A 1,064,256-nucleotide genomic window follows, 5' to 3' on the forward strand; every position below is an offset into this window, starting at 1 on the left:
TGTGCTTTTAGACTTTAAAAGTTTTAAATACACATTCATGTAATGATTTGTGAGCCCAAGAAGAAATGAGGAATATTTTTGTATCTACATCTCATATTTTTTTATTAAATGTATAAAGTATCTTCTGTTAATTAACCAATTGTTATGTTTTTTGGTTTTTAGTATAATTTCTCCTTTCCGAATTCCTCACCAGAATGCAAATTAGTTTTGCGTGTATTTAAGCTGAGCGTTTTAAATCTCGAGAGAGAGGGTGGCATTGCGAGCTAAGTAGTTAGATTCTGCCAGCTCTAATTAAATGTAATTATTTGGCTTTGTGCTTTCTCGCCGCCAATGCTTTAAACTGAAGAGCCAGAAATTTATTGAGCTAGGTTATTATTTAATTCAATCTGTAGTCTTAGATTACTCAACGTTTAAAGATATTGACTGTTCTTATTTTAATTTGTATTCCCACAGGCTGTGGTTATTGTAACACAAAGTCGTACTGTTATGTTCAAAGTTCCGGTTGGATAAAAAGGTTGTTTTATAACCATCCTAAGACTTGTCGTTTTATTTCAGATATAGCGATAACTTTCCACACGTCTGTTAGGATAATAGGACAAAAGTTGCAACAAATGTTAAAGAAGCGTATAACCTTACAGATGGCCCTCGAATCAATTACGGGCCACGTCTCAAGACCGTGCAACATTTAGCCTGCCCCCTCCGAAGATTATAAGTTCAACCGCCGCCAGGAAACCCGATGAAAGGCTTCGGGTTCATTTTAGAAACTATGCGAGCGTCGATGAAATCAGCCATTATTCTAGATAGAAGAAGTTCGGTAATTATCATTTTGGAATAATTAAAGATGCACTATTTACTTTCCCTTGTTGCAGAATTAGAGAAGATCACCATAGCAAACTATGCACTTCGATGACAGGCAGCGTAACAAAAGCATGGGTAAATTTTTGTTGGGTGAATGTTAGAAGTTTGAAGCGTTTAAAACCACCCTTGTGAAAACATTCCCTGTGATGAACTAGGAGCGGAACGTTTCGGTAGATATCATAATAAGGCTGAAGATTTAGAGGGTTTTATTTTAACGAAAATACAAGTCATGAACTTACTATATAAAAAAACAAATGTAGAGATTATCCAAATCATATTGCCTAGGCTGTTACCACAGATTCAGAATTTTGTTGTGTTACGAAACCAGGGTACGCTAGAACAATTAATCAAATTAGCTGTGAAGTTTGAAGCATGCGAGAGTCAATGAATACACGTACAGCGGGATATGAGCAGAGCATCGAGCGAATATTTTCCGTACATTTGTAGCGCAAGGAAATCTAAATTTTGACAAGAGTAGACGATTTGATAACCGGAAAAAATTTCACTCGCTAATGGTGATCGCCAAAATAAATCTCAAGAAAGGAAATTGCGGAAAAACAGGAAGCCTTTAAACTACGCAGCAATGCTGAAATACCGAGGGTAGAGGCACCCCCAAAATAAGAAAATCTCTCTCATATTCAATTAAATAATGTGTTGATTAAAACCTTGTCACACAGCGATTCAAACTGCATTAAATAGTATAGCAGAATGTGCATTTCTGGCTACAGGGCCGCAAAATAGTTTTTTGGAGAAGAAAAATTTTAGACGGTATAGAGTATTTGGTGTGGCGGAAACAAAAATGATAACGGCTCAAGGTAATTAGTGTGAATGAGTAGGAAAATTAACATTGCATGCACAGGTTGAAAAATAAGCACCAAAAGGGAGTTTTTTTTTCGTGTATGTGTGTGTGAGAAGTTTACAAGCTGATGTAATTCTAGGGAAGGTCTTTTTTTTAAGGCAGCTGGCGCGAAAATTAATTTTCAGGAAGCTGCTGTGCAACTGGAGATGAATAAGCTGGTGGGAAAATAGCCGACTGCCGGTTTAGACTTGAAGGATTGATTTGAAACGGGAGAGATAGCTAATTTGGAGAAGTTGGTAAGAAATTTTTCACATATATTTGATGATGCTCTAGGACTGGCTTAGATAGCAAATCACGCAATGGAAATTAGAAATCCCCCCCCCAAACCGAACAAAATCTTACCGCTATGATAAGGCCAAAGATGAAATTATAGAACAGTATATTGCAGAAATGCTGAAAAATAAAATCATAATGTCCATAAATACCGCTTACACTAGTCCTGTAGTACTGGGCAGAAAGAAAAATAATCTTCACCATGATTTTAAAGCATGGCGTTTTGTTATTCACTACAGAAAATTAAACAAACTAACCAAATATCCAGTTTACCCATTACCATCAATTAAGGAACTAAGTAGAAAATCAAGTTCCCAAAAAATACATGACGACGCTAGATCTCACCTCTGGATGCTTTCAGATACGTGTGAAACCGGAGGATGTCCCAAAATTCGCATTTCTTACTAAATCAGTAGTTCATGTTTCCTTAGAATGCTGTTTCGTGTATGCAATCACCCATCACATTTCAAAGAGCCATGGGTATGATACTAAGAACTGTCCTCCGAAAATGTACTTTTATTTACTTAGACGACAAAATGGCGACTAGCAATACAATTGATGAACACCTTCGGGATTTACAAGAAGATTTTCGCTTCTTAAATAAGCAGGTTTAAAGTTGAATACGGCAAAATGTAAATTCGCGGTTAAAGAACTTCGATACCTTGACTACAATTATCTGAAAGGGGAATTGGACCGGAAGATTCTAAAAATTCTAGTGTTAAAAATTACCCGCAACCCAATAAAGAACTTAGCCTCATTTTTGACTTCTGCTACTATTGTAGGACTTTCAGCAAAGATTTTGCTCACGTAGCAGAGCCACTATTAAACTTCAAGAAAAAAAAACCGCTAGGTTTACTTGGTTGTCGGAAGCAAACAGAGCATTTGAAAGAGTTTGAGCAGCATTAATCCAAGCTTCCGTACTGAAATTTTCTGAAGAGGACGACAAATTGGTAATTCCCGCAGATGCATCGGACTTTACGGTAGGAACCGTACTTATGTAAGACGGACATCCGGTTGCATATTTTAGTGAAGTATTTAGTCGAATTCATAAAAATTACACCGCTATCGAGAGGGAGACCTTTAGTAGTTCAGATGGTATAGAAGTTTCGCGTTTATTTTGGGAAAGCCACAGTTACGCTGTATACGCGTATACGACTGCTGGGAAGTGAACGCATGAGAATCCCAGCTATGAAAGAGGCTTACAACGATGCGGAAAGATTAGATCAACCATGTTAGAATCTATGCTCTAAACGAACGCTTGAAGACGAGCCAGGCCAACTGTCTAAGTTCCAGACGAATCAGAGATTTCCAAAAGCACATCGATTAACGAAGAAGCGGCATGCTACGCTGGAATTTCCACAGCCCAGCAGAGATTATTCGGGGGAAAATGGAAGATTTCTAAAGAAACAAGGATAACTGAAAAGTTAATTTATTTCTTAAATATTCTGTTTAGTTTGTGTCTTAATGCAACAGCTGCTTTGTTACGTTTTGTCTCCAGTAAGGACACCCTAGGTTTACTCAGCAAGAACCTGTTTCAGCTTAATTATGCATCTTTCCTGAAGGGCACTTATTGTGAGTGTTTAACATGATACTGATTTTAATCCAGGCACCTGTAGTGGGTAAAATTTTAGCATAGTTGCAGATTAGATATTACCAAATTCCGTAGGCCTATCAGCGGCTGAGCTATTAAGTCGCTTAACACTGGTAGTTCGATCTGTTGAGATCCAGCCTTTCTAAGCTATTAAAAGTTTAGGATTTTGGCTAGCAGGTAGTTTTTGAAACTCTACACACTTTTACACGCTTTTTCAGGCATTACAATGCTGAAAAGCAAGGTTGGTAATTTGAATTTAGAGAAAGCAAACTATTAAAAGGTTTTATAAAACTGTCAATGGCAAGCTGAGCTGTGTGCATGTTAACATTTCTTCTCCAAACTATTTTTCCTTCCAGATTCATAGAATTAGATGAGATATGAACTGAACTGTGTTTGCATGAAATTTGTTCGAGGAAAATTCCAAGTTTTGTAATAACAGAATTTTAACAGAATTTAATTAATCCACGTGAAACTATGTCAGCCGGATTGTCATTTCCCTTACATTATTTCCATTGCGAAGGTGATACAACATCTTGTATTTCACGTACACGATTAGCAACAAAGGGTTTCCATTTATCAGCGGTACCCCTGATCCAGTGAAGAACAATTTTAGAGTCACTAAAACAAAATATATTATCTTGGATATTAAATAATTTCCTTAAATATTTAACTATTCTTGCGGCAATAATAGCTCCCATAAGTTCTAAACGAGGCAAGGTTAATTTTTTAAGTGGGGATACACGGCTCTTTGAAAGAACAAAAGACGTACAGCAAGAATCAGGATCACGAAAATATGCAACAGCTCCATATCCCTTGAGGCTGGCGTCACAAAAGACAAAAAGCTCTATTTTATCGAAATTTACACATTCATCATTTAATATGTATTTTCTAGGAATACAAAAGTTGAGAATAACTTCATTTCAAAGTACCAAGTTTTAAATTTTTCACTCAAATAACTGGGCAAAATTGTGTCCCAATCAATACCCAATTCCCATAACTCTTGTAATTAAGAATTTTATTCTGATAACAAAAGGTGCAATGAAGCCACCTGGGTCATAAATTTTTGCCACAATCTGTAATACCTTTCGCTTCGTAACGTGTTTCCAGTCAACTGGTTGTAAAAGTTCTTGTACATCTAATTTCAATGTGTCCTCATCCAAATCCCAAATTATTCCCAGCACCTTTAACGTTTTCTTATCCAAATTATCTTCCTTATTAATTAAACCAATATCTTGCCAATGATTTTTTAAAGATACGGAATTTGATTCAAATTTTCTTAAGTTCATACCATCGTCTTGAAGAATTTTAACTGCATCAGTTGATAATGAGAAAACTTCTTTCTGCTCCATGGATAAGGTCATCAACATATAAGGACTTATTTAACATGTCAACAGCTTTGCTATATTTCTTTTCATAACCCTTAATATGATGTTTGATAGTGGCGGACAAAATAAACGGACTTGTTGTCATTCCAAACGGCACTCGGCACATTCGGAAAACCTTAAAGCCTAAACTATTGTCACTATCGTCGTAAGAATGGTCAAACCACAAGAACCTTAAAAAATTTCTATCTTCACTATCAATTTGAATTTGGTGAAAAGTCTTCTCTATGTCTGCACAAAATGCAATTTTATGTACGCGAAAATTTAAAATTATATCCAACAAGTTAGGATTTAAATTACAGCCTGATATCAAACATTCATTTAACGATTTAGCTCCTTCAGACTTAGAAGAGGCATCATAAACTATTCTTATTCTTGTTGTTACTTTTCCTTCACGCATAACGGGCCTATGAGGCATATAATAACAGTTAGGTTCATTTTCAACAAACTTACATTGTTCCACAATCCCCCTTTCAACTTGTTCTCTAATTATATTATCATATTCATTATGTAGGAAATCATTTCCCTTTAATTTATGCTTTAGTCCTAGAAATCGTTGTTTAGCAACGAAAAAATTATCAGCGAGTTGTGATTTATTGTCCTTCCAAAAGAGTTTTGTTTCGTACCTGCCGTTATTAAATTTTAAACTGTCGTTAAAATGCTTAATAGTATCCAAATCAGTTTCCGAAAATGTTTTGTTTTCATTTTCAATTCCTATCGAATCCAATTTCCAAAATGACAGCAAATCAAATGCATTTCTTCTCCAAACTATTTTTCCTTCCAGATTCCTAGAATTAGATGAGATATGAACTGAACTGTGTTTGCATGAAATTTGTTCGAGGAAAATTCCAAGTTTCGTAATAACAGAATTTTTAGATCTAGGCAGTTAACTTCATGATTGTAAAAGTTGGCACATGTTGTACGATTAAGAATTTAAAATCTTAACAAGGTCGTTAGAGACTTTCGTTGCGATTACTAAAATTCTGGTGGGAAAAAGGCGAAGTATCTCATGTTAATTAACCAGTTATTATGATTTTGGTTTTTGCTTTGCAATAATAAAGTATATTCGTAATTCGTATGGTAATATAGATAGAATAAATTTGTCAGTTGACATATTTTTTTAGTACTAATCACTTGAAAATAGTATTACCACCCATTTGGACTTTTTTATTTAGCATCGTGTAATTACTTCAGTAACAAGATATTGCCGTATCATAAAACTAACTGAATTATCACAAAGACTTGTGCTCGTATGAACGACAGCAATAACAAAGAAGAAAAGAATTATCGAGTAGCCCTAATGAGACTGGAGATATGGATGGATGTGAGATACTGCGAAACTAGAAATAAACTTCTGGGATCCGTCTCCATGGGAGATACCGAATTCCCTTCGAAGTAATGAGGCAGGGTTTTCAGCAAAGAGAAGAATCATATAACACGGTACCCTCCGATAAATATCCTACAGCTTAATTCTTCACTGAATGAGTTCTGTTTTTCTTAATTATTTTCTAGAACTTTTGGGTACCGGGAGAGTTAAGAATATTTCGATTCTTATAAATTAAAAGAAAGTGTGTATAAAAAAAAAATAACTGAAAATTGCTCGCTTTTGAAATGCTGTGTAAAGAGCACATTTGGTGAAAAAAACTATTCCGTAAAATAAAGGTTGAATCTTGACCTTCAAATAGTGATTATAATAAGCTGGTTTTTAACTTCGAATGCAACGGCGTTCGCAGACAAAGAAGGCTTGTTTAAAGTTCTACATAGTCTAGACTTCTCAAACTTTTTGTGAAGGGTTTGCGGAGAAATTATTTTTTGAATACAAAGAGAAACAAATTTTCAAAAACTTTTCACATTAGCAGTCCCTTTTTAGAAAAGCTATGCTAAATTAAAAAAATTAAAAATATTAATTATTTGGATATTATCTACGAAATAATTTCAATTAAAAATTATATTTTCAAATTTTGACTTTTTTACTATGTAAATTTAGCTTTTCACTCTTTTATTTTGCTTTACTTTCGTGTTATTTGACAATTTGCGCTGTTTAGTATCAACTTACAAGGAGCTATATCTAATAAATTAAATTTAATTTCTTTACACTTTTTTTAAACTTGTTCTTACAGTTAGTTTGCGCGTTTCATCCTTCCGATGGTCAAAGCCGACATTAAAAAAATCGCTCATAACATTATTCTCTTTTAAACTGTCAGATGTTAAATACGGCCCTTTATTGCTTAGCAACTGTGGAAACGTACAGGTTAAAACATTTGCTATTTTACCTAAGATCAATATAGCTCATTCTCATAACCTATTTTATATATTTCTTGTGATTTTATGCTGTTACCATTTTGGTGCATTTAAAAATGTTCTCCTTTTTCTTCACTTCAATTGAAGTTTATAAGGAATGAATTAGAATAAAAGTCTTCTGCTATCCAAATTAATATGCTATGCTATGGGTAACATTGCTTTCGGGTAAGCATAAAAGGACTTTTGTAATTGCTTTTCGTATCAAATTAATGGAAGACAGAAAGAACAAATTAAAAATGAATGCCTAAAATCCATAAATCTGCTTTGGTATGATTTGTTATGATATTGTTATGATAACCTGCAAATTTTCGAAGTTATATTCTCATTGATAACTTATTAAGAGAATATAAGTGCGCATTATTTTTATCCCCAAAGCACTGCACTCTTTCAGTTTTAATTGCTATTAATTTTTTACATGAAATAGACTTTTCGTACTGAAATAGATTTTTATTGGTAACCTACAGTAGTTTCTTTCGTAGTGAAACTGGATGAGAACTCTGTGTAAAAAGGTTAATCGTTAACTATTACAAAAATTACGCTCCCAAAAATTTTAAAATAAAACGGAAATGAAGAATAAAATTTTAATGCGTACAAAAGTTAAATATGTATAGTGTTTCCAAAAGAATAACACGAATTTAAAGCTTGATGTCTGTACCAATAACGCATCGCCAGTGAATGAAATCTGCACTACTTGAACGGTCGTGTACTAGAGTTTCAAATTACTGTTGCTAAATTCTACTATTTATAACCAAAATAAAATACCGCTTGTACAGTGGTTAGTGTTGCTGAATGCCGTATCGATGGGCCCGAGTTCAAACCCCAGAGAAAGTACGATATTCATAAGTGTAACAGTGTATGTGAGGCATATGATCCCTCAAATTACACGATGAACAGGTGTTTCGTGAAAACGGATGGAAGGCCCTGGAACCGTTCCTCGGGATGTTCACCATTAAAACTGGGGAGGAGTTTAATATTTAACAAGGCTTCAGCATTATCTAATGCAGCTTCGGGAATGCACACATCCCGGCCTTGCTTCAACTGTACTGCTTAAACTGAACAAAACAAACGATAAACTTTGTCATACACAAGATGGCGACTATGCTACAGAAGACATTTTGTGATCTCGAATTTAACAAAATTGTGGCGAAACGTCAGTTTTTGCAACGTTATGGGATTGGCTCCCCGATGGCAAAGAACGCTTGTCAATGGAGGTTAGAAATTAGAACATTTGTCAGCGTAGAATATTTAGTGTTTGCATAAGGAGGAAGAATCCAAGGAGATTACGCATATCAGGGAAATATATGCAACGAATTTAAGAGGCTTTTCAGCAAAGTACGCTCAAATCCACTCATCGTGCTAGCCGAAAAACTTGCCATTTTTCATACGTCTGTTTGGCATGTGTTAAGAACTAGTTTGCTAATGTGACGAAACCGATTGCGAAAGACGTAAGTTCTTCGTGTAAGTGTCAGGAGAAAACGAACACACTTTTGTCATATATTCTAACATCGAGGATGACATCTTTACGCCCCTAAGATATCCAGATCACATTACACCGGTGTGACTTCTCTCGCTTTTTTTTTAAAGTACAAATATGTAAAAATCATGCTTGAGTTCAAAAGCAGAAACATATCTGTAGTAATTTCTGTAATAGAGAGCACTTTCAGACGCAGATGGGACAAAATAAGCCATCTTCTTTACAAAGAACATTTCCCCCGTGCCTTTGTGGTGTAATTGTAAGCATGTTTGGCTAGCAGTCAAGCGATCAGGAGTTCGATTCTGGAGAGATCACAGCTCATTTTCCTCTTCTTTGCTCCGAAATAGGCCTAATGGCTCTGCATCTTGATGCTATCCATGCAGGAGACATAAGAAGGTGCATAGAGAATTTGTAATTATGTTTATAAGGTATTTCTCTCGCCTCCTTAGCATGCCTTCGTGGTGTAATGGTCAGCACACTCGAAGCGTATTCTAGAGGTCCGAGGTTTGAGTCCCGGCGAGGGCAATGCTTATTTTTTCATGTCTCTCAGCATCAAAAATCCTAATGTCTCTACATGTTGAGTGAAACTTGAGGATTTGTTAATTCGTAGTATTTTTTGCAATAGTAATAATTTTTCATTACTATATATTTTATTTAAAGTTTTGTCATTCTTTTTTAAACATAATACGCATAAATATTTTTTATCCACTCAAATGTTCTCTCGATTAAAATAGTTACCATAATATGTCACTAGCTGTTGAATGCGTCTGATGTTACCTGTTAGCGGTCTGGCCATTAATCATATCTGTCACACAGTTTGAGGCAAATCGTTAGTCACCACAAACTTTCTTCCCTTGTCTTTCCCCTCATCAAGGATATTTGTTGATTTTTATTGGAATTTCTGTTGCTACTTATGCACAGCGCTGTCGCACAAGCAGCTCTTCCGCATAGACATTACATAATCCGTTATGAATTTCAGCTGCATTTCAAGCTTCGACTTGAATAAAATCTAACGATAGAACAAATTCTGCACTTGGAGGGGGTAACAGTGTCTACGTGAATAAGAATAAATTGACTGAGGAATCACTAGAACAAATTCTATAAACATGGCATGTTTCTAATTTTGGTATAAATTAATACCTTTTGGGTACTTACGTATTATCGCAACCAGGTTGGCGCGATTTGTAAGTTTGAGTAAAAAAGTATGAATAGAAAGAAAATGTACATTTATTAATTACAGATAATTTTTAATACAGTTTTTTATATTATTTTGTTTTAAAATATAAAATAGCAATTAAACCCTTCCGGTTTCGAATTTGAATAAGTTGCAGAATTATTATTATTTATTATTTTTTTTTTTTTTTGCTTTCATTTCAGTTTTTATTTCCAAGCTTTTCCAAATTTACTTTTGCGTGAGAATCTATCCGAAAAGAATCGCAATGCAAACGTTTTCATCTTTCCTTTAGAGAAAATCATCAAAATACCAGCTAAAGGTACAAAAGATGTTACAGCAGGATATGAAAGTGCAAAATATGTTCAAAATTGCCTATTCTTGCAAACTGGAAGATCAATTTGCAATTCTACTTAATTGCAAATTGATCTTCCAGTTTGCTATCTTCGTCCTCTGCAATCTTAATTTCTTGCAGTCATTTCTTGCAATCATCAGAAAATATTTTAAGAGCCCTTCATTAGATTCTTAAATCTGCGAAGGTCAAACATATAATTGTTTCGCATAAAAACACGTTAAATTCTGCTGTAAAATATTAAAGAGCGAAATATAATGTTATACGCTCTCAAAAATTAAAAATTAATAGCCTGTGCTGTTTTGACACATCTGCAGGTGTGTTTTGTTTCCATTCTTGACAATATATTGTAAATAGGTTCATTGATACCGCCATAATGAGAATTCAAATTCTTGTTTTTCTTTGCGCAAATATTTTATCTCTGAAGACCTTCAGAGAAGTATGAAATTACGATTTCTTTCCGAAGAATTATTTTTTATATTTTATTCGCAGAATTAATTACCAGGCAATGCGTTAATGGTGATAAATATAGTACCTGTATTATTTGTTACTCATTAAGCTATTTTCAGGATACTATTTTTGCTTTTAAATGTAAGCAAATGCTTTACAGATATCAATGTTGTAGACATTACTGGTGTAATAAATTGTTCATTGCTGCAGTTGAACAGTTAAGCACGACTGCAGCAATGAACAGTTTATTTCGAATAATATGACCTTTTGGAGAAAACAATATTTTAATATACGGTCAACCATTATATTCCTCTATAATAAATTCAGCTAGGTTCTTTAATTGCCTAGCTGATTTCCAAACACAGTAACTGATTTTTCAGATGTGATCTTTTCAGCAAAAAAAACCTTGCAGTTCGGTAAAAGATAATTTGATATGAATTCAAAGCTAGCTATGTATATCTAATGATTATTTTTTAAATATCATATTATACTGCTGCAAATATAAAACAAAATACTCGTTACTTAACTAACTCATTGTAATAATTTTAAATAGTTTAGAAAGTCTTTTCCTGTAACATCCTGTAAATATAAATATTGTCTGTAAAAAGACTGTATCTTCGTATAAAAAATCCTGTCATTGGTATTCTTGGCATGAATTTGGTATTCTTAGCATAAAGTATAATTAATGGTGTTCTTTTCCTTACAATGTCAGGACTTCTGTATCCTTCTAATAGCCTTTGGAAACATTTCTGGAGTCCTGAGTAGGAACAGGGAGTTTACTCAAAACTTTTTATGTTCGTACGAGTGTAGAAGATACAGTACAAATACAAAGGGATAAAATTACCCTTTATTTCTCACAGCGTATAGCCGATCCCGCACTTCGGGATACAAAGACCAGCACTTCTGGTCTGAAACGTAGAAAATAACAAATAGTAATAACTTAACTAAATAAGAACTAAACTTAGAGACTTTACAAAGACTAGTAACGCGAAGATTGGCCTTTTAAACTCTAAGTATGTAGTGAACAGAATACGGGAAACTACAATACGTTTTCAAGTATCAAAGAGAACTAAGTTCTGGCCTTAAAGGCAGACAGGAACTGACTGAAAAGCGCGCGCATGGGGTAAGGCAGCGAGAAGTCTCTTTCTAACTCTTTCTAGGCTAAAAGACATATCTAAATATTTAACAGTTTGCAAGCTCATTTGCATAACCAAATCTGTTCGCGTTTATTCTGGCCGGAAATGGAAAATAAGAGAGGATACCAAAATTTTAAAATAAAATAAACATTAGTAAAACTTAAAATTTTTACAACAATACTACCACAAAATTTGCCAAATTACAAATCGATGGTAGCATTAAAACTACATATGCAAATAGAATGGTATGAAAGGGGAAAAATTTGTTCAGTAATGTCAGCTCAATAAGCAGGTAGATTTAGCTATGTCGGACTGATTTCGAAGAACTTTATCATAACTTTTACCAATATTACTCCCTAATTTGCATGAATGATGTCGTGTAATATTTGAAGTTTCTCATTTGTAGCCGAAACCTAGTTTAAACAAATGAAGTAATCTAAGCGGTGTTTAAAAACAAGGGTAATTTATTTAATTACTATTCCACACGAAGCAATTAAGAAATTAACTGAGAGAAAAATGAACCAAATGTTTCGATTAAGGAGCATCTATACAATATATACTTGCAAAAAGCTGTAATGCAAGTTGTAATCGGAAAACAAACGAAGAAACTAATGAGTGAGTTTAGTAATTAACAGAACAACGAAAATTATGAAGTATTTGAGAAAAACATTTTCGGAACGTATGAAAATAGAATACTTTAATTTTGCAATCATTTAGATGAAAGGTTCCCAAACGTTTTCTTTCATAGGCCCCTTTTAAAAGAATGGTTTTCTTTATAGACCTCCTTATACTTTTCTCTATAATAGATGACATACAACATAATCATAATACAAATAATTTTAAAAGAATTAATTTTTCTTTCATAGGCCCCTTTTAAAAGAATGGTTTTCTTTATAGACCTCCTTATACTTTTCTCTACAATAGATAACATACAACATAATCATAATACAAATAACTGCGCATAAATAACTTAAAGATAACAATTAAACGAAGAATATGAACAAAACTTTAAAAAATGGTTTATTAGAGTTACGTTTTATTATTTGCATATTATTGTTAAATTTAATTTTAAAAATATGAACAGGATTTAAGAAACAGAATCACAAATACTAATTGCTCAAAAGCTCGATTTTAATTAACGTGACAGCTACTCTTGTTATAATGATGAAATGTTTTTAATATTTGACTTAAAACTGTTGAACTAAATTCTTAAATCAATTCGTTCAAAAATATTCAACCTGTTTTTCGTTTTCCATGGTATATTGGTAACTTGATCGAAGCCTGCTTCCACTAAGTAAGAAGAAGGAAAAGTCAATAGTATGGGTTCGATAATAATTTTTATTTTGGAATATTTCTCTCGAATGACTTTTAAATGTCAAAATTTAGTATACCTATATATTTTGAATAAGATTTGTCCCCTAGCATTCCCCTTCAATGCAATCAACCATTCTTGCAGCATAATATCAAGATCAGGCCTGTTGTTGTTTAGCGTAACCGTATTGGCACATTAAAATTGTCAATATCTTGGAAGCGAAGATTAAGATTTTCTTTAAAATTTTGCAGCCGGCTTCTATACAACAACATAACTTATGAAGAAGTTTTGCTTTCTTCGTACTTTTTTAGTTGTGCTTTCTTATGTTCCTGGATTTTCTTTTTTTATATTGCACATATTTAAAAAAAAAAAAAAAAAAAAAAAAAAAAAAAAAACTTTTAAGAAATATTATTGATTTTTAAACTACATTAGATAAGTTTGTGCACATATCTTTTTTTATATGATTTCTTCTTTACTACGTGATACAGCTTTATATCATTAACAATTACTTATCATCATATGATAATGTTAAAGCCAGAGGACGTGTAATTTAGTGTGACTCTAAAGCGGCCCTAGAGGCAATACTGCTAGGACATTCAAGACTCACCTAGGATGTATACCAACACCTACAAACAATCAACCCGATCGAAAAGACATGCAATGTGAAATAGATACCTGCACATGTTGGAATCGATGGAAACGAGGTAGCCGATGAACTAACTAAAAAGGCAAGAAATCTCCACAACTCATTCATCGACACTCTTGAAGATACCAGATATAGACTCAAAGCGAAATCTACTAAGAAAGGCCATTAGACATATGAGATTGAATGCAAACAGAGAAATTACAAAGACCGTTACTAGATTGAGAACCCGCCATTTTAGATGAATGAAAATTAATGAAGACTGTATAGTGAAAAGACTGTGGAACTGACAAAAGCTGTGATTTCCACGTATGGATCCATTTGACTTCTTAAAGAACACGACACCAACCAACCAAACCAATTAATTATCAGTTTTATTAATTTTTTTATCAGTGGAATCCTGATTATACCAATCAACTGACGGTGCACATTCAGCTATCGATACCCAGTCGACACCTTCATAATCACTGACTCATTAAAATTTCATCGGCCCCCGTCAATACCGACCCCATTGAGTGATCACTCATTTTAGATGACCAAAAAAGATATCTGAGGATACATTTTTGTTACCTTTTTGCATAGTCGTAGTAAAACTCACCTCAGTTAAGTATGAAACCTATCTACAGCTAAGAATGCGAAAGTTTTAACTGCATTACGAAATTCGCTTCTCTAATCCCTATTCCAAATAATTCTTACTCTGTTGTACTTGTTAACTGGGAAAGCAAAACTAAGGTTAGTAGGTTAAACATCTTTCACAAGAACACTTTATGAAGATATAACTATCTCAATATTTCATTAATCTGTTGCTTTAAAAACTAATGCATGAACAAATGAAAACTAACGTTTTCCATTTGTTATGAATATTTAAAATAGAAAATATTCATAACAAATGGAATTTTAAAGCTTTTATAAATTAAGCCGTGTGTGTGTTAGCAAACTTCAGGGTCATTAGAATCATTATCAACTCAAGTTTCAATAAAATTAGGTAAAGCTTTTCCATACGGGCACTGAACTCCAATTTAACTATTAACCAGCTGTCTCGCATCAGCTGTCTTGAATACACCTTTAATTTTCCTCAACACCGACGATGAAAGCTATCATTCCTTTCTTTCGTCTGAAGGTTAAATGCTCTACAGAGCATTCTTGCAGTTGTTGTACCATATTTCATCAGTTTCGAAGAGCTTAATGTAGTGGATTTTAGATAATTAAATTTCAAAGCTATTTTGGTTCTTACACCCAATGATAACAGTTGAAGAATAAAGAATCAAATCACAGAATATCTTGTCTGCAATTTCTCATAGTTTTCGTCAGTCACTTTTAAATAATAATTTTTCCTTTAAGTAAAACTGAATTACCTTTTTTTTTTCTAAAGCGAAAGTTATAGTAACAAGAAACAGAATAGCAGTCTGCAAAAGTGTTTTACCAAGATTTCTTGTTCGCCCTCCACAGTATGTTAAATGCAATAAAATGTTTACTTTTGTAGCAGAATATGTGATTAATTGTCTAGAGACATTCGGTTTTTTACCTTGTAGGAGGTAACACCAAAAAATTGACAATGCTCACTCCGCAATTCGAACCACTCATTTCCGATTTGCTAGTCAGATATGTTATCAGTTACACAGCGAGAAAATACACTGGGAATGGCAATAATGGCTTACATTCACCCCACCCTCACTTAAAGAGGGACTGGGGAGAGAAGAACGAGATCTAGGCGGCTAAATCCATGCAGTGACGAATTGTCGGAAACCCCAGTTTAGCCGGGCGCCATTGTACAAACGTTTAGAATTTTTGAAGTCAGGGAACATGATAAATCAGCTGTGCCGTCAATGGGATTCTGAACAGCCACAGACCTGCTAGCCGAATGTGCTACCAATTACATCTTGAGAGCACGCAAGGTGGAAGGCGATAATTCATTCTACTTTTACATGAACAATCTAAACAAGATTTAGCATCTATTGGATTCCATTGTTTATTATGCGCATTAGGAAAGTTGTATAAAATAGATTTTTCATGACATCATACTTCTGAGTTATTATTCTAGATATTTAGGAGACCCTAATAACTGAACACTTCGCCCAAAGGCTGAATATTCATTTTTCAAAAAGAAACCTTTTAGTAATCTCTGGTCAACAGATTTGAAAAATGAAATTCTGGTCAATTATATGCGAAATAAAAATATTTTCTTCTTTTCGTCTTTTCAAATTTCTGTAACATTAATCTACTCAAAAGCATTCAATATTTCTGAAATTCAGCCAAGATTTCTTCATACAAATAAAACTTGCGGTCGATTTCTTTATAGCTCCTTCGAAACCAAAACTCTATTTTTCATACTTCCTGTTAATACTTTATGAGTAATTATCATTTCCCTTACATCTTAAGCGTAACTTCGTGATGTAAGTGTATATCCTGCTAGCAATCGGAAGATTCGAAGTCCGAATTCTTCGAGGGCATTTGTTTTTTCGTGTTTTCTGCTTCGAAAAGCCTTTAACAATTTTATTGGATCTATTTGATAATAATTTAACTATGGCGTGTATAAAAACAGAGTTTCGATTTTTGTTGATTTAAAAAAAATATTTGGTAGCTTTTCACAACATGGATATTTAAAATAAGAGAAAATATTCAATCATACTATTCATATTTAAATTAAAAATTTTCTTTGCTTTTTATTAAATACGCTTTATCTTTTTATTTAATCTGTTAATGAAACTATGTTGTTACAGTAAACTATCGCTAATGCTCAATTTCATCTATATTCAGGCCAATAAAAGAGTGCGTAACACGTGATCACATTAAATGGAGAAACAACGGAGCATAAAGAACTAATTATTACTTACTTACGCAAATAAGATTTTCGAGTTTGTAATTCATCACTTAAGGCGGCTGAGTTCTTTCTTCGTTCTTGAAGCATCATTTACTTCTGATTCACTTTTAAGGAATATTCCCACATTGTCTTCAGACGTGCGAAAGAACTTCTTCTGAATATAAGTTCGACATAAATGTATTTATATAAATAAATTAAAAGCAACTGTTACTTATATGGTTCTTATGTTAAGAGATGCGTGTTGACAGTTTTTATTAAGAGTGCGCAATAAAAATGATTTGAGATATTTGGTATGAATATATAATATCAAATCCTATTTCTCTTTCTTCAGGGCTAACATTTTTGTATACGTATAGGCGTATTTGATATGCACCTAGACATTGCACGATTCGTACATTGTACGATTAAAACAACTAAGGGCATTTCTAACTTAGGACTTTTTTCCAAAAAGTATTTATTTTTATTTAACTAGAAATGAAATTAACAGCGCTTCTTCTTTCATAATTTCATGACTATCGTTTACAGATCTATTAAGAGGTTCACTTGTTTTTAAGTGAATTTTCATGAACAGTTTTGTAGTTTTTTTAAACGCTCGATAATGCAGATAATTTCTTATTGCATACCGAAAAGAAAAGTATAAGCTTGTTTATGCAAAACGTATACGTATTTTAAATGCCGAAATAGAAGCATATTTATTAGTGTAAAAATAGTCACTGATTTTATTCCAAAACTAGTGAAAGAGGAGTCTCATTTTCATAACTCAGCAGATTTTCTAATGTAACTGCTCTCTGCAGTCTCAGCACTAGAGATTGTATTACGTTTAGTGTTTCCTGTAATGTGGTACGATGTCTGCTACGTTTAGATAGAATTATTCGTATATGTAAACGCTAGTTAATATTTTAAAACTCCGTAACATAAGACCAATAATAATATTGGACAAGCATAAAACCATTCCACATCAAAATTATGCTCGAATTGCCTGTATAATAATTAATTAGTTATTTCATATGCTAGCCTGTATATAGCATTCTTTAGCTGAAATGTAATTTATGACAGAACTGAATTTCAGAAGTTTCCTTTGCAAAATATAATAGAACAATATTAATACTTATAAATAAATTAAAATGAGATACTATAAGAACATTTGAATTCAACGTATTTTTTAAACAATACTCGCTAATAATTATTGTTTCAAAACTGATGATTGGTAATGAGCATTAAAAATAATATCGCCTTCCTTCGGGTTCGAATATCCCCAGTTCGGGAAAGCATGAAAACAGTATTAGAAAGACAAAAAATTTACTCCGACAAACTGCTTGAAAAAACAATACAGAATTTTATTCTAAAAAATTGTGAAATTTCTTTTGTATTTTAATCGAATTGAAAATCCAAAAATTAAATCAATGCATTTTAGTTCCTTAGTTTGACTGAATTTCAGAAGGATACGGTTACCAAATTCCATTTTAAACTTTGACTTATCAAAGTCAACCGACCTACCATAGTTGTAAGTCAGAATTATCACATGACGAACAACGTTAGAAAAGGAGTTCGGAGATTTCACCATTTTCAAAATTGCTATAAAAATGGGGCTGCTACTTTTCTGTTTTTTGAGCAGGAGATTTTACTTTTAAAAGTGCATATACTTTTACCCTAGTGCATGCCCATATAAATATGAGCTTACATCCCAAATCTAAGACTGTTATTTTTAAATTCCTACTATTAGCTCACACTCTCCCTGTATCTTGTTCAAATTTTCAGTCGTTAATAAAATACTTTTTATTCATTCACTCAAGTTCAAATGCAATTTTTTAAAACTTGCAGTGGATGACACTTAATGTTAATACAGTTTTTCACATATTAAAGTCAATTCCTACTTATTTATTCTTGTTTATCGAAACTAAAAATAGGCTGCTTTTTTATATAAGACTTACAAATAATGACCGTTTATTAGGAATTCTCACGTGCTGTAAAAATTAATAATTTTATAACAACTTATAAATAATAGTACATGACTTTGATAAATGGAATTGTTATATTTAACAAAAATAAGTGTTAACAGTAAGACATTTTTAAAGTGTATGGAATTAAAAAATTGTAGTTTTATAGAGTTGGATGAAGCGGATGTAATGTCCCATTAATGTGTGTTTATTATGTAAAAAATGTTAATAATGTTGATAAAAAGTAACTAAAATACAATTTTTCTTTGTTGACTTAATTAGGAATTGACTTTAATTTTTTATATTACTTGTTTACTTGTATTCCAAAGCGTTTCGAAACAACGCGGAAATGAAAAAACATTTTCTGAAAACCTTTGTTATCACCGAGAATGTTTGTAATTTAATATCTAGATTAATAAAAATGTTAACAAAGAAAATCTTTATTTAGTTGTAGTTACTTAAAAAAAAAAGAATTTTATTACCATTTTGATGGTATTAGGAATATTTTCTCGGATATCGGTATTTCTTACAATGTAAATGCTTGTTACCTTACAGTTAGCTGGAACATTTTGCCCTAATTCTCCCTCAATTTTAAATCTGAAACCTTCTTTTTATGTTTTTGATATTAAACCATTCATTTTATTGTTTCATAATACAAGCAGAATAACGCAAAAAGGAAGAAGACAAACTTTATCTTATCCTTTCGCATTCCAGACTTAATGAAAAATGAAACAATGGTGTCGACTTTTTTAAATCAACAGCACAATTCCGAAGGAAATTAAATACGGATATTAAAGAACAAAAAACTCAAAGCATATGTTTTTTCAATGGTTAAATTTATAACAAATAATGTAGTCAGCCAAACGTTACCTGAAAAAATGGAGAAATACTATGAGAGTAAGTTTCATTTTTCGGACATTTTCCGCCGATACCATTCCCACGGACTTAACAGGTTTGATTTCACATGCTTTACAGGTTTGGAAACAAACGTTAAATGCAGCGACTGTGTCGTCCAAGTTTAGTTCGTGGATTTTTTTATGTTGTTATGGCGAAATAAGAATAGTGGAAGGTATAGTTTAAAGTGAGACAGTAGACAATTGTTGATTCTGCAGCCTGTGTTTCCTAAGCATTTATAGTCTCGGAAGCTGAAACTGCAGCACTGAGAACAAATTTCTGTCGCTTATTCTTCCCTTAATTCAGTTGGATTGTTTATAATAAAAAAATTTTAACACATTCTTAGAAATTTATGGAAACCATGCGGTAAAATATATATATATAAAAGAAACATTATTGGAATAGGACAATAATCAGTTAATTCATATTTAAATAATTTTGATGTTTATTATGTTTAAAGTATGCTGTCTCAAAAAGTAAATTGAAAGGTTTCATCCTAACATAGAACATGGTTAAGAAAAGCTTATTGAAGGAAATCAGGCAGGAAAGGATATAATACAGAATCGGAAGAAGTATCAAGAATTCAGTAATTTTAGATTATCGCAAACAATTTTAATAAATGTGTTGCTTTATACTATGGAGCTCTGCTTTACTCTATGTCCTTCAGACCCTACTAGATTGAAAAGCAAGTTAACTTTCCAGTCTAAATTCAAATGACAAGTCTTATAAAGTTTAAAATAAACTTTTTATTGATCTCTTTAAATTAATGAAAGACACTACATGTGCTACACATAAACCTCCGCTACCTGTAGGTATTTAAAACAGTATAAGACGAAGTTAAATTCAGATTTTGGTAACGTAGTCTAAGACTACACATAAAATAGTCTACCTAAGCTGACTCAAATAACTAATGGCCCATATTTAAACATTTGTTACCAAGATGGCTAAAGCCGGAATAAAACTTTGGCAGTGCTGGCGATAGAACCTAATTATATAGCGAGGCTTCCGGAAGCTTTAAAGTATTAAAAACTTGGCTTACGTGCAAAACGACTAGCTAGAAGTAAAGGTTCAAATCATAACAACGGTTAGCTAACATAAAATCTTACAATATATAATGCTTTAAACATGTGCTTCTTGATGTATTTCAAAGCTGAAAGCTAATAATCACAACTTCTTTCTTAAAATGAATTTCTAACCCTTCATAATTAATTTGGCCCTTTTTCTAGTGGTTTTACACGAGGCAAATGCTTCACTTACCTCTCCCCGACTCTTGGTTCACTCTAACTTAAAAATTAGGTCAATTGTTGCTAATAAGATTAAACTGTAAAACAAACAATCAGACCTGATACCAAAAATTTGGACCCGTTTTGTTATTTGGTAAGAATTGCAATAACTCTAAAAAACTGTGAAGTACCAGAGCCGCGTTTGAAATAAGTTTAAAATACTAGGCAAAAGGTAATGGCTGAAACATTTTCTTTGAAGTCATTTTCTTCCTTTTTGGAACTTCCGATACAATTACCGCACAGTACTCTATCATTTACAAAATTTGTTTCGTAAACATTACACAAACTGCGATAAAATTCAACTGCCACTTGATTTTTAGCTGGAAGAAATCTGATAACACGTTGAATTTCGGATTAGATGGAAGCATTAGCTTTATTAGACATGGTTAGAGCCATGCTTTGCACAAATAAAAAAGGAAAGTACGGAAGCATCGGACACCTAATAACTTCCATACATAATTCAAACATTTTTTCTACACCACAGATTTTATTGCAAAGCTCTTAAAGGTTTAATTAAATAAAAGCCTTCGTATACACACCCATAAATGAGAGAAAAATCAGAACAGTCGTGGTTATTTCAATAAAAATAGTAGAGTCATCACTAAATGTTTTCATGTTCCGTTTAAAGTAATGGTTACGTACATTATTGAGCTTATGAAAAATTGTCTAGATTTCATCGATTTACTTAGCTCAAGTAACAGCAAAGTAGTTCTTGAAGAGGCTGATTATTTCAAGTGCTAAACAGAATAAGAGTTCGAAACAGGTAGTTTTGAAGGAAAAACTAGAACAGATCATCTGTCAGCAAATAAAACAAATCTGAAATGTTTATTTTTGTAGAAATGGCAGTAGATGCCTAAGGCATCATGTGTTAGAAGAATTCAGTAGTGAACCACTAACTGGATCAATGGACTAAAATCAACCAACCGTAGCAATTCTGCTAGCACAAACCGTCATGCTAACAGAATGTGGATCCTTTTGGTCTTCAGATCATGCAAAATTAGTTTCTAAACCACGGATATTATGTCATGAATGCTGAAGACTAGCGTTACGACATTCGTCACGTCAGATATCTGAAACTAAGTGTATAAAGGCGTAAGATGTTTACTTCGACTCTATTATGATCCTTTCATATCGCAGTGTCTCTACTGAGAGCAGTGTATCAGTCCCTGCTGTGCTTAGATGCTTAAAGCATAAGCTAGGGCAAGACAGAATCTTTTCAGCCACAAAATTTAAGTACTTTTCAGCACTTCTTGTATCACAAATGTCACAAAAGAAAGCTTTTGTAATTTCTGCGTCGCTTAAGTAACAGTACCTTACATATCACGTCACAGGAAAGAGCTGTTGAATGAGACATCAAGAGCTTGACCATCTTCGTTGAAGGTGGAATTAACCACTTGGCGCTAAAAAGACGTGCCACGTACGTCGAGATGCTTTTTGTCTCAAACCGCGAGCGACGTGAACACCACGTCGATAGGCATTTATCGCAAAAATGAAAATAACGTGGCGCACACGTCGCCTAACAACGAGATTATTTATTTCTCGAGTTACAGCTCTGGATTGCTCGCAGACGCGGAGCGGCGTAAATGAGACACTTTACCGCTTGTTATATTGTAGCGCACGGCACTGCAACCGTGAAGTTTCGTCATAGCGCAAGTGGTTAAAGCAGTCAGACTGGAGAGCAGAGTTTAAGAGTAGGAACATTTTGGAGGTACTCGGCGGCAGAATTCAGAAGCGGCAGAAACTGCACTGAGTGACTAAAGGCCTACAGCCGGCCTGCGCAAATGGATAAATAGGCTGAAAAGTAGATGAGTCTTCCCAAGCGTATATAGATTTCCTTACAAAGAGATTTCGGATGCTGTTTTATGTAAAGAGAACAAGGTACGGCTGTAGTAGCATTCGTCAAAAAGATCTTTATGGTAGTTTTCGGGCGTTTTGGGTGTAGGAGGTAAGCGCACGTATCTCTGCGTGCTAGCATATAATAACTTCAAAGCTTATATGATTTTTCTGAATAATTATTTACGTCCATAGGTAGGTTTAGGCAAAACATTTAAGTTTGAAAGCGGTTACATTCTTCCACATTGAACTCATATACTATCCATAATATGAAACACTACCACTTTTTTCTTTTCTTTCTCTTCCCCCCTCCCTCTTTTCTCAGTATGTTTGTAGAGACATTAGGTATTTTGGAAGCAGGAAAGATAAAAAATATGCAACGCTTTCGCCGGGAATCGAACCACGGACCTCTGGAATACGAGCCCAGCATGCAGACCACCACACCCCGAAGGCACGCCAAGAAGGTGGGAGAAATACCTTATATACTCCCCCTTTTAAAGTGCGACTGGGGTTTCTAGGGGACCAAATCCATCACCATTCATCATCCACCACCTTTAAGTTCGGGCGCCACTTGTAGAGACATTAGGTATGTTTTGGAAGTGGGGGTCATGAAAAATTAGCAACGCTTTCACCGGGAATCGAACCGCGGACCTCTGGAATACGTGCGCAGCGTGAAGACCACCACACCAGGAAGGCATGCCAAGAAGGCAAGAGAAATACATTATGTGCTTAACAAAGTAGCAGTGTATATCTTAATGAGAATATATCGCACATGGAAAATATATCTGAGTGAACTTACATGCAACAAAAACAGTAAGGGAGTCTTGCAACTTTCAGTTATGATAACAATTCGAATGTAAAATTTCGTAGAGTAGTTTATATACAGCAATGTACCGAAGGAGCTAGAAATGTTACATAAATGAAGCATAGAAAGTTTATACTACTTAAAACTGAAAATTAGTTATTCTCATCTTAAAAAAATTGCTACAATGCTTATTTTCAGTTGTGTTAATTAAATAACAAAATATATCCTCTTCGCTTTTTCGAAAATAATAAAACATACATGTGTGTCGCACGTTCTAGACATGTCTTTCTCGCATGAGCAGCAGTAACATCATTTAATTTTTAGAAATGGTTTCTTGAGAGCTTCCGTACACTAATTTAACACGGCAGCTGAGTTTACAGCATTCTAAATTAATTTCTATACAGCACTTTTTATCAAAAACTCTTACTGCGGATTTTTTTTATCTAATTTTTTTCTTTCACATCATTTATACAAGATACAACTAATAAATCTTTTCCTGCGAAAAAATATATTATGAAAAATAAATATCAGCAGTTCGAATTTAATTTTATTTTCTAAGATACAGATCACATGTAAATTAATTAATAGAAATTTAAAAGAACACATAAGCATTATAAGACATCTATTCTAAATTCGAGCTCTTAAATAAAAGATGTCGAACTAAACTAATGCTTTGAAACCTGTTGATCTGTGGCAGTTGCAAGGAGTTTAAAGCAGCTGTCATGTTTAACTTAAATATTGTGCTGTATTCCCTCTGATTCACATCATACTGGCTTAAACCAGAAAGTTAAGCAAATTAAACGCATGCGAAAGAGAGCAAATATATGTATGTACAAACAGAAACAGGTGATCCGAAAGTAACAGAAAAAGTAAAATTCAGTAATCGAAAACTATGGAGAAGAGCACGATGTGGTTTTCACATAAATGTACCGAAGACATGAAATTTGTAACAACGAATTTTTTTTTGACAGAGTAGCTTCATTTTACACCGACAAGTGGCACTGTAACATTCTTGTAGAACAAGAATCTTGTACTGGACTGTTTAACGATCACAAAGTACTATTATCCTCATAACGTAACCTTGAAAATTCCAACATGTAGAGGAAAAAACCCAAATTCGAGAGACGCAATTTGCAGACTGTGCTTTTCAAAAGTTGAAAAAGTGCACTGACTGTCAAACATCCTATGGACTGACGAGGCTCACGTTTCGCTTAATGGAAGTGTTAAATGACCACACCTTCGGGCATCTGGGGGGATATAACATACACGCGACTGTGAAATCACTTTGCATCATCAAAGACGACAGCCTGGTGCGGATTTACTGCTTTATTCATTATAAGCCAGTTTTCTTTGAGAATGTACACAGAAGTACATTTTGAACTATTTCTGTTACAGTGCAGTTGTATGGAGTGCTTTTAAAAGACGACATAATTATCTCCTTGAAACGAAGTCTAGTACTCCGTAATATAACATGTATACAGCGCCTCCTTACAAGCACCTGCTGCGATCAATGCTTGACGATGATTCTGTTCTCAGTCACATTTTCCCGCATGTACTGCCAACGAAAGCCGTACGACCTTACACTTTGTGGCTAGGTATACGGAGGTAGGATGACATTATTAGTCATACTGAAAAAATATTTCTCTTCATCATGTAATAGGGAATTAGAACTGAATCCTCTTCGATGCAGTATAGAGCGTCGTTTGCAGCTTTTCTCATGAGTAATTCAACTATCACACTGCACACGTTGTTGTTGTGACTAATCTCACTTATCTGACATAATCTGAACAAGCCCCCGAATTTTATCGTGGCAAGAAGTACAAGATTGCATCTGTCGTTGGCAAGAGCACCATACAAGAGCACTATACAAGTGACACTCCAACTCTGCTCAGTTCTGCCAGGTCTGAAAATGGATTCGAGGGTCTCACATCCCTCTTCTTCTACCATCAACTCCTCAACAAGACTTCCGTCGTCTCGCTGTATATTATCAGTGGCCCCATGCCACACAGACACTACATTGGCAAACGTCCGTGTTTTCTCCGGGATTCGAATCCGGGCCCTTCTGTACTTCAATCAGCGTCACCAATCACTTTACCGTATGGGCGGCAATCTGAACATTTCTATTTCCAGCTGCTTTGCGAACTGATGTGAGCTACAGCACGAACTTCGGACAGCCCAGATTGGACAGTAATTAGTGATTTAAACCGGTAACTTGACTCCCAAGCCAGCTTTATTTCCTATATCCGTGCGGAATTTAGCAGATGTCAGCCATTGTCTTGTACACCATAGATCCGAAGCCCAGGGTGACAGATCAAGCGGAATTTACTAAATCAAGTAAACTCAGATTAAACTATATACAGAGAAATCTGAATAAAAAGTAAATTTCACCATGAAATGTGGGAATACTATATGCAAATGCGAGATGTACATATTGCGCAGAATGTGCCTAGGTGACTAGTGCTTAATAGCATGTAATACTAAAGAGGCACATATAGAATTCAAGATATATAAATACTTACTCAGCTCCTAAAGGAACAAAGCTGTCACAGAAGTAATACGCAATTATTAAACGCAAATACAGAAAAATGAGTCCAAGGCATCTGGAAAATGCTAATTTGTAGCAGAAATGAACAATACAGTATGCAGCCATTGTACTAATATCGCAGAAGTAACAAGGTAGCAATCTGCGTAAGAATTGCAGTGAACGTTGCAGTCAGCCATAGAGACCGAGTGTTTCACAGTGCATAAAGCAAAAGGCAAGAGGGAGCTTTCAAAAGCTATTTTCGTGCTCTAGGCATATTTTCCAGCACAGTTATCTGTTGTATCTTTTAGCTTCTGACGAGCAACCCTGTTATGTTTCAGATTCTGGAACCATTCTGAACAGAAGCTTATGCTTGGTTATTTTTGCCTGATATTTACTAAATATAGCCCAGAGAACTCAAAGTGATCTGGATGATTCTCTTACCCACACTGACAGCTGCTGTCCTCTGTGAGATCAAAACGTCTGAATATTCAGGAAACGGCCATGCCCCATGATATACTGTGTCAGATAATTGCTCATTGATTGCGATTCCAGAGAGACTTTGGGAAGGAACTTATATAACCGACATTCTCTCATGGCCTGGTCCCATTACTTTTGCCAACAGGCTAATTGTTAAAGTCTGCCTCATCAGGAATGTGAATGGTTTTAATGCTGGAACTTTCCGTAGTGATATGGAGTTCACCGCTTCTTTGTGTGTCCGCTGACTCATTGCCTGTAATTCGCGTGTGCGCAGGAATCCAGCAAAGAATGGTTTGTTGTGAGACGGGCATTCGTAACAGGATGTTTCTAATATTTTATTGGATAATATACTGTTGGATTCCTGGAACTGAACCCGGCTTTTACTGCTAGCCTGAGGGCAGAGTAAGTGTAAATGTACGTGATTGTCACGGGAAGCAAAGGTAACGATCGCCATGCTGATAGTCCACGTTGCTTCAAATGTCGACGAACCGTACGAATATATACTGGGCGTGCTGCAAACATGCCTATTTTCTGACTAATGGTCCGTTATGTGGTTGCACAGTTTTGCAGGTCTGACCTCACAATATGTCTCTCCTCTCGGGCGTTAGTCATGGGAGGACATTGAGATTCTGCATGCCGTTCAGTATGACCCTCAGCAACTCATTGATTCCATATTCGCATGACTGTAGTTGGATGTCGACCAGTGCGACGGGCGATATTACGGAACATTAATCCACACTCTCAATACGCAACGATCCTGCCTCTATCGATTTCCGACACTTGCTGGTAAGCATTTATTATTATTATTCGAGGCATAAGACAACTGAGAAATCCCAACCTTCCGAATGAGAAATCTACATACAACGTTTCTGTTCTGTAGTGCTTCAGATGTCATTTCTTCCTCTTGCCTCGTCTAAATGCGTTGAAACACTAATCATTTGCATATCCCAACCTCTTTTTCCTTTCATGTGATTTTGACGTTCGTCAAATTATTCCTTCCTGGTGTTGCAATATAAATAGCCAACAGTGTATAGTGTTATTCTATAAAAATATATAATATTTTTAATTAATTATAACGGCAATTAAATGCGTTTTTATTTAAATCAATCAGATTTAAAAGTAAAAATATAATATTCGTAAGAGCTAAATCTATTGCTTTTAAATAACTTTGTTATTCAATAACAGACAGATTAAATCTGAAAGTAAATATCTTACATTTTGTCGAATGAAAAGTGAAACAACTCATTTGCGTAACGGCAAGAGAATCAACGGAAAATCGTATTTCGAGAAAAATAGCTCTTTTGGATTAAAAAAAAAAGAGTTTTGAAAGTTGTGAGGTTATCAGGTTACTTTATACTAATTAATCAGTTATTTTATGTTTTGGACCTTTACTGTTGCTACTCCCTTCCATTTTCCTGCTAAAATGCAAATTTAGTCCGGGTGTATTTAAAGTGGGGTTTTCAGATTGTAAGACAGAGCGTTTTCTACCTACCGAGGCCACGTTACTAGCTTTCTAGATAAGATATGATTTGCAGTCTTCAGCCTTGTATTATAATTGCCGGTAGTTGATATCCACTCCGAATAAGTTTTGATCCGTAAATTGATTGTATAACCTTTAGCTACTAATGTATTTGAATTTAAATTTTATATTTGAACTTGTAAGGATTATTTTAATTTTATTAACAGTTAAATTTTAAGTTAAACTTCCTTTCCTATCGATTCTTAATTTCAACTTACCACTTCCGGCCAGAACGAAGTTTTTGAATTACGTCTGAATGCTAATGAGGAAGAGCGGTATTTAACCGCGAAGTTCTGTCTTAGTGAGAGATATACCAGATATTCTGGCTGCACGCGTCCGCTTTTTTATGCTACTCTTTCGTAAGATATTATTACGCTCGGCCGTACTTTAGGCTCTTGATAGCTTCACAGTCAGTTAGCGTTAAGGGGACAATTCTGTTAGAATTTTGATAGCTTCGGCTATATCTCTTTAGTTAAGATTAGTTTAGTTTAATTCTTAGTCTCTTAAGTTGAAGCCGAAGTGTCGGCTTTATTGTACAACTCCAAGACGGAGTGCTGTTAAATCTTGATTGGAATAATAAACGGCTATTTTACCCTTTTATCTTGTTTCCTGTCACACGAACTCAAGCGATTATTCGCTTACTAGTTCTTAAGATTCTTGACTTTTAACTGTAACTTAGAATTACACATTGGAGAATCCTACAAACTTACTGTTACTCTTAAGTTATCTTGCCACAAGTGGTTGGCTGAGTTTTAACTTCTGTTCCTGTTTAGTTTTAAATAAAGGGTCTTTTACAGCCTTCTCAAGTTTCAGTTGTTACTTTAAAATAATTCGTTTAACGTCTACCAAGAATTTCGATAATTTGGATGACTGCAAAGCACACAAAACTCTAGAAGGTCTATTTGGAAAAGCCTTTCGAGCCGATAGAGGAACTTGGAACAAAACAAGTATCTAACATGTATTACATACTTATAATATATAGGTTGGATAACTTCCTTTCCTTATTTGCCGATACTACATTTGGTGAGAAGTCACCCTTATTATTATAACTTATTATTCTACCTTTTACTAGTTACTGTTTTGTATTTGAGATTAAGAAAGTAGCTAGTATATAGGCACCTAGTTACTTCCATTAAAGACCTGTATAAGTTTTAGCCCCATCGGGCACCGGGTGGTTAAGGCCGCTGAATACTGATAGATCGAGCCGGGCTCGATCCCTAGCGAACTATGCATTTTTGATTTTCAGAATTTTCCTCACTTGTAAAGTGAATACGAGTCAGTTCCCTTAGCAAGCCCTGCACGAAAACATCCCTCCCCTTAAGCAGAGAATCCTCATGTACTTTTCCGTACTCGAAACATCTAACTTAACACTAGACATACGGATATAGCCGTAAAGTTCTGATTAAATTCTTCTAGAAGGACACCTTTATCTTTAACAACAGCGGGGCTGTTAGCTTAATACCGAATGTAAAAAATTAAAAATTTAAATATTATTTAAAGTATTACTTCTAAGGAAGGTATGTCAAGAAGTATTTAACATCCCTACCGAGTATAGTCAATAGTTAAATAAAATGCTGCTTTGGTAATAATAAATGCAGAATTCAAGCTGTGCTTGCGTTTCTTAAACGAAGCAAAGAGTCATTAAAAATAATTTATGACCAAGTAATTGCTTGCATTAAAAGGTAGTATAATTGTTAAGCTAAAAATATTAATCGCATGTCAGTTTAGAAGACCGACTGAAAAAATTAATTTCTTCGAGCATCGAAAGTACAAATAATATAATAAGGTATCCAATACCTCCTTTGTACAAATACTGCTTTGCTGCCCCATGCAACTTCCTATCAAATAGTGCTTTAGAAAGAACGTTTGCATATTTAAGAGTATTTTTAGCCCAAAGGGCTATTGATTTCGTTTTGGCATTTTGCGACGAAATCTTTAAAAGTCTGAATTACTTTTCAAATTGTTGGCACCAAATATTATCGTCCTATATTATATTTAAAGAAATTAAATAATAAAGAATCTGCATAAATGTATGTATGTTTCTCGCATTGGGATAAAACAACGGTACATAGACCACCAAATTTTGAGTAACGTAGGTCTCCACCCGAATATGGGCGTCTGGAAGCCCAAATTTAGAATTTTAAATTTGTTTTGTTATATGTTTCATATTTTGTAAAGCATTCATGAGTTTCTCATTAAGAAACTCAACGATTTCAAAGCGAGCAATGGAACCATTGTACGAAAAAAAAAAAAAAAAAAAATTCATTTTTTATCTCCAGCGCGCGAGACTGTGTATCGGAAATTCTAAAGATAAAGAGATCTTTTAAAATTGTTTTGAGATGTTGCAGTTGAATTTAATTTTATGGTGAAGTGCGAAGAACATGATATTTAATAAATAATGGTAACAAACATACAAAACGTTAAAAAACGCACTCTTGGGAGTAATATAAAATCTGAAAGCTTTCAGATTTTATATTTTTTTATTCTAATGTAATAATGCTATAAAATAAAGATATATATGCAGATCTAAGTATAATTATTAAACATTAAAAGACTTAATATGCACGTAGACATTTTGGATTGGATGATTATACAATTATGGCAAAGCACACGAGGGCTATCTCGCCTGAAGGGAGGAATGCCTTCGTGGACTTTCTAAGGGAAACAGGCCGGTATACATGTTATACATGGGGAAAACAACGAAAACGCCCATGCAGCCAGCCCATTCGCGGGATTCGAACCTCGGGCCCAACTACCAGTGTTCAGCGTCTTTACCGCTCGGCCGCTGGTGGGATCGTAGACATTTTGGCGAATTTAGAACAGAAGGTTATGATGGATAACAAATTAATAATAGTTCCCAGTATTTCGAGATATTAAGTATTAGAGATATTAATTTTAGAGATTCTAAGTACTTAGAGTACTTAGCATTAGAGATATTAAGGAATGCAATTTTACATATACATGTATACTATATTATTTATCAAAACGAAAATTTTCTTGCTTTCATCACAGCAAATTCGGCTACCAACTCTTCCAAATCTACTTTTTTAAGCAATATCATTTTTATTTTCATCGAAAGTTTAAAAAGTCAGCCCATCTATTTCGATTCTTTTTTGCGTTTAAACTGTTTTTAATTAATTTTAGTTTCGAAAAATTTCATTCTGCGCTTGAAATGTTGTGGGAATTGTCAATAATGTGCACAAACTGTAGAAAAGTTTGTTACATTTAAATTTTTATCAATAATTGTTTCTAAAACTTCTTGAGAAAGTTTTTCCTGCATATATAGCCCACCAGCGGCCGAGAGGTAAAGTTGCTGAACACTGGTAGTTCGGTCCGAGGTTCGAATCCCGCGAACGGGCTGGCTGCATGGGCGTTTTCGTGGTTTTCCTCGTGTGTAACGAGTATACGAGCCAGTTTCCCTTAGAAAGTCCTCCACGAAGGCATCCCTCCCCTTAGGTAGATACTTCTCGAGGCTTTGCCATAATCACACACACATTTTCCTGTATATTTCTTGAGGAACAATTCGCTATATTAAATGCATGTCTAGAATATTTTAATGATCACTTTCGTGTACATATATCATAAGTTTTAATTTTATTTCTTCGAGTAATTCAGTGACATTCGTATCAGACGTTTTAAGGAAGTATGTTGTTATAATTCACCAAATATTTGTAGAGAAAATTCTCTTTCCATAAACTAGGAAGGCAGCTAAAACTGCTTTTATTATACGTCATTAATTTTTCAAATCTCCTTGTCAGAACTGTTCAACTGAAATGTTTAAGAATTTTTCTATCTTTAAAATGCTTTTCAATCCCCGAAATACTCTTGGTTCATTCAGATTTTCACACTGAACATGAGTTTTCTCCTTTCAATTTTTTTAGCCTAAAAACGTGAAAAATTTTTGAAGAGCTTTCTAGAAAAATTTATTTTCCTCGTTTTTTAGTGTGTTTAAAATATGTATTCATTTCTTAAACTGTTAGTTCTGACAGTTTTAGTAATTTCTATCGTATTTCTAAGAATATTCTTTGCAAAACTGCAGCGTTTATCATTTGTAACCTATTTTTATAGCATTAGTAGCCCTAATGTACAAAACAACCAATAGTGCAAATAATTTTGCAGTTACAAACATATTTAGAACGGTTTTTAAATGAATTTCAGCACTTGACTGAAAGCCATATGTTGCTTGTTTCCAACTGTCGTTATTAATCCTAATTATACAATTAGTTTTGAAAGTCAAATGTAAGATTGTGAACTCGCTTTTTTTAATACTTTTTTTATTTGATCCGATGTTTAAAATATTATAAAATAAACTAGGCAATTTAGTTTTTTTTTAAATTAATTATATATATATTTGTACTATTTTGACGATAAGTCTCTGAAAGCTAAATTTTTAGATACTTTATGATTTTATTACGGCACATAATCAGAGAAAAAGAAAAAAGAAAAAATGGTATAAATATGAATAAATACATAGTTTTTTTTTTTTTTTTTTTTTTTTTTGTTGTTGTTGTTATCCAGTGTCTTTATAAGGGCAACGTTTCTATGAAACTGAAGTTAGAGCGAAAACTAAATTGCTGCAGAGCATTTATGCTTTAATTTTCGCCTTTCGCTGCCGTTCTAAGCCTGCTGCCCCTAAGCAATACTTCAGTTGCGTAACGCTTTGCTTGTGGCCCAATATAATGCTTTAACATCCATTTAACAAACAGAACAGGTTTACCAAAAATGAACTCGGCATTTCACAACCGGATTGAGCTGGAAACGGAAAACTGTGGATGATGGGTCTGAATACTGAATTAATCAAGAGCAACCTATTTCTCCGTTGGGGGAAATGTTTTCTTTTTTCGCTGTATGTATTCTGCTTGATTTGAAGCAAACGAAAGTAAGCTTTAAATAACGGAAGAGATTTAAATCTTATAATACTTTTTTTTTCTTCTCTCACTTCCTTCAAATTAAACGAAATGTATTCGTGATTGTGAGTTTATTTGTGTAGAAAATAAGGTTGGGCAAGTCGTACCACCGCTTAAGACGTATTTTTTAAATATTAGGCGTAATATCACAATTGCGCTTTTTCCTGCAAAAATAGTTACCCCCTAGTCAACCATATTGTTACACATCGTGTTCGTCTCCCTGTGATATTTATGAGGAAGATAGCGAAGAGAATATTATTCAGTGCCTAAAATGCAAAGGAAGGGTACACGGCTTATGTGCTGGAATTGACAAGAAAATGAAGAAATATCTTTGTGATCATTGTTGTAATTAATTGCATAAATATAAATTAATTGAGAAAAAGAAAGCTTCATTATAATTGTCCAATTCTTAAACGTAGTACGGCTTAATCTATAGATGGTATGACTTCGAATTCAAATTGTCTAAGTCGCATTAAGTTCCTGTTCATAAATTTTATTATCTTTATCCAAGAGAGTGGACTGTATGGAATTTTATTGCAATAAACATCAGCAACGACAACACAAGATATGATTACCTCACATAACTTTTATTTTTTTCATAGATCCTATCATTTATACATATTTTTTCTTGGGTAAGATGCAGCAACCTTACCCTAGCACAGAATTAAAAAATACAAGTTTTATGAAGCTTGAGCTTTCTTTTAAAATAAAGGAATACTATAATTGGTTAGAAAAGTTTAACTTTTGTGGTGTAAAATAACTACTTGTTATTTAAAGGCTATCCATGGAAACTTAATAAACTTCTAGGAAAGTTTATCCCTTGGTACTGCTTAACTATTAAACACAAACCAGAAGTTCTACGTAAAGTTAGCACAAATTTGTGTAATTCAGTACTACTTTGAATGTTAACGGGGGAAGAGTAAAGACAGCCGGACGACTAATCCTCTCATTGTAATTTCTAAAATATATAGTGAAACAAACTCAAATGAAGATTTAAACTAAATCTTTTTATTTACTCGTCATCCTGATGATTACACAAGCTGTTTAATAACAGAAAATCAAATCTCCATAACTTGCGAGAAATTTATAACTAAGGTCAAGTAAAAATAAAGAAGTAAATAAAACGTAAAATGCTTCTACTCGGCTTTGGCTCAGCACTAAAATTTTCACGAAGCAGTTTCAGCTAACAAAACTAACACCGATTTAAGCAATTCAGTCATAGGAAGAAATAATAGAGTGAAAGTCAGCTGCAGCTGCCAAAGGCTGTCTTTCGAACTTAAAAACTCTTCTCTTATATACATTAACTAATTTGCATTCTGGTGGCAGCCAACGAAAGTAGAAGTATAAACAAAATAATAAGATAATTGGTTAATTAACATAAAAACCTACAAACTTAATGAGCCAATGACTTGTAAATGTTGCAAATAAAAATAAAAATGAAAAAAAAAAAAAAAAAAAAAAAAAAAATCTGAAATGTTTCAAATTTTAAATTACGTCCAAATGGGCTTTTTTTAACGTTTTGTGTGTTACCTTTATTTATTAAATATCACGTTCTTTGCACTTAAACCATTAAAATTTAGTTCAATAGCAATGTCGCAAAATAATTTTAAACTGAGCATATCTTTAGAATTTCGATACACAGTTCGACGCGCTGGAGATAAAAAGTCCCCCCCCCAGTAGAGTGTTGCCATTGCTCGCTTTTAAATCGTTGAGTTTGTTACTCAAAAATTCGTTAAAGGTTTACAAAATATGAAATCGATAATAAAACAAATTCGAAATTTCAAATTTGGGATTTCAGATGCCCATATTCGCAGTAGGATTAAGTCATTCAAAATTATATGGCTCTAGATACCGTTGTTTTATCACAATGCGAGAAATATACATACATTTATGCAGATTTTTCATCATTTAATTTCTTCAAATATAATGCAGGACTCTAACATTTTGTGGCTACAGTTTGAAAAGTGAACCGACATTTATAAGAGTCCGACACAAAATGGCAAAACGAAAGTAATAGTCCTTCGGGACTCAAATTCCTTTGGACTAAAAAATGTCGAGTTCTTTTCAAGATTTTCAAAATTTAGAACTTTCCCTTGTACTAAGGTTACAGTGTGATTAAAAAAATATCCTAATTTAAATTTACAACAACATTGGGCTTGAAATGGAGAAAATAATTCCCTTAACACTTACCGAGCTCAGTCAACCTTCTTGGTGGTGTTTTCACAGTACTGGCAAGAGACTTCCAGGAACAAGGCGGTAGACTTGCGGAGCAAAGTTCAGTAGGCTCACGATTAAGATTGCATCCTACTTTTTTAACTATACCTCTTGTTATACAGTTTGCACACACTTCTTATCGGAGTATCATGACAAGCCAAAAATATAAAATAGAAATTAATGTAACTCGCAGCGTGTTCGAGAGGGCTAGGCTCGAGTCCCGGCGAGAGCATTACTCATTTTTCACCTTTTGCGCAGCATTGCATTCGTTGTGGATTTTACTGCTGTACCTTTGAAAATATTTATTAAACGCATTTCAACGAATTTTGCACACGAAGGTATGGAATTTTTGCCTTTCACTAATTAAAGCATACTGAATATTTCACTGGCTGGATGTTTAATCTAGGCATCTCAATGTAAAGCGTCAGATTTGTTTTCAGTATAACCCCTCATTAGGTCTTCTGAGACTTTTAAGAGTCTTTGTAACCACAAATGCTTCTACAGGATCCATATTCCTTAGCTACCTTTTAATAACACCTTTTTTCGTGAGCAGGTCAAATGGTCCGAATTCGTATCTCTAATTCAATATACTTCTAATTTGCTTCAAATCTAAGAATCTATTTAGACTAGGAATTGTTTGAGAAAGGTTTCTGAAGCTGCTTATTTTTGGCTTTATCTATAAATGCCTAAAATATGATTCTGCCGTGAATGATCGTGTTGAATATTAAACATGAATTCAGATTTAAAATTCGCTTTACTTTTTGATATTTTAATTTTATTAACATACCAGATTCGGTCTTTTCATTGATTGCAGCATACTGATAAATTAAGAAAGCTGTATGAAGTTATCTTGTTGCCTCGTATGTGTGCTTGCGATGTAAGTGCTTAATACTTCCAAATAGCACTTGGAAAATTCTTGGTTCGTATCTAGGTGAGAATACAGTTGTTTACTCGGTATTCCCAGCTTTGACGGACCTAACAATTTATACATAGTTAAGTAAGGGAAAAGAAAGTTATTCGAAATTGCTGTTTGCAGCGGAAGAAGAACGCTGGGGAATTACGGGAAAAATTTGAGATGAAAAAAATTGCCGTGGCGCAGATATAAGAAATTTTAGTGCTTCATGAGCGTTACAAAAACCTTGATAAATCAACATTTATAAGAAGATATCGAGGAAAAAACGGAATGTCTGAAAACTAAAAAAGAATATCTTTAATTTTAGAAAACAAAGACACTATAAAACTTCGCCCTGTCTTCGACGCATCCTTAGATGCTGAAAGCCAGCAGTCATTGAGTGACTGTTTAGAATTAGGGTCCAGCCTTTACCCAGACATACTGCAAATTTTGATTCAGTATAATATTGGATTTCCGGATGGCATTCACAGTTGCCAGTGAAATTTTTATGGAGGGTCAGCGATTCTGAGAACATGAAAATCTTGCACCAAACCCAGGCAATCTTTGGAACAAAGAAAAGTCCATATTTATTGGGAGCAACTTAAAAGATCATATAAAGAAATAACAGCCCGTGTATCACAAAGAAGTTTCCCCCTTTTTACAACTCCTTGTACGTGGATGACCTTATATCAGATACGATAAATGTAACATGATGATCCATTTTATGAACACATACGGTAAATGAAGCAACTGAAGAGACAGATAATATTGAAAAGATATCAGGAAAGAGAGTTTTAATATGAGGAAACGTACACCCAATGATAACTAGCTACGAAAGCTTGGGGAACAGAATAAAAAATATATTGAAATAATAAAAAATATATTAAAAGTTTCGCGTTAAACAAGAAAGCATGCAATTTTTTAAAACATATTAAGCACTAAAATAATAAGCGATCAAAGCAAGTCTGACGCTTGTCAAGTTCACATAAAATATACAATCAATTAAAAAAAAACACTCAAAACTTTAAAAGTTTCGCGTTAAACAAGAAAGCATATTAAGCACTAAAATAATAAGCGATCAAAGCAAGTCTGACGCTTGTCAAGTTCACATAAAAATGTACAATCAATTAAAAAAATACGCTGATAACTAAATTAGTTAAGCGTCAAAATATACATATATACAAGAAATTACACATGAAAACACTTTAAAAAAACATATCAGCTGAAGGTGACTTACCTAGATAGGTACATTTGAACACTGAAACTTTAATAGTAGCAACCAATTTTATTTGAAAATGACACCAAAGAGATGCTTCTATGAAACTTACTGTCCCTAGACGCAGTCGCGTTCGTTACAGACAATCCGTTTGCAGCAACTTTCTATCCCTCGACACAGTCACGTTCGTTATAGACTATTTGCCGTTTGCAGCAATGTGAAAGTTTTAGTACACCTATACAATTTGTAAAATTAGATGTGTCGGAGCCCTATGAAAGTCTATCAGGAAAGAAGAACAAAAATAGATAGATAAATAAAATGGCTAGCAAAATAATTAGTAATTAACCGCTTAAATAATTAATGTTAAAATTAAATAGTTTGTAGAGACACTAGAATATTTTTTTTGAGAAGCAGGCAAGATGAAAAATGAGCAAACGCCTTCGCCGGGAATCGAACAACGGACCTCTGGAATACCGGTTCACTGTGCTAACCACTACACCACGAAGGCACGCTAGGAAAGCGCGAGAAATACCTTATAAGTTAATAATTAGAATCATTAGCAATTAATAATAAAACTTAATAGAATGTAAAGACATAAATAAAAATATAGCAAGTTATTAAATAAATGCTAAGTAATTAAATATCAAAATAAAAATATACCTTGACTTATTTGGGGTTGCGGCTGCAATTATAATTTCCCACAAAAAATAAAAAATATCTCAAAAGGTCTAGAGTTTAATTTAAGCTCTGAATATAATGTACAACTTCAGTGGATGGCAGAAATGAAGACCCTTCTTTTTCCAGCACACCAATAAAAAACGTTAAAATCTTTAAAACTTCACTAATGAAAATATAGAGAATGCTATAAACAGTTTTAACGTATGACCACGATGTCCTCTCAGTATAATTCTAGCTGTCAAGCAGAAAACGACAGGGGCACAAATTTTCAGCGAATGCGAGAGTTAGCTGGGAAAAAAATAACAAGTGACAATTTTCATCCCCCATCTTTGGTTACATCGTTCGAAAAAGTCTAAAGGTGCTCTTTTTCGCGGGGGAGACGCAAATATTGGAACGAAAAATTTAACCTCTGTCATAAATTCATTGTACTTTTTGAAGAATAAGCCTTTGACTTGGGTGGGGACTTTCCTTAAAAGTCTCGACCTACCTCCATCCAAGGATTTGTTTCCCCACGGAAAGATAAGCATGTATTCAGAAGTCAGATTTTGAATATAATTTTATTGTCACAAATAAAATTTTTGAGATCAAATTTTTGCTAAAATTGTTGTTTAGTTACATTAAAGAAGTGCCGGAACCTTCTTATTTAGGCTCCAGTGCGCTCTGACTAGAATTATGATTTATCCCAAAAAATAAGAAGCACCGGAGCAGAGCTCCGGTGTACGAATGTGTACTAATGAAAAAAATGTACGTTTCAGTGAGATAACAGAACATACAGAAGAACTCACAAAGTTGGATAGTAAAATTACCAAGAGAGGAACTTTGAAAACTACCAGACGATTATATTACAGTCCTGCAGGTCTCGTAAATAAATTTTGCATAACAGGGGGAATTTTATTGCAAGATATATGAAAATACGAACCTCAGTGGGATGAAATATTACATCATGAACTGCGCATAATTTTGGAAATTTGTAAACAAATAAAAACAAATAGAAATTATCGTAAATGGAAGATATAGAATTACTGAGATATGACTTCAATAATTTCAAAAAAAGGGGGGAATTATGAATTAGATTACACTGCAGGTACCAATGAAAAGCTTACGATGTAGTAATATATTTTAGATTCTCAAATTGTACAACTGTACAAAATCAATTTTTAGTTTTAAAATCCAGTATGACTGCACTGAAAAAATTATCCTTGCCGTATCTGAACTTACATCTACATCAATACAAAAGTAAAGACAATATTAAATCCTTCGAAGAAGAAAGATATTACACCATATTTTTCGACAGTCTATATCATCGTGTTGCATTAAATAATAGGTTCTGCAGAAAGATGGAAGCCTTTTGTCCAAAATAGAGTGATTCAAGAAAAGTGAACCAGCTATGTGGAGATACTGTCCGACAGAACAGAACCCAGCAGACATCAACACTAGAGGTGAAGTTATGAATTAATTGACAAATAAGAATAGCTGATGGTTTGAATTCCAGTGGTTAACTGCGACAAAAGATTACTGGCCAGACTTTACCCATAAACTTTTCATCCGAACAAACTGAAATTGAGAAAAGAAGAAAATGTGAAAACACTTTGTGCAAGTTCTTCGTTAAATTTAAAAGACAGTGAGTTATTCGATTTGCAGAAGTTTAGTAGTCTTCATAAAGTTCTGTGAGTGACAGTCTGGATAAAAGGATATGCGAGAAAAACCTTGGAAATGAGGGAAAAAAGAACATCTGAACGTTTTATACCAGCACCCTTTTTTTTTTTTTTTTTTTTGTGGTAGCATGCGGGCGTCTTACGTTACCAGCAGAAAAACTCATAACATCAGCGAAGGAAAAGCTGACTCCGTTTCACAAACACAAACAAATAATAAGAGAAATTATCTAGAGAAAATGGAAATAACCGTTGAAACTGAGATCTGTTTATGGAGCAAAATCAGCAACCAGTCCGTCTAAAACAGCGGTCGCCAATCGGTGGTCCACAGACCACTGGGAGTCCGTAAAAAGGTTTTGATGGTCCGCAGAATTTTTATGAAGATTCAGTTTAAAAAATCCATGAAGATTCAGTTTATGAATGAAGATTCAGTTTATTTATGAAGATTCAGTTTCCATAATAAGTTTTGTTACTCGAAAGAGTAACAAAACTTATTATGGAATGTGTATTATACTTCTTAATTTTAGCTATAACTTTAAACGAAATTCCTAGTAGCTAAAATGTCTCTAAATTCAAGCGACTTTTTAGCTACTTTTGCAGGTGTATCTAGGGGCATTTGAAAGTGAGAATTAGCATCCATGGATATGCTGCTGTTATCAATAATAGCGCGAACTGGAATTCTCTTTCCTTTTCAATTACAAATATTGCTACTGTAGTCGTTAATAACACAGTTTTTCTCGGTGTCAATAGGCAACTTGATGGATTTTTGTGAGAACAATTTGCATTCTTGTTTATAATTGCATCACCGGAAGTTTCCGTTTTTGTTTTGTTTAACTGCTAATCGATGGCGCCATTGCTGAGTAAGCGATGAATTATTATGTTTACAATAATTAAAAATTGGCGGCATAACACTGTCAGTTTACTGACAGTGCTTTGCGTTTGCCGGTTTGTTCTTGCTTTTCGTGAAGTTTCATTTCTGTGATATGGAAATGTGAAGCTTTCTGTACGAGAAAGTAAGATTTTTGTAATTTTCAAGTAATTTTTCAATGTGAACGAAATACGTGTAGTTTGCTGATATAAATATATTTACTTTCTTTTAATTCATATTACTGGTCCACCAAATATGAAATTATATATGTAGTGGTCCGTGAAGTTCTAAGGGTTGACGACCGCTGGCCTAAGATGTCTAAAGATTCAATTGTTTTGATTATACCAGATTATTTTGGAAATTAGGGAAAATCTTACAACTCCATGAAGATCCAGACGGAAAGAGGCGCATTTGCGCCTTAAAACTAGGTAGTGGAACTGCTGCTGTAAAAGCCATCCGAAATCTCCCCCCCCCCCCGCTCTCCTTGAATTAGAAGATGGGAAGTCGCGTACTTCCGGGCCGGAAGACTGTGGAAATGAGAACCGAAACCTTGCTCAGACAGAAAGGAACGGCGGAAAAGACGCCATTGGAGTTTTGATACAGAATTTTAATAAAGATTAGAAAATACCATAACAGTTGGATTTATTTGTACTGAAGTTATTCATGAATTCTGAAGACAAAAGAAGATACGATCACAAAAAACACCGCAAGCAGTTTTGAATTATTTTGTTTGAATCTGAATGATTAGATAAGTTAAGAATTCTAGAGCTTATCTAAACATTAAATTAAATGAGATTCTGATTGTTTCGTATCTGATTAATGTTTGATAGCACTTACTGGTGATGCATTTGATAAATGCTTACTTGCAATGACGTTAACAGCGGTGTGTTATTTAAAAATCAAGCGCTTGTTATTTTTTCAGTAAGTAGTCACACACAAGTTTATTTACTCTCAATATCAACAACTGTAACCGGATTTGCAATTCTTTTACATTTTTAAAATAAAAAAAAGGCGTATTTATGTGTAATTAAGGAAAACGTTTTAAATTCTTCCTAAAGAAACCTGCAAAAATTTTCTGTCTCCTCCATCCAACAGTAATCTTTTTCAATAGAACAATGTGTAAGTTCAATTTACGTAAGTAGTTTTTTGGATATGCATTTAACAGTTTGCCTTAAATCTTTCACAAAATATTCAAATTCACGTAAATTTTTCAAAACTTGCAAAGTAAGTAGACGAAAAATTTTCTTGGAATTGCGTTTTTCATAGATTCTAATCGCCTGCTTGTTGGACGTGTATAATTTTGAAGTTCAGACACTTTTGAGAACTTCAAAATGATAAATTTGCAGTCAGTTTTGGAGGTATCCGTTAATGTGCTGTAGAAGCAGTTTGCATACAATAAAAGTCCTATTATTCGCATGAAATTAAATTGCTGACAATAAATAAATTAATAAATGAATAAAATAAAAAAATTAAACGCATAAATAACTTTTTTTATAAAAAATTAAAAAAGGCTTTCCATAAAACTAGTTTCTTGTCTCTGAAGTTGAGATCAGTACGACAACCAGAGTCGCGCCTACATATTTTTCACCTGAGGCAAAAAGATAAATGCGAGCTCTATGCCCTATATTATTTTTCGGGGGGGGGGGAGGAAGGAAATATATGCGTGTGCGTGTGTGAATGTGTATATAAATATCTTTTAAGTTAAAATTAAACAGGCAAAAGTAAAACAAATAAGAATATAATTTATCATAAAGTGAGCAAATTATTGGTATTTCAATTTTTTTAATTAAAATAAAAATGGAGTTAAAATGAGATTTGTTATAGTATATTAATTAAATATAACAGTAAAAATGGCTAAAAAATTGGGAAAAGCTGTATTATTATCTTCATACTCTTACGTTGTCAAGAAGAGGTAAATCTTTCTTATGATAATATACCTTTTCTGGGCAGATATATTCTGTTTCTGTAAGCTTAAAATTATCCGAGGCACTGAATTAATAATATAAATACTTTCAGTGTTTCTGAAAATTAAAACCTCCTCCCCTACAGAACAAATCTAACCAACGCAGAAAAAAAAAAAATAAATAAATAAAAATAAATAAAAAAATAATACCAGTCCTACACGGGCGAACACAAGTGAAAATTTCAAAAAAAAAAAAAAAAAAATGAAGAATAAATAAATAAATTAAAAACTCCTAAGCTTATTTTAGACTATAAATTCTAAAAAAATTTACACCTTCATTATATACAAAGGAAAGAAATAATTACAATATTGAGTACAGAGCTTAAAATATTGTTACGGTTTTTGTATTCATTTAGCTATTTTTAAATAGAATTAATTAAAATTGTTTTATTTACCGTGCAATGCAGCCCGAGATTTATTTGAAGAGAAAGCTACGCCGAAAAAATTAAAAATACAGGAGCACGCGCATTTAATAAATAGATATCTCGTAATTGTACGCTTTTGAAGTCCAGAAAAATCTAGAAAATACCAGATTATTCTATTGCTCATTAAAAAGCTTATAAAAGCGGGTGGAAAAAGTCTCAGTTCAGCTGTTTACTTATTGCTGTTGATGAATGTAGCGAATTCGCAGAGAAATCGGATTAACTTTCTCTGTTTTGAATTAAGTTCTGTTGAATGTTTTAGTAGTTTAAAATATAACTACTGTGAGATATTGCAATATTGTACGAATATCTGAGAAAATTTAAGCATTTTGTTTTATTTGTTGTAATAACAATAAATTTTATTCACTTTTCGTCGGACTTGTGCATTTAACTTATTACGAACTCATACGCACGCAACACTTTTTGGTGTCAGAAGTGGGATTTGAATGCCAATCACAAGAGGTATGAAGAACAATTAAGGCAATTCATGGGAGCCTTTGTTGCATTTAAAGAAGAGATGAAAGCTTCTGTCAAAGAAGAGGTGAAATCCGTTAAAGGTGAGATGAATGTGAGCCAAGAATCCGTTAAAGAGTAGATGAAGGCTGGTCAGGAAAAATTGGAAAAAGGGCATAAGAGACGAAAAGAGAATTTACCTGCATAATAGAAAATAAATTTGAGGCTATAGGAGGCAGAATAGACGCGGTTGAAAATAAAGTTGGGCAAACTGAAGAAAAAGTTTCTTCTGTCAGAGAACAAATAGAAGAGAGAGTTTCGGCCGTAGAACAACAAATGGCTTATACAGTTTTCTCTGTAAAAAATCAAACAGAAGAAAAAGTTTCTGCTGTGGAGCAACAAACAGAAGGAAGAGTTTCTGCCGTCCAACAACAAATTGATGATAGGGTTTCTGCTGCCGACGCCAAAGAAGTTGACACCCTCAAGAAGTGCATAGCGACAGCAGGAAACATTTCTGAGGGTTTTAAATTTTTACCCATGCCCTGCTCCTCCCTCACTGAAGCTATCCACGTACGATGGGAAGACCTTCTGGCAAGTATATGAGACACAATTTTCTATGGTGGCAGATGCGAATGGATGGGATTCCCAAACTAAGGCTTGTCATCTCGCCATCTCGCTGAGACTAGACGCAGCGGATATCCTTCAGACTCTTCCCGAAAACAATGGCGTAAACCGAAGCTCTGTCTTGCGCATTGGAGCTGCGCTTTGGGGAGAAGTGTTTGAAAGGCTACAGCAGGCTTCAGTTAAAATCCCGTCAACAGAAGCCCCCCGAAACACTCGAGGAACTCGCCGTGAATGTTGAAAGGCTGTCCCATCTCGCCTTTTCGCAATGCCTGACAGAAATAAGAGAAATCCTGTCCCTGCAATACTTCATCGGGGATCCTGAAATATAGAAAGCTCTGCGAATGGCGGATGTCAAGGACTTGAAAAGTGCTTTAGCATATGCCAGAAATTTGAAGCAGCCCATCAAGCCACTTCTAGAGACCGCCATCCAGTCAGAGCTGTGCTAGTCCCCGAGCCAGTGGATCAATTAATGGCTCGTTTAGATGATTTATCCAGACAAGTTAATGCTTTGATACGGAGTAGGAGTGAGAACAAACTAGCTCTAAAGTGTTGGAAATGAGGTACAGTAGGCCACATACGACGGCATTGCAGAACACCCCAGGGCACTGTAAATAAAGCAATGATTTCATCAGACAGTGGCTTCAGACGGAACAGAAGTGGAAGAAACCAATTCTAAAGTGCTGAAACTGCGGTGTTGAAGGTCACATACGAAGGAACTGCAGAACACCCTAGAGCACGGAAAATAAGACAGGCGATGTAAACAGACAATTAAATGCCAAGAGATGGAAAAGGAGTGACAAGGAAGCCAAATGCTGGAATTGCGGAGCTGAAGGCCACGTACGAAGGAACTGCAAAACACCTCAGGGTACAGAAAATAAGACCATTTCTCAGCAACGACGCAAGAAACAAATTAATGATCATATCGCAGAGCGGAGTTTGACCGATAGTGAAAAAACCCGTTTTAAAGCGCTCAAGATTTCTACAGTGAGTGGCAGCAGTAATGGACTATCCATCAATGGACATATCGGTGGAGTTCCTTGCAATATGATCATTGACACAGCAGCTAATGTTACCATCATTCGGAAAAATTTAGCTCATTAGTTTAAAGATAAAGGTAACGAAGGAACTGCAAAACACCTCAGGGTACAGAAAATAAGACCATTTCACAGCAACGACGCAAGAAACAAATTAATGATCATATCGCAGAGCGGAGTTTGACCGATAGTGAAAAAACCCGTTTTAAAGCGCTCAAGATTTCTACAGTGAGTGGCAGCAGTAATGGACTATCCATCAATGGGCATATCGGTGGAGTTCCTTGCAATATGATCATTGACACAGCAACTAATGTTACCATCATTCGGAAAAATTTAGCTCACTAGTTTAAAGATAAACTGATTCGGACGCCATCCTGTGTTGCCCTCCAGACTGTGTCTGGGGATGAAATCGACATAGATGGTATGTTAAACTTAAACATCACGGTTGGAAGTGCCTCCTACCATCACACGGCATACGTGATAGATATTACAGATCCCTGCATACTCGGATTGGACTTTTTAAGGAAATACAACTTTTCCTTGGACTTCAAAAACAACAAACTGCTTTCAGAATCAGAGGTCATAACTATCCATCATTAGAAGGGATATTCTCCTAGAAACGCCTTGTCTGAAGGACACTACTCAGGAAGCTGCCGAAATCATACTAGGGTCGAAGAGAAACGCTACACTACCGGCTATTCTCTATCTCAGATGCTCTTCGGTCGTGACCTTCGTCTGCCTTGTGATCTTCTATTTGGTCGCCCTCTGGATGCACCTTCATCGCCTGAAGAATAGAGATGCAAGAGCGAGTCAACTTGGCGACGGAAAAGGTGAAGACCCGATATTACACAAGAGCTGCTGGACATCGATTCAACGAAGGAGACAAGGTGTGTGGAACCCGAGTCGACGGAGAGGATTCAATCCTAAATTACAGTCACCTTGGGATAGTCCTTACACAGTCCTAAACAGACTGAAGGACGTCGTGGTTCGAATCTGTAAGTCATCGAACTCTAAACCTAAAGTCGTAGGACAGGTTAGCTCATTACTATGGCCATAGTACATAATGTATATAATTGTAAATAGTATAAGGCCATGGCCCTTTTTGTCTGTAAATTTGTATTTGATTTGATTTGTATTTAGTGTTTGATAGTGTTTGATTTTAAGTTACATATTGCAATTATTGTTTATGTTGTTATTGTAATGTAATGTTTATTATTGCATTTATGCCTTATTTTTAAGTTTGGCTTCCTGTCCAGGGATTGTACTGCCCGGGATGTGTAGTTCTTGGGAAGGGTATGGTGTTACGGTTTTGAATTTATTTAGCTATTTTTAAATAGAATTCATTAAAATTGTTCTATATTACCGTGCAACGCAGCCCGAGATTTATTTGAAGAGATAGCTACGCCGGAAAAATTAAAAATACAGGACCACGCGCATTTAATAAATCGATATCTCATAATTGTACGCTTTTGAAATCCAGAAAAATCGAGAAAATACCAGATTATTCTTGTGCTCATTAAAAAACTTATAAAAGCGGGAGGAAAACATCTCAGTTCAGTTGCTTACTTATTGCTGTTAATGATTGTAGCGAATTCGAGGTGAAATCAGGTAACCTTTCTCTTTTTTGAATTAAGTTCTGTTGAATGTTTTAGTAGTTTAAAATATAACTACTGTGAGATATTGCAATATTGTACGAATATCTGAGGAAATTTAAGCATTTTGTTTTATTTGTTGTTATAATAATAAATTTTATTCACTTTTTTATCGAACTTGTGCATTCAGTTTATTACCAACCCATATGAACGAATGAATATAATTACGTATCTTTCGTTGAACTTCTGGTAAAAAAAATGTCCCTTAAAATCTGGAATCTTTGAGAGGGACGACTAGGGAATGTGCAATATGTGTGGTTTGATTTGTTCTGCAGGGAAGGAGTTTTAATTTTCAGGGGTACTGAAAGCATTTATATTATTAATTCAATTCCTCGAGTAATTTTAAGCTAACAGAATCAGACCAAATCTGCTAGGAAAGGGTAGCTGATAAATAAATATCAATTCTAATTTTCTTCTTTACTGATTTTTAATGCCAGCTGATTATTAAAACCTGACCCGTAATTTTTCAATAACTTATAGTTGAAAGAATTTACCTTAAATTCTGTTGAATATATAGATGAAATTTGTTCGAAGAACTGACGTTATGAAACACAGGCATGCAATTTCAGATTTAATAAAGATATAAATTTCAGAATGAATTTAAACTAATATTTATTTGCATAATTTATTATTAAATGAAACTAAAACTGATTTTTATTATTTTCTCATTGCTCTTTTTTACCCAATAAATTTCAAACGTAATATTTTAATTTAAAAGGCAATAACAATTTTTCGCAAGAGAACTAATCATTGTTCCAATATAAAAATATGTGTGTTTTTGAAAGAAAAAAAATATGATGTTTTTAAGTACTTAAAAACTGACACACTGTTTCACTTTTGTTTTCACACTTTATAAAAGTAATAAATAATAATTTACTACCAAAGGAAAGTAATTTTTGTGTCAAATTAAACAAGCAACTAAATATAAATAAATGTAATAAACTATAAAAAAATTATCTGTAACTAAAAAAAATATCTAACAGTTTTTTAAAATAATTCTTGGGGAAAATAAAATAATTATTAAAAATTACCAAAAATTAACAAGAAGTTAGCAATAATTTTTTAGCAAAATATCTGAACAAATCCTTTAATAATGACTTCAGCATAATGTCCTGATAAATATGTATCTAAATGAATCATAGACTCATCTGTGAAAAGCACGGTGCTCCAATGATGTCTGGTCCAAGACGCATGTTTTCTGCACCATGCTAGACGCACTGCCTTATGTGCTACAGTCAGCGGAAAGCAAACAGCCGGTCTCCTGGCACACAATCCTATCTCGTGAAGCCTCCGGGCAATTGTAGACTGTGAAACTTGGGTTCCGGTGGCAGCATACAGCTCACGTGAGAGCTGTGAAGCTGTAGCAGTCCTGTGTCGCCCCCAAATAATGATCCTCATTTGTCTTTGTGGATCTTCGTCGACCTTGTCCAGGTCTTCACGATATGGATTCAATGTTTTAAAATGTTTTCCACAAATTTCAGACGATACTGGACGTTACACTGAGTTCCACTACACTTGGGATTGGCCTGCCTCCAATCTACCGACAATTCTCCGTCTCATTCGTTTATCTATACTTTCGTGGCTACTCATTTCACCTGATATTTTATAAAATTTACCCAACTCTTGTGAGAAACACGGTGAATGTCCAGAAGGAGTAAGCACATAATTCGCCGAAAACCTTCCTTGTGCAATTTTGTTCGCTGCACAATAACATCTCTACAGCTACCCACGTGTATGCTTACGTATTCGAGTCTGAATATTTTCATGATTCTTCGGAGGCATAATTAATACCTTCAGTTCTGTACTTTTCATGAAAGCAGTTTTTTCAAATTCTCTTACTTTTGCGCATGAGTGTATCTGCATTCCATTTATTTCTTACGCATGACTTCCCTTTTTATGTAAATATAAAAATACATTCATTTCAGTAGAACTCGTGATCCGTTTTTCAAAGAATAAATATAAATTAATTTACAATTCTTGAGCAATATGACTGCTTGAAAAGTGTCTTATAAAATAAGGTATTCAAAAGGAGAAGCCCTTTTAGTGGCCGAGTGTTTAAAACCGCGGAATACTAGTAGTTAACCCCGGGTATACGCGGCAATTTCCATGAGAAAGTCCTTCGCGAAAGCATCCTTCCGCTTAGGCAGATAGTCCTTGTGTGCTTCGTCATATTCTAATAACTTCACTAAAAGAAGAAACTATTACAAAATATGATCTTAAATAAAGGAAGCTATTTTAACAGTTTTCCAAGCGAAGAAAAATATGTACATATTATTTTAAACAATGGTAAATGCAAATATTAAAAGTAAACTTCAACAGTTAATACAAATAAAAAATATAATAAAATAAATTCAAAGGGGAAAAAGAAGAGAAGAAAATAAAATCTACCCTCACTGTATGGCATGAAAAAAGCATGCAGTTTTGGTGTAAAGAAACTGCATATAAGCACCTACAGTAGTTATCTTTAGCAAGGGGTATCTAAAACAAGATTGGATACTGCTTGTACAGCAAAGTCCATTAATGAACCTTTGCGGGTAAGTTACACTGTTTCTAGGAACTGAACACAGAAACCAACACAAGTGGTAATTTCCTCCCTTCTTTCGGCTGCTGATGAGCTGGCAAATATTAAATGACGATGAAATTATGCATAGAATTATAGCGTAATTTTTAGCTTTATGTTTAAAATACTATCATAAAATTCTTATTCGAAGTATTATTACAAAATTTCGTTTGTAGCTTATATACAGGTAATAGACCGCGTGTTTAAATAATACGCAGTACATTAAAGGAAAGGAAATATTTGTTTGTTCATGCAGACAGGTGAATAAAGTTAAAATTTTAGAAGGGAAGGAAGGTATTAAATGTTCACATAACAAACTCGTTCTTTCTCATTTAAGTATTTTTCTCGTGACATCAAATTTTTGCACATGTAAATCAAATTTAATGTGGGTCATAAACATAAAAGGGACATGTTCCAGACTTTCTTTTATTGAGATGAATAAAATAAAAGCATGTAATTTTAGTTAACTTTTGTATTATTTTTTAAAGGGCAAATAAAAAAATAACGTTAAATTAAATCAGCTAATTTTTTGGGCTTAATTTTATCAAATAAAACAATAGAGTAAGTCTTGCAAATGCAAAAGTTGATGTTTTTAAGATACTTAAATGCATGTAAAATGCAATTTTTTTATATATATTGTAAGTTGTCGTGTAACAGGGGCATATAGTTCTGAGTTTGGCATGAGGATACTCAATCGATGAACCATATATTTTGCTAGAAATAAAAAATTCTTACCACAAAAGTATTTGTGTCTGACAACGAGGAGTGTTTAATTAATATTAATTTAGTTTATAATCAACATTTTTACCTACAAGCCTTCTCTAGGATTCGAATCCGGAGCAGATTTTATTAATAAACACAAACATTTATTTTTATTTCAATTATAATAATACTGGAACCAGTAGCACTAATTGCTATACCGACAGATCGGCCTAGTGATAGTTATTGGCAAAGTTAAAAATATTCTTAATGCAACTTCAAACTTCGAGTACAGAAGAAATAAACTATATCCGCGAAAACCCTAAACTTGCATCTGTTTCGGTGCTCAACATTAGTGGAATAGCATGATTTTTAAATTAAATATTTCTGCAGCATTTATATCATTTGGCTATTTAAACGCTCACAGTTATAATCTGCTTCCTTTAATTTTTCAAAATCTAATCAGAAGTTAAAAACTGAATATATCTCGTTTATTTTTCATATCTCCGTTTTATTTGGGAGATCGAAACATCCACCATTCCTTTCATTATTAACTACTATTGTGGGAGGAACTTTTTCTGCAAAATTAGTTCTTTTACCAATTGATTCTTGACTATCTAATTTATTAACATTTTTTTATTTCTCTTCAAATTCTGTTGGTATATTCGTCTTTAAAGCTTAATTTTCCCATTTTCAAATATATTTTCAGAAATATTTTCTCTCATCTGCTAGGAAGAAAGAGAATTCTATTATACTCGTCTGTTTGTTTCATTCAGTAAGATAAAGTCTACAAGGGAAAATGCGTAAAGGGAAAATGTCTTAATAGAGGACTTTCTAAGAGAAACAAGCTCGTATTTACATTACGTACATTTACATTACATTACGTAATACGGATTACATTACGTAAGCCACGAAGACATCCGTGCAGCTACTGCATGCACCTGGATTCGAACCGAGGTTAATCTTTCTGCTAAGCTTGCAGCTTTAGTGTACGGTTACAATTTCTGCTTGGAAAACTTTATTTACCTACTTCGTTACTTGCGGTATTAAGTTTCACACCGATAACATGCATAAAAACTTACGGATGATTTTCTTGGATGCTACTACTTTCGTACCATTACAATGATTTATGATCTGATACTTTGCACAAATTTTAGAACTTATTAAATATTCAGCACTAATAATGTGAAAATATGAGATACTGATTTTCTGTCTCAATTAAATAAGTTCTGATTTTGGTTGATTAAAAGCAAAGTCGACATTTTTGTGACACATGAATTTATTTTATTTGTTAGATTATCGCAAACCACACTAAGATACCCGCCTGAGATAAGGGAGACTATTGTGGAGAACATTCTAAGGGAAATTGTTTTGTATTCTAGTTATATATACAGAAAATCACGAAAACTTCCTGTACCCACCCCATTTGCGGGATATGAACTCAAAACAAACTATCATTATTCTGTTGCTGCTAGCAGGCAAATAAGCACAATTGCATAATCTCTACATACAATAAAAGAAAAAGTCTGTCTGTGCCTTTCGTTCGTGCTGCGCGTAAGCTAATAGACCCAGGGCTACGAAATTTGGTACATAGGTGCATCTAGACAGGAGCCAGTGCATTCGCGCAAACCATTTAGCAATAACTGCAGCCATTCCAGGAATAACCGTAAATGAAAACAATTGTGCAGCTCTAAGAAGGAAATTAAATATGGCTACAAAAGGACGAAAAGTCGATGAATACCTCTCGTTCAATGGCAAGCTTTATAAAGAAAAATGGGTAAGAAACTTATAATGCGATATACAGTGGTACCTCCCAATAAAGGGCACCCACCGGACTAGGTACTTTATTAAATAGGGGTATCCTTTCTTCAGAGGATACATACTAAAATAATGTAATTTAATTAGGAATTCAGGTTATAATAAGCTTTAAATTATTGATACGTAAAATAAATAACATAGGCATTTATTTGAATCTGAAGTTAATGAAAAGTTTAAATTAAAAAAAATAATTATTGCAAAAATGTATGAAATGAACAACAGAGTTCTATACTTACAGAAATTTAATGAAATTAATCTATTACAAGGGTTTTTTTAAAAGTCTGTGAATTACAAGCATTTTTTTTCCACGTGGATATTAAAGTCACCGATGATTTTAAGGCCTTCACCGCCACAAACAGTTATTAGAATTTTTTTTTAAATTTGGAGGTGTCTTTTAAAGTTATATGTGCAATTGTTCATGTTACACTTTTCATCTAGCTCCTTCTTCGTCTTCCTCACTGCTTTCCAATCTATTTTTTTTAAAGCTCACATCATCAGCTATAGCTGAACTAAAAGATTTTATGTCTTCATTGTTGTCTTTAGTACACACGCTTTTATCGATTTGCAAATATTTGAGCACCACTGTACCACTGATTTTGACAAGTTCAAACAATTCATTTTCATCAGTAGTATTTTCATTGAGAGCACTAGAAAATGGAATTTAAAAACCTGCTTTCTTATAACACAAACTAAACACAACTGTATAATACTGATTTAACAGACTTTGTCATCCATTGAATGGCATTCAATACATTGACACATATTCCAGTCTGTTGCGTGTTGCATATCAACTGACTTTTCTTCACCACAAATAGTCTTGAAAGTAATATAATATTTTTCCGTAAGTTTGTCTAACCAACCATTTGACGAAATGAAGTTCAGTAGTCCCAGACACTCCGAAAATTCTTTTGCCTTTCCTTGGCAAATAAATAATGCTCGGCAGGCAGGAATATTGTTTGCTCTTACAGAACAAAACCAGTCTGTATCAATTTCACGTACTTCAATTTTCCTAAATTTTACAGTCTTGGAACGTTCATTTGAATTAGTAATTCATAATGGTACGAATTTTTTGCATAGATAGAGGACTGTAGTGCAATTATATGTGAAATTGTTGTATTTTTCTGTATAATGTTAAAAGGTATTTTCTCCCTCCTTTCCGCATGCCTTCGTAGTGTAACGGTAGCATACTCGGCGCATATTCGAGAGGTCAAGGTTCGAGTCCCAGCGAAGGCATTGCTCATTTTTCAGATCTTCCGCTTCAAAATAACCTAATGACTCTACAATGTAACATGAAAATCTAGATAGACTATGCGCTGCTGAAAAAAATAAAAATACCGGGGCAAGTCTATTTACCACTGAACAAATGGCTATCTCGCTAGAGGCATTCTGCTACGCATCACGGGAAAATGAAAGCAATATCAGGGTTGTAATGCTTTTCACCAATAGTGTTAATAAAGTTAGTTTCTGATAATATTATATCTTAAAACCGTACTTCTTAATGTATTTCAGAGTTGGAATATTATCAGCCATAATTTTTTAACGAATTTCTAACTTTTGGCAGCTAAGCTGGAACCTCTTTTAGTAATAACTTTATTTCCCCTTTGAGAGATTTGAATTGAAAGTCGCATTATAGTAAGTAAGCGTGGAATTAAATATTTTTGGTGTGCAGAATTAAAGTTAATATCTTAATAAAATATCCAGAATTGCAACATTGATTAAGCGCATATTTTTAATGTAAGTATCGCATGCTTAACAGAGGGTTCTGTTACTTCCATTTTAGAATAAAGTTAATAGACAGACTTCTTAAATACTTTTACACGAGTGATTTTTCGATTAAGTATCTTCCAAAATAATATTTTAGAGTCTTTCCCTTTCGGCGTTTAATTTACAATAAACAAACGCGTATAGTAATTCTCTCTGATTGAGAAGTGCAAAATGAATGAAGAAAATAAAAAGCTCAAGGACAACGTAATCGCAACAAAATAAGATTGCCGAATGCTTAAAAAGGCTGATTATCTCATTTCATCGAAAGCGAAATAAGAAGGTATTCTGCTTGTGTTATTTCGACATTTGCATCATTTTGCCTTCGACGTAGTTCTTTATTTAGTAAATGGCTTCATGAAGTTTATTTATAAATTTGTTCGGTTATTAAACACCAATTATTCAATTATCCTGAGCAGAGACTTTCCCACATATTTTTTCACCTGAGGCAAAGAGGTAATTTTGGGTCCCTATCTATAATAAAAACTGCAACCCCCTCCCCAACGAAATGAAAGAAAGAAACATTTTTTAGAACGAACGTAAATGCATCCCAACTATACGGAGAAGATACAAAAAATTATAATCCTTTAAAACCGCCCAGACGGTATAGTGCTTAGGTGAGCCTACTACAATATCATAGGACCCGTGTTCGAATCCCGTAGAAGGCACAGCTGTAACTGTCCGTCCAAATACATTGGAGGCAAAGGTGGTTCCCCGCTTTTTCAGATGGCACAGACTATCCTTCACCATCGAGAGACAAACTTGTATCATCGATAAGCAAGTGAGCGTTGCTTATGGATTACGAAGTTTTCAAAAAAATAAAATTCAATTATTCTTTTCCTCATGTGCTCTACCATACGCGATTATTATTTTAAATCGTACATATACAATCACTAGATCCTAACATCTATTTTATAATCATGCATTATTTCCGCTTAGACAGCAATACAGACATATATTAATTTTCATTACCAAGAGAACTAAACTAAGCATATCAATAATGTTCATCATTGTATCAGCTATATGAGCCAGTTTCTGTTTATTAAGACTTTTATAAAGTTAGTTTATCACTATGAATTAATTCGAATAATGGAAATGATTGACTGTATCATACAGATTTATTCGCATTACTTCCAGTCTTGTATATAACAAGAAAAAAATTAAATATGAAGGTAGAACCTTTTCCTTTCTGCAAGATTTTCTGTATGCAACCTTACCACAACTCCGCAAAAAACGTGAACGAAGCGTCGAGACTTCGTAATCGATTACAAAGTGCAAAGTATATCAGCTGTTCCCCATCAATGAAAGAACAGTCTGTGCCATCCGAAAAAGTGGTGACCGCAAAAGTGGCCCACCTATTAGGCGCTTTAATAATAAAGACCAGGCCCACCAGCGGCCGAGCGGTAAAGTCGCTGAACACTGGTAATTCGGTCCGAGGTTCGAATCCCGCGAACGGGCTGGCTGCATGGGCGTTTTCGTGGTTTTCCCCATGTGTAACGTGTATACGAGCCAGTTTCCCTTAGAAAGTCCTCCACGAAGGCATCCCTCCCCTTAGGCAGATAGCCCTCGAGGCTTTGCCGTAATCACACACACACACACATAATAAAGACCACCATTTCTGGCCAAGCTGAAGTCGTCTGAGGGCCCGGCATTAGGGGGAAATAAAATCCCCTGAAAAATTCAATAGTAGTAACGTGCTTGAATTGAAAGTGAATTGTTGCTCACTAAATTTAAACTACAAGGCGAACAAGCAATGTATTGGAAGGATAATGTTTGTTAAATAATTACTTTCGCACATTTTACAGTCCAGATATATTGGCTACATAATCACATAGTTGGGCTCGAAGATTTTGAATATCGAGGCCGTCTTGTTCTAAATTATAAAAATTTCCTTTTTTAAATCACTATAAAGATGGCAATTCTTTAATTATTCTTAATATTTAATAAAGTAAGACTATTCTTTATTCTTTCCATAAAATTCATAAAGCTTCTTTTCTAGCTATGGATTCTTATTTTTTAATGTATACAAGTATCTGATACTACTGATAGTAACACTGACGCAAACAGAGCATGATTTTCGTACTAAAATCGTTTGAGGTTCCTGAAAGTATCCTACCATATTTCTATCGTGGTTCGAATTCTGTTTAGTGCAATGAATTTTTAAGCTATTCCTTTCTTTTCACCTTTAACATAGACCAACAAATAGTTCCTTTCAATATGTTAAGTTAAACTTGTAACGTTAATTTTTAAGAGATATTCCTGATGACGAAAATTTTTCTTAGCAACTATTAAATAATACGTTCTATGCTGTTGGTTTTCTTATTAAGGTTTATGATATTTCTTACAGATGGCCACATTGACAAGTTGTCTTTTTACGATTCTTGGCGAATGGATTGGTGGCATACAATTTTTGGATTTTTCTATACGTAATTTGAATAGTAATACGTAATTTTAATAGTTCTTTTGGAATAATCTCCACGAAAGTATCTCTTCTAAAGCAAGTAGTCCACGTGCTTTACTATAAATGATTAATCAACGAATTAGTTTGGTCCAGTGGTCTTTGGAAAGCTTTCTGAGGCATTTTACCAGTAAAATGAGCATTTATTGCAAGAAAAGCTTATTTGAGCTGAAAGAGAACTTTATATCAGCAAACTCTAATTTATAGATGGCCAATACATCTGTCAGTAGTATATTTATAGGCTCTTCTTCTTATCATATAGTTACAATATAAACACTATTTCAAATTAATAAGATTTAATGATGATTCATGATGATTTATCTTTACTTTTTCCCTTCTCGGAAGATAGTCCAGGGAGTTTTAATGAATTAAATTTCGAAATTATGTGTTTACTAATGATTTTTATTCACAGCTATGAGCACGTTTGCCACTCCTGATCAATTTAATTTTTCTGTTTTAATATCAGTTTTATTTTAATATTCAAAATCAACAGTTTTATCGCGTTCATTTGTTTGTTTCTTTTTTTGCACGTTTCAATCTTTTTGAAACTGTGTTTATTAAAATTTCTTAACCAAGAAAAATATGTTTTCTTTATCTCTCATCTTAGAATAATCAGTTTTATGTTAGTATCATTTATATTAAGCAGAAAGGTTTGTCTTAAATCTCCGCAAAAAAAATCAAAATTTTAAACTTCTTAAATTTTTTTATACTAATCATCTCATTTTATTGTTTCATTATAGACAACAGAGTAACTCAAAAAGGGGAGCAGGAGAAAGGAGAGCCACGTCTTCCTTCATATGTTTACATATGTTACATTCGTCTTCATGTGCTATTTCAATAGCATCTTCATGTTTCATTACGCCTGTTGCAAAAGACTGTAGGTAACTGTATCACCGTCCATACCCAGTGGTCTTTGGAAAGCTTATTATGTCCATTCTCTGTGGTCTTTGGAAAGCTTGTTATGTCCATACTCTGTAGTATTTAGAAAGCTTGTTATGGCGAAGAGCAGTAAAAGCTATAGCTCAGATTAAAAGAAGACAGTAAAAACAGTACTAATGAATTTGCAACATGGTGCTTTTTAGGCAAGTTTAGTCTATGCAGCTCATTACAACAAACTTAAATGAACTTCAGTACTTTAATTCCAATAATTAATTTTAATATTAAAAATAGTATATATATGGCATTGTGAAACCTCAGTACTTTCGAAGATAAATTAATGTTATTAATCCAGCTCTTAATTCATGTAGATGGTGTATATGACAAAATTCATTTGATACTCTTCCTTTTTAATAACCATCAGATTCATTTTTTGTTTGCTATTGATGAAGAGAAATCGCTTAACATTCTCGAAACACATTTGACATTTTTACTTAAAGGCACATAAATTTGGTAGCAACCTATGTATATATTATAACGCCTTTTATAACATTTGAATGCGCATCCCTTTTAGCCCATTGACAGCACCAATGTTTTTCTTCGTCATTCATTGATTTTCGGAAACAGTTTTCTGAAACTAATTTGTAGTCTGGTTGCCAGGAGTTCGATTGATATTTTCTTACAGCAAGTACAAGGGAATTTTTGTCCTAAACATTTAATACAAAAAATGATGATCAATAAATTTTATAGGAGGAAAGTATAAGAAGGATCCATTAATCTTTGTTTATTTATATGAGAATCATATAAAAGTATAGGATAATAATACCTCGAAATGTATCTTTAGGTTACATGGCTGCTTAGCTAATTGATTTAAATAGAACACACGTGTGCTATCTGCAGCAAAAGGAAGGCTTGCGTGGAGATTTTAAAGGGCAAATTGACTCTTATTCGTGTTACGCATATTAAAAGGCTCGAAAACTTCATGCAATCAGTCCTCTTGTCAGGAAGTGAACACGTAATTGCGAGACAAACTATCAGTGCCCAGCAGTCTTATCCGTCCTTGTCTTACTGGCCCCTTCAGATAATAAAGAATACTTCGAACTTAGAAAAACCTCATTATTTAAGTTTAAAACTAGTTTTGAACGCAAATATGTGAAATCTCTTAAATTGAATGTGACTCAAAGTTACAATCATACATATTTGCTATTTAATACATTATTAAACTTGAAAACTCTGTGTTAAAAGTTCAGCGTAACCAAATGCCAAAACGTAGCAAAAATATCTTTCCACTTTTAAAATTCATAAAATGCGTAATAAAGATCTAAATGCATAGAAACGAACTGTAATCGTGTAAATTCCTAATGAGGAAACAGCCAACATTACACCATTAGTTCAACTGGTTCAACTTTCTTGTGCAGCAAATAAGATATCAGTTCGTCGTGACTTTCTAGATGATAATTTATAACGTACCTTCATTTAATGAAGAGTATTCTTATTTTTTAAAAAAAAAAAAAAACTTAACTTTTCCTGAATTGTAACGATCTCGTTACACCAAAAATTTTCTCTGTTTCCACCGAAAACTTCATTTACATCATTTTTCGAGTTAACACTTTAATTTTAATGCAGAATTTGGTAAAACACTTCTTGAATGGAATTCTTTAATTTATCTATGAATAGTTATAAAACAATGATTTTGCTTCAAAATTTTAAGTATATTTTAACAAAGCGTTCAGCATCCTCTTTCAAATAGAACTTCTAATCACGAGGAGTATTTTCAAAATTGTAAGTAAATGTAATTTTTTTACTGAAACTGATCGACCGTGACAAAAATACATCTGTCCTTCCTTACTTGAATTACGTATTGCCTGCTGATACTATTATTAATCAGTTCATGGATTAACGTGCACTTCTTGTTTGCTTGAATTATATAAAACGCTGTCTACTGATATCAGTATTAATCAGCTTATAAAGAATTGTTGTTTTGTGTGATGCTCATTGCCCCTTTTTTGCTCAGATTAGAAGCAAAGCAAAATATGCAGTTTTGTTTATTTATTGATTATAAGCAAGATAATACGCAGAAAAAGGCTGTCTGATATTTTGTGGGTGATCTCACAACTACAGTCATCATAATCGACAGGTAGAGATATTTCTACGTTGAAAGGCCAATAAATACAATAACGATATATTTAGAATATTCCGACATTCGTAACATTCGAAAATAGAGTTTTGCACTTCCAACTGTCAGTCTCTGCATAACTACCGTACATTGAGTTTAGCAGGAAACCTAACTCAGATAATTACGAGAGTCGTTTGAAATTTTTGAGATAAAGCTAAATGGTTCAGTGTAAACTTACCAAATCTTGAGAATGTTCAAAATAGATCCTTCCACCAGTGCATTTTTGTAGGCGAATTTTCCCAAGATTAAATTCAAATAACTCATTTTTTGCAGTCGAGAGAGTGTATGCTTTGATAGCCTCATCAGTCTCATATTCGAAATGAAAATGACTGCCACGTAATTTTTCTTAGATTAAAAAATAGCCGAAAGTCACTCATAGCATGATCGGGGGAATAGTGTGGATGTTCTATCACTTTAGTGTGTTTTTGTTCAAGAAACTATACTGTTAGTTTTGCTGAATGAGAAGATGTATTACCATGGTACCATTATAAGCATGAGTCCCTTACATCTTAAAGAATTTCTGGAAGACACCTAGTGGTGAAGCAGTTAGCTGTAACCAGCTTCTGTCCCTCTAACTTGATGGCTTCGACCAGCCTTGTACTTCCGAAGAAATTGGCATACATTGCTTTTTCCATTGCTCGTTGTTGTTTCACCCTTGTTGATTTTGGGGTCATCATCAGAATGACGGATTACAGCTTCAAAAACGATAGGGACCTTTCATTACAAGTTATGATTTTAGAAATAATGCGATGTATATCATCATTAAGTAATTCTGTCGTTTCTTTACTGATTCTGACGCACTGCGCGTTTAGATTTTCTGTTAATTTATAGGGATTAAACGACAAACTAATTTTCTCATATGCAGTTCTTCATGAATAATTTTATATAGCTTCGGATCCAATGTTAAATTCTTTTGGTATCATTGAGTAGGAAAAGCGCTTATCACTGATTAACATTTTTCGTGTGTCCGATACATTTTCTGGGTCTACAGCTAACAAAGGTCTTCCTGTGTATTCTACATTCAGGAGAGAATTTCGACCTCTACGAAATTCTGTAAACCATCTGAGTACAGTGGCACGAGATACAGCTTCTCTCCCATATGCTAATCAGAGACATTGAAGACATTCTTCTTGATTTAACCCTACTTTAATCACACGATACTTTAATCATAGCACGATAATGCTTTCGCATTAGTTCCATTTTTTTTCCTTTCAAAATTTATTCTTCGATATATAAATTTCAATTGTTGCCGCACATTATCTTCTGCGGACATAAAAGTATTTAAATTTAACTCTAACAAATAATTTTCTTTTAGTATTTATTGTCTGCACCTTTCTCAAAACTTTTAGAGTTACTTACGTATTATATAACTTTAACTTCGATCGAAGAGCATAGCAGAATATAAGAAATACAGTTGGTAGTATAAAAAATATTTAGTCAAGCATAAGTATGTTCTAAGATTAATTAGAAATTATTTCAATATCAACTAAGAATTACGACTTTCTCTTTGGAGTATCCACTTATTACTTCAGTTTAACAAAATTAAATTAATTTATAAATAACTGAAATTTATCATAAAAGAGATACGTACATTTATCACCTTAAAAATGAATATTTTGCATAATGTATTATTTTACGCTATGTGGTTGGTTCTATAGGGACCCGCTATGTGGATGACACCTTCTTATTGTTTGAGAGCAGAAATTGAATTTCTTACCTCATTTGCTCAACATTTTACGTATATGTGCAAGGAATTTAACTATAGTCCTTCAGTTCATTAAAGAATTTTCTGTTTATCCTTGTAAGGGTGCAATTGCTCTGGAAGCTTAAGTTAATTCCTACAGTTCTGTAGGAATTAACTTAAGCTTCTTTTCTAACATACACTGCAACTAGGTCTACTTGAAAGTCTGTGTTGCGACTTTTCGCAGACTTGAAGATGAATACAAAATAGGATGGGTGTAAAAGACTCTTTTATTGAATACAATAGTTTATAGACGGCACGGACTTACTTGCTTTCACAGTCAGCTACCACCTGTGGTGAGGAACATAAATGATGTTGTAAAAAACTAAATTTAAAGGTAACTACTCGTAGTAGTGTAAGACTGTACAATTCGATTTAATCTGGCAGGTTGATTCAGAAACGTACACCGACGTGACACTAATTTCGGAGGCAAGACTGCGAAGCCAAAATTCTCAATTCAACAGTTGGTAGATTAGACAATGTGCGCTCTCGATAGCGAAACCACGCTCTGACTAACCTTTTCTCTACCTTTAGTTTAAATACACTCTCATTCACCCTAATTAATTTACATCCTGGCGAGAAAACACGAGAGAAATCAAAAGGGACAGGAAAGGCTAATAGAGTTAAAATAACTCTTATTAAAAATAATATACCTGAAAACCTACTAGACAAATTAGCGAGTTAATCTACGTCTGAAACAGTACGACAAAGACTTTTAAGTTTCCAAATAACCTTTTTATTTAATCTGAGCCTGTAACTAAAAGGCACGACTTGTCTTACAGACATCCACTATTAGTGATGTAAACAAAACTGTCAAATAAATTTAAACTTTATAAAGTTGTCTAAGATTATACCTTCAGATATCTAAACTGTAAGTTGGCTCATTATTTTACCAGCGGGTAAGTTTAAAGTATTGGCTGAGAGGGAATGCAAAGCCGAGATAATCACTTTTAGACAGAGCCGGCGAAATTCTAATAGCTCAGCGCGAATGCCAGAAACTTTCTGACTATTATTAAAGTTCAAAAGCCTCAGCTTATATACACTAAAAGCTAATTTCCTTTCTGGTGAGGTGAATGGAAGGAAGAGGACATAGTAAAGATCAAAATCATAAAAACTTAAAAACTGGTTACTTAACATAAAGTAGGTTGCATCTTTCCCCGAGACTTCATTCTCTGCTAAGTAGAAAACGATTTCTTTCCATTACAGTTTCAGGTGCAGTTGACCCTTGATGTACTCGGGGATGGGAGCCTCATCATCGGCTCCAAAGCCACATTTATTTAACTTTTCCAAAATGTAACCGTTAATAGACTGTTATTGACTTTACCCATAAAATAAGCAGTAGATTAACACACATTACCTGTGTTTACATGTATTATATGTTGCGTCTTATGTTGAAGAAAATTAGAGGGAAGGGAACAATCTTCTGGTAAAATAATGTTTGCCGCCACCTACATTAAAATTGCGTTTGGTTTGGTTTGGTTTGTATTATTACAGCAAAGCATACGAGGCTACCTGCCCAAGGGAAGGGATGCCTTCATGGAGGACTTTATAAGATAAACCGGCTCGTATGCACTTTACACATGAGGAAAAACACGAAACTTCCCATGCAGCTAGCTCGCACGCCGGGATTCGAACCGTGGCCTTCGAAAACAAGGCTTTACAGCTCAGTGACGTAAGTACAGAGAGTGCAACCCTTCTTTGGGTCAAAGGTTATTGTTAGTCGCCATTGCTAGGACAGAAGTGGTTGAACTGCAATTATTGACGTAAAATCTTGGTATATACCGTCCTTTTTTCGTAGTTGGACACTTTAAATTTGAGTTTCTTTAAAATTTGTGTGTTGTTGCAGAAATAATATAATGTGTTCAGTGCCGCGATGTAATTGAAATTACAAATCTGGACCTAAAGTACATATTTTCGCTTTTCCTGTTGATGCAGATGTGAAAGTCGATACGTGCAATAAAACGGAAGGACTTCATTCCGACTGAAAAAAGCAGGGTGAGCTTTCATCACTATGATTTTTATTGATATTTAAAGAAAACTTAAATAGATTCGATACGTTTAATATATCTATTTTTGAAGCTAAAATGATTTCCACTGAAAAACTAGTGTAAAATATAAAAAGAATAAGTAATAAATAGTATAAAATGTAAAAGTAAACACTAAATTAATTATGGATACTACAGGATTATTTAATGTATAGTAAATTTTGTTTCAAGTGTTGCTGAAACGCTGTTCATTATGATTGTATATTAATCCTATAGCATTAAATGATTTGTAATATCTAATTTATTTCAGTTTTAATTTTAATTCACTTGTAATTATAGTTTTAAAGATTTAAAAGTAATAAAGTTTCTCATTTAAAAATTCAAATTTGAGTGTTTCACATTACCATTTTTAAAATTTTTTTTTTGTTATATTTTCAAAATTATTGCGAAAATTGTAAACATTATTATATTTTTAAAAATATATAAACAAAATTTGAAAACAATGTTGTTACATCAGTTGCTTATAAAGCTTGGAATTTTTTTAAAAAAATTTGCTGTTACGTTTTTTAAATTAAACTATGAAGTTTAAAATAGCAAAATGCTAAATTTTTGAAGAGCTATAGAGTATATGGTGTTTTAAATGGATACAATAGAATAAACAATTAAAAAAGATTAAATAGACTGGCAGAATGAAGTGCTTTTGCAAGGGGCGTCCGGTATCCTATACTATCATTGCACTTTCCTGATATGATATAGGCTCTACCACCTGCACTTCGGTAACGAGATGTGGGAACCTCGGCTAACTACCTTGTATATTTTAAAATTTGAAGCATAATTCTGTAGTGTGTTCCTTTCAAAATGTTATGTCTGTTAAATTTTCAGATAATTATTATTTTTTGCCCTTTACAATTCCTTAAGGATACACGTAAGTGATCCAAGGAATCAAAACTCAAGCATAGTTAAAGGCACAATCTTTCGATTCGAAATTAACTATTATGTTCATAATAACTCTAACGTGGACATATCAAGATTTCGCTAAAGAGTAATATAGAATAGTAAGAAGTTATATCGCAATTAAAAAAGTATTTAATAAAACCAGTCCGCAAAAGTAAAGTTAAATGGTTTTCTGTGACAGTTTAAAAATAGATCTTTGGTTTTTATTCTGTAAGAATCTGGATCACTGCAAGTTTAATAATTACTTAGTTATTTACATAACACCATTTGGCTTAACACCATCTGACAGTTTAAAACAATGTTGACATTAAAATAAATTTTAATGTATTTATATCGATAAATAAATGATGAAACATTCCTTTTTTATATTTAGTTTATTATAAAAGATCTTCTACACTAAAATTTGTTTAAAAAATAAATGTAATAACCGAAAATGCTAGTTCTTTTATTTTATCGCCATACTGAATAAAATTATATATTATTTTAAAAGATCTATAAGAAAAAGTTGGTTCTTGTAAAATGCTCTTTTTCTTCATATTTTTCATGTTTACACATGAATGAAAAGTAATAGGCAATGTTTTGTTTGGAGTTCGAAAGCTTAACATTTTCGCGTTATGAAGTGTTGGAGAGTTCATCCAAATTATGGAAAATAAAATGAGACTAATATAAATAATTATTGATCATTCAGATGAAAATTTTTATCAAGCATTAAGAAAAATAAGCTCAGATATCTGAAGTCTTAAAGCGTAATATATAATAAATGTTAAGATAGTATCATTTATTTAATAATCTCCTATTTACTTTACATCAGAATAACATAAAATTAGCTTTTACTGATAAATTAGCGCGCTTTGATTTCATTCGCTTCGAATGCAGGAGAGAGGTTTTTTTTTGCACGCCTCATCGTTACGTCACGAGAGAGCTGGACGGCCTTGTTTCTCGAAGGCCACGTTCGAACCCCAGACCGAACTACAAGTGTTCAGTAACTTTACTGTTCAGCCGCTAGTGGGCCAAAAATTGCTTTTGATTATAAAGCATTTTAGATGTTACACGTATTTCTAACTCTAGACTTAAAATATGCAGAGTTTCAAAACAAATAAAATGTTTGAAAAAGCTCCAACAATCCAACATTTTCTTCAAAATGGCATGAGTTTTCTCTGCTTCATAACAGCAATGCCAGCATAACTAGACGCATTTAGTATGCGAATCACTACGCTAAGATGTTCAGCAGTATATTAAACACGATTGGACTGGCATCATACGAAACATTTTAAACATATATTCATAACGTCTGAGTTCACTTCAATAACTAGCAGAAACAGATGGCTACGGAATTACTTCACGAGCAACAAACGGTACTATAGACCAACCCCCTTTATATTTGTTTACATTTCATTCACTGCGAATAGCATAATATGAAATCTGCAAATAACGGTGAGTTGATGGGGAACTTCAACTTTTTATAACACGTTTGCGTTTGCTTTGGCAATAAATGATAACATAAACTAACATTTGTATACATTTTACTCTGTCATGACACTTTTAATTTATTAAGCTATTTTATACTTGTAAACTATGCAGTTTGCCTGATAACTCTTTTTTCAAGTTGCTCTAAATGTTGAAAAATTTGTTTCCAGTATTTTCTTCGAATGGAATCAGAAAAAAAGCAAAACGGCTCACATCAAAACAGCATAATTCGAGAGTCTGTGCTCAATTATTTGATAATTGATTACTTATTCGTATGAAAAAAGCGCTTGAGAGCTTTCTTCTGGATGAGAAGGATGTCTTTATGGAAACCTTTCTATAAACTCTTATTTATGTTAGACGTGGAAAAAACACGTAAACTTCCATGTGACCAACTATTTCAGTCTCTGATAATAATACTTATATGAGAGACCAGTATTTCGCGGCTTTAACTGCTAGTCACTGCTAGTCAGCCTCAGTTGTTTAATAGCAAGTGCTGCTGAAAGAAGGTTTTCCCTTCTTTGTAACTGGTAAAATTTTGAAAATTTTTTTCCTTACGATCATACATAATATTTTCCTTTGAAAACAATTTGGTTATCATACCATTTGTCCTGTTTATCATCTAGAAAATTTCCTGTTCTTTCCATAGAGTCAACTTTCAAATCATTTTCTCTCCTATTAGTAAAATTCATGTTTCAGATGATAAAATCATATTTGTGTAATCAGTTGTGAAATAGTTTCTCTTAGACTATGTTTCAAGAAAGCACCTCTCTCATTAGACACGCAGTCCTCGTGTGCTTTGTCGTATTAAAAAGAATAAAATATATTAAAATAAATAAAAATTCTATTATCACATGTCTTCTTCGAGAACATAGAACATCCACTGTCAATGCAGTTTTAAAGTTCATTCGTTACATTAAGACAACTTTGAAAAAGAACACGAATCGTATGCCAGAAAAGAGGAAATAAAAAAAACTTTTCATCACTAAACATTGTTGGTCCCTTGACTATCCTTTTCATTTTCTTCAACTAACATTATTCGTTAACTCCTTCAGTCGGTGAATTCGATTTAGTTGAGGTCTTCTAAATTCATAAAAAACTATCAGTTTTAATTAGAAACCTAACTTTTGGAAAGCAAGCAAGGGCTCCATCTTATTAATTTGCACCTAAGACTATGAATGTGAAAGCATGCACAGAATATTTGCCGGAAAACAGAAATATACATCGGATATTTGGTAGAAACTCACCGTTCATTTTAAATCAAGGCCAATTCAAAGCTGAATTTTGTCTAGTTGCTTCCTGCTACGAAATAAAGGAAGAATTGTAATTGTGAAATATTTCGGTTATAATTTTTTCAACAGAAATACCAATTTGGACCCTTCCCGAATCCATTTGGACAATTTTTTGCACAATGACTTTTGTACATACAGACAGAATAAACGACTGTTTTCCCCCCAAAAAAAACGGGTTGTAAAATGGATTAAAGACAGAATAAACGACTGTTTTTTTTTTTTTTTTCTAAAACAGATTGTAAAATGGATTTAAAGTGGATTCAAAGGAATTTTTTTCGTGTCTGTATGTAGACATCTCGCATAACTCAAAAAAGATTAGCCGTAGAGCGTTGAAGTTTTGTATATTGGACAGCTGTAACATCTAATTATGCACCTCCTTTTTGTCTGCCAATCAGCAGAATCAAATGTATATATATATATACACATAGACACACACACACACCACCACCACCACCATGTGTAACGTGTATACGAGCCAGTTTCCCTTAGAAAGTCCTCCACGAAGGCATCCCTTCCCTTAAGCAGATAGCCCTAGTGTGCTGTGCCATAATTAAATAAACCAAAACCAAACCACACACATACACACCTTACCGGGCTTCAAAGTCCTTACCGGACTTTTATTTTCGCAATCGTTTGTCATATATTTCCAATTACAAAAGGATTTTAAATGACGAAAATGTTCATGTTTTGGCAGCGTCAAATGAAAAAAAGAATATTTTCGACAAGTAACGAAATCTAACTTTTAATGCGGTCTATACTTTTATTTGAGAAAGTTTTATACACGCTATGAAAAAATGAAATTAGAAAATGTTTGACTTTCGTATGACAAAAATTGACCGTGGTATTTAATTTCAAATTTTGCAATATTTGATGTCATTTTCCACTTGTCTTGAGAGCTGAATTAATTTATAATTATCCGAGAAAATAAATGAAATGCAACAAAACATGTGTATAATTTAACAGGCCGTACAAAGAAGTCAAGTGGTGTCCACATGAGATTTTACTTTTAACGCTTAGATACTACTCTTACATTTGTCTATTCGAACATTAGTCAGAATGAAAAAAATGTTTTTAGCTCTGTATATACTTTTAATTACTTAAGAGTATCGCTTTCTTTGTTTTGTGCTGAAATAAGGAAAGTGGCCGTATGTGGAAAGATATGTTACTGTTTAGCTTGCTGCGTTTAGTTTTAGTATTGCATAAATATTACTTTTTTATTTTGTTATATACATATACATATTTATTTAGAGTACGAAGTAAATATTTGTCAAAAATAGATGAAGTATTTATTAAGAACGGGTTTTTTTAGAGGGTACGATGTTACATATTTATAGATTTGATTGCATTCCTCTTTCTTTGTTTGTATTTGTTTTTGTACGTAATCTGTATTTAATTTTTGTGGTTTTTATGTTTTTTGAGGTTTTTAGTACTTCACATTTCTTTAATGCTTCTGTTGTTGGTTAATTTTATATATTTATAGGGAATTTTGAAACTTACTGGTTTTGAATTTCACTTCTTTTGGGTCTTTGTGGAGTTGGTTCTAGGTTCTTTACTTTTTGTCTATACTGATTAATTTTCAGCAGCATATAGCTCAGAAACAACTTGGGATAATTTTGTTTTAAATGGAAAGCATATGAAAGAAATACATTTTTACATCACTTCACAAACATCTAACTCTGTAATCACGTATACTTGATGAACATCCATAATCCAACTTTTGTCATGTTATCTCCAGCATTGTCATCGAGATTGCAGTCGTAGCTTCTACGATTCTGTTTTTTTAGTTCCTATTCGACATAGACATACGTCAAGAATGGAATCCATACATACCAAACATGTGATGTAACAAAGAGAAGAAAAATCACATGAAAACAAGCGCTCTAGAAAGGAATTCATTTAATAATTGGCGTTTCCTCCATCATGTCTCATTCATCAGCTATGCGATTTTTTACACCATCTGACGTGGTATACAATATATTACACTTTTTTCCCCTTCAGACAATATAGATGTGACGCTGATATTTATTTTACTATCTCTCTAAGTTACTGAATGCAAACGCATCATTTGTAACCACCTCATAAAAAGTACTTTTTTATGATTTAGAATAAATGTACTTATCGATTTTATTCATTTTTAGTCTCTCAGAATTAAATGTTAAGTTCATTAAATGGCATTCACTTTATAGCAGCAGTTTATACAAATTAATTTCCATGTACATGTTACTATACATCCCTTCTCTTGCGTAACGAATAAATATACTTTGTTCTTTTATTAAAATACTATCTTTAACCTCAGGGTAAATCAGTTTCAAAACTACGAGTAAGACTGAATATCGTTTTAAGCTCTCATTAATGATAGCTACCATTTTAAAACTACTTTTCTTTTCTTTCCTTCTTTCTTTTAGTTCTTTAGGTTCAGGATCTCTCTGTTTTAACTGCTTGCTAACCTGTGGCGGGGAGAGCGGAATGAGAGAGTCTGAAATGGAAAAAAAAGCATCTTTCTTTATATCAGCGATTACTGATTTCCTACAGTGGTTTGATATTATCTTCTAAATATTTATTATTATTATCATTATGTTTGAGCATTATTTACGAATAAAATATTTTATTCATTATTCAGATCAGAAATTTCAGTCTCCTTTTGTAAAATCTGAACTTTATTTTTAGCAGTGACGGAACTTAAATAATCGCTGGTTTATTATTATAATCTTTTATTGTGGCAAAGCGTGCTAGGGCTAGGGCTAATTGTGAAGGGAAAGGAATGCTTTCGTGGAAGACTTTCTAAGGTAAACTTAGTCTTATTCATGTCACTCGTAGGAAGAACCTCAAAACGCGCATGTGCCATCCCATTTCCCGAGGTCGAACTACAACTGTTCAGAGGACTTACCACTTGGCTACTTATCTGCTTTAATCGTATCGAGAATTTTTTTCCTCTTTTTAAAAAGGAATTTATTTTTCTTCCATCTTTCACTTTATCCCTCTCGCCTTAGTCATTCCAACTCACTTTATTAATTAAACAAGCGAGCTGCATAAGAGTGCAAACAATATGCAGTTTCTAGTTAGATAACTCTATCCAACTAAAATAAAAGTTTTAGTCACCTTGAACTTGTTTATTTCATTGATTTAATGGATAAGAATGATAATTAGCTTGGGTTATCATTTGATTTTATTTTTGCTAGGTATAAAGTATTTTATGATAATTTATGATAAAATGCGCAGGCAAAAAAAAATAAATAAATAAAAAATTAAAAATTAAAAACAAATTTTAACGTTCGCTATCATGCTAATCAATGAGGCGCAATAGAATGAGGTCTTTTAACTTGATAAAGGTTCATTCTCCAATTATTTATTATTTCTTTTAATCTCGATTAAGATTAGATTATTCAGTTATGAACCCTTTTCCTGATTTCTGAAATTCTAAAAAACATCCTGATTTTACCTTGCATTTATTTTTTTAACCTAACGCTGTTTAGTACATACGTAACAAAATTAATTTTTTATTACTTTAAGCTTATTACATATACGTTTGGAATATTAATACACGAGAAAGAAAGCTTGTAAAAAACAAAGGAGTTTGAGAAAAAGAAAGAGTTAAAATGAACACCGTCCTTGCCCGGAATCAAATACGGAACCACCGAATAAAAGACTCTTCCCCCCCATTTTACCACAAGAATACATCTTAAAAATGAATTGAATTTCTACGAGTTTACGTTATATTTAATTCTACAAAGGGCATTTTAAACTTAAATGTGTAGAGCGGAACTAAGCGTCATATTTCATTTTAATTTTTAACCTCTTATTATACTTTTAAGATTATTTTCCTTTTTAATTTACAGCATAGCGGGAGAAATAAGTGTCCTATATTTAGATATTCACTTTTTGAAAATTTAAAATGAATTTACTTACATATAATATCATTGATGAATTTTTCTAGAATTCTCGAGAAATACAGAGTAAAATTTCTTTTATCGATGTAAGAAAACGTCTAGAAATGCCTGTGTACCTTTCTTTCCACTTGAGCTTCTTAAGTTTTAAAAAAAGGCTTCTGCGTTTGCCTTCTTTGATTATACAAATAGAGGATATTTCTGCAGTTCATATGAATCTAAATCTTTGGCGTTCTAAACTTTGTTATACATTTTTTTAAAAATTAAAATACGAAGCGAAACATGTTCATGATGATTTAGAGACATGTTTTTTGGAAGGTCAAGACGCTACATTAAGAACGAAGTCTATTAGAAACTAAACTTTATACTAAGACTGATTTTTTTCTTTAATGGAGGAAAGAAATGAAGGATGGCGTGTAAGAGCCATCTTTCAGAGGAAATGGGTGGGAAACATCAAGAAGATAGCAGTTTATGGCCAGAGTTAATGATTCATGTTGGGAACTAGAACTTTCTTAATCGCAGAGTAGTGAGAGTGCCAGAATTATTTCCCGCTAAAAGGATATAATCCTACTTTGTCATTGCTTTTACTGCATTTGATTCTCTATCTATAGCAGTTTGTACCAAATATTGTAATGGATAAAATTCTGCAGCCATTTTATGTAATGAATCTGTATTACTATAAAAGCTTTTTATGAATCAAACTGATTGTATAATTTCTTAGTTTAGTTAGCAAACATTTACAATGACGGAAGACATAGAGATATTATTGATTTTGATGGCTAAAATATGTAACATAGTATTAAACTTTTGGTCATTCCATTGCTCTGAAAATTACCCCAAGAATTACTGTTTCATTCCTTATAATATTTTAGACTGATTAGAATTGGGATCTAAACGAAATACATATTTTATAATGGTAAATTATAATCTTTCTTAATCGAATTAAATGTATTTCATAAACTCTTCATTAGATTTTCAGCGTGAGACTGAATTCACAAGAAATATCAATAATATTTTTAAATGCTGGCTCATAATTTTTAATAGCATATGCAATTTAACAATGTGCTAAACATGGGGTATAATGAGTACGATAGAATCACACGGTTGCCAGTGACGTAGCAAAAACGTTATCCGCACTGGGCGATCCTTGAGTTTGCCGCTGTACTTGATACAAATAATTAAAAGAAATGTCAAAATGCCATATAGGGAAATAAATTGAAATTCTGTGTTTATTTTTGAAGAAAAACTTTAACTGCAACATTTTAAAAAATTAAATTATTATGTTGCTTGTTTTGCTCTGTTTTGTCGTTGTTCTCAAAACCATGGACGATATTGTAGAGGTCTACAGATTGTTCCAGTTGCTGTTATGTAGGCAGTATAAAAATATTTTGTAATGACAGAGAAACATCTATAGTTCTTAAACACTTTTTAAATGATTTTTATTTATAAACACTTTTCCTAAGTATCAACACTTAGAGCAACTTTGACAAAAGTTTGCAGTAATATTACAATAGTTAGAACTTTATTCTTGAGTTCGTATTTTAGAATAAACTGCAAATATTCAAAAGGACCGCCTTTCCACATTCCTGTTTCGTTTTCTTCAGGAATAACGGAAGTAAAATTCTGAAATGCCTCTCCCTACGAGGAATTATTTTTTATTAATGCCACCGTGATCATAATTAGTTGATACTCGTAATTTTCCTTCAAAATTTTCATAGAAATAAATAAATTACAAGAATATGTAACTGTTAAAATCCTGTGTTGGTTTTTTTGAATACTTCACCTAGAGTTATAACGTATTTTTCCGCCTTCTTAACATGGCTTTGTAGTGTAGTGGTCAGCACGCTCGGCGAGTATTCGAGAGGCCCGTGGTGTGAGTCCCGGCGAAGTCGTTGTTCATTTTTCATCTCTCCTGCTTCCGAAATAACACAATGTCTCTACAGTAGCGATCGACCTAAAAAGGTTGTGAATGATGATTCTTCACCACCAGGATTTGGCGATTGGGTCCCCTGAAACCCCAGTCATTCTTTAAAAGGGAGTGTATATACGGTATTTCTCCCGCCTTCTTAGCATGCTTTCGTGATGTAATGGTCAGGACGCTCGATGCGTATTCGAGAGGTCCATGCTTCAATTCCCAGCGAGGGCACTGCTCATTTTTCATCTCTCTTGCTTCGAAATAGCCTAATGTCTCTACAGAGTAAAAACTATTTTATTCCATATGGAAATTTATAATTTCATTATTCTTCACCTGCCTCAATGATCCACATGACTAATCCCTATAAAATAAAGTTTCACGCGGGAAATGCAGTCCCTAAATATTTGCCGTCCGGGTAGGATCGACCCTTCTAACCCACTTTATCTACGTCACTAATGGTTGCCATGAAATATTAGCAATCGGTTTGGTTTATTGGTTATGAAAAAACACTCCAAGGCTACCTTCCTAAAGGGAGGGATCGCTTCGTTGAGGTCTTTCTGAGGAAACTGGTTCGTATTCGTTTTACTCGTGAGGAAAACCACGAAAATGCCTTTGCAGCCTGTCCGTTAGCCGAGATTCTGAAACAAATCCAACTACTAGTGTTCAGCGACTTTACTCCACAGCCACTAGTCTGCTACTCGCAATGAGAAGACAATGGAATAGAAGTGTCGGCAAAACGAGAGTGAAGTGGAGTAATATTTTAAGTCTGAAACAGTCTAAATAGCCTAACATTTTCCTCTCGCGCTATCTAATTTTTAGATGTTTATTGCACGAGTAAAATTGATGGAACTCTCGTCACTTTATTTTATGAAAGTGAGATGAACGATGTTATATATGTGTTAATAGATGAACGATGTCATATTAAGAAGTTATATATGTGATTGATAGATAAAACATGTCATATTAAGAAGTTTTATATGTATTAATGTAGATGAACGATGTTGTATATGTATTAATGTTTCATTAAATGTGTTTCGTCTCAGGATGAATTGTGATTGCCCAAGACAGGAACCCATATATATATATATATGTAATATTAAAAGCAAAGGAAATAACGGAGCAATGTCGATCTGTGCTTAGATCCATATTGAAGAAGAATTTTGATTGCGTAGTATTTAAAGAACTTGGCAGTCGAGGCGGTTTTAATTCCATTTTTATTTCCAATTGATATTTGTGGCCACAATCACTTGGCACTCTAGTCGTGCCTTTCCACAGAAGATTTACATTTTTGATATTGTTGGGATAGAAAGCAAGCCAGCGAAATTACATATTAGCAGAGTAGAGGGCAAAAGCTGAAGTGCGTAGTTATGAAAGATGGAAGCACGCGAAGAGAAAAGTTTTGGTTTACAATTCGGTGATTGGTCGTCAAGAGGCATCTGGTATTAACGGTTACGTAAGATCGCATGATTAATTTGAATGACGCAATGCAGATAAGTTATTACGATTTTAGAATAGAGAGGAAGAATTAATGTTTATAGTTATATTATAATTCTGATTCATACATTTTTATCTTACATATTCCCCCCCCTTTTCTTTAGATATTACCAAGTTAGCATTACTAGCATACTACGCAATCAAAATCTTCTTCAATATGGGTCTAATCACGCATCTACAGTGTTCCGTCTTTTCCTTGTGCTTTTATTATGACATATATATATATCAAGCAAGGCAGTATTTACAATATTGAAGAATCAATTTGGTCTAGAAAACATCTTGCGCAATATGCTGCAAAATAAGTAAAATAGAAATTGTAGTAAGCTCGCCTAAAAGTTACCAGGAGCTGTTGCTCCAAAAAGTTCAACATGTTTTAAAAAATTAATACATATGAAAATCAAACCATTAAACATGTAAAACCTTAAAAAACAGAATCAGATAAAAAAAAGTAAGCGGAAAATGGTAAATTAGCCCAATTCGACTTCCAAACTGGCTTTTCAAGGGAAATTTAATTTGTTTGAACGTCGAATCAAGCTAACCCCATTACGCGTTTCGCCGAAACAGACAATTGAAACTTTTTCGATACAAAAATTTTTTTAATTTAGACAAAGTGTCTTGGAAAATTTTATAATAGTCTCAATTCTCTGTTCCAATTTCCCGACGCGTCCGCACAAAATGACACATTAAGGTGTTAAAATATGTAAAAATATGTAAAATCTATTCCGATACATCTTAAATCTAGACTAAAATAAAAATCAAAAAATAAAAACAAAAATAAATAGCGGTCTGCTATTAGTCCTGAATATACAAAAACATACGGGCTGGGCCTGCAAGCTTAAAGATTAACAATTTTATATATTTTAGAAAACTGTAATGAAAATCTGTAATTAAAATAAAAGAAAAATAAGATGATAACCAACATAGTGGGTCTTGCTAAGACCAAGAAAAAGTTGTAACAAAAGAAACAAAAAACTGACCTGTGGCGATGCAGAGCTCTCTCTCTTAAAACTAGTTGAAAAGTTGTTGTAATTCCCTTCTGTGTACTTCAGTAGTGTGACGTATATATATATATATATATATATATCATCAAATACACTGTTCATCAGAATTAAAGGATAATGAGAAAAAATATGCTCACTAAGTTAATGTTGCAATCAGTGGCCAGTGCTGTAAATTAAATACAATTGAACACAACACTGCACTTTCGGGCATACGTTAGCGCCGGAAATATGGAAGTTCCGTGATTGACAATGTAGTTCCCAATGGACGCATGTTAGAATTCCAGTCAGTAGGGTTGTTTAAAATGAATGTGGTTTCTGATCTGAAGAGGGATCGGTATTCAGTAGTTATGGTTCAGAGGCATCATTTAAGTGAAGGTCAAAAGTGGCGAATAATTGGTAGCATCGAGGGAGGTCAAACACAAACGGAGGTCGCCTAAGATTTGAATATCCCTCAAAGGGACGTATCAAGAGTTTGGAGCCGCTTTTTAAGTACTGGATTAGTTGATATACAGCCTGGTCAAAAGCGGCCAAGAGCGACGACTGCATCAGAAGACCATTTTCTGCCGTTGCCTGCTCGAAGAAACCGAGAAGCAGGTACAAAAAATCTGGTTTTAAAACTTCAGGCTGCCACTAAAACTCGAATTAGCCGTTTTACTGCTGCACGAAGGATCAACGAGGTTGCACTGTATGCGAGAAAAATCAATGGTTTGTGTCCCAATCACTCCAGCTTCCAGAGGGGCTTTTTAAACTAGTGCCGTCATCATATCCAATGGAGCTAAAACTGTTGCCCCGAGTATTGTTTACTGATGAATCCAGATACAGTCTGAACAGTGATTCTAGACGTGTTTGATCTGAAGAGAGGAAGGAACACGCAACTTGCCTTCCCTTGCCCGTGAAATATCCCCGCAGTTTGAGGAGGAATCATAACAAATGGCCGCACCGAGCTGCATATCTTTCAAGAAAGGTGCTGTTGTTTAAGAAGGATGTTTAGGGGTACTGTTGGCCCAGAGGTTTTGGTAATAGATGACAATGCTCGGGGTCTCATCGAGCGTATATGATGTCAGAATACTTGCAAATAGAAGATATTACTCTAATAGTAGATTGGCCATCTTATTCATCCGACTTGAACCAGGTAGAGAATGTGTGGGACGTCGTAGGGGACGAATTTCAACGCCCCAAATTCCCCTCGAGCCACTCAGAAGCTGAAAAGTGTACTTTTGGAAGAGTGGCGTGCAATTCCACAAGACTTGATCAACACTTTCATACAGTCTATGGCAGTGTGGTCCAACCTTTAGTTACCCGAGGGCCAATCAAACGTTAGTATAGGAGTGTGAGGGCCAGAGACATTAATGAAAGAAAATGAATTACATATAGTTTATCACTAGTTTAATATATTTATTTTCAATCACTAGTTTAATATATTTATTTTACAGTCTAAGAATCAATGTGATGATTGGCACTGCTTTTTTGATACAAGTTTATCAATGTCCACTGTAATTTCAGTAAAGCAAAGTCTCGGGCTCGATTCCAGTGAAGCACAAGCATTTTCCATACAATTTCTCATTTTTGATTTAATTTGTTTGAGAGCAGAAAAAGCACTTTCACACACATATGTACTACCAAACAGCAATAACATTTGCAAAGAGAATTTATGCAGGGAGAAAAACGTTCTTTAGAAATAGGTTTTCAGAAATCTTCAGTGACATCACACGTTTTAGTCTGGTAGAATGGATCTGTATGAAGACTACAAACTTCCATTTGAAAGTCGCAAATCACCTCACTTACTTCAATCGCTATGGGGTTGTTTGACAATGAAAATTTTGCTTTTAGGGAATCAAAATTCTGAAATTTGTCCTGGAACTCTTTCTTGATATTAGTAATTATTTCATGAAACATACCAAAATTTGTGTCATTTTCTTCTTTCAGCTGCTGACAAAATGAGAAGTGTGCCGTATTATTTGTCTTCAGTGCAATTTGCATTACATTAAATTTATTTCATTAAGTTTATATTACTGAGATATAATTTGCTTTCTGCCTTGTAGTTTCAAGTTTAAAGCATTTAGATGGGTTGTTAAATCTGACAGAAAAGCAAGATTATTTAAAAACTGGATTTCTTCCAATTTTTCTTGATACTCAGGCCGAATGTTTCCTTTATGGGGAAAGCAAGAATTTTATTTCTCGACCCAAAAAACTGTTGCAGACAATTTCCAGCACACTTGACAGTACAATGAAATGTCACCATACTCAGCATCCAAGTCCACAAATGCAATAAATGCTCTGTGTCCTTGGGCTTTGCCTCCCCTTATTTAAATTTACAATATTTACAACAGTTTTCATTGTCTGAGCCTCATAATTTTTATTATTTCATTATTATTTTTAATATAATTATTTATATTTATTATTTAAAGCAGTAAGAAGGGTCTTTTGTTTTCCCAAATGTTTAACTAACATTTTTTTTCCACTAAAGAAGGGCAACTGCCAACAGAATGAATGAAAGGGCCGCATGAGGTCCACGGGCCTCGGATTGGACCACGTTGGTCTATGGAATCAAGATGGGAGGTATGCATATCTGTCCGAGATGACCATATACCATATCAAAGAAAAAAAATCCCATAAGAGGTGACTTAATTTTTACATCAGTTTCCAGTTTCCATAACTTTGGTTTTAATTTCAATATTTTACGACTAATCAACTGCCAAGCATTGCCATTTATGTTAACTAATGCTTTTTTACAAATTTCTATTGATAATTTTTTATTAAGTATGAGTTACATTTTAATTCTGTCATTATGCTTTAATTTTGATAGCCGTTGTATTTTCCCCATTAATCTGCATAGACATGTTTATCAAGTAATCTCTAAACATCAGAAATATCTTCTAAATGATATTTTATTTTTATTTGCGTATAAACGCAACCACTTCGCTCATCAAGTTGTTTGCGTCCTCGTAGCATTAAGTTTAAATTTAATATCAGATATCTCGAACAATTTTTATTGTAGAGGAATCGAACATTTTTGCTTTATTTTTTATAACGACTATGAAATTTTCTTAAATATGCGCATAGGGACCGGAAGAATGTGTTAAGCGTTAAATTTCGTATATTTTACAGAATAATAAGTTCAAAGAGGCTTTGTCCCTGAAGGACTCTTGCTTTCATTTTGTGATTTTGTGTTGAATCACTATAAATTCCGTTTCATTTTTCAAACTTTTGCAACCAAATGTTATTAAATAATGAAAAATCTGCATAAATGTATGTATATTTCTCGCATTGTGATAAAACAACGGTACATAGAGCCATCGAATTTTGAATGATGTAATCCTCCTACGAATATGGGCATGTGGAAGACCAAATTTGAAATTTGGAATTTGTTTTATTATCGGTTTCATATTTTGTAAAACTTTAACGAATTTTTGAGTAACAAACTCAACGATTTAAAAGCGAGTAATGGCAACACTCTAAGGCGGGGAAAAAAATCCTTTTTATCTCAAGCGGGCGCGGAACTGTGTATCGGAAATTCTAAGGATATGCTCATTTAAAAATTATTTTGCGATATTGCTACTGAACTGAATTTTATTGTTTAAGTGCAAAGAACATGATATATAATAAATGAAGGTAACACACAAAACGTTAAAAAACGCCCAGTTAGACGTAATTTAAAATCTGAAACCTTTCTGTTTTTTTTTTTTTTTTTTTTTTCTTTTCTTTTTAAATTTAAAAATACGAGAACACGAATCTTTCCCCATTCGAGCACTCTTTTTTCCCTTTGTTTTTGTTGGAAGTATAGGTCTGCGACCAGCGGTTGCTAAAATAAAAGCCGTGTAAGGATTTTTCTTTACACGGCGTGTATAGAATGTGTATGGTTATTACTATAGAATAAAACTTACCATTTTAAAATATGTATTGCATTTTATCAATTATCATACCTTAAAAGGTTTCCGTTTAAATTTAAAATATTTGACGAAGAAAAATTTGAAACTCAAGAGATAAAATTAAATTTTATCCCACTGCGCAACTGACGTATTTGCTGTTAAAAAAAGATTAAAAGGAAAACAACTGCTTCCAATATGGATTTCTTTTCGAGAATTTATGAAAGATAAAAGTTGTTGTTGCTAATGCTCACTTTTCTGACCTATAGTCAGCCTCAGCCCATAAAATTCCTTTTGGCAAGGAACGCAAGTTCATTGGCAATAGCTTTGAGCACCTTACACGCGACAGTGCGATTTAGCTCAGTTCCGTCCCCCCCCCAATTTTGACGGAGAACACCCCGGGGGACGGGTCCGAGGGTCTACTAACCCTCTTCCCCTGCCATCAACCTCTCGAGAGGTCTCGTCTCACTTTTATGGTGCTCCCATGCTGCACAGACACTATACATTTACAAACACCCACGCCTTCTCTGGGATTCGAACTGAGGCCCTTCGGCACAGCAGTCAGCGACGCTATCCACTATACCGGTTGGGTGGGAAGGTAGAAGTTGTGAACCGGTGTGTTCTTCCACTTTACTATGAATATATATGTCTCGTTTAAAAGAAAACCAAATGTAAAAGAAAAATAAGTTTTGAAAGGATGTGAATAAAACAAAATTTCAAAATGAGGCCACCTTAAAGGAGCAGCCTAATTCCTACGGAATACTATAACACGGAATACTACGGTATACTAGAACTGTTATAAAAGGTGATTTTCTGAATTATCAAGAAAATAACTAAGAATCTGATTTATTTTATTCACTATGCATTATTTTACGTATTTTATCAGCTGGTCTTGCTTTTGCGAAATTTCATAATTTTAAGGAACAAAAAAAGTCAGTAAAAATTCAAAAATCACTGTAAAATATTGATAGTCTTTCATGTCTTTATTTTCAATAGAGTTATGATACTGATCTGCAGACAAATAACTCTCGATATGTAAATCCGTTAAAAGCTGTTGAAATTGAAAAATATTCCATTTATTAAGAAACATTGGAAATAAATTATCTTTCACAATTCATTCTCAGGTTAATGCAAAGCATTATTACCAGCCTGAAGCAATATATACATAGATAATATAAACACTGCATTTATAAAAATAATTCCTATTTTGCTGATAATCTGAAACTGATCGTGTTGATTGACTTATGACCTTTGATGACCTTGAAGTTTTAAAGTTGCCACTTTTAACTATACGTTATGGTTAGGTAAAATAATGAAAAGTAGGAATTTAATGGCTCTGCGAAATTTGCGTGAACATTTTCCGAATATCAGCAGGTATTTTGTTATTTTGTTGATACCAAAATTTTCTTAGTACTCAAACAAATACGTAAATTTCAGATGCTTTTTCTTCATTATTTTTTAATTTTAGTTATAAGTGCTAAATTACTTTGGAAATTTTAAACAATTTTAGTATTTATATGCAAACTAATTATTTCATTAAGATTTATGCAAAAGTAATTCCATTCCGAAATGCAAAATTTTAGGACCAGAATCACACAAGTTCAATTTATATTGGAAATGAAATGTGTTGAAGCATTATTTTCGGAAAATTAAAGGCACTACTTTCGTCAGCCAGCCACAAACTTCTCCAAAGCATGGACGTTTAATCCTCCAACTGACATTCTCAAAGCACGCATGATGATTAAAGTAATATTTGATCTTAATAAATGTAAGATTTTGGATCTTTTTAGACAATGATGAAGATTAATTTTTAGTCGCATTTCTATATTCGAAGACGAAGAGAAACCATTGTATGAATTTCGTTTGTATACGGCGAAAGTAAAATAATTTCAGATTAAGGAAAGATGAAGATAATCACTTTCCTGTGCTATATTTTTAAATTCGTGAACTTAATACCGAGCAAAACGTGCATTAAAGCCCCCGCCCCCAAAAGGAGAGGGAACAGCCTGAGTAGAATATGATTTGGCAAAACATCCATTTAAATAAAAAAACGTGACCTTGTGTAACGATGCGGGTTTTGCCGGAATTTGACTTTTTTAATAAGGTGTTGGTGTATTCAATTATGGCAAAACACACAAGGGCTATCTGCCTAAGGGGAGGGATACCTTCGTGGAGGACTTTCTAAGTGAAAGTGGCTCGTATACACGTTACACATGGGGAAAACCATGAAAACGCCCATGCAGTCAGCCCGTTCGCGGGATTCGAACCTCGGACCAAATTACCAGTGTTCAGCGACTTTACCGCTCGGCCGTTGGTGGGCCTTCTTTTTAATAAGGTGTCAGTTTAAAAAAGTATATGGGGATTATTATGTGTGTTATTAGTACTTAGTATAGCATTACGCGTTTTTTGGAAGGTTTTAGCGAAAAGTCTCAAGAAGGAAATTTTTGCGAAACTCTTAGTGGGAATGTGAGGCCATGGTCATTCACCAGGGGCCGAGCGGTAAAGTCGTTGAACGCTGGTAATTGGAGACGGCTTCAAATGCGGGCGCAAGTGCCAGCTGCCTGGGTATTTTCGTGGTTTTTCCCGTGTATAATGTGGATCCGAGTTAGTTGCACTTAAAAAGGTCTCCCACGAAGTCATCCTTTCTCTTAGACAAGTAGCTCTAGTGTGCTTTGCCATAATAGTAATAATAATAAAAACTTAGGCTAACTTAGGATGATGTAATTCCAAGATTTCTTGTCGGTTAATATGCGAATTTCGCCTTTTTCCCCTAGCATCAATATTAACAACCTTATTATAGGTGATTTTGCAAAAACTAAAATTTCTTAATTTTTGCGAAAAGAAAAACTGAATAACCCTTCATAGTACTACCGATCCCATTAGCGGACCTCTGTTAGACCACTGGTAATTTCTTCGCATGTAGCATAAATCCCAACTAATGTTACCTAAAAGACCCGCCACGAATGCAGCCCTTCCCTTAAGCAGCAGTCAGTAATCAAATGCTTTGAAATAATTAACTAAATAACTAATCGTCACTGTATTAGTAGTTTCCCAAAGGTGGTGGAGATAAAATCTGATAAAGGATTCAGACTTGTGAAATACTTGTTAGAAATAAAGTTAAGAAGTACTTTACTTTAACCTTCTTGGTTGAGCCTAGTTACATAAATATTTCATAAAGGGATTTCATTGAGGAGGGAATAAAAAGCTTTACTATTTATTGTTCAGTAATTACTTAATTAATAATTAAATTAAAAGTATGGTGAAATAACTTATCCGCATTCGCTGTGAAATACTCAACTAATTAATTCACTCATTTAGTGTACCTTCAACTTTTATTATTTTTAGTGTACTACTTATGTATTAAGTTTTAAGGAATAATTATAACTCAATAAAATTAAGTCTTATTTATAAACTTCTATTATAAAAAATTATATCTATTTATAAAAAATTAAGCCTTATTTATACCGCAGTTATTTTTTATTCGTATTCATTTATAAAATCAAGTGAAAATTTTAATAATTTGTGATAAGGAAATATGGCATTTTTTCCTTGCGTGCGCCTGTAGTGTCGTGGTTAGCAGATCGAACGCGCAGTGGAAAGACCCGTAGTTCAGTTTCCCTTTGATTCTTCACATTTTTCGCTGCTGAAGAACTTAGTCTTTAAGCTGTTAAAATTAAAGGGAGGAAAAAGTCTACCTAATACCCGCATGCTGGCGGAATAAGAATCCCCCCCCTGAGTTAATACGTTTCCATATAACATTTTGAAGATAAAATTTGAGCTTATTAGTAAATGCTCTTTCCGATGCGTATGACTTAAAAAAGATGAAGAAGAGGAAAAGGAAATGTGATTTCCCCCATTCATAAGGTTAGTTGATTTAATTAAGGCAAAACACATGCAGGCTATCTGGGAAGGGAATGATGCCTTCATGGAGAACTTTTTAAAAGAAACTGCCTCATAATACCTTTAGACATAGGGAAACCTGAGGAAACTTTGATGCAGCCAACCAAGATTTGGACTGAGATGAAACCACCAGCGGTCTTACCTACTCGGCCACTATTGGGTCCTCAGAAAAAGCTCAAGTAACTTAACATAGGATATATTTGTTAATGCATTTTTAAATATTTTATAAATCATTACACTGTAATTATGAAATAATTCACTGTAATTGTGAAAACGCCAATTTACCGAATATTATTAATTTTAGGCCCTCAACATTTTCCTAGTCATATTCATTCCCTCTTTCTTTCTTGCTGCGTTAAGGCTTTTGTCGTGTGTCTGAGACCTGATATTACTACCTTTTATTAGGGTCTGCTTATCTTCCTGTACTGCTTAGCTTTTCTAACCTTTAACAGAATTTACACACGCATAAGGAGTGGCAATTTATGAACTGGGAGTGGGTACACCTCACCACATTTTTAGGCCCCTCTTTTTAAGACACGAGGTATGTTTACCAATTAAAAAAAATTAATTCATGATTTGGAGACCGCTTAGAACACCGAGCACTTCATGACTGCTACTTCTGTGGCGTCACCGACTCTAAAAGAAAACATAAACATGGGAAATTTTTCATAATATCAAAGGAAAATTTATGGATTGGTTGCGAATTTAAACAAAACACAGAACTTACATTAACTCCTAGCCATCCACCGACCGAGCGGTAAAGTCGCTGGACACTGGTAGTTCGGTCCGAGGTTCGAATTCCGCGAACGGGTTGGCTGCATTGTGTGTTTTCGTGGTTTTTCCCCATGTGTAACGTGTATACGAGCCAGTTTCCCTTAGAAAGTCCTCCACGAAGGCATCCCTCCCCTTAGGTAGATAGCTCTCGAGGCTTTGCCGTGCTTAAATAACCTAACCTAACCTTACCGTTAACTCCTAAAGCTGCTTGCCTTAGGCTAATAAATGTTTTTATAGAGACCAATAAAACCTGGGAGAACAAATGCATTTTGTAAAAAACCGAGGTTGAAGAGCTTTAAGAGAAAAGACGCGAGTTATTTGTAAAATATATTACCGAAACTGATTGCTGTTATTATAATAAATAAATAAATAAAAATCAGATTTGTAAAATATCCTCTAGCATTTCTTTATGTATGTTAATTTATACTTTTTCTGTATATGAGTGTGAATTCTTTAAATAGTCACTGGATCGAGACATTTTGCTTTCATGGATCAGAAAATGAGGTAATTAATTTGTCGTATGAATGACGACTTTTTCGGGTTCATTAATAATTAAGAGCACTGCATGGCTAATATGGAAGTTGATTGTTTCAACATTTGAGTGATTGTTTCAACATGAGTGAAACATTTTAATTTTCTAATATGAGTAAGACGATAGGTCATCAGCCTTTTCTCTAAGTTGTTGAACTTGACGTGTCTACTCTCGATTGTGGCGTCCTCTACTACACAAAGATCTGCGGAAGTTACTTAAATCATATAATGCGGGATCATATTTGGCACTTTATCGCTAAGTTGTGTTGTTTGCTTTAGTAAAGTACGCTTAATGTTTTCTTCTTGACGAATGAGTGAAGCGGGGTGGGAGAAAAAAACAAACTGTACAGAAAATTATAAAAGTTACTTATTTATAATTAAAATAATATAAGATTCCTATCAGAAATAAATAAGTCTGACTTTTCTATTCTGAACTTAATAGTAAGAGAAGCTATCGTCAAAATAAGACTAACGCATTTGCAGATAAACATTTGATCTGCTTAAGAATTAAAAAATAATTACTATATTTTGAAATCGTACGGCAATTAAACACCTTAAGCACCACCCTAATATTATATTTATTTTCATCTGTCGTGTGGCTGCAACTTATTTAGTCCTTTCTGTTTTGGCGACATTTATCTTACTTTGGCTGGCAAACCTATAGATTTGGTGTACGAATATGCTCGACGGTACAGTGCAGCAATGGAAGGGCGATGATGGAAATTTTAGTGGTGAGCTCTACGCATGGAAGAAAATTAAAGTTGAGCGATATCTTGACTTATGCGTACATATTCGTGAATTTGATATTTTGCCTTTTAATTTCCGTTGAGCCTGCTGCATTAACGTCATTTTCTTGTCACGACGTGCAATGCGTTCACGGAGTTTGCAAAGAAGGCCGTTGCGTTTGTGACCAAGGGTGGCAAGGAATTGGATGTCAGCGGTGTGGTGGTAGAGTAAGGTACGTTTCTGTATTTTTATAAATGCTGAAAAGAAGAGATTTTTATTTCTTTGACCGTCCTACTACATAGCATTTGCGTTATGCACTTTCATTGCAACTGTAAACATTTATGTTAGTTCTACTGACCACTGCAGCCTTCTGAGAGATCATTTGATGAGCATTTGACAGCCTTCTTCATTTTATAAACAAAAGAACTACCCCTGTTTAATTCACAGAATGACAGTCTTCGTAGACAGATATCGATATATAATTTATAATTGTCCTGATCGTGTATTGCTTGAAAGTTCTATCGAAGTAACTGCTTTGTTTACTGTGTATATCTGAAAATTTTAACTTAAAATCATTTAATGTAGTCTCCCTATTTTCATCTGCATGAAATATTTTTTCCCTTTATATATACTTTGTGATTCCATGAACTTTGCAGCAGAATTTAACTGTTAAACGTTGTTGTCCCTGTTTAAACTTTCTTATTAAACCAAAATCTTTAATGAAGGTATGTTTGTTTACATTTTTTTTTTTTTTTTTTTTTTTTTTTTAATTTCTGCAAAAAGATTTTGTTTTTCCGATAATCAAGCTGATATTTGAACTCCGATCATGTGATAAAGTAAATCATGCATTGTTTTACGGAATTTGCTTGTTATAGAACCTTTAGTTAGTTATGTTGTGCATTGAACTGAAATTCTATAAGTGTAAGTTAATATGAGTAGAGGAATCGAATAAAAGTGCTATTTCATAACTCAAGTCTTGTAGCAGATGGAAAAAATACATTACAATGTGCTCCTTGGTGAAAATTAAAAAAATACCATAAATAAACTAGCATAAATGAAACATGTTGGCAATAATCCAAGGGGCACCTCGAAATATGGACCACCCCAGGTTTCTCTGTATGGTTAGAAGATTTTTAATTTCAATATATGAATTTTATTATAATCATATTTATCAAAAGTAAAAGTGATTTTCCTGGACATCTGCAGTTCTGAAATAAGTTGCTGTCTGTCTTAAGTAATAACATTTACAGTGTATTTTATACTTAACGTACTGTCATTAGAGATATAAAAAGCAAGATTTGCATGTTATTTAAATATTTGGAGTTTGGCATTTTTATTTTCACAAGCAAACATTTTTTTTTTTTTTTTTTTTGTATTTTTATTGTAAGAAAATGTTAAAAAAGTTTTCTTTACCTTATTAACGACATTTATAAATACTGAAATTTTATTCAATTGTGTTTGAAAGCAACATAATTGAAAAACAAATTATTTTACTTCATCCAACTGTTTGTATTTTATTCTTTTAAAAAGTTTTATTGCTATGACATTTGATGAGGAAAGAAATATCAAAACGAATGTTAGAAATGTTAAAAAAAAGCCCTTAATTATTTAGTCTGTCACTTTTAAATTTCTGTGTATAGCTTTTGAATGTGAATGAATAAAATAGAGATTATTGGAAAGAGATGTGTGGTTGTAAACTTTAATTAAAGGGCAGATTTTAGATTGAGTATAATTAGGTTAGGTTATCTGAATACGGCAGAACACATGAAGACTATCTGCCACATTGAAGAGATGCCTTTGTGGAGGACTTTCAGAAGGAAAGACTCCTGTTATATTTTTAAGAAGTTTTATTGCTATGACATTTGATGAGGAAAGAAATATCAAAAAAGAATGTTAAAAATGTTAAAAAAAAAGGCCCTTAATTATTTAGTCTGTCACTTTTAAATTTCTGTGTATTGCTTTTGAATGTGAATGAATAAAATAGAGATTATTGAAAAGAGATGTGTGGTTGTAAATTTTAATTAAAGGGCAGATTTTAATTGAGTATAATTAGGTTAGGTTATCTGAATACGGCAGAACACATGAAGACTATCTGCCTCATTGAAGAGATGCCTTTGTGGAGGACTTTCAAAAGGAAAGACTCCTGTTCATGTTACATATGGGAAAAATCACAAAAACCAATCATCCAGCCAGATAATTCACCTGAATTCAAATCCAGATCAAACTACCAGTATTCAGTGGTCTTAAAAATTGGGTTATTGTGGGGGGGGACAAGTGTAATTAGGGCCTGTAACTAATGAAATTCATTAAGATTTTAAGTGACTGAGTGGTAACTGGCTAAATTTAAGATAATATTTGAATTAATGAGTATTCAAAAGTAGGTTATTGGGAATCATTCATTTTAAAAAATTTCATATTTTCTTGGATATTCCTGGAATTGCAATCTAAAATGTGTGTGTTTTTTTTAATTGCATCTTTTAATATAAATGCAGAAATTAGAAGAAACTATTATGGGTATTTATGTAACTATGTGCATACACATACAAAACTGAATCATACTGTCATGAGAGTGAGTGAGCTTTAAAATAGGGACAACTATAAAATATGGCAAAGTCACCTTTTGGATTGATATTGATTTTAACTAAAACTGCTTCTGATCTGAACACTTTTGCTTGTTGAAAAAGAAGAACTTTGTACCAAATTGTTTTTTTAATTGGTAGTATTTTTATTCACCGTCCTTAAAACTGATAATTTTGTTTGGTAAAAATATATGCAGTCAAAAGTCATTAATTCGGACACCCATAATCTGGACCTCAAAGGTACAAATGATAAAATCCTAGTATACGGTGCAACCTTGGCGTTTTTTTGAAGATTATCGCCAACACCAAAAATGACCCAAAGAATGTCTATGTATATACTATACTATGTGTATAGTGACATACATAGTATATACTATGTATAACTATATATATTCATTGAATGACCCGTTTACTACTCATCGTATATGTCCTGTTTTTACTGCTCATTATAGAAGTCGCCAAAAGTAGCCAAATCCCGTGTGCACCGGATACTAGGATTAAACCCTACAAACTTTCTGCGAATATGCGGCTGAGAATATGCGTGTGCGCATGCACATAATACGTTTACGCATGCGCGTTGAATGTATAACGGACAGTATAAGCTAAGCTAAAATTATCTAATTATGTATTTCAGTTAATGTTGCAGATTGCGTTGTTCCTTAATCTTCGAATTGGATCCGGCTTATTATTTTTTGCAGACTGTTAGAGCAGTTTTATAAAAGTAAGCTTGAACTTTCGATTATGTCAAATAGAATTTCCGATATATATTTACTAATATGTAAAGGATCTACAAAGCGAAAGTATGTTTCGAAGTCCGTTAAACAAAAAGTGAAATTGCTGCAAAAAATGGATAAAGGCATATCCTTCGTCTCTCTAACCATTCCGAAATCTGTTTATCAGTTTCACGCTGCTCTGCGGGGAAAGAGAAATGACACAGCGTGCAATGAATAGGAAGTTGATCTGTCAGCACTATCCTTATCTTCGGGGCAGATGTTTTTATTTTATTTGGCTTATAATTCCTTACTAAATGTAGTATTTCATCTCGATGTACTCCCTCTTTGATATGATTTAAATCAAATGCCTCGTCATTATAATTCGCTTCATGACGGTCGCTACACAAAACCAAAATATTAAGTCAAAAGAGTTGTACAAACTCGGTTTCCATGTGCACATCAATCTATTTTCACATTAAAAAAATTCAGAGAATTGCACAAACTCTGCATTATGCACTGACTTTGTCCATGTACACATCAATTTATTTTCACTTAAAACACCCAATTGTACACTGGAGCTAAACAAAAAATATATAATCTCAATAAACTGCATATTAAATCAAACAATGAAATAACATAAAAATGCACTATGTACTACTATTGCATGTGCACTCTACACAAAGGAAATATCCTCTTACCTTATTTACAAATTTCTGTGTCTTCAGTCTGTGGCACACAAAATTCCTTAACTATATCGAAAAACTTTCCTCAAACCATGTTCCCTTTCTAATGGAACGCTTTATATAATGAGCATTTGAACCTTTCTTGCAACAAACCTATTCAAAGCCATCTGAATGGTCTTTACATTCGATCATACACATTTCCTTCGTACAAACAGGACACTCATAATTCCATTGAATTACATCCAAAAGAGTTTCTTTTCTTCTCTCATTCTGTATCACCAAATACCTAGTTTATCGCCGGCAGCCATTTTACGATGCAAAGCACGCAGTACGCAATGCAGAAATAAGCCCTTACAGATATTTTCCCATTAGTCAAATTTACCGCAGTCACGTCATAATAGGGTTTCCATAACATTCAGCTTCCCAGGTTACCATAAATGAAACAACAAGTTGGTGATAAATTAAGCAACAACTTGGCGATAATCCAAGGGGCACCCTAAAGTATAGGCTAACCTTTTTTTTTCAGATTAAAACTAATAAGAGTTGAATTTTGTTTAATTGTATATGCATACAGACTTACGCAGGTAAATGCACATTATCCTTGTGTTTTGTTAATGTCCATTATTTGCAACCAAACACCCACCTTAGTATCATTTTGCTAATATAAGAAGTTAAAGACTATTTTTACTTCTGCAAGAAAGAAAAAAGCAAACAGTGAGAAAAAGTTTTTTTTTTCGGGGGGGGGGGTCCCTGCATGAAAGTTTCGCTTTAAAAGAACACTTGGTTTTAAAGTATATTTCTAGAGTATTGTAACATTTTTTGTGTTACGATTTTATGGTAAGACTATTCTACACATTTGTTTTTATCATATAATGAAAAAAAAAAAAAATCTAAGTAAATTTCAGCCTACCTTCCTTACATATTAAATTGAAGTTAATTATATGCATTTATTATTATTAATTTTGCCATGATACTCTATGTGTGCTGATATACATTTTCCTATGTGTTTTTATATACATATTTTTCAATCATAGTTTCCTTCGACTTTTCTTTGTAAAAATATATTCTATTGATCTTGCTAAGATTCTTTCTTTTCCCTCGTATTAAACTATGGTTTTGTCATTTTTCCAAAAGGTTCAGAAGTAAGTTTTTATATGAAGCTTTTGCAGAGGTACCGAAAGAATTGCCAGTTTCCGTATACATTCATTTACAGCAGTGTTTCTCAATCCTTGTTTCGTCATGGAACGCTTTTAATAATTTAAAAATTTGGCTGTACATTAACAATGAGATAAATTTAAAAGAATTATGCTTGTTTAATGCTTGTTTAATTAATTGATATATCTATATTTTGTAAATTTGTCATATGATAATAATTTTCAATGGAATATGAAATAAAATTGCGTTGTAAAATAAACAAAATGTCTATATAATGATAAATTAATTACAAATTATATTTAATGCAAAATTTGAAAGTGTTTTTCATAACTTTATGTATATTGGGGCATAAAAATGATAATGCTACTCTCATTTCCAGATTTAAAAGTCTTCATCATTTTTTTCGTTTTTATGTTGGTCAAAGCTGAAAATCCAAATTCGTGCAAATTAGATGTGGAAAATTGTAATAACACTGCTAAAGCATTTTGTTATTTTTTTGGATTATTGTATCTAAAATTAATCTAAATTACAAATTCCAAAATAATTTTTATTTTATGCTTTCATAAAACTTAGTGGCTCACTTCAAGAATTTCGGGACACCTTAAATTGCCACAGCACAGTGGTTGAGAATCGCTGATATAGCCTATCAGTTTTTTTCCCTTAGCTATTTCTAATAAGAACTTTTTTTTTTCCTTTTTAAATTATGAATGCTATAAATTTTCAGTATATTGAATTAGCATGATTTATCAAAACAGAAGTTACTTTTTAAAATTTATTTTATAATCTTAAAATTTTGTATCTTTGTTCTATTCATTCCCTTTATAACCCCATCATAATCCACTGTGTACATTTGTTTAGTTATGTGTAATTTCATTAAGCCATCGTGAATAATTTAAATCATACACACAGACATCATGAATAGATCAAGTGATGAATGAAAGTTATTTTTGCTGTTCTGGCTGGCAGGTGTCTGTGGTGTCCTTTAATACAGGAACAGGTAGAAGTGGGTGGGAGACCAGAATTTCACATTGGTTATAGAGGTATAGTCCCAACAACCGTGTAGCTCCACTCCAGTTTTGATGAAGAACAACTCTAGGGGACAAATCTGAAGGTTTCTCACTACCACACAAGCATCTGAGAGGACTTTCTGTTCTTTAGTAGTTATAAGTATCCCCATTCCACCTAGACATTATATGCTTACAAACAGCCATGCCTTCTCTGATATACGAACCTGGGTATCTTGATACCACAACCTGCATTGCTAACTAGTATATCATCTAAGGCAATCTGTCCTTGGTAAAAGTATATTTACAAGTACTCCTTTGGCGAAAATTGGCAATTTTTGGTGGTACATGGATACCGAGTTTGTGCATTTCTTTGACCGCAAAAATCGCTGCTACACAAAGCCAAAATAACAAGACAAAGAATTTGACAAACTTGGTATCTATGTACGCATCAACCTATTTTCACTTCAAAAAAAAAAAAAAAAAAAAAAAAAAAAAAACCAGAATTGTACAAACTTGGCATTGCGCAGTCCCTTGACTTTATCCATGTACATATTGACCTATTTTCACTTAAAAAAACCTCGGAGAATTGCACAAACTAGGCATTGCGCGATCACTTGACTTTGTCCATGTACACATCAAACTATATTCACTTAAAAAGTCAAAGGAGTAGCCAACAAAAAAATATTTAATCTCAATAATTTTAAATCAAATAATGAAATAACATAAAAAAGGAAATTCATCTTTGCATTACACAAAGGAAATATCCACTTATCTTATTTATGAATTAACATGTCTTCAGTGAAACAAAATTCTTTAAAAGCATCCAAAAACTTCCTAAAATTATCTGAACTAGAATCTGTATACTGGCGTCGCCACATAAATTCATAAAATAAGAGTAAAAAATATCCTCTGTAGTGCCGTATCATCCGACCATACACATTTCCTTCCTACAAACATTACACTTAATAATGGCTACTAAGTAAACCTTCATTTACACACCAGTCAAATAATGCTCTTTTTCCCCTTTCTTTCCAAATCGTACAGAAGCTTCAAATTAATCTTACCACATTCAGCCATTTTACCATCTAAACCAGAAAACAAGCAAAGTACTTCCTAACTAATAAACAACAAGTCCTTACAAATTCACCACAATCATGCAGTCAATTGCATCATAATAGGATTTCCATAACATTCAACTATTCAGGCTACCATAAATAAACCACCACGTGGCGATAAATGAAACAACGACTTGGCGATAAATGAAACAACTTGATAATACAAGGGATACCCTTCTCTGTACTCTAACCCTGCCCTTTAATACAGCATTATCACTAGAAAATAGCTCATTCATATAAATCTAAATTATGCTTCTTATTCGTCTGTCGTATAGCTCGTAGCCTTCTTTTTCTGCTCATATAGCCTGTCCTTTTTTTTCAAGTCTGACTAAATATATGATTTTGGTCTTCCCATACAATCATTTGTCTTGGAAAGTTCTTTGATTTTTCTCTTTGTATTTTTGACCCGCCCGATTCTGTCTTATAGTACCACAGACCAGTGTTTTGATTTTCAAAATTTCAGTGCTAGAAGACCATTTACAGTAATTATCGTGATAAATGTTATGTGAAGAGCCATGAAAGGGATAATACATTGTGTCATAATATTTTGTCATTACTTGAATGTATCTCAAAGCTGCAAATACTCAATATACGCATAATACCTTTGCGCATATGCCTTTACACATGCATAACAGTACAAAGTCTTTAATCCGGACGTCCATAATCCCGAAGGATCTATAATCTGGACCTCAAAGCTACAAATTTTCTGCGCATGCTACGTTTACGCATGCGCATTTAATGTATAACGGACGGTATAAGCTAAGCTAAAATGATCTAATTATGTATTTCAGTTAATGTTGCAGATTGTGTTGTTCCTTAATCTTGGAATTGGATCCGGCTTATTATTTTTTGCAGATTGTTAGAGCAATTTTATAAAAGTAAGCGTGAACTTTCGATTATGTCAAAAAGAATTTCCGATGGTGGAGCTGCCAAAGGGTCTACAAAGCAAAAGCATGTTTCGATGTGCATCAAATAAAAAGTGGAATTGCTGCAAAAAATGGATAAAGGTATATCCTTTGTTTCTCTAACCATTCCGAAATCTGTTTATCAATTTCACGCTGCTCTGCCCGGGGGGAGGGAATGTCATGGCGCGCAATGAACTGGAAGTTGATCTGTCAGCACTATCCTTATCTTCAGGGCAGATGTTTTTATATTATTTGGCTTATAATTCCTTATTAAATGTAGTATTTCATCTCGATTTACTCCGTCTTTGATATGATTTAAATAAAATTCCTCTTCATTATAAATATCACGAATACAAATCAAATAGTTTTCTGTTTGCAATTTTCTAATTTCGACTATGCATAATGTATGTTTTATGCATGCGCACGTTGAAAGAAATGTTTAATAAAGTAAACAAATAAATATTAAGCTTTTTTTGTTAATTTTGATACCCTTTAGATCATAATTGCTCTTTATTTCATAGATTATGGTTTCATATTTTTAATTTTATAATTTCTGCATGCCATCTTACCAGATTTAAACTGATGATCTATAATCCGGAATCGCCGAAGTCCGGATTAAAGACTTTTGACTGTATATCAAGCCTAAAATTTTGCAGCAAAAGTGTGTCGAAATCTGTGTACATATTAGATGTAGCTGTTGAATTATCACTAAGATAAAAAAGTAATGATTTATGTTGTCCTGATACTTTGGAGTATACCATTCATCCTAGGATAGTTCATTACAGCAACACTTTATTGCATCATAATTAGCAGTATTTGTATTACTGTGATTCCGAGTTTCATCACTGGTTGAGGGATCAACCATTCAGTGAAAGTGTAAATCTGCCTTGAATTTTGTGTTCTAAAGACTTGATCCCAAACTTGATAGTTGTTCTTCTCGGAGAATGATTTTTTTTTTTTAAAGATTGATGAGAAAAAAAGATTGGAAAGTCATTTCTCTTCCTTCTTTTACAGCAGGTTCTTGGAAGGCAGCAGCAGATAAAAAAAAAAAAAAAAAATGGTTCTTGTATCTTTCCTGTCTGGAAATATTTTCAATCATTAAATAGTTATAATATATGTTTTAAAAAGAGTTTTCTTCCGTATATCTGCAATTGAAAATTTTACGCTATAGTTTTGAGTTAATTTCATAAAGCATTCAGAACCTAAGCTTCCAATAACCTGGAATGAAAAATAGTTTAGGCATAGAAATATTTCAGCTGTACAACATTCAGTTACAAAAATAACTTTTCAGAATTTGTGCTTTCTCTCAAGCTTTTTCATCCCACTGTACAGCATTGTGATGGGTAAACCAGTGTGTAAAAGTGTAGTATTTTTAACAACTACCTGCCAACTGAATTCCTCCATGGTTATAAGCATTGGAGACGAGACCTCAGTGATGCTGTATTTCAAAAATTTATATCTAGTGTTTTAGACTGAAATTTCTTTAAATTTTATTAATGCTGGAGAGCCTGATTTTTAACTAACCTCATTTACAGTATCCTAGCTTTTACTTCCCATTCACAGTAAACACCATCAGAACACATTTAACTTTTATGATACAGTAATTAATGTAACTCATGTATTCGGAACATTAAACTTCGTTTAGCATACTACAATTCAAAAGTTTATTTTATTTAGTTCAAACTTTTCATATACATATATAATAGTTGCTCTTATTTGCTTTGCATTCGTATCAACATTTTCAATTTGTTAGTCTTTTGGGCTAAAGTAACACAATCATGTTTAAAATACAAACATTAAAATCCTTAAAAGTAGATGATTACATTAACAAGAAAAGCTTTTTCACTAAATTAAACTTACAGCCTTGCTTGGAGTAAACATAAATGTATTGTAGCAACTTGCTACATACACCTAAAATAAACTGAATTCTTAAAGAAATAAGTTAAATTTTTACTTATCTTTTTCACTCAAAATTATTCTCCGTTAGTATACCTTGAGTCCTAAATTGATTGCTATCAGGTCACTTCTGAGAACTGAGCAGTGATCTGGACTACATTGACGGAGTGCCATTTTTCCTCGGGGGTCTCAATGTAAATGCCACTATCTGCATAGTCAGCAATTTTGCGCCATCTGTGATGATCTAAGTAGCATTTGATCAACTACCAGAAAGTATGTAACACTGTATAATGTGCATCAAATTTTAACCGAAAATGAAATCGAATACAAAAGGAAAGAAGCTATGCATTTTTGCTTCAATTTCTACCATATGGGCTGTTTCAAGTCTTAATGATGAGGTCATTAGTGACAAGTAGGGACAAACTGAAATGTGGGCTTATTGTGAGATGAAATTCTGAATTTCTTGAGGTGAGTATGAGACTATTATGACAGAAAATGAAGGTATTGGAAATCAGGATCCCCCGTCCATGTAGTTGAATAAAACTCCTAGTTTTAGAAAATGATTTTGTTAATTCTCATATGTCAGTTTTTTTTATGTGTGTATGTATGGAAAAGAATCAGTCAGCTTAAGGATTACTAATGCTTCTAGACATTATTGACTGCACACTTTGCTTTCAGAGCTGGGTTAGATAATTAACTTGTTTACATAACTCTGTGATTGAGGTTTAATATTGAAAATTTAAAAGACGGAATTAAAAACTAAATGTTTTAAAATAAAATTTTATAAAATGTTATATTTTCATAACTTGCTAATATAAAATTAAAAAAAACTTTGTGCTTGAAATTTTCAAAATTAGCTATATTGAACTTCCACATTTTGAATGAAAAGCAGTGTTTTGAAATCGCAGTTCTTTTAAATTACATTTCTTGTGCAGTTATTTTACAATAGCTTTTACTTTCTTATATTATTATGTATTAAGACTGTAATATAATCCTGCTGATAAATGGGTTGTGTCTGTGCAAAAGTGAAATGTGCTTCATTGGCGTGTTCTAATTGTCAAAGAACCATCTTAAATAAAATTATTGTTATTATTTTACATAAATTTATATGTGTGCACGATGCATCCTGTTTATCTGCTTTGCTTAATTGGTTTATGAAAATAAATGGAGGTAGTTGATTACATTTTGAAACTTAAAAGAACATATGTTATTTTGTTGGGAAATTATTTCTGTATCATAATTAATTTTTTTCAGTTGGTTTCATTCTTTAGTTTGTATTTTCCTAAAACAGTCTCATCAATACCTAAATAAGAAATTTAAAATTATTTGTCCTATTTGCATGGGATTTCATAATTTGCTTTGAAAGTGTTTACTATTTAAATTAAATGTTTTTTGCAGGTTAACTAAGCCTTCTGGTTTTATAATCGATGGCACAGGTAACTATAGTGTGGACATGCAGTGCACTTGGCTTATTGAGAGTGGTGCACCTAACAGCACAATCAGATTGGAGGTAGCACACTTTGAAACTGAATGTAGTTGGGATCATCTGTATATTTTTGATGGTGATTCCGTATTTTCTCGTTTGCTAGCAGCTTATAGGTAAGTGTGTCTTAAGGAACAAATTATTTTATTTAAAGGAAGCATTTAATTTTTTTAATGTATGGTAAAATCATGATTCTTTGAGGTTTCTACTATCCAAAGTCAACTTGCAAATGAATGAACTACTTTTCATTTATATTTTCTATTAATTACTTCGTAAGAAGTCCTGTCATGACTATGTATTTATATACTATCTTGATGTGAAGAAGATTATTAAAAGAGAAAATAGATTATTTTTTATAGTCGATTGGAGAATGAAATGGTATGATGGCAGTGCTGTCATGGTTGTTGTTAACTGTACTATGTTTCATGTTTTCCCAAGTTCACAAAGTTAGAATTCCCTATAGTGTCTAACTTAAAAAGCACATACCCTTTAGCCAAATATTTGGTTTCTAGATTTTTCCCATCAATATTTAATTTTTATCCATTAATTCCAATATATAATAGAACTTCGGTGATTCTGGATTTCAGAACTTTCCAGATTTTAGATTATCAATTTAAATCTAGTAAGGTGATATATAGAAATTATAAAATTAAAAATATGAAATAATGAAGAATTTAGGATAATAAGAGAATCAAAATTTAGAAAAATATGTCAACATTAACCCTTTTAAAAACTGTGGGTAAAATTATGCATGACTTCACCGCCAAACTAAAAAATTTGCAAAAATTTAGATACTGCAATTTTTTTTAATTCATATTGTATTTAGCTTCAGAGAGATTGGAAGTATCACAGAAAAAGAAAAGGGTAACATTATATTCCTAAATAATATAATGTTGTTTAGGGATATAATGTTACCCTGTTAATGTTAAATATCTATAATAGATATTTGCCTAAACTTATAATCCTATAAACATACGAATTAAAACTGCTAGCATATAAACTTAGACTAAATAAAATGTTGTTATGAACTATAAGTCACATAAACGGCTAATATCCAAAGTTTTTTTTTTTACTTTAGTATATTCTAAAACAATGTCTGATGCATAAACCCACTTGGCACAAACCAACCAAGTTTTCACACATTTGGCTTTGGTAGTGTGACTACAAACATGGCATATTCTTTGGCCTTTTCGTCTTCCAGCAGTGAGAGGAACATTGTCCAAAAAATGAATTTCAATGAAATTATTGGTGGCTAATTGTCCAAGGAATTTTCCCCTTCATGTACCAGATCGAACTAGACTAAAGGTTCTGTGTTATGACAAAATTTGCTGTATAATGTTGTTAATAAATTCTTTTAATGACATTATTGTTTCTTGTTTTTATCAGAAATATATTATAAATTCAAAATAGAAATGTCTTAACACATGGAAAAAAAAAACTTTTATACCTGTTCACACTTTTATGAACACTCTCTACAAAAGATAGCTGCATGTCAGCTTTGTCTACGTCTCATATTTGTGGTGTAGTCTGGTTTCATAATCCTTTCCTGGGTTGTATGATTCTCTTTTCCACTATCCACCAATGTTCCTTGTTGCCCAGATGGTATAGTGGTTAGGGGAGCCTACTACGATATTGAAGGGCCCAGGCTCGAATCCCGGAGAAAACATGGATGTTTGTAAATGTATAGTGTCGGTACGGTACTCTAAATATGCGCGGAGCCGAAAGTCCTCTTGTGTGGGTTATTGGGAGTGGAGAAGGGTGGGAGACCCCTGGATCCCCCCTGGGGTGCTCTTCGTCAAAATTGGGGGTGGAAAATAGAAGTCCAACCTCTCTTCGGAGTAGGCTCTGCCAACCATCGTTCCATGTAAAATGGACATGACAACAACAACAACCAATGTTCCTTTGTGAAATTTGGAAATAAAATGCTCGTTCCTTTTGTCTTTTCACTTTAGAGCCAAAATTTTGCACAATTTCTTCAGCTGTATTTGACCACATCTAAATGTTGTAAAATTTTGGAAATGCTTTTTTTTTTTTCTTTTTTACCGTGGCTGATAAACCAGCCGCTCGCTCTAAAACCGTAAAATGTCTATTGATGATTGCCGGAATATGCGGCAGACTAAGTAAATTGCTTATTGACAACCACCATAGTTAGAGGGTTAATAAACATTTCATTCAGTGTAAGTTGTTTAATTTTTTTGTGCTTATTCCTTCCCTTTAAATGTATAGATAGACATAATTTTTTTAGTTACTAAATTCTGTTGTTCAAATCCTGTAATTGGAGCGTCGAAAAATCTCAATAAATCTTCAATCAAAATTTTCATTCTCAGCAACCTATTCTGTCACATTCTTCGTTATGTGTAGTGATGTTTTCTGGATTTCGGAGCGTGGAGTTTGTTTTTTGAACATGGACGTATTTTATTTAGTGCCGACATGAAATAAAGAATCAGGTCCCTCATGCTAGGAAAATATGTCAACTCCACATGTGTGAAGCATATGCAGTGTATTTACTGTATATGCAAAAGGGAGCCATTACTGTCAGAATCTAATTCTTTCTCCATTTACGTAAAAATTTAAAAAAAAAAAAAAAAAAAAAAAAAAAATAGTGGCTTTTAGGTGCAGATATTAGATCTTTTTGGATATTGAACATCTGGTTTTTGGACTTCGTGGTATAGTAAAAGATCTTTTTGAAAAGGTAAAAATGCATCTTGCAGTAGGCTAAATATTTAAAATGTACACAATCAGGAACTGACATCAAACATTAACTACAAACATGTAAACTGTGCAGCAAAAATGGATATTGCCACTTGCTGCAGTGAGAATGTTCTCCCAAAGTACTCCTGTACATGCTGGAGGCACAAGGGGTCGGAGATATCTCGGGTTGAACTTGACTGTTCTGCAGAAAAAGAGTAGTCTGCACTGGTGATATTTGGTTGCTAGCATAGGCATTTCAACCATGTTGCCTGGTGGATTTATTGTAGGAGTCAGCATAGGAACAGGAACTGATGCTGGGGTGTCTGAGACTAAAAATGTCTTCGGGTTATCAGTGCCAATCACTGATTCTTTTCCCTTAATAAGAAGTGTAAATGTAACCATTTTTATTACTTTGAATGGGCCATCATGTGGACGAGTCAGTGGTGATTTCATTGTATCATGCTCACAAACACGTGAATGCACAAATCTAAAGCTGGGTCCGCAAATATTTATTGTTAACATGAGCTGATGTAGGTAACAGTGCCATCTTTCATCATTGCCTCGCACAAAATCTGCATAAAGGAAATCAAGTCAACAGAATTAGAAATTTAAGTTGATTGCAAAAATTGTATGGGAAGATGAATAGTAGTTCCATAAATAATCTCCTAGCAGGTTCCTCCTAGATCTTCTATTGGGTGAGTGCAAAAGTTCTACCTGTTTTTGGTTATGCAAATTTGCAATGGAATTGACGTCACGCATGACGAAAATTGTCGGCCAATCAAACGTATGGATGCCTCACATATAAATGCATCATGTCTCTCATAGTTAATCATATGAAAAAAAAAAAAAAAAAAAAACTCGGAAGGTGTAACATGGAAAGCGAGAAGAAGCATATAAGACACTGTTATACGAGTTTAATAAAAAGAGTACGGCAGCTGCTGCAAGTTGCAATGTTTGTCAAGTTTATGGGGAGGATGCAATAGATGAAAGCACATGTCGTCGATGGTTTTGCAAATTTTGGGAAGGAGACAAAAGCTGCCAAGATCAGGCTAGGAATGAACAGCCATCACACGTTAAAGAAGACTATATTGACCAAGACATAAAGAACAACCCAACCGTGCAAGAATTAGTGAAGACCTTCAACGTACACTAGACAATGGTCGAGAGATGGCTGGTTAAATTGGGTTTTACGAGAAATTTGGATCGTTGGGTTCCACATAACCTGACAGCTAATCAACGGGATGACCGAATCGCCACCTGCATTTCCTTGCTTTCCCGTTGCAGAAATGACCCATTCTTGAAACGAATTGTGACAGGAGATGAGAAGTGGGTTATGTACCGTAACATAAAGCATCATAGGAGTGTGTGTCTCCCTTCTGATCCGCCTGCATCGATTTTAAAAGCCGAACTTCATCCCAAGAAGGTGTTATTGAGTGTGTGGTGGGATGTGCTGGGAATAATTCACTGGGAGATTTTGCCTCTCAACCAAACCATCACTGCTCCCTTCTACTATCTACAGTGAGACAGGCTGCTTTTAAATTTGGTAGCAAAGCGGGCAGGTCTCATCAATTGTTGCGATGTTATCCTTCATCATGATATCGCCAGACCACATGCTGCTATCATCACTCGCCAAAAGTTATTCGGCTTTGGTTGGGAGGTTTCACCCCATCCTCCCTATTCTCCTGACTTGGTACAAACTGACTACCACCTATTTTGTGCATTGAACAATTCCTTCAGTCAGAAAATCTTTGATGATCTTGATGCTGTGAAAACTGCCATCCAAGACTTTTTTTGACTCAAAACCGCTGGAATTTTACCGCCGTGGGAGTCATCTCCTACCAGAAAGATGGCAAGATGTCATAGATAACAATGGGGATTTTGCACATAATAGGTACTGTTCATTTTGCATTTATGGGTAGAACATTTGCATTTACCCAATATGTTGTTCGAAGACCGAGGAGTGCAATTGGAAGGCTAACTGCTCTTTGGATGAATAACGAAAATGCAAATACCAATATAGCATTTGGAATATTTAAAAACATTGTGAAAAAGAATATTATTTAAGGTTCCAGCAATAAAAAAATAATTTGAATGAGAGTCTTTTTGAGAGTTTTCATTCACTGAAGGAGTTTGATTTGATAACTGTTTTAACTCATTATGATAAACTTCACCTGACTCAGATGTAGTAATATATAAATCAACCAGCATTGTTCTTAATAATGAAGTTCCATTTCTCTAAAGTTTATGATGCTCAGTTTTATGTAGATCGATATCCCTGGAAGTGAAGTCTAAAGTGTTTTCTTCCGATTTCACATATCTGCATTGTAACTCATCTGTAAAGTGCTGAATTTTGGCTGCTCAGTTAGCTACAAATGTCTACGTGAAGAATTGGCGCAAAACCCACTGTTCATTCACACCACATGCATTGAAGAAGCAAAATATAATGATCACCTATTCAATAATGCATTTGCCCAACCTTTGGCCTGCAAAATAGTTTCAACTCACCTTAGCATGGATGCCACCAATTCTTAGTAGATGACTAGAGACAAGTTGTACCAGATGTCTATGTAGTGGTCACGCAAAGTCTAGATATTTTGACATGTGGTGGTGTTTAAACTCTGAGCTGCGACTTCATAACATCCCAAATATGCTCTATCAGGTTAAGATCTGGCGAGTTAGATGGCCAGGACATTAATTGTAATTCATCCTTATGCACTTCGAACCACTCCAACACATTTCGATCCTTGTGACATTGTTGTGCTGGAAGATTCAATTTCCAGTAGGGAAGACAGACGTCATGTAAGAGTGCAACTGATCCACAGTTATGTTCAGATAGTCCACAGCTTTCATGGTCTGTTCTACCATAACTAAGGGTCCCAGAGCTACTCATGAGAACATCTCCCAAAATATAATATTGTCACCACCAGCCTGTGTACGTCCTGCCGTACAGAGGGGAGCAACTGTTTGCGTGGAAGATGGCATATTCTGACATAACCATTGACGTGATAAAGAGAAATCATGATTTATCTGACCAGGCAACTGCCTTCTACTTATCCATGGTCCAGGCTTGATGTTCTGGGCCGGTCGCAGACACTTAGCCGACAGGACACTTAACGGACACCAGTTAGCTGGCAAGACATTTAGCCGACGGCGACGCTTAGCCGACAAGACATTTAGCCAACACAGACACTTAGCCGACAGGACATTTAACCGACATGGACACTTAGCCGACACGGACACTTAGCCGACAGGACACTTAGCCGACAGGACACTTAGCCGACAGGACACTTAGCCGACAGGACATTTAGCCGACAGGACATTTAGTCGACACAGACACTTAGCCGACACGGACACTTAACTGACAAGACCAGGGTTCGTAGCGGTCCTTATAAGTGCTTATAAGTCCTTATATTTGAAAATAAAATATAAAGGCCCTTATAAGTGCTTACTTTTTCTATAAAGCCCTTATTTTTTTGTTTTTAGTGCCTATTTTTTGCTTTTAGTGCTTTTTTTTTCTTAATCAATGCGCTATTTTTCCCGGTACCAAAGCTGAAAATAAATAAACAACTTTTCTTCCTAATATGGAATATCAGATGGTGAATCATACTCCCGGAAATAGCTTTTCCCCGTTTCTCTGCATTAGCATAACCTTTGGTGTGCACGAAGAGTACAGACAGGTGCCCGTCGTTCTATTGGTCAAAGAATTGCGAAAGCAGTAGAAAATTTTGGTACATTCGGCATTCTTTTCCTCCCACCCAAATACTACACACGTTTGAATTTCTATCAAGATCATAAAAAGTTGCATTCTCATTCCACTTGGTCAGTTCACATTCGTGTTTATTATGATCATTATTCTTATATGAGCATATTTATGAATGTTTATAATAACATAGTTGCCGTAACTGCTGAAGTATAGTAAACTTCCAAAAATGGTTGTGTTTTAACACAGATTAGCTTTCTAAGAAATAATATTCGGACTGGCTTAAATAAAGGGAAAGTAATCGAATAGTCAAAATAATTTCATTTTTTTGGCCAATACATTATACAGTACGAAGATTGGGAGGTTCTCCCCTTTCTCCGCAAAATCTTGAATATTGAAACTGTTAACAGTTTGCTGCAAAACAAGCAACGGACTTTTTTTTTTTAAATCACTTTCCAATCTGGATTGAATAGGACTAAAAGTTCTGCGGTCTACCAACCCAAGCAAAGAATGATTCTATTCTGGAAATTTAACGCTGTCTGTTGAAAATTAGAATGAAAAACACCCCAGTTATTTAGTTCTTTATTCTCCCAATACCGGCAGCTGTTGATTCCGATTGCGTAATATCATGTAGGGAAGAATTATGGCACACATGTTGCGCAATAACGTTTGCGATATCTTGCAGAGATAATTAATTTTGATGTTCTGTCCGAGATTTGTTTATGAGAGTTTTACTGTGCTTGCTAAGCAGAATATTTTTCAGTTCCATTGTTTTATTTTTATATGATGCACATATCGAAATGTCAAAAACATTTATTTAGTGGAAAAATCTAAAGAGCGGCTACAGTGTACCCCCCTCAGCTTCTCTTTTTCAAGTTACGCTCGACTGTCTGAATATTCGCCGATTTCCAAGTATGCGGGTTAGTTAAGCTTTTACTGTTAAAAGATGACTGCAGGAAGCAAATTTCTGTCTTCTGATTTCAGAAATGTTACTCTTTTTTACTTAAATTACTTTGCTTGCAATATCTGTTAAGGGAAAACTGATATACAATGAAAATTTAGAAAATGTTCAGAATTTATATTTAAATTATTTAAATATCAATATGAGTGGAAAAATAAATTGTATTTATTATTAGGTTCCAAGCGAATACCATAAATATGCCTTATTATTATTTATTTTCTATATTTTGAACTGAAATTTCATCATTAAATCTTGTAATATAATTTAGTTCTGCATAGTTTTTTTTCCCTCTCATTGTAAACTAGTTCTGTAAATTGAACTGTTATTTAAAATTAAAGAAAAAAAAAAAAAAAAGTAATTATTTTCTATGGTTGAGGTAGACTTATTCTCTCTTAATAAATACTGCATTTCTCATATTTTAAATCACAAGTCTAATTTTTAAGGTTATGCAGTTGTGTATAATGTAATTAGACAGGCGCTTATTTTTTCCTTAAAATGTGCTTGAAAAGTGCTTATAGGTGCTTATTTTTTTAACTAAAATGTGGCTATGAACCCTGCAAGACACTTAGCCAACAAGGACATTTAGCAGACAGGACATTTGGCCGATACAGAGAGTTAGCCGGCAGGACATTTGGCTACGGGATACTCAACTGTCAACGCATTTAGTCAACAGGACACTAAGCCGAAAGTGACGTTTAGCTGACACGTACCCAATAATTATTCAAACTTACGATCAATTACAAAATTTCTCGACTTCTCCATAAGTTCAATATTTAAGTTATTTTTTCACTATCAGTAAAATTCATTTTTCGATTCTTAAAGGTCTTATATGTTCTTTTAATTATTGTGTTAATTTAGCATTGTTTCATATGTATCGTGCTGTTTGGCATATATTGGCCAAATTGATAAAGCGCTGAAATTTCTCTTCAGAGAATATGAATTAAATTTCGAAAGGAAAAAAAAAGAAATTTTTTAGCTAAGTACGGAGGTTACTTAATTACATTTTAATATGATCTTCAAAAATTACTCGTAAAGTTTCTTCATTGAATCAACTAGGTTCTTTTGAACACTTTCACATCATTAATAATTTGTCTTGTTTACTTAATGATATTAATTTTCCAATCTCGCTCCTCCAAATGCTTTCAAATTTCTAATACCTTTACGTTTCATTACTATTTTACTCATTACATCATGTTACATTCTTTCCCTTACAGAAACATTTGGCTCCTCCCACTAATGAAATGTCATTTCACTGTCATGAAAAATCTGAATAATGCAATAAAAACTATTGTTATTCTTGAAATACACTTTTTTATAGAAATATAGGTGAGGTTTATTTTAGCAAATATACTTAATTTTGTATTAAAAACAATTAAAAAATATAATTTTTAAGACAAGCAAAGGTATAAATTATTTGTCATCTCTATAATTTGCAGTTCATGCCACTATTCTTGAGATAGAAATTCTGTACCCTGCCTCTCGCTTAAAACACGTACTTAGGTTAATGTTTACAGCACTAAATTGGTGCATAATGTTTAATTTAGAAGTAAAATATTCTTTAAGGTTTTGTTTTATTCATAACTGTAGCTGCAGAAGGAGAGAGCCAGAAACCAAGTCTGCAGCCACCTAACAGGAGTAGGTTTAGTTTCTGTAATTACAGTAAAGCCCTAGAGCTATCTGGCCAAAGTGAGGGATGCCATCATGGAGAACTTTCTAATGAAAACTGGCTCGTATACATGTTACACATGGGGAAAACCACGAAAACACCCATGCAGTCTGTCTGTTCGTGGGATTTGAAATTCAGACCGAACAACCAGGTTTCATGATTTTAAAGCTCGGCCTCTGCTAAGCCTAACAGAAATAGGGTGACCATTTTACTTAATATATAACGAGTCTCTTCCAATGAAAATTGCCTTTTTAGACTAGAACTTTATAAATGCATTCAGAAAAATGGGCACGAAAAATTTTCCCATTACCATGTAGCTAAACCAAAAACAAGAAAGAGAAGGTATGAAAGAAGGAAAAAAAAAATAAAACTAATGGAAAATGAAATGAAAATTTACACATTTTGAACAGATATTGCGAAACGTTGTATTTTATATGAAAAACATTAATATAACATATTATACTAAAAATTACACATCGCGACTTTCAAAGCATTATCTTTTACATGACTGATCTATTTAAATTTAGCACCAGTAGCACCACATTACGGTGATTTTTCATGTGTGATGCTTTGCTCCTACTTGGTTTGTGGCCCCCTCCTACTGCAGCTTCAGTTATGAGAAAAACAAAACCTAAAAGAATATTTTACTTCTAAATTAAATATTATGCACCAATTTAGTGCTGTAAACATTAACCTTAGTAAGTATTTTAAGCGAGAGGCGTGGTCAATAAAATGTTACAAAATTTCTATCTCAAGAATGGTAGCATAAACTGCAAATTATAGAGGTCGCAAAAAATTTATACTCTTGCTTGTCTTAAAAATTCACTTTTTTGAATTGTTTTTAATAACAAAATAAAATATATTTGCTAAACTAAGCCTTACCACCATATGTTTCTATAAAAAAGTATAATTCAAGAATAACAATAATTTTTATTGCATTATTCAGATTTTTCATGACAGGGAAAGGATTTTTCATTAGTGGGAGAAGCCAAACGCTTTTGTAAGGGAAAGAATGTAACATGACGTGATGAGTAAAATAGTAATGAAACGTAAAGGTATTAGAAATTTGAAAGCATTTGGAAGAGCGAAATTGGAAAATTAATGTTATTAAATAAACAAGAAAAATTATTAATGATGTGAAGGGGTTCAAAAGAACCCAGTTGATTAAATGAAGAAACTTTACGGGTAATTTTTTAAGATCATATTAAAATGTAATTAAGTGACCACCGTACTTAGCAAAAAAAACTTCTTTTTTCCTTTTGAAATTTAATTCATATTCCCTGACGATAAATTTCAGTTTGGCCAATACACGCCAAACAACACGGTACATATCAAACAATGCTAAATTACATAAATATTGAACTTATGGATAAGTCGAGAAATTTTGTAATTGATAGTAAGTTTAAATAATTTTGGTACGTGTCAGCTAAACATCACTGTCGGCTTAGTGTCCTGTTGACTAAATGTCTTGACAGTTAAGTGCCCTGTAGCTATCCTTGTCGGCTAACTGTCCGTGTCGGCTAAGTGTCCTGTCTGCTAAATGTCCTGTCGGCTAAGTGTCCGTGTCGCCTAATTGTTCTGTCGGCTAAGTGTCCTTGTCGGCTAACTGTCTGTGTCGGCTTAATGACCTGTCGGCTAAGTGTCCGTGTTGGCTAAATGTCCTGTCGGCTAACCCGTTCTGAGCCCACTCTAAGTGTAGTTGACAATGATGCTTGTCCGACAGAGGCACACAAGCTGAACGTCTGCTGCATGATCCCATATCCAACAGTGTCTGCTAAACTGTGCACTCCAAAACACTGGCACTTGGACCTGCAGGTTACAGCTGAGCCATTGTCTGGCACCGATTTTGCTGTACCAAGTAAGACAGTCTCCAACATCTTTTTTTTTTTTTTATGACACGTGGACATCCAATGCCTTGGCATTTACAGCTGGTTTCACCATCATTTATCCACTTTGCATAAATATTAACAATGGCAGATCATGAACAACCTACCATTCGTGCAGTTTTGAAGATACTCATTCCAAGTTTTCGAGCCATTATAATCTGCCCTCTATCAAATTTGCTTAGATCAGAGCCATTCACAAGATTTGCAAAACTAAGTGCAAGAATGATTCCATACCTTCTCCAGCAGCAGTTAAATACCATTCCCATTTAATCATGTTCTCTCCATTTCATTCAGATGAATTCATTAAAAAATGTTTGGATGGTTATAATGTTTTGGCTCATCAATGTATAGCTTGTCTGGTTTCTTAAGTGCTCAGATGCCTTACTCATTAACTGCAATAATAACATTGCACTACATATTTCATCTTTGGATAGAAACTGATTTGAAAGGTATAAATCTTGATTTTACTACACAAAAGACCTGCTGAATTAGAGTCCAATAGCAGTATGCATTATGCTCCATAGGCAAATTCTGAATTATCAGATAGCCATTAAACTCATTTTTAACAGCATTTTTAGACAATTTTATGATGAATACATAATTAATTTTAAACGTGGACATGTTGAAATTTCTTTACTCCAGATTTCTTTTTGGGAAGCACATCATTTCAATCAATTTTCAGAAGCCAAAACTTCTGCATAAAAATTTTTGCTTTCATAATAATTAGTCCTGTTATTCTGAATGGATAAACTATTCAAGCAACGTCTGATAAAATCAGTCTCTTAGTATAGTTATCATGCAATTTCATTGTTGTACTGAATGCTAAACAGTCAGAAATCTGGGTTCCATAAATACCTAATATTTTTTATTCTTCAATTGGTTAGAGGAGAAATAATTTTCGGACTTAGCATCAACATTAATCACTTATCCGTATGGAAGTATTTATAAAGCTTTTAAGCCTTCTCAACTTAAAAGACTAACTGATTTTGCAGTTCTTCACTTTTTCTAAGTCAGGGCTTCTTAAACGTTTTCAGTCGCAACCCCTTTTTATCACTGAGATTTTTTTTGCAACCACAGAACCCCATAATATTTACCAAAATTTTGTGGGACCCCATAAGCATTGCGCAAATCCGACTCACACCTCTAGATGGGATCCTGTGTCCATTCATGAGTGAAACTGTCAGTTTTTTTCACTTGTACTATTCAGTTTTAAGTCATTAACTTTAATTTCTAATTTTAAGATGTAGAGCAATGTGGAAATGTTAAATAAGTAACAGACGCAGTGACAGCGTCTCGTACAAAACAAGTAAAATGAACGTTTATATTATAAAAAGAATGTGTTGAAATGTTTTCATTTTTTATTTGTATCTTTATCTATTTTCAGATACATTGCGAAAAAATATTTGGTAATTGTAAAATTATAATAAAGAAATATCAAAACTTCTAAAATTTTTGGCAACCTCCTTGCTGCAGGTCCTGCGACCCACAGTTTAAGAAACTCTTTTTCCTAAGTCATCTGCTCCTGGCAGAACATTATCTATAAAAGAATCTTGAAATGTGTTTGAAGCAGCTTCAAGTCCTTTCCTCCTTTCCATCCTTTCTTCAACTAATTGTTATAAGACTCCCATAGTAAGGAAAGGTGCACTAATAGGGCCTTTTGTAATGGTATTCATTATTGATATGTCTTGATTTCTTCCTATGCATCCCTCTATAAAATAATTAGTTGAAATTTCCTCTGACATGGATATATTAATATTTGAAGCACATTTTCCCCATCTGAACAATAAGTGCTAAAGTATGCTTTCCAAATCTGATCATAATTGAAATGAATCTTCTTATGCTATGCCTCTGTTCGGTAGCAGTTCAATTAACCCTTTCCGGACGGGCATCCCATATATGCATTCTCTACGAACATCTCTGACAGCTGGTCGTCCCCACCCACACATCACTGGAGAGCAAACATAAGGAATGGGTGATGCATATATGCATTTTAAGTTGAAACATTTTTTAAAGACCTCTAGATGGGATCCTGTGTCCATTACGATGGAACTGAGTAGAAATTCAGGATGATGTCCTTTTTGATAACATTCTGGGTAATCTTGGTGTCAGCAGTTTACGGAAGGAGGGAGGAAAGCACAATGTAAACAAACAGAGCAACACTGTTTAACTCGCCAGGTGTTATAAATATTTGCATTTCTGATATCCCTTTGAAGCCCTTAATTTTTTTTTTTGTTTGTTGTTATGTGGGGTCTGTTAGGATTTCTGTGTTAGTTTTAGGGTTATGCTTTGCATTGCTTTTATCGTTTATATCTCGCATACTCCCCTTTTTATTTCGGAAATCCTTGACTTCAGTTTATTATGGCAAGTGAGCATAATTTATCAGAGGAAGGATATATTAGCATGGTAAATGAGCCAGTTAGTGACATGGATGAGAGATATTCATTTTCTAAAGAGTTAGGGAGCGATATTTCTATTGATTCTCATAGAAACATTTTGTCAGAGATTGAGCTCACTGTCTGCCTGCCTTCCAGTTCCCATGAAATATTTTGTTACTTCTCTAAATTGTCTTTCTGGTATTTTTTCTTATTAATTTAAAAGTTTATTAATGCATTTTATCAATTAAAACTTTGTAATAATTTGAAGTGCTTCCAAAAATTATTTCTCAAAGTAAGCAAGTTTTTTTAATGTTTAAGTTTTTTTAATTTTATTTGTTGTAAAGTGGAAAAAGATTATTAAATGCTAATTTTAACATATGTGATAGCTTAAGTAGTAATATAACACAGTACCAAAAATTATGATGTTAGGGCTTAAACTTTTTTAAAAATATTCCCTACCTTAAAGTTAGGTTTGGTGGCGCAAACTCCCATCATATGTGATGATTCCTTTCAACTTTCATTCATCTCGAGGAAACGTCTTAAACAAAGGTGCACCCTCTCGAAAAGGGTTAAATATATTATAGGCTTATATTTGTTTATCCTTTTTTAATTTCCAAAACATTCGTTATAATCTGATTCAAATTGTCTATTTCTTGGATGAACCGACAATATGCTGAATTGTCTTTCCTCAAACTAATATAAATTTTTTTTGCTGACAGTAGTGTAACCAAACACTGAATTTTAAAACATAAAGGGAGTATTCTTTTTAATGCAGTTTTATCACAGTGTAATAAATCAAACAAGATTTTGGCACCTGTTAATAAATCAGCATTTGATGACATGTAAAATTCAGGCTCTGAAAGTTTTATAGAATTAAAATATTCTATGAATATCCATTTTCAAGGTTGTGTAATGTTTGTAATTTTTGTCGCTGTTAAGAATTCTTACTTTTTAATATATTCTTTTTTATTAACAACAGTAGAATTAATTTTTTATTTTATATTAAGACACCTCTCAAGTAGGAACCCAAAACATAATTTTTCTTCTAATTTAAACAAAGTCTAGTTGAGCTTTCCAGTCATGAAATTGCACATTGAGCTGCTATTAATGCCTGCCATCCAAGGACAAGTTGACTCACCTCTGTCCTTAGTGTAAACTGTAGCAGCTACAAACAGAACAGTTTCAAAAATCTTTTGAGTGTAAGAGATTCTTTATGACGATATCTGCGAAACTACTTCTGAACATGGGGAGTCAGTGCAGGGATCTTTCTGAATGTTTCCATGGCAAGTATGTTTCAGTCAGGAAATTGAGGCAGTTAATATGAAGATAAAATCTTTTTAGGTAAAAGTTTACAATTGGGTGCCCCTTGTTTTTTGGCAATTCTTTTTTGACGCCAGGAAGGCACAATTTCAAGATGGCCGCTACACAAAACCAAAATAAGAAGTCCAAGAATTGCACAAACTCTGTGTCCATGTACACATCGATCTGTTTTCACTTCAAAAAATATCCTAGATTTGCACAAACTAGGCATTGTGCACTGCCTTAAATCTATGTCTATTTAAATTATCTATCTATGTCTATTTAAATTATCTATCTTAAATATATGTCTGCACTGTCTATTTTCATTTAAATAAAATCAGGAAGCTAAAACAAAGTTAAAACTATAATGGTAACCAGAAGTGAGGTTTCATCACCAAAATTGAGCCCACCAGCGGCCGAGCGGTAAAGACGCTGAACACTGGTAGTTCGGTCCGAGGTTCGAATCCCGCGAACGGGCTGGCTGCATGGGCGTTTTCGTGGTTTTCCCCATGTGTAACGTGTATACGAGCCAGTTTCCCTTAGAAAGTCCTCCACGAAAGGCATCCCTCCCCTTAGGCAGATAGCCCTAGTGTGCTTTGCCATAATTAAATACACACAATACACACATCACCAAAATTTAAAAAAAAAATTGTTGCTAATCAAAGGGGCACCCAATTCTACACTAGAGCCTCTTTTTACAGTATCAGAATGTTTATTCACTGGTAAATTTTAAAATTTATCACGCATATAAATTGGATGTGTTGATTACACAGCTTACATATATTCCATAGAATTAGTTTTGAATTAACTAGAAATATGTTTTGGTACATGAAGGGAAGGCTTGGAATTAATAATTCTGCTTGTTTTGGCACCTGACATTTTTACAAGAAATGTGATGGAGTATAGGAAACTCAGTAGAGTTTAAACTTACTTCAAATAATTTATGAAAATCTTTATCTAATTTAGGAAGAACTGAATTTATTAGTATAATATCCAAAATATGTGGCGTTCAATGCTCTAATACTTAAGTGTTCTAATATTTTGAGGAACATTATTGAGCAACTTACTAAGCTTGACTGTAGATTCATGATTTATTTTTTCTCTGTTTATTATGGAGTCAGCCATGTTTATAATGGAGTTTCCTGTTAGTAATATGTTTTAACAGTTAAACATTTATTTTCTAAATGAATTTCTAATGCTTTACATAATGATTAAAAAAAATTTGTTTTCCGTTCAGTCTCTTTTGCTAGGCTTTCTTGTGACAATTTCAAATAATAAAGCTTTTCAACCTCTGATAACTGAAAATTGTTAGAAATTGTAAAGGATGCACTCCATATATCCTTAAAACCTGAATTATTATGACTTCCGATTACAGACTGCTGTCTTATTCATGTTTTATTAACAGCTTGTGTGCATGGCATTTTCAGAAGAAGAATTCTTTCTTTTTGGTGTTCTTTTGTATTCATTCCATCTTCCAAATCATCAGTCTTTATAAATTTTTTAGTTCTGCTGTTTATTGAATCAGTGGTGTCCCTTCAATATGACAGGAACACACACATCCTACACCCGCCACGATTGCCACAGTTGTGACTTGGAGAACTACATACATTTTACCCCACTGAGGACAAATGATAAACTGCGTCACATATGGCCAAAGTGCTCCTTCACACATTTTCTACCTCAAAACTTATTGGCGACACGCATGCTCACAAAAAAGGTTCTCTCAACCATGCTCCTCCATGCATCAGTGGATCCAACTGAGCACACCCACACACTGGAGCTGCAGCTGCAGCCCATCAGTGCAATGACCAGTCTCATCACTGAGCTCACAACCATGCCCATAAAGCAGGCTTAATCACAACAATCAATCGTATCTCCTCATATTGCATCAGAAATGCTTAAAAGGGGAATGTGTAGCAAGCTCGAGAGCCAGTCAATGCTCTGAAATTTGAAAGAGTCAGAATTCTTGAACCTAGTGCTCAGGAACTCTTTTGCGCTAGTTTTAGAGAATTAAACTTGCATATGTAACGGATCCAGGATTGAATCCCAAGGTTATTATTATCTTCAAGGGCATGTAAAACTCATGCATTGCTGCATTTCCCATTGGCACTAATAGATGGTGACGTGAGCAAGCAACAGATACCTGAAGCCACCAAGGTCTGTCGTACAACATGATCACTGTAAATCCAAATCCTGCTCTTTTAACTATTAACTCAGTTAGTGTTATTATTTCAATTTGGAGTTTATCTAATACCTTTGTAATAATAATTTTCAAAGCTGCATTCCCCCCTTAATTTTTTATTGTTAGTAAAAAAAAATTTGCAGACAGTTAAATTTAAAGTGAAATATAATAGAAATTAAATTCAGTGATCTTTTTATTTTGCAGTTCCTAATTGAAAATGGTGAAATCAAAGTTATCTACCCATTTTTATCAGGGTAAAGATCAGCTCTATGTAATGATATCCAGTGAAACAAATGAAGTTATTTACAACAGAATGAAAGTTTTAGTAGAAATCTTTATGGGTCTGTTCTAAATTTTAGCTCAACCCCCAAAATGAATTTACTTTTCAATGGACTGTATTAGCAACTGAAGTGATAATGATCTTTCTTAGTTGTTTATTGAAACGCAACAATAAAGGATAAGTATTACATTATTAGAACTGATGTTCTTCCCAGTTACTTTTTGTGCCAGTTCGATGTGGTGTTAGTAAATGAAAAAAAGGAAGTTATCTGCCCAAGTTGGCATCATTATTTTTTTAATATAAGGTCACCAAGTTTTGCGTAAATATCATTAAAGGCAACATGAGTTCTAATTGAGAAAGCATTAAAATATCTTAAAGCCAGACTTTATTCAGTTTCCAAAGTAATTATTATTGCCAAATATTGGATTTAGAAATACAGTCAAAAGTCGTTAATCCGGACCTCAAAGCTGCATACTTTCTGCGCATGCGTAAACGCATGCGTAAACTTTCTGCGCATGCGTAATACTTTTACGCATGCGCGTTTAATGTATAACGGACGGTATAAGCTAAGCTAAAATTATCTAATTATGTATTTCAGTTAATGTTGTAGATTGCGTTGTTCCTAATTCTTCGAATTGGATCCGGCTTATTATTTTTTGCAGACTTTTAGAGGAATTTTATAAAAGTAAGCTTGAACTTTCGATTATGTCAAAAAGATTTCCGATGCTGGAGCTGCCAAAGGGTCTACAAAGCAAAAGCATGTTTCGATGTCCATCAAATAAAAAGTGGAATTCCTGCAAAAAATGGATAAAGCCATATCCTTTGTTTCTCTAACCATTCCAAAATCTGTTAAACAATTTCACGCTGCTCTGCCGGGGGGAGGGGGAATGTCGCGCTGCGAAATGAACTGGAAGTTGATCTGTCAGCACTATCCTTATCTTCAGGGCAGATGTTTTTATTTTATTCGGCTTATAATTCCTTACTCTCGATGTACTCCGTCTTTGATATGATTTAAATCAAATTCCTCATCATTATAAATATCACGAATGCAAATCAAATAGTTTTCTGGTTGCAATTTTCTAATTTCGACTATGCGTAATGTATGCTTTAAGTATTATCACATAAAATGAAGCAACTTAAACAACTTACATTGAAATAAATGTTTAATAAAGTAAAGAAATAAATATTAAGCTTTTTTCTTTGTAAATTTTGATACCCTTTAAATCATAATTGCTCTTTATTTCATAAATTACAGTTTCATATTTTTAATTTTGTAATTTCTGCATGCTATCTTACCAGATTTAAACTGATGATCTATAATCCGGAAAAATCGTTTATCCAGAATCGAACTCCCGACGAGTCTGGTTTAAAGACTTTTGACTCTATTAGTTATGAGTAATCCTCCACAGTCCACTACTTACTGACATTTACATGCACTAATATATGGTGAAATTATTTTAAAAATTGTCTTGTCAGCTCTGGATTAGCCATGTTGATAACATTTTGCATTTTTCTTGATAACTATAGAGATATTTTTTCTTTATAAATTGGATCGATTTAGTCATTCAATTCACTTTTGAAACTGAATTGGACAATTCTTTTTTTCCTTGAAAAATTATTTGCAATGAATTTGATTTCATTACCATTTCCCCCCCCCATAAACCTTTTTCTGTTTTCTTGCCTTCTCATGCAAAGTTATGTGACAAAAACTAAATAATTTGAAATTCATTGCCATTGATGGAGGTTTTTCTGTTATGGTCACTGATATAGCCTTTTATTTTGTTTTCCCTCCTGTTACTATAAAAGTCATTTCTTTATTTGAAATAACTTAGCAGCTTTGTCATCAGCCTATTTCATCTTTCTGTTGGTAATAAAATTGCTCAAATTCTACACAAGTTTACTTTCAGGACATTTTCTATCTATCATTAAAATTAATGTTCAGTTCCTTAACCCCTTAGACGCTTCAGAGGCGTCGCAAGTTTATCGGACCAAACATGAATAAGACGCCTCAGAGGCGTTGCAAGGTTATCGACCCAAACATGAATAAGACGCCTCAGAAGCATCGCAAGGTTATCAGCCCAAACACGAAAAAGACGTCTCAGAGTCATCGTAACTCTACCAGGCGGAACATAAACAAAACATTTCAGAATGATAGGAGTTGATCGACAAGATCACATGCTAGCGTGCTTCCCTCTTATGAGAAAGTGTATGAAGGGGTATCGGAAAATTTTCTTTTACCTGTTTGACATGACGTTATTTAAGTCTTTCATTTTGCATAACAAGATAAATATTGAGAAAAGACAGGGATATACAGAATATAAGGTTAAAATAGCCAAATTATTATTGGAAAATACACCATTATGGAACTACAACGGTAAAGGACAGTTGTCAAGTGGAAATTTACCACTAAGATTGCAGGCTCAACAGTGGAGTCATTTTCCCAAACATATAGATCCAATGTCGAATCAACACCCAAAATGCAGATGTGTAGTTTGCACGTGTAAACAACGCAGAAAGACAACGTGGAAATGCAAAAAGTGTAAAATTGCATTACATGTACCAACATGTTTTGAGAGATATCATGCTGTCAAAGATTACTAAAGTTTTGTATTAAAACAAAAATGTTATTATTAATGAATTATATAATTTGCAACAATAAATCTTTTTTTTTGTTTAATAATCAACCAACCGTAATTATTTATCAAACATCTTGCAAAGTTAATTGTACTGCACACGTGTATATACAAATCATAGGAAGTTTGCGATTTGTATAGTTTCGAATGCTGAGCAAAGTTGTTTATGTCCCTGCGCGCGACCGACTATGGTGTCGCTTTTGGCCTGCACGTTTGGAAATTAGATCATAAGGGAAGGGGTTGAAGATTCCATTCTGCAGGAATTTGCAGTATATCTTGTCAGTGTGGGTGTTGACATGTATCAGCCAAACTAAATGAATGATAAAATTTTACATCATTGAATGGAAACTTTATGTTCGAAAAGAACAACCAATCTAATCTTTGACAGCTAATCATAGTTGAACAGTTAATCAAAATTATGACATTGTTTTGCAGATACTATCCATAAAGCTTCTTCAGATGTTAAATTAGATTTTAATAAACCTTTCACATTCTCAGAAATTTTTCTTTTTTTAGTTAATGACTTAAATTCCTACCCAGTTCTCAAAAGTTTCAAAATTCAGATAGCTTTTTTTTTTACATTGCATTATTATTCTTCTCAGCAGATGACACTATGTTAATTTTTGCTTCACTTTGCCCATTGATTTCCCTATCAAATGATTGTTGCTTCTCCCACTTTTGCAGAAAAAATTTGTTCCTGATGAAGAAGAACCATCCATCATCTTCTTGAACTGGATTAGGTTTTATTCAAAATCTATTCCAATGTATGATTGCATTTTTGCATAATTTTGAACTACGGCATAGTTATTTTTTATGGCATTTCTATAAAACTAAATTTATTAATACATGCCCAAGAACTTTCAAACTATATATAAAAAAAAATTATCCAGAAACTGAAAATATCTTCAGTAATTTAACTCGTTAAAGTGAAAATTTATTGTTAAGTGAACTGTGCTGTAAAAGGAAATTATTTTCTTAATGAGGTAGTTGATTTATGCTGTAATTGGTGATGAAAAATAAACCAAATATGTTTAGGCAGATTTTTTAAATCAATATAGCTGAAAATTGTAACAAGAGGAACCATAATTGTGGAGTTTACCAATGTCATGAGAATAAATGTATTTAATGTACTTGTAAGGTCTGTATTTTTATGTAGGATATTTTTTAACAAAATCATCTCTTATAAAAATTATGTCTTAATTGATGTTGAAAATTTGATAGATTACTAAAATTCATAAGCTCATCTTTTACGATTGCAATTTTTTTTTCTTCCGTGTATTTTTATGTGTGAATTTTGAATGAATTTTAATACTAAAATAGTTTAATCTTACAACTTGTATTAAGAGTTTTGAAAAATTTCTCTTTTTTTTTTTCAGTGGCGTATTAGTAAGATATGGTACACCTTCAGATCGACTATCTGAAATTGTGGCCACATCTGGTAGTGCATATATTTACTTTTATAGTGACGCTGCATATAATATGAGTGGTGTGAATATTACGTATAGGTAAGTTTTTCAGTCATGTAGTTTATTATTTTTGTTTAAGTAAAAATGACCGCTTGAGTACTATTTTTGTTTATCCTTGGTATAAAAATGGCAAGAAAATCAACCATAAAAAGTCAGATTTTTTTAATTAAATTAAAAAAAAAAATTAAATTAAATTTGAAATTTTTTCCTTCATTAACTTACTAATTGTGTGCGTGCATTAAAAGTTTTTGATGTAATTAAACCTTTAATTTGATGATATTCAGAAGTATAATACATATTTTAACAAATTAATATAATAGTTAAAGCTATAAATTGCACAATTTTTTAAAATTAAAAACATTGAAAACAAAAAATAGCCTTTTGTCATTAGTAACTTGCAGAGTGACTTTAATCACATTATATTTGCATTACTGCCATTTGCACTCAGTGCTTTAAATTAAATAACAAGTTTTGCTGCCTTTTCAGCCCCTAACCTGATTTCTCAATTTGTTGTATGCAATTCCAAAAGTAGAAAATATTATGTGAGTTCCTGCTGATAAAGATTTTACTGTGCTTAAAATTTTAATGGCATGCAGTTCATGTACCCCAGCACATTCTTTCACAAGAGTTATTGGTTGCTTCTGTTGAAGTGTGACACTGACTCAACTTCCTCATTTTCAAAAAGAATCCCACTGAAAGTTGCATGCAGCATAAAATATTTCAATAAAATGCTGAACAAAGCAGTGTCTGCATATTTTTCTTTTCCTTATTCAAATGCCTTTTCTTTGACACTTGATAGTAAGACTTCATCTTTTATTTGTCAGCCTTTTATTGAACTGTTAAGTTTTAGTTTATGAATGTAAAAAACTACTTTTATTCAAGTTCTGGTATTTACCAACATTTTCTATGCTTTTAGTTGTTGAATTAATAAAGCATGTTAGAAAATAATCTAAATTTAAATAAATGTTTATATGTGTTTTTCGAGTTTTGGAAAGGAAGGGGGAATGATCTAGCTATGGTGAAAGGGGTGCAGTGGGCAAAAAATGTTGAGAACCAATGTTATAGAGTTTTTTTTGGTGCTTGTTATACCCTTCTGAAATTGGAGGGAAAATAGCTGAGAACATTAGATTATTTCCCAACATTTATGTTAGCTGCAGAGTTGCCAACTCTCCCGATTTTTGACTGCTCTCCTGCCAACCCGATTTACAATATATTTCTCCTGACTTTTTCTTATTAAAATTTCTCACGATTTTTATGGAACTTGGCTTAATACTTCATTATATGAATGGAAAAAAAAGTGATTTTGGACGTCTGAAAGCAACTGAATTTTCTCTAGATTATATCTATAACAAAACCTTGTGAGTCAGATAAGAATTTCTGCTTTGTGAGTGACAGCATACGTATCCAGAAACGTCGTTCTCCAGTTCTCCGATGGGCATCGAGCTCCACTGCATGTCATCTGGCATATATTACCCAATGAGCACAAAGCAAGCTCAAGGCTGTTATTTGGATGTTCTTTAGTTATTTTGTTCATCTTGTCCTGAGTTGTGTGAGTACACGTGCCTTCGGAAAATAGTTTTAGAAATTATCATCTTTTGTTATGTGTGCGAGAAAGGTGAAATACTTGTCCACGTTTCAAAAATCGTACACAGTTGACTTTCCTTCCATTATTTCCTCAAGGAAATGTAATAAATTTGCGATTTGTAATGTCTGTCATTGCGATTTTTCGATTTCGCGTGGTGGAAGGGTGGATGTTCTCAAACATGTGCATACACAAAAACACAAGGACAACGTGAGTTGTTTGGATAAAAACGAAAAATTGAATTTTTCTTCGGAAACAAAGGCCCAAAAAGTCATTAATGCAGAATGTCTGTTTTCTGCCTTTTTACCGAAGTACAACCTGTCACTGAATGCATCGGATCATGCTGCAGCTTTATTTAGAAAAATGTTTCCCGATAGTGAAATCGCTAAGAAGTACTCAAGTGCAAGGGCCAAAACAGGTGCAATTGTTAAAGAAATGGGTTTGAAAAATAATCTTCACTTAATGATTGCATGGTGAACCTGCCACCTCTTAAATTTAGCAGCTGAAAAAAGGGCAGCTTCTCTACCAATAAATGTGGATGAACACATTGTTGACATTATTATTTATTATCTTGAAGGGAGTTCTAAAAGGAAGGAAAAATTGAAACAGTTCCAACAGCTGCATAGTACTGAAATGAGACAAATTTTGAAACGTGTGTACACGCTGGCTGTCTTTAAAGAAATGCTTACCTAGAATCCTTGATCAATGGAACCCACTTCTTTTATTTTTTAAGGAAGAAGTAAATGCTTGGAGAGTTAAGATAAAAGGCTGTATTGAAAGTTATAAAATACCTAAAGTAAATGGAGATGTAGTTACTACTTTCATTGTTAAAAATAGGTTTGAGAAAAATAAAGTAATTTCTGCACTATTCAGCAATTCATCTGGCAGTTCTCAAAATAATACTGCAAAATATAAGCGTAAAGCTGATACAAATTTCTCTCAAAATAAAAAAAATTGCTCAACACGCGAAACCTTTTTCCGATTATTGTAAGTTTATCTTGTGAAGAACGAATATTTATGTTTTTTTCTTCAGACCTTAACAAAGCTTTTTGCTTTTTTTCACAATTCGTTTTGCCATCATTTGATGTTCTTAACACAGTTCTACAAAGCAGAATTCCATTAATTCATGTTTTGCAATCAATGATTTATGATCTGTTTAAAGACATTTTATCAAAGTTTATAAAACCAGTCTGTGTTTTGTCTTGTAATTCTATATATGATGTGATTTATGGTGAAATAGAAAATCAGAAGAAAGATGAGGATTTGGTAATAGGAGCTGCAATTACAAAAGTAAGTTTTATCTTCATTTCAGAAGTTACTTCTGTCGAGTATGTGATTACATACTACATAAATTTCCAGTCAACAATGAAGTGATTTTGCATGCTAAAGTTGCTGATGTTTCTGCTCTAGCAAATGCATCTTTTTCTGATATAAGGTACTTTTTGAACAGATTTCCTGTGTTACTTCATTTAGTCATGAAAGATGATGATATTGCCACTGATAATATTGCAGTTGCAATTTTGCAGTTTACAATTAAAAAACTTGAATGAGGTTATGAAATCAGCTAGGATTGACACCCAGTGGAGTTTAATTGGAAAACTGAAAGGTGCTGATGGAATTTTAAAATCTAGTGAACAGTCTAGAATTATGTTGGCCATCTTGACAGTTCCCCGTAGTAATGCAGAGTGTGAGAGGATTTTCAGTGTTGTTGCAAAAACGAGGACTAAATTTAGATCTAATATTAGTGATGACACATTAGAAAAACTTTTATTAGCGAAAGCAGTCCTACGGAGCAATTGCTATGAACAAAATTATGAAGTTTCTTTCTTAATGAAAGCAAAATCTGCCACTGTTTATAACATTTGTAGGAAAGCTGATTAAAGTGTCTTTTTTTTTTTTTTTTTTTTTGTTTTCTTAAATGATGCAAGTAATAAAAATGTTTTTTATATGTAAGGTATTTTTGTGTTGCTTGCATTTAAGAATTAGTAGCTGTTAAAGTTAGTTCATTATTAAAAACTATGTTTTTGCCATTTAAAAAGTCTTTTTAACATTGTGAAAAGTCTTTGATTTCTTTAAAAAAATCTCCTGATTTTTGAGTGTCATAGGTTGGCAAATATGTAGCTGAAAAGAAAAAAATATGGTTGAATAAGCAGTTCATAACAATGAAATGATGAGTTTTTAAACTAAAGAAAAATCACAATCAAAAGACTACTGAGAAATGACTTATTACTCGTTAGGAAATGTTGAAAGAAGGGATAAAATGTTTGCAATTGTGCTGTACTGAAATCTGAAATAAGATTATTTCAGTCTGAGTCTGGAAGGTTAAACGCTATAAATTATCTTTTAATTTTGAAATCCATTCAGAGTACATCATACTGTATTCCTTTACTGGTTGATGATACTGATTTTTTTCCTATACAGGTTGATGAATGAAAAATATCAAGAATTTGCCTTTCAAATAAGACAAAAAATGTATTGAATTTCTGATGTTATATGTTAATTAGAGAAATGAATTGTAGTAGTAACTCCAACATGTTCCAGTTTCCTTTAAAATACTCAAAAAGTACAAAATCTGTGTAATTTTATTTGAAAACCATTTTCATGCCACATTTCAGCTCTCTCACTTGTTAAAATTTTAAAAATAGAAATCTAATATTACCTGTGTTTAGTATAATAATCTGTTCCTGATCCTTTTTCACATGCATCTAGAGTTTCCAGTATTAAGTGGTTTAGCAATTTCTGGAACAAATAGGGTATTTGAATTAATTGTCGCTGTTTGTTGGACAGAAAACATTCAAAGTAGTATCTTTTGGCAGCTACAATCTTTTCCCACTTTTTAGATAAAAATGTATTCCATGATAAAAATTTCCTGTTCTTTTGAGCTGATCCACCCAGAGAGCCAGTTTTCCAGATTGTTAAAGGATGTGAAATGTTGCTCAGAGAGGCCTTGTTGCATGAACCGAAACAAATGGTTAACCGGAAGGGGCGATGCCAGATGAATATGGTGGGTGGTTTAAGGCATCCTGTGGAAGTCTTTTTAAGGTTTCCTTCACTCGGTTTGCAACATGTGATTTGGCATTATCATTAAGCAGAATTGAAGGGCTTGCAGCAAGAAGGGCTCAGCTCCACATTTTGAAATTTTTGAAAAATTAAAAAATTTCAAAGATTTATTTTTTAACTTGTGTTCTAAATATTTGTCATCATTAAAAGTACTAGTAAAAAAGGATTTTTTATGGCTACTCCAATGGCTTTTTACTCCAATCTAAAGAACGATTTTTTTTAACAAAAAAGACCCATGAACAAAAAATCTACCAAAGTGGAGCTGGGTCCTTCTTGCTGCAAGCCTTTCAATTTGTCATGTATCTGAGCATATTGCAGGCATTTGTTGTTAAGTGCGCAGTTGAGCAACTGTGCTTCATAGCATTCATTATTCATTGTTTGACCCAGTTGCAGCAGCTTATGGTATATCATATTGGCTTGATCTCAGCAAATGCCACTGCTTGCCATGAATATACAATTTTGATATTGCTGTTGATGGTTCATCGCAATGCGCCCATGATTTGTTACGCTTCTGATTGTTGTAATGAATCCACTTTTCATCACCAGTTACTATGACATGTAAAAATGACTTGCTGCACATTGTTTCCAGCAGAGCATGTTATCCATACACTTCCACTAGCAAACAGGGATTTTTCTACAACAGATTTCTTCAGATGAAAGCACAAGAGTAACACTTTCTGTAAATGCTCTTTTTTAGGTAATAAGCCCGACATGTTCAAGGCACCATAAATAGATATGTTCTTTACACTTTACTTGATCTGCATACAGATCTGAAAGCCTAGTGTTTCTACTGTTCAATGTGCCTCGTGTTACTTTTGGCTGTGCTGCACTAGTGCAACTACTGCCCTTTCTGGGTCAACAATGAGAATTAATTCAAGCTGTCAATATTATGCAATCTAATTATCTTTAATCTTGACTAGGGAACTTCCTATTACTGTCTTTACTTGATCATGTATTATTAAAAAAAAATTTCCCCCCCCGTTTTTTTTTTTCAGCATAAACAGTTGTCCTAAGAATTGTTCAGGTCGTGGTCCATGTGTTGATGGCTTTTGTACATGCTGGGCCAGTTGGACAGGGGAGGCATGCGATGTTCCCATTTGTCCTCATAATTGTCAAAACAATGGTTATTGTGATCCTGAGCACCACAAGTGTATTTGTAAACCAGCCTACACTGGTAAGATGGTTTTTAAGGTAATATTTTCAATTTAAACTCTAATTGACTTCAGTTTTTGCAGTAATTCCTTCTGTTATGTGTAAAATATTATATAGTGATAAAATTTGAGTGGTAGATACAGTACAGTGTCTGAAATATAATATTGTTGGGACTATGGCAATTTCAATCCAAATTTCAGAAATTTGCAGATTTTATATCATCAGTTTAAATCTAATAAGATGACATGTAGAAATTATAAAATTAAAGGTATGAAATAGCAGTTAATAAAATAATGAAGTATACATGATTTTAAGGGAATGGAAATTTACCAAAGAAAATATTAATACTTTCTCTTTAATTTTATAGACAGACAAAACATCTTGTTTAGTTACAAAGCTCCATTGTTCAAGTTCTGTAAGTAGTACTGTGATGAGATTTACCACTAAACTGTCAATCAAAGTTTTTTCATTTTCGAAAACCTCGAAGCCATATTTTCTGGATTTAAAACTGTACCATACATTTCACCAACCGTTAGTTGCTCAATGATTGGAATATTGTCATTGCAGTGGAAAATTTGTATTATATCGTCTTCATCTATTATCTTTTCTTTACATGTTCTAGTAATTCTAAAATTTCCGTAGTGTTCAAAATCTATGCCTAAATTAAGTTGTTTTGTTTTTATTACTTATTTGAGTCTCTATTTTCACAATTTACATTCTTTAAGATGACATTTACATTATTAAAGTAAGGGTCCACCAGCGGCCGAGCAGAAAAGTCACTGAACACTGGTAGTTTGGTCCGAGGTTCGAATCCAGCAAACGGGCTGGCTGCATGGGTGTTTTTGTGGTTTCCCCATGTGTAACGTGTATACAAGCCAGTTTTCCTTAGAAAGTCCTCCACGAAGGCATCCCTCCCCGTAGGCAGATAGCCCTAGTGTGCTTTGCCATAATTAAATACACCACACCACACCACACCACCACACCATTATTAAAGTAAGAAAGCAAAATATCTTAGATTATAAGCTAATATATGCCAAGTACAAAAAAACGTGATGGCGAGATACAGTCATGGTTCTATGGGAGTTAGGCCTGAATTGTGCTACAGCTGTTTTCCCTCTGGAAGGCTTCTACAGAAGGCAAATGACAAGTATGCTTTAACTTTGATGATTATGCTACAAAAGTAGAGATTTTTAGGCATAATCAGAAATTCAGACTTAATTTTGATAAAATATTTGTAATAATATAGCTTGCAAAGAATAATAAGGGAGATCTGTATCAAGTCTTCAAGGAAGTCAAGTCGTTCAAGTATGTCAAGGAAGAGTGCAGTTTGCTATATTAACTTCAGTTCTTCAGAATCTAATGCTTTTTTTTCCTGCTATGCCAATAAAAGAAAACCAGTATGAGCAATATCCCATTGCAAACAAGTATGTTTCATTTATTTCATAACAACGTTTAATCTATTTAGATCCAGGTAGAAAAATGTTAACTCCCCTCCACATCACTGAAGGTCTGAAAGTGTGATTGTGGCAAATATCAATCAGTGTAATGTCATTGGGCATGGTGTGATTCCTTAATCAGCAGGTGTTTGAAAGTCACATACAAGAATCTCAGTTGAGAGAAAAATTCCCTTTATCGTGCTTTTTTTTTTAAGTAGTCTGTTTTTAGACTAAGTTAAAAAAAAAAAAAAAAAAAAAAAAAAAAAAAAAAAAACAAAGCACTCCTGGCTGCTGGTCTAGAGGTCTGGGTATTGGACATTTGGATTTCCGATTTTGTTCTGTACACCTTCTGCATATTTTTTTCTAAAACTTGGAAATTTTATTATCTTTGTTAAAACTGTTTTATGAGATTTTTGTTTAAAGAATATAATAGTTGTTAAAGCAATCCTTCTGAATGTTATTTCAGTACTCATATTAGCAGAAAATGTAATATTTTGACGAAAATATTAGGAATGAATGAATATCTTATAGTTTAGTGTAATTTTCACATTTTAAAAAATTCCGTATTATTTACATATTTTGATGATATGTAAAATAAGAATAAAAATGTTATTTCATTAGATGTATGCATACTTCCCAAATTATGTTATAGTTAACATTAGCACTGAAGTCATGTACAAGTTTAAAGTACAATCTTTTATCCATCAGCTGTAGAGAAGAAGTTGAAAATTTTGACTAATGGTGTAGCTGTATGATAATAAATATCAGTAATGAGTAAAAAGGTATTTGTAAAGGTATTTGGGAAAAATTAGAGGAATTTATTTTTATCCTTTCTTACATTCTTGTGAAGTTTTTGTCACTTCCAAACAGAAGGTTTTTAACTAATGTACTCTTGAATTCTGCTACTTGCTGTTAAAAGTTTTATTATAAAAAGCTCATGTTTGTCCCAATTTTTAGTTTCATTGTTAGAAGGTAGAAAAGTGTAAAATTACAATCTTATTGCAGATTCGTTTAGTTTAATAAGAGTGATTGCCAGCATACAGAGAATACATATATATATGTGATTAATTTCATTGTTTCACTTATTTATTGCGGTTTCTTTTGGTCTTAAATTTAAGCACTTGATGTTTTTGGATTGTGTTACTTTTACTTGAAAGTTCGATAAAGGCAATTTTTTAAAAATCTTTTGTTTTGTTCTGAATCTGGATATTTTTACTTCAAGTTTTTTTTTTTTTTTTTTGTTTTTTTGTTTTGTTTTGTTGTTGAATGCAACATTAGAATGTCACTTATTTGTTTGCTTGTATTCAACTGTTTCTTGAATAGCTTGATAGTTAGCACTGGTCTGATGCACTGGTGTCCTTGAATTCAGATCGCTCAATAAAGCATGAATGTGTGTGGCTTTTAACTGAGGCACTTAAAATCTTTTATCTTAAAAGTTAGTGTAATGCAAAAGAGGAACAAGATCCATGGATTGCGTATCACAGGTTGCTTTTAAGCAAAACCTAGACTGGGTGTTGGAGTGCAGCTTTTTTATGATTTCCCTTTTTAGGTGAAGAATCCATTTTCAGTCTAGTTATATATATTTGATTTTTATTCCATGTGTAAAGTTATTTAGGCTAGTTTTTGATGGGAATGTGACTTCAGTAAACCTACTTAGCAAAATTTTGTGCTGCAGCGTCATAGTTATAATGGTATTCAGAGTTGGGTTAATGTTTTTCCCCGTAGTTATTTCATGAAAGAATTAAATAATATATAGCTTCATAATAATAAAACAAAGTGAGCATTCACATAGTACTTTCTGCTTAACATGATTACTGCTTAGTTAATGTTTGTTGAGTTGACCTCTAAATTAAGCATGTTAGAGGTTCTAGCATCCTTCACAATTGCCATTCCACATGTAATTATTGCCTATCTGAAAACTGTGATTTTCTAACTGGGAGCCTCAGCTGTAATTATATTGTTTATACTTTATATGCTTTATGTAATAAATGAAAGTAATGCAAACATGTCACCTTGTAAAGATCACAGTGTCACAGTCATGCTGTAGGCATGTCTTAATGTCCATTTTTTGCATCGTCATATTGCAAGATCACACTGTGATGTTTATATGATGACTTCTTGTTATGTTAATGTGAAATTGCATTGTGATGTTGTGAAGTCACACCATGACATTTATGTTAAGTTACACTGCAGCATTGATGTAACATCACATTGCAACTGATGTAACAGAGTGACATGAATGTAACATGAAAAAATTGCATGCATATAATGTCACAGAAGATGTCAATGGATGTCCTGCAACATGGCATAACTTTTTAAATGACTAGTGTGATGTCACAGTACTCGTATTTTAGAGAATTCCTTCGGTAAAATGGATAACTGCAATGTTTTATTAACTCATAGTTCTGTAATATTTGAAATTTTTAAACTGTTGAAAATATTCAATATCATTGTGTGAAATTTTCTGATCGTAACTCATCCTATTAAGTTTGTATAACTGTAATTCACATATGATTTATTACATATCTTTAGAAAATAGTGTATCAGCAAATGCAAAATAAGTTATATATGGTCCAAAAGGGATCATACGGTCATTTTCTAAGCATATTACATCACAGATATTTTTAAGTATTACCCGTCCAGAAGCAACATAATTTTGCTTTGTTTCTCTAAAATTTAATATTTAAAGACACATTTTTCCAAAATTTCAAAATTGTATTAAAAATGAGGTCTTTTTTTATTATAGCATATATATTTCTTAATTTACCTCCCTAAAAAGTTCTAATTGTTTGGCTTTTAATACTATTTTTTAGTTTCCATTTCCCTCTTAATTGCTTTTTCTTGAATTAACTGAATTTAAATCTCAATGTCAGAAAGAAATTCAGTGTATAGACAGACATCATGACATTGAATTTCTGTACTTCCCCAATGAATTCATTATTTACTTTTTGTGTATTCTCAATACTTAACATTTTGGTTATGCATTTTACTTTTTGTGTATTATTTATTCTTAATTTAAATATCATTAAGTTTTGGGAATCCTTTAAACGTTTTTAATTTTTGAATTAGCATATAATGTCTTTTTCATTGTAATATTTTAATGTGTTTATTATTCAACTATACTCAATTCTTAGAATTATTTCAGCAATAATATAGTTTTTTTATTTCTTTTGTTGTATTTGTGATTGTTAAATTTATATATTTATATTCTATTCTGTATTTAGTGAATTAAAATATTTCTTCTATTGTATAGGGTTTGACTGTAGTTTTCGAATTGATGAGGGCTGGTGGGCAGAAGAGCCTGCAAAAGTCAAGATTCAAGGAAGAGCTTTGCATGAAGCAGTTGTTATTGGTGATGAAATGTGGGTTATTGGAGGAGAAAACTTTCATCACGCTAGCTTTCAAAACATGATAAGGTGAATTTTTACTACCTTTATTTATTAATTGTCCTCCTGTTTTACATGGCTGTGAACTGATAACTCAAAGGAGCAAAATTTTAATCAGTTTTCTTTGCTTCTTATTTATTTATTTGGTTTTTAAGATATTAAAAAAACTTACTCTAGAATAAAAAGGTAAAAAGTGAGGTGAATTTGTATGGTACCTATACTTATTTGTCAAAACAGATATATTGGTAGTATTAGTTATATTTGGATGAAACACCATTTGCAGTGTTAGTCATGCCTTATCTGTCATGACAGATAAGTCATGCCATATCTGCATGACTCACTTTATGGATAACTAAGAACTGATGACAAATGGCTCAATAATAGCATGCCATAATACGTGGAAACTACACTGAAAAGAGATAATAAAATTTCAGTTACAGGTTATGAGAACTTACAGGTGCTGTCTTCAGAAATGTCTGTTTTTGGAGCAACAAAAATAGAAAAAGCTTTAACACCAAATTGCACATGAAGGTAACAAAGTATTTATGTGTGAAAACATATGTAATTATGTACTAAGATGGAAACAATACTTTTGTAAGTTATGTGATGATGTCATATTTGGGTCATTAACAGATTGATGTTTAAAGCTAAAAGAAAACAAATAAAACTGATGTGACCATCCCAGACCTTTGCACAAACCTTACAGTTATTATTTATGCTTTTCAATTAGGTGGTCAGCCATTGTAGATGCTAGCAATGACCATTCTTCCCTTAGGGCAGTTTCCAACTCTGAGACTAGCTAAAAAGATAAATTTGCAGACAGTATGCCTGAGCTGTAAAAGATTTTCAGTGGGAGTAAGATCATGGGGAATAAATACAGCAGCCATTCCATATGAGAAAGGTCTCCCCACTCTCCAGGAACTCATTAATGATGTTGGCTGATTGGGGACAGGCATTATCATTCATAAGGAGGAAATCAGGAGCAACTGCTGTAGTGTAGTGCAGTGTCTCAGTAGGGTGAAGACTTCATCCTGATGCTGCACAGCCTTCACAGTATCATCTTTAAAGATGAGCCGCTAAGTGCGATATCCCCTTTAACTTCTAGCCCAGACCATGTTGCTGTTACATCTGAATTTTTGATTTTCAGTTATATTCTGGGCCTGGCTCTGTATACCTCGCTTTCTCCAGGCTCTTACACACCTGTTACTTGATTTCAAAACAAATCTGGACTTTTATGTTAACAGGATATTACAGCAATTTGAGACAGTGGAATTGAGATGTTAATGATACCACTTTAATCTTGCTGCTCTCTTTTGGGCAGTTGATATAAACAAACACTTCATACTTCTGCTTACAGCCTTTGGTACTAGCGTTACCATGTAACAGTAAAATCAGGGATACAGCAATTATGGAGGTTGCATGTTGATTCTGTTTGGTTACTGTACCAATGTACAGAATTTCAAAAAAGGGTGGCAACTCTTGTTGACCAGACATAGATCTTCAAACAGCCATTTGATACACTTGGAATTGTTTTCACATTTGAGAAAATGCCATCTGATCAATGACAAAGAAGAGAGCAACATCTTTGATTGACTGTTCTGCTACAGTTCTTCTGAGAGCATGTCAGCACTTTCTCTTTTCCTCCTTTTAGACATTAAAATGTGAATATCGTCAAAAGTTACCATACAAAAGTTATAAGCGTTTTGTGTGAGCATTTTAGTGATGCTTCTTAATCCATTCTGAAGGCTGGATATTTTAGTGACTTACTGATTATAGTGCATGTTTGGACAGTCATTTATGATGAGTTGTAACATATAATATTTGCATACTGCCATCTGCACTAGCGGTGATTTTCAGCTACTAAAATTCAACTATGCTTTTGAAAGTAGCTGATTTTTTTTACATGCTTAACTTTTGGAAGCCACTGCATTTAGGAAAATTTTGTACTTGTTATACAAAATCAAACACAAAACATGTGACTCTTGCATGACAAAAATTGACTGAGATATTTGATAGTAAAATTGTTAATTATATTTAAGAGCCATATACAAATTGGAGAGCAAAATATTTGCATATTTACTAAAATTAAGATATTTTTTAGGAAAAGATTTCTGATGTTAAGAGATTACGTGATGAATATATTTCTATGCGGATTATTATGGAAAATATTGATCATAATTTTTTTTCAAAATGAAGATTTTCGGAATCTTTCAGAATTGGTGTTTTAGAAAACACTGGCATGTTTCAACATTGGCTCATAATTAACTCGTAATATTTGCATTAATTAAATTGATGAATTTTTTTATGATTACCATATTATGATCCTGAGATAATAAAATTTTATGAGAATATTAATAATGTATGTTTAGACTTTGGAAGCTTTTTAAATTACTTGTGTGAAAATTCCTTCGGCATACCAGATGTAACAAAATTATAAATAAGAGAATTAATTAAATCAAAAAGAATATCATTCAATGGCATTTAAGGAGGAAAATATCAACCTCAAATTATTCTAATTTATGTATTAACTGACCCCTCAATGCAATTTCAAAATGAAGTCAGCTATTGTAAATTTCAAAGTTAAGTAACTCGCTTGGTTCTTTTTGCATGGGAAATTTTTTGTTTTATTTTTTATAATGAGAACAAAATTTTCCTAAATGTAAGTGTAGTGACTGAAGGAATGTGTGGAAAGTTAGATTTTTGTATTTTATGTGAATTAATTTTTTTAAAGAAAATAAGAAATACTGCAAGTAGAAGTATATAGCTCTGATTAACAGTTGCAAAAATAAAGGCTGGGGAAGGGCTCATGTGTACAGTCTGTATATTTTAATAGTGTGCATCCTGCTGACCATGTGTTTGGCACATCTTTAAGGTACTGTACCATTAACTTCATTAGCCATCGGGATGTCTGTACTGACCTTCAACATCTACTGCCATGTTGGGTCTCTATCATCACGCATTAGAGGACATTTAGCAGGTTCCCAGTTCTGAGTTGAGACTCATCTGCAAACTCATCTTTCAATGGTCCTTCACTGATGCTTGGTCCAAGGTCTATGTTCTGTGCACCATGCTAAACAGGTCTTTTGTGTGCAAAAGTGAGTGGAGCGCAAACAGCGGGTATTCTTTCAAACAGATGATATCTTAGAGCTATTTGTTGGCTTTTCATGTATGCAATTGTCATTCAGTTAATCTTTTTTAAGAGCAGTCCATATAGGGCTAATTTGGTGGATGATTACTTTCTCTTATATTACGTGGGGGGATTGCCATGCTAAATGTCCAGACGTAAACCCCTACAGAATGTGCTGTAATATTCTTGGAAGGGCAGTTACAACTTGCTTTCTTGGTCTTAGGACAGCCCAGTGCTTGAAAATAGCATTGCTGCAGTAGGGCCAACTGCCACATCGCTACTGTAAATTGTCTTATTTCCAGTAGGAAGAGACTTCGTGACATCTGTAGGACTGTTAAAGGCAACCAAAGTTCATATTAGCTTCTGCAACCTCTGTTTTACAGCTTCCTTATGCATTGTCATGGATGTGTATAATGACTGTTATATGGTAAATGCTTTTGTATTTTATCAACCTATTGCCAAACCAGATTTCATTAATCAGTCCATCATTTCTGAAAATAAATAACCAAATGCGAAACTTCTGTTAATTTGAAAACTCAGGGTAGGTGGGCCATTTTTTTACACTTATTCATTACTTATTCATGTACAGTGCACAGAGGGAAATGACAGTTCTGTATATATCCTTGTTGGCTGATCAATAAAATTTAAATTTTCATCTTTTGAAAATGCAACTTAGGATGCGATTTCTAGATTTGGTTAGTTATGACTTTATTTGGCGCAGCCAAATTGGAATTTCTCGCCAAACTTTTTAATGGTTATCTTTGATGCTTTTGTATACAGAGTATTTTGGAAATGTATTAAAAATAGTCTCAGATGATTTGCAAGTTTTTATATATTATAATTAAAAAAATTTTCATAAAATTTATGAAATTCATGTAAAATTTTAATTAAAAAAATCAGATAAAAATGTCTTATTTTTGTTCTGATTTGTTTGAATTAAGTCAGAACTAGAATATATCAAAATAAAGCAGGTAAATTTAAATAAAAAAGCTATGTTATCTAGTAAATATTTAATTAACACTTAAAATTTTAGCACTCTTTTTAAAGAAACTACTTAAGCAATTTGAACAAAATCTGGTATTTTATCATAAAATCAAAATATGGAAAATAATCAACATTTTGTAGGGTTTATATTTATTTTAACTAACATTTATTTTAAGTTTAAACTATCTTTCCTGTCAATCCTTACTTTCCCCTGGAACTGCCAATGCCAGAATATGTAAATTTGAGTAGAACGCGCAAGCATTCAAATTATCAGCGGAAGTAGTATGATTTAAATAGAAGGAAACAAGTTCGGTGAGAGAGAGTTATTCTTACTTAGCGAGCGCGGAGGTAGTTATAGAGATTTGAAAAACCCCGCGTTGCGGCCTATGTGCTTGGCGGGAAGTAGTTGCAATTGTTCCAGTGAGCTTCAAGTCTGCTGAATTAGCAGCCGTATTGTAAAACACGGTGAGTTAGTTATTTGAGAGAGCCTCGTAGTTAGAATATTGTCTTTAATTTCTTTTCAGGTTTTTATTTTTATTTTGACTGCCGAGTTGGCACCGTTTGTAAGCGTCAAGAGAACGCAATTGTAAATTAGTACGTTGAATAAAAAGGGACTTAAACCCTTTATAAGACTCTGTGGTTTATACAAGCTTTCACAGTCACCTCTTGGTTGCGTGCTAGTTAGAGGCGCGCAACGTTATAATTTCATGTTTGAAAAAGTCAGTTTTGTCAAAATATGCATACTAGAATGATGCTGTAGGATAATTCCAGTTTTTATATACATTTTCAAGACATGGACAATGGAAGTTAAATTGTTGTTCCCTTTTTTGGTACAGTGCATATACCAGTTTTCATGTTTGATTGCCATTTCAGTGTAATGATTTTTTACGAGTGTTATGTTTTTCAAGAAGAGGAACACTGTGCATTATAACATGACACATGGACTGATTTCACTAAATGATGCTACTGAATTTAATAAGTGACATTTTGTCCTCTTATGCATGTAGTTCTGCATTTTTTAATTCCAACTTTTTATTTGAAAACATAAAATTTAAGGTTGGTTACTAATTTTCTGTCAACATGCTTTGGTGTCAAAATCTTGTTGCAAATTTTCTAGATATGGGAGACTTCATTTCTTTATCAGAGTAATCCAATTTTAAAGATAATTGTTCAAACATATGACATTTTTCTCCTATTGTAGCCATTCCTCATTGCTAAACATTTACTGATATTAGGCCATACACCAAAACATATTGTGTAACTGTTCTGAATATGATGGAGTTTCATTCAGATCAGTTCCTTTTTCTTCTTCTTTTTTTTGTGTGTGGGGGGGGGCTGCAGCTCTAAAAGATGCACTTTTAAATAATTAATAATATTCTCGACTATTAAGAAATAACTCCATGATCTTGTGGAGGTATGTCATCAAGATAAATCCCATTTTGTTTTTGCCTCTGCCAATATCTGCTACCCAGGAAGAGCTGCCAGTCTTCTATAGTTTTACTGAGATTCTTATTGTTTATTTGATGTTTTCATGTTCTTAAATTACTTGTGTTTTTAATTAGATTACCGTGGAATGTTTATTAGTAATCAAAAGTTTATATCTTTGTTTAAAGTCTTTCTTAGAAATATTTTTTCGTATGTTTTAAATTCTTATGGTTTTTATAGGTATAATTTTGTTAGAAAAACATGGAAAATTGTGTCAAATAACTCTTCACTTGAGCCTTTATCAAGGTATTGTCATTCTGTTGTTGCTTATGAGGTGAGTTAATTTTCATGGATATAAAATATGCATAATATGTGCAGGCATTTCATATGCATATGAAGTTACATTAACATCTTATACATATATATATTATAAAAAAAATCTGCCAGTGCTATGTTTAAAATCCAAGTTTTTGCTTTGTACTGAAAATTCTTGCAAACATAATCTCAAATGCAAATTAAGGAGGGGGGTTTACATATTATTCCGTCAACCGTGAAAAGTTGGTGTTGATCCCGCTAAAGTTTGTTCCTGCATAATTTTGAAAGAAATAATGTCTCTTTTTTTCAATAATAAACAGTGAGAATTTGACATGCTTCATTTTTGTGCTTCTTGAAAAGGCATTCGTCTATTTCTACTATTTTGTTAAGCACTTTTGATTTTACTGGGATCTTTGTATAGAATGCTGTTAGTACATACTTCCCGCAAGTAATTGTTCCAATCTTTTACTGTTTCGTAGATCATATTGTCTCCATTAATACACACTCCATTAATACACACTCTAGTGAGACCTTATATCTTTGAAAATAACCACTGTTTGCTGTTTTGCAGAAAGAAAGCAGATCCTAAATTCTAATACTTTTTTCTTCAAAGCATAAGAAAAAAGTAACAGTAATAACAGTTAATGAGTCCTTACTCATAAAAGGGGAAAAAAAGTTGCAGGCAGTTGTTCCAATCGTTACTGTTTCATATTGAGTTGACAATGCTGTGTCTATTAACACACTTTTTTTTTTACCGTAAAATCTCATAACTAAAAATGATCCACTACTTGCTATTTTGTAGAAGGCAAATGCGAAATTTTTATCCTCCCCCCTAAATGCAATAACAATTAATTTTCATTGTTGTTCATAAAAAGGTGGCTTATTGATAATCACTTGGGCTTCATCAAACAAAAGCAGACATATGAGTGTGTTGTTACATCATGCTTATCCATAACAGGCACTAAATTGTGGTGTTTGGCATAAAAGTGAAGCAGCAACAAAACTGGAAAAATTAGGGTAATAGAGATTTAAAAGCATTAGGAAGTATTCAATTAAAATCATTAACTAAACATTGTAAATTTTTGTCAAAGTGAAAAGCTTCGAGGAAATCTTAAATCTCCAGTGGAAAAAGCTTTCTGGATAATTTTTGCAGACCCAAAGTTGAAAGCATATATTCCCTCTGTCCTATACTTGCTGACATTTACATGCATTATTTTGAAATCAAATTATTTGAGAAACTTACCTTTTCGTCTTTGGATTCGCTATGTTGACGACACTTTCACACTTTTTGATGGTAACAAAGAAGACTTATGACATATAATATCTATTATTAAATCTTATAATATCTATTATTAATTCAAATGATCCATCCATACAGTTCACATTTGAATCTCTTCCCTTCCTTAATATTCTTATAATCAACAATGAATATGATTTCACATCTACTGTTTATCATAAACCCTTTACTGTTCATTTGCCTCCTCATGCTATGTCATGTGACCTGACTAAGCAAAAAATGGCTTTTTTTACTATTACATTTTTTGCACTCTCAGAGCGTGTTCCTCTTAATCTCTATTTGATTACGAACTCAATTATTTGAGTTCATTGAGCAGTTGCCATTGACAGAGGATTTTGTCCCATGGTCATTGATAAAAAGCTTTTAAAAAGGTTTTCCATCCAAGAAAACATTCCACTTTTAGAAATAATGTTAATGACCTAGTTGTGCTTCCCTTTCATCCTTCTTCCAGTTACAAAATTGCAAGATTTCTCCAGAAGTTCAATTTTAAAGTAATTTTCTAGCCTATCAATAAAATTCATAGTTTAGTTCTTAAAGATACTATTTCTGACTTCAATTCTTAAGGAATTTATAGCATATCGTGGAAGTGTGGTTTGAGATATATCGGCCAAACCAAAAGAGCATTAAGGAACATGAATTTTATGTCCAAAAAGGTGAAATTTACAAGTCTTCGATTGCTATTCATTGTTGGAAATTTAATCACAATATTGACTTTGGGTCTGCAGAAATTATCTAGAAAGCTTCTTCCGCTGGAGAATTAGATTTTCTTTTCACATTCATAAAAATTTACCATGTTTAGCTAATAATTTAATTCAATCTTGCCTAATGCTTTTAAAACTCTATTATCCTAATTTTTCAATTTTCGTTATTATTCCTATTAATAGATGGCGCTACTATCTGGTCTCTCTCGACTGCCTTAGTGTATAAATATGTTTGTAACTTGGTTTTCCAGTTGCAGATTTGTTTGTTCTTGATGAAGAGGGGCTTTGTTGGCCCTCGAAGTCGATAGAATCTCTATGCTAAAAATCTGTGCCTAACACAGGCTGTTACTCCACACTTTTATGATTTTTTTTAAGGTTTGTTTCTCTTCTGTCTTGATTTTTGCTACCAACAGTTTCATGTTTGATGGGATAATACATAATTACCAAAAATGCTTCCATTTATGATATAGAGATTTAATTTTTGTTTGTGGTAAATTTTAAAAATGAAACAAAGGAATTAAAGGGCATATTAAAGTATGCAAATAATTATTACGCTTGTTATGTTTTTAACATTGTTTTGAAGGATAAAATGTTTGGAAGGTGTGCAAAGTTTCTAACATATTTCAATATTTTTCTACTTTGCAAATCATTGTCAAATTAATAAAACTCAATTTTATGCCATTTTCCAAATGAAAATTCATTTTATTGTCTTTTGTGTTCTTTCAGTAATTCAATATTGAATAATTTTTTTAGGGTAATTTATATATGTATGGTGGTATGTTGTATAATGGAACTGTTCTTAATGAGTTATGGCTATACAACACATCGGAGCGTTCTTGGCATTCGTTATCTAAATTAACAACAGATCAGAATTGTCATTCAGAGCCATGCAGTCCATTAGCTTCCATGGGGCATACAGCAACTGTAGTTGGAAACTACATGATTGTGATTTTTGGTCATAACCCTGTGTACGGCTATCTTAATACTGTTCAACAATATCATTTTGGTAAGTTATTTTTATGTATATTAACTTTTATTATGTCTATTCCAATCCTTTTACTGTTTCAAAGTTATGTTATTGGAAACACCAATTTTAATTACAACAGAACCAGACAAAGCAAGCATGGAATGGCATTTCTTTTTCAGATTCTCTCTTTTTGGCTGCACAATAGAAGTATGTTAAGAGAGTTGAGCTAATGTAGGAAAAGAAAATTTGTATATGGATACATGGCATGTGCTGTGTTGTTACTCTTCTTTTCCATTAAATGTTAACTTCTAGAAACGTTTTCTTGTTAGAAATGTTATAACTTTAGAATGGTATTCCGGTCTCATGTACATTTGCAGGAACCCTAAATATGAAAACATTTAACACAAAGCTAAGCCAGTGTAGTGCAAGTAAATGCAAATTTTAATGTAAATTTAAATGGTAATTAGAATTATTAATGTGAATGACAAATATGAAGTATGAACTATCATAATTAACCTATGAATATATATATATTTAACGTTTCTTTCATAGGTACAATTTACTACTACATTTGAAATAGATAGTTATACCCCTCTAATTGTCTGTGTCGTTTTCATGTGTTTAATATCAGTAGGTTTTTAATATCATCTAGATGTGTTTTAATATAAGGGCAAGTCAAATGAAAGTGAGCCAACCCCTCATCAGCAAGAATGGTTCGGTCCATCATCTGCGACGCATGCGCGTAGCACAGAGACAGCCTTCATTTACAAAAGTGGCGCGAAAGTGTGAGGTTAAAGTTCTTTAAGGCGCTCTTACACTGGGTTGAAGACGGTAGCGTGACATAATGGATGCTCCAAAAGAGGAACAGCGTGGTGTGGTCAGGTTTTTGACAGCTGAAGGTGTTTCCCAACATGAAATTAGTCGCCGTATGACTGCTGTGTTACGGTGAACATTGCATCGCATTGGCCACTGTGAAGCGTTGGAGCAAACGGTTCAGAGAAGGACGTGAAAGTTGCAAAGACGATCCAAGACCGGGCCAAAGCCACCTTGCAATCACCCCCGACACAATTGCACAGGTTGATGAGCTGATTAGACAAGAACGGAGGATATGCATCGATGAACTGGCAGAGTGTGTGAACATCAGTCACGGTTCGGTTCACACCATAATTCATGATCATCTCGGTTATCGGCTTTTGTGTGCTCAATGGATGCCCAAGATTTTGAACGACCGCCTGAAGACGGAGAGGTTCGGTGCTGCTTTTACTTATCTCATCCAGTATCACAATGAGGGTGACGACTTCTTGTCTGCAATTGTGACCGGAGACGAATCATGGTGCCACCACTACGAACCTGAAACACGCCGGCAAAGCTTACAGTGGAAACATTTGAATTCACCACCCCCGAAGAAAGCAAAGGCTGTCATTTCCTCGGGAAAGGTGCTATTGACTTTTTTTTTCGATCGTCAGGGGCCATTACTGATTGAATTTGCTAAACATGGAGAGACTATCAATAGTTTGCGATATTGTGCAACGCTGGATCGGCTGCGTGTTGCAATCAAGAACAAACGACCTGGAAGATTGACGAATGGTGTGATCTTGCTACACGACAATGCTTGTCCCCATGTCGCTGATGTGGTTAAGACAACTGGCAAAGTTCAAGTGGGACACGCTGCAACATCCTCCATACAGCCCAGATTTGTCGCCATGCGACTTTCACATTTTCGGGAAACTGAAAAAACATCTCAAGGGTACCAGATTCGTGTCAGACGCCGCCGTGAAGGAGTCGATTACAGATTTTTTGAATCGACAGCCCAAGGAGTTTTATGAGACGGGGATCACGCGGCTCATTTGTCAATGGGATAAATGTCTCAATGTTCATGGAGACTACCTTTAAATAAAGTACTCTGTTTGTCATATATTCACATTGGCTCACTTTCATTTGACTCGCTCTTGTATTTAGATAGCATATCTAAATTATTGAAACTTGACTAGAAGAGAAACCCTCTAATGTGACAATCAAAACTGTAAAAACAACTTTGTATTTAGCGTAAGTATATTGAAACACTCAATCGATTTCGAGGGCAGCTAAAGGTCCCTCCTCATCAGGAGAAAGAAATACGTAGAAAAGAAAACTAAAGCCGTTAAAAAATTTTCTGATTCCCATCAAAAAAAGCATTCCACTGTTAGAAATACTATTAATGACCTTGTCGTGCTTCCATTTTATCCTTCTATTAGCTATAAAATTGCACGGATTCTCCAGAAATTCAATTTTCAAATCAGTTTCTCCCCTATTAATAAAATTCACTCTTCGATTCTAAAAGATTGCGTTTCTGTCTTGAATTCTTGGGGAATTTATAGTATATCATATCAGTGTGGTTTAAGATATATTGGCCAAACAAAAAGAGTGTTGAAGTTTCGTATCAAGGAACATGAATCTTATGTCAGAAAAGGTGAAATTAACAAGTCTTCAATAGTGTATCATAGTTGGACATTTAACCATAATTTTGACTTTGGGTCTGCAAAAATTATCCAAAAGGCTTCTTCCATAGGTGAATTGGATTTTCTTGAGGCTTTTCATATTCACAAAGATTTAGCATGTTTAGTTAATGATTTTAAATCCAATCCAGTCCTTCCTAATTCCTTTAAAATTCTACTATCTTAATTCAGTTACTATTTTTCCCGATAGATGGCGTCACCTCCTCGCGTTTGGTACTACCAGAGGGTATAAAAATCCGTTCAGTGGTTGCTTTCCATTATTCGAAGTTCAGATTTTGAGCGTGAAGGTGCAGTTGCCTCTTGCTCCCTATTCTTAACTTCGCTAATTCTTTATCCTTTGTGTTACATGTTTGATCAGATAGCTTGGCTCAGTAAAAGTAGGCGGCCAGTGTAAATCTGATTAAAAATCCGGTTGTAACCACGTGCAGTGCTGATAAGGACCACGTGTTTCTGAGACTCCTTCCCCTTTAGTTTTCTTCTTTTAGGTATTTCTTTCTCCTGATGAGGAGGGACCTTTAGCTGCCCTCGAAATCGATTGAGTGTTTCAATATACTTACGCTAAATACAAGGTTGTTCTTACGATTTTGATTATTGAAACTTTTTGTGATAAACCTTTTATGGTAAGGTGGTTTTGCAAAGTTGTCCATGTATGAGAGAATACATAACTTTGCAAGTTTAATTTGTGGGTATTTTGGTAAATTGGCAGCTGTAGCTAAAACTAACTGTAGATAGATACTTTCTGTAAGAAAAGTATCTTTTTGATTGAAAAATCTTCATATAACTGTTTGTTTGTGTTATGTTAATAACTTTAGTTATTACACTAATTAGTTTCTGGTAATATATATTGTCATTTTTGCTTACCTTGTTATATTTTGATGAAGGTAAGAACTGTGCTTAGCAAGAAAAATCGTAAGAGGTAATTGTTAATTTAGATTTCCTTTTTTATAATAAATGTTGTTGTGTTGCTACATTAAAATGTATTTACTTTTTTCTGAAGTGTATTGAGATGATTTATTTCAAAACAGAAATTAATATATATATAATAAATTACACCAAAATATTAGATATGTAATTTTATTTCTTTCTAGGTTCTAATCACTGGGAGTTAGTGTCAACAAAGGGAGCCATAGTGAAAGGTGGTTATGGTCACACGAGTGTGTATGACCGCGGAACACAAAGAATATATGTATATGGTGGTTATCATTCATATGGAGCTGAAGCTGCCCTTGTTGATTTCCTTTATGAATATAATTCATGGGAATATACATGGTAAGTTTTCTTTTTTTTTCGTATGCAGACTAGTGTTTAGTTTGGATTGTAGCATAGTTAGGACCGTAAAAATCAAGTTTATAAACAAATGCAGGGAAATTAGATTTCCTTTGTATTTGTACCTGGAATTAAAGTGGTGTTTTAGTGTCAGAACTTGTATGTTAATTTGGGAATTTCTAGTTTGTGTTTCAACTAGATATTAGAACTTATTTAGCAATGAACATATATTTCTGAATCGTGGATTTCGTATTACGTTTGTTAATAAATCATATAACTTAAGACTTTTGTTCATTATTGGTGCTTAATTTATTATTTAACTGCCTGTCATTAGCCATAAATATTTATTTTGTGGCATGCATAAAAGGCATTGAAAGTCTGTGTAAATCACTCCGTGAAAGAAAGGCCAGTAGTTGAAATGTAGTGCTCATATGTTGTGGTGGAAAAAGTGAAGCTAAAGCCATTGATAAGTTCTGTATTGTTAGTAAAGCAAAGGATGCACATTACACACAATTCTTTAGTTGGCATGAAACTTTATTACAGTACAAAGTCCGAAATCCGGACTCGTCAGGACTTCGGCGATTCCGAATTTGGTTTTTTCCCGGATATTAGATCATGAATTTAAATCTGGTAAGATGGCATGCATAAATTATACAATTAAACATATGAAATCTTAATTTATGAAATAAACAACAATTATGATCTAAAGAGTATCAAAATTTACAAAAAAAGCTTAATATTTATTTGTTTGCTTTATTAAACATTTCGTTCAATGCAAGTTGTTTAAGTTGCTTCCACAAAAAATTTAAAAAAGTTCCTTTTTCTTTTTTCTTATGTCATATGCAGTTGACTTTCCAATGCCATATTCCTCGCATAATTTTGAGACGGATATGCCTTTATTCATTTTTTGCAGCATTTTCACTTTTTGTTTAATGAACATCGAAACGTGGTTTCGCTTTGTAGATCCTTTGGCAGCTCCAGAATTGGGAACTCTTTTCGACATAATCGAAAGTTCAAGCTTAGTTTTTAAAAAATTGCTGTAATAATAACAGTCTGCGAAAAATAATAAGCTGGATCAACCTAAAATAGAGAGCAGTGCAGTCCGCTACATTAACTCAAATGCCTTAGAATCAGTAAACATAATTTTAGCCTAGCATCTGTTATACATTATTGGTTGTGTATCGCAAGATTGGCGACGAAAGATAAGTTATTTTGCGAAATTTTGTCTTGCTCCTCTTGCGTACTGAATTAAGCCTGAATTGTATTAGTTTAGTTATTTACTATACGTGCGTTTATTTCTTGCACATGCTTAAAATTAATCTGAGTCCTCAATAAATAAACTCCCACATATACTTAACGGTTTATCTAGGGCCGGCGCTAAATACCGCTCTAGTGCAGTCTCAATGAGTCCTAAATTCTGCTATAAAGTGCCTTCTAAGTTCTAAATTTTCACTATACCTAAAATTTGCATCCATCCTAAATCATAAAAAAACTTCTCATGCCATAATTTTTCCACTCGGTGCTTCCCCAAATTTCAAAAATTCCGTCTTCCCTAAATTCTGCCGTCCTGTGCCGACATATTCTGCCGCCGCTTCTGGGTTTATGGTGATTAACATATCAGTTTAGAAGTCAAACAACAGAAATCAGGGTTATATTTTCAAATTTTCATAGGAATAGTTTCGATGGTTTTAAATTAATATTTGTTCAGCGTGTTATTGTATCTTAACATATCAGTTATTCTTAATTAAAATAGCACTAAATGTAATCTTTTGGCCTTTGAGTTTCATTAACAAAATCCATTTTTAGCATATGAAAAGAAATTTTTGTCGAACTTTTCCTCGTCAACATTTCTTAGAACATTAAAAAATTTATAATCATCGCCAAGCGTAATGATAGCATAAAAGGTTGCCATACTCTTGTTATTCAATTATTAATATAAAAAAAAGTTTAGACATCACTGCAGGAGCTATTTCTGAAGCAGTCATGTATTGATAAACATGCGATGATGATAGTAAAATATAATAAATAATGACTTGCCAGGTCGGCGTCAGGGATGTAAAATAAGTGAATATTTTGGTAAGCGTGGCAAACAGTAGTAAACTGAGTGGAATGGAACATTTGAGATGTATGCTAAGCAGATACTCAGCTACGGAGCTAAATTATTAATCTCGCAATTTTATGCTTACATGGTTGTTTTTCCATAACGAGGTATTTTATTTAGTGCCTAAGTGAAATTAAGAATCGGAATTTTTAAGTGAAAATCTCCACATGCTTTATTATGGATGGAAAAATCTAACGTACAGCATACAAAAAAAAAAAAAAAAAAAAAAAAAAAAAAAGTTTGTGGCTTTGAGGTCCGAATTTTAGATCATTGCGGATAATAGATGTCCAGATTTTGGACTTTGTACTGTACTGTATTTTGCTTATCAATTGCCATAATGTAGAAGGCAAGTTTAAAAAATGTTACCATGTTTTCTTTTTTCAAATGATGAAACAGTTTGTTTAAATAAGCATTTCCTCACAATTGTGATCCTGTCCAATATGGCAGATAATTTTCAAGGGCAGTCCAGTGTAATGTCAGCTATTTAAACTTTTCTTGGTAGCATAATAAATCACAGCCTTTGAAAGCCTTGTGATATAAGCTTTACAAGATGACCAGTAGCAGTCGGGCATCCTAGCTTAGTTACACCAGCTGTAGATATTTTACAGCCTGTTTCTGATTTTGCTTCCTCAACAATCAGAATTCTTAGTATATATTTTCTGAACAATTTACTTTTATTTGTATCGTAAACCTGTTCTGGACATAATTTTCCACCTGACACTTAATGAACTTGTTAAGAAATTTAGCTAGATCTTCCTGGTTTGTTTATCATTTTTTGTTTTATATTGCATGGAAAGTATCTGAAGGACTTGAGCCAGATGTTAGAATAATCATTCCTGTAATTTAAAATTCTAGTTCTATAGGAAAAAAATTAGCTTCTTCCTTCAGTAGACCTGTCAATGAATCAAGCCCTTCACTAAGGCATAGCTATCATCTATTAGTCAAACTTTTCCACTTCACTCTTTCCTTCATTTGTTGTTTACATCTGCTTTTGTTAATCGCTGCTTTCAAAGAGTTTATTCAATTTTTCTAACTGCTGGTTTATGTCATAAACTGTAGTTGCACTTGTAGCATGTGTGTTGCTTGCATCACACAGCCATGCTGCTGTCAAGGTTTTCAGCAGTTGTATCTTCTCTGTTACAGATAATTTATGTGTTTGTACTTATTGCATTGAAAAGCCCTTTAAATTTGTGTGAGTAATGACTAAAGCTAAATGTCTGCAGACTGATAAAAATGCACAAAATAAAAGTTGAAATGCCTTAGCAAATTTTGGTATGGGCTCTGAAATAATTGAGCTAGTTCCAGCTAGCAGGTGTGTGCAGTGGCTTAGAAAGTCTGAAATTAAACCGATCATAAGATTGAAGATTGTCAATCTTTGCCATTCCTGTTGTGAAAGAAGTAATAATCCTGATTGTTATGCTTTATACATATTTGGTGTATGTACCACTTTAATATTTTTGTTGAGGAAATTGGACACAGTGTGCAGATACCGCTAATGATTGTAAAAACGTTCTGAACAATAATGAGAAGGTAAACTTTACTGATAATGCAGTAAACCCCCCTGATTTTTATATTTATTGCTTCTGTGCTGCTTGTAGATTTTTAATATTTGGTGAAAAAAGAGCATTGCTATATAATTGATAACATGCAAACATTTTCACTTGCAGATTATTATATGATACTGTGTGGGTGTTAATATGCAAATACACGTAGGTTTAGAAATATTGTATATATCTCTTTGATGCTTAGTTGCAGACTACAATTCCAGTTTAAAAAGTCAAATTGAGTAATATAAGTTTTTCAGGCTGTGGCAATTTTTGTCACGTAACGTCTTATAGTAAAAATACGTCTGTAGAGAAAAATATCCATTAGTAAAATGTTGATTATAGTTTACTATGTTAAATGAAAAGATTTCCTCCCCGTAGCGCAATTTTTAAAATATGCGTAATTAATATTTCATTCAGAATTTCATGAAAAGGACTTATTTTTCCAAACTTTGTTGTGTAGTTATTCCCAAAGTCTGGTGGAAAAAAATATATGAGTTTGCATTGTTAAAGGCACTAATTGTGATTTAAATAAGTAAATTTGTTCAATATCTCAGTGGAATTTTGGCAGAAAGATGTGACACATTTTGTATTTAGCTGCTAAAGCATAAGAACATATTACTCATTGGAATTATGATGAATGAGTTGGCTATCTGGAATTTTTATGGTTTCTTTATATATATATCAGAATATGAGCCCTTAGATAATTCTCTGAAATTGTGTCACTTTTCTCTTCCGTTAGGCAAATCACCTTGCATGTTTTGATAATAATTTGAATAAACTACTGAATAGAAATTATCTTGTAACTTTATTCTTTTATTATAATATAACTCTTCGACTAATAAAATTTTTCTTTATTGCTATTTAAATGAAGTTTTTGTCCTTTAGAAGCTTGTGAAAATTGGAAATAATAGCTTCACATAATTTTTTAATGTAATTTATTAAACTGTAGTTTACATTACTGTTAGTGTTTTAAATCATTTTATAATTATTGAAATATCTTTTTATGATTGTTTAAAAATCTCTTCCAGGGTTCTTTTGACTCCTAGTCAGTCACATCGATATTTGCATAGCAGTGTGATTTTGAATGGTATGATGCTTGTATTTGGAGGAAATACACATAATGGTACCTCCTATAGCAATGGTGGCCAGTGTTTTTCTGCTGATTTCCAGGCTTATGATATAGGTAAGTATCTATATTAGCCAATTAAATGTTATTTTGTTGTGCATTTAAGCCTTGATTTTCGAAGTGTACTTTTTCGTTTCGTTGAAACACAGCTTTAAAACAGCAAAATCTCTCTGCAATATAAAATTCTGTTAATCTGATCAAAAAATCCATCAGTAAAAAGTTCTGAGTTTAAATGATGCTTCCTAGTTCTACAGAGCGAGAAACCAAGTTCTGTTTTTGTTGCATACTTTTAGTTACTATAGTGAAGTGAATACTTTTATTTTTTCTCAAAAGAAAATTAATATTTCCTGCAAATAAAGAGACAATGCTGTACCTGCTTTTTTAAAATGACTTTCATGTATATTTTAAAAGAAATTATATTTATTTTCAGACTTTGCTGTTTGAAATTTGTGAATTTGTGTAACACTTCTCAAGGTATACTCAATGCTGTATTTTGTGAACAGTGTTATGCATATGCCACATATCATTGCTTGTGAGAGAATTTTGATCCTAAATATGCATATAACGATGCTTCCTTTTCCACCCACCATGCAGCTGTAACTCGGTTGTATGCTGTTTCTTTTATATCCCAGTCTTAAAAACCACCTGAAAGCTCATTCTTTTGGAGCAGTTGATAATGATACCCAGTAGGTGCCTTGAGGTATTTGAACAGCATTACAAATGAAGATGTCTTCCATTGATAAGAATGACAGCAATGCTGAAGTTTCTGTATTGAATTTAAAAATGTTTCTTGAAGAAAATAAATCTAAGTGTGTTCAATCCCTTTTTTGAAAAATTGGGACAGATCATATATTGTTTGAGACTGCTAAAAGCGTTGCATGATCAATAAAATTGCACAAATCTCTTTAATAGAATGTGATTTGTGAACAGATTATAAAAACCAGTTATTTATAGAGGTAACAGAATTTTTATGCTGAAGCTTCTAATATATATTAAACTAATGCTATTCTAAAGATGATTGATTTGAGCATAAAACTGAAATGAATTGCAGTATAAATCACAAATGACTTTAGTGTACACCAATAGCATGGAAAAAAGCATTTAATCCCTCTGTTCCAAATTTAAATTCTAACAGCCTGCCATTGTAACTCTTTAGACTTTCAAAAGAATATTTAGTTAGTGTGTTTTTTCCTGTTTTGCATATTATGTACTGTATTGTTAAGAAAATGTAAGCTAGTTAGAAAGTGTTAAGAGAAGCATGGGGAATCAAAGGTACACTTATAATACCATCTTGTGTTCATAATAAAAATTTTCTTTAATTCTGTTGTATTTTTTTTAAGCCGTTCAAGATGGGTGTGTCATATGTGCATTGGTAACAAATGTTCTCTCATGGGCGGAAGTACCATATATGAATCACCATTTAAAATCACTCTGAGGCAGTGTACATTTGACTTTTTATGCAGAACATTTATTTAGTATTTTTTATGCTACTAGATGTAGCTGTATGTATGTTACAATGAATTTTATTGAGAGTGATGTATGTTGACCTTCCTTTTTTATGAAATGTTTTTTATTTTTGGTATTTTGTTTCGGAATGAGAGCAAGATTCGTGGGTGTTGAGAGATGTTATGGCTTCATAACTGCATCAATTGATATAAACGAATGCACATGCTCTCGATGCTTTGGAATACTTTGTCCCTCCCCCCACTTTTGGAGGTTTTATTATTGCTCTTAAATTTTTTTCTTTAGCATTAAGACAGGTATTTTGTATGTTTAACGAAATATTTTTGCACCTAAATGGTAAAACATAAATGTTATTTAACAGAAGAATGTACATGAATGATAAATGAGTCTTTTTCTCACACTGATGACAGTGATAATATTTTTGCGGAACTGAAAAGTGATAGTTATAGTGATTTTTATTTCTTTGAAAAGATGTGGTAGCATATTCAGCTGCCTTACTAAGAAATTTTAGATAAATGTTTTCAGATATATGTTTCCTGTATAATTTTAATCAGTTGATTTCATATGTATTTAATTCTTTTTTTGAATTCCAGCATGTGATACCTGGCACACAATGAATTTTCCTTCTATTCATAATCAAAATATTGCCAGATTTGGTCATACAGCTGTGGTTTATAATGGGTAAGTATTTCCATTCAACTTATTCTTTTTGTGTTTTTTGCATCCTTAAATAATTCCATTATTATTTTTTGAATATATTTAAAAATCAAATCATAAGTCTTTGAATAACTTGACAACTTGTTTGGTTTTGTGCCATTATATATACATTTTGTTATTTAACATAGTTTCTCATTTAAAGTATTTTACTTTCTTATTTTGTATAATGATTAAGGTGTCCTACCAAACAGAAGATTATGAAAGCAAAGTGTAATATTAATAAGCCAAAAAATCTAGCTGAAATGCTTTATCTCTTATGAATGAGTAGATCCAAAATGTATGGCTAATACTGAGTTTGCATACAGTAATTAAATGCTTAAAATTTAAATTAGTAATTTCTTTTGCAGACACCAGTAACCTTAAGTACTAGCAAGGATATTATTGTGCATTGATATTTGTGTTTTGTCTTTTTATATAAATTTTCTCATGCCTATTTCACATGAATAATATTTTTGATGCATAACTAACAAAGCCGTTTGTTATAACAATTTAAGAATTCATTGAATTACTTAAAATATTTGCATTTACTTTGAATAGTGGAAAAGTTTTCTACCTCTTTTTTTGTGTGTGTTCAAGTGAACAACCAGTTTTAACATAAAAACAGGAATGCTATGTATTTCTGTTGATTTTAAGTGACATAATTAATCCATTATGATTCTTTCATTTGTAACGAAGGTATTGCAAAACAACATTGCTGAAGTTTCTGTAAACTTAAATTTCTGCTTAACTGCTTGTAATTTTGAGAAATTATGAAAAATTCCCCACTTCCTTAAAGTATTTCTTTTGTAATGTGTATTCTCAGTAAGTATATTGCATGTTGAATAGTTAGATAATAATAAAATTAACTGTTGAAGCATGGAATTTTCATAGATTTAATTTATTTAGGCATAGGCTCTCTGTTTTTTCAGAACCCAAGTTAATAGTTAAAAAAAAAAAAAAAAGAACTTTAAAGTGTATTTCCAAGCAGAATAATTCCCAAAACATATATTTTTAGGCAAATATATGTTTATGTACTTGAAAAATAATATCTAAAATCTAAGAGGTGTTCAGAACCATGCTTCCCGTGTTTAGTATGCAGTTTTAAAATTTTTTTGTTTTACTTTTCTGTTTATTTGAGATTTTTATTTTTATTTTTATTTTTTTTATTTCTTACAGATAAGTGTAAAAGCACCTTTTCTAAGCTTCATGCATGTTTTTAAAATTAAGGTGTAGTATTTTTCATGTGAAGTTTATAAATTATGCTTTGAAAAATAAAGTAAAACTTTTTTAATGTTACATGGATCAGTAGTAGTAAGTTTATTGAAATATGCTGTGCAAATAGATACGTGCTATATTGAAAAATTTGTGTAGGTCCATGTTTCTTATCTAATTTATAACTCATTCTGACTCTATTTTAGCCGAGATTGCTACTTTTATGTCAGTTTGGCTCCCACCACAGTTCACTATGTTGCATTTTGTGAGGCATATTTTCTACAGACTTTTTTATGACATAAATTAAGTAAATAAAATGTTGTCACTGGAATGTGAGTCAAACTGACATAATAGGCTTTCTAATGATAAATGTAACGGATTATTTTCAGTTTTATGTATTCTGTATTGTAGTACTGCATTCTTAATCCTTTTCCTGTTTTTTAAATGCAATATTATTTAATGTTTTTTAGATCAATGTATGTGTTTGGTGGATTTAATGGACAGATGTTAAGTGATATACAAAAATTGACTCCAGGTATTATTGTTGATTTGCAATTTTTTAATTAGTATTTTGTGATTTTATTATTTTATCATAAACTTAGTATATGAGATTCCTGTATGAGAGGTAGGTACCGAGTATCATGTTTGTAATTGCATGTTATCTTATTTTGTTCCATTAATTTGTTAGGTTCCTGTGAAAAAAATGCCAACAGTGGAGCTTGTGAGAAAGCTGCACCTGGAATTAAATGTGTATGGAATTTTGAAAAGAAAATATGCCAACCGTTTTCTGTAACTTCAAAAGTAGCATCATATCACACATGTTCTAAAAGAGGAGGTAAAAATAACTTATGCTTTCAAAATATGTAATGAAACATCACACTATCATTCTTTCTATTATTGCATTAATTATTTTACTGCATTCAGATTTAGACATTCTAGAAAACTTCATCGAATATTAATTCATTTCATTATGAATTTAAGCTTTCTAATTCTGCTTATAACCTTTTGTAAATTCGACTCATTCTTGCGGTTTAAAAGCGTTGGTCAACAAATGAGATCCGGTTCTAAACTTCTCTTCTAGACATTGTAAACTTCTCTTCTAGTTGATGCCGCTAGCTTTGTGGGGGTAATTTTGTGCATCAAATTAGAAATTATTTTTCAGTTAAAATTTTAAAACTTTTAGAGATGTAATTTATAGTAGATCTCTTTGTAGTTGAACAATATTTTAGGATTTATGTAGTTTTTATGTACACTAAGCCACTCCAAGAAAGGGTTGATTCTAATTGACTAATTGGCAAAATTAAGCTTGCATTTTTCCCTTTAAAATGTGAATATGATATATATTAGAATGATGTATTGCATTATACTAACATATGTCTTTTAACACAAAATCGTTGGCTAATCTTTGGAATATGGTAACAGGTAGTTTGGCAAAATTTTGGTAAGGCGATAAAGGTTACTAGCTAGGACTTCAACAGTGTACATGGATAAAGTCAAGAGTGTGCACAATGCCATTTTTGTGCAATTCTGGCATGTTTTTTTTAAGTGAAAATAGGTCGACGTGTACATGGATGATACCGTATATGTGCAGTTCTTAAAAACGCGGCAAGCAGTGGGCGATTCTGCACTTTCTCCCAATTTTGCACCTAATCTTCATGATTAAGCACTTTTGTTCCATAAAAGTTCTAGCATAAGCGTAATTCGGCCAGCAGATTGTTGGAAAAAAATTTTGAGGAAAAAGAAAAAGTGCCTTTACTTTGTGAAAACAAAATGGTGTACAAAAAAAAAAAACTATCAGGGTTGGTCGCCAAAAAATCGCCAAATTACCATAATCTGAAGATTAACCAAATCCTTTTTTTTTTTTTTTTGAAATTCCAAGCTGATTTTCCCCCATATTTAAATTATGTACCTCAAATTGTACAGAAATGCCAGTTTTCGTAAAGATTTTAGGAGTATTCTTATGTGTATATTTTGCATTAGATTGTTGGTGCTGAAAATAATTTTACTTGGCTAATTTGTAATATACAGGGTAATTATAATTAAAGTTGCAATTTCAAAAAGCTCTAACTTTAAAACCACAGGTGAGAATGACTTGATATTTTACCAGAACAGTCCTGAGGTAATGGAAATTTGTTTGGCGAAGGGAAAAAATAGTTCCAAAATTTGTCGATAAATGGCGCTGTCAGTGTTCACATAGCTGTTGTGGATGTATAGCCGAAAGGAAACAATAAGACTCCCAGGGTTAACAACACTCCTCCTTTTTCTGCTGCTAATTGGAAGCTCAAAACTGCATGTTCCACAACAAATTGGAAGGTATCTGTGCTGATGCTATGAATGTGGTGCGAGATGCTAGCCTTGAAATCTGCCAGATTTGCAATCCGCCTACTGTAAACAACATTTTTCAGATATCTCCAAAGCCAACAGTCACACGGGTTTAAGTTGATACAGCATGGCAGCCACGCTGTTGGAAAATGGCGGCTTATAATTCTATCATCTTCAAAATGAGTGATCAGCAGCAGCTTCACACAGGTAGCAATGTTCGAAGGAACGGTATCTTGCAAGAATATCGTGCGATCCACACATTGACGTTGCTGAAGTGCTGGATGGACATGGTTGCGCAAATGTGCTTGATATCCAGGGAGGTTAGAAGACATCTAACCTCCTTGTTTATACTGCTTGCCTGTAACTGTGTAGGTAACGGGACCCGCGGGAGTGATCTCCTGAAAGACCGATGATGTACCACACAGTGACCTTTTCAGAGTGAAGAGATAGTGGTTGTAGCTGGAACGGATTCTCGGTTACCCATATCCTGCAGTTTTGTGTATTTACAGAACCTTGCAAATGAAAATGAGGTTCGTCAGACAACAGAATGTTCCAAGGCCATTCATTATCCACTTCCATCTGGGAAAGAAATTGTAGTGCAAATGATTCACTTGTTTCCAGGTAAGCAGGATTAAATTTATTTATAATTTTCAGCCAGCCATATGTGGTCATTGGGCCGGATTTTATGTCTTTTAATGTCCGTAACTTCCTGATAGCTGTTAATGCACAGTTATGATTCTGATAGGAAAGCTTCTCAAGAAGACCATGATACTTGTTTGTTAGAGTCATGATTTTTGGAAGCACTCAAGCAAAATGTTATGTGCGTCGTTAGTTTTCTTTCCTTTTTTCTCTTAGCCATGTCTGCAGTGTGCAAGTTACGGCTTATTAATTTTTATACCAATAGCAATGTGAACTCTGACAGTGCCATTTATTGGTATATTTTGAAACTATTTTTTTTTTCCTTCTCCAAACAAAATTCCATTGACTCACTTTTATTCTAGTAAAATATCAAGTCATTCTGACAAGATGTTTTAAAGTTAGAGCGTTTTTAAATCGCAACTTTAATTATTAGTAGTAGAATAACCCTGGCTTTTTCTTTTTAAATTCTTCAGTGAGTAACTGTGATGGCTTTAATGGAACTTTAAAGCTTGACTCACTAATTTTGTATCTTAATCACAATGTTTTGTTGTTTAAAAGAATAGTAAGTTTTTTTTAATCCGTACATTAAAAAATAGTTAAAATGTCGGAAAAATATTGAGTTTCTTTAAATAATAAAAAAAAAAAAATTAAATAAATTGTATAATTTCCTAATAAAATGCGATACTTAGGTCATCTGCAATATCAAAGATGTGAAAGATGCAGAATTTGAATATGACAGCTAATGAAAGCTTGTCATGAAAGGGTGCAGAGAAGAAAAATATTACTTTAAGTTAGGTTTTAAATAAGTGGCAATAGATATAAAAGTTCCTTGAACGTTTTCTGTTATATTTATGTTTGAAATTTTGTTATTAACTATTAACACAATTATTATTTATAATGGATTTCTATTTTAAAATAATGAAGGCTAACAGGGACTATATCTAAAATGTTACGGGGATCATCATTTTAAGATGACAATCACTGAAAGTGACATATTTCTGAGAAAACAATTTAAAATTGTCAATTATCTTGAAGTCTAAAAACTTTAAATTGCATCCTCATGTTTCACTGAAGAGTTTACTATTAATTATTGAGAAGTTTAAAAAGAATTGAACATTAAAAAATAATTGATTGATGGCTGTCATGCAAACATTTTGGCTGTCATCTTAAAATATTGTCTGTTACTGTAAATGAATACTGTAAATAAAAATGTGATCTATTTTTTATCATTTTAAAACTAAATCTTTACAGTTGTTAAATAAAATTTAAATTCAGCTGAAATATAATATGAATTTCAAAAATTCAAATCTTTTTATCATTTCTTTTCTAAGCATAAAATAGCATACAGAGAAGAATTTCAAAGTATGAAAATGTATTACCATTTTGATAAAATTGAAAGAACTACATGTGGAGAAGTTTGGCTTCGGTGTATTGCAGGACATTTTTATTAATACCACTTAGGCTTCATTTTAAATGCAGACAAGAAGTAGAGTTCAAAATTTTGCACTCAGTGTGCATATACATATTTGCATAATGTATCAAAGATAATTGCGTAGTTTTTTACATAAATTTTATTTATTTTTCCAATGGTATAAAGTAACATTTATTGCAAAATATTATAAGAAGTGCAAAGATAAATTCTAATACTTCATTTTAAATCAAATATTCAATATAGCATTAGCAATGCTATATTAGTTGCTATTAAAATATAGCCAAGTTGCTATTAAATATAGTTAGTTGCTATTAAAATTTCAGGGACTTTTGGCTAATTTTAGATGCAAAATTGAAACACGTAAAAAAACTTTGGTTCATTAAAAAGGGGATTATTTTTTTGTGACAATGTGTGTGTTAGAACAGTATGTGCATAAGTCTAATATATGCCCTAGACATACTTTTGTTTGTATGAAATATGAAAAATTAATATGTTATAAAAAATTAAATTTGAATTCTCTTTCTCTGCTAACTGGAAAGGGAGATACAGAATTTAACCTTTTCTCCATGTAGTATTTGTGTGTACTGACTGATCTTAGTATTTCCATTGATGAACTTGTGGTGCAATGTGTGTGTATTTTTCATTTTGAGCAATAAGTTAGAGCATTTCACTTCATTCCATCCCTTTTCTTTTCTGAGTGTGTTAAAAAATTCTGGCAAAATTGTTCAAACTTATACTTTAGATCTTAACCTTGTAAACTCTACTGTAGATATTAATTTTATAATGCTATTTTTGAAATTCTCTTTAAACTTTCCAATAAAATTTTTTTCATTGTGATCACAGCTTACAATAAACTTTAATTTGCAGAGCAAAATCAAGCTGAGGTCTTAAACTCACATCCTAAATATAATAGACTGTTAGCCGTTTTCATTAAAAAAGTACTATTTAGTATTCCTTTCTGTGTATTTGCTGTCCATTTTTTTTCCTTTGTTAAAAAATTGCAAATGATGTAGACTGCTCAAGAACACTTCAGATTACTTATGATTGATCATTTGTAAAAAAATATGAATTATTATTTTGTTTCTTTTATAGCATATAAAATTTTCTGATATACATTATTATGAAAAGAATAGATTTGTTGTGTATGGTTAAAAATGGTCTTCTGTTTGTAATTAATTTTCTTCAGCTAACTTATAGCAGGTAGAAAATATAACTTTGACCAGAAATGTATATATTCTTAAACTTTCAAAATAAGTATTTTACTTTGTTTATTATCAGTAACTTATATTTGTGTAGACTATTAAATCTTTTGTTATAGCAAATGTTACATCCTTGTGTGGTCGGTTAACTTCATGTCCAAGTTGCTTGGAAAATACATATGGATGTGTGTGGTGTGGTTCATCTTGCTCTCATGGTCGATGTGGGAATAAAATAAAGGTAAATGTATGACCTTTTTATTTTCAAAGGTATTGGACATTTACTGAAGTTTCATTTTTGAGGAGTTTCTTAGCCATATATAACTTTGAGAAAGAATTTACGTAGTTACATTTTGTATATATTAACAATTGTGAAGCTATCCATTATTAAATAATGTGTAACATTTTATTTTTGTGGTGTAAATCAGAGAAGGAACTGTTTTCTATTAAAGAGAATAATTATTTTCTTCTGTTTTGCTGTTGCACTTTAGTTTCTAAATTTCGTCATAACCTTTCTCACTTTGTTGAAATTTGCAATGAAATTTCAGGATTAAAAAAAGTACAGGAATTGTGCATTTTAATATGTGAGAAAAAATGTTAACCACCATATTTTATGTGTTTATGAAATATATTTTGAGTTTAGAAAACTGGCCCTTAACTCATTGTATAAGTATGTTTGGTAAGAAATATATAAAGCCCACATGCAACTGGGCTGTTGCATAACCATTATTCTGCATTAGTAATATTTCATGTATGTTATTACATTCCAGTTGCTGACAAACATTTTTTAATGTGATAATACCTTACACAAACATTCTATTCAGTTGCTATAGTCATTAGTAAATGGTAAAGTTAGCTCTACATTTAAAGTGATAATCACTGCATTACCATTCATAATTTTCCCCTTTAACATGCTCAGATTATATCAGCAGCATTGCAGTGTTTTTAAGTATAGCAATAGTTAATGCAGCGAAAAGATTACTGTTTTAATATTGGGAATAAAACACATCGAAGTTAAGAACAGAATACAATTAATTGAATACAGTTCTGTTTTCTCAAGCAGAGTTTAGTTAATTGTTAATATACAAGGTGTGGCTATTAATTTCCAGGACTGCTCTAATAACATCAGAAGAGATGATGTGAGAAACGTAATCTTTTAATATGTTTCGAAGTAATCCCCCACCTGCTGTAATACACTTCTGTGCTCAGCTGTATAAGTTGTGGAAACAACTTTTAAAGTCCTCTTTCGAAAGGCTCTTCAATGTCGACATCACGTTCTTTTAGATGTCTTCAACATCCACAAAGCGTGTTCCTTTGATCACAGTTTTGAGTTTGGGAAGTAAAAGAAGTCTGCGGGGGGCAAAGTCAGGAGAGTATGGCGGATGGTGCAGCTCCACAACCTCATGTTTGGCCAAAAACCTTTTCACTGGCAACACAATGTGGGTGCAGGCATTGTCATGCAACGTGACGTCGACATTGAACAGCCTTCTGAAAGAGAACTTTAAAAGTTGTTTCTACGACTTATCCAGCCAAGCACAGAAGTGTATTACGGAGATGGGGATTACTTCGAAACATATTAAAAGGGTACGTTTTTCACATCAACTGTTCTGGTGTTATAAGAGCAGTCCTGAAAATTAATAGCCACACCTTGTACATTTTCTCTCTTTGGAAAAACCTACTGTAAGCTAATAACATAAAAAACATTGAATAAGAAAGGAATGTAGTATGTCCAGGCAGATTTTCCTCCTCTTGAAAATCAATAAGAGAAAATTATATGAGGATTATCTTTTCTGAGGGAATCAGTTATAGGAAGAACTTAGTTAATTTGAAGGTCTATATGAATAGTTGTACTTGCATAACTTTGTTCTATATCTGAAAGAAAAATCATATATTCATTAGCTTCAATAATATGTTTTATCACCAAGCATACTTATGTCATACATTGCTGTCACAAATCAGAGGCTTCTAAATTATATGTACAAAAGGCTAATGGGTATATGTAAGTAAGTATGGTAATCCCTTGCTCATGTAGATGGTGTGCCTAGTGTTCTAATATTCACTTCAAGGTCACTTTTTAAATTCTGAGTATCACTTTTAGTTGTAGACTGTTTCTAAGCATGTTTTTATAATAAGGATGTCTATTTTATGCCATTATGCAGGAAACTTCTGAGTGTTCAACCAGTTTGTTATTGAATTTTACTTCTCATCATTTTTTGGGGGGATGGGGGTATATTGAGAACCATGTCAGTTTTTTTTGTTGAGAAAGACATGAATGTCACTTTGGTATATTATAAGGGTTGTAAGGATAAGTTCAGAAAACTCCTGTCTGTATTGCTGAATTTTTGACCTGCACATAGCTGAGTTCAGGTGTACTTTGTTTTGAAGAAAAATAATTCCTGACATGAGGGATCTTTGTTGTGGATTCTATATAACCTCAAGTTTGAAGGCATTTCATGGTAATTATCACTGGTATATTTGGGTGTTTTAGCTTGATGTAATCTACCAAAAGTATACCTTTTCATTCAGAAAACAGTGTCTAAATTCCTTTGTTGGCTTTGATTGATTATTTTTTTTAACTATTATTTATTTATTTTTTTGAAGTTATTAGTGCATGGATTATGGTTTTGCTTGAACACTGATATAAAAAAATCCATGTTTCATCACTAGTCATAATATCCCAAAATGGACAACTAGATGTAAACAGTTGGTTTTTTATATGCATCATCAGCATTTTATAAACCCATCTTTCACCCAATCATTTAGAAGATTTAAATTTTCAGTGACAGTTCAGTGTTCCATATATCATGAAATTTTTAGAAATTCAATAGCAAAGGCACGGTTGTGAAGTGCTATAGCTTCATGTACTGGCTTCCTTAAATTCACAAGACATTGTTTTTCTTTTGCACATTTCTGTAGGCTGATAAATTTGACTAAAAAATATGACTTTCGGCAACCTTAAGACTTTCCTTGAGAAATAAAATCAGGGGTAGCATGTCTTAGCTGGTGGTATTCTTTATTCTTGAAGCTGTTAGTATTAATTGCCACTTAAGTTTTTCTTTCAGTCAGCCTTTTTGCAGTATGACACAATAGTGTTTGTAAGTATTGTAGTAAGTTCAGATTAGTAATTTTTATAACCGCAGAGGTTCCAGTAGACTGAAATTAAAGGTATATTTAGATGTGATAGGAATAGATAGAATTCAACATAAAAGGTTTGGCGTAATAAAACCACTAACAGCAATTACAGCTACTAAGCTTACCTGCAACTAATGCAGTTCACTTAACTGCAGTGTAACTTACACACTCTCTAAAATACTACAGAACTCGAAATAAGACTAACTGCCTCCCAACTTAGTATGCATAATTCATTGAATTCTTTAATCAGTAGTGGTTCATATCACAGACCTGGTGAGCTACGCATTTTTTCATACATCTTTAAAACATGAAATCATTCTGTTAACATAGAAAAAACTGATTCTGCGATTATATCAACAACAGTAATAGGTAACGGTTTTAACATTTGCAATTTAAACATATCCATGTTAATACACAATAATGGAAGAACATATTAGCACTCTCATCTCACACTTCACTTTAAAAACATCAAGAATCATAACTCTGCAAATTCATGACAAGCATGTATCTGCATGCTTATGCATCAGAAACTGTAAAACAGAATCTGCACTGTTTAAATACTACATATATGTTAATATTGTTAATATGCTAGTTATCCTTCTAGAACAAAATATTCCATTACAAGTTACAAGGTTTGTTGGCTAGAATAAATATTATGATTTGAAAGTGCAATATATTATTTTGAGTACAGATTTGCAGTTTGTGTTTAGAACTAATTGAACACCTTTTAAGGTTTTTCATGGAAGTACGTTATGCTGCTCTCCATGTCCTAAGTGCTAAAAGCAGCTGCAAATGGTTCTGTAATTCTGTTTGAAATGCATTAAAATATTCAGATACATATACTACTATTTCGAAGAAGCAGAATACCTAGAATAAACATAGCTACAACTTGTTTTTTCCAGGTTTTGTAGAATAGGCAGTACAGAAGAAATAAATTAATAATGACATATTAATTTATTTCATTATTAATTTATTTCTTATTCATTTAAAATTAATTTATTAATGAAATGAATTAATGAAACATTAATTCAGAAGCTGTGCAGAAGCTTTCAGGCTTAAAGTATAACCTTGATATTTTAATAAGCACATTGTAGCTGAGTAGGAGTTTAATATTTGTTCAGTATTAAGTAAGAATATTTGCACTTTATGTAAGACAGTCATATAATCATGCCAGTGATTTTTAACAGAGGATCCATTACACAACAGAATTGAGTAACTTTAGCCACTTCTCGGGTTATCTTTGTCATCTCAATAACACATTGCCAAGCTGCTGCATTAAATGTCTTGTATCATTATCTGAGTTGTACATCATTATTTTTGATAAATCACTGTTTTTTTAAGTGAAAAATGATGATTATGTGTGTGTCTGCCACTAATGAAGCAAGAAATGTTAAGAAGATTGTATTCACACTCAGCATATGAATACAATGCGAATAAGGAGTATATTTGTATAGGACTATTGGATTGTACATCAACTTAACTCTCATAAGTTATAGTAGTCACAAGTGTTAGGTACTTCAATATCATTCTGCAACCATTTGCACTTCCATTCTTAGCACATGTCCCTGGGGTAATTATCCATCCAGATACCGCAAACTCCTTATACAATGGTGTAATACAAGCAATCTTCAGAGTATACAGTGTTCCACTTTCTTGACTAACTAGCTCATGTCGTTTATCCCTTATGCAACATGGATTAATACAGCATGGATGACTGTTTCTTAATTATTAAAATTTTAAGTAATTGTTACAGATATAGATTAAGCAGTTCAAGCTAGAGTTATTGCTCTGAATACCAACTATATCAACATACATTTGTTTGCAAATTACATGTATATTGTTTTGAAATGCAAATAATTTGTTTTATATTGCCTACTTTATGTATCTTTTAAAATGAAGTTGCAGCTACATCCATTCCAGGTGATCCTTTTTAATTTTTAGCACTATCATCTATGTAATTTTGTATAAGCATTTGTTTTATGTGTTTTATTCCCTTAAAAGCAATTGATTAAAAAAACAGCTTTTAAGTGCTCTACGGGAAAAAAATGCAGTTATGATATTTCATTTAAATCGTACAGATGTTTATCATACGTTAATGAACTCGTAAATATATTTTTCCATTTGAAAGAATTATTTCACTGGTTAAGCTTCATAATGCAAATTGTATATATATGCAATTAAACAATAAGCAGTTACTCTCAGATAACTTATGCATGTAAGCATAATAAATTTTTATACATACATCATCAGCCCAGTGGCCTCAAACTGGCAGTCCACATGCAGTTTCTGTATTAATTTTATGAGGCATGTGAATGCATTTCCTGTAAATTATTACCATTAGTGTGACCTAAATCATTATGAAGGAATTTAGAGAAAGGTTTAAGATTTTAATGATTTCAAGTCTTAATTTTACTTTGTTTTCATCAACATTGAAAACAAACATGAATAGCTCTGCAGAAAATCTACAAATGGAGCTAATTAATTTACTCTGTGATATAAATCATTTTCAAAGACTTGAAGACACAGATTTCATTAACCTTTTATTTTTACTTTTCGCTATAGATAGATATCCTCATTTATGAATTTTTGCAATGAGAATGAATAATCATTTTGTTTGGGAATGTTGAAGTCTGGAACATAGGAAATGCTAAACACCATTCTGACTCCAAGAAGATTAATATTTATGTACATTTTTTGGATATAGACAGAAAATCATTCATTGTTCTATTTCCTGTCGAAGACTTATTGTTGCCACTCTGGTGAAAAGAAAGTTGCATGTGAGAAGTTTCATAGATTGTGCTTCATTAACGCGAATGATGTCGCCACAGTGATAGCGTTATACTGCGTAATCTTTCAGGTATGCAGGAAATCTCACTCTTTGTCCAGCTTTTGTGTTTCTAGGATGAATATCTTTGGAAGAATCATTGTTTACAGTAAGTGGGTGAGATTTTGGAGTTATCAGCTTCATGTGTCTGGAGATTTGCTGTTATTTCATCTTTATCTATCGACATCCTTTTAATTTTACCTGAAAAGTCCACATCGAAAAATTTCTCAAAACATTTTTTAACTAAATATGCTCCGAGATAGGGTGGTTGAAGAGAAGATGAAATTATGTTATTATAGATGAATATGTGTGAAAAATTTAATAAGGTCCTTGTGCACAAAAATTGGTTTTAGGTTTTGGATGTGACTTTGCAATTTTTGTATAAAATCTGAATGTGTAACAGTGGAGACATAACTGAAAAATTCTCCAGGCAAACAGATTGGTGAACCATCAATTCTTGATGTAATCCGTGCGCACCAGAAGCACTTTGAAATCGAAACTATCACTCAATCCACTGTCGAACTCGGGGGGGGGGGGACTGCGGAACTTTCAAAATGGGTAAGTAGCTGCTTACGACGCCGTATGTAACATATATTCGATAAAAGGTGACTATTTATAAAGTGCGTATAATGTCAGTGACATCTCATTATATTACATAAACATCGTATGTTCTTTTTCCATTTTACATTTCATAAGTTGAATTGTATCGCTAAACCAGTGTGGAAGTCTGGAACATAGAAAATGCTAAACATCATTTTGACTCCAAGAGGATTAATATTTATTTACATTTTTTGGATATAGAATAATGCAGACAGAAAAATCAGCCATTGTTCTTTTTCTTGTGAAAGGCTTACTGTTGCCACTCTGGTGAAAAGAAAATTCCATGCGAGAAGTTTCACAGATGGTGCTTCATTAATGCGAATGATGTCGCCACAGGGAACACATTTATGCAAACAGTCCCCTCCTTTCTCCAAAACATACTTAAAACTTAGTAAGTCTAAAAGAATGATTGATGAATTCATGATAAAGATATTTTCTAGTAATTTTTCTCCCAGGTTGCAAACCTTCCAAATAGAAATACCATTTTGTTTTGTAGCTGAAATTTGTGATAAGAAATTTAAAAATTCATCATTACTTACACACAGGTATGTGTAATTTTTCTATATGTGCAAAAGAAAAATTTTGTAAATAAAAAAATAATAATAATTTGTCATTATATACTCTCAGTTTATCATACCTGGAAAATTTTCGTAATTTGTGTGTGTAACTAACAGAAATTTCTTGCAGATGCCAACCTGTAGATTTCATTTAGAGAGTAAATACAAATTGTAATTTTTTTGTTTGTAACATCATTATTATTGTTTATAAAACTTTTGATAAATATTTACTAAATAAAATTTGGAATTAAGTTAAAACTTTTTGTGGAAATTTTTAATTAAACAGTGGAAATTTTTGTTTTTGAAAATGATTTTTAAAATGCTTCTTCAATACCAGCTGCCTTTTCTTGTCTTTTTTTCAGTTTCATTTAAAGATAAGAATTAGCTATAAAAATTCCATTTCTATGTCAAAATTATATACAGTTTTGGCTGCATGATTTGAAATGCAGAGGCAGTTACTTTTGTCTGCAAGAGAAAATCGTGCCTATTTTAAAATCAAACTGGTATCCAAACAAAGAAAGAATATTTTTGGCAAGAATTTATTCTTTGACTAGCAATACATGACGCTACTATCTCAAATCAGCTTGAATCGTATATGCGAAATATAGTAAAAGATAATTTGCTTATCAATCGGTTACAGAAGCTTAAAATGTTTGTAACAAAAGACTAAATGTGTTCCTAAGAGTTTACATCTTAATCCCTTTTACTGAGAAATTCTCTGATTAACACATTAAAGGCGGGAGTCGTAGCACTACGATTTATCTCGACTGTAGCTTAAAGGCGTGAGTCGTAGAACTACGATTTATCTCGAGTGTAGTTTAAAGGCGGGAGTCGTAGTACTACGATTTATCTCGACTGTAGCTTAAAGGCGGGAGTCGTAGTACTACGATTTATCTCGACTGTAGCTTAAAGGCGGGAGTCATAGTACTACGATTTATCTCGACTGTAGCTTAAAGGCGGGAGTCGTAATACTACGATTTATCTCGATTGTAGCTTAAAGGCGGGAGTCATAGTAATACGATTTATCTCGACTGTAGCTAGTGCACGGATTGGGCAATGTGATTTGCAACCACATTTCGCAATCCATGCGCCAGTTTACGTTTGTATTTAGTATGTTTTGTGGTTTTAAAAGCTGTTCGGTTGTTCAAATTCTACTTACAGTAAATTTTGAAATCCTTCAATACGGTTTCACATGAAAATAAAGATATATATACAGATGATTTGATGAACATTGAAGAGCCACAACCTGGTACATCGAACTTGGCACCATGGACTCCACGATATAAAATTGATCTGCCTGGACATCTTTCGCTAGATATCAAAAAGCGCAAATAAATTAGGATAGAAAATAAAGACAAAAAGCTATATACCCAACGAAACTGCGTAGTTTGTGCGGCACATAAAAAAAAGAAAGTTGACTTGCTTCAAATGCGAATTTTGCGTTGCACCTATTCACCGTGGCCAGTGTTATCAACATTATCACACTCATAAAAAATACTAGATTCTTCTCATAAATATGTACTTTAAAACATTTTTTGTAATTAGTGTTTAGTTCTTTTTTAATATTTCCTGTAGTTTTAAGAGTTTAAATAAACTTTTAAGTCTAATTTTTTTTATGATTACACAAAATATCACCTGCTCTAGGATGAAAAATGAGGCGAAGCGGTCGCTGCGTTACCTAGCATACTTTCGTCAAGATCCCCCACCTTTAATGTGTTAACGGAGCCCGTGTAGTGATCTCATAGCAACTGCTCTTCTTTGTTATATGTCGAGAGAACTGGACAGTAATGAGCTCTTCTAAAAAGTGTACTTTTTCTACACCTTTTGCTCGAAATGTAAAAAAGGTGCACTTTGAGCAAAGTGAACTTCTTTTTTTCCAAGTTTCCCTTCTCTGCTGCAAACAGGACAAGTTTGAAGTTGAGAAAATAATTCACAAGGATCAGTCGTGAATCTTTGTTTTAAAAATTTTGACATATTAGAATAAGTTGCTTTTTGTTTCTGTCATTGTATCTTGTAAACTCATTCTTAAAAGCAGCAGCTACAGTGTATATATTGTTTCGAATTTTGTACATAGATAGATAATTTTAGTGCAATAGTTTTCTGTGTAATGTAACATGAAAAATTTTAAAGAGACAAGCTATGCTGGAAAAGTAAGAATACAGGGAAAATTCCATTTAACAATGAGTAACTGGGTATCTCGGTAATTTGGCGGCAAATTGCCAAAACTCGCCAAACTTAGTGAGCATTTGGCGACATTTTGGTCTGGTCCCTGTATCATCATAATAGGTATTGTAATTGAATAAGTGTAATTGATCACTGTATTAGCTGTAACTGTAATTTGACCCTCATATTGCCTTCTGGTAATTTTGAGAAGCAGAAAGTACTTGAAATATCTTGGCGGCCAAATGAAAGCTATATAAGGCTGCAGAGAGCATCTGCTCTCAGTTGTGGTTACGAGTTGTTAGTTCAGCATGAATTCGAAGAACTGAGATATCACCGGGTAGCTTTCTCTTAGATGCGCTTTGCATTGCATTGTGTTTAACATTCTTAGTATTTTGTGGTGCAACTACTGATTGTACTCTTGATACTATTAAAACCTGTGTGAATATCTCTGTAGAAAATTCCAGCTGTGTGAAATATTTCTTTTCATAAAATAAATTTTATCAGACTGTCATTGGATCTGTGTGCATACAATCATCTATCATGAACCCATACGCACACAACAATATATATGTATAAATATATGGCTGAATGGTTAGAGATTAGCAAATAAGATGTTCTAAATAGATAAAGATATTTGAAAGATTTTTTCTTTAATGTCATAATAAATTCTATTAAAAAAATTGTTGCATAGTTAAATGTAATTATTCTTTTTCTTCCCTAAAGTTGACAATCGTCTTTTAAAACTTAGATTTTAAAAGTAGAATTTTATGTTAAAGGTTGCATTTTATGTTACATCCTCTGTAATATTATATTTCTGCCTGTTGCAGTTTTTTATGCATGTACTGTTATGCTTCTGCTTTTGCATTTTGTCGCAGTCCCCTACCCCCCCAAAAAGTTTAAAACTTGAAGAAGTTGTTTCTAAGTTACAAGTGAAACAAAGGAGAATGGGCTGTAATATGTTAAAAATACAACACCTTCCAATATGGTAATTGTTTACCATGGGCATTTCAGATCAGTGCTTTGTGTATGTAGTGCTTTACCGGAAAAAAATATTTTTAGTTTTTCATCTTTGGATCTTTTTTTAGTCTTTCATCTTGAAATATATTTGGAAGTAATTATACCGATGTGCAAAACTTAAGCAACAATGTAAATTTTTATCAGATAGCCATTAAATTGTAGAAAAAAGGTTCTTGTGATCAGTACAATAAACAAATAATTCAGTAGAAAGATCATGCATATACAAATATCGGGAACAAAACGTCACAAGTGACGTGAGCACATGCAAAACATATAAGGTTGGTGCACACAACTCAAGACTACAATAAGAGGAAGGACAGAGATGCGATTAAAGACATTCACTGCGAGTTCTTTCATGAAATATGACTAGAAGAAATCACCTGGATGACTTCATACATGGAAGAATGATCGGTAAGCTAGAGGAGGGGCATAGTGTGCCCAGTGTAGCTGAAGAATTCAGAATCATCAAAAATGTAATTTCTCACACTTAAAAAGCATTCTAAACCAATAGGTACAGCATTAGAAAGGTTGGTGGCCCAAGAAAACAACTGCAATGAATAACCAACAAATGGTCCAACAAACGAAGAGAGCCTGAAGCCAGTCAATGAGCACCATAGCTCAACAGCAACTGTGTACAGCAACGGGTAGACAAGTGTCAAAGGTGGTCTATTCGCCCGCCATCCTGAACACTGCATCCCTTTGAAAGTTGGCCATCAGGACCACCATTTAGAGTGGTGCAAGGAGCAAAAAAACTGGACATCTCATCAATGGAGTTGCGTCCTCTTTAAGGATGAGCGTTGTTTTAGACCACAAGCGATTCTCAATGCCAGTTAATTTGGAGAGCAGTCAGAACACAGTTTCATCCCAGTAACATCACAGAAAGAGATGGATACGGTGGTCCTGGTGATCTCGTCTAGGAAGGCATACTGAACAGGGCTCCACATTTTCGATAGAGGTTCTGTAACTGAAGATTGCTATTGTCAGGAGATGATCCTTTCCCATGTGCGTCTGTTCTGAGCTGCTATTGGAGCAGACTTTGTTTTTATGTAAGGCAATGCATAGCCACACTGAACTCCTGCTGTTCAGAACCTACTGGAAAGTGAAGACATCACTCAAATAGATTGGCCAGCATACTAGATGAGACGTACAACAACTAAAACAGATGCTGAATTAGGAATGGACACTCTTACCTCAAGATCTGTTGGACAACCCGTTGGTGAGTATGGAGAGATGGTGTGAAGCAACCATTGCAGTAAGAGGAGGGCATATCCTATACTAAGAAACATCTGCTTGTTGTTCTTATACACAGTCACGTGTAGCAACACTATGAATTCTCTAAAGCGCTTTTGTTTTGATTCCATACTGTATGCACTGTAATAATTTTTTTTCAACTATGCTTTCGTCATTGTTTACATGCAAAATGCTGTTCTCATTTTTGAATTTCATGTCTGTCAGGTGATTTCTCGTGGAGTTATGACAAAAAGAACAACTGTTGCTTAAGTTTTGCACATCAGTATATATGGTACAGTGCATGATACACTTCATTATTTTCTTTAATACCAACAGTATGAATAATATTTCACTTAATATCTACTATATTTATGTATATCATACAAATATTGCATTAAATATAAAGCTTTTTGAATTAGCTGGGCCTTTACATAACTGTAGTTAGAGCCTTTTGCCGCAAATACAGGGCGTGACTATATTTGATGTCTGGCTTATGAAGCAGAGTTATTTTTCATTCATGTTTTCTGAAATATATTCCTATCCTTTGTATATTTACTTGCATGCGATACTTTTTGTCTTAGTCTCCAGCAAACTGGTGCTGTAGTATTTTTTGCTAGGTAATGAAAAAGAATAAATCGCAGAATGGTGGCATGCATAACCATTATTCATAGTTATTGGTGCATAGGTATTGAAACAATGTCAGACAAAATTTGTGATAAAAATTGTTTTTGTAAAATGAATTCAGCAGTAGGAAGCCATGAGCATAGTGTGTGCGTTTCTTGTCAAATTCCTTATGTGCTTGAAGTGCCACTACATTCAGGCAGAGGGTTTGTTTGGTTCATATATTATGCAGTTTTCCCTTTTTTAATGACACTGAATGTTACTGATTACATCAGAATTGTATTAAATTTGTAAAGAAACTTAATGACTATTATGCTGCTCTACAATGACTTACTTGCTACAAGATGGTATCTCAGATGAAAAGAGGAATGCAGTTAAATTTTTTTGGATACTAGATCACTCTGATGGTTGCAGCTATGAAAAATCAGGCATTTCCTTTTGGAGTGGCATTTCCTTTCCTTTATATAAAGGTAAAGTATCTGTCAGCAAGTGACATATTGTGCCATGAACAGGCATTTGATGAAGCAGCAGCAGCTGGTAAACACAGCCACTTTGCTGGTCCTTTCTGTAACCCTGCAGTGCAGCATTCACCTTTGTCTGGTTTTCAGCACCTTATGTAATATAGTCATGTTTCTGATAGAATAGAGAGAGTTTGTTTATATGTGTATACCCTACATATGATGCATGATGTCTGAAAAACAAATTCTGGGATCTTAATTGGGAAAGAATCACTTTGTATATAAAATGTTTTTCATATCCTAGTTTTTTTTTTTATCTTCAGTACACATTTAATATGTTAGGAGTTTCATTATCACTGCTTAATATATGAATAATATATTGTTCTAGGAGACAAGCATGCTTGAAAGATGTGAAGTTGCAGAAAGTAGTAACTGTGATAAATTACATAACTGTCATGCGTGCCATACTGAATATCATTGTGGTTGGCAAACAGATGAAAAGTGTTACACATTTGTTCGTGAATCAAGTAATTTTATTTTCTATATTTCCTGTAAATATATGTTATTTTCCCAGTGGATTAATAAATTCTGTATTTTACTTTTCTAATCTGTCATTTTACATAATATTTAGCTAAGTTGTGGAGACATTAGGTATTTTTTTGAGGCCGGAGAGATTGAAAAATTAGCAACATCTTTGCAGGGAATCGAACCATGGACCTCTATAATACCGGCTCAGCGTGCAGAACCACTACACCACAAAGGCAAGCTAGGAAGGCAGAAGAAATACCTTATGAAGTATTTTGTCTGCATGTGAAATTTGAAAATTTTAATTCGTCATCAGCCCTTTTTTTTTCTCTTCTTTTTTATGTTATGCTGTACTTAGGCAGGAAGAATAATGTGCATAACATTTGATGGTGTTCCTGATTTATTTTTATTCTTTATTATCATTAGAGGGAATGCATAATTTTGCTATTGTAATATGTGGCCTGCTGTGTATTCTATTTTTATTTTTAATCATGTTAAAACTTCATGTGTTAGTCATACATAGGTCAAGCTATGTCATCAGTGTGATTTTTAGTGCTTGGTTTTGATGCAAGCAAAATTATTTATTTTATATATAGGTAAATATTTTCAGTGTAATTAAAGAAAGGAAAATATGAAAGGAAAAAAAAAATTTATAGCTTTTCCTATTAGGAACACTGGATAGCAAGTAGAACATTCCTTTGGAGAAGAAATGACCAGTTAACAGTGTTGATTGGTTGTTGAGGCAGATTTTCTTTCGACCATCCATTAATTGAACATCTGCACACTTTCATGAATTTTTTATACTTTTTTTTAAAAAACTGCTCTAGCTCTTAAGCTTTTAAATCTTAATGTGCAAAATTATTTTTCTTCTTCAAATTTTGAAATTTTTTTTGCAAAATGACTAAACTAATGTGATCCAACCTGTAGTTACCTGAGAGCCAATCAAATGTTTGTATGTTAGAGTTAGCGCCAGAGACATTAAAGAAAGAAAATGAATTGCATATAAATCACTAGTTTCTTAATACTCATGCCCAATGTTTTCTTTTTTGAGGAATGCAAGAATTTCACTCCTCAACCCAAAAAACTGTTGCAGACAATTTCCAGCACTTAGCCAGCACACTTGACAGTACAATAAAATGTCACCATACTCAGCATCCAAATTGTCCACAAATGAAATAAATGCTCTGAGTCTTTGGGCTTTGCCTTCCCTTATTAAATTTACAATATTTACAACAGTTTTCATTCTCTCAGTGAGCCTTAATATAATTATTTATTATTTAAAGCAGTAAGAAGGGTATTTTGTTTTTCCAAATGTTTAAAATTTTTTTTTTCCCAGTAAAAAGGGCAAGTGCCAACAAAATGAATAAAAGGGCCGCATGTGGGCCACAGGTTGGACCACGCTCTACTAAACAATGTGGCACAGCAAAATTTCCTTAGATTGTGATTTAAATAATACTTCTTGTTGTGAATAATTTTAAAAAAATGTTTTTAATTGTGAACCATATGAAATTTCTTAAAAGTATGTTTAACAATTATTGATGTATGATTAGTGTAAAATATAATTGTTTCAAAAGCTATATTCGTAATTTAATGTTAACCGTTTCAGTGGATATAAAGAATCAGTTTTATTTTCCTACGGTTGTTATTTAAAATGGCCAGACATTTGAAGCTTAATACATTCAATAGGAAGGACTAAGCTTATCAGTCATACAACTGTGTCATCATTGAGAAAGTTGCCCAGGCTGTGACTGAATTACTCAAAAAAGAAGTTCTGTCCCTATTTTGATGGAGAACATCCGTGAGGATAGATTCAAGAGTCTTCTACCACAAAACCCTCGAGGACTTAAAGCTCAATATTTTAAGTGCCCCTACTGCAGAAAAATAACATACATTTATAAATAAAATTCTTCTGATTCCCAGGCCCAAGATTTTGACATTTGTCTTCCCTACAACCAAACCATCACAGTGGCATTTTCAAACATTTTATAGTTTTGTTAAGTACGATTGTGTTTAGTAATGATACATCTTATAATAAATTCTATATTTTTTAGAGCAGTATTTGCACATGCAGTATTTGCAACCACATGAAAGTGGTTGCATAGAATTTCTTTGTGTTTCCTGAGAGGTCCTACATTTGTTTCATTCGTGGTTCTTAAAAATCCTTAATTCTATTTAAAGAAATGTGTACAAGTCACGCATGTGCCTTGAAGAACAATTTACTGTTCTTGATCTGCAATGTAAAGTTTACGCAGCTTTAAAACCAGCTAGAAGTTTTTTTTTTTTTTTTTTTTTTTTTTTTTGTTGTTGTTGTTGTTGACATGTGTGTGCTTCTCTTTGCAAGGACATAAGTAGGCATAACCAGGGGTTCTGTAATGAGAAAGAATCTGCTGAAATACAGTTTTTATGTGACATGCAGAAAGGGGACACAAAGAAACCTGGTGTTCCTCAACTTCCTTACTAATTCTTAGTCTGTGCAGATTTGCAATATTCAGAATAGTGTAATTAATTAAATCAATTATCACATTATTGCTCTTCTCTTTTTCAGCAAAATTTTTTAATTTATAAATTTTTTAAAAGTGCACATTAACCCTCTGACGCGCAGTAGTCGTGTTCTGAAACCACCAATTTTTAAATTTTTTTCTTGTCTTTCTGAAATTTTTGAGTGAAAATCGATTGCTGATCTTTTACCTCTAAATAACACAAAATGACTGCAGAATCATACATGTTTTAAGTCTTAATACTTCAGATTGGGTGCCTTTTAAAATTCGTTTTCGATGAGACAAAATAACTTCCTTTTATTAACATAAACAACTTTAAATTTCAAAAGTTATTCATTGCACATCATCATTTCTGATGTAAACAATAAAAAATTGCAATAATTAAACTTCGTATATATAAAAAAAAAAAAAAAAAAAAAAAACACCTATCTGTATTTATGGCATTTGCTTTGTGATTTCAGGGCGCGACCACTGTGCCACTAGAGCATTGTGTCAAAATGCTCACAATCCTCTAGAGGTTCGATGCTCGCGCCTTGAAATCACTGCTCTTCACAATGGTGTTTGCTTGCTTTTCAAATAGGAATATTTATTTTTAGCTGGATATAGATATGGGGCTTTGAAACCACAGAGTTATTTTATTACTAAACAATACATGCACCTGCCCAGTGAAAAGGTCTTTCTTTTCCAGAGATTTTTCTCTGACCTCAACACGCTTCCCAAGCTAGTATTGTGATTTTATAAATTATTTGGTGTGGTTTAAATTTAATGTAAACATACTTTGCTATAATTAAAATTAGAAAGACTTTTGAGACTTTTGAGAAATGTAAATGGAAGAAATCTACCTTTTCCTCTGTTAAACATCTGGGGTTGAGAAAGGAGTTCTACTTTATGTAACTGTATGGATGGGCTGCAGTTAGTTAATGGTTGTTGTACAAGGTGAGACCGAAAAGTAAAGTGACTGATGTCATAATAATAACTGTGTTATATGTTTACACATCAATACATCACTGTCCTTCAAAGTAGTTCCCACCATCTACAATACACGCCTGACAACATTCATACAAGTTCTGGAAACTTTTGGAAAAGTCCTCCTTTGAGACTGTGTTAAGTTCCTTGCTAATAGCATCTTGAATGTCTGAGATGCTTGAAGATCGGTGTCCCTTTAGTGCTAATTTCTGTCGTGGAAAAAAGTCTGCTGGTGCAAGATCAGGGGAATAAGGAGGGTGAAGACATAAGAGAGCATTTTGTTCTTTCCACGACTGAAATTGGCACTAAAGGGACACAGATTTTCAAGCATCTGAAACATTAGTGCTGCTGTTAGCAAGGAACTTAACACAGTCTCTAAGGAGGAGTTCTTAAAAGTTTCCAGAACTTGTATGAGCGTTGTCAGTGTAGACGGCAGGAACTACTTTGAAGGACAGTGATGTATTTTATATGTAAATATATAATACAGTTATCATGGCATCAGTCACCTTACTTTTCAGTCTTGCCTTGTATACTACTGATTGATGCATTCTTCATTGAGCCAGTTTTATGAATTTCTTATTAAATTGTCTCACTGCATTGTGATAATGTGATTCAGCATTGATTGGTTTTCTCTAAATTTACATTCCAGTCTGTTCATGTACTGTCCTTGACTATGGAAGACATGTTCAGTCAGAAACATTTAATCCTCTAGCACTTATAATTAACTGGCCCATGTGATCTTTCACATGGTTGAAGGACAAGGTACCTCTGAAACTCAGCTGGTTGGCGAAAGTCTGCAAAATGAGGTATTTGGCAGATGGAAAGACGGGCCAAGTCTGCAGACCTGAACCTCAGTTATTCTTGCATCTGCCACAGGGACTGATCAGCTGTTTTGTTAACAGTATGATGACTTGCTGTGTGACCTGTATCTGCTAAGGATGATTATTATCTCCGATAGCCTCATTGACGAGTGCCATCTTGTAATATCAGTTTTGACAGTTCTATTCTCAGAGCATAACTTATGATCATCAGTGAGTGCTTTGAACATTCTGAGTCAGTGCATTGTTATGAGCGTAACAGGTACATTTTGTAACAATAAAAACCATCCTGTTTGATTCCAGCTCTTCTGTTAATCAATGAAAGTCATGCTTTATTTAAGACAATTTTATTACATTTCTTGTTTTGAACCAAAAATATAAACATATGTTTTCCCTTGATTTTGTAAATTCACATAGTGTGCATTAGGTCAGCATTTTTCATGCATTGATTCTGCTTTAGAGTGATCTTCCTAAATTATATATGTGTTACATTAAAATAATATACAATATTTAAGCTTACAAGTGTCACAATATAGTTTTTGTATTTATGCGTATCTTAGTATTATACAGCCCCTATTTCAAATAAATAATTTGTTTTAAAAATTTCTATAAGTTTTACTACTGAAAAAAAGTAACAAATTTTTATCTTCCCTCTATATCAGGGGGGAAAATAAAACTGGATTGTTCATCTTTCAGCAAATGATCTACAAGTTTAAAACTCCATTTCAGCTTTATTATGGTATGCCTATTTTCTTTCACACACTAAACTTAGTAGTGTGCAGTGGTGGCTGTTTTGCATGATTTAACAAAGTGAAAGGCTTGCAAAAAAATGCAATTTTCCCTAAATATTTTCATGTGTGATAGTAACTTTGAAAATGCATACAATTTATGGCATTTTTTTCTGCTCCAGAAATAGCGTTCTTTGAATATTAAAGTTTTATTTGTAATTCTGAAAACTTTTTGCATCTTTTTTTCTTTCTGATTTTTTAGGTAATGGTACAGAAAAAGCAATTCTGACTGATGATTACAGAGTGAAATGTGAAATCCCATGCAGCAGTAGATACACTTGTGAAAATTGTACTCAAGGCCCTTGCATGTGGTGCAGTAGTCAGCAGATGTGTATTGAATCAAATGCATATGCTGCTGTTTTCCCCGTTGCCCAGTGTATGGAATGGACAACTCAGATGACAAAATGTCGTGGTATGTAGTTTTATTAATTTTCATTCCACATCTAAAACTAAACTATAGATGGAAATTTTAAACTTTCCCGAATACATGTGTTTAAGTGCTTGTAACAAAGTTTAGAAAAGCAAAATCTTGAATAGAAAAATATTTGCACAGCATTTCCATTTCTTTAGATGTATTAGTTTCAAAAGGCAGATCCCCCCTAAGATATGAAATGAATATTTTAATGTTAATTTTTTTAAAGTTATGAATGTTTATTTGCTTAAAATTCTTACTGTGTGTTCCTGAGACTCAACTATGTTCCTTAGCAATAATGCAATACATTAGATTTTAGCATATTAATAAAAAAAATAATTTTTGTAAAAAAATATTGTATGTATATTTTTGGAAATATGCTATTTTCATTTTGTATGATCTCTAGTTATTTTAGATATTTTACTTTACAAAATGATTCATTGTGAGTAATTTAAGTATATATAATGGTACTTACATACTATGACGACTACGTTATTTAAGACAATTTTATTACATTTCTTGTTTTGAACCAAAAATATACACATGGTTAATCTTTGGATTATGGTAACTTGGCAATTTTTGGGCGAAACCTTGGCAACCAACCCTGCTACAGCAACCTGCTAGTTTTGTTTTGGACGCCATTTTGTTTTCACGAAGTAAAGGCATGTTTTTTTTTTTTTTTTTTTAACTCAACATTTTTCCCAACAATCTGCTAGCCGAATTACGCTTATAATAGAACTTTTATGGAACAAAAATGCTTAATTATGATGAAGATTAGGTACAAAATTGGGAGAAAGTGCAGAATTGCAAACTGCTTGCCACGTTTTTAAGAACTGCACATACACGGTATCATCCATGTACACGTCGACCTATTTTCACTTAAAAAAAATGCCAGAATTGCACAAAAATGGCTTTGCGCACACTCTGGACTTTACACTGCTAAAGTCCTAGCTAGTAACCTTTATCGCCTTACCAAAATGTCGCCAAAGTACCTGTTACCATATTCCAAAGATTAGCCATAAACATATGTTTTCCCTTGATTTTGTAAATTCATAGTGTGCATAAAACCGGCGACCATTGTAGGTTATACAGGTTAAGATAGGTTATAGAGGGCACTTAAAATAAAGAGTATTATCCTGCACTTGCTATTACCACACCTTTTTTTGCTACATTTACACGAATTATTACATTTAGGTTAAACACATGAAACTTTTTGTAATTATTTTTTTCCCAGTGGATATCATCATTTTTCAACTTCCTTCAAATGAAGAAGCGATAGAATTTTTCAGAGAGCCTGAAATTTTACCCAAGGAACGTGTTTGTAAAGACTGTCATGATATGAAGTTTTATAATTCAGGATTTTATTGGAGATGCAATGTCAAAATTGTCAATAAAAGTTTGCTGTCCGAACTGGTACGTGGTTTGAAAACATTCGTATTGAATTTTTAAAAGCTTTAAGATTTATTTACTTTTGGGCATATGAACAGTTGTGCATTAAATGGTGCAAACACGAATTGGATTTATCCAATAAGACTGCTATTGATTGGAATAACTATATGCATGAAGTGTGTGTGAAGGATTTGGAGGATAATCGAAATATTAAAATTAGAGAGCCCGGAATGATTGTTTAAATTGATGAAAGCCTTTTTACGCGTCGAAAGAATAATGAAGGTCATATCTTGTCACATCAGTGGGTCTTCGGTGGAATTTGCCAGGAGGCAAAAGAATCATTTCTAGTCAGAGTTCCACATTGGAAGGAACAACATTAATGCATGAAATCCAAAATAATATTGCTGAAGGCTCAACAATAATGTCAGATTCGTCGCCTGGATATCAAACAGAGGAGATCATTGCTGCTGGTTTTGAACATTTTAAGGTGAATCATTGATACAATTTTGTTGACTCATCTATGCAGACTCGTACTCAATACATTGAAAGGATGTGGGGTTCCGCAAAATGGAGGGACAAGCAACAACGTGGGACAAGCCGCCATCATTTGGATTCCCACCACTTTACCATTAACTTTGTTTTCTTTTAAACAGTTTTAAGTGAGATAATTTTATTTTAATTCATATTTAGTTATGTATATTATTGCTTATATATATATATATATGTAATAATAAAATTCCATAGTCAAAAATACACTTAAAATTCTAACTGTATGTTCTTTTCATTTTTAATGGCGACTGTCTCTTATCTGAAAGTACGTGGAATTAAATCCACAGCCCGTAGTCAAGTTGTTTTCCCCACTTTTTCTACATGTACAGTTATAGAATGTTCTGGAGATATTTGAAGCGAAATGAAATGGCTGACAAGGCTGATGTCATTTCGCTTCAAATATCTCCAGAACATTCTATAACTGTACATATAGAAAAAGCGGGAAAAACAACTTGACCATGGGGCTGTGAATTTAATTCCTTGTACTTTCAAATAAGATACCGTCACCATTAAAAATGAAAAGAACATCAGTTAGAGTTCTAAGTGTATTTTTGACTATGGAATTTTAATATTACAAATATATATATACGTTTATTTATAATATGTATATATATATTTGAGATTTTTGGTTTTTAAGGTTTTGTTCTTTTGTAATTAGGACTTTTATTTTTAAAAGAATTTATAAACATAAATGAAAAAAACAGCAATGAAGATTTTTATTGGCAAATGTTGCCAAGGTAGTCGTTATAGTACGTAAGTACCAGTTTTATTTGCTTATTTAATAAATATTAAGTGGTATTTATTGAAGTAGTTATGAGGTAAGCTGAGATTCCGTGTATATTTATTGGTTTGCAATCAGATGAGATTCACACTTATTTATGAGGTAATCTATTTCCATTTTATCATATCAAAACTAAAGAGAGAAAAATCCTGATTTAAATTATATCTTTGGTGTTAAAATATAAAAGTTGAGGATTTATTAATCACATCAGTATTTTGTTGTATTTTGTGTATATACAGAAATCGGATAAATAATTATCCATATTAAATGTGTATGAAAGGAACTATATCAAATATTACATCAAAGCACCTGTTCTAGGAGAAGGGAAACAAGAATTCATGTGTGTAATGTCTGCATCAAATGATTAATTTTGTATTCAGTCCTAGTATCTTCATACTCGAATCGCATTATACTTGCTACGTATTGTATATAATTAGCTTGTATTAATAACGATTCTAAGAAGTAACCCAGGATATAATGTAGAAAATAGGTGGCATCCGTAGTCACACTCAAGAGTGAGGAATGTGGAAAGTGTGTGAATTATTAGTTAAAATATAAAGATTGGCTGTTTAACATCGTATTCAGAGAAAATGTCAAGATTCTTCAGTTTTTAGTTTTTACCTCGTATAAATATTCCACTAGGAAATATACGAAGGCGAAAGGTTTCTTTCTGAAGTATGGAATGCCATGTAGTTTTTTTTACTGTATTTGTACAACCCTTTATGCATGATGATGACTGTAATCTTCATAAAAGATACTAAACTCTGACCTCTTCCAGAATTCAACATTGATGTGTGCTTAGTCTTACGACAATAAATACAGAAAAGAATCTTTGAAGATGCAGCTACATTGAGCTACCTATTATTGACGGCTTCTGTTCGCCATCCACTGCTTTGAAATGAAGTAATTTAGCTCTTCCACTTTACAGAATTTTCTTCTCACAGCACTAATTCTCCAAGTATAAAAGCTTGGAAAAATTCTCACACTCTTTGATACACTTCTGATGAAAGGCATGCCTTAAAAATGGTATATTTAGATTTGAAATTCTATTGGAATTATCAATATGAGATTCCTATCGCTAACAACATTATCGTTCAGTGTAATAATATATTTATTTCAAAGAAATTTTAGCCTGTGTATTCTATGTGAATTACACGATTCTCAATAAAACATTATGGTTACATGAAATTTTTATTCTGATCATTAGTTGAAATTGTTAGAAATAACAGATGAATTTAAAAGGTATTTTAATTTCATTCAAATGACATGAAATTTGCTATAAAATTACTGTTTGTTAATTACATGTGGCATAAATACAGAGATTAAAACTAATAATATGCTGATAACATAGCATGTTGTATACAAGAATAAGATAGCTGTGCCAGTTATTAAATGTAATTAGGCTTAGCATTGTGGCAATACCTAAGTGTTTTTCATAATTCTACCAAAATACCTTTCATATTTTATTTCTGTAATTTTCATGTTCATTATTATATCAAGGGTATTTATGTTTCAGGCCTGAATTGCCGTGACATTCAAACTTGTGATCAGTGCCAGAAAAATCCTCGCTGTGGCTGGTGTGATGATGGTAGTGGTACAGGTTTAGGAGTGTGTTTGGAAGGCTCTGCATCAGGCCCAGTTGTGCTAAATACTGCTGTGTATTCTTTAAATAACACAATTTGTCCTGCTTCCCAGTGGTATTTTACATCTTGTCCTGGTAATTATTTTCTCACTTTCTTTACAGATATGTCATATTTATTGTACATTTAAAATTTTAAATATGTAAAAATTAATTTCTATTACTCTTTTTATTAAAAAATTGACTGTACTGACATTACAATAGCTTTCCTCTTTTTTATTTATTTTCTATTTTGTACATAAAAACTTTTTTAAATGTTTAATTCATTACGTAAAAGTATGATGTTAATAGAGAACAAACACCAAGTGTTATATTGCCGGTATAAACAAGCAACAATTTTTAAAATAATATAATGGCTATGCAAATATTTTGTCTTCTGTATATTAATAAACAATGAAGAACATAAGTAAAATTATTTTAAAGATACCTTTGTTTTTGTGTAATGTTGAATGGGTTGCAAAAATTTGAGCCTCCTAGCTAGCATTGGGATAGTGAGCTATTTGCTCTATACTTTACCTAACTAATTGTCTTATTTGAGTTTGTGTGATAATTTCAAGGCACCATACTTTTCTTTCCTCTACTTCTTTCTCAGTAGATTGCATAGTTAATTCCAGTTGATTTGGACATGTTGTGACCATAGCATTTTGGGTGCAATTAAATAACTTTCTCTCCTCCTTAATGTACTAATTTGATCACACTTGTTCTTAAGTTTGATTCTTAAAAATAAATAAATAAAGAGCCCCTTCAAACATTATGAAAATTGGTAAATTGCCGCGTACTAAAATGTTGTAGAAGTTCAGTTTACTTTTGCTAGCTGAATAACTGACATTGACATTTAAAGAAATTTGTTACATTTCTTGTTTACTTGCATATGTAACGAACAAATACATCTTTGAGTATTCTTTAAAGTTGCTCATTAAAATCAAAGAAAATTGAAGAAATGAAAATTAAAAATACTTCTTTTGGGTATGCAAATTTTTACTTATTATTCATGACACAATTCAGTATCCCTGTTTTGTGTAACACTGATGGAGGAGAAATTTTTTTAAAAAGTTTTTGATGATGCATTACCTTATTAATTGCAGCTTTGATCAAAATTAATATGTGTTCTATAAAATAAGCTTAAACTCATAACAAATTTTGAGTGTATTTTATTGAGCATATTCTGAAATAAAGAACTAACATTGAAATTTCTGAATGATAACAATTTTTTCGACACCATATTAAGTTATGCTATCGCATATTTTAATAGTTAATGAGTAGGGCAGTTCATAAAAGCAGAGTTTCAAAGTATTATTCATAAGATGGTTTCTGTCATGAAAGTTGATTGAGTGTTGAAGTGTTATAAGATGTCTACATCCCCCCAAAAAACACCTTCAAGAAGAAAAGTCAGCTAGTTGAACTAAATAATATGGACAAAGATTTTAACTAAATGTAAACAAGTTTGGCTTTAGTGTACTGAGTTCGATAATGACAAAAGAGGTGAGCAGTGATCTGGTTGACTAAGCACATTCTGCTATGGATAGCAATGTTTGCTTTGTTGAAGGTTTTTATTCAAGATATTTACCACATTTATCTGAGCAGTTTTGATAAATAACAATGTTTTCCAGGGGGATAGCATGCAGAGTATCATTCATGAGTATCTTGGCTGCCAGCTGTTTCTTTTTAGTGTCTAAGCAGCTCAGATTATCACAAAAGTATGAGAATTGATTTTATACGCATGATGTGGTTTAATAATAAAAGTGGGCATATGACTTCTGAGACAAAGCAAGTGTCCATGTCATAGAAACGCTCATTATTAATTTCCTGTAAGAATTCAAAATACCTCCTCCTATAAAGAAAATTACGGCAGTGGTCTTTTATGACCATTTGGACATGCTTCTAGTTGATTTTCCCACCAGGGAAGTGACAGTTAATATTGCCAATTACTCTGAACACTGGGCCCATAACGTTTTAAGCGATTTGCAGAAAACTATGAAAATTTTTCTTCAAAAGCATAATGTTCCTACATTACAATACCTGATCACATTCCACCATTATGTGTGATTTGTTATGTCACATCTGTTTAGATCATCCTTCTTACAGCCTGCATCTGGCATCACTTCAGACTTTTGAAGAAGCACTCAAATGTATATTCTTTCACAATTGATGCCGAGTTCAGTAAGCTGCCATGGCATTGCTTCAGTGACTGGGTACTGATTTCTTGGACATAGACATCAATGCTTTATTCTACTTGCATCCTTTCTTTTGTTGCATCATTCTAGGCATATATTTAGGAAAGGAAACTGTGTTAGTAAATGATCTAAAAATCCTGAACTGCTTCAAAGAGTACTACTGTTGTATATCCATATGTAATGAAATGTATATAATGTGTAATGCTTGTACAATTTGTCCATAAGAGGGCTCTTTTTGAATTGTCTTTTTAAAGTGTGCTAACTGATAGATTTTGAACTATAACACTAAAAATAATTACATAATAAATATGCATCTCTAATTTAGAAGTCAAACAAGAAAAATCAGCATTATCTTTGCAAATTTTCACAGGACTAGTTTTGATGGTTTTACTGAACCATCATCCTCATCTGCCAAGGCACAAATGAATGAGATAAGGTAAAGTGATTAGATAAGATAAGCATGGCTGGAGAAAGAAGAACTAAAACATAATTTCCTTAAAGTCTGAAGGCAAAGATGGATTGGAAATAGGGTTTTTAACTAGAACAGAACAAATTTTTTGAATGTGAAACGCCTCTAGAAAATCTTAATTCAATCATTTTTTGAATAATTTTGGCTGCAGAAAAATTGAAAGTGTGATTTTTGGACCAACAATGCTGGGCAACAAAGAACTTCTGTGTCTCCTTTTTTCTAACATATGCCTCATGTTCCTTAATGTTTAATTTTAAGGCTTTCTTAGTTTGACCAATGTAAATTAAACCACACTGGCTAGGAACCCTGTAAATACCCAAGTAATACATATCCGGAATGGGGTCCTTGAGTTTGTTATTATAAAGACTTCTGTTCAACTGTAAGATGTTCATTATTATTTGCTCGAAAAGGCAAAAAAAAAAGTGGATTTGTAACTTTTGATGTTTTTGACCCCTTAGATGATGATTCACTTTCAAACAAATCACTGTTATCTATATTGAGACTATTTTAAGAAGAAAAGGTCAAAAAAGTGTTTTAAGTATTTTTTTTAAACAAGTTAGAAGAAATCTACATTTGATCTTGAGTCCCACAAGCTCGACTCCTGATTACTTGACATTCTATATAACTCTTTTTCTTTTTTTTATATATACATAATTCCTAAATTATTTCTGATGGTTTAATAGAAAGTACCTTTGGAAAAAATGTGCTAGTTTATTAATAGCTAGATTGTAATAATTTCTAACATTGCCTCTATGATTGAAACAGTTTCTGAAACACAACATTTTTTTAAAATTGCCATCGTTTCAGCCCACATTAAGTTTATTTTATTATTGTATTACTGATTTAAGTACTGTATGTGGCAGGTGTCACCTATCAAAGTCAAGTTTGGCACTGAACATGCTTATAAGCAATACCTCATGATTTCAGCTTAAGGGATTAACTGCATATATTTTAAGGGGGAAGTTTTTTTATATGATGATAAAATTTCTGAGTTTTGTTAATATTATATGCAATGAAATGTTTTTCTCAGTACTACTATTCAGTTTTGTGAGATATAATTTATTAAAGTGGTGTGAGATATAATTTAACTCTAATAAAATAATTTATGAACTAATAATTTCCATTTCTATTATATGATTGTCAATTAGCATAATAAAGTTTTGTTATATTTGAAATTCATATATGTTAAATGTTAAATATGAACCTACTTGCCGTGAAAGGTTTCTACTTCCTCTTAGGGAGGAAACTAAACTCTTAAGAATTTTTGCTAATTTCCAAACTTTTATTGATCGTATAGAGAACGGTAAGCATTTTGCGTTGTGAAAAAATGCATCCCGGGACCGCGCCGTGAGAGGATCGAAAACATAAGAAAAACATATACAAGATATATAGGAAAAACATATTAAAAATATAAAGAAAACATACTGTAATAGGTTTCCAGATTAAATATCAGTTTATTCAATTACATCACAATAAAATAAAATCTTAACCTCATCTGAGAGTCTAAGGAGAATTCTTCAATTTGTCATTTACCCTTTTTTTTTTTTTTCATTTAAATTCATATAAAAACTTTAAGGTTTGTCTTGGTAATTTAAAGGGGAAAGGGAAACAATTTAATGCCTGAGAATTAATTTAAGATTCGACGCTGTTTTTACATTCCAAGAAAAGTTATTGAAAACCCATTCAAAGTTCAAACACAAAAAAATAGCACTTAACTTGGTTGGACATCTTGAAGTGGAGGACTCGTATCTTAATAAGCGTTGACGTCGGCCGGGCTCATCTTTACACTGGTTCTCATAATGTCGACGTTATTTTACCACTGTAGAACAGAAACAGGAGCACTGCTGCCCAGGACGGCTATCCGCTTGGTCTTGAAAGTCTAAAGTCAACACGCAGGTAACTCGTTCAAATTTCGCCTCTTTACCAGAACGCGGCAAGGGAGCATGTTTGCAGCTTCCGGCCAGCAACGTTTTTTCTAGGCAATTACGGCTCGCCTATTCTTACTCAGCCCAAGAGCAAGCTTCACGAGTAACGTCCAAAAGTCCAGCCAGCCCGTAAGTGAGTGCTACTCGAATTTCCTTCATCTCCTCCACAAACGCGGGCTCCCACTATGGCTTCACTTATTGCCCCTTAATTTTGGCAAAATTTGCGTTTTCAACTCCAGAATGCAGAAATAAGGGTGATCGCGCATGCGCGCCCTTCTTCACTTAGCCAACAACCGGACCCTCAATCGCCAAAAACCTGAATGACTTACATTGAAAGACAAGTAGCAACCTTTGACCTTTTTGTCACGTACTTCCTCTCTTAAGGTCAACTCCACAATGAAAATTCCTTCTAGAACATTCTAAAGGACAAGCGCGCGAAATCATGACTTGGCAAAAAAATTGCCTCCCTTTCCCTGCTTCTTTCACAATGAATCAAAGTTTGTACAAGATTTGCAAATAGAGGAAAATAAATAATATTCTTTTAAACTAAATAATATTCCCAGAAGCATCTGTTTTTCCCCAAAATTAAAGCTTTAAAATAAATAATTCAGAATCAAATAAAAATTAAGATTTCCATAAATCAGAAAATCATTCACATAGTTTTTATAACGCTATCAGACAAATTCTCTACACAACAGTTTCTGAGTTGTGTTAATATTATATGCAACAAAATGTTTTTCTCAGTGTTAATATTGTTATTGGTGTTTGTGAGATACAGTTTAAATAAAATAATTTATGCACTAATAATTTTCATTTTTAGTATATGGTTGTTTATCAGCAATATAACATTTATAAATAGTTATTTTTTAGTAAGAATTAAACTTTTAATTATATATTATCTATTACTCCATCACAATAATTCACTCAGACTAAAAGCTTATTTGAATTTAAGTTCTGTGGAAGTGAGGTTGGCTTCTAAACTCAAACTAGTGCTTCTGTTTGAATCACAAGTAGGTATTGACTTTGGTTGGAGTACTTAGTGTAAGTGAGATTATTCATGAACTGTAATTAGGCAGGGACTTAGGTAGATCTGATTTAAAGGTAAGAGGAAGTAGCAATTTAAGGTGTCTTTTTATGCAAATTAGTTATTGATATTTGTATATAGTTATTGATATTTAGCAGTTAGCTTCTTTGGAATCTGTGTTACAAGTCACACAATTATTATTATTATTATTATTATTATTATTTTTGTACATTATCTTTAGTTTGCATGACGAGCAGTGGGATAAAAAAATGAATTGATATTTAGTTGTGTTATTTCTTGTGTTGCTAATAACATGGTGTGGCTCTTTATATAACTGTCACTAGATCAAGTTTGCCAGAGAGTATTTTAGCTAAGAACTAGAATGTAATGTTTTTTAAAATTAAATCTAATTTTTTTTAACTTAAAAATATTTTATTTAGTTTGATTATTCTGTAATGTTACAATTGTTGCAGAGATTAATAATTCTTAAATCTTTCAGCCTGCCAGTGTAATGGACATAGCACTTGTGTTAATGGCACTGATAAATGTATTATGCCATGCCAGCATCTTACAGAAGGTATGCTGATTTCTTAACATTTACGGTTTAGTTATAAACATTATTTTTTAACTATGCTAAATTCAAATAATAGTTTGGCAACAAAATCATCAAACCACAAAACTGGAATTCTGTTTATTGTTAGGAATGGGTGCATGTAATCATCAATGGATTTTAGAGAGTGAATTCTTAAAAGTTATTTTCTTTGAAAATCTTCTAGATGCAGAATCATACTTTTTGCATTAAAATTAAAAAAAAAAAAAAAAAAAAAATAAAAATAAAAAAAATAAAAAAGGTGTATTTTTATCTTACTTGACTAACTCTTGTAAAGAATTCATTGGCAATTTCGTTTATGTACATCTTCCAGGGAGAATTTTAATATTTTTCTACAAATATATTTAGTTGAATGATTAAGTTTTTCTATCCTTATTTAGTAAATAAGCAATGTGCAAAATCATTTGAGTATACATGTGAAACGTTTATCTGTATATCTATATGTATATCTGATCTTATTTCACTTAATTTTAACTGTAAATTAGGATCTGCTTTTAATTTTGTTCTGTATTTATTTTTCGAATGTAATATAAAAGAAAATCCTTGTTCACACAAATAAGTTTTGCAAAAAGGGATAAAAATTTAATAATAGCTTTATTTGAAATGCTTAAATTCTTTTTTTCATTTCAGCCGAAAGTTAATAGCTGTTTTGATATTTTCATTTAGAGTTGAATTGCATGAAATTTCTATCAATTGTTCTTTTCCTTCACAAAATAAACTTTTCAGTACATTTGAACAAAATGGATTTCTAATTTTAATTTTCACATGATTTTCTTTTTCATAATCCATGGGAAAATACATGTTGAAATTATTTATCAATGAGTAACAATGATTTTTAATGTCGGATGCTAATTCTTTTATTTTCAAATTATTTTTGGTTAGAAAACTTTCCAAAAGTGGTAAAAAGCTTAAAATATCATTATCCAATTCTTTGATTATTAGCTCGAGTTTTTTATCATGCATTTATTTTATCTGCAATGGTAAACAAATTAACATTTGTCAATTTAATCCTAAATTTAATTTATTTAACTTTCCAAAAATATTAGCTAAATATGCAAAAGGAGCCAACCATAATTCACTAAATAGGCAATTTTTGCAATTCAGATTTTGAATCACAGAGGAAAATTTGTATTTCTGATTGAAGTTCAAAAAGATGATTAAAATTTTGCCTATGTATAACCACCTGTTAAATTTAATCTCCATTATCAATCTCAGGACGGCTAGGGGTAAGTTGGGCTTTCACTTTTCATTCAATCGGGATAACTCTTGCATTTTATAAATGCTTTATTGTTACAACAATTATATACATATATACATATCATTACGGAACATTCTTAACATTAATCCTTTTCTCTCGCTTCCCGATTCTCGATTGATATCGTGCGCCCCCTATCGGCGGCTTTTCTACAATGCCATCTATCGGCTGATAACATTTGGTCATTCTGACCTGACAATCGTCCCGATTGTTCAGAGTACAAATCAATTTTATAATTAATACAATTTTCTACTTCGACTCTTATACACAATACTAAACATACATATTACTAATACACTAAGAAGAATACACATTATTCTAAATTTTGATATGATAATAAACTTACTAAACTATTTTCACATACATAAATTCACATATTTTCTGATACATTAGCATAATAATCGAAAATTTTCTGGAAATCATTACAAATACGTTATATATATGAAATAACTCAATTTTTTTTTCAGTCCTAAAATAATTCAAAACAAATGCACTAAAGTCTTTCAGCTAATGTTCAACAGTTCAAAGTCAATTAATGTTCAAAAGTTCAAAGTTTCTAAGGTTTTCTATCAGCAAGCATACGTAAATAAGCACACACAAACAAAAAAGGAAAGATCTCACCTTAATCACAGGGTAGAGAACTTCCATCAGCCCTTACGAACAGATCTGATTGGATTCCGTCAAGGAATTAAGCTTGATAACTGGTCAGTATCTTCATCGTCCCCGTCGTCATCATCATATTAAATCTGGGAGAATATCCATGTAATCAAATGGAGTCTTATTTGTAGTTTTGTTTATCATGTTGTTAAGATTTCTTTCTGTCTCTTTTATTTTTTAATCCCAATCTCTGTGTTGTTTATCCATCCAACTTGTCATTATCGTTCCTAAAATTTTTCTGTTGACGTGCTCTACCATACCGTTGGCTTGGGGCTGTTTGGTAAAATTCAAAGTATGATGTATTCCGTTATCTGTACAATACTGCTTAAATTGGTGAGAAGTAAAACACGATCCTCTGTCACGTATTATTCCTTCCGGTAGTCCAAAATCATTAACAAAATTCTTCAAAAGACTGTAAAACATTTTTAGCACTAGTATTCTTAACTGCAAAAATTCTCACGAACCTAGACATGTTATCAATTATCACTAATAGTTCTGGATTACCTCTCGAACTCTTTACGAAAGGACCCAAGTGATCCATGTGAATAATAGCAAACGGTCTTATACCAGGTTTTATGGGATGTAACAGTCCTTGTTGCTTGCCACCTGTCGCTTTATTCATAAGGCACTCAATACATGCTGATATGTGTCTTCGTATGTATCGTTTCATGTTTGGGAACCAATATAATTCCTTAATTTTGCTAACTGTTCTATCCACAGAAATGTGACCAAATAAATCATGGAATTTCACCACTACACTCTTCCTCATGCTTTTTGGAATCACATAGAGTAGTCTCTCCTTTCCATCCACTACGGTTTTCCAAAAGAGTCTATTCTTCTTAAACACGTAATTCATAATTATTTTTTTCTCCTCAGCAGGTCGTTCCTCTTGTTTCTTTTTGAAAATTTCGATAATTCTTTTCAGGTCATTGTCAGCATGTTGTATCATTAGTATTTGCTCTTCTTCGGTTAGGGACTGGCAGACTTCAAAATTTTCAGCTATTCTTGTCATTGTATCATCAGCTTCTGATACAGGACCTCTGCTCAAAGCATCAGTATGTGATAGTCTTTTTCCTGACCTATGCTTTATCTCAAAATCGTTTTCTTGAATCAAACTACACCAACGGGCTATTTGAGGATTTGTAGTCTTCTTCGCATTCATATATATTAGAGCTTGACAGTCAGTAATAATTGTAAATCTTATGCCGATTAAGAACTGTCTTAACCTGTCCAACGTCCATACGATGGCCATTAACTCCAATTTGCTGGAATGATATTTTATCTCTGCTTCTGTTGTTTTCTTACTGACACAATAAACAAGATGCCATTTTCGAACTTCATCACGTTGCATTAGCATTCCACTCAAACCTTCTGCACTTGCATCACAATGGACTTCAGTATCTGTATGCGGTTGATAGTGAGCTAATATGGGCTTATCAGTCAGTTGTTTCTTCAATAGTTCGAACAACTTCTTTTGTTCTTGCTTCCACTCGAAGTCTCGATTCTTCTTTGTCAATCTGGTCAATGGTTCGCTCTTTAACGCATACTTCGGCACAAATCGTCTGAAAAATCCAGTCAGGCCCAAAAATCTTCGCACTTCGTGCACATTCTTTGGTTCCGGAAATTCTGTTATGGCTTTTATTTTTCTAGCTCCCAGTCTAATACCGTTTATAATAAAACCCAAGAAATCCACTTCTCTTTTCCCAAATTCACATTTAGATAATTTCAAGGTTAAATTTGCTTTTCATAGCCATTCTAATACCTCTTTAAATTTGAAAATCATCTCCCCAAGATTTTGCAGGAATAAGTATATCATCCATATAACACAACACCTTAGTATTCAACAAGGAGCCTAGGACATATGACATAAGGCGCTGAAATTTAGGAGCATTTACTAACCCAAATGTCATCCTTTCGAACTGTCCTGTTTCATCTGGAGTAATGAATGCCATCTTCAATTTAGCTTCTTCTCTTAAGGGTGTTTGCAAATAGCCATGGGCTAAATCCAGAGTAGTGAAAATTTTACATCCTCCTAAACATTCTAAAAGATCATCTATTCGTGGCAAAGGGAACTTATCCTTTATCGTCTGAATATTAAGTCTGCGGTAATCAATTACTAGTCTGTATTCCCTTGTTTTTTTCTTTACTAATAACACTGGACTAGCGTAAGGCGATCTAGTTTCGGAAACTATCCCATTATCTTTCCATTCCTTAACAATTTCTTTTATTGCATTACGTTCAGCTGCATTCGTTTTGTATGGGCGAGAAGACACAGGCCTACTCCCGTCAATTTCTTTGATGTCCATTTTTATTAAGTTCGTGCAACCTAATTCACTTAAATTAAGAGCAAAGCAATCCCTAAATTCATTTACTAATTTTAAGATATCAGTTCTTTCACTATATGTAGTTACCTCATCAAATTTTATATCATCTATCTTTATTTGGTGAATATTTTGAGAAATGGAAAATACATGGTTTTGTTCTTCATCTTTGTTTATATTGGGCTTGTCTATTTCCTTTAATTCCCAATCTTCTGTTATATCTATTACCCTGCTGATACAGTGATTTTCTTTTAATCTGATGTTATTGTGTCCTATGTTCATAACTGGGACTGTTACCCTACCATTTGTAACCTCCATTACTGAATCCGGACTTCCATGCTTGCTTTGAAATAAAATCAGTCCATTATTTATATCTGGGGCTACAGAATGCACAAAGTTTATCGTGTTACTTTTTATTTCTATTGGTTTCTCAGAATATAACTTAATGTGTTTACGCTTCGTTTCGTTTATCAATTGCATGAATGGAATTTTATTAGCATACCATATATTAAACGAATCCCCTATTTTCCCATAAGCCAACATCTGATCTTTCAAAATATCTCTCTCAATAATTAGGTCATACGGCTGTACTTCATCATTTACGATAAACAAATTCGCAGTTGTTTGGATTTCGCCGATTCGAAGTGAAACATGAACTTTTCCCAAGGTCGGTGTGGATGCGTGATTTACGCTCCCGATTCCAAACAATTTTTTTGTTTCTGGTTGCACTGGTAATCATAATTTTGAAAAGACCGTAAATCTTAATAGACTGACAGCGCTTCCAGTATCAATCAAACATTCGATAGGTTTACTTTCGTTAATTATTGCTTTCTTCAAATACTTTGAAACGTCAGATAATCCATCATGATTCGTCGCGACACTATTTTGATCTTTCATTTTGTCATTCTTCATTTCTTCGTGACTCTCTGTCTCACTCGGAAGACATTTGGCGTCACAACTTAAGCTAGAATGTTTACGCTTACATGTCGTGCAGTGCTCTTTTGATTTACATAAGCGGACCATGTGAAATTTCTGGAAACATAGAAAACATCTCGCGTTCTGTTTTAAACTTTCTAATTTCTGTTCGCGTTCCTTATCACAATTTTCAGAACTGTGCTCAGAATTATTGCAAAAAATGCAAATTTTCTGAAATGTGCTCAGTGCGGTTGCGTTAGGAATTGAATCTTGCTGCTTCCCTTTAAACTTCTGAAATCTATTCCCCTTTTCCGAAAATTTAGTAACTGACAGTTTATAGTCTACGCTTTTAAGTGATTCATTATTTTCCCTTGTTTGATGAAACAAAAATGTTCGTTCTCGCGTTTCTATTTCTCTTCTAAGAAATTTTAATAATTCTGTTACATTCCAAGAATCGTCTATTTTATGCTGTCTATAAAAATCTAGCACAATGGAATCTGGAATAAGTTTGGTTAGTAGTGGAAACAACAAACTTCCATACGAATTCAGTTCGACACCAAGAGTTTGTAAACCCCGTACTTGGATTTCTATCGTATCGTATAACTCCCTTAACTGTTTCAAATACGAAGCTGATTTTACTGCACTTAAATTTAACAAATGGTTAATATGAGATCTTACAATAATTTCTTTTTTCCCGTATCTTTCTTTAAGCAATTCAACTGCTAAATCATAATTATTTTCCGATACCAATAGTCCTTGAATACTAATTAAGGCTGGTCCTTTCAAGAAAGCTTTAAGATAATTATATTTATCTACTTTAGATAAGCATTCCTTACTGTGAATTGCATTATCGAACTGTGACCAAAATTCCTGAAACTTCTCTAAATTACCCTCAAACGGTTCTACATGAAGTTTTTTCAAATTTATTCTGGGTTTGTCTGGTTCACTATTCGAAATAAGTGAAGAATTATTCTTCAACAAAAAATCTCCCTTATTTCTATCTGAATTCTGAAGATAATTCTTAACTTTCGATTTCGCATAGATGATACGTTCTCTGTATTCCTGATTATTCTCGACTTCTGTTTCTAGATCAGATACTTCAGGAATTAAATTCTCAATTTCTAGATCTAACTTAAATATCTGATCTGCTTTTCTTGTAAATTCATATCGCATTCTTCTAATGATTTTGTATCTACAATATCCTGTTCTAATAATTCACATATTCTGTTAATTACTTGTGTTGTTAACCTTCTTAACGTTTTACGTTTTGTTTTTGTTTTATCTAAAGCTTTCTGTGTATTCTCATCCATAATATTACCTAATAATATAATTCTATACTTCTAAATTCTGTTAGAAATATTCTACAGTTCGCATGCATTCAAATCTTTAAAAACGAAACTTACCCCTTCTTCGATGTTCTTGGTACATGAGTCATTCAATGCCTGCTTGCATCAATCCATCCCACTTCTGAAATGTTAGCTTTAATCTCTGTTATCAATCTCGGGACAGCTAGGGGTAAGTCGGGCTTTCACTTTTCATTCAATTGGGATAACTCTTTCATTTTATAAATGCTTTATTGTTACAACAATTATATACATATCATTACGGAACATTCTTAACATTAATCCTTTTCTCTCGCTTCCCGATTCTCGATTGATATCGTGCGCCCCCTATCGGCGGCTTTTCTACAATGCCATCTATCAGCTGATAACATTTGGTCATTCTGACCTTACAATCGTCCCGATTGTTTAGAGTAAAAATTAATTTTATAATTAATACAATTTTCTACTTCGACTCTTATACACAATACTAAACATACATATTACTAATACACTAAGAAGAATACACATTATTCTAAATTTTGATATGATAATAAACTTACTAAACTATTTTCACATACATAAATTCACATATTTTCTGATACATTAGCATAATAATCGAAAATTTTCTGGAAATCATTACAAATACGTTATATATATGAAATAACTCAATTTTTTTTTTCAGTCCTAAAATAATTCAAAACAAATGCACTAAAGTCTTTCAGCTAATGTTCAACAGTTCAAAGTCAATTAATGTTCAAAAGTTCAAAGTTTCTAAGGTTTTCTATCAGCAAGCATACGTAAATAAGCACACACAAACAAAAAAGGAAAGATCTCACCTTAATCACAGGGTAGAGAACTTCCATCAGCCCTTACGAACAGATCTGATTGGATTCCGTCAAGGAATTAAGCTTGATAACTGGTCAGTATCTTCATCGTCCCCGTCGTCATCATCATATTAAATCTGGGAGAATATCCATGTAATCAAATGGAGTCTTATTTGTAGTTTTGTTTATCATGTTAAGATTTCTTTCTGTCTCTTTTATTTTTTAATCCCAATCTCTGTGTTGTTTATCCATCCAACTTGTCATTATCGTTCCTAAAATTTTTCTGTTGACGTGCTCTACCATACCGTTGGCTTAAGGCTGTTTGATAAAATTCAAAGTATGATGTATTCCGTTATCTGTACAATACTGCTTAAATTGGTGAGAAGTAAAACACGATCCTCTGTCACGTATTATTCCTTCCGGTAGTCCAAAATCATTAACAAAATTCTTCAAAAGACTGTAAAACATTTTTAGCACTAGTATTCTTAACTGCAAAAATTCTCACGAACCTAGACATGTTATCAATTATCACTAATAGTTCTGGATTACCTCTCGAACTCTTTACGAAAGGACCCAAGTGATCCATGTGAATAATAGCAAACGGTCTTATACCAGGTTTTATGGGATGTAACAGTCCTTGTTGCTTGCCACCTGTCGCTTTATTCATAAGGCACTCAATACATGCTGATATGTGTCTTCGTATGTATCGTTTCATGTTTGGGAACCAATATAATTCTTTAATTTTGCTAACTGTTCTATCCACAGAAATGTGACCAAATAAATCATGGAATTTCACCACTACACTCTTCCTCATGCTTTTTGGAATCACATAGAGTAGTCTCTCCTTTCCATCCACTACGGTTTTCCAAAAGAGTCTATTCTTCTTAAACACGTAATTCATAATTATTTTTTTCTCCTCAGCAGGTCGTTCCTCTTGTTTCTTTTTGAAAATTTCGATAATTCTTTTCAGGTCATTGTCAGCATGTTGTATCATTAGTATTTGCTCTTCTTCGGTTAGGGACTGGCAGACTTCAAAATTTTCAGCTATTCTTGTCATTGTATCATCAGCTTCTGATACAGGACCTCTGCTCAAAGCATCAGTATGTGATAGTCTTTTTCCTGACCTATGCTTTATCTCAAAATCGTTTTCTTGAATCAAACTACACCAACGGGCTATTTGAGGATTTGTAGTCTTCTTCGCATTCATATATATTAGAGCTTGACAGTCAGTAATAATTGTAAATCTTATGCCGATTAAGAACTGTCTTAACCTGTCCAACGTCCATACGATGGCCATTAACTCCAATTTGCTGGAATGATATTTTATCTCTGCTTCTGTTGTTTTCTTACTGACACAATAAACAAGATGCCATTTTCGAACTTCATCACGTTGCATTAGCATTCCACTCAAACCTTCTGCACTTGCATCACAATGGACTTCAGTATCTGCATGCGGTTGATAGTGAGCTAATATGGGCTTATCAGTCAGTTGTTTCTTCAATAGTTCGAACGACTTCTTTTGTTCTTGCTTCCACTCGAAGTCTCGATTCTTCTTTGTCAATCTGGTCAATGGTTCGCTCTTTAACGCATACTTCGGCACAAATCGTCTGAAAAATCCAGTCAGGCCCAAAAATCTTCGCACTTCGTGCACATTCTTTGGTTCCGGAAATTCTGTTATGGCTTTTATTTTTCTAGCTCCCAGTCTAATACCGTTTATAATAAAACCCAAGAAATCCACTTCTCTTTTCCCAAATTCACATTTAGATAATTTCAAGGTTAAATTTGCTTTTCATAGCCATTCTAATACCTCTTTAAATTTGAAAATCATCTCCCCAAGATTTTGCAGGAATAAGTATATCATCCATATAACACAACACCTTAGTATTCAACAAGGAGCCTAGGACATATGACATAAGGCGCTGAAATTTAGGAGCATTTACTAACCCAAATGTCATCCTTTCGAACTGTCCTGTTTCATCTGGAGTAATGAATGCCATCTTCAATTTAGCTTCTTCTCTTAAGGGTGTTTGCAAATAGCCATGGGCTAAATCCAGAGTAGTGAAAATTTTACATCCTCCTAAACATTCTAAAAGATCATCTATTCGTGGCAAAGGGAACTTATCCTTTATCGTCTGAGTATTAAGTCTGCGGTAATCAATTACTAGTCTGTATTCCCTTGTTTTTTTCTTTACTAATAACACTGGACTAGCGTAAGGCGATCTAGTTTCGGAAACTATCCCATTATCTTTCCATTCCTTAACAATTTCTTTTATTGCATTACGTTCAGCTGCATTCGTTTTGTATGGGCGAGAAGACACAGGCCTACTCCCGTCAATTTCTTTGATGTCCATTTTGATTAAGTTCGTGCAACCTAATTCACTTAAATTAAGAGCAAAGCAATCCCTAAATTCATTTACTAATTTTAAGATATCAGTTCTTTCACTATATGTAGTTACCTCATCAAATTTTATATCATCTATCTTTATTTTGTGAATATTTTGAGAAATGGAAAATACATGGTTTTGTTCTTCATCTTTGTTTATATTGGGCTTGTCTATTTCCTTTAATTCCCAATCTTCTGTTATATCTATTACCCTGCTGATACAGTGATTTTCTTTTAATCTGATGTTATTGTGTCCTATGTTCATAACTGGGACTGTTACCCTACCATTTGTAACCTCCATTACTGAATCCGGACTTCCATGCTTGCTTTGAAATAAAATCAGTCCATTATTTATATCTGGGGCTACAGAATGCACAAAGTTTATCGTGTAACTTTTTATTTCTATTGGTTTCTCAGAATATAACTTAATGTGTTTACGCTTCGTTTCGTTTATCAATTGCATGAATGGAATTTTATTAGCATACCATATATTAAACGAATCCCCTATTTTCCCATAAGCCAACATCTGATCTTTCAAAATATCTCTCTCAATAATTAGGTCATACGGCTGTACTTCATCATTTACGATAAACAAATTCGCAGTTGTTTGGATTTCGCCGATTCGAAGTGAAACATGAACTTTTCCCAAGGTCGGTGTGGATGCGTGATTTACGCTCCCGATTCCAAACAATTTTTTTGTTTCTGGTTGCACTGGTAATCATAATTTTGAAAAGACCGTAAATCTTAATAGACTGACAGCGCTTCCAGTATCAATCAAACATTCGATAGGTTTACTTTCGTTAATTATTGCTTTCTTCAAATACTTTGAAACGTCAGATAATCCATCATGATTCGTCGCGACACTATTTTGATCTTTCATTTTGTCATTCTTCATTTCTTCGTGACTCTCTGTCTCACTCGGAAGACATTTGGCGTCACAACTTAAGCTAGAATGTTCGTGCAGTGCTCTTTTGATTTACATAAGCGGACCACGTGAAATTTCTGGAAACATAGAAAACATCTCGCGTTCTGTTTTAAACTTTCTAATTTCTGTTCGCGTTCCTTATCACAATTTTCAGAACTGTGCTCAGAATTATTGCAAAAAATGCAAATTTTCTGAAATGTGCTCAGTGCGGTTGCGTTAGGAATTGAATCTTGCTGCTTCCCTTTAAACTTCTGAAATCTATTCCCCTTTTCCGAAAATTTAGTAACTGACAGTTTATAGTCTACGCTTTTAAGTGATTCATTATTTTCCCTTGTTTGATGAAACAAAAATGTTCGTTCTCGCGTTTCTATTTCTCTTCTAAGAAATTTTAATAATTCTGTTACATTCCAAGAATCGTCTATTTTATGCTGTCTATAAAAATCTAGCACAATGGAATCTGGAATAAGTTTGGTTAGTAGTGGAAACAACAAACTTCCATACGAATTCAGTTCGACACCAAGAGTTTGTAAACCCCGTACTTGGATTTCTATCGTATCGTATAACTCCCTTAACTGTTTCAAATACGAAGCTGATTTTACTGCACTTAAATTTAACAAATGGTTAATATGAGATCTTACAATAATTTCTTTTTTCCCGTATCTTTCTTTAAGCAATTCAACTGCTAAATCATAATTATTTTCCGATACCAATAGTCCTTGAATACTAATTAAGGCTGGTCCTTTCAAGAAAGCTTTAAGATAATTATATTTATCTACTTTAGATAAGCATTCCTTACTGTGAATTGCATTATCGAACTGTGACCAAAATTCCTGAAACTTCTCTAAATTACCCTCAAACGGTTCTACATGAAGTTTTTTCAAATTTATTCTGGGTTTGTCTGGTTCACTATTCGAAATAAGTGAAGAATTATTCTTCAACAAAAAATCTCCCTTATTTCTATCTGAATTCTGAAGATAATTCTTAACTTTCGATTTCGCATAGATGATACGTTCTCTGTATTCCTGATTATTCTCGACTTCTGTTTCTAGATCAGATACTTCAGGAATTAAATTCTCAATTTCTAGATCTAACTTAAATATCTGATCTGCTTTTCTTGTAAATTCATATCACATTCTTCTAATGATTTTGTATCTACAATATCCTGTTCTAATAATTCACATATTCTGTTAATTACTTGTGTTGTTAACCTTCTTAACGTTTTACGTTTTGTTTTTGTTTTATCTAAAGCTTTCTGTGTATTCTCATCCATAATATTACCTAATAATATAATTCTATACTTCTAAATTCTGTTAGAATTATTCTACAGTTCGCATGCATTCAAATCTTTAAAAACGAAACTTACCCCTTCTTCGATGTTCTTGGTACATGATTCATTCAATGCCTGCTTGCATCAATCCATCCCACTTCTGAAATGTTAGCTTTAATCTCTGTTATCAATCTCGGGACAGCTAGGGGTAAGTCGGGCTTTCACTTTTCATTCAATTGGGATAACTCTTTCATTTTATAAATGCTTTATTGTTACAACAATTATATACATATCATTACGGAACATTCTTAACATTAATCCTTTTCTCTCGCTTCCCGATTCTCGATTGATATCGTGCGCCCCCTATCGGCGGCTTTTCTACAATGCCATCTATCGGCTGATAACATTTGGTCATTCTGACCTGACAGTCGTCCCGATTGTTTAGAGTAAAAATTAATTTTATAATTAATACAATTTTCTACTTCGACTCTTATACACAATACTAAACATACATATTACTAATACACTAAGAAGAATACACATTATTCTAAATTTTGATATGATAATAAACTTACTAAACTATTTTCACATACATAAATTCACATATTTTCTGATACATTAGCATAATAATCGAAAATTTTCTGGAAATCATTACAAATACGTTATATATATGAAATAACTCAATTTTTTTTTCAGTCCTAAAATAATTCAAAACAAATGCACTAAAGTCTTTCAGCTAATGTTCAACAGTTCAAAGTCAATTAATGTTCAAAAGTTCAAAGTTTCTAAGGTTTTCTATCAGCAAGCATACGTAAATAAGCACACACAAACAAAAAAGGAAAGATCTCACCTTAATCACAGGGTAGAGAACTTCCATCAGCCCTTACGAACAGATCTGATTGGATTCCGTCAAGGAATTAAGCTTGATAACTGGTCAGTATCTTCATCGTCCCCGTCGTCATCATCATATTAAATCTGGGAGAATATCCATGTAATCAAATGGAGTCTTATTTGTAGTTTTGTTTATCATGTTGTTAAGATTTCTTTCTGTCTCTTTTATTTTTTAATCCCAATCTCTGTGTTGTTTATCCATCCAACTTGTCATTATCGTTCCTAAAATTTTTCTGTTGACGTGCTCTACCATACCGTTGGCTTGGGGCTGTTTGATAAAATTCAAAGTATGATGTATTCCGTTATCTGTACAATACTGCTTAAATTGGTGAGAAGTAAAACACGATCCTCTGTCACGTATTATTCCTTCCGGTAGTCCAAAATCATTAACAAAATTCTTCAAAAGACTGTAAAACATTTTTAGCACTAGTATTCTTAACTGCAAAAATTCTCACGAACCTAGACATGTTATCAATTATCACTAATAGTTCTGGATTACCTCTCGAACTCTTTACGAAAGGACCCAAGTGATCCATGTGAATAATAGCAAACGGTCTTATACCAGGTTTTATGGGATGTAACAGTCCTTGTTGCTTGCCACCTGTCGCTTTATTCATAAGGCACTCAATACATGCTGATATGTGTCTTCGTATGTATCGTTTCATGTTTGGGAACCAATATAATTCTTTAATTTTGCTAACTGTTCTATCCACAGAAATGTGACCAAATAAATCATGGAATTTCACCACTACACTCTTCCTCATGCTTTTTGGAATCACATAGAGTAGTCTCTCCTTTCCATCCACTACGGTTTTCCAAAAGAGTCTATTCTTCTTAAACACGTAATTCATAATTATTTTTTTCTCCTCAGCAGGTCGTTCCTCTTGTTTCTTTTTGAAAATTTCGATAATTCTTTTCAGGTCATTGTCAGCATGTTGTATCATTAGTATTTGCTCTTCTTCGGTTAGGGACTGGCAGACTTCAAAATTTTCAGCTATTCTTGTCATTGTATCATCAGCTTCTGATACAGGACCTCTGCTCAAAGCATCAGTATGTGATAGTCTTTTTCCTGACCTATGCTTTATCTCAAAATCGTTTTCTTGAATCAAACTACACCAACGGGCTATTTGAGGATTTGTAGTCTTCTTCGCATTCATATATATTAGAGCTTGACAGTCAGTAATAATTGTAAATCTTATGCCGATTAAGAACTGTCTTAACCTGTCCAACGTCCATACGATGGCCATTAACTCCAATTTGCTGGAATGATATTTTATCTCTGCTTCTGTTGTTTTCTTACTGACACAATAAACAAGATGCCATTTTCGAACTTCATCACGTTGCATTAGCATTCCACTCAAACCTTCTGCACTTGCATCACAATGGACTTCAGTATCTGCATGCGGTTGATAGTGAGCTAATATGGGCTTATCAGTCAGTTGTTTCTTCAATAGTTCGAACGACTTCTTTTGTTCTTGCTTCCACTCGAAGTCTCGATTCTTCTTTGTCAATCTGGTCAATGGTTCGCTCTTTAACGCATACTTCGGCACAAATCGTCTGAAAAATCCAGTCAGGCCCAAAAATCTTCGCACTTCGTGCACATTCTTTGGTTCCGGAAATTCTGTTATGGCTTTTATTTTTCTAGCTCCCAGTCTAATACCGTTTATAATAAAACCCAAGAAATCCACTTCTCTTTTCCCAAATTCACATTTAGATAATTTCAAGGTTAAATTTGCTTTTCATAGCCATTCTAATACCTCTTTAAATTTGAAAATCATCTCCCCAAGATTTTGCAGGAATAAGTATATCATCCATATAACACAACACCTTAGTATTCAACAAGGAGCCTAGGACATATGACATAAGGCGCTGAAATTTAGGAGCATTTACTAACCCAAATGTCATCCTTTCGAACTGTCCTGTTTCATCTGGAGTAATGAATGCCATCTTCAATTTAGCTTCTTCTCTTAAGGGTGTTTGCAAATAGCCATGGGCTAAATCCAGAGTAGTGAAAATTTTACATCCTCCTAAACATTCTAAAAGATCATCTATTCGTGGCAAAGGGAACTTATCCTTTATCGTCTGAGTATTAAGTCTGCGGTAATCAATTACTAGTCTGTATTCCCTTGTTTTTTTCTTTACTAATAACACTGGACTAGCGTAAGGCGATCTAGTTTCGGAAACTATCCCATTATCTTTCCATTCCTTAACAATTTCTTTTATTGCATTACGTTCAGCTGCATTCGTTTTGTATGGGCGAGAAGACACAGGCCTACTCCCGTCAATTTCTTTGATGTCCATTTTTATTAAGTTCGTGCAACCTAATTCACTTAAATTAAGAGCAAAGCAATCCCTAAATTCATTTACTAATTTTAAGATATCAGTTCTTTCACTATATGTAGTTACCTCATCAAATTTTATATCATCTATCTTTATTTGGTGAATATTTTGAGAAATGGAAAATACATGGTTTTGTTCTTCATCTTTGTTTATATTGGGCTTGTCTATTTCCTTTAATTCCCAATCTTCTGTTATATCTATTACCCTGCTGATACAGTGATTTTCTTTTAATCTGATGTTATTGTGTCCTATGTTCATAACTGGGACTGTTACCCTACCATTTGTAACCTCCATTACTGAATCCGGACTTCCATGCTTGCTTTGAAATAAAATCAGTCCATTATTTATATCTGGGGCTACAGAATGCACAAAGTTTATCGTGTAACTTTTTATTTCTATTGGTTTCTCAGAATATAACTTAATGTGTTTACGCTTCGTTTCGTTTATCAATTGCATGAATGGAATTTTATTAGCATACCATATATTAAACGAATCCCCTATTTTCCCATAAGCCAACATCTGATCTTTCAAAATATCTCTCTCAATAATTAGGTCATACGGCTGTACTTCATCATTTACGATAAACAAATTCGCAGTTGTTTGGATTTCGCCGATTCGAAGTGAAACATGAACTTTTCCCAAGGTCGGTGTGGATGCGTGATTTACGCTCCCGATTCCAAACAATTTTTTTGTTTCTGGTTGCACTGGTAATCATAATTTTGAAAAGACCGTAAATCTTAATAGACTGACAGCGCTTCCAGTATCAATCAAACATTCGATAGGTTTACTTTCGTTAATTATTGCTTTCTTCAAATACTTTGAAACGTCAGATAATCCATCATGATTCGTCGCGACACTATTTTGATCTTTCATTTTGTCATTCTTCATTTCTTCGTGACTCTCTGTCTCACTCGGAAGACATTTGGCGTCACAACTTAAGCTAGAATGTTTACGCTTACATGTCGTGCAGTGCTCTTTTGATTTACATAAGCGGACCACGTGAAATTTCTGGAAACATAGAAAACATCTCGCGTTCTGTTTTAAACTTTCTAATTTCTGTTCGCGTTCCTTATCACAATTTTCAGAACTGTGCTCAGAATTATTGCAAAAAATGCAAATTTTCTGAAATGTGCTCAGTGCGGTTGCGTTAGGAATTGAATCTTGCTGCTTCCCTTTAAACTTCTGAAATCTATTCCCCTTTTCCGAAAATTTAGTAACTGACAGTTTATAGTCTACGCTTTTAAGTGATTCATTATTTTCCCTTGTTTGATGAAACAAAAATGTTCGTTCTCGCGTTTCTATTTCTCTTCTAAGAAATTTTAATAATTCTGTTACATTCCAAGAATCGTCTATTTTATGCTGTCTATAAAAATCTAGCACAATGGAATCTGGAATAAGTTTGGTTAGTAGTGGAAACAACAAACTTCCATACGAATTCAGTTCGACACCAAGAGTTTGTAAACCCCGTACTTGGATTTCTATCGTATCGTATAACTCCCTTAACTGTTTCAAATACGAAGCTGATTTTACTGCACTTAAATTTAACAAATGGTTAATATGAGATCTTACAATAATTTCTTTTTTCCCGTATCTTTCTTTAAGCAATTCAACTGCTAAATCATAATTATTTTCCGATACCAATAGTCCTTGAATACTAATTAAGGCTGGTCCTTTCAAGAAAGCTTTAAGATAATTATATTTATCTACTTTAGATAAGCATTCCTTACTGTGAATTGCATTATCGAACTGTGACCAAAATTCCTGAAACTTCTCTAAATTACCCTCAAACGGTTCTACATGAAGTTTTTTCAAATTTATTCTGGGTTTGTCTGGTTCACTATTCGAAATAAGTGAAGAATTATTCTTCAACAAAAAATCTCCCTTATTTCTATCTGAATTCTGAAGATAATTCTTAACTTTCGATTTCGCATAGATGATACGTTCTCTGTATTCCTGATTATTCTCGACTTCTGTTTCTAGATCAGATACTTCAGGAATTAAATTCTCAATTTCTAGATCTAACTTAAATATCTGATCTGCTTTTCTTGTAAATTCATATCACATTCTTCTAATGATTTTGTATCTACAATATCCTGTTCTAATAATTCACATATTCTGTTAATTACTTGTGTTGTTAACCTTCTTAACGTTTTACGTTTTGTTTTTGTTTTATCTAAAGCTTTCTGTGTATTCTCATCCATAATATTACCTAATAATATAATTCTATACTTCTAAATTCTGTTAGAAATATTCTACAGTTCGCATGCATTCAAATCTTTAAAAACGAAACTTACCCCTTCTTCGATGTTCTTGGTACATGAGTCATTCAATGCCTGCTTGCATCAATCCATCCCACTTCTGAAATGTTAGCTTTAATCTCTGTTATCAATCTCGGGACAGCTAGGGGTAAGTCGGGCTTTCACTTTTCATTCAATTGGGATAACTCTTTCATTTTATAAATGCTTTATTGTTACAACAATTATATACATATCATTACGGAACATTCTTAACATTAATCCTTTTCTCTCGCTTCCCGATTCTCGATTGATATCGTGCGCCCCCTATCGGCGGCTTTTCTACAATGCCATCTATCGGCTGATAACATTTGGTCATTCTGACCTGACAATCGTCCCGATTGTTTAGAGTAAAAATTAATTTTATAATTAATACAATTTTCTACTTCGACTCTTATACACAATACTAAACATACATATTACTAATACACTAAGAAGAATACACATTATTCTAAATTTTGATATGATAATAAACTTACTAAACTATTTTCACATACATAAATTCACATATTTTCTGATACATTAGCATAATAATCGAAAATTTTCTGGAAATCATTACAAATACGTTATATATATGAAATAACTCAATTTTTTTTTTCAGTCCTAAAATAATTCAAAACAAATGCACTAAAGTCTTTCAGCTAATGTTCAACAGTTCAAAGTCAATTAATGTTCAAAAGTTCAAAGTTTCTAAGGTTTTCTATCAGCAAGCATACGTAAATAAGCACACACAAACAAAAAAGGAAAGATCTCACCTTAATCACAGGGTAGAGAACTTCCATCAGCCCTTACGAACAGATCTGATTGGATTCCGTCAAGGAATTAAGCTTGATAACTGGTCAGTATCTTCATCGTCCCCGTCGTCATCATCATATTAAATCTGGGAGAATATCCATGTAATCAAATGGAGTCTTATTTGTAGTTTTGTTTATCATGTTAAGATTTCTTTCTGTCTCTTTTATTTTTTAATCCCAATCTCTGTGTTGTTTATCCATCCAACTTGTCATTATCGTTCCTAAAATTTTTCTGTTGACGTGCTCTACCATACCGTTGGCTTAAGGCTGTTTGATAAAATTCAAAGTATGATGTATTCCGTTATCTGTACAATACTGCTTAAATTGGTGAGAAGTAAAACACGATCCTCTGTCACGTATTATTCCTTCCGGTAGTCCAAAATCATTAACAAAATTCTTCAAAAGACTGTAAAACATTTTTAGCACTAGTATTCTTAACTGCAAAAATTCTCACGAACCTAGACATGTTATCAATTATCACTAATAGTTCTGGATTACCTCTCGAACTCTTTACGAAAGGACCCAAGTGATCCATGTGAATAATAGCAAACGGTCTTATACCAGGTTTTATGGGATGTAACAGTCCTTGTTGCTTGCCACCTGTCGCTTTATTCATAAGGCACTCAATACATGCTGATATGTGTCTTCGTATGTATCGTTTCATGTTTGGGAACCAATATAATTCTTTAATTTTGCTAACTGTTCTATCCACAGAAATGTGACCAAATAAATCATGGAATTTCACCACTACACTCTTCCTCATGCTTTTTGGAATCACATAGAGTAGTCTCTCCTTTCCATCCACTACGGTTTTCCAAAAGAGTCTATTCTTCTTAAACACGTAATTCATAATTATTTTTTTCTCCTCAGCAGGTCGTTCCTCTTGTTTCTTTTTGAAAATTTCGATAATTCTTTTCAGGTCATTGTCAGCATGTTGTATCATTAGTATTTGCTCTTCTTCGGTTAGGGACTGGCAGACTTCAAAATTTTCAGCTATTCTTGTCATTGTATCATCAGCTTCTGATACAGGACCTCTGCTCAAAGCATCAGTATGTGATAGTCTTTTTCCTGACCTATGCTTTATCTCAAAATCGTTTTCTTGAATCAAACTACACCAACGGGCTATTTGAGGATTTGTAGTCTTCTTCGCATTCATATATATTAGAGCTTGACAGTCAGTAATAATTGTAAATCTTATGCCGATTAAGAACTGTCTTAACCTGTCCAACGTCCATATGATGGCCATTAACTCCAATTTGCTGGAATGATATTTTATCTCTGCTTCTGTTGTTTTCTTACTGACACAATAAACAAGATGCCATTTTCGAACTTCATCACGTTGCATTAGCATTCCACTCAAACCTTCTGCACTTGCATCACAATGGACTTCAGTATCTGCATGCGGTTGATAGTGAGCTAATATGGGCTTATCAGTCAGTTGTTTCTTCAATAGTTCGAACGACTTCTTTTGTTCTTGCTTCCACTCGAAGTCTCGATTCTTCTTTGTCAATCTGGTCAATGGTTCGCTCTTTAACGCATACTTCGGCACAAATCGTCTGAAAAATCCAGTCAGGCCCAAAAATCTTCGCACTTCGTGCACATTCTTTGGTTCCGGAAATTCTGTTATGGCTTTTATTTTTCTAGCTCCCAGTCTAATACCGTTTATAATAAAACCCAAGAAATCCACTTCTCTTTTCCCAAATTCACATTTAGATAATTTCAAGGTTAAATTTGCTTTTCATAGCCATTCTAATACCTCTTTAAATTTGAAAATCATCTCCCCAAGATTTTGCAGGAATAAGTATATCATCCATATAACACAACACCTTAGTATTCAACAAGGAGCCTAGGACATATGACATAAGGCGCTGAAATTTAGGAGCATTTACTAACCCAAATGTCATCCTTTCGAACTGTCCTGTTTCATCTGGAGTAATGAATGCCATCTTCAATTTAGCTTCTTCTCTTAAGGGTGTTTGCAAATAGCCATGGGCTAAATCCAGAGTAGTGAAAATTTTACATCCTCCTAAACATTCTAAAAGATCATCTATTCGTGGCAAAGGGAACTTATCCTTTATCGTCTGAGTATTAAGTCTGCGGTAATCAATTACTAGTCTGTATTCCCTTGTTTTTTTCTTTACTAATAACACTGGACTAGCGTAAGGCGATCTAGTTTCGGAAACTATCCCATTATCTTTCCATTCCTTAACAATTTCTTTTATTGCATTACGTTCAGCTGCATTCGTTTTGTATGGGCGAGAAGACACAGGCCTACTCCCGTCAATTTCTTTGATGTCCATTTTTATTAAGTTCGTGCAACCTAATTCACTTAAATTAAGAGCAAAGCAATCCCTAAATTCATTTACTAATTTTAAGATATCAGTTCTTTCACTATATGTAGTTACCTCATCAAATTTTATATCATCTATCTTTATTTGGTGAATATTTTGAGAAATGGAAAATACATGGTTTTGTTCTTCATCTTTGTTTATATTGGGCTTGTCTATTTCCTTTAATTCCCAATCTTCTGTTATATCTATTACCCTGCTGATACAGTGATTTTCTTTTAATCTGATGTTATTGTGTCCTATGTTCATAACTGGGACTGTTACCCTACCATTTGTAACCTCCATTACTGAATCCGGACTTCCATGCTTGCTTTGAAATAAAATCAGTCCATTATTTATATCTGGGGCTACAGAATGCACAAAGTTTATCGTGTTACTTTTTATTTCTATTGGTTTCTCAGAATATAACTTAATGTGTTTACGCTTCGTTTCGTTTATCAATTGCATGAATGGAATTTTATTAGCATACCATATATTAAACGAATCCCCTATTTTCCCATAAGCCAACATCTGATCTTTCAAAATATCTCTCTCAATAATTAGGTCATACGGCTGTACTTCATCATTTACGATAAACAAATTCGCAGTTGTTTGGATTTCGCCGATTCGAAGTGAAACATGAACTTTTCCCAAGGTCGGTGTGGATGCGTGATTTACGCTCCCGATTCCAAACAATTTTTTTGTTTCTGGTTGCACTGGTAATCATAATTTTGAAAAGACCGTAAATCTTAATAGACTGACAGCGCTTCCAGTATCAATCAAACATTCGATAGGTTTACTTTCGTTAATTATTGCTTTCTTCAAATACTTTGAAACGTCAGATAATCCATCATGATTCGTCGCGACACTATTTTGATCTTTCATTTTGTCATTCTTCATTTCTTCGTGACTCTCTGTCTCACTCGGAAGACATTTGGCGTCACAACTTAAGCTAGAATGTTTACGCTTACATGTCGTGCAGTGCTCTTTTGATTTACATAAGCGGACCACGTGAAATTTCTGGAAACATAGAAAACATCTCGCGTTCTGTTTTAAACTTTCTAATTTCTGTTCGCGTTCCTTATCACAATTTTCAGAACTGTGCTCAGAATTATTGCAAAAAATGCAAATTTTCTGAAATGTGCTCAGTGCGGTTGCGTTAGGAATTGAATCTTGCTGCTTCCCTTTAAACTTCTGAAATCTATTCCCCTTTTCCGAAAATTTAGTAACTGACAGTTTATAGTCTACGCTTTTAAGTGATTCATTATTTTCCCTTGTTTGATGAAACAAAAATGTTCGTTCTCGCGTTTCTATTTCTCTTCTAAGAAATTTTAATAATTCTGTTACATTCCAAGAATCGTCTATTTTATGCTGTCTATAAAAATCTAGCACAATGGAATCTGGAATAAGTTTGGTTAGTAGTGGAAACAACAAACTTCCATACGAATTCAGTTCGACACCAAGAGTTTGTAAACCCCGTACTTGGATTTCTATCGTATCGTATAACTCCCTTAACTGTTTCAAATACGAAGCTGATTTTACTGCACTTAAATTTAACAAATGGTTAATATGAGATCTTACAATAATTTCTTTTTTCCCGTATCTTTCTTTAAGCAATTCAACTGCTAAATCATAATTATTTTCCGATACCAATAGTCCTTGAATACTAATTAAGGCTGGTCCTTTCAAGAAAGCTTTAAGATAATTATATTTATCTACTTTAGATAAGCATTCCTTACTGTGAATTGCATTATCGAACTGTGACCAAAATTCCTGAAACTTCTCTAAATTACCCTCAAACGGTTCTACATGAAGTTTTTTCAAATTTATTCTGGGTTTGTCTGGTTCACTATTCGAAATAAGTGAAGAATTATTCTTCAACAAAAAATCTCCCTTATTTCTATCTGAATTCTGAAGATAATTCTTAACTTTCGATTTCGCATAGATGATACGTTCTCTGTATTCCTGATTATTCTCGACTTCTGTTTCTAGATCAGATACTTCAGGAATTAAATTCTCAATTTCTAGATCTAACTTAAATATCTGATCTGCTTTTCTTGTAAATTCATATCACATTCTTCTAATGATTTTGTATCTACAATATCCTGTTCTAATAATTCACATATTCTGTTAATTACTTGTGTTGTTAACCTTCTTAACGTTTTACGTTTTGTTTTTGTTTTATCTAAAGCTTTCTGTGTATTCTCATCCATAATATTACCTAATAATATAATTCTATACTTCTAAATTCTGTTAGAATTATTCTACAGTTCGCATGCATTCAAATCTTTAAAAACGAAACTTACCCCTTCTTCGATGTTCTTGGTACATGAGTCATTCAATGCCTGCTTGCATCAATCCATCCCACTTCTGAAATGTTAGCTTTAATCTCTGTTATCAATCTCGGGACAGCTAGGGGTAAGTCGGGCTTTCGCTTTTCATTCAATTGGGATAACTCTTTCATTTTATAAATGCTTTATTGTTACAACAATTATATACATATCATTACGGAACATTCTTAACATTAATCCTTTTCTCTCGCTTCCCGATTCTCGATTGATATCGTGCGCCCCCTATCGGCGGCTTTTCTACAATGCCATCTATCGGCTGATAACATTTGGTCATTCTGACCTGACAATCGTCCCGATTGTTTAGAGTAAAAATTAATTTTATAATTAATACAATTTTTTACTTCGACTCTTATACACAATACTAAACATACATATTACTAATACACTAAGAAGAATACACATTATTCTAAATTTTGATATGATAATAAACTTACTAAACTATTTTCACATACATAAATTCACATATTTTCTGATACATTAGCATAATAATCGAAAATTTTCTGGAAATCATTACAAATACGTTATATATATGAAATAACTCAATTTTTTTTTTTCAGTCCTAAAATAATTCAAAACAAATGCACTAAAGTCTTTCAGCTAATGTTCAACAGTTCAAAGTCAATTAATGTTCAAAAGTTCAAAGTTTCTAAGGTTTTCTATCAGCAAGCATACGTAAATAAGCACACACAAACAAAAAAGGAAAGATCTCACCTTAATCACAGGGTAGAGAACTTCCATCAGCCCTTACGAACAGATCTGATTGGATTCCGTCAAGGAATTAAGCTTGATAACTGGTCAGTGTCTTCATCGTCCCCGTCGTCATCATCATATTAAATCTGGGAGAATATCCATGTAATCAAATGGAGTCTTATTTGTAGTTTTGTTTATCATGTTGTTAAGATTTCTTTCTGTCTCTTTTATTTTTTAATCCCAATCTCTGTGTTGTTTATCCATCCAACTTGTCATTATCGTTCCTAAAATTTTTCTGTTGACGTGCTCTACCATACCGTTGGCTTGGGGCTGTTTGATAAAATTCAAAGTATGATGTATTCCGTTATCTGTACAATACTGCTTAAATTGGTGAGAAGTAAAACACGATCCTCTGTCACGTATTATTCCTTCCGGTAGTCCAAAATCATTAACAAAATTCTTCAAAAGACTGTAAAACATTTTTAGCACTAGTATTCTTAACTGCAAAAATTCTCACGAACCTAGACATGTTATCAATTATCACTAATAGTTCTGGATTACCTCTCGAACTCTTTACGAAAGGACCCAAGTGATCCATGTGAATAATAGCAAACGGTCTTATACCAGGTTTTATGGGATGTAACAGTCCTTGTTGCTTGCCACCTGTCGCTTTATTCATAAGGCACTCAATACATGCTGATATGTGTCTTCGTATGTATCGTTTCATGTTTGGGAACCAATATAATTCTTTAATTTTGCTAACTGTTCTATCCACAGAAATGTGACCAAATAAATCATGGAATTTCACCACTACACTCTTCCTCATGCTTTTTGGAATCACATAGAGTAGTCTCTCCTTTCCATTCACTACGGTTTTCCAAAAGAGTCTATTCTTCTTAAACACGTAATTCATAATTATTTTTTTCTCCTCAGCAGGTCGTTCCTCTTGTTTCTTTTTGAAAATTTCGATAATTCTTTTCAGGTCATTGTCAGCATGTTGTATCATTAGTATTTGCTCTTCTTCGGTTAGGGACTGGCAGACTTCAAAATTTTCAGCTATTCTTGTCATTGTATCATCAGCTTCTGATACAGGACCTCTGCTCAAAGCATCAGTATGTGATAGTCTTTTTTCTGACCTATGCTTTATCTCAAAATCGTTTTCTTGAATCAAACTACACCAACGGGCTATTTGAGGATTTGTAGTCTTCTTCGCATTCATATATATTAGAGCTTGACAGTCAGTAATAATTGTAAATCTTATGCCGATTAAGAACTGTCTTAACCTGTCCAACGTCCATACGATGGCCATTAACTCCAATTTGCTGGAATGATATTTTATCTCTGCTTCTGTTGTTTTCTTACTGACACAATAAACAAGATGCCATTTTCGAACTTCATCACGTTGCATTAGCATTCCACTCAAACCTTCTGCACTTGCATCACAATGGACTTCAGTATCTGCATGCGGTTGATAGTGAGCTAATATGGGCTTATCAGTCAGTTGTTTCTTCAATAGTTCGAACGACTTCTTTTGTTCTTGCTTCCACTCGAAGTCTCGATTCTTCTTTGTCAATCTGGTCAATGGTTCGCTCTTTAACGCATACTTCGGCACAAATCGTCTGAAAAATCCAGTCAGGCCCAAAAATCTTCGCACTTCGTGCACATTCTTTGGTTCCGGAAATTCTGTTATGGCTTTTATTTTTCTAGCTCCCAGTCTAATACCGTTTATAATAAAACCCAAGAAATCCACTTCTCTTTTCCCAAATTCACATTTAGATAATTTCAAGGTTAAATTTGCTTTTCATAGCCATTCTAATACCTCTTTAAATTTGAAAATCATCTCCCCAAGATTTTGCAGGAATAAGTATATCATCCATATAACACAACACCTTAGTATTCAACAAGGAGCCTAGGACATATGACATAAGGCGCTGAAATTTAGGAGCATTTACTAACCCACATGTCATCCTTTCGAACTGTCCTGTTTCATCTGGAGTAATGAATGCCATCTTCAATTTAGCTTCTTCTCTTAAGGGTGTTTGCAAATAGCCATGGGCTAAATCCAGAGTAGTGAAAATTTTACATCCTCCTAAACATTCTAAAAGATCATCTATTCGTGGCAAAGGGAACTTATCCTTTATCGTCTGAGTATTAAGTCTGCGGTAATCAATTACTAGTCTGTATTCCCTTGTTTTTTTCTTTACTAATAACACTGGACTAGCGTAAGGCGATCTAGTTTCGGAAACTATCCCATTATCTTTCCATTCCTTAACAATTTCTTTTATTGCATTACGTTCAGCTGCATTCGTTTTGTATGGGCGAGAAGACACAGGCCTACTCCCGTCAATTTCTTTGATGTCCATTTTTATTAAGTTCGTGCAACCTAATTCACTTAAATTAAGAGCAAAGCAATCCCTAAATTCATTTACTAATTTTAAGATATCAGTTCTTTCACTATATGTAGTTACCTCATCAAATTTTATATCATCTATCTTTATTTGGTGAATATTTTGAGAAATGGAAAATACATGGTTTTGTTCTTCATCTTTGTTTATATTGGGCTTGTCTATTTCCTTTAATTCCCAATCTTCTGTTATATCTATTACCCTGCTGATACAGTGATTTTCTTTTAATCTGATGTTATTGTGTCCTATGTTCATAACTGGGACTGTTACCCTACCATTTGTAACCTCCATTACTGAATCCGGACTTCCATGCTTGCTTTGAAATAAAATCAGTCCATTATTTATATCTGGGGCTACAGAATGCACAAAGTTTATCGTGTAACTTTTTATTTCTATTGGTTTCTCAGAATATAACTTAATGTGTTTACGCTTCGTTTCGTTTATCAATTGCATGAATGGAATTTTATTAGCATACCATATATTAAACGAATCCCCTATTTTCCCATAAGCCAACATCTGATCTTTCAAAATATCTCTCTCAATAATTAGGTCATACGGCTGTACTTCATCATTTACGATAAACAAATTCGCAGTTGTTTGGATTTCGCCGATTCGAAGTGAAACATGAACTTTTCCCAAGGTCGGTGTGGATGCGTGATTTACGCTCCCGATTCCAAACAATTTTTTTGTTTCTGGTTGCACTGGTAATCATAATTTTGAAAAGACCGTAAATCTTAATAGACTGACAGCGCTTCCAGTATCAATCAAACATTCGATAGGTTTACTTTCGTTAATTATTGCTTTCTTCAAATACTTTGAAACGTCAGATAATCCATCATGATTCGTCGCGACACTATTTTGATCTTTCATTTTGTCATTCTTCATTTCTTCGTGACTCTCTGTCTCACTCGGAAGACATTTGGCGTCACAACTTAAGCTAGAATGTTTACGCTTACATGTCGTGCAGTGCTCTTTTGATTTACATAAGCGGACCACGTGAAATTTCTGGAAACATAGAAAACATCTCGCGTTCTGTTTTAAACTTTCTAATTTCTGTTCGCGTTCCTTATCACAATTTTCAGAACTGTGCTCAGAATTATTGCAAAAAATGCAAATTTTCTGAAATGTGCTCAGTGCGGTTGCGTTAGGAATTGAATCTTGCTGCTTCCCTTTAAACTTCTGAAATCTATTCCCCTTTTCCGAAAATTTAGTAACTGACAGTTTATAGTCTACGCTTTTAAGTGATTCATTATTTTCCCTTGTTTGATGAAACAAAAATGTTCGTTCTCGCGTTTCTATTTCTCTTCTAAGAAATTTTAATAATTCTGTTACATTCCAAGAATCGTCTATTTTATGCTGTCTATAAAAATCTAGCACAATGGAATCTGGAATAAGTTTGGTTAGTAGTGGAAACAACAAACTTCCATACGAATTCAGTTCGACACCAAGAGTTTGTAAACCCCGTACTTGGATTTCTATCGTATCGTATAACTCCCTTAACTGTTTCAAATACGAAGCTGATTTTACTGCACTTAAATTTAACAAATGGTTAATATGAGATCTTACAATAATTTCTTTTTTCCCGTATCTTTCTTTAAGCAATTCAACTGCTAAATCATAATTATTTTCCGATACCAATAGTCCTTGAATACTAATTAAGGCTGGTCCTTTCAAGAAAGCTTTAAGATAATTATATTTATCTACTTTAGATAAGCATTCCTTACTGTGAATTGCATTATCGAACTGTGACCAAAATTCCTGAAACTTCTCTAAATTACCCTCAAACGGTTCTACATGAAGTTTTTTCAAATTTATTCTGGGTTTGTCTGGTTCACTATTCGAAATAAGTGAAGAATTATTCTTCAACAAAAAATCTCCCTTATTTCTATCTGAATTCTGAAGATAATTCTTAACTTTCGATTTCGCATAGATGATACGTTCTCTGTATTCCTGATTATTCTCGACTTCTGTTTCTAGATCAGATACTTCAGGAATTAAATTCTCAATTTCTAGATCTAACTTAAATATCTGATCTGCTTTTCTTGTAAATTCATATCACATTCTTCTAATGATTTTGTATCTACAATATCCTGTTCTAATAATTCACATATTCTGTTAATTACTTGTGTTGTTAACCTTCTTAACGTTTTACGTTTTGTTTTTGTTTTATCTAAAGCTTTCTGTGTATTCTCATCCATAATATTACCTAATAATATAATTCTATACTTCTAAATTCTGTTAGAATTATTCTACAGTTCGCATGCATTCAAATCTTTAAAAACGAAACTTACCCCTTCTTCGATGTTCTTGGTACATGAGTCATTCAATGCCTGCTTGCATCAATCCATCCCACTTCTGAAATGTTAGCTTTAATCTCTGTTATCAATCTCGGGACAGCTAGGGGTAAGTCGGGCTTTCACTTTTCATTCAATTGGGATAACTCTTTCATTTTATAAATGCTTTATTGTTACAACAATTATATACATATCATTACGGAACATTCTTAACATTAATCCTTTTCTCTCGCTTCCCGATTCTCGATTGATATCGTGCGCCCCCTATCGGCGGCTTTTCTACAATGCCATCTATCGGCTGATAACATTTGGTCATTCTGACCTGACAATCGTCCCGATTGTTTAGAGTAAAAATTAATTTTATAATTAATACAATTTTCTACTTCGACTCTTATACACAATACTAAACATACATATTACTAATACACTAAGAAGAATACACATTATTCTAAATTTTGATATGATAATAAACTTACTAAACTATTTTCACATACATAAATTCACATATTTTCTGATACATTAGCATAATAATCGAAAATTTTCTGGAAATCATTACAAATACGTTATATATATGAAATAACTCAATTTTTTTTTTCAGTCCTAAAATAATTCAAAACAAATGCACTAAAGTCTTTCAGCTAATGTTCAACAGTTCAAAGTCAATTAATGTTCAAAAGTTCAAAGTTTCTAAGGTTTTCTATCAGCAAGCATACGTAAATAAGCACACACAAACAAAAAAGGAAAGATCTCACCTTAATCACAGGGTAGAGAACTTCCATCAGCCCTTACGAACAGATCTGATTGGATTCCGTCAAGGAATTAAGCTTGATAACTGGTCAGTATCTTCATCGTCCCCGTCGTCATCATCATATTAAATCTGGGAGAATATCCATGTAATCAAATGGAGTCTTATTTGTAGTTTTGTTTATCATGTTGTTAAGATTTCTTTCTGTCTCTTTTATTTTTTAATCCCAATCTCTGTGTTGTTTATCCATCTGTAATGACCTTGGGGATTAATAAGGCACCATGAGGAAAACGACACCAACATTTATTAAAAATGAACTTTCAAAGAATAATGAAAAAAAATTAACATTTAAAGAATAAAGGCAAACTCGGAGCACTACCTCGCTCCTACAACATAATTAACCTACAACCTGCCTCCTCTGAGGCTAACATGCCACTGGCCTCTCTCACTTGCTGGGCGCTGCCAGGCAGCTGATTGGCTCACCGCTGCCAGATACATGACACCCCCCCGGTAAGATTGTGCTACGCCAAAGCGAAGCAGAATCTGAAAACTGAACCAGCAAATACAAACTTAAATTGTATACTCCACATACCAAATTAATTCAAAATATATGAACATGTATACATGACATAATAACATACTTTGAAATAAATGCAATAAACATTCATCTCACAACAGATGAACAGATGGCTTGATACAATACCGGAGTTCTGTAATAAAACATATATGCAATACTATTTCAAAACACACTATTATAATGCAATATTAAATGGAAACCAGTAATTTGATTTTCAAAACAGATGGAAAGTAGCTCTCGTACAATTCCGGAACAAAAGAAAGTAACTAATGCAAAGTTTTAAAACATATTAGTTCATACTTAGTTCACACCTATTTCATTCACCCACTAGTCTTGAAAGACCATCTGCATTTTTTAATTGTGCACCAGGGCAATGAGAAATATGAATATTATAGCGCTGAAGTGCCATTGCCCACCTCTGTAATTTGGCTGAATGCGGTGCCGACTTATACAAATATAATAATGGATTATGGTCTGTGATCAGCTCGATATTCGATCCAAACACCCAACACTCGAACTTTTTTAATGACCACACAACGGCATAAGCCTCGCGTTCAATAGTTGACCAGTTCTGCTGAGTTTTCGAAAGTTTTTGACTGGCAAAGCTGATAGGATGCAAACTGCCTTTGCTGTCTCGTTGTGACAAGCAAGCACCAACACCATATGAACTAGCATCACACTGTATGGTGTAAGGTTTTTCTGGTTCTGGAGTGTACAGTTTTGGTGCTTCACACAGTCGACGTTTCAGTTCTTTAAATGCTGATTCCTCAACATCAGTCCATGGAATTATCTCAGGAATTTTCTTTTTTGTAAGCTCCGTCAATGGGCGAGCTATTTCTGCATAATTCTTTATGTAATCACGATAATAGTTGAATAAGCCTAATGCACTCTTTAGAGCAGTCTTTGTTTTAGGACTTTTTATAATTTCAATGGCATGTAATTTTTCAGGATCAGGTTGATGTCTTCCAGCTCCTATTATATGTCCTAAATATTTTATCTTCAAACGTGCAAAAACACATTTCTTCACGTTCACCGTAAACCTGAGATCACTTAATGTAGTTAGCACAGCATCTAAATGTTTGAGATGCGAATTCCAATCTGGTGAAAAGATAGCAATATCATCAATATATGCTTTGCAAAAATCACTATGTTTTCTTAAGGCATCATTCATCACTCGCTGAAAAGTAGAAGCTGCATTTTTTAATCCAAAAGGCATCACTTTCCAACGATACTGGGAACGATGTGTTTTGAATGATGTTAAATCACGACTTTCTTCTTCTAAAGGTATTTCCCAGTAACCTTTCAAGACATCTAAACAGGTGATAACATTCGCGTGTCCAATTTTATTGATTAGATCAGTCACATTCTCCATTGGAAAATCAACAGGCTTGGTTACTTGATTCAACAACCTGAAATCAATACATAAACGCATACTTCCGTCTTTCTTGGCAACACATACGACTGGGTATGCTATTTCAGCTTCACTTGGCTCAATAAGACCCAAGCTCTCCAATTCCTCGATCTGTTTATCTACTTCAGGTTTCAAAGATTCTGGGATCTTATAGATATATGGCTTTTTTCTTTCAGCTCCAGGTAACAACCGAATTCTATGTTCACCAACTCTGGCTATTTGGATCTCCCCAGAAAATAACGCGATGTGCTTGAGTAAGAGCTCGTGTAATTCCTTTTGTTTGATATCCTCTAAATGACTAATATCCACCTCGATGTTCCTTCTAGTTACTGCGCAATCTCCTTTATTTGGAGTGGTATGAATTTCCCCAAACTCAGAATCATCTTCAAATATCACTCCCACAGTTTGTGCTCGAACATAAAATTTTCTTATTTTGTTCACATGAACATGCCTCACACTCCCATCGGGTAATTTAATTTTGTAAGAATGAGGATTTACTCTTTCAACAATTTCACCTGGACCTGTCCACCTAGCATATAGCTTGTTGCTAGAGTCTGGTATAAGTAAATATACTAGATCACCATTTTTAAATTCTTTCAAACTTTTGCGACGGTTAAAATAATATGCATAAGCTTCTTGTTTTTCCGCGGCAGAAGCGAGCTCAGATGCTTTCTCTAAATTTATCTTTAATTCTTGTAGATAATCAACTGCTGAATTACTCAGATTAAGAGGTAATGGTATTTCACCGGACCATGATGAATTTAACACAGCTAAGGGACCTCTAGCTTCACGACCGTACATAAGCATAAATGGAGATACACCGGTAGTGCAATTTGGAACTTCACGATACGCAAAAAGTAAATAAGGTATGTGCTTGTCCCAATTAACAGGATCTGTGCGAATTACATGATGTAACATTTGTTTAAATACCCGATTCCATTTTTCCACTGAGCCGTTTGATGCTGGGTAACCAGGTGTCGAAAAACGAGGATGAGTTCCTAACCTATTTTCGAATTCTTGAGTTAATTGTGAGGTAAAATTAGTGCCTTGATCGCTACAAATTATTTCTGGAATACCGGTTCTCATAAAAATATCTAAAAGAGCCTCACAAGTAGCTTTAGCAGAAAGACTTTTTAAAGGTATGACTTCTGGCCATTTTGAATGATTATCTATCAAACACAAACAATATTTATGTTTCCTTCCTGAAGGAGGTGAAATTTCACCAATAATATCTATATTTACTGTATGAAAGGGATATGGCGCGCGAACAATAGGAGTAATCGGAATTTTATCCGATTGTCTTTCCGGACTTTTTAATTGACATCTCTCGCATGTTCTACAATAATTTTCTACATCTTTGGATATGTTCGGCCAATAAAATGAAAGCTTAATTCTTTCTTTAGTTTTCCTCATACCTAAATGACTTCCGAATATGGAATCATGAGCTAATTGAAGGACTTTATTTCGATAATTCTCGGGCAAAACTAACTGTTGTATGTTTTCCCCACAAATTTTTTCTTTATGAAATAATAATTCGTCCTGTAAAAGGAAATTATTCTTTCCTACTTCTGCATCCTTAAAAGAATTTATTAACGTTTGGCAGTTTCTCTGATCGACCTTAAATTTATTCGATTCCGAATAACTGTTTAGTCTTTCATCATTCTGATTCGCAACTGAGCTATAAAAAAGATTTACATTTGACAGTTCAACGGCGCCAACCTTAGGGTGTTTTTGTTTATGAGTTTCCGGTTTCGTCTGGGGGAAGACTGTTGATTCATTCTCGTCTTCAAATATGCGATCCCATACATCTGGTGTAATTAAACATTGGACATTTAGCTTATCTGTCAACGCGAAAAGAGCTTCTACACGCGAATATAGACAACTGTTTGGTTTTTTGTAATAAATGGGAATAGTTGCTAACGTTGCCTCTATGACGTCGCCAAATGCGGAACTTAAAATGATTTTACCCTTACTTTCTATTTTTAAATCAGGAATTAATGTAGTGTTCAAAATTGGTATTTCCGTACCTGAATCTTTTATAGCTTCTACTTGCTTCCCTGCAATGTAAATAGTAATCTTTTCCAAGGAATAAAAATTAAGTTTGCCGTCGGAACACTCGGGTTTTTGTAAATGTTTAGAATTTACATTTGTAACAACCGCATTGTCCTTCGACTTACTTGAAGTGTTAACTTTCGGTTTGACCGGGAAATTATCGTTCTGTTTATTGGACCTCTCAAATTTATTTCGCCTGTTCGGGCAATTCTTAGCCAAATGTAAACTGCTACTACACCCATAACATTCTCGCGGTTTAAACGAATGTTTCTGTTCATTTACCACTAAATCTTTTCTTAGCGCTGGTGGAATATATTTAGAGTTTTTGTTGTATAAATCACGATAATTAGCGCGTTTTTCACCTCTTATGTCATCAAAAGATTTACCTTTCGCGATGAAATAAGTGTCGCATTCCTTCGCTAGTTCTTCTGGACGTAGCCAACTTTCACCTTGTCGAACTGCAACATGGCACGCTAAATCACTATCCAATGTTTGAAAAAGTTTGTCAGAAATTATTAAGTTAATTAAAGACTCAAAATCATTGACGTTTCTACTTTTACAATAATGGATCCAACATGATCTTAAACGAGAGGCGAACTGCAAATGAGTTTCCCCCGTCAACTTTTGAGCTTGGCGAAAATTTTCTAAACATATAATTGGCGATGGTTCATATTCCTTAAGAATTAAAGATTTAATTTTTTCATAATCTTTCAAATCATCATCTTTAATATATACTATAATATTAGAAGATTTATCACCTATCAGTTTAAGTAAAATTTCAGACTTAAACTCATTTGGTACGTTCTTATGCTTAAAAGCCCTTTCTATGGAATCAAAAAATAAGTTCCATGCTTCACCCTTTTTAGGTACAGAAATCGATAATGCCTGTACAGCTTTCAAAAGCTTATCTAATGAAAGTGTATTTTCTACGTTATTACTAGATTCGTTGCTACTTTCGATTTGCATTAAACGCAATTTCACAATTTCTTCTGACTTTTTCCTTTCCTCAACCGTAGTATTAAGAAATTCAATAACAAAATCTTTATCTTTCAAATATTCTTTAGAACTTAAAAGCTTATCCTTTAATTCTACAACTTTTAAACTAGAATCGGCTTCTTCACCTAGTTCCTTCAACACCGAAATCAAATCACTTTTAACTACTCCTTTAAACATATTTAGAAGAAATTTTTCTTAAAGTTACAACAAAAATTTCTCACCTTTTCTCCAAAATCCAATCGGCTTCGTTAGCTCTGGTTCTCGTAAGAGAGCGTGCTGTAATGACCTTGTGGATTAATAAGGCACCATGAGGAAAACGACACCAACATTTATTAAAAATGAACTTTCAAAGAATAATGAAAAAAAATTAACATTTAAAGAATAAAGGCAAACTCGGAGCACTACCTCGCTCCTACAACATAATTAACCTACAACCTGCCTCCTCTGAGGCTAACATGCCACTGGCCTCTCTCACTTGCTGGGCGCTGCCAGGCAGCTGATTGGCTCACCGCTGCCAGATACATGACACCATCCAACTTGTCATTATCGTTCCTAAAATTTTTCTGTTGACGTGCTCTACCATACCATTGGCTTGGGGCTGTTTGATAAAATTCAAAGTATGATGTATTCCGTTATCTGTACAATACTGCTTAAATTGGTGAGAAGTAAAACACGATCCTCTGTCACGTATTATTCCTTCCGGTAGTCCAAAATCATTAACAAAATTCTTCAAAAGACTGTAAAACATTTTTAGCACTAGTATTCTTAACTGCAAAAATTCTCACGAACCTAGACATGTTATCAATTGTCACTAATAGTTCTGGATTACCTCTCGAACTCTTTACGAAAGGACCCAAGTGATCCATGTGAATAATAGCAAACGGTCTTATACCAGGTTTTATGGGATGTAACAGTCCTTGTTGCTTGCCACCTGTCGCTTTATTCATAAGGCACTCAATACATGCTGATATGTGTCTTCGTATGTATCGTTTCATGTTTGGGAACCAATATAATTCTTTAATTTTGCTAACTGTTCTATCCACAGAAATGTGACCAAATAAATCATGGAATTTCACCACTACACTCTTCCTCATGCTTTTTGGAATCACATAGAGTAGTCTCTCCTTTCCATCCACTACGGTTTTCCAAAAGAGTCTATTCTTCTTAAACACGTAATTCATAATTATTTTTTTCTCCTCAGCAGGTCGTTCCTCTTGTTTCTTTTTGAAAATTTCGATAATTCTTTTCAGGTCATTGTCAGCATGTTGTATCATTAGTATTTGCTCTTCTTCGGTTAGGGACTGGCAGACTTCAAAATTTTCAGCTATTCTTGTCATTGTATCATCAGCTTCTGATACAGGACCTCTGCTCAAAGCATCAATATGTGATAGTCTTTTTCCTGACCTATGCTTTATCTCAAAATCGTTTTCTTGAATCAAACTACACCAACGGGCTATTTGAGGATTTGTAGTCTTCTTCACATTCATATATATTAGAGCTTGACAGTCAGTAATAATTGTAAATCTTATGCCGATTAAGAACTGTCTTAACCTGTCCAACGTCCATACGATGGCCATTAACTCCAATTTGCTGGAATGATATTTTATCTCTGCTTCTGTTGTTTTCTTACTGACACAATAAACAAGATGCCATTTTCGAACTTCATCACGTTGCATTAGCATTCCACTCAAACCTTCTGCACTTGCATCACAATGGACTTCAGTATCTGCATGCGGTTGATAGTGAGCTAATATGGGCTTATCAGTCAGTTGTTTCTTCAATAGTTCGAACGACTTCTTTTGTTCTTGCTTCCACTCGAAGTCTCGATTCTTCTTTGTCAATCTGGTCAATGGTTCGCTCTTTAACGCATACTTCGGCACAAATCGTCTGAAAAATCCAGTCAGGCCCAAAAATCTTCGCACTTCGTGCACATTCTTTGGTTCCGGAAATTCTGTTATGGCTTTTATTTTTCTAGCTCCCAGTCTAATACCGTTTATAATAAAACCCAAGAAATCCACTTCTCTTTTCCCAAATTCACATTTAGATAATTTCAAGGTTAAATTTGCTTTTCATAGCCATTCTAATACCTCTTTAAATTTGAAAATCATCTCCCCAAGATTTTGCAGGAATAAGTATATCATCCATATAACACAACACCTTAGTATTCAACAAGGAGCCTAGGACATATGACATAAGGCGCTGAAATTTAGGAGCATTTACTAACCCAAATGTCATCCTTTCGAACTGTCCTGTTTCATCTGGAGTAATGAATGCCATCTTCAATTTAGCTTCTTCTCTTAAGGGTGTTTGCAAATAGCCATGGGCTAAATCCAGAGTAGTGAAAATTTTACATCCTCCTAAACATTCTAAAAGATCATCTATTCGTGGCAAAGGGAACTTATCCTTTATCGTCTGAGTATTAAGTCTGCGGTAATCAATTACTAGTCTGTATTCCCTTGTTTTTTTCTTTACTAATAACACTGGACTAGCGTAAGGCGATCTAGTTTCGGAAACTATCCCATTATCTTTCCATTCCTTAACAATTTCTTTTATTGCATTACGTTCAGCTGCATTCGTTTTGTATGGGCGAGAAGACACAGGCCTACTCCCGTCAATTTCTTTGATGTCCATTTTTATTAAGTTCGTGCAACCTAATTCACTTAAATTAAGAGCAAAGCAATCCCTAAATTCATTTACTAATTTTAAGATATCAGTTCTTTCACTATATGTAGTTACCTCATCAAATTTTATATCATCTATCTTTATTTGGTGAATATTTTGAGAAATGGAAAATACATGGTTTTGTTCTTCATCTTTGTTTATATTGGGCTTGTCTATTTCCTTTAATTCCCAATCTTCTGTTATATCTATTACCCTGCTGATACAGTGATTTTCTTTTAATCTGATGTTATTGTGTCCTATGTTCATAACTGGGACTGTTACCCTACCATTTGTAACCTCCATTACTGAATCCGGACTTCCATGCTTGCTTTGAAATAAAATCAGTCCATTATTTATATCTGGGGCTACAGAATGCACAAAGTTTATCGTGTTACTTTTTATTTCTATTGGTTTCTCAGAATATAACTTAATGTGTTTACGCTTCGTTTCGTTTATCAATTGCATGAATGGAATTTTATTAGCATACCATATATTAAACGAATCCCCTATTTTCCCATAAGCCAACATCTGATCTTTCAAAATATCTCTCTCAATAATTAGGTCATACGGCTGTACTTCATCATTTACGATAAACAAATTCGCAGTTGTTTGGATTTCGCCGATTCGAAGTGAAACATGAACTTTTCCCAAGGTCGGTGTGGATGCGTGATTTACGCTCCCGATTCCAAACAATTTTTTTGTTTCTGGTTGCACTGGTAATCATAATTTTGAAAAGACCGTAAATCTTAATAGACTGACAGCGCTTCCAGTATCAATCAAACATTCGATAGGTTTACTTTCGTTAATTATTGCTTTCTTCAAATACTTTGAAACGTCAGATAATCCATCATGATTCGTCGCGACACTATTTTGATCTTTCATTTTGTCATTCTTCATTTCTTCGTGACTCTCTGTCTCACTCGGAAGACATTTGGCGTCACAACTTAAGCTAGAATGTTTACGCTTACATGTCGTGCAGTGCTCTTTTGATTTACATAAGCGGACCACGTGAAATTTCTGGAAACATAGAAAACATCTCGCGTTCTGTTTTAAACTTTCTAATTTCTGTTCGCGTTCCTTATCACAATTTTCAGAACTGTGCTCAGAATTATTGCAAAAAATGCAAATTTTCTGAAATGTGCTCAGTGCGGTTGCGTTAGGAATTGAATCTTGCTGCTTCCCTTTAAACTTCTGAAATCTATTCCCCTTTTCCGAAAATTTAGTAACTGACAGTTTATAGTCTACGCTTTTAAGTGATTCATTATTTTCCCTTGTTTGATGAAACAAAAATGTTCGTTCTCGCGTTTCTGTTTCTCTTCTAAGAAATTTTAATAATTCTGTTACATTCCAAGAATCGTCTATTTTATGCTATCTATAAAAATCTAGCACAATGGAATCTGGAATAAGTTTGGTTAGTAGTGGAAACAACAAACTTCCATACGAATTCAGTTCGACACCAAGAGTTTGTAAACCCCGTACTTGGATTTCTATCGTATCGTATAACTCCCTTAACTGTTTCAAATACGAAGCTGATTTTACTGCACTTAAATTTAACAAATGGTTAATATGAGATCTTACAATAATTTCTTTTTTCCCGTATCTTTCTTTAAGCAATTCAACTGCTAAATCATAATTATTTTCCGATACCAATAGTCCTTGAATACTAATTAAGGCTGGTCCTTTCAAGAAAGCTTTAAGATAATTATATTTATCTACTTTAGATAAGCATTCGTTACTGTGAATTGCATTATCGAACTGTGACCAAAATTCCTGAAACTTCTCTAAATTACCCTCAAACGGTTCTACATGAAGTTTTTTCAAATTTATTCTGGGTTTGTCTGGTTCACTATTCGAAATAAGTGAAGAATTATTCTTCAACAAAAAATCTCCCTTATTTCTATCTGAATTCTGAAGATAATTCTTAACTTTCGATTTCGCATAGATGATACGTTCTCTGTATTCCTGATTATTCTCGACTTCTGTTTCTAGATCAGATACTTCAGGAATTAAATTCTCAATTTCTAGATCTAACTTAAATATCTGATCTGCTTTTCTTGTAAATTCATATCACATTCTTCTAATGATTTTGTATCTACAATATCCTGTTCTAATAATTCACATATTCTGTAATTACTTGTGTTGTTAACCTTCTTAACGTTTTACGTTTTGTTTTTGTTTTATCTAAAGCTTTCTGTGTATTCTCATCCATAATATTACCTAATAATATAATTCTATACTTCTAAATTCTGTTAGAATTATTCTACAGTTCGCATGCATTCAAATCTTTAAAAACGAAACTTACCCCTTCTTCGATGTTCTTGGTACATGAGTCATTCAATGCCTGCTTGCATCAATCCATCCCACTTCTGAAATGTTAGCTTTAATCTCTGTTATCAATCTCGGGACAGCTAGGGGTAAGTCGGGCTTTCACTTTTCATTCAATTGGGATAACTCTTTCATTTTATAAATGCTTTATTGTTACAACACTTATATACATATATACATATCATTACAGAACATTCTTAACATTAATCCTTTTATCTCGCTTCCCGATTCTCGATTGATATCGTGCGCCCCCCTATCGGCGGCTTTTCTACAATGCCATCTATTGGCTGATAACACATCTTACTTCGGAATGTTACAGAAGCATTTTATGTACACAGCCTATCTCTTGGCATAAAATCGTAAATATTCTCGAATTTAAAACATGGCTTTTAATAAAATTAACAAATTTCACAACTTACTTCAAAACAATTTTCGGGTTTTCTGGGATTGTTTTGGCTACTAAAACTTTCCGAAGAACAGCGCAGTGAGTAAATTTAGTTTCAGGAGCGATTTTTCTTTATTTGAGAAGTAACACCGGATTGTTTTCCTGTTAAAGCCTAAGCTCTGTCACTGCATATGGTAAATACATTTATTCCAAAGAATGTCATTCTCAGACATAAAATTTTCAGTTACTTTGAAAATTTCTTTTGCCGTTGCCTATCAATGAAGAGATTCACAAAGTAAATACTCTTGGGCAATTCGTTAATTTTCAAAACATGTGTAAACTAATAATCGAACAAAATATGTTTTATATCAGTAATTTCATCCGATTGTAATGCAGAATACTCAGTATGTTTTATTTTTTGAATAAATGTCTCTTTAATGGAATTTGCCATTTCATGAATTCATCAACTTAATGTATCGTTTAATAATGGAATACGGTCAAAAGTCGTTAATCCGGACTCGTCGGGACTTCGGCGATTCCAGATTATCGATTTTTCTGGATTATAGATCATCAATTTAAATCTGGTAAAATGGCTTGCAGAAATTATAAAATTAAAAATATGAAACCGTAATTTACGAAATAAAGAACAATTATGATCTAAAGGGTATCAAAATTTACAAAAAAAAAAGCTTAATATTTATTTGTTTACTGTATTAAACATTTATTTCAGTGTAAGTTGTTTAAGTTGCTTCGTTTCTTATGTGATAATACATTCTCTTTAATTCTATAAACAGACATAATTTCTTGTTCAGTTACAAAGTTCCGCTGTTCAAGTCCTATAATTGCTGTGTCGAGAATACCGACTAATTTGTTAATTGAAATTTTTTCATTTTCAATAACCTCTGTCACTTTCTTCGCTATCGGAAGCGAATTATAATGACGAGGCATTTGATTTAAATCATATCAAAGAGGGAGTACATCGAGATGAAATACTACATTGAGTAAGCAATTATAAGCCAAATAAAATAAAAACATCTGCCCTTAAGATAAGGATAGTGCTGACAGATCAACTTCCAATTCATTGCACGCCGCCGCGGCGTTAAAGATAAACAAAGTTTAGATAAACAAACGTTAAAGTTTAGATAAACAAAGGATATGCCTTTATCCAATTTTTGCAGCAATTCCACTTTTTGTTTAATGGACTAAAGATACTTTCGTATATGTAAAGGATATACAAACTTTCGCTTTGTATATCCTTTACATATTAGTAAATATATATCGGAAATTCTATTTGACATAATCGAAAGTTCAAGCTTACTTTTATAAAATTGCTCTAAAAGTCTGCAAAAAATAATAATCCGGATCCAATTCGAAGATTAAGGAGCAACGCAATCTGCAACATTAACTGAAATAGATAATTAGATAATTTTAGCTTAGCTTATCCCGTCCGTTTTACATTAAACGCACATTCATAAACGTATTTTGCGCACGCGCACACGCAAATTCGCAGCGGTAAAGGTTTTACGCGCATGTAAACCTTTTGCGCATGTAAACCGTAAAACCTTTTGCGCAGAAAGTTTGTAGCTTTGAGGTCCGGATTATAGATCATTCCGTATTATAGGTGTTCGAATTAACGACTTTTGACTGTATTATTAAGCTCATTATCTGGTTTTTCATTGAATAATTTTAAAATGATATCTTTAGCTACTGGTAATATAAGGTTTTCTCCTATAGTTTGAGCTTGGCCAGTCTTGGCAACTCTTAGGCTTATACTTATTATAACTCTTAGGCTTACTTATTATATAACTAGCTTCCAAAGCTTTTTCACTTGAAGCAAAATAACTTTTCAATCCTTGTTTGTTATTTTTGAACTCCAATAATTTCCTCTTAAATATGCTTCAGATTTATCCTTTAAATTGGCACCCTTAGATTCAAGATGTCTCTTCAGTAACGATGATTTCATACTTTGATTGTGTAATAGTTCACCACAAACAACACATTGAGGTGAGAGTCCGTTTCATCTCCATTCCAAGTAAATAAATTTAATTATATTTTCTATAAACAATTTTTCTTTTATTCAAATTTTCTTAGCACTAATAAATTGTCCTAGATCCATCACCTGTGAATCATCACTTTTCTGTTTAATAAATCATAGCTATTTTTCTATTCTTGTTTCATTATTTTTTTCACAAATGTTTTAATGCACAATACATTGCGATTTCTTTAAAAACAAATGACGATATTCTCAAATCGCTTAGAAAAGGAAGGAGTACCAAGTAACAAGACAAAATACCTGCTTTTAAAGACAGCAATTTGATGTAAAAAAATGATTCTAATTGAAAATAGAGCAATATGAGCCTGGAATTGGGAGCAATATAAGGTGTAGATATGCTAATAAGTCGATCAACTGTTGAATTGATGAGATACTGTTAACTTTCATAAGAACTTATTTTTATTTCCTATTAATTACAACATCCATTTCTAATCCCCTTTTTAAAAACATCATATATGACAAATTTTGTTGTGTCTATGGGTAAAAGAATATTTGTGAAAATAGAAACTAATTATTTCGCTAAAGTGTATGAGCAGCTATAAATGTTAAACAAAGCTCAGATCGCATAAATTTATGAGTGTTGGAGAAAAAATTTAAACAGGATGTTGGGGTATTTATTTTTTGAATTTAATAGTTAAAAATAGTTTGTTTCTTTGCATCCCACCTATTTTTCTCTTGCATATCACCGGTTTAGAATCACTGATATAAACTATTTGTTTTATTGTGGCATCTTGTACATAAGATTATGGGTTTTTAGTCTGTCATAGTGGGTTGTTTCATTTGTATTTTCATGGTGGCTCATTATTCACTTAAGCAGTAAAGCTCATAAGCTGTAAATCAGTTTAATTTTCTGTCACTTTAAGAATTTTCTTGTGACTCCAACTGCAAGATTTTTTCCCCTTCTTCCATAGATAAACAAGATGAAACAAACAAGATCTTGAGATAAACAAGAGTGATTGAAAAATCCTTGACACATTTAAAGAACTGTGATAGATGCTTCAAAATAATAGTAAAAACAAATTTGAAATACTCCTTTACTTCCTCCTGCCCCAATTTGACCTGCCTATTTGAGCAAACTTGCTATCACAAGCTCTTTTTGGATATGATAAAAAGTTTTAGTGGCCCATAGATTTCTCATTTGTATGCAGTATTGGTAACAAAGATGAAGCACCACTCCATAATTAATGCTTTAAAGTTGTATGCAAACAGAATTTAGTATTAAAGAAAAGTATTAACGAAACAATAGTAGCATGTAGTAATAACAAAACAGTAAGCTTTCCCATTCTGTAAACATTGCAGTTTATTACCATTGAGTACTAATTGAGTGAAAATAATGAACTCCAGGCAGTTAAACCATTTTGCAGTCAAATTTGGCATTATCTTTGAGAGAATTTCAACATTGATTAAAAATACTTGAGCAACAAAAGGATCACTTATTAAAAGTTGGTAATGATATAATAAAGATAATTTTGTAATTATTGTAATAGTATTTGCAAATTGTTTCCAGAATTTATATATCTAGTGATTAATTTTAACTGTATCTTGTATATTTTAACATGCATTAACTGTTGCTGCTAATTATAATTTTTCATTCAACTGGAGAAGGAAACTTTGGTGTTGTAGCATATCTCATACACTTGCAGATTTCTGTATTTATAAATTATTTGAACAATTGCCAAGACAGGTGATTTAAGTAAGGTAAGCGGAGAGAAATTACAATAATGCTGAACTTCAGATTTTACTTGTCTTTTAGATTTAAAAGTATTAATCATTATTAAAAACGATCTTTGATTAAACAAATACTCATCATTTAGACATAGATTGTTTTATTTTCAATTGAAAATTCAGTTGTTAATGGTTATCTTTACTTAGGCACCCATTGTCAGCAGTGTATGGCTGGATACCATGGAGACCCAGTTAATGGAGGAAACTGTACACCATGCTTTTGTAACAACCATGGTGATCTCTGTCATCGAGAAACTGGACGTTGTTACTGCACTACTAAAGGTATTAATGGGCCACACTGTAACAGGTAAGTGTGAAGTGTAAATGAATGAACTTGCAACATTTCTTAATTGTTTTAAATGTTCATCTTCATATTTGCAAGTGAATTTTTTTGTATGAAAACATTAAGCTATAAAAATGTCCCAAGCTTACCATTCAGGTTTCGACATATATTCTATGTAATATTGTAAATACAAGAATAATAGTAGCTGCTGCATCTGTATTTAGTCATTTGCTATGGTTATTTCGATTTTTTAAGGAAATTTAATAAGAATTATAAAATATTTCAGATAAATTTCCCTTGAGTAAAGAACTAAATTTTGAGTAGCAAATGTCTAAGAATGCTTATTTTAGGAAAACTATGTCTTTTATAAACACTACCCCCAAAATTTGATTAACTATAAATCCTGAATAAAAAAAGTTCATGCATTTTGCAATGTGTCATTTAGAGAGCACAAATACTTTGTTAGTTGAGGCATTATTCGTTGAAATAACAGGCCTGCTTTTTGCACATCTCATACTGAAATGTTTCAGAAATGATGGATTTTTAAAAATTTTTACAATTACCACATATTTTTCTGTTTTCTACGAAGCCATTTTCTAAATAAGATTTCATAAACATTATAGCATCATCTTAGCATAATTTTTCCATCTTTGCTAATATTTGTGCATTAGTAATGTAGAACTCCAGGTGTCTACACCTAGCAGGTTATAGAAGCACTTAGCAGTTGTAGAAGATGTGAAAGATCAACAGACCCTCTGGGTTACACTACCACATCATCCCATTGTGAAGGAAGATAGTACTATCAGAACAAGACTGATTTTTGAAACTTTTCCAAACTGAGAAGGTCACCGTGTCTCAATAACTCCTTAGAGAAGGGAGAAAAATCTTTCAGGTTAATAATTCCAAACATTATAATTAGTTTCTGTACAAAAGAATTAGGTGTTACTGCAAGTAAACGAAAGGCTTTTCTCCTGCCTTGCCTATCATCTGAGATTTTTTACATTTCTTTTATAGCTTGAAAACAGTGTTAAGTTCAAACGGTACTAACATAGTCAAGTTTGGAGTGTCTTTTAAGTCTTTTCTATTTGGGTTCTGTGATATAACTTCATCTGCAAGTTGTTATAGAAGGCATATTCACTCTGGAAAGAAGTCATACAAAAGCCAAACAGAAGTTTCGTTTCTCTGTTGACAGTTTATTTCCAACATCATATATCTTGTATAACAGCCTACAGATGATGCTGTACCACTGAACTTAGAAAGGAAAGGACTTTAAGACATTACTAACACAGCTCGACAATGTTAGTACCATTTCAGCTCACTATTGGTGATAAGGCACTTATCTGTAAGAAAGCCTTTGGTATATCTGTTATAACACCTATTTTCTTTGTATGGAAATGAATTAAAATTTTTGCAATTAACTAGATAAGATTCTCTTCCTTCACTAAACAGTCATTGAAGCTTGGTGACCATTTAAGTTTGGCAGAAGCATCGAAGACTGGTCTTTTTCTAGTAGTACTATTTTCTTCATAATGGGACAATGTGGTAAGTAGTGTACTACAAGGGTACGTTAATATGTCACATCTTCTATAACTTGCCCTTTCAGCCAATCAGGGAAAAAAAAAATCACATTTTTTATATGATTGGGAGAGACGTTGTGCAGTAATACTTAATCTTTTTAGTGCTAATTGTAATTATCAGAAAGTGGAGGATGATTTTCTATCAAGGGTAAGTGCACAACATAACAATTATTTTCCACCAGTTGAGTCCTGAGGTTACAAATTTGTTATTGACTCTTTAACTGATAACAAGGAATGATAATAAACATGCTTTTTTGTCTTCTGAAGAATTCAGTATACACCCTGTCACTGCCCATCCAAGATGCATCTTAGTGGCAGTGAAAGTACAAGGTAACATTTTAAGACCACCAGTCATTAGCTCTCCAGCTGCATCAGTTCCAATTAAAATTTCAATCAGGCTCTGATCGGTATCAGCAATGTATTACTGTGTGATAGTTCTTTTGCACAAAGCTCCGGAACTATAGATGGAATCTTGCAGATAATTTCTTGGCTTAATACTTTGAAGTTCCATCCGTACTCGATGAATATAATGTAATTTATGGTGTCGGTGTAAACACATGTAATCAGAAGAAACATTTCATTTGTAAAATTTGCAAGCTTCTATTTGAAGATGATCGCAGATGAGAATCATTTACGTCTTCTCAGACAAATATATAATATTTCTCAAAACTTTAATAAAATCTTATTATTCAACAAGCAAGTCTCCATTATTTTTCTAGTATGCTTTCTCTATGGTACATCTAAAAAATTACTATAAAAAATTCTCTTGTTCTTGTTAAACATTAGTCACACAACTATTGTGGTCTAGAGGGCCATCTATTTATTACAGTGTTTCCCAACCTTTTTTTCCTCGCGAACCAAAAGAAAGGTACGGAAAAATTTGATGAAACCCTATGTAGTCGTTAATGATAGGTAAAAAAAAAAAAAAAAAAAAGCAATAAAATTTGATAGAATATATATTTTTCATATTGCAGAATAATTGATTATATTTATCGTGAAACATTTAAATAAAACATTAATAAGACTAAAATGATGGCTATAAAAGTTGAATACAAGATAAATTTAACAAACTGGTTCTTATGTTTTACATTTGGAAAAACTCTTAATGGGATATTTGTGGCTGTTTGATAGAACAAAGCAATTCAAAGTTAGGCTCAATATCTGACAATTTCAGTCTTAGATCAGGTTCTGCATTTAACCTGTTTCTGTATTTATCTTTCAGATAAGTATATGTTGAAAATCCTTTCTCGCATACATATGTTGTGCAAAATGGTAATAGAACTTCAATGGCTTTTTTTGACAGAACAGGATATTCATTTTTTATACTGAGCCAGAAGTCAATTAAAGATTGATCTTTAAAAATTGCTTCTAGAGAACTGTCACAAGATAACTCTATGAGTTTTTCTTTTTCCAGTATATTTAGAGAGGTTTCTGAACTTACATTTCCTTGAAATGGATTACATATCCAGTTGTTTGAGATGGATATATTGCATCTGTTGGGAAAATAGTCACCGAAAGTTAATCGAAGATAGTTCAGATGTTCACATATACTTCTTTTAATGTTTTCTAAAGTTTAATTAAATTTTCTGATAAAAAAGTTCTGACAGAATCAAAACATCCATACTCATTCATCTGCAGGCATTAAATCCAAAAATTGATCTTTTTCAACATAGCCTCAGTAGTACATATCATGTACACTGAAAATGGTGACACCCCTCGCCTTGTAAAGACATACTTAATTCATTCTGTTTACAAAAACTGTCAGCTAAATACGCAAGCTTTTGCAGCCAAAGAACATCGGATTTACAAGAAGACAATTGAAACGGATGATCAATAAAAAATGCTCGAATTTCAGACTTCAAGTCAAACAAATGCATCAAAACTTTATCACGGGAAAGCCATCTAACTTTTGTGTGAAGTAGTAAAGAAACGTGGAAACTTCTAAAATCCTCACAAAGCATACGGAATAGATGGCAATTTGTAGCACGTGATTTTATAAAGTTCACAATTTTCACAGCTTGTCTATGAATACAACAATCAGTCCATTGAATTTTCTCGTTGATCTTCTTCACCCGTGCCACAAAACCAGAAAATTTACCTGTCGTTGATTTTACACCATCTTTACACACACAATAAGACCAGCTTATTCCATTCTTTTCAAAATACCCATTGATCGTATCGAAAATCGCTTCTCCAGTTGTGTAGGTTTTCAAAGGTTTTGCAAGTAGTACATCTTCTTGAACAATATTCGTAAATAGATATCTAACATAGACAAGCAATACATTTGTTACATCCGTCGATTCGTCAAGTTGAATTGCAAAATAATTCAATTTTATTCTTTTTAGAAGTTCGTTCTCCACATAATTAGCCAAGTTATTAACTCTACGTTACACCATGTTGTTTGATAAGGGAACTAGCTCAATTTTCTTTGCTGCATTTTCCCCAAGCATACATTTGGCGTTATCTTTTGCACATGGTCCAATTAAATTTTCTGCTATTGTATGTGTTTGTCTAGATCTTGCAATTCTATAGCTTACTCGAAATGATGCTTCAAGGGCCATTTTACTATCTTCGTTTGAAGTCAAGAAAGAAGAAAGGCTACACTTTTTTTATATTTTCTTTTGAAATATTCAAGAGGTTTATCTTTGTGTGTCGAATGTTGTGTTTCAATGTGTCTAGGAAGAAGTGAGGGTTTTAAACTGCTGTTGACAAGAACTTCGTTACATATAACACAAAGCGGTTTAGGTTCTGACTCATCCCCAGTAAAATGAAAAACCAATTGTAGATAGTCGTTGTCATATTTTCGCTTTTTCCTTTTTCTATCATCAATCATTTCCTTTGTTTTTGGTCTGGTGAAACGGTACCTCACTACAGCTTTCAGTACTATCATCTTGATTATCATGTCTCATTTCTAAATGACCCATTTTTAACCATTGATCCATAATAAAAATAAGCTATAATAATAATTAAATTAATAATTATTAAATCATTTACATGAGAACTTGACAGTCACAGTATCACTATCACTTAAGCTGTACTAGTGCTAAGCCTATGTATGAACGTTGAAAGACAGACAAACAGACAGACAAAATAGACAGTTAATGCAACGCTACTCTCCCAGTTCCCGGTTGTGAACAAGTATCTAATACTAAAATCTGTAGTAAACAGCCTTAATTTGATATTTATTTCCAATTGTAAAAAAAAAAAAAGTACATAGAAGGAAAAACTGCTGCAATGATTTTAAATATAAAGCAGAACATGATTCTAATCACATTGTTAAAATGTTTTAAATATAAATAAATGTTTGTAATAGAAAGAGAATAGTATCTGATTACTTGAATAAGAGGAATAAATTATAATGTATAAAATTGTTGCTATAATTTGATATTGATGAAGTAATTTTGAAAAACAAATAAGGAAAAAAAATGAAAATATTGAAATTTATTATAGATTTTTTAACAAACAGGTAGCGAACAATCTGTTTTACAGTGGGTGTGATCTTTTTTTTTTTTTTTTTTTTTTTTTTTCTTTTGGTTTTAACCGCTTCCCTTACATTTTTTTGAAAAAAATTGTAAAAAATCATCACATTTTTTTATTTTATTATTAAATACAACAAAACGAAGCGAATCAAAATATGTAGGTTTTAAGTTGAATTTTTAATTTTTTGAAGGTGTAAAAGCATTTATTTTTAATATTAGTTTACTATCCCGAGTTATCTCGGGCAAACAAAAAAAGTTAAATATTAATCTTTGTATGATAGTTTTTGAAACAAGGGACAGCACAGAGTGATTCCTGACGTTCTACACTGGTATCTGGTCTCTTTTTTTACTGGCTTACCGCTGGAATCTCTTTCACGGGAGCACAGAGTGCACTGTCTCGTTGGATTTGATTTTTTCCCCCGCCTCTTCATAATCACTATCTGAAAAATCATCGCTTTCGCTATCTTCCATCATCGCCATTATTTTATTTTTTTCCAATGCATGGATCCTTTATACATTACTAATCCACAAGCCAACGTATACTATACAATAGGGAAACACGTGATCAGTCCCTCCAAAAAAACCGCGCAACCAACAAAATTTGGCAAACTGCCAATCAAAGCTGAATATTTCATTTCCTCCAGACCAAGTAAAACCGTGATAAAAGAAATCGTACTAACAAATTCTGCTTCGCCGAGTTTTCTCGGGATAATAATTAACTGCAATATATATGAACTCGAGATAACTCGGGATAATCAGGCAAGCGGTTAATGGCGTTTTAAAAAAATCCGCCATTACAATATTATTTTCGCGAACCCCCTCTGCAAACACTGCGAACCCCAAGGGGTTCGCGAACCACTGGTTGGGAATCACTGATTTATTAGATCGTTCTAGATATCGATGTCATTATTTTGTATTTCATAAACAAAGTACACTGGAAAAAAAGGTAGGGACAGTTCTATATTTCCCGTTCTACTGGGCTTATTGACAAAATTTCATGTCTCGAAAGCGTGACTGACTTAGGACATATATATTAGATTTATATATAGCATTGATGTAATATATGTATTTGAACACAAAATTGGACTCTTTCTGAAATGGCATGGCAATTTTTTTTTTTTTTTTACAAATTTCGATTCTACATCTCAAATTATGCCTAAGTCAGGGTTGCCACGCTACCTGGAAAACCGGGAGAACCGGGAAAAGTCAGGGAATTCGAAAATTGACCAAAAAATTCAGGGAAAAGTCAGGGAATTTAAGTATTTTTGTCAAAATCCGGAAAAGTCAGGGAAGTTCATACAATGATCCCGCCAAAAAAAGCGATTTTTGCGCCGACGTCGGAAGAGATAACTTTTTGGCGAATTGCCTATCACGTGAGTGTCTGCTGGCATAGAGCCAATTTTCGCATCTCCAATTTGATTGCCTTTCAGAAAGGCAAAGCAAGTTTCCCGCAACTTTTGGTTTCCAGTATTCTCGAGAATCGCATGTGCAGTGCATGAACTAAAGAAAGTACCTGTTCTCGTATAAAACAAAATGGGTTTAATCTTAGTATACAGTACCATGGAGGTTAGAATCAAAGAATATGTATTGTAAACAAGGAAAACCTCTCTGCAACAGACGTGGTTCCGTTCCATCATAGAGGAAAACAGCTGTGCATGCGTGATATATCTGCCGCCAAAGCTGGAAACCGGTGTCGAAGTTCGAAGGTCACGTTATCAAGAGTTCATTAAATGAATATCCTTTAAAATTTCTTTAACCACTTGCGCTAAAAAGACGTGCCTTTTGTCTCAAACTGCGAGCGACGTGAACACCACGTCGATAAGCATTTATCGCAAAAATGAAAATAACATGGTGCACACGTCGCCTAACAACGAGACTGTTTATTTCTCGAGTTACAGCTCTGGATTGCACTCGCAGATGCGGAGCGGCGTAAATGAGACACTTTACCACTTGCTATATTGTAGCGCACGGCACCGCAACCGTGAAGTTTAGTCTTAGCGCAAGTAGTTAAACTCCAAATTAAAAGAAAATATTTTTTGGCGCAAGTAAATTAATTCATAGGTTAGTAATTTTCAGGGGGGGGGAACTACGAAAATCCGTTTTTAAAATTATTGCGAAAAATCCAAGAAGAAACGTCCTTTGATAAAACGTTTCTTCTTGGATTTTTCGCAATAATTTAAAACGGATTTTCGCAGCTTCCTTTTTGTCAAAGAACGTTTCTTCTTAACACGTTTCTCAATTTCCGGTACACATCGCGGAGAGGGAAATTCTGGCCGCCAGGTTCCGTCGCCAAATCCCTTGGCAAATTTTCCCTCCGCATTCTAGCGGCGTAATAGCATTTTACTTGTATGGAAAATTTTCTTCTTTACATAGACCAAAGAATTAGAGATTTTTTGCATAGACGTTTTTTGGTTAAAATAATCTCCATGTATGGATTTGGCGACATGATGATGCGCAGTAAACGGGTCAGTTTGGCCTTGGCGACAATTTTCAAAATCGTGCCAAAGCCTTACCGTATACTAGAATTTTACAGCAAAATCTTTTTAAACTTTTCTTTTTAATAAATACCTTGCCATTTTGCAGTAAAATAAAAAATAGTAATCTGTCATCTAGGCTAACCATGTAATATAACTATATTCGCTAAAATATCGTTGATTATTCTAATTCAATTTTTAAGTAATTATCTTTATTTTTATGTTATTCGTATAATTTAATGATGCTTCTTCCCTCTAAATTTATTAATTATTAGTAAATAATATTTCTAAATTTCAGGAAATTTTCTCTGGCATAATCTAATTCTAGCAGTATGATGACATACCATCACGAAATTTAATGCACATATTTTTTCTTATGTATGCTGCGAACTAAATATAAAATACCTCAATTTATTAAAATAGATTTCTTTCTTTCGTTTAGCTGCAGAATGTCTGCAAAAAAAGCCTTATTTTATTCCAGATTGGGAAGATTCTAATCTCAATCTTCAATGGAGAAAATAACAACTATTATAATTATATTTGTGTTTTCAAGTGTTAAGGTGCTTTTTAAGAACATACCTCACACAAATTAAATTTACCTAAAATCTAACCTAACTATTTAGCATTGCGTTGTGATTTATAAGGACCGGATTAGCCTCGTGTTGAACTGGTGATGATCATGAGTAATAATTAAATAAAACATACATTTGTTATCCAATGTATATATCTTAAATTTTATTAAGTTTCTTAAGTGGAAAAGTAAACAAAATTATCAAACAAAGTATACCAAGAATAATTAAGAATAAATGTCCTCTGGGATTTATTGAATAATTAAGTGAATTTGCTACATAATACAAGTAATACCATAATTTACCTCTTAGCGTAGCCAACGTACATTACGCGTATAGACTGGAATTTTCTTGAAACGCACCTGGAAAACCTGGAAAAGTCAGGGAATTTCATTCTCCTGTTTGAGTGGCAACCCTGCTAAGTATTAATTTTTGTAAAATATAGTGGGGAATTTATAGAGAAATTAAAAAACTTATCTTGGCATATTTTTTTAGTGTGCACCAAGAATAATTCACTTGGCGAACTTCTTAATTAATAACAACCTATTTTCCTTTCCTGTTTTCATTGTACAGTAACTTTCAAATAATTTTGACACAGTGCATAAAACACATTTTGCTTTATTATCCCTTATAAACAAATATGACAAATTTCAGAATGTGCCAATATATAAATTCATGTATATCTTAGGAAATTTTGAATGAAAAACTAATTTTTTGTTGGTATGCTAAGAAATACATCTACTTTATGATAATGGTAAAAATTTTACAGGTTGTAATTCAAAATGTTTCCGAAAAATTTATAAATATTATTTGAAAATGCAAATTTTAAAAATAAATCATAAGAAATGAGTGAATTTCATTTGTAATGAACCTAAATTTCGAAATGTGAAAGGAAGAATCAAAAAAGTTTAATAGAAAAAGATCTATTAATAAATATATACCAAATGGAATTAACATGGTGGAGCTAAAATTTTGAAAAACTACTTGGGCAATTTTTACAAAACTTGGCTATCTGGTATAATTTGAGTCGTAGGATCGAAATAGGGAAAAAAAATTGGCATGCCATTTCAGAAAAAGTCAGATTTTGTGTCAAAATACATATATTAGAACAATGCTATGTATAAATCTAATACATAGCCTAAAGGCCGTCTACACAAAGCGATTTTATCGGCCAACCTTCTGGTAGAGCAACAATTTTAAGGATCTACCCATGCACCAAAAATCGGTCATGTTCTCTGCCACGATTTCAGAACTGGTGTTCACTGCTCACTAGCGTACAATAAAATCAGAGTCTCTAACCAATAAGATTGCTTTGAGTGATCACATGTTTTTCTCAATATTTGGAATAATAACCATGGCTGTATTTCGTTAGAGCGAAACTCAAATTTTTCAACTAATTTCTATAGAGAAAATGTTGTGCTGTGGGACACGAGTCATGTAAATTTTAAAAATATAAAATTAAGGGATTCTCTTATGTTGGTAAGCTTTGTCTTCCCCATTCCTTTATATATACAGATATTTTCTATTCGGGATGAAAATTATTTTTACTCCCCCAAGAAAAAATCCAAAAACTATTAATGATACCATGCCATGTACTAGATGAAAATATTCAAACTACTTGAATCTATGGTCACACATTTTGAAAAATTCAGAAAGCAAAATCTTCAGTCGCGAAATTACAGGCAGTGCAGAGACTCATTGACTGCGTTGAAAATGGGAGTTAATCACGTGACGAAGTACATAGCTTTTCCGACAACTCATATGCGAGCAATCATAGCCTAGTGTTAAAGAGTAGATCAGGTTTATCTCCGGACATCGACATCATGGGCTTGATCCCCCATCTCAATTTTGGACTTTCTGCACCTTCAAGAACTTTTTAATTTCATTTTTCCATCACTAATTTTGAACTGTATGACTTAGAGTCCGTTTTTATTTTTTCGCTTACGAGTGTGGTGTTTATTGAATTTTAACACCATTCTTTTTATTTTTCGAATGGCCTTTGGCACGTGTTTTAGATCTGCTGGTGAAAATTTTAGTAGTTACGTACCAACTCAAAAGAAAGTCACAAACTCAGTTTTGTGTAAACAAATTACAGCTCAATTTAATACAATATTGCTAAATTTTGTTAGCTGATTAACTGATAGAGTCATATGATCATAGTTTTCAAATTGTATTAGTTATTTAATTATGCTGATATTAGTTTTTTAATGTTCAATAAATATGCTACTTAAGACTTTATAATATTTTTCATTTGAAATTATTGCACTGAAATTACTCTGTTGCTTTGGTAATGTAGTAATCTTTATTCTTTATTACTACTTTTTACTCATACTGGTTTGATTTTCATAACATTATTATCTACTTATTCAGTAATAAAGGTTTTGATTTAAAGCACAGCAGTTTCTTATTTTTTCTGAAACATGGTTATTTTATTATTTCAAGATTTAACTGTGCAATTAGTAGTACCAGAAAATGAAATTAAAAAAAAATAATAAAAAAAAAAAATGGAGTAATCTGTGCACTCAGTACACAAAAGAAAAGCATAATTTTTTAAAATTTTGCTGCAAACTAAATTTAGCAAAAAATCAAAATCAGACGGCGTCATCCGTAAATACTTTCCGAATTCCATCGTGTCTTCAATATGCAACTCCCAGAGCAGGGAGAATCATGAATTTCTCGTTGTTTAACCCAATTTCTGGTCCAAATGCTTCCCCCCCCCCTCCTGCAGCAGTAGCTAAGTTCAAAATTGTAGCTGTAGCTATAGCAGCAATTTAAAGTAAAATAGTCGTCCATTATTTTGATTATTTGACAACACCGTAAGCTTTGTTTACAAACCATAGACAGAGCGATGCTGTAGAGGGCGGGAACACTTCTTTTTACGGTGAATGGCTGAGTGACTACTTGTATTAATGAGAAAATCATTCCGTGTGGACAGGCGAGCTATCTTAGATATTGTCGGCCGAGGAAATATCTACGTGTAGATGGACCTTAAGTCACGCTTTCGAGACATGAAAAATGCAAGTTGAATTTCGTCAATCATCCCAGTAGAACGGGAAATGTAGAACTGTCCTTTTTTTTGCGCAAGTGTGCATCATAAAAGCATATACATATATAATGAACAATATACACATCTTAAATATTAAAAATATATATATATAAAGAAGGAGGTATAATTTAATACAGTATATTGCAAATTATGGTGGTAAAAATAAATCATTTATTCTTTTCATAATTAATTTCACAAACCTTTTAATTTACCATACAGTGTGTGATTCTTTAAAACTGTTGTGCACTATTTCTCCTTAAGTTTGCTTTTGATTCATACAGGTGGAAATTTCTATTAAAAAAAAAAAAACTGTTGGTTATAATATTCTAAGTCTCTGTATTCACATGCATTTTAATCTAAAATGCCATGTGAAGATTATAATGATTTTATTTCATTTTGAGTATGATGATCACTCCAATCTGAATGTAATTTCATGTCTTTGCTTTCGAGTCTTTAGATTCAAAATGACTTGAAGCAGCAAATTTGTTTCCTAAAAGCATGTTTTTATCAAAAATTATATTTAAAATGTTGTATTATGTTGCTATATTTTTTATTTTGTCCAATTTATTTTTATATTTATACATCACAACTTTAATTAACATAGTTTCTTTTCTTGTACAGATGTGATGAATCAAATCATTATGTAGGGAATCCAGAAGAGGAAAATGGCTCCTGTTTTTGTATGTCATTTATTATTTGTTTTCACCATCTTCTATTGTGATTTTTACAATATGTTGTAAAGTTGGCCTTCCATGTATATAGTAATACTTTTCTATTTGGATCTGAAGTTATATGTTCTGATTTGGTAATTTTCAATTTAGCTAATGCCATATCTTTTCCTGTTTTAGCTAAAGATAATCTGTTTGCGGTTTAATCACAGGGTTCGTATAGTCCTTAAGAGTCCTTAAATTTTTTGGAATCGATTTTTGGTCCTTAAAAGTCCTTAATTTTGGCCAAAAACAGTAGAAGGTCCTTAATCAAGTGAAATTTCTGTCTGCTTTTACGACTGCCATTTTGAGTGTGAATTAGCATTTTGGAGTAATATTTTTGGCGATTCACTGACGTACATGGTGATCTTTTGAATGGTTTCATGTATTATAATTTGTTTCTATTTCTAATATAAATGATGGGATACTCGAGTTTTTAAGCAAGAAGTGAAACACAAGCATTTCAAAATTAATTTTTTGGGATAAACAGCTCTTAAACAATTTTCGCTTTTGGAAATGTGAATTCTTTTATTAAACAGTTCTAAATTTGGCGACCTGTCAACATTTTAGTGATTTTAAGATCAGTTTCTATAGGAAATTTTTAATTCAGAAATCTGAGAATTTTTCAACGATTTTTTTTTAAAACATCATAACTTTGACAATATTCATTAAAATAATGGTAATATATTGGAATTATATTTAAAAAATAACATTAAAATAAAACATTTTGATTTTTCGCTGTCATATTATATAAAGTTCCATTTTGGCAACTTATTATACAGTATTTTTGAATTTGAAAAATAAACAAGGTATGCTATAAAGCATAATTTACGAAACAGCTCATAGCAAAAGCAAAATTAGCTATGTAAATAATTAAAAATGCCTTTTTAATTTTTTCATAGTAAGCGTTTTTTCCATGTACTTGTCTCAGAATATTCAAAATTCTCAGAATATGCATCAGTTTTCTCTATAAAATTAATTTTACACTTTTCCCTCCCTTTTTTTTTTTTTTTTTTTCCAAAATATTTCCAGCTTTTTGGTGTTACAGATTTGGTTGGGATAATTTTTCTTTAGTATTTTTGACATTGCAGCTTGGAAAATTTAGAGGGATTTGAAGGCAAGATTTATAGACCCACGATTCTAGAAGATTCGAGAAATATGTGACAAAATGAAAAATGTCTCCATGGTATCAGGACATACTGGATGTGCTTTACAGAAAGTTTGCAATAAATTTCTTACTTTTAGGGGAACGTCTGGAAGAACAATGAAGACGTAATATTTGAATGTTTTACTCCTGATACTAGAATCTTTTTCTTAACATGTTTATCTTCCCTTTATATTCTCTACTTTTCACTCTACACAAGCATGGAAAATATCAAAAATGCTTCTAATCTTACCACTTGGGCAGGCATTATAGAAAGAGATTTTTTTTATTAATAAAGAAATTGAAAACTTGCAATTTAAAAGATCCATCTAATATGTCTTAATGCATCATACACAGAGCTGGCACTAGGCATTTTCCCATCTGATGAAATCTCTGTGGATCCTAAATTCGACTGCATAGTGCCTTTCTAAATTCTGCTTGAAGTGCCTTTCTAAATTCTGCTTGCAGTGCCTGTCTAAATTCTAAAAGTTTTGGCATTTCTAGATTTTGTTGTATGGTGTGTGACTAAATTCTAAAAATTCTGCCACACCAGCTCTGTAACCGGCATTTACTATATATTTCATATTTCTTTTCCATACTACTAAAGAAATTAAATTAGTCACTTTTTCTATACATTCTATATAGTGTTTTTTAGAAAGTGTTTTTTATAGTGTATATATAGTGTTTTTTAGAAAAACAGAAATCCTTAATTAAATCCAAAAACTCTAAAATGAAAAGGAAACGTGCTGAAGAAAGAGACTGAATGCATAAGGAAAATTATTCTTCAAAGATATGTGCAGTTATTATTATGTAAATTACCCAATTGTTTATGATTTCAGCCTTTACTATAATTTTCCATTACTGTTTCCTCATGTGATAGAGTTACTGGGCCAGATTAAATTAAAATTAAATTGTATAATCTTTGACCACTAGTCCACATTTTTAGTTTGACTTTGACTGTTCTTGTTTAATTATGCCACCGTGAAATGTAATTTACTTTGTTAGCATGAGAACATGCCTTGTTCTTAGTTCTTTTTAAATAAGAGGCTTATTTAAACCTTTGTCTGATATTGTAGTTACTTTCAGACATAGTGATAATTTGCTTCACGTCTGTTGGGGGTTTTGGATTATTTAACTTTTACCAGATCAAGTAAACCCTCATAGGTACATTGTGGAGAATTTCACAAGCTAGGAGATAAAGCACACAGAAACTACCGAGAACATTGGTTTGCATATTGAGACAAATCTCTAATTATTGTTAGGAAAGCTACTTAAAGAGAAGGAAATCGATATAAACTAGCCAAAATGTTTGGTAAGGCTTCAAATTAAAATGACGGATAAATATTTTGTTGAGTTTTGTTACAAAACATAAATGTTATGTAGCTTGTAATGCGTAATTATTCTAAATAGCCTTTAAGAATCAGTGTCATGAATTACATGTATTTTAAACTTTGAAATTTTATTTGATTTAGATTTTAATAGGGATTATTTAACAAATATTGTTAAAAAATAAATGGAAATGTCATGTAAATCCATAAAGACTAAGGTTACCTATTTACCTAATTTAATTATTTATAACTAACTGTGTACCCTTAAAAATTATCTGTACATACTAAAGTGAGTTATTGCCTTTCATTAATACTTACTGTAGTCACAAGATAAAATGCAAAAGTGTAGAAATTCAAGTAAAACATATTTTTTGCATCTAGTGAGACTTAATACAAAACAATTTATCACCTCTGGTGCTTTAATGGCTTATAGGAAGCTAAGAGTATATTAACTGGGTTACAACCCCTGGAACTCTATACAAAGCTATGACACTAACTGCATCAAACAGAACCTGACTAACTTTCAACACTTGCCAACTGTGCCTACATCAGGCCTTTCAGGTTTGTTCTAATCAGCAAGTCTCTCTCTAAACAAACAGCAGCGGTGATAACATTCAGTCTTGTTATGAATGATGCTGATTGTGATCTTACTTCTCATTTTAACCTATGCCGTTTGACATAAAATCTACCTGCTATTTGCTAAACCTCTAGACCAGCGATTCTCAACCTTTTGACTAACGTGACCACTCTTGAACAAAGCTCAGATCGAATAAATTTGCAAGTGTTAGAGAAAAAACTTGATCAGGATGTTGGGGGTTTTAATTTTTGAAATAAATAGTTAAAAATACTTTGCTTCTTTGTGTACCACCTATTTTCTTCTTGCGTACCACCAGTGGTACACATACCACCGGTTGAGAACCTCTGCTCTAGACTGACCAAGTATGTGACAAAATGAGACATAAAAAAAAATCAATATAAAGCTAACTATTAGTAAAACGTAAATGTGACTTATCTTCTTTCAAATATGTCCTACCTTTGAACAAAGCTCAGATCGAATAAATTTGCGAGTGTTAGAGAAAAAACTCTATCAGGGTGTTTGGGGTTTTAATTTTTGAAATAAATAGTTAAAAATACTTTGCTTCTTTGTGTACCACCTATTTTCTTCTTGCGTACCACCAGTGGTACACATACCACCGGTTGAGAACCTCTGCTCTAGACTGACCAAGTATGTGACAAAATGAGACATAAAAAAAATCAATATAAAGCTAACTATTAGTAAAACGTAAATGTGACTTATCTTCTTTCAGATATGTCCTACCTATTATAAGTGTAAAATATTTAATGCTACTTGATAAACTGCATGAAGTTTTATTCTCAAACTTATTAATAATTATGTTAATTGATATTTAGTAATAATGCATACTACTTAGGAATCTATTTTATTTTTAGGGTGATATTACAAAAGTGAAATTCAGGCATAGAAAAATATTTTTAACTGAATTTATTCTGTTCCCATTTGTTTATAGGTCTTTAATTTTTTTCATTAATGTCCTTAAAAGTACTTAATTTCCGTGTGCAGAAATATGTACGAACCCTGTAATCAGTAAGTAAGTTAGAATGATAGAAGTATGAGTTAAACTACAGAATAAAATGTAAGAACTCTTTGAAAAGTGTTCCAGATTGAAGTAAAGGATATTCATTAAATTACATAGACTATTGTATTTCATACAGTAGTCTATGTAAAAGATGTAAAAATAATTTCAAGTTAATGGCTGACATTTTATACCAGGAAGTTCTTTCTCAACTGGCAGTTAATTAAAAATCTTTTTATGTAATTTAAAGAGAGGGTTGTTATTGAGTAGTGCTCGTTAATTGTCAAGTTTCCAAATTTATGTGCAAGTATTGTTAATTAAATGGGGAGATAGAGAGATATGAGCAGTATATTTGGTGTACCAAAGAGGTCATAACTTTACAAATTTCTTATTTTTTAGAATTAAAAGGGAAAGTAACATTAGCACTGTTGTTTGTTGCTTTTATTAATTCTCAAAGGGAAAGAGCAAAATGAAAATCGCAAGACATTAACTTTGTGAGAAGTGTTTGTTTACTTGTAGGAAAATGTTAGCTTTCAGAGGAAGTTAAATTATTGTATGCAGCCAGCACCAGTTATAGACTTCTTAGCACTAAAGGGTGGAATTTTCTCCAGATTTTAAGTTTGATAAGAAGAGTGTTGAAATCTTCGTTTTGTCATAAGTACACTTACAACATAACTGTGATGGAGGGGCTGTAAGAATGTGTAACAAGCATGTCCAAACTGCTTATCAGTTGGAGCCACGGCTATGTTTTCTAAGAACTGCAAGCAAGAAGTTATATCCTCATTATAAAATAGCTTTATAATGCAAACGTTTCAAGTAAATAAACAAGGATTTACCATTTTTTAAATCTAATACTATTATTTAAAATGTGCATGGATAATTGCTGCCCTTGCATTGTTTTCAGAAAGGTATGTCCCTATGATATATAAATAAACATCCGTATGGTATATTCAATTTTTTAAATATTGAAAACAAAGCATATTATGTTCATTTGTAGTATTCATTACCAAACAGTATAATTACTTAATCAAGAGTAGTAAATTATAATGAAAGATATATTATTCTTTGCAGTAATGCAAAAAAAATTCATTTGAATGAAGAATGCAGCAGTAGTTTGAAGAATAAAACCTGTGGTTTTGGGTTAATCTGAAATCATATACATTTTTCTGGAAAGAATAAAAATATAATGCAAGTATCCAGGCAGCTACAAATAAATTGAAATTTGGATATTGTTTTTAAATGAAGTGTAACTTGTGAGGATTTTCGCATGAAATGCTATATATTAGTTTCTTATCCGCAAGTAACATTAGGACCATCATGCAGGGATTGCAGCTTAGATAATTTAATCTGCATATATATATATAAAAACCGGATATCACATACTGTCTTGTTTCAGTGTTAGTTTGAGGTGTAAACATTCATTATGTGACTTGTTTAGGATGTTAACCATTAGCACCATGTGTTTTATATCTATTCTGCTGTCTCAGTAGTTACTTAAAGCTCTACAAATAACATTGCTATTAACAGAAATTTATTTCAATTTACTTTTTTTTTTTGTTTCTTTATTACTTTGTCAACTAAGGGACAACGAACATTTTGAAATCAAATTTTTTAAATAAATGATTGATTATAGGAAAGCTTATAATAGTACAGTGTTTCATATTATTTTTTGAGGATAAAACTATTAAGTGTTTCACTGTAAATCACATGTGGCTTGGAAGCCAAAGTTTGGCCATGCCTAATATAGAGCTAGAGCATGTGACTTCTGAGAGAAATAACTTCCATGTCCCACCCTTTTTTGTTTGCTTCTGTGTGTGTTGCCAACTGCTGAGAGGTACACAAATGATATTCTTGAGTTCAACATAAAATTTCATTTCTGAGTATTGTTAATTCATCAGTAATTATTTTGAAAGTGAAGGTGAGGTTAGAAAACTGAAAAGGATTTTTACTTTTCCTTAGAAGCTTAAAACTAAGAGGAGTGATTCTGAAAAGGAACGGGTTGTCTGTGTTTATCAAATTATTTCTGTATTGAGCTTCCATAGTCTTAATAAAATAGTAGGATTTTTTCCCCTGCCAAATAGTTCATTCTAATTTTCTGAATAAGTGTTAAGTGTGAAATGCATCTAAATGGTGGTCCCTGCCATTAAGCTGATGATATGACAGCAACTGTGACCAGGACTTTTCCAATCAATTAAAAAAATTGCAGTTATCAGTTTCTGTACTAATCAGTGCTGTGCATGTTCTTAATGGATGTGATATAGTTTTTTTAATGAATTTTAATATTAGCTTGATGTTTTTGTTACTTTTTTTTAATAATTTGAATTTATGTGTAAATCATTTGCAAGGCAAGAATTAATCTAATATTGTATCTAAAAGTCATTCCTCAAAGTAATTGCAGAATACTTAATTGTTTGTTACAGTTTTTTTTTTTTTTAACTTTTTAATAGCATCCAGTAGCTGTATCTTTTGTTCCCCCTTTTTTTGTGATTAAAAATATTGTATTTCTGTTAATACAATTTGTTATTCTAAGTCATAAATTATAATTCTTAACTAAATGGTTCTAAGCTATGTTTTAGCTCACTTTAATACTTCTTAAAAAATATATTTGATATAAAACAATTTCAGAGTCCATTGGAAAACGGTTTCTAATACCAGTTCTGTATCTTTTTTCCTTTCCTCAGATAATTTGTCCATCGATTTCCAGTATACGTTTAACATGTCCAAACCTGAAGATCGGTATTATACAAATATTAATTTCATGAACATACCAGTTAAACCAGATGTTGATGTAGATTTTACAATATCCTGCTCTGACTCAGCTCTGGTCAATATATCTGTTGCATCCTGTATGTATCTTTTTGGTATTTTGCTCAGATTTTCTAATCATAATGATATTTTGTTTCATCTTTCAAATTATGATGTTATTTGTGTTCTCTAATACTGTATCTTGTTTTGTTAGTATTATGTACAGTTATAAGTTAGTTATAAGTGATATTATGTACTATAGTGAAATATATCTGTCATTTATGTACTACACAATTTAATAATATAAATTGGTAAATAAATTATAATTTTCAAAACAATTTATAAACCTTTCTGTGCATCCATCTAACTTTGTTAAGTAGTCCACTCAGGAGACAAATAATGTTCATTTTATCATTTAAGTGTGCATTATTGTATTAAAATTTTGAGAAGTTATTAATCCTAGCTTAACTCTAATTCTTACTGCTCAGAAATGTATATTTTTAGCATTTTTTGTGAATTGCTTGAATATATGTCAAAAAAAATTTTTTTTTTTTCTTTTCCTCCCTTTGCAAGTAATTTAACCCTTTGACTCGCACTATATTATTTTATAGTTTTTTTTACTAAAAACTCTAGAAATTGAATATTATGATCCTCGAGACACGTAATATATGAATTAAAAATATATACTCTTGCCCATTGTTCTGTGGGTGGTGGTCACACTGTGAAACCAGCGCACGTCTAGGACTTTGAAACTTACTGTGGTAGTAGAGGAAAAAAACTTCCCTTTTGCCGTGCGCATTTCCAATAAATGACGAAATTTACGGTTTTAAAAAAATGTATGTAAGAATTGCATTATATGTAAATTTTTACATTATTTTACAAAGTAAATCATCAGACTTCCTTGGGCAATATTAGAACTCTTTCTCTCTGTTACATCTAGGAGCCCTCTAAAAGGATGTCCATCAGTGTTCATAGTTAAAAGGTTTCCCTGATATATTTTAATTAAGAGTGCTTTCAGTAATAAAAAATCTATACCCCTATACTTTTTTGGAATTTTCAGTTATGTAACGGTTAAAATAGTAAAAGCGAATTTACACCCCCCCCCAAAAAATCTGTTGAACTTGTATAATAAAAGTGATAACATTGTAAAGTTAATTGAATGTAGCTAATTAAACAAGAGATGTGGAAAAATGTGCTCTAATATAAAAACACAGAATACTTACTGAAAGTAAAAATTTTAAAATTACTGAATAAAGATTTAAAAGTACTGAATAAAGATTTAAAATTTAGAATCTAGATTTAAAAAGAGTTACATGAATTTTGTACCGAAAAACAAATTGAAATTGAGAAAGCTGAAAATTAACTACATACTGTTATGAAATGTCCAGGCACAGTAAGATGGCTTCCCCGCAAGGCAGGTTTAGGGTTGCCATAAAATGGCAAGGGAAGGGAGGGTTGCCACATTTGGCGAGAAATCATCCATTTGGCGACAAAATTGCCGATGTGCCATGGACAGATGGAGAACTTCTGGAATGAATTCTCGCCGGTTAAGCCCAGAGTGTTCTCGAACACAAGCCAAAAACTATATAAACCCTGCTGGTAGCGGAGAGTCAGAGTGCGAGATAGTGTGTCGCGTCAGTATTCAGTTAGTGTGTGTGCCTCGTCTAGCGAGCTAATAGTCAGTCATTGAGTGAGTGTTTCGAAGTCGAGTGCCAAGTTGGTCGTCAAGTACATCGAAGAGTCTCTTAGTGCATCGTGGGGAGAGCGTGTTAAGCTCCAGGAATGACTGAACCGAAGAGTCGGGAGCTGTGCTCTGTGTGTCGTCAAGTGCATCGCAAGTTGTAGCTTGAAGAGTCTCGAGAGTATGTGGAGTTCCGAGAATGACCAAGCATAGTTGCGAGCTGTACTCTGGTGCTTTGCGGTGAAGCTGTCTCGACCGTTATAGCTTGATAGTGTGAAGGCTATGTCGCTGATTGTGCCAGAGTGTTTATAGTAGATCTTCGACGACTGTAAAAGTGTTTTGGATGCTGTCCTGATTAATATTGGTAAATAAAATGTGTTTTGATGCTTCATCAAGTGCTGTCATCGTTATTCACTCCAAATCCACACGAACCCCTTACGAACACGAAGGAAGAAAATAATGTAACTGGTGTCAGAAGAAAAACGCGACAATACTATTTCATTGTCTCTAAAGAATGTGGCCATTTTAATGCTTCCTTTTTGACCAAAAATAGGGTTCCCTGGGAAATTTGAAATGTTGGGTTAACCAGTTTGGCAGGCAAAATTGGTAGAAAAACTATTGCCAAGGAAATGTTCTGGTGTAAATTGTAAATTTTTTGGGGCAAATGGCAAAACAATAAAATGGCAAAAAGGAAATTCTCTCTGAAAGTTTAGAAAATGGAAAAAGATAATAGAACTGCAAAAATTCTTCATACTAGTTGGTTACTTTTGTGCCTGACAGAAATTGAAATGGGCTTTGTCAGTTATAGTAAAGTTAGTTTGTTAGTTATAGTAAAGATGCTAGTGAACTATTTATATGAATTGCATTTACAGTAGTTTTAGTTCAATTATATTTTCAAAACACTTGTTCCGGCGAGTAACGATTAATTTGCTTAAAATAAATCCTTTTCATAATCTTGTTTCTCTCTCTGAATTTTGTTTTTAAAGGTCCTTTTATTATCTTTTAAAATCTTTATTTTTACACTAGATAGTATACATGTAAATCTGTGACTATTTAAAGATACTTTTGATTGCATTAGTTGTGAATTGAGTGTATTTTATTGGAAAGATTTTTCTATCAAATTTGAATTGTTAATTGCAAAATTAATTATTCTTTTTAAACTGTGAAAGGTAAATACTTATTTTTATCTGCTATTGTTCTAGCATCATCTCCTGAAAAGTTCCTGGATGAAAACCACAAATGTGGAACTTTCAAGCTTCGTTTCTCACATGATGAGCATATATTTGGCTCAGACAATTCAACATTCTACGTTTATGTGTTCAACTTTAATACCCCATTTGTATTGCAGATATCATTTTCACAGCACAGACAGTTAGATCTGCTGCAATTCTTCATCACGTTTTCTAGGTATGTGTTGTGAAGCACGTAGGTTTTTTTCCCTATTTGAAATGGAAATTAATTTAATTATTAAATGTTAGGATACATGATGATGTTAAATTATTAAATGTTAGGAAACACGATGATGATTATTAAGTGTTAGGAAACATGATGATGATTATTAAATGTTAGGAAACAATTCCTTACTTAATGTAATGCACTTGAGCTATGTACCTGAGAGGGAGATAAGAGTCTTAAAGTCTAATTTATTACTTTTGTACTTACTAATTTATATTCTCTCTGTTTTTAATTAAATCATTACACTAATAAAAGAATGCTGAAAATGTTTCGCTTATTGTAGCGAATTAGTATTTCTGCTAATTAGATGCATTTTTTCATCTTGTCCTGACTAAAATAGCTGATACTATGTATTTTATTCATGTCATATTCAAATTTTCTTCTCTTTTTTCACTTAGACATCATTAATATTTAATTTTCATAATGAATGATTTTCTTGAATATCAGTGCCTACCACATCAATATCTAAAATACAAATTTGATACAATAATATATGGCTTATTTCAATGTCTTCAAAAAGAATGTTTCAGTTGATCATGCGTCAAAGAATACAACTGTTGGTTAGGCAATTTCTGATTTTCAGTGTGCACTTGCACACACATGCAAATAAGTAAAATAAAATAAATTCTCAGTGATGTGGTCTTGAGGTCCTTGACACATGTAAAAAATTAATTGTTGGAAAACTATATAAATGATAGAAAAAAGCTCCCTGATGGGAACAATAATTTAAAAAATTATCACTCAGTTACCAGTCTTTGAAATGTAAATGTTTCATTGCTCATCAGTTTCAAGTCAAATGCATTCCAGCAATCTCATTTACCTAGCCATTCATGTAATAAATTTTGAAATATTCGTCATTCTCATTAGTCTCTCATTTTAAGACGCAAGAGAAACACGCCGACGTGGAAAATAAAACAGGTAAATCGACAACCTTGTATTCGGCGTAGATTTTGTGAAATCTCAATCAATTTCGAGGTCAAAATTGGGTCATTTGAAATTTAAAAAGTTTTTAAAGTACTCTTAATTATTTAATTTTTAATTACTGTGTGTCCCTACTTATGTATACGTTTTCTCAAAATTAATTTTGTAAATATATCAAGGATTTTCAAGCCATCTTGCACAGGTAAAACTGCCCACATAAAGAATAAAAATTTTGAATTCCATTGTTCATATTGCAGTTTAAAAAATTTGTGAATAAATTTGCATTCAAATTAAAAAAATATAGTCATACGCACTGGGATCAGAACCCCATCGTTATTGTTTGAGTGTAATCTAAAGCTTTCAACTTGCCACTGGGTGTACTACAGGTGTAGCCTGTAGATTAGTTTTAGGCAGTCTGGCTCTAATCTAAAGCCCTCATCAGATATTTTAATAGTTTACTTAATAATTTAATATTATTTAAAATTGTTTTTCTTATTTCTGAAAGATAGCTTTTTCAGATGGTTTTGAAAGGATCAGTATAAATACACTAGTTTACAAAATCAGTCTGTTTAAAAAGTAATAACTTGACATGTAGCATAAAGGTAGGAAAATGATATCTGGGAATTTTATGATAAATTTGTTTCTTAAAAATTGATTTTCTTTTTAGTTGCTTCTTGTCACTTTTGATAATGGCGGCTGTAATGTGGAAAATAAAACAAAAATACGATTTGTATAGAAGAAGGCAGGTAAGTGCAACAGTTTATGATACTTGAATGTAAAATTTTACAAGTACATTTATTATAAAATTTAATTTTGAATTATTTATATGCCGTTGGAAATAGATACAAAACATTAGTGGGGAAAAAAACATTTTTGGATGTTAAACATTTAATATAACAATAACATTTAATATACAATAATGTGTGGTTTCTCATATTTTTCTGCACTTTTTAAAAGCTTGTGCTTCTCATATTTTTTTTTAATTTAAAATTAGTTTTTTTTTTTTTTTTTTTCAGTGTGGAACTCATTCAACTGCTTTTAATCCTTTTATAATTTTATAATTTATATGGTAAAGATCATTTATATCATAATTTGTATTACTATGCAGGATAATTTTATGTTAATAAACCATATTTTATTAGTGAAAAAAGATATATTTTGTTGCAGATTTTCGGACTTATTCTGTAATCAAATTTCTTAACGTATAATTTGTATTGTATCAGCCCCAAAGAACCAGGCATCATATTTAATGAATCAACTTTTTTCATCTTTATTTTGTATATATGTGTTTTCTTGGTACTTCATTTGTTTCATGGAAACTCTTGAACATGTTTGATCTTTAAATGAAGTTAGTAATATTTTCTGTGAATAACTAAAAGAATTAATATATGCTTGATAAGGGAATCTTCAAAGCATAGCCCCTTATAAGACCATAGGACATGACTTCATTAGTTTTATTTAACCTTGGTCCCTAGTGAGACAAACAGATGATTTCCTGCCCGTCTAATAAAGTACTACATTCCAAGAAAAGGTTTTAATAACTTTTTTTTATTAAAAGCTTTAAACCAATCAAATGTATGACCTTTGCTTGTAACGTAAAATGTAAATTGAAGTAAATTACTGTTGAAGATTCACAAAACAAAAGCATATAAAGCATTGGATAACTGTAACTTAAGTACAGCTGCAAACTCAACTATCGTCTGTCTGCAGTAGCCCATAGAGCTGAATGAAAAAAATATCTCAATTGTCAGCATTGCTGCCAAAGGTCTTTCTCTAATTTTCAAGAAATTTTTTCTTTTCCATCATGGTAAGGTCTGATGAAAGTAGAAGTGATATTATAGATCAAATAATAAAATAATCAGTTAATTAACACAAAACTTACAACATACAGACTGCATCATAACAGTTGCAGTCTATCATCTGTATGAGGTTCATCTTAAATATCTTGAAAATTTGTATTAAAATAAGGTAAATGTCAAAGCATTTCGTATTACATTTTCTTGAAATATTTTCCCTTTTGCTAGAATAGATTTTCATCATTTCATGCTGTTTAAAAATTATCTGCAAGCCAGCATAGGTGTGTCAGATCTTAATATAGGAATATTTTTTGAGGGTTTAGGAAGAAGAAATCACTTGAAGTTAAATTTGGGCTATGAGAAGGGTAGCAGTGTCTTCAAGCCCTGAATTCCTTAGATATTGAAATGTCACCTCTGTTTCTCAGTGAGCTCTTGCATTCTCAAGATGCAGTAGGATTCGTTACTATCTAGTTTGAGGTTGTAATTTTTATTTTTTACTACATTTGTCATCATTCAAAAGTCACCAATCATTGATTTTCTAATATAACAGTTTTAAAACGTTCACTTACAGGGAAGATAGAACAGACCATTTAATTTCCAAACTTCCTCTTTTGACCTTAGTAGAAGGATCTTTGTCAAGAAAAACCCGCACAGTTTTGATTTGATTATATTGAAAAAAATCAAGATTCATCTCCTGTTATAATTAATGTGTGGTTCCACTTTTGTAGAAGTTTAAATCAATGACCTTCTGGCCCAGCTAGACTGACAAGTGAGTTATTGCTTCAGCATGAATTAAATTGACAAAATCCTATGAAGGTTTAAATAACCTGTTAAGTAACTTTTTTAAAATTAACAGATAACTTGCAAAACAAAACTAATTTGTGGGTATTTAAAATAACTTGAATCAAATTCCAGTAACGTAGTCGGAGACTGCACAGATGATCTACTTAAGGTGGTCTACATATTTGATGCTGTGCTTTAATGTTGTCTAGCAAAATAGATGAAGCCAGAGTTAACTTTCGCAGAGCTGGCAGTAGAATGTAAACTGAAACTGAGGCTGCCAAAAGCTCTAATACTTAAACATTCAAACCCTTGACTTAAATACTCACACAATGTATTTGCATTCTGTTGACTATGGAAAGAAGTTATAGTAAAGATTCAAGTCCTAATAATTAGTAGATTAATAAAAACCTTACAATGTTAGAAATCGCTTTAAAGCATCCTTTCTTAAATCTTTGAAGTCTATTTTTTCCTATTTTTGTTGGATTATTTGCATCATAGCAAAGAACTTGTGGACTGTATATTTAAGAGAAGGGATGGCTACATGAATGACCCTTCTAAGGAAAAGTGTCTTATATTTATATTACATGTGAATGTCATGAAGCCCATGAAGCCAGTGCATCTGTGGAGATATAAACCCAGGTTAAAGTACCTGTTTTCAGTGGTTTTACTACTCTGCTTATGGTGGTCCTGCTGTTTTGCTGGACGGTTAAATACAAGGAGGTTAGAATAGATGGAGTAAGCCTTCCCCGTATGTTCCCATGCAATGAAAATGAAGCCATGATACGTCACGACTGATATGTGTGAGTCGTCAGCCATGTTTTTGCGACCCTTTAGGGTTGCAATTTTGGTTGGGGGCCAATCTTTGGCTCTTTAGCCGTATTAGTTAAAACTTTAATTATTTAACATTTTAGAGGACCTTTTAGAGAATCTTAAGTTCCGATTTTTCGCACTCATATAAAGATGTGTGACTTCTCTCTCGTAGTTTTTTAAAATGACGAATTTCTCATATGATTCATGATGCGTTTTTAAAACATTTTCACATATACTTCAAATTCATATATAAGTTACAAAAACTTTTTTGTCAACTTACTTCTGAATTTTCAGTTTATACTTTTACATACATGCATACAATACATGCATAATGTTAGACAACTAAAAATGTACTTTTTGACAAGAGATTTCCCGCAGCTGTATTCTTAATTTCCATGAGGTTATAATGGGTTTGAAATCACGTTTTCATATTTATGTAACTACTTTTCTTTTATAATTCAAGGTAGTTTCATGTATTATATAAAAATTATAAGCCTTTCAATACAGTACTTGTATGATAATTCTTAATATCTTAACTATACCATTTCAGTACTGATGGAGTTAAGCATATTACTTTTATTTACATTACATGTTAAATTATTTAGAGAACATTAAAGCTGTGGCTACAAATTTGTATGAAGAAAACTTCAGTAATTTTTAAGTTTCTAAAGCTTTTCTGAATCAAAAGTTACTTTTCTAAAATTGTAAGCAAATTTTATATGCTAAGTGGATAAATACATGCTGATGCTTTAATATATCTAGCAAGTTTGCATTTTAAACTTCTGAAAAATTTAATAGCTTGTCTGCATAATAATTCTTGTTTTTCGTTTTTAATCTACTTCTTGTTTATCATTTTTAATATGCAATTTGAAGTTTGCTCACATGGAATCGAATGTTTATTATTGCAACAATTTGGTTAAAAATGTTATTTTGTGTGCATATCCAGAAAAAGGTAGCTAAAAGTTTTATGATTTTAAATACTGATTTGAGATATACACCTTTAAATTTTGATGTTTTAGCAGAATGCTATAAAAACTATTTCAATGCTCTAATGGCTGTGGGAATCTATATTTTAAAAATATATTTTTATATAAATTTAGCAATGTAAAAATTCCATATCAAAAATACTATTTTTGTTCTTTATTTAGCTAAAAAGAAAATTTTAAAAAGTAATAAATAAAAAATAAAAAGAATACCTTTCCACACAAAATTTAGACACTATTTACCGATACATTTGCTATTGAGAAAATACTTTATACAGTACATAGAAAAACTGGTAAATTTATGAATTAAACAAGGGAAAAAACATACATAAAATTTAAAATTTTAATTTTATATTTGCTTTATATGAGTAGAGAATTTTATATTTGCTTTATAGAAATAGTGAATATTTGTTAAATTCAAATTTCATTCCTTGAAGCAATGGCACAAGAAAATTATTAAAATTAATTAAATTTTACTATTTTCTCGTGAAACAATGTTGTTAATATATTATTGCACATATCTGAATATTTAATGATAATTCAGTACTCTTCTGTTATCGGGATGGAAATCAAAAATGTATGTATACACACATACATATGCATGGTTCATATATACATACATTCAATATACATCCATATAGAGATTTCTGAATCCGGTCCCGATAACAGAAGAGTACCAATAATTCTATAATTAGTTAATATCCTTATTAATTAATTTGCATAAGTAAAAACAAAAGTATTATTTAGCTTTAAATCTACATCTTTTGATAACAAACATATGCAAAATACTTGTACTTATAGTGAAAATAAAACAAAAATTGTTATTTTTCACTCTTTTTTTCTAACACAGTGCAAGTCATTTTATTATAATCAAATTTTATTAAAACACAGTAACTGGATTTTTTCCATTAAAGTCAACGCCTTTATGTAGAATATACATAAAGTCAACAGCTTTGTATAGAATGATATAATGCTAGACCTACTTTACCTGAAATTTTATTTATATTAATTTATGGGGAAATGCCGGAATAAATGCAAAAAAACCATCTGAATAAATCTTAGCCAACATTGTTATGATAGTATTTTTGTTTTCAATAAAATGTTTTTAAGGTATACCATTTTAGTTCAGTTTTCCCCCCTATTAAAGGAGCTACCCTAAGAGACATATTTTATTTACATATATCTCATTAATATGTTAAAAATATAGCTTAAGTGAGTTTTATGTGCATACTGTAAGGAAGGGGAAAGCCTTAATTCAAAACCTGTTTTAAAGCAGTAAGTAAATAAATAAAATACATTGCTTTTATTAGCATCTTCCATAACATAAAAGTAACTGCTACATGATGGAAGTTTTTGTGAACAAAATACAAACATTTTATAAATACTTAACCTTAATGACTAACTTCAAATTAATCCAATAATGATGGAAACAATAATGTAATTGAGTACTGCAAGTTTACTTTGTATGATATTTCTATGTAAAATCTGAAATTTATAATAGGTGAGGAATTTACATTATTTAAACAATGAAGCCCCACTTCTGAAAGCGAGGACTTAGACAAGACATATAGGACATTAAAACATACATTACCATATTATTATATTACTCAAAATTATTACTTTCAATAATACTGTTCTTTTGCTTACTTAATGCATATTCCTATATATATGTAAAATTTAAAATTAAGCAAAAAAGTTATTTTAGTTTAATCCTGATTTTGAACAAACCTCTGTAGACTTTGAAGGCAATCAAATACAGGTTTCTCTTTTTTAGGGGCAAATCTGAAGAAATGAGACCTGTGTCTGATAGGCTTCGAAATCAGTAATTTTAATCAAAAACTATATCAAATTGAGGTTGCTTTTATGCCTCATTTTAAATATGATTATTATAATAAAATACACATTTAATTATATATATATAACAGCAAAATTTAAACAGTATTATGAATTATTATCTATTAAAAATTTCAATTTTTAATCTATTCTTAAGCACTGAAATTAAAGCTTAATCATATAATGCCTGAATTTCAATATTTTGATTTATTTATAAAACAAATTAATCCATTTTTAATATGAAACATTTTTTATGAAAACTATAAAACTTAAAAAAACATACATTTTAAAAACTGGATATCATTGAATGGTAGTTTGGTAAACCCAATGCCTTTTACATGCTGTGGGGGTCAACAGTTGTGTTGGATTAGGCACATTAAACAAGGCTTTAGTTTTTTAAACCCATCTTTCCTAGAACATTCAAACTGGTTTTCTTCAAAATGCACCTTCAAATTTAACAAAAGCATGTATGAAGTTTAACATTAAAATCAAAAACACTAGTATTTAATTACAGTTGCATGTACTAAATGAATTTAATCACACTATTAAGAATGAAATTTTGTGAAAAATTTTAACTTTTATATGAAAATAGGACAAAATTAAGAATAAATAATTAAGTTTATGAAGCTTCCTGAAGGACACAGAATATATTTACCTCATTATACAGAATAACCTAAACAATTTATAATTTATGTTATACTTACCAATTTTTAAGACTGGTGCCAACTGATATATTTGGCGACAATACATCAGAATCAAAATACAGCATAGACTTTTAATACACTATTTGTACAGTAAAATTTAAATAAAAAAACGCCTATTACAATCCCAACTGAGACAAAGTTTACATGAAATATAGAATACAATTTTACAAACAGTATAAACTATTAGCAACAGTAAAAAACAGTATTGGCGATATTTTGCTGCACAAATGCACACACATTCCACAATTGATTTTATATTTGTAAAATCATTTCAGCGTCAATAAGTGACAGCTAAATGAAAGTACACATTTTGAAAAAAAAAAAAAATAAGGGAATTTTTCTCATATGCTATGAAAAAATACGAAGCTGCACTTCACAAAAACACGCTCCTGCGACCGAAATCCATTGATCTCGACTAGAAAGAATTACTTCTTCTTCATCTTTTTTCATTTTTTGCTAAACAAAACATCCTAAAGTTATTTCTAGAATGATTTGACAATTTGGTGCAGCACATCTATCCATATTTCTCAAAATCAGGTCGAAACGATCAACAAAGCAATGCTGAACTAATAGCGAGTAGCAATAAAGTCAGAATAATAGAAATACTAAAATACCTGTTTATGGCATTTACTTATGAAATTAGCTGCGTAGCAGCGGGAATGATTGACATCCTTCACTACATTCACCAATTTTATCTGGCTGAGCAGTTTTAATACAATCATAAACAAAGCTTTCGTCTTATCCGTACGCTACACGGCAGCCATGCTGGCTCATCAGTCATGACGTCACGCTGTCGATCCTTCCTCGGCTTCAATTTTGTGACGTCATGCTTACTCCATCTATTCTAACCTCCTTGGTTAAATAATGAGGAATCCATTGACTGCACAACTTCTTGATACCTTTTTTTTTTTTTTTTTTTCAGTAGAATATTTCCAATAGTTGGCTATTTGGTGTAATAGTGTCTTGAATTTGAGCATAAATTATGTTATTCTTCATTAACATGCTGCACAAGTATGGTGCTTCAAAGATTAGCCACTCTGCTACAACCTTCTTAATCTTGCAATGTGCATCAACCCCCACCCAGGATTCATTGAACTGTCTGTAAATTCTAAGGAGGAGCTTTTACAAAAGACATTATGGAAGTGTCACATAGAACATATTTATAATTAAATTAAAAATTATGACAGGAACTGCTTAAAATTTAGGTCAGTAATGTTTTATAATTAAATGTTTGGCTAGATAAAATTGAAATGGTCTTAACTGTTGCTCACAGTAAGTCTTTCTTTGCACATAGTATTGTAGAATATTACCTCTACATTACATACAAGATATTTTATGTGGCAGATGCTTCATGTACTAGATTCTTAAAATTATGAGTGCAACAGATTCTTTAATGTATTTATTTTCAAACTTACTCAATTCCTATTTTCTAGAGGTTATTTGTTGAAATGGAACAAATGGCTAGCAGACCATTTGCTGGTGTTGCTGTTGAACTAGATGCTCAGCTTCTTATCATATCAACTCATAATGGGAATGAGGATAGACAAAAGAAGGTAATAAATATCTATTATTTAGTGTATCATGCCATTTTTGCTATGCCAATAATAACATGTTCGAAATTATATTATTTACCTAATTTACACTACAGGCAACCTCAAAATCCTCCCAAAGTAGTTAAAATGTGTAATGTTCTATATATTTCTTTTCCTCTTATGGTATTAAAAAAATATAAAATTAGAACTAGGAATGAAGTTTTAAACTTTATATTGTAGTTTAGTTCCCTCCCCCCCCCGTCTTTCTTCAAAACTGAGGCATTATCTGAACTGTTGTATTACATTAACAAACTACATTATTAATGCATGCTTGAAGCACTCAAAAATTTTTTTACAAATTATATGAATCTAAATCAGCTTGTATTTGTAAATTTATGATTTATACAGGAAGAGAAATAGGTAGAAGAAACTTGGGGATAATGTGGAAAGAATTTAAATCACTACTTGAAGATCTTTCTGGTCAAGGGTATCATTTACATATTGTTCGATTTTTCATGTCTGCGTCACTGGTGCATGAACTCTTTAGACTTAGAAAAAACATTTGTGGGACTGTTATGAGAAGGAAAGGAGTGACTAAAAATTGGTGAGATGTTGGTTTTGCAGAAAAAGAATCTAAACTTAACTGCTTTCAAAGATAGTGGGAAGTACTTTGTTCAAATAATATTTCTAAGAAAGTGTGACAGCGATGCTTAGTTTGTTCACACTTCTGTTAAATTCCACCAAAATGTCAAATCAAGCTATTATGAATGCAGGGATTGTAAGATAGGACTGTGTAAAGGTCTCTATTTTAAAATTTATCACACTAAAAATAGATTTTAAGCCGAGTGCTGTCAAATGTGTAATGCCGGAAGTCACTAACAGCTAAGTAAATGCTAAAAAACAAATTAATATGCAAAATAAAAATATTTCAAGAGACAAAAAGTGTCTGAAATATGTAAATAAACAAGATATGATGCACATATTTCAAATGTGCTCTACATATATAATTAAAGAATGCATTCATGTTTCCATAATTTTGTGGATTTCGGCTCAATAGCAACCTCTCCAGCCACCAAAGAAAGAGTCGGCCGCAATGGTACATGCACTTTCCATAACGAAAGGGTTAAGGCTTTTGTATTGAAAGAAGTCTTGTTTCTCTCCCCCCAGTTTACCCCAATAAAAATAAGGTCTTGTTTAACAAGCTAATGTAAAATAATATAAGTTTGTTTTGTGGAATATATAACTTGTAAAAATAAAGCATACAATGAGTGTGGCATATTTTTTGCTTAAATAAATTTAAATGAAAAATTATTGAATTATTAGGTTATTTAATGAAATACTTTATATAACTCCCATCACTGATATCTACGATATGGGGGGAATTGGAGGGGCTCTCTAGTTTTATAAATCAGTCCTTGCTATTTGCATGTTGTGAAATTTTTGAATTAGCTTACGTATACTGGTGGCAAACATGTTTCTTGTTATATTATAAAGCACTTTCAAATACCACCCAAATAGATTGCAGAATGGTTGATAAGCTGAAACTTAAATCAGAAGAGAAACATACCAAAGCGAAACTAAAAATTAGTAAAGAAACAGTCTTGTATTTTACGTAGATTTGCCCTCAAAATCAATTAAGTTTTTTATCTAAATTTATGCCAAATACAAGGCTGTTTCTTTACTAATTTTAAGCTGAAACTTACTTGTTTATGGCCATATGGCAAGGAATGTTGCACGGCATACCATGCTCTTTGAATAATTTTCATATTTGAGTGGCAAAATATTAATGACTATTTAATGTTTAACAATTTACATTTTACCATTATATCTGATTTTATTCCAGATTATTGTATTTTCATTTTTGTGTGTGCTTTCATATAGGTTATGTCTTTTTAATGAAGCATAATGAATTCTGTTTGCAAGAAATCAGTTCTAAAGTTTGTTTAGCATCATCTTTCAACTGTTATTAATTATTATTAAGCATTCACCATGCTTGAGTACTTGAAATTATTTTATTTAGCATGCTTTATATGTAAATAGTTGTAAATTTTTCTTTTCATTGTCATTTTATTTCTAGTTATGGGTGGCAATGCACAATGTATTACCTTAAATTCTGCTTACCTAAGAGATTTCACCATGTATGCATGTTTAAGTGTTAAAATCAAACTATAAATGCTGGCAGTCATAGTTTCACTGTTTTTGGAAACAGACTAGTGATTTGACAGTTCAGTGTGCTACGTAAGATAGTCAGGAATAAGGTTACATGTGCTATACTATAAATGTGCATTATACAAGCAGTGTGGATTTATTAAGAAGTGCAACTAGTTCCCTAAGCAGCTTTGGAAACACCAGTAGCCAGTGAGAGAGATGGGAACTGTGTGATCTTGGTCTGATTGGTTTGAATGTTTCTGCAATCTTAGGTCTGCGATCTGACTCTGCAATCTTAGCAGTGATTTCTTTTGGCCTGAAACATACTGATAACCAAAATTCATCTTGGTTTCTCCAATTTCATGATTACTGTGATATGTTAAATTTATACATGTGTAAATGGCAGTATTTGTTTTAGCTTATACTGTTGATAGTGTCGACAAATATCACATAGTGACAAGTCAGTATGATGCCTGAAGTACTGTATGCGTAGATAAAATTATGCAAGAACTGAAAGGTAATTGGGTAAATCTGTGCTGCATTGGGTCTGATTCGGTATTGAGCTATGTTAAGCTTTTTTGGGGAGGGGGGAGGGCTATCCTGATCTAAAAAAAAAAGAGGAACAGCTATTTTGTTTGTTGTAAAATACCGTTCTATACTTTGTAGCAACTTAACATGATAATGTGTATAAGTCTAAAATGATTTGTCATGGTTTTAGAAACTGTCCTTGAAGTTATCCATATGCATTTAATTGGCCGTTGATGTCTGTGATCTTAAATTCATTTACAAATTTAATAACTTGGCAGGCTCAGCATGTTTAATCAACAGTACTTCTTTTACAGATGTATGACGAAATGGCAGTTGATGCTGACAGCTTGTAAGGTTAATAATTTGCATTTTTCTCACTTATAATTTAAATGGAATTGCTCAATTTAGCTACATAAAATTATATGGATTTGATCACATTTAAATACTTGTTGCCTAAATCAGAAGAGATGATAATTTTTTTCCCTTGCAATTTTAGTTTTTTTTTAAAATTAATCAGTTAATTAAATGCTTAAAAATGGCTGGACGCTTTTAGCTGAATGTGTTAATCAAGAATGGCCAATACCGATTGCTCATTGTGCTAGTTCATGACAGTACATTCAGTATATCTTTGGGTACTCTTTAGCTAAAATTGCACTTTTCATGCACTTTGGCAAGGATTAAACTAAGAATATTGCACAAGGTGTATCACAGGAGTGCAGTCAACCCACAAAAATGGTATACCCACAAAAATGGGGAAGTTCTTCACAATTTTGATGGAGAACATCTTGAAGGAGGGATCTGAGGGCCTGTCATCTCTCTTCCTCTAACACCAAACTTCTTGGCAGGGCTTTTGGCTTTCTAGTATTTTAAGTGCTGCATGCTGCACAGATGCTGACTTTTAACCCTCTGTGTGACACGGCTTTTTGGATCTCCTCATGCAGACCTGTACTCAAACAGCTTTTATTAGCTTAATTTTTATAATTACTTATTTTAATCTCGGTTTTCTGAAGTTTCATTTATTAAGATGTATTAATATTATTAAAGAAAGAAAATGAAATACTTTAAATTATAGTGTAATGTGTTCCAAGTGGCAAAAAAATCTCATAATCGGCTAAAGGCAGTCATGCCATGCAAGGGGTAATTAAATGTGAAATACTTAGTTTTAAAAGTAAATTACTTTGTAGCAATTTTTAATGCAAGTTTGGTAAATGATAAACTACTACAAAGAATGATTTTTTAACAAATTGAGATTTTATAGCAGTTATTGTAAAAATTGTATCATTAATATCTTTTAAGATTTTTATTTTGCAAGATAAGTTTTGTATTCTTCCAGTCATGTTTCCAGTATAATCACCTGCAGTAATGTCAGATTACAGAATCCAGTTAATTTGTTTCCTTAATCAGATATGAAAAAGCATATGAGTTATACCTGCCTGAGCGAAGAGATGCTTTCATGGAGGACATTTAAGGGCAAGTAGCTCATATTCACATTTGGGGGAAATGATTCAAAAATGAATTGATTTGGTAACTCCTATGGAGTGCACTAAATGTGAAATGTATAATAGGTTTTGAAAAAAAAAAAAAAAAAATGTGATCAGGTAGTGTTATGCACAACAGAATTGAACATGTAATTTCTTCATTAAATGGATTAAATAGCTGATTCTTCAGGGAATCTCAATGGTATTTATGATTATTTATAACTGAAAGAAAAGGCTTTTCTCAGGATCACAGTTGAAGATGTATAATTAATTATTCTTGCTAAAAATAAAGATAGCTTTATGTGTGGAGAATGTAATGTACTTAAAGGCAAAAAGAAGAAAAGAGACTATCATGGGGAAGTGATTTGAGACTATTATGAAAACTGTTTCCAATGAAATAATTGCAAAACTTGCAGCCTGACCGCAATTGTATGATATATGTGTCTTATAAAATTATGACTTAAAGCATTTCAAATATACTCTTTTTGAAAAAAAGAGGGGAAGAATGCAAAGCTTCTTCCACATCACCTTTGGCATCTTGCACAATCTCACAGTGCTTGACTGATGCGGGTTGCAATCAGAGCCACAATTAAAATACTTGCTGTCACTGCAACCTTAACCCCACAATATGGACAGGGTCATCTAGACTGGTGTTACAGCCATTCATCGTGGATGCCAGCTGATTGGCATCACATTGTGTTGAGCAATGTATCCCACTTCAGTTTTGATACTGATGACTGTAGAGTCCGTGAGTGGAGGAGCCGGGGCCAGCAGTCCCAATCACTGTTTGTTTTGCAGAGCTACACAGCTATTACTCCTAGTCTGATAGGATGGAGTGCTATCTTTTGTGGCAGCAGGTTAATAATTGTTTTCATGCATACAACTTTAACAGCTCAACAATATGGTAATGTCATCTTGCGACCACTTGCATTAACCTTCATGGCAGACCCTAAATGTCGCAGATCTGGAGCAACAAATGAAAAATGCCCTGCGAAGTGTCACAGGATCATTAAAAATTTTTATCACTTCCTACCTTTAAGTTTACAAGCATGCATCACCACCAAGGTGTTTTATGAGTTATTGATTGGAATCTTCAGTTTGTAATTATTAGCCATTGATGAGCTATGGCATAGAATTTGTAATCATTTCATTGCCAGTATATGAGTTTTGTACATATTTATTTTCAGTAAAAACAATAAATTTCTTCATGGTGCCTTTTAAAAAAAATAATGCATGAGGAAAGCAGGCATTCAGCTTTGTTTGAGAGTTCTGCTGAGGATTGGTGTCATCCTATTTCAAGATTGTAATAAGCCATATGCAATTAATATCATGCAGCTCAACAAATTCCAGTAAGACTTGTAGATATTCATTTCATATTTGATCCAATTACTGATTTTCACTTTTCTTTCTCTGGTCATGCATGACAATGATGTAAAATAACTGCATTTATATGGTTACATCAAGGGATGTAATTTTTCAAGTTTGAGATGTACTAATATAATCATACAATAGGATAAATGGCAGGATCTTCATAGTGATTTTCTTCAGAAGCAATGCTTCACGTCATAGGTAACATCACATACATATATCATTAATCGATTATTAAATTATGAAAAAGTACATTGAGGTTATCTGCCTTTTGCCATGTGCAAATTTTAAACTTCCAGATTGTCAAGCTTAAACAACAGAATTTATTTTTAAAGCAGATCAATAACTTGATTTAGAATGAAAATTTGTTTATTAAGAAAAAGGAAGCAAACAAAAGCTTGGTGAACTAATTTTTAATTTTTGCAATTTAAATTCATTCAAAAATACTATATCCACAGTTTTGAAAGCTGTGCAACAGGAAAATGTTATCCTTTCTTCTAAGTAGGTAGGTAAGTAGGTAATTGTGTTCTTTGCAATAATTAAATAACCCAGTTAAGTTAGCCCACCAGTGGCCAAATTGCTGAAGCTACAAAACACTTCTAGTTTTTCCTTTGTTCAGTTCCTACCAGTTAAACAAATGGGCTGCTTAGGATTTCTATCATGTTCTCATGTATAACACAAATATGTGCATTTTTCCTCCTTGGAAGTGTTACATGAAGGCATCTCATCCCTAGGCAGGTAACCTTAGTATGCCTTGTTATAATTAAATAATGAATTTAATCCAGTCATTGGTCATAGTTTGCACAGATATCGATTAATTGTGATTTCTCAGAAAAAAATTTCCTAGCACTAATTTTGTAGTTGTCTTCAGCTCTATTTTATTTGCTTGGCTGTTTAACAGTCTTTTCCTTTGCAGATTTGTCAGTAATATTTTGTCATTATTATCTCCAGAATAACAAATAGTTTGCTGTAAATTTTTCGAATATAAAAAGAGAAACTTTCAGTATTTTTTTGTTACTGTTAAACAGGTTTTTGTATGAAATATTAATAAAAATAAACTTTAATATCACTTAATGTATAAGTAGGAATATCTATAAAATTACATAAAATGTTTTCCCCCAGTGCTGTTACAGCTATATAGATAGATATACTCAGCATAAATGATGTTTTTGACATTGGTTTGGTGTACACACATATTATTCTGAAAGAGAATCAATTAAGCATAAAGTACTGTGTAAAATTCCGGTTGCTGGTGTTAAATATTTCATTTAATTCACTTAGAATAACTAAAAAGATATGAATTCCCCCTAAAGAAAGTATAGATGTTATCAAAATCCTTTGTGGAAAAGTGCATTCTACTAAACACATTTTGCATATTAGCAATCAGGTCACTTTTCCAAACTGAGGAGTGTTATTGTACCTTTTTCCTCTCTGTTGTTGCCTTCATTTATTTTTCTGACAAAGCGTTAAAATGCAGTTTGGTAATTTAAAAATATATACACACAAAAAAAGGGGGAAAGAAAAAAAAGAGCATCAGGCTTTTTCAGTTTTCTGAATTTCTCTAGAGAATTTTATGAAAACATTTCCAGTCTTGATGAAGTTCTGAAAATATAGAACCTGATCATTGGTGTTTCTTATGAAAAAAATGTTAATTTCTGGTTTAGAAGTATAAACATTCTTACTTTTATATGCAAAATTTATGAAGCAATGCAATGACTGAGAAAGGTGTAGTTTTTTTTTTTAATATCGAACGATGGGCACTTGCCTTATCAGCGTTATTGGTCACTCCTAAGGCTGGAACTGGTGGCCATTTTATTGTGGAGGAACCTAATAGGCGGCCATCCTTACCTCCTATGAAAGGCAGACAATTTGCATCTAGGCCTTCTTCGGGATTCGAACCTGTGCACTTATTGAAGAACATGTGCTTCTTCAGTAAGGTTAGGCAGGACTTCACCTAGGAAGATCAAGTATGCCCCACTCTCCAGATGGTGGGGGGCTGAAAATACAGTCCCAGGAGGTGGTCACGAGCAATGCTGGCCCAAACATTGATGGAGAAACAGCTTTAAGCTGCACATGTTCATGTACCATGGGGGTTATCCAAAGCCGCAAATAGGTGTTATGTTCTGTGGAGGCTTCTTCTCCTGTGAAAATTGCCTCATCCATGAACACTTTGGATGCAGCAAATGCACTATCTGCTGTGCTGTATTGAAAATACCAAGTAGCAGAATTTCTCTGGAGTGATTAATCTGCAGGCTGCAATGCTTGGATGCATTGCAGATGATATGAATGTATTTGGTCTCCTGACAGTATCTTCTATACAATGTATTAGGAGAAACCGAATTGTTATCACTCGAGTACTCATACTTGGATTACCTTGTGCCAGATGTAGAACATTCTCCACCTTGTCTGGCATCATTGATTTTTGGTAAGTCTCATGAAGCAACCAGTTTCCTCATATTAACCTGTGCAGACGTGCAAAGATCATATGATGAGGGGCACACCTGTGGAAGAAACATTCTTAGTACAAGCACAGAGTGGTGTGCCCATTATCATATGCAGCTTCTCCATACACAAGGTGCATGTCGGCCAGTTCAACATTTGAATACTCATCTATCTTGTTGCCTCGCAAAGTGGCTTACAAATGCTGATTTCCAACACGATCACTGTTTACAAGATCTCCTGTTCAATGTCCTCTACTATATAAGGAAGGAATTTCCAACTCTGCACTGCTATGTGATTCTGAATCGTCTTTGTGCCCCGTATATCTGTAAATTTGTTGCACTGGTAGCAAATCACCCTGCGTGTACAAAGTTATAGTAAAATGAACTTTTATCATGTTCTGCAAATTTGAATAGATTATGGATTTGCAAAATGTGATAAATTAAGTCAGAGTGAATCAGTAGAAAATGATGAATCAGCATGTACATCATTTAAAAAATATTGCTATTTTAAATTCTGTTATTCAAAATTTTCTGATATGAAACTGAAATACTAATTACCAGTTGCAATTTAGGTGATACATACCTGTAAATTCCAGTTAGTGGAATCTTGCTTTTCTCATTGCTTTTCTCATGCATACATTTCAGCTGCTGCTATTAAATATTACATTATTCACAATCATTACTAGAACACATTGCCAAGAGTTCTATTAAAATTAAGAATTTTCTCATATTTTTATAACATTTAATATTTTAATGCATTTATGTTTTTTGTGAAGCCAATAAGACACTGAATATGACTTCTTACTTTAAAATAGCAAATTTTTATTTATTTATTTATTTTTAGTGCCATCCTACTCCAATTGCTTTAGAGCCTTGCTCAGGTGGTAAAGCAGCAGTGCTGTCATTGATTGTGCGTTTACCACCTGGAGAGGAAGAATACACTCCAGCTGGCCAGTCTGGTCTTGGAATAGCAAGTGCTTTAGTGTCATTAGGAACTTTGTGCAAAGGAAATGCAGATGTTATAAAAGAGACTAGTAAACTTGAATCTTGGAAGACTAGTTCTAACTCTAGTACATGTATATAGAACTTTCGTACTTAAATTGGGAGGGACGGGAAAGTCATTTCATTCTCATTTCTTTTTTTTTTTTTTTTTTTTGTTTGTTTGTTTGTTCCTGAATACCATCACTATGTTGTGCTGCTATTGACATCACATTTCCCCATTTCTTGAAGTATACTTTGTTTCTCATCTAGCACATCTCCTAGGTTCTGTTTTAAAGAAATGTGTGAATAGTTGTACAGTTTAGTGTTTATTCTGGTTTTATGTATTCATTGTATAATAGCTAAGTCATTATTTATATTTTACAAATGTAATATACTTTTATATAGTATTCATATATTTTAGATCTGCTTTAATTTAAGTTGTGAGTTTTACAAATTGTGATGTTTATTAAAAAAAAGTAAGAACTTGGAAAATTTCAGATAAGTTGGTGAAAAATGATACTTTTATAACTATGTTACAGCTGCCTCAGGAACAAAGTGATTTTCATTATAGTTTGATAATACTGATTTTTGTGTGTCTCTGTGTCTCACATAGCCTGGTTAATCATACTGTGAATTTTTTTTTAAAATGAAAATCAGTAATTTTTGTTAAATCACTTTTAAAATGCTTCTGTTATTTTATATTCATGTGTGTAAATTTATTAAATTTCATTATTCTTAAATTTATATAGTGTTGCTTTTTAGAAAATTTATTGTAAATTATAAACTAATATCTTAACTTTTTTTAAACAGAATATTCTCCACATTGCATTAAGTAAAACAATTTCATGCCTGTGATGTTTTGAATTATCAAATGTTAATGTATATAATTTTGTTTTTAAGAAATATGTATAATTCTGTTTCTATTTTGAAATATATTTTGCATGTGATGTATATATCAATATAAAAAAAGTGTTAAGATAATAACTCTTCAAAGATCTGATTTTATTGTTTGGCCCAGGCTAATTTAAAATTAAGAGGAGTATGTATATTGCATTCTTAAAAGCAATAATTCTGATGTGTAACATTATTTTCTTATATTTTATATTTTTGGACAAACATCTGATAACTATGCAATATTTGAACAGTTAGTGTTAAAATAATGAAAAAGCAACTTGTTTTTACTAATGTAAATATGTGAAAATGCTTAAAAATTAGATTTTTTAACATATTACCTGTTGTTTTTTTAATTTACTGAATCCATGTTATGATAATAAGTGGGAGATCATTGCGCTTTTGCAAAAACTATTTTCATATCAATTAAGAAATTTAATATGAATATCCATCCATCTTTACTCAAGAGTGTATAACATGTATATTTCATCAAAAATTTAATGTATTAAGTGAATTGAAATACTTCAGAAATTTGAATTATTAAATCATGTAAATATTATAACTGAAGAAATGAGAAAGAAAATACATGTATTATATTAAAATAGTGGGTTTTGAAAACATTTGATTTATATGATTTGTATATAAATTCGTTACAGAGAATATTTTGTGTTATTTCTATGGAAACCAGTTTATGTGATCTAAATTTTTGGACCACTGACTTGCCGTGTGAGAGTAGATGAATCCGATTTTCACCATTCATAATTTTTTATTTTGGTCTAACTAGTTCCTCCTTTCTAGATACAGATTCACAGCTCATTTGTGCTTGGCACTTGCATATAAATTTTTATGTCTGTTGCAGTAAAAAAAGTTTTGCTTACATTTTATTCTTAACATTCTATTTATTTGTTGCATATTCTAAAAAATTTAATTAATTCTAAAAAATACATTAAAGCTATAATAATGTCAAATTCAGAAATTATAATTACTGTTGCTGTTAAACCTGCTACTCCTTTCTTCCTTGCAGAAAATAAAAAGAATGAGAACTCTGAAGAGATCTGCGTGAATTAATCTTTCTGGCTTTTAAGGGGCGACTGTTGCTTTGCAAGTCTTAAAAGCTAGTTGGTTGATCAAAGATTTAAATCCTTTTCTGGTTTGAAGTTTAGATTGTACATATGTGATTAAAATCTTCCTCTATTAATAACCTAACTTGGTACTACTTGATCCAGGAAGTATAAACTAGAAAAACTGAATCCTGGAGTACTTTTTAAGCTTTGCTTGATTTCTGGGAAGCGTAAGCAATTAATTTATAAACAGATTTAAATTAATGATTAGGTATTTTCTGAGAGGAAGTCCCGTTCTATCTTGTTCGTAAATTATTTAAAAGTAGTGCATGTGTAATATGTCTTTAAAATGACGAGGCCTGAGCCAGATAATTGATGTCAATAAAATAATCTTTTCATTAATAGCAGCTTACATAAAGTAAAAGCTGTAGCTTGAATATTATTTTTAATGTCCTTAAAAGATATGTGTATGCTTCAAGCTCCCTAGCTTGTTTGATTTATTGGTCCAATGTATTTGATTCTATAAAGTGGTCTTCATAATTCATATTTTCAAACACATTTAAAATTTTTTATTGATACTTCAGTTTGAGAGAGATTTTATTTATTTATATTTTGTGTGTGTGTGATGTTTCTTAGATTCCTGAGAATGTAAAAACTAAATAAAATAAAATATTTTTTAAACTTTTTGTCAGGACTTTAATGTTATAATTGCTCTTTTAAGCTTATTTTGATTTCTTGTTTTTTTTTTTTTTTTTTTTTTGTGTGTGTGTGTGTGTGTGTGTGTGTGTGTGTGTGTAATATTTAACCTGTGTGAAATGTTTAATATTGATTGTTTAGAAGTTACGATAGAATGCAAATTCATTTGGTCAAAATGGGTGCTATGTATCAAAAAATTTTAATTTGGAAAAGAGATGCACAAGGTTAGTTTATAGCAGACTTTTATTTATAATGGAGTAAAATATTTTGGCTTCGAAGAAAAATGCGTTACTTTTAAAGCTCATCCAAATACACTTGAAGTGAAGTAAGTAACTAAACATTAGCTTCATTTATTCTCTTTATATTGCATTCTGCTGAGTTTTAAATATTTATGTATACAGTACAAAGTCCGAAATCCGGACTCGTCAGGTCTTCGGCAATTCCCGATTTGGGATTTTTCCATATATTAGATCATCATTTTAAATTTAGAAATCGTGATTTATGAAATAATGAGGTATTTATGATCTAAAGGGTATCAAAATTAGCAAAAAAGCCTAATATTTATTTGTTTACATTATTAAACATTTCTTTCAATGTAAGTTGCTCCTTTTTTTGTGCTAATACTTTCGCTCTAATTCTGTAGACAGACATAATCTCTTGTTTAGTTACATTGCTGTTTCGAGAATTCTGACTAACTTGTCAATCAGAATTTTCTTGTTTTCAGTAACTTCTCTGTCACTTTCTTCACTATCCATGGCAGTATTTTCAGGATCTAGAACCATACTACAGATTTCGCCATTCATTAATTGATGGATGATTGAGAAGCATTGTAATCACAATGAAAAACTTCTTTTACATCATCCTCATTTATTACCACTTTTCCACATTTCTTTACAAAATCCGTTAATTGAAAAATTTCACCTGTTTTGCGATATATGAAAACCTTTAAAATTAGTGACTATCATCTTCAAATTTAGTTATCCTTCAATATACATATTTGGCTATGCATCATGAGCTTGGCGACTAATGACAAGTTGTTCCGTTAAATTTTATCTTGCTTCTATCGTGAGCTGTGACAATTAAGCTTGAATTGTATTAGTTCTTTATATCTTGCTGCCTGATACAGTCTCTGTGGGTCATAAATTCTGCAACTCCATGCGGCCATACGAGCCCTGGCGCTGGTTCTGGGTTTATGTGAATAACAAATCAGTTATTCTTAATTCAAATAGCCCTAAATGTAAGTTATTTATATCTTACCACCTGATGCAGTCTCTGTGGGTCCTAAATTCTGTGACTCCATGTGGCCATATGAGCCCTGGCACTGGTTCTGGGTTTATATGAATAACAAATCAGTTATTCTTAATTCAAATAGCCCTAAATGTAATCTTTGGGTCTATGAGTATGATCAACAAAATCTATTTTTAGCATGTGGAAAGAAAATTTTCCTCGTCAACATTTTTATTGCATTTAACTTAAATTTGTAATCATTGCCAAGGGTAATGTCAACATAAAAGGTTACCATACTCCTTTATTATTCAATTACTAGCATAAAAAATTGTTTAGGCATCGCTACATGAGTCATTACTCAAGCTGTCACGTTTTGATAAACATGCGGTGATGAAAGGAAAATATAATAAATAATGATTTGCCAGGTTGGTGTCAGATCAACGATGTATCTGTGTGGAATGTTTCAGTTTGAGATGTGTGCCAAAAAAGCAGATATGCAGCAATGGAGCCAAATTACTGATCGTATAAATTTATGCTTAAAATGTTTTTTTCTTCGATAATAAGATATTTTATTTAGTGTCGAAGTTAAATTAAGAGTCGGTACTCTCCAGATGTTTTATTATGCATGGGGGGGGAATCAAATGCACATGCATAAGACCTAGGAGAAAAATGTTGGTGGTTTTGAGGTCCGGATCATTCCGCATAATGGACGTCCAGATTTCAGTCTTTGTACTGTATATAAAATTAGGCAAAGCAACAACGTTATGTTTTGTGTATAGATTTTAGTGAAGACTATTGATTTCGAAGACAGACAGATACAGGTTCCTCTTGCTGGGATCTGCACCTGTTTGTTGTAGAAATCGATAATCTTGATTAAAATCTTTACCAAATACAAGTTTTGCTTTGTCTAATTTTATGTTTTACTTTGGTATGTTTTTCTTCTTTTGAATTTTGTATGTAACTTTGCAGGAGTTACGTTTATACTGTCTATCAAAGAATTTAATTGCGTGGCTGTGTTTTGAACTTTCTAACAATATTCTGTATGTTTAGATATCATTTATTCTGAAAAGAAAAGCCTAGTGTTACACAACTTAAAATTTTATGTGTAAAATGACAAAAAAGGAATAAATCAACTTATGTATGTCAGTATTTACTTTCAGTTTTTGGTCTTTAAATGGAGCTAAAAAATGTGCAAATGTACCAAAATAATAGTGCAACAATAAAATTATCGAATCCTTTTACTTTTGCCCTATCATAATTCAGAACTTTGAAAAAGAAGTAATCTTTTTATTAAGTTCTTTAAAGCAAAATATGCTTTTCTAATTAATTCACAAATTCATGTATTGTAAAGGCCTCTGAATTTCATTATTGAAATTATTTGGAATTTTTAATTTATAATCTGGCAGCTATTTTTATTTATGTTAATAATTTATCTCAATATTTTAATAAAAAAAACTTTCAAGAAAGGTACATTTTGTGAAGGCAGTTTATTTATATATTGCAGTGTTCCCTGTATTAAAATTTTGGGAAAGGTATCATAAAGAAAAATATTTTAAATTCAATTAAATTTATTCAAGAAAATTTTTTAAAGAATTTAGCTGTTGAGTTTTGATCAATGACCAAATTCTGTCTAGGAAAATATATAATATCTTTAAATATATGTTTCTGTTTTAACCAACCTATTTTTGTTAATAAAATTTATTTTGGCAGTCATTCTGAAAATTACATTTGATAGTATCAGAACTTGTTCACCCTCTGTTTTCCAGTTTATAATATGAGTCTAACTCTAAATTCATCTAGTTTTAGAATTTATTTTGCAAATCTGTAAAAGCTCCAAAATATATTTTTTGTCTCAGTTAGCTAAATATAGTTTTCTACTTCATGCAAATCCTTTCTGTTCTTAATGCAGGTAGAATAGAATTTTTTACATAATTAAAAAAGATTTCTACCAAATTGCAGGGCATTTGTCAAAACGATTTAATTCGTAGCATTCAGAAAATTTGTGTAAGAGTTTGATTCTTAGCATCATTTGAAAAGCGCCTAAGTAACAGTTTCTTTGATTTTCATGTGTAGTTTCTCTGTGTATGTTTTCAGAAACATATAATGAAGTATGGATACACTTAAGTAATATGTTGGTTTTCATATTTCTGAATATGTTTGTAAACGTAAGTATATTTTTTAATGGAAAGAAAGGTATAGTATTGTTTTGAATCTATGCTAATATCCTTCTTAACATAAAATCTTGTGTTATAGCCAAGATTTATATAGTTTCATATTTGTTAAAGAAATAATATTTTCCCGGAGTGACTGTTTTAGGCAAGTTTATTTGTAGCCTATATATGGCTATTATTAAATGCTTTGAACACCTTGGGTGGGGCCTTCTAAAATTTATGTTAGCAAAAAATTCCTGCCTTTTCTCTTTTCAGACTTAAGTACGGATTGAAACTCTTTTCTCTCAGTGCATTATCATTTATGTATATATTCATAACAGAATATTATCAGAATGTAAATATATCCATGAAAAATACTTGTTGTATTTCCAATTATTAACAACAAAATGAGATTTGACTTATTTTATTTACTATATGCAGTTGTTAGTGTTTCTTAAAGAGAAGTTTATAATCATTTAATCTTTTCTTCCAAATATTGAATTTTATTTTTCAGAGGATATTTTTCTTTTGTTGTTTTTTGTATTTCAAGTTGTGTATATTTTGCTTTTTAAAAAGTAACTTTTTTGTCAGTCATGATGCTGAAAAATTTTTAACATTTTGCCTTGGAGTTTTAAACACTTGATGTTTGATTTCATTAGTCTATATGATCTGTTAAATGGAATTTGTTTTTGGTGTCTTTATTTGGCTTTGCACTTTGTTTATTTGGAAGAAAAGCTGAGAATACTTGTTGCAGTTGTATGACTTGTGTTGGGGTTCTTCTTCATATAATTTTTTTTTAGCATTTATGTTTTAATTTTGAATATGAACACGTTTGCAGTGTTAACATTTCTTATTCCTAAGCTAGGTAAATTATTGTATTTTTGTTTCATATTGATGGAAGAAGAAACAGTTATGAACTTGGTGAGGAATATCCAGTATTAAAGTCAGCAGTGTAGTTAAAGTTAGCAGTGTTTGAGATTTTTCTAATTGACTGCATAACAGAATATTAGTTGCTGCTGTGGCTTACTGATATTTAGTATATATGTAGCTTCTGTTTGATGACAATCCATATTCACCCCATGATTGGTGTTTGGAATTTTTAACTCTGGAAGTGACTAAATTTTTCTTCAGTTCTTATTCCCCTCCACATTTCACTTGAAGAAGTATTTAATTCTTCCCCCTCAGAATATTCCATACTCTTGGTGTGGGTATACTTGTCCATTTTTTGAGTTGTTTAATGTTTTTCCCCCTGTGGGTGCTGATATTAGTGCATCTAGAGTGATTTATGTAAACTTTGATTTGTTACTGAAAGCTTTTGTTGTATTTAAAATTTTAATGTTGGCACATTGTTTCTTAAATAAATTTTAAGTGTCATACATTAGTAATGCATTGTATACACCATGTACCAAAATATATTGTAGTGCATTCACTTGAGAGTTAATGCAAACCTCAGTTCATGTCTTCCGCATTATAAGAGGCAATACCTCCCCCCCCCCCGAATATATCTAGTTGCCAGATATAGAATTATTATTTTTTACCTATATTTTGTAAAATACATTTTTGGGATGCTGAAGTATGTGCAATAACTTACTAATTCATAGAGAATGTGATGCAGGCTTATAAACAAAAAAGTATTGTGATATTTTTCACTGGTTTTTGTGTAATATTGGGGAAACCATTGTATGCTGTATGGAGGTAAGCAGTATAGCTTATTTAGAGCCAAGTTTATGTGAAGTGTGTTGTGTTAATCATTTCCGATGCAATCATCACTTAATAAAAAGATTATGAAATGAGACTCCTGTAGCTAGTGAAAGCAAAGTATGTGAATCCTATTATTGTCTCAGAACATGAATAAGGCAAAGATAATCATTAATCACCAAAGTTATTAAGTTTAAAATCTGAAAATATTTTGACTTGCATTCAATAATTAAACAAAATTTATAATAAACTTAGTATATGTTAGAAAATTATATCATCATTTTTATTAATTAATATTTTATTCTGTTTTTTGGTAATCAGATTAGATTTATATATATTTTGGTAAAAAAGGTATTTTTATTTTTTAATGAAGAAATTTCTGCTTTAGTTTGATACGAAGCTTTCTCAATTTGTTGCAATAATAAAATTTACAAAGTTTTTGCTAATAATTTCTGTTATGCAGTTGTAAATGATAAATGAATGATAGTAGTATAATTTATTATATAAACGAAGCTTATTAACTAAGATAATATTTGTTAGCTAATTGTCTTGAACTTAAATTCACTTGGGTTACTTAAGTTTTGCTTTGTAATATTTGAATACTCAGTATTTGAAACAGATATCTTTAAGCTAGAAGTTTGTTACTGTCATTAAGAGGCATTACATGTATGAATCAGCATTTATTTGTTTTACGTAGCAGTTGTCGGATATGCTAAAGAATACCTCATTTTTCTGTGTGGTTAATCTTTTCTCCCACCAGTGTAATATTTTAAGAACCAAACTACTACTGTGATATTCAGAACTTTAAAATGGGCAGTGTATTATATTTTACCTTTCATGAAAATAACATGGGTTCATGTACATTGCAGAGTGTCCTTTAAAATTCACTCAAAAATTTTTCTCATAAGTATTTGAGAAAATATTTATTTCCGTTTTTTTAAAAGTTCAGTTATTTTTTTAAGTTTTATTGCAGAAAATATACTTTTATGCATTAATCTAATTTTCATTGTACTGTATATTTTGTATTATATGCACATGCAAAAGAAAAATAATGCTGTAATAAAATATATTGATTAATTGCACATGTTTTTCTTTCCGCTTAATACTATACCCTTCATAAGTGAAAGACAAAATTACATATTCTGTATCTTAACTATAGGTAGATTTTTCAGTTTTCATCTTTGTTGATGATTACTTATATAATCAAGAAAATTTTCATTTATAAATATATTTGCACTATTTATTATGCATTTGATGCATAATTTTTATTGTCGTTTTATATCTTGGTGAAAAAGCATTAATACATGGCCTCGTGTACGTTCGTTTGTTTATGTGTTTTAAGTGATTTCTTACTTTTCTACATAGATTTCTTCTTTCATAAGTTAAATTTTATCTCTAAAGAAACTATAATAAAATTCTGAAAAAGCATCAGGTTATTCAGAAAAACTACCTTTGTTTCTGTAGCAGTTGATTCTGGCAAATACTGACAATTAAAAACATTTCTTTAAATAAGGTAGAAAATTCTATGAGGGAAATTTCAGTTAGAATGGTTATATGAATGGTTTTGAAAATGTAAAATTTATTTTTAGTATGGTGCCCATGGAGCAAAAAGCCCAATTAGAAACATGATTATACTTTTCGCATACAATAAACACTTGCTGAATGAGAACTTGTGGAGCACAATTTTGCAAATACTTCTTATCTTAACTGTCTCCAATTTATACAACACGAGAACTTAAATCATCGGTTACTCTGTAGTAGTCCTCTTTTGTGACTGATTTGAAAATGCATTCATTGAAGAAGTCAAATATTGCTTAGAAAGCAAAACCAGAAGTTTAAAATCTTTGCAATTCTTGATAATGCTCCAGGATACGATACTGAAGCCCTCAAAATATTGCATTCCCAAAAAAATATTTTAGTCCTTCCTCCAAACATCATTCATTCCCTTAGTCCAACCAATTGCAAGAAACATTCAAAGCCTATTATGTCGGGCATATTTACATCTCTGTGAATAAAGCGCAGCACACTAATGGCATTTTGAAAGTAATTAGCTTAAGACACTGCATGGAAATGATTAAACTCGCCTGAGAACAAGTGAATTCATCAACAGGGAATGCTTGCTGGCCACAGCACTGGCCAGAAGTTGTCAACAGTTTTAAAGGATTTCCATCAAATGAAAATGAAGCCAAGGAAATCATGTAAATTGCAAAAGCAATAGATGGCAAAAGATTTTCAGGTATGGAAGAAGGAGAAATTAAAGAATTAATCGAGAATGACAATCGTGAAATAACAAATGAGGAAGTGGATGATTTTGCAACACCAGCTTAAAGATAACAGCAGCAATAGTAATGAAGATGAAGTCTTTAATGTACAAGAAGTTAAATGACTTGTTAAAATAGGCTTAAGAGCTGTATAAATACGCATGTACATTCTTTGTCGCTAAAACTCAGTAATAAATTATGAAGAAATTTCGCTTATCTGTCAGACGCATTCTCGCCTTTTGTCATTTTTTCTAGATTTTATTTGACAACACAAATACATTTGCAGCAAAGAGAAGCACATATAAACTTTAGTTAATGTTTTGCGTTCGTGTTACATCTTTCGCAGTCATCCAAGTTCTGCACTAGTCCAAGGAATTCAAGCGCACACAGCGCCATCTGGTGCAATACAGTTTCTACAAGCTGTCTGGTTTTGTAATAAATATTGACCCAAATGATTTAAAATATGACACTTCATGAGAGGTATTGAAAATCTTTGCCCTCCTTCCTGCGAAACGCTTAATGAGTTGCATGAGACATTGCCCCGTGGAAAAATTGCCAGCTATTTAAAATAATAATTGTGTCATGTACCTTCTTATTAAGCAGTAATAGAAAAACCTTTCAATTAATATAAAATTAGCAAACCAGCTTTGTGTTTAGCATATATTTTAATTAAGTCTGTTGATTTCGAGGACAAATGTAAGTCCTTCTTCATTAGGAGCAAAGAAAGGAGAAACCAAGTCCATATTCATACTAAAAGCAAAGGAGAAGATAGTGCCGTCTGACTGCAGCAATAATAAAGAAAAATTAAGTTAATAGACTTTTAAAGGCATTAGGAAAATATGGATTAAAGTCATTAACTAAAATAAATCTTTGACTAAAAAAGCGTCAAGCAACTCCAGTTCACCAAATAAAATAAGCTTTTTGGATAAATCTTGCAGACCCAAAAATACAATTAGTTAAATTTTCAGCTATAATTAGCTGTTGAGGATTTCATAATTTATTCTTTTCGGACATAAGATTCTTGTTCCTTGATGAGAAACTTTAATGCTGTTTTATTTTGGCTGATATATGTCAAACCACATTGACAAGAATTAAAGCCATCCTGGAATCATTTGAAATCGATATTTATAAGTGAGAAATAAACTGAAAAACTTCTTGAACTTCTTGAAAATCAGAGCAATATTGTATCTGATAGAAGGATAAAATGGAAGAATGACGACTTATTAATGTTTTCTCTAGTAGTGGAATGTCTTTGATAGGAAGAAAATTTTTTAAAGGCTTTATAAATGTCCACGGAGAAATTCTTCTGTCAGTAGCAACTAATTTTAAATAACAGATTTCGAGGAACACTTTTAGAGAACGAAATGAAGGGCTCTTTTTTTTTGCTTTGGCTTTCAGCTAACATTTGTTTCAATGTTCCCTTTTATACAATAATATTTAGGTTTGTATAAGTTACACATGCTTTCTTAATATGAACTGTACCTAAACCTGTTTTTTCCCATAGAAAGTTAAACTTTGCAGGACGTGATTTTGCCATAAAGCGCAATGTGTTGATTTAACCCTCCCGTTAGCGATGGGTTTACTATATTATTAAAAGCAAAATGTAAAGCATATAAAATTAAGGATACCAAAATTAAAAGTCTTCTAAATATTTCACAGAAGCATACAACAACTAAAAAACAAGACTGGCTCATTCGGTGATTAACGATTCTGTGTTAATTTTTGCACTCCGGGGCCCAAGGTCACGAAAGTAGATTTCGGGGCACTGCAGGCCGTGGCCCACTAGAGCTGTTATGCCGAGTTTAATTATTAATTTTGTAACTGGCTTTAAAGAAAGATTTAATAGTATGAATACATAAAATAAGTTATATTTTATGCTTTTGAAACCTCTATATGTCCAGTTTTGAAGATGTTTTCAAATTTTCTACTCTGTTAAGTGAACTTTATAATTGGAATTGCATGCCTGGGATAAATAGTGAAGGAAAAGCAGTAGTCACTTTCCACAAATGCTTGGTAGTCAGCAAAAGCATCTTGAATTCTTTGATATTAGACTCAGTTTTGAAATTCCGCTTAAAGATGCTTGTGAGATATAGTGCTTTTGTAAGTCACAAAATCTGTCAAGTTGTAAAATCCTTTCGAAAAGTCGATTTAGAGGAAAAGAGATATATCATCATCCTAAACCTAAGTGATCTTGGCAGAACTGGGGAATAGCCCACTTGTGGTTTTGATTCCAAAAATGCATATGTGTATTATATATACATAAAGCATCATACATGCCTCATGTCAGAGGTGTGACAATTTCTAATTTAACTTGTACGAAATAGTTTGATTTTCAGTTTGCAGAACTAGCTACGTAAATCAAATGTGTCCAATCTTTCAAAGCTACTACATCCAACAATGCAAAGAGTGCACCAAAAATATGCCAAATTTGGAATTTAATGTTTATTAAGGGCACAATATAACTTGCGTTGTTTCCGCTTCTAATATAATTATATTTGTTTTAATCTAAAAGATGTTTACCATAAAAAATAATAACAATATTTTAGTATGAACCTAATTTTTCTTAAACGTTTTGTACCAGAAACGATTGCTTGCAGGTATACATACTTTTGAAGATGAATGTTCATGAAAGACTAGAAATATTTCTTTAATTTGCTACAATTAATGAAAGATAATTGAAATAAATTTTCTTTTATTTTGAGTATCTGATTGTAATTCAAGTTTCTCTTTGTAGTTTGACTATTGAGTTTTATGTCTGTTGAGTAGCAAATGCACTAAAATGCAGTTGGTAATTTTTCAAAATCTGAAAAGCTATTTTCGGAGGCATGTAATAAAATAGCAAGCAGTGCCATATATTTTTGCTGTTTATATGAATTATTCAGGCATTTGCAGCCAAAGTAAATTTAGTTATTGCTTTTTAATGTGAGATTTCTGCTGCTTCAACTCAATTTAGATTGCTGACATTCTTCGAAACGTTATTGACGTTAGTTATTTTGGCTTTAAAGATCTGCATATACTGTTTGTTAAAATTGCTAGTCATATCCCTTTAAAGGTATTCCACTGGTGGTTTAATGGATTTGACCACAAATGCTCTTTACAATGATAAATATGCACACGTATTATGAGAGGAGGAGAGAAAATAGAAATCAGCAATTCCCTGAGAGATAACTATGATGTTCTCTGAAAGATCATTCATTAATTGTTTTGTCCTTACGCGTACCCTGTTTATTAAATTATTTGTGTGATTTGATAGTCTAACGTTGTTATAACCTTGGTATTTTTGAACCTGGAGAATTGTCCCTGTTTCGAGAAAAATGTAAAAATCACTTCAGTAAGATGCTGATTAAACTCATTTTTAGCACTATGAGAGCAGAGGAGAAGCTCTCACTGGCCGTATCATTAGCTTGTTGACATGCGAGCCAAAACTGAAATATCAGTCGAAATAAGTCATTAGATGTTGGTATAAAAGAAGTTTGTCAGAACCCAGCATGGTGAAAGTTAGATTCTGGTATAGAACTGTGATGGCTCTTTCCTAATGCATACCCTATTTCAAGCTTAAATCATCAATGTGCAGTATTGCTCTTAATTTTTGGAACTTAACCTGTGAGCAGCATTGTAAAATAAGCATCGATTTTTCTCAGAATCATTCCATTATTTTAAAGAAAAATGCCTGAGTGCATGCACCGCAACCAATAGTAGATTTTTTGATTTAGCAGGATTAAGAAATGTTCTACCATGCCTTATATTCCCCGGAACCAGGTTCTCTGATTTGATTCCTTAGATAATAGACCACTTTGTAGCATGCATTTCTGAACTGCTGCAGAGGTTCTTCAGGAATAGACTGCTTTATTTGAATCACTAGCAGAACAGACGTTCAGGTACATAGGACATTCAGTTCGCTGGCAACAAGCGACATACAACATTCGTAACTATACCAGAGAACGGTAAAAGTTTAAAAGGTATCAATCACATTTATGCCAGTTGTAAGTAAATTGGTACTATTTTTAAAATTCCAGCCATCGTATAATAACATTCCTGTAATCATTCCCTATTTTCTGAAATACTAAAAATGGTAGTAGTCTCAAACTAGGGGGGGGCGCAGGCTGCCTCCGAAGCAATTTCATGCGGCCCGGGAAGACATTTAAATTGTGTATTTGTTGCAAAGATTTCAAAATTTTAATTATTTGAATTCCGAGTTTGTATTATTTTTTATTTCTGTTGAAAAACGAACATGAATTACCATCAGAAATTGATACTTTTCATTATACTTATGATATCATTATTTCATTAATACAAAATTATCATGAATAAATCTTATTCAAATATTTGAAGACACATATCATATGAACTTTTATTTGTACTTCTCAAAAACGCTCTGGATTTTTGTACTAAGAATAATCGCTCTGTTTAGGAATACATTTATATGTGTATAGCTTTTTTTTCCCCAGACGAAAGATAATAAGAAACGAAGCCGATTGACTGATGAAGATAATTTCTAACCAAGGCTACAAACTTTATCAGGATCGAAATGCTATTAAGTGTCAAGCTGTAGTAAGAGATTTAAAAATTTATGATTATTTACATACAGACGTATATGTATTTTTACTCATGCATCGAAGAAAAATTTAATAAATAAGAGAAAGACACTAAATTATTATTATTTATTCTCAAATTTTGTCCCGCATGGTATTTTTTTTTAAAGTTTTCAAAATTTATTTATTTTTAGTTTAAAAGTAAGTTATTGAATGATTAATTAAGCATATTAGAATTATTTGAAAGAAATGTCAGTCTAAGAATTTAATGTATAGCTGTCAGTGTAATTTGAATTAGAATGTGTGACCAACAGAAATGTCTCACATGTACCAAACTTTAAATTTCAGACAAAAAATAAATATAAATTAATTGTAGCGTAGGATCTAGAAAGAACTTTTACATACAGAAGTAAAAGTAATATTCGTATGTATGTGCTGAATGAGCATTATCAAGCGTACGCCTTGTCTGGTGCCATGAAATTGTATTTTAATGCAATAGTTCCGTACTTTGGTTATCAGAAGAATGTCTCCTCCTGCAGAGGACTGGCTTGAGGATATGTATGTAGCATGAACAACTTCAATCTATGGACTCATCAAATGAATTGACAAATGTCATTATGTCATTTGATGAGTCTATGGTCTCATCAAATCATCTGTGATAGCAGGAGAAAATTTCTTTTGGGATACATTAGATCCCTTAAAAACAGGTATATCTGGTGAGAGTGCCTACCATTGGTCGAAGAGCTAATTCCGGTGAATGGGCTGGTTGCATTGGTGTTTTCATGGTTTTCCTCGTGTGTAATGTGAATATGAACCATTTTTCCCTAGAGAGCTCTAACCTTAGGCAAAACAAGCCGGTGAAAGTTTTCAAGGAAGGACTAAATCATTTTGAAACTTGGCGATTGACATCATTTTGCTGAATCCGCTTTAAGTGTGAACATACTTCAGCTTTAAGCTTAGGTTTACAGCTTTAAGCTGTATGGTTAGTGAAAACGGGCCTTATTTTTGGACTTAAGAGAGAGTTATAATATCTACCCTACCTGTTAACAGTATTCTGTGTTGCTTTTTTCCGGAATAAGTGGTGAAAGAATTTATATTTAAGTTCGCAATCTATATTTAGTCTAGAATTTATATTTAAGTTAGCATACGGTGCATGCTGGGCTGTGAATGGAATTTGATTGTTGCATGAAAGTTCTCAAGCCACTGGCAGCCGTTTCCCCTCCCCTTGTTTTTGACTGAACAAAGTGTTAAAACGTTAATTATCATTTCAGTTATTTGTTCCAAAAAGACTCGATGGTACTAAGCCAGACTACGTTCATGACGTTTGTCTGTAGGTTATCAGGAGTTCTTTAAATGGCTAGAAATTTTTCTCAAGGAAGAATTTTCTAGCTCTCGGCGAGGTGAAACTTCTCAATCTCTAGATTGGTGTATTTAGATTGTAATAAAAGGCTCACAGCAAGTAATAGTTAAGGTTTTAATGAACATATGTGTCCCAAAAGTTAAATTAGATTTGATATAAGTGCAGCAAAATCAATAAAAGCATCTGTTTAGTTATATTTTTTAAATTCATTATACATTAATAAGCGTGTAGATTTAAAGAGAGGTAAGAACTTAAGTTATATGCATAATGACTGGAAGTAATATTTCTAAATCATAATAATATATTCACGTAACAGTTACTGTGTTTTTTTTTAGCTCTCAGAAATACAAAGCTATCAAGCTTTCAGCCAATGTTTCCTGCTTTATATTCTCAACATTGTAAATTTATCTAAGAATTGTATCCAATTTTACTGTGTATCCTAATTTCAGTAACATTAGCAAAACACGTTAAGAGTTTTATAAGATTTTAATAATCGTATTGAGTAATATTATAACTGCACTGTTTTAAATTAGAGGGTTTTTCCAAGTGTATGAGACTTAGAATTCGTACCGAACTATTTCAAACTTTGCCTTAGCAGCCGAAGTTAATCTGCTACGGGTTGTTAAGAAAACTATGAATTACACAACTTAGTATTTTGCATTCCCCCCCTCTTTTAGAAGAATTTGAATATCAGAGCAAGAACATGGTTATTACAAAGAATTATTTATCCCTCTAAATTGTTAAAACTCAGATATTCAGATGACATTAGAAATCCATATTTTTCTTTCATATGTTGCGCAAATTTTGCATAAAAATTATGCCAAACTAAAATTTGTTGTGCGCTACTTTTATTGCTTGTAAGATTCATAATACAGAAATAATTTCCTCAGATGGTATAAAAACAATATATTAAAATATACATCAGAATGTTTTAAGTTGTGCGCGCAAAGCGGAAACCTGGCATGAATACATAAAAAATTATCTCACAAAACAGACTAAATTATGAAAATATGTGTGGCAACACAGACTTTCTAGCTACTAATTCTCAAAGCTGCTATGTTATTACAACCAGATGTAAGAAAACTGAAACAATTGCTTTTAAAATTTTAAATTGAAGTAATTGATTTGTAATTGCTTCTTGATTATTTTAAGATTTACGAGCCGCCTAAAGAAAGTGAATTATGGGTCTTCGAAGATGACCTCTAACCAATAATAGTGAAACGACATCTAGTAACGTAAAAGTTATGTGCCGTTGTCTTTATATGCACAGGGCTGTTCAAAACCAAGAAATTAGAAGGACAAAAGATAGTACTAAGTACAGAAAATCTTGAAAAAGTGGGTATTAGAGGGCTCGTGTTTCATCAAGATAATGCATCTTCTCATTCAGCAAGATTGACAGTCGAATTTCTTGAACAAAAACACAACATCCACCCTATTCTCCTGATTTTGCTATTTTTTAATCTTAAAAAAAATTACGTGGTCATCGTTTTCATTCAGAAGGTGAGACTGATGAAGCTATAAAAGCATATTTTTCATCGGTTTCAAGCGCTGAAAGTTTAAATTTTTTGGAAAATTCGCTTACAAAAGTGCACTGGTGTTAGAGGAAACTACTAAGATTTGCTAAGTTTAACTTGTACCATTTAGCTGCATCCCAAAGAATTTCAGAGTGACTGTCGTATGTAAAGGAAACTACGAAAGTCTTATGCAATCATCACGTTCAACCAGTGAGAATAGAACCTTGGGCGAACTACCAGTGTTTCAAGGGGTAAGCAACTTGCCAACTATTCGGCTATATGCGTATTTTATTTTTAAGTCTTTCTTTATGCGTAACGTTAGCACTGGCTAATTCATCTTAACTCCTTTTAAACAGTGAACCCTCGTGTGCTTTCTTGTATTCAGTTGCATAATTGCATGCTAACATCTGATAAAAGGGTGCAACATATTTGCCAAATGCCCAAGTATGATGTCATATCCATCGACGTTCCGCTTGCGAAAGAGCAGCCTTTCCTTTTAACAGCAGGAGAATTCTAAAAGTAGCTTGCAAAATGTTTCCGATGAAGTTTTGTTTGCCTTAGATTGTCTTGTTCATACTATAGCTCAGAATGTGGTACTCTAAACTGTAGTTTTGGTATTCGCTTGCTTCTTTACGTTTGCTTTCTTTTCTTTGAGGAAACACGTGTTTAGTGTTATGGCTGAAAGTGAGTTACGAGACATATTTAACTACTTCACTGTGTGAAGCAGCTTTAAAAGCTTAAAATGCAATAACAACTTCATTGTCCTGAAAAAGATTTTTCTTAGTTCTGCGACCGATTTTGGCAATCAAATTTTTAATAAACAAATAAATGAAGAAAACTGGAATCATTATTTTCCCCAAAAATTATATAAGGTAAATATTTCACCTATTCAACATATTTATTTATTTTTATTCTGTTTCTCCACCTATCTTTAAATTATAACTCAAATATTTGTAGTGCAGTGCTAAATGGGCAGTTTTCTCACAATTGTTTTTAAAACTGTAAATGGAAATCTCAGATAAAGATTAAAAGAAAATTCAGACATTGACTCGTTCTTAATAGACAATTAATAAATATCGGCCCCTCCCACTAATTTACAATAGGATTTATTAGTTCACGTAGTTTATAGTAACACCGTCAATCTAGTGGAACATTCATATTCAAAATCTTAGAGATAAAGTACGCATTTTATTAAATATTTTATTGTTATTTTTTAAAATTCACAATCTGTTAAATCATAGAATTTGGGCATCATGACATGATAAACACTGTGAATCTGCATAACTTTCCAATAATAGAAAGATGCAAATAAGGCGTTGGAGAAGCCGATAAATAAGATATATTAAGAGTCGTGAATTTAAAGAATGTGTTCACACATTTTTTACGATTTCAGAACCGTTTAATTAATATGTAAAATGTAAATACTTCCTTCGCCCTAAATTAGTTGCTACATTTAGGTCGAAAATTTTATCCCAAATTAATTGCTGTATTTAAAGTAAGTGAAGTCATAAATAACTTTCGATGCAGTTTGGTAGATTGACATCAGTAAAATTATATATCAGTTAAAATTGTTTTATGGGCGATTAAAATTATCACAACTTGGTATTTGCATTCTTAGTTTTTACTTTTCACAAATATAGCACTTATTTTGGAACAATTATTTCGCAGCAAATTTACAAGGTTCGCACGTTCTTCAACCAAGCCCCATTTTCTAAGGATTTTACCACCAGTATATCAGAAAGATCATGTTTATGTGATTATGGCGAAGCCTTGAGGGTTGTGTGTCTGAGGGGTGGGATGACTTCGTGGAGGACTTTCTAAGGCAAACTGGCTCGTATACACGAGAAAGATTATCAACTCCAACTATCGCTATATGCCGCGATTAGCTTGCATTATGCAAGCTGTTTTCTGGCTGTCTTATTGTATTGTGTTTCGATGAGCGTTTGTTGTAGATTGATCTCTGAGCGTAAGTCCAGAGGACAGCTTGTAGGAGAAAGATCATTGAATTCACAGTTCATTAGCTAGAAGATAGTTTTATGCGATTACTGGTGGAAGAGTCCTTATAAAATGGGACGTGCCTTAAAGATGTGCAAACCCTGGAATTTTTTTAACTAATTTAATACTGTTTTAAGGAAGTAATACTTGGTAAGTAAATGTTGTTGATTGATAACGTAGCACCCTGAAATTTCTGAAAAATGTTCAAACGAAATCATAAAATCATCAGTATCAATTATCAGTGCAAAAGTATTTAAATATAGCAACTAATTTGGGAAAGAGGGAATATTTTTTCAAATGTTTGATTTGATAGCTTCCCTCCCTGGACTACAAGTCTGTATCAATATATCCATGATAGAATAGCTTTTCATAAAATTTCCAGGGATCTCCAGTGCTTTATTTGCATCTCTCGGTTAGTTGGCTACAGATTTCCATTAATTACTCTTGCGCTACTTTCCAGAGTCCATCAATTGTGGTGGATTTGGGCCTAGAAAGAGCTTTTTTCAAGAGCGCAAATGCACAATAATCCATATTAAAGCATCAGGGGACTTCTCAGGGATACTTTCAAAAGGTATATATATGCAATACCTGTATCAGTCTTTATTTTTTCAAGGAATACATTGGTACTTTTTGAAGTATATTTTGTTGCTCTGTATTGATGAAGTTCACTCTTTGTAATTTATTGGGATAAAGAACTGGAATTTCTTCTGTAAATATCGGAGGTAAAACTTTCTCTTGATAGTACGTTGAGTTGATTTTTAACATTTTCTTCCACTTTTCTTATTATTTTTAATTTCCAATTGTAAGAGAATCCTACGACAATCATAAATCCCTTACTGAAACTATTTTGCACTGACAGAACCAAATTCGTGCATTTTTTTTTTTTTTTTTTTGTTGTTTTTGTTCTCTATTCGTTTTTGTAGGGGGGAAAGGGACATTTTCCCCCAGTCACTTTGGTTAACCCATACTTCATCAAGGGTCACAATGTATTTCCATTTATCTCCTTAATAAGCTTTCATATAGGGTTCTACAACTTATTCTGCATTAAACCACATACCTCGGCAAGAGCTGGTTAGCATTATGTTTTTAACTATTTTCCGGTTGTAAATCTTGTTATTTTATTTATTGTTGCTTCAGACGTATTTAAAGATTTTGCAGTTGATTTCTGCTTCGGCGGATTTTCTCTTGTTACGAACGATTTAACTTTAGAAACAGTACGCACATTTTTAGGGTATTCGTCTGGAGTCTTCTTTCCATGTAGAAGCAATGATACACGGTTTTTCTCTTTCCGATAAATAATATTGCTTGTTTTACACTTCGAAATTTTAATACCATGCATTTTACAACGTTTTTGAATTACCTAGTAGAAGTATTTCTTTTCGGAAAGCGCAGAAACATATCGTTCAATCCACAGCTTATTTAAGTGCGACATTTTGAAAGAAAAATAAATTAAAAAATAATAGACGATATTTCCCATTTCAGTTAATAAGATCTTGCCAGAAATTTTCATTCCAAATCAATTGCTTTTTTTTAAATTCTTTACTGAAATCTTCCTAAAAATTTGTAAACTCGTTTAAAATCAAATAATAATATCCGATGGTTTTTTTTTTTTTTTTTTTTTTTTTTTTTAATTTTCCTCTGTAAATATGAGCTGTGTACATCAGAAGAGAAGATATCTTTCCTAAGGAAGATCGCCGTCCCGTACTTTGCCATTATTAATGAACCAATTGTTTGTTCGCTAACTGATAATAGCAAAGCATCAGAAAGCTATCTGCTTAAGAAAGGAAGGATGCCTCTGAGGAGGATTTCCAAAGAGGAACTTACTCGTATTCATGTAACATATGAGGAAAGTGTAGAAAACCTCATGCAGCCAATTTGCTGAGAACTGAAACCTGTGTTCAAAGGTTTTTATCTACTCGGTCAGCAATGAGCTTAGTTAACTGTTTAACAAAGTATTAAAGCTGAGTTAGTCTCAACTTTAATACGTTGTGCTTATGGTAACATAATAAATGACTGACCTATTAGCCGATTAGTATTAGATTTCTTGAAAGTATCAGTCTAATTTGGAAGGTGGTTAAATACTACTGAGCTACATTATGTAATAATCAACTTGTATTTTTGACTTTTAAAGAATTTATCAATTTACTTCTAATTAATTAATAAAAGCACAAAGATTATGAACATTGAGTTAAAAATCATATTAGGGTACTTTTAGTAGATTGTATACTTTTTTCAGAGACTTGATTTTGAAACAAAATATTTTGAGTTGTTTGAAATTTGCAATAATTATGGTGAGCGATCTCTTTTTAGATGAAATGTTTCTAGTTTTAAGAGTATTGCCTGAACAACTCATTTTGCGTTCCCCGAAAGCCAAAACCCAGTGTATAAATTGTTGGACTGATAACATGAGATTGAATAGGAGGAGTATCTTAGTTTTTGTATAGTTTTATGCTTATTTAATGTAAACATAGTAGTCTTATAGTGTCCTAATTGTGTAGTATTGGTTCGAAGTTCTTCAGACGTTTAGATTGACTAGCGAGTTATTGCTCCGTCTAAAAAATATGCAGCAAAATCTTAAGAAAGGAAAGAAAAATAATTAATAAAAAATAACTATAATTTATTCTCGATAGAAGTGTAATGAATTCTTTAGTTAGTTCACTTATCACTTGAGATCTCATGCTATCTTCAGAAATTCGGACACAGAAAATTGAATTCCTTAAAGTAATTCTGAAAAATAATGAGTTGTTCAAAATCAAATTGTGTTTCAAAATCAAAAGGCACTGGATTTCATTTTAAAGGAATGAAGCAAAGCTAAACAAAACAAAAAAGGCGCATTCGAAGCCTCATAACTTTTGAGAATAGAAACCTCGAGAGCTGAAACTCCAGTGAGACGACACTTAATATAGATTAATAGATATAAATCGATCACTGCACTGCAAAGCGTAGGTATGATATAGGACTGCAAAAGAAGATGAAATGATGAACGTTTCCCATAAAATCACTTAAAAAGTAGCAAGTCCGTGACTAATAGAGATCGGACAAGCCTAAGAGTAAGCCTGGATTCTTTCAGAATGATATAAATTTATGGATGGCTTTGAAGCTTTTAGTCATCAAGAATGGAAAGATGGCAGATACTGTCCGTGATAGAACTTAATTTTGTGAATTAACATTTATGATTCGAATAGAAATTTAATGCAATGTGAGTGTTTTAGATGAACAGCATTTTAATGATCAGGTGTTAGAAGATTCATAAGCTCTTTTAATTTTAGATGAAAGTAAAGTACAAAAGGGCCTTTAAATTTTGCAAGTTTTTCCTTTTCTTTCTTTCTTTCTTTTTTTTGGGGGGGGGTTGTGGTGGTTTAAGAAAAGAAGTATATTTTTCTACCTATCAGCATATTTTAAATTATTTCTTACTGCAGGATCAGCGTTTGGAAGTACACTGTCTCAAATATTTACTGCAAATTCGTGTGTTGCTGTTGAAGGAAAGAGTAACCATCGATGACATAAACTCAAATCTAAATTGAAATATAAAATCAAGTAATAGGTTAACCCACCAGTGACCGACACTGCTGAACACTATTAGTTCAACCGGAATTCAAATCGCGGCAAACGTTTGGTTAGGTTATTTGAATATGGAAAAGTGCACGAGGGCTATCTGCCTTAAGAAATGGAATCCTTCTTGGAGGACTCCATAAGGAAAACTCGCTCGTTTTCACGTTACACAGGGGGAAAACCATGAAAACCGTCTATGCAGCGTTTCAACTTGGGCCGAACCGTGACTGTTCTCGAAGGCCACGGCCGAACCCGGTCGAATTTCCAGATTTTAGTGGTCACTAGAAGAGCTCGCGACGAACAAACTTGACTGTATGGACTTTTCGTAGTTTTTGCGACTGTAACGTGAAAAACCCATGTAGTCAGCTCGTTTCAAGTTTTCCTTAGAAAGGTCTTTCATAAAGGTATTTCTGTTGTGTAACAGTCTGAATTCAGGGAAGATTAAATAATACTAACTGTTTTGTTTTCGATCCCTTGGAAGAAGAATCGAATAATTTTGGTGTGACAGTAGACTTGAAGGGTGCAGCCTTGCAGGTGACTGATTCAGAGATAGACTTGCAGATGATGTTCTGATGGAGTTTTGGCGCGATGAATAACAAGAAATGACGAGAAAAAAAAAGAGATACAAAGGGAGAGAGAGAGAGATGGGGAGTGCTGTGATGAATTAAGTTTAATTTGAGAGATGAGGAAAGATTTACTGATGATAAACTAAACGAGACTGTTATTCTAATGTGTGTTCAAGAGGGTTATTAAATGTATGATGGGAAATGGAGAAAAGAACGAAGAAGAGATGAAAGCAAAAACGATGTGAATTTCAAGTCTGCTGATATTTAAGAAGCGATTGATTTATTGATGTGATGTTTCAGTCTACATATATTTAAGAAGAGACTATTTTCTTAGTATCTTCTTTGATTCCAACTGGAGAAAGACTTGGAGTCTCGTCTTTCCATTGTGACAATTGCAGAATGATTCAGTTGATATGTTAAGAACAGATTATTCGAAACTGATATATTCAGTATTAAAGAGCTGGGTCCACTGCAATACAAGGGGTTTTCGAGAATGAGTAGCATCGCTGTGCTGCGGATATCTCCTTTCTGAAAAGGGCTTTGTACTTTTGCTCAGAGTGGAGTGTTTCCCCAATGTTTATCATTCTCCGGAGCTGCTGAAGACTGCTTTTATAAGTTCACCTTCATACAGATAGTTCAGAGAATTAATTCTGGGAATTTTAAAGGTTATAACTATATATGTAAATGTTTATGAATGTTTTACGATTTTTATAAATGGTAACATATTCTAAGATTAGGGATAAACTCATTATTTGAACGCTTTTATTTATGATTTTATATCTTCTGAAAGGATTTAATAATCTAGTATTGACATATGTTATATATGTGTGAAATCTTAAGGAAATATTAAAAAGAAATATTTGTGAGTTGATGTAATCTGGCTTCTCTGTCCACCATGTTACAGGTTAACGTATTTGTTTTTATCGTGTTCAAATTTGAATGTAATATATTTTGTTTAGATTCAAGGGAAAGGTAAAAAATGATGTAAAATTTCACTTCTGATTACTCACATTTTTCCTTATGCAAAGCTTTTGTTAGGCAGAGAGCCTCGCTTGCTTTGCTTTAATAAATCGATCAATCAATTATGTACTAGGTTAACTACAATCAATATTATGCGAATATAACTGAAGACAATAGTCAAAATTTATGTTAATAAAAGTATAGATTTTTGACAATCGTCTACTTCTGGGAATTTAATGAAATTTTTTCTTATGCGATGTCTAGAACTGAGTCAGTTAAGAAGGATTCGATAACCTGCATAAAATCCTAAACTAGAAAAATAAATGTTAGAAATAAAACGAATAAGAACTAAAGGTAAGGGTTTCTATATAGTAAAAGTACATGTTCGTCTATAGTTCAAGCAGTCCTGAATTAGGATGTTTATTACACACAACATCTTTAATACGTATACACGATGTTCTTAAAAAGGTGACTATAAGATTTATCTCCTTAAATATTGATTCTCAGTGAAATTTGTTTAAATATTGTTCTTGATTTTGTTCAATAAGTATTAATCTTGGATGAATATTTCTAATTTAATCACTAAAATAAAAGTGCAGAAATTTATGATGGCACTCTTAAGTGTGCACAGGTCTTCCACCCCCTCCCTCCTTGTAACGACAGCACGTCCCACTCAGAATGCTGAGACAATTTTTATAATATTTTATCCATTATTTTTAGACAATTTATTACGGGAATTATACATTTACAATCGATATTTAAGGAAATAATCCTACAAGTCACATTTTCGAACACTCTGGGCCCGACATGAATGCTTTTCTCTATGTCAGCAGTGTTCATGAATAATGTCAAATTTAAACAATATTATGCATTTTTCTTTACTTTGCTGTTTCTGGTAAATTTCTTTCGTAAATAAAAGCCTATACATCTCCATTAATATGTTATAATCTGAAGTTCTGTTTCTCAGAAGGACGTTTAAATTATTCATAAAGTGGTCTACGTTTTTTACGCATGAAGAATGTATTCAAACGCGAAGCATTTAATGTATCTATGCTAGAGAGAAGGAAGGGGGAAATTTAAATTTGAAGAAGGTAGTCAGTTACTGCAGAGAGCACTCCGAATGAGATAATGCCTTACATTTTGACCCTCTGGAAACAGGCACGAGATTCAGTCGACTAATCCAAGTGGTGATAAGTAATCGTCTACCTCATTTTCGTTCAGTCCTCATTGTAGGTACAACTTGGTTTTCTTGACTAAGAAACGTAAAACATCAATTGCGATTTCGTCAGAATTCGATCCAGTAAACCAAAACGGAAACATAATAAATTTTAGTAACGATTTACAAATTACACTCAATTTTTGGTTACCTGATTATCCACCTTATTTCCGCTTATCTGTAAATAGAAATTTCCCCAGAGATTTAACTCAAGGAAAAAAATAAATAGTAATTTAAGGACGATAAACAATGGCTGTACTACTAATATTTAAAATACAAATATATTATCCATTTATTTATTGATGATTCCCCATTAAAGAATTAATGTTAATATACGTTTGTTTTATTACCCTTATGATTAAGATATAAAGAATATTCGACTGTTATACACTCTTCGGCAAAAAGTCGTCGTACGAAGAAGGAGTGAGGAAAATTGGACACAAACTGATATGCATAGAGGTTTCGATGCAAAATTCAAAATTTTAAAGTCTGGCGGCCACTGAATGAATAGGTGACGCTGCAGCGAATCTTAACTGCGTAATTGGCAGGATATTGAAGAGTGAAATTTCAGTTCCAGGTCATAAATTCTTTGCGAATTTCATTCCGTGTGCACGGGTAGACAGTAACTATACCTCGCATTCCGGTGTGCAAACAATATGCGCATATGTCAGCATTTGAGAGAGGACGTGTAGTTGAACTCAAAAGAAGCCATTTGATATAATTGGCAAATCTCCCGACATTTGGATAGGAATGATGCTACTTTTAGACGATTTTAGCAGGAATGGATGAACCAGGGACGAATAAAACGTGAAGAAGGAAGTAGTCGGCACAGAAGAGACAAAAGAGCGTGAGGATGGTTCGGTCCCTCAAAACGGCATTCAGAGCCCCAGATTCATCATTATCATCGAACCTACGTGCAATTAGTTCTTCAGTGACCACAAGGACCATTAATAGGTGGCTCACGGCTCTCCTTGTACCGACTACCATTGACCTCTGTGCACCGACAAGCCTGCATCGGTGTCAGGCACATTCGCCTGGAATGCCCCTAATTGGAGTAGCATTGTCTTAAATGATGAGTCCCGCATCGAATTGAGCCCCGATGACCAGCAAACAATATGTGTCCGGAGACGCCCCAGATTGCGTGGGATACCAACTTGAAGAGCGATTGTCTGGGATACCATTTCATTTAATTGCAGGACCCCCTTTGGTTGTCATTCGTGGCACCCTTACAGCACAGCGGTACATCTATGATGTTCTACGCCCCGTTGTATTGTCCTTCATATTGCGCATTCCTGGGCTTACATTTCAGCAAGGTAATGGCCGCGCACACAGCGATAATTTCTACTGCTTGTTTTTGTGCTTACCTAACACTACCTTGGCCAACAAGGTCTCCGGATCTCTCTCCCATTAAGAACGTTTCGTGCATTATGGGCAGGGCCCTCCAACTCGCTCGTGATTTTGCCGATCTAACGCGCCAATTGGAGAGAATTTGGCACAATATCCCGCAGGAGGGATTCTGCCAATTCTATCAATCAATGCCAAGCCGAATAACTGCTTGCGTAAGGGCCAGAGGTGGACCAACGAGTTATTGATTTGCTGAATTTGTGAAGACCAAATGGCTCTTGAACAAATCATATAGTCTTTCTGAAATTGTAATTATCTGTTTTTATGTATATTATACATTACATCTACCGATTTTCGTCCCTTTCGGATAACTCTGTCTCGGTGCGTCTTTTTTTGGGGGGGGGGCGTCTTAGAATGTGCTTGCAAATGGAACACATGTTATATCTTTAGAAGCATTCGCCGTTGGGAATAAATATTATGAATACGATAACGCAAGTATGTAATAATTACGGAAAATGTGTACCTTTCATATTTTCTTAATCATATTTCATCATAATCACTCATTTGTCATATGCCAATACGACGACATCTTTACTTTTTATGATATCCACCGAGCTTACGAAGCCGGATATTAATTTCTGAACGTAGTGAAATCTATGCAATTCCGTATTCCAAATATGATTCAAGAATTTTATTCTGAGAACTTTGGAACTGTAATAACAATAAGTTAGAGGATAAGGGAATTACTGAATTATTTGGAGAGCAATAACTTTTATCCTATGGTTCAACGAAGCATTCACCTGTCATTAAATACTAATATAAAGGATTATTACGCCCAAACTCTTTTGACGTTGAAAGAATTTTTATGTTCATTGATTTGCTTTCATTATTTCTAAAACTGGAAATTTCGAATATCGATTGTGTTTATTTGAAATTCCATGTTTTCAGACAAATACACTTTTTCCTTTTTTTTTTAATTTCAGAGAAAAAATTGAAGTAATTTTTTTTTTTTTCGTGTGTCAGATTATCAGTTTGTTAAACAGTTGATGTACAAAAGTTCAGAGTTTTGAAATTCGGAGAGAAATCTAATTCATTTTGCATGAAAAATAACAAATGACACAATTTATATCATGGCTTTATACCTTTATTAATAGCTTGATAAGCTCAGATGAAATGTCAATGTTTCTGCATTCAGGATTCAAGCAATATATATGATAAAATTTTAAGCGAAAGGAGTTTCTTCATTAACTGAAAGCATCAAAATCCTTATACACTATGTAAAAATTTCCCCGTTTAGAACGAAGAGCCTTAAGAAAATTAATCATAGAATACAATTAATAAGATTTGCTCAAAGTGCAATTTTCTACCATTTATATTGATAATGGTACCTGTTGTGAAATTAGCTTATAATTAAAACTATCAAAATTAATTTTCTCTAACTTTTTTTTTTTTTTTTTGATACCATATTTTATGAAAGAATGATTGCCAGAGCCTCAAGGAGGCTGGACTTCTTCTTTCCACACCAATTTTGAGGCGGAGCATCTCGCGGAAGTGGTACGAGGCTCTCACACTCCTCTCCCTTCACACCGAATCACACGAGAGGACTTTCGGCTTGCCATACATTTAGAGTGTACCCAATCCCGCAAAGACACTGTACACTTACAAACATCACATCCATGCTTTCTCCGGGAATCAAACCCGGGCCCTTCGGTACCGGCAGTCAGAGTCACTAACTACTATGCCGTCTGGGCAGTTTGCTAAGTGTTAATTCGAGATTTTAAAGCGATTTTGTTGCATTTTCTTAACGTTTCCCAATAAAATAATCCTTAAATAATGAAATCAAAACAAAAATTAAGCCATTGAGTCACTTTAATGAATTAAAAATTTTTTTTTTGCTCTTTCCTGTGTTTTGAAAAAATGTTGTAAGATCTGTGTACTTTTGTTTATACCAAAGACTTCAAAGAAATCATTGATGAAATATCAATGATAATCATCGTATGGCATCAAATGATATTATATTATCATTTGTCGGTGGTGCACATGGCAAAAGGTTTACTAGTTGCATTTTATATTTAAGCGGGCATGAGAAATAATTTATTAATATTCGCGTAACATTTGCCTTCCTCAGTGCATTTAGAGAACAAGCTCCCATAAATGCTAAAATGGATATGTCCATGTAGGGACTGTTTTCGTCTTGCTAATAAAGACAACGCCTCGCAAATTACTGCAAAGTTTCCGCCGAGCATTTCCCTTCTAATTGTTGAACTTTATAACAAGACCTGACCCATCATAGCGAAGCAAAGACGAATTTATATTCAATCTACGACTTTGCTGAGGCATTTGTGCATTCATGTTCTCTTAACTATCAATGAATGATATGAGTCCTAAAGAGTAGCAGTGACAACAATGAGAATGGGCGAGGTTCACGTTACAGAGATGTAGAAATGAAGATATTTTATTAGATATTGTAACATTAATATTACTATGTATTCTTGTTGGAGTGTAGGTTTCTTTTAAAGAAATAATATAGTGATAGTTACCTATAGTTTATCTATGACTATTTTATGTTCTTACTATATTCGCATGCATTAGAACTTAAACTATTCGCATAATTTTCCCCTCTTGAGTTTCGGTCGATAAAACTAGCAATAAATGAGTAAATAAAAATAAATTAAAATCATTTGCTGTACAGCAGTTTGTCCGGAGTGGCCGAAATAATCGATCTTTTAGGGTTTCATTACCAAGAAGGTTGTCCAGGATGCACCTCAGAAAGTACATCAATATCGCACCTCTGAGAAGAGAGAAAGATACACAAAAATCGAAATCTTAAGCGGGCTTTGAGTTAGCATCCTAATGCTAGCAGTCAGATATCACTAATTACTACATTTTCCAGTGCGACAGTGAATGGAGTGTTAGGAGAAAGAATTTTATCTTCTGTTTGTTAGAATACGGCAAAGAACGTCAGGGCTGTACCACAAAAGCCTGAAGGAAGAGATGCCTTTGTGGTGAATTTTAAGGGATGGGGAAAACCAAGAAAACTTTGGAGACTCAAACTCAGATGGAATTACGGGTGTACAGAGGTTGAACTATTCGGGATAACTAGTCGAATTTTCATTTTTGAAGACCAAAATGCGATGAAATTTCATCCAAGTGCTAAAAACCCAAGTAAACAAGCTATTCAGTGTTATCTGATTTTTCATAATCTTCATTTTGTTTTTAATCCTGCAGTTACAGATTTTAAAGAACATATTAAAAGCAAACGAACATTAACCCTTAAAATGCAAACTTCTGAAAATAAGACATCATGAAAAGTCTAGAAATAAATGCTTTTACACAAGCAAGAATCAGATTTGTATGTCATTGAAGAATAGTACTAAAGAATGTTTGACTAGAGAAAGAATATTGCTTGAAAAAGATGGCAAGGAAAAAAAAAATAATATTTTTGTAACACAACTTGATCCATTAGAAGAGCGGACATGACGAGAGAATACAAGTTTAAGGTGATGGATGTCTTGCAGACAGACTTATTGATTGTGGTGAAATGTTTCAAGATAATGCATGACTAAGAAAGCTACACAGTAAAAGTGGGATTCGCGAAGTAGTCTTGCTGAACAATTAATAATTTATTTTCTTTAATTTCAGTTGTATGAACTCTAAAAGTATAGAAACATTACCGTAAAAATTGTTTGTCAATTTTTAAGTTAAACGCATTCGTGCAACAGAAATACTGCAAAGAACTTCAAAGTAGGGCAGGTAATTGACGAATATATTAACAGATAATGCTTCAAAATAAAATTATTGAGCATTTTGAGATCTATTCCTCTAGAAAATTAAATAACTATATATTCGCATCTTGTCAGATGCGTAGCCGCAGGGGGTCATGAGCCCTGGGCGGCCCCTAAGTCATTGAATTATATTAAAAAAAAGATAGAAATTTTGAAAAATTCTGAATAAAGATGGTATATATATATATATAATATTTTGGCAGTTTGGCACATGAATGAAGCTTGGCATGAAATGATGACACAGAAGAAGTTAGCTGTTTTGATTCTACATCCTTATTCAATTCAAATGGCAAATCATTATTCTTTTATATTCTCCAAGATTGCATACGCGATAATAATTTAGACTAAATAGGATTAACTTTAAATTTACTGCGTCATACTATTCAAACAAAGAAAGACGGGAAAGGCGGCAGCAAGGGTGTTATAGCGGCAGGAGGAGAAAAGCAATCTGATGAAAAATGACGCAAACTCTACATTTATAATAGCGACTTCATAACATGCCAGAATGTTCTGGAAAGTACGGGTCTAGGGGAAAGATCCTGAGATTGCGGAAAGTTAATTAGAGGTTGCCTGTTCGCGTAGAGCAAAGCCATTTTATTTTTTATATTTTACATACATGTGTATATGTGTGTGTGCGTATGTAACACAAAAAATATGGAAATCCAAAATTTCAAACTTAAATTTGCAATAGCCTCTCAACTTCTCACTTTAATTTGGGTATTTTCCTTTTCTGTTCTAAACATAGTAATCATAGTAAACATAGTAACAACCTAGACTAGACTAGAAGAGAAACACGCTAATGTGACAATCAAAATCGTAAAAACAACCTTGTATTTAGCGTAGGTATAATGAAACACTCAATCGATTTCGAGGGCAGCTAAAGGTCCCTCCTCATCAGGAGAAAGAAATACCTAGAAAGAAGAAAATAAAGGAGAAGGAGTCACAGAAACACGTGGTTCTTATCAGCACTGCACGTGGTTATAACTAGATTTTTAATCACAGTTGCACTGGCCGCCTACTTTTACTGAGCCAGGCTATCTGATCAAGCATAAAGGACAAGAAAAATTAGCGAAGTTAAAATAGGGAGCGATGGGCAAATGCACCTTACGCTCAAAATCTGAACTTCAAATAATGAAAGCAACCACTGAACGGATTTTTATACCCTCTGGTAGTACCAAACGCGAGGAGGTAACGCCATCTATCCGCAAAAATAACTGAATTAAGATAGTAGAATTTTAAAGGTATTAGGAAGGACTGGATTGGACTTCAAATTATTAATTAAACCTGCTAAATCTTTGTGAATGTGAAAAGCCTCAAGAAAATCCAATTCATCTATGGAAGAAGCCTTTTGGATAATTTTTGCAGACCCAAAATCAAAATTATGGTTAAAAGTCCAACTATAATACGCTATTGAAGACTTGTTAATTTCGTCTTTTGTGACATAAGATTCATGTTCCTTGATACGAAACTTCAACGCTCTTTTTGTTTGGCCAATATATCTTAAACCACATTGACGCGATAAACTATAAATTCCCCAAGAATTCAAGACAGAAACGCAGTCTTTTAGAATCGAAGGTTGAATTTTATTAATAGGGGAGAAACCGACTTGAAAATTGAATTTCTGGAGAATCCGTGCAATTTTATAGTAATAACCTGCTAATAACAAATTTCTGTAAACTGCGTCATTTCAAAATTAACAGCCACCATTGTATGACTTTTATAAAATGTTGGTGATGCTGGTTTTATACACCACTGGGTTTTGCGAGCTAAAACTCGAACAGCGAATAACAATTTTACATAGTTATTAACTGGCCAATCAAAATTCTATCGAAACCGAAACTGACACACTCTGAACACAACGCACTTCGCTTCTTCTCGTGCTAACAAGACCTGGTAAAGCTTACTTTCTTAAAAAATATAATAACTGAAAATAACTGAAACAGGCCCGCAAATTTCTAGAACTGAAACTTTTCTCTTGGTGAGTTTCCATATTGGCTAAATAAGCACTTTGTTTTGGCTTCTGTTCTCGTTTCTTCTTCGCTGCTCTCTTCCTATCGCAACAGTATAAAAAATGTAAATTTTCTTGAATAGGCACGATTAGAGTGCCAAGTGAATTATAGCAGCAAATGTCAATTGAAATAAAGATAAATATATATTCCGCCTCGACTGCCAAGTTGGCTGTTCATTACGGATTGAACATTCTACGTTCTACGCTATTAATGTTTCTACATCATTATATCTAAGTCTATTGTTTCATCACATATATATTATCAGAGACAGTTTTTAAACTGTGGCATAAATCATTGCTAATCAACTGAAATTATAATTTCGAATTATTAACAAGGATTTCATGTAAAAGTAAACGTCTTTTTTTCAGCTATAAAATCTGAAACAATATAAGTTTTAGTTACTTTAGTATACTCAGTCACCCACCCAGTATAGTGGTGACTATACTGGGTACTAACACTAACGTATACACTAACTTTCGTATCGATGGGTCCGGGTTCGAATACCGGCGAAAGCGGGGTTGTAACTGTCTATCCCCTAGCAGGAGGCAACGGTGGCCACCTTTTAGGCACTTCCGCAATGAGATGGCCACCACTTCCGGCAGTCTTGTAGTGGCTCAAGTTTAGTAGCTATTAAATAAAGTGCCCGGTTATCTAAGCCCCCCAAAAATTAGCAAGTCTGAATTTTTCTTTTCTTTTCTTTTTTTTTTTTTTTTTTCTGATCAAATTTTTAAAATTAGTGTTACTTTTTGAAACTTTAAAAATCCAATCAAGTATCTGTCTTGACGTCACAGTTTTCAAAATATCCACTTATTCCCCCTCCCCCTGCTTACATTGTGCTAAGAGATCTCGCAGAGAAAAGTTATGAAGCTAACATTTCATTTAGCTCACGTTTGTTTCGTTTTAGCATTTCATATTGAACAAAAGCTACGTCTTTATTTTCAATAAAGACGTTTTTCCGTTTATAGTTTAATCGTACTAAAAATAAGAAAATATTTGTCTGTATATTCTAATGCGTAACATTTAAATGCATCTTGTGAATAATTGTTTCTAATGTGCACGGTTTCTTGGCTTAAAAGATAGACATGTATTCCAACTCAGAAATGGGCTTGAAATCAAGGAGAGTTGTTAAACGTTTTAATTTTTGTATATGTTTATATTTCATGCCCATAAATGAAATTTAAGATGTTATTAGAAATAATTTTTTACGTATCTGAAAATTTGAGAAAAATTCACATAACATTTGTGTCGGAATTCATTATAAATATAAGTATTATAATATTGTACCAAAATAGTCTTTCACGAATCATGAACAACTTCTAAACTGCGTTAACAAATGAAAAATGTAATGGTACACACCAGCTTTGAAATCATCCAAAATTTTATTTAGAATGGCATTTATTTTAAAGAATTATTCTACATGTTTAGAAACAATCTGAGAGCAGACCGTTTTTTTTTTTTTTTTTTTTTTTTTTTTTTTTGTCCTTATAAACTAATTTTTTTCTGGTAAACTGCCTTAGTTTACTCATAAAAAATTTGGTTAATTAGTACCACAAATTAGCATTAGTTTTGAAGAAATGTTGTATGCAACGAGATTAGAATTTCTATTCTTTAAGTTTTCCTTAGAAAACCCTTCACGAATGCATCCTTCCCCCTTTTAACAGATAACTTTAGCTTTGCCATATACAGTTAACATGACCTAATCAAGTAATTCTTTGGGTTGTTCAGTAGCTGAACGGCTAAAGCCCTGAAACAATGGTAGTTTGGCTTCAGCTTCATTCTGTGGCTGAAATATCTATCCGAGTGAGTTTTTCAGAATTTCCACCATGAGCAACACATATGTATATGGTTGTTTTTTGGCCTAATTTTAAATGCATGTTCTGTATTTTAGTCACGTACATTTAAGTTCTGTTACTAGTTAATTCGAGGTATGGCTATCAGCTGCGATAGTTCAGAGTACTTTACTATTAATTGAGTTATTTTGGTTTCTATTAGATGGAATCAGAACCTTTCATTTTTCTCTGGTAATAATTCTTCCTTCTACGAGCACTGTAAAGTTTGGATCATTATCCATGAGAATTTGACAGAATCGAGCAAATAGAAAATTGTGCCTAAACTTCTAAGTTCTAGCCTTCATGCCGGATATCTTCTTTTCTATTGTAATTTTAAAGCAATAAATCATTTACTTGACTTGTTTCTTTCACTAGACAACAGCCTCCCATGATTCTCTATCATAAAAGAGCATTATAAATTGTTCATGTCATGATATTGGAGGATTTCATTTTCTTTGAAGCAAAAAAAAAAAAAAAAAGAAAATACTCACAAAACTTTTACGTTTGTTTTACGAGAAAAGCAAAGTACTGTGGGTAATATTATAGTATAGTAGTTGTGAAATAATGAATTTGAGGCTATAGTATCGGTAGTGATAGTTATGGTGGATCTGTGCTGGCTGGCTTTAATAATGTACAAATCAACGGCTTCTTTCAATACAGGCTTCCTATTCAAAACACAAAATAACTGGGTATTCAAATCAAAGGAACCTCACAGCATAACTCAAATCAACTTTGAAATTTTAGTTCTGAATAATATATCTTGAGAAATTGCTTTCGAAAAAATTACAAAAACATTTCATTTAAAGGATTTTTGTGCAAAATGTCCCCTCCTGTTATTCGTAAAGAATTTTGAAGTCCAAACAGCAGAACAGTCCATATTGAAAATTGATTCCGAAAGGCAATTCCTGAAAGTAGCAATAAAATTGTTACTTGCTTCCAGCAGTTTCAGCCATAACGATTATTTTACTACCGTCAATAACAAACGAATAAATTAAAACAGAAACATGCCAAAATAACATTTAAAATTTGGGGGAAAAAAAACCTTAAATTAGTGTAGATTTTGAATAAAGCTGTATCGATTTCTAAAGTTATTTTGCTCCTGAAGAAGAGGGACTTACGTCAGATCGCCCTCAAAATCGATAGAGTATTATTTGAAACCTATACAACCTATGCTGCTTTTTTTGCCTAATTTTAAATAATGGATTAATATTTTTTCTTGAAATGTGTAGTGAAATATCGTATTTTATTTAGCCTATATAAATAGAAACGGTAGTTAAAATTTAATTTCCTTCACAAAGCGTTTGGCAAACATTCGTCAATACATATTAGAAACTTTTCGATATCGGGAGAGGTATTAGAAAGGTAATTGGTATTTTGAAGCTCTTTTCTTCTATTCTATATAATAAATAAATATTAGCTATATTTATTTACAAACAACGTTTTCAAAGATTACGTTATACAATGGAGAAATAAACGATTTTAGTATATAAATTCTTAAATTATGTACATATTAATAGATATAAAGAAGAATAATTTTACATATTTAAAATTTTTGACACATACGTTGCTTTAGTGAACCGGATTTTGGAATTACGTCTGAGCAGAATGCATTTCAATTCTTTAATCGCTAACCTCAAAGAAAAATTAATCAGCGTAGTTGGTAATGTAACAGAAAATTCAGTGGCTCGTTGAATATAAACTATTTAAAAAATCGAGTCACTTTGATTCTGTCTTATCGAAATGAAATGATTTATATTTAATGCAAAGTAACTGAAGAGTAGATGATATTTGTTATCTAATAAACTAGGCTTTCGCTGGTCATGTACGCATAATACATATTAGTTGTAAGATAATTCAGATAAGCTAAGGTGCATTTTTATCAAGACAGAAGATTTGAAACAGCTTGTGGTAAATGTTAGTCGGAAGTGAGATCTCCTCGCAGTAGTATGACGAAAATTACCTGAGGACATTCGAAGAGGAGTCCATTAAAGAAATCTAGTGTCCTTGTGGCGATTTTCTCCGATTTGTTAACCGGTCAATAGAAGAATTGTTGGAAGGAAAGCTTTGGATAGATTCACAGGCTTACTGAAGCCCCTTTTTTATGTTGCGATTGCTTGGATCTTACATGAGGTTTATAGATAATTTTTTGTACTGTGCTTGGATCTTACATGAGGTTTACAGATAATTTTTTTGTACTGTGTTTTAAATTATATTTCTAGCTCACCAAAATTTGATTTTTAATTATTTATGGAGAACATTTGGAAGGAACCACCCAAAAAGAAAGTTAAAATTTGTCAAATTAATAATAAGGCAAATTCTAAGTATGATATATATTGTACATTTACTGTTCAAAAATTTATTAGCACCTAATCTGAACAATGACATGAAATTAAATATATAATATTTATCTAATAGAAGAGAAACATATAATATTTATCCAATAGAAGAGAAACATATAATATTTATCTAATAGAAGAGAAACATATAATATTTATCCAATAGAAGAGAAACATATAATATTTATCTAATAGAAGAGAAACATATAATATTTATCCAATAGAAGAGAAACATATAATATTTATCCAATAGAAGAGAAACATATAATATTTATCTAATATAAGAGAAACATGCCAATGTAAAATTTTAAATTAGGCAGTAACTAAGTAATGTTAAGAAGTGTAGATTTTGGCGAATACTTTGTTAACTTCGAGGACGATCAGGTCTCTCTATTTTAGGAGGATTTTTTTTCGAGTAAAATTTTTTTTGCTTCTGAACACGGACTTGTGCCTGATCGTCCTCGAAATTCAAAATCTACTCTAAACTAAGGTTGATTTATTGTCTAATTTAGAACTGAATGTTTACTCAAGATTAAAAATTTTAAGTTAGAGTTCCTCAATTTTATCTATCAAATTGTGCATGAGCATTAGTTTAACACTCGACTGTACAGAACAAGAAGGGCAGTCAATGACAGCATTTCATAAATGACACCATCTGGGCCTGGGGGTAGATTTTTATGACTCCAATAAAACTTTCTTTACGTTAAACTATGTTAAAATGTAAAAATATCCATTATCCGGCTTCGAGTTCAAAGAGTTGAGTACAGTGGAAATTTTCTCTGGACTGAACTTGGCAGAAAAGCTGGCGGATAATTGTTGACACGGGGAACATCAGCGAAGTTCTTCCCAATTGCATTCGCAATTTCTTCAGGTATCTAATCACTCAGCGATCTTTTTTGCCAAAATGAAAGTGAGACATTCCGTGCTCTTTCCTGACTACTTCCCATTGATCGTTTACTTGGCATAGATGCTGTTATTATAAACACATAGGATATCCGCGAACTTCTCTACTGCCTTACTTTTCTTGCATCTACTTTGGGTATTTTAGGTGGTTACCTACGAAAAATTCTCCCAGCTTTCATTGGCTTTCGTAGACCTTTTTGGAATTCCTGGTTCAGTATGAATTGTTTATTAACCTATTCGATGTCTTTGGAACAGAGCAGTGGTCTTCAAACTGTGTTCCGCGGAATCCCGAGGTTAAGCGAATCAAACTCCAGGGTTCAGCAAGTCAAAAATTCGCAAAGAAAGCTATGAAGCACTCACACTAGTTGACTAGTGTTTATTAATTAAAATATATAAAGCTACATTTAGTTACAGATTAGTTTTAAGGGGTCATCATAGTATCTCAAAAATAATGACGTGCAGTGCTTTGTGAAGCTAAGCAATTTTCTCATAGAAAATTAATTCAATTTAGGCGTCAGTGTCAAAAATTGAGCAAATGCAAAAATCGATAATCGAGCAAATGTAAAAATTTTCTTAATTTTGAACACCAGTAAAAATGAATAAAAATGAGTCTGAAATCCTGTTTAAGGTTTTCTTCCCATTGTCGTGGAATATTCGCAAAACTTGCTTGTTTTGTGTGAACTTATTTATTGTGTTATCACTTATCAGTCACATCGTACAAAACTATCGTAAAGAACTTACGTAAATCTGTAAGTTGTTATTTTAAAATAGTTGTAGTATTTAAATTTACTTCATTTACAGGAGCGATGCACCAATAAATCAAAATTTATGAAACATGCCATTAGAATCTGAAACTTAAATTTAAAACTAGTAAATTAAAATAACCAAGGGACTTTTTGAATTGGATGCAAGTTCTAGTGCCACCAGAAATAAGTTTTCAAATACGAATATGTAAATGATAACTCTAATCGTATATTGTTTTGTATTGCGATGAGAACAAGAAAATGTTATGCATCATCCGGAACAAAATGTTCGAGCTATTATAGCAATTTTATGTAATATTTGTACCGTCAATATTAATTGCTTTTTGTCTTTCGACTAACTACGGACGTCGTAATTTCCCATTTTCGAGAAGAGCTTTTCGAATTACGCCAAACTATAATAGTCTTATAAGTGCTTTCTCTCTAAGGAACTTCAAATAAACACAATCAACTTCATTATTTACATTAATGTGGCTATAAAATGTGGTTTATTTCTCTCTTCTGATTCCCAGTTTAACGACATTTCTTAAAAGTTATGAAGTATTCGTAGGAATTAGGAGGTCTCTTTATTTATGTTCTTGACATTCAGGGACTTGATGACAGATGATGCTAAGTCGGCATATTGATTAAAACTGAAGAGTTTGTGTGAATTTTGATTAAGGATATTTATATCGTATGACGTATCGTATGTGACGAAATTATCATCAAATACCATAGAAATTATCATAGTTAGCCTGTGTTAGAGATGCCTGTGTCAAATAGTCTGTGTCGGGGATGCATTTTTTAATAGATTTATATTCTCTGATGTATAACTCGTAACTACTGACCGTTAGTACATTATTGGATATCAGTTCATAATAATAAGAAAATATTGTGAAACTTTGTAATTGACCATTTTCTATCACTCTTAGTTGAAGAGTTAGATTTTTAATACATTTTATAATTTTACGCCTATTATCCCTTTTACTTGACCCAGTATGTCTACTTTATTAGAAAGGTATCTAATGTGCGCATTCTGGGACCGTTCACTCACAAATAAAAAAGATATCTATGAAGTAAACTTTGAACTCTGTATATATTACAACTCAAATGCAGCATTGCAACTCAAATACAACAACTCGATGCAACCGACTCAATATGCAATCGAAAATCCAGTCTGAAGTGAAACTCTTCGCATTTAGCAGTTTTAGACCTTCTATAAGTTTATGTAATATATTGAATTCGCTAGAAAAATATTTTAAATTAGTTGTACGCAAAATATTAAAAAAAGAACTTTTGCAGATAAATGTATTTTTTTAAAGATATCGCATGAATGTCGTTAGCATTAAAGTAACATGGAATCTATTAACCGCGATTTCAAATCACCAGCTTAAGTTTCTAGACAAGTGGAACCCTCAAAATTTAATTGAATTCGCTTTTAATTTCTATTTACGATTACTTCCCTTTTGAAACGGAATTAAGCCAGTCTATCATATAACGTGACAGTAGCAAAAAATACCAAGAGTGTAAATCTTTCACAGTAAAATCGGGCCCACCAGCGGCCGAGCGGTAAAGTCGCTAAAAACTGGTAGTTCGGTCCGAGGTTCGAATCTCGCGAACGGGCTGGCTGCATGGGTGTTTTCGTGGTTTTCCTCATGTGTAACGTGTATACGAGCCAGTTTCCCTTAGAAAGTCCTCCACGAAGGCATCCCTCCCCTTAGGCAGATAGCCCTAGTGAGCTTTGCCATAACTAAATACACACACACACACACAGTAAAATCGAGAGCATGAAAAAATCTGCAGCACATTATTTCACAAGTAAGATATTTTTATTATCTTTAAAGCAATTGCTAGGAATTATATGAAGTAGAAAAAAATGTAAAGGTCTCTTAGAAATTGAACACAAATGTCTTCAATATGGAGATAACTTTCTAAGTCTCTTTTATGGGTATTATTCGGTTTTGAGGGCAGTAAAAAATCTCCAAACTATTGTTGATGCCAGTGCTGCCAAAAATAATTGCGGCAACCCTAATGCAAGAAAGGAAGTATAATAGTAAATAACTATCTAAGATTGATGTTTTAATTTAGATGAAAAGTTAATTTCATATAATACGTTTTATTTTTATAATTTATATAAAAAAGGCTAAACATGACTGAATGGAAGCATAAGAGTAAATAACTATTTCAGATCATTATTATAATTTATATAAAAATTTCTAAACATAACTGAATGGATGCCTGCATCGCTATTTCGCTACCGAGTTATCGATAAAGCATAATTTCATCTCGTTGGTTGTTCAAACATAACTTTCTATAATGAATGATGCTTTTTCTTTGGAAAAAATTCTTGGTAAAGTGCAGAATCGCCCACTTATTTGTTTGCCGCTTTTTACAAGGGTAAAAACAATTGGATTTTCGTCAATTTTCTTTTACTTTTTAAATGAAAATAGGTCGATGTGTACATAGATAAAGTCAAGGGTGTGCGCATTGCCATTTTTGTGCAATTCTGGGGAATATTGTTTTTAAGTGAAAATAGGTCGCTGTGTACATGGATACCGAGTATGTGCAATTCTTAAAATCGCGTCAAGCAGTGGGTGATTATGCACTTTACCCAAAATTCTATTGCAGACTTTTCGTTATGGGCGATTCCCAAATTGTTAAATCCATAGGATATCAAAAAAGGATTTAAAATCAAGAAAGGATTTAAAAATGAAACTAGTATTTCAATGGCGTCTTAAGAAATATAGAACTATATAAACTTACGCAATCTGAAATCAGCGCGTACGCTATATTTGGCGCGCTGTTGAATGGGCGCGTTTGCTGGTTTTGGCGCTTTTGCGCATACATTTTCGCTGCAATTTTTTTACGGTTCTCAAAACGGAATAATACCCTTTTATGTTTAAAGGTTTTCCTGTCTCTCAAAGAAGCGTACATTACACTCAACAAATACCTGTTTTTTTTTTTTTTTTTTTTTTTTATTTCCTTACAAAGTTTATATGGCGAAAAAGAGAAGCTAGTTATCGTTCCTTTATACTGTAATTCAACACATTCGCAGAATTACGAAAAGAAATATTTTTAATAAAATTACATTTAAATGCTTTTATGCAGCTAGTAATTAAATATATAATTGATCAAGCTGTTTAAATTAAATACAGCCAGTTAATTTGACCTCTTATTTAGGGCATAAATGATATTCTTAAATAAGTATTTTAAAGGGAAAATATCACACCTGTAATTTACTTTTATTCAAGTTAGTTTCAGTTTGCCAAAATTAGGAAATAATGCTGCGCCCGGGCACATTTTTATTTTATCAGACGTGTTTCACTTGAAATAGGTTTAAAGTACACAAGATGGACCTGCGTTTCTCCAAACCAATGATTCCAAAAAGACTTTTCTTTTGCATCATGTGTATATTTCTGGTAGGAGTGTGAGTGGTGTATGTGGGTTTATAAAAATATGAGAAAATATATGATTGTTATTGGGAAGAGTCTTGGGCTTTCTTTCCGTGTTTGTTTTGATGGTGTGTAGTTCATCCAGCTAGCAGCATTTTGAAAATCGACTCCTGGAGAAGGTGCACTCGACTCCTGGAGACTCCTGGAGAAGGTGCACCTGATGTTTTTTATTATTCATGTTTCGTAAAGCCTTAAAGTCTGTACAGTGTTATACCTTTTCTTTAAATTCCGAAAACTACTAGTGATATGACAGGTTGCAACTAGTTTCCTACCGGAATTGAAATTCTAAATTTTTCTAATTTGTTGGGAGACATATTCACATCCTTCCTTGGGCATGCCAATAACAAGAGTGCTCAACGCAAGAAAATTGCGTTTAGTTTGGTTTAGTTGATTGGGATAAAATACATTAGGGCTACCTACTTAAGAAAAGGGATGACTTCGTGAAGGAATTTCTAAGGGAAACTTGATCGTATAAACGTTACACATGGGGAAAACAACGAAAACGCCAATGCAGCCAGCCCGTTCGCTTGGAATTGAATCCAAGTCGGAACTACCAGTGTTCAGCGATTTTACCGCTCGGTCGCCTGGTGAGCCAGGATAGTTAGAATGTATTTATAGTGCTGAAGGCTTAGGTAACAAATGAAATAAATGCTATAAATAGCAAATTCCTGAGGCAAGGAGTGACAATTTTCGGTACTTTTCCGTTTTGCCGGCGCAAGCGATAAAGTCGCCAATAATGGTACAACCGATGCCAAACGGAATATTCTCGCTGGTAACCTTTTAAGCCTCATTTTCAAAACAAGTCGCAGCTTTTTCTTATCAGATTGATTGTTTCTTTCAATACTGGCATATAATTACATAGAATTTTTATCAGATAGTTCAGTTTTATGTCTAAGGCCATTTTCGGTAATTAAGTCAATCAGGATGCAATCACAGCGCTTAACCCGAAGCCGAAAATATAGAAAAGGTAAAGTCAAGTGTTAAATTCATCAATTCTAACGAGAATGCATTAGCAAAGTAAAGCACTGCAGTTTTACATAATTTCTGAGTAAGCTATTCGTACGAATTGAAATATTTCTTGCATTTAAACTTGTGTTCCAAATTAAGATTTAACTTGAAATTAATGTAGATAATTATTGAGAGCATTAGATTTTTGTAGAGTAGTTTACGTGAGATGAGATCGCTTGGTGTCACGTGATATAAACCGGCGAATCAGGATGTTGAACCATGAAAGCATAGTAAATTCTTAAATTAATGTCTTTTTACAAATTTATTGTCTTTATTTATTGGCTTTTTATAAAATTTTAAGTAATATTAAAATGTTTATGCCTTCGAAAAAGGAATTCTTAGAACTAACATTTTTTTAATATTTTTTATGTGTATACTGTATGTTGTCGCCAATAAAGTCTGCTTGGCGAGATTTGCGCCGGCGAAACGGAAAAGTACCCAATTTTCCTTAAAAAATTAATGTTAGGTCTTTTACTACTGTATTTGCAGCATTACTGTTTACATTTATAGTTGTAGCTGTAAGTTGTTTTCTTAATTTAATTGCATAAACTTACCATCAGTGCTCACGTCCGGTGTCTAATATGCCTGATAAGTTATGATCCTTTTTAGAAGATTTTAATTTATGAAGGCCGATAGATACGTTGAAACTTAAAAAAAAATTGAGGAAATTCCAAAATGCGCATTAATTGCAAATTATTTCAACGAATGACACCTCTATACTATTATAAGTAATGGTGGATCATATATATATCACTTGAAATCACTTGAATATTATCACTTGAAATTTCAGTTGCAGTTTATGCCATTAGCTTTAAAGTTGCCCAGTTAGTGACGCTGATTACCGTACCGATATGCCCGAGTTCGAATGCCTAAGAAGGCCCAGGACTTTGTCCATTTTCTCGAAACTTGGACGAGACAGGTGGACGCTTCATTTCTTATAATGAACGCTTCCAGCTTCTCGATATCAGAATACCAAACGAAAATCATTGTCTTGTTAGGTTCACGAGCATATGCAGAGTCTCTTTAAAAGTTTCAATTACTTCTTCGTGAGAATGAGCTATGAAGTAATGCTCATTTATAAAACTTGTTTCTGCTTGGGAAAAATTCATCTGCATCTTGCACCAAACAAACAGTTTTTAAAAATTCAACTTAAATTGAAAATGATATTTCAAGTGGTGCGTCACTTGTAATAGTATAAGGGTATCATCCAGTTGCCATTAATATCCCTTTTGGAATAATACCAATTTTTGAAAGTTTGATGCGACTGACTTTTGGATTACTAGGTATTTGTTTTTCCATTTTTGATGTGCTTGATTCCTGAGATTTGAAATTTTGACTCTTGATGATCCGGCATGTACGTTAATAAAAACTCACCGGCTTTAATTAGTTTTGAAATATTTAAATTTTTATAAAATGGATTACATCTTTTCAGGTTAGTAAAATAAATTAAAGCTTTTGTTTACTACTGGAGCCCACGCAGAGCATTAAGACTTCAAATCCCGATGAATGAGCTGGGTGCACGGCAGTTTTCGTTTCTTTCCCAAGGTGTAAAATGAATATGATCTATTTTCTCTTAAAAGTTCCTCTACGAAGGCACCCCTTCCCTTAAGCAAATAGCTCTCACATATTTTTTCCATAATCCAAGGTCCACCAGGGGCCGAGCGCTGAACACTGGTAGTTCGGTCCGAGGTTCGAATCCCGCGAACGGGCTGGTTGCATGGGCGTTTTCGTGGTTTTCCCCATGTGTAACGTGTATACGAGCCAGTTTCTCTTAGAAAGTCCTCTACGAAGGCACCCCTCCCTTTAGGCAGATAGCCCTCGTGTGCTTTGCCATAATTAAATAATCCAGTCCAGTCCAATCCATAATCCAAGAAATCTGCTTTGACGGCTAACGCGTATCTGTATGGGAAAGACGGGGAAGCGGGAGGTCTTGGCACCTTTTGCTAGTGTTAAATGCTTAAGAATGCGTTTTTAAACCCTAGATGAAAATTGTAGCGTTTTACAATGTTGCTTTTAATGGAATCTTTTCATCTTTAAATTTAATATATATTGAAGTCCATAGTAATCAAGACAAAAACTGTACAATTCTTTCTCTGGAATCAGTGATCCCATTTCAGAATAATTCGTCATTGTTAACTTTATTTCTGAATTAGAAAGTAACAAGACCAATGCTACAAGCTCCAAAATTCTTGATTGTGATTAAAATTTTTTGTTTACAATACAATAATATTGCACAAGTTGTGCATCCATTTTAATAAAGGCTAGCTTTGGTTGACATAAAGTAATAACTTTTAAATTATAAAAACCCACTTTTGAGGACATTGAGATTTTGGCAACCGATATTTTTATTCTTGCTATAAAAAATTAAAATTAAAAGTTACACTCTATAAAATATTAGCAGTAATTCTGTTTTATGATAAGTAACATGATGAAATGACGTAGTTTTTAGCAGTTGTTAGAAAATATCGCATGGATGAAATTTACAGTTAAAGGAAGTTTTTCAAATTTATCACCATTTCCAATTCTTGTCTACTTCGCAGAAAGTTTATCGACCTCTAAATTAGATTACAGAATGGCCCGCATTCGTATACGGATAATATTTTACTGATGTTTCTCTAGACTTTCGGGCTTTGTCTTCTGACAAATCATCAGCTTTCCATAATTTAATCCAAGGAAAATATCTGTATGAATTAAAGAATGAACCGAATGATTTACATTGACATTTCTAAACGGGCGCTGAATCATGAATCAATAACAGTGCAAAAGAGCTGATTTCATCAATCTTTCTTTTGACATCTAATCGAAATAAATTCTTTGAAGTTTTTGCGTTAAGCAATTTTCAAAAGATTTCAGTTAATCCGTTTGTAAGAAATATAATTAATAGATCAATGTTTGAGCACTTTTTTAAGTGTCCGAGAGGAATGCGAAAGTAGCTGCAGTAAAATAATTAAATTTATTAAAAATATAATGCAAAAGCAGCTCTATAATTGTAAGAAAGGAGCTGAAGAAGTAATTTCCTTACCTATGTATAATTATAGCGAGGGATTTCGCATTATGTTAAGTACCGATTTCTGAGATTATGCCAGATATGTTAACAACGATTTCTGAGATTAAAATTCCCATGTGTGTAGTATTACTTGGATGAATATTTTTATGTTAACTTTCTAAGCTTTTTAAGTTTTTGTAGAACTTTTAAGTTTTGTGGAAGTTTTTGTTTTGCTTTTTAAGTTTTGTGGTTTTTTTTAAAGTTTTTGTGGAATAGGGTTTTTCTTATAAAGATTCCTTTTTCTGAGAGCTTCTGCTGCTTGATAATTGTAACCAATCCCGTGAAAGAGAAACGCGTTTCTTGCTAGTTTGTTAGACTGCTTCTGTTTTCAAAATAATATTTTGCATGGCTGTCTTTTGTTGCCATGTTTTTATTAGGTACATAATTTTAGTATAGAGTAGTATAGAGTAGTATAGAGTATAGAGTAGTATAGAATAAATCTGGCTTACATAAACTAAGAAGTTTATGTAAGCCAGATTTACTCTAAACATACAAATGAAACAAAATTCAATTATATTTCTTCAAAGTAACAAAATTCCTTTTGCTAAAATTTAGGAATTCGTCATATGAAATAAAGTTTTCGGAAAAAGCTAAAAATTTCAATACGATTTTTATAAAATTTCATATTTGGGCGCAATTTAAAGAGCTAAATTACCCGACAAAAAATTTTCATATTATTTCCCAAAATATAAGATTGTATATCAGGAAACGTATATTATAGCAGCACCATTGACCGAGTGGCTAAAACCTCGAATCACTGGGAGTTCGTCTCAGGCTTCACTCTTGGTGATTTAATGAACTGGCTATTTGAGTTTTCCATACTTTTCCTGACGTGCAATATAAGTACGGGCCAGTTTCCTTTAGAATGTCCTCCGTGAAAACTTCCCTTTCCATAGGCAGGTAGAATTGGTGTTCTTTGACTTAGTGAAAAATTTAAACTATTCCTTTTTATACACAAAAATCTAACATATAGTTTAACCGATCTCTCTAGGACATGAAATATGCAATTCAGGTTTCGTCTGCCGGCTAATTATCCACCATTACTTATAATAGTATAGAGGTGTCATATGTAGAACTATTCTTTCTATCACCACTTGCTTAGTGTAGGATTTTGCATTGTAGTATTAATGGAAAATACATTTTGCAAACATCATTTTCAGTGTATGAAGTTAACTCCTTGCCTTATGCATCGAGGGACGATTTTGTGAGCCACTTTCGATGAAAGCTTTTTCTCATGCGTCATGACCATAAGCCGTTTTATCACAGGCCAAATTTTGTGCAAACCGGTAGACATTAATAGTACTGCATTGATTATTTCATAAAAACTATGGAATTTGATAAGTATATTTTTATTATTTCATTTCACTTTTATTAAATCATGCATTAATGTTTTTAGTTCATACAATATTTTTATGATTATATAACAGGTAAAGTAAAAATTTTCAGTCGTTTAAATATTTGCTCTGTAAAATTTATCGCGTGGATAAGAATAATTTCTAACCTATAAGTAAACAACGTGTTAGGCAAATTTTATTTCAATATATTAGGAGGTGTTTTGCTTTATTACTAACATTTCAGATCAAAGGCGGGAAATTAAAAATACTTCAGTGTGTGGTATTTCTCAAAACAATCAGGAAAACGTAACATTTTTTTGCATTAACACGTTGTTTCACTGCGTTGCTTATGCTTTGCGCAAACTTTACAAGTCTTTGCTGATTTTTGCTTTCATGGTGCTGGATCAACATGTTTTGGAAAAAATGTCTCCAATTTCGTCCTTGCAGTCTCTGTGGTATATTTCCAGTGAGTATCTGTCCTAATCTGCTGTAGTTTGATTGCTCAGTTTTCAAAAATAATTCTGTATATGTAGTCTACGTTCAGTTTTACGTATCTCCTGCAACTACGCATAACAGCAAGTGCGTGCTCTTACATTGCGGTGTAACATACAATAAAAATAACGTAAAAACAATCACGTATCTGATAAGAAGTTCTCATTTTAGGCAAAGGAAAGGGATCACGTGTCTAATACGTAGTTCTTACTTTTCGCCAGAATAAGACATCCACACGTTGTTTTAAGGCAAAGGGTTAATAGTGAATTTATTAGTTAATAGAATAAAACATCAGGTCTTCCACACGTTGTTTTAGGGCAAAGGGTTAATACACTCATGTCCATAAATTAAGGATAAGGCAAAATCAGGCAAAGGAAGAGTTAGAAGCAAAACAAATTTGACTTATTTGTAAAGCTTATTTATTAAACAAAAGGTAAAGAGCAAAAAGAGATGCTATATGTTTGATATTATTAAAAAAATTAGCGATTTTTTCTCCCTGGAATAAATTACAAAAAAAAAAAAAAAAAAAAAAAAAAAAACCTATTTACAAGAAACCAATATTACATGGTTGGTATGATTGTTAATACATTGTATGTCTCCCAGAGGATGCAATACAGTTCGTACAACGCCTAGGCATGCTGAGTATCAAATTATCGATCTGATCTTGGGGGATATTACACCACTCAAAAAGCAATGCTCTCCGAAGTTCCAGTAGACATGTAGGAGGAGGTTGACAGACTGCAACTCGCCGGTCAAGCATATCCAACACGTGCTCTACTGGATTCAAGTCCGGTGAGAATGCTGTCCAGTCCATATGGGTGATATCCTCCGATTGAAAGCATTCGCTTACGCTGTTTGCACGGTGAGGACGGGCGTTGTCATCCATAAACACAAATTGTACGCCCATGACGCCCCGAAACAAACGAAAAGAAACTCTCCTCTACTTGGAAGAAACTCTCGATTACTCTCTACTTGGAAGAAACTCTCGATGCGTAGGTTCACGCATTATCATTATGTGTCGAAGTTTTTGATCCCTGTTTTCTACTTGAATATTACAGGTCTTGCAATGTTGTTCCAGAATGACGTCCCGATAGATTTGGCTTGTCATGGTTACAATTTGAACATGCAGGTCAGTTCTGGAACCCAGAATAATTCCACCCCAAACGAGCACTCCAGGACCACCGTAACGGTGTCATTCAATGGTGTTTTCTTGGTGGTAACGGGTACCTGGAGCTCTCCATATGAAAGTCCGGCGAGAATCAGACTGCAAGCTAAACCTGGACTCGTCGGAAAACATCATACAAGCCCACTGTTGCGGTGTCCACAATGTATGCTCTCTACTCCAGGCTAACCGCAGGCGACAGTGAGTTGCAGTAAGTGGAACGCTTCTGACAGGTCTACGAGCATATATACCAATCTGCCCTAAGCGTCTGTACACGGTCTGCCTTGAAATTGTCGTACCAGTGGCTGAAAAGAGCTGACGAGACAGGTCTGAGGCTGTGCTCCGTCTGTTTCTTTTGGCAGTAACTGCCAAATACCGGTGCCCATTCGGCGTTGTAACTCTGGGGCGACCTGTGCTGTAACGTTTACTCACATTACCATCATCTTGGAATCGTTGCCAAAGCCTGGAGATGACACTCTGGGCAATTCCAAGTTCGTCTGATACTTCCAGTTGGGTACGCCCACATTCCAGATGGCTGATAATTCTACCACGTAAAAAATCATCCAAATGCGTCCTTTGTGTCATAACTATTCGGTTATTGCACTGAAATGCTTATAAAGCGCCTGCGAACAATTTTACTTCTTTGCCTGTATTCCTTATATATCACTCTCTCTGTGTCATCTGTTTACTTCCTGAAATTTTCATATGATTCTTGAAGATGTGTGTAGTGATTTTACAGGTGATATATTTATTTTAGAGTTCGATTTCCGCGTGACTCCGAATTATCCTTAATTTATGGACATGATTGTAGTAGAATTATTAGTTAACAGAATAAGACATCAGGTCTTCCACACGTTGTTTTAAGGCAAAGTGTTAATAGTGGAATTATTAGTTAATAATGTAGTTTTTCCGTTACAACCAGCGGCCGAGCGGTAAAGTCGCTGAACACTGGTAGTTCGGTCCGAGGTTCGAATCCCGCGAACGGGCCGGCTACATGAGCGCTTTCGTGGTTTTCTCCATGTGTAACGTATATACGAGCCAGTTTCCCTTAGAAAGTCCACCCCGAAGGCATCCCTCCCCTTAGGCAGATAGCCCTCATGTGCTTTGCCATAACTCAACACACCAACACCGTTACAAGACAAAAAGCGCTAAACAATTTTCTTTTGAAATATACTTGCATATGCGCCAACTTGATATTTTAAGCAGGAAACATGTCGTCGTCAGTTTCCTGCTTAAAATATCAAGTCACATTTTAAGTGCGGTAAAAATTTTCTAAGCATAAGAAACATATTTTTTTAATTCATTCAATAAACAGCGATGTACTAGAATGGGACATTAAAAAAAATTATTGACAATATTTACTTTGAAAACAAGAATACAAATATGAAAGATAAAACAAACATTTTTGATTTAACGACATCAAGTAAATAAGGCAACATTGAAGCCTATTTTCGGCAGAAACTACTTGGAATGTGTAGTGGCATAACGAAAAATATCCTTAATAAAGTACTGAATTATTTGTCTAAGGATTATTAGTTTGATGATGTATCATACATTCTTATATCTTATCAAATTAGACAGAGTTTCGCCTTTAAATCGATAAATGGTGAAACAGTAACACATTTGGAGTTCATTCAAAACATTCATAAGCTTGAAATGGTCCTCAATGACCCTTGTTTATTTTAGAAAATTTTACGAGATGTTTTATGAAGATTTACAATGATCGAGAAACTCTCGATGCGCAGGTTCACGCATTATCATTATGTGTCGAAGTTTTTGATCCCTGTTTTCTACTTGAATATTACAGGTCTTGCAATTCGCAATAAGCTTCAACAGTCAATTTATTTTATGAGAAAGTCATTTATCAAGAAAGAATGTAAATGTCACCAATTAAATTTCATCTTTACTTACCAATAATATAATATTTTTATGACCATTTCACTTCTGCCCTTATCTAATTTAATATTTCGTCATTTAACACTGAACATGCTTTCTTTTAAGAGTTCTGACGTATCTTTTATAGCAGATTGCTAGAAGAAAGGGTTATAAGAAACGCTGCTTAGATTGCGGTACAGTACTTAAACATTATTCCTAAAAATGACGGCCCACTTGTACAGCAAAGTTATTTTTTTATAAAAAAGTATTAATAATCAAGTATGTCAGTACTATTTATGTAGAAATATCCGGTGCTTTCATAACTCTTCACGTTTTTGAATCATTAAGGAGATGACAAATTAAATAAAAAGACAAAATACAATGCGTCACATTGTTAAAAAGAGGTGTCGATAGACATGAAAGGCTACTCTTGATTATCCATGAGAAAAGTTCAATAAGATTGATGCGTTAGTCGATGAAAGAACCGTATCTCTTTTAAGAGTTTAGTATGTCTTATTCAATGTATACATATTTAGTAGTATCTGGATATAAGTCTCTGGCGTCTTGCGTATAAGGATGTAGTCTGCTAAAGAAATTGTACTGTGTCAAGAATGAATCAGCCAACAAAACTCTTTTCTTGAAACATTCTTTGATTTAGGAATAATGATTTAAATAAATGACATGCTCTATCCTTACAGATAACAATTCTGCTCTTTAAGTGATTGAAGTGTTCTAGCTCTGACATGGTTTGGTTTATGTGATTACGGCAAGGCCTCGAGGGTTATCTGCCTAAGGGGGATATCTTCGTGGGGCATAAAATCAAAAGGCAAATGCACAATTCTAATGGGGTAACACCAGGAGTAAAATATAATTATTACAAAGGAAAGTCCAATTATGACAGACAATTATTAAGTTGTAAGGGAGACTGGCTCGTATACACGTTACACATGGTAAAAGCCACGAAAGAGCCCATGCAGCCAGCCCGTTCGTGGGATTCGAACCTCGGGCCAAACTGCCAGTGTTTGGCGACTTTACCGCTCGGCCGCTGATGAGCCTCTAACACCTATATAAAAAAATAAAACTTAGGTAAAAAAACGAAAAGTGCTAGAAAACAGGAAACAATTGTTTTAAAATAGAACATAATGTTGAAAAATGATCGATGAAATAAGAACCACATAATTTTAAATAAATTTAGATTTAAAAGTATTATTCATTAATTTATAAGAAAGAGAAATAAATCAATTGGATAAGAAGAAAAAATAAACAAAGGCAGAATTATGATGAATAATTATCCAGTTAGTTCAAAGAGCATTAATTAATCCCATAATTTTGTTTTTGGGTATAACTTGTCGATAACTTGCAAAGAAACCTGATATTTTTATTTATTAAAAATTACATTTTTCATATTCTAAAATTGTTCTGTGTCCTCTGATTTCCTCTTTTGTTCTCCCTTCTCAAAAGAAATTCGACGCAGTATTTGGTGACGTGTTAAGATTGATCTTGCAAAAGTAAATTTACCAAAAGTTAATGTCGTTAGACGCAGTTACCGAAACTTAATGCCTCCATACAGTAGCATTCGTTCTATGCGAATTTATCTGGTCAACCAGTAGATTAGTTTTACTTTCCTGTAATTAGATCACTTTGTAATTTATGAACACCTAGAAGTGTTGTTATTATTTCCTTTTAGCGGCTTATGCCCGATACAATTAAAAATCAGAATAGAATAAAAGAATTTGGCTTTCATCGGTATTACAATAGTGTTTACTCATTAATATAACAACGTGGATCATTTAAAAAATAATTTTATATGCGCTTTATAGCAAAAGTTGCAACAACTGTTATTTAGTATCATTGTTATAATAAATAAAGCAGACTTCTAGCACCATAAAACACCTCGACTGCAAAATATTTAACTCTATATATTGTATGCGCAATAAATTAACATTAAAAAGAATCTAACAATAATGATAACATGTGCATTCTACTGTTCTCTATATATTTCTTTCCTCTGTATATTGATTTTCTTCAATGGTAATCGCTTTAGGAAACGGTAATGCTGTTTTTCTTACTTTAATATTTTACTTTTATACCATATTATATTCGAAAAATGATGTGCAAAAATAAATTCCGCAGCATTCAAATTTGAATTATACTAAATTTACTAAATTTTCTTTATTTCAGTTTCAGTTTTATTTATGAATAAAGATTTGTTTCTATCAGTTGGCATCAAAAGATTTATTTGAATGTTTTAGGGAAGAATCTCTTCTGAAGTGCTGATTTGGATCTGAAGTTTTCAGATGCAAGATTTAATGATAAGATATTATTAATGATAAGATAAGAAGATTAATTAATGATATGATAAAGATTTACTAATAAGATATTTTCAGATGAAATATTTAATTATAGATGTAAAAAGTAATCATTCGTAAACTGTCACTTCGTTTGTAAATTCAACCTGAATTAAGCCAGCCTTCCTTATTTTAAGAAAAGATGTTATTTTCCTTAAGCGTAAGATACACTTTCACTTTGTATTAATCACGTTTAATCTGATGTTACACCAGAAGAGAAAGTTTTAGTTTTAGTCTATTCTTTTAAATTATTAACTGTAATAAAACTTAGCCCGTCAGAAATAAATTTAGGTACCTTTTTCAATTAAATAGATGCAGTTTCTAACAGTTTTTCTAATGCTCTCTGCAAAGTCTAAAACAATTTCGCTGCTGTCATAATGGACTTTCCTTTGTAATAATTATATTTTACTCCTGGTGTTACCCCATTAGAATTGTGCATTTGCCTTTTGATTTTATTTCCTTCTCTCACGTTTTCTATAAAAAGTTTATCCTTCGGAAAATATTATAAGTATAAAAGAAAGTATTAACAAAAAATAATCTGAAGCGATTCACTCTCATATACCCACCCACTCTACTTCCCCGTTAAATCCTTTGTGTCCACAACCACTCGCTTTTCTGCTTCCTTCTTGATATTCTCTAGGGATTAACTATTACTTTACAGCTGCATCAATTAGCTTTTAAGCCAATTAAGGAACACTTAATGAACGAAATGGTTTTAAACTGAAGGTGTTTTAGCTGCATATATTCAATTTCTCCATGAAAAAGTGCGCGGAAAGCAAAACAAACATTCCTTATTGTTTTATTTTAAAAGTTCTGCATTTTTATTTCTTTGCTAAACATTAAATGAATTTAGTTAAGATTATTTGTTATACCCTTTTATAGAGCTACATTTAACTGTGTTTAAATAAAATCACATATTTTAATTGGCAAGGAATATGAATGTATGAAACATATTTTACCGTTTAGTACAGGCAAATTTTTGATCGTATAAAATAAAATTTTTACTGCTCGTACTATGTTATAGATGCATAATCAGCAGTGAAAATTATAAATTAAATAAGTTCCGAAATAATGAAACAAACGAAGTACATATTATTATAGCATTATTATTCATTACCTCGCAGATACACATTTAGTAAGTCTAAGAAGACGGCAAATGAAAACAAATATCTGATATATCGATAAAACGAACTAAGATGTAAAATTAATAAGGTTTTAATACGGAACAATTGTGTTTAAGATGTGCTTGATTTGTTATGTATCATACATAGAAATAAAAATACTATAATTATTTTATTTTGTTATATTTAAATTCAAAAATCAATATTCCAAATTTTTCTCTTGTCTAATAATCTATTAAATAAATAAATATGAATCCTGAAACATTATAATGATGAAAAATAAAGAACGTGCAATTTATCAGGCCTTCCTTTTTGGTCATTACTACTGAGTCTATTTTTCTACATGTCCGATTATAACATATTTTTAAAAACCAGCATTTGGCCTTATGATAAAAAATTGAGCTTAAATTCTTGTACTGTACTTTAAGAACTCTGAGAAGGAGCGCCATAACTCTCCGTGTATATTTATGTTAGCATCTAAGTTTATCTCTGTAGAATCTCTGCTCATCGAAGCAATATCTGATGCACAATATTATTCCTAAAAATGACAATTTTTATGTCATTAATTGTAGTTAATTGCAACTATAATCTAACAAGTATGGGCAAACATTCTTTTAGTGTGTGTTTACATAATTCTTTGAACGTGTCCAGAGGTGTTATTTCAGAAATAGACCTGATATCAGTCTCTGAGGAAGAAGTTTAAAAGAATTGGCTGAACAAAATGTGTGTGGGGCTCGCAGAATGAAAATCCGCAGGGACTGGCAACTAGTTAACACAAAGCATATTATCCTGATGTTCTCCTTTCCAGAGCTGCCAGAGTCATTAAGGCGGGATATCTGAATTATCCCATCAGATCTGATGGGATAAACCCACTCCGCTGTTTTCAATTCAGCAGTTCAGGCATACAAAGGCTCCACACCGCTGCGGCCTTGCTTGTACTCGCTGTTCTATGACCGGTTATGAAAGTCAGGATTGCATTGCTTATCCAAAACGCGTAAATTGTCATGCTGATCATCGTTATACTCACAAATCTGCCCGAAATAGAAAAAAGAGAAAGAAATACAGCACATTAGCACAAGTTGTAAAAAGCACAAGTTACTCAGCACAAGTTATAAAAATTCTCCTATCCCAAAGAAGAAACTGTTTAGCATCCGTCATCCAAAACCAAACATTTCTTACCCTGTAGCCACCAAATCCTATAATTTAATAAGTAGCCAAACATCTCATAGCAAACAGAAAAAAAAAACACCTAAATAAAAAATGACTGGCAACGAAAACTTTTTAAATCCTGCACCTTACAAATAGGCAAAAGCTCAGAAATAAAAGTACAAAAAACTGGACAGCTCAAAAAAGAAAATTAAAAGTGTCAAAACAAGCCCAATCTGAAGCTCTGTCAAAGGTATTTTTTTATTTTGTTGAATCAGAGATAGAAATAGAGAGAGGCGCAAACCTTCCAAAACATGTCTTACTACACAAAACAAAGACAGCATCTTAATAATAAACATTCCTAACGGACACACTCATATGGTGGAAAGGTAATGGTTTCCACCAGGATCTTGACGGTATTAAACAGCTTATGAATATCAACCTGTTTGAGTTGGAGTTCAAGAGACATTCCTTAAATCTGATAATCCAGCAAATCTACATAGGTATTCAATGGTAATAAAGAACAACAATTTCAACGGGCGTGCAAGTGGGGGTGTAGGATTGCTTATCTCCATTAGCTCACCATTAAGTGCTTTTCCCTTGGATACGCCTCTCCAAGCAGTTGTTGTATAGGTGAGCATTCGGACATTGATTTCTGTCTGTAGTATCTCTCTTACCCTAAATGAGAGTATTGATCAGAGAGCTTTGATTGGTCAAGTACCAGCACCATTTATTCTGGTTGGTGATTTTAATTGACACAATCTCCAGTGGGAAAGCAACGATATAAACTTACGGTGAAAACAAATCGAACAGTTACTCTATGAACAATGTCTCTGTATCGTCTACAATGCAGAAAACACATACTTACATCAACCAACGAGAGTATTCGACTCGATTGACCTCGCCATTGTTTCTCCGCATCTTCTGAACTTCTACTCCTTTAGTGTTGGAATTATTCTTTTAACAGGGAGCATTTCCCAATAGTTGCAAACTTTATTGGAAATGGAAGAACTTCTGCTTGAAAAAATCGAGCTTCTTAATATTGGGATAAATCTAAACTAGTGATCTGATTTACAGACAGAACATTGCGGAGCATAGCCATAAATATAGAAATTACAACCTTTTCTCTATAGATGAATCAAAATACACAGATTATGTTGATGCAGCTTTGCAGTAGTAAAAGGTTGCTGTTGGATTTCTACTGCCCTCAGGCTGCTCGTTTACCATTCCTGAACTTACTGCAATTTATGAGGCTTTAATTTTCCTCTCGGAAAAACTGCAGGAATTTCATTATCTACGTATATTACCTGTGTACATTAACGTCATTGAAAGATCCTACTCGAGTGACGCATCCTATTATTACCGGAATTCTGAAGCTCAATCAGATTTTAAAATGTCGGGGATACCAGAATATCTTCGCATGGATGCCTGGATACGCGCGAATAAATATAAAGGAACTAGCGAATATTACTGTTAAGGTTACTACTAATAATGCCCAGCCTTTAGGTCCCACCCGTAGATATCAGGCCTTTGATCAAACGTAAAATTCCCAATAAATGGTAGACGCATTGGGATGATCAAACAAATAATAACCCGATAAGTGTTGAACTAACAGAGTGCTGTCGTCTATGCTAACAGGAGGGAATAAGTACTCTTAACTCATTTGAAAATCGGTCACTGTCGACTGACCTATGAACATCTTCTAAAAGGCGAGAGATAAACACTTTGTCTAAATTTCAATGGGATTGTAACTATTCGCCATATTTTACTGTGTAGAGTTATTTGAAACTAACCAGTTATTATGATTTAGACCTTTACTATAACTTCCTTTTTCATTTCCTCAACTGAGTGTAAATTGCGTGAGATAGCATTTAAGCGGAGGTTTTTGGATTATAAGACAGAATGTGTTTCTACCTCTCGAGGCTATCTTACATTAGTTCAACTATCTCTGATAAATTGGTAATTATTTGGCTTTGTATTATTTGCTGCAGACATTTAAACTGATACGCCAGTTAGAGTTTTCTGATCCAGCTTAGATTTTGATATAATAGTATAGATTGTGAATACTAGTCTACGTTTTAAAAATTTGAATTTGACTGTGAGTTACATCACTACAAGTGGTGGTTGATTGTTTTTAGCACAGCACGTGCAATTATGTTCAAAGTTCTGTTTTAATAAAAAGGTTGTTTTAATTGTTTACAAGTCTCTGTAGTTATTTTCAGACACAGCGATGATTCGCTTTACGTCTGTTAGAAATTTAAAATTAGTTTATGCTCCTAAAGCAAGTGAAACTTAGTTGAAAGGTTAATATTTTAAATATTTTCTCCTAAAGTATTTTAATTGTTTCAATCTTGGTTTAGAAAACTTAAGAGGAATACAATCTCATTATAAATTGTTCTAGATTTTAAAAGATAGAGGTTAACCATAAAATGCAATCTATTTTTACTCTTTTAATAATCAAGCTAAACAGAATTGCAGCTGCACGTATGCAGTGTTTAAACACATATTTTAATCTGTACGTTTCCTTCAGTTGCTCTTATTTTTCATGGTTTTACCCTACCGTCAGTGGTATATGTTTCCCACAGTTCTGTCAATGTTTTGGCCTTATTTTTCTGATCCGTGACATCCGTGTGGTGAATGCTTCATTTTTGCTGAGCTTCGGTTTTACATGTTGCCTTCTAGATTATCCTGCCATTTTGATCTTGACTCCCCATTAATTCTTTTATTATTGAATTCCTGCAAATTGTAAACTTTGACTGTTCCGCTTCAACCCCTGATTTTGCTCAGATAACCTTCTTAGTTGTTGCGCCAGAAATTGCAATACAAAAAAATTCAATCTTACTAGATATTTCAAGTGGCCATCCAAACGGGAAAATGGTTAGTTATTCTGAATGCCGTATCAAAGGCCCCATGTTTGAACCCCAAGGAAGATATTGGATGTAAATTGTTTGTACCTTCATTGCAGGCAACGGTAGTCCACCCATTGGGTGCACCCATAATAAAGTAACCACAGCTGCTGGCCTCAGCGGCCAACTCCTATAAAGAGTAGTACCCGCTGTTGGAATAATAATAAAAATAAGCTATTTCAGGTGACGTGTCAAATTTCAAAGCATTTTCTCAAAACTATATTTTAATTTCAAGCTTTTTAAATAATTCGATCAAAGTATACGAAACTAATCATTTTATTGATTTAAAAAAATTATGCTTAGATTTTTAATTTGTGAAAAGTTGATATAAACAGATATTTAGAAACCTAGATATTTAATCTTTTGGATAACGCTCTTTTTGTTATAGCAAAAGTAATCAGAGAAGTGAATTAATATAGAATACCAATTTTTCTATCGAGTAAGTACGATAACTTTCCAAACAGGCGAGCAACTATTGGCAAAATAAAGAGATGAAAAAATTCAGATATATAATTTTTATATCTTTGAAAATGCATGAAAATTTATACGAAAAACTGTTTTTCATTCGAAGTCTAGGTGATAATATGAAAATACAATCTGCTTCAAAAACATGAGGCCCTTACCAGAGGCCAAGCTGTAAAGTCGTTGAACACTGGTAGTTAGGTCTGGGGCTCGAATCCCGGCGAACGGGCTCGCAATGTGGCCGTTTTCGTGGTTTTCCTCGTGTGTAACGTGTATATGAGTCAGTGTCGCTTAGAAAGTCCTCCATGAAGCCATCTCTCCCCTTACGCAATTAGCCCTCGAATGCTTTGCCGTAATTAAATAAACCAAACGAAACAAAACAAAAACACGAGACTAATTAAACAATTAATTTAAATAATTAATTTATTAATTATTATTGTTTAATTATAGAATATATAAAATTATTTTTGTTTAATTATAGACTAATTAAACAATTAATTTAAATACTAAAGGCACATTTCTCAAGTTAAAAATAATACCTTATATTTCCTAGGTTAAAAAAATTGAATATCAGCAAGTAAAAATAATTAGAAAACCCTGTATTTCTGACTGGTTAATTTTTTGACTAAAAATATTTTTTTTCCTTTTTTTTTTTTTTTTTTTTTTTTTTTTTGCTGTCTATGGAAACATTTTCATATTTTTCATATGGTGACAAGTATTTACGACAAAAAGTTCTTCAATAGGTAATACGCAAATTTTTAATATTTAGAAAAATATTGGTTTTACTGAAAGCTGCTTTTCTTTGCTACTAAATTTCATCTTTCTTGTTACTCATGCTTTCTTGAGAAGCTGATTTTTTTCCCCAGAGGATACATTACATGAGGAAGAGTTTAAAATATATTTCATTGTCTCACATTTGAATTTCTTTCTATTCGCCAAGGGCTACTTCATTTTGTCCGAGGATCATTTTATAAGAACAGTGCTTTTTTTTATAACCGTTTTATGATACTGCGCTCTTAGTTTTAACTACAACTTACTGGCTAAGAAGCAGTTCTCAAGAGTGTTTTATAGGTTCATTCTAATGAAGAAAAATGATTACGCTGTATTATCCTTTACAGTACCGCGCAATAATCGAAGTCAGCAAATGGAAATTCCCTACAGTTGTTTCGAGTCTGAAACATTATTTAAAAGATTTATTTAAAGTTACACAAAATGTTTTGGTTTCCAAAATGCTACTAAATGTATACCAATATATATCGAGAAATGGCATAGTTTCCTTAATTTGTAATCAAATTTCCAGAAAATTCCTAGCTTGTAAACTATACTGCATTGCGCATTCCTCTTTATTTCTCAAATGTGTCTAAATTCAAATGATGAATTGCTATCAGGGAGTAACGAAATGCAGTATGCGTGCTTCCCCTTCATTGATTGCGAATGCCTGGAGTACTTTACGTTAATACTTCTCTGCGGCACTTGCTCAATGTCCCGTGTCCCACTAGCTACAGGTAAAAAGAAACATTCGTCTCCATTAACGGCCACTCCTTCTCACCTGAGGAGAGAAGAAAAGTGTGTAAACTGTTAATACGAAAAAAATATTTTTTTCCAAATACTTCTTCCATTTTCTACATATCCAATTTTTGCTGCATTGAAACGTAAAACGAGAAGTATTAAAAGCTTAAATTCGTTTGTAGAAATAACAGGAAAATATTTTACACATTTGTTATGCTAGAAAAGAGAGAAATATTTGCGATACTTATTGATTTTAAAGTTTTAGAATTTATATAAGCCGGAAGAGGAATACTACAATATTCTTTTTTTTTTTTATTGAGAGTCTCTTATTTGCTATTTTCCTCTTTAAACCTTAGCAACTGGATACGTAATCGATGTACTTACACACTCAATCCTCCTTACCGCTAGCACTAACATATATCTGTACTACTGATATGTATATAACATAGTATCATAATATTTATTCATAATAATAAAGAAGACTGCACTGTATGATAGGAAAATGTTATAGCATGAAGAAGTAAACACACTGTCATGAAAATTTCTACGGGATTGCACATGTACAAATTATGCAAATGATTGCATTTGCAAGCAATCATACGATCAACGGTGGAAGTATGAAGCATTTGTAGTCTTTGTATGTAATAAATAGTTTTTCATTTGTTTTACAATTGTTTTTTATTCGTCTTCAATAAATTTTACTGCGTAACTGCAGCGTCTGTCTGTTAAAAAAAGTTTTTCTGTTATTTTTAGGTTCTAAACCTAATATTCTAATGTCTTATGGTGCTTTCCATGATACAGAATCTTGTACCACCTTAAAATTCCGGTACGATGTCGAAGTGCATCCAAAATTTTCTTGATAGCATTATGTTAAGTAATCATATTCTGCCTCTATTTTCGTATTTCATGATCGCATGTTATACCTGCACCACGCGTCATTCCTATCATTGTATAATTCATCTTTGTTTCGTGGAGAAGGGAAGGTAGTCAACTGACCATTTTGTGCCTCAAATGCTCGACTAGTTTGAAATCCAGGAAAGGGCTGCCCTAGGAAGCCGTCGTTGAAGGTCAACCGAGCAGAGTGTGGCTTGGCTTTGTCTCGTTGATAAAAACTTTTAAGATGTCCTGAAGGTATGCAAGAAGTTAGGGTAATAGCAGATTGTCAACATACCTGAATCCCGTTAATGTGCAGTTAATAGGCAAAAACAGCATGAACGGCTGTTAACATGAGTAGCCCCCAAATCATTATTTTACGTTCAGAGGCCATGTGTCACTCAAAAATGGTACAAGCGTCTGCCTGATGGCCAAGTAGCATCCATACCCTCACAAGCTTATCATCAGTTGTAAACCAGCAGGGAGATTCGTCACAAAAGCCCGTGTTGTTTGTTGCATCAGGTTCTTCTATTTACAATAAAATTAATGTAAAATTCCTTACCTGCTGCATCTTCAGTGTTCACAACGCCAGGCTTCTAATAATCAAGTTTTCCAGTAAGAGTTTCTGTTAGAATTAACAGGCCATCTTGTCTTTTACTTATTTATTGAAATAAGACACTAATATACACTATTTGAAAGGTAGGTGATAATTATTTTAAGACAGTACATTTTAATTGTTTTCCTGAGTCTGAAGTTTCGTTTTTATGCTCCTCAGAGCGGTTCCAATCTAGCCTCGTTCTCAGAACTCAATTACAGAAAAAGTAAAGGAAGAGATGCTCGCCATCTAGTGGCAAGAATGTGACATCCTCCCACCTTTTGGTTTTATCTCGATAAGATGGGAAAATCAAAACAAAATTTATCAATATTCAAACAAAAATTCAAGTACAACTTTCACAAATATGAAAACAAACTAACGCTCTAAGCTTAATACTTACAAAGAAGGATTACACATCTAAACATTTTCTGCATTACATTCATACTATATCCAGATAACATGTTCCAATTGACTACTGTTACGACAATTAAATTTCTAAAATACTGAAAAGAAACAAAAATTAGTAAAGCAATTTAAAAATATGTAACAGGTTTTACAGTTTTACGTCCATATCTAGTTTGATAGTTCATATCACTGTCACACTTATCGGCAGAGTTCTTTCTGTTCATGGTAAAGTCACTAAATAAGTTAGGTCTATCAAGTTCGAGAGGATAAATACGTTTCACAGGTCTTAGGAGTTCACCCGTTGCAGTTTTCACTTTGACAACACGTATTTCGTTGTCTTTCCCAGGATATATTTCTACAAGACTACCTATTGGCCAATTTATTCTCTTCTTGTTGTCGCTGCCGACAAACACTAAGTCACTCTGGTTGATAGTCCGAGTAGATCGTTTAGATGGTTTTTGCACTAGGATAGCTAAATATTCATCACGAAATCTTTTGCGAAAGTGTTCTCTTAAGTTCTGCAAGAACTTGTATCTTTTTGTCAGATTGATGGTATCCAGGTAGTCTAAGTCAGGCACTCTGACGTCGTGCACATCTTGTAGAAACATTGAAGAAGTTAGTGCCGTAAGATCATTTGGATCTTCTGAAAGGTACGTAAGGGGTCTTGAGTTAATCACTGATTCGATATCACAAAGTATAGTCAACATTTCCTCGTAAGAGACACAGGACTTTCCGAGAACATTTCTCAACATCTTTTTCACTGTTTGTACCAACCTCTCCCACCAACCGCCCCACCATGAAGCAGTTGGGGGATTAAACTTCCACTGTATTCTCATACTAGTTGAATAACATCCTATTTCTTTCCAATCTATCGATCTTAACAGATTTTCAGTTCCAACGAAATTAGTGCCATTGTCGCTGTAAATAATATTTGGACGACCTCTTCTGGCAATAAATCTCCTTAATCCCAAGATGAACGCATTTGTTGATAAACTTTCTATCAGCTCAAGATGTATCGCGCGATAGACTGCGCAAGTAAAGAGCAAGATCCATGCCTTTTTTCTTTCCTTAAATAAAGAGGACCGGCTACATCGACTCCGGTCACTTCAAACACCAGAGCATCTCGAACTCGATTTTCAGGAAGAGGTGCTGGAACAGTCTCTATATTCTTTGCGCTATATCTTCTACAGCGAACACACTTCATAAGAACTTTACGTACTGTTTTTCTTCCTCTCAGGACCTAGAATTTCTGTCCAATATTGGCTAGTACGAATTGCACACCAGGGTGGGATAGTCGCAAATGGTAATCTAAAATTAACCTATGAACTAAGTCATGATTTGAGGGCAATACAATTGAACAGAGAAAATTTTCTTCTCCCTCTCTTCTAGTAATCTTGGTCTTTAACCGAATAAGGCCATCTGAGTCAAAAAAGGTACAAAGGTTGCTAACTTTAAGTTCTTTGCCAAATGCTTCTATCTGTATTATCTTGCATATTTTCTTTACTACAGTTTCTGTTTCAAGGACCGTGAGTTCTCCTGATTGTTTAGAATCTGGTCTTCTGCAGTTGTTGATAAATCTGCATATCCAAGGAGTTATTCTTAACATTTTATGGTAAGATGAATATTTCTCAAAAAAATGTTTTACCCTTTGCGTATTTAGTGCAGAAATGACTGATTTCATTTTTTCTGAATTCACTATTTCCATGTCCGGTATTTCCCTTTGTCTAGGCCATTCTTCCTGATTTTTCTTCAGCCAGTCGGGGCTCTCCCACCATCTAACTACTAAAAGTTGTTTGGCGATGCAACCTCTTGATGGGAGGTCAGCTGGATTTTTTGTTCCAGCAATATGTTTCCACGTTTTTGGATACGTCAGTTTCCTAATCTCCCTGACTCTGTTTTCCACAAAGACAGCCCAGACAATCTCTTCCCTTTGAATCCACGTCAAAACTGTTGTAGAATTCGTCCAAAAATGCGTTTCCACATTTTGCCATTGTAAACCATTTAAAACAGATGAGCATAGTCTGACACCTATCGTGGCAGCTATCAATTCCAGACGAGTGATCGTAATAGATTTCACGGGAGCTACTCCAGACTTCGATGCCAACAGATGAACTTCAGCTCCAGAATTCGTCACGGTTCTCAAGAAAACTGCAGCAGCATACGCATTACTACTGGCATCACAAAATGTGTGAATGCTGCAGAACTTCCTATTGTCCTTGCTGGAATGTATCCAACGTAGGAGGAATATTTCTTTTAAGAGAAAAAGGCTTTTATACCAATTCACAAAATTTTGTTTTTTACTCTCGTCGACTTCAGTATCCCAAGAAATTCCTGTTTTCCATAGGTTCTGCAACAATATTTTAGGATACAAGAGAACAGGACTCACAATTCCAATAGGATCAAATATTTTGTGTGTTACAGCGAGAATTGTTCTCTTCGTTATTATACCCATTTCAAAATCTTCTAGCCAATTCAAATCCAAATTTAAATTATCTTTCTGAGAGTTCCATAAAAGACCCAATACGGGTGAAATAGTTTCCTGTTTTAAGTTATCTCCGTTATGTAACCAACCTCGAAGATTAAACTTTCCTTCATACATTATTTCTCGAGATTTTTCGATGAACTGGATCATCTCGGATTCTTTGTCAAAACTGGCAACAACGTTATCTACGTAGAAGCTACGCAAGAATTTAGCTATCATCTCCGTATCATATGAAGAATTTTTCATGTACTTTTGTAGATGGAATTCTATAACAGCTGCCAAAAGGAAAGGACTACTCTTAACCCCAAATACTACTCTAGTATGACGAAATATTTTCGTTTTCTTTTCTTCCACATCATTCCACCAGAAAAACCGAAGCCAGTCTCTATCTTGAGGCTTTACACTGATCTGTAAGAAAGCCTTCTCAATGTCTGCTATAGCAGCAAACTTGCTTTCACGAAATCTCAACAAAAGAGATGGAATTAGTTCTATGAAATTTGGTCCACAGTCCAAACACTGATTTAGAAAAGGAGACGATTGTTTCCTCGCAGACGTATCAAACACCGGTCGAAATGGTGTTGAGCTATTTTCTTTGATCACCGGTCTATGCGGTAAATAATGCCCATAGTCAACCGCTATATTTTCTTTAACTTCTTCGATCACTCCTAAGTTACACCAGTCATTAAAAACTGCACTGTATGAAGAAAATAAATTTTGAGATAGAAGTTTCTGGGTGGTAGATTGTAGACGTTTCAAAGCTAAATCCTTGTGGGTGGAGAGTGGTACATTATTCTCCGCCCACGGAAGTGCGACTTCATAACGCCCCTCTTCGTTTAGAGATACAGAATTTTCGAACTGCAATTTTGCTTGCAAATCCCTTTCCTCTCTAGCCTTCTTTGTAACTGGATCTGTTATTCCGATAACATGAATCTTGCATATTTTCTTTACTACAGTTTCTGTTTCAAGGACCGTGAGTTCTCCTGATTGTTTAGAATCTGGTATCCACAGTTCTGACAGCGTGGCATCAGAAATATGTAAAGATAACGAAAGCGTGGAAAAGGAATTTTCTATTTCATAATTGTCAGTGTTCGCTTTCCCCATGACTGTCCACCCAAGTCTTGTACTTACAGCAACTAATCTTCCCCAAGGAAGAACTTCGATTTTACCTGTAAATAAATTTGCATCAACATCTGCCCCTAACAACAAATGAATCTCTTGGGTGTTCTCCTGGAATAATCTGCAATTTCCATTTTCAAAAACATCACTGACGTAAATTCCTCTTCTTCTAAGTTCCCTAATCCAGTGTATATTTTTGATTTTAGGGACCGAAGAACATATTTTTCTTTCATCCAATACATTGATTTCGCAATTATACCGTTTATCTACGCTACCCAATTTTATTCTATAACGTTTATGTTTTTCCGAAACTTCTATGCCACCAAAAAGTCCGTGGGTTACACTTTGTTCACCTAAGCTTCTTAATTGTAACCTTTCTGCTGCATACCTGCTTATGTATGAGTTTTGACTTCCGGTGTCAATTATCGCTCGAACAAATTGGTTATTCCTTCTTCCATATATGCGAACAACTAAAGTTTGCAAATATACTTCTGAACATCCTGCTTGATTTGAAAGTACTTTATTTTCTATCTCTTCGTCTTTTTTAATTTTCGAAACCTCGACAGAAGTATTTTGTTTATTACACATAATAGTTGCATGTTGTTTTTTACAAATAGAACAAGTTATTTTTGTTCTACAATTTCGCGCCAAATGGTGTGGTTTTAGGCATTTATAGCAAGCACATTTCTTTTTTTAAAATGTCCCTTTTTTCTTGTAATGATAAGCCGGAAACGAAACTACAGTCATAAATCTTGTGGAATTGATTACAGAAGACGCAGTTCATATTTTCCTCCATGCATTCGGATTTTGTAAACAAATCTGTAGCGGTCGGAATCTTTGGTTTATTATGTCTATTTGAGAGACCATATGCGCTTTTCGTTGCAGGGGGGGGAAGAAGACTGTCGCCGATCGGATACTTTTTGCTGTTGCGAAACTGTTGACCTTGTGCGTTCGCGGGATGAAAGTTCTGCGTGTAAAAATGACATTAAATCTTTTATGTTATAATCGGTGCCAACATTTTGTGTTCTACGAAATTCAAGCGTTAATTCTGAAGGCAATAAAAAACTTCAAAATCATCGTACACAGCAAAGCGCTGTAAGATTCCGATACATCTAACGCTTCGAGACATCTAATCTGTGTTTGTACTTTATCATACAAGTTACGAAATGTTTTTATGTCATTCGCATTTTTTAATGATTCAACTTTTAGCAAATTATTCATGTGCGCATTAATAAGAATGTCTCTCCTTCCAAAACGGTCGTGTAAAATTTGAATTGCTAAATCATAATGTTTCGGCGATAACGGAAGTCCTTGAACGCAACTAGCAGCTGTTCCTCCTAAATATGCTTTCAGGTAATTAAATTTGTCTACTTTGTTCAATGATTCGTTATTATGTATTGAAGACTCAAAACTATTCCAAAAAGTAAGCCATTGACTACTGTTCCCATAAAATACGGGAATCGAAAGTTTTGGTACTTTAACATTAGGTATATCTTTTATATTTTGGAGTGTTCGGTGTATTTAAGTCATGATCAAGTTCCTTAATCCGTTTCTTAAGCCTGAATTTCCATAACGTTACCTTCTCGCAATATTGTTCTGTAATTTCGAATTCATTTTCGAATTCATCTACACTCAGAATTGGTTCAACTTCTACATCGGCATTAGATAGTGTTTCGGTTTTAGCATTAAGCTGTTCTAACAATTCTTCGTTCTCATTAATACTACCTTCAGATTTATTTAATTCACTTTCGATTTTCTTAAATAGTTTTGTAACGGCAGTTCTTAAGATAATTATATTCTTTTTTAATTTATCTACTTCGGCCATTATCTTTCTTAGATTCAAACACTTACACAAAAAATATACGTGTCATGAAAAACAAATATTTAACTCTTACTTAGAAAACAAAATTATTCTTCTGCTGAATACTTCAAGAACAAGTATTAAAATCTTCAATTTTAATATTCAGCTTTTGAATTCACTTTATTAGAACTTTACAAAAACCTGGCGTCCCTGTTCGGGCGCCATAAAAATCTTGCATCAGGTTCTTCTATTTACAATAAAATTAATGTAAAATTCCTTACCTGCTGCATCTTCAGTGTTCGCAACGCCAGGCTTCTAATAATCACGTTTTCCAGTAAGAGTTTCTGTTAGAATTAACAGGCCATCTTGTCTTTTACTTATTTATTGAAATAAGACACTAATATACACTATTTACAAGGTAGGTGATAATTATTTTAAGACAGTACATTTTAATTGTTTTTCTGAGTCTGAAGTTTCGTCTTTACGCTCCTCAGAGCGGTTCCAATCTAGCCTCGTTCTCAGAACTCAATTACAGAAAAAGTAAAGGAAGAGATGCCCGCCATCTAGTGGCAAGAATGTGACATTGTTCCATTTGGCACTTCTTGTAAGTCTGCTGCATGATCATTGCAATCATCCGCCGCATAGCTAGCTATTAATGGAAGCTTTCGTAAAGAATGGTATTGGAATGGTAAATTTCGGTATTGGAGCAGTTGAAACATTCCATACACTTCATTAAATGCCCTACCAGCAATTATGGCATCAGCCTACGTTATCTTCGCAGCCCGAGTCAAGGACTCCCCCACTCGTGACAGAGTGCACGACCAAGTCTTAAAGACATTTGTTTCTTCTTCGTCCATCATATTTAGAAACTGCAAAAAATCGCATATATTATATCCATGACCATTGTCAAAACTGATGGTCTTGCGAGTTTTGTATATCCCATTGTACATTACCCATCGTGCTCATCTTCTGATTAGCTTGCTTGTGCACTCATTTGCATAAATGTTTTGGCTGCACCGGCGCAGATGTCTGCATGGTAATTCATTTGCTTGTTCAATGAAAGGCATTTTATATAAGCATAAAATGCCATTTAAAGCAGTGTATATTACATGTGCATGCAATACTATATCAGAGAAAAGTGTACTCGAAAATCATAGCTTTTGAATTTCCTTGCGTATTAGTTCCTCAAACAGTCAAAAGACTACATATACTGTTTTTTGAGACGCTTCGATTGTAGAGACCTGCGAATGAGTTCTTAGAATTTACGAAATTGTATATAGCAAGAAATAAATTATTTGTATTGCAATAATTTTTGTGGCTCTGACGACTCAGTCTTTAGCAGAAAAAAAAGTCGACACAATTCTCAGGGAAATTCCAGTAGGTTGATAACATGGGGAATTAAAAGGCCACAATGTTATTTCTTCACATGTCTAATGCCGAAGTATATGTCTGCCAATAACAGATTTGAGAAAATTGAAGGGGGTTTATAATTTCAGAAGGAAATTTTCTTCAAGTATGAAGCAACGCTGAACATTTTGCGAGCTTCAGCTAAGACTGCTGAACACTAGGAATTCGATTCCAGGTGATTGAGCTGGCTGCGTGATTGTTTTTTGTGGTTTTTCAAATGTGCCCCGTAGAATATCCTACACGAAGGTAATCCTCCCTTTAGGTAGGTAGCTCTTATGCCTTTCCTATAGTCATACAACCATTCACCCAATCAGAAACATATTATTCGCACATTTAAAAGTAAAATGCATTTCGGCTGATTTATTACACACAGGTACAGTTTTCTACTTATATTTAAGTAGGGCTTGCTTGACACTAGTAGTGTTAATGCGTCCTTAAAGATGTATGATAAAAAATTAGACAGAAAGCATTAACTAGCTGCTGTACATTATGCTCTTTTATTTTCCTGAACTCAATTAAGGTAATATAATTTAAATAATTAATCATAGAAGTAAGCAAAGCGTTCAGCATATTTAGAAGGGGAAGTCGTAGCATATTGTATACATTTCATCCAGTAAAAAAAAAAAAAAAAAAAAAAAAAAAAAAAAAAAAAAAAAAACGAATAATATTAGATTTCACTTTTGCATGCATACTAAGGAGATTTCAAAATGCCTTTTAATGTACTCCTGAGTAAATCACTATTGCAGTTAACTGCTCCATATTTTTGAAGGTAATTATAAAGCAAACGGAAATAAGTTAAGGATGTTTTGATGTCAAACTTTGTCCTTACTAAATTCCAACTCATAAATAGCATAAATCAACTTAAAACCATGCAAGTTTGTCGTAAAAGATGGTTAAATAGCCAGAGTAGAGGGTAATTAGCATTTTCAGCTTAATTTATTCTCTAACTTCTTAAATACTTTAATGCTTATTAGGGTGTATTTGATATCTTACTAATAAAATATGATTAAAGAAAAGATCTTTACGAAATGTTTTGACTGTTATGGAATCATATTTCATTCAGATTTACTTCAAAAGCTGACAATAATTCCAATTTAATTCTTAAAGAAAAATTTGCCACTTATGTCTCATTTATAGGATAATAATATAAGTTAAAGTCCACTAATTTTACCGCGGCGAAGAGCTCAGTATTTAGTCTGCCATTGGCATGGGGCCTTGTGCACTTTATAGGTGCCAGCTCGGCATAGCCCAGTTCCGTCCCGTTTTGAAGGAGAATATCCGAGGAACCGGTTCAAGGATCTCTCATCCTTTTCTTCTGCCGCTAAACCACTCGAGAGGATTTTGGGTTAGCTGTTTATTTTAAGTACTCCCATGCCGCAAATCCAAATACTTAACAAGAATCTAAGCCTTCTCTGGTACTCGAAGCCGGGCCCAACGATACGGCGACCAGCATCACTATCCCCTTTATCAATCAGAGTGGCATCCTTTGTTTCTGAGGCTTTAGTTATTGTCATGATTTTGATATTAAACGAATATCGAAATTTCATGCTACACTATTAAGACAAAACTTTTATAATCATAAATGTATCATAGTTTATCTCGATTTTTGTGAAAGAGTTTTAAATCAAACACTTCAAAACAGAAAAATAGAGAGAAGTTAATCATAATACGTGTATTTAAAAGTTAAGGGTGTTAATATTTTCATGCACTAATGATGCTTTCTGCCTATGTAATAACTTGCATTGATTGCGTTCAAGAATTATGAGGTTAAGATTTTTTTGCTTGTCTATTTCGCAAGAAACTAGACTTCTTGCTGAGATGAAAATATAGCCACTATTTCCTGTTGACCCATTCAGAAGTTACATAACATATAAGTCTTTCATTTGTTTTCTGATAAGTTATTTTCACGTGTCATACGGATTTCAGGTATACACATTTTTCCTGAATCCAACGAAAGATGTTGAATTTTTCGAGAAATCACCTCCAAACAAGTCTCTTTCTTGCAGTCTTCCACAACCTGGGGGGGGGGGGATAAAAACATAATCTGAAAGCCTTCAGATTTTACATTACGCTCAAAGGGGCATTTTTTAACGTTTTCTGTGCTACCTTTATTTATTAAATAGCATGTTCTTCGCACTTAAACCCTAAATTCTGTTCAACAGCAATATCGCATAAGCATACCTTTAGAATTTCCGATACACAGTCTTGCGCCATCGAGATAAATATGTTTTCGTCCCGTACAATATTGCTATTGCTCGCTTTGAAACTGTTGAATTTGTTAATAAAAATTCGTTAAAGTGATACTAAATATGAAATCGATAAAATTCAAATTTCAAATTCTAAATTCGTGCTTCCAAATGCCCATAGTCAGTGAAGATTACATTATTCAAAATTTGATGGCTCTAGGTACCGCTGTTTTATCACGAGAAACATACATATATTTATGCAGATTCTTCATTATTTAATTTCTTTAAATAAAACACAGGGCTCTAATATTTGGTGGCAACAATTTGAAAAGTAGACCGACATTTATAGTGAACCAACGCAAAATGCTAAAACGAAATTAATAGCTCTTCTGAGCTAACGCCCTTTGGGCTAAAACGACTTCCACTCCTTCTTTTGATACCATCGAACACCCACTTTTCATTCACCCTTCTACCCCTATCCTTTTGGAAACTTGTTTTCATCAATCTCCACAACCACGTCTTAACTATCAATCGTTTCCCTTTTTTTACACATATATCTATGCACATATCTCTACCGAAATTCTTACAGTCAACCACAGTTTTATTCGGTCAGGCATTTACCTCATTCATTAGCAGATTCGTTCCAGCTTCATATGACCACAAATAAGTAAAAATTAAAATATCAGTTATACTCATCTTGCATTCTTCAAACCATGTACTCTTCCTTATGGACGTCTTACAATGATGATCATTTGCGTTTTTCTCACGAGAGACACACTCATAGCCATCCGCCCACCAGCGGCCGAGCGGTAAAATCCTGAACACTGGTAGTTCCGATTTGGATTCGACTCCAGGTGAACGGGCTGGCTGCATGGGCGTTTTCTTGGTTTTCACCATGTGTAACGTGTACGCAAGTTAGTTTTCCTTAGAAAGTCCTCCACGATGGCGTCACTTTTCTTACAAGTAAACCCTTCTCTCCTTTGATACCGGTTTTCCGGAAACCCATATATTTTCTGAAAGCGTATTCCCCAAGTAGAAAAACTGTGAACTCTTAGGGGCAGAGGGATAAGCGTTTAGGAGCTATAGGACCCACACGGTATCAATAAAATGTTGGAAACATGAGACCAAACGTGGCTAAAATGTTCGTTTCACGTATTTATATGAACTAATAATATGGTAAGAAGGTGGAGATATCAATATAAAGGAAAAAAACAACTAGTTGAAACGAAACAATATACATTGGGATGTTGAAAATGTGACTTGGTATTACTTCAAACAAAATCTATTACAAGAGACAATGTGCAATTCATCAAATAAACATTGAGACGGACAGAAAGACAGTTAATATTGGGCATATTTTACAAAAGCGATAGCCTCACACTTTGCACACTCATCATTTATCAATGACTCGAAGCCGCAATCCATTGGCGCAATCCACATTTCAGATTCGTCGTCCAAGTATCCGCCCTCATAAAAAGCATACTTAATCAAGTTTTTGAAACGATGAGCGCAGAACTGATATAGTGAAAAGTCTGCAGGACCGGAAACCTATGGCGATGCCAAATGTGCTCCTGTGTCTCGATAATGCTTGTGTCCATTATGTAACGAACAACAGATTTGTAGTGTTTGAAGAAATGAATAACCAGAGGCTGAACCTTTTCCGTACATTCTTTTCAGGTACAATTTTTTGTAGGAATTTACCATCAGGTACTTCGGAAGCAGACAATGCATGAACATACAAGAAATAGAGAAGTCATTACGGGAAATATGTCCATCTATACACACTTTAATGATACTTTATAGGTCCTATAGTTCTAAACGCTTGTCGATTCTGCCCCTAAGACTTCACAGTTTTTCTACTTGTGACATAAGCTTTCAGAAAATATATGTGTTTTCGGGAAACCGGTATCAAAGGAGAGAATTTTAACTTGTTAGACAGATAACTCTCGCGAGCTTTGCCATAATTAAATAAACCAAACCATAGCCATCCGATTGATCCCTATGCTCGACCAAGCGCATATCTTTTGTACAAACTGGACTTTCATACCGAGAACTAATTAAACCTTCATTCACACATCAACCATTAATAGCTTTCTTATCCTTTCGCATTAAATCATGAAACAGGAAATGAGTATTTATCTTACTAGACTTACTTATCTTCTTTGTACAGAGGACGGAACAACGATTAATTAGAAACAACCAGCTAATGAAAACCAACGGTCAATTAACGGCAGTTAAAATTCCAATAATTCAAAATTTTGAAATGATTTGCAGAACGTGATGCCCATACTACAAATTACGAAGCCCATCGATCACTAAATTAAGAACATTGTATGGAAATTATGCGTATTAAAGTCAGTACAGCTTCCATTCTATGCCAATGTTCATCCGTCTTACTGGATCTGCAGGTGCTGTTGTGCCAGTATTTCTGCATTGATTCATTTTCTGTTGGTTAGACATTTGGAGAACGTGTTAGCCAAATACTCAAGCAGAATACGCTATGCTTGCTAAAAGTGGAGTAAAAATGGCAAAATGAAAATATGGTATGGTGGAGAAATGAAAATATGGTAGAATTTCGAGCCTTAAGTTATATAATAGAGGCTAGTCAAAGTATGGCTAAACACTATTACATGGTATTGCTTTGAAGCTACAACGCAGGACACTAATTTCTGTGCTGCAGTTTAAGATAAGTCAAAACAATGATCCTCTTCTTAACAATCTGTGGTGTTCCAGACACCCCGGGGTTAATATTGCTAAATATCTACAGCAAACTTATGTTACTGACAATCTGTTTCATTGTAATGTATATATATGTATATACACGCATTGTATATGAGGATACTTGGTTCTGTGCAACACACCTAGTGTCTTGACTAGGATGCGAGCTGTCGTTATACGATCTCCAACAATGATGTGAAATAGATCGTCTCGGACACTAGTGAGTGGGGACCATTGAGATCCTTTACGTGACTCTGCGTGGCCATTCTGGTTCCACTTACTGCAAATTCTCATAACAGTCACTAGATCTCGACCACTATGAATCAGGAATTTTGCGGTATTATAATCTGCAGTCTTGGTAGGCTGCGTGCCTCTTTCGATTGAATTCTAATGTGCGCTGGTTTTTAATTCGTTCTTCTCACACAAACTTTGCACAACCTCCAACAGAAGAGTAAACTCAATTACCGACAGTCCGGCTTTTGTGGTGCTTTTCTTCGAGGTACTGTTACTTTTGTCTTTAGTATATGCACACCATAAAATACGTAACAGTTTTCACATCCCAACGAGTTCTGTCTTTTACACAAACTTCAGATTTATTGTGCGCTTCCTTCATGGTGTAGCAATTTCAGTGACCAGGAGTGTAAATTACCGTAAAATAATTTGAGTAAAATAATCATAAGTCTTTTATGACCGTTGTTTGTTGGTGAAAATAATAAAAATAATATTTGCTAACGCGCTGGTATTAGATAAATGACTCAACAAATTAGCTTTAAAAGTTGCATAAAGGAAGTATAACAATTTTATGCCTCTCCTTAAAAAGGTGATTTAAAGTATAAAATTTGATATATGTATGAACAAATAAAATGCAAATGTTAAGTATCTAGAAACTATCGGAATCTATAGATATTACACTATTCATTCGGGAACAAATCTTAAAAACTGTAAGTAACACGAAGTTTCAAAAACAGTAGTTAAATCTTTTGATTTTTTTCATGGACAAATATATTGTTGATGGATTCTTTCTACAGCTTAATGACCCAAGCAAATGATTTCTTTCTTTCTTTTTTTAACTATAATTTATTCGCCTATTTAACGCTAACTTTATTCTAGAACTACTTTACTTTTGCAAAATAATAAGTGCTATAATACTTAGATAAATAAGAAACGACTTCGCTCAAAGAATAGACAGTTGAAGAATTTTTCTAAATATTTCTGCTTTAGGATACAAGTTTCTCTAACAGCAATACTTTTTAATTAAGTAATTCTGAATTTTATTTGATTTGAAAAATAAACTTATATTTCATGTAAATGTTTCATAAAATAAGTAAATTGTTCAATATTTATTACAGATTTGCACATCAGGTATTTCTACAGTATGCTTTTGGTATAGTCTTCTAAATAATCATAACATATGTTGGTTCACTTAAGTTGTACCTATCAATAAATATATTGTTTACCAAGATTTTCCTCCTCTTAAGTCTCAGAACTCATTTGAATTCGTGTAGAGAAGGGGTCTTCAACCTGTGGCCCTCTATGTATTTTGGTGGCCCCACATTTGAATTTGAAGAATTTGAAGAAATTTTGATTTCAAGAAAAATTGCCTTGTCAGCTTTTTGTCGTAAATTTTTTTTCCTCTTATTCTTGATATTTAAAAAACATTTAATTGACATGCCTGATATTTAAGATAACATTTCCTGTAAATGACAAATTTTTCAAAAATTTCACTTTTTCTTATGTAATTTATGTTATGTAATATTGTTCCAACTCAACTTCAATTAGAATTTATAGATTTACAGTGTAACTATGCAGGAAGATGCAAGTTTCCTGAAAATCCTACATTAATTAATTTTTATTCGAAGTATGTGACCGAAGACAAGTATCGAGGAATTCGTAAACATGCACTTTTCATGCCTTCTATCTTTGGCAGTACCTACATATGTGAACAGCTTTTTTGTAAAATTAAAATCCTAAAATCAAAACCAAGAACACGGCTGACAGACAAACACTTGAAACTTTACGAATTGCAACAACACAGATTTAACCGGATATTGAAGCTTTAATCAAGTAAAACAATGTCAAATTTCACATTAAAACTAAAGTAACTACCATTTCTTGCCAGTAATGTAAGTTTTTTTTTTCCTTTTTTTTTATTGCAAATGCATTTTGTAACATCGTTTTGTACAATCATCTTTATACTTTTTTTCATAGTTAAAAATGATTTAAAACATTTTAATTCGATATCCATCTGACGTTTTAGAACCAGTGTATATATATATATATATACAAATCTGTAACACTATCTCTTCGCTTAGAATCAGTTGTGGTCTTGCAAAACAAACCTCCCTTTTTTATATAAATTTTCTGACTATACTATTTTTTTTGACAGACATGTGGCCCGCAGATCCTTGTGAATTCATTGATATGGCCCTCCAGCGTGAAAGGTTGAAGACCCCTAATGTAGAGGATGCAAAATAAGAGATTTAAAATTTCTGTCTGCTCGGCAGAGGAAGAGCAGCTGTATTGCCTATGAAATGTGTGTCATGCGAGTGCTAAGTATTTAATTTTTATCTATCAGTGCTTTATTTATTTTGTGCTTTTTAATGGATAACTGATTTTAATTATTTTTGAGCATAAGTTTTTTTTTAAACTTTAGTCTTTCTTTTTTGGGGAAATAAAGAGGCTGTTTAAAACATCAGCAATCATTTATATAATTGCCCGGATCACAACTAGTGTATTGCCAAGTTCAAATATTTTTGCAGTCCAATAATTTAATATTTAAAATTCTTCATATAATTCTGTTGTTAATATATATAATATCAAGGGACATGTGTAATTTTTGCCAAATTCTATCACTTCGCAGGGAAAACCTAATGGACGACCAGAGTTTATTTAGCAAAATATAAATAAAAGTTTACAAATCACATTGTCTGTCTGATGTGATTTTCGGAAGTTAAAAGTAGTATATATTTTCCGAAGAGTCATATTTAATGATCTGTCTGCATATTATGAATTGGACTGGATTATTCAATTATGGGAAAGCACGCGATAGCTATCTGCCTGAAGGGAGCGATGCCTTCGTGGAGGACTTTCTAAGAGGAACTGGCTCGTATACACGTTGCATATGAGGAAAACCACGAAAACGCCCATGCAGCCAGCCCGTTCGCGGGATTCGAACCTCGGACTGCTGGCCACCGTAAATGCAACACCCTGAAGGAAGCATGCAAATAACATGAAATTTACAACATGCAGTAGCGGAAGTAAGATATACAAAGGACAGCGGAGGGATAGTGGCCTACCCAGAGTGTGGATTATCTTTCAGGGAAATCGGTAGTCGTGCTGAACGAAACCAAACAACTGTAATGCGGATATGCGACCGCTGGATGCAGGAGGGTGCGACGACCGATGAGTTCGATTGCATCCACCTCAGTGCACCACTTCACGTGATGACAGGAACATTGCGCGCATGACAGTGACGGATCGCTCAGTCACATCACGAACCATAGCACAGCACATTTAGTCTGTAACGCATCATCCAGTGTCTGCGCTTACCATTCGACGCCGTTTACAGCAGAGTGGTCTGTCCGCAAGACGTCCATTGCTTCGTCTATCCTTGACGCAGAACCACAGACGTCTCCGCCGCCAATGGTGCGATGAAAGAAGGATGTGGATGGCAGAATGTAATGAAATTGTCTTTACTGGCGAGTCACGCTTCTGTCTGCAACACCACGATGGTCGGCATGTATTTCAACTAATGCACCCATTGTGGAAATTTCTGGTTCTAGACAAATTGCCATTACGAGTATGAAGAAATATTATATAAATATATGGAAAGATGTGTGGAAAAGTTCAACAAGGAAAAATAATTTGTTGATTAATATTGAAATTACAGATAAAGTTCTAATCTATGATGACAGTGATATGAATCAGATTATCACCGGACATGGTAGGTTTCCTCATTATTTAAAAAGATTTCATGTACAAGATAATGATCTATGTCCAAATTGTAATGTTTTGGGTGATGCCAAACACTTCGTGGTGGACTGCCAATTGACTGATTTTATTAGACGAAGTTTTGTGATATACATTTTGATTTATTGAATTTTGATTTTAAACATTTGAAATTATATGCAAGAGAATTGATGGCCTTTATTAATGGCAATAGACATGCGATTGGGGTTTTTAACTAAGTTCATTTTATTTTCAATGTGTTTATTTTAGGATGTCTTTTTCGTCGTGTTTTGATGATATGTGTGACTGTATGTCATATTTTCGTTGTGTGTTTTAAGTGTGTTTTCCTTCCTTATTTTATGCTTTCATTTTTACTAATACAGTTTTCTCGATTTAGTTAATTTTGGTTTTCTTCTTTCCTGTTGTGTCGTTGATCCAACCATTAAAAATAAATAAATAAATAAATAAAAATTATATAGTCGTATGGCAACCTTGCTGGATGTATAATAATTGTTTTCTTTAGTTGATTATACTAACATTTTTAGTTACTCGGAATGTGGTGTGAATGGGACGCCCCCTTTTTGGACCATAAGATCACTTTGTGATCAGGCGGGTTGGGGCGTTCTAGCAAAAACAAAACAAAACAAAACCACGATGGTCGGATTCGAGTCTGGAGACACCGTGGAGAAAGGATGCTGAACAGCTGCGTTATGCACCGCCACACTGGTCCTGCACCGAGTATTATGTTATGGGGTGGTATTGGATATCACTCTTGCACTCCTCTAATACGCATTGCCGGTACTTTAAACAGCCAGCGCTACATCTCCGAGGTGTTGCAGCCAGTTGTCCTTCCTTAGCTTCAGAGTTTGCCCACAACCATATTTCAATAGGATAATGCGTGATCCCACGTGGCACGCATTGTCCAAGGGTTCTTCGTCAATCGCCAGATTGAATTGCTTCCCTGGCCGGCTCGCTCTCGGGATCTTTCGCGGATAGAAAACATGGGATCCATGGTTGCTGAACGATTGACCCAGATTACATCCCAAGCTGCCATACCAAATCAACTTTGGCAACATGTGGAAGCTGCTTGGTCTGCTGTACGCCAAGAACACATCCAAAGTCTCTTTGAATCAATGCCGAGACATGTGGCAGCGATGATCTCCAACAATGGCGGCTACTCTGGCTATTGATTCTAGAAGGAACCACACATCACAGAAGTCTATAAATTTAATCATTTGATACTTGGTCAACATGTTATATACTAAATAAATTTTGTTGTGATATCTCTTGTCTTTCTTGTAATTTTGTTGTGATATCTTTTTTTGAAATTTGGGTGTACCAGTGTACCAGTGTTCCAGTGTACCATTGTTCAGCATCTTTACCGCTCGGCCGCTGGGGGGGCCCTGCATATTATGTAGTAGTTAATAGTTCGCATAGCCTTTCATTTAAGTTAAATTCATAAGCTTTATGTGAATAAAAAGTATATTTTAGGATCACTAATTTTAATCAGGCTTTTATCCATAGTAATTGAGTGCATTAAGAATTTTTCAATTCATCTATAACAAAAAAAACTCGTATTTAAAATTGGCATATTGATACTATGAAATAAAAACATGTGAATTCTATCTCATTTGAGCTATACAAGTTTAAGTAGCTCATTAACTGTGTGAGAAAACAACTGGATAAAATTAATCAAATTAAATCAATAACAAATAAAATTTGAATATTTTTAGTTTCTCATTGAATGACAGTCAAAAGCTGGACATTTTGAAGTGAAAAACTATATTTCAGCATTACATTGTTTTTACTGATTGTGACTAAAAAAAAGAAGAACATTTATGTTGGAGATTCAACTTGAAAACGATTTGCATATTTTAAACCTTAAACCTTATTAAAAAGTAACATTTTACTTTCCTATAATTTGAAAATAAAAGATTAAAAATATTTCGAGACTGCCAAATAAATTCTTTTCAATTACAGTTAAACAAGAAATGCATAAGTACAAAAGATAGTTTGTACTTCTTAAATTTTTCGTAAAAACAAAATTTGAAATCGTGACTAACAATTCTCTGCAGATGAATGGTTGAAATGACTTTATTTTCAATAATCTAGTCTTGGAAATGATTTAAAGGTTCAATACACTAAAAAAACTATTAAAAAACTATTAATTTATTTTATTTGGTAGCAAACTCAACAGTATGTCTTTCTTTAGAACATTTCTTTTTATGTAGCCTACTGATTGTATTGAATACAATAATTGTAATTCAGTTTAGTTCAACGCAGGAGAATTTAATGACTAAGGAAAGGTTTCGATTTTTTTTGTATGCTATATTTATAAATGAGGCATCTCATCATTTGAAAAACAAAATACCTTCATGTTATTTGGAAGGATTCACTAAATCACTTTATAAAATGAAAATGACATGCCACTCTGATTTTAAGGGCAACCAGTCTTTTCTCTTTCTTTCCTTTCCTTTTTAGTTCCCAAGACTATGATTAAATGGAACATTAGCAAGGACAATAACGAGGAAGAAATTTTTAAATTGGAACTGAGATAATTTTCAAGAAAGCTTCATCAAGATTTTTTTTCCTTTGGAATTCTCAAGTCAGTGTGAATCAAAAGAACGTTCCAGCTTTTGTTAGCGAAGCTTAGCAATTACTAAACTACAAAGGAAACAAGCTAGTGAAGGGGAAAAAGGCCTAATTACTTAAAATGGATGTTAGAGACTTATTAGCGTAATACTTAAGCGTTTTAAATCATATTATGTAAAATTTGAAAGTGACAGTAGCATTAAAATATGATCTGAAAAATTAATATATATGATAGGGTTCCATTTTTATTTTTAAATCCTTCATTAATAACTTTTAAGTACGTTAATTAAGTACATTATGTAACATTCATTTTGTAATTCTGCTCTACAAAATGTAAAAATCAGTAAGAAAGAAAAAATACCAACGCTATGGAAAAGAAACCCACATTTGAATGCTTAATCAAAACGTAAATTCTGTAACTCGACAGCATCTACAAAGCTAATATTATAAAGGGAATCAGTTCTTGCAAAGCCAGATTATTTTGATGACTAATAAAAGTAAAGAAACCTTATTTAAAACATAATCTTATTAAACTAATCAAGAAAGCAACCTTAGACTGGTGAAGATTTTGTTAGGCTCCTTTTTTGCTTAATTTTTGTATTAGCATAGTTCCCTTCCAATTATACAACCTTATTGTTCAAAACAATTAATGCGTTTAGTTGGGTGTTCCTATACCTCACATGTTACAGGGAAACCACTCAAACGGCTTTATGTTTCTAGCTAATTCGTGCCTTTTGTAGAGGTAGCTGCGTTAGAGACGATACCTTCTGTGGTGGTAGTTGCGTTATCCAGTCGTTATTGCTCAATACTAGCGTTTATTTATGCTCTAAAATATTGTCCGTCTATATTGTCCTCCTTTACAGGTGGTCTTCATAAGAGGTTTTACTGCATTTATTACCGAAATTACGCTGTTGCTGCAGTTATTCCCAATAAGAAATATTCTGTTACAGATCTGAAAGAAACACAATGGTTGTGGGAAAAAACTTGCTTCATTCGTTCAATTTCAGTTACATATTTAGACAATGGAAACAAACTTTACATCTTATGCTTCTAAATTGGAATTTGTTCAAAGCAACAAAGACCTGTGCCCTTCATTTACAAGTATTGCTATTGTGATTTATCTCACGTATAGCAACATAAGGACAAGTCTACGAATCGTATGATGGCGAAGAACACAAAACTGCATCTGTCTTTGGCATGAACCTTGGGCCATATATAAGTAACAGAACAACTTTTCCCGTTTCGTCCCATTTCTGAGAGACAGACCCCTAGAGGACGCGTCCAAAAGTCTCCAAACCATCTTCCCGTACCACCAAACCACTCGAGAGGAACTTCAGTTCTCCGTGTATTTAAAAAACCCAGATGATGCAAAGACATTTATAAACATTCAAATCTTCTCCTGAATTCGAGACGCGCCTGAAGATATGGCATTCAGCAACGCGAATCACTATACCAATCAAGGCGGCATTTACAAGTATAAAAGAAAGTTACAAGGAGAGAAAACAAAAGTTGAGTAGCTGTATAGTGGGAGAGGCAAAGTTGAGGAGTTGGAGTTTGGCTTAAGTAAGAAATGAAAAATTATATTTTAATTAAGAAAGGAAAAAATAATTTTAATTTTACAACAAAGATCAGAAAGAGAAATACGATTTTATTTTGTAAAAACGTTTTGTTCATCAACTTGACTGGGGAAGTAGGAGAAAAGTCAAAGTATGGATGCTAGTAAGTTAACGGCAAAAAGTATATATTTATGTGGAGGTATAACAGGACTGGGATATAAATGGCCTTTTATTGGTAAAGAGACATTTACATACATACAGTTGTTACACATCCAGTAAATACTTAATTTTCAGGTTTGAGTATTTTCTGTGATAAGTAACAAGAAAAAATAGAAGGACACTATGCTCTGTTTTTAAAGTTTTAATTAAAAATACAGAAATGCTGTTATGAACAAATGTAATTTTGAGCGGGATAATTTCTTTATGAAGGTCTCCTGTTTCAGTACAAAATTTTCTAATGCTTAAAATTTGGTTAATTATAGTGTTGACAATTACGTTTTTAAAGATATTGAAGCTCCAATTAAGTAATTTATTGGTTGAACAGCATTTCGGGGGGACCAAAAAGCTTCAGGTTTTTTACACTTTGGAATTTTAACATCAAAATAACCAATATTGTTGCTACTGGTATTGGTTTTGTGACTGTTTTAAGTCTTAAACATTCTGAATAGATATATATATTGGCGTTTTCAACAAAACCAAATTTATTGAAGGAAATAATGTCATCACTGTACCTAAACGTAAAATTAAATTTTTTAGGTTGTTCCCAATTTTGCGAGAAATAAAATTTTTTATACAAAATGAAAAGGCTTAAAAATTGCGGTAGAACATATCGTGCCGATGGGTATTCTATTAATCTGTTTGAATACTTTAGTTTTAAATTTAATAAAATTTTTTAAAAGTGAATAGTTGAGGAAAATAATCCATTCTTCAAAGTTAAGCATATTATTAAGTTCCGAAAAGAAGCGGTACAGTAAAATAAGACTGTTTTTAATTTCATTTAACGACGAGAGGTGTAAAGATTTTCAAAATCATAATTATTTGTATTATTAATGCAACTATTTTATTGGGTTTTATGACTTTTATACTTTTTAGTAATTCAGTTCTCGTGTTGTTTTTTGTAAGTATTGTTGGCGATGTGACTACAATCCATTTTTCAAAAAAATTTTTTGGAAATCAAAGTCGATGTTCTTTTTCCAGTTTTTAGAGCCTATAGCAATAGGCTCTAAAACCCTAGCCTATAGCAATCTGAATTTAACTGGTGTTTCATGAAATATAGGAAGAGCATGAAGATTGAGGAATTTCTAACAGTAAAATTTGTTTCAAATATGTAATTTTTCGGTGCGAATTTTTAAAAAAATTTTCTATGGAAGGCAAAGAATTTGTTGATTTTGATCTCAATGTTGTAATAGGAAAGATTACTAGTAATTTGATTTTCAAGCTCTTTTCTAATAACTTAAAAATATTTTTTAAACTATGCTAAACTTATTGTTTGCTCAATGGAAAGGAAGAAATTGACATTTATTTATCTGATTACATTATAAATTTCTGAGCATTTTTTGTAAAATTTTGGAATTTTTGGATTTTAAAAGTTGTTTTCAATAACTTAAGAAATTATTACTCAAGAGCATATTAATAGTGAGCTCAAATTTATTACTAGGTTTGACAACCTGCTTATTAATAAAATATAAGACGGAATTTGGTACTTAGTTTTATGCATTTAAGATTTCGAAGTTTAAAATTTTCTATCATTTCCATGTTACATGTAATAATGTGTATATGAACCTAAAGGTTTTAACGTATTTGAAGCAAATTCTTGTATTAACACTGAAAATGGGAAAACTTTTAATATGTAAAAAAAAATATTAATACTGATTTGGTCTATAACTGGGTGCAAAAATTCAATGAGACAAAAGTTGGGTTTTATTTTTGGTTTCGGAAGAATTTTATATGTTAGAAAAGTCTTCAATAGTCTCTTCGACAATAGTATTTTTGAAGTGTAGTTGCAAAAGTTGTTTTTCTAAAATTTTAAGTTTTTTAAAAAAATTTATTTGAGAACATAGTAGAAGTTTTTAGTATTTTCTACGCCAAGTGCCCTTTTTAATTTCATTTTGGTAAATTTGAAAATTTTCATAAACGCAAGAGTTACTCTATAAGGCAGGGGTTCTCAAACGGTGGTACGCGTACCACTGGTAGTACGGAAGAGAAAAATAGGTGGTACGCAAAGAAGTAAAGTATTTTAACAATTAAATTCAAAATTAAAACCCCAACATCCTGATTGACTTTTTTCTCTAGCACTCTTAAATTTATGCTATCTGAGCTTTGTTCATGAGTAGTGGTGGTAGTAGTACTTTGTAGTGGTGGTACTAAAGGTTTTCAATTTTTGTTTAGATGGTACTTAGATGGTACGTGATAGTGAAAAGGTCGAGAACCGCTGCTATAAGGTATTTCTCTCGCCTTCTTAGCATGCCTTCGTAGTGTAGTGCTCAGCACGCTGGGCGCGTATTACAGAGGTCCATGGTTGGGTTCCTGGCGAACGCGTTGCTCATTTTTCGTCTCTCCTGCTTTCAAATAACCTCCCGTCTCTGCAGTGGCGCCCGAACTAAAAAAGGTGGTGGATTATGATTCTCCATCACCAGGATTTTGCTATCAGGTCCCCTGAACCTCAGTATCCCTTTAAAACGAGGGAGTATATAAGGTATTTCTCCCGCCTTCTTAGCATGCCTTCGTAGTGTAGTGGTCAGCATGCTGGGTGCGCATTCCAGAGTTCCGTGGTTCGATTTCCGATGAAGTCGTTTCTCATTTTTCATGCCTCCTGCTTCCAAAAAAATCATAAAGACTCTACAACGCTAATCGTTTTTATATTGATCGGAAATAAATGCACTGATTGCAAAGGTACAGAGTGTATTTAGCTTTTGAATCTTTTTTTATTATTCTGAGTAAGAACAAAGTCCAAGATTAAATAGATTAAATTAATATAAATTAAAAGAGTCGAATAAAGTGAGCCCAAGATTTCAATACTCTAAAAGCTGTGGCTTTAACAATATTTAAATTAACCTTAATAGTAATAGGCTTTGTAATTTTAGAGTTGCTAATTTTGAATTTTTTAATGAAATGCTCCGCTATTTTTATAATTAAGGCTTTTTTGATTAATGTTCTGTTTTTTTAATTAATGCTCTGTGATTTGGTATTTTTAAATTAGTTGATGTTTAAGTTATAAGGTGGTTTCAGTCTGCTAAGTATAGCTAATACTGCAAATTTTGTATGTAATAAGGTAAATCCAGTTAAGTGTTTTCGAGGATTTTTATTTTTGTTTACATTACTAATAGAAGTATTATTTTTTTCATGGGTCAAACAATTGAGATCGTGAGACACCTTAATACTGATTTTCATTAGCTTAGCAAAGTGATAAAAGTATATAAGGGGCTCCATAATTTGCAGAAGAATTAGTGAAGGAAATTGCAGACAAAAATTCAAATTAGATAGCTAACCCCCTTGAGAAGTTATAATTAGGGAAAAAGGAGAGAGGTATTTAACAGAAAATTCAATAGATGCTCTATAAGCTTCAAATCTAAAATACAAATATAAAAACTGAAGACTATCTAATTAATATTAATTCATCGCCCTCAAATGCTGCGACATTAATTAATTAAATAATCAAAAATGAACGCTGAGAAATTGATTAATTAAATGTTCTTCAATTTTTTATCTTTATACACACACACATGTAGAATAGAATATATATATTGTATATATAGTGTATCTATATATACATATATATATAAATATATAAATGTACGTGGTGTAATAATAAATAATACGTGGTATGGTGTGTGTGTGTATACATGCATTCCCTACAAAAGTAAAGTGGCACTGATTAAGTTAAGTACTGATTAATTATTAAATTTTAGATGCACTGATTAATTATTAAATTTTAGAGTCTCATTTGTTATCTAAATCATAGTTTTTAAAATGCATTCTGTAAGATAAGATACAAGAATTTTTTTTCAAGTCCTAGGTCTAGCTCCGCTAAGGGATGAGGCTGAATGAGTTTAAGCACCATCTAAAAATACAATGTAAAGAAAAAGGTTTTACGTCCTATGGTTTCAATTACCGACGCTACGAGGTATCAATAAAAAAAAAACCTAAGTTTGTAAAAGCGTTTACTTTAAAGGCTTTTAGCTGTAATCGGAGGTCTAGGAAATTTTCCGTATTTTTCAGCTTAACTGTTTTGTATCATTTTCAGCTTCACTGTGACATTCCCCGAAAGAATTGCACAGATACTATAAATAAAATACTAGTATATTTAAGTTTTGAGCTAAAACGGTCTTACTTTCAGCTGTTAGAAACATTAAAAGATAGAATATTAACAAATTAATTAATTTATATGCTATAATTTTTATATTGCAATATGTGATATGCTTTACAATACATGTATAAATCTGTATAGAAGTATACAAGAACAGGATATATTAAAGGCTTTAAAATAGTGTAGTAAAAATACCTTGTCTAACGCGAAATAAAATAGCTATCAAATCATTTTTGCGGTTTTGCAGCTGAAGATGATGGTTCGGTAAAACCATTGAAACTAGTCCTGTGAAAATTTTGTGAATTAACGCTGATTTTTGTTGTTTGACTTCTGAATCAGCTATCAAATCGTAAGAGCTTTAGCTCGTTTTACTGCCTCTTCTTCTTAGAGGAAAGAACATTTTGCTTTCTGTTATATCAAGACATTTTTAAAAGTATAGCAATGGCTTTTATCAAGAAAAACAGTTCCAGTTTCTTAGATGACGTGTTATTTTGGCCAATGCCTTGAAATCTTATTTTAGTGTATCGAATAAATCTTCTCTACACCGTTAAAATGCCATATATTTAGTTAAAAGATTAACAACATCCTCTTGAAGTCATTGTTATTTTCCTAATAATGCACGAATTTTTGGTGCATTAGAGAATTTTAAATCCATGTTAATGCATAAAAACTAGTGATTTAAGTCAAACAAACATTAAAAAAGATAAAATTACTTCCCCTATCACTCAGTGTTTTCCATTTTCGTATTTCTGCGACATTATTTCTAGCAACCATTAGCAGTAACTCATAATCATTTAATAAGCCAGCTTTATAAATTTCCAAGGATGAGAAATAAGGGCCTTATTATAATTAGCATTCATTAAAACAGTCTTCGCTTGCCCTATTTAGTTTCTCGTAATGAGGATTAAACTGCTGGAGTAACATTAAGTGCAGCGAAATGGCTAATCTTGAATTCCATGGTTTATCTTGAAATTTGCTTAAGAATATTTAAAGGAAAGCAGTTTAAAGTATCTGGTGAAGTATATTAAGGATTTATTACAGAAGCTTTAGCATATCTGTACTTTTAGTGAAACTATACTGCTAAAATTTTATAATTATAATAAAACTTTCAAGTTTTAATAAATTACACTACTTAAATTATTATTATCCGTTACTCACCAGTAGAATTAGAAGGTTAAAGCAGATTTCTTAATTATTCCTCTGTTAACGCGATAGGATTCAGAAATATATGTATATGCGTATATATGTGTATGTACACACACACTCACGTACGTACGTACATATGTATACATTGCATACATGAAGATATACATCCATACATACATTTATGAATCCGGACTCGATAACAGAAGAGTACCGATTTGTTACTACGGCTCTAAAAACGAATTAAAAAAAGAAAAGAAATTTAGTAATTTATCTTATAGAATTTCAAACTTTTTAGTATGAAAAATTTGCTGTATCAAAATATCCTAACTACATTTTACTGTATCGAAGAATATTTAATATTGTACACTTATGAGAGCTTCAACACCCCACCAAAAACACAAATCGTTTTTAGTTTACGTGCAATTTGTATGGATGTTTAGTCCAAAGGGGCTTTGTTTCTGAAGGACTATTGCCCACCAGCGGCCGAGCGGTAAGTCGCTGAACACTGGTAGTTCGGTCCGAGGTTCGAATCCCGCGAACGGGCTGGCTGCATGGGTGTTTTCGTGGTTTTCCCCCTGTGTAACGTGTATACGAGCCAGTTTCCCTTAGAAAGTCCTCCACGAAGGCATCCCTCCCCTTATGCAGATAGCCCTAGTGTGCTTTGCCATAACTAAATACACACACACACACCTGGAGGACTATTGTTTTCGTTGCGCAATTTTGCGTTGGTTCACTATAAATGTCCGTTTCACTTTTCAAACTGTTGCCTCCAAATGTTAGAGTCCTGCATTATATTTGAAGATATTAAATAATGAAAAATGTGCATAAATGTACGTATATTTCTCGCATTGTGATAAAACAACGGTATATAGAGCCATGGAATTTTGAATGACGTAATCCTACTGCGAATAGGGGTATGTGGAAGCCCAAATTTGAAATTTGAAATTTGTTTTAGTATCGATTTCATATTTTATAAAACTTTAACGAATTTTTGATTAACAAACTCAAAGATTTCAAAGCGACAATAGGCAACGTTGTACAGAAAATACATTTTGTCTCCAGCGCGCGAGACTCTATCGGAAACTCTAAGGACAAGCTCAATTTAAAACTATTTTGCGATATTGCTCTTGAACTGAATTTTATGGTTTAAGTGCAAAGAACGTGATATTTAATAAATAAAGGTAACAGACAAAATATTAAAAAAAAAAACGCCCATTTGGACGTAATTTAAAATCTGAAACCTTTCAGATTTTTTAAAATGTTTTTTAACTAAATGAATAAAACCCATTTTCTGTGAGATAAGTATATGAGATTTGAGGTGTAGAAGTCATACGTGATATTTTTGAAAACAGCGCATTTAACACCTTTTTTCTTGGAACATCGATTTTGTAAATTCGTTATTTTGGCATAGTCTAGAAAAAATATAAACTGGAGAAAAATTCTGAATTTATGAATTTTATAGTTCAAACCTTGCCAAATGCAAAGCGTAAGAATATTACACACGTATGTATCTTCTTATAAAATAAAAGTAACAACCACTGCTCTGAGGAAAGAAACGTGATGCAGCCCACATAATGTAGATGATTGCAATCTATATGAAGCGACAGACATTCATTATCATTAGATTGCAGAGTCATTAGAAATTTTTTGAAGCCGGAGATGTGAAAAATGCACAGTGACCTCGCCAGGACTCGAAACCTGGACCTCTCGAATACACGTCGTGTGTGCTTCCAGTTACACCACGAAAGACATACGGAAAGGAGGGATAAAATACTCCATATACTCTCCCTTTTAAAGGGTGACTGGGGATTAGAGGACACAACCGCCAAATCCTGGTGGTGATAAATTAACGTCCACCACCTTTTAGTTTTTTAGTGTCGGTGCCACTTGTAGAGTCATTAGCTTTTGATGCTGGAGACGGGGAAAATGTGCAATGCTCTTGCCGGGATGCGAACCTGGATCTCTCGAATACACACCGAGTGGGCTACCTTTACACCACAAAAGCATGCTGGAAGGAGGGGGTGCAAGGTTTTATATTTAATGCAAAGAAGTAGAAGAATATTTAGAACTATTTGACGCAAACAAGAAAAACTGTTTGATGCACTTTCGTAGGAGAAAATTTCTGTGTTTCCAGATGCATACTATATAATTTTAGAAGCGAGTTCTATTAATTTCATTTATGATAAGATAAAAAAAACTTGAAGCAAAATGTAATTAAGAAATTTGTAAGGCATTTTCTCACTTTTTACCATGCGCCTTAATGTTGTTGATTGGAAAGCACGTTTGTTTACCACCGGAAGGTCTGGTGTTCGAATCCTGGCGAGGGACTGCATATTTCACGTCTACTGCACCCAAAATAAATTACCTAATAGTCTTTACAAATTTCCGTTTTTAAATGATTCCTTTTGATCTATTTATAAGTAATGCACTGTTATAATTCGAAAAGTAAATGAAGGATCGTATGATTCAAAGTTTGGTGAAGCTCATTTATTGTGCTGAACAGTACTGTACGTAAAATGAACGAGATGTATGCTACTGTCTACGAGGCATTGAGACGAGAGTGATCTTTTTAACAATGAATTCGAAGCTGGATGAGAAAGAAGAGAGTGTAAGTCTGCCTGGCATCCGGCTCACTTAGAATAAAATATTATAGTTCTTTGCTTTCTCTGGAGGTGTAGTTGGTACCATATTCAGCTAGCAATTGCAGATCTGTGCTCAACTCCTGGTGAGGGGACAACTGATTTTTTACGTTTCTCTCCCCAAAATTTAACAGTCTCTGCGCTCTTTATAGAAGAAAAAGATTGCTTTTACAGCTCAGTTAACAGAAAAGTCCTCTCTCAGTCTAATGCGTTTCATGGTTTTGTCATGTAAAATATAAATACTAGTGAGTTTCCTTCCCATTAGACAAGATAACACTCTTGTGCTTCGCCATATTCAGATAATTTAACGTTAACTTAATCATGGTTTGTATTTTCCTTGAAGAACATCGGTTTTAAAGGTTTTGAGGGAACAGCTGTTTTAAGGGTTCAAGACAACGTTAAGTTTCGAATTGCAGTAGCCTTCATATATAAACTTAGAATTGAAAATTTCTTAATGAAAACTATCTTCATTCACGGATTCGAGATTAAGAGAATAGTAATTTCAGTTGGATTGCAGGAAATGAAGTTTTAAAAGTTTGTTAGATCTGATAACTTCATTTTAATTTCGAAAGATAATCCAATACATTTTGATATGTCTCTCGTAAGTATTCCCAGATAAATTTTCTTCTACGTAAATAACAGAAAATTCTTAGAAATTGCCATGCAGGTTTTGACTAGTTTCAACTACGGAATGAATTTTCAATGTAGAAATAACTTCTTATTTTGTGGTTCCCCCAAAATATAATCTTTGATTTTACTGTCACTTATGTTAGAATTTTTTTTTCAGGTATGCGAATTATAGCCTCTTTGTACCCGTAGCCTTAATGAATTTCTTAAATTTTAGCTTAATCTGTAGTGGAGCGAAGTAATTTCTTTATAATTTAAAAGCGCTGTATTGATGACATTAAACTTTCGAAAGATTAATGATGCTAGTCTTGATCGGTATTTTTAAATATAATGCTTTCTTTGCGTTTCTGCTGCTCTATTCGTAAAAGAAACAGCATTGGCTTTTGTAGCGTAGGTAATATCCAAGCAGAAGGGCAATCGATTTTAATCACGACAAATACTTTACTTTCAACGATAATCAAAAAGGCTTCAGATAAAAACTTCCTCTAACTGGATATTTTATAGAAGGATTTACATTCATAGGTTTCTTCCAATCTGACAGCGATTTTGAGGTTTAAAGTGGTGACATTTTATTTAACTAAAAGTTAGAGCTTTTATTTGTGCCTTTCCTTTATGCCTCGTTTCGCCACGGACTCATTCAGTCCAGAGAATAATACAGATTTGATTTGAAGGCGGCACAATATAGACTGAGATAAAGAACTCGTAATCGCATGACTTGTAACAGATAAACGTTTTGCTAAGTGAAGAGCTGCCCCGCTTACCTTATTATTCAAAGCTGTAGTGAAATTGCCAAATGATATGCTAATCTTGGTTTAGATTTTAGAATGCCCAACGTATTTTGCTTTGCTAGGAAATATATCGTTTCCAATTGAAATATGTGTTTCAGCTTATCACTGCCAATATCAAGAAGATTTATTTTAGTTCTGTAACATTTTAATTTAGTCCTCACAAGTCATGATATTTAAAAAAAAGTCAATTTAAAGTTTAAATTGCTTGTGTTTTTTGTGTGTAAACGCGCTTAGGGTGTAGTGGTCTACACTCTGGGCGCGTTTTCCAGAGGTCCGTGGTTCGATTCCCGTCGAAGGCGTTGCTCATTTTTCATCTCTCTTGCCTCGAATTAACCTAATGTCTCTAGAGTGGCGCCCGAACTAAAAGGGTGGTGGATGATGATTCTCCACACCTAGGAATTGGCGATTAAGTTCCCTAAAAACCCCAGTCGCCCTTTAAAAGGAGGAGTATATGAGGTATTTTTCTCCCCTTCTTAGCATACCTTCGTAGTGTAGTGGTCTGATCTCTGGACGCTTATTCCAGAGGTCCTGGTTCGATTCCCGGGGAAGGCGTTGCTCATTTTTTATCTTTTCTGCTTTAAACAATAAACCTAATGTCTTTACAATCTGTATATGCAGAGTTCTTTTGAGAGAGAGTCTTTGGTAGCTATCGCTAAGCGCTTGCTCTCTTAAGCGCTTGCCTGCTACTTGGTAGTTTTATTGGCTTTTACTTCGTAAATATTTAGAGCTCGAATCAAAGCTTATTTAGGCACTTGTTTTTAGTTTATATTTTAATTTGATTTTGAGTATTTATCACGCAAGTAGTTGATATTAATTTATGTTATTGCACTAGTTTGTGTAAGCATCTGGATGACGTGTTTATTTAAATAGGTTTAGTTTAAACCTTTACCTGAGTTTATGTTTACTGAACATAGAAGGTAAGACGGGAAGAAAAAGTCGTTTGTCTGTCTTTATGGTTCTAGGAGTTAGCATTTAAACGAGTGTAGAACCACGAAGTTATAGACTTTCCCTTAAGTTTATTTTGTAAATCCTTTTCTATCTCTCCCCCATTTCTCTCTCTTTTGATTCTAAAGGTCGTGATTGTCCTATCCGATTTTAGTTAAAAAATTATAATTCTTTCTTGTTTTCTGTAGAAGATAAAAAGAAGCCATTAGAAAGTTTACTAGATCATTACACAAAATTTGCATCTTCTTGTTCTAATCCGGAAGGAATACTGTCAAGATTTTACTAACTCGATTAAACTGCTCTTGTTCTCTCCTAAACATTATCTCTGGGAAAGTCTTCCTCTTGTTTTCAAAATCAATACCAGTGAAGCATTCGTGATTCAGTTTCAAAATATAATGCTATCTTATCTTGCTTTAGCATTTTTTAAACTTTAATGATGAAAAGCAAAGATACGGTCAGGCATCTAATCATAGTTTTCATTTTTTATTGAATTCGATATCGGCGGAATTATACTGCTTCGATGCAAAATGCTTAATTTGCGTTTAAAATTTCAGGTGTAATATGTATTACATACCGCCTCTGCATTTCAATTTATGGTATCCGTTTACATTAGATCACGGCCAGTGTAGGAAGGATTATTATTTTATCAATGTCTTTTAAGTTTTCTTAGAACACGCTGAACCAGTTTACAGCGGAAACTTTTTATTTTTTTGTCATATTTAACTGGCGCAAATTTATATTTGTGTCAAGAAAGCACCTTAAAAATATGCCAGATTGTATTAAAATATTATTCATTATGGATTTAAAATTCTGTAATAAAATTCTATTTCAAAAATTTATGTTGGAGAAATGCCACTTCCATTTTGTACCGTTATTTAAAGCGTAAATAAACCTAAGATAAATTGTGAAGTTTGAAATATTGTTCTTTTTTTAATACAAAAATATTGGTCGGTTACAGTTTACACACTTGTAAAACATCATTTTGTCTGTATCGGCTTAATGGCTTGAAAATTAACAAATAAGAGAAAAAAACCTAAATATATGGAGTAAAGTATTAAACTGTAGTTTTCATTTAAAATTCTACGTGTCAGTCTGATCTACTGGCCTAACTTAGGGTACATAGTTTATCAGCGCAAGTTATTTCTAGCAAGACAATAAAAGTGTTTAAGAAACAACTTAATAGGTAACAATGGTAGTTTTATTTCTCGCCACTACTTGTCATTTACACTGCATAATACTCAATTCAATAGGGTCCTCGCTGAAAGGAACTCCAGGGTGTAAAAGCCGCATTCCGGAAGTTATGTATGTCCTTGCCGTACACGACGTTACCCAGGGCACAGCGCGTGGAGATGGATCTATATCGTACGATACGTTATACGATACTGCTTCTGAAGTTCTTCGCATCCTCGCTCTGGAGACTTTAAACAACGGGTACCCTGAACCTGACTGGCTAAGAATCTGTACTGACGGCTCGTTTTCTAATGACCAGCCTAATATTCGTGCGGGAATCTGTAGAGACATTAGGTATTTTTTGAAGCAGGAGTCATGAAAAATGAGCAACGCCTTCGCCGGTAATCGAACCGCGGACCTCTGGAATACGCGCCCAGCATGCAAACCACTACACCACGAAGGCACGCTAGGAAGCCAGGAGAATTACATTATATACTCTCCCTTTTAAAGGGCGACTGCGGTTTTAGGGGACCCAATCTCCAATTCCTGGGTGTGGAGAATTACCATCCACTACCCTTTTAGTTCGGGCGCCACTGTAGAGACATTAGGTATTTTTTTTAAGCAGGAGTAATGAAAAATGAGCAATACTTTGCCGGGAATCGAACCACGGACCTCTGGAGTACGCGCCCAGCATGCAAACCACTACACCATAAAGGCACGCTAAGAAGGCGGAAGAAATACCATATAAATCTTTTGTGACCGGTTCACTTTTTATTCCTCTATTAGAAGTTTTCGAAAAGCCTTCTATGTAGAAGTTTAGGCTATACGCGTAGCTCTGAGACAATTGGTTATTCGCTGTGATAAATTTCGAAGGGCCGTTAATCTCTCCGGCTCCAGACCTGCTATTAAGTGCATTAATTCTTCTCACGACTTTTCCTACAGGGAGGTTTTGGATTGTCAACTTTTGGATCGTGGATCCTGGGTGACTATGAACTAGTGGCAATGAACAAAGTGACGCGCTGGCGAAGAAGGGTGCTGGCTAATATAACGCATACGTAGCAATGTCCCATTTTGTACGATAAAAAGTCTTATCAAGAATTCTTGGTCGAGCGGTGTTGGGACAGGCCAGAGCTCGAACGAGGCAAAGACCTTTCTTTTTTATATTTCGTTCTTTGTGTTTATTTTTACTCCATTTGTCAAGTTCTTTGCCATTTAAATAAAAAATTTATGGTTTAAAACTTAAAATAAGTTAATACCGAATAACTAAGCTGGCAATTATGAAAAATTAAAACAGCTAGGCTGAAGTAAATAATAATTACAATTAAATTGCCTAATGCTGTGGATACCTGGAAATAAGCTATATAGGATTACAAAAATTCACTTTTAACTCTTTCTTACCAATCAGTTAAATGTTCTCAGAAACAGCACAAGTCAAAAAAGGCGAAGAGCAGTTTTCGGAACTAGAAAAATTATTTTCGTTACTTATAAATTATAGGTAAAATACAACACCATTTTAGTTTCCTGCGCTTGTAACTAGAATTCCTAATATACTACTAAATTTGAGGAAATAGTTTGGTCAGAAATTAGGAGAAAGTGAAAGAATTAGAATTAAAAATGAACTTTTAGCAAACTAACATAATTGTCACAAAATGACATGCAGATTTCAATAATTTTAAAATAATTGGTATAGGGTTCATGTGTTCTTTTTAGAAGTATACAGTGTAGACTCTACGTAGAAGTCGAAGTAGCAAATACTATGTCTTTGAAGAACAGATACTGCAGAAGAAGGTTTTAAATAACCTTTTTATTTAAACTAAATTAAAACAGATGCACGCACTTGGTGCTCACAATTCGCCACCACTTGTGGCTAACGTAAATTTAACAGAACATAAAGGGGTAACAAATCACTAATAAATCTGAATGTCTAACGACTGGTTCCTTAGCTTAACTAATCGGCTGCACACAGCAAAACCAAGCCTAGAAATATCAGTATCAACTGAAAGTGTCAAACACAGATGAGAGAGCTAATTTTCAAACACGTAGCATAAACTCGGAACTAACTCCGCTGCTACTGTAAGGATCTTAAGTTTTACTAACGTTTATTTTATTTTAAATCTTTGCTATCACTTCTTATTTTCTACTTCCGGCCAGAATTGAGGGCTTTAACTTATTTATGCAAATTTGTCTGGCGAACGCCAAGTACTTAAGTTGTGGCTTTTTGCCAAGCGAGAGAGAGGAAGGAGTTAGTCGAAGCAGGCCGCTTGCCTTAGCAGTTTTACTCGGTTGCTGGTTGCCTTCCAGGCCAGAGGTTTAATCCTCTTAATAATTTTAAACGTATTGTAGTGTTAACAGTTCTCTGTACTACATACGGCTTCCTGTTAATATACGACCAATCTTCCTCGTAGGCCCTTGTTTATTATTCCAAATTTAAGTTAGAGTTTAGTTAATATTTTTATATTCTTACGTTCAGACCACAAGTAGTTGGACTCTGTATTCCGAAGTACGGAAATTATTGTAAAGAGTGAAAAATAAAGGGTTTCGTATACCCTTCCTGTGTATCTTGTCTACTTCCCACATTTATTGGACACAGCTTTAGTAAGCTCCCTGTTCCGAGTCAGGTTCATGAATGTTTCCCAAGCAAGTAAGGCGGAACACGGAACCTGATACTACTACTTTTAGAACTTTAAATACTGCTTCTGAAACATATTTAGATTAGCATACTACGTCATTTAAAATTTACATTCCGGCAGGAAACTGAAATCAGGAGGGAAAGGAAAGTAAAACTTAAAATAATTGGTTAGAATAAAATAAGCTCTTTACAGCTCTACAGAAAAAAAGGAGAATGAGAATGAAGATACTTAAAAAAATTCCCTTTAATAAGGATTCTTAAAAATTCTCCGTGTGTTTCCTTGGAGTCGCGTGCAGAACCTTTGCAGCACATGCAACAGTTTATTCGAAGGTCTCCATTTTTAACTCTGGATAAGTAACTGTGAATATTTCAAAATTCATGGCTCCCGAACTTCTCTCTTCTCCACATCTGGCTCCCAAACCTCAACGGTACATCATAATTTGTCACCAGCTCAGATTGGTTAACTCTTCTTAGTTGTCTTTAGGTGGCAGTGAAGAAGTCAAGACTGTCATTTGCTCTCGTAATGTAATGATACAGCCCATCCAACCGAATATTCGAATGCTCTGCAGAGTCATTAGGGGTTTTTTTACGGTAGGAAATGCGAAAAATGTGCATTATCCCCGCCGGACTCGAACCCCCAACCTCTTGAATACGCATCAAGCATGCTTCCAATTACACCATGACGCCATGAGGAAAGGAAGGAGAAAATACTACCTTATAACTACATGGTTCGATTCAGGCCAAGAGCCCAACTTATTTTCAAAAATTCCTCTATTCTTCACACGATAATGATGCTAAGGAATTAAAAAACGAGAAGTTAATGTCTTATGAATTTTTTAAATTAATTTGTCTTTATAAAGCTTATAATTTGTCTTTATAATAGCTGTATATAAAAACCTACACAAGATTCTTTAGTAAGGTGCGCGATGCGAGACATTTTTTTTTTCTCTTTTTTCCTCATTATCATATTTATAAGCATCTATTTTGTAGGTGCAACGCACACTATTAAGAAGTTTAAAGTATTTTTATTTGAATACACTGCTACGTGCTCTCTTTTTGGCCATTATAGAGATTTTCTTATTTTCATGCGTTTATACTTAAGTTACGGACAATTTTTTTTTAAATTTCAGATACTCTTATGAATGCTTACACAATTCTGATTATACCACTTACCTTGTAGAGTCGTTCTCTGTTTTTCCACATAAAGTAAATTAGATCCGACAATGAAACTGGCGATTTCTCGCACAGGCGTGAATAACTACCAGCACAGAAGTAGGTGAAAATAATCCTTTATTAAATCAAAATAGTTGAACAGAAAGGCACGATCTTCATGCGTTACAAAGGCCCCCCCCCCATCAAACTTGCGGTGAAACTAAAAACGTAGAATATAATTCAAGTCAAAATCTAAAATAAGTAGTGCTAGATAACACGTCAGTTACGCCTAACAGGGGGACTCACAAAAACCTAACAGCCGTGATGATAAATCCGAAATGCCCAAGAGCCTTACTAACGTAACAGCGAAACAACAACGAAACGTGCGCTTGCTAGCGAAAACACGCTCTGAATAAACTCAAAGATTCACTCGTTTAAGTACGCACTTCCCTTAACTTTAAATTTACATCCTGGCGGGAGAATGTGAGGAGAAATTGAGAAGTTCAGAAAAGGTATCAAACTTAAAATAAATTTGTTATGCAAAATAAGGAAAGCCCTACAACCTTAGAGGTTTTCTACTAAGCATCACTTTCAATTTCTCAGTACAATTTTAGTAATAATACTTATTTCCGCAACTTTTAATAACTGAATATTTGAGAATTTATTACAATATTTCTCGCATTTTCCCGAACTCTATATAACACGATATTAATGTACCCTACATAAAATAGGTAAAGCTTAATTTAAAAATTATTCGCAATAACCTTAACTTATATTAAAAGTTACAATAATGTTGAATTATATTGTTATTTAAGATAACATCTAGTACAATACGAGCGATTTACATTTATAAATATAACTTAAATACGTGAAAAAATAATGACATAAGATTTAATATTTTCTTTCCTGACACAATTCGTTTTAGTACTACGTAAATTGTTTCTTTATATTCTATATAAACCGATTGTTTTGTCTTTAAAACAGTTAGGAATTCATAGCAGAACTATTCTGACAGAAGTTGAAAATTGTCTTAAGTTTTTTTTATCCAAAACCTTAAAAAATTACAAATTTTATGCAAAACGAAATTTGCTAGACTGGAAAAAAATGAACAAGAGTAATAGTTTTTGGCAGTAATAGTTTAATGATGAAAGAAAAATGCTTGGGTATAAATGCAACAAAAAGTAATAAAATCAAAGGTTACAAAATGCTCTTTACATTGTCCTTGTGGATGTATTCTCATTTTGCCTGTTATGAAAAATTAACATTTCTTTGTCCAGAGTTTGCATTAATTCAAGAAATAAAAGCATAGTTTTTGTTAAATTAAGCCAATGTATCATTTGGTAATAATAAATTATATTGCAGGAGAGAGAAATCTTTTTGAGGAAAAAAAAAAAAAAAAAAAAAACTGCGTCGCTGTAAATAAAAACATTTTTAGTGCAAAAAAAGGCAACTATCTTACTTTTAAGAAGAATTTTTAAACATTGATAGCAATGAGTGGTGTTTCTTAGCATTTCATCATCTTAATTTATCGTGCGTTCAGATTAAATCAAATTAATTCGTCTGAGATGATTTCTCGATTGTGATGTTTCTTTTGGGAAAAAAGAAATCGTTTATCATAAAAATTCGTACAATGCGACAAGTGTGTAAGCAGACAAAAATTCCTATGGAACCAATCATTTTAATTGAATACTATGTACATAGTCCATCAGGCTCCGCAGAATATGACAAAGAGCTTAAGGCCAATTCATGAATCAATAAAGACCACTTATGTACATTTCAATAACTGACGGTTCAAATACACTTTCGATCAATCACAGAAATTGCTGTTAGGCATGTGAAATAGCTTGACCTGATTTATTAACAACAGTTTGTAGTCATTAGCTTTTCTTGAATCAGTAGAGGTGAAAAATGGACAATGCACTCGCCGGGGCATGAACCCTGGACCTCTCGAATACGCGTCGATTATGCTTCCAATAATAGGAATAAAGATAGGAAGGCATGTGGAAAGAAGGGAGAAAATACGTTATATACTGCTCCTTTTAAAAAGCGACTGGAAATGATCCAATTGCCAGATCCTGTTGGTGAGGAATTATTATCCACCACCTTTTTTAGTTCGGACGCCATTTGTAGAGTCATTAGGTTTTTTTTTATGCATGAGACATGAAAAATGTGAATGTCCTCTCCGGGATTCGAAACCCGGACCTCTCAAATGCTCTCGCGTATATTTCCAGGTACACAACGAAGGCTTGAGGGAAGGAGGGAGAAAATAATTTATAAGTTAAAAGTCAAAATTTGCTGTTACGTCCATTATAACCCTAGTAGGTAATTTGTGAGTGTGTATTTCATTACTTAAAGTCGAATGTTGCTACGATATATACTGTGTGTCTCGGTTGCACTGCTATCCACAATTTTGACAACTTCATGACAATTCATGTCAAATTCGACGTCTTTTTCGTTTCTGCTGAGCAAAGTTATGTTGCCTTATCATAATTCGATTGATTAAGAAACCTAGTCGAGAGAATGATCGATTTTTAAATTTAGTTCTAAAGATAATTTTGAAACTGGCTTGAGAATAAAATAAGTATCATTCTACTCGAAGACTTATTTAATAACAGTTTGAATAAAATAGTTTACTAATCAATACATATATGTACTTCTTGAGAATTGGTTTTATACTTCTATTTCCTCAGAAATATCTAAAAGATATCCGAAAATCTGATTTTTATTGTAGCCAAAATCTTACGCGAATGAGCGTGTACTACGGTCTGTTACTCGAGCCGTGAATCAGGAATTATATACTAAAAAAGGACTGCATCCAGAGTTATCCAAATATGAAGAAAACTGTTTTCATTATGGTGTGGTACTGATACTTGAATAAAGAAGGAAACTGACACTGAGAAGCCGACAATAATTAGCGCAGATTTTATCTAGCAGAATAGGTTCTTTTAGTGATTCAAACAATATCGCCTTCTTCAGTTTCATTTGAAATGTCACTCGCATTGCTCTGTGAAAGCAAAACAAACAGAAGCTGTCCTAAACATCACTTGTATGATGACCAGTTACGAGGACGGATTTCCCTTGTTTTACTACGCGGTGCGGTTTGCTTTAATGGTGTCAGGAGTAGGTGAGGACTGTGGGATTACGGAGATAATCTTTGAAGAGTAGTAGCATGTATGAAAAGGAGCGCAGGAACTCAGAATTAAGAATGATAATAAATTTGGTCTTGGACTATTTTTAATATAAGTTATAAGATATTTCTCGCCCTTCTTAACATGCCTTCATGGTGTAGTGTTCGACACACTCGGCGCGTATTCGAGAAGTCCGTGGTTCGAGTCCCAGCGGGGGCGTTGCACGTTTTTCATCGCTCCGGCTTCGAAATAGCCTAATGTCTCTACAACGTCACTGATAAGAGAGTCAGTCTTTCGTAAGAAGTATTTTCTCAGGCAACCAATGCCCCAGTGGTAAAAATGCGACATTCTAAAGTAAAGACCAGTTCTTTGTACAAGCCGGCCCGTCTCGAGCCTGGTATCTCCAAATTATTGGCGCCCAGAAAGAATTGTGGGTCATCACTGTTACACAACATTACACAACATTTAGCCACCATCCATTATTTTTCACACCTGACTGAAACAGGCTCCGACATAGAATGTATACTCAACATCTACAAATTAATATACCATTCCAGATTTTTTGAATGCATCCAAGAGAATTCTTATTCACAGTTCTATTTGTAAACCACAGTAACAAAAAAATTTACTTATCTGTCTATCGAGAATAAGTCCAGCGTATTTTTTCTAAACTCGGGAAAACTTCTGTAGTTTAAATATCGCAAACATTAATGTAGGAGTCCTCATTTTCTGAAACACAGCAAATTGAGAAATCTCCTTAATATCCGTAGTAGATTTCATTCCATTCAAACTAGAACTCAATTCCTTAACGCAATAGAATCTCAAAATGCATTGGTTGCATTAAAAACAAAATGTACGGGATATTGTCCGCTGTTGCCATTCAAGCGATGCACAATTTTTTCTACTACAGTTGTTGCCAGACTTATTCTCGTAAAATATGATAGGCACGACAACCTCAACGCTCCATTTCAGAACGCTCAGTTCTATTGCAAACTTTAATTATTCGGTCCTCTGTAACTGCTTTTACGTTTTTAAAGATATTTTTGAATTAACCTGCATATTCCATTAAATAACGTTTTTGATGTTATGCAGAAGCTCTATAAGCTCTCGAAAGATTTATAGGACTAGAAAGAGTATGCTAAGTGAAGACTAAACGATGACAAAATTGTTTATTCTAAATCTAGATTGTTTTCAACTAGTGATGTTTTGAAACGTCGCTGATATAATGGACATATTTAAATGTTTGGAAAGAAAATACTGAACGGATCATAATTATATATATTTAATTTTATTAATAATTACGTAATCTTAAATATGTGTATTTAAACCATTGATCTTAATTTATACATCATATCTTTAAGAAAGACGATACGAAAAATATCTGTATGTGTAAAACTTTCTTCAGTGGCTGGATTTCGAATCTGAGATTCTGAAATTTGGCAGTTTCGAATGCTCTAAAGCAGGGATTCTCAGCTTGTGGTACATGTAGCCTCAGGTGTATAAACCACAATATTTAGGAATATGTTTACAGTAGTAGTAGGTAAAAGCATATAGAAGTGATGACTGAAATGTTAAATCTGCCTCTGTTTCTCTTACCTGAAATTCAATCTGGGACTGACGCCTTTGCTAATTGTGCAGCCTCACATCAGAACTTAACAGAAATTAAAGTTGCGCTCCCAAGATACAACTAAACAAAACCATAAAATGCCTCGTATCATTACCGGGTGCAGTACTCACGCCAACCTGTCCCAGCAAGAAGAACCCATCATGAGTTTCGCCGAGCCGAATCAGCATGCCGGTTACCAAGTACGGCTTTGTGAGCATGATATTAAATATAACACCAGGATCTGACCCATATCGGGAAGCCACCTGCAGTTTGCTGGCGAGCCAGTTAACTGCTCCCGTTCCGGAGGAGAACGTTACTGCTTCTCCACCGTGCCGAAAAGAACGCTCAGAAAGGTAAAATCTCTAAGGAAACCTTTGGAATTATCCGCTTCCAAGGTGATTCGTACGTCTTATCACCAACTGTAATCCTATTTACCTCGTATAAACTCAGACCCTCAGACCGTATACCCTCATAATAATATCGGAAAATCGTACACCCTCAGATCTGTCCTAACAAGAGGACCCCATTATGAACATCGCTGAACCAAAGCAGCTTACCCATTGCCGAGTACAGCTTTGTGAGTAAGATGTTAAATGTACTACCAAGATCTACTCAAGCTTACCAATATCGAGAAAACACTGGCAGCTTTGTGGAGGGCTCATTCTCTGCTCCCCATCCGTGGAACGTTTCCGCCACTCCACTGCGTCGAGGTGGACCCTCAAAAGGGCGAAATGCCTAATACAGTCAGAACGACAATATTAATAAATATGGAATATGGTGGATTTTTTTTCTGCTAGTGTCTAACAGCCTTATCAATCGTAGAGCCGCTCTAATGCACAGATCATAAACCATGTAAATTATCTCCATAGTTTCTGTTCCAAAATGTGAGATTAGTGTCAATACGGATGATTCAGCGATCCTGATCATCATTTCTTTGACTGTCCTGAAACGGTGCAGTATCAGCTGAAAAGAAGTCATCGGTTAATTAGGTATATATAGGCCCAAAATATGTTCAGAAACAGATATGTACAGTGCGCAAATCCATCACAGGTAGCATCTCTCAGAGTCTCTGTTAAGCGAAATTACTATATGCCCGAATACATTAAGCCTAATTCAAATTAAATTGCACTCCTTTTTTGCGCCTGTCTTGCATTATGTAATGTTGTAATTAAGATAATATTACAATATTCTTTAGTAAGGTATTATTGATTGTAATGGCACTGTGAATACTAGGTATTTCACGCATACATCGTCTTTTGGTATTGAATATTATAAGTGTATCTGTTTCTAGTATGTTACCGTTCGGTTCAGTCTAAAGTACTAATTTAGACAGCATGAAAATTGTAAAGCAGTTGTAAATTGCATAATGAAGAGTTGTAGAATTTACTTATAGATATTGGTATTATGAATAATATCGTAGCATAGCGTTGATTGTTCGTATAACTGTGCTGTGAATCATATAACACAGCGTTATAATATTAAGCTGATAAATTTGTGATGTTCATGAATGCATTTGTTCTGTTACATCTTGTCACATGTATATGCATGCCCTTTTTTTTATTTTACTTGATATACGTATATTTTGTCTTTAACGTATTCCCTTTTTTTGCATAGTTTGTTACATCGCAAAATAATATTCATTCAAGCATTAACATTTTTGCCTGAAATAACGTAGTTTCAGCTTTAACTTGCATTTCTATAACTTATTCTTGTCACTATGCCAGCGGCAAAGCCAACGGATGTTGCCGGTCGACTGAGTATTTACGCTGGCATGCACGATCAGTCATCGTGCATGTCAGCGTAAATGCTATTTAGCTGATGGGGAAATGAAAAGAAAAGAAAGAAAGCAAAGCCACGGGAAATATAGCAGAAATATGACAAAACTGTGCATTAAAATTGTGAATTTGACTTAAGGAGAAGCTTACTGAAAACTCTGTAGGACGAAAGAAATACTCGAAATGCTATGACATGCACGCAGTAGTGAAATATTTAACCGTTCTTTAGTATTTTAAAGCAGAGGCTTTAAGGATCCTAAGTTTTACTAACGTTTATTTTATTTTAAAACTGTACTATCACTTCTTATTTTCTACTTCCGGCCATAATTAAATGCTTTAACTTGTTTATGCAAATTATCTTGCTAACGCCCAAGTATTTAAGTTGTGGCGTTTTGCCAAGAGGGAGAGAGAAGGAGATTTAGGAAGCAAGCCGCTTGCCACTGCAGTTTTACGAGTTTTCACTCGGTTGCTGGTTGCCTTTAAGGCCAGAAGTTTAGCCCTCTTGATATTTGCAAACGTATTGTAGTTTCAGCAGCTCGGCGTACTACATACAAAGGCCAGTCTTAGTGCTAGGCATTTGTATACTAATTCAAAGTTAGCTTTTAGTTAGAGTTTTAGTTAGTAATTTTATAGTCTTACCTTCAGACCACAAGTAGTTGGTCTCTGTATTCCGAAGTTCGGAAGTACCTGTAAAGTATTGAAAATAAAGGGTTTCGTATACCCTTCCTGCTTGTGTCGTCTGTTATACACAAATCTTGAACATAGCTTGAGTAAGCTCCCTGTTCTTATTCATGACTCACCATGTTTCCAAAGCAAATCAAGAGAAACACAAGTCCTGACAAGGCATTTCAAAGTGTCTGATTAAAAAGCACAATCTGGCTGGGCGTTCACTACAGTAAGTACACTTCACTACAGTTCACTATAGTGTTTCAGTGTATTGGCAGACAGTGATCGGTGACCTGTTAGTCTGAAAAAACATTGGCTTCCGACAATGGGAAAGGAAAGACCGGATCTGTACAAGAGATATGTTTCTGCTCGGGACATGAATCATCAGAAATATCTGAGATCGATGGGATGGCAATAGAATACTCTGCATGTATCCCAGACCTGGGTCAGGTGATTTCTGGGCATTTTCAAAACTTAAATGACAGCTGTACAGAGAAAGGTTTTCTTAGGATAAGGAAATGAAAACCATCTCGGCTGCAGTTCTAAAAACGATGTTGCAAAACAGTATATTTTATTCTTCTGAATAGTTTGCAAAGCGATCTATAAACATCATTCAGCGGCAGGCAGCTGTGCTTTTCAGTTGAAAGCAGTTGACAGCTGCTCAAAAAGCTGGTATATGTGTAAAATGACCTATTATTCAAATTGCCGTTACAATCAATAATGCCATACTAAAGAATATTGCAATATTTGTCATAATTACAACACAACATAATGCCAGACAAGTGCGAAAATGCGATATAATTTAATTCAGAGATAGGGACATGCGACATGCGACGGAGGACTTGGGCACCATCCCTCTACCAATACGGTTAATCGGTATAGCGCCACGTCCACCTTTATATATTGCCTAGATACATGATACATAAGAACATACGGTGGCTACAGATAGACTGCGCAGAAGATACGTATATATTCAGATGCCTAAATACATCTTACGTAGGAACATCCTCAGGGGAAGTTATTGGCTATATTTAGTGCTCGATTGTGAAAAATTGAAAAAGTATTGTATTTGTGATAAAAGTTATTTTTTTGGAAAGCCAATAAGAAAAACTTCCCAGGAGTTTGGTACCTTGTCGTGGTCTGAGGGCTCCTCCTCCTAAGGGAGGAGGTCGAAATCCAAACTCCAAGAAATTCAATTGGGGAAACCCCAGGGTCCCAATTGATTTAGATCAAAAATGGATAAATATGTACAGACAGAGACTGTTCCTCAAATGAACTGATAGAAGAAGCTAGATTATTAATTAGTGACATTGAAACTTGTTTGGTAGAGGCAACTAGAGTAACAGTTCCTCTAAGAAAGAAAGTTTTTAAAGCGCAAGAAGCGCTATTTAACTTTATAGTTTCTCAAGCGTTGGAAATTGAAAACTTAAAGGGAAAATTGAATGTAGTTCAGAAACCACAGATAGAGAAGTCATTTGCAGATATTATAAAAGAACAGAAGATGGAAAAAAAAGTCGTATCAAAGAAAGATAAAATTAAGAGGAAAGATGAATATGTGGCTCTTATTTACCTAAAGTGAAAGGAGTGTCTTCAGAGGAAGTGAAGATGAAAGTTGTCGAAGCTATTGATCCTGCAAAGTTAAAAATAGGGATTAGAAATGTTAGAAAAATAAATAATGGTGGAATTGTTATTGAGTGTTTAAATCATGAAGAAATTGATAAATTAGAAGAGGAAATTAAAACAAATGAATTGTTAAAAGAAGATATTGAAGTCAGAGCTCCGATTAAGAAAAATCCAAAAATTATATTATATAATATTGATTTGGAAGTTGGAAAAGAGGAATTACAGGAAGCTGTTATTAAACAAAATCTTATATTTGAAGATGGTGGTTTTATTCCACTTTTTAGGATAAAAGGAAAGAATAATAAAGCTCATTGGGTGGTAGAGATCCAACCTAATAAATTTAGAAACGTTATTAATCAAGGAAAGATTAATTTTAACTGGTTTCGCATAAATGTTAAAGAATATTTGAATGTAGTGAGATGCTACAAATGTCAGGAATTTTGGCATTTTCACAAAGGATGTACTAAAGATTCAATATGTGCTAATTGTGCACAAAAAGGACATAATCACTGGGATTGTAAAAATAGTCCAGTATGTATAAACTGTACAAATGTGAATAACAAGTATAAAATGAGGTTAGACGTGCGGCATTCGAGTTTGGATAAAGATTGTTCATGTTTAAAGAGACAATATGATTTATTAATCAGAAGGACAAATTATGGCTTTTAGAAAAGAATAGAAATAAAAAGAAGTTTTTAATAAATTGTATAAAAAGTCTGATTTGTGCTAGATGTGTTCGAGAAGGTTACAATCATCGGGATTGTAAAGAAGGTCCAGAATGTATTAATGTTTAAAAAGATAATATGACGTTTTGATTAGAAGAACTGATTATGGTTAATAGTTCTATTAAATTAAAATATGAAATTAAAATTGAAAATGTAATAAGTCATTTATGAGATTAATAGTTTGTTTATTGAATTTGTAAGAAAAGAATTATTTCAGTCTCTGTTCTAATTATTAAATAATTTTTGTTATTAAAAGAAAATGATCTAATTATCTTATGAAATACAAATTGTATAAATGATTTATTTTATGTATGAAATACAAGTTGTATAAATGTTTGTTTAAAATGTTGTAATCCTAAAAAGGATATTTTGTTATGTAAAAAAATTATGTAATTATGTAAATTTTATGATTTGTATTTTTTGATTTTGATTAATGAAAGGATATTTGTTGGCGAGGACAATGTATCTTTCGGCCAGTGGAGGGTACAGTATGGTGGATGAATTTATCCTAAATAGAAGTTCCATTAAACCCTGCATATACCAAAAGGTTCGCAGGATAGATTACCGGTCTTACGTAGGAACATGGGGTGCATGAGATGTATAAGAGGACATTCATAAGAACATATCTAAGGTGCATGTTACAGGATGTTGCGAGATATATAATACAAGATGCTGTGGATACAGATATATGCAGATGCCAAGATACATAATATGAGGTGCAGAGTGATATAAGTGGCAGGATACATGGTAGAAGGGGCGAAATAAGATGCATGATACAGGGTTATGCGAGATATATGTTACAATATGCAGAAAATACAAATATTGGCAGGGATAGGGAACGAAATTCAGGGTATGTAGAATTATCTGATTCCGAATAAAAGAATCAGGATTAAATTTTTTTCAATCAGCTGGAGTATATATAAGGCACAAAAATATGTATAAGCAATCTCAAATGCGAGCACGATGAGAAGAGATTTCTCTTCTACACCTTTACGGAAAAGAAAAAAATAGCAGTAAGCTGAATATAGTCTGATGTAGTAGCAACTGCGCTCTTCTGTAAAATTAAGAGAATCTGCACATCATATCGAATTTCTGAAAATCTAATGGAGAAATTTTAATGAAATTTAATGTGAATGTTCATTTATAACTGAGAAAGAAAGCGATATATCATTCAAAAGGCATTTTATGCATGAATGATTATCAGTAAAGCTTATAGTACAGGGATGTCCAAAATCCAATTTGTGAAATCAAACTGAAAATGAGTCTAATATTGCATATGGTCTCTTCTCACAAAAAGACGGGTCACGCAGCGTGACGGCATACTAGACAGGAGGCAAATGAGGAGACCGTGTTGCAGTCGATTCCACGCCTGCAGCAAGGTAGGTTTCAACTCTGGGATGTTTCACAGTGAGAATAAGGTCTCCGTAACAATATGTATAACTATAATTTGTGCGGGTAATTATAATTGTTATCAAGGTCACCTTAAGAAATCTTGTAATTTGTATCTTGAACGACGTGTAAGACCCTGTATTTATAAATATAATCAATGCATACTGAATCGGCGAGGCGCCAGTGTGCCCCCTTCTTGACATCTGAGGCTGTTCTAGTTAATGGTGGACGTGGTGCTGTACTGATTAACCAGTATGGTAGAGGCACAGTGTCCACGTCCCTCGTCACTTGTACTTGTACTTGTCAAACACATGCAAAGGTGTGCAGCCGTTCAACATAATGCCTGCCCAAATCTCTACCACCTGGATGAACCTTTTCCCTGATGAGGGAGGGATGGTAGTATGTTCCAGGCTCTCTCCAGGTGTAGGTACGCTGAGAATCAGTGTCCAGGATGAATCTCAACTCATCTGTAAAAAGCACGGTACTCCACTGAAATCTGGTCGAAGGCGCATGTTTGTCTGCCCCATGTTAAACGCCCTCTCCTGTGTTCTGCAGTCAGAGGGTTTTCTGGCATATAGCTCTATCTCATGAAGCCTTCGGGTAACTGTAGATCGTGAAACTCGACTTCTAGTGGCAGCATACAGCTCACGTGAGAGCTGTGAAACTTTAGTGTCACCACACTGAAATTAAATTGCTAAATAACGATCCTAAGTCTTCGTTGTGAATCTCGACCAACCTTGTCCAGGTCTTCCCGTTATGGATCCAGTGTTCTGAAAACTTTCCAATAATTGCAAACGACATTGGGCGATACATTGAGCTTTGCAGCCACCTGCGCTTGTGACTGGCCTACCTCTAATCTGCCAACAATTCTCTATCTCATTCTGGCATCCATAAGCTTGTGGCTACTCATTTTATCTTATAAAATGTATTCAACTACGTATTCGACTCTAAATATTTAATTGCCCACCAGCGGCCGAGCGGTAAAGTCGCTGAACACTGGTAGTTCGGTCCGAGATTCGAATCCCGCGAACGGGCTGGCTGCATGGGCGTTTTCGTGGTTTTCCCCATGTGTAACGTGTATACGAGCCAGTTTCCCTTAGAAAGTCCTCCACGAAAGGCATCCCTCCCCTTAGGCAGATAGCCCTCGTGTGCTTTGCCATAATTAAATACACCAACACCAACACCTAAATATTTAATTCTTCGGCAGAATAATTGTACCTTCGGTTCAATACTTTTCGTAAAAATGGGTATAATTTGAAAATTCTTTTAATTTTGTACACGAGTACATATCAGTATTACAAGTAAGTTCGAATATATAACACATGCCAAAAAATTCAGATATTTAAATTTATAAATTTGATTTCGAGTTTTATTTGTTTCTGTGGGTTCTATAATAACTGCAAGTATTATGCCCGAATTTCTAAGAACAGCATTTATTATAAACGCAAAAATGGTAAAGCCTTATAAAAACATTAAACTTGAGCAGAAGAACCAATTATAATCCGTGCATTAATGATCAGTTTATTATGAACTAAATACAGGTTTGTCTCATATTTTGATGCGTCATCAGAATATGAGACTAAACTGTTTTTAGTTTATTAATTAGAACGTAGGAGGTACTGAAATGAACTGTAGAACGTAAAAAAAAATTTCCAAACGCTTCATGCTTAGAACATGAAATAGGAGTTTTATAACATGATTCTTTTAAGGCTTCTAAACTCGCAATGAAAATGTGACATTACACCTTGTCAACAACTGCACATCATTATACCCATATAAAGAGATTTACTATAATAGCTTTAAAGAGGACTTTTTAATCTTTGAACAGGACTTTTTAAATTCTTTAATTCATAGCGGTATTTGCTAAAACGTTTCAATATATAAAATAAAAAAGGAAAACACATATGATTAATTTTTTTGAAATGCAATTTCAGATTTATAATTATATCTTACATCACCTGAACAGGTTGCGCCTCAAAACAAGCTCAAGAATAGCAATGACCAAATGAATTTTGTTATAAATTTTACTTCAGTTCACATTAATGTATTTTAACTTTATAATACATTAAAATAACAAATACGATGTGCTGATTAATGCGATTATTTTTTAAAAATCATCTGTGACGCATTTATTTAATTTTTATTCAGTGGTAACCTCTGAAAACTCCCCTCTACAGGGAGAATTGAAAATTTTATTCAGTGGTAACTTCTGAAATGAATTACATTACATATTGCCTGCTCACCTTATAAGGTATTTCTCCCACCTTCTTGGCATGCCTTCGTGGTATGGTGGTCTGCACGCTGGGCGCGTATTCCAGAGGTCCGTGGTTCGATTCCCGGCGAAAGCGGTTGCTCATTTTTCATCTTTCCTGCTTCCAAAAAATACCTAATGTCTCTACAGTGGCGCCCGAACTAAAAGGGTGTTGGATGATGATTCCCCTCACTCAGGATTTGGCGACTGGGTCGTCTAAAACCCCAGGTGCCCTTTAAAAGGGGGAGTATATTAGGTATTTCTCCCGTCTTCGTGGTGTGGTGGTCTGTACGCTGGGCGCGTATTATAAAGATCCGTGGTTTGATTCCCTGCGAAGGCGGTTGCTAATTTTTTATCTTTCCTGCTACCAAAAAATATCTAATGTCTCTACAAACTTATCATTTTAATTTTGTCTCGTACAACATTTAAGCTAAATATTCGCAGTTGCAGCAAATAAATTTGAAATAAAAGATCTAAATAAGATGCATAAATGTTAAGAAGCTGATTTTATGACACTGAATCGTTTGCAATTTGTATCAGAATAATCTTTTATTTACAGTTATAAATCCCATTCTAAATGGAACATTTTGCGTTACATGTTCAACGCCAATCAAGTAGTTTTTCTAAAATGTCTTTCCCCTTTTCTTTAGTTTCCTATTTTTGTGTTTATGCATGATTTAGGTTGCAGGAAACGCATACAGGACCGCTTTTATTGCTATTTCATATTTTTATACATTCACAGATGAGCAGATGTTATGCATCATTGTAAAGAACTTCGTATAAATTAATTAATTTTTTTTTCATAAAATTTTATGATTTTGCAATTCTATGCAACTTTTTATTTGTGCTTAACTAAATTCGTTACTTTATGCAGAAATAAGGCACTTCTTCCACGTGCTGTTACACTGTAAAAGATGCATATCACTTTAATAATCTGGAGGTTGTGAGTGCGGGCAAAATCATAACTGATTTTCCTATGACACCCAATGTTCCCAAACTTTCTTCTCTCCATCTGACACTTGGGCTCAAGGTCATTAAGTATAATTCCCCACAGAACTAGAACTGGTGAACAAGTGTCTTCTGGCCTCTCCCTAATGGTTTTTAAGTCCAGAAGGATTTGAAGAATTAAGGCACACCTCTCATGTTCTTTTAGAGTGTAATGAACAGCACATTGGTCTAGCAGTCAGAATTCAATCTGGACAAAAGCAAATCACTTTTCCTTTTATACCTCTCTCCAAACCTCTTCTGATTCTCCATAATTTAACGTGAACTGTAGCCATCTTGAATTATTAGTATTAAACGTAAGAGAATTACACGTATATGTAAACGCACACACAAATGTATTATGTAAAGCACAGACACATAATAAATATGTAGTCGATCTTTGATAAGCCGAAACTGAAGAAAGCAGAAAGAAAAATAAATAAAAAACTGAGCAATCGAAAATTCAAGTTTGTAAAGAAAATTAAATAACTGAGTTACTTTTGAATTTATTTTACTGAAAATTACTTTTGAATTTTCAATTTTGAATTCAATTTGACTCATCGAAATTCCAGCAATCGAAATTCTATTCTATATTTCCATTTCCGTATTATTGGTTCAGTAAACGAATGCGGGACTTACTAGCGACCGAGCGGTAAAGTTGCTGAACACGGGTAGTTCCGACTTATATTTGGATTATTCAGTTATGACAAAGCACGCGAGGGCTATCTGCCTAAAGGGAGGGATGCCTTCGTGGAGGACTTTCTAAGGGAAACTGGCTCATATGCACGTTACACATGGGGAAAACCACGAAAACGCCCATGCAGCCAGCCCGTTCGCGGGATTCGAACCTCGGACCGAACTACCAGTGTTCAGCGACTTTACCGCTCGGCCGCTGGTGGACCTAGTTCCGACTTGTGTTTGAATCCAAGCGAACAGTCTACACGGGTATTTTTGTGGTTTTCCCCATGTGCAATGTGTATACCAGCCAGTTTTCCTTAGAAAGTCCTCCGAGAGGGCATCCCTTTCCTTAGGCAAGTAGCCGTAGTCTGCTTTGCCATAACAAATTAAACCAAACAAAACCAGTGAGCAAACGCATACAACTGACTTTTTAATAATACTCCATAAACTAAGAAAATAATGTATAAATTTACATACTCTCGAAGAATCTAACTAATTAAGCTTCTTTGTTCCACGACATATTTGATGGTTCAGTACATAGCATGAAATATGGCAGAGAACTAAGAATAAAAGCTAACTCAATTTTTAGAGCTCGGATTTACGAGGTGTATATTCAAATCTAAACAAAGTTTTGTGTTCATTCAAGAGTTGATTTTCTGTCATTTTAAAAGTACGGGTTAGATTTAGTTTATTAAAGTTTATTAAATTATCCTAGTACTATTAAACTCTACTATTAAAGTTACGTCATTTAAATTAAAGCTTAAGAATTAGAAATCTATGCTTTCATTCGTTAAAACTTTACACTTTATGCCCTTTATTTAAAATATGGTGTAAATTATTTTTAAATGGGATTCAAAAATTGGTTTAGTTATTGTGTGCTGTTATGTTTAAATGGCTCTTAAATTTATCATGATATCAATCGAAATTATAAAATAGTCAATTTTTAATTATTATCTACCCTTCAGCACCTAAACTGTAATGCCGGAACTTCTTGTATTAGACTTGTACTAAGCTAACAGAATATTTTGAATTTAATTGTTTCTCCTGTATCGAAGCGTATACTTCCTTAAATTAAAGTAACAGAGCATTAAACGCTAATAGGTAGCACTCTCCGAGCCTTTGAGCTGTCACTACGTAATTATACAAGTTTAGTAGTGGCATCGTTTAAGCTTACTTGCAAAATGAGTCTAATTTATGTCACTGCGTTGCCTGTTACTTCTATGGCCGCTTTACCCTTTAAATGTGGATCCGTAATCTTTAGATGAAAGCCAGGGCAGTGGAGTTATTTAACGACGTGCACCAGCAAAGCTACAATTTTGGAGTATTATATATTAAATGCGAAATATACAAAATCTATATATGAAAGATGCAAAGTGGAAAGCAAATATAACTCGTTTGTCTGCATATAGGTTAAAATAATCCGTTTGGCTGCAACGCGAAAACATCAAAAGAGTTGAGCACCTCTTTTTGATAGAGCGCTGAACCATTCTGCTTTTAATTGGTAGGCTCACATTGGAATATTTGCCAAGTGCAGGAAGAGAACTCTATATTGACGTTTTAAGATTATTAGACATTTAACCATCAGCTTACAAACCCTGATGATGTAATGAGTCAGATATATTTGTGATGAATATCTGCCTTTAATACGATTTTCTTGCCATCGTATTTGAAAAATTTGCTTTATGTATGAACAATAATGGATTTAACAGACATCACCATGTGAATTGCGATGCCCAAGTAGACATATGCTTACTGTTAGACTCTATGTGTTTTGGTAATGTGGAGCTCATTTTGGGGGAATTGTACTGAGCAATAGTTCCAAACTTTTTATTTGGACTAATATTCTGTGACAGTATTATAATATTTAAAAACAAACAATGTACGAATATATCATGCGTAATTTTTAAAATGCACTATGCATAACAAACGTATGTTTACTCAGATAACGTATCTTTTGTATAAATGGTGGTAAGTTAAATGAGTTTCAGTGCATGATTTTTAATGTTCTAAAATAATATATACATTGTCAAAATTAGCTTCCCTTTAATTTAATGCAAAATGCTCAAACTGAGCAACTCAGATAGTAAATTTAGTAAGTAAATATAAGTCCAGTATTTCGCTTTCATATCAGAGGTAGCAACGTTTTTAAGAGGAATTTAAACACACATAAGTTAAGAAAACGTGTCAAGAAAATATACCTCCTTTTTCCTGCATTTTGTAAAATAATGAAAAACATAATTCCTCCTTTTTGATCTACTATAAATAAGATGATGGTATCAGTATACAAACTTCTCTGTATAGAACAGATTCTGCATTAAAATATTAGTACTCTTCTAGTATAGATAGTATTCAGTAAATAAATTTATTTAGCAATTATTTATATTTTGATCTATTGATTTTCGAAAAAAAAATGCATCAAAATTTCCTAAAGTTTATTTGAATTACGAAACTCGCATTTTCTAGTTTAGAATCAAATAAAACGAAATATGAAGCATGTGATATTGCACTCTGCACAAAGACAAAAAGAAAGGGGGGAAGTTCTATATTTCTTCTTCTACTCGACCGATTGATGAAATTTGACTTGCGTTTTTCATGTCTCGAAAGCACGACTTCAGATTATATTACATTTATATACAGGGTGTATCAGTACAGCGTTGACAAATTTTCAGGAGAGATAGAGTACATCTAGACGATGCATGGTCGGAAACGCTTTCCTGGCGCGGTTGTGATGACACAAAAAGCAGAAAAAGAAGAGCACAAACAGTGAGACAAAACATGTTTTTATTATGTTTAGTACAGCAGAAACCTACAAATAAGAAAAGAAAAAAGAAAAAAACAAACAACGATCATCATTAAAGAAGGTGTTCGAAATTACGACCACGGACCGTGATGCAGACCTCACATCTGTGCATGGAAGATCTGCATCACGAATGGAAGATGCATGACGCGCGGTTCCTGCAGCACGGTCCGGGTCGTAATTTCGAACACATTCTTTGATGATGATCGTTATCTCTTTGTGCTGTTTTTTCATTGTTCTTGTTGTACTCCGAATAATAAACATGTTTTCTCACCCCGTTCGTCTCCTTTTTTTCTTGACTTTTGTCTCGTCATTGCCGCGCCAGGAAAGCGTTTCCGACCATGCATTGCTATGTGATTTTCATGTCTAAGTGTACTTAATCTCTCCTGAAAGTTTGTCAACGCTGTACTGATAAGTATAGTATTAATCTAACTTAGGTATCCCTGTATAGTATTAATCTAACTTAGGTATCCCTGTATAGTATTAATCTAACTTAGGTATCCCTGTATAGTATTAATATAACTTAGGTATCCCTGTATAGTATTAATCTAACTTAGGTATCCCTGTATAGTATTAATCTAACTTAGGTATCCCTGTATAGTATTAATCTAACTTAGGTATCCCTGTATAGTATTAATCTAACTTAGGTATCCCTGTATAGTATTAATCTAACTTAGGTATCCCTGTATAGTATTAATCTAACTTAGGTATCCCTGTATAGTATTAATCTAACTTAGGTATTTTGACTCAAAATCGAACTTGTTCTGAAATGGCATACCGATTTTGTTTTCTCATTTCGGTTCTACGACTCAAATTATGACAAAAACTTTGAAAACGTTTTTACGGGAATTACCCGTAGGCCAATTCCCCGTAAAATAATTTTATGGGTTTCTAGGGGCATTTTTAGCATTTTTAGCATGGGTGCCAAGTTTTGTAAAAAGAGAACGAGTTGATTAAAAAAAAATGGCTCTCAAGGTTTTAATTCTCAATGTTAATTGAATCTGGTATATATATTTATTAATATCTCTTTTTTTTATTAAAAAGAGATATTAATAAATAAATTTAAAATTTCTTAATTCCTTCTCTCACTGTTGGAAATTTAGATTCAATCCAAATAAAATTCGCAGATATTTTCTGATTTATTTTTAAGTTTGTATTTTTACTAATTTTTATAAATATTTCAAAAACCTTTTTTATTATAACCTTTAAAATTTTTACCATCAGCTTGAAGAAGATGTATTTCGAAGCATGTCTGCAAAAAAGTTAGAGTTTTTATTCAAAATCTCTTAAGATATACGTGAATTCACATATTGGCGCGTTTCGGAATTTGGCAGCTTTGTTTTAAGTAATAACGCGAAATGTGGTTTATGGATCTAAAAATAAGAACTATTGTTAAAAAATATAATATAAAGAAAACTGAAAGAATGAACGATGCACCTTTTCTTCCGATCGTGCACAATGTGAAAGGAAAGTAGATTACCATAAATTAAGGCAATTAAATATTGGTGGCAAACAAGGTAAAATGAAATACAATTTCCTTATTTTTTAATTTATATTATTATTTTTTATTTATATTCCTTATTTATAAAACTATATTAACTGATGTAATTTAATATAAAAAATATAAAGTATAATTTCATTATAATTCACATTTGTTTCTTCAACAATTTATACTTTGAATAAATTTCGTAATAGATTTGATAAACATCATATAATCTTAGCTAAACAAACATCAAAAAACATTTCATGGTGGTAAAAACATTTAACTATTATCATCGATGATAAACTGGTTTAAAGAACAAAATATATTCTTTTGTCATTACGTTTATAGTTAATGCTGGCAAGGAGCAAAAGCGAATTCGACTAATAATAAGAATGCAGGATTAGCACAAAAATTTACTGTAACCTTCTAACTCATAGCACAGCTTGTGATCGAAATATATTCATGAAAATTAGAATTAAGATTAATACACTTATGCTTATAAGTTACGAATATTAATTAAAATAACTTAATTATAATATTCTACTGAAAATATCTGAAGCTTCATAGCAACGTAGAGCATCAATCTGCACTGTTCGATATATCAGGAATATTCAAGAAAGTTATTTTAAACTGTGAAAGATACAATACTTTCACTTTTGGAAAACAATTAACTAATTCAGCATCAGAAATAAAAGAAAATGGTTTCCACCTCTGCCTCACAAATATGCTATTTATAAAAATCTGAAAGCTTGCTCTCTTGTCAGCATCTTACATTCACAGTAAATTAACGAGAAAATAAATCTTGAGAAAATATTTCTCAGGACAGAAAATTTCATTCGGAAGGATTTCTTGTAAAATTACTCAATTAGAAACAAAACTTTCATGTATTTATTCTGAATATTTTATGGAAGAAGAACGTAATATACGTTCTCCGAATTCTCAGTATAGCATTAAATACCAAAACTAATTCTTCTGTCAGAAAACCAGAAAAGGTGTGTCAAGTCCCCGACGTGAAGTTTTGCTATAATTAAGATGCACAGTGACAAAAAAAATGTTAAAGAAGTTTATTGTCAAAACATATTAACCAACAAAGATATTTAACGCTTTTTTATACTGGGATTATAAATAATAAAAAAAAATGTAGTAATTTATTTATCATTTTGATGTTTTCTTTTACGTTTCATTGTCCTTCATATCTAAATAATTCATCAGCTAGTTCTCTTTGAAAATTCATTTAATTACTGTATAAGGTATTTCTCCAGCATTCTTAGCATGCCTTCGTGGTGTAGTGATCAGCATGCTCGACGCGTGTTCGAGAGTTCCGTGGTTCAAGTCCCTGCGAGGTCATTGCTCATTTTTCATGTCTCCTGCTTCGAAATAAATTAATGCCTCTACAAGACTTAATTATCTTTCTTATTTCTAAATAAATTGCTTATAAAACGTTTCAACAGTACAAATGTTGATAAAACTGTCCAAAACAACTTAAAATCATTATTAAATGATTCATTTATTCATGACACCAGGAGTATTTATTCTTGTTGTTGTCGCGAACTAAAATCTTGAAATGATTTTATAGGAAAAAAATTGTACTTTATGTATTTATAAATCAGAAACAGTATTTTCTTCTGAAATCCTTAGGGCCTTTCTTAAGCTTTCTTAAGCAAAGCACAAAAGACTCATTTCCATTTCACGTTTCATCAAATCAGAGCTTGGCCTTATTTTTCTCTGAAAAATCTTCTTTGAAATCAAGTCTTCTTAAGCTTATAGCCGTTCCTTCATTTGCTTACTTGCTTTGTTCTGTTGTAGTATTTTTTCTATTTGGAAATAGAATCATCTTCTATTTAATTGTTATATATATGCGTGAAATAATCTCGTGGAACATGTACATGTAAATCTGAAGATTTATTATGTAATAGGTAAATAGTTTTTTGAAAGTATAGTTTAATTGAATTTATATTTTTTTCTGTGTGCGGAAACGTTTGTGGTTTCATAATTTAATTTGAAGTTATCGAAGTTTAAGTTGAGCTCCACTGTTTTGAGTTTCATTGCTTAATGTGATGTCACATGATATGAACAATATTTATAAGAAGTTGCAAGACTAAATATTTCTTATAAAGGCTAGTTGTGGATCCAGGACTAATCTAAGATCTGAATTAAATAATTCTAAGCACAAAACTCCTTTCAATAAAATGCGCAAAATTAAAATTTTTATGTGTACCTCATAAGGAAAACGCCAAAGAAAAACATTCTCCACAGCAGTAGTCAAACAAGCAAACAAAACCATTTTACGTAGTAAAAGGTGATTAATCCTACAAAAAGGTTAGGTTAGGTTATTTAATTACGGCAAAGCCTCAAGGGCTATCTGCCTAAGGGGAGGGATGCCTTCGTGGATGACTTTCTAAGGGAAACTGGCTCGTATACACATTTCACGTGGGGAAACCACCAAAACACCCATGCGGCCGGCCCGTTCGCGGGATTCGAACTTCGAACCGAACTACCAGCGTTCAACGATTTTACCGCTCGTCCGCTGCTGAGTTCTTAATCCTGCGAAAGAAAATGATGTATAAAACTGTAAGGAAGTAAGAAATTAAGTATAACTGAATACTCATTTATTGCCTTTTAGAAGGGCTTCATTATATTAATGTGTAAATCCACAGTTCATCAAGCATTTTCATCAAAGTTTTGAATTTAAAAGTACTCTTGCTTGCCATATTTGTGTTGTTTTTGGTTGAGGAAGCTAATCCTTTTTAAACTTCAAACAAGGTTATGTTCATTGATGGGATGAACTAATTAAACTTCAAACAAGGTTATGTTCATTGATGGGATGCATGAATAAATACTGTGATTTTCTATCTATCTCTCTGATTGAGAGAAAGCGATCAATATAGGAAATGTATTAATTCAATATCTGAGCATAATTAATCTCAACAGACTACTGCAGTTGTGGCACGGTTCGGTTGCTAGATATGGCAGTTACGCAGAAACATCGCCATTTGCTTGGTATACGATACCTTTCGTTTACTTTCGAGTATGTGATAATGGAAGTTTAGAGAATATTTGCTTTATATAATACAAAGCATGAGACTTAAATTAATTATATGCTACATATTGTTTTACCAGTTCGTTTTACTGACTGCTTCTGCGTCAAAAGTGTATCAAATCTGTACATACTATGTACTATTAACACCAATCAATTAATTTTGTTCAAATAGTTGCAATTAGGAGAGTTGAGCAAGAAACTTGAAACGTCTTATTCAGATGTCAATTAAAAATTACTTTTTTGTAATCTTATTTGAGTAAGGGAAATTTTCAAACCCATACTTTTCAAAAGTCATATTTTATGCGATTACTAGAAGGAAGATCACTGTTTGAAATGTTTGAACCTGCCTTTTTGGAACTTGAGTTTTAAGTGAAATGCAGCCTTTGAAAGGATTAATAAGTACCTAGCATAGAATATTCGCATTTTTATTAGGTTTAAAATTTTAAATCTAGATTCATAATTTTTAGATTTTTAATGGGTGTACTATAATTAAGGATTTAAGGATATGTAGCTGATGTGAATAAAATAACGTGTGAAAAATTATACATAAACTGGAAAAAATATGTATTAAATTAGGATAGCACATCAATTTATTTTTGGCAATTTGCCATCGTTCAAATAAATATGAAAGTATTTCTTTAGGTTTATTTTTGGCGTTATCAAAATGCTACTGAAATTGCTACACCCTCAGGCATATACTTTAAAAAATACTAAATTAAAAATATTTAACTTCAAGAAACAATTTAGTTCCATATTCATATATATTTATTATGCATTTATGATCGAAATTCGTATCACTTTTTCTGTTATAACATAAAAATTAGTTAGCTTGAAAATTTCTCTATCTTTATTTTAATCCTTGATCAGTTTTGGAGATTGATATTGATAAGCATTTATGTATGTTGTCATTTTGTATCTTTCGGAGTTTTACTTTTCATGTACGAAGATGTGTTTGATATGTATAAACAAGTAAATATTTACGGTGTCTTTGCTTTACATCTCTTATTACATCTGTAACATATTCAGACGTAATTATTTTATTTTTATCTCTATTTTCAGTTCATCTTTAGCTCATGCAGGAAATTGATGTAAAATTTATTTTTATTTTTTATTTGACGGTTTTAAAGTTTTCGAAACGTCTAAAAAAATTCTGAACGTGTTGTAATTTTACAAAATAGTGTTACAACACGATTCATAAAAATTTTTGAGGTAGCATCTGACGCCAATACACTTAATATCATTTGAAGTTTTATAATTTATTATGTGCATTTATAAGTATACCACATGTTACCTCAGATGGCGGTGTAAAGAGTCATAAAGTAATTTTTTCCTGCTTTCCACATGCCATAGTGGTGTAACTGAAAGCACTTTCGACGCATTAATTCGGGAGGTCCGGAGTTCGAATCTCGGCGAAAATATTGCGGATTTCTTCCGTTTCCTGAAAAAAAAAAAAAAAAAAAAAAAAAAAAAAAAAAAAATCTAAATGACTCCAAAAGTGGCTCCCGAGCTAAAAGGTTCAACTAGGGTTTGGCAAATGGGTCCTCTAATCCCTAGTCGCCCTTTAAAAGAAGGCCTAGATAAAGTATTTTCTTCCTCCTTTCCGCATTACTTCCTAGTGTAACTGAAAGCATTTTTGACGCATATTCGGCTGGTCCGGAATTCGAATCTTGGCGAAAATATTGCGGATTTCTTCCGTTTCCTGAAAAAAATTCTAAATGACTCCAAAAATGGAGCTCCAACTAAAAAGTGGTAAACGATAATTCACCACCATCAGGATTTGGCAAATGGGCCCTCTAATCCTCAGTCGCCCTTTAAAAGGAGGCCTAGATAAAATATTTGAAGGCCCGGTGGCGCAGTGGCTAGCGCTTCGCGACCGCTGGTCCGGGGTTCGATCCCCGGATTGGGCAACGTCGACTCAGCCCTTTCGTCCCTTGATTTCCATCACTTGGGTCGATAAAATGAGTACCAATATTGCTTGGGGGACTAAACACTGGGGCTCCTGTGAGAAGCTGACCATTTGTTCAGGGCATATGCTTACGCAACCCGGGGTCCACGGTCAAGAAAGCAGACTTCGGGCACTGCAGGCCTTGCCATATTAGGGCTGTTACGACACTGAGTTTAGTTTTAGTTTTTAGTTTAGATAAAATATTTTCTTCCTCCTTTCCGCATTCCTTCTTAGTGTAACTGGAAGAATGCTCGACGTGTGTTCAGTAGGTTCGGAGTTCGAAACCCGGATTTCTTCAACTTCTCGACAAAAATTCTAAAAGATTCCCCAAAGTTCAAATGTGTGAAACGGCAGAATAGCAGGAACTCAATTGTCTGAAAGATATATTCAGCTCTGAATTATTATATTAACTAACTGAAGGATTTTTCATGTATCTGAAAACGATAAAGATATATCAAATTAAAAATCATAAAAACAATTAATAGAAGAAATGTTAAATAGCTTTCAATTTATTTCCCAAGAAACAAATTTCCAGGATGAAAATTGGAGAAAATCTTTTAAGAAAATACATTGGATTGAAAAGCCATTTTGCATCTATCTTTTTCTACTATTACAGCCATTTATTCTAATTTAATTCAAAATTTTTCTCCTACATTCGTATAAGAATGCATTACGCACGACATAGTCATTGAAGAAAACAAAACAAATAATTTGAAGTAATTTTTAAAATTTGAAAATTTGTAAAATGTATGGCAATTAATATCAACTTATACAGCAGCAAATGATAGGGGGAAAAACGCAATTGCCGGTCTAAAATAAATAAAAAGATGTCTAATGCTCAGAGTAGGCATATTTTTTTACAAGATATTTTATAAGGTATTTCTCCTGCCTTCTTAGCGAGCCTTCATGGTGTAGTGGTCCGCACGCTCAGCGCGTAATTGAGAGGTCCGCTGTTCGATTTCCGGCGAAGGGGTTGCTAATTTTTCATCTTTCCTGCTTAAAAAAAATACCTAATGTCTCTACAGTGGGGCCTGAACTAAAAGGGTGTTGGATGATTATTCTCTTCACCCAGGATTTGATGATTGAGTCCCCTTAAAACTCCAGTCCCCCTTTAAAAGGGGGAGTATATAATGTATTTCTTCCGCCTTATTAGCGAGCCTTCGTGGTGTAGTGGTCTGCACGCTCAGCGAGTAATTGAGAGGTCAGCGGTTCGATTCCCGGCGAAGGCGTTACTAATTTTTCATCTTGCCTGCTTAAAAAAAAAAAAGTACCTAATGCCTCTACAATTTGGGTAAAAATAAATAAGAAGCGTCAGTAAAATAAAACACCTTAGGTAGTCAGGACGCATAACGTTTGTTGTCTGAGAAAACTGAATAAATCATAACATTTTACAATAAAAGAGCAATCCGATAAACATTAGGAATCCGTGATAAGATTCTAAACATTGAGTATATATTTGTTTCATTACTATTTTTATGATTCACTTTCAATTACTATCTCAAAATAACGATTAATTCAGTTTGGGATTTTGGAAGGAAGCTGCATTAAAAGATAAGGAATTTAAAGAAAATTCAAAACTTTAAGATTAATGGTAGTAATTTTCTTTATCACTAAAGACTAAAAAGAAACAGGTGTATTTTAAAACTTTGATGTTATTGTCAGACGGTTATCCACAATAATTCGGATATATTCTCAGCAAGATTATTTCTATCTTTATATCTAAAATGTTAGGATTTTAACAATAGTGACAACCACTTCTTTTGGATTTGGCTTCAGAACAGAATAGCTGGTTCGTTGTTACACTTAAGGTATTCCGTCGTTGTTACGCTTAAGATTTCTTAAGATATTATAGTGTGCTATGATAAGTATCAGTTTTGCTATATTTCTACCATATAAATATCGAATTTAAAATTTACCTTTTGTCGAAAGGTTTTTACATGGAACAATATATGGACGACACATTAGAATAAGTTTCTGATGATCGCTTTGAAAACTAACCGTTGTGTTCCATCTCGTAATTTGCCCAGCATACAGTTTACCTGTAGATTTAGGCAAATGTTCTAGAGCAGCGGTTCTCAAACTTTTGACTAACGATTACCAACTAAACAAAAATTGAAAACCTTTAGTACCACCACTACAAAGTACTACTACCACCGCCACTCTTGCAAGCTCAAATCAAATAAATTTACGAGTATTAGAAAAAAAAACTCAATAAGGATGTTGGGGTTTTAATTTTTGAATTTAGTAGCTAAAAAAAAACTTTGCTTCTTTACGTTCCACCTATTTTTCTCTTGCGTACCACCACTGGTACGCGCACCACCGGTTGAGAAACCCTGTCCTAGAGTAAGTATCTCTAAATAAATATATAAAACTCGAAATTTCTGTAAAAAAGGCTGTTTTTAATTTTTGAATATATGCAAACACACAATTTTAGAAGAAAAATATTAAATTTTATCAACATTTTAAAAAAATTCATCTTAAAAAAGAAAGAAGAGATTTTAAGAGGATGTATTACATTATTTCATTCAGGAAAGCTAAACAACAGCTATCTGAGTAAACTCCATCCCAACGCCAGTCCCGCAAAAACTTTTCAGCTGAGCACATTTTAAGTGCCTTTAACCCCAAAGGCACTATAATCACAGACATACGTTCATTAGCCGAAAATCAAAAATGGAACCCGATAACATGGGGATTTGCCGGCTTGCTCTAATCGCCGTAAATTAAGCATATGGCGCCAAATTTTTAAACGAAACTTATCATATGATGACACTTGGAGAATGAAATGCAATTAACCTATGAATACAATAAATAACCTATGAGTACAATACAATAATAACCTATGAGTACAATAAATTGCTCTAGAATATATAGACAGAGATGAAATTCGGAGAAGAAAACAAGCTAGTAACATATATTACTATGAAATGCTATAGCAAAAAAGACTAAATGCACTACGAAACGTTTAAATGTAATTCCTTTAAAGAATGGCAAGTTGAACATGAAGATTTAGGGTTATTATTATTTTAATTAACCAATTACTTTATAAGATTTTTCTCCCGCTTTCGTGGTGTAGTGGTTCTACACGCTGGGCCGGTATTCCAGAGGTCTGTGGTTCGATTCCCGGCGAAGGCGACTGCTAATTTTTCAATTCTCCTTCTTCCAAAAAAATTCTAATGTCTCTACAGTGGCGGCCGAACTAAAAGGATTGTGGATGATGACTCTCCACACCCAGGATTTGGCGACTGGGTCCCCTAAAACCCCAGTCGCTCTTTAAAAGGGGGAGTATATAGGATATTTCTCCCGCCTTCCTAGTGTGCCTTCGTGGTGTAGTGGTTCTGCACGCTGGGCCGGTATTCCAGAGGTCCGTGGTTCGATTCCCGGCGAAAGCCATTGCTAATTTTTCAATTCTCCTGCTTTAAAAAAAATCATAATGTCTCTACAACTTATAATTTTAGATTTGCATTTAAGTTCAGAGTTTTAGATTATAAGACACAGAGTATTTCTGCCTCTTGAAGGCCACGTTACTAGGTTTCGCTAAGTCTGATAAGATAGTAATTCTTCGGTTCTGAGTTCTTGCTACCGACATTTAATTGTTACGTCGTTGAGAAGTTATGAGCCAACATAGAATTTGAAATCATTTGAAATTAATTGTGTAGCCTTTGACTATTAGGCTTAGTTTTCAATTTAAATTTGACTCCTACTTCAAATTTCATGATTATAAGGGGTGGTTAAGCTCGAGATAACGGTTATGTTATAGTTCTTATTTAATTAAAAGGTTGTTTTAGACAATTTTAAGACTCTGTTGTTACTCCAGACCAAGAGATGATTGGCTGCAAGCCTGTTAGGAGTTTGATACCAGTTTATGCTACTGAAGAATTTCAGATTCTATAAAGAATATACAAATTGCAAAAGAGAAGGAAAAAATCTTATGAGGAGTTATTGAGAAAAAGTTTTTGCAACATATAGAGACGAAGAAAGTATTACCCAAATTACTGATGGAAAGGTAAACTCACCTTGTTATCTAGTGTGCTGTGATGAAATGAAGCAGCGAGAAGCTGTACTTTTATTATATTGCGAAGCTTTTCAGAATTAAATTAACAGGAGAGTAATTTTAAGATCAATAACGAAAATTTAATTTCCAGGTAGGATAGGATTACTTATGATAACGTGGAATAAGTTTTCAAAAATTAATTTTACGAAGAGAAATGAGATTTCTAAAATACAGTCTACTTTTCACATTGAATAATTTCCATTTATTGGTGTGGTTTATTTCTACATTATCTATCATAGCTTAAGGATATTTTATTTATTTTCAAATTAAAAGAAATTAAAATGATAGTGCTTTTATATATAAACTTTACTGCTTTATGATAGTTAAAATACATCCCTTATTACATAAAACTGAAAAGCATACAAGATTTAACGTATTGATTAATCAAACTGCATTATGAACTTAGAAAAAATATCAATTTTGTTATATGTTCTAAAATGCAAATTTTTGTTTCTTACGAAAATGTGTATTAAAATTCTGTTTTGCCTTTTATACTAGGGAATAGCTTTATAGAAGAAATTTCAATACCAGTGGCTAGATAATTTACCTCATTGTTTTAACACTAGCATGAAATGACTGTTTTTAAAAGGATTTTAAAATAATACGAACATTGATATCATGTTATGTCCAGAAGTAAAGAACACAATCTTTTTCTGTTTGTATTCTTTTCAAGTAAGTTTTTGAAAGATTCACAGTTAATATATGATGATAAAAATTACCGTTGCAAAGTTGCTCAGGAGTATTTGCAAATCATCTTAGCTTTATTTTTTAACTGCGTTTAAATAATGGTAAGCCTGCTAACGAAGCAATAATTTTTCTCGAATTAACTATTTAGTTACAATCTCTTGAAGTCTCGAAAAATTCATTCTTTTAGCAACAGAAACATCAGCTTCGTATCAGGAATACACCTATATCTTAAATTAAAATCAAGAACACAAGCTGAAACATGGGCGTAAATAACTGGACTCTTCACTTTTTTCCCACGACATTACATAGTAGGAATTTCGGACTAATATTTTCATCAAAAAATCAATTTTAAAGACGACAGAAATCATCCCCGAAAAAAATATTTCTTTTTAATGAGTCTGTCTGTTTCCACGCAGGAAATGAGATGTGTTTCGATTAAATATTGTGTTTCCGCATGTGCTTTCCTTTGATCTATTATACTGAGACTTTTTAGGGGTTAATCACATATTGATATTCTGAGTTCCTTCTTATTGCGGTATCTTCACCAGGGGTTAAATTTCGCCATATTGCTATTACATTTGCAGCACAAGAAGAAATAACTTATGAAGCGAAACGCTTATATGCTTTCTAAATTAAGTTATGTGGAGAAGGAGCTCTTCCATTATAATTATTATTAGAGTATAATTCCGCTAAAATTTTTGCAAAATTTTATAAAATTAGAATTAAAAACTCATGCTTTAAAAATAACTTCATGTAACCTAAATTGAAAAGTTTCGGTTACTTCTATTCTTTTCTGTTCGATCCACTAGTGTTCTATAGGACTTTTCAAAATGGCTTTGGATTGTAACAAATGAATAGAAGAAAAGATTTGGCGTTCGAACATTAGCAGTCACTTTTCCTCCAACCTATGCCTCATTTGGTTCTCGGCAGAAAGCCAGGGAATTGCAAACTTGTTTCCATGTTTTCTTCTAATCTCTTTATTTTGTTTGAAATTTGTCCTGAAGGACATCATGTAAGATCTGGGTCGGTGTTTATGATGAAATATACTGTAAACTCTTAGCGAGATGCTTTGATTTCAGCTTCTATTTTATAAAACGTCATCTACATGTGTAACTAAAGTAGTTTCTTTGGCAGTTTAGTTTTTTAACATTAAGACATTTTTCATTTGATTTTCTACTATTGAGATTTTGCTTTCATTAATCTTTCTGTCTGTTCGTAAACGGGGATCATTCACTTCGAAACTGCATTTAAAGTACCAACATATGGTTGAGTTCAGAGTTTAGTCTGTCAAATTGTTAAAGTTAAGTTGTAAGGTATTTTCCCCCCTTTTGCTGCGTGGGTTCGTGGTGCAATAGGAAACACATCCGGCTAGCGATCGAGAGTTGCTGAACTCGAATCCCAAAGAGGACAAGCATTTTTTACATAGTTCCTGCTTTGATAAAACTTATTACTCTACAACGTTAGGTAATTTTTAAACGGTGATTGTAGAACTACAATATAGGAATGAATAAAAAGTTTTACTTGTCACTAAAAGAAAACGAATTCTCAGCGAAAACATTAGTAAAGATTTTCAAGAAAAATAGGTTTAATTTATTTTCATGTGACATGTAAAAGAATCCGTATTTTTTTGTGACTTAAAATGAAAATATACAGCTTTTTTTTTTTTTTTTTTTTTGTAAGCCCTTTCCAGCAGATTTAGAAATAGAAGCGAAAGTTGCTGATTATGAAAGACTTTACAATTATCTATACTCCGAGCAGTGCTTTCATGGCAGATTTTTTTTAAATAAAACTTATTCTTATTTACGATACACTAGAAACCTGTTTAAAGAGCTGTTCAATCGAAGTCGTAATCCCTGGTTGAAACTAGTAAATTTTAATGACTCCAAACTTTCATACACTTATAGTAGCGCTGGAAGGAATGCTGAAAGAAAATAATTGGGATGAAGATTTAATATTCGAATATAACATAAAAGAAAATGGTATTAGCATTTTTTTAATTACCTTCTCCTTTAAATGCTACAAAAATAAGTATATCTTAAGAACTCAATTTATATTAGAGTCAAGTAGAGTTGCTTCAAAAATCAGAAGGGTAGTTATCATTTTGCTGAGAGTCAAATAAGACAGTTCGGTGATTTATCTTACAATCTTACAATTTTGATTTTAATATGTGTATTAAAATTAAATCGTTTCAAAACTTGAAAAAAATTCTCGAAAGAATAGACATTTTTTGAAATATATTGTTGGTCAAAGATACAGGATGGTAAGAATATTATAGCAGGCAACTAGAAAAATATTATGAATGCTACTTGATTTCTCAACAACTTAAAATTTCTTTCTGACTAAGCTCTTTACAATAGCAGATTCTGCTGACAATCTTTTCCCCTATTACGAGAGCATTTTTTGTGCTTAATGAATCAAAAAATTATGCTTAATAATTATAACATATTGGAGTTCGACTAATGGTGATAGAAAAGACATGTCATCTAACAAATAAGTTAGCCGAAATCAAATATTATGTTAAAATTTAATTAGCGATAGTCTTCTGTGTGGCTTCATTTAATCGATTTAAGCAGTTTTGATTAATTAAATCTGCTTAATCCGAAATACTGATAAATATAAATATAAATGTTCAATTAGATTAAAAAAACATTATAAGCGATAATAGGTCTCAGGAATAGGATGATATCTTATCTTATAAATTGTGGATCTTTATTAGAATCAAGAGAGAAGAATAAGAGTAATAAGAATAAAAGTAAATATTTAATTTTTAAAGGCACGTATGTTTGTAATCAGGTGTACAAAATAATTACTAGCATAAAAGATGACCACTTATATTTTAAACTACCAACTTTCTTTTATAATAGGTGAATTTGAACAGTTGTCGCAGAAATCCGAAATTTTTACCTGTCATGTGAAATGGCAGCAGAGAAGTCTATATGTTAATGGTAGTTTTGGTTAGAATTTATGTTATCTATGTAAAATGAATAATGGATTTTAGCAACTCTGATATATATAAATTTAACGCGAAAAATATTTCTGCATTTTTTTGGCCAGCAATAATTAATTAATTCGTTGTTTCATTTAGTTTTGTATAACTTACTTTTATACAAAAAGGCAAGCATTAGAAAATTAGTATATTCGAAATAAGTCTTTTAGCATATTTTGGCTGTCGTATTTTTATTTTTATTGTATAACAGACATGAATTTAAATCTAGAGTTTTTGTTTTCATTTTTTACAGTAATGTATGTTTTATATTACTTTTGTGTTATTTTATATATTTTTTATTTTATTTATTTATTTATTGATTGATTGATTTTATTTCCAAGGACTGAATTCGCCTTGGGGTATGTATATTTTTGACTCTTTGAGAATGAGGAATAATTTGTAAAAGAAATTATTATATTTTTAAAATTTTTGCTTTTGCACGTTTGTAATGTACGTTTTATATTATTTTTGTGCTATTTTTATATCTTTTTATTTTATTTATTTATTTATTGGTTTAGTTTCCAAGGACTGAATTCGCTAACTTGACTCTTTGAGAATGAGGAATAATTAATTTTGTAAAAAAAAATATTATATCTTTAAAATTTTTGTTTTTGCTCTCAAACAGTCCAGAAGGACAAAACGTGTGTTCAGAACTCCATAACTGCCATGTTTAATGCTTCAAATAATTACCCCCCTGGTAAATCCGTTTGACGCATTAAAGTATGAATAATTAATTTGAAGACTTTACTAAATGTTTTCTTAAAAATGTTTTACATACTTTAAAGAAATCTTTAACTCATGCCTAGTTCAAAATGCTTAATATAATATAACAGTTAAAAATTTCCTTAACCTTTCCGGGATAGTATAATCTTTGCGGTAATGTTTCTTTATTTTGTAAAATATATATATATATATATATATATATATGTGCGTGTGTGTGCGTGTGTATGTATATGTATATAAACAAGAATTTAGACATACAAAATTAGAATAGGAAGAACATATATTGGAACTAAAATACAACAGTTCAATAAAATAATAATATAAAAATGGTGTAATAAAACAAATTGAAAAGATCAAAGATTGAAAATTCTTTGATATTTTGCAAGGAGCAGCCGAAAATGTTCAGCAGAGCCACGTTTCTGATTTATATCTGGATGATTATGAATTCATTAAAAAATTCCAAATAAAACGCAAATTAAATAAATTAAAATAATGAACGTCATAAAATTTGTATAATTCAAATAAAGAATGCAATAAAATAAAGTGTAAATTAAAAAAAAATTTCTTTTTAAATAAATGAAGACAGTTTGCTCCAACGTGACCCAAAACAAAAATGCTGCTTAAAGTTTAACAGTATAATATTTTTTATTTTTATATTTTTCTATTTTTAAATTATATAATTTGGTGTGATAAACTTCTCGAAATTTATTTGCCTGGAAGAAGGAGGAATACGTGAATGACCTTCTGATACGAATTTAATGGTTTTAAACTTACTCCTGTATCACAACAATCCTGCGAGTTCCTCCGTTCCAGCAATAGCAAAACATAGACTCAAATGACGTCACTCAGTTAGTTGTCTTACTCATTCATTCCTGGGTCGCATTTTGAAAACGGAATTGGAGAAGAAATTAACGATCGTTATTTTACACTCTCAAGAGGAATCCAATTTAAATAACTTGCATTCGCAGTGCGCTTGTACTGTTTAATTCTTCTTAAATGCACTGTTTACCTACCGTGTATCAAGTGCAATGTAGTCCTAAACAATAAGAGTAGGAACCGTAGATGTTATGCAGAATAATCTGAATCGAAAATGAGAAGCAATGCACCTAAAAATGATGCTTTGTAATCCTGAAAGCATACTTGTAAGGTGCACTGAATGCGAAACGTTCCTTTAAAGAAAATTTTTTAAAGAAAGAGAAAAAAAAAAGTGACATCTAATTAAAATTAAGAAGTTTAACTTCCTCAACAAAATACATTAGCACGAGAATTGGGGTCAGATTACCGTGCATTAATATAAACTGAAAGACATAACATTTCCAGTATTGCATTCATAAGAATGTTTAAACTTCCTTGCGATATATGTCAACCCTAGTATCGTAGCAGACGCTAGTTTGAAATTTTCAGAGACATGTGTGAGGCACTTTGCATTTATACCATGCAAAATAAATTTAATCTCGAATTTCAGTAGGCCTCTCAAAGATATTACACGTAGGTGATAATATAATAAAAGTCTTTAGCAATAAAAATATGATTATTAAGGGAGTAATTTCATTTAGCACTTTATGCAATTCAATATACAGAAGCTGCAGACATGATGGGGATTTTAATATTAATTTAATATGCTTATTAGTATTAGCATGCATTAACTCATTATATTAGATTTTCATAATTACCTTTAAAATCTTTAAGTAATTGAAAATGAAAATAAATAAGTTTCTAATTGTGCGAAAAAAATAACGTGAAAGAAGACTCTCAGAAGTATTTATATTCAGTAAATAAAAATTTCAATATTTTGTCATGAATAATGTAAATTCATGGTAGAATCCGAAATAAGAAAAAAATATAGATTTAACTTTAGATTAATAATTTAAAATAAAAGAATCAGGGATAATTTCATAAGTGTGTCTTTAAAATCAGTTTACTATTAGCCAACTAACTTGCAACAATACATAATTCTAAATGATTCACTAGGAGTTAAGCATATGAATAAGCAGTTTCTATGATAAGCAAATTCCCACGATAGTGTATACTGTCATGGTTGTGTACACATTGTAAATTTCAGTTAGCATGTTTGTAGGGACATTAGGTATTTTTCGAAAGCAGGAGAGATGAAAAATGTGCAATGTCCTCTCCGGGACACCAAACATGACCTCTCGAATCCGCGCCGAGGGTGCTGATCACTACAACACGAAGGCATGCTAAGAAGGCGGGAAAAATACCTTATATGTTCACCCAGAAGAAGGTATTAAAGCAGGAAGAAGGGGTGCTAAGCACTTGTCAAGTTTGATCAGAGCCTAACTGCCTGAAATGGTACAGAAAAGGGCGAGAACTAGGGCGGTACAGAAAAGGGCGACTGCCTGAAATGGTATGAAACTCCCAGATTAATAAATGTTTTTTTATGCAGAGGAAACCCCGATTTGCATGAATCTAAGAGCAAAGAGATTATGAGCTACCGTAATGAACACACAAAACTGGCTAACCTTGATCTACTATCAAGCAACTGTTTTTAAAGAAAAGTATAATATTCTTAAATAAAATATTCTATTACAAATTAATCGTGGTTCAGTTGTCAGGACTACTGTTCCTTCTATTTGATTTGGGAAACATCACAGAAATCCTATGTAGGAACAGGGAGTTTACTCAAGCTATGTTCGTGTGTACGATGAATAGCCAAACAAGTTAAGAAGGGTTAACGTTACCCTTTATTTCACATAGCTGCCGCACTTGGGGATACAGAGACCAGCAATTTTGGTCTGAAACTTAAAAAATAAGAAATATTCACTGAATAACTAAATAAGAATTAAATGATTTACAGAGACTATTAACGCGAAGATTGGTCTTTTGAACTTAAATATGCAGTAAGTTAGATGTAAATACTACAATACGCCTGTTATATCAGCACGAACTAAGTTCTGCCTAAAGGCAGACACGAACTGACTGAAAAGCAAGCGCGTAGCAGTTAAGCAGGAAGGCTCTTTCTCTCTCTTGGCTAGAAGCCACTTCTTAAATACCTTTTACAGTTTGCAAAAGCATTAGCATAAAAATCCTACTCGAGCTTACTCTAACCGTAAATAGAAAATAAGAGAGAATAGCAAAGTTTAAAATAAAATAAACGTTAGTAAATCTTAAAATCCTTATACAGTGAAGAGATAAATTACATCAGGATGTGCCAACTTCATTCGCATTAATAAGACACGTTTTCGCTGATGATGTTTTTGGCAGTCATAAACCTTCGCAGATTCAGTGTCAAAGCAATAGGTAATCGTAGGTAAATGCCAAAACAATAATAGAAATAAAGGTAACAAAATTCTCAATCATTTTAAGTTCGCAATTATAAGTGCAAACAATTGTTATATATTGGGTCCCAAAAGTTAAGCATATAATGCTGATTAGCAATTTTCGAAAGCCTAGTTGGATTAGTGTATCTGCAAATTTCCGCGAATGCAGATAGTGTATGGAAAACTCATATGCTACAGCCACATCTGACTGTCAGAACATATATAAATTAGTAACAAGGAAGGTTTAGGGAAGGCTCCTACAAAAGGTCTGGACGGTGACGCCAGAAAAGTTTTATTAGACTAGCAAGCCCTTCTAAAATAATCAAGAATTCTAGAACTAGCGATCTTGTACAAAGCATCCAAGAAAAGCTTAGCTTCAAAACCGCAGAATTCCGCTATTAAATTACCACTGCATTATGGATAACACTAGACTTCAACCATGTTGACGACTGTTGATGTTTACTTATTATTTTATTGCGTGCCGTAACTTTTGTCTCTTGTAACTTTCCATCTGACTGACGCACTTTCAGTACAGAAGATGTTGGTATTTCCACATTTACTTCACTTTCTTGGCCTTTCTCGTCGTTTCATCTGTTTGCTCGTCAAAGTTATATACGCTCAAAGGATTCATTTTCTTACCTAGTTTATCTAAGTCCCCTATAAGTTCTCTAAGGTTTATCTAAGTCTCATTTCTTATATGGAGTAGATGCTGTATTCCCCTAATCCTGTTGAAAATCTTAGGGATGCTCTTGACATGATGTCTCTGCATGATTACCTCCTAAAGCTAATCTTAAACAGTTGGAATCTGTCGTAATGCAGGAATGGTCGTTGCTAGCGTAAGCACGGAATGCAGATGAAAGCATGTGAAAGTATAAAGTTCATGTGAAAGTACGGGTTTGTCGCATACCTTATTAATGTAAGTTATGTTTGTTTGTTTTTAGCTTCAAACTTCAAATTGCTAATGACCCAAATGTGGTGTTGTCATATAATTTGCAAAAATGAAATATTGTTTTCACCTTTTGTACATAGTCCCTGCTTTCATTCATACATAAACGTATTTACTACCTTAATGGTGTCAACCAAAGCTACTTTTCCATTTTTATTGAATTTCCTGTCGAGTTTTAAACGTTTCGAAGCCAGTGTAGTTCTGTTTGGATCCTTGCCTCTAACGGCATTTTTACGAAGCCGCTTCAGTTTTACCACGCACAGTTTTTTTCTCTTTTACATGTATGCGTTCAAATCGATATAACGTAGACGCTGGGACTCAAGGTACCTTACTGGCGTGGGATGTATTTGGTTTTAAGTCAGTTTAGATTTACGTATATAGCATACATTATAATTAAGTAGTCTGAGCCACATCAAAATAGTACTGTTCATCAATTCCTTAAGTGACAAATGCATCAACGGAATAAAGATCAGTTGTTTAACCCTTCTACACGTGATTTTGCATCTCTAAAGTACCCTGAGAAGTTCAGTTGCTTTAAAATTTGTGTTAAATGATTGTGCTCGATTATGTGTAATAAAAAAATTCTAAATTTTAGGATTTCATATTTCCTAGCTTTAAAAAAAATGAAAGCTTTAAAACATATGAAAGGAAAGCTAAATATTAAATATGAATAGTTTTCCCTAAAAATGGAATTTTGAAATTTTTAAGAATAAAACGAGCATAATTAAAGAGTAACGATAATAAAAATATTTACGTAAGGAGTTATTAATATTAAAATTTACAGGTAAAATTTCCAGGAAAAAGATATTTTATCAATGATAATTTTATTCAGGAAGGTAACACGCATTTTATCAGTTCCGTAATTAATTCATTTTCGCAAAAGAAATGAAGTAGACGATTAATCTGTCTGCAATGCAATTAGATTAATTTTGATTTGCTAAACTTTTAAACTTTTGAGATGAACACCATTTTAACTTTTCAAATGAAACATTACAACGCACTGAAGAACCTTCAGTTAGCAGCAAGATGGCTAGTCTGTATGGTTCTGCTATATCTATGTGTTAATGTCCTACAAACCCTATTAGACTGGAAGTGAGTTATCGTTTTAGTCTGGAGCAAATACAAGCCTTAAGAAGTTTAAAATAAACTTTTTTTAAACTTTTAAATGAACAAAACATGTGTGGTACATGAACCTTCGCTACTTGAGGGTATTTAAACTAACATAAGTTAAACGTAGATAATGTAGTCTGAGACTACAACACAAAATAATCTATTAAAGCATGGTTCAAGATAATTAGCAGCGTGTATTTAAACGTCAGCTAGAAGATGCTAAAGCCGGAATAATTTTGCATAATGTTGCCAGAAGCTCTAAATCTAAAACATTCAAACCCTCGGCTTAAATACGAACAGCTAATATGCATTCTGGTGAGGACTACAGAAAGGAAAAGTTAAAGTTGTACAGAAAAAGAGACTACAGAAAGAAGGGTCATCAGGTTATTTTGAAGCAGGAGTTTATGAAAAATGTGCAATGGCTTCGCCGTGACTCGAACCTGCATCTCTCGAATACGCGCCGAGTGTGCTACCGCTACACCACGAAGGCATGCTGAAAGGAGGAAAAAATACCTTCTAAAGTAAGAGCTCAATTCATAATAATTTGTTAACTAACATAAAATCTTACAAGTCAGTTTTTTGTAAATTGATAAACTGGTCCATTATTTATGAAAGTTATCGCATTTAAGACGAAATGCTCCTTTTTTTACAAAAATATTTTAAACTTGCCTTCAAACTTCTTAATGAAGAATAATTGTAACTATAATAATTAATGCACTTCCATTAAGGGTACAGATTTATTTACTTTAAAGTTAAGGGAGTTTTGAAAGAAATAAATAACACACCCGCCTTTGAAAAGCATAGTTTTGACCTTAGAGAACTATACGTTTGGAGGGAAAATTTAGGCAGTGTATACACTTAAGAATAAATTATATACAATACATTTTTGATATTTAAACCTTAAAATTCAAGAGTAGTAAGACGGCTGAAATTTATGAAGCGGTAACAATCTCTAATGAATTATGAGAGTATCACCCTTTTAGTCATATTTCTTTTTGTATTGTCAGTAGAGAAATATTCTTGCCAGACCTGGTTGCAAATAAGGGTAAAAACTTTGACGTGATGAATATGCTCCAATAATTCCGATAAATCTTAAGATGTATAGCCGAAAACGTATAGCAAGGGAATCAGTATAATCATATTATCTGACAACTAAATAATAAACAGAATAAAATATGTTTAATTATTCACATGTGCATGTATTTGCATTTTAATGTCCATGTGTATATATTCACATCACCTGCCTCCGTGTATATATTCACATGTGCATGTATTTGCATTTTATATCCATGTCAATATACTCACACCACCTGCCTCCGTATTATACGCATAATCAATAACTTAAGGACGATTTTGTATAAAACATTTTACTTATATAACTACAGTTCCAATAAATCATTAATTTAGTTAAGAATATATTTAAAATTTTGTCTCACGCATTAAACAGTATATCTAAAACATTTTCACTAATGTTCCTTGAAAGTGAAAGATCTGAGAAATACAAAAAATATTCGGAATTTACTATTGTTTATATTATTCAGAAATAGCTACATATTCGAGAATTTGGAAATCCTTCAAATCTGACCAACCTGTGTTTATGTTAAATTCATATTAGAAAGAAATAAAGCTTGCAGAAGTATATGTGCATGTATTTTGTGCTCTCTCTCTATATATATATATACAGATCAAAAACTGAAAAGTATTTAATTAAATACTATTAATACTGTAAAAAAAACTGCAAAAAAATTAATTAACCATGGAAAAAATAAAATAGAATATAATAAATCAACCGAAAGTTGCAGCTACATAATATAATAATAAAAAAAAGAAACAATCTTTTTTCCTTCCTTTGGGAAGGGGTCAGAATTTTTGGGTGAACTATTATAATTAAAATACATTGAAATGGTTCATCAGCTAATTCTGAATACAGAAAAGCATGGATTTTTGTGGAAGAGAGGTTTCAATTGATTTCAATGTTTCTCCTCCTGACGAAGTGGCATTGAAGTTGATTGAATTCCTCTTCTGTTATGTCCGTTTTTCTTTAAATTCCATTGATTTTTTGAATTGGGGTTGCTTGTTTGAAAAGGTTTGGTTTTTAACATTTATTAAATTCTTTATTGCATTTATAGGATTATTTGAAATTTATTACTTTAAATTTCAGTTTTTGGTCTTTGTAAAAAATTGGTTCTAAATTTCTTACTTAATATCTTTACTGATATATATACGCCCACACTGTTACCCGGCTCCGTGAGCTGAGGTTTTTTTTTTAAATTCTTATATATTGGTAAATCGTACATTCTTTGTTTTAAAGATGTTTAATTTATGTTTTTTATATCTTCCGGTTATGGTTTTTATGCCTTTAGATAATTTGCATGCAATAGTTGTAGAATTATAAACAATTTAAAAGTTGTTTAAGTGCGGCTAAGCCTAATTTTTTTACCATAGCAGCCATATTTGCTTACATTTGAAACTTAGCAGAATAGTGAATTAAATCAGTTTTTGCACCTTCAGCGTCTTTTTGAAGAGTGGGACCAAAAGTAAACTTCAGTGTTGTGCACTGAAAAATGTGTCTTCTTGGGGGGGGGGCTGGCTGCATTGCTTGTTTTTGGTTAGAAACTGTAATTTTAATTGTAAAAATTGTTTTTTTTAATTGTTTTAACTGTATTTGGTGATTTAGCTTTTTTTTTTATTTTTCAATGATGATTGTAAAATGAAAGATAATAACGGTGAAACCATAATTTCTGAAAATGTTACTCCTACTATATTTATGATGTTAAAATATAATTTATCAATATGGAAATTAATATCATAAATATTTATATGTGTTACATTTAAGTATAACTAATAATTATGAAAAAGTTTTTATTTGTGATACTCCGTGATAACAAGAATCTTCTTTAAAAAATTATGATTATATGAACTCTCAAACAAAAGGACTTTTGGACTGAAATGCTGAAAAATTTAATAGGACTCTAAAAATTAAATTTATTTTTTAAAAACTGGTATTCAAAATTTATACTTTATAGTTATCATTAGTTATAATTGATTATAATTATATAGTTATAATTGATTATGTTGATCAAAATTTTATGATATACATTCTTCTTTATTTGCTAGTGCTTTAACGCTTTTTCTTTAAACAGGCTTATTTGTCGTTACGCCTTTTTTTTCCTTGAAGGAGGGAAAATGTAAGATATAATAAAATACAATATCTGCTTTAAAAATAATTGGCGACCTCAAAATTAACTATTCTATATTTGGCGCTCTTCCTCAAAATTCATCTGTTCTCCCAAATTCGAGATCTTTCCAAATTACATAACACTGTTTGAAAAAGGTAACTAAAAGTAAAATTAACCAATCACGGATCAGATTCATCTATGCACCTACGCAGTATAAATGCTGCTTCGAGAAACCTAACTTTCCTAACTTCTGCCATGCAAACATCTCCACGCTGCTTATGATTTCTGCTTACATCGTACTTTTAAAATCAGTCTATATAAAAATTTATTATATTTAACTATGATTGAAATAAAATTTGTTTGCCAAAGAAATGTGTAAAAATAAAGATGGTGATCCTTCAATTCAGGTTTGTTATCTGCTTCATCAAGACATGATTCCTTCTATTCATTAAACATCACACACACATATCAAGAATGTGCTTCTCTAAAATAAAGAAATGTTAAATTAGCCATGACTACAACTACTACTTAATGCGTCTACATGTCTTCACCATCCAAATTACTCCACATATATACGTCAAGAATAATTTGTTTCATGCAATGAAAGTACATGAAAATTGTCTAAACAAAATAAAAAGGGAAAAAAATAGGTACACACACACGCACACATATATATTTTTGCAATTAAAATTTCTTAATTAAATTTTAAAATTGTATTAGCCATAGAGAATATTTGTTAAATTACATACATACAAATATATATATGTGCAGTTTTAAATAATAAAGATAAAATACATACTTTAAAAAAACAAGGCTACTATAAAAAGTACTATAAAAGGACTATAAAAAGTACTATAAAAAGACAAGAATACTGTAAAAATTACTATAAAAAAGGCAAGAGATGGTTTCACGAGTTATGAGAATGTCAACAAAATGATCTAATATAAAATAATCGAACAACATTTCGATTTATATAACTCAATATTTAAAGATATCCGGCACACCACCTCGTAAAAATTAATAAGACCAGACAGTCAATGGATAAGTGTATATATTCTTTGTCATTGTGCACTTTTCAAAGATTTAAAAATAAGTAACTGTTACACTTTTGGATGTTTATTAAGAATAATTGTAATAATTAACAATTATATATAAACACTGATATTTAATAATTATAATATGGTAATGGTACAGTTTGTATTAATGCTATAAAATCCACCGGTATTTTAATTAGCATCAAACCCTTTAATTCTAATTTGATTAGCAAATGAAAACCTGGAATTGAATAGAGGTGTTTTATTTGAAAAGTTAAAGAAACTACTATCAAGATGCTTTAAATTTGCTGCCTCATTTTCTCCAAAGCCAAGTTTTCGTTGCCAGCGTTTCTTAGAATGTGATCCTCTATTAGACGTTTCATTTCAGTTTCAGTTTAGTTTCAATGAGCTATTGTAAATAATTACGGAAAGCTTCAGAACTAAAAACTGTATGTTCAGAGTTTATGATTTAACATTTTGTTAGATCCAATGTACTCGCAAAAGTTAGATAAATAGATACTTAGTACCTTGTAATAAGACACCTAGTATGTACCTAGCTAGTACCTAGTAATAAGATATATATTTGTACTGAGAGTAAAAAGATAAAACTTTTCAGATTTCAAACCCAAAATATTTAAAAATCTATTCTTTTCTGTTAAAAGGCTGAGGCATCTGCGTAGGATGAAACTATTTTTGATAAAAAAAAGCAATAAATATACGAAAACTGAAAAAAAAGCACTTTCGTGTTTTGTCACAGTTAAACAAAAGTTATACGAATTAGCAATGAACGTGGAAAAATGCAATTCCATCATTTATAATTCTGTTTCCACTCAGAATGAAAATAATGTAATATATTGCGAAAATAATGTAATATATTGCGTAAATTTAAAAGTCGATCTGTGAAACTCTCATCTTTTACCTATTTTTCATGAGCAGTGAATGTGAGAAAAGAAAAATTCGTATTGACAGTTCAACACAAATGGGCTAATAACGGTAAAATAATTTAGTGAAAATAACAGGGATAGCTTAATCGTTTAATTTCGCTTATGCAAACTAGACTTAAAATATAAAATGTACAAGGACTGGCTTTCCTGGCAGCGTTTCATTTTCAAAACAAAATCCTAAAAAATGATGGCTGTTATTTGAAAAATACAATGGTCGTCAAAACTAAGGGTTTATGGCAGAAATTAAAACTTAACTTACTACTTATTGAAAAGTGATTATAACAATTTTTGCTTAAGCTTTATTTAATATAAATTAGCATGTCTGCCAGTTGATAATGATCAAGATATTAAGCTTAAATTTATGGAAATTAAAGAGACTCTAGAAAAATAATCTTCCCAATTTTGTGACAAATCTTTCTTTAACATGGTGTGTGGTCACTTTAACAGAAATGCAAACCTCACACAATTCACAGATGTAATCAAACTGTTGATCAAATCTTGTGGAAGTGTATCAAATCCTTCTAAAAGTGCAGTTTTCAGATCGTGGAAGATCCAGGCAGGCTTTTCACGGAGTGCAGTTCCGCTGCTTAAGGTGTTTCACATATATTCAGTCGGAATCAAATTTGGAATACAAGCTGTTGAATCCATTTGAGAAATATTGTTTTCAAATAATTTAACACCAGAGATGATTGATGCCGACGAGCTCATAAACGGATGCGGATGGAGGTGGGTTAATCTGCACTCGCAACTTCGGAAAAGATACTAGCAATATTTTTCAAATTATCCGTCAAGGCGCGTAGGAGACAACACCTATTTCTCATGTTGACAGTTGTTACGAACCACATAATACAGCTTTCGAAAGGCGAATTCAACATTTGTTGATTCTTATATGAATGCTACTTTGCTTTCGACTAGTTTATATCGGTGGTTATTTGATCTTGATTTGGTACCAAAAATTAATGACTACATTGTTCGTTTATATTTTAATGAAAACACCAACAAGACATATCACAATAATACAGCGGGGCAGTTCGCACCAACAGTTACGTAATATAAACACAGAGTATTTTCTCTAGGCCCAGTAGCACCCTCTACCAAGAAAAGTTGCAAAACACCCCCACCTGTAATCTGTTAAGAGTACACTGAATTTACATATCAATAATGAGTGTTGATTAATTACAAATTAATATACACGAATCAATACTCAAACTTACATTGAAAATTAATATTATATGACACAATCATATATTATACATAACTTTTAAACTTCAAAAGGATAGATTTAATTGGACAAGTCTTCGATAAAGTCCTTGAGAAGTACGAATCAAACATGAACGCACATACCCATCTCTACCTTTATAAACTTCTTCTGTATTTACAAGAGGCCTTAATAATTTTGATTTCATCGACCCCTCCAGCAACAAACCTCACCTTTTCTAAGATTCTTTTCAGGAGATGGATTTAGGAAAATTCTAAGATAATAAGAGGTAATTCTCCTTCCAGTTTTTCCAAATTTGTTTCAAAAGGTTAGTTTGATATACTTGTAGTTTTCTGCTAGTCAAAGTCTGTCTGTTAAATGGTTCGTTCCTGAAAAGGTCGATGGAACATTTTTGAAAGAATAAGAAACATTTTCTTGCCGTGGAAACAAGAAATGGGCAGGTGTGAGAGTTTATAGCTCTTTTATTTGATCGTGAACATAAGTAAGAGGTCTGTGACTTAAAACCAATCCAATTTCTGACAGAATAGTCATCATTTCTTCAAAGGAGAGCCCATCCGAGAACCTTTCTTAAAGGTTGTTTGATACTTTTCATAAGCCAGCCTTTCATAAAACCCACCTCAGCAAGGCGCATGAGTGGCAATATATTGCCAAGTTATGCCGTTTATTGATATGAAATCTTTCAATTTTGAATCTATTATAATTTTTGCTAATTCTTTAAGAATTTCATTATGGCTCTAAAGCTCCTAGCATTGTCGGAAATGATAACTTTACAATTTCCTCTCCTAGCCAAAAATCTCCTCAATGACAAAATAAAATTTTTTGTTGACGTATTTGTGATTAATTCAATGTGCACAGCTCTAGTCACACTGCATGTAAATAATGTTATAAAAGCCTTTTGAGGCATATCCTTTCCTGATTTTAAATCAGGATGAATTATTAAAATTGGGAAGTAAAATCTATTCCAGATGCAATAAAAGGAGAGTTTTCAGTAATTCTATTTTTTGGTAGTTGACATTATTTGTTTAGCTGGTTTCAAATTATATTTTCGACAAATTAGGCAGTTCCCTAATACTCTTTTCACAATTTGTCTACCTCGTGGAATCCAAAATATAGACCTATTTTTGGCGAGCGTAAAAGTCACTCTACCATGAAAAGTTTTATTATGCTCTCGAATAATAACTAACTCTGTAAATTTCGAGTGCTTAGGAAGAAGCCCAGGGTAAGCCTCATCCTTTGTAAATGCTCCTTCTTCTAATCTTCCTTTTATGCTCAATACACCGCAACTGTCGAGAAATGGGGTTAAATTCGAAAGTGGAGACTTACCATTTTTAATGTATTGTAATTCTAATTTAAACTCGATGTTTTGCTCATGTTGTAACCAGTCTACGTCTGCATTTTGAATTCTGCTGTGAGCGGACCTGCAATCGTTTGTCGTTTTTGAAGTTTATTAACAAACCTTTTAACTAGTGCAGTTATTCTTAGAACTTTTAACAAACAACTATATTTCCTTAAATCTAAAATAAATTTAGAATTTTCTGCCAAACATTTACTTTGCACTGTTCTTTCAAATTCCGTTTTTAGCTCTAAGTCTGTAGATTTTAAGTTCTCCCTTTCAGTAGTTCTCCCTATCAGTGTCTTTTTCCGAAGGCAAAAGCAATATTATTCAATGACTTAACAGTTTTACGTGTTAATAGGTGGTTGACTGGGTCAAGACTAAATTACGCTGCTTTGTATAATATCAAAATATTTGAAATACTTCTTAACACCTGTAATATTGGCTATATGTCACTGAAGCGATAAATTCGTAAAACGTTCATAATTTTATTATTTAAAGATTCATTATTGTTACATTTATAGTCTAACAGGTTTTTCAGAGAGAGAAACGTGAAAAATTCGTCCTCGCATCTTCCACTTGCTGTTACTTACATTCAGAGAGCACGAACTAGGAAATGAGATAATTCCTCACATACCTTAGTTTTAAAAGTTTGATTCGTCTGAGAATTGGACTCAGAATTATTATTAGTTGAAGAAGTTACCACTGAATGATCAAAGCTGTTAATATTTCTAACTTCACGTCTGCTTGAACGTTTGTGGACTTACTAGATCACAAATTTGCTTTTTGAATGGAAATCAAGTTCTTTAACATTCCCCCTCTTGCGGAAGCAACGTACAACAGTGAACATTGATCAGGCTATTTAATTTTTTTAACATAAAATCAGTGTTATTCTGGGAATATAAACTGTCATTGCTGCCTTCAAACCTATCTAGATCTTATCCTCTTTTGCTACTTTAGTATGATAATCACAGCAATACTTCACAAAAATATATACGCAACAAACCGTAACCAGACGCATATAGCCAAAGCAAGCATTTTATGAAGGGTATAGTGTAAAAATGCATCTATATTCTAACATTCAGAGATTTAATTATCTCTCGCAGATTTATAAATTTTGAGAAAAAATGCTGCAGCCTCGTGCCTATAATGCCCATTACTTAAGCTTAAAAAGTTTAAGCTTGAAGTTACTTTAACATATACACACATATACATACATACATACATATATATATATATATAATAAACTTTTATTATATCTACAATCATCCAGTGATTTAGAGCATAAAATTTTTCTCTTACACAAAAGTGGGAACAAAGTTAAAGATTTTTACTTATACCGTTTATGATGCAACTCATTGTTTTAAATATTCTATGATTTAATGTTATTACTAGTCATTCTTCTCCTTATCCTCAAAATTTTTAAATGAATTATGGATGCTAATTGGAATTTTCTTCATCAACGACTGTGCTTGCATGAATACACCAAATATCATTAGAGTTCCTTCCATGTCTAAAGGCAATCGATCCCAGTATTCCTACAATGTTATAAATTATACTTTCAAGACGAAAATAGTTCTTTTGTTTCGACGTCTGGGCTAAAATACATTATGTATGGATATACATTGCTGTAAGACCATTCTGAGACATCCCCGATATATTTTAATGTATGGAAACATTATCTATCCTACGATATAGTTAAGATGTCCATAAAAGTATTTTTGTTTTAAGCTAAAATTTCAGTATTAAATTGCGATTATTTGTAGCTGTAAAATTAATAAGCGTTAGTTAATATCCCCTTTCAAATTTTGTGCATTAAATTTATAATTTATAAATGTATGATAATACATTTATTAATTTATTATTTATAATAATAAATTTATGAATTTATAATTTATAAATAAAATTTTATTTCTTAAAAATTAAGTCTTGAATTGCTGTTGATAAACGAACACTTTTTACTTTAATGCTTGTTAAAAGAGAATGATACCAAATTTTAATAAATAATAGAAAGGACAAAGTTAATAGCTGAAACAACAATAACGAAAAATTTACCTATTTTTAAGTAAAATTTAAATTTAAGAAATGCATTAACAGGGAATATGGGTTAACATTTCTTACAAAATTTAAAACCCTAGAAACCCAGACGTGAATGCAAAAAATAAAATCTTGAGTTCTAGCAAAAGGACACAACAAATTTCCTGAAATGTTTTTTAACAATGAAAGATGAATTGCTGCATTTTGTTTTCAATGAGAAAATTTGCATTAGCAAATAAAAATAGTTCTTCAATAACCATATTACGAAAGATGGTGATACTGTTCAGCTGCTTAAAATGCAGAAAAGTTCAAAGAGTATTGCATTAAAGAGGAAAAGTTTAATTATGACTAACCTGTTAACTAAATTTTCAAGTGCACTGTAGAAATAATGCAGAAAATGGACGTAATTCTAATCAGCAATACTGTACAATCTATTACAAATAATAGTCAAAAAGATATGGAACAAGAAAATAAGTAAAGAAAGAAGGAGAAAAATATAGAAAAAGAAATTTATGTGAGGTAAAGGAGGGAGAAAACTCACAACAACGAAGTCAGAAAGCTTTTTACGAAACGATGAATACGTCTCGTCGCTGCGAATCAATGTTTTCCTGGTTATCAAGAAGGAAGAAGCAAACCGCGATATCAAAATAAAAAGGACTAACGATTTCGATGGAAAGTGGGAGATGAGCGTTCTTCATCCATTCGAAGGCAGAACATGTTAAAAGATAAGAATTCTTTCACATATGTTTATGAATATGTTATGTAAATTATGTTTATGTACTTACATTTTACTAAAAATAATAAGAATATTTTTTTTAAATGCAGCTAAAAGAAGTGTTTGCTTTTTGCAGGTCACTAACATGCAATTCCAGAAGCACTGTAAGTGCAGAAATAAATATTTTAAAACTTCAGCTAGTAGTGCTGATAATACAAGTTATAAGCAAAATCTTTTGACAACCAGTGAAAGGCATAGTTCTTTAATTCATCTAACAAAGGGGCTACACGACTTTGGACGAACCGAATATTTCTCGTGCTCAGCATAATGGTACTTACAACCACCTTGGCGCAATCTGGCGATTTTTGATATATGAATAGGTAAAAGATGCTTTCAGCGCGCAAGCTAACAATTTTTGACACTCTTTTTTTTAAAAAAAAAATTCACAGACTATCGATAGTTACTGTAAGTCGGAAAACATTATCACCATATTAAAATAAAACATTAGGTTTATTTAACATTAGGTCATTAGGTTTATTTCAGAAGCAGGAAAATGAAAAATATGCAACGCCTTCGCCTGAAATCGAACCGGGGACCTCTGGAATAGCACCCAGCGTGCAGACCACCACACCTTATAACTTTAGCAACTGAAGAAAAATTTTAATGTATCATAAGGATCGTATAACACATTTAAAGTATACATGCAAAACATATTTTTTTGCCATATCCTTTTATACAACATTTTTGCTCTTCTCTTCTTGCCATATACCCAGCGATCTGTTTTGGCTTAAAAGAATCGGAGAATTGCGCAGGCTCGGCTCTGCGTATCAGCAGTCTACCAAACCTAGCTCATCATTGTTACCTTTAACAGTTTTGCGACAAAATACTGTCTTCTGCAGAAATTTTAAGGCAGTTTCTTCTATTGTAGCACATTCCGCAAGTGATAATTTAAACTTGAATTTAAAGCAAAGTATGTCACGATCTGTGTATAAACGCTGAAACTTGGGATACACACCCCCCAGAAAAATGCGAAAATTGTGACGTTGTGTGATTGAAGGATTGTTACGTGCTTACCTGATTGTTACGTGCTTACCTGACACTTATGGCACATGGTTGCCAGAATTTTTCACATTATAAAAATTTAATGAATTCTACTAAGATAGCTGCTGTAATACGCAAGTATTCGCATAAATGTAGAGGGCCTTAAATTTGCATATATTTGTTAGATTGCCATAAATAAACATAATTATATTGCCATAAATAAAAACGAAAATCGAAGCTGAAATTCTTGATAACACAAATTCCAAAGGGAACTTTAGTTCATATGAATTGCAACATTAGCAGGAATTCCCGATGATATGTTATGTGGAGATTTTGATTTCAAGGGATCATAATTATCAGAAATTAGTGACAGAAAATGAGCGGTAGGTGCCAATAAAACTGATTGCGTTTAGGATAAAAGAAATTTTCGCCCTTGCGACTGTTACAGAAAAAGAGAGAATGCCTTAATTAGAAGTAAGCATCGGGAACCGCCAAACGGATTTTTGAAAAAGTCTTTCTTGTGGGTGTGTGTTGAAGGAGAAAGTTAAAACTGATTTCCGTTGCATGAGGTTACCGAGCGGTGACATTGTAAAAAGAAAAATAAAGACTTGAATGGGAACTGACGATATGTATTGTTCCTTGAACTTTTATGCAAAGAGAGTATGGTAATTCACTCTTTCTTAGGAGACGTTTTTTCGCGTGTGTTGTATCTCGGGAAATTTCCCACAGCGAACGGAATAGGAAATACTTATATCATCTTTCTTGAGGCGTGCAGGAAAAAATGTGCGGAGCCTGAGCTGAATTATTTCATGGATATAATTGGTCCCGAAAAGGTTAGCAGACGGGCGATTGACCAAATATGCTCAAGTGAGACGCGATTGCAAGAGAAGAGTGGTTACTTAATAATAAGGCTGAAGAGAAGATTTTGATGAAAACGAGGGAGGAGAAGTTTCAAGGAGACTTGAGTTTCGTTGCGACTTCTTGCTTTTGTTGATCAAGATTTGTTGGGAAAAAATAAGAGACAGAAGAATCTTCATATATTTTCTCGGCTGCCTGCCCTTGCTAGAAATGATTTCAGTTTTTAGACGAAGGTGAAGTGTTCGAGATTCCAGATTTTGAGAATTGATTCCTACAAGGTAAGAATAGCGAGAGATCACTGACTGAAAGGTGTGCACGGGGTGTGATGGAGAAGGAACGTAATTTAGGGAAAGGTGTCCAGAAAGGACGAATCAGTTAGGATTTCTTCTGTGATTTGATGTAAAGTTTCCTGTTTGCTGGTTTAATGATTAGGTGGTGCTGGTACAGACCTTCAGGTGAAGACCAAAAGATAAGGGTTACTGTCCTACAGAGAAAGAAGTGGCAACAGACACCGAAAACAGTTCCTCTTATGAGCTATGCCAAACTGTGGAGAAGTCAGTGTTCCTATGAACTACATCGAGCAGCGTGGAAGACATTCTCGGTACGTGATCTCTGGGTATATATACACAATACTAAATAAAGAACTAAAAATGAAGAAATTTAAAATTATCGTTATGTAAATCGAAGTTGGTTATGTTTAATTGCAGTTGCATTTGTACATTAATATCGAATGTTCATTAAGGAAAAGATTAAAAATATCTTTTCCATATATGAATATGAATATGACCTACACCTTATAACCACTCCATAGGTCCCCGGTTCGATTCCAGGCGAAGGCGTTGCATATTTTTCATTTTCCTGCTTCTGAAATAAACCTAATGACCTAATGTTAAATAAACCTAATGTTTTATTTTAATATGGTGATAATGTTTTCCTACTTACAGTAACTATCGATAGTCTGTGAATTTTTTTTTAAAAAAAAAGAGTGTCAAAAATTGTTAGCTTGCGCGCTGAAAGCATCTTTTACCTATTCATATGTCATATATTTCCATGAATTTGGTAGTCTATTATCAAAATGTGTGGCGTAATTATTAAGGAATTTCAAAATTTCTTATATTTTATTTTGCATATATATTTTCTCCTACACAACATCATAATAATAAACGTAGAAATGCTGTAAATGAAGTATCTTTTATTCGAATCTAGATCCCAGTAAAGCAATTTTATAATCAGTATTATTAACTCTTTTAATGCTGATTTATTTTAAAAGAAAAATATTTTTATAAAATAATTTCAGAGAATAATGTAAAGAATCAAAATCATTCTTACAAATAATTAATAGCACCATTCTTCAAGTTTTTCTGGCAATTTAATCAAAAAATGAATCATTTTGATAACTCATAATAATGCAGTTTTCTCAGAAGATGCAGTCAAATTTTATTGTTTTCGTTTACACGTTGCCAACTGCGGAAGTTCCACAATTTTTGAGCCAATGTTGAAATTCCAAAGTTTGCCCCAGATTAAGCGAAATAAAAAATATACTTCTATTTAAATGTTACTAAGTAAGGTTTCCATGAGGTTAAGTATATTAGGTCCGTTTAAGACTTTTACCTGAAAACTTTGATTAATACGGATATGTTAATTATTACTTTATTAGTGATTCAAGTAAACAATGCAACTTAAATATTATGCATGTTACTTAGAAGTTTAGCCTCGATTTTCCTTTTTCTTTCTGAGAGAAGCTCATTTCGTTTTCACAAATGTTACGTTTCAAGTTCTTGTGCAAGTTCGCACAGTTTTAGCAAAATTGGTGAACTCAAAGGGACGAGTTTTTTTTTTTTTTTTTTTTTTTTTTTTTTTGCAAAGAAATGTTAAATAAATATCGCGAAATAAAATTCAGAATCATTCGAACGTTGTTGCTGTATTATGCAGCTTAAATTATTGTTTTAAATTTTTACCAGAAACCTATATTTCTTCATAATTTCTGCAAGATACATTTTAAATTCATTAACAATTATGCTTAAGAACATAATCTTAAAAGCTGTTTGGCTGAGTTTCCTGAAAATGAGCAAGTTTAAAACCTTCTTGTAAAATTGAATGATTTCGCTACATTACCCTAGAATATTAGATCAAAACTCACTATTCATTTTAACACAAGCTACTCAAAAGTATTGAAAAATCAAACTAAGTTTTCTCGTGCTGTCTACTGAATTTTTTAAAATCTTCTTGTCATATAGACTTGTGAAAAGAAAATAAAAAAATAATTCTTAATGAATGTCAAGAATATGAATAATAAAAGTAAAATTATTATCATCTCTTTGTCTCAATGGTAGAACAATAAGAATTTTGTCAAAATAACATCGCAAATTGGTATAATATTGATGAAAATATGTTGAAAGCATTTTAACCGAGAAACTGCTTTGCCTTCTATTTTCAGACTGGTTTGTGTTATTTTTAAGTTTTACATTTTCGAGTTTCTATTTTATTTGAAATTAGTTATTATTTGATTAGGTCTACTTTCCAAAATATTTTAAGCTTCTTGATACTTTAGCAAAGAGATGTTTTGTTACATCATTTGCTCTGGGAGCGTTGTGAGCTCTTAAAAGCTTGCGTTAATTCATTTTGATTCTTTTACTTTTCTGCTTCAATTTCATTACTGTAATCTATCCGAACCTGGTGCGTTTTATTTCTACCGTGTTTTCATTACTTAACTTTTGAGTTTTGATTCAATTACTTTGAATCATTAAAATTTATTTACCGCTATTTTGCTATAAATATATTTATATATAGATCAAAATAATGAAATAAGGATTGGAAGGAAAATATATGCAATCATGAATTGAATTCTAGGGAATTTCGAGATCAAAAGACAATTTTGAACATGTCAGTCAGTTCTTTGTTTGAACACACAGGTTTGAATATACAACCCATACTCTTTTTACCAGTGCGAGAGGCTAGATGTCATAAAGCTGACAGCATAACTTCTAACTATCGACAATTTTAGGTCAAGATTTAAATATATTTATCTTCTGAAGTTAGACGTTAAGAGTGTTACTTTTGCATCATATCATTGAGTATCGAAGCTTTCGATTTGGATTAGACGATTTCATTTCTGCTAAATATATTTACCAGTAGCGTTATTCTGTAAATTTATGTGAAAATCATTAAATACATAAGTGATGCACTTAAGAAATATTTATTAAAAATCTGCAACGACTCGTAAGGCAGAAAAGGAGAAATCACCAAATTTAAGAAAACATTAAAGAGCTATTGCACAACTTAAATTTAAAACTTCATTTCTCATGCATGTATGTAGTTTATATAGAGCAATATATAATGCCATTTCTTTTCTATTGTATATAAGCTTTAATGCGTATACCAACTAATTTTCACGGACTACAGAGATTCGTCTAAAAGTCTTTCATATACAGGATCTGTCATAAAGGGCTTTAGGTTGTGGTCACAGAATAAAAACTCAAGCATAAGTGCAATGAATAATTTAATCGGTTGAAACTGAAGAAACTTATATACAGTTACACATGGAAGATTACTTTAAGCGAATGTCCTCCTGGGCTACATAGGTAGCAATCAACATTTACATCATAATTATGCATGGCATTTTCAATCGTCGGTACAGTAATCTGTATTGCTGTTCTGATGTTTTCTTTTAAGGTGAGAACGTTTTCTGGTTTATTGGTGTACACTTTGCTTTTCAAATAGCCCCAAAGAATAAAGTACAGCGGTGTCAAGCCACAAGATCTCGACGACCAATTCACATCACCATTTCTTGAAACTACATGTCCAGGAAATTTAGTGCCTACTTACGTAATGTTAGCTCGCGTGATAGGGCTTATAGGCCCACTCTGTTGAAAATAAACATCAGAAATGCCGAATCTGTGAAATTAACGCTGTACAAGACTGTAACAGGATCGTCATTGCCATATTCAAAGGGAAAGGGGACCGATGATTCCTCTAAACCACAAACCATGTTAACATTACATTTTTGTGCGTGAATTGCTTCTGAATAATGCTGTTTTCCCAAATACGGCAATTTTTTTCCTGATATGGCCATTTAAAGTGAAATAATCCTCATGACTAATAATAATTTAATGAGAAATCTTGGAATTTTTCTTTTGCTCTGACAGCCAACTTACAAAACTGTCTCTTTGCCGTAGTTTTTGTGTTAACTGAATCTTATACGCATGTAAATGCAAATCGTTTCGCAAAATTCTCCAACGACTGGTTTGACAAATGTATAATTCTTCATAACGTCGAGAAAATGATGTTGGTGGATCATTCACGATACTCTTACGTACAGCAGCAATGTTTCCAGGGTAACGTACAGCCTTTGGTCTCTCTGAGGATGGCTTATTACAAACAGACATAGTTTCTTCAAATTTTTTCATCGGATTTCGAATGCCTTTTTCAGTGGAACGATTGAAAAAGTTATGAATTTTTCTGCATGTTTCCTTTATGAAAGAACTTGTATCATAGTAAGTTTTTATGATCAGAATATGTTGATCTTGTGACAATGGTGCCATCATCTAATTTGTGAATCAAAAGGGAACCCAAAAGTTAATTCATTAGTTATAAGTATTTAAAGTTTTAAAGTATATTTTGGATGATCCTTTATATATAATACGTATTCAGCAAACAGAGTGTTTACATCTTATTTTCATAACTAAAAACCTACCCAGTAACTTAAGCATACCCATTGTTTCAGAAATGTCATTGGTCTTCATGGAAAAATGCTGCATGACTATAAAATACGGCAACATTCCTAAGAAATTATTAAACGAATAATAACTATCTAGCAAAAGTTTACTTTTACTCAAAGAATTCTTTTGCACTAAAATATAACTTAAGCAAATAAATCGAATAAATCGATAATAAACATAATAAACATCTAAAAACTTTATTCCAAAACACTGTATTCTTAAATACTATATTACCTCTCCCCCGTCAAAAAAATAATGCTTTCTGTGTGAGTGTGTTATCTCATTTACACGCTTGCTGAATCTCAAGAATGCAAATTCTCAATTTTTGTACTTTGTTCAAAAGTAAAGTTCATTCATATTATCCAATACAACTGCATCTTGGTGGAAAAAATTAACGTTAATCTCATTAATGAAAATGCTAAGAAATAATTCAAGTCCAGCACTCAGCAACTAAACAAATCATCTCTAGCTCCTGGGATGAAAATAGTTTCCTATTTTAGTGTCTGTTACACCGCAAGCTTACGTTATTTCCCATAACGTATTTATCACAGCTCTAATTTGGCTGTCAAGACTCGATTGCTGAAATAGAGCGGCTGGTTGGACATGGCGAGGTCCATACATTAATTAGGCGCCCAGTCTGGATTGGAGGGGTAAAGGTCTACCTTGTTCGATAATGTCCTTCCTGAATTTCGCTTACTGCAATGTCAAACAAATGGCATTCGTTCTAAATGCTGAGCCTGATTATCAATTTAAGTACCAAATTTACTCCTGGAAATGCATTATACAAAAATGTATAATGCGTGTGTTAAGCACACATTCATTATATAACGTGCACCGAAATCGATATGATAGAAAAGAGAGTCGAAGTTTATAAATTTTTGTTCAATATCTGGCTTTGGTTCTTTTTCTCCTGTTAGGTTTTTAATTAAACTAAAGTTGCAGCTGACGCAAAAGTAATAAAGACAAGAAACTCACTCACTAGCTATGCCAGCCTATCCTCATTTATTCTGTAAGTAAATAGAAAGAATGATGTTGTTTAAATATGTAATATGTATTTCTTAAATTTTATCTGCTCTATTTTTTTAAAATTTCACATCATCTTAAGAAAGCGCATTAATACGATTCAATAAAAAATTAAGTTTTAGTGTTTCTAGCAATAAATGTCACACGTACACGTACATCTATGTATACAGCATTTAAACAAAGTGCATTTAGCATAACTGAATTAAACCTATGCTTCTTATGCAGATAAATGTCACACATACATACATGCACAAGCACGCACATGTATGCAATGATTTATGTATTGATGCATAAAGATAGTAGCAGGCATGCAGGCTGGTTGAACATTTTTTTGACATAAGTAGCCACAAATAACTTGACGCAAAAAAGCATGCCTGTTCTTGAAGTACTGCCATAGCTGCCTTCTAGAATTTTGACTTATATTCGAATACGGAATAAAGAGAAAACCTTAGCAAGTTGGCAGTAGCGAAGCGAGGTAGAATTCGGTGTGTCCCTGACGTGTCTAAGTTTGCTTTGAAGAGCTTTACTTTAATTTCAGATTTGAGCCCATTGATTAGTTTTGGTTCATAAATTTCAAACTACTGTTGCTTAAAGCGCTCTGTAAGCAACTACGTCATCAGCGTTGTGCTGGAACCATATGACATGAATTAACTTTGAAATGATGCAGTTCAGAGTTATCTATTATAAGCAGTTATTGTTTTTAGGACAAGAAAAGGAAATAAGTAAATTAAAATTGAGAGTTACGGACTATATATATATATATATATATATATATATAACACAAAAGAAGGGGGAAGGAAGGAATTAAAGAAATTTAAATCAATTTAGTGTCCATAAATGCAGCTTTTTCTTTAATTTTACAGTTCATATTTATTGATTCCAAACAGATTATCGTTTTGTCCATTTGCCTTCTAGGCACAACAGCCATAAAAGATAAATAACTCTGCTTATCTATCAGTTTATCTCTATATATACTTTACAAAATAATGAAAATAGAAGAAAAGGGGACTAGAAAGAAACATAATACTGTTACATAAAATATGTGTGTCTCAGCTTTATGTACCTATATCCAGAACACATACGAAAGGTAAAAAAAAACATTTATTTATTTTTTCTGACTGTGCAACAGAAAATCATCTCATTTAAATTTACTTTTGATTACCCTTTAGTTTCAATTAACATATGTTTATTGTAATTAAATATTCCAAATGGTTTTAACTTATTTTTTGCATATTTGAAAATCGTGGCCAGAATTTGGTTGATAATTGAACCCGCTCACCCTGAAAAGACGTGGATGGTAAGAGAATTCAAACTGATATTTTTTAGTTTACTTTTATTTATATTTCGCTTTTAACAGTTTGTAGATTCATAATCTAAAGTCTTTCTCAGACTAGTATTTAAAGTGTATAGTCATTAGGTTAATTGGAAGCAGAAAAGATGAAAAAAATGCAACCGCCTTCGCCGAGAATCGAACCACGGACCTCTGGAATTCCGGCCCAGCATGCTACCGTTACACCACGAAGGCACGTTAGAGAAGTGAGAAAAATACCTAATAAAAGAACATGCGAAACCTGAGACATCGGAGAAGATATTCTTGATTCGTATGCAGTGATTCTCATTGCTAAAGCCTCGAATGATAAAATAAAAAATAATGTAAATTTCAGGACTGAAGTATAATTTATTTGTGCTGTCATAAAGAAAGATCTATCCATCAGAGATGGATCTTCTGATGAAGAGCTAACATCATCGGGGCCTGTTGAAATCATTTCTGCTGTTTAAGTGTTTGAAATTATTAGTGAATCATATTCTATCCACAACAGGATTATGGATAGATAAAGAGAAAAAAAATGGAGGCAAGAGTCGTGCCGAATGTGAACAAGTGAGACAAAAACGAAAAAAGATGCGAAATAATATACAGTAAAATAATGTTAGAATGATAAAAAAATATTTATGGGTTAAAATTTTGAGATTATTTGTTAATACTTGTCTGCACGGTTCTTATGAGAGCTGTAGAATTTTATCAGACGAATATATTTTTAACGCAGTTCCTTTACAAGAACTAAGCCAACTAAACAGCGTAAAAAGGGCAGTGAAAATAAACAACTAAGAAGAGGAAAGTAACTACGATTTTGATATAGTGGTTTATAAACAGGGTGTTTATAAACAGGAGCTTAAGTTTATAAACAGGGTGTTAGACAGAGAGAATAAATTCAGAGAGAATTCAATGATATCATTATTATTTATGTAACATATTAAATAAGTAAACTAAAATTAAAACTTAAATTATCAATAGTCCTGTAATTCTTCATTTTAATTTGTGCATCTCCTCTTTCTGTTCTAAAAGTAGAAAATGTTTATAATAAATAAACTTTACTGGGTTGAGTTTTATCGAGATTTACAGTTCTGCTCTAGAATTCTACCCCACCCATTAACTCCTTTCGCAGTTTTTCCTAAACCATTTCAAATCCAAGCCTATTATTAAAATTTCCATTCACTATTTAATTACTTTAGCAAGCATATTAACTCTGCTTTTAGCTTGGAAAAGTTTTAATTATTATGAGGCTTATTTAATTGGACTTTCGCAATAATTTAAAGCAATTAATTATTAATTTAATATTAAGTTTTCTGAGGTAAGAAAACGTAGAAAAATATTGTTGATAGGACATTTGCAGGACGAGTGGTCCATTAGAGATCTAATGGACAAAACAAAGAAATAATTCTTTTAGGGCTCTTTTTTCAGAAAGTCCTCCTAAAAAACATTTGTTTTCATGGATTTTCTTTTATTCTTAGTAAAATAGTATTTTACTATAGCTATAAATCACAAATCGAGTACAAATGCTGACACACATGTTTTATTGCATTATTTAAGAGATTTTTCTCCATTTAATTATAACGAGGAAAATACCTGTTTAATTTCATAAAACAGTCTATTTAATTTTATCTAGTTCAGATAGTTCATTTTGATTAATCAATACTTTTTTCTGATTATGTCTCGGTTTCTCGAACACAACATGAAAAATTACAAGATTTCGTTTTGTAAGTAAATATTAAAAATGATAATTCATTCTACTTTAATTAAAAAGCGGCATAAAATTATCTTCCGAGCAGAGAAATATATCTATACTGTTTGATCTATAAAGTGCAGAATATTCATAATACTCTGATGGAGTAAATACCGTTAGTATTTATCTTGCAGTGTAATTTATTCATCGTAATATAAGTATTCGGGTATTACTTAATAACACTTTATTGATGTCTTATAAAGAACTGCTTAAGATACAAGGCTATAACTACCTCGTAGTTAATGGAACTACAACTTTCGGTCTAAAGGATAGAAGGCGACAAACGTTGCTTATTTGCAAAGAACAAGCCTGAATATTTATAACTATCTAATTAATTTTCAATGTCATTACTTTCAAATAATTTATACTTCTTTTACAATACTTAATATTGAAAATATTAAAACAATGCTGTGGTTTACATCACTTTAACCAGATTAGATAAAATTTCAGCAATTGGACTGGAATTCTAAAACTTTAATATTGCGCATTAAATAAATATGTCAGTTCGGAAGTTTTGCAGTTAATTGTGATTTTCAGATTTACTTGCGTTAACTGTGTATACATTTTTGTGTAATTCTAAGCATGTCTTTAGTTTTCTTATTTGAAAATTTCGTTCTCGATTATAGCTCACTTTAGCTTTGGAATCTTCTTTAAATTATTCTTATTAATAAGTTGCCTATATATCACAGAAGTTTGGATAAATAAGTGAATAATCGGATACCTCTAAAGTCTTCGTAAATTTTGTGATTTCGCGTGAATCCACCAATGGTGGATTAGTTAAGACAGCTGAACGCTGATATTTCAACCTGGGCTCGGTCTCAGACGAAAGGTTTGGTTGCATGGTTGGTTTCATGGATTTACTCATGTATAACGGAACGAGCCAGTTCCCTTTAAAAATTCCTCCACGAGGCAGGTAGCTTTTGTGTGCTTTGTCGTATTCAAATAATCTAACCTAATCACTTGAATTAGTACATGTTACGGGAAAAGAGATAGTAATCTTATTTTGAAAAAAGACTGAAGGGAAGAAAATGCTGAATTTCTTTCTCTGAAAAGTTTAGCCAGTTTCAATTTACATGAATGCTGGGTATGCAGGCACAAAATTTAGCTTCAGGTTCAAATAATTTCAAGGGAAAATATCGAATTCTTGATCAACTGCAGTTAGTAGTTAAAGTTACTGCATTATTTACTTTGGAAAATTGCATTTTATTCCCAATTTTATTTTGTACTTGATTACGGTAGTGCAAAAATATTTTTCATTTGTTATAGTTGAGTTTAGCGGTTTCACGTCACTGTCTTCATTCTTAGTCATTAACTTTCAAACGTCGTGAAAGGCAAAGTCCGGCATCACATCTTGTCAAAGTTTACCGTTCACTCTTTTAAAATCTATACAATAGTGAAACTTTCTGACCAGCAATTTTTAAATAATCTGTGTTTATCTTAAATTTTATTAAGTGCACCAACCTCATAAATTCCGGGAAAAGTATTCAACAAGAGTTCTCCGTGTTTTGGTATTTGTTACTAAAGTATCTTAATTTCACGCATTGTTTGTAGGCTGTCATATTTATTTCAATAATTTAAAGAGATTCTTGTAAACATTGCATATGGCTTGTTTAAAGCCTGTTCTTGTAAACACTGTGTGTTCTTAGTTAAACTCTTCCCAAGCACATTAAATAAGTAAATATTTTGAGTAAAGTTCCCTATCCCTAGTGGAAAAAAACAATCTGAAAACTGATGCATAATTTAAAAATAATTTTATATAGAGTACGTTAGGATCTTACTGAAATGTTAGTGACAAAGATGATAACTTTAGAATCATTAAACGCTATTATTAGAAATATATTTCTAACAACTTTATCGTAGAATCAATTCATAGAAATATTGTAGAAAAAAGTTGTATGAGGAGTTTCCTCTGTGCATGGCTTTGTCTTAGAAATTTCACTCGAAAGGTAGGAAGCTTGAAGACTTCATAGTTACTGCTTTGTATTACGTTGTATTTCAGAAAATTTTATTTTTTATGTACCCGAAAAATAAAATAGAGAGATTATTTCTAGTTATCAAAAAGGGTTATACAGCGAAGCATTTAAGATACATTTCATTTTTAATTCTCTCTTGAGATAAATTGATTTTGCTTTGAATAAGCACATTTAAGTCCTAAGTAAAAGAGTCATTTTTAATTAAATCTGAATTAATAAATACTAGGAAAAACTTAGAATGCAGTTATAAGATTTCAGCAATAGAATAAAATTTATTTCTTTCCCTTAAAGAAATAAAAAAATAGAAGAAATAGCACTATCCTATAAAATATTTTCTTCCTTCTTTCCGCATGCCTTCATGGTGTAATTGGAAGTGTACTCGACGAGGGTCTGAGAAGCCCAGGGCTCGGGTCCCGGCCAGAGCATTGCACATTTTTCGTGTCTCCAGCATCAAAATCCCTAGTGATTCTACAAATGGCGCCCGACCTAAAAGGTGGTGGACGATAATTTGTCACCACCAGTATTTAGCGATTCGGTCCTCTCATCCGCAGTTGGCCTTTAAAAGGAGAGGTATTTCCTCCCTCCTTTCCGCATGCCTTCTTGGTGTAATTGGAAGCATACTCGGCGCTTATTCGAGAGGTCCAGGTACGATTCCCGGCGAGCCCATTTTTCACGTCTTTAAAAAAAAAAAAAAAAACTAACAGCTCTACAACCTTAAAAAAGTGTAATCTGTGTTTTCTTTTCTGAACTATTCCAAGTACTCTGAAATCAATCAAATACCTGTGTATTTTCTGTAGGAAAATTCAATATAAGTAACAATTTTAATTATTAAAGAATAAAAAGTGTAATCGGTAAAGTAATAACTCGTTATATTAATTAATACCAAGGTTTATTACGCTAAGTTTATTTTATAAACTAAGTAAGTAAATAAATATTCTAAAAGAAAATAAGTCTTTCTTGCCTCTCAGTAGTTACAAGCCATATAGCAGCTTGAAGAACTGCAGTTTACATGAAATATTTTAAATATTACGAAGAACTGATATTCTACGTTGATGGTAATCATGAGTTTTAATCTTTAATGGAAAGAAAAGTGGTTTAAAAATGCCATGCTATAAAACGATTTTACAACCCAAATCCTCGATAGTATCATTGGAGTCAAGAGCAGTCATTGCGGAACCTTTGTGTAAGGCGGTCATAAATAGAAGGTTCAGAGTGATTATTCAACTAGATCATTCAACTAGATTGTTCACGCATAAAATGTGGAACTATAAAGCCCTTTTTCATAATTTATGTTCCATTCGTTTTGATGTTTAACATATATCACCAACGCAATTTACATTTTACCCAGTTTTTAACCTCTGACAGCATGATAATTCAACAACATTTCGAAGTTTTGGACGCACTATCTATTTATGACGAGAAATAATTTTATTTCTAGTTGCAATTTTATAAGCTCAAATGTATTAAAGTATAAAAAATTAAGAATGTATTAAAAACATTTTTCATGTATTTAGTTTTATACATGATATCTATTATTCGCTTACGTCTTACAATTTAGAGGAGAAAATATGGATTTATATATATATATATATATATACAAACATTAAATTATTTGTTATAAATATTCCAATACTTATTATTACGCATTTTATTCTGCATAAGAGATTTTCTCATTCTTTTCAGCAAACGCATGGCACTATTTAGATTAAACGACAGTCCTCTTTATAAATAATTTTATTTATTTTGTCTAGATTATTTATGTTGTAGAGACATTGTGTTATTTCGAAGCAAGAGATATGAAAAATGAGCAATGCCTTCGCCGGGTCTCGAACCACGGACCTCTCGAATACGCGTCGAGCGTGCTGACCACTACACCACGAAGACATGCTAAGATGGCGGGAGAAATACTTTATTTAATTCACCTATTAAAGAGCGACTGGGGATTATGGGACCCATTCGCCAAATCCTGGTGGTGGAGAATCATCATCCATCACCTTTCTTAGTTCGGGCACCACTGTAGAGATATTAGGTTATTTCGAAGCAGGAGAGTTGAAAAATGAGCAATGTCTTCGCCGGGACTCGAACCACGAACCTCTCGAATATGCGTCGAGCGTGCTGACCACTATACCACGAAGGTATGCTAAGAAAGCGGGAGAAATACCTTATAATATGTCTAGATTCAAAATCTAGACTTTTGCGTTTCGTGCTTCAGGTTGTTTTTTCTTTTTCCTTTCAATGAAAATAATAAATGTATTTATTTAAAGCGTAAATTATTTAAAGTGTAGCATTTTCTTGGATACGAGAATTTTGGTAAAGCTGCTGAAAGAGGCAAGGTAAATTCCCATTTTACAAGTATTTACGATCTATAGATATTTTGCTTTTTTCATATGAGTAAATAGGAGGCAGTTTCCTTCAAAAAGTTATCCGCGAAATCATACATTAGGCGCGCAAATAGCCTTTGATTGCTTTGCTATAATTTGTCAACCAGTTAGACACTATATGTATGGCGAATGTGGAATGTGCAGAAATCACAAAAACTGTACTTTTAATTAACTCATTTCGTAAAAAGTGATTTAAAAGAATGGCTGTCTGGAGTATTTTTCTCTGCTTTTAGATAGTTAAAAACTTTGAACCGTAAGACAAACAGCCGAGTTCTTTATCAGTGCAGCTTTAAACAGCGCAAAGTTATAGTAGCTCTTATTCTTGTAAATCATTAAATTCATTCATTTTTTATTTTTCTGTCAGCTATGGCGACAGGAAAAATATAAACAAAAAAAAAAAAAAAAAAAAAAAAAAAAAAAAAGAAAATAGAATAAATAGCATTGTTGGCTCTTTGAGCGGATTATGGCTCAGACTGTGCGCAATGTAATTTGAGAAATGAATTAGATTAAAAAAAAACTTCACGACAACTTATTTAAATGAGTCAACAGAAGCCTTTGAAAGTGAAATAAAAAAAATCAAACCCTAATTGAAGCTCTTAAAATTTATTTAACTTGATCTTTTAATTTAAAATAATTTTCTTTTCATCATCTTCTTTGGCAATTCTCTTTAAAATTCCATGTACATGAATAAACTGAGGTGATTACCACAGAAAATAGTTTAGTTTCTGCAGATATAAGTTTTGAGAGAATGAAGCCGAAAGAGAAAATGAAAGTGCTGTCAAATGCGATTAAAAACATGTTTTTAAATCTTCGAATTTTTTTTGTGCCTAGTTAAAATGCTATCTAATTACACCCATGAGTAAAACGCTTTACGGAGAAATAAAAGTTTTATTTCTACTTAAAATTTTGCTTTTATCTTCTATTTAATCATTTATAATAACTTAGAGAGAAATCAGAAAAGTTTTACCCGATGCTTTCTTTTTAAGAATTTATTTAGCATAGCTCTGCGGTTGTCTCATGAGGGGCTTAAACCACAGAACTGTTAACTTTTTTTTAAAAATCTTTTACTTATTCTTCCGTATAGCTGAATCTTATCCACATCGAGTCAAAAAAAAGTGGGGGTAGAGACTGTTTTATATCTTCCGTTCTACTAGACCGATTGACGAAATTCCACTAGCGTTTTTCATGTCTCGAATGCGCGACTTAAGATATACAAAGTGATTCTAAATTGTTTTTATAAATTAAGAGGGGTCATAGTACTCATCCAGATGAGCAATAATTACCATAGAACATAGAATCGCATTCCACTCTGAGAAGCAGAAAAGAAGAATATTAGAATTCCAACCTGAACTTACAACAGTGTTGGGAGAGCGAATGAACGAGACCACAAGTTGCACAATCAGTTTAGTGAAAAGCTCACAGAGAGTGCAAAAAACGGATAAAACCGAAAACTAGGCGTTCCAGTGTTAATTCGAACTCAGACTTTGATAGCTAACACTCAAATGCGCATCTTTGGTTGGCAATCTCTCAACTTTGCAAACGATTGCAACAATTATCTAATCAAGGGATGAATGTTATCAACTAAGTCCAACTCCCGCTGTATGCCGAGATTAGCATGAACAGTTCATGCTGTGTTCCGGCTGTCAGAACTTCGTAGCACATAGAACGGCGCTTCAAGTAAATTGAGCGCAGCACAGTAAGTCGAGGACGACAGGATAGCGAAGGGGAAAAAAACTGTTACTTTGATACTTGATATCTAGGTAGCAGTTTTTTCCTAATAATTTAGATAATTAACTTGTTGCAATCGTTAGCGAGGTTGAGACCTTGCCAACCAAAGATGTGCATTTGAGTGTTTGCTATCAAAGTCTGAGCTCGAACTAACACTCGAACGCCAAGCTTTCGGTTTTATCCGTTTTGCGCCCTATCTGTGAGCTTTTCACTAAACTGATTGTGCAACTTTTGGTCAACTTTTTTCTGATTGTGCAACTTCATTCGCCCTTCCAACACTGTTGTAAGTTCAGATTGGAATTATAATACGCCTCTTTTCTGCCTCTCAGAGTGAAATGCGACCCTATGTTCTATGGTAATTATTGCTCATCTGGATGAGTACCCCTCTTAATTTGTAGAAACAATTTAGAATCACCCTGTATATTAAATTTATATAAAACGTTCACTTTCTGAAATGCATATCGAGTTTTTTCGATATTTTGATCATATACTGCAAATTATACCAAAATGCCAAATTTAGTAAAAACCGCCCGAGTAGTTTTAAAAAAATCGGATCTTAAATTTTAGCTCTTCGGTGTTGACAAAATTTGGTACGTAGTTATTAATATCTCTTTTTTTATTAAATCCACTTTTCTTTCTTTAAGAAATCAAAATTTAATGTTCAATCTAAACGAAATTCGCACATTTTTTTTACGATTTATTTTAAAATAACTTTTATAAATTTTTCGCAAAAACATTTTTAATTGTGACCTATAAAATTCTTACCATCATCTTAAAGAAGACGTATTTCTAAGCACACCTGCAAAAAAATTAAAAATTTTTATTGAATATTTTCCAACATATGCGTATCTTGGCAACGTATAGTTTCATATTTTGCAACGTATATTTTCCAACGTATGTGTATCTTGACAACGTATGTTTTCCAAGATACGCATATTTTCCAACATACGCGTATCTTGGCAACGTATGCGTATCTTGGGGCGTTTTGAAAGTTTACATATTTATTATAAGCGAATAACGTCAAATAAACGTTTACTTTGTTATAATCTTCAATTAATGACAGCTGTCATTTTGAAACTTAAATTTCCAAATACACTATTGCTGAGAATTATTGATGGTTAATTTTTCTATTTATTAATAATGGGTAACAAACATTTATTAATAATACATGAAACGTGGTTCTTTAAATTCATAAAGAATATTAACCACAATTTTAAATATTTTTTTACAATTATAAGACTAATCTTTTAACTTCGCCATTTTTCTGCTATTTTACTTAACCTCATTTTATACGCAACAAATTTTATTTTGCTTAATTTGAAAATGATGCATCATATAAGCATTCAATACTTCTGGAATAAATCAAAAGGGTACGCCAAAAGTATAAATAAAACATGCTATAAGCATTCAATACTTCTGGAGTATATCAAAAAGGTACGCCAAAAGTATAAATAAAACATGTCATAAGCATTAAATACTTTTGGAGTAAATAAAAGGGTACGCCAAAAGTATAAATAAAACATGCTATAAGCATTCAATACTTCTGGAGAATATCAAAGGGTACGCCAAAAGTATAAATAAAACATGCTATCTTCTATTATAAGAAATGTTTAACAGCGGCAAAATTTGCTAGAATATAAGACTTTTATCTTCTTTTCTGTGTGTAGTAAAGGCAACAAATAAAATTGATTTTGAAGATGTTTTATGTCTAAAAGATATTTCGCGGCCTTTACTGCATACTGAATTTCTTAAGAAAATTGTTCTTTACATTTGAAAGGGTCTTAAATTACCACCAAAGACCCTTTTTTTTCGAAGTATATTTTTATCTAAGCATAGCATTTAGAATAAACACATTTTTAAAAGTCAAATGATGATTATTGTTACTTTTTTCACATTATTATTATTTCTGTTACATTTCCGGTATAACAGAATTTATTAAAGTTCCTTTTGTAAAATACTTTCAAAACATTGTAAGGTTTATCAGAAGTTTTTAACAGTTATTTTTAAGTTAAAGCTCTTTTCCTATCTCTCCTAATTTCAGCTTACAATTTCCTACCAGAATGTGTTTTTAGAATCGCATCTAATGCAAATGAGTAGGAGTAGTGTTTTGTAATTTCGTTTTTTTGTCAGACAACTTAAAAAAGTTATCCTTTTCTGTGGACATATTGCTAATTTAATATCAATCAAATCTTAATAGTTGGAACTTCTATTCTTCTACTTCTATTCAACTCTGTCGAAAAGTACAAGTTAAGTGAGCTTGGTTAAGTGAGCATTGGCAGTTTAACCATTGACACTGTATTTATCATATTCCTCTCGCTTGGGTAATATATACAGGCTTTCCCGTATAAAGTATTTCCCGTATCTCTTCATCACTAGTTTTGCTTTAACTCGATTAGAGAACAGGAGAAAATCTCCTACACCTGGGATACTTGTAACATCGTTTCGTTTTAACATAGAATGAGCTACTAAAGAAATCTAAGCTTCTTTGCGCATTTTCTCTTTTAGTTTATACACACAGTCAGACGTATTTTGTTAACAAACAACATGTTAACAAAATACGTCTGACTTGCAACATGTCTCTTTGTAACATGTCTGACGAAAGTAGAAAATAAAGTGCCTCAGAACAGAAACATCTTCCGTTTCGCTAAAAATTACGAATTTCAAGCTACTTTAATAATTGAAAAAGTAACACTTCCAAAAGTTGCAAACTTCAATATCGCAGCAATCTGAACCATGCGGGGTGGGGAATTATCGAGCTTTGTCACAACACGGAAATATGCATTCAGAGATTTAAAAAAGTCTGAGACGGCAGAAGGCGTAAATGATTACTCTGTACCGAAACATGTATAAGATAAATCTACCAGCAATGGAACCCCGAAGAACCTCCAATCAATTATCATCCGAAAGTTAGAGAATTATAAAAAAAGTAACATTATAACAAATATCTATAGATCAGCATTTCGGCCCTCCTCCTCATTATTACCTCAACCCTATTATAGACTACTGGGGCATTTATCATCCATGCAAGTTTGCTAAAGGCTTCCATTCCACGAAGCATAAGATCTTTCATTTGTCATTCATGCAGTCTTGCAAAGTGCCAGTTCTCAGAAGGTCTGTTAGTCAATGTTCCGTAAGTCTTTAATTTACTTTTCAAATAATACTATACTTTGCTTAATTTTCCCAGCCGGAACAGTTTCTCTGAAGCCGATGTCCAGACTAGTTATGCAGGACATTTTGCAATTGAACAGAAAGGTTTCACTTGAAGCTCTGTTTCTTGTAGGCTTTTCCCCAAGGAACCGCGTTTCGCGTAAGTCAACCAATCAGATATTCCTAAAGCGAAGATTCGGGGAAATGTTTCTTTTGAAGCGCTGTTGGTGGAAGCTGGTAGATATGAACTAAAGATGTAACTAAAGAGTAAGTAACTAAAGATGATTCGAAGATCACAAATTATGTACATTGTTATTATATTGCTACTATTACAAAACCTTAATTTTGTTATATAATAGCGTTTATAACCTCGAGTTTTTAATATTAGAAACTTCTTTACCACAGTCTTTCTAAATATTGCATTCTGTTACATTAGCTTCTTTTTGCTACAATGCTATTTAATAGCTACGCGGCTAAGTATTGAACAACATGTAATTATTGAATAACATGTAATTTGTTTAATTTATCTCCCACATTGATCTGGCAAATAATCTAATTTATAAAGTGTTGCCTTTTGCTGCAATACATATTTTATTTATCTATATAACTGTACTTCTTAGAAAACTCAGTGATTCATAAGCAACAAATGCGCATTTTAATATTTTATTTCTTTTTTAATCGCATATCTAATTAACATAATCTGAAAGATATTTAATTTATAATCTATCCAATAAATTGAATTGAATGTTTACAATATTATAGTAATTAATTAATATTTCTAACACCATTTATTGCGTGTCTTGGTTGAGAATTGATTTGTATATATCTTAGTTCCATTTAAGGCACGCAATATTTAACGTAGTACGATATTTAACCAAAATTTAGCAGCGGTGTTATATGGGAGTGCTTATACATCATAAATTATCTTCTGATGTAAGTTTTTAAAGACATTACAAGCTTCATTTTCAAAATAATTATTATTTTAAAGTGCCTCTTCCATTTCAAGCAATCGTGTTAATTCTCAATATGAAGATGGAAGGAAAAACGTCTTTCTGAGAACGAATTATCGTTACAAAAGTGCATTTACGTATGAAAGAATTGTGAATTTTAGTTTAACGGATTAAAAATAATTGCGAGGATGCCCGCATTGTTTAAAAATCAAAGGTTCAACGCGTTCAATAATTAGATCATTAATTTAAAGATTGGAGGGTTAGCTCAATCGATTGTCGACAGCTTTTCGGTGTGTTTAACGACAAACAAAAGGAATAACCGTAGAGGAAATCCGAAATGATACATTATTTTTCCAAGGAAAATATTTTGAATGTGTAATAAATACAAAAACTACAATGGAAAGTATTAATTCTTTCGATTTGAATAACTAAGCACATTCTCTAAAAAACCACTCGCGATGTAATTAATTTTAATTAAAACCGTTCTTTCAAACGGATTTATTTTATTTTTAATTTCATTTCCGTTCCTGAAAATATGTTTCCAGTACGTATGAATATTTTATTATGTGGTACTTCGCATGAATATATGATTATGTAGTACTTCACATGAATATATGAATGTATTTCAAACTCCGAAAATTCTGTAAGGAAATATTTATCTGCAAATCGTACTTACAAATGTCGTTTTGTTTTTATCATAGCAGAGGAAGTAGTACAATGCAGCTAATTTCTGACGCATTTTGATCTCATTTTTCCTTCAGAATTCCTAGAAGTGTGTTTGGACTTGAAGACGCCCATAGCAAACATACGTAAACAATATCATTACAAGTATGTGGACATCCGTTGGGATTTGAACGCATAAGATTTTTTCATTAACATTGTAGTGAGGTGTTTAAAGCAATTTCACCATTTTGGTCGAGCATCGAACTTTTTATTTTTCAAAGTTACAGAAAACTAAAGCATTTTCAGCGAGAGGATCTTCAATCGAGCATCTTTTAAGTCCGAGGACATTTCTCGCTCGATCTTTATTTAGTAGCATAACAACGCAAAGACAGCATGAATAGGCTTGCTCAAATTCGATAAACCGAAGGGTGCAGTTCTGGGACCTGAACTTAGATCTCTTGCTCATCTGGTCAGAATCCTCTTGCCCACTTTGCTACTGAAACCGATAGCCAACTTTGCATGGTTTCTATTTACTGGGACCCGGATGATTCAACATTAACGACTCGTCCTGTTTGGTGCTAGGTTTCAAGTTATATAACTGATCGGGTGGTTTCATAACACCTTTATCTATCTGTTAGTTTTTCACACTTTTTGTTTTTGTTCGAGCGTTACTTGTAGATTTATTAGGTTTTTTTGAAGCAGTTGTTTGAGTTTGATCTCTCGAATACGCGCCGAGTGTGCTACCGTTAAACCATGAAGGCATGCTGGAAGGAGGGAGAAAATACCTTATAAATGAATGTTACACACGAAATTATTTAGTTCTTAAAATTCATCTGATGGAGAATGTAAAATAATCTAAGTGAAAATGTATACAGATTTATAAAAGGCAAATTTCAAAAAATCTGAGTTTTCTCATTAAAGCTGATTTCATTGAATTCGCAATATTTATCATAAATGATATCAAATCTATGCCTTTTGAATTAGTATCATTATTTACTTCCAGTTACCTAGTAAGTATTATATTATAATATATATGCTGTAATCATTTACATGTGTAAGGTTTTATATTTTCAACCCATTATCTTATTATTTTTATCTTCAATGTCACTTCTATTTCGTCGGCTTCCATCAGAATGCAAATTAACAGATGCAAGAACATTCTTAAAATTAAGGGAGAGCTTATAGCAGTGACAGCTTACCTACTTACTGCTTTCGCTTATCTCTTATACCTGTCCATCTCTTATATCTCTTATACCTGAATTGCTTTAGGTTTGTGATAGCCGTGCTTACTAGGCTGATCAGAGAGTCTGAATCAAAGCTTACAGTAGGACTTTTCCTTGTGAATTGCATACTGTAAATGTTTAAGATTTACCTTGACTTTTATATTCTGTTAAAACTTGAAACAAGCGTGGACTTAGTTCTGTTAATTACACGAGTTGTGCAAGTTGTTAATGTGAAATTCAAACAAAAATGTTTGATTTTTAAATTTCCTCCGAGTTCAGAGTTATTTTGGTTGGAGGACTAAGACGAGGCGATAAGTCGCCTGACTGTCTGTACGGAGGCAGAATTTAGCTTTGAAATACAATTACTCGGTAAAAATGTAATTAAAGTTATCTTTAATTTTGTAAACTTTTTAATTCAAAGATCATATACAAAGATCATGCCATGTCCCAATGTTAGCAGCTAATCAGAATGAGCGGATAAAATCCCCGATCACTAGTAGTTCATTTCCCGGCAAATGGCTCAGTTACATGGCGATGTCAGTGCCTTTATCTCTTATGTAATGTAAACATGAAGCAGTTTCTCTTCCATGGTTCTTTATGAATACACTTCATTCCTCAGGCAGCTATCTATCTAATTCTTTGCCATAATTAGTTACTAGCCGGTCAGCTTAATATTAATAGTATGTGAAAAAGGTGCACTGAATTTTAGCTTATTGTAGACGTTCACAGCTCAGTTCTAAATATGGTTGGAAACTATCAGCATGAAACAAATATGATGAAATTAAATTCAACATTTTGAAGGAATTTGCTGAATTTTCCACTGAATTTCCTTTAAATTTCAACAGAACTGTGAACAAAATTTATGAGACAAACTCATAACTGTACTCTTGATTATATATGACGTTTCTGTTTCTCCAAATGTTATCGTTTAACATTAAAATGTTAATAGATTTACAGTTAAATAAAATAATTAAAATATTAACAGATTATTAAGATTTAGCTCCACTCTGTTTTTCAGTTATTTAATATCATTGACACAAGTTCATACAAATGCAGGTATATTTCATTAATAATGAATCTGGAAAACAAAAAACACAATGGAAATTTCTTGAAACCGTTGGTTAGTTATTGTAAAATGGCCGTTCATTCAGTTTTTTTTGGGGGGAGAGGGGATGAATTTAAGAGCGTGAACCTATGAGAAACATTCTTTACTTTTTAGCTTTCCAACTCCGGCAGTCGTTGCTTTTGTTAACTTTTTCTTCTGTCACTTGACGGACGAAGTGTAAATATTTGCACCTTAGCCAACTGTGCGAATCTTTTGAGTTTGGGTTTTGCTAAGGTAAATTCCAACGACAAAAGACTAACTATGTTGAATTTGTTCCTGATAAAAGTTTGTAACACAAGTTAAGTCCACCAGTAATTAAAACTCGTAGATTGCCTGTTTCGTCAGTTTGTTCATAGAAGTTTTTTCAAATTGTAATACAAGCTAATGATAATTAAAAATACTTACAGGTTAATATTATCAAATAGCTTCAGGATAATGAATACATTGAGTTTTATTTATTCTAATTTAAAATACTGAATTACCAAAATCAAGTCCTCTTACAATTATTGCAATATTCTTTCCTCTTACAATATTTCATTTCCTATAGCTAAAAACTCTTTTAGCTCTTACTCTTTATAGTTATAATTATGCTTAAAATGTTAAGCAATTTCCTTAATTCTTTAGTGAAGTCTGAAAAAAAACTTATTGAGAGCTAACAATGAAAGACGAAGAATTTTAAATACCATGTTAGCCATCTTTGGACTGAAGTTAACCTGAGTCAACCATTTAGTTGCAAATTTTCACCTGGACATAAAAATGTGCGATTCTTACTTTTACTGCTATGATGGAAAATTAGATATAAAAACAGTTATCTCTATTTAGAAGCAACAGGTTTCATGTAGCTTGATTAAAGCTTAAAACTTAACACTTTTATGTAGTGAATGTAAAATTGAAATGTTCAAACAAATTATTAATGTTTCAAACATCTGCGATAAAATAATTAATCTTATTTTCTTCAGCTAATTTTGAAACAAATCAGACATTTGGAATAAATTAATAGGAGGAGTAAAATAAATACGAGAGCAACTTAATATTCCTCCTGTATTACGTTTGTCTCGTGTATAGATTTTTTTCACCATTTATAATAGACGAAAGACATAGTCAATTTGGAAACTAAAATTTCACAATAAAAGCTCAATAGTTAAGTTTAGTAAAAGTGTACCGTATTGCCATTTTAGAATTACTAATCTAGTAAATTATATTAAAATAAAAATTATAAATAAGGCTTCTGCTGCCTAATTAAAAATATACTCGTAAAAAGAAAATAAATACTAATTTTATCCAAGCTTTTAAGAATTACTTATGTTAAAAATTCATTAGTTCGAAATTCATATAACAAAGCTGAAAAGTGCTTAAAATCTTTGTCTTAAGGCACCGTTTCTTAAATTATGAAACGTAACCCCAAATGGAGTCACAAAACGAAATTTTGTTGTGGCAAAAATTCAATTCAGATATTTGAATTTAAAGAAACTGCACTAATAGGACTTTTAAAGAAATTATATTAATTGGCATTAACGAAATTACATTTTTAAAAATAATTAATTAATCAATATTTATTAATTCATTTTTATTAATTTATATGAATGAGATGAATCTCCTGCCATATATAGTGCAAAAGGATTTCGTAGAGATATCGAGTAACTCAAACTTGGAGTTTCACAAAAATATTTGAATTTATTCTGGATTTGAGCTAGAACTGAAATTCCGACTATTTCTGAAACAGCATTAAATGTTCTTTTCTCATATGTATGTATATATGCGTCATATATTTATGTAAAACGATTTTTTCCGTTTTAACGCTAATTAAATCCAAATGTCGTTCAACATTGAAAAATACTGAAGACGCAGTGTCAAGCAGTGTAAAATATTGTACAAGCATTTAATTTGTTATGCAGCAAAAAATAAGCTCATCTGTCTCATTAGAATGATTTTTGATTAATTTTTGCTTGCTTGAAATAAGTAATAAAAAACACCTTTTTATATTCCCATAGAAATAAATTATTCATGGGGCAAGTACTTATTTTTACATATTTATTTTCTATTTCATAATTGGGGTCTTGAAGTGTGTGTGTGTGTGTGTAATTATGGCAAAGCCTCGAGGGCTATCTCCCTAAGAGGAGGGATGCCTTCGTGGAGGACTTTCTAAGGGAAACTGGCTCGTATACACGTTACACATGGAGAAAACCACGAAACCGCCCATGCAGCCAGCCCGTTCGCGGGATTCGAACCACGGACCGAACTACCAGTGTTCAGCGACTTTACCGCTCGGCCGCTGGTGAGCCTTGGGGTCTTGAAAAAGATCTTAAAGGTAAAAAGGGTCACACTGAAGAAAACTTATGAAACGCTGTCTTAAGGAAACATATTCAAAACGATTGTTGATTGTTATGACAAAATATATAAACTTCGGTTAAATAAGTTTTCAAAGGATATCTCATTTCACTTTACCTTATTTGTTTTTCACCGAGCGTTGGAAGATAATCCCATTATTTCTTACAATTAAAGAAAGCTTTGCCTAGAGTCTTAATATCTGTGACATGTATGAGAACAAAAGGTTTGTCTTACAAATTTAAATGTTCAATGGAAATATCTCCTTTACATTAATGAATATGATTGTGTTACAATTTTTCAGTATTACTGAAAACAAAAAATGTTGATTCTGATCGGAGAAATAGATGAAGATAAAAAAAAAAATACTTCCTGAATCACTATAGACAGACACTTAAAAAATAAAAAATATATATTTGATGATGCAATTCTATTTAGGACTTAAAAAAATTTTTAAATATTGCTTAATCTTAGTGACTGATTCTTGAGGAGCAAAACGTGCTAAATAGTAACAGAGTAAATAAAATAGCCAGACATAATTCGTGCTATCAATGCACACTCAATACTGAATGTGATATAGCAACTAAAAGTGATGCTGCACCGAGCAAAGATGTTTTAAAATTTCTCTTTGGTGCTTTTGCTGCATTGAACAACTTCCAAAAGCGACAAAAGATTTGAAAAGATTTTAGATGGAAGTGTATCCTCTTCAACCTGAAATACGAGAACACACGAGATAATCCTTTTGCTATTATTAATAACATATGCCATAACAATTAAAGTATTCGGTGTGGGAACGTCATCTTAGGACATGCGATGAATATTGCGCATGCCTGTAAATTTCAAACTCTCAAAAAAATTATTATTTTTTAACTCAGAGTAAAAAAACCATAAATTAACTTAAATATACAGCTCTGCATTGGATCATCGATTTTTATTTAGAATCATAAATTTAAAACCAAACGCGCTAGCAATCTGATTTTCTGCATAAGCATGCTATCTAAATACCATCCTCATTTACGAAATAATGCATTTTACATAGATTCAAAGGGAAAATATTTCCCTTCTTCTTCTACCGCTTCTTGAAAGAGCGAGCGGTCAGAGTTTTCCCAATCTGCATGCAGTGGGCTTATCACATCAGCCAGAAGTGTTCGTTCTTTAGCGTTGAATTTGGCGAGATTTAAAATAGCATTTTAGGCATAATAGCATCCTTTTTTTTTTAGATAATTGAAGCATGAATGTAAATGAAACAAAGTTTCTTCTAAAAGAATCGAAGGTTTAATTATTAATTCAACCGATGTTTAATTTTTATTATCTTCTGAAAATAAAAGTTTTCTTAAAAATTATGAAACTTAACTTTACATAAGATAAAAGTACGTGTATTTTATTTATGGCAAAGCACACTAGGGCTATCTGCTAAGGGGAGGGATGCCTTCGCGGAGGACTTTCTAAGGGAAACTGGCTCGTATACACGTTACATATGGGGAAAACCACGAAAACATCCATGCAGCCAGCCCGTTCGTGGGATTCGAACCTCGGACCAGTGTTCAGCGACTTTACCGCTCGGCCGTTGGTGGGCTAAGATAAAAGTACGAGACATATGCGAATTACATAATCCAAGAAAACTAGCTAATTAATAGCTTATGATATTAAAGAAAAGTTTATTTTGCCGCTTTTAGTTGTAAGCTATCAATTTAACGATTTCAAAGTGTTATTAGTATTTATCTTAAGATATGAAACATTTCGCTCTGATCAGGCTTGCATTCAGCCGATTTCCGCTTTCGGCACTTTTAAAGTTTTTGAGTGAAATCGCAATTCTAACCAGAGTGCTGTGGAACTTTACAAAAGAGAGACTATGCTGTATAACTAAATTGAAGTATTAACAAAAAGATGTTACTGCCAAATACTGTTTAGCAGTTAGTAAAACTGACATTAAATCTAGATAGAGAATGAAACACTCAGTTGCCCTTTAAAGAGCAAAATGTATGCAAAAAACTTCAGCAACTAAGAAAGATAATCCTCATTGTTAAAATGCGAACTCTTCAGGAAGTGGAATTTTTATGGGATATATTCATTTGGTTAAAATGTCTTGGAGTGAAGTACACGATAAAATAAAAATCTCACGTATATTCCTGCGCGATGAATACTAACAAAATATTTGTTCTCTTGACTATTACTGTTACTTTATTGTTTTCTTGGGTTGTATAGTGATTAGCGGAGGGTGCCTGCTAATCTGAATGCAGGGTGAGGATTTGAATCCCATGTAGGGCTTCGTTATTTTTGTGTCTTTCCGACTTTTCTCGAATTTAATATCAAACCAGCCCTAGTAGTGTTGTAGGGACATCAGGATTTTTTTGGACGCCGGGGAGATGAAAACTAACCAATTTACCGGGAATCGAACCACGGACCTCTGGAATACCGGCCCAATGTGCAGAACCACTACACCAAGAAGGCACGCTAGGAAGGTGGGAGAAGTGCCTTATATACTCCCCCCTTTTAAAGGGCGACTGGGGATTTTAGGGAATTCAATCACCAGATCCTGGGTGGGGAGAGTCATCATCCACAACCCTTTTAGTTCGGGTGCCACTGTAGAGACATTAGGTATTTTTGGAAAAGCTGGAGAAAAGAAAAATTAACAATGCCTTCGCCGGGAATCGAACCACGAACCTCTGGAATACCGGCCCGGTGTGCAGAACCATTACACCCCGAAGGCACTCTAGGAATGTGGGAGAAATACCTTATAGTGTATCCTGTGCAGCGTTTTCAGTGATAAGACTTAAATGCTATTCATAATGCATGAGAAGTAAGTATCCGGCCATCTGCGAGAAAGAGAGAGAAAACAAACTTAGCTTTTATCCTCTGTATCATTGCTTTGTTATTGTGAACTTAATTACCTTTCATTTAAATTCCACTTAATTGGTTCGATTTTATTTTAATTTGTTAATAATTTACTCATTGTCTTTAAATTCTTAGGATACTTTAATTCATTATTTGCTTAATTTATTAAAATTTTTATTCCTAAAAATGTATTTAATTATTTATTATTTATTGTTATATCTATTATTTTATTTATTCATTTCTAATTTATTAATTTCTAATTCCAAGTTTTCTTAATTTTGGAAATTAAGCCCTGGCTGTAATATTAGGACAAATTTAGAGATTTCTCACATACGAGCGATCTTGAATAAAATAAAGAAATCAAAATATCTGTAAAAATTTATAAAGGTGCGATAAAAAAGCAATAAAATAGCAAATCCATTTATAAATTATATACATGTCTTCATAAAACAAGCGTTGTCTTTAGAAGCATTGATCTGTCTGCTCTAACAAATAGATAAAATTGCATAAAATTAATAAATTTAAGAGAGTAGAAACATGTAGGCAAAATTTAGCATGGCTATTTCTTATTGCTTAAAATGATTTTATAAATTGCAGTTTAAAATATGAATGTCATATAAAGAAAATAGTGATTTCCCATTTTATTTCAATCAAAAAGCTCACAAGTCACATAAAGCCAATACTCTAGAAAAAAATAATTTGCAGTATGTCCAAATATTACTTGGAAAGCTTGATTTTGATAATAATTTACGAGCTTTCTGAACGCAGAAGAATTTCCAATTTCTAATTCTAGTTTTCCCGAAATTTTATTAAACATATTTAACATCAACCCTATGAACTATTTGAGTTAAATGTTCTCAATTTATCCTTCAGACTGAAAACAAACGTTTCCTTTAATTTCTGCCATGTTATAAACGGTAAGCCAGGGTTATTAGAAATATGATAAATTTAAAGATTGAGTCGCTGATGTTACTAGTATCAGGCTTAATTATATCAGTACTAAGATGAATTAATAATTAATTGATAAAATTTATTTACTGATTATGCTTAGGAACATATTATAGTGTGATCTGAGTAAATCAATCAAAATTGAATTATGACCTTAAATGTGGTTAATATGAGCATTTCATTATTTTACATGTTAAGGGGACTCATACACCTTAAAACCCATAAGATCTTCGAATATGTGACTGTTACAAGAATTAGAATAACTTATTTATTTTAAAAGCAATGACTTCCAACTTCTTACAGCTGACTACATAATATAGCTGCTTTCTGAAATAGTAATCAGAAAGTTTGTGTTGCCACAAATATTTTTATAATTTAATCCGCTTTGTGACAGAAGTTTTCGTCATGTTTCCACCTTGCGCGCACAGTTTAAAACATTCTGTTGCATAATTTAACTCCATATTTAATATATAGCTTTTATAACATTTGGAAATATTGTGAACCAAAAATTCTAAGAATTTCACGTTAAACTTTTATTTTATTTGGAGTTGAGTTTATAAAATGTATTTAAAAAAAAAAAAATCTGTAATGTATTCGTGCATAAAATTTTTTGATATTAAAATATTCATCAGATTTTTGGTTTAGAAAATAGTGACCATATAAAGAATTCCATATCATGTGCACAAGGTGGAAACATGACGAAACATTTTTTCACGAAGCGGATTAAGTTACAAAAAAATTTTGGCAACACAAACTTTCTGGTTACTAGTTTCCAAAGCAGCTATATTATGTAGTCAGTTGTAAAAAGTTGGAAGTAATCGCTTTTAAAATAAATAAAATATCCCAATTCTTGCAACAGTTACATATTCGAAGATCATAAGGGGTTTAAGGTGTAAGAGCCTCCTTAAGCAATATTTGACAATGTATTTAATACGCAAATACTGTAGTCAAATTTCGAATACATGTAATTAAAACCTCCATTCCAACCAGTAAAAATGAAAATAATTAACCGGAATGAAGTTGGAATGAGGGAAAAAAATAAGCATACTTTTATAAATACCTTGTTATAATTCTTGTTTCCTATCTACTAATATTTGTAATACAGTAGCCTATTTTACTGCATCTTACATTTCTGTTCATTAATTTAGAATCTGTAAAAATGCTTTGAATAATTTTACTCAATAAATATTTAAACAATATATTCTTTAACCCTCGTCAATATGGCGGGCTAAGGAAACTTTTTTTTATTTCTCTCGCTTGTGATGTTGCCGGCTGAAACGTTAATGAAGTTATGCATTTAAACGTGGAAACCTCATATAGCACCGCCAGTAAAATTTCCATATATGTAATTAGTAGCACTAACATGAAAGGAAATTTAATTTCTTATTTCACGCAGGAGACTGTGATGAATATTTTCAATAAAAATTAATACTTCTACTACTGTTTTCATGAAAATTAACCTATATTTAAGGATTAATCGAAAAACGATTTCTTGTTTTATTGAGCAGAAAGTGCCTTCATGTTCTTTAATATATTTATCGTCAAGTCCTTCTTTCTTATTTTACAGAATGGCCTTTTAAGGGAAATTATCGCGATTTGAAAACTCCAAGCATTTAGCTCAAATTATTCTTTTTAAAACTAGTCATCCAACAGTGGGACTCATTTCCTAAAGTTTAGCATTTGAATGTATTTTTATCAGATTGAAAGATCAGTATAAAGACGATTAGATGACATTTTAAATTTAATTCTTCAAAACATAATACTATTTTAGCATAATTAACTTGAATAACACTGCAAAGGAACCAATTCTTGATCCACGGAAAAACATTAAAAATCTTCTGAAAGAAATGTAGTTTACATAACATGTAGCTGATTTTATTAGTGCAGGTGAAAACAAAACTGTGACTACAGTACTTTTAAAATTTTATTTCAGTATCATACAGTACTGTTGTATTAAATGAAAATGCTGTTTTCTCTTCCTAAATGTATGCAGGAAAAGAAGACTTCAGAACTTGACCCTCCTTTTAAGATTATAAAATTACACTTGCACGAAACCAGAATTCTCAATTATAATTTAGAATATATATTATTAAGGTGTCAAAAACAATAACAGAAGTTCATGAAACGTTAAATCCACTCTTAACTTCAGAGCTAGTATAGTAATCAGAAAAAAAAATAAAGCAGACATTTAACAGCTAAAACTTTTAAGTCAATTAACTTATTGAGTTTTATTAAATTATAAGCATAGTTAAAGAACCATTCAAAGTTTTTGAGAATAAATAAAAAAATATAGGTACTTATTTATGAAACCATTGGTAGCTAAAATTGACATATGTTTTGTTTTCAATAGTTTGAAAATTAATTGCGTAGAATTTTGTTTAACAAGTTAGATGAAAAATAATTTCTTTCAAATTGCGTTTGTGTCATCAGAAGGGAAAAACTAAAACTCGCTAAGCAACGCTTAAGTTCATTTAATTAACTTTTTCACCTCTTAATCGTTATGCCAATAATTGTCTTTCCAGACTGATACGTGCTTCTTCAGATTCACTTGGGGGAAAATAAGATACATCAACAATTAAAAAAAAAAAAAAAAAAAAAAAAAAAAAAAGAAAAGATGAGGAATAATTTTTTTTTGTGGTTGAGCTCCGTTTCACTACACTAAGTAATTTATTTTAAAACCTCTTTGTATGCAATACTTATGGGTAGTTCTTGAACAATTTGTCTGAAAAAGAGTTTGTCATTTTGACTGGGCACAATATCACTGCAGGGTAAGTTTAATACCTTTTAGCAGTTACGCTGTTTCATACGAAAATTCCTTCTTCTCATTCTTAAATTTGCTAACAATGATATTTTTCTATTAAAGCTACAGCTCAAGCATCAAGCAGAAGCTATTGGAAAAAAAAAGAAAATTGATAAAAATTTCTGTTAAAAAGTATAAGTTTAATCGAAATGTTCAAAATCCTTCAGATTGCTTTTACATAGACAGATTTATTCCAGATTTAATTCAATAGCTTTCTATAAAGGAAATTTTATGTTATTAAGTAAATGAGCTCTTATATTTATCCAAGGCTAGTCACATAAAATACTATCTACAGTATGTCTATGAAGTTTCAAGATCGAATATTTTAAACCAGTTTCACTGAGACCATAATAAAAACCTGAAGCGATGATTTAATAGCATGCCGCAATCTTACTTCTTTAAAATACCGTATACTTATTAAAAGGAGCTTAATTTTTTTTTAGTTTATTTTATACTTAAATTTATTTATCCAATATCTGCAGGTGAGTCTAAAAAAAGAAGAGCAATACGCATTTCCTTTAATGGCAGATAATAATCATCAGTGTCTTAAGCAAACCATTTTGAGTAATGAAAATTGATAGTTTGCTTATGTACCAAAACACGAATTGGCAATATGGGTAACAGACAATTCGCGTCTCCCAGATAAGCTTCGGTTTTAAAAGCTTAGAGGAAAGATTATTTTGATGAATTTTTAAGCAGAATAAATTTTTACTTGAAGGAAAAGACACCCAAATTTTGAATAAAATCCACTTTTTAAGGTCAGAAAGCATTTTATTATGCAACAGGTATTTGTTACGCGTTTGCACTGCAATTATTGCAGTCATCTAATTATATACTTACTTTCCTGATTTAGTGTCTTGGGCTTGTTATCTAAAAGGTATGTTAAAGGGTTATCACTAAAGGGAAAATCTTTCTCTGAAGGGTATAGTTTTACTAATATTTTTTCAGAATCACAGAAAAAAACCTAGTAGAATAGAAGGGCATTTTAGCAATTGGCTTCGGCCAAAAGCATCAAAATTCTGAAGATGTTACCAAGAAATATACACCTTTAAAAGGATTACAGGTAGATGGATGATTTCATCAAATACGTTTTTTTATGAATTTTATCTTTAAAGCGTTTCAAATGCAATTGAAAAAGTAATTCATCATGCCTCACATTAAGTTAATTACTGCATCCTGCACTGCATTTATTAGCAGCTACAATATTTTATTCACTCTCATCTTTTTTTAACCATTGTAAGTTATAATAGAAGACTGAGTAAATATCATTGATAAATATTGCTTTAATAATTTTTCGCCTTTTAATATATTGATTGAAGAAGATTATGAATAAAAATGCACGAGTAACAAAAATGGAATGCTACAAGAAAACAAATAAGTTGAAGGATTTCGTATGTATCTTAATTAGGGGTTTCCATTCTTGTCTAATTCTTCACTTAAAGTTTGTAATGATGGGGAGAGATAAATGAGGCTTACAATTTAAAACCAGCCTCCTTTTAACTTTGTAAAAGCCATCATCTTAAATCTGTAGTTACGCAAGCAAGTATAGAAGAAATGGTTTTTAACGTACCAAAACAAGAACCATTTTTCATCGTACTATAGATTTGACTTTGGGCTCACTATTGGCGCTTCTTTCCATATAATTCATGCTGTTGCCTAAGCTTAAAAAAGGATCTTCTATAACGCAGAGAAGATATTAAAGAGGCCTGTAGCTATAATGATTAATTTTCTGGTATTTTGAAACAAAAAAGAAATAATGGATGCTAAAGAGGAGCAGTTATCTACAAGTTAAATCTAGTGAAGAGAATAGTGCTGAAGAAAAGATAAAATGAAGAGATATTGTAGCAGAAAGTGTCCTCCTTCTCACTGTGATGTGTTATGAGAAAGTTCCAAAAGGCTTTCAGCCAAAAAATTAAATACAAAATAAATAAAGTGTATCCTCAATTCTAGCGTTTTCACCATGGCTAATTTGATTTAAGGGGAAAACGCTGATAGTCTTCAATTTGTGGTTCTAACAACGTGTATAACAGTAGAAAAAAGGTATAAAAGAATTACAAAAAAAAATGAGAACATAATAATTTTCTAAAATGTGGGAAAACTATAGGGATGGTATTCTCATAAATTAATCTTAAAAATAATGTATTTTAGCCATCTAACATTAGACTTTTATTATTATTGTCATGAGCATATCGGTATTTCTTTGGCATATATTACTTAGTAATATACAAATTAAAAAACAAATTCCTTCGGGCCTAATTCTGTAAGGACGATATGTAAAGGAAGGCTTTATTTCATATACCAACTAAACATATTTTAAAGCATACTTGCCATACCATTTTTAACCTCTTCTGCTTAAAAAAACACCTTATGACTCTACAGTGGCGCCCGAACTAAAAGGTTGTGGACAATAATCCGCCACCAGGATTTGGCGACTGAGTCCCCTAATTCCCAGCCACCCTTTAAAAGAGGGCGTATATAAGATATGTTCTTCCTCCTTCCAGCATGCCTTCGTGGTGTAACGGTAGTACACTCGGTGCACATTCGAGAGGTCTAGGTTCGAATCCCGGCGAGTGCATTGCTCATTTTTCAACTTTTCTGCTTAAAAAATAATGGCTCTACAATTTGCTTATTTTCAAAGTTTCATTTTTCAATTTTGTATATTTTACCATTGTATTCAATTAATGCTAATTAACTCTTTAATCCGAAAAACAGGGAGATATTTTAACATTTCTTGCATCACTTCCGGTTCAGTGTTAGCGCTAGATATAGTTTGGTTAATCCTTTGGGCTTTAGCTTTGTTGAGGTGGATTTCAAATGGGCCTCGACATGCACTCCGAGAATGAACAAGTTACCCGAAGTCTGAAATAGCTTCTTACAATTTTCTATTATGATGTGAAACTGAACTAGTCCCATCTTGAATTTTAATTCGACAGCTAGAGGCACATTTGACAGTTTCGGTAATTGCATCTTGCTTCAGTATCATGCATGGATGGTTTCAATAAATGTGCAATGTTTATCGCACCTCAAGTAAGTAGTGAAACTGGTGAAAGCTTAATTTATCTCAGTTTAAGGATAAACTCCCATGAGATACTCTTTCAACGTAGGGAGATCCTAATTTGATCTCAAATCAGTGACGGCATTATATGGTCTGTTGAAATTTGCTTTTAAACCATGTAATCAGTTAATTTAATAAAATTACACTTGAAATGCAGCATGTTTTTGACCGTAAAATCATATTTAAATCAAAGCTGTTTGTTGCTAACGGTGCATTTAAGATAACATGCAAAGATAATTGGGTAATGCCAAAAATATTTTTACCTGTTTAAGATTTCTAACACATAGGAATGGTCTAACACATAGTCTACGGAGTTAATACTGTATTGTGACAAGTGATATTTTCATTTGAAATCATTTTTTGAAAAGGAAACTCAAATCGTTACTCATATGATGAGGAATATTTGCAAAATAGTTTTCGTTCAGTCTTCTTTAAAAAACTAATCACTGTTTTTTGCTGAGTTGCACTAAATGCTGAGTTGACACTTTCAGCCTGAAGAGATATTTTTAAGGAGCACAATAATGCTCAAATTTATAAATGTTCAAGGCAAATTCTATTTTGATAATTTAATGAGTAAATTATCTCCTGAATTTCTTAATTCTGAATACAAAAAATTTCGTGAAATGAAGTTAGAGTTCGTTGTGACAATTTCTAAAGTGTTCTCATAACAAAATAACAGATATTTTATTTAAAACTTTTTGTACAAAAGTATTCTTTATTAAAAATATTATTTTAGATACTTAACTCCGTGGTTAGTGAATTTGTAGATTATTATAGCGAAATAAATGTATTGTAATTAAATAGGATTATAATATACTAAAATGGGGCACAACAAATGCTGTTAACTAGATTCTGTAAATGACTTAGGTGTACTACTTGTAAAAGATTAAAAATGTTTTTGGATCATAACTGTAAAAGATTACAGATTAATTTCTGTGCTGTAATTAATTTGTAATTTATTATCTATTATATATATATTATATAGTATGGTATAAGGATAACATTAGTAGTGATGTCATTTGCTTCAGGAGGAAGCTAGCCCTACATATTTGACAAATATGATGATACATTACGGAACGAGTGATACTCGTATGGGAGGAGCCTCATCTGGTCATCAGGGCCACGTGAAGAAAATAAACATATAGTGCACAAAGAGTAGAAGAAAAATTGGTTAAATTAAGGATAAAAAGGAAAATTGGTTTAGTTAAGGATGTTATTGTAACTAATGCTCACTGATTCTAACCTGCAGTCATCCCAAGCCCACGAAATTCTTCGTCGCAAGGAGCGCAAGTTTAAGTCTGCCATTGGCAACAGACTTAAGCACCTTACAGATGACAGTGGGATTTAGCTCAGTTTCTTCCATGATTTTGATGGAAAGCACCCCATGGGGGGAGGGACAGATCCGAGAATCTCCCTATCACCCACCCTTCATGAGGACTTTCGGCTCGCCGCATATTTAGAGTGTCCCCATGCAGCACGGACACTATACATTTACAAACATCCCTGCCTTGTCCGGGATTCGAACCTGGGACCTTTGGCACGGTAGTCAGGTACGGTAGCCACTATACCGGTTTGAGCGGCGCTTGATATTGTAGTTTTAGAAACTGTAAATGGATGTTGCATGAATTCATCTTGCCTTAATACAATAGTATTCAGAATTCTGTGAAACATTCTTAAATTCATTGCAAATAAACTATGCTACCGATACAAAATTTCTCATTCTAAACTAGAAGCAGATTCAACAATTTTTATTTTACGTATTTCATAAATTCCTCAGTGGGTCCACCTTTGTTGATATAGAAGGTTTCTGTGCGATAAACCATTTTATCCTAACGTGCGCCAAAAATCATAGTCGATTACATCCAGAAAATAAGTAATTCTGGTTTGAAAATCCTAGAGATCAGAAGGAATGGAAGCGCAACCCCCACAGGCTAATGAGGCATGGGATAAATTCGAACTGCGCGATTGTATTGTTAAAAGAAATAATTATCCCTGCCTTCATTCATCTGTGGCATCAGCCAGCTTTCCAGTTTTCCCAAGTAAATACTCCTACTGACGTATTAGTAAAAATAGACACTTTGGCATATTTATTGTATCCCCCTTTTAGTGCTTTTAGTGCAATGAAATTTGTATCCTTTGCAATCTTTATGAATTTTCAAAATGTTTCACGGAGTATGATTAATCCTAAACAAGGAATTTTAAAACGAAGCACATTTTTATCATTCATCGATTGATAGTGCAAAGATTAAAGTTTGCTATTTCAAGCCTTCTGTGATTTGGACCTTCCCTTCCATTGACATACATCAAAATAAATAATCATTGCCGTCGCAACAATCAGGCCCTAGTTCTTCTACAATTACAGGGCATACTGGTATAACAATTTTCTGCAGAAGATCTTGTAATGTAAAGGCGTGTCTCGTCCACAATTTCTTTAACAAATTTCTAGAGAAATAAATCACAAAGGATTAGACAATTTAGAGTTAATGATTTAGACCGATCTAGTAGCGAAAAGCAGATATGAGGCATTTTTATCTTTCAGGAAAGAAGACATTTACCGATGAGTAAATTATGCTATTATTTTTTAAACCCATTTTTCTGCCTGTACGTATATTTGATGTTTAACTTCAGTCAGTGTTTTTTTTTAATTTTTTTTATATATATATTGATAGCTACTGCAGGACCTCATCAGTGTTTGAGTGGTTAAGGTCGCTGAATACTTGTAGTTTTACCTGGGTTCGAACACTAGTGAACAGGCTGGCTACATGGTGTTATTCCAAACTTGAAGCCGGGTACAAACCAAATTTTCTTATCAAGCCCTCCATGAAGGTATCCCTTCCGTTAGGCAGATAGATAGCCTGCGTGTGGTTCAGCATCCAAATAAACTCAGAGATATGGCAGATCAACATGAAATCTGTTTTTCATTTCCATAGATACTAAATGCATATGGTTAATTTGCTTTAAAATTTTATACGAGCAGTAAAGCAAACTTCTTATCTTATAAAGCAAATCTAAGCATCTCTTCTAAATTCCAAATAATTTTAATTATAAATTTAAATTTTTGTTGTCAGTTAATCTGTTGGGTTTTTCAGTGGACTGTCACATTTTCGGCTGACATTTTCGGATTATTCTATATTTTTTTCAACTGAAAAATCTGCCTTTTATATCGTGATTTAACATCAAAGAAATTTTTATTAAATAAATTTCGTATGGTTTCATTTCAACATACTTTAGTTTTTTTATATTCTGTTTAAACTTGTATGCAGATAATTTAGATACATCTTCCGTATTTGGATAGGTACGTATAAAAAATTTAAAGGATAAGTTCAGTTTCATTTTAACGGAGCAGTGATAGTTTTCTTTAAAGTTATAAGGCATTCTCTCCCTCCTTCTTGCATGCCTTTTTGGTATAACAGTAACACACTCGGGGTGTATTCGAGAGGTTTAGGTTCGAGTCCCGGGAAAGGCATTGCACATTTTTCACGTCTCCGGCTTCAAAATAACCTAATGACTCTACAAAGTGCATAAGGGATATTTGCCTTGAAAGAACTATCATTTTGAATAATTTTCGAAAATTTGTTTGCATTTATATTATGCATTCTGCAAACCAAAAAATTTATTTAATCAGATTGTTTTTCCGGAAATCGGTATGAAATGTTCAGTGGTTCCTTTTACTCAGGCACTGAAGTTCTGGTATTAGAAAAGAAAAATAATAACAGAAAATCTCGTACGTTAACCAACCAATTAAGCCATAGATGTAAGAGTTAATGATTTAGAAGCTATTTTCAGAAGAAAATAAACCTCCTCTGATATCAAAGTAGAGAGAATGTATTTATGATAAATCAAAATTTCCTGGTTCACGAAGACAGAAATGCGTGTTACTTGCATGCTAAAGATATCTGTTTGCAATATTTTTGCATAATATTAACGCGTGCTTATTTAATTTTTATTTCCTATTTTAAAATTACTATTATATTAGTAGCATTAATTTCGAAAAACCTATAAAATCTTGTTAACAACCATTGTAGTTAAAAATATTAAAAGTTTCTGATTAATAACAGAAAATAAACTTGTAGATTCATTCGGCGTTTTTGAAGCAGGAGATGTGAAAATGGCGGGTGTCGAACCCTGGATCTTTCGAATACGCGTCGAATGTACTTCCAATCATACCATGAGGAAAGAAGCGGAAAGGCAAGAGAATATACTTTATAATCTTAAGTTCTTAACTTCCAAGTAATCCAAGTTCCAAATAACCTTCGAATGTAGGCATGAAAAAATAATTTTGAAATGAATTCTACAATTTTCTTTCTAGCGATACTTCGCCTAAGTTTGAAAAAATTTATAAACGTAATTATTTTTAAAATATACTTTATACTGACTTTCTCCTGCTATGAATCACGCCATGATACTTCTGGATACTCCAGATGGAAGCATTTTCTCTGCACTGTTGTTGCTCTTTGTTACTTTTGCCTAACTTCCACCTGAAATTCTTGAACTAACTTTTATTATTAAAAACTTTCTTAAGTTGTAAAGTTTCATATCAGTTCTAAAAGAAACTCTGAAATCTAAGAGAGACAAGAATTAGAAATACCACACTTGCATTGAAATTCAACGTCTGCCTTTGTCTTTTACTCTGCCTTACCTTATTGTCATTATAAAATGCATATGCGTTTGTAAAGCTGTTAGGTTCTTCGAAGAAGGTAACAGGGAAAATCAGCTGTGGTCTCGCCGGGATTCCAACCTCAGATCATCCAATAGATAGCCAGAAGTACCAGTTACATCACTAGAGCACGCACGGAGGAAAGGAAGAATCTGCGTTCTAGCTCTTACCACGGGGTTATGGAATGTCTCTATTATTGACATTTTCTGATAATTAGAAGCAGGCCACATTTTCGAATATTTTAATGTTTCTTTACGTTTAGTCTAGTTTGAATTTCTACTTTTCAGATGTTCTATTTTCATTAGAAAACTATCGTTATTTCCATACAGACATGCCTATTTTTTGAAGCTGTTTGTAAGCTGTTTGTTTGGATAAACTTCCTTATGTTTATATTAAACAGTTTAGTTTTTCTACGAATTCTCCTTCCCTTTATCGCGTCTGAGGCGTTTTGCGGATGCTCTTGTCACTATTATTATCTCCTTTTCTTAGAAACTTCTGAAATTACTTTTATTTCTAAATACCCATCATTTGCAAAATGCAGTATATGGCAGTTAAGTAACTTTATTGCAACAATAAAGAGTTTCAGAGGTGCCTCAGTAAATTATTAAGAAACATATTAAATTTCTTTGTAGAGTTCGAAAATATTATTTTGGGTCTTTCTAGAGGGATAATGATGAATAAATTTCATATGAATAGTTTAGCATGCGCAAATTTTGTTTTCCCTCATGTTTAAACATTACGTATTTCAATATATATATATCAAGGATACTTCTAGGGAATACATACACATTAAGTGTTTGTGAAACTTTCGAGAAACCTAATATCAATCCAGTTATGGATATGATGGATATAGTTTACGAAGACATGAAAACAGTTGGCGCAGCTGCACTATCTCTTTAAACTTGCAACAGAGGATTATTATCTACTTTACACATTCAGCAAGTGGGAACTCAAATTCTGTTCTCACCACAGTTATGTATTAGATAGCGACTTGATTTAACTTCCATATCCTACGTGCCATAATAAATCTTATATTAAAACGTTCAGTGAATATTCGTTTCGTATTTACTGCTCAAACTGTTTAATGTTATTCGAAATGGAAAAGAAATGTTATCGGTTTAAAATTGAAATTATTACATTGAGTAATTTGTAAATTAGTTTGCAAGTTCTTCTTTATTCAACTATACATTCCCCACCGCAAGTTTCTTTTCTTTCAAATGTTCTCTGGCTCACCAAAAGCCGAGTGCTAAAGTCACTGGACACTGGTCTGGGGTTCGAATCCCGGTGAACGGGCCGGACGCATGGGTGTTTTCGTAGTTTTGTGCATGCGTAACCTGTATATGAACTCGTTTCCCTTAGAAAATCTTTCACGAAGGCATCACCCACCTTAGGCAGATAACCCTAGTATGCTTTGCTGTAATTTCAGTCAACCAAATATGAATGTTATCTCTTACATTAAAAGAAGCAGCGCCAAATGCACTAGTTATCATTAATTAAGGAAAATCACAAGCACACACAGCGATGCATAATGCTGTAAATTATGAGATCTATCTGTTCCGTATGAAGTGAGAGCCACTGCTCTTGCAAAGCATTTGCAAACATGGTAAGGGTCTGAAGAGGAGAACAGAGATACAGGTCTGAAGAGAAGAACAGAAGAGGAGAATTATACGTTTTCCTAAAGCACCTCAGACATGCTCGATAGCATTCATTTCCGGTGATCGGACTGGCCACTCCATGTGCTGAATTGTTTGCTGCTGAAGATAATCATTCATGATGCGAGCATGTGCTATCTAGCGTTGTCGTCCTGTAGCAGGAAATCATCACCTGTTGCCTCGGGATAAGGGCGCACATAATCATCAAGGATATGATCTGTATAGCATTCACGGTTACACGTGGAAAAACATGGAGGGGTGTGCCTCCATCCAAACAGCACCCCAAACACAGACCTTGCCTCCTGCGTATGCATCTCTTTCGCGGATGTTTGATGTATGATAACGGGTTCCAGGGTTTCTCCATATCAAATAGGCTTACTATCGCTTTGGATGTTAAACTTAGACTCATTCGTAAAGAGGACAGTCCTCCAATGATAAGCTGTCGAGTGGACATACACAGGCATCCGCACCTTTAACGTTCCCTTCTATGACGTGACGTGAGCCGCACGTAGATGGTTGTCGCCCCGTGTAGAGACCTTTTACGCACAGTTGACGTTGATACCAACCTTCCAGTGGCTACAGAAAGGAAAGATATGAGTTTAGTCGGAGTTCAGGTTCTATTCCTTCTTACACATAACAACAAATATCTGTCATCGACACTCGTCGTAAAGGTTGGCCGTCCTTGTCTGAACCTCCTGGATGCCGAATCTGTGGTTAGAAATTGTTGCCTATGAACCACAAAAAGACTCACATTGAGCCACCTGGCCACTTCTGTCTCACTTTGCCCAGCTTCTAGTCTCCCAATAACTCTCTATCACAGATCTTCAGGTAAATGATGCCTGGAGATCATTATTACGAACTGGCTATCCCAAATTTCTTATCTCAGTATCGCAGCGAAATTTGCAGGCTTCCTGTCAAACATGCAATTTTATGCTCCTTCCAGACGACATATTTCAATCGCAATGCCACTAATATGCATACTGCAGTTTTACTCTGTAACGCCTATTTGACAACATATTCAAATTTTATACGGATTGGCTTATTTTGAAACTAATTATTGTTATTTTTGTGATTTTTTTCTTAGTTTTTTGAAACCAATGTATTTTTAGAATATGAATGAAAAGTTAGCTTTCAAAGCTTGAACAACCAAATAGGTGAGAAAACGACATTGTCCAGGTACAGCGCAATTTTGATAGACAGAGTTCCAGAAGAAGGATCTCCCACCCTTCTTCCTTTACCACCAAGCCACTCGAGTAGACTTTCTGTTGGTCGTGCATTTTGAGTTGCCTACTTTTCGTAACTTTCCACCCTTCTTCCTTTACCACCAAGCCACTCGAGTAGACTTTCTGTTGGTTGTGCATTTTGAGTTGCCTACTTTTCGTAACTTTCCTTAGCTATAAAAAATTTGAGACATAAAGAATAAATTAAGATAACATTAGAACCCAAATACTTAATAGCTTAGCTATCATACGTATGTCATTAAATTTTGAATAAAGCTACTAAAATCGGCCGCCCAAACGGTATTGTGGTTAGTGATGCTGACTGCCGTACATAAGGTCCGGGCTAGAATCCCGGAGAAGGTATAAATATTAGTAAAAGCATAGAGCATTGTATGGCATGCGGGCACTCAAAATGCACGACCAACAGAAAGTCTACTCGAGTGGCTTGGTGGTAAAGGAAGAAGGGTAGGTGACCCTTCTTCTGGGACTCTGTCCATCAAAATTGCGCTGTACCTGGACAATGTCGTTCTGTCACCTATTTGGTTGTTCAAGGCTCATGGCAGTGACAGACGCAATCTTGCATTCCTTGTAAAATTCGTCGGCTTGTTCTGATTAGGTCAGAGAAGTGAGATTAGCAACAGCAACAAACATAATTCTCTTTAGAGGGAAGCGTCGTATTTAAAGATTGAGATTATTTTATTTTAAAAATATATCTTGTCTCTTATTATAAATACCTCTTATTTATTTTTATATATATATATTTTATCGCAGCAATACTTCAGGTACACTTTATAATCAGTTACACCAGTAATGTATTTTTAGTTTATGAATTTATGGTTCAGGGTTTATGTGATTGCGGCAAAGCCTCGATGGAAGGGATGCCTCATGGAGAAATTTATAAAATAAACTGGCTTTTATATCCGTTACACGTAGGGAAAACCACGAAGACGCCTGTGCAGCCAGCCCGTTCCCGGGATTCTAACTTCGTACCGAACTACCAGTGTTCAGCAACTTTACCGCTCTACCGCCAGTGGGCCTAATGTAATTGTAGGCACATGAAGATCTCACCTGTTACATGGTAAAACTTTAAACAAATACGTTAACTTTCCAACACATATTTCTAAACTTAAAAAACCTCTTTTGATGTTATTTTTCTTATCGTTTGCAATGATTTATTCGAACCTTTAGCTTCTTTTGTTCGTATTTATCAAATGTCCTTCTCAAAGTTTAAAATTTCGAAGTCAGTACCCACTTTCGAGGTATGCACGTTTATTCTTTTGCTACTTCGATTTGAAAAATTACTTCAGGCAGTATTTTTTAAAAACTTCTGCGTCGATTGCACTAGCTCTTTTGAAATAAGTAATTCAAAATGTTTTTTGTAGATCATTAAAATTAAATATCGGTTCAGATTATTTGATTTACAAAAACATACAGTGACATGTAACATAAAATTTTAAATCTAACTGTTAAAATCTTTTAATCCGTTTTTAATCGATTTTTAATTAGTAGTTTTTTTTCATTAGCCTAGCCTTAAATTCTTTTAAAGAATTTTAACGTGTCATTTCCAATCAGCGGCTTCTTCGAATAGCTTTTTGTTGAATACTTAATTCAGAATAAACAATATACTTTTTATAACATTTTGACCTTTCTTAAGACAGATAAGCGTGCTGATACAACAATTGTGGTGTAAGGACACGAAATTTTTATCTGATACGTATAGAATTACATAATTAATAAACGGTAGCCATAAAAGAAAATATATCCGTCAAAGGAAAAAATCATAATTTCTTTAAAATTTATTGAGTTTTACAGATTTTTCTTTTCTCTGACCTCTAGAAGCAATGCTTAATATTTTCCCGAACTCTTAAAAACTAAATGACGTTCGTCTGTCTGCTTCAAATATCTCTTTTTTATGAAATTTTATTACTTCATTCAATAATACGTAGTTGTAAGTTTAAATTTATAATGCGCTTATTTTCATGTTTTCGCTAGTTTTCCAGCTTAATCACGCAAAATATCTTCACGTGACAAAATGCTGGAATCCCCGAAAAACGTTTTAAGCCCAAATAGCACCTTATGTTAATTAACCAGTTATTACGATTTAAGGCTTTACTATAACCTCTCCTTTCCGTAGTCCTCACCAGAATGCAAATCAGTTCTGTTGTGTGCTTGAAAGTTTTTATTCTTTAGTTTACAGAGCTTCTAGCAGTAGCTCTTTGTTGCGAGTATTTTTTGTCAGTTTTGCTTTAAAGTGATATTCTGGCCTTAGCATACTCGCTAGCCGAATTTTTAAATACGCATCGGTAAAACTTCTGTAATAGCTTATTCTGTCTTATGTGTAGTCTTAGATTTCCTTAACAACGTGTGAATTTAATTATCTGTTATGTTAAAGTTGAATATTCGAGTTTAGAGAGCTTCTAGCAGTCGCTTTTAGCTGTGAGTATTTTTTGTCATCACTGCTTAAAAGTGATATTTTGGCCTTATCATGCTCGCTAGCAGATGTTTTAAACACTCCACCGGTAAAATATTTGTGCCAGCTTATTCTGTCTTATATGTGGTCTCAGATTCCGTTATTAACGTGTGAATTTAATCATCTGTTGTGTTAAGTTGAATGTCTTCAACTGAAAAAAATTTCGTCAACTGAAAAAAATGTTGGGCTTTTATATTCAAACTGATACTAAAATGAAAAAGGCTATTTAAACCTTCTGTATTTCGTGAGTTGTTTAAGTGACGCGTGATTTGTTAAGACGTAGCGAAAACTCGTTGTCTATATAATATGGTCTGCGTGACTTGAACTTTAGTTTTTAGTTAAAATAAAAACCCTACAGAGCATTTACTAGAAAGGGTTTCTCAAATCATTTAAGCGCAAGAATGTTCCCAAATAAAGTTTACAAAAAAGTAATCAATTAAATGTTGTTTTTCAGTTCGTCAGTTTCTATTCTCAGTTTTTAAGAAGTTATTTATTCGTTAAAATATTTGCCATTTATTTATTATTTTCCAGTATTGTATTAAAACTCCTTGTTTAAGTTTTGGAGAATGGCGTATATCGCTCCCAATCACGTTTGAAAATTTTGTTTCATATTTAATGAAAGAGCTCATTGCAATATTTTTCCATAATTGGCTTGTGACATACATACCTTTAAATTTTGTTTCATAGCTTTAAGTTGTAAAAAAAGGAATATTTATTTTGCTGATATACTTTTTCTCATTCCTAAATGTGTGAGAAAATTTAGGAAATTTACAAAGCAACTTTCTGTGCAACAATGTGATAGAATAATTTGGTATACACTACGAAATTAATACTTATATAAAAGATCAATTGATTATTTTCTTGACTTGAAAGAAAGCTTCGCTCTAAATAATTATTCCGAAATCGCTGCATTATTATATCTCCACTAAAAAACATAAAATATCAAACTCACCTACAAATTAAAACTAACATGTAAAAATGTTGTTTAGAATTTTTGAACCTGAGACAGAATACAGAAATTCTGGAAGATTTCTGGAGAAAGACAGAAAGGTATCTTTATTTTAAATAAAAATGGAATGTAATTAATGTGATATTAATGAAATAAATGTAAATTAAAACTTAAAAAATGAATTATTTATTTTACTATATTAATATTTGGTACTCATAACGTAAATACAATGTGCTCGTTATCAGCATCACAACTTGACAAAAATATCATTTCAAGTTGCCAAAGCAGGCAGGATATAACTATTAAGGCAGAATATAAATATGCTATCAGTATTTTAACATCTCTAATTGAAATCATGAAGGTTAATGTAATCAAAAATTTATGAAACACAGAATATTAAGTCAGTTTAATATCTAAAACCGTATATTAGTAAAATACGGAAATTAGTATAAATCTTACTAAACATTTGTTTCCCATTATGTTTTTCTAGTCATCCAATACAATTGCGGGTACATAAATTGAGAGTAAAGATAAAAATAAAATGTATGTTTTTGTTTCTCAAATAGTACCTTCTAATTAATTAATACTCGGCACGAAAAGCATCTAATCAAGCATAAAGCTACAAAAACTGTCAAAGAGAAATGTAAACAAAAGTTCGTATTTAACTTTAATTATAGTGCGTAATAAAAAGAAAAATGATTGCTATACATTTTTTTATTCTTATTTGTTTAAATATTTTTCATGTGAAGGAAAACGCGAATACCTGAATACTGATTTCGCAACCTTACGAGATAAAATGTGGAGCGAAATTTTTTAATAAATTCCTTAAGGCATTTAAAAGAGGAATGTTAGAACTATTTAAATTGTGCTTTGAGGACAGCATAAAAAGCTCGAACTGTTATATGCATGTTAATGTAGGGAATTATCGTGATTAATTTTGTTACAATTTGCAGCAGAGTTGATCTCAGGATTTCTACTGTTGATTTATACTCTATAATCTCAAGATTTCTACTGTTGAGTTATAGTCTATAATCTCAGAATTTCTACTGTTGAGTTATACTCCTAATGAAATATCGATTTAAGTTATTTTACATTATAATACCAAATAAATTATTTAGATTAACGAGTTGTGCTTTAAATCTAGGTATTGGTCTGGAATGGATTGTGATAAAAATGTGAATGTTGTGTTGTTCAATTTCAAACGCACTATTCAATTTTTCTTCATTTGTATTCATCTGGTACGTCTCTACTGCTTCTGAGATTACTTTTAAATTCTTATATGCTGGAAGAATCTTCAGATTCTGTTGTTTAATTGCGAAAGGTTATGTCTGCAACGTCGACGACGACTGCAACGACATTTATCCTTATGTGTTTAATCCACTTTTGAAGTTCAGCATCTTGCTCAGGAGCTGAAAGGAGCAGTTACTTTTCTGCCATTATGTAACTGAACCACTATTATTTTATTTTATTCCTTTTTTCCTCATTAACGGATAGATGATCCACAAATGAGTTTTTTCAAGATATTATTTTAAATTGTGTATATCTAAAACTGAATGACTGATCAATTTACATATTTCATTGGATTTTAATTTCCTTAGAATGGTAAATAATAGTAATCATTTCAATACTGCTGTTTTAAAAAATAATACTATTATTTTGTTATAAAGTGCCACTTGGAAGTAAAGGACACTGAATTACTTATGGACCATATTTAAATTTTAATTTAATAATTTAAGATGTTAAATCACGGATTCACTATAAAGTTTTTTTGTTTAAAATTAGCAAAAATACATATAAATACGAAAGCACAACTTCAAATTAAATGCTAAATTAATATTGAGTAAAGCTGAGTTTCCTTTTCTTATTTCTGATTAAATAACATATTGCGAAATTTGCAAAACTGAATTCCTTTATTCAGATGCTTAAAAAAGTTTAAAAATGTTTATTATTCAAAATGAAAATTTTAAGATTAAATTTAATGTAATTAATATTGTGAATAAACAGCAATAATTAAATACTTTTTGCCCATTGTTAAAAATTCAGCGTTGCTTGATTATTTAAACAAGAATACAAAGAATATGTGTCTGTGTAAGCTATATCAAACATTTAAAATTTCAAATCTTTTTGTATTAAAGTAGATTCTTCAAATTATATTTTAAGGTTTCTGAAAATCGATTTCAAATTCCTTTGAAAAATATGTAACCGCATCATTAACTTCACTTAATTTTATAAAGTTTCATAACTGTGGCATACGATTTAATGATATATACCAAACTCAAGTAGAAGATAAAGCTATGTGATTATTTATCAATTGTTAAGTAAGATAAAAAAAACCGTAGCAGATAGTTGTCCGAATCTGAACTCTTCGTTTCGAAACTGGTCCAGTTTGGCCCACGACTGAAAAGAAAAGGGTGGGCCAAAACTTTACAGCTTGTCCTGCGCATCGGACGGCTCCACATCACGTGACTGCGGGATCCCATCCTCCAACCGTCGCCTCCCCACATCAATGAAATCACCATCCCTGCTCTCTCGCGCGCGGCATCACCAATTCCTCACGCACTCCAAAGGATGAACAGCACACGCACCTTAGTCTCCCGGACCCGCTGTTTTTCCCAGTCGACCCCCAGTATCCTCCCAGCACCCTCGGACACAAGTCTCGTGACCGACGCTTATTGTTCTGAAAAGTTTTTCTCTTTTTAAAACTTCGGTTGTCTTTCGTTTTTAGTGCTTGTGTTCTTAACTGCTTGTTGCACGTTTTTGAACGTCAAGTTTTATCGAAACTCTGCGCAAAGGTAAGTTCGATTACTTATTTTTTTATTGAAAGCATTTTCTAATATTATAAGCGCATCAGGAACTTCTCTGAAAATCTGAAGTAAGCATAGAAAGTTAAAAAACAGAAGTTTTCGAGAACAGTCGGATGCGTTGGGCACTGAGAAGTTTTATTTCTGTTAAAATTAAATTACAAATTGCTGAACAAAGTGTTTCTTTTTCCAAGAAGGTTGTTTTCCGGAAGTTGTTATTTTGATACTCCTTTACTTGGTTTTAGCAAATTATGGTATTTCCAGAAATTAATATGCGCATTTTTCACTTTAGAAACAACATAAAATACAGAAATTTGAATGCAACAAGGCAAAAAATTTGATGATTGTAAATCAGAAATTAATCTTACCTGAGTTGGGTACAGATATAAGTAATTTTTATATCTAGACAAGGTACATTTTTGTGCAGTTATGGGCTTTTGTTGTAAATAAAATCTGTGCCGTGAATGCTAGTCTCCTTAATGCAAGTAGTTATAATTAAATAGAGTAAAACATTCATGAAGTTTACTGACTTAGGAAACATGCTATTTCTTTTAATACTATGATGAAGAAATAGAGAGTTATAGTTAAGGAGAAATGAAATCGAAAATCTGGATGTCCTAAATTTTGTTCTCCGAATTTTTTTTCCGATGGATTCGCAAAAACATTTTGTAAAGTGTAATATTTTAACATTAATTTTATACAGCATAATTGTACTTTTAGCACATTTCTTTTATAAATAGCGTATAACTGGAGAACGTGAGTATTTTCATGGTTTACAACTTTTGAAAAGCTTCAGAACAGATAATCTCTTTAGCAGTATGGAAAAAATAGTGTTTTTATCTCATTTAGATAAATCTTATTTAATATCCTTATTCTTCTAAATGCATTATTATCTTAATTTAAATAAGTTGTTAAACGTACAAAAGTTATAGAACGATGGTAAAACTTACAAGAGGCTTACATGAATTCAAATAATTAGGAAACAAGATATTAAAACAAAAGTTCTTTTCATTGTCTACCTTTTGACTTGAAATAATGCGTTAAAAGGCAGTTCCGTAATTTTTATATATGATTAAATTTGAAAACATTCTTCATTTACAAATTTTTTAATTCAAAATATTTTACACTTCTTTTTGAAAATTTAAAACTTTAAAAAAGGTTTAATTACTCTCCATTGAACTTTCTCAAGGGTAAATAATACATAATAATTACCCTGGAGATGTGGATAAATATAACATTATTTTATTTTGTTTGGGCATCGTATTATATTCAATATAAAATATTAAATTAAAACAGAGGCTGTCATAAAAAAACAAATTTTTTTAAGGAACGCAACTAACTAAACTAAATATTTAATAAATTTCTGTATATTAGCTTTTCTTCAGTTTACAGCTGTAAATTTATTAACTGTATGGCTTAAAGCTAAACCTTTCTCTAGTTTTTCAATTTTTAAGCTGAAGACAAAGGGAAATTAATTTCCGTTGTAGATGAAACTGAAAAAAATAAAAGAAATTCTGTATCATATATCTAAACACTTCTGTTTTATATTCATTTAAATTTGTATTAAAATGCAAATTTATGTTTAACTCTGCTTAATAGTTTCCTTAACTACAGAGCCTTAAATTCCTGAAAAACCTAAAATGGATTATTAGCGAAAAGAATTAAATGCATTGTGACTAAAGAAATAATATTATCTTTTCTGAAATTTCATGTATGCTTGACAAAATTGTTTACTTAACTGTAAGTTATTTCTATCTACGATCTTCCGTTAATGTTGAGACACTTGTCTGGAGCTATTTAAGAAATGAACAGAACGACCATCTTCTCTCAATGTAAGATTTCTTTTGTAACACTACTTTCCTTTTGAACTGTCAATAGCATATGTTTCCCATTTATTTTGACCGGCCTCTGTAGTATCTTCAAAGACTTCCCACTGCTGCTTATTTTTTCCATTATTCCGAGCGTAGGAAACTTGGTAAGATTTCTTACGTTTTGCAATACGTAGCAAAATTATTTCCCTGCACTCTCTCCTTTATCGTCATCGTTCTCTTTTCATCCTCAGTGGGATTAATGAATCACATCTTTTTAAAGGTTTCCTTTCCAAGCAAAGGTAAAGAGACGTATTCGGAAGCGTAGGAAAGCAGTAGAATGTTCATCTAGTATACAACAGGTCTCTGGTTTCTTGCTGGTAAAAGTGGAAAATGTTCATAGGATTATTAGCTTTTTTTTTAGTCTACATAAAATGTGAATTAAATGGATGTAGCTTTATATATAACGACCTGTCAGAAATACACAAAATCGTGTGAAAAAAGGAAGACGCTTAGGCATAATAATGAAACTATTGTAGAACATAATATAGATTTTCCAGCGCAAATTTCGCAAGATTTGGAAGTTAGTGTTCCTTTCCTTTGGAATAAAATAGGCAGAAAGAAGTTCTATATTTATTAATTATAAATACTTTTTTAAAGAGATAGAAACATGCAGTACGTTTTGGGGTATCAATAGTCAACCAAATTCTGCATTTTATTGTAGATTAAATGAATAAAAATGGTTATATTGCTACAAACATCGACGATATTACGTCATTGAATTTTGAAGTTTGTAGATGCCGATGCTTAGGTAGAATGGCAACGAAATGTCATAGCAATCAATCTCTCATGTTAAATGTTACAAATTTGTATTCATGTGCTTTTGTTCATCGAAAAATCTACTAAATATCAGGAAAAGTATCTCACTCTAACGTGCAGCGAAATAGAAGTTTGAAAGTTGGCAGATAACTGCCGTTTGAGTGTCGAACAGAAGGTGAAACTTATAAGGTTTTTTGCGGAAACGAAGCGTTTAGTGGAGACACGAACATATTTGAGCTTAATTCGCTGACTGTGCCTATACTTGGAAGCTGCTGACTATTTTGGAGAAGAATCGAAGCCACCCATTCAGTGTCCGCATACCTGAAAACATTGATGTAATCTTGAAAACATTGAAGCAATTCTTATGGTTTTGACACGAAGTACCAACAAACCAGCAAAGAGGATGGCTGATGAGATAGGAAAATATTGTAGATCAATTCAGAGGACCCAACACGTTGATCGTTACTTGTTTCCTTAGAAAATGACAGTTGTCCAGAAACTAATGATAAAGGACAAAGAACCAAGGCTTCAGTTTGTTTCGTGGTTATTAGAAGAAACTCACATTCTGCAAAGCACGTGCTGTACCATAGAGGTGTATTTTTCTTTGAAGGGTGCTTTGAATATGCAGCATTTTTGATTTTTCCCAATTTGCGAGGAAATTCGCAAAGAAGGTTAGGAGAAAGAATTCGGAGAAAATTCGCAAGGAAGCCCTTAAAAGCAGTGCAATTCAGAGCTCTTATCCTGAAGTTATTTCATGCAATTTTGGAAGATATATGTAAGAGGTTTATGCTCAATGCAAAAGTTTGCTGCTTACAAGGGGTTGCGAAACTAAATGCCGGATACATTGAATTGATTTTGCACTGAACTTACTTTCCATGTTCAGACAATTAACTATGCATTAATTGTGTAACACCTCAATGACAAATCAATGTGTAATAAACAAAACGAATTGGTATGATATTTCGTGCGCCAGTTAGTGTATTTTTGTTAGTTCTGGAAGAAGAAATTCATAGGTATTAAGTTATTTTGCCAAGAATTTTATTCCATAAGCGCATCATGATCGATGAGCGGCTGTCCGAGCTTGTCAGAAGGTAAAGAATGAGTAGCTGAGGATTTGTGCGGTGAAGCGTTATTATTTCATTCAACAAAGATAATACGCTCAGGTAAGAAACACCATTAAATTTTAATTAACGAATATAACAGTTTCTTCTAATTTTCCTTCGTACATGTCCATTCAGTTGATTTTTGTACATCTGCATCCTGAAAGAATTAACACACGCTTTATCTTATCTTCAATGTGAGTCTTCAAGTTCAATTCTACAGATGTTTCCAGATGAATTCATGTCTAAGAAGTTGGATAAAAATGTTTATATATTCGCAGTTTACAAAGTGGGATAAATTTAAACATTTTACTGTATTCCAGATATCATTATTATTGACTGATATATTTATGAATTAACACTGGAGATAATGCTGTATCATGCGCATAGGACATTATACGATTTTTCATAAACAGTATACTCTCGAGCACATAAACACAGAATTTTTTATGTTAGCGTTAAACTGAGAATCATAAATATATATTAAAATGTTACTTGTTATGGACCCAGTCATCTTTTTATGTTACTACTTAGAGAAATGTTGCTTTTAAAAGCAAATTTAATAATTATTGGAAAAAGAAATCTGAGTATTTTTACGCAAGTTGAATAACTCTTTTACTTCAAAACATAATCTGCAGAAATAATTTTCACATGAAAAGATTGAAATATCTTATTTTATAGTATGTTTTAAATTCACATTGTCTAAAATCCTTATCGACTTTCGCTAGGTATTTATTCTACAGAAATTATACCAAGGGTGGCAGCGTGTAATTCACTATATTGCTTACAGGATAAAAAATCTGCAATTTTAAAGATCATATCTTCATATCATAGTTCCTATTCAAGAACTTTTTCTTGAATTAAATTCATTGTATCAAAGAAATCATTGTCTCACAAAATTCAAAGAAATAATTGTCTTTCATTCATTGTTTCACAAAAATGCCAAAATTGCTGAAGTATTTCTTTCTTCATATCTTAATTGAAAGTAATTCAGTTTTTGAGAATATCGAACATTTCTTCAAACTTATTCAGTCTTGTTTGGTAAATTGTAGTCATATTTTCGTAAGCAGTAAGTGAAGCAAGTTTCTTGCTTCTGAATTGATTGGATTGAATAGTTGTAGCAGAATGGATTTTACACTGGCCGTCAAAATTGAAGGATAATTACAGAAATAAAATGTAACTGATACTTAATGAAAAATTATTAATAGAAATTTTTAAAATGGCTTTAGTTAACGTAAATTATAATGTTTGGCAGTTGATCATTCGCAAAATATTGGAATTAAAACCAAATTTATGGAAATTGGAAAATGATGGAAAAATTAAGTCACCTCTTGTGGGAAATTTTTTTTTTAATGTGATGTATGGTCACCGCGGACAGAATGCATATCTAACATCTTGATTTCATACGCTTTACTAAAGTGTTAATAAGGTCTTGTGAAATTGCTCGCCATTCTTCCAAAAGCGTACTTTTCAGCTCATCGAGTCAAGCTGAAATTTGGCGTCGTAAGGCTTTCCACACATGCTCAATAGGATTCACGTCGGGTGAGTAAAGTGGTTAATCCATTTTAGTGATATCTTCTGTTTGCAAGTATTCTGATACCACATATGCTCGATGTCCAAGATTGCCCAAGATTGTCATCCATTAGCAAAATCTCTGACCGAACAGCACCCCCAAATAGTCTAACCTTGAGGTTCTAGTATCTCGTCCACATATATCCGAGATGTTACAGAGCCTTCTTGAAAGATATGCAGCTCGGTGCGGCCATTTGTCATGATTCTTTCCCAAACCATTAAACTGCAGTTGTGGAAACGCGATAGTTTACTGATAGGAAAGACAAGTTGCATGCTCCTTCCTCTGTCCAGATCATAGCACGTCTAGAATCCATGTTCAGTTTAAAACTAGACTCTTTAATAAACAGTAGTCGGGGGGGGGGTCTTAGCTCCTTTGAACATGACAAAGGCACAAGTTTAAACGGGCTCTTCTGGAAGCTCGGGTGAGTGGGAGCAAACTATTGGTTTTCTCGCATACAGTTGAACCTCCTCATTAAGCCTTTGTGAAACAGTAGAAAGGCTAATTCGAGTTCCAGCGGCAGCCTGAAAGTCTAAAACCAAATCACTTGTACTTGCGTAGCGGTTTCTTCGGGCCGACAACTGTATAAAAAGGGTCTTCTGATGCAGTTGTTGCTCTTGGTAGCCCTTGACCAAGCTGTCTATCAACTGATCTAGTGCTTAAAGAGCGGCTCTGAACTCTTAAAAAAACTGTCGGGCAACCTCCATTTGTGTTTGATCTCCCTCTATTCTACCAAATATTCGCCACTTTTTAACTTCACTTAAATGATCCCTTTGAGCCATAACTACTGATTACTGATTACTCTCAGAAACCACATTCACTTCAAACAATATTACAGACCGGAATTCCAACATGAGTCCATGGCGTCCAACATTGTCAGTCACCGAATTTGGATATATCCTGAGCTAGCGTAATATATCCTACGCGCGGAAGCGCAACTTTGTACTTAACTGTGTTTAAGTAACATAAATAATTACAGTATTGGGCATTGGTTAACGTTAACTATGAGAATATGTTTTCTCGTTATTCTTTAGATTTGATGATCAGTGTTTCATTCCTTTTGTCTTACGACAGTTGATTTAAAGACAAAAGTTCTCATTTACAGCTTGAGTTTTTCTGGTGTAAATTTTAAGAACAAAGCAGGAAAGTAAAACAAATATACTATCGGTAAAATACTATATTTATAATTTGCTACAGTTTGTAAAAACATTAGAAGTTATGTCTAAGGCTCAGTATTTATTTGTTAAGAAAAACTATATCAAAAACGTTTTATTGCTGAATGATTGAGAATCTCTGAAAAACTGCTAGACATAAATGATAATAAAAATGGAATTAAAGCAACCCGCATATAATCAGCAATCTGATCCAGGTATTTGAAACATTAAGATAATCACGTATTTTACTTTCTACAAGGGAGATATGCAAGTAAGGGAAACTCATTTATTAATTTACCAGATTTCCTTCAACGAAAGTTTTATAGTTAAAAAATGACTTCATGTAAAGTACAAACAACTATTTAATATCAAGATATGTAATATGTGGTGTTAAATATATATTTTATTGACTGCAGCAGTGATGCAAATGTTTATAAAGTTATCAATTATATATCTTCAGAATCATACAAATTAGGTGTGTTATAAATTACGTTATTAAAAGCTGATTAAATTCTTATGTTAAGAGTTGTGCGAATATTTCTCTTTATTCTTTAGTCATTTATGTGTTGGATTAAAAATGGACATGACATTTACTTGAGCATGCCCCATTTTAATCCCAAAGATAATTTAATGGGTTTGTGGAATTTCGAATGGCAACTCTTTCAAGAACTGGCATTTTGTCAAATCATGTGGGTGTTAAACGCCTTGGTAGTGTAACATAATATAATGTAAGGATGAGAAAAAAATTGAAAATTCTACAAACATTTCTAAGATCTAAAGTTGTAAACCATAGCGATAAATTGCTAACGTTTTTCTACAGAAAAACTTGAAAGAGACATAAAAGTTTATAACTGAGAAAATGGGAAGAAATAAGTCATGAAGTCAATGTCTAAAAGATAAATCGATGATTAATGAATTAGATATGCATTTTCATCAAACGTTCTACAACTTCAGGTACAAAAATATTTGTCTTACTTTAGTCTCCTCCACTCTCTACAGCCACGTATACATTAAATGGAATAATCAAAAAGTAAATGGAGTGGTAATTTGATCACAACTGATTAAAAAGCGAAAGATGGTTGAATGCTTTAAAAATAGCTTTTAATATTTTGCGATGAAAATATAAAGGATAATAATAGAACTTTTCCTCATTTTTGTTTTCAGAAGAACAAATGCATATTTCTTGAAAATTTGCTAAAAAGTTTCTGTATGAAATGAAACAAATTCCTCACACTGAAATGCAGTCAAACGTGAATATAATGAGCATCAAGAAACCAGCAAAGTTTACACAGTACAGCTATTACTTGATGTATTAATGATGAGTTTAATTATACATAGAGTTGTCGCAAATTAAAATTGTTTTGGCTCTTTCTCTCGTTACAACAATAACATTACATTCCAGGTCGTTTTAATTAAATTCTACCGTATTTATTATTCTACTGCCTACATTCCCTGTCTGATTTCTTACAAACTGATATACGTAAAATTATTATAAAATGAAATAAAAATTAACTTCTACAGCAACAATTACATAGGAGTAAGTTTTCCAGTCATTTATAGGAATGTTAATTGAACAGAGTTTTGGCATTATGGTAATTAATATTCATGAATTTTAGAGTTTTAATTCTCTGCGTTAGACACGTACAATAAAGCCTTATCAAGTTTTCTTTTCTCAATGAAAAATTTTACATTCACCGAACTCATAACTTTTGAATGCTATTGTATATCTTTCTCAAAAAACGTTATTAAAGTCGTTGCCTTAGTACCAATTTTTTTCACTTTTGTTAGAATTATCAGCATGAAAACAGCATAAAACTGAGATACTTAGCTCAGAATCTAACATCAAAGTTAACATGTTAATTATTTAGAATAAGAGAATAGAAGAAACTTTTCAATTCGCCTCCCACTCATTTTCAGAGTATTTTCGGTTTTCTCCCACGGAGCAATTTAGCATCGCAATGATATTATTTGTTAAGAAAGAATAGCTGATATATGCTAATGGCAAAGAATTAATTTCTTAGTAATTAAATTAATTATGGATTAGTAATTAATTTAATTACTAAGTAATTATGGATTAGTAATTAAATTAAAAAAGTCTAATAAGATAATCGCGAGGCATCTAATTTAATATCAGCAGCTGTTTAAAGCAAAACTCAGGTATCTGTCAACGCAACAGCAGAAATCAGGTGAATAATGAATTTGTTATCTCTGAATCTAATGAGAAGACAATCTCTTAAAAATCTAAAAATAAAGGAGGTTAATGAGCATAAAAATTGAATTTAAGAATTGTATTAAATACTTGTTTCGAGTTTAAACTTTTCGTACAATTTTCTAAAATGTGTTATTGTGTTGATTATAGAACTATGCAATAATAAATGCAGAATATAATATGAAAAGCATCGGATTCATTTATATAATTGGTAATACAAACAGTAAAAGTAAAAGAAACAAAAAAGATGATTACTGAAAATATGCAGAACACTGCGTTTTAAAAATTTTATAAGGGTTAAGCTGATTTAAAAGAAATTAAAAGAATTTTTACTGCCTGAAAAGATTGTTTTTAACAAAAAGTCAAATATTAAACGTATTTCAACAAAGTATTACAGAAAATATCAGCTCATAATATTAGTTTATAGTAATTTATTTGAATTCACGTTTTACGTTTTTTTTAGTTTTTGAAGCAATTACAGCGAAAAATTTCTTAGATTCGAAATCTACATTATTAGATGAGAGGTTTCACTGCAGAATATTGAACTGAAATCTTTAAGTAACATTTATGAAACACTTACGTAATTTTATAAGGTATATACAGCATATTTGAAGTTCTGAAATTTTCTATAAATCTGGGCTGTTAAAATTCTAGTTGCAGATTTCTTTAGAAGAATATCACATGAAATAAGAACAGATATCGTCACTGGTTCTTATTTTCGCTTTGAAACTGTCTAATCTTCACAGCTTGAATACATAATTGATATTCAAATACAGACAAAGCGGGTTTTGCAGTCCCAACTGACAGAATAGCAGATCTGCGAAATGTGACTGGGCATATGTAAAATACTCTTAATTTTACTAACTTACTACTACATAAATTTTACTAACTTCAGCGAAAATATTTAAGAAGGTGCAGCAAATCTTTAGCTGCAACGAACGGTGTTTTAAGATTGGTTTAGACTTTCCTTGCATTTTCTTTCGACCGCTTAGTAGCGTTTAACTGAATTTACAAACTACACGTTATCTTAATAATTATAGTTTGAATATTTGTTAGCATAATTCCATTAGACTTAATTTGGTGGAAAAATCGAGTTAATTTCATGAAATATTTAAAAACCGAGATAATATTGATAATTATCTGCTTTCAAAAGTTTTAAATGCCTCAAGACGGCATTGTTTTCTGTATTATGTCACTCGTATGGGAAAACAGACGCTATACATTATAGTAATTGCGTATATCCACACACACACACACAAAAAAAAAAATCCTTATTTTAATCTTAATTTCTCCGTCTGTAATTACTGTACTTTATAATTATTGTCTTAATTCAAATGTCAATAATAGAGAAAATTAAATTATATTATGAAAGAAATTTAAGGGAAAGATGACACTTTCAGGAACTGTTTATATTATAATGAACATTGTTAAACAGATAAGGGAGGCAATAAAATGACTTATAGACGAATAAATAGGCGTTTTTAAATTACTTTCAGGTAAGTTAATACAAATCAACCAGAGTTCAATTCACGAATTTGTAGAATTTCAATTTAACACTAAAGGTGTTATCTTAATGAGGAACATATTTTTCTTCAATGACTGATTTCATGAAAGAAGTTCAGTCTGATAGCATATAATTACTTTACGACAAAAAGAACTAGTTACCCTTTACGTTGTTTGCGTAATATAGCCAATTTCGAAATTTAACATATTCAGAGTTACAGCACGTACTCGCCCCTCTTAAGCATTCATTCTCAAAGTGCTAAATTACTTTTAGTTTTACAGAACAGCATATTTTCCTAGAGTTGCTATAGTAACGGAAGTTATTTTTGTGACTAGCTTTATAAGGTATTTCTCCCGTCTTCGTGGTGTAGTGGTCAGCCCGCTCGGCGCTTAATCGAGAGGTCCGTGGTTCGAGTCCCGGAGAGGACATTGCTAATTTTTAATCTCTCCTGCTTTAAAATATCTAATATCTCTACACTGCCACCCGAACTAAAAAGGTGGTGGATGATGATTCTCCACCACCAAGATCTGGCAATTGGGTCCCCTAACCCAGTCGCCCTTTAAAAGGGGGAGTATCTAGGGTATTTCTTCCGCGTTCTTAGCATGCCTTCGAGGTGAAGTGGTCAGCTCTCTTGGCACGTAATCTAGAGGTCCATGGTTCGAGTCCCGGCGAGGGCCTTGCTCATTTTTTGTTTCTCTTACTTCGAAATAACCTAATGTCTCTGCAACGTTGCAACGTTAATAATAAATAGCACTATAGAAAGTGCCAAATTATTTCTGTCACTGTAGCTCCTTATGTAGCAGTAACAGATTTAAATATTATTGCACTATATGATACTGAGGTCATGAGGCATTTTATTTATAGCAGGGGGGAAGAAAAGTGTGTAGTGCCCTCGGTGAAGTCCATGAAGGTAAAGAGACTACACCATGAAGGTAAAGAGAGAGCAAATATTTTACAATACGATACATAAATAACTGAATTTATAAAGAAATAAGAAGTTAACCATAGCTATTTCTTAATATAGTTTAGTATGTTTCTCGTAAATTGCAAAGTTATCAAAATATAAGATGAACTAAAAGTCACAAAAGCTTATTTCATTTATTTGACATTGATTTCCACAGTCAGAAATTCGTATTTCATTGAATGTTTAGAGTACTACAATAACATAATCAATATAGAAAATAGATAAAATTAGAAGCCAATTGAGGAGAACAATTTTGTTATTAGCATTTCTATTTACAAATACGTCCATCCAATGGCGCTTAACCTATAACAAAATAAAAATGAGTTGCAAGTTCTTGGTGAATATTCTTGGTTCTTGTTGAATATTGCAAGGATATATGCTATGAAAAATTAATTTGAGTTCTCTGATCGCAGTGCTATAATGGACTACCAATTTAAAGGGAGCTTCATGAAAGCTTTCCTTTTCGCGTATTGATAAAGGCAAGTGAGTGGCCAGTTCATCTGCAACCGCAGCCGAAGTCGCTGATCTTCTGCTTCACAAAAGATAAGGATCGGTAGCTTCAGATTCTTTTTGTTCTTTTTTTAATCCTGTAACAATCTTTAATCTTTTACTACTTCTCACACCTATGAGCATCGGAAATATCGGAAAAGTTCAGCCATTGGATCCTTGTTATTACCGTACGTAGTAGTCCAGAGTACTTCGGAAATAATTGCATAAGAAAATTCTTGAAAAATAACTTTCTCTATGCACATCTATTCTAAATGCTGTATCATATATCGCAAAATCATAGAAAAACAAATTTTTAAATGTGTTTGCTTACTTTCTGATTATCAGAAAATTAATTAAATTGTAATTATCCGGCCATTTGAAACATCTTTGGGATCATCCTGTGAAATGGAGAGTTTCATTTCCTATAAATTGTATTAAATTTGTGTTATTATAGTTAAAAGAAGCTCTCCAAGCAAGTCTGTCCCTCATTTCTTTTGATCAGTGCTTTTTTGAGTCACCTCTTGCTACGTATTTTTAACTATGAGTAACAAGAATAAGAAAGTCATTTTATTTAGGCCATTTACAAAGGCTGAAGAAACTTCATTAAAATTATTTTCAGCTATAATATCTAATATTTCTCCATTTCCTCAAAGTGGAAATTTTGAAGTTCCATAATTGTTGTTATGTTACAGTCATCGAAAAAATACCTATACCGATTAATGAAATTGCTCCTTTTACTGTGGATGAGCATTTCGTTAAATATAGCTGATGACATAATTTAAAATTCAGGTGTTTAGAAGAAGGATTTTCGCGTGTTACGAGTGAGATAGTCAGTACTTTTAATTAGAAAAACATTTCATTTAACTGAATTCACCAGTTCTTTTATGACCAACACAGAACTTATCAAAATGGTTGTAGAGTCATTAGGTTAATTGGAAGCAGAAGAGATGAAAAATATGCAACCGCCTTCGCCGGGAATCGAACCACGGACCTCTGGAATACCGACCCAGCGTGCTACCGTTACACCCCGAAGGCACGCTAGGGAAGTGGGAGAAATACCTTATATGGTAATTTATATGATTTATTTATTTTCTAAAATGTTTCAGAAAGGTACTTCGGAGTATATGTGATTGCAATGAATGTTTTGTAAAACATATCCACAACTGTAACAAAATATGGGTTTCAGTTTCGGCATTGATTTTGAATACACTGTTTTTGAAAACCGTCAGCAGCTATAAAACCTTCGAGACGCAAACTGCCAAGCAAAGTAAAAAACTATATATGCTACAACACAGGAAATAAACAAAAATAAGTAAGTAGAGAGGTTGGTTCTTAGGTTTATTACATAAGTGTTTAATGCGAAGTTTAATTTTTATGTGTAGCCAGGTTGAAGAAATTCAGATAAGTTTAGAAAGAATCATAAGAATCAGATAAGTTAAAATCAAGAATTCGCATTGAATTAAATTTTCGAAAAACTGAACATTAAAATTACATTTCTAAATCCTTTAGCAGCAACTCGGTGTACTAAAAACTTTCACAGACCCTTAGGCATTTTTATTTCGGAGCAGAAGACGTGAAAAATTTGCAGTATCCTCTCCGAGATTCGAACTCTAGATCTTCCGATTGCCAGCCGTACGTGCATTTAATTACACAGCAAAGAGGCACGTAGTAAGAAGGAAGAAAATAACCTTACAAACTAAAGTGAAATTTTTATAGTATTTAACCAGAGAAAAGGACGAGTTACTCGCAAAATTTATAACTAATGAAAGTAAACTTATATTCAGACTTGGGTGTTTGAAGTGGACACCAAGAAACACATATTAAAGAGATGGTGATTTTAAATTTTATTATGTATATTGTTTAATAGTAACAAATACTTTTTTTTCTTAAACTAAAATTCTTATGGAACGAAATTTTCAGCACGCTTTCGTCTTCAGGTAACGTATTTCAGAAGTCAACAGAAAACATTGCACGACGGTTGCAATCAGCACTCTTAAATGTAAATAGGTCTAAGTAATTAACTTTTTCACTGGATGTTCTTAATGTCTTTGTCTTTACATTAAGCGATAGAAGGAAAATTCGCTTGGGTGTAATTCATTTAGTCTTTTTTAATAAGTCTATCTCGAACTCAAAAGTTATGTACATTTTTACATTTTTATGTATATCTTTGTATTAAAAGTTCGAATTCTTAAGAATTTTGTCTTATTCTGAAAGAAATATAGTAATTAAAAGCTGCAGCTCCTTGTGTTGAGGAACGCAATTTTATATTTCGAAGAGCGAACTTTGATAATAATTTTAATGCTTATAAACTAAAGCATATTTAGGAGGAAAACAAATTTGATTAAAGGAGCGAAAATTTACTTGCTAATCAAATGACAAATTATTTAAAAAAAGATGAACATAAAAACTGAACCTATTAAGTGCCTTTATCTCACCATAAAAGCTTTCCTTTCCTTAGAATAATTTCGTTTTAAAAGATATCGCGATTTTGAGTGCTACGTATCTGAGACCAGATTTGAAGATAAACATAAAGTAGTTACTTAACATCTTAATTAGGGATATATTAAGCAATATATCCCTAATTAATATAATAATATATCCCTTTTACATAGGGATATATTAAGCAATACTGAGAAAAGTTATGCCTACAATGTCTTTATTATATAATCTTACCATATTGTGCATTTTAAGGCAATATTTACTACAATTATAATTTTTAATTTATGAAACTAGAAGCAGTAAAACATTGCCGAGTCTTTAATAAAAAAAATGAAAGATCAGTTTTTAAAATAATAACCCATACATTTAAATTCTAATGAAATTGGTGAAATTAGTAGACTAGAGATTGTAATATACAAACATTATTCTCTTATTTGGAGTTTGACCAAGTATGGACGCAAGTATTCACATTTGTCTTTCAATTATTTAATCGTTATCGATGGCCCTCTGCAAATACATGAATTTTCGTCTAACAAGTTGTCCCTCTCTTTGGTACGGAGAGTAGCACGTGCGAAGCGGCTTCAGTCTCACTCCGCCCGTCACCTGTGTTTGATCACGTATCGAAATTTTTTTCAAGGTTGCAATTTTTAATGGAAGAATGCAGTAGTAACTGGCTTCAAGAAACGACAAGCATAATTAATTTCGAGTATTCTCATTTCGCAATAAAGAAAGATTATTTTAGTGAGAACTGATGTACTGTGTAACCAGCCCGTGATAGTATGCATGTTTTCCCATTTTTCTTTCGCCATGCGCCGATGTCTGAGGTACAGTTCTTTCCTTCCCGTGTTAAAAATAATCCACGTGATTTCAACGAAATGATTTCTTCATTGATATTTCATTATTTAAGATCTGATACGTAATAGTCACATTGATACGGATTATACAGACGATTTACACTGATTAGTCACGATGGCGATATGGCTACATAATCTTCAGTGCATCGCATCTATATTACATAACTTTCAAGGACAGTTAAAATTTTCGTGATAATTTTGTTTTCCTTTTGGCAGCCTTTCACATGCTTATAATTGTGTTTTCCTTTTGGCAGCCTTTCACATGCTTATAATTGTATTTTCCTTTTGGCAGCCTTTCACATGCTTACAATTGTGTTTTTCTTTTGGCAGCCTTTCACATGCTTATAATTGTGTTTTCCTTTTGGCAGCCTTTCACATGCTTATAATGAATAATTTTAAGCAGCTACTAGCAAATAAAGAATCACATGTGAAACGTAGTTATTTCTGTAACTGGGACGAATACAGTGCATAAACTAAGTACAGTTATTATTCTATTTTTACAGCAATTGGTTAAGTAAGATTATTCTTGTGATTCTTCTGTTTTCGATTATTGCATCACAACACAGTGAATACTGTATTTCTATCTAAAAATCATTGTTTATATTAAGCACATATAGAATAACATCTTCATTATGACATTTGCTGTTGACACCATGTTTATAACACTAAGATGGTTCGGAGATGTTGAAGTTTTGGAAATCTGCCTTAGATAATTTATTTAGATTCTTAGCAATGAGAAATATCAGTGCAAGGGATGTGCAATAGAAATTAGAGTCATTGGCAATAGGAATTCCTTAGTATCAATGACGCACGAGAATTTTATTAAAAAGAGGAACATACAAAGAAAAAAATTACAAGATGTTAAACTCTTTTTATCCAATGGCTGGAGCGTGCCTAATCAGCACTGACCACTCTTAAAGCCAGAAGTGGTGGCCATTTTATTGTGGAGGCACCAAACAGGCTGTCACTGTTACCTCCTATGAAGGGACGGACAGTTATACTCGTGCCCTACGGTATTGCAGTTGGCTCTCCTAACCGCTATACCATCCGGACGCAAGATGTTAAGCAAAAAATTGAGTATAAAATAAAAAGTGCAACGAAATTATGCAGAGTTCTAATTATTTATACGCCATTAATGAACTGAAAAATATACAAAAAGTAATAAACTTTTAATTTTTATACAGAAAGAGTTACAATTTTTACTTTAAAATCTTTACTTTAAAAAGAAAAAAAAATATTATTGGTGTGACCCTTAAAATTTCTGCCTATATAATTTTCATTTTATGTTTGGACTTATTTACCTAAGCATTTTATTTCCTCATTATTTCCAAATTTGATGTACTGGGGACACATATGAAATGGCACAAAACTATTTAGCTTGATTCTATTAATAATTTGAATTCCCATAAACATAAACTACCAGAAACCTTTTAGTCAAGAGTTGAGTTTTACAAATGCAGAAGATTGTTATTTAATGCTTGAATCTTGTAAGTATCAACTGACACATTTCAAGTTCCGTCCCATGTCATTTCTAAGACGTGTAGTTGCTTAATGCATGAACTGTTTCGTCCGGGTCAGAGTGTACCTTGAAATCATATGCGCATATTACGCACTCCAAATTATATTCTATCACTGTCTGCAATAGATAATTAGTATTTATCAATTTGCGTTATTCCAGAGATAGAATAAATGCCTGAATTAAGACGACAGAATTTATAGATAGTTTGTGATGATATGTTGAACGCTGAAAAGAATGAAATAGTTTAAGAAGAATGAATGAAGATGAAATAAAATAGTTTTAAGAAATAATCGGAAGCATTTGTTGTATCGATTAAATATTAAATGCTAAAATGGACGTTGAAGAGAAATACAATTATAGCTAATTAAAAATTTACATACTTACAAACTGTAGTAAAGTAAATGTATTACTTTTAACTACACGTCTTAGAAATGAGATGGGACGGAACTTGAAATAAGTATACTACAGTTACAAACTGTAGTAAAGTAAATGTATTACTTTACTACAGTTACAAACTGTAGTAAAGTAAAGGTATTACTTTACTACAGTTTGTACGTAGCACATACTCAGCTACTAGCAAATAATTTGCACTTAAAATAACCAAAAGTGCGAAGTGGAGATTTTCTGAGCTTTATAAACTTTATATCAAAGAAGATGTTTGGTTTTGTATGTTCAATGTTTCTGTAAATAATGTACATATATATATGTCTACATATGCATGTATATATAGAGAAAGAGAGAGAGAGGTCGAAAATTGAAAAGTATTTATAATTAAAAACGATTATTGTTGGGCGACATCCTGAGAAATTAATGTAAATAAAACAGAATAAGTATAATATTAATATACAAAAATTAAAAGCTATCCTATATGAAGAAAGAAAAAAAAATCAAACAACATGAAACATAAAAGCTAAAAATCAACTCTGAAACAGAATGCAAATTAAAACAAAAATAACTAACAAAAGTTGATAATTCTTTGGTTTTTATCAAGGAGCAGCCAAGAAAATTATCAGCAGAGCCACGTTTCTGAATTACATATGGATGACTTTGAAATAAAGGAATAGAAAAAAAATCAATTAAATTGAAAATTAAATTTAATTTCTTGAAAATTAAAAATTAGATAAAAGTAGAAATTGAAGAAAATTTACTATATATATATGTGTGTGTGTGTGAGTGGGAGAGAGAGAGACTGTAAATATAAATTGTGAATAAGTAATAATACTTTAGATCTTAGTGTTGCTGGAAATATACCAATGCAGAAATAAGCAGGTCGACAGTAAAGTAACTACAAGAATATGAAGCAAATGACTAAAAATGGTTAATTGTTCTATGCAAAATTGAAATAGTAAATAAATGATGAAACACTTTGAATATTAGAAAGTGTATATCATGCGATGTATAATAAATAGTCTATGTAACACTTTCTCTCTCTCTCTCTCACTGTCTATATGAACATATATCAGCTCATTCAGAAATAAAAACCTAATGGTAAAAATAGTAAAGCTGGTAAAGTGGTAAAATTGTTGGTTAGATATAATTAGGCAATTATAAATTCCTGCGATTAGATGTTATTATTGATGTAAGTTTGTTTTGTGATTTAACGAAATTTAATCATATTTTACTCGAGCCGAAAGTTTTAAAAGAATACTTACTTATCTAAATGAAAGCATAAAATAATAAACGCTAAGCTGTATATGAAATTTTGATTCGCATGTATGAAATTCATTTATGAATTTCATTATTTTGCTTACGTTTACCAACATATTTATTTTGCGACAGTGTTTGCTCATACACTTTTCCAGAAGTTCATACAAAATGCGTAAATAACCTTGTTGATAAACATAGTAATTTAATAGGTAGCATAAAAGGTAAAAGTTAAAAAAATAAACTTAATCTTTGAAAAATGCGACCTCAGAAAACAACTCATTATATTACGAAAGGTATTTCATATTATATTTATATAAAAAGAGTACATATTCAAGAAAGAATCGTTTTTACTCTGCAGATGAAATATACAGAGCAAATTAAGGGCAGAGAAAAGGTTAAAAAAAGGCTGCATGCGTTATATTATCTATATTTACAGAACTGAACAAAATATAAATACCACAACTGTATGCCATTGGTATTTGCATTTATTTAAATATAGTTAAGTAACTGATAAGCAACCATTATCTTAACGAGAAATATTTTGATTTTTAGCATAACTTTAAAGAGCGTAGTTTCAGAATTGGGTGAAACGTTGAAAATCTGTTTTCCATTCAGCAGTACAGGTCAGAATAAAGCGCACTATATCTTTTCAGAACATTTATTTTTCTGGTAATCATAAAACTTTATATTTAAAAATTTTTAGGATTACCTGTAAGAATTCAGCATCTAATATTAAGTGACAACCTTTTTCGACGGTTCAGAAATACACTGCTGGCGGTAGATACAGCAAAAAACTTCAACTCACAATGCTTAGAAGTCCTTCACTACCTATCTTCTAATCGTTAGAATTTCAACATGTGTTTTTAACAGGTCAGAATTCTCGCTTGAGGCGCTACTTGAATGCGCTTTATGTCAAAATGATTTCAGAAGTATTGTCAAAAATAACTAGACTTGAAAACACGTATAACGAAAACTAAATAATAAAAGGAATATACACATATCCCTTCTAATAATTATAATTAAATTTGTAATATGAAAAACAAAATTTTTATTACGTGCTTTCTTAATATTTGCAAAACAACGCTTTTACCTTTCTTTGCATGCCTTTTCTATTAAATTAAAGAACATGATCTTACCACTTTTTTAAAATTGAAAACTATTAAATTTACTTCAAAACAAAAGCGGTTTTTTTAAATCAAGGATTTTAGAGCATATAAGAAGTAGAAAATAATTAGTCTTCTACTTTTTTAACTTAAGAGAAAATTTGGTCCCTGAGCCGTATTAGAAAACTTACATTTGATGAAATAATGTATCTTAGCTAAATCCTCCTGCATTTCCGATTTCATTTTCCTCCGCTTTGCATATTTCAAACGTTTCCATCAACGATTTGACTGACATATCGTTTATTAATATAAAAGAAATCTCATATAAGCAGGAATAGTCAAATAGTACACATAATCAATTGCGGAATAAAAACTTTTTATTAGTGTTGCATATTCGATGAATAGTCAAAAACATCTAGGTATGCGTTGAATTTTTGAATTGGAAATCGATTCAATGTCCTCCGTGAAACGTGCTTTAAGAAGTCTATGCTTCGACAAAACAAAAGAATCAGCTTAGGAAAAGTTATAACGGCTTCGTATCTATTTACATATTTTAAAGTAAATTCGTGAATCGTAAGGAATAAGACGGATTAAAAGATTAAAATAGAATCTGGAGCCTAAATTTCTGTTTCATGTATTATTTATTACGATTGGGATTTAGATTGATATTGCAATTAGACAACTACGAAAATTTTCTCTCTCCAAATCAGAAGCTACCGACTTCTGAGAACCTAAAAATTTATATCGAGTTCATAGCAAACTTCGTTTCTAATATTACCATTTATGCTTTTAATATAAATCTGTTAACTTCGAATTTTATTCGATCATTATGCACAACAGATCAAAAAAAAGAATATGTTTCGCATGAATGAAAACACCGAAATAAAAAATACTCATTTTCAGGATAAAAGTTTTTAAATAAGCTCGTGTGTTGTTTTCTGAAGTGCAGTCAGGAAAAGTTTATTTGTAGCAATAAATGCAGTTCCAGAATTCATTTTACGTTAAATATGGAGTTAGAGAACCAAACACAGTTGATGATGTAGTTTATTTGACGTAAATTTTATAATATTTATTACTTAAAGAAATGGGAAATATTTTAGTTACCAAAATGAATAAATTTCATACTCAAAGCAATAGCACATATATATCAAATAATATATAAGATATATATTTCATATAAGACCCTTAAATATTATATGAGATGTTCCAATATTTTCTACTTCTAGGAAACCAACCCGCATTATATGCATTTTATTTGAAAGTAATATTCAATAGAAAATCTACTAGTATTTCTCTCCGTTGTTAAAGGATATGTCAGTTTCATTCCTAATCAGAAGTTTGCAATATTAACACTAGATCACGTGGTGTAAACATGTTCAATAGTTTAACGAAGAACTATTTTTTGAAGATGAGAAGACTAATAAGATTTGTCTCTGCATTATAATTTTAATTTTTTGTTTTGTTTTCTCGGTGAAAACAATTACCTTTCTTGAAAGTTCCACGGTTTTAATTTTTTCTGTTCATTTAAATACATTGAAATGATAATGCAAACTCAACATTAAGAAGCTGTTGACTAATTAGGTGCATGTGCACAACATGCACCTAATTAGTTAACACCTAATTAGTTAGTGCTGTTAACTAATTAGGTGCATGTGTACTGGTCTTCAACGCCGAGCTACACTAGGTTATGCATTTTGTCATACCTAAATAAAAATATATTGTTAGGAATTTTGAACATAGATGGATGAGTTTGATGCAAATATATGTGAAACTGTATTTTCCTGTGTAATGTAACCTGAAAAATATAGAGAGATAACCTATGCCGGAAAAGTAAGAGTACAGGGACAAGTCCATTTAACATAGAGTAAATGGGTATCTCGGTAATTTGGCGAGGTATCGGCAGCCAAAGGTCACCAAACCTGGTTACCTTTTGGCGACATTTTGGTCTGATCCCAGTATCACGGTAATATGTATTGTAATTGAATAAATGCAATTGATGACTATATTAGCTGTAACCGTAATTCGACTCTTATTATTGCCTTCCAGTAATTTACAGAATCAGGAAGTACTAGAAATATCTCGGCGTCCGGATGCAAACTATATAGAACCGTAGAAAGCATTTTTTTTTTAGTTGTTATCTGCAAGCTCAGCATGAGTTCCGAGTAGTATCTCCGCGTTAGCTTTCTCTTTAAATACGCTTTTCATTGCGTTGTGTTTAACATTCATAGCAGTTTGAAGTGTAACTACTTACTTTACTCTATGAATATCTATACGAGCATTTTTGTGGAAAATTTCAGAACTCTAAAATGTTTTGATAAAATAAATTTTATCAATCTATCATTCGGACCTGTGTGCATTCAACTTATTGCGAACCGTACGCAAGCAGCAATATCTTTGTTTAATTTTATTGAATTAGATATAAAGATAATATTACACATTTTAAGCGTATGTAAATATAAATTAAATTCATGGTTTAATTTTATTTGAAACAGAAATACTCTGACGTGTTTATGGGTAAAAAAAAATTATTTCGTTGTTTAATTATAGAGAAAACATGTGTTTTATATTTTGCTTTACGGAAACAAAAGTATTTAACTTATAAGGTATTTCTCCCACCTTCTTGGCGTGCCTTCATGGTGTAGTGGTTCTGCACACTGGGCCGGTATTCAGAGGTCCGTGGCTCGATTCCCGGTGACGGCGTTGCTGAATTTTCAGAGCACCTTCGACAGTAGTTCTTTCTTTCCGACTACATCACATATCCTGTGAATAGACTGTTCACGGACTATTACTGCAATAAGGGCATCTTAGAGATAATGAAGCAAGTCAATGAAAATAATTATATCCAAGAAACTAAAGATTAATGTAAAATGTAGAAAGGCGACCTAACCGTCAGATTACTAGCAAGGACTAGGATGACTTCCTAACCCTTAGTGCCATTAACTTAGTTTGGCGGAACTGGTTGAGTAAAGTGAACTTTTCTTTCTGTCTTCGAAAAAATCCTAATGACTCTGCAGTGGCGCCCGAACTAAAAGGGTTGTGGATGATGACACTCCACAGCCAGGATTTGGCGATTGGGTTTCCTAAAAACCCCAGTCGCCTTTAAAAGGGGGAGTATATAAGGTAGTTCTCCACCTTCTTGGCGTGCCTTCGTGGTGTAGTGGTTCTGCACACTGGGCCAGTATCCAGAGGTCCGTGGTTCGATTTCCGGCGAAGGCGTTGCTAATTTTTCATCTTTCTGTCTTCGAAAAAATCCTAATGACGCTACAAACTTTTAACTGTATACTCTGTGTTGAAGTAAAATGCAGTAAACGGGAAATAAAATTTCACCACTTTAATTACAATAAATAAGTATTTGGCCTGCAGCAAAAACTTTAACAAAGCTATATCGCTTTATCGAATATCCAGATAGGCTGCTGTCATAGTCAGATGGATATTTGCATTGGATTAGAATCCACATCGGCTTTCACTCATATCACTTGCCATATTTCTACCTTGTATTTGTTTTTTTTCCTTTGTTTAGCTTTCTTTATTAAATTCTTTATTTTAGAACCACACAATTAAATGAATAAGTATACTGAATTCAATAAGAAATTTTTACAGCAATCTTTGGAGTAATTTATTCTTATACTTGAAAATAAATAAAAGTATTTAATAAAAGCTCTGCTTCAAAATGCAGTTTGCATAATTGATTAATTTTGCAAATAAAGAACAAAAGAAACAATAAATCTATTTATCTGATTTGCACGAAGCCTTTTACCAGAAAACTGAAATATTATTAGCGAAATAATCTTCAAGATGACTATAGTAAATATTAAAAGGACCACTAATTTCAATTTGAAATCCGGGATTTTACTTCGGAGTTTCAATCTAGAACTACAATACATCTTCATCCGAACGGAAACACTTTTTACTTAGTACTAAAAAACAAAGACTTGTGTATTTTTTTTAACTAGAAAATCTATGAAAGACCAAGTCAAGCAACCTTTTTTACGTTACAGAACTCTCCGATTTTCTCTTACCTTTTAAGCAAATTAAATTTAAGGGAGTATCTATAAAATTTTCTTCTTATGATAGAGATCAGATATAAGGTACCTTTGAATAAATTCTTGCTTTACTCGCACGATATCAAGGTTTAGAAATTTTGTACTAAGTAGCATGAGAATTATCCTTTGTATAAAATCGTATCAAAAATTAAAATACTATGACTAAGAGGTTCCTCTCAGTTTTAGTCTTTAGTTTGTTATAACAATTTCCTATTTCCAAACTGTTGGCAAAAAGCAGCTGTTTGGAAATTTTGCAACATTTGTTGATTCTAATCTTCCAACTTTTCAAAGAAATATAAAAGTTATCTCTCTATAATAAGAGAGCGCTATACAATATTGTACTTCCTCGTTACAGTGTGTGTGTGAGAGAGATGGAACCAGAATTAACGTCATTTTAAAAGAATACCTGGGTTATTTTGAAAGCGAAGATATCTCCAGTGAGAAAAGTACAAGTTTTGTGCAATTTTTACATACAATGAAGGAGTTATAAATTTATGTATTTAAACGTAAATTAAAAATACAATTCTATGTGTTTGCTTCAAGAAAATGTGCAAGTAAAGAAAAACAAATGTATAAAAAATGCACAGGGAACAAAAAGTACTAAATATATACTATTATATACATGCATGGGGTCTATGTAATTCAAGTGACATCATGTATATATGTTTAATACAATTATTCTCTATAATAAATACACTGCCGAAGTTTTTAATTTTTACTTCTCCTTTATTTTCTTCTTCAAACTTTAAACCTTGTTTCTTGATAAATTTATCATTTATAAGGGATCTTTATTTTGAACTCTAGCCATTGAATCAACGTTTCCTTTGCTTGCTGATCTAAAGATGCCGTTCCTTTGTGTGTTGTCGCGATCTTCTTCGTCCTTCTTTTCGATTTCTGTAGACTGTACAATTTCTTTGTAGGTAACTTCTCCCATTTGGTTGCTAATGTCTTTATGGCTTTAAGCAACATCAGGATAATATCGAAAGCTTTGATACATAGAGCATCGATATTACAGAGAAGTACTGTACTTTGTTATACTATGTTTAATGAAATTGAAGTTAATTGGATACTTGTTAATTACTATATACTTATCTTGTTACTTGTTCGCTTCATTTAGATTAATTCTGAAGAGGGGTGCTGTGTTTAATGAAATTAGTTTTTTATGGAGTTCCCTATTACAAACAGTTACTTATTATTATTAGAAAAGTAGTTATTTATAGATTAAGCATTCTTAAATTTTAAATAACTGCTGCTATAATGCATCCATGACAATTAGTTGTATATAAACATATTAAGTGATTTATTAATTTTTTTTATTATTAAAATTAACTAATTATTTTATTATTATTTTAAATTAACTAATTAATAAGGTAAATGCATAAAAACTGAAAGACATCATATATATTAAATTTTATGACCATTCATTTTCCTAAACTTAGAGTATATATCACATTATAAAATAAATACAAATCTTACTTGAGGATATGAATAGCGAGGTGATTTTTATCTTTCATTTGACAATTTTTTATAATAAACATTCAATAATATTAAATGTGCATAACTGTTGTAAAAACCATTGGCGTAAGAGTTTGATTATATTTGAGATTATCACAAACGAACATCCGAAAAAATAAAGTAGAAATATAGGCTTAGTTTTACATTTTTGTTGGATCGATCACCTAGTAATTAGCAGGAATTTAATACAACGCATTTATAAAACTGAGACTGAGATATAATACAACTGTTCATATCCATAGAATATTAAAATTATCGTATGAGAAAGTATTAAAGGAACCTAATGAATTAATTGACTAATCAATTAAATTAATAATTTGACTGTACATATACTTCCGAATTGCTAAGTTTTAAATATATTTGAAAGTTTTAATGTTATAGGAAATTATACTTCCGTGTTTCCCAACAAAGGTAAATCAAAATTAATCTAGTATCAAAACACAATGTCTGGAGAGCACCAAAAGTATAATTTTAGTGCTAATAAAGTCATTTGTTATGTGGTAGCATTTATAGTCCTAATAACTTGAATAAATTGAATTGTCAACAAACTGAGCATGAGAAATTTCACAGAATTTCTTTATTCGATAAACCAAAATGAAATACACAAGAATTACAGTAGCACAGGCAACCAAGAAACTTTTTTTTTAAAAGAAAGAATATGTTCTTCAACAGCTTTTATCCAGCTCTAGGTGTGACAATAAAAAACTTTTCAATGCAGTCCAACAGAAGCCATGAACTTTAAAGGAGGTTAGAAGGAAGAACTTGAAAGAAACTTAAAAGGTTGATTATACAATAACGGTGTTGACTACTCTAGGTACCTCGCAGCTCTAATAAAAGAGAAACGGGCAGAGAATTTTTAGCTAATCAGATTTTTTGAAAGACGAAGGAATACCTAATCAGATTTCTTAAAAGAAGAAGGATGTAATATTAAAACATATCTAATCTATAATATTTTACTCAGAAACATTTTTCCCAGAACTCAGACTTTCGATGAGCATTACATATTTTCTACTGCACAGCTGAAACTTTACGAAAAGGAGGAAAAAATGTCCACTGAAAAAAAATTTCATTAATGCTCAATTTTCAGCACTTTTTAGTAATTCATCAATAATTATATTCTAATTTATTCAGTCTTTGTTATCTTCTATTAAAAAGGGAAAAGTGCTAAATTTACAATTCAGCTGCAGAGTTTAATGTACATATTACTCAAGGGTATAAATTAGGAATTTTCTCAAAATACAAAAAAGCATAAACATTTTTGTTCCTGATGAAATGGATAAATTATCGTGAAATACGCTTAAAATTCAATTTTAGAGCTTTTTTATAATACCATTTATAATAATATACCTTAATTTTAAACAAAACGGATATTGATTCGCAAGAGATTGATTTAACACGAGAAAGGGAAAAATTATAACACAGATTAAATGAAAAATTAAAATAAAATTAGGAATCTATCAGACATAGCAGAGTTTAATGTACATATTACTCAAGGGTATAAATTAGGAATTTTCTCAAAATACAAAAAAGCATAAACATTTTTGTTCCTGATGAAATGGATAAATTATCGTGAAATACGCTTAAAATTCAATTTTAGAGCTTCTTTATAATACCATTTATAATAATATACCTTAAGTTTAAACAAAATGGATATTGATTCGCAAGAGATTGATTTAACACGAGAAAGGGAAAAATTATAACACAGATTAAATGAAAAATTAAAATAAAATCAGGAATCTATCAGACTTATGTCTGATAGATTCCTGATTGTAAGACAGACATCGTACAAGAAATTAGATATAATTCTTCAGACGTCGTATATGAATTAAATATAATTCTTGTACGATGTCTGGCTTACACTTGTGCCTGATACATTTGAGGATTTATATCGTTCAAGTAAATGTTTTTGTGTTAGAAAACATATGTGTATTGGAATTCCACAAAAGATTAATTACTTTCTGTATGTCTGAATGTCAGGTCATAAGATATTTTATGTTAATTCACCCATTTTTATGATCTGGAGCTGTACTAAAACGTCTCCTCATTAGCCGTCACCAGAATGCAAATGGTTTAAGAATATTTAAGGAGAGGATTTTGAATGTTTTACAGAGCTAGAACTTATGTCAGAGATTCAAGCAACTGTATTGTTGCTTGACCGGGTCTGCCGGTTAGTATTCCGGCTTTAGCTATTTTGCTAGTGAATATTAAATCACGCCATTACTAGTTATAGAGCTAACGCTTAGTTAGGCAGATTTTTGTAGTCTCAAGCTACGAATTCAAGAGCAATGCAAGAGCCAACAGAGACAGATAAAAACTGCTTTACATAACTGCTACTAGCCAAATGGGGCAGAAGATGCCTGTACAGGCAAATGAAGTGAGGAGAAGCGCAATAAAAAATAAAGGCGAATTTGCTAAACATTATTACTTTAACATACATCTATAAATAGCAGGCATAAAAATAAATAGCAAATAATAAAATAATAGCTATAAATAGCAAATAAATAATAGCTATAAATAGCAAATAAAATAAAGCAGGAGTTATACTGAAAAACAGTACAGAAAGATGCAAGCCTACCAAAAACAAAAATAAACACTAAGGAGTACAATATAAAAGAATACGAGCAAAATTAATTTTTTCCTTAAAGCTCTTCAGCTTCGCCAAGGTGTAGAGTATGTAACTTATCAAGAATGTGGGCATAATTCAAGTAATTTACTTTTGTAAATGTGAATAACTCGGACAATATTTGAATTTTTAAACCTTGATTACATAAAAAGCTCATTTATACTGTAATCTTTTACATAATTTAAGGAACTGTTTTCTGTAGGTATTTCAGGATATGTCCCAAACTGATGGGAATATCCTTAGGAGCTTTCGAAGATTATAGTGACTGAAAAAAACTGAAGCCCAGTTTTACAGAAGAAGAAATCTTTACTTTACTAGCAAAAGGAAATTTAAGGCAACCTTTATACGAGGCTACGTGAGGTCAAGGCAGCTGGCACATTTGGTTTTCTCAAATTTCTCCTGGTGATCACAATTGCCAGCTCTGTGGAACTCAGTACATATAACTCACCGGTGATCACATGAGCATTCTCAGACGAATGATGCCATTTCTGGTTAATTGTGACACTAGCGCACTTGATTTCTGGCGATATTTTTCTCAACTTTGACATGGAAAATCGTAACTTAATTCATATCATACATTCTCTTCAAGTTATCATCTAAGAGTGACTGAGCCTCATCAAGAGGCATGGGAGGATTAACTCCATACTTGGTTAAATGCACATGCCCAAACTTGTGCACTCTATATCCTTTCTCAGTGAGAGCTTCGGAGATAATTGCAAGGTAGACCCCTAAGTAGAACTTTCAAGGTTTTCTGTGACTGGTTTTATAACATAATGCTCAATACAAGTATCTAAAATATACTGACTAAGCGTTTTATTACTATTTTCATCAGATAACACAATTTTTGCCATTCAGTCAACCATAAAATTTACAATCAAATAACTCATCAGTCAGAAATTTTGAAAGGCATAAAAAGTAATACCTTCCCTGGGATTCATCATAATATGCAGTATGTCAGGGGACTTAGCCTGTTACTGAACATTAGCATTTTTCTATAACATTGCACCAACAAAATTGCCACTAAATGCATTATCAGAATTCACAATATTTGCTGCACTGGAATTAGAATTAGAAATATTAGAGTCCTTTAGAAACGTCCTACATCAGGAATAGAAGCATTATCAGAGGCACTAGAAATAACATCACAACCATCATCAGTATTTAAGCTGCAGAATTTATTTCTCATAGGCAAATTAGCTTTGGATTTGGTTAACCTCGTGCTCTTGACAGTTTTGTTAGGTTTCGGGAAAGACATACTGAATTATCCGAATCAAAGAGATAATTTTTTCTCTTATTCTTAACACTAGAATTACGCTTGGGTTTCTTGACACTGTTTAATAATAGAAACTTACGTCTGTCTCCAAGATACTTGACACAATCCTTGTAATTGGTGATCTCATCCTCACTCTTTGTAGAACGAGATATTTGTTCTTTACTTGAAGTTTCACCAGGAACGTAATTAATCCACTTTTCAAACAGGAATTCATCGTTTTAGGCATATTCAGTCATTTGTCTAATATGAATCTTTGCTTGGTTAGCAAGCGCATTCACACCTTCATAGTTAAAGATTTCCAGCTTCATAAAACTGTTCTCCAATTTCCCGTTTGTATTGATCAAGTTTCAAGAGTTTCGATATATCTATAGAATCGTTAACACAATTTTCGGCGCATGTTTGATTATCTAGATGCATGTCTTCGCGGTCTTCTAGACATGAGGCATCGGCCCACATGGTAGGCTTGTTTATTGCAATCAGTAGAAATTCAGCGGAAGCCTCCGCGTTCACTTCCATAGCAGTCCGCAAAGCGGAAGAATCACAGTCGAAAAAGCACACGAAATAAACAGCAGTTCCCTCAGAGAATGGATTTCGCAAGGAATAATTAACTATGGAAAGGTTAGATTCTAAAAATCAAAACGTGCGCGTCTCCCGTGCGAGCGGTTGCGGGTTCGAATCCCAGCTTTTTAAAATTCTTGGAAAAGGTATTGGATCGAATTAAAAATAATGATAGATTAAATAATTAAAAATAATTACGGATTAAATAATTAAAATAATGATATATTAAATAATTACTATTAAGAAAGGAAAATTAATTATCATCATAAACATGATGTCATCCCAAACATGCAGTTCAAGAAGTCGTCGCCAGAAAAATAAAATTTTGAAAAAATATTGTCGTTTCTACACACACAGACACACACATAAAAAAAATAATTAAAATTATCATGAAGGACGTCCTTCAATCCATATATGTCATATCCTTGTAGTTTCAAGATGGAGTCTCCCCTCCCATGTGTCACGTGACTCCAAGATGGCGGCGGCACATGAAATGTGTAGCCCTTTGGCCTCTTCTTACGTCATCTATTATTGTAACGTAATGACTTCCGGGCCTACCGAATACCGTCACTTATTACTAATATTTCTAAAGTACTATTTAAATGTCTTTGTTTCTACTGTTAAAATTATTTCAGAGTTGAAATATAAATCCATTCCAAAGTGAAATCTGTGTTTAGATTGTAACTGATAGAAAAGGTGTTGCTTATTACAGAATGAATTAAAAACTGACTTACTTTAGATATTTTGTCATATAATGCTATCCTCTCTGAATAAACATAGAAGAAACTGTTTTACAAAAGGCGGGCAGAGGGAATCTATGAGTTTTGAACGTAAAACTAACATTATGAAAATGAAATTCAAATATTTATTTACTGTACAGAACAACAAGATATACAGTGCCATTTAATATAAGAATGTCTTTCCTCTTATTTGTTTCTTATTTTATGACTAACACTATAAGATATTTTCTCCCTCCTTTATGCATGCCTTCGTGGTGTAACGGTAGCACACCCGGCGCGTATTCAAGAGGTCCAGGTGGAAGTCCCGGCGAGGGCATTGCTCTTGTTGACGTCTGCAGCCTCAAAATAACCTAATAACTCTACAACACAATATACGAATATTTTCCATCATTTGTATAATACCTCTTTAGTGTGTCCTGCAAGTGTCTTTTTCCACGTTGACTGGTATAACTGTATTCGTTTTCTGATTACGGCAGTTCTGCTAAATTAATGTACACCTGAGACTTCAAATTGAGCCACAGAAAATTAATCATTTTCTGACAAGTGACTTTTTTATCGTTTTCGGCCATAGTCATCTCAAGAGGCTCCAGTCACCGTAACTTAAGATACTCATCTAATACGATTCCTTTTGTTACTTATTTATAGATCAATGTAATTTTTGCATTTATTAAGAATGCAGTTAACGCGACCATACTGCTAGTAATTCGACTTGTTATAAAATATGTATTACTAGAAATACAAATATTTTCACTTTAGCTCTGTTTCGAAATCATTAGCAATACTCAGGTATCATTAATATATAAGAGCGTTTTTAAAAATGAGAAAAATTTTAATATTTTCCCCACTTTAATGCATTAAAAATGTGTCATTCGAACTTTTCAATATTTGTTTCATTAGCAAATTTTGAGAAGACTCTAGGTCTGGTATTAAGCCGTTTGAAAGAGAACTTATATGTATAAGGTCACATTAAAGACATATATCATTAAAAGTGGAAAGGAGTTTCCATTAAGTAAGAGGAATTGTGCAAACTATAAACCAAATATAAGTTATTTTTAATGTTCTCGAGCAAAGAATAAGTTGAATGCACTTTATATAAGTAAAATACATATAGATTCAAAAAACATATTTTTTAATTTATGTTTATGATTCACGTATAAAACCTGAGGCAGATAAATATCTGCGTTGTTGTATTTATTATGTAAAATTCAATAATAAATGTTTATCGGTTGCACATTTCTTCCAGTGTATGTGAAAATATGTAACGCATGCACGCACATCTTGCACTTTATATTTATTAAGTCAATATTACATTGCTATTTAAAAATAACGAAAGAGTTCAGAATGCTTCTCTTATTTCTACTTCTTTAAAAATACTCGAGGTTTGCTACGTTTTATTATTTGCTGAGTAAAAGAATTAAGAACGAAGAACTAAGTACAGAGTTTGTCATTGTCACATGGATAATTCTATTAAGTGTAGCACAATTCTTTTTTAGAATTTTTGGTACTTTGGACCTTACAATTTTTCCTTTTTAATATTTTCTTTCTCCTTTTTTGTTTTAACTTATTCAGCTTCGCCTCGTGTTACAGGGATCACTTTCCTGTTCTGTAGAATTACGTTCTGAGGTGTTCACAATTATTTATTAAAACAAGAATCCGAATGAATAAGGAAAAGTCTTTGCATAATTAAAATACAACAACTGTGCTTAGATTATATCTTTTACAACAGTAACCCAGATTTCATCAGCTTAAGACAGTACATCCAAAATTGAATTCACAGGGATCTTTTGTTATTATAAAACATAATTAGTAACTTCGCATTATATCCTCATTAAAAAATGTTAATTAATTAAAATAATTAGAAGTTATTTCATTTAAGATTTTGTTAGATAAGTATTATACAACCATATCATTTAGAGTGAGACATCGTTTCTTACATCTGAAATGTCTTACAGCTGTTTTTTTATTGTACGCTGCTGGCCATTAAAATTGCAACACCACGGAGGAAAGCAAATACAAAAAAGATATTTATTGCAAATAAACAGAATGGCATGAAGATAAAATGATTTAATTTGTAAGCATTTTGGAGGTTTACAGGCGTGCGAAATTAGTAGAAACAGCTGTCACCTCTGGTAGCTGAAACGGCCCTTACCCCATTAGGCATGGAGTCAAACTAGGATTAGATGACAGAAATGGGCAACTCATTCCATGCTATTTTAAGTCTATGCCACACCACATCAACCGTCCTAGCTGCAGAAGGGTGGCGGGCAAGTATCTCAGTAACCTATGACCTAGATGTTTTCAATGGGTGACCGATCTAGAGATCGTGCAGGCCAGGGCAGCAATTGAATACTCTATGTATCGAGGAAGGTCAGAACACGACGTGCAACATGTGGTCTTGTATTATCTTGTTGGAGCATGGCGTTTGGGGGCCTCAAAGATAGGGCACAACCACTGGACGTAGGATGTCAGAAATGTACCCATTTGCATTCAAATTACCGTCGATCCGAGCTAGAGACGTGCATGTTATGTACCTAATGGCTGTCCAAACCACCACACCAGGTGCAAGGCCACTATGCCGATATCGAATGCAAGCAGGCGACTTGTGGTCTCCTCGGACACTTCAGACACGTATACTGCCTTTAGAATACTGCACGTAGAACCGGGACTCGTTTGAAAAGGCGACATTGTGCCACTAATGTACCCAGCTTTGTCGTTTGGCGCACCAGAGTCGGCGTCTCTCTCTATGCTGCATTGTCAAGGGAAGCTGAAGTAATGGCCACCCTGCTAATAGTTCACCCTGCTGCAAACGTCGATGCACCTTCCGAGCTGATACTAGGTGTGCTGCAAACATACCTATTCCCTGACTAATAGTCCGTGACGTGGTCGTACTGTTTTGCAAGGATGACCTCACAATATGTCTGCCCTCTCTGGCGTTAGTCATGGGAGGGCGCTGAAATCCTGCATGCCGTTCAATATAACTCTTAGCAATCCATTGATTCCATATTCACATGACAGTGGTTGGATGTCGAGCAGTGCGACCAGCAATATCACGGAACGATATTCTACACCTTCGATAGGCAATGATCCTGCCACTATCGAATTTCGAAACTTCCGGAAAGCATTTCCTCTTCTTATTCGACGCATAACACGATATTCTGAGCAAACTCCAACCTTACAAAACACTTTTCGAATAAAATATCCACTACACAACTTTTCTTTTATGCAGTGCTTCAGATGCCGTTTCTCTCTCTTGTATCGTCTAAATGCGCTGAAATACGAATCATTTGCATATCGCAACTTCTTCCTTTCATGTGATTTTGCCGTTCGTCAGCTCATTCCTTCCTGGTGTTGCAATTTTAATGTCCAGCAGTGTAGTAGTGAATTATTCTTGAGTTGCACTGAGTTTGATACTCGTATGTATTTAAATGTAATCTGTACTCATTTGTTGCAATAATTACGCAATGTTATTTGTTTGGAGTCGGTCAACAAGGCAAAAAATATGAATGCTGTAGAAAATATTAATGTTTACAAAAAGTTGAATGCTGTATACTCTACAGCTTCTTCATAATTTGAAATGATAATATTTTTATTAATAAATAATATTAGCAAAGAATAGTTTTGTAGTGTAATGAAAGTAAAATTAAACTAGACAAATTCCTAATTTTAAACTGAGAAATAAAAGTTTACCATTAAAATGTTTTACCCCCATGAAATACAGGTTATGCCTGTACTTGTAGTATCATTAATATTAAAGTTTTTCCAGTGATATTATAACTCGAAATTTCATGAACTCTTTTTTGAAGTAACATGAACTATTAAATATATAAATATATTGGTTTGTCCTAAAAGTTGAGAGGCATTTCATTGCTTATTGCTGGTTTATATTTATGCAAAACGAAAGAGCGTTTTTTCTCCTTACACGTTAACAAACACTAAGTAAGGAAATCTACAAAATGGCATTCCTTACAAAAGATTAGAGATTTCAGCTTTCAAACATTCATTTAAATTTAAAAAGAATTCTTTTAGGCCACCCAGAAAAAAAAAAAATTAAAACTTTACTCCTCAAGTTAATCTCGTACCCAAAGAGTTTAAAGCATTTTAATCTTTTATTTATTTATTTATTTTATTTTTATGTAATCTTTTATTTTTTAGTAAATTGTATGACTTAAAATTTCTTATATTTTTTTGATATTTAACAAAAGTTTAAACCTTATTTCCAAAGCAAAATTTCTCGTTAGGATTTAATCAAAGACAGGTACTAGAGTAGATAAGCCTTAGCTACCCTAACCAAAACTAAATAATAACTGTAAATTAGTTTTTAGATTTTTTTTGCCATTTTTTACTGTGATTTTTTACTTTGATGTGAAAAATTACAGTCCACTTAAGCTTGTGTTTTAAAGGAAGAAGAGTTTATCTTTGCTTTTGAATCTAACATATGCGTTCTAAGGGCAGAGGAACTTCCAGCTACGTGCTCTATTGGGAGGTGATTTAACGACAGGGGAATACGTTTATGTGCTTTCTCGCAATAAGATGTTGAAAGCACGCTTTCGTTTTTGAACTGCAGAGGTCTCTTAGAGGGCTAGACCACTTTATTTAAAAGTCGTGAACATATACTTCCAGTTAGTCAAACAGGCATTTCTTTCTAAAGGTAAATAATTTAGTTTTTTATTTCTAGCTAATTTTGTATGAAAGTAATGTATTTTTATCCCTGCGTTTTCGAAACTTCGATGTAATATTAACAGACATATTTTTTTCTAGAAACAAAGAGGAGCGACTTTTATCCGGAAATAAATTAAAAATAAGAAAATATGGTTAATACATTACTTCAACTTTTGTTAATAATTTTGTTAAATGTTGAAACATCCGGGTGAAAAAAAAAACAGTTTAATTTTTTTTTGTTAGTTTTCAATAATTGCATTGGTATATATACTCATGCGAGATATTTTCTGCTATTCGTTTCAAAGAATTTCCAGATTTCATACCATTTGTTTTTCAAATTTACTGCAATTTTTTTTTTTGTACTTATGTACAGTCTAAATGCTTCAAAGTGAATCAGTTGACTAGCTAGTCTGGTGCCTAGCAGCCACAGTAACTCCAGCCCCAAAAATGTATATTAAAGTTGTTGTGGGTAAAAAGCTCGTACCTGGACTCAGTTCCAGACGGATGGTCCGCCAACCAGTGGTTACTGCCTTTTCTGAAGAGCCCGCCGGTTTCGTTTCTTTTCCTTCGTTAGTTATATGCTTAAATTCAAAGAGTCGTCTCGTCTGATATAAGGTCGACAATGTATTAGATTATTTCATGCTCGTGTTATACTCGAATTTTTTGTATTGCCTATTTTTTAGCCATATTGCGATCACGGTCAGAAAATGTATTTTTATTTCACTGTTTCAGGCATTCCACCGATAACTTTCTCTTTTAGCGTTATTTCATTCATTATTTTATATATCATGTATGTATTTCATTTTCCATTGTTATTATTATGACTTGGCGGCTCTGCATCTAAATACTTAAAGTCATTATCTGATTAAACATTCTTTATTATGCATCAGCTTCGAAAATATTCTGTTTAATTAAAGACAAGTATCTACAGTTATGAATATGAAGCCTTTGTTTAAAATTTATTGTACTGTTATCTAATTCTGCTTACCTTGAAAACATTTCACGGCATTTCCTTTGAACAACAATTTTTCTAATTAACTTGAGAAAGATTAAAATTAAATCGGAAGTCTTACAAAGAGGAAAGAGATAATCCCAGAGAGATAAAAGAAGGAAATATTATACATTATTAGCTTTAAAAAGCGTTGCTTCTCTTGACATTAACTTGGGAATAATAAATATATCAGTTTTATTAAATCCCTTTGTTTTAGGGTACAGTGTGAAGAGAACTGCAAACACAGCAAAAATATTTTAAAGTTAGAAGTTGACTGACTATACATCGTGAAACTAAATCATGCAGGTTACTCAGAAAAGGTGGCTATAGGTTTTTATTCCCTAATTAGTAATTCTATTCATGCGCTTTAATTAAAGTAAGTAGTTTTTCAAATTGAGATGGAAAATTTTAAGGTAACAGTTTCATCATTTGGGGGATCGAAGGGCTATATAAATACCAAAGCTTAGATTTTATGTAGTCTAAGCAGAGTAAAAAAGAGAGTGTAGTTAAAGAAATGACATTTAATATGCTTTAATAAATTTAATGAAAGAACTTAGCTATTTTTGCCCGTGCAAAGTTGTCAAAGATTTTCGGAAGTAATATTTTTGAAGCTGGCTAAAAAATAATAATTAGGACATCAAAGCCAACATAAATCCTGTATAAAGTATTATTTCCTAGACGCTTGCTAAGTTCCATAGAGATTTGGAGAAATATTTAATTTTTTTCAAGGATGTGCAATGAAAAGTGATCTAGATCAGTAAATTTGTTCTCTTACGCATTTACGAAATTTTCATGTAAAATCGTGGAACTTAGGACACCAAATATTTTTTAATTGTGATTTTTGTTCTATGAGAGGCCTAAAAATATTAGATTGGTTTGGTTGGTTTGTTCGATCATGGTGTAGGGTTTATATTTATTTTAACTAACATTTATTTTAAGCTATCTTTCCTGTCAAGCCCTTACTTTCCCCTAGAATTGCCAATGCTAGAGTATATAAATTGTAGTAGAGCGGATTGTAGGTGTGCTTCTTGAATCGCGAACGTGAAGGTTGCTAGGTAGAAATTTAAGAACCGCGCGTTTCGGCCTGTGTGCCTATCTCGGCAGTTTTTGCTGAATCTTTCAACTGCTTAATTAGTAAGCTCGCTGAATCTCAGCGGTATTTTAGAACGCGGTTAGGTTAGTTTAAGATCTCAGAGCCTCGTGGATAATGATCTCGCTATTTTATTCATCCAGTCCTTATTGTTCAGTTTTACGTTCTGTTTCAGTTAAACCGCCGGGTCGGCGTAGTTTGTGAGCGTCAAGTGGATGCAGCTGTTATTTTTAAAGTTGAATAAAAAGGGCTTTAAACCCTTCTTACGTGTCTGTGTAAATTTACACTTACTAACAGTCACTACCACAGTTGCTGACAAGTTGGGGGCCACACAATACTACAATGGCAAAGAACTCAAATGTTCTCAGCCTAAGGTGAGGGATGTCTTCATGGAGGACTTTCTATGAGAAACTGGTTTGTATGTACATTACCCATAAAATATTAGATTATATATTTTGGTTATCAACCATGATGTAGACACTCTTTCCATAAAATTTTCTACTTTATTTTGAGAAGCTCTGCTATCAGAAATCTGTGTATAAAATTAATAATTAATCAAATAAGAATTCTTGTCATTCTATAAGAAACAATTCAGTTTCTTTTTATTTCATTTATGAAAATATAATTAGATTAAAGAAGCATGACAGAATATTTAGCTTAAGTTTCTTTAGTAATGTATAAATATTTTTCTTCATTTCTAACTAATATTCTTGTTTAAATACTCATGCTGGTGAAAAAAAATATATTATTCATTTTGGAATGGGGAGAGATAACGGAGCCTACAAAACTAGTAAGAAGCAATAAAATGAGTAGCTGTCGGGACTTTAACATATGCTAGCATAAAACTGAGACTATTTTATGCATTTATTTCTGCTTGAAATGAGGGAAAATACGAAAACATTTTCCATTTGCAAAAAATCTTACAGTATGAAAACGTTGTTAATATCTTTCAATCTGTTGAGATGGAATATTTGCAACAGGTGGACAAATGCGTGAATTTTATTTTAGGACAGCTAGCTTTTTTTGTCTGCTGCAGAAAAGTGCTATTAAAAAAGGGTTGTTGAAAGCCAAAAATCTTCAAAAAATGGTGATTTAGGATTTTTGCACTTTCAGATTCTCTGCACTTTTAGCTTTCTAAAAATACCATACTTTAATCTCTATAAATATTAGAACTGTAAAAAATCTAGTTTTAATTTTTCGTCGAATGTTTTGATAAATGACAAGTTTTACATAAAAACGTGTTTTTCTCCAAACGTGATTTTTTATACTCGTTGTATCTTTACTCAGAAACTACTGCTCACAGTGTAAGGATCTTAAGTTTTACTAACGTTTATTTTATTTTAAATCTTTACTATCACTTCTTATTTTCTACTTCCGGCCAGAATTATAAGCGTTAAGGTTTTTATGCAAAGTTTGTCTGGCGAACGCCAAGTATTTAAGTTGTGGCCTTTTGCCAAGCGAGAGAGAGGAAGCAATGAGTTCGAAGCTGGCCGCTTACCTTAGAAGTTACGCAGTTGCTTGTTGCCTTCCAGGCCAGAGGTTTTAATCCTCTTGATAACTTTTAAACGTATTGTAGTGTTCTCAGTTATCTGTACTACATACGCCTTCCTGTTAATATAAGGCCAATCTTCCACGTTTATTATTCTAAAGTTAAATTAGAGTTTAGTTTTATTTTTATACTTTTACGTTAGACCCCGAGTAGCGGGTCGGTGCATTCCGAAGTACGGAAGTTATTGTATATAGAGAAAAATAAAGGGTTTTGTATACCCTTCGTCTGTATCCTGTCTACTTACCACAATTAGTGAACATAGCTTTAGTAAGCTCTCTGTTCCGAGTCAGGTCCTTGTATGTTCCCGAAGAAGGTAAGAAGGAACATTGATCCTGATAACAGATATGTAAAATTTTTATGGCTTATTTATAATGTTTCCTAATATTTATTGAAATAAGCTTTTTGTGCTAAACTAAGAAAAAAACTTTCACAATTATTTTTTGTGATAAAATTGCTAAATTTTACCGTGCCTAATAGAGTATTCAATAAATTACTCTAAAATTCAAAATGTTTCAAAAGCTCATTTCAGTATAATGAAACAGGCGTACTTTAATTAGACAAAAAATTTCAAGCATGTATCTACAGCAGATTTTGAGAAAAGGTATATCGAAAATGGGCAGTTTAACATTGTCGGTATAGGAGTTTCCGACTCTCTTTGGCGATGCGTTCAGTTTCATCGTTTCCTAAAAAATAAAGCGAATCCTTTCATAATAATAGTTTTGTGCTTTAAAGCTTGTCCCACGCCATACAGCGCGAAACAAATTTTAAAAGAAAGCTGTACCGGAAAAGTAAAAAATACAGGATCACGTGCATTTAACACTGAGTCAATATTTAAATTGAATAAATGTAATTGAACACTTTGTTTGCTGTAACCGTAATTATTGGTTTCCTGAAATCTCGAGAAGCAGAAAATGCTAGAACTATCTGGCGAATCTATAAAAAGTCAGAGAGAGAACATCTCAGCTCAGTTGTTTAGTTAGCTGCTGTTGTTAGTGTTACGAATTCAGCGTGAGATCGGATTAGCTTTGTCTTTAAATGCGCTGTGCATTGCATTCTATTTAACATTTAACGTTTTCTTTTTTTTTCAGTAGTTTGAAGTATAATTACTGATAATTACTGCGTGATATTGTGAACACTTGTAGGAATATCTCTGAGGAAAATTTCAGCGTTCTGTTAACTTTCTTTTGATAAGAATAAATTTTATTAATCTGTTAATCGGATTCGTGTATTCAATCTATTATGAACCAGTACGCACGCAACAGTATTATTAGCATCCATTTCTTGGTGAAACCGATTATTTTACTGGTAAATAGAAACTTAAGATTTAATATTTACTTTCATATACTGTTGGAATTAAAAAAATTCTCAAAAATATCTTTTAAACTTTTATAATGCTATTCTCATTTTGCTTTCCGACAAATTCCAATAAGTTATCTTCTTTAATATGCAACTACTAATCGGGAACATGATAAATTTTATACATTTAAAAACTGTCTTTGCTCAAAACTAGTTTAGAGAATCCTAAGTAACAAAGAATCAGAAGAAGAGCATTTTGTATAGGAACAAACTGTAAGCTTATCAAGAAGATACTTAACGTTTCGTCACTGAAATAATAAGCTAATTTGTTATGTAATATGAAAAATCTTATATTTTTATGCATCAATTTGAATTTGTTATGCAATATGCATTTGCATATGCTCAGTTTACCTATCTACTTTCACACATTCCTCTTTGTACCTATAAAATGTATATTGGGAATTAAGTATTTGTTTCATCAGCCTTCGAATTATATATTGGCTTGCCGCAAGGTAAAATCGTAAATGAGTTATTGGTTAATCAAATTGTACTAATGTTTAACTCATTATTAAGCAGCGTTAAAATTATAACACCTCACCCAACCGGCATGGTAGTTAGCGACGCTGACTACAGTATCGAAAGGCCCGGGTTTGAATCCCGGAGAAAGCATGGATGTTTGCAAATGTATAGTGTCTGTGCGGTAAGGGGGTACTCAAATATGCGACGAGCCGAAAGTCCTCTTGAGAAGCTGGTGGTAGCGGATGAGGGGTGAAAGTACCTAGGACCCGTCCTCCTCGTGGTATTACCCCTCAAAATTGGGGGCAGAACTGAGCAAAGTCGTTCAGTCACCTGTATGGTGCTCAAGGCTCTTACGACAGGCGCAGTTTTGCACTCCTTGCCACACCGAATTTCGTAGGCTTGTTCTGATGTTACAACCAGACAAGTGACATAAGTCACAGCAACAACATTAGAATTATAACACTGAAGACGACAGCTGATCAGTAGAATTTTTCTTTTTTCTGAAACAGAAATTAAAACTTCGTCAGTGTCGTTAAACTGAAATAGGTGCCAGCTTTATGAGACAAGTTCTAAGTATTTTACCTATATTGTTAAAAAGTGACACTCCTTATAAACAAATATCAGATAAGTGGTTCGTAAATTCTCTCAACAAGACAGGTGCTAAAAGCCGTTACTACGATGCGAAAATAAATTGCCTTTTGCCTCCAATTTCCAAGAAAACTATACGGAGAGTTCTTGAAGAATTTAAGACTGCTTTCATTGTCTAAAGATACCAGAATCTAATAAGTCGCTAAGTTATTTTCGATTTACTAAACTGATACTTGGTGCAACGAATCTGTCATTATTTAATGCATTAAAACTGAACACGATGATCCGGAGATAGGTGTTCTAATTGCGTACTTCATCATTTGTTTTCAGAATTTGCTTTCTTAAAATAATGTGAAACGTTTTGAATGCATTATTGTGAATTAATTTGGTTTCGATAGCGCATCTATAAACAGCATATGTTCTATATGAAACGATATCGAATGAAAACTTATTTATACACTTAATAATATATCTGCTTTATTTCTGATCGCAATTGTTTTATACTTTATGAGCAGTTTTATATTAAATGCAGCTTGGCCAAGGAGGCGAGAATCGGACGAAAATAATGCTTATCCAGCATGCTTCGCTTCCGTAAAACTTAAAAAGGGAATTATATTTGATGATAAGTTAAATTGTGGTTGTACAAATTTAAAATACTGGAAACTTATTCTCAGAGGAAAACCTTTTAATAATATGCAGTCACAGCGTTCTGTAAGATAAAATTGTTCTACAACCGAACACAAACTGATTACTCTCACAATTATAACACTCAAGTCGTACTTTAAAATTCATTTCTGAATGACAGATTGGGAGATATCCCTTATATTAAGGATTCGATTCTTTTGTGGAATATTTAAAGATATTTATCATTGCCAATTCAGACCATTTTTCCATACCTCATCATATTTAAAATCAAACATGATGAAATCATGAGGTTCTTTAGTACAAATGTTATGCATTTCAACTAAACCTTTCTCTTGTTAACTTCCCATCAATTGTTCTCTTGATTTGTAGCATTTCTTGCGTTTGATGAAATAATTACAGTTGATCCTTATTTCTGTAAGAACGCTGCAATAGGCTTGAGCTAGATAAATGATGAATGCGTTTTTGTGTCTATCGTAAAAGTATTATTTTTTAATGCTTGTCTGACCTTCAACAAGACAGTCATATTCCTTTTATTTTGGTCTTAAATCTTCGAATTGTGCAAATTCTCTTACGCCTTCCATCGAAAAGAATAGTTTGTTATATTTGTTATATTTTCGGAAAAATTATTTCTGTAAATTTTTATTGATCGTAAAATTTGTGATATCTTCTCTTTGAATCGCTCAGAATATTTAAAAGTTCTCATTTAAATCTAAATATTCATCTTCATGCATATTTTAGCACATACGTGCAACGTATCGTAACGTAAAAGTTTCCAAAGTAAATTCACGAAAACATTTGTTTTTGCCTATCCCTATTCTTCTGCTGTTCTGAAGAGTTGGTGGGCATGAGAGGGCTTTGATTTAGAACTGTAATCTTTTCTTCTTTGTCATAATTTTTAATTTTTATCATTTTTATTATTTATAGAGAAGGAGATTTTGGATGATGCAAAATTTATTTGCTTATGAATGAACAGTATTAAAAAAGAAAAAAAGCGTGTAAAATACTGAAATCCTTTCAGAAAGTTTATAAGCTTTTTATTGGTACGATAGAGAAAGCGCGTAGCTATGAAATGAAAGAAAAATCACATTAAATTCATAGAAGGTACTGAAACATCGCTGACGCTTGATTTGAATAAAGACTTAGGTATTAGTTTTTTGAAGAAAATAATTTAGATCTACCATAAGAACTGCTTACTTTTCTGAACGAAGAAAGAATTGCTCAAAAAGATTGAAAAAATCCATCAATTTAAAAACAAGACTCTAAATGGTAAATAAAGACGCCAATTGAGCAGTCAAATTTCTCGAGATAAACACTTGACTGAAGCAGAAATTTAAGGAAAGAGATTGACTGCAGAGGATAATCATAAGAAAGAAAACGCGTCCGAGATTTACTTGAAAAGATTATATAAAAAAAGTTTTTTTTAATTTACTGACCGGTAAGATTTTAGAAAATAAGTTAGATTTTTTAAAGGAGCTAACTCAAAAAATTTACAACGAAATGATCAGACAGTCATGTTGCTTGACAATTTGCCAAGAAATGGAGACGTGCATAAGGATTTTGTGGAGGAATATTGTAACACATTTCTGTTCATGTAAATGAGACATTATTTTAAAGCGATCGTGCATCTTTCTGATCGTCAAATAGATAACATTAGAAAAATCTGAAAGTAAAAAATGTGTTTCTTTAAAAATCACAGATGACGAGGCACTTAATTTTGATATACGTTTACAAAAATTTCAAATAAAAAAATTAAAAACAGAGAAAGAATAACTTTGAGCAAAGATCAACTGCATCAGGACAAAAGAGGAGGATTCTTTCCCTTTCTGATTCCTGCTTTGATAGTGTCTGCAAAAGCTGACACTTTAGGCACGATAGGTGCGGTGGCAGGTGTCGGTATGAAAAAACTTAAAAAACTTCTTGGATATGGAACCGTCTCAAAAATACTTCACCCTGAATTTATATGAGCTTTACAAAATAAGCAAGGAGGAACAAAAAGTTCGAACGTAATTTAAAATATAAAAAAGGATTTAAAGGAGTTTTTACTCCATAGTTTCTTCTCAAAAGGATAAAGAAATTCCGAAAACGCTATTATCAATTTAGATGTATCTATAGGACATCAAAGCCTTTATGTTTGTTATTATAACCGTCTGAATGATATTTTTTAATATTTTGACTCTTTTGCTGAATACACGAAATTAAGGAACACGCCTGAAAATATAGCAAAATATCTCAAAGTGTTAGAGAAAAAACAATATATACTGGCAGTATTTTACAAAATCCTTTATCTCTTAACTGCGTTTTTTCAGCACGAAATATATAACTGAAAGATATAAAAATCAATCAGCTTTAGGAGTTTTAAATTCTTTTACTCAAACCACTACACGATTACAACGAAAAATTGTTATATATAAATGATGTGTTTGATTTTAAATTCGGGACATAAATCGGAATAATTCACTGCCGAATCTGCTCTTCGACTTAAAATTTAAAATGTAGCACTCGAGGGTTCACCATGTTTTTTCATTAGTACGATATAAGTTAAAATAACGGAAATAATATATTTAAGTACTTTTATGGATTTCAGTGGTTCGATTTCATTACTCCAGACGTAAATTATACCATTGCAGAAACGATTATTTGGAAGATTATTTCTTTAACTACTTAAGAAAAAGTAGGAAAATATGAATCATCCATTAAATTTTGTATTCTAAGAGCTAGACAATGCTATATTGTAAAATTAGTGAACGGATATAAAAAGATTTACCTGTAAGTAAAGTGCATAAAATACTAGGACTTGAAGACAAAATTTATGAAAAAGGTGAACAAGAAGGAGAATACATCGGCGACAAAACGAAAATAACGGTATCCTACATTCACTGTATATTGCCAAAGGAGCTTTGATCAACAAAAAGACGCGTGATATTATTCTTTCGTATACAAATAAATACTTACTATCAAATTATCAGCCAAACTGTAGAAATGTTTGATAAGCCTGTAGAGTCATTAGGTTAATTGGAAGCAGAAAAGATGAAAAATATGCAACCGCCTTCGCCGGGAATCACGGACCTCTGAAATACCGGCTCAGTGTGCAAAACCACTACATTACGAAGGCACGCTAGGAAAGTGGGAGAAATACCTTATATACTCCCCTTTTTAAAGGGCGACTAGGGTTTTAGGGGACCTAGTTCTCAAATCCTGGGTGCAGAGAATCATCAACCACAACCCTTTTAGTTCAGGCGTCACTTGTAGAGTCATTAGGTTAATTGGAAGCAGGAAAGATGAAAAATTAACAACCGCCTTTGCCGGGAATCGAACCACGGACCTCTGGAACACCGGCCCAGCGTGCTACCGTTACACCACGAAGGTACGCTAGGGAAATGGGAGAAATACCTTATAAGCCTATATTTTTAATGTATAACATGAAGAAGGTAAGAATATTGCAAAGAAATTTACAAATCAAAAGAATGAATTATTGAACCTGAACAAGAAAGAAGTGAAAAACTATTTAATATTTGAATTAGAAAATGAGGAAATGGGGTATTTAGAAAAAATGTACAGTTTATTTTTAAAGATTTCTTCCATATAAATGAATCATCTTAGATATTATCAAAAGAGTAGAGAAATCCAAGAAAGAGGGTTTTTTAAAGATACTTTATCTATAATTTGCAGTCAAATATTAACAAAAACTAAATCTGTTTTAATAATATATTGAGAGATATACTCTCTAAGAAGAGTAAGGATTTGAAAAGATATAAGCCGTATATCATTTCTAAGTAAATGGGAAAGATTTATGATCTAAGTAACACGAATTATAATTACAATCGAGATTAAAGTGTTATGAATATAACAAAAATTAAAACAAATGCTGATCTGAAGGACGAAAATGCAAATTTTGCTCAAGAGTTTATATGACTGTTTTCATATGGTTTTCATTCGCGCTAGCAAGTATTTGTGAAATTCAGGGGTTACTACTAGACGAAATTTTGTTTTAGATTTGAAGTGGCACTGAATTTCAGTTTATTGCATATATAAAATGTCACTTTCTCAATGGTAGTTGAGAATGTCATAGAAAATAGTCTCAAGAGTTCTTTTCAGCAGTCCGAGCTTACATATTTGTTTGAATATTATGTAGAACTCTCATTTTTATCAATATGATATAATTATGTATTTAAAATTATTTTCTTATGGTGGGCCGCAAAAACATTTAGGCAAGAGCCGAACACAGCCTGAGACTAGCGAGTTTGTCATGCGTGCTGTAGAGATAGGAGACGAAGACAAGTTTTTGTGTGATAAAAGAGACATGAGTAAGCTAATGTTTACTTGCACTTGATTACATATCTATCTTAAATAATAAAAGATTGACATATGGAGTAAAATATGACCAATAACGGCCTTAGCACTAAACGAAAATTTGAATAAATGTTAAAATATAAAAACTAAGTTGTGTATCAAATTCTGAGACTGCTTGCTTAAATGGCATTAACAAAGCTAATTCTTCTAAACAAAAGGATTCTGTCTCATTCAGAGAGTATTATTTTGAAATTATTTTAATACAACTTGGATTATTTAATATGTAGCTTGAAATGTACGTCAATAAATAAGCCCTGATCAAGTTAGTCTAAACCTATGTTAAACGTCTTGCTGGAATGAGAATTAGCTGCTAAATAGAAAAACAATTTCTAATACTAAATTTAATACTACTACTAAATACTAAATTTAAATTTACTAAAGTTAGTTCTTAGACAGACATGTGTCTTGATAATGTACATTAGTGCGAAACCAGAATTCACGTGTAATAATAACCGTCAGGTAACTTTCTTCAGAGTCTTCATTCCATTACGACAAGAAACTCTTGAATTTATTATCATAATTAACTAACATAAAACAGGATCCCGAAATGAAAAACTTCGTCTTTCGAAATGGGGCATGAAACTTAAGCAAGTGGACTTGAAGTTAATAATATGAAAATCTAGAACCTTATAATTGGCCGTAAAGTTATGCAACAAAGTTGGTGCACTCTCTAATTGGCCATAAAATTATGCAACGGACTTGAGACTGTGATATTTCTCAAAATATTTTCGGAGTCTGACGCAACCGAAAATGTATTAATGACCAATGAATAACAGATAATTATTTGTGCAGCCTTATAAATTGATGTTTTGATGGAAAATTTGTTCTTCTGTCTATTAAAATATAAGCAGCATCATTCAATTATTCCATTCAAATCCATATAAATAGATTTTTAAATTAAGTAAATTTTATTTTCAGATTTACCTTGTTGAGCAATCAGATTAGAAAGAATCATTAATCAGAATATTTTACAAAAATCAAAATGAGAATTAGAAATCAGAATAATTTACAAATTGATATCGACACAGTAAGGAGTTCATGATATTGATTTGAGTATTGAAAAAAAGGAAAAAACACTTCAAAAATCCTTTTTATTAAGTATGAAAAAAGTATAGTTCGATATTTTGTTTCTGCCTTACGAAAATAATTTGATTGCTTGAAATAACACAAATGCACATATCGAATGCACTTCGTCTTACTTCGTTAAGAAAAATTATATGATGGTTAGGTTATTTGATTTATGGCAATGCACTCGAGGATTATCTGTTTAAGGGAAGGAACGCCTTCGAAAACGACTCCCTAACGGAAACTGTATTCACAATACACATGGAAGGAAATACGAAAAATCACCATATAGACGTGTTGCTTAACCGGGTTCGAATATGAGTTAAACTATCAGCATTCAGTATTCTTAAACACTCGGCTAGCTGTCAGATAAAAACTCTTTTAATTTAACTTAAAAGGAAACTTTACACACAGGTAAATGTATTAAGTATACATAATGTTTCCTCTTCAATCAGTGAAAATTATGATTCTTGAATGTTTATTTGTTTTTTCCATTTTTAATTAAAATATCAGAAGCAGTTAAATAAAATTTCACTTTGAGCAAGAAAATTAATGTTTTAACTCAATTTAATGAAAATAAAAATGCACTTATTTAAAGCATTGGTTTATACTAAATTAAAATATTAAGACGTGCTTACATTTCGTTTACATTAACAGAAATCAACATTTTTTTACGTATGTTTGTTAAAAGACAACTCAATAATCATTCCATGTGATAACAGGTAGCGTTAATTTGCTAACTGTTATCATGTGTTAATAATTAGAACCAGATAAAGTTCACAAAGCCAGCATATGGAAGGTAACGAAGTTGACAGTAGTTTTTACTTCTCAACCTGCTTATGGTTAAAGCACTGTTACAAAATTTCCAAAGCCTAAATCATGGCATCTATTGCTTAACAGCAACTACACAAGGTTTACGAATGCATTTTAAAAATGCGTCTTTAGATATAACATGACTGTTACATCACACTATTAAGCTTTCATTTGCAGATTCAACATGTAAAAATAATATCAATTTTGGGAGTAATGTCCCGTGTAATACGGATCCAAACTTTTTTATTTCCAGAAAATTTCTTCAGCCAAAATTCAAAGAAGCACGATTAAACAAGATACTAGAACGCAAGCAAAAACTTAGTTAAACCCTACTATTTTTCTAACATCGAATTTTCCAGAACTTATGAGCGAAGTAAAATGGATACTTAAGTAAAATAATTATATTTAAATAGATACTTAAGCGAAGTAATCCTATTTAAATGAAAACATTTAATATTTATTAAAGAACAATGAAGAATTTAAAAAACAATATTCAGATTAAGAATTAATACTGCTCATCAAAGTGATTTGGAGAAATTTATAAATAGTTCCAGGTTACATATCAATTGCAATATGCATCTCTTCTCATGCTGCTATTTCTTTAAGGATGAAAAATTATCGAATTGAAAACTTATGCAAAAGGTTTGGTGTTGGTGTATTTAATTACGGCAAAGCACACTAGGGCTATCTGCCTAAGAGGAGGGATGCCTTTCGTGGAGGACTTTCTAAGTGAAACTGGCTCGTATACACGTTACACATGGGGAAAACCACGAAAACACCCATGCAGCCAGCCCGTTCGCTGGATTCGAACCTCGGACCGAACTACCAGTGTTCAGCGACTTTACCGCTCGGCCGCTGGTGGGCTGCAAAAGGTTTGAGTTCTTCTGTTGTATTTGCGAGAAGTCGCACAGACGTGACTTCGACATTAATTCGATTTCTTAAATTACTATTTAAAATGATTTGCAAATTTTAATATATTTTAATTTTTATGTGACACTATTTCCCAGCCATGATGTCCCTCCTGCAAGACTAAATTAAGTGTATGCGATACAAGGCAAATGTTCAAAATTGGTCAATCATATAGCCGCTTTTATATTTGCTGCATTGTCTGTTATGCAGACACATATTTTATTTTGTATGTCCTAATGGGAAGCAAGGTACATATTCGGCTGTGTGTCGCTCATGACACTCAAAACAGCCCATAAGTCCAGACTTCAGATCTAGATGTTGAGAGTCCAGGAAAGTATTACTCAATGTGTTATATCTTGTAGGTGCACATAATATTGAATTTTATTAGGTTTACAATAATTTAATTTTTACCCCATATCACGTTTTTATTTATTGCATTAATCATGCATTACTTATTTGCGCGGCTGATCCTAGCGGATTGCGGCAAGATGGTGTACAGCCAGCACTGTCTAGATAAATGAATGAAGTCTAGGGGTTGCACCTAGACAAGAGCCAGTGTACCTCGAAGCGAGTGTTTCAAAATTCGAAAGAAAATAACTGTGAAATACTAAGGAGCTAGATGGCAGAGATTTTTAAAGAACATCTCCCACATCTCATGTTTAAGCCAAATTCCCTTGGAAAGTCTTCATGTACATCTCTAATCTTTTGAAGAATACTTCCTACAAAATCTTGCCTATTCTCTAAGACAGATTTCATTGGAAACTCCTACACATGTGCGATCTTTCAAATACAAACATCTTTCTATTATGAGACACCTCCCATGAAGGGATATTCCATTTTCAAATAGAAATTCTCTTGGAACCCTACCAGTGACAATAATACCTTTTAAACATTACTTTAATAAAGTATCTACTCTTCTAATTATAATAAATAATGGGATAATTAATTAATGAATTATTAATCATAACTATGCATTAATAAATAAAGTTTTAATAATAGTATGATCATGCATAATTATGCGATACCAAGAAAAAAACTTACATGTTGATTCTTAACACGTAAGCAAGTCAAGGCAGAATGATAAAACCTGCAAACACATGCATATGGACAGAAGGGAGTTTTAATATTTCCTTTAAATTATTCCCCCTATTTTTAACATTTATATCAGTATGCATATCAAATATTACCATTAAATGGTTTAATACATTTGTCCGGGTCTATAAAGCTATTGAATGGGCAAGATAACGTATGCACCTTTAGCTGCACAGGTAACTAATACAGGAACACTCTAAGCATACATTTACAAATTTTTTCTTACCCCTGTAAACAGTTCTGATAATATGGTTTTTAGTTAGACGAGACATAGGTTGACATAATATAATTTTTAGTGAAGAGACCTAGGTTGTTTAGTTGAAGAGACATAGGTTAGAAGAGACATAGACATTGAGAGACATAGGTTTACAGCCGATTTCCAAATGCCGAGCATTACATTGCGTTACACTTGTCAACATCGAACCATTGGAATAGGGTTTAAGTGAACATGTGCAATGACGCACCGAATTTCCAAACCACAGACGCCGAAATGAACCCAATCAGCCGTGCAAATAAGTAATGCATGACTAATGCAATAAATAAAAAAGTGATATGGCGTAAAAATTTAATTATTGTAAACCTAATAAAATCCAATATTATGTGCACCTACAAGATATGACACATTGAGTAATACTTTCCTGTACTCTCAATATCTAGATCTGAAGTCTGTATTTATGGACTGTTTTGAGTGTCATGAGTGACACACAGCCGAATATGTACCTTGCTTCCCATTAGGACATACAAAATAAAATATGTGTCTGCATAACAGACAATGCAGCAAATATGAAAGCGGCTATATGACTGGCCAATTTTGAAAATTTGCCTTGTATCGCATACACTTAATTTAGTCTTGCGGGCGGGAAATAGTGTCTCGTAAAAAATAAAATCTATTAAAATTTGCAAATTATTTTAAATAGTAATTTAAGAAATTGAATTAATGTCGAAGTCACGTCTGTGCAGCCTTCGACAACATAGCGGGAACAGACATTTTTAGAGGAGTAAATAAAGGTTTGATTGAACAATTTACATATTTGACTGAAAACACTTCACGTGAAACAGCCGATTTCCAAATCCCGAGCATTACATTGCGTTACAGTTGTCAACATCGAACCATTGGAATAGGGTTTAAATGAACATGTGCAATGACGAACCCGAATTTACAAACCACCGACGCCGAAATGAACCCAATCATGCTTGATGAAACACTATCCTTTCTGGCTGTTATTGACAGGTACTCCACCGCACATACAAATTGATCTAGAGCCAGAAGTTCTCTCGATTATGATGACACGATCAGACGTCCATTGCAGCTGAATTTTCGTACTTGGATGCACTAAGGTGGTGCGCGCCTCGTACACTTCAGTATGCAAAGGAAGTAGAAAATTCCTATATCCTTTTCCTATTACTCGTCGACTATCGTATTTCCTTTCTTCCTCCGTTTTCCCTCAAAAGCTATCATAGTTGATCTTCATTCAAGGGGAATCCTTTTCTTCTGTAGATATCAAACTTAAAACACTCCGCAGTGTGGCAAGATATGATAAAACTTGATTTTAATCGAAAAATGGAATTCGAGAAAGACATCTACTGTTATAGTACTTTTATAGCTAATACTTTGAAGCATAAAAACGAATACTTTAAATCCCGTTTCTCCTCCCCATGCTTTAAACAGAAACAGCCGATCGTGAGACTGTTGCACGGAAGTTCTTAGTTGAAGCTTTCGTAGGATGATATTTCATCTGATTTCGAAACGGCGCCTTTTATTTTGATTAATTTGATTACTTCTCGTGAGTAGTTTTACTACATATTTAACATTTTGTAAACAGTGCTGCAGAGTTTTAAAATAGGGCTGTTAAAGTGTTAGTTCTCATTTTAATTTTCTAACTAGTTATTTTAAGTTGCTTTCCTATCAAGCCTCATTTCATTTGCCTGCCAGAATGTAAATTTTGAGCGCGCGCGATATTTGAATTAAGTAGAATGAAGAAAGTATTTAAAGGAAGGTTTTTGGAGGGTGGAATCAGAGCGTTTTCTGTCTGATGAAAGGCCACGTTGCTGATGTTGATTCTGTCGACTAGAATTCTGCTATGTTGAATTATTCTTGCCATTAGGCTTGTTTACGAAGACTTTGGTCAGAGTCAGCCTGTGCACTATTTATACTATGATTTAGTTAGGCTTCATTAATTTGAGTTTATCCATTATCTTTGATTTAAGGCAAGCGTTTTGGCTGGCCTGTAAGCAGGAGTTGGTGCCGTCTGTTAATATTTTTATTAATAAAAAGGTCCTTTAAAACTCGTCCCTCTCTTTGTGGTATTTATAAGACACAGTGGAAAATCAATGGCTGTCTTTTTACAGTTCTGTTATGACTGTATGCTTCCTAAGAAGACCGGATCTTATAAAATTTTGCAGTTGTATAGGGTTCTTCAGAAAAAGTAAGAAAAGCGAAAAACAGTAACGTTTAGTCTAGCTCCGAGTTAAACTGAGCACGCTCTTTTCACTTCCATTTATCAGTGAAATAGGACGATAGGACAGGTTTAATTTTTTTTTTTTTTTTTTTTTTTTTTTTTGTGATTTTGTACGATTTCTATTAAAATATTCTTTTAGGTAAAATATTATAATGTTCTTGAACTAGTCGTATGTTTAACAAATGTGCAATTTAATACTTATTTATTTTAAATAGTTATAGCATCATTAGATGTTGTTGTTCTTCTCGTATCTATGATAAACCTTATTCAAATAGTACCATTGGCGGAGATGATAGCCCTTGCAATCTGAAAAATGTTATCATCATGGAGGTTTTGTCTTTAAAGACTCCAATTTTTAGCAATTCAGCAAGGATGGCCGGATAATAAAAAATGTATGCAGTTGCCCGTTCTCAGTTATCACAGTTCCTGGGATAACTGAGATAATCTTCTTAGAATTATCATTGATCATTGATTTCCTACCCTCTTTGTCAATTTTGAAACCGCTGTTAAGGTCAGCTCTAAGTTTGAGAATGGTTTTAGTTATAAGTCAATCTCCATAATATCATAGATAATAACAAGAAAAGAAATATTTAGCATCATTATAAGATACCACAAAAATAAACTTTAAACATCGTTAATATTTTCATGAAAAAATGTCGTAAAACTCACTGTATGTCCTCAGGAGCTCTTAAAGGATGAAAATCGAGAATTATGCCAACTAAATCCGAATTCTAGTCTAGATCATTGCATGTTGAAAGATCAGAAACCGACTTCTGTTTTTTCAAGCATTATTATGAACCTCTAATAGCAAAATACCGTAGATAGTCAGTAATAACTTCTGAATAGAGTAACTAATGAACTAAGCGCAAAAAAGGGAAGAAATACGGGAATCTGTTTTTCGTGAGAAATTAAGTTATGCAACTCAAATGAATTTGAGCACATCTGGAAGCACGCTTGCTTAAATTAGTGCAAGAAATCGCTGTATGTTTTTTACAAGTGCGATCAATGATAAAAAAAGTTCGCCAAGTGCATTCAAAAACACCAACTCTATTTATGTCAGAGGAATATGTCTTAGGTTTAGTGGCAGAGGTCAAATTATCTAGGTAACAATATAATCTTATTAGAATAAGTAATTTTGACAGTTTTTCATCATATAAAATTCTGCAAATTGATAAAAAAGAACTGTCACCTTAAAAATGAGCTAATGAAAATATACTCGATTTTGCAGGTGTTCATTTGAAAGCGCTTTTGGATTATACCGTTGAACCTTTAATAATGAACAAAAACGTGCTGTAACATCACTTAGCTGGAGGAATCGGAAAACGTTTCATAGATTATAAAGTGGCGGTTTGAAGGCTCTTTAACAGTATAGTTCTTACAAATAAGTATTCCATGGAGTCGAACGATTTAGCAGTATTTGTAATATTTACTGAAAATATGCTCAAATTACGTCAAGATATTTAGGGGAAAGTTATCCGTGGCCACCCACACAATTTTATTATTACTATTATTGAAAATAACATCCTCTGCTCTTACCGATTAGACCAGCAATTGTCAACCGGTGGTACGCAAAAAACAAAGTTTTTTAGTTATTAAATGAAAAAATTAAAAAAACATCCTGTTTCAATGCTTTCGCCAACAGTCGTTAATTTATGCGATCTGAGCTTTGTTCAAGGTCAAAAGCTGCTCTTATCAAAATAATCTGTTTGTATTTTCACAATATTCTTTTAGCCATGGACACTGTAGGGATTTATATTTATTTTGAATAACCAATTAACTTTACCTTCTTTCCTATAAGCCTTCATTCCCCTTATTGTCAATGCCAGTATATTTAATTTGGTCGAGCGCGTGAAGTAATACAAATTCTACCTCGAGGAGAAAAAGTTTACATACTGAGTTTCTAGAACGGTAAGTTAGACAGTGTGGGCAAGCGCTGTACCTTTGTAGCGTCACTTCTGGTTCTGCATTTATTGCTGGTTAAAGTGGCGTAACAGCTATTACTATTCTGCCACTAGATTTCGACGCTGCTTTAAGTAACAGGATTATCTGAGCCCTGTAGAGTAATTCTACTGCTTGTTAATATCTTCGAAGTTTTCGTTTAGCTCTTGTTATTTGACTTAGCAATTGTCAAGAATCGAGGAACTGTGAATTTTAAAAAGTTGTAATAAATATAATAATATTATTAGAGTTGTAATACCCTTCTGTGTGGTTCTTACACGTACTTCAGCGGTCACATCAGAAGAGAAACAAGTATATATTACAACATAACAAAATTTATCATAAATGATGTTTTTAAAATGAATAATCGAAAGGAATGTTGTAGTTAATGGTAAATAAAGTTAAGTTCCTATAAAAAGATAATAATATCTCATTAATTCGTTTAGAGTGGGATCAATTCATTAGCATGTCTACACTTTATGACGTCACCATATTGGTGCTCATATTGCTCTGTTTTCAAGTAGAATAATTTTTTCCCTCGATTTGCTGTCTCTGACAGCAGGTATTTTGTCTTCCTGTTGCTTTGTATTCCTTACGTTTCTACACGATTTGAGAATATCGTCGTTTGATTTTCAAAAGCTTGCAGTGTATTTTGCATTTAAATATTTGTGAAAAAATACTCAGACAAACCTAGATTTTCAAAATGAAAACATTGCTAGGATTGACTAAGCAAAAATGTGATGATTCGCAAGTGATAGATCCAGAAAATCTACTAGCACAAAAAATACTAAAGAGAAGAAAATATTTATAGAAAATATAATGAAAGTTATTTATCATTTGGGTTTACTTGGGATGGAGAAGAAATGGATCCTCAACCTCAATATGGTGCTTGCAGTGAACTATTATCCAATCAAAGTATGAAACCATCGTTTCTTAAAAGACATCATAAATCTAAGCATGCCAGTTTAAAGGATAAAGCTGAAGAATATTTTAAGAGGAAATTATCGAAGTTCAAAAATAGTAAATAAGTAATGAAAGGTTTTGTTACTTCGAGTTTTTTCACATTGAAACTTATACAATAACTAATTATTGCATAAGTTTCAATACAATAACTCTGGAAGCTAGTTATTGTATTGAATTTCCAAGACTGGGCAGGCTCACACTATTGTAGAAAATTACTCACACTATTGTAGAATATTATCAACAACTAAAGATATAGTTTTAACATTATTCGACGAAAAAGCGGCTAATAAATTTAATAATATTTCGCTATCAAATGATACAGTAAGACGACGAATTTATGAAATGGTAAACTCCGTAAAAGAGACAAATACAGTGAGTATTTCGCATTGCAATTAGATGAAAGTACTGATATAACGAACTTTGTTCAATCATTAGTTTACATATATTTCAAAGAAAATAAATGAATCGCCGAAGAGTATTTATTTTGTGAATCTCTTCATGATAGAGCAAAAATTTTATCTCTAAGAATGATATTGCTTGGAATAAATGCATTATCATATGCAGTAACGGAGCTCGGGCTTTGATAGGAAAACATTTCGGTGTTATTTCTCAAATAAAGGAAGTAGCACCTGTGACTAAATTTACTCACTGCTCCATTATGAAGCTTTAGTAGCCAAAACAATCCCCGAAAACTCGAAACGTTTTTGCATCAAGCTGTGAGAATTGTTAATTTTATTAAAAACCGAGATTTCAATTCAATAATATTTATGATTTTATGTCATGAGATGGGCAGTGAACACGAAACGCTTTTGTTATATTACGAAGTAAGATCGGCAAATCCTGGGTGAGGAGAATCATCTCATCCAATACCCTTTTAGTTAGGGCTCCACTGTAGACACATTAGGTATTTTTTAGAAGCAAGAGAGATGAAGAATTAGCAATTGCCTTCGCCGGGAATCGAACCACAGACTTCGGGAATACCGGTCCAGCGTGCAGAACCACTACATCACGAAGGCACGCTAGGAATGCGGGAGAAATACCTTATAAGGTTAATCAATACCTTCACCTCTAGTAGACATGTGCCAAGAATATAGTGACAGTAGTGATGAAGATAATAGTGCTAAACATATACTATGTAAAAACTTAGTTTATATTACTTTTCCTATAGAAAAGTTTAGTTTACGTATTATTTCTGTAACAAAAATTAGTTTATAATATTATTTAATAAAGAAGATGATGAAAATTACTTTTCTCCTGAAACTTCTGCTTTGAACCAACTGCGCATTTTGTAAGCATTTAGTTTATGTATGAATAAGCATTTGAAGATGATTTATTTTCTTTATTTATTATCACTTGAAATTTATATCACTATTTATTATCACTTTATTTATTATCACTTGAATTAATTTTAGCTTCGTTAAATAAATTTCTAAAGCGTCTACGAACTAAGATCGTATTTTAGGTTCTCTTGCTTTACTGTACGCTCGCCCGAACCCTATCTAAACTGCTTCCTCGTCCCCCCTGTCCTTTGTTCTCTGAACATCTTCTATTTCTTAACTTTTCGTTTTCTTTTCCTCTTGTGAGAAACAAATTCACCATCAGTTCACCACTAAGTCATTTCTCACTCTCACGTTTCTCTTCCTCCTACATTTTTTTCAGATTCTCTGCTTTACACAGCATTCTCACAACTTAGCCCCTTTCTTAATTAATTATCAGAATTGCTGCTCAATCCGACTACGCCTCACATCATCTTATATCAGGAGAAGTGAATATCATATCATTGTCTCGAAAGCCAATCAGAACCACGAGGAGTTGTAAAGTGATGCAACTGCAATTACCACCGCATCGATCGAGAGAGAACCTAATTTTCGAATATCCTGCCGGCGTGGGGCTGAAGACAAACGTCTATTCACTAAAAGACTGTCAGAAAGTAAAGAAAGCAGAAAACACGAAAAAAAATCAGCTATGTCTTCACTGGGATTCGATCTTCGGACTTACTAATGCTAGACGGAAGTTGTTTCCAATAACACCACGAAGCGAAGTAATAAAGAAGGGAAAAAATGACTCTACAGTCTGATTACACATAATACATATAACCGAAATTTGAATACAGCAGTTTTTTCCATAAAACTACGCCTGTTATCCAACAGATAAGGCACATTGTTTTCACTTAATACACAGCAGGTCCATTAAAAAAAAAAATAAAAAAATAAAAATAAAAAAAAAAACTTGTGGGGTCTCTATTTTCGCAACCGTTTGTCACAGAATATATTTCCAGTTGTTAAAATGTTTTAAATAAAGCAACTATTCACGTTTTGACTTTTTTAAATTAAAAATTCTTTATTTAGTAAAAGTTTATACTTATCGTAAAAGTAAAATGCAGAACGTTTGATTCGTATATGATAAAAATTAACGAAACCTTTTAAATTCAAAATAGGAAATTTTTGCCATCATTTTCGGCTTTCCTTGATATATTTTAAAAATAAACTGGAATTATGAGGGGGCGATTTTTTCCGTCTACTTATAGAGGCATTAGGTTGTTTGGAAGCAAGAGATAAGAAAAATGTGCAATGCCCTCGACGGCAAGCTCGAATCTCGGAACTCTCGAATACTTGCCGAGCGTGCTGACCATTACACCACGAAGGTATGCTGAGAAGGCGGAAGAAATACCACATATACTAATTCACCGAGAGTGTTTGGAATGTATGTATCTACTTTACCTTTTTTTTTTTTTGTTATGCCTTTGTGGCTTGTCCTGTCCCCTCGTAGCTATATGGCAGGTTTAGCCTGCTAGGTGGGCTGGCGGCCAGTGCTTAGAACTAACTAACTAACCATATATACTATCATTCAGTGACATTTCTTTATGATTTACTTACGGTGCTGCGTTTTTTAATTTATAACTGTGTTTCGTTTTGTACGCCAAATGCATTTTTCATGCAAGTAGTTTAAACTCAGTGGCGTAACAGCCCTAATAGCCCAAGGCCTGCAGTGCCCGAAAATCTGCTTTCTTGACCTTGGTCCCCTGGCTGCGTAGGCAAATGCCCTGAACAATTGGTCAGTTTGTAGCAGGAACCCCAGTGTTTAGTCCCCAAGTGAACTTGGTACTCATTTTATCGACCCAAGTGATGGAAATCAAGGGATGAAAAGCTGAGTCGACCTTGCCCGGCCCGGGAATCGAACCCCTGACCTGTGGTGCTGCTGCGAGATACGCATTAATAATCATTAATTAAAATTAAAATTAATTAAAATTAATAATTAATTAATTAAAATTAATAATTTATACATTTTTAAATAATAAAAAGGCCTTAATAATATCCACATGCAGTTCTTTTATTTTAGGAGCAAAATTTAATACGCATACAAAACATAATCTTCTTCATTTTTAATTTATGGAAATAATATTATGAGCTGGTTATGGACTAATACTGCAGCCTGTGACTATTTTCAGAAGTCCGAATTCTGTAAGATTATAAGAATAAAATCTATATAATATGAATAAGATCTTCGTTTTCGAAACATTTGCAATGATTAAAACGCTTTACTATATCCGGCATAGCAAGCCGCGTATTTAATCTGTTAATAAGGGAAACCTTTTTCTATTATTTTTAGTTACGTAAAAATTTATATATCTCACTCTTCGATATGAATACGACATCTGAACGTTATCTCAAAATTTAAATATCATGGTCAATTTTTGTCGTCTGTGAGTCAAGTGTTTTGTGTTTTATTTTCTGGAATAAGCGTAAATGTACCATATCTATGTAACTACTGATCGGTAGCGTGTAAAAATATGGATTGCGTAGATTTTACAAAACTGATTTTTAAAATTTAAAAATAGCATAATAGGTGTAACTTTTTAATTTAAAGCTTTTTTTTTTTGGAACTGGAAGTATACGCCTGGGACCAATAGTTGCGAAAATAAGGGCTGCATGAAGACTTTTACGGTGTATAAAAGTCTCTTCAGATAAAAGGGAATGAATGATGAAGACGCAAAGAAACTTGAAGCCAACCCTTGGCACTGCTAAAAAAATAACACTTTGTCCGCCAACGGGTAGTCACGGGCATTGCGGATTTTCTGAGTGTTTCTGAGCCTTTCAGAAAAGAGTAATCAATCATGTTTATTCGATCCATTCCTGAATATAAAATTGAACGATTTCAAAACAACAAACGTATTTCTCAATAGTTTAAATCGTTATTTTACTTTTTATATTTCGTACATGATTCTATAAATCAAAATACCTTTTATTAAAAATGTAGCTTACTGATAATTTTTTCCTAATATTTGCAGCTTTGTTGCAATTAGTAAAAGATAGTCCTAACACCATACATCAGAAAACTGAAGAAAATTTAGATATTTCTTATTTTTATGATGATTTAGATTTTTTAAGTTCTTTATTTTCTGTTGGTTATAATGGCAAACTCTTCTTTCACTGTATTAGGAAGGTCTTCAGATTTCCTTATTTAAGATATTTTCACGAATGCAAAGTAAAAACGTATTATTATAGTTCTAAACGGAGATTCAATTTTTATTTTAAGAATTATAATTTTGTGTCATAGATAAACATTTTTAATTTGCTGGTCATGCTGAAAAAAACCTTTCCGCAAAGTAGAATAAATGCGAGATTTCTACTTTTATGCATGAAAAGAATTTTTACTCGTTCGCGTAAGAGCTTCTCTCTCTTTTCTCTGATCAAAATGTAGAGTTCATTCTGAGAAATTCGTACTACCTATTTCAATAAGAGCGTTTTATTACTGCTTAAAAAGACAACCGTCTTAAACTTAAAGTAGCTTCAAACACCCAGATTTAACAAAACATTCATTAGTTCCTTTTAATAAAATAAATAATATTACTCATGTCACAATAAATTAATCTACTTACAATGAAAAAGAGCTGATACATTCAAAAATGCTGAACAGGTACGGTTAACAGATAACCAATAGTTAACAGGTATTGTGTCGCATCCATAATTAACTATATTTAATTTTTATTATAATAATTGATAATGCAACGCGTGACAGCGAAATACAAAATGAGTGAGATTGCTCAGGTAAGGTGGAGAAAATATCCATAATGAATCAAGCTCTGGCTCAAGAAGGCTTTGTCAGAGCGTGAATCACCATAAACCATCTCTAACAGAAGATTTGAGCAAATGACTCGATGAAACGAAAAGCAATATGGAGAAGTGAAACCAGCAGTGAATAATTGGCTTTCATCACTGCCGACAAGGTTCTATGAGAAGGGAATCCAAAACCTAGTTTTCAGAACCCACAAGAAAGTTCTATTTAAAAAAAAAAAGATAATTATATGGAAATTCAGAAAATAAATGACAATTAAAAAAATATTACATTTTTGCTTTTATTGCAAAACAAACCTTGCTTAAAAATAACCTCAGTATTTAACATTTTTTATAGTTTAAACGACGATTTAGACGCATTTTAACTGTTCAAATTATTTAGCTTTTTACACATTTATATATTATCATCTTAACCTAGATCTAAATATTACATACTGTGGATGCAAACAACTATTTAGGCTAGTTTCGCATAAACAAGAAATATATATCGTTACATATTTCCTAGATAATTGAAAATTCTCCATGTATCGAATAAATTTCTAGTATCCGATCGTGAATATCCCATTTGTCACGCAAACTGACTGTAATATCAAGGGTTGTAAAGTGAAGCATGCGAACTGTTATTCAATATTCTCACCCGTGGCGTGTCAGAATTGTGAGAAATATCCCTCGTTCATGTGCATGTTAACTAAGGTATTACTGTTGCAATGCGGAAGTTATAAATGCTTGAACAGAGTTATTCTCGACTGCATATCTTTGGAGTAAACTACGAATGTTGGAGTTTAAATAACAAACTGAAAAATTTTATAATTTTCTTAAGATTTTAGTCTCTGATTAAAGAGAATCAAACATTGTGAAAAACGTACGCTTGGAAGCAAATAAAAGTTTATTCCATGAGATAAAAGACCTACATATATGCAAACTTTTAACTTTTTCATGTAAATGCTCCTGAGAAAGTTATGAAATATGTACTGTGTCTCATGTTTTAACCAATTCATTGCACACTGAAACTTAGTAACGCTTTTGCCTATGCTTTTACAACTATGTAATTACGTGAGCTATAAGCAATAATTTTTGCTATGTAATTATTCCGTCATAAGCGCCTAAAAGTGATATGTTAATCTCTCTAACGTATTAATTTTAGGCCTCTTTAAACTGCCTCTCTGTTTAACTCTGAAATTGCCTGCATAAGGTGCTCATATAATTAATCCGCTTTGTATTTATATACATAGACTGCTTTAACAATACTTATATATCATTTCATTCTTAACAGTTTATAGGAGACGCGTAGTTCGTTTTCATATAAATTCCTTAATTAATAAGTTAATTCAAACTAACTTATTCAGTAGTTGAATAAGTTAATTTGAATTCAAACTCCAAATCTTTATATAACAAGCATTCGCGTCCTTTTCTGTAAAAAGCTTCTGTATAAAAACACGACATCTAAAGGCGATAATCATCTATTTTTCCTTCGTGGATATAAAACCTCGTCCTTCTTAAGAAACAATAAAAAAATAGAAGATCAATTAAGAATTCAAATCAAATTTCATTTTAAAAAGTATGATTTCATACAGGCTTTAAAATAAATCTTAAATGACGCATAGATTTTTGTACAGGACTACTTAACATATGGCTTTAGAAACATACGTTACAGGTTGAAATAATAGTTTATAACAATTATTAAGTAGACATATTATAAATCACTTGAGCTAGATCACTATAAATTACAACGAGCAGAGATATGAAACTTAAAATAACGGTAAAATTTATTAAGAAGAGCCCTGCTGTGGCTTGACAGATAAAATTAAAGATCCTATGTAAGCTCGAATGCAAAATACTTGTGCTCTGTGAATAAGCAGTTCGTGGGTCCGCCTGTGTGGTAAATGTCCTGCTGGCGCAATTAACTTTAATATTGACAAAAGACGGAAAAAAAAACCAAGCTACTAACATTTCTAACGTTTTCCTCCTTTTAAAATATTACTACTTCTTACCATCTACATTGCAACTGACCTGAGTGCTTATTTACTTCCAATTAGTCTTCAGAAAAGACGGCGATAGTTTTGTCTCTTAGTAATTCTGGAAAGAAAAGTTTTGTTAAAAAATTTCAAGCACAATATATTATGTTATAAGGTATTCTCTCCCTCCTTCCATCATACCTTCGTGGTGTAATAGTTATCACATTCTGCGTGCATTCAAGAGGTCCAGGTTCGAGTCAAGGCGAGGGCATTGCTCATTTTTTACGTCTCCAGCATCAAAATAATCTAATGACTCTACAATGCCGCCCGAACTAAAAACGGTGGTGGATGATGATTCTTCACCACTAGAATTTGACGATTGGGTCTCCTAATCCCCAGTCGCCCTTTAAAAGGGGGAGTATATAAGGTGTTCTCTCCCTCTTTACTGCATGCCTTCGTGGTGTAATGGTTAGCAAACTCGGCGCATGTTCGAGAGGTCCATATTTGAGTCGCGGCGAGGGTACTGCACATTTTTCAGGTCTCCTGAGTAAAAAAAAAACCTAATGACTCTACAATGTTACTGTGTACATTCTCTGTAAACCTCTTTCTCGTGTACTATCGTGTGTATCAAAAACAGAGCTTTAAAGTGATAGACAACTATAAACAAACATGTTGATCGTAATCGTCTCAATGTATTTTCTTTTTTAATTTAATTTGAGAACTAGTGGTTTGGCAGTATTAGACGGGAACGGCGCATATTTTTCGTATTTTTAAGAGAAATAAAATGAAGGTATAATGACTGACGCAAGTGCTCACAAAGGAGTCGTAATTTTATCAAAGTTTGCGAAATCTCTTTATCATGGAAACACCTAACTAATAGGTGGGCGACTTTTGCCTCCCGTGAAAGGACAGACAATTTACATCCATGCCTTTTTTGGGATTCGAACCTTGGACCCTTGGTACGGCAGTCAGAGTCACTAACCACTCTCCCGTCTAGGTTTCAGCTCTGAAAGGTAGTATACGGAATATGATAAAAGAAATTTGAATAAGAAACAGTATTGTTCAATGCTGCTCCATTTTGAAAATTTTTATGTGCAGCCTTCTTTATTTAGAATTATTACATGTGGTTGTCAAAAAGTTATCTCCATTTATCATTATTGGTTTAGATCAAATTGCTACTTGCAGAGATCTTGTATGCGTTTTTGAAAATAACATGGGTAACCTAAGTCGTGATAAATAACAAATTGCATGCATCAACTTTGTCAGTTTTCCATAGATGTATTCTTATTATAGATGTTCAGTGCAGTATTAAGAAATAGATCACATAGTCTTTGCTATAGGACAGCTAGATTTTCATTTTATTCTCTACATTATGTAAAAATAAAATATAATAGTATCACCTGAAGAATAATTTCGAAGTTAAAGAACTAATTTCTTTTCTACAAAATGGAGAATGAATAACTGAGCTGGCAACAGAAGAAATCTTTTTAATGGCCACTGATACACCTCATAAAATACACCCTTAAAATCTAAAAATAACATTAAACTTATAATATTTGTTATTCAGTTCAATAAAAAGATAATATAAATTGACATTTATGAATTTAAGTTACGGATGCAAAGGATAAGTGCAAAAGTAACGAAATGCAAAACACAGTTCTGAAAATGGACGGAATGTAAAAATTTTGCTTCTCTAATTTAAATGCAAATTATTTTTTCCCAAAATAGTTTAAATCCTATCTTTTTTACAATCTTAAAAATGTGATAATCCTTTCCGTAGTTTGAACTTACTTTTTGAGGTATACAAATCAATTTCATCTCTCTGAATATTAAAAGAACAATTTAAATATTAAATTTCTTAGGATTACTTAATTTTTTGGAAATTAATATTTTCATAAGCATAATTTTTTAATACGGTAACTAACTGATTAACTCAACTAAACTGAAGGTTTACTTCAGTTTCCATTTGAACAAAATAATACCTTACATAAAGAAAAGTATGGTTCCTGTTGTAGAGACATTAGGATTTTTTTGAAAGCAGGAAAGGTCAAAAGTGAGCAACGCCTTCGCCGGGAATTGAACCACTGACCTCTGGAATACGCGCCCACTGTGCAGACCACTACACCACGAAAACACGCTAAGAAAGCAGGAGAATAACTTATAACGTAAATTAAAGGTGCAAGTAAATTATATTAGATGCAATAAATATTAGTGTCATACTTTCAAATATTTTCCATTTTCCATTCCAAATATTTGTGAAATGTTGTTAAAATATTTTCCATGTTGTCGGGAACAATGTAGGCATTGCAGAATTGAGCATAAAATAAGGATAAGGTTTTGAACAATATTTATCATATACGGAGATTTTTTTTAAATGCGTAGCATAATAATATTTCTTCTGTACCAGATACTGATACAATATAAATGTTCATGCTACTTAAATCACAAAAACACATTTGTTCTTCCCAAAGAATTTATTCATTTCTTTCTTTTTATATTTTAAGGTAAACACTTTTTACAACAACAAAATTTTGAAATAAACTCGTATTGTTATATTTTGAATCTGGGAGAATGTTGGGATTCCCATCTGCATATATACTGATAACCCTGGGTCACGCAAGAAGAATTACTCTGTTCCGTGATCGATCAGTAACTAAGATATGTTGAATAAATCCAAGAATTTTTGGTGCATTTTCATGCAGAGTAAAATAATATTATTTTAAAACAGCATGAACTTAGTAACGTCTCTGTGACGTAAGCTCTTTAATACTTAAGACACAATAACACGCCGAATAAATACTAATTCAGAAGTCAAACAACAAAAATCAGCGTTATATTTACAAAATTTTCACAGGACTAGTTTCGATGGCTTTACCGAACCACCATCCTCAGCTGCAATTTTCTCCTAGTAATTTACTCATGGTTTCTTTTGATGTAAAATCATTATTCACCAATGTCCCAGTGGAGGGTGCATTAAGATGTCTAGAAACCAGACTTCGCGAATTTCATTTCTCTTGCATCGAAATTGATGAGCTAATTTCTCTCACTCAACTCTGTTTGAAACAAACACATTTTGTTTTCCAAAACAAATATTACAAGCAAACTGAGGGATTAGCCATGGGAAGCCCCCTCAGTCCCATCCTGGCTGATATCTACATGCATTATTATGAATCAAAATTGTTTGAAACTTTAAACTTCCTGGCATGGTTCCGCTACGTATACGATACTTTTACCCTGTTTGAAGGTAATAAAGATGATTTAAATAAAGTTCTTTCAACAATGAATTCTATTGATCCTACTATTCAGTTCACTTTAGAACTTGAGACTTGCAATTCTCTTCCGTTTCTCGACATTCTGGTCACACGTAACACATCCAACTTCAGTACTACGGTTTACCGTAAACCTTCATCGGTTTGCCTTCCACCACACTTTAAATCATGTCATCCGACTAAACAAAAGTTAGCTTCATTTTATTCCTATGTTTTCCGTGCTCTTCAAGTTTGCTCCTCCAAACTAGCCCTTGATGAAGAACTAAATTATTTAAAAGCAATAGCTATTGACAGGGGCTTTCCACCCAACATTATTAATCAAGCAGTTAAAAAATTTTCATCTCAACACATTAAAAAGGCACACTGTTGTTTTAGGAGATTATAAAAATTCTGTTGTCATTCCCTTCTTTCCATCAATTAGCTATAAAGTTGCACATATTTTGCAGAAATTTAACTTTCGCGTTGTTTATTCTCCCATCAATAAAATTCCGAGTTCCATACTCAAGGAACCCATTCCGGATATGAAATCCTGGGGTATTTATAGGATTCCTTGCCAGTGTGGTTTAATTTACATTGGACAAACTAAGAGAGCCTTAAAATTTCGCGTCAAGGAACATGAGGTATATGTTAGAAAAAAGGAAACACAGAAGACTTCTGTTGCTCAACATTGTTGGTCCGAAAACCACACTTTCAATTTTTCTGCTGCCAAAATTATACAAAAAACATCTTCCATTGGAGAACTGAATTTTCTAGAGGCATTTCACTTTCATAAAAATCTTTCTGTTCGAGTTAACGATCCTAATTGCAATCCAAATTTGCCTTCGGCCTTTAAAGAAATTATGTTTCTGGTTTCGCCAACAGATGGCGCCACTTGCTTATTCTTGTCCAGGCTTTCTTATCTTATCTAATCATTATTTCCTATCTTATTCATTTGCGGTTTTGCAGCTGAGGATGGTGGTTCGGTAAAACCATCGAAACAAGTCCTGTGAAAATTTTGTAAATATAACGCTGATTTTTGTTGTTTGACTTCTGAATTAGTACTCTTTAATACTCTAAACTGCGCATTTTTCTTCTTTATATTATTTGAAATTATTGTTATTAGATTAATGTAAATTTACACTTAAGAAGAAATATAAGATTTATAGCAGCAAACGAATCCAAAACTCAGGATAAATTTCATTCAATGGTATATAAGGACAAATCGACGAGGGAAAACATAGTGTCACTCATATCCCTCATCATATTATGTTTTGTAAAACATAGAAAGAAACAAAAGTTATATCCGAAATTGCGACAGATAAAACAAAGAGAAGATAAAACTAGAAACTATGATAAGATTTTTAAAAGTAATAACTCAAATGACTTAGAAAAATAACAAAATATAAGAAGACTGGCAAATTTAGAAGAAATGTAAAAAAAGGACGATGTATCACACGTCACCGATTTATGGATTTATTTACAATATTTAACGGCAAAAAGAATAAAGTACTAAAGTCTGATATCAGATAACCTTTGAATTGCACTAAAAAAGTGAAATGTATGAGACGTCTTTACGGAAGTTAAAAAGACATAAAAGATAATACAATAATAATAAAGCTAAGTTAATGAAGATATAGTTTTGTGTAGTTAGCAGATGTAATAATTATAGATTATCTTTCAGTACTTTTAATAGAAGTTTTGGGTTTCCTGAAATCGAATTTTTTAATATAGCGTCCCTCAAGAACCGTCCAAATATTATTAATTCGCTCCTTATTTATCTCATAAGAGTAACAGTTTAGAGAGATATTTATTGCTTTAAAATGTTAACCGTATTTGCTTTAAAACGCAAAATGGAGGTATTGTAAATAACTTTAGATGTAATTAATTGTCATGTAAAACGGAGAATTTAGATGTGTCCATTCCGAGAATATCTGCCTTTGCTAATGAATTAGTCCAGCCCTTGAAAAATAGAAAATCTACCAAAATTTTGATGATAACTTAATGATTCTATAAAGTATTTCTCCCGCTTTCCTAGCGTGCCTTCGTGGTGTAGTGGTTCTGTAGGCTGGGGTCCGCGGTTCCGTGGTTCGATTCCCGGCGAAGGCGATTGCTAATTTTCATTTCTCCGGCTTTTCCAATTAACCTAATGTTCTGGACATCTGGAATGCGCTGGGCGCGTATTCCAGAGGACCGTAGTTCAATTCTCGGAGAGGGCGTTGCTCATTTTTCATCTTGCTTGCTTCCAAAAAAGTATCTAATGCCTCTACAATTTCAGCAAGAAATGCTGCATAAAATAAACACCCCAAAGGCTATTTAGAAAATTGAGATTATGCCCAATGAGGTTTGAGCTGTTGGGAATCGAACCTGTAACTAACTGCTGGTGTTACACTGCTGCAGCTACTAGATAAATTCTAGGTCTAGGTCCTTTTCAAGAATGACTGGAAATATTAGATATTTCTGTTGCTGAAAACAAAGCATAATGAAAATTTTTAGTGTTTGATAGTTGAAGCTATCCCATTTAGCCCTGACAAAATTTATTTTATTCAGGGATTTAATTTAAGTGAAAGTCTGTAGCCACAAAAATATTTTACATTTAGTTTAATTTAAAAATAATAGTATTTTTTCATATAAAATATGTTTCCCTAAAGAGTACCTATATTTCATGTTTATTTGGCTTACTCTTGAGAGAAAAAATCCCTTCAGCCTTTAGGCAGGTTTATTAGGGGTTGGAGCAAGCATTTGTGTTCTTTTTCTGTAACTGATAACTTTTTGAGAGCTCAAGCAGTAGTCTTATTGGCATAAAAAGTTATAGCAAATATAGTATTGTTACTCATTAGCTTCTAACCGCATACACATGAAACATGAGCATAAATCTCTTTTTTATAATTCTGCTCCAAATAAAACAGAAATATTTTTGCCGCATAAGGATTTACTACATTACCTTTTTATGCATTTAGTTTTGTGGTAAAAACTGCAGTTATATTATATTCTAAGAAAAAATTACAAACAGAACGTGAAAAACTATGCTATTAAAGTATGTTTAAGCAAAATTTAAAATTCTTCAAAAATTTTTAACATTTTAAAATTTACTACTACATTTTAAAATATTGATATGTTTGCTCTGATATTTTTTCCCCGAATTCCTTGAAATATACAAAAAACTGTGTATGAATGTTTTGATGTCTCTGTTATATTTTAGAAAAATATCTTGAATTTTTGCATAGTAAAAAAAAAACGAGGAATTGTAGCTAATTTGTAATTTACGTATTTCTTAAAAAATAGCTACTAAACTTAATTCTATTAAATATATGACATGCAAAAAATCTTAAACTGTTATCTTAACTACAAAAAATACCTTAGCACTTTTAAAACAAGAATGTCAACAAAAATGAACAAGTAAAAGAAATAATTTAAAATAATATCTTATAAAGTAACCAGTTTATCAGCAACCGTATCTAAATTCCATAAAGTATTTCATCAAAAAGATAAAATCAGTGGAGATCTAAAGTATTTCATTTACCTAAATTCAAACTAGAATATCCTACTATGCTTGTGTTATCCTTTATTTTCATTTGTGTAAAATACCACTTATCAATTATGTGAATTTTTCAAGAATTTAAGTAAATATTTTTTAATTGCTAACTTGAATCTTCACTTCACTTCACCCACAATTTTCAGAACCGTGAAATAAAATATCAATTTTTTCCAAGAGAAATGTTCACTGTTCCAGATTATTTTGGTCTTCTGTGGAGAATATACCTTTGGAGCGATCATATTTTTTGCCAATCAATATTCCTTAATACTTTCAGAAAAAAATGTTACTTTTAAAGACGATCACGACAAAATTATTCATTGTAAACTTAAATTTCGTCAGACTCTGAAACTAACAAAATACCTCGTTTAAAGTGTTTTTTATAATTTCTAATTTTTTTAATTTGTACTTAAAAATTTCTTAATTAGAAATTTATTTTATTTTCTAATTTTTTAATTTATGGCTTAAAAGACCTTAAAATTTATTAGTTTATAAATTATTATTCATAAGCTATAAATATTTATATATTAATATAATTATATAATACTCGTATAAATATATAATATAAATATTGATATATTATAATTTAATATTATTTTTATATAATTATCAATTTACTAATTTTATTATATTATATTTTATAAATTATAATTTATAAATTAATAAATATATCAATGTTATAAAATATTAAAAATACAGCTTTGAAATTTTTCCAGTATATTTTAAAAAGTCGCAACTGTAGCTTAAATTAAATATAAACGATATTTTGATTATTTTTAAGGTACTGTGTCAACGTAGTATAAAAAAATAATAAATTAACCCAGAAATTTAACATGCAGAAACTGAATAATAAATCATCTTTTATTTGCTAAACAGAGACCTCAGAAACTGTAGTAGTTAAGGATAGGTATTAGTCTTTGCCATGACTTCTGTAACTTCTTTTATCGACATAGACATTCAATTCATTTCTTTTTATCTATTTCCCTTCTGCTTTAGCACTGAAAGAGCATTTCTGACACCGATGACATTATTGAATGATACTAGGCAGAGACATACTAAATCTCCTTCCCATATGTTCCATTAAATAACGTGATATATCGAAATTCAAAGTGCCATAATATGTATCATGTCAGTCGTCTATGGGAAAAGACAAAAAATAATTCGAATATTAGAGAGAAAATATGTTTATTAAAAAACCATAAAATTATTTTCAACATGACGTGATTTTTTCGAATGACTCAAAATGTACACTTTAAAAGGAAATCAAAATCCATTAGATTTAATGAAGCACTTTTATTTCTGAGGGAAGAGATTAACATAAACAAGTGATTAGTTTTTGAAGAGGTATTTCAATATTCATGAGGTACTTTCCGCTTTCATTTACTTATCGAAAATTTGTCTTAATTATCCGATGATTTATTTCCATTTTTAAAGGAATATTGAATATATGGGGTGTTTATACATAGGGGAAATATAATTAATTAGGATTTTAAACAAGATTTACGTTACCACCTTTCTGTAGTTAATAATTCACTTTGCTTTGTTAATTACTTTAAGGTTCTGGAGAACCGAGATAACGCGTAGCAAAAATTTGTCGATGAGTGCATTAAACAGGAAAAAATGCAAACGAAGTATTTTACGTACCTCTTAAAATATCATGATTCAAAATGATTTCAGTTAAATTTAATAATGATAAATTAGGTGATTGAGGAGTGAAAGTTAAATGTCTTTGTTATGTTGTCCAGCAGCGATTAATTGGGTGATTGAGGCGTGAAAGTTAAATGATTTGTTATGTTGTTCATCTGCTATTTTAAAGCCGATGTTTATAAAGGGTAAGATGTTTTATCCGAGTCTGAAAATGAAACTGAAATATTAAAAATGTGAATGAAAATTGGCGTTGCAGAACCAAGGCTAGCATCATATTTGAAAATGAATGATCAACCAAAACGGAGACAAATGCGAAGAAGAAGAAAACTATCATTATGATTTAAATGCGTAAAGTTCAAACAAGGAAAATACAGTTTCATTCGCTGTTGCTCACTCCATTATAGTTAATGCTAAGATACAAAATAATTAAGTTTTAACATTTAATTAAAACCAATTACCAATATTCATTTAAGCAATTGGAAAAAAAATGTCTGTCATGGAAGTAAGTAGACTCGTTCTTTTGGTATATTCAGGAATTGGATTGCTAGACGTTCAAACAAAGTAATGAAATCACATAATTTTCTTACACCATTACTAAGTTTTGAAAATATATATAAAACATAATGCATTTTTGAATAAAGAGTATTGAAAAAGTAAGTAAGATTTACCGTGCAGTTTTTTATAATACTTAAGTATGTTTCACCATCAACCGTCTTCAACTTCCAGAGTAGGGACTGCAGTTAATCGTTTTAAAAAAGAATGGTTTCCTTTCGACAGTTTTCTTCAGCAACACCCGTACACCTTTTTCTATAATATAAAGAATACAATATCATCATAATACAAGTAATTCACCATGCCTGACTTGAAGACGACAATTAGGTTGAGAATACAAACAAAAACTTTGGCTTCGATAACGATGATAAATGTGGACGATGGCTTCGATTTTTGGCGATTTCCAAATGACTGGCTAGTGAGATCAGGCATTCAGGAATATGGAGGTCTACGCAGAAAGTTTTCATAGCTAGTCAGAGGGGGAAGGCTGCCATCTTTCATACAAATGTGTAACTCGGGGAGATTTCGACAGTAGGTTACGGGGAGATCTCGACAGTCGAGTCAGGCCATTTTGCCGATGGCTTTCGAAAATGTGGAATATATACCCATACAATCCCGATATTTTAGAATACAATGTCTTTGAATATGAACTCATGTCTTCTACAAATGGCACCATTCCAGTTATGCTAGAGGAAGACGATAAACTCCAGAGGTCATCATCACCATCTACTGCATCAGCTTCTAAATCATTTTCGGAATTATCTCCTGTACCAGTAGTACCGAACCACTCTGTACGGAATAGGAGAAAAAACAAGAATCAGCCATTATAACATCCGAAGAATACAGGAGTCAACTGCCCAGTAAAACACCAACACAGGGACCTAGGCGTCAGAAAGGAACTCAACACAGTACCTCGAGGGATCTCGAAGACAGTGAAAATTACTGTGGAGAGGGCGGTGGGTACTATTTTGATGATACTGCCGGACAGAAGTGGGTGAAATGTGTTGGAGAGTGTAGTACGTGGTTCCATGAGGCGTGTGTACAAAATGGGAATCAACCCCAGTTTACATGTAACAAATGTACATAGTTAAAAGGGAGGATATATATTGTTGCATTGTTAATATGTGTTTAGTCCGTCAATCTTTCTTTTCCATAGTAAGCGTTGTCCTTATTTCTTAAAAAAAGCCATTGTTCTGAATTGTATCTGCCGCCCCGTAGATACCTGTCGAGATCTCCCGCAGTTAAGGGAGAAGTGGACATCTGGCTTTTATGTGTTTCATTGCATTTGTCTGACCTATGATTTTTTCAGGTAAGCCAAATTTTCATGTGTTACTATTACAAGAATAATTATTTTCTGTAAAAATAAATGATAAAATCCTTAAATGTCAACCAGTTATTCATAATTTTCCATTAAGGTGTCGAGATGTCCTTGAACAATCTTATAGTGAATGTTGTTCAATATTTTACCAAGAACTGTTTTACTGTTTTACCAAGAACTGTGTGATAGGGCAATATTGCCACTATCACTCTTTCGTAGCCATTGCTTTTTTTTTTAAAATCTGAAATTAAATACGCAATCGTATTTGATAAGCAGTTATTAGCAAATACTTTTGAAGTTGCAGGCATACCTATAGCGAAACTGAATTAACCTTTAAATTTCGTTGCATTATAGAAAACATCAGTAACCAAGATTTGAAACTTTCTTTACAATAATAATTAATCAAGAAAAAAGAAAGTATTTTTAGAAAATGCAGTTGTCGTACCTAAGATGAAAAAAGAACAAAAAAATTTTTTATCTTTGCAAATGATATATTACAGTATATTTTATTATTACAGTATCAAAAATCAGAAATACTGTGTTTCAGTCCTTTCTTCATAGGATTATTCCTGTAGATACACCATCACTATAAAACTAAACTTCCATCTAATGACTTCTACTAACAGCCTTTTTATCCCATAAATCGGTTGTAATTTCAATGCTTCACAGCACAAAAATTCTTATAAGAATAATTTACAAGAAAATGATTCAATACTAATGAAGGAGAGTTACTTGAAGAGAAGAGAAGTGAAGTTCGAATTCCTACCTACAGAGGGCGATAGTAGTAGCAACAATATTTAAAGAGGTGCAAATTCTTTTAGAAACAGATATTGAATAATAACAGTATTACAATGCATCTTCTATCATACTAAACAACAATATTCAATGAGTTAATGGTGTTAGTGCCCGAAATTCACTTTCATAACTACCTGACGCCTTATTCTTTTTAACAACTTCACAGCACGAGTAAAACCGGTATTCTTCGTACTGAGCATAAATCACATGTTTCGTTGGTCCCTTATTTCAACAGATTTCAAATACGTATTTATGTGGTAGAAACTGCTTTTTACAGTTGAGAATTCGAACAGAAGTTTTTTTGCTGAACATAATCTTTATCTTTGTGAATCATTTTGGAGGAAACCGCGCTCAATTTTATGAACATGTTAAAATCTCCTCAGTTATAAAAAGGTTCACAAACATGTAAGACATCTTATATTCATATCAGCGTGAGTGTTATCACATCTGGTCCTTCTGTGTTGAAAGGAATGACATCATACTGAATGTAAATTGGACATCAGACTGACTGGATATTAATTAGTCATATGGAAATTCTAACTATGAAGCAAATTATCTGCAGTTTACTATAATGAAAGGAGTTAATCAAAGTTTCTTTGAGTATGCAATTTGAATTGCCAATCATTTTAAAACTAATGCTTTAACTTCGCAATATTCAGTTATATATTTTGATAATAATTCAAAAACGGAGCAGTAATAATGAGGAAATTTCATAAATAGGATTGTTACCGCGATTTCCGCAAGGTATCATTTTGCTTGTAAGTTAATTTCTGCTTCTTATTTTAACTTCAGCTCCATGCTTAAAATTATTCTTCAAGAGAAACAAGTTGAAGGATTTTGAAGCATATTCTGGTATTTCGGTTGCAAAGCCAGTGCACTGTAAAAGCAATTATCGTTTTGAGAAAGTAATACATTTTTACAGTCATAATTATTTTATAAAGAAACATAACGGATGCTTCAAGCTTAATTAAAATAAAGACTAATCTGGTTAGTTTAGACTGGCTAGTTTTTGCTTTTCTCTAAATATACGTAATGATATGATTTCTATTTTCTCTATAGATGGAATGATATGAAAGATTAATTCTTCAAAATTTAAAATCAAAGCACAAACCTTTTTGAAAATTCTACTTATCCATGTGTGCAAAATTAAATAGCAATTCTTTTCGACTTCTTCTGGAAAACAAACTCAAAGTATACCAAAGATCTTTTTTACTAAGAAAAGTCAACTAAAATGAACGGATCTCAAAATTTTACATCTTCATACCAAAATTTAAAATTTTGTCGATTAGAAAAAGCTTACAAATTCTCACTCATTTTGGTACTCACAGATACTAAATAATAAGTGTCACAGTGGAATTAACAAGTGACCGTAGTCAGCCAAATCTCGCAGGTTAACTCTTTTGTTCTTTGCTTAAATAAACAAAATTGGTTAATTAAATTTAAAGCTCAAGAAATTTAAATTAATATGAATGATTAATTTAATTGCTTTCTGAATTTACTTGCAGGTTTATAGAATAATAGATGTTATATTTCTATTTCTTTGTTAAATATTCAACACCTTATTTATTTGCGTAGACTTAATTTTTGTTATACAAATTTACTACCATTAAAAATATTTTTTCACATTTCAAATATGTTTCATGGCAAAAAAAAGTTCGGAAAAACAAGTTGAGCCTTAAAGCTTTCCGATAGAAACACACATAATGAGAGAACTATTAACTTGGTATTCAGTATCAGGTATTTGTTTCAAGTTTTACTTGCATGGTGTACTTTGTTTAACAGTTTGTGACTAAGGGTGTTTTCGAACGGAGTTTTCAGATGAAAAGCCCTGAAGTAGTAAAAATGGAAACCCATTTGCGATTCGTTCCATTGATGGAAGTGGTCGAGAAGCAGAAAGATCTGCTAAATATTTCTCATCAATCGTAAGAACTGCGCTCTTTTACTATCGTTTAAGTTTTCTTGGCTGAGAATGAAAATATTTGCCCAATCGCGTTTCACAAAATTGCTTATGTTGGAACTTTACCACTACAATTAAATAGACTCTAATGTTATCATTCTCCCAGTTAAAAAATCATAGTTAAAATAATTGCTGGGCATTGTCATTAAATAATAACTAATAAGCAAGTCAAAGCATTTAAAAAGAAAGTGCATGTCATTTGTTTGAAGCTAAATAAAAGAGGGTATTTTTGCATGAAAAAATATATATGCATTCATTTTAAATATTTAAATTTAATAGAGTTAACGTCTTTCTGCAATACGTTATCGTTGTTGTTGAAATAATGCATTTATTTGTGTGTTATCAACAAATAACGAGCTATGGTTAAAAGCACGAAGTGAATTTACGTTTATATTCCTTTCCTGTCACGATAAGGTGTGTGCAGTCTCTCAATGCTTAGTTTTAACGGAAATTTTTACGCTTGTCTTTATGCTGTTTAATTACAAAGACAGTTAAGGTACGACTTACAGCAAAACAATTGGTATAAACACGGTAAAAGGAATTTGATAAATGTCTATAAAAATAAAGCTTAACAAAATATCAGTCGCAATATACTAGTTTTTGCCCAACCAGGTCTCGCCTACAATTACCGTTTCGTGGATTTTAATTTTGCAAGGCATCCGTTCGCAATTCGTCTTGTTATCAACTTTTTGCTGGGACGATGGAGCTTTGAATTTTGCTTCTTTAAGAACCGTTTTCAACCGTTTCAAATAATCTTCGAGGTCAAGACCTAGGTATTGACCTCGAGTCTTGAGTTCGCTTGAAGCTGGCTGAATACAGACTGAAATAGATCAGATGTCCTACCAGAACGTGGGATCTATTTCGAAAAGCAAGCAACTTTGAAGTATGCAATAACGTAGCTTAGGAAGAATTTGATGGAAGGTTTGGTTTGGTTTCGTTTATTTGATTATGGTAAAACACTCGAGGGCTATCTGCCTAAGACTCGAGAACTTTCTAAGGAAAACTGGCTCGTATACAGATTACACACGAAAGAAAACAACGAAAATCTCCATGCAGTCAGCCCTTTCGCAGGTATTCGAACCCCGAATCGAGCTACCAAGTGTTCAGCGATTTTACTGCTCGACCGCTCGGCTCGAATTTTGTGGAAGATCGTATCTTCCTTAGCTCAGACACGCGGCATCGAATGCGGCATTGTAAGATGGACCCGAAAGCCTTTGCGAAAGTTTCAAAACGCGACTATGAATTGAAAAATATTAAATAAATTAAAAATTTAAATTTTTAAATTGTACTTCCTTGTTGACTTTTAATCATGGAAAAAGGAAAGCATTTGGGCATCATACTTAATAAAAAGAATAAATGTAGTGGAATAAATAATGGAAGTTTCTGCGTTTTTTATTAATATCTCAATAGTCCGCCATACGCGCATAACACAGATAGTATTCTTTGCAAAATAGAACTTGTCTTGCTAAGAGCTGCAGACGAAGAAATTTTAATCATACACAAACTGGGTCACTTTCAAAAAAACTTTGTTCTTTGGAAGTGTGACACCTTGCCTAACAACGCGGGTTGTAACTTCCTGTAAATGCTTTATAGGATATTTGATAACTGGGATAATTATTTAAATTATCATTTAATAATCATTTAATTATTATTATTATTAAAGATAGAACATTTAAATTATCTTTTTATCTTTGTTACTGTATTCTGATTAAAGACTTCCATAGTATGATTTCATAGAAAGATGTTTTCGCATGTCAAAGATATATAATTTGTATTAGATATCTCCGCAGGTAATAATAATAAAACATTTATAATACGTATTGCCGAAAGGTTGGAGATCGACTTAACATAAAGTTGTCAACATGAAAACATACGCAAATCAGAGTTTTTCTACGTAACAATCACTAATGATAAGGCACAAAAAGTTAAACCGATCATTGAAACAAAATTAAATGCTAAAACATGTAGCTATCTAAAACCTAAACTGTTAATCTGCGTTGCTAAATAGTACCTCTAACGTATCTACATGAGCCAACAAAAGAAGTATCGTACAAAAGGCATATGCTGTAGCTTTTAAATGAGTAGTAAAAATCCCTTAACTAAAGGTATCTTTCATTAGCAGTAATAGAAAGGTTCCAAGATATAACTGAATTTTTTTTTAATTTAACTAACACGATATTTCTGAAATTCAATCTTTTCTACTTTTCTAACGTTTCAACTACTACACCAGAAAATGTAAATTGAGTGAGTTTAAAAATAATGAGCAAGAGTTTATATTTAGAGAGACAGCTCTAGTATTCTGTTTTCGTCCGGCTTGTGTGCTGAATTTAGGTGCGTTAATTTTGCCTTTGTAGTTACGTGTCAAATATCCTGTCAATAGAAACGAGGTTCTTAATTTTAACATGCTTGAATTTCAGATACTGAGTTATTATTGCATTGGCAAGGCCGCAAACAGTGGAAGTTAGTTTGTTATTCTCTTTATTTGTGAACTTCAAAATGAAATAATAATAATTTAATTGTTTTTACACTTTTTTGTCATAAGCTTTTTGCACTTCGATCCAGAAACGCGTATGTAAGTACAGAAATTAATGAATGCAGCTTGATATAAGGGAATATTGCCTATTATAAAGCCTAGAAAAATGAATAAGTTCCACTATATCTAGAAAAATGAATAAGTGGTATGTTCCATTCTCTTTCATTTTAATCAACGTTATTTTTACTTCCTTGTACGAAGTAAAAAATGAAGTATTGTAATCGCGAAAAACTTCAGGCATCATATTTTAACGAAAATATCCATTTTAACCGCTATCGAATGCAATTTAACGATATTTTTGCGTGACATCTGTACGTAAGGACAGAATAAAGGACTCTTTATCCAGAAAAAAATCATAAAACTGATTTAAAATGCATTCTGAAGAGAAATTTTCGTGCGTCTGTGCGTACGTACGTACGTACGTATGTACGTATCTCGCATAACGAATAGCCTCAGAACATTAAAATTTTGTATATAGGAATGCTATAGCATGTAGATGTGCACCCCGTATTTTGGTTGCAATCGGCCGCACCAAAAGAATATAAATATATATATATATATCCACTCTGTTACTCGGCTCAGTAATTTCAGTTTCTTTATTCTTATATGTTTGTAAATTGGGCACTTTTTGCTTTAAAAAGGATTGAATTATGTTTTTCTTATCTTACGGTTAAGGATTTTATGGCTTTAGTAAATCTGCATGCGATATGTTTAGAATTATTAACAATTTAAAAGTTATTTTAGTACCGCTAAGCCTTTTGCAATGGCGACAATGTTTGTTTACATTTGAAACAGTAGAATAGTAGATTTATTGAAAATCTAGAGAAAGTAAGCTTCGCAACAGCAAAGATAATGCCTTCTTTTATTATTGTGAATTAAATCATGCTTAATCCATTCTGGAATTTATTCGAGGAAGTAAGTGTTTAAGATTTACTTAATAATTTTCAATATAGATATTTTGAGTTTTTATGTATTTTTGCCTTGTCGCGAAGTAAAAACTGAATTAATTGAATAAGAAATATTGAATCGTCTGTGAAAACCTTTTTTTTTTTTTTTTTTTTTTTGCTTAATTTCTTTTATACATCATTTTAGATTTATTATAGTATTTGAATAGAATATGTGGCAACCATTAGATAATTCTTAAGATGATATAAATTTTGTGCATTCTGAGTTAAAAAATGAATGAAATTTAACGCTGTTAAGGTAACCTAGGACACAGAGTGTCGCTATGGTAAACAAATATAGTGAATTTTATAGAGTGCATTTATTCTATTGTGGTTTATGCGCTAATGACGAAATAAATTTAATTCAATCCAATAAGTTTAAATGAAATGCAAGAAAAAATGCGTACAATTTGATATTCCCTACAAGGAAGTCATGTGGTGTACACATCAGATTTTTTTAATATTGTAGCGGAAAGCAATTCGTAACAATTAGCGCAGCAGAGTAAAATCTCTAGAAACCAGTGATTATTTTGTCAGGTAATTTACATTTAATTGATAACAAAAACGTATTAATATTTAAATAAGAAAAATATAACGCAACAACGATAAACTATGCAATCGATTTGCAAACGACAGTTAAATTTAGGATCTGTATCAATAGAACAGATTTTAAAACATGGGCATGTACGTGGTTTGGTTGTTTACTTTAATTGAAAAAAACTGAGCTAATGACTGTATGTTTCCAAGAACACTGTATTACGTTTATCTTAGAAGTAAACAAATTTGTGAAATCGAAAAGGAACTAATTTATTTTGTCTAAGCAGCTAAATATTCGATTATAATTTTGGAGCTCCTTTTTTCCATGTACTTTGGGTTATTACTAAATACTTTAGAAATGAATTATAAAGAAAATTATTGTTAAAATATGTGTGCAGATGTTCAATAAGTTCCTTAAAAGGATAAACGTATTTTAGGCATTGTGCCTGTGATGACCTTCTAAATAATTATAATTAAAAATATGAATCCAATTTTGAAATATGTTTCGTAATGAATACAGTTAGGATCTACTAACATTCTTCGTGCAAGTTTGATTATATTAAATGATTTTTTTACTAAGAATAATACTGGAAACATACCATTGTTTTAATGAGGTAAATTTAAGCGAATGGGCAGTATTTATTTCGTCGAAGATTTGAAAAGAATTCTGGTCTAGACTAGTTGTCTAGACTCAGCAATCAATAGAGCACCGTAAACATTTCTAAGAATTCTCTAAATAAATTGCACAGTCTTTTATTATTCATCAAAAGAAATATACCTGAATATAATCTCGTATCGTTTTCTAGATTTGAGGAGCTTCTCCTTTTCTGCCTTTCGGCCATGTTGTTTTCATCCTTTCCTGATATTAATGATAAACTCTTGGTGTTAATTAAGCGAGTTTGTTTTCGATGTTTAACGTTTGCTTCCTCTTTCGATATTCCGAACATTCAACAATGATGAATAACAATTAACAGCAACTTTTACTGAATTTTATTAGATGTATGAATTAATGAGAAGCAGATTTCTTCATTAAATAACTTAAATTGTATTACTGCTAGAAGTTTCAAGAATAATGTGCCGAAACAGTATTTGCACTTGTATATCTGTGTACTTGCACCCAAAGAATGGTTGCAAACAGTATTTTCAACCGTTCGTTGTGTTGTTATTTTCTTGTACACACATTTTATTTTTTTGCCAGGATATGGTTTGCAAAATCTTTAAACTCTTCATTTAACAAATTGGTTTCGTTAGAATATTTTATAAATAAACAGAAAGCCTTGTTATTGGTATCACAGTTTACTTTATCCCACCCTTTGTTACATTTACGCACGTGACACGTTTTTTCTTTTGTAATTTTAGAAGGTCTTTATATTCAAAATCAGTATAAGAAAATTTACAAAGTCCTCTGCTTAGTCGAGATAAAACAGAATTGGTAAAAAACACTAAAGTTGTATTTTGGAGTAAACTAGTTGTGAGCTCCATGGGTATTTGTTCATTGGCTATATTAGATGGAGCAACATAGTTGATTTTAAAGATAAACTCAAATTTTCTCTTTTTTTTTTTTTTTTTTTTTTTTTGTTTTTGTTTTTGTTTGCATTGGTTGAAAAATTTAGCAGCTAGTTTTATATGATTTTTTTTCGTATACCACTTGCTGTCTTCTTCCCATGGCACGTTTACTCTGTTAATTTTTGCAATTTGAAAGGCTACATTTTACAATTGTTAGTCGATGTTAATCATGTTAATCAAGCATAGTCGATGTTAATCAAGCAATTAATTTATGTTCCACTTTTGGCATGTAAGAAATTTAAAAATATAAAGGATATCACTCTTTCTCCTTATTACAATATCAATATAACTTACAAATACATTTTTTGACTCCTCTTCATTCAGTTTTAATTCAAAGGCCTAACAAAACTTCTTAACCTACTGTTCATTTGTACCTTTTCAAAATGTTTGATTAGTAACATTACGTGGGATATTTTAAGCGTGTTAATAAAATAGCGCTCTTTTGCACAAAAGATAGCACCTAGATCAAGGCATTTAGACTATCAAATGATTTTTTTTTTCTTCTGAAGAAGAGGAATGTATGTTAAATCCCCTTCAAAGTCGAAGAAGGCTTTTACATTAGTTTAAGGGTGCCTTTTTTTTTCCTAATTTAAATTTTTACAACAGCGTGTTCTGCTTTCAGTTGTACATGCAGTAACAGTTTATTTCAGCCTATATGGCGGCAGTACGAGAACTTAGGAGCGAGAAATATTTAAAAATTAATTATTTTGTTTTCTGAAGTCCAAAATGAGATTTTTGATGTCCCGAAACTTTACGCCGAATCCTGCACCACAAGAGTACATGGTAAGAGTGCCTTAATTACTGCATTATCGTGGAAGGGAGATAATTATCGTATCCTAGTTAACTGTGGCGTGTCTCAACAGTATGCTGTCAGCCAGTCTAAATCCGGTGACGAAATTTATAGTGAATATTTTTAGTTTAGACTCCAGATATAAAGGATAAGAGAAGAAGAGCAGGAAATAATATTTGAAAGCAAACTATGACCTCGTACGGAGTTGAAAACGTGATCTGTGATGTGCCATTCCATGGGCAAACAGTTTTATTGGAAATTCACATGAAATGAAGTCTTAATTCCTTACATTTCCGATTTTAACTTGACTAGGGTGGGGTGAGGAAATCGGATCAGCTCCAACCGGTCAAATCCTAGTTCGGTGATGTATCATCATTGACCATCTTTTTAGCTTGGTCATAAGATATAAAGAACAGGAAGAATTCAGGGTCGAAGTATTTTTGACTGAAACCAAAATGTAACATCGACTGGACAGAAAAAGAGGCATTCTCTGCACCAAATCCCATAATTAATACAGCACGAGAAGACAGAACCCTAGGGAAGTCTTGTCTTAACTTTTTTCATTATAATAAACTGACTATAGAGAGGTCGAATGACTTCTAGTCTGATAGTTATAGATCTGTCACAAATTATGGCCCATATTTTAGTTCGGGCGCCATATACAAGTAACTGGAGGAGTGCAGAGAGAGAGGCCTTAACATAAACTTTATTCTAGCTTAGAGCAGAAAACAAAATCTTCGATGTTTCTCGGAATAAGCTAACCTTTCCCCTGTAAGAACACAAAGAAGAAATAGCATAATTAATTTAAGTCAAGTTTAGTCCAGTGACAAACATTCAATTGTTTTTGTTTGGGAGTTAAAATTTCCGGACCTGAAACTACTAGAAAATAAACTGTGTCTTACCTGAAATGGGACACTGGAATACTGTACCACAAGATAATTTCTATATCGTGGGTGTACTTCGAATGTCTTAACTCTCTACAAACTAGTTTAAATATAATCAGCACTCGTATTCTGAAGATGTAAATCTAATGTATATTTTTCGGTTGCTGATTAAAAAGAATTGTAACCCAAAAATAAGAAAGGTTATTTATTTTAATTTTGATTAGTATTACATATGCATCGATTTTTATAAATATTATGATATATACATATAAATAGAATTAACCTGAAATTTTGAGCCCAGGAAATTTGAGCCCTGAAAATTTGAGAATTATACTTATACATATAAATATAATTAACCTGAAAATTTGAGCCCAGGAATAATCAAATGTAATTATAGTATGTATTTCATGTTTGCTTAGTTGCGATAAATGCGGAATAACTTCATAACTGATTCAATACGGAAATAGGCGTTGAACATTTAGCATTTTAGAAATTGATATGTGTATATATATTAAGATAAAATTCAAAAAAGAGTGTTATAATTAGGATAAATAAGGCAGGGTTGAATAAGAAAGTTATTAGCATGTTTTCCTCTTTCAAAGATAAACGTAAATATTTGTCAATTGAAAATAAATTATTCTCTAATTCCATTTCTCTGTATCATAAGATCCTACCAAAGTCCCTAGGAATAGAATCTGATACTACAGAAGTCGCCGGAAATGTATTAAAAGGATAGCCGTACGGGTTAAGATATTAACAACCGCATATTTCAAAAACTGCTGAAACTATATCGCCCGCAGCTTCACTCCAAGCTTGTAACGCTGATGACATTGCATAAATTATTAGTTCATAGTCTGCAGAAATTAAAGGAAAGTATTTTTGACAGTGTCTCTCTCGTTTCCTTGTTAAATTGCTGGCAACTAAATTAATGGAATCGGACAGGCAATGTTCGAATCGTCAAAAGATTAACGTGAAATTTACCTTTTATTCACGCTTCAGTGATAAGGCTGAGACGTTGCTTTGGTCATTTGACTGGCATTATAGCTGATACATATTTAAATGCTGTGTTTATGAGCGTGCCTATTCTCTCTATTCAGTTTAACACAAATCAATTTTAGAAATAAATAAATTTTTAGCTTCCCTTGTCATAAACGTTAAAGTTTTTAATATTGATGCTATTATGGTGATTTTTTGTCCCAAATGAAAACTAACAAATAACAATCCAAATAACAATTTTGTCCAAATAAAAATGAAAAATTTTGTATATTCTTATATTTGTTAAATGTTTATTTAAATTGCCTTCAAATATTGAATTTAATACTTATCATTTACCTAATTATAAGTAATACTTTAAAATGACTCGGTATTTCTCTAAATTGTACATCTTAACAACAGTATGTTTTCATTTTTCAAAATTTTAAAAACTTGCTTTTTTTAATGATTTATTTTCGTACGGCATAATATTTTTTCCTGCTTAAACGATTCCATGAGATTGCAAAGCGCAGTTACGATTCACTTGAGAAGGTTTCAATAATTAATTCATCCTGAATTTTCCGTTACATATTGCACAAAAATGATACTCTAGGACTAAAAAAAATCTGAAAGTGTTGAATGTTTAATAAATCATTTTAAGTCAATGAATAAATAGTATCTAAAAATTGCTATCTTGTTTAAATATGAGTAGTCTACTTATATTTACTTGCATTCCTTTATTTTTAGCTTCTTATTTCATTTACTTTTTTTTAATTAAAAACTTTTTAATTCCGTTACTGTGCAAAATAACTAAAGCTGCTAAATGTATTTTAGTAGGAGCAAGGCTACATTAAAATTCGAAAGAAGAAACTTAACAGGATGGCTGGCGAAACATAAGTACTTTTGAAATTTATTTTAATCAAAACTACAGATATTACTTACCTGGGATTTCCTCAGCATTAATAGCGCAGACCTTCCTAGTTAATAATAGGCTGGCACCTCTCTGGTAACTGGCACACACCCAAACGCCATTTATTCGATTTAATTTATTTACAGTTTTTTATAATTAAGCTTCAAATTCATACTATTTATTATAACGTGCATTATGATTTTATTCTCCAATTCGTTCAAGTAGACTGGTTTTGTAGGAGTGAGATCAGAATTAAGCAAGTTAAGACCAAAATAATAGATTTTTCTCATGGTCTTAACTTGTTTAATTCTGATCTCACTCCTACAAAACCAGTCTACATGACTGAATTGGAGAATAAAATCATAATGCACGTTATAATAAATAGCATGAATATCTATTATTTTATGAGAAAATCTATTATTTTATCAAAATGTAGAGACACTAGGTATTTTTTGGAAGCAGGAAAGATGAAAAATTAGCTACGCCTTTGCCGGGAATCAAACCGCGGACTTCTCAATTACGCGCTGAGCGTGAAGACCACTACATCACGAAGGCTCGTTAAGAAGTCGGGATAAATACCTTACAAAATATTCTTTATTTGCTTGATGTATTTGGAACCTTGCATTGCTATGTAAAAATCATTTTTGCTTAAACCATTTATCATACAACCTGTTTGGTAAATATTCTCACAGAAAAAAGCAAATGGACAATTTAAGGGAATTCGTACGGGCAAGAACCTGGTGAAAATAACTCCATAATGACTATTACTTTGCGTACATTGGGTAGAATAATTTTAGCTTCAGTGTTTAATTGTTGTTCTTCTAGATAGAGGTAAATCTTTAATTAAATTTTAATAATTATTATGTAAATTTTTAATTAGCTCAATTGTTAACTAAATTTAATTTAAAGGTTTAATATACAGGTCCGTGTGTACTGTGAAGTCCAAGTTTCATTGACTGAAACGTCTCCTTATATGATTGTCGATATTTAAGGGGACTCATACACCTTAAACCCCTCATGATCTTCGAATATGTGACTATTGCAAGAATTGGGATATTTTATTTATTTTAAAAGCAATTACTTCCAGCGTTTTACAGCTGACTTCATGATATAGCTGCTTTGGAAACTAGTAACCAGAAAGTTTGTGTTGCCACAAATATTTTTGTAATTTAATCCTCTTTGTGACAAAATATTTCGCCATATTTCCACCTTGCGCGCATGATATTTTAAAAATGGCTAATGGTACATACTTGAAATTTGATGGAATTCTTTATATGGACACTATTTCCTAACTGAACCAACAATCTGATGAATATTTTACTATTGAAACATTTTATGGACGAAAACATTAAATTTTTTTTAATAAAATACATTTTATAAACTCAACTCAAAATAAAATAAAAATTTAACATGAAATATTTAGAATTTTAGGTTCACGGTAGTTTTCAGACGTTATAAAAGCTATATATTAAATATGGAATTAAATTATGAAACAGAATGTTTTAAACTGTGCGCGCAAGTTGGAAACATGGCGAAAAATGTTGTCACAAAGCGGATTAAATTATAAAAATATTTGTGGCAACACAAACTTTTTGATTACTATTTCAGAAAGCAGCTATATTATGTAGTCATCTGTAAAAAGTTGGTAGTAATTGCTTTTAAAATAAATATGTTATCCCAATTCTTGCAACAGTCACCTATTCGAACATCTTATGGGTTTTAAGGTGTATGAGTCCCCTTAAAATATTTAATTAAACTTTTTTTTCGTACTCAAATAAATTTGTAACTCATTAAGTTTAAATCACGAGGTACCCACTTTCCAAGAATTTTACTCATTTATAAATCACTTTTTAAACCGGACTTGATTGCTTGGTTTTAGGATATTCAAGTCAAGGAGAAATGTCATTCACTCCATTGTCTTCATCTATTAACTGGAGCTTTTAAGCTACAATTCTACTTTTATTTTACGTATGCACTGCATATGCGGTTTTCCAATTCGAATTCACTATAGTTGACATTTGTGATGCGGTGAACCAGAGACGAAACGTATGGAGTTGAACCATGCTAAACTGCTATTTGTACGTCTGAGAAGGGTATGGATGATCAAACGATGCCAACAGAAATAATGGAGACAAAATCAGCGATAGCTTTCGGGAAAAGTATATATTTCTTAAAAGTACTGCGAGACTTCCAAAGTTCAGAAATAGTCCTATTATAGCGAGAAATGTTCGCACTGAGAAGTCAATCGAATTGAGTTAAAAAAGAAAATGCATCTACAGTGCTAGTTATTCACATAAAGTAATTATGAACGTTTACGAAATTCAGAGACTAGTAATGGAATTTTTGTCCGTGAATTAGGAAAACCCAGAGTGTCGTATATTGGCTCCTCAGTTCTAGTTTCGCTCACACATTTACTTGAAAGTGGGCTGGAACTTTTGACTCTTTCAAGCTGCTCTAACAAATGTGATGCGGAGAATTAGCAGAAGTTATTGTAGCATGTGAAAACTTAATAATGTGCTTTAGAAATTAAATTTGAGAGCTTTTTAAATAAGCCGTTTCACTGACTAATAGATTTAATTAATTTTTCATTAAACTCGTTTGACTTGAATAGATTTTTTTTAATCTTATTCAAATTTCAGTTGAAATGCCGTTTAAATATTTTTGCTGTAGAAGTGCATAAGATGCTCAGTAACAAACTGTAATGAATTTTTAGGTTATGCCAAAGATTGTGAAGTTTTTCTTTTTCTTTACCGAGTGCCTCCATGGTGTAATTGGAACGCACATCCGGCTACCATCGGAAGATCGGAGTTCGAATGCCGGCTAGGGAATAGCAGTTTTTCACGCTGCCTGCTGAAACAAACCTAAGAGTTTCTACAAAATGAGACCAAAACGTGTAAATAAAAACTCAATTACTTAATTGTCTACATAAAACAAATTTGAATGATGTATGTGGATGCATTAGCGGCATAGAGACAACGTTATTAGCGCAGATAGGAGTTTTGGGCTCATGAAAACCCGGAGACTTATTATGAAGATAGTTCCTCTTACCTTTTGTTTGCATTGTAAGGTTTATCCTAAGTTTTTAACAGTTACCTTTAGTTAATGCTACTTTCCTGTCTCTTCTAATTTCAGCTTAAAAGTTTCCCGCTAGAGTGTGGTTTTAGAATCGCGGTTTAATGCAAATGCAATAAGAGCAGTACTTAAGTCGAAGTTCCGTTGACTTGAGAGCCAGAGATTCTGATTAGCGCGCGTTTGCCTTTTGGCTACACTCTCTCTAAGCTATTACTTCGCTCGGCCGTATTTCAAGCCCTTGATAGCTTCTCCGTTTAATTAGCATTTAGGGGACAACTGCTGTAGAGTTTTGATAGCTTCGGCTGTATTGTTTTAGCTAAGCATTAGTTAAGTTTGATTTTCTTAGTACTCTTGAGTTCAAGCCCAAGTGGAAGCTTTTCCGTACGTCCTGAGAAAAGAGCCATCTGTTAATCCTTATTTTGCGCAATAAATGGTAATTAACCCTTCTTGAGCTTATGTTTCTGTTTCCTGAGCCAAAGCGATTACTCGCTTACCCGTTCTCAAGGTTCCACACACATAGCTGTAAATTCAAAGTCAGAACCCTATAACATCTGCTATAATGAATAACTGTTGTAATAAAATAATGTTATACCAAATGTTATGGTATTATCCAAAATTAATTAATGATGCAAATTACCATGTCTGCCCAACCAACTCGTGATCTTAAAATAAAATAAATGCTTTGGGTTTTATAGAATGAAATAACCAGTTCTTAAAATTATGATAAATGCTATTTTCTTTTTACTATATTATTATCAAATCAAAATGTGCTTGCTCCTTACTTATATAGTGCCAATAAGAAACACTTCAGACACTAAGGCAAATTTCACATGAGATTGCTTTATTAGTTCATTTTTTTAGTAGCTACTAAATTAATTTTCCGGATTATGTGATCTATTTTCAAAGAGGCAATAGAGATTCCACCATCATTTTTACATTTCTTGAGAGTTCTGTCCATAGCCACCATACCGCTAGTTCATGAGATGCGTGTCTATCCTTAAATATCCTGCTAAATAAACTTTCGACGAAATAGTGAACACGGAAAAATCACGGCTGCTGATCTGTTCTTGAATCTGTGCAGATTATTTTATAAGTATGAAGAAGCTACTCTAAACTTTTGCCTAGTTTAATTTTAGACAAATGCACATGGCACGCACACATAGTAGCAAGAAATATTCTAAACCGAAAAGCATTTTTTTTTTTTTTTTTTTTTTTTTTTTTTTTTTTGAATGAAGACACTTCCTTCAAGACGAAATTAATCGAAACTTCCTCTGTTGTTTTGAGCTCACAATTCTTTTGATTATCCCAGTCAAACTTCGCAAGTTGAAGATTTTCACTGTACAATTAGTGCAGACAATGCGCGAGGAAACGTAGATGGGAGAAGGAGGCCGAAAGCCTTCGAAATAGCAGGGAAAAACGGTTCGGTGCGAATTTATGCACCCGCGCGGGGTGAATTCGATGAAGATTAATTAGTCGCAGTACAAGTGTGAATACTTGCTTTCACACCAGCTAGCTCTGCATTGATTCTAACTAAGAACAACTATATTTATTTATTTATTTTACATTTTTATGAGATTTTATTAAATATTTTAAGAAACGTAACAGGAACTTTGTACATAGTTATCTTCATTTTACTTCTAGAGGAAGGTACATATACAGGGTAATTAAAAATTATCTAGCAAAAATATTAAGGTATATAAAGGGGATCAAAATAATCAGACTGTGTAATGGAATATATGCGCAGAAATAACGTATTGAGATTGTACAGGGCGCTGTTGAGCGGCAGAGGAAAACATTGTGATCGAGAAGTCGTCTACGGGTGTAAATTATCATATGCACAACTCACTGACATCCATTTAATCTAAAAGGCAGAGGCTGAAACGGAGCAACTACTCAAGGGAAGTACAAGTACGAATATATTTAAATTAAACTGTTAGATTACAAAACCTGTTATATGAAGTTTCTCTGCAGATTGTTAATAAACATTTTATTAACAAAATGTCATTACTCATGAGAAGCAATTCATATTACACTGAATTACGGAAAAGAACTGATGTTTTAATGAAAGTTAAAGTCCTTAAGTAAGTCGCTAATCAAATGGCATTCAGCAATGATAAGGTTTATCAAGTACCCTTTATTTGAAGACCATACATGCGTGATCGAAGAAGTGATCTTAACAATTCTGTGCTTTTAAATACTTATTCAGCTGAAGTTGTTATTTTTCTATTATTTATTAAGCTTTTAGTTAAATTTTATATTGTACAAAAAAAATTAGGCTCTTTAATTCAAACTAGAATCATATCAGTCGTTGAGATGCCAGTACAACAAAGTTCTTTTTTGCCCACTGAGTTTCCTTTTAAAGTTTAACAATATTCTGTTCTTAAAATTATCGTATATATGCACTTCTAATTTAATTCAGATTACAGCAATAAGACATACAGGTTACATACTTTCACTATTGGATTTTTTAATTGTTTTCCTATCCTGCAAGAGCTGTTTTAAACCAAGAATCATGTTCTCTGAAAGAATTGACCCGCCAGAGGCCGAGCTGTAAAGTCACTAAACACTTGTAGTTCGGTCCAGGTTTCGAATCCCAGCGAACGAGCTAGCTGCATGGGCGTTTTCGTGGTTTTCTCCATATGTAACGTGCATACGGGCCCGTTTCCCTTAGAAAGTAATCCACGAAGACATCGCTCCTCTTAGATGTACTTTGCTATAATCAGATAAGCCGAACATGTACTTTGCTATAATCAGATAAGCCGAACCAAACCATCACCTTTTCAGAAATTATAGGAAGGCTTAAAAGAAAGACTAATACTTCTCATCCACAAAGCAAGAAATCTAGAACTGGATTCCCAGCCAAGAATTACGGCTGAAATTCTATGTGGATGAATATAAATTTACATGCGAATGATTTTTCTTTAATGTACAGTTCTAATCTATCCATAGAAAACTTTAGATAAATTAACATTACTTTACATTTGCGTGATTTTTGTTTTCCTTTTTACATTTTCATGGAATACGAGAAAACATGCTGTTGCAGAATTCGTTTCATTAATGCATAAAAATATTAAATTTCCTTGTATAGGAAATATGTCTGGAGACCTCCAAAACCGAGCGGGAGTATATTTGAATTCTTTTCTATTTCTGTTGATTCTGTGATGTGTTAAAAATATCCAACACTTTACATATATTAATTAACAATTTGTCCTTATCAACAGCTTATCAATGTTAACGTTTCCCCCAAAACGTGACTTTTAAGTTTAGAAGGTCTGATTTACTAAATAAAAGAAATATTACTATTTTTAAAGAATCGTTAAATTAACCTGTTCTGTAAACAAATCATTATACATCAATGTCCGATATTTATTTTAAGTAAAGTAATAAATATTTGCAAAAACATCTGAATCATTATTTTATATTCTACATTTAACCATCCCCTTGCCAAACATGCTAATATTCTAATACTTCTTTTATTTTATATTCTATTTATTCTTACGAGTTGTAGTTTTTTCCCCAAGTTTTTAATTTCATTCTAATAACATTGTAGGGTTTATATTTATTTTAACTAACATTTATTTTAAGTTTAAACTATCTTTCCTGTCAAGCCTTACTTTCCCCTGGAACTGCCAATGCCAGAATATGTAAATTTTAGTAGAACGCGCAAGGATTCAAATTATCAGCGGAAGTATTATGATTTAAATAGAAGGAAACGAGTTCGGTGTGTGATATTCTTACTGCACGAGCGCGGAGGTAGTTAGCGAGAATTGAAGAACCCCGCGTTGCGGCCTATGTGCTTGGCGGGAAGTAGTGGTAATCGTTCCAGTGAGCTTCAAGTCTGCTGAATTAGCAGCGGTATTGTAAAACGCGGTGAGTTAGTTATTTTAGAGAGCCTCGTAGTTAGAGTCTTGTCATTTGTTTCTTTTCAGGTTATTATTTTTATTTGACTGCCGAGTTGGCACCGTCTGTAAGCGTCAAGAGGACGCAATTGTAATTTATTACGTTGAATAAAAAGGGACTTAAACCCTTTACAAGACTCTGTGTTTTATACAGCTTTCACAGTCACCTCTTGGTTGCGTGCAAGTTGGAGGCGCGCAACGTTATATTGGCGCCCGAACAATTATCGAACTGAAATGGCCGAAAATTGGATGGAAGCCGCTGGACAACACCAAGAAATGACAACTCAGTTAGAAGGATTTGGATACCTGGTCCAGACTTTGAGAGCATCAATCAAGCCAAACGTCCATTTCGACGGAAAAAATTCGGTGGCGGTATTTCTAGAAGGTCTAGAAAACCACTTTCAGCTCTACCCTGTGCCTGAAAGACAAAAAGTTGCCATCGCCACATCAGCACTAAGAGGACAGGCCGCGCTATGGTGGAAAAACATAGGCAAATTTTTACTAGGTGAATTTGGAAGCCCGACGTATACATTTGAAAATTTCAAAAAATCGTTAGTAAAGGCCTTCCCCATAGTGAAAGATCGCGCACGGCTGGAAGCCGAACTATATAGTTTCTACCAACGGGATACAGCAGAATTGACGGACTTTATTCTACGAAAAATCAAGCTAACGGATATGCTGTATGGAAAGAAACCCGATGCGGAAATTATTGAAATAATATTACCAAGATTGTTACCCGCTGTTCAAGACTACTTTGAAATTAGAAACCCAAGCACATTGCAGGAACTTTTCGAATTGGCGGTGAAGTTTCAAAATCGCAGAATAGCGGAAAAAGCGAGAGGGGAAACATATTCTCAAAGTACCCGAAGGAAGGAGGAAACCAGAAATGGAAATCGCTCTTATGGGGGAAAGAACTATCAAGCTAACGCATCGAAACTCGAAGGTCAAGGCCCAGAAAGAAAATTTGAAAATAAACATCCGCGTACCCAGAAGACACAGATTGAAAGGAAAGCTTTAAACGAGTAGAGGGGCCTGTGAAAGGGAGGGTCCAGACCCCGGAAGTTTTAAAAAAACCCTCAAATAGACATTTAAACACGGTCATCGTAAAAAACTCACAGCTACCAATTATACAAGTCCTGGTTGGCGATGTACTAGTAGAAGCCCTCATCGATACAGGAGCAGAAGGAAATTTTATGAGTGAAAATTTTTTCAAAAAGAATTTTTATAGGATACGATTATTTAAAACCAGAAATACGGAAATTATAGCGGCGCAAGGAAAAACATGTCACTGCATCGGGAAATTATCATTAAACTTACAGGTAAATGTGGTGGTGTATTTAATTATGGCAAAGCAGACTAGGGCTATCTGCCTAAGGGGAGGGATGCCTTTCGTGGAGGACTTTCTAAGGGAAACTGGCTCGTATACACGTTACACATGGGGAAAACCACGAAAACGCCCATGCAGCCAGCCCGTTCGCGGGATTCGAACCTCGGACCGAACTACCAGTGTTCAGCGTCTTTACCGCTCGGCCGCTGGTGGGCTCTTTCTTACAGGTAAAAAGAGGAAAATCTCAAAGTATTAATTTTTGTGGTGAAAGACCTGCAACACTCTCTTATTTTAGGTATGGACTTTTTAAGGGCCGCGAGGGCCAAATTAAATTTTCAAGATAGTTCCGTGGTGTTGGAGATGGACCAGAGGGTGGTGGAACCTGTGGAGACACCTGAATTGGACCTTAGCCATCTGAATGACCATGAAAGTAAAGCAATACAGCAAGTGGTGAGTAATTTTTCTCATTTGTTTTCAGAAAAACCAGGAAACTGCCAGATAGTGACGCACAAGATTCAATTAAATGCCGAAAAACCTTGTAGGACTAAACCGTATCGTTATGATAAACAAAAAGACCTAATCATCGAAGAACATATTCAGGAGATGTTAAAGAATAAAATAATAACGCCCATAAATAGTGAGTATGCGAGTCCAGTCGTACTATGTAGGAAAAAGGACGAGTTTCCTCCTTCGGATAAAAGGGCTTGGAGGTTTGCTATTGATTACAGAAAACTAAATAGTATTACCAAATTTCCAGTTTACCCTTTGCCGGTCATACACGAGATCATTAGACAGATCAAATCGACAAGATATATGTCTACTTTGGTCTTAACGTCTGGCTACTATCAAATAGCTATGAGACCCGAAGATATACATAAAACCGCGTTTATAACAAAATCGGGCACTTATGCATTTTTACGCATGCCCTTTGGGTTGTGTGGGGCCCCATCAACATTCCAGAGAGCTATGGACATTGTTCTAAAGCCTGTCCTAGGAAAGTCAACTTTAATTTATCTAGATGATATAATTATAACGAGTAGTACGTTGGAACAACACATTAATGACCTCGAACAAGTTTTTAAATTATTAAAAGAGGCCGGTCTTACAATTAACGCCTCAAAATGCAAGTTCGCAACTAAAGAACTTAAATATCTCGGTTATAAAATTTCGCAAAAGGGTATAGAAACGCAAGATTCAAAAATAAAAGCTATTAAGAATTTCCCACCGCCCAACACCGCCAAGAAACTTTCTTCTTTCCTTGGATTATGTTCTTACTATCGATCTTTCATAAAAGATTTCGCTAATATTGTTGAACCACTCTTAGTAATCAAAAGAAAAAGGGCTAAATTTACGTGGACAGCGGAAGCTAACACAGCTTTTGAAAGATTAAAAGAAGCGCTTATTAATGCCCCTGTTTTAAAATTCCCTGAGGGGGACGAAAACCTGGAACTTGCAGCAGATGCGTCAGACTATGCGGTGGGAGCGGTTCTTATGCAAAATAACCATCTGCTGGCATTTTTTAGTAAAACTTTGAATCAGACACAAAGGAATTATACAGCTACAGAAAGAGAAACATTAGCCGTATTAATGGCTGTACACAAATTTCGAGTTTATTTCGGCAAATCGCCAGTAACAGTCTTTTCGGATCATGCGGCTGTGGGTAGACTTTACTCGGGAAAAAACCTAACGCCCAGGTTAATAAGATGGGCTTTAAAACTCCAAGAATATAATATCACAATAAAATATAAACCGGGTAAGGAAAACAATGTTGCTGACGCACTTTCTCGTATAAAACTGGACGATGAAGGAAATGAACTTAAATGCGCTGTGTTGACTTCAAAAATTTTAGATTCTAGAGATACGGTTATTACTGAACTGAAAGCTGATCCTGAATTTGGAAATATCTATGCGTATTTGAAAGACCCCGAAAGCTTCGAGCACACAGATATCGATGCGATAAGAAATAGAGCAAAAAACTATGAAATAATAGATAATTTATTATTCTATACGAAAACAACAAACGAAAATCTTGAGTATAAGCCAGTCATCCCAGCCTCGCTTCGATTAAGCATTTTGAAGGAGTTGCATGAAGAAAAAACAGCGGGCCACCTCGGGGTCAGAAAGACTATAAAAAGGGTACGCGAGGCGGTATATTTTCCGCAATTATACAAAATAGTAACGGCGTATGTCAGGTCCTGCAATCAATGTCAGTTAATAAATGATATTAATTACAGCCCGGCCGGGTACTTAAATAGCATTCGCGCTACATTTCCGAATGAAATTTTAGGCATAGATCTTCTTGGTCCCTTCCCCCAGAGCGAGTTAAATAAAAATCGTTTTCTTTTAGTAATAGTAGATCATTTTTCAAAATGGATAGAAATTGTTCCACTTAAACGCGCGTCAGCCAAAACAGTCGCAGATGCATTCTTACACAGATACATTTTAAAATACGGTGCACCGATAAAAGTCATTAGCGATAACGGAAAACAATTCATTAGTCAAATATTTGAAAACATATGCACTGGACTTGGCATACGCCATATCAAAATGGTTCCGTATAGACTACAAGCAAACATAGCAGAAAGAGTGAATAAAAACATTGTAAAAATAATTCGCAGTTACGTTAGCACACATCACAAGCGCTAGGATGGCTACATAAATGAATTAGCTTATGCTTTAAGAACGGCTAATCACGATACTACGGGAAAAACCCCAGCAGAATTATTTTTAGGCCGAAAGTTAATTACGCCTTTAGATAAATTATACTTTGTGCAACAAAGAGAGCAAGAGTTTAAACAGAAAGATGTGAAAAAACTTATTGATCAGGCGCTTAAAAGCTCGGATACGGCAAGAAATAAGCAAAAAGTGTATTACTATAGAAAACGCCGTGAAGCAGATTTTAAAGTTAGGGATAAAGTATTGAAGCGGAAATTTTCTTTATCAAGTGCCCCAGACAATTTTACTGCAAAGTTAACTACAAAATTTGAAGGCCCCTATGTAATTCAGGAAATCGAAGGAATCGTATTGTACCTTAAGAACGAGAGAGGGGAAATCTGTAAAGCAAGTCCCGACCAGGTGAAAAAATACTATAATCAAAATGATTTTGAAATCCTTAAAAGTTTCTTGCAGGACTCAAGTCTAAACGAAATAGAAGGTCCAGAGACTACAACAACTATTCCACCACCCAAGAAACAGAGAACTGAAGAGAGACCTAGCACTTCTACAACCCGGACGTCGGTAGCAAAAAGAAAAAATAATTTTCAAACTCCAGCGTTTAAGAAAAACAAAAATACAGATGCACCGGGTAAAGAAACCGTGGTAAAGAGAAAAACACCACCTACAAAGGATAGCAGGAGAAATTACACATCAAGGAGAACGCGCACACGGCCACAGAGTCAGGTGCCAGCAAGGCCGCCGTTCCGGAAACTGAAACGACAACAGGAGGCACAAAAATACGAGGAACAGAAGAAATTCAAGAAGGACTCCAGACCGGAGGACGTCAAGACCAGCCGTCCCAGGGAGAAACGGAAAGGCCAACAACCAGACGATTACTCCGTCAAGAGGCCAGCATGTAGAGGATGCAAAAGAAAAAGTCAGGTGGACGACACTCGGAGGGCAGTAAGGAGAAGATTAACATCCATGAAACCTCTAACTTGGGACCAATTCTGCCAAAAACGAATGACGGAGTTTCAAGCATCGAAAACTCAAAGATAAGTTAAAACCTTCTATAATTTTTTTTTCTCTTTTGTTCCGAAATGTTATGCATAAGTACGAAGTTCTATGTTTTGACGAAAGTCAATATGTCTCGGTTGAGACTTAGTTTTGTTTTACTTTATTTAGCTAAGGCAAAAGTATTATTTTCTTTAAGTGTAAAAGCTAAAAACAAGCATTTTCTGTTGGTCGAAAGACTAATTCTGTTATGTTAAAGCCAAAATTTGGCCGAAGATAAAAATAACTTCGTATTCTTGTATTAATAAGAATTTTACTTTCAGTGCCGCCAGCTTGGCGAAGAATGAGTAAAGTAAAAATTTATTTTCTCTTATTCATTTTATGGTAAATTGTAAAAGTCATATGTATTAAAATTTTGTAAATGTACGTAAATACTTGAATGTTATGTAAAAGTAGAATTTAGTCTAGAAGCATAAAATTGTAGATGCTAAAAGTGAATGCTTAAAAGCAATGAAGTCAAAATTTAAGTATTAAACTGTAAAGTCATGCTTTAGAGCGAAAGCCTGCATGTTTAAAGATGAATGAGGGGGAAGTTAGAATGAATGTGTTTTGTAGGGTTCTCCACCTACATTTGAATTTTTAAGACTATTAAAGTAGCTCATTGAGTTGTAGAATGTCGAGTAAGGTGTGTCTATTTGGTCGTTGAATTCTAACAAATCATGTTGGTTAGGGGAAGTGTTGTAAGACTAAAACACGAATATTCCCGTTTGACACCACACACAGTGGAGAGCCAGGGTAAAGTTAAATTAATGCTTGAAAAATTGAATGAATGTGAAGTAAGCAATAACTAAGAAAAACGAATCGTTTAAAAACAAAAATTTATTGTGTCAAGAAAGTGTAAATTATAATGTATGTAGAAAGATACTGATACTTATTCCTTCCAGATGCTGGAAGGAAAGACCAAGATTGATTGATGAAGTCCAGGAAAAGTTGCTGTAAGAAGAGAGCTTTGTAACGATCAACAAAATTTTAGTATACAAATGGTTACATAAGATATTTTTTTTTTTTTTTTTGTGTAAACGAGGTTCTCGCCAGTTAGTTCAGAATTAGAGAAACTTACAACAGGTCGTTTGTAGGACCTGCTTCCAAGTTTTCCAAATTCTGGCAGCGGCAAATGTAGGGTTTATATTTATTTTAACTAACATTTATTTTAAGTTTAAACTATCTTTCCTGTCAAGCCTTACTTTCCCCTGGAACTGCCAATGCCAGAATATGTAAATTTTAGTAGAACGCGCAAGGATTCAAATTATCAGCGGAAGTATTATGATTTAAATAGAAGGAAACGAGTTCGGTGTGTGATATTCTTACTGCACGAGCGCGGAGGTAGTTAGCGAGAATTGAAGAACCCCGCGTTGCGGCCTATGTGCTTGGCGGGAAGTAGTGGTAATCGTTCCAGTGAGCTTCAAGTCTGCGGAATTAGCAGCGGTATTGTAAAACGCGGTGAGTTAGTTATTTTAGAGAGCCTCGTAGTTAGAGTCTTGTCTTTTGTTTCTTTTCAGGTTATTATTTTTATTTGACTGCCGAGTTGGCACCGTCTGTAAGCGTCAAGAGGACGCAATTGTAATTTATTACGTTGAATAAAAAGGGACTTAAACCCTTTACAAGACTCTGTGTTTTATACAGCTTTCACAGTCACCTCTTGGTTGCGTGCAAGTTGGAGGCGCGCAACGTTATAACATATTGCGGACTATATATTTATCAACTTTTTAAACTTTACGAGCGGTATTAAAGTATTTAGTTAAATTACTTTAGCTTAATAAATATTTAAATTTATATTTTAAAATCCTTTTCACTCAAAAGTTACCTATTTTTCATAACTGTGGTTATCACATACATATTTGATACAAAATTTCTTTTACTCCCTGAAACAATTTACTGTTTAAATTTTATTTTGAAGCCCTTCTTAATGATGAACTACAACCAATATTTTTCATATTTATTATTTGTATTCAAAATTAATTCTTATTTACTCATCAGTTGTAAATAATGTAATTGTATTGAAATATCCACGTGGTCATTTTTATTTGATGCTGTAGCTTTATTATTATGTCACTAATTTTACGGAAATGCAGAAGAAAATTTCCCTAAAAATTCAGCGCAAGCAAGTTACTAACTCACATTGCAATTATCAATCGTATGTTTAATTCCAGATGCCATGTAATTACTGAACAAATTAAATTCAGTTAATAATTAAATACTTTTAAGAAGGTTTTAAGAATTAGTTAAGAATTAATTTCATAAAATTTCACATAAGGAAAGTATATTTACTTGTATTTCCTGAAAGACAGAAAATTAAATATATTTGAGCTTCAAAGTGCCATTTAAAGAAGCATCGCGTTTTACATAGGAATTTTCTAGAACTTTTCTCCTGATTCGACTTAAACTGTCAGTCTCAACCACTTTTCAGATGCGGAGTTTTGAGTCTCCGAGTTTCCAGAAATAGCTAAAAGAAATAAACATTAGCATTTTTCCTTTTGTCTGCTTGAACAGTTACATCCTTCTCATGGGAGCACATCATTTATTACTTCTGTAACGTTGAGAAAAATGACAAAAGAAAAAGATGTTTCTTTTTTGGAAAGAAAACACTGCGAAAATGTTATTCAAAAGAAGTCTACCTTATTTTTGCAGCAATCGATTAAACAATATTTTCAGTATTCTTTCTCAAACAGTAACCATTTCCCTGGGTTGAAATTGCTTAAATTTCATTAACATGGCATATGTTGCTAAACTGCTGAATGCAAGACAAAAGTTAGAAAAATTTCTTCTACGAGGCTTCTGACACGTTATTTACTAATAATAAGAAACTGCTAATAAGAAATATGCTGGGAAATGAAAGACTGTTTTAATTTATAATTTTCTAGCCATTAAAATCACTACACAATGAAAGAGGATCACATGAAACTTAGAATCTGTATTACATATTGCTAGCATCGCTATTAGGGATCCATAATGGTATATTACTTTACCGGTTCCGCCACTTGATTTAGGAATTACCAGTTTTAGATATTATACAAGCCGTTGCTAGCATTCTTTTTTTCAGCGGTTAGAAGTCCTTTCTATGTTTTGCCCTTTACGGCAAAGGGACAGTGCCCACGTCCACCGTCACTTATCACTTATCACTTATGTTTTGCCCTTCTTCTTTTTCGTGGACATTTGTCCATTCAAACAAAAATTGCAAGCATCCTGACTAACATAGTGGCGTTAGTAAATATCTGATGCTATATTAGTAAACACTATATACAGTATATACAAGTTCGTAGGACGCAACCTACGTTAATACGGCTACATCACATATTTTGTGTCTGGGAACAAGGTGAATTGCACAGCACCAATTACCGGTGCAACAAATGTCTACAGCACCATGCTGCCAGCAAGCCAATTATCACTTCGATTTCCTTTGTCAATACAGCACAAGAATGAGCGCACAAAATAATGCGTTCAACGACGCACATGAAAGCATCGGTGGTGGGACGTCGTTTTTAAGTATGAATCACACTTTTCTTTACAGCATCATGAAGGCCTTACCATTGCGTGTACAGGCGCCAGAGGAAAAGAGCCTTAGCATCCATATTATATTATTATTTGTAGCATATAGTTAATTTTATTTGTAATAGTAAAGAACAACTATAACATGAGCAAAATGAATATGTACGAATACATGTTTAAATAATTATTGAGTTTTACCCGTGCGTGGTCTTGAAGTGTAAATGTGAAACGTCCGCTTAGTTAGAATCTCGGACAGAGTATAGGTGGCTCTTCTTGTTTGGTAGCTTCTAAAAAATAATCTAATTTTTCTACAGTAGCGACCGAACTGGAATGTGATGAACGATTTTTCGTTACCACTTACTTTAGGTCACTGGTCTGCTCCCTTTTCCTGATCGCCCTTTAAGTTCGGAGAATGTAAAAAATTACAGCATTTACTAGTGCATATGCTCGTGCATTTACTAGTGCATTACAGCATTTACTAGTGCAATCCCAGCTAGCACTGTAAGATGCATGGCTGGAATCCTGATAAGGGTATAGAGGATTTTCATATTTCCAGGTTTCGAAAATAACCTAAAGTTCCTGTTCTAGGAAAACACAAAAATAGTGACCTTGTTCAAAGATACAATAGTAAAACATAAAAAAGCGAGAAATGATATTATATGTAAAATTAAAATTATGCATGAATACAAATTGTGGTAAATCAAGTTTAACTCAGCAATACACAAATATAAATACAATTGCAAAACAATTGGCCATTCGAAACATACCTTAACGCTTGGTAAACTGCAGTCTGCATTGGACAATAGTTTGACTGCAGAAAAACATAACGTCGCAAGAATAGGGACACAGTTAAATCCTAATCAAAGCTGAGAGATGAGCAACGGAATCAGCACTGATTTTAATCGTACTAGACTGGTTATTATACTGTGTTCTTTTCCATATTAGCTATTTCAGTATTATACGGTTCTTCAACATTTTAAACTCTTAATCACCTCAAAAGAACTGGAAAGACTCTGAGATGACTTATCGTTCCGTCTGCCGTCTAACTAAGGGATCACAGCTCAAAGATTGATTCACTAGTAATATATGGCCATATATGTCAGTCAATACTCAGAAATTGAAAACAAATACATAAACTACTGAAGGAAAGATGATATAATTTAAATTCTCTGAGACTAATTTTTCTCGTACTCTACAGTATTCGTGCATAGTAATGGACAAACTCTGTGTATCATGCATAATAATGAACATAATAATGGACAAACTCTGTGTGAAAAGACTCTGAGATGACTTATCGTTCCGTCTGCCGTCTAACTAAGGGATCACAGCTCAAAGATTGATTCACTAGTAATATATGGCCATATATGTCAGTCAATACTCAGAAATTGAAAACAAATACGTAAACTACTGAAGGAAAGATGATATAATTTAAATTCTCTGAGACTAATTTTTCTCGTACTCTACAGTATTCGTGCATAGTAATGGACAAACTCTATGTATCATGCATAATAATGAACATAATAATGGATAAACTCTGTGTGAAAAATTTTAAGTAATTCTATGAGGAACTTTTAGGATTCCCATGGTTGCTGTGAACATAAATCATAAAAAAAATCAATCAAAAATCGCATTTAAAGTTCTCAGATTAATTTTACGTGACCTATATGCACAACTATTTACGCTGCGAAACGAAAATGAGAAAATACATAATAAAATGATTCCAGATGATAAATATTTATAGAATAATAAATATTTTCCAGATTCTCCCAAAATATTGAAATGCCTAAAATTATTTAATTATAAAATAACATAAAAGGGGGAAAATTTCATTTTTGATTTGCTTTGTAAACTTTAACCTCCGGTGCGGCAGGAAGTAATTTCCGGTTTGTCGTCTGTCAGAAAAACTGATATCCTCGACTTCTAATCCGCATATGAAGAATAAAAGAATGTTTTTGACAGTTAAGAATGTGGTCCTTAAAAATCTTGAATAAAAAAGTTGAGAGTTTTAGCTAAGATCAGCCTTTTGAACGAGGTCCGTTACCTTACAAATTGCATCTACTTGCTAAGAGCTATAAACTGCAATTACTGCCTTTTGCTGCTCTTTATAAGGCATTTCTCCGGCCTTCTTAACGAGCCTTCGTGGTATAGTGGTCTGCACACTCAACGCGTGATTGAGAGGTCTGCGGTCCGATTCTCGGCGAAGGCGTTGCTAATTTTTCATCTTGCTTGCTTTCAAAAATACCTAATGTCTCTACATCTTCATTTCTGAAAACAATAAAATGATTCTCTTAAATGTAATAATTACGAAGTAGTAGCGTACTGCTACTGTATTCAAATGACAGTGCTGTATAATAGTCGTACAGTTCTAGTACTACACCAGTGTTTTCAGATGGTAGCATTTATCAACGTATGACACTTTGAAAGAAAAGAAAAATCTGATACGAATGAGAAAAAAAATTAATTAAAAAAGGATCATCCCTACCAAAGATTTATTATAATCCTTTGGTAGGACAAAGGATAGTAATTCATAAACAGCTACGCAGATTTGAGAAAACATGGAATTCAGACTTTCGTGTACTCAGTTCACTTGTCTGAGGATATTTTAATAAGATTGCCCTGCAATAGGTAAAAGAAAAAAGTTCTAGAACTTTTTTCTTTACGGTATGACACAGCCTCTTTCTCCCTCAAATATAGAATAGAAGATTCTGAAGCTAAACATGCATGATTATTAAACTATTCCTAGTTTTACCTTCCTATACTATAGAGAAGTAACCGACCTCACATTTAAAAGTTTTAAAAGAGCGTTTTTAGAAAGCTTATTAACACTGCGACTTGTAGGTACAGCTAAAATTTAACAAAAATGTATTCATTGTTCTTGGGGTCTTTTCATTCAAAAATGCTTAATATGTAGAGCCCAATGAAGAGATTTACTAACTACACGCTCGGCTCCAAATTATGTTCAGCATGTAAGCGTAAGTACTATCAAATATCAGAATTCAAACACCAAAACCAGTTTGGGCTACATATGGGGGGGGGGTCACAAGAAAAGCTGCTTTTGTGGACTTTTGCTAATTTATCACTATGAACTTACACCTTCTCTCGCTGTTTAAATCCTACATGATTTACATTCTATCTAGACTGACAAGAGAAGTAGAAGTAGGAGGAAAGAATTTACGTAAAATTACCATGTTCATTACAATACGTTTTACAAACTAAGGAAGTACAATTTAGAGAATCTTACCTTATCCACATTGTAGCATAAATATAGTTGCTTCTTATTGGAATTTGTTTCGAACAGCGGAAAATTTCTGAGTGAGTAAAAAGAGTCAGGACATATGTTAATGTGCAGTACGGTATCTAACAGTATTCGCACAACATCCCGACTTTTTCAAAAATGGTATCCACGTCCTGGTTTCAGGGAGGATAAAGCACTAGGAGACAATGACAGTAATTAGCAAACTAACAAGCCTTAGGATATATTTTTATCTCTGCATGTCTCAAGTAAAATGTCAGGATTTAATATTTATCTATTAATAAATATTATTATCTATTAATAAATATTAAAATATTAATAAATATTATTATCTATTAATAAATATTAAAATATTAATAAATATTATTATCTATTAATAAATATTAAAATATTAATAAATATTATTATCTATTAATAAATATTAAAATATTAATAAATATTATTGTCTATTAATAAATATTAAAATATTAATAAATATCATTATCTATTAATAAATATTAAAATATAAATAAATATAATTATTAATAAATATTAAAATTAATTTAATTTAATTAATATTAAAAGATGGGAATAAATAATAAATATTAAAAGAATATTAAAAGATTAATAATATTATTAATAATATTAAAAGATTAAATTATTAAAAAATATTAAAAAATATTGAAAGAGGGCAACATTAGGAGCAGGAAATATAATTATTATAATTTTTAACATCAGAATGAATGCTAGGATTCGCCCGATGGTATAATGGTTAGCGATTCTGCCTACCGAACCAAAGGGCACAGGCTCGAAACCAGAAGAAGGCATGAATATTTTAAATGTATAGTGTTTTTGCGGCATGGAGGCACCCTAACTGTATGGCCGGCCGAAAGTCCTATCGTGTGGTTTGGTGGCATAGAGGTGTTACCCGTTCCCCAGGGTACTCTCTCCCAAAATTGGGTCGAAAATGAGCAGAATACTTAATGTCACCAGTATGGTGTTCAAAGCTCATCCCGAATGACAGGCGAATAAACTGCACTCCTTGCCACGATAGTAGTCATGGGTTTGTTCTAACTATGTCAAACAAATGAGACATGACAACAACAAGGGAGTGTTAGGTTTCAAATTCTAAAATGTTGGGTAATTTAATAATATATATTAATAAAATAATAAGCAATGAATGTAACTATTATCTATGAAGTTACTTATTAAACGAAACACTTCGCACAATTATTCAAAAGCAAATTTTAGCTAAAATGCTATTACCAGAAACAAATATTTCTATATTACACTGTAGAGACCTTAGGTTTTTTGGCGAAGGTCTCCGAAAAATTAACTACACACACGCCTAGATTCGAACCACGCATCTTCCCGTGCGACTTGGATTTGCTATAAGTTACATCGCGAAAGTACGTACAAAGGTATGCGATGACTCCTTAGAACATAAAATAAGTATTTTAAATTAAATGATTAGTTTTGTGTATGCTTAAGAATAACGCTTTTATATTTATATTTTAATAAAAAAAAAGAAACGTATCTTTTTCCTTAATTTTCAAACAGATATGTATGTATGACAAATGAGTTTATATTGACTGTAAAGCGATGCTATTAAAATAAATATTAAAAATGGAGTTATTTTAGAACAGTATCTCTTAAAAGCTAAAATGAGATGCAGCACAATCCTAAACGTGTGAATAATGCTGTAGGAGGATTCAGAGCTATACGATTTAATTTTATTCACACCATTCTTTAAGTAAAAATGCTTCTAACATTTGACTTTCCTTTCCGAAATTGTGGCTAATGATGACAACTCAAATATCATCATATATATGGTATGAGAGTCTTCCGGAACTCATTTGTGTGTTGCAGAGGACAATTTGCTTTCAAGTAGCCGGGGAAAGTAAATGTATTTTCCGGAGACAGAAAAGAGAATCATTCTTTTCATCACTGAAATTCGTTATTCTCCTGACTGGAAGTATTTTGCAGACAGAGGGAAGACAGAATTGGAGCACCATTATAGCCTCTGTCCTGCCCAAAAAAGGATTTGAAGAGGGGACGATCAAAAATTAAAAGCATCTTACGTACAGGAATTTTCACTTTCATTTTTAAGTCTGTTTGAGTAAGATTATCTCTTTTAGCTTTGCTGTAATTTAATTTTTTCGGTGAACATAGAAAATCTATGTAATCCCCCAATAAGCAGTGATTTCTACAAATTAGAAAGTTAAAAATACAGGTTAATAGGTTCCAAAGATTAATTTAATTGCGTAGATTTTATGAGATTGAACAAGAGCTGTTGCAAGATTTCAAAAATTATTTCATGAAGTTAATCGAGTGCTCGAAGTTTAATAAAATTATTTAGATCTTCTACATATATTTTTTACAATTTAAGCGTAAGTAAAAACATAGTAATAGCAGATGATGGATTAGTTAATCTATTCTTATACAATTTACTGATACCTGTACATTATTTTTCTGCTAAACGTCTATTGTACGAACATTTTTTCTTTTGCATTAAAAATAAAATAACTATAGGAAAACAAGTTTAATATGTTTCTCTGTTTCAAATGGAAGGAACAATTTTTTCTATTATTAAGCCTGCACTTTATTTAAAAAAACTTTCGTCTTTTATGATTCATTTATATCAAATGAAAATAACGATACGAAATAAAACGTGGTGACCATTAACATCGTTGCTTTTATTCGAAGAAGTTAAGTTCAGCCTGTTTAACGGTTGCCTTGATCTATTCATGTATTAATAAATATTTCTTTACTAACATTGAATCCTCCTGAATCGAATTAATACTAACTACATACAAACAATGTAAACTACAAGTAAATTCTTGAAAAAATAAGTAGTTCAGCACAAAAATTAGCAAAAAAAAAAAAAAAAAAAAAAGATGAAAATATCACTGACTGCAGTTTCATTGGGAATTAGTCCAATATTTTCAAAGCGCTGTTGTTTTGATCAGCGCAGTTGGTGTTGTAATACTTCACATAGAAGACGGAATATGAGATCGAACGAAGATACTTCAATTTTACGTTTTCAATTAAATATGCTCTTGGAAGTAACCGTGGCCGTCTGTTAGGTGCCTCCATAATAAAATGACCACCATTTCTGGCCTTAGTAGTGGCGAAAGCCTAAAAAAAATCTAGTGTCAGCCATTAAAAAAAAAAAAAAAAAAAAAAAAAAAAAAAAAAAAAAAAGCTTTCAGATTTTATATTATGCCCAATGGTATGTTTTTTAACGTTTTAAAGTTTTGTGTGCTATCTTTATATATTTCACCTCCACCCCTGGGGATCGACGTAGAGAACTCTGCAAAGCTATTGGCTAGGATCTGTACGTAGGGAGTCTCGGCCACGGGGATATAAAATTTATGAACTTGGTGGTTCTGAAGGCCCCAGAAAGTTCACTCACTGATTTGCCGGCTCGGTAAGTCCTAGAGCTGCGTAGCTCTAGTAGCCCGGTTGTAGCGCCCTCAGGTTCGCTGGGTAATGTCCCACTGCGACGGGCAGCCCGAGCGACTGGCAGGTAGCAAACAGACGACCAGTGTTGTCTGGGCGACGTGTCCCAGGCGGTGCGTCTCTCTCTCCAAGGTGCAAGGGATTAGGTTGAACCTGTATGCCTGGGTCTGAGGGATTAGGGAACCTGTAGCGCGGTTCAGTCTCGCGGGACAGGGAAGCCAATATTGTTGGGGGCGTACGGGTTCGTTTGAATTGAATGCACAAGTCCGATGAAAAAAATGAACAAAATGTATTATTATCACAACAAAAAGGCTTAATTTTCCTCAGATATTCATTCAGTATTACAATATCTCACAGTAATTATCTTTTAACTACTCAAACGTTCAAGAGAACTCAATTCAAAACACCTAAGGAAAGCTAATCCGCGAAATCGCTACAGTCAACAAGAGCAGTTTTCTAAACAAACTCTTAAAACAACAACAAACAAAACTAAAATCACACGAACTGAGAGGTTTTCCTCCTTTTATAAGATTTAAAATCGCACGCGAGAATTTTCTGGAACTTTCTCGAAAGCAAAAAGTAATATTTATTTATTAAATGTTAAATGCACGTGCTCTTGTATTTTTAATTTTTCGGCTTAGCTTTCCTTTAATATTCATCACGCGCTACACTGCACGGGGAATAAAACAATTTAATTTATAATTCAACTAACATTAGCTATTTAAATCCGTAACAATATCTTACTTACTTCTTACGTACCTTTATTTATTAAATATCATATTCTACGCACTTAACCGTAAAATTCAATTCAACAGCAATATCACAAAATATTTAAAAATAGTATATTCTTAGAATTTCTGATACACAGTTTCGTGCACTGGAGATAAAAATGTTCTTTTTTTTTTTTTTTTTTCGCACAGTGTTGCTATTGCTCCCTTTTAAATCGTCCAGTTTGTAAATCAAAAACTCATAAATGATTTACAAAATATGAAATAGATGATAAAACAAATTCAAAATTTGGACTTTCAGATGCCCCTATTCGAGTGGAGGACTACGTTATTCAAAATTTGACATCTCTAGGTACCGCTGTGTTTTTTTCACAATACGAGAGACATACGTACATTCTGGCAAATTCTTCATTATTTAATTTATTTAAACATAATGCAGGGATCTAATATTTGGTGGCAACAATTTGAAAAGTGAAACGCCGTATTATAGTGGCGTTAATACCCCTTCTGGTCAAATTGCCTCTGTGAGCTAAAAACTAAAGATAGTTCAGTTCCATCCACTTTTCTACCACTCCTCCTTAAGCTTAGTTTTTTTTACTTTCCAAGTGTTCAAAATGTAGGGTTTTATAGTTTCCTTTTAAATTTATCAATGAAATCGTTCTCATCTATAAAAGCCAAAATATTGGACTTACACTTCAGGGGGCTTTTATGAAATTGTCCTTGAATGCTATCTTGCCAATATAACCCAAACCCACAGATCTTTCAAATACAGAGTGAAAGAACACATTGGGTATGTGAAACAAAAGTAAGTAAAACGCTTTCCATCGCTGGGACAAAAATCCCAATTATCTTTTTTGGGAAGCCAAAATTATTACTTATACAGATTAGCCTTTCTATTTGGATTCATGGAAGCTTCAGATATGTTTTTACACGATAATCCGATGAATGATGTAGTTTCTACTCTTTTTTATGGGAAGCATAGAAAGATTTAACCTCATATTACACCTTCCACGTGAAATACTACAGCTTTCACTGTATTTATCGTAACAATAACGCTTTGACAATCTTGGGCTAGTTCCAATGAAACCGCACTCAGTGGTATTATCATCGTTATTTGTGCTAATTTTTGAGCTAACTTTTGTTAATTTAACCTGTTGATGCACTAAACAGAGTTAACTCGGGTACACCGAACAAACTGAGTAAGTTTGTTCACCCGAGTAAATATGTTCAAGATTTTTTTTCAGACATGAATACAACAAAATGTAGCCGCTACAGTTTTGAGTTAAAATAAAGGAAAGATGTAAAACAGAGGAAAAAAAGAGGTTGAGGTGAAATAAAGAATGGAATACTGACGGATAAAAGACACGTTCTGAATTTTATTAAGCCCTTAATGTAAGCTACCTTTGGAGTTTGCATTCTCTTTTATATTAGGATTATCATAAGCTGTTTCCAATAGCACTCTTTAAATAAAAAAAAACCCGTGTTGTATTCTATGAGTGAAAAATTGTTTTCAATCGTTCAGAAATAATTACAGTTTTTTTATATTGTTGCGTTCTATAATGACTTATATTAGCATATGATTAAGAATAAAGACCCTATATTGCCTAAATTAATTGGAGTTTTTTGTGTAGTATGAAACTGACTGAAAATATGCCTTCTCAAAATCATCAACAACTTAATAACGTAAAAAGGAAAATGAGAATTATTCTGTATCATGAAGTTATCATGAAACACCAGGAGTAGAGTTTGTTGGTAAATTATGTTCACAACACATATTTCAATTTCGTTTCAGAATTTTGGATAAGTTACTAATTGTCACCAAAACTGATTATCGATATTTTAGGCTTTATGCATTAACCTCAGTCTAAATTCCAATGACGTCAGAAAAAATCTTGTTTTATTGAACGAATATTTTCAGCTTTTGAACTTATGATGACGATAAAATACGTTAAAAGATTAAAGAAAGCAAACGATGGAAATCTGCTTAAGGCGAATAATGCTGTCACGGAGATCTGTCTAAAAGCAAACTATCTCTTTTTCAGTTATACACGGGGAAAAGCACGAAAACATTATCCTTCAGATCGTTCACCTACCACATGAACATGAAACGAGCTACCAGAGCCCTGTAGTCTTATTCCTTCCGCCACCTAGTGGACCTTTCTTTATGGTGACGAATAATATATCTAAGCGGGCTTGGAAGCATGGTAGGACTTCGTTTATAGTTCGTTTATAGTTCGTATTGGATGATCCCAATACGCCCTTCCAGCTAAAAATTTATTTGGGTAGGAAAGTTGAGGCCTCGCCCTTAAATAAATTCGTATAAAATCAAATCTGATTACCAAGCACATTTTCTTCTCTATTTGCAACGCATATTTATAGCCTTTCAAATGGAAAATTACGCATGACTGTGTAATGCTAAGCAATTCACTGCATTTCTTCTTTTAATTTTATATGTCTGTTTTATTTATATTGCTAATTTTATATGTTCTTAAGAATGTTATATAAAAATACTTAAATTTTCTTTTTGATTTCACCAAAATTTTATGAATTAAGTTGCAATTATTTTTTAAACAATACAGAAAAAAGAATGGAATTTATTTATGAACAGATTTCTTCAACATTACGGCAGTGGGCGTAATTGTAAAACAGCTGAAAGTATTAAAATTAATTTCAAGCAAAGTACAGTATGTGAAGTAATACGCTCTTGTTATCTCTGCCCTTGTGTAATAATTGCACCATAAATTTTCAGAAAAAAAAAGGAAAGATACTGTACGAAGAAGAAAGTAAGAAAAAATACTGTCGGGTGTAATATTTTATTTTTGTGAAGAATAAATTACCGCATCCAATTACAGAAAAAAGCTTTAATAGAATGCGTTGTTTGTGGATGAGGTAAAATTCAGGCGTACTATCAATTCATTTGTCGAAACATGATTCCGGAAAAAATTAATTAACCGTAGTAGATGGAACTGAATGTGATTTTCTCTAAGGAAGGGAAATATTCGTAATCCCAAAAGCGAAATCGGTTTTTCGTCAGAAGATGAGTAATCAGGTAGCATGGAAGCATGTTTCTTTCTGATACTTTCATATAAGTGTTTGAATCAATATTAAATACCATTTCTAAGCATGTAGTATTGATACTGTTATAAAATATTTGCCTTCAGTCTCGATAATTTTGTTTATATGATATACATATTATGTTGCTAGATTAATTTGGAAAATGTCTTATAACTTTGATCTACACATTTCACGTTTTTTCTATGTAATCTAATGTAGATGCAATTAAAAATTTATCAAAATAGTAAATGTTTCTGTATAACATTGTAGGGTTCCTTACTCTTTTTGTCTAAGATGACCGTCGAGGAACCTAGTGAACTGTTTTGCGACTTATCGCTAAGTTCAAATAACTAAAGGTATAGACTCAAGAAGGGTTAACTACCCTTTATTTCACTAAAAATAAGATGAATAGTCGGCCCCTTTCTCGGGCTTACAACAAAGCCGCTACTCGGACTTTAACTCAGAATAAGAAATAAGAACTAAACTATAACTAACTAAGAGAAAATTGGTCGAAGCTAAAGACAAGTATCTAATGTAGTTGGCCATTAGTTTAAACTAGCCAGCGAGTATCAAAAGGCACGTAATAATACTACCGAGCGAAATAGCTGCAATAGAGACGTATCCCGAAGGCAAAAACGCGCAACTCAGGATTCCTAGCTCTCTCTCACACGAAGTTGAACCTTCCTTAAATACTTCTTCTAACTCATTTGCATTCAAAGTAATTCTAAAAACTCATTCTGGTAGGGAGTTGTAAGCGGAAATAAGAATTTATAGGAAAGGGACTTTAAAACTAAAATAACTGTTATAAAATTAAAATATACCTTACAATACTACTCGCACTATCTGATTTACATCACTTTCTTTTGCCTTCCCTCCCACTCAAAGCCTAGATATCTTCTAGTTTTGTTTAAAGTGTATTTAATTGGAAATTTCTTTCAACTTGAATTATTTTTTGCTTACTATTGAAAGAAATGTCCGTACGTAAACGCATAGGGTTGTCGACTGTAAATAAAAGATTTACTACAAGCGAATGATAGATTTCGTCAGGGGTTCTCAACCGGTGGTACGCAAAAGAAAAATAGGTGGTACGCAAAGAGGCAAAGTATTTTTAATTATTAAATTCAAAAATTAAATCCCCAACATCTTGATTAAATTTTTTCTCTAACACTCATAAATTTATGCGATCTGAGCTTTTCAAGAGTGTTGGTGGTAGTAGTACTTTGTAGTGGTGGTACTGCAAGTTTTCAATTTGTGTTTAGATGGTACCTGTTACTCAAAACGTTGAGAACCGCTAGTCTAATTTATTAATTTAGGTTGAATGACTTCTGAAAAAGTTCACATTAGAATCTTCCCCCATTTTAATAATTTTAGTTTGAAGCATTTTGTGTTAAAGTGTGGCTTCTAAAGTATGGCTTCTTTGTTTTAAAGTATGGATTTATGGGGCTTCTAAACATTTATTATTAACAGAGTGCTCGACTAGTTGCATTTACAAGGCTCTTCGATGATAAATTTCTTAGATTATCATCTTTTCCTTTTTTCCCTATGAAACTTAAATGTTTATTTGCTTCAAAATTTATTTAATATTACGAATAACAATGGCTATAGTTTACTCTTTGAAATTTAACAGTACCAGTCTTAGGCGAATAAGCTGAAGAATGTCTCTTAGTTATAAAATTGATACTGGTTCGTTTTTAGATCTCTGTGCCGTACTTCAAACACGTACATGAAAATAAGAAATGAGTGTGTTTTAAGCTTAACTAAAGTGTACAAATTTATTTTGCCAAGGCTCATTTATGATCACATGTGGCAAACGTGCGATCAAAATGTATTATGCATTAAGAAATATACTTTCGATTCTTTGTTTTATAATGAAATTAATTAAGTACATCAAGTAACATTAACTAAGTCTAGCTACTAACGATTTAAGTAAAACATTAAGCATCTTAAAGTATTAATATTAAGCATCTTAAAGTATTAGTAAGTAAACATTAAACACTTAAAGTATGGATTTATGGGGATTCTACACATTTATTATAAACAGAGTGCTCGACTAGTTGCATTTACAAGGCTCTTCGATGAAAATTTCTTAGATTATCATCTTTTCCTTTTCTCCCTATGAAACTTAAGTGTTTATTTGCTTCAAAATTTATTAAGTCCTTATAAGTAAGAATAATAGCTTAGAAATATTATTATCACGAGGTTTTTGAAGCCCCAAACGAATGCTGATTTGTGGTATGTTTCACAAACTCAACATGATAGGAAAAAATTAAAACTCTACTCAACATGACACTTCTTCTTTACAACAGACAGATTCTGGTCGATACTGTCTATTCCAATAACACGTGTTCGATGATAGTGGGAACTTTCTTACAGATTTTGATAAGCAAGAACTTTAGATTGCCATTTGAGAAAATTTAGAAGTTTTCTTTTTCCATTTTATTGAGTAGTTCCGAGTGAGGATTATTGAAAAATAATATTTGTAAATCCAAATCATAAATGTCTTTTAACGCAAGACGCCTTTAAATTATGTTAATTTCATGAAATGAATAAAGATAACACAGACGGCTGCTGCACCTTTAGTTGCTGAACTTAAAACTGTCCTTCGAGAACATATTTAGAAGATATTTTCTCATACTTAAATTACTTAATTTCAGTTTAGCTTTGTTCTTTTTCCAGCGGGTAGTAATTTCAGCTTAAAGATATGTTTCGAATAATTCAACACTGATAATGCGATCGGAAAGACGTTAGTGGTCTTGGTTTCGTAATATAATCACGTGCATTTTATATATAATTAATAACAAAGTACAAAATAGGTCTCTTTTTATCATTTTTCATACCGAAGTTTACACGTTTATTGTTTAGGCTTCCCTGGACATAGCAATTTTAGTAAAAACTTAATTACAGTTAACATAATGACACAGAATCATTAATTTAAAAATAATTAACAAAAAAAATTTTAAATAACTGATATATATTTTGCATTTGCGTTTAAGCTGTTGTTGATATCTAATATGTTTCATCGCATTAAGATGCATAGAAATAAAAGCAGGTTCTCTGCTTAAGTTATTTAGGATACTAGGATGGATAGTAATACACAAATTAACAGCTTCGCCGGCTTTGCATTGTTAAAAATACACTTAATTTTCACTCTTTGCTGTGCTGATGAACGGCTGAAACAATTTAGCAGTACTATTACGATAGAAATCAAATTATCTAAATTCTAGGTATTCCTAATTCCAGCTACTCAGATTTATTACTTATGTATAGAGGTCAAGTAACTTTAAGCACGTTGTTAATATATTAAATTTTTTTAAATTTTTATTGGCTTCAGTAATATAAAAGTGATATTTCACATTTATTTTACTTCACTTTATACTGTTTACTTCTAATTGAAATAGAAATGAATTGTGTATTATGAAAAGAAAAAATAATTTTATGATTAAAGTTTACTTAAAATGTGTATAAGGGTGTTTTGTCCATTTTATGGACATAAAAAGATTTTTTGTTTTTTTAACTGTATAATTTTAATTGAAATAAAATTATCATGCTTGCATTAATATTCACCAAAGTGCCGAAGTCATTACATAGCGATATGGAAATTTTCAAATGGGTATGATGGTGGGTATCAAGTGGGTAGAAAGGTATGATGAATCAGACGATTGTCAGTGCTGTCTGTTGCTTGGTCTTTTGAGCCCATCAGCTGCTGAGCGGTAAAGTTGCTGCACACTTGTAGTTCCACCTGAGGTCGAATCCCGACAAACGGGCTGGCTACGTGGTTAGTTTTCGTGGTTTTTACCCATGTATAACATGAATACTAGAACGTTTCCCTCAAAAATATACCCAACGAAACCATGCTTCTCCATAGGCAGATAGCCTTCGAATTGCTTTGTCGTTAAGTTGGTTTACGTTAATACGTTAAACTAACCTTACCTAACCTGTTAGTCTTTTGAATATTCTGTGAAATTTTAATTACATGATAATAATCCAAAGAAATGTAAACGAGTTTGAAAGCAGAATGACAGTTCGAGTTAGACACATTTCGGAATTTTTTGAGACTTTTAGGTTCCATTTTACTTCAGAACCTAAGAGTACCGAGAGTATCTGAAGAGAGGCATAACTTTCCACAGTGGGACTCACCAGAAGAGTCGCTGAACGCTGGTAGTTCCGATCTAGGTTCGATTCCAGGCGAACGGGCTGGCTGGATGAGCGTAACGTCAAACGGCAGCCGCAGTGGATGATAAACGATGTATCTGTGAGAATTGTGAAATGAAATTTGGTTTTGATGATGTATGGAAGGGGAAGATTGAATTGAGTTCTTTTACTCATCAATGCACAGGCTGCAGCAACTTATCTAAACTCGAAAACGCTTGTACCCTTGATGACTAGAAGAAGACAGTTTGGTCCGAGGAATCGAATTTCCAGTTGGTACGATAAAATGGGCGAGTCCATTGTAGAGTCATTAGGTTATTTTTGGATAAAAGAGACATGAAAAATGAGCAATGCCCTCGCCGGGACTCGAACCTGGACCTCTCGAATACGTGCCGAGTGTGATCGAATACGCGAAGAAAGGAGAATATACCTTATATACTTCCCCTTTTAAACGGCGACTGGGGATTAGGGGACCCAATCGCCAAACCCTGGTGATGAAGAATCATCATCCACCACCTTTTTAGTTTGGGCGCCAGTGTAAATTCATAAGTTATTTTAAAGGAGTCCATGAAATGCTAGCAATGCTCTCGCCGGGACTCGAAACTGGACTTCTCACCGACGCACCGAGTGTGCTAACCGTGTGCTAAATACCTTATACCATGAATTACGCAATCACCGTCAGGTTATGAATCCAACTTGTCAATAATACATTGCAAAATCTTGTGGAACTTCAAGATGTGGAAGAGAGTGTTTACTTGGCATGCATTGGGTCTTAGGTCAAACTGAAACTGTCACCCCTTGATAGGAAATCGTTATATTCGTATACTTTATGATCATATTTTATGGACTTCTCAGTAAAAATCGGATATTCAGAATGATAATATGTGGTGCCACCGGGCCCCGATTGTTCTTGATCGGTCTAAGGAGCAAGGATAATAACAAAATATGATTTGGCCACTTAGATTGCCAGTCAAGAATACAGTGTAGCATATTTATCTGTTACTCTTTTAAATATCCTGGTCAATTGACCCATTCGTACTCATACGCGGTAACTGAAACTGTTGGGGATATCCCAAATCAGCTAATCTGTGTTATGTCAAAAAGCTGCACATCGATTAGCTAAAGAAGTCACGGTATCGAAAAGATGTCTTGCAACTTTTTTTGCATGCCAGTGTATTTAGTATATACAGTGGTGTTTATCACATACGCTTTATTTGCATATTTGAGCGTAAATTTCTGCGCAGAGGTAGCTTTTGGCATTTTGTAGCATATATGTACGTTTAATCTATCGTCGATCGTTTAATTTTAATCAACCGTTTAAATAGCCTTTAATGAATTTTCAGTTTCAGCCAAATAAATTTTAATCAGTCATTTGTTCCTTTTGAATACTATAATATCTGCAGACTGGAGTTCCAAAATATCTGGATTGGATGCTTCCCCAGTCAGTCCGGGTGCTTGAAATGTTGCTAAATTTAATTCTGAAGCTAAGATTAAATCACAATGATAGACGAAAAGTGTGAGTTCAAAGCCGATTAATTTGCAGTTGCTATAATAATATTTAGTCAGCGCACAACTTCTAATTAGATTTAGATGGCATTTTAATAAAAGTAGAATTTTTCTTTTGTGTTTATATGGTAAAAAGTCATTCTGAAAGAACACATTATTAATCTAGACTTTTAATCTTCTAAATGAGGTTATGAGGTGACTTGTCATATTAATGAAAAGGTCCTCATCTGGCGCTTGGCCTGGAAGTTTTTCTTCGAAGGAATACTGGAACCGTTCCAAATAGCTTCTTGAATTGCTGAATACAAACTTACAGGTGCAGGTGGATGTTAATCGGAAAAAAAAAGGAAAAAGAAAAAAAAAGCAAATTCTTCTTTCTGGGAAAACATTCTTTGCAGAAAATGGAAGAATATTTTATGCATGTTTTTGTCGAATTACATTCGAAAGAAACGCAAACATTTCGTTTTGTCATTTGTATTTTTATAATCAAAAGAATGGCTCAGAGTTGCATTTGATCCATTTCCTTCCACTTATTTAATGAATACCAAGTTTTGCATAGTTTTTGAATACCTGAATGAAGTAACGTAGTACGGGAAAAACGTATTCTTAGTGTATATATTATTATTATTTTCTTTTGTTAGATGTAAAATAAGAGTCTGTCGCTTGTTTTACTTTTTGCTTGAGAATATAAAAATTCAAGAATGTTATTTTAATTTCAGTTGCAGTAACGCTATCCTAGCTTACTTCTTCCTCGTTTTATTTTATTAATTTTAAATAATATTTGAATAACTTTATCAGTAACCACAGTCTTTAAGTTGTTTGCTTATAGTTTATTTTCTTGTAATATATTTCTGCTCTTCCTAGGAATAGATTATTTTGGGCAGTATCCCAGTTTCTCTTCTTAGTCGGTTGAATTTCGTTAACGTATTAGGAGTCCTGCATAAACAATATTTTATGATTTTCTTCTTTCTTCTCTGTCTCTCTATATACGAGTATTATTACATCAATAACAACAGCAGTAATAATATATCTCTAATAAATCTGACATAGATTTGTAATCATGAGAAGTCAGTGCTTCAATACAATTTTTATCTCGACTTTTACACTAAATTGTGAAAGTTTATTTGTAAATTGTGAACTCAACAATCCAATCTATTCCTAACATTGAATTCGATATCTTACACTGAAATAAAATTTCTAGTCTATCTTCATTATACCCCCTGATTCATTAAACTGGAGTAATCCCACATGCCTTTTCAAACTTTTATGGGCGATGTTACATTTTCCAAATATGACAAATATAACTTTCCTTTATTATTGTTAAATATGGTAGAACATTTTAAACAGTTATATCCCAAAATATCTTTTATAATAGGGCTTTTAAATATGACTAGAATATTATTATATCATCCTACGTTTGGTTTATTACCAGTACTATAGTTTATCATAGGAAAAATTGCACATTTATGTCATTTATGATGCTGAAGCAGCAATTCATTTCAAATTTTGCATATTTCTTATAAGAACTGTGAACTTATGTGATATAAATTACGAATGCATATCAAGATCCTTTCCAAAGAAATTACTGAAAGCTAGGGGTCGATTACCATTCACCAGTGGATGTTGAAAAGATCTGTAGAGGCGTCTTTGGTCTAAGGCACATTTATGGTGCGTTGGGGACCAACTGCCGAGCTCTGGGTAATACTCGCAAGAACTCGCTAAAACGTTTGCTTTATACTAAAACATCTTTGATTGCATGTTTCAACTAACAGTTTAGTAGAATGTTTCACCACCATAGGTGCCTCCATTCGTGTCAAACTTGTCTTGTGCAAACAAAATGTGAGTCGAAGACCACAATTTTAACAGTTTCCAAATCTTTCCTCCCCGGGAACAAATGATGACGACATTCTGGTATCTTGTCAGCATTTGGAAGTACTTAAAGAGATTTTACAAGTAGATTTCAGGATATCCACATCTAGATTATGTTCTTGAACCTTTGTCTAAGCTACAAACAGTAGAATTATGACCTCAGGAGAAGATGATCAAAAAGGTTTGGGAACCTATGTTCCAAGCGTTCAGTTATACATTTTTAAGTTATCATCTTTTTCATTGGTTTAAAGAGGCAGATTTATATTATGCATTTCTACTTATGCGTTACTTTTCTAGAGTTAATTAAGAATTAGTTGACATACTAGTTGCTAATACGCTGCATCATCTGGGAGCGTGCAGGCAAATAAAGGTGTAAAACAGATAGGAAAATCCCACGCAAAATTCCATCCAATCTGTTATTTAGAAAGTAATGTTTTACTATGAAACTGATTAGATCAAGTTTTTGCTTTCAGTAAAATATGATAAAGGTGATGCAAGGAAGCTCTTTGTCTGCTACTTTGATGAATTAGAAGATTCAAAAATTAGAAGGAAAAAAACAGCACTGGGTAGATCCAGAGCGAGTTTATGCCTTTCATTCGATGTCTGAACTGCGTTTTCTAGTTTTGAGTATTTATAATGGCGAGTCTGAATCCAATCCCAAAACCTTAATTACTCAGCCGAGAAAATACATAATCTAGCCACAACACATGGCACTATGAAGTTGATTCCTAGAATTATGGCATACAGTAATATGAATAACATTAATTAATAAAAAACCCCTTAAATCATTGAACACCAAAATTCCGTCGACAGCCTATTAAGAAACTGTCCCCTGTAGCAAAAGGATAAACATTTAGTATGTCAGATTTGAGCCTGTTGAGAGTTATTGATTCCTAGTAGAATGCATTGAAGTTCTTTACAATTTTTCTGAAAATAAAACTAATAATCGAGGACAGTGAAATATAAAGTGTATCATGTAAGTTCCTATTTATATTTACCCTGAATAAACATATTTTTCTCTAAAGGCTAAATGAAGATACACTAGGGTACCTTAATTTAGCCATTTAGCTCTGAGAATGTTGTTTATAGAGCACATAAGGCAAGGTAAATTGTACGACTCCTTAGTAAGAAGGCAAGATCTCAGTTTTTTAACTATACTCTTAGCACACAAGGAGATAATCTCTCTGTTTGAATGATATCTCATTTTTTAAACCTAGAAGCTCTGAAGCGAGAAATCATTCAAGAAAGATCCCTCTCCATAGGCCAGATCTACTTTGCTTTGCCATGACTATCAAACCAACCAAAAGCAGCCGCTGATTTTATATTACCATCTCCGTAAGTTAATATGCAGTGCAAGTCAAAAATAATCATCCTGTTAAAATGGTTGTAATAAACAATGCAACTGGAACATATTTACCCGTTTTACATCACACCAAACTTTGAAAATTCATGTTTCTCAGACATTATGCTCTATGCCAGATTCATTTGTCAACACAACACAGAGTCTGTTGTCCAAAGGAATAACAATTCTTTACCTGGCCTCCAAATTCGCTAGGCATAAATACTTTCAATTTTTTCTTTTCTTCTAGGATATAAATTAAAATATTTTTTCCCGTTAACATCTGACTATGATGAACACAAAATAGTCATTATTTTTGTCGTCGTGTCAATCCCGTCCGATATGCTGTGATATCCGTGATTCGATGTGACTGCATGTGTATCGCGTGACAAAAATATCTTGCATAGATCATTTGTAACTAGAAATTTGGATGGTCAAAATTTAATTTGCTGTATCACTGGCACACAGTTTGCCAATTAAAATGTTTGCTGTAATCATTTGTAACAGGGTGATTCTTTGTGGTTTACCTTCTGACACGGTATTATTTAACATTTACAAAATAAATACATTTTTAACTTACCATAACGCTATAGTGTGTACATACGCTATAGTGTGTGCTTGTGTACATCTTTATATATTTTTGCCTCCCTAGATGGTGTAGTGGTTAGCCGGAGGCGTACTTTAAGTCCACAATTGGATGCGAGTTCAACTCCTGCTTAAAGCTTTGCTGTGCTTGCGTTCTTCCTTCTTCTTGCAGGCTTTATATTTGTCCGGACACCCTAGGAGACATTTTTCAGTGATGATGTGGCTAAATAATCGATGGCTTCAGTCATTTCCGATGAATGCTTCCAGCATGTCCAGCCATGAGGAAGTAGGAACTAAGAATTCATCTATCGTTTTCACATGCAGTTTAAAATAGTTTATCAATTTAAATATAAGACTACTAGCCAGTATTCGATAATGAAATTTCGTTTAAATAATAAAGCAAATCAAATGAACTGAACTGAAATCCCTGTTCTATATAATTTAATGCTTTAAATAATTTATAATGCATGTAAAGGATGTTCTTTTCTCACCTTCACAAATAGATTATTGCTTTTAGAATTCTGTAAACTTCAGGCTTCTGTATTTTTTCGGGAATTAATATTTTGTTATTTCGTCCATAACACTTCCCGATATGTAAAGTTAGTTCAAAATGTTTATTCTTTTCGGCAAAAGCGGTATTTGTACAAATATTTAAAAGTTGTAATATTTTACATGTACTTACGTCAACGGAAATTTGGGTAACAGAATTTTTAAATGCGTAACTAATTTTCACTTTATTCTTTTAGCTCTGGTTTTCCAAAATTAGGATTCACTAAAATTCAATATAAAATTTTCACTTTAGTTTATCCACTTCATTCGTTTAGTTCTAGTTTACCACGTTTATAGCATTAGTATCAATTTCATTAATTTATGAGAATTCAGAGGCCTTTCAAATAAATGTTGCAGTTTTCATACAACCTACGTAAAATGTACACATTACAGTTAAAAATTGTTAGTTCTTCGTCAACAAAGCTTCTGAAAATTTTATTAATTATTACATATATATTTTCATTACATAAATGAGAAAAACTGATGAATCTGAAATTAATTTCGGAATTAGAAATCTGCAATGAATATTTAAATGACACTTTAAAAATGAAAATGTTCTAACAACTCGTACAAACTAATTACGTACACATATTCCAATACTTTCACAATTTAATTCTCATAAAAATGTCATGGTACTCTTTGTGATAATAACTCGGTAATTATCTTTAACAAAAAGAGAATTTTATGAGCATAAAACGCAAAAACGTTGGGCGCATCAAAACATAATTAAGCTTCTTCCACAGTGATGTCATGAAAGTTTGCTGTTTCATTATAACTCTTTTCACTGTTATTATTAGTAACTGAACGTATAAAATCTCACTATTTTGTATGCAATGTTAGGTTTCTGTGAATTAAAAACAGTTAAAGGTTTTATCCATATACTTTTTCACAACATCAAATGAGTGATTTTTGCGTGTAATTTATAACTTAAGTAATACGTAAGAATTAAATCAGAGCAATGAAGCTGTAACATTAGAACAATATTTCTAAAACAGATAATTTCATACAATAATGCAGTATAAATTGTTGAGAGAAAACATAATACGTAGTATTAAATAGGAAAGCATAAAAAATTCGAAAGTGAGGGAAAAACGATATTGCTTTTAACTTAATTTAGAGTAACCTAAACCTTTAGTAACCTTTAGTTAATTTGTACGTAAATTCAAAGCCAGATCTGTACTCAAAACACAACCATAAAATAATCATAAATTTATCACTTATGCACTAGTCAAACGTAGCAAGCCATAGCTCGGGGATAGAAAGCTGGTTGTAGCAGTTACCTAAATAGACGCTGACGTTTGCTTCTTATCATTTACATCAAGATTTGTCTTTGTTTCTTTTAAAAAATGGGCTCCTGCTTATTTATATTTATTTTAAAAGTATCAAGGGTAGTCTTTGTGGCTTAACAATACCGCTAGAAAAATTGTATCCGAATATCTTTGAAATTTGGTATACATTTTTTTTTCTGATGTTAGTTGTAGGGTTACTAGGATTTTTGATTTAGGAAACATGAAAATGAGCAATGCCCTCGCCGGGGCTCGAACCTCGACCAGAAAGACATACAGATTGAAAGAATGTTCTTGCCTGGTACTATCATTAATAGAATTTTCCAAAAAAAATGACATGCTTAATTTACAGATGCAAAACATTAAAGAGTTGAAGTACATTGGCCCGTTTACTCACTTGAAGAATTAACAGCATTTTACCAATTTCTTTAAAAAATAACGATTTTCCTTATACCTATTTTTCGGAGATGTTTTCAGGATTAAGCACGCTTTTGTTATTTTTGCAATTTTATATATTACCATACATTTTAAAGACCTTGTTATCATTCATTTGTAAAATAAATAAGATTTTTATTGGAAATAAAAAGTTTCATTTTCATTCTGGGATGGAGCATAAAATAGCCATTTTTTTACCTTTGCTTTAAATTAGCCTCCTTCAAAGTGTAGAATTCATGATAAATGAAAATCCTAAACCAAGGACATTCAGTCAATGTGCTATTACCCTAGTAAAAATAACCTCTTTATTATTCTTTTAGATTTTCAAATACATTTTTATTTCCATTATTTTCCTTTGTATAAAAATAAGCGTATTTTTAATTATCTCCGTAAAAGAAAGGCTCAATTTATCTAAGGTTTCAAATGTACTGTAGGTATATCTACCCAGATAAGCTGCTACCCACGTGTTGTGACAATTTTATCTCAAACGAAGAAAATCATGATGGATGAAAGAGAATCTATGCTTTCGCCACTGAAATAATTAATGTTGTTCATGCCTAAATCTGTTTGCTTGAAGACTAGTAATAAATCGATTTATGCTTTTCTTCTAACTTTTGATTAATTGTGTATGAAAATAATAAAATCTTATTTTTTTTTAATTCTAATAAAACATCTGCAATTACTTTTTAATAAAAGTGAAAAAAAGAAATTTAAAGATTTACTTATGTATAAATCAAAAATATATTTTCTTATAGTTCTTAGATCTCATACTTCTCAAACTTTTAAACGAGAGTCCTAACATCACAGAAGTCCTACAGGAAAAATCCGTGTGTTCTACGAAAGAGGGTGGTTTCAGAGTCGTTGATAGTGAAATAAGAATGGCTTAAGAAAAGTAACGCGGAAATAATAAACAAAATCAAAAGACAAAAATAAACCCAGGAGCAGAATTAGCACCGTTTAATTAGTGCAAAATAACACTTGGTTTAGCAGAAATATCAATAGGAAAAAAGTGAGTAAAAGTCAGTTTCGAGCAATTAGTACTGAGCATAAGAAGAAAAAGTAGCAGCTTTTACACTTACATATCTTTGGCTGTCTTTCATTATTTAAATGTTAAACTCCAAATTAGTGTAACGTTCTGGTACCTTATGTGACGGCACTGCTTTTACTGACATGTGTTAACCGTATTCTTTGTTTGGTTTTTCATGAGTGTTTTTTGGATAACGTATAGTTTTTTACGAAATAAACACCTATTTATTCTGTAGCTGGAATATTTTGCCTATCTCAGTTGATTTTGGAGCGAAATTTTATAAATTCTGTCACCAGCTTGCTACAAACCCGTTGAGTTGGCTGAGTGAAGTCTCTCTCTTTAAAGTACGTATTAATTGCATGGTGTTACAACATGATGTTTAAAAGTTACGATTAGGTATACATTTTCCTAGGACACCCAATTTACATTACTATTTATTCTCTCTCTCTCTCTGGTTTCTTCCATAGCTCTCTTTCGACATATATATAGGCACAGAAAACCATATTCTTCGGGTTTTGTTTCTTCTGGAATTTTTTCTCTCTTTAAAATTTCTTCGACGCCTGCTCTCTTGTTTCAGTTGGTGCTATTACTTATTTCATATGTCTGTTTCAATAGTGCTTTTCAAAATTTCATAATTTAGCACTTTTTTTATTAGATTATGCTGCATTTGCTTTTGCTTTACTGGCTGTGGTACTGCAAGATTTATAATCTAAATATATTATATATAAAGGAGTTTTTACAACAACTGTTAATGAAAAAAGGTATTAGTTGATAATACAAATTTTTAAATTTATGGCTTATAATACATTTCCTTATAAGATCTTAACGGTACTAATTCAGAAACTGCTATTTAAGCAAAATTTACTAGTTTTGATTTGTTTTATTTAGTTATGGAAAAGCACTCGAGAGCTATCTACCTAAAGGGAGGAATGTCTGTGTGAAGGATTCTTAAGGGAAAATGTTATACATGTGGCAAACCAAGAAAATGCATATGCAGCCAGCCCGTTCACCGGTATTCGAACCCCGAACGGAACTACCAGTGTTCAGTTTGGGCACCCCAAATTTGCTAGAATCCGCAGTAAAAAACTGTCATGGATACAGTATCTATACATAGACTTTATACATGCATTTACCATAATATAGGTTTATTTGGGGTATAACTCTTGAGACAATATTCAAAATATTAGAGATTTCTCAGTAATTACAGTCTAAAAATAAGAAGGAAACAGGAAAAATCTGCAAATGGAAAAAGAATAGCCTTAAAGATAACGTTACCGTTAGCATAAACTAAAAGAAAAATCGTCAAAACTTGCTTTACTATTGATTTTCAATTTTTGACAAGCCCCTTTTACAGCATGTCTAAGAGCTGTAAAAAGGACGAAGAACACCCTCTTCGATTTAGATCTCACGGTGTTTGTTCCGATTTCCGTTTGTTTACATTTTGTTTCATCGGGAAGTGAGATAAAGCTCTCCCTAAGGAATTCAGCTTTTTCCCCGTTTTCTTTTCCCCAATGAGGAAAAGTTATTCTGTTTCAAAATTTTTCCTCGCAGCGGATGGAAAGTTTCAAAATTTCTAAGAAAGAAGTTTTACAAAACGAAAAGAGCCGACCCACACTCTGATTCGAGTGGTGGTATTTGTAGTGGCGTTCTTTCCATTCTAACCGCTAGGCATCATCATTCATTGTCAGAATGCCAGGGAGTCGCACCCACTATGGTTTAGTAGAGCTGATAATGTCCAAAGAAGCATTCTTACATCAGACTTATAAATCAAGGGATTCACCACCGAAACCTGAAAATATCCAATGGAAGAAAAAATATATTTCAACTTTATCCCGAATATTTCTGCGGTTTCTGGAAATACATTCTTTCATTTATTCCATCTGTTTCAAAGAAACCTTTCATACTGGAAGCAGTTTTATTCCGAATTTCCAGAAAATATTTTATCTATATCCTGAGGAGAAGCATTCATATAAATTGAACTGGCACTGAAATTTTAATTTTGCTTGCAACATTTTGGAAAGCCTTTTTCGTTTTGTTCCGTCGCATTTTTCCGTAGCGAAAGATTTATTTCAGGAACATTATTTATTTTCAAACAGGATAACATTAAATATTTTATGCTTCCATTTCCTTAAAAGTTTGCCTCTATTTCTTTAATTTTTCACAGCTTATTTATATTAGCATCAAGTTAAAGAAATCATTAACGCAATCAAATAATTATTTGTAGATCTGCAAATTCGTGATGAAATTTTCTCTTAATGATGATAATAGTCTTAGTTGCATAATTATTAAAAAAACTGCCTAGTTTAAATAAAAATAATGCAATATAAATCTCAATAATATAATTCTCTTGTTTAAGTGCATACTTATTTTTAAAAATCACATAGCGTCTGTAAAGTATTTCATTTTTCAAACTCCAATTTTTAATTTTTTTTATATTTATTTATTATTTAAGAACTAAAGGTGAAATGTACCATAAAGTATACGCGATAAACGACATGAAAATACGTAAGGAAACTAATATGTTAAAATATTTTATACGGCCAGCATGTTTTAATATGTTAACCAAACCAATAGTAAATTGTTAATGTTCATTTATCTTATTGTTAAACGGTGTGTTGTCCTGCAAGAAACAACAATTCTCTGAACAGATAAGAGGTTTATAGCTAAGTAATTTTTTATGGCTTTTCTTGCAAATTCTGAAAATAACCAGAAATTTAGTATAACGACAACAAGAATGTGCCTAATATTTCCATCTACAATATATTCGTGAAAAAATTGTGGTTTATATATGTAAAAACTGTGGCTATATTGATCTTATCGCCGCTTAATTTCATGTATAGCTCCCGCCTAAGGGAATAAAAGCAGAGTATCACTGCTGAAATGTTTATTTTTAGAGTTATTCATTTTTGAGCCATATGGATTTCAATATGGATATATTGGAAATATATGCATTTCAAATATTTTGCTGTTGTTTTGACTTACTCACTTCTCAAACATTTGTGTGATTTGGAACGAGAATCCCTCAGGGAACAGATCCAAAGGTCTCACCATCCTTTCTTTACCACCAAACCACGCGAAATGACTTTCGGCTCGGCGTATATTTTAAGTGACTCCATAACGCAAAGACACCATACACATAAAAACATCCAAGTCTTATCCGAGTTTCGGACACGAGTTGAATGTTATGGCATTAGCGACTATAATCGCTATACTGATTCAGGCAGCATATTTTAAATTTTTATATTAAGCGCTTGCTAGTTTTTCTGAACTTGAATAATAAATACGATTAAAGAACGTTTTCTCTCTTAGTCAGCTTCAGCTGCAACAGTGGTATTGACTTCCAAGGTGAAATGAAAGGTAATTATTGAGTTATTTTTACAGTTTTATTAAAGCAAAGCGAAGATGTTATGTAAGGCTCAAAATGTCTAGAAATAGGACTATAAAGACTTTTTGGACTTTGCAACTCCTGTTTCATCAGCAAAGCCATCTAAAATAGGACAAAATCTGTTTTTATGCTCTTTGTTTTATATTAAATTTGCGTGCTTCTGCCCGACGAATCTATCCTTTTCTGTGAACTACTGGATCAAAAGTTAATTATGAAGAGATCCGAAAAATTATCTGAACGATACAGGTGACGTACCCGTATCTTTTTTTATGCTTAGCTACTTAAATTATCAAAGAAAGTTTACTAATGTTATATGTAAATAAGTTTACTAATGTAATATGAAAGTAATAATTAATTTATTAACGGAAACAAAATCGTATTAATCTATACATTTTTACTGAAGTAAAGCTAGAAATGAAAAGATTTAGCATAAACTAAAACATCAGATTACATATATATATATATATATATATATTATATATATATGTAAGATAAAAATATATGAATCAAAATTATAGATTAAACTATAAAACATTAATTCTTCCTCTCTATTCTAAAATCGTAATAAGTTCTTTGCATTGCGTCATTTCTAGGTCACTCTATGGCAGCTCTGATGACGTAATCATTGGGAACTGAAACTGTCCTTGTAAACCAAAACCTTTCTCTTCGCGTGCTTCCATCTTTCATAACGACGCGCTTCAGCTTTTGCTCTCTACTGTGCTAAGATGTAATTTCGCTGGCTTGCTTTCTATCCCAACAATATCAAAAATGTAAATCTTCTGTGGAAAGGCACGATTAGAATGCCAAGTGATTGTGGCCACAAATATCAGTTGCAAATACAAATGGAATTAAAATCGCTTCTACTGCCAAGTTTTATTTACGAAGTCAACACATTCATTAGTTTACGACGCAATCAGATTACTTCCTCTTCAATTTAGGATAACTACGCATCTACAGTGCATCCACAGTGATCCGGCTTTTCCTTGTGCTTTTAATATTACATATATATATATACGTATGTGTGTGTGTGTATTGTAAAGACCTTATTTTGTACTAATCACTTATTTTTACTAAGAAACTTTCCTTTCCTTTCTGATTTCGATTTTCTGCCAGAATGCAAATTTAAATGACGTATATGAAAAATGTCAATGAGTTCGAAAATAGTATTTAAGTAGCAGAACTGAAGAATTACACTCATGTCCATAAAATAAGGATAATTTGGAGTCACGCGGAAATCGAACTCTAAAATAAATATATCACCTGTAAAATCACTACACACATCTTCAAAAATCATATGCAAATTTCAGGAAGTAACCAGATGACACCGATGGTACGTCTGACGAGAGTGTAAGAGAGTGATATATAAGGAATACAGGCAAAGAAGTAAAATTGTTCGGAGGCGCTTTATAAGCATTTCAGTGCAATAACCGAATCGTTATGACACAAAGGACGCATTTGGATGATTTTTTACGTGGTAGAATTATCGGCCGTCTGGAATGTGGGCGTACCCAACTGGAAGTATCAGACGAACTTAGAATTGCGCAGAGTGTTATCCCAGGCTTTGGCAACTATTCCAAGATGATGGTAATGTGAGTAGATTTACAGCACAGGTCGCCCCAGAGTTACAACGCCGAATGAGGAGCTGTATTTGGCAGTTACTGCCAAAAGAAACAGGCGGAGCACAGCCTCAGACCTGTCTCGTCAGCTCTCTTCAGCCACTGGTACGACAATTTCAAGGCAGACCGTGTACAGAAACTTAGGGCAGATTGGTCTATATGCTCGTAGACCTGTCAGATGCGTTCCACTTACTGCAACTCACTGTCGCCTGCGGTTAGCCTGGAGTAGAGAGCATGCATTGTGGACACCGCAACAGTGGGCTTGTGTGATGTTTTCCGACGAGTCCAGGTTTAGCTTGCAGTCTGAGTCTCGCCGGACTTTCATATGGAGAGCTCCAGGTACCCGTTACCACCAAGAAAACATCATTGAACGACACCGTTACGGTGGTGCAGGAGTGCTCGTTTGGGGTGTAATTATTCTGGGTTCCAGAACTGACATGCATGTTCAAATTGGAACCATGACAAGCCAAATCTATCGGGACGTCATTCTGGAACAACATGTACGTTTTTTTCGGGGCGCCATGGGCGCACAATTTGTGTTTATGGATGGCAACGCCCGTCCTCACCGTGCAAACAGCGTAAGCGAATGCTTTCAATCGGAGGATATCACCCGTATGGACTGCCCAACATTCTCACCGGACTTGAATCCAGTAGAGCACGTGTGGGACATACTTGGCCGACGAGTTGCAACCCGTCAACCTCCTCCTACATGTCTACCGGAACTTCGGAGAGCATTGCATTTTGAGTGGTGTAATATCCCCCAAGATCAGATCGATAATTTGATACTGAGCATGCCTAGGCGTTGTACGGACTGTATTGCATCGTCTGGGAGATATACAGTGTATTAACAATCATACCAAACATGTAATATTGGTTTTTTGTAAATAGCTTTTTTTTTTGTAATTTGCCCCTGGAAGAAAAAATCGCTAATTTTTTTTAATAATATCAAACATATAGCATCTTTTTTGCTCTTTACCTTTTCTTTAATAAATAAGCTTTACAAATAAGTCAAATTTGTTTTGCTTCTAACTCTTCCTTTGCCTGATTTTGCATTATCCTTAATTTATGGACATGAGTGTAGTAGTAGAAGAGTTAGTTACGAGTAGAGCGGGTTTGCGCCGAGAACGAATTTATGCTGCGAGCGAGATTTATGCTACTTGTTTGCATTTAGCTCTCTAGTTGAATAGTTGTGCTAGCCACTTGCTTTTAGATTATTTGATATTTTAGACTAGGCTTTTGTGTATTTTGTGTTTAAGTTACTTCACCAAAAGTGCAGGTTAGTTTGTGAGCACCGAGTGTGTGCGTGTTCTGTCCAGTTTAGTTTAAATAAAAAGGTTGTTGAAACCTTTGTCGTTAGTTATCTGTTTTCAAGGCAAGCCAGGCAAATCATTATTGTAATTTGTAGTTTCCAAATTTCTGTTTAAGCATTACATATTTGCTCAACACTTAAAGTCAATATACGACGTGTACACATTTGTTTAAAGTAATTTATTAATAAAAAGGTTGTTGAAACCTTTGTCGTTAGTTATCTGTTTTCAAGGCAAGCCAGGCAAATCATTATTGTAATTTGTAGTTTCCAAATTTCTGTTTAAGCATTACATATTTGCTCAACACTTAAAGTCAATATACGACGTGTACACATTTGTTTAAAGTAATTTATTAGTTTCTCAAAATATGTTTTTTGCTGCATTACCTGTATTTTTAAATTAGGTGACTGTTTAAAAATGTGTTGTGCGTTTTTCGTTTTTCAGCATTTTAAAATAGCAAATAAAGCACTAAACAAATTAGCAGCAACCTCGTTTATGCTTAGGTTATTAAAAAATAGGACGAACTATCCGAATAGTTAGAATCCTAAAAACTGAAGCTGGGATGACTGGCGTTTTACTGAACTGGTTTCAGTGTCGTACGTATATATGTTGTAAACACGTATTGGCTATATGACTCTTTTTTGTTTTCATTTCTTCCTTAATGACTGTGTTTATTGCTTATTTTCACACCCTACCCAAAGCGCCTTTCCTCAAAGCTCATTAGCATCTTGGTGAAGAATAGAAAAGAGAAGTTACAGTAAAGATCAAGATCATAATAACTGGTTAATTAACATCAGATGCCTTACAGGCTACACCTACATTCAGGAGGATGATAAAACAATTCCTGATGTTCACTTATTATATTGTGAAAACTTTTGCCTGGATTTATGCTATTATATTCATTACGTGTACTGGTAAAAATATACAGTTCATAAACCACGTCTCTTCTTTTTTCATCTAAGTTTATCTTTGTAACTAAGTAATATAATGATTAAAAATCGAAGCTTTTATGAAATTTATTCGTGTCAAAATTCATTTTCAATATTATCAGCATGTGAGAAATACGAGGAAATACAAAATGTCTGCTGGTTTCTTCATTATTATTAAATTTGAACTAATCAATTGTTTGCGCTATCGTAATCTCCATCCTAGCAAATAAAGAATGAAAATAAAGCCCGAGGCGCAGAGGATGTTGTTTTATACATCCACATATATCACATAAAGCTGCTAATCTGATCTTTTTTTACTTCTTCTGTAAACAAACCATTTCCTTTTATGTTGACAGCATCCAAGCAATTTCGACTGTATGCACCATCATTTTTGAACATCGTAAACTTCACCCACCTATCTCTTTCAGTAGCGCAAAATGATTGATGAATTATTGGTTAACATCAAGGTTAGAATCTACGCATCGCAGTCATTTTTGTATCATTAATCCTTGCATGTTCATATTAGATAATGGTATGCTTCTTCCTTGCTTCACCGCTTTATGTCTCTAACTGAAATCTTTCTCTGAGTGCAATTATTCCTTTATAAATTATTACTTATTCTACGAGTGAATCAAACCAGACATTTTACGAGTGAATGTTACACATAGGAGGATTTTGTTTAATAAGTAGAAGATAATATATTAAAAAAACTAACGTATCATTTTAATAATGCTTTATTTACTTACATTACCGAAATAATAAGTAAACAACATTACGCTTCCTGTACTCTTGTTGCATTTTTGATTAACTGATCTTGTACTTTTTTATGTTGTAAGCATGGTACGTTTGGTTTTGCTCGCCATTAGTCTACTAAAGTCATTTGAAATTTTATGCCATTTAGTCTGTTAGAATAATAAAGTCTGTTAGAAAAGGGAATATACGAGTCTGTTAGAAGTCGAATACGTAATTTAACTTGATAATTAAAACTGATGTAGTTGCACTGAAATAATTTTGAGTCTCTTTGACATCTGAAGAAACCTTGTACGTTAATAGTGTTAATTATAGCATGTGAAACTTCAACAATCTAATTTTTCAAGAATAAGTTACCTTTGAATATGATGAAGCAAATATTCATTAGTTTATTCTATATGAAATTGTTTGCTTTCGTGTTTAAACTTTAAATCTTCAAACTGATTTCGTCAGTGACTGCACAGACGTATGACATATTTATGAAAACTAGGCTACATCTTTTCTTTTAATAGTCTAAAAACTAATAATTTCCAGAAATTTAATCTCTAGTTAAATAATCGAAGATTAAATCATGAACGTATTATGGAACGTTCAAGAAACTGAAAGGCCTAGCTTAAATAATCAAGGAATAAACTATGAACTCCGTTCGGTGAAATAAAGCAACAGAGCGTCTTGCTTCAGTAATCAAAAGACGACACTCTAAATGCACTATGGTGTGATAGGCTATACTGGATCAAAATGCTTTAAGGATTTCCTCACTTAAATAAAAGAAACCATAGATATCACATTTGAAACGATATATAACAAAATGCATTGTGTCAAAATGTAATGCATGGAGTCACTGAAAAGCCATTAAATCCTAAGGAAATGTCTGACATTAATTTTAGAATTAATAATTATGTTTACATAGACAGTTATAATTTATAATTATTTATATAGTTATGATTTCAAACAGTAATGGTGTTTATACAAGTAACTGAAGTAATCGATGATGTCAAAACGCGTATTTCTATTTAAATTTCAAGTTAAATCTTTCTATAATTGCTAAATTTTTAACAGATATAAATAATGAAAGTAAGAAAAATGAATGGATTTCAGTACCTCAGATATAAAAACAATTCGTATGAACAATGTGAATTTTGTGATTAAGTCACACATTGAGAACATTTTCCCTTACTTTTCTAAAACCCGACCTCATAACACAGAATTACGAAAATCCCATCTGCGGTAAGATAGCTTCTCAGCGAAACGGGTTTAGGGTCGCCAGAAAATGGCAAGGAGAGGCAGACTTGCCAGATTTGGAGCGAAATCGCCCATTTGGCGACATTTGGCGATATGCCATAGACGGAGCGAGAACATTTTGGAACGAATTCTTACCGGTTTGCACCAGAATATTCTCGATGGCAGGTCAAAAGCTATATAAATTCTGCTTGTACGCGAAGTAGAAGTTTATAGAGAGAGTATCTGGAGTATGTTGAGCTCAGTAGTTGTGTCTTGCGGTCTGAGATTAGCTTGAGAGCGACCGAACCGAGTCGGGATCGCTATCGACAAAGTAGATTTAATTCAATTCAATAAGTTTAAAGGAAATGCAGGGGAAAAAATGCGTATAATTTACTATTCCGTACAAGGAAGTCATGTGGTGCACACATCAGATTTTTTATTAATGTGTTCGATAATGATTTGGTTTGTTTTTGGTGGTGGTATGGGTTCAACATTTTACCGTAAGACGGCACATCTAGTTCCACTACGAGAAAAGTCGTTAGTCGTAATGTAAAGTACGGTGGAGAAGGCCACGGACAAATGTATAGGTTGTGGTTCACAGATTGATAAACATAGTCAAAAGCGGACATCATGGTTTCTCTAGAAAAAGGACAGTCAATAATAGTACAAATTTAGTAACTGCATGTGGTGAGTAAACTACTGCTCAGCATTGTAACAAGATTTAGAAACTTCAGCATGGAAAATAAAATTGTAGTAAAAGACCAATTGTAGATCAGTAGTGATGCGTATACGGACCGCAGCTCAGCAGGTGTCTAACTTGAAACTGACAAATCGAAGTATTGCCTTCGACAAAGTAAAATGTGAAATGAGTATTGGCAGACATTCTCTACACACAATAGAGCATGGAAATTTGAAAATGCATATAATTTGTTCTCAGAAGGTCTCCCAGAGACTCATTGTCCTGAAAAAATAACAATTGCAAGAATTCTTTCTTTTCCTTTTTTTTTAGCCTTTCCGTTTCTTTCCTCCTCCTCCCTCGGTTCTCATCGGTATGTAATTAATTTAATTTTAACATTAAGGAAAAAGTATATTTAAAATTGAAATGCATCTTAATTGATTTATAAATGTTCTCTATCATATGCTTAACAAATGACCAATTCCAGCGGCTGAAATTTAAGATGCCGTGAATGTGTCGTAAGCGAATGAATAGTGGATACAATTGCTTAAAAGTTTTTACTTTGTTTTATGATGTTATGGTGCGTGGAGGTTATGGCTTGGTGTATATCCTTAAAAGACATGACTCTGTTTCGTTAAACATAACGTTATTCACTCAAACCATAATTTTAAACACAACTATCATAATATCACGAAATAACGTAACAGAAAACTACTAAACTAAAATTTGTACATTCTACGCTCGAGCTAAGGGCGAAATGGGCGAGTTCACTGCCGCGCTAGCAGTTTTTACAAACACAACTTGACGTGTCTAGTGGCGCACGCAGCCGAACATCAGGCTGCCACAGAGTATCCTCCCAGTGACACAGTCACGACACAAAAGGGGTTGGCTCTAAATTTCCAGTTTAAGATATACACATTCACATAAAAATTTATACTTAAAAATGCACGTACTAAAAAAAGAAATACAATATATATAAATAGTAATAATACACTTAAATTCTGATTGAAATATATACCCATACAATGCATAACTTAGTTAAACAGAAATATTAAAAAGTTAATAAGCATTTTATGTAACTCCCAATAAGTATGCAAAAAACTTAATCAACAATTTATACACTATGACTTTTACAGCAAACCCCAATGGAAAACTTTCATCATATTACAGTGATTAGTTTTTCAGGAAAATGAACACGACGTCCACTGCGGGTAACTACTTGTTTTGGAACAATTTTTGAGTCTTCGCAGACTTCCTGTGGAAACTGAGGAATTACTGGTGAATCTATACGTTCTGACAACACATACGCTGATTTCATACGATCGATTGAAACTGTAATCTTTTTTATATTTACCTCGATAGTAAAATTTTTGTCCGTTTGTTTAACCACGGTATGAGGACCAGTGGAAGGGGGAGTAAGAGAGGGTATGGTATAACAGAATCGATACGCAGAAATACATGAGAGCAGGTTTGAAGTGCCGGTTGTACATAAATTGATGGTTGAACATGCCTAATGTTTGGAATAGGTCTAACTAAATGCAGAACTGATCGAAGCTGTGATACATAAGTTTCAGAAGGAGATACGAAATTAGTAGCATTCAGCATATCTAAGGACATTCTAAGTGTGGTACCGTAGACCAGTTTCGCAGAAGTACCATTTATATCTTTCTTAATGGCAGATCTGATACCCAACAGAACTATAGGCAGAATTTCAGTCCATTTTGGGTTGTTATGAGTCATTATTGAACTTTTAAATTTCCTATGGAATCTCTCAATCAGCCCATTGTACTAAGGATGATAAGCAGTAGTTCTAATGCGATGAGTACCCAAAATATTCATTAAATCCTTAAACAAGTGAGATTCAAAATTTCGGCCTTGATCAGTTGTTATAGATACCGGGCAGCCAAATCTAGATATCCAGTTATGCACGAACACAAGTCATCTGAGCTGACATATCGGCAGTAGGTATGACTTCCGGCCATCTGGTATACCTGTCAATAATTGTCATGCAATAACAGTTGCCTTCAGACGGTGGAAAAGGACCTGTGAAATCAATATGGATATGTGCAAATCTTTCATCAGGCAAGGAAAAGGTACCCAACGGGGATTTCGAATGCCTGTGAATTTTAGAACGTTGGCACTGAACTGCAATTTTAATAAATTTCTTCATATTAGGCCAAAAATAGCGCTTAGTATTTAGTTTTATTGAAGTTGAAATAGCGGCATGAGAAAGACAGTGAATCTGCTGAAAATTTTAGAGCGAAAAGATTCAGATATGAAAGGGCGAGGTATACCTGTGTCCATATTACAGTAAAGAGAAATAATCTTCTAAAGAAAAATAATGTTTCTCTAATTTAAAAACTGGTGAAGATTGAGATAAAGAATTTTGAATTTCAGAGTCCTGAATTTGTGCTTCGTATAACTTTTTATAATCAATGTGTTGATTATCAGATACAGCATCTATTAAATCCTAGATAAGGCATAAGCAACGATATTGTCACGAACTTTGATATATCGTATGTCAGTGGAAAATTGGCCTATAAAATCAAGATGACGAAGTTGTCGTGGAGAACACTTTTCAGTCTTCTGCTTAAAAGCATATATTAAGGGTTTTGGGTCAGTGTAGATTGTGAAGGCCCTACTGCCTTCAAGCATGTGCCGAAAATACCTAATAGACAAATAAATAGCCAATAGTTCTCTATCATAAGTTGACCATTTCCTTTGACTTTTGCTGAGTTTAACGGATAAAAACACAATGGGTTCCCAAACTGAATTATATAATTGCATTAACCGCAACCAACCAAACCAGCTACCAACCGCAACATCCGATGCATCAGCACAAAGTGTCAAAGTCGCACCAGGAATCGGGTGGCTGAGAAGGGTTGCTTCAGCAATTGCCTTTTTCTGCATTTTCGAATGCTTTCTCAGCTTTGTCGTCCCACTCGATAGGATATTCTTTTTTTTTTCTTTCGGCAAACTGCCACAATATAACTAGGTATTAATAAACTATCGTTATTTTCTTTTCATGAATCAAAAGAATAGTGCGCAGTTATTTTAAAAATCTGGAATTGCGTAAATTTTCAAAAAGATCGTAGAAATGTGAAAACTTGTTTCAAGCCTCTAATTTAAAGGCCAGTTCATCAATTGTTATATAAAATTAGCTAACGTGACTTAAAAGTTTTGATTCAAATGCGGTGTACTACGTCTTTTCGTGGCAAGTTAGTCCTTCCAAAAGGGAAATAGCAAAAGAATTTAGGAAAGGTAATATATTTAAATAAGTAAAATATTAAAATCATTTTATTTTTTCTAATAAAATCTTTGTTTTTAAACTTAAAGACATTTTTTCTTCGGTATAATTACAAATTCAAAGAGGAAACATTTAAAAATCTGATTGCATGACCTTGTGCTATCCAAAGAAACGTCTAACATTTTCCTGTGTTTCAAATGTTTTTAATTCATATATATTAAACACTTATAATGCAATTTTTTAGACTTTAGAATTATATTTCTTTATTCCGTAGTAATAGGAACTCATTTTTAAGTACTATGTATTTATTTTCATACAGTAAAATTTCTGTGGATCAATCTATAAGTTCTTCTCAAGATACATTTTTTTTCTGCTAAATGCATGTAAAATACAGATTCTGGAAATCAGCAACATTAGGCCACGATGTATAATCTACGGAATTTTATAATGTTTCTTTTAGTTTATAAAGTATTTCTCCCGCCTTCCTAGCGTGCCTTCGCAGTGTAGTGGTTCTGCACGCTGGGCCGATATTTCAGAGGTCCGTGGTTCGATTCTCGGCGAAGGCGTTTGCTCATTTTTCATCTTGCTTGCTTCCAAAAATACCTAATGTCACTACAGTGACGCCCGAACTAAAAGGGTGTTGGATGAGGATTTTCCACACCCAGGATTTGACGATTGGGTCCCCTAAAAACCCTAGTCACCCCTTAAAAGGGGGAGTATATAAGGTATTTCTCCCGCTTTTCTAGCGTGTCTTCCTGGTATAGTGGTTCTGCTCGCTGGGGCGGTATCCAGAGGTCCATGGTTCGATTCCCGGCGAAGGCGATTGCTCATTTTTTTATCTCTCCGGCTTTTCCAATTATACCTAATGTTTGTACAAGTTTCCTTATGAAGCAAAGAGGAGAAAAACAAAAGAACTGAAAAGCTCAGTTTCCATTTCCCTCACAGTTTCTCTGATAAAGAATTCAATTTTTATTTGAGATAAAGAGTTTACAAATGGGACCCTACCACACACATAAAATTATTTCTTCTGTCGAGTTTAAAATTTTTAATGTACACAGAAATCATAAAGAGGAAATATTTTATGGATTCATAAAGAGGAGATATTTTACATAGAAGACGTAATTTGAGGAATTTTAAATGCTTATTTATTGTAAAGTAAAAATACCTCATTTGCTCAAAATTGGCATCTTTAATGGGAAAAAAACATCTTTCAGCAGCACTCAAAGGATTGTTCTATACCAAGACACATAATATGTGTGCATAATACTTAAAATACATTTTTTATTACTCACAGTGTCGGTGAAAACATTCATAAAATAATCCATTAGATGCATTATAAATCATATAAATTATGTGTATTATAAATTGCACCGCTCTACAAGTGGCCAAGTGAATATTCGTTTTATGGATATTTAATTTTAGTAATATATACGGAATAGTTAGCGCCTAGATTGGCATGAATGTTTGAGGCATTTCGCCAATACAATGAAAGTTTCAGTTTACAATAATACATAGAAGACGAAATTTGACGAATTTTGAATGTTTATTTATTCTAAAGTAAAAATACCTCATTTGTTCAAAATTGGCATCTTTAATGGGGGAAAAAATAGTTGTTCAGCAGCACTCAAAGGATTGTTCTATACCAAGACACACAATATGTGTGCATAATACCTAAAATATTTTTATTACTCACAGTGTCGGTGAAAACATTCATAAAATTATCTATTAGAGGCATTATAAATCATATAAATTATGTGTATTATAAATTACATCGGTCCACCAGTGGCCAAGTGAATATGATTTCTAAGCACTGGTGGTTCCATATTATTCCAAACGATAACAAATGGATTGGCTGCATGCGTATTTGAATCCTTTTTTCTGTGTGTAATATAAATATGAGCCTTGTATAAATATTATATTGATTAAAATAAGAAGGGTACATATTATTTTTAAATCTTTTACATGGTTAAACAATAAGCTGTTTCATAGGAAATACAAATTAAGCTTTCTGTAAATCAACGAATAACACCATCTTTCGTAAATAAAAATTTAAAAATAAAAATTAATAAATCCTCTGGTAGAGTAAAATAATGAAATGAAATGGGACAATAAAGGAAAATATTATGTGATAGTGTTTTCTAATGTCAATAAAGTCAGTGCCTGACAAAGAACTTAAGTATAAAATTTTCTGGACAAAAATAAAAATAATAATAACAGAGAAAAAAGTATGTATTGCATGAAATCGCGTTTAACACTTCGTTGATCCCATCTCTTGATAAAAGTTCTTGCTCACTATCTGGGAGATAAACGCTTCATCTCTTGTGTATAATGTCAAGAACGTCATTTAATATGCTATGTGAGGTGGTACAAAACTGACTACGTACATTTTGAACGAAAACCTTTATTTCAAGCAAAAAACTCATAAAACAATAAAAATAAGAGGTAAAAGACCACATCATATTAATCTCTCAAGCAAAATGCGAGCAACGGAGTGTTAAAAATAACTAACTGGGGGAATTAAACTCTGTATATACACGATGTGAGATCTAAAACTAATGTACGCTTTAGTTATAAATTTATATCTTTAACTTATTCTATGTCTCAATAATGCATGAATCTCATGGTATTTATAATAACTATAACTGCTAATTCTTACAAACGTTTGCATTACTATTATGATTAACAAAATATGTTTCTAACATTATATATTACGATCTCTTTTGCAGAATAATCTCTTGTGTACAGTCTAACTGTTAGTGTCTTTCTCGATTTCAATTTTTCACTTTTAACATCTGATTTAGTAAAATGTACAACATCTGCAGTATTTTTATTCTATAATACAATACTATTGTATGTACAGAGAGAGAGGGATTTAAACTTGTGATACTGATAAGCATATTGCTTTGTTATATATATAGATTCAGTTTGTCTTTCTTTAGAATTTATCCTCAGTTTTTTATACTGTGCTTTCCATTATTTTAATAATAGAGCAGTTTATACACACACACACATATATTATTACATCATTACGGCACCAGGTAAGGAGGGAAAACGCTACAGTTTCCTGCACTTAGAGGCCGGTTCAACCACCCAATCACCAATCGTGGTGGCGAAGAATTATCGTCTACCACCTTTCAGTTCCAACAAAACTTATAAATATTTTTGGACATTTTTTTCGAAGCAGGAGACGTGAGCAATGCGCAGTTTCCACGCCAACATTCGAATTCAGCACCTGCCATTTGCTAGCCAGATGCACTTTCCGATTACACCACGCATCAATATTTTATGCAGCTACTCGCCGTATTCTTTAGTTTAACTAAATAATCGGCCAACCAGTTAGCAAATCAAAATAATTAGCATTATGTTTTTTACAACAAATAAAAAGAACACATTATTGAAACAATCGTCCGAAATTTATCAGATCAAACTATAAGGTTTTCTTCCTCTTTACAGCGTGTCTTCGTAATATGATTGGACAGCGCGCAATCTGGAGATCCAGAATTCGAATCGCGACAAAGAAATGGCTAAACTCCTGACAACGAAAAAAATTTTGAAATGTTTCTGGAAGTGGCTCCGGAACTGAAAGTTTAGTGGACTAAAATTCATCCCCGCATTTCCTTCGCGCTTGTATTCCGTCTTCCCAATCATCCTTTAAATGGGGGAGACTGCAAAGTTTTTTTTCTTCCTTCTTATAGCGGCCCACCAGCGGCCGAGCGGTAAAGTCACTGAACACTGGTAGTTCGGTCCGAGGTTCGAATCCCGCGAACGGGCTGGCTGCATGGGCGTTTTCGTGGTTTTCCCCATGTGTAACGTGTATACGAGCCAGTTTCCCTTAGAAAGTCCTCCACGAAAGGCATCCCTCCCCTTAGGCAGATAGCCCCCGTGTGCTTTGCCATAATTAAATACACCAACACCACCCTTCTTATAGCGTGCCTTTAAGGTGTAAGTGCCCGATATGGCCTTTAAAAGCATGCTCGGCTAGAAAAAGGCAGGTCTCCAGTTCGAAACCCTACGAGGGCTTGCTTGAATCCTCATGTTTCCTGTCAACGAAAAAGTTCTCAAATATTTCTACAGAAAAAGAAATAAAAATTTAAAAATCAGATTTAGTTAATGGGTACCAAAGACAATAACATACTGACGCTGGAAATTCACATCAGTTCTTAATAAAATTATTTCAAATCTGTGTGTATTTCATCCGTGTATTTTACATTTTAGTATATCCGTGTCAAAGCTTTTACATTTTAGTTTAATTTATTACTTCGAAACATGTTCAGTTTTCATTCCTAGAAGCTAAAATAAACGATATTATTGTAGCAATACTGAAGTAGCAATCAGGACAAAATTCTGTTCTTATCTAGCTTTATGTGAAATAATTATTTTAAACCATTTAAGTGTAAAATTTATTTATTTTAGTTATCATTACATAAGCAAACTTGAGCTATTTTCAACTGCAACAAAATAGCTTACTTGTACTCACAATATTGTTAAATCCTGTGCTTCATAAGAGGTTAGTTCTACGAGTATAACCAGTGGTTGAAATCTCTGACTGTCTCATATTAATTTTTTCCTTGACAAAATGGTTTGTAACTAGATTTCTGATAATACAGTTCTCTTAATTTGATTATAGTTTTAATAAAACGGGAAGCTCAAAAAAAATAAAATGTTGTAAATGGAAATAATGTAAGGTTCTAAAAATAAAGCATACTGAATTGGGCATACTGAATCCGGCGCTTTTGCTGGGACATCCTTTACACGCAGAAAACAGAGCTGAAATCAGTTTTGACTTTTAAAACTGTTAAACTGTTTTTCCTTCCGATTTGTTGTTATTGCCGTGAAAACTACTTATTTTGCCTTTATAGTAATTCCAAAGTCTTAGAATTATTATATGCGTGTTTATTAAATAGTAAATCATCAAACTCAAATGAATTCAGTTACAATTAAAACAATTGGCTTCGAATTCCAGTTAAAAATATTTCGGTTAAAAATATTTTTTCCAGTTAAAAAATATATATTTTAACTATATTTAATATATTTTAATATTAAATATAGTTAAAAAATATTATATTTTTAAATAATTTAATATATATTTAAAAATAATATATATTTATTTCTAATATGTTTGGCTAACAAGTAGTTATTAAATTCTATCTAAATTGTGGACAAAATTATTTAAAAAAACTCAAAATATTTTAAATACATAATTGAAGAAAGACCACTTCATTAGTATATATCGTAGAAACTTCATTGACTACTAAAATCTTAAGCTTTCGTTCTGAAATTATTTTTTGCTCGTTGGAAACTTTTTTGGAGATGCTTCTAAAAATATACCGGCATACGTTTTTTCTCTTTTTCAATCCAAGTGAAAAGTTTTCTAAGTTAAGTTACTTATGACTTAATTAGCCCAAACATTTTATGAATTTTAACTTCAGTGCATGAAATAAGTGCATTGATGTAAAGTTAGTATTCGCGAGGTGAGGCATTTCATCTTTGATGAAAAATGAGGGCATCGCTGATAAGATATTCTCTCTGAAAGATGTAACTTTCTATTAAATTTTTTTTATTAAAATAATTTAACAAGTTGAAGTTACGAGGAATCTTCTTCAAAAGCTATCATCCCTTGAAAAAGCAGTCACTTGAAAACTGAAAAACTTTTAAATTGATTAAAGGAGTGTAAAAATCACACCATAATAAATTATTTTAATTAAGCTCAAGTCTAAAATCCAAATTAGAAAAATATTGCTGCCCCTTTAGTAGCAAAGGAATGAAATAAATAAATTTGATCAGTACAAATACAATTGAAATTAAACCTGGCGACAAATCAAAATAAACCTGGTTATTATGTAGAATTATTGTGAACTAGCTACCTAAAAGCTGAACTGGAAACAGTTAACTAAAACAGAATTATTGTGAACGAGCTACTTAAAAGCTGAACTGGAAACAGTTAACTAAAACAGAATTATTGTGGACTAGCTACTTAAAAGCTGAACTGGAAACAGTTAACTAAACATAAATTGTGAATTAGCTACCTAAAAGCTGAACTAGAAACAGTTAACTAAAACGATTTTGAATAAATTAAATTGAAGGAAAAATAAATAGATTTTTAAACATATAAAGGACCTTTACACTAGGAAATCTATATCTTTAAGGGCTATTCTGATTTCTGCAAGTAGTAACCATACTCTATTTTCTGAAGCTATATATGCCAAAAAGGTGATATAGCTTGTAGAGACATTAGGTTAATCGGAAAAGCTAGAGAGATGAAAAATTAGCAACCGCCTTCGCCGGGAGTCGAACCACGGACCTCTGGAATACCGGCCCAGCGTGCAGAACCACCACACCACTAGGAAAGCGGGGGAAATACCTTATAAGCTAAAACTTCATGAGCTACAAGGAATGTTATAAACGACATAAAGCATCCCCTTAAAAATGTAACTTTGAAACCTTCGGACAGTGCTTCTAGTTTAACTTCTGATCACATTACCTAACAATAGAGCGATAGCTAGCGATGACTGCTAATCAGATTTTTGTTTTCCTTAAAATGGCAGCTAAACAAAGATAATCCTTTCTTTTGGTACGAATTAGGAATTTATGCGTAAGAATGAAGAACGGATACAAAACTGTGCTGTAGTGTATGACTATAAAATAGCGCATTGTACAGTTACCGCTATTTTTAAAAAATAAAGGAGCTACTAAAAGAGGATCACGTGAATGCTCGAAGAATAATAATATAATAGACTTTGTGCTCCTGTCTATGACAACCGGCTTTATAACTAATCACTCATATGCGGGTGTACAATTTTGATTGCTTATCATATAAGTAGGTTATAATTGTATAATTAAAAAATTTAATATGTAATTTTACGCCTTACGATTTGAGTTTTGTAGCACGTTAATTAATCTTTAAGATCAATTTTATGTTATAGTTATGTTTGATAAAAGGAGGATTGTGTATAAAAGCATGTAATTATTATTCTTTATGTATGGAATTATCTTAATTCGCACATTCAAGATTGAAACTTAATTCTATATAAATTGATTTGTTCATTTATACTTTGCGTTTCCCTCCTTCGATATGTATGCAGCATTTTGAGTATTTTTATAACTGTTGAAACGGTGTTTCATGAGCTATAGTGCTATATAATAATATTTTCCCATTTTGTTAGTACAAACTAAGGTTTGCTTTTGTTTTATGTTTAAATTTTTACATATTGAGACGCAGAACAAAATTAAATTATTTTCGATCAGAAACTAATTTTTAGTTAAATATTGCCTGAATATATAATTTGCTTTTATTAATTATTGAATTGCTCAGATTTTTATGTCAGACAAAGCATTTTAACGATTAGCAGACGGCTTAAATTTTATTGATTGTCATCAAATACATAAAATATAATTTCCCATTCATCTATTTATTTAATAATTACTTTCAATTTGTTTACTCGTCTGTAGCCCTACCTTTAAATTATTTCAATAAGGATGAAATTGGTTTTGCTCTTCTTTTAGCAATAAATTCGGAATCTCTTTGCTTTTAAGATCTCGTTAGGAAGACGTGGAATTTATATGCAAAATCGATTCAAAAAGAAGCTTTATTTTGTTAGATGCCACGCACTGCACAATTTTTGGGTAACAAAGGAGAGCAACAGCAATCCCTCTCAAACAAAACCTGAAACATAATTTGTCTCGTGGCTGAAAAAAATATGAGAGGATTCTTCAATTTCTAGCTTTCTCCTTTCTCTAGGTTCATTGCGATGGAAACTGGGTCAGATCCATGAAACTCTCCTTTTCTTTTACAACGATATTCAGGTCACGTGTTTAGAAGGTTAGCACCCTCTATTTTTTTTCTGTTTCGAATGATTTAGTCTTTCTGTTTGCTCTTATCGAACGGTGACTCGATAACAGTAATAAGAGTTAATGTGCTTTTTCCACAGAGAAACACATCACGGGCCAGCAACGATGTAATTTTTGCAGTGGATTCGCGTGTAAAGGACGGGATGAAACATGTCTCCATTCTAGGAGCCATTAATCAAGGATTGCAGGCGGATAGAAGTCAGAATCTTAGCTCGCTTGTCGAAACTCGTACAACTCTTTTGAGTCACGCATCACTGATTATGTGTTACGTTGAAAAGATTTATCTTTAATGAGAAAAATTTAGGCACAGCAAGTAAACTCCTTACTATATGGCAGAGGAAAATTTATGGGAAATATTACATAAAATACCGTGACGTGAACAACCTTCTTTAGCAAAACTTCTCATACAGACACCAAAGTTAAATTTTTGAAGTAAAGTAAAAGAGTATTTAAACTGGAAAAAATACGTGGAACAGATCCAGAAGCAAAGTCATGCAACAGTATGTTTGTGTCAGAATTGCTTCTCAGAAGAATATTCAAGTCTGGTTCTCGAATTTAGTGACGTTATTTCAGAAAAAAGAGGTGAAAGACGATCTTGTATACAATATGTTTCGGCAATTATGCAATTTTTAGTGTCTGAAAAAGGAAGATGAGTTTAAAGTTAGAATCGTGCCGAAGATAAGCACGTTTAAAATGATATACTGCTGCTGAACATTTTATTTTTATTCACTGCACTCTTATCAGAGAAGAAAGTTTGTAATGAGAGGAATGCCTAGACTGTGCTTCCAATGCAGACAAAACTCTTTTTCTTACTTAATGATGCTTTGTAAGTTTCACAAAAGAAAAGGAAGGCTGAAGATTTAGATCCAAACAAGCAATCATTGGTTAGAATGACTAAATCCGCAAACCCTGATAATCCGACCCGGATTCTGTACCAAATAATTTCCCACGAGGGTCGACTGGGGGAATCCCCGGGCATTCTAGGTAAGATCTGTACTTAGACAGACTCAGCTTCTGAGGGAAATAGACTGTCACACCGACTATTCCTTAGTCCGTACAGACTCGGCAGGGTGTCCCCCTCTGCTCGGGCTGATTTGGGTCGCTAAATCGCATTGAGTTGGGATTCAACTAACCATTCCAGAGTCTGGTTAGTAATCATGTAAGGGCTTCGACCCTGGATCAGAACCGCTATCTGGCTTCTTATCCCAAATCATTGAACCTGATGATTGTATGAGGTTTCGTAATTTTCCTAATTTGTAATATAAATACTGGACGCTTCACTTTCTCCATTTAGTGATTCCTCCTTCTAACGCAAAAACTTGGCTTCCAGTGCTATAACTAAATAATCCAACTTTCAGAAATAAATATGTGAACCATGTAAAAATAAAAACTGCAGTTAAGTGCATAGCTCATATCCTTAAAGCTGATACTTCCCCAAGGTAATAATAAAAAAAGCCCTAATTATATATTTGACTCTACATAATAAAAACTGATTGTAAACACCATGAAAGGAACAAAAGAAATTTATGTGCACCAAAGATGCTGTTTTTTGACTTTTATAAAATACGTTCGGCATATGAAAATCAACTCACTATTTTAAGCGTTTATGTAAAACGTTTATATACTTGAAATAAATAATAAGTATCTCTTTATTTATTTCATTAGTAGAGAGTTGCTAACCTAACTTTATGGTTTTTGCAGAATATACCTTTGTTGAATGTTCTGAATATCTTAGATCGACAAAAATAACACAAAAGGCAAAACTCACTATTTAACGTGTTCAAATTTGTGTCGTTAATGCGCATAATACATAGCTCATGACGTTAGAGAGTATTTAGTGAAAAACAGGTTTAATGGCCAGTAAAGGAATAGGAGAGTTGTAAAAACAACATTACCGATATTTCACTATCGGATCTAATTTCATTTTCCTAAATACACATTCGTTCCTCATTTATACTAAGGATTTCTACCTGATGCAGTTTATTTCATTTTACTCTGGCCAAACAGCTACTACTCTGAATCGTCTTTGGCTAATCAAATGGTATTCATGCAATTTAAATAGCATTTTCGCAGTACAGAATGGTTCATTTTAATGAATGGTCTTTTACATTAAATGCAAATTTACATGTTATAAGAATAGAAAATAATTAGGCTATATCGTGTTAAAAGTTTTTATAGAAAAATATTGCTTAAATAAGCTAGAATGATGTTGTAACCGTTTGGGTCCCTTTCAACTTTTTATGAACGATTCTTGTCACATAAAGAACTTCTCTAAAAAATAATTAAAAAAAAACCTTTTCTGTCCTCCCATCAGCTACAGTATTGTTTTGTTTTATAAATTACCAAGTGAGATGAATACTAATAAAAAATAGCCCTTCTTATTACCTAGTGCGCTGTTAATTTAAGCTGATAATCCACCTTCAGCTTTCTGCTGTTCTCGCAGTAGAAGTTATTAATAGAAGTTAGAGGCAATAGAAGTTAGCCTAGTTATTCATTTTATATGCTATGCTTTAATTTCTTCTTCTCATTATTTCCTTATTTTCATCTAATCAAAAGATAATAATGAATAATAGTTTTCATCAAATAATAAACAATATGTTATCATATTTTTTCTAGTGAAAAAAAATTTCCTGTTGATAATATATGCTGACTGGAAAATTAAGAAGACCCTTGTAAATTCTCTTTGTTATTGATGTGCAAAAGTGCAGCTAAAAAGTATCTTGCCGTATCATGGTATAATAATATAACTCCGTAGAGCATAATTTCAACTGCAATTTTCTAGCTGCATAATTTCAACATACAGCGTATTACAATCTTTTATGTTTTCTTTTTTTTAATTTTACGTAAGTTTGGTTCCCGTTTGTTTTGTATGTACTATAGTATGCATTTTATTATTAAGACATTTTGATTTGTAATAGCACTTTGCGCTGTCAAAACAAAGCAAAGTAAACCTCTTATGTCTAATTTTGAAATTAAATTATATAAGGTATTATAACGCATGCCTTCGTAATGTAGTGGTCAGCACGTTCGACGCGTATACGAGAGGTCCGTGGTTCAATTTCCGGCGAGAGCATTGCTCATTTTTCATCTCTCCTGATTCAAAATAAACCTAATGTCTCTACAAAATTACCAGACAAATAATCAGTAAAATTCTTAAGAAGCATTTTTATTCATTAGAAATCTTATTGAACTCGCCTTTGCTTTTATAACTGCATTATGCTATCCTATTTTAATAAACAAATTTACCAGTTTCGTGCATAAACGTGCACCTACCTCATGTTTTATACATGTGGTGGTTTGGAGTTTTAAATCTTTAACAACAAAGTCTGAGTTTTAAATCTTTTAACAATAAAAGCCTGATAGCTTTGCAAAAACTTTAGATCAGGGGTTCCCAAAAAAGGGGGACGGGGAATTCTCTCAGATAGAATTTCATAGTTCTATTTGGAGGAATGCAGTCAGCCTTTCATTTAGCTGTTAAGCATATGTTAAATATAAGTTTCAGTTTATTAATATAAAAATCTACTCTTATTCAAATTTTGGGTATTTGTTAACATTTTCCATATTTTTCTTGTTTAATTTATAAAACGTGTTAAAAATAATATAAATTTAAATAAATATATATATTTTTTCGAGTTTTGGAAAAGAATGGGGAAATGATCCTCTAGCAATGGCGAAAGGGGTGCACGGCGAAAAAAAAATTGTGAATTACTGTTTTAGGTGGATTTATTTCAGAGTAATTACTGAATCATGAAGGAAAGCCTATGCCTGGACATCCTATTTTTCCCCTAACAATAAACAAATAATCTGCATCGGACCAAATAGCTTGAAATATAGTGGGAAGACTTAATGTATCGCTCGCTTCTTAGGATGAGTTATATATTAAATGGGTCTTACATTTTAGGATGTGTGGAAGAAACTTTGGTGAAATATCCAATAATAGCTACGGTAATGAGCGTTTCGATAATTCTTTTCTAGAACTTTTTTATACTAATTACTGTTCATGACCTCTTATCTGAACTGAAAATTCATGTAATCCTTTTATAACATGCATAGTCATACCGTTAACTATTCTGGATACTTTCTTATTTCAACGAACTATGCGTGTAAATGATGTGATTAACGAACTGTCAAAAGAACATCGAATTTTAAAGAAAACTGGATCTAATCATTAAACTGACTTGAATCATTAAACTGATTTCTGTTAACAAAATCTTATGTTATCTCTGTTATCTTGTACATCACTGAGACTCGGGGGTGTATATATGCTATCTGAAAATCACATCTTTGGAAATATGAAAACCCCTAACGTCCAGTTACCAAAAAATTATTTAAATAAGGAATATATTCTTGTTACGTCATTTTTTGGTTTAAAGTAAACGCTATAAAAATTAAAAATCGAAATTTTTACACGGCCCTCGGGTCTTATAGTTATATTTAGTAACTAGTATAGTTAGTTTAGTATACTCATTCTAAAAACTAAAACCAGAAAGGTTAATTATCTCCCTCATGTTTTTTGACTTACGGGAGTACGTAAGTCAAACTATAACGGAAACTAAAAAATGACGGAAATATTTAATTTCGAATTTCGAGACCATGTTCAGCGCTTTCATAAAATTTGAAGGGTAAAGTATTTAAATCTGTTTGTAACTAAAAATGAAACATTAATTTAGAAGAAATTTTCTGATGTTAATAGATTAAGCAGCGAGCATTGGTAAGTAGACTGTCGTGAAAATGGTTTGATCAATGCAAATCTTTCCAAAAGGTTCTTATTCACAGAATATTAAAGAATCTGTGTTTTAGGAAGCAGAGGCAGGCTTCAGGGTTGAAGCTATTAATTCATTACATTATTTGCATCAATACATTATTACATTATTTGCATCAACACATTATTACATTATTTGCATCAATACATTATTACATTATTTGCATCAATACATTATTACATTATTTGCATCAATACATTATTACATTATTTGCATCAATACATTATTACATTATTTGCATCAATACATTATTACATTATTTGCATCAATACATTATTACATTATTTGCATCAATTAAAATTGAGTATTATTTCTAGTTTGATGATTTGTTTTGTATGACCTTTGGACTGTGATCCTAAAGTAGTAAAACTGCATGTGAATATTTTATATCATTATAAGTATTTATAAATTAGTTGTGAGAAAATGTCTTTGCATACCAATCGTAAATAATTATAAATTAAAAAATATAACACAAGCGACATGTAGTAAATCACAAAGCGACATTAAAGGGAAAATACCAACTTCGAATAATTTTATTTTTAACCGACCCCTCAAGGAAAGCCGAAAACGATTATACCCCGCTCCCAAATTTTGAAATTAAGTATTCTGATCAATTTTTCTTGTAAATAAATCAAACGTTTTGCGCATTATTTTGTATGAATCTAATAAATTCTTTTATTTTGTATGAAACTAATAAAAACCGTAGGATTCGAAAAACCATTTAAAAAGTAAAATTTCATAATTTTTGCAAAATTACACATAAAAGTTTTCAACATTTAAGTTGCGGAAACATGAATGTTTTCTGGATTAAAAGAATTTTATAATTAGAAGTGCTTATCTGCGACAAACGTTTACGAAAATAAAGGCCCCCCCAAAGTACTTTTAGGAACAAGATATATGTAAGATTTGAGAAAGTGTATTTCTTCTTAAAATTGTTTTACGAGTTTTATTAAATCTTCAATGTTGAAAAACCATCTTATTATTATATAAAAATTGTATAGGTTTTCCTATATCTAAGCTATTAACAAAGTATTTTATTTTACTAATTTTATTCAGAAATAAAGAGTTTCCTGTAGCAAACGAGACGAGCATGAGCCCTCCAACAATTGTTAGAAAACTTCAATGCACCGACGATTGAAGTTAAGCTCCGAAACACTGCTAAATTCAATTCTAAATCCAATATTCAAATCAATATCAATTCAAGAAACCGCTTTTATTTAAAGATTTCTGTAAGGCAGACATGATCCACCTGAAATCATCACAAGAGGGGACAAAATTATATATCCATAAAATATCATGCCTCCTTTTCATGAATAATTCATATTCAATATCCTCCTTTCCGAATAACAGCAGTAAGAATTTGTTCTTTATTTTTCTCTTGCTCCGTGTGTCTGCATTTTGCATTGCTCGAAGTCTCCAGTGACGCTTTTGTTATAAATCAGTAAGTTATGGTAATCTTCCCTACAAATCGGAAATACTTAAAATAGAATCAAAATAAAATCCAAAACCACTGTCAGCATTAAAAAAGATTTCGTACTGGAATGTATTCCGATATCTTTTAGAAAACGAGTTGATTCTAGTATCCTGACGTCATTCTTTTAACTTTTGTGGTACGTAGGAAAAGGAGAAATCTAATCCCCCCCCCAAATCTCAGGTTGTGGATCTCATTAACGACATTAGAAGCATAAAACCTTAACCAAACTTGTAATGAGAACCTTCGGATAAAGCACGTTTCATTGGCTATGAATCAGAATTCCTTAACTGTAGATATTAAACGGATGTGACATTTATTTTTATTTGATCTATAAATCATCTTATTGAAGTCACTGTCTGTAATAAAAAACTCTGAATTAAATTTGAGGATTACCTAGAATTCAAGCAAAACCACATTACGTATTAATTCATAATGCCATCTCACTCAAAGCTATTTTTAAATTACTTTTATTTATATGTGTTATTTATATTTCTAAACATAAATGACATCTCGCATGAGGCTATGCTATACAAAAGTCCTAAGACAAGAATATCCGTAAGTGTACATATATATGCTTTTATCTGTAAGTGTTATGTAAATTCTAGGAAGTGTTTTTAAAGTGATGGCTCAATTTTGGAGGTAATAGCAAATCAGGATCCGTTTGCATTTTTTTAAAACCAAGCTTATTAAAATAAATAATAGATTTATTTTATTATTAAAACTAAACTATCAGGATTCACATGGCTTCTGCTTTTGCAAATCGGTTCCTGATTCGTATAATGTGTATTCAAGTATTTTTTTAAGTAAGAATCTCGCTACTGAGAAGGGCTTGGCTATGGTGAGTTTAAAATATGAAAATGCGTGATAAAGAGGCAGAAAGATAGCATTTCTAATGCTAATGGCTCTGTCTGCAAACTTACGCGATATTATGTTCTTTATAACACTTTTTTATTCATAAGCATTTTTGTAGAATCATTAGGTTATTTTGAAGCAGGAGATATAAAAAATATGTAGTGCCCTCACCAGGACTCAAAACTTGGACCTCTCGGTCCAAGCTCTGATGTGTTTGTTATAGCACTAAAAAGGCATGTGAAAAGGAGGGAGAAAATACCTTATATCCTACCCCTTTTAAAGGGCGACTGGGTTGAGGGGACGCAATCACCAAATCCTGGTGGTGGCCGTCCACCACCTTTTAGTTCGGGTGCCACTGTAGAATCATTAGTTGTTGTTTTTTCTTTTTTTTATGTCAGGAAGCTGAAAAATGTGTAATGCCCTCGCCAGGATTCGAACTCCGGACCTCCCGAATACGTGTCGAGAGTGCTTCCAATTACACCACAACTGCATACGAAAAAGAGAGAGAAAATACCTTACAAGTTCTATTAAATTTATCGTATGAGTGTCTTTTTTACGTGATTTAACTAACCCAGGGTTATTTCAGCTTTTCAGTTATTTTTCAGAAAATAATCATTCTATTTCCAGAAGTACCAGAAAAAATTATTTCTATGAATGTTAGTAATTCTTGCTGTATCATTTTGGTCTATAATACTGTTTGGAAATAACCTTTCTAATTCGTTTAAATTTGAATAAAAACGCAATTTTTTTTTGGTCTTACAGTACTTGATAAATTACGAAATTTGAACTATAATTTTGAGATGTAGAAAATTAAAACTCAAACCCTCATCCTCTGCGTTTTAGACAGTTTTCAAAGCAAGTAAACAAAAGTAATATTTTAGTTTTATCTTTTTCAAATTTTGGTTTTATCAAATTTTAGTTTTAGTTTTATCTTTCAAATGGTGAACAAATTTCGCATAATGCATTTTTTCGCCGTCGGTTGATTTAATCATGCAGTAATTATTATTAATATCATGCTTATCAGTTGCATTCAGTTGGATTGCCTGGAGGTAATAACTATGTGATTTTCCCCATAACATTCAATATTACTACCTTGCATAGATTATGGTAGTTTAGAGACTTGTTTTACCTTGGCCTTTAATGACAGATTTTTTTGTCCCTTGGAAGATAATCCTTCTTCAAGTCTTTAACGAGAGGTAAAGTAAAAAAGTTATTAGATTCTTCTTATCTTATGTAACAAGTAAGTTTGTGCTGCAAAAATAACATTAGTGTAAAACATTGATGAACAATAAGAAAAGTCCCCCCCCCTTCAAAAGAAAAATATACAAAAAAGGTTTTTTAAATACTTCTGTTTTCAATGTTACTCTTTGGTATATTTCAGTAGAATTAACGAAGGAAGATGCAAGAAGGTATTTAAATTATTCCATCCCTGAAGGGATGTGAAACATTTGTTCTGACAATAAGTTAAGAATAGAAACGAACCATAAGAATCACTTGTTTCCAAGTGTTTAAAATAGACTCTATTGTTTTTACTTGAAATTCGAAATCATACTTTTCAGAGCCAAAGCATACTAGTGAAGCAATTAAGATGCTTGATTTTACTGGTATCAGAGCTGAGATCATAAGAAGAATAGAGCTCGAATTCTTTAATGGGACGAAATAGTAGAATTCTAACATGTACAAATAGAACATAATAGAATTTTTTCGAATCCACTTTGTATATACGTACTCAAAATAATAGGTACTAAAATTCTAAAAAAAATCAGTATTGGAAAACACTCGATGTGTTTTATCGCCCTAGAAGGACCAAATTCACGAGCTTCTGCTTCAATAAAAGAAATAGCAGTAAATACCGAACCACTGAATATCCTCACCCAATCTTCCTGCAGCAATTATAGCTTAAATTCCAACCACTATTGTAATAGACAAATTGGCAGTCACCCACGACAGGTTACCAACCCGTTGCTATCACACGCAGAAGTGACAAATGGATCCAGAAGCAAGCCGAAGTCACTAGCACTTTTGATATACTCAAAATTTAAAGAAACATACATTTCTTAAAATGAATAATCTCAAAAAAAAATTTCCTCGACAATAATTAACTGAGGGACCAAAGAAATGAGGGTTCTAAAAATAAGAGAAAAGCAATAAAAAGGAATTAAAATACGAAAAAAACAAAACCCACGAAAATATGAACAAAACAGTATGGAAATAAATAACAAAGAAGAAAAGGCAGTCTACATGAAAATGATTTTTGCAGCAAAACTGAGATCCTGGCATGACTACTGTAGTAAAAAATGAACTCATATGCCCCTCTCCCTCTACAGAGTCACAGTAAATAAATCTTCCCAAATAGATATCCCGATCTCCCTGCATTTTTCAACAAATCTGAGGAATGTCAAATTTAGAGCAATTAATTTAATTTAATATTTGGCTCAGTTTTTGTATCAGTCTCTTCTAATAAAAACACTAAAGAAAAAGACATGTTAAATAAGCATGTCTGGTTGCGAAGGGAAATCTTTTTGCACCAGACAAACAGCCGTTTTCTTTTTACGAAATCAAGCAGATAATAAAAAATCTAGCAAGAAAAAAAGCTCCAGGTCCAGAGGCGATAGACAATCAAATCACGAAATTAATACATGCGTCAGACATTAGACTTATAGAGGACTTTTGTAGCAAATGCTTATAACTACATGTCTTTCCCTTCTGCCTCAGAATTGGATAGACTATGCTACTTTCAAAGAAACATAAAAATGCAGATGATCCCAAATCTTACAGGCTCATCAATCTTCATCCAGCTGTGTATAAAATTCTCGAAAAATGCATATTCAGAAGACTGAAATTTCACTTCTTCAAGAGCAGTTATATAAGCCCTCATCAATACGGATTCCGAAAACAGGAAAAGCCATTATTTCACTAATAAAACAGGACAGGAATAATTATAAAGGATACTAGAACTTTATTATACGGCGTTACAATGAAAAATCCTACAGAAACTCCGTGCAAACTTTCCGAAACATTTTCATGCGGTTATTATTTAGAAGAATTTATATACTAATATGAAGACCTTTTTGTAACAGTTATTGTTTACAAATATCTTGCCTTTGTTAAAAAGGTATCTTAAAATTATTGTTGATTTGGTGATGCAAGTTTGGATTATTTATGGTATAACCTTCGAAATTCGAGTTCATTTGTAGTTGGTCTAACACTGTGATGTGCTAGTTTTAATGGGCATGAGAAGTAGTGTTGAGGAGGTATTTTTTAGCTGCAAACACATTTGTGTGATGAAGAAATATTTTTTCCTAGTTATAAGTGGGGTATGGGCCCATGTCCAGGCGTGAATTAGTTTAAATGGGAGTTATCTTTTCCCGTTTATTACATCGATTAGTTCATGTGTTCTCCTGCCTTGGCGGACAAAGATTCGTTCCTTCTGCCAGATTTGATTTGCTTTCTTGCGCGTTTCTTCTTTTTAGGTATGACTTGGGTCATTTCAAGTTCATATCTTCGGAATCAGGAGTAATCGCTGCATCATTACAAGCGAGTCGGCATTTTCATTTCCTTCATTTCCTGCAAATCTTTCACCCAACCAAGGGAAATTTTAATTTAGCCATTTGCAATATAAAAAAGATAAACAACCAATAAAGTAAACCAAATACATTCATTAATCAAGTGCCTGGACCTTTTGACTCTCTCTAGCCAACGCTTTTGTCTCTCTCTGGTGATTGACAGTATTTCAGGCACTCAGGAACACCAAACTGCCCTAAAACATACTACATGGTACGTACTTCTTTCAAACAATAACAGCGTTTTTTTAGTAGAATTAACCGCTATACTAACAGTAGTCTGCTACGCAACTGACTACGCTTAAAGAACATACTAAATGTTCTCACCGACAGCGAAACAGTGCTCCTAGCTATCTAAACTCCAATGAATTCCTCGCCAATAGTAGAGAATATTAATAATATCTCAACCCCAAATGTAATAAAATGCACAATATCCTGAATTAAAGGGCATTCTAGTCATGAAGAAATGAGAAGGCGGACGAATTTGTAAAGGAAGCGGCTCAAATGCAAATAGGTTCATTTGTCAACATTCCTTGCCCGGGCTCTCTTCTAAAGTAGTATAAATTGAAGAAAATGGAGGGAAAGAGTTTTCAAAAGGAATCCGGCTTCGCGCCAGAAATCAGAAGAGTATATAATTTGTTTCAAAAAGCTACAGACAAACTAACAATTTATAGCCCTTTTCTTACAGAGTATGTATCAAGTCATGTCTCTTACCCCATATAATACGAGAGAAAATTGTGTTCTAATATTTGCATATGTAAGGAACGGGAAAAAACATGCTTATCATTAAAACTTCTTCAGCCTTAATCAACAATATCATGAGCAGGTGTCGGCACGGACTTGGGTCAAATAACAAAAGAACTTAACTGCCGTTACTTATAGCATCGTTGACCTGATATAATAGTTCTTAAATGAAATATTGTTTTATGCCTGTAATTATTACTGCATTTTATTTTATTTGTTATTAACTGCATTAAAATCGTATTATGTATTCAAAAATAATTGTATTAGGACTATAATTAGGGCTGCATTTAAGACTATGTTGTTTTAGGACTAAATTTTATGTATAATTGTAAAAATAAGAATGAATTAATTTGATAACTGTGCCAAATAGTATTATAGCAAAGGAAGTAACATTGTACCAATGCGCCCATTCGACTATTAAGAGCGAATGCTCAAAGCAATCGTTGGGTTCTCAAGATAGTTAGTAGATAGCGCACTATCTGGTGGGTAATTGGAGACGGACTGATACCTATTCCACTTCTACTTTTACCTCTAATGATCTCCGATAAGTGAACTTCTCTCGTACATGTGAAGTTCTGTCCTTCCGTTGATCAAAATTCCTCCCGGTACAAGCACGCCAGCACCACCCCGACCGCCTCTTTCCCTGATTTTAGTTGGATGAAAGCACGACCTTACGTCTGTCCATATCCAACTGGTGCCGATAATCGTTTGTCTGACTGAAAAGACTTTTATCGATGAAAAGGACGTGACTCCATTGATGGAGGTGTGCAAATTTTGTGTTTTCTACGCCCCTTTAAACGATGCCGCCGAAGAGTTGCTGTAATTGGTACGCAGCTTCAGGACAGCGGACGAATAGGCCACCTTTTAGGCCTTATGAAGACGAAAAGGCCTTATGAAGTCCTCTGGCAGCAGTAAACTAGGACACCTGTCGCCCAGTTGCCTTGTGCAGCTGCTGAGCAATGTTGTTTGCTGTCTCCTTTCGATCTCGTTAGGTCTCGTTAAGTCACCTGCAAGGTGATATATAGGTCATTAGTCACCGTATCTTTCCTAGGATGACCTCCTCAATCTTTCGTACAACTATACCTGTCATCTGGAAGGCTCTCCAAGCTCATAACACAACATTGTTATCAATTCCAAGCTCTTGGGTTACAGACGTCAAACTAAGCCCGTCCTCAAGTTTACCACATTTAAGGGCATCCTGATGTTTTCTTGTACCCATAATGCACGTACAGCTCACTCTCACTTGAAGAAGAATTCTTGGAAATGCTCCTACCTTTCTTCTTTTTAAGTTGCCTTGAATTGCGCGAGCTGACGCTTTGCATTTTGCTTGCCCTGACCTACCCTCTGACGTTATGGTGCAGTTATTTGCAATATACATCATTTTTCTATTGCGTTGGCTTTTCTTGTACTGATCGCAAAAAGCCCTTTTCAATGCTTTCGTGGCTGTATGTTGAAAAATGAATTAATGAATTCGCTGCTTAAGTTTTGATCACTAGTTTATAATATAGGATCTTCATTTTCTCTTCAGGATTCGAAAATTTATTGTACAGTAATCATGAAAACTTCAGGAAGAAGATGCGTAGAGGTATGTAAATAATCTCATTACATTTTGAGAGTACATTAAAGGTTCTTGTGCTTTCTTGGAGATTCAGTAGATCTCAGTCTCAAACGCCGGTCCTGTACTGCCTTTGTGTTTCTCATTGCACAAGCAGAAAATGTTACTGAACTTCCCGTACTTACGAGCGAGCATTTTGCTTGTTGTTACAGTTGTAATTCTGTTCAATATTTCTATAAAATTTTCATTATATCATCACAAAGGACCTGCATTTATAGAATTCTAAACTGCAGCAATCTTTCTGCTCACCAATAAATGCCATGCTTCCGTTATACAGCCACTTAGCTGTTATCTATAGTGACGAGGTAAGCTACATTTGGAGTGTGAACTCAGAAAGATCCTTTCTGAGTGCTATGCGCTTTTTACTGTTTTTGCTCTAATTACGTATAATGATGTTTTAGAGTCATTAGGCTTATTTTGAAGCAAGAGACATGAAAAATGAGCAATTCCCTCGCCGGGACTCGAACATCGGACCTCTCGAATACGCGTCGAGTATGCTGACCTTAACACCACGAAGGCATGCTAAGAAGGCGGTAGAAATACCTTATATACTCTCCCTTTTAAAGGGCGACTGGGGACTATAGTACCCAATCGCCAAATCATGGTGGTGGAGGATCATCATCCACCGCCTTTTTTTTTATTTCAGGCGCCACAGTAGAGTCATTAGGGTTTTTTGGAAGCTGAAGACGTGAAAAATGAGCAATGCTCTCGCCGGGACTCGAACCATGGACCTCTTTTATACTCGCCGAGTGTGCTGACCACTACACCACGAAGGCATGCTATGAAGGAGGGAGAAATACCTTATAATGTAATTAGAGCAAATACAATGGATATAATTTAATATTACGCAAATATATATATATATATATATATATATATATATTACAGCAAAGTCATACATCTATTAATCGGCCAAATATATATATTAAAGCAAATACAATGCATATGAGTATTTCGAATGTGTATAATGAAACTATAAATCACCCTTTATATATATATATATATATATATATATATATATGTTAATGAAAATTTTTAAAAAATCGGAACGAAAAAGAATAAAATTCCGTACTTAAAATTTGAATATATATATTAATGATATATATTGATTATATATTAATGAAAAAAATTATATATATGTAATGAAAGCACAGAATATTTGAATACTCGATGATAACTAACTTTTAGAATGATGAATTTGCAGATACTATTTTACAGAAATTCAACTGAGGAATAAATGTTCCATTGAAGTTAATAGTACGGAATCCAATCCTGTCTGTCTGACAAAAAAGTAATGAAAGCACTGATGTACGACCATTGAGATGAAAAAGCGTAGAAATGCTGATGGCGTTGATATTTGATGCTTAGAGCGTCCATCCATTTTGATGAAGAAACTGTCGAGCCGGATTAAATTCTATATTTATTTAAATTCACATTTTGTGGCCACAAATCACTTCACACTTCTATCGCCCCTATTTCCGGAACAATTTTGATACTATTGTGATATAAGCGATCATTGCAGCACATAGAGGATTGCAGCAAAGCGTCTGGCCACGAGGAAAGCAAAAGCGAAAAAAGGGAAGAGTGTCGCAGTAGTAATGCAGAGGAAGAGGGGAGGGAGTCAAAACGTTTCAATTCGAGTTAGTTTTGGTTTACAGTTATTTTGATTGGGCAAGAGACATCTGCATTAAGCGTTAAGTAAGATCGCATGATTACTTTGAATGAAGTAGTTTAGACGCGTGGCGCTATTTTAAGACAGAGAGAGGAAGTCACCAACTGAAATATTAGGTTATTGCCAATTAAAATTAGAAATTTGCTTTCATATTTTTTATCTTACATATATATAAATGTTTTTACTTTGGAAATCATTCTATCTATGAAAGTGGAAAATAATATAATGCGTAGGAAAATTTGTAAAATGAATTTTAAATGGAGTAGTTATTTAATGAAAGTGTTTCAAAAACAAACGAGGAAATTTTATAATTCATATGGAAAAAGTAATTCTGCTGAATTGGCTGATATACCCACAGATTTAGGTTTGAAAATTCATATGACACTCGAAATGCACTATGTCTGCACTGACAACGGACTGTGGCATACTGTCGTTGACATGCCTGCGGAATGGCAAGCTTCTGCTGCGTTGCCAAAACTGGGAGCCAGCATTTTCATAAATGTTTGATCTGCCGCGATCAACCTCGCAAGCTAATATTTTGCCTCAGTTACCGAAATTAATTAGAGTTGTGAATATTAAAGTTCCTTACACAGGAAAAAATCAAACAAAAGGGAAAATTATTAAATCTATAATAAATTAAATATTAAAAATATAATTGGCTCTGGCCTATTCTAGATAAGCTACATTAGGAGTGTGAACTTGCCGAATGTCTAACATATTTATGTATTATCAACTGAAGAGTTTCTTTATGTTAATTAACCAGTTATTTTATGATTTAGACCTTTAATCCTCTGACCGGCACGGGGTTTCACTAAGAAAGGCCCAATTTTCCTAAACCTACCGTAAGAAAGAGGTAGTTTGACGATTTTAACGCTAAAATGTTTCTGGTACTTTATGCCTGGATTCATGAATTTTTAATATATTAGCTTAATTTCTTCAATGCATCTCGAGGCCACGTTATAGGTTGCTTTATAGTCTTCCGCCTTGCATTATAATTGCAGACATTGAATTTCCATGCCCGTTAGATTGAGAGCAAAATGCGCGTTAAATTGACATGCGTAGCTTTTGGCGATGAGTAGCCATGTATAGCCTTATTTAAAGTTAATTTTTTATTTGAATCTAGTGTTATTTTAATTTATCTCACCATGAAACCTGGCTGAGCTTGTAAAAACCAGGTTTGCCTTCTGTTCATCCTTAGTTTAAAATAAAGGGTCTTTTATACCCTTCTAAAGGCTCAGTTGTTATTTTAGACTTAACGACAATTCGCTTAACGTCTGTTAAGATTTCACACTATTTGAATGATTGCAAAACATACCAAGCTCTATACAATAATTACCAAGCCGAATTTTAAAATAATAAAACCCGTTAAAATACTTAAAGGTTTACATGAAAAAGTAAAGGTTAATTCTAAAAGCAGAATTAGTCATAATTACGTCCAGGATACTAATGCACCATTGCATCGAAATGGAATATAATAAAGGTAACATACGTAATACTAAAGAGAAGGTAATTTTCAGAAACTCGTTGAAACACCGTCTTGCGATCTCTACGCTCATTCACTGCTTGTTTCTCTGATCCATTCGAATGCTAGCAGTGGTAATACCTTATCTCAACTTTTCAAATCACTGAAACTAGATATAGCTCCAGCCCACTTTTATAGGGCAGTCTTGCGAAAATTTCATTTTGAAATTATCGAAGGAGGACGATTACAGAGAGGAAGATGACCGCACATATCCTTCCTACTACGTTAAATATCGCATGTTATTGCTTCATCTGAAGCTATTTTTTAATAAAGCATTTGTAGTATATTATCTTAAGACTTAATCTGCGTAAACTCAGGTGGATCTCACAAAGGAAGAGCTAATGTATTTCTAATACGTCTATAGGATAAGACATTCGTCACGAAAGATGAATAGATCAAGGCATTTGTATGGTTTGCAATGTAAGCAAGAAAGCTTTGAACGTTTCACTTTCCATTTCCATCAACTACACTGCTTTTCAAATGTTACGCGCTCTATTAAAATGATATATACTCTTTTTTAGGAAAATATAAAGCGCTATATAAAAAGCGATTTGGTCTTAAAAGATGTAAATCAGGTAGGGTGTGAAGTAGAAGCAAAAATCTTTTGAACCTATGAGAAAACTCAAATAAAATAAAACTAACATAAATAAAACTCAGCAGATACACGCATGAGAAGGCGACGAGAATTGAGAAAGGCGACAAAGAATTGAGAAAGGCGACGACAAAAATGGGTTCCTTTGCATTACAAATATTTATAATTCTCATGACTGTCTAACAAGCGTAACGTGTGAAAAAATTAAGAAGTAATTTGTATGTAAAACACAGCAGCAAAGTATTAAAAATAGCAGTTAAGAAACTGAAGAGAATGTGCTAATTAAAAGATAAATTATGAGGATGAATTTCTCGCAAGTTTGAAAAGTCCTGAAAGGTTTTTGCTTATTTTAATTTCATTATTTATTTTTGTAAGCCATATCCTGACTTTTTAGCTGCTCCCGTTTCAGTTGATTTTTAAAACTCCTATTGTTAATTTACCTGTATTTTGACTTGCTTGTACGCATTTTTCCTTCGGTTTCATTTTGCTTTCATTACAAAGAGTGCAAAGGGAAACCTTTCAAAGTGCAAACTCTAAGAAAATGAAAGCTCAATTACAGCCCCTCAGTAACCAACACCGTTTATTAATGTCAGAATAGATATTAGTAAATTCACATACCTGACTCCGAACATTCTCAATAAGATATTTGCTTTCCCATTTGGGTAAACAGAACTATTTAAAAAGAATCAGTCAATATTTATTTATACAAGATGACGCTCAGCTATCATTGGACCATTACATGCTTCATCTTGGTACGCACTTTTAACAGAAATAAAATCTTTGTTTCGGCCTAATCTTAGCTGCTCCCCCTTATGTAAGTTACTGCTTTTGACATCTAATAAAATGCAGTGAAGTACAAAATGGCAAACTAAAATTTGTGTAGATTATACATAATCTCACAAAAAGAAATAAAGATTAAAAGCATACCAAATAATGAAATTATTATAGACTTATAAATTATTTAGTTATGCAATTAAATTTCAAATGCTAGGTAGAAATATTTGTTTATTTTTCTCACCTAGAACTTTCTGACTTTTATCCGAACTAAGTATGACTGTGAAATTAAATAAAATTTGGTTTTAGCTCAGAATAACTCTGCAGATTCAGTCACAGTAATAACCCTAAACTAAAGCTCGGCAGGCAATAACTCTAAACTAAGGCTTCGGCAGAAACGTTTTAAGTAATCCAAGTAAAATCCCCAAGAGTAACTCAAAAATAGCAAACTTTAGCATTCTTCTTCCTTTTCTTTCTAAATTACCAATTTACACACTTCTGAAATGCATATATATGTATATATATATCTTGAAAGTAAAGCTCTGATTTAAAACGGATAAAATTAAGGTTATTAACTGGTATAAAAATAATGAAGCTATCCAAGCTTGTCACATATTTGTAGCTTTAAAAGCAGATAAAAGTTTTGTACGTTTTTCAAAAACCAGAAGAAGGAAATTCCTTTAAGATCTGCTTTTCAGTTTGACGTAATTGATAACCAGCTTCAAAAAGCAATTAATTTTCTCTACCCAACTGCTCTTATATCGAAACAAAATATCAGAAAATATCTCTGCAAAAACTCACAAACTGAGAAACACAATGTGCAAATTCTAAAAGTAGAGTATTTAAAATGTTTATATAAAAATCAAATGTTTTACTTTTGCTGAAGCAAGTAAACTTTCTTAAACAATGAACTTTCACATTTCTAGGAAGTTAAATATTCCACAGTATTTTAAAAATATGATAAGCAAGAAACTTGAACTATATTCGAATATATATCGATTCAAATTTGAAAATAATTACGTTAAGACTAACTCTTTTTTAATATATAAGTTCATGATTCAGTTTGATGATAGGGCTAGTATACTTGTACACTTATCATATAATGTTTAGCAAAACTGCTATCAGCGAAAATGCAGTGCACGCGTCAGAACTTGAAGTAAAGATCCTGTCAATTACGAAGCGAATGGCATTAACAAGTATAATCTAAAAATAACTACTACGCTTCTTCCCGACCAAAACGACTCTCTCAACACTTTTCAGTTAACATCAAATCACTTAACGAAGTGAAAAGAATGAAAAGAAACAATATTTCAAACGGAAAACATTTCCAATCGATTTCTGCTGTGTGATAGCCTTTTTTCCATTTCATAACTTCCATTCAAGAGCAAGGAAATCACCTATAAAAGTAAAGCATATCGAACGAGCTCTTAACTTCCTTATCTTGGTCATCACCATTTCGCTTCCTAAATATCTTTTTTTCTGTTGTTAAGAAGGTAATTCAAAGTACAAAAGGGCCTTAATAATATTATTACCTCTTGTTTCCGGAACATTTCAATCCTGAAGCACGTATCAGGAGATAAATATTTAAGAAGCAATTAATAATTTCGCGTTCGATTAGATTTATAAATATAACCGACAACATTTTGACTTACTCGATAAAAATATGCCTCTTTATCAGAGGAGGCTTTTATATATTCTAATTAATGTTTCTCACTAGTGCATGACATTCATAGCAATGATTTTGATTTTTTACAATATAAGTAGCAGATAGCTAAAAAGGATTCTTTGAAAAGTCCTTAAGACTTTTAGAATAATTTCTCTATCAAAATCTAATTTAGCAAATGCCTTTTATTATGATCATCAATAATTTGAGAGAAAGAAATCTTGGAACATTTCTCCAACTTCAGCTTTTACTTACCAGAGAAAAATATGAATAAATTACTGATTTATATTAAAATTTTAATGTTCAAATATATTAACATTTTATGAAACCCGATGAGCATTTATATAGAGATTTTTATGACATTAAGTAACATTTAATTCAGACGTAGACACTTATCCAGAGAACTACGTTAATGCTAGTATATTGTGAAAACTAATAGGATTGGACTTCAAATTGACATTACTAAGTTATATTTACAAAATATAGGATTAAAAATATGTGTTGATCCTATACTAGACAATATCGGCGAAAGGCTGGTTGAATGAGCGTTTTCGTGGTTTTCTCAACTTGTTAAGTAAATGCAAGCCACTTTCTCTAAAGCCCTCCATGACAGCATTCGTCCCTTGGTATATAGCTCATGCTTGCTTTGCCTTAATTAAAATCAACTAACCAACCTACAACTAGACAGTAAAATGGAGTCATTTTGAAGCGCATTTCCTTGCTTCATGTTCCTGCATAATAGTTTGGTAATTCTCATATTATATCAAATTTGTAGGTTCGTATAATATTGAAATTTAGCTACTAATAGCCGCAAGATTGCTTCTTCTCTGTAATAACAGTGAATGTGTGTAGTTCTTTCTGTAATGATAGTGTAAATCAGCAATAATATTATTTGAATTCGATGTTAAAATTTGGTCTATCTCATAGAGTTCTTGCTCTTTTAATTTCATAATTTTTATTTTAAGGATTTTAGAATATTGCTAAAACCGTTACGCAAGTAACATGCAGTCTGTTATTTCTGGATACTTTTGAAACATATTTTCTGTAGTAATAACTCAAAGTTACGTTCGTTCATTCCTAGACCGACGATGAAAACTGAGATCGAGACAAGTATTTCCATATCCACAGTTTTTAGACGGTGAGACTCTAAGATGTAATTAATTCAAAATCATAATTATTTCTACTTAACAAAAGCAATTTTTAATTAAATAATCTTTTTGCGATGAGAGGATTTTTCAACACTGAAGGAAATCGCATATCGATCTCTACACCAATGTAAATCTTATTTTCTCCTTTAGAAATACTCTTTTGCGGGGTACCTAGCAATCCTCGTCTCTTGACTATTTCAAATGCACTTTATTCCTCTCTCGGTTGTTGTTGCTCGCAGCTCATCTGAATCGATGTCTTCAGAGAAGTTTGAAATAGTTTCGAAAAGATTTTACTTATTGAATAATTCTGAAATCATTACAGATTCTGTTTCTTCTTAGATTTAGAGATTAGCTTTCTCTGTTTCTTTAATTCTTTAGTTTAAGTCTTTGATTTTGAAGTTTTTCATTGAAAGATCGTCGAAAGTAAGTTTCTGTTTCTGGTCAGCTTAAAAATTTTCCCTTTTGTTCGACTAACCGCAATAGTCTCATTTTTAAATTTGTAGCCAGGCAACGCAAATGTGCCGTAAGTTGGATACTTCAGTATGTTGAAGTTAGGAGTCGTAAAAATAGTAAAACTGGCATAAGTGAAAGGAAGTCCAACAGCTGTCATTTTAAATTAGCAGGCAGAAATAATTGATCTTAAAGAGAAAGACATGACCAACGTTGAAACAGGCCAAAAACTAGACATGTTGTCTTAGAGCGTTTGGTCATTATGAACAGAAATTAAAAGTATTTGAAGGAAGTAAATAGTCCCACTTCAGTGAATGCACAAGCAATAAAAAAAGAAGAAACTTGCTTGCTTTAAAGAATGCATTATGTATAATCAGGGCTTAATTTCTAAAATGAGAAGCGCGGGAGTACTAAGGAAGCCACCAGAAAGGAGGAACAAATTTAATTAAATAAAATAACTAATAAAATAGTAAAATAATTAACAATTAAAATAATAGAATAATTAACAATTAAAATAATAGAATAATTAATAATTAGATTAATAAAATAATTAACAAATTAAATAATAATAAATATTAGCTAATAAAATAATTAATAATTTAAAAAATGAAATAATAAAACATAATAATTAAAATAATTAATTAATTTAAATTTAATGAAGAGGTAAATAAAAATTTAAATTAATTTAAATTAATTAAATTTTGTTAAATTAATGGTAAATAGTTAAATAGCAGAATACGAAGTATCTCAATGGGGCTGTGGCGAAAATACAATATACTTTACTATTTCAAGGAATGACGGAAACAAACACCATTCGTTTTCCAGCACACCACTGAAAAATGTTCAAACGGTCAAAATGTCACTAATGGGAATCGAGAAAATGCTATTAGCAGTAACTAGGTTTCGAGGAAATTTTTATGGAGGATCTAAAAGTATGAAAACAAAGAGAGAAGCGTCTATATCTGACCACTTTTTCCTGCCAGTGTAATACTAACTCTCAGGCAGAATATGACAAGGGAAATCCTTCCCCTGAATACAAGGATTAGTTGAGAACAAAGTAATAGGTGACAGTTTTCGCTCTTCGTGTTTAGTTACATCGTTCCAAAAAACTCTGCAGGGGCTATTTTTCCCGAGAAGACAAGGTCGGAACGAAGAATTTATCCGCTGTCATAAATTCATTCCACTTTCTGGATAATATTGCCTTTAACGAGTGGGTGGGGCTTTTATTTCTTTAAACGTCTCAACCTTGGTCCAAAGATTTGTTACCCAAGAAAAAGGAGCCATTCATTCAAAAGTCAGAATCGATTTCGATTTTTTTAATTTAATTTTCTATTAAAATAATGTTCGGGATGAAAATAATTTTCTGCTGAAATTGTGGTTAAGTTACATAAAAGAAATGCCACAGCTCTTTTATCTAGGACCCCAGAGCGCTCGGGTTAAAATTACGATTTATCCCCAAAACTGAGAAGAATCGGTGTCGGGCTCTGTTGAGTTCCAGCGCAAAATAAGTTATGATATTACGATGTTCACTTTATAAGGCATTTCTCCCACTTTCCTAGCGTCCTTCGTGGTGTAACGGTAGCACGCTGGGCCGGTATTCCAGAGGTCCGTGGTTGGATTCCCGGCGAAGGCGTTTGCATATTTTTCATTCTGCTTCCCATTAACCTAATGACTCTACAACTTTATTCAAGATGAAAAAACAAAGGTGCATTACATTGACATGTTTCGTTAGAAATGCTGTAGGTCTTTAGGTTTCAGCAGATAAATTATATTTTTTAAACTTAACTATCGAGCGGATTAACCTTAACTTACCTCAGACGAATCATACATATTGCAAAATGTTTACTAATATTTAGTAATACGCGCACACTTAAGTGAGAAATAATTAAAATGCTAAATGGTATCTAATATCACATCACTTAGGTAAGGGCAAAATAATTATAATTAAAAATTTCAGCTGCTAGGCTGGAAAAGGGCAATAGAGCCAATCTGAAAGTGAATTACACCTAAGTAATACAAACTTAACAAGCAAATTTCACCAATTGTGTAACTCTTTTGAGCATGTTTCCTCCTCCTCGTCATCCGTACTATACGCTGAATGTTCAATCAGCACGTGTCGCATTAAATGTGATTTTTTTTATTGCTTGAACGTGAACCCAATGCAAAACATCTTCCTGTAGTAGGATGATTTTTAGGATTTTCCCCATTCTGACCGCAATGCAAATAAAATGCAAATAAAAATAAAATTAAAAAATAAATTTGAATAAAATTATAAATTAAAATTAAGTATTAAATTTGCTTCGTTTCTACTTAATTCTTCATATTTTCTATTAAATTAATCTTTGTTCAAAGATTAATTTATCTTTCTGCACGAACTTCTGTAGAAACATACCATTTACTGATTTCATACATATTCAAGGAATTGCGTATCTTCCTGTAGGAACTGCTGTAAAATTATGAAGAAACATTTATTGAAATTAAACATTTTGTTACACGTAAAAATATAACTGAGCGGCATTACCAAACATCGTTAGTTTTATGCGAATTAAATTTTATATTTACAATAACTCAACAGCTAAATGTTTATTACCATGGGTGTGAAGATGAGTAGACTTGCATATCTGCTCAGGAATTGTGAACATGTAAAATTGAAAGTTGCCTTGTTAGTAGCAGACAGTTTCTGTGAGTAGTTTTCCTGGCTCCATAAACCAAAGGAGCTAATTAACTCTCTTAATTCCCTCCAAATGCTAATCCACACAAGGTAAACTTAAAGGTAAACTTGAGTGTAATTTACTAAGCCTCTAGATATTTTTCATGCATACATTTAATTTAACAGCGTAGCAGTTGGGTAACATGTCTAACCAGTCTGGCAGATGCAGGTAAAAAAAATCTGTTGCTGTGTCTTACATATCTCAATCTTGTTGTATGTTAGACCATTTTAGAAAAAGATGGCTAAGCAGCAAGGGTTGCATTTGATTGGTTTAGAACTTAAGCATAATATAAGTTGCGGTACGAGGATGCTTAGCTCTTTTCAATTTTGATGGATCCAAGGCTATCCTAACCCCTTCTCTTACAAACACGTTTTGGAACGACTTTCGGTTCAACAGTATTTTCAGTGCCCATTACCACAATACACTATACACTGACTATGCGTGAAATTCTATGCCCTAAGGCTGCGGTAGCAGACTTTCTTGTTACCATACCAACAGGGCGACCAAAACTTTAATTGATTAATTGAACTCAGTTTTACAAGTTAAACATTATTGTAAAATATGATAGGAGAGGATAAGTCAAAACCATATTTCACTAAACAGGTTCACGTTGTAGAAACTTTAGGCTATTTTGAAACAGGAGACATAAAAAATGAGCAATGCCCTCGCCGGGATTCGAATCTTGGACCTTTCGAATACGCGTCGAGTATGCTTCCCAATACACCACGAAGGCATGCAGAAAGGAAGGATGAAATAGCTTATAACTTTTATCAATTTTATATACTATAATACCTTAAAGCTGTGTTAGAAGTTGAAAAGAGAACAATTCAAAACGTTTCGATCAATCTCTCAAACTGATTAATCGAGCTCAAACCGAACTGATTAATCGAGCTGAAATTTAAAAATTTAATGTTACCATAACATCACAAAGATCCATCGGTAACAAAAATTATTTTATTGAATTACATTATTGCTGTTAGACTTTAGTTCTGTTATTCTTGATTTACTTGTGATTTTTTATTATAATGTGATTTTCATCTTTTTACTTTTATTATCACATTTACTATTGATACACGTTTTCAAGTGTTATCAAAAACAGGAGTGTGAGAGCGGTTTATTTTGTCAATGACGAAGAAATATTCCACGTAGAGATTGATGTAGAAAGACAGCATAATTACCTTTGGAAAATCTAAAGAAAGATTAACGCAATCTTCCAAAAGCAACCAAAGCCTTCCAAAGAAAGAAACAGCATAAAAAGACTTAAAGCTATAAAGAAGGCTTAAGACTTATAAAGTTTAAGGCAGGAATTACAAAATTCGGGAATTTACGTGCATATTAAACAAAGAATGTTATTTAAGAAAAATTGAAATTTATACTTCGATTTAATAGAAATTCATTTTATTATGTATTTATGAAATCTATTCAAGAATTTAAAAAATAATTTTGCAAAAATTTACTCATTATTATTCTGCTACTGAGTCCCCAGAATTAATATAATTAGAACAATAATCTGAAGAATTCTGAAATTATGAAATAAAAACAGAAAGATTATAAGGTATTTCTCCCACTTCTCTAGCGTGCCTTCGTGGTGTAACGGTAGCCCGCTGGGCCGGCGTTCCAGAGGTCCGTGGTTCGATTCCCGGCGAAGTCGGTTGCATATTTTTAATCTTTTCTGCTTCCAATTAACCTAATGACTCTACAAGTGGCGCCCGAACTAAAAGGGTTGTGGATGATAATTCTCCACATTAAGGAATTTGGCGACTAGGTCCCTTAAAACACTACTCTCCCTTTAAAAAACGGAGTATATGACGTATTTTTCCCACTTCCCTAACGTGCCTTCGTGGTGTAACGGTAGCACGCTGGACCGGCATTCCAGAGGTCCGTGGTTCAATTCCCGGCGAAGGCGGTTGCTATTTTTCATCTCTCCGGCTGCTTCCAATTAACCTAATGACTCTACAAGATCTGGTAGATTTTTTTTTCCTTTTCTGTTAATTTTCATTTTTGGGTTTATTTTTTCTGTTAATTTTTCATATTTGACTTTATTATATAAGTTGAGTTTTAGCTATTCTTCATTCTGCTGCTTTAACCTAACTGCAAATGATGCGTTTGCTAAAAATAATTAAGAATGTTCGCATTTTTATTAGGAGCTATTAATATCTAGATCACCAAAATTTAGATTTAGTTTATAAGGTATTTCTCCCGCCTTCTTAGCGAGCCTTCGTGTTGTAGTGGTCTGCACGCTCAGCGCGTATTTGAGAGGTACGCGGTTCGATTCCCGGCGAAGGCGTTGCATATTTTTCATCTTGCCTGCTTCCCAAAAAATAACTAATGTTTTTACAAGTTACATTTGACTTATATGTTTAAAAAACAATATTCAATATATTTTGATATATCACTAAAGATACAGTTAAAACCTTCAACATCATTAAAGAAAGAAAATCGGATTTTTATTTACTTTATACTTTATTATATTATTTTATTTATATTATACTTTTAACATAGGATTATTACTTAGTGTTAACTTAATCTGGTTTATAAACTAAGATTTTGAACTGGAAAGGTGATTGATTAATTTCACCTTCAGTTACAATGGATTTTTCTTACAATCAGAACTGTTTCAAATTTTAAAGTTTTATGCAAATTGATCTGAAGGGAGACATATGCAATGAGATAGTCTAGTTTAAGGGATATTATATTTCCAAAATATAATTCATCTGAATTTAAAATACGTAGTAATTTTGTCAGGATAACAATATTGTTATTCATGTTTAATAAGCTGCATACTTAAAAAAGGAAATTTTGAGTAAAATGAAAAGTCAAGAGAATAGTAGCTTTTCCTAAAAAGAAATTTCGATCACTATGTTCACTAAATTAATTAATTGTTAATTTTAAAAAATTAATCATTAATGTTGAATGTGAAGTTGCTTCCAACCTAAGGTAGAAGTTCTGCTAGATTTAAAGTATTTCTTTGTTCGGATATAGGCACTGATGGTTTTGCATACACTTTTGTGATTTTCGAAACCCCTGTACCTAAGACCGTTTCTGTTACCTGTCACTGTTTTCTGAGAGTTAAGTGAATTCCGAATCATTTCAGTAAAGCTTTCAACTCTTTACCGAGTTGAAAAATATCGCACTATGTAAATAGTAAATTGGAAAATATGTGGTGTAGTTGTCCGTTTGATTTGATATTATCGCGGTGATCTAAAAATAACTGTTTTAGGGTATTTGAAAATTTCATCTTCTATCTAGAGGGTGGATAATTAATTGCAAAAAAGCGCATTCAGACTCTTCTCGCTGAAGAAACAATTGCGAAAAGGACTTTCAAAGAAAAGTTGATTAGTTTTCGTAATTTGCGTGCTTCGAAATTCACTTAACAAAGTGCTATAACTTTATTTAACAAGCTGTTCTTGCAATCACTAGGAATGCAGTTAGTGAGGGAAGTCTTAGCATTCCTTGGCTTCATCCAGTTGATCACTACTAAGTACCTCGAAATTGAGCAGTTTGCAGTTAAAAAGACTGACTATTGTAATGGGAAACACATATAAAACGATTTTCAATCTTCTGTAGCATGTTTTTAAATTCAGGTTAGTTTCGTGTAACATCAGTTTTAACCAGTAACAAATACGTACATTTCCCTGACTGATACTTAACCTTGTATGTTAAATCAAAGTTTTTGCACTACATACTCGAATTCCAAAATGGCTTTTCAGTCATTTTTTTCAAGAATTTAAATAACTTCATATTAACCCGTCTTATAATGTATCATGAAATATCTGATTTATAGTTTCATATGTATGTTTGTGTTTACATTATTAGTCTTGTAAGGATCCTAAGTTTTACTAACGTTTATTTTATTTTAAAACTGTACTATCACTTCTTATTTTCTACTTCCGGCCAGAATTATATGCTTTAACTTGTTTATACAAATTGTCTTGCTAACGCCAAGTACTTAAGTTGTGGCTTTTTGCCAAGAGAGAGAGAGAGGAAGGAGTTATAGGAAGCAAGCCCCTTGCCACTGTAGTTTTACGTGTTTTCACTCGGTTGCTGGTTACCTTTAAGGCCAGATTTTTAGCCCTCTTGTTATTTGCAAACGTATTGTAGTTTAAGCAGCTCGGCGTACTACATACGTACCTTTCTTTAAATAAAGGCCAATCTTAGTGCTAGGCATTTGTATACTAATTCAAAGTTAGTTTTTAGTTATAGTTTTAGTTAGTAGTTTTTATATTCTTACGTTCAGACCACAAGTGGTTGGTCTTTGTATTTCGAAGCTCGGAAGATCCTGTAAAAGATAGAAATAAAGGGTTTGTATACCCTTCCTGCTTGTGTTGTCTACTTCACACTTTCTTGAACATAGCTTGAGTAAGCTCCCTGTTTCGATTCAGGACCATTCATGTTTCCAACGCAAATCAAGAGAAATACAAGTCCTGATAGTCTTAGCAGGTTAAGTTTTTTAAATGTTTCAAAACACGCAAATGCTGTCTGTGTAAGGGAAAGTATGGCATTGTGAAGGATAGTTAAGAGAAACTAGCTCGCATGAAAAAAAAAAACTAGCTCGCATGAAGAAAAACACTAAAACTCTCATGAAGGCAGTCAGTCGCCTTCGCCGAAACTTGAATTACGCTTGAACAATCAGTGTATGCTGGCACTAACCAAGCGGCCTTTCGCGAGGCTGTTAATGTTTATGTTACCATGAAAGACCGAAATTGGAGAATGTTGACTTTCACCGGAGAATGTCAACATTCACCAAACACGTCGGTGAAAGATCGAATATTGCATTACATTCTTGTTCATTCGACCCTCACCGGTGTATGTCAACAATCACAGATATGCTCTGGTGTAGGTAGGAAAGAGATGAATATATGTACACTCTATTGCAAAAGGAAGTGTTCCACAAATAAATGCAGTTGTAAAAGCAAGGGCCTCTTGTGCATTTCAAAGTGTCATAACAGTTTAAGTTGTTGCAATGAATTAGCTTTGAATCACATAATTTAGCAAGTTTTTAACTTCTGTTATTTTCCTTTCTACTTTTGAATGCACTGTGTGTTTTAAGTTCGTATATTCTTAAGTTCTTATTTTAAGTCTCAAGTGCGTTATTTCGCGACTGAATTACGGAAAAGAAAATATAATATTCTTATATGTCCAACATTCCCCATTAGTACAGGGTGAATGTCGACATTTACCGGTGTAAGTGAGAAATAAGAATATTTGGGAAATATTTCAGACATACACCAAGCGACTATGTGAATGTTAACATTCACCGGTGAAAGTCGACATTCTCCAGATTTCGGTGTTTCACCGAAGCATTTACATGCATGACACATTCGTGGATTAGGAATGTTAGACTTATTTTTACCACTCGAAGACTTTAAAAAGACTTTTTTTCAGAAAACCCTCGAATTTCGAGCTATTAATATCTTCAAGCGGCCAAGTGTCCTTCAGATTCGTAAATTTTGCTTAAGAAATGTATAAAATGTCCTTTTGAGGTAGTATACAACAAACGAGAAAATATTCTTGCAAAGAGGAAAAAATGTGTGTCCGAGAGCAGAAAATATTCCTGTAAGTAACGAAATAAGATGTGTCCGAGCGCTTTAAAAATTTCATTTCGTATTTTTGGAGGCGTAATTTCCACAGAAGTTTCTGTTTCACAGAAAGTCACTGAGCATTTTTTAAAATTTACTCAGGAAAACGTTTTAGCGGGTGTACACAGACATATCAATGATAAAGTTGACTTCCTGTAGAAAAACCTTTCTTTTCTGTACTTTTGTACTCTCAAATGCCCAATATAGGCAATTAAAATAATTAAGTTTTGAAATTATCCACTGATGCATAATTTTCGAAAATTTGTAAAATAGTTGTTCCTAAAGTCAATTCAGTACTATGCTAAATTTAGTAGATAGTAAGATGCTTTGAGGGACGGTCATTGCTAATGTCTTGAACCTTAAAAGAGTGCACAAATGCTGCTACAGATGTATGTCCAAAATTAGAATTCTAATAATATTTACAAAATAATGCAAAATAGAGAATAAAATTTTAGAATTTCAGAATGCGGCTATTTCCGTATCTCCAATTTTTAGAATGACCATCTATATATATCATTCGACCATCTTTTTCACTAAGCTGCTCATTTATATATTGCAAAAGAAAACACTGATGAGCTAAAAGAAAACATTTTACAGTAGTTTTCTGTAGATGAAAAGGATTTCGTTTGAGACATTTTATATTTTCTTTAAAATGTTACTTTTATTTTAAATTGACTACATTCGCCTGTTTCATTTAGGGATATATTCCATTTAATTGTAATATCGGATCCTGAATTCTCTTAGCTGACAGTTTTTCTGGTAGGTCAATGAAACTATCAAAATTTCTACTTAGCACGTTTAAGAGGATAATGAAACCTTAAAGGTTATTTTCAATCAGTTAGATGACTCAAAATATCTTACGCTGCCTAATGGAAAAAAGATTAAAAAAATATCATCTTTCGTTGAAAGATCACTTTTGATCGCGATGATTGAAAAGTGAATAGAATTCTGTCTTCCCGTTTCACTCAGATGTAATCTGGTGTCATGGGACCTCTGGAATTCTTTTGCTAAACTGCTTTCGATGCTTGTAATCCTTTAAATCGATTTCAGCCGTTACTTTGAAATGTAGGTCACTTTTAATTTGCAGATATCATATTCAGAGTGACTCGTTTTAACAGGGGGAAGCTCCAGCATAGTTAAAAATGAACCTTTCGGAATGAAACTTAGTATATGGATAATAAGTATATATATTTATTATGTTAAAGAAATTCTATGCTCTGAAATTAAGACACAATAACACGCCGAATAAATACTAATTCAGAAGTCAAACAACAAAAATAAGCGTTATATTTACAAAATTTTCACAGGACTAGTTTCGATGGTTTTACCGAACCATCATCTTCAGCTGCAAAACCGCAAATGAACAAGATAGGAAATAATGATTAGATAAGATAAGAAAGCCTAGACAAGAATAAGCAAGTGGCGCCATCTGTTGGCGAAACCAGAACTAAAACATAATTTCTCTAAAAGCCGAAGGCAAATTTGGATTGGAATTAGGATCGTTAATCGCTGCTCTGGTTAGATAAGGGTTTTGCCAGTTTTTACAGATTAAATTGTCTCTGTCTCCAGTCTTTTTATACAAAAATAAATTGCACATTTAAAAAGTAAAACTTTATTTAGTTTTATATTTATGATTGTTAATAGCAAGGAAAGAAGATGCTTCTGATACAGAGCTGAATACAGCTGCTGAAGAGATGAAGCAATCAAAACTTAAATGAACATTTCATAACAGCAATAGTATTATTCTCAAAAGCGAAAAAGGCTAGATAAAGCGAAGGAGAAATGAAACTGTTGGTTTTGGCAATACCTGAAAATGAAACAAAGACGTGAGAAGATGGAAGGAATTTTAACCGTAAGAAGAATATGAATAATACACACGTATGGCCTAACTTGTGTACCCTCCTCTAACTTGTGTACCTACTGTAAGAAAAATAGACACTTATGGCCTAACTTGTGTACCCTCCAGTTAAGTGCTCATCAGTGTTTTGATGTATTGTGAAAGGTACTAAAGTGGATTATTTTACTATGTCAAGGCATATCAAGACTGTGTGTTTAAAGTAGAGGAATACTATTTTAAAGGACTTTCTAGCCGAAATACTTATACTACACGTTACATAAACCACAAAACTTCGTAGAGCTAGCCCATTCAATTTCTGGTCATAGAAGCCTGTAAGAACTGCCAGTGTTTCTTAGCTTCAACCATTCGAGTGCTGGTTAGGCCTGTGTTTCTTAAGGGTGTGACTTGAAAATGATGCATGCAGTCATAATTTCACATTTTCATACTATTAGCCAATGAATACTACAGATAATTTTCGAAATTTATAAAAGAGTTGTAGAGACATTAAGTATTTTAAAGGAAGCAGGAGAGATGAAACATAAGCAAACGCCTTCGCCGGGAACGGAACCACGGACCTCTGGAAAACCGGCCCAGCGTGCAGAACCACTACACCACGAAGGCACGCGAGGAAAGAGGGAGAAATGCCTTATAGAGTACAAACTGGTATCTAAACCCCAGTCTGAGATTAACAGCTTCACATGATTTAAAGGAAGTCATTGGAAGTTTTATTGCACATTCAATGATTTAAATTTAAATATCACATCATATCTTTCAAAGTCTCATTGTTCAAAAACCTTACTCAAATAATATTTAGTGTCTTACCTAAATTGCATTTCCTCTATAATAAGAGACGCCTTTAGAATATTAAAAGAAGTGTTTTGGCATTATTAGTAAAATTTAAAATTCGAAAGCATTCGCTTTCAAATTATACCTTTACAATACTTTCAGTCGATAGCGATTCCACCAGATGTATACAGAAAGTAAAATGTCACGCAAAAGACCGCAATCTTTTCTCTTTAAAGACATTTGGCTTGAAAGGAGACAGAAGACGTTTTTCTTTTTGTGTCAGGGAAAGCTCCCCATAAACGCCATTCGTTCAGTCATCGGCCCTTCAATCTGACAATCAATCTACAGACATTCAATTCCGTTATGTCACAAAGAAAGTAATGTGTTCATAAATAAAAGAAAGTTTGAAATTTTATTTGTTTAAGAATATAAGTTAAAATTTCTATGAAATTGTGCACATATTTAGCATCTTGAAAGGAAAAATAATTACATTTTAACAGGGGTGAAGACTAATGCTTATTCCTTAAGCTTTTGTTTAGTACCTTTCATTGATCTTTCTTTCATACTCTACTAATAAATATTGGTCAAATCTTCAAATTTACTAAATTTTGCATTTTTCATTATCAAAGCTACATAACGCGCTGAACTGACAGTTTGAAGAAAGGAAAAATACAAAATTCTTTTCTTTGGAAAAGTTTTACTCTTCCATTGCGAACTGCAGAGCTTTCTTTAATGACCTAAATTTCATCAATATTTAACTTATTATCAAAACAAATATCAGATTTTTCCTTTGTACTCACTAATGTTAGAAAACAAATGGAAAGGTATTTAAATAAACAAGCAATGATTATTAAAGTAATGCAATATTATCAAAAATTACAAAATGCTGTAGAATATTCTGTGAATTCAGTACTTGCATTACGGGGATTGACCAAAAAGGTCAGATTTTCATTAAATGGCTTGTATTCATTTGGAATGCATGAGATAATATTTTGCACATCTTGCATTTTCTGAGTGTTTATAAAACCTTTTTGATTTTGTTGGAAGATGGAAAACTTATTTATTAGAATTTTATATCCAGAAGCTATATTTCACAAATCTACTTGTGATATCTTTCCTTAATTAAGGGTGCATATTAGCGCTACATTTTCCACTTAGCAATTCCAAATCCCTTTCATTAGCTTGTTAACTTGTAAGATAATTTCTACCTTCTTCCCGCGTACTTTGGTTGTGCAATTTGTAAGCTTCCGGCTAACGATCGGACGATCCAAAGTTGAATCCGGACGAGGGCATGGCTAATTTTTGGTGTGTACTGCTACGAAATAAACCTTGTAATGTCTTGTATTTTTCGCTAGCATAAACAACAAGTAATTTCAAATAAAACAGAATAAAGTTAGTCTGACGGCTTTTCAAAAGTCACTAGACGCACAGGCAGACTCTGACTCGTAAAGTTCGACATAAACAAGCCTAATGGCTAAAAGCGCTTAACGCAACAGAAATCTAATCACTAGTAAATTAACGATATCAACGTGGCCTTCAGGTAGGTAGAACACGCATTCTCTCTTTTCCTATCTCTAAATTCATCTTCCAAAAACCTTTTCTTAAATACTAACTTCTTTCTACCTCATATTAACAAATGCACACTACCTCATTTACATTCTGGAAAGAAAGTGTGAGTTGAAAGCTAGAGTAATAGGAAAGTTGCTTCAAAATAAAATTATCCTGGCTATTGTAAAGTGGCGTCTGAGCTAAAAATATGGTGAATGATAATTCGCCACCAGTTGGATTTGGCGAATACGGCCCTATTTCCAGTCACCGTTTAAGGGGGAAAAGATAAGGTATTTTCTCCCTTTTTATTGCGTGCCTTCATGGCACGCAATAAAAAGCAAGTAGAAACCGGAAGGTCCGAAGTTTGAGTCCCGGCAAAGTCGCTGCTGGTTTTTCGTATTCTTCACCCCGAAATAAGCCTCAAACAAATGTATCATTAGCGTCCACAGCGGTACAAACAAAATATGAGCTTGTTAATTAGTGAAAGTAAATTTTATCATTGACGGAGTTTGTGACTTGCCGTCAAAGTGATATACTATTGCTCCACGTTGCATACAATGTAATCAGTTCTAAGATAGAAACAGAGACCGTATTTGTTATGCAATGCTCTTCGTAAACAAATGAACATATCAACCACGAAGAGAGTAACATCTTCACCATTTAACTTTCCTTTAGAATTACGTTACAAAAATGCTCGCTTGGCTGAAACCTGAAAGGAATTCATTTTTTAATTTTCTTTCAGCTGACATATGAGTTGTTGTCTAGAAGATATTTATCAAAACTGAAACACATGTTCAGCTTTGTGCTTCTTTATTTCTTCAAACAACGATTCAGTTAATCTAATATTCGAGTCATATAAAACAAACTTGCTTCATTTGCTCAGTTATGCAATGATTCATATAGCTTAGTAATTGATAAACACTTTTCGAACGACTGTAATTCTGTCAGTATTAAAGCAAAATTCTAAGAAACGATGTAGAAGTACTTTATTTGAACTAAACCACCGTATTTCAAAAACGTAACAGCAGCTTTGCAATCTCTGAATACGTAATGCCAACGATTTATTTAAACTACAGAAGCAAACTAAGTTGCCCTCAACGATCGAATACATTCTTTACATGGCTATGAAGCGAAACCTTATTTAGACAATTTTTCAATTTAGCTCTCGAAAACGGTGAACACGTGAAGGCAGAAAGAGAAATTGAATCAGAATATTTTATTTGTTTTCTCAAGGAAGGAAAAAGACTTTATTTCTGTTTGTTTTCTCACAGCGATTTAATTTTTTATTGTTGATCTGTGTTGTATAAATTTAATCTTGGTTTAAATATTCTTTTTTTATAGTTATGTTTAGCTCGTAAAACCCACATATGCTAAATTCTAATATAAATTTAGATAACTTTCTTCAATTTAAATTTAAAATTTATTTATTTCTACTAGTGTTTTCCCAACAAAAGAAAATTTCCACTTAATGCCTTTAGAACTAGGGAATAAATTTGTAATATGATTTTCATACCTTTTCAAATAAATTATAGTTGTCACATTCAAAGTATAAAATTAGTACTCAAATAGATATATGCTATTTTTATGACACAATAATCTTTACTTTGCAATTTATGACTGGGATTAAATTACTTGATCACAGCAAAGGCTGTCTGCCTGAGGGAAAGGATGCCTTCATGGAGAAATTTCTAACAAAAATTCGCTCGTGTTATAAAAATAACAAACTTTTGAATAAATTGTAGTTTATACTGTTCATTTATTCATCCGTTGCTTCTGATGTGCATGTAGTGTATATAAATCACTGTATATAAAGACACGGTCAGAGTTAGCAACTCATCGATGAATGGCTAGAATATTGAGGGAAAAAATTGGAGGATTATTACGTGAGAAGTTTCACAACCTCATGTAATGTGAAAGGTAGTATGCATTTTTTTATTTTTCTATGGTTAAAACTTTAAGTTTCTTTCTTTTTCTACAGTATCAACTCCTCACTCCGGAATTGTGAAATTGATACTTAATGGTGATAACTCTTCTTCGTGGATATGCAATAATTTGTATACTGAGATTGAGTCAATCGAAATAATTATTATTGAGATAAATTAGATTTAATCCCAGATTAACTGCAATAAGAAGTTCTGAGTGGGAGGCTTTTCAAACAGGCGGTTCTTTCAGAAGTGAGGAATAAACGTTATTTTTATGCTTCAAGCCAATGGTATCGTAATTTTTATTGTTTCCTTCTAAGTCATTTTTGTGGTCAAATAAATTTTTCTATTATGCACTTCTCTTTGCTTTCAAAAATTATGTTCTGGGTCTTACTTAACTTCCAAAGGCGAAGACTCGCTATGGACAGTATAACGCTTTTTAATCAGTTAAAAACAGTAAAAGAATCTTTCAATCTAGATATTATGAAGTAAATCTGAAATTTAAGTTCTGGTCATGCAAACAGTGTTCAAGTTTTTGCTATAATTGATCACCTGCCATTCAAAATAATAAGGTATTATTCCATATTTATGTATCTTTAAACAGTATGATTATTATCGAAACGAAAAGTTATTATATTCATAGTGTTACTTTTGTTACCAATCTTACCAATCTTACTTGTCTGACAATGGTCAGCACAAGTCCATGGCATTCATCGTGGCAAGGAGTCAAATGCGCCTGTCGTTGGCGTGAGCCTTGAGTACCGTATAGATGACAGCCTGACTTTAGCTTACTTCCACCCCCAATTTTGAGGAAGAGCACCTCGGGGGGGGTCTGGTCCGAGGGTCTTCCACCCTCTTTCCCCTACCACCAACCTCTCCAGAGTACTTTCAGCTTACTGCATATTTAGAGTACCCCCATTCCGCACAAACACTATACATTTACAGACATCCCCGCCTTCTTCGTAATTCAGATCCGGGCCTTTCGGTAAGGCAGTTAGACCCGCTAACCACTATCCCAGTTGGGTGGCATATTTGTAGATTATGTCAACAATTGCTTTGACGTCTGTTCAAAGGCCCATGGCACAACATTATTTCAAGGGCCCCAGTGCCAACTTTTCCAGTTTTCATGAAGAAAAAACAAAATTATGCATAATTTTTTAGATGATTTGAGGCACCTTTAAATATATTCTAGGCTAGGACATTGTGGGCTTAAATAGTATTTAAGTTCTGCATATGATGTTGTCTTAACGTGTCAGAATATTATATCATACAATTTTCATAGCAGTTTAAATGCCTGAATAAAACAATGTCACTATTTATTTGACCAGAGTAGTTTTCCTTTAGATTAGCTCAAATGTTTTTTTTATTAATTTTATAAGATTAAGCGATGACTGAAATATTTTTACCCTAATTTGTACGTTTTTTCTCTTACTGCTAAAATGCTAAACTCTTCATAGACAAGCATTTTTAATTTAAAGAAATTGTACAGTCGCAGGCCACGCAGAGAGTTTGCAGCTAATTCCAAACTGGAGTCAGGGAACGACTGCTTAGCCGAATATCTCAGAAGAACAGGCGTACTGACAGATCTATTTGTACGAGTAAAACAGATACTATGAATAAACAGGACTTGCTCGTCTGTGCGACTCTTGACCCGAAGTTACAGCATAGTGGTGATGTACTCCAGCTGTACTGGATGTCCAGTGATCTTATCTCCTGAGGACATGGTTGTTTCGCCTCTAATTACTGAAGGCTTTTTAAGATTTTAATTGGGAAATTTTATGTCTTAACTTCTTTGTATTATATGGACTTCAATTTTAATGCTGTAATTTTTAAGTGCTTTTAATATTTTCGTGATGTAATTTTGAATTTAATGTTTTGTTTTTGGCGAATGGCCCGATGTAAATGGTTTGATTTCCGGATAAAGCCATAAGAAACAACATTTAAAGAAATGACTAATAATAATTACGTAATGCTTGTAAAGTGGCACTGCAAAAGCAAAATGCTTTGAAAATATACGTAACTAATTTTGCTGTTGTTCATGGTATGTTGTTAATAAGTAATAATTCATTTTAGAAACATGCTTTAACTGAAAAACTCCCAAATCTACCTTGTCGTTATACCTGATTGTTTATGCCCGAAGCGGTCAAATAAAAGTATCTACAAACATAGCACCATAATTAAAATTGTTTTTAGAAACGTTTTCATATTCATTTTACTTAGTGTTAAGAACACTAAGCTGTGAAACTTAGTTATGATACTCCTTAACTACAACAGAACTCAGTTTACTTTTAGCTTTCAATAAAATGGTGAAAAATTATGTTTTCAGGAATGAAATAAAATTTGGATTCATGGGTGTTTTCGGCTCAAAACAAATTGCCATCACTGTCCGAAAATGACGGTCCTCTTTATTCTGATATTCCTTAAAAGAAATTATCAAACATTTAGCGGTAAAAATAATTTGAAGTCGGTGGCTCGTTTACGAGAGGGGAACCATTGATTTTGAATCAGGAGTAACTTTGAAAAAGCCCATTCTCTCTAAGCGAGGAGTTTGGTATTGATCCATAGTCTGGTCTTGTTCCACTGGCAAAGTAGGGAAATCAGAAAAAGTTCATAAGTTAAGGGGAAGTTTCAGAAATATGTGCTCCAATTTTGAAACGAATTCCTTGTAATAGCATACAAAGAAATGGAGTTTAAAACTTCTTTTATCGTAGCATTCGGAAACTAAACTTTTGAGGGTAAGGAAGCAACACATCTATGTGCACTGTCTCACATCTTAAAATTAAATTTCTTAATGTACGAATTTAAATTTAAATATAAAGAATATTTCAAAATAATAATTTCAATGGATTCAAACGGAAAAAAATGTATATCTTTCACAGTTTTTATGTTTTCTGTTTAATTTTAAAATACTATTTTAGCATAAAAGTAAACTGTATTTCAAAAGTTTGCTCTGAAGACATAAACAATACAAAGTCAACATGCGTATATTCTTTCTCGAAAAAAAACTAAACTTTTCTTGTATTCATGCTCGTATATCGACATTTTGCTGCTTTTTCCATAAGCTTACCCAAGGTAAGAGAAGAAAACGGCTGTACACTGGTTTTTCGGTGCAGGTGATTTCCTTTAATAAGCTGGCTGCATAGGGTTTTATAGCTCTCTTTATTGATAACTTAATGCATACTGTTTCCCTTAAACACTTCTCGGCTGTGTCATTAAGCAGATGACTTTTGCGAATTTCCACATAACTGAGTAAAGAGCTATAAGCCGTAGTTGTAGCTGCAATTAAAATTTAACCGTTTTTTTAAGCTTAAATTTGATGAATTTTGCTATGTAAATGTGGTCAGTGATAAAAAATAAAATATTGCAGTAAAACCTTTATATCAAATTTTCTTACAAACAGAAAACTTCAAATACTAATCTGGGAAGTCTTAAAATATTACAGAAAATTAATTAAAAGGAGCTTGGTGTAACTTTGGTTAGTGTACTTTTTTGTCACCTGTCATGAGGGAAGAAATGAATATACAAATAACAGGTGCAGCGAGAGAAAATAACAAATTCAGACTAGAAATCGATGCTGAGAAAGTACTTCCATAGCTCTTATTATGCACAACAGGTAATAATAGATGAAAAATTATCCGTTTATACACAAATATGTGAAGGAGCTCCAGGCATCGTCCGCCCACCAGCGGCCGAGCGGTAAAGTCGCTGAACACTGGTAGTTCGGTCCGAGGTTCGAATCCCGCGAACGGGCTGGCTGCATGGGTGTTTTCGTGGTTTTCCCCATGTGTAAAGTGCATACGAGCTAGTTTCCCTTAGAAAGTCCTCCACGAAGGCATTCCTTTCCTTTAGGCAGATAGCCCTAGTGTGCTTTGCCATAATTAAATACACCACACCACACCAGGCATCGTCCCTTTGCACTTATGATTAGCGGGATAAAGATAGCATTAGATTGTAAAATTGCTCTAACTAAATTAAGACTATTTAGGGAATTTTACTTAGGGAATTTATGATTTAAAAATATCCTATTTTAATTGTTTTAAAGGGGGGGTCGGAATGAACTTTTCAACATTTTGAGTTTTAGAGTAATTTATAGAACATTGTATCAGGCATAGTAAAATTTAGCACTTTTCTCTGAAAAAAAATTGTGAAATTTTAGGTACCTCGAGTATAAAAAAAATCACATTTGGAGAAAAACGCATTTTCATGTAAAAATCCGCGTTTATCAAAGCACTCGATGACAAATTAAAAGTAGATTTGTTACAGTTCTAATTTTCATGGAGATAAATGTATGGTATTTTTAGAAAGCTAAAAGTGTAGAGAATTTCAAAACACAAAAATCTCAAATCACCATTTTTTGAAGAATTTTGGCTTCCAATACCCTTTAACATTACAACTACAACAGACCTTTGAAGCACACGGAAGTTATATGCGTCAAAAGCTTAAACAATAACTATCCTGTAGTGGACCACAACCTTTGCCTATTATACAAAGAAATAGCACAACACATATTACTCTATGCTATATTGTAAACACCTTATTTTACTCTAACCAATAATTTTTAGTTTTAGAAACTTTCCTTGCCCTTCTGATTTCAGTTTCCTGCCAAAGTGCAAATTTTAATGACGTGTATGCAAATTTAAGTGAGTTCCGAATCAGTATTTAAGCAGCGGTTTTAAAAGTTTGTAGTAGAAGAGCGAGGTTTCGAGTATATGCCGCGTGTTTGAAGTAGCTCTGTACGTGAATAGTTGGTGCTTAGCTACTCTCTTCGGAACATGTTGATATTATAAGCTCGGCTTTGCCTCTCTCGGATTCTAAGCTCGGATATTCTAAGCTCGTACAGATAAAGAAGGAGCCAGGTCGTGTAGCTAATCTTCAATTTTATTGTGACTGTCTATTTGATTTTCTGTTCAAGTTACTTAGCCATAAGTGGTAGCAAATTGTGAAGTGAGTGCCTTTCTCTGTTAAGTTTAGTTCAAATAAAAAAGTTGTTTAAACCTTCTTCTGCAGTCATTTGTTCTTCCAAGACCTAGCGAAAATTCGATATTTAATCGTTTGAGTAGGGTCTACAGTTTATGATTCCAAAACGTACTAAAAGACTATATAACTATATGCTATATTCTTCTTAGACTATCAGAATATGTGCCGTATTCATAGAATAAAATCAGCTAAAGGAAAAAAATCGAGAGTAAGAAGAATCAAAAGGAAAAGAAATAGACATTTTTTTAAATTAGACCTGAAATAGTACTGTACTGTATTCATAGATATCATACGTTTAAATAAAATGCGTATGAGATCAATTATCTGCCTGCCAGCATTTGCAATAATATTATTATACGATGGGTTTCAAAACACTGTAGAAGGTTACGAGTAAAACTAAGAAAAGACAAGAAGAACTAAAAGCTTAGTAACAAATGAAATATTCGAAAAATCTGTACTACATATGAAGCAATTTAATTTTCTTTCCCAAATATTATGATAATGTGATTTTTAAGCGGCATTCCTATTCCAGCTTAACTACAAGCACGTGGTATGTTATTATAAATTCTCGATGTTATTTAAAATTTGTAGCAATATAATAAACACAATGTGAAATAACCGAGAACTGTAGAAAATCACTTTTCACTACAATGCTCGCAGTTTAATGACGAATTATTGAAACAAAGATGACCAGTGTCAAAACAAAACGTTTTAAGCAGGTACTCAAAATACCTGAATTCATTACAACACTAGAAGCAGGAGGAGCTTTACAATTACTTCGGTAGCACTGATAGTGCTAAAACTATTTGTCGATTTACATCTTGTAGAGTCAGTAGATTATTTTAGAAGCAGGAAAGATGAAAAATGAGCAACACCTTCGCCGGGACTCGAACCACGGGCCTTTCAAATACGCGCCGAGCGTGCTGACCACTACACTACGAAGGCATGCTAAGAAGGCGGGAGAAATACATTATAATCGTTTCACACATTGTCGCTTGCTTCGTATGAAGTATGCAAGTGTCCTTCTGATAATATGCTGACGATTTGAAAATTTTTATTACAAATTTGTGCTTATTTTATAGTAATAAATTATAAAATAGGTAAGTAAAAACATAGTGCCCTCATAATTTAGTAAAATTTTAAAAAAGTGTTATATAAAAAGGCTAGTAGGCGTATAAATTATAAAATAGGTAATAAAATTATAAATATATAGTAATATATAATAATAAATAATTAATTATAAAATAGGTAAGTAAAAACATAGTGCCCTCATAAGTCAGTAAAATTTTAAAAAAGTGTTATATAAAAAGGCTAGTAGGCGTATTACGCAGAGAACATATTCTCTGCGTAATATGCCTACTAGCCTTTTTAAAACTACTTTAAATCTTCAAACATTTTGCAACATATTTATTGAAAACAATTCGTACATTTCAAATCGCGTACTTCAAGGGTCAGCTGTAATTGCCTTCCTTCGTTTTTGTTTGCTCCACTAGATTCCTAGGTTCTGGCTTTGCTGAGAATACTTCGTCTAAGCCAGTGGAGAATTATTTTTCTTCTATGGAAAAAACTATTCAGATTTAAGTGCTCGCTGATAAATGTTATCAGAAAGTCATTAAATTTCAGTTCAAAGCCTATTTAAGCACCTTTACTTCATTGTCCCGAATTCAAAATTCTTGAAGATTTGTGCAGCGTATTTAATAAGAAGTTAAAAGACTCTCTCTATCGTTCTTCTTCTAAATACTCTTTCTCTAAATATTTTAAAATTCTTTCTCTTATTTTATCTTTATAAATATTATTAAAATGTCTATATATGCTGGTATTAAAAAACCTATAATGCAGAAATTTTTACTTTCCAAATTCCGCTTTTTTGCTTTTGATTCAGCGGCAATGGTACTCTAATTACATGCAACTGCATTTTAGATATTCAAAACATGTTACGAAGCAAAATTAGGTGCACAAATGGCATTTTAGAACATGGTTCCTCTAAAACTTTTAAATTTTTAAGACTCAGAAAGAAAATACCATTATTATAAAATAGGTAAGTAAAAACATAGTGCCCTCATAAGTCAGTAAAATTTTAAAAAAGTTTTATATAAAAAGGCTAGTAGGCATATTACTTAGAGAACATATTCTCTGCATAATATGGCTACTACTCCCCAGAATACTCCCCAGATATACTCCCCAGAATAGAGAAAAATGTCATCGTAAGGAAATCAATTGTTTTATTAAAAAGCATACATTTATTTTATATTATCTTTAACTTCTTTGCTATAGTTCACATATTTAACTGAGAATAGGCATGCTTTTTTCCTGGAAACCTTTCGGAGAATCTCATATTTATGGCCAGGCATAAAGTAGTAATAAAGATGTTCAGTAAAATAAAAGTATGTAAGAACTGCAATCTTCTGTCAACTTTAATAATGGATAGAATTCAGCCTTGGCTATGAAAGAAATACAAACTAAAAACCCGTTCGTAATTAGAAAAACACCAAGGTTACCATTCGAATTTCTCCTTTTTTGAGGCCTTCTAAAAATTTAGTAGGTTTTATTGTTAGTCACGCTTTTATGCATCTAAACAGTGATTGCAGCAGTAACGTAGACAAGAAAGTCAGGTTTTAAATTTTGTTCATCCGAGAACTAGAACGCATGTTAGGTATTAAAAAAATTCTTAGGACTGAATTCAGGTCGTTCAGGCTTAAGTTGCATTCATTTTTATATATCGATAAATATGAGATTACACTTACATTACATTCAAAGTCTTACTGATTTAAGGGGGCTCATACACCTTAAACCCCTCATGATCTTCGAATATATGACTGTTGCAAGAATTGGGATATTTTATTTAATTTAAAAGCAATTACTTCCAACCTTTTACAGCTGACTACATAATATAGTTGCTTTGGAAACTAGTAACCAGAAAGTTTGTGTTGCCACAAATATTTTTGTAATTTAATCCTTTTTGTGACAAAATATTTCGCCATGTTTCCACTTTGCGCGCATATTTTAAAAATGGCTTATGGTACATACTTGAAATTTGATGGAATTCTTTATATGGGCACTATTTTCTAACTGAACCAAAAATCTGATGAATATTTTAATATTGAAAAATTTTATGGACGAAAACATTACAAATTTTTTTAATAAAATACATTTTATAAACTCAATTCCAAATAAAATAAAAATTTAACATGAAATTTTTGAATTTTGGGTTCACAGTAGTTTCCAAATGTTATAAAAGCTATGTATTAAATAGGGAATTAAATTATGCAACAGAATATTTTAAACTGTGCGCGCAAGGTGGAAACATGACGAAAAATGTTGTCACGAAGCGGATTAAATTATCAAAATATTTGTGGCAACACAAACTTTCTGATGACTATTTCAAAAAGCAACTATATTATGTAGTCGGCTGTAAAAAGTTGGAAGTAATTGCTTTTAAAATAAATAAGTTATCCCAATTCTTGCAACAGTCACCTATTCGAAGATCTTATGGGTTTTAAGGTGTATGAGTCCCCTTGATTTAAACTTATAAGGTATTTCTCCCGCCTTCCTAGCGTGCTTCGTGGTGTGGTGGTCTGCATGCTGGGTCGGTATTCCAGAGGACCGTGATTTGATTCCATCCGAAGGAGTTGCTAATTTTTCATCTTGCCTGCTTCAGAAAAAAAACTAATGTCTCTACATTGGCGCCTGAACTAAACGGGTGTTGGATGATGATTCTCCTCACTCACGATTTGGCGATTGGGTTCCCTAAAAACCCCAGTCGCTCTTTAAAAGAGGGAGTGTATAAGGTATTTCTCCCACCTTCCTAGCGCTCCTTCGTGGTGTGGTAATCTGCACGCTGGGCCGGTATTCCAGAGGTCCGTGGTTCGATTCCCGGCGAAGGCGTTGCTAATTTTTCATCTTGCCTGCTTGAAAAAAAGGTACCTAATGTCTCTACAAACTCTTTACTAGATACGTTTTAAATAGGATTTTATATGAACGATTTTCAACTAAAGTACTAAAAACTGTATTTTATTGTCGATTTTAAACATTTGTTTTCATCTTTGCTTTACAGAAGTGTTTCCAAAACTTAGAGCTGAGAATTCAAAGTTGTTTTAAATAACGAAGAGAGAATAGTGCAACCTTTTCTACAGATAATACAGAAACCATAAAAGTTATTAAATGTAATTTTCATTACAGAAAAACAATGAATGCTTCAAATATTTTGTGAGAATCCCTAAAACATTAATCATCAATTTATATCTGTAGTTCATAAGTTAGAGAAGGCCCACCAGCGGCCGAGCGGTAAAATCGCTGAACACTGGTAGTTCGGTCCGAGGTTCGAATCCCGCGAACGGGCTGGCTGCATGGGCGTTTTCGTGGTTTTCCCCATGTTTAACGTGTATACGAGCCAGTTTCCCTTAGAAACTCCTCCACGAAAGGCATCCCTCCCCTTAGGCAAATAGCCCTAGTGTGCTTTGCCGTATTTCTCAATACACAATACACACATAAGTTAGAGAAAATAAAATAAACAAATATTTGCTACATTACGCGTCATTTAAATGCTGCATATAGACGTTTTACTGAACTCAAATAAAAAAATTTGGTAAAAAAAATAATAAACGGTTTTGTAAAAGATAGAGTGGTTTTAATTGAAGAAAGATAGGAAGATATTTAAAATAATTACACTAAATATAAAGAAGATAGAAATGTGTAATTTCTGAGCATTTTAGTTAATAAAAAACATTTCACACTTCTTCTTTTAACAAGCGGAAATTATAAAAATATATTTAAAAGTGATCGATTTTCTCTATCTTTCCTAGCTACTGCTAAATGGTATAACGTAGAAACAATAAATGATGTGGATTCTTTTTCTATTAAGAGTATTTCGGATCATTTCTCCAACAATGAATCTCGAGAAAGAGAGAGGGAAGGAGGAGTAGGACAAATATCCTGATTTTCTTTTCAGAATGTCCCACGTGAGTTCACCTCGATGAACATCAGAAGGCGCTGAGGTCAGGAAAAAAGCTGCAGTTCAGTGTCACGTTCAGTTGACCATTCGAGAACATTTATGTCCCATGTTTGTTCCAAGTTACCTCTTTGATAGACTCTACGGTGCACATGTTCAGATAAAATGTTCGCGTATTTGTGGAGAGACATATAAAAGACATATATCGAGGAAAATTCTTGAAGCTTGCTAACGGAAAGAATTTTTTGCATCTGAAAGGAAACTACGAAATAAGAAATTTAACATCCACATTTTTTTAAAAATATTTGAGATATACCCAGTAGGTAAAACTAGCAAAATCAATGAATTTTTTTTGTGATAAATAGGAATAAATAAATCGTGTAATTCGAATATTAACATTAAAAAAGTTTCCAGTACTTTGTTTCAATTCAATTTTAATTCTTCCAGAATTACTTAAATATTTGGTATGCAAGTTAAAATTGTAAATTTTTTCCAGTGAGTATTAAAATTCAGCTTTCAGCTCATGAGCTATATTTAAAGCTCATATCATGAGCTAAATTTATGTTTGTAAAAATTTTTGCTTATGCTGATTGATGAAATTCCTTTGAGGTTATAATTACATCTCTATGATATGGCACAATAATTGCTAAAGATGCAGTTTTGAAATATAAGGTTTTGAAGTACAATGTATCATTTTAATTTGAAATTTCTCTTATAATAATTTTTGCCTTTGTATTTAATTGGATTGGATTATTCAATTATGGCAAAGCACACGAGGGCTATCTGCCTAAAGGGAGGGATGCCTTCGTGGAGGACTTTCTAACGGAAACTGGCTCGTATACACGTTACACATGGGGAAAACCACGAAACCGCCCCTGCAGCCAGCCCGTTCGCGGGATTCGAACCTCAGACCGAACTACCAGTGTTCAACGTCTTTACCGCTCGGCCACTGTTGGGCCTTTTGCCTTTGTAATCAATAGTGTAATTTTTAATAATTTCTCAATGACTTCTATGCAAGCAAAATCTATAGAATAAAATACACTATGCACTTAAATACCTTAAAGAATTATTTTTTTCACAAAAGTTAAAAGCCAAAACATGTCTTTTTGGGAATTTTATGGATAACTCTCTTCTGAAGTTCGAAAGTATTAAGTTCAATTTTATAAGTGAAGTTTCCATAAATGTAAATTTGTATTTAACTGTATAGGTTTAAAGGTGCTTTAAAAAGAAACTGGACAGTCTTCTATAGAATGACAAAATTCCTTTTAAATTGCTTCAGTTCATTTCATTTGCCAGTTAATGAACTTCAAGAGTTCTCCCGTTTAATACTTTTCAATTTAATTTCCTTTTTCACATTTTCAATTCCAATTCCATTCCTACTTTTAAGAATTTTGAGTTTCATTCACTGTATGATGTTTCAACTCACTAACTTCTAAGTCACAAATTCAAGCTTATAACATTTCAAATATTATACGTTTCATTTCTAAATTTTTACAATCATTAACTTTCAAGTTCGACTGAAACCGGGGATATCATTCTAGGGTAGGAAACATCCTCAAGAATTTCCTAAAATTTTGAAAATGAGTATGACTTATCACATAAAATAACGTTACAAATAAAACTGTGATAGTATATTTGTAGCAAATATTTAAGATAATATCCTAACTTCATATGAATCGAAGTTTGTGTTCTTTCATTCAAAATGATCGACTCGAGTTCTTCTCAATCTCAATGGCTAAACGCTTGCTAACTAAGCAATTATCAGGAATGGCCGAAACCATCAGCCATTTAGTTGGCTCCTCAATGAGATAGTTACTTAGTCAGTATCTCAGGGGGCGATCAGTCTTACTACGTATGTGCTAACATTGGTATAGTATATGTCATATATTATATAACAAATTCATAGTCCTATGTTATATATTATATAACAAATTCATAGTCCTGGCCTCAGTCACAAAGCTTTGACATAGCATATCACTGAGGCTTATAATATCGCACTAAAATAGAAAACTTCCCTAAGAATTCCGAAAATTTTTGAAAATGTGTACGAATTATCACATAATGTGACGATAAACAAATATGTAAATAACGCATGTTAATTATTATTTATATAATATGAAATAAGTAAATATATGTTAATTAATTATATTTAACAAAAAAGATTATTTCAGATTGAATACTAACTTGTTATTTAGTAAAATCTGTACTGAAATATTACTAAAATCGAGTTCTCAAGAGGAACCACCTTAAAAAGTGAAGTCTCCCGTGAAAATAAAAAAACTTTTTACCTCTAATTCTTGCATCTTCTTTCCACGCAAATTTATCGAAGTCAGAGAAAGCAGATATCCTGTTACCGGCACTCATCTTCGCTCCTTTTTTTAACAGTCCCGTATAAAATTATCACGTTCAAGCAAACCCCTGCTTCAAATCTCTTCATAAATTCCACCTAGATTGAAATTACACAGGATTTAGATAATTTAGAAGACTGAAAGGTGAAGTGGGCGATTCAATATCAGTTATAGTTCTGAGACTGAAATTAGTTATATTACAGTTAACTTATTAAATTATAGAAATTAGTTAAATTATAGTTCTGAGACTGATATCGAAAAGAGAGAAGTCATTTCAGAAATGTCAAAGATGTCCAAATCGAACAGTTCATTTGTATGGCCGGAATAACTCTATTGCTGCTCTGTAGAGTAAATCGAAGATAACAATCATTCATCTGAAGATATTTCAGTTTTGCTTTATTCTGGAAAACTGTTAAAAAGAAAATTTGTGGTTGTGACGGTGCTTGGACATCTCCTGCGTTATTGTGATCGCTGATTTCTTGCGGTAAAGGCACAGCCAGCGGCACGCATTTGTGGGCCAGCTCTGCCGCAAAAAACATGCCTAAATTTTAAAACCTTTGCCACCCCAAAATGTTTTCTCTCGGTACAGCCGCAGTGTTTTCATTGGATCTAGCGCCCTTCTTGTAAAAATGACTGAGATGATCACAACAGTGATTTGTTATATCCAAATACGAACACCTGGGTTTGATTACGCCCAGCTTGGTATGGTCGTATCAAACGAATAGTTGTCGTAGAAACATGTCTGACATTTTTATATCTTTCGCTCTTAGCCATCTAGGTACCAGCAACAACGGTTATCTCCTTCCTACGAAAGTCTTCGCATTAATCTCGAACTTTACTAAAATGACGAACCCTTTCACAACTCCCGAAACTTAATAAAAGAAGATAGACAAGCATTAACACTTGCAACAGCGCGAAAAGAAACATGACCAAACCGACAGAAAGACCAATTATTTCTCCTACAAGTGACGAAAGGAATCATTTTACGGGAGCGGAGAACCTATTTTCAAACTCCCCGCGACTAGTAGAGAAGAGATTTAACATTTATATAAAAGGATATTTCTGGAAGACATTTTTATTTATTTATTTATTTTGAATTTCCAAATGCCAAATTTGGAACCATTTTTAGAATTTTCACTGTCTTAAAATATTTCAAAATGGCTGAGACATTTCCGTCAAAACTACTGAGAATGACTTCTGTGAAAAATTCCGAAAGTCGAATTACGTTTTTAAATTTGCTTATATGAACATTTAGTTAACTTTTATAACCACCATAATCGTTGCCTATTATTTTACTTATATATAATTACTCAGAAACAAATTCAATAACAGGTAATTTAGCACACCTAGATAATTTATGCTTTAATAAAAGTTTTTCACAGGAATTACCTTTACGACTTGCATTAGCAAAAACTCAGTTATCCTTTTAGCATGACTATAAAACTTAATTTGTTAAAATTCTAAAATTAAAACAATTAATTTAGCATTACGTTTACTTGGTAAATTTACGTGCGCAGTGTGACGCATAATAGTGAAATGTAAGGAAATCTATCCAGTATTTACTTTACAAATGCTCACTATAAACATTTCAGTGATACTGCCGTTACGTAATATTATGTCTGTCTACCTTGAACTTATCAAACACTAGATTTGGCCAAGTATTTCTATTCCGTAAATGTAAGCATACGAATTTCAATTTATCCTCCACGCAGCCTCTCAGAAGCAAGTTCTCTGAGTAATACCATTTGGCAAAGATTAAGCTCTTTAATTTATCTTTCAATTTAATTAGGCTATAATTTCTTAACAGTCTGAGCAATAAACGTACGTCTTAATAATTTAAATCTTTAATTTTTTTATAATGTCTTAGTGATATAATTTACAATGTAGTTAATCGTATATCCAGAAAATAAATCGCAACGTTTGCAACATGTAATAAAAAAATACGTTTCTAATATCATCAGTTAAGCACCACAGATCAAAATAGTTTCATTTTGAAACACGACGATAGCTTTTCATTTGATGCTCAGCAGATTAATGCAAAATTAACAGAAATTTAATTATGCTAATGTAAATGTAATTAATTTTGAACAAATATGTATTATGAACATTTTAGCTTTAACAACTGAATACTGCATGCTTATATCTCGGATTTTGGAAACCTTTGGAAATGCAGAACAATTAATTGCACAACCATTCATCGCTTGTGCATATCTATGTGAAATAGAATAACTAATTAATGCTCTTAGTATTTTGCTTGATACTGTTAATATTCGAAATTTGTCCAAACTAAATTCTTTACTGTATTTTACTTACATTGTAGAAGTTCATAGAAACCTTTTCTCAGTCTTAAAGTAAAAAAATCTGATGTGTACACCACATGACTTCCTTGTACGGAATATTAAATTATATGCATTTGTTTCTTGCATTTCTTTTAAACTTATTGTATTTAATTAAATCTACTTCGCCGACAGCGCATAAACCACAATAGAATAAAGGCATTCTTTAAATTTCACTCTATTTGTTTAACATAGCGACACTCTGGCACTAGGTTCACTTAACAGTATTATATTTCATTCATATTATAACTCAGAATGCACAAAATGTATATCATTTAAAGAATTATCTAATCGTTGCCACATGTTCTTTTCAAATACTATAATAAAGCTAGATGTAAAAAAGAAATTAAGCAAACAAAACAAAAAAGAAACAGTTTTTCACAGACGATTGAGTATTTCTCATTCATTTAATTCAGTTTTCACTTCGCGACAAGACAAAAATACATAAAAGCTCAAAATATCTGTATTAAAAATTACTAATTATTAAAAATTAAATTACTAATTATTTTAAATTAAGTAAATCTTAAACACTTATTTCCTCAAAAAAATTCCAGAAAGGATTAAGCATGATTTAATTCGCAATAATAAATGAAGGCGTTATTTTTGTTGTTGCGTTAGTTTAATCTCTCTAGATTGGCAACAAATCTACAATTCTGCTGTTTCAAATGTAAACAAATACGTTCGCCATGTTATTTAAAACTTAACCGCACTTAAACAGCTTTTAAATTGTTGATAATTGTACAAATATTGCTTCCAGAATTACGAAAGCATAAAACCCTTAACCGGAAGATAAGAACAACATAATTCAATCATTTTTAAAGCAAAAAATGTACAATTTACAAACATATAAGAGTAAAGAAACTGAGATCACTGTGCCGAGTAACTGAGTGGATATATATATAAATATAGTATTTATATACGTTTGGTGCGGCCGATTGCAACCAAAATACGAGGTGCACATCTACATGTTATAGCAGTCCTATATACAAAATTTCAACGTTCTGAGGCTACTCCTTTTTGAGTTATGCGAGATACGTACGTACGTTCGTATGCACGTACGTACATACGTTCGTACAGACGACACGAAAAATTCTCTTCAGAATTAATTTTAAAGCAGTTTTATCATTTTTTGGAGGAAACGAGTCTTTTATTCTGTCCTTACGTACAGATATCACCCAAAAACATCGTTAAATTGCATTCGATAGCGGTCAAAATGGATATTTTCGTTGAAATATGCTGCCTGAAACTTTTCGCGATTACAATACTTCCTTTTTACTTCGTACAAGGAAGTAAAAATCAAAGTGTGCAAAATAAAACAAAGGCTACATATTCTGATTTCAAAGTCTTCCAATTTATATGCGTATTTAAATAAGTTCGCCTTTCCACAAGACAAACCTCGAATGTTCTCTGTGAACTTGTGCTCATAAAAGATGTTAAGGGTTCTTGCACGTAAATTACAATTTGATAATATTGTGTATTCCTTTTATATGGTAGCAATACTGTAAATACTACGAAAGCTAAATAGGTAGGAGCATTTTCTATAATTCAAATATTTTCACGAACTTTGAATTGGTAAATATTTCTTTTTATTTTTTCCTTGAATTAAATGTTGTGCATTTTGAGTAAATGAATTGAATGTAAAATTTTGAAGGATGCCGAAAAATTACAGTGTTTGATGGATGTAGCTAGATATGCTGTTCCAGATTATAATTTTCTTTTAGAAAGACGATTTTTGACAACTTTCGTAACCTGTCTTGAAAAAAATTACTGTTACATTTTTATTTCAAAGGAAAACACTGAACTTATGAGAAATATATATTGGGATCCAGAATGAAATAATTTATATTTTGCAGATCCTGCTGCGGAGAAAAATTTCTTTCAATCATTTTTCTTTTCCTTGCTTCGATAAAAATGTTCTATATAAAGAAAACATAATCAAGAGAAATAATAATATTTGCTAATCAAAAGTAAAAAATAATTTTTGATAATCATATAAGGTATTTGTCTCGCCTTCTTAGCGTGCCTTAGTGGTGTAATGGGTAGCACGCTCGGGGCGTATTCGAGAGGTCCGTAGTTCGAGTCCCAGCGAGCACATTGCACATTTTTCATGTCTCCTGCTTCGAAATAACCTAATGCCTCTACAATAAAAAGGAAGATATCGTTCAAATCTGAGCAAAGATAAAAAGAAAAATAATTAACAACATGATTTGACACGTATGCCATAGAATTCACTTGTGAATTCATGCATCAAGTTTAAATTTCAAAGACAAAAATATCCATATATAATAAATGTGTTTTAAAGTTCGGTTTGCTGACATATTATAATTTGTTATGCCATGAGTATTACTTTTACATATTTTATTTTTACTTTAAATTTACTTTTGTAATAAAATTTATATCTCATCATGCATGTCTTCAGTAATACTTACTTACCCATAAGCTTAACAACCGCATGAAAGGTAATGTATGTGTAATGGGTACTTGTTAAAATCTAATACAAAAATAATGAGAGACTGGTAGTTAACGGATTAAAACGTATGAGAGATGTTGTTGTATTTAATTATGGCAAAGCACACTAGGGCTATCTGCCTAAGGGGAGGGATGCCTTCGTGGAGGACTTTCTAAGGGAAACTGGCTCGTATACACATTACACATGGGGAAAACCACGAAAACACCCATGCAGCCAGCCCGTTAGCGGAATTCGAACCTCGGACCGAACTACCAGTGTTCAGTGACTTTACTGCTCGGCCGCTGGTGGGCCATGTATGAGAGAATGAAATGAAGTTAAGTTACGATCGTTTTCATATCAATTTATTAGAAGCTTTTTCTCAGGTGACATCAAACAAACTAATTTAAAGAAACAATGAATTAATGTGAGAATTTAAATTAATGTGAGAAGTTATAAGGATCAATTAGTTCTTTCTTACCTGGTAGGAAATAGATGAGTAGCATTTCAACTCGGAAACTGCTTTGCAAGGGAGACCAAAATTGAAATTTTCTTGTAAAATGTGATAGAAACGTATGGTAGATTTACAGAAGAATAGACTTCAGCGGTATAAGCAATAGAACTGCCCAGAACAAAACCTACGGTTTTAGTAAATCTTCCGGTTTTAATGAATAAAGAAATTTTTTTAATAATATTTGGCTACTATGTTCCCTTGAGCATCGATTGTTTTGCAAAAGATCTCCTATGTTTAAAAACGCTGGAAGACAAAATCGCAAAGCAAAACGTATTGTTATAGATACGAAAACTACTTAATTAAATAGGGAAGCAATTGTAAGCAGTTCCTTTTATTATAGCAAATGAATATAGTATGCTCACTGGAAGCCTTTTTGTTACATTTATGAATGCATATCAGTGTATGAAATATTTACACTCCGCATAATCTTTACTGAAAGTAAAAATTTTAAAACTTTGAAAATAAAATAAAGTTGCTTGACGAACGGTAACGTGTTTAAAGTTAACTCACAATGGGTCTAGGTCATAATCCCGACAGTCGGAATCCAAAACCCCGACAGGGCCGAAATCCCGACAACCCAAAGTCCCGACACGGTCGAAATCCCGACAGGGTCAAAATCCCGACAATCCAGAATCCCGACAGAGTCAGAATCCTGAGTGTCCATAATCCCGACAAGTTAATATCTAAATACAAACACTCAATTTAGCTTAATAAAATACAATTTTTAACTAACTATTACATATTACTAATTAAAAGTTTAAATCAAAAAATCATAAAAATTATGTCATTACTTAAAATAATTTTTAACAAATTGAAATGACCGTTAAAATTTGAAATGAAGATTTATAAAATTCTTTTTATTAAGAAAAAGTAAACATCACATACACATGCAAACGACATATTTACAGTGACACATTGTGAGCGATACCACGAAGATATTCCATCACAGGTCGATTATCACGATCGTCCACAACAGTCATAATTCTCCTTTCTCTGTCATCATCTACCTTCCTACGTTTTGGTTGTTGTTCTCCGCGAAGAATGCATTCAACTTGGTATTCCACATGCTCCTGTTCTTTTTGAAATCCTTCTATGATGTTATAAACGCCAACATGGGGCCGTCCAATTAAGGTCTCCCATCTTCTGTGCCAAGCCTCGACAGCATTTTGAGTGCGCGGAGCTCCCAGTTGTAGGGAATCAAACACGCTCCAGAGTACTGGTGGGAACATCGGAGGAACGCGAACGGCAAAGCCATTACACAAACGGCGCCGCATTCTTCCACGAACGTAGTTGTCTTCGAACCACTGAACGACTTCTTGAGCATCGGGTGGCAAGTGAGGAAGTAAAGTGTCAAATGCTGCTGAAATTTCGTCAGCTGGTATAAACGCTAGCTCAAATAAATGACGAAGCATTAAACTAACTCTTTCCTCTATGCCGTAGCGAGAAACCAATCCACTCGATTGGATTTTTCTCCAACCACACTGACACAGATGGAGAAAACAAGCCTTATTAATAACGTCAGGGAACTCTGATTTTGAAGCATTTATAGCTGCCTTTTCTAGATCACTAATGATTCTAGATGGCCTCAGTTCAATATTATTTTCTTCAGCGAAATCAATTAAATCTTGGAATAATCTTTTGTAATTTTCTTCAGATTTGCTAGTCATCAAAGCATATACTAGTGGAAGAATTCTAAAATTTTGAGATCCAACAGGTGCGTGAATTGTATATAGCTGGTAAAATATTGTGGGCACCGTTTTAAATGTGCCGTTCATAATCCAATAAGGTGCCTGTGATACATGTTTAACATTTGCAACTGTTGTAAACATTAGAATTCTCTCATCTCCAACTGCAGAATCTCTCACTAAAAATAATTCACCAGTTAAAGTATTTCTTAAAGTAGCTGGAATATCAATTTCATTCAATGTTTTTGGTTCTGGTGGCCTTTCGTTTTGCCTGACCCGTTTAATTTTTTTCCGAATAGCTTCTTTTGATGGAAGGTACGGGCGAATGTTCTGAGAGGTTTTTACGATGTTGCTTTGAATTATCTGACGCGGTTCACTTCCGGTATGCCGAGCATCTTCTTTCAATTGGCTAATACATTTTGCGATAGCAGCTGCACTCGCTTGTGGAGCATGGTTATGCTGAGTAAATTTATGGAGATGATGTTGTCCATTCAGAAATATTGTTGTTACTCGACCTTTGCACATATCGTATTTTCTTTTTTCACAACACCAATAATATAAATCGTCGCGATTCTTATCTTTCACTATTAAATAACCACGTGCATTAATTTTATTGCTTCCTTTTTGAGACGGAACAATTTCACAAATTTCAGCCATATTTTGGAACAATTTAATGAGCAAAAAATAAACCGGCAAGTGAGCACTGTCTATCTCGAGGCGAACGTAACCCTATAGCATGTAGAAAGCCTAGAGCTGTATCATTCCGTCATTGTGAAATAGTTCCCTCTTTCTCCTATTCACATAGATTATTGTGAAATAGTTCCCTCTTTCTCCTATTCACATAGATTATAAAAGGCCTAAAAGATAAGAAATGACCTTCGCGTGAGGTCAGCCGACCCTTTGTCATTACGATGTCCTTCCGTAAGCAGCTGTGGAAGCTGTGGGGTCATTAAGCCTTACTGGGATTTCGCCCGTGTCGGGATTTCGACCCTGTCGGATTTTGGCTTGTCGGGATTCCGTCTGTCGGGATTCTGGCTTGTCGGGGTTTCGGCTGTCGTGATTATGTCCGGATACCACTCACGATATATATATCAAAATTATTTGAAATTTACTTTCACCAGACAGTTATGGCAAATCTAGGGTTTATATAAAAACCGGCTTTCGAATGCAATATTTCTAAAAAAAAACGGTTTTTAATTGGTTTTCAAATTTTTGTCAAAAATAGTGGACTAGGGAAAAATATTTAATTTAATTTATATAAAATAACAAAAAACGAAATTAATATCAAAGTCAAAATATAAAAATATTAAGGATTACATATAGATATTACCTACACAAAGTAACGAAAAGTCAAAAAAAAAAATTCAAATAATATTTATATTACTTTCACTAATATTAATTTCTCTTAAGGAAATAGGATTCTAAAAAACATAAAAGATCCACTGAACGCTGGCTAAGTCTTGTTCTTATTTTGGACACAATATTGCCTGAAATTGAAAATACTCGTTCACCAGCTACTGAGCTTGGTTTTTAGCTTTCAGGGCATCGAATAACAAATCTATGCTTTTTATTCTTTTATTCGCTGCCTCAAATATTGAAAGTTCAGCTTTCAGTGTCGTTGGATTTGTAAGTTTTTCTTCAGGGTCTTCAAGAAATTTATGAATTGATTTTTCCATGGCTTCCTTTAAAAAAGCATTTCTCTGATGAGTAGTTTCTTCAATTTGCTCTTCATCAGAATCAGTTTCCACATAAGAATTTGGAAATATTCTAGACAATATCTTTCCAGATAACATAATTTCGGTTTCTGAAGCTAAGGAAAGTATACTAGATTTCTGCGCTGAACTAGAAAGGTTTTGTGAATTTTGCAAATACAGCAGAAGAGTTGCTCTCTGCTAACTCTTCTGCTGTATTTGCAAAATTCACAAAACCTTCTTTCTTGAATTTGTTTTTCTAAAGCATATAATAATTTCAAACTTATATCAGTATTTAAATATTTTAGTTCATTTAACAGAAAAAATTTAAATATACCTTCACTTATTAGTAAATTGGCATCTCGTCCCCTAAGCTACTAGACACATCGGTCGCAAGACTTATGAAGCTCTAAAAGTTTAGGATATTGAGCTTCATTCCACATATAAGAAGAACCAATATCATTCAGTGCTAAAACAACACATTCTTTTACTGCCAAAAATCTTCCAATCATGTCATCCGTACTATTCCATCTTGTTTTGCAGTCAAGAAGTAAATTTAATTCATTTCCTTTTTCTTTTTGGATATAATTTTGAAGAATGGTGTTTCTTGCTGGAGATTTTATAAAGAACTTACAATTTTTTCTAATTCGTGAAACTGATAGTTTGTAATTGTTAGACAAGATAGGAATAGAATGTTCTCGGTTACAAACATAATAAAGAGAATCTTCATAATTGGTTATATTCGTATTTTCTTCATCTTCCGATTCCTCACTTGAAAGCATTTATTTCGGCTTCACCTTTAGCCATTCCTCTATGTTACAAGGTATTTCTCCCACCTTCCTAGCGTGCCTTCATGGTGTAGTGGTTCTGCACGTTGGGATGGTATTCCCGAGGTCCGTGGTTAGATTCCCGGTGAAGAGGTTTTCTTATTTTTCCTCTCTCTAGCTTCCAAAAAATCCTAATGTCTCTACGATGTTTATTATAAGACATCAGTAACTGCTACATGGATGGCGTGTGAATATCATACTTGATTAATTATAGATGATAATTTGCCAATTTTTTTTCATAACAGCAGCAATATCATTTGTTGCTGCTACTATGTCAGTTTCTAGATTCAAGTTGAAATTTTGTAGCCTTTAGACGCCAATTCTAGTGTTCTTTAAGCATCACAGGAACCAGCTATTGACACTAATCCCAAATTGAAATCTTATGCTAAGTAGTGTAATGTTTAAATATCTACGATTTCTTTTGCTAGTCCACTCGTCTAGAGCTATGCAGAATGTTTTTCTATTCTCTTTTATTGAATCTAATTCAATAATATTTTTAAGTTAAGCATTGTCATAAAACGCATGAATGAGATCCATTACTCTGGAGTTGTTTCTTGGTAATGATTATCCTTGTTGTTGAAGAGACTCTCGTATGAATGAACTATTTGTAATGCCATTGATAGAAATCTCATCAAAGTATAAAATCCGGCATTCTATAGAATTCCTAGGCATTGTATATAATGCCTAAAACTAGCCGGAAATGTATGAAATGATTCACTATTCCCACATTTCCTAGGCATTCTATAGAATGTCAAATGACAAACCGGCAAAGTATAAAATATATATCTGATTCGTTTCGAAGAATCGAAACTACTTACCAGAAGTTAATAAATGTTGTAAAAAGGCCAATATGACTACTAAGAAGGAACCACAAGACTACTACTGGTCGCCCAATCGCTAGGTTGTGATATTTGTGGAAAACAAAAGTACATTCATATATTCTGTTAAACAAAACGTCGGTACTATGCAGTATTGCGTCACGAACGCTGAGTTATTTTCCGTATTTCATGAAAACTCATCTGAGTACTGCACAGGAACGACGTGACAGAATGTCGAAAGAACTTTCAACCAATTACAAAAACGTTATACGCAATGATATTGAACTATAACAACCACCTTTGTGAGTCCTGCCAGAAAAAAATACAAAAAGGTATTGAAAAGGGCACTGATATGAAACTAATGATCGTTTCTGAATTTAACTTCCGTTATCAGGTAGATCTTACCGATTCCCAGTCTCAGCCAGATCGAAAATACAAATTTGTAGCGCTGTATCAAGATCACCTCACTACCCCCCTTTTTTTTACATATTTCGAAGAACAGTTTTTAATAGCACTCTTTCATTATTTTTTTTAAATAACAATTGTATTTTAGAGGAATAAACGTCTTTTAAATAAAAGCCTTATCATAACCTTTTATTTCATACTTTGCCTAAAGAGCATTTGCCATTCTATAGAATGCCTAGGTATTATATACACTGTCTAGGCAAAGTATGTAATAATTCTCTTATTTCATACATTGCCTAAAATCGTCCGGCATTATATACAATGCTTAGGCATTCTGTAGAATTTCGGCGTTTAATACTTTGCCAGTAACATATGTTTTGACTGAATTTAAAGGTTATTTAGGGAAATCCTACTTTCTTATTGTTAAGTCAATTATCATTTAATACTTATTTTCAGCGCTAACTCTTAAACTCGTAACTTTGATAGAGTATTGTAAATATTTATCGGAATCAAATTATTTGAAAAATATCAGTAATTTTAAATGATCGCTAGTTTCTAGAAAGCACATATGAATTTTCTTATAACTAATAGCAGTTTTCTTTAGCGTTAAAACATGTTTCAAATAGGGCAAGACTGACAAAAACAAACTTTGAACGTTTATTATGTAGTATCACATAAGTTCTTTAATTGTTATGGATTATTTTTACATATAACCAGGAAACGAAGTTTGTATCAGCTCCGATCATTGCTGATAAAAAGCTTTAATTTAAAACTTTTAACTTAGTTCTTATTACTAATACCAAGAGTTAAGTATAAAACAGTATCCATTAAGTTTTATTTCGAAATTTATCTCCTATCGTAAGATAATTTTATTCTACCACTCCTGTCTGACATGTTAATGCTAAATTTATATTTTCTAAACTGCTCTGGAATTCTGTTGAATATTAGTAAAGTTGTGAATGTACACTAATTAGGAAATAACTGCACAATATCGAATAACTATTTTGCTCATTGCATATTTCATAAGTTTTATAAAATGTAACAATAACAAATCTTCCGGAAAATTTACTTTGCTCATCCAGACTAAAGGGTGATTACATTCGTTAATAAAAATCTAAGTACTTTCGTAAGTACTACTTTTATGATGTCAAGCATCCTTTGTATCCATAAATCTCTGTCTGAAAAGAACATTTTTAGGAAAAGTCTTTAAACTATAATTTATGATTAAGAGACTTAGATGGTCGTCAGATTGCCTTATAGTCTTTTAATTTTTAAATTCTGCTTGTCAAAAAGATAAAGTACTTATTTTTTCTTTGCAGTCCTTCCTAATTAATTTAAATGAAATCGTTTATTAAAATGACAAAATTTCGGTTTTAGAATTTAACTATTATTTTATTTTAAAAGAGACGATATGTTTGCAGTAGTCCTTATCGCGATGCATGTTAAGCATGGATGAATGCAAATTCATGCATACTAGTCGAAATAATTACTTCTAAAAAACGATAATGATCCTTAGATGGGACATGCCCGAGCAGGTTCATTCCAAAAAAGGAAGCATTCTGCCGTTCAAATTTAAATTTTAATCTTATTGTTAAAATTTTCTTTTTCCTGTTGCTAGGAATTTTCTTTTTATTAAGGAGAAGATGATTCAGTTCCAGGAAATTATTTCTTCGATCTCTTATTATGGCGCGTTTTTTTTTTTTTTTTTTTTTTTTTTTTTTTTTTTTTTTTTCTGTAGGAGCGACTTATTTTTTTTTTTCCATTTCATTTTGCGTCCTTTTTCAGCCGCCGTAACTTCATTGTTACGGAATAAGTAATTCAAAAAAGACAAAGTTCTGATCAATACTGTGAATAAAAATAATAGGTTTTCTACCTTAATTATTCGACACTTCATTATTCTCCCAATAATAACCAATGATTGTTATGACAATATTGGAACCTTTGAGCGGAATAAAATTTGTTTAACATTTATATTATATGAGATAACTTAGGAGTTAGAAGAAAAGTGGGTTATATTTATTTTTTCTAATTTTGTTGTGTAAGCTATAAGAAATAGTTTTTTACATTTTCAACATGGTATAGAATGTTATTTGAAATTCTTTTAAATCAGTTTCATTCGTCAGTCTTAAGTATTGTAAATCGAACGGTTTCTTTGTTCGTGTACACTGTAAAAAAAAACCTCGAAGTTTACAGACAAAAGTCTTGTATAGTTACAGAAATGCGAACAATTACGAAGGAAATACCTGTAACGAACACAGAACCAAACGAAACTGTAAACTCTACAGGAGTTTTTCAAGAAGTTTTGCTTGGATTTTGTCCGTAGCGTGTGATCACGTGGCTTAAAACGGCTGAGAGAGAAGAACCAATCAGGAAGAAGGTAGAAAAACAGCGTCTTAGCGGGAGAGTTCAACGATAGTCGCCATGTTAGCCATTATTTTTGCTATGGTCGAGGTAAGTTCGAAATAGTGTTTGACGTGTATTTTACTAATTTTATGTAATGTATTTGTTATGTTCTTTACACTATCTATAATTAAATTCTTTTAATGTTTAGCTTATAATTCTAATGCTCCTAAATAAACCTGTGTTGAATTATTGTTAGAGTTCAAATCACAGAGCTTATGTTCCATTTAGTAAAATAACAACTTTTATTCGTTACATCTGCAGGTGTCTGCAGTTAAGCTGCTCATATTTATAAACAGAAACAAATTTGTTAATATGTTAGTTTAAAAACAAATAAGCTTAATATTAATGTTCTATCTATAGTCTAATAATTTCTCATGTTAAATATTTATGTATCTTTTAAAACATATCGCGTTAGAATATTCATATTTTTCATTTTGTTGACAGATGTAACATTATTATTCCGTACATGTTATCATTAATCCCAGCGTGAACTGCTTTAGAATATTTTTCAGAGCATTATTACACTATGTATGTTATTATTAATCTCAACGAAAAAGAAAAAATAAATGTAATATATTTAAAAAATTCGACAAAATAACTTAACATACATTAAAAATGGAATATCATTTCATTAATACATGCGATAAGTTCGCCTTAAAAGATTATATAGTCGGATAGCAATTACATATTTGTAAAAGTATTCAATGTATATTATTTTTTGTGTTAAAGATACTAGTTTTAATCCAGGACAGTCTTTACCAACTTATAAAGCATCTATTAAGTTACATTATAACCAACATTTACGAAAGGCAATCGAAATGCCGTGACTTTGACATATTTTTAACTATGATGTAACATACTAGGAACATTAAAGAAAAAAAATTCTATTTTTTCCTTTATGCTTGTTGAAAAGTAAAATATTAATAAAATGGTACAACATTCATTCTAGTACTTACAATGTAAATTTACATATAAATTTACTATAAATTTTGGTGCAAAGTTCATTATAAAATGCATTTGCTAATATTTAATAGTTATAGCATTCACTATCAAATCATGGAAATATTAGTAATGATACGTCAGTTGCATATATTAATTTCAATACTCAGCTCAATGCCAAATTTCTTCTATATCTGAGATAACATGTATTTTTTGAAAATAATTATTTTGTGTCATCTTTTCATTTAAAAATCTCTTTCAGATATATTTTAATGTGAATTATTTTCAAAATTATCCTCATTAGAATGAATGTTGTTCTCTTTATTATGTTTGAAACTGCCGTTACGCTAAAAAATATATTCAGAAAACTATTTATTGCTGAATGTTTAAAATAAGTTCTACTGCTCCTTTTTGACAAAGAGTATCCATTTGAATTGCAGTTGGTTTTAATTAATCGTTGGTTGTATTTTTAAGAACTACTTGATAAAATTCAACAAATTAGTTCAATCTATGAGTTCATCTGAAAAACCTAAAATTTTTATTCCAATTCTGTCATGTGTATATATTTCAAGAATGAAAAAGAATTACAAATTCACTATCCAACAATACTGAGTAATATGTTGTTGATATAGCCAAACTTAAAATGACCCATTTTAAAACCAGATTAAATAAATCATCGCGTATTTTCGGTCATCGAATTTCTTTGGCGTTAAAAGTGTCATAGATTTAGTAAATCCAAGGGTCAAGGTAAGCTCAAATATTTTTTTTCATAGTTCATATTTGCTAAGTTATAAATTTTGCTGATGCAAAAGTTATGTAACTTATGCAAACATATGCTTAGAGTATTTGAACTAGTGTTGAAAAATCACTGGAATTTAAAATGTAATTGACAGTATGCCTTAAAGCTTGTTTTGGTAAAAGCATATTTATGGGTGCCCCTTGGCAAAATTTGGCGATTTTTGGCAGTACATGGATACCAAGTTTGTGGAATTCTTTGACCATGTTATTTTGGCTTGTGTAGCGACGATTTGTGTGCCAAAAACCGCCGCTACACGAAGACAGATTGCACATACTCGGTATCCATGTACACATCGACCTATTTTCACTTAAAAAGAAATCTGTGAATTGTACAAACTTGGCATCGCGCACTCCCTTGACTTTATCCATGTACACATCGACCTATTTTCACTTAAGAAAACATCAGAGAATTGCACAAACTTGCGCTCCCTTGATAATACAGGGAGCACCCTTCAATATACTCTAACTGCTGTTTTTCATAAATTAAAACATTTTAGACATTTAAGATATCTTCCTGTAAGTTACAACTAAATGAATGACTCTTAAGCATAAAAATTTCAAATTTTTATGCTTAAGAGTAGAAGGAGTTATACACTTTTTAAATAACAGTGTCAGAAAAATATACTTTTTAAAATATGTAAACCATTGTTTGAAGTATAGAAAAACCTTCCTTAGCAACTATACCTCTTTAAGTGATTATGTCAAGTATTCTGGTGATACAAACATTGATATTAATTATCACTGAGAATCATGCTTTGTGAAGTAACCACCTCCATTAAATATCAAAATTGTACAAAATTATGGAAAAGTTATAGAGTGGTTTTACTGTATACTTAAAGTATATCATATCACTGTTAGATATTGATGATGTAAAAGATATTATCTAATCATAAATATTTCAAGCATTAAATAGCTTAGTGTAAGTCAATAAGTTTTCACATTCTGACTTTGTACCCTGTCTTTCACTATGTAATATTTTTCTAGCAACTGTGTTAAGTACCAGTAAGTAAGTTTGTCTTAAATACCACTTAATGTAATCAGGTATCATCTGTTCTGTCTGTAAAACTTAATCGTAATAAGTGAACAAATGAATATCTGTAAAACTAAAGATGACACCCTATGTAAAAAATACAAGTATTAAAATGTCTATGAGAGGAACATTTAAAATATTAAATCCATGATCAATTTTTGCGACATCTAAGATAGAAAATACCCAAACTGACTAGTTAATTCAGAGGATGAATGCATGTAACATCATTGTTCATGTGTTTGTTAATTGTGTAAGTATTCAAGTTCATGCATTAATTGTTGATAACTATATTATTGGCCTTATATACATATACTTGCATTTCAAAATTTTGTATATTTTGCCAGTGAGCTAAGTATTAAATGCTGTTACGTATAAGTTCATATTATGTGGAAAAGTAGTTTTTGATCTAACACTTTCTGAGAATTTTTTAATGTTGATCATCAAGCTTAAAGCATATGGCTGAAATTACCAGTATTAACCATAATTTAATTATTCTCCTGTTTCAGCGTTTCTCAAACTTTTTTCGAATAGAGATTATGTGAATTATCATAATTTGTGAATCACCTTGCTGCTGTTCCCTTCGAAAGCAATTTTTTTAGCATATATTACTACTAGTACACTTATATTTTAATATATAATTAAAATCCGTTATATTTCATAATTAAGTCCATTGAAGAAAAGTTATATTTCTAATATTTCAAGATTATTAATGAGAAGGATGATTTGTAATTCTTGCATGGCTCTTCTATATTTGGATATATGATGGTAAGACCACAGTCTTAGTGGATATATGATAGTATATTTGGATATATGGTGGTAAGTACCACAGTTATAGTGCTTTAAATCCATCTTTTACTGCTAAGACTGAGTGGGAAGTCTGTAAGTAGGGTAACCAATAATAAATTTCATAAAATGTCTATCTTACGAGAAAAGGTGATAGATGATTGTCATATGTAACTTTTTAAACTCTGAGATTTTTCAACTAAATTTTTTTGTCTCCTTTGGAAACTTCGGAGGACCATGAGGGCAAGCTGTATGATCCACAGATTGAGAAGTGCTACCTTAATACATTTCAATTTCTACAGAAATTAATCTTAAAAAAAATCTGATCATTATTAAAACTACTTTACAGATTTATTTTATATTACAAATAAATATAGTAAATATCTAATAAACCTCAAATTATTTTCTGCAATATTTCTGAATTATTTAAATTTGTACTGTTTTTGCTTCAAAAATGGATGATACATGCAATTTATGATTTCATGAAAGGACCAAAAAGAATCTTGTTTGCAATTTAATTATTTAATTTAAAAAAAGATTTAAATCATTTGGAATATGTGCAAGTGCATGCAATTATTATGAAGAGATTCTAAATTAAAATGTCACATAACAAATTTAGAATATGTTATGTACTTCTAACGAATGTGATTTTTTCTTTATTTAGGAGCCATGCTTTGAATCCTAAGAAGAAGAGGACTGCACCTTCACAACTAGTTAATTAAAAATAACAATAATATAAATTTTACCTATTTTTTATTTTATTTTCCTTTTGGATAGTTTTCAAATAAAAGTAAACCTATTTTTGTTTCTATATTCTGTGTATTGGAATAAAGAGTCGAAATCCATTGCAATATCCAATATTTTCAAAATATGATATTTTTTGAAATAAAATATATGATTATGGAATATTACGTTAAAATGAAATGGTTCCTTATGTAACCTGTATGTTACACTAAAAGGCTTCATCGAATACTTGTAAAGTAATGAGCAAATACTAAGTTAATATCTTGTGTGAATGAATATTATCTTACAGAACTTTTTATTCCATAAAAATCTATCTAAAAATATAATTTTGTTGAATGAAGATTTAAACATTTTAAAAAGTCGTTTGAAATAATGATAACAAAAACATTAATCTGAACCATTTAATAAATGAATAGAAAATTTTTAGAACAATTAAATCATCCACAGGAATTTTGAAATAATCATCGTATTTTTTACATCAGTTAAAGAAAGAAAATCTGAGTCATTTTGATTATAGTGATAAATTAGTTCCATTAGTAGTAGGATAGAAAATTAAAATTTTAAGGAGCCATTATGCATTATCAATTTTTCATTAAAAAATTTTTAGTTTATTACTACTATCATATCAATTATTAATGCTGAATTCTTTATCTTCAGTTTTTACATTCTTTTCTTAATTTTCTAGGCATAGCAGAGAAAAATATAATTATAGGATCAAGGCATTTCCAAATACATTATATTTTCTTCCTTAAATTTTTAAGATCATTCTATATTCATCATGTATTATAGACACAGTATCAGGGCATTCTGTTCAATTTTTCAGTTAGAATTTGGGACGAAGTTGTGAAGTCATACCTACATTAAATGCTTGAATTGATTATTTGAAATATGACAAAGCAAGAGAGGGCCATCTGTCCAAGGAAAGGAATATTTTAAGGAAAACTTCATGTTACACAAACATTTACACAGGCAGCCCATTCTCTAGGATTTAAATCTAGAGCCAAATGCTAGTGTTCAGCTTACTGTCTGGCTGCCTGTAGGAAATAAATGTTTTAGTAGAAGGAATACTTGAAAAATTAAATTTAGGTCTAACTAATTCTTCAATTTTGTATTCAATGAGAAGAATGTAATTTATTAATAAAGTTTTAAATCTGGGAAAATGCCTGTACAACTGTCCGATTAATTAATCTATTATTTCAATTAATGGTCAGTAGCAGAAGAGATTAAAAAGCATTTATGCCTAAAAGAATTATATGTTGTAATTAAAATGAATAATGCAATTAAGCATGAAAATAATTTTGGATAACTTGTGATAACTGAATTTAAGTTCATTGTTGAGTTACATAAGTAATTTTTTTTAGAATTTGAAAAAATATTTAGAATTGTTTATTGAAACAATTTCATTAAAATATTTTTTTACTGTAATCATATCCAATTGCAGTCTCTTTAGATTACACTGTTGGGTATAAGGAGAATGATTTGGTTTAGTTTACTTAAGTATGGCAAAGCACACTAGGACTATCTGCCTAAGTGGAGAAATGCCTTTGTGGAGGACTTTCGAAGGGAAACTGACTTATATACATGTTACACATGGAGAAAACCATGAAAATACCCATACAACCAGCCCATTCGCGGGATTTGAACCTCGGACCGAACTACCAGTGTTCAGCGGGGGAATTCTAGAACATTACTAATTTATTGCCAAAAAACCATTAAGTCTAATACACAAGTTTTTTTTCCAGCTATTTCGTGATGCATATGTAACTTTGAGATGTCTTAAAATTCAATAAAGGAAAGTAATGCAGATGTAAGAAAAACATAAAATTTGAGCTTCTTTTTAACATTGGAAATATTTTGAAAGAAAATGTTGTATATCTTTTAGAAAATCTAAGGTATTTTTCCTTAAAAAAAAACTTAATATTTAAAGTTACATAACTTCCCCACAAATAAATAAATGCAGCATATTTTGTTACAAGCAGTAGCTGTAGACATTTCACATAAAACATATGTTCTACATGTGTAATTATTTATAGTAACATTACAATCAAAATATTTAATATTTAGGAATACATCATTTTTGTATTTTGTATAAGACAAATATGTTCTATATGCATAATTATTTGGAAGAACTTTTAAGTAAATTATCTGCAACTTTTACATATATATCCTTTAAAATTTCACATGAAAATACATGTTCTTACATAATCACTTGCAATAACCTTACAAGCAGAACACTAGTAATCTACAAATATTCCCTTTAGTAATTCACATTCAAAAATTACGATCTACTTACACTATTATTTCCTGTAATCTTTACAGATGTTTACATTGGTAAATCACATATGAAAAACATGTTATAGTTACACGATAATTTCCTGTAACCTTTACAGGCATATGCTTCGGTAATCAACATACAAAAACTTTGTTATGCCTACAGAATAACTTCCTGTAACATTACATGTCAAACATCTGTAACCATTACAGGTATAATCTCTGTAAAGTTACTAAGAAAATTCCTGTTTTGATTACTCAAATAATTCATGGCATCCCAGTTTCCACGACTTTTCTTAGTAACTTTACAGATTTTTTTTTTACAGTGTAGAATACCTTAGTATTTTTTTTTAATTTGCGCATGTTTAATACATTCGTTGGTCTAATCTTCTTAAAACTAGTTTAATTAATCTGTAATAAATTTATTTTAATCTGCTTCAGAAAATTACAGACAGTTTAAAAATATGATTTTCTTAATAAATGCAAACAAAAATAACATAATGCATAACAAAAAGATTATGATTGGCAACATAGATTACGATGCAAAAAATAAAAAGACATAGTTCATAAAAAATTAATTACATTTCGAAGACTAATTTATTATTGTTATCATCATGTTCAATAGTTTCACTTTTAAGTTAAATTACATGCTTTTGATTTTGCTCCAATACTCGTTGCGCAAGGTAACAAGATTATTTCCAGGAAAAGAGAAAATTCCTTTAAGTAAATGAATTTGACTTCTTGGTAATAGAATTATTTTAGTTATTTCTTTATTATTTTATTTATATATGCTTGGACTTTCACGTTATTTGTAGTTTAGCTTTAATTTAATTTGTTTCCATACTATCAGGAGATTCTTGTTTATATTGAGTTTGTTAATAATTAAGTTGTAAAGACTATTAGCTTTTTGGAGATACGGATATGAAAAATACTCCTCGAGAGCACTAATAACTAATATACTCACATATATTAACAACTCTGCTTATATTAGGTGTCCGCCGATAACATCGCGGCAAAAACATCGTGGACGAAAACGTCGCGGAGAAAACAACGCAAGGTGAAAACGTCGTGCTACAAAACATCGTGGGAGAAAACATCGCAAAGAGAAAACATCGTGGTACAAAACATCGTCGTAGAAAATGAAGCGGTTCAAAAACATCGCAGTTTAAAAACATCGTCGTCGAAAATATCGTGGCAAAAAATAAAGTATCTACAAATCATCGCATGACGATAACATCGCAGACATGCTTTTTTCAGGTTTTAATAATCGTAAATGGATATTCCCATAATGATTTGTGAGCGCAAGGTGTAAAGAAGGATAAATTTTACTTTCACATATTTTATTAACTAATAAATTTTTGCTGAAAACGTAAGAAGGAAACTTAAGCATAGAAAATTAAATGTAACTTATAGATTATACTTTTCATGAAATATTACCAGTAAAAACTTTATAAAAATGTTTTATTAATGGCCTTTGTTAGTTAACTATGTCTGTTTAAAATTCTATTAAGTGCTATAAGTTGCATTAATTTTTTCAGCAAAAATGTATTAATTAATAAAAAATATGAAAGTAAAAATTATCCTTCTTTCCATCTTGCGCTCACAAATCATTATGGGAATATCCATTTACACTTATTAAAGCAGGCCTGAAAAAAGCATGTCTGCGATGTTATCGTCATGCGATGATTTGTGGATACTTTATTTTTTACCATGATATTCTCAACGACGATGTTTTTAAACTGCGATGTTTTTGAACCGCTTTATTTTCGACGACGATGTTTTGTACCACGATGTTTTAGAACTGCGATGTTTCCTCTTTGCGATGTTTTCTCCCACGATGTTTTGTAGCACGACGTTTTCGCCTTGCGTTGTTTTCTCCGCGACATTTTCGTCTGCGATGTTTTTGCCGCGATGTTTTCGACTGTAACCCACACCTAAACATGGAACGTTATTAAATGGTTATTGTTTTTTGCAAACGCAAGGTCAGCTGCATTTCCTATTCAACACGAATAATGTACTAATAATTATACTAGTACATCCATGCCTTGCAAAGTTATTAGGACAAAGCTTTGGAGAAGTTTCATGCCTTGAAAGGTTATTAATATACACTATATGAAAATTTAGTTCGGCAAACCTGCTTCAGTTAGCCACTTTTTTGGCACAGTTGCTTAGAAGCAACACGTGTTTTCGCCATCTGCCAATTGAAAGATTAAATAAACTATCCATTAACAAGTTTTACCTTTCAGGTATGAACTTTCTTTATTTTCGATGAAGTGCTGTTGCTATTTTAACAGTATCCAAACGCTTCAAGGCGTTTGAATATGCATTTGTGCTTCTACCGCTTGTGAACTTACCAGTCTTATACTAAGCTCAGGAGGTCTAGCAGTGCCTGAACAAACCTTCAGAAGGCGATTATATAATGGATCAGCGGTAGAATTATCAGAAAGCGCTTAAATAATGGACGAACGACGAGCTAGACGACCAGCGACGGATATTCCATTCACTTGAGCCACCGCTCTCAAAGATTACCATGGTGTACATTCAGGCGGCAATGAAAACTAGAATGAATGACTATTCCCTTCAACTATGAGTTTCGATTTGTTCTCTGAAGCAGTGGTGGTCATAGATTGGTCTGAATACCACGTGGCCAGGTACATCAACATGCTTTCACGAGAGAACGTCACGCCGGCTCTGCTCCTTGAATAATTGCATGAGGTGGTGTAGTTTGTGGAAATGGATCTTGTAGTTTTTCTTCGTTGTACATTGACTTAAATTAAAGAAAGCGTTAAATACAAAACCTTTAAATCAGAATTTGTCTACCTATATTGACTGTAACCTAAAATCCTGAAAATCATTCAATGTACTATTTAAACTTTTAAATTTTGTTTATAGAAATTTATGACTCCATATATATAAAGTCGTAGATTTCATTAAAAATTTATCTGCAATGATATCAGGGTATAAAATAGCGAAGTTTTTATCTATAAAATAAGACTAAATGAACACACCATTTACAAATTAATTCAATTAAAATTATAGTCTGCCCATTCTAGACAGACATGCAAAAACTGCTCAGTTTTCTTTCGATGCTCCGAAACATACATCACTGAAGTACTAAATGTATGTTTTGTAAGATATAAGGTAGCACTTTAAGTCATACGTATCTTAGGTGCTGTAAACTAGGTTTTAAATATTTTGTTTCATAATGTTTCTATTCACTTCTGCAGGTTTTGTCAAATTTTAATGAAAGACCTCTATTTGATAATAAATTATTTTCCGAAAAATTAAAAATATATGATATAAAATTTGAATATATTCTAATTCTTCTTATAAACTCATTTTGATTAGGAAATCCTGTCTTTAATAATCTCTTTAATAAGCAATATACATATAACGGTTTTTTAGCATAAAAGACCCTTAGATGCATTTCGAACGACCACATAATATTGTTAATCAAATAAGCAATATAATCAAATAAGCAAGTTAGCAAGCAATTTTATCCGCAAAAGAACTGAAAGCATCGTCACTTTAGAATTAAGTTAAAAGCATCCGTTACCGTTTCCTGTCAATAACATATAATACGTCAACCGCGGAAGAAACTCTCCAGCTAAAGTACTAAAGAGCATTTTCCGTTCAGCCAAAATGTAACGGATACTCTTATTTCCACAAATCGAAGTAATTTTTCGGAAACGCTTAGGGAATTTTCCTAAAGGCAAATGTAAAGGTTTTGCTTTTATCTCTTCAAGAGGGGACTTTTGACAAACAATTACTGCAAGAATTTGGTTCACTTATTCACCTTTTTAAATGGAGTTATGTATTTATCCATGTGATTTCGTATTCTACACCCCTAACTTACTCATATGAATAACAGTTAAGTATTCTGTTCAAACACAGTTGTAATTTGTAAAGTAAATTATATGAAGCATCCTTTTACCAAGTTTACCACACAATAAGAAATATCGCATGAATACTTTTATATATACTAAGATGCGAAAAGATTATTAATAAAGTCAGATATGTTACACAAATTTGTATTTTGATTGACCTTGCGATGAGTAAATGTTAAACTACAGTAGGAACTACCTTTGAAAATATTCGCATAAATTTTATGTAAAAACCTTTAGCCATATTCCCTTGCTGAAGTAACTTAGTTGTTATACTATATATAAACGAACGTAAACAGTATATATACAAGAAGGAATACCTGGCTTATTTTCCTTATTTTAAAGCCAGCATGAACACCTAAGAATAAAGTTAAGGTATATTTTCATATAGTCTCTATAATAACAAAATTATGCGGAACTGAAACATGCCAGTTTAAAGAAAATTAAAATTTGCAAAATGGTAACCTTAGAATGGCATAGATTCTGAATAAAATGCTATAAATTTGAACACAATATGACATATATAACTCTTCCACATGAGCGATCTTTTTAATCAATAACAAGCTGAGGTTGCTTTTTGACAAAATTTTAATTGTATGCCTTTTAAATTTTTTAAGGGTTGAATAAAAATCCACTTTAAAAACAGGCAAGTTCAAACTCTGCTTAGTATTCTTTTAGTTAAAAAAAATCATTGTACATTTCAAGTTAATTCTAATGCGGTCTCTCTTTATTGGAAGAAAGTTAATCTGCACAAGTTTAATTTTTTTTAGCGTAACGGATATTAAACTGTTAATTCCGAGTAAAATAGAAAGAGGTAATGGTAGAGAAAGGAAGAAAAAATATTTCATTAAATAAAGAAATAATTAATTCTGTTGGGAAAAGAGAATACTTTTATCATAATACTTAAATGTTTTAAAAAATTAAAATACTAAATTTTTTTTGTAGCGTCAAAATTTATAAAATAATTTGAAGTGAATTCTATTAATTTTCCCTATGCTATTAATTTTTTATTTGGTTTAAAATTCTCCAAAATATATAGCATTATATTCGTCATATATGTTATACCTTTTTTAATTCTTTATTATCTGCTTATAAATATACTAGCATAGTTATGATAAAGTTGATTTTAATGTAAGATTTTATTCTTGTAAAATGTTAAAAAATAGTCGGAACAGAAAGAACATTTTCAAAAATAAGTTGTATTAATTTTGCGCAATCAATAGCCAAAAGAATAATTCAAACACTTCTTTTGTCTCATTTATTAGAATTTCTAGATGTCTCCATAATAAATAGAATGGTATAAATAGTCAATCAAATGATATCTTAAATTTAAAAATTATGAACGCTGGAGAGAGTAATCTTTAAGGAAAGGTACTATCAATAAATAGTATGAATTTACCTATAAGAGGGGGGGATTGCTGTAAAACAGGTATGTTTATGGCGGTTTTTTCGTTGCTCTTAAATAGCTGACTTGGGATTTGGTCTTTTTACTTGAGTTTAATATTAATTAAAATCTTTCATTTTGTGTAATATTTCATTTTATGGAAAAACATTTCTTCGGGCAACAAAAGGCTCACTAACTCGCTGAAAGTTTTTAGCAGTTCTTACTTTGCAGTATCACTCTGCAGTTACGAAGGACGGATTTGCGTAAATTACCATTGCTTAGGATAATTTATTAAACAGAACTTTGAATACTACACTATATTGTAAACTCTCAGAATTTTCCCCTAACCTACTGCTATAAATCATTACCATTACCCTGATTTACTGCTAGAAATCAAAGTGAACAACTTGTGCAATCATTACACCAAAGCAATTGCTTAGAGAAATTTTGCTTTTAATTTTTTCCCTGCAAGAGCTAAAATTCTATTTTAATCTTTTTCTATTAGTTAAACAAGATTTTTAATTCATATGTTTCGTAAAAGGGAAATGATGTAAACCGCTCTTCACTCAAGGCAAAAATAGTTGTGAAATAAAAGTACAACGTACTTGGAAGTGAATACTTTCCTAACAGAAAAGTAATAAATCAGTATTTAAATACGTTTCATACTTTCATTATGCATATATTTCTTCAATAAAAAAGAAAATGAATACATTTAAGAATTTTGTTAGATAAATTTTTATTTTTTCGAAGCAAGTGTGTGTGTGTATTTAATTATGGCAAAGCACACGAGGGCTATCTGCCTAAAGGGAGGGATGCCTTTCGTGGAGGACTTTCTAAGGGAAATTGGGTCGTATACACGTTACACATGGGAAAAACCACGAAAACGCCCATGCAGCCAGCCCGTTCGCGGGATTCGAACCTCGGGCCGAACTACCAGTGTTCAGCGTCTTTACCGCTCGGCCGTTGGTGGGTTTTTTCGAAGCAAGATACCTTCGATTAATACTGCGTTGTTTATGTTTGCTCACAGGTAGAATTTTTGAAATTTCAGTTACTGCACAATTTTGTGAGTTAATTCGGTGAATAACTGCGATGATGTTTGAAGTTGCGTTAAATCCTTTGTCGATTTAATGAGGTACAGTGAAACACGCTTAGCGAGCATTAATGCCCAAATCAGTCCGAAGAAAACCTATTTATTCCACACAAATCTAATAATTAATTCCTACTCAATGAGTATGTTGTTTGAGTTTTTAATTAATGAACAGCAGTCACAGCTATAAGATGTAATTGAATTTACTGCATTTTAAATGTCTTAAAGATTTTAAATGGGTTTAAATATTATTCATTTCGATATTAATTAGCCTTGAGTACTTTAGAAGGTTTCTTTATTATAATACTGACTATTTCTTTTGTCTCTTTAAAATTCTTTCAACAATTCCGTTTTTAAAGTTTCTTTAATAGTGAGATATTAACATATTCATAAAAATGTATGATTACTCAAAATATTTTGCCGAATTAAGTGCAAAGCGATTTACCTTTATGAAACATCTATGGTTAATTTTAGAGCAAAAATAGCGTTTTTATTTTATATTTCTTAGGCATCAAAATAAAAAAACGAATACTATTTAACGTAAATAATTATGTAAGCCCTTCTTTCTATGTCGCAATGCATGTACATATTTTAATGGCTAAAATAATGCTAAATGTAAGTACTCTAAATATAATCTCTTTACTGCACAAGTTATTTATTACTCTCTTTTAACGTAGAAACACTGAATGAAAGGTTATGCTAAGGTGAAGTAATTCTAGAGAGAACTGGATCATTAAAAATATCATAAACACCCAAAAGAGTTTTTATAAAAGTGAAATCGGCGGGGTGTTTTATTCATACCTAGCTACCATGGTCAATATTTAATCTGAAAATTATGAGCTCCGGAAACTCCAATGATCTCCATTTCACACATGAAAAGATATTACTTTCAAGGTTACTTCGTTTAAAGACCACACACTGGCGAAAATGCAATTTGGCTGAAGCCGTGGGATCTAATCAACAAAATTTTTTCTCTATCACAGCTAGCTCAAAAAAGCTTTCGTAATTAATACTGCGGTACCGAGATATTAAACAGTTTTTTTTTTACTCCATAGAAGTTTCTGTGGTGCCCTTTCTCCTTTGTGAAGCTATTTAATGAAGACAAATGCTTATGAAAGCACTTACATGGTATATGAATTTCTTAAAAGATATCTCATGGCAAACAAAAACAAAATCAAGCATGATTAGTTTTGCAGATCAAATCTGAAGTAAATTTAATCCAATGCATCTAAATATATCAAAATTATAAAATATGACTCATAGTATAATATCACAATTTGCACTATAATTGTAATAGGTACCATTTTGAATAACTGATTTGAAATAAAGAATTTTATTACACTTTTACCTGCTACATTCAATTCCTTCGAATACTGTATATCTCTTGGCACTTCAGGGTTCTCAAGTTCCTCCTCACGTTTATCTGAATTTTTAAGTGGCCTCAAAAATGTGCACTTTAAGAGGAGATTCCACATAAAAGAATAAAACATAGTATTTACCTGCGAAAGATAATAAGTACGAAGGATGACAAATACTAGTATTTGCACTGCTTAGGAATCAACTGCTTAAGGTTGATTATATTATCTGAAGGAGTTTTATCATGCGATAAAACTAGTTGTCTCACCAAGCCTTTGGTGACTTGCGCAGTTTTTCGTTTATCGAAGTTTCGTTTACGCAGTTGCGTTTCGTTCTACAGATGGTTGCACTCAGTAGATCTATTGAACTCTGTACCAAAAAAATACCACGCACTTAGGAAAAGCGCTGGATCAAGATGAATCTACTTGGAAATATGAAAGACATAATGACATGAGAACAACCGTATCAATTTATTAATCAAACTGTATTAATTAATGAACCTTTATTAATTAATTAAACTGTATTAATTAATCTTGTATTGCAGAAAAAGTGGCACTGAACCGTTACAGGTTAGTGAAACTACCTCGGGCATCGATGCATGCAGAAACTAGTCTGGCCAAGAATGCACACAAAAGTCTCTATTTTATTGATAAAACAGCTGGTCTAGTTGGTATTGGCGCCTATCGGCCTGTTTATGCCCTTTCAATGATTATAGTTCCATTCACGGGGCAAGAGACATGTCTCCTAAGTGCTGTTTTTGTAGTAAATGGCAATGAAACAACTGCAGAGAGGGTGAAGTCAGCCATGTGGTTAAAGCATTGCATTATGATTCTCGATAATTTCAGAACTGTTCTGTGCAGATATGTACATAAATCGTTACAAAACTGTTAAAATCACACTTATATATGTTATAAGAAAATTACAACATGGTAAACTACATATATATATAAGAATACTATATAATATGCTACAATTCTCCAAATAAACACTCCTACGGAAATGTAGGCACTTCCACAATACCAATATACTGATGCACCAATACAAGTGCATGATGCTAGTGCAGAACTATATTACAGTGCTACTTTACAATACAAATGCACTCGCATTATAAAACTGTTGAACATAGTATATTGATGTTATTATGCAGAATTTACAGTGGAGATACAAGCCGAACAAAACTTGTAAGATGACTATGTGCAATTATTACCATTGACTTGAAACATGGCAGAACATATCATGTTCTTCAGTAAAAAGTATTATCGATAATAATAACCATAATAATAACATGTATTCTTCATTTCAAATTCATATTCCATTGAAGCAATGATAAAAAGAACACTTCAGTGAACGTGCTACTCAAACATAAAAAGTTCACAAAAAGATCGTAGTATAAAAAAGTAAAAAAGATGTTTCTCATCCCTCCTAACAACTTAATCATGCGCTGATGTTCAGAGAAACGAGACAATATAACATGCTTCTGAGCTAACCGATGAACAATTTAATAAGGCCACATAGTTACAATAATTAAAATAACTTAGATTTATTCGCTCATTTGTTCTCTAATCTCCACAGGCTATGAGTAAAAAATATCATTTCGCCAAAATTCAGAATTAAACATATAAACCAGTCTACAGAAATCAATAAATGTTTAAAAAAATGTAAAAATTAATTTAAGACGCTCGGAATGGTCATTGCACAAGGCCTGAATGTAGTTGGAAGGTAAATTATTTTATGGCCTAAAATTTATTTAAAAAATGCCAAAACGTTTTTCTACGGACAACAGATAGAAGGGGAAAACCTAAATATTAACAAGTTTACAAGCTTAACGCCGTTATATAAACTGAAAAGCGCATCACGGACTGTAATAAGTTTACGAAAAGTAAAAGTATAATAATTCGTTTAAAGCACAAATTTTTGATTAAAATGCAGAAAGATTAAAATGTAAGCAAATTATATAAAACAAAACAGGCTGTTTGAAAATATAAGCGTCTTGCCCAGGAAGCCTATAAAATAATTCTGCCAGATGACTATAGTTCTTCCGAATAACGCAGTTTGATTTCCGAATGGAGGCTTACTAATATAAGACAATGATTATCAATCAGAACAAATAGCAAAATCAACTAGCATACGGTGCAGAACTTGAAATGATTCCACTATAGGAGTTTAACTGACGCTTGAGAAACAAAAATGACTTTGTAGGGTTTATATTTATTTTAACTAACATTTATTTTAAGTTTAAACTATCTTTCCTGTCAAGCCTTACTTTCCCCTGGAACTGCCAATGCCAGAATATGTAAATTTGAGTAGAACGCGCAAGGATTCAAATTATCAGCGGAAGTATTCTGATTTAAATAGAAGGAAACGAGTTCGGTGTGATATTCTTACTTAGCGAGCGCGGAGGTAGTTAGCGAGAATTGAAGAACCCCGCGTTGCGGCCTATGTGCTTGGCGGGAAGTAGTGGTAATTGTTCCAGTGAGCTTCAAGTCTGCTGAATTAGCAGCGGTATTGTAAAACGCGGTGAGTTAGTTATTTTAGAGAGCCTCGTAGTTAGAATCTTGTCTTTATTTTCTTTTCAGGTTATTATTTTTATTTGACTGCCAAGTTGGCACAGTCTGTAAGCGTCAAGAGGACGCAATTGTAATTTATTACGTTGAATAAAAAGGGACTTAAACCCTTCACAAGGCTCTATCTTGTATACAAGTTTTCACAGTCACCTCTTGGTTGCGTGCAAGTTGGAGGCGCGTAACGTTATAACTTAAACTAACTGTAATAACTAAAAGTATATTTTTAATAAATTAGTTAATAACGTACTTGGCATACATAATGTAAATTAGTAAAAAACTGGAATTGTATAACGGTGAAATATAGAAACATTTTTATACCTCATCTGTACCTTTCGTCATATGCTTTCAAGCGCATGGTGGATCCTATGGTCAGTCAGTTCGCTTTCCCTCTGGAAGCAGACAGAAGCTAATATCGAAATAAGATTTTTGTTAAAGCGATCAGCTTCAATAGAGAGCTATCTAAGGACTATGAATATCTATTTATTAGGAAAAGAAGAGAAAGTTACTAAACAATTTACTCAAATTTAATACTAACTTCATAGAACTTTTTTATAAATATACTTAATTCATCTATAAAAAAACTGTTTAAACCTCCGGTAAGGGTTTAAGTATAAATATTAATGCATATCAACAGTTCAAACAAATGTTGATTAAAATGACAAGTGTAACTTTGCGAGCTGTTTTTGATAAAATTATGAAGAATTTTATTATGCATACACATACAAACACACACATATATATAGCATTACAGAAATTTCTTTCAACAAAATATCTCAAATCACTTCCAGGCAAAATGCTACTGAAATGTTTATTAACTGTAGACAAAAAAAGTGAAACATTTAAAACCAAAATCACAACGCTATGACAGAAATGAAATATAAAACAATTATAATCCCTAAAACTCGGAAAAAACGCATCAACTAAGTGTTTATAAACCAGAAGAAATCTCTAAAGCAATAGAAATACATACAAATACATAAAAAAGAAAATGAAGAGAAATGCAATTAAAATCTGATACAAAGTTATCAAGAGGAGCTAGATCAGATGTCCATCATGTTTCTGTTCATTCAAAATTAGCTGATGAATCATTTCAACTTCTTTAATTATTATTGTTTATACGAAAATTTCGAATGCCTCCTCTACACATCCGCTTTCCCATTAATAATACCTAAAACAAATGAAATAAATTCATTTTATCTAATAAAGAAAAATGGACGGGCGGACGGAGCTCCACATTTTCCACAGAAGTTCACTTACAGGAGATCGTTACTTTGATGAAGTTATCTTTCTCCATACACTTCTTTTCCGGGATGTCACTGGTACGGACTTTGTCCTTATGGATGGCAATGCACGGCCACACAGAATTATGTTGTTAAGGAACTTCTGTAAAATGAGACATTCACAGAATGGATTGGCTGGCCTACCAATCTGATTTAAATCTCATTGAACATGTATGGGATACTTCAGAGAGATGCCTGGTGGCACGATCTTACCTTTCGGAGAGCACTAGACAACTAAAACAAATGTTCCTTGAAGAATTGGAAGACTCACCCTAAGAACGGTTAGATAAAATGGTGTTGAGTATTGACAGATGGTGCAACACAAGTACTGCAGCTAGGAAAGATCATAATCCATTTTCAAATTTTGCTTACATATGAGTCCCAGAAAAGCAAAAAAGAAAATTCAAGATGAATTCTATTTAAAGTTAAGCAATGCATTGCATAAAGATGACTAAAAGGCCTAAAAGGGGCAGTACATATTGTAGCATAAATAAACTAGTCAAACTAAATTTGACTACTTTAAATTTGTACTGCTCCCTTTAGATAGATTTACAAACTAATTGTGGGTAAAATAATCTCAAGGTAACGGACCTGACATGAAGGTGGAATAGTAATTATTTCTACTGATTTGTTAAATTTATATCTAAACATTTTCAATTGTTTTTTTTATTTATTTTTTTTTAATTTTTATTTTATTTTATTTTAAATTGTAGAAAAACATTTATAGTTTCTTCTGGGACACCATATGTAAGCAAAATTTGAAAATGGGCCTCATATGCCTTGCTAATGCTCTTTCGTTTATGGTTCTTCTCCACACAGTTTTCTGTGCTAACGCAATTCTGTCAATGAAGCCTTTTCTATTCGTTCCGTACTGTATGCGCACTATTCATTTTTTGGCAGGATTTTTCATGCTTCTTAAGTACTGCATTGTGCCTTCGTAGTATGAATTTCATGTCTACCAGTTGATGTTTTGCGAAATTAAGGTTAAAATCAGAATTTGCCTAAATTTTGCCTTCTGAATGCATAGACAACAAATGTTTTCCGAAATACTATAAATTGTACAATTTGTTACCATATTTTGGTTTCATAGTTTACTGCCAAGATTTGGGATAAATACTTATTTCACCTTGCAACTGCTAGTTTTTGCATTATATTCGCATTACAATACTGCGTATACTTAGCTTTAAACTTCAAATTAATTTCTTTTTGCAAATAATTCCCGATATTTAGTTTATTTACACGACTAAAAGGGAAAAATGTTTACTCTTTACTGTACCATTCTTTAGAGAAGTAAATATTTGAAAAATGTTAACGATGCTGAGGTAAGAGAAGAATTCCTTGAAAGAATTTCGATTTCTTTAACTCTTTGCTTAGCTATTTATTTTATTGTTGGAACTTATTTATACATTACAATTAATTTTAGAAAAGTTTGGATGCGTTTGTGCGAACTTAGTTTTATCGCTAATAAAATAAAAATAACAAGGTTCAATATTTTTATCCCTTACACTATTCAAGCTGAGGGAAATGTTGTCTGTAACAATTATTCAATGTGTCCCGTTTCCTAACATAAGCTTTGGTTAAATGGTTTGTTTGCGTGCGTAATTAATTCTGATTTATCAAATGCTTCCAATAACGTTTACCTTCCGTTTGCAAACATACAATTATTTGCCAGGCTATCAAACATGCAGTCTTCAGTTAATCCGTAATTATTAACATTGATGCAGGCTCTCAGACTTTTTTAGATGCCGAGCAGGTTATCAGATACTCAAAATCTTCGAAAACCAAATGCTAGATTTAACGATTTAATTGAACCATAATAACATAAATAAGAAACATAACTATATAAATACAGATTCTGCTTACAATCAATGGTAATTTCATGTTAAGGCTTTAAATTCCGACGAATCAAATCCTTGATATATCTGCTTGGTCTTAGAACTTCCAATGAAGCGTTTTTATAAACTGGTTTCTAGCAAACTTAGAAATGATTTTCATAAAAAATATAGAACGTACGTAATATTTCATCATCTTGTACAGTCTTGTAATTTTTACTTTCTGCGATTCTGAAATTGCTTTCTTCATAGCAGAAACTTTATAACTTCATATTTTGTTTATTTGTCAAATGCCAGTTACATTAGCCGTTAGGCCATTAAATTCCTTGCTTGCCAATAGCGCTGAAATCTACAAGAAACATTTGTCAGTGCCTGATGATCTTTAGGAGCCATCAACAAGCGGCAATGCTGTAGCAGATTTAACGTAACCCAAGGCTCACTACGAGAAGGCCTGCCACACTGCACCCCTCATAACTTCATATTTGAACGTCAATATGTTTAGTGCTTATTTGAAAATTTCAGCAATAATGCCTACCTACTTCATTACGAAAAATTAGCGAAACTTACAAAAAAAGAACCAGTTGCAGCATCATTGATATATTATTACAAAGCCGCATAAAATGTCAAATTGTATTCTAAATTGGTATCTAATATGTAGAATCACAAATAAATGCTTCTGATTTCAAACACCTTGACATACTGAGACTAAACCATTCGAATCAAGCATTTGGATGATCTGAAAAACGGGATAGTTAGATTTTATTTTTTCTCTATCTCAAGTACCTGTTCACAGGACTTTTTTCATTTATCTTAACTTTTATCTGAACAAAGGCAAGAGAGTAAAAAAAGTAAATTTTCGATAAAAGGTAAAAACGTAAAGCACATTTTCGACATAACAGAGCCCGAAATTCACATTTTCAGGAAGATTAAACAATGAAGTTATTCTGTACTTGCCCAAACGTACATCACATTTCTAATTACTGTATATAAAGAACTAAAATTAATTTTATATACGTCAAGGCTCTAAACCTTAGCCAAAAATCGTTTTTTAAATATTTCTGTACCAGATTTAAACAAAGGAATTGCCTTTTATCTACATAAAATTCGTAATCTATTTGTATTCAACCAAAATTAAATTAATAATTAAATTATTTTTATTGAACTTAAATAATAGTAAAAGTTAGGAATTTTATATATCATTTCTGTAGCTAAAATCTCCCTTATCTAATATCTATGCAAAGAAACCTGATCAAAAATGGAATTTTTAGATAGACAATTTTTATTAGTTAATAGTGAATATTAAGTATATTGCATAAAAGTATTTTCTTGTGCGAAAGTTAAATTAACTACGGAAATAAACAATGCACAAATTAAATTAAAACGATTCATTTTAAAATGCACTTGCCGTTTCCTCATGCCAGTGGTTTTAATTGTGCATATTTCTTTTGTAACACTAACAATAAACTTTTAAAAATATAGAGAAAAATCATTTTAAAATAAAATAAGGATACGGTTTTAGGAGAAGCGATTTGTCGTTGTGTATTTCTGGCGGTACAGTAAGAAACAATCAGCGTTCGTAGTTTATAATTTAGTCATCAGTACTCAAAACTCTACACAGGAATAAAGAACAAGTACAGAAATTAAAAAAAAAAAAAAAAAAAAAAAAAAAAAAAGAATCTGAGATTGCTTCCTTGACCAACTTATTTTTTGCTTCTCTTCAATAATACCCTTATTTTTATTTTAGTTATGCTATTTTATTTTTGAATGTATTAAAACATCTTATATCGCTCAATAATTAAGTAAGGCTTTGACGTTTGTTATCTTATTTTTCGATGCATATTGGTAAAACTGATGTTGGTTCAAATTACAAGAAACTTATATTTTTCGTGTTTTTATTTAAAAAATCAACAATAATGGTTGGGTAACGATCATATATGTTCTTCTTGTAGTAGATCATATATATTATACTCACGGCCTGATTATTGCCTACATCCGGATATAAAGCCACAGATGTCAGGGTTCTCCAATTCACTTTGTAATATCTATTAATCATACTTTGGGGTAACAAAAGAAAGGAAATGGTCATTGTGGTCTCTTCTACTCATCTACGGCGCGGAAAGGCTAATCTACGGCCCGGATTGTACTAATCAGTATCCCAAGTAGCACTTTTCTCTTTATCTACATATTGAAACCTGACAAATTTTTATTCAAAAACATAGAAAATGGCTGAGAAAGTAGTTTAACTTCATAACCTAAAGAATAGATTAAACGGACTGCACATAAGGCAGACTCAATAATTTCCATGCCAATTAGTTGCATGATTTCAACTGTTATGATGCAAAATTTACACAATTTATAATTTTTGAGGTTATATTGTGTAATTAGTTTATAAATTTTATGAAAAATTCATAAAGAATCGTATGTTCTTAAACACATTACAAAGGCCAAGTAATCTAAATAACTGGTTTCTCGGACGACCGCAAATCTTGTGCGATTCCTGCACGTTAATGCAAGAGGGAAAATGTAATGTACCGTTTAGCTACAGAATTTATAGACTGTATGAATTAAGCAACTAAACAAATAAACAATGAAGCATTAGAAACGAAATATTTACACTCAATGCATTCTTTTTACCCTAAAATTAATGAAAATACCTGATTTCTGGGTAGGAAACTGACTGATTGATACATGAGACAATCTAATTTCTCCAAGCTACCTTCGTTTCAGAAATCATTTACTGAAATTCTCGAACGCTTCCTTGCGTATTAGGAAATCCAATACTATTATTTTAGCTTTGAGAATGCCATAATTTCTTCTTCAAGAATATCAACCAGTTAACATATTCAGTGTTTTATGTCAGAAATAAAAATATTCCTTTTGGATGTCATGATCGTAATGGTGTTAGATATAGTTATATAGAAAAAACTATTAATTTTTTGTAGTCATGTAATATCGTTACATATCCACAAATTTTCAAATCCAGCATAGAACATGAGATTTGCGTTTTTTGAATACAGCAAAGCACACTAAAGATATCTTTCTGCATGAAACATGAGAGAATGCTGCATTTATTAATCGATTAATTTACTCCTTCTCCTAACAAGGGTCAGTGGACAATGTCATTGAACTATAGTAATTAGATTCGGGTTCAAATTACTGCAAACAAGCTGACTGCATGAATGATCCAAATTTCCTTATGATCGCCTTCACTAAGGCATTCTTTTCCTTAAAAAATTGCGTTTATATGCCTTGCCGTATTCGAATAAAATCAATTATCATCTGCCATCTTTACAAAGCAAAGTGTACGCACTTATAAGTGGAAAGCAACGAATTAATAATACGTTGTCAAGTTTATCCAGATACTCACTAAACTAAAATATTACTCTAAATTAAGTATAGCAACCTTTAATTGTACTTAATTTTAAGAAAATAATTTCCTGTTTGAATAATTAACTTGAAGCTTTTAAGGCACATGTCCTGCTCATACCAGTACTATGTAAGGAATCATCGAACTATCTCGTCCGACTTTTTGTGGTGTAAGTATTTAGTACATCTGATTAGCATTATTTCATCTAGAAAATGGAAGTTTCATGTTCCCAATCCCTGCTAGATGGCGTAGTTGATTTTTATGGTTCTAGCATTAAAACTCCTAACAGGCTGCATGTTTAGATCGACATTTTTTCTCACTGGAAAATATCATGAGTATCATAGTATGTCTACCATTTTCAGTGAACATATTCCGTGCATTTCATCATAAAATGAAGGTTTTAGTAATTTTTAAGTGTAACTATTTGGTTGAAAATGTAGTTTTATTTATTGTTTCGTAGAATCCGATCTTAGCGAAGCGCCTTACCAATTAAATTTCGGCTTATTCCCATTAACCAAGAAAATGGTTTGCTTAATTTGTTAATTTGTACAGCTCAATGGAAGTAAAACTTCTCATTCTCAGATTTACTAGTATCAAATAAAGATAGTGGCTGTTTAACAAGAAATGAACCTTTTACAATTTATAATGCTAAATTGATTTGACAGGTTTATGAGCGCTGTACTTGAGAAATTATGAGCGTTTCTGTAATTAATTTCACGTTCATTATCAAATATAATTATGCAAATTTGAATTAGAAGTAAATACGTTTTTGTTTTAATAGTCATTGAAACTTCTGAACTTTTCTCAAAACAAAATTGCTGTTTTGTTGAATAACATAAAATAATTCAACTTTCAAAGCAATATAATAAAATTGGCAAAACATGTGAACGAAATATTAGAAAATAAATGTTAAAAATATTAGATATTTTGATTAAATTACTTCATTAATTTTAATTCAAATTTTTAAATCTGTCAATAAGTGGCATTCAATAGCAGTTACCATATTGGCTTCATCAAAAACGTTGCCAATGCTTCAATTAAACCAGGTTATTTTTGAGGAAAAAACTACGTACTTGCAAAGAAAAATCCGATACTATTAAAAATGTTTTTTATTGTAATTCAAAGCATGATTGTGTACAAATTATTTGGTGTATTCAGAGCTCAAGAAACCCATCTGGATATGCTACATATCATTTTATTTCTAAATCCTGTGGATAGAATTTGAAGGCCTCGTAACCATCTCCTCCTAATACCAGCCTCTCGAAAAGACTTTTAGATAAGGCAGATATTAATTCCTTCTATTTCGTAAAGACGCTTCAGTCACAAATGTTCGTGCCTTATCCAGAATTCGAATTCTACCTCGCAGGTTTGCTTTGGCTTTGAAGAAATGAACCAGGGATGGGAAATCATTATAAATAAAAGTAACCGATAAAACTTAAGGCAAGGTATATAATCCTAATTCCAATATACATCAAACCTAATAAACAACTTTTCTGCTTACAGCAGTGATGTGTAAATCTGTGTACTTGTTGCGCTGAATGGCAGAAATAAGTATAAGTACTTTGTTTCAAGTTTATGATTAAAAGATAAGAGAAAATATATAGTAGGGTTGTCAGGACTATTGCTCCTTCTAATTGATTCGGTAAACATCATAGAAATCCTAAGTGGGAACACGGAGCTTACTCAAGCTATGTTCGTGTGTACGATGAATAGACAAACGAGTTAAGAATGGTTAACTTTACCCTTTATTTCACACAGCGGACAGGCGCTCCCGAACTTCAGGATATAAAGACCAACACTTTGGGTCTAAAAAAGTAAAAAATAAGAAATATTCACTTAATAATTAACTTGGCTAAATAAGAATTAAATTTAAATGCGTCACAGAAACTAGTAACGCAAAGATTGGCCTTTTCACACTACATATGTAATGAGCTAAATGCAAATACTACACTACGTCTAGTGCATCAGCAGAAACTTCTTAAATACATTTTACAGTTTGCAAACTCATTAGCATAAAAATCCTACTCGCGCTTATTCTGGCCGGAAATTTAAAATAAGAGAGGATAGCAAAGTTTAAAATAAAATATACGTTAGTAAAACTTAAATCCTTATAGGATAAACAAAGAAAACATACAGTTTTTGAACTGAGACAAAAATATCATTTATACATCACGGACATAAAAGCAAGCAAATGTCCAAATTCATTATTAAATGTAAGTTTTGATAATTGTTTAAAGAAAATATTTTGTTTAATCTTACGCTAATAATATTTCTGTGTCATAATCTGTATAACGTCCTATATTTTATACGTTAATAATAACCTTAAAGTAAGTAGTAAAATGTGGCTCTTAGCAATATAAACTTTGAATAAGTTTAAATTTATTAGCATTTATTAAGTACTTATTAATACGGTATTAGCAGCTATTATTTCATTCATAAACTTTATTCATACTATTTCTGAAAATTATTCGATTGACGATATCTTAACAACTGAAGCACCTTCCTCATCTCAACTCCGGTAGGGAATCCCTCAATACATTTTTTATTATCATTTAAAACGTTTTCTCATTTATTGCTTATATATCTATCTGAGAAAGCAAAGGGACTTTACTTCAACATTCAGTTTGAAATAAGCAGTTTTCTACGACAAAACTCCAGGAAATCATTCATCAGATAGAAAGCATTAAGCAGATAAGTTTTCCTTGCTTTCATGGTCATATATTCCATATATGCATGTTAATAAGCATTCTTCTCTTCCCAGTAAGATAATATCCTTTCATAGATAACTCTGATAATATCTTAATCACAGGTTTGAATTATGGACATCCAATCAGCTAGACGAAATGTGACTTAAATACACGTTACGAAGACAGTTTCATTAAGAGTTTTGCTATTATTGTTCGGAAGAAGAATATCTTCAGTTCATTATTCCATTTTAAAACCCATTCATTAACCATTGCTGGTGTCATTCAAGCGTTTGAACCACAGTTTTATTATTTCTAATATCGCGATTTTATTCTGGTAGGAAAGAAAACAGTTTCATAACATCTTGATGATATTAAATGATTTGTTGCAGAAACTTTGAAGGTTCCTTTTCTATTTTAATCGCAGCAGATAAGAAACTTCAAAGATTTTGTACACGAAACACAGGATTCCGATAATTTGTTTACAAAATCTAGACGATAACATTAATTAAATCCTATTGATTTGCGGTTATTATGCTTCGCTTTAAAGATAATGATTTATTCTTTAAATGACGTCATACCCGCTGTTAAGTTAGAAGCACAGCATTTTCTATTAACTTTCAAGGGAACGCTCAATAAACGTAAAGAATATTAAGAGTTCAGTAATTTTATTAGTCTGATTAGTCTGATTCGGCTTTTACGAAAAAATTGTTGCAATATTTTAACTCCGATTCCTCGCTGATCAGCGAGAACAAAACAGCAACAAAACAGATCCTTGTTGCGGTTTACTTACCGGATTCAGAAATCACTTAAGGCTTAGATTTAGCACCTCAAATGATATGTGATCATAATAGGCTTGATTCTGGGGCTCATGATCTACCGGTGAGTCACAGCAAGGCTCAAGTTTGTGACCGCATGTGTGTGTTGTATTGTGACTTATCGCACTTCTCTGATAGTAACATCACAACAAGTCCACGAAATTCATCGTGGCAAGGAAAGCAAGATTGCGCCTGTCGTTGGTAAGAGCTTTGAGCACCATACAGGTGACAGTATGACTTCGCTCAGTTCCACCCCCAGTTGTGATGAAGAGCACCACGAGGGAACGGGTCCGAATGTCCCCCACAGCCTTTTTTCAATACCACCAACCTCTCGAGAGGACTTTCGGCTCGCCATATATTTAGAGTGCCCTATGCCGCAAAGTAGTATACATTTACAAGCATCCATGCCTACTACGGGATTCGAACCCAGGCCTTCGGTACCGCAGTAGGCTCCCCCTAACGAGTATACCGTCTGGGCGGTTGGCGGCATGTACCAGTGATGGGTCACCTCTACAGTTTTATATGGGAATATAAATGCATTTGGCCTCCAAATGACTTTAGTCAAATCGGTCCCAAATTGCAAACGTGCATATTTCATAAATGTATTTCTTAATTACTCGTAAAAATATACAAAGTTCTAAAATTTTGGAAATAATGCTCATTTTGTTTTATTAAAAAATTGTGTTCAAAATATATATGGGCTGGAATTTTCCAGAAAGCATATTTTTTAATGCTTTCCAGAAAAATAAGTAAAGTAGTCTCAAAAGTAAATAAAACTGATATAAAATACCATCTTGCCTTCCATACATAATAATCTGCAGTCTTTGTTTTACAAAGTTATTTTACGAATTGAAAATATACTTAGGTTTAAGATCTGGAAAGATCTAATATAAATGTGATGTACATATTTCGATAGAAATATAATGAAAGTTATCAAAATCAGAATGAATTATACGTGATGATGATAGCCAATGCATGAATATTTAACATAGCATACATACATTAACATATACTTGAACATAATAATAAAAATTCCAGTTTTGAAAATACTAGCTAAATACTTTATGATAATGTGGAAAGTAATGTGGCTCGCTCGTGTATTTTACCCTTATGCATATCGGCAATCAACGTGTTAATCCATCTAAGTGTCCCTGGACTTTTGACAACACATTGTATTTTCATTTTCACCATTTCTATGTGATCATATTTATTTATATGAACATTCTATTTCCTGTAAATCAATATGTGTATTTCTAAGATCTTTATTCTACGCAAAAAAGAAACACCTTTCCTCTGCACTACAGGTAGAGTTTAGGAACTATATAGTAATTTCTCGTAAATAATTTATCTTTATTTAGGAGTCTGTGCTCGCGAGCACGCATATACACACACATATTATAAAAAAAAATTAAGAGTGGATATCATACAAAGTCTTTTCTGTAACCAATCTAACACAGTATTCGTTGAATATAAAACCAGGGTGGTATCACTATTGCTTCGATCTACTAATCATTAACTTACATGTAATGTTTAGATTTTAGGTTGCAAGTTTCATGTTGATTGTGTTAACAATATTACGGGTTAGTTTTGCTCACTTATTCATTCTGCATTCTGGTTAATATGCGGAGCGAAGAATTATAAAATAAAATTATTCTAAATATAACAAGTATTGACAAAACGCAAGATTATGCTCATTATCAGATCACTTAATTCGCCCATAAGAGAGTTAACCAATATTATTGCTTTAATTGTAAAGCGTTAGTTGCAGCTTCGAAAATTTTAGCTGATGCTTTTTAATTTTATAACTTCATTTAGAGTTCAAGCTGAGTGAGATTTTAATAGATGTCTAGGGCAGTACTTTACCGGGAGGCACAGATGATGGATAAACAGTTAACAGTTTCAAGCAAGACGCAGTAAAATTTAATGGAATCTTGGACAAGAATTTTAGGTTTGAAGCTGGTAAGCATTTAAAATGCACACGAACATCAAATTCCACTTCACGACTCACCAAAATAACGTGTAAAATTTTTCTTAAGCATGTAAGGATTATGTTAATTTTATTAACAGTTAAATTTTAAGTTAAAGTTCCTTTCCTGTCAAATTCTTAACTTCAACTTACTACTTCCGGCCAGAACGTAGTTTTGGAATCTTGCTGAATATTTATTGAAGAGGAGCGGTACTTAAACCACGAAGTTACTTACAGAGGCAGAGAGAATCAGAGTTTCTGATTTACGCGCGTCTGCCTTTTTGGCCACTCTCTCTCTCAAAGATGTTATTACGCTCGGCCGTCCTCAGGCCCTTGCTAGCCTTCGTAGTCAAATAAGTTAAAGGGCCAACTCGATTTGAACCTTGATAACTTCGGCTATACGTTTTTAGTTAATCTTAGTTTTATTTTAATTCTTAGTCTTTTAAGTTTAAGCCCAAGTGCGGGCTTTGTTTGTTCACTCCCAGGCGGAGTTTTGTTAAATCTTATTGGAATAATAAAGGGTTAGTTACCCTTCTATCTTGTTGTTTCTTGTCACCGAACTCAAGCGATTATTCGCTTATCAGTTCTTAGATTCTTCACTTCCAACATTAACTTAGAAGTCCGAAGTGAGGAACTCTACAAGCATTATATCTCATTTTTATGTTTAAATACATACTGAACGATTTCAAGTCTAGAAATTTGTTCGATAGAACATGGACAACAGTAAAATCTCATAATCTTATAATCGTGCAAAATGGGCATCCAATTCTAATTCTACTAGGTTTATAATTTACTTTAATGTTGTTTATTATAATCTAGGTACACTAAAATTTAACATTATAAAAATTAAATTTTAGCTAATACAAAATTATAAATATAATCCTTTCTTGCAACTACGTTTTGAGAGCCATTAAAATATATTGTTTATTACGTCTGTATACAAACCCATCTTTTTCTCTCTATAAGAGAAGCTTATAAATCACATATTCAAAATCTCTTTTGTTCCTTTATTTTAGTTTTCTGTCTCAAGAAATTTTGTTAAAATATTTGCACTTCAAAATATTAATTAATATATTTTTAAGTTTTCTAGAAACACTAGTTCTTAAATAAGACTTTTAAATCTCCTACAAGGTTATTGTGAAATTAACTAACAGCTTCATTTGAATTATTTACAGTTACAAAATGCTTCTAATAAAAATTAAAGACTTATATTTACTTTATAAAGTACGTATTTGAGAAATAATGTGTGCTCCATATCTATAACATATACATGCAAAGCAAAATAACAACACATTTTGAATGTCATTAAATTTTATCATTAAAGCATCAATATTTAAATGCTTTAATTTGCCCTGAAAAAATTGAATAAAATTAATTGGCATTTTTTTAAATATATTTATTTCATTTATAGATGAAACGATAAGCAATGAATAAGTGAAAGAATCCGGTTACTTACCTCAGAATGAATATTTTATAATTGTTTATGATATAAGTCATTTATTGAAATATTTTCTGTATACGCTGTACTAAAACTACATCAAAAAATTTATTTTAGCTATTCTAATTCTCAGTTCGCTTTGTATTTGTAAGGTATTGGAGAAAACAATATAATACAATGAAACAGAACGTTCAGACACATATGGTAAGTAAAAAAAAGAATAGGCAAATGGTGAAAAATAGCTTAACGGGTGCAAACATTTCTTCACCATTTCACATTTCATTGTTGCTTGAAACAAATCATTCGGAGATTCTTGGGATATAGCGTTCACTCAATACTCGCTCTGTTGCTACAGAAGACGTGATAAATATTCCTCAATGTAAACATTTTTCTGAATCATCGTTTCCCTATGCTGTTTTTCCATTCAAAGTTTTCGAAATTTTTTGCAGCGCACAAGTTTTCACAAACCTTTACTTTTACTGAATGTTTTAAGATTGCCTACTTGTGCTGAACACAGCAAACGGAAATTTGGTTAAAATGAAGATTAAAAGAGAAAGAAGCTTTTCGATTCAATAAAATTTAATTACAGGAAATATCAAAGAAATTATTGCATCTATAACAGTAACTTATTGTTCCTCTAAATTTTTAAAACGCTATGTTGCGTAATTTGTACGCTCAGTAACTTTGAAATTCTTCCATGTGAACAAGCATGAAAACAGTCAATTCAAACAGATGGCAATTCTTCAGGAAATATTGAAGTCAAAGCTATATTATAGTTAACACAGAAAGTCATGGGACTGACTAAATCAAAGAGAGCTGCAATTAATTTTCTGTTGTATCTGCAAAATTGCTACTTCAGAAACAAAAGATAAATAATTCAGTAAAACAAAAGATGAATCTGTTCAATCCTATTAATTGAAATATGTATCCTTTATGATAAGTATAAAAATTTTTTTAAATAATTCAAAGTTTTGAATAAATTTTTGGTATCCGATAAAAATACGAGACGCATAACGATAAAATATACCAACAGCTTGCGTGAGATTCTAACGCAGGATTGATGCATGTCCTGCACTTCCAACGCTATGTCGGCTCATTGTCAGTGGCACTAATGAAGTAAGCCCCTCACTGAATACCTGTATTTCGTCCAAAACTGGCTTTGGCTAAGTGAATAGGATTGCCTGCATCTGGTTTGTGTGGTTTTCCTTCTATGTATCAGGATTACAAACCAGCATTCCATGGAACGTCTTCCTCAAATGGAACTTTTCACAAACTTATTCCTTTCGAAGACACTTTTTCACTTTTTTATTGCATTTTTTTACGGGACAACCATTTACAGAGTTGAATGAGCATTTCAGCCATTAAACCCATTATCAGAGATATTTTATAAGCTTGAGCTGCATGATTTGCTCCCTGGGTCTGTCCTTAAATGTCAATATGAAGCTGAATGCATAACTAGTCATTCAACCGGGTAACTGATCAAGGTTCATGAATTGAGAAAAGAGTCTGTTAGTGTGATGAATTATTTATTAAATAAAATTTATAATTTTTTTCTGCTATGTGCGAAAACGAGGGTGCATGCATTTTCATGGGTCATGAAAGACCATTCCTGGTGCTGAATGAATTTACGTTAAGCCGTTATGATAAGACGTTAAGCTGGCTTTTAATTTCCTAAAAAGAAAATTTCGTTTTGTTATGTCTTTTGGTTGCTTTTATTTAAGCACAATAGGGCTTAGTAGTCTTAGAAACAAATAGGAATATAAAATTCTAAATTCAGATAGCCCCAATTTTATCATTAAAAGATCCGTATACAATATCCTACTAATTATAAAACACTGTCTTCTGCGTGATCTGGACCACAAATTAATATTACTTTTAATGCACAGATTTTCACTGTTGATGCTCAGAAATCAAAATTTATAAAAAAAAAAAAAAAGATATACTGATGTTGAAAAGTACTTTTGAAGATTTAATATAATTAAACACATAAGCGAGAAATGAATGAGATAAGAATATTTAACGTTAAAAACATGTCACATGCTAACCTCTTACCATAAAAAACAAAAGTTATCAAAGAAACATGCAGAAGAACAAAGACGTAATATAAAAAACTTACTCTGAAAATATGGAAAAGAATTCCAAAGAAATTTTATGGGATTTCCTTAGAATAATCTTAAATGCTATGGAACTTTGTATTAAAGTAATTCCCGATTTATCTTCAGAGAGTTAACTTCATTAAAGTGCTTTTTTTAGTTATAAAGTACAAAAATGTTTCAGCTTTGAAAAGAGATTACATTCTTACAGTTGACAGGAAATTTAAGACGTTTCTGGTCCAATTCTTAGATTCTGCAAATCTTTTCACACTCATTTTTTACACTCTTTTACCGAACCTTTTCTTACTTTCACACAAATTTCTATGTGCAAATAATTTAAAACTTGTGCAGCTTTTGTCTATGAATACAGATAAAAATATGTAACTGAAAAATGAATTAAAGGTTATAAAACTAAAAGCATATATTCTGCACGCTCGCTTAATATCCTGAGTAATAGATAAGTTATGCATATAATTATACAAAAGTCAGCCTTAGGTTGGCGTTGTTTTATAAAAGATTATTGATTTCGAAGATTCTTCAGAAATATAAAATATTCTGCTACTTGAGAATACTTTTGTTCCTTGAAGAAGAGGGACCTGTTTGTTCATCTTCTCGGAACAAAGAGTTTTCTGAAAAACTCTTTCAGTTTCACAGAATGAGTTTTACCAAAACTTAAATTTGATATTAGAGTGTTTTTCTTCCATTTAACTGCAAGATGTCTGATTCCTTGGGAAAAAGTTTTTTTTTTTTTTTTTTTTTTGGAAAGAAAATCACTTTAGGTTTCACATGCAAAACTAACGAATAGGTGTCTTAACCTTTTACATGCACTTATTTAACTTGCTCCAATATAAGTCTTAAATAAAACATTTAATTAGTTAAAAATGAAATGCTTCTTTTTATTTTATGCTTTGTAGGGTTTTACTTAATCTTTCTAATGATTATTTTTATTTTGGAACAAGCTCTCCTATACAGTCTACTTTTACTTCCATGCCAGAATGAGTTTTCAGGATTATGATTTATGCAAATGAGGTATCAAGGAGCATTTAAACTGAAATCTGTGTCACTTCAATGGGAGAGCGTATTCTGCCTTTCAGCAACTTTGATGATATTAGTCTAAGTTTACTATTCTGCGGATGTACCGCCAGTATAGCCGATGATCTTTAAATAAGAGCCAACTCCAAGAGTTGATTCTGTTCTCCTTCGCCTGATTAAATTTATTTAGCAATATATTAGTTTTATATGTTATATTTTGATTTAAAGCCAAGGTGGAGGCTTATTGTACGCCCGAGAGGGAAGATCTGTTAATTCATTTTGAGTTGGAATAAAGGGTAATTTAACTCTTCACTTACAAGAGCTATCACTTACAAAAACTCGGAGAATAGTCGCTACACAGTTCTTCAGTATTCTAGCTTCTAAGAAACTCTAGTTTAGCTAGGATATTACAGCTTCTTATATTTTTCTATTATCTGAAAGTTTAGCTGCGAATATCTTCAACAATTTTTGCTTTTATTTTAAATCTATTACTTACTTAGCGAATTATCCATCCATGCAAATGAGTACGGTTTATAGCAAATAATAATTTACAGGAAATACAGTAAAAAGCTGCCTGAATCAGATCGAGGAGTACAGGATTTCAACTGTACCTTTCTACCTTGAATGAGAGGCCTTAGACTAATATTTTATTTATTTATTTAAGTATGAGTCTATTTGTCTAACTAAAATGCCAATTTGAGACTTAATAAATTTTAAGTAGTTCATATTTTAAAAGTTGTTGATGAATATTATTTATAATAATTTATTTCTAAACCATTCTTAGGCTTACACTTTTTATTAGCAGGTCTAAACTCTCCTATCAAATGTAAATTACGAGCTTTAAAATATTTGCAATTATTAGTTTCTAATCATGCTTCTTTTCGACTATTTCTATCATTACATTATTTACTTCCTAATTTTTTTAATTATTAGATTAATTTGAAATCAAGAAGTAGAGATGAGAAGGTTATTATATTTTTTATGTCCAAACCATGAAACTCAAATTATTCTTAAAAATGAATCTCACAAAAACTATTTGATAATATTCCGCTAAATAACTCGACACTTAATTTGAAATATTAATGAGAATTTGATTATGGCTTGTTAATTTTGAGTAGATTATTTAACTTCATGTGAAGTTTCTTTCATTTTGATGAGTAGCATTTTAAATCGGTATGTGTATTTTGTGAGTTTTGTATTAAATTTCGTAGAATTCGAGGGTAACAGATAAGCATAAAATTCATTCTCTATGTTAGAAAACGTGAAGACAAGTTGCAAAATCAATACCTATGTAAATAATTTAGTATTAACAAATACTATAGTTTCATATGTTACAATATTAGTTACTTTACTTTATGTTTCAAAAAATTCTATGGATTCCTATTTTCTTTCTTTCTAAAATGCAAAATGAATGTTTATATAGTTTGGGTAAATAATCCTTTTCTGTTATCAAAGAAGATGAGCAAACGGTAATCATGTAACCCAGTGAAGACTTTTTGGATACTCATGTGACACTTTAAATGAATTTTACAAATAATGAATAACATAAGTATGAAAAGAACTTATAATGTCATAAAATATTACACATAATGTAATTTTGTAAAAATGGATTTTAAATAAGCATTATGCGAAATGTATACATTTACAAAACCCAAAAATATTGAAAATGTTTGCATGAATAAAATATATATGATATATTTATTAATGGATTATTAGTCCAAAGGGGCTTTGTCCCTGAAGGACTATTGTTTTCGTTTTTTGCGATTTTGTGTTGAAAACTTTAAAAGGCTGTATTACTTTTCAAATCGTTGCGACGAAATACTATCGTCCTGTATTATGTTTGAAGAAATTAAATAATGAAGAATCTTCATAAATGCATGTATGTTTCTCTCATTGTTATAAAACAACGGTACCTAGAGCCATCCAATTTTGAATAACTTAATCCCACTGCGAATATGGGCGTCTGAAACCCCAAATTTGAAATTTGTAATTTGTTTTATTATAGATTTCATATTTTGTAAACCTTTAACGAATTTTTGATCAACAAACTCAACGATTTAAAAGCGAGCAATGTCAACACTCTATGGGGAAAAAAAATTTTTTATCGCCAGCGCGCGGAACTGTGTATCGGAAATTCTAAAGCTATGTGCATTTTAAAATTATTTTGCGACATTCCTGCTGAAATGAATTTTTATGTTTTAAGTGCGAATATCATGATATTTAATAAATAAAGGTAACACGCAAAACGTTCAAAAAACGCTCCTTTGGACGTAATTTAAAATCTGAATTTCAGATTTTTTTAAATATATTATCTTCTTTGATAAAGGTAGTTAGAATTCTATTGAAATTTATAAGCATATTTAAAAACTGAATCTTGAAAACAGCTTTTAAAAGGGAAACATCAAAACTGAATCTTGAATAAATTGAAAATGGAAATGTCGCGGGTAGGCATTTTTCTCAATTACGAAAATGCAACTTACTCTTACACCAATATAGTTTGATTTTAAAACTGATTTTAAAATTAATTTTAAAACTTGACTACGCAGCGCTTTTACTTCCATCCTTCTCACTTAAACTCTACTTACTTAGCTTAAACTCATCTTACTAAAAAGGTGTTTTTAATAATAATTCTTACTTGAAAAAGACGAAGCACCTTCGCATTTAGTAATTATTGCTAATTGATAGCAAGTTAGTTTGTTTCCCTTGAAAGGTCAACTAATTTCCGGTCAATGACGATAATTACTTGGTTTATTGATTACATTTTTACTTTAAACTGTACCTTTTTAAAAGTTTCCATTTTCAATTTATTCAAGATTTATTTTTGATGCTTCCATTGAAAACATTTTTCAAGATTCAATTTTTAGATATCCTTATAAGTTACTTCATTTCGATAGAATTCTAACTAACTTTATCAAAGGAGATAATATACTAAATAATTCATTAGTATGTAAATTATTATTTCATTATTTTGAAGCTTTTGAGCAAGTATTAAGCAATTTATTACGATTAATTAAACTGTTTACTTATACATGTTTCTATATATATTGTATTAAAACAATATATATATGTATATATATATGTACAGAAACCACGATATGAAATCTTTAATTTCATAGCAATAAAATTATTTTCTTTTTAATCATTTACACGAAGCAGATTTATTTTATTACACTAGATAACGATTTTTAATATCTTCCGGTTAAACTTAATGTAGCAAAATATTTTTTCCCTTCTTTTGTGAATTCAAATAATGTATTAGAACTAACTACAATTACTAAAAAATTCCATGTGTTTTTATTCAATACTGAATATTAATAGGTAAATAAACTATTCCGTTTTGATTGGACAATTTGCCTTAATTGGCCTCTAAATTTGCATTCTTATGCAAATGATCAATATTTGTAGTTGGCTGCACCGTGTGGTTTTGACAACAATTATTAACACGTCGGGTATTTTGATTGATGTTGTTAACTTCCTTAGTACATAAGGATCGATTTAGTGTTCATTTAACACTTTATCAGATACAACTGCATTTATACTTCAACATCGCATAATATTATTTTAAGTTTCGAAAAAGATTACTATCTATCCAATAAGAAGGAAATGCATATTCTTAAAGGAAAAACTAGTTAAATGATATTCTTCGAGCACTATAACGTACTTGAGTAACTTTTAGATGTGACTTATCAAACTAGACTGAACGTTTTATCTTAATCTAATTGTTTTCAGCATGTGTGTACGGTGGTTAGATAAATCCCTCCAGCTTTGGTATAAAATTGCAATTTAATACATATTAATAGGAAATAAAATATGAGTGCGTTGAAGCTGTATCTTTTACAGAATTCTAACTGTTATCACAATTGACTGGAAACATGTAAGACACAAAAATTCTAATATTATATTTAAAAGGCATTCTTGGGAAATCTCATTCCTGTTTCTCTAACATTTAAATCTTCATTTCGTAAGAGCATGCATTTTAAGAGACTTTACACGTAAAATCATAGTAAATGCTAAAGTGCTCTCATCCTAGAGCTCTACGAAGGAACGTTATATCGTCTCATTATTCGATTTTATTAATGTGCTTTTGTCACAACAGAAGTCCCAGCTGTTGCTTACACAAGCATTTGAAGACATTAAAACGGAAGTTCTTCATAAAATGCTCGCGCTGAAACTAAAATCACCCTTCTCATCATAAAAGTTATGGTACTGCTTTTCTGTCATATAAAACGTGGGTTTGTCATCGTAAGAATAAACTGATAAAATCAGAATGACTAAAAAGACTAATATAACAACGCTTAGAAAAAGGTTTACAGTCATTTTCCTTAAATTCTTGTTTCAAGTCATAATGCTGAACTAATAAATTGCTGAACTAATTCACTTTTCCGTCTTTCTCTTCGATCATTATTTGTATCTCATTCGTTTAATATGAGAATATGTTATATCGGAGTGAGAAGTGTACCTATGTGCTTCTTATATCATGCCTTATTTTAGAAATGAGTATTAACTCTTTAAATGCTGGGGGCACGGCTATACTGTATAGGCATACAATATACAGCAGTATACGACAGAAATTTCGTGGAAGATTTATAATGGTAAAAATTTCATGGTATTCTTCACCCCTTTCCGTTAGCTTAATACTAAGGTCTGAAGATTTGAAAATGTCAAATAACATCACATCAAGTAGACTAGAAGAGAAACACGCTAATGTGACAATCAAAATCGTAAAAAAACAACCTTATATTTAGCATAGGTATAATGAAACACTCAATCGATTTCGAGGGCAGCTAAAGGTCCCTCCTCATCAGGAGAAAGAAATACATAGAAAGAAGAAAATAGGAATCACAGAAATTATGAATCTATTATGAATTCAATTGATCCAGCCATCCAATTCACTCTTGAAATTGAATCCAACAATTCCCTCCCCTTCCTCGATATTCTTATAATCCGCAATGAAACCGATTTTAGCACCACTGTGAACCGTAAACCCTTTGCAGTTTGTTTACCACCCCATGCCAAGTCATGCCACCCTGTTAAGCAAAAAATGGCTTCTTTTTACTATTATGTTTTCCGCGCGCTAAAAGTTTGTTCCTCTGAATCTTTGCTTACCAATGAACTTAATTATTTGAGAGCAGTTGCGATTGACCGTGGATTTTCTCCCGTGATTATTGATAAAGCCGTCAAAAAATTTTCATATTCCCATCAAAGAAGACATTCCACTGTTAGAAATAATATCAATGACCTTGTCGTGCTTCCATTTTATCCTTCTGTTAGCTATAAAATTGCACGGATTCTCCAGAAATTCAATTTTCAAGTCGGTTTCTCCCCTATTAATAAAATTCACCCTTCGATTCTAAAAGATTGCTTTTCTGTCTTGAATTCTTGGGGAATTTATAGTATATCATGTCAGTGTGGTTTAAGATATATTGGCCAAACAAAAAGAGCGTTGAAGTTTCGTATCAAGGAACATGAATCTTATGTCAAAAAAGGGGAAATTAACAAGTCTTCAATAGCGTATCATAGCTGGACTTTTAACCATAATTTTGATTTTGGGTCTGCAAAAATCATCCAAAAGGCTTCTTCCATAGGCGAATTGGATTTTCTTGAGGCTTTTCACATTCACAAAGATTTAGAAAGTTTAGTTAATGATTTGAAGTCCAATCCAGTCCTTCCTAATGCCTTTAAAATTCTACTGTCTTAATTCAATTATTTTTGCCGATAGATGGCGTTACCTCCTCGCGTTTGGTACTACCAGAGGGTATAAAAATCCGTTCAGTGGTTGCTTTCCATTATTTGAAGTTCAGATTTTGAGCGTAATGTGCATTTGCCCCTCGCTCCCTATTTTAACTTCGCTAATATTTCTTTATACTTGATCAGACAGCCTGGCTCAGTAAAAGTAGGCGGCCAGTGCAACTCTGATTAAAAATCTAGTTATAACCACGTGCAGTGCTGATAAGCACCACGTGTTTCTGTGATTCCTATTTTCTTCTTTCTATGTATTTCTTTCTCCTGATGAGGAGGGACCTTTAGCTGCCCTCGAAATCGATTGAGTGTTTCATTATACCTACGCTAAATATAAGGTTGTTTTTTTACGATTTTGATTATCACATCAAGTTTTTGACAAGATGCTTCCAAAAAATCTAAGCAAACAAAAATACGCTGTATTGTCTGTAGGATAGATAAACGGAAGCCAAACTCTAAGAATAACAACCAATTACCCCTTTTAATTTTGCAAGAATAGTGTAAAAAGCTGGTTAGGAGGATTTCGGAAGGCTGCGCATCCCTCAGCTGTTCGCGTGATAATTTGGTCAAGCGTTTAGGCCTTAAACCAGAACTAATAATTAAAATTCCTCGATCAATGAAATGTTATAAGCGTTTTCCTTAGGTGGAGACTAAGGAAACTCTGTCTTTCTATTGCGACGGCATCATCGGTGGCAATGAAAGATGTAGCTGCGACTCTTTCTTCTATCCTCCCTAATAGTAACAAAAGGTAAACTGGAAAGCTTTATAAGTAATGGACATGATTTTGTCTTTCTTTAAACTACAGCCTGGCTAAGGACCTGTTTCTATAGCCAGATGATAATATTACGACTAGCATTTAACCTTGCTGCAGTTTCAGTGAGTCATTTCCATCTAGCTGCTTGGTGGACATCTTAATGAATTACATATATTGTATCTCTGAGTTATCGTGCATGATGATTTGAGTATAAAATTTAAATACCTGATAAGAGACTTTTATAAACCAAAATTTCAACATATGGCAATACAATCTAAGCTTTAATATTAAGTAACCATTTTTAATTAGTGTTCATAATTAATTATGTAAAGGTTTTTTTCAATATGTATTATCGCCTTTAATTTCAATCCTATTCGTGCTTTTATCTTTTTTTTTATAATGCTATAAAGGAAAAGTTGTTTACTTCCTAATTTTAGAGGCCAGTGTATTTAAACATATGAGTCATCAATTTCTAAAATTAAGCGTTTCAGAGCTCAAAGCTTTAAAATTTGAAGACTAATTTACTCATATTTAAAGTTCCATAAAGTCACACTGAAATAAAAAGCCAAAATTCAAGGTAATAAAAAACATTGAATTGTATTCACCGAACTCTTATTTTCCCCTTCATTTCTTTTACTAATGAAAATGTTGCTTTTACGTCATGATTTCGGAAATAAATTTATGTAAAATGAACTTAACCATGATATGTAATTCGTAGATGCTGAATGTCACTGAGAAATGAGTTTACAAATCATCGCTTTAAATTGAAGCTGCGCAATTAGCTGTCGAATTTTTACTTCCGCTTGATCGATCACCATCTTAATAATCTTTTAATGATAAATTCCTTTCCTTTTGATGAAAGCAAAAAAAATCTACAATTCATCCAGTAAAATCTATTCTGGATAAAATATTTTTAATATAAAAGGATAAAAAAACTGGATAAAATATTTTTAAATTAACACATGATATTTGAAAATTGATTTGTATTCACATCCTTTCTACAGTAGGGGAATAAAACCTTTTATATGCTGTATAAACAGATGTAACTATTGTGATAAAGAACTTGATAGCTATATAGTTTCGGAAAACTGTCTTTGTTGACATATTCTTAAGAAACTTGACAAAAGACACTTTCCTGTCATTCTCAAAATCTGAATATATTAAAGATTCGTTAACATCGCATGTAAATCCATGTTTAAGGAAAAGGCGATTTTATTTTATTTTATTTATATTCGATTTTCGAAAATTTCATAACAGATACAAAGTAACCATATGTCTTAGCTATACGATTTCAACATAAGAATCAGAATAGTTATAGGTAGACAAAACAAATATATGTGCAATGAAATCATACGTCTTAGCCAAGTTTCAGCATTAGAACTGAGAAACTCGAAACATTTCTTGCGATGTGCCACCAGATTTAGTAGATTTCAATAATCGAAACCAGTTTTCTAGCTAGTATGGTCAATTACGGATGATCGGTTAGGCTACTTTAGTGGAACAGAAACGTTGATCTGCTATAAATGTTTACAATGTTCCAAGTAGATGAAAATTGTTTTATGTCTATGAATTTCATTCGGCGTTTCTATTTCAGGTCTTAGAGAAGCGGACTATGAGGCAATGCTTCTCTGCTGCAGGTGGCATTAACAAGCATGATAGTTTTTAGCTTTAACTGCTGTGAGAATTTTTTTCGCCGTAATTAGTGTGAGCGGTCTGCTTTAAAGAAACGCGTAAAATACATACTTTTTGTTTTTTGTTTTTTTAAGGAATGTTATAGATACTTTATGCATATTTATGGAATTCTAATTCATTTAAATTAATATATTTTAAACATAAATCATTTGATTTTACGCAGTTAAATTCATATAAAGGTATGAGTATTTTCTTCGTTTTAAGGAACAAAGTTTTTAAAGAACAAAGATTTTATTAAACATGCATGAAAATATGTGACTTTATTAAGTATTACTGTCAATTAAACCATAATTCTACAAAAGTGAATTAAATTTTTAATAAATAATAGAATTAATATATCTATGTTTACAAGGATGAATCATAAGATGATACACAGTCAAAACATATTTTTTGAGAGCACGTAAGACGCACTGGTTCCTTGCATTCCAAGCATTTGTATGCTGTTTTTCTCTCCTTACAAGGTGGGCACAGACCACGTGCTTTTCTTTCTTCTAATTTTTCTTATTGATTTGATAAATCCATTCTCTTAATTTCCTTCTGTCCAAGGATTCTTCTAATTGTTATCTTCAGTTCCCTTGGCAAAAAAGGAGAAGTTATCCCAACTTTCAGATGCGGTTTAATAAATTGATTAGCTAATAAAAGGATAAAAATTTTTTCTTTACAGTTTTGTAGCATTAGGATATGACTGGAACAATATGTATGAACATAAATTCCAAGTATCTTCGGGCTCTGCTCTAGAGCCTATTTTTTCAGGATGCTTCAGACCAGGGAGCAGAACTATTATGTTATGTTTCGGTGTTCGTATCGCCCAACTTGGTTCTTTTTTGCTCCATCTGAAGTGCATTTTTCCATAAAAATTATCATTTGTTCACAGTCATTAAAAAAAATTATGATATTCATCTGCAGAAACGTTTGCTTTCGCTGTGAATACTACATGATTCTTCAGAATCAGAGTATTCTACGTCAAAAATATTGACAAGATATTCGATTTCTTTTTGTGTGAGATATATGGAACTTTTTTTTGTAAAATCTGAACCCATATTTATCACTTTTACGAAAACCAAGCATCCAATAAATAACGTCTATCGTCACTAAACGTGGTACGCGTCTGCTTTGAGCGGTCTCCCAGACACCTTTTTGGGAAGGTAGAAGAAAGGACAGGGACCATTCTCCGTTTTTAGGGATGGAAACGACGGTTAGAAAATCCTCAGCGGCCTCTCAAACCGCTCACAGCAGTTAAAGGTTCACTAATAACGCAATATCTTTTTTTTTATTTTCGGTTCGTGAAACTAACGCCTTGGTTCGATTCAGTAAATCCAATAGATCTTCTCGAGGTGGCTGTGCAGCCAAAAAATCAGACTCTGTTGAACAACGTACGGTAACGCTACATTTAGATGACAGAAGAGCCTCGAGAGACTCGATTCATGTGTTAAGATAAAGCTAAGACACCTAATTTAACTCTTAAATTTCTGTTTATCAATCAAGCTATCAAAGTTTCGGTAAAAATTTACTTTGCATTGCTTTAAGTTACCTCCTTCGTGGTTTACGATCTATATTTGAAATACGATTTAAAAAACTCTCCACAAAAAAATAGAACAATTAATAAGTTGCAAAAATTGAGGGGTCTTTCAATTTAAATACCTAAATGAAATTCTCATCTCTCAATATTACCTTAAAGCTATGATGCGAATTATCACCTGTACCGGAAACTAACTGCAAAAACACAAACAAATAAGCAAGTAAAGAGTGCTGTGTTTAAATATTATGAAACAAATAAATACATCTCTTTGACTGTACATCAATTAACTGGAACTTTCAATTCATCTGGATATAATGCAAGTGCTTGAAGCTACAACATGTTTAAGTCGAACAACCTAATCTAAATCAATAGGTGTTTTCCATTTGTCCTGAAATTTATCTCAGTCGAGCTCAATAGCTTTCTGGATGCAAGACAAGAGCGACAGCGTTAGACAGCCAACCGTCCATTTAATACAAGTCATTGGTTATGATTCTTTCTCTTAATTTATACTATGCCACTTTCCACGTACATCCGCATAGATCTCTAGATTGAGCAAGTATTTGTCGAAACGATAAAGGCAAGATGAAGAACTAAGCTTTTAGTTCAACTCAAATGAAATACCGCAAAGTTACCAATATTAGTCTGAGCTAATGTGAAATCCTACACAATGATTTCAAAATTTCAAAGCCCGTATTTTCGAAAATAGCTGGCTAATTTGCTTTTAAATAATGCTTTGCAAATAAGTCAACTGCTTTACAAATAAGTCTATTTCTGTTAGGGAGCATACACTACAGACTTTAAAAGTGCTATTGAATAATTATCTTCTAGCCTGTGGAACAAAACAAAAGTCAAACGAAGGGTATATAAGACTCTTTTATTCGAACACAACTAAACAGTTACCCAATTTGGGTTTACACAAGCCAAGTACTTCTGGCTTAACAGAAAAATGGAACGATGAACAAATTCAAAATGCGGTAGATTAGCGTAACGGCTCACAGGATAATTTAATGCACATCCAAGGCTCTGATTTGTAAAAAATACGCGAGACAAAGCCGATGGCTAGAAACACTAAACGCCGCTAAATCAAGTAACTTAATCACGGCACAAACGTGGCCTGGAATAGACAGACACGCTCTAAAACTAACTTCCAAAACTCTTGCTTAATAGCACTTCTTTCTGCCTTAATCTGAATAAACGCTCGCTGTCTCATTTACATTCTGGCATGAAAAGTGTAGGTAAGTAGAAAATGAATTATTAGTTGAAAACAAATAGATAAATAGATCGCACAGTAATACATTTTATAAGCAGTACACCAGCTATATTTTATAAGAATATTATTATCATTATTTTAGTCGTAAATAAAAAAATGACAGTAGGCAAATCAAACGTATAGAAACTAGAGAATAAAGCAAAATACGCAGTCCTTAAAGCAGCCATAAACGCACAGTCAAAAAATATTTTCTAGCTCTAAGTGAAGGCAATTTGGTTGATACCACATAAAGTTCACAAATATCTTCTAATGTCAAAGAAGATCCGTTACGTTTTGAGTTTTTAATTTGTCATAAGCTTAGTTTTCAGGTGTGTATCAGGATAATAGCCTAACTTTCTGAAACCGATAATAAATATTTCGCAAGGATGAAAAGAAGTAAAAGAGTCATCGGAGAACATACTACGAAAAAACAAAGTGCTATCATTTTCGTAAGGTTTCCGATGAAAAAATTGAGTAAACTATTGAAGAAAAGATACAGACATCTGGTGAGCGGGAAAACACCGTATGATAGAAGTAAAAATAAAAAGGCTCGTCAACAAGCAAAAAACGAAACAAGAGAGCACCTGACAAACGACAAGATGTTTTTTCATTTATATCTAGGGTGTTAACTGAGTGTTTTCTTTACTTTTCATCAGCTTTTGGGGTTGATGGCAAACTTAGTTCATTTATCTGTGAGTTATCTAATAAATTTATTTGCACCGAAACATGTTCTTACGTACAGCAAGTTCCTTGGCACGAATAATGAACTTAGTATATAGGATGTTTAACTCTGCCTACGACAGAATGCTTTTTTTATTCTGTGTGTGTGTGAAGTAACAGCTATATACGGAGACTCATGCGCATCAGTATTGTGGGAATGAATGTTCATTAGTTTCTTAGTAATAAACCATGTGAAATGATTTCGGCATACATGCAAAAATACTGTATTTCGTAATAGATTTTACTAGAAATATGTGTTACTAAAGTTTGATAGCACAGTAGAAAATCAAATTTAATGTTAAAAAATGTTTACTTTTGTTTGAAAATTTATTTTAAGTAGGCCATATTTCATCCGATCTTAATTAAATTTGTTTACGGCTTATTAACCATAGTTTAATATAAAATATTTAAACTGTACTACACAGTCAAAAAGGAACTGCTAATATCAAGAAAGGTTATTTTTCATTAATATTTCCTAGCATTTTGAACAAAAGCACAAACTTCTTGAAGCATAGAATCTTAATACTTTTATATATAGCAATGCATTTATTCATATATCTGAAATGCATTTATTCATAAATATGAAATAAATTTATTCTGAAATACCAAAAATGAATCATATATATTATTCATATATATGAAATTATACATTTATTATAAAACATAAGTTGGCCAAATGAAAAGTAAACGAAGGAAGCAACCATCCTTTACAGTAAATTTTGAATAAAACTCTGTTGATTTTGGGGACAATCAGATCCAGGCCCTTCTTGTTCAGGAGCAAAAATATCTTTTACTATTATCTATTAAGTCAAAACAGCTGATACATCTTCACATATACTGCAAACTCAGCTTAACAGATCTTTCGTTCTACCTATTACTAACTGTGTCAGGAATAATGTTTTTCCGAAATTCACAAAAGTTTAATTTTTTCTCCCTATAACTTCAGTCTTAGAATGCGAATCATACCCTTTAGGCAAATATTTGACCTAAAGACATTTCCTCATTGCTTTCTAACAATAGAGACACCACAAAAAAGTTGAAATTGTCGATAAATTTAGAGATATTTTTCTCCAGGATAAAAATATTTTTTGCTTCTGAAAAAGAGAAAGTTTCATGCAATTGCGCCAAATTAAGGACCCTTTTTTGGCTTAATTTTAATTTTACCTAGGTATTTTTCTCTTCCATTTGAATGAGCCAAATTATTTTCAATAGCAACCTTTGTATTCACCACAGAAGCCAGCAAATTAATGTATTGTCTTCGAAGATTTTGTCCAAGTTGAGAAAGAAGTAAAAGTATTTTTTCACCTTTTTTTGGACTGGTCATAGTCAAAGAGCTATGTAAAAACCTTAAAACACTAAGCTCTGAAACTTAATCAAATTTATAAATTTCGGAAACATTCTTTTATTCATAAAACGTAGACTTCTGAATGCAGTTGTTTTTCTTTAGGATCAAACTTTCACTGATATTTTTCTCTAAAGAAAAATTTAAAAACTCCAAATGAGACTTTATTTTCTTCTTAAGCTGAAGAACAGTTGCATCTTTTCCCTCCTTTACAATAAATGTTCAATAATCGACAATTCAAATAATAAGGGAATTCCTTCATATTATTTCATTTTTACATATGAATTTAAAATGGATTCCAGATCTTTCTTTCAGCATAAAAAAAGTAAAATTTTCCATCTAAAGGGAAAAGGAAAATGTTTCACTATTTTTTAAAGACGTGAGAAACACTATCATTGTGATTTTGAAGAGAATGCTTCAACCAAGCAAACTCAAAGCGTTGAGATTTAAAGAAAAGAGTGTCACTAACATATGTGTCTATAATGTAGGCTTTAAGACTGGAACCATAATTGAAATATCGTTTTTTTCTTGCTAACTACTCAATAAGAACTGGATTTAATTTGCTATAAGCAAATGAATTTATTTCATATTTTTTGACAAACTGAAAAATTCCTTTATTAAGTATAACATAATTATAGAAAGCTACTTATAATTTCGTCCCCCACAATTGATTATTTTGTTTTCTGTATGTAGAATTAAGCTTTAACAAAAAAGTTTAAAAAGCGAAATCATTCAAATTCATGAGCTAATATGGCATGAAATATTAGCTCTTCTTTGAGATAAGTGCACGAAAAACAGCTTCTTAAATTTAATAATAAATATTAAATAATGGACTATTCTTTTCTTAACTGATTAAAAGCAAATTAATCTATGAACGTTGCCAATTTTCAAAACAAATGAGGTGGAATGTGGCTGATAGAATAGTTCTGTAAGGTAACATAAGTGCAGAAGGAAGGGAGTTCCAGTGTTTTTATAAATAATTTTTTCTGCCTTATTTGATGCAGTTGTTAAACATGTCGAATTTTTTTTTACTTTTTAAATGCAAATATGATTAAACTGGTTTATTGAGCTATCTTCAACATGTATGATGACATTGCATACCGTTATTGCATAAAGAACAATATTCCATAATTCGAAATGTGTGTAATACACAATACATGAATTTATTAAATGCTACTTAAAGAGTCAAATTAATATATTTTAAGCATGTTGTGATTTACTTCTCTCTCTGTATATATATATTATTACATAAAACATTAGCTCTGCTAAGAATAGGCTCACCGATAGCCCAGTGGTATTGTGGCTGCACACAGACAGTGCGTCCCAACTGGGCTTAAACCACGGCGAATGAGTTGACTGCATGGATGTTTTCGTGTTTTTTCCCATGTGAAACGTAAATAAGACTTATCAAGTCCTCGACGATGACATTAATCTCTCTAGGGAGATAGCCCTTGAGATACTTCGCCTTAATCTATTAACGCATGCTAAAAATCAGTCATTCTATTAGATACACCTTTGTTAATGGACACCAAAGAGTCCTTTTCTTTTTGAAGCAATATTAAAATTGTTGTGTGAGTGCGTTCATGTGCGCACATTCTTAGCTTATAAACATATATATATATATATATGTGTGTGTGTGTAAAATATAAAAAAAAATACGATGACTTTGCTCTTTGCGAACCAGCAACCTTTAATTAATTTTCTGCAATTCAGCATCTCCGCTTAGACCATTACCTTCTAGAACATTCGCACCTATTACATAACCTCCTCATATAAATGCTGCGTCATGAGTTTTTCTACATTTTTCTAGAAGCTACTCTGTTACATAACCTTTCATATAAATGCTGCGTCCCTACACAGAGTTGAATAATAGTATTTAAATTGTGTTGTATAGTTGTTTTGTATTGTGTTTTATTTAGCACAACTGATTGAGTATTTGAATTTGTCATTGGAACTATTGCTGTAGTGTATCTTCTCATATTGTTGTCAATGATTTACATTGTCTTGGGTCCTCCTTGAAAGTTACGATCGTTCGTCACGTTTTGCGAACTTGTCCGATTGGATTGTCTTGCTCCTTTTGGTACTTCTCTTCTTCCCCTTATATCCGTTTTCTCATCTGAGTTTTCCTCCACGTCCTGATTTCTTTATGTTAAGTGCCCTTGGGCATTAATTCTGGAACCGGCAACATTGCTCTTCGCAATAGTTCGGTCAATTATAGAGTCTAAGTCTAAGTCTAAGTCTCCTACACAGATGCCTTCTCGCCTTCGTTCTGCTAACGCTTCCGCTATGCTCCTCTTTCTTTGTTAGAACGTTATGACGTATTAAAGTTTAAAGTCAGTCGTATCTAATAGTTCAATTACTGAATAATTTATTTGATTAACTTCATCTGGAAAAAGTCATCTGCTGTAAATTAAAATAAAGATATGCTTGCTGTTAAAAGTGAAAAGTCCTGAGTCGTCATTTTTCTCCGTACTTCAATCATCCCAGCTTCGTCAACCATCTGCCAGAACGTGTAATGGAATAGCCTGACCATTCGCCCACGATGTGTTGGAATAACTGAAAACATTACATATATATATATATATATATTGCACAGATTTTTCATGCATATATAACCATCATAGCTCTTTCCCTCTTTCTATACGTACGTATATGTATTGTAGATTTTTTGTAATTTATTATTGTTTCATAAACGTTAAAGTTTTTAATTTTTAATTCTAACTCTATCTTAAATTTATAACTGCATCTAGTTAGAAGTCGAGAAATATTCTTATATAACATAATAAGTTTATTCACTTTCTTTAGACCTCAATTGCATAACTTCATAACATGCTTTTCATAATGAAGTGAAATAAAGAAAATGAAATTTGGAACCCGATCCCTTAACTTAGTTGTATACCTTGAAGGCCCTCTCGCGAAACCAAGCAATCTCTCACAGTTTCAGATGGGAAAACTTCCAGATCTTGAGGCGAATCATAACAAAGTGCGATGTGTTTCCTTTAGAAGTCCATATGGTAACTTAAGGCACCAGAGGCAAAGCGGTTTGCTCTGCGGACCTTTCGGAGGAAAGGTATTGAAAATAAGGAGCAATTTGTTAGTAATTTATCTTCCCTTATTGAAAACAAATTAGGCGCATCATCTTAAACTTTAACTGCTTTCTTAACAAAGACAAGCTGAGATTAATGGCCTCACAGATACTCAGATCGTCGACTTAAGACAAAAGTTGTTCAATAACTCGTCAAGAATTTCGTTAAGATTATATTTAAAGGCATATATTTAAGTTACTGTAAGTTCTACAGATTCCTCTAACAGCCGAAAGAAGCATAATAGTATAGACTTAGTACTATCGTGATAAAATTTTATATTTGACTTTAGGCGGTTCTTTGAATTTTATTATTACTTCTCCCAAGCACATTTATTAAATCATTGTTATAAATCCCATGTCATTTTTGTCACACAAATAGCTTCAATTTCGTAATTATATGTTATATATGTTGATTTCCTGTATCTATTACAAACAATATCAACCTCTTTCACATGTATTAACAATGAACATGTTAGGATAGTAATTTTATAGTAAAGAAGGGTAAGAAAGGCGATGGCGAGACAAACTGTGAAATTTTGTTAAATTTTCATGGCTTTGGATTTACGTGTTTCCTTTAAACCTTTCAATCATATATCAAGTTCTCAGTTACATAAAACGAAAAGCCGAAATTTCATTCCATGGTGTTTGGCTTATATAAAACAAAACTACAGCTCTTTAAACTGTAAGATAAACAGACATACCCGAATTTTCCCACCTTCTTAGCATGCCTTCTAGGTTTAGCGGTCAGCACTCTCGACGCGCATTCGAGAGGTCAGTGGTTCGAGTCCCGGCGAGGACATTGCTCATTTTTCATGTCTCCCAGCATCAAAAAATCCTAATCTCTCTACAAACTGAAGGAAATAAATAGTCTTTAGAAATATAGAATTGTTGGGTTAAAATCTATAACTTTCCATTTCCAAAGTCTAAAATTATTGTTTGCGCTAATGACTTGTCGGTTTGGATTTACCAGACGCTTCCGATTATTTCCAGCCTAGCAGTCTCGTGAATGACGTAGCCTCCACTCCGTTCATTTTAGAGGTGTTGGAAACCCTACTCCAAGACTCACATCTCTTCTTTCGATTAATACTCCAATTCTGCCTGAAACACTTCAACCTCTACTGTATTCAAGAAAAGCAATACTTTGGTAAAATTCTAACTAAACTGCAGTCCATAAAATTTTATGACTTATTTATCAATATTTTTTTTTACATTGAGCTTCTTCATTTGTTTAATATTCAGTGTAATGGGTTTGGATTTGGGGCTCATATTTCTTATTGCTTATTTTCTTTTATACAAATTTCCACGAAAAGCAGTGTATAAGTTACTTTACGAAAAATAACCAAAAGTTTACATAAAAATGAGAAAATACTGAATTTTACGGATTTGTAAAGTATTTATAGAAAAGTTGGGAATTCTTGAAATTTCAGAAAATCCTCCTAAATTCACAGAAATGCAAGCAGCTATGAAATTATTACCCTACATGTATCAACACACTAATAGTATGATCTTATGGATAATTAACAATGTTGTTTTTCCTAACACACGTTTAAACACTAATCACTTTTTTTGTGAAGGGGATAATGTATCTACATATTTTAATCTAAGAATATAGCTAATAGATTTTAAGACTGAACAAAAAAAAAAGAAAAGCAATCTTGTTCTGACGTAGATTTTGAAAAACCTCTACCTATTTCGAGAGCAATTAGCCACAAGTCCATTTTCTTCAGGGGCAAAATAATATCACTTATTAGATTGCTCTTGCTCAGATTTTAATTTTACATTGTCGTCTTCCTCTTCCTATTTAATATATATTTTTTGCTATTATTTCCTATTATATGCTCTTACTTCAGTTCTGCTTTGATACTAATTAAAGAATTACTATGCAAGCATTAATTGCTGGAGATATTGCTACATTCCAAATCAAAATAAAATTAAAGGAAAATGTCTGTACGAAAGTTTATTTTATGTTCTTTTTTATACAGTCAGTTTTTGTGCTGAATTTTTAAAGCATTCTGAATTTATGAACGAGACGTAGGTGGAAAAATCTTTTCAATAATAATGATTTTTAGAAAATGCAATTTCTATATAGATACCATCTTCAGAACGTTTCCCAAAAAATGTGAAGATAGACCCCACAATAAAAATACTGTAACTCAATATTCATAATTAAAATTGATTATAAATAAATAAAGTCAAAATGTAGTTCATGATTTTTCTGAGTCCAAATTAAAAAGAATTAGTCTGAACTCTTTTGATACGCTAAATACAAATTCGAAAAGAAAAAAACTTTAATCCTAAATTTAGTCGTTTAAGATTAATCAGAAAACCAAGATGTTCAATAGTTCTGAGCGCACATTTGCGAAATTAAGGAAAGCAAAATCTCACTGTAGCCCCAGTGCACAAAATAAACAGAGAGATTAAATTTTATTCATTTAAAATATACTTGGGCTATTTGCGTAGGCAAGAGATACCGTTATTGAGAGTTTCCTAAGAGAAACTTACTTAAATTCACGTACTACTGAAGAAAAACCCCAAAACTGCTCTTTTAGTCAACTCGTTTACGAAGATTTGAACATAAATACCAGCTTACATGAATTTCTATGAATGGTTCAGCTCTTCAACGATTTTAAGCGTTTATTTGAATGAGTACCGGTAACAAAACTTATTTAGGGGAAAGCGCAATGTTTCGGAAAATTGAGCTAAAAACAATGAAAATCACAACTAGGTGGGCATACCTATTGTCAAAGCTGTTCTTTAATTTTTAGTTTGTTTTTAATTCAGGCATAAATTTTGCATTAAAAATTATAAATTACAGAAAAAGTATATAGAATTCTAATATACATAGTCAACTTACTATAACTATCGCTTTTGATCAGTTGTTCAGTTGATTATGCAAATCATGTAAGGACCATCTGATTAAATGAATGGATACCTTTTTGGAAAACTTTCTGCGAGATTCTTATTCACGCTGCATGCGGAGAAAACTACAAAAGATCTATACAAATAGCTATTTTGCAAGATTAAAACACGGGTCGAACTATATGTGTTCCGGGTCATATGCACTTAAGTATTGCAATGAATAACAGTCATATCGCAATTAAACTATTCAAAATAAGTACAGTAAAGCTTTCAAGAAAACTAAATCTTACATAAACATGAAACAAAGTCTTTACAGATTCCATAACTAGGATTCAGAAAATGAATGTAATTATTTTTTCATTGTTAATCATGAAAATTAATTATGAGGATGTTTCTTTTAGTTTTAAGAGTTTTTTTATGTTTTAACTTATGGAATAAGTTTTGTATTCAAGACTAAAAACCCTCAAAATGCGAAACTGATTGTTTTTAACTTTTAAATATAGCTTGGTTGCTGATACACGTAAATAATGTGTTACATATGACAGGTAAATAGTAGATGCAAAGGATAAATAATGCACTTGTTTATTAATTTCAGTGTAACATTAGTGCTTCATATGAAAGAGCACCTACTACATTTAAGTACACTAAAAACCAATAAACAGCTATTCAATGAAATTTATTCATTCAAACTCGAAAAACTGGCTAAAATTTATACGCTTCTGATTGTTTTGGAAACAAAATAAAATACCTGCTACCTACGAATGTACAGCTCTGTTTTAGTGCTATGTGCTTTAGAAGAGCACATTTTCATTTACATGGAACGAAATTTTTTATGATTGTATTCAGTGAAATCATTAAAAGTGAATTCCAGCTTTCTTAAAATGTTTAGCAAATATTAAAACAAACTGCGCACGTCCTCAAAGTCTGTTTAAACAGTTGCAGTAAGATTACAAGTAAAAATTTAATGTGAGGTAAATTTTCAAAAATGCGTGTTCATTGTCAGAGGTTAATGACAATATATCGATTTCCATAACTTAGCAGCATAGTTAATTCTCTGAAAGTAAAAAAATATTAAGAAAATAAGCCCTTTTATACTGTCGTGTTCTAGCTAAAATAAAGTTATTTGATTACCAGAACTTAGAAGAATTATGTATCGACTATTCACTAAGTTCTTGTTGTGTTAGTACCAACTCAAAAGAATGGTTAAAATATCCTTTTATTTTAACTCAAATATATTCACTGACGGATCCTTTTGGGCATGCAGGAAGCCAGCACTTATGGCTTCAGATTAAAAATAGAATGCTTAAACTAAACTAATGACAAGCAGAATAAGCAGTCTAAGCTGCATAGAGTTGTTAACTTCCAGTTAGCTCTTAGCTAAAATTACCGGCTTAGACTAACAGGTACGTAATAAGCACTGCCGTAAACTAGCTAGCTTTTTTGTTAAAACGAGCAAGCTTGCTAGCTTGCTAGTTTTCGTCTACGTTTGTTAAAACGTGGACGAAAGTCAGAACACTTCTAACTGAAATAGATCAGACCTCATCTTAAATAGTAGTTTATTTCCTATTTTGTATAAAGCATAAAACTGAAAGCTCTTACTAACAGGAAAACGTAGGTAGGAAAATAAGGGATTAAAGGAATGCTATTTCCAACTAAAAATTAACTGTTAGAAAATAACGTAAGATCCTATATTCCTATCTAAAATTAATTACTTCCCAATCAGAAAATGAATAATTTAAGAAGACTGTGGGTTTACTTCAGTTCTAAATTTCCACCGTTATAAGCAATGACGAGAAAAAGAGATGTATTTAACAGCTTAAACTGAGGAACACAACTTGAGTTTAACAGAAAGTCTCTGGAAGTTGCAAATGTAAAAAAGCATAAGCAATGAAAATAACTTACGCATTTATTCATTACAAAAGGAATTATTACATTTTAGTGACTTTAACTGGTAAATCTATTTTCTGCGAATAATTAAATTTATTTTTAAAATAATTGCTGAACTTTTAAATTTCTATTGACACATCTGTGGCTTTCCTTTCTTTTCTTTCTCCTCAGAAAAAGGCAAGTAGATGTTGGTTGAATCAGAATCGAAATCCATATTCAACCTGAAATCTCTATTCACTACTAAAATTGAAGTATTTTGTTAAAACAAAATCAAAACAGAAATTTATGTTTCTAAAATGTCAGAATAATAATTAAGTTGAAATCAATATTACTTTAAAATTTTTCATCCTTGTTAGAAATATTGAAAAAAAAATAATACGTTTTTTCATGGTCTAAGAACTGTTCAAGAATCTGAAAGATGGCAAAGAAAAAAATAAAAGGCCAAAAAAAAAAGTCTAAAAAAAGGAAACTTGTAGCTTACGTCGATTCATTCACATCAAAATACGATCAGCGTTATTCCGTCCACCACCGTTCCTATTCATGTCAAGACTTTTTATATAAAAAATGTAAATTGTCTTTATTAATAAAATAGCGTAAAAATATCTGACAGACTGTGGATGTCATCAACAGAGACGTTTTTCAACAATAAGTTCAGAGTGGCTTCTCGTGCCATCACAGCAGGGAGTGAAGCCTTTGAAATCTAATCTCCACATGATTACTTTAAAAAAAAATGTTATTCTAGGTAGCAAATGAAATTTCTAAAGCCTTATTTTTTTGTCAATTCTGCTCTTATTTTAGTTTAAGAATTTTAATTTATTTATCAATTCGGCTGTGAATTTTCACTACAATGGTAAGATAGTGTTGCATTTGTTTTAAAACTAGAACAGGTTTTCAACTAACCGTCACTTTTAATCTAAGGTTTGTTTACTAATATGTTGCTATTCTTACATTTTAAATAAAAGCATTCCTTTGTTTTGTATACCCCACAATTTTTGTATCATTTCAAATACCTAACGGTTTATTTTATTATTGTCTAAAATAGCATGTAAGGTTACTATTATTTTTCATTAGCGAGTAATTTTATGTTTTGCGCCCTTTTTTATCACTTCTCCCTTCCATTTCCTGGCTGAATGAAAATTAGACTGAGTATTTAAACTGAGGTTGACTGAGGTTGATTCTAAGACAGAGCGTGTTTCTGCCTCACAAGGCCACGTTACTAGGTTTCGCTAGCTCAGATAAGATTGTATATTCGGCTTTGCATTATAGTTGTAGTTAAATTGTTACCCCGGTGAGAAAAAGCAATTATGTAGCCTTTGGCTACTAAGTTTTAATGAAGCTTTAATTTTAATGAATGAAGCTTTAATTTTAATGAAGTTTTAATGAAGCTTTGGCTACTAAGTTTAATGAAGCTACTAAGTTTAAGCTTGAATTTAATGTTACTTTAAATTACATCGCCAGTAATTAGTAATTTACAGTAATGTAGTTAACTTGCTAACTAGGCTAGGCATCTGACATCTTCCCCTTCTAACATGCTTGTAATACATTTTACTTTTCTTTGGTTACGCTTGCTCGTTACAATAATAGAAAAATTTCTAACTGCAGCGAAATAAAGTACAATAACCGTTTTTACTGGGCATATTACTGTTCTTTTTTAATCCTTTCCGATTACTTAGATATCATTAATATTGCCAATATTTATGCATTATCTAATCCAAATACCTCTAAATCATATCGCTCACAAGCGAAATGTTTTTATGTGTTCCTCAGTCACTTATAGATTATGTAGGTAGGCATTCCATCGATAATTCATCATTATAGAACTGGCAGAGTGGACCATTTTTCTTCGACACAAATCTCTTTATTCTGAGCCCACATCTAATTTCGACTTGAATATTCTTTATTACTAAACAAATCAATAGCCTACTACAGCAGAGTTCTTTTCCATAGAGGCGACGGAAAGTCTTTGCATGATGCTATCGCATTCGGGCAAGGATGCCTGTGGCCCAACTTTGATATTCAGTCGACGATTTTGGCAAGCAGGTCACAAGTAATCCTTCTCTTTGAAGTAATGCTTCGTTTATCATCTTATCCTAGCTATTGTTTCTGTAATTTTGCATTTGTCTTCCCATTTTGCAAATCTCTAGCGTCTTCAGTAATTTTTTGAGTTTTATCAACTTTCAAGCTTCTTATTACCCGCCTTGTTATCATCTTGTTATAACTATCAAATCAAATAAACGGTGTTAATAAGACAGATTTAGCATGAGCAGGGAACAAAAACCGTTCATCAGCAATACAATACTGATAAAACACCGAGGAATAAACTCAATGGCAATTTCTATTAGTTAAATTTACACATCCATTGAAACATTTTAGAGCAACAAGCAATTAGTTAATGTTTACGATTAAATTTAAAGTATTAGTCTATTAAACTTAAGTACACTCTGTAATTTTCTGCTGATAATGCGTCATCCACTAATTTTGTTGATCAGTGGTAGTTAGTTAAAGAGTTATACTCTATATGAGTAAATAAGATATCGAATCATTATACATTGTAGAATAAAACTGGAAAGTAATCAGTGAAATCTCCAAATTTTTCATTATATCCAAAGAGCAGGAAATAATTTAAGTACTAGTTTAAAAAGGCACTAAAAGAATTTTGCAGATACAAAAAGAAATACTGAGGATACCCTAGTGAACTGATCTCTTATTTTCGAAGCTCCTACTGTATTATTTTATGATCGAATTCGTATTTGATAATTGTGTTCAGAACTATACAGAGTCCTTATTTCATGTGTCTTTTTCTTTTTATGTTGGTACGTTAATATCGGAATTTTTAATAAAAATCGAAAATTATGCTAAAATGTCGTCATATTACATCGGAAATCCTCTATTTACTGATTTATTTTATTGTTCGCAGTAGTTAATTTTATCATCCTCAGGAAAACAATAGCGCAAATCCATGTAGATAGTTGTTTTCAGAGGCATTCTTTTGCAGATATCTGAGAGAAATATTAGAAGTAAAGTATCCAATTTAAAACTTCATGTTTTATAAAATGCTGCTATAAGTTGTCTCCGTAAGTTTCTTTTGTATTTTGGTTTGTTATTTGAATGTAATCCTTCATCAGAATTTAGAAGCTATGAACAGTAAATCTATATTTCCCAAGAGGGCTAGACTAGGAACTTCTCTAGCCGTGAATGACTTTAAGCTAATATTTTTTGCTGTCACTAGCTGTGATTCAGTAATAGAAACGGCTTTCTTCTTAATTAAGAAATTATGCCGAAAGACCAGTGAAAATCTGATTACCATCCACCCACTAAGCACCACTAAGCACCGTTCGTGAATGGTTAAATTCGTAAATGGCTTTTTGAGAAAATGAATCCTATCCTTTCTAGCACAATACGTTTTAGTAGCTCATCAGAGGGTATTAATTTTCAGAATTTCTTTCCTGAGTTTCACATCCTTATAGAAATTTAAAACTTTTGATAGTATGTCATGACTCTCAAACGATGTTTATTCCGCAAAGCTTATATTTATATATAATACTCTAATTTACATGTACAGTACATCTAATGTACATACAGGGTGTTTCCGAATTCTACCGATAAATTCAGAGGGTTGATAGTAGCAATCAAGAGGATGAAAAATTGCCATAGAACATAGGATCTTAAACAACGTTAGTGAGAGAAAATCGCAAAAAATAATTATGAAAGGTATGACGTAGATTGAAACAAAAGGGGCCAATAATAAGTATAAAAACACTTATTTGACTTAAAGCAGGATTACAGTACATCATAGTTCAACATTAGAAAGAAGAAGATGAGATAGTTTTATAGAAAGAGCATGGAAGCCAAGCAACAGGTTCGCCGCGTCCGATCCACCTCCCAAGATATGTAGCATCGACGTGGTTACGCACTACAGTCGCAAAATGTGCTGGTGCACCATCATGCATTGAAGCATGCATCATGCATGTTTTGGCGCAGAGTGGCCAGTATTATTTCCATTAAATCCGAGAGGACATCCTGTAGGAAAACAAAGTAATTTGAGCCATTGAGGCGTTCGGCATAAGGTACGCTCCCAGTAGATGATCCTTGAGAATCCTTGCCCAGATATTAATAAAGAATCTGTGTTAAACTTTCGAGGAGATAGTGCTGTGAGACGACTATATATGCGAATTATGCATGTTAACCACGCCTTCTCTCGTAAAGCAGGCTTCGTCTGAGAGTAAAACAGTGGCGGGAAACTGTGAATGATTCATTGTAGCATCAAGCACACAGCGCACGAGCACTAGGAGGACGCGGAGCACATGCCTGTTTACCTATGTTATGCATCAGGCGTCTCCGTCCTCCGTCACCTACCTACTTACCTCTGGAAACGGATTGCAAATGATGACTTCCAGCAGGATTGCTGTTCACGCAACTTTCCGTTCAGCTCCATCTACCGCATGACTTCCAGGAGGAATCTTCCAGAACGTAAGGAATTCCACGAAGCACCGCTGTCAGGACTGCCGGACGATTTCTGGTCGTAATTTCGAACACCTGTTGTAGTACAACCTTTCAATAATATGTTTTCTTTCCTATTAATGTTTTGCTGTTTTTTTTTTCTATGCCTCTTCGCACCCTGGCTCGCAACTATAGCATTTGTAACTCTGCATTCCCGTATGATTCCGAGTCGTCTCTGTACCCCCTACACACCCTGAAAATTTGTCGTTCTGGTAGCGAATCACCCTCTCTCTCTCCCTCTTTGTATAGATATAGATATAGATATATACACGAGTACACATATATATACGAGTATATTACGTGTGCGTGTGTTCATACCTTGCTTATTCCATGTGTATAGAGATAGTTGTTAATGGGTTTTAATGTGAAGAGATATTAAGAAATTCAAAAATCTTATTCTTGGACTATCCGTGCTGCTCTAAAAAAGTATTAAACAGAGAATGTTTTATAAAATATACTTCATAAGATATTCTGCTTTAAAATTCCACTTGTATATTTCTCAGTAGAGATTACTCAAAAGGAAAGAGTAAGAGATAAGTTAAACCTCATTAGCCAATGTTAAGACTTAAACTGCAAATTTATTTTTCAGACCGAGATAAAATGTTCTATAGATACAAAAAAAACTACAGTTTTCTTATTGAAAGATGTAAGCATATATTTTGCGTTTTATATTACATTTATAATACTGCATATAATAATATAAATAATGCAATGTATGCAAGAACTCGTCCTAGCAATTTAGGAGTTAGCAAAATGTTTTGCCTCATTGAATCTAATGCCTTAGTTGCTGTTGCATACACAGAAAAACAATTTAGTAGCATACGATGTTGCTCTACCAGAGAAATCTCACTCTCTTGATCTTAAGAAAATTATATAAATTAAACTTTATCATGCATCAAAAAGTCAACATCACCATGTTGATTTGCTTATACTGGGCAACATTCCACTCACTTTTGCAGTGATCTTCAAAGTAACAAGACTTACGTACACTGCCCTCCAAAAGCTAAAGAACGGCCATTTTTTGTGTCTAATTTGAGAATGAAGCAACATAGAAACAAGAAATTTACAGGACATGTTCATTAAACTTTTCTTTAATGAATGCGACATAGAATGTTTCTAAAGTTAAGCACAAACTTGAATTACAATAAATATTGCACTTTTGGCAGAGAAATCCAATCTTGGAGAAACAGTATCTCACAGTTTTTTGAGGAAAAATGAGGTGGTAACATTGCAAAACTGGATTCTAATAAGGAATGTGTCCACCCCTAGCTGCAGTACATTGGCGGTAGAGACTTTCCTTGCTGTCAATAAATTTGACGGTCAGTGAAATGGGAAGCAACGACCAGACCCGGAATAATCCTTGTTCATGCTCATCTAACGACCTTGGTGGAGAAATTAAAGCAACAAACTGTCTCCCAAGGTAGTCTCAAAGATGCTCTATCGGATTCAGATCAGGGTATTGTGCTGCTTATTCCATCCGCTCCATATACCGTGACCCTCAATATATTCTTCAGCAACCCGAGCTCGGTGCGGTCGCGCATTGTAGTCCGGCAGAAGAAATCCAGGGCCAATAGCAGCGGCATATGGAGGACATATTGATCAAGGATCTCGCCTCGATATCTCACACCGATCAAAGTTCCACCATGGAACACCGTGTGACCACCAAAAGAAATCCAAGCCCAAACTATTATTCCACCACCTCTGAACTGTCTTTCCACAATTTGGGATCTGTTGTACCTGGTGCTAGATCAGATGACGATCTAGATCACTCTCCAGTGTGAACCTGGACTCGTCTATGATGAGAACAAATGCCTACTGTTAACTGGTCCAGGACACGTGTTCTCTTGCTCAACACTAACGGACACCTCTGTGTTCTAGGGTCAAGGGGACACAAACAACTGGTCGTCTTGCATACAGACCTGTATTGTGCATGCGTCTGCTCACTGTAGTAGCTGAGATTCTTATTCTTGTTGCCGCTAAATGATCTGCCATGCCGATCGTGCGCCACCTTAACGAATCGGGAAAACGACTTCTCCTGGACATTTATAGACTCTCCTGGATATTGTCCTCGAAACTGTAATAACATCTGAAGATCAATACTCGTGAACAAAAATTCCAAATTTTGCATTTGTACTCCAACTTCTATATTCATATCCATAAAATAAAAGTGTTAGCTATTGTTTTTACATATATTTTCTTAAACTTCTTCACTGTCATACATATGAACTGTGAATTTAAACGTCACTTACATTTTTGTAATGGTGAGCTTTGAAAAACATGCTGCTCCTTAAATTTTGGAGGACAGTGTATAATAGACGACTGCTGTCACACGCAGTATTATTTATGAGTGGTTTCTCCTTATTACTTTGTTTAACCTAATTTATTCCTTTTTTAAACAAATTACGGAACATGCATTCAAGAAAGACTTCCTCTTTCTTCCTTCTTCTTTCTTTTTCTAGAATTCTTTGAAATGCTCATTGGCAGTGCTATTCTCAGAAACGGAATTTAAGTGAAAATAGCTTATGCAATAAAATGTAAATTCTTGAAATCCCCCCATTATTTGTTTATAATTTTTGCCAGAATCTACAAGCTATAGCTGTGCTTCGAAATTTATTTAAATTTTGCATTTCCTATTACCAGTCCTTTGGGTATTTATAACCTCGTACTATCAGGAAATTTCTCAAAGTTCTAGGCATCTTCTGTTTTGAAACTCTATGCAATCTGATCTCCGAAGTAACATAACCAGATATTCGTTGTTAGAAAAAATTCACTCAGCCACATTTACTATTTTTAAAGCTGCGTGGCAAGTGAAAATTATCTAACTCAACCCTTTTTTCGATATATTTATACTCCTTTGTCGATATATATTTGTGTTTCACTGGAGGAAAACATAATAGTTTCCTGAAATATTTATTATTTAAGTAAATATCATGAGCCCTCAGTCGACAGTCAGATAGCACACACTCTCTGGGTGTTTAATACACAGTGCGTTTACAAAGTTTTAGGAGTAATTTATCAAAAACATTTGAGCAAACCTGTCATTTGCAACGCTATGACATCTCAAATAATTTTTTTCTAAAATAGCATCTGTTTAGAGGAAGAATTTTTTACATTTTTTAATTGGATCCTTTTATCTAGAGAGCATGCGCGCAGCTGAGCCTGAGATCTGCGTTGACGCAGCTTTTGAAAACTGAACGAAGAATAGAAAATGAGTCTGCTATGACGTTGTAGGTTTATGCTTATTTTTTCTCAAAAGAAAATCGTTGTGACTGCAGTTAAAACTTAGGACTCGGTTTATGATACTGAGACAAAATGACAGTTCCGTTCTTGGCATGTAAGGATTCACCATGACTATAGAAACTTCGGTTTCATGAATCTCGTGTAAAGACTTCATCGGTTCCTTGATTTTGAACAGGATAATTCCTTTTATGGTTCGAATAAGATAATTTACAACACGTTGTATTCTTGAGAGATAGAAAGAAAACTGAATATTTTATAAAGATGTAATAAATAGATTTCTGAGGAGAATTCAGCATGTTAGGCTTGAGAAAACTCAATCGCATACTGCTGCACGACAGTGCGCTGTCATCCGATCGAATTATTGTCAAGCAGTTTCCAGCAAAGAAAAGTGTTACAATTCTGGACAAACCCCCTTATTCACTAAACGTTTCACTTGCACACTATTTTGTGCTCTCTGAAGCGAAGTCTTCATTCAGTTATTTTAGTAATACTGAAGAAATTCAGAAAACCTAACCAGAGATTTAAACAGTTGCAGAATCATAAGTTTTTTTTGAAGCAGGAGATGTGAAAAATGTGCAATGCCCTCGCCGGAACTCTAAACTGGACTTGTCGAATACGCGCTGAGTGTGTTACCATTACACCACGAAGGCCTGGTGAAACGAGGGAGAAAATACCTTATATACTTCCCCCTTTAAAGGGAGAATGGGGATTAGGGGAACCACTCGCCAAATCCTGGTGGGGGTGAATTATCGTCCATCACTGTTTTTAGTTCGGGCGTTACTTGTCGATTATTTATTAGGTTTTCTTGAAGCAATGCCCTCGCCGCAAATCGAACCTAGAATGCGCCGAGTGTTCTACCGTTATACCACGAAACCGTGCTGTAAGGAGAGAAAAAAATACCTTAGAAAGTATTCCAAGTGATGAATTATAGGATGAAATCAAGGCCCGTTATATGATCATGCCATGTGTTGTATAAACTTTCGAAGATTGTAGGTTGAAGGTTAAGGCAGCAAGAATTATGTTTTCGTCAATATTTCATAGGAACGTAAGCGTAAAACGTTTCGGATGCACTGTACAAAACATCTACTTATGAGTCTAGGTAAGTAGTTTTTTGTATTTTTAAGTGCCTACTTTATTTTCAGAGACAGAATTGCTGTGCTTACTGTTTAGCCGCCCAGCCGGTATAGTTCTTAGTGACGCTGGCTGCCGTACCGATGGGCCCAGGCTTGACTCCCGGAAAATGCATGAATGTTTGTAAGCGTATAGTGCATGTGCGATAAAGAAACACTCAAAATACAGGGCAAGACGAAACTTCTTTCGAGAGGATTATGGTAGGGAAAGAGACGTGGTAGACGTTCTTTCAGAACTGGGGCGAAACTACTGAAGTAGTGCGGCGGTACTGTACGTGTACGACTAGTGGTGAAATTCTGGTGTCCTGCCCACTTTCACCTGTACATGTGTTTATTGTTTACTGTGGTTATCTTCATAAATGAGAAATGTTTGTGAAACAGAATGAGAGAAACTCGTAATGACTTTGATACTGTAGCTCTATAATATTTACCCTAGACCATAAACTTATAGAGTTTAAGCTAATTAACCCATTTTATTATGATTGGTTATCTGTACTATAATTACTCCTTTTTGTTAGCTCTCAGGCTTTGGAACTTTCAGACAAATGTCTTTTGGCACTGATGGTCACAGTTGTACTTTCTCTTGCCCAGCTTTGTAATTGAGTACTAGCCATTTTGCTAGAAGTTAAATCTCGCAGTTTGAATTTTTAACCAGCTCTTAGTTAGGCCATTTATATTGTAAACTATTAATCCATTTAAATTTGTGAATTCCAGTTTCTATTATATACTGCCCGAAAGTGGCGGTAATTTCATTTGTACGCACAAGTTGTGCATTTTATTAAGCTTAAACTTTAATGAAAAGGTTATTTAAAACTTTATTAGGACACTGTTATACTTTCACAGACGGAGCAATTAGTCGCTTGTCAGTCTGAGTAGAAACTTTAAAGTATCCTACAAACTTACCATAAAATTTCCGTGGTATAATAGTAGTTTCATATTTTTACATATAAGTGTTAGATAAATAATGTTTTCTTCTGCTTCTAAAACTTTTGTGTATTTCATTTTTTTTATCTATCACTTTAACCTATAAATTTTGACTTTTGAACACTTTTATTAAAATTTAAATTTTGAGACTGTTTCACCATGTAGTCACATATATTGCTAAAAATATTCTTAATCAGTTTATCATAGAAATAATATAGTAATTTTCCCTATGGCAGAAATGAAGGAAAGGTTTAGCTGCGTACGCTGAAACATTAATAGTGGTGCACCTTTATCATATCTATAAGTTATCTTACCTTTTCTTAATTCTTTTCATAGACGTAATTAAATTAAAATTTTACGTCCTTAAGCTTTTATTTAGAATAAATTCTTATTGGAAAGAATTTGTAATATACTGCTACGAATTTTATACATACTGTTACGAATCTGAGCATATAAGTAGTCTTAGTGTATTGTATATGAAATTGTATTTTTTGCTGTGCGTGTCTGATGTAACGTGAAAATCTAAATAGGATATGCTTTGATGGAAAAATAAGAACATCCGTGAGATATCCCCCTTTTAGATGCGCTTTGCATTGTATTGTGTTTAACTTTTTTAGTAGTTTGAAGTGCAACTACTGATTGTACTTGTTATTACTGTGAAGAACTGTACGATTATTTTTGTGGAAAGTTCCATAACTGTGAAGTGATTCTTTTGGTAAAATAAATTTTAGTAAGCTATTATCGGTTTCTGTATGAACCCTACGCTCTTTCTCTTATTTTACAAAATGTCCACAAATGTTTTATATTAATCTCGTGTTGTAAGCTTATTTTAAACCATTCAAGTGTTAAAAAATGTTTCAAGAGCCCTTCGCTAATAAGATAAAGCGAGTTACTAGCTTTAAATATGAAGCCGAAAGGTTCAGAAGAATTTATAGAAAAAAATGTTGCTGTTTTAATTCGAAACTCAGACGGTGCTATAGAAGCCAAACAGAGACATGAATGTTAAAAGCACTTACAAGTCTTCCATGAACGCGTAGTTTCTAACCGCAAACAGATATCAAAGTATATAGGCGTGATAAAGACCTTCTTGGAGTTTCTTCTTTTGCAAAGCTTGAATTTAGAGCTTGAGTAGTAATTGCTGCAACCCATTTGTTGCGACTTTAATTCACTATGTTCCCTTAACATGCAAGGATTGTGTATTGTTTGGACAGTCCTAGTGGAAACAATATATTCAGTGTCACCGCGATAAATTGTTTGGAAAAGAAACGTCGTAAAGTGAGTGTGGCTTATTATCTCTCTCAAATATTTGTTAATTAACTCATATCATTCTTGGCTTTTTAATTATTATTCAGAAAACTAAAATACTTAGGTCATTTAAATGAGGTTAAATTTATATTCAACAATATTAGTAAGTTGAATGTTTAATTAATTGGTGAATAAACTTTGAATATAGTTTCGTCTTGCTTTAATTGTGATTTTTATATTTTATCAATGTAGTATGTAATCTAACAGAACAGAACAACGAAATCCGTTAAAAACAGAACACAGTTTTAAAGCAAAATACTTATTTTGAACACAGTCGCATAATTATTCACATAAAGTAATTATCTTGAAATAGCAACGAAATGAAATAAGTAGAGATTTCAAATAATATGTATTTTGCAAATTTCTTTAAAATGAGTCTTACAGTTCATTTTTTTTATTATTGTTCTAATTACTTGCTGAATATGAAAACAGCGATTTGAATAAATCTGTATCGGAAAGTTAATGTCAAATAAGCATGAACAATAGTGCAGTATAATAGAAAACACAACTTTTTACATGCAGTGTTAACCGCAGATGAAGGTTTGGTTGCAATTTGAATATGCTTTATTATAACTTCTGTAACAAACCTATTACTCTTACAATTAGGCAAACCAACAGTCTTGTTCTCGTCAAAGAAATTCTGCGGAATTATTTTGTTTCTGCAGAAGAGAGACCTGTGAGTATTTGCCCTCGAAATCTATACGGTGTTTTAGTTAAATCCTGCGCCAAACACAAGTTTATTGCTTTGCCTAATTGTATGTGTTACTTTGGAAAATTTCTCTTCTTTGTCAATTACTCTTCTTGTTGAAATATATTTTTAATTTTTTGGGAAAGTAAAATAATGGAATGGTTACTATCTGGTAGGTATTATGTTAGTTAACTTTAGCTGCATTTTACTATATATTTCAATCAATTAGACAATGATACAATATGCATTTTTTATCTTAATACAAAAATTTGAAGCACGCAGCTCATTTCATTTATTAGTGTGAATAAATACATAACTGAAATAATTCGAAGTTAAGCTAACTATCAATTTTTATTCTAAATGAATCTGATTATTTCATGCAACTGTAGCTTTCGGGCCTGTTTCTGCAAGTTAGTAATGGTAGTTTGAAGGAAATCTTTAATCACTGTGACGTGAGTATAATTCATATTCAGCCCATTTTAGTGAATGAAAAGTATTACAATTTAAAAGACTGGCGGCATCGCTGTTTTTTTCTGAAGAATTTTATTTTATATTCTTCTTATATTTTCTGAACTACGCTCTTTCTTCTATAATTCTCGAATTTGACACTATTTCATTTTTCATCTGGAAATAAAGTGATGTTTAAGAGACGAGAGACACTTTTTTAAAATATTGAGTGATCAGTAAAAGGATTCTCAGTACTTAACCTTGAATCAGGTAATGGATTTCTTATTCTTTAAAAACTCTGAGGCTATAAATAATATCTGAACTGTTATAGGCATTCTTATGAATTGCATTTCATCCTTTACTTCAGGGAACATTATCTGAAGCAGGAAAACTTGAAACTGGGAAAATTTAACCAAGATTTTATTTATCATTGTTTATGTCGCAGAAATAAATTGTTCTGTCTTCTGAAGCGAGGGTTTGTATAGTTTATATTGTCATATAATGTATATTCGAAACCTTTAAATTTTAAAATTATCTGGAAGTACTTTTTAGCTTCTTTTATGTGTTGCAAAATAATTATTCACGAGACATTGCCAGTGAGTATATAGCAGGAACTATTATACAGAAGTTATTTAAATTGCTAATCGTAAGAAACTTGCGAGGGTACACAACTGTATCGCCAGCTTTAACTAAATTATAATAATTCTTTAAATTCATGTCAAGATTTGAATTTATCCTGTATATACTAATTTCCCGTATATCATCCGAGTATTTATCGTTCTTTCATTTCATATTGTAGCTGCAGAGCTTGTATTGTGGTTAAAGCCAGATTATTTACAGTTAGTTACAAAATCAAATATATGGAATGTAAAAAAAATACAATCTAGTGCGGTTAAAACGAAAAAGGACGGAAGAGAATATCAAAGTTACAGACTGAATTAACGTTTTAATTAATAATAAAATATAATCTCTTAAGTACTGTGTTCAAGTCATGGTCAAAGTAGAATCTGAAAAATTTTGCAGTTTTATTTCAATGAAGATGTCTTATAAGCAATTAAATAGGCCAAAGAAAATATGGTTTTCATAATCTATATAAGACATTTCTTTATTTACATAAAATAATAATCTATAGGTAAATAGCTGAAGTTGATTCAAAATGACAGCAAAATTTCCATTTCTGCTGTATTTAGATCAATGAATCCGTTAATAAACTAGCGAGAGAATACGTTAACAAAAAAAAACTAGTTTCTTAGTTTTGGCTGATTAGAAGGAACAAAAAAGACCCAAATAGTAAAGATTCAAAGTAAAGAAATGGTATAGTACGGTATATTTGATTGTGGCAAAGCTCTCTGCGTAAGATGAGGATGCCTTCGTGGCGAATTTTCTAAATAAAACTGGCTCGTATCCATGTTACATATGGGAATAACTACCAAAAGCTTCCATGCAGCCTGCCCGTTCGCCAAAATCCAAACCCGCGTCGAACTACCAGAGTTCAGCGTTGTTACCGCTAAGCAAGTTAGTTAAACTAAATAAGTTAATTAAGTTTTACCCCTAATTAAGTAAGTTCTGCTTCAAATAAACGTAAATTGTGAAAGTATTTAAACGGTCCATCTTTGAAGTTACAGCTTTTAAGAAGAGAGTATTTGAATTCCAGAATCACAGAAAGGAAAAGTTATTCGCTCATATAAAATAACTTCGTCACTTTTCGGAATGGGGCAATAAATTTGCTCCAAACAGCTATTGCATTTAAAACATAATTTCATAAAGGTCTGTCAATTAAACCAAACATTTAATTCAAGCTTCCTCTTTGTATACTTAATAATGAGGCACTTAAATGTTATTCGGCCATATGTAAACTGGACTGTTATTCATCTAGTAATATAATTTGAAATTTGCGAGTAGTATAATTTGCCTGTGAAGAATCCAGATTATTCCTCTCAAAAACGCCGAGTCTTTCCGTTTGAAATCAGTGCTAAACAGAATATGAATTTTTCAAATTATTCAAATTTAAGTTGATATGCGTGTCCCATATCAATTTATGAATGTTTTAATAGTTTTATATGCTTGCGTACATTTTATGGCTATCATGAAGTACTGATAGCTTTAAACAAATTTGAATAAACATAATTAAAAAATTATCCTGTAAATTAAATTCATTATTAAACTTCAGCAAAATTAAAATGAATTGTTTTAAACCTAAATACTTATAAAAAGGTTACAGTGCATCGTTAAAAGAGCTCTTCACTATAATATATATATAATTTTGTACTACTACATTTTTATTTCAATCTTAAATTCCGTAAAATGTGTCTAATAATTTCTTTTACTTTATTTGACATTGAAATTTTTACGTATGGATGTGTTTTTGTACGTTTCTTTAACGAATTCCACGTCGAGAAGGAATCCAGAATTTTTGGGTGAACTATTGTAATTAAATAATTTAGAATGGTTCATCAGCTGATTTTAGATTAACAGAAACTCAGTGGTGTTCTAAGGGAAAGGGGTTCGCTTGAATTTGATCTACCTCCTTTTCATAAGTTGAATCAGATTTGGATTGCATTCCTCTCCCTACATAAATTACTATTTTTTGTAATTTTTATATTTTTTATATCTGTAGTTCTTCTGGTTTCGTAACTATCAGTTGAGTTTTTACATATTTATTTTTTTTTCTTGTTGTTGTTTGGTTTTTGCTGGTTTTGAATTTCATTCCTTTCATGCCTTTGTGGATTTGGTTTCAAATCTCTTATTTCTTTATATGTGATATTTATCATTTATAAAGAAATAAGAGATTTAAATAGATAATTATAATTCAAATAGATAGATAATAATAAGAGATTTAAATAGATAACACGATAAAATAAATAGGTAATAATAAGAGGTATAATAATAATCAAATAGAGTAATAATAATAATAAGCTAATAATAATTAAATAGAGAAAAATAAGATAATACTAAGAGATTAAAATAGATAATAATAATTTAAGTAGATTAAATTTAATTTTTCAGCTGCATATTGGGCGGAAATAGTATTGGGATAATTTAGTTTTTATATAAAAAAGATTTTGATTCTGTTATATATATAAATAACTTGTATTCGCACTAAATGGATTTAAGTTCATACAACATTATATATATATATATATATATATATATATATTTGGACATTAATCATGTGGCAAATAGGTTACCTTATAACATTTATCTAAATATAAATTTTTCGGTTAAATTAACCGTTGTATTTTCCCAATTTGTAGACGAGTTTTAAACTAGATTTTATTTGCATTTTACACTTTGCAATTTTAATTTTTATGATGTACTGTAAATTTTTTCTTTGTTGTTGTTGAGACTGAATTTTCACGATGGGATAATCGCTTGACATTTCGAGAGTTGAGTGTGAACATTGTATAGTGAACATTGTATATATTGTAAAATTATCTGATCGAGTTTCATCTACCTTAAAAGTATACAGACCTCAAGTTAAAGCAATTGTCCTTTAGATTAGTTTTTCAAAGAGTTCGATAGTATAAGTTTAAGAAACTGTACTGTGAAAACTTTAGACGAAAATTCTCGGTAGAATTTTGTTTTATTTTATCCTTTTCTTTATATTTTGGTCATCGTATTCTCTTCTTTTTTCCTCGACTCTCTAGAATTGTCGGGGAAAAGAGAAGAATACGAGAGTATTTCAATGACTACGACAACTTTCCTATTTAAGGTGTATTTAATTATGGCAAAGCACACTAGGGCTATCTGCCTAAGGGGAGGGATGCCTTCGTGGCGGACTTTCTAAGGGAAACTGGCTCGTATACACGTTACACATGGGGAAAACCACGAAAACGCCCATGCAGCCAGCCCGTTCGCGGGATTCGAACCTCGGACCGAACTACCAGTGTTCAGCGTCTTTACCGCTCGGCCGCTGGTGGGCCTCCTATTTAAGGAGCCTTCTCTTTGTACTCTCGGTTGATCATATATGATCCTTGATATCGCTTCATTCCTATGTGACTCCCAGTTTGGTTTCAGTCATTGCAGAATTTCTTCTTTCTGTCAACTGCTGCCATGCAAACTGTATCGTAGGAATTACTGTATCGTATGAAAACAAAAATTCTAATCTTAATTAAATTTTAATGTTTCTAAATCATCACTCATCTAAAGTTTAAGCAATAATCATTAAAAGACAAGAGCAATTGTGCTTAACAAGAGCAGTTATGCTATAAAACAATTGTGCTTGAAGTTACAACAAACTGGAATGTGAAAAGTATTTCTTGCAGGTATGAATGCAAAATTACTGAGAATAGGGTTTTTAACAGGAGGCTTTGAAGTAAGTTTCCAGAAACTTAAAAGAATCCAAGCTTCAATGCCATAATATGTCAAATCTCGAAAATAAAAACTTATCAGTAATAATAAATCAAAAACCATGAATGCCTATCCCGCCCGCCAGTTTCTTACCTCAAACTCCCTTAAATTTTAATTAAAGAAATAACTTTAAAATAAATCATAATAAGAAAAGCAATGCTTCTTTGCATTACTAATAATAATTATTTATGCATCAAATGATTTTAGTTTGCTAAATTCTTATACTTACTAAAGATCAACAATACTATGTTTTGCTTTTGAATTGCAATCTCAAACCTACAGAAGCCAGCACATAAGCATTGTTAATTTAAGTCTTAAATGCAAATTCCAGTTTTTTAAGATTTTATTCATATTTCAAACAGTTACACCTTTACTCTCTTCTATATTTATTACTTTCAAGCATAAAGAATATAATCACATTATCTCCTGGAATATGCAAATTAGTTTTTTAATAAAATAAAGTGAAGGAAGATGAACAAACAAGATAAAGCATGTTCGTGCTGTTGCTTAATTAGACGCAACTTCCTGCTTTTTATGCTGTAATTTAGATACATCTGAAACTGTTACATTCTAAGTCCTCGCCATAAGAATGCGCAATATCGGTAAATCTGATTGGTTATGGTAAGTTAAGGCGAAGGCATCTAAGCAGGAGTTTTTCTCTCGAAAATTGGAAAATTTCTGGTGTTAAGATGTTAATTGTTTCAAAGTAAATTCTATAATTTTCTACATATAAGCTTTAGTTTGTAATTTTATCTTAGAATAAATTTAAGTAATGTAGTATTAAATTCAATTTATGATTTGAATCTTTTGGAATCTAGAAATTAAACTTATGAGATAACTTTCTTTAGCTTTACATTTGACGGATTTTTGGGGTTAATTCAGGCTTCCACCATCTTAACAGGAGCAACAGGTTTTCAAATCTAAGTCTCTATGAAATTCTTATTGTAAAATATATACACTGAATGTATTTATACTATTTGCTCAAACCAAATGCGCAATCTCACGAGCTATAAAATAGCAGTTTTTGAAAATCATTTCTTCAGAAACGAAGCCTTAAGACTAATGCTGAAAGAGTATGATTTAACAGTTTGCCTTTCTTCTTCAATGCCTGTTTTTATGTCGTTCACGTATGATTCAAGTTTCAAGTTTTCAACTTGAAACAACCTAATGTCTCTACAGTGGAGCCCTAACTAAAAGGGTGTTGGATGATGATTTTCCTCACCCATGATTTGGCGATTGGGTCCCCTAAAATACCCCAGTCAAAGAGAGAGTGTATAAGGTATTTCTCCCGCCTTCCTAGCGTGCCTTCGTGGTGTAGTGGCTCTGCACACTGGGCCGATATTCCAAAGGTCCGTGGTTCGATTCCCGGCGTAGGCGGTTTCTAATTTTTCATTTCTCTTGCTTCCAAAAAATTCCTAATGTCTCTACAGCTTAACTATTATTAAGCTTAAATATAAAAAAACAACGTCGCCGAAACTTAAACAGTATCTTCATAACCTACTCTGCATAACGCGAGAAACTGAAATAACATTCTAGGAGTAAATGGAAATGAGGAAAAAGAAAATAATCATTAACTGACTAAAACTTGTTAGTTTAAAACTAAATAAGCTTTTACAACGTATATAATTAATAAACTAACTATATATTTCTCTAAGGTAATCTTGAATACTGTGTTTAATAGATCATCAAAGCTAACTTAAATATTACAATTTTTGAAAAACCAAACTGCTTCAAAATGTCATTTCATAAGCAGTAAAATTCTTTCCTAAAGCCTAGTACAAGGCACACAACATGAATGTCAGAAAAAGAATTTTCTAAAATGAACAACATGTTTTGGTCGTATATACTGGAATGATTTGCAGGTTTACAGCTAACTCATGAAATTCAAATGACTACTTCACTGTGCTTGGTTTTTACATTTATACCGTAGAAAGAGGGAAAACGTAAATTTTGTCCAATTTTACACCATTTGTCGAGGGGAGAAATTTTAACTAAACTTCTGTTCCCTCATAAGCGTTATATTTTGTGCATTACTCTTCGAACGGAAATTCTGAGCACTGCTTTTCATAATCTATTTTTTGTTTTGCTTTCCACGCACAGTTATATTATTGCTGCTGTACTGTTATTTCTTTTCCTATTTCTTGTAATGTAAATTAGATTTCATTTTTGTGTTGCTTTCAAAGCGAGATTATATCCTGTTGCTTAAGATTAAATCTTTTGTTGTCTGTCAAGTTGATTTATTATCAGACTTTCATTTAAATCCTGTTTGCGAAGTACTTTGAAGTTTAATTTATTTGTCGTGGATCAGAGCAGATTCACCGACTCAAAGTCATGTTCTGAGATATAATATCACTTCTCATTTCACGACTCATCTTCGTACCAAAAAAGTCAAAAGAATAAAAATAGGCTTAATAAATTCTTAAATGGCAGTGATAAATTCTAATGAAAGATATTTCTGATCTGAAAAAGTGTAGACATCTACAAAACGGACAGAATATTCCTATCATCACAAAGTGGATTACTGTCAAGGAAAAGGAATGTAAAGTTAAATAATTTTTTTCACTTGTTTTATTTACCTATCTCCAGCGCTTTATTGGCAATTGCTTTCTTATGCTTCTTTTTAAGACCATATATCGACGATTGTTCCCCTTCTCATTGGTAACTTTACGTGACTATATTTCTGTTTACTTCTTTAGTTTTATAGTAGTAGAAAATATCATGTAATTTAGTAGAAAATATCATGTTCATATTTAAAAAATGCAATTTTTGTAGAGTTTTATCGTAATTTTTTCTAAGCACCATTTTATCAAAAATGTTTTTCATCTAAGTAAATTACTCAATTTACAATCAAGCACATCCTTAGAGCAAACTTTGCTGTCCAGTAAAAGCTCCTTAAATAACAAAATGGACTTAGAAAGGGTTCTGCTTTATATTTTTAATTAATAAAATAAGAGCGAAGGCAATTATAAAAATGTATAAATACTTTTTGTTTTACATATGATGTTCATTTATTAAATTCAATGTTTCATCAAATTCTACCTTTTCCTTTGTTTCATAAATTTTGCTTTTTTTCCTTAACTTTCTAGACTTAGAATATAATTGCTATTTTGTGAATACAGTTTTGAAAAACTTTCTAAGTTACTTTGGAAGAAATTAATTAATAAATATATCATTATGTAAAATCAAATGAGCCTTTTTTTCAAGTAGCATTTATTCACGAAGGATGTTTTTTGTGTTAAATTAAAAAATCTGATGTGGACGACTTCCCTGTATGGCCTATTAAATATTCGTTTTAGAGCAACAATAAAATGATATTAAATATTGTTAGATATTTATTCTTAGACTAACTATATGCTTAAATTGTCATTATATATGTAGTTATATTTCGCTATTCGTCAAAATGTAATATTTTTTTAATTGGAAGTTGCCAAAACATGAATATTTATTAACTCTTTTGTAACTGGAAGTATTGACCACGACCAACGATTATTTGGCTCTGCCGATTGCAGTAAAAAAGGAGGTGCACAGTTAGATGATATAGCAGTCCCAGAAGCAAAGTTTCAATGTTCTATGGCTAGTCGTTCTTGAGTTATGCGAGATATACTCGTACATACATACGTACGCACGTACGTACAAACGTCACAAAATATTCTTTTTGAATCTCTCTTAAAATCCGTTCCTGAAAAAAAAGGAATCCTTTAGTCTGTTCGTCACGCTAAAAAAATATCGTTCTAATGGATTCGGAAACCGTCTAAATGGATATTTCCTTTGAAAAGACAGAACTATGATACTCTAAATGTTTCGCGATTCCAATACTTTTTTACTTCGTACAAGGAATGCATCCAACATAAGGATGATTATGGTACTCCCTAAAAATTAGTCATCAATGAGACAATCAATTTTATTTGCATTTAAAGCCGTTATTTTTTATTATAGTATAAGGTATTTCTCCCACATTTCTAGCGTGCCTTCGTGGTGTAGCGGTTCTGCACGCTGGGCTCCAGAGGTCCGTGGTTCGATTCCCGGCGAAGGCTTTGCTAGTTTTTCATCTCTCCGGCTTCCAAAAAAACCTAATATCTCTACAATTGAATTTACGGAATGACAGTCTTCGTGCATTTTTGTAACGGAAACTAAGTTCCTTCGTTAATTCGTCTCTTAAAACACAGGCTAAAATTATGACTGGTGAATTGAAAGTAAGTCTTAAAGGAGAAATGTATATCTCGAGTGTTCAAAATCGTTTTATACTCTAAGATTTAAACAGTTAATTACACAGATTAATGACACTTTCCTAGTAAATGTGTGTATTCTTGGAAATGCCTTCAACATAGGAGTGATAATGTTAAATAGCGGTTGTTACTTAACCCTTATGAAGCAGTCTAAAAGTTGAGATACTTTTATACGTAAATTGCACGTTTTACGGAAGATACTTCTATGTTTAAAAAAACTTTGAAATCCTCAACCAGATAATATGTGTGTGTGTCTGATTGTGGCAAAGTGGCAAAGCCTCGAGGGCTATGTGCCTAAGGGGAGGAATGCCTTCGTGGAGGACTTTCTAAGGGGAACTGGCTCGTATACACGTTACACATGGGGAAACCCAGCAACCAGATAATACTGTTAGCATTAAATGCATACAGTTTACGAATCATACAACTCTTCGGGTTCCAGAACAGCTTAAAAAGATGCATATAGTATTTTTTTCTTCATTCTGGCTGTTAATACGTCCACAGTAATGATCCTAACCTTGTCCATTATGGATTGCAATTGAAAGCTGTATTAAAACAAACTCTGCAGGGCTTTTCTTGCATTACGTGAGTTTCCTCAAGAGAGATCTTCATGCGCTTTCTACAAATGACTCCTCGTTTAGAAGACACAGAGCTGGCACAGATCGCAAACAAACCATTTTTAGTAAATTAATAAAGTTGTTATTACCGTTTTGGAACAGACCATGAATAGGCGAATGCAGTGTTAATGCATAATATATGCTATTCACATAGCTGTGCTTTCTGCTTCTCACAATTACCTATAGAAGATTCTCCTTTTCTAATCATTCAAAAACGTCCCTCATTAGACTTCCCCAAAACTTTCCTTCTCCAGCTACACGACAGAGGTGATTGAGTGAGTCAGTGGTTACAGAGGTTAAATATTTTCAACATCCATTTTAATTTTTGTTAGTTAATTTTTCCGAGACGATTTGTTTTGATCCCCTAATTTTTATTCGAAAACAATTATTAATCCAACTTACAAATTATGTGATTCTGCTTTGCTGTTCTTCGTTATTTTCCATGCAGATGCCAAAATTGGGCTTCTAACGTGTACACGTATTTGGTGATACGTGTGCACGTTAAAAACCCGTTCATTTAATGTAGCCACATTGGGTTACATTAAATGAATGTCAAAATAGTACATGCTACATAAAACAATGTTACAGACTTAGAATCAGAAAATTATGCAGCGCTAGCATATAAATGATTTTCATTCTGTATTTAAGTGTAAAAATATTTAAGGAAATAAATATTATTTTTCGATAGTTTAAATGTTCCAGCTATAAATACCAGAAATAAAACTAGTGCTAACGATTGAAAAGCATTAATTATAAATTGGCAGATAATATTTCGCAAACTCCAAAATCAATGTATATAGGGCATTAGTAAACGTTTCGTTGTAAGGGACCAGGGGTTGGACACTTTTATATTTTGTGATCTAGGAAGTAAAATCCTAGTTATTGTGTAGATCGTTTTAAAAATAGTGTTTCCCTTTCTTCAATAACAACTGAAAATGTTCATCAATTAATGTTGATCAGAAAGAAGAATTTTACGTACTTCGTCTTCCAAAATATGTTTTTATTCAATGAGGTACTACTAAATACAGCAATATATCCACAACATTATAAATTTAACTGAGTATATTCCTCATTTTAAAGGAAGCTATCAAATTCTTGTAGATGTTTAACTTTATCAGACGACTGAATATTGCGTGGAAGTTCTTTTTGCAAGGTTAAGCAGAATTTGGACTATGAAGTATTTCTTCTTGTTTTACAGTCTTAAAGCCATGTTAGACTGTGTTATTATGTAAAATATATCCGCTATAAATAAGCGGAGGAAAAGCAATCTTCTTTCGTCTGATAAATTTAACAGCACAAAAAAGTGTGTTTGACATAACTTGAAATTCAATTCTTTACTGCAGACTAAATTTCATATAGGGTTGTAAGACAATTTATTTCTCCTTACCACGTGCCTTCGTGATGTAATTGGAAACACTTTCGTCTGGCAGTCGGGAAATCTGGACTTCGAATCTTGGCGAAGGTATCGCTAATATTTTATATCTCTAGGTACAAAATAATTAATTACTCTGCATTATAAATTATTTAAGTCCTTAAAATTTTACTCTGATTTGATTAAAATGCATTATTTGGCTTGCAGCAATTCGAAGCACATTGGTTGCACACTAACTCTGGTTGAGGACTTTTCTTTTACACTTTTCTTTAGTGTCAAAGATCAAATTGTTGGTTTAAAACTGAACTAACTCTCAGCCACCGAACTTCTGTATAGTATAGAAAGATGATCAAGATAGCTTCCTTTACGGTAAATGATCACGGAACTACGACTTTAGGTCCGTGAGACTGTATGTGGTTTGTCATTCATACTACTAGTTTAAAAAGAGAAAATGTACTGAAATATTTTTTGCAAAGGCAATTTTTATCAATATTACAGTAAATAACAATAGATTTTACATTTTATATCTTTTCTTTGTAAGTTTTGTAAATTTATCCATGTAAATCATGTTATGTTTTGCAAGTATTTTTTCTGCTGTCAACAGCAACAAGTCCTACCTGGTTTCTATTTAACTGAAAATATTCTTACCTGCATGTTTTCCATGTTGACTAATTCTTCGCTAATTCTTCAACGACGTCAAATTCAACACTAACCCCTTGAATAAACAATAATTAAATCCTATTTAGAATTCGTCCTACTAAGTCATCAACACCCACAGAAAACCATTTGAAATCATCTGCCTTTTTTTTATTAATTGAATCTTCTTGTTGCTTCCAGCGTCCACAATTTTTCAAGCAATAGTTATTACCGAATGCTAATGTTCGAAAACAATTTCTTTTCCCCCTCGATACGCACACGCCGTTAAGCACACTTCATACACGAAAATGGTACATTGGCTATTACTGTCACACTTTGGTTTTGATTAAATCTCAGCCTGTTGGCGTGAGTGGGGCTTTATATTACGATTACTTTCAGATATTTTCGTAGAATGAAATATAAGTTATAAAATATTTAGACGTTTTAAACCACATAAACTATTCTTAATTCACAGACCTAAAAATATAAAAAAATCCCGAACCTCTGGCCTGCGAGCCACAGCTTCTCAAACCTGGAGTGAAAAAAAGCTCTCGTTCGAGCCTCCCTTTCCAAAAAGTAGCTTAATCATAAGTTTTTATTTAGTTTGTCTAGTTTGGTTTGGTTGTGTGATTATGGCAAAGCTTCGAGGGCTATCTGCCTAAGGGGAGGGATGCCTTCGTGGAGGACTTTCTAAGGGAAACTGGCTCGTATACACTTTACACAAAGTTTTTATTTAAAAATGGCTCCCATTTACCAGACATAATACAAACGCTTAAAATGCAATATTTAGATTTCTCACAGAATAGAAGTAGAAACAAAATTTCTAGATGCATAATTACAGTACTGAGACGATAAAATTACTTTTGCTTACGTTCTTACTGTATGTGTTGAGCTATATTAAACCTATTTAATCCATTTTTAGTAAATTTGTTGATCCTCTAAACATCTGTGCATGGAGTTTTTTATAACAACTTCACACTAAGCTTTATTATCAGCCGTTATTTGGTATCTAGAAAGTTATTTAAATCAAGAAGAAATGTTTTTACCAACTTTCAAAATCGGACAAAAAGTATTTTCCAATTGAGTAGGATGAATTATTCACCGAATATAAAATAAGAAAAAATATACAGAGAATAGACCTAATAAATTAAAGCATAAAAATAAAATATATCTAATCACATTTGTGATCATGGATCTCACAATTAGACTAAGTATACTCTTTTATTTTCTACTTAAATATTATTTAATTTCTTAAAAATAAACTTTGCAGTGAAATGAACGATGATTTTTCTTGATCTGTAGCAATGTGTTCTTAATGAGATTGACAACACCCACTTCGTGTGTTAACCATAGAACTTCGTGCTATGTAAATAGCCCTCATATATCAGCCATTGGTACTAAAAACTAGAGTTTTCTCTGTGTCCTGTTTACAAACTGGTAAAAACACTAGATTTTCTCTCTGTTCCGAATAAGTAGATGCAAAACATTTGTCTTTAAACTAGAGTTGCACTGAAAATAAAAATTAAAAAAATTCATTCTACTTTTGCATCATTAACCTTCTCTGTAGAAAACGAAAATTCTTTTAATGAGTAAAAATAGCATAACGCAGAAAATGAAAAGGCGTTTAGCAAATCGCCGTTAAGAACTGTAATTAATTTTAAGGTACCTTCTTAATTTTTCTTGAGATGTCCCTTTTAAATGTATCTTTTGAAATTTAATCAAATTAAAGCCTCTCAATTCATCTAGAAATAATTAGAAAAATGCAGGAGTAAAATCGGAAAATAAAAGCATAATGATCGCAAAAGAACTCCCATTTAAGCTTTTCTTTGCATTCAAAGTTTTATGGAATGGAACTGTTTTTCTCTTGAAGCATTTTTAAGCTGCTAATGATCGATCTTTTTCTGAATTGTGTGTATAAGAAATCTAGGGAATTGATTTTAAAATATTTATTTTAAACAAAAGGAATAAAAAAAATCAGTGGCTCAGTCAGAAATTTCTGTTAACGGAAATAGAATTTTTCTCTTCTTCAAAAGACTAAAGTTCTTCTGATGGGATTATTAGATAAATATGGTTATTTCGTAAAACGCCTAAAAAGAAAGAAAATCTTTAAAATCTTAGAAATTTCAGATTTAATGAATGGAAATTTGATTAACTCCCATAAATGACTATTTACGAAACAAAGCGAGTTTTCGCTTTAATGTTTAGTTTTATTCACATAAATAACAAAATTTGCATGAATAAAATTGCTGGTTGATATGCAATTCGGAAAAAATTAATATCCTCAAAATAATGCGAAGAATGTTTCCTAAAATATCTAAAAATCTTTTAAAACTGAATATTTCGTAAATTTGCTTCTTCATTCTTCCTTTTTTTTTTCAAGTAGGATTCAGTTCTGCTTGAGTTTAAGTGCTTATAACTTTTCCATTTGGATTCCAAGTGATTTTTAGGCCTACAGTTCGGTAATACTTTGTGCAAATGCAAGGTAATATTTATACCAAAAATATAATATAACAGATTTTATAACAATGAGTTCTTTTAAACATCTATACCTTTCGAGCGTTTTTCGAACAAATTCTCTTCAAATTTGGGATACTTCATGATCATGTCATCACATGAATACTGTAAAATCAAAGCTCTTCTTACAACAAATAGATTATAGAGAGACATTGCCATATTAAAAAACTCAGGTAGACTACATATATTTAAAGAAGCTCTTTAATTTACTCTTCGAGAAATTATTAAAGATCTTCTGCATTCTCAAATTCTCAAATTGGCGCTTGGATATCTTTCACTATCCTCTCTTCAGATTGTGTCAACAACAAGCCTAGGCTTCAAGCTCAACTGAGTGAAACACTTCGTCACTAAATACAATTTCTGTTTAAATTCAGCTTCGCAAGATCGCAAACGTATGGCAATGAATAACGCACTTTAGTAAAACTTGATTTCGAGGCGGAATATTTACTTGTGTGCAATATTTAGAGAATTTGCTGTTTATGTCGAATTTCTGAAAACTAATGGACAGATTTTAATGAAATTTTATTTATACATTTATAACAGGGAAAAAGATATACCGTTCAAAAGCCTTTTTACGTATGCGTGATTATCGGTAAATCTTTAAATCTTGTAATGCATTGATGTCCAAAATCTACGCTGTGATATCTACCTGAAAATGAGCCTAATGTGGGGTATGGTACCTTCTCGCAGCCCAACAGGTGCAGCATAACGGCATACTGGAAAAGAGGCAGTTGAGGACCGGTATGGTTCTCCGAGGGATTTGTTGAGATAAAATTGCTCTTGCAAGAGTGTTCCAGATATGTTCTATAGGTTTACGATCAGGAGATCTGGCTGGCCAATTCATGTGAAGAATATCCTCACTTTCCAAGGAATCATCGACCAACGCAGCCCTATGTGGACGTGAGCTGTCGTCCATTAACAGTAACCCAGTCCCAACTACGTTTCTAAAACGTCAAACATAAGGCTCAAAAATCTCTTCCCTGTACCTCATAGCAGTAAGGGAACATTTTTCAAACAGATGCGGAGGTGTTTGTCAGTCCAACATAATGCATGCCCAAACCATTACACATTTACCACAATAATGATCCCTTTCCTTGTTGAGGAAGGAATGATATCGTATTCCAGGCTCTCTCTAGATACAGCTACGCTGATAATCAGTGTAAAGGCTGATTCTCGACTCATTTGTAACACGCATGGTGTTCCATTGAAGTCTAGTTCAAGGGGATATTGCCTGTACCATGCTAAACGCGCTCTCTTTCGTGCTGTATTGAGCGCGATGCAGTTAGTAGGTCTTCTGGGATATAGTCTTTTCTCGTGAAGCTTTCGGGCACTGTATACCGTGAAACTCGGGTTTCAGTGGAAGCATACAGCTGACATGAGAGCTGTAAAGCTATAACAGTCTTTTGTAGCCTGCCTGAAAGAGCCAAATGGCAACCTCATTCGTCATTGTGGATCTGGGTCTACTTTCTCCATGCCTTCTCGATGCGGATCTAGTATCCTTAAATTGTTTCCACAATTTGAAGAAGAAACTGGGCATTACACTAAGCTTTGTAGCCACCTTCATTGGTTATTGCTCCAAACTACCGAAGATTTTCCATCTCATTCTGTCATCCATACGTGTACTTGGCTACTTTCTTTACCTGATACCTCATAAAATTTACCAACTTTTGAGAGAAACAGACGAATGTCGTGAAGGAGTACAAGCAGGTAAATTGCCCCAAATCCCTCGTACACTTGCACCTTGCACAGTCACAGCTCCGCAGACACGGACTTACGTATTCGACACTGAATATTTTCATAATTCTTTGGCGGCATATTTAGTACTTTTGACTCAACACTTTTCGTAAAATGTTCTCTTAATTTTGGAGACCAGTAACGCTCCAAACGCTTTTTGCCGGGTAAAGATCGACAGCTGTAGTAGCGCTTGCAAAATTCAGGTAAATTCTTAACAGAAGATACCGCTTTTACGTGAAACAGTTGTTATGGGAAACAGGGTTTTTTTTTTTCCATTATTTGAAGAATTTTTTAGCACATTTATAGTTCAGTTTCAACAAAGCAATGAAATTATATATTTATTTCTTAGTCCTAGAAACTAAATATATAATTTTTTTTCTTTTTTCAGTAAACGAAGAAATTTTTTTAATTTATTTTAGTAATAAGCAAGCATAACATATTTCTACTCAAATTAATGTACAACATTTTTTATTTACGTAACGTAATAATCTGCAAGTAAACAGCGTAAATCGATGTAAAATCACAATAAAATTTCTACTTAGGTTCAATTTAGTTCAATAAAATAGGAAGAACATGTTAATATAATTAACAACAAGTTTAACTGTTTAGTTTTACCTGATTAGTGAAGCAAAAAGAGCTCCAAATAAAAAAATTCGGAATAAGGAGAGTTCCGATAACTCGATGGTATATTATGGTACATTTGATTATGGCAAAGCACAAGCAGTCTATCTGCTTAAGGGGAGGATGCCTCCGTGGCGAAATTTCTAAAGGAAACTAGTTCGTATACAAAACTAGGAACTGGTACGTTATGCATGTGTAGTAAAACCATGAAAACGTCCATGCAGCCAGCCCGTTTGCCTGGTATCGAACACAGGTAGAACTACCAGTGTTTAACGATAGCTCGGCCGCTCGTGGGCTCCGCTGGGAAGAGAAAACGTGGATATTGGATAAGCGGGTTAAAGAGGCTTGAATGCAATTGTTCTTGAGCAAAGCTTATCAATCCTGCTATTCCCGTTATTGTGTTATTTTCAATTGATTTCTTCGAGATACGTTACCGATCTTAAGATCCAATGACCTTTTCTTCTTTTTCAGATTCGTTTATCATTTTTTTAATAAAGAAATGTAGGCTTTGGACTTCCAAACAATGCAAAAATTTTCTAATGGATTTTCCAGAAGTTTCTGAGCATTCATTTTTGCTTGCACACAATTGTTATTCATGAGCCATTAAGATGTAATAGAATTAGCAGTAACGACAATAATACATAGGAGAATGTGGCTATTGTTGTGCAAAGCATAAACTTTAAAGCTGAGAATATATTCCTAAACAGAGTGCTTATCACTACATTTATCGCAAAAAAGAAGCATACTGCCCAAATAAATATAAAGCAATATTTTTGAGAGTTCTTAAATAATAAATAAATTATTTTAAAATCGAAATACATCTTTCATATTCTTTTAATAATGATATGTTTCTTTTGCTTATTATGTGTAAGTGTTTCAGAGTTTTCCTGCAAAACTCTTCAGTCCAAAAGCATATAAAATGTTTGTTTAGCAAATCTCTAAACGTACATTAATGAAACTAGAGGTAAACAGTCTGTTTTCATTTCTGTTAATTGGAATATATGATGATAAGAAACTAGAATGCGAATGCTTCAATGTTTTATTAATCAGTCATTAGCGGAAACTATTGATTTAAACTTCTAAAATGAGAATGCTCCAACTTCCCAACTTCCCATTAATCACTTTCAAAATTTACTTGCCTCAAATTTTTATATAAGCCACATATTTATTTAATATAAAATGCTTTACATCGTTTAAAATCGTGTATTGTCCGCCATGATAGTAAATAAATTATGCTAATCGCAGATTCAGAGTTCAGGCAATAACATGTTTGTGTGCTACCAAACAACAATATTTGTCGCCATCTGTATGTAATCCTTGTGCCAAAATAACTTTAACGTTAGTTAACAAACTAAAGGATGACACAAGCTTTAAAATAACGTAAAATAAAATTTATTAAGACTTGAACATTAAATTTACATCTGCACAATGTACAATTGACTGCGATTTTATTAAAATGAATAAGAAACATGAACAATTAAACAAAATTAGACTAGAACTAAATGCGCAAAATTAGACTAGAACTAAATCACCTCAGATTGGTGTAGATTTCAAACGCGACTGCAATGGATAATGTATTATTTTCAGCTTACACTAATCTAAATGGGTTTATGTCTTCAGTATAAATTTAAATATCAAATTTTTAAAATATTTGGACTAAATAATTTAGTTACACCAAAATAATTTCAGTTTCATAAGTATTCGTATTTCGATTTCAGTAACACATTGTCTCAAAATAGTACATTCTATATTACTATTAAAATAAATGAAGTCTGCTTTTATTATGGTACAACATTGATTTCATAACTTTGGAAAAAATGTTTGATACTCACATACATTTAGTAAAATAATCTGAAAAGATATATCATTGTGTACTTTTGGATATATGATTATTTAGATATAAGGTATTTCTCCCACTTTCCTAGCGTGCCTTAGGGGTGTAGTGGTTCTGCACGCTGGGCCTGTATTCCAGAGGCCCGTGGTTCGATTCCCGGCGAAAGCGTTTGCTAATTTTTCATCTTGCTTGCTTCCAAAAAAATTCCAATGTCTCTACATAGAAATGCATCGTGATCATAGTAGCAGTAATCAGAAACGTAAAGCGGAATAACATAATAAACAATGTTCGTGAAATTGCACGTCTGTAAAGGTTTATTTTAGAAACCTGCTTGTAACGTTCTGCAAAATATTGTTGCTTTTGTTCTGTCAAGTGCCGAACTCAGTTCATCACAACGCACACCAGTTGAACACTTAATTACTATTAATCTTAGTGAAGAAAGTTAGATTAATTTCACCTCTAAAATTCTGATGGGAAAGTATCACAAATGTTATTAACCCTTAACGGTACTTAGCATTTAACATTAGGGTTAATCGATAAGTTAATTAAGGTCAACTCTAGCAAATCCAGTGGAAACAAGAAAGATATAGTTCAGATCCTTCGTTACTTCGTATCGAAACGAATATGATACAGAATCTACGTTAAAAGATACTATGTAGAGTAAATATGTTAATTAATTCTCATTCCTTGTTTCCAGCTTTGTTATTTCAAGCTAACGTAACAGACTTTGTCACTCTTAAGATTATTCTTAGTGCATCAAAGCATGTAAATCATTTTATTTACATCTTGATATTCACTCAGACAAATGATCTTTAAATTTCAGCTCCTTTAATGATTTAAAGCTGTGCTTATTAAAATTGCTTTTTTTAATTATAAAGTTTCAAGGAATCCGATGATGATAAGAAGCCGGTGGTCTGAAACAAATCACTCGCTTCCTGAAGAAGTGTGTTTTTGCTCTAGTCTGAAAGACCTGTTTCCGTCAATTACGCCTTTACCTAATATCCGAAACTGTATCTGATACTGTTGATGAAAATTTTATTGCATAAGGATTTTTTAACAAATGACGTAAAAGTTACAAATACATTTTATAAAAGTATATTTTAAAAGGAGTCTCAGAAATATTTTATGATGAATTCTTATCGTTTATCTCAATAATGAATACAGTTATCTGTTTGCTAATCAACTCTAGAAATTTAATGGTATCAGTAGGTCCAAAATAGTTCAAATCTTTAAAACGATTAAACGTATATAACCTAATCTATTGGAGAGAGATAATCTGAAATTACTTTTTCTGTTTAATTTCGAAAGTTCGTCAGCTATTACCCGTCCTAAGAACATCGCAAACTCTAGCGAAAACATTTTCCTTTAGTTTTATTTTTACAATTTTACGCTGTTGCAGAAAATCCTCTTTATGTGCAAAAAACACTGATTTCTTAAAAACTGTGGAAAGAATTGAATAAATTTATTTGAAATGACGCATAGCATTATAATATTCAAAAAACAAATTGAAAAATTGGACTGGAATGCATGCTGCGCAAAACTGCATTACAAAACGAAGGAAATTCAAAGCAATGCGTGGCAGCGAGATTTTAGGAAAAGCTGAATAAATACTTCAGGAGAAAACATGACAATTTTTTGTTTACCTTAATAGAGAAAAATAATCTTCCGTAAATCCTTCACGGATTAGATTTGCTCTAGTTCATCAGTCAGATATGCTTGATGAGAAATGCGCGTCAGTTTCCAAAAATCAGAATCACATACTTCTCTAAAGCTTTATATAGGATTCCGAGATTACTTCTGAATATATCTGGGCAGACACAATATCTTATTGTCGCATCCCTACCATCACATCTGTACGGCCATAAAGCTTACATTGTAGAGCGATTAGGTTATTTCGAAGCAGGAGACATGAAAAATCACGAATACGCGTCGAGCATGCTGACCACTGCACCGCGAAGGCATGCTAAGAGGCAGGAGAAATGCCTTATAATATTTCTTAATGTTGTTAGGAATATTTTGTAGTCCTTGCATCCTGTAAATATATTTACGCTTAGCATCCCAAGTTAAACTAAATATTCGTCTGCCACTGAGTAGAATACAGGCTCAGTTACATATTCTCATGCTTTTTGAATAATTTCGCATTCATTTGTTGGAATGCAAATTGTTAACTTTCTGACAGAAAGGCATTCGCATTAAGCCTTCTGTGTACATTAGCCTTCTGCATACATATCAGCACAAAAATGTTTGAAATTTACTTGCCAGATAAGCGAATCATAGTCTTAAGGACTATACTCTGGATGAAAGTCAGTGCTCAAAGAATGCACAAAGACTTAAAGCACTAGCAGAAGGATGTGAACATATTGACGTTCTTGGGTAAATTGATACATAAGAAGGACATCGAATTCTGGAAGCTGTACTGATGACCGATGCTTCAGATAACTGAAGGATTCTAATCTATCGGACGTAGGGTGGCTATTCGCTCGAAAGTATATTTTTATGAAAAAAAAAATTTCCCATCTGTGCTTGATGGAACGCGTGTCTTCGGCGTGTCAGTTTTCAAGCTGAAATGTAGTTAAAACATAAAATTTCAGCATGTAAATGTTTTTCGTAGTATATATATTATACTTTTGTTATAATAGCTTGAGTTACTTTACGATCTATGCTCTCAGAGAGTATTAAAAAAATAAAACTAATCTACGAGTTGAATGTCGATATTTTCATACGTTCGTGAGATCATTTCCATGTGTCAGGTTGAAAGCAAAAGAAATCTGCCACATTCTAGCACATTACGCTCACTTAGATGCACGTTTTTATCACTGGAAGCAAGAAAATGATGTTTTATAAATCTTACAATAATTACACATTAAAATACTGCAGCGTTATTCAAATATTACGGATCAATCTCATAATAACTACTATTAAAATACTACGCAGTTATTCACATTTAAACATGACATGTTTAAATTTCCACCCACTAACGTTTAGGAACCCTTACTAAACTCGCGCGCGGACTGAAGCAGCATTTCATTTGGTTTGGTTTGGTTTATTTAATTATGACAAAGCACATTAGGGCTATCTGGATAAGGGGAGGGATGCCTTCGTGGAGGACTTTCTAAGGGAAACTGACTCACGTTACACATGGTTAAACTGATACACGTTACACATGGGGAAAGCCACGCGGGATTCGAACCTCGGACCGAACTACCAGTGTTCAGCGACTTTAACGCTCGGCCGTTGGTGGGCCATTTCATTTGGAAAGCATCACGTTTCGACAAAATATTCAGACACATTTATGGAAATAAAGAAATGTGGACTTTAAATACATAATTCAGTTAATTAAAAATTTCAGAAAAATCTATGAAATGCATTAAAGAAGGTTTAGAAGATGTAATTTGACCTTTTATTCTCAAACGCTTTAACAAAAACGCATGTACTTCGTGCTTACAGAGCACCGACTAGCTGTGGTGAGAACTTAAGATAATTTTAACAATAAATTCGAAAAGGTAAAGAGTAATGCTAGACTACATAATTTACTTAAAGCTAACAGGCTGAATCAACAAGCTACATTGGCGATAGACTTAATAAATGGTCAGAATGCGTAGCCGTAAATACGATTAACAGCTGTAGGATAGAATAGCAACGTGCACTTCTAGCGAAATCACGCTGTGTCTGACCTACTTGTTTCTCCTGTTTAAATACTCTATTCACCTAACTTAATTTGTGTTTGGGGGAGGAAATGCGAAGGGAAGGAAGAAGTTCAGAAAAGATACCAAAATTAAAATAATTGATTATTCAAACTAAGGGTAAGGGAAACCCTCCAACTAGAGCAATATATCAAAAATTAGTACATCTCGTTACTTGATGTATATATATATAAAGAAAATAAAAAGATATATATATATATATATATCTTTTTATTTTCTTTATAATTTTATAGCTATTTATGATCCAGTTCCTTACATTATTATTATTATCAGATTGATATTTATTAGTGTTTGATAACGTGTAATTGTATTAATCAGGCAATCAGTAATCATAGTTATTTTTTGCTATGCATTTAAATAATGTGTGCACATATATCATATATCTCATTTTTTACATTATCCTAAGGCTAAAGCTGATGAGCTTCTTTTATTATATTTTCTGTGTCTTATTATGTAATTATCGTCATTAATTATTTAATGAAAACAACAGTATTTTTTTAAAAAACATAATCACCGTATATTTGATAAAAAGTATGAAAAAATGGCAATATTTATTAGTCCTCAAATAACGTTTTATAAAACGTTATACTCTTCTTATACAGTTCATGATCAGACACTCAAAATAGGCCTATAATTACTTTGATTAGAAAAACGCATTAAAGCATCTCCCATATCAATCTCATAAACGTATACCTTCTCTAATTAATCTAATTAATCTACAGTCTTTTTCTTCCTTCTTCAAGTACATCGTCATTTAAATATAGTTTCAAACATATCTCTAAGTCGTGATTGTAAACTGAAGCTGAAAGAGGGGGATTAAATATACAAATAAAAATAAAATAAAAAAAGAGATGAGTAACTCAACTTTACAGTAAAAAAGAATGTGTTAAAGAAGTGTTTTAAATTATAAAAAAATACGTATAATTTTATTCAGATTATATTTGCATCTTAAAAAAGTATACACAAAATTTCAGCTATACATGGAAGCTGAAGAAACAGTTACTTCAGATACAATTATTTAGACAAAACCGTTACTTTTAGTATAATAGCCATCTCAGAATTTCTAAAGAAAGTGAAGAAGAACGGAAGTTTCAAGCAGGAAGTGTGTCAGTATTAAAGGAAGATTATTATTTTTATTCTTTCTTAAGTGATTCTAATATTTCGTGAGTCCATACGCCCCCTTAATTTGTGCTACAGCCAGATTACGCCGGAGCCATCTTTTACGCCTTGGGGATGGTTCAGTGAGGATAGAACAGGCAGTAGTGTCTGACATTGTCGTTTGCTGTTCTTTTAACTGCATTAGGCGCAAGTAGCATCGTTATTGTTACAATCTGTTATAGCTTCGGAGTGGAGTGAATAAATAGAGATTAACAAATTTTCTGAGTAAATAAACAGAAAAGGGAAGAATTTTGACAATTTATCTTTCCATTTGAAAAAGCTCTTCCTCCCCCCCCCCTAAAGTTTCCTAGACATGTGCAGGGAAGTTTCTGACCATGTAAACCGGGGGACAAATAAAAGAACCCAAAAATCTTACGATGAAAGTACCTAATGTCCAGTCCTGGTCCCAGCCCTAGAAGGCCATTCTCGTTTTTCCAATAGATATCGTAGATGTTAAGGTCGATCTGCATAAATGTATGTATGTTTCTCGCATTGTGAAAAAACAACTTTGCCTAGAGCCATCAAATTTTGAATAACGTAATCCTCAAGCGAAAATGGGCATCTGAAAGCCCTGATTTGGAATTTGGAATTTGTTTTGTTAACGATTTCGTATTTTGTAATACTTTAACGAATTTTTGAGTAACAAACTCAACGATTTCAAAACGAGCAATGGCAACACTGTGCGAGAAAAAAAAGCTTTTTTAATATCCAGCGCGCAAGACTGTGTATCGGAAATTCTAAAGATATGCTCATTTTAAAATTACTATACGATACTGCTGTTGAATTGAATTTTATGATTTGAGTGCGAAGAACATGATATTTAATTAGTTAAGGTATAGCTACATTAGATATCTTTTGGAAGCATGAGACTTGAAATATGAGCCACGCCTTCGCCGGGAATCGAACCACGGACCTCTGGAATACTTGCCCAGCGTGCAGACCACCACCCCAACAAGGCACGCTAAGAAGGCGGGAGAAATACATTGCATACTCCCCATTTTAAAGAGCGACTGGGGTTTTTAGGGAACCCAGTCGCCAAATCCTGGGTGTGGAGAATCATCATCAACCACCCATATAGTTCGGGAACCACTGTAGAGACATTAGGTATTTTTTGCAAGTAGGAGACATGAAAAATGAGCAACACCCTCGTCGGGAATCGAACCACGGACTTCTGGAATATGCGCTCAGCATGCAGACCACTACACTACGAAGACATGCGGGAGAAATACCTTATAAAGGTAACACTCATAACGTTAAAAAAACTCCCGTTTGGGAGTAATGTAAAATCTGCGAGATTTCAGATTTTTTTTAATTAATATCTTCACTGACTAAAGCCATGCGAAGATGAGAATAGTCGAAATGGTTTACCACTATTTTTTTTTTTTTTTAATTTTCGAATTTAAATTGGGCAAAGTATTATGTATGAGCGCTTTTTATTTGATTTGATTTATGCTTTTGTGATCTCTTTTTCGGTATAAGCCCTATTTAGATTCCAGCAATGTTTAAAGAATATTTCCAAATAAGGGAATAATTATTTATACATCAGCATTTACTGGGACACTAATCCGATACCAAACAGTTTTGTGAAGCTCTGCTTTCTTTTTACTTCCTTGTACGAAGTAAAAAGGAAGTATTGTAATCGCGAAAAGTTTCAGGCAGTATATTTCAACGAAAATATCCATTTTGACCGCTATCGAATGCAATTTAACGATGTTTTTGCGTGATATCTGTACGTAAGGACAGAATAAAATACTCTTTTCCTTCAAAAAAATTATAAAACTGCTTTAAAATTAATTCTGAAGAGAATTTTTCGTGGCTTCTTACGAACGTATGTACGTACGTGCGCGCGTACGTACGTATCTCGCATAACTCAAAAACGAGTAGCCTCAGAAAGTTGAAATTTTGCATGTGGGACTGCTATAACATGCAGATGTGCACCTCGTATTTTGGTTGCAATCGGTAGCACCAAACGTATATAAATATATTTATAAATATATCCACTATATTACCCGGCTCAGTGATCTCAGTTTCTTTACTCTGATATGTTTGTAAATTGTACATATTTTGCTTTAAAAATGATTGAATTATGTTGTTTTTATCTTCCGGTTAAGGATTTTATGCCTTTGGTAAATCTGTGTGCAATATTTTTAGAATTATCAGCAATTTTAAAGTTGTTTAATTGCCGCTAAACCTGTTTTTAATGGCGGCCACTGATGTTTACATTTGAAACAGGAGACTAGTGGATTTGTTGCCAATCTAGAGAAACTTAGCTTCGTAACAACAAAGATAACGCATTCATTTATTATTGCCAATTAAATCATGCTTAATTCTTTCTGGAATTTTTTCGAGGAAATAAGCGTTTGAGATTTACTTCGTAATTTTTAATATAGATATTTTGAGTTTTTATGTATTTTTGCCTTCTCGCGAAGTGAGAACTGAATTAATTAAATGAGAAATACTCAATCGTCTGTGAAAAACTGTTTCTTTTTTGTTTTGTTTGCTTATTTTCTTTTGTACATAGTTCTAGCTTTATTATAGTATTTGAATAGAACATGTGGCAACGATTAGATAATTCTTTAAATGATATACATTTTGTGCATTCTGAGTTATAACATGAATGAAATATAATACTGTTAATTAAACGTAGCGCCAGAGTGTCGCTATGATAAACAAAGTGAATTTTAAAGAATGCATTTATTCTATTGTGGTTTATGCGCTGTCGGCGAAGTAGGTTTAATTCAATCTAATAAATTTAAATAAAATGCAAGAAAAAATGCGTATATTTTAATATTCCGTACAAGGAAGTCATGTGGTGTACACATCAGATTTTTTATTTTGCATCTACTTCACTAGTGGGTAGACATAAGCAATGTCTCTGCAGATTCTTGATTTAATTTTTTATTTACTTCGATTATTATTAACAATTTATTAACTCATCTGACGTTCTTTAAGATGTCTAATCATAGCAGCATTGGAGATAAATCTAGAAAATACGCAAGTTCTCCCGCCTGAAATTTTCAGTTCAGAAAAGTAAGCGACATTTGACCTTGTGTGGGCTGGGGAGGATACAAATAATGGAAGTAAAACTATTATACAATAAATGTTACAAATCAGTTTTGTAGTTAATACATTGTAATCCCTTTTTCTCCTTCTGGTTGCGTGAAGATTGATGAGAATTCTACTGAAGTGTGAGATTTAAGTAAGTCACGATATTTTATTCAGAAGTCAAACAATAAAAATCAGCGTTATATTTTCACAATTTTCACAGGACTAGATTCGATGGTTTTACCGAACCCCCATCCTCAGCTGCAAAACAAATATAACGCTGATTTTTGTTGTTTGACTTCTGAATTAGTATTTTTCGGCGTGTTATTGTGTCTTAATCACGATATTTTATTTGCTTGTTATATGAACACACACTTCGTTAGTTCTTGTAAAATTTTAAAAATAATATTCTTGTAACATATAGTTTTTACATAGTTATGTTATAGCAGTTAAAGAAATATGTTTTATAAAATGAATATTCACATAATCCCAGAGTTGGATAAAAACAGCCCAGAATAAAGTTAACAGGCAATTATTTAAAAAACAAAGTACCTAACTGAAAAACACGGGAACAGGCGTTCTCATATGTTTAAGGTAATAACTTCATTTCGTCACTTAAAGCTATCTACCTTTTAGAGATTAAAATTGTGAACTTAATTATTAAATTTTATCCTATCCGTAGAATTGAGATTTAAATAAGATAAAAGAAATACTTTTTTGTTGTATAAAATTTAAAAGTGACATTTACACACACATATATATAAATGTCACTTGTGGCTGTTTGTTTGAGAAAGTGTGGCTTGTTTGTAAATATACTAATCTTTGCGGTGATTCTTAATGTAACGGAGAGTTTTTAACTTCGAAAGAATGTAAGGGTAGTAGAATTAATATAATGTTTAGTAGTTTTCCATAAAATGTATAGTATTAGTATAGTATTATTTTAACGTGTTGTTACAAAATAAATCATGACGTAAGAGGAGATGAAAACGTTACTTGTAAAATATGACATTTCTAAAGCACATGATCCTATGCTTTTCTATAACACTTCTTAATGTGATGTAACAATCAATAAAAATATATTATGGATAATAATTTCAAGCTGTGTTTTTTATTTGGAATAACATATGTTGTTAAAATAAGGTAGGTAACAAAAATTGAGCGTTTGTTATTTTTTTTCTTTCAGTTCAGAGTTTTGACTCCCTTGAAGAGGAGATAATTTGAAAGGTAAGTTATTTGTATTTTAATTTATGTTTTATACAGTTATATAATTTATCTTTTATACACTAAAATAGGAAATTCGTAGCATGTTATTAGTAATAAGATAAAAAAGACGGAATTTTAAGCTGTTTGAAAGGTAAGTGCGCAATGAAGAAAATTTACATTATAAGTTTTTTTAAAGAGTCAAAAATTGAATAATATTCCTCTACTACCTCTAAAATTCTGGCAATTTATAATAAAAAGTTTCATCATCTTTATTTAATGTAAACTTTGAAGTTATTTGGCATAACTTATCAAATTTATGTATAATGTATAAAATTATTAATATGATTATAATGTATCAAAATTATGGGTTATGTATTACCATTCTTTTATTCACAGATTAGTCAAACCTGAGAACTATTTTACTTAACAAAGAAATATATACAGGGTTAATTAACATCTGAAATAGGTACTGCATGATATTAATTTATTGCGATGTTCTGTTGGAAATATAAAGTATAACGTTTCATTTAAATTCGAAACGTAATGTAAGAAGAGTATTACCAGTTTTATTTTCTTACTCTATACTTACAATTTTCTTTTACTTGTAGAGTTGCGCGCCTCCAACCTGCACGCAACCAAGAGGTGACTGTTGAAACTGAAAAATAGACAGAGCCTTGCTAAGGGTTTAAGTCCCTTTTTATTCAACTTAAGAAATTACAATTGCGTGCTCTTGACGCTCACAAACTACGCCGACCCAGCGGTAAAATAAAAATAAGAACCTGAAAAGAAATAATAACAAGAATCTAACTACGAGGCTCTCTAAACGTCACTAACCTCACCGCGTTTTACAATACCGCTGCTAATTCAGCAAACTTTGAATATCCCGTTGAACGATTAACAATTCTCCGAGGCAAGCACACAGGCCGAAACGCGGGGTTCTTCAATACTTCCGCGCTCGTGAAGTAAGAACAGCACATCTCGAACTCGTTTCCTTTCTATTTAACTCAGAATACTTCCACTGATAATTTGAATCCTTGCGCGTTCTACTAAAATTTACATACTCTGGCATTGGCAGTTCCAGGGGAAAGTAAGGCTTGACAGGAAAGATAGTTTAAACTTAAAATAAATGTTAGTTAAAATAAATATAAACCCTACATTTGCCGCTGCCAGAATTTGGAAAACTTGGAAGCAGGTCCTACAAACGACCTGTTGTAAAGTTTCTACAATTCTGAACTAACTCTTAAGAGTTTCGTTTACAGAAAAAAAATCTTATGTAACAAAAGGTATACTAAATTTCTGTAGATACTTACATAAATTTCTCTTCTTACAGCAACTTTTCCTGGACTTCAGCAATCAATCTTGTTCTTTTCCTTCCAGCATCTGGAAGGAATAAGTATCAGTATCTTTCTAAATACATTATAATTTACACTTTCTTGACACTGAATAAATTTTTGTTTTTAAACGATTCGTTTTCCTTAGTTACTGCTTACTTCACATTCATTCAATTATTCAAACATTAATTTAACTTTACCCTGGCTCTCCACCATGTGTGGTGTCAAACGGGAATATTCGTGTTTTAGTCTTACAACACTTCCCCTAACCACCATGATTTGTTAGAATTCAACGACCAAATAGACACACCTTACTCGACATTCTACAACTCGATGAGCTACTTTAACATTCTTAAAAATTCAAGTGTAGGTGGAGAACCCTACAAAACACATTCATTCTAACTTCCCCCTCATTCATCTTTAGACATGCAGGCTTTCGCTCTAAAGCATGATTTTATCTAGTTTAATACTTAAATTCGAATTCATTGCTTTTAAGCATTTAGTTTTAGCATCTACAATTTTATGCTTCTAGACTAAATTCTACTTTTACATAACTTTCAAGTATTTATGTATATTTACAAAATTTTAATACATATGATTTTTACAATTTACCATAAAATGAATAAGAGAAAATAAATTTTTACTTTACTCATTCTTCGCCAAGCGGGCGGCACTGAAACTAAAATTCTTATTAATACAAGAATACGAAGTTATTTTTATCTTCGGCCAAATTTTGGCTTAACATAATATAATTAGTCTTTCGACCAACAGAAAATGCTTGTTCTTAGATTTTGTACTTAAAATAATACTTTTGCCTTAGCTAAATAAAGTAAAACAAAACTAAGTCTCAACCGAGACATATTGACTTTCGTCAAAACATGGAACTTCGTACTTACGCATAACATTTCGGAACAAAAGAAAAAAATTTTATAGAAGATTTTAACTTATCTTTGAGTTTTCGATGATTGAAACTCCATCATTCTTTTCTGGCAAAACTGTTCCCACGTTATAGGTTTCATGGACGTCAATCTTCTCCTTACTGACCTCCGAGTGTCGTCCACATTAGTTTTTCTTTTGCGTCCTCTCAATGCTGGCCTCTTGGCGGAGTAATCGCCGGGTTGCTGTCTTTTTCGTTTTTCCCTTGGACGGCTGGTCTTGATGTCCTCCGGTCTGGAGTCCTTGAATTTCTTCTGTTGTTGCTGGTCTTTTCGTTACTCCTGCTGTCTTTTTAGTTTCCGGAACGGCGGCCTTGTTTGCACCTGACTCTCTGGCCCTGGGAGCGTTCTCCTTGATGTATAATTTCTACTGCGATACGTTGTAGGTGGTGTTTTCCTCTTTACCAAAGTTTCTTTACGCGGTGGCTTTGCATTCTTGTTTTTCTTAAATGCTGGAGTCTGAAAATTTTCGTTTTTTCTTTTCGGTACACTCGCCTGGGTTGTAGAAGGGCTAGGTCTCTCTTCAGTTCTCTGCTTCTTGGGTGGTGGAACGGTTGTCGTTATTTCTGGACCTTCTACTTCTTTTAGGCTTGAGTCCTGCAAGAAACTTTTAAGGATTTCAAAAGAATTTTGATTATAGTATTTTTTCACCTGGTCGGGACTTGCTTTACAGATTTCCCCTCTCTCGTTCTTAAGGTACAATACGATTCCTTCGATTTCCTGAATTACATAGGGGCCTTCAAATTTTGTAGTTAACTTTGCAGTAAAATTGTCTGGGGCACTTGATAAAGAAAATTTCCGCTTCAATACTTTATCCCCAACTTTAAAATCTGCTTCACGGCGTTTTCTATCGTAATATAACTTTTGTCTATTTCTTGCCGTATCCGAGCTTTTAAGCGCCTGATCAATAAGTTTTTTCACATCTTTCTGTTTAAACTCTTGCTCTCTTTGTTGCACAAAGTATAATTTATCTAAAGGCGTAATTAACTTTCGGCCTAAAAATAATTCTGCTGGGGTTTTTCCCGTAGTATCGTGATTAGCCGTTCTTAAAGCATAAGCTAATTCATTTATGTAGCCATCCTAGCGCTTGTGATGTGTGCTAACGTAACTGCGAATTATTTTTACAATGTTTTTATTCACTCTTTCTGCTATGTTTGCTTGTAGTCTATACGGAACCATTTTGATATGGCGTATGCCAAGTCCAGTGCATATGTTTTCAAATATTTGACTAATGAATTGTTTTCCGTTATCGCTAATGACTTTTATCGGTGCACCATATTTTAAAATGTATCTGTCTAAGAATGCATCTGCGACTGTTTTGGCTGACGCGCGTTTAAGTGGAACAATTTCTGTTCATTTTGAAAAGTGATCTACAATTACTAAAAGAAAACGATTTTTATTTAACTCGCTCTGGGGGAAGGGACCAAGAAGATCTATGCATAAAATTTCATTCGGAAATGTAGCGCGAATGCTATTTAAGTACCCGGCCGGGCTGTAATTAATATCATTTATTAACTGACATTGATTGCAGGACCTGACATACGCAGTTACTTACGCAGTTACTATTTTGTATAATTGCGGGAAATATACCGCCTCGCGTACCCTTTTTAAAGTCTTTCTGACCCCTAAATGACCCGCTGTTTTCGCGTCGTGTAATTCCTTCAAAATGCTTAATCGAAGCGAGGCTGGGATGACTGGTTTGTACTCGAGATTTTCGTTTGTTGTTTTCGTATAAAATAATAAATTATCTATTATTTCATAGTTTTCTGCTCTATTTCTTATCGCATCGATATCTGTGTGCTCAAAGCTTTCGGGGTCTTTCAAATATGCATAGATATTTCCAAATTCAGGATCAGCTTTCAGTTCAGTGATAATCGTATCTCTAGAATCTAAAATTTTTGAAGTCAACACAGCGCATTTAAGTTCATTTCCTTCATCGTCCAGTTTTATACGAGAAAGTGCGTCAGCTACATTGTTTTCCTTACCCGGTTTATATTTTATTATTAGATTATATTCTTGGAGTTTTAAAGCCCATCTTATTAACCTGGGCGTTAGGTTTTTCCCCGAGTAAAGTCTACCAACAGCCCCATGATCCGAAAAGACTGTTACTGGCGCTTTGCCGAAATAAACTCGAAATTTGTGTACAGCCATTAATACGGCTAATGTTTCTCTCTCTGTAGCTGTATAATTCCTTTGTGTCTGATTCAACGTTTTACTAAAAAATGCCAGAGAATGGCTATTTTGCATAAGAACCGCAACCACCGCATAGTCCGACGCATCTGCTGCAATTTCTAGGTTTTCGTCCCCCTCCGGGAATTTCAAAACAGGGGCATTGATGAGCGCTTCTTTTAATCTTTCAAATGCTGTATTTGCTTCCTCTGTCCACATAAATTTACTTTTCTTTCTTTTAATTACTAACAGTGGTTCAACAATATTAGCGAAATCTTTTATGAAAGACCGATAGTAAGAACATAACCCAAGGAAAGAAGAAAGTTTCTTGGCGGTGTTGGGCGGTGGGAAATTCTTGATTGCTTTTATTTTTGAATCTTGCGTTTCTATACCCTTTTGCGAAATTTTATAACCGAGATATTTAAGTTCTTTAGTTGCGAACTTGCATTTTGAGGCGTTAATTGTAAGACCGGCCTCTTTTAATAATTTAAAATCTTCTTCTAGATCTTTAGTATGTTGTTCCAACGTACTACTCGTTATAATTATATCATCTAGATAGATTAAAGTCGATTTTCCTAGGACAGGCTTTAGAACAATGTCCATAGCTCTCTGGAATGTTGATGGGGCCCCACGCAACCCAAAGGACATGCGTAAAAATGCATAAGTGCCCGATTTTGTTATAAACGCGGTTTTATGTATGTCTTCGGGTCTCATAAGCTATTTGATAGTAGCCAGACGTTAAGTCCAAAGTAGTCATATATCTAGTAGATTTGATCTTTCTAATAATTTCCTCTATAACCGGCAAAGGGTAAACTGGGAATTTAGTAATACTATTTAGTTTTCTGTAATCGATAGCAAACCTCCAAGCCCTTTTATCCGAAGGAGGAAACTCGTTCTTTTTCCTACATAGTACTATCAGGTTCAGTATTCCTCCTTACTTGCTTTGGGAACATTAAATGACCTGACTCGGAACAGGGAGCTTACTAAAGCTATGTTCAATAAATGTGGGAAGTAGACAAGATACACAGGAAGGGTATACGAAACCCTTTATTTTTCTCTCTTTACAATGATTTCCGGACTTCGGAATACAGAGACCAACCACTTGTGGTCTGAACGTAAGAATATAAAAATATTAACTAAATTCTAACTAAACTAACTTTGGATTAATAAACAAGTATCTACTTGAAGATTGGCCGTATATTAACAGAAAGACCGTATGTAGTACAGAGAACTGTTAACACTACGATACGTTTAAAATTATCAAGAGGATTAAACCTCTGGCCTTGAAGGCAACCAGCAACCGAGTAAAACTGCAATGGCAAGCGGCCTGCTCCTAATCACTCCTTCCTCTCTCTTGCTTGGCAAAAAGCCACAACTTAAATACTTGGCGTTCGCAAGACAAATTTGCATAAATAATTTAAAGCTTTTAATTCTGGCCGGAAGTAGAAAATAAGAAGTGATAGTAAAGATTTAAAATAAAATAAACGTTAGTAAAACTTAAGATCCTTACAGTACGACTGGACTCGCGTACTCACTATTTATGGGCGTTATTATTTTATTCTTTAACATCTCCTGAATATGTTCTTCGATGATTACGTCTTTTTGTTTATCATAACGATACGGTTTAGTCCTACAAGGTTTTTCGGCAGTTAACTGTATCTGATGCGTAACTATTTGACAGCTACCAGGCTTTTCTGAAAACAAGTTGGAAAAATTACTCACCACTTGCTGGATGGCTTGACTTTCATGGTCATTCAAATGGCTAAGGTCAACTTGTGGTTGTTCCACAGGTTCCACCACCCTCTGGTCCATCTCCAGCACAACAGAACTGTCTTGAAAATTCAGTTTGGCCCTCGCGGCCCTTAAAAACTCCATACCTAAAATAAGAGGATTTTGCAGATTCTTCACTACAAAAATTAATACTTTGAGGCTTTGCTCTTTTACCTGTATGTTTAATGATAATTTCCCGACGCAGTGACAGGTTTTTCCTTGCGCCGCTATAATTTCCGTATTTTTGTTTTTAAATAATCGTAACCTATAAAAATTCTTTTTGAAGAATGTTTCGCTCATAAAATTACCTTCTGCTCCTGTATCGATGAAGGCTTCTACTGGTACATCGCCAACCAAGACTTGTATAATTGGTAGATGTGAGTTCTTTACGATGACCGGATTTAAATGTCTTTTTGAGGGTTCTTTTAAAACTTCCGGGGTCTGGACCCTCGCTTTCACAGGCCCTTCTACTCGTTTAAAGCTTTCCTTTCAACTTCTGCCTTCTGGGTATGCGGATGTTTGTTTTCGAATTTCCTTTTTGGGCGTTGACCGTCGAGGTTCGATGAGTTAGCTTGATAGCTCTTTCCCCCATAAGAGCGGTTTGCATTTCTGGTTTGCTCATTTGAAGATTGCCTTCGGGTACTTTGAGAATACGATGCCCCTCTAGCATTTTCCGCTATTCTGCTATTTTGAAACTTCACCGCCAATTCGAAGAGCTCCTGCAATGTGCTTGGGTTTCTAATTTCGAAGTAGTCTTGAACAGCAGGTAACAATCTTGGTAAGATTATTTCAATAATCTCCGCGTCGGGTTTCTTCCCATACAGCATATCCGTCAGCTTAATTTTTCGCAGAATAAAGTCCGTCAACTCTTCTATATCTCGTTGATAGAAACTATATAGTTCGGCTTCCAGCCTTGCTCGATCTTTCACTATGGGGAAGGCCTTTACTAACGATTTTTTGAAATTTTCAAATGTATATGTCTGGCTTCCAAATTCCCCTAATAAAAATCTGCCTATATTCTTCCACCATAGCGCGGCCTGTCCTCTTAGTGCAGATGTGGCGATGGCAACTTTTTGTCTTTCAGGCACAGGGTAGAGCTGAAAGTGATTTTCTAGGCCTTCTAGAAATATAGCCACTGAATTTTTTCCGTCGAAATTGATGTTTGGCTTGATTGACGCTCGCAAAGTCTGGACCAGGTATCCAAATCCTTCCATTTGGCTTGCCATTTCTAGTTGTTGTCCCGCGGCTTCCATCCGATTTTCGGCCATTTCAGTTCGACAAGTGTTCGGGCGCCAATGTAGAGTTGCGCGCCTCCAACCTGCACGCAACCAAGAGGTGACTGTTGAAACTGGAAAATAGACAGAGCCTTGCTAAGGGTTTAAGTCCCTTTTTATTCAACTTAAGAAATTACAATTGCGTGCTCTTGACGCTCACAAACTACGCCGACCCGGCTTTAAAATAAAAATAAGAACCTGAAAATAAATAATAACAAGACTCTAACTACGAGGCTCTCTAAACGTAACTAACCTCACCGCGTTTTACAATACCGCTGCTAATTCAGCAAACTTTGAATATCCCGTTGAACGATTAACAATTCTCCGAGGCAAGCACACAGGCCGAAACGCGGGGTTCTTCAATACTTCCGCGCTCGTGAAGTAAGAACAGCACATCTCGAACTCGTTTCCTTTCTATTTAACTCAGAATACTTCCGCTGATAATTTGAATCCTTGCGCGTTCTACTAAAATTTACATACTCTGGCATTGACAGTTCCAGGGTAAAGTAAGGCTTGACAGGAAAGATAGTTTAAACTTAAAATAAATGTTAGTTAAAATAAATATAAACCCTACATACTTACAATACGTAATAAATTTACTGCTTTCTCAAAGCAATTTAAGATCGTTTTTATTCTCATCTCGTCTTATCAATGTAGATCAAAACTTATCGCATTAAAATCATGAAGCGTAAAAGCTGAAATCTGGGGTATCATTTCCAAATAGTTTGTTTTAATTCTGATACTTTCTTTAAAGGAGAGTATTGTTCTAACTCAGTCATTGCAAATTAAAAACCATTCACAATTATTTAAAGATCATTCAAATTTCTAGCAAACTGTAGCGCAGGCCGACCAGCTACAGAGCGATCCAGTCGCTGAACGCTGGTAATCCAACACAAGTTCGAATCCCGGCGAACGCGCTAGCTGCATATGCGTTTTTGTGGTTTTCCCTTTTGTAAAGTACATAACAGCCAGTTTTACTCGTAAAGTTCTCCACGACGGCATCCTGGCATCCTTCCCCTTCGATAGCTAGCTCTCGTGTGGTTAGCCATAATTATATAAACCAATTTACTTGCGCAGTTTGATGAGAATAAAGATATTCAAATTTAGAAATGAGAATTTTTCAGATATGCGGAAAGTAATCGCATATCTTCATTTTCTAAGAACTTTTAACAAGATTTGAGGATTTTGAAATATTAGCATAAAATCTCAAGAATCGTGGTTCTGTGTTTTCTTCTAAATTTCGGCATTTTTTGCAACAGGGTTTATTAAGGGCAGCTTCTATATTGCAATTGTACTAAAGCGAGTATTTTTTAATAGTTACTTAATTCTTATACTTTAATTTTTTATTGATATCTTAAAACTGGCACACATTATGTGCTTCGTACTGAGTATACAGTAAAAGTGCCATGCACTTTCTTATCAATTTATAAAGGTTATCAATCATGTTCAATATTAAAAGTGTGGAGTTATACACTGAATTTTTATTATTTGCTTGTTGCTAGAGCAGTTAACGAAATATTTTAATAGTACAAGAATACGCTGATTCCCAAACATTTGTTTCATGCCTTTCAGTACATTTCAGAATCTAAAACAATTCAGCTTTAAACTTTTTTTAGTCTTAATTGTTTTAGTTTTTAAAATTTAAATAACTGCATAAAATTCAAGTAAAGTCTCTTATCTTCTGTAACGAAAAAGCTTTGAACATTCATAATTCAGCTAAAATTTTCGATACAGTGGAAAGTAAAATTAGTACAGTGTAAAGCTGAGTATTGCATATTGAGTTAATTCCATACAGTGAAAAGCTAAAGTTTTCGATACAGTGGAACTAATATATCCGCTGTCTTTCAAAAAGCTCATACGAGAGTATTTCGCATACAACCTGTAAACTTCACTGCTTTATTCCTGAAATATTGGGAGATTATAACTTTCAAGATGGCTGCCAAACTTTTCTATGTAAGTCGCGAGATAAAACATCATATACTAAATACTCCAAATATATGTACACATATTATGTTCCAGTACAGTGAATTCAGAATGAAATTCAGGTTTAAAAGTAGTAGAAAAGCATTGTCGTCCAGTTTCCATTTGGCCCTGAAAATTTCAGTTTCATGTATTTAAGTGAATTAATTTTGAATTGACGACAGATAAGCATTCACAGAAACAATTCGGATAAAAGCGTTTAATAAGATTTTTTGACAATATTTGTATTATTTTGTATGACTCAGAGTGGAAAATTTTCCCACTTAATACCATGCTTAAAGATAATAAGAACTGCGTTATTTAAAACATTTGATACTACTTCAGATGAAAACTAAATATTTCATTGCGTGTTCAGGTCAATTATATGCGCCTGCTTTTATGGTCGCTACCTTCTAAAAATTATAAATATTAGCAATATAAATTCTGTAGTGAAATCGGCAAATGCGCTGTTAGATTTGACCTAAATTACAGACATAAAGTATTCATCATTAAAAATAATTAAATTATAAATTAAAAATCTGGACCTTTTCAGATTTTATATTACGCCCAAACTGACGTTTTTAACGTTTTGTGTGTTACCTTTATTTATTAAATATCATGTTCTTCCCACTTCAACCATAAAATTCAGTTCAACAGCAATATTGCAAAAATGAGCATTAGCTTTAGAATTTCCGATACACAGTCTCGCGAGCTGGAAATAAAAAATTTTTTCGCACTGTGTTGCCATTGCTCGCTTTGAAATCTTTGAGTTTGTTAATCAAAAATTCGTTAAAGTGTTACAAAATATGAAATCGATAATAAAGCAAATTCAAAATTAGGGCTTCCAGATGTCCATATTCGGTGAAAGATTACGTTATTCAGGTACCGTTGTTTGATCATAATGCGAGAAACATGCATGCATTTATGCAGATTCTTCATTATTTAATTTCTTTAAATATAACACAATAAATAAAGACTATTTGGTGGCAACAATTTGAAAAGTGAACCGACATTTTTAGTGAACGAACGTAAAATGCCGAAACGAAATTAATACCCCTTCTGGGCTAAAGCCATTTGGGCTAATAAATACAGAATATCTTATATGTGCTAAATAGCATTAAATTTTCGCATCTGCCTTTTTCTATTTATTTAAAATTTTGTTTTGTTTAACGCACACCTTTTTTCTTAGCTTCAGACTTATATTTTTAAGCATCATATAAACTTAGCATCCTAGAGGTATAAACTAAACAAAGAAATCACTCACGAACTCGTAACATATTTTGTCATTGAGTGTAAACTGCATAGCAAACAATTAAATTTAAAAGGTAAGAATGACTTCAAAATTTACACCAAATCGATGGAAAACATGTTTATTTTATACTGAGTTCAGACAGGTTGCCCCCAGAGACCTTTTATATGACACATCTTTGGTGATTGAAAATCTATCCGGTTACGAGAAAATGATCGAGCAGCCACTAAACTATGAAACTTATTTATGCACGCTCGATGTCTAAAACATGTCGAGGTATATATTAGATTAGATTTCCCTAAGGACCAGGGCGGTGCCAGTAGTAGGCAAACGCCCTTAAGCCATCAAGGCACCGCTGTTATTGTTCAGCTACATTGCAGTATCTTTCTGTAATCCATATGTTGATGTGTCCGAGTTTCACTATGAAATAGAAAAAGTACACTTTTAACTCGTAAATTTGTAAAGTATCTGTATAGCATTGGAGAATTATACAAGTGATATTGAAATTCTTATACGTAAAAATTAAAATGGTACTTATTTATATTGAATAACATTGTAGATTTGAAATGCTATTTTAATGTAAAAAGTATGCACGCGGTTTAATCATTGCGGCGCAAAACTCAATGGCTATTAGCTTCGCATGAGATGCTTTTGCAGAGGAATTTCAAAGTAAATTAGTTAGTATTTATGATATTGATGAGGGAAGTCTGAAACCACCTATCCTGTTCAGTTACCCCGGCATACATACCAAACCAGACGAAACCGTTATCATTCAATCATCGTACACCCTCAGTCACTGGTAGGCTGAACAGTAAGGTATTCTGTTTGTAATAAATAAATGTGACTAACTATTTAATTAACCTATTGTACAAGTAACTCACCGCTCACTTTTAGATGTTACCTCGATTGTTACCTCGCCTTTCTTTAAGCCATGCTCTGGACACAAAAACAACTAAAAAGGTTTAAGCTAACATAAATCTTTATTACTTGTAGCTTGTGGGAGTTAAAATAATGCAAGACAAATTTATTACCTCTGGTGATCACCGGCTTGATAGAAATTTGCATTATGTCATCTGGGTTCCAACTCCAGTAAATTCCTGCGAAGCTGAAAATCTAACTGAGTTGGACAGCCAAAGCATAACTTTCAACATTTAACAGTCCTGACAACGTCAGGTGTTCTTTATCTACTTGTATCAGGAATTCTCTTTTTGGGCAAGCAGCAACGACAGGAACCAAATCTTCTATGAATCATGCCGGTTATTTTACTTTTGTTTTTCAACCTATGCTGCTTGCCATAAAGTCTGCATAACCTTCTGGGTCGAGCGAATTTGGGACAAAACGAGGCATAAAGGAAAGATTAATATAAAGCTAAGTGTTAGTAAAACTTAAAAAGTCCCAACTTGCCCCTTCTTGGGAAATACTTTGACATAAAGTCAATAAGCGGCTGTATGAAAAGTTTAATCCTAATTCTCACGTAAGTCTCACCCAGGTCGTAACTCCGTTACAAGTTTAAAAGAAGATCCATTTAAGAGCTATAATTAGGAACTGTACAGGAGTATACATAAATGCTCAGATTACAACTTAAATAAGAGGGTTTACCTTTAAACTGAACACCCTATACTAAATGTTATGCAAATAAAAATGGATATAAAATGCATTTCTCAAATTTATCGTTTAACTTAATTCAGGATAAAAAAAAGATATATTTATATGCACTTAAAATATGTGAAAAACAATATCAAACATGAAAACAACAAAAAGAGTGTTCCCGGGTTAGATAAATTTTAAATACATTAAAAAATTTAAATCTTAGTTTAGTGTTTGCTAAAAGAGATGCATATCGTTATGATTTCATTAATTGGAAAACTGTAACCTTTGCTTGGCAATGATTTCAAATTAAGATGGCAAATGCACTTGACTATAAACATTTGATGTTGGCAAATGATGTTGACTATAAACCTGTAAACGATTTTATATAGTGCCAAATGTTAAATTTTTAGCATTTTTAGAAAATTCAGAATGTTTAAAAACGCATCTTCAGTGGGTGGTCCTAAATTCTTAATCCTAACCTAAGATACTAATCAAATACTTTCAAAATTCTACACATTTTGTCACTAAAAGCTTATGGTAAAAATGCATGAAACTTGACTATTCATATGAGTTCCATAGGAAAAGTGTTAGCGATAAGAAAAAATACTTATCCATAGTCGAAGTAGTCAATCGAAATAATTTAACCTCAGGGCAATCGAACTTATCCAAGGTATCATCAGATTAGGTTTCCGTAGACAGTATACAAATATGTCTAAAGATAGGTATGCATATTATGTTTTCGAATGCAGATTGCATATTTATAAAAGATTGGTTATAGTTCATTGAACCATTTATATAAAAAGTAATAATTTCAAATTCCATTCGTAGAAATGCTAGTTTGCATCTATTTAGATATCTGAAACCAATATTTCGCGCTCGTTTATAGGGTGAAAAAGACTTAAGCCTCGTGATTTTGATAACATTTATTAGTTGTAAAGATTATGTTAATTTTATTAACAGTTAAATTTTAAGTTCTTTTCCTGTCAAATTCTTAACTTCAATTTACTACTTCTAGTCAGAACGTAGTTTTGGAATCTTGCTGAATATTTAATGAGGATCGGTATTTAAACCACGAAGTCACTTACAGAGTCAGAGAGAATCAGAGTTTCTGATTTATGCGCGTCTGTCTTTTTGGCCACTCTCTCTCTTAAAGCTGTTAGTACGCTCGGCCGTACTCAGGCCCTTGCTAAGCTTCGTAGTCAAATAAGTTAAGGGGCCAGCTCGATTTGAATTTTGATAGCTTCGGCTATATTTCTTTAGTTAATCTTAGTTTTAGTTTAATTCTTAGTCTCTTAAGTTCTAGCCCAAGTGTCGGCTTTGTTTCTACACTCCAAGGCGGAGTTTTGTTAAATCTTATTGGAATAATAAAGGGTTAGTTACCCTTCTATCTTGTTGTTTCTTGTCAACCGAACTTAAGCGATTATTCGCTATCTAGTTCTTAAGACTTGTCACTTTCTACAGTAACTGAGATTTACACAGTGAAAGTCTTACATAGTGATAAGATTGTATTCCACAGGATTGTTCCGTACCCCCTCTAAAGTACTTTTTATCGAAATAAGGAAAACACTGCACAGAAATATTCATTATAGAAGATTAGCATAAAAATTTAATTACGGAAACTATTACCAAGAGGTGGATGTAACTCTTCTAATTTGAAGGTCTGCATTTTTTTATTAACTTCTTTACTGGGAATCATAGTCTTACGATCAAATGCTCAAGATATATTCAACTGTTCAAGATATTTTTAACATCGCATTTATTTAATAAATAAGTATTTTAAAATATTCAAGTGTTTAATTCTCTGTCTCCTGTCGGGCTGGTTCACACTCCGAGATGCCCCAAAGTCAAGTATTTAATTCTATGTATAACATACTTTCCAATAAATAAATATAGTTAGTTCTATATTATAAAAAAAAGCATAATGACATCTAAGTAGTTCAAGAAACCTATTATTGTTGCAATTAATTAGTTTCATACAATAATATAATTCATTTTAATTATTTTGATACAATAATATAATTTTCATACAATTTTGTTTTCGTTGTATATATTTACAACAAAAAAATGAGTTTAGTCGAAAAATTTTTGTTTTTGCTCTGAATTGTGATTCATACTTTTAATATGAATAGAGAGATGCGAATTTTTTAGCAATAATGTAGGGTGCCTAGCACCGATGAATTTCGTTTGAATCTCCTTACAACAAAATTGCACAAACTGTATCACCCATGATAATTTTTCAGTTTCTCAACTTCCATTTTTAAGGATTTCAAAGATCTATATTTATGCTCATTAAAAAAAATCGTAATTTGTATTAAATGAGCACATGTTATCTCTAGTTAAAGTTGTAAGCACGCGAGAGACAGAATGAAATTTATCATATGTCAATGCTTATCTCCCATATAATTGTGTCCCTTTTCTTTTTCTCAGGTTTTGTTCCTTTCCGCAGAGGTTCATGATGGATGTAAAATACAAGATCCAAATTTTTCCAGAATAATTTCTGATGTCGACTGATATTAAAAGATGTTCTAAGTGCTGATGCGTCCAGTGAGCTTGGGAAGAATTAAGATGGGTAAGCAGAACGCAGCCCGCAGTACCAAGTCCACCAACCAGTATCGAATTCCCATACCCCTAGAACCTCTTAAAGATGGTCATAGCATGGATCCCAAGGAAAAAACCTTTTTGGAAGCTGCAGAAAGAGGTGACAAACCGACAATGGTTAGATGCTTGCAGAAACCAAATCCTGTGAACGTTAACTGCACTAATATCTTGGGACGTAGTGCCATACAAATCGCAGTTGACAACGAAAATGTAGAAATCGTCGAGCTGCTGTTACAGCAAGAAAGTGTAAAAATCGGAGATGCCTTGCTGTACGCCATAAGAGAAGGAGTATATAAGATAGTGGAGATGCTCATCAACCACCCTAGCATTACTAGTGAGATGCTTGCCAATGATTGGGCGAAAACTCGACAGCCTGGTGAAGAAAGCTCCGATTATTCCCCAGATATATCACCTATCATCCTCGCAGCCCACTGCAACCAGTTTGAAATTCTCCAATTGTTGTTGTCAAGAGGAGCAGTAATCGAAAAGCCTCATCCTCTTTCTTGTTCCTGTCAAAAATGTCATGAAGGTATGCATACAGATAGTTTGCGCTATTCCTTGAGACGTATTCACACTTACAGAGCTCTTGCGAGTCCTGCCTGGATGTCTCTGACAAGTGAAGATCCCATTTTAACGGCATTCAAGGCAAGTAATTCTTGTTTATGATAAATTCATGCAAATTTTTCATATTTTTGGGAGCATGGGATGAATTCAGATCAGAGATATATCTTTTTGTGAAATGCGATTTATGATTCTTTTCATCATTTTAAAATACTGTTTCTGTAGTCATAAAAAATGAATATAAAAGCTATTTTAATTTATAATTTGTAACAGATTAGCGAATGCAAATGAGAAAAACAAAATTTTAATTAATAAAAAAATATTTTTTAATTTATTCGAAAACTTATTAGGAATGAATATAATTTCGTTTAGAAAGCTTTTTTCTATTAGTTATATGGAATAACTGTTTCTTTCGCAATATATAAATCATTTTTATCGTAAATAATTTTCTTTCTTTAGCATTACTAAAGTAAAATTCTTTAGCATACTAAAGTAAAATTCGTTAGCATTACTAAAGTAAAATTCTTTAGCATTACTAAAGTAAAATTCTTTAGCATTACTAAAGTAAAAGTTAAAATTTCAGAAGCATTTTTATATTTACAAAACATAATTCAATAAGCGCTACTAGATTTAGTTTCTGGGTTGAGTATACTCATGAAAGCGAGATTTCAACCACCGAAGAATTTCTGCTTGAGAAATATCTTGATAATTCAAGTACATGTGAAGCTGTATTAAGGAGTTTTAAGCATAAAGTTTTACTTAAACTTCTCCTGAAAGTAAAGAAAGTAATAGCAGATTTCTCAAGCGCCTCAGTTATTTATTTTTGACTAAAAGAATTGAAAGAAAGCATGGAAGCAAAGAAATTATAAATTCACTTAAATTTTGTACGTTCGATTTATAAAAATATATTAATCCAGTAAAAATACAGAGGTATGTCCTTGCTTCTTTTTAAATCATTTGAAAAAAAAAAAATATATATATATATATATATATATATACGAAATCGTAAGGCCTTATGTAGACAAATAGTATATAATAAAATACACATACATGGTACAGTACTACAAGACACTGGCAACGAATCACTAGAATCATTGCTAACAACTTATTGCCATGTCATCTTACATTTTAAATTTCCATTTGGCGTCTGCAGATAAAAGTTAAGTGCAAATGAAAAACAAAAGTTAATATGAACAAGATAAAGTGCCTGAATACCCTAAATGTGTGTTTTTCAACTTTAAGATATACGGAACAAGGAAAATAAAGCTATTAAGTGAACGCAGTTAAAATGAAAAAATATAAATTAATTTTAGGATTTTATACCATTAGATTGAGCATTTTATTCTAAATAAGTTGCTACCAATCTTTTAACTGTCCAATCATTATTTATCAAGATACAAAAGATAATAATGGTTTAAATCCATGATTTTCGGTTAACTATTCTACACCAACTGCCATGTCAGTTTGTTTACGCTTCGATATTATTCTTAATACATCACAACTTACATGCAGTGACTTGCAGAAGCCTAAAATCTAGCAATATATTAACTGTAGTTATCGTTCAACTTAGATTGCTAACATCGTGAAGAATATTAGTATTTGCTTACAATTCTTCCAAAAACTCATTTATTTTATATGGATTTTGTTCATTATGTCAGTCACACAAAGGTGTTTGTGACAGGAATATCTTTGCGAGCACTTGTGATCAATCGATCCGGTAGCTCTCCTTAGATGTTTATGACAAAATCAAAGGATACGAAACCCTTGAATTTCATCCTCTAGCATGCTTTCGGTCAAATTTATGATGAAACTAAGCAGATAGCCCTCGTTTGATTTGTCTTAATCAAATAATCCAATACATTAGCTCTTGTTTCCGCTCGAAAGGTTCTGTAGGAAATCCCTTAAGAAATGCCTTAAATGGGTTTGATTCTTCTTCGTATTATATGAATTTTTACGGCTGAAATATGTGTTTGAATTTCGATTTTTGATGAAAATGGTTGTCTACATCATTTTAATTCGTTGAGTTCCCTTCTTCGTCATTTTTTCTCTTTTTGTTTCATGTACTCACATGTGAAGGTTGGTTTCAAAGGAGTCCTACGCTTTCCATCTACAAATCAGTGCTCAAAGCAAATACTAATTATGTATGAAAAATCAATGGGCAGGCAATTTTAAGTCTTTTTCAAGCGTATGCTATTTACTGCACTTCTTCTGTTTAGTATTTACTGCATTGGTAAACTGTTTACTGCAGTTCTGCTATTTATCGAAACTTAATTTACAAAAGCCTTGCAGTTGTAGTTTCAGTAATAAACTTGATTTAATATTCACTAAGCCCATTAGTTAAAAATTTGCAAAGCAAATCTTCTAAAATGTTGAACTTCTTAACACCGCATATCCGAAATGTATTTAAATAATCAGTTAAACTGATTAAAAGTAGCGTCATAGATAGTGAAAAATTTCCATTCCCTTGGAAATTTGGTTCATTGGATATTGTATTCAGTTACAGAATGTGATAACACTTCTGGATTATTTCTCGAGTGTTGGCTTAGGCGTTTACAAATTTGAAGCAAGACGAAGCACCTCCACACTTTGCATAGCCAATACAATAAAGCTGCAAAAGCACTTCAGTAAGGAAAAGCGTAATTAGTAGTTATTTCAATTTTTTAAACCTCCCTTTGTTTCTTCTTATTCTTGCTCGCTTTGTTTGAACTTGCTTAACTTGTTTGTCAAATATGCTCTCTTAACAATAACCTATGTGACTTTCGATTGCAGGATATTTAACAGTTAACGTGTTTAAAATTGCCAATTCAGGTACACGACAAAATTTTTGATTTGACAGCTCACTCAGCATGAAAGGTATATTCCTTTACACCTATTACGTTCTGTCGCTGAATGCATGGTGTCCTAAACTGTATTGAATTTTTTATGTAAAATAAATGGTCAACACATCAAACGACATCCATTTCATCAAAAGATAAGTGATTTGTTTTTATTTTTTCGAAAATTTTTCATTTATGCAACGAATTAATTTTTCTGCTCTGTACTCCATATACATACACACATAAATGTATATGCACATATGTATATATCAGCCTTTTCGCCATTGCCTTAATTAGTGTATCATTCAAGTTTGCTGCAACTGATGAAATTCTGACACATATTTAAAGATAAACTATATAATGAATATTATACTCAATTTATATATACTGAGTGATTATAATTATAATGGCAGAGAGATATCAGGGCAGTTTTTCAAATGGATTCGAGTAAAATTTCATATGTGAAACACGGAAGCCATAGAAGAAAGATTTATGAAAAATGAAAACAGAGTTCGATAATCCCTAAGTAGAGTACTAAACCTACGCGAAGCCTTGAGCTTGAGGGGAAGAACATCAAGATCATTTCTGAGTCTCATATCGGATAAAGGACTGATATGGATCCCTCAGCAACATTACTTCAGTAATAAACTGAATTATTGGTGAAGTCAAACAACAAGAATCAGCGAAATATTTGTAAATTCTTACAGGACTAGTTTCAATGGTTTAGTTAAAGAGCCATTTCTCTCAACTGCCTAAGTGCAAATGAACGAGATAAAACAATGTGATAATATAAGAATGGCTGGAAAGAAGTTAAGCTACTTGTGCCATCTATTGATGAAACAAGAAAACTAAAACATGATTTTCTAAAAGGCTTAAGGTAAAGATGGATTGGAATTAGGGTCAGAATTCAGAACAAAGATTTTTTAATCAAAACACGACCGCGGAAGGCCTGTAAGATCGTTTTTTTAGAACGGAAAGATTTTGAAATGTGAAAAGCCTCTTTAAAATCTAATTCACCAATGGAAAATGTTTTTTGAATAATTTTCGCTGCAGAAAAATGGAAAGTGTGATTTTCTGACCAACAGTGCTTACATTGGTCAAACTAAGAGAGCCTTAAAGTTTCGTGTTAAAAAAACATGAAGCATACATTAGGAAAAACGAAACACAGAAAACATCGGTTGCCCAACACTGTTGGTCAGAAAATCCAACTTTCCATTTTTCTACAGCCAAAATTATCCAAAAAACATCTTCCATTGGTGAATTAGATTTTCTAGAGGCGTTTCACATTCAAAAAAAAAAACTTTCTGTTTTAGTTAACGACTCTAATTCCGATGCATCTTTACCTTCAAACTTTAAAGAAATTATGTTTTAGTATGTAACTACTAGTAGCTTAACTTCTTTCCAGTCATTTTTATCTTATCACCTTATCTTATCTCGCTCTTTTGCACTAAGGTAGCTGAAGAAGCTGGTTCTGTAGTTAAACCATCGAAAATAATCCTTCAAAATGTACAAATATTTAAGCTGATTTTTGTTGTTTAACTTCAATAATCATTGTTCGGCATGTTAGTATAGTTTAAAAAATAATATGAAGCCATAGCACGGAAGGCGCTGAAGACAAAAAGGTAGCTGTATTTGGTGACTTCGAAAACTGACGGACAATTATCAAGCAACAGTATACCAAAAAGTGCTATAATTCAAATGCATTCGTAGCTCCAAGCTTATAAATAATAATTTTCAAGTTACGTTCATGCGATCAGTTTCGCTGACTCATTAAAATAAATTCAGAAACATCGCAAAGGTTACGAATTTTCTGTTTACTATTTTTCATGGTATTTTCAAGTATTTTTAAAACATTTGTGATGTTTTGTTACTCAAGAGATATCCAGAACGATAATCTTCTTTAACTGACATTTGGAGGTTTTTAGAAAGGTTAAACAACTTCTAGTTTGACATTTATTGACAAAATGTGATTTCGTAGAAAACGTGATGAATCACTTCATCAGATTCTGAAACAATTTTACCAAGTTAATTACAAATTTCAGTGCAGAATTATGCTGTTTTAGGTACATTATTTGCAAGTAAGATAAAAACACAGAACACACTAAACTTGAAGTTGTAAACAGCTCTGTGCCTAAAAAATTTAAAGCAGTTGAAGAGTTTCCTAACATTTCCGTAAACTTTTATGTAGCAGCCCCATATAACTCAGGCCATCCAGTTTTCGAATTATGTTCCATTATTTTATGCTGTGCTATCAGGACATTTAACACCCGCACTGCTCGTTAAGTGTTGTCGTTTTCTTAACCCTCTGACGGGCTAGACTAAGGAAGCCCAATTTCCCAAAACTACCATGAGAAAAAATTATTTTCTTAATTTTAATTTAAAATTTCTCTCGGTATTTTATATCTGAATTTGTGTACTTTTAATGTATTGCCTTAATTTCTTTAACATATTTTAATATGCGCGTATATCTACGTCCGTACAGATATCACAAAAATATTCCAGGCCGTATATATACGGCCTTGCCAATTAGAGGGAAGCATATGATCTTTAATTGATCATTCATATTGCTTAGCAAATTGCCATTTCATGGTTAAGTTAAAATTCCCCATTCTTTAAAATGTCATTCAAATTAAATCTATCCATTGCTTAACCATCCGAGCGATTTGAGAACAATATGGATATTTTAATAATTTATATATATTTTTTTAATAATAGTTTAGAATAGCATGAATTAGACCTGTTCCTAATTCTGTTCATTCATATATTTACTTCTGTTTCATATGAATTAGGTTAGGTTAGTTTCACATGAATTAGATTAAATTAGTTTCGTATGAATTAGACCTGTTCATGAATCTGTTCATCATTCTGATATGTTCATTCATATGCTCGTCATAGGTTCGGAAATAACTCGAATTAGCTCTCTTAATTACGTTATTTAATGACATAGTAATTAACAGACCTAATTAATGTAATTTATAATGCATTAACTTACGGTTAAGTCATGATAAACCTAACTGATAATTTTTATGAAGATTATTTCCATTATTAATGAATGCTGTTTGTAATGCCATATATTATGTAAATCAATTTAAGAGTAGGAGCGTCGCTTAAAAACCAGTTTTTCTTTCACTCGGATCTTTTCACTTTTAAATTCTAGAGTAATTTGCATAATATCTGCAATCATTTTTATCTTATAAGATAAAGCTGCTGGGATAGGCAGGTGATTTATCTTGTAAATGGATTGCCTAAATATATGATCAGGCCTTCTAACAGCCGAAGGTCTGTAAGATCGTGCTTTCTTTGCTGTCATTCAAGTTGTCGGATCTTAGTAGTGAGCTCTCGCACAGGAGTGAAGAGTGTCAACACAGGAAAAGCGTATAAATATCCCTTTTTATTCTCATACTCATTAACAAAAATTCACGCATTGCGTGCTCAAACACCGACCACTTGCGTTGAAAACTTAAGGTAAATTTAACAATTCGGGAAAAGTAAATAGTAGTGCTAAACTACACAATTTACTGAAAGTTAATAGGCTGACTTAACCACCTACACCGGGGATATACTTAATAAATTACCTAATTCTGCGACTAAAATTAACTGCTGAAGAACAGAATAGAAATGCGCGGTAAGCGAAATCACGCTCTGTCTAACCTTCTAGTTTCGCCTTTTCACCTAACTTAATTTGCAGCCTGGAGAGGAAATGCGAGGGGAAATAAGAAGTTTAGAAAAAATACCAAAATTAAAATAATTGATTATTCAAACTAAAAGAAACCCTACAGTGTTTCGCTTAGTGCCGCCTTCTCTTAGTGACACTGCAGTGCCACCAGTGGCTCTGTAGTGAATCTCACTAGTGAACATTAGTAGTTCGACTTGGGTTCAAAACCCAGGGAAACGAGTTGGTTGCATTGGAGTTTTCGCGGTTTTTCTCATCTGTAAGATGAATATGTTCCATTTTCCCTTAAATGTTTCTCTATGAAGGCACCTCTCCCTTTACTCTAATAACCCTCGCATACACTGACACTATCCAGCCAGTCCCAATACAATCCCAGTGGTTGAGAATCATTGCTGGAAATCTGTTACATGAAGTCAAAATTAGCGAAACTGGCTGTTTCTAAATCATATGTAACCTGAATACACGTAAGTTTCCCACGGAAAGTTCTCCACGAAGATGCCCCTTTCTTTAGGCAGAGTGCTCTCATGTGCTTTGCCATAACTGATTAAAGAAACAAGCACTTATAATATCAGTGACTATAGTAAGATATTACAGATGTATTTTTCTCTTCTTATTACTTTTTTTACTTTATATTATTGTTATATTATACATACATTACATGTGAATTGCATTCTTTTTATCTGTAAAATTCCTGATCAGCAGCTTACTATCCACAATAAGTTCAAAGAAACAGGCAAAAATAAAAAAAATGTATGCGGATCTTCGGCTGAACGAGATGTTGACGCCCATAAATCCGACGTAATTCAAGGGCCAATTTGCAATTTTATATTGCATTTATTGATCCAAATTTAAAATAACTCATGTTTTAAAGGAATGAAATAAAACTATTCCGCAGCGCTTATCTGAATTGCAGTGGTGATCACAGCTTTCTTTGTTGTTAAAAATTTCCAGTTTGTTTTTTTCTGCCTATGTCTGAAGATTATTCAGTAATGGGATTTAGAAAAAAAGGCTAAACGATTGGGGTTAAAACGATACAACTCTAAAACGATATAAGAAATAAAGCAAATGATGGAAGATCTATAAGAAATAAAACAAAGTAGGGAAGAAAACAGCAATTTTTCTCTATTGATAAATTAAAGGGTAAACTTGTGGTTTTCAAACAAGCAATGCCGTGATAGAAATGTTTCAAAAAAGCAGTATTTTCTTAATGGAGATAAAGACATAAAGCTAACACTTCGTAAAGGAAGATAAATACCTTTGCAATAATGTTTTCCGCAAAACCTGTGTTACCTAATTCTTTATAACATCCCGTTTCACTGCTTAATGCGTAACAGTGTAGAGTGATTAGGTATTTTTGATACAGGAGATGTGAGAAATGAGCAATGCCCTCGCCAATGCTCAGTTTTTCCGCATTCAAAACTCAAAACTTTCTTCTTACATTCCTTTGCTGTATAACCAAGGGAAAATCCTTTTGACTTGTAGAAAAGGCAATATTATCTCTTGCTAAAAGATAATTATCATTGACTTATGCTTCCCTGTAAAGAGCTTCCGCATCTTTCAGTAGCACAATAATAAAATTCAAGGTTACATTCGCAGTAGTTAGATTTTACAGTGCAAGTTTTACAACTTCAAATTCTGAGGCAACTGACATCAAAATATAAACTATTGTTTCCATGTCATTTATTTCCGAACCAGATAATCGTAAACCCACAACTAGTTTCTTTATTTCATGCAGACGCAGTCTGATCGAGACTTCAAGAGTACTCTTTAGGTTGTTAGATAACTTCCGATCAAAAGAACTAATTATTTATTCAGCCAACGTAATTAAAGACCTTTCTTCTTGAAACCATGATCTTTTATTGAAGAATAAATTAGATGTTTTTGTTATGCCGAATAGGTTTCTTTAAAAACGTAGGAAGGCAAAACAAGAAATTAGATAGCATCAAAGAAATGCAGCTTATGCAATATAATGCAGCCTACAATAACTAATGACCAACTATCTCGTCCTCCAAAGTGGGAATAAATGAATCCTTACTTATATCTATGCACAGCTCGCCGAAGACAGTGAAAAACCCCTTTACACTATACTGCTCTTTTATCTTCACACTCATCTTTCCGTAAGCTCTAAATAAAGAGCCCACAAGACAAGTATAATACCCAGTTTTTTGAAAACCAGCATGCGCAATAAATATGTCTTAGAATAATAGTGTTATACAATGACTGTTGATCTAAAGAAGTTTAATTAAGTTACCTGATTCAATTCAAGTTCTTTCACATAGCTATAAGACAGAGCTCTGTTTAAATATGATGCCCATAATGGAAATTTTGAAATTTTTGCCATTCAGGGAGGAGTGAATAGATCCTTATAGACGTATTTTACTGCATCTTTATAAACAAGCTTATACGTAGTGGCCGTATAAGTTGCCTTTTACGGAATAGAAGTTTTTATCTTTTTTGGTTTGCTTTGTTCCAGTACGTTCTTTAAGATTTATCTTTTGAATGGGGGAACGTCAGTTGCATTAAAGAATTCTGCTTTAAATTTGCATTTTGTGGTTTTGCATGTTTAGAGGTAATTATGTATTTCGAGGGAAGAGTCTGAACCGTGACTTTTGCGCAAGGTAAGTTTACATGTAAAACTATTCATGAACAATAGAAATGAAACAGAGCGAAAATCAAGTTTAATAATTGTACGTAATAATAACTGAATTTAGCACTTAGTATGACTTTTTTTAAACTTGGAGGTATTATTATTATTTTGGGGAGGTGGTAGATGTGACAATGTAATCAGTTTTTCTACGTGTGTATGTCATTCATCTGTCAAGTTTAACACTTTTTCTGAGATAACCTATTTTGCTTTTTAAATTGGATAGAGCGAGTCGAACTTCCGGTCCTTTGAAATTCGTTATAAAAAAGTTTGTCTGTAGTTTGTTTTTCAAACTAGTTTGTAGCAAGCAATAATGCTAACTGTCAAGCACTAATAATTTTGCATTTTGATTTTTGTGTGTCTTGGACGAAGAGTAGGAAGGTTGCATGCCAAAACTGTAGATCACTTAGCCGAAAAGCGTTTCCAGGGTGCACTACAAGGAGGTAGATCTAGGAAATGCAGTAGAGGATGTAGATCTACCAAGGCGCAATGCAGTTGCGGCTTTCCGTCTGTCTACAGGACATAATTGCCTTGTGCCCACCTGCACCCCATAGGCATTTCAAGCGATCCTATTTGCCCACCCTGTAATTCTGGAGAAGAAATCGACAGGGACCACCTGCTTCGATTTTGGGCTCTTTGTGGTCTTACAGAGGAGTCGAGATAGAGCAAGGCAAGAGAGCTCCTTAAGGTCTTTCTCTTTTTAATTCTATTGTTTGTATCCTTTGCTTGTACGATTTTTAGTTCTTTGTAACTTGTCGTCTAGCCACCAGAAATAAAAGGAAAATATTGTGTTTCTTATTGTTATGAAATTACGTGTAGCCATCACTCTGTAGTTCTTACGACTTTTCAAAACACTTAGTTACCCATCTGTCTTGTTGTCTAGGTTACGTTTGCATCAGTGTTTTCAATTTCAACACTACTATATTTTGGATGTATTTTTCTGTTCACATACCATGCTATTTCACTGAAGGAAAAAGGCTTCATTAACTTTGTAATTGATGACCATTGGACGTTTTAGATTAATACTTTCAGCTAGTTTCAAACTATGCATGCAGTCTTCATTAAGTTAAATAAAATACTTCATTTTGCACTGATATGTCTATGAGTTATTCAGTGATTTATTGCTATGTAAAATTAATTTTTGAAGGCCATTTTTATTTCCTATTGTTAACGGCTAACTTAAGTTTGAAATGATTACTATTCTTGTGCTCTCACGTCTGGGCTACATGTACAAATTCAGAGCCTTAGTTTTCTCATTTCAAATAACACATTATTTATCATTTAAAATCCGTTTTTTAAGTATTTCAAATTTTCTTCAGCTTTTCATTGTGCTTTAGCTACGGGTCAAGATTTTCTTTTATTTAATACCATGTTCGTAACCCTTTACTTCTCGTAAAATAGTACTGGATTCTCAAAATGCACATCAGGTGCACATCAAGATCAAGGAAATATATAAAATTATTTCCCATGATCGATCAGAAACGAAACAATGTGCTTCCATTTGTAAATTGTTTCCCATATTTTTCTGAGGATGTTGTCGGTACTTTAGTTTTCAAAAATAATCTCTCTATTGATGCGTAACATCACAGCAAATACTTTTAATCAATTTCTTTATCTTTATCTTCCTTTTCCTAGGCCAAATGTCTGACTCGAACATTCGATCAGATTCATTCAAAGAAAAAATATTTCGAATTCTATTCATCATTTAAAGAATAAATCCCTAAAGTTGAATGTCTCCTTCGAAATGTTTCCACATGTAACTTGGGGACAGATTATTACTTCTTGTGGTAACTAGGACCTATCCTTGAATCCCTGCTGAAATTTATGTAATTTTTATTTTAATAATTCTTATTAATACGAATTCTCTGAATTATACATCAAGAAATAAGTTTACACTTAGTTAATGGGTCAATCTGCTTAAATTCGGAAAAGTAATTTCTTTTGTAAAATTTGGCTTGTTGACCTCTCTAATATTTCAAGTACCACTTTGGCCTTAGTATTTCAGCTTGGTTATTAAATCCATTTGTTTAGTTTATCGTCCTGTTCCTCCCAGGTACAATGCATTAATATATCTTCTAGCCGATGTCTCTCGAAAAATCTTCACGAAGGCAGCCTATCCTGGTTCAGTTGACGATATTAATTATGATATTCTTATTTTGTTATATAAAAGGCTTTCCCTTAGCCTTTCCCTTTGCGGCACACCTAAAAATTTCCTTCTGTACGCACAGAAAAATTGAATAAAATGGATTTATATGTTACTATAGGTTACTCTGAACCTTCTTTATTTATAGTAGATGGCAGCTCAACACAAACCAGTCCATATATTTTAGCCATGTTTAGTTTTTTAAGACCCTCATTTTTCAAAACAATCTTCCAGATTTTTTTTAAGGTATAAAAGGAATTGTTTGAAAAGAAATTTCTATGTTATTTTTTGGCTGTATGCTAATATCCTTATTCTATATTAGATTTAAATTTTTACCTTGAAATCTTGCCTAAAATCAAACGGCGAACCTTAGGTGTGCCCAGACCGGGCTCACCGATAATCTAGGACAACTGAGAGTATGTGTTCTTTGTTTCTCCGCATTTCATCGGTCAGTTCATTAACAACAATGCTCGTTTCAGCACTCTTTTCGAAGCTCTATTCAATCAGTGTGTCACTTTGGGCACACCCACAGAATTAAAACGATAAGTGCTATTTTCACAAAATTTTACTTGTGTACTCCTCTAGGCCTAATTAGACTGCCTACCTTTTTTTTTTTTATCAAAACTCCGACTTTAGAAGGTAGAGTGCCGGAAAGGGTTAAATAACATTAAATCTGCAGAAAATGAATATCTATCTTATTCACAATAAGTAATAAGTGAAGCAAACATGATAAAACTGTCACCTTTAAAAAAAAAAAAAAAAAAAAAAAAAACCTAAGAGAAATCTGAATTTTTTCGTAATTAAAATGAAAAGTGTCAATAAAGCATCAAATTCAAAGATTATTTTTATAATACTCTAACTAAATACAGAAATTGTCTATAAAAAATTAAAGACAGCAAACTTTTTCTGATTTTAACTTTAAGTCACATGCTTAAATTGACGTTATATATTTAAATTGGTAATATATAAATAATACAAACTGATAGCATATGTTTTACATATATATTATACATTTAAATTTATTATGATTTGTTAAATTTTTCTAAAGAATTATAGGAATGGGAAGCTGAAACGACATGATCATCTGCCTAACGTTAGTATTGAGCCTCCGCATGTTTTCTGAATCTGCTCTTACAGGTGACGCATATATGACGCTACAAGTTTTCCATTCATAACTTCTGGTTTTACTACGTATATGTTACCCGCTGTTCTTATAACCTGTTTTAATTTTGCAAGACAGAATAAATATATATCAGATTTTTTACTTAAATACATGCTACAGATATTTGATCAAACTAATATGTGGTGAACCCGGTACCCCGTATAATACGCAGAACTTCCTCATGTTCAACAGACCATTGCTGAATATTCCAAGTAGTAAGGTATCTGATCCACCTTTTGAAAGAAAGCACATTTCGAAAAGAAGTGCTTTTCCCATAAAAAATGATAAGATCATCTAAATGTCAAAACTTCCAATGTATGGTTTGGATATAGGGTTCCCGAGCAAAATAACTAGGTTCTTAAGTTTCCACAAAACTTTCCCAAACTTTATCAGCTTGTTTCTGCCCCATAATTCTGGAGAAATTCTTACCCAGTAAAACAACGTGCAAGTTCCAGCTCTGTGAGTTATACAAGATAAAGGGGGATTTTTGAAACTAGCAAATATTTTCCAGTCATTCAGTGCTCCAATTTTCATGCTCACGAGCCCTTTGTAGAAGTTTACCTACAGAGGTTTATGATTATGAAGATCCATATTTGGTAAGGTTTAGTGAAAGTCATTAATTTGCTACACAACTCATAGCAACGAAATTAAAACCAAGTAATATGATAATTCTCATTCTGCTGCACATACTATACAATGGGACAGCTTTCTTTGACCTCTATCATCGATGTGTCGTGAAGGCTCTATTGTTGCCGACAGCTCGTATGTTTCCGCTTTAGATTGTTTTCAAAGGCTGAGTATGCACTTTTGAAAAATTAATTAGTTTAAATAAACTCCTATACCGCAGGCCCGACTTCCCATATGGCCAGCTTTTGCTGGCTAGGAGGTCTGGGGCTTTGCCCTCTTAAATGACCGCAAGCCCCGATATACCTTTTAAGGTATTTTGTCTTCCCTTACTGCGTGCTTTCGGGCTGTAACTAGAAAGAACGCCACACTGGAAATCGGAAAGTCAGCAGGTCGAATTTCAGCAAGGGGTACTGCACATTTTTCATGTTTACTTCATAGATAAATATGTAATGGAATCTACAGTGACGCCCAAAATGAAAGGTCGTGGAAGATAATTCATCCCCATCAGAGGATTTGGCGAATGGGCCCCCTTCACCGCAGTCGCTCCAGTGGGAGAGAGTGTAAGGTATTTTATTCTTTCTTATCTTTTGTCTTCATAGTATAACTGGAAAGCATGTCTGACCAGCAATCGGAAGGTCTGAAGCTGGAATTCCGGCGAGGGCACTGAACATTTTCTTATCTTCAGCTCTGAAATTTAAAAAAAAAACCTAGTGGTCTCTAAAACCTTAGCTCTAAACTATTAAGGAAATAAAAAGTGAATATACATCGCCTAATATTTATCGATTCGATTATTAATGGCGGTAGCTCCGGAATCAAAAAGCTACTGCTCTAATAAATATAAGAATCCAGACTTTAATTGCCTGAAGCAACTATTACGGTAGAGTTTAAGAATTCCCCCGTTATACGAATAACTGCTACTAAAACTGTACTTTTAAAAACTAATGTCTTAACAGTATGTCCGGAACCAACTCTGAAGCTTATGCATTAATACTATTAATATAAATCTGATTTTTAATGTAAATCAGTTATGCTCGTTGGGTGACCCGCAGATTTCTTTGCTGCGGCTCGCTTTCTATAGACAAAAAAATTTAACAAATGCGTGAGCACAAACAAAAATGAATTTAAAAATAAAAACTAGTTTTGATTTATGTTCAGTGTGACAGTTCACTTAAAAATATTATACATTCTTCTTTAAGTTCAAACGATGTTTAAAGACTTCAGCATTTGAAATTAAATGGATTTGTTACAAAGTCTAATAATAAGCGAAGGCTAACTGTGTTATATACCTATGAAACTGATTAACTGTGTTATATACCTATGAAACTGTGTTATATATCTATGAAACTGATAATAAAGGATAACTGTGTTATATACCTAACTGTGTTATATACCTCTAACTGTGTTATATACCTATGAAACTGATAATAAAGGATATGAAATTAAAATTAAATATATAAATGAAGAAAATCCTTTTAAATAGAGTTCTTAAGTTGAATTAGCGAAAGAAAATTTCTATGGCTTCACAGATATTTCTTGCTCATGATGTCTGTTCGTGAAAACATATGCATAGGCGAGTAATTTTTTTTTTCCGTGTGAAGTATATCAGAAATAATACATGAACAGAAATTTCAGCTAAACATTGTTACTGTGCTTTTTGTAATTTTTTAAACTAGATTTCTCGTACTCAAAAGCCAGGCATTTTGTTTCCGTTTAAAAAAATTGTATGTTTTCTTTTTTAATTTAAACGTCAGGCCAGTTTTACCGCTTGCAATATTATTATCAGTTATATCTTAATTAAATATTAAATTAGTATGCGGCTCTTGGGATATTTATGTCGGAAAGTATGGTTCTTGGCATATCTTTGTCGGATTATGCTGCCTAAAGTTTCCAAAAGCTGAACATTTCTTGTTTACTTCCTTGTCTGGAAGTAAGCACAGAATGACACTGGCACGAAGTTGTTGAAGGAAATTTAGTTACTGCAGTTCTAGAGCTTAAATTTATCGTTTCATCAAGAAATGAAATGAATTTTCATGTTTCCACAAAACACACGTATGATCGATAAATGAAAATAAGGAGGTTAATGATTTTAATACATCGTGTTTATGTGCTACCTTATACCCAGATTTCTTAATATTTGCATGAAATGCTACGCGTATGTGCATGAGATTCACTACAACCGTTATAAATCATTTCTAACTTCAAGAGCGCATAAATGCTCAACTAGAAATGTAAGGTACAACGTAATAGTAACGTTTACTCCTATCTGCTTACAACGAGCTTGGGAATAACTGCACCTGGTATAGAAAACGAATTCAGGAACAAGCGGTATAAAATGAGAGGGAGGGAGCGAGGGTTACGCAGCTACGCAGCCTTTAGTGTTGGCTGGAGGCGCTAAATGAACTTGTACTATGGTTTTCGTCTGCGTGCTGGAAGGAGTGGATCAATTCTAGCCAGGTGTTCTTAATGATCGTGAACTCCCCTGAAATGATAAACCCTCTTTCAAGTGGGCAGTTTTCTAAAAATGATTCAGGACTTCCTATCTTTAACTTTCCAGAATATTTTAACAAAATAAAAATTTTTGCTTGAACCAAAAATAGTTCTTGCGAAGAATACATTTCTGTTTTTCTGAAGACATAAATATATTTAATATATGCATGCATCTTCCTAACCTCAGAGATGTTTTCAACATTATGCCTCAGTTGAATGTAATAGATACTATAACTTCTCGATGAAATGTGAAATATTTACAAAAGTGGAGTATAATTTGACTTCGAAATTAAACAATTCAAAGACGTTGAAATAAACCCTTTATTATTTAAGTCACTGCTGATTAAAACAATAGCTCTTTTACACTACTGTATAAATTTGTCATTTAAACAGCAGCCTATTTCCATATAAATAAGCTCTAAAATAATCTTTTCATTTTTATCATTAATTATTAGTTATGTGCCTCTGTAAATTAAGTTTCTCTCTCTCTGTATATATATATATAAGTAACTGCGATTAGAAATTTATATATAAATAATAGCATGTCACAAATAAATGAAAGCACCTTTTGACAAAAGCTGTAAATGTATAGAAATATAAACTGCTTCGTATTTAAAACGCTACTGAGATACAGAATTCATATTCAAGAATAACTTAATAAATTGGTCCTATCAGCATTTAGATCAGTGATGGCAAATCTATATCAAACAATCTATATGACACGAGTGACATAAGTGGCATGTGAACACATTCCTGTGTGACACGCATCATGCATTTCCGGAGCCCACGATGGAGACAGAAGATTGCATAACATAAATATATTTGTATTTTGCAACGGCCTTCTTATATTCAACGCGTGCTGCGCTTATCTCGAGTATCTTCGAGGGCATTCTTGGTAGACGAATGACACGGATGGCAAATGGATGATTCTATACGTGACACTGCACTAGAGTTAAGCTAGGGTTTTTCCGAATTTTGACACGCCGAGCTCAAAAGTTTCGCTATTACTGCTTCAGTATAAACTGCCCTTATGGAAAGAATTGCTTTTTTAAGGATTTTCTAGAAAAACTTGATACGTAGTTGCATCATTCATAAGCAAAATGATTTTTACGTTTAAATATGTCAAGTAAGCATTATGGAATGAAAATCTTATTATTAAAAGTGATTGAGAAATACGGTAAGAATTTAAAAGAAAGAAAAAAGGGAGAAAAAATTATTAAATCAAACTTCAGAAACTAATTTGTTTTTCAATTTTATTTACTTTATTTTATTATACAAATGCTATTTTGATTTTTAGTTAATTTTGAGTATCCTTTACATAACGTTATTCGGCTGAACCTTTTGTCTATTTCATATTTACTTCTACTAGCACTAACATATTGAGTTACTTATGAATCAATTACCTCATCCGTTAAAATACTGTCCTTGGGCTGATCGAAAGCTTCAGCTCGAATGAGCAGAAAAATCGGAGGAAGTCAAATAAACTTTTCAAGTGCTTAATAGTTGAAAAAAATCTGTTGAAATTTTTAAATAAACTGCTAACGGTTAAGAAAACAGATAGTGAATATTCAAGTGATTCTTTTAAAATTTTTATCGATAGACATAAGCCCATGCAATTAGTGATACTGAATTTCCAAAACATTTCACCAAGATTTTTATTAATCTATCTACAGTTTTTCATCTTTAGCTGTAAGGTTACATTCCAACTACACTAAACCTGAACTCTGGGTAAACTTCTAGACTGCCAGGGTTATTCTCGTCTCTTCTAGTAGAATCTAATAACATGAAAACGATAGCAACAGTTGTATAAAAGCAACTATAACATTTCTGGTATTTGGGCTTGAAGCCACACAGCTAAGGACATTAACAAAAACTTAGCTTCTGCCAATTGCGACCAGATAATCTGATAGTAATTCATTTTTTTACAGATCTAAGATTAAGGATTAAAAACTCGGTTCCTGTGCTAACTCGCCTTCTTCTCTACAACAGATGAAAGCTAACTCACGAACAATCAACATAGCACACCTGCTGGTTGAATCAGTATTACTGTCTTTTACAGTTACCAAATCTCTCTCTCTAAACATCTCGATCATTATTTAAATGCACTTAATTTGCGTTTGTACTGGCTTTTGTAGTCTTAAAAATAAAAGTTCAGCAAAGATTCAACAGAATAAATGATAAATGAAGTAATTAAAAATCAATAAAATATAGTATGTCCTTTGACAATTTTAAGAGCAGATCTTGTCATAATACAAAGCAAGTACTGTTCCTTTCATGGAGGAAAAATTCTGTGCGATGACTGACGATGAACCTATGTCTGATCTCTCTCAAAAGTGGTTGTTTCTTGTTTCTTTCTCAGAATCTGCCTCTGTTTACGGTTGGTCCCCCCCTAATTTCATCAATAAGAACACCCTCTGATCTAGCACCAAAATCTTACTGTCAAGCTCCATGCCAAATGACGTTTTTCTACATTATTTTGCTTTACATGCTTATGAGTGTTTTATTTTATTTTTTTTTTTTTTTGAAAATTTTGTATAAAATATGTGTATGTACCTATAGGCATAAATGCTGACAGCATTAAAATACAATTTTCTAAACTTCATCATCAAAATTTCTAGAATCCATTTTTCGTTATTTCGGCTAGCTATACTATCAGTTTTAGCCTAAATTGGTTGTAACATTGCATGTAATTTTTATTTAATTAATACTGACGTTTAAAGAAATGTGAATAATATTAACATGAAATCATAATTATTGTTACTTGGTAAAAGTGTTCTTTCATTCAGTCACACATAATTTACTATCGTATGAAATTTACATGCTTCTTCTTATAACATATTTTATTACCTACTTTCTTACTCGGCAACTGCCATCCATTAGGGATTAAATGAATTTTATGCTATACCTGAAATTTTACGAACTTCTGTTACCATTGCGAATACATACGCCAGAATTTATTTCATTTAAAGGTACTACAAAACTTATCCTAATTTACTAAAAATGAATGATGATTTTATTAGTAAAGCGATGTCTTTTATGCATATGCAAGGCTGTGAGTCTCTTTTCATACTCTCTACAAAAATCTCAAACTGATAATTCAGACCTAGCTCTGATACAACATGCGTCATTAATATACATTATCTTGTTCTCGCAAGCGGAACAGCTAAAAGTTTAAAATTTCTCGCTATTTCCTTTACTATCAAACTAAGTGACAGTTGACTAATGCACGTAAATTTAATTCACTTCTTAGTCGTTCGCTGTTCTGTGTGTTATTTTCGGTGGTTTTTAGAGAGTAAATAAAAGTTATTGAAGCACTAATGGTCATGTGCAACAAATTTAAATAGTTGTAACTGATGAACAGTTAAATAAACGTCGCTCGGTCTTCTAGAAGTGAAACCAAAATATAAATTTCATTTAATTAATATTGATATGACAAATAAGGAATAGTTAAGTCTTCTACAAAGTAGACTTCAGCTAGACTAATTTAATTAATAATATTAAAAATAAGGAGTATATTTAATGAATTTAGTTTTTGTATAATGAAAACTGAAATATTTAAAAATACTTATAGCAATTTTCAATGTCGACTCTATAAGTTAAAAGTACTATTGCTATTAATATTCAGATACCTAATAGATAGTTTATAGGTAGTAATAAATACCGAATAGATAGGTATAATTTAGTGACAGGTATCCACTTAGCAGCTGTTTAAATATAAATTCAGACTTCTTTCTTTACAAGAACATTTCATCAATATTAATATATTTTCATGTTTTAAATCGAAAGCATACCTAAATTTTTAATTTCATATTCAAAAATCTATAACTGGAAGTAAAATTATTTTCAGAGTTACTGATTGACTCTTATATATATTGACATCTGTATAAAACTAGATTAAAATAAAAACTGAATTAAAAACATTTTTATTTATTTATTTCGTCTCAAAACTTAAGCCTATTTCTTGGTAATTTAATTTAATAAATCACTGTTAAGCATGCATTAAGTAATTACAGTGGTAGTTTACTTCCTTATTTTGTACACCAGGAGTTTTAATAATAAATAGATTCTTGTGGGGTTTTAGTCCCATCGTTCATAATTAACTCATGAACGATGAGAACGTTAAGCTAGTTAACAGAATAAAAGAAACATGGAAACTGGAATAAAAATTCATACCTGGGTTTCAATCTTTTAATGAAATATCCATTAGCACTTCTCAAGTAACATTTGGTTTTTGAAAGTATGGAAATAATTATAGCAAGTAAGTACTACTAGGAATTGAAATGGAGGAGAAATGTCATTTAGAAACCGACGCGTCCTTTAAAATATTTTTTTAAATCCATCATAACTCTGCAAATGGTCATGTGGTTTCTGAAACCGCATTAGTAGCCATAATTTGAAATTTTATAGCATGTGTCATTCTAATAAAGGAGCATAATGTCATAATTTAGAATAGCAATTAAATCAGGAAAGATTTTGGATTGTGTTTAACAAAGAAGAAAGAATGTTCGCCAAACAACAAATATACTCAGTTTGAGGTAAAGATGTGACGAAATTAATGTCGCTAAGTATAGGCACGCTAAGGTAAACAATTGTTACCAAGAAAACTTCGCTCATTTAGTTACTTAAGAAATGAATGGAAAAAAAGTTAAGAAAGCAGTGTGTGTGTATATATATCTTAAATGTATATGTGTAAGGAGTATTAAGTGTGTATGTGTAAATGAGTATTAACTGTACATATGTATATGTACACTTAATACTCATTATATACATATATATATACACTTAATACCCATATGCAATATATAACATTTCAGGGAATATAGAAGAGTAATCAGCTTGCAGTCATCGTGGATGGGAGTGTAAGGCGGTATCCAACCTTTGGCATCCGAGTCTGTGCGTTGTGCCCGTGCGTTGTTTGGCGGAGTGAGATATAGTAGAAATGATGACACAGAAGAATTTAAACTTATAGCTCCATATCTTTATTCAATTCAAATGGCAGATCGTTGTTCTTTTAGATTGTCCAAAATTATATATCCAATGATTTAAAATAAAATAAGATTAAATTTAGACTTTCGTCGTCATAACTATTATAACAAAAGGAAGAAGAATGGACAGAACAGCGCAGGATCTTATAGCAGCGATGGCAGGAAGCCAATGCCAATGATTATAAGTTACGGAGTGCCTATGGTTCAAAACCATGTATCTCCACATCAGAAAAATATCTAAGTAGTGAGCAGAAATAGGAAAATTGCCTAATTGGTTATCATGATGCACACTAGAGGGAGCTACATACACTATATACACTACCTACAGCTCAAGAAAGGTTAGGGATAGGAAAAATCAAGTTTTTTTTTTTTTTTTTTTTTTTTTTTTTTTTTTTTAAGTTCTATGATTTTAAACTTTAGGTGGCAGGAAGGTTGCGCGAACTCTACATTTATAGTAGCAGTTACATAACATGCCATAATCTTCTCGAAAGTACTGGTCTAAGGGAAAGATCCTGAAAGTTTATTAGAGGTTGCCTGTTCGCGTAAAGCAAAGCTATCGTATTTTTATATTTTACATATATATATATATATATATAATTTAAAGTAAAGTAAAAAGAAATATATACATATATATACACACTTTAGGTGGCAGGAAGGTTGCGCGAACTCTACATTTATAGTAGCAGTTACATAACATGCCATAATCTTCTCGAAAGTACTGGTCTAAGGGAAAGATCCTGAAAGTTTATTAGAGGTTGCCTGTTCGCGTAAAGCAAAGCTATCGTATTTTTATATTTTACATATATATATATATATATATATAATTTAAAGTAAAGTAAAAAGAAATATATACATATATATACACACACATACCTAATACTCATATACAATATATATATATAGCCCACCAGCGGCCGAGCGGTAAAGACGCTGAACACTGGTAGTTCGGTCTGAGGTTCGAATCCCGCGAACGGGCTGGCTGCATGGGCGTTTTCGTGGTTTTCCCCATGTGTAACGTGTATACGAGCCAGTTTCCCTTAGAAAGTCCTCCACGAAAGGCATCCCTCCCTTTAGGCAGATAGCCCTCGTGTGCTTTGCCATAATTAAATACACCAACACCAACACCATATACAATATATGTATACATATGTTACTGTGAAACACCGAAATCTGGAGAATGTCGACTTTCACCGGTGAATGTCAACATTCACATAGTCTCTTGGTGTATGTCCGAAATATTTTCCAAATACTCTTATTTCTGACTTACACCGGTGAATGTCGACATTCACCATGTACTAATGGTGAATGTTAAACATATAACAATATTATATTTTCTTCTCCGTAATTCAGTCGCGAATAAACGCACTTGAGACTTGAAATAAGAACTTAAGAACATGAGAACCTAAAACGCACAATATATTCAAAATGAGAAAGGAAAATAATAGAAGTTAAAAACTTACTTAATTATACAATACGTTCTAAATGAGAAAATAAAATAACAGTAATAAAAAACTTACTAAATTATGTGATTCAAATCTTATTTATTGCAACAACTTAAACTATTATGGAACTTTATGACCTCTCTTTTCAACTTTCCCCAGAGCATATCTGTGATTGTCGACATACACCGGTGAGGGTCCGAATATACAAGAATGTAGTGAAATATTCGGTCTTTCACCGACGTATATGGTGAATGTTGATACTCTCCGGTGAAAGTCGACATTCTCCAATTTCGATCTTTCACGGTAACATATGTTTATATATATATATATATATATATATATACCCTTAATACTCATATACAATATATAGAATTCACTCTTTTCAGATAATTCTACTATAATTAATCTTAGGAGATAATATAATCAATATTATTTAGTAAATAAATTATTATTAACTTACTTTGCAGCAATAGCGCAAGTAGTAGAATAACTTGTTTTCGCACTAAATGAATTTAAGATCATACAACATTTATATATACGCTTAATATCCATATACACATACTATACACACTTCATATATATGTATATATATATATGTGAATACCTACGAAAATTACAAGTTGCACGCCCTTGATAGTTTGAAACAGACTTTGCGCTTTAACAAAAAATTGTGATGTATTAAATAATACTTTATAAATGAATACCTACGAAAATTACAAGTTGCACGCGCTTGATAGTTTGAAACAGACTTTGCGCTTTAACAAAAAATTGTGATGTATTAAATAATACTTTATAAATATTTTTGAAATAGTTCTTTTTTCTGTTTTCATACTAATTATTAGTTTTATTTTTTAAAAACATTTTAATTCTGCTGAATTATTTCTGTATTATAGCAAGGCACAATCAGTTTTAATTCCCTGAAATTTTTATTGCTTGATTCGATTCATTTTATTGTATTATTCTTGAATAAATTTCAGCTCTTTCAACCTCCACGTATTAAAAGACTGAGAGCCACTGTTGTAGTTTTTTTTTTCACCCGTTTCACCATCGCTAGACGATCATATTAATAAATTAAATGGAAAATTTAAATTCAGTACATATTCAACATGGAAAAAGAGTTGGTAATAAATACATTATTCTGAAAAAAGCATCAAACCTTTGTGACAAATACAAGAAAATGTGACCAGTGTGAAAAAACAAAAAAGATTCTTCTTTAATTTTCACTACTATTTCAGCATTTTTCTTACTACATTGTTTGTTGCGTTTTGATTTGTTACTGCATTGTTTGTTTACTTACATTGTTTGTTGCCTGTTAATTTTTTAATTTCAAACTGTTCTCATTTTGTTATTGTTTCTCAGTGTTTTGGTACAACATTAGAATAATTTATTTATTACCAACTCTTTATTCCAAGTTGAAAATGTGCTAAATTTAAATTTCCTATTTTATTTATTAATATTGCATCCAGTTATTGCAGCTTACAGCTTATAATTTGATACTGTTTAGAATTTCTTTTTAGTTTGTGAATACATATACATATGCAGAAGTACTAGAAGAGTCATTTTGTTTTTCATTCCTTTCAATTATTGATGTAAATAATAACTGTGTTTGTAAACCATAATTTCGTATAAACCATAAGAATTATTTATTCATTTAATTTAAACACCAATAACAAAATTTAAGTTGAACTATCAATAGGCAATTCAGCATAAATTTTGATATTGATGAATAAATTAAATGAAAAACAATGTTACAAAAACCTGTATCTTGCATAAAATCTATGTTTTTCTAATTGCAATTCTAAATCACTTTTTTTATCGAAGAATCTAATTTTATTGAAGTTGCTTTCGGAATGTTTTTCCAAACTTATTGCATTTATTACCAAAATGTACCTCGAGAAATAAATTTGTATTTTCAAGGAGAAATATAAAATCTCTACCAGGATTACATTCGAATCAAGATCTCTACTCAGTTGTGGTTAAAAGCGGTATTTATATTGCTGAATTTACTACTCTTTCTGTAGTTAATTTTTACAATGTGTTGATGTGTATCTGAAGTTATTACCTTATTCATAATAACATCAGTGAAGAATTAAAAAAAAAGTTACTTTGCCTACGTAGTATGCTGAATAAGGATTTAACAATATACTTATTTTTCCTACCTTTTTACATCAGTTTTATGCAGATCTTTCTGTTCATTTAGGGAAAAGAAGGCCTTCAACGTTACTGCACTTCAAAAATACTAAATGATATATATGTTCAATAGTAAGCAAAAGCACTGCAAATAAATTCCCTAGTTTTCAAGAAATAAGAAAGCAAAATCATCAACGATTTAGAAAATGGATTTAGAAAATTTCCAGTTTGTGAATTTCGTTGCTGGCAATTTTGAAAAAAAAAATGTGATAAATGTTCACACCCACAAATAAAGAGATTTTTATTAAATTTTAATTCCAAGTAAAAATTACATTGTTTTAATAATTTTGCACACTACTGCGTACACAGAGCGATCTCGATTTAATGATATCATTGATTTAGCGCTTGTTTCTCGTTCGTCCAATCTTAAACGTGGAAGTCCACTGTCAAATTATCTCAAATTCATACATGGATTCTGTTATTGATTTAAATATAGCATTTTGTAAAAGTTAGTATTTCCCGAAGCCATACACTGCTGTCTATTCTTGTTAAAACATGAAATAGTTATGTCCATCTTCCCAATTTTAATTCTTGGCTTTAAAAAGCTCTTAACATTCTCTTTTGAAGAAGCTGTCAAGAATATCCGAAGTGGATAAAGGTGGCAAGGGTACTTATGGCAACAACTTCTTGTCACAAAGTTTGGCTTAATTGTTATTTATATTACAGTATTTTGTTTAAACTGATTTAACAAGTGGATATCTTGAAGAATTGAAATAAATTTATTATGAACAGAGAGGGAACATATATTCGTCCGATTTATCAAATTAAACAAATGGTGAAGGAGCAAATGAATAGGTATGAAAGTATAAGATGCGTACGAAGCGTTATCAAAACATGTTAAAAATATTCGTTGAAATTTGACGAATAGATGGAGACATTATTTATAATTTATTTGCCATTACTGATGAGGTAAGTCCAGTACTGACTTAAAACTAAAATGAAGAAAAGCTAGATTAGTTATTTCTAATGAAATTTTTCTTGAATGAGTGTGCTTAAAATGTGAAATGGTTAGGCGAATCGTAGGTGTAAACAAAAATTTGGTACTTTGTAAAATATATCAAAGTGAGAAATTAGCTAAGAGACATTCTCCGCATTGTACTATAATTTTCCTTTATCCCTTGACAACCGCTAAATCGAAGTTTGACTGGGAGTGTGCTAAGATAAATATATATATATAGAGAGAGAGAGAGATTTACAGGATATATCCGCGTTGTAATCATAACTTTCAGAGAGGGTAGAGAACATGACAGAAGTAAATCTTTTATGATACAGTTAGCACACCGTGAGATGAAATGTTAAATACCAACGCGGAAATTCAGTAAATACGAAAACAGAAAAGAGCGAAAACTCTTTTTAACCACAGATGTTATCTTTGCTGTTAATTGTCTTTGCACTTTACGAAACAGGTGACACTTTGATACCTGTTTCGAAGAGCTCTTATTGACAAAAAACATCCCCCTCTGAGAGAGGAGCTCCTGAGAGATCTTGATCAGAACTTCTTTGCGCACTTCCCATCTCTTCGAACTAAATCCACAAGAGAACTATCCGGCTTACTCTGATGACGGACATAACGATCCTTTAGCATCGACCGGCTTACAGGTTTTTCAACGCTCGCCATATGGCACTTTCTAACAAACTGTTTTGATTCAATATACTGACCATAAGCTAGAAAGCTTCTCAACAGAAGCGGTGCATGGCGACAATTCCGAAAAAAACCAACCGCAAAAATATGTGATTCTCTCCATCAATTTTAAAGTAATTGTTGCTAATCTTCATTTCGATGTGCTTTCTAAAGCTGCTCGTTTCGTAATTCTGAAAGAACAATTGAATCTACAGTGACATTTTACTTAACTACTTTGAATAAATCTTTTCACAAGAGTTTTAACAACGGTTAACATCTTTTATTAAACTTCTAATTTTCTTCTCTGACCGTGACATAAACCTCGGTCAGCCTGCAAATGTATGTATATATATATATTGAGAATGTGATCTTTCAATTGGAGTTAAATGCTCTTCTCTTACAAGTCCAGATCCAGCCTAAAGCTGGGTAATGGTCGATTTCTGATCTCAAGACAATGTGGTATGTGGTACCCGATACAATTCAACGTATACCAAAGAAAGATCTTGTTTTACGGGAGACCGACTGCTTGTTTGGCGGAGATAATCTTGATCCTCGCAAAAATTTACCGAGTAGTTGATTTATGAAAGATTTAATTCGCTCGTTTTTAATTCATGAAGCCATGTGATGTGTACCATAATGTACAATTTTGACACTTTTTGAGATCATTGGTAGAAAACACACAGCATCAATTGTAAGACACGCAGAAGAAAATGTTGAAAGGAAAAAGTGTGGCAATAGGACACTCCTCATTTCGATTAGAAATAAGAGAAAAGTAGTAAGGCAGATGATTATAATTAGACGTTTCAGATGGTCGTTTATGATTTATTTACATTAAATACAAGTAGAATAGTGTAGATTTATTGAACGCATGCAGAATTTAAGATGAATTCATAGAGATTTCTCATCTTGACGAAGAATCGAACTCAGGAATTCTGTGTTAGCAAATGAAAGCCTTAATTACCAAGGTACCTTGTCCGCGTACAAAGGCTATTTTTTGTCCTTGAAAAATGATATGCTAAGGAGTCTTTTTTTAAATCACTCAGACTCTTTTACAGTGGATCCAGTTCCAAAGAAATTGATTGAATTTTGCCATTTATTAAAAGAAATGAATATTTTTGGCGTTATTACCTAAAATGTTTGATGAGAATGAAAGGGCAGCTGTGTATACTGCTTTACTTTTCATTGTATTAAAATGCATTTGTAAATGACTGAGAGCTCTATTTTAAATATTAAAGTAACAGCTGTTTATAACTATTGATTTCACTTTACCTAACATGAAACTAAACCTGTATTTTTTAAACGCATTAGTTTAAAATATTTGAACTACCATTAGTGGGAAATTTTTCATAATCTGATACCCTGATATAAACCCATCCCCTTTTAGATTTCTTCTGCATTGCACGTTGAATCTCATTCACCTAGATATTTGTTGAAAAAACTATATTCCATTAGTAATTAAAAAGTGTATTTGCTTAATATTACGTATCTTAAAGCTAGACCACTAATTTAGTGCGTTCGCAGCTGGTTTATTGGCTAAAGCCGCTGCTTGTTTATTTCCGGTTTTGTTCCTAGTGAAAGAGCGGGTTGAAGAGGATTATTTTTATTTTCGCTATATGTAATAAGAATATGGGTTAGCCTTCCTCAGAAAATCTTTCAAAGAGAATTTTCTCTATCTATTATTAAGTGCTTTGATTTAAAAAATTCAATTAAATAAACCTTCGTAAAATTTGCAAATCCACGTAAAATTTACGAATTGGTGTGATTAACCTGATTTCCATCTCTTTAAGTATGAAAATGATACAAATTTTCATAAAACATTATACATGATTAAATATTCTAGACTTCAGTGCAAAATAAGCGAAAAGTGTTCCTTTTACTAAAAACAATTTTCGTTTATAATAATGAACAAATTAAAAATGATTTAGTTGTATAATATTGAAAAATGTGTTTCATTGACATTAATTTCGTCAGCTTTTGAATTTTGCTTTAAAAATGGCAACGTAAAATTAAAACAATCAATTAATTGAATCTTCGTTGATTTTAGCCTGAAGCGAAGTTTTAGTGTTTTTGATGAATTTCAACAACACTAGGGTTGACACAAATGTAAAAATGTTATCAGGATTAGTATTCCTCTTTACTTTCTTTGGAAACATTAATTGTCCTGACTCGGAACAGGGAGCTTACTAAAGCTATGTTCAATAAATTGTGAAGTAGACAATACACATAGGAAGGGTATACGAAACCCTTTATTTTTCTATCTTTACAATGATTTCCGGAACTTCGGAATACAGAGACCAACCACATGTGGTCTGAACGTAAGAATATAAAAATATTAACTAAACTAACTTTGGATTAATAAACAAGTGCCTAACTCCAAGATTGGCCGTATATTAACAAAAAGCCGTATGTAGTACAGAGAACTGCTAACACTACGATACGTTTAAAATTATCAAGAGGATTAAACCTCTGGCCTTGAAGGCAACCAGCAACCGAGTAAAACTACTATGGCAAGCGGCCTGCTTCTAATAACTCCTTCCTCTCTCTTGCTAGGCAAAAAGCCTCAACTTAAGTACTTGGCGTTAGCAAGACAAATTTGCATAAATAAGTTAAAAGCTTTTAATTCTGGCCTGAAGTAGAAAATAAGAAGTGATAGTAAAGATTTAAAACAAATAAACGTTAGTAAAACTTAAGATCCTTACAATGTTACCTTATTATCTCTCAAATTTCTTTTGAATCGTTACAGACATGCAGAACTCTGAAGCAAATTTTAAATGCTGGAATTGTCCTGATCTGAGCGTAAAAATTATACGGCATTTGCAGTCTAGTTTAAGTATTAAAATGAACGGATTGAGTCTCCTAAGACAATACAAGCGGTTTTTAAAAAAGCAATATTACAAATGATTTGCACGACAATGAGTTTGAGAGTTATATATAATCTGAATTGTAGGATAAATGTTTAAACAGAGAGATTTATTTTGGTTTATTCCCTAGATCTCGTATATTTCAGAAATGAATATTTTTAAAGAATGTGTATCTAATTAACTGTAAACACAGTCATGAAGAAAAATGAATATGGAGTTCATTAAAGAGAAACAGATGATTCTGCAGCTTTACTGTCGTCCATTGAAAAAGCTGTATAACAAATAGCTTGTGTAAAAAGAAACAAAACGTCATGAAATAAGTTAATTCAACTTTGTGATTAATCATTTCTGTCTGGGCTAGAAACATTACTTCTATTGCTGAATGGATTATAATATTTTGTTGTTTTCTTCGGAATCTTCTGGTTTAATTAAAGCATATAGAAGCTTGAAATCTTATTGAATAAGACATATATTAAAATTGCGGCTGCAAAGTAGGCCATGAGAATTTTAATTACTACTAAAATGATATTAATTAGAAACTCGAACATGTATTGTAAGACATATTTTAGATTAATTTATTATTTTAATTGGTTGGTTGAATAATTGATTCAGTGTGATTAATGTGTTTATCATACTTATCATAGTGTATGCAACATATTCTTCAATATAATTTTAATGATAAGGATCAAGAATACTTTAAATTATATGACATACAGATAAGCTTATCTGACTCGACCAGAAACATCTAAGGCTGAAAGCCATCCTATACTTGGCCATTCTTAAGAGCCTAATATGACAGAATTTGAAACGTATCTCATTTGCTGGATGTCTTTATGTCTTTTCTTTTCTAGACATCAAACCAGAGACCACGCAACTTCACATAAGCATTCAAACACTTAGGTAAACTGAGTTATCAAAAGCAGTCATCCCTAACATCTGAAGTTTTTCTACTAGCAGACAAACGTTATCACAAATATTTCATAATACGTCGCAATATACACTTCAGAGATGTCATGTTTTAGGATGGGTAAACCTTATTAATAAAAATATAAAGTTCTAATCTCTGAATTGAAGTAGGAAAATTTTCATCTGAAGGCGCTTTTGAACAGAATTTCAATAGTATAGAAATCGCGAATAGAAAGAGTACAACCCTTCCAAAGATAAGGATATTCTTTTAAATAGAAAGTGCATTAATGAGGATGTTGTTTTATAAGGCCTTTCCTCCCTCCTTACAGCATGCCTCCGTGAAGTAACGGTAGCACACTCGGCGCGTATTCGAGAGCTCTAGGCTCTAGTCCCGGCAAGGGCATTGCTCATTTTTAGGTCTCCCGCATCAAAAAAGAACCTAATTACACTACAGTGGCGCCCAAACTAAAAGGTGTTGGACCATAATTTGTCAGCACCAGAATTTGGTGACTGGGTCCACTCATCCCTTTAAAAAGGGGGAGTATATAAGGTAGTTTCTCCCTCCTTCAAGCATGCCTTCGTGGTGTAACGGTAGCACACTCGGCGACTATTCGAAAGATCCAGGTTTGAGTCTTAGGGAACGTATTGCTCCTTTTTTTACATATACCGCATCACAAAAACTTGTTTAATGATTCTAAGTTTCTTACTTGTAAAATTTATAACACAGATATATTTCGTTTTTCTTTGTTATTCTAAGTATTCACTTACAGTTCCTTTAAAACTTGTGTCTGATGTATATTTTTTATTTCTGCCAGCTAAGTTTCATCTATTTGCTTTCATCAAACCGTTAATAACATGCTTGTTGGGTTTTTTTTTTACATGTTGACATGTTACATGTTTGTTGATATTCTACTTTGCAGAAATTTTATTATAATGCAGAACTTGACATATACATTTTAAATGAAATGAATAAAATGGTTTCCATTTCTAAATGCTGTAAATACTTGCTTGATGTTTAACTATGAAATATAAGAAGTTTATAATTAAGTTTTAGATAATAGGAAATAAAATTTTTAATTATTATTTCAGTTATCTTGGGAGCTGGAACATCTGGCTATGCAAGAAAATGAATTTAAAGAGATTTATGTGGAGCTAAGTAATCAGTGCAAAAAGTATTCTTGTGATCTCCTGGACTTGTGCAGAAGTACTGAAGAAGTCATAGCCGTCCTCAACAAGAAAACTGATTCTAGTTTTCAGGAGGATGATGATCCAGATAAATTAACACTCTCTAGATTGAAGTTGGCTTTAAAATATGAACAGAAACAGGTAAATTACCTAATTCTAATTTTGCATATTACTATTGACTGAAACTTTATCAAAAGAAACCTTTTTATAAAAATTATAAATTTATTTTTAAAGTAACAGTGGGAGAAATCATTAAGAAAAATATCAGTATGCATTAATTTCAAAGTTCGACATAAAAAGACTGAGATGAAAAAAAAAAACTTATCAAAAAAATAAGTTAAGACATCCGTTATTATCCGAAAGCCTGCCAGCTTCTCAATACAAATTTGAAAATAATCCCGAACTAATTTTCTTTGGGTGAACAAAATATCAGCAAGACATGATCATTTCTCAACACGATAATACATTTATCACTAAGCAACAACAAATATCACTCACTTTATTCCATGAGAAGTAGTATGTCTTTTATGAATTCACATGATCAGTTTATAGCATAAATCAAGTAATAGCATTTTATGAATTCATGTGATGATGTGAAAGCATGAAACGAGTGTGAAAATTAGCTGCTATAATTTGTTTCTAAATGGAAATATAGATGTTTAAAATGACCATTTGCTGAGACTGATTTTAAGACATCATTTGACAAATGAGCGATGGGGACAGGCAGTTGACTGGCTTGGGGTAGACTAAAACCTTTCGAATATAGCACGATGACTGAATTCAAAGGCATCTGCAGAGATGCCAATTCACAATTTCGTTAAGTATTACTGTTAGATCTGCTCAAATGTTAGAATCTCTACTTTCGTAATATATAAACATGAAATCAACTTATGAGCACGGAATCTGAGCTGCTAAGGTATAACCACACTACGTAATGAAGTACCTTGCCTGCTGTATTATGACAGCTCATTTTTAGACTAGCTCTTGATCGTGCAATTCTCCTGATGAAAGATTTTTTTCATATGCAATATTTTATGCTATTCTAAAACTGATAGCTAATGTTTGTTTCGCTAAGTTTCATCTCAGTCTCTTCATGTAGCTGTGAATTATTTTATTTTCTGTAACCCACGGATTACTTTATAGGTGTACCATTGAGCTGATAGCTATTTTTTTTCCACCGTATAATAGATACGTTTTGTTGTAAAATGTCACTAGAATCTCTGAACGAATCAATATTTAAACTATGCGTTGCCTGAGAAAAATTAATGAATGATCAATTTAAACTTCTTTTTTGAGATTTCATTCTTGTATGATTCTGGGTATTTTGAGATAATGTTCTGAATGGATAGCAATAGATTTCTTTATTTTTAAATATTTTGCATAGAAATTGCTCAAAATGTCCCAGTATTTTTCACCGAGATTTTAACCTAATTTATTTCACTGGTTTCACTCCGTTTATTCGAAAACTTATCGCCTTAATTGTTCACAGCCAATTTATGCGGAAGATTCAGTACCTGGGGTCAAGACCTTTTTCCGCTGACAATCATTCAAGCTGTCCTCTTCTGATTCCGTGTCCTGATGTACTAGTTAGTTTCTGACCTGCATGAAAGTGCTGTTAATAAAACGATGTTCTCCATCTTGTTGACTGTACCAACTAACAACTATTGTATCTCCCTGATTTTAACAATTTTGTTCCTCTGTTGGTACTGAAATTCAAATCTGGGTTTATGAAAAATTAATAACACGAGAGATATTTCGTTTCTTTTGATAGCGGAAATAAGTTTAATTATCGAAGACATTTCTATCTAAATTATTCTCAAGTCTTCGTTTGATTCTTCACAAGTTATGAACTATCCATCTCAATTTTTTGCATAAAGTTACTGTTTATAATCTGTTTACTCATAAACGTAATAAAATCGAAATACAAACTTTGAAAAACTCGGACCTTTCTTTTATTTTTTTATCATTTTTATTTCTTTTAACTTTAAATTATTTCCCATACTTTAATGTTAGAAACATCCATTAATTGAACATTGTTAAAGGAGATTTTTTACTGCTGTTGTTGCTATTCAATTCATGCTTTGCTTTATATATCTTTATTTATTTCATTTCATCTCCCATACCTTCATACACATTTCTACAGTCTAGTTCTTGTTGGCAGCATATTTTGTTCATATTTACATTTAGAATTACTTCTCTGCTTTTAATTTAATGTAACTAGCTTAAGTTCCTGCTTGGGTTTATGAGAAATTTTTGGACAAATGATAGAAAATTTCTGAACTTACTTTATAGGGCTGTCGATTTCGTTCATTGGTGTTTTTCCTGTCTACTGTTTACTTGCTTCAGATCCGCTTATTAAAAAAAGAAGATTTTTAAGAAAACTTGTAAGGCTCATTGGTAAGAAAGCAGCTACAGACGTTAGGACACTTATGCATATATCACTACAGGAAGCAGGCTTTTAACACTTAAACAAAGATGTATTTAACCGATTGCCTCTTCTCAGGTAGTGGTTCACAGACAGGCATCCCAAAACTAAAGAAAGAACCTATTGAAGAAGTGTTATAGTGATATTTTTGATGATAGGAACACGCTTGTCATACATGTGTTTTAGTATCATTTACATCTTCTGCCCGACTATAATGCGCTGTTACTCAGCTTATGAGTCCTTTTCAAAATTCTATTTCGCAGCTTTTTGGACAGCAGAAGCTCTGGTGTTTTTTCTCGACCGAGTAACCCAATATCTACTTCTTCTAGCATCATATGGGTATATCGATAATAAATGTGAATGAATGGTTTTCCAACGTAAAAATACTTCTTTAAATTTTATTGATTTAATTTCTTTAAATTTAATTAATTAATTAAATTAATTAAAGAATTTAAAAAAAAGAAATTTTCAAACTTTCTTTATTAATAAAATATGTGATGTTGTTAATTACTAGCAGCGTTAAAAGCTTATAAGCATGTTTAATTATATTTTGTTGTACAAACTGTGTTGTTGTGTTGACATATGGCTATGCTGAAAGACTATAAATCCCATGTTTTATTAAAAACAAAACATCTCAGTTTCTACCTTTATTTAGGATTATTTAGGATTTTACATAAAAAGGCTTCACAAGTTTTGATAGCAAATTGTCTTGGAAACATTAGTTTAAAAAAATTCAGTAGATAAAACTTTTTAACTGAAACAAGTACTAAATTAAGTTTGAATGTTATAAACTGTCAATTGCAAATTTAAAATTCTCGCCCATGTTAAAAGTTGTCATACGTTTTCAAGTGAACAAATATTTTATGAAAAGTTATTAGAGTAAATCTGTTTTAACAAATGAATGCTAAATTCTCTTACAACTGTTCATATGCTATAAAGTTTTATAAAGGCACTTAGTTTTAGCAAAAGCTATAGATTTTTGGAAATAAATGTAGTAACTTGTCACTTTGTTTCTCTTTTTTCAAAATGCAATTCTGACTTTTCATAGTTAATTTGGAGCTCCTTCTGATCTCTGCTTTGACCATAGAAAATAGTTTTGAAATTAAATATGCAAATGTAGACTTAAAAGGTTTCAGCTATATAAGTCATTGATACAAATATTTATGCTACTTTCAGATAAAGTAATTTGAAAAAAAAAAAAAAAAAAGAAACAGGATACATTTTTGCCCGCACCTTTTTTTATCTACAGATAAATTCTTTCTCATAACGGGGCAAATGAAATACTTTTATACATGTAACACTTCTCTTTCAGAATGTTTATAGTGTGAATATGAAAAAAAGTAAAATTTTAGTATTCAGATACTATAGTTTGTAAACAATTACATGATGCTTTCAACGTATAAAGTTAACAACGAATTTGAATTTTACTCCCTTAGCCTGGATTCAAGAAATCGTCAAAGCGAAATAAAGAGGCTTCTAATAAAAATCATATGATTAAAATCAAATCAAATAAAAATCATTTCAAATACAATCAAAAGCTTTATATTATTTTAAAGTACAACTTATGGCATTATGTTTCGAATAAAACAGCACTTAAGTATCCTCCTCAACTCAGCGCACACGAGCAAGTTCGATGAACACAGTTTTCGATGACAGTGATGCTAACTCAGCCCTAATGTCACGAATGCAACGTTCGATGTTTATTGTTAATGCTTCAAGATTTCGTGGTTTGCTTGCATAGACCAATGATTTCAAATAACCTCACAAACAGTAATCTGAAGGCGTTAAATTACAACTTCTGGAAGGCTAACTAGCAGTTGTATTTTGCGAAATTATCCTTTCAGCAAACTTTTTTCAGTATTTTGATAGTAGCGTCAGCAGTGTGGCACCGTCTTGTTGGAATGACATATCCTCTAAATCAGGCCACACACACACACACACACACCAAAAAAAAAAAAGTTACATCGACTGGTATCGCTTAGCATTTAATGTTAAAGGCAGCACTGAAGTGGCCAGTATTTTTGTGAACATAAATAAATATCGTATTCAGCACTTAAGGTTGTAGAGTTGTCAGGAATTTTTTTTTTTTTTTTTTTTTTTTTTTTTTTTTTTTTTTTTTGAAGCAGGAGGTATGAAAATTGTGCAGTGCCGTTGCCGAACTCGAACCCTGGACCACTCGCATTCTCGTCGAATATGCTTCCAGTTACCCAACGAAGGCATGCGGAAAGGAGGGAGAAAATACCTTACATACTCCCCCTTTCAATTAGCCACTGCGGATTAGCAGACCCAATCGCCAAATCCTGATACCAAATTATCGTCCAACCACGTTTTAGTTCGGGCGTCACTTTTAGAATCAATATTTTTTTTTTGAAACAGAAGTTGCGAACAATGTGCAGTTCCCTCACCGGGATTCGATTGCTGAATCTCTCCAATACGTGTTGAGTGTGCTTAAAATTACACCGCGAAGGCATGCGGAAAGGAAGGAGAAAATACCTTGTAAGGTGTCTACATGACAGAAGATCATATGTGTGTAATCTAATAATATTAATAGTGTAGGAGAGTGAAAGGCATTTTTCTCCTGCAAATGCATTAAAAATTCTTTTATTTATCAGAGACAGTCAAAATATCATATTTTTAATTTAAATCTTTAAAACGTTATGCTACGTTTTGCGTTCTTCAGACCACTTGACTAAATACTTTTATACAGCTCCCTCATAATGAAGCACTAGGAAAGCTTTCAGTATTTTCCGGCTTTAGACACTGAACAAACAATTTATAAGGGATATTCTAAAAATGCATTTGAAATTTTAAAAAAAATTAATCATTATTTAAAACTCTTTAAAAAATAAATACGGCAAACTTCTATTGTATACTGGAAAATAATCAAAGTAATCAATCACCTTCTTTCTATTAGAAACAGAGTTTCGGATAAAAATGATTACCTAATTTGCCTTGCATTGTTGGTTATAGGAGTAAAAGTATTATGAAAGATGGAACTGGGCCTTGCTAACACTATTGCTTTATGCTTGCAATTTTGATCTGATAAGGAAAAAGTTACAATTTTAAATATTAAAAGCATTTTTGTCTTAATTACTGCAACGTTCTCACTGTGCAAACTCACTGCAAATGTTCTCACTCTTCTTTTCAGTTCGTTGCGCATCCCAACTGCCAGCAGCTGCTGACGTCCATCTGGTATGAAGGTTTGCCAATTTGGAGGAGACGCAATGCAGTGATGAAGATCATGCTATGCGTTAGTCTCATAACTTGCATACCTCTTATCGCCCTTTACTATCTGATTTTTCCGAGATCTAAGCTTGGTAAAATCTTCCGATCTCCTTTCATGAAATTTATCTACCACAGGTAAGTATTTCAAAAATTTTCTTGTGTATTATAAATTTGGTGTACTACAATTTATTTCTAAATTACCAGTATCATTTAATATAGAAATACTAAGGCTGAGGGGCCAACCAGCTGCCATAAATTCGCTAAACGTTGATTAGTTTCACCTAGGTCACTAAAAGGCACATTTAGGCTGGGTAACTTCTAGGTTCCACCTTCTAGACAAACGAGCTGGTTCCATGAGAGGGCGTTTTTGTGGTTTTCTTCATGTGTAGCATAGATACGAGTCATTTTGCTTTAGAAAGTCCTCTCCTTAAGAAGAGTGCTTTGCCAGTCAAATAAATCAAACCAACTTAAATTAGTGCATGTTTTTTTCACTGCAAGAAGAAGGATCTATCGTGGTTCAGAACTTTTAAACAAACAAAATGCATTTTCTAATGCTATAATTATACAGTCACTTGCTCAGAAGAGAAAGTAGAAATGTTGCAGAGTTTGAAAAGAGTGTGTCTGCGAAAGAAAATTTAATTTAATATTTGAGAAATGATAAAATATGTTTGACGTTTAGCCTTAACTAAAGGTGTGGTAAAAGTTTCTGTGATTTAATTTAGATTATGGGCAATATTCATACACGTTGGCAAAACTAGTCGCAAATTACGTGCTAATTTAAATGACTGTCTTAAATTATCTTTTTAATCCTCTATAAGTCTAGACGAAAGAACTGTGACTTTTTTTGCTGCCGATATATTACTTCACCATTCTTTACCGCATATTTGTATTAAAACTGTAGTTACAGTCTTTTAAAAGAAATTCTCGCAGATATCCATACCTGGACAATTTTTGAGTCTGGATATTATTTTAAAGCACCAAGACATCTTTAATACTATAATAATAACGCTATTGCCAACATATGCCGCAAGCAAACACGGCTGATTCTCCTTACATGAGAAAATCTTTTTCTAAATTCTCTCAAGAGAGATTATATGCACATTTTTAAATGAGAGAGTATACTGAAATCGACTACATTTAGTGGTTCTCGGATAAAATATTTATATGAGGGCACTGTGAAAATAGTGCTTTAAAAAGACTACACTAATCTTAGGACTGAGAAAACGTGTTTCGCATTAAGTAACATTTGCTCTAATTAGGGTTCTAATCATTCTCCTTGCAATTAAGACACAATAACTTTTTCAGTAAAAACAATAGATTTATCTAATAATGCGCTTAATTATTAAAGATCTTAAATGTGGCAAAAATTAAATGTGGATTATTAGCATATCCTGACGAACAATTAAAAACCAAATTCTGTAATTAACAATTTAGAAATAAAATTGTAATTTCTGATATTAATTAGCAAGTTTCAGATTAGGTGAATTCCTCTCTTGAAAATCCGCTGTTAAAATAAACGCTGATGTCGGTCATGAAAATGCTCTTAAACTTTTTCAGATTTGTAAAGTGGGATTTAACATTGATAGGAATTATATTCTTCTTAAAATAAGTGGAAATCACAAAGGCAGCCATATATGTTTAATATGTTTTGAGGTTTAGTTAAAGTTCTGCTACTTTTACTTTCAATAGCGATTAGTAAATTTTTACTTTCGTTAAACGCATTCAAAACAAGGAAGCATGCTCTATAAGGTTTCATTACCTTTCCGAAATCAAAAATATTCCTTACAAGCTAAAATGATAGTAACTTTCTCCTTAGAAATTGCAATGTTGTGCTCAAAGGATGTGCATGCAGTATTTAAGAGTATATATGAAGAATTGCGTTTCTTCTAATTTTATTATGCAAAGGGTTAGACTACCTGACCGGCCTCCTAGGATTTTCCCGCTGGAGATCGTCTTTTGAGGACCGAGAGATTAATACTTGGTAAAGATGCAATGATTATAAAGAAACCATTTTTAATTATGAATTCTCTTTAAAACATGAATATCGTATTCTTTGACTTATTTGCTCCATCATAGCAATATTATTCGGCCACCAGACCGCCGAAAATTTATTTCCCAAGATCAGTCTTCGTTTTTAAAAGCTCTTTCAGAAATGTTGATTCTTTACAAACAGAAAGAAAGAAAGAGGGGAAATATAAACAAGTTTTCTTCCTTATTTAACTGCGACCCTTTAAAACTGCGACTTTTTCGCGAAGGTTTGTGAAGTCTTCCCATATGTGGAACAGATAATTAAACCACCTGGAATCGTGAGTAGTCGTCTTAGGAATATCTCCTTGTGTTTGTTTTTCAAACAACTGCCTTTAAGAAACGTTGTGCATCTTACACAACTGTAAATACAGTACCTTTTCACATGTCATACTGACCCGCATGTATAACGGCTTCACATTGTACCTTTGAAGCTGCTACAGGAAAATAGGACTTTTCTCGCATGTATTTAGGTGTACTGAGGTATTTATTTATTGCTTATATTCTACAAAAATGGTAACTAAATACCATATTTTAAATTAGAGCGAAAAAAGTATGTTTTTCTTTCAATGTAAAGTTTAAAGGACCAAGTGTTTTCATATAGTTTTTAAAACTTAGGCTGCGCATGTAAGATAAATAATGTTTTTTTATAAAATCATTTTAAAAAAGAAAATATCATTTTATATTCGCTGATTGTTAGAATGTTCTTTCCCTCTAAATTCTAAAATCATTTAATAAGCTGTGTTTGCGTTTCAGTTTAATTTAAGATTTCATTTATTATTCTCCACTAAGAGCTTACTACTATCGTAGTGTAAAGAAAACTATTAATACATACATTGTTTCTAGGCAGATAAATGATTGTAAACTAAAGTGACTGCTATTTGTAAAAGGTTTCGATTATTTGAAAGCTATCTAACTAAGATGAGGAATATCTTCGTGGAGGACCTTCTGAGGAAATTTGGTTCTATTTACGTTACACATGTGAAAAACTATGAAAAGCGACCATGCAATCAACCCGTTTGCCCGGTATCGAACCTAAAGCAGGTCGAACTACCCGTACGCAGACGTCTTAACCTCTCGGCCATAGGTGCGCCTATAAAAGTTTTCACAGCGATAAATAAAGTTCTTTGCAATGATGTATATCTATTATACGTCAGAAATTTTTAAAGATGAGATTTTGTACAAGTACTAGGAAATAGAAACTCTCCACAGCATGTTATACAGGCTGAGCCAAAAATCACTTTACTATTTAAAAATAAAATAAGGTTTTCACTTCTGTTTATTTAATAATTTTCTTTTTAACATTATACTAATGTACACATCGTGGAAGTTCGTTTTTCCTAAACATGTAAGATAACATCTTTTAAATGACCCTCTTTTTCCCCTTCACCAAAGCGAACCCTTTCTTTGGCATTCTCCATAAATGCTCGCAAAGTTAATCATTCGAATTTCTTGACGAAGATTGCCCTTCACTCGCAAGAACTCGCATTTGTGAAGAGGAAACCAATTATTATTTGAAAGATGTCATTTTTCATGTTTACGCCAAGCAAATCTCCAGGATGCGTACATTTTAATATTAAAAAGAAAATTATTAAATAAATAAAATACTATTTCATTTCTAAATGATTATTATTTTTATTATTTATTATTTTTGCTTACACTTAATCTTTCGTTTTCTTTTTTCGTAATCTTTCTTCGGTTACTTTACTTGCACATTACACAAGTATATAAATGAGACAAATTAAATGTTAGACTACTTAAGAAAACTAATAAAGGTGATCGCGATTTATAAAAATATTTAGAACAGCATAGATTGTTAAGACCAATAATAGAGCTGCAGATATTTAAAGAAAGATTTAAAGAAACTGCATTCATAAGACTTTTAAAGAAATTAACGTTGACATTAATGAGATTAGTCTTCTAAAGACATTACATTAATTGATATTAATGAGATTAATTACCTGTTATGCAAAATTCAAAAGGAATTTGTAAAGCTATCTAGTGATTCAAACTTAAAATTTGAGTTTTCACAAAAATCCTTGATGAATTCTGGATTGGAGTTAGAACTACATTTCTCATCCTTTTTGAAATGGCATTAAATGTTCTTCTCTAATTCAACATCGCATATTTTTATAAAACTACTCTTTTGGCATTAAGGGGTATCAGCAACCCAACCCCTATACAAACAATGTTAAATTGCCCATTTTCGATGCACCTCTTCTCAAAATCTACTGTAGATACACGCTTGAAAGTTTTTGTGTAATTAAAGTATACCTATCTGATTATACTGAAATGAGCTTTAGAAACATATTGAATTTTAGAGTAATTTACAGAATATTTTGTTAGGCATAGTAAAATTTATCACTTATCTCACACTAAAAAGTTTTTTTAATTCTTTTTTTTTTCTAAATTTATCACAAAAAGCTCATTTCAATAAATACTAGGAAACCTATTAAATATGCCATAAAATTTTAGATACCTGTGAGCAGTAGCTCCTGAGAAACGGTACATTGAGTATAAAAAATTCACGTTTGGAGAAAAACGCGTTTTTATGTATAAATTCTCATTCATCAAAGCAGTCGATGACAAATTAAAACTAGATTTTTTACAGTTCTAATTTCACAGAGATTAAAAAACGTTATTTTTAGAAAGATAAAAGTGTAGAGAATTTGAAAATGCAAAAATCCGAAATCACAATTTTTTGAAGATTTTGGGGTTACAACACCCCTTAACGTTAATTAAAACCAAATGCCGTTCAACGTTGAATTATGTTGAAGATGCTTTATGTCCAGCAGTGTAAAATATCGTCGCAACATTTAACTTATGAAGCAAAAAACAAGCACGTCTTGTCTCATTAGAATTTTCTTCAATTTTTTTTGCTCCTTTAATTTTGTTTGCTGTTTTATATGTATATTGTTTACCAAAGAAGTGAAATATGGAGAGAAGTATATTTATTTTTATATCTTTATTTTACATTTAATATCTGCGGTCACGAAAAAAATCTCAGTAATAAAAAGGTTTCGAGATTGAAAAAAACTTTAAGAAGCCCTGCTCTAACCTGTACTCTTTATATAATTCCCGAAGTAAGAAACACAGGGTTTCAGATGTGGAGATCTGAATGGTCGTTAAAAGAAAAGAATAACTTACTGAACATATCGCTTCTAAAGATGAAAGTAAGAGTTGTTTACAGAAATAATATGAGGTGATGCTTCGTTCTGCATGAATAAGAAAGTTTATATGCTCACATATATTACATAGTAAAAATAACATTGCTTTGCACAGGATACACTAACACTGATTTTTGACGTTAAGTGTTTGAACATAAAGCTGTATGTTCAAGATTTCAATCCTTTAAGGCTATCAACGTTCCGTCAAAACACTTTTTAGCAGCTATTCTTCATTATGCAATGTAAATTCACTGTAATCTGAATTCTTGAAGTCTTTTAATGCTTTTACTGATCTTTGCTTTTACTGTGCCTTAATGATTTTCACTTCTTAAAAGATTTTTTAAGTACTAAAACATTTAACAATTTGCAAAAGTCAACCCTAATTTGATTGATTTCGAGTGATTAACTCACCTCCATGTGAATTAAATTCGATTTTGCAGATTAGTGTTCTTTAAACTGCCATTTGTTCCCTACATTCTTCGTTAAAATTTCATTCAGATGGATCTAAATACCCACTGTTTAAGAATCTAACATATGGTGGAAACACATACTTTGAAAGCTAAGTGCAGATTTCGTTGTTATTCTTACTTCAAAACTTTTGTGGCATTAACAGCTCCAACAAAATGCGAAATTTTCATTTATTATGCTGGAATTTTCGCAAAAGTCAAGCCTTCATCAAGCTGGAAATTTCTAAATTGTGGTTTTACTTAAGTGTGATATTCAGATTTATCCAAAAACTGAAAATTTAAATGCATCTCGTTATTTCATATCAGAATTACTTCTTAAATGCTCAGAACCTTCATCACTGAATTTTTTAAAGATTAAAACTCTTATAAAAGCTTGCAGTATTGATGGTAACCGAATTTTCCAAATATACAATTTTATATTTACAAACGTAAACTTTAGGAACCTGCCTCTCAAAGCACGTTTCTTTCTCCACCAGACCTTTCCTCTATTCTTCTGATTATACTGCGCTCGAGTGAAAAGCAGTAATCTTTTTTTATTATTGTTGCTGTTATTATTATTTAATCCGCCTCTTTAATTGTGCCAATGTTGAGCTAGTCCTCTCTACCCAGCCTTTTCCTTGTTGAGGCATGCATATCATTGATTGGATTTCCCATTAGTTACAGCACTGGGAAGCAGTGCTGCAGGAAAATGAATGCACTCTGCCTCCAACCTCCTCCTTGAGAAATCGTTACCCTACTCGGCTAGCGCAAGTGCTTATAGTTTGATTACAGGATTTCAGAATTTGCGTGCGCCCAGTTGAACTGTTATCCGAATTCTCCATTCGATACAGACCGAAAGGATAAATAATGCTTGTCACTAGCATATGAGATGATCGTGTAACTGTGTGGGATAGTTTTGCTTAGAAAATGCTGAAACAAAGTAGAGAATTGTGAAACTAGACATGAAATTCTCTTACAGCCTAGCTTTATAAGAGCAATGCTACTGAAAATGAATGCATCAATCTATGAAGAAGAAAATAATAAATTGATAATTTTGATTAAAATATTACATTTCTTTGCGTTATTTGTTATGAAATCTGATTGTTTTCCTTGGCAGCATAAACTATTTAAAATTTACTGCACTGAAATTAATTTCATCAGATATAAGCGGGCACACCGGACAATCTTCAAATAAGAAGACGGATGCAAAAGAAATTTTGAAAAAAATATAGGAAGGTTCAGATTTTAATGGCCGCCCAAAAAATTTAACGGTAACCTTTATTTAAAGTGTGATATGGCTTATCAGAAGAGAGTAGCAAAAGAGAACGGTAGCCTTTATTTAAAGTGTGATATGGCTTATCAGAAGAGATTATTAAAAAAGGTGGCTTAAGTGGAATAGCGAAAAGTTTATAGGTATTAATACACATTTAGATTAATTTGGAAACGTCATATATCTTCTGTATATTTGAAAAGTCAAACGAAAAATATATAACTTAATTCTGTAAAAATATTTAAAGTTTTTAATTAGATATACTATGAATTAAATGCATTTTTATTTATATTAATTAAATTGAAAGTAAAAAATAATATTCTTAAGAACTGCGTATACTGTTTTAAATAGCTTATTTTATTATTGAGTAAAAAACAGATTATATCTGAAAGATAAACATCTTACATTTTTCCGAATGACAACAGACTCGAATGAAAAATGAAGCAACTGATTAAAATGAATCAACTCAAAATCATGTCTCGAGACTAACAACCCTTTAAGGCTAGCAACGTTCCGTCATAGCAGCTATCAAATACCTCCCGTTTATTAATAACAGAATTAAGAAGCTAATCATCTTCATTCTAAAATAGCTGTGCACCACAACAATACTATACCCCAAGTATTTGATCCCATTCTCATTAAATTGATTGGAAATTTAAAGAGTTCTTCATGAATTAAATGCTCTCAATCTAAAAGAATATCGACTTCTCCTTACTCTGAAAATATGCAAAATACACCTGAAAAATGAGAAGATATCTTTCAGAAGGGGAACGTACGTAACTATTTAATACTTATTCTTACATGATGTTCTTCATATAAAAAACATGCATCATACGTACATTATTTTTACTATAAATCTGCACATATATCCATAAAAGATGTACCAATCTAAATCAAATTTCATCAGAGCTGTTAACTCAAATTGCTTTCGGAATAACGTCAGTGTTATTTCTTATAAAGCTCACTTTCGAAAATTAACTAAAAACGCTATCACAGACAATATGGTTCTGAGAATATATGTGGAGGGATATAAACCTTCTAAAAATGTATAATTTTTTCCAATCCACGTCAAGCTAATGCCAAGGACAGCGTGAAAGGTTACCCAGAAATTTCCGTCGGCAAAAAAACAAAATGAATCCAATCAAATCGAAGATCACATTTTCGGGAAATGAAGCAAGTGCCGTTGCCTCCTTCTTGGTAACTTGCTAGTCAAATTACTAGGCTAGTTTTAGAATACTTGTATTCATTATATTTCAGCTCTATGTAGCAGTTTTATCAACTCAAAAGGGAAATTACTTTAATTCTGATACCTTCCAAATTTCAACATGCGACGTAAACATTTTTAATGGGCATTTTTTCTATTATTTATTTTATTTCGGTGCATCGAACCTTATAAAATTTTGAATGATCTTTTTATAAATAGTACGCAGACAAGTCTCACATTTAGATTTAGTGATGTGGTAGTGACAAAATCAAAATCTAGGGTATATCATTTAGAAACAATGTATTTAGGTAATAAAATTTAACTTTCAACTTCCTTAGTAGTAGTAGTGTGCTATGAACATAGCTCCCGATCATGGTTATGAACCAAACAGGAAATTAGACTATCTCCAAGCAGTATATTTACTGGCTGCTAAATCCCAATTAAAGGGGGATCGGCAGTTCATACTGTATTTGCATGTCTAAATTTGAAAGATTTTGCATAACCCTTCAAAAGTGTGTAGTATAGAGCCCCCCTTTCACCATTGCTAGACGATTATTCCTCGCCTTCCTTCCCAAAACTCGAAAAATACGTATATATTTATTTTCAGTTAGCTTATTTTGAATGCGTTTTATTAATTAAACAAGGAAAAAGGCTTAGAAAGTGTTGATAAATACTAAATCGCTTTTTTACCTTGAGTTAAGATTTCTTTCTAACAAGTTCTTAGGATCTTCAATGAGAGAAAAGTCGAGGAGATGATAGCGATGGTTGTCATCTCTTGGCTGTCTCATACTCTTCGACTTTTCGAAAAACACCACACTTATTTTTCCATGTTTTTCATATTATGATTCATACAAAAACCGTTAAGATGGTAAGACTAAATATTTAAACCAGCGTCTAACAAAAAAAGGAGTTCTGGAATGCAAATGCCTTCTGATTACGTTTATTTCGCAAGCTTTAGGATCAAAATTTTTATTTGAACTAACACAAGGATCCGCTCATTACGTTTTCCAAGTGTAACGTATTTTTTGAAAGAATATCAAAGTTTTTTCCTTTGTGTGTAAAATTCAGCTAAAAATGCAAAGTGTGCTGATAACTATTGATCTACAGCATATAAAAACAAACAATAATAACAGAGATTAGAACATTTTGAACATTTCTAGTCTGGTTACTAGATTTGATTAAAACATGTATTCCCGATTATGAATACTTTTCGCATCTTAAATTTAGAATTATCTTATATACTTTAAATTGCTCTACCAAATACATAATTTCATACATCCGAAATATTTTGCTTCTTACTGTAAAGGATATAACAGCATTCAACTATCATGTGAACTACAAATGCTTGCCTTCTTTGATTTCTATAAATGCAATATAGAATCGGAAGTAAAAATGACTCAGAAAAAGTCAGCTATTTTTCCCCCTTCTACAATGCCTATTCTTTCTTCCTATGCAGACTAGAGGGGAAAAGGACTCTCAGAAATATTGCGCAGTTTTTCCCTTTCCCCCTTGCAAGCTCTTTTTTTTTCCTTTGTAGATTTTTATCTTTTATTATCATAATTCTTTCTAAAGGGGAATACTTTCCAGAAAGATGGTTCATTTATTATACGAATAATTATTTGTTCAAAGGGGTTAAAATTCCAGAATATTATGGTGCTTTACAAAAAGGTAAAGCAAGAATTAAAAGTATCTAATTTGAGTAAACAATCCAAATAACCTTATAGAATATGCTGATTTGTGATTCTATGTTGAAATCCACTGCTGTTCAATTCTACCTTTGTGAATTTTTCATATTAAACTCTTCAGGCTGCTTTTATTTAATCTTTTAGCTAAACAGTGAATATATATAGAAAAATAAACCTTTCTATGGTTTAAAAGTCCACAAACTTTTGTACGTTTTTGCAACATGGGATTTTCTGACCAAATAGCAGGAAACATAAACATTTGTCACTTCGGACATTTTATGCGCAACAAAGGGCACTATATATTTTGTATACTTTCTTTTCCTCAGAAAATACTCGAATTTTCTTCTGTGTTTCTTACGTTGGTGTATGATTCTTTTCTTCTTATTTTTCCATACACAGCTAACGAAGAAGGCTCTGTTTGACTTTCGAAACTATAGCCTCCTGAAACCCAAGAAAAATGCTCTTTTAATTACTGTTTTATCTTTATGAGAATAATTCATAAATTCTTATTATTAAAGAATGCTACGTATTTATTCGTTTAGTTTTTCTAAGAACTATGTTCATTTTAATAATTTTTTTATCATTACTAGGTTAAACATCAGATAAAAGTACCTAGGAAAGAAATAGTATTAATGAACATTGAAGATAAAAAAAATTCTGCACGCTTTTCTTAAATAATAAAACTTTAATGAATTAAACGCATGTTTATGTTTCATTAAATTTATTTTGCACAAAGTGAGATTATTAGATTAAATTTTATTGTATTTTTGTTGCAGTCAGTGTAGATGAAAAATGATTTAATGTTCTAATAATATAATTCAAATGTCTTTGAACATTAATAAATATGTACAGTCATTAGTGTTATGTTGAATCGGGAAACCTCAGTAATGCTCTCGCCGGAATTCGAACTCCCTGACCTCCCGATTGCTAGTTGCACGTGCTTTCGGTTACACGACGAAGGCATATGCGTTGAGGAACAAGAAAATTCCTTTGTATTAAAATTTAAAACATAATTACTAGGAATACTGTTGTCAAAAGTACACGCATTCTACTTTGTGAGAACATTTGCATGCTTGGGTTAAAAAACATTATCTGTACATACGGCGATCATGAAAACACCTTAATTATTTTTAAAGCATTATTTTGCTTAATTATTTATAAGTGCTTCCACATCTAGCTCTGATTCAATAGCACTTGACTATAAAAAACGAAAAAAAAAATTTTTCGTTTCTTGCTAAGCTAAATGGGAATTTTCCATCTTAGCTTTCAGTTTTGCTTCTTTTGCTATAACTTTCAGATCTTTATAAATTTCAAAAATACCAGTTAATGTTTGATATTATGTACCTGAATTTATTTCCAGTATCTTATTTAAATTCATTGTCTACTTTTGTTAATTTGACTTTTCACTTTTATTTGATGTTTCGCCTGTACGAGGCGTCGGGAATTTTTTATACAAGAAGGGCTTATTTCAGAAATGCGAGAGTTCAACTGCCACAGCGGCGTGGACACGGCGGCGTCGGTTACAAAAAGAGCAAATTTAAATATGCTAGGAAAATAAAAATATGTTAATACTAATAAAATGAAATCTATAATTATATCAAAAGTGTTAATTTATGTGATTGTAAAAGTTGTAATGTTCTTACAATTTGTTTTGTTATTAAAAAAACTTTTATGAAAAAATAGTCATAAAAATTTTGATAATCAAGCAAGAAAACAAGAATATTTTTGTTTCTGTGTATCTGAAATAAGTTGTTAACACGTTGCAATCAGCTAAAATGAAACTGTAAGTATTGTATAAGTACCAACAATGTAAAAAAAAAAATGTCGTCTGTATATTTTCCTCATCTTTTAATTTGTAAAAAAAGAATGCTTACAACGAACGCGAAATACAAATTCATAAGAAGTCAGCTTTAGGCTGTTCCAAAGGCTTAGCAAAAATGCTTTTTTTTTTTTTTTTTAGGGGGGGTAATAGCTAATTTTAAGGAAGTAATCTTTTGCATTTTATTTAAGAAGGCACAAGATAGTCGTCATCAAAATTTCACTGAATGGTTTTGAAACGTCTTTCAGTGTAACATTTCTTGGAAATTCCCTCACTATTGCAGCAAAGTAAGCAGACACATTTGCTTTTGAAATCAATAAAAGAAAATTGTTCTTGTGAGTTATCAGTAGAAAAATGAATTCACTTATTTTACAATTGGTTCATGATTGGTTATACACTGCCCAATATAGAAAATGCAACATCATGAAAGATTGTGTAGCATGTGATGTCAATTGATACAGACAGAACATGCATATGTAAATAAGCGATATTATTCATAGAAAGATAAATTTATACAACGCTGATATGTACAGGGCGTTAGTAAGACGTATGACCACTTCTCGCGACGATGCAAGCTGTAAGCTTTCCAGAAACAGATTCAGTTAGTGTGCGGATAGTGTCCTGAAGGATAGAAGGGCATATGCTCTGAACCCTCCACCAAAGTTCGTCTTCCTGGGACAGAGAGGACAAACGGCGACCACTTACGTCCCAGATATGACCAGAGGACATAGAAGGCCAACGAAGCAACGGAACGTACTGTAAGGCTAGTCAGCTAACGAATGCTGTGTGCGATGTCACCTAGTCCTCATTTTGCAACCACTGAAGGCGCTAGCATAACCGGTTGCAGCACCTCGTTAACGTATCGCCGTGCCATCAGTGTGCTTCTGATGCGTAACAGGGGGGATTTGCTATCATGATTGATAGTACTCCAAACCATTATGCCACAGTTACGAGCGGTGTATTGCTCAATAGTTGGATTGGCTCTATCTCCCCGACGCCTCCAGACTCTTAACCAGTGACTACCATCAAACAAACAAATCCGATCTTTCGCGACTATTTACATTTCCTTCATCTCTCCATTTAGACCAAATAATGTGCACAGTGGATACATCTACATATATTTCAGCAGTGCTACGGCGGTAAGACCAACCTTCCATACTTAAGCCTGCAATTTGATGCCTCTGAAAGTCGTCCATTTGTCGGAACTGCCTACTGTATAGTCATCTAGGCATCTCTTCATTCGCACGTGTTTTCTGGAATGTTGAAATTCTGTATTTCCTAAGCAGCCGAGAGTAGCGAACTTTTGGTTCGTCCTTGTTCCACTTGTATGCCGCTATTATCGTGAGAAAAATCGCGACGTGTTCCGGCTCTCTGATGTAATGTCGATGCGACACATGACAATGGAAGCTCCGAACTAATGAGACCTGGGCGTGCGTGGAGACGAAGGTAGGCAAGAGAGCAAGACCATTGTCAAGTGATAAGCATCAATTCTGTTGCATTTCATTTTATTGGTCCGTGAGGCTCGCAGGTTGGTGATGTGATGAGTTGTATCACGTGACGAGGAGAAGACATCTTATAGGATCTTGCAAACATCTTGAGTTGCTGAAGCAAAATACATGAAAATTCAAACTAAGGGAAACTTAAGCTATGTACAATATTTACATTATTTACAAAAACTTTCTGAAGTTTCAGAAAACGTCCGTTAGCAACTACAGTATCCCTATCAGGTGGGAAAGTTCTGGTTCAGCATAGGAGCTGCAAAGGGTAGAAGGTAGCGGTTTTCGTTAAGTAACTCATAATGAAACGCACCGATATACCTCAGAATTTCACAGTTCATGTATTTAGAGAAGAACCGATCATTAGTCTTTCTCAGGAATCTGTCTATATAATCAATCGAGTCAGAGCGAAGTTACCGTTTCTCACATAAAAGTGCGCATCTGTCATTATTCTGAGGAATGTGGACTACACAATTTGTGTCTTACGTATATCCTTGTCTGTTGCAGTCGCCCAGGCAGGAGAAAGATGGTAGAGGTATAAATCAATTTCTTCTTAGCCAGGTCTAATCTGGATTGTCTGCCAATGACTGGTTGTAGATAGCTCATCACGCAGAGTGACATTTTTCTAACGTAATTAATATGATCACTCCATGTGAGATGTTCATTCAGTAGAACTCCGTTATATTTTGCCTGTCTCATAATGGATACCGGCTCTCCGAAGAAAAACAGGTTGCTCTTGAGAGCAGCGTTTTGTTTTTTCCTTCTGATAATCGGGAGCTGAGATTTTTGTGGATTTATGGCTACATTCCAGCAGCGTCACCAATCTTCGATCATAGGTATCTGTTCTTTTAGTTTACGAATCGCATGATTAATGTTGGGCGATTTGAGAGCTAAAGCTGTGTCGTCAGAGTAACACGCTAGCATGTACACACTGTTTGGAGGCTTAGGGAAGTCTGCCACGTAATATAAATGCAAAATTGGCCCAACCGTTGAACCTTGCCAGACTCCGGCGGAAATGGTAAATCCACTTGAGGTGGCTATTCCAATTGCTACAGGAAACATTCGATCTGACAGAAAGACATGCAGGAGGAAGTAAGTTCTCTGTCGAATTTCAGGTCGATCAGTTTACAGATGAGCCCCTCATGCCAGACGTGGTAAAATTTGATTCGTTCGCGTTTCGTTCCTTTTTATGTCGCGATATAATCATGTGACCAGCTCGCATCTTGCATCATGTGCACGATTTGTTCCGCTGTTAGTTCTCCGAAATGTGCATAATTATGCAGCCGAATCTTCATCGCGTTGCATTTCCTATGTCGGGCAGTGCATATAAAATCCGTTTTAACCAGTACGCGGATTTGGTAGAGAGAAACTTGACTACCTTGCTTGATATGGTCACTAACACTCAAATACGTGAAGCGTGTCTGCAGAACGATAACACACTACCAAATGTAGCGAGAATCTTCGTACGTGGTAAACTTTGAGGGGCGTGGCAAGTGTGTCTTGTTATGATCTTGATTGATATTTGCTGACTCTGCGCTTGCGCGATTATATTGTCTTATATACGGGCGATATGGTTATTGGGCTCAGTTTGTGTGTAGTATAGTGAGGTGCATATCTCACCGAGGCCATGGCCTCCTGGCCCTGTATTATCACGTTCTGTACGCTAAAATATTTATAATAGAAATAGTTGTATCAAAATCAATGTGACTGATAAAAATCCGTTGCCTTGACATAGCTATTTCTTATCAGTTTTAATACTGCTTCGTTCATTAAAAATACTGAAATAAAAGCAGAGCTAAACAAAACGTGTATTTCTTGGAACAATAAACATTGTTAAAGACCTAACATGACATAGTTAAAATTAACTATAATATCTCATAAAATTATATAGTCTAATTTCCATTTTAATGGAAAAATGAATCTTAAATGGATAAGTCAAAACTTAGTCATTACAATAGAAAAAATTTTAAAGAACATTGAAAGGAAGTAAAACAAATAGCTAAAAAATCTATGTTTTGAGGTAGATATTCAAGCATAAATTAAAGACCTTCAAGTACTGACTTAATTCAGTCTCTTTCCATTTTGTAAACAAATGAAATGTTGTTATCAAACTCTGAAAGCACAAAAGTAACCTTTCAGATAGTCTTTAAAGCACATTACCTTCAACAGTGTGAAGAAAATTATGTAAAGTTGGAATGAGAACAAAGCAAAGTGTAGTCTCAGAAATACAGCACTATAAGTTTATTTAACTTACTTCAGTTCCTGTTGTTAATTATTGGATTTTTTAGTTTTAAACTCATTTAGCGTTCTCTTCTGGACCATTAAAATAAGTTTATCAATGGATTCTATTCTCACGTTTACGTTTAAATGAGTAATAAAAATTTCTATAAGACTATATAAAAAAAAATTAAATGGTCAAGTTGTTCTTTGTTTTCATTTATCAAATCTGCTTTTAACGGTTTAAGAAACTGAAGCGTGTCCGATAATACATATTTATAAAAAATGTTTCTTAGTGGATGTGACACAATTTGCACCTGCAAGCCTAGCTAGATACTCTAAAATACACAGGGTAATACGTCCCTCTAAAACCTCTCACTTCAAAAACTTTTCCTTATTTAAATTTAGTGAGCGTAGCTACTGCACTTCTTATAGGTAGATTCAACAAATTATCGGCAACAAAATCGATCGGCGTCCGAAGAACGCCTGGATCTCAATCTTCGTAGCAAGAAACAATAGCAAAAGCACTAATATTAATAGTAACATGCATTTTCTTTCATCTTCTCTTTTTATTATTATTATTACTTAGTTTGCATACTTCCGGGGCGAATGAGTGTCTTAAATGTAAGGAGTTTATAAGGAAAAATATACAAAGGGTTTAGTTCTGAGAAAGACAAATAAAATATCATAGGAGTCTTGATAAAAATTTAAGGTCATTTATAGATTTTCTTAGACAAATAACTTTTTCTTCTTTATTTAAGCTTCTTTAAGACTATAAGCTGTTAAAAGCTGTTCCTTTACCACTGACAGACAGTTTCAAACCATTTACTTCACGTACTTTATCCGAAGCTGGAAAAAAAAAATTTCAAAGATCCATAAATCAACTCCACAAACAGGACTAATTAAATTACGGCACACTTTCAAACTTTCACTGCTGCGTTCGCAAGTTCAGTGCTCAGTTCCTAAGTTTTTGGAATAAAATGAGAAACTTTTTTTTTCCCTTCTTCTTAGTTTTAGGCATGTTTTCGTGTCTTAGAACTTTTTAAATCTTAAATAAATGTGTAATGTAGGCTTAAAAAGGTGTCCTGAGTTGCCACTTTTGATTTGCCTTTGTACTTGCGTGTCTTGAAATTATATTTGAAAGCCAGTTTCTCTCTACCACGGAAAAGCTGCAAAGTCTTAATGGAATACGCATTTAAGATGGTATTAAATTTTCACTTTAATTTTTCAGAGCAATATAACTGAAAACTCCATCTTTTTTTTTCTTTTTCTTTGTTGTTGTTGTTGTTTTTAATTACCTGCAATCAAAATACAGTAAGACCCCGCTTAACGCTGTTTCGTTTAGCCCTGTTTCGGTTTAGCGCTCTTTTATTTCAACCCGGGGATTCCACGAAATCGCTCGCAGCATACGGGGATTCCCCGAAATATTATGCAGCGATAGGTTTCAAATACATATCCGAAAGAGTGTACTTGTATTCCTTGTTTGGTGCGGTATTGTACAGACATATTTTTATTATTGGAAACATTCAATTCAAGAAGCAGCGGCTAGTCTTTCTAATGATGAGCTCAAGGAATTAACTGAACAAGAAGAAAACAAAAATGTTGACAGCAGTGATTCAGAAGAAGAGCAAAAAGAACTTTCGATGGCGTTTGTAAAAAGGAGTTTATCTACCATAACTGAAATAATGGATCAATTCATTGAAAATGATCCGAATTTTGACAGGAGCTCAAAAGTAAGGCGTGGTGTTAGAGATGCTCTATCCGTTTATGAAGAACTTTTAAGAGAACAACGCAAAAGAAAAAGGCAAACAACATTAGATGCTTTTGTCACAAAAAGGCAGAACACTGAAAACGCGGAAGGCTAACTAAATATGACTGACTTAGAATTTTATTTGTTTTCTTTAAGAATATTCGTTTTGTTATTAATATTTTGTTTTTATTTTTGAAGAAATAATAATGTGGTATTAATTTGGGCTTTAAGAAATAAATGTTTGGTTTTATTTTTATTAAAAAAACATACTTTTTAAATTTAATACCTAACCAATTTCCTAGCCATCTTCCCCTAACCCCAATATTTACATGTAAAGATAGCCTCGTTTAGCGCTGTTTCGCATTACGCTCTACTTTGATGGAACGTATCCCCCGCGTTAAGCGGGGTCTTACTGTAACTTTAATTTTAGCCTAAATATTTAGGTACATACAGATTCTGAAACTAAATTTAATCTAATAATGATTTATCTGCAAACTATTTACATTTCACCTTTCTAAAAATTATGCATAGTGGAAGTTGAAATATTAAAATATTTCTTATCATAAAATGGCGTGACGCGTTTCTTAAATCACCCTAAGGCATGAAATTTTCATCATTAGCGAAATTAAATAATTCGTTGATAACATAGTTTGTATGGTAACAGTGCTAATTTTATATAATAAATAAACCATAATAAATAATAATTAATTAAGATTAAAAAGCAACCAGTATCTAATATACACATAAAGTCAATAAATGTTACACAGTTTTTCAGAATCATTTCTTTAAAAGTTTCTTACAGTGACAAAGCAATGAGGTGAAGGAAAAAGGTTTGCATGCTATTGTTGCTTTTCTCTGTCTTCTGTTTTGCTTGCGTTAACATTTTTCTTTATTCTTTCCTATGTATAAGATAAAGTAAAGATATTTTTCCCTTTTTTTCATTTACTGCTGTAGACTTAAATAAATGTATATTTTTCTCTAAAAGTAATCTTTTTAATCATCTTGATAATATTAACCTGATTAATTTCAAATAATATTTAAGGCACCGTTTCAGTTTCTTTATGTATTAATACTTTCTTCGACTTCGAAACATATTTTTTAAATTCGGAATCCAAAACACAACAGCATAATCATTTAACTGAAGCCCTGTCATAATTTTTTGATTAAATTTAATTAATAACGAGACAGACAAGTGTCTATATCAATTCTGGTATAGGCAGAAATTTAATATCACTTGACATTTCAGACCATTCTTCTTTTATAATAAAGTATTATGTTAGTACGTTAACTGAAAAGCGAAGAACAAAATGGCAAAAGATTCAAATTTTAATTTTTTTAAAGAAATTGAACCGTTGCATAAGCTTCGCAATATTCGGTATAAATATATTTTTCGCTTTTTCGCTAAATTGTTTTTCAATACTTTTAATTACAAGTATTGTGAGTAGAGTACAGAGACTATAACAAGTACTGAAAGTAACTTGCTACTTAATATGCTGTGTAACTATGAATTTTTGATGGAATAACAGATCAAATTCTCTTTGCCGTAAAAAACGAGCATTGAAAAAAAAAATGTTATGCCAGCTGCTTGGAGACTTCCAGGCTTTTTTTTTAAGTCTATTATGACGAATACTTTCGACAGGTGACAGGTGAGAGCAGGTCCGGACACCCGGACGGCTTACATAGACTAGTCGGGTATTGTCCGGATCCCGTAACAATCTGAAGCTACACTCCGAAAACAATACAAGGGCAAAATATAGATTTTTCTGCGTGCGAAATTAAACATTTCCTGGCTACATCGCATGCTAACACACTGCTACATATACTTGCTACAATATACATTTCATAATATGCATTGCGTTGATCATTGCACTGTACTTAAGGCACATTTACAACTCAATGCTACACTTAATACACTATATATTCTTTGCAACATATTACGCTGAACATTATTCTTGACAATTCAAACTGACATAACTGGATTATATAGTACATAACTTCGTTATATAAGACAGACTTAAATAAATAACTTGATACAACATATAAATAAAATAAGAGCTCTTAAATAAAGAGCAAAATTGCACATTACAAACAATTTACACATTTTGCACACAGAAATCCACTTTGTTTACTTTGTGCTGTACTTAGAATTGCTGTAGAATACTTTCGACAAGTATGCAAAGCTTGTTCTTTGCCTTTATTATGGCTTATCAGTTTCCATTTAGCTATTTCTTCTTGGTGTTTCCCTCAAAGCATCGCCGCAACATTCCTTTCTTTAATTTTCTAGATCTTTCCTGGGCTCCAGTTTTATGAACCAACTATCCTTTCCTCATTAGGCTTGTATCAGATATAGCAAATACATTTTACCAGACTCACTGCCAATACCAGAAACACAAATTTTAGTGAAAATTTAAAGTGTCGGAGGGTGACAAAATAACTAAAACATAAGACAAGGAAAGAATTGAAATAATAACGTTATTGAATGCAAAAGTTTGGTCATTCAACTTAAATTAACCGAAGATAATTCAGCTTGAAATAGTTTACGTAAATAAATTATGAAGGCAATTTATTATCTTTATTCAATATTGAACAATTACTGTTTTAATAGTCAGTGTTATCTCTTATCGATTTTCAATAAATACGGCTGCTTGCAAAATTTATTGGTATTAGCCAGCCCATACTAAAACAATATCATAATTCACTTTTTGATTGGTATCATTATCATATATGCTGATGATACAAGCCGTTATATTTCTTGGCATAGGGAAGTATATTTCCATATAGCATTGGAAATTATTATAACTTGTACTGAGAATACAATACAACTATTTTTACTGACAAAAGAGTTTAAGCATTTCAAGATAACTATATGATAAAATTCTTTGCTTGCCAAATTCCTGATTCAGTGCTGTGGTTGCAAGTAATTTCCAGTGAAAGCACTGTTGTTGTCTACCTAGCCGATATAAAGCTTTTTGCGAAAGAGAATAACCTGCATTATAAACCGTATGAGTAAAGGAATTTAGTTAGTATTTTCTACCTCCTTTCTGCATGCCTTCGTGGTGTAATGGTAGCACACTCGGCGCGTATTCCAGAGGTCCAAGTTTGAGTCCCGGCGAGGCTCATTTTCATGTTTTCCTGCTTCAAGAAAACCTAATGACTATACAACCTGAATTTTGAAAAGCATTTTGCTTTAAAGATATTGCGTTCTGCTACCCGCTGGATAATTTAAGATGCCTGGTATTTACAATTTCACACATGTAAATAAAACGTGTTAAGGCACTATTCCAGCAGGAAAAAATTAGGAAATAATAGTTGAATTTCTAATCCTCTTAACAAAAACAGTGATACTTTTGGTTTTAATCATTATTCACAGTGTCCATAAAATTTCTTATGCGGCCTTTATTTTCGTAACCGTTCGTCTCTAAATGATATTAAATGGGGGGAAAATCAATCTAGAATCATGCGAATTTATTTTAACCGACACCTGAAGGAGAAAGATAAGTTTTATTTCATATCGCTGAAATATCTAGAAAAATCTCAGACTTTGAAATTCAATATCTTGGTCAAATTTTCTCTTTGTTATACAGCCACCGCTCCGTAGTTACCTTTAGTAAAATACATATAAAATTTTATTGTTAGTAATCTCACTTGTCTGTTGTAAACAGAAAAAGCCCGCGAATTATAAGCGTGTCAAGAAGTGCAAGACTGCGTCTGTCGTTGGGCAGGACCTTGAGCATCATACAGGGGACAGTCCAACTTTGTGCTAAGTTAAGCTCCAATTTTCCCAGGGTTGCTCATCCCGACACCCTCTCGAGAAACCTTTCGGCTCGCTGCATATTTTGAATGCTCCCATACCTCACAGACATTATACATTTACAAACGTCCATGCTTTTTCTGGAATTCGAACAACCCAGGCAGTCCATATAAAACTGAAAGGGAAACTCACCAACGCAAAACTTAAATCTTCGTAAAGAAGCAAACTTAGGCTAATGTAGATTTTGAAAAAAGCTCTGTCGAATTTGAGGGTGATCATACACAGGCAGAGCTTCTTGAGAGAAAAAAAAAAAGAGTTGTTGTTATTCCCCACTGGAAGAAGATCTGATGTGATTGCTTCGGAAATTGATGTTTTATGAGGTCTTATTCAAAATATTCAAAATCTACGCCAAACCAAGCTTGTTTTTTTTTTTTTTTTTTTTTTTTTTTTTTTTTTTGTGTGTGTGTGTGTGTGTGTGTGTGTGTATAATTTTAAACGTGTATATTGCTATATTTAGTAAAAGCATAAACTTTCGCTAAATATAATTATCGTTATATATGCCTATATGGTCCGATATCGGCACAAAAAGTTAGATTTCGCAATTTTTACAAATTAAAAGTGCCGTAACGGGAATATTTGCGTCATTTAAAAAATTTCTGTAATTGGAAGCATATTTTTAGAACCGAAAGTTGCGAAAATAAGGACTTTTATAGATACGGAGCAAATATTTTTTTTTTTTAAATTTCAAATTATTTATGTTCTATAAAGGTTGCAAAAGGAGCCAAAATTTGGGAGTGTGTTCACTATTGCTGTTACTATTGACATTAGCTATTTTTTTTTTGTTGTTGTTTTTTAGCGAGCTTGCTTCAAGCTGAATTAAAATTCTTAAATTATTTATGATGACCTTTCCTAATATTAATCTTACACACATAAAAATTCTGCAGGTCTTTTCAAATTCGTTATTGAAATACTTTTGCAATTCCTGAGGGTAATTGTACGAGATATTTAAGTTTAGCAAAGCAAGGAGATTCAGTTTCAGCTTGCAGTTTAGAGCGTTTCAGTTGAACGTTAGAGCGCTGAAATCTAAACAATGTCAAAATAATATCCTGCTTATGATTTCCCACTTTTTTTGGTAGTGTGTGATTTCCCACTTTCTGGGTAGTAACAGAGTTTCTTTGTATACCTTTTTAATAATATAGAAGTATTTATACTTTTTAATTCTGTATGTATGTGAGCGACTTAAATTGACTTTACAGAAATACTTGTTTAAACCTATCATTTAAATTACTATCGTAACAGAGACTAAACCTGCATATGAATGCTTTAAGCTGTTAAGATATTTTCCTTCCTTATGTTTACATGATCATGGTAAACTATGTGCCTGTTAAATGTGTACGATTCTATCCTACTTTTAAAACTAGTAGTAGCGTAAAGACCAGACAGACAAGTTATCGTCCCGCTTTCCTTCTAATCATAACCTGAAAGTGAATGTTTAAGAAAAACCTACTTATTAATACACAAATCTGACGTTTGCACAAAACTGAGGCATATAACAGAAAAAAAATCTCCGCAATTTGCAGGAAATGTAGAATACACGTTCGAGTAAAATTCAAATATGCAATTTAAATTAATGCACGTGTATGTAAGCCTTGGTTTGGACCTAAGAATTCGCCAACAAAATACGGCTTCAAAGTCGGTAAATTAATTCAAGCAACAGGAAGGTGTAACAGAATAAAGTTCTGTAATAGCTTGCTGCCAAAGATTTTCTCTCAAACTTAAAAAACTCTACGCTTATATATTATTACTAATTTACATTACGGTGGGCGTTGACAAAGCAGAAGTTAAAGTAAAGTTAAAATAATAAGCTAACTAGATTGATTCACATATAACCTTATAAATGTAAAGGATAACATTAAATATAAGATAATCGGGCATTAACTCTACAGATGCATATTTATATACATTTCATTGCCTCAAAGCAAAATTTGAAGGTCACCGTTTGCTTTATTTTGCAATCGATTCCTTTTGACTGATTAAAAATTAAATGCCATTCATCGATTATTTTCTTCTCCCAGAGTTCAATACTTTTTAGACATCGAATTCTCACTTTATTCCTTAAGCAGAATATGGAACTTTTACCTTTACTCTTGAATGAATATATCTCATCACGAGATGACATAAACCTCTATATTGGGAAGATTTCTTTGTACCTTTTATAGTACATAAAGTAGTATAAAGTTTTTCGCAAATATGCATTTTCTGTGCAAGTTAGTCTACTGATCCTTTTATCCAATTTTTCATGATACGTCAGTAATATTAGATATTCCATACATTCATAATTTGCAAGAATTGTAAAGCATTTACGTCTGTAAAGAAATTATTTTATGGCATCATCTAACTCTATAGTAATATCACATCCAAAATGCTTCCGTTTTTTATTTAATGAACTTCATAAATTTTATATTCATGTTATTTACAGAGCTTCTGTGTATTATAAGCATGATTTGAAAGCTTTTATTGGGATGTCCTGGCTATCGGGTAAAATTGAATATTAAGAGTTCCAATATTCTAAATACCTAATACTACATATCTTTGCAAACGGAAATTTTAAACTCCTTTTTATTTTCACTGCAGAAGGGGCCGTATCTGATGCACATACAATGCTTAGCAAGAAGCAGTCTTAAAGTACTATTTCTGTATTTAATTTATTTTGTATTTAATTTAAGTCTAGTATGTAATTTAGTATGTATTTAATTTAAGTCTTAAAGTACTATTTCTGTATTTCTGTATTCTATTTCTGTAAAGTACTATTTCTGTATTTCTGTATTCTATTTCTGTAAAGTACTATTTCTGTATTTCTGTATAAAGTACACATTCTGTATTATTTTAGTTTTAGTATCAAATTGTATCTGAAGTCGGTTTGAATAAAAAATCTCCTTTCGTACGTAAAGGTGTGTTTCAACTATTAAATATTCAACTGATAATTATTCTTTTTATTTCCTTACTGTTTTTTTTACGCTGGTGAGTGGTCCATCTAGTAAATTACAGAAAGAAAGAAGGTATTATTTTTCAATTTTCTTCACAAAATAGTATTGAATTGATTGAATGTGAAGATAACAAATGACATTTTTGCATCACAGACTCGGTAGAATTCATGCATATGAAGCAAATAGACTCTAATTTAAATTTGTTTTCTCACACGTTTCATCAGAATGTTCAGATAAGTAAATTTAAGCAGAGTCTTGCTAAATATTTATGCAACATTATTTTTATTTCTTACAAAGAGAAATTACACTTCACCTTCAAATACGCAAAACCTCTATTTATTCATCTCCTTGCTTTGCTGAAATGAAATTTACTTTATTAGCGTACAAAGTATTCCAGAATAAAGCTATCAAGTTCTAGCAGAGTACTCATTTGAAGCAGAAAACGAGTACAAAATAACCTATCAGTATACGGAGGAAAACGAATAAGTTACGGCTGAGTATCAACAACAAGTGGACGCAAAGGCTAGTTTACAGAGTGTTCCAAAATAATGTCCCTAAGCATGGGCAGCGCGGTTTGCAGTCGAAGATAAGGGAAAAGGATGTCGTGTGAACATATATCGGGAAACGCATAAACTACTAAGCGTTGAACATCATTGGTTTGCAGATTCATTGAACAAAGACTACGTAAGTAAAGTGAGCACGCTAGAATTCGTGAGAAAAGTATCTATATATAACCGATACCGGAATTCTCCAGGGGATATTCAATGACAAGAGGACGTTGCGGCAGCTAACCTTCGCATTCTTGTTACTGACCTTCAGTGCCCTGTAATTTGTAAACTACGCGTTATAATATATTTCCCTTAATAAACTGCAAACGAAAAGTATCAAGAAAGCTTCATTTAAAATATGCACTTCTTTGCAAAATTGTTTGCAAAATTTTTCAGAAGTTATTATGACTTTCACCGACATTCGTCGTCAATGTTTATATCATATTCTTTTATGATTTATTTTAAATTACTAAATAATTTAATATTTTTGTGAATTTATAAAATAGCAAATGCAACTGAGCAAAGAACACGAATTAAACTTTCTTTTCTCAATGGACTTATTTCTATTTAAAAAGTTTGAAAGGTTGAAACAGCAAAGCTGAAAAGAGCTGCAAAATCGTAAGAATGTTTAAAAGAAAACCATTTTTTTTAAATCCGAGCTTGAATATAAAAAAACTTCTCGTGCTGACATATGCCACCGCAGTTTGTGTCGATGAATTTTAAAGTAACAGTAAATTTAAATTTAAGCTATAAGGCTAGTAGCCAGGGGCTACACAAATGATTTAACACGAAGTTGTCTCAAATTCACACCGGCATAGCAACTTACATGTCGCCAACGGAAATGCAAGCCAAATAAAACAATTTATCTGAACTCGCTAACCTAGTAACGTGGCCTCGAGAGGCTAAATATGTTGTATCTTAGAATCTAGCAATGTCAACTTAAATACTCAAAGTTATTTGTCTTCTGGCGAGGAAACAGAAGGGAAAAGTGAAGCGCAAAACGTAAAATCATTACTTAATGAAAAATAATAGCAACCTTACAACATTAAAAAAATTTTAGAAAAGCAGAGATTTCATCAAAGATGAATCCCGCTCCAATACAGCATACAGTTCAACTCCTGAACAACATGTAAATCATGTCAGAGATTTGGTACTTAGCGATCGTCGTTTAACAATCAGAGATATTATTGGAGAAATTCATAATATCATCTGCATCCTTTCGAAGCGATTTCGGAAACTCGTTTGGGTTTCACATCGCTTATCGAGCTGCGGACTTTTCGAATGCTAGGTAAATATGCTTTTAATCACATTTCGAAAACTCACAGTAAGGAAGAGGAAATCCTTAGAAAATTAATGCAATGAACGAAAACTCGCCACTGCCTCCAAGTCCTGAAGAAGTTTCATGACAACAACTTTAAAACATTTTCAAGGTTTGGAAAACGTTGACATAAAAGCTTTGCTGTCGGGCGGGGATAATTTAAATCGATGGAATAAGGTGTGGTGTATTTAATTATGGCAAAGCACACGAGGGCTATCTGCCTAAAGGGAGGGATGCCTTTCGCGGAGGACTTTCTAAGGGAAACTGGCTCGTATACACGTTACACATGGAGAAAACCACGAAAATGTCCATGCAGCCAGCCCGTTCGCGGGATTCGAACCTCAGACCGAACTACCAGTGTTCAGCGTCTTTACCGCTCGGCCGCTGGTGGGCTCCCGATGGAATAAAGATTGACCAATAATTGAAATCTTACATTTTATGGAATCAATTCCGTTTGTAGAGACATTAGGTTAATTGGAAGCAGAAAAGATGAAAAATAGCAACCGCCTTCGCCGGGAATCGAACCACGGACCTCTGGAATACCGGCCCAGCGTGCAGAACCACTACACCACGAAGGACGCTAGGAAAGCGGTAGGAATATCTTATACGTTAACTTATAATACGAATAGTGTATTCATAGGATATTTTCTGCTTTCTTTCGGCACAGCATGCCTTCCCAGTGTTTACCGACTTTTCTCTGGGATATGCTGTGTAAATGAACTTGGTTAGCTACTAAAAGTCGATAGATTTACTGCTGTTTAGTTGATCATGCGTAGCCTCCTTGTTTTATAACTAAAATACGCATTTTAATTTAGAAACGAACACATATCATTGCCCAACTGAAAAACGTGCGTCATTTCAGCCGCTTCATTTTCACTTTTATGGGCTAATGCTTTCCCTTTTTTATTATTACCACAAGATAATAGGTAAAGTTTAAAGAAATCTTCCAGCCTTTTCAGTATGGTGATTAGTAGGACTGGCTACCATATATTTAAGCTCGGGTTCAAATACTGGAAAAGATATGGATATTTGTAATTGTCTATCGTCTTCGTTTAATATCAGTCACCCCTGTGGTGCAACGTGAGCAGTGTTTGCGGTTATGAAATGGCTAATGACAAGTGAGTTCGACTATTTCCTACGAATGCTTAACGAGAAAGAGAAATCTATATAGCAATATTTGTATCATTTTAATTGGGACATAATTAATGAGGAGTATATACCCCTCCCATGTAAAAACGTTTTGAATCGCAGATGGGATACATTTGGAGAAATATGGAAAATATATTTTCAACTTGTCCACGTTTTTCTGATATAAAGTAATCAGCTTTTGTTTGATAATAACAGGGTAACAAAGATATCAATTGATGATATTCTTTTACGAAAAACAACAATAATTGCTTTTACTTGATAATACGGTGCGTGCAAAAAAAAAAAAAAATAATAAATGGTTTTGCTTTCTTCGTCGTATACGTAAATTACATGCATTGAAATATAATCTTAGTTATAACTGCTAATTTCTTCTTCCTTTGCTTAATTAGATATTTTTGTTCTTATTTTCTTAATTCTAATGTGCCGCCAAAAATGCCATACAGAGGGGTTTTTTTTTTTTTTTTTTTTTTTTTTTTTTTTTTTTTTTTTTCAACTGCTGAGAGTTTTTCAGAAAAGAAATACAAGCCATAATATTGCTATTTGACTGAAGTCAAAGAAACCTCTTTTCGTGAATACGTTGTAAGTTACAGAGACTGTTAGGTTTACTAAGCAGGAAGCTATCACTGGGATTCGAACCACGGATCGTCCAAGTGCGACCTCGACATGCTAACCATTTATAACGCAAGAATATTCAAACAGAAATGTGATTACTCCTTCAAAGTCAGTCAGTCAATAAGAAAGAATAATATTTGAAGTCAATAAGAAAAATTTTTACTTGATGTTTGAGGACTGTAATCACATCAAAGTCATCAGCCACCTGTCTATTAGCTAATGAATTATATAAATTCTTAATCTCAAGTCATTTGTAAAACTTCTATGGTGCAATATTTGTAATTCTGAGATTTAATTTTATAACGTACTCAGCATATGTCTTTGGCAGTATAATGAAGACTGCAAGTCATACGTCCAAATAAGGAATAACCATGCAATCAGATAACGGATAGATCATGAAGACTACAAATCATGCCATTTTCATTATTTTATCTCAAATATTCTCTGCATACCCTCTCCTTTTTAGGTTTCTACTGTTGGTCCTCTTTAGTGCGGTTCGAAAAGCAGTATTTTTCTCCTCAAATGCATTTTGTCTCAGTTATTAGGTAGTGGTGTCATTCTCTGGTTTCCTTTGCATTATCTCCCGTGGCAGGTTTATTCTCCTTTTCTTGAAAGTTTATCCCTTAAAGTTTCCAAGAGACAGTATTTACTACTGCTACTGTGTCTTCAGACTTGATTCAAATTCATCAGTTTTTTTCCCTCACGGGCGTATAATTTAGCTTTTGATCACCCAAATATTTTTGTCTCTTTAATTTTTTATTTGTTTAAATGCCATGTTCAAACATTTTTTGTCAGCAAATTATTTGCTGCCTTTTACATCAATTCCGGTACAATGCAGCTGTTTTTACAGCAAATTATTTCGAAGGATGCACAGATTTTTATTACAAATTATAAAACAAAATGATAGGCAGTTTGGTATTTTAGTAAACATTTGGTATTTTATTAGACAATCGGTATTTTAATAGACAACTTAAACAAATGTGTGCGCTTTAGTAAACAAAATGACTAACGGAAATAATTAAAATTAAATATCATGTATCTTTTTTAAAATCATCATTTTTGGTTTATCGATTTATTTCAATTTATCCGCTATTAAATATAAAATTCACTTAAACATTTTTCTTGCTTCTTTTAAAGCTATAGTTATTCAGTGGTTCAGAGGCTAGGTCATTTTATACCATTTTACGTGGTTATTGTTTATCTGGAAACATCGGATCCATCTGGAAACGTCATAGGTTTAGATAAATGTTGTTGGATATTATGGAATGTTCGTTAATCTTTATATGCCAAAATCGTACGTAAATTACTTCATCTTACTGAAGAAGTAATTGAACTGCTTTTATATTACGTGTATTTGACATATTATCCAAAACATCTGGAGAAATGCGAAATTTATATATAAAGTCATGGCAAGCTAATGGCCAGACTTTAAAAATGAACATGTCCTACAGCTTATTAGTCGAAAACTTCAGTTCGATAAACTGAATAAAATTTTTTTAGTTCTAAACTTTATTCACGTTAGATGGCAATGGTCAGCTCTGGTTTTGTGAAATAATTTAAGCTGATTCTTGTATAATTTGAAGAGCTGGTTCCAAGAATGAAGGAAATTTTTCTTTTTTTTTTCCACAGGTTTTTTTTTTTTTTTTTTTTTTTTTTTTTGTAATATAGAAGTGCTTATCTTCAAGTTTACTATTGTAGCTTCTTTTCCGGTATTAAGGCTATCTTTGAAGTTATCGTAGTTGGATCCCCTAAGCTTCTAGTACTGTCGCAGTTCGATCTAAATAATTTAATTAGTGAACCCAGTTTAACTAAATCTGAAGCAGACTTCCTCATTTCGAGAATGAAAGCTTAAAACCTGCTGAAGAAAGAGACCAAATTACCAATCTTGCTTCAGTTTCAAAAAATAGTATATGAGCATTGCTTCAGAACAAGTTAGACTAACTTTCTGTAACGATATTGTGGATCTGATGAATTTCTGCGGCTACAGGTCAAACTTGAAAAAGGAACTTCAATCCCTGTATCTTCTGGTTGCGGAAATTCGTGAAAGATCGTGTCTGTGAAGAAAACGTGCAGACGGCGCCTGAATTCATAGTAAGCATAACCCGTCATGCTGCTACAATTGATAGAAAATCCCTTCGCGTTACTGTTGAACACGCCGTAATGGGCTTTGAAAGCGTGACTGACGCAAATGGAATCCGAACTGAACAAACGTTCTGCCTAAATAAAGTTTTAAACACTTAACGACCTCGCCCAAGATATTTCGGGAATAGATGCCGTTTTGATTTTCCTATGAACTATTTAACTCGGGGCTAAAACTTTTACGGATGTTTAATGCCATCGCCGTAATATCACGTGGCAATCGACACTCTATGTCAATGACATTTATGGATCGTAAAATGTGTTTACTTAATTTTTACTTTAGCTCTTATTATTCCCTGGACTACAGTTTTCTATTACTTTTGGCTAGATTGTATTCTTTCTTTTAGCTGTTTCCATAAAGCCCTGGTTAACTCATTTAATATCATGAACCATAATAAATATCTTGTTTTATTCCCTCGAATTTTTTTCTCCTTACAAAGCTACATCTAGTGACCTATATCTGTAGATAATAAAAATGTTATAAAACAAAATCAGGGATTTTCGGCATAATTTTTAATATAAATTTGTTCATTAAGCGGTTAAGTATGTTTTAACTAAGTACTTGTTCTTCATGTGTCCCCTTCTTACCTGGTGGTCGAAATTTGAACTACTACTTTATATTTCTATTTTTTCCCCATGGTCCATATAACATATATATCAAGTTTGAGCGATTAAATCTACCAAAACGGGCTCTATGTGGGTCTAAATAAAGTAACTTTAATTAAAACCTCCCTGCACATACATATATATATATATATATATATATGCATTAAAATTTTGCGTATATAGTTTACATAGTTCCATAAGTATAGAAAATGTCGTAAAGTTTATAAAAATACTATGAAATTACAGTCGTTTTACTCTGTAACTGGTAACATGGTTGCGCATGTGTATGCTTGCACATTTCATCTGAGTTATCTTGCTGAGTCAGAAATCCAAGGAGCCCATCTTCAGCATCCAATCCATTTACATATTATTTACTTTCCAAACGAGCTGAATATTAAAATAAAATTTTCACCTAAATAAGTTGCTATTAAAGAAGCAAAGCTTTGAAAGCAATTCTTGACAAAGTCGGATATTCTTTCAAAATCTTTAAGCACTGTTAAGTAAAATAAATATGAAAAAAATATATAGATATAGCAATGAAAAGGCATATTAACCCTTTTAAACGGGGTGATACGCATGCATTTCTAATGGTCATTTTCCCCAGATGATTAGTTGCTCGGTTATATTCAGCACTCAGATAGATAAGCTGAGTGAGAACTGGTAATTAGTGTAAATACTATAACTACGGCCTATCAGTTTCAGAAATAAATCTGTAGCAGTGTTGTCAACTTTATGATTCCTTTATTAGACCTAGTGACTTTCTGGCTATCGCGTCGTATTCCTATACCACCCATAAAAAAGCTGTATATTTAAAGAATTCTCTTATTTTTCTGACTGTTTTCTGTTCTTTCTGACTGTTTTCCCATTTCTTTCGAAACTTTTGCCAGCCCTGCATACAGGTAATTTCGCTCTGAGTCTCGTTCGTTGCCCTGACGCGCTGGGTGTCCGCATATTTTCGAGATTATGTAAAAATAAAATATATTTCTAAATCATTCCGCACAAAGAAAGTTTTGGCAAAGCTCAAGCGCTTTCGCTTAAATTGAAGAGGAGTTAATAATATTTAATGATTGGCTTTTCTTTTTTCCCCAGACTCTTTTTAAATAATGAACTCTCAAATAATTCATTTTATCCAAGCATTTACTAAATTTACCATAAACGGAATTTCAACGATTATTCTCAATAACATATAAGCTTTGATAACGGCCGAGAGATTAAATGCACTGACAATTGCTAGTTTCTCTAGTGTTCTCTCTTTTCCCAGCCATAATGAAATGCCTGCGTAAAAACTTTTGTGATTTATTTTCATGTGTAACGTAAATGTGAGCAGTGGTCCCCGACTGCGTCGCTCCTTCTTAACGCGAACGTTGTTTATTTCGAAAAAAAATAGTTTACAGATCTATCACAGTGTACTTTGACCGAATATTTATTTAATTTTCTTTGATTCTTCCAATACATTATCCTTTAATTCTGCTTTTTCTATCATCAGTTGCGTTTAAACAACTAAACCTTACTGTCTTAACAATACTAGGTTATGGTACTTAAATTTGATCTTCTAAAATGCATTTCAAACTTTATACGTAAAGTATTTCTACGATGCCGTTAAAAACTTATTTTAACAAAATCAGCAAAGCAAGAGAAAAAATTCTCATCTTGATTTTTTTACTTGCTACATCAGCCAAACATTTGTGAAGAGCCGCGTCTTTTCTCCATCTAAAGAAAGACATTTTCCTTTTCATTCGACGAACAGAATTGATGACCGGATTGACACTTAGGGAAACTAAATCTCAGAAAAGGAAAGAAAAATGCGATCTCTTCTTCAAATATATCAAAGTTTTCTGCAGATAAAAGACAATGAAAGAACTTAGTTTTATGGATTATTGCTAAGTTAACCGAGGAAAATTTATCAAAGGTTAAAAATTCACATTCAAAAGACTCAAATTGTTATCATTGTTTTAAGGCATAGATGAAATTACTCTCCATGATAACTGAAATATTTGTAGTAGGAGAAAATGATTTTTAAATATCGTCATCTTAACACTGAAACCATAAATCTAAAATTTTTCGTCTTTATCCCTATATGCATTTCCTATGAAGTTTATTGACGTTTTACAAAGCCATGCCCTAATATTAATGTAAATGCTGACGCTCTTAGTGTCATATCTATTAATGTAAATGCTGACGCTCTTAGTGTCATATCTATTAATGTAAATGCTGACGCCTAGTGGAGTGGATATTGTAATGCCGACTTAATGAACCGATTTAGTACTCGAGTTCTCAACACTATCTGCAGTGTCCTTTCATGTGAAAATACACGAAGCTGAGTTGTTGAGTTATAAGGTATTTCTCCAGCCTTCTTAGCATGCCTTCGTGGTGTAATGGTCAGTCCGCTCGGCGCGTATTCGAGAGGTCCGAGGTTCAAGTCACGGCGATGGTACTGCTCATTTTCCACTTCTTCTGCTTCAAAAATATACTAATGTCTCTACAGAGTGATCACTGATATATTTCACTTGCTATAAGCGAAAGAGGAAATATCAAGAAAAAGAAATGAGATATAAAAGAAATGCGCAGTGTACTGAAAGATATTGAAGAAAATAAAAATATCATATAATACAAATAGGAAATCAATTAACAAGTATTGTAAAGACTGAAGGATTCAGGGAGCTGATTAATAAATTCCAATCTGTTAAAGTTGAAAGGGCAAATAAACTTTTAAGGATAGCATCTAAGGCTTCCAAGAGCATTAGCTGGTAGCCGTCTAACCTGGACAAACTGAGAAAGAGAATCCGGTTTCTCAAAAAATCAATGCCAAGTTAGAAATACTCAACAGGATATTCACGTTAAACGAGATGTATATATAAAAGAGAGCTTTCGGTTTCAGGGGCGTAGCTAGAGGAGACCAAGGAAGGGCCTCTCTCTCCAGCCGTAGTATCCAGGGGCGCCCATGTTGACGTTGCGAAATTTTAGAATGAAATGTTTTTCATTCTTGGAAAATAGAAGGGGGCTTGGAATCTTCAGCTATCCGCCGACGTTGAAAATCTTACTCACAAGTTTGTGCGCTAAAAATGCAATAATAAAACATTTTATAAAAACGCAATTGAGAAAGTAAAATACGCAAATAAAATTTGGCACTGTATTGAAAGTACGAAACATTATGTTGGTCCTTTTTTGTTTCAAAAGCAAGAATAATAGCACATCACAGAGTATTATCAAAGGTGAAAATTAGACTGAAAAGAATATGAAATTATTAAAGAAACTTTTAATTTTTTGAGAAACTGTGATTGTAGATGCATAGCGGACCTGAGAGTGCACTGTTCACCCTTGACGAAATCAACTGTGTTACAAATAAATTGAGATACAGAAGTGCACCGAGTCTGATCTACCATTCTTTGCAAAATCGTATAACAAATGCTCTGTGGTATTGTTTCCTGATGCACGGAAGAGTTCCAAAATAATTTTAATTGGGAAATCAAACGGCTCAGTAAGATCCGTTTGTTTCTTGAAATTTTTTGCAAAAGATTTCACTAAAATTATTATAAATATATTGCTTTATTTTTCTTTCATAATGATTTGATTTTTGGAAACAATATTAATTTATTCCTGACATATTACCTGATAACGTTTTATATGATCTGATCAATGCATTGAATTGGAAAGGGGAGGGGAGGCGATGTGCTTTAATTCTATAAGATGACTGTCTTTACTTTCCTACCTTAACAGCTTTCCTGTTTGTGGAAATACTTACAGAACTTTAACTAGATACTTTAGCAATAGAAAAGTTTTAGTATATTATTTTAATAACGATAATAATACTACAAAATCAGTCCATAACGGCTGCCCACAGAGGTCCTAAAGTTGCAACTCTGGAACATCATCATATATAATCTACTTAGGAACTCCCTTGGTGTAACACATTTATGCTATTCTAATGATTCACTAGCTCCTAGGTTAAAAAATAGGTTTGTAATCACACATTCTTCTGATTACATCGCACATTAACACATTTCTATATATACTCCTTGTTACACACAATATGTTATACATTTTACAATCCGCGTTGCATTGATCATTGCACTGTGCTTAAGAAACAGTTATAAAACCCACTGCTACACTTAATACGCTATATACCGTATATTCCAGCGTATAACGCCACTTTTATGCAAAAATTGAGAACGAAATTTACGGGTGAGCGTTATACGTCGGATATAAAAATGATAGTTTTAAAAATGAAGAATAGATGAGCATATAAAATTTTAATTTCTACATGTGTATAAATGCTGTTGCTCGCGATTCTGACAATTTTCTAGGACCCAGTTTGCAATACTTACTTTTAGGATAAGCCATTCCCTTACTCCTTTCCGCCTCAAGCGAAAATTATTAATACAAATTACACTGCATACTATACACATTGTGCTGAACAATATACTATTTCCAATATGCTCTGCAATGCTTTATTTATAATGCACACATACTTGCATTATTACACCCATTCATTATTGTACTATTTTCAAATATATGTAATTATACCATTTACAGTTAAACGTTATTATATCATATTTGCATTTATTTTGCCTGCGTTTAGTCTAATATTACTTTACATACTGACTGGTAGACGAAACGCCCAGTAGAAACCAGTGTGCATGGATGCTGTATATGTCAATATACTATTATGTGGACGACACAAATCCAGTCATATAGTGCTTGAAGTTTTTTTATAATGATTTTTAGTTTCCAGAGCTGAGCCGGGTGTTTCATAAAGAAACGTTTATAAGGAATGTCGGTGTCAGAAAGCCTCATGTGGCATGCTTCCGTGACAGGGCAAGACGTAGCATAATGGTTAGGGATGCCCACTTCATTAAGCAGAAAGTAGTCAGTTGTTTCTATTCTTCTTTTATCGAAATACTAGGGAAATAGTAGGGAAAAGTGTACTGATGGTTTTGAAAAACCTCACCAAACCAGCCAAAAAAAGCCTTACTCAGCAAAAAGGTAAACTGCATTTCCAGCAGAAGCAAATTCAGTTCTGTCGACTCCAATGTTTTACAAAGTGTTCCTCACTTCAATATTACCAAAGTAACGTTAGCGCAAACGCTTCTACACAACAACAAACAAAACTCCTTCAACAGAACATTATATTTATTATTGTCAACCACCTGGATAGTACTTCATTCAATGCGTATCTCAAGCAAATTTCAAAACTTGCTAAAGTCAATTTTATCTGGTAACGTGAGTGGAGAATACCTCAAAATTATCCTAGTGCAGTTGATAATCACTGGGAACTCTTCAAAGTATTCACAGAGCACACAACAGGGAATCAACACATACAGGGGAATCCCCATTGCGATGGAAAAAGAAGAAGTACTTCAAGCACTCAGGGAAAATGATTTTCTGCATTCAAAATTGCACGAAATACAAGAAGCGAACAAAAGAGTTAATGCCTTTATTTCAAGTTCAATTAAAAAGAACAGACGGCATTGAGAAAATATACGACCCGACTAACTTTGGCTATTTTATCATCACAGTAGACAAATACATCAACAAAAACATGATATCACAATATCATAACTGGCAGCGATGACGTCATTCGTCAGACAATCGCGTTTTCAAACCACGATGTAAAACACTCTGTGGTGCACACTGTCTAGAAAATCAGGGCGCTTAATCATAGTACTTAAACAAAGTCGTTCAAATTTTCCAAAAATAAATCTCAAAATCACACTTCCCACAGAAACTACACAGTTTAAAACAACCAACATACTCAAACTAATTCTACACAGGAAACACCAAAGCAGTGCTAATAAAAAGTCCCTACACATACCTGAAATTACCCTCATAGACAACATCAGCAGCACTAAAACCACTGGTAACAACAGCTCAGACATTGAAAACACAAACATCATCTTCATAAGCTTATGCGAAAGATAAAAGACCTTGATGGTAATTTTGGTTGTAATCAGTCTAAAGACCCTTCACTTTCGAATCTCTCAAAAATAAAACCTGCTAATCAAATTTTCAAAAATCCTTTACGACCAACTTAAAACAATCGCTTATTCCATCTGTTGCGAATTGTGCGATTATATGCTCTTCCCAAAATTCATAAAACTGGTAGTCCTTTCCTTACTGGTTTTCCGCCTTATTGTATCAAATTTAGGCACTGCCTCGTACCCGTTAGCTAAATATTTAATCTCTAGATTTTCAACTCTATTAGATAATAACATTCACACCATAAAAAATTCAATACAGTTTGTAGAAAAAGTTAAAAGCATTCTTCCTAGAAATTTGCACATGGTTTCTTTGGATGTAAAATCATTATTCACCAGTGTTCCAATGGAGGGTGCAGTAAAATGTCTAGAAACCAGACTTGGCGAATTTCATTTCTCCTGCATCGAAATTGATGAGCTAATTTTCCTTACTCAACTCTGTTTCCTTAGTTCCATCATGGCTGATATCTACATGCATTATTACGAAACAAAATTATTTGAAACTTCCCGGTGTGTTTCCGCTACATAGATGATACATTTATCCTGTTTGACGGTAATAAAGAAGATTTAAAAAAAGTTCTCCCAATAATGATCCGGCTATTCAGTGTTCCAATGGAGGGTGCAGTAAAATGTCTAGAAACCAGACTTGGCGAATTTCATTTCTCCTGCATCGAAATTGATGAGCTAATTTTCCTTACTCAACTCTGTTTCCTTAGTTCCATCATGGCTGATATCTACATGCATTATTACGAAACAAAATTATTTGAAACTTCCCGGTGTGTTTCCGCTACATAGATGATACATTTATCCTGTTTGACGGTAATAAAGAAGATTTAAAAAAAGTTCTCCCAATAATGATCCGGTTATTCAGTTCACATTTAAACTTGAAACAGCCAATTCTCTTTCAGTCCTTGACATTTTGGTCACTTGTAATATATCCAACTTCAGTACTATTATTTACGTAAATCTTCATCGGTTGCCTTCCACCAGACTTCAAATCATGTCATTCGACTAAACAGAAGTTAGCTTTATTTCTTCCTTTGTTTTCCGTCCACTTCGAGTTTGCTCCTATCAATAAAATTCCGAGTTCCATACTCGAGGACCCCATTTCGAATATGAATTCGTGGGGTATTTATAGGATTCCTTGCCAATGTGATTTAATTTACATCATTCAAACAAAGATAGCCTTAATATTTCGCATAAAGAATATGAGGCATATGTTCGGAAAAAGGAAACACAGAAGTATTCTGTTGCCCAGTACTATGAGTCAAAAATCACACTTTCAATTTTTCTACAGCCAAAATTATTCAAAAAACATCTTACATTGATGAATTAGATTTTGTAGAGGCGTTTCACTTTCAAAAAAATCCTTCTCTTCTGATTAACGACCATCATTCCAATCCAGCTTTATCTTCAACCTTTAAGGAAGTTCTGTTTTAGTTTTCTTGTTTCATCAATAGATGGCACCGGTAGCTTATTCCTGTCCAGCCACGTTCATCTTATCTTATCTCGTTCATTTGTACTTTGGCAGCTGAGAAAGAGGTCTCGGTAAAACCATCGAAACTAGGCTGGGAAATTTTTGCAAAACGCTGATTTTTGTTGTTTGACTTCTAAATTAAATACAGTGAAAATCATTTAACACAAAACTGAGGGGACTGAAATACTTTTTCGTGTTAAAAGAATTTCGTATTAAAGGATATTGAAAAAAAAACATGTATTCAACAAAATTAAGTTCATTAGAGTACATTTGTTTATATATATATATATATATATATAAACAAATGTACTCTAATGAACTTAATTTTCCTATATACCCGTATATATATATATGCATGTATTTAATAAAAATCAATGAAACAACAACATCCACAAGAATTTAATGAAAATTAATACAAAATTTTCAAGTTTTATGAAAAACAAAACATTTATTGAGTTTTTGGAAAATAATCTGATATTTTTATTTGCATTGTCTTTTTAGCATCAAATTGTTCAATGTCGTCCAATTTGCTATTCATTTCACCATTGGAATGTGCGTCTGAATAACTGCGCATACTTTTCATGATGTTCCTCATTTCGGATGACGTGAGAACAGGAGCTGCATTATTCATTTCATTTTCGTCGTCGGAATCTGCATCAATAATATTTTTTTAACTTTGAACAAACTCCAAAATTTTTTTTCTGCCATAATTGGGCCTGTACACACATTATCATCAACTATTGCAACGAATTCTTCCGATAATACAGCAGGACAGTCCAATAACACAGGAAACTCTCAAACATTTCATTAAGTGTCGGCTCAGTTTCAATATTCTCCTTCTCCATTTCTTTTGGCAACAAAGAATCTGATACTGTTGAGAATCGTGCATGACGAAAACGATTTTCGTTCGTCCCTGGAGTCACTGAATTCCATGCAGAGTGCAACATATGAAGAGACAGAGACACGCAGAGTGCAACATATGAACCAAACTCAGAAATTTTTTTACTCGCACTGCGATGTACTCGTCAACGAATTCCAAAGCAAACTGATGAGAGATGAGAAGTTTTGTGTGGCGTTTGTAGGGGTGGAAGGTAAAAGTAGCTTAGATAAACAAAACTGGCTCGTGTCTCAGGCTATTCCGAGGATATTTCAAAGCCAACTTAGCCTCCTACGAAACATATGAAACCATCTCTCTTTCATTTGACACCTCTTCTTAAATTCTCGGCTGCGAAGCCGGTGTTTTCCGTATTTTGTTCAATCTCAGAGAGGATATTTTTTCGTTTTCGTTTTTAGTGATTTTTGTTTCGTGTTAAGAGAAATAAAATGCATGAAAATATATAGTAGTTTGTCTGTACCGTACTATTATTTCATGTTAACCGATATTTGGTCTTAAACGTTTTCGCGTTAAACGTATTTCACTGTACCTTCGTTTCTACAAAGAGAAGATAGAGTGGACGGAAAGCCATGTAGTGATGGACCGACAAAGCTGAGAAAGTGAGGCTGAACCCTTTCGTTATTTAGCCGAGCAGAGACTACAGTAATTGCGGATAAGGAGGAGCCCGCAGGCGTACAGAAGACAGGGAACTCCAAAAGCCCCATTCGGATTAGCGTTTTTCACAGAAAATGGCAAGTGGTGAATTAAGAATAGAAATGGGACCTCCCTGCGGTAAACACCTAGTTAAGAGTTTTCAAAGCAGAGTCCAGGTTGTACTTTTTTCAACCCGCGATTCCAGCTAACAGTATTTTTCGGGGTCAAGCAACTCCTTCTTGAGCAAAAGACGGAAGGTTCCTGCAAAAGTAAAATCCTGAAGAAATTTTCTCGGGCGTCCTCATCTTGGATCATACCGCTCTCCATTACTGCGGAATAATTCCAAGGTTAGGATTAAGTTTCAACCTCATCACCAGGTATCCTCATGGAAATAGGATCAGCATATCTATCTCTGTGTTCTAATTCCTCCTAATAAGGACTCTACTCATAAAATCTTTTGCATGGGAGCTCACCACCATTATAAGATTACATTAAGATATTTGATTCTGCATATTTTGTACGTGTGAATTTATGCTTATGTTTTTCTCTAAAATGATTTTGTTTATTTGACGAGTACTCCTGGATATCGTTAAAATTTAATATTTTATTCTATTTTAGTGACAAAATGAACGGATTTTCGTATTGCCATTCTTTTCGCAGATCTACCGATGGGTTGTTCGGATATACCTTGGATTAAGCTCACTTTTATTTGTATGTTTGTACAAGTCATTATACGGCATTTCATGATCATTTATTTTATGAAATTAAATTAAATGATTTTAATTTAAAGCAGCAATATAAAAAATAGCATAACGGATGTAAGCGCCCGGCGTATGTGCCCAGCAAGGTGGTACAAATAGGTGCAAATAGGGCGCAGCCCCATCCACCTAATCGACAAGATTTTATGACAAACAAGGGCTGCGCCAAGCAAAAAATGAAAAAAATAATAAAATAAAATAATATATATATATATATATATATTATTTTATTTTTATTATTTTATATGTATTATATATATATATATTTTATTTTATTTTTATTATTTTATATGTATTATATATATATATATATATAATACATATAAAAATACATAATTATACATGAAATTACATATTACATGAAATACATATAAAATACATAATTATATAAAAGCATAAAATACACCACATAACGCACTGAATAAAATTATGTTAAGATTCCATATAAACACCAATATCTCAATTTAAATTATTGTAACACAAAATTTAAAAACAAACTTTTATCAAATAGAAATACCAACATCAGAGCGATTATTATTTAGAAAACACATAAGTTCCCTTGCAAATTTAAATTCTTTTTCAGCACCTGTAAAAATCTTAATAAAATTATATTTTTTTCGTATGTCATAAGTAAGTGTACATTCTTCCACATAGTGCCTTACCGATCCGACAACTCCCCAAATATGACAATATTCATTCTCTTGTATGCCAAATCTTTTAAGATACACCAGGAAGCGCCCATGTCCGGTAACAATTTGATTAAAATCCAAATGACAAGAAATACTTTTATTAAACATAGGTTTTAAATAATAGGCATATTCTTTTCTTCTATTCGAATTATTCCAATTATCATACCACAAATCAATATAATACTGTTTGATTCTAGAAATAACCATTTTTCTTGAAGGCAAGGTGGTCTCTTATGCCCTCCTTTCATTTTGGTATGTTTGGTCATTTCTAACAAGACAATGCACATCTACATTAATCTCGAAACATTAATTTATTGTTAGAGAAATCTTGATCCGAAATTTAAATCATCTGATAGTCTTTCCATGGCTGTCTCATATACGAAATGTTTCCAGCTCGTTATAGAAGGCAGAAATAAGACTTCCTACAACTAAGTTATGGACTCCTGTGAAAGAAGAACTGTGTTCATTGTCTACAGAATACGTCCGCATACACTTGAGTACCATGTTTTGTCGTGCTTCTACAGTTAGATTCACAAGAATGCTCTGCAACATATTAAGACTAGTGTAGCACTTTTTTTTTTGGTACTTCAGTCTAAACATACGTATATATAAGTACAGAAAAAAAAGAAGCTAAAAGTAAGTGGGAGTATTCTGTAGGCAACGAACTCCATACTTATTGTGGTCCATAATTTTGCTTTACTCAAATGTGTGATTCTATACTTCACAACGTATTGCACGACATTCCAGATAAGTAGACATACATCGAAAACTGTGCTGCAAAAATAATGTCTTCTATCTAGGATAACTGCTGGAAAGCTAGAATAACAACATACAAATAACTCTGCGATACCTTATAGTATCTTCAATTATATTTTCTATTTCTTTATACGATTCGCTTGCATTTTCCTTTTTTGTGACATCTTGCCTACTACTGGAAAAAAAGAAAATTATTTAAATAAAAAAACACCTAGTTAATAATCATAATTTCATCAAATATTTGTGAAATCATATTTACATATTTAATGAAGCAAACATTTTCTCTTAGAATAGAAGAAAAACAGAAATAATTTAAAACAAATTAAACACAATATTTATTTTGACATTTATGCAGTGTCTTCTAAATTTATACAATCTTTCTCACAGCCTTTCCTAAAAATAGGAATCTATTTACATAAATTATATGTATTAAAGCATACTTTTAAACATTTTCTCTTATTATGAAGAACCTGATAACACAGGAACATACAGTTTTTTATCTAGTTTGCAGCTAAGGATAAAAAGTTTATCCGTTTCCATTAAACAGCAAAACCGAATTGTCTTTCAAGAGTTTATATCTCGTTTGTTATGACAATAAAGTCCTTGGCGATTATTTCTCAACTGAAATAAAAACCACTTTTCAAGAGCATAAATACAAAATCTGCAAACATTTAGGATCAGAAAGCCACTCAGTAGTAAAATGTCTATAAAATGGACTATAATGCGACTATAAAGAGATAAACGTCGAGTTACTAAAAGAATTACTAAATTACTAAAAGAATACTTTTCCTTAAATTTCTATGTATATCAATAAAATAAAGCAGTTTCTTTAGGCAAGTTATTCATGCCTTTTTCAGTCTTAATCAAACAACTCTTAAAACAGCTTTAATATCTCCAGAAGCTAAAAACAATTTCTAAATGGGAATAACTTTTAAGCAATATTTTAAAAGAAGAAAACAAATAAAATTGAGTAAAAGATATTCTGCTACTTATGAATATCTGCTCTTAAATATTATGCATGTGACGATCTTTCGTTTCGCTTCCCACTCTGCTTATCTTTATAGTTAAAATATTTCATTTGAGTATAGCATTATTATTAAGTAGTTAAGTTTTTTAATTACTTAAGCACCTTTCATTCATTCTGCGAGAAATTCATTTCTCTAAGGTCATCATAATGTGATTATGAGGATTATTCTTTAAATTACTTAAACGAGAGAGGTTAATTACATTTTTAAATAATCAGTTCCTCCTGGATACTGTTTTAACTTCAAAATAAAAAAATAGATTTAGTAGCAAAGTTGCACATTTTTCATCGTATACTATTATCTGTTTTCAGTTCTTCGGCAACATATAAGGAATCTCTATTTCTTCTTGTGCAATTATGAAATTCTCTTAACTGTAGGAGTAGCTAAATCTACTCAGTTGGCAGGTTACTATTTTTTTATTTCAGAGTTTCTTGCGTAATAAACACGGAAATAGTAAACTTTATTGCGAATGTTCGCTTTGATCTTATTTTAGACGATTTTGCCCTATGTCGCAAGTCAGGCGAATAAAAAATTTTAATTTTATGCACTAATAGTTGATTTCATCTGTAAAACTAATGATATCATTATACTTACACGTTATGAGATTAAACATTTTTGTGAGACACAGTTTATGCTATTTTCAACTTAATAAACTCCAATTTGAAGCATTGAATTTTATTTTGCTAGTTATGTTTTAAAACATTACCAAAATTAGCTCAGTGTTAAATCATGGTTCATGATTTGCGAAGTATCATACTTTCTTCCTATTCACTCCAATTTTTTATCTTTTCCCAGATGAATATCGCATCAGACAGAAACATCAAACACAAAAATGTATAAAATAAAATAATTATTTTATAATTTGTTTGAATAAAAATAAAGGCTGCAGGTTATAGTCAAAAACTGGTACAGTTATCTGAAATTAACACATAGTAAATTAAAGTCTGGGAAGACGATTAATTACTTTAACCATTAAATTCGAAATAAAGTTAATACTTCTCAGAACAATAACGATCTTCCACATTTTTAATTAATACTAATAAAACTGTATTAATTGTTTTGGCTAAAAATCAACAGTTCACATGCTGGAATAAAGTACAGGCATTGGAAGCACACATTAGTAAGATGTAATCATTTTTGTATAATGTTTTAATAACTCAGTTATGTGTTAGTACTTATTCAAGAATGTAATAGCATTTATTCAAGAATGTACTATGTATTTGTATTATGTAATTGCATCACATGTTTGGTTTTATATTTATATTTGTATTATGTATTAGTAAATATACATGTATTATGCACATTATGCACAATGGGTAATAGCTTCGGCTTCCTAAAAAACGCAGTGCAATTAGTATCTTCAAGGACCTTAAACTGCTGAGTTGGTAACCAATTCTGTATGCATTATATAATATTCTGGAACGGAAGCCAACTTCACATGCTGGCCAGCAACAATACAGCAGGCGATTTCCAAGCATCAAACTTCGCATAGTTAAATAAATCAAATAGTCCTTAATTTAAACAGTTCTGAGTTTAATGAGAAAAGAGGGAAATAACCAAATGGCAGCAACGACAAAATATGAAGCTTAAAAAATGAGTTAATTAATAAAAAATAAATCTTAGAAATTTTCTTGAGCTGAAAATTAGTTTTTAAGTGAAGGCTGCAAAATTTTATTAGATAAAATTTACGAGGTTTCGGAGGAAACTTTCAACAGTAAATGTCCGCACATAATGGAGGAATATATTATTTTTTACCGAACGAAAAAAAGGTGATGGATGATGATTCTCAACCACCAGGATTTGGCGATTGGGTCCTCTAAGCCCCAGACGCCTTTTAAAGGGCTAGTTCCTGTAAACGGTTCCTGTAAGTAACTATTATTGTCTTCAAATTAAGGACATTTTTAATGCAAACTTTTAGACTTATTTATGGCCTCAATTAAATAATTCCAACTAAGTCAGTCTTTTAACTGTGTTTATAGAATCAGATCGTCATAAAGTATAGCCAAGCTGAAATGAGTAGTATTAGTACAGTTAAACCCCACTGTAACGAACTTCAAGAGACCGAAATTGTAGTTACCTATATCAGGTGGGTCACTATATTCGAACTGATAGAAAAAAATTATTATTTCACGAAAACGTGTAACATATGGCCGCTGAAACAACAGAAAAACTGATTTCCATAGTCACATCTACCAAAAGAAGTTAATAATAACTCTATTTTTTAAAAAATATATTAAAGTTTAATTTTAGTTAATATTACACACATTTATTAAAATTTTAGTAATAAATTACTTAGCATAAAACTGAAGGCACCAACCTTTCCTTGGAAATACATGTCTTCTTCTAAAACACACATTTATAATTATTAATAATCATTTTCGTGACATAGTTTGATTTTATAAGGCATGCTTATTGTATCTCCCAGTTTTTCTAAGAATTAGGCTTTGTCTAAACAATAGCCTTTGTTTAGACAAAGGTGAAACGGAAGATAAAAGAGCAATAATGAAAAAATATTTTTTTTCGATGTCTTTATAACCTAAGGGAGTCCTACATCCCTAACAGACGTGAAATAAATTATCGTTATGTTTGAGATAAACGACAAAGTCTTAGGAAGATAATAAAAATAGCCATCATTGGCAAGCAGCAACCATCTTTGTCCTAGCTGCTGCTGCTGAGAGCCATTGAGTTGCTTAACTATTACGTGGCGTTTTCTTCTCCTGTTAGCTATATAGTGGTCTTCAGAAGAGATTGTAAAATTTGAACGACCTTGTTCGTTGGGATGACAGTCTTCTTCTTCTATGTTAAAACTTCTTCCATATTCTTAGATTACATCGCGATGATGTTTTTCTTCCATATAGACATCTAATTGAAACTGACCCCTTCAACAGGCCGATCACTCGCCACTGTCTCGATTCACCTATGTGTTGTCTTCAAGGGACATTATCGCTAATATCTCAAATCGCGTTAATTTTCGGCTACTTTTTTGCAGGACAAACATATGTGCAGCGATGCGCCTCTTTACTGTCATTTTTTGCATATTCTGAGTCTAAAGCATTTTCATGTGATTCATTCTTGCTCAAACTCAGAGTCACATATGCACATATCTATCACAGCTTTAAATGCTTGTAAAACAGTGAGTTATTCTTTCAGTAAGTTATCCTTAAGTTTTGTAACACTGATGTGTAACTGTCGGAAAAATGTAAAACATGAAAAAGCAAACAGAACCAATTTTTAAGTACGTTTGAAAAATAAAAAAAAAGAAAACGGAACTATGACTCTGCCTTGCAGACTTTAATATATATGAAATATACTGAGTCAATTTACACGTCAAGAACACAGTTCATAAAATAAAGTAACTTGTGGCTCGGAAGCGCAAAAGAAATCAAAACGAAGAAAAGATTCGTGCATTTGGCATTTGTTACTTTATATTCCAATCTTACAAAAACGAGTATATAAAGCATTAAAAAGTGCATATAGCAGATAAATGACACATATAACAGCATATTAAAAAATACACGTCAATAGATATTGAAATCAAGAATCAAACACATTTCTTTTTACTACTAGTCATGTATTTCTATGAAAACGTATTAGTAATTGTCGACTAGTTCAACCTCAAAATTTTATACATGACTGTATAAAATTTAAAGAATCAAAAGCTGTGGATTTTGTATTCATAATTTAAGCAGTTTGTAAGGTGGATAATAACAAAGAACATTATTTTAATTAGCTCATAGCTATTTAATTAGCCTTAATCATCCGATGATCCTTTCTTCAGGTTCCCTGTTTATAGCACTTTTGCCATTCAGACTCTAAGGTCAAACACAACAACAGCTTTCCATCTCTACAACCCATAATCTCATTTCCTAGTGGTAAAAGTTAAGAAATTATTTTTTTATTTACTTAAATTATTATTTACTTTGTAAGGATCTTAAGTTTTACTAACGTTTATTTTATTTTAAATCTTTACTATCACTTCTTATTTTCTACTTCCGGCCAGAATTATAAGCGTTAAGGTTTTTATGCAAAGTTTGTCTGGCGAACGCCAACTATTTAAGTTGTGGCCTTTTTGCCAAGCGAGAGAGAGGAAGCAGTGAGTTCGAAGCAGGCCGCTTACCTTAGAAGTTACGCAGTTGCTTGTTGCCTTCCAGGCCAGAGGTTTTAATCCTCTTGATAAATTTAAACGTATTGTAGTGTTCTCAGTTATCTGTACTACATACGCCTTCCTGTTAATATAAGGCCAATCTTCCACGTTTATTATTCTAAAGTTAAATTAGAGTTTAGTTTTATTTTTATACTTTTACGTTAGACCCCAAGTAGCGGGTCAGTGTATTCCGAAGTACGGAAGTTATTGTATATAGAGAAAAATAAAGGGTTTTGTATACCCTTCGTCTGTATCCTGTCTACTTACCACAATTAGTGAACATAGCTTTAGTAAGCTCTCTGTTCCGAGTCAGGTCCTTGTATGTTCCCGAAGAAGGTAAGAAGGAACATTGAACCTGATAACTTTATTAAATAATTTTTATTTTATTACTTTATTTTTTTTTTGATTTTTTTCCGTCTACTTACAAGGCTACTTCACTCCTATCTGAAAGTTTTAATAAGCTTAATCATATGTCTTATAAACTTTAAAAAAAATATGTAAGGAAACATGCTTTGGAAATCCTTAAAATGCACAGCATAGAGCATTCGTGTTTACTTTTCTCTCTATATTTTCGCTCTATTTAAAAGTGCACAAATATTTTCATTCAGTCTTCTTAAATCAAAATAAATTTTACTCCGCTTATATTATCGAAATAAAATCAATTTGAAGTCTTTGAGCCGTGTAATTTGAAAAGAAGAAGAACGTGACATCTTTCTAAAATGAACTTCACTTTCAAATTTCTTAAATTTTTTTCTGTATATTTGATGTGAAGAAATAAATACGACTTACAAATTTTAAATATATGGTTAAATTACTTTATACAGATATTGCTTTAGATATAAGCATGGTTTTGTAACGATAATACCAAACACACGAAAATTCATGTGATCACTATCACTGTAGTATGTTAATTAAGCAATTAATATTTTCGTTTTCATACCTGTGTGTGAGAATCCTGACAGAAGCAGTGAATACGAAGTTAACAGAAGTAAATATGAAGTTAATAGAAATTGTAGAATTGAATATGAACTGCAAGTTTGAAATATATGGTTACATTCGTTGATAAAACGTAGTTTTTGTAATGATAATGCCAAATACACAAAATTTCGTGTGATAATTATCACTATTGCTTGCTATATAAGCAATTCATATTTTCGTTCTGATAACACTGTGTAAAAAACCTGACAAAAGCACTGAATATATATATGTACACAATATATATATATATGTACATATACATATCGAACCGACTACTTCAGGAAAAAATCCCAGAGCACTGAATGTAAGCTATGGGAGCTGACTAGCAAATAAACAAGATGTTTATTACTGTTCTTTTTGGAGAGAGCTTTGCTGGATAATGTCATGATATTGTAGCCACGGTCTTTCAGATGTATTTCTTTTGATGCACACTGACGCGTGAACCGGAGATAAGAGACGTAATAAAGTGATGACAGTTTATCGGAAAAACGAGTTAAGGAATGGTCTAGTTTACGCAACTTTTGAAAGAGTTCCTTTCATTCTCTGAAGATTATTTACGTTTTTGCAACGCCAATCTTGATATTCAGAGCTAAATTTATCAAGAAGATAACATATGCCTTTTAATTAAAGAGCTGTTGAACTGTAGTTGAGATTTGTTGACATTAATGTTTGTTCCAGCAAATAAGCAGGTTTTAGATTTGAAGTATTTTCTCATTAGATATTCTATATTTCATATTTATTTCGGCAGATATAAATTATTATAACGGTTTGCGGTAAAGAAATTAATAAGATTTAATAAGGATGTATAATAAAAATGCTATATCATACACATCTGAAGTATTCAATAAAAGCATGCTGGATATATCGATTCTCAAAAGCAGTCTGAAAATTTAAAATTTATCTCAATGATATTCTCCAATCTAAACAATGGTGCAAAATCCCTTCAGATGCAAATAGAAACTTCATGGTGTAGATATCTTGATACTTGAATGGCTAAACATCGTGCAATTAAATTATGTTTCCTTTTCAAGATTCAAAATAATCAACAAATATGTTTTATTATTATTATTTAAAGTTTCTCATTTATTTTCAAGTTCTAATCTTCAGCTTTCGGTATAATCCTCCTAAATGATAGGTTCTGATAGGTTCACAAAATAAAAGCTTAATTGCAGTCAGTCTGAAGTGTTTGATTTGAAAGTTGCATTTGTCTAAGAGAAGTGTAGTACAATTTCAATTTATAGCGTTACTCATATACCTCATTTCAGCTACAGTCTTACAACCTCACACTACAAAGCTTCAGCCCTCATGTTAAGTACGATTTGAGGTTTCAATTCCATGTTGGATTGGCTAGAAGATGTAATTTTACCATTTGAACAAAATGAGTCGAATTAACATTCAACTGCACTGTCCTAAAATCCTAAATCTTTCAGAAATTTATTTTTTCTCAAACGTCGATCGTTTTTTTTACAGAGTAATTCATATAAAACTTAATTTTAATCTATTTATTTAAATAAGAATAGCGTTAGTAACAATGTGTTACATATCAAAGCCATTGCAATATATTACATCTTAGTACAGCATCTATGAGATATTAAGTTTTATAGTAGCTATTGAAAAAGTGCTCTTGGTACCTAAAAGGAACAACTGAACTCGTCATTCTATATTAATAGGTGTTCGTTGGATCGCTGTCCCATCATTACCGCTGATTTCATTCGTGATATTCTGCTTCATGTTGCAGACTTTTCAGATTTAGAACAAGCAAGAAATTATATTGATGAAATATTAAATTAATTAGTCGCAATTAAATGGAAAATTCTCCTATTTAGTGACATTTTTCAGATTACTTATAAATATACTTGTTTTAATTTGCAAGAGACTCAGTATGTTTCTTCTGTGGTTATAAGCACAACTGTTATCTTCGTATAAGATATAATTTGTCTGAAATCTTTATGTTTACAGCTTCTGAGTTGAATTAGGGTAACCATTGGCCGAATGGGCGAAGCCGCACCTGCATACCTGCATAAGGTTTCTGGTTTTTCTCTCATGCTTAAGGAACTTTTAAAACGTCCTCCACGAAGATATCTTTCCTCGGACACAGCTATCCTAGCATCCTTTTCAGTAATTAAATAATTCATTTCAATTAAATTCACACCTGAATTAGCCATTTTCCCTTTTTTTATTGAACATTAGAAGTAATGTATGAAAATGTAATACCTCAACACGATGGAATCATTTCTTTGCAAATCTTAAACTTCCCCTTGGAATTTATCATCCTACGTTCCCATTGGAAGGTTTAAATTCTGTCTCTGAGAATCGATTCTTTGATTTTCAATATAAACTGCCCTAAAGAAACTGCATCATGCTATCCAAATCAATATTTTTCTACAGAAGATTATGGACCGAAAGCCTTATGATGTCCTTCAGATTAACTTTTAAAGAGATTTTGAAACTCCGAAAAAAACTACTGATACAACGTAACATTCTGGATTAACCACATTCTTAACTCTTAATTAATTCTGACCCAGCCACCCTTGAAATATCACCAGGAAAGTTTACTGCTATCAATAGTGTTTCATCTGATTGAAACTTAACTCAAAAACCTTAAATATACAGGATTTTTAAAAAAGTAATAAAATGTACTTAAGCTCAAACTGGGTGTCCAAAATAATACGAATCAAAGAACTCTTAACTTTCAGAGTAAAATACAAACTACTAAATATAAACTGACTAAAACCAAAACACCAACTAACTAAGAAACCGAGGGAATATCTTTTTTTGAATGCTTCCAATTAGAATTCCATAACTAAAATAAACTGGGCTTAAATTTGGTTACTCATAAAAATATCTTTTTTAAATGACTTCCACAGTTGAAGCTTTAAATCTGAAAAGCACTTCCTCTGAGACTTTAACTCACGTGTTATTTGGCGGAACAAGGACTGAAACAAAAATTCACAAGAGATATTCTATAGGTATAAGCCCGGTTGGGAAAAACAAAGTGTACCAATTTAGTTTTCTGTATCAAAATACCATTTGTGGAGGCATACCACGCATACCTAAAGGACCGTTATTGAAGGAGTTAAAAAGACACAGAATTTGGATTTCAGATGTCGGTGAGGGTCACCCGGAAATAGGAATCCTCATAGGGAGTGATATTTATGGGCAAATACTTACTGGTGAAGTAATTCAGCTTGAAGGTGATTTGACAGCTATAAATACTAAACTGGGATGGACGCTGTGCGGGGAATCGAAAAGAACGATTATGCAAAGTTTTGAGAGTACCCCATCTATGTTAGTAACTAATCTTCTTATTCAAGACATGGAACCTTCCTTTATGTGGAAGTTAGAAACTATCGGCATTGCAGATGATGAGCAAAGCATTTCCAGGGTCGCAGAAGATCAAGCAACGAAAGAGCAGTTTCTTAGAGGCCTTCGCAGAACCGGAGATGGTAGATATTGCATGAGTTTACCTTGGGCTCCAAAATTCCCTCCTGATAGTCCCTCTAACTGGCATATTGCAGAAAAGAGGCTCTTTGCTGCTACGAGAAAATTGAGAAAATTAAATAAATTTGATGAGTATAGTACAGTATTTAACGAATGGCTAGCCGAAGATGCCGTAGAAATTGTCCCAAAATCAGTAAAGAATGACGGAGGGCATTATTTACCACACCATCCAGCAATAAAATTAGGTAGCCTCACTACCAAGATTAGGCCTGTATTCGATGCGTCGAGTAAAGTCGTTGGTTCGCTTTCGCTAAATGATTGCTTGATAAAAGGTCCAAACCTTGTAGAAGAAATCTCAGCCATTCTAATGCGGTTTAGGGAAAAGGCAATTGGTGTAACATCCGATATTAGGCGGGCCTTTTTACAGATTGAGGTAGAGCGTGAGGATCAAAATTACTTAAAGTTTTTGTGGTGGGTAAATAATAGAATTGAAGTGTTTCATCACACGAGATTTGTTTTGGGGTTAACTAGTAGCCCCTATTTATTGGCAGCTGTGATTTCATTTCATTTGTCCCACGTTTCACCTGAATTCAAAGCTGTTGCGAATAAACTTGCCAAATCATTTTATGTTGACAATTGTGTCACGTCAATCGATGATAACGAAGAGCTAAAGGTTTTTATGAGCCAGTCGATTACTATTATGGCAGAAGCCAAAATGGATCTTCGAATGGGGACTTTTAATCAATATGGCGATCAAGAGCTAGCAGCTGAAGATAGTGATCCAGTCTCCGCAGTTCTAGGCTTGCAGTGGGTCCGACGAGATGACAGCCTTACAATATCCGTCCAAAGAGACTTATCAAAAAGAAGACTATTGTCTCTAATCCATGCTGTTTTTGACCCGCTAGGTGTCTTTATGCCCGTCATATTACCTGCGAAATGAATTCTTCAAGAGGCTTGGGCAACAAAATCGACCTGGGATAAGCCATTACCAGATGAACTTCAAACAAGATTTGAGAGATGGTACGAAAGGTTGCCTAGTCTTTCCAGCCTTAAATTACCTCGTCGCATGGGCCATGGAATTAAGGATTCATGGACTCTACATGTCTTTTGCGATTCCAGTCAAGCCGCTTATGCAACTGTCATTTACTTATGAAGTAAGGAAGAAGACAAAGTTTTCGTGAAATTCGTCATAGCAAAATCATGCGTATCGCCCTTAAAGAAAATAACTATTCCGCGTTTGAAGTTGCTAGCCTGTGTTCTAGGTGCACGCTTGTCAAGGTATACTGTTGAAACCCTATGCTTAGTCGATGTCCCGATATATTACTGGACAGACGCTACTGTGGCTCTTAGCTGAATACAACGAGAGGAAAACTGGGGAGTATTTGTGAATAATAGAGTAAAGGAGATTCGGAAACTCTCGAAGCAGGAATGTTGGAGACATATCCCTGGGAAATTGAATCCGGCAGATGTGGCATCTCGTGGCTGTACGCCTGAACATTTTCGGCAATGCGATTGGTGGGAGGGCCCCGAATTTCTGAAAAGCTCTCCGAAAGAATGGCCAGACTTTGAGTTTACTCCAGACGAAAATTCTGTTGCAGCAGAAATTAAGAAGGGAGTGATTGTCAATTTGAGTATAAAATTAGAAGATTCTGAGTGGTACAAACGTTTTTCGAGTTTTTCTAAAATAGTTCGAGTATTCTGCTAGGTTCTACGCTTTACTAATAAACTCCTAAAGAAGCCCTCGTATTCTTCGGATACCTTAACAGTAGAAGAAAAAACTAACGCCGAAACATTTTTGTGGAGTTTAGAGCAAAGGAAGCACTTTCAAGAGAAAGGAGATACCGTCCATGGATTATTGGTAGTAAGAGACAACGACGGAGTCCTCAGAGTTAAAACTAAAATCATTGAGCGTGATGATGAACTCTGCTTCCTTTATCCCCTGTTGCTTCCGTCCAAGCATTACTTAACTGAATGCCTCATAAGAGAATATCATGAAAAGAACTGTCATGCGAGAGTGCAGATATTAGCTGCTAAGTTAAGAGAGCGATACTGGATCATTTCGTCGAAACGTAATATAAGATCTTGAGTAAGTCGATGTGTAGTATGTAGGAGATTTACCGCTAAGGCTTTATCTACCCCTACGATCCAGTTACCCCTTGACAGAATAAGAGATTCGGCAGTCTTTGAAACAACTGGAGTCGATCTTTGTGGACCTTTACTTCTGAGACCAAAGAGTAAAGCTTGGATCGTCTTGTTCACCTGCGCCGTATACCGGGCAATTCACCTCGAGCCTGTCACCTCTCTGAGTACCGAAACGTTTCTACAGGCTCTGAGACGGTTCATTGCCAGACGAGGCCGTCCTGCGACAATGTATTTAGATAACGGAACCAATTTTACCGGAGCTGACAATGCTCTGAGATGCCTGGATTGGAGAAAATTCACAGAAAACGAGTGTTTTCCAATAAAACGGAAATTCACCACCCCTACGGCTGCGTGGTGGGGGGAGATGGTGGGAGCGTTTAGTTAGTTCCACCAAGACTGTTCTCGTGCGAATTCTAGGGAGATCGTCGGTGAATTTCGAGGAGTTACTGACCGTCCTGTGTGATGTTGAATCCACATTAAACAACCGTCCTTTAACGTACATCTATGATGATTCGGAAGAGCTCGTACCTCTGACACCTTCCCTGTTTTTGCAAAACATAAAACAAGTGGGGGTACCAGATCTGAATTACATCGATTCCCAGAAACTGAATGTGCTTGTAAATTACTGCAATACGTTGAGACAGGAACTGAGAATTCGCTTTCGCAAGGAATATATGGCTCAACTGGTGCAGAAGGCAATGTCAAAACCTAAAGGTGGGGGACATAGTCCTCATAGAACTAGACAATAAAAAAACGTGTAATGTGGCCAATGGGCAAAATTGTAAAAATATTCAGTAGTAGAGATGGGGCTACCAGAGTGGTACAGGTAAAAACAAGCAGTGGATATTTGGTAAGACCAATAAAAAAACTGCATCCACTAGAAGTTTCAACTACCAGTGATCCTGTGCTAACTCTGGCAACTGAAAACAGATCTAGATACGGTAGACTCTTAAACCCAAGGACATGCTCTTAGACATAATGTACAATATAGACGTTTTGGACTTATATCATCTTTTTCTTTAGCAATGACTTTAATTAGAAATTTATTCTTTATTGATCTCATTTTAGTATGATCTGTCATATATATTGTATGTTAACTGAGTTTCTTTTATGTGTTTTCTAAACTAATACATAGCACTGTTTTGTTTTGTTCGTAATGTTAGAAAACTTTGTGCAATGTCTGATTTTGAGAAAATAAGGGTGGGAGGATGTTGTACCTCTCATCATACAGCGAGGATAAGTCTGGCAACAGCTGCAGGAAGAAAAACAGTGCTGGAATGGCAACAGCGGATGATATTCTATAGATTTTAATATTTTGATTTTGAGTCGATGTTTTCCTTTGCGATACTATTGCGTAAAAACATTTCAGTTTTGCGTGAATGAAATGAATCCGCTGTCCCGCTGCGGATATTAGTAAAATATATTTAGAAAATTAGCTGCGTTGGAAAGGATGAAACCTTGTGTTTGAATTTGCGGTATTTTTCCTCCTAAGGTTGCGTCGAGTTCAGAATATTATGACAGGCTTATTCACGCTGGTGCAGATAAGTTCAAATTTTGCTTACCGTGTTTATAGTGTATAACTTGCAAATATATGAAAAGAATTCTATTAAATAAACATTTAAAATTCTGGAATGGTGTTTTAAAATTTTAGATGTAGAGTATTCAGATTGCTATGTCGGAGCCAGTGGCAGTCAGGTGTAAAGTAAAATTGTTTTTGCTCGACGACATAACAGTATGGAATATAATAACATTTTCCTATTGTTTAACAAAAAATGCTCCCTAAATATGTTTCTGTAACTTCTCTTCCACAAAATATGACTTTTAATATAGGCGATATCCAGAAATAAGTACTGAAACAATTATTTACACTATCTCTATTGCGCCATAAGAAAATGATAATATTTTTCAGTTACCACAACTTGTCTTCAAAAGGAATGCAAGCTAAAATATTTATTCCATTATGTTCATAAGTTATCAACTTATAAATCTTTCTATCCAGTTTTGGCTATACGTGCTTTATGCCCTTTTAATGCCTACTGTACAGTGTTAATACTGTTTTCAGTGCAAATCATGTATTTTCATCATCTCTTATTTAGATCATTAAATTAAAAATATTCACTGAATTTATTGAAACCTTTCAAAAAAGGCATTAAATATTTTTAAGACGCTGTTATATTTTACCGTAACTAATAAAAAGTGCCATAGTGTCTTCTAAATGCTATAGTATCCCAATGTCTTCGAAATACTTCAATAAGAAACTATCTCGGAAGTTTTCTTACACGCATACAATAAAATACAAAAAAAATAATAATAATATTGGTCACAGCTTATTTTGACAAGAATGTCAAGCTTATTGACAAAAATGTCGAGCTAAAGGTAAGCTTATTTTTGATAAGTATTATTAGTGGTGCAGTGCATAAACTCCGGGAAATACTAAATCCTTGTTCACGTTATGACATTTTTAAAGAAAATGATTCAGAGGTGAGGGATTCAGAGCTTTTATTAAGCACTATCAATGAAATTTTTAGGTGATGATAATTAGTTGTATTACAAGTTTCAACTCCAAACACTTTGCCGTGGTATGCCGTACTATGTGCTTTGCCGTATTCAGATAAAATATTAGCTTAATTTGGACTATAGCATTTTTTGGTTCTAATGCATCGCATATTTCTTGTAGTTAACCAACGGCCAAATGGATAAAACTGATATCTGAATTTGAATACCTTGTAAGATATTTCTCCCACTTCCCTAGCGTGCCTTCGTGGTGTAGTGGTTCTGCACACTCAGCTGGTATTCAGAGGTCCGTAGTTCGATTCCCGGCGAAGGCGGTTGCATATTTTTCATCTTTTCTGCTTTCAATTAACCTAATGACTCTACAAGTGGCGCCCAAACTAAAAAGGGTTGTGGATGATGATTCTCCGCACCCAGGATTTACCGACTAGGTCCCATAAAACCCTAGTCGCCCTTTAAAAAGGGGAATATGTAAGGTATTTCTCCCACTTCCCTAGCGTGCCTTCGTAGTGTAGTGGTTCTGCACACTGAGCCGGTATTTCAGAGGTCCGTGGTTCGATTCTCGACGAAGGCGGTTGCATATTTTTCATCTTTTCTGCTTCCAATTAAACTAATGACTCTACAACCTAAAAAGAATACTGATATCTCATCATGGTTTGGGTTCCAAATGAGCTGAATGGATGCATGGAGTTTTCGTATTTTTCCCCATTTGTAAGGCTAATACCAATTTCTTTCAAAAATCCCTTTACTAAGGTATTTTTCACAGACAGATAGTCCTGGAGTTCTTAAGCAAACTGCCAGCTTGTAGTTTTGTTTTCTATTATGTAAACTCTGGTTTCTCTAGTACATTTTGTATTGTTTGTGAACTACTGGTCACGCTTATTTAATGAAAACATATAGTCTTGCTTCTTACATCTGGGAAAAAAAACAAGCAGCAGATTCTTTCAATGACTAAAAACTAAAAAAGACCCTCAACAGAATATACGAATTGATGTTATCACGTTTTCGCTAGACAGATTTCTACAACCCTTCTATTTTAAATTATTGCATTTCTATTACACTTCTTCTAGCTTTAAGCAGAAAGCAAGTACTTACATATTTTTCTTCGAAGAGGTGTAACGTTCACAAACATGCTGAATTAACAGAAGGCTCAATAGTCGAGGGGACATGGTAGTTTGATATCAAATAATTATATTTTCATAAGGAATGAGTAGACCATGCACCTAACTCTGTAATCGTAAATGAATGTTATATTACTGCTAATGAAAATAATGAAGAGAATTTATAGAATGAAATTAACTAATAACTTTTCCTTTAAATATTGTAATTCAAAATTGGTAGCTGTTATTAATATGATTTGCCTAATTTGCAAAATATATTTGCTTAATCTTCAAAAAATTTCCCACTCTAGAAATTTGACTACAATAAGAAAAGGATGTTACCAAAGAAAAACGAATCACTCACTATGCATAGGATATCAATGGAAAATAAATGTAAATGAAAGTAATTAAAGTCCAAAATTTGAAAAATCGTACTAGTCTAATCTAATATAGAATAATTGAGTATAAATTTGTTGGAAGTAAAATGCAAACAAGTTCATAGTTAAAAAAAGACTTATGCAGATTATTCAAGATATCAAGATTTAAAGGACTACCTGGCATGAATAATTAAACCAACATCGAAAAATTCCATTGGTTGTTAATTTTGTAAATCCACTTTTGCTTTTCTGTATTTATATGTGTGCAGCATTATGCTAAAAAGCAACGAAACCAAATCTTGGCCATTGAACAAGGAAGAAAATATTAGCGTTTCACCCGTCAGCGTCTCGCTCACATCTGATTAAGAAGATTTAACGAATTAACGTCCACGTAGTTCAAAATTTTTGCGGAAGCTTGCCGCGAATATATTAATTACTTAACGCTCTTAGTGATAAAAGGACTCTCACGCAAGCACACACACACACATTCAGATTTTACTACATCAACGTGATTTGCGGCAGAGTCAATATTTAACTTGACAAAACTTCCCATGTTATGTACTTTAATTTCTTTGTTAAATGATGGCCCGCAGGTCGGCTAGACCCAAGCTTACTATCAAGTAATTAGATAGTGTTGTCCAAATTCTGCTTGTTGACCTACGACAGTTTCAATACCCAAGAGATATTTCTGTCTAATGACTGGTTTTTCTTGAGTTTATCAACTTCATTTGGAGCTCTTATAAATTTTGAATGTTATCTGCTCATAAAAATTTCAGCGCTCTTATAATTTATTATATTATAGCCCAACACTACATCTCTAGCGCAGTGTTTGATTTTTATCAGCCTATTATAATAGAATATGAAATTAGGGAGATGTATTATTATTACAGTTCATCAGCAAGCAGCGTCCGGTAATGTACGTTAGTTTATCAATGCATGTTTTCAAATGTCTATGCTCATTATCAAACGGTATTCAATGTTTCATTTCAAGAACTTTGTTATATAAATTGGCAGATAAAATTATAAAATAATGATATTTTTTAATAATTTAATTTCCTAACAAAATCTCCCTTTTTACCTTCTGAACATCTGGAAACACTTCATTTAATATGTTAAGCTTATATTTGCAATTGCTTCGAAAGCTTATCTACTTGAATCACCCAGTATTTATTCAGTCCTCTGGTGATTAGAATACTGTTGATTTTTTTTGGAAAGTAACTGAAACTTAGTTACTTCTTTAACAAAGTTAAAGAAGTAACTAAGTTTCAGTTAACTTTGTAAGTAACTAAGTAAACTAAAGTAATTAAGTAAACTTTAATGTTCGTACAGAATGTTTCAGAAGAATACTGAATTATAACATTCTGAAAGTATTAATGTCTAGAAAGTTATTGTTAAAGTTCATTTATTTAAATGCAAGATTATCCCTTAACTATTTTCAGATACGAATTAAGAAATTCATCGAACTCGAAATTTAAAAACAAAATTCCATCTTCTTCTTTTTTTTTTTTTTTTTTTTTTTTTTTTTTTTTTTTTTTTAGTAACATAAAGTAAAATGCATAGTGATGCTAGTACTTTCGTAAGCGATTTAAGAATTAAATTGAAGAAATGTTTAATAAAATACTCATGCTGATATCAGTAAAACTGTTAATGCTGACAACGGAATTAAAAAAAATCAATATATTAGTAATCTAAAATGTTATTAAATTTTTCATTAGATGTTTACATTACTTAATTGAATAGACCAAAATCAGTTTTGCATGAAAAGCTATGCTTGTTTATTTTTTAAAAAAGAAATTACTTGGAACATTATGAAAATATTCACTGAATTTTACAAAGATAATAATAGTTTCTCATTTTATATTAATTTAAATTACGTTAGGGTATAAAGCTGTGTAAAAGTAATGCGTTTGCTCTATCAAATAAAGTCTATAAATAATAAAGTTAAATAAGCAATCTTGACTCATGTTCAAATGGTAAAAGACGGAGGGAAATATTTCAAAGTTTTTTCCAGTTTAAATATTCCAGTAAAAATATTAAATAGCGTTAAGTTTTATATTGTCTTTAATACGATCAACTGCTAAATTACATGTACACATAGAGAAGACTGTAATCGATATGTCTTTTATAAGTACACTAAATGTAAAGCTTAACATTAAAAGACCCTGCGAACTGTATTATGAAACCTTGAAGAAAGTTACTTTTTTGTTAAATGAAATTGACGCTGTAGGAAAACGTAAGAAATATCAAATGTAGAAAACTATCAGTATTTATAACTGCTATGTTTTCTCACAAATTTATTTTATTTTATTTTTGCTTATTTGTTAATTTTGTTTAAAATCAACTGTTAATGATTAAAATATTTTAATTATGATATTCATGCCACAAATTTAAATTTTTACTGTCTTGTATAATTTCTTAGCTGAATTCATCGTGAATATAAATGATCACGCTACTTCAACTAAATTTCTCATGATATCCAAAATAGGAAAAATGCGAGTAACGTCTATGTCCGAAATCCAGTATGCCACTTCATGAAGATTTGATTTATAATTTTTATGTGAAGACATGAATAGTTTCCTTGGAACATTTGCATTTTAGAAGGAAAATATAATGGTTTTCTTTAAGTGCATTAATGCATCCGAAATATCACTGTGTTAAGAATTTGAATATTTTTAACTCTTAAGTCAATGAAAGCGTTTTATTTCCTATTTGATAGCAATAACATTGTTAGAATTATGTTGCCCTGATAAGTATAGCGTTTAGTCGTAGGCTTCTGTATCTTTAGGTGCAGGCTCGGATCCCCAACAAAGCTTGGATGTTTCTAAGTGTGTACTGTCAACATGAGGGTACTTAAAATACTGAATAGCTGAAATTCCTATTAGAGGATTAATTTTAGGGAAAGAGGGGCAAACCCTTGGATCCGTGCCACATGGTATTCTTCAAAAAATTGGCGAAGAATTTGCCCCATTCTTGAGGGTGTAAAATTGACTGCTTGTAATGTGCCTCGGACAACGTACTCAGTGATGAGACAGCTAAATGATAGATGGGTTACAGCGATTTCTGATCAATATTTTTAAGTTTTTTGATCCGGGAATTTCGAGCAATAACAACAATAGCGCAGAATAATTGTTTAGAGAGATTGGGCACCTTAATATTAAAACGCTAGGAATGAGAAAATTTATAGCAGGGTGTGGCGAACTTAAATTATTAAATAATAATATAGGAACTATGAGTAATATGACATTTTAAATATTGTTATACCTACTTAAATTATACTTTGATTTTCATTATTTTGAAACACATTACCAGAAACTGTTTTAGCACACAAAATAAGCGAAACTTAATCCAGTTTCTATATCCGTATTTCTACAGTTGAGCTAATATTATAATCAGTCAAAAAATCGACTGCCTTAATCAGTATTAAAACGTCTTGATATACATCACCTATAAAGAATTGGTGCTTTTTATATGACGTAATTAGTAATTTATAAAAGCATTTGCATGTAGTAAGGTAATGAGTTTTATCTAATCATGATTTGCATTGTACATATTTGCTTCCTGTTAAACGGTACGGAAACATTGCACCAAATATCTTTTTTTCTGGGGCAAGCAAATGTTTTCCGTCTATGATGTTCTAATTATAATTTAATCCCATATAAAACTAAGTGAAGAAGGAAAAATGGAAATGAAATGTAAAAACGGAGAAACTGTCATATACAAAGTTCTTAAAGGAGAATTAGCTTATACTATAATAATTGTTATAATTTAATTTGGAACATGTTTATCCGCACATAGAATAATTTAAGTGTTAATATAATAAGTAATATTTGTTTAGCTGTGTAAAAAATAACTAAAAGAACTATTTTAGGAGAGATAAAAAACTTGTCACGTTTAAAAATCATGTTTTGCTTTAAAAATAATGATTAACTTGAATTTTCCTTATTTAACATACGCTCTTAAAAATGGAGAGAATATCTATCGAAATATTTCTACTGGTTTAAAATCGCATTACTATAAATTCAGTATTTACCTGTATTTATAAATTACCTAAAAAATAAGAGTAATAGAGAGCACATTTTAATAAATATTTTTTATTGCAGTGCCTCTTTCGGATTCTTTCTTCTGCTGCTGGTTCTGGCATCAACGAGAACTGAGGGAAGTGAGAGATCACGCCAAAATGTTCGGGGACCACCCCTATCATTCGTTGAATGGCTCATATTCTTTTGGGTGATAGGTAAGTTTTACCATTTCATGACGTAAGGCTTTCAGTTTCAAAACAATTCGTTTTCTTTACAATGCATAGAAAATGTTTGGATGTATTTCTAAATTTATTATCTTACCGATTTATCTCGATGCTTTTTAAACCTACACAATTCAAAAAACATTAAATTAAGTATAGTTTATATTTTTTGGCTGCAATAAAAATTAATAAAGAACTACATTAATATATTAATCAAGTTATTTTTCCTTTATTAATACGTCATTTTGTTACATATATTTTCTTGATATATAACATTCTTGATATATATTGACAGCATATATTTTCTTGATGCCCTTAAATATTGTTGCATTACGAAATAGCATAATATTTATTAATAAAGCATCTTCAATCTTCATATGCTAAATAAATTCACAGAGTGATTATATGTGTGAGCTATTTTAAATACTTCTTACAATTCTCGATCTACGTCAACATTTTAACCGCCTAGAAATATTTGAGAGGTCTTGCGTAACATATCTGATGGAATTTCATCGATATAATTATTATCGTATACAACGTCTGGCCCATTAAAGAAATTATCAATGTTGCGAAATTATTTTAACTCTCAGAATTTTATAAAGTGCGTTTTCATCTGTAGAAGGAGTTTTCAAAGGATGTGCAGTGGATCACTACAGAGATGCAAAATCGTGTAGCTGTGCCTCAAGAGAACCAAAATATTTTAAAACGGGATATATCGTTGCTGTCGTGACTTATCTCACTTGTCTGACAGTAACATCAGAACAAGCCCACGCAATTCATCGTGACAAGGAGAGCAAGATGGGCAAGAACCTTGAACACCATACTTACGTGACAGTACGACTTTGTTCCGACCCCAGTTTTGGATGGAGAGCACCCCGAGGGGGACGGGTCTGAAGGTCTCCCACCCCTCTTTATCTACCACCAACCTTTCGAGAGGACTTTCGGCTCGCCGCATAGTTAGAGTGCCTGCATATCGCATAACCGTTATACATTTACAAACATCCATGCCTTCTCCGGGATTCGTTGTGTAACGTGTATACGAGCCAGTTTACCTTAGAAAGTCCTCCACGAAGGCATCCCTCCTCTTAGGCAGATAGCCCTCGAGGCTTTTCCATACTCACACACACACACTCTCCGGGATTCGAGCGCGGGTCCTTCGGTACGGCAGTCAGCGTCGCTAAGCATTATCCCGGTTGGGCAACACTAGTTATGCAATGGAGCAATAAGTAATCCTAAAATAGCTTGGTCAAACAGAAAATGTGCAAAATCTAGGAGGCAGAAATTTAAAAATTTTTTGAACCATTGGTCTGTATCCAAAGCATTGTGTTTTCAGTTGCAGAAAGCAAAGGTAAAAACATATGGCTCTGACGATAAAGCATAAGGACATGACCTTATTATATATCCTTATGGAGCAGCTGAAGGCACCTTCGCTGTTCAGCTGCAGCCCACGCTCGAATTTTGGCATTGATTTCATAAATTTCCAGAATTTCTTTCTACTGACTAGTGATTAAATTAAAGATACAAAGTCAAGGAAAAGTCGAAATCTTATCGACTTTGTAAGTGAATGTATTTCTTATAGTTAATCTATAATAGTTACAACGTAATTATAGTTACAATTTAAGTCATTTGCAAATAAGAATATAGACATTTCACTGTCGAAAGGTCCTGAGGGATTTCTGCCGGTCTCTTATTTTTTCTGTATTGTTATTTATTTCTTATTTTTTCTTTCCCTTGTACAAACAAATTGTGATACAAGAGCAGAAGGATCACTTGACAGTTCAATAGACTATCTTTTCTTCATCAAACTGCTTCACGTAGAATGAACTGCATAAGAAGAACCTGCCAAAAGTGGCATAAAAAGTACTACATTTTTATCCTTCGCCTCAGAAAAGTTAAAAAGAATGAAAAAAGTAATCTTAGTGCTACAAGAAGAATAAAAAGGAAATCTCATCAACTCTAAGCTATTGTAACTGCAGTAACCACACTCAAAGTATATCAGTCTAGCCTTTTTTTAGGAATTCGAGTACGAAAGATACGTTGAAAAATGTTAAGTACCAGCTCTAGAGCTAGTTTTTTACTCTTCGTATTTGAAAAAATACCGGAAAGCTGACAAGGAACCATTTTAATGGTAATGTTACTTTAAAAGCTAATTTTATTGAATGCTTTGAATTTTGTCCTTTTCCAATAAAAAGATGAGTTTATACATCTTTTAAAATTTCTCTGCCTTGTAATCATTGTCTGTCTCCTTTAAACAACTTCGAAAGCCATATAACTCATAAATCCCTATACGTTGGCTTTTGAATAACAAAATATTTATAAATTTTTTAGACAGTTGCGTAGCATTTTCACTGTCGGGGTATAACAGCTGAATCATAATTTAATGAAAAAATAATTTATGTCACAAATAATTTTAAACAATATTACATTGATTAAATTTCTGCACAAGGTAATTGTGACAAAGCGGTTTTAAATTCCTGTTACTATATATTACGTTTTTCATACCAAATGTGTCTGTTACTTACGAAATTTTTATCCTCAATGCTCTCAGTTTTTCGCATTCTTTTATGTTATGCTACTACAGTATTAATCATCTACGGATCTGACAAACTGGCAGTTTTCAGAACTTTTGACAGCTTTTGCCCCAAAAAATCTCTAATTTATCTTTCCAGCAAAATTGCTAGTTCTAAAAAGTGTTGCCAGTCTTGGAGCAAAAACGTTTTAATTACTCTTTAAGTAACAAACTGAGCGATTTTAAATGTGTACAACTCAAATGACTTCAGCTTTATTTAATTTTTAGTAACTTGCTATCACTTTATTATCTACTTGATATAAATTCTAATGTATTTTACTGATCATTTTATAAATACTTCCATCTTTCATTGTATTCACGAAAGATGCTTATAATGCCGTATATTATGATTTGAAAGAGTGGATTTCAGTTTAGTGTACATTATAAAGCCTTGGTTTTCTGTAGATTGCCGAAAACGAATTCACTGTTATTTTCTGTAAAAAGCAGTTTTGAAAGCAGTAAATTTTTGCTATAGAGTAAAGATGTAAAGGATTTTTTGACGATACTTAAACATAGAATTTTTTCTTAAGCACAATTTTTCGATGTTCTTTTTATTTTAAATTTGTTTAGGGTTTCAGGTTTATATTTTCATTTTTTTAGGTTTTTATGAAACAGACCTGAATGCGTGTTTCCTATTATTTCTAAAAATTGAATGGAAATATATATATATATATATATATATATATATATAGATGAGTATATACCTGCAGTGACCTGCAGTGAGGTTGCAGTGACCTGCAGTGAGGGTTGCAGAGACCTGCAGTGAGGCCCAACCTGCAGTGAGGTTGGGCCAAAGCGTGAAAAGATGCGTTATGATCAGGGAGAAATCTTAATTCAGACTGAATTAGTTTTGGTTCGCAGTGCATTTTGCTTGGATAGTTAATACTGCTGTTAAAATTGCTATTGGCTGTTTGAGTTTTAGTTCCATTTTCATCATCAGAATTACGTAAGAATCATATGACATAGAATAATCTCGCAATGATGCAGTGCAAATAGAGATTACTACTTTTAGAATATAGAAAGGCATTTAAGCTGCTAATTTAATCTTTTATATATATATAGAGAGAGAGAGATAGATGACCTAAAATTCATTGAATTCGAAAACAAGTTTTTCTAATACTTGCGCAATAGCTGCAAAGTAAGATAATAATAATTTATTTACTAAATCAATATAAATTATATACATATACAAATACATAACAATCTAATATGTAAAATTTGTAAAGGGGATTTATAACCGAAAAGAAAAGTTGAAAGAGAAGAAATCAATAACTCAAAGAAAAAAAGAGGTAACTTTAGCTAAGTTCAAAAGTTTTAAGGACTAATTCTTTTCAATACTTAAAATTGGGCTGTGTTTATACTAATCAGTGAAATGGATTACCTCATACCTCATATCTTTGTAAGTTTTAAAATACCCGAAATGTTATATTAAGTGATGAAATATTTGAAATAAGTTTGACATAAATAGAAATAAATCTTACTTTGCTGAACCTAGCTCTGCAAACATGATGTCAAACAGAATCTTTTGATAACTCTGAGCTTACTGGCTACAGTCCTATTCCTTCCCTCCCTCCCCCAACCTAAATTCAGTAAACTTCATCATGCTTTTCTTTAGAGATGTAGATAAGAGATAAAAATGAGAAATAGTTGACTGAAGATTTAAAATTCGATAGAATACTTCAGAGTTGGCTAGTTTCATATCTCCTGCAGCTTTATGCAGAAAAAAAATTTCAGAGTTTGCTAAAAACGTATTGATAGGCCAATTGGCTACCAGCCAAGGGACTGTTGCGAGTAAATAAATTCAAGTACAGAAAACATTTTTCTAATTTTACAAAATAAAAACTCTTTGGACTTATTTAAATACATAAAATTCGACAGTTGGGTAGCTTATTGGAACTTTGTACTAAGGATGTGCTACTACAATGCACATAAGGAAACTTATTATATCTCCTCATATGAACGTTATTTTACATGTGTTCAACATTTAATAAATTATTTTGTCTAGCATTCTGTCATATGCAAGTCAAATAGCCAAGAACAAGAAAGTATCGATATACTTGAAAACAACAAGAAAGTATCGATATACTTGAAAACAACAAGAAAGTATCGATATACTTGAAAACAACAAGAAAGTATCGATATACTTGAAAACCAAATGATGTTGTCGAACGATAAACAATGTTTTTGTTAACCATTGAAAGGTTCTCACAAAATGCTTAGACTCCTGTAAGCTGTCCGAAAAACTTTACTTTGTTTCTACTTGTCCTAAATTTGTGGAAAACTTGAGAAATCTGACTAATAAAAAGCTAAATTTCTTTAGTTAGAAATTTAGTTGGAAGCATTTGCATTCTTCAAACTACAAATGATAGATTTCTAAGTTCATTTGTAGATCCAGTAGCGTAGCTAGAGCTTTTGACGCCCGAAGAGATCCCTGTGTTTTCCGCCTGTGTAGCTCTTTAATTTGCAGCTCTTCTCGATACGCAAGTAAATAACTGAAAAAGGCAAAACTGCATATAGGAAACCAAATAAAACTCTATTTATTTTTGACGTAAAACTTTAATTCTAGCATTTTAAATTATACTAATATTTTGCATTTTTATCGCGCACTCTCATTAATGATATTGAAGAAATCTATTTTATTTTTCCAGTTGCTATTATGTAGACTGTATAAAAAGATTTCTTAAATGAAAAATATACATTTCCAGGTCTTAATACATTTTATTTATGAATTATTTTTATTTGTAAAATTCTTCTCACAACTAGTAAACAAGCTAGCAACAAAGTTCGCTGAAGTACTGAAATATTTAGAACTTTGTTCTTGAGACTGCATTTTAGAATAAACTGTAATGATTCAAAATGTCCACTTCTCCACTTCTCTATCTCGTTTTACCGAGCAATAACGGAAATAAAACTCTGAAATATTTTTCTCTTAACGATTAATTCTTCCTTATTAATGTTATCATCATCACGAATCAGTAGATATTCCTATTTTACAATCAAATCTATCTGCGAAATAAAGAAGATCTAACAAGAGTATATGGCTGTTGAAATCTCGTATTAATTTCTTTAAACACAATACCTAGCGTAGCAACTGTTTTTCTTCTAAATTCAATTCCATATGGCAATTAAGACTCTCCTTACTCTTCACCTGCTTCTACGATCCACATGAATAACATCTAATAATTAATATTTTACGTATAAAACCCGGCCTTCTAAAATACACCGCCCAGAACAGACAGCTCCATCTGCCCACCTATGCCAGTGGGTAGGTCACTAACTGAAATAAATATAAAAAACGTTAAATTTTGTTATACTTACTTAAGGAAGATTAAGGAAGACGTGATATTATATGCGTTATTTTCTCATTCGAATTTATTCTCCCAATCAGTTTATTATAACAGACAGGAAATCTCCTTAATAATTAAATTTCTTAACTTTCAAAATTGACAATCAATACACGCGCATTATATTACAGCAGATTTTGTGAGTTTTCAGAGGACCATTCATACATGTATGCATTATATTCCTTCAGATTTAATAACCTTGTCTAAGTAACATATCAAAATTAAATAGTCGCACTTTATCCCAGGACATTTATTCTAATATTTACGCTCCTATATATGATATTATACTTTCTGAAATTATATGACATTTTGCATTCTAGCCACTATGTAATAATATGTTAAGCGTATCCGAGTCAGAAGTCATTATTTCTTTACAAAGTCCGAAATGGTTTGAAAGGCCTTTAGCAGATGTCCCCATGGTACATTTTTATCAAAGAGAGCTCATGCAATTTTTTGGAACTCCTTTAGCGTGCTTTGTTCCGGGGAATAAATGGTTCTGCCATCAAATCGATCTGGAGCAGATTAAACGGCAGGTCTTTGTATGGCTTATTTATGAGGCTAATGACAGGGCAGAATCTAACACGTTACATTAATTAGCGGATATTTTTTGGCTTGGGGCATACGCAAATTAAAAACGTATTCAAATATTGAAATCTAGCAATTATTTATTTACTATTACGGCAAATGCTTTAAGCCTTTTCGCTAAACAAAAATCACCAAGTGGTCCATTAATGCAATATAAGTCTAAAAGCAAAGAATTTTTATTTTATTACTAAACCAAGCATCAAACCTTATCTAAGATAACTTCAAGATTAAAAGTTTTCTTGTTTTCCTTCGGCTAATAAAAGTATTAAAGTTTTAAATTCACAAATGCGCAGTGACAACAGTAAACGTTTGGCTTTTTTTTTTTTTTTAAATGACCGCTAGAATCGAAATTCATGTTCAAAGCAACCATAAAAAATAAAAGGATTAATATATAACATATATGTATTTTAAAATACTGAATATTAGTTCTCTCAGTTTTCCCCATTGTAACGTCTTAAGTCATTGTATTGACAGGTAAAAACGTTATAATGGGCAGAAAAATAAATAATATTCTTTTCTTTTTATCCATTCATTATTGTTATTCATAATACGAGTTTTCATATTCTTTCTCTGTATTTTTGTTTCAAATTCCTGTATTTTTTTTGGGGGGGGTTGAATTTTGCCTTCAGCAATAGCATCGACAATATTATATGTATGAATGAAATATATGTACATACATATATTTCATTCATTCATACGTATATGCGTGCATTTATATTTACATGCATGTATATGTACACACATACCATATACGTATGTACATGCAATGTGTGTTATTAGAAATATATGTCTGCGACCAACGGTTGCGAAAATAAAGCCCCGGAACGGACTTGCGGATATATATACTGTGTAAACAAAGGTCCTTACCCGACCTTTATTTTCGCGACCTTACAGAGTCATTAGGATTTCTGAAGCAGGAAGACGTGAAAAATGTGCAATAGGCTTAGCCGGGACTCGAACCTGGACTTCTTGAATGCGCGCCGAGTGCTCTACGAAGGCATACAGAAAGGTTGGAGAAAATACCTTATATACTCCCTTTTTAAAGGGCGACTGGGGATTGAGAGACTTAGTAGCCAAATCCTGGTGAAGAATCATCATCCACTACCTTTTAGTTCGGGTGCCACTACAGAGTCATTACGATTTATGAAGTGGGAAGTACAAAAAATGAGCGCTGTCCTCACCGAGACTCGAACCTGGACCTCTCGATTACGCGCCGGTTAGCACACTCGATTACGCGCCGGTTAGTACACTCGATTACGCGCCGAGTGTGCTAAAATACCTCATAACCTTTATTCATAAATATATCCTTCACTCAGAAAAATGTTTTAAATGATGCAAATATTTAGGCTTTGAATTTTTTTAATTTAAAAAATTAATTTTATGTAAATTACGAGATCCAATTTTTTATACGATCTCCTGGTCCCTGTACTTATATTTAAGGAAACTTCGTACTCACCACAAAAAATAAAAAATAAACATTTTGACTGTCACACAACAAAAAATTGACCGAGAATTTAATTTCAGTATTTTGGGTATTTGACATGATTTTAACCATGCCTTCAGGGGACGGTTCATGAGTTAGCTAGAATAATTTAAGTTTCATTTTTTCCCTTTAAATGTGATATTCAGTGATATTCCTTTGTGTTTTACAAGTTAAACTAACAGAAATATTTTTGTGAAATAAAGTTTGTATTCAACAGTAGTCTTTTAATTTTACTGATACCCATTGCGTGTTTGTTGTTCACATTCTTTAATGAAACACAATAATTCACAAACTTTCTTTAATTTCTAATTTTGTTGCAACTGGTATGGTGAAAAAGCTGTCAGACAAATGATTTATAAGTTAACAACCTTTAAAAATACGTTAATACCCTGTTGAAGTTTTACTACTTTGGAATCGGAATCTAATAAGCATACGAAAAAAATTCCATAAACGAGAAATAATTTTCATAAATACTGTTACAAGTTGGATATGTGCCGATACTGACGTCTGCCGGTGTTTTCTGGGATACGAATTGTTTAAGATTCTGTGAATAAGATCTCCTGTTTGAAAAAATATATATATTTTTCAATTCTTTTACGTTAAACTTCATAGAAATGTTCAACATTTAATCTGTTAACACCCAAAACCTCTTTCTAAATTGATATTTAATTATGTATAAATGAAACGCTCTCCCTCTTCAATTTATGTACGGCTTCTGAATACGATCTCCAACTTTAAAATTAAACATCTTCATCAAATGTATTGAACGCCAGTCACACATTTTGCATTTTACTTTACATGAGTATAAAATTTCCTTAAATATCAGTATAGTGACCGGGAAAACATATAAAAAGTTGATTTCATATTTTCCAGAAAACTTGTATTTTTAATTTAAAATGCTCGAACATGAAAATCTGCGTCATTAAAAACATTTATGAAACTGGAAATTTATGTCCACGCCCACAGTTGCGAAAATGAAAGCTAGGTAAGGAGTTTGTGGACACAGCAGACTCCAAGATGGTCAGGTAACTAAATAATCACTATTGATATGTAGATATTTTTACTTTTTATAACTTCTATATTAAAAAATATAAATTCTTCCTTTGATTTTTGATGCTTTTGAAAAGTTGTTTCTGCTTCCTATGGTGAATTTTTTCCCCATTTGGAAGCATTTGTTTAACTTTGTTACCTACTGCTTTGACTGCAATAATTATGCTTCGTTATTTTCGACTTTTTTGTTTTAAATTATTATACGCTTTATAATTTTGCTTTGCTTTTGTTTCCTCTTTGACGTATGCTATTATTTTTACTTTGCATTTTGAGGATTTATTCTTGATTGATCTAGTACGCAACGCATCTATTCACTTTAGGTCAGTGTTTCCCAACGTGGAGGCCCACGCCCCACAAGGGGGCAATGCGACTGTTAAAAGGGGCAAATCGAAAATAGACTCGCACAGAGTAAAAGGGAACAAAGGACGTTCAAATTTCTAAATATGCTTCATGAAGTCAAAATTTTCGAAATTTCATTTTTTATTCCCCAACATAAAGAAAAATATAAATAATGTATACGTAAAAAAGTTTTTAAATTGCGGTGCATTTTAAATATTTTATAAAGAATTCTGGCTGTAGACACGGACATTTAAATGCTTTTAAAAGGCATTTAAATAACTGACAGATTATGCTTTCCAGACGTTTCTCGCACATTTCAGCCAACGAATTTATTTTATTTTTTACTCTAGAAATGGCAACCGGTATATTATTCTTTCCTTGAATGGCAACAGCAGCTGCTTTCAGCTTTGTTTGTATTGATTTCTTTCAGACCTTAGTGAAATGAGGAGTGCAAGCAAGAAAAAAAAAATCGTCGGTATTTGGAGGCATATTTAAAATTTGGTTTCACACCCGGTGCATAAACGGTCAACTTCTGTCTTTTATGCCAATAATGCCTGACCAACGAATCAATGAAACTAGATCGTCTTGAGGCACATTTGAAGGCGAAACATATTGCTGATATTAATTCAGATTTGAATTATTTTCACACTTTGAGGAAAAATTTTGAAAAAAGAGTAATATTAAAGTCTCTATTTACTGCTCATAATGCAACTGTTAATCGTACTTTTGATGCTATTTATGAAATTTCATTACTCGTCGCTTAATCTGGGAAAAGCCGTACTATAGCGGAGAATTTAATCAAACCATCAATATCAGCATTTAAAATTGCTCTAGAAAAAGATGACAATGATGTTAAAGCTATGCCACTAAATAACAATACTGTTTGCAGAAGAAAGATGAAATGAGTGAAGATATTGAAAACAACTTGTTGAAAAGCTAAATACAAGAAAATTTTCAGTGCAAATGAATGAACCAACTTTGAGAGACAGTAAAGCCATACTTGTAACTTATGTAAGATATATTCATAATAGGGATTTTGCTGAAGAAATGTTCTGTAAATCATTAGAAAGCACCATTGCCTCCAAAGATATTTATAGTAAGCTAAATTTACTGAGATATAAAAAATATGCCAATAAAAGATATAATACATCTTGTACTGCAGATGGTGCTCCTAATATGATGGTTGAAAAATAAAATGAAGCACGGAATAAGAGAAAGGGTTGCTTAAAATTGATAAAAGATGAGAATCCAGAAATGCTTCTTGTGCATTATGTTATTCATAGAAAAAAACCTGGTAGCTAAAAACAATTGGCCTGTTCTAAATGAAGTACTAAATTCAGTTATAAAGTGTATCAATGCTATTAAAGCTAAGGCCAAATGTGAACGTATTTTCAAGTTAGTTTATGAAGAACAAAATGAAGACTATATGAGACCTCCTTACTATATTTGTGCTATCTCCTATGTCTATCAGCCCCACCAGTGGCCAAGTAGTTAAGATTATTGAATACTAATAGTTCAAACTGCTTTTGGGTCGAACGAAGTCCTTCACGAAGGCATCTCGTCTTTAATGCAGATAGCCATCGTGGCTTTGCCATATTCAAATAACCTAATTCTACAACATCTTGAAATCACTAGAAACGTTTTTATAATAATAATTTAATGGCAATCCAGGCGATGCAAGATTCAGACTCCCTGGTTTATTACCTTTAGATGTTAAAATTCATTACTCAAATTTGCAGGGATAAGTCTGAATACGTTGATTATCGATCTGTACAAACATTATTTCACTGCTATATCCCTTTTCATTCCATAATTATACTGACTTTAATAGTGAAAAGGATTCTGGGATAACTTTATTGTCGGCTAAGATTTCTGATTATGAGAAAGTTAAAAACAAACTGGTAATGTTGTAAAGACCTTATTTTCTAACCAATTATTTTTAGTTTTACTTTCCCTTCCTTCCTGATTTCAGTTTCCTGCCACAATGTAAATTTTTAATGGCGTAGTATGCTAATCTAAACGTGTTTCAGAAGCAGTATTTAAGATGCGTTTCAGGAGTTCGAAATGAGTAGTAGCGGAGTTAGTTCCTAGTTTATGCTGCGTGTTTGAATTTAGCTCTCTAGTCAGTGTTAGACACCTTTCGATTTATACTGATATTTCTAAGCTCGGCTTTGCTGGGTGCAGCCGATTTAGCGTTTAGTAGGCAGCAAGAAAAGATGATTGTGGATGAAATGTCTTCAGGAAAAGAATGAAGGGATGATTTTCCCAGTTAATTTGATCCACAAAATAAGATGCAAAGCTCCATAGAACGTTACCGATAGTAACAACCCGATAAACCAGTAGAAAGCTGTAACATAATGTTTTCTATCATTATGCCATTTCTTGGTTTCGAACGTTTGAAGTGTGCACAGAAATAAATCGCGTTAGATAAGGTTTCAATGGAACTAAGGTCCAACGATTCCAGAGAACACCTTTACTAAGAAAATATTTTTAAAAATTTCTCAAAGGCAGTAGCTACCTCATATGTTTACGGAAAACGATTCCTTTTCAAGCAGTAATATTTTGTACCATCGTTTCTTTATTGTTTTCGGCATATGTCGTCAACTTCTTTGTACAGATACGATAAAATGTCTCTTATATATAGAGATAGATAGACAGATATGTTTGTGTAGTAAGTTTTCCTGCTTTATTATGTTTAGAATTGTGTTAACATTGCATACATGTTAATATCATATATGTATCAGATTTAATAAATCCCACTGATTTTGCATTGCAAACTTACGAATAAAGTACTCTTTTCTACGCAATTCTTTGGAGTCCGTGAACGAAATACTCCATTTTACATTAATTCCTATGGAAACAATTGTTTAGGTTGACGAAATATCTTTGAGAACAAATTAAATTTGTAAACCAAGGTTTCTCTATATTTCTTAAAATCATTTTGCTCTTTATCCTGAACAACGGTGTTATTAACAGAAAATATATTGTTTAATTTCATAGTGACTTCGTTGTTTTGGCGACCGTAAGTTCTGTTTATTGACTTTCGATGTTAGATACGTCTTTATCCAGAAAACCCTTATTTTCTTTCACTAAGTGCTCTTACTGGGCGTTGCCTTCTTATTTTTGTTCGCCATGTTTTTCGCCACTCATTTCGCCATGTTTGTTCTTTGCATGTTCAGTTAAAAATGGGTTGGGGCTGATGGAGTTTAGGTAGATAGCCCTCGTGTATTTTTCCTTTATTTAAAAAATTCAGTTTAGTCAATAGCTGCTATGCGTTCACGGAATTCTCCTATTCACGAGCTTCGACGTGTTATGGATAAAGTACCAAGAAATTAAAAAAACGTTCTAAAGAAGTGTTTCATGAACCTCAGCTGAAAAGTAAGGATTTCAGATTTTAGATAAGAGATATTCTTTAATTTAAAGTGAAATATCTGGGAAACGTCTTTATCCAGAAAACCCTTATTTTCTTTCACTAAGTGCTCTTACTGGGCGTTGCCTTCTTATTTTTGTTCGCCATGTTTTTCGCCACTCATTTCGCCATGTTTGTTCTTTGCATGTTCAGTTAAAAATGGGTTGGGGCTGATGGAGTTTAGGTAGATATCCCTCGTGTATTTTTCCTTTATTTAAAAAATTCAGTTTAGTCAATAGCTGCTATGCGTTCACGGAATTCTCCTATTCACGAGCTTCGACGTGTTATGGATAAAGTACCAAGAAATTAAAAAAAGTTCTAAAGAAGTGTTTCATGAACCTCAGCTGAAAAGTAAGGATTTCAGATTTTAGATAAGAGATATTCTTTAATTTAAAGTGAAATATCTGGGAAAAAATTCTGAATTTAACACAGCTGAACAACAATTTATATTTTTTGTAAATGAAATCTATCCCTAATTATGCAGCTTAAATCATCCAGAAAAATATGAAGCCTCTATGCTAAGAAACTTCATTTCTAAAAGCACCTAGTAAGTTCTTAAACTGATACACCTTCAATTGAAGGTAATTATAAAGCAGATATAACATAGCCTAATTATTTGAATCCTGTGAGTAGGAAGTGTTAAGTGTCAGTTTAGAAGAAAAATTTGAAAAATAAACGATCAATTTACAATTTTTTAAAATTTTTAGATAAATTTTCTACGTATCAATTGTCGGTAAACGAAAAGTTGATACTACATCTGAATCAATATTATAGATCTCAATCTATAACCTTTATGCTATGAGAATTCTTTTTTTAATTTGATGTCTATCTATTACCCAAAGTGGAATTTACAATATGCTGTTTGAGTTAAGAAGTAATATAAATACTATTGCCGTCATTGCTTTAAATTTACTCTATAGGATTTAATATATATATATGATATGATTCACATTTTTCACTTGATAATATTTTAATTTTCTATAAAATTCTACTGTTAGAAAAGCTCAATAATATGTTCTTATTCCTTTAGGAATGGTCTGGGCGGAGTGCAAACAACTCTGGGAAGAAGGACTGAAGGCGTACGTTCGTCAGTGGTGGAATTGGTTAGACTTCATAATGTTAAGCTTGTATTTGACTACCTTTTCGTTGAAAGGGGTCGCTTATATTCAGGTCCAAAGTGGACGTTACGGCCCAAGAGTTCTCCAACGTGCGTTATGGCCAGGCAATGACCCTTCTCTCATAGCTGAAGGTGTCTTCGCTGTTGCCAACGTCTTTAGTTTTGCAAGAATCATCTATTTGTTTCAGACGAATCCTCATCTGGGGCCACTTCAGATTTCCTTAGGATGCATGATCATCGATATTGCCAAATTTCTGTTCATATTTTTTCTCGTGCTAACTTCTTTTGCTTGTGGCCTTAATCAGCTGTACTGGTATTACGACTCCAACACGGAATTTTGTGAAACAAAAGTGGTTGCTGGAGAAAATATCACCTTCAATTGTCAGTACAACCCGGATGCATTTATGACGTAAGTGGACAGCATATTTTTATGCATTTTCTGTAATGAAAATGCTTATTTTTGAATTAAGTAAACATTACATTATAATGTTAATAATTCTGTAAAGCTGAAGTATGTTTAGTAAGGATGATTTTAACTCAAAAAGAAGCGCTGATAAATTTCATAAATAAATTATAATATGTCTACACATTCGTAAAAAGCCATTTTCATATGGTTTTAGTAAATACTCTTTTCAAAATAACTATGTTTTCTTTTTATTAAAGTATCGTTGCAGAATCTTTAAAAGCACTTAACAAAAGCATAAAGATAAGCTTAAAATAGAAAGATAAATTTTTTGTTACATAAATAGATTTAATTTTGCTTTTTGTGTCTCATGTCGTCATTTAGTAATCTTAAAATTATAAAATTTAGTTATTCCCATGATATATTAATGTTCCCTCTGTCAAAGTTAGGTAAAGTGAAGAATCGTTTTCCTTCAGCTTTAATTTGAAGAATCTAAAAGGTTCTTAAACCTTTTTCAAACAAGTAGCAAATCTTACATTAAAAATTGTAAATGAAGTAAAATACTTTTCTTGCTAAGTCGGTGTTTTCGTTATCTTAAAGTATAATCTGAAGTACAAAAATGCACTCTCGTAAATTCTTGAAACATAATTTATTGCGGAAGTTTTCTTTTTGTAGATGCTATGCAATAGTATTTAGCAATATTTTTAAGCAATGTAATATTTTAAAAAAGGGCATTTATTCTTCTTGTGAAATATTTTGTTATTGATGGAATATAAATTAACTAAAGCTCTCCTACAGAAAAGTACTACTACTATTTTACTACATTGGCTTTCAAAATAAACGTATGTTGACAGAAATAAAACTTACTTGTAGAAAAACTATTAAAAATAATTTGTACAATATTACTTAACTTCAGTTCCCATGTTTGTCATTTGATTAATCTCAAAATATTGAATTTAAAATTAAGTTTTCTGAAATTTAAAATCGATTAAAAGTAATCATCCCTATTTTGCAATAAATTTCCTTTTCTTTAATATGGTGTGCCATCATTGTACAGAAATGCAAACGTTACATCTTAACCACTACTTTGCCTATTATTTACGTTAACGTTACCATACTACTTTGCCTGTTATTTATACGAATGTTTTCTCTCACTTTAGTCTTTTTAGAAATTTATCTTTTAATTTATCTCTTATTTCTATTCTTCTAATATTTAAAAAATGTTAAAAACATAATTTAATTATATATATATATATATATATATATATATATATAATTCTAAATATATACTATTTACTCATGACAGCATTCGAAATAACATACCTGTTCTACAAGGGGTAGGGTCCTTGACCCAGGCACCCTGGTGCTACACCGTTTCCCCAGTACGTCAAAAGTTACATCTTAATTTCGCAGAATTTACCAAATTAATGATCGGGTCTTAGAGAATTGCACTCCACTCTTCTAAAAGTATACTTCACAGATCCTGGAGAACCCGAAGAGTTATTTGGCGCGCTACAGTTCGGTGGCTTAGGGCATTTCTCAAATAGTGAATTGGGTTCTTATTTGGAGGGTAACTCGGTCACTCTGTTAGACTAATATCTTCTTTTTCCAAGCATCCTGATATCAGAGATGCTTGATGTAGACAATTGTTGATGTTATCAAAACTTCTAGGTCAAAAGCATCCATAAACAGCATTACATGGAGTTTTAAGACCTCGTCCACATAATCTGTGACCAATTACAGAAGAGTGTTCGGTGTGGCAATTTTGGATGATTTCACTGTGAATTATGAAATCGTTTCGTCTTTCATTAACAAGGAAAGTAACAAGTGTATTCCTTCCTTCCTCCAGACGAAAACAATCTATAATAGTCATTCAGGCTATATTTGGACTCTTGTGAAAACCTACACGATTCCATTCCTCTTGGCTCTACTGAAAATGATAATAGCACCACATTAAACTGGCCCTTTTTGAAGACAAAGTGACTGAAACACAGGCTATTAATTTTCCCATATGAGGGCCAATTTCGTCAAACATTTGTGCAGCAATAGAATGGTTGATTCAAGGTCATGTGGCCAAACTATCTTGTACTCGCTTTACCGTTTCTTGCAGACGACAGAAAATGGCCTTCGAATGCAGCTGTTGCTCTTGGCCGTCCTTGATCAGGCTATTTTCAAGATGATTCACTAGTGGAAAAATCGGTTCCAGGTTCTTGATATCAAACTTTAAAGGATATTCAGATCTTTACTGATTCTATTTGTGTTTGTACGCCCCCCTTTAATCTAAAAATGAATCGCCATTTTCTCTTTTCATTTAAATGATGCCACTGATTTGTAACTAATGAATGCTGATCACTTTCAGAAGCTCCATTAACTCTACAGTATTCCCCAAATTTAAATATGAGTTTAAGTCATTATAAATACAATTAATACCCAACTACTTAGAATAAAAAGAATTTGCAATAACACAGACTTTCTTCAAGAAGAAATACAATACTTTATTCACATCCTCTTAGAAAATCAAATTCCCAATTTCATAATTTCACATACTTTAAAAAAGCTGGCATTTACCTGAATTTTTAAATTATTAGTTTAAAGTTGTATGAAATTTTTTACCCAAACCTCCAAAGGAGGGAACCAGTGGATGACTTTCAGAAGTAATTTAGTGTAATTATGTAACTTAATTTCTCTATTCTCTTTGAATTTGGCTTTTATGATCAGAATATATTCTCTATATATTCTAAAGATTTACTGGCCAGCTATCCTGTTAATAAACAAAATGGATTATTTCATTTCTTAAAGACGTATTTAAAGCTCGGCTGCGTGAAGAATGACGACTTTTACTAACAATTTTTTCATATTTCCTTTGCTTTGAGGCCAGATTCAGTTAAAATACTTAGTCATTTAGCCATTTTGGATAAATCTCTTTTAAAACAAACAACTTGAAAGCGATGCCATTTTCTAACTGGTTACCTCTGGCAACGACCCTCCATCGCCCCCCTCACAATTCCCCCTTTTTTTTCCTGAAGTCTTCATTGGCATAGCAACAAGATAACGCTGACTTGTTTCAGGTTTGAAGTTCTTTACTATTCGTTGTTGAAGACTGTTTCAAATTTCTAGAGGCTCCTCTGTTAGGTTCGTTTGAAGTTTGGCCAAAGAAACTTTGTTTTGGCAACCCTTCCGCGTCTGGAATTTTCACAGCTTAACTTGCTGCCCGCGTTTGCGTCGACTGAGGGATATATCTCTTTTTTTTTTTTTTTTTTTTTTTTTTTTTTTTTTTTTTTTGTTCAGTCTTTAATTGTTTTAAGCATTTTTCCTTTTTGAGCATAATTGCTCCATCTTTACATTTACTTCATAATTTCACAAGATTTTAAATTTGACAAAATTTTAATGGCAAAAAAGTTTAATTAATTTACATTTTCAAGTCTGCCTTTGTTTTTTGCATTTAAATAGGACTTTCAAAGTAATTTTCATATCTGAAAATTATTTTTTTTATTCTATTGCATTTCCTTTAGCATTTGAGCGTTAGCCATTTTAGGCCTTTAGATGATTTTTGATTTTTATATTTTCTGTTTTATAATTTTTAGGAGTAATTTCTTTAAGAATTTTTTTACATTCTGTGGCATAGAAAACGGAAAAATGTCGGGAAAAGAAATGAATTTAATGAGATTTATATTAAATTAATAAAGAATATGAGTTGGAACAAAACATGTTAACGTTTTCTAGTTGATCAACTTGGTTTGAGGCTTCAAAACACTTTTCCTTTGACAAGTTCTGTTTGAAGCTTTAAACAGAGAAGATTAACAAAACTTTTTTGTACTCTATAATTTTCTCATTTTTCCAGTAGTAATGCATTTAGTTTATAAATTGTCTTTTCTTAAGTATTTAACTTTTGCAACGTGTTTCAGGAAAATGATTTGATGCTTTGAATTTAAGAGGTCAAGTAAAGCCTGGGTTTATAATATTTGAGAAATAAATTTGACCGCTCCATTAAGTACGATTCTTTAAATTAGTTTGACAATTTTTTCTCCTTAAATATGTGCTTCAGTGGTAACTTAAGCTTGGAAAAGATCTGCTCCATCTTCCCTTGAAATGTAGAAATGCATTATCCTAATAAAGTTTATGAAGCTTTAAGTAAAACACAGTAATTGCTTGAAGTCGTTTTAAAAGAAATTAATTTTACAAATGATTCAAGTTCAGCCATCTCTGCAAAATGTTACAAAACACACGTAACGTATTTGTGGTATACAATATTTGTTTGAAGGGCAAAGTAGATATTCTTTGATGTTCCGCTCTGATATCGCCTTACTGACAACTCTTAATATATAAGATAACACACAAATAGTTAACATATGAGATAAAAGTATCAGCGTTTTCAAAATTTTGCTGTTTTAATACTTGGTATTATCTTGGGAGTCCAAGTAATTAATGGATATAAGTTCATTAGTTGTATACGCGATTGTAAAGCAGCCAATCGGCGTGTTAGTTACAGCATTAAATATCAATGTTTATTATTATTTCTGTGTAGAAACAGGATCAGGTCCTCCGTTCTTTGTCCATTTTTGCACCGTGTTTAATATTCATTAATTCGTAGCTGCGAAGCTCATTTCTGTTTCGACATTTTTCTGAAGGTTCTAAATATTATAATCAGGGTACAAAACTTCAATACCTAAAAATATTTTGTAATTCTGAATGCATGTTATCTAATCTCCATCACCCTAAGTACATGATTCCATGCTGCTATAATTAAGAACAGACATGTTATAGGTTTCTGATGAAAGAGACATCATTACATGCTTTTTAAATATTTATTTTGTACTCTCCTTTCCTGATTACCTTCCAGACCGTTTCTCTCATTATCTGTAAATGAATAGACTCGAATAGTATTACTTTTTTATCCTTGTTTTCTTGTTCGTGAAAAAAACGCTAGTTCAATAAGCATCGATATATTTTCAGTTGTCTTCAAGTGTTCTTTGATAGCTGAATATTCGAATAGTTGAACATTTTCAACTTACCAAATTTTTATTTCCATATTATTATTTATAATTCAAATAATTTGTTACGCTGAACTAGGCAATTCTTATGGAAAGATGAAAGAAAAAGGTATGAATGTTGTAAATTACAAATATTGAATTGGAAAAGACTTTGAGATCCAAAAGTTATTCCTTCGGGAGATTTCAGCTTAATAACTAGAAAAATGCAGCGTTTTTGCACATCTAACACTTCGTGTTTTGCTTAGAATCGTGTAGTGTAATAGAATCATGGGCTCAGTTTTTTTTTTTTTTTTTTTTTTTTTTTTTCAAAAAAGAAGAGTAATTTTCTTTACCGTAATTTATAACTTCAATTTTTTTTCCGCTACAACGATTTAGTATCATTGAATATGTTAGTTTTTTGTTTCTTTTCTTTGCCTTTCTTTTGATAAAGAGGCCCACCAGCAGCCGAGCGGTAAAGTCGCTGAACACGGGTAGTTCGGTCCGAGGTTCGAATCCCGCGAACGGGCTGGCTGCATGGGTGTTTTCGTGGTTTTCCCCATGTGTAACGTGTATACGAGCCAGTTTCCCTTAGAAAGTCCTCCACGAAAGGCATCCCTCCTCTTAGGCAGATAGCCCTAGTGTGCTTTGCCATAATTAAATACACCACCACCACCACCTTTATCTTTTAGAAATTTTCTTCTTCTTGATCTAAAACGTTTCATGGCGTTTCATAACTTCTTGAAGCGCAGATTCTGTCAATTTTAACAATAAACTTACAGTGTAGTAGATTTCCTCAATATTAAATATTTATCTACTGTTTGACACCAATCCTTTAAACTTTCATAGGAATAATCTGAAAATAAAACGAAGATCAGTATGATTTTACTTGGATTTGAAGAGTAATCATGAAATTAGAGTAGTTTTGACTCTAATTTCATGACTTTTAGCTAACACTTGCATATTAGTTTTGCTTAGAAATACATAGCCATTTAATTATACTCTCAGAGAAAAGGCATGCACAAGGGGTCTTCTATTTTATGCCATTCATAGCATTATCTTTCTCACATTTCAAACTTTAAAAGTGCATTTTTCAACTGAATGCACACTTTTTACCTCAGAAAGAGGCAGAAGATGAAAATTATGACCTATTTCCTGAAGGTAAAATTGCCCTCTAAAGACATCTCTTAATTTTCTTTTCCTCTGTTTAATTTTGTATTCATTTACATTTAAATAGCTATTAGTATTCAGATATCAGTTGTTTGCACGTAGAGGCTTGGTAGAGGCACGTACATGGTTGGATATATATGAACAAAATTTTAACGGTTTTAAGGATGAATCAGATTACCTTCTGTTACTGTAAAAAGCATAATCAATAAAAGGCAATCAATTTTAATAAAAGCCACTCTCAAATAGTTAAAATGTTAAAATTTTAGTGAGTTTTTTGAAAGGTTATGAAATCAGAAAAAAAAAGAAGAGAAAGTTTTGCTTCCCATTGATTTTCTGGCTAGTTCCATATTTTTCTACAGAGAGTTCTAGCATCGCATTGACATTAATTCTAATCCGCGCCTCTTCAAAGTAAGAAGCTGATTAAGAAAAACAACTGTGAATTAAAATAAAGCCACTCCAGAAAAAATTATCTTAAAAATTAAAAGTGGATATACAGTATTTCAGAATGAAAAGATGTAAAGGGGTATGAAATTAAATTTAAGAATTGTGTCATGCCCGTATATCCGTGTGGGTGTTTGTGTTACATGCAATATACAATTTTCGATTTATACAGTCAAATCAGTACTCCAATAGGGCTTTGTTTTTACTTTAATCTAAACATAATACATATTAACAATACATTAATTATGCTTTCAAATTTATGTATTTATTTATTGTCATTATATGTCCGCATGAAAAACTTAGTGCCAAACGGTTTTATGTGTGAAGTCGGAAACATTTATATCTATCTACGTACATAAGAAAACAGTGAATCTTTGTTAGAACACTTTTTCGTTTGTAACACTGAAGTTCTTTTTAGAATATTCTAAAAGAATTAATCAAAAGTCAGTGGGATACTCTAGAAATCTCTATCAAAATTTTAAGCTTAAGTATGTTCATCTGTATCTTGAGAGTAAATATTTTAATTTAGAATTTTGAAATTTTAAAATCACCCAGCATAACTGTTATCGGTTGCACGGGATGCTAACAGATTATTTTTGTTACTTAACATTTCCTACGACTGTGAACAATATTTTAAATTTTCTGTTGCTAAATGGATATTGTGAAAGAATACCAAAATGAAATCTTTTGGCAATTTACCGGAAATACTCTGAAACTTTGCATCTGCTAAATGCTAGATGCTGCAGATATTAACGTTTGGGACTATTTGTCTGTTAAATATTAGAATTATAAGATATTGTTATAAGTCTTTTCAGAGATGCACGAAGAAATAACAAACAAGAAAGCTTCTGGATTAGATTGATTCTATTAGTTATATAATATATTCCGGCGGTGGCTCATCTAATAACAAATACAGAGAGTGCTTACATATTTTTCGAACGATTTTATAAAGTATTAAAAAAGCAAGTGCTTTGGAATAAACATTTCTGGAGACAGCTTATTATTTGAAATAAGTAATATTATCTGCTACTTTTCAATTTATTTTTCTTTTGAAAGGTCATATGTAAACAAGCTGGGGATTTGTAGAGACATTAGGTTAAATGGAAAAGCCGGAGAGATGAAAAATGAGCAAACATGGAATCGAATACGTGCCCAGCGTCCTGACCACCAGACCACGAAGGCATGCTAAGAAGGAGGGAGAAATACCTTATATACTCCCCCTTTTAAAGGGCTACTGGAGTTTCCAGGAGACCCAACCGCCAAATACTGGGTGAGGAGAATCATCATCCACCACCCATTTAGTTCAGGCGCCAATGTAGACTCATTAGGCTCGCAGTGTACCCATTTTTTTTTCGCAGTGTACTATCACTGAAACTTGATACGTAAAATTTTATTCATTTACGTGTTAATTAATACAAGTGATCATTTCTTGATAAAAGTGAGTTTAGATCAACAAGCTTGCTTTACCAAGTGTGTGTAAATGTAATACATGTAAGTTCTATATGTAAGTCAAATAAGTAAATCTTTTCCAATTAAGAGCTTAATTAAATTAATTCTCCTTCTTCCAATTCCAATCCATACCAAACTACCTTACTCAACGGATTTTTTTTTCCTGAACTTAAAACTCTAAATAGAAAATAATTAATTTTTAATTGCAAGCATAAATAAAAAAATTACTGATAGAATTTTTTAGTGGGCTGACTTGACAAATTGCTATTATTCTAAAAATAGTTTCTCCATCAGCGTTTGAAAAATAAATTGCTTAAACGAGACTGGAAAGAAGAAGTTTTAAATGTTTTAGATGGCGTGTACAGCCAGCAATATTATAAATCTATCCTTAAATAAGGTTCATTTTTCTCTAAAAATATCTGAACATGTGAAAGTACGCAGCGTTGAATTTTTATCATTATGCCACAAAAGTGATTTAAATTTAAAAAAATAATCGTATATTGTTATTAGGTTTCTTCTTCATCTATTTTGTTTATAATTGCAACGTTTCTTAGAATACATTCACCACTAACAAAAAAACAATTCAAGTTAATTATTTAAACTTTAAATGGTGTTAAATTTAAAATTGCTTTAAAAAATATTATATAGGTACCCCCATGTTTTAAGGGAGTTCGCCTTTTAACATTATTCCGTTCTTCGATTTACAAAAGAAATCCGTCTTCATCAAAATAATGTAAAGTGGAATATCATTCATCTTTTGTTTTATGCAAAGACTAATAAAAAAATATACTTGAAAATCGTACAGATGAAAGAGCATGTAGGTTTAGGGAAGTTTTACAATACGTGTATAAGTATATGTAGAAAAAATACATAAAAATATATTAGTATACATTTTTTGCATAGTTGCCATACACAAAAAGTTTTTTATACTTGTCATATGCAAAAAATACGGCAGTCTAAGTATGCAGGCATACTGTCGTCTTTCAAGTTTCTCACGGCAAAGCAGAGCAGAAAAACAAACCTCGAGTTTGGACACTGGAGCAGCCAGAGTGATTTGACATCTATAATTGTGATTATTCTCTCTTTCCCCTTCCTTCTGCATCTCTCACTATCTAATATCTAAAAATTTTGTTTAATGCATCATTGTCACAGCCAATGAACGTTAAACCTTCCTGTGCACTCCCTTTACCCAATTTCTGGATATAAAGCCACACTGTATATACGTTTTCTGTTTATGAAAGCTACATATGATAATTGCATCATTCTTTCTTTTAGCGCTATATACATTGTAGAATTATTACTGTTATTTATATTTGGAACTTTACTGTGACTTCTAATGTTTGTGAAAAATGCAGCGCCACGAAAGAATTGTCGGACATGGATGAAATTTATTCTACATATTTACTGACAGTGGTACAAATCAATGATCAAATTTACAAAAAGAGAGAGAGACAAAATGTCGGATATCAGTTCATTGTGTGTCCTCCAAGCTGAGCAATGAGAGCCTGTACACGTCGTACAGTTGAATCATACAGGTTCCGAAAGTAATCCCGGGGACTGGCATCCCATATGGCTTCGACTTAACGCCAAAGTTCAGTCTTTGTATGCCCTACTACCTGTACGAAGGAGTCGTCGACTGATGAAATTCCAGACCTGATCAATGGCCGATGTATTCGGAGGAAAAAGCAGGCCATGGAAGAAGCGAAACCTTGTTTTGCTCTAAACAAGGCAAAACTTGTGCAGTCTGAGAAACATGTGCAAGGGCATTATCCTGCTGAAATACAGCGCCCGGAATGTGTCGAAGAATGGGAAGGACCTCTGGCTCCACAACTTCCCTTATATAGCGATCATTGCGTATGTCGTCGCCGGCAACCCGCACTCGATGGGATCGACACTTATACCCAATAGCTCCCCATTCCACAATGCCAGGCGTTTGTGGATAAACACTCGCACTGTGGGATCAGACTTTCCCCTCTGTAATGTCTGACGCGTACTCTTCCATCATTGTACTCCAGATTGAATCATCCAGATTCTTCGTAAAAGATAATGTACTGTCACGGGGGCATGCCACACACTGTTTTGTGCCCACAGAAGTCGGAGTCGTCTGTGATTCAACGACAGGGGAATTCTGCGCAGAGTAATCCTTGCACGCAGTTTATGCTGCTACACGAGAGGACGCTGTACGATCCGTCACAGCCATGCGGATGAGGGGTCTTCCGCCCCCTGCCGTTATGCTATTGCGTGCCCCAATGCCAGGATTTTGCCTTATTTGGTTCTTCTCTGTCCATTTCTTCCAAACACGCATCACTGCTGTGACACTGCGCTGCGTGCGAGCTGCTATTGCTCGATACGAAAGTCCACCCTCTCGCATGCCGACAATGCGGCCTCGTTCGAACTCCGATAGTTGTTTGTCTGGTACCCTTCGCTGTTGACGAGACATATTGACCACTAATTAAAAGTTCATCGCAAACAGAGGACGATAAACAGAGTTAAACGCAACTTTACAGTCCTTTAGTACGTATAATAAGCGGTCGGTTCTCATTCCACGCATTCGCAATCGCTTTGTAATTCTAATCCCTTGCAAGTCTTATCTCATTTTGCACTTCCTGTAAGTTTGGTTCAATTTGCATAATTCCTTCAAGATGTTGCAATTTATAAACATTATTGTAGTTCCGGTTTCCCTACCAGAATCCAAATGAGGTAGAAAGAGATAGTATTTAAAGGAAGGTTTAGAGTGTTTAATTCAGAGCGTGTTATTTCTCTCGAGGCTACGTTACTAGGTTAGCTATCGCAAATAATATTGCATTATTATGCTTTGCATTACAATTGCTTATATTTGAATTGTTCCGGCGGTAAGAAACTTTGAAACAACTTCGGGTTAAATCTTGTGTAGCTCTTGGCTACTTGAGTTATTTTTAATTTGAAATCTAAATTTACCATTTCTTTAAGTTACATCGCCACAAGTGATTGGCTGATTTATAAGCAAGAGTCGTATATTTATGCTCAAAGTACTGATCTAATTAAAAGGTTTGTTTAAACCTTCTCAAGGTCTGTCGTTAACTTCAGATGCAGTGATAATTCACTCTCGGTCTGTTAAGAAATTGAATTCAGTTTATAATGCCAAAGCAAGTCAAATTTTACAACGTGTTCTCTATATGACAGACTTTATTTTTTTTCGTTTGGAACTTGGGAATTTGAAAACATTTTCCCTTAAAACTAATGATAATGGATGCTCTTTTCAGTTTTTAATGAAATTAATGTAATGATAATGAATGCTCCTTTAATTTTAATTAATGCCCTTTTCAATTTTAAAGAAGAGGCTTCACAGACTTTTAGTTTCCAAAAGCTCTAGTTTGTCAAATAATGTTTCGAAACACAGTTGAAGCTTGCATATTATTTACATAATATATGAGTGCTTAGTGAATATTTCTGATCTTACTAATAATTAAACTTTAAAAACTTTTTATATGCTCCAGTCTTTAAAGGTATACTGTAAAATATATTGAATGCAATAATTCTGTATAATTATTCAGATTTATAATTACTAATACAGTTATATCAAAAATACTTCCTAGAAACTGAAATATTATGAATACGGACTTGGAAAAATTACTGAGTATGCTAAAACTTTAAATATTGAAACTGCTTTCAAATACACTTTATCATGATCTCTTGAGAGTGCATGTTTTTATTTTTGAGGACAATGACCTTTTTTACATTAAAAATCAGCATCTGAATGATGAAGCAGTTCTCTGATGATATATTCGATTTGATATAGTATTACTCTTCAGACTTTGCATTTCTTCTTTAGAATTGCTTTCGTTATAACAAATCAGGATATTACTTCCAAGTTTTTCTATAAACATTTTATATTAGTCTGACGTAGTTTAAGTTTTATAGTGCTAATTTGATAGGTATAGTTGTTAATGATGCTGGTTGTCGTAATGGATGAGCCTGGGTTCGAATATTGGAGAAGAGTTGGATGTATACAAGTGTATAGTATCTTTGCTGCATGGGAGACATTTCAAATACTCGATGAGCCATAAATCCTGTGAAGTTGTTTGCTGGTTGGGAAAGAGTTAAGAAAACTTTTAATCCGTCTCTCAGAGGTTCTTCGTCAAACCTGGGAAGGAAATAGGTCGAGAAAGTCGTACGGTTAGCTATGAGGCACTCAAGGCTCATGCCAATGGCAGATACCAATGTATGCTCCCCACAAATACAAAATTCGTGAATTGTTTCTGATATTACTATAAGACAAGTGAGATAAGTCACAAATAAAAGACTTTGGAGCAGAACGCTTATTATAACAAGTTTTTCTGTTGTTATATTTGAAAGGAAATTCTTCTTAATATCAGCAGTGTTACAAGCACCTAACTTTTGCTTTAGTTAGTATTATTTAATCAGCCTAATTGCTGTAACTGATTCCATTTATCACTAAATTTTCATAGGTAATCTTCATTATTTTATATTTATGTATAATAGATTAGAGTAATTATTTGTAAATAAAATAATATGCATATTATATATATATTCAAAAAAAATTTTAAGTAATTCCTTCTGCAAAATTGCTATCTCAGAAAATGTATTATTTTAAGCAGCTGTTTAGCTTTTTAAAAAAATAACATTTCTACGCAAAATCATTTTGACTCTTTTTTTTTTTTAAGTTGGCGTGGTATGCTATGACATATTTGCTGTTGCTCATAAAATATTCGACATAACAAATTGCATCTTGTGTGAAATTTTTGCGTAACGTAAATTTGGTTAGTATATGTACATTAATTAAAAACACATCTTTATAATAACTGTAATCATTCATGTGCTAGCAAAATGAGTGTCCTGGGTCTACGTTTAAAGTCTACGTCTACTACGTCTTCGTGTGAACGAGAACAATATTTTATCTCTATATTTTTATTTTATTTGAAGAAAGCGTGAAAGATTATGTCAAACCATATTTCGATGTGCAAGGTGTCAAACTTACAGCTATTATTTCCAATTTCCTATTATTCTCATATTTCAAAAAAGAGAAGTCTGTAAAAATGTGATGAGTGCTTCTTCGGTGATAGAAAAGCGTAAGACCTTTTAAAAATGTAGCTGATTCTCCTACAGTATTTGATGAATCCTGTAGATAATAATCCCCTCCAAAAATCTGTAAGATCGCTATATTAAAAAATACAAGTGTCCAACACTTTTATGACAGGGATTACGCACCAAAGTTTTGATCATGATAAATATTTCATATATTAGCATTTTAAAATATTAAAAAATTAATAAACTAAATTCAATATTTTGGTAGTGTACATACCAAAGTCCTAGACACACAGTCAATAAAGTTGAAGCTTCATAATGTACATTCTGAATAATTTCTGTACAATTGCGAATGAAAAAAACTGAACTTTCGAAAGAGCAGGGGTATCTTTTATCTACATTTAACTTTAATACCGTACCCAATCCGCATCAAATCAGAAGAGGTTATTGTAAGCTAAGTATGTTATGCGTAAAAGGAAAATAGAAACGGAATCTAAACGACTTGACCTCTTAATCTATAAAACAATCGAAGTAAGATCTTTGCTTCTGCGACAAAACACTAAACCACTATTTCAACTTATAAATTGCTGTCTCATTTAAAATATACATACAAGACAGATTTTTAAGATGTTGTAGAGATATTAGGCATTTTTTGAAAGCAGGAGAGATGAAAAATGAACAACGCCTTTGCCGGGAATGGAACCACGGACCTCTGGAATATTCGCCCAACGTGCAGACCACCACACCACGAAGGCATGCCAAGAAGGCGAAAGAAATACCTTATAATGTAACCGTGGAAAAGTTAAATTTTACCAAAGTACATGTATGTTCGGTATGTTAGAAATGTTACATGCATCTCTACTGATAGTGCATCACATTAATCAAATAGGATCTTAGAATAGTGTCATGTAAATGTTACCAAATCTACGTAATCCCCAGAATTCAGATCTGATAAAATTTTAAAGCTCCCAAAATTTATTTTCTGGTATATTCTTCAAAAGTTAAAAAAAAATTCTAAACAAGTAAAAACTTGATTCTGGAAAAACTGATTTAAAATTTGCGGTATCTAAATATAAATATATATTGAGAATTCTTTAGGAATGCTTTACTTAATAAGTGCATTTCATGTTTCATGAGCATTTGTTAGTAATAAACCCATGATTTCATAAAAATGCTGAGAATTTAAAGCCGCACAGTTCGGGTCCTATTGTCTGAAAGGAGCCCCCAGGATCGAATCCATTTCCATTTCATTCTAATCTGTTATGCGCTGATATTTGCTATCATTGCCATTCCAGATGAAATCCCTCTTTAATTAGTGCATCTGTTATTATTTGTTCAAATGATTTTAAGCTGAGTATATCTATGAAGCTTCAATAACATGTCATATCTGAAGTAGAATTCCTCTTTTCCACTCAGTTATTTATTATAGAAGGATGCCTGAACTGTAAAAATTTGGTTTGCTCAGCAGAAATGTTGTATCAGTTAATGCATTCGTTATCACTGGGGTTTCGTTCATTTATCATTCTTAGGCCCCGCATTGTGGGGAATTGGCCTTATAAAAATCTGCCTTGGTGATACGAAGTTTACTTTACAGTATGGATGGTAGCTACATGCACCTTCTGTGGTCGCTGTTTGGTGTGATCCCTATCAAAGACATTGACCAGATGAGCTACCATAAATTTACCAAGTGGACTGGCCATGTTTTCCTCGGGGCATACTTGGTAACAGCGATGACAGTCATGATAAACATGCTAATCGCCATGATGAGCCGATCTTTTGAGGACATTGAGGTATTTTATTTGACCTTTTAAGGATGAAGGCACCAGAAAGTGAGTTTTAAAAATGTTTTGCGTTTAGAACATTCTGCTGAATTGGTCTACTGATACATAATGGCCACTGTTTCTAAAAGCAGGATATTTGAATATATAATGCTTGATTCTGAAAGTCACATTGTGTTATTTGATTTTTTTCTATTAAAATATTCAAGTTAATTTAGTTTTTCCAGAGGTACAAATTACCATATTTCAAATTTTGCAAGAGTGCAAATTAACATTAAAAGAGCAGTAGTAAATCTTAAGGTGTCAAAATTCCAGAGGCAAGCTAAATAATAAAATGAGACTCAAATCATGAAACAGAACATGCAACCATTTTAACCATCAAATCTCACTATTAATTAATTTAGAAAGAAAGACAGCCTGAAGTACGCTTGCGGACTATTCAGCGATTATTTAATACAGGGTAGTCATAAAAAAAAGCTTCTCCGGTATATAAACCCCCTATCGGCCTATCCACTCAACCAAAAGAAATGAAATTCAGTTACTTTTTTTTTTTTTTTTTTTTTTTTTTTTTTGAGGGGGGGAAGGTAGGCGCTTGAGATTGTAATGATTTAAAACAACAGAAATCTCACGGTTACGGTTACAGTGAAAACATTTCAAAATTTTCGAATGGCAACACCCACTTTCCGCCTTCAATAAATAACCGTAAATGGCATTGGAACGATACACGTATGGCGAAAATTGTCGCCGCCAAAGATTTGCAAGAAAAAGCTTTGTAAGGACCAACGATAACACAGAGAGGAGGTGCATTGACACATTTCGCGTAATTCACAAAATGTATAGTACGATTACTGTAGTTCAACGGCGTACTACAAAACGTGACGCCCTCAGTTTGCATGTACCACCAAAACCACGGTCAGGCTATCTTTTCTGCTGACTTTTCCTTATCGATTCCAGTGCGTTCAGATGTTGCAACATGGAGGTGAGTAACAGCGTGTCAACTTTGCGAATGTTTTCCTCATCAAATGTGGTGAAGACAACAGATGGCGACTGCGAATATTATGGACGAATGAGGAACGTTTCTCATTAACTGGGAACGTAAATTCCAAGAACTGCGATCAATGGGCTGGCGAAAATCCTAACGATGTGTCACCAGCACCTTTACACGAAACTAAATTGGCTGTGTGGTGCGGCATCGCAAACACATTCGTTCCGTACTTCTTCGAAGTAGACACTGAAACAGGTATGAAAAACGTGTTCTATCACAAGTGCTCGGTATACAACAAAGGTGGTGCAAAAATAAGTAATTTTACAACTGCAGTAGGGAAACGTTCTTAATGACATTGTATGGATGCAAGATTGTGATGCTCCACACGTCGCCACATGTGTTCGGCAAGTGCTGCAACAGCACTTTGGAGTTAGAGTCATCTCAGCAGTTTGGTGGATACCGCGATCCTTCTACCTCACGCCAATAGATTTCTGGTTCTTGGGTTATCTGAAATCTAAGGTGTACACATCAAGTGTATGAGATTTGTCAGAACTGAAAGATGCCATATAAAAGTGAAGTTATAGAGATACCTTGTGCGGTAGTGCGGTTAGTCCTTTACAATGGTCTTTTTTTTTGGGGGGGGCAAACGCTTAACGCAGGCAATTTTCATCATGCGTGTATCATTCCAATGCCGTTTATGGTTTCTCAATGTACTGATTTATTTAAGCTGAATGTACTGATTTATTTATTTAAGACAAATGGTGTAATTTGCCATTCGAAAATTTCGAAATACTTTCACTGTTACCGTAACGTTGACAGCTTTTCAAATATCTGAAATTTAATTTTAATTGGTTGAGAGGATAAGCAATTATAGGGTTTATATGTCGGGTAAGTTTTTTTTATGACTACCCTATACATCCTGCGTATGAAATTATGCTGAAGGGATTAACTGTCACTTATAAATCAGTTATAATCTTGTGACTTAAGCATATAGCTCAGGATAAGATTGATATTTCCACTGAGACATCACTGAAGAATGAGATTTCGCAAAATAGCTGCACTATTACAAATAACCAGGAATGAGTATTTTAATTGCTTTGGGGTAAAGAAGCATTTTCTAAGAGTAAGCTACAGAATGACTTAATGTGTAACATCTTGCTGACAAAATATTTTGTAGATAAATATTTAATTTACGACTAAACAACAACGAAATATATTACTGATATTAATTTCACGTAACGATCCATTGGTGCAACTATACTCATATATGAGAACATTTTCTGTCAGAACTTTATCTACTTGTTATCAGAAAAGAGATGAGAAAACTAACAGTTAGATAATAAAACTGCATACAGTATATGCATTTTCCTGCTATATCTATTGGGCAACGTGATTATACACTAATGTGATTATACACCAAACAAATATAAAGGAAATTTAACTGTTAGCCATGAAAAATTTGACACCATGAAGATCCAAAATAGGACACCATTTCAAGAAATATCAAAGCCATACTTACTGGCCAAATAATACTAAGTATAAGAGCGAACTCATTAAAATTACAGAGCCGTTAGATTTGTCGGGCATGAAGAAATCAGTATTTTGTGCAGTAGCCATAATTGGCAATAATTGTTGTGATAGCATAGGCATTGAAAGAGATAGGCTTTAGATACGCACATGAGGTATGTCAATCTGTACTATTTCCACATGTCTGGTATAGCCGTCCCCGGCATATACTTGACAATTCGTTTGCTAATTACCCATAAGTTATGTTTGATGGGCAACTCATTGAAATAACGGACTGACAAAAGCAGTAGTCCAACCTGCTAAGCAATGAAGAATTGTTGATCGTTGAGTGTAGAGTCTAATCGGGCATTGTTCTATTAAAATTTAACCACGGGTAAGGAAGGAAAAGGCTCTCCTTTAAAACGAAGGAAGGGCAATAAGCTCCAAAACTTCATAGTTCCAGCGGTTGATGTTGCGTGTGTTGGCAATGAGAATTAAGTGGTTGTCTGTAAATTCCAATAGGACCAACAACTATAACCCCAGCTGATGTATTTGCAGGACGATTCATAATGCAAAGGCATGTGAATATATAACAGTTCATATGCATATGCATATCTGTCAGCACGGGGCTGCCAGACTTAGATACGAAGATATCGGTATTGTAGGTATAATCAAGATTCGTTTGAAAAGATAATTTTATGCCGTTTGTTTGTCCATGTTCAGTGCACCATTGAACGCCTGTGGTATACAGCCAACGGTAATCACAGCAATTGTTGTCATGCAAAGGTTCCTCTCCTCTGCAGACAACGTCAAATGGTACGTGCGGAAACGGTAAGCATTGCAGCACAAATTCAAATCACAGGCTTGCGTAATGGCATGACAATAACCATGGAATCAGGGTATTTTGTACACAAACTATGGTAGAATACATCCTAATTCCATGGTTCTTGACATGGCATTACTGGTGCCTGTTATTTGCATATCTGCTCCAATGCTTATCATTTTCACATGCACTATCTAACTCAACAGATCCTAATTTTTGCATTTCTTGAGTTTTCTGTGTAATCTGTTATTGTCATGCGCCCAATATACCTGCATCTGTTCGGTGATGTGACGAAGCTAGTGCAATTGTTCTCATCGCTCTGTCCCTCCTGCATTTATGGGTTCCATATGCACATCACTGTGGTTTTATTTCGTCCAGTCACCGATTTCATGGAGGAATAATCCTCAGTCTCCATAAGCCACAATTCTTCCTCTGTCAAAAACTCATAAACTTGCTAGGAAGGCTATTTTTTTCTCCCCAACGAGGCATATTGTAAGCTTTCATGCAAATGAATAGCGGCAAAACACGTAATTCCTGTAACTAAAGCAGCCTGCTGTTCTTCCTTTTTATAATACTTCTAACTGGTGTTACTGATGTTCAAGAACTGCATATGCGCTGCAGAACTAATCATTTCCATCTCCTATCAACATGCTTCAAATTTCAAGCCTATTTGATGCTTATTTCATGGTGTTGAATTTTAAATGGCCAGAGGTGTAATACAAGACTATGCACTTCAATGACTGTTAAGTTTCTCAAGAAACTTAGGATGTATTTTGGTAGCAGACTTAGATAGTTAAGATGCAATTTGGTAGAAGACTTAGGAAAAGTAAAATTACAACTATTTTGCTAATGACTTTATCAGAATAGTACAAAAACTATCTTTAACGATTGAATTGTAATATAAATGCACTAGTAATTGAGTTCAATCATCTACCTTGAGAAAGTAGAAAGTAGCAATGTTCATCCCGTATCACAGCTGCTAAATAAAAATAATCTTATCAGTTATATAGACTGCCAAAAAAATACTAATAACAGATGAAAGAAATGTTGTAGAAGACTTCAAATAGAAACATTCGAGATGGAAGCAAATGAATTCGAAAACTCTCTTTTATAAGAATTAAACCACTTCAATTGAGAACAGCATTTTAAGGTGGTAAATTTCCTATTTAAGAAAACATCTGAAGCGAAATACACATAGATTTCACATGCAAGTTATTCAAAAAAAAGTGTCTACAAAATTTGCTTCTTTAACTATTGATCTTAAACACATATCATGTATGTCCAGCTCCCAAATCTCTCAAAATAAAGTAGAGAATATTAGAACATTCTATGAACAGTTTCAATACCATTGGGTGGAAAATTCGATAGATATAAATTTCACTTTTTTTTATGGTGGGTACTAGCCATTTTTAGACTTTCGCCAGGCCAGAAGTGGTGAACATTTTATTATGGAAGCACCTAAAAGGCGGTCGACGTTACCTCCTATGAAGGGGACAGACATTTTACATTTATGCCTTCTCCGGGATTGGAACTCGAGCCCTTCGATATCGCAGTCGGCTCCCCTAACCACTATACCGTTTAGGCATTAACTTTTTATATGGCAAAATAAGATAAAGAAATTCTAGTTAGCAAAATAATCATTATTCTTTGATAAATTAAATACAAAGTGTTCCATAATGCTGCGTGCAATGTTCGTGAGAATATTAGAAAGAAAATTTGTTAACTTAAATCAGTTTTCAATGCCTTTTTTCCACCAAAATCTAATATTCCTTAAAATTTTCTTTAGAATTCAAAAAGTAACTACAAAAACTGTTTCCTCGTTCAAAACTAAGCTAAAACTGTTCTCATAAAATTATTTATCTTCTTTTGAGAAACACCGTAATTAAATGCATTTGTAAGGAAATAAGACCTGTAGCCACATTTTCCGAATAATCAGTATATCCTTGTTTGAGTGGTACTATATCTTGCGTGTATGTGCAGCTGGACACTGTGCTGTCTAGACAGCTCAGAAAAGTTTCAGTTATTGTATATATATAAATTATTGTTTTGGTTTGTAATAAATTAATACTTTTCTTTATGTAGCGTACTTAAAAGTAAAGGTAATGTATGGTAAAATTATTCAGAAATTTATATTCATATTAATTTTAAATTATTGTCCTTTACTCCATAAATTAACTGTCAGAAAGTCGATTTTTAAATTTTAAACTGCATAGAATTGTGTTCCTCAAGTATTCGCAAATAACAGTGTGATATCTTTGAATATTTTACTTAACATAATCTTATATGAAACATATAACATGTGAAAACAGCAAATGTTTCTTTAAAGTTAAGCATTCCATCACTTAAAAATCTCAGAAACTGGATTATATATTCAAACAATTACATCTTTTCATTCACAAAACCGTCAACAGTATTTCTATTTACACATTTCTAAATGATTAGCGTTGGCCTAACTTGCTCAAACTGTCAATATCCAGTGCCGTAAAACGAGCTATTTTGAAACAATATCTCTTGGGTTGGGGATAAATTTCACTTCAGACAAATTCGCCCACCAGCGGCCGAGCGGTAAAGACGCTGAACACTGGTAGTTCGGTCTGAGGTTCGAATCCCGCGAACGGGCTAGCTGCATGGGCGTTTTCGTGGTTTTCCCCATGTGTAACGTGTATACGAGCCAGTTTCCCTTAGAAAGTCCTCCACGAAAGGCATCCCTCCCTTTAGGCAGATAACCCTCGTGTGCTTTGCCATAATTAAATGCACCAGCACCATCAGACAAATTCCGCATGTAACTATGCCGCATTTGCACTATGTGTCTATGTGAATGCGTGTAAGCTCTGTCTTTTTAATTTTCTGGAGAAAGAATATGCAGTTATATTTTATTACGCATGTGTGTGTGAGCGTGCAGACATGCATACAATAGGGTTATTTTCTGGCGAGAACAAGCAGTTGTGTCTTGTTATACACGTCGACACAGACACATAAGTATAATAGAGTATTGTTGCTTTTATTAGCCAGAAAATTAGTGAGACTGAACTTACATCTCTACGTATAAAAAGCCATATCATTTTACTAAATTTCTTTAGTAAATAGCATTTTTCGAAGCGCATATTATCAGCTGAATTCAAGCATTCGCTAACTGAAATATTTAATTGCGAATTCAGAGCATTAACGAATAAGTATCGAAATTCCTGTACTGAAACTACAAATGAATAATTGTTAAAACTTTAATAACAGGTCGGTGTATTATTACGTCATTAGCATGTCTGAATCTAACATACTTAAGTTTATTCCTTTTTTACTGTCTACAATATTGTTTCCCAAGAAAACTAGAAATATGATAATTATCAAGGAAATGTTTTTTCCGCTGCAGTTAGTGTAAAGATATTTAAATTTATATCTACTGTGTCTTCCTTCCCTGCAAATATCGTTTGTTTCAAACTTTGTCCTTTTTATTTGGACATCCCATTTCAATGCCGTTATTGATAAATCCTTTGAGTGAGCCAATGATTTATTGTTAGGTGGTATAGCGGGAGTTATTTTTATAGAATTTTGCTACAGTGTTTTTTTTTTTTTAAATTTAGTATGCATGTATTTTTTAAACTAGCATCTGTGTACAAAAATAAATTACCTTTGACGAAACAATTTATTATTTTATATTAAGCATACATCACATATTATGTTACTGATACTATTAAATATTTTAAAATATAAATAATATTAAATGTGATAGAAAAATAAAACATTTGTATGCACAGGCTAAGAACAAGTAACACAGAATTTTGTTGAGCAATTGTGTGTCAATAATATATACCTCTCATACTGACTTATATGCTTAATTTATTATGTACTTCAGATTCAGTACGAACGCCTCGGATTTTAATTTAATGCATGCCACAAAACTCTAAAACACGCAGCATTAGATTTCTATCATTTTATCTCTACGTTCACATAAAAACTTAGCTTTGCAGCCGAAGTATGCATATTAAAATCTGAGCCGATTCTGTGGAGTTTTATCTTCGAGGAAAAATTAATTGCGGTTTGCAACCAGTTGCAACAATCTTATTCATTCACCGTTATTCAAATTTACGGCCGTCATTCAAATCATCATCCAGAAAGTATGCTACCTTTTGATACATTAAGTAACACTAAGTGTTTTGAACTTTTACTGCAGAATGTACCATTGAAATTTCTTTATTGAATTACTTCACGGATACGTCATTAAAATAAGACTCATAAAAAAGGAGGCAGTATGTACACCCATAAATGAAGGTAAATAAACAGCTACAGTTTATAGCGCTGGTTACAAATGGTTTCATTGGTTACGATAACTAGTCATACTCTGTTTCGACGGCCGGTATTTAAAAATAAAGAGCGAAACCTGTCGACTAATTCTGTGTGACTACGACAACCAAACTACTGTGATGACTTGAAAGTACCTTAATGGTAAATTTTTCGTCTTTGAAAATTCCATCTTATTTGGAAAACCTATGGCGAAAAAAAATAATTATAATCACAGAAAGAAAATGACTGGTGATAAACATGCCTATGTTTGTTCATATATTTTGTAAAGATCTGGCAGTCCACTTCCAAGAATGTATGTATAATAAGTCAGCATCAGATAGAATTTAAAAGGAGAGATGAATATACAGATTCATTAATGAGTGTATTTTGTGGAAAGAACAGAAATAATCAATTCTTTCTTTATTTCTACCAAATGAAAGAAACGAATCTTATGGAAATATGTAAAAATGCATATTGGAAATTAAAGAGAAATCGGTATTATATTGCGTAAAATGAGAAGACTTTACCGTCCTCTTACAGAAGAGGATTAAAAAAAAGTTACATCTTTGAAGAAGGAAGCGGAGTAACTAGACGAAAAACGAAAATGAAATCTTGATATTTCGTGAGATGAAAAGAGAAGAAGGACGTGCATCTCTGCCATATTATATATCTTTCTCATAACTATACTTAAACGCAATTCATGAATGAAGTACCTCCTTAAGCAGTTGTATAAAGGAGAAAATAAATCCAAATTCTTATTCTTATGGGAAAAGTGGGACAGAATAAAAGGATTAAAGCATGTGTCTGTATTCCGTGTCATATAATAATAAATTATATAGACTAATATGTTGGATTCAGATGAAAAGCTTAGAACGAAAAAATTACAATCAGGTATTTCAGTTGAGTCATACATATTTCAAGTCAGAATTTTACGAAGGCAAATAAAAGTGTATTATTGGTAATTCTCAAATTTTTGCAACTTGTATGCAGCTTTTTGCCATTTCAGTAATAAAATTTCCAGTACTTAACATAGACTATGGGAAAACGGACAGAGTTAGTATCTGCCAAATTAGGTCTAAGAAAGGGTATAAGCAGATAATAATAATTAATTTAAGGTCTTATGGAAGTAAAAGGAATACTAGAGAATAGGGAAAGGGAAAATATCATACGCAATTTGTAATAATAATTAAGGATTATGTTCCTAATATCATAATCTTATATCAATGTCTTCACAATAAAGAAGTGGTTGCAATAGAATGCAAAGAGACACTGGTATAATCTCTATTTTATTCAGAATTTTTAAGAGTAGAAAATGATACTGACTGATCATTTATCAGAATTTCGGGAAGAAGCTTGAAAAGAAGAGAGCATAATGGGTCGTAGTCTAAGCTTTATAAATGTAAAAAAAGGAAGCGTGTAACCCGTGATCAGTCCTTCCTATGAGCGAGAATAATATGCAGTTTGTTCAGGAAAGGAAGTCAAATGATCCTTTAAAAAAGATAATTTTTTTTTCGGGGTTCTCGGAAAGTGGAAATCGCAAGCCCTTCTATAGGTATAAAACGATCGTATTCTCTTTCAAATGAATATAACTACCATAAATATATATTTTGAACACCTAAAGAAAAAGTATAATAATTCAACAAACCTCTCTTCCAATTTTGACGTGAGTTAAAGAACCTTGAATTTATTCTGTCTCACACCAAAGATAAATTGAAAAACGTTAGAAATACTTTCCTCTCCAACCTGCTAGATTTGCTGCGTCGTTGTTGTCTGTTTCAGTGACGCGTTAAATTAAAAGCTTGTTAGTTACAGCTAATGGATACCAGAGATGTCATTTGCTGCCATCATTGCACAAAGATATACTATTAGTGTTTAATCTACAAACGGGCAGTCACCCGAAGCCTTTTAACAGAAGAAAAGAAATTCTGCTTTTCTTCTTGCAAACTTCCCTTCTCTATTGTTGGTTTCGAATTTGCTTCGTGGAATTAATGTTTGGTATAAGTTACAAAGGAAAAAAATACTTTAGAAAAGAAAACATTTGTGAACACACAATGGCATTTTGGAATAAAATAAAAAGGCAAAACAAGTTATTTAAGGACACTTCCATATTTATACAACTGGAAAACATTTATTTTTTGCTCGCAGTAGGAATAGACTTCACAATTATTTAAATCAAGTTATCGAGTATTGAATCAAGTTGAGATAATACTTTAATTTCATATTTTACCTTCAATCCATGAATAGAAATTTTCAAAAGGAAAGCAAATTTCTGATAATTGCTAAGAAAAACCTTTAATCCAGTATAACTCCAAACTTTACGAAAGACAATTTCATAATATTATATGGCAAAAATCATAATATGAAACCCCTCAAGAGGGTTTCTACTAGTTATTGAAGAAGTTTTATGTAAGAGGCCCTTAGTCCTTCCGATTTTCCAAAATCTCTTCCAGTTCTTGAAAAACATTCCATTAGGCTCTCTTCAAACTGCAGTAACATCAAATCTAGTAATGCTGTTGCGACAAAATTTATTATTTTTATTTAATACTTTCACTCTTTCTTGCCTTCATTTCAATAATTCCCCATACACAGTTTAATAATTTAAGTCTTAATTAGATATTTTACAGTTGTTACATTAAAACACATTTTTACAAGTTAAACACGATTCTAAAATATTTTCATCACTAACTAAGCCTTTTTTAATACTTCGAAGAACCTATTTACATACGTTGATTTTTTAACATTGTAAGATATTTTACGTGTATCAATACTGGTTACTTATTAGATAAAAAAAACTGTTTAAGAGCTTTTCGTCTATCAGAAAACTTGATTAACTATGTTTCTCACTTTAAATATACACTGTCACAAAGAATATATACACCCAGAAGGAAACTAACTGCTATCACGAAACTTAACATGTATGTACTGTATGAGAGCCAAAAGAATGATTACAAATTCAGAACTTGTTTAATTCTGTGTTTTAAATACTATTTAAATATGTACATCCATTTATCTCAGCATAAAACAATCAATCTCTTTTCTATACCGTTACTTTTTATTTTAAATATCTCTACATTTTTCAGAAATAGAAAACACCTGTATGTTCTCCCCTCTATGTAATTTAAAGTTTCTGTCTCCATTTTATTTTTATTCAAAATTTTAAATACACGTAAAACGATTTTTAAAACGTTTCACGTGTTCTAAGACTTCCTCCTTCTTTCACTTTACTACGTTTGGCGTAATAATGCTTGTCTGTTGTTTAGACATTCTTAAAATTTTCCTTTTTTCTAAATAACAAATTTTACTGCGTTTTCTCAAGACTTCTTGAGAAATTTATTCTTATTATTGCATATATAATATTTATTGCATTTTAGTGCGTAATTACTATGTTATTATTACATATGGCTTTATTGGAAGAATCAATCCAAACATATAAAACAGCTCAAGTATCACACAAGAACAGTAAGATATAATAAAAAAATCTTATGTGTACACCACATGACTTCCTTGTACTGAATATTAAATTATACGCATTTTTTCTTGCATTTCATTTAAACTTATTGGATTGAAATAAATCTACCTCGCCGACAGCGCATAAACCACAATAGAATAAATGCATTCTTTAAAATTCACTCTAGTATTTGTTTATCATAGCGACACTCTGGCGCTAGATTCACTTAACAGTATTATATTTCGTTCATATTATAACTCATTATGCACAAAATTTATATCATTTAAAGAATAGAATTATCTAATCGTTGCCACATGTTCTATTCAAACACTATAATAAATCTAGAATGATTTATAAAAGAAATTAAGCAAACAAAACAAAAAAAAGAAACAGTTTTTCACAGACGATTGAGTATTTCTCATTCAATTAATTCAGTTCTCACTTCGCGAGAAGGCAAAAATACATAAAAACTCAAAATATCTATATTAAAAATTACGAAGTAAATCTTAAACACTTATTTCCTCGAAAAAATTCCGGAAAGGATTAAGCATGATTTAATTGGCAATAATAAATGAAGGCGTTATCTTTGTTGTTGCGAAGCTAAGTTTCTCTAGATTGGCAACAAATCCACTAGTCTACTGTTTCAAATGTAAACAATCAATGGCCGCCATATAAAAAAGGCTTAGCGACACTTAAACAACTTTAAAATTGTTTATAATTCTAAAAATATTGCATACACATTTATTAAAGGCATAAAAACCTTAACCGGAAGATAAAAACAACATAATTCAATCATTTTTAAAGCGAAAAATATACAATTTACAAACATATAAGAGTAAAGAAACTGAGATCACTGAGCCGGGTAACAGAGTGGATATATATATAAATATATTTATATACGTTTGGTGCGGCCGATTGCAACCAAAATACGAGGTGCACATCTACATGTTATAGTATTCCTATATATGAGTTATGCGAGATACGTACGTACATACGTTCGTACAGACGCCTCGAAAAATTCTCTTCAGAATTAATTTTAAAGCAGTTTTATAATTTTTTTGGAGGAAACGAGTCTTTTATTCTGTCCTTACGTACAGATATTACGCAAAAACATCGTTAAATTGCATTCGATAGCGGTCAAAATGTATATTTTCGTTGAAATATGCTGCCTGAAACTTTTCGCGATTACAATACTTCCTTTTTACTTCGTACAAGGAAGTAAAAAGGATAAACAATTAAAATAAGAACCAGAACAAATAAACATGAGAACAAAAGTAAAATGTTAAAAATTTAAACAACAAGGAAAGGAACATAAGAGATGTAGTCTTTTTATAAGGAGTTCAAGAAAGTTCTGTCATTCTACTCACCACGTTGAGACTCTTTATCTGGTTCTGGGCATATAAGAAAATTCTCTGCGTTCATGATGCCCCTAATTACAAATATGGCATATTGTAATATGGAAGGATGCCAATTTTAGTAAAACGATATGCATACAATCGTGGCCTGTTTGCATTCTGAATTTTGCCACAGCCTCTTTACGGGATTTTTGACAAAATTGTTTCCAAGTGTCTTGAATGTTAACCCAGGATTTGCCTGTTGATTTTACTGGCTGGTCAGATTTAAGAGTATCCATTAATTTCTCAAAAATATGCTTTTTAAGTGATACTTTAAGGAAGTGGTTTGCTGTCTTGTGGCTCGAGTGTTCCTCTCCTGGTTAGTGAGTCTGCTTTTTCGTTACCGTCGATACCTACATATGAAGGGATATAGGGGGGATTACTATACTTACTACAAAATTTCTTACTATACTTGGATGTTTTTATTTATTATTTAAACAAAAAAATATTATTACTCATTTACTTAAAAAAAGCAAAAGTAAAATTAGTAAAAGATCGAAGTTTTATTAGTTTTATATTATGTGTATAATACAGGTATAAAAACTGGTACTTCAAAAAGATTCAGAAATAAAGTTATACTACTTCAACTTTAAACTGTACATGTTAAGTAAAAAATTCAATATATGTAATACCAAAGTAGTGCCATCAAAATTTTGATCTTCAGTATGTCTTCTTTGTTATTTTTAAAATCGCTTTTTTACTTCCTTGTATGAAGTAAAAAGGAAGTATTGTAATCGCGAAAAGTTTCAGGCAGCATATTTCAAAGAAAATATCCATTTTGACCGCTATCGAATGCAATTTAACGATGTTTTTGCGTGATATCTGTACGTAAGGACAGAATAAAAGGCTCGTTTCCTCCAAAAAAATTATAAAACTGCTTTAAAATTAATTCTGAAGAGAATTTTTCGAGGCGTCTGTACGAACGTATGTACGTACGTACGTATCTCGCATAACTCAAAAACGAGTAGCCTCAGAACGTTGAAATTTTGTATATAGGACTGCTATAACATGTAGATGTGCACCTCGTATTTTGGTTGCAATCGACCGCACCAAACGTATATAAATACTATATTTATATATATATCCACTCTGTTACTCGGCACAGTGATCTCAGTTTCTTTACTCTTATATGTTTGTAAATTGTACATTTTTTGCTTTAAAAATGATTGAATTATGTTGTTCTTATCTTCTGGTTAAGGTTTTTATGCCTTTCGTAATTCTGGAAGCAATATTTGTACAATTATCAACAATTTAAAAGCTGTTTAAGTGCGGTTAAGTTTTAAATAACATGGTGGACATATTTGTTTACATTTGAAACAGCAGAATTGTAGATTTGTTGCCAATCTAGAGAGACTAAGCTTCGCAACAACAAAAATAACACCTTCATTTATTATTGCGAATTAAATCATGCTTAATCCTTTCTGGAATTTTTTCGAGGAAATAAGTGCTTAAGATTTACTTAAGTTTTAATAATTAGTAATTTAATTTTTAATAATTAGTAATTTTTAATACAGATATTTTGAGCTTTTATGTATTTTTGTCTTGTCGCGAAGTGAAAACTGAATTAATTGAATGAGAAGTACTCAATCGTCTGGGAAATACTGTTTCTTTTTTGTTTTGTTAGCTTAATTTCTTTTTTACATCGTTCTAGCTTTATTTTGAAAAGAACATGTGTATTTGAAGTATTTGAAAAGAACATGTGGCAGCGATTAGATAATTCTTTAAATGATATACATTTTGTGCATTCTGAGTTATAATATAAATGAAATATAATACTGTTAAGTAAACCTAGTGCCAGAGTGTCGCTATGTTAAACAAATAGAGTGAATTTTAAAGAATGCCTTTATTCTATTGTGGTTTATGCGCTGTCGGCGAAGTAGATTTAATTAAATCCAATAACTTTAAAAGAAATGCAAGAAACAAATGCGTATAATTTAATATTCCGTACAAGGAAGTCATGTGGTGTACACATCAGATTTTTTTAAAACATCAATTATATAACTTTGAAATGGTTTATTGGTAATAAAGGCGCTAACAACAAAAATTGCATTCATCTTGAATAGATGTAGACTTAATAGTTTGTCTGTGAATAAATTTAATGCGTCTTTCAGTGGTTCCAAATCGATAAGATTCTTTGGTAAGATTTCAGCATTTTTCACGAAATCTTTCCATACATTAACCGAATTCAGATAGCTGAAGCTTTTAAATTTCAGTTTGATCTTATACTGCAAGATCATATCAATTCGAATACGTTAAAGTTTTGAATGGTTTATCAACAACACAGGTTTCAATTTATTTAAGTACACTATTTCAGACAAATTTATTTAAAATCAGGGAGGCAATTCTGGTACTTTAAACATATGGATAACACCACCTTCGTCATCGTGAGAATGAGAACTGTTTCGGCTGCTTTGAGAGTCCCTTTATCATTTCTTTCTTTGAATATTCCGTATATTTCTTTTCCAGAAATCAACTTGAGAAATTTATATCACTTCCTGCTAACCCTAGTTTGAAGAAATTTATAAATTTATGGCTTTTGCATTTCTAATTATTTAATGATTTTCTAATTTCACTAAACGTGCTTTAACTTATTTGTTGTTACTCCTTTTTTTAATTCGTGAACAAAATTTTGAGTACTACATTTGTAATTAAAACAGTATTACGCTTATATTTTGTATGCTATTAATATCTGTACGCCATCAGTAAGATTTCAGCACTTTTCAAGAAATCTTTGCATACGTTAGCCGTATGTGGATAGCTGAAGCTTTTAAATTTTAATTCAAACTCATACTGCAAGATCATGTCCGAAGAGACGCGACAGAACAAATGGAACAGGTTCGCTTATGCGAAAGAATATTCAAAATGAAATTCTTATTATAATGGAAGCAAAAGTTAAATATGAAATTAATTGCGAAACATTTGTAATCAAATATTATTCGAACGTCCTCAACTGCACAACAGATGTCAGCCATAGGAACAAATATATGTGACATTAAAATATGCTGGAGCGATCGGAAGTATTTTCAAACCTTTAAAGCATTTCATGGGGTTTCTTCAATCCAGAGATTCTATTGGCCAAGAATGACAGTAATATCACTAGATTTTGTGGACCATAATAATCTTCAATTTGATAGCTGTAAAGATCAGAGATAAATAATAGTACCAACTTGGAAGGCAAACGTAAAGGCGTTCAGCGGGGAACATTTTTGGTTTGAATAGTAGAGCACTGTACGTTCCGCATTGACGTCATTCCTTGGATTTAGTATTCTGTGATTCTGTTAAATAGACAAAATATTTCCGTTCGAAACACTCCAATGTCTCTGTAGAATGAAATTAACAATTTGATACTCTTAACACAATTTTATTTTTAATTTTTTCAAGAACAAAAATATTAACGATTTACCTACTTTCAATATAAAACTGAATAGTCACACTTAATGAAATTCCATAGAATTAATATTCTTTTGACATTCATATGAAGCAAATTTCCCATCGCCTTTACTCATGAATCCGCAGTTTATCGTCTGCAATTTAAAATCCATAAAACTGTGCAGACTCTAGTCAAGAAGTACGTATGTATGTTAGCGTCTAAACTTTACGTTTCAGAAAATATGCATGTTTAGAGTATTATAATTTCATATCTAGCATACCTGATTCAAAATCGCTCGAACCAAATTCTTGCAAAAAGTACTTGTTTCATCAGTCTAATATTTATTAAATGGTATGCAATAACAGAAATCAACTTGGATTTTATAGTCAAAGCTTGGCTCTACTAAGTAACAACTATTAATTTAAGCTGTGTTTATATTTAAAAATTTGTTTAGATTAAAATTCTAAACTATTCAATATTGTAAACAACAATATGTTCTATGCGCGTATAATTATCATATTATCATATATTATATCATATGTAACTTCATAAACTTCTAGAATTTTTTTAATTCATCAATAAACAACCAGTTGAGAGCTACGGGGTGAAATTGGTTTAGTGTGTCGAAAGTCTTTATCATTTTGTTTACGACGCTGTTTTGGTGCCCCGCATACTTGTAACTTACCTGACATGTTTAACAGTATCATGTCTTTCTTTCATACTTTTTATCTCTCTTTTTTTATATGTTGCTTTCTTGATGTTTTTCATTTTCTCGTTGTCTTTTCCTAACATCTTCATTGCTATTTTAAAAAAAATCTGAAAGGTTTCAGATTTTAAATTACGTCCAAAGGGACGTTTTTTGAACGTTTTGTGTGTTGCGTTTATTTATTAAATATCATTTTTTCCCACTTAAACTATAAATTTCAGTTCAATAGCAATGTCGCAAAATAATTTTAAAATGAGCCTATCTTTAGAATTTCCGATACACAGTTCCGCGCACTGGAGATAAGAAGGTTCCCCCTTCCCGTAGATTGTTGCCATTGCTCGCTTTCAAATTGTCGAGTTTTTGCTCAAAAATTCGTTAAAGTTTTACAAATTATGAAATCGAAAATAAAACAAATTCCACATTCCAAATTAGGGCTTCCACATACCCATATTAGCAGTAGGATTACGTCATTCAAAATTCGATGGCTCTATGTACCGTTGTTTTATCACAATGCGATAAATATACATACATATACATATATGCAGATTTTTCATTATTTAATTTCTTAAAAAATAATGCAGGACTCTAACATTTGGTGGCAACAGTTTGGCAACAGTTTAACGGACATTTATAGTGATTCAACGCAAAATCGTAAAAAGAAAATAATAGTCCTTCAGGGACAAAGCCCCTTTGGACTAAAAACACAATCACATTATTTATTAACATATTCCTCGCCTTCATTGTATGAAAGACTCACTTGGTTAAATCAAGTTCAAATCCAAGGACAGAGAAAAAATAGCTTAAGTATAAACTATCCGCAGCTGATTGCTGGCTTTGTTATCTCGAAGGCCGAGCACTTTTCCGCGTGGGAAGAAGATTCTGAGTATGAATTTCAGAAGAATAGCAGAACTTTTACAAAGCTAGGTTAAATTACCTGATTAAGACAATGTGCTCAAGGACTTATATGTCTAAGGGATAGATGCCTTCGTGGAGGACTTTCTTAAGGAAACTGTTTTGTAGTTATGTTACACATGAGGAAACATCGAAAACGCTTGTCATCCCTCCCATTTATCAAGCTTTAAAGCCAGGTAGCAATGCCAGCATTCAGAGGTTTTACAGATTTTTTACAAATATGTTCGTTATAAAGTAATAATGCATGAGTTAAAACTCCCGTGTAGTGTTTTAAATACCCTGATAAGTACTGTATAAAAAAACAATATAGATTAAGCTTTGCATGTCAGCTAATGATTTAAATGAGTTACTTAAACTATAAAAATAAAGTCACAAGCATTAGCATTGCAGTAAATTATTCATACGTTTTTCGTTTCAGCACCGCATGCATTCCAGTTTATATTTGTGTACTATGGAGATATTATAGTAATTTGATAAAAGATTAATAAATTTGAAGAAGGATTTTTTCCATGATAAGGTTTCCTTACGCAATACGTTTGTAAAAAAGCTAATCTAAATGCTTTGATTGCTTATTTAACTTCTTTTGGCTAGCATAAAAATAAGGGCATTTAAGCAACATTGTATAGAGGGAAGGAGATGTGTAATTTTAATAGGAAAAAAATTATATTTTTTCCGAAACGCACATTTTGATTTTTTTTTTCGAAATAATAATTCTTATTTAAAAGCATAAGTTTCAATAGATAATTAAGAGAAAATTTCTGAGTTCTTTGCTATGGCAAGTAATGATTTGCCTTCTGAATTATATTGCCTTTTCACGGAAGCATTAGCTTACGGAATTTATACGAATTCTGTAGACGATGTAACTACCAGATAAAATAACTGGAGTAAAAGAGCATCTATTCTCTTGGTATTTAACGATTTATTCAGTTATTATATTATCTTAGATGGGTATCCGCCGAAAATATCGCTGACGAAATCGTCGCGGAGAAAACAACACAAGACGAAAACGCTCGTGGTACAAAACATCGTGGGAGAATTTTCTGCTTCTTCATACAATACGACCACAGTTATGCACATTAAAAATGGCATAACTGGAACTGGTGAATTCTACTGTATGTATGAACTCTGACCCAATTCATGAACTGTCAATGAACTGTGAACCATCTATGAACTGCTACACTGTCCCAATAACATCACATTAATATCACAATAACTGCCAAGTATGTTTAATGTTTTCCATTCATTTCTTTTTGTTTATTTGTGTTCACTTGTGTACATAGATTTATATTTATAATTTCACCATCAACTGTAATGTATGGTATTGTATTTGTAATGTCATTGTCATCAGCAACTGTATCTCCCGTACCACAAGTTCTCTATGCCGCTTCAATTAACACCGATGCCTGGCGTAAGTACGCCTTGTGGAGGTGTTCATCTCAAGACGGTTAGTGTGAAGGAGCGACACCAGTTCTGCAAATGGCGATGTGTTGGTGCTTCCCACACTTAGTCCTGTCCTGTCCTGCTTCTTCATACATTTCATTATTTTAAATAATTCTAATTGCAGGCGAAAACAAATATGGAATAAATTATCTTTAAAGGATCTATTTTACATTCAAAGAAAGCATATATTTTAAACATCGTTATTTGGCTTTTTTAAAATACTAGCAGTAACCTCTAATTTTAATACTCTATATATACAATAATCTCCTGATTAACTCAATGATGTCTATCAGTAGTCCAAAATCACAGGTAATTCGAGAGCAGTTAAAAATTATGCAGGAAAGAGAGATAACCCATATTTTAATTAACAAAAAATGCTATTAACAATTTACTTTTTTTTTCAAGCAGTTTAATAAGGAGAATAAATTCATCTGATTTTGTAGATTAAGTGAACATTTAAAAGAAGAAGAATGCATATCAAAACAGGAAAAAGAAATTTTATGTGTATTTATCTTTTATTTCCATAAATGCCTGTTCGTTTGTTTTGAAAATTTTGCAATGTAATTTGACGTGTGATTTAACAATGTTTATATATTTCAAATTATGTACAATTAAATTAGCTATTCTTATGGAAAAAAACATTTCCTAAACACGGTGACATCCGGTGCCATAATTTCTGTTATCCCACTCATTTTGTTCTCCTTTTTGTACTTCTTGCAGCAATTTTGATTTTTTTTTATGGTTTGTGACAGTGATTTTTACATTGTTCAGCAATAAACAAACTTAATTTTTTATACTAGGTCCGGTTAATCCGCTCCCAGTTAATCAGGGATTGACTTTATATATAATATTAATTTTGTCCTTGTTACTCGTTATCAAATGACGAAGTTTTGTATATTTTTTTTATCTTCATGCTTGAAAATGTAATTATATATATATATATATATATATATATATTATTTGTTTATTTCTTTCGTAAATTATCTTTTAAAAGTAAGATAAATGTCAATATTCATTTGCAGATATAAATTTACCCGCTAAGAAACTTTGAGGCATAAAAATATAAAGCCATTAAAATATAAGTAATATATAATAAGTGCTAAAAATATAGTATGAATTAAGATATAATAAATGGTAAAAAATTAATTAACTAAAATTATAATATAATATTATATTATGATATATTAATTATGATTAATATTAAATTATAATACAAATTAAGATGAGCATTAAAATATAATGTAAATTAAGATATAATGAGTAAATTAAGATATAATGGTAAAAAAAACTAATTATATCTTAATCCATCATTGAATCAAGCATCAAGGACTTAAAAATAACCATGGTAAATTACATTATCTTTAGAAATATATATGCATATCACAGAATAAAATCTCTATTCTAGCTTAAAAAAGATAAAGATGGCGTGACGAAGATTCTCTTGGTTTTAAAATATGTTCGGCGCTCGTGACAACATCTTGAGTCTAGTTACATAATTCAGAGAATTAGTATTAGTGAAAATGATCTACGTGCTTGGTCGGGTATAAACAATTCTGTTGGAAAAAGATGATGATGAATGGGATGAAGAAGATAAAGATGACACACAGATCAAGAAAGTTACATGGAAGAAAGTTAACGAAGTTGCAGCCGTTCATAAGATTTGCTGAGAAATGTTCATTTGTGGCAGCACCTGATGTAATGAAATTTTATTGTACACACAGCGAATTTTAAGTTAAAGCGACAATCTTATAAGGTGGACATTTCTTTCAAAATTGTCGCTTTGCAAGTTATATCCCATCATATTAAAACATTCATAAATTTCATGCGATGATATATATAGTAATTATAAAATGTTTAAATTCTGTTTTTATGAAATAAACAAAAACTGTACGTGTTTTAATTTTAAATAATCTGCACAATTTTTGTTATTTTTTATTTTATTTTGACCGTTATTCAATAAAAGACAACCAATGGACTTCTTATGCTGATATTTCTTCAGGGAGCCTCACAAAACACAAGCAAGTTAAAGAAGAATACATTCAATAATTCAGAAAAATCTCTTATTCGGAAACGGCAAGGTTCTGTTGCCGCCGATTAACAGAGATTCTACAGTATTTACAAATTTCAGCACATTCTTTCGTAAATTTATTGAGAAGCTGTTGCATATTTATTAAGCACAAGTGGCAATAGATTAAATGTAGTATATTAAACTTCCTCTTTGAATAAATCAAAAACAGCAAAGATGAGAACATAAAAGTTTAATTAAGAAACTCCTACTACGGAAAATGTTCTCTTAAAAAAAATTTTAAATATCATTGAGAACAGACGGTACATAATTAACGTAATATTATTCAACATTATGGCATTCAACCACGTCTATTTAACATTCCCCTTCTCTGGAAATTTTTCATCTTCTCAGTAAATCAAAACCAATTCAGTAGCATAGGCAAAAGTTAAATCTTATCTAAAACATTTATTAAAAACTTTGACTTGTAGTATAATTAAGATTTAAATCATATTAGCACTGCTACGTGTGGGATCTCAATAATTCAATTATTATAAAACGCAGAACACAGAAGCTAACTTTCAAAGATCAAGTCACGTCACGTCACGTATGGTCAGGCTCCTGGGCGTTAGCCTCATCCTGAGTTTAATCGCGTAACTTTTCTTACACATGACGTATGTGAAGAACAGAGCTGAGGTTAAAATCTCATTTCATCCGATGAATATGTCTTCGCATATATCTAGGAGTTACTCTGATAACAAAGAAGTGAACCTCAGCTAACGTAGACTCCAGTCTTCTACGAAATTCACTCACCCTACACGCAGGTGGGATACAGATGAGCTTCTCAGAGTGTACAGGTTTACTAACTGGTTACTACAGCTCTATTTCGAGACTACAAACTTTATTGCTGTTTTACCTCTTTTGCATTCTGGGGATGGCTGTCGAAAGAAACTGAAGGTATCTAAAAGTATTAACATAAAGATTACTTATTATGTAAAATAAATCTTACAAGAAAACTTCTTTAAATTAGTTCCATCACTTTTTATGGTCATTTGAATAATGTTTTTTATCACTTCATGCCAAAAAAAACTATCTATTTTCCAAATTTTGGGATTTTGAAAAACAGAAATTTGTTAGCTAATAAATAACTTCGCAACCTGCAGTGACATATAATCATTTAAATTTGTATAAATATCTTTCTAACTTTTGTATATGCGTTTAGTATATTTTATATTCGCTCATTTTCTGTTTTATCTCAAAAATTTTATTTGGCCATTTCAGTAAAATTTTATTTGGGCATGCCTTCGAATAACAAGAAATGCTTTACTATTTTTCCTCGAAAAATAATCAAGATTTAACACTTCATATTTTAATATAACCGCCATATGCACTTCATCAAAAACTGCATGCATGGTATTTATAAAAATAAATGCCCTCTGATGTATTAGGTGTACGATGTATATAATGTTTTCCAGTGTTTTCTAGTGCGATAGCAAGCCAACTGTATTTCGGTGTAATTGTTTCACTTCAGGATCGGAAATACATTTGCGACTCTGTTCTGGTCTCTGTTTGGCATAAGTTCACCTAAGAGCACAGATTTGGTGGAGGATGACTTCTTTATTGAAACTGTGGGTCAAGGTCTCTTTATGTCATATCATGTGACTGCCATCGTCGTACTCATTAACATGCTCATTGCTATGATGACCAAATCTTTTCAAGTCATTGAGGTAGGGGAATTTTTTTTTAAATCAGCTTCGATTTTATTCTCTCACTTGCCATGATCTTTATTTTCGCTCTTCACCCAAAGCATGAAGGGATGATGAGTGGTTAATTTGCATGCGATGCTTCATTTGTGTATTCAACGGACAAAGCATTCTTGAGCGTGGATCAAGGTCTCTGAAGAAGTTTCAGAAACCAAATCAAAATGCACATTTTTCTCATTTAAAGACCTGAACATCTGAAGGGTAACTTTTTCATACAACAATTTTCATCAAAGAATATGTTATTTAGTTTGTTTGCAATCTGAAACCTTTTACCACGCTTCATGGTTTGTACATTAATACTGCAAATACTGATGTAAAAATTTGATTAATCAAAACTTGTTACAATAAATAAGATACCTCACTTTTTCGAAAAAAAAATTTCTTTTCTAACTGAATCTTTATTCAAGATCAACATAATTAAATTAAAGTCAAACGAATACCGAAACTTAAGTAGAAAAGAAATAATGTTTATCAAGGCAAGGAAAAACGTTTTATAATAATTTACTCAAGTGTAATTCATAAATAAAATCATGTCCATTAAAAAATTAGCAGCTGAAGTAAAAAGCGATTTGAATACTGAAAAGATAAGATTACCTAGAATCGATTTAATAATTTTCTTTTTTTATCCTCGCAAAAAATTTAATAATGCAAAAATATTCAGAACAGCTTCTGCTAATATTATTCAATATTATGAAAATGATTTGATGATACTTTAATATATTACTTTTCATGAAGAGAATTAGATTTTTAAGATTCTGTTATTATTTTCAGGTCAAACAAACATGAATAGTACAAATTCATATTCTCGCATCAGCACATAAATTTCTCTCCACTTCTTTGCATGCGGCTGTGTATAGAAAGATAGTTGTCGATAACAAATCGGTTTTTTATACCAGTATCTATCATACTATTGTAGTGGAGCATTGATTGGAAAATTCATTTCAGAATTATACACGGACAGCGTACCACAATAGCTGAGACAAAAATACTTAACGACTAATAATGCGGATACACTTATAAGATAAACTATTATAAAATACTCAAATGAAGACCATCCTTATTACCAAGCGAAGAGAAATTTAAAGAGAATAAAAGTGGAAAAACTTAAAAAGACATGTACGACATATTACGCAAGAAGGCTTGTGCTGAGAAAACTAAAAAAGACCCTAAAAGCAGAAAGAAAAACATCAATAGCAGTTTCGACTAATTTATTCACACAGCATTCATTCATTCCACACTGAACATTCATTCCAGACTAAATATTGAATGCAAATGTTCACTCTTTCATATTAAAGTACATAATAGCAGTACCTGATTGTTGTTCTACTGTAGCAGAGATTATTAAGATGTGAAAATTTATTTTCTGCCACAGATGTTGCTAAAAACCAAGACAATGTCTTAAACATAGGCAGTATTTGTAGTTTTAAAATATACGGACCTGACTAGTAGAATTTTGAAATTTCTTGCTCGTATCTAAATATTCATCATACTTTTAATGATCCTCCTAACTTGGGCGATTAATGGATTGGAATATTGCTGACGAATTTATGAGATGACATTTGCGCAAATCTGCAGAGCCAACGATATAAGACACGACATAAGCCAACGAATACTGCGCATTGGCTAAAGATAGTATTAATAACTTTAATTTATGTTTTACATCTACAATTTCAGATTTCATATAGTTTGAGAAAATTTGCTAATGGAAACGATCAGTCGTCAACAGAAAGAAGCTGAAAAATTTCAGTAACAGATCAGAATTTGTTCTGAAGCGTTTCAAGAAGTATATTTGTAGAATCATTATATATAAAAAATGTGCAATGCCCTCGCCGGGACTCAAACATGAACCTCTCGAATACGAGCCGAGTGTGCTACCACTACACCACGGAGGCATGCTGAAAGGAGGAGAAAATACCTTATATAACCCCCCTTTTAAAGGACGACTGGTTATTAGGGGACTTAATCGCCAAATCTTGGTGATGACAAATTATTGTCTACCACCTTTTACTTCGGGCTCCATTTGCAGAGTCATTACTTTTTTTTTTTTTTTTTTTTTTTTTTTTTTTTTTTTTTTTTTTTTTTTTTTGTTTGTTTGTTTGTTTGTTTGTTTGTTTGTTTAAAGCAGAAGATGTGAAAAATGTGCAGTGCCCACGCTGGGACTCAAACCTGGACCTCTGAAATAACTGTCGAGTGTGCAACCGGTACACCACGAAGGCATGCTGGAAGGAGGAGAAAATACAGTATACATTATATTTAAAATCATTGATAAAAGTTCATTTAATGTCAGCTCATATTTGACGAATAAACTCATTATTTCTTGGAGGATAAACATAAACGAGAAACAAAGATATGTGCTTTAAAATGATGCGTCTGACCTATCAGTGCAGAAATGTTCATTAGTCGCTGTGAAGTGAGAGGTAGGAGATGCGAATTATTCCTAATAATGCATCTCACTTAAATCTTTACGAATTTAAGCGGTTTCCTAATTATTAATAACAGATGTTATTAATATTTATCACACATTTTAATCGAAATGTTTATCAGCTTTGGCTTAAAGTAGAATCTTACTTCGGTATGTTGGATTGTTGATGACTTGATATGCAGGATGCATATAACTTTCAGAATTACTTTAACATTCCAGCGATTCCAAGCACGGAGCTCCATTCCAAAGGTTCCAAATATATAAGACCCTCAATCAAAGCAGTTTTGAGGAGGAAAATATTTTCATATATATGGTATCTTTCATTTATACTCTGTGAGTGCAGTTTTCACAAAAGTAAATTAATTCAAAATATTTGTGCTGATTGTCGTTTATTTGTTCGACCACATTGTCTCTTAACAAAACAGCCCACCAGCGGCCGAGCGGTAAAGTCGCTGAACACTGGTAGTTCGGTCCGAGGTTCGAATCCCGTGAACGGGCTGGCTGCATGGGTGTTTTCGTGGTTTTCCCCATGTGTAACGCGTATGCGAGCCAGTTTCCCTTAGAAAGTCCTCCACGAAGGCATCCCTCCCCTTAGGCAGATAGTCCTAGTGTGCTTTTCCATAATTAAATACACACACTTAACAAAACAAAATAGCACTGCTCAACTTAAAAGGGATTTTTAAACCATGAGAAAGTTTTCTGCTGCTTCATATTTTCTTTTTTCCCCCGCAACCAATTTTAAAGAGATATGAGTGATTGGTGTTATGCGTTTTAAAAAGGTTTTTCAGTATGTCGCTGAATATTTGTTTAACTTTTCATCTAAAATTAAGACCTTTTATCAGTTAGCGAACAAAAAAGTAATACAAATTACAGCTTGTTTTACCTATCTCTCAAGAGTTAAACTGAATATAAGAACTGAAAATAAAATATTAAGTACCACCACTATACGTTCCTTCAGAATGAGTTAGGATTTTAATATAATAAGTTGAATGTCAATGTAAATTGTTAAGTAATGTTTACCTTGATGTAAGAACATGGACCTTCTGCCTGAGCATGCCTACAATGCTTTTTTCTTTTAATTAGTACCCTACATAGTACCAACATACATAGTACCACATGCTGTAGAATCAAATGTATCTATTTGCGAACACCATTAATCATCTGCATGTATATTGTCAATTTCTGAAATATTTGCATGCATGTTTTTGAAATTTCGAAATAATTGCATGTGTTTTTATGAAATATATTTTGGTATTGTTTGTTTGTAAAATTAACTGAACATTGTAGCTGTCTTGTGAATATTTAAATTATCTTCACGTAGTTGGTCATGGGGAGATAAAGTATTTATTTGCATGTGTTATATAACATCAAGTTAAAATAATTTGTTAGAACTTTACTTCACCCATGCCTTTACCGTTAGTAAGGTTAACGACATAGTGTTAATGACAGCTTGAAAAGAAAGAAATTTAATGAGTTTATTTTTGTTTCTTTTCCTTCTCATGGCTTGCATACTTGACAAATCTTAGGATCATGCTGACAGAGAGTGGAAATTTGCCCGATCTAAACTATGGATGGGATATTTCGATGAGGGATCGACATTGCCCCCTCCCTTCAATCTAATCATCTCACCCAAAGCAATCTGTTATTTTCTGATGGGAACAAAGCGCGTCCTATGTCACCTATGTCCTCACATCGCCAACATCTGCAGAAAACAGCATTTCGATAGAAGCTCGGTAAAAGTAAGTTTTTATACTTTTATTTCTATTAATTTTAATCTCAGAAAATTTAACACACTCATATTCTTTTTCTAGCATATTGTCAATTTCTATACATCTTAATAGTTTACTAAAGTTATACGTTTTCTTCATTATTCAATATGTATGATATTTAACTTCTAGAGTAGCTAGCTCTTCAACATCATAGGAAATATCAATCGGATTTCATCTCATGAATAACTCTTCTTTATTTAATGAGCAGTTTCGTGTCTTGAGTACGAGTATTTTAACAACTTTTTTTATATTTATTTTACATTTCAAGATAACTGAAGTGTGAAAATTTAATATTTCTTTTACTCTTATTATATTGTGTCCAAACTAATGCAAATCAAATCATATAACAACTTTAAGTTTTAAATAATCTTATGATGCTGATATTTCATTTCTCACTGTACGTACATTTATATTGGGGCAGAGCAATGTACTATATTCCTGATCTGTGAAGTTGTAATGTTCCTCAGCACTTTGTTCAAATGTTGAGGAACCTAGTGAACTGCGTAGCGAATCGTCGCTGAGTTCAAGTACTTACGACAGTCTCAAGAAGGGTTAAAATGCCCTTTTATTCACTCAAAGAAATAATAACGGGTGGCCCCTTCTAGCGCTTACAGGAAAGCCTCCACTCCGGCTTTTAAATCAGGATAAGAAAATAAGAAATTTATCTAATTCTAAACTAAATAGACTTATTCGAAGCTAGACACAAATACTTAGCTTAGTTGGCCCTTAATTTAACCTAGCTGGCGATTATCAGCAGACACGTACACTACGGCCGAGCGCAGTATATTCGTGTATAAGGTAGCCAGAAGGCAAACACGCGCCACTAAGGACTCCTAAGCACTCTTTCTCTAAGTAAGTTGAACTTTCTTAAATGCATCTTCTAACTATTTCCATAAAACGCGATAGTAAAAACTCATTCTGGTAGGGAATAGTAGATGGGGAAACGAGAATAGACAGTAAAGCATGTTTAAACATAAAATAACTGTTAGAAACTTAAAGTAACCTCTACAAAGTAACTATAAATAATTTTACCAAATGTGTGAAATGCGCACTCGATCGGATTAGCAATATGTTTACAACTCATACCATAAAGATCAGTTTCAAGTTCCATCTCAAGATATTATGCCGACCTACTGTTGACTCTGGATAGCTCAATGGGTAAAAGTAATGTAACATGACAGTCCTCCGTTGAAACCCCAAGCGGAACTTTAACAAACATATTTCAGTGTTCTATAGACAATGTTGCTTGTGTTTATACATTTATACCCTTCACATTATATGTTTTAAAGGATATTCTGTATATGTCCGTAAGAAGTTGTTTGACTCTTACGAAATGTTATTCTTAGGGAAGTGAGTGAAGTTTACGGAGTATTACTGATTTTAATATTATAAGTTCAACTTATGTGATTCCTTGTCACTCATTTTCCAGGGTAATTTATGGTAACTTAATGCCGATCTAACTTCTACTCAAATACTTATTCCCGGCCAACTCCTTCTTTGCCATTTCGTATATTTATTAAGTTTCAATTTAATATTAAAAACAATTCCCAGCCTATATATTAAATAACTGCAAAATAGCATTGCCTTGATGTTGTTTAATTATTAACCTTGATGTTTACGCATTTTTCAAAGATCTTTGCAAAATTTGTTAAGTTTCAGCTATCTTTCCCCATCTTTAAACTAATTCAGTTACTAAAAGTGGGTGCAAGATTACTTCTACCTGTACTTATATTTTTGATAGCTATTTAAAAGTCACTTGGAATAGTATTTATTCTCAACATTTTATCCGTCATAATCCTGCAATATACAGACTTTTTCCTATGACTTTTTAAAGCTTAACTACAAAGTAATTTTTTAAATTATATCTGTAAGTGGCTATGAATATTCAATTTCAGACACTGGGTACTGAACAGAAACGACTATCCAACAACGTACAGTACAGTGTGAAGGGCCTTAAAATAGTACTCTACATAGAAATAAAAGAAAATTCTGAAGCAAAGAAAATAGAAGAGCTTTTAAAGAAAAGAAGTGAAAAATAAATATTTATGCAGATAAACGACTACCAATGTGTTTAAAAATTTGGAGAATAGTAACACATGCTTTCAAGAAGATATGAATGATTCATATTTGATGGCTCGGTTAGGTAAAAATATTATTTCATTGAAAAATAATGCTAAAAATACGCAAAATGCAACAGAAAAACTCAGTTACTATACACTATACACCGCGAAGATGACATCCCTCCTAGTTCTTTTCGTACGGAATTACTATGCTGTTCAGTTACTATGCTGTTTATGATAAAGACTGGTTCTGTATTGGTCACAAATTATGACTCGAGAGAGGAAGCGTTGGTCTAAGTGAGGGACAATGGGAATTAAATATATATATATTCAATATGTTTTAGAAAAATATACTTCTAAGTACTTTCATTCATAGTACTTTCATACATAGTGGATGATGAAGCAGTAAATATTTCGTAGAGGACCTACTCAGTGACAGCGAGTAAGTCTCACATACGAAATAAATTTCCATTTGCGTCCAAAATTAATTTCTTTACCATTTTGCTCAAATTACGAGATTTAAAAAAAAAATGTAATTAAAATATTTTATCGAAAAAAATAAATCCCTATTTTTTTCTATTTGAACCATAAAGAATGTTAACCAATAATTAACTCCGTAATGACCAAAATTTGCTTCAGTCCTAGCGTAATACCCAGTCAGTAAAAAATTGCAATTATTACAAACATATATATTTTAAAAAAGAGTAATTTACTATGATTCTTCTATTATTTTGCCATAAGAAATAAGTTAGTATTTATTCTAGCTGTATGAAAAGACAGCTGTTCAGTAATTAACTCGGCAGTGACCAGGATTTACTGCATCTCCTGATCCCTGAAAAACTGCAATTATTAAAATTTCATGCGTAAAAATTTTATTACATGGGAACCTAAAAGTGCTTATTTCATGCCAAAATTGGAAACGTTGCCTACAATAATTTCTATTAATAATTGGCTGTTGCTGATTTCACCTGAGAAATACTTCGGGTGATACGGAGCAGTTGAAATTAAAGCTTGGTTTTAGTTTGAGTATATTCCTTTTATTTTATAGCATTTACCAAATAGCCTCATTTCTTTTGGTAATTTACATCTTCATAAAACTTCGACTACTCTCTGTTTTCGTTAGAAGAAAATTAATGTATACTAGATATTATATTACATAGAATTGTGAAAAGGATCTAAAAATGATACAAATAATGAAGCAAACATGGATTTGAAAATGTGGAAGCCTGTTAAGTAACAAAAGCAATTTTTTAAATAGTTAAGTATGTCCAGTGACTCTATATCTTTGCATAGCAACCGTTAAATACATATAAGTTTATAAATCCAAATTCAAAAATATGATTACACACAGACAGAATTATCGGATAATATTAACACCCGATGTATCCCAAAATATTCAATTTTTCCTAAGAACCAACATAATACCCAAATGTTAATTTCAAAGAAGTATCCAAGCCCTTTGGGGAATACTCTACATCCCCGTCTCCGAGACCCTAATGACAGCTTTTCTAATAATTAACCCTCCTAATCAGAGAAGAAAAACAATTATTCTACGATTAAAACCTAGAATGTTCATTTATTAGCTTAAAGATATGCCTTGTTACTGCGAATTACCGTTAATTACTGGCAAAATCTTCTTATCTTCTTAAAGATAAAACTCTAACACACCCTTTGAATAACATCCGTACTTTCTCCCCTCGCTATTCATTAGTTACTGAATCAACCTAATCGTCTGTTTTTCTAGGAAGTAAATACTCCTTTTCTAAGAGAAACCTCAGTTTAAATGTTATAAAGAAAAAACGAAAAGTGACTACAGAATGATCATTTGAACATCTGGTTTTCAGAAGGTAAAATTAATGGATTTGTATGTTTGTTGTAATCTATGATACATACATACACAATCTATGAAACTTAGGGCAGCAATTATTTAATATTCCAGATTAGATAGATATTCGCTTTAATTTTTCATAGTGATACCGAATTTCGCTCAGTAATAGTAACTTTAATGGTTAAACATATGCGTTATAATGCACTCATACCACAATTTGCAACAGGAACATCCAGTTCTTTAATGTCATAAAAGCAACACTGCTTGCCAGAGGCCCGAGTTAATCAATTGGATTCCTAACATTTTTTCATCAAGTATTTTATTTTACTCACTATTGTCTTATACAAACAAATGATAAAAAATTATTTAGGAAATTCAGTTTACTTTTTCATAATTAGGTTGGTAATCGGAAGATATAAGTGAATTATTTCGCTTCAACTGGGCAGAGGGCCAGCTGTATTCAGCAAATACACTCATGTCCATAAATTAAGGATAATTCGGAGTCACGCGGAAATCGAAATCTAAAATAAATATATCACCTGTAAAATCACTACACACATTTTCAAGAATCATATGCAAATTTCAGGAAGTAACCAGATGACACCGATGGTACGTCACAATGACGAGAGTGTAAGAGAGTGATATATAAGGAATACAGGCAAAGAAGTAAAATTGTTCGCAGGCGCTTTATAAGCATTTCAGTGCAATAAACGAATAGTTATGACACAAAGGACGCATTTGGATGATTTTTACTTGGTAGAATTATCGGCCGTCTGGAATATCGGCGTACCCAACTGGAAGTATCAGACGAACTTGGAATTGCCCAGAGTGTCATCTCCAGGCTTTGGCAACGATTCCAAGATGATGGTAATGTGAGTAGACGTTACAGCACAGGTCGCCCCAGAGTTACAACGCCGAATGAGAACCGGTATTTCGCAGTTTCTGCCAAAAGAAATAGGTGAAGCATAGCCTCAGACCTGTCTCGTCAGCTCTCTTTAGCCACTGGTACGACAATTTCAAGGCAGACCGTGCACAGACGCTTAGGGCAGATTGGTCTATACGCTCGTAGACCTGTCAGATGCGTTCCAGTTACTGCAACTCACTGTCGCCTGCGGTTAGCCTGGAGTACAGAGCATGCATTGTGGAACCGCAACAGTGGGCTTGTGTGATGTTTTCCGACGAGTCCAGGTTTAGCTTACAGTCTGATTCTCGCCGGACTTTCATATGGAGAGCTCCAGGTACCCGTTACCACTAAGAAAACATCATTGAACGGTGCTGCACGAGTGCTCGTATGGAGTGGAATTATTCTGGGTTCCAGAACTGACCTGCACGTTCAAATTGGAACCATGACAAGCCAACTCTATCGGGACGTCATTCTGGAACAACATGTACGTTTGTTTCGGGGCGCCATGGGCGAACAATTTTTGTTTATGGATGACAATGCCCGTCCTCACCGTGCAAACATCGTATGCGAATGCCTTCAATCGGAGGATATCACCCGTATGGACTGCCCAGCATTTTCACCGGACTTGAATCCAGTAGAGCACGTGTGGGACATGCTTGGCCGACGAGTTGCAAACCGTCAACCTGCTCCTACATGTCTACCGGAACTTCGGAGAGCATTGCTTTTTGAGTGGTGTAATATCCCCCAAGATCAGATCGATAATTTGATACTCAGCATGCCTAGGCGTTGTACGGACTGCATTGCATCGTCTGGGAGACATACAATTGTATTAACAATAATACCAACCATGTAATATTGGTTTTTTGTAAATAGGTTTTTTTGTAATTTGCTCCAGGGAGAAAAAATCGCTATTTTTTTTAATAATATCAAACATATAGCATCTTTTTTTGCTCTTTACCTTTTGTTTAATAAATAAGCTTTACAAATAAGTCAAATTTGTTTTGCTTCTAACTCTTCCTTTGCCTGATTTTGCATTATCCTTAATTTATGGACATGAGTGTAATAACAGTGATGACACTCAAGACCCAAAATCATAGAAATAGTTTAACACATCAAGCATATTTGCAAAAAAAAAAGGCTAAGTACTTTTATATTAATAATAAGTAGGCATAGTACCTTAGGTTTTGCGCAATGAATGCAATAAAGGTTGAAACAATACCCTTTAATTAAGTTTGAAAAGAGGAAGTCATGGGTACACGGATTGATGCTTTACGAGTCTCTAAGTTTTGCAGAGGCTGCAGTTTGCTGTTATCATAGTATCAGAATGCATTATGTAAATGTGAAAGTGCTAAGTGAATGCAATTCATAGGTAAAAAGTGAGGCGTGCTCTTACCATTATGTGTGCCACCTTACGCCATTGTGGAAGCCAACGAATGATCAAAATGAAATCACATTTCACTGCTAAAGTATGCAGCATTGTCCTTGAAAAGAATGTTTCAACATTTCTTACGATATTTATGTTTCCGTGAGGCCCGATATCTGATATAGACAATCAAACTTCTTCCCCCCGATAAGATGATATTAAAACCTCGTCACAAGAATTTAGGTTTGGCTTCGCCTGAGGAAGATTAAAATATATAATTATAAATGTGTAACTTTGCCAAATAAAATGTGATTTCAGCCGTATTGAAGGACAGCAGAGTCTGATTTTATTAGAAGCAGGCCCTAACAGGAGATAAGCCCACAGCATGCAGAGAAATACTGCGTCTAACATCCCTTACAGCTTCAACATGATGTTGCAAAATGCTGCTCTATATCGTGCTGTTCCGTATGGTTTTTGTCCCTTATATTCACTGAATCTAACATGTCTAAAGTATTTATTATATTCTACACAGTTGATCAAAGTGAATCGGCTTTCTCCGCTGTATGTAGATGACTACAATCGGTTCCGTGAACGGTGAGTGTAAGCACCTAGGCAATCTTATTTTAGAAACCGGTATTGGTCTGCGCAATTTAGAGAGAATATTTCTGTCAAGCAGATACAGTTCGGAATTCTATAGGTTCAATAACTACGGTTGCTGTCTTCCAGTTGAGAATTTAGAATTACTGTTACGCGTGGAGAAATAGAACGAATTTTAATATGTACAATGACTCAATTATTCTCGTAGTACTTCTTAAATGCAATCATTTCATTCAGTTAGTTTGTATCAGCAATTGTCAGTTACCAAAATACAAATTTAAAGAGAATTTACTGCTGAATTATATTAATCTTATTATTAGTGCAGGAAATGTACACGTTATTGAGTTTACAAATGTAAGTTATAATAAACGAAATTTATAACATTTAAGAAAAAGAGAAGTAATTTTTAGAACTTTAAATACCTCCTTTTTATCATGCCAGCGTTTTATTCCTTTTACAAGAATTTAGAGACTTAAGCTTTTAAGGCAAAGGGAGACAATTTTACACTTTATTTGCATTATTTAATTTTACACTTTATTACATCTTCGTCTGCATTTTGCGTTAACGTAAATAAAGAATGCGTTATTTTTTATGAGGTATTAGAGCTCTGTTTCGTGAAACACATTTCACTATCATCACAGATTATATTAAAAGAAGTGAAAATGGTACATACAATTTCAAAGATGTAACTTGTGATAATTTTAATGAGTTTCATTTATACAGAACTGAAAATTTGCATCGATTACTATATGCATTTAAGTTTAGGTAGGAAATTTGACTTACAAGCAAAACGCAAATAAATAACATTATAATTAATTATAATTGCATAATATATAATTATAATTGCATCTCTTACTCAATAACATTTAAGCGCAAAGTAAAATTCTCATCCGCATTGCGTTCACTTTCGTACAGTTTATTGAATGCTCTTTTCTTTTGCATTTGTTAGTTTACTAGTAAAAGAATCAAGGAAATTGCGTTACATATATATATAAATGAATTATATATATTAATCAGTTATATATATATATATCTATATATATTGAAAAAGAAAATGTAAAGCGAACGGGTAATTAGACGTAAGACCTATCTGGTCTCAAAAACTTTTGCGCATAATGCTGCAAAAAGATTTGAAAGAATAGTAGCAGGTAGGAACATTGCAGCAACCTTGCTAAAAAGTTACCAAGAGCTGTAGCTCCATGAAATGTTGTAACATAGTACTACATAAACAATAAGAAATTTGCCTGGTAAAACTGGAAAAACTGTATAAGCGCGATAAAACTGCCAAATTTTAGTGCTGGAAGACTTGCTATTGCACGAAAAAAACTAATTAATCTGACCGTTGTGTAATGTGAAAAGTTAACTCACATGAAAAATAGATGGACGGAAAATATATATATATATATATATATATTAGGAAGTTACAAAAAACATGGATTATAAATGTCAATATATAAAATGCCTATACATAAAAAATTAAAATTAAAAATTGCCAATATATAATATGCCAATACATAAAAATTAAAATCAAAATTAAAAAATATAATAAAGACACAAAAAGCATCAAAAACTAGCTACAAAAACAATAATTAAATAGCGGAAAAATGGTATATTAGCCTACTCGTACTCTCAGTTGGCTTTTCAAGGGAAAAAACTGTTCTACGAAATAGGCTAAATACCATTACGCGTTTCGCCGAAACAGACCATTGAAGCTCTTGTTTAATGCGAAAAAAACTTTTTACAAAAGTATATTAGTATTTCCGAAAAAATTCTTTTGGAATAAATCCTTTTTAGTAGCTCCACTGCTCTGTCTCTTTTTCCCGACGCGTCCGCTGAAAAACGCATTAAGGTGTCAAAGGCTATTATGATTCCGAGCGATGTAAAATAAAAGTCAAAATCAAAGTAGAAAAATAATAAATTAAAATAAATAACGGTCTGCTATTAGTCAAAATACACATCAACGTACGAGCTGGTCCTTTAGACCTTAAAGACTTCGTAACTTTTATTAGAAGAAAGGTGCTGTAAACAGATAAAAATGTAATCGACATTGTAAGTAAAAAAATGTATTCAATTTAGTAAGTAAAAACGTTTTAATTTATTATTTATTATTATTTATTATTGCTGCAAGTCTTCCAGCACTAAAATTTGGCAGTTTTATCGCGCTTATACAGTTTTTCCAGTTTTACCAGGCAAATTTCTTATTGTTTATGTAGTACTATGTTACAACATTTCGTGGAGCTACAGCTCCTGGTAACTTTTTAGCAAGGTTGCTGTAATGTTCCTACCTACTACTATTCTTTCAAATCTTTTTGCAGCATTATGCGCAAAAGTTTTTGAGACCAGATAGGTCTTACGTCTAATTACCAGTTCGCTTTACATTTTCTTTTTCAATTAATATCTATATATATAGATATTAATCAATGAACAGAAGTAGTTTCATTTTAAAAGTTGAGAAAAACCTTTGTTGCTGAAATGTAATAATCTTCATTATGTTAAAAAAATTGGATTCTTTTTTATCTAGCCTGAAAATCAAAATGCAAACTATATAGGCAGTCCACCAGGCCGAAAGGTAAGCCTTTAATGAACATTCGTGAAAAATTACTTTTCTTGCAGCAACCATGCTTAATTTTACAATTTAAATTGAAGCAATTTTTTGATAATTTGAATTATTGCATGCATTTATCGATCCACATATATGTTCTTGTGTCTAAATGATGCCTTTTTTCATTTCTTGGTTAATTATTGTTGATAACACTGAAATAAATTATTAGACCTTTTATAGTATATGAAAGCTAAATTCTTGCCCAAACGTTGCTTTACAAAGTGGAAGTTCTTGCGTTTAAAGCGATTTGCATCTAAAATATCTTCTTAATAAAATCAGGTTTAATGCACAATATCCAAAAACTAATAATATCCTTTGTTCGTTATTAATATCAATTCTAAAGCTCGATGTACTACGAGAAAGCTCTATTTATCAATCTAAATGCAAAACATTTTTAACGATAATTGCCAATAAAGCGAAAATTGAGTAAATTGCTAATAACCATGTACTACGTAAATCATATGTAGTACATAAATACTGCTCATAACATTATATTTACAGAAATATATGTGAATCATATGTACATAGGTTAAGGCGGCCTCTAGTGTAGACTCTACAATGAAGAAGAACAAAAGTGTTTCAACTAATTAACACAAGAGGTGTCAGTGAAACTTTAAGATGGTTTTAATATGCAGGAAATAAACTGCAGTTGTTTAAACATCACCATAAACCTCTGTGTGTCTCATAATGTAAAACGTTCTTAACTTCCGTGGGAAAAGAGTGAAAATTGTCAAATTTATAGGTCAACAAATTTGTTATAAATTCACTACCAACGTTGACATTTCTTTCTTTAAACAAACTTATATAATAACTAGTTGGGCTTGGTGATCTGTTTGTTTGGTTAAAGAACTGTTTCAAACTAGGACAAGTCAGCTCTTTATATCAAGTGAGCATTATATGAAGTCATGACTTAATAGACTTAGAAAAAGTATAACTGTTATTGAATATTACTGCTTCAAACTTCATTGTCTTTCAAAATCACCCTAAATTACTTAAGCAAACACTTAAACAGAAATTTCAGAGAAATAATTAATATCTAATAAATTGCGAAAAAAGTGTCATATGTCTAAATTAAAAGAAGCAATTAGGCAGAAAATGAAATGCGTGATAAGGATATTCTCGGCATATTCTACATGCACAAAATATCAAATATTCCGGCATTGGAAAGTTATATGAAACAATATATTTTACGAATTTTGTATAATATGACATGAAAAGTCTGAAGAATGCAAAGCTCCGCCAGAAAAATAAGATTGCTTGGGCTAAATTGGCAAGATATCGCCAAGCTGACAATGATCGCTAAGTTGAGCAACTTTTGTCGCCAATTTTGCGATAAATCTCCAAAAGTCGCCAAACTTGGCAACTTTTTGGCGAAATTTCGGTCTGGTCCCTGTATAACTGTAATTGGTACTGTACCTGAATAACTGTAATTGATCTCTATATATAACTGTAACTGTATTAGGACCTTATATGTAACTTTAACTGTATATGCCTTCCTTTAATTTCGAGAAATGGAAAGTATTGGGAATTTCCCAAAGGACGGGGAGAAACTATATATAAGACCGGAGAGAGCATCAGTTCTCAGTTTTTTAGGTCAGAATCTCAGAGTACTGAAAGATCTCCGTGCGAGATTCGCTCTTTAGATACGCTTTTTATTGTGTTTAACACAGTAGTTTGAAGTGGTAACTACTGATTATGCTCTGTCAGACTAAGAAGATCTGTATAAGTTCTAGAACTGAAAAATGTTTCGTTTGGTTAAAAAAAAAATTATCAAGTTAATCTTGGTTCTGCGTGCATTCAATCCATTATGAACCTGCACGCACGTAACAATATTTTATTACTAAATCCTAATCCTTAAAGCATGGTTCAGTTACAATCAGTTACAATCCTTAAAGCATGGTTCAGTTACAATCAGTTACAATCCTTAAAGCATGGTTCAGTTACAATCAATTACAATCCTTAAAGCATGGTTCCTATTCACGTACATTTTTAGGGAATGAAAAACAATGTTTAATAAAAAAAAACAAGGCAGCAAACTACTTTGAAAAATTTAATAAGACTCAAAATTAGCTATGCTCACTAATACATAATTTATGATTATCGATTAGTTTTCTCGTGTCACGAAGAGTTTAATTACTAAACATTCTCTTCGTGTAACAGCATAATTTTTCTATATAAACATTATCTATTTACATTATAATATTCTCTATTACCTTTTTTATGTCACCATGAGTAAAGTCTCTAAAATAATTTTACAAATTTCTTCGTAATCCAGAGAGACTGTGAATAAAAAATAAATTAATGGTTAAATATTTTTCCTCTGGTTTTATACAAAACAAGATATTTTTCTGTCATCGTTCTGAAGTCAATATTTATTTCTCAAAACAAAAATTTTACGAAGCGCCGAAATATAGTCGAAATGGCATAAACTGGAAGTAAAAAATACGATATTCTTTTATGATTTTTAGCTGAATCCTAATAACTTAAATTATTAGGAATTACAAATAATCATTATCAATGATTTCGCAGTTAATATACGAGTAATAATCTAAATGATGGTAGGATTAAAATATACAGAGGATGGACAAAAATATGGAAACACCTTGTGAAATGCATGTTTGAAAAGAAAGATTGATTTTAATGAAATATGTAGGTGGCGCTGGCGTTTTTGACTACTGACGCCACCTATACAACTTCGTAAATGTGCTAAACAGTTCAGTTGTTGTCGGAGTACTGTTATGTGAGGTTGTCATTGCATTATGTCAGAGTTAACAGACTTCGAACGTGGGCAAATTGTTGGAGTGGCAAACGTGGCCACTCCAACAATTTGCCCACGTTCGTGGCAAACGAACGTGGGCAAAAATAGGTGCTTCCGTAAGCAAGGTAGCCGAGGTGTTTAGTGTTTCAAGGGGTACTGTATCGAAGATTTATTCCGCATATTTGAAAAGCGGAAAAACATCATCTGCTAAATCACAGCGCGGACGAAAGTGTGTCCTGAGTGGTCGTGACAGACGATCATTAAGGGCAATTGTGACGAAAAATAAGAAGACCACAGCTGCAAAAGTTACTGCTGAAATGAATGTTGTGTTACCGAACCCTGTGAGTACCAAAACAATTAGAAGGGAGCTTCATAAACAGGGAATTGCTGGCCGTGCTGCAATTGAGAAGCCACTCATCAGTGATGCTAATGCCCGTAACAGGAAAAGGGGGTGTTTAAATCATCATCCGAAATGTTCGCAAACCGAAATTATTTTACCCATAGGAGTTAATAAAATGGATTAAGTCGTCCGAAATCATAGACGAATGCTTATTTAAAATTTACAACAGCATTTTAAGACGAAAAAAATATAAAGCCGAAACAGACAGATAAAACAGACGAAAATTTAATTTAGTTATTGTACATGTCCCGAAGAAGATTGGGCGCTATAAGTGGAAAGTGACGGTGACGGGAATGTGAAGGGATTTCAGTCCACTTCTATAAAAAAAAAACATCAGATAACTGTCTTTGAGGCATCTTCGTCCGTCTATTCTTGGTCTTAGCGACTTTACTCTGCTTCGGATTCACTGAACCTCTATTTCTCTTAAAATTGGACCAATATAATTTGTTGATTTCTTGTTGCTAAGTTTTAAAATATTTCTACAGGGGGGCATGGTATCCTTACTTGAAAACGCTTGCATTGTAGCTACTCTTTTCCCAGAATGATATCATTGCATGAAAGCATTGCTTCTAACCCCATTCCGCACCAATTTCGCTGATTAAAGGACTAGGATCAATATTTTCCTTCTTCTTGTTCCTCCTATTTCACTCTTTTTGTTTCTCCTTCTTTCATATTTAGCTCAGCTCATTTCATATTGAGCTCACTCTCATACTGAGCTCATATTGAGCTAGTATATCTTCCACGTATTCATTGTCAACTAAATAATTTACCTAGAGATACTATGTCATAGATAAACAGAAGCCTGCAAAGTATCAAAGTCCTCAGAGTCTTCGTCTGCAACCCAATCTGACCATAATTTCCCCTAAGCCGAATTCATAATCTTCAAGTCCCTTGCTGCCTTACTTTGTTCAGGAGAATTAAGCAACGGAAATTATTAAAATTATGCCTCCAGAATGCCCTGAGGATTAATTCTGTGTCACATTGTAAAAACCTTATTTTGTATTAATAAGTTCTTTCTAAGAAACTTTCCTTTACCCTTTTGATTTCAATTTCCTGCCAGAAGTCAGATTTAAATGACATATATGCAAAATCAATGAGTTCGGAAATAGTATTTAAGTTAGTAGAATTGAAGAGCTCGCAGAAGAGTTAGTTACGAGTAGAGCGGGTTACTCCGAGAACGAGTTTATGCCGCGAGTGAGATTTATGCCGCTTCTTTGTTTGCAAGTAGGGCTGTAGCTGAATATTTGTGCTAGCCACTTACTTTAGTAATTATATTGATAGTGTAGACTCGGTTTACCTGTGTTCAGTCGACAAATCGATTTAGGTTAAAGTAGGGGGTCAGTCGGGTAGTTAAAATTTGCTTCATCCTGATTGTATATACTGTTTTGTGTTTAGGCCACAAGTGGTGAATCTTCGTCGGCAGTCATCTGTTTTTCAAGACATATCGAGAATTCGCTCTCTCGTCTTCAGTAGGGTCTACATTTCAGTTGGTCAATGCTCTCAAAAATAAGACCACTCTACAATGTTTAGTTCAAAACACCTTTGAAAAATCTTTATTTCTTCAACTTGAGTGTTTGTAACTTGAGACACTGTTCGTTATTCGAGACGTTTCTTGTTCAGATAATTTGTTCGCGAAGAGAGGCGTTCAGCGTCCGAGAATCCACTGTGTTTTAGTTTTCTTGCCCCAGATGCTTTCTTAATGGATTTATTTTTCGTGTCTTTCTTTATTCATCCATCCGTGCTTGCTTAATGTTTTTTTCATTTTCGCGTTGTTTCTAGTCTTTCGGCTCTTTGGTTTTCACCGGTTTCCATTAGTGGAATATATTAGAACTTTCTTAGAATTTTGAATGCAAAAATTTCTAAATTTGAAAGAAAGTTACAATTTACATCTGGAATAAGCATTTTTAACCCCACTAAACCTGAATTAACTTTTTTAAAATACGAGACATTATTTCCAACAGTTTCTCTAATGAACTTGTGAAACATAATATAATTGACTATATAGTAAGTATTCTCAAAGCAGCTAAAATTCACTTTCTTCAGCTGGCAACATTTCATCTTGATCTAGAGTGAAATATACCAGCAACACAAATTTACCTTATTTGTACTGCTGCTTGATTTATATTTCACTCTCTATTTTTGAAACTTTCTATACTTTCTCACAATTCTCAAACTTGATAACTTTCAAAACTAAGAGCTATTGCTTAGCACTCAAATGTAAATATGCAGTCTATTACAATAGGGCTGCAAGACTAAACTAATCTAAAGTTAATTAGTAAAGCAGACTTCTAAAATATAAAATTAGATTTAATTAAAAAATTATAAATTTTACTATTGTTAACTCAAAATATTAAATACTTCGATGCCTTAAATTAATAATTGTTCAAAGATCGGCAGTTTCGTAAATGGAGTAAGCATACTTCATAATAACTGAATAACATCTTAAAATTCTATGTGATGTTATAGTACGATAGTAATGTCTCAATGTGTATGTCAAACTAGTTTATTTGTAGACAAATTAGGTTATTTTCGAAGCAGGAGACATGAAAAATTAGCAATGTCCTCGTCGGGACTCGAACCACGGACCTCAGGAATACGCGCCGAACGTGCTGACCACTACGCCATGAAGGCAAGCTAAGAAAGGCGGGAGAAATACCTTATACACTCCCTCTTTTAAAGGGCGACTGGGGATTAGGGGACGCAATCGCCAAATCCTGGTGGTAGAGAATCATCATTCACCACCTTTTTAGTTTCGGGTGCCACTGTAGAGCTATTCGGGTTTTTTAAAACAGGAAAGATGAAAAATGAGTAATGCCCTAGCCGGGACTCGAACCACGGGCCTCCCGCATACGCGCCGAATGTGCTGACCACTACACTATGAAGGCATGCTAAGAAGGCAGGAGAAATACCTTAAAAATTTGCCAGTTAATTCAAATATCTTTGAAAGAAAATATTACTATGTATGTAATGTATAAAATCTGTAATATATATAATGTATAAAATCTGAAATATTATATATCTGAAATTTTCATCTAAATTAATTACGTAATTGGTTATATACCTGTGTAGTATAACTAAGTAATTGAGATGTCACCTTAAGCTTTGATATTTTTCGTCTTAACGTATGCCCGAATTATTCCAAATGAAACACAAAAAATTTATTCCACTGCTTAAATGTTCTGTCTAGCTACTTTTCAGTCACTTAAAACTGCAAGAAGAGGAGGCAGAAACAAAATAACTTATTATAATAAAGGTAAACATTGTCGCAAAAGAAATGTTGTTTTCAAAGTAATGCAATCGTGGTTTCGTTCATCCGCCCACCCCCATCCGTTCCTAAAGTAATTTTTTTTTTTTTGTTGTTGTTGTTTTGCATTTACTCTGTCTGTACTAGTTTATAACATTTTTTTTTTTTTTTTTTTTTTTTTTTTTTTTTTTTTAAATTTTGCTGTTTGATAGTTTATAAAATTCAAAATATAATTCACCCAGATTTTAATATAAAAACACCAGTTACCTTTCAGAAGAAAACATAAATTGTCTTCTTCAATTATAAATATCAAACCCTCAGATCATTATAATTTACTAAATGCTTGAGCTGCTCCATTTTAACTTTCGTTATGCTAAGGCAAAAAGAAAACCGGAAAAGTCCGAAACTTCCTTAATTAATAACTTTAGACTTTTTGATGAAAATCTGCCTTCTTACGTGCATATATATATATATATATTATTACGTAATTTTCGCATTGCAATCAATAATAAAATTAATTTATATTTTTCGATAATATATATACATATTTTAGATACTTCAAATATTCCATTTTTAAAAATTAAATTTGAAAAAATTATTTTTAGCCTCATCGACAGAATGGAAATCCTCATATGGGCTTTAATTTCCGACCGAGTGATATAAATTATCAGGTATGTATTGAAGATCCAGTATTGGACTTGTATTCCTTTAGAATCCTAAAAACTTTAAAGCCCTAGGATTTAAAATGTTACAAAGTAGTTATTTACTTTACTTGAAATACTATCACATGATATTAAAATCATGCTTATTTCTATATAGGCAATCAAAATTTTAAATGGATTTCAGTTTTTTTACTATAAAAATAAAAAGTGTTTTTGAAATTTTTATCAACTTTTTTAATTTAATTTAAAAAGTTGATAAAAATTTAGAGACATATTTTAAGACTAGTTGTAATTTAGTACAATTTAATAGGAAAAATAATACGGTCCAGTTTAGAAAAGAAAATTATATAAATGATTAGTAGAGATACTGTTTTTTACTACACATCTTAGGTTTTCCGATTTATCAAGCTCTGGCCTTTTATTAATATTTTGTTCCCTAAAATAAAAAATTTTATAACATAAATATACACATTTTTTGTAGATTTTACAGTATAAATATTTTGAAAGCCAAATTAAATTTGTTTAAACAAGTGGATTTTCTCGGGGAGTTTATTAAAAATGATGAGATGCATATCAATAGTAGAGCTCTTTATGACTCAGTCATAAAAATATATGCTTTTGTAATAATATTTTAACCAACCTTGAAGTGCCTTTTTTCTGAATTTAAAGATCTGGGAATGCATCCCGCATAATTTGTTACTGTAAGTATTGCTTTGGATTCTGAACAGCAAAACACTGTAATTTCAGTATCCATTTGTAAGCTTTCTTTCTGTTCTATGAGTTGTGAACTTCCTGTTATTAAACGCCTTTCGGTCTCTAACTTAATTGCAATTGCTAACCTTAACATACCGTAAGTTTCTCCTTGTTTTCCAATATTATTATTCCATATAAACCATCTAAGTTTTGGTGCTTTTATAAAGCTTCTCACCACAGCCTAATTATTGGTTAGGCACATAAGGCATTGGTCTAGGGCTCCAAACAAGGAAACCTTAAAACCATCCTGCAAGTTCTCATAATCTTGTTTTTCTTTAATGAAAGCAAGGAAAGTGAGCATTGGGAGCTACTGAAAGACATCTATTCCTAGCCCCCCCCCAAACTATCTTAATCGGGCCCTGCTTTTAATCAAGAAGTTACGTTTAATAATCCTAATTTAGCTTCTTTTTTTACTTAAGCCTTTCAAAATGAGGTCCCAACGTTATAAAATGTGACTCGTCCCATTACATAGTTAGCTCTTTAATACATTTATTTGCAATGTTATGTGCAAATGAATTAGATATTTGGGTCAATTTTCAAAAACGATTGCTCAGATCAGTGCATTTTGAAGAAATTTATAAGCATCATTAGCCTTCTGCTCCTTAAATAATATGTTTGTAAATATGGAGAATCATAATAATTCGGTATAAAAGTGGTCAGTAATATATTCACTAATTTCTAGGCAACAGATTTTTTTCGTATGTACATCGCTCGCAATCCGTTAATATCCATACTTTGTAAATTACTACATTATAAAAAAATGCAAATAAAATTTAATTCTTTATTGACAGTTGCAAGACAAAGAGAAATTTAGATATCTTGATGATTTTGATGGTTAATATTGGTTCATTGATCAAATAATCGTTTAAGGTCATAAAATTAAATAAATACATATGTATTTAATAGAAATATGTTTGTATACTCAGTTTTTTAAAGCTTGACATAATTAATTATGTTTGCTTTATAGAATATTAGTTCACTAGGTATATTAAAATCATTGTAAAATTAATATCGAAGCTAGAAGAAATAAAAGGAAAATCTTTTTACAACAGTATTTATATAATTGTGGAACATTTTGAATTTCGTGTTGCTTGTCATCATTGCTGTAAAAATAAAGTACTTGCTACAATTCTATTTGCTGGTGAAATTAGCGGTCACGGACTGGTTTGGTTTAGTTTAGTTGATTACGGCAAAGCACACAAGGGTTATCTGCGTAAAGAGAGGAATGCCTTGAAGGAGGACTTTTAAGAGAAACTGACTTGTAATATACCTTAAACACGTTGAAAAACACGAAAACGCCTATGCAACCAGCCCGTTCGCCTGGAATAGTCCCAGGTAGGAACTCCCAGTGCTCAGCGAATTTACCGCTCGACTGCTGGTGGACCGTTCAGGGACTGTTAGAAATTCATTACCAAAAAATGTGTTTTATGTTCAGAAACTGCAATCAAATACCAACTCATTTGCAGACTGTAATCAATTATCATTTTTTTTTTGTTTTGTTTTGTTTTCCAAGTGTAATGTAATTAATTAAAGTATCAAGACTATGATGTCACAAAAACAGAGATGAGTTATAGATTACTTATTAACAAAGACTTCAATAAGAGATTTATGGAGATTTTTTTATCTAAAAGTCTGAGGTTCTTTTGATTTCGTTTTTCTATATGTGTATATACGTTTGTAATGGTTTTATAAATCTTTGCCATGCTTTCAGCTGAATATCCCACTGCGAGCTAAATGCTTTGAGAAATATTAATTATGAGGAAAACTGGCAGTTTTGCGGAGCTGAAAGCATGAAACATGATTATAATCAGACTTTGCAATATTTAGAATAAGATAAAATTATACATTTCTATGTATTTTTCTTTCCATTAGAATAAAAATTAAAATTTATTGTTTTGCTTTATTAGGAAAATTCTTTTTTTAACTTTTTAACTAACCCAGTAACATTTACTTATTTTTTTATTATTATTATTATTTTTATTTTTAACTTTTTTTGTGGGGGTCTGTCTGTGTGTATGTGCGTGTGTGGTATATTTCTTGCGGGGGGGGGCAGAAAACATGTCTTGGGCACCAAAATCCAACCTTGCATTTTGTAACCAGCTTTCCAAATGTAACTAACTACATTTGACTCCATACTTTCTATACAACTAATTTCACTAGTCTACACAAATTGTTGAGAGGTGGAAGATTTGTGTCGAGGTTAAGAAAGCAGACGTCTAGAAGCTATACCGGGAAAGCGATTTATTTAAGAGACAAACTTTTTAACCAACACCGAACATCAAATTTAATAAAGAATAAAGAATACATATAACATTCTACGTTCACTTATCAAGCTGTTGCATTGTGTCATGAAGTATGCCTTAGCAGAATAAACCAAATTTTTATTTAAGCATACATAAGAAGATAGGTAGCATTTAATATAATTTATAACCTAGACTTAACACATTAATGAGACTTTTTCACACAAGAGTAAAGGGTTTTAGTAAAGATTCAAATGTTTCGTGATCATTTAATAAAACAATCATAACATTTATTAATTGCAACTGCCTTAAGGCCTTTGCATTTCCAGCTTAAATACGCCGGTACTCGACACGCAGTATTTTTAGTTGCACGTTTTGTAGCGAATACAGTACGCAGAATTCGGAAGTTTTTGAGTAGCTATGGGAGAAAACTTGGAATAGAATCTCGAGTATTAATTTTTCGGTTCCTAGATGGAGCCACCATCTAAAGATCTGAGTTGTCTTACGTAGCGTTACTCGGTGGAGGGGAAGGTGAAGCTAATGAAACACTCTTAATTTAAACTAGTTTCTTCGTATGCTAAACTTCGTGAACTTGCTAAACGTAGTCTTATCTTATGGTCACTTTTCATTATATTTTATATCTATTCGAATGAAACAGCTGCTTATTTAAATAACGAAATCAATTATTGAATAATTACTATTGACCTTTGAATTAACTGAGTTTGAAGTATGCGGTTTCGCTTCTTATTTAAAGGATATTTTACAATAAATATACTAAAACATCTTTTGAAAATTTAGAGCACATAAATGTACTATAAATTCTAAAATTCGTCAACCTATTAGCACACAGACACTTACTAACTTTATATGCAGTGGCGTAACTAGAAGGGGAGGGCGGTCCGCCTCAGACGGCACATTTTTAGGGGCTGCATTTTTTGCGTGAAACATGATTTTATAGGAGTTAGGTGGATCGTCGAGGCAAGTGAAGAATAATTAGATTACAAATTTCCATGCGGAATTAAACTGAGAAGAAAGGAGTTTTTACTTTATAAAAAGTGTTCAAAGAAATCACCATGTGAGCTCACAACTACACTTTTGCTATAGGTTGTTTTTTAATTCCGTTGAAACTTTTGAATGCAAATTACGAATAACGACTAAACAATGATCAGAGTGGCATTCATAAATGAGAATTTCTCGTTAAGAAAGAAGAATTTCTGAGCTTTATTTTCATTATTGCCAGGGAAATAATGGAATCCATTATTGCTAGGGTTTATTTCCATTATTGCTAGAAACAGGAACGTTAAGGGCGGTCATAGCAGTTTATTCTGTAATACGATCTCCAGAATAAAGTTTCAGATATTCTAATACTACTACTGACAGTTTACCTTTCATTGGTTATAAGTGCTTCTAGTTCTGAGAAACGTTTTCCAAATAAAAGTAAGAAATCTGTCTCTATTGTTAACATTACAGCAAGGGCAATCAAATAGGTCTCCACACTGTCACTGATGGTTTCTCAAGCCAAAAAACAAGCAAAATAATAATGTAATTTTTAAATGTTAGAACTAAAGTTTTTCTTCAGAAATAAACGTCGAGTTTGAATTTATTTCCCTATATGATTTTTTGACTCTTTTTTGTAGTTATATGTTTACAGAGAGAGAGGCGGCCAAGGTCCTCTCTAATAGCTGTAGATCAGGTGAAACACAGATATCATTATACCTTAAACTGAAGGACAACCCCGATCCCGGGCGGTAAAAGTTCTAGCTACGCCACTGTTTGATGACGCCACTGGAAATGAATGAAATATAAATAAATACACAAGCAAGCCAAAAGTTTAGTTCTAGTACATATTGTGCTTTTGAAATATTTGCGCAACCATCTTCTGCTGTTAATACTGGGATAAGCCCAAATGTTGTAAATATATGCTTAAAACCTGCAGTAGGAATGCTCCTGTCATCTCCGCCTATACAATTAATCAAATATATAAATGTAGTCATTGTCATAAAGCGTGATATTTCTTAGTTTTTGTTAGTTTCATCATGTTTCATATATTACTAAGTTACATGGCAAAACTCAGTTAGCATAATAGTTCATATAATAATATACGAAGTGCGTCTAATTGTGCAAGAAGAAGCAAAATTAATACCATTTGAAGAAAATGTTGAATTTCTTGTCATAGACTGCAGATTTTTCAAAATTTTATCTGTAGAAAACTTTCCATTTTTTTATGTTTAGTGTAATAAAACTCATAACATCTGCAGTGTTCTGTAACCTATAGGACAAAGTTGATGCAAGAAATTTATCTTATAAGCTGATTACTTTAATTTGAGACAGGTGAATACAGTGCAGTATCGTAGATAGCTATATATCTTTTTTATATTTTATCTCTTGGAAAAATTTTCATTTCTCTAGCTTACTTTGTAAAATGTATGCATATATCATATATAAACTCACGTAATATGTATTATTCTACTGTTGATATTATCGGTGAGGCTTCTGGTCTACAATAGGCTATTAATTGGCTAAGTTTCAGTGCAGTCAAAAATTACACACGAATTTCGAAATGCCCCAAATGCTGGTTTACTTTTAACTCTCCTATATTTCATGGGCCAACTGACTTGTACTCATTTTTTGCGCGTGTTATGGCTGTTTGGTTGTCGGAATATGGCAAAAAAAACACAGTGGCTATCTGACAAAGCGAAAGATGCATATTTGGAAGGGAACTTTTTTATGTAATGAAGTCTGTAGCTTATTTTATGATTAAAATTTTCTTTGTATCTTCAAGAGTCTTTTGCGTCGCTTTTATACACCTGAAGCGTTTGTCCTGTATAATTATGGCAAAATACTCGAGGGTTATCTGCTTAAGGAAAGGGATGCCTTTGTGGGTGTCCTTTCTTAAGGGTGTTGGATCTTATCCCAGTTACAAGCAAGGAAAACAACAAAACACCCATACAACCAGCTCCTTTGCTGGGATTTGAACCCGGATCAAACCCCTGGTCAGCGACTTTACATTTCGGCCGTTAATGAACCGTGCACCTCTAGTGATTTTAGCGTAATATTCTTACATAGATATAAACATACACACACAAGCAATATAAATGTTTTTTTTTTTTCGATTGAGCTTCATAGTAATTAAAATCGGGAATTAAAATCAGAAATTATCTTCTCAAACGCTAGTATGAAGCCTCTTCACCAATAATTTGAAGTTAGTATCTAAACTTCAACCTTCAGAGGATATTGTATTGTCTATTATTCTTGCATACATCTTAAGAAAAGAAGAACAAAAGCATTCATTCAGAAAAATAATGAATTACGTACCGGATCTATGAACTTAATCAGGAATATTTGACTGCTTAACTAAATATCAGGTTCATGTCTTTCTTTTCATAACGTTGGAAAAGCTTTTCTCTAAAACTGGCATTGACCCCACCATTGGCCAAGTGGCTAAGAAAGTTGAACGCTGGAAGCTCGACACGAGCTCGATCCCAGGTGAACTCGCTGGCTGCATGGGCCTTTTCAAGATTTCCCCCATGTGTAATATAAATACGGGTTAGTTTTCCTTAGAAAGTCTTTCGTGAAGGCATCCCTTCCATAGGCAGATAAATCTCGTGTGCTTTGCCATAATCAAATTACCTAACCTAAAACTTGCATCCACAATCACAGGAAAATAAATACTGCTTTAAGTAACAGTTATTTACAAAAAGAGAAAGAGCAAACATTTAAATAAGAAGAGTCTTTTCTGGCAGTTTTCAATGCCCATTCTAGCTTTAGCTGACGAAAAAGCATTTTGAAAGCAAGTTCAAGTAATGTTCATTTTACTGTCGGCACGACGTCAAAATTCAAGTGAGTTTGATGAGCTAAAATATATTTAAAATACATTTAAGAAGAAAAGCCATTGGTCACTTTTAAATGATTAATTCTAAGCAGTTAAAAGCCCAGGTTTCAATATTTATGAAATTTTTCAAATAATTTTAAAATCACCTCTAAATTGATTTGCACTAGAGATGTGGATAAAATGTTCTTACATGTTTTTGATACAAATAAAACTTTATGATAACATGAAATACAGATATTTAACTTCATAAAACATGAAAACAAAACTATTTGTAATTGTGATTATCATTAATATATATTCCATGAAAACTTAAGGTCTCTTCTTTATGAAGAGTAATTGGAAATGAAATACACTTCGTCTCACTTTTATTAAAAATAAAAACATTTTTCAGTTTTATGAAACTATTGCGATACAGAAACCAAGCTTTCGGAATATATTATCGTTATATTTTTCAGGATGTGATGAAAAGATTGGTCAGCCGTTACATTCATCAAACTAAGAAACAGCTTCGCCAGGACGGAGTAAATGAAGATGACCTTCTGGAAATAAAACAGGATATATCTAGTTTGAGGTAAGTAATATAAAACAGAAAAAATTTCAGTTTGCTTCACAGAGCCCACCAGCGGCCTAGTGGTAAAGTCGCTGAACACTGGTAGTTGGTCCGAGGTTCGAATTCCGCGAACGGGCTGGCTGCATGGGTGTTTTCGTGGTTTTCCCCATGTGTAACGTGTATACGAGCCAGTTTCCCTTAGAAAGTCCTCCACGAAGACATCCCTCCCCTCAGGCAGATAGCCCTCGAGGCTTTGCCGTAATTAAATAACCAATTTACGTGGTATATTGGGTTTGGTTTGATAAATTTTGGCAAAAAACACTAAGGGTATCTGCCTGAGGGAGGCCTTCGTAGAGGGCTGGGCTGTCTCGAATAACGCATAAGGAAAATCACGAAAACGCCCACGCAGCTAACCCGTTTGCGGGATTCGAACCTCGGGTCGAACTATCAGCGTTCAGCGACTTTACCGCTCGGCCGCTGGTGAGCCCTGGGTGGTGGGTAGAGGAGCATAATATTCAAAACTCACTTAACTCCAGACATCTTCTTCCAGACATTTGATTGATTATTATAAGTCTAGAATCATGCGTTTGAATTACAAGGTGAAGTAATTAAAATTTCTCGTACTTCATTTTGGAAAGACAAAAAAACGACAGATTTTAAGCTACCAGAAGTAGGCATAGCCCGACCCACCTAACTAAACAATTTGGGCTTGTGGTCATAACAAGCCATGACAGTTTATAAGGTATTTTCTCCCTCCTTTCTGCATACCTTCGTGGTGTAATTGGAAACATACTGAATTAGTATGATAGAGGTTCAGGGTTCGAGTCTCGGCGAGGGCATCGCATGCTTAAAAAAAAGCCTAATGTCTCTATAACTTAAAAAAGAAACAAAGCTGTTTCTTTTAGAACGTAACCAAAAAACATTTCGTGAGGAGGTAAGAAATTTTATCTGTGCATGCATGTGTTAAGAGCCGCCCAGTCGATATAGTGGTTAAGGGAGCTTACTGTGGTACCAAAGGGCCTAGGTTCAAATCCCGGAGAAGCCATAGATATCCGTTAAGGTAAAGTGCCTCTGCGGCATGGGGGCACCCTAAATATATGGCGAGCCGAAAGTCCTCTGTTGCAGCTTTAGGGGAGAGGTGAGAGAGACCCTTTGGTCCACCTTCGGGGGGGCTCTTCCTCAAAATTCGAATGGAAGTATGTAGAAGTCCAAACTCCTAAAGGCCCTCGCAACCATTCTTCCATGAAATACATGGACAATTCTTCCATGAAATACATGGACCTTATGTAAAAATGATTTTGTTGTTGTTCTGTCCATGAAATGCATGGACAGAACAACAACAGAATCATTTTTACATAAGGTAATGAATGTTTCTCTAGAGACCTTATGAACTTATTTTCATCTCAAGAACGCTTTAGAGCAGGAGTTCTCAACCGGTGGTACGCAAAGAGGCAAAGTATTTTTAACTATTAAATTAAAAAAATTAAAACCTCAACATCCTGATTGAGTTTTTTCTCTAACACTCGTAAATTTATGCGATCTGAGCTTTGTTCAAGAATGGTGGTGGTACTAGTACTTTATAGTGGTGGTACTAGTACTTTATAGAGGTGGTACTAAAGGTTTTCATTTTTTTTAGATGGTAAACGTTATTCAAAAGGTTGAGAACCACTGCTTTAGAGTACAAACTTTTAACAAGAGAGAAAAATGATTTTCAAACTCCCTTTACCAATGAAGTCTTTGAAATTTCCCAGTCACTGTTAGTAAAATCAGTATTCTTAAACATCTGTCTACATCACCAATCCGTTAATTAATTACTGCAATTGTTTCATATAAAATATGAATGATAACTCTTAATGACTCTTGATTAAATAAATTAATAAAGTGACATCTTTTATTACTTAAAACTACTTGTATCTTACTATGTTGCTAAATAAAAACAGTTACAGTCAACAGTGACAGTTAAATGTCAATATATTGTACCAACAGTAAAAACAATGACAGTTAAATGTCAACATATTGTACCAACAGTAAAAACAGTGGCAGTTAAATGTCAACATATTGTACCAAAACAAACCGAAATAACAAGTATCCAAGGATAAAATTGGCAGTTTCTACTGTTGAATGTAGAAGCTTACTCTTGACCAGTAACTTTAGATTTAAAATACTATCGGGAAAATCTAATTACTGAAATTTAACAACACTTCTATTTGAAATTTCTGGAGTACTGTTCTTCAGGCGAACTAGGCATTGTTTCCCACGTTAAAAAATTAATCAGCATACTTTTTAAATATCTAAAGCTATCAATCTTTTGGGTTATATAAGTTTGCATATAACTTCATTATTTCAAAAAAATATCTCTATAATTTTCTATGCATAAGCCGAGAAATTTTAGAAAATTTTTTTACTAAAATTCTACTACTGCTTACAAATATTTTTCCGCGAAACTGATATCATAGCTTAAATACGTGAAAAAATATAATTTTTATTTCATTGAATCCTAATTTTTATTAATCAATTTCTTAATATTAGTGTCCTGCTTGGAAATTTCTAGTAATTTTCTGAAATCTTTACCTGAGGCAAGTCTGAAGGAATGTGTTGCTTTCACTATTAACATCGTTGTCATTCAGCTCGTATTTAATAGCATTATCACCAGTTCCATCCATAGCACTGCTCAACTAAAGTGACAACTTTCAGTTCATATTTAGCAGAATACTCAGTCATTTTTCTCACCAGGTGTGTTTTCTGATTTTCCACACCCCGCACAAAATATCTCTATTCATTGGCAGTTTTGTGAATTGGCGAAAAATGTTTGTTTGGCTATATTTAAGGCTCATGTCTACTGTTATATTCATAAATAATAATTAAAAAAGGCCTTTTACAAAAAAATGAAATCTTATATAAAAAAAGTATATAGCCGATATTTTTACACTTTGACAATCAACTGATACTGTTCGCTTGCAGTATCTACCATAAATCCTCGTCTATTCAGACGTACAAATATATTATACGTGCACGAGTCTGTTGAATATTGTCGTGTGTATTCTCTAAAGTAATACAGAAATGCGGCAGTTTTACGAGTACATAGATAACACTAGAGAACAAATTTGAACTCTTTGTCGATGTCCTTGGTATAAAATAAGTTTTTATACGGAAATTGTGGTGCTAAATAAGAAAATAACAATGAAATTCAAAAGTTAATTACGGTTTTCTATTAATTTTTTAAATACGTATTATTTATAAAAAAATTATTTGAAAGTGCTCTTCTAACACTAAATATGTCTTCGTTTTGCTAACTGGTGATACACTGCATCTGGAGCATCTCTAACAAGTGTCCAACAATAATCAGCAAGAATGGAAAAGCTCCATTTTCCCTTCTATATTTTCTCCATTTTTGCAATATCCTGGTGAAAGCGTTCACCGTGTTTATTGCTAATCGCACCGAGTTACCTAGAAAAAAATCTAGGTGGGAATCAAGATAATGAAATTTAAATTTGCATTGCTGTATTTTGTTAAAACATAGTTTCTTATATGATAGCAACAGTTCCTCCACAAGTTCGGTATAGTTTTCAGACCTCTTGTTTCCTAGGAAGTTAGTAGCTATATATCGAAAATTTATCCAAGCATTCCTCTCGTCACCTGTTAGGATATTTTCAAAACATTCGTCCTTGAAGAGATTTCGGATTTAAGGCCCGACAAAAATTCCTTCCTTTATGTTTACTTCACTTAACCTATGCAGTTTTCCTCAAAAATATAGCAATGCGAGCCTATTTTCATCCGTCGTTTTCGCAAAATTCTCCATTAGCCTTAATTTTATGTGTAGTGGTGATAGTAATATCTCTGTTGGGTTAAGCAATGGCAAATGCTGCACGTCCTTTTTCCCTGGTTCCAAAGACTGTCTAGTTGGCCATTCCTTTTTTTAAATGATCTAGCCTTGCTCGACTATCCTATTCACTCAAAAAACAGCAGAATTCCGTGTATCCTTGCTGCAACCCTAATAAAAAAGCAACTACTTTTAAGTCTGCACACACTTTCCATTTATAGAGTTTGTATTTGAGGGATATTCTGCAAATTTTCATACGATTCCTTCATGCGAACAGCGTGGCTCAGAGGAATCGACAGGAAATTGTTTCCGATACGTAGCAAAACAGCTTTTAAGCTTAATGTCAAACTATCTATGAACAATCTCTATACTTACGGTTTATGATTCATATCGAGATATCTAAATAAACCAGTCTCCGTCAGTGTCGAGGAATGACGTCAAGTTTTTCTGACGAGTACGAAAATGAATTATCATCAGACCGTTTTCCAAAAGATCCTACTGCTTTAATCTTGACCCTAACAGCTCCGTCTTAATTTTTAACAAATTTAATTCTCTCACTAGATCGTTTAATTTGGCTTGGATTAGTATGTGAGGCTGTCTAGTTGAAACACTGGGTGCGTAATCAGGATCCAAAGACGTTGCCGGCACGTTTATTACATGACAAACTTCAGTACTTTTTTCAGTCAGAGGTATAAGTTTCCGGCGGTTTAAGAATTCGCATATCATCACTACGGAGTTATTGGTCATATAGCGGATAGTAGTATATTTGGGCACATTATAGCGGACTTCTTTTTCTTCGTTGTTTCCCCTTCCTGCCCTACAAGAGGCATCACGCAGAAATAGCAATCATTCACATGATCTGATGGCTCTCCTCACTCCATTGGGACGCCAAAGAGCATCGATAATCTTTTGTGATTTAACCAGAAGTTTCGCAGACCAGAACCGCGCGTATTATAGTAGATGTGTGGGGTCTAGGTCTTGTCTTGACCTCCCATTTTGCATCCCAAATAGAAAGTGTAAGCTTTTGTAACTATGGGAATTAGGTTTCGTCTCTGCGAAGCAAAAGTCACCTCAACACAAATATAACAAAAACTGTCCTCGTTATTAACACATTTATGAAGTACCTTGCTTGAGTGCTTCATAAATGTGTTCATAACGTCTTATAACTAAGAAGTACTATACAATACTTTGCGCCGATTGCAACATCCTTCGAAGGTAAACATCGAGAGGATGCGTTTATATCGGGTATATTTCATTAGTGTGCGGATAAATGATAGTCAATGGATCTTCGAAATGAGAAGTAATAAACAATTTTAACAATTATTTTCGTGTTCAGCAGATCAAAATTAATAGGTATTACTTGTTTTTAACTCTGATACTTTTTTTGCTGTTGAACACTGTAATCAAAAACTAATATAATATACAGCAGATATAAAAAATCATTTATTACTTGTAAAACCGAGAGTGAATGAGGCAAAAAAATAGCTTCTAATTGCTTGAAAATGGTTACCGCAACTTTTATTTTTAGGCTTCGCCCATTTATTTCTCACGTAAAAGACAAAACGTAATGCTCTCATCTAGAATCTTGACCTAAAACAGAATTTTTTGTATTATATTTGTTTGATTAGTTTTATTTTCAAACAATTTATATGCAATTACTTTCAGAAATCTTAGACCCCACCAAAGGTCGAGTGGTTAAGACAGCTAAATATCGGTAGTTCTACCATTATTTAAAAGTCCTCCACGAAGACGTTCATCCTCATATGCAGATAACTATCGCGTACTTTGCCATAGTGAAATAACCTAACCCAGCCGATCAAAAACCGTATTAAAGTTTATTATACAGAACAATTAAGCTTTTATCGATTTATTTGAAATGAATAGTATTTGGGAAAATCGAGTTGGAAGGTATTATTATTCTGCATTTTTGAAAATTTTTTTAAAGCACACAGGTACAATGTACATCAGAAGTTTTTATTTTTCAGTAAACAGCACCCAGTAAAATCAAAAACTAAGAATTTTACTGGGTGCCCCAATGGCTTTAAATTTCATGAGGAAAGTGCGTTTGGTGAGACCAAAAAAAATTATAATTGCAAAAACTTCGAAATATTTTCAGAATATAGATGTTCTATCAGATGCGCCCAAAATACTACATACTGATATACAAGCGCTAAGCAAGCAAATAAATACTCACAGCTGGTGTGAACATGCCAATGATAATAGTAAATTGTAATGTAATAGTAAACGCACTTTTTGAAACTTTGTTTTTTCTCCTGGTCTCAATGTTTTCTTTTTTTGTCGTGTTATTGCTATTATTAACTGCTGATTTAGAAAATGTGTGTGCTGATTGTGATCAAATATTTTAAGTAATTTATGTATTTTACTTAAATGAATGTGATTTATTTTAAAGATATGAACTCCGAGAAGATAGAAAGCGAGAAGCAGCTAGAAATACCGGACAGATAGACAGCATCAAGCGCGACATCATAAGGTCTCTCAGAGGTAATCAGGCTTGGATACCTCCAAACTATGGCGGACAAATTCCTCCTCAAGATATCCCAAGTCCTATCAGCTCAGCAGGAATCATGACTCCAATGGAATTTGAGAGCCTCAAACAAGAGCTCGTTACTTGCCTCCGAGAAGAGATGCGCTTATTGCTAACAAAAGACTCACAGATGCCTCACGGAACCGTAGAGCCTCCTATAGTGAACTCTGAACTGTATCAAACTCACCTTTACACACAGTTATAGCAGTTCTGTGAGAGACATTGTTTGCATATTTGTACAGATTTTAGCAAACATCAGAGGGGAATTTAGATTTAAAAATATAAGTGTGCAGTGTCCGCTTACGTAAAAGACAGATGTGCGAATAGGTACAATTTATGTTCTGTAAAAACAGAGATTTTGGAATTTTCTATCGCATCCGATCGAAAGTGATACATCAGGCGAAAGAAAAAATGTACTTGTTTTACAATTGACTCCCAACCCTGTAAAAAATTTTCTGAATTTCAATTAAGGTATCTGATCAGCAGGACTGAATGTGCTCATTCAATAATTAATGCTGACAAGGTAATGCAAATAACAATTTTTTAAGCTCTTGAAAAAGTGAAATATTTTCAGTACCTTTAGAACCTTATAAAGAAAGTAAAAAAGTAAATTACAAAATAGATTCAAAAATTGTTGATTACTAGATATATTAGATATTAAAAATTATCAGAATAGAGGCAATATGCAGATGTCATTCAAGGGGGAAAGATATATCTTTACTAATTTCGTATTTTCGAATTAACTAAGGACAAACTGGCATATTAATTTCATGGCGAGTTTTAAAGTTGTTTGTTATGCTTTAAATGAAATTCATGTAGCAGCTTGTACAAATTTGCAGAATGCTATTATCCATTTTCTAAGTTCTCAAAAAGCATATAATTATCTTCACCTAAAGTATTGGCAAAATATGTTTACTATACATATATCACATAAATCAGTTGAAAAATATCTAATTTTGCATCTATAATATTATATACATTATAAATAGTTAATTTTGCGCCTATAGGCAAACAAAATAAATATGCAGTATAATTTTAATCTATTAAAATAACTATTCAGTACAAAAAAAATATGTTCAGTTTGTTGAAATTGAAAGAAATAAACACGTCTCAAAATAAATTCGCAAAATTTTATATTTTTAGAAGTAAATTGTATGAATTGTTAAACATATTTTACCCAGGAAAAAAAATATATTGCATGATTTGTATTCGTGAAAACCATAGCAGTTAATATCACAGAAAGTAAAACGCACAGTAGATTAAAAAGCATTTTATTTTAAATATTATTTATGCCAGTTGTCTTGCAAAACAAATGGTTTTTATTTAACCATTATACGCTCATTCGGTGAAAATCTTCTCGACCCTAAACTAAATTCCCAGGATCAAAATTCTATTTCTATTAATTATCTTAGCACATTTCTTTATAAATTTATTGCAAAATTGCAAGCCGTAGAAAGTTCTTATAGGGTTTTAATAAATTAATTAATTTTTTTAAAGATTTTATACATTTGTAGAATGTTAAAATCAGTTCAGCGCCGAACTAAAAAAACAGATGACAATCTTAAGATTAGTATATAAAATTTCTTATTATCTATTAGCATTGTATCAGTTATTATTTTTCAAAAAGCTATTTAGTAATAATTTTTTTATCCTTTTCCTACATATAATAGAAATTAGTTTATCTTCTAGCTAGAGCTCCTGACTAACATAAAAACATCACGGAAACGGTTTATTTAGTTCTTGATTGCCTTATGCTGTTAATTTCTAATTCCCCCCCCCAAATGGATCAAACTATCTCAAGTTACAGTCACTGACAGGGGACAAATGTTATTCACCGAGACTCCGGGAATAGATTCATAATTGCAAAATTCAATCTTTATTCGCTTTTATTTCAATCTGGAGAAACCCAGATTACATCGAGGTACAACTGTGTTGACTCACACCATTATTAAATTTCAGATTGATTATAAATTTTTTTCTAATAAGTTCTTATTTAAAATGATGCGTATACAAAGTAATCCAAATGCCAATAAACGGTTAAATTATGTGAATTGTAATAAATTTCAAAAAATGTATTAAATCACGGAGGGGTGGGGCTAAGGAATTTTACCACGCAAGTTTTTAAATTACAGTTTTATCCATCAGGGTACAGTAAAAGAACAGACAATATTTCATAGTAATTGCTGAAATGGGCAATCATAATTACTAAGTTCTGCCTAAAGGCAAACTAAGTCGTTATATTCTCTGGAAAAACAGCATTTCCTAGAGGAGATAGGTGCATACTATAGAAAAATAGCTTTCAAAATGCTAGCGATCTTCACCGATATCTGTCTAAGACTAAAAGTAGACACATAACCAAGTTCATAGGGTTTCAGGTCCGGAAGTATGACTGTAATTGAAGGTTTATTATTCCATTTTCACCAAAGTAGAGAATAAGAGAAAAATATGAGGCGATGTTCTATCCTGCACGAATGTTCATTGCTTGCCTGTCTTCAAAGTTAAGAATTAAGTTCTTACATAACAGATTAGTATTATTCTGACCTCTGATGGAGATAGCTTGAAAATAGAGCTAATATATGCAGGATTCCAAGGCAAAGCAACACCTGCCGGATATAATGATAACGAAAAAATTTGAATAACGAAATTGTTTTTAAATCAAAATACCAAACATTTTATATATTTTTGTGCTAAACGCGTTAGCATACACTATAAATTCACCAAAAGGCATATGCTTTAAATGCATCCTGCCTGCTGGATTACCTTGTGTACTGTTTTGAAAGAGTACATTTTTTAATACCATACGTAGATGAAAGAGTTTTTCTAATTTTTTCAACTGGAGTAAGTATTATAAATATTCTGTGGATTACATTACCATGACACCACTTATGACAAGTAAGCGTTTCAGTGTTATTGCACCTCACCCCATTAAGATACTTCTCGATATCATAATAATAGACGTGCTTCAAATTACTGCAAATAATTTACTCAGTATAAAAATTACTAAAAGAACCAAATTTTCTCCCGCATATTAGTTTCGCATTTATTGTACCTTTATTAAAATCCTTATCCTAGTCAATAATTTCCCTTACAGTAACCATGAATCTTCTTTAATATTCAATGTTAGTAGTTAAAAATTTGACGCATCTGGGGGAAGCTGCAGAATGACAGTATTTGCAATCTGAGATTTAAATATATTCGCCACTGAGATGATTACTTTATAGTTGACAAATGATGTGCTAATACTCTGTGAAATAACCTATTATTGATCAAAACAATAGTTAATCTCATTGCTGTCTGAAATATTTTGGAAATCAGAAGCTTGAAGCAGTGGAATGAGCATATGGAGATGAAATTTCTAGGAGAAATAAGTATGAATGCTCTTAATTACGTAGAAAATAAAAGTAAGATTAGTTTTATGTAAATTAAAGACTCAGAGGTCGATAAGAAGAAACATATTGTTTTATTATAATAAGGTGTCACATTTGAAGCTCCTGAATTTGAGAAATTTATATAACAAAGTTCAAAATTCTTGCAGCGTTTGGATTACTTCAGTAGTGTTAAAACTTTATTATACACATGAAATAGAGAATTCATAAAAATTAAATAAAACATTCATTCGAAATTTTGCTATTCCTATACTAGAAGCTATTATTTGATGATGCAGTTATTCAAAAGAGTGTTAACTACCTTCACAAGTACACTTTATGGCCTTTTTTATTAAATTTTCTTTCATGTCCTTATGATTACTTAAAAGAGCTTTTATTTATAAAAATAATTTTGAAACCTTCAGCCTTTACAAGTTTTAAATACTGTTAATTAATCATTAAAATCAGTCACGTTACTGTTGAGTGTGTAATAGAGTTGTGATTTAAATGTAGTGTGCAAACTGTGACAAATTGATGTGCTTAGATGTTAGTCGGATATGAAGATTTTTAATAGTGAAAGTTTTCTGAAATGTTTTTGCTTTGTTGTTTCTGTGCTTTGTTGTGTAAGAAGTGTAATCTTTGATTCGATGTCCGTAAACGAGAAAGACTTCTAAAGTGAAGTCGCTTGTATCTTAGGCGAATATCTAGACACGAAGAAGTTAAGTAGGCAAAATAATTCAACCTCCCGATTCAGAAAATCACCTTAAGGAAATCAATAGACATTTTAAAATGTGATAAAAGAAGAAAATTTAAAAGGTCAAGAGAAAATTAGTAAAAACTAATTATTTTAATTGGATTGTAAGAGCTTTTATAACTTAAAAGTGAAATGTTAAGAATTATTTATTGTATGTAATATGAGTTCTCATTTCTACTTCACTTTGCTGGTACATAAATCTGCAAATTCCGTAAACTTCAGGAATAAATCAGTCTCAATATGAAACTCATTGTTAAATAAGCAATGAGCCTATTTAACACCAATTTAACATATCCTTGCGCTATTCAATGAGCTTTCCCTTAATTGTATTATTCTGATCCTTGAACCTCTATTTGAACCTACCCAAATTTTACAACTTAAATTCACAGTTTATAGTAGTCACAAATAACAACAGTTGTGAATGATCTTTAAATTCCAGCTATAATGATGATTAGAATCATGATTAAAATGATTGTGTTCTGTTCCGTTTCTGTTGCTTAGATGGTTAGACAATGTAAATTTAAAACCAAAAAAATAAATAAAACAAAATATAAATTAAAACAGCTCATTAAAATAAAAGGAAGCTCTTCATTAAACATTTTTATTAGAATGAGTAATTAAGCATAAGTCAAAAGTTTAGTTCTGAAAACATGATTAGAATGATATATAGTGGCAATGAATGTTAATGGTGACTACATGAAGGAAGTGCTGAACCATAATTCAACACTCAAACATAAGCCATGAGAACAAAAAAGAATAACCTTAATCACTCATTTATTCAAACGTTTTAGCTACCCCATCACAACCAATATACAGGTCTTGGATCTCTAAATTAGAGCAATGAAATCTGTACCAATATTGAGCAGAGCTTATAAACTTTCATCTTTTGATTTTTGTGATGATTTTAGCATCAGTTTAAATGCCTGTTTATCTTATATTATTATAAGGAATACACATAGTTCTGCAAAGTTTCATCTGTGTAGTAATTACACCGAAAGACTAGGAAAAATTATCTATAAAATAATTTTCACTTAACGTAATACATTAATTCTTATAACCAAAATTTTACTCTCTCTACAATATACCAGTTGTTATTTAATAAGCTATTTTAGTAAAATATCGCTAGCATGACCGAAGAAAACGAATACATTAGTTTCTGAAACATTGATATATTTTTAAACAGGCAAACATTATAAAAAAAACATAATTTATGCTTTGAAAAGTTATGTCAGAATTTAATAAAGAATTTTTTCTTCTTGATAAGAGCAAATTCTTCCTTTACAAAATCATTTCTTTATCAAAGTGATAATGAATTATCATTCTCCTATTTGTAAATCATAGAAGTGAAGAAAGAAAAGAAAGGTTTTCTTATCTCAAGGCGAAAGAAGAATCACTTGAGATCTAAAATATCAATAATGTGCATGGTAACTACAAATATGATGTATGAATTCCAATATTTTGCGGAGCAGAACAGAGTGTGTATCAGTTCTGACAACTGCAGTAATAACTGTTTCCACATTTTTATATATGTTTGGCTGCAAGGCAACCTGCGCAATGAAATGTGCTTCAAATATTATTCCGTGTTTCAGCTTTCAGTTATAAGTTAACAATGTTAAGAATATATGCGAGGAAATCATTGTAAATTAAATGTCTGCTTGTAATTTTCAGTACTAAAAATAATTAAAATTTAAGTTAAGAGTTGTAAAAATTGTGTAAAAATAAAATTGATTCGGAGGGAGAAATGTTTTTGTCCGAATTATTTCACTTCTCATGCATTAGTATGGCACATATATACAAAACAAACAAAAGGCTGTACAGCCTGTCTGTTCAGAAACAAACAAGCAACATCTTAAATAATTAGTTTTCATAAAAGTAGGTAAATAAATACATCGAACTGTCCATATGTCATCTTTTGGATGATCATTCTCTAAAATGAAAAATTTTCGCGTTGTATAAGAACATAATTTTACTGCATATTTAAATTGATAGCTTCGAAACTAATTACTATTAGTGAAATAATATGGATTTACGGAAGTCATTTACATACAGCAAATGTAAAATGACTTCCGTATTACATGGAAAAAAAGTAAATAATCCTCATCAATATAGAGATTTTTATTAAATGTGTCTGCATAAATGGTTTAATTCCGTTATACAACTTCTATGTAAATTCTGTTTTTATGAATTTCGACGCATCTGCAGTGCTTGTATGAAACTGTAGCTTTAAATATCCTCAGAGGAAATAATCAGAAGATGAAGGATCACATGATCTAAACTAGAGTGAGGGTTCCCTAATCGTGGTACGCTTATCCCTTGGGGTATATTACGGCTTAGTACGCTGCTCCTTTATATGGAAAATTTTCAGTGATGGTGGAAAACAACTGTGTTAAAATAAATTTCGTCGAAAGAGCAAGATATTCGGAAAGTTTGAATTTATCATTGAATAAAAGGCAAAGCAACTGCCAGCCCTTCCAATCTTATAGTTACTGACAAAAGCATGTACAAATGCAATGCAATTAGCTGTAATTAATCCCCCCTCACATCAAAATTATTGCTCGATTCGTTACGCATCGCATTTAGCTATCTTTTTTGTCAATGAGTATTGTATCAAAGTTACTGGCACCAACTATATTTTCAGTATTGATTGAATTATCAATTCCATATTCTCTTTTTCTTTTGCTGATGTGATATTCAAACCAGTTTGGGTGCAGTGTTGTATTTGTAAATTGTTCTTGTTCTTTAAAAGTTGTTAAATGTTCCATTGTTTACATAAAAATGGTTAAATAATTAAAAAGTAGATTTTCGCATTGAACTGAACCTACTGTGAATAATAGTTCTGATTTGGCGTCTGGGTCAAATCTTCTAAGGAATCGTCAGTTGAAAGCAGTGATCAAATTATTACTTTAGTAAGATACAGACCGACCAATAGTAGGAACTTTCCAAATAATAGTCCTCTCCAAAAAGAAAACAAAGTATTCAGAAGATGGATTTTCATTCCCAGGTAACAAGGACAGCCGTAATTCTTCCTGTGTAGTACATGGTGAATTTTATGAAATGAAAGTATGAAGACATCAGTATTGTTGCGTTATTTAGAAACCAAATACGCCAGGTTAAAAAGGAGGCCTTTTTCAGAGAACTGCCTTTTGTAAAATAGTATCTATCATCAGCTAGCACAGATAATGAAAATGCTACTGAAGTGTCTTACAGAGTAAATTATCGCATCACTATGAGTAATAAAAGCCATACAATTCCTGATAATTTACTAGTTACTTGTAATCAAGATGCTGCTCAATATATTGTTGCATTTTTCTTCTGACATCAGTTGTTACGTTATTTTCTTCCTTCACATTCGTACGAAGTTTGTGTGGGTTTGGAGTGAATAACTACGACATTACTTGATGAAGTATCGAAACACACTTTATTGACCGGTATTAATCAGGATAGCTCCAAAGTCACTTTTTACAGTCGTCGAAGATCTACTATAAACATGCTGAAACTCAGCGACACATCGTTCACACTATCAGGCAATATCGGTGGAGACAGCTTCACTGCAAAGCACCAGAGTGCAGCTCCCGACGCTGCTTGGTCGTTCTCGGAACTCCACGTACTCTCGAGACTCTCCCCGCTACAACTCGCGATGCACTCGACGACACACAGAGCACAGCTCCAGACTCTTCGGTTCAGTGTTTCCCGGAGCTTAACACGCTCTCTGGACGATGCACTAACCGCGATACACTACGAGACTCTTTCGGTGCACTCGACGACCCACTCGGCACTCGCTGCCCGGCTGTCAACTCGATCGACTCGGCAGGGATTGACTCGCTAGACGAGACACCAACTCGATACTAACTAACTCTCCGCGTACCAGCAAGGTTTATATAGCTTTTGGCTGGTGTTCGAGAACATTCTGGGCTAAACCAGTAAGAATTCGTTCCAAAAGGTTCCCCATCCGTCCATGGCATATCGCCAATTTTGTCGCCAAATGGGCGATTTCTCAAATGTGGCAACCCTGCCTTCCCTTGACATTTTATGGCAACCCTAAATCTGCTTTGTGGGAAGCCATCTTACCGCGCCTGTACATTTCGTAACAATATGTTTACAGAAGAACGTATTCGAAAAGTTGTCAACATTCCTTTGTTAAACTATACAGATTTTCGTAAAATTACGAACAAGCTTGATTATATTGAATTGACAGTAACTGACAAAGTAAAAAATAGTTCTCTATTTTCTGTACACATTGATGAGACCAAAGATGCATCGAATCATCCTGCACTTTAATGTAAAGTACTGAAATTGCGAAACTTTTAAGGAAAATCTCTTACTCTGCTATGCTTTCACAGAAAGATATTCGTGAAAGGATATTTTAATGTCATTAATGATAATTTTTGTGATAAAGACGCAGACTATTCCGACTGCTTTGTAGTGCTTGTATAGTGAACGGAAGTCCATGGCAAGATGTAACATAGGCGTGAGACAGCGCATCATGAGAATTCACACCTCATGCAACTTGGAGATGTTGCTTCATAACAGGCAAAGCACAGTTTCCAAAACCTTGACGGAATCATTGAGTAAGTATTCAACGAATCTGTAAGTTTGTTGATTTTATTGCATCCAGCGCAATAACTCCAGCTTATTCAAAGCATTACTGAAGAGATGTATGGTCTTCATGCTATGCTATGTTTTAAAGTGACTTCGAGAATGGAAATATTAAATGAATTGGCTGAATTAAGAAACGAAGTTAAAATTTTTTTAGCCACCCAATTTAGCTTCAATTTCAATGATGAATGACTTCAAAAACTTCCAATTTCCAAAATCAAATTTCTCAATGATGAATGACTTCAAAAACTTCCATACCTCTCCGATATTTTTTCAGAAATGAATTAAAGGTTAGGATTACAATACAGCTCTATGCCTGTTTTAAGAGTGTCTAATAAAATGTTTTGCGAATAAAAAATAGATTTTTGAGAATCGTGTTAATGCAAAAAATGTCTGATTGAAATATCTGAGACCCTTCCAACTTCTAAACTTTAAATTATATTTTAAGTCAAAAAAATAATAATAATAACCCACTTAGAATATTTTTAAGGATCTTTCATACACTATTTTCTGCAACTAAGTGAAGAGAACAGCTGAATTTCTGGCATTTTTAGTGAATTTTTCTTTAAAGTAGACTCAAAATATCATTTTATAAGTCAACTTAATAAATTTTCGAGTGATTCCTTCTCAAAGGCCATCAAGAAAGAGAACTTTACTCCCTTAATATATGTTTCCATTTAGAAATACTGCGCTTATTGAAAGAGCATTCTCATCTTACACAGATATTTTTAAAAAAATTACCGTACAAAAAATTGGACACTATTCCTGATTTAAGGCTTTACCTCTCCAAATTTTATATTGTCTTCCAAAAGTTGAGCTCAATGAAGCAAGCTCAAATAACACATTATTAAGGAACTTGAGGTATTCGAGACTATCAAACTAAGATTACTGTGTAATGTTTTTTTATCAGTTTTTAGATTTACAATATGATACTGTACTATTCCTTTTTTAAATGTGAGGACTATTAGATTTTTAGGACTACAGCTTGAGTTTTACTTTTTATCTTAAATTTAATATGAAGGAACTTATATATTGTGGCACTTTTGCTTTGAGTTTGCTTTAAGATGTTTGTATTAGTGTGACAATACAGCTAGCTCTGTGTGATAAAGTGCCACTAACTTCCTTTCCCGAACTATCTAGATGGAAAGGATACATGCACGCAGACAAAGACTTGAACGCGTTTAACATTAAAAGTTCAATGAGTCTCTTCTTGAGCATTATAAACAAAATATAAAGATACTTTACGAAACTAAAATGTACACTTCAAAAATAATCCTACGATGAACCACAATTCACTACATTTTATCAAGCTAGCCATAAAATCTTTAGATTACCGATTTGAACTGGACTTTTCTCGTTCTAAGGTACTCCAGCACGAATAACCAACGGCTACTGCTTCCAATGTTTCCATCCATATCTGCCATGTTTATGACTAGACTCGACTGCTGTTCTTCAGGTAGAATTCAACTCAGGCGAGGTCAAATATCCGATATAAGAAAACGCAGGCTACCGACAGACTAACCGACTACCCGTTCCATTTAACTGCTTAAATCCTTATGCTGTTCTGAAAATCTGCATAGCCCTCTGGAGGGAAAGAGCTCGTGACTAAGTTCGAAATGATAGAAAAATAAGCAAACTTTCGCAATATTAATTCACTTATTACAGGCTTACTAGTTTTCCGTGGTGCAACTCTATTTCAAAAGTGCTGAGGAATATTAGTACAGGCCTAAATCTCATCAATATAGTCGTCAATTCACTCGTTTTCTCGGTTCTTTTTTGAAAAAGCTGACATTCGAATTAATTACTATACATTAATGTTATGCTTTGATTTTAAAATGTATTTTATCATTGTATTTATTTAAAATAAATTCTTTAACATTCGGTGTTTGTTTGATCATAGTGTTTTACCTAATTTATTGCAGTCTATTAGTAGCGTAATGTTAAAATATTATAGTAAGACATATTGCAAGAACACTGAAGGGAAGAAGAGATAGGCATAAGTTCTGAAGGGAGGAACACTCTTTAATTACACTGCCTTATTTAGGGGTAGGTAAAAGAAAAATATGACTGGGAATCACAAATCTAAAGGACTAAAACTATACCTATTTTTCTTTTAGAAAAAAATATGAACAATTTCCTAAAATTCTTACACAAGGAAGCCTGACTTCAGACTCACTGATTTTGCCCAAACTCCGCACAATTACACGACTCTTAAAAGCAAACTTTTTATAAGCATGTAGAGTCATTAGGATTTTTTGGAAGCAGAAGATGAGAAAAATGAACAATGCCCTCGCCGGGACTCGAACAACGGACCTCTCGAATTCGAGTCGAGCGTGCTGACCACTACACCCCGAAGACATGCTAAGAAAGCTGGAAATATACCTTATATACTCCCCCCTTTTAAAGAGCGACTGGGGGGTAAGGGACCCAATCGCCAAATCCCGGTGATGAAGAATCATCATTCCCCACCTTTTATTTCGGGCGCCACTGTAGAGTCATTAGGACTTTTTGGAAGCAAGAGATGAGAAAAATGATCAGTGCCCTCGCCGGGATTCGAACCACGAACCTCTCGAACTCGCGTCGAGTCTGCTGACCACTACACCACGAAAGCATGCTAAGAAGGCGGGAGAAATACCTTATAAGCTTTTAGACGCATCAGTCATAAATAAACAGGGAACTCAACTTGAAAGTAGTTTATATACATATATATATATAGTCATAGAAAATGTCTATAGGTATAGTAAAGTGGCTATGCGCTACTAGATGAGACCACCTACAACGTCATCTAGAAAAACGGCTGAGTTAGTATTCCTATCTCTCGAAAACGGTATGAGAAAAGAGGTGTAGGATTCCCCACTGTGTAATTCTAAGTTACAGTTGAAAGTGAAGAATCTCAAGAACTAGTAAGCGAATAATCGCTTGAGTTCGTGAGACAAAGAATAAACTTGGAAAGGGTTAAAAGACCCTTCATTATCCAAATAAGATTTAACAGAACTTCGTCTTGGACTTGTACAATAATGCCGACACTTGGGCTTGAACTTAAGAGACTAAGAATTAAACTAATCATGACTAAAGATATATAGCCGAAGCTATCAAAATTCTAACAGAGTTGGCCCCCTTAATACTAATTGGCTGCGAAGCCATCAAGGGCCTAAAGTACGGCCGAACGTAATAATATCTTATGAGAGAGTAGCATACAAAGGCGGACGTGTGCAGCCAGAAATATCTGGTATCTCTCTCACTAAGACCTCGCGGTAGAACCTCGTAGTAGAACCTCGCGGTTGAATGCCGCTCTTCCTCATTAGCATTCAGGCGTGATTCTAAAACTACGTTCTGGCCGGAAGTGGTAAGTTGAAGTTAAGAAGCGATAGAAAGGAAGTTTAACTCAAAATTTAACTCTTAATAAAATTAACATAATCCTTACTGAGGAAAAGTGAATTAGAAAACTGTAGAGCCTCATTGATTTAGTACGAAAAGAAATTCGTGGATATGAATCTTAATAACAGAATATTTTAAACGCGCATTTGTTTGTTCAGATTTCCTACACTGTGACATAATAAAACGATCTTAGGAAGAGAAGAACAACTAGTTATCACAAGATACTTTTATTTTCGATGTTCAAACATTTCTCTGTCGGCTGAAATTCACATCTGGACCCTTGTTAGAACTTCCCGTTGTAGCATAGCGGGTGGCACGTTTGTAAAGCATCTGTAATCCGTATCTTTAAAATCCTACAATGTTTGCGGAGGGCACGCAGACATTTACTGTTTGAGGTATCCCCACAGGAAAAAGTCTGTTGGAGTCAAGTAAGGTGAACATCCAGGCCATTCTTCGAAACCATTATACCCGATTATTAGTTCTCCAAATTCCTCTATCATGTCCTGCTTTGCTTGTGATGACTTGTGGGCATGCTCACCGTCATATTGGAGCCATTCATTCTGGAGTTGAAGCAACGGTAGGTTCTCAACAAAATCGGGTATTACGTCTTGCGGAAGTTCTAAATATCGTGCGGACATATTAACATAAACCTGATTAAATACTGAACCAAGTAGCCTGATATTGTAAATTCTACACCAAACATTGACCCAAAACCGTATTTGATGTCGAACGTCGGCAGAACAGGATTGATTTCCCAGGGCACTGTGTTCTACCTATTGTACATTTCATTCCGCAATATGCATGCCGCATCCGTCTGCATTATATCTGCCAAGAATGACTAGACCTCTGTTTGATTCATGACGAAGTTGCACCTTGCGAAACGTATCTCGGCATACCCGTCCAGTAATGCCTAATTAGGTGTTGGCCAGTACGGATGAGCACCTAATTCCTTCAAGATTTCCCAAATGCGACTCTCTGAGAGGCCACAGTTTTTACTTATCTCTCTTGAGCTGCTGTTCGGGTATGTGAGGCGTATGGGAATATATCTTTCAGTTTTTGTACTTCCCGCCCTACCTTAGATGGTCGGCTACTCACGCAGCCTGTTTCCCTTAAGCATTTTACAACCTACAGAATGATTTTGTGTGAAGGATGTAAGCCTAGGGGAAAAAATTGCTGATACAACCGCGCTGCCGATTGTGCCTTATACCTACATTCATAATAAAGTAGAATTATCTCACAATAATAATTTTTTGAAAATCGCTCCATAGTTATGAGCTTCAACATACAACCCCGAGGTGATATCTCTTTTATAGCTGTCTCAGGTAAACAGGTGTGACGTTTCATACACACTTTGCATAATGAACAAATTTCGCACACCAAGCTCAAATTGCGTTGCGCTGATTCGTTTTGCGTCACGATTGTTCACAATCTGCGTATTGTCTACTTTGTAAAGACACTTGGTACAAGAATGCACCCCGCGGGATTTAAACCACAGTCTTCTCGATTGTGAATTGAAAATATCACTATGCCGCGATGCGGACTCGTTTTTCGTTCGAAAAATAATTTTTCTCTCTCCGTTCAAGTTTTAGTGTGCTAAAAACGGATGCAACCAATATAGAAAATATTCCCGTAGCAATAACAAGCGCACCATCATCATTCTTTTTATTATTTATAATTAATATATTATTTTTCATTATTAGCCCAAAGGGCGTTAGCCCAGAACGGCTATTAATTTCGTTTTGGCATTTTGCATCGAAAGCTTTAAATGTCCGTTTCACTTTTCAAATTGTTGCCACCAAATATTATCGCCCTGTGTTATATTTAAAGAAATTAAATAATGAAAAATCTGCATAGATGTATGTTTTTTGCATTGCGATAAAACAACGGTACCTACAGCCATCAAATTTTGAATAACGTAATCCTCCACCGAATATAAGCATCTGGAAGCCCTAATTTGGAATTTGTTTTATTATCGGTTTCACATTTTTTAACACTTTAACGAATTTTTTATTAACAAAATGAACGATTTCAAAACGAGCAATTGCAACACTTTACGGGAAAGAAAGATTTTTATCTCCAGCGCGCGAGACTGTGTATCGGAAATTCTAAAGATATGCTCTTTTAAGATTACTTTGCGATATTGCTGTTGAATTCAATTTTATGGTTTAAGTGCGAAGACCATGATATGTAATAAATAAATAAAGGTAACACACAAAACGTTAAAAAAAAAAGGCTCCTTTGGGGCATAATGTAAAATCCGAAAGCTTTCTTTCTTTTTTTTAATTAATATAATTGTATTAATATATTATTCTGCTTGCACGAATGACAACAGCTTAAGATCGACAGGAGTTTATTAGCAAACATCTGTGCCAACCATCAACTTCAAAACATTTGCCTTTTCTTCCTCATCTAGTGTTTTATCATCTTAATGGAAGTAACAGAAAATGGTTGAGTTTCTGTAAAGAGACAAACGGGTTATTCTACTTCATTTGTTTACTTTAGTCCTTTCACGAAAGTACATTTGTTTGTGGAGGAATCAGAGATTGACGCCACGTAATACAACGCGTGAATGAACATGAAGCGAGCATAATTCATAATAAATGTACAGAAGCACATATTATGAATGTAAGAGGAAAAAGACATATATAGTATTTTGTTTTTAGAAACTTTGACGATTCGTCAAAAAAATGCAGTAGAACGAAAGCGAGTTTGGAAGTAATTATTGAGGTTGTTCAATTTATCAGATAAAAATTGCTTTCCGAAGTCATAGGAATGAATATGCACGAAGCTTAACAGATGTTCATGTTGATCATGAAAATTTCCTGGAAACGATACTATTACTTTCAAAATATGAAACTGTTCTTCAACGGCATATGAGTGTTATAGAAAAACATGCTGATCGTCAACGTAGAGCGAGTAGAGTAACATTGTTATCTAAATTGACGATAGATTATATCATAACTAGCATCAAGGATGTCATGAGACGATTAAGTAAGCTGAGATTCGAGAAGCGAACTTTTACTCACTTCAAATTTTTAATGCTATTGACATAAATCAAATGGACCAATGTTCAGTTGTTATTAGATATCTTTATAAAGAACACATATACGAAAGTGTGATAAGTATTTTATCTGGAACAGATTACACTGGACTCGGTATGTGCAATATGATCATTAACTTCTTAGAGAGCATGGACAATGATGTCAAAAAATGTATCGGCAACTCTACAGACGGCTCCTCAAATATGCACGGTGCTTACAATGGTTTTATTAAATAGTTGAGAGAAAAAGCACCTCACCAAGTTCATGTTTGGTGTTACTTCCATGCTCTAAATTTAGTAATGGTCGATTCTGCGAATAACGTTTTAAAATTAACTTCTCTTTTTTCCCTAATAAATGAGTGTGGCAAAGTCTTTAAAGAATCCTATCAAAGAATGTATATGTGGAAAAGAGAGGAAACGATCATAAAACCAGATCTAAGAATCTTCATCTCATCTGTGAAACTAGATGGAGTTCGAAATACTACGCCCTAAAACAAATTTTTTGGTGAGGTTCGATTACAAACATGATTCTTTATACGTTGAATTAATGCTTGCACTCAAAAGTATTGCTTCCAATGATACACAAAATGCACAGATACGACAAATGGTAAAATCCGTTCTGGACAAAATATCAACTTTAAGAATAATTTTATCTGTTCACGTGTATTTTAAAATATTTCAATATACTTAGCCGGTAACGAAATATTTGCAGACTAAAGGATTAGATTACTACCTAGCATATAATATGGTGAGAGAAGCTACAAGCTCTTTAGAAGCCATTTCGAAAAACTTTGATTTAACATATAACACATCAAAATCGTTTGCAATGAATTACAATAATAAATGTTACAGATGTAGAACTACCTACTAGAAGATGTCGAAACGTGAAGCAAATGGAAGTCGAAGAATCGTCCGACTATAATTTCAGTTGCCCTATCAAGCAATTCGAAGTTACTGTCTTTAATTTTATAATGGATAACACTATTTCATCAATGGAAAGTAGGTTTAAAGGGCATAGAAAGTTCTATGAAAACATATCTCATCTGGATCCTCAAAACTTTCCGAAGCTATTGTCGCCGAACTCTTTCGACTATTTATCTATATTATTATGGCACTATGCAGGCGTAACACTTGATAATCTTAAGATTTAATTTCAGGACCTACTAAGTAAATGGGAAATACTAAAAAATTCAATTGAAAATCATTATTTCGAATCTGATACCGAATCAGAAGGAGGGAGTGCTCTATCTATTAATGAGCATTCATCCAAAGCTAAATGCAATTTTTGCAAAAATTACGTCTTGTGTTTATATAAATTACTCTTGAAATATAATTTATATAGTAACACGTACTCCAGTGTCTTTTTTCCTCATAAGTTTGTACTCACCTTATCTATAACGCAAGTTGAATCCAAAAGAGTTTCTTCAAAATTAAAAATTGAAAAATGTTGATTCAATAGTATTGTGCAGCAAGCTAATTTGGAATGATTGCTGTTGATGAACATAGCGAAGGATACTTTGGAAAAGCAAAAATTGAAGATATAATGGAGGAGATATCTGCCCAGGCGACTGGAATTAATATTTAAATGGCTAATTATGAATCAACACCGCTGTTTTTTTTTATACAATTAGTGTGTTTTTCCCCAAACCATTGTAAGCACCACCCATATTTGATGCGCCACCTCTAGAATTGCCGATATATTTTCTGGCATCAATGTCCATTCTCTCTAAGAAGTTGATGACTATATTGCACATACCGAGTCCAGTGGAATCTGTTCCAGATAAAATACCTATAACTCTTTCGTATATTTTTTCTTTATAAAGATACTTAATAACAATTAAACATTGGTCCATTTGATTAATGTGAATAATAGCGTAAATTTGAAGTCACTTTGTCCTCTCCAAGCCAGTCCGTTGCCACTCTCCCCATGTCATCTTATTTCATCTAATAATGCAACGTTATCACAATAATAATGCAATTTTTTTGGCATCTAATGGAACAGTTTTATTTCATATATATATATATATAATTTGGTCAACAAAGCGCACAATTATAGTTGGATCATTAACAAAAACCTGCCAATAATAAACACTATTAACAAATTAACAATTCATGAGATTAACTGCTACGATTTTGAAAATATTTATACTTCTTTACCTTTTAAAGAAATTTTCAACAGTATACTAGAAATTCCCAAATTATTTCTACAAGTTTACTCAATATTTAGCAATGAAAATTGAAAATCTTTTTTTTCAATGTATGTTTTTCAATAATTTTACTAAGTCGCACAATAATATTTTTCTACAGTTCAGAGGAATTCCCATGGGCTCTAACAGATCAACCCAGATTTCTAATTTATTTCTCTTTGCCCAAGAGTATAAATTTCAACTAATATTAAAAGAACCAGAATTAAAACTGTTTGCTAATACCTAGAGGTACGTAGATGATATTATTACTTTCAATCAAAATAATAGGTAGAGAAACAACCCAGATGGCTCTAACAGATCAACCCAGATTTCTAATTTATTTCTCTTTGCTCAAGAGTATAAATTTCAACTAATATTAAAAGAACCAGAATTAAAATTGTTTGCTAATACCTAGAGGTACGTAGATGATATTATTACTTTCAATCAAAATAATAGGTAGAGAAACTAAAAATTTACCATAACGTTCTCACTCTTAACCCTACTAACGCCGATCAACATGTTATAGACTATCTTAACTTGCAAACTATTAATCATCGCACTATTAATATTTTTGACAGAAGAAAAGTTTAAGTTAACAATTATTAAGTTAATCAATTGCAGCTCCAATATTTCTAGAAAAGTATTAGAAACTACCTTTATCAGTCAAGTTAAAAGGATAAGAAATACTTGTACAGACATTCAAGACATAAGGTATTTCTCCCGCTTGCGTAGTGTGCCTTCGTGGTTTAGTGGTCAGCACCCTGAGCTGGTATTTCAGAAGTCCATGGTTCGGTTCCCGGCGAAGGCAGTTGCATATTTTTCATCTTTCCTGCTTACAATAAACCTAATGTCTCTACAAGTGGCGCTCGAACTAAAAGGGTTGTGGATGATAATTCTCCGTACCCAAGATTTGGCGACTAGGTCCCCTAAAACCCTAGTCGCCCTTTAAAAAGGGGAGTATATAAGGTATTTCTCCCGCTTCCCTAGCGTGCCTTCGTGGTGTAGTGGTCAGCACACTGAGCCAGTATTTCAGAGGTCCGTGGTTTGATTACCGGGGAAGGCAGTTGCATATTTTTCATCTTTCTTGCTTCCAATTAACCTAATAATTCTACAAAGATATTAAAAATGAAATCTCTTTACTAGTTAGCATTCTCAAGGTAGCCAAATTTATTAATTTTTGACTCAAAGAGGTAGGCATTAATTTTAATTTTACTTTAGGGGATATGAAAGCATTATCCGAAAGCTTTAATAAGGAGGGTAAAGTTGGATGGCTTAGACTGGAAAATTTGTACAAATGCAAAATAGTAGCATGTAAAAATATAAAATAGTACGATGTAAAAATGTAAAATATTCTCTATTTCTGGCTGCTATGCTTTTACTAAGAGACATTTATTTCCTTAAGTCGCAATTACAGTTCGTTTTGGTTAAAAATTTTCATCTTAGTCTTATTTTTCTGTTTTTAGAAATTTTAGAAATTGATTTACATACTTTTTAAAACGAGCTTACTTACTCAAATTAATACAGTATCGCACTAGCCATGTCATAGCTTACTACCAGTTTTTCACCTGCTTTATAATAATAATAATCTTACCGTTCTCTTAAATCTGGCAACTGCAGACAAACATGCCTGCTCTTGGAATTAAGGAAAAATCCCGTACGCTAGATAGTTTAACTGTATGTTGAACTAAAGTAAGTTTATGGAAGTTTCTAAGAATTTTTCTGGCCTATTTTATTGTCATTTCAAATATGACAATTTGATTTAGTAGAATACTTTAAAAAAAAATTCTGGCCTATTTTATTATCATTTTAAATGTGACAATTTCATTTGCTTGAATAATTTTCTAGCATTTCTGTAATATAGGGTATTCTTTTTTTTTACACGTTTTGATCTCATTGATTGGCTACTTGCGTATAGTTCTCACTTTTTTACATTTTAAAATTAATATTTTAAACTGAGTTACATCGTGTAGGGGAATTCTTGACATGCATATGAGTTAGCTAATTTGGAGGGAACTGAAAATTCAACTATAAAAATTTTTAATCCGTCTAGCAATATATGTAACTATTCCAGAAATAACTGTACACTGCACAGTGCCGGCGCAAATCAAATATGGATGTAAAAAAACCAATCTACGAGCCATGTTTTGCTTTCAGTGGCAAATAATCGCATGCAATGGTAAAGCTCAAGTAAGAAAGAAAGCAAAAGACTGATAACACGGACAGTTCCTTCCCGAACATTCTAGTCTAGTATGTCTGTAGTATTCCAATATAGGATACTTCATGCTTTAGGCCCGCTGCGGTGAACTGTAGACGACGGCATCACCGTGAGTTAGTGGACTTTGCAAAGTTCGTTATGGCAAAAAGCAGTAAAAATCATTGTTCAGATTAAAGAGAAATGTACTTAAGAAGAGTCTGTTCTTTTTTAAATCCAAATTTGAGTAATTGCCAATTAGTGGCATAAGATTGTTAATAACACCTACAGCTTTGCTGCGAACTTTATTGACATGATCATTTCAGTTCATTTTTCATTTAATGTGATTCTTAGATTAACTTTACTGACTCGAAGGATCTCGAAGTTAAAGAGGTAATGTTCTCTGCTGGCAGGCGTGTTGACCCCTTTTCTGCGAATTATTAACAAATGTGATTTGTGTGCATTACTGGAAAAAGCTGGGATTCGAACCCACCATCTCTCGCATGGGAGAAATACGCTTTACCTCAAGGCCATACTTTTGTCAAAAGAGATAAAATTAGTAGGACTGAAACTCCCGATCTGACGAGGCGGAGGCGAGTGTGTAATTGCGCTACGAGAACACATTCTTTCTACTGATAATAAACTACTCATTTATAAGGCTACGTTGTGCCTCATTATTACGTACACATGCCCGGTCTGGTGTTACGTGGGTGATATTTCTCTCAAAAAATTGCAAATTTTGCATAATTTTACTTTAAGGCAAGCTACGAAAAGCCCGTGGCTACAGATATTAAAAACGATGCTACGGAAATTAGAAACGACGCTATCCATATTGAATTTAAGATTATCAATATCCATATGTATGTAAAATATAAAAAAAAATTGTTCTATGCTTTGCTCTATGCGAACAAGCAACCTCTAATTAACTTTCCGCAATTTCAGGATTTTCCCCCTAGACCAGTACTTTGCCAAAATATTACATGTATATGGAAAGAATTACGAAAAGATTTTGCAGAATTGCGTAGTTAAATGATACATGCGCAAAATTTTCTTGCGAAATCATAATTACCAAGCCGTGAAAATAGAAAAATATGTATTGCTATATATTAAGGCTCACTTAGAGTGTTTATTTTTCCCGGCATGCATTTTACATCCAGATTGTACTTCAGCAGATCAGAACCTCTTCCAGCCTCTACGCCAGTGGATTTATCTATTTCTTTTTATGCAGCGTACAACGGCAGGGTCATGTGGCTTCGTTGTCAACTAGTCTCTTTTCAGAGTGATCTTAATATTATTTAGCTATTACCAGTTGAATGAACTTTCGTTCTTAATTTAAATATGTGCAGGATTACCTTGAAATTCACCACCACTACGCTATACTACCTAAACTCTCAAAAATCGCTGACAAAAGTTATCCTGAGATAGCGCTACCACGTTGGGATAGCGCACCACACATGCAAAGTGCGTTCGACTAGGGCCCATACCACACTAGTATTTGGTTCAGACGGTTTCAGACATTTTTTCTGTCTGGTTTACTATTGAAAGAAAGACTCACGGTTTTTTCCTTCCTTTCGAAAAAGTTGTTCGTTTTCATCCAATCAGCTATCAGCTTGTTTGTAATAGAGAACCAGTTTCCCCTTTACATTAAGGCTCCTCTAGCCTTAATAGCCTCTAGGCTACATAGGAGCCTTACTTTACACGGTAACCCCAAAGTGATCTGTGGTGATTGGCTCTTGTGACAAAGCAGAAAAATTGTTCTAAACAGTTCTTCTTCCGAAACAAACGGGCGTGTGATAGCAGCTAAGACGATGTCGGACATCTAGTAATAGCCATCCACGGAGTACAATGAATATTATATTTATATATAAAATTATCTCACACAGCAATTTTTATGGCTGCACGGAGTATAATATATCATTATACCCCATGCAGCCAACATATTGCTATGTGAGATAGTTTTATCAGATAACTACACATTGTAAAAGGTTTTGTTGCTGAGGGAAAATGGAGTAATCTCAGCATGCTTATATCACAAAATATTTCCTGTTATTTTTCTTTGTGATGTGCCATTGTGACACCTGCGTCTTAGTTGTGCTGTCCCAGTGTTTCCGCAAATCAACAATGCGATTTGATCTCCGTCAGATGGCGAGCATTTCCCTCCTAATACGCACAGAAGTAATATAATCGTAATCGTGTGATCAGAACATATGATTCGCGCTGTTTGTGTAGTAGTTACATTTTTCTGCAACGTGTTTTAAAAAATAAATTACGTTTTTTGAAAATGTTTCGTCTGCTTCGCAGTGTTGCTAACAAGGTATTACGTGCAGTATGTACATAATCTCAAAATTAGGAATTTCCCATTTGTCACCGTTATGGACCGGTAGTTTACTGTATGCATTATTATTTGTGTATTGCTTAAAAAGCAACATTTTTGTGCAATAACCCTCGCGAATTCAGTTTTAACCCTTTGACTACCAATTTATCGTGGAATATATGCAGCTCACTTTATAATTTAGCATAAATACTTAATTGTTTAAAAATTAAATTGCATTAAACACGCAAAATATAAATTATTTTCATCTAGTCTATGAAGTATTTTATCCTAATAATTTATTTTAAGTAGGTTTACCATGTAAAAGAAGTTTTAGAAAGCGCGAATTTCGTAATGTATGTTTTTTTTTTTTCGGATATGCCTTCCTGTAGCTGTTATAACCAGGGGAAAAGGACAGATAAAGACTTAAAAAAGCTCTAAAACTACTTAAAACCACTTAAAAAGATTTTGGTACCCCCACTTATGTTTACGCCAGTTTTTCATCATTCCTTCTCTGTTTCGGTTTAGGTTCATCTGCAACCTGCATTCCATAATAAAACTGGCACTGAGAAATTTTTTTGGTGCTCTCTTTCCTTAATACTTAACGCACCTTTTTGTGGTGCCCATTTTCCCCCGATTCTCTTAAGTATTTGGTTATATTGCTTAATGCCTTGATATAATTGCTTATCCAGCCTTGATATAACAGGTTATATCTACTTGTTATAATATGCATGGCTGTCGTAACTGGATGTTGTAACTTAAAAAAAAAAAAAACTCGTCCTGGAATATGTTTTACTTGTGTATGAATTTTAATCCATTTTCTTATTAGCAAGTAAATGGCTTGACTTGCTGACTTCTTGCTTAGTATTTATTGTTATGTGGAAGGTGTATATAAAATTTTAACTTTTTAGTACCAAAATGTTGGCATTCCCGAAAGGTTTAGAATACAGCTTATTTTAAGCACTTTGTAATAGTTTTTTTATCTATGAATAATATTTTACATATCTGCTTCTTTGTGCTGTCTTACTTCCTTGTATGTGTAAAAATGTGGCTGAGATGCTAAGGAGATGTGCAAAGAATTATACCGTGTGGTTTTGTTGAATTAATTTTAGCTGGATTCTTGTAGAACTAGACTGTCTGAAAACTTATTTCATATGCAATTCAGGCATTTAGTACATTATATGTTACATGCAGTACTGAAGGCTCTCGTGCTGTCTTTTACTCATTTTTGCAAATTTTCTGTCTAATTTTTTATTTAGAATATTCTTGACCAATATAAGCATTTGTTCAGTATAGTAAACATTCTAACTTAGTGTGCATTTTAATTTCTTCTCAAAGAAAGTCTTTTTTTTTTTTTTTTTTTCTTCACTTGTTTAATTTATTTTGCTGTCATTCTTTTGAGCCTTTTAATTAATCCTATGTTCAAAATCAAGCCATTACCTTTCGGTGGCAATAAAAATTAAATAATTAGCTTGTAAGTAATACACTCATGTTCATAAATTAAAGGTCTGATACATTTTGTTAGAAAGGGGAAAAGGTAAAATCCTAAGAGAGGCCACACCCTTGACAACAAACCGGAAAAATGCAGAATCGCCCACTGCTTTGCGCGTTTCTCAAATTTGCCAACTTAAAAATAACAAGTCAAAGAATTGCACAAACTTGGTATCCATGTACGCATTGACCTGTTTTCGCTTTAAAAAAAAATCGGAGAATTTTGCAAACTTGCCATTCCACACTCCCTTGACTTTGTGCGTGTACACATCGATACGCATCATATAAGTGGGCGCGCCAAAGATATGGGGCTCTGCTAGGATCCAACCGGGGAAAAAATGGTCTTATGTGAAAGCATTTTGATATAAAGACGAATTTTCAACAGTCGATGATTGATATACGTTTTAAATTTTAGCAGATAAATGCTGTAGAACTGAAACTTTTGCTTAATCATTCATAAAAAGCAAAACAGGCTGATGGATAAATACTATTGAATAATTTCAATATATGTGTGTGTTGTTTATTGAAATTTAAGGCTATCATTAAGAAATGAAAGCATTTTAACAGGATGCCGAGAAAGATTTCATTCCTGCCTCATTATCATAAATAAGTCCAAGGTTAGTATACAGAAAAGGTCATGTTCTGCTGCTCCCTTAAATTCAGTTGTATATTGTTGCCAATTTGGTGACTTGTAGAGAGAAGAACAAGGATACAATTAGATTTGATTCTACAAGAAAACCAAATGAGCTATGATAAGTAGCAATGTTATTTAATGTTAATTTGGAACTGTTCTGCTATCAAGGACTAGGTTCAGAAATATATGCATTCATGTATATATGTAAGTACGAATGTATGTGTGTGTACATATACACATATATGCATATACATACAGATGCATGATAAAAATATATTGAAGGGTGCCCCTTGACAAAAATTAATGATTTGCCAGCAAGGCACAATTTCAAGATGGCCGCTACACAAAACCAAAATAAGTCAAAGAATTGCACAAACTCGTAAACCATGTACACATCGATTTATTTTCACTTAAACAAATATCAGAGAATTGCACAAACTCAGCATTACACACTCTGTGACTTTGTCCATGTAGGCATCAATCTACTTTAAAAAAAATCAGGAGAATGTTGGTATCATATAATGTTAAACCAAAGTTTCTCATTACCAAAATTGAACAAAATTTATAGCAAATCGAAGCTCAATAAACTGCATTTTAAATCACATAATAAAAAGGAAATATTGACTTGCCATATTTAAAAATTTCTGTATCTTCAGTCTGTGGCACACAAAATTCCTTAACAGCATCCAAAAACTTTCTAAAATTATTTCAACTAGAATATGCATACTGCCACATAAATTCACAAAAATAAGAGTAAAAAATGTCCTTCGTAGTGCCGGATTGATAGTTGCATTTCTTGTAACAAACCCCTTCAAAGCCATCTGAATGAGCTTTATGTTCGACCATATGCATTTGCTTCTTACAAACAGGACACTTATGATGACCAGTACGTAAAACTTTATTTACAGACCAATCAATTAATGTTTTTTTTTCCCTTTTTGTTTCAAATTATACAGAAACTTCACATTAATCTCATCACATAAGCCATTTTAAGGTGTACAGCATAAAATAAACAACGTTCTTCCTAACTGACATCCAATGCAGAAATAAATCCTTACAAACCCATCAGTTAAATTCACCGCAGCCACATCATAAACGAATTTCCATAACACTGAACTACTCAGGTTACCATAAATGAAAATTACATGAGGCTTAGCACAACCTTTACACAAACAACCAATGTTCAAATGTGATTTACATGCAAAGTAAGAAACTCGTTGGGCTATCTTCTCATTTATGCACAATGTAGTACCTGAAATTACTTTTACCTGCTTTGTGTACCTGTGCTAGAATGCTTATCATCTGCACAAGCAAGGATGTAGTACTTTTCATGCAAATTTGATGTTTCCTGCATGCTGCTCTCATGATGTAGTACTTTTAGTGGTCAGTAGTATATACCTGAAATTTTTAAATTATCTTTATGAGTTTTAATACTTAATTTAGGTTGAAGTTATTTGGATAAGGTATTAACATAAAAATATTTTTTAAAGTTTTTTTTTTTTCTTTTTGGGAAAAGGGAGTGTCTTCCTTAACTCTAATCTCTTACTTTAAAATTAGAACTTGAGATTATTTCCCACTCTCCAATTCGAAACATCAGGTGATTTGTATATTTCACTTCATGGAAAAGGTGCAAATGAAGGCTGACTTGAAATGCAGTCTCAAATGGTGTGAAAAAAAATAAATGCTGTGCGGTGATAATAATATGAGTTACATGCACTGATAGGGAGCTGGGAATGGCAGTGAAGTGCCTATTTTAAAGTAGCAGAATATAATGCTGCTTGGATTTAGAAGTAGTAGTTGCTTTAGAAGAGACTAAGTCAAATGATGTCTCATGCTTAGAATCTCAGCTTAAGGGGAGGTGACTTCCTGGGGAAGAGCAAATGTTGTAGTATGGTAACTGTGACTAGGTCTCTTTTAGTTACTGATGAGGAAATCACGTTCAGCAGCAAGTTTCAAGGCCATTTAATGTACATACTGTGGGATTTCAGCCAAGGCTAGGGGAATCCATTTGGTCTATTTCATCATTTTTCATTACGTCATAAGTACCCAAGATGAAGAATGACAACATGAAGAAATACCCTGAAAGTGAAAATTTGAGGCCTGATCTGATGTATGGAAATATAGACAAATCAAACAGTTTGCAATTATGAAAATTTATAGAACTGCATAACCGTAGCCTTGGTTCATAAATGAATTTCTTACATACCTAAAAATTCCTCACAGTATATAACAATATCAAGCAGTCATGGTTTAATCTTTTTCATATTGTCAGCTCTAAATATGTATTCATTATTTAAAGCAATAACTGTTAGTTCATCATCTCTTCTGTGGTATATTTTAATTGCTTTATTAGCTAAATAAGACAGTGTAAGTTTTGTATCTGTTTTGCTACCTCATACTGGGAGACAAAGTCTGCTGTCATCTGCAAACAGAAAATTAGGTTATTAATTATGTGTTCAGCTTAAATGTTCATAATAAATACCATTGATAATGATTTTCTTTTTATACTAAGCTCAATAAAAGTGTTATGCTGGTTTTGTGAGCATTCAAATTACTGGATGTGATCTTATGTAATAGTCTTAAATCAGCATTTATCAACTAACCAATACTTCTCGAACTTTTTTTTTCATTGCATCTATATAATAATCTGTTAAATGAATTGAGTCTGTTTTTTTTTTTTTTTTTTTTTTTTTTTTTGTTTGTTTGTTAGTCTCTGCGTTACTTTCTAGTAGCTGATTTACTTTCTGAATATTTCCTATGCTTATGCAAATATATTTTGGCTAACTCATTCCATTCATTTCACTTCTTATTTGTGTATAGTTCTTTGACAGATAAAAACATCCAAATCTCTTGATCATATAATATAACATTGCAAAATAAATGTGTGTAAAACATTTTATATTTGGTATGTAAAAGTATACTGTTGCTTCAGTGTTTAGCACCTTTCAGAAATCTGAAGTTATGCAGTTCTGTAAATTTTCATAATTGCAAACTGTTTGATCTGTCTATATTTCCATACGTCAGATGAGGCCTCAAATTTTCACTTTCATAGTATTTCTCTGTCTTTATATTTTGTATGACATTTATAAATATCAGTATTGCATTTTAAACTGAAACAGTTTTAATTAATTTTCATCAAAAATAATTTGCTTGTAATTATTACAGATTCCTTCTACTTATCAAACTGGGATTGGTTTAGCAAGACCTAGCATTGCATGGTCAGCAATACAAGCTAAAACAATTTTTACAGGTTTGTTATAAATTTTGTATACTCATTAAAATCTAGATTGTATCCTTTAAATTTGTTAGCGATTCTTTAATTTTTTCTTTGGTTTGATTTTAGTTAATTTTGGTACTTTTCCGTTTCGCCGGCGCAAATCTCGCCAAGCAGACTTTATTGGCGACAACACAGAGCATACACATATAAAATGTTAACAAATGTTGGTTCTAAGAATTTTTTGTTTTGAGGGCATAAACATTTTAATATCGTTTAAATTTTATAAAAAGCCAATAAATAAAGACAATAAATTTGTAAAAAGTCATTAAGTTAAGAATTTACTGTGCTTTCATGGTACAACATCCTGATTCACGTGACTCCAAGTGATCTCATCTCACGTAAACTACACTAAAAAAATCTAATTCTCTCAGTAATTATCTACATTAATTTCAAGTTAAATCTTAATTTGGAATACAAGTTTAAATGCAAGAATTATTTCAGTTCGTACGAATAGCTTACTCAGAAATTATGTAAAACCGGAGTGCTTTATTTCGCTAGTGCATTCTCATTAGATTGATCTTAGGGCATAAAATTGGACTATCTGTTAAAAATTCTATGTAATTGTATGCCAGTATTTAAAGAAACAATGAATCTGATAAATGGTTGCAACTTGTTTTGAAAATGGGGCGTAAAAGGCTAGCAGCGAGGGTATTCCCTTTGGCATCAGTTGTACCATTATTGGCGACTTTATCGCCTGCGCCGGCAAAACGGAAAAGTACCTTAATTTTTTCCTTGGGTTTTAACTTTAAGATTTTAGTTCAAAGTTATTGTAATATTAATAAAATGGTAGCTAATTTTATTTTCCGGTAATATTTTTTATCATTTTCATATATTTTTATGGTTGATCTTTGGATTATGATAACTTGGTGATTTTTTGGCGACCAACTCTGCTACAGCAACCCTCTATTTTTTTTTCGCCGCCATTTTGTCTTCACGAAGGAAAGACATGTTTCTTTTTATTTACTCAACACTTTTTCCAACTATCTACTAGCCGAATTACACTGATGCTAGAAATTTTATGTAACAAAACTGCTTAATCATGACAAATATTAACTGCAAAATTGGGAAAAAGTGCAGAATCGCAAACACCTTGCGCATTTTTCAGAATAGCACATACACATAAACCATTTACACGTCGACTTATTTTTACTTAAAAAAACATCCCAGAATTGCACAAAAATGACATTGCACACACTCTTAACTTTATCCATCTACACTGCTATTTTCTCATAAATTACAAAAATTTGCACGAAAATGCAGGAAAATTTTCTTATTCTTTAAACTCGATAAAAAGCACATGTATGAAATTACCTGATCGCGAAAAAGTACATACCCTTTCCAAGGATGAGCATTTCCACGTATAAAATAAATAAAATATCCAAAAGTTTTTACCTCTAAATTATCTATTATATTATAAACGTAACTAACGAATTTATATGCAAACATTAAAAATAGTTAGAAATACTTAGTGTCAAATATTTAAATTATTTCCATACATGTTTACTTCAACTGAAACGTATGCCAAATTCCTACAAACATAAAATTCACAAAATAACTATCATTTAATTAAAATATCACTAAACCATGTACACGTCGACTTATTTTTACTTAAAAAAACATCCCAGAATTGCACAAAAATGACATTGCGCATACTATATCCATGTACACTGCTTTTTTGTCATAAATTAGAAAAATTTCACGAAAATGCATGAAAATTTTGTGAATCTTTAAATCCGGTAAAAAGAACATATATGAAATTACCTCGTCGCGAAAAAGTATATACCCTTTCCAAGGATGAACATTTCCACGTATAAAATAAATAAAATATCCAAAAACTTTTACCTCTAAATTATCTATTATATTATAAACGTCAGCAACGAATTTATACGCAAACACTAAAAATAGTTACAAATACTTAGTGTCAAATATTTAAATTATTTCCATACACGTTTACTTCAACTGAAACGTATACCAAATTCCTACAAACATAAAATTCACAAAATAACTATCATTTAATTAAAATATCACTAAACCATGTACACGTCGACTTATTTTTACTCAAAAAAAAATCCCAGAATTGCACAAAAATGGCATTGCGCACACTCTTCACTATATCCATGTACACTGCTTTTTTCTCATAAATTAGAAAAATTTCATGAAAATGCATGAAAATACTAAACGTATACTACTCAAACGTATTCCAAAATACTACAAATATATAACTCACAAAATCACGATCATTAAATTAAAAAACACTACTTAAAATATAAATAAGCACATACATTAAATTAATAAAAATTAGATTACAATCCTAATTACTTTAAACTAAATCATTGCTAATAACAATTTTCCAATAATACCACATTAATTTATTTTTACTCCTTACATTTAGAACAATGCATAAAAATAATATCCTCAAATGATTAAAAATACTAACTTACCTAATCTTCTTCAGAATCTTCATTACGTGGCTGCAGTACTACTGCTAATTTCTAAATCCTAAATCCAGTAGTCAACTGGAAGTCTATTCACCAAGTAATAAGAAATTAATAAAATTTCACCTATACTCAAACTACTTTCAGCAAACCATGTACCCTTCCTTACACTCCTTTTCACAAAATGTCCATTTTCACCATATTTCTTGCACCGCCATTTAAACTTAACTGTAATATCCTTCCTTTCACACAATCTCAACTTATTATTATTATCAGATAAACACATTAAAATTTAGAATTCACTTTACATAGCGCCATGCAGTCCGAAAATTAATCAACACTATTTCACACAACACACAATGAAGCTTTTCCAAATTAACCTCCTTTTCCGATTAAAGAACTGTAATTCGTCCATTAATGTCACGTTTCACACGACACAGAATATAGCTAAATACGAAATTTCCAGATTTCCCCCCTTTTCTGATTAAACAACTGTAATTCGTCCATTAATGTCACATGACATATCTCATGATCTCTCATTTCCCTCACACAAAATAATGCGTAATCGGAACTGAGTACTTCTCACATTATTACCAAAGTCCTAGGTAGTAACCTTTATCGCCTCCAAAATGCCTCCAAAATGTCGCCAAACTACCAGTTACCATATTCCAAAGATCAGCCTAAAATTCAAAACTCTCTCTGTTATAAACGTGTAGAGTACTTTTAACATAGTTCTTGATACTTTTAATAGTATTTTGTGTAATGACCAGTTCAAAGGTCTCTTCAAGTAATGTAATTTCCTTCCCACTTAAAGAGGCATACATTTTCTTACGGTCTGAATAATTTGTTACTGAAATATTGTAGTTTGAATAAATTTTTAAATTACTGGCTAGAGGAGTTCATGTATATTCGTTATTTATGTTCATTCTCTTCAACTATTTTCTGACAAATAATTTTTTTCCCCAGAATTTTCCATAAAATCTAGCTGTAACAGGACTTTCTAAGGGAAACTGGCTCGTATACACGTTACACATGGGGAAAACCACGAAAACGCCCATACAGCCAGCCCGTTCGCGGGATTCGAACCTCGAACCAAACTACCAGTGTTCAGCGACTTTACCGCTCGGCCGCTGGTGGGCCCCCATGTGCCTATGGGTTGCAAGAGGCTGCTGATTATTTTCTTTTATGTTAAAACATGGTTTCAGTCTATCAGTTGAAATTCTTTTGACAGTTCCATTAATTTCAGTGTCAAAATACTCTGTTGCTCAGTATTTGACAACATAAGGCCCAAGATAAATTGGTTGAAAAGATAAAGTGGCTACGTTATCGTAGACGAAAACATATGAGCAATTCAAAAGGTCTTTGAAAACGAATATGGTCATATTACCATGGGTAGTCATCGCAGAAGGTTTCTTGTTACGGATAATACTTTGTAGCCTTCGTACAAACTCGGGGTGGGATTGTGGGGATGAATTCTCCAGGTAAACAGGGGACTTCCGTAAAGAAGCTCAGCTGAAGAGTATCCTATATCTTCAAGTGCAGAGCGTAATTCGAGAAGAACCAAAGGTAAAGCATCTACTGAAGATTTTGCTTTGCAGTAAATGACATTTCAAGCTTGCCTTTATAATACTGTGTTGTCACTCAATCAATCCATTCGATTGTGGATGATATGCTGGTGTCCTGAATTTTTGAAAACCGAAGTATTTGCTCACAGATGAGAAGATTTGATTTTCAAACTGATGTCTTTGATCAGATGTATACGCTGTGGAATTCCAAAATGAGAAATCCAGGTTGAGATCGTCCTCTTTGCAACTGTGAAAGTTTGGAGGGGATATATGGGTGGTTACTGTTGGTGGAGATATCACAATATCGATTTGTCAGTGCCTGGAATGGAAATCTGAACCATTTTCAGCCTTGGGTTGTTTTTTTTTAAACTGTTAACTCATCATCTTGAAATTCTGCAATAGTTATGTAATCAATTGGAGATGGTGTAGAGATATTAATTCTTGAAAGAGCACGTACAATAACATTTTCTTCTCCCTTGACGAAGCAAATGTTCATTGAAAATTGAGCAATACAGTCAAAAGTCGTTAATCAGGACTCGTCAGGACTTCGGCGATTCCGGATTATAGATCATCAGTTTAAATCTCGTAAGATGGCATGCAGAAATTCTAAAATTAAAAATATGAAACCGTAATTTATGAAATAAAGAACAATTATGATCTAAAGGGTATCAAAATTTGCAAAAAGAAAAAGCTTAATATTTATTTGTTTACTTTATTAAACATTTCTTTCAATGTAAGTTGTTTAAGTTTTGCTTCGTTTCATGTGATAATACTTTCTCTTTAATTCTATTAAACAGACATAATTTCTTGTTCAGTTACAAAGTTTCGCTGTTCAAGTCCTATAATTGCTGTGTCGAGAACACCGACTAATTTGTCAATCGAAATTTTTTCGTTTTCAATAACCTCACACTTTTCTTCGCTATCGGAAGCGAATTATAATGACGAGGAACTTGTTTTAAATCATATCAAAGACGGAGCATATCGAGATGAAATACTACATTTGGTAAGGAATTATAAGCCAAATAAAATAAAAACATCTGCGCTGAAGATCAACTTCCAATTCATTACATGCCCGCCGCGGCGTTCCCCCCGCTGAGCAGCGTGAAATTGATAAACAGATTTCGGATTTCAAAACATACTTTCGCTTTAGATCCTTTACATATTAACAAATATATATCGGAAATTCTATTTGATATAATCGAAAGTTTAAGCTTACTTTTATCAAATTACTCTTACAGTCTGCAAAAAATAATAAGCCGGATCCAATTCGTAAATTAATTAACAACGCAATCATCAACATTAACTGAAATAGATAATTAGATAATTTTAGCTTATACGTTCATTATACATAAAACGCGCACGCGAAAACGTATTCTGCACTTGCGCACACTCATATGCGCATTCGTAAAACGTCTTACGCGCACGCGTAAACGCCTATGCGCATGTGTCAACGCGGCGCATGCGCAGAAAGTTTTTAGTTTTGAGGTCCAGATTATAGATCATTCCGAATTATGGGTGTCCGAATTAACGACTTTTGACTGTATAACTTAATTGTCTTGCTTGTCTGGGAGAGCCGTTGTCTAAATTTTGTTGAAAAGGTGAGAGGTTTGTGGTCCATATGAATGTTGAAAAAACTTTTCCTCTAATAAATATGTACCTAAAATGCTTTATTGCAGTGTAGATGGACAAGAGCTCTCGGTAATATGTGCTGTACTTTCTCTGTGTGTCAGTTAAGGAGCATGAGAAGAAACTTAATGTATGTATCTCTCCCTGGTCAATTTGATGAATGACAGCCCTGATAGCTGTATCTGAAGCATTGCATGTGAGAGATATAGTAGTGTCAGTTGAGGGATGAACCAGCATAGTAGCGTGACAAAGCGCATTTTTGAGGTTTTTTGAATGCATTGCAAGAATCTTCAGTTCATGTTAGCAGTATTTTACTATTTTTACATCTTCCACTGAGTAGTGAGGTTAGGAAAGAAGCTTGGTACACTTTAGGCTAAAGCGGTGATAAAAAAATTTATCATCCCTAAGAATCTGCACAAGCTGGTAACTGAAGTGGGTTGAAGTATCTTTCGTGTAGTCTCAACTTTCGGAAGAGATCTTATTCCTTCAGGTGTGATTTCATACCTTAAATAAGTTTAGAAGTGCCAAAAATACATTTTGCAACATTGTTGTATAAACAGTACTTACGGTGTGACTCTTCGTCTGGAGAAGTGATTTTTATGTCATCTAAATAATAGAATGTCAAGTGTAATCCTGATAGTACCATATTCATGAATCACTGAAATGTCTGTGCCACACTGTGTAAACCAAATGTCATGAATGGGAATTCAAACAACCCAAAAGGAGTTATAATGGCCGATTTTGAGATGTCGCTTTTGTGCAATGGAATTTGTTGATAAGCTCTAATTAATTCAATGGATGAAAAAATGTTTTTTCCATGTAGAATATACCCACAATCGGTGAGGAACGGTAGAGGATATCGATCAGGAGTTGATATTACTAAGAGCCCTGTAATCTCCACATGGCCTCCAGTCACCTGATTTTCTTTAATGTAAAATGTAGAGGACTGGCCCAACAACTTTTTGAAGGCCTGTAAAGACCTTCTTGCAACATAAACTCAAATTCAGCTTTTGCTGCTTTTAAATTTTCGGCGGAGAGTTTTCCCACCCTAGTGATAACATGAGTCCCCTTAGTTTTAATAAAATGTTCAGTGTTGTGGCTTTTGATTTTATCAATGACAAGTGTTGGCTGCAAAAGATCTGGAAATTGTTTGAGGATTACTTTGTATTGATTCTGTACTGCATGAACCATTGGTGAAACGACACCATAGGAAGGGTCACCAATAGAAGATGAGGAAGTGATGCCATCAGTTAGTTTGCGATTTTTGCTGTCAACCAAAAGGTGAAAGTGAGATAAAAAGCCAATACCTATTATTGGTTTATTACCATCTACTATGACAAAAGGCCAATCAAATGCTCCTCTCAGTCCCAAATCCAGTTTTAGCAACTTTTGCTCATAAGTCTTAATTTTGGTTCCATTTTGCAGCAAAGCGTTCCAGCTTTGCAGCAGCTTTTTTTCTTTCGATAATGGTGGAATCACGGAAATTTTGGTGCCAGTATTGATTAAAAGTTGAATGGTGCTCTCCTTGTCATGAATAAAAAGTCAACACATCCCTACCCCTCTACTCTCTGTCATCTGCGAGAGTCAGGGATTTAGTTTTCCTGCGAATGAACATTGGTTTTGTTAGTCTAATTGCAAGGTACTGCATTTGAAAGCCTTATCGCCAAACCTTGAGTGATAATAACATAAACTTTCATTTCCGCTACTATGCCTATTAATAGAATTACTTCTTGAGTAGGATCTGGATTGTTGACATCTAGAACATCTTTTATTCAATTCACTAACTTCTAAGGATAATTCTAAAATCTGCTCCTGTAATTTAACTGAAACATTGCCATCTGTAGGGCAAGCTACAGTGGCATTCTGATGTGACGTGGATTTTGTTTCCCACATTTTATTGGCCATTAACACCAATTTAGCTAAATCATTGCCTCTTATGGACAAAATGCTCAAGTTTGCCCTGGTTAATCTTTGAAGCCAGAAAGTTTTAAGGAAAGTTCACCTACTTATCTGAAGCTAAATTCTTCATTTTGCATAACAATGTGAAGGTTTTTCTATCACCCAATTCCTCCTCAGTTAATAATTTTTCGGTATTTTGCATTTTGGTTTCGGCAGAGATGGAAATTTGTCTGTCTTTAATAGCCACATACTTGTTGTCCCTTGGGGAGGGGGGGGGTGATCAGAATGTCCGACATATGTGATAATATTTAAGCATCAATGGAACTCGCTACGTAATCGTATTTCGTTTGATCTGTCATAGTTGCAGCATTTCAAAATTGAGCTACCATTTGGAGAACCTACATCTTTGGGTTCGGTTTCCAAAATGCTGGGACTTTAATACTAACTCTAGTGATCGATGTCAAAGTGTCAGTTTTGTTTCCGCCTTCATTTGCCATTTTTTCTTTTTAATTAAGAAAGTCACATTCGATGAGTATTTTTACTTTAACACAAGCAAAGCAGCTGTAACTCGAGTATAATATCTTATTACTTTTTTTTTTTTTTTTTAAGAACCAGTACAAACTTATAAAAATTTTAAGGAATTAATCTGAATAAGGAGATTAATGCATCAGTCATTAGATATGATTAAAAATGTATCTCACATATTACGAACATTTGTCTACAATTAAAATTGTCTGCTATAGTTAAGTTAGATATCATTCTGTAAACAATGTCAGAAGAAGTTTATTATCTAACTTTGAAAATTTTCACATATTTTGCTTAATTTTTCATATCTCGATTTCAGTTGCGAGTTCAAAATATTTAACACTTCTTTAACTTACTTAAATTTTGCCTCTTTTTTTTTTTTTTTTTTTTTCTTTTTTCTTTTTCAATTCTTGAGTAATGTGTCTAGTAGTCACCAGTGAAGCGTGTTGCATAAAATCTAAAGTATTGTTAATACACTATAAAGAATGAACTTCTTTAAACAATTTTATTAACGAGAAAGCAGGCTTGGAACAAATATCAAGTGACCTTTTTAAAACGAAGTTCCAATGAATGTTTACCTTTAGAACAGTGTTTATGTGATGCAGTTTTACAAAAATTAAAACCTACAGAAATTAAAAATAAGATGAAGAGGAATGGTACATTATTTTAAAGTAATTTAAATGGTGTTATTAAACAAGTATTATAAAAATGTTAAAACAAAAATTCCAAATATTTAAAAATTGTTGAACACAGTTGCGAGCAAAGAGTATGAATGCAAAGATGATGGAATACAAAAGAATTAAAAGATATCTAAAAGAGAGTGCATCATTAAACCATTAATAGCAAATTATTGAATTAAATAATGCTTTGTGAGACTGAGAATGTATTGATAATTTTGATCAAATTTTGGCTAGTGAAATAGAAGCTAACATATCAAGCATAATACCTAACAGTAATATATCTATGCTGAAAAAAATGTGTTTAAATATTGATGATTTAAGATAGAAATAATTTTAATTCTTTTGAGAAAGTTCTCAACAGGTATTGTCACTTTTTTTTTTTTTTTTTTTTTTTTTTATTCCTACATTTCAGCAGCTAATATTAAAAACAGTAATTTTCATTTGCCAAACAAGTGAAAATATCTTTGATTCCATATAGTGAATCTCTCATTTTCTTAACTCAGGTATGATAACAAGTGGAAAGATTAGTTAAAAAAATTATATAAAATATACAAAAAAAAAATAATTATGTAATTGATCAGTTAATAGTTTCGGTACTTTCCAGTTATCTGTACACCTTTCCGAAAAAATTGTCAACCATTGATGACTACTGTTTCACTGAGCGAAGAAGCAAAAGACAACAACCATTTACAACAATTGTGGTACACTAAGCATTACATAAAATAGCAACCAATTAACAAAATTAAAAATGCAATAAATGTTCATAATGAAACATTTGCCTTGCCTCTCGCCATAAGTTCCCCCATTAGCTGTTTTCATATAAATGTGTGGGTTTTCTGGAAAACCAGTACCATTGTAAGAATGAATTTTGCCTCTAAGTATACTAATACTTATCACTGCCAATGAAACATTTGTTTCGCAATTAGTGTAATTCTTGATCTGCAATTGCAAACATAGTCGTTAACTTTTTTGTATTGGCATGTATGTAAAATGACTAACAGTTCAAATGATAACTTTACATTTTGTTGTTAGCTGTCATTGATAAGAAATTTATTGTAAAGAAACTCGTTGTAAAAAGTTTTTAACTGCTTTATTTTCAAATACATTATTTTTATTTTCTTATTACAAATAGATTTTTTTTTTTTTGTCAGGTACACCGAAGTTTGCTGTTGAAGTAACAAAACCAGCTCCCGATTTTAAAGGCACTGCAGTAGTAAATGGGGCTTTCAAAGAAATAAAACTTTCTGATTACAAAGGAAAATATGTAGTCTTGTTTTTCTATCCTCTAGATTTGTGAGTATTTGTTGTTTTGTTTATTGTTCATCCAAGAATTACTTTTAGGGTGGGATGAGATGGAAATTTTCCTTATCAAGTAATAAACATATAGGAACTTGCTTTTTATGTGACGCTATAAGTATGATGATGCTCTTCAAGAATTATCGGAACTATCTTTAGAGTTGCAAAATAGCAGTACAGCACTTTTTCATGTGCATCATCTAATCTGTCTGCAGATATTGTTATTTGAATCAAGATTATCGAAACCTGGATAGTACACATCCAAAGCAGTAGAGTGCATTAGAAATTTGAAGTTCAAAGATGTAAACCTAAGCAAAAGCAGGAAATCTATCCCCAAAATTCAGTATTGGCAACTATATAGATATTTTGCTAGTTTAGTGAAGTGTAGAGTCTTGTCTGTTCATCCTCAAAACATAGGCTCTGACTATGAAAAGAAGTTAAAGTATTCAACATGAAATTTTGGCCTTTTCACCCATTGTTAAAATTTGTGCAAAATATTCTGCCTAAATAAATGAGAAACTAAAAGAAATATAGAGTTTTTGAATAGACTAATGAATAGGAAATAAATTCTGCATTATGGAAGCTTTTGTCATCAATAAACTGTTATCTGTTTCTAGTGCTGAGTGTGAGAAAGGATCTTTGACAATGAACTTAATTTGCATTCTGCAATGCGCATCTCTTCATGTTGAAACTCTAATTTAATGTTCATTAGATTCGATGGCTCTTCTCTCAAAAACTTTGCCAGCAATTTATGTACATTCGAGTTTAGCAACAGGTCATCATAGCATAGTAGACAATCAGTTGAAACAGTGAAAAGACCAAACAGAAGATCGGTATTTGACTGCATTGGTGAAAATATTTGTCATTCTTTCATGAACAATTAATACATAAGTTATTGATTAATGATTAACAATATTAGAAAAAAGAAATTCAAACAATTAAAAACTTATTAATAAGTCTGTCTGACAAAACTGTGAACTAATTTATCTGAATTCTGACTGTATTAAAAATTGTGTTTTTAATAATATTATCTATTGTTAACTAATATGAAAAAAATGCCTTTATTTGCATGTATTATGCTTCTATTTCATATTTCCAGCATTTGTTAACAGCTTAGTGAAATATTGCTTAATTTGTAATCTGTGCAATTCACATAATGTCTATAAACTTTTATTAAGTTCTGTGTTGTATTTTCATTAATATGATTTAGCATACTTTAATTATACATGTAATAAAATGTAAAGCTAAAAAATGTTATTTATGCTAATTTATAGCAATACTTACACATATTTATATTATTTAACCTTCCTTTGATTTATGCATTGGAAAAAGGTCTGATTAACCAGTTTTCCAATATGGCTGAATATAAGAATTGTTCTGATAAAGATATGTATAAATTCGAAATTTGAGTTGCTTTTCTAGAAGTATTGTTGCATGCATACAGTTTTGTAATGGATTGGATGCTCTCAGAACCAATGATAGCTTGATATTTTTTATTTTTTTTTTTTTTTTTTTTTTTACCAAAAGAAACACTCTGGAACTTTCCACAGAAATTCTCATACAGCTCTTCACAGTATCACAAAGTACAACCACTAGTTACACTTCAAACTACTAAGAACGTTAAACACAGTGCAGTATAAAATGCATCTAAAAGGCAAAGCTCTCACGAAGATCTCAATACTCTGAATCAGCTCTGAACTACAAACTGAGAACAATGCTGTCTTGTGCTGTATATGATTTTCCCCTGCCTACTGAGAAATCTCTAGTATCTTCCAGTTCTTGAAATTACTGGAAGGCATGTGTGGTTAAAATTGCATATAAAGGCCTGATACGGTTATACACTATCTGGCCAGAAGTCCGGACACCCAGTGGTGTGGATCTGGAGAGTGCCTGACTTCCAGGTGTCCATTACAGCTAAAGCTAGTGCTGACAGTAAGGATGGTCAATTTGGCTGGCCACGTAATCTGCATTCTAATTTATCGCAAAGGTGTTTGTTCTATGGTATTTAGATTGGGGCTGAGAGAAGGCCAGTCCAGTTTTTGAATGCTTATTTCTTCAAACCATGGTTTCACGAGTCTTGATGTGTTAATGGAGCAATTACCCTGCTGGAACAGAAATGGGCCATCCCTGAAATATTGCCATAGATTTGGAAGGGCAGCATTTTTGAGAATGTCCACATACATCTCGGAGTTCATGTTTCCAACCACAGGAACTAGGGGACCCAGGCCAAAACAAAAAATACCCCCTTAATATGATGCTTTTACCACCAAACTTTACAGTTGGCAGCAGTGCAGTCACTTAAGAAGTACTCAATGGGCATATTCCAAACCCAGATGTGTTCATCAGACTGTAAAGCGAGACTACCACTCCAAAGACCACAAATCCTTCCCACCCAATTAAAATAGTTGCCCATCTGTTGCGAATTGTGCTAGATTATATGCTCTTCCCAAAATTTATAAAAGTGGTATTCCTTTCTACTCTATTGTCTCAAATTTAGGCACTGCCTCCTACCCCTTAGTTAAATATTTAGTTTCTAGATTATCCACTTTATTAGATAATAACATTTACACCATAAAAATTCAATAGATTTTATAAATAAAGCTTAAAACATTTCTCCTAGAAAATAACTCATGGTTTCTTTTAATGTAAAATTATTATTCACCACTGTTCCAGTGGAAAGCACATTAAAATGTCTAGAAACCAGACTTCATGAATTTTATTTCTCCTGCATCAAAATTGATGAGCTAATTTCCATTACTCAGCTCTATTTGAAACAAACACATTTTGTTTTCCAAAATAAGTATTACAAGCAAACCGAGGGATTAGCCATGGGAAACCCTCTTAGTCCCATGCATGCTGATATCTGCATGCATTATTATGAATTAAATTATTTGAAATTGCAAACTTCCCGATATGGTTCCATTACGTAGATGATACCTTTATCCTGTTTGATGGTAGTAAAGATGATTAAAATAAAGTTCTTTCAGTATTGAATTCCATTAATCCTGCTATAACTTTTGAACTCTAGACATCCAATTCTCTTTTGTTTCTCGACATTTTGGTCACACGTAACATATGCAACTTCAGTACTACTGTTTACCACAAACCTTCATTGGCCTTCTACCACACTTCAAATCATGTTGTAGAGACATTAGGTGTTTTTTGAAAGCATGAGTCATGAAAAATGAGCAATGCCTTCACCGGGAATCAACCACTACCCTATACAAACGCATGTTTAGAAGGCGGGAGAAATACCTTATATACTTCCCCTTTTAAAGGCCGACTGGGATTTAGGGGACCCAATTGTCAAATCCTGGGTGTGAAGAATCATCATCCACCACCCTTTCAGTTCGCACGCCACTGTAGAGTCATTAGGTTATTTTTGAAACTGGAAGAAGTGAAAAAAAAAAAAGCAATGACCTTCCCGGGAAACGAACCACGGACCTCTGGAATATGCGACTACACTAAGAAGGCGGGAGAAATACCTTATAAAGTCATCCGACTGAACAGAAGTTAACTTCATTTTATTTCTTTGTTTTCTATGTACTTCAAGTTTTCTTCTCTAAATTAGCCCTTGATCAAGAACTAAATTATTTAAAAGCAGTTGCTATTGACAGAGGCTTTTCACCCAACATTATTAACCAAACAGTTAAAATATTCTCATCTCAACACATCAAAAGGCACATTCTTGTTTTAGGACATTATAAGAATTCTGTTGTCACTCCTTTCTTTCCATCAATTAGATATAAAATCACACTTATTTTACAGAAATTTAACTTTTCGGTTTTTTTTTTTTTTTCGTCCTATCAGTAAAATTCCCATTCCAAATATGAATTCCTGTGGTATTTACTGGCTTCTTTGGCAGGGTGGTTTAATTTACATTGATCAAACTAAGAGAGCCTTCCAATTTCTCATTAAAGAACATGAGTCATGAGTAAAAGAATCACAGAAGTCCTCGGTTGCCCAGCATTGTTGGTCCAAAAATCACACTTTTCATTTTTCTGCAGTCAAAATTATTCAAAAAACATCTTCCATTGGTGAATTAGATTGGGCAGCTGAGGAAGATGGTTGTGTAGTTAAAGGATCGAAAGTAGCACTGCAAAATTGACAGTTGCAAGTACAATTACTAGTACTGCAATTGCTGATTCTTGTTTGAATTCTCCAATAATCATTATTCGGCATGCTATTTTCACGTAAACTTACAAGGTTGTCAAAGGAGTGTGAGGATGCCACATATTACAGAAGAAATTCAGCATAGGATTAGGTATAATCTTGAATGTAGTCCACAATAATTTCCCTATGCTGTAAGTGTTCTCTAGTCAAAACTCCTATAATGCATAGAGGATGTGAGTCATTACACCTGTAGATATTCAGCCTCTTGCCAATTTTGCACACTGGTTCCTTCAGCAGATTGCAGCACAACCAGATTTTCTACACACCTTATTCAATGACAAATGCATCAAAATTTACACGTAAGGAAATTTTAATTACCATAATTGTTGTGTATGGGCAATCAGTAATTCACTTACAACATGTCCATATTTGCACTAGAAGCCCATGAGCAGCCAAACAGTAAAGGTTCTGAGCCCTGTAGTTTAACCTGGGTTCAATTCCAAGCAAATGGGTTGGCTGCAGGGGCGTTTTCATGATTTTCGCCATGTTTAACATAAATACAAGCCAGTTTCCCTTAGGAATTCCTCCACAAAGGCATACTTCCTGTTAGGCAGGCGAAGGCATCCCTACCCTTATAAAATTCTCCATGAAGACGTCTCTCCCAGATAAACCTCGAGAAAGCAGATAGCCCTAGTGTGCTTTGCCATAATTAAATAAACCAAACCCATTAGGCAGGTAGCCTCTTGTGTGCTTTGCCACACTCAAATAAATTAAACCATATCTGCATTTCTCAATAAATATTTAAGACTGAATCTCCCATGACCATTTCATTGCCAGCTCTTCCTCCAGGCCAGTGAGCAGGAGAATGAACCAAATATTTTTCAAAGAAATCTTACCAGGATTACTGCAAGAATTTTACCGTATATGTAATCCCAATGTGACAGAGAAATATCCCATTTCAGTGCTGATATGCAGAGCATATCGGATGTAATGCTGCTGGGATGATGGATTGGTCAGAGTGATTTTTATCGCTTGTCCAATATTATTGCCCAGTCTGTGCGCTCTAGTTCCTGCACTGAAGGTGTGAACCTTGTGTTCTTGTTGATGGCGATTTTTAGCAGTGCTTGTAATAATTTGAATTTTCATTGTTTGTCTCTCATTCTTGTGTTTTTTAACCCATATAATTTCACTGCTTGGGATAAGCCATGCATGATAGAAAAGTTAGACAAAAATGTTAAGTATAGTATTCTGTTTTTGTTGTAAATCATTCCCTTAAAAATCATTCTTTTCTTTATTTAAGTGAAATTTAAAAATTCAGATTTCATTGAATTTAAAAATTAATAGCATAATGTGTAATACCTTTAATATTCACAGTGTGACTCAAAACTTTATTGTTGAAAAAAATTAAATGTACTGTTACAAAATTTGGTCTAAGAGTTTTGAATCATCCTGTATTTTAAAGCAATCTTGAATTTTTTGACTTATTCTTCTGTAGAACTTGGAAGTACATCAAAATATATAAAGCGAAAAATGTGACTGCTACTACTTAATGTTTGGTTAGTTTATTTATACATATGTTTTGATATTTATAAAAAAACTGTTTCATGACAAATTACATTTTTATTACAGCACATTTGTCTGCCCTACAGAGATCATAGCCTTCAGTGAAATGGCTCCAGAATTAAAAAAATTAAATGCTGAAGTAATAGCAGCTTCAACTGATTCTCATTTCAGTCACTTGGCTTGGATTAATACCCCTAGAAAGGTACTGCCTAAACAACACTGTTATTTAAATAGCACTTTTGGTTTGTAGATATGTATGTGTGTTGGATAGATAATCACTGTTTTAAATGTGATCAGTATTTCACAGGACATTAACATCTGTATTATGCATCACATATGTAATCATTTTTTGCTAAGACTAAAACTGGGGAATAATGAGCTCTTGTTTTGGAGAGGTTTCATTGCACGTGTAAAGTTTTGTAAAAAAAATTTATGTGAATATAATAGTTCTAAATGTTGCTTCATTAGTCTTTGTTCTTTGCATTTGTTCACTAATCCAATGGATCTAATATGAAGCTGAACAATGCATTAAATATGTCTAGTGATGTTAGTTTGTAACATAAGTATATTGCATAAAAGTGATAATGACATTTAATTTTTATATTGAGAAACCTTTAAGTGCATTTCCTGCAGCAGCATGTAAAATTCTGACATTATTTTGTAACTAGACTTCAGGGATATGCAGTCAATCATTCCTTAAGACTGTGGTTAATTATCCCTTTAACCACAGTTTTTTACTTTCACCCCCAAAAATATTCATTTGGTGCATTTTCTCATAATCCATTTCCATAGTCAGTGCTATCCTGTTACTTGCTCGTTGATCATATCAGCAATCTGAATTCAAACACTGACTAACTTGAATAGTTGTTTGCTTGTTCTCTCATATGTATGTAAAAGTTTATTTCTCAAAGTCCCAGGATCTTGATAAAAGCTAACCCTGGTGCACATCTGAAAATCTGTCATCTTACACATGCTACTACCAAGGTTCAGTATCCTTTGGAGAGCTTAATATTATTATAGTTAAGTATCACTATATTACTCATTATTATTAGCTTGGTTGCTACTCAGAGTCATCAAAATTATTTAGTTCTCAGAAACAAACTTGTAATAAGCTCATGTATTTGCATCTCACAATAAGTCTTTGATACCATCTCCCATTTTTCAGTCATTACACTTTCATCTCTCTGCTTTCCTTTCTCTGTTGAGTTCCCTCTCCCCGTTTTTTACCTCATCAAACCATTTCTCAAGTTGCCTGGTGAATGTGCTAAGTTTTCCTTAATACAGCCTCCAAAAATGTCCAAGCAGTCAGTCATCAAGACTTTCATTATAACAATTTCCTTGAAGCCTTCCATGTTAAAAAATTTGCTTATTAATTAATAACAGTAATTATAATCTGTTTTTCCCTAAACTTTAATAAAAGTTTAATCATTTAGCTTTGATTTTTTTTCCTTCAATAAATGGAGGTTTTTTTTTTTTTTTTTTTTTTTTGCTTAGATTGCAAATATTTTTACCTATGACAGTCATTCTTGAAAATGAGAATTATAGGTAAAATCTTCAGAAACCTAAGTTTATCTTTCTTTGTGATCTTAATTTTGCAGTGTATTTCTTAATTCTAGAATGTGTACTAAGCTTGTGGTACATAAACATTCAGCTGATTAACCACAAGAGGGCTGCAGGTAAATATGTGTCAAAGAAGATCTCTTAACCTTGAACTTTTAATATTCCTGAAAAACATATGTATCAGTCTGCTGATCTAGAAAAACATGGATAGAAAATTTAGTTTTCAGTATTCTGTAGCTAGGCAGTTAAAAAATCTAAAAAATGAGATTTGCTCTCAAATTCTAAAGTGTGGTTTTGAAAATTTCTAAAGTCACCAAGTTGATCAATTCATGGAAAAGAAAAGGAAAATGATAATTAGAGACAAGCTGTTAGTAGATAATAATTTAAAATGATAAGTTGAATAGAACTAATAGAAATTTACTTTTTGAAAAATTAGGCCTGAATACAAAATGTATACACATTATGCGGTAATAAGTATGCTGACTATACATTGTGTACATAGCACACATGCGGTGAAAGGAAAATAGTCAAAGCAGTTGTCTGCTTACATCAGCTGCAATAAGTGAATTGAACTGAGTTTTTATAGGCTTCGCAACTCAAATCCACTAGAGCCTGAGTGGTAAAAATCACTGCAGGCAGTTTTATATAGACTTGAAATTCCGGAAAACAGCCTGACTGCACAGTTTCAGGGGTTCTTCTCATGGGTAACATTTTCCCTTCAAACGCCTTCTGTTTCTTTCTAATCTTTTATGATTTTTTTTTATTTTATTTTCTGATTTTTTAAATTTATTATGATTATTTTATTTATATATATTTTTTATTATTTTCTGCTTGTTTTTAATGTTCACTTGTGTACTTGTGTTTTGTCCACATTTGTTAAGTAACAATGCACTGCGGTTTCCATAGTTTTTTCAATGTGTTACATGTATACAAGCTGATTTCTTAAGCAAATTTTCAGTAAAACACACCATTGCTAAGGCAAGTAGCTGTTTCGTGCGTTTGCCTTAACTGATTAACAAACTATCTGACTCCATTGCTGGCTGACTGGCCAAACGAATAAAAATCATCTTGGCTATGATTGTTCCCAGGCTACTAGGCTGGCACGTTTTGGCTATACTCCACCCTCCGATTTAACAACTAATTGGTGTCTACTCTGTGATATTACTTGACTCGCAGAACAGAAAGAAACAATGACATATTTAGTTTCCCAATTAAAGTGTATGACAGTTTTATAACAATATTTGATACTAATTTGAGTAAAATTGCAGTAAGTTTATTACTAATGCCATTTAGTAAAAAATATAACATTTAGTAATTATTACATAAAGACTAAGGGAAGAGGAATTAGTTACAGCTTCTCAAAAAAAAAAAAAGTATCATATGATCAGTTTTTACAAAGAAGCAATGGAGTTTAAAACTGAAAATGTTATGTGCTTAATCCACTTTGAAGATGCTGATTATCAAAAGGATTTGCAAAATGAGCTTTTAGGAATTAAAATTTAAAAAAAAAATAACCTCTATCCATTGTCCAAGTATCTAAAGAAAGTCAGCAGAACGATATGAATGTCAAAGGAAAGTAGAAGTAAAGTCTATTAAAAACATTGACATCATGTATTGGTAGTAGTGATGACGGTAGTCAAGGAATCTGTAAAATCATTAGAGTACAATCACTGTTTACCAGAAATAGAATACCTCAAAGAAACTGTTACCTTATGAAACAATAAAATGTTTTTGAAGAAAAACAGTGTTAGAATTTCTCAGAATGAATCTTTGAGGGGAAAAAAAGAATCCTTACTAAACAGACTTTTGAGAAGTAATATAAAGAAAGGTTAGAATATTTCAAAATTTTATACCAAGCCAAATGAAGTTATTTGGTGCTAAGCAAGTTATAGAGAGTTTAAAATGTATTGTCACTGCAATCACCTTAAGGGCTGTATCAGAAAAAGCATGCATTCACTTAAAAAAGATCAAGTGACAGTTCCACTACTAAAGCTATCAGCTCTGTGAAAGTACTAATTGTTTAAGCAATGTTTTTCATCCAGACCCTGCCATGATACCTCATAAATTTGTGAGGATTTTATATAGGTGAAGAAAAGTTGAGCTTAAAGAAACAAGCTATTTATTACAATTTTGATTTAAAAATTACAGTGTAAATGTACTTTAACTAAGAAGATATCAAACATCCACTGTTGGCCATAATATTAGATTTAAGGCCTACAAGTTGTACATTATGGGAAGTCTTAAATATTTCCATTTACGTTTACTCATTCTCTAATCGTAGTTGCAAGAGTAATATCTTTCCCATTGTATCTCATCTTATCAAATTGTTACACAGTCATTTACTTGAAGGAAACTTATAATTGATGGGATCTACAGATTTGAAAAAAAGATTGAAAATCATTATATAAATTGACAGATAAGCACTGTGAGGGTATAATATCTGAAAGGCGAGTTAATTATGCTAGTGAATTATTCTCTAAAAATGTTGTCAATCATTAATTTTCAGAAGATGCATTCACCAGTTTCTTGATATTATGAATTGCCATTGACAATTTGCTGATAGAATATTTTGTAGTGAATTAAATACACACCTTGATAAAAAAATAATCCTGATATGTGAACTATTTTCATAAATGAAAGTAAATGAAAATGTTATTTTTAACAAGGTTTATTAATTACCATCATGCCAGTGAAATCATTATACTTCTGTCTTTAAAATAGCTCTTGAATTGCATATCTTGACTCATAGACTTAATCTGGCTATTCTAGAAAATTTCTTTAAAGAAATCGGCAGCATTGGTCACATTTATGTTCTGGTACTTACGTATTATCGCAACCAGGTTGGCGCGATTTGTAAGTTTGAGTAAAAAAGTATAAATAGAAAGAAAATGTACATTTATTAATTACAGATAATTTTTTACATTATTTTGTTTTAAAATATAAAATAGCAATTAAACCCTTCCGATTTCGAATTTGAAAAAGTTGCAGAATTATTTTTTCGGCGGAAATCTTTTGGCTATTGCTTTTAGCACTGATTGAAAACCGTCTTCGCCATTAACAGCTTGAGCTTGGCGCCATATAAATTCGATAAGGTATGAGTCAAGATGATGACGGGCTGTTCCTCTCTGTTTTTTGTCGCGCCATTTGGCTGAGCCCCGCATGCGCTTTACATGTTGTGTGTGAACGCCCGTGTTGGCATCCACAAAGTTATATTTGTGATTAACAGTTCCATGCAGAAATCCAGCATTTTCGAACTCACTTGTATTGTATCCTTTCCAGCAATCCGAATAAATGATGCTTCCTTCCTTGATATTTTCGCAAATTTTTTTATGAGGGTAACGGCGCTTCTGTTAGGTACAGTAACCAAAAAAGTCTCTTTCTTTTCTCGGTAAATTCCGCCGAAAACCCATTGCTGTGGTAGTACACGCCCAGTGTTATTTTTTCTTTTTACAAAACTACGTATAGCACGTAGGGTTGCCGTAAGTAGGGTCGCCAAAATTGGCGATTTATGCGAATTTTGGCCTGTTAGCGTTAATACGTAAGTACCTATGTTCCTACTGTTCCTGCAGAATTTATCAGTAGCTTAAGATTATTTATAATAAAAAAATTTCTCAGAACACTGAGTGAAAATCAAAGTGTAGAATGCAAAAAAAAAAAAAAATTGCCAAAATTATGAATTTCTTTCATTAAGTATTTTTATCACCATTTATTTTTAATGTGTTGTTTCCACCAAAGAAAAAAGAAATGAAATTAAAACTTGAAGAATTACGAAGTACAAACAGTTCTACAATGTTCCAAACTTGTATGTTCATATGATCTAGTTCAGTGTATCAAACACTGCACTAGATCACTTAATGCACCACTCATAAATTTTAAAAAAATGTTTGCCCATTTCTTGCTCAAAAAAAAAAATGAACAATTGGATTTATCCACCAAAATAACAAAGCATTGCATGACTGGATAACAACAACATACTGAAGAGAATTTATATATATTTCAGAAGAGTGACTGAAAATCCTTCATGAATTGGAAAAAATATCATGAAAATGAAATTAGGAGTAACTTTTAAAGGATAGCTGTAAATAGCAGAAAAGAAATAGCTTGAATTTTATTAAAACAAATTGGTTTGAAGTATGCTGAATAAGTCTATTGAGCAGTTCTTACCTTCTCTAAACAAAAAATGATAAAAATGTTAAAAGGTTAGTCCAATTCAGGTATGGCATATTTGAAATGTTCACTTTAAATTTTAAATTAGACTTCAATTCCTCATTTCAGAGTTAATAGTGAAATAACTTGCTTGAGATATGAATATATAAAGATTTGAAATATAATGAATATTTTTTTATTCACTAAAGTGCCTGTCAGGACTGATGTTACAAGGACTTAAAGCAGTAGTTGCTTTGGAATAGCTACATACTTAGGAACATGTCTTGAGCTAAATTTTTTGTGAAGAGAAGCAAACCTTGCAATCTTTGAATCATAATTCAGTATTTTTTGAGTAAGTGATGTGCATTTTAAAAACTAGTATGTATTTTTTATTTATTGCTTTTACAAGGAAGTTTGCAACCTAACATTGTTTAGTATTTCTAAATGAATGATTATGTAATCTATCCTTGACAAATCCTTTCGAAGTTACTGCTTTTCTTCTTCCTAGTGAAGAAAAGATTTGTCTGTGCATAGTCTCTTAAACTGTGAAACAAATTGCTTACATTTTTTCCCTCATATTATTGAAGGCTATGTCTAATAAATAAATTTAAATGGATATAAACATGCAGTGTTTTTTTTTTTTTTTTTTCCAAAAATTTGCTTCTGTTCAATGTTTTCCTCATTTTATAGAAAGGAGGCTTAGGATCATTAAACATTCCTCTGCTGTCAGATTTCACCAAAACCATAGCTAAAGATTATGGTGTTCTTCTTGAAGCTGGCATGGCTTTGAGGTAAGTTTTTTTTTTTTTTTTTTTTTAGTTTCTGACACTGTTTATCAAATTATGTACAAAATGAAAACTTCGCTGTCAAATGTAGTTCCTAATACTTTACCGCATAGAAAATTTTCTGCTGAAGTTAAATGCCTAAACTTGGGTATAATAGATATTTAATTTTTTTTCACAAAAGGCAAACAAAACAATGCAACAAAGGAACTGCTAGTAATACCCACAGAAGTTGAGCTTTACCGTAAGTGCTGAGTATGTTATTTTTTAATGGTGCACTAATTACTGTCTAATGTAACAATGCAGCTGTTATTCATACAAGATTCAGCATAAAGTAGGTTACTGTGTAAATCTGGTACTTAAGTAAATTTTCTAATTTTATGTGGCTGATAGTACTATGAAGTTCAAAATAGCTTTCACTGATACCAAGAGAAATTAATTTGGCACCATTGGCAGTAGTTACTCTCTGCTTAATTTCATTTAAGAGGAAAAAAATTGATATCACTCGCCATATGAATTTAAGATCTAGAATCAATTAGCCGTTTATGCATTTTTGATCCGTGTACGTGTTCTAGTTCTAAAATTTGATTTAACTCAGCTTGCAGATTGCTAGTTTTAACTCTTTCCGTAAGACATTTATTGCTTTTCCTCGGTTTGATTTTATGTTTTCTGCTCTTTCCATGTTTGCTATTTGGCACGTGTTACTTACATGATCTTGAACAAATTTTCCTAATTTAATTTTATTTGCATCTGTTTTTAATGAAAGTCACTCCATTTTATATGACAACACTCACTTCTAAAGTACTTCAAAAAGTATAGTATCTTTCAATATTTATTTTGATTCATGATCATTCTTGCTTTTCAAAGCAATTTAATCATACTTACAAAATTTCTTGTTTTGTGCATCTACAGTATTCATTCATAGTAATTTGTTTTTAACATTCTAAAGAGAATTCAGCTTCTGACTTACTCTTAGTAACAGTTAACATACTGTCATCAAATTATTTTCCTTAATTTCTTCACCTATACTGTGCAGCTTTCCAGCCCTGAACTGGTTACTGACTGAACTTACTGTTAACTGGTCTTAACTTACTTCACTTTGACCGATTTACTGTTTTAAACATGTATGATAAGCTTTTGAGTTTTTTTTACCATTCTTTGACTTACTGTCACTAACCATTTCAGATTTTACTTCTGATGTCACTTTTTTTCCCTCCTTCTTTTATTTGTTCAATTTTAAACCTCCATATAGAATAATTTTCATCACTCAGGTTTTCAGTTGCCTTTGTGATATAATTGAAAGCATGTCTGGCTAAAAAATCGGAGGTCTGGATTTCAAACTTCAGTAAGAGCATTGAAATCGCCAAATCTAATCACTGTAGAGCTGCAGTAATGAGAAACATTTTTAATGCCCCTTGAATCTTCCTACAGTATACATTCTGTTCGACTTTCAAATTTTTAGTATCATTTCCATGAGCAGGTATCTTAAACTTCAGTTGCATAATCATTGATATGCATGCATTTAAACACGCTATTAAGGCATTGAGAATTATAACCTCTAACATGGGTAAAACAGAGTAGCACAAGCCATAATTATAGTTTAACATTAAGAAAAATAAGCTTGAGTTTGAAAGCAAAGTGTAATTTCAGAGCAATAAAAATAATTAATGAATAAATGTTTAAAATACAGGTAACAGCATAACACAGTTCTGTTGTATATAATACAATTTCATATGTTTTAAGGCACTATACATGCTGCAAGAAAAATTCAGATTGGCTCACAAATTTGTTCTTACCAATTTTATACATCTCTGGGGAACATTCCATTGAGTTTCATTGTGCAAAATACCAAATTCCATTAACAATGGGATCCTTTTTCAACAGTTATGAGTTGCCATTTCTGTTGGAATTTCACTAATCATGCTTAGATTTCTGTTAACCTTTGTTGCAGTAATATTCTCATAGATAGCTGTTGGTGTAATTAATAGAATGCAACGAAATTATATTTGGGAGATCTCAGAAAAATTTATATCAGTGTCAGTTGTTCATGAAGTATGATTGTACATTTCATTTAAATTCATAAATGTATGTTTAATAAGGCAACTTTTCTGTGACGGGTGTGCTAATTGCTTTAAACTGGAGCAATATATACTGCACCAGATTACATTTCATTTTGAGAACTTGTCAAAATGAGGTATAATATATGCTAATACTAATCTTTTTTGGGCACAGTTTGCCCATTGTTGCTCCATTTTGTGAAGATTTTTAACAATACTGTACTCAACGTAATCAACCAGTTGTGCAATTGAGGCTTGTTGCTCTGGCACTGGGAGTGAAACCATTTCAAGGTGGTGATAAATTCGTAATGACAGCCCATTATAAGAAATTGCTGGATACTTGTTCACTGCAAAACAGGGCTCATAACCCAGAATTGGGTTGCAAGAGTCTCTGAGATGAGGTGCCATAGTCTTAGAAAAAAAAATTTTCCTTAATTAAAAAATTTTAATTCTTCTCTTTACTTAATTATTTTTTATTTTAAACTAAACTTTCTTCAGTTTTAGCATGTGGTAAAACCTGAAATTGTGTACATATCTGAAAAGTGAATATGAGCTGTAGTTGTTTGAAGGTAGCCAAAAAAATGTGTTTGGTGATCAATCCTGTCCCATGCCTGGACCTCACCACTGATAGGTACTATTTGTCTGAGTGGTGACACTTTGAGGCAAACAAAAAATTTAGAAATTCCTACTGATTACCAGCATTGCTTGTTCTAGCCATTAGGACTGCAGGAAATTTCACATCATTACACTGTACAACACTATTTCAGTTATCTATCTGCCTGCACTATGATCTATTGTTTTTGTTCTTGCTACTGCATTGTGCTTTTTATATGTGGTATTTTATCATTGCTGAGTGCTGACTAGTGTATCAACCAGACATTTGCTGTATTATTTGTGTGAGTTTCACATCTCCTATATATGGCTAAATGTGATATATAGGAGATGTGATATATAGGAGACAATTTTATAAATTTACGTTTCACCTTTGTAACAAACTAAGAAGCAGTAAAGCCGTAATGTGTTGTCTGTGGTAAAGTACTTGGCAATGACTCACTAAAATAGTTAGAAAGGCATATGGAGACTAAAAATAATGCTTTATTTACTAATATTTTATAAAGAAAAAATATATCAGCTGAAAGAAAACTTATTTTTCTGCACATTTGGAATTCCTTTTAACACGTTCATGCTGATGCTGGTTTTTTTTGTTTTTTGCTGTGGAGCAGCACATGTATCCATGCATTATTTCATCTGGCAGTGCTGCTTTTTCTGTTTCCTGCTAACATTCTAATATAACACCTGTACTTGATTGTGTGAAGTTTCACCAGAGGTATTTTTATAACATCTAAACCAAGTGTCTTTAATGTATTTCCAGTTACTCGTTTAATTATTTATATACCTATACCGGTTTATACTGAACCATTAAGTGACATTTTTTTATCTCTACCAGGCTGTTCTTCAATAATCTATTCACGATTACAACTTTGTGTTGAAAGCTATATAAAACTCGCCTGATGGAACATTCAAGTATGAGCCAATTTTGGTACATGCCACCCAATAGAACATTCAAGTGTTAGTCACCTGTGGTATTTGCCGCCCAATTGAACATTCGAGTGTAAGCCAGCAGTGATACATTTGTTTGATGGAACATTCAAGTGTAAGCCATTGGTGGTACACATGCCCGATGTGAGCCACTGGGGGGGCAGGTAAATGCCACTGGATGGAACATTCAAGTATGATCCACCAATGCTACATGCCACACAATGTACCATTCAAGAGTGAGCCACTGGTGGTACATGCCTGCCTAACGGAACATTCAAGTGTGAACCACCAGTGTTGCATGCCATGCGACAGAACATTTAAGTGAGCCACCAGTGGACATGCCATCATGAATGTGTGCGACACATTGTTGCATTTATAAATGGAGATAGATTGATATTCTATAGTTTAAATTATTTCCCTAAGTGTCATGCTAGTAATAAATCATTTTAATGTATTTAAATACCTTTTTCAATTCATAATAAGTAACTTGTATTTTTTCTTTTCAGTTTTTGTAATCTTTTTGAATACTTTTAATGTTTTGCAGAGGGACATTTATTATTGATCCAAAGGGTACTGTTCGACATGCATCCGTTAATGACCTACCTATAGGACGATCTGTAGAGGAAACCCTCCGTTTATTGAAAGCTATACAGTTTGTTGAAAAGCATGGAGAAGGTACAGTTCTTTCTATGCAATTATTGTACTTGCCTGTTTGAATAATGTGAATGGTGTAATTAGTCAAGTGTCATTTTTGTTTCTCATAAAAATAAGCTGTAAAACAAACCATTTAACCTAAAACTATTGACATAGTTTTTGAGATTTTATGCATTTTGTATTGAAATTTCTATACAGTAATATCATATTTCTAACAATATGTCAATAGAGTCAGCTCCTTAGCATGTTTGTGATTTTGTTTTAAAATGCTTATGTTTCTTGCTTAGCAATATATATCTACTTTGGCTCTTCTTAATGATACTTCATTTTCAAGTGCATATAGTGCTGCTGTTCTATTAAAAAAAATTAGACTTTTAATTATTTCTTTAAATTCAGTTTACAAATTTTATTCATCATTTATCAGTATACTTTGTTAACATATTTTAATTTTTCCAGTTTGTCCAGCAAATTGGAAGCCAGATTCTCCTACAATCAAACCTGATCCCAAGAATGCAATGGAGTATTTTGAGAAAATGAATTAGCTTTTTTCCTCTCAGTGTTGTATAAAATTGCAGATTTGTAAAATGTGCCTTTTTCATTGAATAAAATATTGTTAACTGTTTCCCTCTTGTGTAACTCTTCATATAGCATTTGATCAAGGACTAGATTGCAAAATACATAATGTGTTCATTAAAATACTGAAAGATTTTGTCATATATTTGCATTTTTGTTTAAACATATTTGTGTCTTAAAGTATAGTACAAGGGATTCTGCATGTCCTGTTCTTTCTAATATAGTAATACTGTAAGCTACCAGAATAAATCTTCCAAACTTGAATTATAAATTGGATTTGAAACCACAGCTAGTTCTATGCATTCACAAAGACTATCAGTTAAAATTAGCTCTTGGATAAATCTATAAATTAAAAAATAAGTATTACTTTTTATTGCCAAAGACAAATTTTCTTACAAAATATATAGCAGTTGGAAATTTTAGGAAGATGAAAAATAGTGTTGCCAAGTAGCCTACTAAAAAATAATATTGAATTTTTAAAACTGTGGCTGGTTCTATGCATTCACAAAGACTGTGAACTGCTGAATCTATCTATAAATCAAAGAATAAATATTAATTTTTTTAATCACCAAAGACAAATTTTCTCAAAGAATTTACAGTATTTTGAAATTTTACAAAGATGAAAAATAGTTTTACATTTTCAAAGAGATTGTTAAAAATGTGCAAGATTAGTAGAGTATGGATAATTCAAGCTTATTTTTGGATGTAAGCTGACAAAACGTCTGTCTTTGGAAAATTCAACATGGTAAATTTAATAATTTTTTGTCTTCTGTAAATATGCAAAGAAAAGTTTTAAAAAAATGTGCTGTAACGTTATTATTTAATAAGCAACCTTTTTTCATTATTGAAGTTATATAACATTTTCTGCATATACATCAGGGCTTTACTTTTGTAGTAAAGATGGTTGATGAGTCTGCAATTTTTTGTTTTAGATAATTCATTATGCGTATTCTAATTTTATATGCATTAAATTATGCATATACTGATATCTTAAGAGTAGGTTTAGCATGCTTATTAACATACAATATACTTGAAGATTTAAATGTGTATACATTGCACAACAAATTACAAACTGTTCCAAATATGTACTTATAGGCTGTGTGAAAATATACTCATAATCGTGTCATACTGAAAAGTGATAAATCATTGAATCTCTGTCTTATTTGTTTTTATACTTGAGGCCTTTTTATTCCTGGTTATATGAAGCCACACTCTCCCACTTGACATTTTACATTTGCAGGATTAAACATGCATTACATATCAACACTAGGGTTTCAAATTAATGAGCAATGGTTATTGCTCGAAAAGTTATTCCAGTGTGATTGATAAACTTTGAGGTTAATGTAAGAAAGTGTAATAACATATAATTTTTGTAAGTTGAAAGAGAAAATGGTAGTTTAGCAGCTTGAAGATGTGTTATTGTTTACAGTTTTGATAAAATCATTTATGGTATAGATGCTTATATAAATTACTGAAGTGCACTGCATTTCATTTAACTTATTACATTGCTTATCAAAATTAAAGGAAAGGATAGTGAGGAAAAGAATGCTGGGTGATAAGTTTTCAATCCAAATCCGATGGTGTAATTACACTAGTCATCAAAATTAAACGATGATGACAGAAATAAAACGTAACTGATACTTAAAATTAATAGAAATTTGTACAAAAATATTAGTTAACATAAATTACAATATTTGACAGCTGATTATTCTCAAAATATTTAAATTAAAACCAAATTATGGAAAATGGAAAATGATAGAAAAATTAAGTCACTTTTTGTGCAAAAAAAAATTTAATATGGTCACCTCGGACAGGTATGCATACTTCATAGCTTGATTTCGTAGACTTTACCAAAGCGTTGACCAAGTCTTGTGGAATCGTATGCCATTCTTCTATAACTGCACTTTTCAGCTCCTGAAGGGTTCAGGGAGGAATTTGCCGCCTTAAAGCATCCCATGCATGCTGAATCGGGTTCAGGTAGGGTGAGTAAAGTGGCTAGTCCATTCGAGTGATAACTTGTTTTTGCAAGTATTCTGACAACATTTATGCTCGACGAGGCCGAACATTGTTATCCATTAGCAACAATTGTGGGCCAAAAGCATGCCTAAAAGTAAATTGGGGTTTTAACACCTCCTCCACATATCTCCCAGAGATTGGAAACCTTAAAAGATATGCGGCCATTTATCATGGTTTCTCCCAAACCATTAAACCACTGTCACTGAAATGGGATATTTCATGAACAAGGGAAAGCAAGTTGCGTGTTCCTTCCTCTGTCCAGATCAAAACATAGCTAGAATTACTGTTTAGTTTGTATCTGGACTCGTCAATAAACAATACTCGAGCCCATACTCGTCTTGTCTCCATTGAACATGACGACAGCGCCAGTTTAAACAGGCCCATTTGGAAGTTGAAGTGAGTGGGACACAAACCATTGGTTTTCTCACATGCAGTCCAACCTCGGTGAGCCTTCATGCAGCAGCAGAAGGGCTAATTTGAAGTCAAAAAGCAAATCATTTGTAGTCGCTTCGCGGTTTTTTCGAGCCGCCAACGACAGAAAAAGGCCTTCTGATGCAGCTGTTTTTCTTGATAACTCTTCACCAAGCTGTCTATCAACAGATCCAGTGCTTAAAGAGCGGCTTCGAACTCTTGAAATGATACTTTGAGGGATATTCAAATCTTGGGCGATCTCCACGTGTGTTTGACCTTCCTCGGTTCTACCAATTATTTGCTAATTTTGACCTTCACTTAAATGATGTCTTTGTGTCACAACTGCTGAATACTGATCACTCTCAGAAACCGCATTCACTTTAAACAACCCCACAGACCGGCATTCCAATAGGGGTCTATTGCGCACCCCATTGTCAATCACCGAATTTGCATATTTCCGGCGCTAACTTACGCACGGAGTGCAATATTGTGTTAAATTCTATGTAATTAACATAAATAATTACAGCCTTGGGCATTGGTTACAACATTAATTTAATGAGCATATTTTTTCCTCATTATCCTTTAATTTTGATGATCGGTGTATTTTATGTTAACTCTGCAAATGAATGTACTTAATTTCTGCACATAAGTTAGCATATGCATGCAAATTGGTGTCTGACTATGTGTTGAGCAGTGGACGCATGTTGGAATTCAGCTGCACAGTGTTATTGAAAGAAGATAGTATCTGAGAGAGACAGATATATTTATCTGTTATAACTTAGATATTGTAGTGTTGACTACTGATATTCAAACTGAATTATAATTAGGAACAGCAAGAATCACTAACAAATAGCTACATTTATTTTTCAGCTATCAAAATGAGCTCCTACTTGAATAACAATAACAATATAATCACATTTGAAGAAAACAGACTCACTATCACTATTTCTTGCCATTCAGCATAAAAGAACTATAAATACGAATATTGACAAAACATTAAAGCTAATTTTACTAAATAATTAAACACATTCAAAAATATAAAATACTTGAAATAAAAAATAATTATTACTCATGCAACAACTGGGCCACTGCACTGCTCCCCACCAGTAACTATGGTACAAAGGTGGAGAAATAGGTAGTAACTAGCATTGCAGTGTTGACCACTGTCAGGAGAATTTAGACCAATCCTTGAATCTAACAGGTGAACGTATAATTCTACCAAGTGCGAGACTGTTTTTGATCCGCATCTGAATTTATTACATTGCTTATCAAAATTAAAGGAAGAGTCCGGTCTCTGCAATTTGCAGTTGTCTGGTTTTGTTAACTGAGAATTTTCCTGAACTAAAGTATAAGTTGGTTTCAAGCGATCCAGAGATACATTAACACGTTTTCCTTTTATGCTAGGCCCACCAGCGGCCGAGCGGTAAAGTCGCTGAACACTGGTAGTTCGGTCCGAGGTTCGAATTCCGCAAACGGGCTGGCTGCATGGGTGTTTTCGTGGTTTTCCCCATGTGTAATGTGTATACGAGCCAGTTTCCCTTAGAAAGTCCTCCACGAAGGCATCCCTTCCCTTAGGCAGATAGCCCTAGTGTGCTTTGCCGTAATAAAATACACCAATACATACCTTTTATGCTAATTGTAAAATATTTATCTTTGCGATCAATTACAGGGAACGTTCCTTCATAAAAAGCTTCCAAAGTTTTTTTCACCTGATCTATTCGCTGAAACACATGAAAACAGGTTTTAAGTCTTTATGTCAAATATCCACTCAGATGAATTTTTACGAATTTATCTGGGTCCGACGGCTTCCATTTGTTTTTGGAGTTTAGCAAAAGTCTCCGATGGTGTCTGGATACATGGTTCGCTGAAAAACTCTCCAGGAAGTTTGAAACTCTAGCCATAAACTAGACTCATGAAAGAAATTAACAGAATTTTCATATTTGATCTACGATCTCCAGAAATACTGGATAGATTTTAATAAAATTTGGTGTGAACATAGGTTGATATAATACAAACAAAATAAACATTCATCAGTTACAACAGACACATATGTTCGTGTGTAACACTCATGGGAGTCTGAAGATCTGAAACAGTGGTTGCAGAAGACACAAAAGAAATGGGTTAATAAGGGGTATGGTCCCCTCTTACAGCCATATAGGCCTCGCAGCATGATGTCATACTGGAAATAAGGCAGTTTCCAGTGCCTGTGGCAATTGGTCCCACTCATTCAACAACGCTGTTTTCAGTTCCCGGATGGTTTTCGGAGGGGATTGCGAGTTGCAGTTGCCCTCTCCAGAGCATCCCAGACATGCTCTATAGGGTTGAGGTCTCGAGACCTGGCTGGCTAATCCATCCGGCGAATATCCTCACTGAGAAATTCGTCGACCAGAAGAGCTCTATGTGGCCTCGCGTTATCGTCCTATAAGATGAACTCGGGGCCCACTGCACCCCGGAAAAGGCGAACATAGGGCTCCAAGACCTCATCCCTATACCTCACACCAGTCACAGAGCCTTTGTCAAAGACGTGAAGAGGTGTGCGACCATCCAACATGATGCCTGCCCAGACATTACACCGCCACAATTGTTGATTTCGCGGACATTGGAGGGTAGGTAGCGGGTCCCTGGCTCTCTCCATATGAAGGTACGGCGAGGTTCCTGTGACTGCATACAGGTCCCGAGAGAGCTAAGAAGCTGTATCCCCTCTGTTACGCCTCGCTAAAATGGACAAATATCGATCTTCTCTGGCCGTCGTGGCTCTTGGACGACCTTGCCCAGGCTTTCTCTCGAAGGATCCAGTATCCTGGAACTGTTTCCATAGGTTACACACGACGCTGGGCGTTAAATTAAACTCTCTGCATATCTGGACTTGCAATTGGCCTACCTCTACCCTCCCCACAATTCGCCACCTCTTTTTATCATCTAAACGTTGGTTGTTACTCATTCTTACTGTTCCGATGTAAATTTAACCGAATGCTGCAAGATAACACCAAGAAATTCGCCGAGGTGTGCTGGCGGACGCAATTCACACCCTCCACACGCTTATAAAGCCTGTTTTTCTGTTGGCTCGGTCTACACCAGGGATAAATAGAAGGGCTAGGTCATTCCTTTGTTCGACTCGTCGCCGACGTGAGCCTCATGGAGGGGGGAACTGGAAGTAATCTGACGTATCTCTGTTGCACCTGCTCTGATTTCGCGCCTTTAAAACTGTAGTTTCATTCAGTTGCGAGACGATTTTCTGGAGGTCGCATATTCCAAATTAATTTTAATCATACATATTTGTTTTCTAATAATGCAAATATTTAAAATAATTTGTGTATATATATGTAGTTTTAGTAAGTTTTCCTTTTAAATTCTATATTTAAAGTATCCTTTATGTAATAAGGCTTCTTGTGCTGTAGCAACGTGCCGTAACACTTATCGAAATACGAAAGGAAGAGATATTGTATTTCATGCTTTCCCCAAGGACAATTTGCTTTTGACGAAAGAATGGATACATAAATGTCGAAGACAGGATTCTATTAATGTGAAAAACGCAAGAATTTGCAGCGAACATTTTCTGTGCAGTGATTATGAAGATGACATGAGAAATCGCTTGCTTGGATTGCCGCAAAAGAAACTGTTGAAATGCAATACTGTGCCGAAAGTAAATTTATCGTGTGCAGTAAACGAAATAACGCCAAGAAATCGGAGACATTTGAAAAGGAAACTAATGCAGAGTGCTTTTGAAAGACTACACGAATTAAGCCCAAAGAAAATTTATTTTGAGGCCGAGAACGAAATTGAAGGTGACAATAATATATCAAATGTGAATGATTTTGAAATAAAACTCACAAGTGACAATGCCCTGTGTGACAATATCCATGAATGCCCTAAGTGTAAAGATAAACAAGAATGCATTGATAATTTGAAGAACAAAATAATATCCTTAGAAAATTGTAATAAAATATTGAAAAATAGAGAAAAGAAAAATTTTAGAATGTTTGCTCAGCGACAAAGAAGGTGGACGACATCTAGAAAGAAATTTGTGTCGGAAATTCAGAAATTAAAATCCCAAACAGCGAAATTTAGAAAAAAAACAGCACAGATCGGAGAATTTGGAAAAACGTCTAAAGTATATTTTTACAAAGACGTAGATTAACGCATTGCTAGAAAAGAAGGAAAAAATCAGGTGGACTAGTGAAGATATTTCACGTTGCATTGTCATAAGAGCTCTGTCATCTAAAAGCTACGATTTTTGGAAGGAAAAAATGGGAATTCCTTTACCTAGCACTAGCACATTAAAGAGATGGTGCGCTAAATTTTCATGTAGTCCAGGAATTCAGAGTGATGTTCTTGCTGTAATGAAGGAAAGATGCGAATATTTGAATTCTGTAGAAAAAATATGCGTTCTCAGTTTCGACGAAATGCACATAAATTCTAAACTCCGCTATGACTCTAAACTGGACCAAATTCTCGGTCCTTTTCAAAAAGTGCAGTTTGTTTTAATCAGAGGTCTCATTTCGCAGTGGAAACAATAAATATTTTTTTTTTTATTTTAACACTCCAATGAAGAAAGAACTTCTTTTTTCACTCATAAGACATATTCAATCATCTGGAGTAGAAGTGAAAGCAATAGTGTCTGATTTAGAGGATCTAGTACTTTGTGGAAAGAGTTACAGATTTCGATTAATAGTTCTCAGTTTCCAAATCCAGTATTGCAAACGAAAAAAATATGGGTTTTTGCAGATTTAGCGCACTGCCTCAAATCACTTAGAAACCACTTTTTAGATAAAGGATTTGTTTTAGAAGATGGAACTGTTTTAAATGTTGATATTATTAAAGAGGTTTTAAATAAAGATTCAGGAGAAATTAAATTGTGTCACAAACTAAAACCAAATTATTTAATGGTCAAGAGAAACGAGAGACAAAAAGTCGCTCCAGCGAAAACATTATTTTCAAAAACTACAGCAAAAGGTATACTCCACCTCACAGGAAATAAAAAAGCATCCGACTTCTTTGAGTTAATCGACAATTTTTTCGATACTATGAATAGTACCAAAACATACCCTCCTTCAAATAAAATACTTAAAGCAGAATTTGGATTAAATGAACATCATGAAAAACAAATTCAAGTTTTGGAATTAATGAAGAAAGTCATTGGTGGATTAAGAGTTCAGGGAAAAGCCAACTTACTGCCTTTCCAAAAAGGAATAATAATTTCAATAAATTCTCTTTTTGGCCTACACTAGGATTTGAAATCATCGTATGATGCTAAATATATTTTAACCTCTAGATTAACCCAGGATGCACTTGAAAGTCTCTTTAGTCAGATTCGAGGGCTTGTTAGGTTTAATCACCACCCATCACCTAGTGAAGTTATACGCCGCTTAAAGCAATTAATACTCGCTATTAAGCTGCTAAATTTATCTTCAAAAGTATGCATGACTAAAGAAAGCAGAAATATTGATTCATATTTAACATCCGAAATATTTGAAAGGGCTTTGAAAACTGAGGGGGAGATGCTTTTCCATTAAATACTATTGATGATTTGGATTTGGATTTCATAGATAAACCTTCTCCTATGGCTTGGGAATTAGAATTGAATTCCGATAGACAATTTTCGACAGCCGAAAAAGAAGCATTAACATATGTTGCAGGTTATATTGCCTATCGTGTGCGAGACAAAGACCCATCATTGGGAACAATATCTAAAAATAGTGCTGATGAACCAATATTTAATTCAGAATGGATTAAATTATTGTCCTTAGGAGGTTTGACTACACCTTCTCATTCATGGATGAATACAGTTTATGAGTTCGAAAACATATTTTGTGCAGTTCATGGTACAACTTACTATAAAGGGAAGCATGTAATTGGCTCTTTAATTAATAAACTGGAGAAACATTATCATGAAGTTAACAGAGAAGCAATTCGTTTATTTTGCAGAGTGAGAACTTTTATTAGAATACGTTTCTTAAATAGAAATGCATATGTTTTTTCCCAAAGAAAAGCAACCCAAAAGGCAAAAAAAAAAATAGATTGCTTCGAATGTGGCAGCCAATAAATAATGTTTCAACAACTTGTAGTTGCATTGCGACTGTACAAGTAAGCATATATAATATGTTTTGATTTGAAATATTTCTAGACGACATTGTAGAAGTTAATAGCGTAAAGCATATTTCAAATGAGAACTAATTCTGTTAAGTTATTGTTACAGTTATTTTTATTGTATCCTCTGTTATTATTGATTCGATTTTGTGCTAGCTTAGCATTCTAGATAAAATATATATAAATGATAATATTAAAGTAATTGGCATAAGAAGACCTGCCCCCTCAACCCCCACTTTTGAAAATAATTATTTTAGGTCCTGTGAGTAAAGTTGTTTTGTCTAAATTAAGATAACAATCTTACATGTATTTATTTAAATGAAATATTGATGTAAGCCTAAGTTACAAAATTATTTTAAAAAAATATATGTTGTTATATTGAATCGGGAGAAAAATATGCCAATGTAAAATTTACAATTAGACTGAAACTCAAACTTAGATTAGCAGAAATTTTGCCATATATGTTTAAATATACATGTTTAAAACTATGCCAATTTAAGGTTTTTTTTTTTATTAATTTTAAATAGCTGTTATTATAGTTATTTTAGAAGCAGTAGTACAGTTCTCTTAGTTAACATGCAGATAAAGAAATGATTAGAAACAAACAGGCATTTAAAGAAAAAAAAATCCCTGCAAATAAAAAAAGGAACTTAATGCTAAGAGTAGCGCATTTTATCTATTATTTTAAAATTGAGTAAGTACTATTAAATTTTTTAATGTTCAGTGTAAAATGCATACTGCAGTAACATTGTCTCTTCCAAATTATAGCTATCTTTCACACACAGCTCATTTTAAACGCTGGTTCTTCAAATTTAAAACGCTAATTTCTATGTAGTCAATTGCATCTCCGCGCTCAGTGGCATCATTGCTACGTCATCACTCCCCGCTGCCTGTTTCAGGGGGAACCGCTCTATGAGCTAGCCCTTCTCTTTAGTCCTGTAAATAGTCCTGGGTCTACACACACGTGTACGCTTACGTATTTGCCATACAAGATTTGCATTTTTTATCTAGAAGCAGTGGTTTTTCCTTCAGTTCAGCTCTTTTCATGCAATTCGATAAAATATGCAAGTTCTCTTAATTTATTTCACTAGTGTACTTGCACAATAGAATGATTTATATCTTCTTTGAATAGCAGTGCATAAGCCTAAAAGTGCTGTTGGTAATGTGTTAGTCCAAGACAGGTTGATGTGAGTTTTTAATGCTCTGTGGAGGCGCTCAATTATGTCATTATACGAGGGGTGGTAGGCAGTGATATGTTGTAAATTGATGCCACAGATTTGGACATAGCTCGTAATGTGTCTCATTTAAATTGGGATCCACGATAACTAATGAGTTTGCTTGGAGTTCCTAAACGCGCAGTCAAATTGCCATAAAAGTCTGTTGCGACATTATCAGCTGAAATACTTTCTAAAGGAATTACTTCCATTCAATTCGAAAATCTACCAATGCAAATTAGACAGTAACTATTCCCTTTGGATGTGGGAAGTGGTCATATGAGATCCATATGGATTGCAAAAAAATCTTCCTGCTGGTACTTCTAACTCACCTAATTTTGTTTTGGTATGCCGGCTGATTTTAGCTGTTTTGGTAAAACATTTTGGTAGTAATTAAAAGTATTTTAGTAATAATAATTTTAGTATAAGCATAAAAAATTACACTTAACTTTCTTAATAATAATCTTGTATGCTGTGGTTATACTTTGAACTAAGAATATACATATAATCTTATGCCTTGCACTTTTTTCATTCACAGCGCATTTCCTTAGGTTTTCATATTTTGCAATTACGCTGCATGTATCAAGCGTTTCTTCCTGTTGCTTTCTTTAATGCTTTTTAATGGAAAATATATGGTAGTTAAATGGAAACGTTCTCTTTCACTGTTCTAACTGTTGGTGGATCTTCGGCTCAGTTGCTTTAAAATTTGGTATTGAAATGATAATTTTTTTTTTAAATTTTTTTTTAGCTTTATTATATAAGAAAGTATAAAATATGCTGAAATGAAAAGGAGACCTCAGCTGTAGCGGCATTGTATCAAATCCCAGTGAGCTGATGTGTTAGCCGATAAGATGGTGTAGTGGTATTCCCAGTTGCACATGTGTATGGAACGGCTTCCCATCAATATCCTCCCTTCTGGAGAATTGTCTCTATAGTTCTTTACATGATGGATTCCTCCAAATGAGCATAAAGAGCAGTTATCCAATTTTTTCTCGCAGAAGGGGAGCATGCTTCACAAATTTATCTCAGTATGAAAGACGTGTACGGAAAGTAGTGCCTTGCGCGGTGCACCATAATCCGGTGGTATCAGTCTTATAAGGCTGGATACGAAAACATCAAGGACTTGCCACGCACCGGGCAGGCGCGCGTTATTACCAACAGTGCCAGGATTTGGCTGTGGAAAGCTCATATGGCAGAGTCGTCGGACCACCGCACGTGGAATTACTGTTGAACTGTCGATAGGCAAAGGAACTGTGCATCACATAATCCGCAAAATGCTTGATTATGACAAAGTTTGTGCACAGTGTGTGTCCAAGCATCTGTCAGAGCATCAGAAGAAGACAATTATGGATGTTGGCCTATCCCATCTGTTGAGATACGCGGAGCAAAGATTGGATTTCGTTGCTAAGATTGTGGCATGTGATGAAACTTTGTGTCACTACTTCGACCGTGCCAGCAAACGGATGAGCATGGCTTGGCGGCATCCAAGCTCCCCTCATCCAAAAAAATTCCACTCTGACCAGTAGACCGGAAAAGTGATATTCAGTTTCTTTTCGGTGAAGAAGGACCTCTTCTCATCGACTGGCTACAACAGGGTGCAAACGTTAACGCTAAGCAATATTGCAACACGTTGCTGAGGGTCAAACAGACCATTAAGAATAAGTGCTGGGGCAAGTTCTCGAATACGATAGTGCTTCTTCAGGACAACGATAGGTCACATGTTGCCAAGAAGACTCTCGAGCTCCTTTGAATATTTCAATGACAGACCTTACAGCCCCGATATTTCCCCATGTCTTTCAACATCTTCGGACCCTTAAAAAATCTCTGAAAAGACAGAGGTTCACCTGTGACAGGGGAGTACAGGCACCATGGAAAACTGGATCCAGCAGCAACCGAGGAGTTTATACACTGAAGCCATCTACTCCCTACCCTACGCACTGGGATCAATGTTATTAATGTCAATAGTGATTTTTGTAGTTGTACTGTTCCAGATGAACTGTAATTATACTATTGTTATTAAAATTCCTTTACATATAACTGCAGTTTCTTTTTCATTTGGGTACACTTTTAAAAAGCCGAACGCTTAACAGTGCTCATAGAAGCCTGAGCTTTATGGATGAGCACTTATTAACGTAAACAGCAATGAAAAATTTAGCATTTAATACTGAAAAATTAACATATTTAGTTAACATATTTAACAAGCTTTCCAAAAACTAATTGAACTCGTGGCTACAAAGTAATATACTATATATTAAAAGTGGTTTAAATGAACAGAAGATAATATCTATGGCCTAATTTTAAGCTGTCTGATATTAGTAGATAGAAAATGGGGGTTCTGCGACACGCGGTGTGCGGTGTGGGCGTGGCCAATGACGTCACACAGAGGGCGGGGACAAAGGCAACGTCATCACACTAGGAGGCGTGGTCACGAGTGGAGTTGAGGTGTTGGTAGATTGCTGATTGAGTTGTAGACCTCCTGCTTTTCATTAAAAGTTAGTTTTTTTAATTTGGCAACGGAGTCATGGCGTCCTCTAGGGATGAAAAAAGAAAATAATTTATTTTAGAAGTTTCTTTTATTAAAAAAATGTTCTATGATTCAAAATATAGGATTGAACCCTGAAATATCTGCTTTTCTGCAAAGAAATAACTGTTAAAAATATTGGAAAGAATAACATAATACTCATTAAAATTTCACACACACACACACACATACACACGGGCTTTTATCGAAAGCCTCAGCTTTCTGACACCTGAGGGTCTCTCTTCACAGTTTCACAGTCATGGGGTTTTTTTTGAATTCCCAGGTGCCAGCCCCTTCCCACAACTCCACTGTGAAGTCATTGACCAATGATGACATTCAAAAAATATTAATTTACTTTTTCTTTATCAGCCTCTATTTTATAATGACCGTACGCCAATGTATGAATACCATCCTCCAAAATATACCTTTTATCGTCGAATGGGGAGAGACTTAACTTATTCTGGCGAAGAGTGAAAAGATGATGTTCTTCACTTGCAATTCTATATTGAATCTCACGTCTAGACTGCAGGTTTTGAAGGCAGTGCTTGTAATTCTCATGCAGGATTTTACTTCGCACGACGTGACGTGAAACGCCCTTTGCCGTCTTCTTCTCCCCCGTCTCCGATAAAAAGGAATACATTTTTGCTCTCAGACCCACAAATTCATAAACCAATTTAGATGAAAATTCATCTTTCATACATCCAATTTTTTTCATGTTTTTCTGACTGTAAAGCGGATGATTAGGGGGATAGTCTGATGTATCATAAATGTCGCTGCGATGTTTCATATCCTCATATACATCCTTCGTACGAATTTCATACGTGAGAGAATCTGTGTCAGTGAATAACAATGACGCATTTTCTCCGTACTCCTTCTTTATAATATTGTAATGGAAGTTGTACATCAGAATTTTACTTAATTCCAAAATCACAAAACCTACATAGATTGGTCGATTCAAAGTGAGGGTGTTTTTCAATTTCTCCACTGCAACAAGATTCTCACTGAAAATTTGGAATCGTTTAAAAGTGGGACATGCTACCAATTTTTCTGCCTTTTTCCGTTCATTCACAAGTTGCACGTTAACATGGTTTCTTATATTTTCCATAGTTTTACCATAGATGGAATTATTCAGTAATTTAAAGAAATCTTTCTCAAAAGCAGATTTTGAGTTCTTGCGTTGTTCTGTATTAAAATCAATATATGGTTTTAGCCAGGCCTTCTGCTTAAATTTCAAAATCCTATGTACGGCAGTCAATCTCAAACCTTCCTTTAAATAAAATTGTAAGTTCTTATAATACACAATATAATTTTGTTTATGCTTCAAATTGGGGATTAATTTAATTTGGCTATTGAAATTTTGATAGGGGAGGATGTTCTGAGAGAAAGGAGAAAGATCTTCTAAATTAATTTTTAACTTTTCAGGTGGGAGAGGATAATCATTATGAGCATCATGTAGTTCAGGAGGATACTCCAAATCAACTTCTAAAATATAACCTTCTGTTGAATTTTCACTAATGGAAAGAATCCATTCAGGGGTTACAGCTTCCGCAGAAATCCATTCAAATTCACCATAGGGTAATGCTTGCGACATCGCCCATCCATACAGGTTATTTGCATCTAGATACATGATATAACTCTCTGGGTTTGTTGAATCGTAATTTGGCATATAATGATTATTTGCCTGAGCCCACCGCTTTGTAATCACTGAAATTCCCCCTCGTATCCCCTGTTCAATGAAGAGATGCATATCTACATCGGTTAAAAGTTCTAGAGGCTGCTCAATCATTTTTAAACACGCTAGCCAGGACAGACCGGGTGATGTCATTACATGAGCACAATCGATTTCATAAAATTGCAAACACAATTTCCTAAAATTTTCGAATACGTCTGCCAGTTGTAAAACGTCTGATTTCACGTACAAGTCGTGATATTCCCCCATTGTACGGATGTTGAAGCTGTTCCATACTGCCTGTGCATGTTCGTAATCTGACGCTGAAATCTCCTCGTCCGTTAAACTATTGTGAAAGGCGGCAGGAGGTGGTAACGCCGTCTCTTCAAACATCTCAAAGGACTGGATGTAATCGTAAGGGTAAATGCCCTTTTTCAAGAGAAGAGAAAGATCCCCTTCTCTTACATTTTCCTTTAAAATGTTGAATTTTTCTGCAGGCAGATTTTGTACCAGTTTTTCAAGAGATGTATTCAAAAACTGGAAACTGTCGATGAATTGTAAAGAAACTTTGATCTTATTGTGTTTCTTGCTAAGGGCAAAAGTGATATATTTTTCCATATTCGTAGCGATGACTTCAATTTGATGGTCTTCGATCTTTCCCAGTCCCTGCATTATATGGTGAGCGTCATAATGCTTCAAATTATGGAAGACCACCGGTATCTTTTTCTGCAAGCGATATTTCAGATTGCATAAACTGTGTAATGCTCCTCTGTAATGTCCCGTCAAGTGATCGTGATCGCGAACGCGATCCTTATAAAGAGGCTTCTTACACAGATTGCAAATCGTAGCCGTTAAAAAGTCCTGCTCTTGTTGTGGTGTCATAATTAATGGAACGATGTGAGTTAATGTTTCCGCAAGTTCATCTTTTTCACGGATGATATTTTGCAGAAAATTATCTACGGCATCTGATCCTCGATACACGTGAGCAGGTTTTAAACTCTTGCCATCGGGACCTATTATGATGTAAGCGTACCCGCAAGCTTCATGCTTCATAATGGGTTGTGTGTATGAGGTAGCATGACTCGGTTCCGATGTATGCACTTTTTTGACGATAGCCTCAAAGTCAGCATATATGATATATGGAATTGGATGTTGGAAATGTTGATTTCTAAATGAAAGAAATTTGTCTTCCTCTGAAGGCATTTTAATATGCTGCGGTGAGTGTTCTTTGCAGAACGTTATATGATTTTTTAAATTTCGCTCCTCTGAAAATCTGTGGAGACAGTGATAGCAGTAAAAGGTGCATGTCCTATGACGTGTTAAATCTCCCATTAACCGCGAAAAATTTCTAATGAGGCAATAATGACTGCCTCCTTCATTAGAAATGTAGAGCAAATTAATACAGTCCTCATTTTCTTGAGGGGATACATAGAGGGGGAACACTTCATCATCTTCATATCCGAAGACGTTAATACGGATATTATTCAGTCTTTCAATGACTGGTATTTTCGTGACTGGAACGGGACACTGGATCTTGCCTAATTTAATATCTGCTTCATAGGGTATGTAATGACTGACTCGTTCAGGCTTATTTTTCCGGTCAATCTTCATTTTATGTGCAAGTAGGCACCATACGAAGCATTTTAAGTCCATGTTCTGGATATTTAAAATAGCTTTCTTATCAGCCAGTTTTTTGGGAAGGGGGATGTAACTACTCGGGGCGAGCGGATGATATTTTGCCACACATAAATCTAATTGATTTATTTCATCGAGAATCCATCCCGATTCCCGCTGAGTAAATGCTTCGAAGGACTTTAGGATTTTTTGAAATCCCTCTTCCACATGACCTTCTACGGTCTCCTCCATTAATTCAATAGCACATTTAGATCGGAAATGGGGGGCAATAGCATCTAATTCCCCATCCCGTGTTGTGCGTGTTAAATGAACTTTTGCCACGACATACCATTTAATAGTGGATTTGTCGGCTAATTCTTCTTGTAATTTTGATGTAATTTGGGGGCGCATCTCTTCAAAACATAACAAAAAGTCGGACGCATTTTCCTCAGAGGGTGTAAACGTATGTACACTAAATACGTTTAAAGCACCTTCTTTCCTCATTTTTTTCACGGAACGATAGAGCGCATCGACCTTCCTTTTAGTGCAGTGAGCCGTGCGCACATGTTGTAGCAATTCACTCTTTTGAGTGAACACTTGGTCGCAATAATTACAAGAGTGTTCTTTAGAAGGCTTGATATGGGTCAAAGCATGACGTTTCAAGTCAGAATTTCTTGCAAATGCTTTCTGACAAACATCGCAAGTAAAACGTTTTTCTCCGGTATGAGTTTTCATATGTCTGGTTAAACTCTCCTTGCGGGTAAAGAATTTAGAACAGATGGTACAGACCTAGGAAAATTAAAGGGGAACCCTATAAGTATACATCTTTTCAAGGTGTATGTTACATATTATATAAATATGCGTCACGCAAAGTGTAATAAAAATTTCTCATCTACCCCAACTATTTCACATAACGCGGTTAAACATAACAGATATAACTAAACATAGTTTCCTCAAGATTTAAATCCTTTCGCATTTAACTCAAAGATACGGAAAAACATGAAGTGAATAATACCCTGAAAGCGAGCAGTTAAGTGAGAATCTTTACAAATACGGAAACGATCGCTGATAATGATCAGGTAGAAACTCTTCACAAAAGGGTCACATGTGCAAAGCTGGTTAAAGTCACAAAGCAAGATTGCCAATTGCATCGTTACTTAAAAGATAAGAAATAGAATTCTTCTACCCCAAAACAAGAATATATTTTCAATAGAAAGTGTGTATCTAAAATATTTAACTAACTACCGATATTTTTTCTTTTCTAACATTTAATGTATACATGGATTTACGTTGCATTTCAAGTACTGAGAAACATAGTTATTTCGGAATTTAAGATTCATTCATGTCTTAAGCGTGTAACGGAGAAGGATTATTGTTAACATACTACATTTTCTGATACCGTACCGCTACCTTTCTTAAAACACAACAACTTTGCAAATTATATGCAATACATAAAACTGAAAATGTAATATCAAAAATCACAACTATACATATGTAATTAAATATCAATACCTCTTCAAGAAACATTTATCAGCGTTAACTAAGTTCACGTTCTAAGTTTAAACTTTCGAATGAGGTACTAAAACTTCAAAACATACACTGATACTAAAAATTCACACCGTAAATCATGTAAAACATACCTAACAAACTGAAAAACTTAATCTGTAATAATCCATTTTAAAACTTTTCCCTCACATAAGAGGTCCTGAAAGAATGATCCACCCTAAAATAATTTTTGCAAAATAAAATATTTTATAAAAAAAACTTACATGTTCCGGAACCATGCTGATTATCAGATCTCCAGCAACATCATTTTCAAAAGTTGACATTTTCAATTTAGAAAATATTAATCAGGAAGACTTGCTCTTTTCGAGATTGTCGAGCGAACTGACTTCTTCCATTTCTGACACAGCGTTTTATAGGGATTAAAGAATGTTCTCCAACATTCCAGATTTGTGTAATCTGAACCAGGACAACAACAACATTATGATAAGCCTTTCTTTCGAATACAACTTCAACTTCCATTAAACCTTATGATAACGTGAAGTCTACAACGCTTATCAAGGATCGGATCTTCCTTCACTTCTGTATGTATTGTCAAACTTGGAATAGCAACAACAACCTTAAGATAATACATTCTTTCGCGTATGATTATCAGAGTTTTAGAAATTTTCCATTACTCTATCATGATAAGTGGATAATGCTTTTAAGATTACCCTTATGCATATATGTATAAGTAATGTCAAACTTAAGAATAACAACTCTTTCAAATAGTTTTTCAGTGATTATCAGAGTTTTCCATTAACCTATCTTACCATGATAACGTAATATACATATGACGCCGGACAGACTGTCCTTCCCAAACAAGACAAGACAAGAATGTATTACGATAAGTGTTGATGAATTATATTGGTGAAGATATATTTTTATGTATTAATTTTAAAAATATAAGAGATTCTTTAAGGCAGAAAAAAATTTTCATTTATTTTGTGATAGGTTTTTTTGAATCGAAATGTTATGAAGATTATAAAAATGCACTAATATAAGTACAGCTATTCTATTTAAATTTCTGTCTTTCGTTGATGTTATGAGTATTTTTTTTTCCTTATGTTTTTTTAATAGAAATATATTGAAATTTAATTTTAATTTTAAAGCAAACATGTATATCAAATGTCAGTAAATGGATATTGTTGTTAATTTGATATTAACTAATGAAAGAAAATTCCAAGTATATTTTATGTATAATACAGAAATTTATTCTTTGAAAATAAATGTATTGAAAGGTAAAAGCTTCTTGGTGAAATGACTGTTTTTCATAACATTTAAAAACGATGTAAAACAAATATTGATTGTAGAGAGAAGAAAGAGTCTATATGTAAAAATAATAATTTTATTCATTTAATAAGGTTCCCATTTTCGTGGAGAACGTATATGTTTTACAGATTTAACATGCAATACTTTTTTTTTTTTCATATTAACATCATGATTCTGTAAATTTTCATTTTTGATATAGTCCATTGGCATGTTGATTTCAGTCAAGGCTTTTAAAAATTCGCTTTTAGCAGGAATATTAATCTTTTTCTTTTTGGTTGTAAAAAGGATATTGAATAAGTCTATAATATTTGAATGCTTAATTTTTTCCTTATGATAAAGTACTTCGCCTTTATCATTCCACTTAAGAATATCAGGATGTCGCTTTAAAATAGCTAATGCATTTTGTGCTTTTCTTCTCATTCGTAAAGGTACACTGTCTAAGATAACAGTAGAATAATCAGTTACAGTCATCTGTTTGTCGCCGTCTGTCACAGATGAGGGGGCTTCTTCTTCCTCTTTCACTTTCTTCATCTCAGCTGAATCGTCTAAAGAATTTTGTGAGTCGTCTTTAGGAGGTTTAAAGGGTGAATTGTATTCCTTTAAGTTCAATTTCTTTTGTAAAAGTTCATAATAACGCACTAATTTCTCACGATCGTCAACTGAACTGTTTAAAATATGCATCATGGCTTTATCCAATTCACTTAACTGTTTATCAGAAATGGTATGCTTTGTCATCATCTCTTCTGGAACTAACACATATTTCTTAGTGAACTCCATTGATTAGTCCTGTAAGAACACTGAGAGCAGCAGGAATCAAAACGTTTAGAAAACCTCCTTTTTGTAAAATTAATTTTCGTTTCTTCACAAGAGAAATCTTACGATTTCCTAATTTTCGTAAAGTTGTTTTATGCTTACAGAGAGACTTCTTTTGTTGCTCCGACAATGGAACGTTTCCTTTGAGTATGTTTAAACTACATTCGCATATAGCTTTTATGCAATTGATATTAATTTTCTTTAATAGCTGTTTCCGTAACTTTAACGGACAAATGTTTAACAGCTGTAACTGTCTTAGCTGTTTCTTGACCAGCGTCATTTTATAAAATGATGATGCATTTTATAAAGCTGTTGTTTTTATTATTTTTTAGTAATGTTTCATTTGATAAACATACTGTACTTGGTTAGGTAAAATTTGGGTGCGTAAACGTAATTCTTCCGGAGTTTCACTGCGCAGATCAATGAATAAATAAGAAAAAGGTTTCTTGGTTGCATCTTCATATACTTCTTGAAAAAACTTTAAATGACGCGGAAAGAGCTGTTTTCCTAAATGTACGATTTGACTGACATCTCTTCTGTTTTTACACAAAATCAAATAGTGTGCATTTAAAGTCACTTCACGCATTTCTTTTCCCTTGTGAAAAAAAGTTTTGTGTGATAAAAATAACGCTTAAATTTAAATGATGACTTCCTTTTGTAAATAAGTTAGTCAGACGTTTATCATTCCCACACTCGCTCATCAAATCGTCTATGATGAATAATGTGTTGGAACCTAAATATTCTTGATATTTAATTGGTAAACCTTCGACAAAAGTAACATTCGGTATATCATTATACAGAGGTTGGTAAATTCCATAACACCATACTACTTTATCGGGAATCGTTGAAAACATTTCCTCTTTATACTTTAACAGTTCTCGTACAAAATAGGTTTTCCCACATCCAGTGGGTCCCGAAATCACCATTGTGAAAGGATGTTGTAGCTTTGGAAATTCCATATTAAATGAGACAAGACACATAATGTATAAAGTTTAAATGTATTTATTGATAGAAAGAAGATCTTACATGAAATTTCTTGATTACAAAATTATATACTTTAATATCATTAGATATATGTTGAGGTATGAAAGATAACAATATATCATTGAGAGATTGTCCACGACATTTACAATGTAAATAGTATATGCAATATTGACCACATACTGCTGTTACATTAGTTTGGAGAGTCATCGAATTAAAGTCCATCTGTGGAAATCGTTCTGCATACTTGGCTATCGGTCCAGGAAAATAGCATGGGTCATGTCCATAGGAATCGAAAAATTCTAAATGCTGTGGGGATGAAATGTAAAAGGCTAACCAGTGACTACCGGATTCAGATGCACGATCTACATTAGCTATAAAGCAACTTGGATATTTCTTGATCTCGATAGGGAGTCGATCACTTGCAAAAACTCCCAGAAATGCTTTTCGTGTCTTTTCATTCTGAGAGAGTGCTCTGTTTATTTCAAGGCTGTCCATTGCTTAATTAGCAAAATCGCATAGTACATGGCGAGATTTTGTCATTTCAATCACGTTTTGAAATTCTGCATAGACTAGCACCGAGAGAGTCACAGAGAGAGCTTTAGCAAATTTAATTTCTACTCGCAAATTGCCTTGATGCTGTAAGTTAAAATGAGATCCATCACACATATCTGGAGTTAAATCGAAAGCATATAACACATGTCCTTTCACAAATTCTTCTCGAGATAAATAGATGCTTTTGTCGCGATTAAATCCAGAAAATAAACTGTGGTAAGCACGCACATAATGATTAGATTCGAAATCAAGGTCCATTGGTTTACATGGAACGGGTTGTCCATCTACATAAATCGATATAAAGTTGACATGATGATGGGCAAACAGAAAGGGATTCATTGAATATTGTCCATTCATTGCAGCATTTTCTACACAAGTAATAATGACTCGCTTGGGCATCAATCCTAAAAATACATTATCTTGCATAAAAGACCAACTTCCCTTAGATACTGAATATGTTTTGCATAATACTCGATCTATAGGGTATTTAGCAGAACTTTTTTCCAACGCTTTTACATGTCCGAGAGAGACTCCAGGGTTTACTTTTACTTTTCTGATAAACAAAGAAGCATGATCCAAGATCACTTTATAATCGGCATCTTTCTCAGTAGAAACTAGACAGAAAGCAGATTTACTACGCACCATTTTAATTTTCACATCAACTAAATTTAACATGAGTCGATTTTGTTGAAAAATGTCACAATGTAATTGTCCTATCAAATCCACACTTTGACTGTTTTTTATAAGTTCACCGCGAGCTTTTAGTCCAGCATCCGCATCTTGAGCTAAGACATCTATTTTATTAGGTGAAGTGTCTTGGAAAAATCCTTCGCAGGTGAGTAAACTTTTCTTTGCATCTTCCCCATAATTCAATAATGTTTCGATGAAGGCTCTATAGGGATAGGTATTTGTCGCAGATGAAATGTTTCTTTCATTTAAACTTACATCTACTTGCGAAAAGAGAGAATGTAAAAATAAATTTACAGGGGCAACCGGTTCTTTGTCTGTTAGATTGGATCCGTCTGCCTTAACTACTTTAACTTTCACGTGTATATAAGAAGCAGCTAGATCAATATAGTCTTCACCACTGCCAGAAATATTAAATTCGATAGGTCCTCCATCTCGTATATTTGCGAGAGGGTGATATTCCACAAACTGTCCTTTTTCTATAGCTGTTTGCGTAGGAGGAATGGTAAATAAATCTAATTCAGATTTGACGCAAACGGGAGAGTCTCGATGTATATACGAAGTCATACTTTTTTTTAAGAGAAAATATCCTGTGCTTTCACCTTCTTTGATCGGTGAGAAATGGTACGCTTTTTCCTACGTTTCTGCTTTTTATTGATTCGTCCAGAACCAATCATGTTCTTCACTTTAGTAGCAGCTTTATCCGTTAATATATTTCCGGCTTCTTTCAGTCGACGCTTAGCAGCCTCTTTTACATCTTGTCCTTGTGATACATCATTTAACAAATTCAGTCCACTATGCCATACTTGTTTTCCAATTGCTTTGGCTCCTGATTTAATAAGAGGTACGGCAGCGCGAAAGAAGGATCTGAATAGACCCCCTAATCCGTATCCTCTCTGATAAAGATTACCTTGATAATAATTCAATCCATGTCCTGTTTGTTGTACATAATAATCTTCAAAAGATTTTTGACAACACTGATAAGGTACATACATTATGACAAGTATTTTTGACGGAAATGAAGTTTCACGTATGACCTTCCTCGTTCAAATGGCGTAAATGCTCCCATATGCGTTCTTATATCGATTTCCAAAGTGTCTATCATTTTCCGATTCACAGGTAAATAATGAGGTCTATCAAATAGTGCACTCACCACTTCTCCATCGCTACCAGTTACTCTTACAATTCGAAGTAGAGGAGCTAAAACATCTCCTACGATTTGAGGTTCTACAATATCCGTATATATCATTAATACACGATAATGTGCACAGGGGTCGGCTGCAAAAGGACTTTCTACAACAGTTTCAGAACTATCATCTGTAGATGTAATTTCCATAGGTTCAAAACCTAACATTTGTGCTAACCCATCATGTAAAATCACTTTAGCGTTATTTTTCACTTTGATTTTCACTCGTTTTGTTACTGGGTTATAATTAAAAATTATTTTGTTTTGATGTTCTTTAATATAAATAACTTTTAAAATATCAGGTACTGTTTCATAACATCCTGGAGGTAATCTACGACCTAACATTTCACCATCTTTCTCTAAAACAAATCCAATTAAGTTATTGTCTGCATTCACATTGTGCCATGTGTGCGGATATAGCAATTCAACCAAACCAACTTCCCACATACCTTTTAATTCAATGGGAACAGGTAAACGTGTTATAAAATGTGAAATTTTATTTTCGGGGAAGTAATTCATAGAGCTATCGCTCGGAAGTGTTACGTAGAAACTCATTTTCACAAATGATTCGGATACAATATTTTCTCACACTTTATATCGAGAGTAAATTAGAAGCTGGAATCCATTGATTGAATTTGTCGGGATAACCGCGATATTTTACAAAGTATTCTGTCTGTTTCTTACGCATACGTTTCTTTAAAATTTTTTCAATGCGATATTCCTCTTTCAGTCTCACTTTCTGCAACTCTTGTGCATAAAACGTTCCTTTTACTGAGTCTCCAAGTAAATCTTTAATTCTATACACGGCTGGATGTCTTTTAACACACTCTGTCATCACAAATAGTTCTTCCGTCCAATTGGTTTCATAACCTTTTTCGAAAGTAAGCTTTAGTTTGGAAACACGTACCACATCTCCTACAGCGAATATACATTTAGAAACGTTAGAAGGATGATCTTCATACAAGGTAAACCATACATCACTCTCATTTTCTGAATTGACTTCTATGGGAGCTCGCTTTATACTTGAATGAAAAGTAGCATTATAACTTTCTATTAATTTGTCCAAGACATCTACATATTTATATGTATTTCGAGTCGTAAAGTATTTCCACATTTTTGTTTTCAAAGTGCGATTAAACCTTTCCACCACGGATGCTTTAGTAGTATTGAATGTATTGAAAAGTTTAACTTGATTTCTTTTTAAAAATTTTATAAACACTTTATTTTTAAATTCGGTGCCCTGATCCGTTTGAAGTAATTTTGGTTTACGTTGGCTCATTATTTTTTGAAACGCTTTCACAATATCTTCTCCTCTCTTTTGTTTCAGAGAAATAGCCCATGCATATTTGGATAATATGTCAGTACAGGTTAATATATATCGATAACCATCATTATGATCACGTAAATGTGAAACATCCACTAAATCAGCTTGCCATTGTTGATCTATAGAATACACGATTACTCTATTCGTTGGAAATTTTCGGCGAATCGGCTTGTGAAGCGTGTACGCATCTACTCCCTCTAACCATGTTTGAATCTCTTTCCTGGAAACTTTACCTCCTGCAGCACGATGTAAAGCTTCAACACCACCAAAACTTGCAACATGAGCCGGATCCTGATACGATAAATTCATATTCATAACCGATTGAATTATTCTTCATATGGATAATGATAAATTCCCACTGTCGTTAAGACGTAGCGTAAAATCAATAGGAATTTTATGAAATTCTGTAAAAATATAGATGGATGATAAAATAACACATAAAACAGTGTATAAACACACCGCAACGGTGGCTTCTCCTGGAGCAGGCATAATTGCAATTGATGAGCTGATTCAAATTCCATTTTCTTATATAGGCTTTTTTACCTAAATCTGAATGTATCCCGTCAGCTTAGTGGTTAAAATCTTCAAACTACTCAGCTGGTGAGATATTTTGTTTCAGGGTTCAATCCTATATTTTGAATCATAGAACATTTAAAAAAAAAGAAACTTCTAAAATAAATTATTTTCTTTTTTCATCCCTAGAGGACGCCATGACTCCGTTGCCAAATTAAAAAAAACTAACTTTTAATGAAAAGCAGGAGGTCTACAACTCAATCAGCAATCTACCAACACCTCAACTCCACTCGTGACCACGCCTCCTAGTGTGATGACGTTGCCTTTGGCCCCGCCTTCTGTGTGACGTCATTGGCCACGCCCACACCGCGTGTCGCAGAACCCCCATTTTCTATCTACTGATATTTCTGGCCTCTGCCCATCTTATAACACTAATTTTAATTATTTGTTTAAAGGAATAATCTTTTCCTTTTTAAAATTTATTTATTTAATTTTTTGCCAAAAATTTTCGATGGGTTTTAAATGCACACTAATGAAGTGTTTCAAGTACTCAAGACAATTAAACAAAAAGCAGAAACTAAAACATTTCCATGTATATTACCTTTATTTTGATGCTGTGTTTTAAAATGGGATTTAAAAAAGAAAATATATGTATTTCAATGATAATTTTTCCGTAAACTGTTGCTTTTTTTTCTTTACGTACTGATGTATGAAAGAAAAAAAAAAAGAACTTACACTCTTAGATTAATTTCTAAAGTTGCTCTTAAATTAAACGACAGAAACATTATTTGAAAAAAAATGTGGTGTTCTCTAATTTTGTAAATTTTAAAACCTATGAATATTTCAAATTCAAAACTGTCTTGCAAATTGCTTTCCTCAGATTCTTTGGTACTTGGCCGGGGGGGGAGAAAAACCGTTGTATAACATGATCTATTTTACGTATGTATTATACACAAACAGAACAGATAAACTGAGCAAATAATTTTATTTAACAGTGGTTTTTTTTAAATTTCCTGTTAGTTTTAGCCTAATTTATCAGTACATTTTCGTTTTTGATTGCTGTGCCTATATTTAAGCAATTTCCTTGAACTGAACTTTGACTTCTGTGAATGTCATATTGGGTGAACAGAATTCAGCTGCTGTACGATACTTGATTACTCTGTCGAAGGGGAAGCCCATAGCCTTTTTGTCTGGATACTTCTGATCTTTAGCTCCACAGTAACTGACAGCATCAGCACAGATAGCTTTATCATTCAAGCCATTCACCTGAAAGAGAAAGTAAAATAGTAATTGTAAATGAACAAAATATAAAAGTCGAATAATTGAGGATTTTAAGCCTTCGGTAAATTTTAAAAACTGCAGGTAACTGAAGTTAAAGAACTGGTTAGAATTTTGCTTATATTAAAATCTGGATTATTTTTGCTATACAGTTTTTAAGGGAAAGGTTCCATTATATTATTAAATACAACTATATCGCATTTAACACGCCAATAAAGCAGCAGCTATAAGGCTTCTTATGCATCATTATAATTTTGTGTCTCATTTGTGAACACACAGATAGCTAGCTTGCAGCAAGCGATTTTTATTTCGCCATTTGCCCGGGAAAGAGATTTGTATGATGCTAAAATGAATACCGTTTTAATAAATATTTTCTTTACAGAGTTACCTAAAAATCCGCCTTATTTATGACTATATAATAATTGCTCATTTCATTTTTCACTGCAGTCTTCCATCGATTAAACTTATTTCGTCATTAATATTTTTTAATGTTAGCCATTCTTTATGTTATAGCATCTATCAGATCGGAAATTACATTAAACAATAATTTTCATTACTTAGTCTTACCAGTTGGCTAAAGCTAGAATTTGTTAATTTAGTCTTTAGTTCCTTTCTCGGTAGCGGAAAAGACTGGATGCTTAGCTACTTTGTGGCTACCTTCCTGCGCAATCAGACCTATCAGTCTCTAAATGACTGAATCGGTGGAAATAGTGGTATTTTATTCTGGAATCGATTCGCCTCGACTAAACTAACTGCAAGGGATTTCCTTGCTTTTCCAATTGTAACATAAATGTGAGTCTTTGGCTCAGAAAGTTCTTCATGAAGACAGCCAATTTAAATGACGTACTAGCTCTAGAATAAGTTGCTATTAATTAACCAACAATTTTTGTCATCGAATGTTGTTAAAAATTCATTAACTAGACTGCAGTAGTACATAGTTGGGTTTTAATTTTTTCTGGGCAGAATGTGTAATCATTTATGAATTCTTTTGAGTGTCTTTTTTCTACATATGATAGTAAAATAAAATTTATATAACTAGAAGTTAGAGTAAATAATACCGTGAGACTTAATAAGCAAAACTGAAAATTCGTTCAAACAAAGCCATTTAGTGATAACCATCAAATTCATCCACACAAAAATACTTATTTCAGCATTCCTTTTTGATTCTTCATTGAATACCTGAAAATACGCTCAGAAGAAAAGGACCACTAGCAAATTTTGATATTGATTAGGAAAGAAATTTAGCTTAAACATTAATTTTAAAACGGGCTGGAACGTTTAATGTATAAAAAATCAAAGTAATTTTTAAGTCTTACATGATCTTGCTCGTAATCTGTCAGCATAACAAACAGCTGGAAGTCCATGCCCTTATGATTACCACGGGGTACAAGAAGGTGTTCTGGCCAACCGCAACTGCAAAATTCTGTGCTGTTCTCACTAATTCCTTGGCCGGATTGAAGTTCAGAGAATTTTGGGGTAGGGTTTACTGTTACGGATGATTCTGAAGATTTGCGTGAAACGGTGTTTTTGCCTGGAGCCACTAAAACATAAAAGTTTGATAATAAATTAGCATTCAAGCAGTAGCAAAAGCAACTGTAAAACATATCGATGTTTTGTAAAACATCATAATTAGCGTCGCATATCGAACATAAATGGAAAATATAACAAATACCTTGGAAACTGTTATTTTTTACAATGTTTTCTGTTTAGTAAATGAAGCTCGTTGAAAAATGTCATTCTTATTAAATAACGATATTTAAAAAAACTAATTAAATCTTTAAACAATATTTGAACAGCATTATTAACAAGTCATATCATCTGTTTGCGACAGTCTTAAATAATTACATTTTTGTTTTTGTCTTACCTATGTAACTGTTTATCCTAAAGTTTTGAAATTTCTTTCGAAACTGAAAGCATTGAACTCCTTTAAATTTAAAATAAAACTAAGTGGAAACTTACGTTCAGCGTGGAATTTATCTAACTCAATGAAGAATCGTCTCTGCTCATTTAACTGTAGCTTGTTTCCAAGTTCATCATGAGAGGGCCCCAAGAAAATACGTACAGTTGCCTGTTTAACACCACCTGAACTGTTTTCAACGCTAATTGAATAAGTGAAAGGCTCGTGGTCCAAGTGATGATATCTAACCTGAAAAAGAGACATGCAAGTGTCACTTTTTTTCTTAAAGCTATTTGTTCAAGTCTTATTGTGTATATCATACTATTTAAACAAATTATATTCATTATTATTCCGTACGTTTTTTACTGCTATAAAAATTCTGTAAACTGAAACACTTAGTATTAATACACCGAACACAGGATAATATATTAAAAAAGAGGCTCGGATAAAAAAGAAGTATTTCACACTTTGGCTGTTCTGTGAGTAGGATATGAATTATGATACTTTCTTTGAAAAAGACCTGACGTGAGCAAATACTTTTATATATGTCTGGTATTTACCATCGCTCGTGAGGAAGTAGTTCGACACTCCGTAATGGCATCATATTTCAAAAATCACCAATTATGCTGCTTATGCTAAAATATTAACATCATAAGCGGAACAAAGCAAGCTGTTATGGAAACTTCCGCCGCTAAATTCGCCACTAGAAATGAATCTTATTGTAAATGAAAATTGTCAAAAAAAGGGATGTGAAATTCATTTACCAAAATTATAATCCCTGTTTTACGTGAATTCATAACTATTGATTTCAAAACGTATCTTTATTTAAACATCTTAATATTTTCATCTCTGTCAATCATGCTTACCTTCCTTAAATATGTATATTTAAGGAAGATACAGTTTTAGCTTTAGTTTGTAACAACCCGTTAAGTCTTCGTTTTAATATGGTTATTTGCCCTTTTATTCCAAAAATGGTAAAATACTTATAGTAAATCATTCTAAAATGCTTCCTTCCAAAATTAATATCTGCCATGATATTCTTATATAATGCTAATGGTCCGCGTACTTACATAACAGCAAAAGTGAAACTAAAGCCTTTTATCCAATAGTATTCAAATCGAACTTTTATCAATAGAATATCAATAAAGCGGTACTATACACGTGTACTGTACATTAAAATAACTTCCCCGCTCTTAATCTAACATCAATAACATAATCTCGCTTTTCTCACACCAGCTTTTTAATTATTCAGATAGCACATAGTCTGCCGCCCCTCGTTATCGACAAAAGTATTGCAAAATGTTTGAAACGCATATACTGGCAATCATTGAAACTTCAGAATACTCCTTAAAATGAGCGCTCGTGTTGGGCTAATTTAGATACACTGATGTATAGTTACTTCAATAAAGATATGCCAGAAATAAAGAATTGCATCAACTCTCAGCGCCATCATCATCTTTTACATAAACTTTTCGTCAGATACGTGTAATGCTGACTTACTGACAGGTCCATACTTTTTGTGCAAGTGAATAATAGGTATGAACTAACGTTGACAAGTGAATAAAAAGTGTTTATATTCTGAAGAAATTTTGCATCCTAATTCTCGATAGCGGTATTTGTTGTTTATGCTATGACCGTGAACTTCAACATGCCAAATATTTGGGGAAAAAAAAAAAAAAAAAAAAGCGAATATCCAACAACTAGGACGTACTTTTTAGATCTCAATTGTGAAATAAAATTAAAACAATCAAATAGATTTATGAGTAAGGAAAAGAGGAAAACTATCTGTTAGGTGGTTGAACTGTCTGGAAGGGCTGTTGGTATTCCTGAAGTAACTGAAGGCCGGATATAGAAATGTAGGATCAAGAAAGTTGATTTACGGAGTGCGCTGGGCTAGGCCTTTAACTCCACATCATCAGAGACAAAATTACATCAAAAGAGGGCTTCATCTAATACGGGAAAAATTTAGAAGCTTAATTTAAAAAAATAAAAGCTTTTTAGATAATGCCTTTCGCATGAGAAAAAGGGTAAAAAAATAAAAATAAAAAAAAAACTCATAGAAGGTCTTTTTATTTAAATTTCGTGTCTAAAAAGGGCTAGAATTCAATTTGGAGTGCAGTTATCATTTATAAGATTTGGAATAGAATTAAAAGGTGCAAAGTGTTTCCTTGATTCTTCATATCAACAATAAAATAAAAATCCTAAGAAGAATAAGCAGTCCGGATGAAAGAGCTAGCGCAAGTTCAATGAAATTGCACCCACTCGGGGTAGCTGGGCGAAATAGGAGGGGTTTTAGAAGCAGCTGATGGAGGAGAACAAATTTTAGTCGCTATTCAACGCGACGTTTAAAGGTCAGATAAGAGCAGCCCCTTAGGGGTGTCGAAAGCAACCCGTTTAGCGGGTGAAAGGAAGCTTTTAAGAAGCAATTAAGAATAAAGAATTATGCGGCTGCAGGGATAAAGTTGTTCCTTGTTAAAGAGACGGTCAAAGATTCTTGACCGTTGAGTCCGTTGAGGCAGCTAAAGGCTTATAACCGGCTGTAGGACGGATGAATTACTTTTTCTAAAAAAATTAGGATACCATTTTAAACAATGGATTTGAATATGCATTTATTTAACATAGATTCCCATAATATATATATACCTTTATTATTTGATTAAATTTGTATGAATAATTGTTCTCTCTGTCATACATAAAATCTAATGAGAAAAGCTAAGAGTTACCCCAAAGAACAGTATTCCAAAATGAAAACACTATTTTCAATGTAAATATTTATAATTCTTACCTTGACTGATCCGGTTAAGGAAATACCATGAGAAAGTTCCAGATATTCTTCTTTCATGAAGGTGTTAACAATATTGGGCAATTTCGCGTTCACGGTGACATTAACGATGCTTACTCCAGGAAAAATCAACTATTAGAGAAAGAAATGAATATATATTAATTGACAATACTTTTCTGCTTTTGAATTATAAAATTAATTTTTTTATTTTTCATTCATTTTGATACTTAATTTATTAACTAATATAATTTTAATGCATAAATTAAATTATTTAGTAGTTACTTTTTCAATTTTTCTAATATATTTGTAAAATTAAAAAACACTTGCTTTTCGATACTGAATTCAACTTGAATAACTCCGTGTTTATAAAAGAAATATTAATTATGCTTACGTCTTTCTCCTCATAAGTAGGCAATGTTGCTTTATATTCTTGGAAAATGTTATCGATGAATCTGTGGTATCTGTAGAAAATAGGGTCACGAAGAGATGTTGAAGTGTCACTCATAACTCCTGGATTTTCCTGTAATAATAATGAGGGAAACTTTTCATACAGGACCTTTTGAGTATGCACTAATATGATATTAAAAATTCATTTAAATATGAGAACTAGAAAGTTTTTTCATATGACCTGTACAATTTATTTTGACAATATTTTAAATTGATAATATACTGCTAAACTATAGCTGCTTAGTTCAATAAGGTAAAATTCAATGTTTTCATATCTGTTGTTATAACTTTTGGTTTTACATAAAGTACGGTTAATTACATACCTTGTATCTGCCATCAGGATCATGGATGCGTGCCATCATAACATGGCCAGAGTTGTGGAGATTTCCGTAGTATTCCCGATTTCTCGATTCATAACTGGACTCTAGCATTGCTCCCAGCATATCAATGCCGTGTTCTGGGGTGAGTATAACTTCATTTCCATGATCATCTACTAGCACGCCGAGATGGATCGCTTGCAAAAGTCTTTCCCTCCACCTGGCCATGTCTTGCACATCTACGTACTCATTCAAATCGTGGAGGCTGAGCCCAGCAGGACGGTTAGCATAATGATGTCCACTGACCAGTGAGGTCAAATGGGGAGAGTAGCCTTCGAGTTGTTCTTCGAAATTATGGAAAGGGATCATGCGCTGAAGTCCCGTGGATAGACGATCACAATCGTACCTGTGTTAAGAAAAAATATGTTAACTGCAAAATTTAAAAGAAAAGTATCCATCCGTTTTGATCTGTCTGCCACCGGTTTATCAAATTGAAAAGAAAGATTATACTAATAGGACTTTAAAAAATTATGAATGCTGTATAAGTATTGATAAATTAATCTAATCACTGTATCATTTCGTACTTTGCACTTAACAATAGAATATTCATTTACCTGTAGTATTTATCATAAGTGTTATATTACCTATTACGTATTTGCCAAGTGAATTAATTTTTTTGATATTAAACTTAGTAATTTAAGAACGAATACTGCTGGAAACTACTGCTTATCTAATAATTACTTTAGATTAACAGAAAATGAAATAACTTTTAGAGTATGGCTTACTTTGTGAGCATAAACTAGTTCCAAACTCCTAACCAACGTTAAGCGAATTATTACTGTGTCTGAAATAACTGCAGAGATTTGAATAGGTTTAAACAATATTTTTATTAAAACAGAACCTAGAATATAAATGCACTTTCTTATGCTAACAGAATCAATCACAACTTGTTGCGATGCAACGAAAGTAACAGTCAATATCAAATTTAAAACGTAGAGTAGCAGCCAAAGACGACACAATTAGATTTTAAATTAAGCTGGCTCAAAATGACTCAAATCGTCGTAACAAATTCAAATATCGACAGCAACGGTGGGAAGCTGGACAATTACAAACTTATTACCAGCTGACAGAAACTATGTAACGTGCTTGCCCAGAGGCAGAAACACAGTCTTCCTTTCGAGAGCCTCTCACCCTTACAATACAAAACTCTCAACTTAAATGCTCTTTAACTTCATTGACAACCTGGTGAGGAAGCGGAAAGGAGAATTGTAATAAAGGCTGAAATTATAAGTAACTGGTTGATTTAAATAATAAATCTTACAAATTAAATATAGAGGATAAATATTTCAATAGACACTTTTATTATTTTTCAATACCAATTTCAATGGTTTCTTTCAACTTTGGAACTTTTTCTAATAATGAGCTATATTAAATCTGTGCTCTAAATTTCCATTAATTAATTAAGACACAATAACACGCCGAATAAATACTAATTCAGAAGTCAAACAACAAAAATCAGCGTTATATTTACAAAATAATAATTTTGTAAATATAACGCTGATTTTTGTTGTTTGACTTCTGAATTTCCATTAATTAGTTAGAAATAAGCTGATTTGTTTGCTTGAGGTAATATCATTTAGTAAATAGGAACTTAAATTGTTTTGTACAGAATTTCATTGGTTTCTTATAAAATAAATTTTAACTATAGTTAATTTTTACTCTTTGTAGGCTTTCTTATAGGACAAAAGGCACATAGTTACTTAACTATGTAATTAGTTACTTAGCTAAGTGATAGCTATTACTTAATTGCTTAACTACGCTATTACTGGCACCGTAGAAAGTTCAGATTTATTTAAGCCAATAAACTCAGGGAAAATAAAATTCTTTACCTGGCGCACATCTGTTGATGCATGTAGTAGAAAAGTTCTCCTTTTCTGTCCTTTACTTTTCCCATAACTCTTGGGCGCCATGTTGCAGGATACACAATGTGCCAGTGCCAGTGATGGGCGTTTGCTCCAATATCCTCACGGAAATATGCCAATTTGTACTCAGGATCTAGGATATTGCCAGTCTGGATAATGTCAACTACCACAGGTGACTAATTAAAATAAAAAGTTAGAACCTATGTAAGTAAACATAAAAATAGCTACTAATATATCTGTTTGTTTATGCAGATATATAAATGCACAAAAGTCAGTTATCAAATGCAGAATAAATAATAATCTCTTTTAATTTTGGAAATCCTATCACTAGCTGCCGGTCTGTTTATTTTCTTCGCAACTTAGTATTTTATCAAATTAGTTTTTTTTTTTTTTTTTTTTTTTTTTTTTTTTTTTTTTTTTTTTCAGTTTATTTATTTTATAATTGAACATTGCTTCAGACTTTCGGATAACATTGCTTCAGACTTTCGGATACTGAGATGCGAAGCGATTAAAGTGAATTCAGTATATAATATCTGGGGAATATAGGAGCATTTAAGTATAGCAAATTAAGTGTAATATTTAAGTATAGTATGAACCCTATTTGTTAAAATGTATGTATGTTAAAGTTTGAATTAATTTTTCTGTTTTAGAAGAAAAATGAAAACTTTATTTCATCCGTGAGCATACTTATTACTGGATGGATTATCTGTCTCATAAGATATAATTTTACAGTAAAAAAATCTTTTTTCGGTTCTTATTGGTGTTGGACATGTTGTACGTACAGGTGGACCTTTTTTTTTTCCTAAAATCATGCAGACTAAACAAATTTTGTAGAAATCCAGACGATTTGCTTCAAAATCGCGGATCAGGGTTGAAAAATCTTCTCTTAGTTGATATGCAAATTATTTACGTTTGCTATATTAACTTTGTCATCAAAGGTATTTCTCTTTGCCTTTTAGCATATTCAAATTCACTATGGGATTAATGTGTTTCCAGTTTCTTCTTTCTAGATCTGGTGGAATATATTGCGGTCTAATTGAATTCACCACTCAAAACTGCTACAAAAATTCTACTTTCTCACAGTTTCATCGAAGGAAAATCCGAGACAGCTGGAACTAATCTTTCTCTCTGCCTAACAGATTAACGCCTGAAAACAGTGAATATTCATTGCGATATCAGCATTTAAAGAAAACTTTTAGCTGCATATATGCAGTATATGTGTACTTTTTTTTTTTACTTTCAGTGTTTGGTAGCCAACTTGTAAGACCAACTTATATATAAACAGATTTCGCAAAAATTCTGAAAGATATCGACGATACGATAAGCTACATTGCAGTTACTTTTTGGAACTAGCTGGACTGTAAGGAATTTCACTATATTATTATTTTATTAATTTATCGGAACCCCCTTCGCTGCAAAAGGACTAGTCTAGTTTTACACAAAAAAGCAAAAATGCGTGTCCGATGCTATAAAAGGCAGATAAAGTACTTGGGCTCAAACACGTATTTGATGTCAAAACGTACAAAGGTTAAATTGTGATTTTTGGCATTACCGTATAGGGCTGGACTTGTATGATTAACATTATACTTCGAGAGATTTTTCATCATGTGCGTAGTAATGATATATTATTTCACAAAATCAAATTATCAATCATAACAGCTGAAACTTGCTGCGTGAAGTTAGGTACTGAGCAAGACTTTCTAGCAATCGTTTCTAATCTTCAGGTAGGAAATTAAAACGCTAGTTGTAATTATGCATATTTACTTTTAAATGTCTAAAAAATAAAATTATAAATTTTTTAATGACTCATTTGAAATTTGTGTTTAATGTATTAGTAACAAAATTATCGTTAAATAAAGGATGATGTTTTAGTTTAAGGAAAAATTTATGTTTCTTGATAACAAAGGAAATCAGATTGAAAATTTATACGTTTTTTTCAGTTACATAAACCATGCCCCTTCGGATAAGCACATAAAAAATCTGAACAAAATTAATTATAACACTTTTAAATTACTTAATCCAAAGACGATTATAAATGTCTGTAAAGAAAATAATAATAATTTTAAATTACTTCAAGGAAAAGCGCAATGGTTTCAACAGTTCAGCAAGTTGTAGAAAAATGTTTCTTCTTCATAGTATTCATGGAAGTAAACTGAGTTTACAGTGATAAATACTGATAAATAATTCTGCAAATGGTCTATTCCTCCGTCTGATTTTCAAAAGGTATCAAAATTCAATAATGTTAATTTACGCTAGTGTCTATAAACATTAAATTATGCGTAATTATGAAAAGTCGAGTAACAAGACTGCATGCATTTAGTTAATACATTTAACTGAAAAATTAACGAAATGATGAGTGGTACAATTATATTCATTTTGAGGCATTATGTAAGTTAAATGGGATTTTGTATTAAGTTGCATAAATACTTATACTTACGTTTTACCGTTATTAGGTTATTTTAAAGCAAAAGACATAAAAAATGGGCAGTGCCCTCTTCGGGACTCGAATGGGACCTTTCGAATACGCGCCCAGTGCGCTGCCGTTACACCACGAACACATGCGGAAAGGAGGGAGAAAATACCTTATACACTTCCCCGTTTAAAGGGCGACCAGGATTAGGGAGCCCAATCGCCAAATCGTGATGGTAACGAATTATTGTCCACGACTTTTTAGTTAGACTTTTTTTGTTGCTGGAGATGAGAAAAATTAACAATGCCTCGCCGAAACTCGAACCTGAACCTCTCGAATAGGCGCCGAGTTACACCAGGAAAGAATGCTGGAAGGAGAGAGAAAATTAACTTGCCTGATAATGCTTTCAGTTAATTATTAATAACCCCCAGAAGTGAAATAGAGCTTAATAACGTATGAACATAAATAGTTTATAAAATGTCTTCATTACTAATTTGGGCATTAAATAATAAGAATGCAAATTACTGTACAGAGGATTTTCCAAAAGCATTCAAAATAGCGGCTGCTAACTTTTGTTACTAAATTTTCACGTGGGAGAGTCCAAAGCAAAATTGTTTGAAAGGATTAAGCGACTATTTTGTGATCTAAGATTTGTTTCAACCTGATCGACAAGATTGCTGTTAAAATGCAATCTTGTCGAAATTATTTTAGGGAATTTATTAACATTTAGGAGAAGACTGAATTTAAGGAAAATCCGAGTATATTCTGAATTGATGGTAAAATAAGTTTAAATTGTAATCCTTTCCCATCTTACCTATGATCTAAGTCACAAAATAAAATTATTTGCCCTTCTTTGAAAAAGGAAGGTGAAACAGGAACTCACGTTTAACCTTTGTTGAAGGAAAATGAAAGAGTAAAATACGAAGCATTTATTTTCATAATATTCTGTTGAAAGTAGACCAGAGTTTCGGAGCTCATATAGGAGCGTTACTCAAACCAAATCCAGTACAGAATGATAAGAAAAGAGTTCTTCAGTTTACGATGAATGATAAACGTTTACTCATCAAATTTAACCTTTATTTGTTTAGCGCAGAAGAGTTACATTGGAAATGCAAATATGTAAATCGTGTTTCATTTATAACTCAGATAATATTCCCTGATCCTTATTAATTACTGTGAATTATCCATTATTAATTACTTTGAATGATGAATGAAAACGAAAAGATTTATATTAAGCCCTTATGTCAGCTTTCAAAGAAAATATTGATAGTAATACGTCTAAAATTTCATTTCCTACTTAATTACATGTATTCTCATTCCCTTAAAAGCCGGAAGAAATTTTTGCTTACATCATCTTTCCTCTTGAGGTCGGACTTGATAGCTTGGTTGATAGTTTCTGAGGGAATGAAACGGTCAGGGAAAATTTCCTCTATTGGTGGCACAGTTACGCCCCTGCAGTCATCACGATGCAAAATAGCCACGGATGCAGAATAGACGAACATTCCTTCATTGACAATGTCCCTGGCTTGTTCTGCAAGACGCATGAAGTCATCGAAGTCCTTTGCTCCTGCGTGATAAAACAGTTCAATGTTAGTTGACAGTCTTGAAAAAATAATTATCAAACATCTCTTTCCTTAAAAAAATGTTTATCTGTTGATATTAATAGTGCAACGAAAGATTGACTAATTAATGTATAGAGATATTTCGAAGCAGGAGAGATGAAAAATGAGCAACGCCTTCGCCGGGACTCGAACCACGGGTCTCTCGAATACGCGCCGAGCGTGCTGACCACTACACCACGAAAGCATGCTAAGAAGGTGGGAGAAATACCTTATAAATGTTTTAAATCATTTGTTAAGATAAAGTCTAAGATGAATGAAAAGCAGAATTAATATTCAGGACTTTTTTAAGATAATAATACTTTTTATACTTTCTATTTCTGAATACTTCTTGTGAAATATTGCTTTAACCAAAGCGTCAATTAATTCAGGGATTCTCCATATAGTTAACACGGAAAAGAATTCAGGCGTCGTTCATAAATTGGAAAGTTAACGTGACAGAGTAAAAGGTATGATTTTTTCTTTTCTAAATTTTTAAAGGAAGCACAAGTGTGGTTTAAATAACGGAACTATTAAAATATCAGCTATCTAAAGTCTGGGATTACTTCCAATGAGTCAAAATCCATTTTATATTTTCTATTAAATAAATGTTTCAATTTTGGCATTGTGTTAATTATTTAGTTTACATTCATAGTAATAATATTATTTAACTTTATTTTAATGAATTTACATACTAATAATACTAAAAGTAAATAAGCGAAAAACACAAAAGCATAAATGCATTTTATATATATATTATATATATATAAATATATAATATACATTTATGCTTATATGCATATATATAAATTTATGCTTTTAAGATTTGTATATATATATATATATATATATATATAATTGATATAGAGCTCTCTCTCTATATATATAACTATAAAATCAAAAAAAGAAACCTATAACACTAATTTAAGGTTACAAAGCTTATGTAATTATTCATTTTATCAGCCTAAGATAGTGTTTTCATAGTCTTTTAAATACTTTTTAATACTCTTTAAAATTAGCTTAGAAAAATTTTGTAAGTAGGGTTGTTCAAAATTTTCTTGCCTTTTTTTGCCAGGTTAAAATACAGGGAAATACGTATGAAGCAGAAACATAATTAAAAAATTAATAATAATTCGTTCCTGTTACCGCATTCTTCGTTTCCTAAAACAAACTAAAAACTTTAAAAAATTAAACTGATAAACAAAGCAAAGAAATCTTTTAGAATTTTTCTTATTCTCTCCAGAACAGAATTAATGCTTACAATCGAAACAAATTTATACTCAGCTATTTATTACGTTTATTTTTCATGTCTCAGAATTTTGAATCTGCATAAGAAGTTTTTATTAAAGTCGTTATTTATTTAAAATTAATGTTCATTTTATATACATAAAGCTCTGTTATAGAAAGCATCATATACTTCTCGTTTTCTTATATTTTTGAGACAGAGAAGAAACCCGTTTTCACTGAATTCAAATAAAATAGTCTAAAGTGCATAAATTTTTAACCACTCAATAAATAGTACATGGTCCATTAAATAATGAGAGTGGGATACGTAAGCTAGTATTGAAATTTGCACAAAAATTTACATTTATGAAGCAAAAAATGCAATCATAAACTCAGAATAAATAAGAACGTTAGTAATTTGTTCCGCTTTTGATCTGTTAAAATGTATGCTCTCATTTTATATAAATGTTAGCTATGTATTCTCAAAACGGAAATACCACGTATATCAGGAATTTTATTATCATAATCTCATCAACATTTTAATATAACTTATACGCACGAATAATTATTAAGTTTACTTTATTCTGTCGTCATTTGCTAAGGAACTAGTAGTTAGTTTTGAATAGTTCGAGTTTTTGTAAAAATTAAAAAAATTTTTTCTCAGATTTTTACCCGGAAATTTTAATCTAAGTCGTTTTGTCAGAATATCCCCTTACCGCGATGTAAATCCAATTAGACTTTTGTCTTTGAACTGCTTGCAAATAAGAAATTAAGATTTCAATCATAAATTTGAACTATTGAAGAAGTCCTTTCTAATAACTATAAATGATTTTAACACTTACCATGTAAAATTTCGTAGAGCTCTTGAGCTTCAATTAGATGTTCAGTGTGGAAACAGGAGAACAGAGTTCCTCTCGGCAACCTGCCCAACTTCTTCAGCCGTACATCTCTCTCCTCTGGGGGTAACACTGACCTGGTCAAAGATGTCAGATGTTCAAACAAAGGAAGAATGCGGTGCTGTTTGTCCTGAGCGGGCATGTTGCTATGAAGAGAATATTTCCAGACGAGATCCCTTCCAGACAAAACTTCAGAGGCTACTGCCGTGTCATGTGGCCTATTCGTTTATATATCCCTCTCACAAGTCCCGTTCGGAGAATTGTTTAGAGTATGAACATTAATAAGATAAGAGTATCGAAAAGGTGCGGGGGAGAGAGAGAGACAGACAGAAAGGAAAAAAAAAATCACCCTGCATCCTGCCATAAGAAATTCATATAGAAAAAAATCACATTCGTCCACAATGGGTGGAATTCTAAGAATTTCCTTAATGTTATTCAAAGTAGTTTCAAACGAAAACTAATCGTGGACATCAGCACCAGCAACCGGATATCTAATCCAGATAAGATTCATGGGCTTAGCTAGTAAATCTATTTTTGATAACTTCCGTCTCTTTTTAGTGCTGTATTACGATGATACAATCTCAGAGATATTATGTAAAAAAAAGGGAATAGTTAGATAATTCTCTTACATAGGTGATTACGCGAAGCAGATAATTACGCTGTCTTTTTTTCCACTTTCTACCATAAAATAAATGCGGATTTATTATAAAAAATTTGCCAATTTTGTAGTGTGACCTCATATGAAATTGTTTCAATCAAATTTTTCGATATGTTTAAGCTGACAACAGACTAAATATACTACATATTTGTTTTCAGCAATATTTTAATAAATCTTCGGTGGTTATAAAGTTAAAAACTTCGTCGTGTTTAGATTTCCATTTGCAGTAAATATTCTTTTAATATACGTGGGATGAAATATTAAGCACTGCATTTCTGTTTTTATTAAATGCAAGACTACTATATAAATACCTTTGCAATTACTTAAAACAGAACATAATCAAATGTGCAGTTAATTCTTGTTTGCGAATGAATTGATTCTTGTTTGCGCGAAATGCGAATTTCAAAGGCGCAGATCCCCTAATAATGGAAAATATTTTGAAAATATCAGCAGGCAAAATACTAAGTAACAAATCTTTGGATGTAGTGAATGTATATAATGCATGCGGAAATGAGTCTATTTTCCCACTTTCTACCATAAAATAAATGTGGATTTATTATAAAAAATTTGCCAATTTTGTGTGCACGTAAACGCTTGTATCCTCCATTAGGTACAAACGGATGTGACAGAAATCTGAATAAATGCAAAGATAAATAATCACAGCTGCACAAAATTAACTATTGCATGTATTGTGCAGTTTTAATGATTCTAAAACACCTCCTGCCGTTAGTATAAAGGTTAGCTCGGGCATTATGACGCTGGTCATCATCCCTACCTGAACAGTTCGTGAATTCAGTAAACTGAGCATTACTAGGATAAATTTCATCTTCTGGGATTTGCGATTATTTTTCATTGTATTCAGAGATTGCAAATCGATGCTGCAAATCTTAAAATATGTGGTGAGTTCCATGCGAAATGTAATTATAATGGAGAGATGAAAAAAGTTAAGGAAAAAATTGAAAGATATTTTTAATGCAGCAGTGTTTCAGAGACAATATTGTGAATACAAATGTAATGTTCTACGCCATGTGATTCATCTGTTTGTAGGATTATAGGTAAGTTATATGGCGCATACAGTCGTATCGATTGTATTTACATTGCTATTTTAAAACGGTCATGTTGCCTGCGCTTTGTTAGAAATACATAAACCTTTGTGCCTGAAAATAAAACTTTAGCCTACTATATTGAAATAATACAGTATCTAATACATATAACATTCAAATTATATACGCAATTTCCTATTTATGTTTCCCATAAGCCTTCTGGTCAACAGCAGTTTTGGAAAAACAAATCTTACACGCCGCGGGTTTCCATCTACTCAGTATAATAAATATAACGCATGCTTTAGTTACATACTCCTAACCTTCCCGTTATTAAAGTGAGTTTTGTATTTCTTTTATTGAAAAAAATCTATTTGCTACGTACTGAAATTAACTCCAGAACTCTGGGAAAAATTAAAACTTAAAGACATAAAATAGCTCAAAATTGTCATTACTCTCAAGTTTAATACATGTTAAATATCAGTTAAACAGTAGAAAATATTTCTTTTCGATTTTAACAAAATCTTGCAAACTGTGTCTGGGAAACTGAAAGAAAGAGTTGCATACTATTCCATGGTTAGGGATTAGTCACTCTTTAACGTTACGATATTGAATGATTCCCAAAAAAAACATTCAGCTGTTAATGATTAAATTTTTATGTACTTAAGGTGTTAGCATATCCGCCTTAATAGAAATCACCAAATCTTAAGAATGTGTCATGCGCGTAACAATTCTGCAATTTTAACAAGCAAAGTATAAACAAGATACTGCTTGTTGTATTCCGTTTCGACGGTTTTTGTAGTCAAATCGTGATATTTTTTGTTCTAAAATCAATTTTAAGATAAGTGCTTGTAGCTATTGCTTGCAATGGAAGAAATTGCAGAAACTTTTCTGCAGGAATACATTAAGCAAAATCACTAATTGCTTTGAATCAGGAAAAAAGAAACAAAAAACCGCTTGATTTGTTTATTATTAGGTTTATTGACTGATTTTCGTTAACATAAGATATATGTATAATTAATATGTTTTTAATTATGAGTTATTATTATTTTCCTTCTGTAAAAAACTGCCAAACTGCGCCAAGAGGATCGCATTAATGCGTAAGTACTAATTTTTATTATTAATTTTAGCGAAAAAATATTAAATCCTATTTAAACCACTGTAGATTATTAAGTAAGACTAATACGTCGCATAAGTTTCCCTGCTTCAGAAGTGAACAATTACTTCATAACAAGGTGGTCGGCAGAAGTTTAGTTATTTTTCAAATTGATTTCTATCAAAAACTATAAAAATATACCTGCACGATACTTGGTGGTACATGAACGGTGCAAATATTCCTATAGACCAATCAGCTTGCTCCCTGCTCTTGCTAAATTATTTGAACGTATTATTGTAAATCGAGTTAAAAACTTCATTGAAAGTCACAACTTGCTAAAGAGTTACCACTTTGGCTTCAGACCGGATCATTCTACAGTTCACCAAATCACAAGAATTACAGAAATTATTGGACAACATCTAAATAAGAAAGAGTCTGTTGCTGCCCTAGTTTTGGACATCGAGAAGGCTTTTGACAAGGTTTGGCATGCTAGCCTCCTTGTCAAAATGATAAATTATCAATTTCCCCCGGACCTTATTACCACAATATCCAGCTACCTGGACAGGGGACAGGTGAGACCAGGGTCCGGACACCCGGGCGGCTTTCACTGACTATTCGGGTATCGTCCGAATCCCGCAACTGTCCAGAAAAAGAATATTGCAAACAGGGGCAGATCGTGGAAAATAGGGGTATTGCGGATTCCTACAATAACAGTGCTTATTATGCAATATAAAATACTTACATCAAAAATTGCTGTTACTATGTTGAATTATCACAGTAGTAATGCATTATACATTAATAATGCACTATTATAATAGTCGACTCAGAGACGATAAATTAATACGTGCAATAATAAAATTTCCTAAACTCTACAGACATTGCAGAGCGGTATAAATGCGCATTGTATAACCTAAAGCTATATATATTATACATTAATATTACATGCATACATACAATAGATTAATACACAGATAACATAAAAAGTACATTTTATATATTAATATACTATACATTAATAGTGCAATCGATATATTAAAACATACAATAGTAAAAGTACCTAAACTCTACAGACATTTTGGAGAGCAATACCAGTACGCATTACGCAACTTATAGCTACACATACACATGTCCATTACATTGATACATACATAAAATGAAAGGTGCATTCGATATATCAATGCATTAACATAATACATTATACATTAATAGTGCACTCGATATATTAATACATACTATAATAAAATTTACTAAACTCTACAGACATATTGCAAAGCTGTAACAGTGCACATTATGCAGCTTATAACTATATACATTAATAATACATGCACACATACATTATATTAACACATACGTTACATAAAAGGTGCATTCGATACATTAATAGGTGCACTGAATATATTAATACATACAATAATAAAAATTTCTAAACTCTACAGACATATACCAGTGCAAGTTGTACAGCTTATAACTATATACATCGTTATACATTATACAATAATAGTACATGCATACATACATTGCATTAATACCGACATAAGATAAAATGTGCATTTCCCTATTCGATTAGATTGAGCATTAAAGTTATGCATTGACATTGCATTAACTGGTATAAAGATATTAATATCTATATAAGAGTTAGGACTCCTGAAACTGAACTCTACAGTGCGGAACACGGACTAGATGGGACCGTGTTCCGCACTGTAAAGTTCAGTTTCTTAGCGCTTCGAGTTTTAGCATCATTAGTCGTATTTTCCTCTGTCTTTAAGGTTGCTTGACTATAAATCTTTTGTAGGCGACTGTATTTATAGTTGGCAGAGCTGGGTGGAAGTCTCGTTTAAGTGGGCATGATGTCAGATAATGATCAGGCTTGCCCACACCTCCACATGCACAGACATTGGAAGTTGTTAGGTTCCTATCATAAAAGTAACCGGGAAATGGCCCGTGTCCAGTTACGAAGCGCGTTATATGCGGGTCTGAAATTAACCTGTCTGTACTGACCCTGTGGAAGAACTCGTATGTGCGTCTGCCCTGTGGAATGGAATCCCAGTCCTCTTGCCAGTGGATTAGAGCATCCTTCCACGTTGTCCTTTTAATGCTGCTTTTGGAAAGCAGCACCTCTATTTGCTGCTCATCTATGTTCTGCGCGGCCTCCTTTGCAAGTAAGTCCGCCTCATTTCCCTGGTTCCCAAAGTGAGCTTTAATCCAGGATATGTGGAGTGGAGATGCCGACGATCTAGCTCTCAGGAGTGCTTGGATTTCTGCAATAAGTGGGCTGGGATGATAAGGATTCCTTATTGCAAAGATGGCCGATTGGCTGTCGGTGTAAATGCGAAAAGAATTTTGGCTCTTAGCGGCTGCATAAGACATCGCATGTTTCAGGGCTGCTGCTTCCGCCTGGAAAACAGAGTTGTTTCATTTCAGGTTACCTTTCCATGCTGCAAAAGTATCCCCTTGCCTCTTGGCGATGAAGCTGCACTCCACCTGGTTTCCAAGCTTCGAGCCATCTGTATAAATACATACTTTTGAGTTATCTTTTCTGCAGGCAATGCAGTCGGTATGCGTATGCACTCCTCTGCCATATTCTGCGGTATGAACTAGTCGTACTGTTCTTTTTTCTTCAAAGTGTGCATGGATATAATGCTGCCCCCTGTAAAAAGACTGCTGTCTTAATAAGGTGACATGCGTAATCACTGCCTCTTGTTCCGCTTTAATGTGAAGGGGCATTATTCCAGCGAGCACTGCTGCCACCATCGTTGCGGTTGTGCGGTATGCCTTTTTAATAGAAAGTGCATAAGGTCTTTGTATGCTGCTTTCAATTTCCTGGAGCTCATTGGAGTTGCCTAGACTGCTGATGCGTGGGTTGCTATTTTTTCAATTACCGTACAGTACAGGATCTTCAAGATGCGCGGTCGGAGACCCCAATCTGCTCCTTGCATCCTCTTTAGATTTTTAGCGATAGCGTGGGTCTTCAGTCTCACCTCCTTTAGGTGCGGGATCCAGGTGAGTTTCGCGTCCATTGTGAGACCCAGACTGGACAACTCGGTCGACGAGGCAGCGCCCTACCTGGCTAATTGGCCTTAACGGGCATTAGTGCCGCCCCACCGTCCTTACAATCTACCATGTTGCGACCCCACAGAGCAAGGGCAGACAAAGGCAGTACCAGTACTGTCCCTTCCGAGCTTTACCCTGTCCCGAGAGCCCTCAGGCCTTCTGTGAAGTCTGTTATTATACCCCCGTGGTTGAGATTGCCTACAGTACTTCCCAGGGATTCCCATGAGTCAACCCCCGGGATGAAAGGCCCTGATTCAACCGAACTGGACAGACACACCAGACGATAGATCTCCGACCCAGGTCGATATTCTAGAGGACCCATACACAGTTTAGATATCTATGGTCCGAGGGACCTCATCCTCGAGATCGCAACCCCCGCAGTCCCCGCCCGGCTTTTACAAAGCATTGGGCAGAACGAAACGTTGCTAAATAAATAATAACGTTTAAACGTTGCTATGTTAAAACTTTGTCACCTTGCCTCCGGGCACCACAATGTAGGTTGGAAAAACCTACATTGTTGTGGGGGATCTGTCCACTCTGTCAATCACCTCCACGAGAACTGAATGGGGTCAAACCCCCGGGGACTCGGTCAACGATCTGACAGACTGGACAGTAGAACTTTTCAGGTCAAAATTAAAGATACTTTATCCAGCAAGAAAATTATTCAGGCCGGTCTTCCGCAAGGAAGTTTACTTTCGTCAATATTGTTTTGTGTTTACATCAACGATATGCCAAATATCCCAGATACTACTTTTGCTTGCTATGCAGATGACACTGCGATCATGTGCAGTTCTATCAGCCCCATCAGAGCAAGAGATAAGCTTCAGAAAGCCGTTAATATCCTCACCAAGTGGTTTTTCGCTTGGAAGATCAAACCAATGCAACTAATTCCCAAGTCATATTTTTAGATACAACCTCAAAGAAGTGAACATAACACTAGATGGCGTCACAATACCCACAGTTAAAAATATTAAATACTTGGCTGTAATTCTTGACGATAAGCTTACAGTCAGGCCGCATATTATGTATACTCGTGAAAAAGCTCATAAAGCTTTTAAGTCTATTTATGCCTTAATAGAGAGACATTCAAAATTACAAAGACAGTTCTCTATCTTCAAGCAATAAGACCGATTTTATTGTACGCAGCACAAGCATGGGTCGCTACAGCCAGATCAAGTAGCCAGATTTTGCAAAGATTGCAAAATAAATTTCTTAGAACTATTACAGACTCACCGTGGTTTGTACGAAACACTGCAATGCATCGTGAAATAAAAATCAAACCATTAGATAGCGAGATCTTAATTGCCTCGCATAATTTCTACACCAAATGCGATAATCGCGAAAAATGAAGCTGTGCGTAGCATAGGAGATTATGGCTTTGCAGTCATTCAACGCTGCAAAAGACCAAGAGCGATACACCATAACGAGTTGTGGTGATCGATGTACATAGTGTATATAGTGTTTTTTTACTTTTCATTATTTACTCTTATTTATCTTTACTTAATTATTGCTGGCAAAGCGATATGGACTTTGCGCCCCCGGGGGCAAGACTTTGATTTGTATTATGTGTAAAAAATTTTCAATGATTGGCCAGTGCATCTATGCTCCGCCCACTTCTGTTATATGCCTCAACTACTACACCCACGATATTCTGTTATCTTCAAGACACGGAGGAAGGAAGACGCTACAGCCGTAACACCTACTGTCTGTCTATGGTAAGAACAGCTCTCGCCAGTTTGTCTGCAGCTGTCTGTTGCCGTAGAAACGAGCCCTAACCCATTTTTCGTAGGGGTGTCTTGAAGACTTACTTCTGAGTTTGCCACCTTGGCGCATTTAAAGATGATTTGGCGATATTCACATTTTGTTTTAGTTTCAAGTAAAATGCTTGTTGACCCTTTGCGTCGACCCCGACATCCAATTTCCGAAAATGAAATTCGATGGCGTAGATAAAGCTTTTGCAGTCAAGAAACGGTCTTTGATTTTGCCGTGTGAGGTACAAGTCGCTAAATTTGTAATCCCTCTAGATGTACAATGAGTAAAAATAAACTTGTAGGGAAATAAATTTAAAAATCCGTGTTTATTTTTGAAGAAAAATTTTAATTTCGACATTTAAAAAAATCATGCTATTATTTTGCTTCTTTTTTGTTTATTTGTTTGCTTGCAAAATCATAGATGACATCTTAGAAATCTACTTGATTGCCCCATTCTCTTTATATAGTATAGACGCACTTCATAAATATAAAATAAATTTAATTTTTATAGTTCTCCCCTCTAGCTGATCTACCGTGAACATTCAAAGCAATTTCTTCAGTCTTTAAATGACGTTCTGCTATGTTTTTATTTCAAAATTTTCTGTTAATTTATTGCTTGTGCTTTAATAATGACTAAAAATTTCATCATAAAATGTATATAGAATCATCTTGAAAGTAAAAGCATTTTTTTACATACCCATGCTCTCAATAAATACTTTTTGCGAACATTTCTTCTTTTCTCATACCTTTAAACTAAACCAAAAGCTGGTTAATTTAATGGCGGAAGGAAGCGAAGGTGAATTAAAATCAAAACTGCTTTTTCCTTAATTACCAGTGGTTTGGGTTGGTTTATATGATTACGGAAAGCCTCCAGGCCTAAGAGGAGGGATGCCTCCATGGAGGGCTTGCTAAGGGAAACTGGCTGTGCGCCCAAAACCGTATCATGTTGCCAAAATTTCTTAAAAGTTAAATTGCTGTCAATCCATGTTTCATCGATGTCAACGATGTGGCGTTCGTTCACTTGCTCTGAGTTTTCTCATTTCGCGTAAATAATTGTTCCTCCAAAATACAATGTGAGGTCTTTCGATAAGATTTTTTTTTTTTTTTTTTCTACGCATTCCAACGAAAATTCATTGAACACAAAACTTTGCACAAAGAGTCTTTTTGCCACGGGAAGTCTAATTTTTGCCTCAAGACAGGCAGTAATTTCCGCACAGATGGCACTTTCTTTTCTTTGATGTAAAAGTCTTGTATTGTCTGCCGTAGAACGCATTTGTCAAAATCGTAAATTTCACATTTATGATTAGCAGGGCTTTTACATTTCTTTCCAAGTGTATTCAGAAGTTTATTTTCACCCATTGTTGATACTTCGCTCTTCAAAACTTAAGGAAGAGGAACTACTAAAGAGTTCGCCGAAACTTCAGAAGCGCAAAATTCTGCGACACTATACACGATTTGACGTGACTGAGACTTTAAAGGTTGACCTTTCTTAAACTGGAAGGGCATTTTAAAAAATTGGCGATTAACAAAGCACTACGAAAATCAAGCTAAATAGAAGCGAATTTGAGCAAATGCTAGCACAAATGATATAACAACGAGAATAAAAAGAGCTAATAGTAATAATATAAGGCTTAAGAAAAGATGCGTGCAGCTGGAATGAAGCCGAGAAGACGAATGATAAACTTCCCTTAAGCCAACAGTCGCCAAAAACAAAATAACAATAAAGCAACCCTTGGTTCGTCCCTATTTGAAATATACTAGCCCTGTTGCTATAGCGACCGCCACTCGCCAGACACCGTGGCGGGAGCTGTTCTTACCGTAGACAGACAGTACGAGGAGAAAGTTATGCCAAAGTTTGTATGCTACAGATATGCTAAATTGCTTTTACGATGTAAGTTATGCTTCAGATATGCTAAATCGCTATTTTGCCCAAGTTATGCCACTGTTACATACTGCCACAATGGATGTAATTCAGCACTTCAAGTTTGTTCCAACATTTGGATTTGTTTTTCACTTTTAGCATATCTACTAAGGACAGATATAGATAGGAAAGACTTCAGGGTCGTATACCTATTAAATAAGCAAAGACCTATGATCTATGCAAATATTCCTAGTTAAAAATATTGCCATCTTTCCGGTAGGTGGCACACTCAAAGAATTGCATTTCATTTATTTAATTCTTTTACAATTTACATATATATGCCCCAGATTGAGGTTAATTATCATAGCTTATATAGCGAAATTTAGCCTTCAGTTTAAAACAAAAAGTCCGAAATTTGAAAGTAAAATATCCCGATTGTAAGATGCTTTACCAACAAATTCTCTTTAAGAATTTGATGAATATTTGATCTTGTTTTATATCATGAAATAGTCTAAGTTGTTTGGACTCTTTACTAACAATCAGTATGGTATATTATCTTCATGAAACGAGAAGCGCATTTGACCATTTATGTGGTTTTTGAGGTTAATAATTTTTTTTTAGAAGAAGAAGCGATTCTTTTATAATCAACTGTCATAATAAATATTTTTTTCGGTGTATGAACAGATTGAGCTACAATGTTTTGTTTCGGTTTCTCTGGATGTAGGCAAACCCTGATTCACGTCTGTTGAGGACTCCTTAGTAGTCGAGTGTTAAGAGAGCTAAGTAACGATAATTTACGCTGAGTTCGAACTTGGCAAATGGATTGGTTTCATGGTTCTTCTCCCTTTCGTAACGTGAATACCAGCCAATTTCCCTTAGAAAAGTCGTCTACCAACACATCCCGCTGTTGAAGTCAGATAGACCTCATGAGCTATGTCTAAAATAAAACAAGCGACTTTTCTTGAGCTGTATATACAGATATCAGAAGAAGCTATGCCAGCACCTCTGTAGTACCATAGGTAATTGAGATATTGTTGAACCTAGCTAACTGTTAAACTTCCACCCCGAATGGAACTCCAAGGAAGAACACCCCGCGGGGCGGTCCGTCAGTCTTTTACCCCTCTTCATCTACCAACAACTTCTCGAGTGGATTTTGGCGAGTGCCCTATTATTACCACACAGATACTTTATGCTTACAGACATCCATGTCTTCTACCGGATTCGCAAACCGGGCCCTTCAGTAACGCGGCAGTCAGCGACACTATTCACTATCGCATCTGGGCGGCAGGGCTGTATATATATAGTGATTTTTTTCAAGTTCCATCGACTGAAAACTTCTTATTTTATTAAGTGAATATGGACGTTTAGAGTACTCGATTAAAAACTGATTTTACGTGTATTCACAATATTTTGAATTTGGTCAGGTATCAAATCATGAAAAACTCAGTTCCTAAGAACTTTGCTCATCTTTTAAATTCTCTATTAATTTGAACTGAGTGCATTTATTTTAAAATATCCAAGTACAAGACAAGCGACATTTAACTGTGTTATCATGATCCATCCACCTCCAACTCTAGCTCGGTCGATTCGTTCCAGTCGTGGATAATGACAAACATTATCAGCTCTTCGATCTGATATGCCGTATATTCCTTCCTCGAATGATGTGATCCGATTTTTGATTATTTCTGTTTTGAACATCTGATTATTTAACGCTTTCTTTTGACTTCCAGCTATAATTACACTGTAATCTAAAGACTTCTAAAAAATGAATTGCTCAGTGTCACTAATCGAAAAGAAAGTAAATTTACTTTTGCACCCATCATTTAATTTATAGTGTGAGACATTCAAATTAAATATACTTCGTTCTTTCCTTTTAAAAAACTGGAGCTATAACATTAAGCCGTAATGAGAAGATATATATATATATATATATATATATATATATATATATATATACACATGTGGGATTTTAAATCCATAGCTTAATATTTTTCCTCGCGCGCTGTTTAATTTTTAGCTGTTGACTGCACGAGTGAAATTAATAGAACTCTCGCCACTTTGTTTTATGAGAGGATGATGCAAGATGATGTAGATGTCGTATTAATAGATGTAAG

The 1,064,256-nt window shown here is 32.8% G+C and overlaps 5 protein-coding genes and 1 non-coding gene across 11 annotated transcripts; 4 read left to right on the top strand and 2 right to left on the bottom strand.

Annotated features, from left to right (window-relative positions):
- The first annotated feature begins 84,268 nt into the window (after positions 1-84,268).
- On the top strand, positions 84,269-269,326 carry dsd (attractin-like protein dsd). 2 transcript variants are annotated; one of them, XM_085809220.1, is made up of 25 exons: positions 84,269-84,577; positions 95,797-95,997; positions 116,931-117,059; positions 122,658-122,836; positions 127,504-127,666; positions 133,413-133,506; positions 136,239-136,491; positions 140,036-140,216; positions 144,890-145,044; positions 147,045-147,132; positions 148,830-148,894; positions 149,048-149,194; positions 154,071-154,189; positions 166,939-167,077; positions 172,348-172,557; positions 176,793-176,993; positions 183,007-183,084; positions 226,450-226,609; positions 238,352-238,410; positions 245,183-245,347; positions 248,130-248,334; positions 249,971-250,049; positions 257,646-257,765; positions 260,735-260,774; positions 266,552-266,663. In XM_085809220.1, the coding sequence occupies exons 1-24, from the start codon at positions 84,333-84,335 to the stop codon at positions 260,771-260,773; spliced, it is 3,474 nt and encodes a 1,157-aa protein (XP_085665346.1). In that variant the 5' UTR covers positions 84,269-84,332; the 3' UTR covers position 260,774; positions 266,552-266,663. The 2 variants fall into 2 exon arrangements, with proteins under 2 accessions (XP_085665346.1, XP_085665345.1); XM_085809219.1 differs by lacking the exon at positions 260,735-260,774 and having other exon boundaries at positions 84,270-84,577; positions 266,552-269,326.
- A 192,605-nt stretch (positions 269,327-461,931) lies between these two features.
- On the top strand, positions 461,932-965,134 carry LOC118183513 (transient-receptor-potential-like protein). 4 transcript variants are annotated; one of them, XM_085808846.1, is made up of 13 exons: positions 461,932-462,162; positions 759,988-760,028; positions 774,712-775,527; positions 806,090-806,326; positions 811,759-811,970; positions 873,026-873,159; positions 886,975-887,470; positions 924,693-924,888; positions 928,873-929,085; positions 938,389-938,436; positions 945,477-945,542; positions 952,814-952,929; positions 959,139-965,134. In XM_085808846.1, the coding sequence occupies exons 3-13, from the start codon at positions 774,820-774,822 to the stop codon at positions 959,476-959,478; spliced, it is 2,766 nt and encodes a 921-aa protein (XP_085664972.1). In that variant the 5' UTR covers positions 461,932-462,162; positions 759,988-760,028; positions 774,712-774,819; the 3' UTR covers positions 959,479-965,134. The 4 variants fall into 4 exon arrangements, with proteins under 4 accessions (XP_085664972.1, XP_085664974.1, XP_085664973.1 ...); XM_035353090.2 differs by lacking the exon at positions 461,932-462,162 and adding an exon at positions 731,642-731,831; XM_085808848.1 differs by lacking the exon at positions 938,389-938,436.
- On the top strand, positions 631,331-631,402 carry TRNAA-GGC (transfer RNA alanine (anticodon GGC)). The gene has a single exon. It is a non-coding gene; the product is annotated as a tRNA-Ala (tRNA).
- A 15,807-nt stretch (positions 965,135-980,941) lies between the features above and the next one.
- Positions 980,942-1,013,558, top strand: LOC118183512 (peroxiredoxin 2-like). Of its 2 annotated transcripts, none has more exons than XM_035353089.2 (7): positions 980,942-981,097; positions 986,385-986,469; positions 996,378-996,519; positions 1,002,265-1,002,400; positions 1,008,595-1,008,695; positions 1,012,827-1,012,957; positions 1,013,393-1,013,558. In XM_035353089.2, exons 1-7 carry the CDS (start codon positions 981,065-981,067, stop codon positions 1,013,476-1,013,478), a joined length of 714 nt encoding a protein of 237 aa, XP_035208980.2. In that variant the 5' UTR covers positions 980,942-981,064; the 3' UTR covers positions 1,013,479-1,013,558. The 2 variants fall into 2 exon arrangements, with proteins under 2 accessions (XP_035208980.2, XP_035208979.2); XM_035353088.2 differs by having other exon boundaries at positions 981,050-981,109.
- Positions 1,013,559-1,034,150: 20,592 nt separating this feature from the next.
- On the bottom strand, positions 1,034,151-1,035,458 carry LOC118183515 (uncharacterized protein F54H12.2-like). Its single transcript, XM_035353093.2, has 2 exons — positions 1,034,906-1,035,458; positions 1,034,151-1,034,818 (listed from the first exon to the last, which is right to left on the bottom strand). The coding sequence occupies exons 1-2, from the start codon at positions 1,035,456-1,035,458 to the stop codon at positions 1,034,151-1,034,153; spliced, it is 1,221 nt and encodes a 406-aa protein (XP_035208984.2).
- Positions 1,035,459-1,038,882: 3,424 nt separating this feature from the next.
- On the bottom strand, positions 1,038,883-1,052,885 carry LOC118183514 (hemocyanin F chain-like). Its single transcript, XM_035353092.2, has 9 exons — positions 1,052,632-1,052,885; positions 1,050,317-1,050,534; positions 1,046,525-1,046,733; positions 1,044,642-1,045,041; positions 1,044,263-1,044,391; positions 1,043,875-1,044,003; positions 1,041,152-1,041,338; positions 1,040,509-1,040,732; positions 1,038,883-1,039,180 (listed from the first exon to the last, which is right to left on the bottom strand). Exons 1-9 carry the CDS (start codon positions 1,052,825-1,052,827, stop codon positions 1,038,986-1,038,988), a joined length of 1,887 nt encoding a protein of 628 aa, XP_035208983.2. The 5' UTR covers positions 1,052,828-1,052,885; the 3' UTR covers positions 1,038,883-1,038,985.
- Between the last annotated feature and the right edge of the window lie 11,371 nt (positions 1,052,886-1,064,256).

Source organism: Stegodyphus dumicola, chromosome X2 (genome assembly GCF_044657685.1).
Source record: "Stegodyphus dumicola isolate Sdum_Otavi_A_Nest chromosome X2, ASM4465768v1".
In the NCBI taxonomy this organism is placed as follows: domain Eukaryota; kingdom Metazoa; phylum Arthropoda; class Arachnida; order Araneae; family Eresidae; genus Stegodyphus; species Stegodyphus dumicola.

Bases quoted from the DNA above. Each gene is read 5' to 3' on its own strand.
- LOC118183513 (XM_085808846.1), top strand. From the start codon at position 774,820: ATGCGTCCAGTGAGCTTGGGAAGAATTAAGATGGGTAAGCAGAACGCA. The intron at 775,528-806,089 runs GCAAGTAATTCT...TTATTATTTCAG, and splicing joins CCATTTTAACGGCATTCAAG to TTATCTTGGGAGCTGGAACA. The intron at 806,327-811,758 runs GTAAATTACCTA...TCTTCTTTTCAG, and splicing joins TAAAATATGAACAGAAACAG to TTCGTTGCGCATCCCAACTG.
- LOC118183512 (XM_035353088.2), top strand. From the start codon at position 981,065: ATGTTTCGTCTGCTTCGCAGTGTTGCTAACAAGGTATTACGTGCA. The intron at 986,470-996,377 runs GTTTGTTATAAA...TTTTTTTGTCAG, and splicing joins AGCTAAAACAATTTTTACAG to GTACACCGAAGTTTGCTGTT. The intron at 1,012,958-1,013,392 runs GTACAGTTCTTT...TAATTTTTCCAG, and splicing joins TGTTGAAAAGCATGGAGAAG to TTTGTCCAGCAAATTGGAAG.
- LOC118183515 (XM_035353093.2), bottom strand. From the start codon at position 1,035,458: ATGACTTCGTATATACATCGAGACTCTCCCGTTTGCGTCAAATCTGAA. The intron at 1,034,819-1,034,905 runs GTGACATTTTTC...CTTTCTGTCTAG, and splicing joins TTTGATAGGACAATTACATT to TTTCTACTGAGAAAGATGCC.
- dsd (XM_085809219.1), top strand. From the start codon at position 84,333: ATGATGGAAATTTTAGTGGTGAGCTCTACGCATGGAAGAAAATTAAAG. The intron at 117,060-122,657 runs GTAAGTTTTTCA...TTTTTTTTTCAG, and splicing joins GGTGTGAATATTACGTATAG to CATAAACAGTTGTCCTAAGA. The intron at 183,085-226,449 runs GTATGCTGATTT...ATCTTTACTTAG, and splicing joins ATGCCAGCATCTTACAGAAG to GCACCCATTGTCAGCAGTGT.
- LOC118183514 (XM_035353092.2), bottom strand. From the start codon at position 1,052,827: ATGCCCGCTCAGGACAAACAGCACCGCATTCTTCCTTTGTTTGAACAT. The intron at 1,050,535-1,052,631 runs GTAAGTGTTAAA...TTTATCACGCAG, and splicing joins GCTCTACGAAATTTTACATG to GAGCAAAGGACTTCGATGAC. The intron at 1,046,734-1,050,316 runs GTAAGCAAAAAT...TATTTTAATTAG, and splicing joins ACCTCAAGAGGAAAGATGAT to TCACCTGTGGTAGTTGACAT.